General features: G+C 37.1%; 33 protein-coding genes and 1 long non-coding RNA gene across 74 annotated transcripts in view; 7 read left to right on the forward strand and 27 right to left on the reverse strand.

Moving 5' to 3' along the window:
- nsmfa (NMDA receptor synaptonuclear signaling and neuronal migration factor a) overlaps positions 1-7,130 on the reverse strand; it is a 48,975-nt gene extending 41,845 nt beyond the window's left edge. For all 3 annotated transcript variants that reach the window (XM_089123565.1, XM_089123564.1, XM_089123566.1), the window contains exon 1: positions 6,780-7,130. In XM_089123565.1, the coding sequence (XP_088979691.1) occupies positions 6,780-6,850 (71 nt within the window). In that variant the 5' untranslated portion in view covers positions 6,851-7,130. The remainder of the gene's footprint in view (positions 1-6,779) is intronic.
- A 28,163-nt stretch (positions 7,131-35,293) lies between these two features.
- On the reverse strand, positions 35,294-61,750 carry pnpla7a (patatin-like phospholipase domain containing 7a). Of its 2 annotated transcripts, XM_039668873.2 has the most exons (36): positions 61,565-61,750; positions 61,051-61,094; positions 60,181-60,246; positions 59,745-59,832; positions 57,948-58,027; positions 57,518-57,606; positions 57,284-57,424; positions 57,010-57,169; positions 54,735-54,815; positions 54,524-54,652; positions 52,744-52,824; positions 51,625-51,763; positions 50,848-50,931; positions 50,636-50,715; positions 50,393-50,545; positions 50,224-50,301; positions 49,775-49,980; positions 48,403-48,534; positions 47,673-47,796; positions 46,678-46,791; positions 46,496-46,562; positions 46,239-46,388; positions 46,079-46,142; positions 44,170-44,338; positions 43,101-43,283; positions 42,236-42,354; positions 41,585-41,741; positions 40,833-40,949; positions 40,671-40,740; positions 40,476-40,592; positions 40,067-40,215; positions 39,293-39,445; positions 39,042-39,158; positions 38,878-38,962; positions 38,575-38,672; positions 35,294-36,642 (listed from the first exon to the last, which is right to left on the reverse strand). In XM_039668873.2, the coding sequence occupies exons 2-36, from the start codon at positions 61,090-61,092 to the stop codon at positions 36,496-36,498; spliced, it is 4,029 nt and encodes a 1,342-aa protein (XP_039524807.1). In that variant the 5' UTR covers positions 61,093-61,094; positions 61,565-61,750; the 3' UTR covers positions 35,294-36,495. The 2 variants fall into 2 exon arrangements, with proteins under 2 accessions (XP_039524807.1, XP_088979537.1); XM_089123411.1 differs by lacking the exons at positions 61,051-61,094; positions 61,565-61,750 and having other exon boundaries at positions 59,749-59,832; positions 60,181-60,195.
- Positions 61,751-62,362: 612 nt separating this feature from the next.
- Positions 62,363-66,091, reverse strand: clic3 (CLIC family member 3). Its single transcript, XM_039668844.2, has 6 exons — positions 65,860-66,091; positions 65,403-65,512; positions 65,085-65,210; positions 63,580-63,686; positions 63,164-63,339; positions 62,363-63,003 (listed from the first exon to the last, which is right to left on the reverse strand). Exons 1-6 carry the CDS (start codon positions 65,893-65,895, stop codon positions 62,839-62,841), a joined length of 720 nt encoding a protein of 239 aa, XP_039524778.1. The 5' UTR covers positions 65,896-66,091; the 3' UTR covers positions 62,363-62,838.
- Positions 66,092-70,576: 4,485 nt separating this feature from the next.
- Positions 70,577-73,928, forward strand: fut7 (fucosyltransferase 7 (alpha (1,3) fucosyltransferase)). The gene is given in 3 exon segments (XM_039668883.2): positions 70,577-70,661; positions 72,760-73,809; positions 73,811-73,928. Coding segments are annotated over 2 exon segments (1,062 nt in total). The 5' UTR covers positions 70,577-70,661; positions 72,760-72,766; the 3' UTR covers positions 73,830-73,928.
- Positions 73,929-75,600: 1,672 nt separating this feature from the next.
- Positions 75,601-79,150, reverse strand: pou5f3 (POU domain, class 5, transcription factor 3). The gene is made up of 5 exons (XM_039668882.2): positions 78,091-79,150; positions 77,891-78,002; positions 77,673-77,803; positions 76,383-76,547; positions 75,601-76,297 (listed from the first exon to the last, which is right to left on the reverse strand). Exons 1-5 carry the CDS (start codon positions 78,832-78,834, stop codon positions 76,034-76,036), a joined length of 1,416 nt encoding a protein of 471 aa, XP_039524816.1. The 5' UTR covers positions 78,835-79,150; the 3' UTR covers positions 75,601-76,033.
- Positions 79,151-83,489: 4,339 nt separating this feature from the next.
- Positions 83,490-107,140, reverse strand: npdc1a (neural proliferation, differentiation and control, 1a). Its single transcript, XM_039668881.2, has 9 exons — positions 106,726-107,140; positions 96,214-96,357; positions 90,086-90,175; positions 89,574-89,777; positions 89,129-89,195; positions 88,073-88,154; positions 87,881-87,960; positions 87,656-87,755; positions 83,490-84,413 (listed from the first exon to the last, which is right to left on the reverse strand). Exons 1-9 carry the CDS (start codon positions 106,832-106,834, stop codon positions 84,342-84,344), a joined length of 948 nt encoding a protein of 315 aa, XP_039524815.2. The 5' UTR covers positions 106,835-107,140; the 3' UTR covers positions 83,490-84,341.
- Positions 107,141-108,160: 1,020 nt separating this feature from the next.
- On the reverse strand, positions 108,161-119,377 carry LOC148970793 (ER degradation-enhancing alpha-mannosidase-like protein 3). The gene is made up of 20 exons (XM_089123555.1): positions 118,727-119,377; positions 117,261-117,306; positions 116,930-117,030; positions 116,464-116,503; positions 116,238-116,350; positions 115,882-116,035; positions 115,201-115,335; positions 115,008-115,113; positions 114,503-114,600; positions 114,270-114,395; positions 113,692-113,775; positions 113,502-113,585; positions 113,202-113,326; positions 112,632-112,797; positions 111,782-111,933; positions 111,582-111,702; positions 111,069-111,245; positions 110,812-110,977; positions 110,537-110,728; positions 108,161-109,856 (listed from the first exon to the last, which is right to left on the reverse strand). The coding sequence occupies exons 1-20, from the start codon at positions 118,873-118,875 to the stop codon at positions 109,666-109,668; spliced, it is 2,526 nt and encodes an 841-aa protein (XP_088979681.1). The 5' UTR covers positions 118,876-119,377; the 3' UTR covers positions 108,161-109,665.
- A 387-nt stretch (positions 119,378-119,764) lies between these two features.
- Positions 119,765-124,560, forward strand: slc31a2 (solute carrier family 31 member 2). Of its 2 annotated transcripts, XM_089123728.1 has the most exons (4): positions 119,765-119,993; positions 121,545-121,611; positions 123,172-123,433; positions 123,555-124,560. In XM_089123728.1, the coding sequence occupies exons 1-4, from the start codon at positions 119,988-119,990 to the stop codon at positions 123,718-123,720; spliced, it is 501 nt and encodes a 166-aa protein (XP_088979854.1). In that variant the 5' UTR covers positions 119,765-119,987; the 3' UTR covers positions 123,721-124,560. The 2 variants fall into 2 exon arrangements, with proteins under 2 accessions (XP_088979854.1, XP_088979855.1); XM_089123729.1 differs by lacking the exons at positions 119,765-119,993; positions 121,545-121,611 and adding an exon at positions 121,630-121,934.
- A 722-nt stretch (positions 124,561-125,282) lies between these two features.
- Positions 125,283-159,903, reverse strand: niban2a (niban apoptosis regulator 2a). Of its 2 annotated transcripts, XM_089123711.1 has the most exons (15): positions 159,769-159,903; positions 156,396-156,603; positions 149,383-149,513; positions 147,149-147,277; positions 145,962-146,067; positions 145,126-145,293; positions 136,956-137,071; positions 133,534-133,638; positions 132,910-133,072; positions 131,311-131,498; positions 131,066-131,221; positions 130,315-130,428; positions 130,075-130,182; positions 129,407-129,518; positions 125,283-127,497 (listed from the first exon to the last, which is right to left on the reverse strand). In XM_089123711.1, exons 2-15 carry the CDS (start codon positions 156,448-156,450, stop codon positions 126,566-126,568), a joined length of 2,583 nt encoding a protein of 860 aa, XP_088979837.1. In that variant the 5' UTR covers positions 156,451-156,603; positions 159,769-159,903; the 3' UTR covers positions 125,283-126,565. The 2 variants fall into 2 exon arrangements, with proteins under 2 accessions (XP_088979837.1, XP_088979836.1); XM_089123710.1 differs by lacking the exon at positions 159,769-159,903 and having other exon boundaries at positions 156,396-156,648.
- On the forward strand, positions 159,121-210,455 carry stxbp1a (syntaxin binding protein 1a). 2 transcript variants are annotated; one of them, XM_039688073.2, is made up of 20 exons: positions 159,121-159,251; positions 171,233-171,282; positions 172,220-172,301; positions 173,899-173,975; positions 174,249-174,327; positions 195,498-195,601; positions 196,533-196,681; positions 196,936-197,020; positions 198,268-198,398; positions 198,730-198,837; positions 198,941-199,001; positions 200,301-200,366; positions 200,473-200,553; positions 201,518-201,656; positions 201,759-201,868; positions 201,977-202,078; positions 202,161-202,246; positions 203,904-204,058; positions 204,984-205,141; positions 208,797-210,455. In XM_039688073.2, exons 1-19 carry the CDS (start codon positions 159,215-159,217, stop codon positions 205,091-205,093), a joined length of 1,812 nt encoding a protein of 603 aa, XP_039544007.1. In that variant the 5' UTR covers positions 159,121-159,214; the 3' UTR covers positions 205,094-205,141; positions 208,797-210,455. The 2 variants fall into 2 exon arrangements, with proteins under 2 accessions (XP_039544007.1, XP_039544008.1); XM_039688074.2 differs by lacking the exon at positions 204,984-205,141 and having other exon boundaries at positions 159,122-159,251.
- A 1,623-nt stretch (positions 210,456-212,078) lies between these two features.
- Positions 212,079-233,580, reverse strand: akna (AT-hook transcription factor). 2 transcript variants are annotated; one of them, XM_039688072.2, is made up of 24 exons: positions 233,147-233,580; positions 228,791-229,141; positions 228,447-228,606; positions 227,116-227,962; positions 226,457-226,760; positions 224,871-224,945; positions 222,252-222,408; positions 221,063-221,181; positions 220,912-220,971; positions 220,718-220,836; positions 219,923-220,088; positions 219,651-219,820; positions 219,340-219,507; positions 217,932-218,178; positions 217,716-217,819; positions 217,075-217,370; positions 216,187-216,343; positions 214,923-215,093; positions 214,714-214,841; positions 214,384-214,512; positions 214,196-214,291; positions 214,009-214,098; positions 213,746-213,899; positions 212,079-213,555 (listed from the first exon to the last, which is right to left on the reverse strand). In XM_039688072.2, exons 2-24 carry the CDS (start codon positions 228,974-228,976, stop codon positions 213,324-213,326), a joined length of 4,335 nt encoding a protein of 1,444 aa, XP_039544006.2. In that variant the 5' UTR covers positions 228,977-229,141; positions 233,147-233,580; the 3' UTR covers positions 212,079-213,323. The 2 variants fall into 2 exon arrangements, with proteins under 2 accessions (XP_039544006.2, XP_088979835.1); XM_089123709.1 differs by lacking the exon at positions 219,340-219,507.
- Positions 233,581-235,591: 2,011 nt separating this feature from the next.
- On the reverse strand, positions 235,592-331,830 carry whrna (whirlin a). Of its 2 annotated transcripts, XM_089123617.1 has the most exons (13): positions 331,303-331,830; positions 329,774-330,679; positions 286,771-286,992; positions 281,458-281,583; positions 270,876-271,084; positions 265,742-265,778; positions 255,070-255,282; positions 253,431-253,643; positions 248,724-248,795; positions 246,662-247,151; positions 244,144-244,307; positions 243,343-243,465; positions 235,592-239,341 (listed from the first exon to the last, which is right to left on the reverse strand). In XM_089123617.1, exons 2-13 carry the CDS (start codon positions 330,506-330,508, stop codon positions 239,159-239,161), a joined length of 2,787 nt encoding a protein of 928 aa, XP_088979743.1. In that variant the 5' UTR covers positions 330,509-330,679; positions 331,303-331,830; the 3' UTR covers positions 235,592-239,158. The 2 variants fall into 2 exon arrangements, with proteins under 2 accessions (XP_088979743.1, XP_088979744.1); XM_089123618.1 differs by lacking the exons at positions 244,144-244,307; positions 246,662-247,151.
- Positions 331,831-343,030: 11,200 nt separating this feature from the next.
- On the reverse strand, positions 343,031-364,200 carry man1b1a (mannosidase, alpha, class 1B, member 1a). 10 transcript variants are annotated; one of them, XR_016147527.1, is made up of 16 exons: positions 362,993-363,335; positions 360,174-360,301; positions 358,902-359,010; positions 358,531-358,718; positions 357,632-357,774; positions 356,143-356,252; positions 355,864-356,055; positions 354,802-354,950; positions 354,407-354,595; positions 354,112-354,302; positions 350,969-351,089; positions 350,423-350,617; positions 350,049-350,180; positions 346,799-348,538; positions 346,472-346,586; positions 343,031-345,122 (listed from the first exon to the last, which is right to left on the reverse strand). XR_016147527.1 is itself a non-coding variant. In XM_039688031.2 (14 exons), exons 2-14 carry the CDS (start codon positions 360,273-360,275, stop codon positions 348,332-348,334), a joined length of 2,028 nt encoding a protein of 675 aa, XP_039543965.2. In that variant the 5' UTR covers positions 360,276-360,301; positions 364,104-364,200; the 3' UTR covers positions 343,031-348,331. The 10 variants fall into 10 exon arrangements, 4 of the variants coding, with proteins under 4 accessions (XP_039543965.2, XP_088979562.1, XP_039543967.2 ...); XR_016147528.1 differs by having other exon boundaries at positions 343,031-343,460; positions 345,076-345,122; positions 346,472-348,538; XR_016147524.1 differs by having other exon boundaries at positions 343,031-346,586.
- A 59-nt stretch (positions 364,201-364,259) lies between these two features.
- Positions 364,260-427,134, reverse strand: LOC120490692 (uncharacterized). 2 transcript variants are annotated; one of them, XM_089123434.1, is made up of 68 exons: positions 426,814-427,134; positions 405,971-406,112; positions 405,615-405,773; positions 404,353-404,548; positions 402,853-402,984; positions 402,570-402,650; positions 391,003-391,656; positions 389,458-389,502; positions 388,045-388,164; positions 386,868-386,906; positions 386,725-386,778; positions 386,478-386,531; positions 384,383-384,490; positions 384,143-384,196; positions 383,979-384,032; positions 383,708-383,752; positions 383,471-383,524; positions 383,292-383,336; positions 383,040-383,093; positions 382,913-382,957; positions 382,549-382,602; positions 382,326-382,370; positions 381,616-381,669; positions 381,405-381,449; positions 381,271-381,324; positions 381,045-381,152; positions 380,891-380,944; positions 380,748-380,801; positions 380,277-380,321; positions 380,133-380,186; positions 378,478-378,522; positions 377,892-377,945; positions 376,637-376,690; positions 376,494-376,547; positions 376,335-376,388; positions 374,921-374,974; positions 374,687-374,731; positions 374,502-374,546; positions 374,305-374,412; positions 374,143-374,196; positions 374,005-374,058; positions 373,765-373,818; positions 373,547-373,654; positions 373,374-373,427; positions 373,169-373,276; positions 372,425-372,478; positions 372,242-372,295; positions 372,106-372,159; positions 371,899-371,952; positions 371,683-371,790; positions 371,536-371,589; positions 371,372-371,425; positions 371,187-371,240; positions 370,951-371,004; positions 370,670-370,723; positions 370,489-370,542; positions 370,317-370,370; positions 370,176-370,229; positions 370,037-370,090; positions 369,813-369,866; positions 369,519-369,536; positions 369,252-369,305; positions 369,111-369,173; positions 368,514-368,679; positions 367,494-367,603; positions 367,328-367,408; positions 366,568-366,750; positions 364,260-365,548 (listed from the first exon to the last, which is right to left on the reverse strand). In XM_089123434.1, the coding sequence occupies exons 1-68, from the start codon at positions 426,932-426,934 to the stop codon at positions 365,405-365,407; spliced, it is 5,451 nt and encodes a 1,816-aa protein (XP_088979560.1). In that variant the 5' UTR covers positions 426,935-427,134; the 3' UTR covers positions 364,260-365,404. The 2 variants fall into 2 exon arrangements, with proteins under 2 accessions (XP_088979560.1, XP_039543962.2); XM_039688028.2 differs by lacking the exons at positions 402,570-402,650; positions 402,853-402,984; positions 404,353-404,548; ... (1 more) ...; positions 405,971-406,112; positions 426,814-427,134 and adding an exon at positions 396,405-396,515.
- Positions 427,135-428,020: 886 nt separating this feature from the next.
- cacna1bb (calcium voltage-gated channel subunit alpha1 Bb) lies at positions 428,021-555,341 on the reverse strand. The gene is made up of 50 exons (XM_089123612.1): positions 554,968-555,341; positions 552,629-552,929; positions 549,936-550,190; positions 546,582-546,687; positions 542,303-542,442; positions 506,238-506,329; positions 505,952-506,104; positions 504,306-504,493; positions 493,225-493,328; positions 488,033-488,148; positions 487,558-487,647; positions 485,392-485,481; positions 484,619-484,837; positions 483,491-483,603; positions 483,121-483,236; positions 482,785-482,916; positions 479,284-479,356; positions 479,069-479,186; positions 477,620-477,687; positions 477,387-477,493; positions 475,806-475,868; positions 472,582-473,217; positions 471,186-471,355; positions 470,438-470,564; positions 470,136-470,265; positions 469,372-469,431; positions 468,084-468,190; positions 461,363-461,459; positions 459,887-460,047; positions 458,294-458,434; positions 457,200-457,401; positions 455,626-455,790; positions 454,237-454,347; positions 452,613-452,696; positions 450,505-450,621; positions 450,126-450,191; positions 446,864-446,955; positions 446,602-446,752; positions 444,727-444,854; positions 443,474-443,570; positions 440,999-441,104; positions 440,601-440,708; positions 440,240-440,349; positions 439,594-439,751; positions 439,361-439,490; positions 438,454-438,564; positions 436,546-436,584; positions 434,567-434,822; positions 432,088-432,308; positions 428,021-431,999 (listed from the first exon to the last, which is right to left on the reverse strand). Exons 1-50 carry the CDS (start codon positions 555,032-555,034, stop codon positions 431,451-431,453), a joined length of 7,341 nt encoding a protein of 2,446 aa, XP_088979738.1. The 5' UTR covers positions 555,035-555,341; the 3' UTR covers positions 428,021-431,450.
- LOC120490808 (GTPase IMAP family member 8) lies at positions 488,434-492,581 on the forward strand. Of its 2 annotated transcripts, XM_039688260.2 has the most exons (7): positions 488,434-488,560; positions 488,826-488,891; positions 489,001-489,711; positions 490,073-490,780; positions 490,864-490,982; positions 491,089-491,752; positions 492,126-492,581. In XM_039688260.2, the coding sequence occupies exons 2-7, from the start codon at positions 488,843-488,845 to the stop codon at positions 492,398-492,400; spliced, it is 2,526 nt and encodes an 841-aa protein (XP_039544194.2). In that variant the 5' UTR covers positions 488,434-488,560; positions 488,826-488,842; the 3' UTR covers positions 492,401-492,581. The 2 variants fall into 2 exon arrangements, with proteins under 2 accessions (XP_039544194.2, XP_088979737.1); XM_089123611.1 differs by lacking the exon at positions 488,434-488,560 and having other exon boundaries at positions 488,590-488,891.
- Positions 555,342-555,470: 129 nt separating the features above from the next.
- ehmt1b (euchromatic histone lysine methyltransferase 1b) lies at positions 555,471-589,744 on the reverse strand. Of its 8 annotated transcripts, none has more exons than XM_039688255.2 (27): positions 589,640-589,744; positions 570,132-570,213; positions 569,350-569,843; positions 569,027-569,195; positions 568,410-568,543; positions 568,030-568,188; positions 567,819-567,887; positions 567,566-567,683; positions 567,313-567,450; positions 566,724-566,869; positions 566,098-566,241; positions 565,690-565,916; positions 565,297-565,491; positions 565,090-565,172; positions 564,898-565,004; positions 564,540-564,662; positions 564,310-564,411; positions 563,360-563,464; positions 563,036-563,190; positions 561,435-561,602; positions 561,182-561,326; positions 560,933-561,010; positions 560,175-560,290; positions 558,998-559,084; positions 558,766-558,844; positions 557,356-557,531; positions 555,471-557,257 (listed from the first exon to the last, which is right to left on the reverse strand). In XM_039688255.2, exons 1-27 carry the CDS (start codon positions 589,658-589,660, stop codon positions 557,074-557,076), a joined length of 3,804 nt encoding a protein of 1,267 aa, XP_039544189.1. In that variant the 5' UTR covers positions 589,661-589,744; the 3' UTR covers positions 555,471-557,073. The 8 variants fall into 8 exon arrangements, with proteins under 8 accessions (XP_039544189.1, XP_039544187.1, XP_039544184.1 ...); XM_039688253.2 differs by having other exon boundaries at positions 568,410-568,546; XM_039688250.2 differs by having other exon boundaries at positions 568,410-568,573.
- A 4,858-nt stretch (positions 589,745-594,602) lies between these two features.
- Positions 594,603-629,994, reverse strand: arrdc1b (arrestin domain containing 1b). 2 transcript variants are annotated; one of them, XM_039688285.2, is made up of 8 exons: positions 629,768-629,994; positions 606,482-606,592; positions 603,157-603,207; positions 602,191-602,345; positions 601,872-602,054; positions 601,583-601,759; positions 600,648-601,122; positions 594,603-598,834 (listed from the first exon to the last, which is right to left on the reverse strand). In XM_039688285.2, the coding sequence occupies exons 1-8, from the start codon at positions 629,883-629,885 to the stop codon at positions 598,767-598,769; spliced, it is 1,338 nt and encodes a 445-aa protein (XP_039544219.1). In that variant the 5' UTR covers positions 629,886-629,994; the 3' UTR covers positions 594,603-598,766. The 2 variants fall into 2 exon arrangements, with proteins under 2 accessions (XP_039544219.1, XP_039544221.1); XM_039688287.2 differs by lacking the exon at positions 629,768-629,994 and adding an exon at positions 609,090-609,150.
- Positions 629,995-630,829: 835 nt separating this feature from the next.
- On the reverse strand, positions 630,830-634,250 carry LOC120490825 (glutamine synthetase-like). The gene is made up of 2 exons (XM_089123573.1): positions 634,083-634,250; positions 630,830-633,983 (listed from the first exon to the last, which is right to left on the reverse strand). The coding sequence occupies exons 1-2, from the start codon at positions 634,244-634,246 to the stop codon at positions 633,680-633,682; spliced, it is 468 nt and encodes a 155-aa protein (XP_088979699.1). The 5' UTR covers positions 634,247-634,250; the 3' UTR covers positions 630,830-633,679.
- Positions 634,251-634,354: 104 nt separating this feature from the next.
- On the reverse strand, positions 634,355-641,185 carry LOC120490823 (glutamine synthetase). 5 transcript variants are annotated; one of them, XR_016147615.1, is made up of 9 exons: positions 640,154-641,185; positions 639,588-639,781; positions 639,333-639,494; positions 638,108-638,254; positions 637,410-637,537; positions 637,127-637,326; positions 636,847-637,027; positions 636,042-636,194; positions 634,355-634,509 (listed from the first exon to the last, which is right to left on the reverse strand). XR_016147615.1 is itself a non-coding variant. In XM_089123571.1 (8 exons), exons 2-8 carry the CDS (start codon positions 639,754-639,756, stop codon positions 636,114-636,116), a joined length of 1,068 nt encoding a protein of 355 aa, XP_088979697.1. In that variant the 5' UTR covers positions 639,757-639,781; positions 640,154-641,185; the 3' UTR covers positions 634,519-636,113. The 5 variants fall into 5 exon arrangements, 4 of the variants coding, with proteins under 4 accessions (XP_088979697.1, XP_088979698.1, XP_088979696.1 ...); XM_089123571.1 differs by lacking the exon at positions 634,355-634,509 and having other exon boundaries at positions 634,519-636,194; XM_089123572.1 differs by lacking the exon at positions 634,355-634,509 and having other exon boundaries at positions 634,519-636,246; positions 640,154-641,184.
- A 1,206-nt stretch (positions 641,186-642,391) lies between these two features.
- On the reverse strand, positions 642,392-659,461 carry mamdc4 (MAM domain containing 4). 2 transcript variants are annotated; one of them, XM_089123568.1, is made up of 30 exons: positions 659,148-659,461; positions 658,108-658,203; positions 657,841-658,002; positions 656,498-656,623; positions 656,104-656,337; positions 653,667-653,792; positions 653,343-653,498; positions 652,474-652,574; positions 652,145-652,300; positions 651,938-652,034; positions 651,718-651,828; positions 651,515-651,613; positions 651,285-651,422; positions 651,061-651,200; positions 650,578-650,680; positions 650,353-650,457; positions 650,111-650,242; positions 649,830-649,957; positions 649,399-649,612; positions 649,088-649,225; positions 648,879-649,003; positions 648,641-648,731; positions 647,682-647,831; positions 647,429-647,554; positions 646,958-647,082; positions 646,764-646,863; positions 646,392-646,585; positions 644,721-645,926; positions 644,370-644,629; positions 642,392-643,549 (listed from the first exon to the last, which is right to left on the reverse strand). In XM_089123568.1, the coding sequence occupies exons 1-28, from the start codon at positions 659,191-659,193 to the stop codon at positions 645,888-645,890; spliced, it is 3,558 nt and encodes a 1,185-aa protein (XP_088979694.1). In that variant the 5' UTR covers positions 659,194-659,461; the 3' UTR covers positions 642,392-643,549; positions 644,370-644,629; positions 644,721-645,887. The 2 variants fall into 2 exon arrangements, with proteins under 2 accessions (XP_088979694.1, XP_088979693.1); XM_089123567.1 differs by having other exon boundaries at positions 644,370-645,926.
- A 158-nt stretch (positions 659,462-659,619) lies between these two features.
- phpt1 (phosphohistidine phosphatase 1) lies at positions 659,620-661,554 on the reverse strand. Its single transcript, XM_039688291.2, has 3 exons — positions 661,320-661,554; positions 660,536-660,663; positions 659,620-660,433 (listed from the first exon to the last, which is right to left on the reverse strand). The coding sequence occupies exons 1-3, from the start codon at positions 661,462-661,464 to the stop codon at positions 660,341-660,343; spliced, it is 366 nt and encodes a 121-aa protein (XP_039544225.1). The 5' UTR covers positions 661,465-661,554; the 3' UTR covers positions 659,620-660,340.
- Positions 661,555-661,834: 280 nt separating this feature from the next.
- Positions 661,835-668,086, reverse strand: noc4l (nucleolar complex associated 4 homolog). Its single transcript, XM_039687884.2, has 15 exons — positions 667,839-668,086; positions 667,617-667,737; positions 667,295-667,401; positions 665,577-665,684; positions 665,337-665,486; positions 665,117-665,219; positions 664,319-664,353; positions 664,169-664,219; positions 663,976-664,087; positions 663,664-663,724; positions 663,454-663,564; positions 663,175-663,338; positions 662,438-662,520; positions 662,187-662,300; positions 661,835-662,057 (listed from the first exon to the last, which is right to left on the reverse strand). The coding sequence occupies exons 1-15, from the start codon at positions 667,977-667,979 to the stop codon at positions 661,941-661,943; spliced, it is 1,578 nt and encodes a 525-aa protein (XP_039543818.2). The 5' UTR covers positions 667,980-668,086; the 3' UTR covers positions 661,835-661,940.
- A 1,078-nt stretch (positions 668,087-669,164) lies between these two features.
- On the forward strand, positions 669,165-671,153 carry LOC120490860 (uncharacterized). The gene has a single exon (XM_039688355.2). The coding sequence runs from the start codon at positions 669,584-669,586 to the stop codon at positions 670,964-670,966; it is 1,383 nt and encodes a 460-aa protein (XP_039544289.2). The 5' UTR covers positions 669,165-669,583; the 3' UTR covers positions 670,967-671,153.
- Positions 671,154-671,906: 753 nt separating this feature from the next.
- On the reverse strand, positions 671,907-678,500 carry LOC120490585 (ras-related C3 botulinum toxin substrate 1). Its single transcript, XM_089123574.1, is given in 6 exon segments — positions 671,907-672,690; positions 675,696-676,338; positions 676,538-676,697; positions 677,113-677,182; positions 677,184-677,384; positions 678,104-678,500. Coding segments are annotated over 5 exon segments (597 nt in total). The 5' UTR covers positions 678,139-678,500; the 3' UTR covers positions 671,907-672,690; positions 675,696-676,207.
- On the reverse strand, positions 672,574-676,153 carry LOC120490770 (SUN domain-containing protein 1). The gene is made up of 7 exons (XM_039688195.2): positions 676,148-676,153; positions 675,696-675,899; positions 675,572-675,590; positions 674,068-674,183; positions 673,786-673,953; positions 673,010-673,102; positions 672,574-672,690 (listed from the first exon to the last, which is right to left on the reverse strand). Exons 1-7 carry the CDS (start codon positions 676,151-676,153, stop codon positions 672,574-672,576), a joined length of 723 nt encoding a protein of 240 aa, XP_039544129.2.
- A 668-nt stretch (positions 678,501-679,168) lies between the features above and the next one.
- Positions 679,169-682,364, reverse strand: pus1 (pseudouridine synthase 1). 3 transcript variants are annotated; one of them, XM_039688415.2, is made up of 6 exons: positions 682,152-682,364; positions 681,853-682,070; positions 681,120-681,257; positions 680,710-680,812; positions 679,697-680,382; positions 679,169-679,329 (listed from the first exon to the last, which is right to left on the reverse strand). In XM_039688415.2, exons 2-6 carry the CDS (start codon positions 682,018-682,020, stop codon positions 679,297-679,299), a joined length of 1,128 nt encoding a protein of 375 aa, XP_039544349.2. In that variant the 5' UTR covers positions 682,021-682,070; positions 682,152-682,364; the 3' UTR covers positions 679,169-679,296. The 3 variants fall into 3 exon arrangements, with proteins under 3 accessions (XP_039544349.2, XP_039544348.2, XP_039544350.2); XM_039688414.2 differs by having other exon boundaries at positions 681,853-682,020; positions 682,152-682,362; XM_039688416.2 differs by having other exon boundaries at positions 681,853-682,061; positions 682,148-682,362.
- A 751-nt stretch (positions 682,365-683,115) lies between these two features.
- ulk1b (unc-51 like autophagy activating kinase 1) lies at positions 683,116-705,490 on the reverse strand. 4 transcript variants are annotated; one of them, XM_039688149.2, is made up of 28 exons: positions 704,847-705,490; positions 704,378-704,470; positions 704,259-704,300; positions 699,876-699,908; positions 699,375-699,411; positions 696,697-696,870; positions 696,282-696,355; positions 696,097-696,198; positions 695,907-695,965; positions 695,709-695,791; positions 695,535-695,585; positions 694,572-694,660; positions 693,328-693,496; positions 693,165-693,225; positions 692,148-692,237; positions 691,017-691,148; positions 690,531-690,673; positions 690,325-690,402; positions 689,945-690,174; positions 688,935-689,077; positions 688,611-688,726; positions 688,215-688,337; positions 687,931-688,115; positions 687,662-687,840; positions 687,311-687,429; positions 686,647-686,804; positions 685,710-685,845; positions 683,116-685,620 (listed from the first exon to the last, which is right to left on the reverse strand). In XM_039688149.2, the coding sequence occupies exons 1-28, from the start codon at positions 704,934-704,936 to the stop codon at positions 685,565-685,567; spliced, it is 3,045 nt and encodes a 1,014-aa protein (XP_039544083.2). In that variant the 5' UTR covers positions 704,937-705,490; the 3' UTR covers positions 683,116-685,564. The 4 variants fall into 4 exon arrangements, with proteins under 4 accessions (XP_039544083.2, XP_039544082.2, XP_039544079.2 ...); XM_039688148.2 differs by having other exon boundaries at positions 687,931-688,118; XM_039688145.2 differs by having other exon boundaries at positions 687,931-688,118; positions 691,017-691,151.
- An 8,839-nt stretch (positions 705,491-714,329) lies between these two features.
- Positions 714,330-795,772, reverse strand: mmp17a (matrix metallopeptidase 17a). Of its 2 annotated transcripts, XM_039687901.2 has the most exons (11): positions 795,229-795,772; positions 748,291-748,423; positions 747,685-747,820; positions 737,574-737,860; positions 726,611-726,787; positions 723,893-723,995; positions 722,463-722,545; positions 721,644-721,796; positions 719,867-720,124; positions 715,016-715,218; positions 714,330-714,891 (listed from the first exon to the last, which is right to left on the reverse strand). In XM_039687901.2, exons 1-11 carry the CDS (start codon positions 795,367-795,369, stop codon positions 714,829-714,831), a joined length of 1,737 nt encoding a protein of 578 aa, XP_039543835.2. In that variant the 5' UTR covers positions 795,370-795,772; the 3' UTR covers positions 714,330-714,828. The 2 variants fall into 2 exon arrangements, with proteins under 2 accessions (XP_039543835.2, XP_039543834.2); XM_039687900.2 differs by having other exon boundaries at positions 714,330-715,218.
- On the reverse strand, positions 790,527-792,380 carry LOC120486687 (uncharacterized). The gene is made up of 4 exons (XR_016147791.1): positions 792,136-792,380; positions 791,905-791,973; positions 791,551-791,656; positions 790,527-791,296 (listed from the first exon to the last, which is right to left on the reverse strand). It is a non-coding gene; the product is annotated as an uncharacterized LOC120486687 (long non-coding RNA).
- Positions 795,773-837,682: 41,910 nt separating the features above from the next.
- Positions 837,683-933,816, reverse strand: sfswap (splicing factor SWAP). Of its 2 annotated transcripts, none has more exons than XM_039687985.2 (18): positions 933,476-933,816; positions 931,628-931,791; positions 925,547-925,678; positions 923,600-923,679; positions 921,697-921,922; positions 921,270-921,376; positions 914,261-914,411; positions 905,090-905,363; positions 904,830-905,003; positions 904,606-904,699; positions 884,229-884,301; positions 882,759-882,995; positions 876,929-877,113; positions 854,895-855,220; positions 850,324-850,470; positions 844,327-844,491; positions 843,230-843,302; positions 837,683-838,381 (listed from the first exon to the last, which is right to left on the reverse strand). In XM_039687985.2, exons 1-18 carry the CDS (start codon positions 933,667-933,669, stop codon positions 838,316-838,318), a joined length of 2,868 nt encoding a protein of 955 aa, XP_039543919.2. In that variant the 5' UTR covers positions 933,670-933,816; the 3' UTR covers positions 837,683-838,315. The 2 variants fall into 2 exon arrangements, with proteins under 2 accessions (XP_039543919.2, XP_039543918.2); XM_039687984.2 differs by having other exon boundaries at positions 905,090-905,375.
- Positions 933,817-936,625: 2,809 nt separating this feature from the next.
- On the forward strand, positions 936,626-949,808 carry LOC120490607 (macrophage mannose receptor 1). The gene is made up of 13 exons (XM_039687910.2): positions 936,626-936,686; positions 936,782-936,808; positions 938,735-939,118; positions 939,211-939,552; positions 941,178-941,546; positions 941,618-941,992; positions 944,303-944,677; positions 944,771-945,115; positions 945,276-945,641; positions 946,567-946,959; positions 947,164-947,172; positions 949,088-949,164; positions 949,363-949,808. Exons 2-13 carry the CDS (start codon positions 936,784-936,786, stop codon positions 949,441-949,443), a joined length of 3,141 nt encoding a protein of 1,046 aa, XP_039543844.2. The 5' UTR covers positions 936,626-936,686; positions 936,782-936,783; the 3' UTR covers positions 949,444-949,808.
- Positions 949,809-954,956: 5,148 nt separating this feature from the next.
- On the forward strand, positions 954,957-972,906 carry LOC120490608 (C-type mannose receptor 2). 2 transcript variants are annotated; one of them, XM_039687912.2, is made up of 11 exons: positions 954,957-955,345; positions 955,442-955,783; positions 955,877-956,251; positions 956,332-956,706; positions 968,466-968,840; positions 968,931-969,278; positions 969,867-970,232; positions 970,505-970,888; positions 971,089-971,097; positions 971,235-971,311; positions 971,786-972,906. In XM_039687912.2, exons 1-11 carry the CDS (start codon positions 955,279-955,281, stop codon positions 971,864-971,866), a joined length of 2,799 nt encoding a protein of 932 aa, XP_039543846.2. In that variant the 5' UTR covers positions 954,957-955,278; the 3' UTR covers positions 971,867-972,906. The 2 variants fall into 2 exon arrangements, with proteins under 2 accessions (XP_039543846.2, XP_088979924.1); XM_089123798.1 differs by lacking the exons at positions 971,089-971,097; positions 971,235-971,311; positions 971,786-972,906 and having other exon boundaries at positions 970,505-970,605; positions 970,686-970,885.
- LOC148970794 (uncharacterized) lies at positions 960,346-964,846 on the reverse strand. The gene has a single exon (XM_089123981.1). The coding sequence runs from the start codon at positions 964,642-964,644 to the stop codon at positions 960,346-960,348; it is 4,299 nt and encodes a 1,432-aa protein (XP_088980107.1). The 5' UTR covers positions 964,645-964,846.
- Positions 972,907-1,098,155: the final 125,249 nt, after the last annotated feature.

Genomic DNA, 1,098,155 nt, shown 5'->3' on the forward strand with positions numbered 1-1,098,155 from the left:
TATCTTTGCTGGGAAACTAAGCATCTGAAATGCCAGCATTCTGCAGATTTATCCAGGGCCCAAAGATCAATGAGTCAGATCTCATCAGCCTGCAGTGTGCTGGATCAAAACACACTGAAAAGAGCCTCACTTCCCACTCGATGTCTCAGACTAGGCTTAGAGAAAGGCAGACTCTCTTCAGATACTGCAGGCATGAGATAACCTTCCTTAAAAGGTCCCACATAGGTCAATGATTTTCTGTGCCTGTTTTAAGTGCCACAGAGATTACATGTTGCACTGGACTTAAGCAATATTGCCTCTTTTTGTTGGAAGACGAGATGAAAATAGATGAATGTTTCGCAAATCATTTTAACATATTCAGGTCTTTATCGACGTGGATCTTAATCTAACACAGATGGACCTCTACTTGTCATGATAATATTTTTTTTCCCCTGATATTAGAGTAACAATTTTGAATATTTTGGCTGCCTGTCGTTTGTTGTAATCATCCCTGTGTATTTAGTTCCATCTTGTATTGAATTATGTGTCCGGTAATGTTAGTGTTTTTACATGCTGTTACACCCGTTACCCATCTTTAGAATAAAACTTGTTTTGAATTTATTCCTTCTTCTGTCCTTCCTGAACCACCCTGTGACAGAATACCAGACCCAAAATGGATAATTTGGACTTTATCCTGATAGGATGCAGAGAAGAGCCAGAACTTTTTAACATTCTTGCAGTCACCAGCCCCCTCGACGACGAAACCCTGAAAAATCTGCTCTGGATTGGGGCCAACTTCCATCAGCGCATCGACCTCCCAGACAACTCTAACCTGAACTGGAAGGAGGCCAGCATCAGGTGTCTGGAGAACGTCGCTCCCCGATCCAGAACCCAGCCAGACCCAGAGCCCGGATTACCATCCTCCACCACAGAAAACTCGTGCATGCCCCCCGCAAACGGAGAGCTACCACCCGCCACGACTCGCCAGCCAGAGCCCGAGACAAAGTGGACAGAGCAGACTCTCGCCCCGGAAGAGGAACTCCAACAGGAGTCTGACCAGGGGTGTGAGCCCAAGACATCTGTGGACGAAGGAACCCAATCAATGGAACACAAGGACTGGGTGATCAACTTCTCCGAAGAGACACCATCTCCCACCCTGTCCCATCTGTCATCTGGATCTTCGTCGTTGCATAACCACTCCAGTGACTGTATCTGCCCTATCATTAAAGGGTTATTTCACCCAAAAATGAAAATTCTGTCAGTATTTACTCACCCTCATTTACTCACCCGTAAGACCTTCGTTCATCTTCGGAACACAAATTAAGTTATTTAAGATATTAAGATCGCTCCTGCATACTAGTCCATAGGCTTCTTGAGGGAATGACTCTTGCTGGCATCGAAAAGTCATTAAAGACATCGTTAAAATAGTCCAAGTGACTACAGTGGCTCAATTTTAACTTTATCAAATGACGAGAATACTTTTTGTGCGCAAAAACAAACAAAAATAACGACTTTATTTCAACTATTCACTTCCTTCTCCATGGGCCTGTAGTCAGTTAACGTAGTGTGATTGCGTAAAGTTACGTCACACGTAGGCTCACTATTGGCCGACGCTGGTCATGTGTGTGATGCGTGTGACGTACAATAACAGAAGCTTACGCTATTAAACTAGTATCCTGACTCGCGCAGAGGGAGAAATAAACGAATAGTTGAAATAAAGTCGTCATTTTTGTTGTTTTTTGCGCACAAAAGTGTTCTCGTTGTTTGATAAACTTAAGATTGAGCCCCTGTAGTCACTTGGGCTATTTTAACGATGTCTTTAATGACTTTTCGAGGACAGCAAGTCATTCCCTCAAGAAGCCTATGGACTACACTCTAAAAAATGCTGGGTTGTTTTGACCCAACTTTGGGTCAAATATGGACTAACCCAGCCGTTGGGTTAAATTTTAACATTACATTTTTAACCCAACATTTCGGGTTTGTCCATATTTGACCCAAAATTGGGTTAAAACAACCCAGCATTTTTTAGAGTGTAGTATGCAGGAGTGATCTTAATATCTTAAATATCTTAATTTGTGTTCCGAAGATGAACTAAGGTCTTACAGGGTTGGAACAACATGAGGGTGAGTAAATACTGACAGAATTTTCATTTTTGGGTGAACTAAACCTTTAACCTGTATGATATCACCTTAACACCCAGCTCAGCCAGTCCTCCAGCCCCGCCACTGATGTTTACTGCCCTACATTGTCTCCGGGGAGGCCCACTGACTTCGAGATGCAGGTCAGTCCGCCATCCACAGCACCCGGGCATGAGGATCTCGTGGCTCCGCCTCCAGCCTTACGGTCCGTCCACTACACTCCGTCCCTCCACCCCTTTTGCTACAGCAGGCTCCTCCTTCCCCTCGGCGTCACCTCTGTCCTCCCTCACTCCACCTCCACCTCTGCTCTCAGGTACACTGGCTCCACCTCCTGTACTCATCGCCACGATGACGCCTAGGTCTCCAAGAGACCGTGGGCTGTTGGTACTGGACAGCTCTAGGTCTGCGCCACCAGGCCATCTACATCTGCCACTCCAGCCTCTCTTTGGCACTTCGTCTCGTCCACAACCTGAACCTCCTCCGATCCCCCTCTCCGTCATTTCATTACGGCGTGAGGACGTGCCTTGCCGTCACCCTGTGACGCTATTCTTTTGTTTTCTACCTGCGGTAACTATGAGTGAAAATGTCACTTTATCATTGTGTATCAGACATTCTCACCTTGTGGAATAAAGCTGAATTGGACTTATTTAGTCAGCGAGGATTTAATTATTGATGTGCAGAAAAAATATAATTACACTGTTACTCACCTCAGGTCGTAAGCAAACCTTTACAATTTCTACACAAATAATGGCAAAACAGGCTTTCATTTATAATTGTTTTTTTCTTGTTTATAGTGAAATTGAGGAATACTAAGAAGGCTGATGTCTAACTTAAAAAAAATGAATGAGGAGGAGGGTAGTGAATGACTTTAAGGGTCACTAAAGACCAGAGGTATGCGTTTAAGTATTAAGGACAATTCACTCCACACACGCCAGACGCGGACAATCACCAGATTATGTCACTTCTCAGACATTCCACGACCCGACAAGCACTGATTCAACGTGTTCAATCGGTGAAATCTATATCCGACAAAAACCCCATGAAGTGTCAGGTGGGGCCTGTGATGTGAATAGGCTTTTACAATGTGGAGGTTTTAAAACCTTCTGCTTTAAAACCCAGTTTAGTTTGCCAATGATTTTAAGACAAGTCCGACTGCTTATTCCTTCTTGATATCTTCATCTAATTCTGCTAATCCTATTTTCCATCTTGATGTTAAGGTTTCACACTACAAACAGGAATAACAACTGGATCTCTGTATGTTGTGAAACATTTTTTAAGGTAAACGTGTCGACAAAACACTCTAAACCTCTAAAGATTCACAAAATAGAAATGCAAGTATTTGTCTATATGAGACGGCGTGATAGCATAGCCGGTGACTCAGCCTCTCAGCTCATAAATCAGAGTGGATGAGCATCAAGTGGAACTCCGCAGATCACTCAGGATTAGCATACAAACACTGTACAGACCAGGCTCTCCATGCTGACCCACTGGCCCTGAAAGCATTCAGCCTAAAAATGACAAACTGTAATAAAAAATAACAAATGAAAGAAAGACCAACAGGAATAACCCATTGGATAAGCCATATGAAGTAATTCTGTGTAGAATCTTTTTTTTTTTTATTGCTACACAAATAGGGGCCATTAGTTTGAACCTGAGAATGTCGGAAAAATAACTCTACAAATGCACAAGCTGAGAAGAATTTAAAAGTAGTGCAGGCTGAGAGCAGAATACTTCCTTGTCTTTAGCATGTCAGAGTCAGCAGGGGGACTACTGATCCTGTGTGTATTCACAGAACATGGTCAGCCTACAGATTTTGGTTTTGAACAGCTCAGTGGTCATGACCCAGTGTCTGGACAAAGAGCAGATTACCAGAGAATGCCTTCACACAGAAATAGATGTTCAATAGTAAGTCAGCACAAAGCGGGCTGTTATTCCAATCTGTGTTGAAAATGACTAGCTTATGATATAAAAGCCATTTCTCTGTCAGGCGTCTAATCATAAAGTGACAGGGTTTTAAATTTGGCTTCGGCTGACAATTACTCTATAGCACAACACCTCTTTCTTTGCTCAAAATAACTATAATTTACAGACTATAACAACAGTAACAACTGCCCCAGGCCAATGACTAATTCCTTTGCAAATGTGTGGTTTCTTCCTGCAGGGCACAGGTTCCACGTCTGAATTACTCCAATGAAACTTGCTTTCATTTCATTCAAGGCAGTTTTATGGGCACTTTATTTTGATAGAGACAACCCCTAGAGCAATGGTTTTCCTTTTTGGACTCCAAGACAATCTATTGACTGGCAACATTTTGAGAAACATTTTTATTACATGACTTTTCTAGTTACTGTCCAAGATCGTGAGAACCGTGGTTCGTACATAAAAATGGCCGCTGTTGAGGGAACTATTAAAATAACAAATATGAAAACCTTGTTTTGTCTGATTTTAATTTATTTGAAGCCACCTTGCAGCCCTCGTAGAGCTGGGCTGAGGCCCCCTAGTGATCCCCGGTCCTCTGGTTGAGAAACACTGCCCTACAGCTAATCAACTAGAGACTTTCACCAAGAAATTGATCATAACTAATCAAAATCAAGATTACATATATATTGCTTATATTGGATTACTCAAAACTGAGTATCTATTCATGTTGTTAACATGTTGTGTCTGCCTAATGCTGTCTACCGTTCTCTGTTACATGGGTCATTTCTACTCAGCATGCAAAGCAGTTCAGTTTGCACAAATAAACCTGCCCTGCATACTGAACAGCCGCTCATTCAGGGTAAAGAAACACACACAAAGGCAAAGGAATGCCATCCCACTCATCACCTCAATCCATGCCTGAATGCTGTATGTATGTACAGCAGGATTTAGCCGACAAGGTCATTTCAATGTCATCTATCTACAAGGAATGACAGTGCCAGAGTTATTCTTTTCGAATAGAACAATCACAAACCATTCTGCATGTGAACATTAAGGATGCGATGACTCACAGCCTCCCCGAGGATCCAGGCCCAGACATTAGGGTGAAAAGGTGAACCACCTGCCATCTTATGAATTATGACAGACATGATACACATGAGAGCTAAACACACACTAGTTATGCAAGAATAGGTCTAGGCAAGACTAGTGGTCAATCAATAAGAGGTTTTCATGAATAATAATAAAAACATGCTGCTAAGTTGTCTTAAAATAACATGTTGATTTAATGCTTGTCGTGACCATCATTCTCTAGTTTACAATGCTGCAAGTCTGTTTTCCTATGACAATATAATTCACTGTGACACAGAAACACCAGGCGCAGCACGAGTCAGTCACAGATAATTGACAGATAGAGTCAGTCTTGTGCCTACTTGCCTGTTGCAAGCGGTGAAGGACGGTGTCAATGATTTGATCTACAGTTGGAACAGGTGAGAAGATAACTTTAATAGGCAGCCCTGCTAGAAAACCCACCTTAGTGGACTGGTAGATGGTCCAACAGCATGGGCTAGACCATCTTAGACCAGCAACAAAATAGCTTAAGGTAGTCAAGCAGAATTGTAGAATAAAACGGAAGTTTAAAATGGATTTTGAAACAGCATTCTCGCATCTGCATATGTATTAGAGTTAATTTAAGAAAAGTTTTTTCTACACTTAAGATTAAATAATAAAATGAATTACTGAATAAATATATGAAGTTGGGGTGTGATGGCGCAGTGGATAAAACACATGCCTTTGGTGTGAGAGACCCAGGTTTGAATCCACTGTGAGACTTGAATGTGTCCCTGAGCAAGCCACTTAACCCCTAGTTGCTCCAGAGGCGTGCGACCTCTGACATATATAGCAATTGTAAGTTGCTTTGGATAAAAGTGTCAGCTAAATAAATAAATGTAAGTTCTGGGAGCCTTTATTTAAAGCTCACCCAAAAAATCTAAATTTTGTTTTATTTTATTTTATTTAGCTGAACACAAAGAGATACATTCTGAAGATTTTCTTTGCCTGTCTTGGTAACTGAATTAAGAATGCAAAAGCATCATAATAGTATCAAAATACTATTAAATAAAAAAAATATTTTAAAAAAATGTAAGAAAAAATGATTATACACTTTATCTGATACTGGTTCAGCGAGATGCAGACATGGAGCCATAAAAGTAGGAATGATTCAATGGAAAGACTCAACACAAACGAATCTTTCATGAATTCTGTCATGCACTCTGACTTTACATAATCGTTATTGCTCTAGACTTGTATAATACTTTTATGAACATATGATTTTTTTATGAGGCTAGACATCTTCATTTACCAGCCATTGCATTTAAAGACATACACTTCCGATGTTTTCCCCCTGCGAAATATAGTACGGGTCAAGAACAACATGAGGGATAGTAAATGAAACGTCATTTTGGGTGAATTAGCCTACCATTCAATATTCACATGATAAGATAGAATTAACAAATACACTCGTATTCGTAACATCTATCTTAAAAATGAGCCGTCTGCTCTTCAAATATTACGGCTGAATTTTCTTTTCGCACATGAATGAGAATCCAGACCCCCGTTTTGTAAGTTCAGTGACAGCGCGCGCAGAGCTCTGAAGACACACACGTACGAATGCAGAGCTGAGCTGAGCTGATGGGCTTCATGCAGTGCATGACCCAAAACGAGTTGACAAAAGCAGGCACTCACCTAACTTTGGCTGCCACCGAAGAAATCGCATCATTTCTCAGATTCTTCCTTTTAGACACTGCAGTTCCCATGCTGGCATGGAAACAACGCTTGCAAGAAAACAGCACATTCCAGATGTCAAAGCATTGAAGAAAACGCGTGGAAAAAGGGATGGAACAGATTGCTTTAAGAATGCGGATCCTTTGGCGTTCATATGAAGGACTATTTATATCATAACGCAAAATTTGAAGATGGTGCGGGACAGAGGATGCTGCCGTCTCCTCTGGCTAGTGTCAACTAGTTAAAGAAAAAACACACGCACGAGCACGTCCCTCCCCTCCTCTCACAGTCTCCTCATTGAAATGAGAAAGACACGATGGCTTGAAGAGTGTTTATGGTAGTGTGTGAGGGTCCGCACAGGAAACCCAGTGGGACCATATATGGAGCGACCACTCCTCCAATTCCACCCACTCGTCCAGAGTTAAATGCCAGGTACAGAATGAGCTGGAGTGACCGGAACACATGCAAAAATACCACACATCTCATATACTGTTGCCAGAATCATAAAGCTTTAAAGGCATTGCTATGTTAAATAATGGTGCAAAACTTACTGTGATATCTATCTATCTATCTATCTATCTATCTATCTATCTATCTATCTATCTATCTATCTATCTATCTATCTATCTATCTATCCATCCATCCATCCATCCATCCATCCATCCATCCATCCATCCATCCACCCACCCACCCACCCATCGAATATTCCTGTCTGTCCATTCAAAACTATCTATATTCCTATCTGTCTCTCCATATATATATATATGTATCAATCAAATATTCCTGACTGTCCATCCATCCATCCATCTATCCATCCATTTAATTTAAAAAATGTGCTAGCATCTAAATTTTGTATATTAAAAAAAAAATCTTATTTAATCTTATTGTATATCAGGTAGAAAAGGATTATTGATTGTCCAACTCTTAAAAAAAAACATTAGCATAATGTATATGCATACCTTGGTTGGTATGGTTTCAGACATTCTGAATGAAACTGTAGTGCCTCACACACACAGGCACATGCACACACAGGTCTGGAGAACAGCAGTGTGCCCTCGCTCCACAACAGCATGTTAACCGTCTGCTGTAGCCTCACTGTAACAGACAACAGACAAATCGTCCCTCTGCTGTAGGTTGGCTACAAGCAAGTGCATAAAAACACGGGATTTAGTGTAGAATCATCGGTTGAATGAAGATCCAAACTAAATATGCATTAGTGACACGCCTGTTTGTACTCGGTCAAGTCATCTGAATAGGTCAAAAAACACGATTCTTCTGTGTTTCATGTTTCTGTACGAGGCAAACACATGAGGTATCTGTGTCATGGGAGACAGATGGAAAGAAACAAGTCAGATGGATTGAATAACAATATATTACAGAGCTTCTGGGTTTTTTTCCCGTGGCCAATGCCGTTTTTTAAAGGAAATAATCCGTAGCTCTGGGGTTTGGTGTGCGTGGTGGGACTGCCGATGAAGGGAGGAAAAGCAGAAATGAAAATGACAAAATGCCCTTTCTTCAACACAGCACCAAGAAGTGCAGTATAACATGTTCTGGCGATAAAGCAAATAGAAATTGTTAATTATCCCCACACAGACGGCACTGGATGTACACATCATGCACAGCTAAGCGTTGCAGATTAATTATTTAGACAATGTTTTAAAAACAAGTCCCCACCTCTGCATAGTAGACTTATTTCACAACTAAATGAAACATTGTGAAAGCTGAAGTTATGGCAAGAAATGTCCTCTGAGAACACAAATATTAAATGAAGTGTAAAAAAACAAACCACATGCTTGCACACAAACATTTGACATTACATTTGGGCTTTTGTGTCTTATTCCTTTACATGATGATGATTAATATGGAATGGGGAAACACAATAGTCCTCCTGACAGGATGCCCTCATCCATTTGAACTCAGGACTAAGTCTCCATTTTTCTCTCTCGCGCACACACACACACACACCTGGATCATTTCTGGAAGGGGGGCACTGCTGTTCCCATCACTCACTGTGTTCCAACACAAATAACCTAACAAGGTCAGCCAAAACACTCGCATTCCATTACTCCACTGGCTCATTGTGTGCCAGAGCTCCTGAATATTTGTGTTTCGACAGTCGCTAATAACGGCATGCGAAATCTCATAAACTCCCACTGACACAAGCAAGGAGAGCCATCCTTAAAACTTGTTATGATAATTGCAACAGGGAGACCCTTAATCTTTGCCACTTAACATCACTTGAAACTTAATTGGAATAAAGCAATAATTGGTAATCATGTAGGTACACCAGGCAAGTGATATAATTATATATTATATGATTGTATGATACAATTAATATTATTATAGTGTTTCAGCAAATGTCCAAGAGAATTAAGTACTTATCTGATGGAATTATACATTATTTCCACATAGTACACGATTTTTGTTCAAGTTGTTTAACACATTTTTATGTAAAATTGACATTATCCCACAGAAAATGACATTGGTTTCACAGTAAAGGTCTGAAATGTTGTATTGCGCACCCTAAATAAATATTCAAAGGTTTAATACAATGTGTCAGTTACAACAGCAATGTATTTTCACTTTATTTCACTTAAATGTATTGCTACATTATTTTCTCACCTTTTCTATGGCCAATCTGCACACTTTAAATTCTGTTTCAGTAAAGACAGATGTCAACAATATGCGTGTTAATATTACTTTAGTTTGATCAAATGGCTTACTAACCTTTTCTGTGTAAAGCTATATCTAATTTTACATCTTCGTTTGCCATGACAATGAAATTCCAAAAACAACCTTAAAAATTAAAACTTTACAGCTAAAATAATATAGTTTTACAGAAGAATCAATGTTTATAATCCCCCAAAAGTTGCCCCATTTACTTTAATGGTAAGTGCTTCATCTTAAACTTCATTTTTTTTTTCATCTTTTTTGTTTTACTTTTAAGAAAACAGGGACATAGTCAAAATTATTTGTGTGGTAATCAATATTATGCCACATTATGGCCCATATGGTCACTACATTTAGGCCCTATCCCAAATGGCACACTTCATATGCACTTACAGTCTAGTGGACTTACGTTTCTGAAGGGTGCTCTTGATGCCCCCTTTACAGCAACGCATTCTCACCCCAAGGCGTCACCTTTGACCATGCTTCAATATTTGACGTTTTAGGCGCCCTTTAGCGTCACTTACATGACGAGATCCTACGGCGTCATCTAACTGACGCTAAAGGAAAGCGTCAGTTAGAGGACGCGGTTAGGTTTAGGTGTGGGGTGGGGGTAGGGTACACGCGATCCTAGGGCGTCATCTAACTGACGCTAAAGGGCGCCTAAAGCGTCAGATATTGAAGCATGTCCAAATGCTTCCCAAGGCGTCAGTTAGGTGACGCCTTGGGAGTGAGAATGGGCTGTTTACGGTTGACATGCGCACTTTTGCCGAGCCTGCGACCCGACAGTCAAAACGGCATTACGTCACAAAAGTGCTGACTTGTAGGATGCTATTTTATTTGGGACAGAGCCTTACAAATTGGGTCTGCAGTAGGGGAAGACAATAAAACACTGATAAGTCTGGGTAGCAATGTAGGTCAGCTCACATTGCTTTAGATTCAACATTACTCCTAGCCCTGCCAGTAATGAAAAGGTAATGAAGAAGATTTTTTTTTTAAAACAAATCCTTTTACTGTAAAGTAAGTGATTATTATGAGACAGGAAAAGTCACACACGCTGTATCATCCTCCAGATGACACCACTGTGAGGAGGCAGCGGTGTTGATTTATTTAGAAACCCTGGATGTACACATCATTAAACAGATAATTACAGCGCAGATGCCCCTAGATACCCTTTGAGTCATTCGCACACACCCCCAGACTCTCTGAAACCTGTCACAGACCATCTTTAGTCACAAGAGATGACGAAAACGGAAGGACCACCAATTTTAACAACATCATGCCATGGCTTTGCAAACATCTTAATGGATTATTACAACACGGTTGTTATTTATGCTTTAGTGCTGTTTGTTTGCAGTTATTTATAACCCTATTAAAAGTAATAGTTGACCCAAAAATAAAACTGTCATCACTAACTACCCTGTATATTTTCGTCGTCCTTGAAACACAAAGGTTAGGCAGAATATCAAAGCTGCTTTTGTCCATTCAGTTAAAAACTGAATGATGATGTTCACCACTTGATGTAAGCTTGTTTTTTCTTGTAATTGCGAGTTATAGATCTAGAATTGTGGGATATAAACTCTAGCTACAAAACCCCAAGACGCCAAGTCTTGTGTGGAAATTATTCTTCATGCTCCCTTCCAACCATTCTTTCACAATTTGAGCCTGATGAATCTTGACATTGTCATCCTGGAATATGGCTATGATTTGTCTTCCTATCATTCCTCCCTGATTGGTTGTTTAAGAAATGAAAAGCTACACACTCCAATAATTACAGTTAGAAAAATGGTTGCTAAACATAACAATCACTGCAATATTGATCCAGTCATATAGTCCAGACGTCTTTTTTTGTTTTTGGCCCAGCAGTGTATAAATGCTTATATTGAAAAAGGAACCAAAGCTATATCCGACATGTATTTTTACTTGATAAATATCGAGGCAGGCAAGATGAGGATAGGCTCTTTTAAAACCAGGTGACCATTTAGAAAACTTTACCAACACCTCCATGCCCTTTTGCTAAGTAGTGATCTGTATAGAGAATGAAAACAAAGAACCTTCCAGACAGCAGAACAATGACTACTTCAGAGAAGGTCAAACGCTCACATTTACAGAACTCCACCAGGCTGATTCACACGGACAAACGAACTAAACGCAAATCACATGATCGCACACATACCCCAGCTACAACAGCCCCATCTAGTCAATATCATCAAGAATATCGCTACAGTTGTGGGGATTTTTTTTATACAGGTCAGTTATGATAAATGACCAAATTGCCACTGTCATTCTCCTTGGCCACAGAGACCGAAAATGACTTCTCTGTTGGCATGCCTTCTCTTTTAGCCAAACTTAAAATCTGTGAATATATAATATGTTTTAAGGGAAGTTTGATGCCTAAATAAAAAAAAAAAACTTGCAGCATTTGTTTTTAATAATCTAAGTTGGTTTGATATTTTGTTCAAGGCAAAGATATCCAAAAAAGTGACCCAAGTGTCCAAATACTTATTGCATTAGGTCTGTGAACTTGAAGCTAACCCTGCTCTATAACTGAGAGTGTGCACTGTGCAATGTGTGCCTTAACCTGACCGGCTTTGAGTGATACCATTAAATAATAATATTGAGCCTTAAATCAATCTCTCTTTCAAAGCAATCTAACTAAAAAAAAAATAAAAAAAAATTAAATGTGTGAATATCAGCAGCGTTTTTTAACGTGTTTTTTGTGTTCACACCCAAGCGATTATTGCTGACGATGAGCCGAGTGAACATGCAAATTCATTCCTTGACATTAGATGGTGCTTAATGTAGAAATAATAATAGTATACTGTACTATTATGACAGAAATACTAATATAAATATTATCATGGCTCTTTGTGCTCCGAGAACAGCAGCTCAAAATTCATCTTGCCCATAGATATCTTGCCTTGCATCCGACGCTGCCTCGTCATCCGGCAGTGTAGACGGTGGATTATATCTTCTTCGCCGTTAAGTATGTGTGCTCGGTAAGACCGTTTTGTGTTTGAGCGCCCCCAAGTTGTGTTTTACTGTAACTTCAGAAGCACCAGACACATGAGCAAAAGCGGAAATCTCATTGGTCAGATAGTTTTTGACGAGGTGTGTCAAACCAAAAAAATGATCCGAGGCGGTTTTTTTTTTAAATGACGGTTTTACACGTGCCGTTTTTCGCGTCGGTGTGCACACTCACATTTGCGCCCTTTGTTTAGTCACGAGGCATTAAACATCACGCGCGAAATTCATCCCGGTGTGAACAGGCCTTAACCCTGAAAAAAAAATTTAAGTCCAATCCACAATCTACAACAATTCACAAACATGCCAAAATATACCATGTTTTTCATTTCCATGATTAGTTATAGTACCAGTACCCTGCAGTCAGATCCCACTACCCAGTACCAATTTATTTCCACACGAGTCCTTGTTTCAAATGGTACTCTCAGCCCTCATTGTCCTCCACCAAACCTAGACATTGTGGCGGACTGTTGGGTTACAGTTCGCTGTGAGTTTTGAACTAATCTTGGATCAGCAAAAAGCAATGCATAAAATGACTAGATTCTATCTAGTGGACTTAGCAATATGGCTACAAGACTACAACCCTCATGACAACACAAAACACTTTCCCTTAACAATGATTTCTTCCTTTCAAAATTAATGTCTGTATTCTTCTTTTCAAAGCAGGTAGACAGGTTACAACTGAATTGCCCCACACAGTTCTTACAATAACTATTCCCATCATACCAAATATGCCATTACCAAACATGTCCTTGTATGTGTTAATCTCCACAAGTGTCTGTGGCTCATGGACTCCTCTGAACAACTCGAGCAATGTCATCAGTGCTGCAGCACCGGGACGGGCACCATTAGTGCCTGCCGGATTATCCAGCCAGAGAGAGGGAGCCCTCGCAACCTACGTGAGACTCATGCCTATCAGCTCCTTGTTTCACCTTGGCACATACTGCAGTAGCTGAGCAATATAGTAGGGTGACGAACAGTGTCATGATTTGTGTGTTTGATTCACATGTGAATATTCGCACAGGCTGTTGCCTGTATCTCACCCTGACATGAGGCTCTGGGAGAATGATGCATGTTGCGGGGAGATTATTGCTTTACACTCTCTCACCCTTGCCTGCTGTTGGCTGTGACCACGTGGTCTGATTCCTACTACGGAGGGAGGGAAATGGGAAGGAACAGCTGGGAGGGAGAGAGGGAACAATAGAACAGAGGTGGATACATGAAAGTATGTGGGAGACAGATGGAGAGGGGTAGAGTACATGTATTGTAATTGCATACAGTTTTTATGAATTATGCATTCTCGGCTGTAATAATTATATGTAAAAAGCCAGGTAATAATGATGGGACTAATGAATAATTGGCTCATCCTCAGAAGTCCACACACTCGTGATTCGACAGACAAATAGTGCGTGCAAGCACGGTAACAGGTGCACTAGTGCGCTTAGCACTTCAGAGGAAGATCTAGTTGCTTAATTTGAGAGGTTTGCAAGGTCCATGGCATCAAATCTTTGAAAGATATTTAAACATTTTGAGGTAGAAATATCCTGGAACACAACTATATTCCGTTATGTCTGATTTGATAGTTACCTGGAGCTGAATCATGGAGCAGACCAGAGTGATTAGTGCCCTGGAGCCTTGGACTGCCTGGGGCCTCCAAAACCTCAGGGCACAAGAGATTTACAAGACTTCCAAAATAAGGTGGATACCAGGATTCCTGGCACGATCACTTTCATGACTTCCAAAAATGTGCACCCAAGGGTCTTGTGGAACCATGATCTTGTCCTGGAAAAGGAGAAAACTGGGATTAGTCAAAATGTCAGTCATATGGGTTATTTCTTGTTGAAGTGGCTAAAATAAGTTGAATTGTAGACTAGACATACTGTATATTTCTACTCTAAGTTATACAGCTTTTAGGGGAAAGTAAGGTAAAAAGTTGTCTCTTTAAGTGTACTGCCCATTGTACCCCTAATGGTGACAAAGTAGACAAGGGTGTCCTGTCCTATAGGTTTTACCTCTAACCTTAAGGCTGGTTCACACAGGACGGTTTTAAAATTGTGGCCGATTTTCCAAACCTGAGAGACCCTATACACGGCAATAAAAAAATCACGGGTCTAACAGTTTTGGTTGTACAGTGTGTGGTGCGCAGCCACACAGCAAAATCAACACATCACACAGGAACCGATTTGACTCCCGAGCATTCCCAGGTCAGACGGAAAATCTCGCAAAATCCCTCGAGATCAAACGTGACTTCAGGGTAAACAATCATAGCGGACGAAGAGGATGCAGTTCTCATGCAGCTCATTCGTCCCGGGGGACGCCAAAACAATCCAGCATGTTGGATATCCCCGATTTGAGATCGGAGCGGTCCCGGCATCCTTCCGAGCAGCTGAGAGCAGTCTTAACACACCACACAGGGCAAGAATATCTAATCAGATTATTTTACGATAATCGGAGCATCCTTAAGATTGTCGGAAGGGGAGAATCGGGGCTAAAATTGGGCTAATAATCCTGCCTTGTGAACCAGCCTTTAGACGCACCTAAATGTGCTACTCAAAGTCTTCCAAATTAGGGGGCATAACTATAAAAATGCTGCATTGTTTCAACCCAAATTTGGGTCAAATATGGACAAACCCAAATGTTGGGTTGGGGAAAAAAAAAATACAGTTGAAATTGAAAGTTGAAGTTGGGTTAAAATTTTAAATTACATTATTAACCCAACATTTCGGTTTGTCTATATTTGACGCAAATTTGGGTTGGCACAACCAAGCATTTTTAGAGTGATGTAGCAAAAATCCAATTACAAGTGGACGATGTGAAATACAGGCGTAAGCAGGGTCTAAAACATTTTGAGCTTGTCCAATTTCAACCACGTCCAGAGGTACAGTAGTTCAAAATGCATTCAACCGGACACTCATGTGGCCGAAGACATTTGCACAACAACAAAAGAAGGCCCACTCTTCAAGACCTTGTGGGAAGCGCGCAAACCAGATGGGATTTAAACTTTGTCGGCTGAAGACCTAAGTTTGGTTTGAAGACTATAAAAATGTACCAAGCACAATTCCTGATTTCGGAAATGCGTTTTCCTTGTCTACCTGCAATCCCATCAACCAAATCACATCTTAATACCAGGAGTAAAGTATTAAGTATTAGTTTCTAGGCAGGTGTGTTGGGGCAAATAGCAGCTAAACTGCACGAAGGGGGGTCATCAAGAGCTAGATTGGACATCCCTGCTCTAAAGTAGAATATGTAGACTGCTTTGAACTTTGACCTCTCTGGCCTTTAGAGTTGACTCTGTCTGCCTCATCTCTCCTTTTACACTTCCCCATCAGAGTCCTGGAATGGGCTGACACTGAACTGGCACTCATTTGTCTAAATGTGACTTTGTGGGCCGGGAGCTGAGCACGCTGCCTCAGCCTAGACCTGGGAGTGAATGAAAGCCTGGCAGGTCTCCCGTATGCTGACAGATGAATTATTGAGCTCTGTTTACCAAAACTAGACGCCTTGGGGTGATCATTCAGGGAGGGACTGGGGGAAGAACAAGAAACATGCATGCCTCAGAGCAAACAGCTGGATTCTTGCTTGTTACGCTTCTTCACATATACTGTACAAAGGCCAGAGAAAGCCCCTAAAAATAAATTGCATTGCAAAATGTATTGCATTACAAACCTCTGAAGTTTGACAAACAGCTCTGATGTGTTACTTTTGTAAATAAATTCTATTTGGTTTACGCATCCTGTTATGTAATGCTATGAGACATTCGTTTTAAAGGGCAGCTTACATGCCCAAATGCTGTTTGGGGCCACTGTATGTGGGTATTACAGACACTAACAAACACACCTACAGACATAGCTACAGTAAGTGAACATCTCTTTCTAGTTTTCCTGCTCACACACACACATCAAACACACATGCTTTGATGCACACAGAGCCAGCTGGGATCGTAGTGTTCTTTTCATGTCCAGTTGTGTGGGAGTGTGTGCTGTATGTGCAGAGGGGACTGTTTTCTTATTAAGAACATTACAGTAGGTTGTGTTTTATGTCCCATGCAGTCTACTGAGAAAGCAAACATTGTGCATCCATGGTGATGACCCGTATCCTTGTGAGGACACCAGAACAAGTGGAGGGAAAAGATGCTGACAAAGGCCATGATTATCAAAGTACATCTGACTTCATGACTCATCTCTCAGCTAAAAGGGCAGAACTTACTCAACTACTACTTTCTTCATCCAGCCTCTCTGTTCTTTAACATGACAGTAAAATCAGAAGAGCCCATAGTGGTTTGCTACAAAGCAATGCTATGCTTTTTACAATGCTGTGCGCAATTTACATGTAAAGTGGCAATAAAATACCTGGACTCTGTCACCCTAATATGAAGTGGATTCAAAGTAGACATCTATTTAGAAGTTTGCAACATAGCAATGCTATGCCTACTTAAAGGGTTAGTTCACCCAAAAATGAAAATTCTGTCAGTATTTACTCACCCTCATGTTGTTCCAAACCTCTATGTGTTTATTTGTTCTGCTGAACACAAAGGAAGATATTTGGAAGAATGTTTCAATCAAACAGATCTCATTCCCCATTGACTACCATGGAAAAAATACAAACTATGGTAGTCAATGGGGAATGAAATCTGTTTGATTAAAACATTCTTCCAAATATCTTCCTTTGCGTTCAGCAGAACAAATAAACACATAGAGGTTTGGAACAACATGAGGGTGAGTAAATACTGACAGAATTTTCATTTTTGGGTGAACTAACCCTTTAATAGTACTCTAAACACGAGGTAAAAATGCATTTGTTGAAACACCCATGCCATTGCAGCCTGCTTGTGTTTCATGGTTTCATGAGACTCACATTCTACATTAAAAGTGCAATGTTTTACCCAAAGAGTTCCCAGACCAATTATGTGATGCAAAATCCAAAATTCCAAAGTCCAATTTAAATTCATACTGTATTAGTTTACAAACCATGCACTGTAATAAGTGTGGTAATACTGTGGTAACAGTATTGTGCAAAGAGTGGCATGAAAATAAGTATTTATTTATCAATAATTTTCCCCGTGTTAATAACCTGTGTGAAAAATAATGCAAGTTGTTGGTGTTTTACAGCCACTAGTGGCCATTTTAGCTGGATAGTGCAGTGATTTGTATGGACAGTATAGCTCTTAAAGGTAGGGCTACTTTTTTTCAATGAGCCTAAATTGAATAATATATAACTTCTAAAACAAGAAAATGACATCTACAGTGGTTCTAAAAAGTACTCAAACACTGAAGTTCACTCTCACTGTTCTTTGATAAGACAGTGAAGTCAAAGGAGATCCTTTAGCCGCTTAGTGTGTGCTACATGGGAATGCTATGCTAACTTATACTGTAGCTACTGTATATATAGCGTCTGTGTATATGTGTATATAAGGACACACATAAAAGAAAGCTGAAAACAAGCATTGTACAACTAACAACTTTTTCCCCCAAGTAGTCATTTAGCAGACGTTTTTTTCCTAAGAAAATTATAGTACTCCCAAGTAGTACTCTTGTGGCATTTTAAATTATAGTAATTTTATAGTACAGGAATAATTCCCCTAGATCAAATGCCTTGCTGAAAGACGGTGATTGTTGTTCTTATGGGAATCAAACACCTCGTTTCGCAATTGTCAGCCCTGGCCTTTAGCCACTACTTTGAATATAGTGTAGAATAAAAGTGGGAGAATCCATATTAACCCTTAAAGACCTAGACCATTTTTGGAGCACATGCACCGCTTGTTCTTTTCTTTGTTTTTCTAACCCATTTTAGCAGTCAGCATCAAGTGCCATATATCATTTTTAACAGAAGAACTTGAAGTTTCAATCTATCTCATTTAAATAATCCAATGTTACATTTATTTTGTCTTAGAATGGATGAATTTACAAGATTTAAGAAAAACGGCAGCATATTTGTAGTGATTTTTTTTACTCAACTCAAACAAATCCTCCTGAAGTTTGGATTTTTACCTTTAGAAAGCTGTACTTGGATATTTTACACTTCCAGATGTAATTTTGACTACATGCAACAATCCCTAAGCAAGTTATAGGTATTTATTACAACATTATTATAGGAGATTTTCAGTGAAAAGCATTGTTTCAGTAAAAACAGTGTTTTTCATACTGACAATTTAGATGTGTCCAAAAAAGTTAAATAACATAAATAGAAACATTGTAGTAGAACAATGAAGCAAAAAAAAAAAAACTTATATATAAATAAAACTTATATATATATATATATATATATATATAAACACATACATACATACATAGCCTATATGAACTACTTTGACTTTACCTCTGTTCAAATTTCCAAAGAAAGATGCTAATTGGTCGTGCAAAAGACCAATAACTATATTTATTGGTTGAGTAGATGATAGTTTTAACCAATCTGGGGATGGGGTGGGACTAAGCATTAACAGTCATTTATGATTGGCTAAGAGGAAAAAAAAATGCACGGGTTCCTTTGACGAATCAATGCTGATCAAAATTTGATGACGCAATCACATTCACTACGGAGCTTCTGAATGTCCAAATTTTGTCCGCGATTAACCCGATATCACAGAAAAGCCGCAAATCTCCTCTTTATGGGACTTTTTAAAGCATACGGATTGGAGCAGCGGTTCAAAAGTTATTTAACATTTAAGAACAACAGTTATTTTTAGCCGCCAGCGGCTGTATACTGTAGGTCTTTAAGGGATAAAGGGTCATTCCACCTCTGGAAAGATGAAGAAATGTGAAATTATTTTTGAATAGGGTTAGGGTTAGAGTTTCGAGCTTTCTAGACTGAGAAAAGCCAGAAAATATATTTTTGGCTTATGTGGATGAAAGACAACCACTCCCAGAATGCACTTGCTTCGCTGCCCTAGGAGGCCACGCCTACCGGTAACAGCGCATATAGGCTACCCCTGCTGAAAAATCCAGCTAAAACCAGCCTAGGCTGGTTGGCTGGTCTTAGCTGGTTTAAGCTGGAAGTAGCTGGTTTTAGTTGGTCACCCAGCCTGACTTAGGTGGTTAAGCTGGTCTCCCAACCTGGCTACCAACTTGACCAGCTAAGACCAGCCTGACCAGCTGAAAAAGTGTTCAAAACCCCTCTAAAACCAGCCTGATAAACCAACTAACCAGGCTGGGAGACCAGCCAAAACCAGCCAACCAGCCTTGGCTGGTTTTAGCTGGATTTTTCAGCAGGGACTAGTGAGTCTCCGTGATGAATCTGCCCGAAAATGTGTTTCGAGATCACCCAAAATGTCCGGGATTCGGCTTTTGTGTTTTACAGTCACCATTCATCATTTTTACTGTGGCGAGCGAGCAGTACGAGTGAAGGCAGTGTGGAGAACGACGCGAGACCGGTGGCATGATTACCGATGAGCAACTCCTGTGAGAAGTAAGCTACCGGTCTCGCATCTCTCACGGAGGAACGGTAATTTTCTTAGAAATGTTAAAACGCATCAACCGATCACTTGTTTAGCGTTCATGTAAACACTACATTCAGATTCACCAATCAGAATGAATTCAGTTAGATTGAAACAAAAGCTGTATATACAAACAATGCATGGCGACTGCAAAAAGCAAAAGCTGTCCGGAAAAAAAAGAGGATGGTAACCCCTAAAGTATACATATTTTTGGATTTCTAACAAGGGAAAGCTTAATGCAAATGGGTGGAGTGTCCCTTTAAGCTAAAAAAAACCCCAAACATTGTCAATAGCTTTATTAGTAATATGCAACCATGGCTAAGTGGTTAGAAATGTGGGCTGTAACCAAAAGTTTGTAAAATTCAACTCCAACAGCAGAGATATATGAGCTATCGTCACTGTTATAGCCTTGAGGAAGGCATTTAACCTCAGGTTAGTTCAGGGCAATTGGCCCTGTTGTAGGTTGCTTAGGATAAAACAATAGCTAAATGTAATTTTAATTGGTGCTTTGTTCATAATGTCACAAAATATGCAGTGCAATAACAAGAGCACAAGTTTTGCTCTGTGATTTTTTTCATACGCTACAAATATAATTAGCAAAATCCGATGACATCATTTGTGCTGATTATAGCACATATTTCTGCAGCCCAGACGTGTCCTTATAAACCATCTAGTGATGCAAAATGAATTAGACAAAAAAAAAGTGTGGTCAATTTAAAATGTCTAAGCAAAACATGTCTGTGACAGAACAACCTCACACATTGATTTTATCTATCTGCCTTGAGGGTGTCGGGCTCCTGACGTCACCACCTCTCAATAACCTGGAGCGAGAGATTCATCTTCAATGCTACAGACCAGCAAATATTTATTTATTTTTTGTGCAAACCCACAGTAGCAGAGAATTGTCAGTAATAAATTGCTGCCTCTTTCTCAACGAGTTCAGGTATGGCACATCCACTTCAGTACACCACAGGGAGATTGAAAGAGAAATATCCTGCCACCGCAGAGTTAGGCAGACAATGTGATGGGAAAACAACCTCAAGAAACAGATAGAGGTGTATAGATAGAGAAACAGAGACAGCGGAAACCGAAGGGAAAAAAAACAAAACAAGAGGTGATAAATGTTCAATCAATACTGTAAAAGGGTCTTAAAGAGGTCACATCCATGCCCCAGACCATAATGCTACCATCACAATGCTCGACTGAAGGCAAGACACAATTTTCTTGGTACTCCTCACCAGGGCATTGCCACACATGCTGGACAACATTTGAGCCAAAGAAGTTTATCTTAGTCTAATCAGACCACAGGACATGGTTCCAGTAATTCATGCTCTTGGACAGGTTGCAGAAGAGGTTTCCTTCTGGGACTACGGCCATGCAAACCGACTTGTTGCAGTGTGCGGCATATGGTCTGAGCACTGACAAGCTGACCTTCCGCTTCTGCAACCTTCTGCAAATGATTTTTGAAGCCAGCTTCTGCACCTGACGCACAGCATGAGGACTGAACTTTTTTGATTGACCCTTGCGAGGCTTGTTCCGAGTGGAACCCTTCTTTGAAAACCTCTGTATGACCCTGGCCTATACTGTAACTCAGTTAGGGTGTTACTGATCTTCTTATAGCCTAGACCATCTTTGGGGAGAGAAACAATTCTAATTCTCAAATACTAAGAGAGTTCTTTGCCATGAGGTGTAATGTTAAACATCCAGTGGTCAGTATGAGATAATTGTACTGTACTCATTGCACAAATTTTAACTGCTCTAATACAAAATACAATAATTTGTAGGGTCCTGTCAAGCAGACAAAAACATGAACATGATGAATAGGACATGTGGCTTTGAATGGTTAGGGTGAACTCACTTTTGTTGCCAGCTATTTTGACAATAATGGCTTTGTTGAGTTATTTTCAGAGGACAGTAAATATATACTGCTATACAAGCAGCACATTGACTAGAAATGAAACTTGGATATATTTTAGAGTATAGTATTGTACCTTGAGTAGATATACTAAAATATTTGGTAAAATGGGAGGGTTGTACTCACTTTTGTGAGATACTGTATACACACACACACACACACATTAATGCCTTATTATGCATCCCTTACACACACATTAATGCCTTATTCTGCATCCCTTATACCCAATACCTAAACTTGACAACACAGCATTAATATGTGTTTAATAAATACTAATAAACAGCCAATATCCTTGTAATATGCATACTAATAAGCAACTTCTGTATTAATAGTGAGAATTGAACCCTAAACTAAAGGGTTACCCATAATATATCTGCAAACCAGCGCCCACAGGTCCCAGCTTTACATAAACAGGTTTGACTCTCGTCTACGAACTGCTGTTTGGGAAAAACTAAAATAAAATGGTTCTCAGCTTTTTAAAGGGGTCATAATGCCATTTTCATACAAGTTAATTTGATTATTTAGGGTCTAAAAGAAAAGTTTGTAATATAATTTAATTAAAAATTCTCATTAGCATTGTAAGAAAACACTGATTTCACCTGGTCAAAAACCAGCACGGTCTTTCAGTGCATATGCCTTTAAATGATAATGAGCTTCGCTCACTCCGCCCCTCCATTCTGCAGGCATTTTGCATGTGGAGTGTTGCCTCGACAACAGTTTAGGGTATAGTTTGGAGAAAGAATAGCAGCGGGAGTCTCTGAGGACACATCTGTGCAATCATATCAATTTGAACCAGAGTCGGACCCGAAACAAGATGACGGCCGCAAAGAAGTTCGACAATTAAGGCTTGAACAGGACGTTTCTGAATGGTTGGTTAACATAATGTCACTTTGATCTATATTTGAGTACTGGCAGGGTAACGTTACTTATGTACAAACGCTATGTGTTTACTGATACATACTCGAATATGTTTGTAATAACACAATAACCATAACGCGTTGTTCATAACAAACGTGGGATTTTGAATTATATTGAGAACGTCGTACATAGAAAACATGCCGTAATGTACCCTGAGTGTAAACCTTAGCCGTATTCATTGTGAAGCGATTGTGCAAGCAATTTGTAAAGATTAATATAAACTTTAGGTTAATACAATTTTAAACTCACTTCTTCTGGAGGTGCAGCAGAGACGTAAATAGTCTGTACCAATTCTTTTCTTCAGGAGCAGCTTCTTAGCAAAACCAGCTTTACACTTGTGTCTGACCCTCGTTTATAAAGCAAAGCAGTCTGGTGAGAAATGATTCGCGAATCGTGCAACATGAACGCATTGACGTTGTGACGTCACACGGTCGAATGTCTCGATTTGAGACTGGGAAAAACATATAAGGAGATTAAAACAATGAAACTGGATAGATTTTTATCATTATGGTTGTGTATAGGCACTGCCAACACACATTTCAGTACAAACAACTTGAAAAGGTGCATGCACCATTATATGACCCTTTTTTGTTGGTGAAAATAGTGCATTATGTACTAAAAAAAATAAGACCCATTCTATCACTTCGTGTTCATTTCTGCACAGGGAGAGAAGGGAACATCCATAGACACATGGGACCGTGATCCTGCCGGGCTTACCGTTAGTTCCTGATAAGAATCATCTTCTTCTTCAGTTGTTTAGGAATAACTGAATCTATCTTCACTGCATTTGGATTCAAAAGTCTATAACACTAGAGAACATTAACTTGTTTAATTTGATACCATATTTTTAACTGTAATTTATATTATGAGCATAACATTTGAGAGAGTATTATGATGAGTATTATTCAAATAGTTTTCTTATTTTTAAATTTGTGAAAGTCCTAAAAGCTTTTTTTAATTATATGCAATAAATAAATAGTATTTACATAAATATATTCTTGATCTAACTAGACACAGTGAGAAAATACATAAATAAATATATAAATAAATACATATATACGTACATGCATATCAGTATAACAACTTTTGAGTAAAATGTTTATTAAGACATTATTACTTGATTAGTGACAAAAACCCTCTCAATTTCTTCATTTCGTGCCATAATTTTCCTGTTTTTAAATGCATCAAAATCATAAAAACCATCATATCCAAAACCCCAAATATTAAATTATTCTTTCATATTGTTTAATTTTTGCTATTGTAGTAGCATGTGAAGAGTTCAGATGCAAAAGCCTCTAAGTGCCATTTGAAATTTTCTTCTAAAATGATCATTTTTATCAAGCTTGTATATTTAAGTTCAGTAATTTCACTTAAATAACAATTAATAGGTAATTATCATTGCCATTTAAGTGAAATCACTGAACTTAAATATACAAGTTTGATAAAAATCATCATTCTAGAAGAAAATTTCAAATGGCATTTAGAGGCTTTTGCATCTGAACTCTTCATGTATCTTTCAATTTTCTGGTGTTATATTTGTGTCTATGAATGCTGCAGTTTTGGGAAAGGCGCAATAAATTAAACAGATTTATAAATGAGAGTGAGAGCAATGAAGAGAGGGGGCAAAATTGCAAGCTAAAGAAATTTCAGAATATTACCCAATATGTAGCCAAACTGTGTTTACTCACATAATAATAAATCACTCATAATGACATCTGTCACAACTCCTGCAAGGACCCGGCTGGCTTCTACACTCCCTCTCCTTCTGCAGCTGTGGAGAAGATGAGCAAGCTAGACAGATGAATATTAATGTTAATGTAATGCAAATTATGGATCAAATGAAGGATCGAAGCATTTCAGAACTAAAAAACAGCCAAATTGATAATGCATATTTTATATCGTCATAAAAGAATCAGGTCTGGTTATGAAATGTGAGCCAACAATGAAGTCTGCACCATTTTTGTCTAAGAAAAGATCTGGTTTGGTATTTTTGTACTTAAAAATAACAGTATCCCCTCATCTCACATTGTGTGTGGGGTGTTTTGTGTGTGTGTCTGTCTGCGTTAGTGGCCACGTGTGTAGTGGATCTGTTTTTAGAAGCTGTATGCGCAGGGTGACGCACTTTCACAAGAGGTGAGTTCCCACCTTTCACAGCACACAAAAATAGTCCCAAACCTACAAAAATAGAGCAACCGGCTGATTTAATCTGCAGATGCGCACAGACCTGCCGCTGCTTCAACCTTTAGAGCGAGATCAATCAACTCCATCCCTCCCTGGACACACACAGTCGTGACTAAACGCTCAGAGGAGAGCAGCAGAGACAAACAGAAGCAGAGAAAGAGAGAGGAAGAGCACATTCCGATTCAATCATATTCCCTGCCTCAAACATTGTACGGATCAGTGCAACCTAATGGGTCTAAAAGATTTCTGAATATACAACCATTTTTTATTCAAGCAAATTTTCCGCAATTTTAAGGTATGTTTTATAATGACATTTCCTGTACAAAAAAAGTGCTATGGTGGCATGGTATTAGATTGCAATACTATGGTATAATGAAAATGAATAATTAATAATACCATTAACTGAATAATACCATAATCAACAAGGTCATTCAAAACAATACCTTATTACCTTGGTGCACGTCCAAAAATATGCTATAGTATCCCATAAAAAAAAAAAAAGGTTAAAACATGGTGCATTGTGGTAAGTGCTGCAAGGTTGCATTTTGCATTAAAAAATATTTGGAAGTTTAATTGTATCCTTCCCACATCAGTGTATTAATATTCATATATGTTTTATAGTATTTATTAATTTAAAAGACCTTTTATTTTTTACATTTTAAGTTACATTTTGAATTTAATTTTAGTTAATTGTTTAGTTTAAGTTAAAACATCTAAATTGTCCCCATCATGCTATTTTAAAGGTTCCTATTGTTTTGAAGTCTCATAGAAGCTTGTTTCTGCCACAGACTAAAATAGATTTTTGCGACTTCTCACATTTCTGACCTTTTTTCTCGCAATTGCATTTGCGAGTTATATAGTCAGAATTCTGAGAAAAGAAGTCTGAATTGCAAGAAAAAAAAAGTCCGAGTCTTGAGATAAAAAGATATTTACCTTTCTAATTTTTTATATTTAGTGGCAGATTCCATACAGTAGGTTCACACGCATTCAAGGTCTAAAAACACTTAATATTCAATTGTATTCAACAAATATTCATTGCACATCACCTCATTTCTCAGAATCTGAAAACAGTTTAAGATTTATTCTCTCTAAACCCCTTCTCTCCGTGAGTCTACTCTGCTCTGATTGGTCAGCGGGTCCAGTCTGCTATGATTGGTCTTATCACTTAAGTGTTGGAAACGAAGTCGACACTGGGGAGTAAGGAGACGCATTATCCTTTCTTTAATTTAATTAATTGAACTCATTTATCACAGCTCGAAGCTGCAACAGGACTGGACATGTTCTGCTCAAACCAAGGGCGCTTAAGAATGAAAGCAGAGGTTGCCACCCATAAAACAAAAGCTTATGCGACACCAACACTTAGTCTTCAAATTAGAGGAACGACTCTAAAATTGTGGGCTTGATGGTTGATGGAAACTACAGGTCATGAAAATATGAAGATCAATGCAACAGCCACATTTACACCTTGTATTAACATCAGTTTTTGAAGTGATCGCTTAATACAGATGTAAATGGAGTCGGTGGTGATCCGTTTGACAAACGCACAGACTCCAAAACCACATTCAGATACATTTTGAAATACATGTGAAATCTATATTATTTAATTTTTAGGTAACACTTTATTACTATTATTAATTATATTAACCTTATATGTAGTTATAGTAAAGAAAGAAAGAAGCTACATAAGCATGCTAACATGAATTAGCATGTTTTGCTAACATTTTAACAAGTTGTAAACATGAATTAGCATGTTGCTAAAATTATCTAACACCTTGTTAAAATCAATTAGCATGGTGCTTTCATGTGTTACAACATTGCTACCGTAACTTGTCATGTTGTTAACATGATTTAGCATGTTGTTAGCATTAGCTAATTAACATGATACTGTCCTATAACCATTTATAATTGCTAATGTAGACAGCTTAAATACTTTATAAGTCTTATTGTACCAAAGATTTCCCTCCCTCATTGAAATTCTGAGACTTCTTGTAGTTTTGATTGTAAGTTTAACAAAAATCGTAAGTCAGATCAGTTAAAAAGGACATAATAACACAAGTCAGAAAAGGTCTGAGGTCTGACCTGAGTTCGGTGGTTGTAGCCTCCAAAGCCCTAGGAGGAGATACTGTTTACATTTTTGCTAAGAATAATAAGATTAAAATGATAGTTAAACCAAAAATTAAAATTTTGTCATCATTTACTCACTCTCAAGTTGTTACAAACATGTATGAGTTTCTTTCTCCTGTTGAACACAAAATCAAATATTTTGAAGAATGTCAGTAACCAGACAGTTTGACTTCCATAGTTTTTCCTGCTATGGAAGTAATGGGTGCCGTCAACTGTTTGGTTACTCATAGTTAGGCCTGGGAATCGTTCAAAAAAATTAATACCAATATCGCTCTCATGTCTCATATAAATATGTAAGCGGAGAATTCCGCGCGTCTCAAGTTTGCGTGTATCTGCATGAGCGACTTTAGGTGTGTCGTTGTGCATTTCATATGTATTTGTTTGAGCACTGACATTGACGAGATAACCCCTTAGGTATCGAAATCTGGTACCGAACAACAAGTCATTTTTCGATACTTAATAGTATCGAGGCAATTCGGTCGGTACCTAAAAAGTATCGAACTCGGTACCCAGCCCTACTCATAGTCTTCAAAATATCTTCTGAAGAACTTAAGGGTGAATAAGTAATGACAACATTTTAATTTTTGGCAACAATCCCTATAGAGTATCGGTACTTTGTTAAGCCAACATAATGCTTGCAAGACTGGAGTTGAACAGTTGACTTGTTCAAGGTCTTTAATTTGTCACTAGCACAGGAATACAAACAACCAAAGGCCACAGAATCAGAAAAACCAGCAGTCCTAACAATGAATATTAAAGGTCAATAATAAATTGAGATAAATAAATCAGACCTGGTATTGAAAGAATACACAAGAAAAGTCGAAAAAAAAAAAGAGGAAAATGATTGTCCATGGGCCACTACCAAGAAAGAAACCTTTATTTAGCTGTCAGACTTTCCAACAAGAATTAATCACTGTACCTACATAGAGATGAGCAAGCAATTAATAGAGCAGAAACAAGAATAGAAATGTGTACATGTGTGTTAGACTATGAGAGAGAGAGAAAGACTGAGCTAATAATGACATAGCGCATGGCCACAACTGCCCCATTTTTGTAACAAACAATTTTGCATACAAAGTGTCCAATCTAGCAGTAAATCCCATCAGGGTTGCTAAAGCCCCTACAGTGACGCTGTTTCTAAAAGATGAAGAAAAGCCATGATATCAACAACAGGCAGGAGGCTAATCTGGAACATTCCGATTCACTGGATTTACAGTGGAACCAATGAGGCAAACCCCAGGGCAGAGTGACCATGACAGTTCAGCTCAAAAGAGTCTATTAGACACTACAGTAGTTCAATTACTCTGAAGGTTGATTAGGATTCTCACCAACATTTATGAAAAATCTTTGATTACACAAAACAGGGAATCTATGAAGTGCATCACTTTTGGATCACTACTTGGTCATCAAATTGAACTGCAAAATTAAACGATTGTTTTCAAAATATAGATTTTTTTTTTTCTAAAAATCCCAAATTACCAACAAATCATGAAAAACTAATGCAATTGTGGTGAAGTCTAAATAAATGATCAGTTTTGAAGCTAAGGTGCATCCTTTCTATGACAAACACTTCCTTGCCCCCTCCCCAGATTCATGCATTCACATTTACATATCCAAAGCAACCTAAATGAAGAATACATCAAAGGGATTCATCTTAAAGCAAACGGCTTCAGACAAACAGTTAAAGGGACAGTTCACCCAAAAATGAAAATTCTGTCAGTATTTACTCACCCTCATGTTGTTCCAACTCCATAAGAGCTTCTTTCATCTTCAGAACACAAATTAAGATATTTTTGATGAAATCTGAGAGCGGACCACTCCTCCATACTAGTCCATAGGCTTCTTGAGGGATTGAAAAATGGCAGCCTCAAAAAGTTATTAAATACATTGTTAAAATAGTGCAAGTGACTACAGTGGGTCAATCTTAACTTTATCAAGCGACGAGAACACTTTTTGTACACAAAAACAAACTTTTTTCAAGACTTTTTCAACTATTAATTTACTTCTCTTTGGGCCTCTAGTCAGTTAAACGTCACACGTAGGCTCACTATTGGCCGACGCTGGTCATGTGTGTGATGCGTGTGGCGTACAACAAAAGATCATACGCTGTTAAACTAGTAATCTGACTCATGGCCCAGAGAGAAGAAAATGAATAGTTGAATATAAAGTCATTATTTTGAGAGGTTTTTTGCACATATTCTATGCCCTAACCATTAACTAATTCATCACATAAAACTTCCAGTATTTTTACATTTTCAAAAAACATTACTTATAAGTGATTTATAAACTGTTTTGCACAAGAGGACAAAAGAAATGTCCCCAGAAGGACAAGGATTTCAGATATTGCTTCTTATCTTCATGGGGACATTTTGTAACCCTAACGTCCAAGCATACCTGAAACACACACACACACACACGCACAAAGTATAACTCAAACATCAGCCACACATTTCATTATGCACCCTATAAGCAAACCCTGAATTGCAAATTGCTTTAAAAATGAACAAAAAAGAAATTATAAATAGCAAAATAGAGCAACAAAAACATTTACACTGAAGAATATTTCCGCACATCAAAGCTTTAAATGAAACGGTCTAATGATGCAATGACTCCAAAATTAAATGAGTTGCTTGATAATCTGGAAGCCAGGGGGGAAGAAAACTTACAGCACATTTTCAACTAAATTGCTCTTTTAGCCAGCAGCAGTTGTTTTCCAGTTTTTGTTAATTCAGTTCTCAATGAGTGTGCTTGGGGGCTGAACTTACAACATAAGATCTTCTGTCCTATTCTGTTCACCATTAATGCATTGTTAATGTTCCTCCTCTTGCTCCACCAATCATCCCATAATATAGAACCTTTTTGAATAAAGGGTTCTTAAATGAAAATAAAGAACTATATAGAACCACATTAAACATTTTTTCTAAGAGCGCATGTTCACTGCCACATAAAAATTTAGATTTGAACGCAAGTTGGTATAAACAAAACACAAAAAAAGCATTTACAGTAAAGTCGATGTCGATGGGGCAAGACATTCTGTAGAAATGTCAAGCTTGTACATTTATGTAAGTGTACATAATGCAGATAAATATAGCGGATATACTAATTAACTGCTGGTTATCAATTTTGGATCTAATCGCTATGAGTAATGGATCAAATGGCCCCTTTACAGTAGGCTATGGGCTTTAAATGCTCATTTACAAGTCCAAATATCTTTAATAAAACAAAGTCAGCAATTGTCTCCCACTAGTCTTGTGTTAATGCGTATAATGGTAATACTTTCAAAATGGCGTTTATCCAAACAAAAGGCAAAAAAGAAATTCACTCACAGCTCTTGAATGAATAACTTTAGCTTTAATAAGAAAGATGAGGAGACTGAGAAAAAAAAGAGAGAGTGATCGAGATGAGGAGATATTTAAAAATAATCCATGGACGCTGAAATTTGGTTATTTTTGCATGTTTCCAGGGGCTCTCTCTTAATTCCTGAACTCCCTTCACTGTTTTAATTAATCTTAACGTATACAATAAATACAGTTTAAGGGAAAAGTGCTTTTCCTTGTATTTCTTTCAGGGCCAATCAAAATATAGAAAGGGCCAGCAAAACTCTGATCTACTGGGATTTTTATTTTTATTTTTATGTTGAGCACTGATATTAATCATCACAATTGTTTTCAACATTGATAAGAAATGTTTGAGCAAATCAGCATGTTAAATTGATCACATGACACAGAAGACTTTGACAACACACAAAATAAATAACATTAAAAAAAATAATAGAAAAGTTCTTTAAATGTAATAATATTTCACAATACTGTTTTTGTTTTATTTATGATCAAATAAATGGTAGCTTTGGTAAACATGAGAACATCCTTTCAAAATCTATAACAGACATGGACTAGATGCTACAAAGCAGAGCCGTCAGACCATCCTACGAGAATGCGATTTGCAGTGAATTTCCCAGATAAAATTGTCAAATGGGAAACGAGGACAGATTAACTTTGCAAATTTAATGAAGCACAATGGCTTATTTGTATTAAATAAATGCATAAAACCAAACTAAATAGTTTTGTGCAAATGGTCTGTGAGCTCAGCGCTCACATTGGAGACTCATTATCTAGGGAAATAAGAGGTCATTAGTTAACTCAAACTCAGAAAAGCTGTGCTTACCGCGGTCAGCAATCACATGCTCTTTTCACACAGCTCAAAGTCATCAGACGCCAGAGGGTTTTGAGCTTGTGCTCCATGGGGTCCGCTGATCACAGCGTAGGAGTCTGATTGTACATGTGCGTGAGAGCAGGAGGGAGATCTGACTTCAGTGACCCATTTACCTGTTGTAACCCAAATTGCTTTTTAAAGACAAGAGAGGAATTGGGACAGGGAGAACGAGAGAGAGATAGAGGACCGAATAGAAACGCCAAGTCAGATTGGCAGAAAGGAAATTACAGTTGAACTGCAAAGGGTTACACTTGTCCACTTCTGCGTGATCGTGTTCTCTGCAAGTGGCAGCATTCTTTGTTTTAATCTACGCCAAATACTTTTATGATCTACACAAACCTGTTGGACCGTTCTCTGCCACTCACATCAAACGATATGATACACATACACTACCGGTCAAAAGTTTTAGATCAGTAAGATTTTCTATGTTATTAAATGAAGTCTCTTCTGCTCACCATGAATTTTCAACCTCATTACTGTTGCTGATTACACACGAGTTTTCAGTGTCACATGATCCTTCAGAAATCTAATCTAATATGCTGATTTTATGCTCAAAAAACATAAATTATTACTTTCAATGTTGAAAACCATTGTGTACCATATTTTCCCCCAAAATTCTATGATGAATAGAAAGTTCAAAAGAACAGCATTTATTTAAAATATAATCTTTTCTAACATTATAAATGTCTTTACTGGAACTTTTGATCAATTTAACTCATCCTTGATGAATAAAAGTATTTTCTAATTTCTTTCCCCCAAAAATAAAAAATAAATTCTTACTGACCCCAAACTTTTGAATGGTAGTGATTAATGTTAAAAAGCTTTCCATTTCAGATCAATTCTGTTCTTTTGAACTTTCTATTCAAAGAATCCTGAAATAAAAAAATGTAAAAAACTGTTTTCAACATGGATAATAATCATAAAAGTTTCTTGAGCATCATATTATAATCATTTCTGTAGGATCATGTGACACTGAAGATAGTAATGATGCTGTAAATTCAGCTTTGATCACAGGAATAAATTACACTTCACTATATATTCACACAGAAAACTGCTGTTTTAAATTGTAATAATGTTTCACAATATTACTGTTTTTTTTTTGTGTGTGTGTGTGTGTTTTTAATCAAATAATTGCAGCCTTGGTGAGCAGAAGAGACTTCTTTTAAAAACATTAAAAAAATCTTACCGATCTAAAACTTTTGACAGGTAGTGTAAATACAAGAAAATCTGTCAGCATTTACTCGCTCATGTCGTTCCAGACTTTCCTTATTCCATTGGAACACAAATGTAAATTTCTTTTAAAAATAAGAGAATGAGAATTGGGCCTGTCGAGCTTTAAAAAGTGAAAGTGATTTGAATGTGACATACTCCAAATTGTGTACATTCACGCGGAATCACTAGGACGTTTAACGGCCTAGACATACACGCATAGATAACACGCCACTTGACTTGAAAGTGGTGTGTATGTTTACGCAAAAGTCATGATGTCATGTTGGACCAACTATTAGGCTGCCCCCATGAAATTGCGTGTGTATGACACGCCAATTCGTATTTCCATTTTTGGCGTGCTATCAACAGGCATAATCACTTTTCAGCGTGTTTATGAACGCCGTTGACTTAACGTTACATTACTGTATATATAAATATATGTCCTACCTCAACCCCTGTCACTGGGGTTAATAGCATTTATGAGTCTTCCCCTACCATCCTAGGAAAAAATAATAATAAATATCGCAACCCCGATGTAGATCTACATTTTGCTTTGTTTCGCTCGGAAATTTAACAACGTACATGTCACACGCGGAATCACTCGGATAGCTCAAAATGCGTATAGATAACACGCCACTTGACTTGAAAGTGGCATGTATGTTTACGCAAAAGTCATGATGTCATGTTGCCGAAAGACAAAAAAAAAAAAAAAAAAATCAAGAAAGTAGTTCTCATATGTTCTGATTCACTGAAAGTAGTCCAGGGTTTAACTGTTGTGACCAAATCAACTTGACAAATAAGGTCAGTCCAATTTGTGATTGATTCATTCTAGTGTACTATACATTTACAAAAAATAAAGTTGCTGTTTGGATTTAAACAGGCAAATACGTAAGACTATATGACTGGATCATTATTGCTTATATTATTTTTTTATTATGTTTGTTATATTTGTTACATTATTATATTATGTTCGTTATATGTTTGGCAACCGTTCTTCTAACCCTAACTGATGGAGTGTGTACTAGCCTTTCATTTATTAAACAACCATGTAGGAAGACACATCATGGCCATATTCCAGGATGACAATGTCAAGATTCATCAGGCTCAAATTGTGAAATAATGGTTGGAAGGATCCATGAAGAATCATTTCCACACATGAATTGGCACATGGAAATAACAATCACAAAATTTATTTCCATCAAAAAATCAATTTTTTCACTCTCTTGAATGCTGCATAGAGACCTAGAGGGAATTTGAATAATTACTTAAATTTCAGTCTGTTCTTCGCACAAAACTTGGAAAAGCTTGGAATATTAAACACAAGCCACACGGAGTACTTTTCTGGTGCTTTTTTTTTTGGAACTTGACAGTTCTCATTTGCTTTTATTATATTGAATAGAGTGGCCTGGGATTCACCTTTTACGTTTTAAATAAAGTAATACAGGAAAATGTGCGGGTAAATAAATGATAATAGAATTGTCATTTTTAGGTGAATATTGCTTTAACCGCTCACTTTCTCAGAGACTATGACCCATATTTCTTCTCACGAAACTCATTAATTAATGGTGACGTTTCTGCCTATTCTTGGGGGGACAACAAGACAATGAATTAACAAGGCTGGCAAAATATAAGTCTGCTCCAGCAGAGCAGAAAGGTCACAGCGGCACCTCGTATATCATTCTGACAGGAGCTAAACAACAGAGTAAATAACCGTCCTTTACCTGCTCCTAATCACCACACGAGGAAGTCATTACACAGAGGTGGGCTATAACACGACGCCACCTAGTGGCAGATGCAGGAAGTTCCAAGCATTGCAGTTTTGCAGAGTCATTTCTGCAGTGTCATTTCTGGACAACAGACAGAAGATATAAATTAATAATTTGATTATAACAAATACATGAATAATAATGATACATATTTCATAATAGAGAATTAGATTTGCATTTCCTGAAGAAAAATTACAGAGCTTTCAATGGAGCAAAAGAATGCAGAAAAAAATAAAATAAAAAATTATATATATATATATATATATATATATATATATATATGTTATATATATAAGAAAGAACTATCACAAATTAATGCATATCATCACTCATTTTCAAAAAGTTTTACTAGTTTTTTTTTGTTTTTTTTTTAAATCTACTAGCACTTTAGGCTAGAAATATCAACAAAAAGATTTAATGGAATCTATAGGTCAAATGGTTCAGGCTGAATTAATTGCCGAAAATTGTGGGCAAGACAAAATAAGAGGACAGTATAGATTGTCGTGCAAGCAGTGTCTTGAGGCCACGAGTTACTATCTTGAGGCTACGAGTTAGTATCTTGAGGCCACGAGTTACTATCTTGAGGCAACGAGATATTATCAATTAATTTTTTTTTGCCAAAGTGGGACTAGGGGGGCTCCGTACTTGACTGACCCCACACCCAGTGCAGTTGCACATGTCAGTACATGTGATACATTAGACGTCTGTTCATCATGTGCGATTATCTCCTACTTCTCACTTCCAAAACTCATTTGGAAGCGTTTTTTCTTCATTACATGTCTGAGTGCATTAAATCTCACGTGTGGTGGCCTGCTGAGGCAGCTTTGCTCAAAGTGTGCACTGAGCAATGATGGAAGACAGCAGTTTCCATTAGGCAGGAAAACCGTGGACTTACAGCCGAATCTCATAATTCATCGCCATAATTGCCGCCGGGCACACAAGGCTCCTGGAGTGCAGCATACAGGGTAAGCTTGAGCCTCCCTACATTATGCAACATATGCAAATATACAAATATTTCAAAAGCTTCACACAAGACTAAGGCAGTTTATTAGAAATCAGCATTTTAAAACGTTTGCAAAATGACACCCATCGTTAGAAAACAATTGCATATTTTTGTTTGTTCTTTCAGATGTCCATACTGTAGTTTTTCTAACTTTGAAAACAAACTGAAATGTGGAAAACATAAGTACTTTCTTCATAGCTTTAGCACAACAGATTTAAAGCAAAACTATTGGCACAAAGCATTATAGATTGTTCCAGAAGATTCAAAAAGAATGGCCTGACCACAAATCTCTAAATTAATGTCAGTCATGGCAACAATCAAAAACACAGACTGTTAATACATTTATTTTTAATACATTTTATTAATAAGGTTAAAAGGCACAACAGGTCTCATACGGCTTTTTTTTTTGTCGACAAAAACAAGAAACGTAAAAAATATTGCATTGATAGGTTTGCTTTTTTGCTTGTGTTTGATCACATGCAGCAGCAGCTAGAGGTATGATTAACTCAGACATATTCGGTATGATATACGATGCTGGTTAGTTTAAATCGATCACTCAACTGTTCACAGATCAGGTACCCCTCAGCAAGGAGTCATTGGCCTGCATGAACAGCCAAGCTGTGGGATAAATTGACTTGTCAAGTGGTCTAATGAAACGAAAGTCGACATCAGTTTTCTGAGTTTATAAATCGAGAACTCTACAGTCAATATCCCCCATCTTTTTGTTTTATCTCAAAATCATTATTTTACTGTGTTCTGCTACTTGCATTGACATTAGAAACAATCAACTGTGCGCACAATCCAATCTGTTTGTAAATACAATGTTTGCAATGTTGTAGTTGATTGTCTTTGTCGTGCAATTTCTTCTGTTATTGACCGGTAATTCAAGATGGGCTAGAGTTGAGACTTAGTTCATAGTCAGCATGAAACTTCAGAGAAACTCTGGGAATAATCTTGAGTTACCACTCAGATGGTCTCATTTCAACCCCCACGCCATGTTACCCAGTGCAACAGTAGAGATATAGATGTTTTCTTAGGATTTTATGCACAAGAGGAGGGAAAAAAAGGCTTGTGTAAATACACAAAACACTAATTTTTTGATCCTCAGGGCTTGGACATGAAGTGTAACTGGAATGTATACAGGGGGCCAAACCCCAAATCTTGGGATTGTCAGTGTTTGTACACTACCATGCTGACATCTGGGTCAGAGTTCAGGACGGAGAGTTCAGTCAGTGTGCTTTTCTGGTGTGGAGGGTGGGAGGGCTGTTAGTATCTTGCGGACTGGACGTTTGCAGTGTTTTGGAGGACTCAGGACCCAGATTTTCCACGTCAGAAGAACACACACGCTGACTGCGAGTCCTCTCGAATTCTTCATCCTGGACATAAGGATCAATACAATCAATGAATTTATTTTTAAAGATTTCATAGGACTTTGAGGCTTATTCACATTTAGGCTGCATTTATCAAAAATATTGTAAACACAATATAATATAACTTAAAATAACCCTTTTTCTCTTTTTAATGTAAATTGAACCATTTTAAAACGTAATTTATTACAGTCATCAGTGTCACATGATCCTTCTGAAATCATTCTATTATAAGGTTTTTATTATCATCAATGTGAAAAAGTTGTGCTGTTTAATATTTTAGTGGAAACTGATACAACTGATTATTTGATTAACAAAATTTAACAGACCTGCATGCATTTGACATAGCAATCTTTTGGTCACCATATTGACATAATAACTACATATTAAAGGCATACTAACGGTTTGATTGTAAGGGAGAGAGAAAGGGTGGACATTTTTCTGTGGTTCAAGACCTTAAAAGAAAATCTAAAATTGTATATCAGTTAAATAAAGGTGTCTTGACCCCCTTAAGAACAGCAAAACCACAACTTATTGCAAGGAAGAAAAATCATCATGTTCACTTAAAGGACACCTATTATGCCCCTTTTTACAAGATGTAATATTGGTCTCGGTTGTCCCCAGAATGTATTTGTGAAGTTTCAGCTCAAAATACCCCACAGTTAATTTATTATAACCATTTGAAAATGTCATTTTGGGGCCTGTTTGAAAATGAGCTGTTTTGAGGCTTGTCACTTTAATGCAAATGAGCTGCATATCCCCGCCCTGCCTTTGGATGAGGGCGTCACTTGATACCTATGGCTGGCAGTCGGTCTAAGCAGAAGGGGAGAGTGAGAGACGCGCTATTTTGTCTGTCATTCAGCGTACGTTTGAATCGGAATATATAAATAGCACGAAGAGACTCCGGCAGAATAAACACAAATGAGAATGGACCAGTACGTCTCGGTATGGTTATTTGATACATTTATGTACTTTAGCGTTGTAAACGCGTCCTCTTTGCAAGTATGGTGGAGCAACACACACACACACACACACACACACACAAACACTAACGCTGCCGCATTTTTTTTAAACTAACGTTACATACACATTCTGTGATAAAGTTTGCTACGTAACTTACAAGCGAAATTACATTTATGCGAGGGACGGGTACCTGTGGCGTCATGTTTACTTGTCATACAGGTGCTTCTGTGGCAAATGTGATGGCTAACTTACAGAACAGGAACATATATGCGGTTTTTAATACAATACCTTTAAATATGTATATATATTTATAAACGTGTGGTTACACACTATACAAACAAGGTTTAAATTATATACACAGACATCCTACGATGTCAACAACTTTAGACGCATTTGTTGTTGAATTGGCTGACATCGACTAAAAAGACTATTTGCTCAAAAATCATAAAATACACTTACTGTTACTGGAGGTGACGTTGGATCGCAAACAGTAGATGACGATCCACACTTGAGGATTAATTTTTAAGCCACAACAACAGGATTAATCCACGAGTCCACGACAGAACACTTATGTTTCCAAGAGACATTACCGGCTGTCGTTGAAACAATGGAGGATGATGTGTACAGATCACCGAGGGCGGGGTCTAGGCCACAGCCACACTGTCAATCAAACCCCTTTCTCATTTTCTACGTCACTAAGAGCTGAATCTCAGAACAGCTCGTTCTGAGGCAGTGCACATGATTTATTGAAATTGTAAAAAAACCACTGGGTGGATTTGTATCATTCTAGGGTGGTTTTGCTCACACACTGCCAACACACATTTATGTTCAAACACCATGTAAAAGTGAATTTTCCATAATAGGTGCCCTTTAAATTAGGACTGTTGGTAGAAGAAATAGTTGACATGAAGAACAAGAATAAAATGCTAAAAAAGTTTAGAATGTCCCTTTAAATCTGTGTGTGTATGCAAGACTTACAGTGTCTGTGTGCTCACTGTAATGGTTGTAGAGCTCCATGTCTGACAGAGCGCTCTCTGCCATCTCCTCCTCATAGTCAGTGTGATAGTCCGATTCATCTGAGGGAAAGATGGCGATATTCCGAAGCATTAGTTTAATGATGTTTGTACACAAATCACACAACACTAAATGACATCCAACTAAGAAGCAGCCAAAGAAAGATCAATATGCAGGAAATGCATGCCAAAAATCCATGAAACAGAATGTTAAATGCCAAATGCTATCTTAAAAAGTACATTTACAAGAGGTTTAGCATTGATTTACCATCCACATGAGCTGGTTTGACTGGCTCAATGCGTGAGACGATCTCAGCCAGATCAGTGAAAGAAGCATTGGGACAGGTCACCACCTGCAGAACAACAAACTGAAGTAAGGAACTGTTAACACAACTTACATCTGAAAAGTCTTTTAGGTGACCTATGGCTTACACTGTTGCTCTGCGTTTTGTGGAATTCTTCCTGATGTCTGTCCTTCATCATCTTTTCTACAACGCCACTCCTGCACCAAACATCAAACACCGTCTTCCCATGCTGGTGCCCAACTTCCTACATGTGCACACAGCCACACACACAAACAAACACACGTGGCACACCAAAACAAACCCAAAAAGTGTAAGTGCAGGAGAAACACTGAATACTTAGGGTGCGGACGGTAAAAAAGTAAAGGAGATAAAACTCACGCTGATCTCATCGAACTTGCCGAACTCGAGCGTGCGGTATCTGTCGATGGGTGGTCTGATGTATTCACAGTAGTCGCTGTTCTTAACAGATTCAAGCTGTCTCACTGAGCACACATAAGCCAATCGAGCCTGGATCTCAGTCATGTTCAACACCTGAAACAGTCACACACAACTTTGAAAATCCATGAGAATCCATGAAAACTTTATTAAAGAAACTAGATTTATTTTTATTTTTTTAGTGCTTGGATGTTCTGGTAAGTTGCGGTTTGCTTTTTTAAATTTTTTTTTTTTTTTTTAAATCTTTTTGCAGTTGCTAGGGTATTCTGTGTGGTTGCTAGGGTATTTATGTTTGGTTGCTAGTTAATATGGCTCAGGTTCCCCCAAAAATGCAAATCTATGGCATATTTTTGCTTGTTTTGTCATCCGTTTAAACTGGTACACCGGTAAGTACACCACACCATCACATGAATTGACACTGCAACTTGTGTAAAATGTAAAAAAAAAATAAAAATAAAAAATCACAAGCAGTTAACACTAAAAATCAGGTCACATAAGTGAAATTTCACTGGCAAAAAAGGTTCACTGTCTATTGTCAATAGTGTAGTGATATATGACGCACAGCTCGGTCATTTTCAAACCAAGCAGCTTTCTGTTATCATTCGCAGAACAACAGTAAATCTGACAGCACATTTACGAGTAATAGTAATAGCCATGCTTGCCTTAGAAAACACAACTAATTAAGTAAGCACTGCATATGGGTAAAGTCTCCCTCACCTTGACTTTCTCAGCCAGTGGGTTGAACCGTTTCCATAGCAGCCACCAGCCAGAAAGGGCATCCCCATAGTTAGTAAGGTTTGTTTCATCTTGGCTTCCCACATCAATTGCAATAACCACCTTTGCACCCATGGAGCGTGCCACATCCGCTGAAATTGGGACAGAAATCAAAACGCTCACCAACAATTAACCACCATCATTAAAAAGAACAAAACTGCCAAATCCTTCAGATCTGATAAACCGCAGTAGTCTAGGCCATAGACCGCACACTCATAGTCTGCCCCAGGCCTAGCAACAGAGGGAGGGCCGGGAGGGGCTTGGTCGCCCCATGAACATCCCTGTGCCCCCCCCCCCCCTCCAGGCCGAGAGAGTTGGACTTGATACTAGCGTGTAATTCACTACTACACACCTGGCAGGTTGTTGATGTAGCCTCCGTCCATGAGCAGGTGTCCATCTTTTGGATCACACAATGGTGGCAGGTAACCAGAAAGAGACATACTGGAACGCACATATCTCCACAGAGAGCCTGAGACAGAGGGAGAGGAAACATCAGACATTTATCCTGGTTAAGGAGAGGCTCATAAATGTATGTGACAGTACCAACCATCAGTGTGCACTCTCATCGTAGAGGCGGTGATGTCTGTGGTGATGTTGAAATATGGGATCCAGAGATCCTGTAAACGAGCCAAACACATTTAAGCTGCTGAATTTGGCAGATTGCGATCCTGTGTAGGATTTCTTGAGCCAAAAAGATCTAGTTTCCTACCTCTATCTGTTTGTCTTTGAAGACAGCACTAATGCTAGAGTTGAACGAAGCACCGGAAAACATAGAAGTGATTGGGTAGGTCAGGTCCAGCACTTTCTTAAACATGGAATTCATTTCCTGCCGAGAAAGAGAGGGGAACAAAGTTAGACTTTTGATGACCAATTTAAGTGGCACTTTATTTAGATCCTAAAGAAAAATAAAGGAATAGTTATTAAAAAGAAAAGGGGAAAGAAATGCTAATGAAGGGAACAACAAAACAAGAAAGGGAACAAGACAAGTAATAGGAAAAAGAAAAAAATGAAAATGAGCAGGAAAATGAAAAGGTACAAGAAAGGAAAAGAAAACAAGAACAAAATAATAAGAGACAAGGAATAGGAAAAAGAAAACAGGATTAAAATGAATAGAAAAATGACTAAAAAGAATAGGAAAAGGTACATGAAAGGAAAAGAAAAGGAAAAATTTTAATGTAAAATGAAAAAAAAAAATAGAAAAAAGGAATGAAGAAAAGAAAAAAATAATAGGAAAGATAAAAATAAAATTAGATGAAAAAAACAAAAGTAAACAAAATGAAAAAAAAAAGGAAAGTAAAAAGAACAACAAATAAAAATAAAAAAATAACAGGAAAAAATAATATGAAAAAGAAAGGGTTCTGTGTACTTAATTCACATCTTTTAATGAGCACTGTGGTGTATTTTCCACAAGGATCATCTCAGGTTTTAAAATGTTTCACATTACAGTGGTCTCTCTCTCACCATGGCCCATTCTCTGGCTCTGATCCTCATTCTGCTGTAACTGCGGTCCTCTGCATACAGCGCACCCATCATGGACCCGATAGAGGTGCCGCCCACCAGATCAATAGGGATTCCTGCTTCACTCAATGCTCGAATGATGCCCACCTGAGAACAACCCCTGGAAGAGGGAAGAAGGGATGAAAAGGGGGATGGGGGGGCAAATAAACCCAGTAATATGAGGCCAATCAATACATAACCTTTTACGTTGGTTCTGTTCTATCTGTCAAAAAAAATTACGATGCCCAAATATGGCTTGATTAAAATCGACAACCCTGTCCTAGCCTAAAGGAGACTGGGCAGATTAAACACTGAACACAGAATCAATCACAGGTTACTACACAGAAATCAAAGGAAAAAACAGCAACCAACCTTTAAACACCTCCTGCCAACCACAAAAAAGACAGAATAGACAAACAGAGGATGTCAGATCAAATTAAATGACAGAAAGAGAACAACAGAGGCAAGAGGTCAAACAAAGACTGAGAGGGGGTGGTAAAGGGCTTTTAAAAGAAAATGCCACAGTAGTGTCAACAAGAGTGGGAGTGTGGAAATGCATTCAAAACAGTGGAGGTGTTTTTCTTCTCTTTTACAGTTTTTTTAAAAGGTGAGTACCTGGCTCCTCCACCCCCCAGCACTAGAGCGATGGTGTTTCCTGTCAGGACACGGGCCAGGCGTGAGAAATCAGAGTGGCGATCGGCCGGTTTCTGGAACACACGCTGATACATCTCTCTCTGAAAACACAAATGACAAAGGAACTTAAACCAAAGCTATAACAGAAATCCATGTTACATTAGCAACGCAAAAATTCTCCCACATCACCTTGGTCTTGGGTCAGATATGCTCATTAATACAGCTGCCAACCCAACTTATGGCCACTACTGGAAACCCTTTTATTAAGAGTTTCCTGGTTTTGGTGCCATTCATAAAACATTAAAATTGTCTTTATTCCAATCTCAGCTATGAGGCAGATCATAAAATAGCCAGTTCAAAAAAAAAAAAAAAAAAAAAAAAAGTCAAATTAATTCTACTTTGTGGTTGGTTTTCTCTTTATATACTGAAAGAGATGAATATTTGCCATGACATATTATAGTCAATGGAGTTCAAGGACACACCAGTAGCAGCCTGGGAAACTTGACAGGAATATCAACAGAATGTCAAAAATCAAAATGCATAATTTTGGAAAGGAAATCAATAATAATAAAAAAAAATTCCCCTTCACTCAAGAAAATGTCAAGGGCCGGGGGTCTGTGAAAAAATAAAATTAAAATAAATGTATATATTATTACAATTTTTATTTATTTGATATAATCTTGATGTTATACTAAGATTACATTAAACAAATCAAAGCAAACTCTTGCATCATCCAATTTTGGGGTCTGTGGCATTAAAAGTTTGAAAACCCCTGAGCTAGACCACATGACTTTCAAAATGTCAGTTATTTCAGTGAAACCATTAAGTGTAATATTGAGTGCTGTACCAATTTTGGCAGGCTCCTCTTGGAGAAGACTCTGCGGGGGCAGGACAGGTGAAGGTGCCTGGAGATCCAGCTCCGCATGTTCAGCCATTCGGCTGTTCCTTTGGGAGGAGGGCCATCCTCCCGGTGCAATAACACCAGCTGTTTCTGTGCTCTCACCGCACTCCCCTCTAACATACGCTCCAGCTGAGTGAAATAGAGACAGACAGACAGACAGAGGGCTGAATATCATCCTGAATATCATAAACCATTGTCTATCAACTAGACAACACTCCGTCAAAATGCATTTAAGATAATAAAATCACTTTCTTTAATGGAACGCACTGAACGCAGAACTAATCCATAAATATAATAGAAACATATCCATTTCTTTCACAAGGTCACTTCTTTCAGAAGAATACTTATTGATTGGGACGTTTAAGAGAAAACCTACGTCATCTCTCAATTCTTTTCTTGTGAATACAATTACCTTTTTCAAACTTGTTTAAAACATCTTTGAGTCCCTGATTCAAAAGAGCAGCGCCATAGAGGCCGTTCCCTTTAAACTCTGCAGGATATACACGATCAATAGGAATGTTGCTCTACCCCGGACCTCTGATCCAACTTCAAACACAAAGCCGAAAGACTGTCCAAAACCCTGGATATCTGAAAATATGCTTCCTGCTGCACTAAAACTATGAATCTCTTGCTCTCTAGGAAAAGAGCTAAGTAAGCCCTGCAGTTCCACGGGAGTCCCGTCAACATGGTTGAATACTGCCTGTGAACAGAGTGGTTAAGCAGTGACCTACAGTACAAAAGAATAAAAAAAAAGCACCTGGAGTAGGTGTGTTATGGTTCAAACAACCTAATATTACTTGGGCTCAATGTATAAAAGTACCTGTCATCCAGAGAGAATGATAAATTAAGCCTTGAAGCCCGTTTAATTTGAGAACTAAAGGGTTTTTATATTAAAGACTCTTCAGTTTCCAGTGGATGTAGCAAAAGCGGTGTAGCTATGAGTCTTGATACATAATTTACAGTAGCACCAGTTCATGTAAGTGTTTTTCACTCTGATGATGTAACACCATCATACCTCTCCCACGGCTGGGTCCTGCTCTCCCAGTCCTACGATGATGATGCAATCAGCCTGTCTGATGCAGCGCTGAGTCCACGGGGTGAGTGACACATCCGTCTGATACAGGACTATGCGGTGGATGTCTTCCTGCTGACCCAGCCAACTCGACAACCTGTACTCATGCACACTGGAGTAGAGCGAAACTATTTTTAGCTACTTTTCATGGTCTCTGCAAATAATCTGATTTGTTCTCTGTATTGCAAGTTATTTCTAAAAGTTTAGATAATCGAAGTGTTACATTTTAATAAACTATTAAACAAACGTCGAAGTAAGTGACATGTTTTATTTATTTATTTCAAGCAAATAGTGTAACAATGGAAAGGATACCCAATAATGATAATAATAATGTATAATGTATACACTTTTCAAGTGAATTGAAATAAGGATTCTAATGACTTCAGTTGTTAAATTATGAATTGTGTGAACTTTTGACAAGTAAATTTCTATGATGCAACAGTGCTCACCCACTTTTTCAGTGGTGTTGGTTCCAAGTATTTTTGATTCATTTATCCCATAGGGATTTCTAAAAAGTTTGAACAGCGTTATAAGCCATGAACCAAACTAATCAGCTATGATATAACAATACATTTTGATTTGAAGCAAAAAATGCATTTGAAACTTGGACTACAAGAACTACAATCTCTTGAAGCATTGCAAACAGCATAATCGAATGAAAAGCGATGGATAAATAGAACACTCATTAAAAAATGTTGAGATATATAATATATTTTAAGGTTTTGCAAAATATGCATTCAAATATTAAAGTATTTTGAGAGCGTAGGGAGACCAACTCGATTACGTTATTTACGGTGCTTCATGGGATGGGCTAGAGTTAGAGCTAGAGTTCTTCTGCTAAGCGCTGCCAATCACAGTACATTTCTTATTTCATTTATACATTTATAATGTTTTAATTTTAAAAAAAATATTTTCTTTTAAACTTTATATTCTTCAAAGAACTTTAACAGTTTCCACCAAAATATTAAGCAGCACAACTGTTTTCAACATTAAGAAAAACTAAAAAATGTTTCTTGAGCCGCAAATTAGCATATTAGAATGATTTCTTAAGGATCATGTGAAACTGAAGACTGGAGTAATGATGCTGACAATTCAACTTTGCCATCACAGGAATAAATTACATTTTAAAATATAATAAAAACAGAAGACTTTAAATTGTAAATAAAATTCTTACTGAGCCTATAACTTTTGAATAGTAGTGTATGTGTATGTCATGCACTCAAAAATATTTAACACCATATCAAATTTAACAAAGACATTGCTACACAGTTTGGGTTTATAAGTAATAGATTTTACATTGTCACATTTTTTGAGAGGATGTGTGAACTCAGGAGTCCTCTTGTAGCTACTTTGATGAATGTGTGTTGGACTCGGTTCCTTGTCTCAGTGGATCGAATGCTGTTAAACTGACCAATAAACATGTGATGGATGAGAGCTTGTCAATAATCTTGACAGAAACCAGGACAGTATTGGGACTTAAAAGTTTTCTGAATTTAAACTAAACAGAAAACACAAGAAGCGGTTCACAACTAAGACAAACATCAGCAACAAAAAGGAAAAAGGAAGATCTCAAGCTGGGTTAGAGGGACCAGGACTCATGCGGACTGATTAGTTATGGGGTTAATTGTGGTGTTCATTTACATATCACAAAACAGCTTTCATCTCGCTCATCAAACGACTACTTCAATGTGTAAAAACAAAATAAAAATGAGTTTGTTGTTGTTTTTCAGCTGAACACAAAAAATGTGCATATATTAATAAATTTGCATATTCTGATAGATGGAGTCGGCACACATTTGTATAAACTAATATTTGATCCCATATAAATTATAATGACACTTTGATGCTGTACCTGTCTAATGCAGCAGAGCCGAGGCGCTGTTTGATGATGTCACTTGTCAAGAGAAGAGTGGGACCTAGAAGACAAAGATAAATTTGACCCAAGCTTTCTCTCTAATTGTAAACCTTCTCATCTTAATAATTTAAAATCTATAAAATTTAGCAGTCCTCACCAATAGCTAAAAGTGCATGCTGAAGTTCCAGGGTGAACGCAGTCAGAGGAACCTCCTCTGATACCGGGAGTACAGTGACGGTAGAAAGGTTTGAGGCAGGGTTCCCCGCATCCCATTTACTGCCGGGAGTGTGTAGAGCTAGACTGCGAGCTGGACGTTAAAATACAGATACAACGCAGTTATCATAATATGGAGCCTAGAAACCTTTGCCTTTAATGCCGGACATGGACCGCTGATATTTTTACACACACACACACCTGTTAAAGGTCCATTAACTTGCTGGAGGATCTTCTGTCCGAGCAGGTGAATAAGCCTTGTGACTACCTAATGAGATCAAATACAGAGAACAAAACTGATATTATACAGACACAGAGGGAGCAGAGAAACTCTAATAACCGCAGTTTCTGGCTATAAAGCAAATGCAGTGTGGCTGGCATACCTGTGGGAATTTTCTCTTGATGGAACTGAGAGCACCTTCAGGTAGTTTAGCCAATTCTGAGTCCCGAACAGCATGAACAGTAGTTGCTCTGTTCTGATGGGTCAGAGCTTCCACCTACATTCACACACATACACACAACACATGAAAAACTTACTTGGAAAAAAAGTTTAAATACTTTAAATACTGGAAAAAAAAGTTGAAATAGCTTTAAATAAATTAAAGCTATACAGAAACGCATTTTGTAAAAATAAAAATAGAAGTGAATTAAAAATTTGATTAAATATGATGGTAGTAATTCTAAAATAACTCTATGACTCATGCTTAATATATCTATATATAAGTCTTCGGAAAGCATATAACTGCTTTCAGTGAGAAACAGAATTTTTTGAGAAATTGAAATTTGTTATTCATCAAAAAAGTAAATCATACAGGTTTCATGATTAGAGCAAACATCAGCAGTCACAAAACACCAATATCTAGAAATACAGTCAATCTGTAGATTAAGACTAAATTTGGATCTTCAAACAAGGCATCACATCACTCGCATCCATGGACAATGAACCACTGTTCTCCAGGCAACGTAACCATGGCATCACCATGGAAAGGTATTCTTAGCAGCATAGGCGTCACTACGACGTCAGCCAATCACAATAAAACATTATGAATAACGAGACAGAGGGATCTCCTGGGATACTGAGATACTGGCACACCTGATTAGGTGGCACACTGAATGCATCAATGCCAGTACACTAATGTCATCAAAACTATTCTCGGAGATACTACACATATAATAGGCAGACTTTCTATATAGTACATTCAAAGCATTATATAAAATGGAACGATATCTGATGATTCATTGTTGAGTCATCTAAGCACAAAATAAAATGTCAAAAAAGGTTACAAATTCTGAGAAACTCTGGGCAAGGTGCAATCATTGGTTGCTAGCACAGATTTGAAGACGTTACACTATATGTTGTGCATGTGGAAAAGCTTACCACTCCAATAAGATCTCCACGGCCATACTCTCCAGTCAGCTCCTTTTTCCCATCCTCCTTCAGGATGACGGAACGCAGGCGGCCACTGAGCACTATAAAAGTACTGTCAGACTTATCGCCCTGCCTGAGAGAGAAAGAGAGAGAGAAAGGATGGGGTCATTTATCATAGAAGATTTATGAAATGCTGAGAAAGCTTATCTGTCTAAGCCAGAGGGGCTGAGGAGAAGAAGAAATCGCCAAGTTTATTAGATTGTATTCTGTCCAAAGCTCTTACTGAGCAGGCATTGGAAAAGATGAGAAAAAAAAAATATCATAACAATAGAGTGTTATAAATGTCTTTATTGTCACTTTTGGCCAATTCAATGCATCCTTGCTGAATAAAAATATGAATTCCTTTAAGAAAAAAATTTATAAATAATAAAACCAAGGGTGTTAATAAGGGGTTTGTCCTCCAGTTGCTACTGTAACTGATTCCACCACAACATTACTGGTACCAACATTATTGGTACTGGTTAAAAAAAAAAAAAAAATCTTTACCCATTCTAAAAATGAGTGTAGCTGATGAAACAATAATACCTGTTAATAAGAAGGTTACATTTGGCCAAGTAGTGCACTAATTTACTAATTTAAGTAGAGTACGTATTTACGCTAATAAAGAGGTAGAGAGAAAATAAATAGTGCGAAAGGAGAAGAAAAAAGTAAACAGTAAATATGAGGAAATGAGGCGAACCTGTAGACAGCTCTCCCCGCCTCCACAGCCATCCAGTCAAGGGCAAAATCAATCTGTCTGACGAAAGATGACATCCTTCTTACAACTGTATGAGCCACATTCAGCACCACAGTGGGCTCAGCTCGCATGATCCTGACAATACACACACACACACGGGAGTGAAACAACTTGTCAAACCGTCAAACCATCAAACCATTAAAACCAGCAAAAAGAGTGAGTTTATGTTCATTATTTGCAAGCCAATGTCAACAAGAAGTTACATATAACTATGCATTTATTAGCCAATTAAAGCAACACCAAGTAAGTTTTCCTCTGTGGTCATCCTACAGGTTGGAAGTGGAATTGTCCCTTACTGCTGTCGTAAATAATTTAGCCTACCGCATACTGTCGCATGCACACGCATGCACGCACATGCTCTCTGTTTATCCAGTTAAGAGGTAAAAACAATAATAATACTGTTCGTTTTCTCACACAAACCGCTCGTTTCGTGTCTTATGCCATCAATGTGTACTTACATTTACGAGTCATTAAATAATATTTAATTTGGACTTCTCTGTGCATGGTCTTTGAGGTGGTGACCACAGACCTGCATTATATGACTGATAGACAACAACGGTTTGACCTAAAAATATCAAAATTGAAACTACTGTGGAAACAAAGACACCTGCATCTTAGATGCCCTTGAGGTAAGCTAAAACAAACCAAAATTAATTTCAAAGTGAACTATCCCTTAAAAAATCTTACTTGGTGTTGCTTTAAAAATATTTACTTATTTATGATGTGATACCAGCAGCAATGGTTATATTCATGACAAAATCAACAGTATTTAAAAATATATATATATATTGTTACAATATAATTTCAATACACTGTTTCACATACATACATATAGAGGTAACACAGAGGTAACAAGTATTATTGCTAATTTCTTCTGTGCTTTCTGTACAGCCGTCATGGATGACACTGTTTTTCCATAACAGCCTATTATATGAATTGATAGATCATTTTAAATATTGGTCAGACAGACACAGACCCTTTCTGTGGGCTGTTTTAGCCAGAAAAGTGGACCAGATTTTATGTTGATAGTAGTAAAGTTTGTCTACACTAATATTCTAAAGTTTGGGGTCAGTAAGATTTTTTAAATGTTATCGAATTAAGTCTCTTATGTTCCTCAAGGATGTATTTATGTGTTCAAAAATACATTAAAAACAGTAATATTGTGAAATTTCACTAGTAATTTAAAATATTTCCTAGTGAAATTTCCTTTCACTAGAAAAAAAAAAAAAAGAGTAACAGACCCCAAACATTTGAATGGTAGTGTATGTTGTGATTTTGGAACTAGACTAACATTAGTAGTGGACTGAATACCTACTCATAGAAATGTGTTTTAGAAATGGACAGGAAGCTGCAGTCACGATGTGCCCGTACGGTGAAGATAAGTGGCTCTCCCGTCAGTACAGCCAGCTGACCCACCAGCTCTCCTGGGTGAGCCACGAACAGACACGTGTCCTCCTCTCGGTCAATCATCCTCTGGTACACATGCAATGTGCCCGAAATCACAAACTGCACACTTACTTCCTAAGAAACACACAGACAAACACAGTCAAACAAATGATTTTGACAGGGTAACACATTAGAAATTCTCACTGAATGTTTCAAAACTTAGCAAGTTGCCTACTTCTCCTAAAGCAAAAGCTAAGTATATAGTAACATTAAACCTCTTCTAAAATAGCTCATTTTATATGTATTCTTACGTAATTTTAAGCTAATGAAGATGCTGCCCCTGTAGTTAGCAGATATGCATTTAATGTGATGTCTGACCTGATCTCCTTGTCGAGCTACAATAGATCCAGATTTAACTTGATGGAGCGTCACCCTGCCCTCCAGCAAACTGGGGTCCTGCACAAACACAGCACCAATAAACACAAAATCCATATAAATACGTACGTTAACAAAAACCTATATCCCACTAATGGTGATGTATTTTGACCTGCAGTGGAATAATCCCCAGCAGGTCCTTCTTGGCGGCCTGGAATATGGCGCCCACTTTACTAGGGGGCACGTCAGAGTGTGATGCATTGTCTGTGTAATGAATCACAGCGGACGGAGCATGCTGCATGGTCACACTCTTCTTCAAAATGGACTGAAGAACATAAAACAAAATATATCAATGCTGTTTTAATATATATAGATATTTGGGATGAGAGAAGGATGAGATGGAGGAAGAAAAAACCTTGACAGAAATGGACGGAGGATCGTCAATGGTGACTCGGGCCCGTTCATAGGCCATGTTCAAGTCATTTCCTGCCACTCCTGCACAAACACACAAAGAAACCAGATCTAGTTTGTAGATTTCAGTACTAGAGGTCTCATTTGTGTGTAAAAGCAAGTCTGTGTGGCGTGAATATGAGCGGAATGATAGGCAGATGATGGGTGAACTGTTACCTGAACTCTCTACAGGCATCGAGACTGAGCGAGACCTCCGTGCAACTATGGACGCATTTTCGTATGAACCTGCTTGCCCTCCATCTAAGTGATGAGACATTTCTATCACTCTCAAAACAGACAAGTACAATTTTACAGAAAATCTGTTTTTTTGTTTTTTTTGTAAAAAATACAATAAAAAAGGGGGGAAAGTGTTTTTTAGGGGAAAAACAAAAAGTGCCAGACAAAAAGCCCCAAAAAAGTAAATAGTCAATATTGCAAATGCAAAAAGTTATTTTACTGTAATAATTCAAAATATCTGTAATAATTGAAGGGATCCAACCTTGGATTTTAAGATAGCAAGATTTTTTTTTAATGTTTTTAAAAGTAGTCTATTATGCTCATCAAGGCTCAAAAATACAGTAACTACAACATTGTTAAATATTATTACAATTTAAAATAAGTGTTCATTTATTTTAAATGTACTTTTTCAGCAGCCACTTTAGTCTTTAGTGTGTCTTTCATGTGACCCTTAAAATAATTCTAATATACTGATTTGTTGCTAAAACGTTTCTTATTAATATCAATGTTGAAAACAATTGTGGTGCTTAATATTTTGGTGGAAACTGTGACACATTTTTGAAACTGTGACACACTTTTTTTCAGGATAAAAGACCAATAATTTGTAACATTATAAATGCATTTACTGTCACTTTTGATCAATTTAACAAGTCTTTACATACACACACACACAGTGTATATATCAATAGTGTATATGACATATAAACAAACGTGTACCGGAGTGTGTCAAGTGGTCTCCGTCCTGCAGTTGCTCGTCTTCTGGGTGTGTCTGGAAGTGGGGTCTGCGGGGGACTTTGCAGGGACTCCCCTCGGTGAGCACACTGTTGACCGTGAACAGCGGCACTGCTTGTCTCTCCTATACACACATTCACAGTTCAGACAGCCAATTAGAAGCATCTGACACACAAACAATTTTACTGGTCTGATGTAACAGCCATTGACTCCTGAGGTCTTTCTCCAAAGAACAAACAATTCAATAAACACCTTTTATTATTTACAAAATAAAAAATACTATAAAACTTTCATGAAATGTAGTGCAAAAGTAAACAAAAAAACATAAACTAATTTAGTTTTCTAAAACCAGCTTGACTTTTATTAATATAGCGCTTTTTACAATACAGATTGTATTAAAGCAGCTTCACAGTGATAACATGAAAATAATACAACACAGATCAATAATATTGTTGTATATTAAATGTCCCCATCTTAGCCGGTCAAAAGCCAAGGCAACAGTGGCAAGGAACTAAAACTAGATCAACATCCTTATTTTCCATCGAACCTTATTGATTTTTATACTTAAACTCATCACTTGCTTTTTTTTCCATCTTAAAATGACAAGTGTGAGAACTGCACTGAGTTTATGCTGTGTCGTCACATAACCTTGCCTGCTAACAGAACTAAACTGCATTTATAGCCGATGGGAGAGTACTCAAATTCACAGAGCAAGCTAAAAGTACTTCTTAAATCAAAAACGGAAAACAACTCCCTCGGCCTGCCCGCACGGCGAAGGTAGAAGGGAGCTGCTTGTGTGTAGGGTTGTGCCTGTGACATACAGTGATGGCTGATGGGAGATTTTCACCCAGAGGGTGTTAAAGTCGGTGTCCTTTAAATGAAAGCCGAGGTCTTATGATCCATGTTATTCAATCTAGCTGAGTTTTACGGCTCCAGCACAGGAGTGATTATGCCGCTTGAGGTTAACGTAGCATGAAATAACGGTGAGTGTGTGTGTGTGTGTGTGTGTGTGTGTGAGAAAGCACATATTTTAGAAGTGATAAAGAGTGTGTATGATCTTAAAAGTAATAATGCTGAGATGTTCGTGTGTATTCTTTCTCAAACCTGATTGAAAAGCTCAGTGGTCAGGCCCAAGTAGTTGTGAAGTGCCAGGAAAGTGACTCTCTGCAGGCGCACCATGATTATCTAAACAGACAGAAATAAGACACAAATTAACGCTTTTTGTAAATTACGATGCTTACTCCAGTTAATAACAGTTTGAAATCTTGCAAATAAGACACCAGTGTCTATGCAGTTAAATGGGCTGTATGTGGGGAAAAAAAAATATTTTCTTCGCTTCTACAAAAAAGATATTTTGATGTGCAATTTATACACAGTCTAACTTTTCACATTATCATGTTTACAAAGACTGAACTGCAAACACAAAAAAGTAATTTAATTTAATTGTACAGTTGAACAGTATCATTAAAAGTTTTAGGTCAATGTTACATATAAGAATATAATTTGTTGTATCATATTATTTACAATAATTTACTGTATCAGCCAATATTGGATAATTAATTTGCATAATTTTACCATTTATGTAACCTTCTCTGTCATCTAACATTTCCTTTAACTTAATATTTAAAAACACTAATAACTGATTAACACTGATGAATGAAATTTTTAGCAAATCACAAAATTAATTTCCATAATTAATAATGACTGATTTTGTTTTTTAGTTTAATTGTATAGATTATAACAGTTACAATAACTATTATTAATAATAATAGTATTTATTTATATTTGTTGGTACAGAATTTTAATATTGGCCATTTAATTATATGTAATAATATGAAAATAATTACTACTTATCGATATCCATCATCATTTTTATATTTGTGCATCCCTAGTATTAGCTACTTGACCACCCTGAAGAACTACAGTGTGAACAGTATTGTCAAATACAAGTCATTTACATATAGATCTATTAAAGGTATATTATATCATTTATTTTAATACAGTCCCACCCACTATAAAAAAGAGAGATAGAACCCTGGTGAACATTACAGGCCCAGACATACTTCAAGCGAAATTGAAGAATGAATTAGTATGACGTCCTTTCAACAAAATTAGGCCAAATTAAGTTTGTTTGGAGTTTGGAAGAAGATTTTGGAGAAAACAGCTTGCCAAAGTGAAATTTCCGGGAAAAGTTTGATACGGCTTGTGAACACCTTCAAACTACCATTGGTCCGTGGCAATTATTTCATTTCAGTTTATTTATATAGGGAGGGACAGTACAAAAAAAATACCAAAACATGATCCCAGTCAAAGCTGGAAAATATGTATTGTACATAGAGATTATAGCAAGAGCTAACACCTTCGAACTTATATAATATCTAGGTGTGTTTTTAGGTGTGTTTTCCTCCTTTTATGTGAAAATCTCCTGATTCATTTCTTCTCTTTAGTCCGTAGAGGTTAGACGCAAGTAAAACATGAACAACTAGAAAGCAGCTTAACAGTAACAGTGACAGCAATCTATAGTATAAAGTGATATTTTTTTTTAAATGTGACACTCTGAATTCCATAGCTTGGGTAAATATATGCACATCACTATGATCATATGCTTTTTTAACATCACAGTTATTGAGAGGTAAGTGCACAACATATTATTGCTCAAGCCTTTGAAATTTATTTTTAACCAATAAGCAAAAGATGAAACAGAACCTTGGCGTGAGTATATTGGGGCCTTAGAGAAAAACAAAACAAAACAAAAAACATGATATGTGATACAAAAAAGGTGTAGAAAATGTCCTGTTATTATTGTGTGGTTGAAACAGATGTTCAGTAAGACAGAGGTCACATTGATGCAGACAGCCATGGGGGAGTTCAAGCAAATCTGTACCTGTATGACTCTCACTAGCGTCTCTGGGTATTTCTCAAACACTGCCTGGAAAGCTGAGGCAGGCAAACGCAAAATGGTAGACCTGACCGCAGCACGAGCAGACACAGTCTTATAAGGAGCAGGATAACCCTGAAGAGAAAGGAGAAATCCCAAATGAATCTCAATGCACTAGAGCAGGATAGGTTATTAGGAAGGCAGACAGAGAACGTACTGTAATGATGTCTAGAATGCTGAGCAGACTGTGAACGCTGTCCCCGGGCAACACGTCCTTCACCACAGGCTCTGTGCCATCCTGAAAGACACACACACCCCAATGGAGAATTTGACAACATTAGGGGGGGCACTAAGTTTAATTACTCATTTGCCATTTAGCTGACAGTTCTTATTCAAAGTGACCTACAGGGAATTTATTGCAGGGACAGACCCCCTAGATTAACCAGAGGTTAAGCGTCTTAATCAAGGAAATGAATTGTTCATGAATCAATTGCTGTAGGTTTCGTACCAATACCATTTCTGTTAACAGACCTGATCATTAATAAAACTTATTGGACCCAATCAAACACTATTTTATTAGTTGTATTTTCATAATTAAAATTGTACACCCACAGCCATTAATAACCTGGGTTTAGTGCTTGTTTATCTATTGAAACTGTAGCAATTTTAAAAAAGACACATTTAACTCTCTCTCTCTCGCATACATTTACACACTATATATATTTTTATTATTATTTATGTATTTTTAATATTATACATATTTTACATTAACCATTTTGCTCAGATGTTTAACTAAACATGATCAAATAAATATTTTAAATAAATAGGCGCTTTGGATTAAGTTGTTTTAATTAAAACTGCAGTCCGTAATTTTTTACTCTTTGTTGCCATCTCTGTTCGAAATCTGCAATTGCAGTAATTCACAGAATTATCAACTTTACGTGGGTTGTGCCTCGACACGGCACAGCTCCGATGAATCCAATGTTTTGAGGATAATGTGCGGCTGTCAAGTCACCGTGCTGGTGTGGATACTGGCATTTAGAATCACATATTCTTTTTTTGAAATTACTGTATGACCAACATAAGAATTTTCACCAGAAAATGCCATCGAAAAAGTAACATCCACTTCTGTTCTGACCCACTAAGGGAAAAAAAAGCATTGCAGTAAATCGCGCTGATTAAATCGATCGCTTATCATATCACGTTAAACTGTGCAAATGATACTTTGTTCTCAAATTGTTAATGTTAACAACATCAGCATTGCGTAACTACATGTAATGTTTTTCTGATATGTACCCTTGTTTTCGCATGGGTCAGGTTGCAGTCTCTTTTTTTCTATAGCCAATCCGAAGTCAGAACGAAGTCTTTTGCATTTTACAACGGGTGAATCTCTAGTTGTCACTGGTGATCATTGTTTGAGCCTTTCTGGATCCGCCATCAAATTGATGCGTTTTATTATAACAAGCGCTATGAGAAAAGGCTTTAAATCTGCACCTCCAACTAGAGATCCTAGCACCGATTACAATTTTCTAGGCCGATTCCGATTTTCATTGAGTTTGACCTGCCGATTAAATATATATATATATATATATATATATATATATATATATAAAAACACCATATATTTTTACTCAAACTCAATAATAAAAACAAGTTTAAATGGGTACATTTTCTTTTCTGACATAGCCTACTCCAGTTCTTGTTAAAACACACGACAAATGCAAATTCTGTGCATTTTGCACTTTTAAATCCTTTTTTTTTCCTTCATCAAAATTGTGCTTTCATTTTATTTGAGTGTGAGCAGCACAGCAAAAATAGACACGGTCGCAGAAACCGCTTCACTGCTGCTCACGCGCTGCTCCTGCTCCCGGTGTGAATGCACTCCTTTGATTAACGTGCAAGGCGAAAAAATATGGGCTGCTCACGCTTGTGGTTTACTAAAGGGGTAACGCCGGAATTCAACTACTCCTTTATGTGACACGCAAAGACATGCTCAAATTTCCCGCAGAAATTCACCAGTACCACTGGAACTAAAAACATTATTACAAGCTTACCGTTTTGAATCGAGCTACAGCAAGCAGACAGTTTTGAACACGGGGTGGTTATGTACTTGCTCAATTTATTATTTTTATCCCAAAAAAAGTTACGGAATGCAGCTTTAATATACATAATTATATTTTAGAATAATGCATAATTTAATTTAATATATTTATTTATTTATTTATTCATATATGATTGGTAGTCTAGGGCTGAGCAACTTTTTCCACACTTTATAATATGCATCATACATAATTTACTTTTTATATTTTGTTTAATTTATATAAATATATACAAATAAATATCATTACAATAATTAATTCAATTTAATAGTACACTTTTGAATGCATTAGTGTGCATGAGGTTGATGACCAAGTTAACTGTTAACATTCCCTAAACCAGTGCTCTAATGAAGTCTGTGAATTTGAAAAGGTACTCCCATGGCTCATCCTTACAAATTCATGAATGCAAAGCTCAAGCCTTCCATCCTGAACCACATAAATGCTGTCATCATCATCCCCTGGTTTGAACAGCCCCTCTCCCTCCTGCAGCTCGACAAACACCATGTGTCGACACAGCTCCAAAAACAAGGGCTTTTCAAAATGACCAAGTACCCTGAAATGCATTAACGTTCAACTTTAGAAGAACACCAGCATTCCACTAGGTTGAAAAATGTATAATGTGATTTGCAGTTCAGCTGTGATCATGTAAGTGTCAAGAGTCGTTCACCTGACGTTCTTGAGCATGTAGAGCACCTCTGAGGGCAGATTTGAGTTCTGCACATCAAATTCGGTGAGATCTGCTTCTAAGAGAGAGGGAGGGGGTTCTTTGGGCTGCAAAGTGGGTGGCTCCTTCCTGATCCGCAGGATCCTGCATGACATCATAGCAGGATTCAAAGCAGAGGCACTGATTGGACAGCTTCTGACTTAAATGTGTGGGTGATAATACGAGATCTAAACATACCTGCGTGCTATACTTAGAACTTTAGGTCTCTTCCGAGAGCGCTGCTTAGACACCGAAGAGGAGGTTGGTGTCGAGGACAAGGTCTGGACCTGAAATATAGAAATAGACAAACCAAGTGGAGTATGGATAGTAAATAAATATATCAGGCTATTAGTCATACAGGTTATGAACTGTGGCACATGTTCAGGATATTCCACAATCTATGCTGCCCTCTAAAGGAGGAAGACTAAACCTTTAGCTGATGATGTACATTTTAATTACACCAATAAATGAGTATTTGTGGAACAAGTCTCTGCAGAGTCACAGTCTGAACAATCAGCTATTTATCTTGGAGCACAAATAGACTACTGTGAATGTGACCATTAATCAGCAGCTAAAACAGGGTGCAAATCACAGGAAAGTTAATGGGTTTCAGCAAGATGTGACTCACCTTTCTCATGATTTTCCTGCCGTAAAAGAGCACTTTATCTCTTTTTCTGAAGCGATAGCGAGGAACATCAGCCTGTTGACCTTAAAATACACACAAGCAAATGCATAATCAGATTCCAGCAAACTGCTCAACACATACACTGCAGTTTAAAAATTTGGGGTCAGGGAGATAAGAACATTTTTTAAAGGACTTAAAGGGATAGTTCACTTTGAAATTAATTTTTTATTAGGTTTTAGCTTACCTCAAGGGCATCCAAGATGCAGGTGTCTTTGTTTCCACAGTATTTTCAATTTTTATATTTTTAGGTCAAACAGTTCTTGTCTGTCAGTCATATAATGTAAGTCTTGGACATGGCTATGGTTACAAGAGGTAAAAACAATATAAATACTGTTCGTTTTCTCACACAAACCACTCATTTCGTGTCTTAGGCCATCAATGTGTACTTACATTTACGAGTCATTAAATCATGTTTAATTTGGACTTCTCTGTTCATGCTCTTTTAGGAGATCCCCATAGACTTACATTATATGACTGACAGACAACAACGGTTTGACCTAAAAATATCAAAATTGAAAATACTGTGGAAACAAAGACACCTTAAATCAATCAAACGTGACAGTAAAGATGTATAACATTACAAATAAAAAATTAAAACTTTTAAACTTTTTACTCTACAAAAAAAATCCTCCACAAATCCACAAAATATTAAAGTCACCATGAAATAAACAATTTGAAAAGAATATTGCAGTGTGTATTATATACATGATTTATTTTGGTTTTAGTTGGTTAATGTGTCCTTGTAATCTTCAATAAAAGAAAAATCACTTTTTTGGGGACATTTTTTGTTTTTACCTGTCACCCACATGAGATCGCAGCAAAAGCAAACCACAACGATCCCATCAAATCCAAGTGGACAAGAGTCCCGTCCTACATTTTGTTTAAGAAGCTGTTTCACTTATGGCGCTTTTCCACTGCATGGTATGGTATGGCACGGTTCGGTACGGCGCGCTTTGGCGCTTTTCTACTGCATGGTATGGTACGGTACAGCTAGTACCGTACCGATACTGAAATGTGATGTGAGCACACTGTAGACCACTGATTGGTCAGTCAGACAGAATCGTCACTACCAGCATCATTGTATTTAGATTTAAATAGCCAGTAACAGCCACCGCTGTAGCACCTGTTTTAAAACTACTTGCTTGACTTGCGTGAAGAAAAAAGAAAGAAAGAAAAATTCCAAAAAACAAATGGCTGAATCGTGGACGAAGTGCAGACGTTCCTCTCGTTGGTTGCCGAGGAGCGGATAAACTATAACGGTCAGACTATAATCCCACCCACTTTGAAGCGGTACTAACTGCAGTGGAAAAGCAAACCGAGCTAAAGCGAACTGAGCTGTGCCGAGCCGAGTCGTACCGCGCAGTGGAAAGGCGAAGCGAGACAAACCGTACTGAGTGCCATTTGAAATACGTCACAATAGGAAAGAAAAAACTATCGCAACTTCTGTTTCATGTTGACTTTTCATGTTTTCAACATTGATTATAAGTAAAAAGTTTAACTGAAGCAGCATATTAGAATGATTTCTGAAGAATCAGTCTCAATATTACAATATATTAAAATATACATTATTATACATAACATATTTTACAATATTACTGTTTTTATTGTATTTTTGATCAAGTGAATGCAGACATCACGTGAGCACCTCCATCATATTGAACCCACACAAAACTTATTCAAGAATCAGAGCTGAGCAACACGCTGAAAACAACACAATTTGGAAACAAAAGGGAAACCCACTCGCCAGTTTATATCTGCGGTAGAGGAGAAGTACAGAGATTCCTATCAGACACACAGCCACCACGGCACCGATCAAAACACCCGTCAGCTGGAACAGACAACAGTTACAGATTTGTAAGATAAGGAGATTTATCTGATATTATAGGAAAACTGAAAGATGAAAAATATCACTGGACTTGACAAAACAAAACAAGCACATGCCGTCAGTAATATAGCAAATAATACTGGCAAAAACACTGCAAGAAATTATAATCTGATTAAACAGTGTATCGGTCAACACAAACCTGATGAACTTAAGCATTTTAAATGTCTGTCACTTGTTACATAATCTGTACAGCTGATCTGAGCCAGTTCAGTGTATTTCCTTTCACATGGGAAAGTAATAAGGGATAAGACAGTTTTCCAAAATAATTTAGGGAACACATTGTTTCTGTACCATTGTTGTCTGCATCCTCTCCTCCACAAACTGCTGCAGGCGGAAACGAATTTCACTCCCAATAGCCTGAGGAAATACATGCAGTATCAATATACAACAACCAGTCAGACACACTGTCAGGGTTTTGGTTTGAAAAAAAACAAAAAACAAAAAAAAAAACTCTTTTGTATTTATAAAAAGTGCATTTATAATTAATTTACGTTTGTTCCACAAAACAATACAATTTGGGGGAAAAAAAACACGCTCATGTGGGGTTTCTTTTATCCATACCAGACTCAAGGGGAAAGTGTTTGTTCAGCTCCTTTCTGTCTTGCACAAAACCTCAAAAGTACTTCCCCTTGCAAAAAATAAAGGGATCAATCTGCTCAATACATAATCCAGCATTCTTTTTTTAAGGGATTGTTCGCCAAAAGAGAAATTAGTCTCTTTTTTTTAATCCTTTCTCAAGTCTGTACATCTCAAATAAACAGGGAGTGGCCAAACAATTAAAAAGAAATCACATAAGTAGTGTTTTGTTTTTTTGTATATTTATTTATAGTCTTATTTTAAAAGTTTTCTTTTCTTTATGGCAGAATATCATGAAACATATTCTTAAATATAAATACATGCAGAACACATTTCCAATCCTGACTAATCCCTTTGAACAAAATAAATGTTCATCTTCATTTTTTATATGTAGTAATCTGATGTATGTTAAACATTACTTGATCTATATTGGTATTACTCACTTCTTGTCTTTCTGTTTATCATGTCTGTGTTATTTGTTCTTTAGTTTTACAGAATAAAATAAGTACACAACACACATGATCCATTCACATGCATAGCAAATCAATGCAACAAAAATGACATGTTGAGATCCATGATACTTACAGGATACAGGCACTGTGCTTCATCTTCCAGCTCATCTCCCATTTCTAAAAAGACAAAGCCACTCAATTGATGGAGAATCCATTTAGTTGCATCATGTTCTCAAGCTGTCATTCATTCATGAAAACAGTCATGAAGTCTGAGCTCCAACTTTTCTGGAAGTAAACTTCTGTTTTAGTTTAGCTTTAGTTGACATACCTTTGCAAAAACATTTTCGAGATAATCCGATGGAAAAAATAAGCATGCGAGTTAAATATGACGCAGTGTTTCTATTGTCATTAGAGCAGTCAGTGATGACATGCATTAATGTTATGGGCGTTACAGCTAACGTTATTTAATGTGTAAACTAAACAACCACGCCACCTTATAGAAACAGATTAATTCTGTTTTAGGTTTAGACTATTTTAGCACAAAATACCAATAAAACCAGCACATCTTACAAAAACACCTGTTTAGCAGGTGGTGTATGCGTGACAGTGTAAAATGCTAATTAGCTAACAAACAGTAGCTTACTTACTAAAGACAGCGAAATTGGAGAACGATGCTGAAATAATCCTTTTATTTATACCGCAGCTGCTAGCTGGGTCACTTCCCTGTCATTTCCACACAAATTTCACTCCATTGCAAACTTTGGCAGCTTCTTTTACGCCCCATGAAGTCAAATCTCTGCTATTTCCTTAACAGTCCTTCACGTGGCAGTGATATGCAATTTCATTGGCTACAAACAACACGAAGAGGCCAATCGGAACCACTGTTGTTTGACTATTTTTTTTTAATTACATGCAAAAACAACATACGGTCAGACAGATACGGTACACATGCTAACCCCAATGGGAAATGGGTGGTAGAGTACACTCTAAAAAGGCTGGGTTGTTTTAACCCATCTTTGGATCTAATATGGACAAATTCAGCCATTGGGTTAAATGTTTAAATTACATTTTTAACCCAAATTTGGGTTTGTCCATATTTGACCCAAATTTGGGTTAAAACAACCCAGCATTTTTCAGAGTGTATAATAAAAAAATAATTTAATTAATAGTTAAATTACATTTTAATTAGTCACATAATATTGAAATATTACATGCTCTGATACCGTTGTTGTTTGTTTATTTAAAATATTATACAATATCTGTATGACATACATGAAATGCAAATAAAAAATGATTTGCAGCCAGAACACTGTATACATATTTTGAGGAAGTATGCATGTATGCATAACTTCCCCATAATATTAGGCTACTTATTTTGTGTGTGTGTCGATTCAGTGTACATTTCTGTTTAGCTAGCTTGACCAAATTCAATCAAACAGAGCACCTTTCTTCCATACAATTTTTATTTGTTAGCAAGCTCTTTTATACATACTGGACATTCCTTACAAACATTAAAATTTGACATCAATAACATCACTGTAGAGGTTGTCTAGTGCTTTGTCTTCTTTTTTCTCATGGGGTAGATAGAATTTCAGACCAATTACATGTCTCATTTCACACGGCCTTCAAACACAACATTCACGGACGTTTCTGGCTATCAAACAAAAGTAATCCATCAAAACCACAGACAAATATACATTTAAATACAAAAAAAAATGGCAGGAACAAGCAAGGCAGGCATCTGATATTCACAAATGAAAAAAATAATGAAAACAACCTCCACCAATATATTCAGATTTTTTTAAAGTCCCCATTAGGAATACATTCATAATAAAGGCAGTTTGGGGCATTAGACATATATTTAAAAATGTACAATAAATTCCACACAATCTTTGTCCTCCTCCTCTTTTGAAGTCCAGTTCTACTTGTTGAGATATTTGGCCACTGAATGGTAGGCAAGCAGGATCTCCTTGTCTTTGGGGCAGGTGAGGTGGAACACATCTTCTTTGTACGCTTTGTCCAAGTACTTTGTCAGGCCTTTTAGCTCTCTAGGGATCTCAAAACCACGGTACTTCTTGCAAACTACCTACAAAGTCAGCAAAATATTTCAATTTTAAATAGATGAAGGTTTAATTGAAGACTTAGTGTAGAGGAAGTGATTTCACTTACAGTAAACAGCAGTACACTGTTTTATGAGCACTACAATATTACTACATTGCTGTCTAAATGAGAAAAAGATTAGTAACCTTGACAATGTGTAATTTTGGAAGCAGGTTGCAGTCAGCAAGAGAGAGCGAATTTCCGTCCAGGTAATGTCTTGTGGATTGGGCTAAATCCGGATTCTGGTCCAGTTCATGAGTAAGGGGAGACAACAGGTACTGATCCAACTTCATCAAACTCCTCAGAAATTTCTTCTCCAGCACTGAAATGTACACAACCATTAAGGTGTTGAGATTCAAATACAAATTTTCAATGTTTTGTGGCCATCCATCCATCCATTCACCATCTATCTATGTCTTATATCAATTTTGAGGTGACAGCCCCCATATTTCAAACACAAAATGACATTAAGCCTTAAAGCTAATATCTTGAGTTTTAATGCCTTCTGATACAGACTTCACTGTTCACTGGCCAAAAAACTTTAGAGAAGGGTGACCCTTACTGTCATTGAGCCCAGGATTGGGATTTTTGATGTAAGCCGAGAATTTGTGAAAGATGTCATCTCCAGCCGTGTTAGACTCCTTATAGCGGCAGCATAACTTGGGATAGCTGCAATGCAAAAACGGTGCAAACCTTTATATTTCATGTCATGTCAATTTTGAACAATCAGTAAGATACATTTCCTTTCAGGAATTCTTCAATATTTTAGGAGCAAATTTGACCAGTGTTGGGGTTAATGCATAACAAGTAACACAAGTTAAGTAATCAGATTACTTTTGTCAAGTAACTAGTAAAGTAACACATTACTTTCCTATTTCCCACTTCTGAAGTCGTGATTACAAGTTCATCGTATTCAGATTATGACTTGAGAGGGCCTAAGTGTCCAATAACTAAGAAACAATTTTTAACAAAAATTAAATGTTAATTTACAACACATACACTAATGTATTTAACCTCACTTTATTAGCCAATGTCTTTGTTCCGGACCTTTGATGATCCAATTCAATCATGCGAATAAGCAAAAATTACTTTAGATAAACATCATATTTGTGTTTCAATTTTAGCTTTTATTGCAAATGAGAGTGTTAAAGGAGCTGTATGCAAGATTGTGGCCAAAACTGGTACTGCAATCACTTTCAAATCAGGGGGTATCCCTGCCTTCCCCGCCTTCCCCCATGACGTCAAGGTTGCCAGATATGCTGCAGGTTCCAGCAGGAATGTTGGCTGCTACAAGAAGCTTCCAATTGCACGTGACGAGTCCTACACAGTGAGTTTTTTGCTGTTAATTATTTATTTCGGACTTTGTAACAAAGTATTTCGGATTCGTATCGAGTTTTTTGGGGTTTCGCAGCGTTACAATTTCGCAAAGTTACAACGTTTGTATCTGCAGCATGTGGTAACTAGAGAAGAGCTGGCAACCTGAATGCCGCAACACTACTGAGTCCGTGATTGGTAGATCAGTGGAGGGTGACGCATCAGAACAAAACACGACTTGACAATATCAACATCAGTCAAGGGCTGCGACTTTTGAACAATATCCTGGCCGGACTACTGTTGTCAGTGATATAAGTATTTTAAATGAACATGATTTCTTAATGTCTAGTAACATATCAGGGAAAATGTATGATTAATTGAAATAAATGTATTGCATACAGCTCCTTTAAACTTTCTACTCAATCATTTTCTTCTGCAGTTCAGATTGGAAGCACAGCTGAAAAGTTTTGTTTGAGCTGCGCCCTCTACTGTACATGCGTACATTTGCATTTCCTTCGAACTGAGGCTTATTCATTTCACTTTTAGTGTGAAAGAGCCTTTACATTTGCAAAAAAAAAATAACTTTTTTATTATTATTACAAAACAAACAAAGCAAGCCCAAAGTAAAGCAGTTAGTTACTTTTTTAGGGAGTAAAACAATATTGTAATGCATTACTTTTAAAAGTAATGCATCACTGAATTTGACTAGCAAAATGCTTGACATCTTTGGACCAGTCATGAATCCATACTCACTGTGGGGGCGCAAGGGTCTCTTCCAGAAACTCTTCGATCTTGTTGGTGTCAGTACGGACCTCTTCGTTATAGATGAGGAAAGGGGGCTGAGAACCTGGAGCCAGGTCCTTTAGTACCTCTGGAGCTCTACAAAGAAAGAAAACATAAATAAAACAACACATTTTGTTATAGTAATGAAACATTTTCAGGGACTAGACTATTGAATCAGTTCTAATGTATTTCCCTTCCTACAAGGCAAAAATCCTTTTCTAAGATTTTAGGATGTGCCCTGAATAGAAAAACTGAGCCATATGAAATAAGAAGAACGGCATCTCTCACCTCTTCATGTCCACTGTGGTGAGGGTGAAATTGACTCCCTTCAGCCAGAGTATCATGAAGAGCCGCTGACAAAACGGGCAGTTACCAACACTTTCACCATCATCGCTTGCCTAGAGACAACATTCAGTAAGTAAAGTGTTAAAACTCCTAGGATGGAAATGAGTTAACGAACATCAAGATACATGGAATTGCTTCCTGAAAAAGTACTAAAACATTAGCAAAACGTTCATGGTTTTGTTACTTAAAGTAATTTCACCCTTGTTAGTCCTAAATTCAACAAGATCAATGAATTTCAAACAATTGACAGGGTTATGTAAGGAAAGATTGGAAGTACAACCATTTTGAGCAAGGGTGAGATACGAGTAAACAAGAGACACATTTTTAGGTCTTACATATTTAAGAAATGACAACAGTTGTCATATATGTGACATCTGGAAGTAAGCAATTAAACTCTGACCTTGACAAAAAGTTCAATCTTTGCTGATTCTGCCATCCTCTACCTCCTCCTCTTTCTTCGGTGTCTCAGTTGCCCAGGATCTCAGGAGAATGAGGTCAGTTTATAGCAGTCCTTCCACGATTTCTGTCTCCTCCTTTGAACTCTGAAAAATTAAAACTGTATCGATAGCAGTGAAAACAGCTCCTTTTCTTCTTCCTCCCTCAAAGCGCAGTTTCTATCATTTCCTTTTAGAACCCAAACTCCTACCACACCCCACCGGTCTTGAGAGTTCAGAATACCAGCCCACTGGCCGAACCTGTCCAACCTGTATCTTCCTTCATTCTCTGCTGCTTTAGTCATTGTGAGTTTCTCCCTTAACTGCTCAGTGCTTGTCCCATCATTCACTCCCAGTGCAGTCTATTACAGTCTAGTAATCTTATTACCCAAAAATAAAAAAAGAATCTGTCATCATTTACACAATGTCACGTTGTTCCAAACACACGTACCCCCCGTTTCACAGACAAGGCTTAGTCCCAGGCTAAAATTGCATGTTTGAGCTGTTTTAACTGAAAGAAACTTGCACTGACTTGCACTGATCATTGTTTTGTCTCGAGAAGCACACCATTAATGTTTTTTTTTTTTCTAAGGGACGTTTAAAAGCTACTTAAATGTCTAAATTAAACTAAGGCCTAATCCTGGCTTAATCTAAGCCCTATGTGTCTGTGAAACCACGCCATGATTTTGTTTTTCTTTCAAAGACCAAAGGAGGAGATGTTTGGCAGGACGTTCACACTACTCTTTTGCTAACAATAAAAGTGAACGGCAACCAAATTTCAAAAATTAAGGTAAAATTATACAAATGATTCATTGTACTCTCTGAGTTTCCCTAAAAGCTGTGTGATAAGACTGAAATGTAAGATGCGGAAAAGAGCAGTACTAACATTCTGATACATTTTGTGTAAAAATAAGTGAGCAAATTATAACAGATTTTCATTTTTGGACTAGACTAACTATGAAAAGTATCATACATCGTCTATGGTTAAATATTATTGGCATAAATAGTTCCATAAAGAACCTTTAACATCCATGGAACCTTTCCATTGCACAAAAGGTTCTTTAGAGGAAAAGGGTTCTTTAGATTATTATAGTTCTTTGGGAAACCCAAAATGTTTTTTTTTTCTTCTATATGGCATTGCTGTGAAATCTCTGTCTTGAAACCTTAACTCTTGGAAGCCTCACTTTTAAGAGTGTATGGTAACCATTTTGTGCCATGAAAACTGTAACGGTACTTTAATTTCCTGTAGCCTCAATCAGTGTTGAAGTGCTTTGACCCTTGATCTGAGGAATGTGTGTTAGAATGAGGATATTCAGGAGAGAAGTATGAGGTGTGACATCAAAACTCTGACAGTGTATGACAAATCATTCATTTGAATACATACTGTTTAAACTTAATGATTTGAGGTGGACTCCATATATGACAGACAGACAAGAACGGTTTGACCTAAAAATATCAAAATTGAAAATACTGTGGAAACAAAGACACCTACATCTTGGATGCCCTTGAGGTAAGCTAAAACATGTCAAAAATTCATTTCAAAGTGAACTATCCTTTTAAGGGCAGGGGGTGTGTAGACTTTTGTTAATAACTGGCATCTGAGGCACAACCTGCTACATGTTAATACAGAGAATGAATGTACTGAATCACCACACTGTCTTTATTCAAAAAAGTATGAGTCATTTAACTATTAGTTATGAATTCAACTGAACCAGTTTTAATCTGGAAAAAATAGGGTATCACCCAAACATTATAATCATATTGTCACAATATGGCAACTTTGTATCTAATGTCATGGAGAAAAATTAAATACATATTAAAATAATAAAAATGTTCTGAACGCTTCTTCGTGTTTTTATAAGATCTTAATATAGCCTATAGTAATATTACATTATTAACAATTAATGTATGTATTATTTATTGAAAAAAGCTATTTCAAGGTATAATATCATTCACTATACATAATAGGCCTATTCTCCTACTAAATTATGTAATCTTTGTGGGGACAATTTGTCTCCATGATGTAGGCTACCTGAACCACACACACACACACACAGGCAATAATCTAAACATGTAGAAATTTGCATTGTACTTGGTGGTTAATGGATGCGTTAGGTTAGTTAATAAGAAGTGCGTTTAGAACTATGTTCAGTGATAGGCTACCTTCATTTCTGTCACTCCAATGTAAAAATAAACACAAACGAACTAATCTGATAAATCACCTGGAATTAACCTACAATGACTTCATTATAGACTTTTAAACAGCACACAATACATTTTAATAGATGTGAATGAATATACCATAGACTGTAAAAAAAAAAAAAGAAAAAAGAATAGCCTACCTCAATCCAATGATGAGAGTTCAAGGGTAATTTTTGCACGTTTTCTTTGAAAAAGCACCACTGCCATCTAGTGTTAAGTTTGGGTTATGTAACTCTGAGTGACCGAAAGTGCACATTCGGAGAAAACAAAATGAAAACGCATGACGTTCCAAACTTGTCAGCAGGGACGTTGGAACTATTTTGTGAGAGGGGGGGCGGAATTCCCGGTGGTGGGGGGGGGGGGGGGGGGATTACGCACCGTTTCAAAATATTGGTATTAAATCCATTTTCTGAGAATTTATCAGTCAACTTGTTGATTAAAATAATTGATTAAAATTAAATACAATTTATAAAAACGAAATTCTTTTAAAAAACATAATAAGTCAGAAGTACTGTGGGCTATGTCTGACTCATTCCATGTTTTCCGATATGGTGACTCTACTGATGGACCGCTTCTGATCCATCAGTGCTTGAGTCACCATATATCGGAAAATAAAACGTTTTAAACATGAATAAAACATATCCTGTTAAGCAGAGCATTAATTTAGTTCGTTTAAATAAGAGATCTAGCGCTAAAATGTTTTGTTTTTAAAATCAAGAGGAACGCTTGTTGCCGCTGCTGTCAGTTGTAGGCTTTGTTCTCTGTGGCGCGCAGTCTTCACTCGGACGCGCACTTTAATCGCCTTTACGTCGGAGACTCTATTCATTCCGGTAAAATCACAAAATAAATGTGTCCTATGCTTGATATTGACTGTAACCACAGATGGACATATTCTGTTTTGATGAGAGAGAGAAAAAAAACTGTACCAAGGCCGGATTAGAACCCGTAACCTCTGGCACTCTGGGGCAAAAGAGCTACCACTAGACCATTCAAACGGTCAAATGAAATCTGGCGGATCGATTTATTTATGTATGGGTTGAATAGAAAGGCTGCACAGTTTGACAAGTTTGTACCCAGCACTTCCGAACGTGTCTCTGTGCCCAGCAAATTTCAAACTGACGCCCGTGCGTGCTTAGGTGAATTTAGGGGGCGGCCGGGGGAGGGGGGCGGCCATTCGAGGGGGGGCGGCCGCCCCTCCCGCCCCCCCTGTTCCAACGTCTATGCTTGTCAGTAGCACCTCATTGCAGTACACAAGATCCAGGGGGCGGAGTCGGATCCAGATCTGAGGGGTGGAGTTGGGTAGGTTAAGGGGTGGGATTAGGGATCAGGGGGTGGAGCTGGGTAGGTAGGAGGAGTTGGATCTTCCGACTCCTCCTCGTGGATTTCATGTTCTGCAGTGAGGACCATCTCAAACTTGTATGATCTTCTTTCTTCGGTGGAGCAAAAAATAAGACATTTTGAAGATATGTTCAGGTGTTTTTGACATGTAATTAAAGGCAGTGGAGTCTAAAGCAACATTTGACTCTCAGTGATGGACAAAATGCACTTTTGTGTTCCACAGAATAAATCATTTCACAGAGATTTGAAATGGCGACACACTTTTTGTGTGGACTACAATATTGCAAGAAAGCATTGGTCAACATTGTTTACCAAAAGGAACATCAGCTGATAAGGTCATGCTGGGCTCAAGCTATTATTTTCATCACGTAGGCTATATGATGCAATGCTTGATTAAGTGATTATAGATTCTTCTGAAAACACTATTGAAAGTGGAAAGTGTTTTATCTAATCTTTTCTTGCCTTTTAGACTCTCTCTTTTCATGTTCTTGAAAGACTCTTTTAACCAACAATTTATGAGATTCCAAATAATAGGAAAATGTAAAATGTATTATACATATATCATCATATATCACTTGCATTCTTATTTACTCGTATTTCTTACTTAAGAGTTCTTACTTTCTTTTAATTTCTTTCTTGGGGGACGACAAACAGTTTTTGCAACAGTTAACTTTTTACTTCTCTATTTAAAAAGGCACAGGAGAGGATGAAGGTGTGAGAGAAGTTTCAAAACCACTCACTTCCTTTTCCTGTAGTGTTTCAGTGCCCTCAGTACAATTCAGAAGCCACAACCACATAACAGCACAGATACATGCACTGATACATGCTTGATTGGCAAAAGCTAATGCACCACATTTCATATATCTTGCTCTTCTACAATTTTATGGTGAAAGCAAAGATCATCACATTTAAAAAAGAAGAAGAAAAAAAAAAGAATGACCAATTATTAGAAGGTAACACTCTACGAACTTGACCTGTAAATAATCAGATGTGGCATGTTAAAGTTAGGTGCTTTAAGGATCAAGGGGACATGAAAAATGGGAGGAGAAGATGAGGTGAAAGGGTGGAAAAACATATAACATATGATCTCAACAGGAAGCTCTTGTTTCCTATAAGTAATTTCGCAAATCTCTCCATCATTAAATTACCAAACCCCCACATCACTTTGTTTCTCGAAGGACACGACAACTGTGGTCTTCCCCACAAGCCACGTTCCTCAAAGACACAGGTAAGACACTTTCATCTTTAACACACTTATGTTTTTCTTTAGATCATCTGCATTTTTACACATATCCATTTGTCTTATACTTTCTTTTTATACTTACATTACAGAACTGTAAAATCTTAATCTGATGATCGAGATAAAACATCACAACAGCTTTAATGTTTAATAGCGTGACAGGAGTCTTTATCTTGAGCTGAATGATTTAAAACACATTTCAGAATAGACATTTGTCAAATAATACTAAAACAAAATATTTAAAACCTTTTTTGGTAATTAAAATTAAGCACAAAATCGCATACTCTCTTAAAGAAGTACTGTTTTGAATAAGTAATTACTTCACAACCACTATATCCTCATTATATATGAATGTGTGTCAATGTGGACATACTACATTCAACATGCTGCCATTATTATATAAGACCTACCAGCATCCAGTGTGGGAAAGTATGCGCCATAAATAATTGGTCATCCATTTGATACTTTTTGCCTATTAATTCATGAGTACTGTGAATTCTAATATATTTCTTTTGTCACAAAGGCCTTCTGTTTTTGCCTACGGAAGCAGCTCGCAGCTTTGATATTTTAGCTTCAATACAAATATTACTATTTGTTGTAGATGCTATTTTTTGCTATTTATAGGCTACCTGTTGCAAAAAGTGTCTAGCACTATTAAAACTCTGTGTGAATAGCATAACTTTTTACGACTGCCAATTGACTTTTACTCAATAAATAAAAAGGTTCCCTTCATCTCAGTGGAATAAGATTTTGTGATTTTCATTGATTATCTATCTATACACACACAAAACAAACTAGGCTTAATTCGGTTGTTCTGAAGGTATTTAAAAAAAAAAAATGTTTACACTTCTGGTCTTCAGGGTCGATATGACCCCACATTAAAATGAATGGGAAATGTGAAAAAAACTAAATATATTTTCTTCACGTGTCAAATAAATAAATAAAAATCTGGCATAAATCTGAAGATTTTTACACAAAAATGAAGGCCTAGTACTAGAGCATAAATACAATGTATCATAAAAATAATATTTCATATGCAAGCTAATGATGTAGTTGAGGAATTATGTGGTATATGGCTACAAAAGTACTTTATATCTCCAAAAACACAGCATTAATGATTAGATGAGAAGTAAACAAAAAAATTATATATTATTTGTATGATTAAAAATTTATATTTTTTGCACAATTACTCAATCAATTGTTGGGCAATCGTATAGACCCTGAAGCCCAGAAGTGTAAACAGGAAACAAAGACCATTTGCGTCCAGAGATGCCACTTCTGGCAAATAGTGAAAATGTGTTACTTCCTGAAGTGCAAGTCTTAACTTTAACATCACTTGCCAGCAGCCATATCACCCTGTAGCCCAAGACTGGTTGCCCATTGAAGCTAAGCAGGGCTGAGCCTGGTCCCTGGAGACCAGTGGAAAATCAGGTTGCTGTGGGAAGAGGTGTTAATGAGGCCAGCAGGGGGGCGCTCACCCTGTGGTCTGTGTGGGTCAGTACAGCGACGAGGGCACCAGCCTGTCAAAAAGCACCATCCTTCGGATGAGACGTTAAACCGTGGTCCTGATTCTTTGTGGTCATTAAAAATCCCATAGGATGTATTTCGAAAAAGAGTAGGGTGTAACCCCGGCATCATGGCCAAATTTGCCCCTTGGCCTCTGTCCATCATGGCCTTAATCATCCCCATATACTGAGTGGCTTCATCACTGTCTCCTCTCCACCAGATGCTGCACATGGATGCTGCACATTGGTGGTGGTTGAGGAGATTCCCCAATCCACGTAAACCGCTTTGAGTACCCAGAAAGGTGCCATATAAAGTAACAAAGTATTATTGTTATTAATACTTGCATTACAATTTCTTCAATAATAGACAGAGAAAGCACAATAAAGATAAAGATGCAAGGATTCTGCTTGAGTGAAGAAATGCTCCCTCTATGGGTCACTCCACTTGTCATCTACAGAAAGGAAAAATGTCATGGATCCTGACTGACAAAACCCCAAGTTGTAGACTAAGTTCTTGCATAACCTCCAACAAAAATTTAAGAAAAAAAACAAACTAACATCTAGTTCTGCTACTTCCACAGCATAATAATGGGCTCCAGCATAAGATGGATGTGGAGATGGATAAAGAAACTCGCCAAGACTCTCATTATTGTATTCCTGACCATCAGCTTCGTTGGCTACAGTGTGTTGTTATTGGTTGATAAACAACAGCTCAATGGCAGCAATACGTCAATCACAAACAATATCACCATCCTTTTGTGGCACTGGCCGTACGGTATCCGGTACAGCCTTGCGGGGAACGTGTGTCTGAGGGACTACGGCATCTCTGGATGTGTGCTAGTGGACAATCGCAGTCTCAACGAGAGCGCCGATCTGATAGTCTTTCATAACTGTGAGCTGAAGCTGCGGAGAGAACATCTTCCAGTAAATCTCCATCGGCCCGCCAAACAGAGGTGGGTATGGCTTTCGTTAGAAGCACCACAAAACAATGGCATCTTGTCGCAATACAAAAACCTTTTCAACCTCACCATGTCATATCACCCTCATGCTGACATCACTGTGCCCTACGGGAAGCTGTTACAGAGGAAGAAACCAGGTCTAGACTTTGTTATCCCAACAAACAAGAGCTATGAAGCCTGTTGGGTGGTTAGTAACTACCAGAAAAGCCACAGGAGGAGTGCAGTTTTCCAGGAGCTGAACAAGACCCTCAATGTGCAATTGTATGGCCTTTTCGCTAAAAAAAAACTACCAAAGGAGGCCCTGCTCCCAACGATTTCCCGCTGTTATTTCTACCTAGCCTTTGAAAACACAATATCTCCGCACTATATCACAGAGAAACTGTGGAGAAACGCCTTCCAGGCTGGGGCCGTACCTGTGGTGCTGGGCCCGCCACGCAGAGACTATGAAGCTGTGGCGCCTTCTAAATCCTTCATCCATGTGGATGATTTTAAGTCTGTTAAGGCCCTGGCTGAGTACCTGAGAGGTCTAACTAAAGATCCAAAGAAGTATAGTTCATATTTTACCTGGCGACAAGACTATACAGTCAAACTATATACAGACTGGAGAGAGAGATTGTGCAATATCTGTCCCACCTTTGGAAAATTTCCAACTCAAAAGGTTTATGAGGATCTGAGCTTGGAGAAAATGGTAACGTAACAGGACACACAGAGATGGAGTTTTTCAGTTCCTTGCCACTGTTGCCTTGGCTTGCTCAGCTGGGGATATTCAAATTAATTAACCAATCAGTAATTAACCTTAATCAGCTCTACAAATCGTGGATGTTTGTAATTATGTTTTTTTGATGAAATCTATATTGTGAAAAGCGCCATTTAAAAAGAAAAAAAAAAGAAAAGAAATAAAGATGGGCACAAATGCATCAAAAAGTATGTAATTGCAAACACCTACTCATCAAATGTATTTAAATACAAGTAATTTGTAATTTGAAAATGCAAAATATAAACAAAATTTACAGTCTTGTGTAGTGTGAGAATAAGTGTGGAGTTAGATAGCCTACAAATATAAAATAAAATATAAAATAAAAAAGTAACACTTTGGTCACTCGCAGGTCAATTGACTCACCCAGGAATTATTGGAATACGAGAAAAGCTTCAGTATGTCATAGAAAATGAAATCTAATAAAAAAAATAAATAAATCATTTTTGTCATTTTGTTTTTGTAACTGATTTGTTAGAGTGCAAGGGTGCAAGTCATCACGTCACTTTGTAGGCCAAAACGCGGAAGCGAGTTAGCATTTTAGCACTTTCAGTTCTCTCGCTCTAAAGTCTATGGGATTTTTGAATGGGTTTTTGCTAAATCACCAGAAATAAGGTCTATGGTGAACAATAGGCGCCTATTGGGTATTTGACAAAAAAAGAACAGTTGGAATGCAAAACCATGTCCTAAGCGAAAACGTTAGCCTACATGAGGCAATCGTTTATTTGAAGTCACGGTAGCCTACCTTTGAATGAAGCACATTGCTGGCGTGCACCTGCAGTACATTAAACAGAAGTTCTGACGTCACTGACGTGATCTATACGCTGCTGAGGCCAAGGTGGCAAACTGAAACCGCAATGTGAGAACCCTGTTTCCTCTCATGTCAACATGCATATCCTCCACATGAATTCTTGAAGCATGGAAAGTCGGTCAGATCTGTTTTGGGGGTGAGAAAGGCTAAATGCAAACCCATAGTCACACACACTTAGCCTAAAAAAAATACTTGCAATATCTTTTGAAGCTGTGCCCATTCAAGCTCTATACAGCGTTGGACAAAAATAAAAATCATTGGTTACATTCTAGATTGCAAAAAGATAGATTACCAAATAGTTTAAAAAACTTTTATATATGTGCCCTTTTGTTATGAGAATAAACTTGTTTTAAAGTTTTCTTTGTTGTTTGCAGTGAGTTATTAGTTTAAATTGGTATATTTTGGCTTAAAGTCATTGGTAAAGAATAAAGATAAAGGGTTTGGTGCTGGATCAACACTTGGTACAAAAACTGTCGGTTCTAGACGCAAAACTTTGTTCTTTGGAGAACAATAAGAAAAGCTAATATTCCCAAAACAAACTAGAATTGACTGTCAATGGAAATGGTTTAATTGTTACCCAGAAGATATTGTGTTAACTGAAGAACAGGATTTCAATAAATTATCAGATATGGCTTTCATTTACATTGCACAGGGATAAGCATGCATGATACAAACACCAAAAGATAAGGCACATGACCTCCACACAGAGGCTTTTTAAACTGGCAGCAAATTTCTTATATAATTACCCTGATAAAAAGAGATTACACAGAATTATTTTCTACTGGAGATGGGAGAGTGCAAATACGAGAAAAAGAACAATGATTGATGTTCTTTGTGGACCATCTGAATGTCTCCAAATTGTGATTGGAAAAAAATAAAAACAATAAAAAAAAAATAAAAAAAAATCCATCTCTTTACAAATTCAGCAATTACTCAAAATACAAGTTCATGAGGTCTTGAATATGCTGCCCAGAAAGGTAATGAGAAAATTGACAAAGCTACCAAATATTGAACAATAAAAGACAAACATAAGTACATAAAAACTGATACACGAGTAAAAAGCCATAAAAACTATAAAAATCATCTGAACCCATGACTTCATGTGCAAACGCATTCAACAAAGCACCCATTAAACAAAGATCCATCAGGCTGCTAGTGTGCATGGTAAAGTCTAAACCAGACACTATTCAATTAAGAGTGTCCAAAGGCATGAACGGAAAGAACCAAATAAACAGATGCAATGGTCACATAAAAATAAATCGTATGACTTATTTGACCCATAGCTTGGCTCGGAGCATTTCTATAAACTTTTAGCGGGCATCTGTAGCCGGTTAGCTGGTGAGGTGACCCATCAGTCCGGGATGCAGAGCGTTTTTAAAGACCTCCTGTCGGTGGAGGGATGGCATGTACAGGGCAGAGGCTCCTCCGGGATGGGCTGGTCCAGGATAGCCTTGCCCTGGGAGGGATGCGCCAACCATGTGGTGCGGAGGTGGTGGACTCTGCTCATAATACTGGACTTCGGAACATTCGTCGTCAAAGGGCAATGCTAGGCGCTTTCCCTTTTGTCTACGATTGCAGAACCACACACGTACTACCTACAGAAAAAAAAAAATGAAGTCAAATGGGTTTTAAAAGCACTGACTAATTACGAAGGGTCCACAGACTTTGAGGCATGCTCACATCTCTCTCCAGGCCTAGGTCGTCGGATATGTGCGTTATCTCTAGAGTGTTGGGTTTGGGACACTTCACAAAATACGACTCGAGAGCAGAACGGACCGTGCCTTCCAAACTGGTCCTCCGCTTTCTTTTTCTTGTGTCAACGAACACCCGCTCTATTTTGTACATCTGAAAAATATAAGACAAACTTGTTCAACATTTAAAACGATCACTGCATTGAGAGATCAAAATTTGTGTACAAATGACCTGGAAAACTTGTAATAGTTGCACCTTGGTTGAAAGTGTACCAGACTTTTTCTTAGCTGTCAGGCAATCTACAGAACATGTGAGAAAACTGACTAGACTGGCCAAGACTTTAACTTCGTATTTGTGGTGAAATAAGCAGGCTGACATTGCAAAACCTTGTAGTCCTAACTAATCAAAGTATCAGTAGATCATCAAAAGAGGGGGGGGGGGGGGGGGGCAAAGCACAGGACTTTGATTGGACAAAGGCAGATCTTAATGCAAGCGTTCAGCCAATAACAAGAAAGGAGCGGGATTAATGCAGAAGAAACAATATGGCTTTATGCACAATCTCTTCCGTGTTTTGTCGCAGCCCATCCAGTTACAGCCGGTTTTGCATTAGGTGGAGATAGTGGCAAATTACAGTTGGTGTTAACAAAAACTTCATGCGGTTAATGTGAATGTTAACAACACTGAGGCAGTTAGGGCGAGTTGAGGGCGAGTATTCTCTCATATAATGCAAATCAGTTTCTAAAACCGTTGTCTCCGTTTCTGAGAAAATGAATTTTATTGAAGTTTTGCTGCCATACACTTTGCCTGCAGAACACGCAATGCGGAAGTAAAGAAACTGGCTGAGATCCTACCGGACATACGTCAGCAGGGTTTGTGCACAGATCCTATTGGATAAGTCCTGCATACATCACCAAAGAAGTCTGTCAATCAGTTATGACAGACTTATGACAGATCTTATTCATTCACAATAAGATCACTAACAGCTACATTTAGAAAAGAGATCAAGTGAATTTACATTTCATAACTTTAAAGCATACCTCGTTTCATTGTCAATTTAGAAAAAAAATAACTCTAATAATTTTGCTAAAATCATATGCACTTTGATGAAGTCTTGTGACAATGTAGCACGCCAGGAAAGTGTGGTTTCATTGTAAACGATGAAGGCTACTGTTCTGCACATAGCTCATGTGTTGTAAACGGGTGACTCAAGTAAATATCCTGAAGTTCAGTGACAGGTAGTCAGTTTTGAGCGCCCCTAGTGTAATGTAGTGTACTTACATCCTGCGGGTTTTCGGAATTCTCGGCCTCATTCAACCACCTCTGTAGCAGTGGCTTCAGTTTACACATGTTCTTGAAACTAAGTTGGAGAGCCTCAAAGCGGCAGATAGTCGTCTGACTGAACATTTTGCCTAAATAAAAGTGCAACGGTTAAATAAAAATAAAAACACAATTTCACACATATACATTTATATCTAATGGTTAGTCCTCAAACTCACCGTACAAGTTTCCAAGAGCGAGTCCCACGTCTGCCTGCGTGAAGCCAAGAGTGATGCGTTTGTGTTTGAGCTCTTTAGCAAACTGCTCCAAGTCTTCTGTGGTCAGATTCTCCTATTATTTTTAAAAAGCAAAACAATTTAAGTATATTAAGTTATAGTTTATCTAAATCAAACTACATTTAAAAAAAAAAAAACCTCACCTCCTCCTCAGAATCACTGCAGCCTCCACTGGAGGACCCGCTGCTCCTGACTGGGCCCTGCGCCTGACCGGAGATGTTTGGCGCGGAGCCTCCGTTGAAAAACCCTGGGCTTCCGAACCCATTTCCGGGTGGGGAAGGAGACAGAGAGGGAGATGATGCCGATGGAGTCGGGGGAGCTTGAGAAATATTAGCGGGGGCCGTGATATGTGCCAGTCCAGGCCAAAACGAATGGTTCCAGGGTGCGTAATAATTCACCCCTGTGGGGACGGATGACGTACCGGGAGTGAGATGATATTGTGACGGCGGCTTGTTTTCTTCACTGGAGAATTCATCAATATCTTTCTCGGTTTTTACTTCAGATGGCATCTTGATTTGTTCCCTGGTTTCGGCGATAGGCGGGCTTATGTTTACTGGTTGGGTGGCTGCCGTCGCGCCCGCCACCTGCCCGGTGAACTCGGGGGCAGCAAACGGGTACCAGTGTTTGGGTTGCGCAAAATCACTACCTTGCAAATCGCTCGTTTTAAAATCTCCAGAAAATGGGAAGAAGGTTTGGTGTGTCCCAGAGCTGATTCCGTTGAAATGGGCTTTGTTGAAAAGCAGACTTGGATCCTGAAGCATGCCGTGCGCGAACTGCAAGGACGCACCGCCAAGTCCATCCAGGCCCGGGGCTTGATGATACATGGCCCTGTTGACCTCGTAAGGTCTGCAGTCTGCTCCCGTCGGGCTCTGCGGTCTCTCCGTCATCTTCCCACAAAAAAGTTCTTTGGATTTCAAACAAAAAAAGCGTCGAGACTTCTAGTTTGATAATCAATAATCGGCGACCAGTGGCTTCATGCCTAGATGTTTTCTTTTTAAAATGAGCGAACTAAAACAAACCTCTAAGCCTCAGATTGTGCGTCCCAACTTCAGCCTGTGCTGAAATGCGCGCAGTTTTTGTGTGATTGCCATCAATTAGGCCTTTAGAATGACCCAGAACTCACCAACTCTTCCCAATCTCAACTCTGATCCCGTCCCACACAGGTTTTCCTAATCAATCGGAGTTGGAGGCTGGGGTCTTAACCACCTCCTCTCCCATTGGTCACCTGAGACAATAAGCCACAGCTGACTTTGTAAATGAACTTGGTTTTCTCATTGGGTGAGGACACGTTTGGGAGATGTGCGTGCATTTTCCAAAGTTGCACAAACTTCAAATAAAATCTTAATGAAACTTCAATCAAACCTTTAAAAATCTATAATATGAAATGTAGCCTAAAATAATCTGTAATTTTGTTTAGGAGTAACATCCAGTAACATTAGCTATTATGCGTGTTGAGTATTTACAATGCAAAATAGAACTAGGCCTACATATTCATGTTTTATATTCATGCCACATTAAGTAAACTTTGTTTCAGTAATATGCTCTTAATGAGTTGTTCTTGATGGTATCGACATCACTTTATGCACTTTATTGTGCAACTTCGTTTAAACAGGTTCCAATTTATTATATTGTGAACAAAATTTATCATAAAACGGAATAATTGATAAATTAATGCATTCACACGCATTATTCCTGTTCTATTTGGTTAAGACATGTAGATAAAAGGTGAATTGTTTTGTTTGTCTGTTGCTGATAAGCAATTGGATTACAAGCGTCACATCTCCCACCTTCACGCTGCTTGTTGAACCACAGATATGAGCAGTTTATACAAGGGTATTTAAAAAAAAAAAGAAAGAAGGTAATAACAGCCTACTACTGTGGAATGTGGAATAACATATTTTTAGCTGTGTAATTTAATTTTTCCCCATAAGAAATTAACTCGGATTTTTTTTAAAGATGCTTAAAACAATTAGGCTATATGTTAGGCTATAGTCTAAAGAGAGAGAGAGAGAGAGAATATAAAGTTAACAAAATCGCAAAATTAAAACAGCGTTCAATGAGCCCTAAAATTCGCACAAAAAATGTTTTATTGTCTCAAAACAAAAATGTATGATGATCTCGTGTTTAGAATAGCATGTGTGCTCCCACTTCTAATTTTCACCATCACTCCCTTTAAATCCATTTTAAATACATATAAAACCTGTTTTCTACTTGCTTAAAAAATTATATAGGCGCCTATATATGCTTCCTATTATAGGCTATAGGCCAGAGGGAGTTAGAAAAAGCTTATAAATTCGATCTATTCAGTCAAAATCGAATTGATCTAATTTTATTTTATTTAGCTATTAGGCTAATTTATTATAGCCAATAGGAGAATTTAAGTCTGGGTGCGGCGACAAACAAAAATAAAAACATTGATTAAAACGGTAAAACAGTTTAGAGATATTGTAATATATAGCCTAAAACGAAAGTGATTGTTTTGTTAATATTAGCATGTAGGCTATATGCGCAAGCTTCGTGCTTGTTTCATTAAAGTTGTTTAGGTACATTTCGTAAAAGCTCTAGAGTCGCATCGATACAGCTGTGCACCCCCGACCGAGCCGATCGGTGCAGATTGCGGCAGGAAGACGCGCCGCAGGAAAGTGGATGGGGGAGGCATTGTGCCACAAGAGCCCGAGGCCCCCCGCCGCTCCCAGAGCCACAGTTGCGATGGCCGGCCATTAGCTGCCTTTCAGCATTGAACAATAAGTCTCAACCCTTTGATTCCTCCCCCACCCCCTCCTCTCCTCCGAAACAAACACAGTTTCAAAGTCGTCAAAGTTTCACCGACGCACTAGTCCAAAGTCTCTCTCCAGCGTAAACATGCACGTGTAGTTTATTCTGGAGTTTGATCGCAAAGTATGTTAAGGAAAGAAATGATCACGCACACATATAACTCTGCAATCTGCTTTGATTCCCTGTCTAATCCCTCTGATGCTTCAGCACCACCCACCCAGGGCATCACACACACACAAGCACCATCAGTACAAGCACGGCCAACACAAATCTACAACAATCAACCCCCTGCCTCCAAACACACTCTTGCAGACCAGGAGCTATAGGTCACAAACTGAGCTGTCCATCTCTCTTGGTCACAAAGCCGAGGAAAGGACACACAGGAGGACTCCGGGGCCAGTCAAAGCTTTTAAAAGACATCAAACCACTGCTGCAGGCATTGTGCTGGCCCATGGACTTGGTGGGGATTGTTATGTAAAGTGCAGACAGAGGAGGAGAAAGTGGGAAGAGAGATGACACAGGCCGGGGTGGGGTGTGCAGCGAGGGACGGCAGGATCAGGATTAGGCCACAAAACACTCCCAGGTGGCTCTGTTTGGCAGACCGTGTCTATTTTTTGTGTACTGTGAAATTTAAACTCTGTAAATCTTTTCTTGAGATAACTTCTGCAAACATTGACTTGTGGCATTTCATTGCAACAAGCAGTTTCCGGTTGTTATTAATATTGAGCAAAGTCATCACCCCGCCCTTGTTGACATTTGATGCACTTTGACATTTCATGCTACATCTGCATCAGTTTTTTTAGAATCACAGAGGTGCGGAAACCAAATGAGATATTGGTGTTAATCAAAGGGTGGTAAGCAGGTTGAGAAATGGTTTGAAGATTGAAGAACACAAAGTCAAACAAACATACAAAGATACTAATCAAATTTCTGCTTTAAACATTCCAGTTGCTTTCTGATCTCACTTTGTTATAACATGGAAGCTAAAGTATTATCTATTATAAAATAAGGTTATTATAGGGAAAAAAAAAAATATTAACTGAATTTCTTTAACTTATTTTATTTCAGCTATATTGTGAAATAAAAAATAAATGAAAATTATATATATATATATATATATATATATATATATATATATAAACAATAATTAATAAAATGACAAAAAATACAATGTTAACTTTAGACCAACTCAAAAAATAAAACAAAATACACTTAATTCAAATGACAAAATATATATTTTGAATTAATTTTATATTTTTTATTTTCTTTCAGCTACTTACCAAAACCATCATTTTGAAATAAAAATAAATAAAAACGATATAAATATATTTAAAAGAAACAATAACAAATAAAAATGAAAGACAAAAAAAACAAACAAAAAAAAAACAATACAATTTTAACTTTAGACCAACTCAAAAAATTAAACAAAATACATTTAATTCATATGATAAAATATATAATTTGAATAATTTTATATTTTTATTTTTGTATTTTAGAATTGTTTTGAATTAATTTTATATATTTATTTTATTTCAGCTACTTACTAAAACCATCATTTTAAAATAATAAATAAATAACAAACGATATATATATATATATATATATATATATATTTAAATGAAACAATAACTAATAAAATGACAGACAGTACAATTTTAACTTTAGACCAACTCAAAAAAATGAAACAAAATACACTTAATTCAAATGATAAAATATAATAGTTTCTAAATTATACTAAAATTACCGATGATTAATATCTATCACCAAAAAAGGAAGTTTTCAGTTGTTGGCTATTCTTTTGAATAATGACGGCAGCAGCAACATCTAGAGAAATGTAGGTTACTATTTTATAAATTATATCAAATATTTGAGTAGTTCCCCATTAATCTGACGTAATGTCTGAAGCAAAAAAAATAAAATAAAAATAAAATAAAATGAGCTACAAATCTGGCCTGGTAATCAGTGAACATGGTTTTTAAACGTAAATATTTTCGAACAGATAAAAAATGGATTATCTGATAAACAGGTATGTGACCTCTCTCCCCTTCTGCCCCATTGACTTATACAGCCTGTCCGATGGCCTTTTGATTGCTTTTGACACCCTGCTGACGACTACTGCCTCTCTCCCCACATATCTTGATCAGGTGGCCTATGGCTGCCTTCCTCACCATTCACAGTTACAATGGCCTTTAATGGCTCTCCCCCATAGACACCTCGATGAGGCTGGATCTGTGATGGGCTCCTCTGAACCACACCTTATGGGACAGATAAGTGGCCCATCGCAGAAAAGAGCCTGTATTGGGGGAGGTTGTGTCTGCTCTCGCCACGTTCTGTTTGGATGCTTGAGCCGGAGAGGACAAACATTTAAGCTATACAGTTACTTTCAGAGAACAAGCGACTTTCAGCTCCATCTGAAAAAAAAAAATACGAATAGAAATAAAACTCTGATGTTTCATCAATTCAACAATCAAAGATTTGAGGTCAAACATACACTTTTGACAATGAAAGTCTTTGATATTCACATTGATGCAACACTATCCATACCATCCTTATTGATTTATGGAACAGTGAATTTAGTACACAAATATGATTGTATTTACTGTATTAAACTTTAATGACATAATACATTAAAGTTGGATGAGAAGCTTTAATAAACCATACAAAACAAAAAGTCAACTAAATGAATAATTAAATGTATTATTGTGTAATTATTAAATTGTGATTGTCATGTCAGTCATTATTACCCATAAGCTTCAAAGAAATACAATATAATACATTTAAGTTTATGTATTTATACTAAAGTGACTTGAGCACAGGAACCTCAGCAACTCCGTTTCAGTCTGACTAATATGTAATTCCCAGACACGGTCATTATGGATTTGATTTTTACAAAGAAAACAAACAACTATATAATATAAGAGCGGCTTCATACTTCATTGAAGAAACATACAGTGGAAAAATGACTAAAGTGACAAAAACTATTCTTAATTTAATAAAAAAAGAAAGAATATATTATGTTGTTTTAAATCAGCACTGATACAGACAATTAAATGTTGACAACAAGAAAACAATTTTCAGATATGGAGAGACAAATAACACCACTGTGTACTTCTACACAATGATAAGAGATGCTTTTAAAGCTTCCTAGCATGACCCTAAAGAGGAATGATTTTAAAAGAGAGGACACATAAAAAGGTAGCGAGAGAAAACAAACCCCAGACTTGAAGAATAAAGATGTGACGTGAAGATATTAAACAGCCGCTTTGCGTTTCCACTGAGATTTTGCGGGGAAAGAGTTCTTTCAGATTCAATATGTGCATTTGAGTACAAGAAAAACGTCTTAACAACTGCTCCCTTTTACTTTATTCACCATTCATCATTCATCTACAGATCATCCCTTCTTCGGCATCTTTAAAGTTTGAGTATTTTTTGACTTTGTTCTGAGGGGGGCTGGTACGTTCCAGGAAAAACAGAGTCATAGTTTATTTCTTTCCATGTGTGGTTGGATGTCATCATTTGTGTGTGGTGCAACTTCACCCAATCACAGAGTGCTTTTAGGCGTGTTAAGCCTATTGTTAAAGTATACAGGGTTGTGTGTGTGTGTGTGTGTGTGTCCAGGTCACTTATGATTTCTCTGAGAGTGTAAGGTGGAGTCGTCAAACAGTGGGTTTTTCACCTCCATCTCTCCAGTCTGCAGAGAAAAAAAAACCACAGTGATGCTTTCTGGCCAGAACTGCATTATTAGATGTGTATCTTTTGCAGAAGTGTTTTTTTTTTTGTCTTAGGACTGAACCAGGAAAGCACCTCTGTACCACATAGACGTGGTATATATATATTTGGTATATATATATATTTTTGTACTCACACACTACAGCAACAGATATAAATAAATAAATAGACTGGCGTAAAACCATATTTGGGGGGGGAGGGGGGGGGGGTGGTTAGTGAAAATACTAACGTGCCTGAAATTTTACACAGAACTCACAGAAATATATGAAGAGTTCAGATGCAAAAGCCTCTAATGGCGCTTTTCCACTGCATAGTACGGTACGGTTCGGCGCAGTACGCTTCGACTCGGAGCGGAACATTTCGGTTCGCTTTGCGTTTCCACTGCAGTAGTACCCCTTCAAAATGTGTGGGACTGATCGTTATTTGCGCGCGCCTCTACTGCCATGACATCATCTTAAAAGCGCCACATTTTCAAACCCACAACACAGGAACAATGGAGACTATCGAGGGGATGGTGTTCCTGATTCTCGGTATGTGGTTGTTTTTAACTGCTAGACGGAAAAATGTGTTTAAAATGAGGCTGATGGCAGCAAAACAAAATACTGCTAAAAAAGTGTCTCGTGTCGCAAATCCAATGACGCTAGTAGTGACGCTGGTAGTGACGATTCTGTCTGACCAATCAGTGATCTGCAGTGTTTCACGTCACATTTTAGTACCGGTACGGTATGCTTGGAACCTCAACAGACCAGGTACCATTTAAAGCGACCTGAAGCGAACCGTACTGTACCGTACCATGCAGTGGAAAAGCACCACAAGTGAGCCGTACCGAACCGAACTGTACCGTACTATGCAGTGAAAAAGCGCCTTAAATGCCATTTGAAATTTTCTTCTTTAATGATGATTTTTATCAAACTTGTATATTTAAGTTCAGTAATTTCACTTAAATGGCAATGATAATTACCTATTAATTGTTATTTAAGTGAAATTACTGAACTTAAATATACAAGTTTGATAAAAATCATCATTAAAGCAGAAAATTTCAAATGGCATTTAGAGGCTTTTGCATCTGAACTCTTCATATATATACACATACAGTGGGTACGGAAAGTATTCAGACCCCATTAGTTTTTTCACTCTTTGTTACATTGCAGCCATTTGCCAAAATCATTCAAGTTAATTTTTTTCCTCATTATTGTACACACAGCACCCCATATTGACAGAAAAACAGAATTCTTGACATTTTTGCATATTTATTAAAAAAGAAAAACAGAAATATCACATGGTCCTAAGTATTCAGAGCCTTTGCTGTGACACTCATATATTTAACTCAGGTGCTGTCCATTTCTTCGGATCATCCTTGAGATGGTTCTAGACCTTTATTTGAGTCCAGCTATGTTTGATTATACTGATTGGACTTGATTAGGAAAGCTATATAAGACCTGACAGCTTACAGGGCATATCAGAGCAATAGGCTATATGCATAAATTCCGCATTTGACGCAAGGCTGCTCTTCAGTTTCCGGTTGGGGAGAGTTAAAGCGCAGGAAAACGGGATTACGGCAGAGTCTTCGAAATTTACTGTCCTCCTGTCTTTGAAACGAAACTTTATTACGTGTAGATGTAATTTTCTATATAGTTATGTTTATTTAATATAACAAACAAATAAGCATAAACAAAATGGCTGTTTTGTCTGTTTTTGTGACTAACGTTTCATTAGTATAGCCATAGAGCATAGAAGCCAATATATAAATTCTAGCTATAGCCTTGGACTCTACGATCTGCGGAAGTAATTCAGCATCCTTAGACCTTCACCGTGCATAGAGCCCATTGAGAATCATGAGGTCAAAGGAACTGCCTGACGAACTCAGAGACAGAATTGTGGCAAGCCACAGATCTGGCCAAGGTTACGAAAAAACATTTGTGCTGCACTTAAGGTTCTTAAGGTGGAAGACGTTTAGAACGACCAGAACCCTTCCTACAGCTGGCCATCTGGCCAAACTGAGCTATCGGGGGAGAAGAGCCTTGGTGAGAGAGGTAAAGAAGAACCCAAAGATGACTGTGGCTGAGCTCCAGAGATGCAGTCAGGAGATGGGAGAAAGTTGTAGTAAGTCAACCAAGCAAGACACATGAAAGCCCACATGGAGTTTGCTAAAAAAACACCTGAAGGACTCCAAGATGGTGATAAATAAGATTCCTGGTCTGATGAGACCAAGATAGAACTTTTTGGCCTTAATTGTAAGTGGTATGTGTGGAGAAACCAGGCACTGCTCATCACCTGTCCAATACAGTCTCAACAGTGAAGCATGGTGGTGGCAGCAGGGACAGGGACGACTGGTTGCAATCGAGGGAAAGATGAATGCGGCCAAGTACAGGGATATCCTGGAAGAAAACCTGGAGGGTTCACCTTCCAACAAGGCTAAAATAGCTAAAATAACGAAGGAGTAGCTTTACAACAATTCCATGACTGTTCTTGATTGCCAGCCAGAGCCCTGACTTAAACCCAATTGAGCATCTCTGGAGAGACCTGAAAATGGGTGTCCACCAACTTTTACCATCCAACCTGACAGAACTGGAGAGGATCTGCAAGGAGGAATGGAAGAAGATACCCAAATCCAGATGTGAAAAACTTGTTGCATCTTTTCCAAAAAGACCGTATTAGATGCATGTTTTAGGACCATGTGATATTTCAGTTTTTCTTTTTTAATAAATGTGCAAAAATGTCAACAATTCTGTCTTTCTAAACAAAAGGAAGCTGGAGCGCTGCTGGTGTCCCTTGTAACCTCTGGTGCTCTTGGAAGGGTTGAAAGTTCATAAAAATTGGAAAGAAATCCAAGTCCAGGCACTCAGGGTTACAAAAGTGAAAAAGGCCTTTATTATACAATCGAGGGCTAAACCATTAAAAAACACCAACGCGTATCGGCCCACTGGCCTTCATCAGGGTGTTGGTGTATCGGCCCACTGGCCTCCTTCACTTTTGTAACCCTGAGTGCCTGGACTGGATTTCTTTCCAATTCTGTCTTTCTGTCAATATGGGGTGCTGTGTGTACAATCATAACAAGGGAAAAAAATGAACGAATGATTTTAGCAAATGGCTGCAATATAACTATGAGTGAAAAATTTAAGGGGGTCTGAATACTTTCCGTACCCACTGTATATATAGGAAGTTAGTAAGATAAGCTGAGAGATGATGATAAAGTGTACACACCGGTGCTAGTCCAGGGCACTCATACACAGTGAAATCTCCCTCTTCATTCTCCTCGTCTGACGTGGCCCCGGACTCCGACACTTTAGGTTCTGCTTTATGTCTATTAAAGTCGAACCAAATAAGAAGGAAGGAAATGAGTAAGGATCAGCAGTCTGATAAAGTGACTTAAAATGAAGAAAATGCACAAATAATTTGAAAGGAAATCATCTGGTCTTTTGTGCTTACTTCTCCATAGAGAGCATCTGTTGTTTCTGATGCTGGTAGTGATACATCTGAGCACTGTGAGCCAGTGTTTTATCCCCAGACTAAAACATGGAAAGAGAATGCTCGTAAACATTTCAACATTACAAGAAGTTGTTCTGAAGTGCATATTGTATTTTCAGATACACAAACTGGTATTAGTGTGAATTGTCTTACAGAAGTATGGTTATTGTCAGAGCCCGCTGCATGAAACGCAGGGTAATCGACCTTCTGAGCCAGATGAGATTCTCTCTGAACCCTGGGAAAAATAAATAATAATAAGGCTTGCAATAGAAAACACTAACATTTACATTGTCTTAAAGAAGTACACAACTACTTTCCTAAAATTATTTGTTTGCTAATAGTGCACTGTACTGAAAATAGAACATAAAATTATAAAAAAAATATATTTTGTAATACAAATAAAAAACTCAAAATGATAAAGAAAATGTATATATAAAATGAACTGAAAAAATACTAAAAGGATCAAAATATATTTATATAAAATTAGGGCTGTGAAACGATTAATCGTGATTAATCGCATCCAAAATAAAAGTTTGTGTTTACATAATATATGTATGTGAACTGTGTATAATTATTTACACAGTTATGTATATATTTAAGAAAAATGTGTTATTTATATATAAAATCTTATATATATATATACACATATATATATATATATATATATATATATATATATACACACATACATATATACACTGAATATATATATATATATATATATTAGGGCTGTCAAATCATTAATCGCATCCAAAATAAAAGTTTGTGTTTACATAACATATGTGGGTGCACTGTGTATAATTATTTTGTATATATAAATACACACAAATATAAATATGCTTGTATATATTTAAGAAATATTTTCATGTATATACTGTATATAGATTTATATTACATATAAATATTTTATATAAATAATATTGTTTTCTTAAATATAGATGCATGTGTGTGTATTTATATGTATACAAAATAATTATACACAGTGCACCCACATATACTATGTAAACACAAACTTTTATTTTGGATGCAATTAATACATTTGTATGTGTACTTGAACTGTAATATTTTACTTTATTTATTTATAATACAAATTATTTACACATTTTTAATTAACACACTACGGTGAAATGATCATGGTTCTGGCTGAAAAAACAAACTGTATATATAACTGATAATAAATAATGACAATAATAAAAAGATTCAATTTACCTGACCCAGCAGACGGCAGCAACAAAGAGTCCCACGGCCCCCACAACAATGCATAAAGATATCGTCACTGCTCCCATACAAACACAATTATAAAAGAGAGAAACAGAGAAACAGAAGAGAACATTTGAGGAGGACTATCATAAAACAGGAGATTTTGCTTCATTAAAACAGGACACACTCAATTCTACTTTAATGAGAGAGCAGTGTGTAAATTGATAAATACAAAACATCATGGGATGGGCCTACTAAAATGTCATCTTTGTCAGGCCCAGCCAAACCACAGTAAATCCAGTAAAATTACATTAAAATGAGTGCATTTTGCACCCAATTTCTGTGGAAACCGGATCAAATCATGATAAAATAATAATAAATACAAAAACTCACACCCAACACATTAATCATAATTAGAACTTAGTAAAAAAAAACTAAATCAAAAGGCACATACAGACAAGCAGGCTGTCTCTGGAAGGGTGGGGGTAAATCATCGGCCCATGGCGGTTGGACGAGTTTGTGTTTGGCTGGGGAGATTTAGGGGTTGGGTGTTGAGGTGTCGACGGGCTGCCGGTTGTTGGCTCTACAGTTGTGGGTTTATGCAGACTCTTCTGCTTCGATTCTGAATTGGATTGTGGAGGAGACTGTGAGTGAGAGACTAAAGAGGGAATGAAGAGAGAGAAAAGAAGATAAAGGAACATTAAAATCCTTATTTTGATCTAATGAACCCTAATTACTACAAAGTTTTTCCACGGTTAAGTGGCAAAGGTTAAGTGGCAAAGGCATAGGCAATCCAAACCTGCCGTTACTTGTTATGTCACACCACACTGAAACTGAAACTGCATAGATAGCAAAGAGCAAGCGAGGTGGAAATTCAGAACAGTTTGCTATGAATCATGACCACTACAGCCACAATACTACCTCAATAACCATACCACACAGATTTTAAGAGTAGATAGTTCAAACCTGGCTGCTTGACTTCTGGGATTTGCTGCTTGCCAATGACAGACAGATGGTCGATTTCTTCATCAATACTAGGATGAAAGGGAATTGTGCCTGCGAAAACAAGGACAGAATTTAATTTGAAAAAAATACTTTTTGGTACTTTAAATTCACAAGAAAATTATCATACAAACATGGTTCTACCATGCAATGTGCACAAAAAAATCATGGCACCATGTCTTATAAACAACATAACACACATTTTTCTTGTACTTCAAAGTTAAACCTTATTTGAAGCCCAATTGCTCTGGGAGTATATTCTGGAAATTCATAATCATTCATAAATGATCTATGAGAGCAGAAGTCTGATGAATGGGCTGTGTGTGTCCTGAGTGAGAGTGTGCCAGGGAGTTGTTTGTTTGACACGCTCTAAACGGAAAACAAAAGCAGCACATGGTTTAATGGTACGTTTGGCCAGACAGTAAGCTGCATTCCAAGACTATGGAAGATCGTCCCCCCCGGCAACCAGCCTGAGTGTGTGTGTGTGTGGCCAGTGAGAGGGCCCGAGGGGGTGTGTGATCGCTCATTACCTCTTACACACAGAAACTGATTTGAAAGAAGTTATTCACAGAAAAAAAGCAAGTCTATTGTCATTTATCTGAAATAAATCCATTTGAAATAAAAGACATTGTAAAAACGAGTCTGTCTTAGCGCTACAATACACAACACAATGAAAACCAGAAAGAAAAATGATATAAAGATTAAATATATTATTAAAAACTGTTTTTTTATTATTATGTATTGTCCAGCCCTAGTTGGCTAATTGTATAATGGCAAAAAAAACAACAACAGAATATTACAAAAATTCATTAAATCATTCAGCACTGGATAGTAAATATTAAATCAAGAAGAAAATAATATTGAAAATGTGGTGTATATATATATATATATATATATATATATATATATATGTATGTATAAAGAACATATTGTATATGTGTTTTTGTATATAAAAATTATCTGGTCTTGGCTCTTTAATTTTATAAAACAAACTAAATAAATTGTATTATAATAAATATAATCATTATATCATCCAGTCCTAGTTGGCAAATTTTATATAAATCAAAATAATATAGAATGTAGCGGAAATTTCTCTCTCTATATATGTATATATTCATTACATTATCAAGTACTAGCTGGTTAATTTGATAAAATAATATTAAATATACTATAAATATTCATTATATCATCCAGCCCTGATTGCCTATATAATTTTAAATAGGCAACAACATAATATAGACTATATAAAAAATATTTATTAGATCTCACAGCCTTTTGCATCACAAACAAAATAATATTGAATGAATACATCATAAGTATTAATTCTATCGCCCAGCCCTGGTTCTGTCTGCTGTTCCAGCCTGGATTGACACATTGACAGTGATCATCTAAATAAGGTTAACTGCTATGTCGTTGAGAGGCGAGGTGTTGCATATATGGTACAAGGGTTTGTGTCTGCAATGAGCTGCTGAAAAAAAAAGTAATATTTCCATATAGCAAACTTTATCGTAATCATCTCTTCACATTGCACACAGACATACATTAAGTCTTTCTGTACCAGAAACTGCTGACAGACTGGAACTACTGGAACGGGGAATGTTTATTGTCATGAAAGTGTGTTTAGTCTACAGAAGACTGGCCATCTGCCTCCTAGAACAAGCCTGATGTGATACAGAAACACATATCGCTGTCAACACCCCCACAGTCCAGTCTGTCCACCACAGCAGGTGTCAAAGGGGGCAGGACAAACCATCTGTACAAGTGGACCTGAAAATCTGTGCTTTACACATGAAGACACCACAGCCTGACTAAAGTCTGAGGACCAACAAGAAAATGAGCAAAAAAAACAAAAAAAAACAAACATGAATCAAGTTTTGATGCAGCAGGTGCTACCAGTACAAGATCAGACAGGGTTATCATAGTTAACTAAAACCATTAAAAATGTTGCTTGAAATCAAATGAAATCGAGTAACATAAACGTCAACTAAAATATATAAAAAAATACTTATTTCTCATTTTCAAATAGTTTAACTTCTGAAACTTTCTGAAATAATAAAAATGAATTGACATTAAAAAAAATATATACAAATGACAAAAAACACAACAAAATGACTGCAACTCTGACTAAAATCACAATGAAAATGGAAATTATTAAAATAAAATCTAATCTCAAAAATTAGTGAATACTATAATAGTATCTCAATGATACTAAAAATAGCATACTGCATCAGACATGTAGTTCCACAATTTTACAATACGAAATTAAATTATTGATTTTTATATATTTGTGAAAAGTGTAAAAAGAAAGATTAATATTATTTTTGCACAGTATATGCACTTGAGTGGTTGTGGGAAAGTCCGTACTTGAGTCTGCATTGAGAGCAGTACTGAGACATACTATTATATCATTACAAAACTGTGCCTTGATACCACAGATCCCTTACTGTTTGCATTTGCCAGTAAAATGAGCAAATTCACCAAAAAAAGAGAATGCAAGGATGCATACTGCAAAAAAAAAACACACACTTAAAAACAGTTTTTGGCATATGATTTGGGACACACTAATTTCTCTGACCTGTGCAAGTATATCATGCAGCTTTATAACAAGCCAGACACAACAACTCTGACTGACGAAAGTTTTTGACACGATTATGCTGCCATCTAGTGGTGACTTCACTAAGCGCACTAAGCGGATATCAATTTTCAGGTGTTTTTGACAGACAACGCAAAGCAATTGACGCATCAAATATAAAAAAAAATACAATTATTATAAGTGATTCGCTGACATCAATCAACTTTGGACAGTACTAAAATACTAGTTCCAGCCAGGCTATTTCAGTCAGTGTGATCATTAACACCGTCATGTAAGTGTTTAAATCAGGCAGGTGTTTATTGACAGATGTCGTCACTAATTTCGTCTCGCTCACTTGGATGTACGTCATTGCTTTTGTTGCACGAGTGCCCACTACTGGCGGAACCGCTTTTAAATGGAACACACTAAGCCCTTAATCACTTGGAATCCTTAATGGAGCTGATTTATTGTTTACAGTTTTTCCTTATGAATATGTTTGAATCTGTTTGTTGAATCTGTACGTATGCTTGGGCTGTTGGAGAAAATGACACAAACAAAAAGGATAATACAATAAACTATAACGGTGTAATAACAGTCAAGTATAATGCCGTTGAATGTCAAAATAACTGTAACATCATTCACTAGAGTTGAGTGGGGGTAAATTAAGCAAGATCATGGTGCATTGTGGTCTATGAATCTGCCTGATGTGTACATGTTGAGATAACTCGCTCCCTCAGTCAAAATCAAGGGTCAATGAGGGTCTGTCCTGTCCAAACAAACTTCCCTCGTCCACTTAAAGTTGATCGCACTTCAAAATGTTGCCGGGGATTTCCCCGAGGTAAATGCTTAGGGAAGTTTGCGAGTGTATGTATTAAAGTGGAGTTAAACGCAGCCATGGCCTCTGGACTCTCTCTCTCTCTCTCTCTCTCTCTCTCTCTCTCTCTCTCTCTCTGGGTTCATTTCCAATCAGTGACGTAAAAATGAGACTGCTGACCTACATAGATGGATGATGGTTACTGGCAGAGACTTCGCTTCAGCTGATGTGGCCCAAATTCAAGGGCTGAGGATTTTAAATACATAATGGTGGAATAAAAATCCCAATTAAATGTGGTTGTGCTGAAGTGACTCAGTTGATGTTCGCTCAAGGCAATATTAAAGCAAATATGACGCATGAATGTTTGATCAGTACTCTTTAACAGCAGGTTCCACCTTGGTCTAACATACACTATCATCTCTTTGAATCTTTAAGACTTTCCTGTAAAGCAAGGACAGAGGTAAAGGTGTAAGAGTACAATGCAAAGCAAAAAACACTAAACACATTCACATTCACTAAACATGCTCTTATTTTTGAAGATATTCTTAGTAACAGAAACACACAGGTTCTGGCTACACAAAATGAAATGCTCAAAATGAAAGTTGTCAGCTGTCCTCTTCAGCCCTTTATCATGTTCTTCTTCATTCAGTGAGCCAGGCCTATGTTTGCAGAGCTGAATTGCAGGAAAAGTATTGCAGAAATGAGAAAGAGAGAAGGTGAGGTGGAAAGAAGGTCTATTAGCATGAGAACTTTGGGCGAAGACAAACCCTGTGAAGGCAGTGCTGCTGATTTACAGCAATAGCCACTTTATTGCTCAGATACATATGTTTTGAAAATATGAAACGAAATGGATTCAAAATTAAAAACATTTCCATTAATAATATATATATATATATATATATATATATATATATATATATATATATATATATATATACATATTTCATATATATATATATAATTATATATTATAATTTATAAATAATAATATATAATTATATTTTATATAATTATTATATAATTATAATTATATTTTTATATATTAATGATAAATAGTAATTAATAAAAATATATATATATATATATCTTTTTATTTTACAATTTTATGTACATTAAGAAATTATATAATGATTCCACAATTTAAAATAAAGTAATATGTATATTAAAGCCGTAATATATATATATATATATATATATATATTAGGGCTGTGCAAAAGTTAATTGCGATTAATCGCATCCAAAATAAAAGTCTGTGTTTACATAATATATTTGTGTGCGCTGTATATAATTATTTTGTATATATAAATACACACACATGCATGTATATATTTAAGAAAATGTGTTATTCATATATAAAATATTTATATTTATATAATATAGATTATGTATTTATAGATGTATACAGAATTTAAGCGCAAATAATTCTTAAATATATACATGCATGCATAGGTATTTATATATACAAAATAATTATATACATCGCACACAAATATATTATGTAAACACAGACTTTTATTTTGGATGCGATTAATCGCAATTAACTTTTGCACAGCCCTAATATATATATATATATATATATATATATATATATATCCCTACTGCTTTAATATTATGGAACTACATTATAGTTGTGAGAGCCATTTATAACAAAGATCACTATATAATAATATTATTATAGAATATTATATATTATTTATAATATTTTTCTAGATCTTAAGAGTGATATTTTGCATATTAATATACAGTATGTATATTTTGAATATTTATTATGTATCACATGACTTCAGACCGAGTAACCCTTAATTTTTTTTTAAAATTTGGAAGACAAATATTTTAAGAACCTCAACAGTAAAATATTTATACAAAAAAAATTGAAGCTTGATTAAGGGTAAATAGTTCTTAAGTTAGATTTTTTTTTTCGTAACCTGACAAATGAAAATGTGCCAAATTCTGGAAAATGACTTTAGACATTATAGTAGTCGCAAAATGTTCAGCTATTATAGCAAATTAAAAATCGAACATTTTTTTAAAAAAAAAAACATAACAAATTTGAAATAAATATACAAAATACTAAAACATATTAATATACTAAAAATAGATATTATTAATAAATACTATTATACATTTATCTGAAAAGTAAGTAGCTACTTCCTTGACACTGACACTTACATAAAAGATGACATTTATGACTCTATGACTGCAGTATTGTAATGGATAAAAAAAAGAGTGCTTTTCCTTTTTGCTAGAGCAGTGCTCACATGGAATTACATTAAAGCCAAGGCCACACACAGACATACTATCTCTGTGCATGCTTCCAATCCAACTGATTAAATTCAGTCATGTGCCTCTGCCACATGTGGAGAGAGAGAGAGATTAAGCCTTACGCTCACCACAAAACCAATAGAAAGAGTGAGAGAGAAGAGAAACGAGAGCAAAAGCACAGGCCAGATGACGGGAGGATCTGAGGTCTAAACCATCAACATCATCTCCTCTTTCAGGACGACATTAGTCACAGGCCGAGGATTTGGTTAATAAATGCACAGCATTCGGCTTGAGAAAACAATTTTGTGCTGCCTGACTCGCAGTTTGATTTTGTTGATGCACAAGCACTAAAGCACAAGCCAGATCAGACATATATAGGTGCTAAATAAATCATGACAAAGTATCCAGAAGGTGGGTATGGTGGGTGTGTGAATGCCTTCGTACCGTAATTGTTACTCCTGGGAACAACACAATGTCCATCTTTATCTTCCTCAAATGGGGTGAGGCAGGAGCCACAGTGGGAGGAGCCAGGCACACAGAAGTGCCGCCTCATCATGGCACAGTCTATGTGATCTGGGCACTTGTTTGCTGAAAAAATATATAGAAAAGAAACATGTTAAAAGGATAAAGAAATATTAGATATACTCAAATTATATTATTATACCTGAAGCACTAAACATCACACATCATGCATTTGAATATCAATTAATTAGTGTAGGTGTTAGCGGCAAGTGAAGGTAATGTTGTTCCAGCAGGTATCATTAAAAGTCATCATTTCCTCTGAAGCCAAATGTGCATTTAGTCACCCGTCATGTTTTTTAGTGGTATTGTTGTTTTTGCAGGTAGAACACATCAGTATGTCCCTTTAAACAAACATTATAATGCTTTGAAATTCATAATGACATATTTACCTCAGAATATCATTTTGTTTAAGATTAATTACATTTTAATCAGCAAGGATGCATAAAATTGATCAGACGTGACAGTTAAGACATTAACATTGTAAAAAAGAAAATTATATTTCATACAAATGCTGCTAGAGTGAATTTTCTAATCAATCAAAGAATCCTGAAACAAATTATCATGATTTCCACAAAAATATTAAGCAGCGAAACTGTCTTCAACATTAAAAATCAGCCAAATCAGCATAATAGAATGATTTCTAAAGGATCATGTGACATATAGACAGCAGTTCATTCAAATTGAATTTTTTTTCACAATATGAAACTTTTCACTTTTTGATCAAATAAATGCATTCTTAAAGAGCATAAGAGACCTGTGTGTGTGTGTGTATAGGGCCATTCCAACGAATGGGTGACATTTGCTTGTTGTAACTCTTCAAAAATAAACTTTATTTTTGATCTTTTTCAAATATTATAGAATAAATTAATTTAATACACATCTCGTTTGCTGTAATTCAATTGTATAGTATTTCTCCATTAAATTGGGAATCAGCCAATTTGCTTTATGGACACCAAAAATGAAATTATTGAGTCATTAAAAACCCTTACACCAGGAAATCTATTTTAAAAATCTAACACCAACGGGTTCTGCAGCATCATATACTGTACCATTCCCTTTGCTGAGTAGATTACTTACAAACTGTAATCCATTACTGATTACATGACAAAAATTGAGTTAGTAACGTAATCTATTATATTACATTTTTAGATAATATAATCTGAATACTTTTTGATAACTTTTGACCCAACAACATGTTAATATTGTAGCTAATTATTGATATACAAATTAAAAAAAAAGAAAATATATTCCATTATTCGTTATCAACAACATGAAGTGGATTAAACATTGCATTATGTCATGGTTTCCCAGACTGGAGTTCATGAAGAAAATGCAAGGGTTTTGCGAGGTTAATGAAAATCTAATAATTAAATAAATCATAAAAATGTATATAAAATAAAAAAATGACTTGACTGATAATTCCTTCAAATAATATATTAATTAAAAATGTCCTCAAGAAGTTGATTATCGGATACAATGTTGAGAAACCAAAAGTGAAATGACTTCCGTAAATCCAGCGATCAAATGCTTTGTGGTCTCCCAATTTTCCATGTAATTATAACACCTGACTAATGGATGGTCTGAGTGTGTGTTCAATTCCTCAAAACTAAAAGACTATCTGAATGTGTATAAATTATATGCTTTTTTGGACAGGAAAATTTAAAACAATGCAAAGAATTATGGAGAATCTATAAGTATTATGAATGTATTGTGTGAATGATATGTAATAATGTAAACAATAAAAAATAACTGATTATGTTTTAAAATGTAATTAATCTAATACTATTTTTTAGAATCTGATTACTTAATCCAGATTACATGTAATCAATTACAACCAAGCACTGACCATTACTTAACCACATGGGAGCCTTAAAATTAAATATGATAAAAAGCCAAAAGCCACTCCAAGCAAAATGTCTGTTCATTTTCAGCTGCCATGAATAAGCGCATCAGTGTTCTTTTCTATGATGAGTGGATCGCTATCTGTCATTCTGACATCATCTGACGGACGTCATGAACTCGACGCTGAGTATCAAACCGATGACACATGTTCCATGCGGATGAATTTAAATGAGCATGAAGCATCATCAAACATTCATTCACTCTCTCTTCCGAATGGCTCATTCTTAATGGAGACTGGAGCTCAGCTGAACTGTGAAACTCAATTAATGGTGTGCATCTTGTAAGACAAAGTTAAGTAATTTTTTCATGTGCACATAAAATTAAATTCTGAAGGCTTTTCTTTGCTTTTACAGTGACATTTTTATATTGACAGATCTCTTGTGTGTTTCCAGGCAACAAAAAAGGAGCTGTTATAAAAGGGTAGAAGTGCAAATGCTCACATACGCCACAGCAGTAATGTACATAGAGTATATGTGTGTCTATGTTCCAATTAGGGTTGCAAATGAGTTGAAACTTTCCATGAGAAGTTAAGACAGGGAATATTGGACATATTCCTAATTGGAAACTTACGAGAATTTCGAATTTCATTCGAAAATTGGGGTAATATATATATATATATATATATAAAAAAAAACATAGTTATGTATATTATATTGCATTTCTGCCAAAAGATCCTCCTAATTATCAAACAATGCACCTTTAATACAGTTTATTCCTGTGATGAAGGTAAATCTGAATTTTCAGCATCATTACTCCAGTCTTCAGTGTCACATGATCCTTCAGAAATCATTCAAATCGGTGCTCAAGAAACATGTGGCCTACTCAACAATCACAGTTGAAAACAGTTGAGCTGTTAATATTTGTGGACATTATTTTAATCAGAAATCTGTTTTAACATTATAAATGTCATTTTTCTTTATCAATTTAATGTATCCTTGCTGAATAAAAGTATACATTTCTTTACAAAAAAAACCCACTACTTTTTAACATTTTAACACTACAGTAGGCCTATAAACACTGAAATGTATAATATCAGTATGAACTGCATAGGCCCAACATAATCAAGATCTGTCACACAATATGCTGACATCTGCCTGGTTTGGATCGTTTCGACTGATTTTACACCCGAAAGTCCATAGAATTTAAAAAAGGGAAAGTATTTCTTTCTCACTATGCATGTTTATATATTGATCTGCCAATAAAAACAGTATCGTTATCTCCAAATGTGTGCTGGTGGTGTGGCACACAGTTTAACTAACTGGAAGTTGTTGAATTTTGACCATATTATCATTGTAATATTTATTGGGCTTTGCTTACCCTCCAGCTGCTAAATATGCATTGATTTCTGCTCACCATAGTCATCCTCAGCCCTCATTAGTCTTCATAACACACCACCAGATTGCTTTTAAATCTGGACGAGGAGTCATCAGAACTGAGATTAACTGACTAATGAGGTGCAACTGTATGTCCGCATGTGAGAGATGCACATTCCTCTAAACACCCTGCTGGGGCCGCCCACCTCCAGCCGGTCATGGACATTCATTTATACAACCAACCACAAGCTCAAGCTGTGCTTAGAAATAAGGAGGGAATTTGGAATATTAGTTCCAAACTATTGAGTTGCAATCAGGTAGAAATGAGAAATTTAACTGGTTGCAAATGCCTTGTTCTGTGTCCTTTGTTCAAACTCATCTGTATATATATATATATATATAAAATGTCAAAACCTCCAATAGGTGTGATCCTCCCAGAAGGCAGTGGAGAATCAGATTTTTTCAAAACATCTCTGGTCATTTGCGGTGCCAAGGAAAAGCGCACACGATTACATAAGAAAGATCAGCATGTCATAAAGCTGGATTAAAAAGGAATATTTCGAACCATCTGTTGCTGGCTCAGAAATCATAAACCGAGCTCTGAGCGGGAAGGAAGCCAACATCAGCATAAAACTGCAGCACGAGAACAGAGACACTTACGTGGCAATATTGACAGATTGCACGCACTTCGTGAGGTAGGATGTGCTTCATAAGTGGCGACAAAAAAACTGTTAGAGGGTTAGGTCACCCAAAAATGAAGGTTTGGTCACCATTTACTCACCCTCAAATTGTTCCAAACCTGAATTAATTTATTTCTTCTGCTGAACACAAGAGAAGATATTTCGAAGAATACGGGTAAACAAACATTTGGTGGTCCTCGATGACTTCCAAGGTATGGGGAAAAAATACATACTATGGAAGTCATTGGGGTCCATAAACCTTTTGCTAACCCATATTCTTCTAAATATGTTTTGTTTTCAGCAGAAGAAAGACATTTTTGGGTGAACTATCCCTTTAAGAAGGAATAAATTAGAAAGAATATTTTCAACTAGATAGGCTATAACCTTGCAGTTGTGTTAGGAGATGCCATGAACAGGAAGTGGATGGATAAGGGAAAACTCCCATTGTGTGCACATCCTGTTGCTCTACCAAAAGTCAAGCTACGTACCAGTTATTTCCCGTTTAGACTGGCTCTCTTCCATGACTGCAGAGCAGATACACAAGCTTCAGATCTCAATCTCATAAAGTCATATTATTATGACTTTACATTTCTTCAAGATGAAATGCCTGTAAATGCAAAATTCGCTGTGTGTTTAGGCACCACTAGTCATTTGCTAAGGTGTTCACTGTTCACAGGTTACTAGGTGTTCTGGGAGATTGCTTCCTGGTCCAAGTAAAACAAACTCACAAAGTTTCGATGACATTCTGGGCTTTGGGTATCACCTTCAATGTAAATCTAAGGGATTTTTTCACCTGCTGTCATCAATTTAAACAGCAATACCACACAATTTGATGTATCATTATTGTCCAAAGCATTGTGCGTAAACAAATATGTCTATTCTAATACAATCACCTTGATCAGAAAATAGACCTCAGAGTTATTTCTGTGAGACACACACATGTGCTCACCTGCTTCCATCCATTTGTTTCTTTCTCACTCTCGTTACTTATTAACTTCCTGGCAATGGGCTACTATTCCTGCTGCTGCCTCTATGGAAACTTTGTTGCCTGGCTAACACCTACCACGTTGCAGGACACATGAACGGGTCGTAATCATGACTGAGTAATCATTTGAACAAACATGCTGGGACTCTCAAATGCCAAATGTTATATCAAAAGAATGTGATAATACAATGGTATAATAATATATTTCTGTAATGCAAAGCTGAATCATCAGCATACATGTGTCACATGATCCTTCAAAAATCATTCTAATATGCTGATTTGCTGCTCAAGAAACATATATATATATATATATATATATATATATATATTAGAGCCAGACCGATATATCGGCAGGCCGATATTATCGGCCGATATTAGGCATTTTCCAAACCATCGGTATCGGCAGTTATAATGGCCGATAAATGAATATTTCAAAAATAAAATAAAAATGGATGAAACACGCTTGAACCATGTCATGAGTGTTGGAGTTGTATAGTTTGTCCACCAGAGGGCACTCTACACAGTCCCTGTTGACAACACTCATCAAGTTGGTCACGAGACATACACATTGCTTGAATAACAATTGAAAGAACATCCGCATCAGTTCTCTTAACTCAAATAAACATGACAAAATTTGTGACTATCATGTCCAGTTTTGCTGCTGTTAAATAAGCCGAGAGTGAAGCGGAATTAGCTAGTAATAGTTACATTAAGTTGTTACAGTGTTGACTGACTATCCTTTTAACTTTTGACAATGTGACTGAAGTATTTCTTTAACAGCACGTGACAGTTATAGCAATGAGATGTATCATCTCTCCTTGGCCTGTTATATTGAAAATATATGTTTTACAATTTGCAGTATGACGTAATCCATTGCTAAATTATGGCTCATCATAGACTAGCTAACCACAAAGCTAGCTAATGCCAATATCATCAGTCTACTCTGTTCTGTTGTGACATGACAATAAAATAAACGAGTTTCTTTTTAAAATGCATTATCATATTATTTTAGTTAAAACTCATAAATTACAAATAACTAATGTTAGGGAAATCTGTTAATGTTTTGTTGCGCGTTTCTGAAATTATAAAAATATATATATATATTGGCCGATATATCGGAGTATCGGATTTTAAATCCAAAAAAATATTTGTATCGGTATCGGCCTTCAAAATCCTTTATATATATATATATATATATATATATATTTCAATACATTTTGTTTTAATTAATCATGTGAATAAATGCCAGCAGAGAAGTGTAGTAGAGTATGCAGGTTTCCACACTTCATTTGCACATTGATTTGAGTAACTGATAGTGGTTGATTGAAGCATCATTTGAATAGTTACATTCTAGAGCAATAAAATATTTGATTGTGGGAATTTCTAAGTACACATTCAGCAGGGAAGACTTATACAGAAAAAGGAATATGTGAATAATACAGATATTACTTAGTTGCAAGGCGTCATCTAACAAATGACTAGAATTTAAAAGCAGACCCATTCAAAAGCAGACACATCTGGCTTTGGTATACCTTAAACCAACCTTTTCAGTTTTGAAAAAATATACTGTTTTGCAAATCCTCATAAAACTCTAAAATAAAAATGTAAACAGTTATAAAACCAAAATAGAAGTCAACAAATGTGTCTGGAAAATTCTCAAGGATTAAGCACAACAATAGTTTGTTACATCAGACTGCGCTTTCAAGAGTCTGAAGGTCTCTTTTGTAGTCCGCCTGGCTCAGATCCTAATTATCATAAAACTGAATAATGACACACACCCTCATTAGTGAGAGAAATGTAGTGGACCACAGGAAATGAGAACCCAGATTTACGCCCACATCTTTCAATAGCCACATTAAGACACAATCACAAACCACCCTTGTGGCCAACAATGTTTCCGTACAGTAAAGTCTCAGCTGATCTAAATGTACCTTCCGTAACCAAGTTGGCAATCTGTGTGTACTCAATGTGGGAAGACTTAAGGGTGGATGTTTGCTGTATGTTACTGAACACTCAAGGGGTGTGTTTGGGTATTCTAGAGCATATTTAAACATGCACGTCATGTTTGTTTCTGACTTAACTGCATAAGAAGTACACATTTTGAGTTTCAGTGATCAGAATATACAGATATTATGGCCGCAGCTGCTTCGTTCTCACACGGCGAGGTTTGTAAAGAGCATGTGGCCTTGTTCAGGGAACTGCTGCAGAGATAAGCCACTGCTCTCTGCAAATCATCATTGTGACATCAATAGGCTGTTTCCAGATCTCTGTAGAGTCTTAGATCCTCATGTTCCCCTGAGACAGCAAGAGCAGGATCCAATTCGGCAGTTACTACAGCAACGCAGCTAACCTTTTCTCAATCCACTCCATCACCTCAGAAGAGAGCAATGCAGCACTCAGACACCTAACCCTCCCCCCCCCCCCAAACACATTTTATGTAAGTGCATTACGAAGCGAGATGAGAACTGCAGTGTAATAGAAAGCAATTTTTCTACTATGTGAAACTGCAAGGTCCCTTTCTTATATCTCTTTTATCCTGTGCTCTATGAGGAGCGGGTTTAAGGAGGCATTTTAAGGTTCAAATTTCAAGTTTGACTTGAGTCTAACAAAGCACTTAACGTGTTCTTCGTTCGGATACGCTATTGTGCACAGACTTAAAGGCTTATTTTCCAGGCTAGCAATTCATTCTACCAAAGCAGGTTTAAAAGGCAGCAATTAACCATTCACAAATGAAAATAAGGGCTCAGGACATAACCCTGTTGTACCTCAAACCTGACACATAAACGTTAAACATTTCCGTGTTTTGATCAAGTTGTATGATTATAGAAGAAGTTCGAATTATCAAACGAAATTAGGAATTGATTAGCAGGGACATTTTCTTCAAGAAAAAGTTCTCTACAGCACAATGATGGCCTGAAAACCCTGTCAATGTGATCAGTAAGTTACTGTTAATTAAAAAAAAAAAAAAAACTAAAAATCAATTACTAAACTATTAAAAATCATTTTCAGTAATTCAAATAAAGCTGAATTAAAATAAAACAAAACCTAAATATGAGATGAAAAAATAAATGGAATTTACAAAAAATAAGTGTTGCCTTGGCAACTAATTAAAATAAATAACTTTAAGTTACTTAAATTACTAAAATTAACTAAAAATAATGGTAATAATAGAATAAAGGTAAAAATTACAAAAAAAATTAAACAAAAATAGAAATGAAAACTGAAAATATAAAAATAAAGGTTAATTCAAAATATGAAAACAATACTACACTAGTATATAAATAATACTGATAATAAAAGTTAAATTTTTATAAAATGTAAATATATATAAAACTGATGAGACTTCCAATCTGACTATGTTTGTGAATAGATTACAATTGTAGCTGCTTGTTGATTGTCCCAGGTGTAACTAAATGGTGTTTCATAGGCTTCGTACACTGGAAAACTATGGAAAAGGAACTTGAATTTGCTTTGAACATAAAAAATCCTATGCAGAATGAGGACTTTGCATTATTACTAGTTTCAGAAGTCCACTACGCCACTGAAATTCATAAAAGTGCTCTTCAAACAAGCAGACCAAGTGGTTGCTTTATTCACCTGCACACAACAGGCCTGATTATCTTCACACGCTCTGGTCACCATCTGTGAAATTACTGCATGGCTTACGGCTCTATCCACAGATCTGTCTTTCTCCATGAAATTTGACATGCTGTTCTGTGTCGATCAGATAATCAACAGCCTGGGGGGGGAGTTCACACTGAACATGGCAGCTCTTTTCAGAAGTCACACGCTAGTGATCAACAAACAATCTACAATGGAAAACATGCATAAACACATGCTAATTGCACTATGAGATGAGATAAGAGAGAGAAAGAGAAAAATAAGGATGCAAAATCTCCATTTGTTGGCCTTTGGGTATGTTTTGGCATACTGGAAACCTTTTGAGCAAAATTATAGGTTGGATAAAATTAGTGCATATATAAATATAAAGAATTGTATTAATCTTCTATATTTGATAGTCAGTTGTTGGATAAAACGAAATAAGTCTCAGGGGTGCTCAGCATGCTGATGTGCATCAGTGAGTGTTCGATTGTGAAAGAGTGTTGTACCAATGTCCAGCTGTTTTAATTCCCAAGTCTGAAAAAGAAACTTGATAATCTCTGTTCATGTCCTCTATAATTGCTGCACTCACATCCCACATTCCAGCTCACACAGTCCACAATGAAGCTCTTAGACTATTACATTGAACATTCGAGAAATCAATCAGACACCGGCTCGACAAGCATAGAACAAAGGAGCGAAAATATATGGACTTCCTTATAACTTATTTACAGTATAGTGCAAATGGAACAGCAGACGCTGAATAAGAGCGGTTTGGGTGAAAGAATTTACAACATAATTGCATAAGATCTACTTATGATGCATAAGATCAATTTAATAAAGAATGTATTAAAAATTTCAAACATTCTGTTAGAAGAACTAAGATTTTGACATCCTACATCTCCCTCTCTCTGTAATTTCTTATATATATATATATATATATATATTCTTATATGTGGAGAGTTATCATGGCATCTGTTTGTATATAGTTCAGTGAGCCTTGATTTGTATCTGGTTAACTTAAAATAAAAAATATTGATTACAAAAAAAAAAAATGTATTATGACAACAGCATTTGATTTTTTTAAACTATGGTGCAGGTTCGCCAATTATTGTAGGATCTAAAAATAAATAAATAAATAAATAAATAAATAAATAAATAAATAAATGCAATATTAAAGTTAACTTCCACCAAAGCTAAAATTGAAATGTTTAAATTAAGCTTAATTTTAAAAATATAGCTGTCTCTCCCACATCACATTTAATTAAGTAAAACTAAAATGTAATGTACAAGTAAAATCTGTACTCAGTAGTACATCAATAATGAATATGTTGGCTTTGGCACTGCAATGTAAACATCATGTTGGAAACATGCAAATAGCCTAAAATGCAATATCAACTAATTTCTCGTTTTATTCTCCACTTGTTCAACCGGATTAGTGTTCATACAGACTGAATCCTGTTTATTCTAATTAGCATACTGTATCAACAACTACAGAAGTGTAATAAAGAAGAATAACCCACAAGTCTAAACTAAAGCTATTTACAAGTATTAAAAAAATACTTAAATTCACAATCAGCTTAGGAAAGCAATAATATACATTAAAACATAAAATTAAAATAGCATTTTAACCACTTTAAATAATATTTTCATTGGCCTATCGCATATTATGAAATCCTATTAAATATATTATTAATACTATTATATATACACACACACACAATGTAAAAGAATATATTGTTGGTTTAGCTTAAAAAAATAATTAGTAACCTGGTTGCCTTAAAATTTTAAGTTCATTGAAATGGAAAAAATTAGTTTTTAGATCAGTTTTTAGTTTTTGAGATCACTAGAAACTCGAAATATTATGTTATCTGAACTACAAATCATGAAAATATTTTTTACAGTATATATATAATTCAGCAGCTACAACCATAGGCTACAGGCAGACACTTACCCGGCTTACTCGCACAGACGGTGGCAAAGATTACGCAGATCAAGACCCCGGGTAAGAGGAGGGAGGCCCGGGCTCGCCGTGCGCTCCGACTCGGGTAAAACAACATCATTCACCGCTCTTCTCAAGCCCAGGACAGCAGATAAAAGCTCCGGTGTGTCATTCCTTAATCTGTGTGGGTCAGTTGGACGTACACAATTGAGAGAGAGAGAGACACAAACCGGCCCGAATGAAAGCGTCAACTCGAGTTAAGAGCGTTAAGCCGCTGCCCGTGTGGTACAGAGCTAAAGATAGAGGAGGGAGGGAGGGAGGAGGTGGAGAAGAAGGACCTCCAATGATCCACACACTATACGAGAGATTACAACAGCTACATGCAGCAGCGCGAGGAGGATGAGTGAGCTCGTGACGCAATGACGCTGCTCTGACGTTGGTGCTTCTTCTCTCAGGTGAGGGAACACATTCTATTAATAACAAAAGAAAAAGGTTTTCAGTATAAAATTGGACTCAAACTTTAAGTTGTCAAAATGGGAAATTGTTGTTAACAGCCTTATACTCTCTTTAGTAAAATGCAAACAGTTTTGAAGTAAATTCTGTTTTAAACACACAAAACCACTGCACCAATTTTGTGTTTTTCAGACCTTCAATCTGAAAAGTTACTGCAATATAACATTGGGTCAGCTATACTGTTTACTTCTGAATATTGTAGTTATTCAGAAGTAGTTGTCTGTAGTTTGTTATATGCCTTCAATGTTCCATGTATTTATTATTTCATGTCATACATGTCAGTGTCAGTATTTGCTTTCTACCATCCACAAATAAAAATGTCTCTGAAATTTTGCTGTGTAATTGTAACAGTAAGCACTCAAACACACCAAACCAAAAATTATAAATTGCACTAGTTCTATTAATAACAAAAGAAAAGAGGTTTTCAGTATCAAATTGTATTCACACTTTAAGTTCTCAAAGTGGGAACTTGTTGTTAACAGAAAAACTGGTGTAAGCGAAAAACTGATTTGTCAAACTGTTTCAGGGGTCAATAAAACTGAAGAAATAATATAGAAGAAAACATGTGTGTGAATAATGACAAGTGCGAAAAAGAGATACATTTGTGGTTTAGAAGCTGTTCGTTGTCTGTTTGTGTAAGGTAGATTCTAGAACCTTATCAAATATTTTTCTCAACAGATAAGGTAATATTAAAATTTAGATGCCATGCTTTTAAAATATGCTGATAGTGGCACCTAGTGGAAAAAGTTGGCACATGCAAATTGTTAGGGACCGAAAAAAATAAGACAAAACTTTAGAGATCATTGTATGACGCCATTATAGAATGTGCACCACAGCGAAAAAAATCTATTCGAAGACACTAGGTAAACCCAGAGAATAGCAATAATAATATTATTAAAAATTACATTAAATCAAAAACGAGACACACACACAGTAGGGTCATAACTTGATTTTAATGGCAAGTAGGCTACTAACATTTCATCAGTCAATACAAAACAGCTATTTAAAAAGACACTATAAAAATCTCGTTCTGTCACTGCGACACAATATATATATTTATCACCTTGGCCCTCGATAACAAACACCTTAATCTCAAGTATTGTATAGAAAATCTCTTCAGAAATAAATATAATCCCATCTGATCTGTATTATGCCCACATAATTAAGTAAATCAGTCATCATAAGCCCTTTCTGAAATTAAACAAGAGGTACACAGCCAGGTCACCATTCTTTTGAGAACAGCCATCAGCAACATAATACAAGGTGTACGTTGTAATTAAGACTTGAAATGGAACGTTTTGGGGCTGATATAACAGTTCTCCACATGCTATAAAGTGAAAGATTGTATTGAACTCTTAACGTTTAATACTCTTATTTCTGACTATGGAGTCTGAGCTACGTTATGGCTGTGTGAGACAAACTTGCATTGCAATGGACATTCAATGCAAAAGATATTCTAATCATGATACATTACAAAAATTCTAAGACTATGTGATGGTGAAGCTGCAGGGGGGGGCAGTGGGGGTTGTCATATATTACATACAATATATAAGACTAATTGTAATTATTACTCTGTTAAGAGACTATACCCATTGAATTTCTTTCTCTTTGATAACTATAAAATCAGTCTATGTCCTGGGCCTTTATGACCTTTATCATGTACTGCAGTAGAGGAAAGGCCAGCTCTCTCAAAAATCGTCCTTGAACAGTCACTGCATGTAAGCAGGACGAATGTGTCGGCTGCAAATATGCACACACACACAAACACACAGATTAAGTATTGGCATTTCATGAAATGCATACAATCTGTGATGTAATGATAAAGGCACTGTACATGCCTATCACAAACACACATGCAAATATTTTAAAGTCATTGATTTCCCTGATGTTTCTGTATTGAAACTATGTGATACTGCTTCATTCTCCCTCATATAAACATCTTATGTTTTGACTACAACACTGTTATTTGGGTTTTTGGTCATAGAAGCCCTGTGTTAAGGATGTCCCGAAGACTTCAAGCCACTTCAATTTTGAGGATCAATTAAAAAAATGCACAGGACTGTAAACCTGATCTGCCGTGAAAGAAAAAGATAAAGAAAAACATTCAAATACGGTCTGATCCACATAAACTGGAGTGAGAGAGAGAACATATAGTACACCGCTTTAATTCCAAAACTGATTGCTTTTCAAATGTAGACAATTGAGAAGAATCAATTGCAAATCCCACCATATCAGAGAGACAGAAGCTTCGCACTATCTCGCTCTGTGCAGATCAATATAGTTCCAATATCGCGAGATAAGACTTCTGATACCCCCGCGAGGAGGCGTAGAAGAAACCTTCACCATAGCACAGCCTGCATTTTCTGATCTGAGGTCAGTGACAGGGAACAACAGCCCTGCGTTCGGCAAGGGGGACTGTGGTCACGGATGATCCCACTGTCAGGGGCTGTTCTCCGGGTCTTTCTGTGGAATGGTGCAAGTCTTTTGGCTGTCCCCACTGTCCGACGCAGTCTCAGTGTCCTTCTCGCTTTGCTCCAGCACCAGCTGGAAGGTAGTGCTTTCTGTCTCACCCTCAACAAGCTCTCCTTCCTTAGCAAGACGGAACTTAATATTTAACTTCTCATGTTTTTCTACAACGAAATAAAAAAAAGAAATCAACTTTCAAATTGAACTCCACATAAACTAATTACAAGAAATGTAAAATAAATATAAATTGAACAAGATATACAAGACAAATACTTAGCAAATGGTTTGTGGATTAATATAAATTGATTTTTTAATATTAATTATTAATATATGATTTGATATAATTATAATATATGATTTGATATAATTATTTGTGTGTATATATATATTTATATATATATATATATATATATATATATATATATAAATAATACCGAAAACAATTTTTTCTAATTAATATTGTAGTGGAAATCATGATCCACTAAAACTCAATTGTTTGGGGTACGATTTTTCAATTTAAATAATTTCATCATTAACTTACATTTAATAATTTAAATGAATACTTTTATTCAACAAGGATACATTAAATTGATCAAAAGTGAAATTAAAGACATTTATAAAGTTCCAAAACCCGGATGAGCACCAATAATAACTGAGCAGCAAATTACAATATTATTATGATTTTTGAAGGATCATGTGACACTTAAGACTGGAGTAATGGCTGTTGAAAATACATCTTTTCCCAAATATTATATTTAAATATAAACCAGTTCTTTAAATTTAATAATATTTCTGCTTTTAAAATCTAAATGCAAAGTATGTGTAATCCATATTCAGTAAATACCTTTTCCCAGTTGTTTCTCTTTGGGGAGCAGGAGAATGTCCACATTGTGATGTTCTTGCAGAGCAGCAGTGAGTGTAGCTCCCTCTTTGCTGAAGAGGAACACCAGGGGAATTGTGATGTCATCTGTAGGTTCTCCATCTCCAACCATCTGGAACAGTGGCGTCTCAGCACTGCTACTACCCTCTCTGTGATCTGAGAGAACATTCAAAAGAGTCCAGATTCTAAGAAAGTGCAGAGGAATCATGAGCGGCAGGTGATATTACACTAGACCTCACCAATGAAGATGACTCCGACGGCTCCTGCTTCCTGCAGGCGGCGAGCTTTAGCAGCAAACATGCATTCTCCTCTCAATGCCAGCGCTATGTGTCCCTGCAGCTCTACTGCATTCTCAATATAACCACACGCTGTGTAAGGAACACTCTTCACAATACTACCTTTCACCTTTGAGAAAGTCAGAGTAAACAATAGCTAAATGTGTTAAATGAATGACATGCCTGCAGTGAAGTTGAGAAATATCCATACAGTTGCTCACCCCATGCTCTTGTTTGGTAAGATCCATTCCAAACTTTGCAGGACCGGCCGTAAGGACTGTTCGACCCAAAAATGGAGGGGAAATGAGCTGCACAATCAGTGGCATCACTTCCTCGTGCTCAGGGGTTTGGCTCACCTCAGCAACCAGCTTGAGCTTGAACACACCCTTATGAGAGTCCTATGGAAAAAAGACGGAAAAATGAATTAATAAACTGGCATACAGAAGAGATAAATAACAGATTGTCCCACAGTTGTTATAGTTAATTAAAACGATTAAAAGTCATTTTATTTAATTGAGATAATGCTGAAGTAAAATACATTTTTTATTTAGGTGTTTTGTTTTAGTATAAGCGACAGTTGTTTGTGAGGTGCCGCTTAACTTTTGTTTGGTTGTTTGTTTATTTAGTCATTAAAAGTTACTTTTAATTTTGCTGGTTCCCTTAGTGATTGTATATATATATATATATATATATATATACACTGAAATAAATAATACTAATACTTGCAGATTCACCTTAGATGCTGAGCCTTGGCTTGCAGAGATAAGCTCAGTGAGAGGCGTTAGAGAGATGCCCATGCTTTTCAGAAACTCGACTGGCTCCAGGCCAGTGTCATGAAGAGGCAGTTCAATCCCCCTGTGTTGAAGAAAAAGAGGAGTTAGGCCCTTTCTCTTGAACATGCTGCTCTATGATCAAACTGTAGCATGTGACTCACCCGACAGGTGATGCCTGCTGGGCTTTTCCCACACCAGTGAGGTATTTATAGCTGTCCCTGATAGTTTTGGCAAAGGTGGGGTTGTTAGGGAACAGGGTTTGAGCACTGGGACAAGAGTATGAAAATAAATCGTCTTCGTGAGCTTGAGGTTCCTGAAAGATACACAATGATGTTGTGACTTAAAAAAGGAGGGAAAAGCCAAGATACACATAAAAATCTTAAAATGTGGAATAAAAAAAGCATTAATGGAATTTTTTATTCCACAAACTATGATGGAACTATTATGGAAACACACTTAGTCAATAAATTCCTTAATGTACAAAAAAAATTTACGTGACTTTGCCTCAACAGATCATGTGATTGGATAATTGACCGATCTCAAATGTGGTTTTAGTCATTCTGAAATGCTAGACAAAGTCAGTCATTAAAATGTTTTCATATAATTACTCCCAAACCCATCTCACACGTTTGCATTCCCAACACATTAGGGATCAGAATGCAAGATAACATGACAGCATTTTTTTTTTTTTGCGTTTCGTCTTTTAGTAATTTTACTATGTACGGAAAAAGTGCCACAGTGGCTTACCCGTTTGAAACAACTTTTCATTTTTATTGATGCTATTTTGCCCCGTAACAGATTGTTTAGGCTTTATCACAGCTCTAGGATAAAGTTAATGTCCAGCTAAACATAGTCTTGGTGTTTTTAATACATCTTTTGTCCACTCCTGTCCTGATTTCTTCGAGGGGAAGGCTCTATGGGTGGGTAAATTCCTATGAATGACCTCCAAATTATGTTCTACACTGAACATCAATTTGCAGTGCAGTTCGTGAAAAAATACGGAGCTCTTACCGTGTTGTTGGTATGGCAGGAGGGCTGGGTCGTTGATAGAGATACTGGGAGCAAATGAGCCTCAGTAGTAAAAATATAGTCATCAATGTCTATAGGCAACTGACTCTTTTCTGAGAAGAGCAGGTAGAGATACTTGAACATCTCAGCCAAGAAGAAAGAATCCATCCTTGAAATAAAAACAAAAACAAATAATTTTACTACTACTGTATAACTTAACTACTAATTTACCCATTAAAATCAATCCAGATAAAGATGACTAAGGGCCTGCTCACATATTTTGTCTTTTGCGCGCTCAAGTTCGTTATTTCGAATGTAGGCGCGCATAATGGAAGCGACACACTTGTTTTTTCCAAGCGCGTCTGCGCAGCATTGAGATAAAAAACATCTCAACTTTTCAGAATTTTCAGAACACGCATTTCAAGACAAATTGTCGAGGATAAAATACACAAAAAGCCACATAAAATGAACGAACGGTTCGAGGCGCTTTGGAAAAAAGAGAATGCTGCGCGCCTAACATTTTCTACACATTTTTAGGCACTATATGCGAGTGGTGCCTAATAGGGTTTCCACCTGTCCTCGTGCGTCCCTGTCCTCACATCCTGTACGGCAGCGAATCCACAGGGGACCCGAGCGTGAGTATTGAGCTTCTCCACTATAGACTGGCCCACTTTTAAGTAGTACGGATCACCTGTGGCCTAGAAATGAGATAGAAAATGTTATTAAATAACTCTGATGAAGAAAACTAGTTTGACAAAACAGTTCAAGTCAACTGTGACTCTTAAGCTCCACTCACATTGACAGTGAATAAATCTCATCACTGTTGGTTGCTAGTAGGCATTTTTATTCAACTGTATAAGGTGGCATACTTACTTTGTAAAGGAAATATGTGCTCTCAGCAAACTCCGGTCTCAATGGGTGCTGCCCCCAGTGAACTCTGAACTCAGTGGTAAAGGCCTATTAGACAACAGATCATTTGTAGGCAAGAACATATGAAGGATTAGTATTACAATACAATAAATGAGGCAGTGATATCTAGATTGAGGACTCATTCATTAATTACCTCAGGAAGAAAATTGTGCTGTTTAGTCACTTGGTAAAGCATCTCATGTGTCTCTATGGCAGGTTTCAAGTCTCCTCTCAGAACCTGAAAGGTATTTTGGTAAATTGGATTAAAATTTTAATTTTTTTAATGAGCTATGTGCTTTTCCTTTTGAAGTCCACATGACAGATTGTAAGCCAATGGCTTTATATAGAGAACAAACAACATCGGTTGTGACCTAACATTATTTAGCTTAAGTAAACAACAACAATTTAGCTTCCTAGCTACACATATAGTCTTCCACTGAGGAAAAAGTTGTTAGACATTTGATCAATGAGCTTTTCATTTTCATTTTTTGGTATATTTGATTACATCACAGAAGAGCCAAAATAGGTGACTGTCATTCTTGCATTACAATTTCGATTACGCAATTCCTTAAAGCCAGGAAAGTCAAAGTTTTTACTCATTAAACATTCATTTTGTTTTTAGTTGGAGGGAGTTGCAATCTATGAAGTCTATTGGATTGGACCGATCCTGTAATTTCAATTTTTTTTTTATTTCCACAGGCAACATGAAATAAATAGAAAGAAAAATTGAACCTGTAGTCCAGGGAAAAAAGCAAGCAAGGAATCCATCCAGCTGCGCACATTTACGGTTGGGTTGTGCATGTGCACATTGAGCAACAGAGGAGGCTGGCTGATGTACTTCATAATGGCACTGTAGTGCTGTCACAATAGACAAAACGTCACATGTGCAGATAATAGATGTGATAAAACAACCTCTATTTGACAAACAGAGGTTTGATTATTTCCGGAGAATAAAGAGCCCTTACTGTGTTGAATCTCTTAAGGTACACCTTGTCCCCGAGAAGAATATAAGCTTTCATCAAGTATTCATAATAAGAGTCGATTCCAGCGCCAACACCGCTATCTGTCATGAGAAGCAGACAAGGTACAGATTCAGATTATTTTATTTCCTGCCATGTCAGCAGTCAGAGCTATTTTCATGGCAAAAATTCATTTTTTCATATAAAAAACATCATATAAACATCATTAAACATCATATAAATACAACAAAAACAAAACAAATATAAACAAGAAGTCATATTATACAATATATTTTTTTAAATTAACATATGATAAAAAATCCAGAACCTTTTCAGGCATAATCTCATTAAATATGTCCTTCAAAGAAGTAACTTCATAAAAGAGCCTCAGACAAGGTACAAATGTGAAAATCGTCTCTTTAAGAGTCACAGTAGGACAAGATGTGTTAAAGTGGCTGTGTGGGATGTTTTTATCGTGTAAATGAAGTGACAACAAAAGAAGGGGCCTTACCCCTGCGAACCCAGTCTCCATTGTGGATGTTGATCACAGTGCCGACAAGGTCACTTCCTCTTTGCCTCTTTTCCCAGAGGACGTCCAAAGCTTTCCTAGCGTGTTCCTTTATAGATGACCAACACATTTCTCACTGTCTGGTCTTGATCGGTTATCAGTAAAAATAAATAAAAAAAACATGCTGGATGTTTACCTCAAATATTGTGTCCCCGGACAATCGGCTGAGAGCCGCAAACTCCAAAATCATGGTCCCTGCGCACGCAGTGCAAGTGTCCGACTCAGTGCCTGTCCGAGAAAGGGGGTTGACGACTCCATAGCGCAAGTTTACCTGAAGAAAAAAATTGAAAAGCAGCAAAAACTTTCAATTTCAGGTCAGGCTATAAAAATTTTAGTTGGGAAAATTTTCAAGCGGGGCACCTTGTTGCACTTGAGGTGTTCAAGGTCAAAAATGGCTTATAAATCACTTGTTATGCTATGCTATATTATCACCTAATATTTTTGTCAACCTGTACTCTTTCAATTAGAACTGGTTTTATGTTTCTGATTAATCATAGGCCTCATTTATCTGAGAGTGGGTAAATCATTTTTTGGGTTTTGAAAAACTTTTATTTGTAAAAATAGCAACTGAGTTACACTTGTGGTGTTCCAATGGGCAATTGAGGGCCATTGCTTCAATGGGCCAATGAAAGTGAATGGGAGAGACTGAAAATAAGATAAATATTTAGTTTTCAGGAGCATATTCATTATGTTCATGTATGTACACATGTGCCATATGTACATGTGTGCAAACATCGAGCCCTTGGACCTTACACCTATAAATACGTCTGCCGTCAAAAGAAAAAGAGTTTAAATTGTTCAACAGTGGTGGAGTTACCCGAGGATAAGGAAGGCCACTGGTGGTGTTAAAGGCAGGAAGGAGGCGGTAACCCAGTTCTTTGGCCATGTGTAACAGTTCATCTCTGTACCACTGCATCCTCTCTCCACGCTCCTTTAGAACATTTGCCATCACATGTGCGCCCAACAAGCCACTGGAAGAACAGGGAGAGGATTAGTCAGTAATTCACTTTAAGATGGGAAGTCTAGAGTATATGAGAGGATGAGAATATAGTCTGAAAATATTATATTATTATATATATTTCTGATTAACTTGAAAACATATACAAAGTGTTATAAAAATCAAATAAAAAAAGTTAAACGTATCCAAAGCTAGAGAACCATCATGATCCATACCCCAGCACACGGATGTTGGTTTCAAAAACAGAGACAACGATGTCATTGTCCAATCTGACATCTCTCAATGTCATCCTCACAGCCTCCTCAAACTCATCCAGTTTATTTAACAACTGCGCAAAACACACAAATCAACAGTTTAGAAGCAGCCATTTATAAGCAGCATAAAATTAAATTTGTTTCATTGATTCATTTAATTAAGTCCATCAAATCAGATTTAACTCACCACAAGGGTATCTAAACTATCAATTAATGTTAGAGAGAACCTGTAAAGAAAGAAAGAAAGGTTGTTATTAAAGTCACCATTAAAACAAAATGGACATTTATCAATTTCAGTATTCATCATAAATGATTTATCCATGCACATAAGGGGTTCAACGACTTTTATTTTTCTCACAGATTTCTTCTCGTTCTAAATCAGATACAGAAAAAGTAGCATGGTAATATGCTGAGCGATTGCATGAGAATAAATTAATTCTTCCTGGCAACGTCTCTATATTAATAGTGAAGCTGTGGGTTTTTGTGTGACAGAACTTTCTAAGCTATATTATTGCTAAATAAAAGAACAGTATTGACAATAGATTTCAGCGCTACTAAATGTTTGTGTGCACACAATTTGAGATAGGTAAATTTCAGGTAATTTTAATAGGTAAATTTGTCACTTTGACAGACTCATCATGGGCTTGACTCACTTTCCCAGAGAGTCATCAATGTCCCCTCGATTGGGTTCCAGCCCTCTTACCCTCCCTCTACAGCTGAGGGGCATCAACTCATCTGCTGGGTAGGCATAGTCCTGAAAGAGAATAGAAAAAGGAATTAGGCCTATACACATAGTCTTAAGAAATAACAAATGCATTCATTTTCATAACAAACAAATGGTAGAGGTACTTTACAATTAAAATGGTACAACAATTACTCCATAAGCCAATATTTAGGTCCAATAATAATAAAAAAAAGTTCAGAAAGAAATTACTTCAGAACTAATTCTAATGTATTGACAGTGGGATCTGGGTATATACTCACCATGTAACTATTATAGGCGTGATCAAACATCTCTAGAATTTGGTCCCTAAACAAACAAACACATTATTTTTTTTTATTTTTTTTTGAGTAAGCAGCAGGTCCTCTTTCATATCACACTGAAATAAAAAATATTGAACCTCAGTTCAATTGCTATGTTAACTTGCAGAAGTCACCAAAAATAAATATCCACATTAAATAAACATTATCTCAAATATAAAGATGTAAATATGTGTGTGTGAGAGTGTAGATGTACTGTATGTGCGTATAGCTTAATAGTTTTGGGGTCAGTGAGGTTTTTATTTATTTTTTAAGAAAAACTTATTTCAGAAAGAATGCATTAAACGAATCAAAAGTGACAGAATAGACAATGTTACAAAAGATTTCTATTACAAATGTGCTGTTCATTTGAACCTTCTATTCAAAGAATTCTGAAAAAAAAAGTATCCGCCAAAAACGTTGTTTTCAACAACAATAATAAGAAATATTCTCAAGCAGCAAATCAGTATATTAGTATGATTTCTGAAGGATCGTGTCACACTGAAGACTGTCCTGAAGAGTCCTGATGCTGAAAATTCAGCTTTGCCTTCAAAGTTTTTGTAAATTGTAAGAATATTTTACAATATTGCTTATTTTTTATTTATTTATTTATTTACTATTTTTTAGGAAATAAATGTAGTCTTGGTGAGCAAGAGACTTATTTTTAAAAAAACATTTATAAAATCATATTGACCCAAAACTATATCAAATATATGGTGGGCCAAAAGATCTAATGTCATAATAAACATCAAATGTCCCCTCCTGACTGTCCACACCCTGTCTCTAGTAAAATGTAGGCATATGACATCTTGGTTATAGACAGTCCACACTTCAGTGGTTGAAAACAGACATCACCGATTGGGGAAAATTGAGAACAGTTATTTTGAAAGCTCAGTTTGACCCCAGACTTTACAGGAGGGTGTTAAGGGATCGTTGAACACAAAAGAATGAAGAATGTGAAGTGTAAGGTCCTCAACTGAGGGCGAGTAAATGATATCATTTTTAGGTAAACAATAACAATCCCTAAATCGTTTTTGTCAACATCTTTGTGGAAATCCTCTCCAGTTCAGCCAGAGCACAAGAAACAACCACTAAAACAATGAGGTCATATTTTACAAGAACAAGTAATTGGTGTACTAACATTATTAGTGTCAGACAAAACCAAAATGACATGGAATTAAACAGCAGGTAATAACTAATGTTTACCATTACATACCGCATTACAGTAGCATGTCATCATCATTAGTCATTCACAATGAGTATATGCAGCAATAACAATATTTGCCTAATGGGTTGGACATACATACCAGACATACATACCAAATAGTGCACACAACATACCCATTAACATCATTATCGTATGAACTCTCACCTATCATCAAAATAACCATGTCAAAGCACGTCATACCAGCACATGCAGTCAAACTCACCTGATTTTAGACTTTTCCTCTGCTGTCATGGCCTGTCCATCTTGACCAGTGACTCCAATCACAAGGCAGGAGAAAAACACAGCTAACAGAGCCAAAACAAACCCACCACAACCGTGTGTTTCTCTTCTGGTCCAGCAGTTTACTCCCATTTTAAGAGGTATTTTCTTGACAATATGCTTTTTAAGCCGCTTTGAAATGTATCTAACCCCTCACGTACAGTAATAACTGACTGACTCAAGAGGCCTGTCAATCTTTAGTCACTTTTTATCTTGTCCTATGCAGTTTGTTGACATTAATTGATTTAACATACCTGCCTTATACCGTATTTAACTCGACCGACTTAAGTTAATAAGTACTTTTGATAAAAGTATCGGACAATTTATTTAATTATAACACTGACTTAAAACAGATTGTCTAACGTTACCTGCCGAGCTAACGACGGCTAACTAGCAAACTTCCCTACAAATGTATTCCCCAGCACTTCTTCTGATCTCTTTCGTCCCTCTTGATATTTCTGGACATATATCGTGTCGGATTTACTGCGTCCAACTCCTATAATCTCCATCCTTCCTAAATATGGCCCCACATTTCGATGAGTTTGAAGTAGCCCGACTGATAACAATCCTCATCGGGGCGCGAACTGATGATTTCATCATCAAGAGCCGAAGGGACACATCCGTAAAAGCGGATATTTATCATGATATTTATTCTTTCAATAATTGTACTTTTAAAAAAAAAAATACTCAATCGTTGTATTTGAAGTTTTTATAAAGATTGCTTTGAATAAAAATACATGTAAAATAAAATATTTACAAACACATTTAATGTTACCTACAACAAAATATATAAATACAATAAACAATTTGTATTTGTAAACCCCGTGTTTTATATGGCGTCATACATGTTAAAGCGCATTTCAAAAAGTAATTTGGAGTGATATGTAGTTATAATCAGGTTATAATCGAGTTATTTAGTCATTTCCGCATCGCAGAGCAGGGCGAGTGAGAGGACTTCAACTCCCAGAGTCCTCTGTGGCAAATATAAATAAAGCCTCGTGATGCAGAGGTAGCTACTCTTTTTGTTTGGGTTCAATGCTTCTCTCAGCTGCTGAGCTTGGTCTTTAAAGACAGATAAAAATGTGAGGAATTTGGCTGTTGACGTGCAAGTGGCAAAGTCGTATCTTTGTCGTTAGGAACGTTTCATCGGTCTTAACTTCAAATTCCCCTGAACTCATTTTTAGAGGACTGCACTCGAGTTCACCATGAATGTAAGTTGGACTCATTGTGTTCATTAATATAAGTTCATTGAATTGAATACGCATGTACATTAAAGTCAGTTATAGCATTGCTCTTAAAAAATAATGTTTTGGACTTTTTAATTCAAGTTGTTTAGTTAAAATCATTTTTAATCTCGATGTTTTTGTATGTTGTAATTTATTTAATGCATCTGTTGACCAAAACCGTGTTGGTTGGTAAAACAGTATTGCTGTTAACTCTATGGACATGATTATTTCATTTTAATATATTAAGAGGTGTTTACATAAAATGATAGTTACATCAAAATATGGAAATTACATTTATGCCTACTGTTAGGGACTGACAGCCTCAGTCACACAAACTGCATATTTTTTAATGTAAAGGTAACTGGGGCTGTTTTATTTGATTTTTTTTTTCTGAAGTGCACCAAGCCACAGCATTTTACAAAGCAAATAAAAGATGTATTCATGCAAGAGCTTTCACAGCTGCTCCGAGATAACTCTGGGAATATAATGATAAGGCACAAATGTATCAAAAGCCACTTGTCTCCGTTTGGCCAATGCAAAACAATCAAGAGAACAGAAGATATGCTGTACAGGACACAATGTCTAGAGTACTCAGTGGAATTCTCCTGTGCTTGGAATGGATTGGATGGAATTCTCAAATTTTGCTTCTGAGGACAGGACAGCAGATTTTACTCCTGATTATAGCAGGATGTGGAATGTTGTTGATCTCTTGAGGGAAACAGGGACCTCCTTGTCTACTTTTGTTTGATATACTTCTTGCAGCACAGTCTTAATGTGTCAGTCATCAAGGTGCTGTTTCCCGTAATGTGACTGTCACGAGTGTAAAGGGCCAGGCTTCCTCTCCTACACTTTTATTACATTTCATAACACCTGTAGAAGTACTGAGGAAAGCCAAGGCCACAAATTCTGATCTCATGAGGTTCATTCTCCTGTAACGCAGTACTTTTGAGCTTCTGCGAGAAACAGTGAGGTTCATTCTCCTGTTACACAGCACTTTCAGCTTCTTCAAGAACCAATGAGGTTTGTTCTTGTGTATCAAGAAAGTTCGGTTGAGCTTCTGTTTATGTTCGCTGATCAATGTTTATATTTGAATATAAACAAAGCCAAAATTAAATTTGTTCAGCATATGAAGCGATAGTCTCTTCAGAAAATTTTGACTGAACCCCTCAATATGGATTAGTTTTATGATCTCTATGAACTTTTTGAAGCGTCACAGTGGTAGTTGCATGGACTGTCAGTGGAGGGACAGAAAGCTCTCAGATTTAATTGAAAAAATCTTCATTTATGTTCTGAAGATGAACCAAAGTCTAAGCTTTTGATGACATTGAATTCTTGTGATGTGGATAATTTTCGTAGTAAATAAGACGTCTAGGATTGAACATCATAGACTTGCAGGATTATATCACCTGTTGTTTTGACAAGGTAATGGAAGCGTTATTAACTTCCCACGGGATGGGTTGAAAGTCAGCACTCAATGGAAACTTGTCACTAATAACAAGCCTTGCTTATTATGTCTTTGTCTTCTGCCTTTTACAGATGCACTTTGAAGGATCCAGCAATGTCACGCTGTTGTTTGATTTCTGGGATGTGCGTGGGCCTGCAGGTACAGGGGATTTACAAACAAGACCCACCCAACGTGATCCTAAAAAACAGAATTGCATACATTTACAGTTCTGTCAGGACCACTATCGTCAAATACGATTGACAAATAGCATTCAGTTAGGATTGGCGATATGGTTCTGTTTTGGACAAGAACTCCCTGCGCATACAAGCAGCCTAGCATGGATAAGAGCAGGGAGAGCAGCAATAACCCCCCTTAGGGTAAACACAACTGAACCAACATGAATGTATGCAGATTTTATTCTGATTCTAGTGGAATCAGAATGCCAAACCCTGACTGACGAGAGGAGCCGGGTATGGAGAAGGGTAATTCGCTCCTGTTAAAACACAATAGCTGCTGATAATACCGAAGGAGCATATATATGTATACAGGACAGGTGACATGAATCAGCTGATATGAGCTTGACTAACGTGATCTACCAGAAATAACGATACACTTGAGAATGACAGTTTAGATCCCACCAGTGGATCTTGATTTTTCTTCTACCAGTTGGATTCGAACATTGTTAACTTGTTTTCTTCTACACATTATCTACACTGATTTACTGCAGTGTTATTTATTTACAATTATAGAATTTAGTAATAATATGATTTTTTTTTCTATTAAGCTTTGATTTATTTTTTATATTTAGTAATTGTAGGACTCCAAATTAACTTATTTAATTCAGTTATTTGCCAAGGCAGCATTAATAATGATCAAAAAGTTTAAGTTGGTTTTCACATTGGTTTTATGTTATGACACTATATTTAAATCTCAAAACAAATCAGCATGGATGTGTGATTTCCCTAGAGCACTTGGCCTTATGCCTGTAACCAAATCACAATACAGTAGCACAACTGGTGTGCTTCTCGACACAAAACAATAGCACTGACATTAAGAAATGCCAGTGCAAATTGCTTTAATTTAAAAATAAATTAAACATTTAATTTAATTTAGGGGGGGGGGGGGGGGGTAAACATTTAATTGGTTTTTAAAGATGCATTTTGACTGGTGGATCGTTAAGTTTAAGTCAAGTTGTCAGCTTTATTTATGTAGTGCTTATTACAACACATGATTGTTTCAAAGCAGCTTCAGTTATAACGAAAACTAAAAAAAAAAAGTTTTCTGCTGACACAAACTTAAAGGAATACTCCACTTTTTTTGAAAATAGGCTCATTTTACCACTCCCCTAGAGTTAAACATTTGGGTTTTTACCGTTTTCAAATCTATTCAGCCGATTTTTTTTTTTTATATTTAGAAGAATATCAGTAACCAGACAGTTTCTGGTCTTATTGACTTCCATAGCAGGAAAAAAATATACTATGGAAGTCAATGAGACCAGACACTGTCTGGTTACTGACATTCTTCTAAATATATATATAAAAAAAATCGTCTGAATACATTTGAAAACGGTAAAAACCCAAATGTTTAACTCTAGGGGAGTGGTAAAATGAGTATCCCTTTAAATTGGGTTGAGAAAGCTGGTGAAATGTTAAATGTTTTTGTGCTCAAGAAACTTTTCTGCTTCTTTTCATTGTTGAACATTTTCTACTTTCTCTACAGGGATGGTGCTGTCGGTCTTTGTAGTTCTACTGCTCACGATAATGTACGAGCTTCTGAAAGTGTGGAAGATCACTGTCGGACAACAGAAGCCCTCTTCCGTTACACATCCATCCACACCAGTGTCATTCTCTCCCGAACAGTCGTGTTTCGCCCCTGTCATGAAGTGTCCAGAGGGAAGCTCTGCTCTGGCCAGCGGCCCCTCTGAAACCTCATTATCTCCCACCGAGTCTATCAGCACTGCTGACACCAACACGAAGAAGGGGTAACTCACAATACACAATTGGGGAACTGTTATGATCTCAATCATGCTGAAATCTGTCTGATAAACAATAAGTTTGTACTTTTAGCACTGTAACTTATTGAATATCTGCTGTCTCTTTCAGCTGGCTTCTGCACTGCCTCCAGACCGCCATACACATCCTGCAGGTGACGCTAGGCTACATGCTAATGCTCTGCGTCATGTCCTACAACGTGTGGATCTTCCTGGGGGTTATCATGGGATCTGTCTTGGGCTACTTTCTGGCTTTTCCTCTTCTGAATCACATTTGAGAAGAGATGAAGGAATGGAAAACATGATCTGTTCATCTTAATTCACTGAGGACTCTAGACGAAGAGCAACGGGAAACCTGTTCGATTTTATAATGCCAGGTTTGTGTGCTCATGATGAACGCCGCGCACTTTCAACGAGAAGACGTGCAGTGCAGGAGGTGTTGAGATGTTTAGATTAAACAAGGATGATTCTCAATTTTTAAGTTTGGATTTTAAAAATGCATGAAATCTTATTTAACTTCAGTCTGGCAGAAAAAAAACATTGTTTAGAGGTTTCATTTTAAACAAATAATAGCTTGCGTTAAGGACGGTGTTAAACACATTTTTACATGTGACCCGTTTGAGAACGGTGATGTGCCTCTGACCGGTTTTAAAATTATACAATTACTGATGTAATTAATAAGCAAATTTTCTGTTACACAAATAAAAATTTTTTTTAATTGTGCTCTGTGAGATTTGCTTCAGTGTGGCTGTTGGTTTTCTGTTATGAAATCACACTAGTTTTAGACCATGTGATGTGCAAAACAAACTTCCTACATGAGCCAAGATCAGGCGTTCTTGTGTCATGCTGGAAATGATTGCTGAATGGGGAACTAAACCATTGGTTGAAAAGAGTAATGCAAATCATGTGGCCTTAGTTAATGTTCACCAGCAATACAGGACACTGAAACTGATTGACAGACTGAGAGCAGAAATTGGAGACCTAACAATCCTCACCGCAATATTTCAACACACTATTAAGAATATTCATCCAGACGTTCTTTTTTTTCTCCCATTTTTTAGTATTTTTAAAATGAAATTTTTGTTTTACTGGACAATGTATTAAAGTGTTTAAGTCTACACCTTGTCTTAATTCTTTGTCTATGGAAATAAGGAAAATAGCAAGTTGCAGCCGTTTTGAATTTTAGATTTAGCCTAAAGGCTTTAAAACCAAAAACTAGGGCTGTGCAACCATTAATCATGATTAATCACATCCAAAATAAAAGTTTGTTTACACATAATATATGTGTCTGTACAGTGTATAATTATAGTGTATATATATATATATATATATATATAAATAAATACACATGCATGCATACATTTAAGAAATATTTGCATATAATTATATCAATTTAATGTTCATGTGCGTGTATGTATATATATACTGTATATATATATATATATATATATACACACACACACACACGTGTATTTCTATAAAAAATAACTGCAGTACACATATATATTATGTAAACAAACATTAATTTTGGATGCGATAATTGCTGCACAGCCTTAAAAAGAACAATTTATTTTAGATTATAATGTTATGTATTACATAAACTATTTTCATAATAGAGCAAAGCATTTTAATTAGTTCAAAATGAAATTAATTTAAGAAAAAAAAGAAATGTGTATATATTTATATACACTATTTCTTTGAAATAGAAGGCTTTTGTAATAACGTAAAAGTGTCACTTTTCAAAAGTATTAATTTTCACAATCACAAAAAAAAAACTGACCAAACTTTTGTATGGTCCGGTACATTATATGATAAATAAATTTTCGCAACATAGACAGCATTTCAAAATAATAGTAATTTATTTATCCACTTATTTGTCCAAGGAATGCAAGGCGTAGAAAACATCACAACGAGCACGCTTTTAAAATAAATAACAGAAGATAACTAGTGAAATATTTGTGTGGTGCTAAAATGTTGCTCCGTTTAGATAAATACACAGAAAAAATGTCAACTAAAGAATGATTAACCATTTTGTGATTCCAGTAAAAACAAGAAAATCCCAGTGCCCAGCCGTCATGTATGACATCCTATTACAGAATTTCTCACATGCATGCATTACGACAACTGCACTGGAGGGTTCCCACCCCTTCCAGAAGACATTTCAAAGTTGTAAATGACTGTAAAACGTTATATCATAGCTCAGTAGCTTTGTGGAAACTATCGAGGGGAAAAACCCTGGTGAACTAAACCTAAAATGTGAACTGACTTTGTGTTTTATTTAAAACCTACTTCAATCCTTTGGCATGAAGCTCGGAGCTCTATCTGCAACTCAGTAATGGTGTTTCCGTCCTCCATAACATGCGTAAACAGGTGGAGAAGCTGCTGGACTATAAATCTGGGTCACAGCATGTCTGTGAACACATTATAGAGGCATGCCTCAATGTTAATAGACCTTTGAATAGGTTCTAAACCACAAAGTAAAAATCACTAGAAGCATTAAAAAGCAAGCTTTCATTTATTTGAACTAATTTGCATAGTTATTGCGTAAGTGCTTAATTATGCTGCATTAATATATTCCACAGTTAACAGAATCAAACAAAACTCCAGATGGCCCCTATAAAATATTACTGTAGATTTCAACATGTCTAATTTTCCAGATCACTCAGCGGGTGAAGTCTACATTTGCATTAGTTCTGGGATAATACCACTGATGTCAAGGGGTGAACGTATACTGGTTTACGTCACCAGCAACCGAACCACATAAGTGAGCACTGGATCTGTTCGGGATAATGACGTCAAGTCTTTTTGAAACCTCTGCCACATAAGTTGTGTGGGAGTCATGAGTTACATAAAACGTAAAATAAAAAAAATAATAAGGCACACTAGGTCATAAATCTATGTATATGAGAATATTCAATATATATATATATACAGACACACACACATTTCATAGATAAACATCCCCAAAACGTCTAAATTAACTGCAAGATTCGAAAATAAAATAAGTAATTTAAAATAAAATTAACGCCAACTAGGCTGAAATATCAACCATATGTGCTGCTGCTGGAAAACAAGCAAACACTTTCAGTTTATAAAAAAAAAAAGTTTTCATGTAAATCTCACTCAAAGCAAGACTCTATCTGCTGTGGTTTCAATTTCCGGTTCCTTTTCTGAAGCGCTGATATCTAAATCAACGCTAGTTTTCATTCCCTCCACCAGAGTTAACATCACCAGCTCTGTGTCCACCACCTCGTCATCTGTGATTGGCTGTGGCTCTACTTCTTCTACATTCTCATTGGCTGGAGACTGAAACCCACTGTCATCATGGCGATGAGGGCTAGAGCTGGTAGAGGTTTGAGCGAATTCCCCATCAGAGTCGATGGCGCCTTCGTTCAGGTTATCGCTGGGGTCTTCCTGGATGGCGATCTCGATCTGATGAATGGCGCTCTCAATGGCGGACACGCACTGCTGCTCTTCTAAAGTCTGTTCGCTGCTCGTTGCATCTAATTCTCCGTCAACTTTTTTTGACGACTCTCTTGGCACGGTCTCCACTACTGAGGTGATGTGCTTCACCTCATCACCCTCTTCCAAAGGAAACATCCCATTGGTCAATTGAGGGTCTTCTTTTCCGTCAGGGTGGACAAATTCCAGCACAGGGTTTATGAGGTCTCGGATCTGATTGATGCTGTCCGGAGAACCTGGTTCTTTCTCGATGGGAACGTGCTCCACTGGGCTCAAAGATCTCTCGAGTTTTTCCGTTGGAAGATCTTGTCCCACCTCCCCTTCGTTCTCCTCTGGGATGCCGTCCACTCCCGGTACTTCCTGGCAGGACTCATAAAGAAAAGGCATGCCGTCCAGTTGGATCATGGAGACTATTTGTTTGCGTTTCCTGTTGGCCACTTCGCCTCTTTGCCTCTCTCCTTTTACTTCGTCTAAATGGCCAGCCCAGTCGATGGTGTTCTCTCCTAGCAGGTGCAGGTTGAGGTCACTGTTGGTCAGTACCATGCTGTCTCTGTATAGGTTGTGCTTTCGCTGGACCGCAGCTTCCTTCACAGCTGCAAAATTAAAAAGGAATAAATGAAAACGCAATACAACTGTTTTTAAGCAGTAACGTGCAGAAGTTGTGCTATATTGTGTATATAGACTTATTAATATGAACACTTGCTATTATATCTATTTATAAAAATAAAAAAACCTTGCTACATGTACTGACTACTCAACAAGACTTGCACATTGTTTCCCTATTGTGGGTTTGATTGCTTCTATTGCTCTCCTCATTTTTAAGTCGCTTTAAATAAAAGCGTCTGCTAAGTGATTAAATATAAATGTTAGGGGTGTAACGGCACATGTATTAATTCTGAACCATCATGGTACGGACGTCACAAATTGGTGCATACAATCACACGACGAATACAGTCAGTCACAGGCTATCCACACTCCAATCCAGAAGGGGGCGCACACGGTAATGCAACGCTGTTTGCAAACCACCACAACAGGAAAAAGATGGCGTTCCCGGGGGCATTCCCAGACCAACCGACTATCTATACTGCGGGTTTCGATTAATTTTTGTGACTAGCTCCACTAACTTCACAGAAAAGAAACCAGGATGGCAGAAAGCAGCATTCTGTTTGTTTTCTTTATTTTACAAAAGCACAATGTTTTTTTTTTTTATTGTGCGTGTACACAAATAAAAAAACCTATTCGAATATGTTTCACTCTGATCTGTATGACCACAAATGAGTATTTTAAGTTGTTCAGCTGTTAATGAGACAAAATCATTTGGCATTGTGCCAATTTGTGCTGTGGAAGTCTCACCATAGATATCCACAATAAAGGCCGCCGGTGATAGAAACCCCGCCGTAAGACATCTAGCCTTTATTGTGGATATCTATGAGTCTCATGCTGCATTTAAGACATCTCGTATAGATCGTAATTACGAGTTGAACGCACTTGAACGCCACCACAATGACGTAAATACCAGTGGGGAGTTAGGGATTTTCTTTAGGCCCCGATCTGTACGAGTTGGGGGCGTGTCAGTGAGAAACGTTCATTCAACGTTTGTTGACGGTAAATTTCAATTGAATTTCAATGTTTACTCATTGACATTGTAAGGCTTTTTCATTTATAAAGCAAACTCTCTGCACAAAATATGATATCATTGTAATTTAAAAATTATACCCAATGATAGTTTACATTGGCTTCATAAGCTAATAAAAAAAACATAAAAAAAAAAATACAAAACACACCTGGTGCACATTCTTTGTTCTTCATTTTTTTTATTAGCAGAGTTAACAAACCTTGCTCTATTTTCGTGTAATTCATTAAAAGAAGGTACACCGCCATTTTGCTCCGACGAAACTGACTTGAACGCACCTCACGTCGTAAACACGACTTCCTACCTCTTACGTACGAACTTCCAAGGAGGACTTGAATGCAGCATAACTACTAGAATCCAGTGATGCAAATGTGTGTCCTGGAAATGGGAAGCCTCAGATGCCTCCTTGTGGAAAGGTGAAGTATTGTCACCTGATGTAAATTAACTCTCTAACGCAAAGAAAACTAATCTCTGCACAAGTTTTATTTTTCATTCTATTTATTTAGCAATTTTATATCATAAGATGCTTTTCAGTTTTGCAGCAGATTGTGGCCAAATACCTTGTTTTTTACAAACCCTATAAAAAAAAAAAATATATGAAAAATTCAAGAGTGCTCTGTTCACTGCTAAATACACTAAAGGAGGCTGTACTGTTCCAACTACCTCAGGGGACACACACTGTACTACGGTCTGTTAAAAATATATGAAAAAAAAATCTAGCATCAAGGAATTGTTGCTTTTTCCTGTTGTATTGGTATTGAACAAACAAACTCATATTGAATCGTGACTTCAAATCCGACGTACTTACTGAACTGTGACTGTGCACCGTTACATCACTAGCAAATATTGTCAGGGCTGCAGACACTCACCCATCATGATGTCCTTGGAGACTGAATGCAGGACCAATTCCTCAAAAATGTTCTCTACTAGGATGAATCTAGAAAAGTCCTCAAAAATGAGCTCCTTAAACTTGGGCAATTCCTAGATGTCATAGGAAGAAGAATAAAAAACATGAATATATTTCACATAAAAGGAGAGTGTTTTTTCCATATAAAGCACACTGAAACAATTTATAAAATAAATTCTAAATAATCTATTATCTATAAAACCTATACCAAATGTCAACAATCAACTAATTTTATAGAATAACAACCTGGTTTCAAATGATACTACTGCTAGTAGTAGTAACAAAATAAATTAATAAATTGTAGTAAAAAATAAATAAAATAAATAAATAAATAAACAGGCAACAAATATTAATAATAATAAATTACTGATGATAATAATAAATTACTACATATTTTTTCCTACATTTTTAAATATTAAATTTATTTTTTTGTGATATTTTTTTTTTACCAAAGCCCATATTAACATCTGACTCTAGGTGGGCTAATGGCCACTAAGAAATATAAAAAGCTAAAATAGGACAAAAAGACTAGTTTGTTCTTACAAAGAGGTGTGTAGCATACAAATCAATAAATAAAAAAAAGATGCTACAGAACAATGGCACAGAGACAGGCCATTTCATTGTACCAACCGTTGAACAGGACGGGGAGAGCTGTTTCAGCATGTATGGTATGATGATTTGAAGCAAAGCCTCTCTGAAGAACTTCTTCCTCACTGTGCTGCTGTCATAGTCATATTTCTGCAGGTCATGAACAAACAGAATTAAAATGAAGCAGGTCTTTAAAAAAAAAAAAAGTCTAATAACAGCAAGAATCCAGGAGCTGTGCAAACAAACCCGTTTCAGCTTTAGAGACCCAACCAATGCACTTACTTTGAGTACTCGGTCCTGACAGCGCTGGACTGTCTTGCAGAGGTCCTCCCCGCTGTTGCCCTCGAGACTCTGATGGACCAACTGCTCAAATGTGTACACTGCATCATCCATTTGCTACATCCACAAATCGAGGAATTATAAAAAGGAAAGGTAACAGATTATCATCAACTTTGGTGGTTTATATGTACAGTAAAATGGACAATGACTGCATTTGGAACAACATATGTGCATACTGTACTTTTGCAATTTCTGCTGTATGTTTTTTGCATGCATGTAATACCCAGACGGCCATGGGATACTAAATACCAGGATTGGATTGGGATAAAGGGAAGGGCGGATTGAGATGGAACCTGGTAAGATCATACTAACATTGATCATACCATCATTATATACCTATTCAATCTATTGTATACTTTTCATCTGAATGTCAGTAAAGTCTCAATTGCCAATAAACCTGCAATAACAGATATTACCACAGGGTGGAGCTCATCAACAAACTACATCTTAAATTTCTCCTGAATAAGCCATTTGTCTCATTGATTCTTGCTCTTGGCAGCATTGCTAAATAAATGTGGACACTTGCTTTATTTCATAGCTTGGCACCAAAAATTAACAATGCAGGTTATAGAATGATTAATAGCAAATCAATTTCGAGTGCTACTGCCAAGCACTGCAAAACTTCAAGAAGTTTTAGATAATCAAATTGAATATTTAGCAATGACAAGAACAGTGTGGGTCTAAGGCAAGAGACCTGTCTCATGAGGATCTGAGCTCTCTGGATGAACACAGAAGGGCTGGACACGTCACATCTCTGCTGGAGGCCTTCTAGGTTCAACGTCTCCATCTTCTCATAGCAACTCTGCATCTTCACCGGATGGAAGGCCAACATGGAGAGCTTGTCCATATGCTAGGAATGAGCATTGAGAGATTTTGTGGTTAACTAATCCTTAAAATGCATAGGCTAATGTTGTATTGTTAATCAAGGTCTTGTCTCACCTCTCCAAGTTTCTCCCCGCTGCCATCATTCATTGAGTTCTTGCTGATCTCCACCAGCTCACGGAACAGGATGTCCCGCACTTCTGAGAATCCTCTGCTTGTGGGCTCCATGAGGGCCTCTAAGATGGAGTGGATGTAGGGCTGAACCTTGCTCCTCACTAGCTGTTCAACACGGGGTGACACCGATGCTTTAAGAAAAAAATAGACAAATATTAGTACACTAGAACTTGCCTTAAGAGGTGAAACCATCAAACATATTTCAAGTGTGTGAATCAAGTTTAATTACTAGTTTATTAAGCTTTAAATTTACATGTGAACTATTTGGTGCACATGTGAAATTCACTGGCTTGTTTGAGAGACATATTGACCTACAAGGGACTTTCATGCTTATGTTATGTCTCACTTCTCAAATGAAGCGCCAAAACAAAGATCACTATAGAAAAAAACTCAATTATAAAAGCTTAAGATGATCACAATGACTCTGCCACATAAAGGGGCCTGTTATCTGTCAGGACAGGTGCTTTCCCACAATCACCTGTTCAATGTCAAAACAACCTCTATTATTCAATAAGAATAAGGTGGCTCCACAAACACACAGATAGACTGTGTGTACAATCACGTAGATAGTGAGAAACTCAAAAACATGCTGTTGAGATCATGTTGCTTGAAATGTGCTACGGGTATTTTTCAGTGGAAATGACTCTTGCCAAACCTACATTATGGCAGGACGGTCAAGGCTTTTTAGGTTATAGTTGAACTAAGCTGTGTGGAACTGAATTCTAATGAAAGATGGATCATATGGAAGAATGAGACTTTCACGCTTGAATGTTCAAAAACATTCATTTTCACATTTTATATTATTGCTGTACAGGGCCGGATCTTGACATAGGCATGGACATGAGTCTTGCTCACACAATCCGAATTTAGGCAAAGATAGCATTAAACTGCTTTTAATCAATGCACAATCCATAAAAACATTCTGAGACAGCCTTATGAAGGGCTTTCAGCTGTGCTGCCATTCTGGATTAAAGAACAATAGATTAGATTTCAAAATAAGAATGTTGAACTTCCTTCTGTACCCTCAAGAAATTTTTGCTTTCTATGGTTGAATTAATCATTAAAAGTCAGCAGCAAAGACATTGGTTAATAAAGTAAGATGAAATACATAAAGTATATTTCTATAATTTAATATAGTTAATTATAAAAGTTTAGCATAACATTGAGATTGCATTTTGTGTTTTTATTCATTTTGAGGAATACTGAATGTTTTCCTGCAAGTGAGATGAGTAAATGCATGTTCTCATTTAGTCTAGAACTAAAATAACCATCATGTTTACACAACGCACATGTGGCATGACATTTTTTTTTTTTTAACCCATGTCTTGGGTGGGACTTATTTGAACAAGAAAATTTGTGATGTGTATGTTCCTGGAAAAAAGACTGCAATAGAGGAGTTTTCAGTAAGAGTGTTCAGAAACAGTATTTACTGAAATAGAGAAGAAACCCCTTTAGAGAAGAATTTGTGCGTGTTTGTGTGATTGGGGGCTAGAGGGAACGCTAGTGATTTCCACATAGTAGGCAGCTTGGCTCTGCTCTTACCACGGATCTTTCCGGAAACATGTTCTTTGGACGTGATGATTTGATCCATATCTGTGCGTAGAGCAGCGTCCAGACGGGGGCGCTCCACCTCACAAACCTGAACCAGAGCTTCGTGTTCAGTTCGTGTCTGTGACAACACCTGCTTGTATACTGCATCTGAGATCTGACAGGGTAAACAAACAGATGATAAACAAACCTCATACAAACTGCAGCAGATATACACATCCGTACATTCATTTCTTAAGTTCTTAATACAGTGAAAAAAAAGTGAAGTTGTATTTTTTATTTATCTAACATGCATTTATTTTTAGGTCATATATATATATATATATATATATATATATGGTGTTAGGGTTCACATCGAGGCTCAATAGTTCTAAAAGGCTCTCTCTATATATATATATTATATATATATATATATATATAGAGCCTTTTAACAATTTATACTTCTCTATACCTTGAAATGGAATCCATTTATTTTTTTATATCTATTATAAACTAATAGATCTATCATCTATCTATTTCCAAGAAAGTATAATACAACTATAAAAATGCTTTGCATATATTTGTGTAAACGATAAGATTAATTTTTTACAGCTTTATAATTTACATATGAGAACCGACCAGCATCCAGTCCCTCTGTCTCTGTTGTAGTTTTCCTTTCAGCCGAGGTACGATCAGATTCCTCAGTTCAGGGTGCAAAGTCTCCATCACCAGGTTAGCAAGAATCTAGACACAAACAGATGCGAATGAGAAAAAAGCTTTTGAAACCTAGTGGTTACACAGCAACTGGAACTACAATTTACTTAAAGATGGCATGACAAAATTTGAATACTGCTTTAGAAAACCAGTCAGACAGCTACGAGGGCATCATTAACTTTATACCAACAGCTTTGTAGCCTACAGTCTGCAGTCTATGATGGCATGGTTACCGAAGATATGCAAAACTACAAAGTCAAATGAGAGCAATGCCTCTTCACGATGACTCTCTTGGTTTAGTCCTCAGTTGTAAGTCGCTTTGGATAAAAGGGTCTACTAAATGACCAAGTGTAAATGTGAATAATTAATAAAGCGTTCATACCCACAACATAGACGCCCATCACAAACGGCTACTTTGTTTATGCTCACTGCAGTGCATGCAATGACAGACAGAACAGAAACAACCTTTGACATGGGGAAACGCGTCTGTGTGAAATCTTTTCACGTGTTTTCAGGGATGAGATAGTTTTATCATAAATAATACGCCATAAACATGACACGTTTACTGTAAATATTAGGATTAGTTCACACCTTAATGTTACCCGACATCAACCAACGTGTTTGATAGTGAGAGAGAGAGAGGAAGCGGTCAAGAGGTCAGTAGAAAAGGGGCTTCTTTATGACTTGTTGGTGATGGTGTGGAGCAAATGACTGACATTTATTAGCTAGTCACCTGTGAAACATCCGCCCACACCATATACATAAAATTGCACACCTCTAGATCACACTCATATATGCAAGTAATGGCTATAATCAAGTAATTCAACTTAAATTAGCCAATTGTATTGTTGCAGCAAAGGTTTTAAGCTTGGCTGAACAAACCGGTATCAATAACTTTAAGTTGTTTGATGTTTGTGTGAATGGCATTTTAAGTTCTTCCTAGATTCATGAGCTTACAATTTCACCCGACAATGGTAAATAGTACAGAATGGCTTTCACCCCCTCCACTGGCCCGTTTCCATGGTAATGCGGAGGGGCCAGGTGGGCAGTAACACCCTGCAAACCCCTCACAGAAAAACAAAAAACAGACGGCCCACACCCAGCAGTAATAACAGCCCACGCAGCCGTTTCCAGAATGGTGTCACGTCCAGGCTGACCGTGACACCCTATATCACTGTTGAGGGCAGGATGAGGAGGAATGACCATGTCTCTCACACACACAAAATGTCAATACCTTCTTTATTTGCAACTCATAGTACAGAGGTATTAATTGAGCTTACACACACAAACAGCTCATTCATAGAAAACATTTCCTGGGTGTGTTCTGGCGGGGAGCAAAACATAACATTTAAAGTCCAAAACAAACAATTTCTTAGGAAGGTGTATGTGTGCTTTTAAAGGAATAATCCTGGTTTACTACAACGTAAGCTACAAAACTTAACACTTCTGATGCGGTCATCTCTCTGTTGGTAAAAATAAACTCATTAACAATAATGTACAATAAGTGACGTCAAATTATTGATTAAATCGCATGTCTTGTGACGCTCCAGACTTCAATGTGCACAAATTGAATGGGATTTCAAAGATATTCAGTGGTATTTAATGAAATTCAGTTTACGCTTTTGAAGTAAATAACAGAACTATATATAGTTGATAAAAATATATTTTGAAAGAGTCATAAAAAAGAAAAACCTTCAGCTTAATTCCAGATCACAATGTGCATCAAATGACACTAAACGTCACATGCAGGTGAGAAATTATTTTAATTTGAATAATATTCTTGAAAACACTCAAATTACTTAACTTACAGATTTAGGATAAGCATCAACAGGATATTTTAGTGTTATGTAATTTTATGAAGAGAAAGGAAGAATTTGAAGGGAAAAAATATTTAGTAATAAACTTTCGTTTCAAGATTACAGTTACTACATTCATTTTGTAAAAATTGTAGCTGGATTGTGGAAAAGAAATACAAAAAAGGAACTCAATTATGCATTATAGGTCCTCTTTAAGGGCACTGCATGGGTGCGTGTGTGCAAAGAAGAGAGAAAGTGTTCTAGGCAACCAGAACCCAATCATTTTAATGACTGCCTGTTCTGCATTTCATTCAAATCTGTGCATCCAAGTAAGAAAGTGAGTTGGATAGGCTCACTTTAATATCTAAACCTATTAGAAACTAAAAATGTTATTTCCAGCATATTATGACTGAGACGGCAGGATAAACCACACAGACCTGACCATAACTCACCCCTTTAATGACACATTCTCAGCTGTCTCTCTGCTCGGTGGTTTAGACATTATTGAGGGTTTGTGTTCTACCGTTCTAGAGCAGATCTTAAATACGGAGTGATCCGTCAGACTTAAAGATAAAGCTTAAAAAGAGCTAGTCTTTTAAAAATGGCCTTCGGGTCAGACAGAAAGATGGAAAACATTGTATTTTGGCATTTATTTTAAAGTTTGGGAAGGAGAAATGGGTAAATAAGATGTTATGATGTCACAAATATTTTTGTCTTACTTATTCAAAAACTTGGTCCGCCCAAATTAACGATGTTATTAAGTACACATGGAGGTTAGGTCATATTAGATAATAGTGTACAGGTTTTGGATACTCTACCTACCTCTTAAAGCAACAGTACAAATGTCAATCGAAGTCTCCACAGCAACAACGCCAAAACGATCAACCTGTCTGCTTGTAAATTGACTTTTTTTTTTAAACCTCAGCTTAAACGAACATCTGATGGAAGTTGGTATGAAGTGGTTTCTAGCTGGTCTGGGTTGTTGGTCTAGAGCTTCATTACAAACTTAACCTGTCAGACATGGCTGGTTAGGACAGGTAGATGACTTTGAAACACAACTTGACCACCTTCAGCAGGTAGACCTGGTTTTTGACCTAGATTCTCCATTGCCAAAGTTCTCAGTGAAATAGTTACTTTGAGAGTGTCAGCCACACCTCAGACAAAGTCTGGGTACCCTCCCACCTGTCTGGGACACATAAAGCCAAGATTGAGAACATTCAGAGAGAACTCAATCCAAATGACCCAAGGAAAACAGAAGTGCCCAGGGATAGAGAGGAGGAAAGAACAGAGCAGACGGCGTCTCTCTCAGTCCTTTCCAGGGAGGCTCTGATTTCTCCTCCATTCTTATTCCCATGGGTCAAAGAGAGTGTCTGAGGCCCACTAGGCACTAAACAGTACCTTAAAATCACTAAATATACTGTACAAGTTGCAGTATGAAATGAAACCATCACTGGAACGATGCATTTTATATGCAAAGTATCCTGTTTTGTGTGAAGGATGTTTAATTGTGAGAGCTGTCAGATGCTCCAAACATGAATGACCTTCACTAACCTGTGGTTGGTTTCCACACATCAAGTCCCAGGTGCCGTAGTGACCATTGGCTTGCCTGTAGAGGCGTAGGGCATCTGTGAAAGCCGGTGTCGATACCTTGGACTCTTCCGACAGTCCTAGAGAGGTCAACAAACATAACATGTTACAGATCAACTCTTAAACTCACATGGTTGATGCTAGTGGTTCTCAAAGTGTGGTCCATGACCAATAGCCGGGGGGGGGGGGGGGTCCGCGTAAAAATTTGCTAGGCTAAGGCTACCATTTATTTTAGACTACAGCCTGATGCGTTTGTTATCATCTGAAACGTGCAGCAACATATTCAAAAGTGATTTATAGCCCAATGCATTTAAATCACAAACAGGCAAAACGTAAGGTAGACACTTAAAGGTTTTTAATAGACATTTCTCATGTTCGTGCTACAAATAGTCTTTACGCTAGGTTTCGGTTCATTTTTGTGATGTGCTTCAGTTCACACAGACTGAGACGGCAGAAGCACATCCTGAGCGTTTTCTTTTACAAATGAAAAACGTTTTGTCGTAATTTTTGAATGTAAAAAAAAAAGAGACCCAGTTATTAATGTCTTACTCTTGTCTGTATGACCATAAATGTCAGGGTATTTTAAGTTGTTTCTGCTATGAGGAAAAGTCAACCAAACATCGAAAAAGATATTCGGCTCGATTTAAATTGTCTGTTGTTTAATATGTAGTCTGCAAAGATCAACATGACCACCGCCTTAGTCACACTGGTGTTATTCCAAAACCATTTTTTGCGTGTGAAGGATCCGGTTTTTTATTGGGTGGTGGATATTGGGCCACAAATGAAGTACAAATCCTTGTTTACATAATAAAATAATAGTTTAGCATCAAAACGCATGCAAATATGGAAACATTTGGATGTGTGCCAAATGAGAGAGGAGCCCAATGCCAGTTTCACTTTAAATAAATTTGTTTAGGCTTTAAAACAATGTTCTTTGTAATGAATGCCACTATAATTTAATTTCTTTATTTTCATAGGCCTTTTTTTCCTAAATAGGCTACTGTTAAATTCAAATAATTTATTGTGGAGTGAGGGGAACTTGCATGTTTATTATGTTTGTAAAAATTGTACTGGTATTTTTCTTTATGTAATAGCCTAATCTATAACCTAATCTAATGAGAGCAATAATAATAACCAATAAAACAAGCATATGGTAAAAATCAACCAGCTTTTGAGGTTTTCCAAGCTGGTGAAAAATGGTAGACCAAGTTTTTGGAGTGATTTATTGCTGGTCCATTAAGTGGGTACAGCCAGGAAGATGAATGAATTATGATATTAAGAATGAGTTGTGCTCAAGGAAAGGACCTGCACTAAAAAAAAAAGCATCTTTACTTGGAGACCAAAACCATCTTTACTTGGAGACCTCAACATTTAATAAGAGTCTATGGAAACTACAGCTACCACCACTCAAGCAGAGAACCACACAAGACCTAAAGTGAAAAGGCTTTTTGGAAAAACACTTAAATCATGATATAATTATACGATACTGAAGTGAATATGGACCACTCCAAGAAGGACCACTGATGTAAACACTGTGCATCAGAGCTGCTGAAAGAAACCCAATTTGCCATGTAGATAAATCAAACAGGCTCTCTAGCTGATACCAAGTATCAATCTGAGCAGTTGTTATTTGGGGTGATTTGAGTCTTTTGGGACATTGATAACCTTTTAGAGTTGCTTTCCTGATCCCAGCAGGAAGTGAGTGTGATCCACAAAGTTACACAAGGAAAGACAAACACAGATGGACATGAGCAATGTCAAGCTGCACAAACACTCACAAGACAGGAGCTGATGATTAGAAATGTGTGTGTACTGCAGTGAGTTTCAGATTGGCCGGCACAAAGACAGGAAGTCAGCAGTGAGAGATGGAGGGATGGAGTGTAACAGTCTGTCAGGAACAGGAAATCCACTCAGCGTTCATTTTCCAAGACTTTGAGAGCGACAGAGAGAGAGAGCGCGTGACCGAGAGAGAGCGACACAAACACAGAATATGGAGGAAATTAGAAAATAACTAGCTTTTCTTGGCATAAGCCCCATGTGGAAACACTAGATGTGTTTGTCAGCAGTCTGTTTGGAGAAAGTCCCTAGAGTTCTGGGCTTGATAAAACAAAAATAATAATAATCAGTATCAAACCCCATTGTCCCCTAACACATCCACTGGTAATATCACCAACAGTCCAAGAGACACCTTACATCAAAAGTTCATTTGAACGTGTGTGTGTTTAGTGTTGGGTGAAAAAAGAGCTGTCTGCTCTCGTTTTCTCCAGCGAGCTGGCAGGCCTGAGAAACTCAATGCAAGCAAAAATAGTACATATGGTAGAGTTTAGTGTGGGCTTCCTCTGGCACGGGACTGCGCGGTGGTTAGCCGAGACTCCTGGGATGGCTGGTTCCCAGGGTTGCTCTGCCACCGCATGTGTGCACGCTTACCATTACGGTTTCGCTCACTGGAGCGTTTCTTATTGGGTCAAAAGCAAAAGAACTACACGAGTTTCAAAAGAAATGTCTCAATGCATCAGTAATGAGAACCCAAAGACAACATAGCTTTTAAATTACATTTATTTCTAAATCTTTAGGAAGCAAAATCAAATAATCCCACCATAGATGGGCTTTTACAAGTAAAATTCACAATATATATATATATATATTTTTTTTTATTATTATTTTTTTACTTTTGGTTTCAGTACAAGTTTATAGACAAATATATCTATAACTAAATTAGTCGTACAATGTGTACATCAAATTGTCAAAATCTTAATAAAAATGCCCATTGAAACAAAGGAAAAAAAAGAAAACGTTTGTGATTAATATATGACTGCCCACATTTACACCAAGACACCCAGTAAAGGTAAGGTTATAGATAGAAATAAGAGAGAAAATAAAATATTTCTCTATACTGATGTGCATAGTTTTTTTTTTTTATTGAATGAAACGGAGTAGAAAATGTTAATGCAAAACTAAAACACCTTAGAAACTACTCTTTCTTTAGTAGTTTTAAATCATTTATTATCATTAGCAAATAATAATAAATGATTTAAAACTACTAAAGAAAGAAAATCAATAAACAAATTAAAATATTATTACTTCAGTCTGAATTATCTTAGCATATTTGTGAAGGATCATATCTAAGTCAAACGCTCTTCAGGTTCACATGTGGGCGTTAACTAAACAGATGGTCAAAGGGTGCCTATTACTTAGTGCAAAAGACTGTTATTAAATTTCAGCTGAATTCAAAGTGTGCCATCTGATGGTGTATTGCAAGTGTCAACAATTCCACATAGGAAACTGAAATTCTCCTCTACTTCAGTTTTAAAAACCGGTTTGTTTTCTTTCTGCCATGGGTCTCCATACTATGATGTCATAATGGGTGTGATATGATGGATTACCAACTGTCCCAGTTGCCAATGAGACCGGTATGACTACAACAAAACAAGTGACTAACAACCACCACAGATTGTCAGAACAATGACTAGAATACAATTACTACATAAACAAAAATGTTCAGAATGCAAAATTTCGCACTGAATCACCAATGGTGTAAGCTTTCCATTATTTTGGTCCCATTCCAGAAGGTTAGACAGATCAACTTAAACATGTATTGGGATCACACACAGACTTAGTTCAAATTCTGATAGCTAAAATAGTGTGCATCTGTGGTTTGCTTAATCTTAGCTCAATGAAAGGCCTTTGTGTGTGCGAGATGGAATATAATTCAACTGGATTTTGTCAATTGCTGCAATAAAACCCAAGCATACTAAGCACCTGCTATAAAACCACAGCTTTGCATGTGGTTGATCTCTGCCCTCTGGTAACCCCCGGGCCAAAACACAGAGTTGCATTCTCACATTTGCAGAGCAACTACCTCCAGGCAGGTCTCTGGGATTTTGCAGAGCCCTTCCCTGCTGCCTCAAATACAAATTATGTTCATTATGTAACTTCTAGCACTCACGACTGTCTGTTTTGGCCCGTTACCGAGTCAGGCGCTGTACCTCACCTTAAGATTTTAAAAAGCCTGGAGGCAAGCTAGAGATCTCATATGTTTGCCGTACATATTGATCTGGGACGAAGTCCCTAGTTACATGTTAATTTTAAATCAATATGCAAAACGGGCTGAGGAACAAAACTTCCTCTTGAAGACGAGTCAACATTCCTTATCTTATTGTGCATGATTACTGGCCACACTATTTCAAAAAAAAGAAGAAAAGGAAAATAAACGCTACATAAATCTATCAATGTAATAATAACCTGCTTCACCTATGCTTTTAGGTGATGCAAGCTGTGCAGACTATTGAAACAGCTATTGTTTTAAAGGGATACTCCACTTTTTTTGGAAATAGGCTCATTTTACCACTCCCCCAGAGTTAAACAGTTGAGTTTTACCGTTTTCGAATCCATTCAGATATTTAGAAGTCCCATTTTCTGATATTTAGAAGAATCAGCAACCAGACAGTTTCTGGTCTCATTGACTTCCATAGTATATTTTTATGGAAGTCAATGAGACCAGAAACTATCTGGTTACTGATATTCTTCTAAATATCAGAAAATCGGCTGAATGAACGGTAAAACCGAACTGTTTAACTCTGGGGGAGTGGTAAAATCACCAATGGTGATTTTAAAATCACCAATGGGGGAGTTGTAAAATGAGCCTATTTCCAAAAAAAAAAAAAAAAGTGGAGCATCCCTTTAAGCTATTATTTATACACCATTCCGTTATCTAAAGCCAATAGTACAGTTTAATTGAAATATATCATATGATAAGTAATCATAGAAGCATCATCATTTAAAATCAAGGTTAAAATAGATTCTTACTCCTTAAAACAAACTACTTCTCAGAATCAGCTCCTAACAGAAAAATCATGAAAAAAAAAAAGTCTCCCGTTTGTCACAAACATGAGAAAAAAAAAAAAAAGTTACAATATGGAAGTAAATTGGTTTGCATTATTTCTGCAGGTAATACCGCAGGAAGGTCACTGCCCCAATGAATGGCTTGAAAGTCAGTATTCAAAAATCCAGTTAACAAGACCAATCTCTGACTGAGGAGAGCAGGATGGGTCTGGGTTTCCTCAAAGTGGACAAACAGGTGTGAAGGAATGCAAAATAACTTTCATGATTCTTACAGGCCTCTTCAGAATAGGCAGTGAGCAATGTATGTTCACGGTTTATTAGACGCACCCCTAAATTATATTCAGCAGTCTGAGATCCCAGTGAGATACCAAGAGGTATTTGATGTTATATATCTGCGTAAATTGTATGGTATCTGGTTTTGAAAAATTTGTGATCCACAAAGCTAGTAATTTGCTGTCATGTCTTGACAAGCCCAACTGAGAGTGCCTCTGACCAAATGTCAACACCTTCCCATAAAGCCCTGAGGTAGATCAAAGGATTTTCAGTTAGAAGTCAATGACTGGCAACATGTTGGAGCTATGCAGCTCTGCAAGTTGTATTTATATATATTCTGTTTTATATCCCAATACATATTAAATCGTCATTAATTCATGTGATAAAACAACATTTTCTTTGGATTTACAAAGTATTCAGTTCCAAAATACCAGTAAACTCTATGATGTAATTAACCAGACGCTTATACCTTGTTCCTGAAGAATGCTAGCTATTATATTATATGTGACAGTTTGTTGTTGTAATAGTTGTTGACCAATCTCTTCATCAGCCCAAATGAAGAGAAGAGCTTTAGTTTCATTATCACTCCAATTAAAAGACATTTGTAATCAGTGCTGAGTAAATGCATCATCTGTGTCATGTATGAATGGCCCAGAGTAATTGCTCTTTCAACGGCTTCTGATTGACCTAAATCACTTAATTCAGCACGTTCTGGCCTGGTGCATGCAAAATACCGGTAATCTTCATTCTGCGTTCACACAGCACATACACTGGTAATATTTACAACTTCGCTCTGTTGCCGGAACCACTTTACCAGTACATTTAAAAAGGTCCTGTTCACACATGATCTGTTACTGATCTAAGACTTTGTGAGAAAGGGGCTGATATCAGTGCATTAAGGATGAATAATTCTGTAAAAAATGAAAATTCTGTCGTCATTTACTCACCCTCAACCTGTATGAGTTTCTTTCTTCTGCTGAACACAAAGGAAAATATTTTGAAGAACAATTGGAACCAAACAGTTGTTTTGCGCCATTGACTTCCATAGTTGAAAAAAATACTATGAAAGTCAGTGGCACCAAAGTTCCAATCGTTCTTCAAAATATCTTCATTTGTGCTAAGCAGAAGAAAGAAACTCGTACAGGTTTACAACAACTTGAGGGTGAGTAAATGACAGAATTTTCATTTTTGGGTGGAGTATCCCTTTTAAGTAATTTCAAAGGCATTCAACATTTCAACCTGTGTTAACCTCCCCCCCCCCCCCTCCCCCTCCCCCTCCCCTCACAAACACAGACACACACCCTGTGGTGCGATTTGAAATATGACAATGAGCCAGAAGATTTGAGGGTGGAGCTGAAGGTATTATAATACTATGAATTATTACAAAAGGAGAGACTTTATAGATTATAGGGGTAAAAAAAAAAAAAAAAAATTGACTCTCTTAAGGCCTATTTATACTTCTGCGTAGGGTGCGCGCAGTAGGTACGGCGTAGCATACGCACAGACGCATCCCATTGCGCGTACCCTTCGCCGTCGCCTGACGCGCAGCTCCTCAAAAATGTAACTACACGTCGCGACGACGCGGACCGCAAGATCGTGATTGGTCGGCTTGGTAACATCGCATTTCCTCCAACGCATTTCCGCACGTACCTTCTCACGCATTTCCTCCTACGCATTTCCGCACGCACCTTCTCACGCATTTCCATCACTGTCTATGATTTCCACACGTACCATCTCCTCCGACGTCTTCTCTCATTTCTGCCTTTCAGTTTTAGTAATTTCACTAAAGTAAACTGTTTTTCCACCTCAATAAGCTCCAACTCCAACATGATCCACTCTCTTTCAATCGCTAGTGCTTGTAGTACCCTAGCCGCGAGGAATCTAAACACAGTGGAACATTAAAACTCTCCGCCGCCAACTAGCGTTTCGGAGCAGTACTGCAGAGCAACAAGACCTGAACGCAGAAGTATAAATGCTCATAACGGCGTCGCCTACGTGCGTAGCCAACGGCGCACATTACGGCGTACCCTCGACGCAGAAGTATAAATTGGCCTTTATATGCATCGCAATGCGGACATGGACGATTCACAAATGTCAAAAATCGTTAAAATCAATAGATTTGCATTTATAATAACGTAGAATTGACAGAACGTGAAAGACGGAACTCCGAACTGCAGTGCCCTGACCGTCTGTGGCGTGCACATAACAGAGACACGATGGCTGAGCACAAAATCCAAACACCCTCCTCGTTAATAGCTGACGTGTGGAAAAGCCCACTAGTTGTAAGCTTTGGAGAGTAATATTTCGGAAACACAACAAATATGAAAAGCTATATTACACGTTTCCACCCAGAGGAGGAAAAACACTAGGCTGTACCAGTCGTTGTTATATTATTAATTTACAAGTATGCTGCTAGCTCAGGCACACATTTATTTTTCTGTTGGTTCTTTGCAATGTTAATAAAATATATTGTATGTTAATTCTTTATGGGTCATTACTTTGTACTTTTAAAGCAAAGTATTTATAGTCACAATAAAAAAAAGATTAAGATAATCGATAATTGATTTAGCATTGAATCGCAGCCCTTTGAATTGTAATCGAATCTAATCGTGAGGTTTAGAGATTCCCACCCCTAATAGATTATGTTTCATTGACAGGGAGGATAGTCTCAAATCTTGTTGTGGTAAAGTAAATCAGAAATAACAGAGTACACAAATGTTCTCAAAGCTCGGTTTTCATGTAATTTTGGAGCACAGCAAAGTAGTTGATCTGGCAAAATCTACTTCTACATCGTTTTTAATTTCCCCCAAACAAACTAGAGGTACACTCTCGACAATGTGCATCTTTAGTGCGCACAAAGCAACACAACCACTGTGTTCTGTGAATGTGATTTAAATGAGTAGATAAGAAAGATCTTTTTAAACTCTTTTTAAAGCAGATACACTAAAAAACTAAAAATAAATGTGTTATGTCAAAACAGCAGGACTTTTTTTTGTCATTCATTGTGATGGTGACTCACCGTTGTTGCTGTGTCTCACACAGTCCTGGAAGACGGCATGCCACTTCTTCTGTTCTTTCTCTGTCATCACACAGAAGTAGTGATGACGGGCATAGGGATGCCACAGGATGAGGGGAAACTGTGTGGGGTACTTCAGAAATGGGGCACTTGCCACTTTGGCCTTTGGATCTAAAACAACAGACACAATAGAAGATGAACACAAATTCCCTGAATACTCAGTATACAGAAGTATAGTCTAATCAGAGAACTCATGTGGAACCGAGGATTGAATCACCAACCTTTCGGTTTGTAGACAACCCACATGAACCACTGAGCCACTGCCGCCCCAGTCAGTGTTTCCCAACCCTGTTCCTGGCGGCACACCAACGCTGCGCGTATTCTTTGTCACCCTAATCAAACACACCCATCTGATTATGAGCTGATGAGTTGAATCAGGTATGTTTGATTAGGGAGACTAAGAATACGCGCAGTGTTGGTATGCCGCCAGGAACAGGGTTGGGAAACACTGCTTTAGATGACAACATGACAAAAACAATTTCGGATGTAATGAGGAATGTGCAAATCTTTTAATGCATTAACATGCATTGTAACTAACATTATTAATACATTTAAATGCATTATACATAAAAGCTTTAAATAATGTGTTACATTTTCAAGATAAATCAGTAATTCTGTAATTACGGTTTTTATTTCCTCCTAATGTACATATAATTTTTAAACCCTACTTGGACTTTAAAAAATGATTTTGTACTACATTCCTATAAGAATTCTAAGATTTTCTAAACAACTTATTTTTGTATCATGTTATTTATTTATTAAATTAATTCATTTCTTACCACTCAGGTTATTGTTAAGAAGCTCCAGGTACTCCTCCATAGAGGTTAGGGCTCTATACCCAGCACAGTTAATGACCCCTTTGGACTGTAGACCTCGATCATGTGCCTGTAGAGGAAGCAGACCTTTCAGAATCCATCTGCAGCTGGGGAAATGACATACAGTACATGTCCACTAACAGCAATGCAATTTAAGTGAGGTCCAATAACAATAAGGCAAGTTAAGCAAAAGAAAAATTACCTTAATGTAGTGGTACACGATATCAGCCGCCGATATTTGACGTGTGTGTAGATGTGAATGTGGGGGCGGGGATGTTTGTTTTTGCATGAGCGCATACATTACAAGTGCAAGTCCTGTCAGTTTAAACATCAAGTGCAAGACTGGAACTTGCGCGCTGTTTTCTGTCAGCCTTAGGCGTATTTTTGTCCCGCCAAAGCCTTATTTGACCGGCGAGTGATAGATGACTGACTGTAGTGCTTGTTTAATAGAACGAGCAGGGGGAGTGAAAGCCACAGTCGCGCGCGCACTCACCGTCTTCAAACAGTCTTGCTCTCTCTCTCTCTCTAGTTCCCTCCCTCACGCATATTAATGAATAGAGTTGACTGAATATCTGTTGGTAAAAGGTCGGAAGACCAAAGTTTTTTTTTGTGAATTGTGCTAAAATAAAGTTGCCTTATCTTCTCTAAAAAGCTTTCCATACAAGCAGATGGCATAAGCCACACTTTCAATAAACAAAAAATATATATATCAAGGGATGAAATGTTTTCTGTGTTGTGACAAGTGCGATGTCCTAAAATGCCTGGATAATCACACAACGTGTGCCGTCTATATGGATTTACTCCATGACAAAACCACCCCAGTCATTCTAGAATGATTCATTCTTTCCAAATTGAGCTTCAAGTCATCTGGTGAAATTGCTTTTGTATCACAGAAAAATAAAATATCGCATTTTTTACCAATATCGTACAGCCCTAATCCTCAATCCTATGTGTTTTCTATACAGAGATATCGACATTGGTAAATATCGGTATCAGCCATAACAGCAATAATATTGGTTATCGATATCGCCCACAATTTTCACATCAGTGCTTCCCTATCTGAATGTTAACATTTAATTATCTGAGCTGGGTGTGTTTGTGGTGAATATATATATATATATATATAAAAACACTCAGCAGTTTACACTCACCGCTTTGCTCTCATACAAGCCAATGTTGTAAGAGTCGCCCACGTACAAAAAGCGACTCCTCCATTTCTTGCTCTCTTCCAGATACTGAAACAGACCTCCGGAGAAGATGGACTTGTTCTTAAGAGGGTCCTGTGATGGGAACAAACATTTTAAATGAATGTGAATCAAAATCATTGTCCAAGAAGAAAGCATGACTAAACAATACAATGAATGATGTTTAGAAGACCAAAATGAAACACTCCCAACAGTCTGGAATAACAAAAAGGCTAGCTCAAGATGTGTTTATATAACATTGATCTCAGTGATTCAGCCTAAAATAAGAAATGGGCAGAGCAATTGGTACATAAAAGGCATTCAAGGTTGTGTTATGTCTACAATCAAAACCACAGAGTTCTGCTAATGGATGCCCTCGGTGAGTGAACATGCCTTTGAACAGGGTTAATCGGTTAATCTTTGAAACAAAATCCAAAAAACATACAGACAAATATTTTAAAGTCCAGCTGTCTTGGCTCAAAACAATTGAGGGACTTCAAAAATGATTGTGCACAGTTCTTGAGAAATGTTTTTCTTGGCTGTGGTCTCGATTTCTGTGTGGAGTTGAGATCAATGACATCATGGACAATTGACTTTGTTTGAAAGTTTAAAAACTCAGCAGCCTTCAATTGTGAACTTTTTTTCTCTTTGGTCTCCAGATTAGTTAAGACAACCGGGGGACTCAGTTTCTTCGCAAGATCATCTCTCAAGCCCAATTCAAACTGACAGTTGCTGTTTACATGCACACCTTTTGTTTCAATCCGAATGTATTCATTATGATTGATGAATCCGAACGTAGTGTTTACATGAACGATAAATAAAGTGATCGGGTTGATGTGTGCGTTTAGATCCCACAAGCTTCTAATCAGAATTGATTATTTGACATGCACACACTGCATGAATGAACAGTTTCCCGCTATTTGTGCTGTTCTCCATTGCTCGTTTCTTTGTTTTGAAGAGCAGACTTAATATTTATCCATTTCGGGTCCTGATTAGGAAACGACAAGGACATGAACTGTTATGCCATGCTGCTTATATTTAGCAAATAGTAAAAACACCCCTTCCTGCGCCCAGTATCAGTGGATGAGAGTATGAAGTGAGGACTGATGGGAATTCCATTCACAGACGATAAAGTGGTAGGCGAATTTTAGAATAACACAAGTCATTTGACATTTCTTTTAACAACTGCAGCACGTTCCGCGCATCATACGTCATTTTGCCATTTCAAAGTCATTGCACATACGCAATCTCTCGATTGGATGAGAAAAGGAACAAACCTCCCCTTTCAATCCTAAAGAAATTTCATTCAGGAGCTCAATTGGATCAATTAAGTTGTTTACATGAAGGCTTTTCAGTCTGACTGAGCTGTCAAATCCTAATCGATTATTTGGTTGCATGTAAAAGTAGCCAGTGTGCTGCTGTTTGATCAAAAACTATTTGATCCATTTTTCCACAGCAGAAAAGCTGCTTTAGGCTCCTTAGATCTGGTGACCTCAAACCAGAAACAATTAGCATCCGAGGCCAGGAGAAAGGGAGAACATCCAAAACAAGTAAAGTTTTCATAACTACTAAATAGTCTACACTGGGAATGCCCAAGGGGGCAATACATTACCCGTTGATGGACAGAAGGTCCAGCGACATTAATGTTTCCCCTGTCTATATTAATAAAATATAGATTTGCTAATATTACTTATTTGAATGGATTGATATGCTCTTGACAGTTGCATCAACAATTCATTATTTTTTCCCAAAATAAAAACAAACAAAGACAGTAACGCTCAGTTCATTTGTGAGCCGGTTATGTTGTTAGTTCTGTCAATATTCATCACTCAAGTCAGTGGAAATGTGGGTTGGCACCAGCACCAGCATAAATGTGATTGAAAAGGAGCATGACTCAGAACTACCCAAGATCCTTTGATTCATCAGGTGGAATGGGGAATGAAGTCTTTATGTGCTTTTATGTGTGTGTGCTATTCAGGTCTTTGTTACGGTTATTTAACTTGTGTGAAATTTGTTCCACTTCCTCTTTACAGATTCAATGTCAATAAGAGCCTTCCAAATGAAATGTCCCAAAAAAAAGGAAGAAAAAGCAAGGAGGCTTATTACTTACCTCATTTTAATATGGGGTGGGCATTTCTTTGCCATTTTATTTTTGTTCTGGGATGTAAAGGTGAAATTCATGGAAATATGAGGGGCTTTACCTTTCTATGTAGTAGTTGTGTCTGGACATTCCCTCCTCCTTCGATCTCAAAGCGCACACAGTTGAACAAAGCCACGGCGTACTGCTGCTCGTAAAACCTCCCAAACTCTGCCATCACGGCACTGGTGCGAGCTAGGTTGGAAAAGACAAACAGAAACGTTCGATTTTTAAGCAGGACCACAGCAAAGGAAAGAAATGATCACCTAACAGCTGCCGAGTATACTGCAAATTGCAGGTTGCATTTGTTGGAGGTTACTTTGGGTGAAATGGTGGTTTACTTAACAATCAATCACAAAATGTTATAAACCTGTTGAGTTAGTTTAGTGTTTTAGTTGTGAATTGTTCCCAATAGCAATTAGGCAAGATAGCAGCTAAGATGCAAACACACAAAGAGTGTCACTTGATCCAAGAATTTTAGTTGACTCGAACCAGAACCACACATCATTAGCCAACAGAGAGTGAGTGAGTTTCAAAGAGAAATCATGATGTTAAAGCCATATGCGACTATTAAACCACTTTAATTTAAATAAATATATTGTATAGTGCATGCTTCAAAGTCGAATATTGTACTACTATAAAATAAATATTCATAATATATTAATTTAGGCCTATATTCATAAAAACACTACCATATGAGATGTAAGGGATTATAATAGCACGGTTCAAATGACAAATAACATTAACTAAAATAAACATTGTGATATTGGGACACACTGTGCAACCCTCACCATGTATTCTGTTGCGACATCCTAACAGTTATGTGGAAAAATATGTGTAAATGCTGATCCAAGCTTTCCAGAAATTCAATAGGGTTAGAACACAAAAGGAGGTCAACAATTAAAGGGAGTTCTTGATAAAGAGAGAAACAGTTGCAAAAACAGTCAAGTGTGGAAATACATACAGTATGAAAATACACATTAAAAATGAAAAGACCTGAGCCTGCAGGCTTTTCGAAGCTTTATGAAGAGAAGATTGTGCTACGAAGAATAATTTGCTTATATAAAGAGGGCAATAAATGGAAAAAGTGACGCATGATCGGAGGCGATCACATTTGAATGCCACATTCAAAGTATCTTGGTCTAGTTTTACAGCAAACGATATCCTTGGCATTTAAAATGAACATGTTAAACAATCTCAAGGCACTACATTGGGATGAAAGTTAGCACGTGTTCGCATGCATGTGACAGGAGATGCTTTCATAGGAACAGGAAGGAACAACCTGACAAGGACGGAAAAGGAAGAAGGCCACATCTCATGTCAAACTAAATTTATATACAGCGCTCCAAGTACACGTTCTTCTGGGCATTTCCCTTTACTGCATTATGGCCAAGGTCTCCACATGAAAGAATCTCTCAATTTACACCTTTTTTCTTAAGAAACCTATCAGATTAGAAGCTTCTTGTTACAGGAAATTTGAACATGAAAAGCATGTTGTTTTGTTTGGATGAATGCAGCAGCCGACTCGTCTGAGGGCAGACCGATCTCGAGCAGACCCACTATTGTAATAAACTAGAATAACTTGTAGCTCAGTGTTGACTATTCCACAGTATTCTTTCACATGTATATTTGCAGAGAGCATTTCTAGACGTTCAAACGGCACCGGTGTCGATTCTCAGGAAAACAATGTCATCTTCAGAAACGCTGAAATTGCAATTGCGAACACAGCACATCAATTCACTCATCACATCTTAAGATGGGTTCTGCAAGGGAATGCTAAAGGCTCTGTAAAAATGTTTAGAAAAATAATAATCATTTTAAAAAATAATTTTAAGATACTTTATTTTATTTATTGGTTTTAATCAATTTTAAGTACTATCCCAGCACAGTTCTATAGTGAGTGCCATAACTTAATAGCCACTAAATATTTAGTATTTAAAGTATTATATTAAATTATTAGTATTATGAAGTATTTACACGTGTATATACACACACGACTTTAGGAAAGGGTTCCCCTCATACAAAGACCATAATAGCTGGCACATGGCTAAAAGATTAAAAATAACACAACAGAGCAACTACCTGTAACGAAGCATAAAAAAATGATATATAAAATAAACATACAGTTGAGACTAGTGGTTTTGCAATCTTAATAGAAAAACCCTAAATCAAGTGAGGTTGGTTAATCAGATGTGAAAGAGTTGCATTGTGGTGTGCTTGCTTCAAGGAAGTGGTTTAAGACTAATGATTTTCCTCTTGTTTTAAACTTTTTACCGCAATTTCTAAAATTGTGCAATGGTTCTTGCTTTGCCCAGTGGTGTGGTCGAGTGCATCAAGTAAAGACAAAAAAAAATTTAACCAATTGAAAAATTACAATTAGTCCAGAACAGAGTGACACGACTCACTTTAAACTGTAATAGAAGGGCTAATATAACAAGAATTGTGAAGGATTGTCTCTCTGCTTTGTTTTATAAGAAATAGTTCTGTATCTAGAGTTCCTAATGTCCTGTGCTCTCAACTTTTCTACAGTAGTACTAGTCATTATTTTAACACCAGACATGCATAAAGGAGATGTTTTGTTTTATTTCCCAATTCAAAAACCACTGCAAAACAATGGACTGCAATATAGAGTGAATATATGGAATGATTTACCATTGATATTACATTGAACAAGAAAAAAATATTTAAGTTAAAAAATATAAACATTTAATGGCACAATATATAGTAAATTATTGTTGTTGATTAAATGTAGTTTTGTATTTTTTACTTGTTGGGACCCCAGGAAGAGTAGCCACAGCCCAGGTAGTGGCTAATGGTGATCCAAATAAACAAATACACTTATAGATCACAGATGGAAAAGACCATTTACAGCCAATTTAAGGAAAATGTTTTTTTTATTATTTTATTTTATTTTTTAACAGTTATTATAGCACCATGTCTTGCCGGATCTCCACTACTTTTATTAGGTGTCCCATACATGTGTCAAATTTGTTGTAAATATCTCATTTTGTTTTGAAGTTTAGATGCTTCTAGGGATGGGCAACGATTAATCGTGATTAATCGCATCCAAAATAAAAGTTTGTTTACATAATATGCGTGTGTGGTGTGTATAATTAATTTGTATATATAAATACCCACACATGTATGTGTATATTTAAGAAAAATGTGTTATTAATATATCAAATATTTATATTTTTATATACTATTAATTATGTATAAATATCTATAAAGTACATGCAAATAATTCTTAAATATATACATGCATGCGTGTATTTATATATACAAATTAATTACACACACACATATTATGTAAACATAAACTTTTATTTTGAATGCGATGAATCGCGATTAATCGTTGCCCATCCCTAGATGCTTATATTTATAAAAGCATAAAAATGATAATTTCGTAAAAATGATCAGAGCATAAAAATTATCAATCGACATTGATTGGATTTTTTTTGTTAGTTCCTATCACAATTTTGACATTTGGTCATTATTGTTTAGCTATTGACCTAATTTTTCAAGTTTCCTGTGGTGGTTTTATCTCGATCAGACTAACGTTTTCGAAGATAACCGCAAGTTCATTTAAACACCATTACACAAACCATTAGGCGAAATATGGCATGTTTGGTATCGTTGGACTTGGCAAGGATTCAGGAGTCTAAGGAAGTCACTTCTGTGAAATGCTGGCTTGAAACCACTCAGGCTCCTTCAGGGCATTGTGCTGATGACGCATACCAAGTTTTGAAATGCGCCAACGTTCTCAGACTGTCATGGAACCCTGGACATGCAAATTTTCATCAGACTAACGGTTGGGTGAAAAGAGTGATTTGTTTTCCCTGTTATAGCGCCACCAAGTGGTCCCTCGTCCCGATTTTTTTTCATGTGATCGCAGAATAAGCTCAAACGTGTCCCGAGTTCACGAGTAAACTCTCTATCCGTTCACAAGTTAGACGTTTTAGTAAAAGTGAGCCCGGTCACATCGAACATTTTGGTTCTTTAGATGATTATCGATAGTCACACTCCAGACAATTTTTTAAAACAAAAACTAAATTTACTCAAAAATGGCACCTGAAGGGCGAGCAAAAATGAGGCATGTATTCTGTCCACCTTGAGCCAAGGACTCCAACGATATAAGACAATTGAGCCTAAGCCTAATGGTTTACTACCGTTACAGTACTTATCCTACGCCTTAAAAGTATGCACTCTTTATCTGAAGAAAAAGTACATAGTTTTCAGTGTGTATCAAAAGAGTAGACACGCTTTCCCATAATCATTAAATTCCATCTTTAAATGGACACTTTGTAGCATATTTACACACATCCTGTCACTGTAAACTGTCCTGTTAATCATCTCGCCACAGTTAAAAACCTTCACATTTCATTTATTTTAATACTTCTTTTTAATAAAGTAGTAGCAGCATGTTGGTGTCCCAGTTGTGTGTCTTTCAGCTGGAGAACTCTCCTCATGTGTTTGCCTAATGGATCTTTATAAAAGTCCACAGATGAAATATAACACACAACAACATTAAATAAATATTTTTTTAATCAGGTTACATGTTGATTATTAGTCACTCAACCTAAACCAATGCGCACACTTTTTATTCATGTTTGTAGTCCTGAAATGAATCCTCCTTCAATGCGGGTGATTTACATGGAAGCTTGTTTACGCAATATAATAAAGAATAAAAAAATAATGGGGTTGAGTCAGAATCTCGCAATAACTAAAAAAAAAAAAAAAGTAAGAATTGTGTGATGTAATTGTAACTCGCAATTGTGAGAAAAAAAAAACTGAGATAAATTGCAAATATATATAGTCAGAAACAAGCTTCCATAGATATTGGCCGTTATAGTGTGCACAGATCTACACTCCAAAAAATCTCCTGAAAACACAAGACCATGCAGGGACTTTTGCCATACTCTTTTCAACATCCTATGCTTTGAGACACACTTATTCTAATCTCACATACTATTTGTTAGCATAGATAGTATGCACATAGGGATTATGTATGCAGGTAACACCAAGTCAACTGTACAATTCAGACACTTGTTGAAAAACAATAGCAGAAACACATTAATGATTCTTTTTAATACTACCTATACCATAAGTCATTCTTTCCAATAAAGCTTCATCTGTTTGCCAGTTAAATCATTTTATCTCACTGTGTGCTTCTACAAATCCAATAATCAATCATCCATCCATCCATCCATCACCATAGAGAACACAAAGACCAAAAGATGACAAACATCCCCTCTCGCATGCACAGTCAGCAAATGAATCCTGCACTGTCCATGAAATTGATGTAGGGAGTGAAAGACAAGGGGGAGACAGATGAGGACACCTTGAGATCATCCCTTTCACTCCAAGACATGTTCATACTTGATCTCACTCTCTAAGAAAACATCCAGCCCTATTAGTCAAATAGTTCACAGGGGAGGTCTAAAGAGGAATTTCCTGTGTTCAAACCTCCTGTCAAACTGCTGACCTCCTGTCCATCTACCACAAACATCTTCATAACTGCTCCGGGCATCATTAAGGGAGAGTCTATGGGGGTGGCTTTTTTATCATCTCAAAAACAAACATCTTCCCACAGTTCATTACAGAGCAGTGGAATTTCAGGAGGGCCGAGTCAGCAGATAGCTTTTTATGACATCAGCTAAAGAGCCTGCATGAGATCCACCTGCATTGATCTCACGGAAATATTTCTCAGAAATGAGCTTAGCAGAACGAGACCATTATTCATGAAGTGGCGACTCCTTAAGTGACTCAAGCCTATCATCATCAATGAAAGATCCAGACTGGTACTTGAAACGCACACAATGAAACCTACTTGTTAACCAGTCCTGACTTGTTCCAAGAGTATGTGTGTGACTGTGTGTACAAGGTTGTAATTGTAGTTATCCAATATTTCCAGTCAAGCAAAAGAGCTTTTGTTATAAAGTTATTATGGGAACATACGTTTCAGATATTATTCCATTTCACTTTTTTTTTTGGGCAGCTTTCCACATCTAAAAGAACTCTTTGGTCTAAAAGAATACTTGAGCTATATTTATGAACACTGTTTTCACCCATATATGATTGACATGAGGGGAAAGACGAGACGCAGCTCCAAAGCACAATAACCACCACACATACGTCACAAATTATGGACTGGTAACATTACATTTCCTTTCCCACTTGTCAGTTTGGTAGCACATAATATCTATGAAATGTTCATGGAAGTCTCTAGAAAATCTCAGCTCTTTAAACAAAAGTAAATGTTGTAAACAATTCAGTATTCCAAATCTCTTAGGACAAAACCCTTTCTTTTAAACAATGCATGTCCTATCATGGTTGGGAGAGGAACTAATATGGTTCTAGTGGAGAATGTCTACGTGTAGAGGATATTTACAAAGTTCTCTAAACAACTAGAGGAACCATAATCCACACAAAAATACTGTTTATTCATTTATAGTTTTAGCCATTTTATTTTATTATTAATAGAGATAAAGCCTAAAATATTATTTGTATGGACACAAAACTTTGAAGAGACTAATCACTTAAAAAAATTGAGTGAAGTTGACAGAGGAAAAACAGTTTTTTGCCAAATTGTTTGCTAAACCGCTAAACGTGTATGGCGTGGGAAGTCGAATAAAAGAGGGATTAGCAATATGAAGTGTTTTTTAATACAAACATCTTTACTCAAAAATGTCATTTAAACAGTACACATACTTGAGGCGTTCATGAATTCGGTCGCGTTAAATTAAATTCGGTCATCATTTACTCACCGATCATGTTCTTTCACAATCTTGTCTGGCTTTCTCTATTGTTTCCGTTGAATATAAAACGAGTTAGGCAGAGAGTTATGAACTGACAGTCACAGTTACTGATGTCAGGACTTTGATTTCTAAACTAAAAACGCGTCTCGCGAACGAGTCCAGGTTTCCTTTGTTGTAACGTTACTGCACGCTTCTGTTAAAAAGCTCTCTTAAACGATTGTGGTTGTTATGTCCAAGTTCACTATAAGCATTTATGTTTAAAGTATCGTATTTTGTACCGATAATGGCGTCATCCCCAAGTAACACAAATGCGTTTTACCTGTAATCATCTCCCGCTTGCCTTCGTCCAGGTTGGAGGAAATCACGTCACCCATGATGGCGATTTAAATGACAATCACAGATATTGGGGAAAAGTTCCTTTGTATCCAAAACTTAGGAAACACTACAGAACTGTTTCTTCAGAATTAACCATCCCTGGTCACTCAGTTGCGTTCATTTTGCGTTGACGAGACTGTGCGACGCCCTCTCTGTGTGAGAAACAAGAGTCATTTAAACTTGTTCAGTCAAATGAGTGCCATTCAGAGGGTGTGGTTTACACACTGACACACCCAACTTCAAAACATACCGTGATGTATTTATGATTTTTAATCACGGCTGATTAGATTGAGCGTCTGGTATGATATAATATGATCATGGAATCGCGTACAGCTTTTGTTATAGGATGGGATTTGCTTTATTTATTTATTTATTTATTTATTTATTTATTTATTTATTTATTTATTTATTTATTTATTTATTTATTTATTTATTTAAATAAATAAATAAATAAATTATTTTTTTCCACAATTCTTTTACACATTGAATTGAATCTTTAAAACTTCATTCCCAAACCAGGAAATATTGTCTCCAGGATATGCAAACAATTTTTATGGAAACTGAATGGAGCCCTTAGCTCAAGGGAAAGGGAGCAAAGGGATAATCTTAATATTTCATAAAGATAATCATTAATAATGATAATACATTTTATAACGAATAATTCAATATATATATATATATATATATATATATATATATATATACAGTATATATATATATATATATATATATATATATATATATAGCCTATATATATATATATATATATACAGTATATATACAGTATATATATATATATATATATATATATATATATATATATATATATATACAGTATATATATATATATATATATATATATATATATATATATATATATATTGAATTATTCGTTATAAAATTTCTTTACTTATTATTTATTTATGTTATTTTATGTTTATATATATATATATATATATATATATGAAGAGTTCAGATGCAAAAGCCTCTAAGTGCCATTTGAAATTTTCTTCTAGAATGATCATTTTTATCAAGCTTCTATATTTAAGTTCAGTGATTTCACTTAAATGGCAATGAAGATTATTAATTGTTATTTAAGTGAAATTACTGAACTTAAATATACAAGTTTGACAAAAATCATCATTAAAGAAGAAAATTTAAAATGGCATTTAGAGGCGTTTGCATCTGAACTCTTCATATATAAACATAAAATAACATTTTGCTTTGTAATTTAGCTTGATGAAAACCACAGTTTAAATATTATTATTAAAATTAATATTTTTTTTTATAAAATATTGCAATTTTGATAAAATATATTGGCATAAAATATTGTTTTATAGATTTTTATGGTCAATTAAAATAGGTTCATAAAAAGTAAAAAAAAAAACATGTAATTTCATAAAATATTAGGATTTAATATGATTAAATTATGATTACATTATGTATATGTATTGATATAGCTAATAATAGCCTATAATTTTAATATAATTATTTTTTTTAAACTTCAAATGTTTTTTTTCCCCCAAATAATTTTAAATTATTATATATTATAATGATTATTTTGATTAGAAAATAGTCATGAATATATATATATATATAAGCAAAAGATCCCCCAAACCACTGTCTTTTTTATATCGTCGAAAAGTTAAATGGCGTTAAACGATAAAGGGTTCATGTTTGGTAGAGTTTTATCGCCCTCATGCGTTCAAATTTGATTATGCTCACATTTGATACCTTTTTTTCAGTGTTCTTTGACGAAAGCTTGATGAAAGTTAAAAAAGAACCTTTAATAACATTATAACTTTTGACCAATTTAATTCATCCTTATTTCATGAATAAAAGTAGCCCTATTGATTTATTTTATTTGCCCCAAAAAATAAAATTCTTATTGACCCCAAACTTTTGTACAGTAGTGTTTAATGTTACAAAAGCTTTCTATTTCAGATAAATGCAGACAGGCCTAAAAAACTTTATATTAATCAAAGAATCCTGAAGTAAAAAATGTAGCCTAAATAACACTTTTCAACATTGACAATAATCATAAATCTTTCTTGAGCATCAAATCATTTGATTTCTGAAAAATCAGGTGTAACTGAAGTTCTGAAAATTCAGCTTTGATCAGGAATAGGCTAAATTACACGTTTCTTTATTCACACAGAAAACATCTGTTTTAAATTGTAACAATATTTCCCATTTTGATTTTTTTTAATCAAATAAATGCAGCCGTGTGAGCAGAAGAGACTTAGGCCTATTTTAAAAACATAAAAAAAAGTTCCCGATCCAAAACTTGTAACTGGTAGTGTATGTTTTAATTGAATGATATCAACTAAAACGGATTTGTTTGCTAATGAAATTAAAGTCAATATTAATAATATTAATTAATATATAATTAATAATATAAAATATTAATATATAAAATATGGAACTTTTTGCAGCCAATGAACGCCATAAAAACAGATGCCAATGCCATGATATTTTAAAACCTCCATTGATCATAGCATGGAGGTGAAAAAAAGAGAAAAATCGGTATGAAATCAAGAAAGGATTCACTTCTTATTCCGTGTCTGCGCTCTGCGTCCTCCGCGTTTGGCGAACGCGACGCTCCGTCGATCTGTAGCATGAGCTCAGATGTGCGGGAGAGAGGGGCGCATGCGCAGTGACGGATCTCCGCAGTCAGACGCCGTGAGGAGTGCGCAGCATCGCTCAGCAAGAGGAGGAGAGGGAGGAGAAGACACTGCACACGGGCGAACACTCACGAGCATCATGGCACCAATTGGATTAAAGGCGGTCGTTGGCGAAAGTAAGATCATAATGTTAATTCTCCTCGGCTACTGATGTTTAATGTTTAACCATGTGAACGTGCTATTTTTATGGTACCTTCCCGTTGCATGTCATTAGTGTTCCTCAGCGTTCTGTTCCCCTGGATGCGGCTGGTTGTTTCCCTGCCATTGTGCGGAACGGGGAGGACATTACTCTCGGGAGGTTGCAGATACGAATTGTGAATCAGAGGAGCATGACATGAATAGGTTTTATTCCCATTGCGTGTTGTTTAAATTATAAATATGTGGCACGAGATCCAAACTAACAGGAAAAAAAAAAAGCTTGATAAAGATGGTCCAGAACAGGAACGCCCTTTATCAAGCACGGACGTATGAGGAATTATACGCAGGGAATTGTGTCGACAGACCACTGCGATGATATTTTATCCTATTATTATCTATATAATTAATGAGAATACATCTGAAACGATGTTTGCATACCTCTACCTGCTACTTCCGAAAATCAGCTTAATAAATGCGTTTTTGGCACAGCCTCACCCTTGTGATTGATCACCAGTGCATTATATTCCATTGCGTAAAGCTCCAGCTGCTGAACTGCTCTGCCCAGGAAGTGCCCGTGCTTTTACCATGAATGCAGCTGGCTCGCATCTCCAGCTGGATGATCGTTAAATGGCGGAGTTGTTCGTGTTCGGTTGAGTAGTGGAAAATGAGAGCACCAAATGCGCATCCCTCAGACGTGGAGCGGTATCTGTCATGTGTGGAGTGCAAGAGAATGGCGTTTAGTACACACAGATTGATGCTCGTTGTTGGTACTTTCGTTTTTTTTTTTTTTTTTTTTTTTGGGGAGAAATGCTGCTTATGCAGCAGGATAAGAAGACAATTATATGAAAGATTAATGTCAATTATTATGACTCTCACTCTCTCTTTTAGAGATCTCAGGGCTTGCATAATTATAATTGGGAATCGAAATTTGAGCTTTTTCATGATCAAACGCATCTATTCATTTATTCAAAATAATAAAAAACACATTAAAATGCAAGTTAAAAAGATTGTGGGTCTTTTTAATATATATATATATATATATATATATATATATATATGGATTTCAAAGAAAACCCCTTTAGGTCATCTAAAAAACCTCTTATGAAAAGACTAATTTTGTTCAGGTCAAATGGGGAAAAAATATTTTTGCCTTGAACAATATGTTTAAAAAAGGCTTTAAAATTATTATTATTATGCCTAAATTTCATTGAGTATCATATTGAAGCAAAATAAATAAATAAATAAATAAATAATATATATATATATATATATATATATAATACTTTCAAAAACATTTCAATCCAGTAATTATTTGTCATTTACCCATGTATTATGCCCTCATCATTCAACAGAATCATATTAAAAATTTTGAGTTAGTTTCATTTGTAATGTATCAGTTAATGTTGTTTAAACACCTGCTCAAAAACTGAAAGCATGGAAAATATTACATAATAGTGAAAATGCTGTTGCATTGTCCAGTCCAAATGAAAGGGACACATATGATAAATATTGACTGAAACCTGATCATTAGTGCTCCGAACATCTGCGCTAGATTCTGTCTTCCTCACACGCAGGATGATGGATTGGTTTTCCTGTGGTCTCTGATGTGTTGGTTTCACTGTCTTGTGGGACATGAGATACACATCATCAGACGCAGGGTCAGATAGAGAGCAAAGAGATGAGAGGGTACTGGCCAAATGCACGCACACCCTTGCTTAGATTGTCATAGTTTTGTTTTTAATGTTTAAAAGATGCAATATTCACAGGGAAATGTAGGATGTAAGGGGACAGGACTAGATGGAAAGCATGTGTAAATGATTCATAGTATTTGTCTAAAGGGTCTTTCATAGTCTAGTTCTGAATGAACCAGTTCTTTTGTTAGCCTGCCTATTTGTTGATCCATTTTCATGAATTGAGCTTATACTATATGCCCTACTTACCAGCTGCAGCCTTCATTACATTCAGTATTCAGGGAAACATATTTCCTTTTATTTCCCCACAAATCTCTTTATAGTAAGATTTTGATTCTGCATATTGCAAACACATTAACTGATATAATCTTTGTCATGTTCGATACTTACATACATATTTATTATATAATAACATATATTTATATTATATATATAATTGTATATTTAATGCACACACACACACACACACACACACACACACATACATATATATATATATATATATATATATCTGTCAAGCTAATTTTGCCAATACAATCATAAAGTCGCAAAGAACATCTCGAGGGATTCTCAGATATACATCCACAAACAAATCCTATATGAAGTGTATATGACACCCCCTTAGACGTTGTCAATGCTTCTCTATTCTCTTAACTTGAAGCTGAATTAAAGGTACAGTAAGTGATTTCTGAGAAATGCTGTTGAGGGTGAATCGGATCGAGCAGCCAGGGGGCTGAATACTCATGATAGGAGAGGATTGAGAATGACCAAGAGGGAGATTTAAAGAAAGACTGTAGAAAGGGAGATGGCTAAAAGACATTACAAAAGAGAAGTGGTACTCACTGCAGAAATAAATGACGTTCAGCTCCTCCTCTCTGGATGTCTAATCGAGGGGTAGAGAAATGGGTAGGGTTAGGGTGTGGTCGGATATTCTGGCTCCACCCATTAGGCCCAAATTACATTCGCTAGACGTAAACTCCTCCCATTTTCTCTGCGGTGAGCAGCCTCTCAGAATATCACTGGAAATAGAAGGGTTACAGTATGATCAGGCTATAGCATTAGGAATCAGGTTAATATTAGAAAAGCTATCCAGCGCTAAAAGAGGGGAATGCCATTAATGGAGGTTGCGTTGTTTCTTTACAAAGCTTTATATTGCCTGCTTCAGCTATGATAAAGAGATATCCACTCTTCTAGGGGTGGAGCAATTAAGGGAGGAGAGCGTTTGTTTGGGTTCATTTCAAATATAAATAGTGTTTCTCAGAAATTCCTCACTGCATCTTTAAGACCAAAGTCCTTGATCATAATGTGTATACTTGTGTATGGCATGCGAAGATAGGACAGTCAATGTGCCTTGCAGCAAATTGCAAGAGTGTGATTCATGCTTGACTTGAACGGAAGACATTTATAACTCCCTTAACGCTCAAAGAGAGAGCCCTGTGCCTTTCAAGTATTTCTCATGTATTGAGAACCATTTTTGACAATGGACAAGTCTTAATATATGAGAGTATGAATGAGCACTGCATGGAGAGCACTGATCCAATATGTGGCTCATTGTTTCAGAATTGCCTCCAGTATCAACTGATCAAAGTTAGCTTTTGCTTTGTCCTTCCATTCAATACTCAAGCAAACCTCCAACATAATTAAAGAACCCATGGAACAGACAGACCATGATAAAAATAGCAGCCAGTTAATGATGATTAATTCTAGTGTGAATGAAAAAGAATGAGGGGTTAAATGAAGGGCAGAGTGGAAATTAAGAAGGCAGTAGCCATACAAACCAGATATTACATATTCTGAGAACAGTGTGATCGGAACTAAAGCTTAAAGGTGCATAGCGAGAGTTTTCGCAGAACTATGCCCCCTCTGGTGACCAGCGAAACTGCAACCAGAGGTGTGCGCGCTCATGGATCACACGCACATGCATGCTTGCACGAGCTGTTCATAACCAAAGGAGCAACAGCCGCACAAATAATGTCTTCAGAGGTAATAAAGTTATAAATCTGCAACTCATTGTAAATATAATAAGGAAAGGCAAATGAAAGGAAAGGAAAATTTGAGTAAATTACACACTTATGTGTGTGTGAGGGGAAAAAGGGGTAGTAGAAAACTTTTTTATGCGTTTACTGTATCCACTTATGATTGTATTATTATGGAAACACTTTCATGAACAATATACAGTACGTTATTACTTTGTATCGGATCCCGTTTGAGCCCTAGAGCAGATCGGAGATCTCTCCATTTGTTGAAAGCTTCCAGATGTTGACTCTCGTGTTATTCCGACACCTGGCACTAGACAAAAGTTGTATTGTCTTTTTCTTACGTGGAGTTTGCGCTGGGGTTTGGAGTGAACTACAAGCCGCTCTCCTTGAATCCATCTTCTACTTTTGTCGAAAGTTGACTAAAGTTTTTTCGCTCGAGTTGTCTTCACTGATACGGAGAATGGTGGTGAATACACAAACCTGCCAGACATAGCCAGGTGAGCGTGAACGCGCATGATGTCACGCCCAGTCTCAAATTCGAGCCCGAATCCCTCTCATTTATTTTACTGTACAGGATTATAGAGGCAATCGCAGTGATCGGAGAAGGGCTCATTCAGCCCATCAGGCAATTGTTTAATGTATAGGTTAGAAAAACAGCTATTTTTTAACATGAAATGTTGCATAATGCACCTTTAAACCAGCCTAACATTGGTTTTATAAGGGTTTGGAGCACTTTTCAAGTCAAGAAGACCACTAGCTAAGACCAGAAAAGCATCTTAGGTTGGTTTAAACTGGATTTTCAGGGTGCTTATCTGTTCTAAACACATTTGCACAGTCCTATGTTGCTGAGGTTTATTGCTCTCAGAATGACAATCAAATATTTTTTCTTCTGACCAAAAATGTTCTTATCTGTTAGAAAACTCTTCAAATCCATTTCCATTTGAGCAGTTGTAGTACAGATGCTTGGATTATCAAGCACCACTAATGACAAACCAACCAGACAGAAGTAGGACAAGAATATTCAGTAGTCTTCTAGATATTTTAGATGTTTGACCTCGTATTTTGCAATCCCAAAGTCCATTTGGAAAGCCATGAAACGCATTAAAGAGTTTCCTAAATAAACCATTGTTTGTCCACTGTCATTATCCATGATTGCTCTCGCCCTGACATTTGGGTGTTGCATTAGCCTTGTGCAAGGATGCACAGACCAGTGTAACATTTTCCAATCTCTGCAGTCGAATGCAAAATGCACCATCAGTCGAAATGAATTATAGATTTCTATTAAGAACAGCCATGAGCTTGCAATCATTCATACAGTTTTTATAGTTTCTCCTTGGGTCTTATCAATGGCATGATTTGATCCGGGATGCTTTTATATGACATTATATTGAAGATAATATTTAAGATGTTTTGTTCAAGCTCTCTGCTGACTCTCTCGTTATACATTATCCAGAATCCCATTCAGCCAGGGTTTATGGCTTTCCTATGAAAATGAGTGGAGAGCTTTGGGGGGAAATATAAATCAGACCTGAGGATAAAAGATGTCGTCCCACTGAGACAGACACAGTGCTAAAATTAATGAGTACAGAATAGTCCAAAACATAAATTCGTAATAACAGGTTCCAACATTTTTTTTTTTCATAGCTATGCCATAGAATCACCGGCGATGGTGATGGCGCAGTGGATAAGACACATGCCTTTTGTAGGTTCGAATCCACTGTGAGACACCAATGTGTCCCTGAGCAAGACACTTAACCTAGTTGCTCCAGAGGCATGCGACCTCTGACATATATAGCAATTGTTGTAAGTCGCTTTGGATAAAAACGTCAGCTAAATGAATAAATGTAAATAGAAGAACGATTTTTGGTTGCACAAAGAACCAGTGAAGAGTTCTTAAAATAACCATTTTTCGTAGCATGAAGAGTATTTTGCTTGATTTAAAAATTAAAGGTTTTTTATGGAACATCAATGGCACTCTCATTTGTAAGTGTACAGTAAGATTACAAAAAACGCAGATATACAGTATGTGAGGTAAGGAATTAAACCTAAGATTTTAAATAAAAACATTTTATTTCGAAATGTAAACATTTTTAAATTAAAAAAAAAAAAACCTGCAGATGCAGTGTGGATTTTTCAGATCACACACATATTTCTGGACAATATATCCTGTTGTATCAAAATACTTAGGGATGCACAACATCAGAACCATATTGATTATCAATGCATTCATATTAGAGATTTTCGCATTTATTGATATCGGTTGGTATGCGACTACTCATTTCCCCTATGTTGACAGATAGATTACCTTTGGAATCATCTAAAAAATGATCAATGGCACCAATAAAGGGAACATTTTTTAATATTCAATAATAACACCATATAAATAAACACTAAAATGAAAGAAACAAAATGTTAATTTATTATCATTTGTTAAAATAATTTGAATGTAATTCGAATGAATTTATTTTTTATTAAGACAAAATAGTATAGACTATAATTTTAGACTGTTTATTCTTCATTAGACATAACATGAATAATATTTGGTGGCTTTCTTCCTCAAGAAGCTCTTCTGCACATTCATTGAACGGGTAATGACTCAGCATGCTGAAATTCTATACCAGCAGGACAGCATCCGAGTCAATGTGTGTGTGTGTGTGTGTGTGTGTGTGTGTGTGTGTGTGTGTGTGTGTGTGTGTGCTCTGTCCTTGGACTCTGTGATGTTGGTTGGGGGTTAGCAGAGCATCTTCTGTCTTTTATACAAGGACAGTATTGGATAGACACCTTCTCAGGGGCATTATATGACACTATGCGCATTGACTACTGCAGTGAGGACCAGATGCTCTGACAACATCAATTGCCTTAAAAAGCTCTCTATAGAACTCCTCAGCAAGAAATAAATGATTCAGTTGCTGTTTGCACTCCACTTCAACAGATATTAATAGTAAACCATGGCTCAATAATAAGAGAAGGAAAAACAAAGTCACTGATGCAATCAAGCATCAATAAAAAACATGAATCTTGAAAATAAAAAGTTTCTAGGTTTAGTTGTCATACCAGAAAATCAAATCAGACCCACCAAGATAAGGAAAACCACAGACTGTCTCTTTAAGGTAAATGGCCGTAAAATTCCCCAGAGACTGAGCATAAAAGTGGGCCATGAAAAGAGAGTACCCTGAGGGAGACTGGGAACATGGAGGGTTAAATCTGCAGCCATTATACAGTTTTTTTGTTTTTACTGACCAGTAGTACAGCTAGGTGATATTGCCTTTTAATGGTATTTAATATTAATCTCAATATGTTTTTGCAGATTGGTAACACTGTAAAACAAAATGTCTAATTTGTTAACAAGTTTGAAAAATGTATAATATCGGCCTGCCGATAAATCGGTCTGGCTCTAATATTTTCTATATATTGCATAGTTGTGCATAGTCAATTGTTTTATTTGTGATAACGCAATGAAGCATGCCCAATTGTGCACACATAATTTTAGACTAGGCTGTTTGTACAAAGAAATTATGAACATATGCAAAAACAAGAGAGAACCAACAAAATAGTCAATCACACTAAACCAGGCAGCGATTGCATCACATTCAAACATCCTTGCTTAAGCCATCTTTGATTACAGCTATAGATAGAGCTTAATTTAACCAAACATCTACTTACGTATCTCGAACTACAGCTTGTGCTTAATCAAGACATCTATATTAAGGTTAAAGAGTGAAGAGCTGGTGTGAGATGAGACTCACGGTGGTTTACTCAGGAGAGAGGTTCAGTGTTTAAGTAAAGGAGCGTGAGACAGAAACATGAAACAGAAATTGTGATAGTCTTTTCTTCCCTATGAGGTGTATAATCAAATTAAATGGCGTATTGAACAAGAACAGAAGTAGGCCGGGACTTGATATTGTCCCTTGGGAATTGATTGGATCGTTGTGGTTTGCTATTGGTCGATTTCATGTGAGTGACAGGTTGTCCCGCCCTTGTGCCAGAAAGCACATCATCAGAAAAGTCGTTGCAAGAGAAGGGGAGGTTATTTTGATTAAACATATGCATAGATCAATTATTTAGAATAAATACTGCGTTTTGCAATATTACAATCAATTTTGATTTCAAGTTGATTAATTCAGAGTTTTTTTCCGAGATTTGTTTCTTGCAGATTCACGGTTCTACTTTAGACCGCAGTAAATCTCTTTGTTATGTGACCCAGAAGGGGAAATGGTCTCATACAGCTTTCCTTTGCTTTCTTCTGTCTGACACCCGATCACACACCATTATATGTTTGAATATGTGCAGTAATTTTTAATTTAATGCATATAAATGGAATTTACTGTTTGATTGAATTATAATTATCTTGCATTAGTGTCACTTTCCAATCCTGCTGATCTGATAAAGCAGTCAAAGTCAAACATATTACCCAGCACCTTACTGAGCTAAATCAGTGCTAAAGCGTTCTAGCCCGCAGTGACAAATAGCGGATAGACTTCGGTACATTTTATTACCCAATATGAGGAGGGAGAAAAAAAATAGAGTTCATTAACTCAGACACGGCCTGCAGTCTTTACAGTACAGCATGATTTAATCCACTATGGTTCTGCTGCACTGCAAAAATTCATCTCTTGAAAAGGCTACAGATCAGCGAGGAAGCAAAATCAATACATCGAGAAATCCCTTTAAAGGATTGTATAAAATACAAGAAGCTAGCATTTTTTTTCTGATGATGGTTTAAATGCATAACGAGTAGGATTTTGAGCATATTCTAGAAGCCTTTATATTATTAGGTTGTTTGACATTCGTTTTGTCCTTGGTATTTTTCCCCTTCACTCGCTCAGTAACCTCCACTTGTACAGTAAAATGTTTTTTACCTCAGTACTGGAGGCTGAACATTGGCGTAAGTGAAGTGAGGCGAATGGGGGTTGTGCTGATGTCACATGAATGGATGAAGTGTCCTCTGGAGACAGCTGAGAACGACATGACCTAGCGTATACCTCTCAAACTAAGAGTGTGCGCTTGCTTAGTGTACTATAGCTTTTATTTTTGTCATTCTTGTCATTTTTAAAAAATATTTCTATTTAGCTTTAATTTATTTCTATTAGTTATTCAACCTAAAATTATTTTATTTTATTTATTTCAGTTTTATTTCAGTCAACAAAAATCATTTGTAAAAGTTTTAGTTAACAATAACAACACTTTTAAGTACTGTAGTATAATATTGTGTGGAAAAACATGTTATTTATGTAAAAAAAAATATATATCATCAGAATTTTAACAAATTTGTTTTAATTGGCACAATAAAGGTTTGATTAGCTTTGGCCCTCGTTCAACATAAGTCTTTATTTTTGTAATCTATGTTAAAGCATGCTAATCTCTTCACATCTACTAAAACATATCCTGTGTTTAAACACCCATAATCCAGACTGTTTTCATCCATAGAGGGGCTTAACTCTGTATCACGGCACTGGCACAAATGTGAAAAGCACAAAATCACCCTGAGCGTCTTTATTCTGATCCTGCAACCAGATGGCTAGCTGTGCAATCATGCTAATATTGGCCCCAACATACAAACATGGTTGCCTCCACCCAATCTCTGCATGATGGGATTACTTACATCAGAGTGAATAGGAGAGATCAGCCACAGAGCAGAAACAGCTACACAGAAAGAGATTTCAGAAATCTCAATGATTTGCTGTTCATTTAACATTGTCTGAAAGCTGCACAATCTTGGCATCAGAACAGAGAGAGATTCTGAAGATATACAGATTCAATTTGCTGCCTTAGCAAACGCGGTCTCTGCAGCATCTGATAGCGCCATAGCTTCCCAGTCTGCAACAAATGCACTATAGAGGGAATGGGATGGAAGCGTTTCCGCCACAGAATTCATTGTTTTTAAACTTTATATCTCACAAGTCTTTTTCTCTCACAATTGTGAGTTTGGATCTCGCAATTCCGACTTTTTTCTTTCAATTGAAATTTGATGTCTCGTAATTCTGACTTCTTTTCTCAGAATAGCATGATATAAATTCACACTTGCGTGTTATAAAGTGCAAGAAATAACAGTAGCACCTTATTGCAGTACCTGAGATCAAGTGGGCAGCGTTGGATCCAGATCTTAGGGGTGGAGATGGGTAGGATTAGGGGTGGGGTTAGGGATCGGGGGCAGAGATGGTTAGGATTAGGAGTGGGGTTAAGGATCAGAGAGCAGAGATGAGTAGGTTTAGGGGTGGGGTTAAGGATCAGGGGGCAGAGATGAGTAGGTTTAGGGGTGGGGTTAAGGATCAGAGAGCAGAGATGAGTAGGTTTAGGGGTGGGGTTAGGGATCAGGGGGCGGAGAGGAGTAGGATTGGGGTGGGGTTAGGGATCAGGGGCGGAGATGAGTAGGTTTAGGGGTGGGGTTAGGGATCAGGGGGCAGAGATGAGTAGGTTTAGGGGTGGGATTAGGGATCAGAGGGTGGAGATGGGTAGGATAATGGGTGTGGTTAAGGATCAGGGGCAGAGATGAGTAGGATTAGGGGTGGGGTTAGGGATCAGGTGGTGGAGATGAGTAGGTTTAGGGGGAGAGTTAGGGATCAGGGGGCAGAGATGAGTAGGTTTAGGGGTGGGGTTATGGATCAGGGGGCGGAGATGAGTAGGTTTAGGGGTGGTGTTATGGATCAGGGATCTGAAATGAGTGGGTTTAGGGGTGGGGTTATGGATCAGGGGCAAAGATGAGTAGGATTAGGGGTGGGGTTAGGGATCAGGGGCGGAGATGAGTGGGTTTAGGGGGGGTTTTGGATCAGGGATCTGAAATGAGTAGGTTTAGGGGTGGGGTTAGGGATCAGGGGCAAAGATGAGTAGGATTAGTGGTGGGGTTAGGGATCAGGGGCGGAGATGAGTGGGTTTAGGGATCAGGGGCGGAGATGAGTAAGTTTAGGGGTGGGGTTATGTATCAGGGAGCAGAGATGAGTAGGTTTAGGTATATGTAATATGGATTTCATGTTCTGCAGTGCATCTCAGAAATAAACTCACAATTGGGAGAAAAAAATCTGAATTTTGATTTTAGCTGACAATTGTGATTTTCTCTCAAAACCTCTGGACTTTATATCTGAGAACCTGACTTTTGTATCTCCCAATTTTGTCTTTTCGATTGTAATTGCAACTTTATCTCAGAATCTAACCTTATTTCTGTAATTGGGTGGGCAATGTTTCATAAGACCCATCCAGTCCCACCCCAAATGTTAATTTTACCCACATGACCAGATGAGCTGGATTTCACAAATTCCTTTTCAGAAGTCAGTGTTTTTATTGAGAGACACCAAGCATAGTCAGGCCCATGTGTAATAATAAGGACAGAATGGACACACACATACAGTATAGAGAAGGTGATAAGATGATAAATGGAGTGATAGAAGGATATACCTTGTATACACATTGTGTCATCACCAATGCCTTCATTTTTTGATTGTGTAAGATATTCGTTTACTCACATCAACATTCAGTAAACGAACACACAAGCTGCTTCCTGTCACATATAACAGTGTTTTTTTGTATGATGCGGACACCACCACAAACATACATTCAAACATGCTGCCCTTAACTGCCTCATGATTGGATGTCCTATGCTGGTCTAAACTGTCAAAGAACTCTTCAATTAAATGAAGTAATAAGTGTATAAGTTTGGGGTTAGTAAGATTTGGTTTGAAATTAAATTAACTATTATTCATTTAGGATGCATTAAACTGATAGTCACAGCAAAGACATTTATAATGTTACAAAATATTTTGGTTTTGAATAAATGCTATGTTCATAAAAAATCATTTAAAAAAAAATCACGGAGCACAGTTTCCACAAAAAAATATTAAGCTGCTCAACTTCTGTTAACAGCAAATCATCATATTAGAGAATGATTTCTGAAGCATCATGTGACACTGAAAACTGTTATGGCTGCCAAAAAAATTTGTCAAAATTTGCTTTGTCATCAGAGGAATAAATTACAATTTAAAATATATTAAAATAGAAAACTGTTATTTCAAATTGTAATAACATTTTACTTTTTTTTAACTGTATTTTTGATCAAATAAAGCAATTTTGGTGAGCATAAGAGTCTGCTTTCTCAAAAACATTTTCTTAACAACCAGTAAGTAGATGCTACTTACACTTAAAAGGTGTGAATATTGATATTCACATAAAATGAAAAATTTTAATTATTTAATTGCACATATTTGCACTTGTGTAAATGAATAATGACAGACGTGATAATTACCGAAATTTGAGATGTGTATGAAACACTAATATCTGAACTGTTCTTCTCCTCTGCAGAGATTATGAATGATGTCATCAAGAAGGTGAAGAAGAAGGGAGAATGGAAGGTAATACAAACTCATTCACCCCATCACCATAGCAATCACACTCTCTTTTTCTTTTCCAAATTGTTTTATCCATTTTTTTTGTATTACTCCTGTGCATTTAATGCATGCTTTTCAGTGTCTGCATAAGCAGAGTGGTACTACATAGATGCATTACTGTTTCTCTTATCATTTCTCAAACCAACCTACAGTCATTATGCGCATTACAAAATAGAGCATAATTAATAATGTTGGATATCATCGGTGCCGATAGCCTTGTGAGCAAGTACGCCGACATGTATCGCCATTGTGCTTGGCGCAACCCGAGTTTGAGCCCCGGTTCCTGATCCCATCCCTCCTCGTTCTCTACCTCACTTCCTATCTAGCTACTGTCCTATCCTAATATCCAAAAATGCAAAAAAAAAATGTCTTTAAATAATGTTGGATATCAGGAACAGACCAATTTATAATTCTTACAGTCACATATATTGAAGTTCATTGATATGGTTAAATTAAAGACGGCACAAGTCATGTTCAAAGCAAGAAGTAATCGATTTTTCGGAAATTTACAAAAAAAAAAAATTATGGAAAGTCAGAGTGGGTATAGCTTGAGAGAAGAATTAAATTTAAAAAACTTATAATTAGAACAACTCTAAAAAGTATGTGCATCACTATTTGTGGGGTGAGGTAAATGTTTGGTTGGTGTTAAAAATTATGGCATGTTTGTTATCTTGCTATGAATATAAAATTATATATATATATATATATATATATATATATATAGGCTATATTGTGAACATATTGTAATTATTGTTCTAATAATTTAATTAAATTTTTTTTTTATTATTCTTTTCGGTATGTTGCAACATACTCGTACATTTTATTTTCTTTGTATCTTTTTTTGTGTTGTTCAAAATAAACATAAATAAATGACATTTCTGCTCTCTATTTTTGTCTATAGGCTTTGATAGTGGACCAGCTCAGCATGAGGATGCTGTCCTCTTGTTGCAAAATGACTGATATTATGACAGAGGGCATCACTAGTAAGTCACTTTTTTGAATTGTTTTCTCACAAACAACTAAAAAAAAGTGTTGCTAACAACTAGCCTACACAAAAAGATTCTGAAAAACTCGATTTAGAACTGATCACTTAGCCTGAAACCTTTCATATAAACGCTGGGAAATGATGGCCAGATGGAAATAAACCCAACCTTTCATAAGCTAAGCACTCATATGTCACAGAATATATCTTCAAACGAACAGATCTGGAATGCATCACATTAAATTTAATTAAGGTTACAAGTTGTTGTGCTATATTATGAATAAGTCCTAGCTAAAGGGAGTTGTTAGGCATGGCATACAGTTGCAACCCCCTTCAGCTCTGAATATATTCATAATAGTTGTACAAACGACATCTTAAAAAACAGGATTACATTCTCAATCATAAACCTTACTAACATCGGCTAAGCAGTGTTCTGGAACGAAGCAGTTTAGCTAGGCACCGTATGTGACTCGACTTCTGAGACTTGATTTCAATAATTTGGCTAAAATGAGGTGTGGAAATGTATTTTAGCTTTCTTCCACCACGGAATAAACATTTTAAAAGGTAATTCCGTCCATTTATTGCACAATTCTGAAGATATAAACTTGCAATTGTGAGGAAAGAAAGTCAAAATTGTGAGAAAAATCTTTTTTAATTGCAAGTTTGTATCTCAGAATTTTGAGAAAAAAAGTCAGAATTAAGAGTAAAAAGTCACAATTATCTTTGTTAATTGTGAAGTTTGTATCTCACAATTCTAGTTCTCATTTGTCGGTTCTTGTTAATGCTTACAGGAATGTTCAGTGTGGTGTAGTCAGTGGTGTAGTTCTCTCTCCGTTAATAAATTCTGTTCACGTTTATCTTCGTATTTTGCGTCATACCTACACCACACTCAGTGTGACAGGTGCAGTACCAAAAGTTTCCTCTAGATGAAATTAGCTTCCCATTCATTTCCCAGCTGTATAAGTGTGACTATTTTTTTTCAGGGCCATTTTACCTTTTCAAATCATGTCCATCATTTTTTTTCTGGTGTTCTCATAACAAGTACCAAAACCTTTACCGAGTTTGGTATCATTCTGATGAAGTAAAAGATTATAAAAAACAAAACAGAGGGTTAATAATATTACTGTTATTATTACTAGTTAATAATACTGTTATTCATATTAATTTTTTTATTACAGTTGCATTTTATTACATAGTTCTTTCTTGCATAGTTTAATTTTAGTATAACATTTAAATGTGTTATTTAATTCGTTTTATATTAGTTTACTTTTTTCTTGTTAGTAATTTTAATGCTTCAACTGAACTTCATTTCAGTTATTTGTTTCCATTTTTGTTTAGTTTAATTTTTTTCATTTAATATTTAAATTTAATTTCTGCTTTATTTCAATTAAAATAAAACGTCTCGTTTACGGATGTAACCCTCGTTCCCTGAGTAGGGAACTTCGAGTTACGTCAGAAGTGACGGAGAATGCGAAACCCCCATTCTCCGTCACTTCTGACGTAACTCGAAGTGACTACGAAAGGGAAGGATAATTATAAAAAACCCTTTATCAGCGGAGCTACTTCTGTGACCTATTAATGTTTCTTCATCTCTGCAGTTGTTGAAGACATCAATAAGCGAAGAGAGCCTCTCCCCTCTTTGGAGGCCATTTATCTGATCACCCCGACTGAGAAGGTACTCACACATGATGATTTCAGAAGACACTAATAAAGCCAAATAACAGCTCCAGAGTATACGTTTGTCTCACAGCGTGGAGGCGGAACCTTCACACTGTACACACTAAACATATGTCTCTCTCTAACACATACACAAATCACACAGTACTATTGACACAGCCTACACAAACAGCTGAAAATCGTGTCATGTTTATTAGCCATTGTGGTTGCTATAACAACACGCACACGTACACACACTCTTATCTAAAGCTTGTTGTATTTCTCTTACCAGTCTGTGCAGACTCTCGTCAATGACTTCAAAGATCCCCATTCAGCGAAATATAAAGGGGCTCATGTGTTCTTCACTGACTGTGAGTATATGAGGGTACTCCACTGTACATCAAGGGCCCTGGAAGCATAATATACACTAAAGTATTAATGGGACTCAAATCTAGACTACCACACAAGCACTCAGCCAGACACTTTCATAACAACAGATATGTGTATAGTCTCACAGATATGCATTTTTTAAACAACAGATATATAGTCTCACAAGTTCTGAGTTCATTTCTTTCTTTGTTAAAAAATAAAATGAAAATGATATAAGATAAAATTATAAATTAAGTTCTCAATAACACATACACAACTTAATAAATAAATTAGGGCTGTCAAACGATTAATCGCGATTAATCGCATCCAAAATAAAAGTTTGTGTTTACATAATGTTTGTGGGTGCATTGTGTATAATTCTTTTGTATATATATAAATACACGCATGCATGTATATTTAAGAAAAAATATAATTTTTTATATAAAATATTTATATTTATTTATAATATAAATTATATATAAACCTATATACAGTATATACATTAAATATTTCTTAAATATACACAAGCATGTGTGTGTGTTTTTTTATATATAAAATAATTATACACAGTGCACCCACATATATTATGTAAACACAAAATTTTATTTTGGATGTGATTGATTGCGATTAATCGTTTGACAGCCCTAAAATAAATAAAATAAAAACAGCATACATTTGTTTAAAAAAATAAAAAATATTTATATATAAAATGAATCACATATATTTGGCTGCAATATTTACACAAATACAGTACATATAGTACATATATATAAAGTATAAACAGTTGTAATAAAAAATATAGCTGCGAGCAGCGATTGCGGGCCCAAGCCGGTGGCACCGCAACCCTGATGCCTTTAGTTACCCAAAGGCACCGGGATGGTGGTACCGCCGGCTTTGGCGCTTTATCGCTGCTCACATCTATATTTATATTTAATATAAAGCCGGTGGCACCGCCACCTTGGTGCCTTTAGGGTTATTCTGTACGACGTGTAAAAACGTAACCCCCGCTTTGACTATCAAAAAGAAGTGTATTGTAGAGCTTGCATCAATGCGGACTCGATGCGCTGTGCGCTGTAACTCCATGTGGCTTTAAGCGCATCATTCTCCACTCAGGATGCGCATAAGCGTTTTGTGCCACACTGTACTGAGCCTTTCATATCATAATGCAGTGACGCAATGACAGATTATTAATTGCCTTTCTTGTTCTGTTCCATCTATTATATGTTGATAATAGATAGGACAGAGCACTAAAAACCTCAAACAAAGCACTAAAAACTTAAGCTGTTTGCTGTGTAGTCTGAGAATGAGCTGTTTGATTTGCACCCTCTTCCTCTTCACTGTCCTCCATAAAAACCAGCTATTCAGGTCCATGTTGTTCTAGAAAGTTTGTATGTTGCTGCCTCAATTAACATCTCTGCTATACATTTAAAACATGGCTATATCTAAAATAATTTATCTTTTTGATTTTTGTTATCTTGTTTTTCATGAATATTTTACAACAATACAAAGAGCAATGTGTATTTTCCATTAATATAGTTTGTAATGGCTTTTTTGTCATAGATTATAATCATATATTTTTTTGATTTGTTATTTATCTTTATAATGAAGTTGTCTGTATTAAGTAGATTGTGTTTAACACACACAAGAGTGATTTATTAGTTCAACACATAGTTATAGAAATTCTACTTTATCTAAAAAAAACCCTGCACTTTATACACACACACACACACACACACACACACACATAAATACATGTAAATAAAAATCCAAAAAAAAAAAAACATCAAATGTGTTTTTAGTCAGAGTATTATTTTATACAGAAACAAATATTTGTAATTCAGATAAGAATAAAGTTAGTGTTTTAAAATCTTAAGGAAAACAAATATATTGAAATATAGCACATGAATTTTAAATTCATTCAACTTCAATTACAAATACAATCTTACTTTTATTTAAAGCAAACTATACATTTAAAAGATGGGGGTTATGCCTATTTTGTCATTTAAAAATATTGTTATGCAAAATTGTTATGCAAAAAGACAAGGACTTGTAGGAAAAATCGCAGCCAGCCACACACACACACACACATAAACACAGACAACAGCCCTCCCCTCCCCACACAGACACACACACCCACCCACACACACACACACAGAGAGAGAGAGAGAGAGAGAGAATCGCAGGGGAAATAAATCCATTCAAACTACAATATCTGACTTTCTGTTGCTCAGAGCGAATGACTTTAAATTGGAAAGTTGATCGGCTTGACGAGAACAATATACGTGGTAAGTTTTGTAACTGTAGGTAAATTGAGCAAAGTTATAACACACTTTATGTGTCCTTTTTTAGTCATAAAATTCATTTCCTCGCCACGGCCAGACCGTTCGAGATATCAAAAATCCGTCCGGAATTGAGCATCCTCAATGTCTTGACTTCATGCACACCGAGTTTGGTTGTGATTGGTAAACACATGCATTGTGATTTGATGTATTTCTCCTAGGACAATTATTCAAACAACCCATAATTCATAATTCATAAATAACTTCCATTTGAACTGTCATAAAACTTAGAGCACGAAAGTTGTTTGGCCTGATGTGATCTATAATTGTACCGAGTTTCATATTAATTCATGCAAGTGTGTTTGATTTATGGTCAAATGTTCGAATCCCAGTCCAGGGGGCGCTGTCGAGCCGCCCTGCCACGCCCGGTTACCAGCTTCAGCCCGGCCCTGATGGCCATGGGTTCTGACCCGTGTGCAAAGTTTCAAGAGTTTTCGAGGATGTTAAGGCCCCCAAAAATGCCAGAGAAGTCGCACACAGCAAATAAAGGGTTAAAATTAACCTGACAGGCGCCCCTCCTCTCACTCACACAGAGGGACACTGAGACACTGGCAAAATTCTGAGATTTTCTCTACATTCAAACAAACATATCTGACTTTCTGTGGGTCCTAGCTAATGAGTGTCAATTAGAAAGTTGTCCGGCTCGAGGAGTACAATATACATACCGATTTTTGTAACTGTAGATAAAACTAACAACCCCACTTTTGTCAAAAGGTGGCGCTACTGAGCCCTCACCACGCCTGTTTCTGCAACTTTGCACATGTCTACTGGCTAATAAATGTGATGTGTCTGTCGAGTTTCATGCAATTTAAAGCATGCTAAGGGTCTCAAAAGCATCCTAAAAGAATGGTAAAGTTTGATGCGTCGCCACGGCAACAGTTTTCAAAGATATCAAGAATCCATTCACAGGTCTACATCTGCCCTATGTTTACATTATACAGATGAAGTTTGAAGCAAATCGGGTAAAAATAAAAGGGTGATTTCAAAGCATTTTGAAAGTGACACACTTCCTGCTGCCAGTTGGTGGCGCTATAACTTTGACTCACAATAGTCACATCCATGTGATCGTCCTCTTACAGCGAACACACTGCTGAAGTTTCATCAAGATCAGTTAATGTATACTGATGTTATAACACACTTCCTGTTTCACGTTTCTCGCCATGATTTCATTTCCTCGCCACGGACAAACCGTTCGAGATATCAAAAATCCCCTCGCAAACTTTCATCCTCAATGTCTTGACTTCACACTGACAGAGTTTCGTCGAATTTGGATCAAAGCTCTAGGAGGAGTATTTCAAATACCATTGCGAGCGTTTTACAAACAAACCTCAATAGCCGACTTCCTGTTGGGCTGGGGTAAAAAGTAAGAGCGCGAGGTATAGATGAAACGATGAGATCAACATGTGTACCGAGTTTCATATTATTACATGCAAGCGTGTTTGAGTTATGGACCGAGTGTTCGGACCCCGTTCCAGGGGGCGCTGACGAGCCCCCCTGCCACGCCCAGGTACCAGCTTCAGCCCGGCTCTGATGGCCGCGGGTTCTGACCCGTGTGCAAAGTTTCAAGAGTTTTTGAGCATGTTAAGGGCTCCAAAAGTGCCAAAAAGGTAGTAAAATAATAATACTAAAGAAAAAATATAGCTGCGAGCAGCGATGGCGGGCCCAAGCCGGTGGCACCGCAACCCCGGTTCCTTTAGTTACCTAAAGGCACCCGGGTAGCGGTGCCGAAGGCTTTGGCCCTTTTATGATTAAATGTTAAAACGGCTTGCCATACTCTGTCATTTCGACTAGTCACAATTATGTTACAGATGTCTTAAATGATAATACAAACTATCCAAAATGTAATTACGAATAGACAGAAAGACGTTGTTGATATCTACAATGTTAATTCCGGACAGGCAAACTTAGCTTTTAAATGTTAAAAGGGCTTGCCATACAGGGACGTAGGCTCAGAGAGAGGCTCACCATATTCAAACCAAAATATCTGACTTCCTCTTGGTCCGAGCTAATGACTATGTATTAGAAAGTTGTCCGGCTTGAGGAGTACAATGTATATACCGATTTTTGTAACTGTAGATAAAACTAACAACCCCACTTTTGTCAAAAGGTGGCGCTATTTAGTCCTTGCACATTGCCCGTTTCTGAAACTTTGCACGTCTACTGGCTAATAAATGTGATGTATCTGTTGAGTTTCAAGCAATTTCAATTTCAATTTGACTGTTGAAAAGAAGTGCGCCGATTAGATACTCAGGATCGGTATCGGCTCTGACACTGCCATCTTTGACGAGGCTGATTCAAATTCTATATTGTGCATATACTATTCTGTTAGGCACAAAGGCACAAAAACTTTCTAAAGTACCATAAAGTTTTTGTGTACTGTATTATTAGTGTTCTGAAGCTATTATGTGATATAGAAATTAATATTTAAGTCATTAAATTCAAGAACACAAACTTTTCCCTCTCTGCGCCTGTCAGTCATTCTCCATTCAGCATTCAAACAGCACGTCACATTCGGTTACAGTCAATGATGAAACGATCTTCAATGATTCAATGTTAATCCTATTATACTGGATCTTTAAGATAAAGGTCTAAAGGTCTATATTTTCGAATGAAGAAACTTTTTCTTGCTGGACTTTATTGCTGTAACTTAATCGTGTTACTTTCTACCGGGTGTCGGACGCTGTCGGTTAGATCACAACACTAGAGTCAGAGCACTATAATTGTTCTTCACGCACACAGTAACTGAAATTTAAAACCTTTAAAAGAAAAGGCTCAATAAACTATTGCATAGATAGATAATGTATAATACACTGTTCATAAATATGTATTTCCTTTGTGCTTTGAACTTTTCAATACGGACTCAATGCGCTGTAACTTCATGTGGCTTCAAGCACATCATTCTCCGCTCGGGATGCACATAAGTGCTTTGTGCTGCACCGTATTGGAGCCGTAATATCATAATGCAGTGACGTAATGACAGATTATTAATTGCCTTTCAATTATATGTTGCTTTATAGCAGCCATGGCTATATTTTTTTTTAATGATTTTTGTTATCTTGTTTTTCATGAATGTATTTTTCAAAAATAAGAGCAATGTGTATTATCTATTATTAATATGGTTTATAATAGCATTTTTGTCATAGATTATGACAAAGTAATCATATGATCCACCAGCGAGGAACCAGCAGAACAGAGTGAACATTCTTTCTGTTTAGTTCAATCCTACTTAATAGGAATTTATTTAAAATGCTCGCTCTACTCCACACCATTAATGTCTTGTGCGGACATCCGTATTTTGACTTTCGGTTTTAAGTAAGCGATTTAAAAGCTCCCAAGTCCCAGCGGAGTCACACGTTGATTAACCGGTGGGAATATACACAATAGGCCTACCTGATATTGAACACAAGAGGGCAGTATAGCACTACGTATGACTCAGATTATTATTTTTTTATGAATTTTACAACAATTCTGGCTGTTTTTGAACGTAAACACAATTCTTAAATGAAAAAAAAGGAAAAATTGGGGAAGTTATAATATTTGTATAATTTAATTTAGAAACAAATGATGTATAATTACATTTTTAGAAGATATGAGGCTTTTAGTGTTTACTTTTTTGACATTACTTTAATCTTTTGCCATAGTTGCACATGTCTATTGGCTAATAAATGTGATGTATCTGTTGAGTTTCAAGCAATTTCAAGCAAGCTAAGAGTCCCAAAAGCATCAAAAAATAATGTTAAAGTTTGTTTCGTTGCCACGGCATTTTGAAAGTGACACACTTCCTGCTGCCAGTTGGTGGCGCTATAACTTTGACTCACAATAGTCACATCCATGTGATCGGTCTCTTACAGCGAAAACACTGCTGAAGTTTCGTCAAGATCAGTTAATGTATGCTGAAGTTATAACACACATCCTGTTCCATGTTTCTCGCCATAATTTCGTTTCCTCGCCACGGCCAAACCGTTCGAGATATCAAAAATCCCGTGGCACTTTTTCATCCTTAATGTCTTGACTTCACGCTGATCGAGTTTCGTCGAATTTGGTTCAGTGCTCTAGGAGCAATAATTTAAATTACATTGCATGTGTTTTAAACACAACCCTAAATAGCCAACTTCCTGTTGGGCTGGGGTAAAAAGTAAGAGTGTGAAGTATATATGAAACGATGAGATCTATATGTGTACCAAGTTTCATATTATTACATGCAAGTGTGTTTGATTTATGGACCAAATTTTCAGACCAAGTTTATTGACCAAGTTAATCTGATTAATAAACTAATTATATAAAACTATTGTCAATTCACTACAATTAAACTAGTTATATGCCTTTACTTATAAAAAATAAAAATAAAAACTTATTTAAAAAATACCAGGCTTGAGAAATGTATTTTCTTTATGCAGGTCATACACACAGCAGTGAAATGGTTAAGCCCCCTCCCCCTGCACACACACACACACACACACAGACAGCCAGCCAGCCAGCCAAAGGCTCAGAGTGGCCATATTCAAACAAAAATATCTGAGTTTCTGTGGGTCCTAGCTAATAAGTGTCAATTAGAAAGTTGTCCGGCTCGAGGAGTACAATATACATACCAATTTTTGTAACTCTAGTTAAAACTAACCACCCCACTTTTGTCAAAAGGTGGCGCTACTGAGCCCTCACCACGCCCGTTTCTGCAACTTTGCACATGTCTACTGGCTAATAAATGTGATGTGTCTGTCGAGTTTCATGCAATTTGAAGCATGCTAAGGGTCTCAAAAGCATCCTAAAAGCATCCTAAAAGAAGGGCAAAGTTTGATGCGTCGCCACGGCAACAGTTTCAAAGATATCAAGAATCCATTCACAGGTCTACATCTGCCGTATGTTTACATTATACAGATGAAGTTTGAAGCAAATCGGGTAAAAATAAAAGGGTGATTTCAAAGCATTTTGAAAGTGACACACTTCCTGCTGCCAGTTGGTGGCGCTATAACTTTTACTCACAATAGTCACATCCATGTGATCGTCCTCTTACAGCGAGCACACTGCTGAAGTTTCATCAAGATCAGTTAATGTATGCTGAAGTTATAACACACTTCCTGTTTCACGTTTCTCGCCATGATTTCGTTTCCTCGCCACGGACAAACCGTTCGAGATATCAAAAATCCCCTTGCAAACTTTCATCCTCAATGTCTTGACTTCACGCTGACCGAGTTTCGTCGAATGTGGATCAAAGCTCTAGGAGGAGTATTTCAAATACCATTGCGAGCGTTTTACAAACAAACCTCAATAGCCGACTTCCTGTTGGGCTGGGGTAAAAAGTAAGAGCGCGAGGTATAGATGAAACGATGAGATCAACATGTGTACCGAGTTTCATATTATTACATGCAAGCGTGTTTGAGTTATGGACCGAGTGTTCGGACCCCGTTCCAGGGGGCGCTGACGAGCCCCCCTGCCACGCCCAGGTACCAGCTTCAGCCCGGCTCTGATGGCCGCGGGTTCTGACCCGTGTGCAAAGTTTCAAGAGTTTTCGAGCACGTTAAGGGCCCCAAAAGTGCCCAAAAGGTAGTAAAATAATAATTATTATAATAAATATAGCTGCGAGCAGCGATGGCGGGCCCAAGCCGGTGGCACCGCAACCCCGGTTCCTTTAGTTACCTAAAGGCACCCGGGTAGCGGTGCCGAAGGCTTTGGCCCTTTTATGATTAAATGTTAAAACGGCTTGCCATACTCTGTCATTTCGACTAGTCACAATTATGTTACAGATGTCTTAAATGATAATACAAACTATCCAAAATGTAATTACGAATAGACAGAAAGACGTTGTTGATATCTACAATGTTAATTCCGGACAGGCAAACTTAGCTTTTAAATGTTAAAAGGGCTTGCCATACAGGGACGTAGGCTCAGAGAGAGGCTCACCATATTCAAACCAAAATATCTGACTTCCTCTTGGTCCGAGCTAATGACTATGTATTAGAAAGTTGTCCGGCTTGAGGAGTACAATGTATATACCGATTTTTGTAACTGTAGATAAAACTAACAACCCCACTTTTGTCAAAAGGTGGCGCTATTTAGTCCTTGCACATTGCCCGTTTCTGAAACTTTGCACGTCTACTGGCTAATAAATGTGATGTATCTGTTGAGTTTCAAGCAATTTCAATTTCAATTTGACTGTTGAAAAGAAGTGCGCCGATTAGATACTCAGGATCGGTATCGGCTCTGACACTGCCATCTTTGACGAGGCTGATTCAAATTCTATATTGTGCATATACTATTCTGTTAGGCACAAAGGCACAAAAACTTTCTAAAGTACCATAAAGTTTTTGTGTACTGTATTATTAGTGTTCTGAAGCTATTATGTGATATAGAAATTAATATTTAAGTCATTAAATTCAAGAACACAAACTTTTCCCTCTCTGCGCCTGTCAGTCATTCTCCATTCAGCATTCAAACAGCACGTCACATTCGGTTACAGTCAATGATGAAACGATCTTCAATGATTCAATGTTAATCCTATTATACTGGATCTTTAAGATAAAGGTCTAAAGGTCTATATTTTCGAATGAAGAAACTTTTTCTTGCTGGACTTTATTGCTGTAACTTAATCGTGTTACTTTCTACCGGGTGTCGGACGCTGTCGGTTAGATCACAACACTAGAGTCAGAGCACTATAATTGTTCTTCACGCACACAGTAACTGAAATTTAAAACCTTTAAAAGAAAAGGCTCAATAAACTATTGCATAGATAGATAATGTATAATACACTGTTCATAAATATGTATTTCCTTTGTGCTTTGAACTTTTCAATACGGACTCAATGCGCTGTAACTTCATGTGGCTTCAAGCACATCATTCTCCGCTCGGGATGCACATAAGTGCTTTGTGCTGCACCGTATTGGAGCCGTAATATCATAATGCAGTGACGTAATGACAGATTATTAATTGCCTTTCAATTATATGTTGCTTTATAGCAGCCATGGCTATATTTTTTTTTAATGATTTTTGTTATCTTGTTTTTCATGAATGTATTTTTCAAAAATAAGAGCAATGTGTATTATCTATTATTAATATGGTTTATAATAGCATTTTTGTCATAGATTATGACAAAGTAATCATATGATCCACCAGCGAGGAACCAGCAGAACAGAGTGAACATTCTTTCTGTTTAGTTCAATCCTACTTAATAGGAATTTATTTAAAATGCTCGCTCTACTCCACACCATTAATGTCTTGTGCGGACATCCGTATTTTGACTTTCGGTTTTAAGTAAGCGATTTAAAAGCTCCCAAGTCCCAGCGGAGTCACACGTTGATTAACCGGTGGGAATATACACAATAGGCCTACCTGATATTGAACACAAGAGGGCAGTATAGCACTACGTATGACTCAGATTATTATTTATGAATTTTACAACAATTCTGGCTGTTTTTGAACGTAAACACAATTCTTAAATGAAAAAAAGGAAAAATTGGGGAAGTTATAATATTTGTATAATTTAATTTAGAAACAAATGATGTATAATTACATTTTTAGAAGATATGAGGCTTTTAGTGTTTACTTTTTTGACATTACTTTAATCTTTTGCCATAGTTGCACATGTCTATTGGCTAATAAATGTGATGTATCTGTTGAGTTTCAAGCAATTTCAAGCAAGCTAAGAGTCCCAAAAGCATCAAAAAATAATGTTAAAGTTTGTTTCGTTGCCACGGCATTTTGAAAGTGACACACTTCCTGCTGCCAGTTGGTGGCGCTATAACTTTGACTCACAATAGTCACATCCATGTGATCGATCTCTTACAGCGAAAACACTGCTGAAGTTTCATCAAGATCAGTTAATGTATGCTGAAGTTATAACACACATCCTGTTCCATGTTTCTCGCCATAATTTCGTTTCCTCGCCACGGCCAAACCGTTCGAGATATCAAAAATCCCGTGGCACTTTTTCATCCTTAATGTCTTGACTTCACGCTGATCGAGTTTCGTCGAATTTGGTTCAGTGCTCTAGGAGCAATAATTTAAATTACATTGCATGTGTTTTAAACACAACCCTAAATAGCCAACTTCCTGTTGGGCTGGGGTAAAAAGTAAGAGTGTGAAGTATATATGAAACGATGAGATCTATATGTGTACCAAGTTTCATATTATTACATGCAAGTGTGTTTGATTTATGGACCAAATTTTCAGACCAAGTTTATTGACCAAGTTAATCTGATTAATAAACTAATTATATAAAACTATTGTCAATTCACTACAATTAAACTAGTTATATGCCTTTACTTATAAAAAATAAAAATAAAAACTTATTTAAAAAATACCAGGCTTGAGAAATGTATTTTCTTTATGCAGGTCATACACACAGCAGTGAAATGGTTAAGCCCCCTCCCCCTGCACACACACACACACACAGACAGCCAGCCAGCCAGCCAAAGGCTCAGAGTGGCCATATTCAAACAAAAATATCTGAGTTTCTGTGGGTCCTAGCTAATAAGTGTCAATTAGAAAGTTGTCCGGCTCGAGGAGTACAATATACATACCAATTTTTGTAACTCTAGTTAAAACTAACCACCCCACTTTTGTCAAAAGGTGGCGCTACTGAGCCCTCACCACGCCCGTTTCTGCAACTTTGCACATGTCTACTGGCCAATAAATGTGATGTGTCTGTCGAGTTTCATGCAATTTGAAGCATGCTAAGGGTCTCAAAAGCATCCTAAAAGCATCCTAAAAGAAGGGCAAAGTTTGATGCGTCGCCACGGCAACAGTTTCAAAGATATCAAGAATCCATTCACAGGTCTACATCTGCCGTATGTTTACATTATACAGATGAAGTTTGAAGCAAATCGGGTAAAAATAAAAGGGTGATTTCAAAGCATTTTGAAAGTGACACACTTCCTGCTGCCAGTTGGTGGCGCTATAACTTTTACTCACAATAGTCACATCCATGTGATCGTCCTCTTACAGCGAGCACACTGCTGAAGTTTCATCAAGATCAGTTAATGTATGCTGAAGTTATAACACACTTCCTGTTTCACGTTTCTCGCCATGATTTCGTTTCCTCGCCACGGACAAACCGTTCGAGATATCAAAAATCCCCTCGCAAACTTTCATCCTCAATGTCTTGACTTCACGCTGACCGAGTTTCGTCGAATGTGGATCAAAGCTCTAGGAGGAGTATTTCAAATACCATTGCGAGCGTTTTACAAACAAACCTCAATAGCCGACTTCCTGTTGGGCTGGGGTAAAAAGTAAGAGCGCGAGGTATAGATGAAACGATGAGATCAACATGTGTACCGAGTTTCATATTATTACATGCAAGCGTGTTTGAGTTATGGACCGAGTGTTCGGACCCCGTTCCAGGGGGCGCTGACGAGCCCCCCTGCCACGCCCAGGTACCAGCTTCAGCCCGGCTCTGATGGCCGCGGGTTCTGACCCGTGTGCAAAGTTTCAAGAGTTTTCGAGCACGTTAAGGGCCCCAAAAGTGCCCAAAAGGTAGTAAAATAATAATTATTATAATAATAGAGAAGAAAAATAATCGCAAGGAAAACAATAGGGCCTTCGCCCTTTCAGGGCTTGGGCCCTAAATATAGCTGCGAGCAGCGATGGCGGGCCCAAGCCGGAGGCACCGCAACCCCGGTTCCTTTAGTTACCTAAAGGCACCCGGGTGGCGGTGCCGAAGGCTTTGGCCCTTTCATGATTAAATGTTAAAACGGCTTGCCATACTCTGTCATTTCGACTAGTCACAATTATGTTACAGATATCTTAAATGATAATACAAACTATCCAAAGTGTAACGACTAGACAGAAAGACTTTGTTGATATCTACAATGTTAATTCCGGACAGGCAAACTTAGCTTTTAAATGTTAAAAGGGCTTGCCATACAGGGACGTAGGCTCAGAGAGAGGCTCACCATATTCAGACCAAAATATCTGACTTCCTCTTGGTCTGAGCTAATGACTATGTATTAGAAAGTTGTACGGCTTGAGGAGTACAATGTATATACCGATTTTTGTAACTGTAGATAAAACTAACAACCCCACTTTTAAGTATATATATGGTGCCTTTAGTGTTATTCTGCACGACGTGCAAAAACTTAACCCCCGCTTTTTTAAGTATATATATATATATATATATATATATATATATATAAAGAGGGTTATTCTGCACGACGTGCAAAAACTTAACCTCCGCATTGACTGTCGAAGAGAAGTGTGCAGAAGAGCTTGCATCAGTGAGGGCTTTGCAAAATATATATACATACAAACACACACACACACACACATATAAATGAGGTTAGTGTTTTACAATATTAAGGAAAGCAAATGTATTGAAATATAGCACATTAATTTTAAATTCATTCAGCTTCAATTACCAATTTGTAGTTTACCAATTTATCTTACTTTTATTTAAAGCAAACTATACATTTAAAAGATTAGGGTTATATGCATATTTTGTCATTTAAAAAAATACAAAATTGTTATGCAAAAAGATAAGGACTTGCAGAAAAAATCTACAGTCAGCCACACACACACACACATAAACGCAGACACCAGCAACCCCCCCCCCCCCTCCCTCTTCCCCATACAGACACTGATAGAGACAAGATACACATCCAAACTGCAATATCTGACTTTCTTTTGGTCTGAGCTTCTTACTGTTAATTAGAAAGTTGATCGGCTTGACAAGAACAATATACGTGGCATGTTTTGTAACTGTAGGTAAAACGAGCAAAGTTAACACATTTTATGTGTCCTTTTTTAGTCATAAAATTATTTTCCTCGCCACGGCCAAACCGTTCGAGATATCAAAAATCCGTCCGGAATTGAGCATCCTCAATGTCTTGACTTCATGCACACCGAGTATGGTGGTGATTGGTAAACACATGCGTTGTAATTTGATGTATTTCTCCTAGGAGATTTATTCAAACAACACATAATTCCCAACTTCCATTTGAACTGTCTTAAAACTTAGAGCAGAGATGGGCGCAGGTCACGCAAGTCTCAAGTAAGTCTCAAGTCTTAACCGTCAAGTCTCAAGTAAGTCCCAAGTATTTTTTTGGGGGGGGGCAAGTCAAGTCAAGTCACAGGCTATGTCAAGTCAAGTCAAGTCTTGTAGTAGGTTAAGTCAAGTGCAAGTCAAGTCACCTTATTATTTTAATTTTACATGCAGAATCTGATCTTAATAAAATGAAAAGACAAGATAAGTATTTGCCAGTAAATTACAATAATTTGCATTGTAAATACTCATGTTCAGTAAAATACACCATGGAATCAAACTAAATTGTAACTTCATAAAATTATTTATTTTTCACTTCTGCCAACAGTGTGTTTGAAATGTTTTAAATTTTCAACATTGAGTCCATAAAACAAATAACAGCTTAACATCCTACAGACTCTCTGAACACCTTCCTCTCTCTCAAACACAGTTTACAAACAATATTAAACTTTGTTACATTTCTCTCTCTCTCTCTCTCTCTCTCTCTCTCTCTCTCTCTCTCTCTCTCTCTCTCTCTCACACACACACACAGTGGCGGTTCTAGACCATTTCAACTGGGGGGGCCAAGCTGGGGCCAGTTGTACTGTTAGAGGGGCCAGTTACATTTAGACCTTATCATTTTCTGCACTGCACTGAATGCATAAATAAGCAAAATACCATGTTTATAATTATCCAACAATTTGCATTTGCATTATATTTTTACATTTGCATTACATATATCAGTCTGTATTTGAATTTCCATTTTATTTTTTTACATTGAATATACAGTATGTATATATATATATATATATATATATATATAATTTTGACAAATTAATCTACGATTTTTGTGGGTTTTTTTTTTTTTTTTTTTGCAAAAAGATCAGCAAATTATCCTCTAAACTGGCCTTTTTAGGGGGCTTTCCTCTCAGGGTGAATGAGCTTTTTTATAATTGTTTTTTTCCTGACATCTTTGAAAGACAGAAGCAATAATTAATGCATCCTTGGCCAGGATATAATTATAAAATATGACATGATTTTAAAAGTGACCTATAATATCGACTATGCAATACACTTTAATTTATCTAGTGCTAATAAAATTATTAAGCCTATTTGGAGAGAGAGATGTTTATAATGTGACAATATGTCAGTCATCGTGATTCGTGTAATAAGATGACTAGGCCTAGACTACTTGTTCTGAGCAGGTGTTGTCAGTGAACAGGCTGTAAAACTGTTGTCTAAGTTACAGACTGATACTAATTAAATGGGAAACGAATCGATTACCTAACGTAACCTCGGTTCTCTCTAGATGAGGGAACGAGCATTGCGTAAGCTAGCTTACGCTACGGGAAAGATTCATCTTACATCAGTCAAGTTGTCATAGTTTTTGTCAAACAAGTTGTGAATTTGTTGTAACATTAAAACAGGAGATCATGACTTACTCCGTGCTCCAAGTGATGTTCGGAGCTCCAGTGATTAGTTTCATCTGTGGGACGGGTGAAGAAACTTTCGGAAGATGTTGTAACAGAATCATATGAACAATTCCAGGATATGCTTTTTTTCATTGGTTGTTGCGTTAAATTTTACCCAGATACAATAGTGCCCTTTTCTGATTGGCTATTAAGTAGCACTTCTCTTTTTTTGATTGGCTGATGCGTAGCAGGGTCGACTGCTGAACTCCAGGCGAGACGCGCTTGATTCTCACGTGAGAGCGGCGCGGCCAGAGAAATTGCGTATATTAAATATATTATTAAGTTTTTCCGCATGAGAAATACAATGTGTGACGGGAGTGTGAGACAAAAGACTGAAACGAGTGACTGTCATGCTCAATGCGTGACACACTATAAAAAAAATATTTCACACTGACTCCACATTTAGGGGGGCCACAAGGGGGTCCAAGCTTGTTGTCGCAGGGGCACTGGCCCCCCCAGGCCCCCGCCTAGAACCGCCACTGCTCACACACACACACTTTCTCTCTCTCTCAAGAAGCAAAAACATGACTGCTAAAGGTTGTATCAGCGATGGCGGGGTAACATCACTTAACATCACGAGTGATATTCCCTTAGGCCACGCCCCCTTGTCTCCCCAAAGTATTATAAGCAATCATGCGCATCCCGTGTGCAGAACGATGCACTTGAAGCAACACCAAGTCACAGCACGCAACGCTTCACATTGAAAAGAACATAGCGAAGGGATGGTATCTATAATCTATGCTTAGTAGGGCTGCACGATTTGGGAAAATGTCATATTGCCATTATTGAGCCAATATTGCAATTGCGATTTGCGACTCCGATATAATAAAATGGTTTCATGAGTCCAACTTGCTTGGTTCTAAAGTAAAATGCACACACAGATTAATGTTTATTTCTCAACTCAAACTAAAAACAACAACAACAATAAATGATTGATAACACCTATAATGATCAATAAACCATCAACCAAACCAACATTACAGTGATTCCATCAATTGAAAGCCATCAACTTTTTAAAAAATTATTAGGCTTAAAAAAAATATATAACAGCTTTTAAATTAAGTGAACTTCAAACAATCCCCACATAAACCCATAATAAAAAACATATTTACCTGTGCCCTTCCTGTCTTAACAGGTACAGAAATTGAATAAAGTTATCAAACAGTCTGCGCTGCCTGAATCATAAATTATATATATAATAATCCTTATTAAAGCTACAAAAGTTCTTTACTCAAGATCAGTGAGTAATTTTCTAATTTCCCTTTGTTCTTTTAACTTTACTGAAAGAACGCTTTATTCGCTGCTGGCCCTTTAAGAGCACCCGTTGCCGAGACGCGGATCTCACACGCGCCTCATAGCACAACTCACAACTCTCACATTTTGGCATAATTGTGTGTGCTATTGTTCGTTCAAGCTCGAAAGAGAACTGTTTATTCTGGGCTGGCACACGGTCAGTGCATGCGCATTATGCGAGTCTCATCTATTCTAATCTAGGGCACTCACAGGCAGCTTTTCACTTCTTGTCGTGCAAAATGCGAAAAGGCATTTGAACCAATAAGAGGGGGATCTTGTAACACTAGTCAAAGGATGACAAAAAAGAAGAGATGCTGCGCTAATAGCCCTACTTTGTTTATTTCATTTAAAATCGCGGCATTTTGCGTTATATAATTGCATAGGTTTGAGATCGCTATTACGACTGCGATATAATTAATCGTGCAGCACTAATGCTTAGTGTATTCTAAAGGGCAATAAACTCCACTCCAGCAAGATAGTCATTTTATGCAAATCATAGACCTTTATGCCTTATCTACAAAGAAAGTATAATATTGGGAACATTGATCTTGAAGAGAGTGTCGTCGTGTTACTGTCGCAACCGAACGCGACGCGCTAATGCTGATGCATGGAGAATGACTGAGGCGAGATGACTTTCCGTTAACTTTAACTTAGAGACTAAAATATTAATTTTACCACACATTAAGCTATTGAATGACTTTAGAAGTCTTGGAATATAGTGTGAAAACTTGATTGTGCTTTACAGTTTTTTATGCCTTTAGTGGGGCTTAACAAAATAACACAATATGCAGAATGTCGGACGTCACTTATAGGCTAAACTGTTTTTATAGATAAAACTATTTACATTCGGCAGTCATGAAAACAAATCTCAGATAACGGTTGACTAGGTAACAATGTGTAATTTTGCGCCGGAGTTCTCCTTTAACTTACATTAGCTAACGTTAGCTAACTACGAACGAGCTAACCAGATAACATTAACAAATTGACAAGCACTTACTGGGCAGAATATGGCTCTTCAAATGACGGACGAAATTGGAGGTTGTCATCTGACTGTCGATCTTAACGTTGCATGTCTTGCAAAGCGCTGTTCTTTTGCCATCTTGTTGTAAGAAATTCTTGAATCCAAAAGCGACGACGACCCTCGTTATCCCTCCGGCTGACATGTTGATGTGATCTGATGTAAGTGGGCGTGGTGTGCGCGTAATGGCTCTTTCAGACTGCACGATTTTCAAAGTAGTCAGGTCGCTGCTCTTTTCACACTGCATGACTATCTTGGCCAGCATTCAGTCGCTGCTGTGTTCACACTGGACGATGGATCGGCGACAGAAGGTTTCACACTGCATGACTTTAGAAAAATCGCCGACAGACTCTGTCTAGCACGCTGCGCGCAAACTACATTTCACAACAAACACGCGTGAGATATGAAAAGGAAACAACGCGCGACACCACACGTGCAAGACCGGAGTTCTCACGTGAGACTTTTTTTTTCGACCCGGTTGTGGTACAGCTGGTGAAACAGACACGAGTGCTCCTGCCAAATTTCTACTAATTTTTCTTCCATTTATTGTGTCCAAATAGACCGAGAAGAAGCTTTTTTTGTTGAAACAATGCCATATCATGTTGATATGTGATCTATAACTCCTCCCCGAACTCCCTGCTGCTCTGTATCTTGCTCTCTCACTGGCTGCCGGTGATCGCCGATGTAGTTTTCAGTCAAAACACTTTTCACACAGCAGGATTTTGAATCGCCGACAGGTCCAGATATTTAGCATGCCAAATATCTCACGGGCGTCGGCGACTCGTCGGTGATTCTCTCAGTTCGCGTCTTTGCTTATTCACACTGCGTGATTGTCACTCGCGTGAACGAGCGCCGATTTGCCTGTGATTTCGGGCATTTGTCGGCGATTTCTCAAAACCTGTCGGCGAGGCAAAATCGTGGCTAAAATCATGCAGTCTGAACTCGGCATTAGGTATGAGAAGGCATGACTGATGATCTCTGATCCAGTCATGACAGCGCTATTCTCAGCCTGCGCTCCAGCTGGATCAACTTTATTTTTTTTTACATAATTTATATATTTTATATTCAAACTGAAAACATGATGTGATTAACACTCAAGTCATATTATTACATGCAAGTGTGTTTGATTTATGGACCAAATTTTCAGATCAAGTTTATGGACCAAGTTAATTTAATTAATAAACTAATTATATAAAACTATTAATGCACTACAATTAAACTGGTTATATGCCTTTACTTATAAAAAAATAAAAAACTTATTTAAAAAAATACCAGGCTTAAGGCATTTATTTTTTATGCAGGCCATACACACAGGAGTGAAATGGTTAATACCCCTCCCCCTACAAACACACACACATACACAGACAGGCAAAGACAGCAGGCTCAGATTGAGCAAGACCAAGTTATAATATTTGTATAATTTAATTTAGAAACAAATGATGTATAATTACATTTTTAGAAGATATGAGGCTTTTAGTGTTTACTTTTTTGACATTACTTTAATCTTTTGCCATAGTTGCACATGTCTATTGGCTAATAAATGTGATGTATCTGTTGAGTTTCAAGCAATTTCAAGCAAGCTAAGAGTCCCAAAAGCATCAAAAAATAATGTTAAAGTTTGTTTCGTTGCCACGGCATTTTGAAAGTGACACACTTCCTGCTGCCAGTTGGTGGCGCTATAACTTTGACTCACAATAGTCACATCCATGTGATCGGTCTCTTACAGCGAAAACACTGCTGAAGTTTCATCAAGATCAGTTAATGTATGCTGAAGTTATAACACACATCCTGTTCCATGTTTCTCGCCATAATTTCGTTTCCTCGCCACGGCCAAACCGTTCGAGATATCAAAAATCCCGTGGCACTTTTTCATCCTTAATGTCTTGACTTCACGCTGATCGAGTTTCGTCGAATTTGGTTCAGTGCTCTAGGAGCAATAATTTAAATTACATTGCATGTGTTTTAAACACAACCCTAAATAGCCAACTTCCTGTTGGGCTGGGGTAAAAAGTAAGAGTGTGAAGTATATATGAAACGATGAGATCTATATGTGTACCAAGTTTCATATTATTACATGCAAGTGTGTTTAATTTATGGACCAAATTTTCAGACCAAGTTTATTGACCAAGTTAATCTGATTAATAAACTAATTATATAAAACTATTGTCAATTCACTACAATTAAACTAGTTATATGCCTTTACTTATAAAAAATAAAAATAAAAACTTATTTAAAAAATACCAGGCTTGAGAAATGTATTTTCTTTATGCAGGTCATACACACAGCAGTGAAATGGTTAAGCCCCCTCCCCCTGCACACACACACACACACACAGACAGCCAGCCAGCCAGCCAAAGGCTCAGAGTGGCCATATTCAAACAAAAATATCTGAGTTTCTGTGGGTCCTAGCTAATAAGTGTCAATTAAAAAGTTGTCCGGCTCGAGGAGTACAATATACATACCAATTTTTGTAACTCTAGTTAAAACTAACCACCCCACTTTTGTCAAAAGGTGGCGCTACTGAGCCCTCACCACGCCCGTTTCTGCAACTTTGCACATGTCTACTGGCTAATAAATGTGATGCGTCTGTCGAGTTTCATGCAATTTGAAGCATGCTAAGGGTCTCAAAAGCATCCTAAAAGCATCCTAAAAGAAGGGTAAAGTTTGATGCGTCGCCACGGCAACAGTTTCAAAGATATCAAGAATCCATTCACAGGTCTACATCTGCCGTATGTTTACATTATACATATGAAGTTTGAAGCAAATCGGGTAAAAATAAAAGGGTGATATCTAAGCATTTTGAAAGTGACACACTTCCTGCTGCCAGTTGGTGGCGCTATAACTTTGACTCACAATAGTCACATCCATGTGATCGTCCTCTTACAGCGAACACACTGCTGAAGTTTCATCAAGATCAGTTAATGTATGCTGAAGTTATAACACACTTCCTGTTTCACGTTTCTCGCCATGATTTCGTTTCCTCGCCACGGACAAACCGTTCGAGATATAAAAAATCCCCTCGCAAACTTTCATCCTCAATGTCTTGACTTCACGCTGACCGAGTTTCGTCGAATGTGGATCAAAGCTCTAGGAGGAGTATTTGACATTCCATTGCGAGCGTTTTACAAACAAACCTCAATAGCCAAATTCCTGTTGGGCTGGGGTAAAAAGTAAGAGCGCGAGGTATAGATGAAACGATGAGATCAACGTGTGTACCGAGTTTCATATTATTACATACAAGCGTGTTTGAGTTATGGACCAAGTGTTCGGACCCCGTTCCAGGGGGCGCTGACGAGCTGCCCTGCCACGCCCGGGTACCATCTTCAGCCCGGCTCTGATGGCCGCGGGTTCTGACCCGTGTGCAAAGTTTCAAGAGTTTTCGAGCACGTTAAGGGCCCCAAAAGTGCCCAAAAGGTAGTAAAATAATAATTATTATAATAATAATAATAATAATAGTAAAGAAAAATAATCCCAAGGAAAACAATAGGGCCTTCGCCCTTTCAGGGCTTGGGCCCTAATAATCCTTAGGAAAACAATAGGGCCTTCGCCCTTTCAGGGCTTGGGCCCTAATAATTATTATAATAATAGAGAAGAAAAATAATCGCAAGGAAAACAATAGGGCCTTCGCCCTTTCAGGGCTTGGGCCCTAATGATTCAACCCCCATTTGCAAATCAGGTTCACTGGCTGTTAATAATTTCGATTACAACTGTATATGAAGAGTTCAGATGCAAAAGCCTCTAACTGCCATTTGAAATTTTCTTCTTTAATGATCATTTTTATCAAACTTGTATATTTAAGTTCAGTAATTTCACTTAAATAACATTTAATAGGTAATTATCATTGCCATTTAAGTGAAATCACTGAACTTAAATATACAAGCTTGATAAAAATGATCATTCTAGAAGAAAATTTCAAATGGCACTTAGAGGCTTTTGCATCTGAACTCTTCATATATACAATATATATGTATGAATATACTCAAATACTTTTAGGTAATGTATAACGAATATTTATGTAATGTATAACAATTATTGTCAGAATTATACTACACAGCTTTCACGGCTCAAAATGACATGTCAACTACCCACGTGTTTCTTACAGCTTGCCCTGACCCCCTGTTTAATGATGTTGTGAAGAGCCGTGCCTCAAAAACCATTAAAACCCTAACTGAGATCAACATCGCCTTCCTGCCCTATGAGTCCCAGGTGAGCAATTTCGGGAGTGGAGGGGAAGAGAGAGAGAGAAAAAAATAATGACAGTCCATATAGAGACTCCAGAAGCAACTCAGTGATTGTAGAAATAGAGTGTTCCAGAACAGCTCTGAGGCATGGGGGATGCGGCCTGGCCCACAATGCTTTGCTGCTGAGGCTGTCTGCTATGATTAATTCAGTGGAGTCAGAGGAGCAGTGCGTGATGCTGCAGCTCAATGCTTCGTGAACACGCCTCGTTCAGCACCACGTTATTGGCCGATGCAGCATCCACCGAGAGCCTCGGCCAATCAGAGGAGGTTATGAGAGGAAACGAGCATGAAGGGGAACCCATCTGCTGAACAGAAGGATCGTCACGTGACCTTGTGTGTGCCGACAGGGGGTGTTTGTGTAGGCCTATATAGATAAACTGTCTGCTACAGTCAGAGAGATATAGCACAGATTCGGCCAGAGGAAAGACTTCATCCCTCGTACCAGTTTGGAAACACTAAGTACAGAGAAGCACATTTTGTGGCATTTCTGTCAAAATCACACTGTCATTATGGGGGAGGGGGGCATATACACTACTGTTCCAAATATATATATTTAAAGAAATTAATACTTTTATTCAGCAAGGATGCATTAATGTATTGCTTCTTGAGCAGCAAATCAGAATATTAGAATGATTTCCAAAGGATCATGTGACACTAAAGACTGGAGTAATAGATGCTAAACAATCAGCTTTGCCATCCCCGGAATAAATTACATTTCAAAATATATTAAATGAGAAGACAGTTGTTTTAAAATTACATTCATTAATTGAATGTGTTTTATGTGCCCTAAATGGCACATAAAAAAAGCAAAAAGTAACTAAAACATAAAAAAGGCAAAATGTCAGCTTGTCCACAATACTGCTCTATCAGTAATGACTATGTGTGTGTGTGTTTAGGTGTTCTCCTTGGACAACCCTGATGCCTTCCAGAGCTTCTACAGCCCTCATAAGACACAGCTGAAGAACCCTGTGATGGAACGGTTGGCCGAACAGCTGGCGACTCTGTGTGCCACGCTGAAGGAATACCCTGCCGTCCGATACCGAGGGTAAGGCACGAGGGACTCTATCGGTGCCGAGTCTTGAACTAAGGCTCTTTATATCTGACCTGATGTTTCTGCCCTTTCACATATGCAATCATATTTATCCAACACATATACAGTTACAACAGGAACTAGTGGACAAGACAGATAGCAGTCATCTCTGGATCAGATTCCAGGAAGTGGCTGCTTGTCAGGATCAACAGAGCTGTCTAAAGTTCGGCCTGTCTATCTGCTCTAATGCTCTGATTCTCTGTGCACAGGGAGTATAAAGATAACGCCACCCTGGCTCAGTTGCTTCAAGACAAACTGGACGCCTACAAGGCAGATGATCCCACAATGGGGGAGGTGAGCGGCACATCTCAGTTACTAAACTGCAGGAGATGATACGTGTACCGGAATATGCTGATACATGCACAGGGGGAACAGAGAAGCTTCCAGTGGGTTCTTGGAAAAATGTAGATTTTGTTAAACCCATAACAGAAGAAATGATGACTCACAAATATTAGATTAAACTTTGACAGCATGCACAAAATTGGCCAATATTAACCCTTCACTGCCCTGGTCTCTCTTATCCACTGGTCTAGTGGATAAGACACATGCCTTTGGTGTGAGAGACCCGGGTTCAAATCCAATGTGAGACACGAATGTGTCCCTGAGCAAGACACTTAACCCCTAGTTTCTCCAGAGGCGTGCGACCTCTGACATATATAGCAATTGTCAGTCGCTGGTGGATAAAAGCGTCAGCTAAATGAATAAATGTAAATGTCTTGCTGTGAACGGATGGCCACGTACATATGCGGGAGTGAATCCCCTAAGTTATTGTGTGTGTATAGATCAAGACCTACTCTCGAAACTGCGATGGTCGACACCATATCAACCTTCTGGTGTTTCGTGTGTTTGGTATCTGCTATTCTGACCATACAGTGACAAAAAACTTGTTATGTTCAGCACTTTTAAGTAAAGCATAGTCAACGGAGGCGTCGTGTTTTACTTATGCTTGGAAAGGCTGCTTCATGCAACACGCTCTTGCAGTGTTGCCATGTTCACTAATTATAAGCTGTTTTGGGCTTGTTGTTTAAACTTGGCTCATAAAGCGATTGAGTTTATGGAGTTATTAAAGTTAGCAGGTACGGATTGCAATATTTTGGTCTTATTTTCAGCATAAAGCATTTGTTTGGCTGTTTTTATAGCAAGATCTGGCAACACGAATGAGTCCAGGCTCCTGCAGAGAAACTGTTCTGATGCATATTAAAATATCATTAACAACTTTTTTTCAATGTCACTCCTGTAAATTGCTGAACTGTGTGTATATATAGAACAGGATTGGGCACAAAAAAGTGATTCTGCAAAGACGTGACCATTGATTTGGGTTGGAATCATGTAATGCCAAAGAAAAAAATCTTCCTTTGCGTAATATGTACCAAAATGTAATTCTTCCTCTGAAGGGACTTCACAATTTCCATATTGAGAAGCTTTGCTTATGTCAGCTTCATTCCTGCCCACATAATTATGTTTGTGGGTGGCTTTGTTAATCTAAAAGTGTCTTGTGGTGGACAACAGTAGATTTTTAGACATATTCTATCTCTCTGCAGGGACCAGACAAGGCTCGCTCTCAGCTCATTATTCTGGACAGGGCTTTCGATCCCGTCTCTCCTGTCCTGCACGAGCTCACCTTCCAGGCTATGGCCTATGACCTGCTGCCCATTGAGAATGATGTGTACAAGTGAGTAAAAAAAATCTAAAATAAATTTGATATAACAAATATTTTTGGCAATCTATTTATATATTAACATGTATTTTCAAATAATATTTACTAAAATATTAACCTATTATATTATTATAATACATATAATTATATAATATATATATATATATATATATATATTATACAAAATTATACATTGTTTAATACTTTATATACAAATACTTTATATAACCAATCCTTTGTCGATTAACAAGAGAATACATTGTATAAATGTATAAACATTTAATATATGTAGAGATAATCTATAAATATATAATATATAAATATTTGTTTGATTTGTATCTGGTAGGTATGACACCAGTGGGATAGGTGACTCAAAAGAGAAGGAAGTGCTTCTGCATGAAGATGACGACCTTTGGGTGAATCTTCGGCACAAACATATTGCTGAGGTCTCTCAGTGAGTAAAACCTTACGTTTTTGACTGTAAGCTCTGGTGTTCTTGTAATATTCTTGGTCTGTAAGTGTTCTCTCCCTCCTTTTCTCATTTCCCTCGCTGGCAGGGAGGTGACACGCTCCCTGAAGGAATTTTCTGCCAGTAAGCGGATGACCACTGGAGAGAAGGTACGCAGGAGTCTGGCTGAGGGGGGAGGGGCCTGGAAGAGAGAGAAAAAAAATGAGGAGTAGAAAAGAGAGAACAGTGTAGTGTGGGCGAGGAAGGATAGCCTGGCGGATGAGATTGTGTTGGCAGCCCAATCTAAAGCGTGATGGCTGACTCATGTGAAAGCACTACAGCAGGATTAGTATTGATTGACTTACTGACACAGCACAAGCAAACAGACATGGACACACACATTTCTGCTGTGACGTACTATCTGCAATTACAGTGTATAATTAGGGTGATCAGATTTCTCATGGTGGAATACGGGACGGGATGTACAGGTACTACAACACTAGCATGCACACATATTGCTGATAATTGCTGATTTCCTACACATGCTACAAGAAATGCTAATCCCTAAACCCTAATCTTAAAGGGATACTCCACTTTTTGTTGGAAATAGGCTCATTTTACAACTCCCTCAGAGTTAAATAGTTGAGTTTTACCGTTTTTGAATCAATTCAGCCTATTTTCTGATATTTAGAAGAATATCTGTAACCAGACAGTTTCTGGTCTCATTGACTTCCATAGTAGGAAAAAATATATACTATGGAAGTCAATGAGACCAGAAACTGTCTGGTTATAGATATTCTTCTAAATATCAGAACATAGGCTGAATTGATTCGAAAACCGTAAAACTCAACTATTTAACTCTGGGGGAGTTGTAAAATGAGCCTATTTCCAAAAAAAAAGTGGAGTATCCCTTTAACCAATGAAATTGACTGCAGGGTGTGATTTGCGCTGAATAGCATGCTAAAGAAAATGGCAGTTCAGGAGATAAGCTGTTAAGATGATCCTACGAAATGAAATCGCTGAGCGGGGCCGTGTGCAACTCCCCAACCGGTCCTCACCTGACAATGGGGCTTTTTAGTTGCATCAGCATCTCTGCCCCATTATACCCTGTGAATCTCAAATCCTGGGACACCGCCGTCCAAATTACAACTTTTTCACATGTAAAAATAACTATTTTTGATCAAGTAGAAATGTAATTTATTATTTTTTTTTAAAAATCTAATTCAATGACCAGAACCATTGGCTCAAGTCTTTACGTGTGGAGAACCCACTCTTTTTTTGGAGTTCACGCCTCATTTTAGAGATCTGCAGCTATACCTACTTGGAAATACAGGACTGTACTGGAAAAACAGGGCATCTGGTCACCCTAATCTAATATAGTATAACAGCTTTTATGGCTCAGTGGATCTGGGTCGCGCCTGACCTCTGCTTTAGCTGACCTTTCTAAGAAAATCCTTTGTTTCTTTCAGACCACCATGAGGGATTTGTCTCAAATGCTGAAGAAGATGCCCCAGTATCAGAAAGAGCTCAGCAAGGTGAGAGAAGTCACAGGAGATGTGCATTCTGCCAAACAGGAGACACCTCATGGGAATTGCAGTTCTAATATTTACCTTATTGACCCCTTAAAATGTGTCCCTTTAGTACTCAACCCATCTGCAGTTGGCCGAGGACTGCATGAAGCACTACCAGGGAACCGTGGACAAGCTGTGCCGTGTAGAGCAGGTACAATTTCACGCCCAGGCATCACTGCCACAGAATGAGGGGGGTCTGTGAAAAATTTGAGAGAAAAACAGTCAACGTTTCTACTTTAGAAATTAATAAAATAAGTTTTCACAAAATTATTTAAACATTCACAATCACCAAATGTGATTAATATTGTTAACATTTAATTCTGAGATTTATTGCAATGATTTTATTTCAAACTAGTGCTGTCAAATGTAAGAAAAATGTATCTACACAAAAATTATTTACCATATTATTTTAGTACAATGAGGCAATTATTGGTAATGTATAAACAATTATTTAATTTTATTGCCTTTATTATATATATATATATATATATATATATATATATATATATATATATATATATATATATATATATATATATATATAAAGCGTGGCCTGTTTCTTGTTAGTTTGTTACAATTTATTTGGTTTGCCTGCTTGCTGCGAAGTCTGGTACGTGAAATAACATTATATAAATTTACACATAATATTGATGATTGTTGCCATAAGTGACTAAAATCCTGATTTTAAATGGCCTAATAAACCAACTAAAATTGCAACTGTATATTCATGAATATATTTTAGGACAAATTTTATTTAGTAATGAGACTGATTAACTTGACTGTAATAGAAGTGCGTGTCTAAAGCTGTGTGCCAACTTGACAACTTGCCACTGGTTATGATTTAACTAAAATAATGAGGTGCAAACCATGGTTTTACCTGTAGTTGTCTGGTTAAACTAGGGTTACTATTCAAGAACTATGGGAAATTTATTGCGAGGGAAAGCACAAGTATCTGCCATTTCGAATTTATAGATTTAATTATGTAATTCGAATGGCGTATATTTTCTACATGGTACTAAATGTATTGCTATTGATACTAAAAGCATCAAGGTAATTTCTGTTTTTATTTACGTCCTTTGAGCATAATTTATTAACTGCGCTCTATCACCTGGCAGGATCTCGCTATGGGAACAGACGCAGAGGGTGAAAAGATTAAAGACCCCATGAGGGCCATCGTGCCAATCTTGCTGGATGCCAACGTCACCACTTATGACAAGATCCGCATCATCCTGCTCTACATTTTCCTGAAGAACGGTTAGGGGGTCTTTGGCAGCCATTTTATACCTCCGTTTGCATTTTATTGCCTTGATCAGCCATTTTGTAACGCGACTTGTGTGTGCATGTGTGGCAAAACAGGGATCACGGAGGAGAACCTTAACAAGCTGATTCAACACGCCCAAATTCCTCCTGAGGACAGCGAGATCATCACCAACATGGCTCACCTGGGTGTCCCAATCGTCACAGATGTGCGCTATCCGCTTCCTGTCTTAAGCAACGATTAAATATCACTGGCTGTTAAAACATTTTACAGTTCATCTGACTTGCCATTGATTTCTTTTGCTTTGTTTCTGCAGTCTACTCTCCGCAGAGGCAAGAAGCTCGATCGTAAGGAGCGCGTGAGCGAGCAGACCTATCAACTCTCTCGCTGGACCCCGCTGATCAAGGATATTATGGAGGTAAGTCCTGATCTATAGAATTTGAAGAAAAACAAAATATGCGTGTAAAAATGTGACCTTACTTTGATTGTGAATCTTACAGGATGCTATTGAGGAGAAGCTGGACACCAAACATTACCCGTACATCTCCACACGCTCATCCTCTTCCTTCAGCACTTCTGCAGTCAGGTACGCACGCTCACCAAACTTTCCCACATCCCACAGGAAGTTGACCTCCAAATAAAATACATTCAGCTAGTTTTTTTCATTGAACAAAATAAGAAAGAACAGATGATTTTTTCATGTTTTGCTTTGTAAACCTGCTTCATGTTGTTTGGGTCCATTTTGAAGACTTAAAAAAAAAAAATCAGACATACTGTACTACAGCATTCTGGGAAATTAAGTGTTCTTCCATCATGTTGCATAAAATAAGTTAAAAAAAATATTTACAAAAGAATGTATTAAAATGTCTAAAATTAAAATTGAATAACATTTTATAATAATATATAATAAAAGTTACTACATATTATAAAATGGTAATAAAATACTTTTCTAATAACTTCTAATGTTTCTGGGAATACCTTATATTTTGTGTATATGATGTAATTATGTTATAGATGCTTCACTGATAACTAAAATGGTATTTTTGTTTTATTTGATGGGTAACGCTTTACAATAAGATTAATTACATTATTTAACATGAACTAACTATAAAAAAGTTAATGTTAATTTCAACAGTTACTTAAATTTTAAAAAACAAACAGTTACTTAAATTTTTCAAACAAAATTTTTATATTATTTAATTGTCCGGAGCAATCAACTTACATTAATAGTTGTGTTTTTACTAACTAATATAAAAAAAGATTACCCATTGCCCATTGTTAATTAAAGCATTAACTAGCGTTAACAAATGAGCCCTTATTGTAAAGTGTTACCATTTTATTATTTTACAATATCATGATCAATTATATAAAAAAATTTACTCTTTATTTTAAGGTGACATAGTTGCATTGTACTCACTTAGATAAATACTGAGTAATATTAATTAACTACATATACTTACAGTTACTTAGAGTTACAGTTTGGGTTTTGTTTAGGATTAGTTACTTGTAATTATGCATAATTTACTCTTATTACTATAGTAAGTGCATGTAGTAACGTGTACTGTAACTACGTCACCTTAAAATAAAGTGTAACCAAAATAAATTAATCATTTTTAAATTAATAAATAACTATACTTACAGCAGTTAAAGTAAATCCTTTAATTGCCAATATTTTAAACACTTTACAAACAAGCCAATTCTAACACACGCACACACATAACCCCATACACAGGTGAATAGATGCATTTTTGTATTGGACAATTCGCAAGATAGAAGTAACTTGGATCAATAATCATTTGTACAGAGGGGTGGGGAGAACATTGAGATCAATACCGTGATTGGTGGGTGGTGCGACATGCGGAGGGGGTGGACATCAAGTCGCTTTTTAAAAGAAGCGGAGACTGGGATATTTCCTCAGGGTTACTTCGTCGAGATCACCAGTGTTCACTACGCATTTTTAACTCTCATTATGCTTGAAAATGACAAAGCGCCTCCTCTTCCTTCCACTGTAGAAAAATACTGGCAAAATATAGACAGCTGTCAATCATGAAGTTTTGCATTTTATAGCATAATCTAACTAACTAAAACCGAACATTGTGTAAAACACATAGAGCAGTTTCTAACTGCTGCCACTAGAAGGCCTTATATGGTACTGCAACAACAGATACCTTCAAAAATACCTTCTGAAAAAAGAAACTGTACCTTGAAGCTGACATGCATTTAATGTGTTTTTCCCATGGCAGTGCCCGATATGGCCACTGGCACAAGAATAAAACCCCTGGAGAGTACCGCACAGGCCCTCGCATCATGGTCTTCATCATCGGGGGCGCGTCCTTTAGCGAGATGCGCTGTGCTTATGAGGTCACACAGGCCAATGGCAAATGGGAGGCCATCGTTGGTAAGTCTGCAGAGGATACTGCTAAAAATCACTGTAAATTCAAGAGTTATTAAGCAACCACCCTTTAATGCCTTAGATTGATACCTTTAACTATACATGTGTAATCAGACTGGCAAATTTGTCTTGTATATTTTTCCTGTGCTCTTGTCTTGTATTTTGTGCTTGTCATGTTTTAACTGGTTTTAAATTACAGTCGTGAGCCTCTGCTGTGTTCATAAGTCTGTGTTTGTAAGTTCTTCTGTGTGTCTGTTTTGTGTGCGTGTGATAGGGTTTATGCTTAAGATGTGCAGTTGTGTTTAGAATTGTCTTACCTTTAAGGATTATGGCAGCCAATACAAATATTCACGTTGAGGTCGAATCAGAGTCGCTAATTGGTGTTTCTACCCGACCGTGAGTTTGTGTATAAATTCTCAAATGCTCGCTACATTAAAATGATCGACTTTTGGTCACCCTGTCGCTGCAAAAACGCCCCTTTAAAGGTTAATTCTGAACTACTGTACGTAATTTTTTTTTAAAACTTTATCCGTCGGTTGTTTTCCAGACGAAAACTCGCATTGAATTTCTAATCGTTGGTATTGTACGAGTTATACAATTTTGTCCGAGCTTGAGGCCTTTATCGGTTTCTAAAATGAACAGTGCAGTTGGAAGACCTCAGTGAGACAATTGTTTACCAATTGTAAATCTTTGTGGAAAAAGTTACTATACATTTAGTTGATAAAATGAGTTGCAGAGGTTTCCTTCGTATACATCCACACAGAGCTTCCAAAAATCATTTTTGTCAGGGTTCTAGGTTAATATTTCTGAACCATCAGGATCTACAGATTTTAACCCTCTTTTGTCCCCATAAAGATTAGCGGTGGTGAAAGAACGTGAGGTGCGGTGTGAGATTAATTCTGAGCGTGAAGCCACCTTTGTTCCTCCGCAGGTTCTACTCACTTGCTCACCCCAACCAATTTTCTAATGGACCTGCGGCACCCCGACTTCCGAGAATCCACTAAGGTGTCCTTTGAGGACCCTGACCCCTCAGAAGAGTGAGACAGAGAAAGAGGGAAGGGTGGGAGAGAGAAATCACACTCTGACAAAGTAAAGGCAGCCGAACAAAGAAACCCTTTCTGAACCCCCACAGCACAAGGGCTTTCTTTTCTTGCTCCTGTTACCACACTCTACCGTTTTATAACGCCACCACGCCTCAGGGATGGGTGTCCGGCCCCTGCCTCACTGAAAAGCTGACCTGCGAGTCTCATTCAGGCTCCGCCTCCTATTGGGACCAGCCAATATGAATCGGTCTTGATTGGCTGACTGAATGCCCCATTCAGAACTGCAGTGGGCGGAGCCTTTTTGAGTGACAGATGCAGTAGGGGTCCTGACCACATCCCTGTTGACCACATCCTCTCAGTTGGGTGGATTAAACTGCGTTCTCCTCACTACGCGCCTTTTAATTCAATGGAGCCTCCTCTTCCGACGAGGAAGGGCTTCCTCCATTTGCCCTCCCAAATTTTAAAGCTTCATTTTCCCGCAGATTTAATCTACCCTCAAGACTTCCCATATTTCCGATTATTTCTGAATAACAATCCAAGGCAATCACTCATATTAACTTTGTTTTTGTTTTCCAACTATGGAGAGGTAATTGTTGGATGCCAATTGCAGGATAATTTGCTTTTGTTTTTAAATCTACCAGTTCCTCAAACTACCTCACATCACGTCTACATGACCAAGTGGCCGTCTGCAAAGAATTAAAATTATTTCTGCCAGAGAGCGACTGGCTCTTTTTTTTTCTGTATAATTCTTCTGCAGATGCCAAAGCTTGAAATGTAGCTGTGCTCTTCAGATATGCTTTAGCACTAACGCTTCCCCCAAACGCTAACCTTTTAAAACTAACTGGTTTGGGCCCTGGCTATGTCATTTCATGTTATGCCTCAGGTACTGTTTTCTGCATTCAAAAAATACTGTAGTAAATCGCTGATTATAAAGCGGACCAAGTCATATATCATAATTAGTTAATGAGACTACTGGTTAATGACTGATACTGTGTTAAACAAGCTTAGCAACACTTTATATTACAGCACTGTAATTCCTGTGCAGGCTTGTGGTTACATTACGTGTTATAAATGACTCATCTTTGCTCTTCTAAAAATTTTCTGGGTTAAATACAAGTTTATGTCTGGCTCTTGCGACTTGTTTGTAAGAACTCGCTATACACTCGTTTGCGATGGAAGTCTATGGGGTATTGCATCATAACAATGTTCAAATACACACATTCATAAAAGTATGGCCATATGACTTGAACATTACATATGTGTACCTTTCCAAATGAGTTTATACAATATTTATACAATTTTTTGTGTGTTTTTACAAACAAATGGAGTCAAATTGTTTTCTGTGGGAATCACAGATGCTTGTATTGAACCCAGCATATTCCTTTAACCCAACACTGATCTAATCCGAAGCATTGCAAAGAGTAAGGTCCTGTAATACAAAGTGTCCTTCTATTTAGCTTTACTGACTAGAGTACAAGAATGATCATAGATCGACCCTAGCAAGTATCCATCATTCAAGTGTCAGCCTGCTAAAGCTATATCCCTTTTAATTTCCCCTTTTTTTCTGTTGGTTTTTCGTGTTTGTAAATGATCACACCATATGCAGTATGCCAGTCCTAACCCATACTGCAACATGAAACTGTTCCAGCCATTATCGAACAATAATATGGTTTGTTTTCATGGATCTTTAGTTTAGACCCGTTCATTGTGTATCTAATAAACCATTAGCAATGCTGCATGTTTGCATTTAGTTGACCTAGTAGATAGTAGTATGTAGAATAGTAGAATGTAAAGGTATAATGTTACTCTCATTATCAACTGTTTTGAATCAATTGATTTTTTTTTTATTGCATTGCAATATAAACATGCAGCTCTGCTAAAAAAAAAAGTAGTTTAACAGGGAGTAGAATAAACATTTGTTCCAGAGGGCACCACAAATAAGAAATTATAGCGCCCTGTGCACAAATGTTTTTGGATAGTTTGAACTTACAGTATCTGTAATGTGTTGGAAATGTGTCTTCAGCTAAATATCTTTATGCAATTATAATATTTTTAGATTCAAAGCAATATACACACACTACTGATCATATCGGTCTCTATGATGCTATTTCATGTTTTTGAAAGAAGTCTCTAATGCTCACCAAGGCTGCATTTATTTGGTCAAAAACAGTAATACAGTGAAATATCATTACAATCTACAATCTACTAGTCAACTAACTCATTAGTAGTCTGTAGTAGACAGTTAATAGACTGTTTCGGGTTAGTAGAGTAAGTTGGCATGTACACTAAGTTACTCATAATTAGTAGTCTGTTGGTAGACCATCACAATAAAGAGAAAGCAGATATTAAAGGGATAGTTCACTTTGAAATGAATTTTTGATATGTTTCAGCTTACCTCAAGGGCATCCAAGAGGTGTTTTTGTTTCCACAGTGTTTTTAATTTTGATATTTTTAGGTCAAACTGCTGTTGTCTATCAGTCATATAATGCAGGTTTAGGGGGTCCACCTCAAAGAGCATGCACAGAGAAGTCCAAATTAAACATGATTTAATGACTCGTAAATGTAAGTACACATTGATGGCCTAAGACACGAAACGAGCGGTTTGTGTGAGAAAACGAACAGTATTTATATCGTTTTTACCTTGTGTAACCACAGCCATGTCCAACTGATCTGACAGCACGGGCGCATCGGTCTGCACATGCGCCGGAAGTGATCGCTTGCACACTTACGTCACTCTTTGTTTACACAGAGATTTCGGAAGTTTTACCATTCACTAAACATATTTAAAAATATCAAAATCGTCTTCCATTGCGATTTCCTGTATATCTAAATATGTTTAGATCTTCACGGTGAAAGCTAAAACTTCCGAAATCTCTGTGTAAACAATGAGTGACGTACACACGCAAGCGATCACTTCCGGCGCATGCGCAGACCGAAGCGCCCATGCCTTCAGATCAGTTGGACATGGCTGTGGTTACACGAGGTAAAAACATTGTAAATACTGTTCGTTTTCTCACACAAACCGCTCGTTCCGTGTCTTAGGCCATCAATGTGTACTTACATTTATGAGTCATTAAATCATGTTTAATTTTGACTTCTCTGTGCATGCTCTTAAGAGGTGAACCGAGGGTGGACCCCCTAAACTTGCATTATATGACTGACAGACAAGAACGGTTTGACTGAAAAATGTCAAAATTGAAAATACTGTGTAAACAAAGACACCTACATCTTGCATGCCCTTGAGGTAAGCTAAAACATATAAAAAAAATCAATTTCAAAGTGAACTATCCCTTTAAGCAGATAGTCTAATACTTTGAGTTAGTTGACATGTGGTTGCAAGTTAGTGGATAATTGCCTACTTTAAAAATGTCACATGATACTTCAGAAATCTTTCTAGTATCCTAATTTGCTGCTCAAGAAACATTTCTTTATTAACAGTTTGCTGCTTAAAACTTTTGATTCTCGTTTTCATGATTATTTGATAGACAGTTCCAACTTTTTCCCTTTTGATCAAATTGATGCATCCTGAATAAGAGTATTAATTTCTTTAAAAAAAAATCTTTCTGACACCAAAGTGTACATTATGTGTGCGTGTATACAGATAGATAGCTGAAAACACATTTTTACAACTAATCTAAATTATATGTACAAATATTTATTTTTTTTCTTTTTGTTTCTCTCCTCGGTGCTCATCTATGCAGGTTCAACCCATGTCGTCTCCCCCACCCAGCTTCTGGACGCTCTCAAGGCTATGAACAAACCCGACGAGGAGCAGACAAGCTAAAAATCACAACAACCTTCCCCCAAACCCCATCGCCCAGTTACCCTCTCCCTCCCTCCATCCGTCGCCCTGTAAATCTCACCCGCTCCTATATAAATTGTGTATGCATCTTGCTTGAGAGAAAAAAAAATAGATGATTGGTTAAAGTTAAAAAGAATATTCTATAAATTTATATATAAATGAAATGTTGAAATAAAACAAATCACTGCAAGTATTCTGTTTTACAATGGATGCAAATGATTAGACTGTCAAACTTTCGTTATTAATTGCAATTTAAAAACCTGAAAGTACCAAATGTAATATTGTGTGTTATGGAACCTGCTAGAATATGTAAATTGTAGATCACTTTTTGCTTTCGTTACTTATTTAACCGTTTTTTCTTTTTTTTTTCTTTAATGGCTTAAAGTGGTTGGGGGAGGGACTGGTTTTTATGCAAATAGACCAGTGAAGCAAAATGATGCATATCACTTCCTCTGCTGAAGGCTGAACTGACGCCCGGTTTAGATGCTTGGGTTTAATTGTTGTCTCATTTTAGATGTGCATGCCATGGACGTGGCCCATGTGGCCCTTTTGACGTGAGAAAACATTGAAAAAAAAATTTAAACAAGTTAGGATGTGTAAAAATGTAACATTGAGCATCTTTTGGGACTCCAGTGATGAAGAGGAAGGAGGCCAAGGGAGTAACAGATCAAAGCCTCAAGCTGTAAAAGTGAAAGAGACACTGTACATAGATGGCAAACGTCCTCCCTCCTTCAGTCGAGATTCCGGGAGCATTTACTCTCCATATCCTTTTCTTTTCACGTCTCCTTCTACAGAGACCTCATGATTTAGTGTGAAGAAGGCCGTTGCTTGCAGATGTTTAAGAAATTCAAAAAAAGGGCCAGTTGTATTTCAGTATTGTATCTCGTCCAATTAAGTCTCATCATTGGTTAGTAAACAATGTTTAACCGGGACATGCACTGAGTAACGTGTTGTTGTATATGCCATATGTTACTGTTTTTCCGTCTCACTGTTGACTGGTGAAAATTTCTGACTGTGAAGTAGTAAAACTTTCCTTTGCCAATGTGAAGCCACTGTGTTTGTGACGTATTAGCTGTAGCTGTAGTTAAACTGGTAAAAAAAAAAAATAGGTTATATCTAGCTTTTGTTTGACTGTCTTGTAGTTTCTTTCGGACGCAATGTTTTATCTTCCAATGGTGAACGGCTTTGCAACAAAAAGCAATCCCCCTATTTAACATTTTGGTTTCCGTTACCTCTTTACTCTGTTTTGGCAGAAAGGTTGTATATTGCACTAAGCGTTTTCTGTGATGCAAACGCTTTTATGGTCTCTTTTTATTTATTTATATTATTTTTTTAATCGTTCTCCTATTTTGTGTTTGCTGTTGTATAGCTGTGTCGACTAGATTGATTTCTATTAAATTTATTTTTCAGAGACTATCAATAAATAAGAACATAGTCTGTCTTAAACCTGTTGATCTTACTGGGATTATATGTTTGCGAGTGTTGAAGCACAAACTAAAGTATACTTCATGTGTACCGATGTAGTAAGGCTGTCTAATAAATTGGCTTCCATTACAAATGAGGAATCAGAAAATTTTTGTGACGTGCGCCATACAGGACTTCCTTTTTACATCCGATCACACCTATGATAATCTCAGATTTTCTTATATATATATTTATATGGAAATGTAAGATTTATAACGGGATGCAGGGTATGGTATCCAGGGTAAAGTCAGCATACCATCATGTAGGATGAACCATATGGAAGTAAAATAATGCCAAATGTTTGTTAAACAAAAAGCCTGTTTGAAAAAAAAAACAGGCATTGCATTAACCCTGCTTGTATTTTAATGCATTGTATTTTTAGGGCTTGCATTTTTATGGGCTGAAATTTAGCATGGTTGAACATTTAAGCTGTGAATATTTAAATTCAAACACATTTTCATAAGTGAAATTTCAATAATAAGTATTCACCTTTCATATTTTACTTCCAAAATATTCAGACTGATTAAAAATACAACCTATAATATTCAACAGGCGGTTTTCGGTCCATTTTATTTCGCTTCGCAAATTTGCTTCCACAAATTCGAGATGGTTTTCACTGCAGAACATGAAATCCACAGGGAGGAGTCAGATCCAGATCCAACTCCTTCCACATTACATAAATTATATTATTATTATATTAACTTGTCAAAAAAGATACTAGTGGATACAGACAGTAAATATGTATTGATTTGCAAGTTAGCAAAGATAAAACAATAAACAAAGCATACACTTGCACGCTTTGAAATAAATACAAATTATTTGTTAATTTTCTTTTGTCATATGAGAAAAGTAAAATGGCAGAAATGATTGGCAATCACTAGAAAGAAACTTTAAAGGAGTAGTTCACTCACCCCCATATCATCCAAGATATCCATGTCATTCTTTCTTCAGTTGAAAAGAAATTAAGGTTTTTGATGAAAACATTCCAGGATTTTTCTCCATATAATGGACTTCAATGGGAACCAAACGTTCCAAAAGACATTTTCAGTTCCTCTGCATCTCAATCTCCTTTGCATCTCCATCTCCATCACCTCTGCATTGACAATTTCAGCCCATAAAAATGCAAGCCTTAAAAATACAATGGATTAAAATGCAAGCATGGTTAATGCAATTTTATTTAAAAAAATAAATAAATAAAATTTTCACTTGGTGCAATTCAACATGATTTGACATTATTTTACTTCCATAGAACCACATCCAACAGGACTTCTTGTCCACACCCAACAGAAAGCTGTCTAAAAGAGATGTCTGAGTACTAACCTGGATTGCATCAAAAAAAATAAAATAAAATAAAAAGCATGAAAGTAAAGTTGAAAATTGGTACGGAATTTTAGAGAATTTTTAATCGGTGTTTCAGTTTTATTCGTTAACCCGTGCATATGAAAAGTATTTATTTTATTATTAATTACAGGTCTGGTAATGGCTACCTGTTATTTCAATTGTTTATTTTCAATGACTGTGGGAACCCCGTTACATTGAATAAAATGTTGTTGGATAGACCATTTGATTAGCCACCAACCTTGATCACTGGATTCTGAATGTATGATACATTAGCTGACTTTCAACTCAGATTTCTCTCCATACAAAACCCCTAGCATATCAGACAGCAGGTCTGGTCCGTTACCTAGCTGTAAGGAAAACAGTAGCATGACACAGGTCAAATATAGAATCATTTATAGTAGTAGTAAATTAAGTACAAAAGTACAGCTCTATAAATACAAAAACACATAAAAACATTTAGAAAAAACGCTACCAGAGTCAATAAAAACAAGCAGCACTAAAAAGACATTTTCCAAGGAAAACTATATATAAAATATTTTGTACTAACAATCATTATCTCACAACCCAATAAAACAGAAAAACACAAAGTGAAATGCATGTTGGTCTTTCTTTTCACACTGACCTCAATGCTGCTACAAACACTTGTGGGACTCAAGGTATGCTGGATTATACACACTGAATTCAAGTTTAAAAAAAGGTTATCCAGTTGAAATTTGGAAATTCCAGGTAAACAAATACAGCACAAAAGTACCGTAATATAAATACAAACACAATCACCCAACAACTTCAAGAACAGCACTGTACTTATTCCCCCCTATTAGAAAATATAAAGATTTAAAAACCTGTCACTGACAGATATGAAAAACAAATCCATTCCACATTCGTACAGTGAAAGTGACTTTTCTTCTTAGTTAAAACAAATATAAATCTACCTGTGGATATTTGAAAATCTTAACAATGACATTATCTGGTCTGGCCAGAAAAAAGAGCTCTAGTACAGTGGACCCAAAAATCCTTTTGACATTTACAGTAAATCACACTTAAACATGCATGTCTTTTGATTATATAACAAAATATAAATCCAACTGGTATCTGTTAAAATAATTCTGTAAAATAGTAGATGTCCTAAAGTTCTACCAATGTTTGGAAACCACCACGTCTTTATCCTCATTTAGAACAGTACCGTATATTTATTGTTTTTTCCATTTAAAACCTAACAAACTTTTCAAACTTTTTTGTAAAAAAAAACAAACAATATTTCTTGTATTTTTTTGCTTTCTTGTTTAGCTTTTTTTCAATGACATACATACATCTTTAAGTGTGGATTAAGTTTCCAAATATTTTTGAGGTCCGTCTATATACAAACCTGTATTGTTTAAGCTACCGTAATGTAGCTATCGATCTCTAAAAGTCACCTGAGACATTTCCCAGCATTTTCTACTGCAGCATTAAATGGCATAAAACGCACTGCTATGGGAAAAAGTTGTTTTACGTAAAAACTAATGAAAACGATCAAACATCTCACTATGTGAGAAACAGCTGAGCAGCACAAAATGTATTATTCCTAATTTGATGTCACTTTGGATAAAAGCGTCCGCTGAATGAACAAATGCTGATGTCATTAGGTGCAAGATGTGGTGAGGAAGCTACTGCAGTGCAGCCCTGAGGACAGGGAGTGAGCCATGCGATGCGAGACCTCTTTCATGTTTCTAGCCGCTGTGAGGGCGCGGGTCAGAGAGCTGTTCAGAGAGAGAGAGCGTCTGCGATGACCTCTGACCCCATCTCTGCTGGGACTTGCTGTGATGTTAAAGGGTTGTGAGTAGGCCTGTGCCGGCACTGGGCTGGAGAAGTACCTGCAAGAAAATGACACAGAGCGAGGGGTGTCTTTCAAAAACATTAAATAATCTTACCAACATGTATATCAGCATAATATAAATCAAATCATCATAGAACAACTGGTTGACAGGAAGTTGAGATTGTTCTCATACATTTTTCTAGAGTCTGATTCATTGTCCAGGCAGCAGTTGAAGATAAGGTACTCACAGAGTTGAAGGATAGACGGGCACATATGGGATAACTGGAACACCTCCCTGCAATGTGGGGTGAGGAGCCACTGCCACATTCATGCCTCCTCTGTCCTTCTGTAAGGATCTCATTGGCTCACTCCTTCTAGGTGTGGACACTGGCACCTGATTAGCTAAATAACCACACACGAGAGTCAACATGATTCTTGGTGATATACAAGTCATATTAGGTAAATATATCAGCAATTAACTTCATTAGATTATAGATCATGAAGTGCAAACCTGTTTGAGAGGCTCTTAATGCACCACACAATGGGCATTGGCTACAGGAAGGTTGCGTGAGACGTGGAGAGCTCCTGCTCCTCATTGGGCCTTTAATGAATAGTGTAAAGGACAGGAGGATAGTTCATGAAATGTTCATCTCAGTAAGTTTCAGATCCTATTCTCATGATAGAGGGAGGATGCTTACGTGTCGAGGCACCAGTGCGATCTGATTTGCAGTATACACAGGTAGGTTCCGGTCCTCGGCCCAGTTCCATTTCATCGCTATTATCGGATCTGCCTGCTGTTGTTTATTTAAAATGACCAAAAAATGTTCTTGACTACCATATCAAAACCTAGTCATCTATGTTAAATTACAACAAAGTCTATACTTACAGGTACTGTCCTCTTTGTGACGTTCAAATCCTCTGGTTTGTCTTCTCCCTCTTGATGTCATAGGGGACATCGGGACATGTCTTGATGTTGATGGTCTTGGCTCAGACTGGATTTGCTCAGAATCAGTTGCTGCAGCAGGGTTATATAAGGAGCATGGTGAAAAAGTAATATAATCTCTCTATCAGAGTTTAACTGTTCAAACTTAGCATCCAAGTTTTTCGTTATTCAGGGATGTTGAGAAAATCTCTTTGCATCCCTATCTTACAACAAAGCCATGAGCCATATTTATCCTACACTGATTTGGAAAGATTTGCAAGTAGGTGAACATACTCAAGTCAGTTTCAGGTCGATGTCGAGGTAAAGATGCTGATCTCTGCCTCAGGATGTGTCTTGGTGAGTATCCTTTTTCTTTTTCACCATTCCTCTCTCTCTCTGTCTGCCTTCTCCTCCTCTCTGACCTAATAGGAAATAAATATGATCAAATCTTTTTGAAGTTAAAGTTCAAGGCAATATATATAATATTTTGATAGTCTAATTACCTTAAATGAACCCACTGCGGTGTTGGTATCTGTGGGCGTGCGTGATTTGTGGTGTTTTCTGTGGCAGAAGAGGGCGCTCTAACAGGACTAGCAGGTTTGGAGAGTCTCAGACTTCCCTCTAGTCTCTCCTTTAGTCGGTTCACTTCTTGCTGTAGAGATTCAAGAGCCTCTCTGAAACATACAAAATGCATAAAAGTTTAATAAATAAATACTTTAAAGAGGGGAAAACATGAAATTCAATAAAAATCAGTCACTATCTGTAGTTCTAATTTCGATGCGTCAAATCAATGCTGCTTTGTCTTGTCCATCAAAAAAAATAAAAAAAAAATAACATGGTTTCCACAAAAATATTGATTATAAGAAGAAATGTTTCTTGAGCAGCAAATGAACATTAGAATTATTTCTGAAAGATCATGTGACACTGAAGACTGGAGTAATGGATGCTAAAAAAAATCAGCTTTGCATCACAGGAATAAATTACATTTTAATTACAATAGAAAAGAGTTGTAATAGAGTTGAATTGTGAAAATATTTCACAATATTACTGTTTTTACATTATTTTTGATCAAATAAATGTTAGGACTCTTACAGTGTAATATGTTAAAAAAATATGCGTAGCTTGCAAAATTTCACAAAAACAACAGTTTACATGGCTGGGGTGATTTATTTGTTTCTGACATCCATGTTAGAAGAAGTGTTGTGACAAGTGCTGTTGATTGATAGTGTGAAATCTAGTGGATTTTTTTGGCATAATATACCTGTGGAGTTAAAGGGTTATGGTGTTTAGATGAAACTGTACATATTGGCTCAAAAGATATTTTGAGTCTGTTAGAATTCAGATCAACACAGGGTTTAGAAATAACCATTGCAGTTAGAAGTGCTACAGGCACTGCCAGAAGTGGTGGGTGTGTGGATGTGGGTAGGTGAATATTTCAACCATCAAAAGCACACAAGGGGTTTTATTAATAGCTAATGGTGATTAATGCTGGTCTCTTCTTGTGGAGCAGAATACATACCAGCACTGTATTCAGCTAGTCTATTTGAGAGACAAACTCCTGCTGAATCAAAGAAAGGAAAGAATGAAAATTAAATCTAAATATCCAGATGGAACTCTGGCTGCCATGAAGTAAAAAATGATTTTATAGAGACCACTTAATACCACTGGATTTTTTCCCAGAACACCCTTACAGTAGTGGCCAAAGAGTGGCCATAAATCTCTGCTTGTTTGTGCTGAAGTGACCATGTCAGCCTTTAGGAAACTCACTGGTGATTTGTTAGCTGAACGGAACTTTGGGCTTCGAGGTGGTCTTCGTGGTGATGCGGCACAGGAAAGGAGGGGCTTCTGTGAGAGCGGAGCTGCAGATTGGCTGGTTGTGGGTATTGGCTACCCTGTGTTTTTTCCTCCCCAGATAAGAAATGGACTGAAAATTTATGGAGAAAAAGGATGAAAAGAGAAATCAGCAAATATCAGCATTATTCAAGACAAAATAAATGTTTTAATGGTAATGCTGTAAAAATCATATATACAGTATATTATAGCATATATTACATTACAACATTTATTATACCAGGTTAATGCTAAATTATATACTATTGTTAATTTACATTAAACATAAAATGGTAACACTTTACAATAAGGTTCATTAGTTAACATTAGTAAATGCACATTAACTAACATGAACTAACGATGTGCAATGCATTAGTTACAGTGTTTATTAATCTTTGTTAATGTTAGTTAATATAAATACAGCTGTTCATTGTGCGTTCATGTTAGTTCAAAGTGCATTAACTAATGTTAACTAATACAACCTTTGATTTTAATAACGTATTAGTAAATGTTGGAATTAATATTAACTAAGATTAATAAATGCTGAAGAAGTTTTGTTCATTCTTAGTACATGTTAACTAATGTAGTTAACTAATGTTAACTAATGAACCTTATTGTAAAGTGTTACCCATAAAATGTTCACCATGTATTAGTATGTGGAAATTGATCTTCATAACACTGTAGAAGTATTCACTGAATGCATTTAGTGTAACCATGTATTATGATTTCATAGAGAGAAACATAAGACAACAATATCAGACTCTTAAAATATTTTGACATGCTTTTTGTATGAAATTTCAAGCCAATTCTAATGCTGACACCCACCATGATCACTCCCGTGATCTGATTGGCTGCTGGTCAGACTGCTTGGCCAGGGGGGGATGGTGCTATTAGGCCAATGAAGGGGGGAGATTGATGGAGAAAGGTTGGAAGAGGAATGCGTCTCCTCCCCTCCTCTCTTCCTAACCGGACCTGTACATCCTCCAGACATGCTGAGGTGTTCTCCTAGGGTATTTGGAGAGGGTTGTGACCGAGAGGTGGAGACGGCAAAAGGCTGCCCAGGAGGAGGAGCGGACTCTGGTCTTTCTGTGTTCTTCATGTGTGAGCCAGACAACATGGAACTGAGGAGATTTCAGAAAAATATAAAGGCGTATAAATTCCCAAGGATAGCAAAAATATTTAACTAGAATTTAAAAATGAAATTTGAGGGTTTTTTTCCAGACTTTTCCACCCGTTTTATGATCAATCTGATGGAAAATAAGTCTAGTCACTTAAAAAAGTAAAAGCACACCTCTTCTCATGCCTGTAGCACAAATAGTGCAGGATCTAACCCTAAGTATGAGCAAGTTAAAGTGATACTTAATTTACTAAGCATCACTAACACATTACGGTTCACAGGTTTCTTGTCTAATAAAGGGCCATAGGATCAAAGTGGAAGTGCTCTAGACAGTGAAGGCGCTTCATACCTCACCACTGCCCTCTGTTGTAGAGGACTGTGTACTGCATGAGTGAGCTGACTGCTCTCAGAGCCCATAAAGCCACTGTCTGTCTCTGGAGACATGACCCCATCCTGCAGTGTCAGAAATACATGTAAGAGCTCTATTCAAATTATTATTTTTCACGCACATAAAGAATCCTTCAACTATATAGTGTTGTTCATCATAAATAAAGTAGTCACTGACCAGAAGGGGCGATCTGACCGTCTTGGCCTTTGCTTTCAGGCCCATAGTTTTGGGCTCTGTACTCTCTGTCAGGCTGGTTAGGCTACTGCTTTGAGTTTTCCTGCTTACTGACATTTTCTTCTCCCTGCCCTGTTGCCCCGGCAACACCGAGAAGTGGCAAAGAGCCTCTGGGTGAGTTTCCATAGAGTCACACACCTGTGAGCTAACAGATGGGCTGAAGTGAGGGACACAATCTGCTGCTGGCTGCCTAAAGAACGAGACAATGGAGAGATGAATGACAGAGCAAACAGCCAGGTGTTGATAGTGCAGTGCGGATTGAACTGCTGCTACCCTTAATTATCTTTCAAAATCTGATAACAACAAACAGCTGATATTTAGATCACAAACACGGAAATATTCTTATTATTACATCTGTGTCAATTACCCTTAATTTATATAACTAAATCAGAATAAACTGATAGAATCCCAGGGTTTCTAAAATGGATGGGGCTTATCAGCCAAGATGTTCTCTAATTGGTAGGATACGATAATTCTAATCTATGGTACACCTGTCAATTTTCTCAAATCAGTTAATAAGGCCCAAACAGTGATGTCTGGATAATGAAATATAATAATATTACATTCTTTACTGTCTTAAAGTAGCTGATCCCATAGATCTTCTAAACATTGCAAAAAGTACTTTTCAGTACAAATATCTAAACATTCTTAAATAAAGATACATTTTCTTGAGAAGCAAATTTGTCATGTTTTTTTTAAAACATTATCAAAATTAAGTTAGTAAAACATCTGCTAGTGATGTAATAAACGTAATTCAAAGGGAAGTGAATTTTAATAAAATATTAAATAAGTGTGGGTTTCTGCAGAGGCGGCTCATCAAAATTTTGGGATGGAAAAAGCGAAAAGTACGTTCAAATTCCCAGTTATTCATGTAATTTCATGTTTCAGAATGTAAATTACTTGTTTGTAATTTCACCATTGTAACGGCATAAAATATTATTGTAGTTGGTTGGACCACTGTTGCTTTTCCAAGAGACATAAATTATGTGATAATAGTTTGAATATATGCTCCCACTGGTAATCTAGCAACCAGCTTAATTATGGATAGTAGAGATATTGAATATTTGATCGCCAACAAATTTACCCAGATTAAAAATTAAGGAAGACCCCACACTAAAGTTAGATGCAGGCTACAGCAATCACCTAATCAAAAAAATTAAAAATACAAATTCACATTTTAAAATCAACCAGCAGGCAAAATTTGCCATTTTGCCTTTAAAATTAATGCACCTTGATTTAAGAATGTAAAGATATTGTACTGTAAAACAACAATATTAAGTAAGAAAAACATTGCAGTGCATCCTTGAAGCTGATGTACTGAAATATTATGTGAAATAGGCTCAGGACTCACTGCTGAGCAGATTTTGTCATCTCACTCTCATTAATAGTCCTGTGTCGTTGTCTGACCATTACACTTTTTTTCTCAGAGGGAACACAGTGTCCAAAATCCAGCAAGTCACGGCTCTTTAAAGTCATGGCTTGGTCCAGCATCCCAGGGAGCTTTTTAAAACTCTGATAGCTGGGTAAGAAGACAATAAGAGATATATTCTGACATTTAAAGCAGTTTATATACAGTATATGTATATATATATATATATATATATATATATATATATATAGTATATATATATATGGGGGTTATATATAACAAAGGTCACTCACCAGCCCATGAGGTTACTGAAGTCTTTCTCCACATGCTTGTGTTTGTCATAGAGTGGATGAAGACCAAATGGGAGGATCTCTTCTTCCTCTCTGTCTGCATCACTCTCTCTGCTAACTGAACTGACGTCCACACCAACACATGCCTCAGGATGGACAGCTGACAGTGGGCTCTGAGAAAGAATGGAGGAGAAAATCTGTAATTTTATGTCCTTCATATCTGTAAGCTCATGAGGTCAGAGGATAGTGAGGTGTCGAGGTTAAGTTTGAGGCACCTGAGGTAGAGGTTCAGTCTCCAGCATGGACATACAGAGCACATCTGAAGGAGGGAGCGGGGTTAAAGTAGATTCAGAAATGGGTTGCTTCTGTTCTGCTTGCTCCAGCCACTCCTTTATCTCATCCAATCGCATCCCTGATCTGAAGATCTGACCTTCTAGGTCCCTGTGTCACACACAAACACACAGTATGCATATTTTGCACATACTACAAACCAGTGGCACAGGAAGTAAACAGGAAGCACAGCTTTGACAATATTTGCATCAGCATCAAACAACAATGAAGTTTATCTGTGAACAAATAAATAAATAAAAAACAATAAAAAAATAAGTCTCGTATGTGCACCAAGGCTGCATTAATATGATCAAAAATCAATTAAAAACATTAATATTGTGAAATATTATTACAATTTAAATTAAAATTTTGAAACCATTAAACGTAATTTATTCTTGTGATGGCAAAGCTGAATTTTCAGCAGCCATTACTCCAGTCTTCACTGTCACACGATCTGCTATGCTGATATTTAATATATATACAGTATATATATATATATATATATATATATATATATATATATATATATATATATACATGTTCTGATGAATATTTTTAAGGATTTCTATATTTTTTAGGATTCTATGAAGAATAAAAAGTTAAAAAGAAGAGCAACATTATAAATGATTAATTTAATGCATCCTTGCTGAACAAAAGTATTAAATTCTTTGAAAAATCTCTAAAAAAAAAAATCTAATGGTAGTGTATATATATATTTATATATTAAAAAAATATGCTACCTGTCTGGGTCAAAGGTGACATGCCCGCCTTGTCGCTTCTGCAGCATCTGATACTGGGCTCGTGCATCTAGGTAAGCCCTCTCAAGAGACTCTTGCCCCTTTGCCAGTGTGGAGAGACCCTGTAGAGGATTCAGACTTAGTCAATCTGCCTTGTGTCTCAAATTCAAGTTTTTTTTAAACAAGCATCATCATACCTTTATCTGTTCACAGGGCTTGAGTTTCCCATTCTTTAGAAGTGCCTCAAAAGCATCAACCTTAACAAGAAAAAAAAAAAGAGTTTGACATAATGATGGTCATTGTTACAGACACTAAAAGTTCCAAATAGGTTCTTTTAAATTTAGTTACCTGTAGCTGAAATCTATGAGTCTGTTTGGTCAGAGTCTCTGTTAGATAGTCTGCTGTAAGAGATCCAGAGCTGATGGAGCACACAGAGGAAGGGCGAGGTACTGTTTTTCTGGAGTTTTCTGCAATGCAAACAAAACAATTTTGGGATGAATGAACAATCTTATTCAGTTTGACTGAAAAAACAATTTAGAAGAGTCCTCATGTCCATAGCTCATAAGTCAGCTGGAAAAAAATAACTGTAGAAACGAGCATTTTGCTAAATATAGGCCCTCATATTCATTATAATTTTAATTGACGTCTTATTTAAACGGTGACTGTACTAAACAAACATACATTAAATGTTATTTAAACAACAAATTAGAGTAGAAACATATCATTAACTATATCATTATCAAGTTTATATAAAACTTATATAAAACTATATCATTATCAAGTTTATATAACTATACTATATCAAGTTTATATAAAACTTTTAACAAAAAAAAAAAGTTACAATTTCTTAATTTTTAAATCAATTTCATGAATTAATTTATTATTAAATAAACTATATTTTTGGTTTGGGTTTTTGGCCAAATAAAAACGTCTCGGTTACGTATGTAACCCTCGTTCCCTGAGTAGGGAACGGAGACGTTACGTCAGAAGTGACGGAGATTGGGGGGGTTTCGCATGTAACCCTCGTTCCCTGAGTAGGGAACGGAGACGTTACGTCTCCCTGCCACTTCTGCTGTATCGCTGGGTAGACGCCGAGTTCAGTCTTGGCTCCTCAGCGAAGACATACTGCGGTTGCGTTCACTTCCTCCTTTTATACTCACGGAGTAGGGCGGAGTACGCTATGCAAATTTCCGCAGCCCCAAGGCATTGCATGCCATTGGCTCGTGTTTAAATACTCGAAGAGGATTGGCTTTCTATGCGAAACCCCCCCAATCTCCGTCACTTCTGACGTAACTCGAAGTGACTACGAAAGGGAACTTTAATTTTGGTTTTGGCAAAATAAAAATCATTTCAGTGCATCACTACAAAAAAAAAGAATCACCTAAAAATAAAAAGTCTGCTGTTTTCTTAACAATTACACATATTTGATATATTACAGAACAGAAAATATGTACTTCTGTTTGATTGTGATTAGTGTGATTAGTATGTACACTATAAAAGTACACAGTTTCAAAGTGGTGTTGTCAGTGTGGTGTACCGGGGTCATTCTTCTGCTGGGTCAGGTTAGCAGATCCTGAGCTGAACTCTGCCCTCTGTGCTTGAGGAAAACTGAGGGTTATGACCTTTGACCCTTCCTGAATAACACCTGACAGGATAGCTGTACTGGGCTTTGGGGGTTCAGAACAGAGACCAACCTAAAAAACAAACGGCACATAGAAAACAATCATGTTGACAAGTAAAGGGCTATTTTGACAATAATCCAAGACTGTGAGCCCATTTCTATACATAATGCCTTATAATGAGTCCTGTGTAAACGCATTCATGTCCCCTATGTGCTGCACTATAAAATCTCTCTAAATCCATATTTATATGGTATACTGTACATGTGGAGAAAAAAAATTTGTATGTTTATATTATATTTATTTCTGGTTCAGGTGGAAGCAATCTTCGGTCTTGATCTGTGGGACGTAACACAGCGAGAAGAACACAACAAGGACTGTCGCCACCAACTATGTAGTTGCTGAGAGTGAGACCATCAGAGAAATACAGCCCTGACTTGCCTGCACACATAACAGACCCCTCAGATTTACAGTACCGCAGACTAGTGGCTGAACCACAAAGGAGAATGGAGGAGACTCACATTCAAAAAAGGACTCATAAAACAGGCCATTTAATTAGTGTTTTCCCACTGCTGGACTTGCTGATAAGACACTGGATAGAGAAATACACCAGATAGAGAAATACACACGAAAACACAATGTCAGTAGGCTGATATCCCTGCAACTCACACACAAAATAAAGAAAGGGGCATAATGGATGCCAAATGACTGTCCCCACTTGATAAGCACCCCGAGACACTAAATCACACTAAACATAACCTCAACATGACCCCTGAGTGTTTCGACTAAAATAGCATCCATTTTCGACCACAATCTTTATTATTAATCAATCAACACCAGAATCAGTTACCAGCCTATGCCTTCATTTTCACATAGGGGTGGGCAATAAAAGCATATATACGTACTCAGTATATAAAATATTTAACTGTCTTTTAAATAAACTTTATTTTCGGTCTGAATTTGGAAAAGCCATTTCTTAATGATGCCATTTCTAGAGTTGTATTATTTATCACCCACTCCTATTTCTACATCTAAGAAACCACAACTAAGTCAATAAGGGTTATAATAGAAGTGAATGAAACCTGTCTTTCTCAAGCTGTTGTTTCTGTTAAAGCAGTAGCAGATGGCCAGGTCATGTGAGGGAAGAACTTAATGAGCATTACAGCAAATGCAAAACGAACAGAGAAATGGCCTATGACGATTGGCCTAAATAATAACCAACATTGCTCAGTAAAATGTTACGGTACAGCTGAAATGAGTTTAGATGAGGTTGTGACATGTAACACTGAACTCTTATGTAACAGCAAAGGTAAGTGACATCACATCCTGTTTTAATTCTGGCTCAGGACCAGATTTGTTTCAGGTCACTTTATCACTTGATTAGGTGCCAGTGTGCTGTGTTTATTAACCGTTTTCAACATTCAACGTATGATCTTATCAGACACATAAAATAGAGCTCATTTCATAAGAACGATAATAATGATAATGTCATTTGGTTGTAAATTGATTAAAATATTTAATCATAATAAATTCCAAAAATTAGTTTGTAGATAACGTGTTGCACTCAATTGCAAAAAAGGAAATAATAAACTACCAAGACCAAGATGGGTAATCAGTGTATTTGTGCAACAATTTGTACATTTATTGCGTAAGAAATGTTAAAGGGATAGTTCACCCAAAAATGAAAATTCTGTCATTAATAATTAATTGGGTGAACTATCCCTTTAACATTTCTTACCCTCATTACTCACCCTCATGTTGTTCCAACCCCGTAAAAATTTCGTTCACCTGTCAGCCCAGAAAAGTCAGTAAAGACAACATTAAAATAGTCCAAGTGACTACAGTGGCTCAACCTTAAGTTTATCAAGTGACAAAAACTTTTCTGGGCTGGCAGATATCATTTACCCAGCAGCCTATAAAGGAGTGAGCCAGCTCTCAGAAAATATCTTCATTTGTATTCCGAAGATGAATGAAAGTCTTACGGGGTGGAACAACATGAGGTTGCGTAATTACTCACAGAATTTTCATTTTTGGGTGAACTAACACTTTAATAGTATTTTCAGTTGCATACATTTACCCGTATAATATCAAGTATGCAGATAATTGAACAATTTGTGCATATAATGGTTTTGTATGTACACTGCTTATTGCCTTTGTTTGTTTGTTTGCTTGCTAGTTTGCTTTTCTCTGAAAGTGTTTGTGTCCTCCTGAGGTAAACCCTCTCAGCAGGTTTTTTTTATTTGAGGAAAGACATCACAATCAGAGAGAAAGCCCTCGGTTTGAAAATGAGCCTGTGCGTCTGTATGGCAGTGCTGCTAAAAGGAAGGCTGTGATTGTGGCCGTCACAAATGAGATTCTGAATACATATTGTGTTGACTCAGCCTGAGGACTCTAAAAATAGCTTTCGTCAACATCAGAGCAGACGGAGAAAGGAGACAGGCCTGCTGATATGAGGGAGAGCATGGCACTGAATTCACGTCAGCCTTCAAATGAAGGGAAAAAAGCACATAACCATAAATACAGTCTGTGAAGCCAACCTTTGCTTTAAGGCGAAGTCGATCGATAGTATTTTCAGCTTCTGCATACTTGGTAAGCAGCTTGTTATAGTCCTCCTGTAAGAATAAGTTAACTTAACTTAATACATGACTTAATACTTTATCTTTCAATTTAGCCTAAATTAAAATAAATCAGTATGTTCAGAATGCTATGCAATGTTGCATATTCTAGCTTAAAATGTTTATTGTTTCATATAAATACACAGAATATACTACTGTTAAAAAGCTTAGGTTCAGTAAGTCATTTAGGGAAAAAAAATTTAAATCGTTTCACAATATTACTGTATTTTTATCACATAAATGCAGCCTTGGTGAGCATAAGAGACTTTAAAAACATTTAAGTGGTTCATGACATGGAGTTTTTTTATTATGTTCCCTGAGGTTCACTTTTGCACTAAACCCCTCCCCCCATAAAGGAGACACCCTTTTCAGTGTTGTTGCATTCTTGTATTCAAAAAACCTGACAAATTGTTTTACAGTAAGCCTTTTGATTTACAAATGTCCTATGGCAATGACATTTTACATCGTTTTGGGCTGTTATTTAAAAAAAAAAAATCAAATAAAAAAGGTTGGAAAGAGTAATATAGAGTGATGTTTATTTAGAATCAATTAAAATTTTCAATGTGAATTTACTCTTTTCAGATTAAATAATCGTCGGTTTATTTTACAGTTCTTTAAAGTAGGTGATGCAGAAGCCTAATAACCCTGGTAACTCTTTAGTGTTGTTTTTTTATTTGTAAAAAGGTGTTCTTTCAACACCAGGAGGGTGTAATATTTGACTCCAATAAGGTTAAAAAGATTGTGATTTCCATTTTATTTTTAAAGTGTTAAATCAACACCAGAAAAGTGTAGAATTTTAACTTTGCCTGTGTTTGCTACAAAGCTGCACAAATCATTTACTTAAGGGTTGTGATGCAGCTGCTGTCAGATCCAATACAGCTGGCAGCTTAATCTTTCAACAAATTTTCTTTGCAAACTCTCCATTACACTGTGCCTCGCTTACAAAATGAAAAGCTCTGAACAAACATATAATCCTCCAACGTGATCTCGGATGCCATTAAAATAAACATCCACTTATTCCTGACACTGGTATCCTACTAAAGTCTGTCCAGAGACGCAAGCAAGCTGTTTAAACTGGACGACACATCAAAGTAAACATTCTTTCACTCTTCAATTTATCCTGTTGTGAACAGACTCAAGAGCATGGAGTATGTCAGAAACGAGCATATGTATACTGCAGACAGCGTCAGTGATTACAATGGGTTCTATTGGCTTTTGGCGCAATGCTCACACATCCAGTGTAAGCAAGCAAATGTCAGCTGAATGTCACTGGACAGTAACCAAGTACATTTACTTGAGTCCTGTATTTAAGTAAACTTTAAAATTTGTGGTAAATGGTACAAATAACTCTTATATGTCAAAAGGCAAATTTGATTTCTCATGTCATGACCCTTTTAAAAAAGATCTTACTGATCCCAAACTTTTGAACAGTACTGTTTACTATGCAGTGTGCAGTAAATAGTATACTAGAATTTCATTGTGAACAGTGTTCACTCCTCTTTACATACCTGCAGCTGCTGCACCAGTGTGCTGGCCTGCTGGGGGCAGCGGAACTCCTCTGGTACTGTACTGTTCAGGCGCTTGAGGGTCCCACTGGTGGAGGGACTTCCTGGAGACCCATCAGTGCTGCTCAACAGGACCTCTCTCACAATCTCAGCAGGGGATTTGAACACTACAGGAAGATCTGGGTGGGAAGTTCTATCATGAGGGGGTCTACTGCTTTTAGGAGGTTTGTATCCACTGTTTTTCGGGAAACGAACCCTCGGCTTCACTTTGGAGAAATCAGGTAATGGGCGACTCAGTTGTCCTTTCCTATGAATACATAGAGAGCAATAATTGATTAAAATAAGAACTAAGCTGGACTAAATGTCCAGTTTGGATTTATCACATTATAGTACTTTTTTGCAAAAATGTTGTTTTAAATTCTAGAAAATTTTATACTTTACAACAACAATACAACAAATGCCTTTTTTAAAGTATATTTTAAATAAATAAATTCACATTATTTTCATACATGTACATATATATTTTTGGACTATTATTCATATATTCTTTTTGATATATATATATTTTTTAATATTATTTGCAGAAAAACATACACATTTAGTTTATTCATGGGCCAACAAATCATGGGTCAAAAAAAAAAAATTGTGTTCGTCCATCTGACCTGATGTCATCTGGATCAGTGTAAGAGGTTTTGGAGGTTCTGTGGTTGTTCACTGCTGAAGATCGGTGAGGTGTAGGAGGTGGCGTGTGCTCTGAGGGGGAGTCTTTTGCTTTAGAAATGCACTGTGCTGGAATGGAAACCTGATCGTCACAGGAAGCAGGGTTTGTTTTTCTGGGAAAGGCCGTTGAAGGCTGCAGGTTGTGGTTAGGATTGTGTAACTTTCTTTCTAATTCAACCCCACTCGTACTATCTTGGTGCATTTTCCCCAGTCTGATTTTCATCACAGGGCTTCTTGGTGAAGCCTGAGGTGTGATCTTGTGTTTATTCTCCTCCCCCTTTGATCTAACAGTGTGGTATGTTTTAGGAGCAGGACTCTGGAAAGTGCTAAGAGATGACTCTGCTTCAATATCACAGTTATTCATCATTTCCTCTGAGGACAAATGGGGAAAACTGATGGGATCAAACGCATTTCTAAAGGAACGATGTGAGACTGGGGGAAATTGCTCTTCGGTTTCCTTGAGTTCCTCACAATCACTTTGCTCAGATCGCTCTGGGACTCCTGAAATTGGAATGTTTTGGGGGGTCTCAGTCATTTTGTGACTGAAATCAAGGCTCTTCGCCATTCTAAACATAGATACCATCTCTTCTGTGACAGGAAGTGTTTGGTCCATGAATCTCTGAGTATCGTCACATGTGTCCTCATCAGTCATGTCTAACGCTGTCTCTCTCTCTGGGAAAGAATTTAATTTGTGCCTTTGGATTGTTGGGCTTCCTGTACCATCCTCATCATCAGTCCAATCTTCCAACAAATCATCTGCTTCATCTTCATATGCTCTGTGTTCTTCCTCTAAAAAAAAAAAAAGACTGTTTAGACCATATGACCATTTTTTATTTTACTTACATTCCTAATAAAAAGTTTGGAGTCTGCAAGATTTTTTAAATGTTTTTGAAAGAAGTCTCTTATGCTCACCAATACAATACAATAAAAACACTATTTTGTGAAATATTATTATATTATTATATAATATTATATATAATATTATAAAATTCAGCATTGGCATTAGTGTCACATGGTCCTTCAGAAATCATTCAAATATGGTGATTTGGTTCAAGAAATATTTCTCATTGTCACTGTTGGAAACAGTTGCTGCTTAATATTTCAATGAAAACTGTGATCATTTTTTTCAGGATTATTTGATGAATAGATAGTGTACACAAGAACTAATTATCCCTGTTTGCAAAATTAAAATCATTTAAATATAAAAACATACAATATTACTATAGTTTTAAGCTATTAAACTCAGCTGTGGATGTTTAAATTAAGTCCTTACGCAGAAATGTCTCGTCTCCAGTGGCCCGAGAGAGCGGCTCGGAGTCCAGCAGCTCACTCAGGTGACAGCTTATCGCCTCTAGTGCAGGTGGAGGTCCATGTTCAGGCTCAGGGGTCTTCACGTCCCACAACAGGTCCTCTGCAATCTCCTCCTCTCCTCCCTGATTCAAAGAATCATGATATGCTTATTAAGTTTTTTTTTTTAAGTACCATTACTCATGGATAAGGTCCACTGACAAGCGGTTTTAAGAGTAATGAGACACTTCTGATGAAGAGCCCTGGTGAGCCTGCTCTAAATGACAAATAAAAGGGCAGATATCAGTTAAACATCTCTGATGTCCTCACCTTCTGCTGCCCTTGACTCTCTGCCAGACCGATGATGCCGTTCTCATCCATCTGGCTATGGAAGTCGTCATCCAGTTCTTCATCCCAGCTGAAGTCCGACCCCTCTGGGCTCGAGGGAGAGGGGTATGCTGGGGCTGGTGTCCACACCAGAATTCCTGCAGTGGTACCACCTCTGCTCTGCTCCATTACCTTGCTCTTTATCTCTCTCTTTTATTCCACCTTGAGCTCCTGTACCACCCACAGCTCCTCCACACTGACACTGCCGTCTTCTCTCATGGTTGACCAATTACGAATGTTTTTATGAATAGGTGTAATATCCACTTATAGGTCATCAAGGTGATTGAACACAAACTGAAAAAAACAAAATAGCATGGTTTTTTTATTTTATTTTCATTGAACGATTGAAGAGTTACTTTTCATGATTTTTCTCCCGAAAATTAATATTGCCATAATTCACTCACCTTTAAGTTCTAAACCTGTACGAATTTGTTTGTTCCGTTAAATACAAAAGAAGATATTTTGAAGAATGTTGGTCACCAAATCGTTGCTGGTCCCCATTGACTTTCATAATATAAACAAAAACCTAATGGGAGTCAATAGGAACCAGAATTTTTTTTTTTTTGTGTGTGTGTGTGTGTGTTCAACAGAAACTCAAACCGTTCTAAGTGAACATACAAACACTTACAATGAAATTAAAAGGTCTATAATTTTTTATAGTAAGTTTATTTTAACAGACAGAGACAGAATATCAACCAAAAAATATAAATTGATTAGCATTTGATTGAGTGAAATAAGTATTTTACCACCACCAACCAGCAATAATTCTGCCTCCAGATCACACTTGAAAAAAGTGAGTCCTCCTAATGTCAGCTCATTATGTGTATAAAAGACCACAGAATCCCCCTCTTCCATTCCATCCTTTCCACCACCATGGGCAAGACCAAAGAGCTGTCAAAGGGCATCGGGGTCATGATTGTAGACCAGAACAAGACTGGAATGGGCTACATCATGACCATCAGTAAGAAGCTTGGTGAGAAGAAGACAACTATTTGGAAATGGAAGAAATACAAAATATCCATTAATCATCCTCGGTCTGGAGCTCCATGCAAGATCTCACTTCATGGGGTATATAGTAAGGATAATCATGAGAAAGGTGAGGGATCAGCTCAGAACTACATGAATTAGGCTTGTTAATGATTTCAAGGGAGTAGGGACCAGTCACCAAGCAAACCATTGGTAACACACTACTCCGCAATGGATTAAAATCCTGCAGCACCTGCAAGGTCCCCCTGCACATGTACAAGCCCGTTTGAGGTTTGCCAATGAACATCTAATCATTCAGAGAAGGCTTGGGAGAAAGTGCTGTGGTCAGATGAGAAAAAAAAATTGAGCTCTTTGGCATCATTTCGCCGTGTTTGGAGGAAGAGAAATGTGGACTATGAACCCAAGAACACAATCCCTACAGTCAGGTACGGAGGTGGAAACATTGGACTGTTTCTCTGCTACGGGTAAGGGTTTCTCTGCTACGGGTTTCTGTTTCTCTCCTCCTTTCCTCAGCCAGAACACTCAAGATGGGTCGTGGATGGGTCTTCCCACATGACAATGACCCAAAACGAAGAAGCACATTAAGGTCTTGGACCTTAATACTATAGTAAATCTGTGGAGGGAGCTGAAACTTCCGAGTTGGAAAGCGAAGCCAAGAAACCTTAAGGATTTAAAGAGGTTCTGTAAAGAGGAATGGACCAAAATCCCTCCTGAGATGTTTGCAAACCTGGTGACCAACTAGTAGAAACGTCTTACCTCTGTGCTTGCCAACAAGGGTTCTCCACCAAGTGCTAAATTATGTTTTGCTTGGGGATAAAATACTTATTTGACTCACTGAAATGCAAACCAATTTCGGCTATAATCTATATATAATGTGTTTTTTTTCTGGATTTTTTGTTGATATTCTGTAAATAAACATACCATAAAAAATGTGAGTGCATGGGCAAAGTTACAAAATCAGCAGGGGATCACATAATTATTTTCTCCACTGTACTTTTAATAGAAAGTAATGTTACTTTTGCTTTGCCTTTTCTCATGTGGGCCTAGGTTGTTTTATATATATATTAAAGAAATATATTTGGCAAACGTTAAGACGAACATATATTTGTTAAGACGAAATATATTTGGCAAATGTTAAGAAGAATTCCATTCTTCCATTCCATTCTGCCATTCTGCATTGCAGAACAATAGGACGCAGGAAAAGAAAGTTCAACAGTTACACTCTTACTTCAGCAATACATAATTATAGGGTTAAACACAAATATAGGGTTTATCTAAAGTCATTATTGGATTAGTATGGTTGAATTGGATCACTGAATGTGACAGCAGCAAAGACATCGGACACGTAATAAAGTGAGATTAAATACAGTACATAAGTATATCTGTGTATGTAATTTACCATATTTAATTATTACAGGTTTGCATAATATTCTGTGTGCAATTCACTTGTTCACTTCACTTTGAGGAATACTGAAAACTAAATACTGTTTTATTTGCAAGTGATATGATCAAATGCATGATCACATTTAGTCTAGATCTACAAAACCATCATGTTCACACAGCCTCTGCCCTTACTTCACATAATATTTCCACAAAAATATTAAGCATGCAGCAACACCATTTTCGACATGATACTAAAGAGAAATGTTTCATGAGCAGCAAATCAGTGCTGAAGTAGTAAAATGTGAAAATAGAAAACAATTATATTTGACCCACTGATCTATATAATGACCAGTTTGGGTTTGAGTTCATTAAGAATTGCATAATCAAAATGAGAGCTTCACTTTCATTTGATTTTATTGATGCATATTATTACTTTGGTAAAACAATAAGCAAACAACAGGGATGTGAATGGTGTGAGGTGTTCTTCAATCTCAAAAACAACTCACAACCTTCACAGGGCCCTTGGTTGCCATGGTGACCACATAACAACAATCTCAGCCATGCACTGCAGGCCACAGGCATCATTCTAAGAACAGCCAATCAGCATTCAGAACACTGCTTCATGGGAAGAACTTTCTTTTAAAAGAAAAGCTCCGTTTAATTTTTCTAGACTACATTTGGTTTACAATCCTTTAAATTGTGACACGGCCACATTCAGAGCATAGTTGTATACATAATAATCATAATCTGAGAAATGACAAAGTGACCCTAGCACTTGAAACTAGAAACTTTTGTTTGTAGCAAGCAACTATTCCACAAAGACTCACAAACCGTAGCAATCTGTCAGCAGCATCCTCCGCCAGCATGCACACAAACATACTCGCCGAGGGAGTCGGCTAATCTCCTGAGAGCAGTGCATTCTGCAGCATACGTTAATTAACCGCTTGTCTAGATCTCTGCCATCCATTCAGCGAGCCTGTGGTGAGCTCAGCCAAAAGCAACACGTATCCTATATATAGATCATGCACTGTTACTGCACTTAATAGGCTACATAACGGTGGCCACACACACACACAGCGCTGAACAGGATTAATAAAACCAACAGTGAGCTCCAAAGCTCCTTATGGGCCAAGAAGATCCACAGTGTCTGTGGAAGAATATTTGTGTTGTGTGATAAGATAGGCCACAAGATCGACTGTAATGTGAGTGCAATGAAATGAATGTGTCACTTTCAAACCATGAGCATCTCTTTTGGGTTGACTTGGGAGATATTAGGTTAGAAGACATTTTTAGCACTGATACCAGACAATCTAGAAAGTATTATCTTTCATTTTTTTACACATCAGATGTGTAATCACACCTTTTTAATATAATATATTAATATTATATAATATACCTGTAAAAATAATTAGTCTATATTAAATTCTAATAAACAATAATCATAGCAGCATATTTCACATCACATAATACATGTTGAATTGTAATACAAGGCTACAAATTAATTAAACAATAATCAATGTTGTTTATAATAGTTGTATAGCCTATGCCATGTCATCATGTTAACTTCCATTTACAGTTTCATAACTTGTTTTTACTTAATTACCTTGCTTGCATATTTACGACAAAAATGTCCAATGTTTATTGCATAATTCTGTCGGTCTATTATCTAACAAATTAATAAACACATCCAGTTTCTATGAAATTATATATGAAGTTCTTGTTTTTGTATGGTTAAAGTTAACTTACATTTGTACAACTTGACTAATGAACAGAAGGTGGTAGTACCTGTTGATCAAGAGCAAAGCCCTTTGGAAAGTTGCGAAATCTCTAAATACAAACACTGTACTTTGAAACATGAAATTTGTTATTGTGGACTTTAATTAACAAGCAAAGTTCCACTGGTTGTAGTATTGTAGCAGGATTCCTTACCTTGGACATCTAAATACAGCTCTCTTCATGTGAATACATGAACTTCAGAGTCTGTTTCCATGAGAGCAGCACACAAACTAACACCCCCAGCCCGTCCGTCCATCACCAAGCGACGGGGCAAACATGGACTTCACATCTGCTTCTCTACAAATGTAACTCAAGCTTCCATGTCCCTTTTACTTTTGTTTTGGTTCATCTCTTCAGCTCGAGCGAGTTTCTCGTGCGTTGGGTTGCGTTGCTCGCGCGAGCCAAAATCTCTATCACTCACTCCACGCGACTAGTTTTATTTCACTTCATACCTAAAAGTTTAAGTACAAAGCGAAAAGTGCAATGTTTTTGTATTCTGGAGATGTCAACTTTATCTTTACTTTCAGAAAATAACCGCAAGCTACAACAAAGACGCTGGATTAATTAATTATGCAGTTAAGAAGAGCTAGACGTTGATTTGAGGGCGGGGCTTCCCTGTCAAAATCGACAGAACTCTGGATTAGGAGTTTTGATTGGCTCAACGGGTAAGAGGGCGAGGTTAAAAAGACCTAGGCGATTCATTTGGTTCACATAGGCTCTTTATCCAGAGCCGTAAAATAACTTTACCCTGCTGAAACTATTAGACAGTCTCTCTTTGGGATGTCATGATGTAACCGAATACTGACAGAGCAACATGCTTATTTTAGTGTCCTAAATCTACGCACTGCAAAACGATTGTTGTGATACCACTATCAACCACATGATGGAGCCATATAACGACTTTTAAACTATGTAGAATTGTAGTGGACATTAGCTATTCCTACATACTGTATTCTGAATATGTATCGTGGTTACAAAATTCTTGGAGCACCAGTAAATACCATATACCAAAAAATACCAAATACTATTATTAGCATCCACTGGTTCCGCAGTAAAAACAAAAACATGATTTTTATTCATAATATGGAAATAATAGTGTTTTTATTTGTTGATACATTATTAAATTATAAAAAATATCACTTTGATGTTTTACTTTTTACTTTCAATTTATTTTAAACAAACAAAAAGAGACCTATATGCAAAATGAAGCCTGCAATAAATTATTTTCAGCCATGCGCTTATATGGTTAATGGGGCTTTCTGCATTGTACTCCTCTAATGGTTTTTCTCTGTGCTTTGACACCTAATGAATGAGAAACCACAAGATGCCTCCTGTTTGCAGATGACTAACCAGTCCAGATAATCATGTGTTTGTGTGTATAAATTGGTTTGATCAAATGGGTTTCAAGGCACACTAGGAAATAACTTCATATTTTAGTGAGGAGTGGGTTCCAATTAATTGTACAATATTTTACTGATTATAGTTAATGAGATTTGTACCTGCCACAAAGCACCAGGAATTGTGGGGAGATGAAGAATAGAAAGACAAAGGGGTTATTTTTCTTTCTTTTTTTCTGCATTTTATCTTTATTGGAAAATAAAACACACTTTCTGTATAAATACCATGGCTGTGAAGTCGCTTCTTTAAACTGTACAAGAGACAGGCAGACAGAGGAACAAAGGCAGTGGGTTGTTCAGGTAAAACAACTTTTAAAGGAATAAAATAATAAAATGACTAAACACATGGTTCTGTGGAAAAGAGGTTTCCTATAGTGTAGTTAAAATATGAAGGAATTATTTTGAAGCAGAAATTTCTCTCAAATGCTGTAAGTCATTCACAACACCAGCAGATATCAGCAAGATGAAGGGTCTCAAACTTTATTTTCTTCACTTACGACTGCAAAGACACGTCACTTATGAAGTCATAAATGTAGTTTTGATGAGTCATCTAAACCTGCATTTGGCACTCTCCACAAATACACTTCATTTTGACTTTTTTTCTTCTTTAAAGCATTACCTCTATTTCCACCAAATGGTAATTTGCCCTGTCCTACACCTCAGAGGTCATGACCTTGTTAATGGTATCCAAGAATTAAAAACATAAATCATAATTTTAGCATGTTCAATAAATGACATTCATTGTACTGAAGATATTTAAATTATTAACGCATTTGAATGAAAAAAATAATATTTAGCTGTTTATCTTGCTCACATACATTTTTATAAATATGTTGAGTTGACTGTATTCATCAAGCTCAACCTTTAACCACTAGTTAATATAATTTTATTAAAAAACATTTTTTTCCAAACTATTTGAACTTTTAATTTAAGGGTAAATCTTCAATGCTGTTAATAATTCTGGTGTGTATTTCTTTTCTTTTTTTATTTGATAATTTTTTTTATTTAATGTTTATTGGTGGAAAATCACACTCTAAAAAATGCTGGCCATATACAGTAGGGTTAAATTTTTCAAATGACATTTTTAACCCAACGTTTGGATTTGTCCGTATTTGACCCAAAATTGGGTTAAAACAACCCAGCATTTTTTAGAGTGCATGAAATCAAGGTTGAAAAGTGTTGTTTTCTCATTATTTCTATACTATTATAGTATTTGTTATTTTGAATTAGCTTTTATTTGAATATTTTCAATTTTAGTCATTTTATGTGCTTTTGTCATTTTTTATTAGTTTTTTTAACTTTCTCAAGCTCATACGTTTTTCATCTAGTAATTTTATTTCAGCTTTATTTCAATTACTCTAAATGATTTCAAGTCTTAGTTACTGATAATAACACTGAACTTTACTTTTACAGTAACCAATTTTTGTTCACAAAGTTACAAAAACAGCAAACCTCATTGAAAATGGACAGAAAATAAAAAGCTAAGATGCCAAAAAAACAAAAAAAAACAAATGAGTATCATTTAATTTTTTTGTTTTTTTAAAACTTTTGAGGTCAAATCTGCAAAATGTTGATTCTATAAATCTGTTTGGGGACTTGTGAATATTTGTTTGTATGTATCTGAATGTCAGTACGGTCAGACATGCTTTGTTCTCTGATCTGTGTTCCCATCCTATGGAAAAAACACAGCAGCTCCACATATGCGCTAAACTGCTTCAATGGAATGAGATGCTGCTGCTCTCTCTCTCTCTCTCCAATCTCTCTCTCTCTCTCTCTCTCTCCCTCTCCTCGGATGCCTCCTTTATACTGATACCTTTGAGCACTCAGGACTTTGCCGTGAACGTTCTTCGTGGGATGAACACTGAAGCAATGCTTTGACAAAAGAGCACATGTCATTCCTAATGCTGTCAGACAGGTGTGTGCAAAAGCAGAACTGAGACTTCACGGAAGAACATTTCACTGGATAAATTCTTTACTGCTTTCAGATGACTTATGCGCACATTTACCCAACTGCGGGAAGTAATTTAATAGATTAAACCAATAGGCAATAAGTAAAATAAACAAGAGATACAGTAAAATCAGAGCAGCAAATATTTCAAGGTGATATTATCTTTTTTTTTTTCCTTTCCTTTTTTTTTTTTTTTTTTTTTACAAATAATTTACCTAAAATATATAGATATAACCATATATACACTGTTCAAATGTCTGAGTCTAACAAGCAACACACTGTGTGGGTTGGTAGAGGAGTAAAATGGTGGCTTATGTGATCTGGGTGGGCTGCCATATTAGAGAATGTGGGCAGGTGGGAATGCTGTGCTTGCAGTCAATATTTCAAAACTTCAAGATCTTTCTCTCTCTCTCTCTCTCTCTCTCTCTCTCTCTCTCTCACTCACACACACACACACACACACACACACACACACACACACAATCACCTCAACTCTGTGGGACCGTTTCAGAGACTGCCTCTGCATTCAAAGCCAGACACACTTACACAGACACACATTACAATAACACCATTTCTCAATTTCCTCTCCCACTCGTTCCCCCTTATATAATATGACTGACACATTGTTGCTTTGTGTCACCACCACCACCACCACTCCCAGTCTGATCTTTTTTTTTTCATTTTCTCAATGCATCAATCAGATCCCTAACGGAAGATCTAAACTTTTCATTAGTTTCGATGGCTGCTTGTCTCTGATTGCAATGTCAAGTTCCTTCTTCGCCTCTCATAACTGGATAAAGGGTCTCCTCATTTTCTCGCTCCATTTAAATAAATCTAAAAGGATTTTTCTTTCTGAGACTCTTCACAATGGTGGCATGCTGTCAAAGGCTCTTCTCAAAACCCAGTGAGCAGCCTTGCTGTCAATGGCCTATATAAAACACATGCTTACTGAAACTAAAGGGACAGTTTATTCAAAAAGGAACAGTTTGTCATCATTTACTCACCCTGTATGCCTTTCTTTATTCTTCTGAAAACAAAATAATACATTTTGAAGAATGTGGATAACCAAACAGTTGATGGACCCCATTGACTTCCATTGTATTTTTTTCTCCATTGACTATGGAAGTCAATGGGGTCCATCAACTGTATGGTTACCCATATTTTTGGGTGAACTATCCCTTTAAATGGACTGGCACAAGCTCAAATAGCACACAGCGAGACTCGATTTGACTTCATTAGTATGCTGCTATGCTACAGTAAATGTTTTAAGCAATACTGAATTAATTCGATTTAAAAAAAATGAACATTTATTGCTTTGTTCAACATTTTTCCTGCTTTGTACATCTCAGTGAATTCTGAGATTGCCTTCTATGAAGGATAAATCAGAGCTCAACAGTAATGTTTTCACTGGCCCGAACACAAAAAATTATAGTGAACATAATTTCTTTATAATAAATATGAAAAAATTTTACAGGAAATGCTGAGACAACCATACATTCAAAAATAATGATATACCCTACCATTCAAAAGTTTGGGGTCAGTAAGATTTTAGTTTTTTAAAAGAAATTATACTTTTATTCAGCAAGGATGCATTAAATTGATCAGAATTGACAAAAAAAAAAAAAAATTTCTTTCATCAAAGCGTCCTGAAGTATCCATGAAGTATGAAATATTAAGCAGCACAACTGTTTTTAACATTGATAATAATAAAAATGTTTCTCGAGCTGTAAATCATTATATCAGAATGATTTCTGAAAGATCATTTGACACTGAAGACTGAAAATTCAGCTTTACAGTCACAGGAATAAGTTACATGTTAAAATATATTAATTAAGAATATTGATATTATGATATTTCACAATATTACAGTTTTTACTGTATCTTTGATCGAATAAATGCAGGCTTAGTGAGACTTCTTCGAAAAACATTAAAAAAAATATGACGCCACATATTTTGAATGGTATGGGACAGTGTCAGTGAGGGATCCTTATTGTTGAGCTGTGATGAACGTGTTGTTGCCTTAAAATTTGGCCAAAACAAGCTCTTCTCTTCACATCAGAAGTGCCTGCTGTCTTAAAATGCTGTCTACGTAGGCAGCTCACTAGGTATTTGAACAGAGTAGCAATCTCTGAGGACTCCAGCATTTCTGTCCTAATGACTGATTGCCATGGTTTAGTAATTACTGCATGACGCACAAAAAAACCCCAAAACAGCACAAACAATAATAAAATATTGAAACCGGCTGACTATTTCAAAAAAGGCAGATAACAGATGTTCCAGCAGTTCTCTTCACAGCAAACTGGAATGAGAAGCACTTTAGTTTAAATTTCTATATAGTCACTATTTACTAGAATCAGTAGTTATGTCCACCTCATTAACTTTACACATAAACACATTTTATCCATTTGCACATATTTCTTAGAAAATAGCTATGACTTTAAAAAAAACAACGATGATTTCCATGACACGTTCATATGCAGATCCAAGCCCTAATGAAGAGTCTCTTGTGGTCAGGTGACCAAATCTCACTATATTAGAAGCTCAAGGAATAAGCCAACTGAAAAGATGGTCCAATCATCTAAAACAAACCGGCCAGAACCGACTGAACTTTTACTCTATCCTGGCATTTTCCGCTGTAAAGGTCAACATGGGGTTGGTCCACACAGGATGGCCTTTCAAACAGTGACTGGTTTCAAAACATCACAGAAGAGGATGAGCCGAAGTGTATGAAATGTTACAGGATTCTGGGGGTTAATCATGGCAAGACATGTCGAGGCGTGTCCCAGTGCTTTTTATTCAATTCATGGGACTCGTACGGTCCTATAGAGCCACGTTGAACTCTGTGATCAAGAAGTCAATGTAGTCCTTCTCTTTGGTTTTAAAGGCCTCCGCTATGAGACGTGCAGCTTCCCGATGTTCCTTTCCTCTGAGAGACACGCCGTTCACCTCTAGGATTACCTGACCCACCTTTAGCTGTCCACAGTTATGAGCCGAACCACCTCTCTGTGGGGAAGAGAATGAGAAACTTTCATTATGTGACAGACTGGCAGAGTTTACAGAAGCGGGAGTCGGTTGTCAGTCTATTTCAGTTCTAAATACAGTATACAGTCACACACAGTTTGGTGTGGCTGGTACTGTAGTTCTTTCTCTGAAGAGAAAGTAAAAAATGGATTTCAACTGGGAAATCACAGAAGGATGTAATCAGCGGAGTTGAAAATTAAACTAGTAAATCCATTCATCACTGAGTGATCCCAGGTGGAGAACTGATTGATAATCTGCTGAAAACCCAGTTTTAAACATTAAGGAGACATTGCTCGACTCTGAAATTAACTTGCTCATTTTAGTAAACATTAGGGGGTACTGATCGTCCCATTCTGTAAGTTCATACGTAGCAATCTGGTCAAGAACTATAAGAAAACACTGCACAACCACATATCACTTATTGTGACTTGCAAAGTGATATGTGTTGTTATTGTTAAATAAAACTAAAACTATTAAAAATTAAACATTTCACCATTTCATTAGATTAAACTATTATCAGACGTTTGGTTTAACTTGAGGGAATTATGACATAAATATATTAGTATTGGACACTAGAATGTACTTTTTTACACTATAATAATAGTTTATTAAATCATGATTTTTATAGGGGAAAATCAAGCAATTTTAGTTTTAATTTAAACTGCACTTCTATTGAGCAGAGCTTTGTTTACCAAAAAAAAAATTAAAGTTGTTGTTTAAATTTAATTTGATTACATTGTAAATGATAAATTAAGTATATTTCCCCTATACTTGTACTTTTGTAATCTTTTGATTGAGATAAAGGCTACTTAAAAGTGTAAGTAGGCTATACTTGGCTTGTACAGTTGTTTTTACTCTTTTTTTCCTGTTGTCATTCAAGTGTTGATAAAAAAAAGGATGCATGTATACAATAAAATGCAATAAAATGTTTTTAAATGTGTAAAGAGTTAAAAGTACAGTTAAAGGTACATTACAAGTATAAAAAATAATACCCAAATAAGGAACAGTAGTATACGACCCCCTAACTGGCTATCCTTTAGATAAATTCAAATTAAAGTGCAAAAACTAAATGTATATAAATAGTAAACTATAAGTACTAGTAGTTAAATGAAAGTATACTTTCATAACCTAAAGAAATGTGCTAGAAGTATTTTACATACCTACAAGTTCACTCTTGTAAACTAGCTGTGTACTCAAAGTGTACTATTGTTACACTTACTAAGTAGCAATGTCTATATTAAGTAGAACTTCACTTAAAGCCCCCTTGTAGTCAATAATTCTATCCCTTAAAACACATCTTTGATCACCAAAAAATACATATTTAAACGTTTTTTTTTCCTGTGAAAAAAAAAAACGTCATACCTTAAAATAGCTTAAATGAAACTCTACACCCTTGCTTCATTTAGTAAACGCAGATGTATGAATATGCTAATTAGCCCCGCCTCCACTCCCGCCAGCTCGGATTCACTCGGTCATGGTCAACTTACTGAGATAAACTCTACACAATGGTATCGCTATTTACAAAATCGGACACATAACAGTGATGAATATGATCAGCCTTTTGCTTGACTGTTATCAAACTGCTAATAATGCATTGCTAATATTACACAAACCATGTTCGCCAGTCTGACTTCTACATCAGAAACACTTTACACAGAACGTTAGTGGAGAAAGGCATTTAATTCATTATAACAGTGTAATATACTTCATACACCCGCTATATTGCTTAATTCACACGATTTTAAATATCAACGAAAAAATATATAATCAAGATAACCTAGCAAGACTCCCCTGCTAGTTCGCTGTTAATGATATGCTAAAGTCCCCCAACACATTGAGGTGATTGGTTACAAGGTAGTTTGTGACGTCAGAAACACCAGAGATTTCAAACCGTGTTTTTGAGTCTTTTAAAGAGAAAAGACTTATGAATTTGCACATTAAAAACACTACATAGACACATTAAAAACATTAAAAGCTTGATTTTCACCACAGGGGGGAGTTTAATCAAAAGGACTTGAGGGTCAGAGCATGACATCACGTACGCAACAGGAAGTAGTAAACTAATGGATGCTAAAATGTCACCCACTTAGATCTCACCAGCACCCCGTCTTCTTTAATTCAATGCCTGATATTGATCGAAACAAAAGAGCACCACATTATCTAATCCACAGCTACTTTTGTTGTTGGATTTTCATTATGATGCTGATAAACCGCCTGCAGCGGGGAATTAAAACCATTAATTTCTCTTATAGTCCTTTATTTGCCCAGTCTCTCCTGTTCCCCTGCTCTTCGTATCTCAATATTTTATTATGAAGGAGCTGGTTTGATGCTAAATCAAAGGCAATCAGTTGCAACTGTTATTTCAGCCTTCCCCTCCTCAGAACACACTACACTTCACTCTTTAGGGTGGACACAGAAACAGAGAGAGCCTTTCGCAAATCATCAACTCAGTCTTAAAATTGCACACCTAACGGTACCCATTCTCACAAGCCTAGTCAACAGGGCGCTTGAGATTTTTAGTAAAAGAAACAGAGAATCAGGAAAACTCGGATGCCACAATGGCGTCAAACAGCAACCTTTTCTGCTCTACACTACAAGTGGAGGTCAATGTACTGCTGTGCTTCTGTGCTCATTTAATTCACTCATAGACCTTTATATGACTGACGGAAGTAAGCTCATGATTGGGACTCATTCTGTTTCTGTCAGTCTCAAACTATGGTTTTTAAATTGTACAAATCAACTGTAAAACCTTGCGGCCGCCCCATAATATGAAGAACCACAGGGTACTATTGTGATTCAGCAGATTCAGTATTGAAAATGTGTGGCACTTACCCATACAAAAGCCATTGCCATGTTGCTAGGATGTTTGCCAAGGTGCTGTTCTGTTGCTAAGTGACATTTCAATTGGTATGTGGTTTCTAGGGTTTTCTGGGTGATTGTTTACTAACCCCAGTAAAACGCCCACCAACAAGTTGCTATGATATTTTGGTCCCTAGCTCTTGCTCCTATTTTACCAGGTGACAATAAAACAAAAATTAAGAGGACATATCTCTCCTCAAGCTTCCCAATTTGAAGTGTCGTCCAATTTTAAGAAGCTTTATGTCTAAACAAATGCATATAAAAGATGTTCAAATCATGTTCACTCAGATATGAGTAACCAAATAAAAGCTGTTTTATCCTTCTTGTGGGAGCAACCAAGTTGAGATCACATGACCATCTGATTATAATTTACTTTACTCCAGTAACCCCTTCTATCATTGGACACTTTTTCTCATGGAAAAAAACCAAAACAACTATAAACATAGCTGACAAAAAAGTGACCGTTATCATCTAGGGATGTAACCAAAATATATCGCAGTACAAAAATACAACAATACATATCGTGAATAGTGACAATACGTATCGTGGATAGTCCCCCCAAAATAAAAATGACTGTGTTAGGAAAAGTTGTCAGAATTTTAGTGTCAGTACTACATTAAACTATAATGTTGATTATAATGTATAAAAATGCAGTGGGGGAATATTTGTGGGTCCTGATAATGCCTGAGTCCAAGCCAATTCATTTAAACCGACAATGTAATATAAAATGTAGCATTTTAATCAACAGTGCATTTTTTGTCAACCTTTTATCATATGTCTATTATATATCGTGAGCTCAGTATCGTGATATGTATCGAATTGTAACATGAGGGTATCGTTACACCCCAGTATCATTTCTGCACTGCAACATCCATGTCATTAGGTGTCAGTATAAATCCCAAACAAAGCAAAAAGAATAAACAAATAATAGATTTTTTATATTTTAACAAGTATAAGCTCATATTACATTCACATGTCAACATTTATTCCGTAAACATTCCGTAAGCAAGCTCTATACTGTAGGTGTGTTCCCTCTGGGGGCTCATGACCTTTTCGACCCCCAAATTATATTATTTCAGATAATATAACCCTGCATATAATAGAACACTGTTAGGGCTACTCACTTGTATGGTAACAATGCGTGGGAGGGGCTGCCGTGTGTTTGCCCCGCCTTCTATTGCAATGCCCAGAGTGCTGGCACTTTTTGCCACTCTCACTAGAGAGGAGGTCGGCTCCAACAGACCCGGCTGCAAGGTAGATTTAGAGACAGATTAGAGACAGGATGGGAAAAATGAGGAGAGAGCTAGAGAGAGAGAGAGAGAGAGAGGAAAGTAGCAAATCAAAGAGAGGGAGAGAGAATGAAAGAGAACAGAGATAGGAAGACACATTTGGCTTTGATGATAGACATTGCTTTGTGTCTGACAACCTAAAATAAGGCCACAGGAAGTGGCTTGTGCCCCAGCGCACTGTCCTCAGATGGCACTATTAGTTCGATCTATGAGAACAACAACACAGCTCATGCGTATAAGAAAAGCCGAGAAGCATTACAGCAAAAGGACCGCCAGAAGGAAGATGGACGCGTCTTGACTCAGCACACTGAGATTGGTTTTTCAGAGAGATGTTGGATCAGTGATATGAGATGAGATGAAGTGGAAGAGTCAACAAAGAAAGAACACATAAAAACTAAAGAAAATGTATGTACCAAAAGAAGAAAAGTGAAAATTAATTGTTAAAAGTCAAGCACTCTCAGGCACAGGGAGAGGGAGGAGACAGATTTACGTGACTGCACTCTTCTGTCAACACTCTTTCACTCTCATTCACACTTTTAATACCATCCCTCTGTCACTGTCATTAACTCTCACACACCCACCTCTCTCTCTTTCTCTCTCTCTCTCTCTCTCTCTCTCTCTCTCTCTCGGTCTCACCGGTTTGGCAGATGTTTCTCCTCCTCCGTGCCCATCCCGTGGGGCTCTAGTCCGGGCGGGACGTGGGCTGCTATCCTTACTTAGACGTCCAGATTCAGCAATATCTACACCGCTGTCCTCGCTGAGGGTCTGTCCGCTGTCTGAGAGCTGGGACAACGTCCCTCCTGAAAGAAGACAATAAGCAAGTTTAGATGCAGTTAGAATCGAGCCACAGCAGGGTTTTGTGTAGTCGAGCTGCAGTCTCCATCTGTTTGTCCAAAAAAATGCATGACAACACGTAATGGAATATATATATATATATATATATATATATATATATATATATACATATTAGTCCAACATTGCAAAAAAAATTATGTATGAATACACTACACTTTTGCCATTATTTTTGGTTCTGATTTGCAGTCTGGAGGTTCTATTTGAGTTGACAGATTTTACAGAAAATTATTAGTATATGATTGGCACAGACTCGAGTTTTTAGCTTAAGGCTATGATTCCTTCTGTTAGAGGATATCAAACATGTTTTAGATTTTGAGCTGATTTTAGAACACCTATGCAGCATCCAAAATCGCATAGTGTCTGAGAAGGGACTATTCGTTAAAACAGTGCGATATATAGTATGAATATGGGTAGTATAAATGAAATTCGGACGTACTACATCTGGCAACCGGTATGTTGTTACTGTTATATGACCTACCAGCATCAGTTGCATCGGTTCACTTCCATTCCTAAATCCTCTCCCATGCCCTTATGGGATAGTAAAGTGCCCATCGCCCATACGCACTTCAGAATTGCGGTGGAAGTACTATAATATGTCATTCGAGGACTTTTGGCCTAATGTTTCTCAAATACTATTGCTGCGTCCCAATTTGCCTACTTATAATTTGCCCTAAAAGCATGTTCTGTTTTTGTAAAGAAAAAGAACATCATTTTTGAGGGTTTAGCAGCTTTGGAACATACTACTACAGTACATAAATATCATAATTGCTCAGCTTTGTTACGGACAGCTCTGTTGCTTAGTTACATGCATTCTGTCAGCATTTAAACTATATTGTCATCCTCCACATTCAATTTAATTTAATTTCTTACAGTTTCGGACAGAAATGTAGCAGCCATTAATCTGCCAATTGTGGGTCTTTCATGAGGAGAGTCTTGCATAATGATGCAGTTAAAAGTTAATGACCAAACATAAACTTTATAAAAGTTTACAATGTTGTTGCAGATGAAATATAATGTGGATAACACTGAATAAATATATTTTCATCAGGTTAGATACTCACTAGCAAGTTTTTTTTACAATCCCTCTTATTTTGAGGGATTTAACATTGCAGATTCTGCAAGGAAAGTGATTCAATTATTGATTTTTTTATATATCTGCCTGACAAAGGTGTAAAGTCCAGGGGTCAGAAAGTAAAGGTCCTGCCATATGTTTATTCCACCCATGAACTCAGCCAGCTGATTTCACTAATTATCTCCAGGCTGGAAAAACTGTGCTAATTAGCAAATCCAGGTGATTGGAACAAAATACTGAGGAGGACTTTTACTTTCTGAACCTGGACTTCAGACCTCTGCTGGCTGAACTGTTTCCTTTAACATTGTGGATTAGGGATGTTAACCGATGACCGTTTGACCGATGGTTGACCGTATCAACGTTAACCGATCAATGTTGTCGGTAGTCGGTAAAAAATCTGGCGCGAGGTCACAGCGTTTGGGTTCGCGCACTCACAAGATTTCCGAAAAGTAAAGGCTTCAGGCTAAAACACTCGAGGTTAGAGCCAGGGCAGACAACAGGATGAAGCGTGCAAAGCAAATAGTGTGTGGGACCATTTCACCAAAAAGAATGACACAGATGTAAATTGCTGGGCATAGATTTGGAAATACATAACATCTACATAACAGATAAGGTGATAATGACAATCATCTTTCTTTATTATTGTTAGCACTAACATTAATGTTACCTCAAACTAAAGCGGCGTCTCTTCGGAGCTGTCATTTTCTTAATTGAGCCACGGCAATGTTTCAAATGAGCTTCTAACGCTAGACTAACGTCTTTATTTTCAACGTGATCACCTTATACCCACACCATTTCCAAACTAATCCTCCGATTACATACAAGCTCCTTGGCGCAGCGTTTGCGGGACTCATGTTTCGTGCTGTATGGGGATTTTAAAAAAGTGACATGAGTGGAAGGGTGGTGCCGGGGCAGTGTGTGTGTGTGTGTGTGTCTGTGTGTGAGCGGCAGAGTGATGCGACAGAGTTGTGAAATTGCAGGCGCGGCTCAAAATGGCTATTAGCGTAGCATATTTTAAACCAATCAGTTAACCAGTTTCAACCGGCTAATGAGGCTCGGTGGTCGGTCAAGAAAATTTTTTGTTTTTGCCATCCCTATTTGTGGATAATGACTTTTTAGCCATTAAATGAGTGAAAATAACCAAATTGAATAGAAATCGGCAGCTGGTTAATGACATGTTAAATATTCCCAGCTGCCCCACAACGCATTAAATCTGTGCAGTCTCACCTCGTGCCTGTGGCAGCGGCCGCACCTCGTTCACATCAGGTTCTGCGTTGGGCCTGTGCACCTCCACCATGACAAAATGCTGATTGGATGCTGGGGACGAAGGGGCGGGTTTATCTGGGCAGGGGGGTGGAGGAGGAGGAGGTGGCCCAGGCGGTGCAGGTACATTAGGGGCGGGCGGAGGATTCGGAGACGAGGACTTGACAGCAGGCTTCCCCTTATTAGGAGACTGGACCCGAGGGAATGGTCCGATAGGGTGCTGGCTCATGATCTTGAGGGTGTCAGGAGGAGAAGTGCGATGTTTGGGAGTTTTTGGGTGTTTGGGTTCTTTGGTATGGGAACGAGAAGGGGCGGTGAAGTACAAGCCCGATTGGGAGGAGCTGGAAGAGTGACGTTTACTAAGTGTGGATTTTCGACTGGGACGGTGCTGAAGCCCTGGGGGAGGAGGGGGTTTAAAGGAAGGAGGGGAATCAGAGGTGGAATGAGCCTCATCCTAGGATGAAAGAGGAGAGCATTAGTGATGACATATTTCAGGTTATACTTCAAACGAGATCAAGAAAGCATTCCGCATTCAATAACAACCATCGAATCTTACAATGCACCATTTTCACATACTTCATACACACATAAAACATACGACAATGACGCACAAGCAATTTAGTTGAGGACAACAACAATTTCTCTCAGAACAATCGGTTCATTCAGACCAAGAGGCAAAGCAAGAAACAAAAAAACAAAACAAAACCAAACAAAATGAAAGAAAATGAACAAACTAAGGTTGAACAGGGTGAGCAGAAGCCAGATGGATGAGGTGTCAGTGCCATCAGAAAGTAATCAAACCAAGATGTGAGTCGTCTGTGTGGTTTTTATCTAGGCCTAACATTCTTTGGAAATGTTACTTTCACACGCTTCAGAGTTGTTGCCGTCTGCACCTGATCGAGCTGTGCTGGCGCTTCATCAGTTTATCAACAGCAAACTCTCTGAGAAAGACCCTAATCTTCCTCAGCCATCTCTCTCACAGCGAGCAGTGTCATCTCCTTTATTTCTCTCCTTCACTCCTTCTTTCAAGCAACCATCAACTGTCTGAGTAGCCGAGCCTTTAGAACCGTTTGAGATAGGGCTGGGCGGCATGACAGTATAAAGTGTGTGTGTGTCAACCGGTAGAGATTTTGCTATACTGTGGCACAGTAGATGTGCAGGACTGCTTAATGGACGTTATCTTCACTGTGACAACAAACATGGAGTAATGTAAAAATAAGGATTTAAGACTGAAGGATTAATCATTCTGGTGCATGCAAAGCCCAGTTCAGTTAGTTTAGTTTAGTCCTGGTCAGAATTATTGGCACTCTTGGTAAATATGAACAAAGAAGCCTGTGAAAATATAAAAAAAATATAAAAAGACAATCATTTTGACCTTTTATTAAGAGTTTAAGTAATCTGACCAATACAGAAATACAGGATGGGTCGGATATAATGACCATCCTGATCTTAAATGCTAAATTCAATCATTGTCTCTGTGTCAGTTTGTTTTGGAACCTAAATTATACATTTAATAAATTCGTAATCCCACAATATAAAGGGGAATAAACTTTCACTCATAATAATTTATATGGATACCAGTAACTAGGGCCAATGTGTATAAGAGAAAAACATTTATTTCATAATTTAAATCCGCCCCACATTGATTAATTTTACTTCAGTGGAAGGTTAGATTTTTTTTTTTTTTAAAGGATAAACAATGCAGATTTATTTTCACAGCCTTCTTTGATTATATTTACCAAGGATGCCAAAAATTCTGACCTCAACGGTAGATATTACAGTATACACACGCAAAATGACTTGAATTACTCTACCGTAACATAACATTGGTCATACCACCCACCCCTATATGTTGACAGTTTCATACAAAAGCCATCATCGCACTGGTCAAAATCTGCCCGTGGTAATTTTCAATGTGTTCAATGCCAGTTCTCGCAATGTCATCCATCGCACACCTATAACACTCTCCTTTTTCTCTGTTCTCCCTCTTTTATCTTTCCTGTTCTCCTCAAACTGAAAGGCTTACCAGAGAGATGTCTGGCAGGGCATTGCTACGCTCGAGAGACTGTTCCCCGTTGTTCTCTGCCACACCGTCGTTCTGGGAGAGAGAAAAACAAAAGAGAGAAAAACGAGAACAAGAGACTATAAACAAATGAAAAACACAGCGGTGTGTTTATCCCCGAAACAAATGTTCGATTCAAATTGCATTTTGTTGAGGGCCCATTTCATAGGGCGGCATCAAAACAATTGCATTTACCGACCTATATTTCAATCTCACATCCAGCCTGATTTTCAGTCCAATACTCGTCTCTCACAAACAAACACATATCGCACAGAGAGCAAGAAAAGCCCTGATTTGGCTTGTGCATGTGCTCAGTTGCAATAAAAGAGAGGGGATTTTATGACCTCGACGGTTCATTCAGACCTGTGATTCACCTCATTTAAACTCCTCTCGACCAAAACAAAAGCCTCATCAATTCAATTTATTTCCTTGCACACCACTTACAAGGCTAATTTGTTTGCTTCTTGATCAGCTAAATTTTTTAATGTGTTTTGGTTGTCAATCATGCAATTTTTGTGTTTTTTTTTTTGCTGTGTATTTGTATGTTTCATAATTCACATATAACACCTCTGTTTTTAACATTTGAAAACAGTTGAAATTATTTGGAAAAAACAAAAAAAAAGATATTGGAAAAAAAATCGACCATAATTATTTTCTCATTTATAGGCTGTGTATTGTGAAATAATAGCAAGACATGTCTTATTATTGTCTTACTATTGAGTTGTCTTCATGAAGTGCATGGAGAAAAATCAACATACAATGCGAACAAATGACTTGTTATTGGTCGGTAGTTATGAGTTGTGAGTTAGTAGGTGTTCAAAAAAGTTCACCAATTCACCCAAAACATGTTTTTCCATTTCACTGTGCAACTTTTCCATTGTTGCACAAGAGACTAGAGTAGACGGACGTGATTGACCTTCGTGTTTGCGTCTCACGGTATGACCGGCTTCCTAAAAAAAAAAAAAAAAAGTACAACCATACGTTAAAAATGGAACTCCAGTTAAAAAAAGTTCAACCATACGTTAAAAGTGGTCGACGGATATATCGGCAAGGCCCATATTTGGCATTTTTAAAATATCGTCATTGGCCGAACTAGTTTTTCTGTTTGGCAATTGTGTCAGAAGCTTTTTTTTTGACGGTGCCTGAGCACACAGTGCCTCTCCATTCTCCATCTTATTAGTTTATGGTCTTTGTTTAACAGTCCCATCTAATACGTTATTATATAGAACTGTTAAACAAAGAAAATAAATGGTATACAAAAAAATGTATTATAGCATTTGCTTTTATATTATTAGTAATAAAAATACTTTTCATTTACAGTCAGCATTCAGAAAATCGGCCACCCTGCTCTAGCATGTAGATACTAGCATCCGCATCGGCCATCAAAAAAATCAATGTCGGTCAACTACTAGATTTTACCAACAAAAACATGTTCTGTGTGAACCGGCCCTTACCATTTAAAATCAGTCTGATGAATCATTTAATGAAATTAATCCATTACAGGATTTACTGAATAAGGAACAAACTCATTTACTGAACATAACAGAATCAATTTCTAAATAAATAATGAGAATGAAATTTGAGTGACCTGTGCAACAATTAGCCAATGGCATCAAACCACTTTTGACCCATATGGCAAATCTGGCTGGAAGCAGTCATTCATTTTTTCTTCAAACTAAAACAGACAGAAGAGCAAACTCAGAGAGCACAGACATTGTACTGTGCTGGCTCAGGTCCTTCACCTTCTCACAATTCCCTACTGTGCTTCACTGGAGCATAAATCAGGATGCTCTCTGCGAGACTTCTTTTTTTTTTTTTGTCTGGGGGGCCTTATCTGCGGTGACAGCTCTGCATATGGCTGATGAGGTGCGGTACCAGGATGAGAGTCCCAGAGCGAACGTTTCGTCTGCGGTGCTCCGCAGGGCTACGGTGTGGGCCTCCGCTGCTTCTTGTAATTACTGGAGCCCGAGCTGGCAAGCTTACAACAACACCGATCCACAGAGGAAGGCCACGAACAAAGCTTGCATACAAATATGTTCGCTCATTTCCAAAGTGCACACACACACACTCATCTAGACAAATGACCCATGATGAAGAGATACAAAGTCAAAAAGGACACATTTTTGATTTGCTACATGCATGCAGTTACTCTATGTCTGATCACTGCAACCCACACACATACACACACAGACAGACATCAGACGTGAGGGATTTTCAGAGGGATCAACATGCAGAGAATGTAGAATGTCCTTCTTGTATGTGTGCATGAGTATTCAAAAGAAACCAAAGATAGAATTAGCAAACTCATTCTTTAATATGTGTGTGTGTGTGTTTGCGAAAGAGACACACCCAACCCCAAAACACACAAACTATTTACTATATGCATGTACGTTTGTGATCATGCATATTTATATACATACCCTTACAAAATTTTACCATAATAACCTTATTTTCCACTAAGACTTCATATAGGTATTAAAAAAGAAACTATAATTTGAGTGCCCCTGAATCAATTCTAGGGTGTTGTGGGTCGTTGCTAAGGTGGTTTAATAATAGTTGTTTTTTTTTGTTCTATGCTGTTGCTAACAAGCTCTAAGGCCACGTTCACACGAAGCCGGTGCGTTACCTATCCGATTTTTTTTCCTCGTTCTAAAAAGAAAATCCGTAAACACAACGTTGTCTAAAGAAATATCTGTGTACACACGAAACCACAGAAACCGACTGAAAATGGTGTAGTATATATGCCAGACCAGTATGGGGCGCTGTAATTCTGCCACATAGATACACTATACACGGAGAAGAAGACTTTGAGAATGTGCATAACCAATTGAAGAGAATTGGCACTGGCTGGTTACTTCCGGTTTCTAGACTGGCTGCAGTAACACGTCTCTGTCCATGCGGGGGCGCTCGCGGTCGAGTGCAGAATGGGAGTCAATGGGGTTTCATCCCCAGAAATCCACTTTTCTCAGGATGTAATTTTTTGTCAAGTAATTTTAAAGTTGCATTCAAAGGGGAGGGCTAAGATAATCCACTCAGCTGAAAATTGCATCTTTAAGTTCACTTATCTGTTGTAAAAATCCGTTCAAAACTGTGATGACGTCACACAATAGCAGAATGCTAGCGTGTTCCGGCCAACAACAGCCTCTTCTGTAAGAAATCAAAAGAACATAAGTACTCGTTCATTCAACTTTTGGCCTATAGTTTATATTGAACTTGCGGAATCAACATTAAAATCTATGTTGATTTAACGACAAGCAGGTGAAAGAGACACATTTAGCCGTTTAGCCCCATAGACTCCCATTCATTCTGCACTCGCCCGCGATCACCTCCAGTGGAATTCTAATGGAACTGCAACCAAGGTGATGCACAATGGGGCTAATAGGAAGTGCCAAGGCTCTCCGTTAGACGGGCTCTGGAATGTGCATAACCTTGCGCGCTGTATAAGAACCAAGAAGAAGAAGAGGAAGATGGCGTGAGGCAGCCGACACGTGATGTGATGACATCATCATTTCACAAAATATACGGATTGGCTGTACAAACCAAACTGCAAGTGTGTTGTTTTCAAATTTATCCACTTTGTGACCCGGTTTCGAAAAAAAAAAAAAGCGGTTTCACTCTCCCAAAACGCCGGATCCGTGTGGACGAAACGCCAATATGATCAAAATTTATGCGTAAACAGTGAAATGCGTCTTCGTGTGGACGGGCTCTAAGTATATTTTTTTTGTGTTCCTATGTAGTTCTGCAGGTTTACTGGACAAAAAGATTCCCATCATAAGTCTCTATGATATTCAGGTCCTCCTTATTAATAATATAAGTGATTTTTTAATAATATTTTATTACTTACCGGGCACAAATCATAAGTCTAATCACTTTGAAATATAATAGCACACTTCTCAATTTTCCTCATCATTCATATTTGCAGGACAAACTGCGCTGAATATTACTACAGTACTTAGATATGAGGTTACTAATGGTATTTTGTGTGGTATTACAGTGGAAACGATGGTTATTATGGTACATTTTGTCAATTTAAATGAGAAATTGTTTAACCTACCTCCATCATATCTATCAGCCAGAGCAGTCTTTCCTGTTTTATTGAGAGGGATAGGGAATTGGGTGTTAAACTGTTCCTGCGATTTACACTGGGAGTCAGCAGGCTTAAAAGTCCGTCACAAAACACTTCTCCATCTGTCACACCAAAACCCCCGAGACAAGTACAAATCTAAACAGCTGCACTTTCACAACGAGACACAGAGATGAGTTGAGGTGAGACATGCCAAGACAGAGTGAGACAGGAGGACAGACAGGTTTCGAGCGACGGGCATAAAAGCCTCCAACAGAAAGGACAAAAGCTATTTCCCACAGCAACTTTAAAGGCCTTTATCTTGTATCCTTGTAATCTGCACACAACTTCTTTGTGCCCAAATTGCCCAGCAATCTTGTGAACAGCTTTTTATGTCTATGTCACACGCATAGACACACAAAACTACAATGCCTTCCACTCATCCAACACAAATACAGACCCAGAGCCTTAAACACTTATTGATTATAGATTATAGATAGGCCTACAGACACTGGGTCTTATTCAATATTAATTGCGGCACAAGTGTTCCTGCTTTATGTGTGAAGAAAGTTGGTAATCTCAATGTAAATGTGGATGCCTGCTCTTACCCGTGCAGAGCTGAGAGTGGTGTTGGTCATGAAGCTGGCTGAGGAGGAGGCCAGCGTATCAGGGTACGAGACCATGGAGAAGGAGTCCTGAAATCCAGCTCCACCCCCTTGCCTTGCCTTCAGGGCTTCGATCTCTCGTTTCAGAACCAGACCGTCAAATCTCTCCACATCCTGAGGGGTCACGAGTCCCCTCACCTCGGACAGCAGAGAGAACTGCAAATACACACACGTACAGAGCTGTGAATGTGACCGGGCTCTTGTTGATTGTTTTAATCTCAGGGGTTTTACTATATTCATAAATGTGAATGTAATATGAGGTTATACTTGCTGTAAATCACCAGACAATGATGGCCCATAATACTGATAATGTCAGTATTATGCACTTTATTAATAATAATTCATTCAGCCAATAAAAGTCTTTAATAAAAAAATATTGCATATTAAATTAAAAAAAAAATGGAAGTAGATACGCACTCTTTCAAAATTTGGGGTCTTTTATTTGATCAAAAATATGGTAAAAACATAAGTATTGTAATGCATTATTACAATTTAACATAATTATTTTCTGTTATGATATATTTTAATGTATGCCATTTATTTCTGTGATGGCAAAGTGGAGTTTTCAGCATCATTACTTGAGTCTTCTGCCACAAGATCAAATAATTCTAATATGCTGATTTAGTGCTCATGAAACACTAATCGTTATTATCATTATCAATTCTAAAATGATCAACAAATACATTTTTATCGTTATTCTTATTCTGATGAATAAAAAGTTCAAAAGAACATCATTTACTTTAAAGTAGAGATCATCTGTACCATTATAAAAGTATCTACTTTCACTGATAATCAATTTAACACACCCTTGCTAAAACAAGGTATTAATTAAAAATAAAAAAATACTGAAAATTAACAAAAAATTTAAATGGAGGTGTACCTATCTATATAACATAGGCCTAATTAATTATTATTTTTTACTGCCAACGTTTAAAAAAATACTGTACATTTACACATGTATAGCATATATATATAATTTTGTTTTAAAATACCATATTATTGTAAAAAAATACTATACATTTTGTTTTATATATATATATATATATATATATATACATATGTATATACCATATTATTGTAAAAAAATACTATACATTTTGTTATATTTATATAATACCATATTATTGCAAAAATACTATACATTTTGCAATAATATGGTATTATTTATATACATATATATATATATATATATATATATATATATATAAATGTATAGTATAATACCATATTATTGTAAAAGTGTTTTTAAAAATAATTAAAACAAAAGTAAATTAAGTTAATATGTTTTAATATGCTAAAATACTTACATTTTTTAAATTCTACTAAATCACTAATAATAGTGATAAAAGATGGTTCTAAAAATTAAGTCAAGAGCAAAATTGAAAAATTATAATCAATTATTATGAATAGTCAGAACAAGATCACATGTATTTTGATGAGCATGGTGCCAAGCGCTCGATTCCCAGTGAATGCATTAACCGATAAAAATATACAGTATCGGCTACCTTAAACACTATGCAAGTCATTTTGGATGAAATTGTCTGCCAAATACAGAAATGTAAAAGTAAAAGTATATGTCCACCTTGGCATGTGTATTGAAGAGCTCAAAGAGGGCCATGACGAGCTGCTCAACACCGATGTGTCCATCACGGTACTCTTGGATGTAGTAACCCATAGTCTGCCTCTCTGGTTCGGTCAGCAGATGCCTCGCCTGTTCCTCCAGCATAGCCCTGCTCTGGTTCACCAAACTCGACAGAGTCACCTGAGATCCCGCCACACCTTTATAAAAGCCACCCTGAGGAGAGGGAAAGTGAAAAGTGTAAAAAGAAGAAATGCAAATATTTTAAGAGCAGACTAACATTAATATTAATATTTAAACTTCAGACACCTGTCTCAAAGCAAACACTTTAAATCTTCCATCTTTCTTTTTTAAATGAGAACATGACTTTGCTACTACCATAAATCACATCTCCATAATGGAGAGTGACTAGTGCAGTCTTTAACCCACCTCCCTATTTTTTCTCTCTCTCAGGTTTCAGCCTCTCTTCTCGAGAGCAGCTTTCCCTTTAATTAGTCTCCTAATCAAAAAGCACAGCTCCAGAGTCAACATGATCATCGATCTGTGTTACACTCAGCTAAGGAATGGCATGCTCTCCAGCCAAAGGATGCAATCACAAAACTTTTGCAAACCAATCTGAAAAACTAGCTAACTAAATTAACTTGCTCACTACATAGGCTACTTACCTATTCAGGATTGCACAGACCAGTTAATTAATTTGATGTTAATTTTGGCTCAATTAGAGGTGTATCCAATGCCTTAAATTCATTTGATCTAGTTATGTCTGCTTGAACAGTCTATTGACGGTCTTGTTGGCTGTCTGGTTTGCAGATGCAGTCGAGCAGCGCTAGTATCTATGTTATCAAACCGTCTAAAGCCACAAGGATTCTGGAAGATGGATCAATACAGACAGAAACAATGGGTGAGGTGAGTGAATGCTGACCATGCCTGAACTATTCTTGCCCTTATTCTTTTCTTTCTCTTTAGAACAATGCGTGAGCTCGATGAGCTTAAATGAGCTCTTTTGTAGAGCACTCCAACAGGAACTAATGCATTTACTCCCAGACCGGTTTTGACCATGAAGCTAATGTCCTATACTGGACATTGAGGAATAGCTAGTCTAGAAAGTTGCTTGCAAACGCAAGGAAGAGATAGAAAAAGAATAAGATTAAGAACAAAATTGGCAAAGTGAACAAATAGATAGAAAATTATTAAATGTAATTAGTTTTTTAGAAAGTTCCACAATGCACTTGGCTAAATAAAAAACAAAAAACAAAAAAAAAAAACTAATAATAATATGCTGTCCTGACCTAATATATTACTGTCACCAGAGTGAGAGTCCAAGAGAGTAACTTAAAAGACTATGATGTATGTGATCCATTTACTTTATTTCCTTTTTCTCTTCGTTTTATTCTGAAAATCCATGGATTTCAGATAGATTCCCTCAGTTAGAAACTCTTGAGGTTACTTTACATTTAAACTCAAATTCATCCTCACCTGGAGTACACACTGTTTCTGATACACTCTTTAAACTTATTTCTGCAGCCGAGATAAATCATGAGCCCTCAGTGTTCAGTGTTGGAGTGGAACTACCTAGAAGTGATGCAACTAACTTTACTAAATCTTTATTTTTTCATATTACCAGTATATATACAAAGTATAGATACAGGGCGATACAATTTTTAATATTTTTTAAATTATTCTCTTATGATCACCAAGGCTGCATTTGTTTCTTCTTTTTTAAAGAGTAAAACTGTAATATTCTTACAATTTAAAATGTAATTGATTTTCATTACACGAGAGTAGATGTTAAAACTTCACGCAGATTTGTACTCGGCTTTTGCCAAGATAAGCACAAACTAAGACGTAGCTTTACAGTAAACTATGCTTCTCCATCCATTTACGCTTATTTCCAAATGGTGATGTGTCTGTCCTTCTGTCCGGCGTTAATGGCTGCAGTGTACTTGGCGCGTCAGTACACACAACAACTGCAACTACAGTGTGTTCTCCCCAGTGGACCAGCTCGACAACCGTCTGGATTGAGCCGAGTAGAGGACATCTCTAGGGTCTTCAAGTGGGCACCTTCCGTCCTCAGCGTTTCATCGACTAGCCCACGACCCCTCAAGAGGGCGTCCCAGAGTCACCCCCCTCCGTCCCCCACTCAACTCATCCCACCATACTGACCTTTACATCCCTCCTGCTGCTGTGGTTTCTCCTTCCTCGTAGCTCCCATGTGACCTAACCACTATCTCACAATCATTCCGCAACCCAACGATATGCGCCAACCCGTTTGACTAAGGCTGTCGAGCCCCACTGTCTTCGTTAAAGTGGCAATGGTTCCGTATGGCATACTACCTACCGCAAAACACAATATCTGCCCAAACACCAACCCTCATTCATGCAATATACACATAACTATTATGCAAACTATACAACGGAACCAACAAACTCTTTGAATTTTTCATGAATTCAACAAAACTGTACTGTAAACAGCCAGCCAGAATATATTGTCTCAACCACAGCCAGTTGCTGCTCCTCTCTGCTGCTTCAGATAAGTTCTCGTGACTTGTGACGCAATTCATTCTTTACTGTGCGACGCAATTCATTCCTGTGATGAATTTCAGCATCATTACACCAGTCTTCAGTGTCACATGATCCATCATAAATTATTCTAAAATGCTGATTTTGTGTTAAAGAGACATTTCTTATGATTATCAATGTTGAAAATATTTGTTCTGGTTAATAATTTTTGTGGGAACTGTAATGCCTTTTTCGGCGTTCTTTGTTGAATAGAAAGTTCAAAAGGACAAGATTTTATTGATTTTTTTATGTGTGTAAATTCTTGCGACCAATTTCATAAAAAAAAAAAAACTTTTGAACAGTAGTTTATATATCCATACCACTTGCTCAGATGAGAAAATAAGTGCCTGTGCAGTTTGATGATGAGAGGTTCAAAAGCTCTTTCCTCCAGAGACTTCTGGGATACTAGCATCACTGTTCAATTACAAAAAAAAAAGCTAAGGTTGAGTAGAATATCTCTAACAAAAGATGATCAATAAAACTAGCAAGAGAAAAATGTGTCTTTATAATTCTTTAAGAATGATAGCGACCGAGACGGGATCGATCATGCGGCATCTCTGGTGTTACAACCTCCATGAATACCCATTATGACATCACTCGACTGACAGCATCTTTAATCACGGGAACACATAATTGCTGATCAATATCATAACTTTAAGACAGCACAATCAGGACAAAAAAGTATTGTCTGCTGAAACTTTGCAGCACTGTGTGACAGAAACTCCAGCCTTGTCCCCACACATCACACCCCACTGAATTTGAATAGGGCCTGAATGATATAATTTAGGCCCACATTAAGCTTTATCTTAAATGAACTGGAGATAAAAAAGGGCAGAAAGGCACTTTCTCTTAAATTAAATAGACCACAAATATAAAAATGAGAAAATAAAGTGTCACAGGGGATGTCCTTGCAGTGATTGAATAACATGAAGGTCAGGGAAGCTCAGTAAAGATGGGGCCAGGAAGAAATCGTGTCAATAATATATAATAATCGATACAACTGCAGAAAGACAGACAGACAGACAGAAATACAGACAGACAGACAGACAGACAGACAGATAGATAGATAGATATATAGCTAGATTGACATTCCTATATTGCACCCACGCAAAACAATCGGCGCAAACAATCCCTGGTGCTATTTTGCACTTCCAGAAAACAATTGCGCCACTGACCAGAAAAAAACTGGTCTAAAGTCAGTGGCGTGTTGAGTGTTGTTCATAATGCTATTTTAAGCACGCATGCTTGGCCATAATGTAGCGGGTACATAACGCACATAAACTTTGATTCTCTCATCTACACAGATGCATCAGTTTTTATTTTTGCAAATCATACATTATAACAAGGAAAAATATTAACACATGAGGGAAATCATTGTGGTTTCCAAAAAAATGTGGGCCTAAATACACATTTACCCAATTTTTTCAGGCTTATTTGTAGTACTGATGGATCAAATCTATATTTGCCCAATAGTGGCAAGAAACATACTGTATGTATATAATGCTTAACCGACACTGATTTGGGTGGTTTCTCCCATCCCCATACAGCGTCCTTTCTCTGTCTTTTACGGCCCTGACGAGAACGTCGGTCTCCTCGGCTGTGAACCGCTCATGGCGCGCACCTGGTAAACCCGCTATAATAATAACAATCTGCCATGCAATATGCGCACCTGCTCTTAAAGGGTATGTTGGATGACGCTCTGATTGGTTTATTTCACGTTACGCCCAAACCACACCTATGAATAATGAGGCTAATTCAGACCAACCCTTTTTAAACTTGCGTCGGGCGCAAGAGTCATTTATCCCGCCAGTAAAATAGCAACAGCGCCCAAGATCCACCTAGAAAGCGTTTCAGATTGTTAAAATAGGGCCCAATGTCATGTCCATTTAGGGTTTATGGCATTGTGTTTTAAAGTCATTCTGGTCCATAAAAATGAAGCAAACCAAATTAATTTCACTCATCCTGTCACATTACCTCTAATTACTAAAAGCATAAGGCCATTGAGCAATAAATTAAATAATTAGATGATCAAGATGAGCGTCACCTTGGTTAGACGTTAATTAAAATGACAAATGTTTGGGTTCGGGAGCTGCTGTCGGTTACAGCTTTATGCGTCACATTATCAGAATTTTAATATGCTAACTGACAATATGGGGAGAATGATTAAGCTTTTCAACAAGGCACAAGATCTCAGTTCTCACCGTTCCAGCCTGACTACGGCCCATGTCGAAACTGGAGCTTCATTTCCTCCCTCTTGAACTACATTAAGTCCTGCGCTTGGAAGAGCACGTCTCTCCCAAAGAGATGATAGATTTTTACAGCTCTTTTTAGAACAGTGGCTGAGAGGAGAAGTCAATAGATGTCCTAAAGGGACACCGGAGATAAGCTCTTTGAGATAAGCAATCTTTCTTATATATAGACCAAACCAAACATAAAAACAACCCGTGAGTGCGGCTGTCAATAGAAGTTTTCAAACAAATCTCAAAATAGTGACAGTGTTGAAGATGGAGGGAAAATTCTGTAAAGTTCTACAGCCATTAGAACAATCATTCTTGTTTAAGTTAAAAAAATATTTATATAATAATTAAAATATAGGAACACGGAATATTATTGTGGCAAGGACAGCTAGGCAGAGTGCTAATGAGTGACACCTGCGTGCCACACTGGTCTCAAGTCCTACTGAGGAGTTCCGGAACGATAAAAGGTGGAGTGACAACAGTGAAGGATGAGAGAGGACCAGGCCTGGACGTTATGTTGGGGTTTTGTTTTAAACTTGACTCTTCTATAGTTACATCGTGCACTAAGACAGACGGAAAATGTAAAGTTGCGATTTTCTAGGCTGATATGCAGGGAACTATACTCTCATTCCTGCGGAATAATCAAGAAACTTTACTGCCGTACCATGAGTGCAAGCAGGCGCGATGACTACACAAACTTAGTCCCGGTCACGTTGGAAGCTGGGCACTATTTTCAGGCGCTGCGTCATAACATTACGCCTGCTTGCACTCATGGTTCGACAGTGAAGTTTCCTGATTATTACGCAGGAATGAGAGTACAGTTCCTAGTCATATCAGCCTAGAAAATCGCAACTTTACATTTTCCGTCTGTCTTAGTGCACGATGTAACTATAGAAGTCTCAAGTTTTAAATAGGAAAAATATCGAAACACTTTGGTAATTTTTTTTGGGAGAAATGCTAATGGTCTTGTGCACTTCAATGATGTATGCTAAGCTACGCTAAAAGTGGTACCGCCAGAAACGGAGATCAGCTGAATGGATTCAAAAAAGGTAAAACTCAACAGCTTAACTCTGGGGGAGTTGTAAAATGAGCCTATTTCCAAAAAAAAAAAAAAAGCGGAGTATCCCTTTAAAAGGGCAATGTCAATTTAGAGAATTCAATCAGCTTCAAAATGAGGGCCGCTGAAATGGGTTTAAGCGCCAATGAGTTGGCAAGGACGGGGCAGGCGTCGAACAACGTAAGCCTCGCTTGGGATATATAGAGATTTCACATCAGGCAATGGAAATAAGTGCCTTACTCAGCGAAGATTCGACAAGGTCACACAGCAAGGAATTTTGGCCTTTAAATAAGCTAAAAAACTTCAGCACACAACAGCAGAAAACTTCTGAGGCAGAATAATTATATTATTGCAGGAGACTTTGTCAAGTTCTCTCACATGACCGAGACAGAGCGCGGTTTGATTCGTTTTTTATTTTGTGAGCATTGTGAGTGTTAAATTTGTCAGAAAGTGTCAATTACAATCAGAAGCGAACTCACTCACAAATATCTGAATCAGAAATTAGTTTTCACTAAAGTTTCTGAAAAACAACATTGTGATTTTCTGTGTTTGCTCCATTTATGCTTAACTTGCTCCATGTGACCTACAATTAATCAACGCCCCTCGTCCCCCATTGAGCTACAAGCAATTACTTTCCCAGTTATTAAGTGTTTACAGGGAGCTTTAAATGTATACTGATGAAAACATAATGAAGCATTTATGTGATTATTAATTTATATGCTTGGATCGTTCTGCAGACAAACACTTGGAAATCTTCTTAGGGAACTGAAAGACTAAAAAACGATTTCATGTAGAACCACAAAAATATCATTAATGTATAAATATTCGTCGTTTGATGCAACGTGTGCTTTTATACTGCTACTAAGAATAACTCAAGTAATTATAATAATAACTGTAATTTTAATGTTATTTCATAGGAACTGCATAACTCACGAATGTCCACGTACAATTATACACTTATGTTTACAGATCAGGAGTGATTTATGGCTGACTGTGCCTTTCTCGCAAAAACTGATGTATGTAACTTATCAATGTCCTTCGAAGCATCGCAGTGCTATGAGTCTTTGGAATACAAAGTAAGTAGTTTACTGCAAAAGCCCACAGACATGAACCCAGACATTTCATCTAACTGTGTCCTTTAGCCTGTCATTCCCACTGTATGCAATAATCAGTTCATGCACTGCTCGCGCTTTATAGGAACCCGTTGTTTTGTGCATAAACCTCAGCTTACAGAGGAGGACCTTGTAAAACCCTGTTCATCGGGTGGGTCACCTTGCTGTTTTTTCCTTTCCTCACTCTCACCGCCTATTTCTTATCCTGTCTTTTTATTATGTCTTCCATTCTTGCACTCTCTTCTGTCCATTTTTTAACTCTCATATTATTAATTCCTGTTGTGCAGACCATTGTCAGGTCTCTAACATTTAGCAGAAAAGGGAAAGTTCAGTCATAAAGGAAAATTCTGTCAATTTTCTCACCAAGCCGTTTTGGTTACCATTGACTTCCATTGTATGGACAAAAAATATCACAGACATTACTCAAATTATCTTCTTTTATGTTTAACATAATACATAAAATAATACAGGTTTTGGAACAACTTGAAGGTGAGGGAATGACGACAGAATTTTCATCTTTGGAGTATCCTTGGAAATAGGATATCTTAAATATAATTTGATCAAATATTATACTAACAATTTTTAAAGATGGAAATCATATTAGTTTGCGTACAACAAAATGAACTAATATTTTTGTCCCCAGGTGCTGTAGTAATAAACTGAAAATTTAATAAAAGGTGTTCTTAATATTTTTTCTTTCTCCAAATGAAGGTTTCAAACAAAACAAATTAAATTTTTTTTAATTGGTATATAATTTATATCTCTTTACATTCTGCTAATCTTCTGCAAGTCAGTTTAAATAAATACATTTAAAGGAGAACTCCGGTGCAAAATGAACCTTTGGTCTAATAAAACATTGGTACCTAGTCAACCATTCTCTGAGATTTGTTTTCATGATAATCGAATGTAAAGAGTAAATCGAATCTCTAAAAACTGTTTAGCGTATAATGCTAGAACTGGGGGCATTTACTAAGTAAAAATAAATCGCTAGTTTATACCACTAACAAGGCTCAAAATAGCCCCACACTAACACAGTAACATAATGAGGGTCCCTGCATGCAAAACGAAGCATTGAGAACTTTGTAAGTGTACAGACCACTTAATAAGAAGATATTTTATAAAGACAGTCCACATCATGTATACAGGCGGCGCCATCTTTGGAAAACAGTCTCGACAAGTCAAACCACGAACGTTTGACTCGTTTGGCATGTATGGACCCTCATTATGTTACTGTGTTAGTGTGGGGCTATTTTGAGCCTTGTTAGTGGTCTAAACAAGCAATTTCTTTTTACGTACAGTAGTAAATGCCCCAAGTGCTAGCATTATACGCTAAACAGTTTTTAGAGATAAAACTCTTTACATTCGATTATCATGAAAACAAATCTCAGAGAACGATTGACTAGGTACCGATGTTTTATTAGACCAAAGGTTCATTTTTCACCGGAGTTCTCCTTTAACAAAAGCCAATTCATTTCATCATCGTCAGGGGAACTGACTTTACCTTTGGTCTAAAATCAACAGAACAATTATAGAAATCAATATGATAATATAAAAATGGTTAAATGTCAAAATAACATTCTCAATCTGTCACTTGCAATGGCAAATTTAGTGCTATTATCTAATTAATAATAAAGTTTAAGATAACACGCATCTGAAAGTGTGGTATATGCTTTTCTGGAACTACTTTCTTATATTACACAAGCATATTCACTTTCAACAAGTCATAGTTCAAAAGGTACTGCATAACAGAAATGACCGTTCTATTTTTTTCTGTTCACTCATATATATTATAATTTAGCTCTACACCAGTCACACACACACACGGAGGTGGTAAGAATGTTAAGTGCATGAGACTTTTGAGGAAACCAGACTGAATACAGATCAGCGTGGATACCATATGCCCAGGGGATCAAAGCCTTCTGGCAGCATCTACCCGACACACTCTTTACCCTGACCAAGACGAAAATTTACAGCGATATCACCTTCCTCTTTCATCCCATTCTCTTCCATCTCTTACCCTTCCTGTGTCTTTCAGTTCTCCTGCTCTCCTCATTACGTACGCACATCCCCCGTCATCTTTCCTTGTGGCCACTGTACGGGAACAGGTGCATGATTGCCTAGCAAGAGTGAGAGCCACAATCGCCCTGTTCCCTTATCAACCTTGTGGTTCGGTAATAATGATAGCGACTCTGTCCAAATATGACATGATCTGTGATTCTGACTCAATTTATTCTTTTGATTAGTCTGGCTATTATGGAAAAAAAAGCACACAAGGACTGGTTCTTTAGATTATTAAAGTAATGCAAATACATGAGTCTTATCTATTATGCAGCTTAATCGCTGGCTGGCTCATTTGCATAATGACAATATATAGACCCTGGAGGCATTTTATTATGTGGGATTCCTGTTATGCAGTACTTTTTGAACTCTGTAACTTTTTAAGAATGAACATTTCTTTTATATAACGTAGGGAAGTGTTTAAAGGGGACATCATAGTCTCAGAAATATGTTTTGGTCAAGCTAAGGCACTTACCAAGTGTCTTGGTGTGAGTGTGGCAATCCTGAAGGCACTTTTCCAATATCTATATTTAATAACGTAATGTCTTTGAATTTCCTTTATTTAATGGCTCTGCAAATAATTAAAATTTTAATTCATGTAATATAATTAATACATTTGAATTGCATATTTTATATGCAGTTGAGCACCAGTGACAATTTATATTTAACTATTTATATTTAAAGCTACACTGTGTGGTTTTTACCCCATCTAGTGGTGAAAAGGTATATGACCATCTACTGAATATTAGTTTCTGTTCCTCTCTTTTCAGATTTCGTTTTAACTCCTACGGTGGCCAATGCAGTCCAAGATTGAAATGGCTTCCAGTTCGACCTCGTCCATGAGTGTTAACTCAAACGCATACGCGAAAGCCGAAGCTTGAATTAATAGATATGTCCCTCTTTGGCTAATGTACTTTCAAGATGGAGGTGCAACATGGCGACCGACATTAGAACTCATGAGAATACTTTATTACTTGAACGAAGTAAATATACATTAATGAGCACATATATTTTTGAAAGAACTAAGTGTTTTTAGCTAAGAATAAACTAAAACAGTTACACAGTGTAGCGTTCAGTAAAGTGGTCTTTATTTAATCTTGACAGACTACACCTTTAGAGTTGTTTTGTTATAAATATCTTATAGTGACAACAATTTCTTAATTTTTGTCAAGATGTATGCAGCATAAAAGTCCATACCTTTATGTGAAATATGATGTATTACATGTAATATACTGTTTTATTAACATATTTAAATATGAATTTATATTCAGTAATTTATTACGTATCTATTTTTCTGTAAAGCTGCTTTGAAACGATATGTATTGCAAAAAGCGCAATAGAAATAAATGTGAATTGAACTGAATTGAATTTGTCAAATGATGAATTTATTTTACATTTTGAATCATTTGACAGGCCTAATTAAGACAAATATGACATGGATATGAAAATGTACAGCATAGTAAAAATGACCCTTATGGGTTTTCAGAGAAAGACAGCTCTATAATGAGAATAAAATGGGTACAGTCTGAAGACCACCAGGATTTGCCAAGAGTACTTCAAAAATCACCTTCACGATTTAGCTCACTCTTTTAACACTGCTGAAACCAAACAGTTAAAAACATCGTGTTCAAATATATTTACAAAGTACTCACCTTTCCTGATGCTGATGCTCCCTGGTCCAGAGAGAGGCTGTGAGAGAGAAGTAAATATGGAGAAATCAATACCAGATACATGCTCTACAGCCTCTTCAAGAATCCACAAATAGATGCGGAATCATACAGAGACTCTGACACACCTGCCATGTATGAAAGATCTAAGGGAGATGGAATATTCATCAAAGTATCCTGAACAAAAAATGTATCATGGTTTCCAAAAAGTATTAACTCTTTTCAACAATAAAAATAATAATAAGAAATGTTTCTTGAGCAGCGTATCAGCTTGATTTCTGAAGGATCATGTGACACTGAAGACTGGAGTAATGATGAAATTTAGCTTTGCCATCATAGGAATAAATTACATTTTAAAGTGTATTAAAATATAAAACATCTCATTTAAATTGTAATAATATTTCACAGTATTTATGTTTTTACTGTATTTTTGAAATAAATAAATAAATAAATGCAGCCTTGGTGAGCAAGAGATTTAAAAACAAAAAACAAAAAAAACCATACAAAATATTTTTACCAATCCCATAAATTATATTATATTATCCACAAAGCTGAATGGTCATTTGCTGCATTGCCAGGTCAAATATGGTTGTATAATTAAAAACCATTAAACTATATAATTGACCGTTGTGCCAGAAAAGCAATTTCACATTCACTCTGTACCCTTTTTGCAGTCAAATCAAGAATAGCAATTTATCAAAAAGTCAATTTGGTCTGTAACAATGATAGGTGCAAACACTTCCCTGTGCCAGTTCTGTCCTTGGCGTTAACTTGAGTTCGCACCCCAGACCATCAGAAGCTTGATAATAAGCCTTTTTATAAAACGCCACCTTGCATTTTCCCCCCTGGCATGAGAGCAGAGCAACCGGCTCACTTCATCAGCTAACCTCCATTAAAGAGAAGGTCCAGAGAGCTGGCACAAGACACACCTGAGCTGCTTTATGATCCTGTTAGTGTGCTGCACGCACACACACGTTCATATTCTCCAAACCAGCAGTGTCTGGAATAATAACATGAACAGACTTCGGTAACACCGTACAATACGGTTGCACTAATATGCGTTAATTCATGCTTAACTAATGCACAGATAATCATGAGTTAATGTATAACTAATGAAGAACTAAACCATTAATTAATGATTACTGCATCAGCAACTAATAAAAAGTCTATTAATAGATTAAGTAATACATGAATCATTGTATATTAATTCCTTAACATATTTTATTAAGTAATAGTGTAAATTAATGTGTTAATTACCAGAATTAGTCAAAGCTATGCACTTCAACTTCCAGTTGTCTGCTTTAATTAATCATTAGCTAATGATTTGCAAAGGTATCATTATGTTATGACTTTACTTGTTGGGGCACATCATTATTAACTAGTCATTTAGTAATTGTAGTGATTTGCACATGAATTTGCACTAACAATTAAGTAATTAATCATGTATTAATGCATATTAGTGTACCTCTGGAAGTTGAAATTCAAGGCTTTGGCTCATTCTGGTAATTAACATATTAATTAACACTATTAGTTAAAAAATGAGTTATTATGGAATTAATCAACAATTATAGTTAATTAATAACAATTCATGTATGAACTAATACATTAACCTTACAGACTCTTAATTAGTTCCTAGTGTGGTAATCATTAATGAATAGCTTAAATAATTATTAGTTACACATTAATTCAGTATTATCTGTGCATTAGTTAAGCATGCATTAATGCTTATTAGTGCACCCGTATTGTAAAGTGTTACCCAGACTTCTTCTAGTTTACATTACACTAAGAGAGAGTGGAAAGATTCTAATATTCAGAACAAAATAATTAAAGCTCAGCTATTGTATAATCTGCTCTTAAAACAATAAATTGAACTAAGCCTGGAAGCTTCACCTAAGTCCAAATGAAATTACTTTGGCTGAAATGTACAGTACATCTTCAATTTACTATATTAAAAAAGAATGTTAAGTCACACCACCAAGGCGTGATTGGTGCCAACAAATGAACTAATCAGCAACCATTTTTCAGTATTAGTTTGCATATTGCTTAATTTACAAGACAGACATGGAAACGCGTCTAGAAATATATTAAAGGCCAAAGCTTGCTCATAAGTCTGAAAAAAAAAAAAATATTTATATGATTTCCACAGGCTTTTCAGTTACGGTTTTATATACCAGAACAGGGCGATTGTGGCTCTGACTCTTGCTAGGCAATCCTGTTCCCGTACTGCGGCCACAAGGAAAGATGACGGGGATGTGCGTACGTAATGAGGAGAGCAGGAGAACTGAAGCTACTTTTGGTGGCTTCACACTTCTCTGCATGCCGGATGTTGGAAACCATCAAGTTTGTCTATAAATGACATGCCGAAACCTTATGAATCTAGTTAGAGACCATGGATATTTTCCTTTTCACTTCTCCATTAACACTAGCCAGATAACACACAAAGAGACCAGCAGTGCAGTCTGACAAAATAGATTTAGCAAAGGCCAAATTATTCAATATTTTTTTCCCATTATTTTTCAGTCTTTTGGCATGATTGACTTCATAGTTATTGAAATGACTAGAGTGATTTAAAATAAAATAAAATAAATTGTTCCAACCAAAATATTTGAAGCCATACATATGTCAAAAATAGACGTTAATATTTTCACATGTTAGAAATATTCAAAGCAATGAACGAAGAATCAGTTTTCGTGAAGTAGCTATGCTAATGTTCCCCCACATTATTTGTCTAGATTTACAGGACTTGGTTATTCTTGCTGTGTTCCGCTCACCAGCCCCGCAAAGTGAGAGAGTGTGGTCATCCGAGGATGGTCCACATGTAGGGCTAATCTACAGTATAATCAGCCACTCTCACCTCCGCATGCTTCTCTTTAGGAGGCCGATGAGAGGATGGCTTCCTGTCTGGCTGCCTTTCTTTTAACCTGTCAGTAATGTGCTTGTCTCAATGATTAAGACACGCAAGTGTAAGTGCGAAAATAAGTGTAAATTCTTGGGACTCACATTGTATCAAGTGGATCGATTCTATCATAAATACTTATTGTGAAAATGACTGCACAAAAAAAACAACAACAACAACTGACAGCTCTCATTCAAACAGAGTGAGCTGATATTGACTAGGGCTGCCCCCTTATAGTCAACTAAACGTTAGTCGATGAGAAGAGCCTCAGTTTGATACTTTTATTTGAGTTAACTCAAAATAACAACGCACTACATAAATGAACAGAAACTGAGCTTACAGTCTCCTTGCCTCGCAGACAAGAGACATACTGTATATCTAAAGAAAGCTTGAAATGTCAAACGATCCAATTGACCTATGGCTAAGCCACGCCCCCTCCACTCACGCGGACAAACACGGCACGGGCGCTATGGTAGCTGTCACAGTAGGAGACATTTCACAGGAGGCAATTGGTGATTTTGAGACAGAAAAATTATATATCATCTTGAAGTCACCTAAAGGGCATTAACTATGCATTGGAGGGTTATATTAATAATATTATTGTTGAGAAGTCGATGAAATAAAGCTTCAGCTCCAGGCAGAGATGTACAGGTCACAGTGTAAACATGATAACCGTTTGGTGCTGAAGTATTTACAAGAATCATTCAGCACAACTTTGTTAACAATTGTTATCTCGGTTATTTACAGATATACGTTAATGAAGCTCACTTAATTGACATGATGTACAACACAGCTAGAAGCTAACGTTAATGTTTTCTAATGTACGTCTAACGTTAGACTAACGTTACGTTAGAGATTTTAAAGATAACGTTCAAATACGTTGTTGACTTAACTTAGATCAGATGTAGACATCCTTGTTTAATTTATCTGCGTTTAGTTGGTGTTGTGGTCTAGCTAACCCATAACTTTATCCAGAGCAGACACTTATCTCGGTAGGAAAGGGTAAAAAAATACACACCGTCGGCCAGGCTCTCAGGAACCTAGTGTCAGAGTTGCATGTACCCCATGCACACCGTTTGACCATATTAAACTTAAAATAACAAGAAAAAAACGAATGAAAACTCCAATGCATTTCAATGGAAGTGGAAGCAGAGAATGCGCACTGAGATTGGCTCATCGCATTTGAGGGCGTGGCTTAGCCATAGGTCAATTCAAATACTCTCTGATTATGTAATCCATGTCTAAAGGTACTACACTGTGGAGATGGCAAGTCAGCATTAGAGCTGGGAATCAAGATCGATACTTTTTAGGCACCGACCGAATTGCCTCAAAACAATACAATAATCAAAAAGAGTTGTGTTGTTCAGTGCCAAATTTGATACCCAAGGAGTTAACCTCGTCAACTTCAGTGAGCCAATGAACGTGCAGCATGATTGGCTGTGGCGAGGCATCAAGGGAAAACACTAGCTTATGCCGGTTACACACAGAGACGTTGCTCACATGTGAGGCTATAGTGTGGAAGTGTCCCAACCCCCATAGATGGAAAAGATGTGGAAAAGATCAAGTGTCTTTTATTTATAAATAAAATATTTATATGACTATAACTATATATGACCCTGGACCACAAAAGCAATTTTTATAAATTGAGATTTATACATCAAATGAACGCTAAATAAATAAGCTTTCCATTGATGTATGGTTTGTAAGGATTGGACAATATTTGGGCCGATACAACTATTCGAGAATCTGGAACAAAACAACAAACATCGAGAAATTCACCTTTAAAGTTGTCTATTTATGTTGTCCATTTTGATGCATCCACTCACATTTTTAAAAATCTATATATTTAGGGCAGGAAATTTACAAAATATCTTTATGGAAATATCCTAATGATTTTTAGCATAAAAGAAAAATCAATAATTTTGACCTATGGCTATTGCCACAGATATACCCGTGCTACTTGTGACTGGTTTTGTGGTCCGGGGTCACATATTATATATAGTTCTAGACTTAATGTGAGTATGCATTTACTCATCTCACCTGCACAAAAACATGATTAAATATGTTAAATAACACAAATATACTTTGTGTATTTAATCTCACTTTATTAACGGATATCTTTGCTGCTGACCTTCGATTATCTGAATTGGATACCAATAAGGTTATCTATTCCCATGACTCTTTCCTTATTTCCTCACATTCCCATCACCCCTTCACACTCACCCTGTGACACTGCTGCTGGCAGAACTCTCTGTGATCTGCGAGCTTGCGATCCACTTGGTCTCGCCCACTACGGTGCGGGCATGAGGCAGTCGCCCGACATCCTTCACCGTCATCATCAGATGGTGTGAAGACTTCAGCACTCGTACGGCTTCATCGTGTGGGATGCCGAGGAAACTCCGTCCGTTGACCTCGAGGATCTGATCTCCCACCTGTGGAAAAGACGGGGCAGAGAAAGGAGAAGGTGGGTGGGCCGGTGCTGGCAGAGCAGGCCGGGAGGTAAAGGGGGGTCGTGATGAGGCCGGAGACGGAGCAGTCTGGACATCGAATATGGTAGAGTGGTGTGGTCAGGCCAAATTTGTGGAACAATAGAGAAGGTTTTGGTGAGATAAACAGAAAGTCAATTATGGTGACTGACTACAAAGAACACATCAATAGACAAACTACAATACAAATGTTTTACAAAAAACAAACACAAATATCGACTTTATTCAACTATTCATTTCCTTCTTTGTGGGCCGTGAGATTTCGCATAGTGAAACTATGCAAAGCTTCTAGGTTGCACGTCATACACAGGCTCACTATTGGCCGACGCTGGTCGTGTGTGATGCGTGTGACGTACAACACAGAAGGTTTGAGAAGGAAATGAATAATTGAATAAAGTTGTTATTTTTGTTTGTTTTTTTGTGCACAAAAAGTATTCTCGTCACTTGATAAACTTAAGATTGAGCCACTGTAGTCACTTGGACTACAGTATTTTAACAATGTCTTTCATAATGTCTTTTTGGCCCGGCCAGTTTTGATCCCTTAAGAAGCCTATGGAGGAGTGATCCAGCTCTCAAATTTAATCAAAAATATCTTAATTTGTGTTCCGAAGATGAACGAAGGTCTTACGGGGTTGGAACAACATGAGGGTGAGTAAATATTGATAGAATTTTCACTTTTGGGTGAACTAACCCTTTAAATGAAAACTGTCATTTTGTAAAAGTTTTATGGCATTAAATTTATTAAAATCACTATCTTAATATATACTATACTTAAAAAGACATTTTGTAATATATATATATATATATATATTTTTTTTTACAAAATGTATTTTAAGTATAGTTCATATTAAGATACACTATACGAGTGACAAGCTATATGAGAGAGAGAGAGAGAGAGAGAGAGAGAGAGAGGATTTTTCCTCCTTATTTCAGTCCACTACATGCCACTGAAATCAAAAGTCCTGCTTTAACTTAATATTTAATACATCAATCACTTCATTTCTCATTTGATTGGATGAAAAACTGAATTGTTGCCAAAAAGCAGAAACATGCTGGAGCTTTAGTTCAGTCCTGAGCTACAAATGTGTCACATTCCACAATCTCATCTCATCTCATCTCATCTCATACATTCATCCTCCCACTCGTTGATCTGGTCTTTATCTTTTTCCCATGCTCCCTCGGCTTGTCACTCATTTATCTCACTCATTGTTTCTTCTTTTGCCAGTCTGACTCTGAGTAAAATATTTCTATTTGTGAAGCTCTTTTACTGCGGGGTTAACTCGTCACAACAGCAAACTGGCTCCATTTCTCTTTATCTCTCTCTCTTTCTGGTTTCATCAATATCTTCTTCTCTCAGATTCGTTCCAGGTCTCTTTATAGATCAATATCCGTACTGCCCCTCCGCCCAAAGATGCTTGAGGGTAATTAAAGAGGCTTTGGAGTAATCATGATATTAATAAATTATGGTGTTGTGCGGCTTTGTTTTCCCAAAGAACACAAGAAAGGTATTTGAAATCAATGCGACAGATACAAGCTCTTGCTTTCCCTAGCGAAATATCTGATCATTAGCCTCAGGTTTATCTCCTGATGTTTCTTTTCAGTGTATCACTTCTCCAGAGTGTTCAAACACCATGAGATAAGCAGATAAGGTTATTACAGGAAACACGTTAAACCACTGAGGAATGTACGTGAGGACTGAGTAAGTGAAAAAAAAAAATACTGTATCCCAAACCTGTATGCCTTTCTTTCTTTTGTGAAACACAAAAAGAGAGATTCTCAAGAATGTCCACAAAACTTTTTTATTTTTACAAACAGATATTCAAACTTGACTTCAGTCTGTTCCTCTCGCAAAGCAAAAAAAAAAAAAAAAAATCTGAAATGAAATACAATTAGATGCAATTGGAAATTAAAGTAAACTGAAAATTAGAACTGAACTAATAAATTAAGTTGAAGTACTAAAATTACAAAATCTAAAACTTTCAAACCTTGAATTTAATTTCTATCTTTGTTCTATTGTTTTTATTTATTTGTGCTATTGTTATTTTTATTTATTTATTGTTGACTGCTTAGGCTACTTTTCTGTAATAATCTTTTAAATAAGGCCCTGTTTACACAAGAACGCTCGCGGGTGAAAACGTAAAAATATTTTATCGGATGTGCCTTTCGTTTACACGGCGACGGCATTTTTGGGGCTTAAAAACCACCCTCTAGAGTGGAAATCTTAAAAACACTCCACTGTCGCGTTGCCGCAGGCGCGCGGACTTGGTGTTGTTGTTTGGCGGTGCTCCACATTGCCACCTAGCCGCCTGGAGTGCACACTACATTGAATCACACACTTTTGCGTCACCTTTACAGTATGTACGCGGATTTCCCACCCAAAACGCTGGTCTAAACACAGAATAAAAAGTGATAACACAACGCCACTTTTGCGTTTTCTCTTTCCGTGTAAAATCTAATTAGTTTTAGCTGTGGTATCGAAATGGAGAATTAGGAATCGAGAGTTGTTAAATTTACTGGTACAGTATTTAAAATTGTGGGTGTCATAAACTTGTTTTTTTTTTAATTGGTTCAAAACAATAACTATTTATCCATTTATTTATTTTTTGTGGTGAGGCCAGAGAAAATTAAATCCTTAAATTAATTGAATTGAGAATAAAATCAAATTAAGAACTTGTAAAGCAAAATAGAATCTGGACACCTGTATCAATACCCAGCCTATACTCACTAGTCCACATGCCTCGTTGTGTTTTGTAATCGTGCGTGCTCTTGTAAACTTTTATAACTCAAACTTTCAGGGAATATGCTTTTAAATAAAGACTGAAAAAGTCATGAAACCGCAGTGTAGTTTGTTCATAGCTTACATTTAGCTTTTAACATCTGCCGATGTATTTACATAAAAGTTCATCATTTTTGATTTCAGATTATTATCATGGAAAAAATGCTGAAGAATCATAAGCTTTTGTTAGTCAAAAGACCTTATTTTCTGCAATAATCCAAAAGCCAGTGGAAAAATCCTACTGGATTTTTGTTGAGGGAACCAGGGGGATGCTAACAAAAATATGTCCGAGCACCACTCTATAATCTCTCTCTTTCTTTTTTTTTTCTTTTTTTAAAATTCATCCATCTCTTTTACTTTCATTGCATTTTGCACTTCTTGCCCTGAAGGAATGCCAGTGATTTGTAGCCTCAAAGCAACCTGCAGTCATTTTCAATGAGACATCGATTTCCAACAACATGAGACAACTTCATGCAAATGAGCAGTGGGTGATGCTTCGACTACCAATGGGAAAGCATGCCGCCGACTAGAAAGTTGAGCAGTCAACAAGAAACCAACAGCAAAGACTCGAAGGCCTCCAGAGATTTCATCGCCGTCAGTACGAACGCCGTTGAGAGTGATGAGGAAAATGCTTGGCATTTGGAAAAAAAAAAACGCCTGCTCCGAGCACGGCATCCCTGACATTTCTCTCCCTTCCTGCTTCTCCAGTGATGGAAGATGAAGAAGATGATGATGAAAGAGAAGAAGGATGAGAAATCGGCTTGGCTGCTTGTTTTCTCCAAATGACTCCAATATCCGTACAGCAATCAGGAACAGCGGGCTAATGCACACAGCAATCACGCTTTGTTACAAAGCCAGGTCTGTGAGAGGAATAACATCTGCTCTACGTCAAACGTCAGAACACAGTGCATCACTCATTCTTCATTTAGCAAAGTAATTTAGAGGTTACTGCTGTAAGCCAAATACAAGAATATAAATATCTTTACACATATTCACTTTGTCGTTTTAGGTTTGGTTTCACAGACAGGGCTTAGATTAAGCCAGGATTGGGCCTTAGTGCAATTAGGACATATGAGTATCTTTTATAAACGTGCCTTAGAAAAAAAAAACATTACAAGTTTGCATCTCGAGACACAACAATGACACTGACAATGATAACGCGTTCAGGCACAATACTGCATATAGCCTAAGGTTATAAAAACTTTTTAAATCTATTTTTGTCTTAGTTGAGGTATTCAGATATATGGATACTAATAAGATATATATTTTTAAATCTCTTTTGTCTTTCAATCTGTCATGTCATCATGCTTTTATAACCGATTTAATCACTGTCTCCTTTTCACTCTCCATCTTTCTTCCTGCCATCCTCTGATGACCTGTCATGCTCTGAATACGGACATAGTGGTGCTTAGCCCATCCGTTCATTCATTCATCATTGTACTTAATGAGCTTTTTAGACTTACGGCAACACCAAGAATACTTAAAGTTTGAGTAATACTCACTCACAGTGGCAGGACCAGCAATACAGACAGATCTGTCCACAGAGCAGATGCTTCTTCATTAAAACTACCATATTTGTCAATCACATAGAGGTGTGACCATTTCAAAGCGGATTACTAATGCGCTAAAGTAGTCCTGTTCACAGTTTAAAAGGCTTTTTTTAGTCCGGAGGGACTTTTCTTATGATGAACATCCTACTTTTTCTGGGTATCAGTCAATGGATGTGGCTGTGCTTGAAGAGTTGAAAACTTGAGAACTGAAAAAGTCCCCAAATATCACAGTAAAAGTGTACGACTCCCCTGGGCGAAAGTTTCCACGGCAAATGACTTTCTTCTAAAACTCCTCAAGGACCAAAGTGAATTGGCTTTATGTGATGCAGGGCGGATAGCTGAATAGAGAAGGAACCGGCCGCTCAATATGACTGATAAGAATCTTGACAGCTTTAAAAAGTATGGGCTATAAAATATTATTAAGGTGAAAAGCGCGACGGGCAAAAGTGAGGGGACATCTAACTGCAGATCATAGATATTCAAGAAATTTGGAAGTACAAGACAGCACTGTATAAAAGCCTATGAGGCAGGCATGGCGTTATGGTTGGGCCTGACGGGCCTAGACCCACTCAAAACTTTTCTTCAAAAACTTTATTTGTCAAGAATTATATATATAAAAAAAACACACACATAATTTGAGCTAAAATAGTGTAAATGTTTAGATTTTAAATTTTAAAAAGCTGGTTATGTCTATTTTGTTTCTGCACAAGTTCAGCAGACAATGTTCGAAATCGCTCATTCCGCAGGTCGCTCGCTCAACCTACTGTAGAATGGCCTGCTGGTTCAAACTTCGAAGATACAGTATGTGGAATAAGGCCTCCGACTATTTTTTTTCTTCTCTTAGTTGACTAGTTGTTCATTTAAGCCTTTAATGGACAAATCGCCCTTTATATTAATTTAATTTGCGTACTTAAATAGGGCAGGCTATAGCCTAGTATGGAAGCTTGTTTCCGCCATAGAATAAAACCTTTCAAAAGATAATTGCGACTTTTTCATCTCACAATTGCAAGTTTACATCTCGCAATTCTGACTTTATTTCTCAGAATTGTGAGATATAAAAATCAGAATTTCGTGAAATAAAGTCACAATTGCTTCTTTTTCTTTTTCATTTATATCTCACAATTCCGGCTTTGTAACATGCAAATGTGACTTTATATCATCCAATTTTGCCTTCATATCTCCCAATTGCGTATTATACGTATTATATGAGCTTCAGACTTTCAATGAAACTTCAATTAAACTCAATTTAACTTTTTTTTAAAATTTATTAGATATTGTCAAAGAATTTACTCGACAGTAAAATAAATCAATTAATTAAAATGCAATTTATCCAAAAAAGTATGCATTTTATCTAGAAGAGAATGACAGATTCTAAGAAAAAATAAATAAATGAATTGAATTAAATTAAATTAAATTAAAAAACAAATAAAACATTTTTTTTGAGAGCCTTGATTGACAGATGTGAAAAAAAAACAAGAAAGAAACAGTGTCACATTTATTGAATGAAAAATAATTAGTATCTGTGTCTGAATCTCATAGGCCTCCGGTTACGAATATCAGCTAATGGAGCAGTGACTCTTCAAAATGCTGAGTTTCACTAAAAACTGTGTTAAATAAAGTCCTAAAAAGCCTTTATCGTTATTATAGGTTTTAGTAATATGACCTACCCTGGATGCCAGCCGAACTTAGCCCCGCCCACAACATTTGAGGATGGGAAGTTCGGTCTGGACTTGTTCGGTCCGTTGTGAAGCAAGTATGTCCGAACCAAAGCTGTTCGGACCAATCAAATTGTCAGGGTGGGGTTAATACAATGATGGACAGATGATTAACAGTAACGTAGTGACCAAAGAGCGCTTTGGTTGAATTAGTTTACAGCAAACAATGGCTGCCGCAGTAGAATTCAGATGTGTAGATTCAGCCTTCGCGTCTGTTATAGAAGATGTAAACAGCGCATTCATTTTAAAAGAGGAACAGAGAACCGCGATCAAGGCATTTGTCGACCGAAAAATATGTTTTTGCCGTCCTTCCTACGACTCGAGATTTGGTCCATCCAACTTTTTCCAGGTTCAGTTAAAACACGCCCCATAATCAAAACCCAATGGAGCAGTATCAGACTCACATTCTGACTAGAATCTGAGTATGACGACGTCAGGCTAAATATGACCATTACAAACTACAACACTGCTCCCCTAATAAAGTATCATATCATCCTACAGCCAAGAAGTGCCTTAATTGCATTGCTCATTATCCATTTAGTACAGTTATAAAAGCAGCCCAAAGTGAGAGTATAAATTAAGCACAGACAATAAGACATACAGTATACATAAAATAATAGCACCACAGAAAAGCACATCCAAAATAGGAGAAATAGAGGTTAAGGCTTCAGTGAGAGCACACTGATTAACTCCAGCTCTTCTGAGGTCAGTAGGGGTTTTGTGCTCAGAAACACTGAGGACAAGAGACCGCACAGTGCGCAAGCCCATTACTCCATCCAATTAAAACTCCATGAGCTGTATCTGCCTCAAGGACCTAACATCTCTGGTTCAGCTTCAACTCCTTAAACCCCAGGGTTTGAGATAAAGATAAATGCAAAAAGTGATATAGGACAACAGATTTTGTTTATAGAACAGCAAGCGCTGATGTTGCCTGTGGAAGAATGTGATACTGCGGTCATAATCATTTCAGAGATAAGACTAAATTCATCCATCACCACTATGCTGAGTGTGTGATAAGCACAATCTTCTATGGCAGCGTGGAATAAACAACATTGGAACCCATTGTCTTTCAATGTACGGTACAGACAAAGTACCGTTGAGACGTTTTTCAAAATATCTTATTTTGAGTTCCAAAGAATATAGAAATGCATGCAGGTTGGACATTTTTCAGTAGCTCTTTTCAAAATTTAACAAGCTACATCTTCCAACAAGTATGGGTGTCACAAAATGCTATCTTGCTGTTGTTAATGTCACACTGTATTGTAAACACAAAGTGAGCTAAAGCAAAAGTATGCTAAAGTCTGATAGTGGAGAGTGTTTCATTTGTACATGAGCGTGTTCAAGAAAACAATTCACAGAATTGTTTTTTTTTTATTGCCAAATATTCAGTGAAATACCACTGTGCATTACCCAATGTGCTAACACTTTACAATAAGGTCCTAGTCTAAGTTTTCCCTTTATGCTTTTTCGAATAATACCATTCATGCAGTGTAATATGGCTGTTTGTGATCATTAACTTTTGATTTTAATAATACATTAGTAATTGTTGGAATTAACATTATCTAAGAATAATAAACTCTTAATGAACTCGTTAGTTCATGTTACTGTAACTATAATGTAGTTGAAGGCACAGTATGTAAGTTTTGCAGCTAGAGTTTGCATTTTAAAAACAATAATAAAGGTGTAGCTTGACGATGCTGTGAAAGAGCGTGGAATGATGGGAGTTGTTGTCACCTCCACAGCCGATGGAAATCCATGAATGAACAGTGAACAGTTAAAATTGCAAATTTAAATTAGGGTGTTTCTACTTTAACTAGCAAACTAATTTAGGAATTTTTTTGTGAACTGAATCAAAAGATTTAAGTCACTGGCAAAAATCAAATCCGTAAAATAAACACTTATTGTAACAATAAATTATATAATCTGATAATTATTCTGATATATATCTCCCAATGTAGCTTCAGTGTAGTTTTGTAGCTAACAAGATTCAAAAGAATTTGAGATTGACTGTAGTTAAATCTTGAGTAGCTTCCCCAGCACTGGATAACAGAAAGTACTTTAACATCAAAATCTGTCTCTGCTATGCAACATGCCATCAAACGACACATATTGACGAAGTCAATTTCTGATTTCTGATTTGAAAGTCTCAAAACTGAAAATTTGATTCAAGTCGAAAATTCTAGTTCTCTCAATTGAACGGAGCACACAGCATTAATATTTATGAAGTCCAGTAATTCCAAAATGGATCACTTCCTCCTCCTCCTCCTGCTTTGAACAAATAGGGGTTTGTTGCCAATACCAATTTGTATACTTATTTTCTGGCAGGATAGTATATATGGAGCTGCACATATTGAAAGAAACCTCTCTACAGACCTCCTGGCCTTACATCCATCTCATGGGACCTGTTGTGAAATAGATGTCTCATCCACCTGGTTTCATTGATCTGATCTGTTCTGTTCATTTGTGTTTTTCTCTTTGTGTGTCTATATCGGGGTGTCGGGTCACGGGTTCATCTGCTGCTAACACTATAATAACACAATCACTCTGAGTGTCTGGCTATTTGGATGAAAGCTATTTTCTCACTCTGAAGTGGGGCTCAAACTCGAGGGCTTACCTGCCAATTTTACAGAGAAAGTTCATAGAAACCACAGCTGCAAAGCTACAAAAAGGACAAAAAATAACACCCTAAAAAAAAAAAAAAATAGTCCATGTTGCACACACAATGCTTCACTTTTCATAATGATGCATGGAAATTAGCAGTGTAAAGATTCTTCAAAAATTATCCTTTTGTGTGTCAAAGAAAAGGTTTAGAGTGAATAAATGATCACAGAATCTTAATTTTTGGGTAAACTATACCATTAGTGGTAAAAAGTCTGGGCTTGGTAAGATTTTTTAATGTTTTAAGTCACTTATGCTCACCAAATCTCCATTTTTTTGTGTGAAATATTATTACAATTTAAAATGGCAGTTTTCCATTTTACTATCTTTAAAATGTAATTTATTCCTGTGATGGAAAATCTGAATTAATCCAGTATTTAGTGTCACATGATCCTTCAGAAATCATTCTAATATTCTGATTCACTGCTCAAGAAACATTTCTTATTTTTTATCAATGTTCAAAACAGTTCATATTTCTGTCGAGACAGAAATATATTTTTAAGAAATCTTAACAAAATAATGCTTCTGCTGCAGAATAAAATTATTAATTTCTTTCAAATATCACTGACCCCAAACATTTGAACAGTACTGTATGTGTTTATTATAAATATGCCATGGTTTTCTTCATATAAGTGCCATGATAAATGCTGCTGCTTTTATGTTTGCGTCCGCTGCCGCCCAGAAATCCATCTCACATCTCTCTTCTGAACAGACATATGGCCTGGAGATAAAACATCCAACACTCTCTCCAACTCTCTCTCTCTCACTCTCCACAAAGCACATCTGGATCGCCCTCCCTTTTAACTGCCTTCTCTCAATCCCAACATGAATCTAAAGGCCAGGCACAAAGCAAACAGTCAGCTTGAAAAGAGCTTAAAACTTTCTCTAACACCACATAATAATGATATTCATCGCAAACTGTGGCAAAAATGAATAAATGGAATAAATGCAGGATGTCTGGGCCTATTATTAAACAGGAGAATAGCTGGAGAAAAATCACACGACGTTCACAGTGAACTCAGATAATTCTTTTTTTCATCTATCACGCACAAAGGCACTTAACGGAATTGCTCAACTGAAAGCAGGTAGAGTAAAACCAGCTAGACACTTTAGACAGAATATACAAACATGTTTTAGCAATCAACAAACTGTCAGGTTTATGGGGTGCCTGTTGCATAGTGGGCAAAGGAAGAACGGTACATCTTGGTAGGGGCTTTTCACTGGCTACTATAGTTTTTACACTGAGGTAATGGTATATTCTAACCACTAACCTTACCCTTAATCCAAACCATCATAGAAACCTATTTTTGCGTTTTCACAAATACATTGTGAAGTCTGTTTACTCATGGACCCCACTCACAAATGTAGGTAAACCTTGATAAAAAAACAAAAAAACAAAAAAACCTAAAAGCTTAAAAGCTTCAATATGTGAAAAGAGAAAATAAACTTGATAATAACATGTCAGAGTTGTGGATCAAATAATGCATGAAATGAGAGCGAAAGATAGGCCACAGGAGTGTGAAACACTCTCAACAGTAAAACAAACACATTTTTAAAAACAAATTAAGGAAAAAATGCTATAAAAATACATCAAATGAAAGGATAAGGCATAAAGTGTACCTTCAGTCCTCCACACTCCGCTGCAGACGCTCTGTCTACACCTGTAATGTAGATACCCAGAGAGTATTCAGCCCCTCCGCGGATCATGAGACCCAGAGAACGGCCGTCATCCAGCACCAAATTTACCTGTGAAGATGAAGGCATTGTCTGATTGAAAGCTAAATCAAATGAATACATTTCACACTTAAAATGCGTTTTAAACAATACAAACTAATAAATTTTTTTTATTATAAAACGTATTATTCAGCAAGGATGCAATAAATTGAATCAAAGTGTAATGAATATTTCCATAAATATATGTATCTCAGATTCCACCAAAAAATTAAACGGTACAACTTTTTTAAAAAATGTATAATAATACAAAATGTTTCTTGAGCACCAAAATTAGCACATTAGACCGATTTTTGAAGGATCATGTGACACTGCTGCTGAAAATTCAGCTTTGCCATCATTTGCTATTATTATATGATTCCTTTCTGTTGTCAAGGTTTCTAGCACGTTTATCATTGGTTATCATGGTTATTTATTGTTTAATTGATTTCACACACCTGTTCCTCGTTTCCTCGATTCACTTATTGTCTGGTGTTAGCATTTACGGATTGCTCTCTTTTTGATTTTTTTTTTATAAAGTATCTGCTGCATTTAGATGCGCATCACCAGCCTCATCTTCAGCCTGAAACGTTACAGTTTGAGCTCTATTTCTTTAAAACGAATGCAAATGTTTGACATTGTATCTAATGCAATAACAATCAGACATTTTAAAGAGTAACTAAACCCTAAACCAACTTTTTTTTTAGTTAATGATCTGTAAGAATAGATCTTTATTTATACCAGTCATTGATTCGAGTAACTTTTTTGACATTTGTGTATAAAGTGTTTTATTTCTACAATATATGGTGTAAAAACGTCTTAGTGCTGCCCTCTTAAGATTGAACGGTGGCTACTGCAGTTGAATTTTCCTATTGGATGTTAGCGGTTCTTCGTGACGTACGCACGTTTCAGCTCACCTCGCCCTTGCTAGTATAAAATCCAGCTTCTTTCGTCAAAACCACTGTTGCGAGTCAGGAGTTGGAATTGCGAGTATTGAAAACGATCAGGGGTGCGTTTCTCGTAAAAAGATGTAACTCGCTGCTTCACTACCATAGTACGATGCATCGTTGGAGAAATCAACCAGCTAGTCGCGACTGTTTCCCGAAACCTATTGTCGCAAAGTATCGTTCAACCACCATGGTTTCGCATGTGCATTCGCATAATAACTACTTTTTTGAGATCCAATTAACGCTAGATTTTTTAATATAAATTACAGACATGTCATCTGAGGAATATTTCTAATTGTTCTCATTGAGTTCTAATTGTTTTGCTTTATCGCCAAACGAGTTCGCACATGCACACTCTTCAAAATCGGTACTTTAAATCTTTTGACAAACTAAAAGATGTAAATTCCATTTGTATGTATGCTGAATAAAAGGCACGGGTTGTTCTGAATGTCAGCTTGCTTATTTTGCTCAAGATAAGGATTTATTACTTCCAAATGTCATGGAATATAGAAACGATGCTTCTAACCACAGGTCGAGATGCTGTTTGCGTATGTTTGTTGGTACGATGGTTTCGGGAAACACCGACTCGCTGAACTATGCTGATAACGACGGAACTTGCGACCATAGTTGGCTAACGATGCTTTCGGGAAACGCACCCCAGGAAAGAGTGTTTTAGCATCTATTTCGTCCCCTCTATCTCCGCTGGGGTCTGCCCACTTTTTCAGCATTTTTCAAATATTGCCAGTGGGTGGAGTCAGGCTCTAACCAGGGGTTAAGTTACCCTTTAAAGAGTGCCATAAGTTACCAAATACATTACACAGGCTGCTTTACCCACCCAAACAAATCTCTGAAATGTGGCATTGACATTGAGGTGCGACAAGGAAATTAATATATTTCCCAAACACAATGTGTTGTTACAGTTCACCTCTCAAACCTAGAGCACCCATTACTGCGCCTTACAACTATAATTCTCGAAAATAACAACCCATGCGCCATAGCGAATGGCAGATCTGCTGAACCAGCGGAAGGACTAATGTGACTCCCACGACCTGGTAACAAAAGCAACAATACTGCTGTGATTAGAATGCATCATAGAATCCCAGCAGAGCCAATCAAACGGGGTCACCGGAGCGCCTGTGTGCTCTGGGAGATCAATGCGGCAGCGAGTCGTCACTTCCAAACACCAAAAGCATCTGTCGCTCACTAGCATGCTGCTTAAAGGTTAGTACTAGCCATCCCTGAAAGGTCAAGGTGGCGTAGGGCCATACTGTGTCATTGTTCATAATGCCACACATTTATAAATGTCTCTCCCATGAATGGCTCCTTATATTTATGTTTTATTCTTCTTTAGAAGCGTGCTAGAGGCTAAATAGATGTTGGCTTCCAGCAGAGCTTTCGACGCAACTTTTGTATCAGTACCCAGAAATTTGACAGAATTACCCTGCAAATTGCTTCAACGTGATGTGAGACCCAAGCAAGCAGGGTATAAATCAGAGCGGACCGATGGAGATTTCTGCTGCGCTGTTCAGTACTGATGAAGCCGCGCGGCACGCTAGCGCTCTCGCTTCCAACGGCCGCAGGGCCCGAGAAAGAGCGTCGGAAGATTTACACCTGGATGAACAGCTCATAAAACTCTCCCTATAATCACATTTAACAAATTCTGGCACACAGGTGAGGGTATAAGAAAATACAGGGGTGAGGAATAGTGCTAGGGTATAGTGCTAGGCTGCAGACAGAAAAAGGTTCTCATTTAAAATGAGCCAAAATGGACAATGTTCAGTGATTGATTGCTTAATTTATCCGACTAACAGTGTGTGTTCACAGTTCCTTAGGCAAATAATGATGTGAAAACAAAATAATTTTTCCCCTCACCCTTCATTGATTTATATATTTAATTCAGAGTTTAAAATTCATAACGGGGCATCTGCATATAACTGCAGGAACTGTGGAACATAGTCTCTTGTATTTGCTGCCACTTAATGTTTCATACATACTCAATAATTGTCTGATAAAAAGACACCTAGCCCAAAACACTAATCCATCGGTTTGGATTTGCCCCAATAGACGGCATTGTTCTAAATGGAAATGCATCGGCATTAAGGGTTTATCAGCAGAGTACACATTGTGTATGTTTACCAGAAAGACTTCTGTAAAATGCAAATCGAACACACAGCCACATACACACGCACACACATCTTGTTGCTCCTGGGTCTTTTTTAACTCAATCAAATCAAAGTAGCACAAAACGCTTATCAGAAGTACAAAAAAAAAAAACTCCATCCCATTCCCAGGTGAACCAAATCAGGGCTAGTTTATAAACCCTTTTCTTAAAGTGCTAGTGCCCATTAGCTATGAGAGATGATCACAGATAGTTTAGCCCAGAGATATGCATGCGTGACAGCAGATAAATTATGACTTATAGAAAAGGGCAGCGGTCCAATGGCACTTCAGCATCATTGGGGTTGTCATCAGCAGGCACAAATAAGATAAAGAGCTTTGGTTTACAGAAATAATAGCATAAACAGCATTTCATGAAAGACAAGGCAAATTCCTATTCGCTCCACTCTTGCTGCACACCAGTGAAAACTCATTTCTGCACTCAACCTATGCAGGAGCAGAGCACTTAAAATGACATCCATTTATTGAAGCTGGTGAGCTGTAAACAATGTAGCTTTAGGATTGAGTTTTTTAAGGCTTGTGCACATGCACATGACCCGAAGTTCTCCATCCATACTGTTTTTGAACAACTAACTGTCACCCACACCTTTTATAAAATCTGTTTATTCGTCATTCAGGGCCAACATTACTTTACGAACAAGAAACTTTCCCCTTACAAACCTTATGGACAAATACACTACTGTTTAAAAGTTTGGGGTCAGTAAGTTTTTGTTGGTTGTAGGTGGGGGGTCATTTGCATGTGTTTTAAAGCTTCACCAATTTCTTTCTCGGATAGCGTGCAAATATTGAATTGAGTTCGCTTTCGCTTGAACGGACATATTCACACAAAATTATGACAAAAATGGCCATATTGGCTTGTATCCTACTAAATATAGCCATGAACGTAAACAGTAAACAGTTAGAAATAAAGCGCATGTGTAAGGACCGGTTGACACAGAACGCGTTTTAGCTGTTAAAAGCGCAAGATAAAGATCAATGGTAGGAATAAACCCGCAAGGTCTACTCATTCTTTAAAATAAATTCATACAGTGAAGACTTTGGAGTTAATTTACATTTGATTACTTTATTCAGTTTCTGTATTTAGTTTTATTTGTGCTATTGCTCCTAGTTTGATTATTTGTTTTCTATTTTTTTTACTGACTGTTTACTTGTCTTTAAAGGGATAGTTCACTTTGAAATTAATTTTTGATATGTTTTAGCTTACCTCAAGGGCATCCAATATGTAGGTGTCTTTGTTTCCACAGAAGTTTCAATTTTGATATTTTTGGGTAAACCGTTCTTGTCTGTCAGTCATATAATGCAGGTCTATGGTCACCACCTCAAAGAGCACGCACAGAGAAGTCCAAATTAAACATGATTTAATGACTCGTAAATGTAAGTACACATTGATGGCCTGTGACATGAAACAAGCAGTTTGTGTGATAAAACGAACAGTATTTATATCGTTTTTTTCTCGTTACCATAGCTACAAAGCGCCCGCGCCCTCAGATCACTAGGACGTGGCTGTGGTTACACGAGGTAAAAACGATATAAATACTGTTCGATTTCTCACACAAACTGCTCGTTTCGTGTCTTAGGCCATCATGTTTAATTTGGACTTCTCTGTGCATGCTCTTTGAGGTGGTGACCATAGACCTGCATTGTATATGACTGAAAGACAAGAGCGGTTTGACCTAAAAATATCAAAATTGAAAATACTGTGGAAAGAAAGACACCTACATCTTGGATGCCCTTGAGGTAAGCTAAAACAACATGTACCAAAAATTAAATTCAAAGTGAACTATCATTTTAATAATTTTTGAAATTTATATGAGGTTTCAAGAATCAAAAACACAGAAAAACTTAACTGTCTATTTTATTTTATTTATTTATTACTTTTTTGTGGTGGGGCAAGCAAAAAAAAAAAGCAAAAACTGGCCCGGAAAATAATCCTTAGTGTTGAACCCTGACTTCTTTCAAAAATTATGAAAACATTTTTAAACAGTGGCGTATATTATCTTAATCGGAATTGAGTCATATCCTCATCACACAACCATAATGTAAACACATTAAACTTGCTATAACTCGATTAAGGACTGCTGAGAATATGAACCTTCACCTTCTTCTCATCTCCGTCCTGCAGAAGCTGCATGTGGCTGCGGCCCTGACTGTTAGACCTGCGCAGAGTGGCACTGCGATGCTCAGCCAGCAGGTCAGGGGGTGGGGACACACTGCGCCCCTGTGGATCCACCCAGGTGTAGACATGATTCGTGACATAACCACCTGGGATACGGCCCACAGAACGCACCGACATGGAGAGCTTTTTGCTGCCCTTCAGCACCTGTAAAAGAGAGAGAGACAGTGACAGTGAGATGAAGAGGTACAATCAGTCCAGCGTCTCTGCTAAGTGATAAAAGGCAGAAGCAGACATGGGAATGTAAAGATATGCTAACACAAAACAAACAACAGGGATCTTTAAGACTTAAAGGGATACTCCACTTTTTTTGGGAAATAGGCTCATTTTACAACTCTCCTAGAGTTAAACAGTTTAGTTTTACTGTTTTCGAATCCATTCAGCCGATTTTCTGATATTTAGAAGACTATCAGTAACCAGACAGTTTCTGGTCTCATTGACTTCCAGAGTAGGAAAAAAATATACTATGGAAGTCAATGAGACTTCCAAGTCAAAATCAGTTGAATGGATTCGAAAACGGTAAAACTCGACTGTTTAACTCTGGGAGAGTGGTAAAATGAGCCTATTTTCCAAAAAAAAAGTGGAGTATCCCTTTAACTTGCAAACGTAAGCAGATTTTGATTCATCCCAGTAAATTGAATCTTTTGATTCAATTCAGCAATAGGACTCAAATTCAAATAGGGTTCAGTTCAGATTCATTGAACAATATACACTAAATAACTCGAAACACCCTAATTAATCTAAAAAAATAGTGATGAACAACGAACTAGACATTTCATAAAATGTGATGCAGGTAATTGATGAATTGGTGAATAATTTTAGAAGCAGTTCACTTTCATGAATCATTTGAATGAACTAAAATGAATCAGACTTGCATTCGCAACTGGTTAGAAATAACTATCCTCGGTATTTCAGCTCTTTTTAAATAACATAGCTAAGTTAGCACTGCTAAAAAGCAAGGGCAGATCTCTTTTCAGAGACAATACAATACAGAGGAACATGGTGTGGAGATGAAAGTCCTATTTGTTGTGTTTGCCTCATTGGTCTCTGATGGTCTGCTATGCTCACCATCACTCCACAGATCAAGTCTAGAGCAACTGGCACTGCGGGACACCACAAATTCAGCTGAGTGTGAAATGACACCATTATCTCCTACTACACACACACACAAAGATACACTAAGTCGGCATTAAACACACACATTCCAATGCAACAACTTATAATTGGGCTGAACTCAAACAACTTCCTGTTCTCAGGGTGGCTTTGCAGTATCTACTTCCCATGCAGCTCAGACTCCCTCGCAATGCACTTCAGAAACGGTTAGGGAGTTTGTGTCTGCAGGCGCGCTCTGTTGCGTATCTCTGACCTAGTTCTGCAAACTGTTTATTAAGTTGCAAAATACAGTAGTCCAGATTTTAAGTGTAACAAAATAAAACTGCTTATTCGTGAGTCACTCCCGCCATTGAAAATAAACACCAATGCTCCTTTGTTAATCCCAAAAAATGTTTCAAGCCCAAAGTTTGGATTTATTTAGGAGTTAATCTGGTCCGTAAGCATCTGGTTTTCTTTCTTTCCTGGGCCAGGATTTGCCTGGCGAATGATAAATAGTTTTTTGGTGTAGAGGAATGCAGAGTAAAGACATAATTTAAACATAAAAATATGAGAAAGCGAAGAGATGAAAGATAGAATACAAATTACTTGAAGGGATCCAGTAATTCACCCAAAAATTGTAATTCTGTTTTCTCATGTTGTTCCTGTCTGACCAAGCCTTTCTAATGTGGAACACAAAAAGGGAAATTTCAAAGAACTTCCCAGGATTCTCTTCATAATTAATCCAGACAAACGCTTTCAAGTTGACCTCAAAGGCCCTGTCCCAAATGGAAACCTATGCCCTTGCGATCTTCCTTTGAGTCCACACTTTCTTGATGTACTGCCGCTTTGACTGTCAGGTGGAAGTCTCCTGCGGGGTTCACTTCAATGAGGGCTCAGCAAAAGTGTGCATAACGGCCACAAAGGGGGCGCTCGTGAGCACTCTTCTTAAACCTAAAATGACAAATGGAACACCCTACAGTCTTGTGGACCTAACAGCCGTGCACTTAGCGGCCATTTTAAGTCCACAAGACCGCAAATGCATATGAAGTGTGCCATTTGGGACAGGGCCAACATCGAATTTTCATGCAAGTACTGTATCATAATACAGTGAAAAAAAAGAATATTTAAATAGGCAAATGCTTAAGAATCTATGACTGGATCATTATATGCAGTGATTATTATGTTTCAAGCATGATATATGTTTTGCAACAGTTATTCCAGCCCATTCTCATCCTTTAGCGTCATATAGGTGACGCTATTTGGCAAAACGGCGAAATACTACGCACATGGCACCCTTTATCGTTAATATAACATCCGAACCCAAGGCGTCATAAATCCTTTGGCGTGAATATGAGACTACCTTACCCCACACCTAAACCTACCCATCACTAGGGTTGGGTATCGAGAATCGAATATCGATTGGAACCGAGACTAACTTTTCGTTTTTCCCGGAATCGTTCAAAAGTTAAAATTTCGATTCCTAGTTTCGATATTCACAGTCCGCCGAGCGGAAGAAGAAACCGCTGAACAACACCAACGAAGAAGCGTCTACCGGAAGTGTTGGCATAACCACGCGAGTCGAACATGAGTACCTTACGTCGGCGATCCAAAGTGTGGCTTCACTTTTCTAAAAATAACGAAATCTCTGCAAAATGCAAAATTTGTACAGAAGCAAAATTTGTATTTTTACAGAAGGAGTATTTCCTTCAGAAAGGATTATTTCCTTCAGAAAGGCCGTTGGTTAGCAAGGTTAGCTAAACTTTTTTGACCCTGCCTCTTAAAAGAATCTGAATCGAGAATCGTTAGGAACCGGAATCGAAACAAGGAATCGGAATCAGAATCATTCAAATTCAAACGATACCCAACCCTACCCATCACAGCGTGTTATATTAATGATTCTTAGTATTTTGACGTTTTGTCATATAGCGTCACCTATATGACACTAAAGGATGAGAATGCGTTGGTTATTCAAACCCTAACTGATGGAGTGTGTAGTTTTTTCATTTCTTTATTCATTTATTCATTTAGCTGACACTTTTATTCAAAGCGACTTACAATTGCTATATATGGAGCAACTAGGGGTTCAGTGTCTTGCTCAAGGACACATTGGTGTCTCACAGTGGATTCGAACCCGGGTCTCTCACACCAAAGGCATGTGTCTCATCAACTGCACCTTAAAAAACCATGTATGAAAACAAATCAAATATTCCAGGATGACAATGTTTAAATTGTGAACGAATGGTTGAGAGGGAGCATGAAGAACCATTTTGTGCTGGAATAGACTATACAGAGTGCTGGACTCTTGAATTTTCAATACAAGATCTTGATCATAAATTGATGCACCACTTGACAAGGTGCATCAATATTAGTTGATGCTTCTGTTGAAAATGGCAACGGACTCAGCAGCTCGGGTTGAGTTAGGCAGGTCATTCCACCAACAGGGAACAGTCAAGGTGAAGATCAGTGAAAGTGATTCAGTGCCTCTTTGAGATGTAACAACTAGTACATTCTTTAAAATGCTTCCTTTTATGTTCCGCAGAAGAAATAAAGAGATACGGGTATGGAACAACATGAGGGTGAGTAAATGATTTTCCTTTTTGGGTGAACTACTCCTTTAAGAGACTACAGGAGAAGATAAAAAACAGCTTTGTCCCTGCTGTGAATACTAACAAATAAAAGAACGCCTGGCAGCGAGATTCTTAATGCACCATCGCTGCTCTAAAGTGCTGACTGTGACACTGCCTGATGGAGTGTGCCAACAAATGAGTGGAATTACAGAATACAGTTGGATGAGAGAGAGAGAGAGATGGAGGTATGGAGAAAGACATCAAGCAGCCATCTTATATGATACACTACAATGTCACCTTAGGAATGCCAATAATGTGGAAAAATGCATTAATAGCCCCAAGCAAGAGCAGAAGGACATAATTGCAGAAGGTTTCATGCTGCTGAGAGAGAAGCCAAATGTTGGACTTCTCATGCAGAAGACTTAAACTTAACATAAAATATTTGCCATTTGACTTCCATAATGTGATATTTCAGAAGGTGGAGCAACACAATAGAACAAGGAATTTGCATTAAGAATTGATGTTGACTTTAAAGTCGGCATGAAATGGAAGTCTTTTCATCCATATTGTGACAAATATCCGAGTAAAACGGCTTGACCAAATGTAAGATTTGTTTTTCTCCATTAGGATTTGATTGGATCATTGTGGTTTGCTATTTCTTCAGATAAATCATGTAAAGTAAATACTGCATTAAAAAAAATGCAAATTTTCCATTATGATTTCATTTTGACTTTAAAGGCCATGAACACTTAAAGCTAATTGCTCCAAGTAATTTCACATCTGAGCCTGATGGCCCTACCAATTCACATGAAACCCAGTGCACACACACACACACACACTGAGCTGCCTGGCATTCTGTTTATTTACTGTCATTTCCAATGGGAACGATAAAGCATCTCGAGACCAGAATGAGAAATCAAGTCGTAAATGCTGAAATGTTTGAGCATGTGTGCACTGACCAGCTGGCATGGATACTGAAGCAAACAGAAAACGCATACATAAACAGACAATCTGTGATTGTTGCTTTGAATTAGCATTAGAAAAAGGGGCCAATTAGATGATCACAAAGGGTAATTGGGTCTGGTTAGCAGTGCCGTGTGCTCAGAATGCGTTTATGAGATTACGCAGATGAGCTCGGAAGGGACGCTGGAGACATTTGCATGTGATTGAGCGATTCTGGATGAAATCCAGGAGGACAATGCATCTAAAAGATTTAAGAATCACTGTGGTACAATTAGATGGATCTGAGTCAGTTCTTGTGTTCAAATATAGTGGATTTTCAGTAGGTGTGTGTTTTTTATAGTAGCTAGAATGTGTAGGTGTTCATTTGTGAACAGTGGTATTCTGAATGTCACCCCAACAAATATAGAGCTCTTTCATACAGAGTTATGATCTTTGAACAATTTATACTACTATTCAGATTGGTAGGATTTTAAATGTTTTAAAAAATAATACTCATCAAGGTTGCAATTATATGATCAAAAATATGGTAAAATAGTAGTAATATTGTGAAATATTTTTACATTTTAAAACAACTGTTTTCAATTTGAATATGTTTTAAAATGTAATTTATTTTTGTGATGGCAAAGCTGAATTTTTAGTCTTCAGTGACACATGAAAATCATTATAATATGATAATCAACATTGAAAACAGTTTTGCAGCTTAGACATTTTGTGCAAAGCATAATCATGTGTTTAACCCACATTGCAGTGCTAATCTTGAAATGTCCGCGTGTTAGAATGTTACCAACAGCGGACCTCATTTTGACAGTCACAGACAAAATGTAACATTTTCCCTTTCAAACGCTGAAATGACAAATGGCGTGCATATGCCGTTTCAGCGTTTGAAGAGGAAAATGTCAAATGGTGATAAAAACATCAGTTGGAGTGAAGAAGAGACGGTTTAATTCTAACCCTTATATCTAAAAAAGTCCATTTAGGAAAAACTTGATAGTACAGTCGGCAATAATATAAAAAAATATATATAATACAAGGATGCACAATGCTAGAGCCTTAAACAGGTTGCATGCTGCATTCGTCCAATCAGTGCTGACATTTACATTAACCCAGGGTGTACAATGTAAAACATCAGCTTATGAATATCCAGGATTAATTGCAGTGTTAAATGTGATAACCCATGATTCCATTTACCTGTGGTTAAGAATAGCCCGGGGTTAAAGGTACAGTAAGTAATATTGACAGCTAGCAGTTGAAATTAGTACTGCAGTCCAAAACCAAAATACTGGAGAGTTGTTACCCCCGCCCCCTCATACTCGGCGCTCACGCAGGTTGCCAAATTGAGGACATGAAACAGGAACAAGCGCAGTTGACAATGGAAGGTGAAAAGCCTTACATTGTAATTTGATAAGTTTATTTATCCGTATTTAATATTTATTTGGACAAAATGGACCGATGGATGCTGAGGCTTTTTAGGTTGGGTAGAATCTGCGATCTCTGACCCGGTTTGTTGTGTCGATGGATGAAATAAGCTGTTTTCCTCCAACTGGCAACTGGGATGTCGAAATACTAATGCATAAATTGGCAGTGGCCGAAATCTCACAGAACAAATCAAAAAAATGACATTCCAACCCAAAATGCACATTCCACATTAGAATAACTCGCAGTAGCAATGTTTTTCGAAGAAACAAGGATGTGAACATAACATGTTTCATAAAAAAATATTATGGTATTTTTATGCTTTAGCTCAGTCAGAAAAAAAATTACATACAGAAACTTTAACTATTACGAGTGTGAAAAGCACTTCCAGAGGGTTAATGTTTTCTAGCCAGCAACAATAAATTATAAACAAAACAATACAACCTCATTAGATGTTCAAGCACTTCCTACAGCCACAGAAACTTTCACATTGTAGTGTCTGAGTGGAAGCCATTAAAAATGTTAAAAAATGATGACAAACATATTAACTGGAGGATCTAATGATTGCTGCAAGCTGTACTTCAGCCTAATGTTATGAGTACATTTTAAAAGTAACATGTTCCAATACTGTAATTCGAACTAATTTTAAAATGTAACTAAAAAAAGTAATATGCCAAGTTACCTTTGTGTTCCTTTATTAAAGCACTATGCTCAGCTTTTCGTTTAAAAACGGAGAATTAAAACGAATACGATCTCCGTCCACACCAGAGTTTTATCTGCGTATTAGAACTGATCTCCGTCCACATTAAAACAATTGAAAACGCGGACCACGTGACCATTCACCAACATTGGGCATGCGCATGCCGGTGTAAACTGGAAACGGATTGACTATTCCTCAGATTTGATGAAGAAAGCTGACGAATCAGGGACACATCATGACTGATGACACCCAATCATAGAGCCGAGCGCGAGCCTCTGCGTCATCGTTTCTAAAGTCCTCCGTTTTGTCCCGTCTTCACTAAAACGGCCTCTGGAGATTCAAAACGTAAAACGGAGCTGCAGCGTTTCTAAACTTTTCCGTTTCAGTTTATTAATTAATTATTTTTTCCGTTCCGTTTATTAATTAAATGTAACCAATTAGAATTGAGAAATATTTAATCAAATTAGTTCCTTAAAAGTTAACCATTTAAAATGAGTAAAACTTACAACATAAAACATACATTTTAGTCACCATTATCGTGATCAGTGTTTGTTTTAAAATTACAGTTTTCTCCTTCAGTGATTCCGCTTGTTAACATCAGGTGTCTTCAATGTTGGCAATATAAAATGAATAGTTCTTAATTAATCTTTGACATCTGTCTGTTAGTGAGATATTTTTTGTTAAATGTAAACTTTACTCATTTTAAATGGTTAACTTTTAAGGAATAATTTGATTAATTATTACTCAATTCTAATTTGTTAAATTTAATTAATAATATTGCTTGTAATCTGTTGCCACAATTCTATTGATTAGATTAAGCATATTGATTTTTTACAGTGTACTAAAGACGTCTAATTTTCAATGGGAAATAATGAAGTAAGATACAGAGCACTAACTGGTCACAAAATGCACCTGATTCTCTCTATTTCTGCCTCGATACTGACCATCCACCTGTGACTGCCATGACGCATGTTCCCCTTAGGCGTTACTGCATAAGCAAAATCTCATCTGTCAAAGAAATAACAAAACAAATTCTCATTTAATCCTTTTAATGAGAAACCCTGAGACCAAACACAACAAAGTGAAATTTTAATGAAAATTTGTCACTGAAGGATATTAAAATACACTTGAAATGAACCTAAAATGGAAGAATTGGTCAGAAATGTCAGCTGGAGAAAGACATGCGTTTGCAGTGAGGTCTGATATAGTTTGACAGCTCCGGACAACACTAACATCTTTCAACAGATCTGTCCAGAGCTATGGCATCTCATGCTGAAGGGATCGATCAGACTAAAACAAGCAGCTACAGCAAACATTTCTCGCTCTCTCTACACCTCTTTCCATTTATCAGCTTTCCCTGCTTTACAACTTCTTGTCTCATCTCTCATTCTTATTTATGAGTTATATAACAGGGGTTGCCACCACATGGGATGAAGAAGAATGTAAAGGGAAAGAGAGGAGGAGTGAGAGAGAGTGCTTGACTTAAGGGCAGATTTTGTGCTTGAATCAGGGGGGAGATTAAGGGAGATTTTTCACTCTTTGACTGAAACATGAGAGAATAGTACTTTAAGAGGTTTTGCGAACAACAAAAACAGACAGAGCATGGTGGGACATACAAATATAGTCCAGACAAACAACAATATCATCTCTCTGGGATTGTTGAAGGCGTCTATGTCAGGGAGAATTGTTTCAGTTAAATCAAAGCTGACAGGAGACCGGATAAACATACTAATGCTCTCCTCAAAATGCAAAAACAGCTCGAATCAGACTCTCAAATGCATGCAAATAAAGTACAAAGCTTGTCAAAGCACAACACAAAGTCTTAATCAGTATTTTTTGTCTCATTTTCCATTGAAAACCATCTAAATATCCATAAAACAAGCAAAACTGCAAATATTTAAAAAACTTAACAAACCTGATAACTGCAATGTCTTGAGAAATGTGATTGGAGAACTACTTTATATGCTGAAGAACCAGTACAGTAGAATGTAGCATCCCTCGAGAGTTTCATACTTGGTTCAGGTGACTTTCAGTGCAGTATGTTACTGTTGCACCATCTCCTGTAATCAACTTTACCCAGCCGCCACTAGTGCTGTCACAATAAAGGTGATCTGCTCTCCCCAACAGACCGTAGCATGGTTACTTGTTCCTAAATATCAGAGCAAATGATTTAGAGACCCACAAACCAACACATCTACAAGAATACAACATAGGTATGACCTTTACAACATAATCAAAGCACATAAAACCCCATGCATTCACATGAACATTTGTTTTGTGCGAGATACGCAAACATCCTTCCTACTAGCTCAGTTTCAGATCAAAAATGCATAACAAGAAAAGACAGTAATTACAACAAGGGGATGTAGTCTTGTTGGGCAAACTCAAATAAGATTTAAACTCTGAGATTTTATTATTGTGTTGGCAAATGGTGCCACCGGCAGCGCTTGCCAGTGCTGTATTATACATGTGGTTATGAATGATATCTGATTTTCTCTCTGCCTGGAAGAGAGGGAAAGATTAAGAAATTGAGAAAGAACGAAATGTATCCAAGACCTGCTCTCCATTTGCCCCTAGACCTCCCGGTTTGTATTTGCTGAGATAAATGATGTCAGAATAGAAAAATGGCAGAATTTTAATTTTGGGGTAAATTATGCCTTTAACAGTGAAGTCTGTAATTTTCCTGCACATCAACTCATTTCACAAAGAGTCTGAAAACGACTCGTTCCAAGATTAAGTCTCTCTAACCCTCGCCTTTCCGAGAGCTACTGATCAAATTGCTCAATCTGTTGTGATTGGTCGATTGGCTTATAGCAGAGGCCGGAAACAAAACGCGCCGCTGAGTCCGCTCAGCTCAAGCTAGTCCGGGCTCCTCGTCCCCAACAGCTGCTCTTCGCTATATAAAGATAGCCACGAACATCGGATTCGAGCAGAAGTATTTCAATTTTTAGCTTCTTCCGTCATGGTCGTCTTTTCCTATCTCCACAGCGCTTGTTAGCTTAGCTTCCAAACAAGATGCCTGATATTGATTTCAGTATCTGCAAGTGAAGTCCCACCTATTGATATGTAATAGGTCTGTAGCGTGAGTGGGTCCCACAACCTGGATAAATGATGAGCTAATGTTTGTAGTCTCAACCTGAAGCCAGCGCAAGTTCTACCAGGAAGACTCAATCTTTCATGTCATGTATTACCTTCTCATTTATCCAATCATATCCTAATAGTCAGTATAAAAGGGTGGTACTTACACATGTCTGAGTTCTCAGATGCACCTCCATCCTCCCCATCCACCACCAGACGGGACCTTTCCTTTATCTCCCTAACATACATGTGCCAGGTCCTCCCCTCCATCCTTCCCACCACCTCCAGATCCCCCTCTACCCTGAAGACGCCAGGACGTCCTCTCCTCCTTCCACCCCACCACCACCAGATGACACCTTTCCTTACTTCGCAGGGGAAGTAAGGATATGCAGATTCCGTACCCTTGGAATGCGAATTACGGATGGGGAATACGCGAAAGAATTTGATTGTTTGCTGAGCTCAAATAAATGTTCATTGTCAAAGTATTAATTCTCCCGAGTCTTTCTGATAGAAATGGGACTTCCTGCTTTTTATGACGCAAAATGACGATTTTTACATCATAAAAAGCAGGAAGTGAAACACTTAAATCCTTATTTTTCCCATCTCAGAGGAAAATAAGAGAATAAACCAAGACCATTCAAAAATATGACTGGTGTGACAATAAAAATATTAAAGTGTCTCTTTAAGTCAACAACAGCTTTTTCAGTTCTCAACTCTGTGTTCCCCAGTCCCCACTGCACAGGCTACCTCAGTTCATTATTTGTGCTCTGCTTGTGCTGGCAAGATAGAGTGACCCAAGGACTATACTGCAAGTTTGTGTAAATGGCTAGCTGGGAAGAGCTGTTGACCCTGAGCTCAAAACCGTCCATCTCCTCTACCGGGACTGGAGAGGGAACACAGAGGCATGAAACTCTTTCTTTATTACATAAAAAGAGTAGTTAATCACTCTTCCTCCTAATAAGATGAGGAGCGGAGGAGAAGAGACCGGAACAGCAGTGATTTTGATAACGCTTAAATCAGCAATAGCATGAATCAGACTGCCTTTGTTTATGATCGCTGCCTTGAGCAGCCAAACACTGCTGAAAGTACAAAATAGAAGCTTCTCAAGGGCCCAAACTGCTCTCAGAGGAGAATCCATATGCTACTCAGTTGCCTTTTTTTGCACATTTTTCACTATATAGTAGGAAAGTATTTGATTTCAGACATAGCATCTGTTTACAACTGTGACCAAAACAAGAAGGAAGACAAAAAGAAGGACAAGATGAAGAATAAGAAGGACACGAAGAAGAAGAAGAAGAACAAGCAGGACACAAAGAAGGAGGAGGATAAGAAGAACAAGAACAAGTGATAATTACACTGTAAAAAAATATTGTTGGTTTAACTTAAAAAAAATAAGTAACCTGGTTGCCTCAAATTTTTAAGTTGATTGAAATGGAAAAAGTGAGTTAATAGAATGAAGGTGATTGATTTAATCATCAGAAACTCAAAATAATAAGGTATCTGAACTAAATAAATTATTTAAGTTGATTTGACAAAAGAAAAAATGTGATAACAAATCTTGAAAATATTTTTTTTACAGTGTACTATTAATAACTCAGTTTGACACTACAATAATAATAAATACTATTATTAATTATTAATAATATAAACTACTGTGTGATATTATAGATGTACACACCTTCGCATGCACATGCTCACACACTGCAAATGTTAAAATAGTGGGTGCATTTTTTATAACTCGCCTCCCTCCGCCATTTTACGTTAGCGGGAGAAGCGTCATAGATGACATCGTAGAAACGTCAGTAGAAACGTCAGTAGGCTGTAATCGATTATGGTCTATTTCTGCATTAATGCAGTATGGTCCACATCCGCATTGTGATGCATCATATAAAAGATTATATAGGCTATATTATATAGGATTATATATATATATATATATATATATATATATATATATATATATGTATAAATAGATTATATACAGAAAAAAATGATTACATAGAAGTATATATACACTCACCGGCCACTTTATTAGGTACCCCATGCTAGTAACGGGTTGGACCCCCTTTTGCATTCAGAACTGCCTCAATTCTTCGTGGCATAGATTCAACAAGGTGCTGGAAGCATTCCTCAGGGAGTTTGGTCCATATTGACATGATGGCATCACACAGTTGCCGCAGATTTGTCGGCTGCACATCCATGATGCGAATCTCCCGTTCCACCACATCCCAAAGATGCTCTATTGGATTGAGATCTGGTGACTGTGGAGGCCATTTGAGTACAGCGAACTCATTGTCATGTTCAAGAAACCAGTCTGAGATGATTCCAGCTTTATGACATGGTGCATTATCCTGCTGAAAGTAGCCATCAGAAGTTGGGTACATTGTGGTCATAAAGGGATGGACATGGTCAGCAACAATACTCAGGTAGGCTGTGGCGTTGCAACGATGCTCAATTGGTACCAAGGGGCCCAAAGAGTGCCAAGAAAATATTCCCCACACCATGACACCACCACCACCAGCCTGAACCGTTGATACAAGGCAGGATGGATCCATGCTTTCATGTTGTAGACGCCAAATTCTGACCCTACCATCCGAATGTCGCAGCAGAAATCGAGACTCATCAGACCAGGCAACGTTTTTCCAATCTTCTATTGTCCAATTTCGATGAGCTTGTGCAAATTGTAGCCTCAGTTTCCTGTTCTTAGCTGAAAGGAGTGGCACCCGGTGTGGTCTTCTGCTGCTGTAGCCCATCTGCCTCAAAGTTCGACGTACTGTGCGTTCAGAGATGCTCTTCTGCCCACCTTGGTTGTAACGGGTGGTTATTTGAGTCACTGTTGCCCTTCTATCAGCTCGAACCAGTCTGGCCATTCTCCTCTGACCTCTGGCATCAACAAGGCATTTCCGCCCACAGAACTGCCGCTCACTGGATGTTTTTTCTTTTTCGGACCATTCTCTGTAAACCCTAGAGATGGTTGTGCGTGAAAATCCCAGTAGATTAGAAGTTTCTGAAATACTCAGACCAGCCCTTCTGGCACCAACAATCATGCCACGTTCAAAGTCACTCAAATCACCTTTCTTCCCCATACTGATGCTCGGTTTGAACTGCAGGAGATTGTCTTGACCATGTCTACATGCCTAAATGCACTGAGTTGCCGCCATGTGATTGGCTGCTTAGAAATTAAGTGTTAACGAGCAGTTGGACAGGTGTACCTAATAAAGTGGCCGGTGAGTGTATGTATATATATATATATAATTACATGCAGAAAATAACAAAATAAAATTTTGTCCCTGTCAACTTCTTTCTTTTTCTTTTATTTGTTGAATTGTGATGCTGATGCTGCATTGAACGGTAATATGATTTTCAGCATCTTCCGAGGGAGGTGTATGAATTCAGTGTGTTTGTGTATCCGGACAGAGATGAAGTGTTGCCTCTAGATCTACACTGCCACAGGCTGCTTTCTCTGGTACGTTCAGTGGTCACCTGTGCGTAAAATTAACTCCACCACCTGGGTCTCCACCAGAGGGGATGCTTACAAAACACACACATAAAGTAACATGACCTGACACAATGATGCAAACAGTGGCCTTGCAGTGGTGTCAGCAATGTAAAATTTGTATACCTAATATTAGTATGTAATTGAAGCTTGAGCTTCTGAAAAAGAGCTGCGATTCCTGACTGAATTACATACAACACGTTCTGAGAAATGTAAAGGTAGACATATAGACCTTATTCAGAGCAGCGCCATGACAGTGAGACTGTAAGGAATAAACTTGCCATGATTTCAATGGCATCTGCACTAAAAGCAGTATTAAACTCCAAGATAACTTATCATTTTCCACAGCTCATGTTGTCTGGTTTTTGTCTTTTGAAATTTCTTGCTACTTCATCATTCTCATTTTCTAGTCAGAATGTGAGTCTGTAATGCTCCACAGGGCTTTATTTATGAGGCGTGTCTCTTTACCGAATCAGGAAAACTTAATTTGTGCTTTATACATCATTGTATAAAGTATATTTGACCTACAACCAATCAGAGCAATGCAGTAAGTAACGTATGTTTAGCTACGCATAATTGTCAACAGAAGAGAACTCAACCGCACGCACTCTGGAAGAAGTAGTAAAATAACGAGTGTTGATTCTTTTACTTGGTCCTCCATGAGTGCGACCAAAGGAGAAACCACAACGAACACAGGGTTTTTATTATGCCCCATATTCTTAGTGACCATTGGAGCCAGTTGATAAATTAAACTTTTGCTTAATCCCGTAGGAAGGACGGCAAACACATCTTTCCGAACGACAAATGCCTTGTTGATCGTACTGTAGTTCTCTGTTCGTCTTTGAAAATTAATGTGCAGTTGATTTCTTTTACAACAGACGCAAAAGCGGAATCTTTGAGGAAAACCAGTTCAACCCAAGCACTCTATGGTGACGTGATGATTATGTAACTGCAGATCATCTGTCCATCATCGTATAAAACCCGCCCTCGGAGTTTGATTAGCCCGACGATTTCTGAACCGATCATAATTACTCCTCAATAGATTGAGTCCAGACCAAACTTCCTGACCAAAAAATGTTGTGGGTGGGGTTCGGGCTGGCATCCAGGCTAGCACAGAACACTATTTGACCAAAAAATCTTATAAAGACCTCAGGGAACTGTGTCAACTTCTGTAAAAGTTAAGCATGACGGTACATGCAAGTCGATGAGATGAAACAATAACTACATAAATGTATCCACTAACCATTCAGAATAACCGCTACTGGTTATTTCTGCGATTTGACTGAAATTTGCGTTTGTTATTAATGGAGTATCCGAGGCTTGTGTAAAGGATCAGCCGTCTTCTGAATGGGACGGAGTAGCAGCTCATTTGCATTTAAAGGGACACACAAAAACAACACGATTTTGGTCACACCAAAAAGGGGCAACTTTGACAAGCTATAATAATTGATCTGGGGGGTATTTTGAGCTGAAATTTCAGAGACACATTCTGGGGACACCATATATTTATAATACATCTTGTGGGCATAATATGTCACCTTTATACAATTATTATTGCAAGCAGGGATGGAAATTAGCACTTGCCCAATGCTGGTGATTTTGTGTTGTGGCTGGTAAACTCGCTTCACCTACCAGCCACTGTGGCAAGTAAATAAAAGTAGCATGCTGTTTCAAATTCACCTGGACACTTCTAGAGGAGGCACACCTTGAGACTTTACCCAACGGAATAAACGGCTTAAGTATTGTAGATCTTCTAGTATTAATTTTCACATGCAGTTACACATTGTCGCTTAAAAACAAGAAAGTGGTTGGTAAAAACATTGAGTGACAGGTAGATTTTAGAATCCACCAGCCACAGTGGATGTTTTCCCAAAGCTTGATTCTTTTTAGACACTCTCAAAAGGTTTGTAACACTATTTGTGCCTATTCGGATGTCAATCATTGTGATAAAAGGATAGCTTTGTCCAGAAGTTGTAGACCTCTTTGGTTAAATCATACATTTATATATATATATATATATATATATGAAGAGTTCAGATGCAAACACCTCTAAGTGCCATTTGAAATTTTCTTCTAGAATGATCATTTTTATCAAGCTTGTATATTTAAGTTCAGTGATTTCACTTAAATGGCAATGATAATTACCTATTAATTGTTATTTAAGTGAAATTACTGAACTTAAATATACAAATTTGATAAAAATCATCATTAAAGAAGAAAATTTCAAATGGCATTTAGAGGCTTTTGCATCTGAACTCTTCATATATATATATATATATATATATATATATATATATATATATATATATATACTGTAAATATACACACAATTATGCATTGTCAGACCTTGGGGGACAAGACATGCTAACGGTTGTTTTCTTGAATATCAGTATGGGTCTATTAGTATAATGGTGGACAATAACAGCCTTAATGTCTAAAAGAAGCCGTAATGAATGAAAGCTTTTTCCAATGACTTCCTAGAAATGACAAGGACTCCATGAGGTGCATGTGTGGAATCCAGCAGCATTGACTTCTCCGAAACCCTTATTTCATTTTTGAACACACTGTGCTTTGTAAGATGTGTTTATGTGAGAAATCAGGCTGTAATTGTGTTTCTAGCCCTGACTTCTGTCTCCTGGAGTGTTATTTCCTTTTCTGTGGGTTCAGCCAGTTAGGTTGAGCACATAAAGATGGGCTGACTGTCCGAATCACTTCATTAGTGGCTTGTCAGTGTCACTTGTGGCCTTTTCAACCGGGTCCAATTATGGTCCACCCACCAGCTCGAGAGAAGAAGGAGCAGCCGTGCTTGAGTCATGCGCGGCCACGTTAGCGCAGGGAATCAAATCACACACGGCAAATGGCAGCCAAATTTAATTACACAAGAGATAATCTGCTAGATATCTGCCCACCGTTCAGACACACTTCGATACATATGTCCACCTACTGTACAGGTGCAGACAGGAGGTGCAGACAGGAATGCAACAATCCTTATGTTAAACTGAAGTGGACTAATTCAACTGTGTAAGAGGCAATTTAGCCAAATTTAATCCAAATACACACCGGTGAAAATCATTTTCTTAATCTGTAGTTTTATCATCTCCAATAAAAATCTCTAAATATCCTTAAAACACAACTTTAGTGAGAAGCTAATCTGTATAAGATATTAGGACTTTCAGAGAATATACAATTATATACAGTCATAGTCAGAATTATTGTCACACTCATGGTAAATATGATAAAAGAAGGCAGTGAAAATAATTCTGCATTGGTTTGATCCTTCCTTCAAAAATTGTCCAAAAATCTAACCTTTCATTGAAGTGAAAACAATGATTGGGGGGGTAGGGGGATTAGAGAAAAACATTCATTTCATAACGAGATTATCTCTCCATCTTCAATTCTTTTACCTCAATGAAAGGTTAGATTTTTTGTGATTTTTTTTTAATAAAAGATCAAAAGGATTAACAAAGCTGTTTTTTTCCCACAGACTTCTTTGTTCATTTTTAACACGGGTGCCAATAATCATGACCAAGATTATGTGTGTAGGGGAGAGCGGGGCACAACGTAACGCATTTTGGTTTTGGCTCAATTAATTAAAAAATAATTAGGTTAGATTAATATTTTTTTACACAAGCAACATACACATCTATGCTACAAATGAACACTTAAAGTTTTTTTCTAGGACCTACCATTTTCGTTATGTGGGGTTAATTGTAACAGACAGAGGGGTTAGTTGTAACACTTGTGTGCAACACACATAATTCAGTACTATTTTATTTGTATAGTTTGATATCGTTTGTTTATCCACACATCCATCCCTCATCCAATCATCCTTCTATTGTGGATCAATATCATGGATAGAGACAGAAAAAGGCTGCACAGTTTTGCAATAAATAATAATAAAATAAAATTATAAAATGTTGTAATTGCAATTGAATTAGATTTGTGTGTGGCAGCTGCATGTACAATTATTATTATTAATAATAATAACAGTAATAATAATATAAATGAGCTTAAAATCAAAATTTAAAGGGTTTATTACATTAAAAACAGGCCATATTTTTAATAAATAAACAAGTTATCATTCATAGTACACTAAATTTTAAACATTTTAAATTCCAACATTGTTTGTGAAAGTCCAACAAAGTTAAATGTACTGTATACTCAAACCTGAAAAGTAGTGTGGCACCATTTTCATTTGATTATCACTGTAACACTGTGTTAGAACTAACCCCGCTGTGTATTACATATTTTAATATGGAAACGTATACACCCAACTCAGAAACTGAAAAAAATCTATGATGAAAAAATTTACAAAACACTCTTTGTCCAGTATCTATAATCAGTAAATATAATCAAAACTTTCCGCAAATTTGCGGGAGACCGTATTCTGGCAGCAAGAGAAAAAGAGCTAAAAGACAACCTGCTTGATCCTTACTGACTATGTAAAAAGTCCCCGCCCTCCCCTATGTGTGTGTGTGTATATTTCCTTGAAAAAATATAAAGCAGCGCAACTGTTTTCAACATTCATAATAATAAGAAATGTTTCTTGAGCACAAAATCAGTACACTGTATGAGAATGATTTCTGAAGGATCATATGACACTGAAGACTGTAAGTAATGTAGTAATGGCTGTTTAAATGATATACATTAAATATTGACTACATTGTATAGCTGAACAATTGAAACTTGCAGAAATATATGCAACAGTATCTGGTAGCACAGTAAGAGTAGCTTATTTGTTGCTTTGGAACCAGAATCCTGTGTAACACACACTTAAAACATCCTAAGACATCGCCAAGGTAATAGAAGAATCGAGGTGAGATATCTTCCACATAATCTAGCTAACACTGCAATCTCACCCAGCAACACAAACTGAAGCAAAATATTTCCAAAACAGCTGTGGGCTGGACTGACTGACCACCGATCAATTTCCTTCACATCAAGCTCCTCGCAAAGATGAAAAAGAAAATGGGAGTAAGAAAGGGAAAAACAAAGAAAAGAAGGGAAAGAGATGGACAAGCTTGTTGACTCAGTTCTTCAATTACATGCTCCTTTCCCCAGAGGAGCTTTAATTTTACGTTCAAACCTGTGGCGTTGCACTGCACATCTCATCGGGTCTGTATGGGTGATAAGACAGAGTCCAGCTTATCAGTTCAGCCATCTCTCTCTCTCACACACACACACACACACACACACACACACATCAGCCTCATCCAATCAACCTCACTGAATTCAATGCCAAAAGCTTAAGCTCTCCTCAAACAGACAGAGATACAGCAGGGTTTACTGGATAATTTCCGCTCTCCATTTACTCTCTGTTTACCTTATCTTAACCCTCACCCTCAGGGTTGTGACTAGTACTCAACAATCTGATAGAGACTGTACAGAAGGCTATAGTGGGTTTGTATTTGGTCAATAGATGTTAAAGTAATGAGAGCCTGCATTAGGCTAATCTAGAAACAACATGACAAAGACATGGATTACTTGTAGAAAAATTAAAGTGAGATGAATTCAATGCTCAATACAGAAGCTGCAAGAAAGTAAATTCGACCTCAATTAAAAAGTTAAAAGAGATACACTCTAAAAAATGATGTGTTGAATTTACTTAAAATATATATGCACCATTTTTGCATCATACTTTTTAAGTAATCCCAACTTGGAATAATTTTACTTAAAATTAACAAGAAAATCTTTGTTATATTTGAGTTCACGCAACATTCTTTACTTAAAAATGTATGCATCACGTTACATATATTTTTAAGTAAAGAATGTCACGTGAACTAAAATATTTAAGTTTATCTTATGTAAAATTATTCCAAGTTAAAAATTTACTTAATTAAATGATTACGGATTACTTAAAAAGTATGACGCAAAAATGGTGCATATATCTTTTAAGTAAATCCGACACAGTGCAGGTCATGTGAGATCAAAACAAATCTTAGTTCTGTTAACTTAACATTTTATATATAAAAATAAGACAATTAAATCAGTTGAACCAACCATTTTAACTTATTTAACTTTTATTCTAGAATATACACCAGCTGGACCATCTGGAAAAAAATGCATGCACTCTAAAAAATGCTGGGTTGTTTTAACCCAACTTTGGGTCAAATATGGACTAACCCAGCCGTTGGGTTAAATTTTTACATTACATTTTTAACCCAACATTTCGGGTTTGTCCATATTTGACCCAAAATTGGGTTAAAACAACCCAGCATTTTTTAGAGTGTGTCTTTAAAAGTAATTAAAACCAAATTAAACTAAATTTATGACACCGTTTTTCCATTTATTGGATAATGTCTTATTCAAGTAGATAGGTAGATGCATATAGAAAACACAGTAGCTGCCTGTGAGCCATGCAAAGATGGCCAGAGTAAAAGAGTTATCTTGATTACGTTCACCAAAAGAGTTCATTTAAATTTGCACTTTCCACTGCGTGATACGACTCGGCATGACTCGGCTCGCTTTACTTTGGCTTGGTTTGCTTTTCCACTGCAGTTTAGTACTGCTTCAAAGTGGGTGGGATTATAGACTGATCGTTATAGTTGTGCCGCCTCTACTGCCGTGACATCATCATAAACGCTGGATCCGCTCCTCACCAACAACGAGAGGAACGTCTTCAATTCATCTACTGACCACGATAAAAACATTATTTTTTTCAAGTTGCGTACGACAGTCGTTTAAACCAAAGCAAGTCATTTAAAAAAGCCCTGCGAACAAATGATACCCCAGATAGCAAACTGACATTGAATCAACGTGGAAATATGACATAGAAACAACGTTGATCTGACATAGTTTTGCTCATCGAATTAACGTTGAACCAACGTCAGACGCGTCATTCTTTCAAAACTAACGGAAAATCAACTTGAAATCAACGCGTTGTTTCAACGTTATGAAAGCAAACCAATTTTCGATTTTCATTTAGCTTTGAAGAATGCCGCGTCTGACGTTGGTTCAACGTTAATTCGATGAGCAAAATCAACGTTGTTTCAATGTCATGAGAGACGTCGTTTCCATGTTGATTCAATGTCAGTTTGCTGTCTGGGACTGTGGTGGCTGTTGCTGACTATTTAAATCTATAGCGGGTTTGGTGTCTCGTGTCGCAAATCCAAAGAATACTTCTTGAGTGCAAAAAACACACAAAATAACAACTTTATTCAGCTACTAAATTTCCCTCTCTGTGGGCTTCAGTGTTGTACTATCCCTTTAAAATTTCACTGTAACAAGGACATCTTAAAATAAAGTGTAACCCGTCTGTTACATCCTCCCCTGTATGGGGGAGTTATGTTACCTGTCTACCGTTCCAGCAGTTTTCAATAAACACCTTTTTTAGTCAACTAAATCTACTAAAATGGACTTCCTATATAAACAGGAGGAAAAAAATCATACAAAATAATTGGAGCCCACCTCCCTACAGCTTCCTCAAATTTAAATAGTTACATAAAGAAAGAAGCAAGAAAATGGTCACATCACACAGAAATGACTAGTGAAAAGCACTCTAATAAAAGCACAGATCTGCTATGAAGCAAGCAATATTATAACTGCAGAAGAGCAGCCACTGGCCTCTTCAACAAAATTAATCAATAACCATTTACGGGCAATTTTTTTGTTCTTGTTTCGTCTTGGCTAATGCAAGTCACTTTCTAAGGATGAAGGACGGGTCAATATTTCCGACCCCACGATTGCACTCGCCCAAGAACAAAATAAAACAGGAGCTTCCCTGCAAAGGCTGATTTCCTAATTCCTATTTATAAATAATGAAACCACAAACACAGCAGCATTGATTAACGTCATAGCTGCACCTAAAAGTGACATGACAGGCCACGCAAGCGGTCTATGAGTTTTGTTCCTCTCCATTCGGCTGGCTTGTTCATTAAGCATAAAGCCTAAGAGGAAGTCATTAGATAATGACTGGACTACGAGAGACCAATAAACAAGGCTTGTACAATAGGCCCCTGTAGAGAGAGACTTAACAGCAATTTATGTTGAGGACATCAAGAGACCGATAATCTTTTTATAGCATCCATTCTTTCAGCTTAATCCATTACTAAATACACTGGTGGCTTGCAACACACACAAGAGTCACACTCAAAATTGAGGGTCAGATTTCACTATACAGTATAATAAAGCTTATACAACAGTGAGTTCTGGTCCTGTAATCTAATAGGGAAAATTGTGTTACATGTGAATTTTCCATAATACAAAAAAAGATTGTTTTTTTAGCTGCTCATAATTAGTGGAAAAATTGGAAAAATTATATTTTCTTCTTCTGCAATGCCAGGAAATCCTAACCTTTTGATTCAAGGCATTTCTATCAACTGTGTTACAGCAATGTTTATTTTAATTTCTCTGATCTAAAAATGGAATTTTAGAAGCCATGCTAGTTATATGTAAGTTTGAATGTCACGCCTGGTTTACAGCTTGATTACAGTGTATAAAAACATTTTGGAGTGCTGCATGCAAGAGTGATGTCTGCTGTATTCCATTAAAGGAGGATGCTTTGCTAATGCATGATATTAGAAGTCACTTCCACCCTGCACTGTACTCGCCCACTCTATCCTATAGAGAAGCTGAGAGTGCATAATTACAAAGGAGCAATGGCATAAAATAAGCACTCCTGGATTGACAGACAGGAAGGTAGGTGGGTGGATGGATGGATTGACAGAAGGAATGGCTGAAGAAGTGAGATAGATAAAAAAGCAGACAGACAGATCGATAGAATGAAATACAGACAGACAGACAGATAGACAGATAGACAGACAGACAGACAGATAGATAGATAGATAGATAGATAGATAGATAGATAGATAGATAGATAGATAGATAGATAGATAGATAGATAGATAGATAGATAGATAGATAGATAGATAGATAGATAGATAGATAGATAGGAGATAGATATATGAAGAATGATAAAAATTGTTGCAAGATAAAGGGTATAGATAAAAATAACCATATATAGAACAATTAATAGAAAGACAGATCGGTAGACTGAAAGAAAGATAGAAAGATAGACAGACAGACGAATAGAACAGGATGGACAGATGGATAGAACGAGACAGACAGACATTTAGATAGATAAATATACAGACAGACAGAAAGACAGACAGATATGTAGATAGATAAATAGACAGACGGACGGACTGACAATACTGACAGACAGACAGACAGACAGACAGACAGACAGACAGACAGACAGACAGACAGACAGACAGATAGATAGATATATAGGTAGATAGATAGGTAGATATGTAGATAGATAGATAGATAGAGAGATAGATAGATAGATAGATAGATAGATAGATAGATAGATAGATAGATAGATAGATAGATAGATAGATAGATAGATAGATAGATAGATAGATAGATAGATAGATAGATAGATAGATAGATAGATAGATAGATAGATAGATAGATAGATAGATAGATAGATAGATAGATATGTGTTATTTCCTCAATTACAACTTTCAACTTTCCACTACAACAACCGCATTATTGAAATGAATACTGATCGGGACTCCATAAGGAATATTTCAGTTCCGTGTCTATTTTAGCCTGAAATTTTTGACCTTTTATTAGTTCTCTTAAAAAAACATATATATATTTTTTTTTTTGTCAAAATGAAAGTCAATGGGGGCCTGTGTTGTTTTGGACCCCATTTACTTTCATTGTATGGACTAAAACCTTTGAAATATTGCAGAAGAAAGTAATGATTGTAGAATGTATACTTCTTGCTTCACACAATTACTGCTAGTTGTTAAAAAAGCAACAGTGTTGCTGACAGCAATTGAAAAATGTAAAGTTAGCAGTATTACAGCTTTTAATTAGTTACTCCTCTGTGTGCAAGTTACTTAATTGAAGTTAATGAGCATTGTTACAGATAGCGTGCGCAGGGCTAAGCTGATTACCGCATGGGACATTGTTCTTCCTGTGCATGTCGTGTGCTCCTGCTGTCCAGAGCAGCACTTCTGGGCTTTAAGTTGAAATGCAGCAAAGCCATTAGTTCTACTTAAAAGCCAACACATCTTTTCCTACAAAGGAAACGAGTGGGAGCGGAAGAGCGAGAAAAAAAAAAAAGGATAATTGAACAGCCTGATCCCTAGGTTACACCTAATCCTGTTTAATTAACTAAAAATCCTCTAGCGTTTCATCAAAGCTAGCCAGAAAAGGAGGAGGAATGACAAATCGTGTGGTATGTCATTTTAAAAGCTCTGTCTACGCTCTCCTTTCCTTTCCTCAGTGTTCTCCTCTGGTTTGGAGAGTCCACCTGCTGTGAGTATTTCTATTGTAGCTCACAGCTCTTCACGCAGAAAGCCGTGTGGCTCAGAGTGCCTCTTAACCCCTCCGCTGCACCTGTCTTCCCGGCATGCACCACTCTACCCATGTGACAATAAGAGGGGTGTTCAGAGTATTGGGCGCGTTTAGAGGGATTGCGCAGCACGGAATGTTCGTTACGGAGAAAAGATGATGTGTTAGTGTCTCGCCCTCTCTAAAAAAACACCAACGAATACAGAAATAGCTTTATGAAATTTAAATCTAGAACCACACGTATAAAAATGCCGGTTTGGCATTGTAATGGGGGTGAATACATCGCGCAATCCATTTGTGATGTTTTTTAACATATAGTGTTAGACTTTATGTGGGGGGATTTTTGTTAAAGGGATACTCCACCCAAAAATGAAAATTCTGTCATCATTTACTCACCCTAAAGTTGTTGCAAACCTTTATGAGTTTTTCTCTTCTGCTGAACTCAAAGGAAGATATTTTGAAGAACGATTGAAACTAAACAGTTGTGGGACTTTCAGATACATTGACTTCTATAGTATTTCTTTTTTTCTACTATGGAAGTCAATGGCGCCAAACAACTGTTTGGTTCCAATGGTTCATCAAAATATCTTCCTTTTACATAACATTTTAAAAAGTCATTACTTTTTATTGATATTAATGTTGGGATTAACTCAAAAAAACAACAACTTGATAACAAAGTGGAAAGTGTTTTGCGAATTCTGAATACTAAGCTTCTGCCGCTTTAAGATTCGAGTTATTATACAATTCTCGACAAAATAAAATAAAAATATTACTTTCAAATGTTTGGGATTGGTGAGATTTCTCAATTTTTTTTTTTTCACCAAGTCTGTATTTATTTTATTAAAAAACAATAATATTGTGAAATATCATCATTATTATTTGAAATAACTCTTTTCCATATTTTAAAAAGGAATTTATTCCTGTGATGGAAAGCAGAATTTTCTTTTCAGGATTCTTTGATGAATAGAAACTTCAAAAGATCAGCATGTGTCTGAAATAGAAAGCTTTTGTAACATTATAAATGTCATTACTGTCACTTTTAATCAATTTAATGGATCCTTCCTGAATAAAAGTATTACTTTCTGTAAAATAAATAAATAAATATCAAACTTACTCCAAACTTTTGAACGGTTGTAATGTTACAAAATCTTTATATTTCTGATAAATGCTGTTCTTTTGAATTTTCAATTCATCAAAGAATCCTGAAAAAAATGTGCACAACTGTGATTAACATTGATAATAATAATAATAATAATAAATGTTTAAAGTAAAGTAAATCAGTACATAGAATGATTTCTGAAGGATCATGTGGCACTAAAGACTGAAGACACTGAAAGCTGAAAATTCAGCTTTGCCATCACAGGAATAAATTACATTTTAAAACACATTCAAATAGAAAAACAGTTATTCTAAATTGTAATATTTCACAATAATATTGTGTATTAATGTATTTCACAATAATATTGTTTTTACTGTATTTTACTATATTTTGGTCCCTGGGTTGAGACTTCTTTTAAAGATATTAAAATCTTACCGATCCCAAACTTTTGAATGGTGGTGTATTGTATAATTAACTTTACAGATTAATTGCAGTTTTTTTCTACTAGAGTCTACTCTACTAGAGTAGGCCATGTTTGACAGCCTTGCAATCTACAAAGGTGGCTTACTGCTGGGCAAACAATTCCCTCTCTTGTGGAGTGCTACTGTTTTATTCTCAAGTTTTGAGCAAGAGAAAGAGAAGGTTATGCTTACTCAGCGGGTGGGTTAATGCAGGTCAGACCCAAGGGCGAGATCTACTTTAACATCAACGATGTTGAAAACAGTGAGAGAACATCATGAAGTGGTCTAGAGATGCATTTCAAGTACAGGCGTGTCATATGGACAACTGATCAGTGCACTGCATCCCGCTATGTTTCAAATCTCAGAAAAGTGTAAAAAAAAAACTATAATAATAAACTGGCTGAAGTTTATCTCAAAAAGCAACGTGTACACAATTATTAGTGAATGAGAGTAGCAACTGTTACATTTGTGTGCCACAATTTATAACACACTTTATGCAGTAACAAGTAACAGGCTGAGATGTTTAAAAATCCTGTGTACCATGTTATGTTCAATTCTACACGTTTTGAACGCTAGAAGAAAAAAAAAACATTTGCAAATCTCTGGTCTCCATATCTCCATGTTCCCTCTCATTAATCCCTCTCTCTCCAATCAGCAGTCCATCTCACTCCCCCTTTATTTCCATCTGATTCATGCTCAATGTTATTTGTTAGAGGAGCTTGTGATCCTCCCCATATCCATCTCTCCCTCCATTTTCCTTTTGTCTCATCCATCACACCTTCTTATTATGTTCCCGCTGGCCTTGAGGTTGAGAGTAAGGATAGAGGGGCCAGGAAAGAAGGACCGAGAGAGAAAGCAGTTGCAATCCACAAGGGGAAAAACGTACCTTTTAAAAGTGCTCTTCAAAAGATATTGCCTTTAAAATAATGCCAGATAATGACCAAACCAATTCGCCATTTCCAAAAACCCAAGCCAACATTATAGGCAGATGAAGCTTTTTTTTTTTAAACGTGTGATCAACCTTTCTCGATCGTTGTGACAACCAACCTATGTCACGTTACGATCATTTTGTTAGTTTTGAAATTAAACAGTCTCAGCTTTCAAATCCTGTCCATTTTATCACACAATTCAAACAATAAATACCGTTTTGGCGCTCTTTAATGTAGCGTGAGAGATCACGGTAGCGCCAAAGTTCAAGTGAAGCGAGTGCGAGTCAACGCGATTATCCCTTCCTCACTACGTTACAGAACGAAATAAATATGAATTAACGTCAGAAATATGTTAAAAGATACAATCCTTACCGAAATCTGTATTATGTCTCTCCTGTTGTCGCTCAATCAGTGTTTCAAGTGCAAAAAATCTCAACAAAACAGCTTGTAAACAATGTAATTTGCCACTTTCAGCAATCTGCTCACTCGCCACCAAGTGGACAGAGGTTAGAATTACAGTTACAATTATTTCATCCTAACTTGTCAAAATTACAGACGGCTTTCAGATTTTTCCGTCACTGCTAAAAAACATTACGTCAATGATGGCAAATTTTCAGTCAACGAATGACCTCTGTTTCCACACCAGAGCAACTCTACACTTACACTTAGGCATTTCTGACAGGTCTAAAGGTTTAAAGGCACGAAACAGTCAAAATGCCCCATTGGAGAAGCACTACTTAAACATCACCGTTTCGGTCAATAATTTCGCTCCTCCAAAACTGATTCAGCCAAAACGGTTGTCAAAATTTCAGTGCGTCACTATTTTTTAATACATTTTTGCAGAGCTCAATTTACTGCTTTGATGTTTGTGTTTAAGTATTTTTTCCCTTCTCTTCTCTAAAGCAGACATTTACACTGGTGGATTTGTGTTGAGAGCCGTCCACCTGAGTCCTGCCACACAGCTGTTCCCATCTCTCCTCCTGGGAAACATCCTGTCACACAGAAACAGCATGATGGCCATCAGGGACATGCTAACCATATCCTTCACCTGACTTGTAAGTGCTCTTTGTACGTTCAAGGAGTGTTTACAACAGCACAACTCTTCTTGACATGAAGGCTCAAAACAGAAGGAAAAACAGTAGTGAGAGGACATGCTGTAGACACAGCCTAAACCATCAGCAAGCCAAAATCAATATTAAGAATACGACCTTGAGTTGAAACCTGACACCATGAAACAATAAAAAAGTGAAATAAGCCAATAAACAAAACAATGCAGTAGTTCTTCATGTAATTTAATGTTCTGACCTAATTTTTTTTTTAAGAAACCAAAAAATAATGCAACTAAACTTGACAGCCAGCCAGCTTGACAACAGACATTTCACGCCATGCATTTTAATGTAGAAAAATCAGCTTTAACTTGATAAGAAGTCTTTTTTGTGTTCCTACAATAATGATAAAAGCCCATTTGGGATGTTGCATTCAAAATTCAATTTGAGATTTTTACTCAAAAACAAATCATTGATTTTATTAAATTATTTTTAAACAGTTTTTAAAATTATATTTACATTAATATAATTTTTATGCTATATTTAAATAATACATTATTTTAAAATTGATTACCAACAGGAACTTAAAGGTACAATATGCAGGATTTTTGCAGTAAAATATCCAAAAACCACTATAGGCCGATGTTATATATTTTGTTTTGTTGATTACTTGCAAAAATGTTTCCAAATATTTGTATATCTTGAGAAAATTGCGATTTTAACCAAGGAAACGGGGCGTGTGAGCAGGGGTGAGGAGTCTCCAGTCAATGGCGTCAAAACCTCGGTTTCCGCCAGGTTTGACCTCGCACTGCAATAATAACCATGGCGACAGACGTGGACAACCGGGTTATTGCCGTTATGCCAAGCAGGACGCTCACGCTGCTGTTGTTTTGTTCAAACATTATGTTCCACGGCAAGCAGACTTTGAGAGAAAAGACTAAAACGAAGATCAACATCTTTCGAAATGCCGAGCGCTCCACGTCCGCGACTAACTTCGACTTGACAGAGTGATATACTTTATTAGACAGGTGAGCAAATATACATAAAACTAATCAATGTTATTTAGTTCAACATGATGAAATATTAGAATATGATCTGTATGTTATTCTAATATTGATCTAGTCTCATACAGCCAACAGTGTGAAAGTGAAACTGTTAGAGCAAGTGAAGCAGCGTTGCGTTACCTCAAGTTTAATTTGTCTAATAAACTGACCTGTGTGAGTACTGTATTAATTCAGCACTTGTGTGTAGTTCGGGAGAATGAAATGTCCTTATCCCTTTATATTCGTGGGACTTGCATTGTGTGTGGCGCTGGTATACACCCAGCGATCGCGCCCTGCTTCAGTCATGTTAAAAACATCAATGTAGTCACTCATCCATAACAGATCCATCAGCTTGACAACAAGATCCATAATTATGCTGAATGCGGAATATAAGTCATCAATATACGCCTTTGTTATGGTAAGAGATTGTAAGAGCGACCCCTGGTGGTGAAAATCCCTGCATATTGTACCTTTAAACTAGGCTAGGGTATTTATCAGTCGAGTTTTTTAAAACGCCAGCCGCATGACGAGGTGCTGAACGTCTATTTAATGCTGAGCATTCTGTGTTTTTACCGCTCGTCAGAATGTTGAAGAATACCACACCGTCACCGACACATTCTGCTTGTACAACGATAACAAACGACAGCAACAAGCACATCTCTTCATCCAAAACTAGTGCCAGAGCAAGTACGTTACCTTGTGTCCACATTGTTACATTGTGAAATTAGCTACTTGCGAACTCAGATACTAGTAACAGTTCCGCAGATATTACACATCATGGCACATATAGTGTCTCAACTGAAAGCAATGCGTTTTCAGCTGGATAAAAATGTTTTGGTGGACACACGCCCTACAAGCTCAGCTTAAAGACCTCATGAGCCAAATGGCAAAAGCATGAGGCCATGAACCAGCATGATTGGCATGAGCTAATATCTGCTGACAAAAAAAAAAAAAAAAAATCAAGAAAGCAAGGCTCACATTCCTTCTGAATGACTTTATTAGATGCATGTGCCTTAGATCTGTAAACAGCAGGGGTGGCGGAATAATATACATGGAAATTGAGAGGGACAAATACGATATGGTGTCTCGCCAGCATTCCTCAAAGTGCAATTGTTTGCTAAAGTAGATAAAATAGAGAGATATTAACAACAGATGGCTAACTGCTGTGATAATGCTTCAGTCCCAAATTCTTTTATTTTTTCAGTAAGAGCAAGAAAGGAGATCTTGCTTACTCGGCAGCACCTATGCGGATGGGCTAATGTGGGTCAGAACCGAAGGTGAGATCTATATTAACATCACTGGGCCTCCAGCCCAATGTTGAACAGAGAGGGGAAATGTAAAAGAGCCACAAAATAAAGTTCTCTAGAGATGCATTTCAAGAGGACAGTGATATTAGACAACATTCACTATCAATACTTTGAAAGTCAGTTACTTACAACACTATTATCTACAGCATCTAACTCGAACACTAAACATAAGAGGGGTATTTAGCAGATTAGAGCTATTGTTGCAATCTTGATTCAAACCCCCATGATCCTAAATGACATTGATTCATCTATGTCTGTTAAAACTTTTACAAGTATGGTCACAGCGAACATTCAAATCAGAGTTGCTGTTGCCACTGAGCTAAAGAAACAGCCTCACAAACAGTCGTTTCAACCACACAGTTTCATTATTTCTGTCTTGCAATAATTCAAATTATCACAGAAGTACTGGGATAAAAGTTTACAAATAGGATATAAACATGATGTCTACTGTAGTGATCCAAATCACAAAGTAAATCGCCTTCTGAAAGTAACTTGATGCTTAAAATATTGTATCAATTACATCGTTACACAGTGTTCAAATATTTTTATTCATTTATTCATTCATTCAAAAGATTTGTCAAAATGCTGATTCAACCAGTAACGAAACAAACTACCTGAAGTCTTTATGAGTAAGTTATTGAATCATTAATTCAAACTGATTTTAAAAATAATATATTTTTTAAGACTTCAGCAATCATCATTTTGCCAGAACCTACATGTTATTTTAAAGTGTTTTATTTAGGCCTAGAACCTTGGGAGACTTGTGATCTTCTATTAATTTTTATATTTCTAAAAAATTGTGATTCATATTATTCAGAATTATGCAGCTCTAAACCAGATCATTAGCATGAAAATGAGGAGCAATGAGACTGTATGAATTAATTCAAATTAGCCACTAATTTGCAGAAACCTAAAAAAGTTACTAATTGCAACAGGACTGTTTCAATAATTATGGTATTAATTATAAAAATGACACACCAATTATTAACGTTATGCACTATGTCATAGTTTTAAATGAATGTATAAAAAACACGTATTTCAAATTTTGTAAAAAAAAAAAAAAAAACTCAAATAACTAAAAAGTAAGACAACTTTTAATATAAAATATCAGCTAATTATTTCTTATTTTTGTGCCCTCACACTATGCATCCTTTGATTGCAGTGGTTTTCACACACTCTAAAACCCATTTATGGGAATAATTTCGCTTGAACCAAATTCAAGCAAAGTTTCTTGCTCAAGGGCACGACACTGAAATCTTTTGGCTCACTTCACCTCTCGCAGAAATCAAACCAACTACAGTTTGATTACAGGCTCACAGCTTTAACCTCTCCCCCACACCACCTTTGGGAGAAACCAGTGTCATATGATGTAACGATGGAAACAAATAAATAAATCACTGCCCGAAACTACAAAACCTCTTTATAACCACCAGATATGAAACATGTCGTTTTGACTGGATCACTGTATTATCAGCTGTGAGCAGTCTGTATCTGTCACGAGGAACATACTGTATGAGCATGTTGTCTACTGATCCTGAGTGGCAGAACAATTATATCACCTATCAAATCCATGCTCTCTCATTATAGTGCAGTTCAATCATAAATCTCAACAGCTCGCAACCCCCAACCTCCTCTAGCCAGAACATTCCCCAGATGCTGTTATTTTCCCTGGTGCAAAGCCTTCAAGGTATAGCCAGCCTGTGGAGATGAGTGTTCTTGGCAGCGTCCACTGGCAGCGGTCCACAGGGAAAAACTCATCAGCCCGTGGATGCAGTGTTTTGCGGGGACAACAAGGATTGAACTTCTCCAGGATTGGAAGAAAGATTTCTACCTCTGACACTGATCTGAAGGCTAGACTTCACAACCATGAACAGAACTCATTTTTTTGGACATTCGCAGAAACATAAATCTCAGATGGGAATCAATTATCTGGACCCGGAGCAGACTTAAATCCTTCGGTACGGCGGCTTCTGCTGCTCCGTCGTAATCCAGGGGAGTTATAATAAAACATAGCGCCCCTTCATGACCCTGCACACATCGTCCCAGAATTAATATCTCAATATGACTCTGACCCCTTACCTGTTATTAATTTTCTTCATATGAGAGGGAGAAAACAGTCAGCGGGGAATTAAATTGAGTCCTTTTGAAGGCACATCCTCACTAATCTGCCCGAAACATCTTAATTATCTCTCGAAATCTAAATCCTCCATGACCAAACAATGTGTCATCCCTCTATATCTGAATATATGCGTGCTTTCATATCTGCCAATTTTCTTTTAATAAGATAACAGACCTGATCCTTCTGGGAGGAGGAGAGCTTTAAGTACTTTCAAGCACTATTCTATAACAGTCCCAGTGCATCAACAGATTAAAAGGATATATTCCTTAAATCTGACTGAACATTCAAGCCTTAAGTTATAATCAAATGCATCAGTATTTAACAGTAATTTTAAATGTTCCAGTAATCAAAATTTGGGATTTTAGATATTGCAGAGGCCTTCAAATGGAGTTAAGCCATTAAAAAAAAAAAAAAAAAAATGTAAATTAAAAAAAAAAAATGAATGCCATAGCTGATTTTATTCATGACAAAATAATAAAAAAATATTAATTTTGAGATGACATTTAACATTGTTATATTCTTAGTATTCTAGACATAAACAATAACTTCATGACATTAAGTAAATTAAATGGAAAAATAGAGAAAAGATTTTAAAAAATATTTAAAAAAATAGTTTTCATTTTAAAAAGTACTAGGCTACATTACATTTTAGTTTTACATTTTGTAGCTTCATAAATGAAGCTTTTAATATTGCATTTTTGTTTGATGCACATTTTTATAAAATAAATCAATAAAATAAACACATGCATACATAATTTACTTAAATTAAAATATGCATTATAATAACAGTTTTAAAATGTATATTAAAACACTTTCTATTACACAAAATTATATTAGTTTGTATTAGTTTAAAATAAAAGTACTTAAAAATAGGGCTGTCAAAATAAAAGTTTGTGTTTGTGTTTGGGTGCACTGTGTATATTTATTTTATATATATAACTACACACACATTCTTGTAGAAATATTTTCATGAACATATTGTATATATATATATATATATATATATATATATATATAAATAATATTTTTTTCTTAAATATACATGCATGTGTATATATATATATATATATATATATATATATATATATATATACAAAATAATTATACACAGTGCACCCACATATATTATGTAAACACAAACTTTTATTTCGGATGTGATTAATCGCGATTAATCGTTTGACAGCCCTACTTAAAAATGGTAAAACAGAATGTTTAGACAAAAGGTTATTTTGTCATTCAACATCGGAGTCTGATAAACAGTATAGAATAGTGCGCAAGTGCTGTACTCAAATTGGGACACACCTACAGTCTCCACAAAAGTGGTGTGTTATGATATTTCATTGCTGTTTGTTGACAAACTGGTCACGGGGCTGCTGCCCATGGGCCCAGTCACCCAACCTAGCATGAAAACAAACCATAGAAAGAGAGTGTCAATTAGCAGATGCATCTGGTGAACAGTACCAGCTATAAACCCGTCGAGCAAATCAGAAACCATGCCCGCCGCCAATAAAGTCCAGATCGATAGGCCGAGAGCTGATGATTAATCTGGATGCTGAATGCATACAACTGGGGCAGATGACAGTGACTGGGGCTGGATGGCCCAAAGATAAAAGAGAAAAACTACATGAAAGTAACCTTTGTAGGTCAATTACCTCCATCCCTCACATGCAGCGGTGAAAATTGGCAAGTGTAGGCACTAGGCACTCTGGGTAAGAGTGGTTCAAGTTCGTAAAGGAGTCACATGCACATCGACTAAGGCTCAGTGTGAAGTTCACTCAGAGAGTGATGGCCATTTAGTCATTTAATGGGTTTTACCCAGCAGACAGTCTCAGCAGGAAAAGCTCATACTGTTACTTCTGCAGCTATATTCAACAAACACTAAAGACCAGTCATTAGAGAGTCACGTGACACTAAAAACCAGATGGAACAAACAAAACAAACCCACATAGTGACGATTCATGTTGGGCTTGCTAATTTCCTGCGCTCTTGCCAGCGATCAAGCACACTCGCACAGTACAATTCAGGCCGTGTTCATCTCACACGTGATGGAGTTTTGCCCTGGGCACCGTGGATGCGTCCTAACAAATGTCATTCGGATCAATAAAAATCTTCTATAAAAACTATATACTTAGATGGATGCACCCGAGTTTATGCCTATGTGTGCATTACTGTGTGCGTTTGGGTGTTGTGTCTGCATACAGTGTATCCATGTGTGTCCAACCTACCAAAGATGAGGGCGTATAATGCAGGGAAAAAAATTGATTTTGCATTCAAGCCATGTGTGCAGGTAAAACAGTCTAATCAAGTGGAAAAAAAAAATGAAAGAGGAGAGAGGGGGTGAGGAAAATATCCAATACATGCATGTAATATTCTTTTGGATTATATTGTGTGTAGAAATACATTAAATATATATTCTATAACAATTCTACTGTTTTTCTACTGTATTTTTCTTTAATTTTATACATGTATATATATATATATATATATATATATATATATATATATATATATATATAAATGAAGAGTTCAGATGCAAAAGCCTCTAAGTGCCATTTGAAATTTTCTTCTAGAATTATCATTTTTATCAAGCTTGTATATTTAAGTTCAGTGATTTCACTTAAATGGCAATGATAATTACCTATTAATTGTTATTTAAGTGAAATTAGTGAACTTAAATATACAAGTTTGATAAAAATCATCATTAAAAAGAAAATTTCAAATGGCATTTAGAGGCTTTTGCATCTGAACTCTTCATATATAAATTAAATATATTATTTATAGGGGGGTACATATTATTTACACTGCTGAAACATATTGATACATATTATTTACACTGCCGAAACATATTGATACAAATTATTTACACTTTATTTTTAAGTAATTCATTTGCATTTTATTGCATGACATAAGTATTTGATCACCTACCAACCAGTAAGAATACACAGACCTGCTAGTTTCTATTCTCCACTGTATTAACTGCACCTGTTTGAACCTGTTACCTGTATAAAAGACACCTGTCCACACACTCAATCAAACAGACTCCAACCGCAGACACCCCACATACTGATAGCAGCTCCCTGATGCCCAAAAATGTTAGGCCTACACACACACACAGTGAAAAGAGAGCAAACATAGGTTTTTCAGCAGTATGCTGATCATGCTGATAAATTAGAGGCCTTAGAAATTTGGGTATCAAATATGACAGAACAGGATTCAATGAATACAATAATTATTAAAACAAACACATCATTAAAACAAGTACATTTATTCCTGCAACAGTACATCCCACACTCTTCTCTATTCCCCTCTTTCTCTCTGTCTAACTGACATTAGTGTTGAGACAAGGTGGAGCTTCTTCAATTATTTACCAACAGGAGTCCATGAAAGAGGTGTCAGCCAATCAGACGCCAAAGTCAAGAGACCGGCCAATGGGAAAGGATCACGTGTATCATCAATACTGCACTGCCTTATTAGAGAAGATGTGGACAAACTGAATATTCTCTGCCATAAGACTGTGAGTGGCGAGTCATGCTGTAGATACAAGAGCTTGAGCAACAGATGGTCTGGGTCCAGACAGGACAATGGGACACAGGGTATGGGAGGCGGAGGAGGGGCCAGGCTCAACTGTATTAAATGACATACTTTAGTTTAAGGCTTAAAAGAAGACAGAGGAGATGAAAGGCAAAAACAGGGGGGAGAATCCCATTAATTATCTATAAGCTTCTACTGCTCAAAATTGCTAATTATACTGAAACCACAAAAACACAGACGTTAGTTGTAAAAGCTTTGTAGATACCCTTATGCTATGTCTGAGTGGTCCACTCAATATGCAAAAGATACAATTTATTAATTCAGATGGCACTTCTGAAACTTACTAGAAGTCCACTATGAAGAATTTTTTTGGTAGGGCCTATAATATGTCACAGTTTATTTTGCAATCATCACTTACACAAATGAACTATAGTGTCCTGCACCTACTAGTACAAAAATATATATTAAAAAAAATTATATCTGGTGTCTGAATTGACTGTATATTACTTCACTGGTGACGTGTCCAAGTAGCACCAGTGGGTGTGTGTTAGATCATAGCCTATAAATAATATTAGGGCTGTCAAACGATTAATCACATCCAAAATAAAAGTTTGTGTTTACATAATATATGTGGGTGCACTGTGTATAATTATTTTGTATATATATATATATATATATAAATACACACACATTCATGTATATTTAAGAACAAAAATATTATTTATATATAAAATATTTATATTTATATATAATATAAATTATTTATAAATCTATATACAGTATATACATGAAAATATTTCTTAAATCTATACAAGCATGTGTGTGTATTTTTATATATATATATATATATATATATATATATATATATATATATATAAAAGAATTATACACAGTGTACCCACATACATTATGTAAACACAAACTTTTATTTTGGATGCGATTAATCGCAATAAATCGTTTGACAGCCCTATATAATATATATATATATATATATATATATATATATATATATAAACGGTATATTTTCTTTGAAAGCAATGTTATATGGATAAAACTATAAATATACATAAATAGTTCCGATATCGTAGTAATTGAAATAAAATTCTCAATTCTAAATTTTCAATATGCTCCTGTTTTATATCCAGATTGTCTTATCTTTAAAATTCCTGTAGTCAGAACAACCAATTATTTCGATCTACATTATACAAGGATTGTGTAACCTGACTAAAACTCAAACTCATTTCTTTGTGTGGTTTGTGGAGGATTTTATGCTGTGATGATGTTTCTTACTGTGTTAGTCAAAAAAAAAAAAAAAAAAAAGAAGCAGCAAACAAATTTAAAAACCATCAAGTGTTTTGTGTATCCTGGAAGAGAGACTGCCACATTGCTCTTTCCCTTCCCATAAGCAGTGCTTGTTTGTGAGTGAGTGAGTGAGTGAGTGAGTGATTGAGTGAGTGAGTGAGTGAGTGAGTGAGTGAGTGAGTGAGTGAGAAAGAGAATGTGAGCGAGAGGTTCATTCATCTACAAATTGCTTTATATGTGTAGTTATTTCAAAAGAATAAATGGCTTAGGAGCCATTAAATGTCAAAAGGTATTTTAGCAGGTGAATAACTAAAATTATACTGCACTGTGCTTTCACATGCTACAATATGCCAGAATACTCATACTAAATGCAAATATCAGAAATTCTGCAGCTTCAAACTTTCATTAAAAAGGTCAAATCCATTTGACACACTGATAAAATACCCAGGTCCTTAAAACCATGACACCCTACAAGGCATGTGATTTCTTTTCACAAACACAACAGCGACAGAGCTGGGATCAGTATATCACAAAGATATCACATGCTAAGAGAGAGGGAGGTCTTAAAAATCGCAGAAATGTGGACCAATGATCCACGGTCAGTCAGTCATATATCAACAGGTCCCCAACAGAGTGTAATGACTGAGCATCAATCCTGGCCTGCCTCAAATTGATGAGGTCTGTCAGAGAAAGGCAGTGTATATTCTCCGCTTTATGGTGGAGCTAAATCAAGATGAAGAACACAACGGACAGTCAGTCACCTGCTCTAAGTCCATGTAATGAACAAGAGATTATTGGAACAGGGGCCAAAACATTTGTGCCACCTACTCAGTCCGAGACAATTAAAAGAGGGGCTGAGAAATGAAATAAAGCTGATACGCAGCCTTACGTCGCATTTAATGAAGACAATGCAGTGAATACGATCATGGAAGGATGAAGGAAAGGCCCTCCCTCCCTTCCTCCATTCTCTCAACCTTGTTTTTTCTTCATTAGGAGAATGGGCGGGAATCTCTTATCCATTTTCTACTTAAGAAACTGTTGTGGTTTCTCTTTGTGACAAATCGCTTCTCAAGGCCGTGGATTTTAAGAGTAAAAATAATAAAGTCAGATTTAGACTTTATTATCCAAAGAAACAAAGCCGGGCAAGCTTCTTGCAAGGAGCGGCTCCAGATTTCTGCCCCGTTCTCAATACATCCTTCACACACCCTTAGGCAAAGTTTTTTTTTTTTTTTTTACCATGTGACACAGAAGAGAATTTCTTGCTGTAAACACATTTCATTCCCAGCACAGACACCACACCGCTAGATAAATAATAGTGGTCACACAAATAGCAATATTATATTAAATTACTTATTTTCTAAATAATAAAATCTTCTTCATATATGCTAACATGTTCATTTTAACAGATTCAACAGCAAACATTTACAGAAAAATAACGTCAGCTGTTCACCATAAAAAAAATCACCAAAAATTGACCATAAAAACATTCAGTGACAATGTTTCATGGTTGGCATATTGGTGCTTGTATATTTTACAGCTCTGCATGGGTTTCCTCATCCCAAGGCGTCATCTAACTGACGCTTTTGACCATGCCTCAACATCCGACGCACATGGCACCCTTTAGCTTCAATATGAGACTCGCCTCCTAGTGGTCTAACCATAGACAGTATAAGAACTGGACAGAGCCATCTCATTGGAACTCCATTGAGACAAGTGAAGCCCATTTTTGGCACTTTTTTTAGGACTTCCGTTCCTGACGCGCAGACTCAAACTGATTCAAACAGAGCTTGACGACGTAGATGTGACGTGAGCAACCCGTCTGTCTTCTAGTGGCTGTGGCATGAGAAATCTGAACCATTCCCTTCCAAAACATGCAGAGGCGGAGAGTGTGAGTAGGAGCTGTCCATGAGCTAGGAGCAGGAGAAACTTTTGCTAGGTATTCTGATTAATTATTTTGTCATTTTGCCTCCACGTTTCCCCGATTGCCCACGAGCTTCTCCTCCTGTCCATACGGTAATCTCTCTACTGTGCGATAGAGTCGCTTGGTTATGACGCAATCGTTAGCCTACTTTTACAAAAAAACTGCTTCTACAGGCCCATAAGCTACAAGGTAATGGAGAATTTTATACATTGTCGTGTTTCTTTAGCAATAAATAATGGACAAATGGGGTCTTCAAGCGCCTCAGATGTGAAGTTATTTGTTGTTAAAGTGACGCCAAAATGAATGGGAGTCAATGGAAATGCTAACGCAAGTGAAGTTCTGCTACAAGCTCCCGCGAGGCTTCAACTTCTGGTCGATGGATTAGCCCCTTGAGTCTAACCCTAACCCTACCCCAGACCTAAACCTACCAACGTCATCGAACTGATGCTAAAGGTTGCCATGTGCGTCGGATTTAAACATATGGTCAAAAGTGTCAGTTAGATGACGCCCTAGGATGAGAATGCGTTGGTTTCCTCAAGGGTGCTCAGGTTTTCCTCAGTTTGTGTGTGTGTGTGTGTCCCAAGTCATGTAATGGGAAGGGTTGGGGAAAGAAGTGACAAGCAAACTATAAAAATAATTGGCAAGAAAATTCATGGACAGTCTCTTGCGTATGGCTAGATATGGCCATATAATCACCAAGAGTCGACTGAAATGGTAATTGATAGATAGAAAGAAAAGTTTATGTTATTAAGTAAAATAATTTTAATTCAGCTACTCGAACTATGAAAATCCTTGGGTGTGAGAGACCCGGGTTCAAATCCGCTGTGAGACACCAATGTGTCCCTAAGCAAGACACTTAACACCTAGTTGCTCCAGAGACGTGCGACCTCTGACATATATAGCAATTGTAAGTCGCTTTGGATAAAAGTGTCAGCTAAATGAATAAATGTAAATGAAAATCATAGTTTTTACTTGCAAAAACATAAATTTGACAGCATTTTACAGTAAAACTACATGTGTCTTAAACCATTCACAATACAAGGTAACTTACAATAAACAGCTTTTTACTGTAGCATTTGATTTTGTTTCTTTTTTTTCCAAACATGTTTTACAATTAAGTCATCATATTGTCATCAATGTGCAATTGTATGCACAATTACATTTAATTTTGACATGGCAATGTATACAGTGTCACCTCAACTCACACCACCTCATTTTTGCCTCTCATTTGCATAAAGTTCACCATTTTAAACGTTTTGATGCACTCTCTCACTCTGCTGTCAATACCACAATGCCCCAAACGAACCTTCTGCTCAGCTCCCATGAGTGAATTGAACACGCTCACTCAGTTCAGTTAAGCACAGATGGACAGGTACGGTTAGAGGCACTGGTTATGAATCTTCTCGCTTGGCTCTAACTGAGATCAGCTGGTAAACACTGTCTTAATCATCTTTCGGTGTCAAAGGCAAGAGGCAACCTCCTCTAAGTTTGAGCCATGGCAGCTTGCATGAGAGTCACACCAGCATTAAAATTCAATCAAGTCAACTTACAGGTGCTCTTATATGCGGTCACCCTTGAAGCAGGAGACGAGGAAAGATCATTGATCATATGGGCTATCATAGCAGCACAGTGAAAAAACACTGAAGGCCATGCGGATAGACCAACCAATCATGAGATGCCAAAGGGCATCACACCCATTCAATATAGCCTATAGAGAAGGTGCGGACAGGTCACCTAGAGCATGTACAATCCATCCTCATCATTGAGTCTGTAGACGCAGAAAGAGAGAGAGAGATGGAGACAGCTCAGACATCTGGACATACAGGAAGAGAAATAATGATGTCAGTCTAATGGATCTAACATTGGACATATCCCTGAATGCATCCATTAAATACGTTATTTCTTAACAATCTTATTTTATTATATAATAGGGCTGCACAATTAATCGAATTTGTAATCACGATAACAATTACAGATGCCACAATCAGCCTATGTAAACGTTCAAAGAAGCATTTACACACATAAAAATCCACTTACATTATACTGTGTTTTTTAATAACATTATAATAGAATGCCTATTTTACTTTGGTTTGGTTTCTTTAAATAAAAAAAAAATATATTTGATATTTGAGGCATAATGCTATAGAAAATGAATAGGTTTTTCAGGTTTTTCGGCATGTATTCACTTCAAAAAATGGTCATTCAATGTAAATTGTGATAATCTTAATTTTTAATCGCACACTGTAAAAATATTTTCAAGATTTGTTATAACAACATATTTTCTTTTGTCAAATCAACTTTATAATAATTTATTTAGTTGAGATAACTTCTTATTTTTAGTTTCTGATGATTAAATGAATCTCCTTCATTGTATTAACTCAAAATTTTATTGTATCAACTTAAAATTAAGGCAACCCAGGTTACTTACTTTTTTAAGTTAAACCAACAATTTTTTTACAGTGTAGTAATCACAAGATTTTTTCTTTTGTCAAATCAACTTAAATAATTGATTTAGTTCAGATAACATATAATTTGGAGTTTCTGATGGTTAAATCATTCTCCTTCACTGTTTTAACTCACTTTTTCCATTTAAATGAACTTAAAATTTTAAGGCAACCAGGTTACTTACTTTTTTAAGTTAAACCATCAATATTTTTTTACAGTGGGGAATAATCAACAATTATGAATCTTGTCATAATCGTTAAATGTTCATTATATGTATTTGTAATTTATGAATAATAATTAATAAACATTGACCATGTTTGACGCTCTATTACAATTTCTAATGCTACTGCATATTAAATCTGTCTAAACTTTCTTTTTGGGTGAACTATACTCATGTACCCAACACAGTGACAGTGACAAATGTAGTACATCCGGATTGCATTAACACTACACATGTCAAACTATATATACATTTTAATGGCCACAAAGCAATAACTCACTCCAAAAAAGTATCCACTTAAAGAGTATCCAGTTTCAGATGGAGCCACTGTTACTTTTTCCGTGAGTTTCACCAACTAGCATTGCAACATGTACTGAAAAGTATTATTTTAGTGTTTACCTCAACAACGTAAACCAAGAACGTATAATGGCAGGGTTCATTTACACATCACAAAGGTCAACAGAGTCTGAGGAAATCCTCACTGTAACTAAAAAAAGATGTTCTTCCGTCTGCAAGAAAATAACTCTGCCAGCTAGCATGCAGGGAGAGGCACCGATCAAAAGTACACTGTGCGGAATTGATCTGCACCCAGCAAAAACCCAGTCAAACCGCTCTCCGTTCTGGCTGCTTATCAGCTTGTGTCTTCGCTATGTCTGCATTACATGAGAACAGGAACATCAAGACAAGCGGAAGGTCATGTTCAGCCTGGGGAGAGGCCCGTCCATTTACTCATGCAGATCAATATGATTAACTGGGAGGAAGCAGCCTTCCCCCTCTTCCAGGCAGCGTAGAAAGAATTTATACCCTGCTGTTCAACTGTGCCAGTTTTCCCCAGGCGAAGGGAAACAATGACACAGAGACGAGGCAAACTGTTCATGTTCAGTTTCTCTTGGCGCAGAGATTCACAAACATGGGAAAATGGAAGAGTCAAACAGGAAATTATCAGTGGAATGGAGTTCCTAGTCATATGCCAACTTTGAAATATGGTCCGCTCGGGACCTCCACTTGTAGATGCGGAAATAATCTACATTCATCATTGTAATAATGAAATCTTTTGAGGTTTCGCGCTGGTGGAAGCCTTTGGAAAAACTAAGACTTTTTGAAGATGGCTCAAAGTGTACTAGAGGAACTTCAATATGCAAGTGCATCAAAGCCTTTTGCTTGTTATGATGGCAAATGTTTAGTTTCTTGAATAAACTAATAGGTTCCTCAGAGAACTGCTTTAGAGGTTCTCCAAAGGGTTTCACCGCACCAGAGTCTATGGCATGTGAAAACTAGTGATTGCCACAAACAATATGTTTATTGGAGACAACTTTTGAACAGAATGCAATCTAGCTGGAATCAGCACCATGGACAGCACATGAGATCTCCGTAACAGGTTCAACATGCAGGATTACTTCCTATTATTATGATTACAGTTCTATTATAGTTATTTGTTGAGGTTCAGGCAAAATCAGCTCTTCTTTTGAATGACAACTACCTGAAAGGAAATGCTTCTACACTGAAAGCTGCGTATGACAGCAAGTATTATTGATACAAAATCAACAAGTCACGTCTTATTGAATTACATCTAATCCATACACACTGATCAATAACATCAACATTTGTACAGGCCTTCATGGCTAACACATCTCAATAATAGCATTTATCATTCTGGTCCTTCAAGGGACACTTTCAGCTGCTTGTCTTGCATTAATAATCAATCAAGGAGGAGTTGCAGTCTGCTTCCCTGAGGTTTAATGACTGGCAAAGCTGGTGATCTCAGCACAGTTATAATATCTGTGGCCATATTAAATAGCTCACACAACAGCATCATTGAATCAACTTTATATTTAATCACATCTACTTAAACATTACACAACATATTGATAAAATAAATATACCTTACCTTAACTGCTTCTGCGTGCGTGACCCGGTCGAACACTTTGTCGTTAACTTTCATTATCTGGTCTCCTATTCTCAAACCCTCCTTTTCTGCCAGTGAACCCGGTTCCACCAGCGACACATAGATCCCAACTCCATGCTCGGAACCTCCGCGGATGCTAAATCCCAAACCCTCGTTGCTCTTGTGACGCTTGAGGATCACCTGTCGGATCTCTCCAGGGGGCTCCGGTAAGAAATTGCTGCCCAGTAAAGGAATAAGAGTCGCTGTCCCATCGCTGCTGGTGCTGATACTGTCAGGAGATCCGCGCAGAGCGGCTTGAGGCGCGCAAGCAGGCGAGAAATGAGCCCCGTGTGTTGGACTGGAATTAGCAGCCTCTTGGGAGCCGTCCGGGTCACCATTGCGCGCAAGCACATCAGATTTCAAGTAGAGCCCCTCTGATGTGTACTGATCGAACAGAAGCTGATCCGAGCGCGGAATGACCAGGCGCAGCATGGGCAGGAGCTGACGCTTGCTCGGGACGTTCAGTATAACCTTAAGCGTCTGGACCAGATCGTACACATTGCGCTTGGAGTGGTACACGTTGAGGCAGTGGATGAACTGCTCTCTCTCGAGGTCGCTGAGCAGCAGGTTGAGAGCGTTGTGAAGCTTCTTCACGTTGGCGGACAGAGAACGCGCGCTGGAAGCCACGGAGTTGCCCGAGGAAGAGTTGAGCGACAGGCGCTCCAGGTCTGTGCTCATCCTCGCGCCCTTTGCCTGGATCACAGAGGCACGCGGAAGCGGAGGGGTCCGGCGAGCATTGCAGTAGCACCGGAACCGAGTCTACAGGAGCCTGCGGAGCGGCGCATGGCACTGCGGTGCCTTGATGTTCACGGTCATACTCAATATTATATCAAACGAGTCACACAGGACCTAAAAAAACAAACAAACACATAAATCTAATTATCGAAAAGTTTGGAATTGAAATAAGCACTTTCAATCTTAAATGCTGCTATGTAAATTTTAGGCCTATGTAAAAAAAGAATCATCATTTTAGTCTGAAATATTGAAAAAGTTACAACGTATGACTGAACTTATTTAGGGTACATATTACATGTACATTATGTACAATGGAGTGTTTTATATGACATATTCTGTTGTTTAGTGTTTGCTGCATTCATTTAATGTCATGTACCTGGAAGGTAGTGATCTGGCTTTGTTATTAATCACAGTTGCTAAAGAGATATTTTTTTTCTACTTATATTAACTTGTGGCATTCAACAGTAGGCTACCCGATATTATTGGAACAATTATTTTACAATGGCAAACAGATTAGGCTAAATAACTAACGAAAGTCTATTTTTTAACATGAATAGCCCTACTGAACGAAATAATGACATACACTCTACGATTATGAATTTAACAATATGGTCATCAAAATTCATTCTCATCATCACATTTCATATTTATAAAAAAATATGAAATTGACATTTCACGGTAAAAACAGAACTTTAAAGTACATTTTAAAAAGCCCTATATTCGAGCGCAAAGTGCACCTTCCCAATAACGGTGGCAGAAAGCTACGCGCTCCGGTGCGTCTTGTGCTCGTGAAAAGGGGGTCAAGTGGCCAGTGCGTCTTCTCCAATATCTCTGTCGTCAACAGCGAATCCCTCATGAAGGAGTTCAGGATCTTTGCCCAGAAATCCAAAGCTTTACAACGACCACAATCATACGAATGCGTCACCGTTGATTAGTTTTTAAAGTAGAGCACCGGATCAGCGTTCAGTTCTAATCCACTCGTCCCTGTATTTGGAGGATATGGCACCCAAACTAAAATGCAAAGTTGTTTTCCTTTGGCACGCTCAAATCAGAAAGTTGAAACGCGCTTTAATCCACTGGAAAGCGCGCTGGATGAATTCCACAGACAAATAAAACAGACAGGTTGCAAAGTTATTTGTTGCGTTAGTGCCCAAAGAAAAAAAAAAGGAAAACGGCACGGACTCGACTGTGTCTCCGTCTAGCCTTCAGCTGTCGGAGGGGATCGACTGAACTGGCTCGCTTCAACGAGTCCCTACACAGGAAATGACGCAGCTTATGTGGTGCGCGTAAGTTGCTTAGTAACCAACAACACGCGAGTCATGCCGGGCGCGCGCAGGACTTGCAAATGACCAATTGCTTATTTTAAGATCAGTGTTTTACACTGCATTCAGAGCAGCGCTATGACAGGTATGAAAGCGAGGCTGTGAGGATGCTTAAAATGTACCTAAAATGCACCTAAAATGTACTTATTAGCACCTAAAATGTACATATTAACACCTAAAATGTACATATCAGCACCTAAATTTACAAATTAGCACCTAAAATGTACATATTAGCACCTAAATTTACAAATTAGCACCTAAAATGTACAAATTAGCACCTGAAATGTACATATTAGGACCTAAAATGAACAAATTAGCACCTAAAATGTACATAGGCCTATTATTAGCACCTAAAATAGACAAAAGTTTACTTTAAACAGGTACAGCCCCAGTGACAGCTTTTTTACCTTTTTTCTGAGAGTGTACTGTCTGTTTTTTATTTTTATGTCTACTGAAATTTCTTGGAAAGATATTTTTGCAGTGTTTTGTCAGCCGAAAAATCCCAAAACACAAAAAGATGTGGCCATGTCCCCTGTCCATAGCCTCGCTTTCATTCCTAAAAAATATGATCTAGCTGCAGTGAATAAGGTTTTTATCATTGAGACATTTTTGTATTAATATTATTCTGATATTATTTTAATTTTAGTCATTTTTTGTGTACATTTATATATGTTTTCTTATAGATTATTCATTTGGATTAGTTTCATTTTATTTAGTTTTATTTGGCAATGTCTGATAAAATGTCTATTTTTGTTTCAGTTTAATTTAGTAAATTAAGTTTAACTAAATGAAAACGTTGAAATAAAATAGGCTAAGTTTTTCAATACTTTAATACTTTTTATGGCTTCAGTTAACTATAATAATCCTGTTTAAGAGTCCTTTGAAAGCAAACTATCATTATCCCTGGACAGCATAAACATAAATAGCTTCTTACTCAAAGATCATTAAAATCCTAAATAGACAATAAATAGCATTGTTGTAACTCCATCAGAAATGCAAAATGCAAAATGCAAAATGCAAAAAAAAAAAAAAAAATTCCAATTTCAAATTTGCAGTGATTGTTGATTAGAATTTGATGATGCAATCAACTCAACCAGAGAAACATGTTAAGTTAAAGAAAAAACACATAACCTGCTAGTTAATCAAGAAACCAGGTTAATACTCTAAAGTGTATAAGGCCCTCAAGGGTTTTAGATGCATCCCTCAATCATGTTTTACCCCTCTATAAACATTTACAGCTCTGACCACATTAGTACGGTTCACATTACGGGAGTACACCATAGAAAGCCTTTAAATCAAAACCTTTTACAGCATTTCAAAACTGATCCCATAAAGCAGAATGCTGAAATCCTGCCACAAATCTGAGTCAGCATTTCACACATAAAAAGCCGAATGGGTTTCTGGCCGATGGTGTCGATGTTACGGCACGTCAAGAGATGACAGCTGGATATACCCTCTCAGAATCGTTGGCCACATGATTCTCGCTCTAATCAGTTCCCAATCCATCTGTATTTTCTCCGAGCTTAGCAACACACACAGGTCAGAGAGGGAGTACCGGAGTGACAGTGAGTGATTGATGGGCGTAATTAATGCAGTTATTGAGGATAAGCGACAAGATGGCCAGGTAAACACGATTATTCTGCCGTGCCTCCGATATGGACATAAGTCAGAGTAACAATGAGCTGAATTCCAGCCTGGTAGGCAAGGGAAGAAAGATCTAATTAACTCTCCCTATCCTCCCGCCTGCATCAGCACTGCTAACGACTTTGTCTATCTGTTTGATTTTCAATTTATAGTGCCGACTACAGCACCTTATAGCACATGCCAAAGCTGAAAAATGTCCTGAGGAATAAAGGACAATACAATAGTCGGTTTGACAGGGAACTAATAAGGGCTGTGTGCACAAGAAAATGCACTGGTGATGATGGGAATTTGTTTATGTTGTCGAACTATAGGGAGTTTTGTCTCTGTGCTGGCTGACTGTATTAATCTCTGTTTTGAGAAAAAGCAGCTAAGTACGTTATGTAATAGGCTTTGGAAAGAGTGACTCAGAGCAAGGTACCGGTGAAGAGCGTGAATGGATTCGGTCTTTCTCCGACACAGACACTATTCAAGATCCCAGAGAGTCAGATTTTTTTTTTTTAATGTGTTAATGCCTAATGAACGACTGCATTTTCATGTCGTTCTTGATGAAGTGGATAAAGGGATTTACCCCAGTCACCATTTTCTCTACTCAGCCCAATTTATTTATCAATTTATCTGCCACTTAGCCATAAAACTAAGTGGTTCCTATATGACAACGATGTACTACAAATGAAGTTGTTCCTTTGTGTATAGACGACAACGTTGTCTAAACATTCACATGGATCTGTGAAAATGACTAAAAATGTTGTATAATTCACGCCAGGCCAGTAGTTTGCGATATCACTTTGTAAAGTAACTCTACACACCTATAGATTGAACGCGTAATAGACATGCGCATGACATCATCGTTTTCACAAATTTGTGTTTTTGTAGTTTTCTGAGAGGCGACGAACAACTTGCACTTTGTACCCAAAGGCTGCATATTAGTACCTTAGTAGTACATAATAGCACCTAAAATGTACATATTAGCACCTATGTACATATTAACACCTAAAATGTGCATATTAGTAGGCCTACCTAAAATGTACATATTAGCACCTAAAATGTACATATTAGCACCTAAAATGTACACATTAACACCTAAAATGTACATATTAACACCTAAAACGTACATATTAACACCTAAAATGTACATATTAACACATACATGTACATATTAACACCTAAATGTATATATTAACATCTAACATGTACATATTAACACCTAAAATGTACATATTAGCACCTAAAATGTACATATTAACACCTAAAATGTACATATTAGCACCTAAAATGTACATATCAACATTTAAAATGTACATATTAGCACCTAAAATGTACATATCAACATTTAAAATGTACATATTAGCACATAAAATGTACATATTAACACCTAAAATGTACATATTAGCACCTAAAATGTACATATCAACACTTAAAATGTACATATTAACACCTAAAATGTACATATCAACACTTAAAATGTACATATTAGCACCTAAAATGTACATATTAACACCTAAATTGTACATATCAACACTTAAAATGTACATACTAGCACCTAAAATGTACATATTAACACCTAAAATGTACATATTAGCACCTAAAACAGTGTTGTGTAAATGGTCCCTTAGTTGATAACCCAATAATAAGCCAACAGGAACCATTGAATTTAATACCAAATGAGAGCCTTAAATGGCAGGTCTAAAAATAGGGAAGCGTTTGAGATAAGAACTTTGAGATTAGTTTGTTGTAAATATATCTGTGATATGAAGCTTCCCAGCAAGCAATTTTGCGTTTAAAAGACGTCTAGCTGTCCAAATAGACTTGATGTCTAGGCTAAAACAAGTCAAAATTTAGGCTGTTTAGTGGAAATTTTATCATAGCCCAAGAATAGACCATCTAGATTCTAGAACATGAACATATCAAAGAAATAAAACCTTGTAATCACTGTTGTTTTTGCTTAGCCTAGATGATGGAAAATCATACATCTCGCAAGTTATTTAGGCAATGTAACCAAGTTGAAGGTTATTTTGGCTAGAAGTGTGTTACTCATAGCTGGACGATATCGGGTCTATTAATCTAGACGGTAAAGTGACGGCTATTGTTTACTAGTTCTCCATATGGATTTCATTTGTCTGCCAGTCTCCCACTTGCTCAAGCTGCTCAGGTAATGTCATTGAATTACAAGGGCAATTTGCCTCCAGTGGCAGATCTTGGAAACCGGTGGGGTCGGAGAAGAAAAAGTGAAAGTCCCAGCTTTTATTGCTAACGTAAATTAGTCCGCATTCCTTGGCCTTATAGAGAGATGGATGGGTTCAATTAACTGATCTATTTCTTTGGCACAGTTTCTCATTTTCAACTGTAATATATTTGTCCTCTAGGCAGTTTAGGATAAACAAGGTGCTTTCTGATATAAAGTGTTAAAAGTCAATATCAATATCTTAATATACTGCATGAGTACAGTACAATTAATTTGAGAGGTGTAGATTAAAGAGTGTATATTGTGCAGTGCATCCACACAAATACTATTTTTGATCAGGATATTTGTCAGTATGAAAATCCCAAAATCTAAAAATTCAAAATTCATAAATACGACTTCAAAGAATGCATGTGCATTTGTATAATTCCATTTAAGTTTATGTTAAATTTGGAATGGTTGCTTTGAATAAATACAATTAAAATAATAAATAAAAAAATATTTTTTTTATAAGTCATAGATGAGTGAACATCTATAATGGTGAACGGAACTTGTAATATTTGTCTTTTCATTTGCTCCATAAATTATTGTTCAATAAATTATTTAATTATTCAATTGTTCAATAAATTATTTAATTTCATCATCACAATCTGTGAAAAGGGTCCAACATTTTTTTATTCTTAAAAAAAATATAATAAATATAATAAATTAAAGAAAGATAATAAGTTTACAAATAAATACATTTTATTTTTAAAATACGTACATAAAAATAATGCAGTAAGTCCTGCCTTAACCAGCAGTCTGACAGCTTGTGCATTTATCATTTTGAACTGTACTCAGAGTGCCCTGCAGTATTTTTCTTAACATTATATTCATGACTGTTTATTTTATCACCCCTTATATTTATTGTTCATTATTTACTGTAGCGTCTGGAGTGTCCTGCCACTGTTCCCAGCTGCTAGAATCATTCACTTTGTTATATGTTGCACCTTGACTACATTATATTTCATTGTCATCAATTTCTTATTCATCCATTTTCTTTCCATGTCCTGACATGGAGCTTCAGGAAAATGCTCAGTCCATAAAAGAATAAAATAAAACAAACAACAGCATACTCCCATATTTAATATTATGCTCCTATTTTCAACAAACACAAAGCTTTCATTTCATCTCGCCTTGAAGTGAATCCTTGCAGGGAAGCAATTTCACATTATTGGTCATACAGTATATGCCATGAAGACTCTTCATTTGTATCGATCTAACAGTTTGTGGTAACAAACACCATTAAAGCTTTAATGACAAGAATTGATTGCTTCTTCTGTCTTCCCTTTTGTTCAGAAAAACTGTAATCAGCTCTCTTTGATGGCTTTAAACCACCACCATATTGTGGGACAAACATTATCGCTTTGTAATACAAATGATCAGCATCGCAAAAATGGCAGATCTCCAACACCATGTCCTCAGTGGAGGGTTATATGGGAACTCTGCATTTCTAATTCTCAGTAGGAAAAAGCAATTTACAGCAAAAACAGCCAAATGGTGAAGGATGACTTTTCCACCCTCCTTAACAGCCATCCAACATCCACATTTTTTGCACACCCTTGACCTTTATTCCCTTGTTCTGACTGTCTGTACCATTTCTTTCCCCATTAAACTGAGTGGCACATCTCCCAAAGGGCATTAAGGCTTTTAAACATCAAGTTACAGCAAGTAAAATCACAAATCCAGGTCTGCGCATCAATGACCAATGACACTATCACTGATACGAATGGAACGGCAATCTGCATTGCTTTAAAGGAGTAGTTCACTTTTAAAAAAAACTTTTGCTGATAATTTACTCATCCCCATGTCATCCACGATGTCCACGTCTTTCTTTCTTCAGTTAAAAAGAAATTAAGGTTTTTGATGAAACATTCCAGGATTTTCTCCATATAATGGACTTCATTGGGGACCAAACGGTTCAAGGTCCAAATGAGAGTTTCTGTGCAGCTTCAAAGGGCTTTAAACGACACCAGACGACGAATAAGGGTCTTGTCTAGGATGCTTCGAGTCATGAGACTTGAACAGAGTTTGAACAGGAGAATCACGAGCGCTCATCACAGAACAGAGCAAGGCAAGCATTTTTGCTTATAAAACTTAGACTTTGTTATTTATTTTTTAAATGACCGATTGTTTTGCTAGATAAGACCCTTATTCATAGTCTGGTGTCATTTAAAGCCCTTTGAAGCTGCACTGAAACTCTGATTTGGACCTTGAACCGTTTGGTTCCCATTGAAGTGCATTATATGGAGAAAATCCTGGAATGTTTTCATCAAAAACCTTAATTTCTTTTCGACTGAAGAAAGAAAGACGTGGACATCTTGGATGACATATGGGTGAGTAAATTATCAAAAAAAAAAAAAAAAAAAAAAAAAAGTGAACTACTCCTTTAACTTTACTTTTGAATCTACCCAGATCAGCCATGTCTTTTTATTTTATTTTGTGGGCGCATGTTAAGCACATACCCAGCCATTTCCACTGTCTCTGTTTCCAGTGCATATCATATGGAAATGTCAGCAAGGACCAGAACCTTTAAGTTCTTCAGCGGCGCTCCATTAGCGTGGGTTGGACTTTCGTACGTACAGTATACATATGTCAAGAGCCAATGTATTTATACATGCCCATTGTTATTTACAGCTGCAGGGCCGCTGCCTGCACTTATGAATCTTTACCGTCCCAGCCCCTGGCTCTCAGGCAAACAGCTTTCAGCTGTACTCAACCTCTCCCTTTTGGTTTTTAAGTGACCTTTGCTTTGCCCCCTTTTAATAAGCAGTCACTGAAATAGCAAATAGGCAAGATGCTTAATTTGGAACTTGCCTCATGGCATGAAATTAATAGGGACAAGGAAACAACTTGTTGGAATGTAGTAACAACACGTATTAAGGCTTTTTGTTATGCAGAAGGTAACAAATAATGAGTCCCGTGTGGAAATTAGATCACTTTGCAATCAGGCAAGCATGCACTCAAAGCTCCATATGCACATTTAGCAAGTGGAGGTCTGTGGAGGTATGTCTCAACAGCCCCTTGAAAAACAAGTGAATATGTGTGAATGTGGCACAATTTATGTAATTTTATTTTTAACATCATGAAAATGTGCTTTCAACATATTTATCATGCTAATCGGGCTCGAGGGACTGGAAATGCAACAACTAAAACAATAAAAAAAATATTATTATCAATCAATATTGATAATAATTGATTGATAAAAATAACTCTCCCTCCTTCCTCAACTCTAACAGCTGACAACTTTGCCAGATGCTTCACTGTAAAAATGAGTAATTAATCAAATTAATTCCTTAAAAGTTAACCATTTAAAATGAGTAAAAAAAAAAGTGTGCATTTAAGTCACCATTATGGTGATTGGTGTTGAATGATGGTTTTCTCCGTCAGTGATTCTGCTTGTTAACATCAGGTGTCTCTAATGTTGGCAATTTAAAATAAAGAGTTCTTAATTAATCTTTGACATCTGTCTGTTTTTCAGATATTTTTGTTTAATTTTTTGGTGTAAACTTTACTCATTTTAAATGGTTAACTTTTAAGGAATAATTTGATTAATTATTACTCAATTCTAATTTGTTCAATTTAATTAATAATATTGTTTGTAATCTGTTGCCACAATTTTATTGATTAGACAAAGCATATTCATTCAACAAACATCAGCGGCCTACTCTCTACATCACAAACTGACAAACACTTCATAACAGCAATCACACACATTCTCCACTCCTTCTCTCCACTCCCAGAGGCAGAAGTCTCCAAACTTTCCAATCACCCTACTAACAGTCCACTTGATCCTATCCCCGCTCATCCCCTTCAAGCCATTTCTTCTTCATCTGGTATCTTTCCCACAGCATTTAAGGAGGCTCGAATAACCCCACTGCTTTCGAAACCCACTCTAAATCCAGCACTTTTAGAAAACTACCTACCTCTATCCCTTCTTCCATTCATTTCCAAGACGAGTCGTGTTCAACCAAGTCTACCTTTCTCACAGAACAACCTCCTGACCTGGAAAACAACCAGTCTGGCTTTAAAAGCGGCCACTCAACCGAGACTGCTTTGCTCTCGGTTATTGGAGCTCCGAGACTGGCAAGAGTAGCTTCCAAATCATCAGTGCTCATCTTGCTTGATCAGTCTGCTGCTTTTAACAGGGTTAACCACCAGATTCTCCCGTCAACCCTCATGACAAATCAACTGCACTTCAGTGGTTCAAGTTTTCAGGGTCCTTCAGTGTGTCTTGGAGGGGAGTGCCTCATGGCTCAGTGCTTGGACCACTTCTCTTCTCCATAAACATGACATCTCTAGGATCTGTCATGCAGAAACAAGGCATTTCCTGTCACTTCTATGCTGATGACACACAATTCTACCTCTCATTCCAGCCAGATGATCCGACAGTATAGCTGCTCGCATCCCAGTGTGCCTGACAAAACCAATTTAAGACAGGATGAAGGACCACCACCGATAACTCAACCTTGCAAAGATAGACTGCTTGTGATCTCGACCTACCTAACACTTCATCACAGCCTCTCCATTCAGCTAGGTTCATCATCCATAACTCCTTCCAGGACAGCCAGGGACCTTGATAATCTGAGATCCCCTGCATGTAAGAATAAAATCATCAGAAAAAAAAAAAGATACAATCTTTTATTTTGACAAGGTACTGTGGGTTGATCAATATTAATTTACACATCAGCCTTCGCCTGCATAGGCTAAAATTCTCCAGAGTGTGTGACTATTTGCAAACACAGTAAAAGGCTAAATTCTTGATATTTGGAGCAAAAGTGCAAAACATCTTTCAAATATCTTTTCATTTAATCAACTGCTGAATTTATGAAGTCCAAATGGCTTATTTTTTTTATCAGCAAGACAGTTATAGCCAAACAAGGTGCACCGAGCATACTGATGCTGCTCTTTGTATTGTCTGAGCCGCTCTAATCTGATGCTGAACTTCCCTTTTATTATGGATGTCATTCCGCATCACCTGTCTTTGTTTTATGGGTCTGGCTGGGGCTCTTTCAAAGAGAGAATGGCGTGGGCGTTCCACGCACCTGTCAGCTCATTTTAGTGCGCAGCGCGCGCTCGACTGAGAGCTGCTGTGTTTATCCTTAGCTTATAATTGTCAGTCCGACAGGCCGTCCCTGCGGAGCTGCTGTCAGACCACGGGGACGGTGTGTGACGCATACAGCCCACGCGCTAAAGGCCCTCTTCAGACAAACCTAGTTAATCTGTACCTGCACGAGGAGGAAGCAGTCGGAGCTTCACGTCATGAGTGAACTCTTTTTTTTTTTTTTTAAATAATTTCCACCTCCTTATATGGAAGGAACTTTTCTCTCTGTCGATTCTAATTCTACCCTGCCTTCCATTTACCTTGAAATCTGAAAGCCCCTCATCCCTCTGTCTGGAAGATTCACATTTCAGTATCCGAAACCCTTTTAGTCTCATGTGATGAGTCCTAGTTCCCAGTAATGCTCACTCCCAGAAGGACATCAAAATTGATCATCTTTATCCGTTCCTGGCAGTTTAGTAGAGAGCGGAAATCTTTTAATTAATATAAATACTTCTGAACTCATGGTAATGTATTTTGAGTCATAATGTATGTCGAAGACACTTAACATTTTTTCTATAATGTACCTAAAATGGGTCAGACTGTAGAAGAACCTTTTTTTTTTTTTTTACCTGTCTGCAACCTTTAGAATCACACTGTTACACCTGATTCCATTGATCAATCATGCAGACTCTGCAAATCACAGACCTCTTGCTCACATAGAACAACTTATATACGCTGTAAACTTTACTTCCAGGCGACCAATCCATCTACTCCTCCCCTGACGTTTAAAAAGGATCCTTCAAAGTTCAGCTCTTTAGCCCAGGGCTTTTAGCCAGTTTTGCAAGCTCTCATTAATGCATCCCTAGTGTTCACCTTCAGCTCCACACGGATTTCCCAACACACAAGCCAGCTGGAATACAGGCGGAATTTTGTGTTTACCCCCTAACCACGCCCTAGGGTCTGTTTAACACCATCTTGTTAGACCCAAACAGCTTTAAAACTCTGAAACTGAGAATTTATCACTTTAATGAGTGCATTTATCTGTCACTATTAAGGAACAGATCATTAAAATGCCCAAAAATTCCCTTTACCATTGAAGCGTCTGTGTTTCATTTAAATGATACAGTCAGATTCTGGGGAAAAAAAAAATCCCATTCATGTCTCCATAGAGAAATTGATCATTAATATAAATAAATATCTGTTGGTTTGATTTATGATTAAACAAAAACAATTAATGATAAATTGTGTAATATCATAAAGGTGCAAAATAAAACAAATTATATATATATATATATATATATATATATATATATATATAGGGGAGAGCGGGGCATAACCTAACGCATTTTGGTTTTGGCTCAATTAATTAAAAAATAATTAGGTTAGATTAATATTTCTTTTACACAAGCAACACACTGAAAGTGACAGAAGTGCAAATGTTACAACTTACCCCAAATGTGGGGTTAATTGTAACAGACAGAGGGGTTAGTTGGAACACTTGTGTGCAACACACATAATTCAGTACTATTTTATTTGTATAGTTTGATATCGTTTGTGCATCTGTATAGACAGAAATCCACACATCCATCCCTCATCCAAACATCCTTCTATTGTGGATCAATATCATAGATAGAGACATAGAAAAGGGCTGCACAATTTTGCGATAAATAATAATAAATAAAATTATAAAATATTTTAATTGCAATTAAATTAGATTTGTGTGTGGCAGCTGCATGTACAATTAATATTATTAATAATAATAACAGTCATAATAATACAAATGAGCTTAAAATAAAAATGTAAAGGGTTTATTGCATTAAAAACAGGCCATATTTTTAATAAATAAACAAGTTATCATTCATAGTACACTAAATTTTAAACATTTTAAATTCCAACATTGTTTGTGAAAGTCCAACAAAGTTAAATGTATACTCAAACCTGAAAAGTTGTGTGGCTCCGTTTTCATTTGATTAACATTGTACACTTGGCGGCTTAGTTGTAACACTGTGTTAGAACTAACCCCGCTGTGTATTACATTTTTTAAGCCTAGCTAACAGTTGCTAACAGACATGTTTCAAAACGGTGCTATGTTTAAGCCAACAAGACTGTGATTAAGGCAATATAAAGTTAGATTTGGAAACGTATACACCCAACTCAGAAACCGAAAAAAAAACCTATGATGAAACTGGGAAAATATAATGTGACAAAATAAATCAAGAGACACGAATAGATAAAAATGTGCGTAATTTATCAAGCTTTATTTTTGTTTGTGATCAGTTCAGTGACATTAACTGCAAATCAAGCAAACAAAAACAAAACAAGCTGGTTTAAATCCAGTGAAAATATTGAATAAAATGTACAAAATTGTCACGATAAAAGAAGTAACAAACACAACCATAATAGACGTTAACTGTGTTAGAAAAAAAAGAAGAGAAGGACCAATTAAAGTTCCAGCATCTGATCTTAAGACAAATGTCATATTCCTTTAATTTGGTGCCCTTTTCTCAGTGGAGCCAACAGAGGCCATGATGTTTGAAGAGGCAGGAACAGTCCTGATGGGACGAGAAGCAATTATACAGCGCTTTCTTAACGCTCGAGAAGTAGCGGCCGCGGGCCTGTCACACTTCATCGTCATGCAGAAAATTGGCCATGCTCGAGCTGTAAACTCTGGGAACGAATTTAACCGTATCAGGTCAGGTATTCCTCAGGTATGGTTCAGCTATGGCCAAACAAGTGGATAAGCTTGAGTTGTAGTTCTCGAAATCTGCTCTGGGATATAGAACACAGGCCCTCTCAACCAAATGTTTGAGTTCAACTTCGATTTTTTTAAAATACATTCATTGAACATGAAGTAGGAAACTGGCCTGGCTAATCAACTAGACAAGTTAAATAATACAGTCATGTCCATTATCCACCTCAGTAATAGCCTATGTTTTTTCCAGACCAAGGCAGACCAAGGACCAAAAATAAAGAATCCAATACCAACTCCTTATCAAGGATATTACTCATTTCAGAAACTATCTTGGCCCAATATATTTTAACTGATTGCATGACCAAAGACAGTTTATTAACTTCAAACTTTAACCATAAATCTTGAATTTAGAACTATATTTAATGTCAGAATGATAATTGATATAAAAGAATTGCACAATAGATTTCTAAGTCTTGAAGAGTAAAACAATGTAGTCATAAGCATTTAAAAATGCAATAATAATCACTTTTTTGTTTTTAATCAGTGTCCTTTTCTACAAAATATCCTTAAAACAAGGTCATTTTAACTGAGAGAGACGCCCTGCGCATCGAGGGCACATGTTGGCCGCAAAAGGGGCTCTCACGAGCACTCTTCTGAACCTAAAATGACAAAGGGGAAACCCTACTATCACAATTACATCAAGTTAGTTTCTGTTTATGGACTTTTAGTTTGTTATTTTCAGTCACATCACATGTGTTTTTTAGTTTTATGAAGCGATGTGAGGGCTTTGTGATTTTCAGACCTTTTCATGCTCAAACAGCAACATTACACATATGTAAAAAAGACAAAAATTCTGATTAAGAACTGGACACAAAGACATTACCTATAGTTCTCCAAATGCTAAAGCTCTCAGATGGCAGAAAGCGATCTACAGTAAACTAGCTCTGGGTAGTAGTGTGTTCAAGCCTTATTATAAATGCATGACCAAACACGACATTGGCAGTCTGCAGTCAGGTCGGAGGCGCAGGACTCACATCGGCAAGCAAGAAAGTGCATGACTGAAAACCCTCATACAGGTCAGCAACAAAAATAGTTCACAGCGGAAATTGGATATTCTCAAAGTGCGGTTTCTGCCTTGGTTGAGACGGGCATCCGAGTGGGATCAGAGATAAAGTGCGCTTGGCTGAACTACATATCTGAGTGGATTTCAGGCGCTGTATTGGTTGCATTGATTTTATGTACTGACAAACCTCTGCATTTGTTAAAAAGAACAGATAACTTCTGCTGGATGGTTTTATTTGGTTGTGTTTTTAATTTAGGAATAGTTACTAGATACACAGAAAGTTGACTTTCTATATTTTTTTCTTATTTTCCAGTGAAACAAAAATATCTAATCATCCTACTTGAACAAAAAACAAAAATGTCTCACACGAGAAGCAAAATTAAATATATATATATATATATATATATATATATATGATATAAAATATATTTTGGATTAAAAATTGACAAATTCTGTGTTTTGCCTGTTTTAAACATAAACGTCACTAAATTTTGTTCGATTTAATAGGGTAATAAAAATAAACTTACCTCAAGAAAATGAAGAAAAGAACGGTCTTATCGTTTAGATATTTTCACTGGAACACAAGACAAAATACTGGAATAAGAAAATTATTTGTGTAATGTAGCAAAGCAAGTTTTTCAAACAGTATTTACAAGAACAACTTTTACAATATTAATTTCCACTTCCAGAGAGACCATTTTACAGGGTAGCATTTTTTCCCATAGATTTTAAATTATGAATATGTAAAAATCATAATTTGATTAGCATAAAAAGTATGCATAAAATTAATAACATGAACAAAATGCATAATCACACTAGGCTAGGCAGAGTTCCTTTTTTGTTAAGAAATTGTAGAAATATACATTCTATAATAAATCTCAAAGGTGGCACTTTGCAATTGCATGTGATCAATCTAAAAAAAAAAAAATCATTCAATTCAACCCCAAATAATAATAATTTGAATAGTGAAAGAAAGTAAAGCCTAGCCCTAGATGAATCTCAAACAAATGAACAATTTTACAAAAAAAATAAAATAATAATTTACTTGGTCTACTTTTGTATCCATTTCATTTTTACACTATACAAACGTGACCTGCTTGTATCTTACAACATACATATAATACACCTTCACCATTATGCAATACGGCTCAGCTATGCTGGATATTAATACAACTAACATAACCTGACCTTCACAAACCCTCATCAGATCTGTGTCCACTCTGGGATCCTTCATTTAACATTGGCTGGCGAGCACAAACGGTAATCACAAACCGCTGATTGCAGCAGAGAGACGGGGGAAGCAATCAGGGAGAAATCTCTCATTATCATCCGATCACTCTGTATTCTGTAAATCCAAAGGCACAAGCGATGCAGATTTTTACGTTGTATCACTAGAGGCAGCAAGAGGATTGTGACACGGAACAGACATATTGTAATGCAAATGTCAATCACCCTGAAAATGGATTGTTTCAGATGCAGGATTATTTGACAGCCTGACCGTTTTGATTGGATAACTGCTGTTTGACAAAAGACACCAGGCGCAAATAAAGTCAACAAGCGATACGAGAGAGAAATTATAGAAGCTTGTTTCCACCACAAAAATTATAAAGGTAATTGTGATTTTTTTATTCTCAGAATTGCGTGAAAAAATAAGTCAGACGTCAGAATTGCGAGATATAAACTTGCTATTGCGAAAAAAAGTCACATTTGCGAGTTTATATCATGCAATTCTGACAAACACTGAAATGCAAGATGTAAACTTGTACCTGTGAGAAAACAAAAGTACGAAATGAGATTGAGTTGCAATTATCATTTAAATTATTATTCTGTTGTGGAAAAAATATTCCATAAGAAACAGCCTACAGCTGCAACTGCAAAAATACTTTTTGTAAGAACTGTGAGATATAAAAACAAATAAATTACCTTTTTAGAATTTAGAATTCTTCTCGCAATTGTGCATCATGGTCCAATTCTGAGAAAAAAAGTCAGCTCACGATTTTGACATTTTCTCGCAATTGCGAGTTTAAATCCTGCAGTTCTGAGGAAACAAAATTAGAGATATAAATTCAAAATTGCAAGAAAAAATAAGTAGACTACAGCTGAAAATTAAATCCTATAAATATCCTTGAAATTGTTTTTTAAATAACCTTCAATATTATTATTCTTATTATCCAGTAGTGGAAAAACATTACATAAGTATTAGAAAATATAAAAGGACCTAAATGAAGAATTTATCATAAGACAGCTCACCTAAAAATGAAACTTCTGTGATCGTCGAGTCATCCTCGTGTTATTCCCAACCTGTACAACCTTCTTTCTCGGACCACAAAAGGAGGAATCAATTCAGAACTGACCAAGAAGAAAGAATGTAATTCGGGTTTGGAATGGAACGACATGAGGGTGAATTTATGATGACGTTTTCATTTTATTGTTGGGTAAGTGATTCATTCAACTGTTTCCAACCTGTCTACAATAATCTAGCATATTGAAACAGATGGCAGTGTGCGGATAGAGATTATGACTGCACTCTAATATGACAAAGACAATTTTGTAGCTTTAATATCAAAAGTAATCTTGACTGTTGCTGAGAATCAGTTAATCCTTCAAGCAATGTTTTCAAGTAGCAATGCTGTGAAATTTGAATTAATGGTAACACTTTACAATAAGGTCTCATTGGTTCACTTTAGCGATGAACTAATTATGAGCAATATATTATTACAGCATTTCTGAACTTTTATAAATGTTAGTAAAAGTGCAATTGATCATTGTTTATTAATGCTAGTTCATAATGCATTAACTAATGTAGACAGATTTTAAAAGGTGTTTTAGTAAATGTAGATGAACAAATGCTGCAGAAGTATTGTTCATGGTTTGGTTATGTGAACTAATGCATGAAATAATGTACAGTAAACATTTGAAAACGTATTGTAAAGTGTTACCGAATAAATAAATAAATGAACATATATACACTTTGGATCACGTTTTAGCTAAATGTTGCATCCAGTGCCATGCAACCGCTGCTAAAATGTGTAGATAATAGCGTAAATCAGCAGTGTATAACACAAGCAGGGCTTCGGGCAACATCCGCTACATCAAATCATTAGTGTTTACTGAAGTACGCTCACTTAAGTCAACATAAATAACAGAAAAATACAAACAATCCCACAGGGCTCCCAAATAAATCTCAAGATGATCTGTAAAGTACTCAATATATTCACTAATGCACCCTGACTCGCACAAAAAAAGAAACATTTAGAAATTGACACTCAGTTTCCTTCTGTATCAGCCAGCAAAAATAAAGGTGATGCACTCCCATCAAGAGCCTCCTTCTATAGACATAGAAATAACAACGTTAACAAAAAAAGAAGTCTTCATTTTACAAAGTGCTTGGCATTTTTCACAGTGTGTGATTTCAGCAGTCTGCCTTGTGATTTACGGAGCTCTGACACTAATGTTTCTGTCCCAAATATGGAAGATGAGACATCTAAAAATTGTGACAGCTGCATGGGCTTGTCCAACACTTTGCAGTTGTCCCATGAGCTCAAAGGTAAGTGAAGTCTTGTAAAGGAGGAAAACTATATTTGAGATGTTTCATCGCCCATAATGAGTAACACAGTTCTTCTGGGTGAGGAAATAGTCTCACCGCATTTTGAATAAAGCTCAAGTGTACAGTTAAAGGTCAATGCATAACCTGCTACCTCAGTGTAGAGCAGAAACATTCCTGCCGAGCAGCTCTGAGGGGTCACTTTCCTGTGAAGCCTGCGTCATTTCCTGTTGAAACCCTCACGAGGCAGAGGGCCATATGGGAAGTGGATGGGCCTCAGTGTTGAACACGTACTTATCCAGACTGAGCAGCTCGGTGTCGTCAGAGAATAGGAGGAAGAGATACTTCAGCGTCTCGCCCAGGAAGAAGCTCTCCATCTTATCTCTGGGTGCAGGGTTCAACGGGTCACGGACGTTACCTATGGAGGTGTAGCCTCCGCTGGGGACCTGAGACAGAAATCGAGTAAAGAAATTAAGTTTCTTTATTTATTATTGGCACAGCTAGCACACTGTTCAATGGGCAGTGAAAATGCTTCCAGCTGAGACCGATAAATGAAATATATTAAAATTCTACTATTTTTGTGTTTAAAAAAAAACACACACACACCAACTAAAAGATAGAATCAAGCATCTTAAAAGCTACAAGTGAATTTTGGCATAAAATGTGGGGAAAAATTATTTCGAGAATTGCTCAAGGTTACATTTAACAGTGTTATTAATTTATTAAGACATTTTAGAGATTAACGTTAAAGGGATCCTCCACTTTTTTGGGAAATAGACTCATTTTACAACACCCTCAGAGTTAAACAGTTGAGTTTTACCATTTTTGAATCCATTCAGCCGATTTTCTGATATTTAGAAGAATATCAGTAACCAGACAGTTTTTGGTCACATTGACTTACATAGTAGGAAAAAAAATATACTATGGAAGTCAATGAGACCAGAAACTGTCTGGTTACTGATATTCTTCTAAATATCAGACAATCGGCTGAATACTTTCGAAAACCGTTCAACTGTTTAACTCTGGGGGAGTGGTAAAATGAGCCTATTTCCAAAAAAAGTGGAGTATTCATTTAACGTTAAGTCTTTAAGTGAACATTAGATGATGGAAAATGTAATTTAAGTGTGAAAACAGAAATATATAGTACAATCTTGGATTTTCTCTAATATGGACTGATTCTGATTTCTTCTATTTTTTTTTTTTTTTTACATTGGCTGATTTAATAAATCGTGAAAGAATGGTTGGGAGGGAGCATGAAGAATGATTTCCACACATGAATTGGCACCTCTAAGTCCAGACCTTAAATTCATTAAAAGTCTTCGGGATGTGCTGGAATAGACTTCACAGAGTGCTGGACTCTTGCATTGTCAATATAAGTTCTTGACTAAAATTTGATGCACCTCTTGATCAAGATCTTGTATTGACAATTACTCTGTCTGGACTCAGATGCCAATTCATGTGTGGAAATGATTCTTCATGCTCTCTCCCAACCATTCTTTCACAGTTTGAGCCTGATGAATCTTGACATTGTCATCCTGCAAAATGGCCATGATGTGTTTTCCTACATGGATGTTTAAGAAATAAAAAGCTACACACTCCATTAATTAGGGTTAGAAGAACTGTTGCCAAACACATAACATACTACAAACATAATCATCACTGCAATAATGATCACATTCATAGACTCTTAAGCATTTGCCTATTTAAATCCAAACAGCGATTTTTTTGTGTGTGAGTATAAACATACAACAAATAGTTTTTTTAAATTACAATAAGAGAAGAAATATATTCTATTTATATAGAATAAAATATTTTCATTATATGTTTAGTCTCAAATTTTCGACCCTACAGTATATAACCTTTCTTGTAATGTAAGAAAAACTATCAAAATTTACCAAAAGATGGAAAAAAATCTATGACCTCTTGTCATGTAAAATTCCTGCAAGTGTCACTCACTCTGGTGTGCTTGTTGAAACTTTGCAGGATGTCCCAGCCCCAGTCCCTGTATTTGCTGTCATTGGTGAATCTGTACATGTAGAACAGACTCTCTACTGTCTCTGGTCTCAGCAAGTTGTGTCTGTCAGCAGGCTGCACATACATATTGAAGAGAGAAAACAAAATCTATTAATGTAAAATGGCACCAACTATTATAAAGGTCATCTCATCAGTGCTGAGCGCAGAAACTGTTTTACCATTTTATTCTTAGACAAAGGAGAGAAAGGGTATTATGGTTTTGTTCCAAAACCTGCATCAGCAGTTAAAGGTCTTGTCTCAAACCACCCAGGGAGTTTATTGTCAAAAATGAGTGGTGACAGTGCAGGTTAATGAACCTTCACATCGATGTCCCGTCCGCTTTGGTACTGCAGGTTAAAGTGAGCGATCTCTGGGCTCAGTCCCGTCTCCATCTGCGCATACATCTGATGGCACGTCTCCATCAACTGCAGAGCCAGGTCCATGTGATCAGCGGGCAGGCCGTTGTGAGCGCCGAGAGCCAGCGTGCCAGGAAGAAAACACACCAAATGATCCTGGATGAGACAGAGAGAGTGTTGTTGTGGAGAAAGAGGTTCATCCTATAATGCCTACTTTATCATATTTGAAGCACAAAATGACGTTTTATAAGAGTTTTATATTGTTAGTGATATTTTAAGATGAACAATGACTGAAACAACTTAGCTTGACTTGATTATCTATACAATTGTTTTTAGAAAAAGCATGATTAAATGTATCTAATATGATACACTGCTGTAATCATCGCTGTATTGCATTGCATTGTTTAGGAGCATACATGCTTGGAAAAACATACATTTTTATTTTTGGGTGAACTATCCCTTTAAGTATGACACTTGGCGGCTGAAATGAAGTCACGACTTTCTCACCATCTTGGGATTGAGACGGCCGTTGGACAGCTCCCCAACAAAGGTCAGTTTACTAGGAGAAGTCTGTCTCAAGAGATTCTTTTTGACACCTTCTACAGCCTGAAGATAGTCCTCCAGCAACCTGAAACGATATGCAAAAACCACACTATGCATTTGACGTGATTAAGTTCGCCCTCTAGAGACAAAAATAAGCTACTGCATCTTTTTGTACATTGAGAGCATCCCAGACTTCAGGCAGTCCTCATACGTGTCTCTGTGATGAATAAAATCAAACACAGAAAGTAAGGGCTCCGATCCAACCCCATCAGTGTCTTAGCCAGATAACGGACAGGATTCAGAGGACATTTACATTTTTGACTAGCATATCCATCACCAACCTGGGACTTCATTTATAACCATTGTAATTAATTAACCGTTGTACAATAAATTGGCATTTATAAAAACAAACTTGACGGGAAAATTTGCGAACCTGCACGCAAACTCAGACCAAACTCTTATACAAACTATTTGATCAGTGGAAAAGATGGAGAAAAACTTTCTCTGAAATTTATTTTACACTATTTGATTTATTTATTGAAAAACAATGGAAGGATATAGGCTACTAAACAAATAAAAATATATATAATAAATCTATAAATGTAATGTGACGGCACATCCGTATTTCATATTTTCCTAATGTCTTGTACCTTGGTATCACGTGGATGAATAATCATATGGAAATGCAGATGATGATATGCAAATTAAAACTAGGTGTAGTTATCTCCATAAATGGTTATTTCGGTGTGAAGACAAACGGGATGGAGACACAATCTTCGGCTGACTGGGATTTATAAAGTGAATTCAGCGCAGGTTCTGGAGTACGAATAGTTTTAGAAGTCTGAATATTTTTTTTTTTGCATTCACCATTTTTGGCTTTCGGGCACACATACACTTTTATTAAGTATCTTACGCCCAGTTTTATAAATGAGGCCCCTGGTCTTTTTTGGATTTGATATTCCACACCAGACTGAGGCATATATCAAAACTCATTAACAGTCAGTGTCTACTGAACCCCAGTGAACACCTTTTTATTGAATTATTCAAAACCGAACCCAATGAAAAAAAAACTAGCAGCAAGAAGCAAGTGTATGTGATGTCAACACAGCGGGAGTCTAACGAGACTCAGGTGTGAGCAGGGCATGACAATGATCCGGCAAGCTCAACAGAGACAGAATCGCACCAGCAGAGAGAACAGAAAGACAGAATAACATCCTGTCAAGTGCACAAAATGGCTGATGTCGCATTTCGCCAGAAGCAATGACACCTTGGCACTGTCCGTAATGGTGGTGGACATGTGCGAAACATGCCTATGACAGTATATTCCTATATCAGTCATCATGGTGATATGGTCTTGTGAGGGAATTTTTTTTTTATTTTATTTTTTTTTTTACAAATTTTATTGTCCGTCAGACAAAAAGTTTAAGTTCAACTAGTTAGAAACGTAACAGCACACCTCTCCTCAAAAAAGCTACACCATTTGAGGTATCATTTATGTTTAATTTATGTGTGAATACAAAAAGTCAATATTTATTTAAATGTTATGGTTGATAACTGAAAATGCCTCATATTACAATTCAATACTAATTTGTCTAAATAAATGAAATAAAACACTAAAAAATATAAACATTACAACGCATGAAATCAATCATTTTAAATGTAACAAGGGAATTTAATAGGTATCACGAATTTGCTAAAAGTTACATTTACAATTTGATTGCTTAGATTAATGAGCATTAATTGACAGAAGTGGTAATCTAAATGTAATTATATATATATATATATATATATATATATATATATATTAGGGCTGTGCAAAAATTAATTGCGATTAATCGCATCCAAAATAAAAGTCTGTGTTTACATAATATATTTGTGTGTGCTGTATATAATTATTTTGAATATATAAATACATACACATGCATTTATATATTTAAGAAAATGTGTTATATATAAAATATTTATATTTATATAATATAGAATTTAAGCACAAATAAGTCTTAAATATATACATGCATGCATAGGTATTTATTTATACAAAATAATTACAGTATATACAGCACACACAAATATATTATGTAAACACAGACATATATATATATATATATATATATATGAAGAGTTCAGATGCAAAAGCCTCTAAACGCCATTTGAAATTTTCTTCTTTAATGATGATTTTTATCAAACTTGTATATTTAAGTTCAGTAATTTCACTTAAATGGCAATGAAGATTACCTATTAATTGTCATTTAAGTGAAATTACTGAACTTAAATATACAAGCTTGATAAAAATGGTCATTTTAGAGGCTTGGCAATGGTCATTTTCAAATGGCATTTAGAGGCTTTTGCATCTGAACTCTTCATATATATATATATATATATATATATATATATATATGAGCAATAGTGATTTTTGCTGGAATTACAGCTAAAATAATATTGCTTCATTATACCAACATACTATTTTTTTATGTTAAAATAGATTGAGCAACATTGTCTCCATCAATAGTATGATATTGACTATCCAATAGCTGCCAGGGTGAGCGTTAAGGAAGCCTATTTGAAAACAGGCTTTATTTCTGTGTTATTTTTGTTGATCCTAGCAACACACGAATTACACATTTTTTTCTACTTCATAGCACAATGTAGTGCTTGAGCCCTAAATTTGACATTAAAACAGAAACATTTGCACTTATATAATTTGAGACCTCTTGAAACCAATTCCATCAAGAAATGATGACATCATAATAAAATAATCTAACACTAAATGCACCAAAGTCACCTCCAGGGGTTTTCAAGAGCAACACAAGTGCCCTGTACTTTTATCACTGTTAAGGCTAAGCAGTATGTCGTTACATAACAATTAAACCATGCTTTTGTTCTTTCCCAGTGCAATCAGTAACTGACGATGCGAATCAATCATACCACCCCATCTGTGACCAGAACTATAACCTCAGTACATTAGGCTCCGTGAGCTCCGTGAGCACCAATTCTCTGGAACCCATTAGCTAAAAGCACCAGTGGGCTATTGACACCCGGTCTAAGCACTAAATTTATGAACCGTCAGCCAAAGCAGCATCCGTATCTGCTGTGTTAGTGTAACTCACTCAGTCTCTTTCTTGCCACCCTGTAGCCACTGTTTGAGCAGGTACTCGTAGTAGCTGTCCGCACGGGCCCCCAGCGTAAAGGCCCCTCGCCGAGTGAATTTACCACTGTTTGTGTTGATGAACATGGGCACCAGACCATCACGCTTTCCCTCCAATCTGTGGACCTGTCTGGTCACCTCCTCCACTGCATTCTGAGAACAGAGGGAGATAAATAATAATAATAATGAAATAAATTAAAATCTTAACTTGATTTTTTTTACATTACTAAATAAATAAATGCTACAAAATAATGTACCTGGTACTGCGGGTCCTGTGTGAGTCGGCTGAGCTCTCTGAACTCCAGCTGAATGCTGGTCACCTCTGCCACCGTGCTGTCTGTGGTCCAGCGTGGCGGGTGAGCGGTTCCTTTACCAATGTTCACGTCAGAGTAGGGGATTTTAGATGGCGTTTTGAAAGCAGGCATTAATCTGAAGCCAATGTCTTTCTACAAAAAAAAAAAAAAAAAAAGAGACACAACAAGTGTTTTATCTGTGGTCTATTAAAATAGTAGTATCTGTGTAAGCCAAAAGCTATAAATCTTTAAAGTCATACTTTGTCCTGCACTAGGACAATGAAGTATAATGAAGGATATGAAGGATAAGGAGGATAATGAGGATGATACTAAATTCAATAAAGATATGAAGTACTCACAGCTTTTTCCAGGAAGAGTGTGTCCCCGGACAAGTGGTATGTGCTCAAGAGACCCCCCAAAATACGTATGGTACTCTCAAAAAGATTCACATCCACATTCTTGGAAAAAGATAATTCTGTCTCGACCCACTTCCTCGCCTCTGCAAACTCTAATATATAAAGATTTAGAAAGAGAGAGACGCATAGAGAGAGAAAGAGAGAAGGAGGGGGTGCAAAGTACACATTTTCCATCAGTATTCATATTTATATAGTCTTTTTCAATCAATATATTTTAATTAAAGGGTTTGTCTTCAAATATGGGAACTTTAGGCCCAGTGGACTTTCTTTCTTAAAACCCACTTTTGACACACTCACTAGTTTTTTCAATTTGTATGCTAGCAACATCCAACTGTTCAAAGGTTTTGGGTCAAAATTATATTTTAAGATTTTTTATGCTCGCCAAGGCTGCATTTATTTGATAAAAAAAAAATCTGTAAAAACATACTTTAAAATGTATTTTTAATTTTAAATGGGATGTGCCATCACATTACATTTATAGATTTATTATATATATTATTTATTTGTTTAATAGCCTATATCCTTCTCTTGTTTTTGTATAAATAAATCAAATAGTGTAAAATACATTTCAGAGAAAGTTTTTCTCCATCTTTTCCACTGGTCAAATAGTTTGTATCATTTATTTATAATTTATTTATATTTTTAATGTTTTACATGAAAACAAATGATCCTTCAGAAATAATTATAATATGCTGATTTGCTGCTCAAGAAACATTTTTTATTATTATCAATGAGGAAAACATTTGTACTGCTTAATATTTTTGTGGAAACATTGATATATACTGTATATTTTTGCGGGATTCTTAGAATAATGGAAAGTTCAAAAGAACAGTATTTATTTAACAACATTTTTTTTGGTAACAACATAAAACCCTTTACTGTCGCTTTTAATCAATTTAATGCTGTCACTTTTAATCAATGTTGACAATCGGAAATGAAACAAGTAATAGATTTGAAATGTGCATACAATGGTCAAAAAACAAAAGCTGCAGTTATAAGACTCACCGTCTTTCAGGCCAAGTATCCACATGGTGTCTAGTGCATCTATAAGTGTAAGGCCCAGACCGAACCACTCTCCATGAGTCTTAGATATGGGCTTCAGTTCATCATGACCCCACGCAAAAGCCTTGTAGCCGTTCCACGCGTGCCTAAAAGCCTCTCGCACCGCCTCTACATGATCTACGGGCTTCACTGTGACTGTGTACAACAAATCACAGAAAGACATTAGGATGATCACATGTCTGAGGCGTTTGGCCTTAATAATTGTGGGATGAATTCTGATACCTGGTTCTAAGTTGGTAGCTCCCTCGGCATCAGCCACTGTTCCTTCTTTCCCATGGGCGGTGGATTGAAGCTCCGTCTCCTGCTCCGCCTCGATCATTGCCCCGCGCCAGCTAGCAGTCCACAAACAACACTGGCATCAATTGTAACATCCAATCCAGAGATTCAGCACCCATAACAGCACTGTTTCCTCCCAGACGACCCATAACTGCAATTACACATGAGCAGGAGTCCCACAACAGGACACAGCTGGAGGAAATGAAAGCTCATCGCAACTCACTTCAAAAATGCTGCATTACCAGCGCAACTGTTAATGAACTATTCACTAAGGTACCATCAGCACACAGGAGTGTTTGTCTTCCGCTCCTGTTATGCATTCTCTGCTCTTTCTAAAGGCAGTGACACACCAAGCCAACGTTAAAAAAAAAACTAGCAACGACAAAAGCTGTATTGTCACCTCACGTCGGCTGCGTCTCAGCCAAAAACTTGAACTACAGGAGGCTGTAGACGAACACATGAGTTCTGAACCTGCGTGTAGGGAAAAATATCAGCAGGTATCATAATATATATCCTCGTTGCCGTTATAAATCCAAGGGTGATCGTGCCTTTTCGGTGAAGGGTCTGAAATTATGGAATAGCCTTCCTTTCCATGTGAGGTCATCATCATCGCTAGCCATTTCTTAGGTCTGATAGAATGATTTTGTATTTAAATATGTTTATTTATTCTAGCTTGATCTGTAAAGCACTTTGGGTTGTTTTTAAATGTGCTATAAAAAGAAAGGTTGACTTGACTTGACTTCTTTGGTCGCTTTAGCTTTTATTTTCATGCACTGACAAGTTAGCTAAGGTGAACATCCAATAAGAGTTCTCTCTCTCACCGATGCTGATTACACATGCTCAATTGGCCAAACAGATCAGAACACACCGCAAAAACTGGACCATAATTTATCCAAAAATGTATGTCATTCTTTTTGTGTGTGTAAATTTTGGAGCAGTTGTAAGTACTATAAGGTGTTCACACTTCTTGGTTCTTTTGGCCTGGACTAAAAAAAAAAAAGATACATTTAGTCCTGGTTCACACTGACATTTTTAAAAACAATCCTAAACATACAAAACAAAAAATATGAAATTTTTTATAACATATATTTTGTGATGGATCTTGGCAAACATCCAAAACAATACTGTGTGCTGTATTAAACGCGCACATTGAATGAGTGTAAATATGATGGTATTTATACCAGCTGAGAACACATTAAGAGGAGTGGAGGGGATAACATTCTCAGCAGCTCCAAGCGTGTAAGTGAGACTAATAACAAATAAATGGCAATAAAACTCATAATTAGTGTCAGTTTTAATACCTCTACTTACTCGAAAGGTTAAATACTGACTAAGCCAACAACAAATAAATGTCAATGACTAATCCTTTAACCATTTCTCATAATTAAGTCTCATATAAAAATGTCTGCATCGATTGAATGTAAAATGTCCAAACCTAATGACTGTTTTTGCTTCTTTCCCTCCGTCGTCTTCTCTCTTGATCTCGGGTTCGGCTTCTTTATCTTTCATCTGCCAATCTGACACATTCCCTCGCTTTTGTAGAGCTGGAGGACCACGCTTGCTAGGGGGCTTCCTCTGCTGATTCAAACCGCCCAACATAAAAAGACAAGAGTAGATAAAGAATCTTCGGATAAATTTACACGGCAACGATGTACTAAAAATGGAAACGTTTATCTTTGCATTTGTCGCATACAGAACAGCTATCCCCATTCACGGGGATTCGCGAAATAGACTAAAAACGCTGTATTATGCCAGGACCGTAGTTGGCAATCTCACTTTGTGAAGAAACACTACGTGCCTATAGACTGAACACATAATGAACACAAATGTTTTTGTACGTCACGAATTACCTTATTCACATAATATTAAAATATTATGTATTTAACATTTTTTAGTTGTAACAATTGTAATTTTGTAATCTTTTTAAATGTACTTTATCAATATAATAATGCTATAACTGATCAAATTTAGTTTTATAAAAAAGCTTTTCTTTTGAATTTACAAACAATAGTATTTTTTTAAAAATGTGTAGAAAAATTGAAGAGTTCAGATGCAAAAGCCTCTAAATGCCATTTGAAATTTTCTTCTTTAATGATGATTTTTATCAAACTTGTATATTTAAGTTCAGTAATTTCACTTAAATAACAATTAATAGGTAATTATCATTGCCATTTAAGTGAAATCACTGAACTTAAATATACAAGCTTGATAAAAATCTTCATTAAAGAAGAAAATTTCAAATGGCATTTAGAGGCTTTTGCATCTGAACTCTTCAATTATACATTTATTAAATATAATACATATACCAAATAACTAAGAGATATTCCTACTAACCATAGCTGGAGGTTTGGGAAGTATTGGGATGCTTGGTCTTTGAAGCTCCGGCAGCACTTCTGGTGGGACGTCCTGGACCCCAGGCACAACTCCTTGTGGGAGCTTCGGGAGGAGGCCAGGGGGAATGGGCCTGAGACCTCTGTTTTCCATTTCAACCCAGTCCTCTTTCAACGATCTGTCAGAGAGCCCTAGACAATAAACAGACAGAAATAAATCTCATGTGAATTATTAATAGCAAACCGTGTGATGTTTAATAAAACCTTTACCCCAGCAGCTAACATAAACGGGCAGAGACTGTACCAATCATCTATCTTTTGTGATTTCACCTTTCACATCCAGTGAAATGTCATTAAAGTGGACGAATAAAGTACCTCTCCACTGCTCCGACAGACTGGAATAGGAAAGAATCCCACAGATGAAGAGGAAGGCCAGCAGGAAAAGAATCAAACTGCGCTGAAGCCGAGACAGCTGCTTCCATTTCTGCCAAAACAAACGCAAACAATACATGGACAATCAGAGGAAAGTGCAGCAATTTTATATTTGATGGATTGACGTAGCAACTGTAACGGCCGCCAAATATAGTGCATTTCGGATTACAGGAGGCATTAAAGGGATAGTTCACCCAAAGAATCCTACATTTCCGAATCCTCACCCACATGATGTTGTTCAAACCTGCATGATTGTTCTTTTCCTGTGAAACAAAAATGAGCTACACAACCTTTGAAAAGTTTGGGGTCACTTAGACTTTTTAATGTTTTTGAAAGAAGTCTCTTCTAAGCTGCATTTATTTGATTTAAAATATAGTAACGGTTTTCTATTTTATGTATTGTAAAATGTCATTTATTTCTGTGATGATAAAGCTGAATTTTCAACATCATTACTCCAGTCTTAAGCATCACATGATGCTTTTATTATTGTAATTTTTATTATCAATGTTGAAAAAAGTGTTGCTACTTAATATTTGTGATACATTTTATTTTTTTATTTTTTGTATTATTTTTTGCTGAATAAAAGTATTAATTTCTTAAAATAAAAATAGTTGAGGACAATTCATTCACTAACCGAGTGACTTAGTGATTTGCTTTTTTTGGTGTTCTTATGTTGTTTTTTACACATTAAAATTGTATTGCATGAGCTTCAATTTGGATTCCCAAGGAAAAAAATAACTAGTTTATAAAGATATTACGATGAGTAAATCCTAGCAGAACTGTTTTTTTTTTTAATGATGAACTGTTTCTTTAAGCTACATTTTTAAATTAAAAGTTTTGTTTCTTTCAAGCCACAAAATTGTGTTTTAGGCTTAGCAGGGAGTGTGTGCCTGCTTTCAGGCGATAATTAAGTATTTACAAATTAGTAGATTAAATGTGAGGTGGAAAAAACAAGGGTTTTAACATTGCCAGTCTGGCTAGGAATGAACACAACGACTTCAGTGATGGCATTTTCTTCTCAGAATATTAAATAGATGCCAAGAAGCCACGCAGACAGGAAAATTGCACTCATTTACACAAACAAATAAAGACGCAGAAGCCGTCAGCTGTCGAACATCACAGTTAATGAATGAAAAATATATAATGCTCAGTATTTATGTCCAGCAGAACAAAGGTTTAGATGGCATGTTAAGAATAAAACAGGCAAACACTAACCCTCCAGCAGGACTGCCTCCGGTGCTTGCCGTTGGTGTAGCTACGGTTGTGTTGGTCTCCCAGCGTCAGAGAGACAAAGTCCTTCCTCTGTGGCGAGTACATCTCTAACAGCCCACCACTCAAACACACTAAATCAAATAGGCAAGAGAGGGGAAAAAAGACAAGAATGACACAGATATCAAGTGATTTTCCCATAAATCACTATTAGTTACATGAGCTGAGCACATGAAGGTCTGTGGCTCCTGGCATGCTGATCTTCACAGCTCCCTGAGGAGAATTGAGGTGTAAAACATAGATCTCGTCACAAGATTACTTGATACCAGACTAAATCTGAAGTGAAATGAGGCAAGGGGTGGCACATCTGATCTGAGAACAACACCATGGGACAGGGCTATTCACCTCACTGTCCCAGGGCCATGCGAGCCATGTAAGAGGGGATTAGGAACATTAGCTTAAGTCCATCTGGTTTCTATCATACCAAACCCAGTTCATTGGATAGGATAGATTTAAAACACTGGCCTGCTAAGATGACACACATATGCTGCAGGACAGGGGAAGGTTGAATGCAGACTGTGTCCTAAATGCAAATTACAAGTAAAATCATCTGTTTGAGATTGTCATTTAAGTGTGAAGGTGAAAATGAAAGGTCAGGTTTGTTTTGGGGACAACATTCCCACACTTTTCAACCATTTCATTACCCTTCATGTTTTTGATTAGCCTACGGGATATGAATGTTCCTTTTAAATAGCAAATTCAAATTGATTTGTTGATGAATCTTTCAAAATGATTTGTGAACTGGTCGACTGATTAACTGATTCGCTCACAGATCACACATCACTACGGTTTTTGAGCAGCTTTTACACTACACAAGAAAACATTTTTTTCTAGGAAAGTCTTTTTTTAATGTTAATGTTAAATATTCACATTTATTTCCAAGATAGGCCAGGACTAAATTCACAATCTGGGTCAACAAACAACCTGATTCATTTGGTCATGTTGAGTCAAATGACTGTTTTAAATATCCACCCCTGCACCCAACTACATCACATACTTCCCAACTAAAAGTACCCGGATGACCTACATCTTCCGGTGAGATTCTGAAGTGTACAATGCATACAATGGACACTTTACTATCCCATAAGGCCACGGAAGAGGATAATGACAACATGGTGAATGTAACATACTTAAGAACATACTTTGTTCAGATAGATTAGAACATATTTTTTTAGTGGTTGTGTATTACTTACTTATTCAAAATAAGTACATAATCAAAATAGTATGCGATTTCGGATGCAGTATGTACGTTCCGTCATATGCACACTGAATCTCACAGGAAGTAGTAGGTCGCCCAGCTACTTTTTGCCTACTCCTTTGAGTACTGTGAATTCGGACATACTTCTTATGTCACCTACAGTTTTTCCCATAGAATGCAATTTCAGATACAGCCAATAACTGAAGTGTGCCAGCCCATTCTCTGCCAAAGCGTACATCCAACGCACATGGCACCCTTTAGCGTCAATATGAGACGCAGATATATATGGGGCAGAAGGCGTCTCGTATTGGTCTACCCCAGAAATAAACTTACCCATACTCTCTGCATGTTATATTGACGCTAAAGGGTGCCATGTGCGTTGGATGTCTACGCTTTGGCAAAAGCGTTGTATATGACGCCTTGGGATGAGAATGTGTTGAGTGTGCGCAACATGGCGAACGAAGACGTAGTACGTCCAGATTACACTCATACTCGTAACAGACATTCATACTAGAACTTTTTTTGCAGTCGTGAAGTCATTTATTCAAAATAAGTAGCTTTTGCTGCAACCATAGTTTTACAATGTCCTTCCTTGATATTGTTTTTAATTTTTAAACTTCTGAATAGGCCTACTTGTTCCTAGGCCAGCCAAGTAATTTTGTCATAACATTGGCAGCCTGTTTTGAGATAGGTTTGGGTCATCTGTAATACATACCAGATTTTTAAATCGAATAACGTTAGCTTTATATTTTGGTGCCAGCGCCACTATTAAGGATTTGTATTGCAAGTAATTCTACTTTAATGACTTTACATCAATTTTCTTAAACCATCAGTTAAATTAAAACACTTGAAAAATGTGTTTTTACGTCCCTGTACTTGTTATATATATTTTAAATTGCATCTTCCACTGCACACACGTTAATACGGAGCCCCTCAAGTCCCACTTTGGTAAAAAAAATTAATTATAACTATCTTGTGGCCTCAAGATAGTAACTCGTGGCCTCAAGATACTAACTCGTGGCCTCAAGATACTAACTCGTGGCCACAAGATACTAACTCGTGGCCTCAAGATAGTAACTCGTGGCCTCAAGATACTAACTCGTGGCCACAAGATACTAACTCGTGGCCACAAGATACTAACTCGTGGCCACAAGATACTAACTCGTGGCCACAAGATACTAACTCGTGGCCTCAAGATACTAACTCGTGGCCTCAAGATACTAACTCGTGGCCACAAGATACTAACTCGTGGCCACAAGATACTAACTCGTGGCCACAAGATACTAACTCGTGGCCTCAAGATAGTAACTCGTGGCCACAAGATAGTAACTCGTGGCCTCAAGATAGTAACTCGTGGCCACAAGATACTAACTCGTGGCCACAAGATACTAACTCGTGGCCACAAGATAGTAGTAATTAATGCATTTCTCTGTCATTTCAGTGTGCGTTTGTTAAAGCACACTGAAATGAAAGAGAAATGCATAAATTTTTTTATCAACCGTTTAACCCTGCTCACCCTGTTAACCCTCAGGTAAAGGACTGGCCTCCAAACGAATCCTTGTTTTACCTTTCTCTTGACTTGCTGGTCCCGGTAAGAAAGAGGATATATATGCATGAAGAGGATGAGGTCACAGCCAAGGCATCCCATCCCACTGTGCGTGTAGCATAAGTGAACTCAGTGTGTAGGTGACACCAGGAGTGGCTATCAGATCTCTATCTCTCCTCCATCACGCTGCTCTCATACAACCCGCGCATTACTCGCACAAAACGCATGCTGATAGACAGTCTAATCGTAATGTATCGATCTGTAAAAAAAATAAGCATGATCGCTGTTAATCACCAGAAGGCTGTGTTCAGTACAATGTTTATGTGACGGCTCCTATTGTATCACGTGATCCTCGTGCACACGCGTCATTCGGTCGGGCTCCGCCCTGTTTTATTAACACGTTCATGACCTTACAACAATCTCTCTTTTCACATGGAGGGTTCACTTCAACAGTGAAGAAATCATTTATCTGTTAACATAATTATATTGATGACAACGTGGTTTGTGACCTGATTTTTTAAAGTGAAAAAAGATTGAAAATGAAAAATGCTGCGTCATAAATTAAATTGTAAATTTTTTTTAACAGGAATAAATACAATAGGCCAACATTTGGAAATTGGAATGATCCTAATGGTGAATAATTATTCCATTCATTATCATAGAAATGCAGTAATATATTGAATAGTATATAGTGCACAGTGCAGTAATATTATGAATGAAGTCTTTTGACATACTTAGTCAACAATATACTTGTGAATGCTTCTTTAAAGTGCTTATGTCAGTTCAATTATTATATTTAAGACAAGGGAGATGGTGGTGGAGTGAAACTAAAGGAGCACTTTGCTGACCTGTTTTGTGGGCCAGATAACACTCCTTACTCATGATGATATTCATATATTACTGGATGATGTCCTCATACACTGCAAATTCAAAGGTTTGTGTGTGTGTTTTAGCAAGAATTACGACACTTTCCAACGCCTTTCCAGATATGAACATTTTTAAACTTTTATGGCAGTGTTTGCCCACTTCGTCCCATTCCACACAGATTTTAAGACGTTACAGACTACATTCAGAAAATAAATATAGACAAAGGCGACAAAGCTAGGGCGCCTTGTGCTAAAGCAAATTGTACCTGCTCATGGATCCTCCTGGGGTATAACTGGGCAGCTGCAGTTCAGCTCATTAGCTTTTTGGTTTGAATAGGGAAAAATACAACTTCACATAACATTTTTAAGAAACGGTCGTGTTTCAAACAAGGATACAAAACAGTTCGACACGATTTAAATGATACATTATTAATGCATTTTTTTTTTTTATAGCTGATACTCAAAACAGATGACCAGCATGTGATTTCTGATAACACCAAAAATACATAGAAAACACAATATACATTACAAAATATAGGCTAATTGAACAAAATAAAGCACCTGTGCCTAAATTGAATGTGGTTTACAATGTCATTATTGATAACTGCTTTAAAGCAATGCTGAATGATTCAATTTGGCTTTGTCTGATTATTCTCAAAATTATCCAATATAATTTGAGCATTTTCTTACATTTATGTCATAAGTGCTCCCTGAGACCTACATACAGTAAATGTGAACTAAAGAAGACTCCCACTATGACTTTTTGCATGCGCATTCTTGTACCCATAATGCACATTAGATCACTGCTTGCATGGCTATTTGCTGCGGTTAGTATAATTATTCTCTTTTGGAAACAACTATTACTGCTGTATCGTAAATTTTAGCACCCATAACCACATATTTGAACAATATTTAGGCAATATGACCCTTTCTGAAATTGAACCATGACATGAACAGAGAAACCAGAAAGGTCACACAGACTTCCTGATATTTAAATCTCATTGGGAAGGTTAGCTGTGTCCTCACTGGGACGCTTTGTTTCTATCAGTTCTAAAATTCAAGTTTGACACTTAAGATGAGAGGGGGAAAAAGTGTCATTTATAAACTCCAAGAATGCACTTATATTGCCTTATAATGGAAAGTCTTAACTTTATGCACATGATTAAAGTAGTATACAGTTGAAACTTGGACCATGCAACCACATAGTGGTCACGTCAGAACCCTGTCATTACACTTGATGCGATCCAAGCGTCTTCTACAACGTTATTACAAGACCAGCTAGTGATTAAAAAACATTGCTAAATCAAATAAAATTAGTTATAAAATAGTACATCAATTAAAAAGCCATAAGTCCCTGTAAACAAAAAAAGGATATTGTCCATTTTTCTGGCAGCACCGGGAAAGATAGGACCCTTGTGTGGAGTCACTGTCTGAAGGACTTTGTAGAGTATTTCCTTTAGTACAAGCCATAGATGCCACATGCTTCTTCAGAGTGTTCTGTTTTCTTCTCTTTGTTGCTTGCTTGTATTTAAACACACAGAATGTACCGTTATCATTCAGTATGTCTCTAGCTGAAGCACACAGGGCCGATGGTGAAGCCAAACTCGTGACTGCTGTTGCCAAAGATTCCTATGTCATGTAGAGGAAGCAGGTCCATGTCCTCAAACTGAAACACAGACTCACGTGGTCCAGGATCCACTTCCTCTGCAGACTGGTACACAAAATATAAACATAAAAAGTTTAAAAATGGTTATTAAAGGAAATTCCGCTAAACAAACTCAAACAAAGAGTCCCAACTTTTCCACTTAGTTGTTATTAGATATTAAGACAGAATCTGAGTTGATGAAAAGCTAATAATTACAACTAATAAAAAGCTAATAAACAACTTTTTTGCATTATTTTCCTGTTACCTCTGTAAAGCTTCTTTGAAACAATCTGTATTGTAAAAAGCGCTATATAAATAAATGTGACTTAAAACTTAAAATTAAATCAATTAATAAAAAATAAATATTTTATATATAAAAAAAGGTTTAAAAACAATATTTGTTTACCTGTATTTGTTTACTATGTCATTAACAGACATGGGAGAGTGGTGCATATGCGAATAAATTATTAAATAATTTAAATATTAACTTAAAACCTCAGGGGTCTTCAAGTAAATATTGTAGGCCAAAGGGGTTCAGCTGACAAAAAAATACCTAATGTAAACCAATTGCTTTATTTTAGCAAGCTTACATTCAGGTCAGGCTTTCTACACCTACTTTTTCAAATCCAATCAATTCTCAAAGGATAAAATCAAAACCAGCCCTAAATATTTGATAATAATAAGATATGGTTCTTGAGTACCAAATTAGACTGATTAAGTAATAGTGCTGATCATGCAGCTTTATCATCTTAGGAATAAATTACATTTTTAAACATATTTAAATAGAAAACAGGTATTATTTTAAATTGTAATAATATTTCACAATATTACTGTTTTTACTGTATTTTTGATCAAATAAATGCAGACTTGGTGACTTGATAAGTGACTTCTTTCAAAAACATTAATAAAAATGATATAGACCCCAAACTTCTGAATATTAGTGTACATAATAACAAAATAAATTGATTTACTACTGCAATGAATTAATCGTGGACAAAATATTCACCTGTGTTAAAGTGATTTAATTAAAAATTAAATTAAATTAAATGATTTTTTTATAACTAGTGCCATTGGACACCACATACCACACAATCCTGTAATGCTCCTAAATAGCTCTGCTTCACTGCGTCTGTGAGGAACTGGACCTGTCGCTGTGTCTGGCCCAGTTGGTGTCCAGGGTAACAGGAGTACGTCACTCTCTGCTCTGCTCTGTTGCTCTGGAGTCGCAGGAACCGCAGCTGAACCACACTGAGGGCTGGATACTCAAGCTGACCAAAGATGGACAGATGGGATTTAATTGATTGATAAAATTGAGAACACATACAGTTTACTGGATGCAACAACAGGGATTAAAACTGAACATAAAAAGAGAAAGAATTTTATGGGTAATAAAAAGAACATTATTAGAAGCTATTAACCTGAACAATAAATTGAAGCGCTAAAAGGACAGCTCAATAAAAAAACAAAAAACTCTGTTCATCATTTTGTCAGCATCATGTCACTCAAAACATAGTTCATTTGAGGTATTTAAAATTTAATTTCAATTTAATTTCCATACAACAAAAAGGGAGGGTAACTGGGTCAAAAAAACAAAACAAAACAAAAAACACCACATAAAAGTACCATAAAAGTAAACTATTGACTTCTTAAGTACACAAGTCAAGAGTCTGTTAGTCTACAACAAAAAGGGAAGGTAACTGGTCCAAAAGTAACCAATCAAGAGTCTATAAGTCTACAAGCTCTATGAATTTTCATTTTAGGTGAACTTTCTCGCAGTCAGACTCCCTTCTTGGGGATAACCCAAACTTGACCAATAGGAATACACAGACCAATAGGACTACTTACTTTAAAACCTCCCTCCAGTGAACCTAACCAGTAAAACTTGCTGTTATTCCCTAAGTCATTCAGCCAAGTCCTTATGGGCAGCTGTGGAAATTGAAAGAGCAATAATAAGATGTTGATGTTTTTTTGACAAAGAGACACAGTAGTGAGGTGTTAGGTAGAACATTACATGTGCATCTCTGGGGTAAAGGCAGGTCTCTGCTCCTGAATTTGAGAAGTTACAGTAGGCCAAAAAAGCATCTAAAGGACTGCCTTGGTTTGGGTCAATGTAGTAGAAACCTGAAACAGTTATAAAAGTAGTTATTTAACAGACTGCTCAATCCAAAACCACTGACAGTATGCTTCATAGAACACAGACACTTCTTTCTTTAGTAAGACAGCTGAATTAAAAGAACATTGGATGTGCAAAAATAGCACCTTATTTAGAACTCTTTTCAGTGCTCTACATGAAATATTTTATTTATCCTATAGAAAACAATTGTAGAAGTAGTTTCAATAAAACAAAATGTGTTTTCATGGCCTCATGGCCTACTACATGACTTTGAGATAAGTCACACGGGAAGGAATGAGGTTTTAGCTGAAGAAGCTTGCGGTTGGCATCTGCACTGACACTAAGTTTCTCTTTGGTTCACATGACCTTCAACAAGTTCTGTTGATAAAAAATAATGAGGCAAAAACACTGAATAATCACTCTGTGGGACAATCAAAATATGTGTTTGACTAGTTGGCAGTTGGCCACCCTTACAAAGACAACAGGCTAGCCAATTAATGAAGTAACTGTGAGTGTTGTGGAGATTCCAGGAAGAGAAAAGGGAGGAGAGCACCTGCAATTGAGATCATAAGTTAAAACTATAAAAGTGTTGCGAGTGAGATGGTCAGATGTTCTGCAGGAATCTCGGCTATGTTGCTTTGTCCAATAAAGTCTAATTTTGACTTCTGATTCTGAACCTCTGCGTCTTGAGCATTAATTTGCAAGATTGAGAAGACTTTTCTCCACGACACTGTCCACTTGTTGTATCACCTGAGATAGTACTAAGAGTATGCTTTTCCAAAGTTTTTAAAACTCCAAAAACCCAACCACAACCAAAAAATATAATTGTAATGCAGAGATTTTTAAAAGACAGCACAAAAGAGAACATGAACAAACAGATACATGTTTGAAAGATGAAAGATAGAGGTGGGCTCTGACCACTGGTGTAGTTGGGATGGCACAGCCACAGCTCCAGACAGGTAGAGGCTGGGTGCTGCTTGCTGCCGTCTGGAGGGTCCACCAGAAGCCGGAGGTCATGGTACAGAGAGTCCAGCAATGTCTGAATCAGAGGGTAATTGGGCTTGTCTGAAATGTACATCAGGTCCTATTGGAGATGAAAAAGTAACACAAAGAGATTTACTATGCATATTACTTTCATTCAAATTTAAAATAAAAACATTCTTTACTTCGATAAATGTCTGAATCGAGAAAATATGGGGCGTGTTCTTACAAAAAAAACTAATTTTAAATGTACACAGAAAATCCCAAAAACTTTTAAATCAGGTTTACACAAATCCAAATTTCTAGGTGGCTTGAAATATCTTGAGTGGAAATGCATCTCAGTCTGAATAGTCTAAATTAAGTACTTCTTCTGTTGTTTAGGATGTATGTAACATCATGCAAAATATGCTCATTTTAGTGCATACAGTGAACTGTGTGGCATTTGCTAGTGCCGTGTGAACAAGACATTACCAACATGAAATTATCAGCAATGTATTTAAGAGAAAAGAGCCATTACGTTTTTAAATAACTTGCCTTGATCTGAGTCATGGTCAGGTTCACAGTATTACCAGCAGGTCCTGGTGGCCCCGGTGGCCCCTAAAATAATCAAACAAACAGAAATATTTATTTTTTTCGTATTGTTAAAAGCACTGTAAAGTGTGTCTGACAACTTACTGGAATGCCCCGTCTTCCAATGGGGCCAGGAGGCCCCTGAAATCCCTTGAGTCCCTAAAATTAGAGATATTTAACTGATGTACAGAACTTAACATGGTCAAATTAACATATACTGTAAATAAATAAATAAAATAATTTATATAACTATAAAAATAAAAATAATTAAACATCATTTATTTATGTTTTTTCAAGTTTTTTAATCTAGAGCATTGTCTTTTAACTTGATAGATACTGACTAAAGAAAGCTTTGAAAATTAAATTTCATACCTTGTCTCCAAACAAGCCCTGTAGGTTGGAGGAGATAAAAGAGAAATAAATTATAAATGATCTTCTGGGAAAAAATAAAAAAATAAAAATAAAAATCTGTGGCTGCGATAAAGCACTTCACTTGTCCTTGCTTATGCCATTAAAAATTAATTAACCATGCTTTCATATTTTGAAAGGACAGAGTACATGTAAATGTATCTGCAGCAAATGTGTTAATGCAAATTAGGCTACGGTTTAAAAGGCACAGTTCACTATTATTTTTAACGCTGAAACATAAAAAAAAGACATATTTACTGGTAGTCCAGGTATTCCAGGTGTCCCTCTAGGCCCAGCTGGACCAATATTGCCCTTTAGGAAAAAGTATATGCATTCCATAATTAGTTATGTAGCAGATGCTTTTAACCAAAGCAACTTAAAAATGAAGGAGAAAGAATTGAGATATCTATTAAAATGTATTATATTAAAAACTAAGAAAAAAAACAAAAGAATATGTGTTTTCAAGATGTTTTGACTTTTACCTGAACCCCCTTTGGTCCTGGGGGTCCTGGAGGACCAAGAGGCCCCAAACTCCCCTAAAGAGGATAAATAAATACTCTTATAAGAGAACTGAATAGGTTGTACTGCAGAATCATTGGATGTGCTTGTGAAATGCCAAACCTTCAAGCCATCTCTCCCTGGTGGACCAAGAGGTCCCTGATCCCCTTTCTCACCCTATTATGGACAGGTTAAGGAATTAACATTAAGAAAGTGTTTTTATGGCACAAAAATAATCATGTTGGAGTACATTTTTAAAAGCACCTCTGCTCCTTTGACACCTCGCTCGCCAGGCTCTCCTTTCACCCCTTGGATTCCCTGTCAAGCATCAAGCATGTTAATATTATCCTATTTAATTCATTCCCACAATATTATTTAATCCAAAAGATGTGCCAATTTTAAAATGGACTGTTCTGACCAGGAGTATTAATCTTACCATACTTCCACTCCATCCAGGAAGTCCTTTCTCTCCTTCATCTCCTATCTCTCCCTATTGGACAAGGAGGAGGCAAGAAGGAAATACCTTGTACTAACTTGTCCAATTGAAGCCATGGGTTTCAAAAATCAAGCTTGTCATGTGTTTAAATGCCATGTTGATATAATCTCTGAACTCTGACCTTTTCTCCTCTTGGTCCTCTGGTCCCTCTCAACCCTGCCTTTCCTCTTTTACCCTTTTCGTCGAACACCAAAAAATAAAAAATAAAATCAGTTTTTCAATCCTAATCACCACAATTTTACAAATGTTTGTCCTGCATTATGACATCAGAGTCTAAAATAACCTAAGTATATTCATAACAATTTAATGTCATTAAACTTTGTTGTCTTTTACTTAGAGATTTGGAAACATTTAATAGAATCTAAGCACAAAAGGCACTTTTGAGGGCATATCACATCTTACCCTCCGTCCAATGTGACCTATTTTTCCAGGTGCTCCATCTTTGCCTTGAGCTCCCTAAAAATGCATCAATAACCAAATTCAAATTTGAAATGAATTTGCAGATAAGAGTCCTGGGAAATCTGTATGCTTAAACACAGCTCTCACATTTGACAGCAAGGACAAAGGTATAGAGAAAGAACTTTTATTTTAGATAGCAGACAGGGATTAAGACAGTGAAAAGAACATTGTGACCTTACCTTCACTCCTTTCATGCCCTCTTTTCCTTGAGGTCCTGGGTTACCCAAACGGCCCTGCAACAACCAAAACTTATCAAGGACCTGATGATTAAGCAAGCAGAGTTGAAACAAAGGCATAATTAAATTAAGGTCTATCTATTTGTTGTCTCTTTTCTGTAAATGTACACTTTTGTCTGGGAACTGACCTGAGTTCCTGGTGGGCCTGGCGAGCCCCTTGCCCCTTCCTCACCTTGTGGACCCTAAGGTAGTAGATTTGAATTGATATAACTGGGTTAATCAAACACATGTACTGTATTTCTATATACAGCCAACCACAAAACGTCACACCAACTGATTTTAATGTCCGTACCTCCAAACCAAGCAGTCCTGGAGGCCCTTGTATGCCTGGAAGGCCATCTGGTCCCTAAAGGGAGGAGATGAGTTCATTTTGAACATGTAGTAGATTTATTGATGATCAATTTAATTTTCCATTTAGTGGAGTTCATCGTAAGCTCACCTTCACCCCTTGTTCTCCTTTATCTCCTGGGTCTCCTTTCTCCCCTTCAGGCCCTGGGAGACCTTTAGGGCCCAAATGACCTTGGGGACCAAATGATCCAACACCACCCTGTAGGTCAAGGTATGATAATGAATCAGTTAGAAGTAAAACACATACTGTAGATTGTCTAAGAATAGGCTATCATCTTAATGATGAATATAAACATGAAAAATTTGCCTGTGTGCCGGCTTTTCCTGAGTCACCTCGTACGCCTTTGGGACCTGCAATTCCCTGAGGCACAAAGCAAAGATATGAATAACGGAACATAAATAAAACAGCAATTTTTTTGACATTCGAAGTAATGCAAATAAGATGTTCTATGTTATGAGCTTTGCAGAATATATTAATATAGTAAATGTATTTTCATTTCAAGTGGATCATAACCTCAGGTCCAGCATCTCCTGGCTCACCAAGTAAACCACTCAGCCCAACTTCTCCCTAAAAGAGACACTTAGATTTAGACCATACTAATACATTCAATAATCTAAATATGTTTTAAGTGAACAATCAAATGTGGTACCTTGCTTCCTGGAGGTCCATCTGGCCCCACCAGCCCTGGATGGCCTGGTCCACCCTGAAACACAAGAAAACAGGAACTGTTTATCAATAACAACCATATCAAACAGGAATATCAGTTAATCATTCTCAGGTGAAACAGATCATAGAGTATGATGAACTCTAGTAAAATAAGGACACTACACACCTCTACACCTTTCAGACCAGCAGGTCCATTCCCGCCCATGAGGCCTGACTCTCCCTGACATAAAAACAGCAAACGATAAACACAAATGCAATAAAATTGGACAAAAAAAAGTCAAGATACCATGCATTTTTACATGGTAAAAGAACATGAGACATATTTTAGTGTTTTCCATTTAGGAAAAATACCTGCATCTCCATTCAAAAGCTTGAAGTCAGTAAGATTTTTTAAAGCTTCTGAAAGATGTCTCTTGCTCACCAAGACATTTATTTGATCAAATGTACAGTAAAATACAAAACTAATATTGTGAAATATTATTATATTTTAAAATAACTCATCTACTTTTACTAATTACGTCTATTTTAAAATGTAATTTCTTTCTGTGATGGGCAGGCAGAATTTTGAGCAGTCATTACTCCAGTTTCACATGATCCTTAAAAAAGTATTAAAATATACAGATTTGGTGCTTTAAGAAACATTTAATTTATTATTAACGTTGAAAACAGTTTGTTCTGATTAATATTTTTGCACTTACTTGAAATAAATATTTTTTTTTTGTAATATTATAAATGTATTTACTTTTTAAATTAATGAATCCTTGCTGAATAAAAAATACTGATTTCTTTCCAATAGCAGCGTAGATCAAATGATAATATAAATAGAGAAGATACTTAATAAAAAACATGTCAGGGTAAATAAAATGTTATGCGAACAAATGCATAATATAAAATGCTAATTTGCACTCACCAGTAGTCCAATTTGACCCTTGGCTCCCTTGAGTCCCTTCTCTCCCTGCTCCCCTATGTCTCCCCACGGCCCATCTATACCAGTAAATCCTCGTGGCCCAATATCACCCTGAGGGGAAAAAAAGAAATATAGTACAACAGCATTTTCCCTAAATGACACTATAGTGGTATATTATAGTATATTTATTCATATAAAAATGAATGACCTTTTCTCCTTTAGAGCCGGGGTCTCCAGCAACACCAACTGGACCAGCATCACCCTTTATAAGGAGAAAAACACCAATATTACTCTTTTAAAAGACAGCGAGACTGATCGTATTTGAGACCTTTAGGGGTAAATTGCAAAGTTGTGCCGACATTAAGAAATTATTCTCCACACCTCATTGCCTGCTGGGCCTGGTGGACCCATTGGACCTTTAGCACCTGGAGGGCCAATGTTTCCTTTTGGTCCTTGAAGACCGAGCTTTCCGAAGGGACCTCTGTCCCCCTGCCAGTAGAAAACAAATGTTAAAAAATACAAGAAAAAAAAAACCTACATTAATGTTATTTTTGTCTATAATTTTATGATAGTAAATTTCATTTCAATTGTCAACTGACCTTATCACCTTTCCTTCCAGGAGGCCCCTCCAAACCCGTTGGACCAGTTGGACCCTACAGATGTCAGAGGAAAGCTTTCACCATATCTCAGTTGCCAACAATTTATTAAATCTCTAACCATTTGAGACTGTGTCATTGTGATTTCACTCTGGTTCATTAAAACATCACATGGCTTAATGTTTTAGTTTGCTATTCGGTACTGAACATAAAGATCAAACAATTTTGCAGTGCCAATCTAACCTGTGGCCCTTCCAGTCCGAGAGGCCCGTTGTCACCAGGAGGGCCCATCATTCCCTGTGCATTTATAGCAACTTTTAGTGATTTCGAAAGGGAAACACAATCTGAGATATTCCAAATCTTCTAAATCACTTAAATCACCTTTTCTCCTTTCATCCCATCTACACCTGGCACTCCATTTCCCCCCTGTAAACCCTAAAGAAAGAAAGGAAACAATTTTAATTTGATGTCAATCAACATCTTTCATTTAGCAAAGCTTTTAAAATACATCATCATGTATGGTAGGGAGGATTTTTAACTTACTGGAATACCCTGGGGCCCGTTTGGCCCAGGTTCTCCTGAGAGCCCTTTACTTCCACTGGGTCCTGATTTTCCAATGACCCCACTGACACCCTGAAGTCCTGGAGGACCCTATATAGACAATCAATCATAATCAGTGTTTGAAAATTAACAGCCAAACTGAGATATAATATAAATGAAAGAGCTGATTGTGCGCTCACACATGGCCCATCTGTTCCCTGATGCCCGGGATCTCCCTGACGGCCCTGCAGAGAGGTAACCCATTTATTTTTCAAAGGAAATAAATGAAACCTTTTATATTTCAGCACTGCTTTATGAGAAATCAAACTTCACTGAACGAGTTTGGTCAGAATTTTTTTTATTTTCTTCGAGAAGTGGTATATACCTGGGGTCCTGGCAGGCCTTTTTCTCCTACTGGACCAGGGGGGCCCTAAAAAACACATAAAGGTTAACAGTATTAGTCACCACAACCACAACATGCAAATGGCAGTGTTACAGCAGTGGAAACTGAAATAGGTTTGTCCATAAAATAAAAGAAATTAAGGTACAGCAACTGAAGTAGAAAATAAAAATGATTTGCTCGATTTAGCTTAAAGTACTAGATCCATCAGACACTTACTGGTGGTCCAGGCTTTCCATGTGGTCCAGGAGACCCTCTTAGACCTGTCTCTCCCTATGGCAAAACAAATGTATTTTTTTTAGCTAAAGTTACAATTAAAAAGACTAAAAACAGACAGGCTTTGCTTTAAACCCAAGTGAGCAGTCTAAATTTTGAGTCATCATCATAATAGGAAGGTTATTCCAAGCTTATAATGGATGGGAAAATCCCAGAAAGCATAGTGACAAACTCAGAAAGTGATATGTTGATCAATAAAATTCTTTATATAACAATTTAAGGTATTATGAAACACTACTTAACAAAATATTTGAAAATAGATATATTCAGTTTCAGTACTGACAAAATATTGACTTTAAATATGCGGCCTTTCAAATGTTTGTGGTCAGTAAGATTTTTTTTTTTTTTAAACGTTTTGGAAAGAAGTCTCTTATGCTCACCAGGGCCGCATTTATTTTATCGAAAAATACAGTAAAAAACGTAATATTGTGATAATATTACAATTTAGGCTGAATTTTCAGCAGCCACTACTCAGTAGCACAGTAGTGCTACTCCAGTCTTTAGGGTCACATGATCATTCATAAATCATTCCATTCTAATACGCTTATGTCGTGTTCAAGAAACATTTCTTACTATTAAAACAGTTGTGCAGCTTAATATTGTTGTCTTTTTTTCAGGATTATATGATGAAGAGAAAGATTAGAACAGCAATTATTTTAAATAAAAATCTTTTGAAACATTATGTCTTCACTGTCACTTTTGATCAATTTAAAGTGAAAAAAAAAATGAACATTTGTAATCACTTACTCAAAAAAAAAGTCAAAGGCTACATCAACTGTCTGGTTTCCAAAATTCTTTTAAAATATAGTATATAGTTTGAGTTCAACAGAAGAAAGAAACCATTCATCTTTGGAACAACATGAGTAAATGATGACAAAATTTATATTTTTGGGTGAACCACACCTTTAATGTGTCCTTGTTAAATAGAAGTATTAATTTTTTTTATTTAATTTAATTTAATTAAAACAACTTACTGACCTACCTAAATAAAAATCCACCCAATATCTGTGTGTACTGTGCAGTCCTTTTCTCTTATATGTGTATCATGTTAGCTTAGCAACATGCAAACTTTGTTCAAAGTCAAATCTCTGATAATTATAATTATCAAAACTGATAATTGAGCCTAATAACTATAATTGAGCCTAATAAAAAAACTGATAATTTAAACCTAATCCATTTAGGTTAGGAATTTGCCTTATAGGTCAGCCTATTATGCAGACTATGAGGCAGGTTCACTATGATAAGAACAGAGCCTTTATCTGTGGGTATGCTTTGACATTATAACTGTAAAATACAACAGCATAATATAATGGCATTATGGTTAATGCAGGATGGTTAAAGTGCAATTTGTCTTTACTCTGTCTCCAGCGTGGCCTGGTCTTCCTCTCATACCCATGTTTCCTGGAAAACCCTTAAAAGAATATGACAGAGTTATGTCAAAACATCAACCTCAAGTACAATACTCCTAATCCTGCTCCTTTTTTCCTCTATAAAGCCCTGTAGAGGGGTCACTTACATACATGCCTACAGGGCCCTGCGGTCCCTCCACTCCTGTCTTTCCAGAGAAACCCTGAGAAAAATAAATACCAAAACATCATGAAAAATCAGCAGCTTGGTCATATGAGTTATATTAGAGCAAAGAAATAATTCACAACATACCCTCTCTCCTGGTGGTCCTGGACTGCCCATAGATCCCTCTCGTCCAGGCAGACCCTGTCATTGAAACACATAATCAGTTCAGATTTAACAATCCACAAACAGATCACAATGCAGATTTTTTTTTTTGTATTAAGTTGCTGAAGTGATCTTATAGACCTTAGTCAGGGTCGCGGCATATTCGATTTTTTGACAGGAATCAAAATGAGGTTGTGAGGAGGAATATACAGTAATGCAGTGTATTCGATGTTTTGTACTGTTGTTTAACAACATAAAAAAGGCGTGATCTAAGACCTTTATACAGTGTGCACCATTGTTAAGACGGTATGTCCATCCCTTACAGCCTCGTTTTCATCTGTTAAATTCATCTTGTTAGCATCTACTGTAAGGTGACTAAGGTCAATTAATCTAATTATGTTTCTCAACCTTCTCTCTGTTCATAACAAACTCGATGAATAGGTCAAATTAATCACCAGCATGCAACTGAATGATAATACAATTTTTGCATTAATATCCATTTGTGTTGGAAAGGCAAAACTATTTGTATTTGAATGTGGGGAGAAGTGGGTTTCTTATGCTCACCAAGGCTGCATTTATTTAACTATAAATATTTATATTTTAAACTGTCATTTATTCCTGTGAAGACAAAGTAACTTCCAGCCATAACTTCAGTCTTCAGTATCACATGATCCATCAGAAATCCTTCTAATATGCTGAACCAAGAGTTGAATCCTGTGAAACTGTTGTGTCTGAGCCGATTAACTGAAGTCTGTCAGACAAATTACACAAACAATGGCTGATTAAAAGATCCAAATACGCTTTGATCTCTATTTGATTTTGCATGTGCTCCAGTAGAATATGTGTAAGTGTAATCGTATGCATTATGTATATAAAAAACAGAACACACATATAACTTCAAGACTGCCACCTCAACTTTTTTATATATTGAAAGGCAGACGTGCCAAGAAATATAGAAAATGTAATCTGAATACACAGCGTAAAAAATGCAATACTATGAAAAATAATATGTAATATGGATTCAGTTTTCTAAACACACTGTAGGAAATAAAGTTGGCAATTCAAATAGGGGTCAGGAGGGTGTCTGTCTTGCAAGCAGGGGAATTTACAATGCTGACATTTTGTCATCATTCTTGTGCTTACAAATAAACTATTCAGCTTCAGGCACAGCAGACTAGTAAACTCTGAAGTGATTTAAACACGTGTGTGGAACTGACAGAGAATAGAGAAGAAAACTCACCATAGATCCTGGGGGTCCATCCTGACCAGGTTCTCCAGGAATACCTTGCAATCCCTGAGGTTTGAGAAACCAACCAAGAACTTAAAAGCCTGTGTGTTCATGTGTGTTACCAGTGTTTCCGCTACCACCACTGACCATCACTCTTCTTGCCTACTGCATTTTACTGGACTCATTTATAGCTGGTAGGGTGCAAATTAAACTTTGACAAGCTGCACATAACACTGGTGCCCACTAAATTCCTGGGAAGGCCGTCTTTGTTTGAATAACCTCTTTATGATTCATAAAAGGCATAGCCCATCCTCTATAAAATGTGATCATCACTTTTTTATTTGATCTGCACTGGGAGCTCAGTCTGCTGGATTCATGACAACAATCTGCATTATAGAGCTCCATTCACTGCCAAAAACGGCTCATTAATGGTAAATAGAGTCTGTTAGAGGTGCTCAATATGAAAGCTTAGCAGTGATAACTAAATAAACAGTTTCTGCCAAGTAGCTAAAGACTACATTAAATGACTTTATAAATGCCAATATAGACTTTAAAACCATTTGTAGGTGGGATATTACATAAAGAGTTCTGAACCCACCGTTGGTCCTTTAATTCCTGCATTACCCACAAGGCCTTGAAGTCCCTGGAGCACAAGAAAGAACAATGAGAATGAATTTGAACTTTTTACAGTCTCTGTTGAAGTACCTGTTTACTAGGACATGTATTGAGCTATTTATAGTAACTGTAACAATAGACAAATGTATCTGTATTTAATATAATACTCCATTCTTTACTAAATTCTTGTACCCTCTTTCCGAAATAGGAAATGTGCTGTGATTGGTTAGATGGCCTAGTGTGTCATGATTGGCACAGCTTAGCACATGTTCGTGAAATGTCCTCAGCGAATTCTGTGCAAACTGCGAATTCTTCTGTAGTCTAAATATTAATGATGCCGTAAACTTAAAACCAATCCGAGCCTAATTCAGACCCTGACAATGTTAAAGGGATACTCCACTTTTTTCGGAAATAGGCTCATTTTACAACTCCCCCAGAGTTAAACAGTAGGGTTTTACCATTTTCGAATCCATTCAGCCGATTTTCTGATATTTAGAAGAATATCAGTAACCAGACAGTTTCTGGTCTCATCGACTTACATAGTAGGAAAAAAATATACTATGGAAATCAATGAGACCAGAAACTGTCTGTTTACTGATATTCTTCTAAAAATCTGAAAATCAGCTGAATACATTCGAAAACGGTAAAACTCGACCATTTAACTCTGGAGGAGTTGTAAAATGAGCCTATTTCCAAAAAAAAAGTGGGGTATCCCTTTAACGAGAGGATCGTGCAGAACGGATTTCATGCTCAGGCTTTGCAAGCATGGATTGTATGTTTCAGAGTGGTATGCTTTTGTAATTTTCTTATACATTATATTTATGATGTGCAGGATTACAAATTTTTACTTAAATGTTTAAATTAGGTTCCACTACAATAGTATATAAACTGAGAAGGTCTAGTAGACTGAATTTATCATTTGAGTATAAATGTGAGAGTATGGGTGATACAACCAGGCTGTTTGGATTACCATCTATACATGACACTGTTATGCTGATGAGATCAGGGCTGGGGAATTTCCACTAACAAGCTGAATCCTATACTTTGTTAGAGAGTGTCTACACCTCTACAGTATGTAACGGTATATGTATATGTAACGGTTTTTGAACGAAGCAGACTACAGCAATGCAACAACAATAAAGAATCCTGCCTAAAGATACTACCGAGTCTCCTGGTCTTCGCTTCTGTGTTCCTACACTTTAGAAATAGAAGTTCACTACAGATGTTATCCACCATTTAATCGTGCTATTTGTCAGAAAACTAAGATCGATCTCTAAACCATGGTTCATTTTTCGTAAGGAGCCATGGACAGTCTTACAAAAGCAAGAGCTTACAAAAGCTACAGTAAACAAGCTCTTCTCCATAAAATGTGCAGCGCACAGATACACATTTGGGTTTTAATATTCATCGAGCCATTGTTGTGTTTCTTGAAAAGGGGATTCTGTCAAATATCAAAATATCTCCCTTTGGAGTGGACTTTGAGCTTTCTAACCTTGCAGATCTTTACTATGCTCAAACAGCAACATTAGACTAGAAAAATATGTTTTCATAATATAATGCAGCCTTCTTGATTGAAGTACAAATGCATCAACAATATGTTTTTACAGTTATCATGGTATTAGAATATAGAATGGGAACCTGTGTACCAGGCTTTCCTTCAGCTCCAACAGGTCCAGGTGGGCCAGGTAAACCCTGCAATAAACGCCATCAACACTGATATCATCAACATAATGGGGAGTTAAGGATTTCCATTACTCTCCGCTTTTGTATATGGACACTTACAGGAAGTCCAGGCATGCCATTGTGACCCCTCTGCCCTGTTCGTCCCTGAAAATGTATTGATACATCATTAAATGCAATATTAAACAGCTTTTTTTCTATTTGTAATACTTTAAAGCTTATGACCATAATACACTACCATTCAAATATTTTAGGTCAGTAGGATTCTTATGCTCACTGCATTTATTTTACAAAAATACAGTAAAAAAATGTCATACTGTAAAAAATTATTAAAATTTTAAAGCACTGTGTTCTATTTTACTTTTATTTAAAATTAAATTAAAATTATTTTAAAAGATAATTTAGTAACATTACATAACATGACTATAATACAGCTGCATTTTCAGCATAATTACTTCAGTCTTCAGAGTCACATGATCCTATAAAAAATAGAATTAACTTATTTTTAAAAAATCTTACTGACCTCAATCTTACATGACAGTGTATATGATAATATACCATAAAGTGTATTACCTTTAGGCCTCTTGGACCAGGCTTTCCAGGCAGGCCTTCAGGACCTCTGCTCCCCTTCAGTAAAACGGACATTTTACATTAGCAATGAAGAATATTACCCTGTACAGTAAATCCTAACGCCTATAGTACAGAGCAACTCTGACCTTTGACCCCTCCTTGCCCACTTTGCCATGCAAACCAGCCTCTCCATCCTCTCCCTATGTGTTAGAGGAAATTGTGTTATGACTTATAAGACTAACCGTGGGCTAGCAAACAAACTAAAAGCAAATGCGATACAAGTGAAGCAATGAAAAATACCTGAATACCCAGTGGTCCTGGCAGACCTCTGATGCCTGGGAAACCAGGAAAGCCCATTGGTCCCTGCTCACCTTGAATGCCCAAAACCCCTGGGGCTCCTCTAGCACCCTGGGAGGAAAATACAATTTTCAACATGTGACATCTGTTATCATGAGGGTAACAACCTAAAACAATGTGCAGTGTACTATAGACGATATTTATACTTTAATTCATATTTAAAGTTTACTTTGTTTCCTTTAGGTCCAAAGTCTCCCTGGTCCCCATCAGGTCCTCTGTTACCCTTAAAGACAGTAAAGCTATTAGAGCCAAAATAAAAACTCATAATAGAGACAGGTTAAAATAGACATGGCATGAGCTTACTTTGTTACCAGTAAAACCCTTTGGACCTTGTGTTCCTAGTACACCCTTAAATGAAGAAAACACAAGAAAGATTAACTAGTGCATGTAAGAAAAAGGACATTACATTGGTTACATTTGAATGACAATTACAGAAAAATAAATTGGGATATATTTTATATGCATATATATGTTTAATCTGTGTATTTTCGAATATAGGATGATTGGTTTTTACCATTACTCCTTCAAATCCTGGCTCCCCTCTGAGGCCCATTGGCCCTGCAGGTCCCTGTAAATGAACAGTTAAAAGAAGGTATACTAACGTTAAAAAAATTGTTTTTTTTTTTAAATAAATTAATACATTTATTCAGCAAGGACACATTAAATTGAACAAAGGTTACAGTGAATACATTTATAATGTTACTATATATATATATATATATATATATATATATATATATATGAAGAGTTCAGATGCAAAAGCCTCTAAGTGCCATTTGAAATTTTCTTCTAGAATGATCATTTTTATCAAGCTTGTATATTTAAGTTCAGTAATTTCACTTAAATGGCAATTCATGAAATTACTGAACTTAAATATACAAGCTTGATAAAAATGATCATTTTAGAAGAAAATTTCAAATGGCACTTAGAGGCTTTTGCATCTGAACTCTTTATATATATATATTTCTTTTTTTATATATATATAAATGCTATAAATGCTGAAAATAAATGCTTTTATTTTAACTTTCTATTCATCATAGGTCCATATTCACATTGATAATAATAGGAAATGGTTCTTGAGCACCAAATCAGCATATTAGAATGATTTCTGAAGGAATTACATATCTGGGTAGAACGTTTAACAGTATGAAGGCGTTTACGATGATTACGGAGTTAGGAAGATTAAAGAAATTTAAAGAAAGCTATTTCAAAAAAAGTGCTTACAGGCTCTCCTTTAGGACCAGGAAAACCATCCCGGCCTGACAGCCCCTAGTGAAGAAACATATGAATGCAATAATATGGATCACATTCAAATAAAATATTGTTTAACAGAACCTGTCACAGGCTAGTCACTTACTAAGGATATTAGCATGCAGATACCTAAAATAACCTCCAAGACTACCATATCTTCATTCAATCAATTAGATTAATTACATAAGACATTCACCTGTGGACCCCTGGGCCCAGGAGGTTGGTTCTGTCCCTCTAATCCCTGGGGACCCTAATAAATGACATATATGTTGTTATGTAGAGGTCATTTATCAGCAACATTCTGAACTCTGAACGCTGAGGACTGGATTAGGCGTGACCTGTTACCCTTTATGCCTGTGTATGTTTTGTGTTTTGTCTGTATGTATACGTATGGTATTGTATTATATATGTTTAATGTTCATTGTTAATGTATTTTCTGGAACCTGCACCCAAGAAATGAGCTGTCCTGAAAACAAATTCCACCAGCCTGGCTGTGTGGTCATTAAAGTAAATCAATCAATCAACATTACACTGTCCCTCCCAAATAATAAATAGCATACCCGTGGACCCGTAAGACCAACAGGTCCTGGAGGCCCAGACTCCCCCTAGAAAATATAACAGAAATTGTTAGTATGTCACGGATTGACGTAATTGAGTGGAACAGTATGAAATAGCCTAAACACTTACACGCGACCCATTAGGCCCCTGGGCACCAACCACACCTGTCCAACCAGGAACTCCCTGTAAACATTTAAATAAACTGAGATTGAAAGAAAATGGACAAACAATACATACAAAAGTAAAATAAAATACAGTGTAATGAAAAGGAAATGCATTTATTTGAAACAGGAATCATATAATGTAGTGTCAATGCTAATTGTGGTTTAGTCAACACACATTGAGTCACACCGTCAGTTTGTGAAATTCTGTATTACTCACAGGTGCACCTGGAAGACCTGGTGGTCCATCCATCCCATCATCCCCCTGTGAATAGTAACATTAACAGATAACAATAACTAGATTAACTAGACTAGGACCTTATGTTACATATACACTTGTGCATTTTATAAATAAATGTTGAGCATTTAGTGTATAATAGTCATTTTGTCTTCACTTACATCTGGCCCTGGATGCCCTTCAGGCCCCTCCATCCCTCTCATACCTTGTGGACCCTGAAGAATAATTCAAATACAATCAGGAAAGATAATATAAGGGAATATTAGGTTAATAATAATGTTGTTATAACTATGTTCATTTAAATGACAAAGCCAGATGTAATTAAAGAATCAGTCTTGATTATTCTGTTGATTCATAGCTACAAGGAATGATGCTGCAGTCATAATTAGATGACTTACAGGAGGGCCAACAGGACCAGGAGAACCAGGTACACCTTTTGAGCCCTGTAAATGTGAACCACAAGTTAAATATGTTCATAAACACTTAAAATTACCAAGAACTGTTCCCAGAATGATGCGACTGTAGATAATAAAAATACATAATAAATGAAGTGCCTGCTGAATAGTTCTTTTCTTGACCACTAGATGGTGATATATACAAACAATACACCTTATTAAATAGGGTGCTTGAATTTACAGTATATTGACTACTTGTTTAATGATGGCTTACTTTCTCACCGGGTTTTCCCATATCTCCACATAGACCCTCAGGTCCAATAATGCCCTGCAAAAAAATGAAGGGTGTTAATGAAGGGTGTAAAAGGGTATAAACGATGGTTCACCGAGGGATTTGAACCTACAACATGTAAGTGACCAGTTTTAATTTTGACTCACCTCCTCTCCTTTTTCTCCAGGTGAGCCGGATTCACCTTTATAGCCTAGAGGACCCTGTGTTTTAGAATTTAAAACTGAATTTTAAAACTGTTGTGTTAACAGGAATCAGAAAACATCACACAAATTAAAACACTTATAGGACAGGATACTAAAATAAATTGCTTATTTATGCCAAAATGAAGCAGTCTGGATCACAAGAGTCATTTGTGTATGGTGTAAAATATAACATGGTTACTTGACCTTTGGTCCTGGAATTCCTGGAGACCCCTGAGGCCCGTCCAGTCCGTTTTCCCCATCCTTTCCGTGGACTCCTGCTCTTCCGACCACACCCTTTGGTCCACGGTCACCCTTCAGAATAGCACAGATTAAATCATAATAAAAGAAGGAAAAGTATATGTGAATCATAATAGCATGAACTAATACTGTAACTGTGGCTATATTCATTCTTTGCACGTGACGTCACATGTACTGGCTGGTGGGCAAGAACGTCGTTCTCTAGCAACAAAACCCAGTAAACTAATCAAGGATCTTGCCAGGACATCACCAGTTTTAATAAACAAAAAAAGTTGGTGTTTTGAGGTGTAAACCACATGCCAGATAGTTGTTGTGCGATTGGATGCACAAATGTCAATCGTGTAATCTTAACATAAATGTGCTCACACGTTCGCCAGTAGGTGGCGCGGTGAATATATGGAGAATGAATGGTTACTGTTGTACTGCGTCTACTTGTTTCTTACAGTTAATTTGCATGCATACTATCGTACACTTATTACTATACTACATTACAGCCTAACAGATTGCTAACAGGATTATACGCATCTCGCTGCTCTTGTCTGTTGCTATGTGGAGTGGATAAGCAGGTAGGCTACAATATTTGACTTCCTGCTGGCCATCCATCCATCTATCCATCTATCCATCTATCCATCTATCTATCTATCTATCTATCTATCTATCTATCTATCTATCTATCTATCTATCTATCTATCTATCTATCTATCTATCTATCTATCTATCTACTCCTTCCAATAGCAGTGCACTCTACATCATTAAATGCTAACAGAAGCTCAGTTTAGCAGTGATTCATGCATGGGGTTTGGGAAGAGATATGTCAGTCCCAAACCACAATGGGGAATGCAGATACAAAGGCCTTTGTTTACATCTGTGGTTAAATCTCTGCAATGATTGGGTGGGGTAGTGTATGTAATAAATCCCACACAGTTCAATAAAAAGGCAGCTAATTAATTGCCACTAATTTGAGGTGACATGATGTCTTGCTCTGACAAAAAGTAAATATTAGTCCATATAAAAATACAGCACATGTGATTTTTATTAATCGTAACTAAAATGTATTTTTCTCGCAGGATTAACAATTATATGCTTTTGAAACCTAAACATTTCCAAACACTTCAGTCAGTCACTCAGTCAGTGTGTCTTAGTGAATCATCTCCGAATATACTGTAACAAAAAGGGAAATGAAACTAGACTTTAATATACAGTATAAACTCATGACTTTGAGTAACAAAAGTGAAGTAAATCATGAAAACAGAGTTTGCTTCTACCTAGTAACAGAAGGCTTTGCTGAATTATGAATATGAAGAACCAATCATATTGGAGAAAAATTATGTAACGAATGTCTCCTTTGCCATGCTATTCTATAAAAACTGTTGTATTCTTTTTGCTGGTGGGATTCTCTCTGAAATTGGTCTGAGATCCTCCGGCGATGATTAAAGCCTATTCGAAGGCATTGCCTGGAGTCTGTTTAGGTATTGCTGTGCAGCAAGTACTAGAGATCTTATTTCCCAAGTGATAGTTTTCATAGGGGGTCAAGACATTGACCGACTCAGCCAAAGTCGAATTAGGAGACGCGCTATAGGATAAATATTATTGAATGTCAATCAGGAAATGTTTGAGGGAGCGGATTAGGAAACGACGAGGAAAAAACAAACATTTGAGGCTACACAGTGAAGGTACAACCTTCACTGTCAAGCAGACCTTTGCGTTTTTACCGTTTACACGGGAACGCAGCGGTGGAGCGTTTTAAAGATTTCCACTCTGAGGTTGGTTTCACTTTTTTGCATTTTTAAGCCCCAAAAACGCCGTCGCCGTGTAAACGAAAGGCACATGCGATAAAATATTTTTACATTTTCACCCGCGAGCGTTCTCGTGTAAACAGGGCATTAGTGCACAAATGGTAGACAACTGACAATTAGTACTGTAGGTTAATAGTTTTAAGATATCAGTAGGGATGCTTGCCATAACAAGCACCACTGATAAAATTATGCTTGCTTTAGTAGTGACCACTCAAAATGAGAATGATTGCACTATTGAATATTACCATGTCTCCCATACGTCCTGGGCGGCCTCGTTCACCTGGCTCCCCAGGTGGCCCCTAGTAGAGAGAGAGAGAGAGAGAGAGAGAGAGAGAGAGAGAGAGAGAGGGAGGGAGAGAGCACATGATTTAGCAGAGCAGGTGTTGTCATCTGAGATCTGGAAGTACTGAGCTACATAACACAGGTGTCACTAATAAGCCTCATCAAAGTCTAATTAAAGCAGCTGGTACACACAGACAAGAGCTGCCTCACCTGCCGTCCAGGTTTTCCCATCTCTCCTTCAGGACCAGGTAGACCTTGCGCTCTCTACAAGCTCACAGGAAGCAGAACGGTGTCAGGGATATTCCATGTTCAGAAACATAAATCACACAAACATGTGCTGTAATAATACTTACAGGCCAGCCTGCAAGGAGAAGCTGGAAGAATGATGTTTGCTGGAGGAGAGTGTGGGAGAAAAATATTTAATTGATTTGAGCCATCACATGACTATCCATGTTAATCACATAATCACTGCTGATATTAAAGCATTATCGGATAATCTGTTACAATATTAGGTAAATATTGTAATATTAGGTAAATAAATATATAAATATTTTACACAATATTTCCTAATATTGTGTAAAAACCTACACAATATTAGGAAACAATAATATTGCAATATTTAATTTTTCTGTATATTGCAATATGAAAAAATATATGTAATTAATGCAAGTCACCAGATGACTTGAATAGCTATAATTGGAAATTACTAATTATTATAGAAGGGGAGTGCATCTGCATAGATAAAAAATCCTTCTTGTAAGCATGAAACATCATTTTAGGATAGAACAATATGGGAAAAATATGGAAAATGGGGGGGGGGGGGGCTTTCCTCTTCATTACTCTGAGGAGTCATTTTAATGAAGGCAAAGGCCATAATGCTATTCTAGTCTTACTAAAGCTTTAAGGATCCATTCTCATCCAACCAGACTCTAGACTTAAAAGCTGCCCTGTAAACTACAAAGGCGTTCACAAAGACAGCATCTTGCACACATGACATGGAAACCAAAATAAGCTACGAGGTCACAGGCTGCTTTTAATTAGACCACGCTTGGCAGAGGTTTCGGTTATCCCAAAGGAGATGCGTTCAGAGATACCAAGCTGGAAACTGACATGAAGGGTGAGACTGATTGATAGTGTTGAGGTAACCTTGTTCTGGGCTTGAGCAAAGGGGATATCCCTCCTGCTTTTACCTTCAGTTACAGAAACAACTTATGACCTCATGCGCCAGTAACAGGAAAAAAAAGCCATTGCCCTCAGCTGGATTGCTGAATGTACAGTGCGGGATGGTTCAAAGGCTGTAGGAAACAAATACCCCATTACAGCAACAAGAGAGAATTCCTTCCTCTTTCTCTGAGGGCATCTTTATTCAATCACGGCAGTGGTGCTCCTCTGAGCTATTACACAAGATACAGCTGTGCACAGCCATTTTAAAGTCATGAGGAATGAAGACAGGGAGATCTCAGATAGGGACAGAGCGTTCAGTCAGGAAAACCTGAAGAAACTGTGAAAAAGAAAGAAGAGAAAACTCACCTGAAACGCAGCCCATTCTTCAGGTGTGTTTCTCCACAGGTAGAATGTGGGCAGCCCAGGAGGCCCGGGAGGTCCTCGGAATCCATGGCGACCTGGACGGCCCCTAAGCCCAATGGCACCCTAGAACATAGCCCAGAAAAGACACCACCAGATAACTAATAAATTACTACATTCGTATCTCAAGCTATAATTACATTTTCTTTTCCAGATGTAATTGTACAAGTGCCTGTGATTACACTACTAAACTTAATTTTAAAACTTCAAGGCCTGGTCTCACAGACAGGAATTAGATTAAGCCAGGATTAGGCCTTAGTACAATTAGGATATTTAATTGCTTTTATAAACATGCCTTAGAAAAAAAATATATTTTAAGTCAGTGCAAGCTGGTTTCAGTTAAAACAGGTCAAACATGCATTTTAAAGGCTTAAGCCTTGTCTGTGAAATTGGGGGCAAAAGTTTAGGGTCAATATTTTTTTTATTTAAAAAAAAAAAGAATACTTTTATTCAGGGAGGATGCATAAAGCTGATCAAAAGGAACAGCAAAGACATTTATAATGTTACATATGATTTCTATTTTTTATAAACATTCAAAGAATCCTAAAAAATTTTTTTCAACATTGATAATAAAAAGAAATGTTACTTCAGCAACAAATCAGCATATTATAATGATTTAAAAGGGTCATGTGACACTAAAGACTTATAATTAAGAGTTATAATGGCTGCTGAAAATTTTCAAGTTATTGAAAATACTTTACAATATTACAGATTTTTTTACTTTATTTGCAGTAATATAACTGTAAATGCAGCATTGATGGGCATACATAACTTCTTACAGAACCCAAAATGGTAGTGCAAGTTGTGTTAAAATTTTTGATAAACCTATCTTTTTAGGTTTGCATAAACATAAAATGTGCAATAGAACCCTTTTGTCTTTGAACCCATGGTTATGATAAACATATTGCACATGTTTACAGTGTAAAGATGAATATACGTAGATCTTTAAAGAGATGTGCGAAAGATCAGTCAGTTTGCAAATATAAGGCTACTGTTGGTTTGGTTTTGAATGCTGAAAGTATTAACATTCCATCAATGGGATGGGGGATTTTTAAACTTTAAATGTTACATTTCTTACTATAAAGTGAATGAAGAAAAAGAAGAAAAAAAAAGAATGAAATTGAAAGAAATTCATTTATCTGTGATTTTAAAGAAATACTGCATATTTGGAATTTGGACTTCTGTAGTCTTTTGTAGTGACAAAGGTCATAAATGGACACGAAGGGTCAGCTGTTCATGACCAAAGGCACGTGAACTTTCCGTCAACTTCAGTGGTAAAGCACTCTGACCTTAGCTTGCCTTTATTCATCCTAAAGACTTTGACTCATTTCTCATTAGTAAACACTCTATTTATCATACCTTATCACCTTTGGCTCCTGGATAGCCAACACTGCCAGGACATCCCTGAGGAGGAAAGAAAGAGATATTTGTATATACACAATATACAAAGCCACAGTGTGAGCAAAATAAAACATGCTGCTTTCATTTTTAATGGCAAGCAGGCTTGTTTAAATATGTAAAAGGTTTATCGCTAGTGGAAATAAGCAATAAAAAAGTGACAAACAATTTTCCTAGTTGTCTTCCTCTGAACAAAAAAACAAAAAACAAAAAAACATTCAGACTTCAGAGGTCAGACAAGTTAATAAAATCTATTAACTTTAGTGGCACTCTCACCAGGGTAGTAAAAGCACATTGTTAAACTTAAACCTAACCTTTTAACTAAAACAAAGCCAGTCTAAAAGCTGACTTCCTGCAAGATGACATCTGGTTTGCAAGTTTCTTGCAACAATAATATTCACATAGAGTACAAACTTTTATCACTAAATGGCACTAAACGGTTTTTGAGTTTATGGTTATCTGAACAATAACAGCAATTGATCTAGTCTCATAAATAAATAAATAAATAAATAAAATACTGGACTATTTTTACTGGAGCAAAAGTATTATAATATTTGTTAAAATGTGGAATTAGCTTTTATTCTTATATTTCCAGTTCTCATTTTCATTTTAGTGTAAGTTTTAGTAATTTTGTTATACCTTTGTCTTTTTTTTTTTTGATTTTCAAGCGGTTCAAGTTTCAATTACATAGAAGCCTATGGAGGAGTGAGACAACTCTCAGATTTCATCAAAAATATCTTAATTTGTGTTTAGAAAATGAACGAAAGTCTTACCGGGTTGTAACAACATGAGGGTGAGTAATTAATGACGGAATTTTCATTTTTGGGTGAACTAACCCTTTAATGCTTTCAGCCAACTGGTATAAATCAAGCCTTCATGAACTAATGGAGGCCTTTTACAATATCTGGGCCACTGGAGCTCAGACAAAAGCCTCCAGGCACCATGTCTGGGTTTACTACTGTTATGACTAGTTACTTGTAAAGCCAGGTGAATGTTGTATTTTGATGCAGATGGGTTGTTCCTTCTACAGTCAATTTTAGAGAGCGGGATGAATCTAAAATCTTCAGATTCTACTGAATCTACAAAATCAAAGTCCTAATAATTCCCTTCTTTAATATTTCCCTCTTGTGCTTTCTGTATCAGACTTGGTTCTGCTTTTGCAGATTGTGGCAGACGTTTCCTACTCTATTTATTGTGTAAAAACCTGCACATGCCTTGTCTGATGTATCTACCAAGTGATTTCAGCTTTTGTGTCCATTTTCTGCAAGATATATACCATTATTTATACACTATGATATTATTTATTAATATTTTGAATCAGCTTTTTCATTATTTTTTCAAATTAGCAGTACTCAATCTAATTTAACTTTTAGTAATTTTGTCATTTTTATTATTATTTTTTTTTTACTTATCTTTTTTCTAATTAATAGCTTAATTTATTTCAGTTAGCAAAATTATATTTAATAGTTTACAACAACAACACTGATATACTGAATATATACTCACAGGCTCACCCCGGGGCCCCACTGGCCCCATGGGTCCCCGTTGGATGTGATACATATTCCCATCAGAGCCACGCACAAGGTCTCCATGCCTGCCTGTGAGTATAACGGTACCTGGGTTCTCCTCAGATCCCCAACCAGACCCTGCAGGGATATCAGGAGTCCCGGATGCTGTTCTTCCACTGCCTTTTGAGATGCCTTCCCAATAAGTTGTACTATCAGGAGCCTGTGTGATGGCCCCCAGATCCTCTTTTAACAAGTTTGATTCACGATCCTCAGGACTTGAGGTGGTTTCTAGGAGAGTTTCTCCACTAGATACAGTACTTCCGGTAGGTTTCTCGGGTACCTGAACATCCAAGTTGATAATTCTGGTATCCACTGGTTTCTTTGGTGAAGGTTTGCCTGGTTTGTGCTTGTCAGTGGTGATGTTTTCATCTAAATGTTTAGATGTGGATGCTGGTTTTCCGTCACGACTTTCTGTAGTGTCAGTTGGAAAGGATTTGGAAGGTTTACCACCATTTTTGGACAATATGTTTTGGTCCACAAGGTCTGTATCCTCATCCACAACAAACACATCACCTCGCCCCACAAGGACAGGACGTTTGGATCCAGTGGGAATAGTACCATCACCACGTATAATCCCACGTCTCCTGAGACCCTATCAACATAAAAAAAAATACTTAATGTGTTCCAAGAATTTTGTGTAAGCTATTCAATTTCATCTGGGAGATTCATTTTTATTATGACATGTTTAATGTAGATTTAATCACTTGTATTTCTTCACAATGTCTAATTTACCATGAGAATGTTTATGTGATTTGATTAAAGCTGTAATCCATTTTAACATTTGGTTGTGGAGATTCTAACAGATGCTCAGGTAAATATGCAATAATTGCAGAAAGATTAACAAAATATTAAGCATCTTGTAGCAATCAGCCACACACACACACACACACACACACACACACTGTATTTTGAGACAAAGTCAATGAGATTTGGAGAAAGAGACAAAAATAAAAAAAAGGAAAAAACAACAGAATCAAGGTCTGGATTCCACATGATCTGGTTATGACTGATGAAAAGGGAAATGAAAAACAGCCTCTCTCTGCGATGAAACACCCTCATCACGGTGTCAAAGGCAGGGGATTGTTGCTGTATATCAAAATTACGTCATCATACAAAATTGAAACATGTGTCTCTTTAAAGTCTGCTGTGATTCTGTCTAGTTGCTTTATTTGCACAAAAGTCTAGGCCAAGTGTTTCAGTAATGAGACTTTTGTAGGACAATACGAGTGCTTCAGTTCTTTTGGTGGCATCTGCCACCAAATATAAATATATATATATAATTATATTATTACTATTATTATTATTATTATTAATAATATGTAAGTCAGCAAGACGACATTCGACTGTAGCCTGCAAAGGTGAGATGGAAGAGCGTTTATACGACGGAAACGTGGGTTAAATCAGACCCTATGGTCTAATACTATGAGTAACAATGGCTCTTTCTGTGTCCACAGCCTGATAAACTGACACTTGATCTCCACCTGGCTATGAAGGGCTGTCGTCCAGCTTATCTTCATGCTGTTGGTCTGATATCCCTCTAATAGCCTGCCAAAGAGGGTCTGAACACACTGACTCACATTAAGTGTCCAGTCACCCAAAAAAGAGCAACTTCCTCTCCAGCTCTAGCAATAATAGCATTAGGCCACTAGGGGGCTTCCAGTGACTAGGACCACCATAAAAAACTTGTAACCTCACTATTACAGTGCTTACATACAGTGTCCTTAATTAATAACCAGTCCTTTTTTTCTCTCTCTCTCTCTCTCTCTCTCTCTCTCTTGTGTCATGATTCTGACACCACGTCCCTGAATTTTCCAAGTCTTGTGGCGGGATCATGGCAGACCCATGTTTTGTGTACAAGCACATATTGTTTGGGCCATGTGCTTGTGTTGTCTCCTTATATTACCCCGCCCCCTTGTTATCCTCGTCTTGTCATTATTGCCTAGTTACCTGTCACCTGTTCCCCTCAATAGTTTCTCCATATTTAATCCCTTTGTGTTTGCTGTCCTGTGCCGGTTCATTGTCAAACTATGGCCATGTTTACACAAAGCCGGGTATTTAGCGAAACCAATATTTTCCGCCTCTCCGTTTTCAAAAATAACATCGTTTACAAACCCGCATAAATACGCCGTCGAGTGCCATCATAACTATGCCAAACCTATTGGCGGCAGTGTAGGGAGAAGCAAGCCAATCAGAAGCCAATCATGCAAGCCAATCAGAATCCTCAGAATCGACAAGAGAGAACATAAAACGCTGTTTCTCCCAGTTGACATGACAACACATAACCGGCGTTTTCAGAAATCTCCATTTTGGCCTGGAGTTTTTAGAAATAATCGTTTTCTGTAAAAACGGGGTTTTCGTGTAAACGAGAGGCCAATCCGCAGGGAAATATCTGCGTTTTCCCCATGTAAACGGGGCCTATGTATCATACTTTGTGTGAAACAAACCGTGAGTAACCTGTTGAAAGTCTTGTCTAGAAAGAAGTGTTTGATCCTGTCTTAGTTAGCTTATTGTCTGAGTCTTAGTGTAGTGATGTTTTGTGCCCCATCATGGGTTTTGTTTTCTGTTTTTGTCATTAATAATCCCTGTTTGAGTAATCTGCTGTCTGCTATTGGGTTTGTCCTTCAGCCACATGACACTCTTGTAAAAAGTTTGGAAATATAGGCTAAATTTCATTACTGAAAAAGCAAAGTCACTAAAGTGAAAACCTCCAGAAACGTTGACATTCAACAAGGAGGGATTCAATTCATATCTAGGGACTAGAATAACATAGAGCCACCTAGCAACCATATAGCAACAACTCGGGATTGTGGTGGTGACTTTTACACAAGAAACCCTTACTCACATTGACTGTCATGGCCAAGTGGGGGAAATACAGAAGCTGTGACAAGATTAAGCAAAGATCTGTCTACAGGATTAAGGCTATTTTGACATTATCCAGATCAACGATCACTTCAAGAATGAATGTTCCCAGAGCTTTTTGCTGTGATATGCACATGATGTACAACCCTGCTGCTAGGTCTGTTACAGAAACCTTTCCTGACTGAACACAGTTAAGACAGATCAGTGAAAAGGGCCAGATGACAAGTCTGTAGGAGAGGTAAAGAGTTTCCCTAAAAAATAAAAAGGATATGCCTTTAGGCTTCAGATACATTACTTAAATGCACGTCTACATGCCAGCTAACCAATGCAAACATGTGGGCAAAACAAATGTGCCTATTATCATACTTCAGTTCTGAAAGTTACGAATTTACATCTAATGCCTTAGTCTGTAAATATATAAGTGGAAAAGCCTACAAAAAAGGGTCTAGTAGATACAATCACACACACACACATAAGTCAGCACAAAAGAAGACTTGAAAGACTGTCTGTAGATGCAGGTATTTATGGGAAATGTCAAACCAGCCGTATCTTGCATTTTGACTGATTTAAAGGAATTGTTTATTCCTACCTTAGTTACACGTGTGAACAAGTTTTGATAAGTAATATATGTTTTATAGAAATGCCAATCGAGGTTGAAAACATCTGCAGCAAAGAAATACAAAAATTACTGTAACATTCGAAATAATCACCTCCTAAATAATCATTTTTTGTTGTGTACAGTTCTACAACTTTATATGAATATACTTCATTTTTACCATGAATATAGCCTTACAAGCTGCCATGTTGCGTAAAAGAAATCGTTGCCATGCATTACAATAATTTATTTATTAAAAGTTGATTGTTACGTGCACATTCAATTATTACTGCCTCGCATCAATGAATAGGTTTGTCGACGAATTATCGAAAATGTGCTTAACAAGACCATGCCCCCTTTCGTGTATTCCTGTGGGCGGAGATTAGTAAAAAAAACTGTTCTAATTACGTCATTAAAAAAGTAAGATGTTGTCCAAACCGGACGTTCGCTGTAGGCTTTGAAAGGGGACTTCTGTTAAATAAAATATCTCGCTAGGCATTGAAATTTGAGCTTTATAATTGTACAGGTATTATGTATGCTCTAACAACAATATTACACATGAACTACAGTTTGAAAAATGGAAACGCAAAGAAGGGGACATTTAACAACAGCACCACCACATAAAATATTTCCCATAAAGCAATGTCCTACATTTCCGAAGACAGTGGGCATTGGAAATTTAAAGGGGTGATGAACTTTTGACAACTTTTGACATCTGACAACAGAGGATAAAACACCACCCCAGCAAAAGAAAATCAACGCCTGCTTCAACACAGCCGGTTTAGCCCTGCCCACCGATTCGCGCATGACACGCATAGCTAAATAACATGGGCCTACCTCGATGACAAAGAGGATCGAGCTACCGAGCAATAAACATGCCGTTTACAAAATATTGTGCAGTGCCTGGTTGTGGAAGAAGACAGTCGCTGCATAAGCGAGTGAGTTGAAACTCATTATATTATGCAAAACTGTTATCCACTCACAGCAGTGGGCGTTTACTTCCAAGTCTGTAGAAAATAGCCATTACTTATTCATTTTTTAATGTTTTTGAATGTAAAAACCAAGTGAATGTCATAAGTTGACCTCAGACAATAATAATAATAAAAAAAAAAAAATCAAAAAGCCAGTTCATGACCCCTTTAATAAGGAGAAAAGATTGTTAGTCCCAAAAAGAAAATTAAGTAAGAAAACATCAATTACATCAGAAGAACTGAATTCATTCTCAATCTCATCCATGTTATATTGGTCTTGTCATAAAACTGTTGCCACAGCTGTTGTTTTTCTGCCACCGAGAGTGCGTCAGCCAGGCTGAGAATTTAATTTAGCTCTTTGCATGATAATAAAATATTATTAATACAAAGTCTATAATGAGCAGTGGTAATCATACAGTAAGCTATAATAAGCAGCACAAAAAAATAAATAAAAAAATGAAAGAAGTGCGCAAAATCAATTGCAATATTGTAAAATACTGCATGCAAAACCAATAAATGTGAATTATAGTCAAAATCTGCACCCTGACACTGGACATGAACTTAGCGTTTGTGGTAAACTGGGTCGAACTATAGCTCAGTGAAAACTATTTCCCTCATATAAACCAAAACCACTGTAACCTCTCACATCTGCAGCCAAACCACTGTCAGCCTTCAGGAGAAAAGGACTAACACTTGATTACACGCATATGTCTTATTTTTCAACACGAATATTTCAACACATAATAAAAACCACAAAAAAAAATTACATCAAAGTGTAGCTTCATAAAGTGTTGAATTACCGCTCACCACCAAACCCACGTTTCATTAGGCGATAAGAGTCGTTCATACATGATTTGTAAGAACAATTTTCCCAAACAAACACATTTCGGAAAGGTTTCCAGAATGAAGCCATACCTTTGGAATGTGATTTCTCTGACCTTGTGCTCTAAATCTCATTAAATCCAACAGAAACCATCCTAGCAAACACATCCAGATCCTCATGGTGGCACACACACACACATTCACTCACACATACATCACCAACAACAAAAATGCAGTGAAACTCACAGTCGAGACTAGTCAATAATGTGCAAAACACGCTAGCACACCCACAAACTCTCAATCCACCCACATTCACGCAGATTACATGCAGACACATACATACTGTATCATCTACTTCACACAATGAGACACCTGTTTGGCTGTGGCCTCAGGGCAAATTGAGTGTGTGTATGTGTGAGTGTGCGCTCTTGTCTTTGTGAGTGGTTATGTGTATAACGCTTGTAGTGTCCAGATACAAGTACTTACAAGCTTGCTGAGGTGGATCAGAATTGACTGACAGAAACAATATGGATTATACAATAACGTCCTGCCTATAGGAACAAATGGACCAATAGGAAATTCATACACTGCCCACATGTAGACACATTTTGGCATCATCAGATGGAATGACAAGCTTGACAGCTTGTTAAGAATCTGCTGATGTGAATTATGTGCAAGTGGAGAATAAAAAGTGACTATCAGTGCCCTGAATAAAAAAGAAGACCCTAAATCAAAGAGGACGCGATCGACACTCTTCACCCACAAAGCAGAAAGCAATGTGAAGTCTTCATGGAGACAATCCACAGAGATCTGTCACAAGGGTCCTTCTCAAATAGCAGATAATTGCTTCCAGAAAATTCCAGTCAGTTCTGATTTATAGAATCCTGACAAGTTTTGACAAGTCTGTCTGTCCATCTTTCTATACAGTATCTACTGTATCTACCTGTATCTATTTACAGGAGTGACCAAAAATTGTTCTGCCTTGAAACGGATTAGTATTGTTGTCAATGTATGCCTTTTCTGCGAAGTGAAGTTCAGTGTTTGTCATGGAGTCGTTGTTATTTGTCACCACACTTCCGAAGGTCTGTCTGCTTGTTTCTTGTTTTATTCTTGTTCTTGGACTGACTAGTATGGAATTTGACCCTTGCCTGGACTGGATAACGTATTATGGATTACCCAATAAATACTGCAATTGGACCTACTGTTTCCTGTGTGTATCGTGACAAAAGACTCTACATTTTGGCAATAAACCTGATTTGAAATGGGGGTTAAATAATTTTGATTACAACAGCATTTGTATACCACCAGCACATGTTGATGATGTTTTATTATTCTACACTAACTTGCGTCATAGCCTATGATTCAGTAGTTGTCATCATCAAACAGTCTACTTACAAGTCGCACCCAAGTTGATTAGATCCATGTTGTGCAGTGTGATTTGTAATTATGTTATAGGATTGCCAAAATTGCACAATCTGTTTCAATTTTTCTTTGTACATTCTCATTGGTAATATTGTGTTCTGCTTCATCTACTTCGTTTTCCTCTTGCTCCTGTGTGTTTTTTATTGTTATTAAAAGATACTGCTGCACTTACTGTAGATCCTGCCTCAACTCATCCTTGTTGCAACCCATGCTGACACCTATATATCTGTCAATCCAGCATATATGATATATGATCTATTCACCCATCCATCCATCTATCCATCCATCTAGAAAGAAAGAATGAGAAAGAGTAATATTTCTGCATAATAAAACCACTTTGTATTAACTGCATGTGATTTATTGTGGGTTTGGGTATGGACTGTACTAAATTACTGTCTCAGAACTGATAATTACAGCCTGTGGAGCTGAGGTCTGTGAATGCCCGAGGATCGAGACACAGTGAGGAGGAGGGCAGGCGTGACATAGACGCCTGCACAATGACATATAATTATGGAGTTTTCAGTAAAACCATCATACACACCAAAAAGGGGAAAAAAATGGCTGAATTTATGTAACACTTTGCACATCTGAGCTCTAAAAGGACAGACTGTCGCATAATTGCATGGTGCTGTTACTCTTGTTTATTGTCATTGTGACATCCAAATGGGAAAGAAGTTTTCGCACATGTATAAATAGATATTAAATGAATTAAAAACACATTCATATTTGTTGTACTAAACAATTAACAGCTGTAAACAGATCAATCTGAATAGATCAAATAGTCTGTTTTATGGATGGCACTCTCAGCAGCTGTCCTGACCAAAACCCATGGCTCTGCTTGTAAAACTTTTTAGAATTTAAATTTGTATTAACAATAAATTAATTTACACCTCTTGGATTAAAAAGTTTTAATAGAATTCTATTTACTAAAACCAACTTTGTCTCATGTAGGCATTAATAAAGCCTGATACAGTCATAACTGAAGTAAATTACTTCACTCCAATGATCTAATCAGACATGTCTGAAAGAGACACTTCTCAGTTGAATGTGTCAGGGCATTCTTGATGTAGCATCTAATGTAATCTTCTGAGAGGGATTTTTTAAGCTTGAGGCATGGAAATGCCATGCGCAAACTACATAAAGATAGATGTTTATAGGATAATAACTCTTATAGATTTTTTTTTTTTTATCCAAGGTTACATGGCAACTGATCTATGAGCTCATCTTACCTCAGCCAGTATGTGTGAGTAAACATCTTTGTAGAGTTTTGCTAAAAGTGGGGAAAGAGGCTTGAAAGGACAGAAAAATATGAACCTATAACATAGTTAAAAATTCTGGGGTCAGTAACATTTATAAATGTTTTTTAAATGCAAGAAGTTTCTTACACCAAGGCTGCCTTAATTTTGTCAAAAATACATTAAACATATATTGTGATAATATATTCTACTATATACTACTATTATAAAAAATATTAATAATTATATAATTATATAAATAATAATTTTGTTCTATTTTTAATATATTTTTAAATGTAATTTATTCTTGTGATGACAAAGTTTAAATGACTTCCGTCTTCAATTTCACAATTTCACATTCTTTTTTAATATTTTTGTGGTGACCATTAAACACTTTTTTTCCAGAATCTTTGAAGAAAAGTATGTTTAAAAGAACTGCATATATCTTAAATAGATTTTTTTGTTGCACTTTACTTAACAGTAAGTGGACAGCTTACTGGTTAATAAAAGCTAACTACATGGGTTAAGGTTAAGTTTAGGGGTAGATTCAGGTTTAGTACATATTACCAAGTTATTACAATTACTATAAGTATATAGTATGTACATGGGGAACAGGACTGTAAAGTGCTACTAATTTTTTTGTAACATTATAAATGTCACTTTTGACTATATTTAATGCACTTTTACTGAATTAAAAGTATTTATTTCTTATTTCTTAAATCTTTCTAACCGCAAAACTTTGAGGAGTATATGTATATCACTACACTGAGAAATAAAAATTACAGGTAAATTGTCTTTTTCTCAGGTTCTTTATAAACGAAGATCTTGTATACACAATACTTCCATAGTGTTTAGTTTAGGGATAGCTGGCACTGCTCTGTCTAATGCATGTCCAGCGTCCACACTTTTATCCATGAACAAATAAATTACCTTTAAACACAGATCATACATTTATTACTTTACACTCACAGACAGAGCGAGTTCAAAGGCACGTCTGGAGCTGTTGAATCCTTTACAGCCTGTCTGAGTAATTCTGACACTTCCCGAGAGGAGTACTCCGTCCAACTCAAAACTAATTTTAGTGCCGAGCAAATCAATTACAGGCTTGTGCCAACCCCTGCCAAACGAAACCCACAGAAAGAACAAGGCTATTTCTAAACAAGCTAACACCACTTTTAAACATACACACTGCCCCTGTAGACTGAACAGAACAACCCAAAACAAATAAACAGAATCAGACAGACACAAACAAACAGATATGCAATATAAACCCTGGCAATAACATGTCGCCCAATAGGTCAAGCAAACATGTACTACAACATTTACACATAAAACCTCATTTCACTACAGCGCCTCTGCTCCAGACCTTGAGCCATAGTGCTTATTTAGAAGTGGGTTGAAATTTGCAAAAATTCTTAATCATAATAGTCAAAATAATAATAATGATTTGAGGTCCTATCATATAGCAGTAATGGTCAGTGGACATGGTATTCACATATACATACATTATACACACAGTATACACACACATACAGTATATATATATATATATATATATACATACATATATATACATATATATATATATATATATATATATATATATATATATATATATATATATATATATATATACATATATATACATACACACACACACACACACACACACACACACACACACACACACACACACACACACACACACACATATATCTATATATATATATATATATATATATATATATATATATATATATATACCACACACATACATAAAATATATCAAGTCTCTTAATTGGTCATCTGACCCAAAAATATGCATACTGTACATACCCTTATCCAACTAAACATTCATGACTTGGGCCTCAAAGCTGTGACATTGGAAATGAGTGACAAGCTAATTTAGTGATTACCTTTAACCCCTGACCTCTTGTTGGGTTAAAGAGATCAAAGGAAATCCATATGTTTCCCATTAATCCATCCAGGAAACTGGCAAACCAAAAACGGCAGAGGCATCAAAGCGAAACACCACAACAAAAGTTCATAGTCAAGAGGTTACACCACAAGAGAGAACATGAGAAATAAAACAGGTTATTTAAAAAAAAAAAAATCTGGTGTTCTTTAGTCTTTGAAATCCTCCACCTTTCTGACATAACATAATGGATCCCAGGTGATTGATTGAGGCACTATATATGTTTTAAACGTGCTATGCTAAGGTCTCACTGAAAGAAACATTTGGTTTTGAATCAGAAGGAATATGGAGTACATCAATATTTATATCTGCAATTTCTAAACTTAATTCAAAGCCCACAATGACCATGAACCCATGGGCCAAACACCTCACAGCAGCCAAAAACACACAGACTTGTATGAAGATATGATATATGACATATGATATGATATGATATGATATATGATATGAAGTTTTGGATCAAAAATATCTCCATAACTTGGCTGATGTAGCTCAACTACACCCCACGCCAGCTTTCTTTGGTTTAAGAGAAGACAGAGGAGATTTGGAAAGCTTGTTTGGGTTTGTGACTGCAGGTTCACAGTATGTTAGAAAACTGTCATATGTTTTCATCAGGAATGCTTTTTTGGTTTTGTACACATAAAAACCACTGACAGGATAATAAAATATTGACTATCAGTCTGACAGGAATGGTATGTAAATACAGCTTCTTAAAAGGTATACGATTATTAATAGAAAATATAAACTGACGGTTTACATGTACTGTAATGCTCTAGGCTACAATTTCAAGCAGTTATATCCACATCAAATATGCAATCAAAATATGATTCACAAAACTAAATGCCCTTCAGCACTTCTTGTAAGTAAAAAACAACCCTATGGAGGTAACTATGGAAATCAACTCTTGCTGAGATGTGCATACGGTTTAAATTACAAGAAAGCAAGTCATGATGTGGCCAATGCAGTTAGGACTGAGCAGTTCCTTATCCAAATAATTTATAAAACTGCAGGGGAATACCAATATCAACATACTAAATAGTATTTTTTTAGACTGTTTGATCTTTTGCTAGATAATTTAAAGGCTGGTTTAGACAGATACAGGTTCCTTCACCCAAAATCCTGCCATCAAAATTCACTTATATTGCTCCAAAGCCGTTTTTCTTTCTTCCTTCAACACACAAGACGGCATACTGCAGATTTCTCAAAATGCTCTCGTTCATAATGGAAACTGAGGCTAATTTTTGTCTCAAAATGAACAAAAACAACATAAATGTATCATAAAAGTGGTTTATATGACTTGTCTGCTATATTCCTATTCCGACATTATGTTTTGAAGCTGTATAAGATTAAACATTTTATGGCTTCAAAAGACTTGTAACATAACAAAAAGCATAAAACACTTATGATGCTTCTTCATCATGTGTGAAGTGTGACAGTACTGTTCTTTTTGTTTGTGGTATAGAAAAGATCACTCTGGTTATTGTGCAATACATCATCTTTTGTGTTTCACAGAAGGTCATTTGAGTTTGGAATGACATAAGAGTGAGTAAATGATAGAATTTTAATTTTGGGGATAACTAATTTACTACATAAACTGTAAAGATGAAAAATAATAGCAACACTTACAGTCAGTTTTGCACGAATAGAGTCATTGTCCTTTGCTGACACTAATAAGTCTTCCAGGTCATTTGAGGACAGCAAAAGTTCCTGGATAGAGAACGAAAAAATATGTAATATAGACAGGAAGACAGAAAATGAATAAAAGAATAAAAAAATGGAAATTAATTGCAGTGTCAACAATTACAAATACTGTGATATTTTGGCACAAATGTATCTGTCACTAGGTAGACACTAGCCTGATTTGGAAGGTGGGTTATATAACATTGCCTGTACAGTATGGCTCGCTCACCTCTTCAGTGTCTATGCGAGGAGAGCGAGGTGGTTTGTGTCTGATATCACCACACGGGGACTGAAAAACGTCACACTGATCTCGAGCTGCATCTGGCTCTCCCATCAGAAATGCCACCTGCATCAGATCACCCTGAAAAACAAGACAAATTAAAATATTACACATATACAGATTCACACATACAACCCATATGGTGGTCACCAGATGACATACATTTAATGCATGCATACTTAGACACACAAACACATAAGAATGCAATGCAACATATAAACAGTTTTTATTACCAACCATTACATAAAACAGAGCAAATTATTTCTCAAATATTCAGCAAGAGTTCATGTCAAATATGAATACAACAGATATGAGTTAAGATGACAGTCTAGCAATCAGTTAACTTCAAATAATATGATGATCACAAACTGTTGCCATAAAAGTCAAGAAATGTGCTAAAATGCTAACTCTCACCATATTACCAAATGACTGAGTTCAGTGTGCAAGTATGTAAATGGGATGTTTGGACTCTATGATGTAATTCTCTGAGACTCAGCCTAGACTTCATGCTGTATTAACTTTTCCTGTCTAACACAACTAAAAAAGGGCATTTAACTTGTGCACAGCTGTCTAAACTATACTCCTGAGTCCTAGCCCCAATAAAATGCATGTTCTTCAGAACACAACATACCGTAACATACAGTAAATCCATTTCAAAAGGCCAAAAGAATCTGCTAAAATGCCTTTTTTTCCTCCCTGAAACTGACATGGGTCTCTTGTTCTGCAATGTAATAATATACAATCTATGGTCATGTAGACACTCCAGTTAAATACATTTTACATCTCCTGTGTCTAACTTTGCTTTGCTCAATTAGACTGGTATCTAAGATGGCAGACACCAAAATGTTAATGTCAACACAATCACACTTAGGGTACTCGAAGCGACTCCTTTGCTCCGCACACAATATTCGACAGCAAATAAATATGGCACTCAGTATGAACAATGCATGAATGGAATTAGGAACTTCAGATTTAAGACTAGGATACCTGCACTATAGGCAAAAGTTTATAATATTTTTATTTAATAAAAGCATTCATTAAACAAGAGCTACATGGCAGTGCCAGCAAAATAAAAGTAATTCCATGCTATTTTTGAAAACCAACAAATCATACTTGTTCAAATTTTCATCAGATATTATTTATGTAAGAACTCGTGCTGGTAAATTGTTGCACATAAAAAAAAAATACAAAACAAAATGGCCAATCCATCTGGAATCTTGGATGAGTATAAACGCAGATGTTCGGCTTGGGGCCTAACTCCTATACGAGAAACCCTCATCCTCCATAAACCTGACTTTGGGTTTAAATGCCGACTGGGAACGTTCTGGAGATGTATTTACAGTGTGCTGAGAGCTGGTGAGATGAAGGAAATTCTCATCCTACACAAAGTAGGTACTACATCCTTGCATGTTTTGACCACACAAAACAAAATTATGTTTGAAAACTGACCTCAAAAGGGGTCTCAAACCCTTCAACGATTCCTCCCACCATTACCAGGCCATTAGTGGATATTCCCAGACCGTCCTTATAGGCCCAGTCCACGCTCTCAACCATGGAGCAATCCACATACAAAGCCAAACGGCCAGAGGACACGCTGATGGCCACATGGTGCCAGCCTCCATCGGACAGCACTGCCACGGGGAATCTGGGAACAACAGGACAGGTTTTGAAAAACATACTAATTTATTTCGTTTCTTGACAAGGTGGGCTAAACAAATCGCATGTTACAGTACCGGAGAACAGGGAGAGTTGGGAGAACCCAAGAAAAGTAGAAGCCATTAAATTTCCTGGCAAAACATTCAGATACACAACACTTCCTGTCTGTGTAATGATAGATGACTTTTTTTTTCTGCCTATGCAAGCTTAACATAAACAGAAAACCATATGAGAACACAGTAAGAACATTATGGTATTGTTATGTCACCTTATGATGAATGAGAAGCACACACAGGTAAAATGCATTCCATTTATTTTGTCCTGCAGGTGGGTAATTAGGCGACAGGTCTAAATATTAGTTTTGAGAGGCCACAAGTTAAATCTCATGCCTCATTTATACGTCTCGACTGTAAGGCTTGGCTTAAGTCACAGAAATCTATATTTAATATATCACAAAACGGTGGGGTCTGTGCTTGTGTTTAAGATTAACCATTAGCCAAAACTAATACTCTACTGACATGAAGAATGAGAAGATGATGAGAATGGTTTTGTCATCATGGAAGAGGAACAAAGAAGGTCAATGACATTAAAAAGCAAGCAACAGAAAATAAGAGAAGAGAAATAGAATAAACAGACTGTGGTTACATGAGAGGATTTTTAATTTTTAATTATCTTTTTCATGCCAAGATGATGGCTTTGGGACCAAAGTATGAACCACAAAATAATCAAGACCACCAAGTAATTGAGTTTTCAGATAGTTCCCCGTTAATCCTCATTTAAGAATGATTTAACATGGGCAATTAGATAGTCTTGACTCCTTTCCAAGTGTTCTTGTCATGATTTTTTTTTCCCCAGTGATTAATTGTTCAGATCAGATGCTTTAACTCCTTAATAAATAAATAAATAAATAAGAACAGAGATCAGGGACTCTCTGATATTTCTTAGGGATTCCTTGATACTCCTACATGTCAAATGCAAGAGATCAAATTAAAGTGTGGCATTTTTAAATCAGGTTTCCTAAACACTCCCTGTCCGCCACTGATGTGAAGACTCACTCGTAGTGTCGTTGTTGGGTGCTGATGAAGGTGAAGGTGTAGGCACTGATGCGGATCTGCAGGAGAATGTGTCCGTCTGGACAGAGGAAGGTCAGCACACTGCGGTCTTCAGACTGGGAGCTTCGCAGACGCAACAGCAAACTGAACTCATCACCAAACCTGAGAAATAGATAAAAGAGAAAACCTGATTTTACATGATTACACTACAGTAGTTTTAAGAAAGAATATCATATATAAAGTTAAAAAAAGAAAAACACAAGTAGATATTCAAGCAAAGACCCTAGAGCAAAGTGTCTAAACTGAAAAACTAAATAAAAATAACCTTTTTTTTTAATGTCAGTGACTAGTGTACGTACCTGTGTCCAAACACCTGCTGTAGTGGTACAGAGAGGGTGGAGTACTGGCCTACATGCAGGACTGGACAACGATTTTCATGGGTCACTGATGCATTGCTGCGATTAGCCACCTGCCATAGATGATCAAGAAGGTCTACTGCTTCTGACAAATAATTAAAAGTAAATGGAAAAAGTTAGGTCCATTTAAGCACATTTTCAACACATCTTCAGCATTTTTGCTGAAACATACTGTAGGAGGGTGGGGAAGTCACAGGGTGACTAGGTCTAACCCTAAATTGCATAATGGATCCCAGAAACATCTGTTTTAGATAACGCAGCAGGTATATATGAGAACCGAGCCTGTAAACAAAAGGTGCATTTTTCCAATATTAATCATTAGCTCTGTTGAAGTCTTAGCAACTGTGTGAGGTAAGCCTGTGTGTGAGAACAGTCACTCGAGAAATCAGTTCACCATACAAAGAAACAGACCTGTTTTGTCCTTTCATTAAATGTTTAGAGGGTCATAACAAGTCAGCTGGTCTTAAACGGAGCAGTCATACCCCATAGTGCCCGCCATTGTGTTCCCTCTTTAACATGCTCATTTCCTGCGGGCACTGAAGGTCTTAATTTACAGAGTATACTGTGTGCTTGCTCATGTTTATGTATGTGTGTGTGAATATCTCATGCCTCCAGGTTGCAGGCTTGTGTTTTAGTGTGTAGTATTGTACAAAATGAGACAAATAAATCTTGCTGAATGCTGAATTTAATCAAATGAGAGTAAGTGACTCGGAGAGCACAGCTCGCAATGAGCAGGTCTGAAAAACACCTGGCAGGAAAGCCAGCTGCCTGTGTGACAACTGATCCATCAACACAGACTGGAGTGTTTTGGAGCGTCTGTAAATCTTCATTTACAAGACAAAGTTGAAAGAGAAGGTCTATAATTAAATTTAAACACCCACTTAACATGGATAGGTTAAATTGTTATATATAAAATAATATAAAGCAGATTTGTTTTAACCAATTTTGGGTAAAAGAGTCCCCTACAGTAGGTTTACATGCATTTAAAGGTCAAAAAACAAATTTTCTCAGGCAGGTCACAGTAGCTGTTGTTCACACACAGCCAATGAAAACCATAGGCTGGCATTATGCAAATGTGTTACATTGTTACGCAGGTATATAACAGGACAGGAAGTGAGAATAGAACTAGTGACGACTCGTTTGAGCAGGTCAGAATTGATTCTTTATTTTTAGGAGACAAAAACTTTATTTGTTGTGCACTTTGATCTTTAAAACAGACCTTTCACCTTCACAAACAGCTATATTACACTGCATAAAAAGGTAGGCTAATATTTGAAAAAAGCATTATAGGGGTACTTTACTATTGATGATTGTCACTTTTATCAAGGTTATTGGGAGATAGTATTAATTTACATGCAGAATACTCGGACTGTACTGCATACTATACGTGTTATGGCTGATAAACAATAAATAGAAAATACTAATTTATACTACTGTTCAAAGTTTGAGATCAAAGATTTTTCAATGTTGTTCAGAAAATACTCACCGAGGCTGCATTTATTTGATGAAAAATACAGTAAAAACAATAATAACGTGAAATATTGTTACAATTTACAACAAACTGTTTACTATTTTAATACATTTTAAGCAGTTACTCCAGTCTTCAGTGACACAATAGGCTGAACTGGTGCTCATGAAACATTTCTTGTTATTATCAATAAAAAATAAAAATAAATAAATACATTAAAAAAAAAACACGGAATTTCGGAAACCATGATACATTTTTTCAGGATTCTTTGAAAGAACTGAATTTATTTGAAACAGAAATCTTGTATAAAAATATAAATGTCTTCACTGTCATTTTTGATCAATTTAATACTTATATTCAGCAAGGACATATTGATTTCTTTCAAAAGAATAAAATACTAACACTATTGAACATATATTCCGTTTGAGATCTGCAAAATAATGTATTATTATTCTATTTTTAAAGATTACTTAAGCAAGTGTTAGATGTAAAAATAGGTTAAATGAGCATGCAAAATTATACATGATGACACTGACATCAAGAAAACTTCTTTCAAAACTGTTAACAAGGAGAAGAGTGAGTCAACAGGTTAAGCGAGGATTCTGATGACTGAAGATGCACAGGCCACTGACCACAGCAGATTTACACACTGTGTAACGAGCACTGCACCAAGACTGCAAGCCTTTTTCCAGGAACATGTCATTGCTCCAACAGGAATACACATCTCCCTCTTCTCTTACTCCGTAAACACACTGCGAAGTGAAAATGCTCCAAACTTTCACCTTTCTGATTTTAGAAATTTCAGCAATTTACATGTTCTCATTCTCTTTTAGCTCAAATATAACGGTTCTAAATGGACAGCTAGATTCAATGCTGCACTCCAGTTAATTCCACAGTGGTAGTCACATTATTCATGGAAATTAGTCAAGCTGTATTGGTGATTTACATTGGAAACAAGATATGGAGACCCCTATCTGGTGACACAGACCAAAATCCATCTTTCAAAACACTTTGATTGTTTCTGAACCACTAGCCAATAATATTAGCAACATATCCAATGGAAACTTTCACTGATATTCTGAGAGAATTTGGCTCACTTCTTGTTCTTACAATGATATATCAACAAACCGAGCCTGCTGGCTGAAAGTCTGAAAACAGAAAAAGTGATTTTCAGGTTAAGGCCTGCTTTAGACTAACAAAAAGATCCATAAATACTGAGGATATGACATCACACTCGCATCAAAGCTCAGATGACTTCAGTCCAGATGTTGAGATGCTGTCATCCTAACAAGCCAAGGATATTCCACTTATTTAGATTATAATCTATAGAGAGTTAATTGGAGAAAAGAAAGTAAAACAGTAAGGAGGATAAGAGCGAACAAAGGGAACTAGAGAAAGGATATACTCCGGTTCAACGATTCGTACTCAAGTTCTCTAGAGCCGAATGACTGAAGCATTTTTCCTCCGTTTCAGATGACAAAGAAATGACAACACATGCAAAAAAAAATAAATACAAAAATACAAAAAATAAACCAGATGCCAGAAATCGTTCTTACTTGAACTTGTGCACTCGTAAACTATCGCCATATCCTGAGGGCACCGTGGTGTCTGTGTTTCAAAACAAGGCTTGTGATCAAAGCTGTGTTTATGACAGGGAAGATTGATTTGGGGGTCACACAATGCATACAGTCTGAATGCTTTTCTGCGCAGGCTGTGAGCGATGCTCATCAGTCAAGTATTTTCCATAGGCTCGGGCCTAAAGTACTTCCTGTGGCTGTGTTTGGGAGAGCATGGACTTCGCCAAGGAGAACATTCCAAGGACACATCATGTCTGCAAGCCGTATGACTACCACATGGATGTGCAACAGAGTGGATAATAGGGCACATAAACCAACTCCGATAAAAGACAAACCTCTTCAATCACAAGTTATTAGAGCTAGTGTGGAAAGTGTGCTTTGAAACTACGGCCATTATCATTCGCAGATTAAAATAAAATAAAATTGTAAAAATTTAAATGAGTTCACAGAAGAGTTTGATCAAAATGACCTTGTTATTTAAATCCAATTTTAATTTGAAATGATAATAGTTACGTATAATTTCATTAATTGAATCTTATTCACATTTTAGCTACTCAACAAATAATAAATAATCTTAAGGAAGGAGTCCAGACACTCAGGAGTTTGTGAGCCATCGCACAAGTTACGAGTCAGATGACCAGATAATTGTGTCAGAGACTGGGCATGCATTAAGGCTTTCAATGTAGCTGCTGAAGCTTCAGATAGAAAAAAAGACAAAAAAAAAAAAAGACGAGTGAGCAAATGATTTTCTGAAAAGCAGAGAAAGGCATAGCCATTCCTTTCAACAAAAACAACTATGCTTGTGTGTGTGTGTCTAGCCTATGTGACATGGTTGTGATTTGGCAATATGGGACAGCCTTTATGCAGGTAAAAATCGGGCAGACTCCCTCAATTTTTTTAACATGTTTAAACATTATTGAGAGGTCGTGTGAGGTGGTTGTAACATACTCGGCTTGGTTTGTAATTCCTCTCACACATCGTGAGCCATGACTAGAAGCATCAATTATTTCTTCCGATAGGGGGTGAAGCTCGTACGACAGCAAAAATCGTATGACCAGCTTTAGTTACAGTCAATTAAATGTAACTATAAAAGTACTAATTATGCAACCACTATTTCATTTCCTGTCTGTACCTCTATGTGATGCATAATCAGAATAATTGATCAAACGTAAGATGTTTGGCATTCTGCAGTAAGGGCATATGATAATAACTTGTCTGTAGTGTCTTAATAGCCATAACACAGTACAGTATTGTTATACAAGGCATGCATTAAGGCAAGCCACAACTGCATCTCAAATTAGAGACCCTTCATCTATGCCCATGCCCTGCAGCGAAGAAGACCCTCATGATTATTCACACATGCTTGTTGGAATCTTTCTTTAGAGACAAACAACATTTGTGGTGAAATGTGCAAGCTCTTTTTCAAAATACAGAGGTGGACAGACCACTTAGAGACGCCATGGGTGAATGGCACAAAAAGTGTGGAAAGAATGTGCCTGAGACAAAGTGATGGAAGATAATTTGAAGGCAGACGAATGAGTTTCTCTGCCCTGGTAGTAAAGTCTGTTCTTCTCTCATAACTCTTCCATAATGGTTTGTAGTGGGTAGAAGAATCAGTCAGTAGGCTCATTTTGAAACGGGATGCTGCACGAGGAGTGACCTAAAGAATAAAAGCAAAACCCTTACGGTCAAGCCATAAATACATGAGCCACAGACAGCTTAGAGCTTAAAAGCAGGAGGAATGACGAGACTGATGCAAAACAGTTATCCTTTAGATGAGAAGGTGAAATAAATAATACCCCATTGCAACCATTTAAATTCACACAAGTAAAATACCAGAAGGATGAAAAGCACTTTTATTCATTGTGTAGAACTCAAAAATACATACTACAAGAAAAAAAAAAAAACCAGAAAAAGCCTTAACATATGCCATATTTATGCAGAAAAGCTTAAAAGTGCAAAGTGATAAATACCTGTAAAGTAATAAAGTAGCATATGGAAGTAAAGTAAGTAGGTAAGTAAGCAAGCTTTATTTCTATAGTACCTTTCACAGACAGAAGGCCACAAAGTGCGTCAACAGAAAATTTACATCAAAATATACACATAATATAAAAGGCCAATAGAATACAATACAAGATCATATCTTAACAAATAGAGGAGTCTTTAGTTTGCACTTGAAGGTATCAACACAGAGTCAATAGAGCGCAAAGAGGGCAGAAGATCGTTCCAAACCCTAGAAGCAACAGCCTGAAAAGATCGGTCACCTCTAGTATAAAAACGAGTGTGTGGAACCTTTAGCAGATTCTGATCCACAGACCTCAGGGCCCGCACAAGGATGTAGGGCTGGATCAGATCACTGATGTAAAAAGGAGCTTGACCATGCAAGGCTCTGAAAACTAGAACCAGTATTTTAAACTTTATCCTATAGGACGCTGGCAATCAATTCAATTATTTTAGAATAGGGGATATATGAGTCCTCCTATTTGTACGGGTCGGAATTCTGGCTGCAGAGTTTTGCACTAATTGCAGTCAAGAGAGCTCCTTCTTGTTTAGGCATGAGAATAAACTATTACAGTAGTGTAAACGCGAAGACAAAAGCATGAATGATGTGCTCCAAATCATTTTGTGAGACGATACTTCTAAGTTTAGGTATTTTCCTAAATTGAAAAAAGCAGTTCTTTGGTAGCTGCTTACAATGCTGCATTAATGACATGTCTTAGCAGATTGGCCTAAGTCACCCAAGTACTGTTTAATCCCTGAAACTGAAACATAAGGGGCAATAACCAGTGTTTCTGTTTTGTCTGCATTAAACTGCAGAATTATCACATAGCCATTTTTTTTGGTTCGACGAGACACTGGAGCAAGGAGTTTAGCTTCCAGATCTCAGATGGCTTAAAGGAGCAGTAAAGTTGAATATCATCAGTAAATAGATGGAAAGAAACATCACTGAACCTTTGTATGATCTTTCCCAAAGGGATCAAATACAACAAATAAAACAGGACCCAAAACGGAACCTTGAGGCACTCCACACAAAATCTGCACGCTCAGACCATATTTGGTTAGCTGTAACACTGAAGGTACGCCCAGTTAAATATGAGGAGAACCACTGTAGAACTGACCCTGACAGACCAACTTGGTCCCTTAGTCTTCTCAGCAAGACCTGATGGTCATTGGTGTAAAAGACTGAGGAAAGATCCAAACGGACTATAACAGTATTTCCCAGAATCAGCAGCATCTTCTTAACCCCCCTGGGGATGAATTTGAGGCCATGATGGACAGAGGCCAAGGGGCAAATTTGGCCAGGATGCCGGGATTACACCCCTACTCTCTTTCGAAGAACATCCTTTTTAATGACCACAGAGAGTCAGGACCTCGGTTTAACATCTCATTCGAAGGACGGTTAGCAAGTGTTATACACCATTCAAAACTGTTAAATATCTTATTTTATTTGTGTACACTAATAATAAAAACAAAATGTTGTGCTTTTCGTAAAATAAGGAAAATAAACATGATACACGAAACGGGACAGAAAATGATCTGTAACTCAGCGAAAGCTTGTTACTGTGACATGAAACATATGTGTTTAAGCATATCCTGGAAAAGCCAGTTAGTTTTGTTCCTAAGAGCCAAATACATGGCTCCAGATGTCGATGTCTATCATGTGGGAGAAGCGTTCAGACACCGCATTACACTGGCACTCAGGGATTGTGCTGATGTATCGCATGTGCAGACACTAAATAAAATCCAGAATTAGCCACAAGTCACATCATGTCACATGCTGCATGCATGAGGCACAAACTTTGATCACAAAAAACTAGATACAGAGCCACTACAGTATCTTCAATGTTCTTTATCATTCATCGGAGTCTGGGCTTCTCTAGCTGATAATAGCAAGATGTGATGCTCTAAAATAGAATCAGTACAGCTATCAGTGCAGCTTATGTCAAGCTTTTAGACTTCAGCAAAGAAGGATAAATTGTTTGTTATTTTGTTGTTAGCTTTAACAGTTTTAGCAGTGCTGTTTTAAAGGGGATTCATTTAGAGACAACAAAGAAACTATAATATGCTGACAATGAGCTGTGCTTGCCTTCATGTGAATTTATAATGAAAATGCCTTTTAAATTCTGGTTCAATTCCTGACTTTAAAACAAAGAATTGCAATTTGAAATGAAGGAAATATAATTACAATGAAGACAAGCCTAGAATGTCCGCTTGGTAAAGCAGTATTTAGATGTTCAAAACAGTGTGCAGGTTTTTCAACCTTAAACAGACAGAACAATTGTACATAGAACAGTTTATTTTTATCCAAAGCAACCAACAAGTTGAGGAAAATAAAGTGACAGGCTATAAAAGTACGAAATTGTGAAAAAACTAGCTGTTTAGACAACCCTTTGAATTGTATGTGAGAAGGGTCTGCATCTGCAAACATCCAAGCAGATGTTGAGGTCCAGAAGTCATCTCACCTGGACCTACCAGGTGGCTGAAAGAGGGTTAAAGCTGCCTCAAACTGACTGGATTGATGTGCTGTGATACAGACTCCATGAACACTCTCAGAGGAGATATGGAGATGAGAAACCAGACATAGAGCTCATGTTCTGAAACGCAGGTGAGAGGTCAGAGATCATATTGATCCCATGTGACACAACGACGCTTTGCTGTGATGACTGATAAAAACCAGTTGAAAATTCCCAAAATGTTCTGCTCTCATAAAGTTACGAGATGGGGTTCACACGTTTCATCAAATGAGAAAAACAGCTGCTTTACAGGGTATTTCTTTCAATTTTACTTGAATACAGAATATTATACAACCCTACAGAGCAAGAGGGACATCACACCCCAGTCATTATGAAAACTCTCCATTTGACTTGCCTATGAAAACCTTATGTCATTCATATTTCTTTAAAGAACATAAAAGAACATTCATGCTTTCGATTATGCAAGACATTACCATAAAGCGAATCAACTAAATCAATTGGATTTTCCTCATGTGTTTGAGTCCTTTGAGTTATTTTAGTAGAGCTGTTTTTTATAAATTATTTAAAGGCTCTCTAGCTTATATTAAAATATAAAACCAAAGATTTTGTTTCTATAGCATGCATGAATGTCTTCTACAGATAGAGCTTATTGATTTGGAGCTTGTTAGTGCATCAAAAAGTAACCGTCTAGCAAAAAAGCAGCAGAAAAAACTACAACAAAACAAAACAAAACAATATTTTCAGAATCAGAACAGAATCAGCCTTTGTAGAGAGGCATACTGTATGCTTAACCTTTTTCCCAAGTCACAACTACATTTCCCAGAGAACTCTTCTTGCATATGGAAGCAGTCGTCACCCTGTGCCCCACGGTAATGGATTATTTAGCCATTTAACCACCCCATGTGAGGTCATATCAAGCTCTGTACTTGGTGAAAATGCCCTACCAGAAACAAATGGCTAATTTCCAAGAGTAATGCAGGGCTATCAGCTGATATCCACCCTGGGCCCCTTTCGCCTGGATCCTGTGAAGCTCCATAATCGGAGGAAGTAGAGTCGCCTGCCGCAGCATCTTCCCTCCAGGATCGCATTACACTAATGGTACGGGAAGGGCCAGAGGATGGCTCAATTACTGTACCCCAATTATGTAGGGCAGCCTAAAGAGATTGAGGTTGGATGGCACTAATAATCAGTGATTAAAGACTTCCCCTAGACCAGTGCATTGTAACAACCCAATATGTTGTCACTTCGATAAATTTGTTTCTGTCCAATATCAGGCTTCCGCCAAAGTCCTTTTAGGCAAGTCATGCCACTCGGCCGCCATCTTGGCAATGCCTCCGGGCAGCTATTTTGGACTAACAAGACCAGGCTCCTTTCTAAATAAATGGGTAGGGAGTCAGAACTGCACTTTCACTGGTGACAGGGACATAAACACTGCTTGTATAGAAACAGCAGTAAAATATAATAAAAAAAAAAGGTTTAAAAGGTCTTTTCCCCCACAGGTTATACGTTTATTACGCATGCATAGTTCTCGTCTCCGCTGTCGCAAACCTCAACTGTGTGCATGCGTCAGTGCAACCAGACGATAGGCTTACATGTTTCCCGGCTTAAATGTTAAAAGCAGACGATTGGCTTTCCAGCGGCAGGGGTGGGGCACGTGCATACAACCGACATCTTTGGCGTTACGGATTTTCCCTATAGTTGTATTGAGGATTGAGGAAGTGGCATGTCTCTATATAAATTGTCTCTGGGTGAAGGTGGTTCTAAGTCAACGTTCTTGTACATTAATAAAGTAATAAGAAACTGTAATTAGACTGGATTTCCAATGACTTGATGGCCATCTCACAGTGAATCTGTTGTTCTATGGCTTTAACCATTTGCAGGGCCAAGGATTTTCACTTTATGCAAGATATATCACTGTACCCAATCTAGTCTGTACCTTAAAACTGCATTATTGTAAACCTTGAAGAGGTATTGTGAATAAAACTAAACTAAACTAAAAAAAAACTAAACTAAATATGAGGACCCTGCAGGACTAAATAAGAACACGTGCCTTAACAGAATTATTTTCTTCGCTCTGCCGCTCATCTGGAAAATGAATGAAAGATACAGGACGTAAGTAACTGCCCGGATATAGGGGGGCAAATTGTCTACTGGGTGCCAGAGGGAACTCAAACTCAAGGGAGAGGAAAAGAAAATAAACACCCGGTAAGAAAAAATATGATCTTCCACTTACATCCTGAAGCAAGAAATATAGTAAATAAGTAAGCAAGTGCACTCAAAGATAACTGGTGTGAGTATTTGAGGGAGTCACTCAACAACTTTACTGCTATGTGGCGTTGGCATTTCTTTGGGGCAAGCCTTTTCAAAACACAGAGAGACTTGTTAGGTCTTAGAAGTTAAGTCAGGCATGTCTAGAATTCTTTTTAACCTTCTCAGAATTGTTTGAATTGACAGCACTTGGCAGCTTTTGACTACAGAGAAAAAAATACTCAAAAGACTCTACTTGTAATAGCTGTGCAGTGGTTCATCTGCCAAGAGCTTAAAGGATCATTAAAGGGAACGTTCACCCATTTGCATTAAGCTTTGTATCTTTAGAAACCCAGGCATATTTTTGAATGGTCATGATTTATTCCCTTATTTTCCCCAACTAACTAGAAATTTGGTGTGAAATGAGTTTCAAACTCTGGTGGCAGCTAACGTTAGCCTTGTTGACGAAAGAGTGATTTCTCTGATGTGCGCGCAGTTCCGGATTAGTGGGTGTGGCTTGCAGAGCTGTGCAATGTGGTGCATTGTGGGTGATGTAGTCTTTCATACAAATGCACCCTTCGGTTATTTTCTGTCTTTTCTCGGTCAAGAGGGCACCAAATTAAAAAAAAAATACTTTTACATTTTGACTACATATATGATTCACTTTCCATAAAGATTAATGTTGATTGTGTGAAATGCTCCTTTAAGTAGTATCAGCTTTCTTTCGCTAAATTGTGACAGATAGTGAACTCAGAGTATCTGAACTGAGAAGTAGTACTCAAGATTGCCAGCCGTTTAAAAGTGATCAGTAGTAATTCTCCAGTAGTGTGATAACCACAGTGGCTCATATGGGACTGTGATAATGAGGAATATCCTTTCCTCTTGGAATTATTCATACTATAAAAAAGTATGCACGGATGTATGTGTACGATGCACAGTATGCTATATGCCTGACCAACTACATTTGTCAAAATGTGTGCACTATTCAATTACAATGCAATTCAACTTAATGAATCTTTAGAAGTATTAAATGTGCTTTTTTTTTTTTAAACACTATTTTAACATTTCAATGGACTAGCAGGTAATGTGGCAACAGCGTAGCATAAGATTGTTTAAAATGTTTTCATTGCATAATGCCTTTTGTTTTGCTTACTATTCAATTATAATAATAATTGCATACAGTGAAATGTATGTCTATGCTAGTATGCCATTCTGAAAATATAACTCCTACAACTCAATATTAGGAGCAGGTACTTTTAACTTTAATAATTGAAACTTTTGAAACATTTTTCATCTTTCACAGATACTTTCACTATATAACCCTGGCTTGACTTGATCCCTCCATTTAAGCTGTCTAAAATATAATGCCCAAAACCATGAGAGGCACAACAGCATTGCGTCAGAAAAAAAGATGTATGTAGAGCCAGTCAATACATGTCTCAAAATGGACACTTGTGAATGCTCATCTGCAGACAATAACAAGAGACTGATGACTGAAATTGCTCCTGGTCAAATTCTCCATGGTTTTTTGTAAACCTGAATAGAGGTAATCACAAGTTAATATGCATAATGGTTGAGATCTGACATCGCTGTCTAGAAAGTGATGGTGTGTTAGCCGGTTGTCAAATATCCATTTCAAACATGGTCTTTGTAGCACCTATCCAACCATAAAAATGAGTTTGTCTACTGTTATCTAAAAAAAGTCTAAGACTAGAAACATACTCTACACAGCTGTAAAGACCATGAACTTCTATTCTGGTTTAATTCTAGTGGTTCAAATACAGCCATGCCATTCACCAGCAAAATAAATGTTGGTTGACCAAGGTGGTCTTTGTGGTGATGCTGGTTGACCAAGGAGCTGTTGCTCTTATAGTAGTTGACCTAAAAGATCTAACTGGAAATTTACAATTTACACTAATGTCTGCCCTGCTGGTAAAAAACAGCATCACAATATGTAGCTCTTACATACTGTCCAGTCCTAACTGTTTATATTATTTTCAGCAATCCAGCATTTTTGGGAAATGTAAACCATCTCATAGTGGCAAAAAGGACATATTGCCATTTTGGTAACACTTTACAATAAGGTTCATTAGTTAACATTAGTTAATGTATTTACTACTAACATGCACTAACCATAAACAATACATTTGTTACTGCATTTGTTCATCTTTGTTAATGTTAGTTCATGAAAATACAGCTGTTCATTGTTTGTTCATGTTAGTTCACAGTGCATTAACTAATGTTAACAAGATTTTAATCAAGTATTAGTAAATGTTGAAAATAACATTAACAAAGATTAACAAATGCTGTATATGTGCTATTCATTATTAGTTTATATTAACTAATGTAGTTAACTAATGTTAACTAACGAACCTTATTGTAAAGTGTTACCGCCATTTTGAACTTAAATTCAAGGACTGATCATAAATATTTTTTTTAGATAATTAAATACCAATGCATATACGTAGATATGTTTTTTGTGGTGAAGTTTGGGTATGGAAATCACCCTGTCTGTGTGTATGTGTCTGTCTGTGTGTGTGTGCGTGTGTGTGTGTGTGTGTGTGTAGCTCAGGACTTAGTATTCACCATGGTCCCAATATGTAGGTATGATTAAGACACCTGTGTGTGTGCGTGTGTGCGTGTGTGTGTGTGTGTGTGTGTGTGTGTGTGTGTGTGTGTGTGTGTGTGTGTGTGTGTGTGTGTGTGTATAAAAGCCCATGAGAGGGAGCGGTGTTTTGTAGGTCAGGGGGTGACTGCTTGTAACCTGTGTTCTGCACCAGATGAGAAAAACAGAGAACATAAGCTCGCAGCAGACCCCTGATGCTACAGACGCCTGTTACAAGCTGAGAAGAAACGTTGAGAACGTCTGAAAGAGAGTGAACAATGCCAGCACAAACACTGCACAGAAAATATTACATTACATTCATCAGAAGTTTTCAGATCTGCAATTTGCAATTTTGTTTTTATATTTAGTTTTATTTGTAGAACTTTCATTTTTGGGGGGAATTTTCCAGAATAAATGGTCATTAGCAGCATAATTTCATTCATATTAACAGACCTATAGATGTGATTGGGTTCGTGATCTTACATGAACCACTTCATTAACCTAAACTAAAACAAACAAACTGACAGCTACTTTGGGAATCATTTAAGGAGATCCATCATTTAGGACAAGCCCATGCATCTATCTTGAACATGAGCCAACTAATCATTTTCCCCCCTAGAAAGCAATTTGAGGAATATTTATATAGCTCACTGTCTACATCTACGTATACAGTACGAAGCTTTGGAAAACAGTACAGATCCTAACATGAACTATGTTGCGTAACTCAGCAGCACAAGACCTGTGTTTAGGTTTGGTGGGCAGGAAAATTGTTTGAGATACGTTTTTGAAAAAAAAAAAAAGACGAATTTTAACTTGGAAAAATATACAGCTGCAGACATAATCATCAATATTTTGAAGCGATTTTTTTTTTTTTTTTTTTTTTTACTTTTAATAACACATTATCACGAGATGTTGGAAGGTGCAAGGTAAACATCTGCTGCTGGGATATTTGTGTAAACATGCATAAACCAAGGCAGAGTGAATTGATGGAAAAGCCACAAAATGATAGTGTTACAGTTAAAAAAATATTAGAAGAACAGCCAAAAAGTGTGTGTGACCTTTGGGGGATGACTTATATGATGTTCAACTCCATCTTGAGGCCCATCAAGGGTGAATATGTAGATCTACGAAATACAGAAAAAGGCTATTATCTGTCATACCAGTACATCCCTATATTGTTTTATTTTACATCATATCCAATCACATTCCAGCCAAACTGTAAAGATTTAGGAAACATCAAGTTCACTCTCAAAGGCTAGCAGCTCTCTGAATCTGACTAAACTTCATTGTTGGAGATAACACTAACAACCCCAATGAATCCACAATCCACTTGTTCTTAACAAATGTTGCGTTTCCATGACCTAAGGGTAAACCTTATCACACAAAAGGCCACTAAAAGGGCAAGACAACACCAGAAATTGCTCCAACATGGCTTTTTAGTATCTTGTAAAAAGCTCTTGTAAAATTTTTACAGGGTTTTACCGTGCACCCTACAGGCTGGGCTAAGACTGCCCCCCACCAAAAGCCAGCCTTCAAGCTAGACCTTCAGAGACCAAACAAAAGCAAGAATCTGGACCAGCTGGGAGGCAAACATCTCTCTTGACAACAGCATCTGTACATTGACAGGTTTTAAACTGGTCAGAAACAATAGGCTAACACACAACCTGATATAAGACCACAACCCACTCGCCGTCTGATGAAATATTATGTTATGACTGAAACAACACATGCTCTCATCGACTTTTTAAGTATGACATGGGCATACACATAACGAAGGCTAATCATTGGCAGTGTTCATTAATAAAAGAGTTATAGATACTCTTTAACACAAAAAGAAATCATGCCTAACTTACTCCTTTCATTTGTATCAAATTAAATATGGCATCAGCGATAAGTAAAATCCACACTTCCCAATTTGAAGGAGATGTTTGTCGTCACAACAAACAGCTCGTTGCGTAAATATTCAGCTTTACAAAGGCTTGTATACTTGAATAATCACTCCTTGCTTATCTGCTTGATGAGACTGTTTAAGAGAACTGAAGGGCTGAATGTGTTTAGTTAATGTTTTCCTTCAGTAGACTGCGTTTAATAAATGATTTGATGTCTTTAAAGTGTGTTTGGAAGGTATTATATTTTATGAGGAAGACAACAGAACCACATGCAATCAAATTGTGATCAAGCTTAGATGCAAAACACACAGTTTTTTTAGTTATCCTTTTTTACCTAATGAGGACATATTGACGTAAAGGGCTATTCCTAATATCAGGTTGTTACATAGCCTGTAAAGAGTTAAATCTCTTATTCAGATTATACCATTTTAAAGAAAGAAAGAAAGAAAGAAAGAAAGAAGTGCCAGTTTGACTTGAGAAGTTAGCTGACCTTAGATTCCACCTGAAAGCCTGTCATTATTCAAGATAAGTCAAGCAGAGAGATTTGAGTTTGACAGCTCACAAATAAGTAGAAAAAAAAAAAGCTGACAACCATTTGTTATGACGGCATTTATCTTGCTAAACCTCTACATAATCTCTGCAACAACAAATAGCAATAAACAACAGTTTACCAATAAATATGGCTACAGTCATGGCTAGATTGTTGTGTGCATTAACAGGTTCACCTTATAATGCTTACTAATTATTATACACACCATTGGTTATACGCATATTATAATCAGAAGTTCTCTACACAGCAATGTGTGCACCATATTTGGCCCATATGTTCTAACAGAATATTTATTTTCCCAAATTGGTTTGTGGTGATGTCATTCATAGTGCCCACAAGTCAATGGGCCCCAGTGTGTGCCAGTAGAAACAGGTTGTATTGTCGGTTGAATAGTCTAATACATGAGTGCGTGTTTAAGTGCTCATGAACAGCATGACATCATCTGGCATAACATTTCAGTGCAGAATACATGCAGGGATGTTAGGGCTGCTATTTTAGTTAGATGCCCACTTTTTTAAAAAGATATATTAGAATATTGTGATAGTTTTAATGTTTGGTTAAAGGCAAAACTGTGCCAAGAGCACCATTAGGTGCAAATCTACAGCAGGCCTGCTCTTGTCAGCCAGCCAGCAGACAAGCACTGCTCCTAACTCACACCGGGTGTTTTCCTTGGATGTTTTTTTTCTTTACCCACCTGGATGCGGGAAACCACTGAAGCCTTTCTGTTTAACAAAACAGAATGTTACTTGAAAATGAGAGACAACAATTGAGAGCGAGTGTAGTTATTTCAACTTTCTCTTTCTAATTATTAGAGATGTATAAAATCATATTGATGCCAGGTGTTCTCATTTTTTTCTTTCTTGCTAACATGATATTACCATGGTTTCTGCTACACTGTTTGGATCAACAGCCATTTGAAAAGACAAAGTACCCCGCAATGTGTCATTACAGGCAGCTGTGCACTGTTTACAATCTCAACCGGCCTCAACAAGTGTCAAACCCACAAGAAAAATGGTCATATTTGTGACATGTTTATATCTAGACATCCCATCTGAATCTCATGACCATTGAAAAGGTCTTTGGACATAAAAAAAAAAAAAAAAAAAAAAAAAAACACCAAAGATTTGATGATTAGTTTATTATTCTGATTTATGGGTTTTCCCCCCAGCTGTCTGTTTGCCTGACACAGCCGTTGTAGATTAGATCACGGTGATTGAGTGTAACGTAAAGTGGTAATAAATTACAAATCTGACTGACCTAAAGGCACTATGAGGGCCTCAAATGTAAACGATGTCCACATTACAATTAGCCCCTTTCAAGCTGACAAGGACAAAACCTGGCAGGTTCCAGTTTAACACAATCAAAACAAACCAATAGTCATTGGTATTGTTTAACCAAAGAACATTGTGCGTTTTAGGAATGCAAACCATGTAATCTGGATAATACTTGTCCTCAATATGACACACAAGATGGAGAATGTCAAAAGTGATAGTTTATCCAAGAATTGTTCTGTATATTTTGAAGAATGTTCAAACAATGAAAGTCAATGGGGTCCAAAAGGATGCTGGACTGTGCGATCAAAATCATAATACAATCGCGATCTGTGAGCATGAGCAATTTCTAAACCGCAGAAAGCATGATTTTTCCACCAGCCCTTTAACCCTCTGGGCTTCTTCGGTCAAAAATGACCGAAAACTGTTATGTTTTGAAATGTTTAATTTTTTTGCTTGATCGGATCGGGCTGAAACTTGGTGACTTTTGTTGTATTACCTATATGAACACACAAAAAAATCAAGGAGATGATTCTGATTTGTTAAAGGGTCGTAAAAAAAAAGTCACACTTAGCTTCCTCCCGGTCAAAAATGACCGACATAGGAAATGAATGGGAAATACGAAAAAATAGGAAAACTCAGAGAAACTTTTGGTGGTACAAGCTACAGATCAGCAACTGTGCAGAAAAAAAGTGTACAGCAATGAAGGGGTGACACTCTAGAACATCAAGAGTGCAAATAGCTCATAAAAATTATATAATTAATGCAAAGTATCATAAAAAATTCTAAAAATTCTAAATAATAATCAGAAAATATTATAAAACAAAAATATATTTGAATGGTTATCCTGGGAAGAAGTAAAGTTAAATTTTAAGGCTTCGTCCGTTTTTGACCGGGAGGAAGCTAAGTGTAACCCATTTACGAAGAAGCCCAGAGGGTTAAGCGAACCTTAATCTAGCGCAAGGACAGAGTGGGTTAACCATTATGCATGAAAGAAAGCACAGAAACAAGGAAGGTGAATTCAGGACAGGATATGGACAAAAATAAATAAATCTAAATATGTGGTTTGGGAATATTTTGGATGCAGGAGAGATGATGTATCAGAGCCAGGTAATTTGCAAGACCTGTCAAACTATCACCATGCGGAAAAAATATTTTAGACGTGTTTCTGTGGTTAAAAACATGAGACGCAGGTCTAGAGATGCGTTTTTTTAAAAGTTGAACTTCTTTTACTATGAGCGTAACGTACTGTAGTACGTTGTGTAATGAAAGAGATGCGAAAAAGATTCTTCCAAACCAGGTATGCAAAAAACAATACAGGTATTTGCAAACTGCACATCATGCGAAAAGAGTTAAGGCATAAAGAAATAACTGGCATTGTCATGTATTATTTATGAAAATATATGGTGCCCATAAATACAATAAAGCTGGCTATATAAGTAGTCTATGTGTGTAAGGAAATATTGTTTCAAAATAAATCAAAATCAAAATTGATATTATTATTTTTTTTTTTTTTTGTCCATGTCGCACAGCCACTGGACAAATTTGGTACAAATTTACCTTTATGATGAAGCCCAGTTAGCCCACTGACTTTCATTATATGGGCAGAAAAGTGTTTTTAGTGTGATGTGAGAAAAACGCACTGAATAAAATGTTTGTTAATCTTTAAGAAACTAGCTACTAAATTCTGGCAGCTGAATAAGCACTCTCTTTCATTCAAGACTCATGTTATTCATATATTAACATATGGTTCTATTTTCCTTTATCACAACAATCCTGAATTCAAATACAATGGAAAAATGTTTTTGTTATGCAGCATGTGATAATCTTGTGTTTTATAGAAAACAACAGCCTTAGCCAAATATGATCCCCTACAGGACTAAATTATTAAAATAAAAATGAAGGTCATAAAAATGAATCTTATCGTTTTTTGCGAGAGTGTGCTCTGAATGAGGTAAAATAACCTCATGCTAAATAATGAGGTTTTATTATGAGACTCTTTTGTTTTAGGTTGGACAAAACTAAGTTTAAAAAAAAAAAACTTGCACGTGTCCAACTCAAAATGAATCGAGTTAAAAAAAGACCACCAAACAAAAGAACGTAATTCATCAAGACCAAGCAAACATGTTTGTCATCTCAGTTAGTTTACACACACTTTTCACACTCCGCATGGTGGGCGGCATTCACATGATGTCATCTGTCAGAATCATTGGCGATCATATTTCCATCACATTTACAAGAGGGTTTTGATTTCGCAGAAACAACACAGCCCGAACGAGCACGACGGACATAACGGCTATAAAATTTTAAACAACTTGGCGTCCACCTCACAAAGTCAAGTGCTAGTTATAAAGCTACCTGGAGAAGGCTGAATGCCATGTAACATTACACGCCTTACGGTCTGAACTTGTTGAGCTTAAATAGGCTTTTCATGGCACGCTATAGCACATTGATTATAACAACTTAAGTCATCTCAGTGATTGCATACACTCTTCAGCTGGCATCTGGATGACCGTAAAATCTGAGTTTATTAAGCTAAGCCAACATTGTTGTAGAATGTTTGCTGAGATCACAGAAGGTTGATTAAAACAATTGAAAAGAAGAATGAGCTAAAACTAATAAAGTTGCTTAATGAGCCATGGGAGTGGGCAGTCATTGCAATTTTTTTTAATGTTTTTATTTTTTTTAAGGAAAACTGTGAGGGAACTTTTCATAATAGAGATCAACCAAAATAGCTTGTTTATGACCTGGAACTAGGGGTGTAACAATATATATATCGTGCCACAATATATCGCAATAAAAAAATGCAACAATACGTATCGTGGATATACTGACAATAGGTATCGTGGGTAGTCCCCCCAAAATAAATATTACTGTATGAGAAAAAAACTACATTAAACATTAGTACTACATAATTTAAACTAGTATACATAATGTTAATAATGCCAAATGTTGGATATTACCAGTAAAAATTGACCGACATTATTTTAAATATATCTCAGTGAAAACGTGCAAGCATATTCGTCTACAATAGCTTCAGAATCATTCATATTGTTATTCTGGTGTCACCATTGTCTTTGGGTTACAACTTACAAGCACCGAGTCCAAGCCTATTCATTTAAACCCACAATGTAATATCAAATATAGCATTTCAATCAACATTACATTTTTTGTAAATCTTTTACTATGTCTTTGAATATCGCAATAATATCGTATCGTGAGTTCAGTATCGTGATATGTATCGAATCGTGACATGAGGATATCGTTACACCCCTACCTGGAACGCATTTTTAATTGTTTTATATTTGCTTTTGCCACAATAATATCTTAATTATCAGTATACTTCTAACAATAAATCTACAACACATTGCACATATTTAATCATTCCTCTTTTTTCTTAATAATAATAGTAGTAACAACAACATAAAAATAATAAAATAAAACATTGTTTAAGCTGATAACTTTGATATTTAATCTCACCATCAAAGTGATAGAGAAATAAATAATGCTTAACATCAGCTGTTAAAAGATGTTAAAGGTACCAATATATCCCTGTGTGACAACTAGAATTTGTATAAAAGACTGTATAGCAAAAAGAAGCTAAGCTTTTTAAGTCGCTATACTGGAGGAAGCAAAAACCTGATTCATTTGCAAAGTTCCTTAACAATGCCCTGGGGGACATATGACACATAATCTACAAATGACGCATAAACATGATTTAGTTGCAGATATCCCTTTAAGTAAAAGAACATCAGGTTAAACCAATGGATCATTTTTCAAATTCATCTGATTGTGTAAAATAAGCACAACGAAGCCTTCCTGGAGATTTAATGAATTCAGGGAACTATATATTTGATGATGATGATGGCATCCTCTACCTGGGTTCACTAATCTCAGTCCTGGAGGGCCACTGTCCCTGCAGAGTTTAGCTCCAACCCTGATCAAACCCACCTGAGCAAACTAATCAAGGTCTTCAGGATCATTAAAAACTCACAGGTAGGCGTGTTTGATCAGGGTTGGAGCTAAACTCTGCAGGGACAGTGGCCCTCCAGGACCGAGATTGGTGAACCTTCTCCCAAAATTGCTGGAACTAATTTTGCCCTCACATCTGCCACAAATCTGTTAAACATGTTTTGGGAATGGGTGAGTGATGAAAATGGGTGAGGTGCTGCATGCAAGAATCACTGTTCAGTGTTTACATGTGAATTCAGCCCTCATGTTTGGAAAAACAGCAGTAGCGTAAATTAAATATAGGCGGGGTGTCAAAATAGTTCATTGCTGAAGTACCTGCACCTGCTCTAATGTCCATTAAAGTTTTAAACAACAGCGGCTCCCAGAGGGAAACATTGGACATTAAAAAAAATAAAGGTAAAACAGCATACTAACTGCTGCTACATGAAAGAGGCATGTCATCATCGAGGCGGTTGATATCTGAGAAAGTGTATATTTCCTTCATTTATTCCGAGCTCACATTTTAAATTTGGAAATTGTTTTAATACAAAAGTTATACTTTTAATGAATTTACCATCTAAACATGGCAACATTGGCATGGCAACATTGGTGGTCAGTCAGACACCTTATCATACGCTAACTTATTCTCGACAGAATAAGTTAGCTAACTACGTTAAACACACGAACAATATAGCCTACTCTATGAGCTGACGTACAAAATACTGTAACGTAATTTAAATGTTGACGACTTACCTGTCAGAAACATCCCCGAACCGCTCTCCATGTCTGGTGTATCAGTTGGACCGGTGTCCTGGATAGTGGCTTTAACAAAACTAAATAAAACAGCTGTCCACACCACAGGCGCGAGCATCATGTTTAACGTTACGATACCTGATTTAGAAAGCCGCGAGACAAGCACTGTAATTATTCATCGCATTTTACATAGTTTAGATGTAAATTAAATGTGTCTGAGGCCGATAATACTGGAGTGGTAAGTGTCTGCCGTTGAAGTTTGGTCACTTTTACCAATAATACCAACGCGCCTCAGCGTCACTGTGAACACCTTGCGCACTTCTCGCGCTTGCCGCCCGCCAGACACCTATGGACAGAGTATTTACTCAAGGGGCTCCGCCCACACTCACGCCACTGGCCAATGAGAAGCGGCATCCCAACATTCATTAACATCTCAGGACAAGAGAATGGCAGAGGCGTACTGTGCTCATTTCATATTATAATAATGTACAACATGAAATAAATGTATTAAATATTTTTTTTATATATATATGAAGAGTTCAGATGCAAAAGCCTCTAAGTGCCATTTGAAATTTTCCTCTAAAATGATCATTTTTATCAAGCTTGTATATTTAAGTTCAGTAATTTCACTTAAATGGCAATGAAGATTACCTATTAATTGTCATTTAAGTGAAATTACTGAACTTAAATATACAAGCTTGATAAAAATGGTCATTTTAGAAGAAAATTTCAAATGGCATTTAGAGGCTTTTGCATCTGAACTCTTCATATATATATATATATATATATATATATATATATATATATATATATATATACAGTATATATATATATATATATATATATATTCATACTCAAGTACATTTGACATTTGCATTTCATAGGTTCGCAGCTTTTTCCATGACACAAACATCTCATTACCAAATAAAAATTGATTAGAAAAGCTTAAAGAAAGGCATTTTTCCCCCAAGATTTATTTCCATATATCTCTCAGTTCAGTGGTGTTTTTTTTTCATACAAAATGTAAATGCTAGAAATGATAAGATTGATAAAAGAGTCAATGAGAAGAAATAGATGGCATCATAGATCAATCATCAGATCACAGGAGTGAGGCAGTCTCTCTGTGCATCGCAACAACCTTTTTTATAAACAAACTGAAGTGAAGGGACTTTTAATTTTCTCCCAGAAATCCAGGGGTAAGTGTATCAAAGATTGTTTCTAAAAAAAAAAAAAAAAAAAACCTGCAGCCATTTACCTCATAGAAAACCATGAATGAAGATATACAATTTCCTACATGCACATATGTCATCATAACATGCAAACATGACATCATCCAAAGAGGTTAGCCACAGGTTAGTTGGACAGAGTAGCCTATACAGCACACAGAGACAAACTAGTGCTGTAATAAATTTGGCACCTGGTTTATATATATATATTCCTTCTTTAAAAAAAAAAAAAAAAAGGTGATTTCTAAATTAAGGGGAAATCAAATATCTACTGGTTAATTGGGTAAATCACAACACTCCACATCTCATCCCAAAACAAGGAAATGGTGGCCAAAGGCAGTTCACTAGGATATCACATACTGTAAAAAAAAAATAAAGAAATCAAATGTCTTAACATTAACCACCTTTTAAGTGACATGTTACGTAAAACTACATTGGTTTACTTCCTAGTGCAACCAAATACCACCACTATATTATTTCATATTCTTTCAGAGGGCAGATCAACATCAAGCATAATCAGCAATGCATTTTTAGGTGAGCTACACATCCTGTATATCAAGATCTCTGTGAAGCGGTGAATTGGTCCCACTGGTGCTAAAGCTTAGAGTGTGTTGAGTGCAGGTAAAGCTACAGGATGAGGAGCAGTCCTAAAGTGTCATTTTGTTGCATAGCCCTACTGTACTGTACTTCAACAGTCAACATTTCCCTGCACTTGCGGAATAGAGCGCAACAGTTATGTTCCACAGGTAAAGATTCCATTCATTTTCTCCATAGAGAAATCGATACTTTAACAATTGTCCAAACCTTTCAAATCACCATATTATGAATGTTGAGATTCTTAATGGGTGGTTGGTGCATAATGTACAGTAGCCTATACAAGGATGTTTAATAAATTCCCTGTGAAGAAGAACTACTGTGCACCACTCGCCAATCAAGAAATTCACATCAAAATATGTTTTCATTTATTGTTTCCAGTAGGATACTTCTTTTTTAAATCAATATAGAAATATTTCAATTTACATTTCTAAAAACTTTATAGACCTTATGCACCAGAGAAACAAGCGTGCAGCCATCTTTAGAATTTTGTGTTTGAACATTCATTTTTGCAGTGCCTCTGTATCTTTCTATGGCATTGCTGTCGCATCAGAGTAATTAGCTAGTGAAGTGGATTTACTTATTGTAATTAATGAAAGTTATCATGAGCATTGTAATGTTTGAAGATGTTATAACAAAGGCCAGCAGACCAGGGACATTTTAAAAATCATAAATCCGTTCATTCATAAATACGTAAGATCTTAACTTCATGCTGTGGAAATTCAAACTGAAAGACAAAACACAATGAGTGCAACTCTGAAAAGGGGCGGGGCTACTTAAGGTCTGTACCGTAAGTCATAAGTTATAGCTTCATGAGATGAGGAGTACATTTCTTCATTGCATTTTACCTTTTGCCCAATTGTCATTCACTATTTTGCTTCAAATAGTTTTTTTTTTTTGCTTGGAATTCGTGTGGAGACAATAATACAACATTTCCAGAACCAAAACAGCTGAAAAAGTGGACAGCAACTGTTGCGCTCTATTGCAGACTCACCCAAAAAAAACAAACAAAAGAAAAACAAAAAAACATTCTAATAAACCCCTTACATAGAAAAGACACGTTTGGAAACAACAAACCGAAAACATGGGCAGGATCAGAGTAAAATTTACCTTATCTGAATAAATTAACCTCGATTTATTAACTATCATCAAAAAACATTACAATATCTCACTTAAAGAGAGAATACAACATACTCTTTATATCAAATAGGTTGCACTGAAGCATTTTGCGTGGTGATTAATAGATACAAGTGGAAGTCAATAAAGTACTTCAATTCCCTCACCTTCCTCCGCTATAATTAAATCCTGGAGAGAAAGGTGTGAGCTCACAATACACCCTCTGTAAACAACACTAACACCAACAGCAACCAACAAATACAACCTTCTATCACTCTTTCAGCATTTTCATATATCATCTATTTTCCCCTGAATTGTTTTAATAATACACTCTGAAAAGACCAACGTCATCAACACCCACCTAAACTATCTTTATACTGCTACAGTCTTTGTTTTGTGCAATATCTTTCGTCAAATACACGCTAAAGTACATTTAAGAAACAAATATCCGTGACATTTAACCTACAGCATACAGCATCTGTTCACTGCCTCTTTCAGGCCAAAATACTTTGTGATGCATTGCACACCAATGTGGCAATAAAATCGTAAAATTTAGGCACTTGGTATCTTACCTCTCAAGAGTAAGAAAAGGATTAGACCTTATGTAATGTCCAGCTACACTCGGATCATTTACAAGGTACAAAATGGAACACTGTGAAAAGATATTCAATCTACTTCAGTCTGATAGAAAAGTGAGTTCAATTTGGCCTTTTTTCGATGGTGGGAGCTAACCGTCTATGCCACTCACGCTAGATAAGGATGTAGAATTACAGCAGCAAGAACCTTAAGGCTGTGTGTCCACCAAAGAGCGCTTTTCTGAAAATGCCCAGTTGTGGGTGCTTGAGGACGCTTTTCGGAGGTGCAGTGTTTAGCTGTTTGTCTGGTAGACCCATTGTGAAAAATAAAAGTCCTTCAAGCATTAGTTTTTATATTAATAATGTGGTAGTCCAGGGATGTCGCTGTTATCTATGGTCATGGAAACTCTGAGACCATTGTTGATCATTAGTTGTATAAGCAAATTGTGACAGTTAGTCGTGTGGCATTTGTCCCACCTCTCCTCCACTGCGATTAGATGACTGGGCAAGAAGTGATTGTTTAGCTCTGCGTTTTATCCAAAGTTGAACATCAACATCAAGCGTGCAACACTCAGTGTGGAATAAAGCTTCCCATTGCGAACACTGAACAAAAATGCAAAACGTTTTGGTGGACACAGAGCCAACACCCCTAGAAATAACTTTAGTCATTGCGTCTAAACAACCAACAAACCACAACAACTAAACTAAATCTCACTTTTTCCACAAGAGTGTTTCCATCATAGCTTGTATTTTTGGGCATCTTCCTCTCTGAGGTCTGAGGTTTGGATCACAGGCACAGCTGATGTGACCATCTCCCTTGTGACCCTTCTGGAATCAGCCTTAATTAAATTAAAAGCAGTGGGGAGTGTCACTTGAGGCTTAAACTGTTCTGTTTGAAACCTATCAAGACCTCCAAACGCTTTCCATCTTGCCGCTACTTTCGTAAACAGTGACAAGGATGTCTGCTTCTTTCTAAACAAGAGAAGTACACCTTAAAAAAAAACCTTATGTGCTCAATCTGATGGTAAACGGGCAGAAAACGGTGTAAACTGTGGACATAACTCTTGTTTCCCTCCAAAAATAGGCTCCTCTTCTCACGATAAAACGCATGCTAGATTGAATCATGCTAACACCAGTCATCTCTCTCGGTCTCCTGGTAGCTTCCAGATGCTCTGCCGCTCGAACCGGGTGTCGAGTTCATTCCGAGGGAGTAGTGATAGCCGTTGGGGACTCCGCTCTGGCTGCGCGAGAGGAGTGTGGAAGTGGGGGTCGCCCCTGACGACGTGTGGGTGACGGAGAGTGCAGTCCTGGGGGAGCGGCCCGCACCGTACGTGCTCAAGGCATCGTGGAAGTCGTCCGCTTCAGACAAGTTCGAGTCTTGCTGGAGGGGACCTAAGTTGGGGTCAGAGCTTATCCGAGTGACAGGCACGGGAGATTGGCGGTGGGCGTTACCACTGAGTAGGGCATCATGCTCTGACAGGCCACGACTAAGGCGAGTGGGGCAGGGCCCTGTAGACTGGGCAGTGTTGAGCTGGACCGGGGAGGAGTTGGCAGTCTTGTAGGCAACAGCAGGCCGAGGGGTAAGGGGCGTCTGAGGGAGCTGTCTACGCCCACGGCAGGGAGTGCTGGTGCCTGAGGTATGAGTGACTGAATTTCCTTTAGTTGTGGTAATTCCCTGAAACACAACAGAGAGAAGCGAAAGAGTGAGCCCCTGTCAAAACAGCACGTGTAGAAGCTAGAGTGACCGAGAGAAACCACCTGACCTGTTTAAGCCTGTTTGGGTCATGTGGTTCTCCTGGCGACGTGGACCGGCTGGGTCCGGCGGACACGCTGTGGCCGAGCTCGTGGCTGGCGTAGCGGTCGCACGAGTAGTATCGTTGTTGTCTTTCTGCCGCTGAGGATGAATGATGCTTCCTCTCGTGGGAGCGGCCACGGTCACGCTCCCGTGCTCGTTCCCTAGGCAATGACTCGGTGTTTGGATCTGCTGATGTATAGAAAAACATCACATTTATTAACCAGCCATGTCCTATTCAAAGCAGTATGGTGTATTTATTTTAAAATGTTAAAATAGGATATTCTGTGGAAACGTACTGAATAAGGAAGTGTAAAATAATGGGCTATATGCACGCAAAAGTTCCGCATTTGACGCAAGGATGCTCGTCAGTTTCCGGTTGGGGAGATTAAAGCGGAGGAAAACCGAGGAAAACGGGATTATGGCAGAGTCTTCAAAATTTACTGTCAAAAATAATCTTTGAAACGAAACTTTCATACGTTTAGATGTAATTTTATATATAGTTATGTTTATTTAAAATAATTTTAAAAAGAAGCATAAACACAACGAGGGGTGTCTGTTTTGTTTGTTTTTGTGACAAACGTTTCTTAAGTATAACCATGGAGTATAAAATTCAATATAAATTCTCGGTATTGCATTGGACTCTACGATCGGCGGAAGTTATCGAGCATCCTTAAACCTTCACCGGAAATACCGCCGTGCAAAGAGCCCATTTGCACACACACACACAAAAAAAATGTTTTCGTTAAAAATTGTGTAATTTCAAATTAAATTCAATGATTGATTATTAATTTCTCATTTTCTCTGTTTATATTCTCCCCAAGTGTGCCAATAAATAAGTTTATCCATGAGCCGTAAACATCAGACACTGCCCAACACTAATCAAAACCACTCTGAATTCAAAACACCACAAGGAATTTACATTCCCCCACAAAGGGTGTGTGTGTGTCCATCCATGATTTTCTATAGCGGTAGGGACTTCAACTTCAACCTACAGTAAGTGCACACTATGGGGAACTAAATTGAGGTCCCCATAAGGAAACAAGCTTAGAAATCACACATTTCTGTGATGGGTTGGTTTAGGGGTAGGTTTAGTGTAAGGGGATAGATAGAATACACAGTTTGGACAGGTTAAAAACCATTACATCTATGAAGAGTCCTCACAAGATACAGTAGTAAACCAGATGTGTGTATGTCTGTGCCTGTGTGAGCCCTGCTGTTTGGTGCTGTTGTAATCTTTGTCTATAGAGGAACAAAAACATGTAGAGGAAGATGTATGTGGGTGTCTGTATGTGTTTGAAATCTGAGTACAAGTAAAATGAGCTTTCTGTGGAATGATGTATTGCCCTGTTTCAACTCAGTCATAGTTGACTTATCTATTGAGAGCAGAGTCAGACTCCAGCTGAGAAACATGTTTACATTCCAGTGTTTCTAAGAACAGAATAAGAAGAGCAGAGTAGGAGTCTTGTACTTGTAGTAAAGAAATAAGATGTGCTTAATTTTGTCATCCTGAGATTGCTCTTCTCTTGAGGAACTAAAAGCTGCTTTCTCTCGATGACCGACTTTCCCAGTCATGCCACAAACTGAGAAACAAAAAACTGAGAAACTGTTTTGAGAAACAAAACAGAAAAAAAAAAAAAAAAATCAAAAGCACATTTCTACAGTAGCAATGGTTTGTGAGAGCCTCACTCTAAGTCACATAGAGAAGTTGACAAAGTAAATCCCAGACCAAAGCACTTTGGAGAGCAATAAAGAGTCTTTTCCTCGATAACCTGATCACTATAATCCTTAAAAGAATTTACATTACTGTGCTAAGCAAAAGAAGCTGGGATTTTCAACTAGTACTCCATTTTTCTTCATAATCTTTAAAGATTTTACAGATCTCTATATTGTAAATGTAAAATCCTATTTAAAAAAACAACATATAAAACTGCATAGCATGGCATTAAAACATTTATGTATATATACACACACACATATATATATATATATATATATATATATATATATATATATTAGATATATAGATATATATATTATATTATATATATATATATATATTAGACCTTCAACGGAATATATATATATATGTATACATTAATACATACACATATATATACACACACACACACATATATATATATATATACTGTATATATACTGCTCAAAAAAATAAAGGGAACACTAAAATGCTATAAACATGCTATAAACATAATAATCACCGCAATTATGATCCAGTCATAAACTCATGGCCTTTTTAAATCCAAACAGTGACTTTTTGGAGAATATATATAGCCTTCGAGTCAAAAAGGTCAAGATCCACTGTTCTAGGTGAGGGTCATATTTATGTATATATAGTCTCTATATTTTTGTGCTATATGATATTCCCTATTTTCTTTCACATGGATATACCAAAGAGCACAAAATAATGAGAAGAAAATGAAGCCCACCTGTAGGCGGTGGCTGCTCCTCGCTAATGGCTCGATCCAGTGATTTGTGCTTCTTGTCTTTGCGCCGTTGGCAGCGGTGATGATGATGGTGATGATGATGATGGGCTCGCTCCCTCTCTCTCTCCTGAGTGAGGGTCTGGCTTGTGACCATCTGTGGCCTCTCCAGGTCATATTCACTCAGACTGACCTCTCGCACCCCTCTCTGAGGAGTCAACGAGGACGTGGACCTCCGCATGGGACTCACGTCTGCGATAGGCTGTGTAGCAGAAATAAAGCGAGTTAACGTGAATAATGAAGAGAGGAGATAAAGGAGAGAACACATATCTAGCACGGTACTAGAATGACAAGAGTTTCAGACCACTAGACCTGTCACAACAGACGCACAACACCAGCTGAGCATGAAAACACACTTCCACTAAAGAGCCCGCTCCTGCGGACCCACGCACGCATCGGAGAGCAGTGGAACACCGCCACGGTCGATGCAAACACTCGGCTGTTTGAATGCTGTCATCGAGTCGTCTCTTATACACACGGACTGGAATAGTTGCTGCGTGAACTATCCACAGCCAGGTGGTGCTATCCAAGTAGTGGTCACTGATCAATGAAGAGTCACTGGCACTTTTCTTGGATAACTGGTGCAGTTAACCTCCACATAATCTATGTATACATTGCATATGTGTATTTACAGTCTCGAAAAGTGTAAATTTAATGTAAAATTGGCCAGACTTCAGGCCAAACTCTTTGGAGAATCCATGACCACTGCTTGTGCTTGATGACTGGAATTTCTACTTGTTTAGTAGAGTCTTCTACAAACACTCACTAGTGCCGCCCAGTGGCATAAGATTTCAGAAACTCCAAGAAGCAGTGCACCCCTCTCCACATAGCTTGAAACAGCTTGAAAATACATAAATAATTGGTTTGAATTATAGCTAGCATAAACTTTTATGAATAAAAACCACAGAATATGTAAGTTTAAGGTTTTCACTGTAAAATCATTTAGTCCCTCCCAATCCAATGACCGTTCAAAAGCTTGAGGTCAGTATTATACACATGTATATAAATTATTATTATTATTTTTTTTTAAAGAAATTAATACTATTATTTTGCAGGGACAAATTGAATTGATTAAAAGTGAGAGTAAAGACAATAATATTACAAAAGATTTCTATTCTATTTCATTCAACTATCTATTCATCACAGAATAGCCAACAGAATTTCCACAAAAAAAAGTAACGTTGATAATAATTAAAAATATTTCTTGAGCACCAATCAGCATATTAGAATGATTTTCTGAAGGATCATGTGACACTGATTCTAAAGCCTGCTGAAAATTCAGTTTTGCAATTACAGGAATAAATTAAATTTTTAAACATATTAAAATGAAAAAAAAATTAATTGTAATAATCCAAAATATTACTTATTATTTTCGATTATTAATCAAATAAATGCAGCTTAGTGAGCTGAGGGTTCTTTCAAAAACATAAAAAAGTCTTACCGACCTCAACCTTCTGAACAGTGTATGCGATTTACACGGCTGAAAGATATGTGAAGAGATGTCTGCACTAATACAAAATAAGAATGATACACAACCCACTACATGAAACACACACATACAGTTAGCACCTCACAACATCCAAGATAAAATAAGCACTGCATTTTATTCTTTCCTCTTCATATTGCTGTAACAAAACGAATCTAATCCATTACTTGTAAATTAGTTGCCCATGGTGATTAACTACTATCTAGTGCATGCTAGTTTTGCGTTTACCTCACCAGGCTAATATGAAGTGTGCCTGTACAGGTTTATTGGCTTGCTAATAGAGTGTAGACTCTAAAAGAGCTGGAATGGACAAAGCACACACAAGCCAACATAGAAATGGAGTGGCTGGCCGCAGAGAGAGAGAGAGAGAGAGAAAGAGAGAGAGAGAGAGAGAGAGAGAGAGAGAGAGAGAGATTGCAGGTGGAACACTTGTACATACTGCTAGATACGTTCCGGCGGTGTGGCGTAAGTGGCTCCGCTGTTGGACGGGAAGAGGAAGAGGACACATAGGTGAGGTGAGCAGGGTACACAGCTGTGGCACTCATGGACACAGCAACAGAGTGAGACAGGAGGAAAGAAATCAGAAAGAGAGGGACAGAGTAGAGAAGACTGGATGATGTTTATGAAAAGTTTAGATGTCAAGGTCCAGTATGGTCAGAAAATAGGTGCCTAAAAAGTAGGGATGGTGGAGAGAAAGAAGAGATAGACAAGACAGGACAAGACAAGACAGGACAAGACTGAAGACAAGACATTATTACAAGGATGCTTGACACTGTTTGAGTTCTTTAGCGATGTGGCAAATATAATGTAACATAACAAAAAAACATGTATGTACACAAATAAATTACAGTTAAAAAGCAACCTAAAATAATTACACTAGGGGAACAAATTATATGAAACATGTAAAACAATATTACATATGTTAACTAAAATGATTAAATTGTTTTCATTAATTGGAATAAAACTGCATACAATACATTATAAATATTAAATGAAAAACTTCAATTAGAAATTATGCCTTGGCAACTAACATAGAATAAGTTGAAGCTGAAGTACTAAAAAATACTAAAATATAGTCAAATTAAAAATATAAACATATTAAAAATGTATATTTCAAATTTGAAATATTAATAAATACTACAATACTAAAATAAGAATCCTACAAACCTATATGATAAATATATTTTAAAGGAGTAGTTCGCTTTTTTAAAAAAAAAAACTTTTGCTGATAATTTACTGACCCCCATGTCATCCAAGATGTCCACGTCTTTCTTTCTTCAGTCGAAAAGAAATTAAGGTTTCTGATGAAAACATTCCAGGATTTTCTCCATATAATGGACTTCAATGGGCACCAAACAGTTCAAGGTCCAAATGAGAGTTTCAGTGCAGTTGAATGCAGTTCCCTTACGATGAATAAGGGTCTTACCTAGCGAAACGATCTGTCATTTCAAAAATAAATAAAAAAGTTAAAGTTTTATGAGCACAAATGCTCGCCTTGCTCTGTTCTGTGATGAGCGTTCGTGACTCCTGTTCAAACTCGTTCATCAAAATGAACAAATCTTTTTTCAAGTCATGACTCGAAGGGTCCTTTCGTTTAAAGCCCTTTGAAGCTTCACTGAAACTCTCATTTTGACCTTGAACCGTTTGGTTTTCAATGAAGTCCATTATATGGAGAAAATCCTGGAATGTTTTCATCAAAAACCTTAATTTCTTTTCGACTGAAGAAAGAAAGACGTGGACATCTTGGATGACATGGGGGTCAGTAAATTATCAGCAAAGGTTTTTTTTAAAAGTGAACTACTCCTTTAAATAAATTCAAAGATTAAAATACAAGATAACAATCTAAACTTTCCAATATAGTTAGGTTTATAAATATACAGTATGTAGATTTGGCATTGTCCCTCTTCCTCTCCTTTACTCTCTCTCTCTCTCTCTCTCTCTCTCTCTCTCTCTCTCTCTCTCTCTCTCTCTCTCTCTCTCTCTCTCTCTCTCTCTCTCTCTCTCACACACACTGAACACATTGAACAAAACTGAACTGAATATAATACATATCTCTCAGTGGAGAGTTGTGTATAAATTAACATCTTCTGACTTCCACCAATTAATTTACTTGAATTCTTCACCTCCTCACACCCTCCTCATTACCTCCATTCATCCATTCTTTCATACAGCTGCCCATTCACTCCTCTTTCCTCCATCTTCCTGCAGTCATCATCCAGCTGCCTCTTTCTTTGCAGGAATTAATTTGGTGAGAATAACAAACAAAGGCTGTACGGCAGTGATGTTCAACTCCCAACTCCCACCAGAATGACCTCATATGGCCACTACAGATACTACAGAAATTCACCTGAAAGCCAGCGTTGAGTCTGGGCATGGAGGCAGCTCTGCCGTGACCCTCAAGCACAGGATACCCGCCCACATCAGAGTCGTTCTCCAAGTCACTCATCTCAACTAATTCCTGCAACATTTGTAGAGCCAAATAAAAACAAATGCATTAATAAAAAACCAAGGTGAAAAAGAAGTACACTTTAGTATACACATAAAAAGTGTACATATTATTTAAATAATATACTCAAGTGCATATTTTAAGTCTATATTTTAATTTTACATTAAATATAATTTAACTTTAGAGTGCTTTGACCCACTTAATTAGGGCTTTAATACATCTTTATATCTAATTTCAGAATTACTTCCATTGTCTTTGAAATATGGTTAGTGGACTGATACTGACAAGCATTTATGGAAGCTGATTGTATGCCATGTATTTAAATATATTTCTAAACACACCTTTGTAATGGTGAAGTTTGCAACTTAGTACATTTCAAATATATTAGCTTTTAATGTAACATTGACAACAGTTACATTAATAATCAAATACTTTAAATGTGCTTTAGTATGTTCTCAGCACCAAAAGTGTTCTTCTTAAAAGCAGGGCAAAAGATTATTAAAACATATGGATTTAAAAGGTACTTTATGTTAAAACTTACTCTCTTTAAGAACACTTAAGTTGCCTTTTATTTCAGTTATATTATATTATCTGCAAGTACAGTTTTTTAAACATATACTATACTATAATATATAATAGATTAGAAGTACACTAAGTGAACATGCAATGCAATTAATCACAGTTCTTTTTAACAAAGGATTGGACTGTGAAAAGAAGTTACAGCAGTTACTAATGTTACAAATGGACATTCTGGTGGATGTCTGACACATGTAACTTAAATAGGACTGATTATTCTGCAATAAATCACCTGAGATCTGTATGAGTTTGGCACGTCTTCTGATTGGCCGCGTTGGAAAGGCCTTCTGTTTGCTTCCTGTGTGACTTCCTGAGGTATGCCCCCCAAAGGAATCTTGTTCATTCCACTGCTCTGGCTTTGTCTATGAAGCACAAAAAAAAGATAAACTCAAAAATAGTAAACACAAAACACATTCCCAAAAGGAAAGTATAATGCTATGAAGACCAGAATGGTAGAACACTCACACGGCATCCCCATTAGTCAGGTGAAAGGATGTGGGCGGGGCCTCTGGCTGTGGTGTGGTATCTAATTGAGAAGGGGTTGGGGATTTTGGCAGCATTGGCTCCTGATCGTGTAAGTGTGTGAGAGGAAGCATTGGTCTGAAGAGAACTCCGACTTTACTCTGAGGAGAAAATATACACAAAAATGAGTTTAATAAGGACCACATTAATCATTTATTAAGAACTCTTTGAGGAACTATGAATACTAATAATCAAATTAATAATAAAGTGTGGCTTTAATTTACATATAACATATTTTTTCTAATATTAATAATAATTCTGCAGGTCACCATATGAATTCTACAGGATTTCTCGGAGACAAGGGTGTTACGTTCTTTAAGGTTCTGACACGCCAACCCCCTCATGGAAGATTAAAGTAAATAAGTCCAAGAGTTTAATACGAGAGTCTGTTATTACAGGGACATCGACGTTACATTTTCACTACCCTAAACATGACGTTGAACAAAATGAACTGTGATTGGTTGCTTTAAATGTCCTTGGCCAATGAAAGCTGCTATGGAGTCCAGGACCTTCTGCCGTCAGGTTACGCAAGACTAATACTGTAGTAGTATATTCAGTTGTTTGTAGATCCCACATGAAGATGCTCTACCTGTGTGCCTGGTGCAGCCTGCTGCTGTTGGAGTCTCTTGGCTCGGTTCTGCTTATAGTAGTCGAAAATCATCAGGGCCGCATAGACCTTCCCAACAGTCAATTCATTATCTAAGAGAGAGTGAAATTGACATGAGGTGTCAAATGGACTGAAGTATAGGGGGAAAACTGATGTCCACTAGGTGGCACCAAAAGCTCAGAAATCACCGGCAAAACTAGGCTGAATCACTCAGGCGGAAAATGGCATTACTGTTATTTCAAAATGAAAAATCTAACTCCCACAAGCATTTAATTAAGATCCCATATAAATGCTAATTCCTTTTTAAACAGAAATCGTCATTTTTCCTAAATGCAGGGCTTACGTTTGTGAGGTGTTACCAGCAAGTCCACTGTTTTTGAAGACAAGTTAGGCCAAATTTTATTTATTTCCTTCCTTAACTCAGCATCACAAAGTCTCTGAGCCAGAACTCCTGGAAAAACAACAAGAAAGCAAGTCTGAGAGATGCAATAATGTTCAAACAGAATCGTTCTTAACTTTTGTCAGGCTGTCAATGGGTGTTATCTTATTTATTTTATCATATTTTGCACCAAATAAAAGGCTGAATAAAAGTCAAAGTCAGAAGGGAAAGCATCATTAAATTAATTTGTAATATTTTTAAAGATGGTGGTGTTAAATTAAATTAGGCTGATGAAAATCCTGGTGGAGTAGTTGGACACTTTGAAAGAGTTTTGAAATTGTAGTGGCCTGCCGGACACTCACCTGATGCCAGTTTAATCTCCAAGGCGGTTCGGATGAGAGCCATTAAAGTGGATGTAAAGTGAACCGTGTTGTCTTCAGCTATGGGCATGTTCATCCTCACCAACCGCTGTGGAGTCCAAACAGTGTGTGTGATTAATATTACACATGACTGGGGGATACAGAAATAACACACGCCAGGAGGAGTTTGCATGCTGAGGGAGAGTAACGAGTCAGGGTATGTAATTTCTCCTTCGTCAATTGTCATTTTCGAAACGCTCATCTCAGCACACAAATTGTCTCATCAGGACATTAAAATGATGAGAGGAAGAAGAGAGTGTATATATTTCATGCAGGTGCTGTGGAGAGAATGATGATGTTGGAGATGGAAGATGTTTTGCTGCATTTCTCCAGGTAGCAGAGAGTAAAGCTGTTTCACTTTGGAGGTTTAAAGGTGTCTCAGTAAGTGTGCTTACATGCTCGACCAATACACTGATTATGTGTAATATCATAAAATCAGGTTTAAGCAAAAACTGGGCACATCGATTTTTTTTTTTTTTTTTTTTTTTTGTCCATTGCTCCATTTCCACTTTGCAACAGTATTTGGACTTAAAACCTGGACGATTTTTGACACATTTTTGATAGTCATCAGCTTTTTGTTCATATAAACACACTGAAATCAATGTATATGTCAATGTATACTACAATAAGTAATTATATAGTATTCCATTTTTCACATGGAATACATATTTCACCCCAAATTAAAAGAAATACCCATCCAAATAAATACATTACTATATATAGATATTTGGCATATGATAATTAAGTCTTTTTAAAACAATTTTAAGACTCAATAACTCATCCTGCCAATACACAATATTCATATTAAAAATAGAATGTCAATATCATTTTTGTAATATATATTAGAGGAACGTGTTTGTGCGTGATTGTAATAAAAATAAAGACACAATGCACTTCAGCTTCTCCAATTATTATTTACTTTTTGTTTCCTTTAGATTTTGGGGTAAAACATGACTTGAATTTCATCCTGACAGAATTTGAAAAAAAAAAAAAAAATCAAACTACTTTAGTCCTTTGTGTCTCTGTGTTTGGGCAGCTTCGACTACTGTCCACGTTGAGAATGCATTTGTTAATGTGTAATTAAACATGAGGTGTTAATGGGCTGCTTTTCTTGTATTTTCAAAGAGTCAGAGTGGATGATGACCAGAGAAAAGATGCATGCTGACCAACCAAAACCAAGAGCCATGAACAGCACCCATCACGCAAACACATCACTCAAGCTGAAATCAGAGCAAACGCTTCACACATTAACACACCCAGTGGTATTTGAAAACAGAGGTGAAAAGAAAACAGATGCGTAAGAGCGTAAAATCATGCACAGGGACAACACTCAATATTAAAGAACGTAGGCCAGTGAAGACGTTTCCACAACAACTACCAATAAATAAGGAGGAAAGGACGCTCCACTGAGCGCACATCTACAGCAAGCTTTCGCTCTTTCCTCCCTGTTGATTCAGTGCTCTGATGGGAGGGGGGTTGTTCTATTTAGAGCTCGCTGGAGAACGTCTCAGCATCACGCAGACTGTGTGGCCTCAGAGAGTAGCTCAGCAGACAGCCACGGACGCGTCTCTTGAACGTTACCCATTCAGACAGCTGGAACAGGGTGTGTAAACCTATTGACTCGGAGGCAGCTCTCAAAGTGGCAGAACGGCCTGCGACCAACACCGGCAGCCCTGTACCAGAGACGTTATGATTTTCAGATTTTCTCACCCCCCCCCACTATTCTTTACTTTCTCTTACATGATGCAACAATTTTAGTTGCAGATGCCTGAAGACATTCAGTTTACTGTGTATTTATTCTACGGTCTACATTTGTTCTGTTTTAAAATCTATTAAGCTGCCTATCAGGACAGCATTTTGACACAAACGCTGCCTACCGGTATTCTGCCTTCTAAGAAACGTTACAACCTTAGTGAGTATCAGACTTCTTTCACAAGGCTTTGGGATAGATCTATTTGAGTTTTCCACATACAGACGACACCGTTGTCACACGGATCCGCGAAAACGACTAAAAACCCTGTATTCTGCTTCCAGGCCATTAGATGGCGATGAAACAATATAGACTGAACACGTTATACGCATGTGCATGACATAATTTTTGCTGTTTACACAGAGACCGTTTTCAAAAACTTGCACTTTGAAAACCGTTTTCAAAAGTTTGCGTTTTCAGGCCGCGAAAATGCTTTTTTCCATCAAAATGCATAAAAAGTTTTACGTTTTTAGTTGAAAACGGTGTCGTGTAAACGGCCCGTAAATCTAGAAATTTGAGAACATCAGTAAGATCAAAAGACACAAAAAAGCACGGCACGAAACACACACGAGAAAACACTTCCACAATTAGAACACTGACTGACAGCCACATCAGCCAATGAGAGGACAGAGAAGGAGCCAAGGAAAGCTCAGGGGGGCGGGATCTACCTTGTAGGCGATTCGTGGAGGACATTTCTTTCCCAAACCTAGCGGAGGGGACATGTGGCGAAGCATCTCGTACATATCGAGGTAGGGCATGCGTCCACTTCACAGGGGCGACACCCAGAGTTCAAAGGTCACACAGACGAGAAAAGGAGAGGGAAGGGGTAGTGGAGTACATGAAGGAAATGCGATGTGAATGAATGAAAGAAAGAAAGAAAGGAACAAAAAAAGCATCGTTATTAAGGATTCTGAAGGAAGGTCGAGGGTATCCGATGCCATCCTGTCTCAGAAGGATGGATGGATCACGTAGCTACAGCTGCTTTTGTAGCTACAGGCTGTCGGTGATCCAGGGATGAAGAACATGGCATGATGGGTTTGGGCTTAGGGGCTTCAGTCTGGAGCTTCCGTCCTTGCATGCTAGGACGCAACCACGGATAACCAATCAGATGCTCAGGAAATAAAGCTAATATTTGGCCTAATTTTAAGCACAGTATTAACCGAGCAAATAAAAGCTGCTCTAGTATATCAATATTTACAACAAGCCAGATAGAAATGTGCATTGTGAACATATGGGATTAGTTTGGGATGAGGGATTTAGCATTTGGCTTTGTTTCCTGGTTACCATGGTTACCGATATTCAAATTAGTAAGGGAAGAGGAGGGAGTATAATCCCTTCAGACATCAGGCATTTGTTTTTACAGCACCGCCCTCTAGAGGGAAGGTGTGTAGGTTTTCAAACCTTGTATGCCACCCTATTAGGGCACTTCTTTCCTAAGCCGAGGGGGGGTGAGATTATGCGCAACAAATTGTACATATCCATATAGCGTAGCCTTCCGCTGCAAAAAACAGATATGGATTAAAAAAAGACACATTTTAATACACTTTTTTCCATATTCCGTCAATACATGTATCCAAAGACGTCATGCTTATTGAGATAACTACGCTCAGCTCAGTTAGAATGGATTACACTGACAGAGAGGATAGGATTCAAATCCGTTCTGCTCAAGATAGACTAAAAAGTGGATGGCGTGTAAAGATTTGCATTCCTCAGCATAGACAAAGCTTGAGGATTTGATTTTAACCATGGTAGAACAGTAAAATGGGATTCATGTGACTTGGTTGGGGGCCATGAGTAAATCAGACACAGCGCCTGTGGCAGACCCTCTTAAGCCAGCATCTTTCAATCACTAAGTCTTTAGCTGTCACATTCTTTTAAAGTGGCACTAACTGAGGTGTCACAGTGAAGGAGAGATACGCACCAGGCGGCAGGGTCGTACTCAGCCCAGACGCGGATGAACTCGTCGAGGTGATGAGGCCCGAGAATAGAAGCGTCACGTGTCAGGTACTCAAAGTTATCCATGATGACAGCGACAAACAGATTCAGCATCTGGTGGTTGTGGGATAGAGGAAGGATTATGAAAAATAGAAGGGGGAAATCAGAATTATGCAAAACAAGACAACAGATTTTGTTTTAATATTACAAGTGTTGGCTAGACTTAATGGAAGTTTGCACTGATTTTTATGTTTTGAGTATTGTAAGTGTTTGTGCATACACATTACAGATCAAAAGGTCGGGATTGGTTCGATTTTTGTTTTTTAAAGGAAGTAATTTATGCTCACCAAGGGTGCTTATTTGTTTAAAAATAAGGTAATATTGTGAAATATTGTTACAAATACCTGATATTTTTGTTTTATTACACTTTAAAATGTCATTTATTCCTGTGATGGCAAAACTGAATTTTCAGCAGCAATACAGAAATCCTTATAATATGCTGATTTGATGCTTAAAGAACATCTTTTCATAATTTCACAGTTGAAAACAGTGCTGCCTTATATTTTTATGGAATTTTCCATTTACTGTCACTTTTGATCAATTTGATGCTTCTTTGCTGAAGAAATGTGTTACTTTATTTTATTCTTTATATTGACCCCATACTTTGGAACCACAGCGTTGAATGAACAGACTAGTGGTTATATTTGTTCGGGTCACTTGACGTCACTGTATTTTTGCGCCGTCATCTTTATGACCGACGGTCTCAGTAATGCCTACAATATGTTGTGCAGTTGGCTGCACAAACAGCCGAAAGAGGAACCTGATCTGGTATTTTATTATATACCAAAAAGAAAAGGATAGAAGAAAGAAGTGGTTAGCTGTCATTCGAAGAGAAGAGCTGCGTCTCATCTTTCTGTGCGTACACACCCGACCCGAAGCGTGCAGCCATATTTTCTCTAAACAGCATGCGAGTAATGAATTGAGCTCTGTTTTGTGTCTGAATGGACAACTACACACAACTTTATGTTTAAATGTCCGTTTTTGGAGAGTATTCACGTAAAATAAATCGGTTGTCTTTAGGAAAACGGAAAAAGGAAAACAAACAAGCATGCGAATGGAAATTATCGCGGCGGACATAATGATCAAGATCATTTTTTTTAATAGTGAGATTAAATGATTTATTGACTATTGCGACAGGCCTAATCCAGACTAATGACAGCTAGCCGTAACTAAGCCACTTAGCTAACAACGCTACCTAGTCAGAGCAAACAACCACCAAAATCATACATTTTAATTTTTTTTTTTTAAATCATGGAAAACAAATTGGAGTCTAGGGCAGATAATAATGGATAAAAGAAAACTGGGGGTAACAAAAAAGGATCGGAACCTAAAATAGAAATTTTCTCCAGGTATCTCTCTCTCTCTCTCTCTCTCATTAAAATGAGCACTTTGGGCCACCATACAGGGTGAGATTGTTCGTAAATATGGCGGTGTTCGTAGGTGGTATCTATGAATATCCATTTTTGGCCACTTGTTGGACATCTGTATGGATTAGGATGTTATGTAAGTAAGATCATGGAAGACTGCTGAAAAGGATAGTTTAACCAAAAACAAAATGTCATTCCAAACTCATTACATTATTTTCCAGTGGAACACTAAAGGAGAAGTTTAGCAAAATGTCTGAGCTGCTCGTTTTTATACAATGGAATTGGATGGGGGCCAGGGGTTGTCAAGCACAACTGAATTGGTCAACATTACATTTGCACTTTATTTCAAAGAAAAAGAAAATCATACAGGTTTGAAACAATAATGACAGAATTTTCATGCATGTCTGTTTGAATGTGGGATGTGCTCCACTAACCAGAAAAGAACAAAGGAAGATGAAAGATACAAAGTAGAAGTAAGCGAAATCACTGCCACACTCTTTTCCACTGTAGCCAGACTCATCTTCACATGGCCTTTCACTCAAACACGCCAGCATGATGTCATGCCAACCTTCCCCTGTAGCACTCCTGTAACATACATGCACACAACATACATTTGGCTCCACTTGCACTACATTGCAAAAGCTGTGTAAGTTGATATTTTAAGAAGAATGAACAGAGATCAAACAATGGCTTTACCTGAACAACAACATGAGGGCCTGAAAAAAGGTTTGGAAGTTATTATGATGGTTGATGGCCGACTCTTCATTCAACTTGATGTTACCAAACACCTGACACGGAGAGAAAAGCACATCAGCATTGTAATTTTGGATGAGTTACAACGAAAAAACATAGCACAATGTGTGCACTTTCCTATTGGAGCTTCATGAAAATACCTGCAAGGAGTGTGTCAATAATTCAGACTGCCTGGAGGGTATGTTACAGTAAGCATCTGCAGTATTAACAAGACCACATACACATATTGCGCAAACTGTGACTCATGCTTGTGAAATTTATGACTTTATGTCAGACAGCAGACACGTAAATAAACACACTGACTCACTCAAATCTACAGAGTTGTAATGCAATGACAGACAGTCAAACAAATCACAATAATCTGTCATACGCATACATTAAGAAAGTACATCCAGTGACTAAGGTTGGATCGTCTTTTAGGGGGACATATGCACAAAATTGTATAATAAATGTAATATATATATATATATATACACACATTTCTGCCATCAAGAATGTATATCAAACCCACAGATAAGAGTGTGCTTTCAATTATTTCTAAAATAACTGACTTGTCTGATACATTTTGTGCCAAGTTATTATGACCAAATGTCTTTTCATGACCATGTAAAGTCAGTAAACACTGTACATTTTTTCACAATATGCAGAAAATAACACAGGTGGAAATACGTTCACACACCTAGTGCAAAAATTGCAACTACGAATTGGCAACTAAAATAACACCTTTATGTTCAAGAATTAATGTACATAACTGTACAAAACCTTCCTGTTTTAGTAATATTGTGAAATAATATTCCAATATAAAATTGCTGTTTCCATATATATATACACAACCATACATGGACGACGACCAGCCAACACCGAGGGAAAACACAGGGCTATAATATACTGGGGCTAAAGGGATAATTAACAAGTGATGGGAATTTCTAATTAAACAGACAGGGAAAAACTAACAGGACTAAACCAAAATCACAAAGACAGGGGGAAACAAGATCACAAAACTAAACTGAACACATACTGTCTTTACTGTCACTTTTTTTTAATCAATTTATAACATACTTGAATAAAAGTATAGATTTATTTTTTAAAAAGTCATATTAATGGTAGTGTAAATGGATTACAAAAAAGATTTAGTTTAATTAAGCAAAAATATACGCTTCACATTTATGATTTAAAACACTCTGAAATATTTTCATTACAAGATAAAGACGGAATGAAGGATGTGAAATTGTCTGATCAAATCAACAGCATGTCACATGGAGTAAATAAAGCTAATAATAAAGATTATTATTCAAATCCTCCTATAAAAATACTAAAAAGGCAGCGAAAACTGGTTCAAAGGCACATTTTATGCTGAATGATGAAGTGAACACACAGTTGGATGTAGGAGTTCCAAGCGTACAGTTGATTACATGGCTTACTGATGATGTGATTTCACCAGTCTTACAGGATACAATTACCATTGATTTACAATGCGGTCCTAATCTACAAGATGGCAGGCGCTATCATTCCCAACACAATCTGGGAAATTGCCTGTGCGTCCTTAAAGCAACACTATGTAACATTTTTACCTTAAAATAATCTTTTCCAAATCTTATCAGTGGTTCATCAAGTCGTAACAGGGTGAAAGGCACTTTTGCCATAACCTGACAGGGTCTGTATCGCGTTTACTGGCACTGCGAAACTCCGGGGATCAGGTAACCCGACCACAAAAAGAACTACAAAATTCGACTGCTTTACAGCAAGCACTACAATAGTCATTATTTTGTTTTTCTTCGTTTCTGCGGTCGCAATACATCATCCTTTCATGAAATCATGCAACATAATCTACCTTGCTTATTTATTTATTTTTATTTTACTTATTTATTTGACAGAGACAGTGTACGTTCATTAGCATTACTGCAAATGTACTAGAATTAGCCAAAAGGCTATTTTTCATCCATTGTCCCTGAACAGATGTTAATATTGTCTACCTTAAAAAAAAAAAAAAACAGCAGTTAAAACTTTACAAGGAAAATACAAAATATAAAAACAATAAAACAATATTGTTTGTGGACATCGTTCATTCTGGATAAACAGCGAGCATGCCTGCGACGGTAGGCTAAACTATTTACGAAAGCGGTAATGGACAATTTCGTTTCCAACCAGTAGGGCGACCGAAGAGGAAAAGTTCCATGGTGGTGCTTTAAATGAAGGTGCTATATGTAACTTTTCTTCTAAAATGAATCTTTTTTTTTTATTGCATGTGTGTGAAGGGGTTGTTATCACACATTACAATGATCCACTTGTTGGGTTTTGCTATTACCTCTGAAGGCCAGTATTCCTATTTCTATGTGAAGTCTTCGGGTCGGATTTTCTGCAAAATCCATCGGATGTGACATGCATGCGTGCTCTCTCCTTTTTATATATGCAATGGCACTGCAGTTAACGACATGAAGTCTGATAACACCAAAAAACTCCTGCCTCCAGCACAACACAAACTACACATAAATATAAATAATAACAAAACAAAAATGTATCTGCTGAAGCTCGTCAGGCCACACGTGAACCGGATCGACGAAAACACGGATTAACATCGGCAGAGACATATAAATGGAATATTGTTGAATTCGCTGATAATCAGGAGACCAGATCGCAAACCAGAATTTAAAGCCAACAAAGCTTAAATTTATGGGCTCACACACAACTCTCTCATTCTTCATGAATCCAAATGTTTCCATGGCTGCGATGTATTATTTAATTGCTAACCTATTATTTCCATTGTAAACAAAGCTTTGTGCTTCACTTGTGTCATAATATTCATGTAAAACAGCATTGACGTACAAAAAATGTGTTTTGGCGGACCACCGCCAGTACTCAGCCACCACGGTGGCGCGTTACAACCGCAGTGGTGCAGATGTCAAGATTTACGGCACAGCCCTAATTAGAACAATGGCCTCTTTTTCATAAAGAAGCTTTCATATGGAAAAACACCACCTGCTCATGCAAAACACTTGATTAAACGTATCACTTTGCTTACCGGGTTCATTCTCAATAAACCCAAGATCAATACTCTGTTTATCACGTCGAAGCTGTTAAACGTGAAGCACGTTGAAGAAGCTGGTGATGAGATCCACTTGTGTAACTCAGATGGAAAGGTACTGTAGCATGGAGGGCAATGTTTATGAGAAAGCAACAGAGGCTTTTAAAGCTCTCTGGATCTCACCTGCATCCCGATGATGGCGTAAATGAAGAATAGCATTGCAATGAGGAGACACACATACGGCAGAGCCTGAGGACAAAATACAGTTGTTTTAGAGACAAACAGAAAGCTTACAGCAATATTAGACTGATTAACCTTCTGATGCATCTGATCTACTCAGGAAAAGATACTAATTTATTATAGTATGTTATTATATATGTCCATAAATGCATATTCTTAGAATGTTTAATAATAATATAAGAAATTATATATATATATATATATATATATATATAGTATATGTGAAATCTAAAATCTAAAAATAAAGCTTCAACATGGGAATTATTGTTTACAATTAATGTTGTTTAAGTTGTCAGAGTAATGTCAAAGTTTAGTGTCTGACCTTAAATGACTGAACGAAGGTCCAGAGGAGGATGCGAATGGTGTAGCCCTGCCGGAGGAGTTTAATGAGACGAGCAGCTCGGAAGAGTCTCAGGAAACTCAGATTAATCCTCTTATCCTGGATACAAGAAAGAAAGAAAGAAAGATCAGAGCCGCATCACTGGTGCTGTATCTGAACCCGAGACGAGGACACATCCTCAGTCAGTCAGAGTGTCAGCATCTGTTTTTGATAAGGTATTAAAACTAGTTAGTCTCATGCAGGACAATGTTGTTAGTCTGGTATGATGCATGAATAGTCTTGCATGAACATGCTTTCATCTATTAGGGATGGGCGATATGACCAACATCTTATATAACAGTAACAAAATAAATTTAACAATACTTCACAAATTAAAGATATATTTCAGTAAATTTTAAATTTTCAGTTTATTATTTGGAACTCTTTGGACACAAACCAATGGAAAATTATTCATAATGATTGACCAGAAACTTCACAGTATATATTGCCCATATACTGTACATACCACCCATCCCTACTCTTTCAATACTGGAAAAGGGGGTAAATATAGGGAACATTTGTTTGTCATTAGCTGTTTCCATCCACCTCTGCAAATTTTACTTACAGTGTGCACAAAATTGAAATTTAGCAAAAATATCGGCAAATAAAGCACCGATCAAGAGAACAATATCATCACTTCACATTCCTTCATTATAAATGACCTGCGCCTCAGAGAGTGTAGATGAAACGCAATTAACATTGTCTTGTTATCTTGTGTTCAGATGTGTTTGTGAACGTAACTAATGTGAGAGTTCTGGGAGGTCATTATACCAAATCATTTTGATGAGTCAGGCCTTTCAGAATAACTAAAAAACATTTGAGATGGTGTGCAATGAAACTGATCCGCTGGTCAATCCAGTTATCCAATCACATCCACTGCTGAGGCAAAGTCACGTGAGGTTTTTTCGCATTGCGCATCAAGGGATTTATTCAGAAAATGTGTTTCCAGCATAATTTGTGTGCATATGTTTTCAAAATTATCAGTGTTTAGAATTTATGCACACATTGGCATTTCCATGCAGCGTCTTTTATGTGATATCCCAACATTTGCATAACAATATGTGGATGGAAACATGGTACAGTGAATAGACCTTACAAATCCCCCCCACCCTTCACATCCCAGCCTGGTGCTGGATTGAACAAGTTCGAAAATAGTCAAGCCTGATCTCAGCAGGTAAAAAGGTGAGCATTTAAAATTCGCATAAAGATGTTTGACAGGAGGAGAGGTTTGGATGAAGACAAGCAGTGCAGGAGCGACGGAGCCACTTACCGTCTGTGCAGTCCATTGGGGAAAGGAAGGGGACAGGTGCCAGCAGAGATTTAGCATGAAAATAAGAGTCACAGGGAAATTGTTAGGAGAGGCCGGAGTCCGTCTCCTACACGCAGAGATGCGGCTGTCAAAAGTCATTGGGCGAGATCTCCGGATTGTCATCTTCAGCAAGTAATTTGGTCTTACAACAGGTCTAATGATAATCAATGTCTAAACCAAATTCATTTGAAATCATCTAGTGCAAATGTTACAAGGAGTGAATCAGTTTTGAATGAGTGCATTTTTAATTCACGAAATATACTATATGTAAATACAGTCCAATTTAGAGTATAGATATAAATAATAATAATAATAATAATATATATATATATATATATATAGACCTAAATTAATATAAAAAATATTTAGGACTGAGCAGAATGAGAAAACCTTTTTTTAAAGATATTAAGGAAAAACTCCATGGCTTGTGACCATTTAAAATGTTTCCAAATAGTTCCATGTTTTCAGTGGAACCCTGTCCCCATGATTTTAACCAAAGACAAACTGAAAGCAGACTAAAAGAGCAACACAACTGCGACACAAAAAATAAATGCTGAAAGCTCACAAAGAGACATAGTTAAGCTTCAAGAGTTTCTCATAGAACATCCACTGCATTGCAATAAGATAGTTACATAATTTAGAACATCTATCATATACGTGTTGAGATTTAAAATGATTTTACTTTTAAATACCTTTGAATTTTGCTTCTCAAAAACTTTGATGGGTTTCTTTGATGACTCACCTTGATCTCAGTAACCAGAATGTCTGTGATGCTCCCCAGAACAGTAACAAAGTCAAAAATGTTCCATGCCTCCTTCAGGTAATTCTGCATACATTGAGAAAAATATGCAACTCGGTTGAAATCAGTTGAATAAGACAAATCTCCCATAAAGAGTGTTATTTATGTGCCATGTGGAGTTTCTGTCATTCAAAATGAGTCACTTTTGAGATTTGATTTCAGTCATAATGCTGGGTTAAAAGGGATGTGCTTATGTAGAGTAGGTAATGTGGTAGATTTTCACTGTAGTAGATTTTCAGCAACCTTTATAATGACCCCACTTTATATCTACTCTTATTCCTAATCATCCCACCGCTAGTTCCTCTACGAGTTCTTCAAGTACATTTTCACCAAACACAAGCACGCGAAGCGCAGGATCCAGAGGGACGGAGAGAAGTAAGACCCTGTCATAACCAACCTGATAAGCACTCGAGCTGCAAATGGACTGATTTAATAAACGATACGCACATATAGAGTCGGAAAACTCACGTTTGTTTACTTCTTTTCATTCAGCATTTAATAATTTCCTGAGACATATTTGGGCATTTTTAGATCGATTTAGGTTAAGTATGGACTGATTTTACTTGTGAAAACCCTGTCAGTTTTAAACGCTTTTACTATTCTAGTGAGGACAATGTGGCAGACAAAAAAAGGCAGCCTAAAATGCAGACATTGGTGAGTCATGTAATAGATCTTTCATGGCAGGATGGTCTGTCAGGTGTCTTAGCCTTGGGTCCGTGTCTCTCATGAACGGCGCGAAGATTAGTCGAGTGCTGCTAGACATGGATCGCGGACAGAACAACGTGAGCGAGACTCGTTCATCAACCCTGGGCTCCAAACAGGTGGAGGTAAACGTAAGCGTCACGCACCAGAAAAGCTTCTTAATGAATGAGCCTCATAAATGGAAATGGAGCTTGAGATGAGACCTTCTGCTGCAGGTCAGACCATCAGGCACTGAAGAGAGATTTATGATGCATTGCTCATACCGTACACACAACCACACTCATACTTACACATTCTTCTCACCCACAGGGCAGTCATTAGCCTCTCACTGATTTCACAGTTCTTGCGCAACTGACGGCCCTGTAGGCTGGTCAATCAACCGACAGAGCACCGCTTTTTCATTCAAAGCAGTCATTCATACTTCATTCATCTCAACTTTGAGTCAAACTTAGCCTACCAATTTATTCTGCCCAAGAGTTGCTCTATCCACCCTAATCTAAACGCTCAGTAGGAAAAAAATAATACTATGGAAGTCAATGGGGTCCATCAACTGTTTGGTTATCAACATTCTTCAAAATAACTTCTTTTGTGTTCAGCCGATGAAATAAATTAATGCAGGTTTGAAAATCTTATTCATTTAAGGACCTATCAGCCCTCATATCTAGGTCATTATTTGCGGGAGTGACAAATGCATTACATCACCAAACTCACACCAGTGAAATTTTTAGGAATCGCAGCCGCATTCACGGAAAACCGCGCTGTGTGAACGGATCCAGACATTTTTGTGCATTGGGAAACTAGTTTAGTATCAAACACTGAATGTAATGATAAAATATAAGTGTTATCTGAATCTCTCAACTCTCACCAGAGGGCCGAAGGCGATGACCTTGAGAATGCACTCCAGTGTGAAGAGAGCCGTGAAGATGATGTTCAACCACTTCAACATTTCCTCATACGGTTTTGGAGCCTCGTGAAACTGCAGAGGAAGAAAAAACACGCAGCGATAGCGACTCACTCAAATATTCAAAAGACCTGTTAAATAGGCTTTCAGGACTACAAAATTAGAAATGACTTATTCATAACTGAATATTCACACACACCATTTAATTAGCATTGCTGAACCTCAATCAACCTTGGCAATGCCTTTACAAACTAACTTACAGATAAATCACAAGAGGGCACTTCCTGTTTGCAGCTTTCCAGACGTACAATTGACTGATGAACTCTGAGCCACACTAGACCGATCGCAAAGGGGGGGGGGGGGGGGGTGGGGATGGGGGGGGGATGGGGGGGGGGGGGCAGTATGCCTGGATGTTTGGATGCACTGATTTAATCTAAATTGCCTCTTTTTCAATTTAATTAGAAAGCCCTCAGTATAACTTACAGCCAACAGGGAGTTATTATATAGAAAAAAAGCATTCTATATAAACCCAGATAGTAATTTTCCCTTTAACCTGTTAACTCTTTGAGTAAAGAGGTGAAAATGCATTCTGAAAATGGATGTAATTCGTGAATTCTTTGAAATACAACCCTGGGGTAAAGAAGAAGTTTGTTTACAGTAAAGTACATATACTGCACTAAACATTTGATATAGTATACAAAATATATGTTTTACTAAATAATGTGGACTTGCTAGAAACCAAACCTAGGCCATATGTCTAAACAAGTTGTGCTCCAATTTTAAAGTTGATATCACAAAAATGTGGGCTCTTGTAAGAATTTGTTCAGGCAGTATAGACCATTTCACAAGAAGTAAACAACACTGGTCCAGAAGCACTTCCTGTTTCAGTTTTTTAACACTACATAAAAGCTGGGATAAAATACAACCAACAGAACATTTAAAAATGAATCAAAAAGTTAAACAAACATCTTTAAGATGTTTTCTTTACATGTGAAATAAAGAAAACAGTTACAAACTGAAACAGGAAGTGCTTCTGGACCAGTGTTGTTTACATCTTGTGAAATGGTCTATACTAAAAACAGGATGAAACTCTGATGTGCTCTACTGACATAAATTAATACATTTCTGTCACAATATCACTTCTATCACAAAACAGTGGCCAAATGTGAAACCTTGAGTTTCAGACCTTTCCAACGATATGTGTTTTGTTAAGATTAGAAAAACATTTGATTACAAAATAGTGCAGTAAATTTTGTAAAATGCAAAACAACACCCCTTATAGGGGGAGGAATCTGCTAAAAAGGATTTAAAGACCTACTTCTAGTTTTAGCCTGAAAATGACAACAGTTTTACCTTCATCATGAGGACCACCGTGTTGATGGCGATCATGGTCAGGATGGAGTACTCAAACGGAGTGGACACCACAAACTTCCACATCTTGTACTGGTAAGACTGCTTGTCTTGCGGCATGTAGCGGGTCAGAGGTTTGGCGTTGATGGCAAAGTCGATACAGGCTCGCTGTTGATGAAAGCGCACTTATCTCAACAAGAGTTTCTCAGCAAAATGTTGATGTGAATATCTACAAGCTTAAAACTACTCATCACGCTGATCTTTCCATGTTTGATTATTAGAACAGCATTGGTATTCCTGGAGCTCTCTAAATCAAACGAATGAAAGAACTAATGAGCGCTTGTAAACAAACATCAAACCAGCAGCACAAATATGAACAGTGCTCAGTTAAATATTTAAACACAGGCTAAAAATTCATCTGAAAGAATATATAGATACAGATCAGAGACAAATACTGTTTAAAGAAACCAGAAAAAAGATTTTTGTTGAAATTCGAATGACATATTCACAGAATTCACTGCAATGAGCTCAGGAAGAAAACATCTAAAACGTAGTCCATAGATATATATATTTATATAGTATTAACGTGACCAGATTTCTGAAATAGGGGACACTTCCAACTTCAGTGGTCTAAATATTGTGGGTTTCATATATTGTTAATAATTATGCTGTTCGCCGGTCAAACTGACCCTAATTGGCTTTTAATACAATTGACTAAAAATCATTTTATGAAAAAAGTAAATAAACGTTACCAAATCACAACTTTATTATATTATAACAAAATGAGGACTTTACATTTTCTAATTGAAATATTAATATTTTCACAAACCGTGTGTGTGTGTATATATATATATATACACACACACACACGGTTTGTGAAAATATATATACAGTATATACGGTTTGTGAAAATATTAATATTTCAATTACAAAATGTAAAGTCCTCATTTTGTATTACTGAATTCAGCCTATATGTATATATATATATATGATGAATTCAGTCTCCTGCTGAATGAACTGGACTGTTGGCTGGTTTTAAGAGATTTCAGACAGTTTTCAGCTAATTGGGCTTGGAGAACCATCTGCATGCCCAGCTAAATACCTGATCAGTGTTTGTAGCAACTATGCTTATATTGAGTGCTTCAGAACAGTTATTTATGAGGACTAATAACTGTTTGAATGCTGCCTTAGAAGATGCAGCTTAATATGAACAGAGCTCATTTGAAAGAGTTCTGCCTGACTGGTCTAGTAGTTCCTCCTGGGGTTTAGTTCTGCGCTTTGTGTGTGTGAGCATGTGTTTGTCAAAAGAGCTAAGACTCAGGGTAGTAAAGATGTAGACGGACAGGTGTGCTGGCCTCACACAGGTGAGAGGAATTCTCTTAAGAGTGCTTTTCCTCCAAGCATTTCAAAACTGTCCATGCATTTATAAAATAACAACTTTGCCCTTATTTGCATATACACTGAAAATCCATTTTAAGCGACACTGATTTGTGTGTACAGTTTACCCCCCCGCATCTACTCATCCGTTCACGGTTGATTGTAACTGACTATGCAGGCTTCCAACCGCACAATCCTACCTCGTTCTTTTCCAAGCTGCACTCTGACATGGCTTTATCTCCCTGCTCCTGGAACGTGATTATGATCAAAGCCACAAAGATGTTGACAAAGAAGAAGGGGAAGACGATAAAGTAGACCACGTAGAAGATGGAGGTTTCCATGCGATAACCTGGACTGGGACCTTGGTCTTCAAATGTGGCATCTACAGAATGTTTCAGCACCCTACAGAACCACAGGGAAAATGTCAGCAAGATGATCACATAAAACATCAAAAGGTTAAAATGAGGGAACATACACATTACAACAATGAAAAGATTTGCTTTAGAGTAAAAAAAAAAAAGAAAAAAAAAGAAAGCCAACAGGAAATGGGAATTGTGGTCACATTTTCTTACCTATTGTGATGTATATCGATGTGAAACTACTTATTTTTTTTTCTAAATATAAAAATGATTCGCAAGGATAAATCTTTTATAATAAACACTGCAAAATACTATTAAAAATAATGATTTCATGGTGACTTTTTCCTTAAACTATGTAATGCATCAAACAGTTAAGATTATTACAAAACTGGACTAACACTAAAAGTTCAAAATATAAATTTAATCCATATTTAGTTTCTACGCTATTTGCTGTAAAATTTTATCCCCTTTGCTTCTTCTCCCTTTTCTGATTGTCCCTCTATAAAAAGGCAAAAAGTCTTAACAAAAAGACATTTAAAAACATTCAAGTATTTATTTAAAAACTCTTTACAAAGTAGAACAGGCCGAAAATATCAGCTTAGACCAGTAGACAGGGAAAAGCTGTTTATATACAGTCACATACAGTGGTTGAGATAAGATGTCCATGTCCATTAAAACTCAGAGTACTAGCGGCAACTCTTGAATCTTAAAGAGGGATTTAAATTAATATCAAAAAAAACTTTCTGGATTTTCTTGATGCAACGCTTGAGTTTCTTTCAACCAATTATGTATTTTTCTATGAAATTAAAAGTAAAAACACAGATTACACAAGAGAGTTGAGAATCAGAATAGAGTAAAAGGAAAAAGGGATTAGAGTAAGAAAAGCAACAGTGTCTCAGTATGATGTGTGTGTGTGAGTGATGAGGAGGACTCACGTTGGCCAGCCCTCTCCTGTAGAGACAGTGAACAGGGTCAGAAAAGCCCACAGGACGTTGTCATAATGAAAATCATACTTCTTCCACTCGCGCGGCTGCGTCAAGGCCACTCCATCACTGTCGTACTCCAGGAACTGACCCCTGAGTGCAGACAGAACAATCCACCACAAACTCTTTCTTTATCTTCATTTACTTTCTTCTCCTTCCTGCTTTGAACCATTCCTTTCCTTTTACCCACTTCCTCTGCTTCTTCCTCTTTTTACATTCTTCCTTCCTAATTTCTTTACTTCCTTCTGTCCCTTTTCCTTTTTCCCTCACATTCATACTTTCTTTCCTCTTCTTTTCCATTTAATCCCTTTCCTCTTCCTTCCTTCCTTCCTTCCTTCCTTCCTTCCTTCCTTCCTTCCTTCCTTCCTTCCTTCCTTCCTTCCTTCCTTCCTTCCTTCCTTCCTTCCTTCCTTCCTTCCTTCCTTCCTTCCTTCCTTCCTTCCTTCCTTCCTTCCTTCCTTCCTTCCTTCCTTCCTTCCTTCCTCCCTCCCTCCCTCCCTCCCTCCCTCCCTCCCTCCCTCCCTCCCTCCCTCCCTCCCTCCCTCCCTCCCATTTTACCTTTCGTTTTTCTTTCCCCACTCCCTACCTTTGCTCTTCCTTCTTTCCATTCCTTCATTCTTCCTTCTTTCCATTCCTTCGCTCTTCCTTTCCTTTATACCTTTTATATTTCCTTCCTTTCTTCCTGCCTACATTCACTCTTCCTTCCATTCCTTCATTCTTCCTTTCCACCTTTTGTCTTTTTGTCCTTCCTGCCTTCCTATATGTTAGCTCTTCATTTCCTTTTTACCCTTCGTCTTTCCATCCTTTCTTTGCTCTTCCTTCCCTTTTCCTCTTTCTTTCGCTCTAGTCCCTTTGTGCCAGGGATATTATTCGTTAACTAAAACTGTTAAAACATTTTAGCTCTTTGAAATAAGGCTGAAAAAATCAAATATAAATGTTTGATGAATATTTTGAAATGCTCCATTGGCAACTGACGGAAATAAGTTTAAGTTGTGCCACTAACATTGCAAGGTTAAAAAGTAAACAAATACAAACTAATACTGAACTAAGACAGAAATATAAATAAATTAAACTTAAACAGTAATATTTAAGATCAACACAATTACTAAAAATAACTATACTAGTATATAAAACTACTTCACACTTCCTTTTCTTTTTACCTTTTGATTTTCTTTTCTGCCTGAAAACCATCCTTCCATTTCCTCCCCCTCCATCTTTTTTACTTTCACTTTCATCCTCCTCTCTCCATCCACTCGTTCTCTTCCCAACACAATTACTAAAAATTACATTTAAATAAAGATGATAATATAAATCAAATAAATATACTAGTATAAAAAGCATACTAAAATAACACTACTTCACAATCACTTTTCTTTTTACCTTTAGATTTTCCTTTCTGCCTGACAACCTTCCTTCCCTCATCTTTTCTATTTTTTCTACTTTCACTTTCATCCTCCTCTCTCCATCCACTCTTTCTCTTCCCTCCATCCATCTATACAACCATGTAGAATATATCCAGACAGTCGAGCCAGAGCACAGCCGTACCTGCAGTCCTTCTCCAGGGCTTTGGACTCATCGGTGCAGTGGAAAAACTTCCCCTTGAAAAGCTGCACAGCAATGACGGCGAAGATGAACATGAAGAGGATGTAAACGATGAGGATGTTGAGCACATTCTTCAGAGAGTTCACTACACAGTCAAAGACGGCCTGGAGACACACAAACGGCACAAATCAAATCTCCTGCAAACCGTGGACAGCCTCACTGCCACATGCAGACATAATGCACACACTTTCATTAAATCCATCTGTGTAGAATGTGTCGCTGTGTGTTAAAGACACAAGGCCTTTGTGAAAGCACACAACTTCGCTAACTGTAGGCGGTGACTTAATTGATTATTGCTCCTCTTGCTCTAGATAATCACATGATTGCACTAAGACCGAGGATAAAATTAGAGTGGGGGGATGTGTAAATCTACTCATTTTTCTGTCATTTCTGCTTGTTTAATTTCCTCAGGGTATCATTATTAGCAATGAGTAGTGTATATTTTTCACCATTAATGCTAATAAGATCTCTGTAGGCAGGATAAATGTCTCTGTGGCCCTGTGAGGCTTTATCTGTGCATTAGAATAGCAAATAACCTAAATAAAACCTGCAGTTTTATATGTTAGTCTATTATTTATTTTAATGCCGCCGGTGATGAATCGTCAGGCAGATGAATAAATGATGGTGTGAAATGTTAGTTTAAATGTATAATTTAGCCATGTAATGAGATAACAGTAAGTGTCTCTAAAACGATTTGTTTGTGTGCCTAAGTGTGTGATTTGATTAGAGAGAAAGATGCGACAAGGCTGTTAACGTCGAGGTCTACACAAGGGGCATCCCTGCCTGGAAAATATTCAAACAAACAAGCACAATATCACACAGTGGCAGCTTCAGATTTTTTTTTTCTCTCTTGCCTAACAGTTCAGATGGGGTGCTAAGATTTTTTTTTTTTTAAGTGCATTATTAACTTAGCAATATCCTGCATTTATTGCATTTAATTTAATTTAAAATATTACCATAAAACTACACATTTACAAGGTCATATTATAAAGTTATTAAGCACGTGTTATTAATTTAGCTCAAAATCTTTATTATTGCCTTATCGGGTCTTTGAATCAAAAACAGTTTATTCTGCGAGCATGTTATTTTAGTATTATTATACATACTGTTATAGTAATTACAAATATGACAAAGGAACCATTTAAGCTTTATTTTAAATACCAAAATATACTAATATAGTTTAAGTGAACAGTAACAAAAACAGCATGGAAAACACTATAATTAGCATCTTTTTTTTTATCAATGCCTCTCAATAAGACTGTATACACCTCAACGTATAGACCCTCTATGAGTTTTAACAAATGATAATCTTTCACTGGTGGATTTAATTTTGTCATTTAAACCTAAAACTCCATAATTCCACTTGCATTATCAATTTCCCCACTCAGGAGTAAGATAGGAGGTAAGCAGGGACATTACCTTGAGTTTGGGCAAACGTTTGATGGTCTTCAAGGGCCTCAGGACTCGAAGGACCCTTAGGGACTTGATGGTGTTAATGTCCTTGCCTTTAGTTCCTCTGTAAGGAAAAAGCAATGACTTAGAGACATTTGAAGACGCTTGCATTCACACATTTTAACATGCATTTTGATGTCATCTGCCAGCACATGCACAAAGACTTAATTCAATTACATTTTCATGAGCTAATCACTTCCTCCAGCCCATCATGTAATTCAGAATCAGAATTACATTAGCTAGAGGTCATTTGGTTAGTAGAAAGCATGCCTTTAAGGGGAGGTTATTCTACAGAATCAAACCTACCTCTGAGCATGACAATAAATATAATGTAACATGTTATATTTCTGTAGAATAACACTCATTTTACCAGAAAAAGATACAAAGAAACAATCCATTCAGCAGGAATGGTCTCTTTGTAAAAACCACAGTTGGCCAAGTCATATTCTGATGCGGATGCCGCCATGTTGCTAGGATGTTGTGGGAGTTACTATTAGATTGCTAGTGGTTATTTACTGGCCTAAGCCAAAAGACACCCGAATCTCTATGATGTTCTGTGGCCAGTTGCATAAACTTCTAAGATTCATCATACAAGTCATTTTTAAAGGGATACTCCACTTTTTTGGAAATAGGCTCATTTTTCCACTCCCCCAGAGTTAAACAGTTGAGTTTTACCATTTTCGAATCCATTCAGCCGATTTTCTGATATTTAGAAGAATATCAGTAACCAGACAGTTTTTGGTCTCATTGACTATTATATATATATATTTTCCTACTATTGAAGTCAATGAGACCAGAAACTGTCTGGTTACTGATATTCTTCTAATTATCCGAAAATCGGCTGAATGGATTCGAAAACGGTAAAACCCAACTGTTTAACTCTGGGGGAGTGGAAAAATGAGCCTATTTCCAAAAAAAAGTGGAGTATCCCTTTAAGACTGGTCATAAAAATTATTCATATAAAAAAATAGATTGACCAATTCAAATCCAAAATACATTGATGTGTTATTAGCAAATGGCCCCCACGGTCCAATATGGTTCAGGAACATTATTTACTGCAAGTTTAAGGGAAGTGTAAGTTTTTTAGGTTTTTTTTATAAAGGCAAAAGTCATGAATTTTAAAGCTACAATGACTTTTAATACCGTTTTTGTTTTTATTTTAAAATTTGAGAAATCATAACAGTGATGAACCAAAATTGAACAGAAAATAAACCCTTTTTAAGTCTTAACAATGAATGTCGCTTTAATGTTTGAGTTCCATTCAGTTGAACTGTTTTCAAGATAGACTTGAAGTTCAGAAGACAGTGAACATCAATGCCACACTGAAAAATTCATTCTCTGAATGTTACAGCTGGTAGATTCACACTGAATGACAGGTGAAATTACACAGCTCAAACGAAGGGAACACACCTGAAAAGATAAAAGGCTATTTAAAAACTTTTACTCTAAACTTTAGCAGCCACAAGAATGACCTCAATTGAACCTTGTTTAAGGCTGAGTCCTTTCTGACCAGTGAGATGTTTCCTTGACAGTTGAAAGTTCACTAAGATGAGCTTTTCATTATTTTCTTTACATTCATTATTCAAAATACAAACTTCAAATGCTCTGCATTACAAATAAGCATTTGCTTCCGGATTCTAAAAAGAGTGGGTTTAGGGAGTCTGTGATTGGTCTGCTTACTTTTTCTCTCCCATGAGGAGTTGGGTCTCTATCACACTGGCATGCAATGTCCATGCAATGTCTGTCAGTCATACATACACACAAGCACCCCATGGGTGCATGTGGATCTCTGTTTAAAGAGACAGTCAACTATACTCCCATAGATTTCAGAGGAATATCTGTCTCCAACCACCGAGCACACAAGAGGTCCATTGATGAACAGATTCTGCATAATGTATGTGAACGGAAAAAGCTACGTGATGCACCATGATACAAGAGTAAATCGCAAATCAGGGTCAAATTTAACCCTGATTTAAATGGGTGGGTGTGGGGTGGGCCTTGACTAATGGGCTTAATTTGTATGCAAAATGTTATATTTTGCATATTATTTTTTATATTTTTGTTATATAAAACTAGATGTAAAAGTGAATGTTTTTTTTTTGGTTGAGGGTTTTATCCAGATATTCCAATTTTATCCAGATATTTATTGACAGCTTGTGAGTTTTATCCATAAATGTTTAGTAAAAGGAATATGAGCAAATATGAAGGTTATTTTAGAACGATATGCCATCAACTAGCTTCTAAAATACAAAGACGGTAAGAACATTATCCATATTCAAAACAAGTTGGTTATAGAACTTCTTTTGATACGTATATAGCAGATGTTCAGTTTACGCAATAATTTAACAACAATAATCTGAATTATTTCAGCTTCTGTTTGACCATTATCATAAGGAGTGGGTGGCTGTCCTCTGGAAACAGTAGGAGTAGTAGTTTCTAAAAGCCCTTGCAAAGTTCGAAGGTCATGTAATTGGGAAAGAGTTGGTCCATCCCCTTCCACAAAGGCTGAATGAGAGGAAGAGTCGAAGGGTGGTGAGTTTGGAGTGATCCGTGGGAAGGTTGGGGGGGGTAAAGGGTATGTTTTTATAGATATATATATATAGACTGTCCCCACCTGGTCACGCTTTGCTGTGATCTGACGAGGGAAACCGATGAAAAACCATGCACATGTGCACAAACACAGAAACACACACATAATAAGCCGCGTCGCAGACACAGAAGAAGCAGTAAATGCAGATCAGCATGAAGAGATTAAATGAGATCAGAGCGGTCACTGAGCGGAAACACTGCGGAAGGACGAACAGCAAAGAAAGATTGAAGCAACTCTAGTGTACAATAAAACATTACATTAATCAAAGACATGATGCAATGGGGGATTATTAGTTACTGTTTGTTTGTAACATCTCTGAAAGATAAATCACACTCAGCAGTAAATATAGAGGCATCGAAACATAGAATAAAAGGTCACAGACCCGCATATATAACATATACACACCCACACACACTATAAGAAAATGCATGCTTGTGCTAGAGGTTCATGCAACTCCTGGTAGTGGATACTGATTGTGTACAGCAACTAAAATAGATCATTTTATTGCACTTTGTGTAAACGCCTTTAGTTTAAATTCATTCAAAACCAATTGTAGTTTTCATCACCGATTGCTGCCAGTAATGGGGACTCATCATTTGTCTTTTTATTTTTTTGAGGTAATTTTCTAAAATGAGGTAATTTTCTAAAAAAAAAAACAAATATATATTTTCTTTATTTCTCTATATTTTCTTTATGGTGGATTAATATGTCGTAACAGATGTTTTCCTTAGTAGATATTTGTAATGTCTTTCATCTAATTTGCTCGCATCACTGTATAGCAGCAAGTATCATTCAGTCTTTCTTAAAAATTGATTTAAAAATGTATTATGTTGGGCTTCCTTATAAATTTACAGCACCGTGAGTAATGTTTTATTTACTCGCTGAAGTGTATTGAGTTTAAAAATTCATTTTAGACACTGCTTGTGTCCAGTTGTGCATGTCGTAGCCTGGTCTACCAATTCCTTATCCACACAAACACACACTACTAGTCAGGCAGATTAACATGAAGCAGGTAATAACAAATGCGTACCCCATGAAGCTCCTGAAAGCAACGCAAGCGAAAAGGAAAGACGGGGCAGATCAAGAAAGCGAGAAAGAGAAAGAGAGACAGAAAGAGAAAGAAAGATGGATGGAGAAAGAAGGAGCTGAATGAGAAACATTAAAACCCACAGGACACAAACCACTGAAGAACAGCACAGGAGAGAAAAGAAGATTACAGCACAGTTTAAGAGAAACAAGCACAGGAGTGTCAGAAAGAGCAAATACAGTGTATGAGATACATTTATATTCGTTGTACAACAGTGCACTGAAACCAGAGCTAATACTGTTCTAAATTTATTTATGTCCCAGGGGTTGGTTTTTTATCAAAACTAACAGGTTTTATTTATTTTGTGTTATATTATATAAATGAAGGTCACACTAGAACATCTTGGTTTAATCAGTCCTCCATCATTTCCCACTTTCAAATACCTTTTATGTACAGAATTTATTGTTTACACTTACCAAAATTTGAATCTTACAATATGAAAATCCATCATTAAATGAATTATATATTTGTAAATATTGTATTCATTGAGATCTAATCATCTTTCAGTTTTGGTGCCATTTCACATGACCAACCTAATAATATTTTTTTTAGTTTTAGGGTTTTTACTATTTTAATTATGTGCCATTTCTGATCTAATTGGATTTTTTTTAATTATGCAGAAAATGTGAAAATATTACGTAACATTTTATTTTAAGGTAATGTAGATACACGTTACTATAGTAATAACAGTAAATTCAGCATAATTGCAAGTAACTAATCATAAAACAAACCCGAACCCATAAAACATAAAACAAACCCAAACCGTAACTCTATAATAAGTACATGTTGTTAATTAACATTACTCAGGACTTATCTGAGTGAGTACAATGTATAGTGTAACCAAATATTATTTACATTTGTGTATCAAAATATTGTTTGATTTAGCAAGACAAAGGAGTCGTTATTTTATTGCAATTTTTTTTTTAAATGTCATTCCCACCATATAATGCTAATAAAACCAATACATCATTTTAGATTTGTTGGAAATGACACTGTAGTACTAGAAATGCTTATGATTTCCAGAAAAAATGACAAAAACGACAGCATGGTGCAAGCGAAACTACTGCTGGACGTTAGTTTATTTGATTTTTTACTAACAATGTAAATAAAGTAGAATAATAAAAAATAGTGTGTTTTTTGTAAATCCACAGGGGCAAAAGTGTCCGTAGCTAAAAAAAAAAAACTCTTGTTGAACCGGATTTCTCCAAGTACAACATGTTCCTGGATCAACATCTTTGTAGAACATGAAACAACATTCCAATCAATCAATTACAGTAGATTTGAGGGACATTTACAGTTTATTTCAGGTTTAGGCATGAAACCAGGTTAAAGTGCTTCTACATCAGTGTTATACATGTATTATTTCCCTCTGATTTTATGGATAAGTTATTAATAGGGTTAGGTTTAGGGGTGGGGATATGGTTAGAAGTATATTCAGGATCCAGGAACGAGTCTATCTTGGCAAAATCACGGTAAATATGCTGTAGTACCACCATCGGAACCACAGATGCCAGTCAGAGATGGTGGAGACAGCACTACTGAATAATACAGCTGCAAACTCACTCAAAATGTCTGGTCTCAAAAGCGGAGCAGTTTTCTCTCACCTCTTTTTCAGCTATTTTAAAGCACCCCAGGGTCTCTCTGTCAAATGCAGAGGTGCAGATCATCTGCACATGACGACTAAGAAGATTCAGCCACACTAGACCTTGGATTATTACAAAAATCACACACGCGCTGTCAAACCAAATGTGTGTGTGTGTGTGCGTTTATGTTTGCCTCGCAGAGAAATCTGTATCCGACTGGGTTCATTAACTACACAATGTTGGCTCTCGGCTATGAAAAACTCACGCCGTCGTGATGTCACGGTGGTTGCCATGGCTATATGCTTGCAAAATTTTCTGACTGGTTGTTAGCGTGTTGCAATGTGGTTGCTAGGGTAACTTGCGGCTTAGGTGGTTACTAGGCACCTACATCATTGTGAGTCTAGCGGATTGTATTGCCGCTTTATCATCCATCAAATGAAATTTTTAAATTCAATCAATTAGAAGATTAATAGCACACTCAGGAAATCATTACTAATTATAATTGGAGGCTCCGGAAAAATATGAATAAGCTTGTCCACACTAAAACGTTTTAGTTTAAAAACGCATCTTTTTCTCTCTGTCCCTTCCGTCCACACTGAGACGGTCTTTTATCCTGCGAAAACTGAGCTTTTTGAAAACTTTCCTAAGTGGATGAATTTGAAAACATCGTTTTTATGTTGTAGTGTGGACTATGAGAATGGATGACGCATTTAGTCATGTGATACATATTGAGCACCTGTTATGTGCTATTCACTTTCACACTGTTGCTAAAGATATGTTACTTTCTACACTCAAATCGCAGTTGCATTTTAGACAAAACATAATGGTGATTGAGTGCGACCTGAACGCATCAGTGAATGCTGAGACATTTTGCCAAATAAAATGATCCTGCAAGAAGAATAGCATGAGAAATTTATCATGTCAGTAAGCTTTTTTGAGGGTTTACGAATTTAGACTTTTCCAACGTGGTTTCAGTGTAGATGAAAACCTTTTGGAAAACACTTGAAAACGCCAGTGTGGACGGAGTGTTTTGAAACGAAAACGTTGTTTTCAAATGTATCCGACGTAGCCTTAAAGAAAAAAACGTTTGGAAATGTGTCCTCTCTGCAACTGTCTGGCTCAAATCCTGTGGGAAATACTAAATCCGAAACCATTAGAACAGGTGTGCGCACTGCACACGATCCCATTATGAGCTAAAAAAAAACAAAAAACAGATGCACGTTAAATCTATCAGTTCCTAAGACCTAAACTGCACACAGATGCCACACTTCCCATCATCACAAAGCTTCATCTCACACCAGAAACTAAACAGTGAGCAGTCACATCCTGTTTCTGTCATTTTCAACTGAATGCTCTCTTGCTGAATTTGAACTGACAGTCTGCTCGTCTCTGCTCTGCTCTGACAGAATTACAAAAAAAGCCACTCACGAGCAGGCGAAGGCCACCAGAGCACCGCTGACTACGATGAAGTCCAGTATGTTCCACAGGTCCCTGAAGTAAGATCCAGGATGCAACAGCAGCCCAAGATCAATCATCTAGATGGAAGGAGGTGAACAAAAAAAGAAATGAATACTTGTATTCAAACAAAGACACATTTAAATTGATCAAAAGTGACAGTAAAGACATTTATAATGTTACCAAATGAATTCTGTTCTTTTGAACTTTCTATTAATCAAAGAATGAATAAAGTGTCAGGGTTTCAACAAAAATATTAAGCAGTACAAAAGTTTTCAAAATTGATGATAATAAGAAATGTTTCTTGAGCAGGATCATGTGACATAATAATCTAATAATGCTGAAAATTCAGCTTTGCATCACAAGAATAAACATTTTAAAATATATTAAAATAGAAATCTGTTCTTTCAAATTTTTTACTGTTTTTTGATCAATTAAATGCGGCTGTGGTGAGCATAAGAGGCTTTGTAAAAAAATATCCTGCCAATCCCAAACAGGGAAGTTTAAATAAAGTAAAAAATTATATATATATATATATATATATATATATATATATATATATATATAGTTCAGATGCAAAAGCCTCTAAATGCCATTTGAAATTTTCTTCTTTAATGATGATTTTTATCAAACTTGTATATTTAAGTTCAGTAATTTCACTTAAATGGCAATGATAATTACCTATTAATTGTTATTTAAGTGAAATTACTGAACTTAAATATACAAGTTTGATAAAAATCATCATTAAAGAAGAAAATTTCAAATGGCATTTAGAGGCTTTTGCATCTGAACTCTTCATATATATATATATATATATATATATATATATATATATATAAACAGTATGTATGTATATTTTGTATATATATATATATATATATATATATATATATAAACAGTATGTGTATATATATATATATATATATATATATATATATATATATATATATATATTAGGGCTGTCAAACGATTATCCAACATAAAAGTTTGTGTTTACATAATATATGTGGGTGCACTGTGTATAATTATTTTTGTATATATATATAAATACACACACATTCATGTATGTTTAAGAAAAATATATATTTTTATATATAAAATATTGATATTTATATATAATATAAATTATATATAAATCTATATACAGTATATACATGAAAATATTTCTAATATATACAAGCAGTGTGTGTATTTATATACAGCAAAAAATAAAACAAATACATTATTGTGTCAATGACACTGAAAAGGAGGTTTTATTTACCTTTATAACCATCTCAAATGTGAACACACCAGTGAAGACGTAATCTAGATATTTCAGCACCTGAGGGAACCACAAAACAGTGTGAGTGCTAGAAATAAGAAGTAATTTTCTTCCAATTTCTGCAGTCCCACAGACCGTTTGAGCAAGGGAAAGCATATGATGCCATAAATACTTAAAAAAAAACTGTGTAAACCATAGTGTTCGGCCCCACTGCAGCTATGATTCAGCGAGTAATTCAATAATCTTCAAAACAGAACAGACATGATGTACAATCTATTTTTCTGAGAGACAACAATAGATGTTTTGAATAAACAGAGTTTTTCCAGCCATTCATTCCTCCCACATGAGCAGTTTGGGAATATTGTGTTAAAGCAGAGATTCATCAGACAAGCCGATCACGCTCAATGTATCAGAAAACAGTGGACAATAGGATTCTTGAAAACATGTATAGATGTAATTCTCTGTTATTTAGAGAGCACTGCTACGTTTATGGGCTAATGCAGTCGCACTGGACGCTTAAGTCTTCTAGGCTTTCACAGAAAAAAAAAAAATGTGCAAAAGCCAGTCAGATGGGCAAGTGACAATGCTCAGCTTGACATTTCAGACTAGAGCTGCCATACTGCCCTACAGGACTGGACTTGAGTTATGTAAACACCACTGATGTCATAACCCCAGCTTACAAAGAAAGAAAGTGACAATGAAATCTTTTCAGGTCTTTTTTTTTTACATTTCTTGACATTTGCAAGTGGGTCTGTGTGTCTTACGTCATTGCGGGGGGCATTGGCCTGCACAGGGTCTTCAGCAGCGAGAGCGATGCTGCTCATGGTGATGACTGTGAGGATACACATCTCAAAATACCTCAGGTTCACCACATAATGACACAGCCGTCTCACTCTACAGAGGCAACATGAAAACACAACACTTATTCACACTATTCAGTAGGTACATCGAAATCTAAATGTTTAATCACAGCAGTTCTATGCAGGTAATATATGTGATACACATTTCATGTCTCTGAATGTGTGAAGAATGTGCTAGAACATATAGTGTTTGAGGTTAGGCTCACGGGTTAGTTGGACCAAACACAAACATGGAGCTGTATGGCAGAATGTGTTTGGGCGCATTTTGATTTAGCTCATCAAGATCCTTCTTTTCCTCGTTCAGCAGAAGACTGTCACCATCGATGTTGTTCACTGTCAAACAGATAATCATTAGAGCAAAGATGGGGAGGGAATGTCACAAGTGGTAAATAAACATTCAATGCTGCCTTCTTTTTAGCAGTTCTGCTTTTTCAATAAAGATTCTGTAGTAGATAATACTAAAGTTAGTAGATAATTCAAACAAAAAAAAAAATTTTTTTTCATAATCTATTTACCCTTATGTCACTTAAAACACTTTTTCCTCTGTGGAACACAAAAGTAGTCATTTAGTATAATGTCTAAGCTGCTGTTATACAAGATCTTGATCTTAAATAACATCACAACATTAGCCTTTAGCTCAATTCTTTCTCAAAATCTTGTATTGACAATGGAAGAATCCAGCACTCTGTAAAGTCTGATTCTTCACGCTCCTTCCCAACCATTCTTTCACAATTTGAGCCTGATGAATCTTAACATTGTCATCCTGGAATATGGCCGTGATTTGTTTTCCTAAATGAAAAGCTACACACTCCATCCATTAGGGTCAAAAGAACTATTGCCAAACATACTGTATGCTAGCCTAGAAACATAATAATCATTGGAATAATAATCCAATCATAGACTCTTATGCATTTGCTAATTGAAATCCAAAGATAAATATAAACTAGTACTTACTGGGGATGATTGTGGTCTCCCCTGGCGGGGCAGTTATGGTGACGGGGATGTTGACTCCGGTTGGGCCTGCTCTGGTGCTGTTTTTTAGATTATCTGTGACTTCTGGCTTCTCATCAGTAGGAGACTGGAGAGGGCTGGTGGCTAGGCTGTCTGTTTCTGTCGGTCTGCCCCTGTAATAATTGGAAAGCTATACATCTGAACAAAATATTATACAGCATACACAATATAACTCAAAGTGCTTACTAATGCTTTGCAAAGTATGTGCACATCAAAGCAACAATAAAATTGTAGCAACAAACGCCATGTCTGATCATTTACTCAATGTCAGTCTACTCCGAATGTACACTGCTTCAAAATGCCTCACATAAAATGATGAATAACACTGCGTTACATAACAAAATATCAAAGTAATTTCATTTATTAAAAATAAAACAGCATACTTTTCAAGAAAAACATTCTTTGTGGTAATTCGTGTGAACTAAAATGTTGGCTACTCTGCTACACCTGTGTGAATCTGATGAGAACTGATTTCATACGTGCACAAAAAAAAATCACGCACCAATGTGTAGTTTTGAGAAAAGCAAAAACAGTTTTTTTTCTGCAACTTCCACTTTTAGTATTTTGTTATCTAAATGTAATGTTTCTTCTTTTTATGGCTTAAAGGGATAGTTCACCCAAAAATGACAATTATTTCATCATTTACTCACCCTTGTGTCATTCCAAACCTGTATTACTTTCTAAGAAAGAAAAGAAAGTGATGTGACGTGTGTATTCAAGTATGGTGTCCCAAATTCGGAATTTGTGCTCTGCATTTCACCCATCCAAGTGCACACACACACACACAGCAGTGAGTATTGAACACACACCTTGAGCAGTAGGCAGCCATATTTGCTTACTCAAGAGGACCTCGGCTGTGGGTAATGAGAGTGGAAGAGAGCGCTGTTCATTCACTCCCCCCACCTACAATTCCTGCCGGTACTGAGACTCAAACCTGCGACCTTCGGGTTACAAGTCCGACTCTCTAACCATTAGGCCACAACTTTTCTTTTTTCCCCCCAAAGAAAGAGACAAATTTTTTGTGTTTTCTGTGCTGTCTCAGACGAGACAGGTGGGACTCGAACCCACAACCCTTAGCTCCGAAGGCGGATGCCTTATTCATTAAGGACACTGGTTTCTTTGTTCTGTGGAACATTAAAGAAGATATTTTGAAGAATGTTGATAACAAAACAGTTTTGGTTCCCATTGACTTTCATGGACGGACAAAAAAAAATACAATGGAAGTCAAGGGGAACTGAAAATAATTGGTTACCAACAATATTCAAAATACTTTTTTTTTGTTTTTTGTTTCTGTGCTCTTCAGAAGAACATACAGTCGACATACAGTCTGAGAACTTACCTGCGTTTTCCACCATTCTCCCTGCATTCTTCTCCATCCAGAGTGGACTGGGCTTTAACACGAGGCCGGTGTCTCCTTCTCTCTCCATTCCCTCCTTCGCCCTCTTTGTGACCTCGAACCCTACTCTCACCCCTGCCTCCATTACCGATCGGGCCGTTTCCGTTCCCGTTGAGCTCCCTTGATCGGCGAGAATGGTGGTGTCTGTGTTCTCTCTCATCCTCAGGAGAGCCAGCCATGTGGTTCATGTGTCCCCCATCCTGACTGGTGCTGCGCTCCAGGCCGCCCTGGTGCTCTCTGTTTCGGCTGTGGTGTCTATGCTGCCGCCCCTCCCCTGCATCTCCGTTCTCTCCTCGGCATCGATGGTGCTTCTTTGTCGGTTGACACTCTCTACTGTCCCCATCTCCGTCAGTCCTGGAATTGTCCACGGTGCCGTCTCGATGTTCCACCACCAGAGGCCGATCGTGGTGGGTCTTCATGTCGGGCCGCAGATGCAGCGCAGAAGACATGTGCAGACGCTCTTCGGGCTCTAGTTCGTTGAAAAGGGCCTCGCTGCTGTTGCGCAGATTGTGTCTGCGCAGCTGGTTGGTGCGCTGCTCCCATATGGACATCTTCTGCAGTGACCTCTGCTGCTCTTTACTGAGGGACGGGAGAACATTCGCCTGAATTACACACATCAACATGTACCTACTCCGATAACACCCACATCCATGAGCCTACCACTGTCGACCACTCAAAATCACTCCGATCACAGTGAGTTTTCATGATATCATATGTCATGAGTTTGACATAAGATGACATGATTAACAGTAATGTTGTTTGCAAACAATACAGGAAGAATGGCTTTTCTTTCTAAACAAGAGTATATAATTATGCAAAGAAATTAGCCAATCATAACAGAAGAAGGCCTAATTTAAAATCTTGAAGGTACAGGAAGCTCTTAAAAAAGTAAGTAAAGTACTAAAACTAAAGCTAAAAGTGAAATAAAAATAAAACTATAAAGAATATATTTAAACAAAAAAAAAAAAAACACATGAAATGTACAACAAATGTACAACAGAATTACTAACTTTACTAACTAAATAAAGTACAAAAATAAAAGATAACTTAAAATATTAACAAATACTATAAAAATATTTATCAAAACAGAGGTAATTTGCATAAAGGTAGTTCATTCATTCATAAAGGTAGGGGTGAGCGGGGCACAACCTAACACGGGGCTAGTTGTAACACAAACTTTCCACACATGCCAGCATGATGAAACTTGATGTATTTACTAGATGCTAAATCAACACTTTATAGAGAAGAAAATGTGGCAAAATTAAAAAAATAATAATTAAGAAATGATCTAACCAGCCATGTTTAAATCCTGGTTGCACATATGGGACATGTTGTCACACCGCGTTACAATGTGTCCCTATTGTAACTATGCTATTCCATTCTATATATATATATATTTTTTTTTTATACTTTTAGTTCTATTGAGAAACCATGAGAAAAAAGAGGAGGAAAAAAATCAATGTCCATTCTCAAAAATTTCTTTATTTTTAATTATATAAAAATGTTCATAATTGCATTTTATTTACAAAATATTTTAGTTTGTCTTGTATATTATTATTATTTTTTTTATTAGATCAGATAGCATTTTAAGCTGTCATATGGTCATGTTACAATGTGCCCCTCGTATGTTACAATGTGCCCCACCTACGGGGCATGTTGTCACATTTCACTTCGATTTCTTTCGGGGTAAATAAAAAATGTATACACTCTATAAATGAAACAAACACACATATTTGTACTAGATGTGTGAAATTAATGTGGGGGAAAATAAATACTCTGAATCCCAAGTTAATTTACATCAAGTGTTACAGTAGGTTGTGTCCTGCTCTCCCCTACTTTTAAAGTCACTTTTGGGTGAGCTACCCCTTTAAGAATATCAGGCTCTCAAGTATCCGAGTGGAACAGTGGTTGGCATAGATGTTTTTCTATACAGTATACAGTTTCAGTATAATAATATGTACCTCATGCTCTTTGACTCATGCATTTCACTTACGTCCAACACCAAATGCATTGTTAAGAAGAGACAAGAGACTACAGGGACTCAGAAGCCCTAATGGTGTGCTAATAGCATGTGCTAATAGTAAAAATGACTAAAATTGAACAAAAATAATAAAAGCATCCTGAGCTGTGTCACTATACCTCACAAAGCGACGACATGGAGTGTAGACATAACTCCTTTGAGACACATTCAGGGTAGCACAACACAGAAAAATGACAGACATGTTTAAGACAAACAATCACATTATATGAAAAGGTCAAGAGAGAAGGGAAGAACGAAAGAAAAATGCAACAAGAAATGGGAACACACAAACAACACAAAACCTGTAGATGTCAACACAATTTCAATGCACCAAATGATGTTTTCTTATGAAAAGTCCCATTCTATCCCTTGCATGCAGAAACATACACTCACAAACCCCAAACCCACACACTACAAAGCTCGTTGATCCAAATAGTCAGTGAAGCTTGCAGACAGCACACCCAGACTGCTCTGTTTAGCTTGGCCTTTATTCATATTGGAAAAGTTATCCGCTATCAAAAGGATAAAAATTCAAAGAGCTGCAGGCCTCTGAGCCGTCACATATATAATACATCTACCTAAGGACAAAAGGAGACCATGTAAAGGAGGAATAACAACTATCTATCTATCTATCTATCTATCTATCTATCTATCTATCTATCTATCTATCTATCTATCTATCTATCCATCCATCCATCCATCCATCCATCCATCCATCCATCCATCCATCCATCCATCCATCCATCCATCCATCCATCCATCCATCCATCCATCCATCCATCCATCCATCCATCCATCCATCCATCCATCCATCCATCCAAGCAACTTTCTTGCAACAGGCTAGCAAATATTCAAACATACATAAAGCCGAAATCTTTTTTTATACCCATTTTCTTGTTTTTCTTAATTTCAGACAACATTCTGTTAAGCCAACATTCAAGGTTGTGTTGATTGATTAAAGTGTTGATTAATTGGAATCTGAATGAAAGCATTTGTTTACTACTAAAAAGTGATGCTGTGATCAACCCCAAAATCAATGAGGTGAGCTATGAATAAAAAGACAGAGGGGAAACAATGAGAGAATTAAAGCATTGAGGAGATAGGAAGAGGAGAGGAGAGGAGTATTGTAAGTGAGAGCACAACTCACGGTGAGTGAACGCTGCAGACTGAAGACCTGCGAGAGATTGCATCTCGATTTTGCTTTACAAAACTGCACATGCGAAACAAAAAAACAAAACAAAAGAATGAGACACAAACTCAACTGAAAAAAAGTGCCGAGGGAGCAGATGGCAGTCAGGGTGATGTCACTCTGTCTGCCCACCTGCCCCTGTGTGTTTCAAATACAAGACACAAACATTGGTAACACTTGAGTAAAGGACACTTTAAACACTGTACAGACTGTGGCCATGGAGAAACTTTAAAAATGCATGAAACAGTTATTATGAAATTATTTTCGAAATAAATCACAGTTTGACATTCTGGCCCTCCACTTCAGTGTCACCAAAATGTAAAGCTAATAATACATGTGTTAAAAACAACTCAGACGAAATTAAAGATATTAACAATAAACAAGCTGCATTACAGAAATGTACAGTTGGCAGTTTTGTAAATTTGATTCAATGTGATCAAATGCAATGTGGATTATAATTAGTTTTGTTAAGAAATATTGAGGTGACAATTGTAAAGTACTAACATCATGAGCTCTGTGAACAGAAAAAAATGGTTACACACATGAAAACAAATGTAGGCTAAATGAAAGTAGCACACGACAACCATTCAGACTGTTTTTGTTTTCTAGGAACCTACTGCAGATTGGCATTACTCAGTATTTCTTCAAATGAAGTCACTTGTATAGAAGAGGATGATTTGTGTAGATATGTAAAAATGTTTAGTTTCTCTTATAGGTAAAACTATCTTAGAAACGTTTAACAAAGAAATATAGCCTACTAAATAATATAAAACATATTGTATATTCTTTAGAGTTATTAGTAAATTATATAATTATATAATATATTTTTTAAATCATAATCATGTCTATGATAATCCTATTTATTTATTTATTTTATTTCACTACTTAAGTCACAATTAAATAGTGAAATAAGCAAACCACTTGAAATTATATTCTAGAAAATGATAAACTTTTACATAAATCATGTTGTGGATTCGCTATCAACTTACTTGATGAAATGACGTAATAGTGAGTACTTAAGATACATATAAAACGCCTTAGCAAGACAAATGAGTCGACCACTTTCTGATTGATGTAATGAGAGTGTGAAGGGGCCAAAAGTGCTCATAGTTGAAGAAACACACTAATTCCACTCCTAATTTCCTTAAACTACAAAATGTTTTAGGTTTATTTACCTCGCAGAAGCTTTCGGCAAAAATGTGCATATGTAAAAAAAAAAACCATAATAACACCATAATAACTATCTCTGCAGATGTCATATAATTAACATTCTAATATACTGTAGCTTTGAAGCACCAACACACTTATGAAGAACAGACTACACAGAGCAGGTTTAAAGGGGAGGCCAGGGTCACACTGACATTGACATTAACAAACAATCAAGCAATCACAAAAAACTTAACAGAGAAGTAACAAACAACAGCAACACTGCACATTACAGGAAAAACTCCATCGGGCAAAGTTGAACACACACAAAAAAAAAAAAAAATCAGGAAACAAGAATTAAAAAAGCAACGGGTAAGTAACACAGACACTTACGCTGCTATTGAGATGTTGGCAGCAGACATGGGGCTGACCTCCTTCACCTCCATGGCCTTCTGAAGAGCCAAGCTCTTCTTCGCTGCCTCCTCTTGTTGCTCTTCATCCTAAATTCAAGGACATTGCAGAAATGAAAGATCAGGATAAAAGAAACATACTGCCTCCTCAGGGTGTCTTCATACAGTAAATCAGGTGACATACAGATATAGGGAGCCTTTTTAAGGTCAGATTACCTTTGTCAGCTCCTGTGCATTGGCCAGGTTATCCACGGCAATGGCCAAGAATACATTGAGAAGCGTGTCTAGTTGTTATCAGGTTAGAGAATTGTCTTTATTTCATATTGCATTTCAATTAAAGGAATAGTTCACCCAAAAATTAAGTTGTTAACCCTCAAGTTGTTCCAAACCTGTATACATTTATTTGTTCTGCTGAACACCAAAGAATATATTTTGAAGAATGTTAATGTTAATGGCTTGAGATCTGCTTGGTTACAAACACTCTTCCAAAAATCTTCCTTTATGTTCAGCAGAACAAAGTTCTCTTACGAGAGGTTCTCTCGTATTGCGTAAGCTAGATTACGCTACGCAATCTTTCCCGTAGCGTAAGCTAGTTTACGCAACAATCGTTCCCTCATCTAGAGAGAACCGAGGTTCCGTTAGGTAACCGATTTGTTCTCTTACGAGAGGTTCTCTCGTATTGTGTAAGCTTACGCTACGGGAAAGATTGCGTAGCGTAAACTAGCTTACGCAATACTCGATCCCTCATCTATAGAGAACTGAGGTTACGTTAGGAAATTCGATTCGATATTCATATACAGTAGGTTTGGAACAATTTACAAGTGTGTAAACAATGACACAATTTTTATTTTTGGGTGAACTATCCCTTTAACATACATTAGATTTGCATTGAGACAGGTTATATTTTTACATTTTATCAATAATTTCAAGAAATTAATTGTATGAATTTGAGTAAAATCTTTTTTTTTTTCATGAAAACGTATAAAACATTTTTATTTCTCAAATGCCTCTTGGAATATTTACTGTGAGATTTTCCGTATGCAGAACTTTTTAATGTAGATTGATTAAAAGTCTTTTTATCTAAACCAGACGCAACTCCGTGACATGTGATAAAAGGTATGAGACCTTTCATCCAAACCAGCTGCGATAGAGATACATGAAGAGCAACAGGGGATTCTATTTTAGAAACAGTTTCTATTTATGTGCCGTCACGGCTGAAACACCAAAGAATAATAATCTCAGGTTCTGATTATGTGCTTTAATTAATGTTAATATTATTTATCATGAGTTAGAATCATTTCGTGATGATGGATAACTCACCTCTACCTAAGTAAAAAAAAAAAAAACACAACAATTGTGAACTCAATGTGAACAAATGAGTGTATTCTATAAGACAAAGTTTGTTTTAGTCACTCAGTATGTATTTTTAATCGTGTTCAAATGGTGTAATATCTATAAATTTGATTGTGTACTTGTGTCGCTTGCAAAGAGAGCACTACTTATACGCTCTTCTGATTGGCTGTGATTGCTTTGTCATGTCTCAAAGTTGTGTCGCTTCTTTTGAGGACAAACAAATTGCTTGTCGCTGAAATCTTATTGCGTCGTGGTTTGTACATACTGTGATGCTGAATATTCAAACATCTGAACATATGTAGGACAGGATACAGTTTCCAAAAAGCGTAAGAACAATGAAGTAGACCGAGGAGAACATTCCACTCCGGACACCACCCTGGGACTCGATGCCATGATACATCACAGCGTTCCAATCCTCTCCTGTCAAAATCTGCAAGAGGCATAAACAGGTCAAGCACACCAAACAGCCTTATAGTTTTATATAAACACATTAAACATTCATAAGGCCAAAATAAAATAAAGTATACCTGGAAGACTGTCATTATGGCTGCAGGGAAGCTGTCAAAGTTTGTAGTTGGTGTTTCGACTTCAAAATTAAACCTAGTTGGGAAGAGAGAGAGAGAGAGCTTCAGCGCACTTGGTGTAAAAAGGCTTCAGAGGTACACTGAAGATTTTGATGTCAGTTCTGGTTTGCTTTAATTTGGTTTAGCGATGCAGGGCTGTCAAAACAAACTTACTGAGTTACTAGGATCAAAATTCAGTTTTATCATCATGAGCGTGGCACTTATCAGTAATTTGTCGACTTTAATCTGAGGAACAAGTTGTATCAGAATAAGTTATACTTAAATGAGACATGGCTAGTGTTATTTCAGTTTGTTTTATTCACCCTCTGAATGAAAACACAGATTTTCCAAACCCTAAAACTGTCCCCACAGAGACTCATCTTGACACCCGTAAAACACAACCAACATTCTGGTGAAGCTAAATAAAATTGAGCCAAAAATGCCACCATTTCTGAAATGCTAACAAACAGAACCTCTAACATGTAAGGCAAGACATATCTGTCCCTGTCTCTAATAAAATCAACTGGAGGATCAGTTTTCCTATTTTGTCATTTATCCCTGCCATTCTCTTCCTCCTTTCAGTTTTTTATTTTTAGATTTTTAAAGATCTCTTTTCAGCCCTGCCTTCGAATCGCCTTTCAGGGTCTGGGCCTTAGAGGGAAATACAAGATCACAGCGGTGACTCATCCATTCATAAAGGAGATTCAGAGCACGCTTGCTTCACAACAGAGAATTATTGCGGAAGGGATATACAATCCAGTCCTGGCTTGTCGTGGGATGTGTGCGTTAGCTTTACATTGTAAACACAAAGAGGTTTCCAACAGTAGATGCATTTTTATTGCATTCTCTGTTCATGTGAATAAGAAGCTTAGAATATGCTTGATTAATGATTACACAGAATTTTGGAAATGCAGAAGGGATTTTGTATTTCATGCCTACACATGCAAAAACTTAATTTCTTCATAGACCAAATCTGAGCGAGCTTGAGTTTCAGGGCCCTCAGGGGCCTCACACCTAAAGACGACAAAAACTGGATGAAAACGTTGACAGAGGCTCATTTGACAGGATGTTTTGTTGGAGGGAAAATCTCAAATACTTCATTGCAGTCTGATTTTCATAAGCAACTGAAAACTAAATCTAAAAGTCGGTTATATCATCCGCAGACATATTTCTCTGAAACACTAGGAATAAAACAAGCACTTCACTCAGAGTGTTTTAGCAAGCACAGACAGGGTCAAGAAACTCAATGAGCAAAGACTAAATTAGAAAGTCTCTTCAAACCAATCAAATGTTTATGCTTGTACTCTGAAATCCCTTCCAAAACTCCAGCGCTTTCACTGGTAATCTGCATGACGGCATTTGACAGGACCGCAAAAACTCAGTCAACAAACACAGCCAGGTGAGTTAATACGATCAGTCCCGTCAGGCATTACACCCTGATTACATCACAGCCAATAGGAGATGTGCATGTATACTGACGTCACAACACGCATGGGACGACCACCTATCAGAACACACCATCATGAATGAAGATTATAAATGCTGTATGTGTCAAATTAAAAATAGGTCTACCAGTGCATGTGAGCTTTATTTAGAAGGGCAGAGTGACTCATGGGTACGATTTCCCATCTGACTCTTAAATATACATTTCTTCCCTTTCCGACACACAGTCTGGCTGCGATTACAAATGGCCATTCACACAGAACGCGTTCTTGCGTTAAAAACAGCTAGATGGAGCGCAACTGTACTAAAAAGAAGCCATGTTTAAGTGTGTGAACACACATGATCTATTGCTAACAATAATACACAATATCACTAAACTGGAGATGTTCAGATTCATTTGATTGGATCATTTTTTTAAAAACTGACAATGACCCGTTGTGCACAAGAGGTCAAGGTTTGGCTGGTTAAAATAAAAAATAAATTAAAAAAATAAATAATAATAAAAAAATAAATAAAATAAAAAATAAAATAAAATAAATAAAATAGAAAAAAATAAAAAAAATAAAATAAAAAAAATTTAAAAAAAATTTAAATAACATTTGAAAAAAAATAAAAAATAATGAAATAAAATAAAAAAAAATAATAAATTAAAAAATAAATAAATAAATAAATAAAGCAGCCCAATGTAATAAAAGAGGGAAAGAAAGTGGAAGGCCATGACTAAAGCTTTCATTCATCAAGCTTGTTGTCAGCGAGGTGTCTTTCGTTAAAGCAAGCAGACACAGTGAATAATCAGCTCAAGTAATTATTTGAGGGTAGAAATCTAAATCCTTGGTGGCATGGCGTATCACTCCCTCGGCTCACAAGAGTTGGCATGAGGGCATAGGAAGTATAGTAAAGAAGGGACTGGATGATGAATGGATGGACTGAAATTTTGACAGAAATGCATTTGTAAAATTCAATTGATGCGAGATGGCAACAGAAGAAAATGTATTAACTACTTAAAATTAAAGGAAAGTAGGTAGGTAAATGCGCATCCAGTGGATTCTTAGGTGAACGTAAAGGTTAGCGTACAGTGCGTGTGACTCGAATTTCGTCATCAGAAGTGCACACGTGTTTTTTGGCAGTATTCCAATAGGTTGTAACTCGTGCCAAGAGATTGCTCTAAACTGTGAATGCGTCAAACACCTGTGTAGGCGTATAAGTCAAAGGAAGAATACTTTGCAAGGCTGTACCATGATGAGGCCATGGGAGAGGATACTGTATGTGAATAGCGGTCAAGTAACACAACTGACGCTGGTAGATCACATGACAATAACAACATGATGTAGAACGTTGGGATTACATTCTGCACACATTCACACTATATAGAATATACTTTTTTGAAAAATAAATACTTGTACAAAAGAAGTAGAGAGTATGCAGTTTGGGATCCAGACAGTGTCCAGGAAGAAAATTCAAATGAATCCAGAGCTAACAGCTCAAACTTGAGACTGACTATTAAAACATACCGAAAATGCACTTGACAGCAGGACACATTTTTACAAGCCATTACATAAATGAGATTGCACAATTGAGCACATGTTGTGACCAGTTTTGTTCATGGATGAGGCAGATGGAGCCTTAGGCTGATTTCAGTCTGACAGAAGACACATCAAACACGCCGTCAGGCTTTAGATCAACTCCAGAAAACAGATCTGAAGCAGATGCCACAGGGATATTACGGACACTTCTCTTAGAGCGTCATGGTAGGCCTGCTGTGGTCATAAGGTTGCATTCAGACTTGCAATTCTAACATCTTTACAGAATCTGCTCCAGCCTGAGACAGTTACTTTTTGATTGTAGTTATGTTTGTAGTTATGTATGTTTGCTAATTGTTTGGTGGATTATATTGGACAAGATGTGGAATAAGTTTTTTTTTTTTTTTTTTCAACAGAACATATTCTTTCTTGGATAAATCAAAGGGGTGAAATTGGACATAAATGGCAAGAATGATGGAGGATCATTTCAGAAATCACTCACTGGCCCCCGAAAAGCTGCATGCCTAGCAGAGCAAACACCACGATGAAGAGGAAGAGGAGGAAGAGCAAGCTTATGATGGACTTCATGGAGTTTAAAAGTGAAACCACCAGATTACGCAAAGAGTTCCAATACCTGCAAAGAAAGAGAAAGAGTGAGAATTAACATATAGATCACAACATAATTCTCGGATCACGTTAAGAAATGCTGGTTTCAGAGTGTAAAAAATCTAAATAAATAAATAAATAATAAAAAAGAACCATCATATGATTCCTTAAAGGGGTTTGTTAGATTGTGATAGAAGTATACTGTATATAAACACACTTCTTGTCTACTTACTTGGTAACTTTAAAGATACGGAGCAGACGCAGGGCTCTCAGAACACTGATCCCAAAAGACGCACCAGGCTGGATTGCTGCTGCCCACACCACCTCAAATATACTGCCCACAATTACCTGAGAATATAAAATTAAGACTCTTTCAGTTATATGGGGTTATTTTTTGTAGCATCTCATTTAAGTGAGCAGATGGCAATTATTAAAATAGTCTAGTTTAGAAAACAAATAAACTATAATGAGTGAATGTGAATAAAATGGCTCAGAACATGCATGTGGCGATCCAGCGTGGACACAAGTATCAACAGCGGCTGATAATGACTGACTAGATGCAGCCTCACAGGCTCGTCTGAATCATGTGTGCTGTGACTCACCCCAAAGTCAAAACAGTTGAACGAGGAGTGAAAGTAGTTTCTGGGCCCCAGGCCGTACATCTTCAGAGTCATCTCTGTCAGAAACAGACCCAGGAATACAAACTCTGCCAGGTCTAACAGCCCATAGAAATGAAAGGAGAGATTAGGTTATCCATCAAAACCCAAGCTTTTCCCACAAAAACCTTCAAAAATAATGTGATTAGAGCTGGGCAACCAAGCTAAAAGAAATAAAATACCAATATTTTTTAGCATTTTGACAATCTTCAATATACAGTATAGTTTTATTAAAAACATTTCAATTAAATATATGTACTTTTAAATATATGTATTTAAATATATTTATAACTCAATTTTTATTTTAAGTTGTTAAGATTTTTTTCAATCAGAGGATCAATCATTAAAAAAAAAGTACATTAAATGTTATTATAATTTTCCTATTTAATATTTTTTTTATTTTATTATAATTTAACAATACACAATAATTAACTATTTCTACTACAACATTTTTATATACACGGTGTTGTTATTGTTAGCTACAACAATGTAGTTTTGGTAATTAAAATAAAGAAAAATTAGTAAACATATTACATGAAAAACTAAAATTGCAATTGAAAAAAAGAGTATACATATTACATAAAAAACTAAAATTGGAAATGTTGCTTTCGCAATAAACTGAAATCAATGTTTAATACAATTAGCAATAAAAATACATAAGTAACAATGAAAAAATGAAAATGGAAAATACAGAAATATTGGCTAATTCAAGTAAATAATAATAATAATATTAATAACACAGATTGCATGAAAAATGCCACAGGCATTAAGTGATTATTCTGAATCCTAGCTTTGAATTAATTAATTAAAACAAGCTGCTTTATAGAAATGAATGAAATTTATCAAGTCCTGATAGATGCTACGACTGTAACAGATGTCATTAAAACATATGTCTCAAAACTTTCAGGTTAATAAGTCGTGACTCGTGACACACAAAGCAAATAGAGATTGCAAAACTAGTCTAATAAATGTTGTTTAGGAAACTAAATAGCTCAAAAATTCAAATAATCAAATAATGTGAAGTTGACACAGTTCAATTGAATTTGCTAGTGAACAGAAAGCAAGCGCTCTTACACAAGGCCTTGGTGAGCCCGTCAGGCTGGTCGTAATGGACCATAGCCACACACATCGTGTTCAATCCCACCAAGCAGAGAACGATCCAGTAGAAACTCTGTGCCTTCACCATCCGCCGGATAAAAAAGCGAATCCTCTTTTCCTTTCGACGGAAGTACGAGGAGCTATCGTTCTTACTGCTCTTCAGGCTAGCTCGGGCGAAAGGTGATCCAGGTGGCGCTAGAGAGATTAAAAAAACATTCAAAAACAAATTAGATACTTAAACTCTGATCACAGAGCTACTAATGTAAATTCATATTTAATGTAACTCTGAATAATACATGCAATAATATAAACGGCATTTTGTTGAGATCAGTAGCATTGGATTTGTTATTCATCATAGTGTTAGGCTGAGACACTTAAGTGTTTAAGATTATAAATCATTCTATAAGCTTTTTAAATCTAAAAACAGAAGAGATCAGTACTAATGCACAGCAGAAGTCACATGATCCTGCTTTCCCTTCTCCATTTTACCCTCTTCAGCTAATGGGCACATTCAAGCTAATCTGAGAAACTCTGTAGAGGTTTCAGTTCACTGTTTACCAAGGGAAGTGATTTCTTTGCTTTTAGCTGACTATTAAAATCCTTCTATACAAGATATATAAAATAAAATTAATTGAACAAATTCTATTCTAATGCTATATTGGAGAAAAATTTGATGCAGGATATGAAAAAAAAAATTAGTCACAGTAATTGATAATGAGAGTTTCTTAAGGTTAAAGGTCAAAGCTCACCGACAGAAGATATGTCTGTGAAATGTTCCTCTCCTTCTTCAGCACTGATGAGGTCGTTTCTACCCTTTCTGGTCTTTGTTCTTTTCAGGACTGAACACAAAAAATGCATAAGCATGCAAATACATAAACACAAACATTATGACAGAGTTTAAAGAAACATTAAATTCCTAATCAGATTGGGAAAAATTCTTAACAAAGCACAATTATGTAAATTAAATCCAAAACACGTTTTTACTAGCACATGATTTTTATCAAATGACGAACAACTGGCTAACAATATTACATCTGGAAAACAATAATTTGTCTGTAAAAACAATGTAATGTCTTAATTTTTCATTAATTGAATGATATTTTACTTATTATATACGCTTCATATGAGTGTCTAGCTATAGTGAGAAATGTGTGTACATTACAGGCAGGCCTGATCTTGCAGTGACTCTTTAGTCATGTGAAAACACAATCCTGGGTTGCCGCCACGCTCACACTTTTACTTTCTCTCTATCTACTGTATCTATCCACTCTTCTCTAAATGCATAGATCCAGTCGACACCACTAATTACAGTTCAAGAAGGAAACATAGCCCTCTGCCTGATAGTGAAAACAGTGAAGATAGAAAACTAACAGATGCAATGACATTCTGTTGTAAGATGGGCAAAGCTATACAATCACAACTTTTACTATTTGATTAATATTTCTTGTCAGCTCATTAATTACAACAGGTTAACTGGCAACTAAATATCAAAAACAGCATTACCTGTATTTTGAAAATAGTTACTAATAGTACCAATGTCATGCTGCAGAAAATTTACTTCGGTTAGTTGCATCCCTACTTAGCTAGTCTTAGCTGCTTACACAAAATGTATGTGTGTACATGGGTGTAATCCAATTATCACAGTTGTTTTAATCCCTGTAATTACTCCTGGCTTCCAAAACAGCCAAAATTGACAGAGATTGTGGGCCTTGATAAAACGGAGATGCGAATAGAAAAAATACTCACAGTGTGAATAAAGGCAATGTGGCATTTAGGATAAATAAAACAAATATTTTCTTTCCTGTCCACACATATTTCCTCATGAAATTGGACATTTAACTGGTTTTAGGAGTATTTTAGCAAACAATACACATGGACATTTATTAACATTTATTCTTGTATCTGTAGGTCATCTGTAGGTGATCAATTCACTTATCACTGTGCCCAGGTGAAAAGATTGAAATCTAAACTCAGATTCCCAAAAACTCAGATTCCCAAAAGCCTTTTCGCCCCATAACAGAGCAAAAGAATGGTCACATATGATGGCATTCCTTCCATTGACCTGGTTTATCATAGAATACTATGGTAAACCAACCCCATTGACCCTTGCCCAGTGCTTAATTTGAACCGGTTCCTGTTCTGGAAAATGTTCAGACATCGTTTTTAAATTATCCGGCATAAATATGCAAATTACATGGTGACAATGCGTGCGCACAGGCATGAAACAAGCATTTTCAGTTCATTTCTATGGAAGTTGAGCTTCACGCAAATGTATTTGGAGTTTATGTTTTGCTATTGGACCTCAGCATATATATATATATATATATATATATATATATATATATATATATATATATATGATCAGCTTTCTTAAGTTCAAAATCACTATCATTGGTTGTTTTTACAGCTCATTGTTTTGCAGGCAAAAGCATACAGTTTGGAGAGTAGAATGACATTTGGAGAGAGTGTTTATATCTGATGAATTATTAATATAATTAAGTTAAAATCGCCAAAATATCAAAAATACAGTGAAGCTTATTTTTATTTTCCATATCCTAAAGCTAGTAGCGTTTCTGATCAAAAGAGATTACGAACGTGGAACTGCTAATAATATTCAGGATAGCAGGAGACACGACCAACGGAAGTTACATCAGTTAGAAACAGAAATCGATGTAGTGGAAAAGGCAACAACGTCATCCGTGAGAGAATATCACTGATCAACTGAATGATATTATCTCTCAACAAAGCTATATACGAGACATAATAATACACTAGGCTGTGGTAGGGCTGTGCAGAAACTAGTGAATGATTCTCTTACAGATGTGTCAGTGTCAGGCAAAGTGCCTTTTAATTGCTGTTTTGGATCCGGCAATTATTTATTTACAAATTAAGCACTGCCCTTGCCCTCTTTTCACCTGGGTTGTTTTGTTTCCTCCTGTACCACGCACCATCCAAAGGGGATTTCTCCTCAGCATTCTGATCCTCCTCTGCTAGCAAAACCTCCTCTGGAATGAACAAATATAAGTAAGAAAATCAGTGAAACACACTCTTAGAGTACATACACTCAATGTACAAAGAATTAAGGTCCATTCTCACCAGTACTTTACAGATGAATAAATGATACTAAAAGTTTTGCACTACAACTATTCAGATGCCGTACTTTCTTTTAAATATATAAGAATATATTAGACTTTATCTGAAGTACTTTACAGAGATGCAGTTTTAATTTGTCTATTAGTCTAATTTGACTAATTTGTCTTATTAGCTTTGAAAAATTCAGGCTTGGTACGAATAGGGTTGTATTCAAAAATTACATATTTCTATGTATTGTTGTGAAGTGTTGAATGGAAATCCAATGACACAGCATAGAAAGGTCACATTTATACCAACCTGCCTTGCAGATCCACTCCAGGTATCCAGTGAGCTCTCTCTCAATCTGCTGCTGTCTGCGGAGCTTCAAGAACTCCTGCCTCTTCTCCACTCGCTCTCTTTCTTTGGCAAACTCCCTAAGACCAAACACAAATTCTTAGACAATTTTACGAGTGTGTTGTGTTGGAAAGCCCATCTTACTTTAGGTAACATCTCTTAAATAATTTTATTTTGTGTTTCTCAAACTGTTCCAAGAGTCTCACTGTCTCACTTTGATTGTCTCACTATCATGACACACACAAAAAAGTAGTTATATCCTGAATAAAGTTAAACATTACATTAGTGTTCCTATTTCATCTTTAAGGGGCAGGTATTTGTTTGGCACAGGACTTTCCAGGAGCAGGAAGTTCTTTTTATTTTCCCTAGCACTGAAGCAGTTTTTTTTAAAGACCTGGCAACTCATATACTGTTGACTCATACTCATACTGAATATGAGGAAGTAGAGCCTTTCATTTTTCAGTTTAAGCTGCTACACGGTACACGCAAAAGGTAAGACATATTTGCATTTGACTCGAATCAAAACTAATATACAAGTCTCTAGGAACTTAAATCATGAAGTTAAAGAAACGTACAGCTAAACACTTATTCCTGTGAAGTTTGAGGTTCCATGTAAAATATCAATACAACTTATAATGGACATAAGTTAGTGAGAAAATTGACATTAACATTATGTTACCATATTATTAATATACACAAAACAGCGAACATGATTGTTTGAGTAAGTTATATGTAAATAATCAATGCCATTACTTAGCAATCAAGAAATGAAAGATGTCAGAACAAAGGACACAGGAACCCTCAAAGCAGAATCTCCCAAGCAGTAAGTTATCTTTCTTTTAGATCATGCCTACAATTAACTTTAACAAATTATATTTGAATTCACCTTTTTGACAGTTCCAATTTATAATTATTTTAAACTATTTTTTTAGACAAAAGATTGCCTGAAATTAGAATTATACTGATTGGGGGTCGCCAACTGGGTGGAATAGAATCAAGTGGAAAAAGTTCCGTAGGAAACACCATCCTGGGAAAAAATGCTTTTGTTGTGGGAAGAAGAACTGCCCGATCTGTTCAAGCTGAGGGAGAAGTACATGGAAGACATGTTACTGTGGTTGACACCCCAGGCTGGTGGTGGCATTATGCTGGAGAAAATACTCCCAAGTTTGACATACAGGAAATTATAAGGTGCCCAACACTGTGTCCCCCTGGACCTCACGCATTCCTTCTGGTCATTCCTGTAGATAATATATTTCCAAAAGTCTATAGAATGGCTTTGAATGAACATTTGGAGTTTTTGTCAGAGAATGTCTGGAAACACATTATTGTGCTCTTTAGCTGCATTGCTCCATTTGATGAAAGATCTTTCAAAAAGAATCTTAGAATCTGGCCAGACCTCCAACTACTTCTAAGAAGGTGTCAGAACAGGTATCATGTCCTTAATATTCAAGACAGGAATGACAGCTCTCAAGTGATCAAACTGCTGAAACAAATTGAGGAAATGGTAGCCCAAAACAATTACTTTAAATTCAGCGAAAGGATGTCTATAGAGGGTGAGAGAGAGAAAATAAGAAAGGAAAAAGTCAAACAAAGAATTATTGCAGTCAATAGTCAAAGGATTGAACTCCAAGCATCCATAAAAGGTAAGAAAATACAACATTCTAAAGATAGGCCCAAAATTATTACTTTAAAAACATGATTACATTACATTGTTACATTTTATGGAAAGTAATGCTAGATAAGTGGGAAACTCTTCCAACAATTGCTCAAATATTTTACCTTCAGTACAAATATGACTGACTGTATCAGTCATAACATAGTACATGTAAACAAAAGAAAAAAAATACTCATGCAATTTTAGTCCTGAATTAAAACTATTTTTTTAATAAATTGTTGCAGTTTTTGATTTTGATTTGAATTTGATATAAAAACAAAAACTATTTTTTATAAAGTGTACATATTATATAACATGGAGTCAGCTATAAATTTGGTCTCTTTTTTCAGCTGAGGAACAATATCTTACTGATATACAGATAGTAATTCTTGGAGCATCGTGGGCTGCAAGGAGTTCTGCAGGCAACCTCATTCTGGGTGAAGAAGCTTTTCAAGTTGACGATTCAAGAACAACAGTGCGCTGTGAGGTTAGGCATGCTGAAGTGCATGGAAGACACCTGACTATAGTCGATACTCCAGGCTGGTTTTGGCAATATCCTCTCGAAAAGACATCAGAGATTGACAAACTGGAGATAAGAAGTAGTGTGCATCTATGTTCTCCTGGCCCACATGCTATTCTGTTAACTGTTCCCGTTGCCACAGCATTTAATACATTTTATCGAACAGCTGTGGAGGAACACCTGGGTCTTTTAGGGAAGGATGTGTGGAGCCATACAATTGTGCTGTTCACCAGAGGAGACTGGCTTGGGGATACAACCATTGAGGAACGTATTGAAGAAGAAGAGCACCTTGAGTGGCTAATGGAACAATGTGGGTACAGATACCATGTATTTAACTGTAAGAATCACACTGACAGCACACAAGCCACAGAACTCCTAAAGAAGATTGAGGAAATGGTGATGGAAAACAAAGGTTGTCACTATGTGCCAGATGAGAAGAACAATCCATTCAACGAGCTTGAGCTAAAGCTGAAGAAAGGCAAAAAAGACATGAAGAAATGGCGTAGACAAAAATACATGCTTCACAAGCTGCTTAAAGGTAAAAGTTATATTTACAAAAGTGTAACAATGCAAGACATTCTTTGTAGATAAAAACACATATCATTTCATTCTCATTAACAGAAAGAAAAAGAAAACTCTCAGAAGTTAGGATTGTGCTTCTTGGAGGAGAAGGAGTTGGAAAAAGTACATCAGGAAACGAGATTTTGCAAGAAGGATTTTTTGACATTACACTAGAGGATGTACTTAACATTTATCATTTTTTATACCAAATTCTAAATTATTATAATCGTATAATTCTTGTACACCTGCTGAACATCATTGCTACATTATTTATATTCTGTCTAGGGATTTAAACCCCATCCAAAGGCAAAGCAATGTGTGATTAAACAAAGGGAAGTTGCAGAATGTCAAATCTCAGTGGTTGACACACCAGGATGGTCAACATCAAATCTGGAAGACGCAAAAGAAATTCTACGCAGTGTGACGATTTGTTCGCCAGGTCCGCATGCATTCCTGCTAGTGCTACCAGTAGATAAGACTTTTACGAAAAAAGATGAAAAAACAATGATGGAGTTAATGAGCCTTTTTGGGGAGCATGTCTGGAGATATACTCTAATTATATTCTCTGGACACTGGCTGAAGGACACACCAGTTGAGCATTACATTGCATGTGAAGGAGAAGCCCTGCAGACTTTGATAAGAAAGTGTGAGTACAGATATCATGTGCTAGCTGATAACAGTCATAACATCAAAAATCTGCTTAAGAAGATTGAAGAGATGGTGGCAAGAAACAGAGGGGAATACTTTACTCAAAAAAGCAGAGAAAAAAAGGCAACAACATCAGTGATCCAATGGTTTACTGGGAAGGTACTGACTGAAGAAGAGTGGAAAAAACGTGAGGATGAACTCATCGCGAGGATGCTGGAAGCAGCAGTTGTGGACCTAGATGCAGAATCCGAACAACCATCTGCCAGACGAAGGCAAAGCTTTGACAAAGCGATCCCTAGTAGTAAGTTTCTGTTTATCTAGTCCCACTAGAATGTATAATATTACACATCTGTGCAATAAATAGTAAGTTTGTCAACATGTGTGTGTTAAATTGTGTAATCAAATATGTTTAATTCTACTGTTAAAACAAACATATGTCAATTTTATTTTAATTCTATGCGTATACCCTATTGGTCAAAGGTTTGGAATAATTTAGATTGTTTTAATGTTGCTAAAAAAGTCTATTTTGCTCTTATGCATGTCAACAAACGTCTTGAATTAAATTAATGTGTATCAGCAAATATTAGATATTCTACCATGAGAGATATGCATGTAAAACAAATATCCAACAAAAAAGAAAATGAACCTAACCTTAACATTTATTGTATTTTCAGTGAGTGGAGATTCATTGTCAGACACCACCAGTTCAGTTGGAGCTAATACTCTGAACCCTACTGACAAAGTATCTCAATGGCTCCGGCATCTAAAAAATAATGCACCATCATCTGGATATGACACAATGAGCATTGCATCAAGTTCTCAGCATTCAAACATGGAAAGAATCAAAGATATTTTTGCAATGGTCCAAAACCATCCTAGTGACATGGACACTCCAAAATATGCAAGGAATATGAGAGAAGAAAAACGTGCTAGATCGTTTTCAATGTGAAGAGTCAATGTTCTCTACAACCCAAACTATGCACATACTGTATATAATGTAATCTAACAATGACTGGATGTAATTAATTACCGAAGAACTTATGTCAACATAACTAAGTGAGTCTACTGTCTGTTGTGTTGTTCATTCAAAACATTGCAGAAATAAAGAGACTCAATGCCGAGAAAACCAAGCTGTTTCCACAGAATCCATTTTCTGTGCTGCTTTCCATTGTTTTCTATGTAAAGATGTAGACGGACATCTTTGACTGTTGCACTTGTGTCTCGATTTTTGAGACTTTGTGGGGGCGGTTCCCATTCTACTTCATGTTTTTAAATGCAAGAAAGTACTTGTACTATGTATAAATACACAATGTTGTTTTGTTCATAATTGTTTATGCAATTTCAGAAATTATATTTGATGTATAAACGTTAGTTTAAACGTTATGCAATTTTTTTTGTACAAACATATTATTGCATTGCTTTGAATAAACAATTGAATGCTGTACATAAATATTTTGCTCATTGCACCTTCTTGTCTCAGGAGACAAGCCAAAAGCTTACTGAAAATATACCCTTTAAATTCTCAAATAATTTGAATATAACTAATATTAAAGTATAAAATTCCAGTTTGTTTTTTCGGCCATTCTGACAGCCCTACTGTAACTATATTTGTAGAATTACAGTCCAATTTTGTCCATAATGAGAGTATGCAAGAATAAATGTCAAATATGATATGAATTTCACTTTCAGTCCACAGAGCATGTGATCAAAAAACTTGAACTTTAGAACTAACTTGCAACAGTTTTTGTGACCACCATATAACTTACAACTTACCCTGATAAGACACCCAGGACAAGGTTAAGCATGAAGAAGGAGCCAATGATGATGAGAGGGATGAAGTACAGCCAGTTCCATGTGTTCCCAGAGGCATCATTGGCCTGTGCATAAACAAATAAAGCAATAGATGTTACAGTAGAGCCTTTACACAACCCATTCACACCAACAATTAAGAAATTCCCAAGCTCATTGCAAATAAAAGTTATATCAACATTGTGTGCAGTATGCATGTACAATAAAATACATCTAAGACTACAACTATGCAAAGCATTTTGAGTATAATCATTCTCATGGTTTGAGAATGTAATGCTAAATAAATTAAAGGTGCAGTGTGTAGATTTTAGCCGCATCTAGCGATTTAGTTGCGAGTTGCATTAATGGCTTAGCCCACTGCTCACCCCTCCCTTTCGAAGCTATGCTTGCCAAACGGGACAAATATTTCATCGTCTGAAACAGCAGAGAATAGCCAGAGTAAGCCAAGTTTCTGTACCACAGTCCATTATAAACCACATCATGGATAAAGTTTACAAAGCCATAGTCAGGTGAGGATCAAGGCTCTTAATATATAATAATAGTAATCAGCTGATTGTCTCACAAACATAACCAGCACAGGGCTGGGGCTGAGCTGGTTAAACCGTAAAGCGTTGTTTATACTCGACGTGTCAAAGGTCCGTGCGACAAAAATGACGTGATTGTAACAGTGTGCGCGCCTCCGAATTCCCTAGACACCATTTACTACACACAAATTTATAAATAATAATGAATACAGATTGTTCTTTTTCTCTGGTTTTGAAACTTCTTGGCGATTGACTTAAAATGCTTCCAAGATCGACTTGTCGACCGCATTCGACGGGTTGGTGACTCCTGTAACGTTACTGTTTTACGGTATAGTACTTAATAGTACTAATCAGCTGATAGTCAAAGCCATAACACAGCAAGGGAGAAGAACTTTTACATGAAACAATCCAACTACATATTTTACACCACTAACAAGGGAAAAGTCACTACTCACAGTGTCTATGGCTAGCTTTTAGCTTTCTGCGGCTTCTCTTTCAAGGTATAGAGATGAAACGCACGCTGTAGCATTGTTTGTTCGTGTTCGGCTATGGTAGAAACATGACGTCACAATATGTCGACCTTCATAGAAGAGGGTGTCCGCGGTTATGTAGATATAAATGTCTCATTATAAGGTAATAAAAACATAACGGTTCCTTGAGTAAGGTCTTTATACACCACTGAACACATTATGGATCTTATATTGCATTTCTGTCACTAGATCCTCAGAAATATTACACATTGCACCTTTAAGTGTAATGACTAAGTTTTTAAGTCAAATCCACTCCCATAAGTGACTCTCTGCTATAACCTGCTATATCTTACACTTCCCTTTGTATCTGAGGCAAGAAATAGAGATAAAATACCATAAATGTATACATTTATATTAAAAAATAAAATATATTAAAATTATTTGAATACTCAAACCATACCATTCAATGAACCAATTTTAATAACTGTTCCTGCTTTAAATCTCAATAAATAACATCCCCATTGGACATTTCACAGACATCAAAGCAACATGGATCAATTTTGCCCTCTCTATAATAGCACTGCTGTTAATGCCATTGATTGTGTATCTCATAACACAACCCCCATAGGTGAGATATAAGGCACTAGTGAGACTGCTTAATGCTGCTTAATAAACACCAAAGCAAGTGGGAGATGAAAAGCAAGATAAATAATTAATGAACAGATAAATTATTCAGCCAAAAAAAAAGCACAAGGTATAGATTAGCTCAGTGATGGACCATGCCAATCACACACTGTAAAAATACTCTCAGTAATCTCTGATAATCTCTCAGTTATTTTGTTTCCATTAGATTTAGTCCAGATCAGAATACATGTTAGGAATTTTCCGAAGCCTAGAACACTCATTGACTGAGTATAGGTAGCTGGCTGAAGGTAGCATAACAACCATGGACTGATTTAAGGCAGTCTACATAGACAGTAACACTCGTCACATGAAACATACAGAAGACACAATTGATATCAAAGGAGTTTGATGATAGTATGTTGCAAAGCTAACATCATGGTACTCTAAAAAACATTAATAAATAGTCAATTACATTGAATTAGTTTTTATTCTTTTAAACTTATTCCAGTCTTGAATGAATTTTATTTACATTTTATTTACTTTTTCTGCCATCTTGTATTACTTTATTTGGGACTGACTTCTCATCAAAGAATAAATTGGTTGCTGCCACAGAATGTGGATTAAATGGGGATTCTTACATAGTAGCATAAATATCATGCTTACCTTTATCTAAAATATTCCAGTCTTGTTTTCAATATCTCGGCTCAACTTTATATATATGCGTTATAATACCTGCTATAACTATAGTACAAAAATAAAATTAAAGGTGATAATTTGCATCATCATCCAGCAGGTAGAGGGACAATGAAGGAAAATCATTCCTTTTACATTAAAGAAAATTATATGACCATACCTGAAATTGATTTGAGGCTACAGATACACAGTTTTTTCCCACCACCATCATCACGTCTCAGTATTCCTGAGGGCTACTGCTTCTGAGACCTGCACTCAGTCATTTCACTCCTAATTAAGCAACAGTGAGAGGAGCAGGAGGTATAAAGCTCCCATGAGGGACGATGGGAACCTATGTGAAACAGTCCCTCAGTCAAGAGCCCAGATGAGGCACTCTATACTCACTTATGCTGACGAAGGAACTACTTAGAGAATTACGTTTCTCTGGAATGTCAGAGCAATTAATCATTGTAGGGTGTTAGAAGATATACTGTAATATAAGTGGCTCAGTGTCTACAATCAAAATAAACAGAAAGCACTGTACATTATGTACAAGAACAAACCAGAACATTCATTTTGCAATTACATTTTGAGGCATAGTATGTAATTGTACTCCACTGCTTTATTTACTCACTATAAGGAAGGACGTTACATGTTTGCCAGCAACCACACGTTGAAATCATCTAAACCGGATGTCTAAACCTGGTTAAGGTAAAGTTTTGCAGAAAAATCAGGAATCGCAAGACCTCATGGTTATGAACCAGTTATGAAAGATACACAGGATTTAAAGATTTTTAGTAAACTCCAGCTACTTTTGCAAATAGAAGTCAATCATATATATTAGATGAAGCATACCCGAGATCAGCCATATATGTTCAGAATACAGTAACAGAGAGAATATGTAGCAAAGGTCTCTAAATTTGTAGATTTCCTTTTAACTGTCCCAAAAGAACTTGACTATAAAGCCAAGAAACATTTGAACTAAACTCAGATGCCAAATTAAGGCAAATATATGGAATTACATATTAGGGGTGTGAGAATTTTGAAGCAACTACAGTACAGCAAAAAAAACAAAAACAAACACATTTATCATTTTTTATCACACTTAATTTGTTTCACTGTGACATTGCACTTCACCCAATTTATCTTCTTTGGTCTCTTGCATCCTTAAAGGCTTTTGTAACACTTCCTTTGAAACACTGAGAGCAAACACACATCTACTTAATCTGTAAACGAGGGTTATCATAATGCTTTATTATACAGTATAATGAACTTATTTCATTTTCTTTCTCTCCCTCTCATGCCAAGATAATAAAAACAATAAAGACAGTGGGATTAATTCAGAATTTAGGAATGAACTGCATACTTTATTTGACGTCGCACCTGATTCGCTAGGTTGAGCACTTTACTGAGACCGTACAATATCAGTCTAATATTGTGATTTATACACCTGAATCAGCTCTTTAAAATGCTGAGTGTCTCAACTGCACTGTGGGTCTGGATATATGCCCAGATATAATTTTTTTCTCCATCATTTAATCATAATTTGATGATTATTGCTGCTGCACCTTTTTGGGCCCACAAGAAACCCCACGGCTTGATTTAAATATGGTGCAGCATTATGTCAGTGCACTTAGCTCCTGGTTAAACTGGATTTCAGGGTGATAGGGAATAAGACGCATTCATTTCTATGCATATTTTTCACTACCACTGTAATGATTTATATCCAAAAAGGGGGAGGGGAAAGAAGGGGCAAAAGGGCCTGAAATGTTTCAATACTGCATGCATCCAAATAAGATTGTCCTCCATCCAGCTCCCAACAGGCTATTTTTAAAGATGTTTAATGAGCTCTGGGATGGGTCTGACAGCCCAGGATGACCGGCTGACAGGGTCAAGGTGCACAGAGGCCTGGTGACTCAGCCTGCAGTAACAAGAGCAAAAACACTGATTACATCCAAACACACACACTGGCTACTGGAATAGCACAACAGCTGTGGGCTGACTATTCATTTTAGTGTAACAATTGTCACACATGGGGCTACTGACCACATGATGTCTCATTTCGGGCAGCATTCTTTCGCACGTCAATAAATGACACCTTATTACCGCCCCAGTGGGAGTTGACTGTTTTATTATAGACATATTAACATTACAAATGCTTGATCCGAAAGTAGATTTTAGATTGATTAAAGATGCTGTACGACAACATCGAGATGTGACTAATTTCAAAATCACCGCAAAGAGGTCCCTGAAAATACTTTTTGAAATTACACGAGACCACCGACAAGGGTTGTTTTCTTCTAGCAACCAATGATGTTGTCCAATGTAAGCATTCCTTCTGCAAATGTATGATTATGGACAGAAAATTCTTGTTTTTTTTTTTTTCAATCCTGTTTCTGCTAACTGAATTTATTATGTAATATATGAGTTTAGACTTATTTGCATGCGACTGAATGTTTATCATTAACTGTATATATCTCCCTGGGTTTGGCTATTGTGGCGAGGGGGGCGTAGTTTTCGCAAGGTCTGTGGTGAGAGAGAGGAGTCAATAAGCTGTGCGGTGAGTAAGTAGGTCAAGTGCAGATGATGAACACACCTGTGTCTGATTGCAGTGATTGGCATGGAGAGACTGGATATAAGCTGCACAGAGTGAGAATGGGAGAGAGAGAGAAGGACTGGGACTTGTGTGGCGATCACGAGGAAAGAGTGTGCTGGGGAAAGCAACGCGAGCTGGGTCAGCGTGGAAAGAGTTTTGATTGGAGTTTTGCTGTGCTGTAGAGAAACTACGGTGAATGTGCTGTGTGCACGCCTTTTGTTTTGTGAGTTAATAAAAATGTACGAGTCCCAGTATCGCCGACCCTGTCTTCTTCTTCCTCATATAAAACGAACCGTATTACAACTATGTTCATACAAATCTCCTTGCCACAAAAGTCCAAATTCAAATACCACTCTATTGCACTTTTCAAGGTTAAAAATGACCCAAAATGTTGACTTCAATAACACTAGAAAGTCTTAAAACCACTGACACTGTAACAAATCCAATTAAGTTACAAATAAAATCTTAATGAATAATAACCAAACTGTGTAAAGTCATAACAGTATTTAGTTCTCTAAAACAATTACTGTTTTCTGCATATCAGATCCATGGTAACATAAAGAGAAAGTCTTACTAAATTAATTCTAAATGATAAAAAAATACATTTAAAGCAGCAGTCCGTAGCTTTGGGGTTAAAAAATATTCAAAATATATATTTGAGAAAAATAAATACATAACCAGACAGTGTTCAAATCTATCTGCTTGCCGTAGCTCGATTCAAAAATTGTACACTTGAAATAATGTTTTTAATTCCAGTGGTACTGGCGGATTTCCGTGGGAGATTCGAGCATGTCTTTGCGTCATTACGTCACATCTGAACACATAAAGTCTTGGCTAGTAGGCTATGAGTGTGTGGATGCAGAACTAGAACAAAACTGGATGTTACTTACTTGTTCAGATGATATTTTCCGGTGAAAATTATTATGTTGGCCATACTTCCAAAAAGAATAATCTGTGATTCTGAATGGCAGTATCCACACCGGCGCAGTAACTGACAGCTGCACAATCTCCTAAAACATTGTGTTCATCCACGAAAAACTGTAGACCGCAGCTTTAAATAAACTGTACTCTTTAGATACATTATTTTAAAGGGACACAATGTAACTTTTTGCCACTAGAGGTTGTTTATTCAAAATGTAACTTGATTTCGGGGAATTGACGCAGTCTTACAATGATGCAGAAGTATAAATCAAAACCAACGCGTAGAGGCTTCGGCATAGGTCCGAAGCAGAAGTATAAATAAGCCTTAACTGTGTTGAGCTGTATAACAATGATTAGTTTCCAAACCATTGCTCACCTGTTTAATAAACACATAATATTTTAAAGCGTCTTTGGTGTTGTCATGGTTTTTACAAAACAAAACCGGAAATCTAGGGTAGCATGGTAATTGATAGGTCAGTTCATTGAACTGCTTATTTCTCTGGATTTAAACATTCTTAGAAACATTTGGGATAATGTAAGTACACAAATCAACAAAATATATTCATAATGTAAAAAAAAAATATATAGCGTTGTTCTAGTGGATATTTTGATCCAAAAAGCTTACATAGTGTGCCTTTAAATTAATAAATACTGTACATTCCTCAATAGCAACAACGACATCATCATCTCCAACGGGTAGTGTTGTTCCACTACAGGGGATCTGACCAGCATCCCCAAACAAGCATGACACAGCACTGGCAATTAAGCAGAAAGTGATTAATCTCTAGCACAGTGAGAGGGTAATAAAACTAACAGGCATGAAATGAGGAGTGCCATGTCATTAGCAGAAGACTCCACCCCCGCTGGCTTGCTTGGGCCGCAGCTCATTATGGGTGGGAATAATGTAGCTCGGCTCCTTAGGTAGAGAAACTTACACTAACCTCTGGCCCTCTGCCTCTGTCTGTCATTTATAGATCTACAACTTGATGCTCAATAAAGAAAAGCTTTTTCATTTCGACAAGGCACACAACCGCTGTTGTTTTTACGTAGGATTTTAATCTTTGAGTCACGGTTTTGCTGCATTGGCAACATTTGGAATATAAAAGAAAGAATTTATGTGTATAATCCATTACAAACAATCCCATTATTCCATTGTGCCGTTCCATCACAGCGCTATAAAGACATCAATTCAAGGAGTGACATTCCAGCTACTCTGACATGCAATCTAGAAAATGGAGTGCAGTCATTATTCTTATTTCATGACGTGATCCATCCTGCATTCAAACCATAAACAGGATCTCAAAAACCAGCATATCACACATCATCTTCCACAGTAGCTTTAAAGAAAGTATTCAGAATTTTTTCTTGTATACCTTGTGCTGTTTCTACATCAACTGTTTTGTGGTGGAAACACGTGTAACTCCTTACAAATATCTTTGGTAACACTTTACAATAAGGTTTAATTTGTTGTATTAACTAACATGAGCCATGAGCAATACATGTGTTGATGTATTTGTTCATCTTTGTTAACACTACAAAAAAATGTTTGTTGTTTGTTCGTGTTACTTCACAATGCATTAACAAATGTTAACAAAATACATCTTTTGATTTTAATAATGTATTAGTAAATGTAGAAGTGCACTTCATTATTAGTGCATGTTAACTTGTGTAGTTACAGTAACACTTGTTACATATGTTAGATGTACTTACCATAATAGTAACTGTAAATTATGCATAATTATGCAACTAACCCTCAACAAAACCCTAATCCTACCCTAACCCTATAAGTACATGTTGTTAATTAATATTACTCAGTACATAAATATATAATTACACTGTAATATGTAACTGTAGTTACATATAGGCTATGATGTACAGTAGTTACCATTACCATATCTTTTAAGAACATTGTTCAGTAAATTGTATTTAATTATATTACTGTATAGTAGCTTCTGTATAATATTTTATTTATAATATCCAACCTTTTGGAAGAAATGCATGTTTGGCTGAACAGCATAGTGCATTATGTCTTTATAATCAATTTGGCATAATATATATATTTTAAAAATACATGCTTACTATCCATCTACAAGATTACACACATAGCACACCATTAAGAACTGGGAGTCATACGGGTGACTTCTGGGAAAGATCTACGGCTTATGATGAACAATACATATATTGATTTACTCTCTATTTGTCACCAATTATAGGTCTTTGCTTTCAAAGCAGAGGGATTAAGAACTGCACTGAGATACTTTATAAACGAGTCAGTCTCTGTGAAATAGGATTGAAGCCCCGGGGCTATAAGGAATGGTTAAAATACAAGCTCCAGTAGTTACAAATTGGCAATAAAATTATGAAGCTGCTAGTCTCCCAGAGACGTATTTACAGTATTCTGAGATCAAAAGTTGTTTTTTAAAGGCTCTGCAGAATGCCACCAATGCTTTTCGAGAGGTCATGTGTCCCTCAAGCCCATGCTAATCAGATACACTCACACATATTGTACACGCCGGCTGTGCTAAAGTTGCCATGTGAAAAGGTTTATCGTACTTAGTAAGAAAACTCATAGCAAGTGAATGAGTGTAGAGAGAGGTGCTCTGTTCTGAAACATAGTGAGCTACAGTACATTCAGAGAGAGAGTTTACAAAATGCAGTCCACTTTTTTTGTTAGCTTGTCAGCTAAAAAGATGTAACTGTCTGACACTGAGGATTTGCCAAATTTGCAATGTTTGTTACAATCTTGGTAGCATCATTAAGAATGGGTTAAAAATTACAATCTAATTATAGTAATAATTAGTCTTGTCTGCTATCATTTTTCAGCAAACGTGTTAATAGTTCTTTTATTATCATTACATTGCTCTATAATTTACAGACATATTTCAACTTTTCTTTGTAAGGAAAATCTAACAGTTAATGGAAAGAATTGAAGAGTTCACTTCAGATGCAAAAGCCTCTAAGTGCCATTTGAAATTTTCTTCTAAAATTATCATTTTTATCAAGCTTGTATATTTAAGTTTAGTAATTTCCCTTAAATGGCAATGAAGATTACCTATTAATTGTCATTTAAGTGCAATTACTGAACTTAAATATACAAGCTTGATAAAAATGGTCATTTTAGAAGAAAATTTCAAATGGCATTTAAAGGCTTTTGCATCTGAACTCTTCAATTATTAATTTACATATGCAAAATATATTTTATATTTCATATAAAATTGCCTGAATTTATCAAAATTCCAAGATTTGTGACAATCTGGGTAGCATCATTAAGAATGGATTAAACATTACAAGTTAATTAATAACAACAAATCATGTATGGCAACATTTTACAGCAAAAGTATTTCAGATGTTTATATCTGCCTTGGATTTTCTTATATTTTTAGAATAAATAAAATAATAAATAAATCTGTATTTGCTGTATTTTCCTAAAAAAAAAATCTAATAAAAAATACAGATGAAAGCAGAATATAATTAAATGAGGTATTATTATTATTAGTATCATTATATCAACACTTTAAAATTTATATACTGTAAAAAAAAAAATTTTTTTTCATAAAAATGTGTAGTTTTGTGTTGGAAAAATCAAATTGTTTAGTTTAAGCAAGCATTTAAATATCCTTACTTTTGAAACCTGCAAATAAGCTTATTCAATAGTAAAATCAAGTATCGATGAAAAATATTGAGTGTAATTAAAAAGGATTGTTTAACCCAATATTAGCCCTAACTGTTCATTTAAGAGGTTCCATGATGGTTAGGATACTAAAATGAAGTACACCGTGAGGCGGCTCACTAGATTTTGGAACAGAGTTTGTGTGTTAGAAAGTGGGTGGGCTAAAAGTGAGAGAAAGAGAGAGAGTAGCCCTCCACATATGACAGGAACAGGTTGGCAGCCTACAGTTTGAGTTCAGTCTCAGTCTGTGTCGGGAGGAGGAGTGGTGTGGGAACAGGGTGGCATATGCTGCCCCACCACACCACGTTCTGGCAGTCTGATGCTTTGTACACATTAGTAAACTGTGAGGAGAAGGGGAGCAGGTGAAAACTACAGCAGTCTGTCTTTGCTGTCACCCAGCAGGATTTATACTACGCTCCCTGGAAGCGTTACTGAGACAGTTGCGTCCATGCCAGCATCTATCGTGAATGTGATATCTCTATAATGACTGGCCTGTGGTAAAAACACATGGCCACAGGAGGGTTTCCTATAAGCGTGAAATTTCTGCATACTGTATCATAAATTATGTTCTTTTGCATGTTTAACTGTCTGCAATTAAAGCAAACTTCTTTCCACACTTCCACTTTGTATTCACATCAGCAGGCGCACACACACATTTTAGCACCTTTGACAGTCTCATGAGCTCAACGCTCAGACAAGCAGAACACAGCCTGTCAGATGTTCTAAAACACAACACAAAATTCAGAAACAAAGAAATGCCTTTGAGATTACACAAACAATATTCCACATCAACATTCCACACTGTGCATGTCTATAAACAATGTTCTACATCAACATTCCACACTGTGCATGTCTGTAAATGCATGTGTGTTTATGTGTGTGAGGTTAAAGAGTTCACCTAAAAATGAAAATTTTGTCATGGTTACTCGCCCTCATGTTCCACACTTGTATGATTTTCTAAGTTGATTAATGCCAAGCTCCAAAATTACCAAATAGATTTCAAGAATAACACATATGACTTGTGTACCATATTCCATATCTTCAGAATTTATTAAAAAAAAAAAACTTTTTTGTGTGACCAACAGATCAGTGATCAGATTCAGTGATCTTCCTCCTCACTGTAGCCATTTCTCTAATCTATCTGACTTTTTTAGTCCAGTTTAGAGCCATTTTTGTATAATGGGAACTCTTTCTTTTAAACATAAAGGCCCAAGTATACTTTATTTTTCTACGTTCCGCTCCTTCTCAAAATCAAGAAGAATGTCTCTGAAACCATTGGCTTACAGTACAGTGAGGCGACAAGTATCACATAAACCTAAACTTTCTCAGCCTACACATCACCTCAGAAAACTTAGAACGTAGAGTACAGATTCGATTTGGCATGATCATTTCACCATCTACCGTATTATGGAAAAGTGCTGCTCAGATATTTAGCCTCACATCTCCATATATGTTTGGATTATAGAAGAAAGAAAATAATAAGGATTAGGAATGATGTGGGAGCGAGTAAATGACAATTTCATTTCTTCGCATGAACTTTCCTTTAAATTATTTTAAAAGCAACTCACATAATATAGTACATCAGTCCACCCTTCCATGGTGATGCACTGGAAGACTGTGAGGATGGCAAAGAGGATGTTATCGAAATTTGTGATGCCGTAGTTGGGTCCTTTCCAGTACTCTCTACATTCTGTTCCATCGGGACAACGTCTTGAGGGAGGCTCTACACCACATGGGTAATCGCCAACCTTTTCTCCTAAACAAACAAACAGAAAGAATTATGTACTGTAGATAGGCCTAAATACATAATCATTACATACATGAAGGGGAAATTACTGCAACCAACCTTTCCAAACTGGTCGAACACACACACACACACTCTCACTCTTTCTCTCTCTCTGAGGCATAGCACCTGCTAATGTTGCTGATTGAGGGGTGAAGCGGGCTGCAGCTGAGCACATGTTAGCAGCTCAGCTTCTTATTGGAAACCTCATTACCAACACAAGCTAATTACACGCACTGTGTCGAACTGAAATAACTCACACACACATATGACATTAACGACCTGTCAAGATCCCTCACACCATGGACACCAAAATATAGTACATAAATACACAAACGTGTGCACGCACACACAAACACAGCCTCCAGCTGCAATAACACAGCTTATGTCCTCATCTTCAAGAGCCGTGCTGTGTGGATACAATAGAAAAACATTTGCTCTCCAAGCTCTCGAGAAAAATATTATGCGCAATTTTACATAGGATATGTTTTGTTTAAATATTAAATAGAGTACATTTATGTTATAATTGTACAACAAGTACAAAATTATCATTATTAAGCCTACATTTTTTTTTAAATGATTGTCCCCTATGATTGCAACTCACCATCTCCATATCAAAGCACGATGAAGCACTAATGAACATCTAAAGTTAATGGTTTCTAGATGTGTCATGTCTGTCTCACCCACATTCGGTACCTAGCCGCACAGGAAACAGCAAGGTTTTGTGGGTAAATGTCAGTCAGTTAAGAGCAAGGCAGGTGGAGGAAATTTGCATAAGCAAAAGAAGAGCCTTCGAGGACCACTGATCAGAACGGGATTTGTCTGGCTTTAGTGTTGCAACTTGCAAGTAAGAACAAGGGGCTAAAGTTTGTGAACAAACTTTGATGTTGGATTGAGAAAGCCAGAACTATAAAGCGGGAAAATGTATTGTTTTGGCAGCTTTGGAACTCCATACACCACAGTGATATTGCTCCGACATAACAGCTTACTTTTAACAGTTATTTTGTACATTGGTTGAAATTTTAGGCTCAGAATAATAATAATAAGAGCAAGAAATATCAGTTTAAGTAGTATAACAGTATGTTGGCTTTCTCATATTTTATTCAATAATACTTTCCCATAATAATTATGTGTATGGAGTGTGTTCCTATTTTGTTTTTGTTATTTTCTTGTGATACCAATACAGGTTTCTCTCTGCTAAAGTGTCTTTATTATCTTCATTCATCAACATAAGCTGATAAGGAGTTACTTTCCTTAGGCAACCTAAATTTGTTATTATATGTGTGGTTTGAGATGGTGTGCTTTGAAACGTCTCTGACTGCAGTGGCTGTATGATTTATTTCCCGGGTGCTCTCATAAGAAGCTTCACACTCTGATAGGAAAATTTCAATAAAAAGAAGAAGGAAAAACACCACCAGGAAGTAGACTAACCTGTATCCAATCTAAAGCAGGTGAGGTGGAACTTGCCCATGTAGAACTCCACACCGATAATGGCAAACATAACTATGGCAAAGAAGAGCAGCAGTCCAATCTGAAGAAGGGGAACCATGGCCTTCATTATGGACTTTAATACTACTTGAAGACCTAAGGAGAGGACCAGATTTGGTTACATTTGGAATGACTGTTTCACTATATCATCATTACTACCTATTTGTAATGTCTGAATGTCTGAACAAACAGTGTTAAATTAAAGTGATCTGTACTGGCAAACACTTACTTGGGATTCCTGACACCAGTTTGAGGGGTCTCAGGACTCTGACGGCCCGTAATGTTCTTAAGTCGAACTCTGAACCAACTGTGGTTAAAATCCTGTCACAAACACAAACATGCGAAATTCAGTAGAAAGCAGAGACCACCATAGACATTTTTTTAGTTCAGATTAGAAGCCAATCAATATGGGATGTGTTTTTTTTTTAAATCATTCCATTTGGCCTGCTTCCAATTTTGAATATTTGATTACATCCTTTTTAAAAATACTTACAATTAAACCAAACTAATTCAATATAAACAATATAACACTGTAAATAATATTATTATTCTTAAATATAATATTGATATTCACATTTTATTATTTTTATCTATTGATTTATCTATTGATAAATTGATGTTCATAATAATAACACTTAAAACAATTTATTGCAATTAATTTCAATATTCAATTATATTTTATAATGTTCATATTTTATTTTCTTTGTAATTTATTCATTATTTTGAATCATCACTAAACATTGAACTTAAAGATTATTCTATATACTATTTTTATATACTAATAATAATATTAATAATACAAGTTCAATTGTAAAATTTTATTGTAATTCATTCAATGGTTAATTATCATATTTTATAATATACATTTTTTTGTCATTTATTATTTTATGCATTCATCATTAAATATTGAAATTAAAGATTATTTATATAAGTATTATTAAGATTATGTATAATACAAAATTAATTTATTATTTACATTAAATTATATACGATTTTGCTTGTAAATGGATACTACTAATAATTATTATTAATATTGTTGATACTGTTAAAATTATATAATATATTATATTATATTTTATATATTAACTATATATTATATTATATTTTATAATATTAATATTTTATTTTTGTGTAATTTATTAAATGTTGAATATAAAGATTATTTAAATAAAGATTATTTATATTATATATACTGTAATTACATAGTACATTTTTATTTACATTACATTATATATTAATATTGCTACTTGATAACTGCTACTACTAACAATAATTATCGGTCCCCAAAATGCAAGCAAAACAAGATTATTAGAAATCTACCAAGATGCCACAGTTGTCACTTTATATATTTCATTTTCTATTTTCACACACCAAAAAAAAAAAAAAAAAAAAAAAACATCTTTAATCAGATTGATTTAATTAAGGTAGCAATCACGAGAAACCTCTCTGAAGCAGACTGTCAGCTTTCAGTGTTGTGTGTGTTTATGTTCTGGAAAATCAGCATAACTTAATCTAATCTAATCCCATCAACACAGTGACACAGCCGAGATGACAGCCATTAGATGTTGCCAAGGCAATGTGCCTGGCTGGCGTAGCACACATGAGCCTGTGAGTCCTCAGCACCGCTGGAGTGGAACCAGCCGCACACTGAATTTGTGCAAATGTGGCCGTGAATAAGATATTCTATGGAGATATTTTTGGTGCAAAACTACTGAACGCCTTTGACAGTGGAATGTGTAGTTGTAGAGATTAGAATAGCCACTCATGTGTAATCAGTAAATTTGAAGTCACAGAGAGAAATGTTTTGAGACCTGCAAACATAGACTTTTTTTTAACCTTTTTTTCCCGCAAACACAACACAAAAGTTACACCGTCTCAAATTCTTCATTGCATGTGCACAAATCCTATTCTACAAAAGAAACTCGTACGCCCACATTTTTGCTACAGTTGCTGCAGTGAATATGGAGCAAAACGCATTTACACACCTGCATCAAAAAATGTTGTGCATCTGTAAAGGCAGTGGGTGGAGCCTACATGAATATTCATGGTTGGAGCCTACATGAATATTCATGCACAACTCACTTTGTGCATGAATGTCTACAAGAATCACATTGAGTCTACAAGTTTGCAAGTCTTAAAACATTTCTCACTGTGACTTACTGATACAAACGTGTGGCTATTCTCTACAACTACACATTCGACTGTCACAGGCGTTCAGTAGTTTTGCACCAAAAATATCTTCATATTCTTCCCATTAAATCACAATCATCAACTCACAGCAGGCAAACTGAGTAAGCTTATATAAAAGTTACAGTTCTTATGTTTGGCAGATGAGCATCTCTCCCCACTGACATATGATCTGATTTGCTCATAACACGAGAAAGAATAGGAGGATGAGAGGTTGAAAGAAAGATGGATGTCTGAAAAGGGAGGAGAGGATAGCAGCAGAGGGTTGGGGTGGAGGGATCATGCAGAGTACTGTGAGGCTGAGCAGACATGCCCCATTAAATATGATAGAGCTGCCGCAACACCCCCGCAATCTATCTAACTCGCTACACAAACAGGGAGGAGGAAGAGAGGGAGAGAGCAAGAAAGTTAGACAGAGAGGAAGAGTTAGCAAAGTTTCCACATCCTTTTTTTTTTTTTTTTTTTTAATAAAGTTGACCTTTTCAGGAACACATAATCGAGTGTAGCGGGCGGCAACAGCACCCTCTGCTGGAGCTGGGCAGTGAGAATCTGAGCTGTACATCTGATCTCACAGGTATGCTTAATGTAAGTTAAGGGCTACCCACACATTATGAAGAGCCAAAATCTCATTATAACCAAACATTCAAAATACACTGTGACATAGTGAATGTGTTAAGTCGTTAAAGTTCATTATTGCCATTTGCCACAAAATCATAATCAGCATGTCACAATGACTATGTTCACTTGCACAGACACTCAGGAAAAGGTATGCATTAAAGAAAAAAAAAGATTCTTACTTTATAACTAAAATGTTTGTATGCATGGTGATATTCGACAAAAAACAAATTCAAAGAAGACGATTTTCAATCCGACTTGTATTGTTAAAGTGTTCGTAGTAGGGGTGTCACGATTCTCCAAATCCTCGATTCGATTCTGCAACTTCAGAATCGAACGATTGACAGAATCGACGATTTCATATTTTAATTCGAAGTTCGAGATTGTGAATTAATATAGATCGATTTCGATTTAAGATCGAAATCGTGACACCATTAGTCGGTAGTGTATGTAGCTAAATGACCAATGTCTACTCATTCTCTGTAGTTACCTGGAAAGAGAAATTCATGTTTATTTTGTAAGCAGAAGCCCACTGGACGACAGCTCCAGTTTAGTTTGTTGGCTGTATGATTTCATCATGTTGAGCTATAACATTGATTTGTTTTATTTGCTCACCTGTCTAATAAAGTACATGCAAGAGTCCCTGTCAAGTCGTGACTCGTGTAGCTCTGTCAACTCCAAGTCAGTCATGGACGCGGAGCTCTCGAAAACGCCATGCTGATATTGATCATCGTTTAATTTCTCCTTTTGTCCCAAAGTCTGCTTGCCATGGTCCATAATGTTTGAACAAAAGAACAGCAGCATGTTGCTAGACGTTACGCATTACGCAGTTGTCCACATCCGTCGCCATGGTTACTATAGCAGTGCAAGCGGAAATCAGGGATAACGCAGATATTACGTCATTGACAGGCGACAAGTGAACAGGGGTGGGCACTTTTAAAAAAAAAGTGAATTTCTCTAAATTTACAAATTCTTGGAAACATTTTTTAATTTTTTTTAAAAAAACATCAGTTTTTGGATATTTTGATACAAAATTCTTACATATTGTACTGTTGATATATAATTTACTTGTGTATATCATTTCATACTAAGAAAAGGGCCATTTTCATAGTATAAAACCTGCAAGTATGGGATACATGGCAATTTACACTCGTTAACTATTGTAAAAAATGACCGATATACAGTATATGACTCATAAGATTACACTTTATATAAGGACTCTTATATGACCCTCATGCTAAGATATCACTCTGATTGTCTGTGGTTTGGAGAGAAGACTAGCAGAAAAAGACCATTATTATTTTAAATATAGCATGGTAGCTGCAAGCAAAAAGGACAGATTTTTAATATCCCGCTAATCGATGAAAGAATGTATCTCTACATGAGGGCAGAAAGCTTGGACACAGGAAATATGGCTGGGAACGATATCTGCTATTGGTCAAAGAAAGTCTCCCTCACATAAAGACACAAAGCCATACACAATAACACATACATGTACACAAAAATAGATACTGTCGTGAGAAATTGACAATCAACTCCTGCTTTGCAGTCCCACACCCTAAAACAAAAATGTCAATGAGTTACTGAGTCCAGCACATACTGAGAATGGAGACAATAAGTCAGAATAAGCATATGTGGCTGTTTCAACAAAGAATTGCAGTCAGATGATGAACCAGTATTAAGTAGTTGGGAGCTGAATGTTTATGAAAGCGGTCTCTGTGACTGCAGTTCATACAGTAACACACATGTGATTGACAGCTACTGATTTTCTCTGCTACAGAGGTGAAGGGCAGCTGACTTCTGTGGCACTCAACTGAAGGAGCTGCTAAACTCACGCTGCCCTCATCAGTGTTACAAACTGAAAGAGAGGATGAAGAGGGAGAAGTAGGAAAGGAAGAGCGCGAGGGAGACTTCTCACCCTCAACGGGGGTGCCGTGATGTAATTATCTTTGCACGGTGCACATGGTGCTGGAATTGACTTTTTCACACATCTCAGAAAGAGACTTATCCCTCTCAGATGATCATCCAGTGTCAGAGGAGAGCTGTCAGTCAGCCTAGGGCATACATTGACCTCACGACCTCAACAGAACAACTGAGACCTCTTAGATCAGAGAACAAGCCTGAGCAGAATCCAAAGGGAAAAGTACCTGGAAAATGTTACAAGCAGTACACCTGTCGACAAATGATGATCTTACAGCAGTCAAGACAATCTGTTGTACAAAATCGTATTAATATCTTTAGTGTTTCAATTGTTTAAATGGACAGCAAATGGAGAGTTAAAGCGCCCTTATTATGCCATTTTAAAGGCTCTTAATTTTGTTTTGGAGTCTCCTGCAATAGGTTTACATGAGTCAAAAAACTAAAATTTTCTCACAATATACATGGCATAACCTATTTTTTCAGTGTCTGAAACGGTTCAATAAAGCATTCAGTCCCCCATCCCCTCCTTTCCGAGACTCTATTTTGCTCTGATTGGTCAGATGGCTCAGTCTGTTGTGAACTGTGCCTGTGTTGAAAACAAAATTGCCCATCATATCTGAATCATATCATATTTCACCTCTGACATTGATTCAAACAGTAACAATGTCACAGTTTTACTGTATCAATTCAAGCCAGTGTCCTCCTCACCCTTTGCAAGGGTATGTAAAGGGAATTTGCTTTTGCAGGACAGAAAACTGCAAAAAAAAAAAAAAAAAAAAAACTGTCTTACTGACCCTAAACCTTTGAAAGATAACATACGCCAATAATTGTATTATTTGTGTCTATTTCTTTTTTTCACCCAAGGAACTTTCATTATTGAAAATTGGTATAGCTGAGAGATGCTAGGAATGATGTTATAAAAGTCATTCATTTTGCAATCCCAATTGGTGACGCTAGTGGCAAAAGACATTAACCACTGCTTTAAAGGAATATAATAAATGAGCTATGACACCTTTGAGGAAAAAAAATCCTTTAGTAATGACATAAAAAGATAAGTTATGAAACTAAATCTCTATGGATCAATGTCCTACTCAAGTTACAGAGATTAAAAACCCCAAAAAGGTTTTTTTTTTGCTTTTTGGTTTTTTTAAAGGAATTTCAACCCCAATTGATTCCCTTAATGTAGAAAAATGAGAGTATCCACACAGCCCTTCTGGTATCACTTAGTCATAGATCATTTCCTGAAAGTGTTGGTGCCTGCCATTTTTTTCTCCATTACTCGCTACACTTTTACCTTCCTTAGTTCACATTATGTCACCACATCATGCCACCACATCATGCTCAATCAGAATAGACACGGTCAAAGGTCACAACATTAGACATTAGACGTGGAGATGTCCATAGGCACATGACCAGCAAGAACAAGCATATCGGAGTGCCAGACAGGGAGTTCATTGCCATGGTGCCCATGAAGGGAGCGCTAATGAAGTCATCCTGTCTGCCACAAGGCACCCGCGTCATACAGAGAGAGAGCTTTAATGATTTGCGGTTAATAGATACACACACTTACACACAAATACTTACACCAAAGCAGAAGCCTGTCTCATTGCAACAATTACACTCGTAGAGAGATGCACTCTATCCACTCTAATGTGACACAAGCACAAACACACACACTCCTACGCACATGCCCACACACATTAAAAGCTGCCTGTCATCACCTACACCCTTCGGATTACACACAAAACACAAACCTAAAAAAAAGAGCAATCATCTTAAAGGGACAGTTCTCCAAAGAAAATAAAAAAAAAAAAAGATCCTCACCATCATTTTCTTACAAATCTGTACAATGAAACAAAAAAGGGGCATTTTGCAGAATTAGCAACGGAGAATTAATGCTCCAAATCAAAAATGGCTCATCCACTATATTTACACACACACAAAATTGTGCAAAGGTTTGGAAATGAATAAACTGAATAAAATCCATAGTAAAAGAAAATTTAAGTGACAAATACAAGTAAAATTCAATAAAATGTTTGTAATCTTGTAACACCACACTTTTAGAAAAAAGGGTACAAAAGCGGTCACTGGGGCTGTACCTTTTCAAAAGGTAAACTTTTGTCCATTTTAGGTGTTAATATGTACATTTTAGGTGCTAATGTGTACATTTTTAAGTGTTAATATGTACATTTCAGGAGCTATGTCCATTTTACTGTAGGTCCTAATATGTACAGTACATTTTAGGTGTTAATATGTATATTTTAGGTACTAATATGTACATTTTAGGTGTTAATATGTAGATTTTAGGTGCTAATAAGTACACTTTAGGTGTTAATATGTACATTTTCGGTGCTAATAAGTACACTTTATGTGTTAATATGTACATTTTAGGTGCTAATATGTACATTTTAGGTGCTAATATGTACATTTTTAAGTGTTAATGTGTACATTTCAGGAGCTAATATGTCCATTTTACTGTAGGTCCTAATATACATTTTAGGTGCTTATATGTACATTTTAGGTGTTAATATGTACATTTTAGATACTAATATGTATATTTTAGGTGTTAATATGTACATTTTTGGTGCTAATATGTACCACTTTGGTAAGAAAGTGTACCTTTTTAAAAGGTACAACCCCAGTTACAGCTTTTGTACCTTTTTTTCTGAGAGTGTATTGTCATTTTTATTAGCTTTTTTACTTTTTATTTTTATTTCAGGTTTAGTTATAGTATTTCTAGTACGTTCATTTAAGCTATTTAACAAAAATGATATTTTCAATGATGGGAGAACTGAAAATCATTGTTTTGGGTAAATCATTCCTTTAAAAACAATACCTTCATCCTTCAGTAAATGGCTGACAGAAGTGTTGGAATATGTGTGTTTGTCCTCTGAGGCCTCTTAAGCTGTTGTTTGCTTCCAATGTAGCAAAGAGAGTAAAAACAGCGAGCCATAGCAATGTCTCTGCGGAGTTGTCTTTCCGGCATTAAAACCTCCCGTGTGTGTGGTGAAACGGCATGAATTAAACTAAGAGCATGTAACATGATCAGTCCCTCCTTCCATTTATTTTTCCCAACTTCCATTTCTGTTAAAAATGGCTTTAATTAATGCTGTCCCTTCATCGTGTCCCCTGATTCAACTCCAATAACTGCATTCTCCATCTATATCCCCCTCCACCTTGCTTTCATCTCGCCATCCATTAGTCACATGCAGCTTGCATGAAAGGAACAGTAACAAAAGGAGACAGAAATGGCCGCCAATACTGGAATAAACTGGACGCAGAGGACATAGGAATGTCACAAATCAGGAAGTGGTACTGGGTCTCAACCTTATGCATCACTTAGTCCATTACCCTTGTGAAACACAACATGTATGGATGCATTTAAACTTGACTTGAGCATGAACATAAAACAGCCTGGTTAAAATCTACAGCTAAATCTATCAGTGCTTCCTCAAAAAAATGGATGATCAACAGTTCAAAAACAGCACAATTATAAATTGAAATCTCAATAAAAGAGAAATCTCTTTTATTTTACTTAAGGTCATTACACCTAAAGTACGTAGGGGAAAAACTGAGAGATAAAACAGTGTCTGATTACTGTCAATGTGATAATGCCAACCTGTTCACAACCTGTTAGTAAATCAACAGACAAAGGTCAAACTGGTGGAAAAAGCGCAATATTTAACATTTAAACAACTCAGTCCTCATCACTTTTGGTCACATCCTAATTTGAAACACAAAATGATGGGCGAGTTGGAGCACTCAGCTCAATTAAATCACAGATGCAAGCAAGGTTTATTGCTCGGTACCTAGCAAGACAACTAGTGGGTCTTTTGGAAAAGAGTCTGTTGGTTCGAGCAGGTCTCTCATGATATTAAATACATTTTAGGTGGAGAGAAGCCTTGGCCTTGAGGGAGGCGCAGCGAGCGTCATTACCTAATTACAGGCCCCAGTGCTCTGGCAAGGAGGACAGGATGAGAGCAAATTAAAAGGACTGGCTGACCATGTCAGGCTGGCAAAGCAATGACACGCTGACTAGCACTGCAGGAACCAGAGGTGTACGTCAGTGGTGAAATTTCTTTAACATAATAAAAAAAGTCTAAAGGCAGGAATCATTTTACTCAAACTTTTGAACAATTATATCATACTAATGCATTTGCAAGTAATTTAACAAACATACATTCGTTTTATGAAAACAACTCTTCCATGGAGTGGTAATTTTAGACAAAACACTACTGTTCAAATGTTTGGGTTTTTTGAAACAAGTCTCTTATGCTTAACTTTAATTGAATTAAGGTGAATTAAATTACATTTTGAATTAAAATTACATTTTATTTCAGTATTTTAAAATGCAATTTATTCCTGTGATGGCAAAGCTAATTTTTTTAGCAGGCGTTACTTCAGTCTTCAGTGTCACATGATCCTTCAGAAATCATTCTTGTATACGGATTTGCTGCTCGAAAAACATTTCTGTAATGTCAATGTTGAAAACACTTGAAAAATGAGATACAGCTTAATAGGATTCTGTGATGAATAGAAAGTTCAAAATAATAGCATTTATTTCAAATGAACAGCCATGTTTGCTCTTTCATGCTTGGCATGCCAGTGAAGCATCATGGGTGACTATGCACAGTTGTAAGTTAACAGCTAAAGCATTAGTTGTGTGAATCTCATCCTTCTCTGGTTCTTTCAATTTTTCATAAAGGATGATTAAAAAAATCTAATTTATACTTTGGAGAAAAAATCTGCAAACCTGTAAGTCAAGATTTGAAGAAAGTCTTCTGACAGAAATATGAGATTGTAAACATGGAGGGCGGCATTGCTGAGATTTTGCCAACAGGCATTAGATCCAGTGCAAAGAGCCTGAATATGTGCAATGAAGTGGAAAAAATTGCTCATACTTCTACTTGGCCCTACTATGGTAATTCTCTTTAATATTTGATTTCAGACTGTTTAGATACCGGAGCCATTGGGATCATTATTGTTTCAAATCTCCAATCTGGTTTCATATGATCTTCAATGTGTTTAAACGTTTGAGGTACAAAGTCCTACCACATCTACCGACAAAACAACACGTGTAAAATCTACAAAATGTATGTATTTATTGAATTATTTCATAAATAACAGTACAACATTTTTTTTTTATGTTAATGTTAACATTTATGTTTGTTTACGTTTGTATTATTAACAATTTTGGTAGTGTGCTGGGTAACCACTATATAGTATATAAATCCAATGCAAAATTTGGATCATGAAGCAAAAAAAAAAAAAAAAGGTACTTTTTTTTGAAGAAAATAGGAGAGGAATAATAGAAATGGAGGTTAAGCATTTCTAGTCAACCTCTTCACTTACAATGGGAAATTCTGTCATACAAATGCACAAACATACACCAGATCCGGGAAGCATCTGTCCAATTACACAACAACCCTCAAAGTGCCTAATAGAGATCCCACTGATCAGCCAGAATCCGGGACGGATGTGTTCCCCCAGCTGTGCTCCTCAGAGCTGTTTTCATTTTGAGCTCAATTTGTCAAAGCGGCCAGAGAAAAGATGCTCATGAAGTCTAAAATTGGGTGATTAAGCAGTATTCAGATGAAATGTAGTGTACAGGTTTTTTTAAAGCACACTTTTAAAGGAAAAGACTTATAGAGGAATTATAAAGAGGATAGTCATAAAAGTAGAGGCAATATGGAATGAGGACAAAGTTCAGTGCTGAGAGTGAGAAGACACTTTAAGAACAAGTCGCCAAACAGATCCTCAGTCAACAAGACAAGTATACCTCATTATTTGTACTGTCAAGGCAGATGGGTCCTCTTCCTACACAACCACTGAGAGAAACAATACACACCAAGACACAAAGAAATGTTTCCTCAAGCTGTTCAGATGGACATTTTTGTGATAACAAATGTACAGAATTATTCTTCACATTGTTTTTACACCACAGAAAACAATTACACTACGGTTTAAATAAGTCTAACCGAATCTGCATTTATTTGATCGAAAATAGAGTAAAACAGTATTGTGAAACAGTAATCCTTAGACGTTGACATGTAGTTGAAAAGTTACTTAGTTAGTAGAATGTCTAAAGTGGACTATCAAAATAAAGTGTTACCAAACTGTTTTCTATTACTGTATATTTTCAAATGTAATTTATTCGAAATAAAGTATTACCAAACTGTTGAAATAAAGTGTTACCAAACTGTTTTCCAAACTGTATATTTTAAAATGTAATTTATTCCTGTGAAGGCAAAGCTGAATTTTCAGCAGCCATTAATTCAGCCCTCAGTGTCATATGATGCTTCAAAAATCATTCTAATATTCTGATTTGGAAACATTTCTTGTTATCATCGTGTTAGAAATAGTTTAGAATGTTTATTGGTATTCGCTTATGTTTGTTATTTCATTGAGTATGTTAATTTTCTCTATTTTTACACTTAGAAAACAGGCTGTATATTATTGCGATACTGTTTCCAAGAAATCAAAACTGTTCTTTCCTGAAAAACTAAATTAAACTCAGGAAAAATCCTCCCTATATTTTTAGGGAGTATAAGAGGATTTAAAGAGACTTTTAATCCTAATGCAGATGACAACACACAACACTGCACAACCATCCTTTAATACCGAAGGTCTATGGTTTCCAAAACCCACTCCTGTTCGCTCACTACAATCTCATTTTGGAAACTCCAGTAGCTACTAAGATAAAGTCTACATTTCATTTCCTGTGGTGCGGGTCACAACAAACATCGAGGACAGATGTATTACTCACTCCGTCTTCCTGTCAAATGTTTATCTTCTTCCTCAACAGAACACATAGATGTACACTACAGGTGGAAGACAATCTGTAAGCGCTCTATGAAGCCCAGTGTTTCGGCTGAAATAGAAGCTCATTATTTCTTCATGTGTTCACCTGCCTTTTTAGAAGAGGAAATCAAAGGAAAATGGAGACTGTCTGCTCAGGGTCATTTCCTAATCGGTCCAACACATAAATGCATTACTAGGAGCCAGGGAAAAGAGGCGAGGCTACTAAATTTTGAAAAACAATGAGAAGCAGGAATATTGAATAATACAAAATGGTGACAATTTTGCTTTAGGGTCATTACAGAGAATGAGCACAAATTTGCAATATATAATAAAGCCAAGTCTTGACAAAACATTAACACGCTCTGGAATATTTGATTCTGATTGGTCTGTTACAACATTGAGCTGTCAAATGTTTTATGTTCATGTATTTATTTAGTGGATAAGTAGCAGTCTAACGTATGTACAGTATGTTTGATATTCGAGGGTTTGGAGCCAGAGGGGCGTAAGTGGCTTTTGACAAACTTTACAGGAGAGACAAAACAAAATTTTGACCACACTTCAATCGCCTGTATTATTAACCTTAAATCAGAAACATTGCAACTACAGGCATACTTACATGAATGAGTATTTAAGTAAAAAAAATGTATGGCATATTAACACAATGAATATGTTCTAAAACATTTTCAAAAAAAAAAAATCAAATACGTCAGATAAGCCTTTTTGTTGCTTTATTCAATACAGTTTGATCTCAGATAGGTATTTTTGGCACCATTGGATGGAGCTCATCGAGACCTTTATTTTGATATAAAGAACTCATATATTCGCCCAAAATGCCACTTACTTCCCTCTGGCTCCAAGCCCTCGTATTGTACAGTCTTGACATTGTACCTTCAGAATAATATTTTGTGGTTTTGATCACCCTGTCAGGGTTTATTTTTATGATAATGACTTGCTGATGCGCCAAATCTGATGTTTGTATAACAAAACACGCCAAAGTTGATGCGTAAAACAGTGTAAAAAAAAAATCCTCCTTCAGGGTACAAGTTTCCCATATTCTCCTCTGAATGTGAGGGAACTAAAACAGCAGAGGGGTTATTTTAAACCCATCTGCACTCAGGGAGCTTTAATCTTTGTTGAGTTTCCATTTCCATTCCACCTCAGTGACCCTGCGTCTCATTCAGGTCTCAGGTCAATGAAGCATTGACTGTGCTGAGAGGCCCCTGGGCCCTAAGTTCGAAAAAACATATTTAAGCATAATGACAATAATTATTCTCTGCAATGGACAGATCATTATATATTTATACTGATGATGGAGGGAATGAGAGGGAGGTGATTGGAACAGACGTCTCAGCGGCTGATGGATACCCTTCCGACATTCTCCGCTAAAGGAGGCGTAATCCAATGAGCTGAGCCCACTACTCATCAGCTCTTTGACGGGTTGACGAATTAGGCGCTGTTTGATTCGACTTCGATTGCTTTGAGAGACTTCGTCCTGGGGAGAGCCGGGTGTGATGGCTTAGCCTGGCTTAGCGCTTTAGTGCGCCATCAATTCTCAGCGGTCCCGCTCTAAATTTCACCTCAGAAAACTCACTTTAATCATTGTATACTCTTCTAAGGTAACTAGATGGGTCATTCTTCATCAAATTTATAGCTAATGATAAAGTAATTAGCTTTTGGGTTGACCCTGTAAATTGTGTTGACATTTCATTTAGCCTCAGTTTTATTTCAAGCGTCACTCATTATACACCAAAGAATTTCAAGGCTGGATAACACAAATTTGGGGAAGTCTTTAATTCCTGCTGGAAAGAAACACACCAACTAGTTTTTCTTGTTTAACCCTCTGGGGTCTGAGGTGTTTTGGGGGTCCTGGAGGTGTTCTGGCATGCTCTGACATTTCTGCTTTTTTTCTGTTACTTGTGACATATTCATGGCTAAAGTCTGATTACACTGTATTCAGCACAAACTCTGCTACAATAATATGTCAGCAGCATGTATGTAACATTTACATTTATTCATTTAGCTGACGCTTTTATTCAAAGCGACTTACAATTGCTATATATGTCAGAGGTTGCACGCCTCTGGCGCAACTAGGGGTTAAGTATCTTGCTCAGGGAGACATTGGTGTCTCACAGTGGATTCGAAGGCATGTGTCTTATCCACTGTGCCATGTATTTAGAGGCTGGCCCATAACAAAAAGAGTTTTAAAATCTTATCCGACTTTCAAAATGTGAGACACCACAGCACACAAACAATGCGAATTTTGTTTTTGACAATACAAAAATCATAATTTAACAGTTTTGTTTGACTTTAGAGTAAACAAACATGGTGGACGACGGGCAAGAAGGAATGGCGATAGTGTTTGGAGCACTTTTTACAAAAGAATTGCGGGGGAAAAAAGTATGTTTTGTTCCATGTGATAATCTACAAAGAGCATGTGCATATGAAGGGGAATTGGGCCCAAAATCGGCCCAGTTATCTTATTGCCTTAACGTGGAAAATTACTTGAATTATTTTTTTAGAAAGAAGAAAATATAATTCATTATATTTTCCTGGCTCAACTCAAAAGGAAGGCCAATAATTAGAGTGGAAATAGTCTATTCCACTGCACAAAGAAAATTCATTGGTGATTGGACAGGAATACTTCACCTGGTGCTTCTGAACTGGGTCAACCACATTCAGAGTTTCACGCTATGATCAGGCATCACCAGCCATTCCACAATCTAATTGGCTCATAACACTAGCAGGTGTCAAAGTCCCAATGTGATCCTAGCACAATTTGCCTCTGGAAGCTCATCCGTAGAGAGTGAATTGAAGTTTTTATGGTCAGATAAGAAAGTCATTTTCTGCTCCTGGTTACAGATATTGTTGGTGGGATGTAGGTAGAATGAACAGATCCTCAATCATCAGAGCAGACGTGAGTTGTAATGGCTCAAAAGCTGCAGTAAATGAGGTAGAAAAACACCAGATTCTGCCTGGAAAGCTGCGTTCATTCACACTCCTGCCAGAAGCAGCTTCTACCCAACTGGCCCGCTGTCTGTCAGTTAGTCTCCTACCGACAAAGATCCCTCTTTCAACAAGCACAACAGCCAATAACATCTTTCATGAATGAAAACACATTTGGACATGCACCGTAAATGTTGTCAGGGGAAATAACAGGGCATGTTAACCCGCAAAACAAAACAAATAAAAAATAATTTCAAAATTTTACTACCAATTCACCAAGAGTTTGATTGACAGATGATCTGACCAGTCATATCGCAGAATCCTCCATGTTGTACGACAAACAACCCAGACTCTACTAACTCTTCTGTTGGTAAATTAAAGTTGGTGGACTTGAACTTGAAAAATAGTGTGAATTGACATCTTTCTGCTGTTGAAAAAAACATACCTTCTGATGTTCATTCGTGTTTTTTTATGTTGTCTACTAAGAAGAAATGATCGGTTCAAGTGTCACTTGAACTAAAGCGCTACAGTGTTCTGTTACCATAAAACAGTATTTATTGTTTTTTATTTATTTTATTTGCAGTTTTTGAATTTCTTTAAAAAATTGAAAGCTGAGACTGTTCCATACCATAAGTAACCTGCTCAGTTTTGTGTCCCCTTTGCTGAGCAATGTATTTTTCACTGTGTGAGAATATACTGTATGGTGTGATAGATATATAGTACAGGTAATATATATATATATATATATATATACACACACACACACACGCATATATATATATATATATATATATACTTCTTAATACTGCTGTATAGTTTAAACTGCTTATTATTTTTGCTAAGACTTCCTATGTATGGAATATTGCAGATAACATTTGTGCCTGGTTGGTTTTGACACACACAGGCATTTTAGAACAGCTTTTTGCTGTCTCTTAGTCTTAATCTCTGTATAGCTCTATTCTCTGGAGGAACTGGACCTGAAAGAACTCATCATCTCTGGTCAAAGGCACCTAATGTAGAGGGTCAAAGTTGCCAAGTAATTAACCAAGAGACACACTCTGCAACCTGCCAACACACAGATGGAGAACCTTATTTTTGAAAAAAATAAATAAATAAATAAAATAAACAAATGGCAAACCATCACATCACTATAATAGAGCAATAAAAAAGTTGTTTTCCTCCTACCCTGCCGTTAAACTTCATTTAGAGTGATTTCAAAGTCTTTAGATATACAAAAGACATTGCACTTATTACTTATGAATAGGAGAAAGTGCAACACACAATATGGAGGAATAAGTCCCGACTTCTAAATAAAGTCAATTGCCGATTGTTAAAGTCATCACGTCACTGCAGCTGCCGTTAGAAGTTCCACTTGCTAGAACAGTCCGTGTTCTGAGACGCACTTTAAGATTGCATGCACAATGGATGTTCTAGCCAGATAAATATGTTTTTTTAACGCTATTTGAGCATAAGAAACAGAATTTATTCTGCTCGACTGTTCATGTCAGATTGTGTTGTTGATTTGAAATATGTTATTTAAATGTGAGTTCACCAAGCAGATTCAGATATTTCAGCAATTTCAGTAGATAGGATTTGGTTTTGGATGCCCGAAATAGCTGCTTGGAGGCGTTGCAAAAATGGCTGCCGAGTGGACAGACTTTCCTTCAAAGGGACTTTGGTAATATTCATGCACACATGTCCCTCATACACGTGCATGGGGGTTTCTGGGGTATAAATGTGGAATTATGTAAGACTTTTACCCCTTAGGCAGATTTTGGATGTGCTCTACCGATTATAATCCAAACTTCTGACACTTGAAGAGATAACTCAAAGCTGTCGGCTGCATGGGAAAGCTTCAGGTTATACCAAACAAAACTCCTCCATATTTTCTCTCCTCAGGCATAAGTACAAATCAAATGACAAAAAGTTTGACAGCCTTACAGCCGATATCGCAGGATCTCCCTTGTTGTAAAAAAATCAGCTAAGGCCACACTGCAGACTCAGTAAAATAGCTATATATATATATATATATACACACATATATGTCACAATGCAACTGCGTCCTCAGAAGACACTGTTGTCCTATGAATATATAAAGAAAGCAGTAAGGGTACCATTAGCCATCAGTTCACTGTCTATGGCAAAAAGTAGCTAGAGGGAAACTCTTTTTGTTTTAATGTTATAGCTGAAACCACTGAGCAGTCTATAAAAGCAGTCTCGGAGAACCCACACACACATAAAAACCTACATTTGAGAAAGATTCGTTTATGAGAAAAGATTTGAGCGCACTAAGTCACAAATTAAACCTAAAGGAGCGGGTTTAATTTATTTACATAAGCGCATGGGTTGGATGGAAGGCTCTAATTACCTTCTCTGGGACGGCGATAAGACAAAGTACAAACAGAGCCTGGAACAGAACGAAGAGCATATCCAACACGAGGAAGGAGCAGTCACATTGAAAGTGGCTCAAAGCAACAAGAAAACCTGATGGATACTGGTGTGGAGCTGCAGGGAAACTAAGCAAGGCAAAAGCAAGGGGAAAACGATTGTCAGTCATCCTCACATTTGGACAGACAGATGAAAGTCTGAGCCATAAATAAGTTACAACACTCTGATTTCCATGAATTGCACCCTCAGACCTTCAGAAATAAAACATTTCTAGTTGTGCACTGATGCTAGTCAGCTTGTGTTTAGTCTCAGAATTTGTCAGTGTGCCCACGGACCACTCCCAATCCCTTCACTGTCCATGAGATGCACACTGCTCACAAAACTGGAAATTACTTTATAGATATGATACTAATCTGATTGGCTTTTATCAAGGTCACCTAAAATCAAAGTCACGTTTACAAAGTACTGGGCTGATACTGGGCCACATTAGACACGGCATATAATAATAATAATAATAATAATAATAATAATAATAATAATAATGAATGTATGTTATATATAAAAATTTAAATATAATATAAACACTTATAAAAGTGACAGTAAAGACTTTTACATTGCTACAAATAATGTTTTAAATAAACTTTCTTTTCATCGAAGAATTTAGAAAAGTTACTTTAAACCGTAATATTTCACAATATTAGTTTTTACTGTATTGCTGATATTGAAATGCAGCGTTGTTGAGCATAAGAGACTTCTTTCAATATATATATATATATATATATATATTTTTTTTTACCAAACTCAAACTTTTAAATGTGTGTATATGTTTGCCACCTAACTGACCAGTTTGAATAAACAGAATTGGCAACAAAATGTTCAATACATCCCAGAAAACCAAATGTTTAAATTTTCAGGCATAAAAACACATCAGATTAAGGCCAGATTAACTAACAGCTTGCGTCAGCACAAACCCTCTTTTGGTGTTAAAAAACTACTCTCAGGATTTCAAAATTAACGTTAAAAAGGCGTGGACATACATTTGCATATACATTTGTAGGAGTTCTCCTATCAGATGCAAAATTTATGTGTGGAGAGTTTTAAATGAATCATGCAACCTGATTTACTAAGGTTTGTGCCCCAATCAATTTACTGGTATTTGCGCTATTATATAAAGCCCAAAAAAAGTTTTTTTTATTATTATTATTTCAGTCTTATTTAACCTGGTCTTTATGTGAATGCAGCATTTGTGTTCTTTACTTTGCCCTTCATCAGTAGTTAATTTATTTAGTAACTCTGGCAATAACTGTACAAGATCAACAAATGTCAGATAGCGACAAAGAAGAACAGGTCTAATATGGCCTTGCACTGGGACAGCAGGCCATCAGGTCTGGCTTCTGCTTGACAGTATAGATGTGGGAAAATTGGGAAAAGGGCTTAGATTGCTTTTTAATGGCTTGGGAAATCGGTTTAAAGTCAGGTTTAAAATTGAAGCTCCAGTTTTAGGTCTGCTGGGATAAGTGGCCAGCCATAGTGTTACATCAAATGTGTTTGTGTGAATGTTAAGAGTAGTACGTTTGGCACACTCACAATTTTCACATTTCATATTTTGGGGATTTGTCACAGCAAGAGTGTATGTGCGCATGTTTGAATGTGTGAGCGAGTGATAGTGGTGAAACGTAAACCACACTAGATACAGCCCATTCTTTGTCACCATAGAAACAGGAAGGCAACATGACAATGACTCCATCAGAATTATAGGAGAGCAGCAGCACAGAGATAGAAAAGAAAACGGGGGGGGGATGACAAAGATGACAAAGGGCGACAGATCATATGTTGACTTTCATTTAGAAGATGGCACATAAAAATGTACTGCTTTTGCCCCAACCCCAAGGCACAAATGAACCTCTTGAACTGTATTAGTAAGTATTTCAACCAAGAGAGAGAGAGAGAAAGAAACACAATGAGACAGAGAGATCTTATTGCTTATCAGAACTATAAAACTGAGCCACAGGATGTACGCTATGATAAACAAAGCAAACAGCATCTCATGTGTTGTATCATGTATTGTAGGCTGAGTTTGTGCGACACTAAACCCAACATCAATGGGATGTAGATACCTAGAAGTGTGCTTTGAAGGGACAGGTAAACTCAGAGACCCTTGAGCGGAAATAGGAGGACAAAGCCAATGGCACTAGAACTGCCACAGAGCATCATGGGGGTTTTATTTAGATCTGAGCTGGCGCTAACATTTAAATGTCAGGTAAGGAGATGGAAGGACTTGTTGGAATAAAAGCCTGAGGCTAAATGACAAAAAAGGAAGGAAAGAGAGAAAGAAGAGAGAGAGGGCAGGCAGTGAGAACTGGTCATGTAGCACCATCAGTTTGCTCTCAATGTCTTTATAAAATATCATCTGAAAAGGCAGTGGGCGTTTAGTATCTTTGCTTTTCCGCTTAAACAACTCCATTTTAGAAAATCTACTAATTGACAAAGGCTTTTGCTCTAAAAGCAAAGATGTATGATGGAGAGATCACTTTTTTTAACTAAATATTTCCTACAATACACATTCAGTAAACCTTTACATGTTTAAGAGGTTATATTGTGTGTATTTTAGTGTATTTTTCCCTGAGGCCCAATTACAATGTTAGCCAAACACCAAAAACAAGCATAATTTAAATTTACATGAACATTTCCACCTTATCTCTGACTGCAGTGCCTCTAAGACATATTTCGTACACTCATGCGTCTTTGCTGCTGGGTCAACATTTTTGAGATTCCGATGTCTGAAATCCAATTTTGAAACAAGACATTGTTCTGCATTTGAGTTTAAAGGCACACTATGCAAGAATTGTACCTTAATATTACAGCTTCAAAGTAATTTTGATGGTAAACAAACTCATAGTAGGGCGAATCATCCTGGTAGTAAAGCTTGGGGGGATGGGGGGGGGGGGCTGGGGGGTGCCACTGTAAAAAACAGTAATGCAAGTTTGAGAGGAGCACCCCCAACAAATCTCGCAAGAATCATGACACTTTACGGCAAAGACGTCACACACATCAACAACAACATATGAAGCACAAAGACACTTGGACGCATTTCAGACGTGATACTCCATAGAGGTCGCTGTTTGACAAAAACACAATTTCTACATAGTGTATCTTTTTTGTACTATTCATAATTTGGTTAATGCTAAAGTGCCATTTCTGGGTTGACTTTGGGGAAAAAAAAGAAACAAAACGAGACAAAACAAAACGAGAAACCAAAACAAAGAAAAGAGACAAAACAAAACATTTAAATTTAAACAAAACGTTAAATCAAGTCGAAACAAAATGAGCTGAAACAAAAACAAAACAAAATGAGAAACAAAACAAAGAAAATAGACAAAAAAAACCAAAGAAACAAAATGAGATGAAACAAAAACAAAACAAAATGAGAAACAAAACAAAGAAATGAGACAAAACAAAACAAAGAAACAAAAGGAGACCAAACAAAGATATGAGAAAACAAAACAAAGAAAAGAGACAAAACAAAAGACTTGGCAAAAAACAACAAGAAACAAAATGAGACAAAAACAAAGTAAATAAGACTAAACAGCTCTTCAGACTCTTCAGACTAAACAAAATGTTCCTACTCAACAGTTCCTTTAATATTCACCATAACTGAAAAAAAAACATTGCTGCAAAGTGAATCTAAGACACCACAGCATGTCATTGGAAAAAAGGTACATGAGCGACGGTTAAAACCCATCAGGGCCATTATCATGTCTCATGGCAGAATCGTCACAACAAGCAGATATTAATCAGGCCTCCGGTTTTCTTCGCTTTAGCTGTTCTACACACAGCATGAAGGAACAGTGGTAAATCAATTGCCATGACGACTAAAAGGCCTCCCGGTGCTCCGAGCCCAGTCTTTAAAAAAAAAAAAAAAAAACAGGAAGATAATGAGAGAAGTTCATCATATGAGTCACTCTCTGTACAGAACGAACCCGAGTGTGTGTGTTTAAAGGGCTGGTTAACTGAAATTACATTTAACGCATGTTCAAGTTGTCAATTAGTTGTTATAGGACAGATCAGACAGTGAAATATATGACAAGTACAGATTATAGTGCATTTAGAGAAGAGAACTTATGTCTTGTATGATAATTACATTAAGCAGTTAAAAGTTGGGATTCGAAGAGTTCAAATATTCAGGTCACAAACATCAGAATAGACCTGTTCTGAGACTTGAGTTATTTAAGGGAAAAAGACAAAAACAAGTTTCCGCCCGAATGAAAGTGAACCACTTCCATTCTCACCTCTAGATCTCCCGAGACCATCCTCATGCACGTCATCAAAAGAGACAAGTCTGATCACCTGAGACTATCCACACTGTGAATCAAGGATGTGCTTCAATCTACTCTCTCACAAGTCACAATAATGCACATTAAAAAAACACTACAATAATACAATTACCTGTTCTGCATAATAAAACATTAAACGCATTCACTCACACTAGCAATGTTGCTGATAAATATCAATTATTTAAATGTGAGACCAAATAAAATGTCTTTTTACAATATACTGGTACAACACAGGAAACTAAGGAGCAGAATGAAGCACAACCCAAGCATAAATTACTATTATTACATGACCTAAAAGAGAGAGCATGCTAACAGTGGGACTAATGTCATGTGGGCGATTAATGAACCTACAACAACTAATTTGCCTATTAGCCTAACTATTAACATGCTGGGACAATGAAGATGCAGTGTATTCAGCCAACATGAATACACATTGACTTTTGTTTAAAGCTGCAGTCCGTGTTTTTTCCTCTTTGTCGCCATCTCTGTTCGAAATCTGCAATTGCAGTTATTCGCAGAATTATTAACTTTACGTGGTTGATGCCTCGACAAGCGCGGATGAATCCAATGTTTTGAGGATAATGTGCGGCTGGCAGTCACAGATTCTACTTTTTGAAAGTACTGTATGACCAACATAAGAATTTTCACCATAAAATGTCATCTGAACAAGTAAGTAACATCCACTTTTGTTCTGACCAACTAAGGGAAAAAAAGCAAAGTAAATCGCGCTGATTAAATCACAGGCAATACAGTTAACTAGCCGGGACTCCTCCTTTATGAGTACGGATGTGACGTAATGACGCAAAGACATGCCCGAATCTCCTGCGGAAATCCACCATTACCACTGGAATTAAACACATTAAGCTTACCGCTTTGAATCGAACCAAGGCAAGCAGATAGTTTTGAACATTGGCTGCTTATGTACTTGCTCAAAAATGTATTTTGGATCATTTTTAACCCCAAAAAGATATGGAATGCAGCTTTATATATATATATATATATATATATATATATATAAACCAATAACATTATGACCACCTTGCTAATATTGTGTTGGTCCCCCTTTTGCGGCGAAAACAGACCATTCGAGGCATGGACTCGACTAGACCCCTGAAGGTGAGTAGTGGTATCTGGCACTAAGATGTTAGCAGCAGATCCTTTAAGTCCTGTAAGTTGCGAGGTGGGACCTCCATGGATCTGACTTGTTTGTTCAGCACATCCCACAGATGCTCGATTGGATTGAGATCTGGGGAATTTGGAGGCCAAGTCAACAGCTCAAACTCGATGTTGTGCTTCCTTAAACCATTCCTGAACCATTTTTTCTTTGTGTCAGGGCGCTGTTTCCATGAAAGGGTGTATGATCTGCAACAATGCTTAAGTAGGTGGTATGTATCAACGTGACATCCAAAAAAAGCAAAAAAATAAATATATATATATATATATATATATATATATAATCTATTAAAAAAAACCAGGCTGCAACTGATTCTCTGTTCTGACTATCCTGGATATCAAAAATGCTGACTGGCCATTTAAATAGAGGTGACAGGAAACAACGTGAGCAGAAGCATATACTGAACACGTCACAGCTGGATATCAGCCAAGAGTCGTATTTGTCCTGCTAGCTGTGCTTGTGCAATTGTGTATCTGCCATAGTGTTTTTATTCTACAGACAAACACACAAACAACAGAACAATATGTCTAAAAACTAATGACAAATTGAGCAGCTAATAAACATCCAGGGCCACAAATAAAATTTTCCTTTCTATCGACTCCCTCCAGGGCTTGCAGCCAGCCTCAAAATTAAATTAAAGCGCATTGTGACAATCTGCATTGTCTTGGGCACACAGAAGATAAAATGCTATTGAACTAAAGATTACACAAGGGCTCAGAAATGAGCTGTCACGTTCCATTCAATGTCAAATGTAAAGCAGCGACTGCAACCTGACACAGATGTAGTAAAAAGAAACAACCATGTACAGCATTAGCCTTACATTTACATTACACCTGTTTTTTTTATATAAAATACCATTTAAAAGTTTGACGAAATTTAGTCAGCAAGGATGCATCGAATTGATCCAAATCAGCAGTAAAGGTATTTAAAATGTTACAAAAGATTTCTATTTCGGATGAGACAAGACTTGCCAAACACTTCCAACTTTACTTCATTTAAGATTTGACACCTTACTTGACAGAATAAATTGTAGCATTTGGCTACAATAGTATCGGTAGCCAACAAAATAAGTCCAGGAGTATAGCAAAGTGCAAGCGTCCCCAAATCAAACAAGATGACAGAACATGGGCTCTAATTCAGTATAATAATTACAGTGTACTGTACACCCAGTACGTGCCTTCAACCTTTATCACTCTCTTTGATAAACATTCACTCATGAATTTCCCATCTATCTATCTCTAAACCCAATTAATACAAAATCATTTTCAGAAGCAGCGTGCCTGACATACAATGAGAAAAGTGCTGCCTGGTTTGACATTCCGCCTCCTCTGTCAATCTCCAAACTTTAGTCTGTTTATCTAATTATAAAAAAAGGATGAACAGTAAGCCAAAAGCCACAACAGCAGGCAGAAGAGAAGCCAGGCGAGCTCTTGCAGACAGACGGAGGCAGATTGTTTTCCTGGTGACTTGACAGAGACTGATAAGCAGAGAGTGGCAGAGTGGTTTGTTTGAAGCCTCACACAAACAGAGTTCAGAGGGAAAATATATAAGGCTGTGTGAAGTTTATTCCCTCCTCTCCTCTCATGTATCCCCCTCTTAAGTGACTAACAAACACATCTAGTTGACCAGAATAACTCTACAACAACATGGAGAACTAAATCTTCATAGAATTCTGTCTTTTGCACAAGTCACTGCAAGGCTCTTGAAATGATTACAGAGAGACTCAGCAGGCTACGTTCAGAATGTATTACTAGAATAGTGCATATTTAAATGTTTAAAATTTAAACATTTAAAAAAATGCACAGTATGTGATGATAAACATTTCAACACATTTAGCCGTTAACTAAGGCTAGGTTTACATGAAAACAATACTAAAAATGCTTTTCCTTTGCGCTTTATGTACATGCAGAGGACACAACATTGTCAAAAAGATTCATGAAAACGACTAAAAATGTTGTATTATACATGCCAGGCCAGTATTTGGTGATGTCACTTTGCGCCTACACTGAACATGCATGCGCATGACACTGGTTTCATAAATTTGCGTTTTTGTAGTTTACGTGGAGACGAAAATCGTTTTCAAAAATTTCTGTTTTCAGGCCCCCAAAACTTTTTGTGTAAATAAACAGCCAAAACGCATATTTTTTTTTCCTATTTTGAGTTGAAATAGACCCTTAATCTATAATAATGTTTAAGTAATTAAAATAAATAAAATGTTTTTCATTTAGAAATGTTGCCTTGGCAGCTGACAAAATAAGATAAATAAGTTTAAATACTAAAATGACTGAAACTAAAACTAAAATTAAATAAATGAAGGCTACAAACATTTAAATTAATAATTTGATACAATGCACATACTACATTGTCTACATACTGTATGATTAACATTGTATCTGCAGGCAATTACAGCTATAATTAATTTCTGTAATCTATACATAGGAAAATTGTACTTATTTTTTATGTTAGAATATAGTATTTAAAGACACCTAATATAAACTGTGCCCAAAATGAAATAATAAAATAATTACTAATGGCTTAAAATTAAAATAAAATCCAATAAACATAAAAATAAATGCTACTTCAAAATCTAAAAAAAATAGTATATAAAATAACAAAAAAAAATACTGTTGTGGATCATTACTGTTGCAAAATGTTGTAATCAAAATACTGTTACATCATTGTCACATGACCTCATTGCATGAGGTATAATATTTATCTGCGAGCAGCTTCCATTTCGCATGATTAATAATTAAAAACTAATTTTGCATTTTTGATCCAAATTTATCTCAAAACATTTTAATTATTGGCAGTCTGATGAATAAAGCGTCAATAAACTGAAATTATACAGTTAACCTGTCACACTGGGAATGGAAGGTCAGGTCCAGAACATTGCATTGAGGTTACATACTGCGCACAGTATGCATACTGCAGAAGTAGAATAGTATGGTATTTCCGAATCACATTTCATAGCCCATAATAAAGCCAGGGATCATTTCCAATAAAACTAGATAAGAAAACTTGAATTATACTTTTAATTACTCAATATTATAAGGTCTACATGCAGGTTTATACAACCAGACATGGCACTAACGCAGCATGGTCTCTAGATTTAATAGATATTGTCTACTGAAAATAATACAGTGCTGAACTTTTGCTATAGCCATAATCTACACGGAACAGTCCAAAGAACTGTGACCTTAGATGAGCCAGCGTTTGATGAATGTTGTGTCATCTGTCTTACAGGTTTCCCTGCGTGAACTCTTCCTTCAAGTGTACTTCAAAAGGTCTGTTTTACGGTCACCGAGACAAACGGGTGGGTGGGTGGGGGGCACGTTCATGTCAAGCGCATGGTGAAGCTGAAAGGTGACCCCCTCCCTAAGGGGGGGGAGATACGCAGCAGGGCTCTGTTAAGAACCCAATGCAAATGTCACAATCTCTTCTACAAAGCACTGGCGTCTCTCTTTCTCTCATACATATTGCAATAAATGTTGTGCACGTGCACCACATGACATCTAGTTCTGAGGTTATCAAACAACGACAAAAACAACATAATGAGAAAAGACATAATAAACCGCATCTGTGCCAGCTGTTGCTTGGTCAGTTGTTATATGCCGTGATGTGACTGTTGACCCACTCAGCTTACATAATGGGCATTAATCTTCACTTAGACTTGAGTGAGAAAAATCAACGCAGGTGTTGACCTGCTGAGAATTTGAATCTCATTCCGTCCTATTGTGAAAGGAAACAACAGAATACTACATGAGATCCATATTAATGTGTCAAGTTGCTTGGCAACAGTAAACAGCTTACAGCTGAACTTTATTACTTGGCTGAAAATGGTGATTAAGATAATTACTATTAATAAATGTAATTATTTTGTAACAATGGGGTATTTCATCATTTTTGCTGTTGCTATCAAAATAGCCGTAAACCACTTGAGGGCTTGGGGTTGCTTTGCATTGCGTCATGCTTAACAAGCCCTCTGAATTATGGTAAAATCACTGTGAAATGTGGTCTCTTGTAGCTTATTGCTTCATTTTAATACAATATATGATTCCTGCGATCACTGAGCATGGCATCTGGTAGATCTGATTAATAATAATAATAATAATAATAGCTAAAAAGTTTAGATAACCACATGCTTTTGTCCAAATCAACAAATGAGCAACATCACAGCAATTTATAATATAATATAAAATAATATAATATAATATAATATAATATAATATAATATAATATAATATAATATAATATAATATAATATAATATAATATAATATAATATACACGCCTATAGACTGAACAACAATAGACTGTAAAAAAAATATTTAAATTTCATTCAAAATCGAGAATCGATTTTTATTGTGACCTTGAGAATCGATTTGAATCGAATCGCGATGTACCAAAAGATTCACACCCTATAATATACTGTATATCAAGTTGAGGGTAAGTTCTGTATACTTATACTGCATAGGCTACTTGGCTTTCTACCAAAGTGAGATGAAATACATACTTTAGGCCAACTAATCTAGCAAAAAGGTTTGGCAAAAACTTTGAAAAGACCATTACTCAGACCATTACCATTTTTGAAAGACCATCACTGAGAACCTAAGCAAATGTTTCTACACTGTACAGACCTGCACATGTGGACCGATTATATTTACATGATATATACTGGAGATTGAACTAAACTTCCCCTGACATGTAAGGAAAAACAAACACTTGGATAAGAGGTGCAAATTGACCCAGTAGACATATATGAAAACAAAGAAGAAAAACTAAAGAGATGACAGCAGAAAGAGCTTTTGAGTGCATCCAAAATCACTTGCCGATGAAAGGCAAAGAAATCAAATGCCAGTCAAAAGTGCTTTTTCATGACCCGAGAGCATTGTGTTTCCGAAAAAATGTCAAGGGATATCAAGGGAGGACAATGTCATTGTACTTCTCTTTTTATAAACTAGTCTTTTCACTAAGAGGAACTTTACAGTGTGCTCTTGGTACTAAGTGGCAAAAAGATTGTATTGTATGGATTCACGGTTGGAAACATATGATAGTCTCAAGTGTAAGCATCAGGTGAGAGATATGAAGTGAAGCGATGATAAAAGAATTCAATGGGTGAGCGAGAGAGAGAAAGAAAAAAACATTCCCAGAGGGCTCCACTTGATAGAGAAATGACTTGGACAAGCTGCTACTTTCCTGCAACAATTTGAAAATCCACACTGTGCATCACTAATCAACAAACAGTGAAGTCAAAAGTTTCAAGATGCGTGTGTAGACACTAGACAGACATAGATAGATAGATAGATAGATAGATAGATAGATAGATAGATAGATAGATAGATAGATAGATAGATAGATAGATAGATAGATAGATAGATAGATAGATAGATAGATAGATAGATAGATAGATAGATAGATAGATAGATAGATAGATAGATAGATAGATAGATAGATAGATAGATAGATAGATAGATAGATAGATAGATAGATAGATAGATAGATAGATAGATAGATAGATAGATAGATAGATAGATAGATAGATAGATAGATAGATAGATAGATAGATAGATAGATAGTCAACTGTGCAACAAGAAACACTGGCACACATTCAAACGGCACTCCATTATGAATCTCTTTGACTCCGGCACAAACAAAGCAAGGCCAGGTCTATACCACTTTGAAGCCACTCATTGTCTCACTGCATCCAAAACACATGAAAGACATCAGAATTGAACACAACTCTTTGAAGTCAGCACTTTGTGTTCCTGGATAAGCAGCCTCAGCACTGATCGGAGTCCTGAATATTCTGAGTGGGATAAAGAACCAAAAACAAGTGCAGACGATGGCATCATCAACCCAACCCGCTCTGCCTCAATCTAAGGGGAGGAGCTGACGTCAACATGGACAGATGTGAGACAGACAGAGATAACATTCAAACATCCTCTCTACCAGGCCCTGGAGCTGTAAAACAAGCTAATTAAAGAAGCTGAACAATAATCGTTAAGGCAAAGGTAGCTAATAGTGCTAGCACGTGGCTGGGGTCTTGAGTGAGTGCTGTCAAGATGATTAATGGCATTTTTAAACGACTTCCACAAAGACATCACAGCGGTGTTAAAGGTCAGATCAGGTCAACCCCAGCTTTGGTTGTTACTTACTGGCTGAATGTTCAACCGCCTGTGACCACAGAAAGAGGGAGGTGGGCTTGTAACCATGGTAACAGGCTAAGGCAAAGCATCCTTTGTAAATACCAGAGTACAAGGCTAGTGAACTAAACTGGAGATGAACCTGTTTCACCCAAGGCTTCGTTTGGATTGGCTCAAATTAACTTGTGTTGACCAATGAGGCTTTTGACATAGGCATAACCTTCCATCAAGCATAACAGACCAAGGTACATTAAAGTGCTAACATACATTCCAACAGACAGGATAAACATTTTTAGGCATTGATCTTATTTTTTACATTTATATATATTTTCTTACAGTTTAATTAATTAAGGCATGGTCTAAATATAAGAGACAGAAATTGGATATAGCTGAGAATCTATCACATTTGCTACACTTTTAATAGCAATCTAATTACATTATTGTGATATAATGATATGTTGTATTTTGAAGTAATTTGCAATTGAACTCCCAAATTTGTGGGCTTTTTGCTACCATTATTGACATATAATTTGGAGACAGGACAGAAAAATTGGTGGTAAATGAAATGAGAAAATATGATGTATTCACTTGAGCAACACAGTTATAACCTTCTAACCACTAGGCTTCATTTATGACAGCAAGGACACTACATGAATCGGTTATTAACTTTTTCCCTGCTACTGATGTAGTAATTTTCCGTCATTTATGAGACACAGTTTCCGCTTTCTGTGTTTTCATTGTAATATGATAGGGGGCGCTATTAGGCATCTTCTGAAGTGATAAAAGCATTGCTTACACACGTTGTAGTCTTTGAAAAAGAAAAAGAAAACAAAAAACAAAAAAACGCTTTTTTGCATTCAATTTTCATTAGAAATAAAAAGAATGCATGAAGCTAGAATCAAACTTTTTGTTGCAGTTTAAAAGCAGAGGCTCAGTTCTTTTCTTTTTTTCTTTTCTTTATATATTGCATGTTCAGATATTACATACAACATATTCTGGGGGCCATGAAAGTTTTGTGAACATTATCAAAAATACTGGCGGTGGCTGGCAACTTTTTCAAATAAAATGCTAGTGGGGAAAGAGTTAAGAGGAATAAAATATAAAATAACTATTAATGATAATAATGATAAAAAATAAAAATAAAGAATCAGATGTAGTCTTATGGTACACTAAGTAATCTATCTTCATCATCCTCCTTTCCTTGCCCTGCTTGATTTGTTTCTGCTGGACATTGTACTATTGATCTGAACCTCAAAGCGGGGAGGGGAGGAGATTTATTCTCCTATTAGAGGCTTTTGCTGTGTGATGGCTACAGATTAAAGGTCTGCTGCTGCCCAGAGCAACACCGTTACACCGGCCTATTCATTAAACAACTGAATATTGAGTTAAGCCAGGGTTAGGCCAGCTAAGGCTGACACTTACTGAGAAACGGAGTGGAGAGGAGAGAAAAGACATGGATAAACACCACATCCTTTTACTTCTGATGTGGAAATCACTTCACACACCCTTGCACTCCATTTGATCTAGAAAATCTATAGTCTGCTATATTATATGATCAGTATGTCTGTCAAAGTCACAGTGAGCTCTGAGTCTGAAACACTGTGCTTATAACCACACCCAATGAAACACATGTCTCAACTCAGACCTGTCTCCAAGGCCAGCTAGGTGACTAGCTGACTTGACCAGAGTTAAAACCCATGTAAAAGGTTTTGTGCCTGTTAGCTTTTGTGCCATGTTTATTAACTTAGCCTGGGAAAACCCAGACAACTTCTGGCAAATTTAGATTTGCTCTGAAAGTTAGCCTGACAAATAGCTCATTCAAACCCATTTCCAATCCGCCGAAATCGAGGCACCAATCAGAAACGTTGGGGTGGGCTTTGCACGATGACGACAGCGCTAGGATTTTGAAGCAGATTTTGTAGCCTACATTACAAAGATGGATGCCGGCGTCGAACATCAATCGTTCGAATCAGCTATCGCGTCTGTTTTAACAACGCATTCTCACCCCAAGGCGTCACCTTTGACCATGCTTCAATATTTGACGTTTTAGGCGCCCTTTAGCGTCACTTACATGACGCGATCCTACGGCGTCATCTAACTGACGCTAAAGGAAAGCGTCAGTTAGAGGACGCGGTTAGGTTTAGGTGTGGGGTGGGGGTAGGGTACACGCGATCCTAGGGCGTCATCTAACTGACGCTAAAGGACGCCTAAAGCGTCAGATATTGAAGCATGGTCAAATGCTTCCCAAGGCGTCAGTTAAGTGACGCCTTGGGGGTGAGAATGGGCTGGTTTTAAGGGATTTGAATGTTTCCTTTTTGTTTTGTTAAAAAAAAAAACAAAGAACAACACTCTGAGATGTTTCTCCGCCGGCGCTCTGCATTCGTCATCTTCTTCATCGCTCTGATTGGTTTTAGGTCTATCCACGACTTCCGTTGATGACGCCCCTCTGGAAATGATTTATCTATGATGCTTTGCCAGACCATAACTCAGTTACAACTGAGAATGGTCTGGTTTGAACCAGAATTAAAATTATAGGGTACTTTAAATTAGAAAGAGAGAAAGAGAGAAATAAAGAAAAAAAAAAATTGACTGACTGACCGACCGACCGTTCCATTGTTCTGAAGTGTATGTTTTTTTGGTTAAATGGCAGAAAGTTATTTTGATATTTTATTCGATGGCATAAAATACCCCCTTTTGATTATAGAAAAGCTTTTACTTGTCTAGGAAAAGGCGATTGCCAACAAGTGGCTGAAGGAATACAGATGTTAAAGCTACACTGTGTGATTTTTCCCCCCATCTAGTGGTGAAAAGGTATATGATCATCCAGGGAATATTAGTTTCTGTTCCTCTCAATTCCGATTTCGTTTTAACTCCTACGGTGGCCAATGTAGTCCAAGGTTAACATGGCTTCCAGTTCAACCTCGTCCATGAGTGAGCGTTAACTCAAACGTAAATGCGAAAGGTGAAGCTTGAATTAACGGGTATGTCTCTCTTTGGCTAATGTACTTTCAAGATGGAGGGGCAACATGGCGACCGACATTAGAACCCCTTACCCGTATGTATTTTCAATGGCATATTATACAATCACAAGAATACTTTATTAAATATATATTAAATATACAGTAAATATACATTAATGAGCACATATATTTTTGAAAGAACTAAGTGTTTTTAGCTAAGAATAAACTAAAAGAGTTGCACAGTGTAGCTTTAAAAGTAATCAGCAAAACAGGTAAACTTTCACAATCTCTTTATGTTCATTATAACACTATTGCAAACTATTCTAACTCAAACTGTTTTATAAATAAAGACTGAAAGCTTTGTCAAAAGTTTTTGATGATCCTGAAGTCATGCATTTGTGCAGTTTTATTGTATTTAAGCTTCAAAATTAATTTGAATTCACATATTTGTTTATTTGTGAAGATCATCATGATGAACAAAACGTAAGAATTATAAACTTGTGTTGGTCACAGAGTTTATTTTCTGCATTAATCCAAAAGCCTATGTGAGCAAATCCTATTGGGTTTTTTTGTCATGGGAACCAGGGTGATGCTAACTTCCAGGGTGGCCTACAAAAATACATCTTCAACAAAACTTGAAATGGCTCAGCGATTTACTGCAGAGCAAGTGCTGAACGCTCACTTTAAGAATATGTATGAGATGGCGAAAATGAGCCAAATGCTGAAAGTACTGGGAAATGAGCTCTGACGAGGACAGTCATGAAGGTATAAATCTGCTTAAACTGAACCCTCCCAATCTCCATAAGGTAACAAAATATGATTTATTTTCATTTTCATAAGCTACTTTATGTAGCCTACCAATAGAATTAGTGCATCCTGTGGCATGAAAGCCTACCAACAATAAAGTGATCTCCAACTAATAAAATCACCGTCAATGTGAATGCGGTTTTACAGCTAATGGTTTTTGAGCCATTATCATGCATCCACATAAAAAAGGGAGTGAAATCCGTAGTGTCTCGGAGGAATCAGATCAGAGAAGCAGTGGGCAGTCGACATGTACGATCACAGTGAAAAATATAAAAGAACAGAGCATGCCATTGTTTCAAGGCCTAACCGGATTGCCTGAGGACAGCATGGGCCAGACTACTGTTGTCGAGGTAACAGTGGGCAATGGCAACTGCCTGGGCGTGGAAATGGTGATGCCCTCCAAAATGAACATATTGTGAAAAAATTATCTTGTTTTTCTAGTCTGCATAATTAATGACTGCAAGACCAAGCAAAATACTCTGCCAAGTGCCAACTGTTTACATCGGCTATATCATGCGGCACTAGTAGCCATTTTAATTTGGCTAGCGCCCAGTTACCTGCTAACAGATAACAAATAATTTATGACTACTGTTTTGTCTTGTCTGATTAATATACATGAATGATATTCCAAATAAAATCATGATCCCAAAACCCTTCTATACTCATTCTATACTAATTCCTCTCTTCTTTTTCTTCCTAACTTTTAAAATGACCACAGTCTGTCATACCCCGCTTTACTCTGTCTACTTTTTATCCTTGCTCATCTTTGATTTATCTGTCAAGTCCATTTTCAGAATTGCAATTATCTGCTCAATAAATCCACAGTCACTGAAATTATAATTGGAAGCTTGACAAACATAAACTGTGGACTAAAATGGACCACAATACAAAGAGCATTCCCTGTTGGGAATACAGACACCTGGAGATAAACAAGGTGCACTACAGTTACAGATCAGCCATCAAACCCTGATCCCTCTTAAAGAGATAGTTCACCCAAAACACAAATGACTTGTTTGACTAAAGGCCATTGCACACTGAGTCCGAAATTGTTTCGTATTCGTGATTCGGTGGCTCTGAATTGTCAAAACACCATTCAAACTACTTGTTACGGATGCGAAAAACACAGAGAATCGAACCCAATCCGATTTTTTTTATGATAAACTAAATTTGCGAAGGGAGTGTGCAAACGTGCTTGACATAAGGTGAGGTCGTATTTATTTTTTAACGTGCGAAAGTTTCAGATACAAATTTCGGACTCAGTGTGCAAGGGCTGCATTTAGGCTACATTACATAGTTCAAGTGACCCAAATCCTATGTGGAACAGATTGGAACAAACGTGTAAGAAGGAAAACAAAAAAAACGGATGAATTCCGATATTCTCAGGTTTCCAGCCTCATTCATATGTGGAATTAAACCTGATAAGTATCAGATACGTGCATTTGCATCAGCCATGTAAGCAGACAGACTGGATATTCCCCTTTCAATGAGAGTTGTACATCATTGAAAACGCGACGGTGGACAAGGTGGACATCAACCGCGATCACATGACTCTTTTCAATGGCACAATGGAGTCATGCTAAGGTTTTATGTCATTTGAGCCTTTGGGGCGAAGAGACAGTGACCTTTAAAGATGACGTGGAAAGCAAAAGCTTATTTTATCATGTTGTCTGAGTCCATTACAAATCACACAGTTTTTACTTCCTTTTCAGCCTTTTCCGGGTCAGTACGTCTAGGGTTGTTTCGCCAAGTGTATCACTTTTAAAAGATGCAAGCTGGTCGTCAAAAAAACAAAATCGGTTATAGTCAACAAATAAGAATAGAGACCGCAAATGAACCAATACTTGAGACTTGTCTTGGACTTGAACTGCATGACAACACACAGGGCAGCACGTAGATAGCAGCCCTGCATCAGTGATCCAGACAGCAGGAGAGAGATTGCAGCTCAGCAGTGGGCTGGTTCATATACCACAGTTTTAGAAAAGTACAAGTTAAAAACCTCCCTCTGGTCTCCTGAAGTGCCCAGATATACTGAACCATGAATATTTATACCACTCAAAATAAAGTGAGCAAGCAAGATACAAGAAAATCATATTTTTCTTGCTGTATTTCAGTGGGGGGGAAAAGTGCATTTTATTCACTAACCAATTGCAATCCGGTTTATGCAGACATTAAATGTGCTGAAATAGCACAAATATGGCATGTCATTTAGGCTCATTATAGCTTGCACCTTTTTCACAAAACTCAGCACTATGTGCCGGGTTAAAATCGAGCTTTACCAACAAAAGAAACCACCCATACCTGCTAGTATTACATTCTATATCATGACCAGAGGTAAAAAAAAAAAAAAAGTGAGACATTGACAGAAATCATTCGTATATGCTGCTTAGGTCATTATTATCAATGCTCATTATTATCAATGTTTAAAACAGTTGTGCTGCTTAATATTTCGGTGGAAACCATGATATTGTTAAAGTAACAATATTGTATTGTATTAGAATTGTTTTTCCTACTGACTACAACATTTTGAACGGTGCTATATTACAATCAAGAGTGTTTGAATTATTTTTTTTTCCTTTATAAATGTTTGAACAATGATTTTAGACATTTAGATAATGGCCTAAAATCATATGGGGAAAAAACATAACTTTTTTGTTTTCAAGTTGACCTGTATTAGAAATCATTGCTGGTCTGCAAAACTGTCTGAATCAACTCTGTGATTCTGTAAAGCCTGGGACACACCAAGCCAGCATCAAATAACTTCTGCGCTTTTGTGCAAGTATTTAACTGTCTGTATCAGCAGTTATCAATAGTGTATTAGTCAATTTGTAATTCAAAAGGAGAAACCGAAACAAGGATATACGAGATATTTATATATGAATTACAAAATGTAAATAAATCAGTGCTATTACCATTTTGAATATCAGTTATGTTGATAACTTTTAATCATTTTAAGCCCCTCATGTTTTTTATGGATACATTTGCGTTTTGGAATTCTCATGTAGAATTACATAACATTAGATTAGCCTTTTGTCTGTGCCCTCTTGACTCACTTTCATATTAATTCTCGTGCACTGTCTCTTTCGCTAAACTGAACATCCAATCAGAACTCAACATGCTGAATCGGGAAACCCGATGTGTGGAACACACCGCAAACTAGCCCGGCGGCCGACCATCGGCTTAGTGTGTCCCAGCCTTAATAATAGTAAATGTCAGACTTTACTGTCAGCAAAAACCCTATTCCGACAGGAAATAGATCATTTTGAGTTTATAGAACAACTTCATTGCATCCTGTCACACAACCTGGCTAAAAATTACAAACCAAATTACCAAATTTCAGCTAACTCATGGGTCCTCTGAGAAATCTAATCCTGTCTGGGTAGAATGTCTGTAAATTCAGAATATTTTTCACAACGTCTCCCCTCATTTATTTTGACCTTTGTCAAAAACCGTAAATAAGCCAAATTTTCTTGTTGTGCTTCCTGGTGCACCTTCATTATGGATTTAGACCTTTTTCAAACACTCTAGATAGAATAACAGTTCAATTACTGCTGGCATTTAATCTAGTGTAAAACGAATGAATTCCTTCCCTTAATATATAAAAATGTTGTAATTACAACACATATATCATTTACATAAACTGTTTACTTTAATAGGATTCAGGATGACCTTCAATAACACTCCACATTCCAGACAGACACTCTTATTAACTTGAAACCAACAGGCATCACAATCAACATGAAATTACAGACGTGCTCTGTCAATAATTGTAACTCAAACGTCATTTGGAAAAGGAATGCTGTTTAAATAGTCCAATATCTGAAAAAACTAAATTTTCTTAGGAGTGCAGGATCGGCCAGAGGGCAATGTTTACATAAATGCAGAGGGGGACCAGACTAGAACACTTTGTAACAGGCACTTTTGCAAAGAAATAAAGCTATCTCTTACTTTCCTGAAGACATAGAACACACACACACATCCATTTGAAACTGTTTCTGCCTCTCCAGCAGTGGGTTGTGGACTTACCCTGTCAGAACGACCACGAAGTCCATTACGTTCCAGCCGTTGCGTAGGTAAGAGTCTTTGTGAAACACAAAGCCCAGGGCGATGATCTTAATGCCGGCCTCGAAACAGAATATTCCGATAAAGTAGGGCTCTGTGTCGTCCTGTAGGAAGAGAGCAAAAAGAAGGACAACTTGTTTTTTGTGTGCCTGAAAGAAGAGGGTCTATTGATGCATGGATAAAGGATAGAAAGCAGAATAGAGAATATAGGTTGAAGCTTTTCACTTTTTGTGCATGATACAGGGTCAAGATGCATGGATTGGCACTGTGATGGGGAAGGTGAAGATGTGACAAAGTCTAAATCCAATTAAGTGTTTTACATGGTTATTATTGTTAACTACAACTATTACAAAAAATATTTCAGTTAATTGAAATAAAGATAAAATAAATTATAAATATTAGTAATTAGTAAATAAAAATATTAGAAAAAAATAATAAACTAAATAAGTTTACAGTAAGATTTAATTGGAAATAAACAAAAAATACAAAATAAAACTGAACTAAAAAAAAAATTAATAAAAATTAAGCCCAAATAGCATTTAAAAACAAAATGACTAAATATAAAAATAAAATTAAAATAATAAAAACTAAAATAATAAAATAAAGGGTAAATTAAACAATATTAAAATTAAAATAAAAAGTAAAAAAGCACTGGAGCATTAAATAAAAATTATTAAAAATATTTTAAAACATTACAATTTAATACAATTAAATATTTATATAATACATTTAATTTTAAAACATTTCATATGCTATTAATACCACTGAAACCAGAAAATTCTACAAATGTAGAATTCTACATTCTACACTCTAAAAAATGCTGGGTTGTTTTAACCCAACTTTGGGTCAAATATGGACTAACCCAGCCGTTGGGTTAAATTTTTACATTACATTTTTAACCCAACATTTCGGGTTTGTCCATATTTGACCCAAAATTGGGTTAAAACAACCCAGCATTTTTTAGAGTGTACATCTTACAAAAAAAAGGCTCTAAAAATTCGGAAACCTAATAAAACTGGAGGAAATATACCGAATATAAGTTAAGTAAACTGTTACTTAAAGAGATTCAGTCCTGGGTACAGCATGTCGCATTGCTTTTGAACTCATTCCCATTAATGTCACCAGAGCCCTGAGGCTCTACAGGCACTTACACCGAACTAACCTCTCCAGAGCTCTGCTCTCAGAAATCCCTCCCACTTTATGAGAGCAATTATCAACCCTGCTCGCAAATAAGTCTTCTTATGGTGCTCTTTTTGATGGGAACCTTATCCTAGCAATATAATTCTTTAAGATAGTCTTCAATAACAACAGCATGATGCCATTTTGTGATGATACTTTGGTACAGCGAGGAAAACGCTGCACTGTTAAATCTTTCTACTCTCTGTAAAAATGAATGTGCCTTTGGCAATGCATTATATAACATTCCATTAGCAAACACAAAAATAATTAAACAAACAAAAAATAATTTCATTTTGAATAGTCCCTAAAGGTGCCCAAAGCTAAATCACACTCATTGGTGTATATTTTCTCAATAATAGTCTAATTATCTTTGCGGCGCTAGACAGCACCTGTCTTGTTGTCTCCGTGAAATCACTTGGCAAAAATGTGTTTGCAGGAGCAGATGTGAGGCTGTGCATAACGGATGATTTATGGAAGCGGAGACATGAGTGAGCGTTGCAGCAGACAGCATATTTCAATCTATTATGTATAGATCCAAAGAGTTTATTAATAATGAACATCCTGTCTGCAGTGTTTGGGTATCAGGGGGCCAGTTTATCTCTGCAACAGGTAAGGAATTGGTTGCGTTGCAGTGTTAACCAAACAAGATGTTGATGAATTTGACAGGTTGAGGTTGAACCCTCACTACAGGGAACCATGAAGAATGAAATAACTCTTCTCTATCTTTGAAACACAGGTCCTTAAAGGTAAAGAACGCTAAAATAACAATTGAGTCATTTTTATTCACCCTGGTGTTGTTTTAAAGTCGTATGCCCTCTTTTCTTTTTCAGACCACAAATAGAGAACTATAAAAGGAGAACTAAGGAGTCCCTCTCACGCTTTTAAATAACGAGAGCAAAATTATCACAGAATGGTCCCATCCAACATGTGTCATATATTCCAAGTGTTCTGGGGTCAGGATTTTTGTTAAATAATACATTCAGTTTCAATTTGTTTTTTTATGAAACCCTATATACCCCCAGAACACTTGGAATATATGAAACGTGTCGCATAGGACCGTTATGTGTGTCACGGCTGGTTGAAATACAGGAAGAAAAAGGTGAGATGGATCTATTCACAGGTCAACAAAACTCAAAAAGGTAACTTTGCATGTACTGCTATCACTTAGGGTGTACTGACCTTTGTTGCCAGCTATTTTGACAATAATGGCTGTATGTTCAGTTATTTTCAGGGAACAGTAAATATATACTGCTATACAAGCAGCTCACTGACTACTCTAAAATATATCCAGGTTTAATTTCTATAGTATTGCCCCTTGAGAAGATATACTAAAATGTTTGCTAAAATGTAAGGGGTGCAAGATACTGTATATATAGTATATGCAGTATATTAGAAATTAATAAACAAGAAATGTACACTTTCATTCTAATCATCAAAGTGTTCTAAAAATTTTTGAAGGAATTTTTCAGCAAAAAAGAAGAAGAGTGTCCTTCATTATATGAAAAAAGAGTGAAGTAGAGTAAACAACATGCATTTTGTGATACACTAAAGAATGATTTGGATTTGGAACAATATGAAGGTTTTTGAAAATCAAGATTTTGAATTGAAGATTTTTGAAAATCAAGTTGTAATGTTGTTGACATGTTTATGTGGTATTTTTAATATGCTTTAAGACAAACCATGTGCAAATTCATCAGTCAACACCATTGCTGAGTATTTTCTCCTTAAAACTGCACTGAACCAAAGACAGCATTGAAAATGCAGTTTGAAATCGCCCGTGTTTCCTACCATCACAAAAATGCAACCAATCCTGTCAACGTACAAGGCTTTTCACCACTTTCTATGATGTTCAAAGCGGTTCAAAGGATGCTGATTTTGAGAAGGCAGCTGTCTGACTCTGAGATGGTGAATGGGAATGTTTGTATAACATTAGCATCACATTATTAGCTGTTTAATAACGTAATCCAGCCAAAGACTAATCATATCAATTACCGTTATGTGTCTGACATAAAGAAATTCCGATACAGCAACTTGTGACAACCCTGTATAATTTGCTCTACCCCTTTCTTGCTCTGAATCAGTTTCTGGATCAAACACATACATTAAAACTATATTCCACTTACTAATAACATTTAGTTGACAGAATGGATCAGGAAATCTGAGCTGGTGTGATTGAGTGGAGGTGGAAACCAATTATGGCTCCGTGTGGTGTAGAGTTACATTCAAGCATGAAGAAATTATTTTCACAGGAAAGAACTTTTAAATACGTCGTATTTTGTATTTTCTAGCATCAGGGGGCTGTATTCGAGAGGATCCCATTGACCTTATTGGCTCACGCTGTTTTCCTTTCTGTGATTGCAGCGCTCCTCCAGGGAGTACGGAATCCAACATTACCGCCTCCATATTCAGCTTTACAAAGAGACTATTACCGACTTAATCCGCCAACATGTCCAGTCCCTGCTTTAATTGTGCAGCAACACACTTTGAGGCAGCTCTGTTATATCACTTTGACTCAACAGGCACAACTGCTGTTGTGAGCAGGGGAATAAGAGCAAGGCAGTGGATCAAAGCCTGCTCGGCAGGGGTTAAGGTCGGATCATGAAGAAGCAGCGTTATGCACACATTTGTCAATGGTTCCCAGCAGGATGGGTTTTAATGAGACAGAGACATGGCTCCTGTGTGGAGAGCTTGGGTGGTTCTCAGTGGCCCTGGATGGGAGCTCTGAGAGTGGGATAACAGGCACAGCCTCTGCTCCAACAGGCTCACCAGTCACCCACGCCAACCAGTGCAAGACCGCTAAAATGATCAATCAATATACTCCAGCGGGGATGTCGGGTGTGTGGGCGGAACGAAAAGCAAGCCAAATACACAGTTATCTCTGACTCGCTCTGCTTTTAGCAGAATGCATTGTCATTGCTGTTTCTCTCTCCTAAGAGACAAGCTTACAGTCATATTCAGGACAAAACGAATGATCTAATTTCTGATAGACGTGTTTAAAGCAATGAAACCTTAATAATCAAGAGTGAATGAAAAAACAACAACAACAAAGAAAGCTGATGCTCACCAAGCGTTCAGACATGGGGGTCTTGTCCATGGCTGGGAGATGCTGTTCGAGGGCCAGTACGATGCAGTTGGCGATGATGGTTGTGAGGATCAGGTACTCAAATGGAGTGGACAAGTCAAGGAAAAATTGTGGAACAACAAACAATGCAAGTCAAGACAATGACAAATCCAAAACATTCTGAGGAGGAAAGGATTATAATAAAATAAAAAATTGCATGAAATAGCTACAGGCAGAGTAAATTGGACAAGAAAGATGCTGATATATCTGCTTTAAAATATTGGCTTAAAAGGACAGTGCGCATATTTGTATAGACCATTTTGCAAGATGTAAACACTGGTCCAGAAACACTTCCTGTTTCGGTTTGTAACCATTTTCTTTATTTCACATGTAAAGAAAACATCTTAAAGATGTTTGTTTAACTTTTTGATTCAGTTGTATATGTTCTGTTGGTTGTACATATACAACTATATCTTTATCCCAGCTTTATCCCAGCTTTTATGTAGTGTTAAAAAACTGAAACAGGAAGTGCTTCTGGACCAGTGTTGCTTACATCTTGCAAAATGGTCTATTTAATTTATTCACTCTCATGTCATTCCAAACCTGCACTAATTTTCTTCTGTGGACCACAAAGACAACTTTTTTTTCTCCATGCAATGAAAGTGAATGATTGGACCCCATTGACTTTCCATCATCTTTTGTGATCCAGAGAACAAAGTAAGTCATATAAAGTTGTATATATAAGTCAAGACAATAACAAATTCAAAACATTTAAAAAAAAAAAATGCATGAGCATGATGTAAACTGGACAAGAAAATGTACTGATGTGTATGCTTTAAATGTGTATGACTTATGGACAAACACAAAGCACAAGAGACAAAAAAAATAATAAATCACTTTTTTCCCATATAATGACCAGGTACGTTGTTTGGGCCTCAATGACTTGTTCCACAAAATAAAGTAAGTCATATAAAGTTGGATATACAAGAATCATCCGTATTCATACAGTACACTTGTCGTGAAGGGCAATATGTAGTATTCAGCAAACCTTAACCACTTGCTTGTTGCTTGTATCGTCACAAAAAGTAAACTATATTATCGCCCTGCTCTAATCTGCTAAATGTGACTTAAAGGCATAAAGATATTAAAATATTATTATAACATTAACATCATAAAATGCCATCGAAACAATCACTGCCTCCTAATTGTTTTAATACAAATCTGTAATGACACAAGGGTAAGAGAAATTTTGGGGTGAACTATCCCTATAAGAGCATTCCTTAAGGGTAACTAGTGAATTTCCCCCACATACCACACCAAAGACAAATGGATTGTGTCCACATTAATCACACTTAATCACAAAAATCATTAGGAGATGAGGACAGAGGACACATACATTTAAGCTCAATTAAGCAATTAACAGCCAACATCCCTCTGTCCTTGGCAGTTTTACTGCATCTAGGAGTAATGCTGAATATATTTACACCACCTCACTCCATGCTGGAAGTGACATACAGAGGTCTGGACATAAAAATGAGGTATGCTTTCAACACTGAAACATGACAGTGCAGCGATTATGATTACCCACTAGGTTGGCATGATGGTTTCTCTCTCGGCGCAGCCATTGTGCAACCTTACTGCGTCTATAAAATGTTTGTGTAAGCCCACCAATCTTGTCATTATTAAAATCTTTTCATCTTTTTAGAGGAAATACTAAAAGACTGCTACCATCTTTATGGATGGTCAGCCATTATATTCCATTCTTAGGACAGGATCCATTTTTCCAACTCATTTTCCATGCCTGTTCCCTGTGGCTATAGTCTTTATGGGATTGCTATTCATGTAGGCAAGGAATGGAAAGGAAATGTCCAATGGCCACTTCAATCACGTTTTTGTCACCCCCCTGAGGGATCTCTACATAGGCTACTATGGAAACCTAATGCTATATGTGCCTGGATTCCTGAATTTGTATGCATCTTAAATGGACCGCACAACAAATTGGAAGCATTAAAAATAAAGATGGAATATCTAAGTGTAAGATGCTAATAATTCTAGTAAATGTTGGTGACTAGAAAATAAGTGTCTAGGTTTCAGGACCCTGGAGAGCGCCATAGCTCTTCAGAAACACTGCGCTATCCAATTAAAAATAACTTGGGTTCATTTTTTCTCTATTTCAAAAGAATTTTAAAATGTAAAATGACTCTAACCTTTCACTGAATTAACCGTCGTAAAACGGATTTACACAAACACCAATTTATTGTGTATTAACGAGCTACGTCGCCAGATTACAGTTATGCTAATTAAGTATATTAGTCTACTTGGCGAAACTACTACTACAAGGCCTACTATTATCATTACCAAAATCATTATTACTACTACTACTACTAGTGAATACAACTATTTATTGAACATTATTACCGTTGCCGCTGGGAAATTTAGGCTACTAAATTACAATAGGCGCGCTACACAGTTAGCTGCTAGCCTAGAAGAAGCTTTACTTTGTTTATAGCTAAATAAAATGTATTAAACCATAGCCCTGAGACGGGATTTTTTTCACTTGGTAAACTTAATCCGGTGTTATTTTGTTTCATGTTTCACCCCTGTTCATACTTTATCCCGACATTTCTTGGAAGAATACTACACAGGCGCGACCCGTTTAAATAAATCAGTCTGTGTAAACGACGCACAGCTGCTTCGAAACACATAGCAAAACAATAGCCTCTTCATTGTTCGACATTCTAACCGATTCCCCAAGATACTGAAACTAAACAGCGAGCAAAAAGTTTCAATGAGCAGTTTACAATAAGGATATGAATATTCAATAGGGAAGCGCTGAGCCGATTTATGATTGGTTGTCTGTGGTTAATCAATCCGACGTGACGTTCTAGCGCCGGTTGTTTCATCACATTGTAAATATGCATTTGACGACGGCAAACCCCTTTTGAAACGGTATTTGCTGCTGGGTTAAACTAGTCTAGCACATAAACCAGGGTTAAAAAAAAAAAAAAAACTAAACCATAAGTGCAGTATGACAGGAGCCTATGAAGTCCATTTCGAGCGCTGCCTAACAATAAACGAGCAACTGCGTTACTTGCCTACGCTTGAATTAGAAAATAAAAGAGGCTGATGATCAGCCAACACCCTGACACGACCACCAGCTGCCAAATGCCTTAAAGTGCGTGAACACGTGAAGACAAAAGGGTGCCAATCACCATGCACGCAACAGTTCATTTGACATTGCCAGATCTTAAAGGGTGTATTATATGCTTCAACATAATGATAATGAACGGAAATTTAGAAGTGGAAGAGTAAAAAAAGCTATATCCATTTGGCATAAATGTTGAACAACAAGGATATGGCCATTCGGTTATTCTTTTGGCGTATTTCCTGATGACATTGTCCTCACTGAAGATGAACAAAGAGCGGTTGACAGTGAAACAGTTCTGTTTGGTTTGTTTAGGGTTATATAAAGCCATTGTCCTGGCTCTCTGAGCCATCGACTGTTTGTACATTCTTTGACCGCCCGAGGGACCTCCCGCCCGGGCTCCCCCTCTCCCGGCGCCCGCTGGACCTCCATAGCGGGTGGGCAGATCGTCTCCAAAGCGAGCCATCCTAGACATGCAGATATCCAACAGGTAAAATCCAAACTGGCATTAAATATAAGATAGAGAGTGCACATTACAGTACAGACTTCTGTTACCACTTAGAGTCCCCATCTGTCTATGTGAAGTGAAATAAAAAAATATTATAAAAGTCCCTTTTTACAAGCTCCCCGTGCGCCCTCGGCTCACTCCATTGCTCAGACAATTGCAACAAAAAAAGGAAACTTGTCATTGAAATGTCATTCCAGTTGAGAGCATTTCAAACAATAGAAAATGTGTAACCATCCAATTCGTACCACATCCGTCCAACACAACCTGATCCAGCTGACAGGTCACGAAACCAAAATGTGCACCATCACTTACGCGTCATGCTAGACGAAAAAAAAACTGTTGTTGGAATTAAAAGCGCGAAGAAAGGTATTCCATATCCACGCGCACACGTCTACGGCTGTTTTTTCTCTTTACCGATGATTTGCTTTCCGCTTCGACTCAACAATTCCACTTGGAAACGCGTACGTTACGAATGATGCCAAGTGAGTGGAGTGGAAGCTGGTGCGCGAGACTCTCACACGTGACGCAAACGGCCCTATAGGCAGGACCACCTGCTGGAGAGCGCGTGAGGGGGAGGGTGTTTTAATTGATGATCAATGAATGATATTTATAACTATGTCTTATTGTTTGCTTAGACCGATTATATGATTAAAAGCGCCGAGTAAAAGTACCATTTTTGATAAATGACTAAAATTAGCCATTTATCAAAAATGAGGTACTTTTACAAATAAGGTACAATATATATATATAGAGAGAGAGAGAGAGAGAGAGAGAGAGAGAGAGAGAGAGAGAGAGAGAGAGAGAGAGAGAGAGAGAGAGAGAGAGAGAGAGAGAGAGAGAGAGAGAATACCACACTGATAGCCAAAGTCAATGGTACAATTACACAAAAGCTAATTGTAGCTTGGCTAATTGTTGTCTGTCAGTACATTATCAAGGTGTATAGTGTGCCTTTATTTGGTTATTTTTATAATGTGTTTGGCCACATAATAGGACAAATTTGATGACTGAACAAATTTAGGTAGGCTATCTAAAAGGGGAAACACCATGTGGGCCTTTTGCTGTTAAATAAAGCTATATTTACTACTACAGAAAGCATTTTTCATTATATTTAGTATGGTTCAAAAAATGTCCACAGTAACAATTGGAATTTAAAATGTACATAGAAATAAATATAAAGTTTAAGGATTTTGAAGGTTGTGACAAAAAAAAAAAGAAATATTCAAATTCTACACTGTCACAAATCAAATTAGTACATTTGTGTCAATCACTTAGTAAACTAAACATATGGAAACATGCTCTTTGGATAAGATTTAAATCATGTTACATCAGGTCATTATATATAAATACGTTATATATTGCATTTGTATTGTTTGTACTGTATATTAATGCAAAATAGAAGAGTGATTTCATAAGTGGACCTCACCATGTTTATTTGTTGTTTGTATATTTAACCAATATTTTCTATCGCTCACATAAACCTTACAACACTAAATCTAAATTAAAACATCACTGTTAGAACTACAAATCATTAAAATATTAGATTAGTTGGTCCCCATTTTTGGTCTCACAAAACATGATGACACACATTCACTCCACCTCTCTAAAGAAGGAAAGATTCTTAGAAATAACCAGCATGTCCAGATGTGAATCTCCTGGCATTACGGTCAGTAAGTGTGAAAGATTTTCTGTGTGCATGCAGCCAGTCAAGACCCAGAGGCACAAAATCTCACAAGAGACTCCGGGCTGTTGAGCTAATCTCTGGATGGCAAACCAGAGCTCCATATAACACCCTAGGGCGGCATAACAGTGGAAAGGATTCAAGACACACACACACACACACACACACACACACACACACACACACACACACTGGTTTTTCATGTTTCATGGGAACATTCCACAGACATAATGATTTGTATATTCTATCCCCTAAACCTATCGATCACAGAAAAAAAACAAAAACAAAAAAAAACAGAAAAAACATTTTAAAAAAATTCTTCACATTTTCAAAAAACCCCACTTATGATTTATGAGCTGTTTTCCTCATGAACACTTGTCCCAAGGACTTCAGATTTTACCTGACATTTTGTCCTCATAACGTAGTGCAATGAAATTCATACATTTTAGGTATGTGCAAGTGCTTTTGAGGCTATTACAGTATACAGTATATCTTTCTGTTGAACTTTTAGGACCCCTAGTGGCTAGTATAATGAATTACAACTGATCGATTGCCACTTTCTGTGACTTCTGGGAAATTCAGCTTAAGTCCTCTCAGTATTGGCCTTTTTATTAGTATTGCACTTTAAACTTCCAGCAGACCATGATAAAGAAGCTAATAACCTTAAGTGTGGGTTACATTATACATTATAAATGACTTTCATTCCCTGTGCTGCTCACCTCTCCTCCTGTGGTGTTCCCTGCTCTTGACATATTTCATGGGCACTGATGATATCCGTGTTCCTCAGCTTACGGGGCCTCTCCAGCTCGACAATAGTGTCATATTTGCTAGGTTTGGCAGTGTTCTGGTCATCTCTTGCAGTTTGGCTCTCTTCATACAGACTATCTTTGCTGGATTTTTCTGTGAAAGGTGCTCTTCGGTTCGTCTGCTTGTCTGGTGGCTCAGAAGTCTGAGCCCAGGAACTGAACTCTGCCCCCAGAGTTAACATCCGCCATGTTCCAAGTGTGGCCAAACGGGCAGCTTTATTTTTGACAAACAGACTGAATGATTAATTTTGCTTAAAGAGCGAGACAAGTGCATGGTTGAAAATAAATTGCCAATTATTAAAGTCCCCCTATAGTCGATACTGTATGTATGATCATGTTTTAAAACAGCTTGAACGCAACTCTACAGCCTTGTATGGCAAGCCGTTTTAGCTTAAATTGTATCCAACCTTACTCGTCATAATTGCATTTTTACTATGGCAAGCCGTTTTAGCTTAAATTGTACCCAGCCTTACTCGTCGTAATTGCATTTTTACTAGTAACAATTCAATTAGAGAGCTCTACAATTCAATTCTTACTAAGAATTACAATTAGAGAGCTCTCAAATTTAATTATTACTAGTAAAAATTACTATCAGAGCGCTCTCTAATTCAATTATTACTTGCAAGAATTACAATTACAGAGCTCTCTAATTCCATTCTTACTAGTAACAATAGCAATTAGAGAGTCCTACAAATTAATTTTTACTAGTCATATGTCTCCATTGACTTCCATTCATTTTTAATTAGAGAGCTCTATAACTGAATTGTTACTAAGAAAAAAAATTAGAGAGCTCTCTAATTCAATTATTACTAGTAAGAATTACAATTAAAGAGCTCACTAATCCAATTCTTACTAGTAACAATTATAATTAGAGAGCTCTCTAATTCAGTTTTTACAAGAATGCAGTTGCAGAGCTCTCTAATTGATTTTTTACTAGTAAAAAAAAAGGCATTAAAGATATGTATAATTGAATTAAAGAGCTCTGTAATTGCATTCTTACTTGTAAAAACTGAATTAGAGAGCTCTCTAATTATAATTAAAGAGCTCTGCAATTGAGTTGTTACTAGTAAGAATTAAATTAGAGAGCTCAATAATATTAATTCTTACTAGTAACAATTGCATTAGAGAGCTCTCTAAATGAATTGCTACTAGTAGAATGCAATTGCAGAGCTCTTTAATTCAATTCAAGAGCTCTCTAATTGAATTGTTACTAGTAAGAATTTAATTTGAGAGCTCTCTAATTGCAATTGTCACTAGTCATAATTGGATTAGAGAGCTCTCGAATTGTAATTCTTACTAGTAACAATTCAATTTGAGAGCTCTGTAATTAAAAATGAATGGAAGTCAATGGAGACATATGACTAGTAAAAATTCATTTGTTGAGCTCTAATAGTAATTGTTACTAGTAAGAATTGAATTAGAGAGCTCTGCAATTGTATTTGTTACTAGTAATAATTGAAATTAGAACGCTCTGAAACTTAATTTTTCACTAGTATGAATTGAGAGCTCTCTAATTGTAACTGCTACTAGTAAGAATGTAATTGTAGAGCACATAAACACTTAATGCAACACATTAACACACAAGTGTAACACAAAATACACTTTTAGGCCACATAAAGTAATAATTACCTGTATAACAAAGTTTTATGTTTAGGGCCAATAAGATTTTTTAACACTTCATTTTACAGTCCTGTTACCCATGTACATACTATGTACTTATTATAGTAATTACAATTACTGGCTAGGTACTAACCCTGAACCTACCAATTAGCCAGTACTTTCAAGGTACAGTAAGTACATGTAAGTACTGTAAAAGCAAGTGTTACCGATTTTTTTTTCCATTGTGACATTTTTAATAATTTTAATGCCAATTACACAAACGTCCCCTATAATTCTTATCCCTGCGAAGCAAAAAATATTCTCATTACTGTAATGCAAATAACTATTATATATATATATATATATATATATATATATATATATATAATATTATATTTAAATTGCAGTTCAGACTAAGTATTTATATATTACGTGACCTGGTCATGTTTTTGTGAGAATCACCGACAAAAATATTCAGTCTCAGCAGAAGCACATCATTTAATGTCACTAAACCCAAATGCCACTAAAGAGTTATTTACAGCATCATCGATCATTAAAATAAGTCAAGGGTTCACTGTAATAAATATGAGTAACAATCCACAACCCAGTTAATGACACCACAACCTTGCAAAACAACCCAGTGAACATCTTACCATAGATAACAGTGGATTTTCTCTCCTCCCAATCAGAGTCACGTCGAGCCGACCTCTTCATATTCATGCATCCACAAGCCTATCCACAAAGCGTGATCCTCATAATTGTACTGACTGAAAAAATGAAACATAGTCAGGACTTAAAGTTTGCAGCTGTGGAATGCGGAAAGGCGGTTTCCTGCCTCGTTAGTTAAAAGCCTTTATCGGCAAGTCAGAGGGCCTCAATCACCAGCTTACATTTCATTGGATCAATTACAACCAGAATCTTAAGTAATCAGGAAGAGAATAATTAAGTTTATAAAGCTGAACTTAATAAACAATCAAAAGGCTTCCTGTTGTGCATAGCAAACTCCTTTGGTATCATTTGTGGGCTTTAAAATGTAACTCCAACGGTAGAAACATGAATTATCTGCTTTCGCGAAAATTGCAATGGGATGAATAGAAGGGATTGTTAGTTTCAGATTCACATGCTTTGTTATTTTTGCATAAGAGAGACAGAGATATATCATTAGTAGTAAATTTATTGAAAAAGAAAAACACAACCAGTAAGATTGTGCATCATGTTTCACTGTCCAGAAATATGTTACAATTTTCTTTTTATCCCCCCTCATTTTGCAGTGTTTTGTATCTATATGTCTTGATTTGCACAACGGACATGACTACACTATCAACATTTAAAAGACTGTAATAGTTTTACCATCAACATGAACTTATGGAACAAAATTGGTACAGGCTACTCATGTCAAACTACAGTTAGAAAAAAAAAAACAGGTCGATTTAAAAATACAAATGAAAAAGAAAAAACAAATTAAACACTTGCTTCAATCGTAATTTACAACTTGTATTCACTTAGTGAGTAATAAAAAAATAAACATAACAAAAAACTTTTTCAGCACCATTCGCGTTTTTCCTACACCTGACCGCATTTAATTCCACCAGAGCGAAACATTCCAGTCCTACTCCTAAAGCACGGGTCTCAAAAGCATGCTAATAGGTTCTGTCATTGTGACTGAAAGTACGTACAGAAATGTTCAAAATATTTTACAGTTTTCGTTTGCATTGATGGGGGGTGCATGTAATATGCATTTAACAACAGCTGCGTCCATCCAGGCCTGTAACATGCAGGATATAACCCATAGGGCTTGTTTCTAGACAAAGATTAAGCTTCGTCCAAGATTATTTAGCACTTCCATTGACGATTAGCCATTAACACGCATTTTTACTCAAGAACTGGGCTTTTACCGGGAGAAAGAGGCCCGTTTATAGGCCTTTTCATGATTTCTGTAGCACTAACATGACGTCCTGCGTCTGTAAACCAATCACGAACAACGGGCGCTAACGTCCAATGACTGCTTGCCTATAGCTCATCTCAAGTTAATACAGTCCACAAAAGGACACGGAAACAACTGTACTGAGGGGGAAAAAAAAAACATCACAAGATTGATATTTAAATGTCATCACATAATTATCCGCATGTTCTTTGAATGTACAAAAAACTAAAAAAAGAAAAAAAAAAGTAATGTAAAACAAACATGGGTAAAGTGTTAAATGATCATTTCAAACTCATTTGAGAATCAATCACTCAGTTTTCGTTCCCCTTGACTGCAGATGTAAAACTGAAGCATAAAGTTCATAAAAGAGGTGTGAACGAGAACGTGTACGAAAAGTTCGAGTCGGGCAGGAGAACACATTGTGACGTCTGAATTGTGCGACAACAATAAGGTAGTATTCAACGGTAATGTCTCTTAAATAGCTCGAACAGCCTTATTCTCCAGAGAAAAAACAAAAATCCACTTTTTTTACGATGTTGAACGGTATGTATCATGGTCCAAACGGGTGGGCTGCCAATAAAAAACCCATACAAAATGTGTGTACTAAACACCTGAAACACCAGACCCAACTGTACATCTCTCACCTAAACCGTGTCAACCAATCAGGCTCTCAGACCACCAGAGCTAAACATGGCACTGTGGGTGTAGCATCAAATGGCCCGGGCAGGTACCCAGAGCTGATTAGAGATGGCAGAGGTGTGCCCATGCTGTTGATGGGACATGACAGGCTGGTAGAACCAGATGTTCTATGTTAAAAACTTGGTTGTCAGGGGGCTTAGCTGGGGCTGGACGGCGTGGACGAGCTGGTATCGGGCAGGGCGCTAGGCTGCTGGTCTCCCGGCGTACTGTCTGCCTGTGTCTGGCCGATGACAGCTGCCGAGTGCTTACACTTAGATGAGCCACACTGGCAGCTGAACAACTTCCCCTTTATGTCCCAGAAGTGATCGCCGTAATCAAACCTGAGGAGCGGAGAGAAATCGAAAACAATGTATTCTAACATATCCAGTCTAACTAAATTCCCAATAAGCAAGTAGATGGATAATGATGTGAATCAGACCCAAGTTCGTCTCCGGCACTGATGTTCTTGCAGGCGAAGAACGCGATGTGAGGAAATCTGAGGTCCTGGTGAGAGGTGAACACTCGACAGGGGAACAGATTCGGCTCACAGTGATGGTTTATGAAGCGGCTGATGTTGCCATAGAAACGTGCGTCAACGCAGTACATATCGCCCACCTGTGACAGCAGTGACAGAAAACAAATTGACAAGATGCTTGTTGTAGAGTAAAGATGTCCATTAGGTCAACTGATGGAGTTTTAGGACACCATTAGGTCACTTGATGGAGTTTATCGGTTCCTTGGCACTGTTGGCTTGCTCAGTTGGGCATATTCCAATTAATTAACCAATCCTTTATACCATTGATCAGCTCTAACAAACGTGGATGTTTTTCCACTAAGAAACGAACATTGTTATTATGTTTTGATTGATACTGTGAAGCTGCTAAAGAGCTAAATAAATATACTTGACTTGACTAAAGAGAGTGGGATATGAGATTTATTCAGCAGGGAATAAATCTCAGTAAATCTATTATATCTCAGAATAAAAAAAGTCAGAATTGCAAGATGTAAAGTCTCAAATGTAAGAAAAAGTCAGAATTATGAGATTTCTTTATTCTGTGGTGGAAAATGGCTACTTATCCTCACCAAGGGTGCATTTATTTGATAAAAAAATACAAAACAAACAGTACTATTATGATATATTACAATTTAGAAAACCGTTTCTATTTTAATATATTTTACATTTATTCCTGTGATTCAAAGCTGAATTGTCAGTATAATTACTCCAGTCTCTGGCGTCACATGATCCTTCAGAAATCATTCTAATATGCTGATTTAGTGATAAAGAAACATTTATTATTTTCAGTGTTGAAAACAGTTGTGTTTGATGAAAGTTCAAACGAACAGAATTTATTTTTACCAATTTAATGTTAATCAATTTAATGCATCCTTATTGAAAAATATATTAATTTCTTTAAAACTTTCTTTGTACTGACCCCAAAATTCTGAACAGTAGTGTTATACATGTGTATACTGGTATAATACAGGTATATATACACTGTATATTATTTCTCATAATAATTGATTGATATCAGTTTTACTCTAATTGCCACAAACAAAATTGTTTGTAGCTTGTTAGATTCTTCCTGTCTAAGTGGATGGTTCTTGGCTAGAATAAGCTGCCATGGAGTTTAGATTTCATGCCAACAGACCATCATCTATCTATGCAAGAAGGCCTAAAATTCAAGAGTATCATTGTATAGCCAAATAAAACATTCCTCTGAATTGACAGGGTTTTGCTAAATGATTTATGCAAAATTTGATTGAGGGAGTGCAGATAAGCCACAACTGAAGGGGGCAGACAGGAAAGGTAATGTGATTTTATAGGAGAGTCCTCCTTGGACAATGATACCTTGCTATCCAGACTGAAAAGATAGGAGTCATTCTCTCGGACATCTGCTTCGGCGTCAGAGATGATTTCACCTACGTATCTGTTAGAAGGAAATGAGACATTAGGGTGCAAACACTCAAAACAAACATCTCCACAGCCACAAAAACAGTTTGAACTAAACTCATTCACAAAAAGATATAACACAGGCCGTCAATGACCTTTAGAAATATAATAAAACAAAAAATAAACTCACTCGCAAACAAACGTTCCTTGCGGGATATCCTGTAATGTCTTGACACCCCATCCCATCATCTGCGTCCTGAACAACTGCAGTCTAATCCTAAGTAGTCATTTAAGAAGAAATCACTTCATTCAGAACATATACTAGAATTTAATCATGTTTATGCTTTTAAAAGAATGGAGATCAACTCCAGTTGAGACACATCTTGTTTTTAACAAAAAGAAACAAAATCTGAATGTATTTGGATTTTGTGGTGGGCGGGGGTTCAGATGTATGTGTAAATATGGCTTAACCTGACAGATTTTGAAATATGTAAATGGAATGTAATCAGCGCTTGATATTAGCTTTTTTTTTTTTTTTTTGCTCACAAGCCAATGTGGCTAAAAATTAATAATATTATCATTAGCTCTGATAAGGTTGTAAAGCTCCTTTTTTTCATGGTGTCTATTAAGATAAACGCATAAAATAGCTTCTTATTGTATATAATAAAAGTGCTGCATCATTGTTGTTTTTTTTGTACAACAGTAAATACTGTAATACAGAGTAGAACAAAGAATAAATTATTTTTTCTAAGAAAAAATCCACAATTAAGGCAACAGGATTACAACTTTATATAGGCATATATGACAGTTTTGGGGACTTTGGATTGTTTGTTTTGCATCAGCATTTCCTCATTATCATCATGAAGCTCTGGTAGCTCTGAGTAATAACTAGAGATATGTCCAGCTGAAACAAGTATAGGCCAACAGGTCTTTATTTTTCAGATTATTCCCACAAACGCATCTCCTGCTTTCTTTCATGGCATAATTAATTTTATTAAAACATAGAATTTACTTTGGAAATATAGTTGTGATAGCTATGACGTGACATAAGAGCAGCCCTGCTAGTAGTTACACCGTGTCCCTTAATCAAGAAGATTATTTTTTCTTTATATCGGCCATGCACACTCACAAACTGACTGAACGCTGTGTTGATGTGTGTGTGCACATGCGACCAGTCGCGTGAAATGATAATTTTTTGACAAAAGTCCGGATTTCATATTTGGCGCGCGCATCCTCACGCAGCGGCACTGCAGGAGAGCGTTGATCCACCTGCATTTGGCAGGTTGCCGGTCAATCCACCCGGGTTGGCGGGTGTTAATGTCAAGCCCTGTATGTAATCATCCAAAATGTAAGTGGATGGGAGGTACCTCAGTCCATTCTGTACCACACGGTTTTTGCAGGTTCTCCAGCAAGAGCAGGCATGGTTGCACTCAAATATAAGAGGTGGCTCCTCATTGCAGAACTCGGGGAGCAGACGACTCTCCTGTTACCACAAACACAATGAATTCAAACTCTCACACTTAAAAAGCACACTGCAACAAAAATGTAATGCAATTTTTGGATTTTTCCTGAACAAAATGTCAGGGGTGCTTGTGAATTGCACAATTGTGCATTTGGTGAATGGTTCTGTTTTGAATTTGCAAGAGTATTCTGGGGAGTTTCTTAATGGTTACTTTCTGGCCTAAGTTAATAGAGCTTCCACCAAGTTTTAATGATATTATTATCCATAGATAATGTTTAGATTCACTATTTTTCATTGTGTAGATAAAGATATATAAAAAATTGCATAGAGTTAAATAGTTTAATACTTAAGTAGTTTAATACGCAACACACTCTTACAGTTAACACACTCCTAATTCTAATTTTGAGCATTAGTAACTGATGTATAATTTAGAACCACTAATAATTATGACTAGACCGTCGCACTCTGTCTTGTACTTAATTCGTTCCACCTCTAGGTGGAGATATTTGCTAAGTCAAATGACATTAACAGAAGTTTAGCTTGTAATTCATGTAGCTGTGCTCTAAAACTACTCAGATATTCACAATTCACAGATATAACATCACAATAACAAACCGCTTAGTTTTTAGGTTTGATGGATGGAGTGCTTAGAAATGAACTTACTTTATCATACCAGCAGCGCAGGCTGAGTTGACCACACATGCAGCCAGCTGAGGAGCAATCGTCTTTACAGACACAGTACTGTGAAGTCAAATAACACCATTATGTTGTTTTTCTAATTCAATCAGAGCTTAACAGCTAAACAGACAAATCATATTTGTCAGGTACATTGCTAAAATGATTATCATCTTCAACACTGCAAAGATTAAAAAAAGTGTAACATTAAAAAAAATGACATTTCAGCTGGTTTACCTGCAAGTGAGTGATATTTTTGTCAATGTTCATTGGGGATGTCACACAGCTATCAGGGACATATTTGTAGTTGTCAGGACAGGGTTCACTGTCCACTGCATTCACACATGGGACAGGGACTTTCTCGTAGCCTCTGGCGATGTCCCTAAATGCAATTACACTGTCATTAATAGGCTGGTTTTGGTTGTAATTCTGGTACAGATAAATTTGTCGATACTGTGAGCTGGAAGAGAGTGAGAATAAGTGGATCTACCTGTTGAGAAGCTTCTCTGCAGGGGCAGCCAAGTTGCTGTTAGCTTCTCTTTGCTTTTTGTTGGCTTGAAGGGCGCTCCAAACCTTCGAGTTTTGGCTACAGCACTCCATGGGCGTCTCTCCCTCTTTGTTCTTAAGCCTCACATCAGCACCCTTTGACAGAAACAAGCTACAGGAGGCACAAAAGAGGCAAACTTAAAGGTTAGGACAGACTCTCCAAAATAAAAATGAAATATATTTAGTATGAATTTATTCATTTATTTTTATATATTATTATTAATACTAATAATAATAATAATAATAATAATAACTAGTAATACGGTATGTTATTTCAACTAAAACATAACAAAAAATAATAAAATACTTTTTTATTCTAATACATTATTACATCTATTACTACTACTACTACTACTACTTACTTTCCCCCCAAAAATTATTTTTGTTAGACAAATTGAAAATTTTCATTATGTGTGTAAATGTTTTATTTTGATTTAGAGATGCAATTGCAGCACAAAAAAAAAAAAAAAAAAAAAAAACCTTACATTATGTAAAAATGTATGTGTAATCCATCTGTTCCTGTGGCAATAATACAAGAAGAGCTCTAACCACTCACTGTAACTAACTGCAAATGGATCTATAATAATATTTGTCCAGGAAATTATGAGAGAAAGCTTTTTTGATACTGTCCAGCTCCAATAAGTCTACAAAGACATTGATCCAGTCTCCAAAAAAATGCAGCTTTAAGCTGATTAAAATCTACACAAGCACCAGATTAAGGCTGCAGTACATTGGATATGGATGTAATCCTGCAGTAACGTTATCTTTCTAGGAGGGTGGCTCGGATGTCCCCAAGTTGTAAATAAGCCTAGCTCACTACAAACCTGAGAGATTGAAAGGAAGTCTATGAATCAATCCAGAATCAGTCTGGATCCATAACACCTAGGGCCTGTTTACACATGGTACTAAGATGCGTCTTGGTCGTACATCCATGTTTTAATCCATCTCTTTTGTCCACTTTCAACCACTTCTATCCCGATTTCTTTGAGGGGAGGTCTATGGGCTGGTAAATGTATGGGTTTCTTCAGATCTTTTGATCTAAAAAAAACGTACGCAATATACATATGAACACACACGGAGATAATGGAAACAGATGCGGAGAGTTGCAGCTTTCCTTTCTGCTCTGATAGCAACAAGACTACACCCAACGCTGTGAGTGCATGCTAGAAATCAGGAATGGTAAGAGAACATTGTGCTTGGTACGCTTTTCATCTTCAAACCAAACTTGGGTCTAAGGCAACAAAGTTTAAAACCAGTCTGGCAAGCACAGGTCCCAGTGTTTACACATCAAGTCAACAGGCGAAGAGCATATCGTCTTTTGTGTCCGTTCGAACGCATTCGACCACATGAGCGTCTACACTACGAAAGCAATCCGATCGAATGTATTTTTCGACTACCTCTGGAAGTGGTTTGAAAGTAGACAAACTTAAAATGTTTTAAACCCCGTTTTGACCTGTATTTAGCGCCGTCCACTTGTGATCTGTTCGAGTAAAACGCTTTCTTAATACCAGATGTAAAAAAAGGCCCTTGTGGAGATTTACTCACTTTACACAGTCGAGCCGACTCTCCCGTGATGCTATGTGCAGTGGTGAGTCTCCGTGGATGTTGACGGCATTGAGATCACACTTGGCATCCAGCAGAATCTCAGCTATCTCCAGACAGCCAGAGAACGCCGCCCAGTGAAGACAGATATTTTCCTCCTAGAATCACGGTTGATGTTGCAACAAAAATAACACTTAGTCTTCTAAAATATATAAAAGAACTGAAAATATGACAATGAAAACTACAAAAATACTGTAAATGACAGATTAACATGTAATTTTGCTACATTAAATTTAGGTTTTCAGATACAAAACAGGACACACATACCTTGTCTCGGATGTTGATATCAGCCCCTTTGGAGAGCAAGAGTTTTACTTGGTCTACATGTTTGTACTCTGTGGCCCAAATCATGGCTGTCCAACCTCCATCATCCTGGGACAGAAAATGCAACTCTATTAGAAATCTCAACCTTTTGAAAGCTTCCAAGCAGAAACATGTTGGTATATTTGGATATTCCTTTATATATTTAAAGGAATAATGATCAGGATTTTCAAAAAATATTCAATTTCTTTGCGATGAATTGCTTTTGAGCTTAGCATAACTTGAAAAAAAATGCATATTCATTATGAAAAAATAGAATTGTGTTTCAAGATTTTATCTTTATTTTCATTAATTTTCCAGTTCTACGAACAACACTTTTAAAATGTAATTTTAAAATAACATTTAAATTACCAGGCCCCTTAGTTGAGAACTACTGGTATAAAGTCCTTGCTTAAAGATTGCTTTAAGATAAAAACAAAATGCTTCAAGATTCAGACAAAACCTTTTAGATGGATGAGCAATTGTGCAAATTTAATGCACAAAGCAACACCATATATATATATATATATATATATATATATATATATATATATATATATACATATACATATACATACATACACACATGCTATTTAGAGGAATTTTACTGATTTTCTAAAATTACCAAAAAACCTGAAGTGCATTCTTTAACTGCACAAAAATAGATCTGTAGCAAATTTGGTTAAAAACGCATTTTGAATTCCAATGTTATTCAAAAAACTTATGAAAAAGTGTCTCTTTGAGAAAAACGGGTGTTTGAGAAGTTTTCATTGAGAAGTATTGGTGCATTGTCTTCTGAAATTCCTCACATATATTTGGCAGATTCTAATGACTGAAATGGAGGAAATCCCCCAAAACACCCCGTCACATTCCCAAAACATTTTTACAAATGTTAAATGCAACAGAAGGTCCAATACCTGGCAGTTAATATTTATAAGGCCTGTAGACAGCAGATGTTGTACAATGCCAAAATGGCCAGCCTTAGCAGCAAGATGGAGACATGTTGAACCTTCAACATCCTTAAAGTAAAAGGAAACAGGAAGTGATCAGTGTTCAAACAGAGTATATGTTCCACCAAAAGCATTTGATTGCAGAATGTTGTACTAAACAAACTGGCTTATCAATCCTCTCCCTTGTGGCTGCTGACCTTTTGAGAGACGATGGCTCCAGCCCGCAGAATATACCGTACTGTATCAAGATGGTTGTTCTCACAGGCTTCCATCAAGGGCGTCCGCTGGTCCTCATCACACATGTCAATGTTTGCACCAGCCTGAGAATGAGATCACGATTTTCATGACAATGTCAAAGTCAATGGGGTCGTGACATCTTGATAAGCCACATTTGTATATTCAAATGAGATCGGACAACTAATAAAGAGGAAGAAGATTTCTCTCTTGTGTTTCACAGAAGAAAGTCATCCAGGTTCAGAACAACATGAGGGTGAGTAGATGTTGACTTTTTATCTTTGGGTAAGCTGAAACTAGTTCACAAGCATTTGCCCTCACCTGCACCAGCATATGGCAGACTTCCTGATGACCTGCTTCAGCTGCTACATGGAGCGGTGTGCGTTTGTTCTGGCTCTCCATTTTAAAGTTAGGGTCGATCCCATCCACTGAGAACAAGAACAAGAAGGTTTCCAGCACAAAGCAGACAACCATGAATAAAATCAAACAAACAACTTTTCTAATCACTCTTACCCAACATCAGTATGACCTTCTGCAGTTCTCCTTGTTTGGCAGAAATATACAACTGTTTTGGGTGGAACCGAAGCTTCTTGGGTCTTGAAGAACAGGAAATGGTGGGAATGAATCAGTGCAAGTCATTCAGGAGTTCATAATGATTAAACCCTATTTTAGCAAAGAAAAAGTGGCTAAATCAACGGTCATAATATTTGGGTTTCTTACTTCTCTGCATCTAGAGCCAGCAGGATACTTTCCAAACTTTCTTTAGGTGGTCCTAGTGGAGGTCCGATTGTGGATCCTGATCCTACGGACCCAGCTTTGGAGCCCACAGGGGACACAGTTGTGTCCTGTGATCCTGGATGTTTGGGTAAAGTGCTGTCTGCTTTGCCCTCTCCAAGAACAGAGAGCCGAGTAGACCTTTGATGACCAACAAATCAAATTTAAGTGCAAAAGTTGGAGAAACAAACTAAACATCCTACAAAGATGCTGATCCAGCAACATCTCCTACCTAGGTTCATTGCAAACAAACAAGAATTTTGCGAACCGAACTGAATTCAAAACAAGTTATTTTATAAACTGCATGTTGCAAAGATTGTTTTATACTTATGCACATACCCTCCAGTGGTGGTGTCCGCTTTGCCCTCTGAGGTGCTGGGCGCACAGAGGCCATGGTTGAGAGGCACAGTTGACGTCGTATCGGCCTTAGCAATGGTGACTTCTTTCGCCTTGCTGACCTCCTCTCCACAGTGAGGACAAAAGCTCTGACCGTTGAGCACCGAGGCACAGCCTCGATGAAACCGGTGGGAGATGTTCACCTCTGGCTGACACTCCATGAAGGTGCCCTACACGATGGCCACATGAAATACCTTTGAGTGGTTTGCTAAAATGTAACTGAAGTAAAAACTCTGGAGCTTTTCAGACACATGCACTGAGTCAAGAATTTCTTGGCCATTGGCTTGTCATGCTGTTATTGAAACCCAATCAAAACCTAAAACGTTCTCTTGGGTAAAGCCAAAGACTCACGGCTCTGCAAAAGAAGCCACAGCCTGGGCAGCACTGATGTTTGACCATGCCTGTGCGATGGTCCTCACACAGAACCAGCAGTTGGACAGAGTTTGAAGGCCTCATCATCTCGTGCTTCAGCACTGCACTCTGACAACGGCTCAGCTACCCCAGAACAACAGGGAACCAATTAGAAAAGAGTTCAGAACCTCAGCTTTTAAAAAGAGTAAAAAAAAAAATTGTATTGTAACATAAAACAGAATGTTACCAAAAATATAAAGATACCAAGTATTCAGCAGTTAGATGAATCCTAGGACCTTCTGTGCTGAACTGAAGTAAATTATTCACCTCATCACATTTCCAAAACTTTACCCAAACTGTATTCCGATAGTGTATAGCAGATGTTCTCAATTCTGGCCCTTGAGGTTTTTGAAGAGTTTGGCTCCAACTCTAACCAAACACCAGAACAAGCTAATTAAGGTCTTCAGGATTTACTTGAAAGTTACAGGCATGCGAGAACGACCTCAGCGAGTGGACCTCAAGGGCCAGCCTTAAGAAACACCATGTTAGCAAGACAATGCATTCCTGAAAAATGCAATCACTTCAACCAACATTGCTCTACATATTCACAAGGACAACCATCTCACCTGGCCATCAATGCTCTCTGTTGCCATACACTTTCTGTCCGCGAGCGTGAGGATCTCTCTGCTCTTGGGAGTCTCCATACGACAGCTGCAAAGGGGAAGTTCTTGCACCATGTCAGCATCTGTGCTCTCCACTGTCCCTGAAACAGCTAAGAATCACCATCTTTAAGACTCAAATAATCACACACAAGTCCTGAAAAACCATCATTGCAAACAGATAGCAGGAAGCCAATGTTACTTCAGATCTATAAAAATGATAAATATTGGATAGATGTACTGGATAGATGGACTGCTCGACAATAAACACATGACCACCAGGTGGCACCACATCGGTTGAGACTTGATGACTCATTTTATCCAAGATGGAGGCCACCACAAAGGCCTGACAAAACTCATCCTCTGAACGTTGCACAAATACATTGTCCTCGAGATGCTGAGCTTGAAACCAAATCAAATGGAAAAGTCTCAAATATAAAACTAAGAATATCTTTGTTGTTTTAATATTTAGACCATTGTTTTAATTTACAAGATCATTCAATGCTTCCCCAAGTTAAATAGCAAGGATGTCATATGCCACAGGATTTTGCTTCACCTGAACTCTGAGATGTCAGTAAGGCTTCCTGTGCTGCCAGGTTGAGCGAGTTTAGTGGGACTTCTTTATACTCTTTCCTACAGTCCGGGGGGCCTGATGGGGAACTCTGGCTCTCAGATTGAGACTGGAACTCCATTCCTGAAGTAATGATGGGACAGACATAAAGACATTTGTAAATTACCTCATATTAACCGCTGATGTGTTGCCCTTCAGCAGATATTTCAGGAAAAACATGCATTTAAACACTATGTACCGGAAAGTCCTTCTGTTTTCGCTTTCAGTTTCCTCTTGCGTTTTCTTGATGGTCGGAGCCAGGCGTGGTCTCCCTTGACCTTTTTTTTCCATTTCTTTTTCAAACTGGACTCCGAACTCTGAGGAGAACAGAAGTAACTTACAGTCAACAACGCTGAAATAATTTTGTCACAAAGTATTGCATCTAAATGACTCTTGGTTACTGACTGTTTCTTCTGATACTTGGTGAAATTAGAGAATGTTCAGGAGCTCACCAAGTCGGATTCATTTCCTTCCTCTTCGCCATCCGGTGACTCCTCAGACTCCTGTTCTTCATCAAGAGGCTTATGAATGAAAAACAAAAAATAATTAGGAACCTTAAAGGGAACTGTAATGACTAGATAAGCAACTCAACTTTCAATTTTTAACTTAAGGCAAGATGGAGAAAAATAATTGATCCCTGCCACTTTGTTGATAAATTCCCACCTGAGAGATTGGAGCTATTTTGGGTCCCTCCTGAGAAGCTTTGGCTCCGTCCTCAGTGACCAGCTCCTCATCATCCTCTGTGTCTTCTCCTTCTTCTGACTCTTCTTCATCAGACTCATTGTCCATTCTCTCTCCATTCACATGTACGACCTCTTTTGGCTGATGTGAAGCCAATGGATAAAAAGGCAGGCATTAACGTCAAGGTTCACGTTTCTTGGCTTCAAGAAGTACAGGAACGGTCAACCAATTGGCAATGAAAATATATTAAGAAAGCATTAATAATGGTCAAGACTCAGACTAACAATCTAAGCAACCATTCAAATATTCCTTATATTAACAACATAAAAGGTATTTGCCAATCTGGTGGTTCAATCTCTGACCTGAGGGTTGGGTGGCGACTGGGACATATGCTGAAACATCTCCAGAACTGTGCGTTGTTTCAAGACTTTATTTTTCTTCTTGGGCACAAGACTATATGTTCCCATTTTTCTTTTCTTCTTCCTTGACACGGCTGCTACTGAGGGAGAGACAGGTCTGGGTTCAACTGTCAATGTATAAAGAGAGAATTCTAGAATACAAGCCTGTTTTCAAGTACTTTATTCTCTGTAAAAGCAAAGTAACAGTTTTCATGTAAATCTGTAAAATGCAGGTTGGATTATCTGCATTTCTATTTGTAAGCAAACTTGTGTGTTTGACTTCAAAGTTAAATATTAACACATAGCTGTGCCTAAAATAAACAATATGCATACATCATACTTTATTTTCAATTCATTACTTAATTTAAATAATTTAATCATATTTTTTAAATAATTTAACATTAAATTATAACTATAGGTGAGCATTAATTGACAGCAAAGGTAATAATCTAAATGGCAATAAATAAGCACAATTAAATGTTCAATAATGCTCAAAACAGTTTCTCGAAATAGAATGCCACATTAAAAAAAGCATTAGAGTGACTAATTTTGTCGCAAAGAAAGGTAATATGGTGAATAACCTGTTTGTGGCTTGGCTGGTGTGGTGTTTAGTACAAGTGTGGCATCAGTTTTGCTTTGAGGTAGCTGATTCTGAATCTGGATTGGAGATGGCTGTGGCTGCACTGCCTCTGGTTTGCCGACACCGTCATCTTTCACCATGACTGGCTCTTTATTTTCCCTATTAAAAAGCTGAAGGAGAAACAGAAATGATCATGATTCATGAGCAGATCTAAAATAAAAATACCAAAACATTGTATTATAGAATGTTCAGTGCTGAATGCACTGCTGTCATGACTAGTGCAGACAATGTAGAAGAAATTTCGTGGCGGTAAATCATCTATACCTTTAGAGTCTGGTTTGAGGCTGGCCTTGACATAGTTTTGCGTGCTCGATGTATCGTTGGTGGGGGTGTATTCGATACTCTGCCGTTTTTAGTCTCTGTTTCCGCTCGCCTCTCCATTGGGCTTAGTCCTAGGTTTGCGGCACTGTTTGAAGAACCCTGGTCTGGGGATCGCAACATAGAAGCTGAAGGTGGCAAGCTTTTAGTCCCATGCCCCAATGTGGAACCCCCTATGGGGGACCAGTTAGTCCTGTGTGGGGCTGACACTGTGTCTTCCTGCTGTTTGCTTAAAATATATCCATTACTCCCCACTGTAGAGCCATGGGGCGGCTCAGTCTCTGACAGCCCGTTCTCCATAGATGGCGATCGGGCTGGTGATGCTTGTGTAGAAAGGTTCTGTTCAGTTCTCTTTGTGTCCGTGTTTTCATAGGTCCCATTTAGCTCAGTGGCCTCTCTGAGAGGTTCTGGTCGCCCATTCGTGTGATTTTCAATTCCTCCTACAAGAAAAATAACAGAAAAAGATGATTGATTTCACAATCTTAACAGTTACGGATAAAGATAATAGTTAGGCACTTATTTTAAGCTGTATAGTTCTCTAAATCATTTTTAGGTAGGACTACTGTGGATGAAGTTAACATAATATTTGACACCAAAAAATATTGCACCTTTTTGCAATAAAGAATTTAAACAACTCACCTATCAAGGAAGGGTCAAACAAATCAATACATGGCTATCAGCATTATACCACAAATATTCAGATGTATTAAAACAAATTTTGTATTTACCATCCTCACTGCAAGACTCTTTTGTCCCCTCAGACTTCATGGTTTCCCTCTTGCCCGTATCCCCATTGGCCAAACTGGAGGGCTGAAAAAACACAGTTGAATTATTGGATTTCCATTACATATGAAATGTTATTGGGGAAAAAAAATGCAAACCATAACTTTCAGAGGATTAACAAATAATAGAATTTTAAAGAGAGGGGAGAGATTGCACAAAGCCAATTAATGAAACTTCACAAATGTCCAAGCCAAGCTGATGGCAGGAATAACTGGTCTAAAACAACTTAAGTAGCTTGAGTATAAAAGCAGATCAAATTAGAATTTGGATTAAAATAGTTTCTCAAAATAGCAGACAATAATTATGGCCACTGGCAACAGAACACAAACACTAGCAAGGAAGAAAAAAGCATGGAGATGTCCCTTGGGAATGTGAGAGGCTTATCCCACAGGTTCAGTCAAAACAACATCTGAATAACAAGTGCTTTGATTGGCTGGGCTTTGAGCTGTCAATCACTCCTGAATCAAGGTCATATCTTTAAGAGACTCAACATCTCCCAATGCCATAACCCACAACTGGTTTCAACAAACGCCTACTGGTTCATCACACCTGAACCAGTCATGACAAGGCCCAATGCCATCATATGACGTATAATAATAAGAACAGGAAAAACAAATACAGTGGATGCCGAGGAAAAATTGGCACTTTTTTCTCTCTCTCATTTTTCATGTACTGGTGGAATTGTTCACTTTCGTTCTTCACAAATGGTCCACTGGAAGTACACGGCTCGATCCAGAGACTGATAAAGCCCATGTAGACATCTCTCCTGCTACAATAAGTGAAGCAAAACAAACCACTGGCAACAAATCCCTTTTTTAGAAAAGATTATCTGATCTCCCTGCAAAAACAGACTTCCAAGAAAGCCTTCTCTAATGATGCATGGAGAGTCCTAAAAACAGACCTCGTTGGATATGACAAAAAATTAATAATCTAAAAAAGGCGCCCTTCTGCCAAACATGCTGGTTCTCTTAGATATGCCACATCCCTGAGATCTAACGAGATGACAAGAAAATGCAACTCAAGAAAGAGTCTAATGCCTAAAGGTCTCCTTCCTGAAGACAATATATCTACAGGACTCCCATACAAGTCAAGCTCACTTTGGCCTAAGATCATGCATAATCCTTTGAGCTACTACTCAACTTACTACCCCACATCCCAGGTAGCCAGAAGAAACCTGTAATAATGCCAGGTGATCACCTTCATCAAGGATTCCAGCTTCACCCAATTGGCTTGTCATTGAAAAACATTTTTTAAAAAAAAACACAAACAGCAAGGAATGAGGTGATGAGATAGACTTGTTGATTTTTGCATCTGGAAGCAAAAACGGATGTCTACGAGCCATGCAACTGAAGTGGTGCATAAAGTCTCACTCACATACCAGCCTCAAACTACTGGAGTGAATCTCTGCAGCCAGGCTCAAAAAGGAAGAGGTAGGTCACAGGGTGCAGTAATTACAAGCAAATCCAAGCTTTCTCCCATCGTTTGTCCCCTCCCCCACCCCAGCCTCGATCCCCAGACCTCATCTGATTGGCAGATGCACCGGCTGCTTTCCTTTGCGCAGCCACAAAATGTCTGCCGCTCGTTGGAGCTGCTCTTGCAACAAAGGAGGTCGTGTGGCTTTCTGTTCCTCTCTCTCACCACAAGGGGAGCCACTTCATAATAAGAGTCCCCCTTTTCCCTGACCAAATCAAGCAAGATCTGCCCCACTGACACTGCAAAGAACCCATCACACCTTATCAAATCAGACCAACAGATTGTGGTTAAACTGAGGTCTGCCACGTTGAGACGCTCTGTGTCACCAGCATTCAGCTGCATCTCTGATGCAGTCGTACCTTGGGGATAACAAAATTGCAACAAATTGTATGCAAATCCTTGGTCTAGAGATGTTTCCCAACCGTTTTTGTCTTTTGTGCCTCAACTGCCCCATCAAATACCCCTCCATCCACAGTAACTGCACATTTTTTCATGAACGAAATCCAGATTATCAAGACATTTGCAGACTGTCACATGGCAAGTAATTAGCACCAAAGCTCAATATCACAGTCATTAGTACAATCGTTAATGAGAAGAACAGTAAAGAAATCTGCTTCTGACTGAAGTCTTTATGACAGTCTATAGCGTCTTAATTGCTTTGTTTAATAAGTAAAAACATATCAGAAGATAAATCATATTCAAATCAATTGACAGGACAGTCATGTTTCTATTTGAAGTGATAATGCCTAATAGGTTTTACAAAACCAAATCCTGTCATGTGCCCCCTCTACCCCTGGTTGAGAATCATTGGTCTAGAGATTTCCTCAGAAAATAGTTTAGAGCATTAGGCTATTTTCCTTATCTTGTAAAAACATTCTTGAGGCATTAAGAGAATAGCTAAAAAGACAATTTTCCACCTAAAACATGACAGGGTCTCAGAAAAAGAAACAGTTGCACAAAAACCCCCGCAAATTTTAGCAAAAGACCTTTAATTAAAAAGAAAACCGGTTTAAAATATCCGACAATTGCTACCAACATTATGAGTTCATTACATATGGACTGGCATAGTGTTGTCTAGTGATCAACAATGGTCGACTAATAACAATAGACTTTCAAACATACAGTTTGAAAGGTAAATCCCTCTCATAGAACAGTGTCAGAGTAGAGCAATTAATGGCCACACACTCAATGGACCTCTGTAATTTTATGACTTAAACACACTTTTTTTGATAGACATATGAGAGAAATCTATTCAGTATAGTTTCAAGACCCAAGGAGGACCCAAGTCTGTGCACTAGCTTCAAATGTTAAAGGGAACTTAAGAGAACACTAAGTTCCCTACTACTACCAAAACCAAAATGAACAAACAAAAAAATCTGCATTTCTCATTATTTTCCATTCAGAGTCTCCCACCGTGAGCATTAACTCCAATGATCTTTTTGTCGCCAAAACACTTTCCAAACAGACCAGCTGAGCCAGATCCCAGATATCAGCTTCCACATGCCTCTTATTGAGAGAAAAGCATTTGACTCCGATTATCCAGTTTTTTTCCCTTGATCTCCCCCTACAGGCTAAACAGGGAACATGCCCAGTAGAGGAAAGAGGAGGGAAGGGCCTCCTGCTCCTTTCCACCATGTTGTAACACAGTGTTTACTGATACGACAAGCCAGGCAGTGAATGTTTTCCACTGGATATGGGGTACTGGATTGGGATTTGGGTGAATGGGGTATAGGAGACCAACATCTATCTACGCCGAACACATTTAGGGTTTAGAACAAGAATTGAGAAGCAATTAAAAACTGAATCGATATAAAATAAAAATTTTATACTACTAAAAATTATACGCACACATAAGACTATATTGGGGTTCGTTTAAACAAACAAACAGACAAACAAAACACACAAACACACACAACCCGTCTAAACATTGTCTGGAAATCAACCATTTAACTTCACAATGTAATTTTTTTCCTCATTAATAAATATACCTGCTACTATAATACTGAAAACTAAACCAGCTTATGGTTTATCAAAAGCCAGTTGGGAAATATTGTTCCCACTAATGACCTATTTCAGTGTCCATGGAGAGCGCCGCAAACGCAGCATTACTTTTCATCTCTTCAGATGAATAGACAGATTTTTCAATTCCACATGCATATGATCCGCTTTTCTGGTATCAGCTAAGAATTAACCAGCTGCCCAGTGGGATTTTAAGACTTGACTTGAATAATATAAGCTGTGGATTCAGAGATAACGGGTTTGTCTTTGTTGCCATTCAGCAGTAGAGATTGAAGTGTAAACAACAAAACCCCATAAGGTATTTGTTGGCCTTACCTTCCTAATATCTTCTACGCACTGCAGCCGAGAACGCAATGTCTTAATGAGGACATGTGAAATATGAGAGCCCTAAAAATGATTCACACCTTCATTTCAGTATAATATCCAGTTACGTGTGCAACCAAACATCAGAGTCGAAGCCACAGTACGATGTGTCAGCTGCGGCTGTGACTCAAACATAAATGGCAATCAATGAAAAAAAAAATATATATATATATATATGAGACAAGATACCGGACAATGTGACCAATCCATTGAAAAGCAACAAATAAGGACTGATACACAAAAACTACAAAGGACTACAACTCAAAATGAATGCAGTACCAAACAAAATGAAAAATCAACATGACTTTATACCACTGTGTTTAGTCAGTTCGCATTTGAAGACATAAAAAGACCAAGAAATCAGATGATCGGGCAAAAAACAACAGGCCTCGTTCTTTGGGTCTTGCAGCAAAGACTAACCACTAAACTGTCATCTGTTGTCACAGAACCTGTTCCTTATTAAAGTCTCTCTGCAACTGGGCCTATTTCAAATGCGTCTCTTTAGAAAACATACAAAAAGCAGGTTTTCAGAAGTACTAGTCTAGTCTCTTCACACTGGCATGTCTGGACATGCAAACGTTGTTCTTGTTTTTCCTGAACAATGTCCTTGTCTGAATAGTACTATTCTTACTATTTCTGCAGGATATATTATGCATTGCATACTGTACACATTATGCATATTATGCATCAAATATCCAGATTATGAGTCATAGCACACAATGAGAAATACTGTATCCCACAATGCAATGCGCCTACAATTGACTCGCCTGCCAGCCTATTTCCAGTGTAACAAATGAACCAGAAGTAACAACAGCCATTTCCAACATCAATATGATCTTACTGCCAAAGGTAAAACATTTGAGATTAAGATTCAACGTAACCATATTTAATACTATTTAATGTAAGCAAGAAACTTTTCAGTTTGAGAAAGCTTCTCGGACAATAAAAATGAAGGCAGGACTTAATGTTGTCCATAGAAAAGATTGTTCACATCACTGGACTGGTGAACAAACCATCAGGGAAGAGATGTTGTGAGCTTTTGATTAAAGATTACGAGGGTGCATGAATTAATAAAAAATCATGTGAACAGACAAATAATTGCATAAAAAAAGAATGAAAAAGATTTCAAAAGAATAAATAGTATGCAGTCTCCACTCTTTAAAGGCATCCAAAATAATCTAGATCCAGATCAATGAAGATGACAACAGGCAAAATGAAGAAATACAAACTAAGGTACAGAACCTCAAAAGAGAGGATTCAAAATGAGACCTGAGCAGTATTGAGAAACAACTCCTTTTCTCTTGCTTTACATTTCTCAGTGCCAACAGAAGAAACAACCATCTGACCACAGACGCTATTAATCCCCTGTATTTTCTCCAAAGACTTCAAAGACTTGACTCAGACCTCTGTAAAGGAAGGAAAAGCCACTGTTGAGGGCTTCAAGCTCAAACGGATTTTGACACTGCACACTCTTGTTTCAGCTTAGAAGGCCGTTGACTACACCACTGGCTCAAAGCTTCAGAGTTAGTCTGGGTGCCATATTTCAGTCTTTTCTGAGAGCGTTCCTCTCCTCTGAACATCAATGGACTGAAAGTGAATAGTGAGATGACTAAGTGATGGCAAAACACAAGGCATCAAGATGATGAGTCTCAAACGATGCACATTCAGAACCAGCATGATGAAGAACCCAAGCATTGAATCACAGAATGTGTTCCCTCCATTGGTTTCATACCTGCTTTCACAACGATGGCCTCCGTTGAGGGAGAAAGAGCTTCGAGCTGACTGCTCCTCTTTTCTCTTCTCCTCCCGCATTCAAGCATTCAACCGGCTTGTTGATCATGTGACCTACAGGCTCCCTCTGTCGGTCGAGTTAGCTAAAGCTCACACTGAGCATGCTCAGTCAGTTCAAATTTCAATTTTTTTCCTCCTGAGAGCAGGGCAACAACGAATTCAGCCAGCCATTTCAATCGCTGGAAAGGACCAGAAAAGGTATGGTCAAGCAATAGAAACATGAAGCTCTGCAGTCTACCACAGGAACCACGGGCAAGATCGTGTTATCCTTAATCTGTTGTCATCTCTCAAGAGGTCTTTATCTCCACTGAGCCCCTTAGAAGGGCACGGCCACGGATGTCACAAGAGACACAAGGCCCAGAGAAGCCATTTACACACACAAAAAAAAAAAACATTTTTAATGTTGGTATAAATCAAATCTGTCAGAAAACTAGTTGTTTTGTAAAATTGTATTTAAGTCAGAGACAGAAATAAACATGCTGCTTATTTACGGGCTGGTGGTCAAACATGTAATAGCAAGGCTAATGAAAAACAATGAAGATGGGATATAGTCTTTGCAAATCAGCTTAAATTTCCCTGTATCCAAAACTGAAATCATTCTGCACTTTCAACAAGCGCTGTGTACTTGAGTCTATGAAGGTAAAACGACTCCTTTAAAAGACACTGAGGAATAGTATATTTCCCAAACACACGGATATAGTTTCAACAGCACAATCTGGTATATTTCAACAAGCTGTATTACTAATCATGAGGAAACAGACAAGCTTGACAAACGCATTGGAATTAAGGCTATTTTGCTCTTTCCAATGAAAATGCTATTTCAAAAATATTCCATGAAATAAACAAAAAAAAAGTTAGGTCCATGTCTATTATCTTTTAGGCCATTAATATGCTATGTGTTTCGCAGCATTCACACAGTTTGCTAGTTTTGCAGGGAAAACAAGCCAAAAAAAAAATGGATTTCTTGCACTGCACTGGATTTTGTCCATTAAAGCAATTTAGAATGAGAATGCCCCGCCCCTAAAACAGCAAGTAGCAAATCATGATTCACAGACACAACTAAAGCATATTCGCAATTAAAAAAAAGTGACAAGCCCTTCGATTTGTCCTGCCCAAAATTCTTGTTTAAAATGTAAATAGACTTCAAAGAACGTTCAAAAGTTTAGGGTCGGTATGGTTTTTTAAAATGTTTTTGAAAGAAGTATTGTATGCTCTAATTTCTCTGCCACAGACACAGCAAAACAGCAATATTGTGAAATATATTATTACAATTTAGAATAACTTTTCACTTCTTATAATTGAATGTATCCTTGCTTTAAAAAAGTATAAATGCCAATTAAAAAAAAAACACTTTTGAACAGTAGTGTATGTGAACACACTCAAACTAAATTGTTTAAATATGCATCATGGCCGGTCGCATCAGGAAGTAGACAACAGTAATATTGTTTTATCATATTTTATTTTTACTCCAACACTGCCAGGAAGAACAATGTAATATTGTTCTTCCAAATGGTAAAAACAACAACCACAGATTCTCAAAACCAATGAATGTTTCGCACAATAGCTCAACTTCAGCAGTAACTAAATAGATCTCAAAAAGAATGAAAGTTCATGAAATTCCTTTTGATTTTGCAAGAATCATTTCTCAACACATTTCAAGGCCTTGTCCTCCAAACTTGGCAGGGGCAGGAAAAGTCTCTTAATCATAATTCTGCCAAATAACTGTACTACTGACACCACCACAGAATGTAGCTTCACAACGGAGGACTGCATACTAGGAGTTTCACTGTCATTTTGTAGTCAGACCTCATACCACTGACACAGAGTCTGCTTTCATGGAAGCCATGTTTTTCATATTCAAGGCCCTGAAAATCTTTTTCCCCAAGCAACAATATAGTTTCCTATGTTCCAGTTGGGAAGCAGCTAAGATTTTCTGTGCTTTCCTGGTCTTCTACAACAAAAAGATGGAAAAGAATGAGAAGGAAGCGGGGAAAAATTCAAACAAAGAGAAAAGTGTGACACTTTGACTATTAATCACAACCCTTTTGGATGGCCTATCCGTTCCTTGAATTTGTCCTGAATCTACAGTTTGGTTTTTAATCATCCTATCACAAAAGAAATAGCAAAATAGTATAGACACACACAGAAAGAATTGGATTTTGAGAAATCCAAATGGCTTCAGGAATGCAAACAAGCTTCTTGCAAATGCAAAGGGATCCTAGTATTCACTTCAATGGAATCTACACCAGGACCAGCCAGCAAAACAAAGCTCATTGCCAGCAAGCGGAGCAGCAGTCTATGTTTTGCACTGCTGATTATAGGCAGCCAATGTGACTCGGGTATCAAGAAAAGCATCAAGGATTCCCTGCATAATCGGCTCGTTTTGCTTGGCTGCTCAAGTTTATCCCACTTTCAAGTTCTTCTTTTCAGCCACTGAAGACAAATGCAAAAACATTTTAGTAAACCATGTAACAATGCTAATAATGTTCGTCTACAACTTGACAGGAACTTAGGAGGCTACAGATTTTTCTAATGGTCGACAACCTGACAAGTGAGTTTTAAAAGAATTCTAGGCCTACCCTTTTTACCTTTAAAGAGATCATGGTTATTCGTCAAATTGATGAAGACACAAGGTACACAACTAGAAAACGGTTTTGGGTACAGCTAAACGTGCAAAAAAAAAAAAAACAGACAAAAAAAAAAACATCCATGATTGTCAGATTTGGGATGAGCGCAGGACAAGGCTTAGCACTGATATTGCTACAAGTTCCTGCCCAACTTCAGACAGGCCAGCTCTACAGATCCTGAAGCAAGAGCTTAATAAGTTAATCAGAAAGATGACAGGAGGTGAATCAGATGATATCCTAAAATCAGAAGTAACACAAATTTTCAAGCTCCAAAACAATAGATGTTTAGAGTACCAGGTCCAGTCCTTTCAAAAAACCTACAGCAAACCAGTTGGGAGCAGCAGCTATCTGGCAATGTTTGTACCCTTGACCACAAAAGCAAAAATGGAGATGGAAATAATCCTGCTTCACTAGAGGGCAAACCCTCCAGCAACAAGGTTGTACCTGCCTTAAGCAGTGGTCTTCATTCATGGGGGAGGAGGAAACAAATTTACACTCTCCAAATGACTAGTTATCTTCCCACACATGCACCGTCCCTGAGCACAGGTCACATGACCAGCTTGCTGTATAAAGCTCTGACATAGCCCACACTGAGCATGCTCAGATTGAGCTCTACTGTTCTTCACGAAGAAGGAAGAGCAGAAAAAAACAACACTGCAGCCATTTTATGGAACGGCAACTAGCTACAGTCAATGGTGTCTCTAATGCTGTTCCTCAATCTAACCATCGTGATACTTCAAAGGTTTCTAACTATAAAGAGATGCAATGCATAAACAGCACATTTTTGAATAAGCATATCAATGTTTTATTTGACTTTGTCAAAAATGTCAAAAAATGCATTTACACATAAACATGAGTTATTACGTGTCAAACTGTTTCCTGCAACATGAATTACAGTATGACAATCTTAAGGAATGTGGTTTGGCTATTAGGCAAAAAAAAAAAAAAATCTTCAAAAGATCATTTGGATTGATCATTTGACTCTTAAAATGGGTTTCCAATTCACATATCTGACATATTTTTTCTAAACAACATCTAGTCATTATAAATCAAATATCATTAAAATGTACACAATCTGGAAATGATTAAACCACCCAAAAGAAAAAGAATCAGGCTCGATTTTTGTTTTCTAACAGAGTAACTGAGGTCGAGACCTTGTCTAATGTAGTTCCCTTTGATTTCTGCAAAGCAAGAGGCATGAGTATATCCATAAAATGAAACGTCTCAACTTCGTAGTGCATTTTCTAAAATAAAAATACTACATTTTATATATGCAGAGAGAGTCAACTATAAGTAAACAATGAGAAGGTTGATTCAAAGGGTGTTAAAACTGTGGCTCTGCTGATACAAAGCAATGTTTTTAATAATGATGCAGCATTTTTTGGCAATATTCAATAAAATAAAGAAAATAAATTTGGTTTCGGACAAAATTGTTTTCCAAAGTAAATCACAATGATAACGGGTTTGACTCTCAGTCAAATTTACTAATTAATCACGATACTTAACCAACACAAAATAGGAGTCAGTTTAAAGCTTAGAAGCTTGGCTTTACAGTGAACATGGGGAATTCAATCATCAGGTAACAAGTGCTTTTAAACGACATATTAAATGTGCTCTAATTTCCTAGCGTGAAAAAATAAATGCTTTATATAAAATGAGATCTGTAAAATCATTGTACATAACAGATAGACCGGTTCATGTCACGATAATGATGCATGATTCCAATATCTTTTGAAAGTTCTTCTAATGGAAACAGGATCTCAGGTGTGCTTGCAGTGTTTTTGGACCCGTGGTTGAGTATGTTTCGAAATAAACAGCTAGCCTACCTAATCCATTGGATGGCTTGAAGACATGAGGTGCGTTTGACTTAAAGTGCCGTAGCACTGTGCTAACCAATCTGTGTATGTTATCAAACTAGTAACGCAAGAGCGATTAGAGAGCACACGGCTCTGTATGCTTATTACCGCTCTCGCGTTACTTCGATGTCATACACCGATCGGTCTGCGCATTGCCAATTCCAGGCTAACACACCTATTAATACATCTAGAACATGTAACTACGGTGTTCTTGCTTATTTTTTCATTGTGTGTCTGCTTCACTTATTATGCACACGAGCCACACACACCACAAAACTATGCACTCTAATGATGACCTTGCTTAATCGACCATCAAAAGCTTTATTGATAAAATTATTTGACAATGAATCAATCGTTCGTTAATTATTAGCATCCATAATTAGGAGCAGCATCGGAAAGAGGCTATTGTCTTCTGGAGAAAAAATGGGGCTGAGCTGGTCGCTCACACTGAATCAGATTCAAACTTGTTGGCCATGCCTGACTGGGCTGCCGCGGGTATTGGACTTGAATGGAATCCTCCACCTTGTCATTAGCGGTCACGATTGGATGATTGTTTCCTGGGTGCAGCGCATGGTTTACAGGAGAGTTCCGTCTTTAGGAGGTTCACCAGTTGTGGAAGGCACCTTTCACTCTCCAAAGCCTCCACCAATCACATTACCCTCAATAGTGGGGCCTTCAAAGGTTACGTGGAGATTCTCCAGATGGAGAGTGCAATATTGGTGCCATCTAGCAGAATTGTCCACGTCTCCCATCCAAAGCTTGATTGATGACTTCAGCCCTGGCTGCTAAGGCTTACAGTGCTACTGGACAGGCCGCCTCCACCTTGCATGCAATGGTCATCCTGCAAGTCCATTAGGCCAAAGCAAATACAGAACTGCAGATGGGTAGTTCTGAGCCGGGGTTGATGTAGGAACTGCACAGTGACTGACGTGGCCCGGGCCTCGGCCTGACGAGTTCCACCTTGGTGGTCCAAGAAAGCCATGTCTGAGATGAAGGACGTTGACGAAGTTTGCTTTCTCAAAGCCCCCATTTCCCAGTCCGGCCTCTTTGGTGACACCATCGAGGACTTTGCCCAGCAGTTCTAGGCAGATCAGGAGTAGACTGAAGCCATTAAGCACATCCTGTCTTGGCATGATACCACCTCCACCAGGCCACTACGGGCTGGCCCCCAGTCTGCTAATCGCTAAGGGAGTCCCCATGAGGTTTCCACACCTGCTCCAGTCCGACCGGAGACGTCAACCCGACCTCCAACAGCAATGGCCATCCTGCAAATCCATTAGGCCAAAGCACATACACAACTGCACATGGGTAGTTCTGAGCCGGGGTTGATGCAGGAACTGCACACAGTGACTGACGTGGCCCGGGCCTCGGGCCTGACGAGTTCCACCTTGGTGGTCCAGGAAATCCATGTCTGAGATGAAGGATGTTGACAAAGTTTGCTTTCTCAAAGCCCCCATTTCCCAGTCTGGCCTCTTTGATGACACCATCGAGGACTTTGCCCAGCAGTTCTAGGCAGACCAGGAGCAGACTGAAGCCATTAAGCACATCCTATCCTGGCATGATACCACCTCCACCAGGCCGCTACAGGGTGGCCCCCAGTCTGCTAATTGTTAAGGATTCCCCCTGAGGTTTCTACACCTGCTCCGGCCCGATCGGAGACGTCAACCCGACCTCCCCATTTGGAGACGTCAACCCGACCTCCCCGTTCAACATAGAGAAGGCCACACATAGAGTCTATTTAAGAAGGAGTTTATTTCTGTTCCACCACTTTTTCAATAAAAGAGCAGTTTCCTCAGTCTCCGGGCCACTCCGGGCGTGGTTTGGCAGTGAGCAACGCTCTTCTTCTTCACTCTCAGCCACCCCTTCTTTCATTACAGGCCAGGAGTTCACATTTTGAGGACATGCTGCTTCTTCTCACCTTCCTAACCAGTTCCTTTGAGGCAGCCACAGAGCCAGTTAAGAGTCACACCACAGTCACTGCCTCTACTTCAGGAAGCTATGCTTCCCAGTTTAGGCCCCAGCGCTCCTTGCTGCCCTTCCTCAGGTACGTCTGTTGTTCCTTTGGTGCCGCTGGCGTGGAGCTTGGGAGCCTGGATAGTAATAAACCATTACATTTATATAGCAATTTTCTCTTCACTCAAAGCGTTTTACATAGGAGGCATCTCCTCAACCACCACCAATGTGCAGCATCCACCTGGATAATGTCACGGCAGCCATATTGCACCAGAACGCCCACCACCAGCTTACTGGTGGACAGGAGACATAGTGATGAAGCCAATTGGTGTATAATTATATATATATATATATATATATATATATATATATGGAGATGATTAGAAGGCCATGACGGACAGAGGCCACTGGGCAAATTTGGCCCAAAAATTAGAATTTTTTTGTGACCACAGAGAGTCAGGGCCTTGGTTTAACGTCTTACTTGAAGGACGGATGAGCCCCAATTTCGGAATTCGTTCTAACAGCCCTACTGGATAGCACTTCCCAGCTCATCCCGCTGGCTCATTTGGACAATCAGACTTGGCTAGGCGATTAGAACACCAGCCTATATACCCATAGATCCGGGTAGGAGTGGCTTGGCATGCAAATCAACATTCATTGGACCGTTTTCGTACAAATCGGAGGTGATTGGTCGTACTGCACGATTAATCATATTGCAATCGCGATGTCAAACCTATGTGATTATTTGACGCAAAATGCAACTATTTTATATGAAATAAACAAATTAGGGCTGTTAACGCCATTAAAGCAGCATCTGTTATGTTTGCTCTCAGAGTCCCCCTACAAATGGGAAACAGTGTTGTCTTCTACTACTGTCGTAAAATCTGTCATGGTTACACCAGGGAATACACGCGTGCATTTGTTGACAAGTGATACCCCCGAACTCTGCAGCAGGAAGGAGTTCTCACATCTTGGGCAGACTGCCAGCGTTGCGTGTGAAATGTCTTCATCCCAGGTACATTGGCATAGATTTCAGCATGCCATATGAATATAGTTTCATGGGCTTTATTTTTTTCAACCATCAAAAGATCGCGTAGCTCACATTTACAAGCCTGCGTCGAATGTAACCCCTACCAAACTCAGTATACTTTCATGTCTCGAGCTGGCACGAGCTGCCCACCCCGGCTCTACGGGATGCATAGGGGATGAGTGTGTCAGCACACTCAAAAGAAAGCAATGCAGTCTACATTGGATGCGCCGAGGTGCGAAGTTACACAACACATTTCCAACAGTAAACTGATCGCACGCATGCTCTGTTTCTGACGCACTTCACATTTTCTAGGCGGGGGAAGATTGATGCACCGTTTTTGTGGAGTAGTATTACAAATTAAAGTATTAGTATAAAAAAATAACTTGTTCGCTCATTTTGGCGTACCCTATGGATGAGTGGCGCCCCTAGCCACTCATCCTATTCTGCAGGCCGGGCCTGATCAGTCGAGACCATAGTTCGAGACACCCCTCGCTGCGTCCACTACGTATTGGAACATCCAGCTACCAGGGCTCGAGACTAACGGCATCCTATCATCCTGGGGACGATAGAAAATGAGTTTAGGATGAACAGAAATATTCTCCAGGACGCCTACAGGACGAAAGACATTTTGTATGTGTGTTCACAGGGCTCGAATTTCGGCACGGATATTGCGCATAATTCTAATGATTCCCGCAGGTCTCCTATTTATAATGCGGGATATTCCCGCAATCCTAATCCACAAAGATTATAAAATCAAATCGTTCTTTAATAACTATCTGCCATACGCAATTTCACAAACAGCGTGAGTGTTCAGCGGTGCCGCGTCTTCTCTTCTCTCAAAATGTGTTGTGGAAGGCAAGCATCAAGCGCTGCCGCGATAATACACACTCGCGTTCAGGAGTCGGGACATGACGGAAAATTGACTTGCACAATCGGGCCAGCAGTGCATCGTGAATTAAATTTACCATTTGCACGTCTTTTTAGTCTTACCAGTTTATACATTCAGGCGATTTTAAACTGATCAGTGCTCGCGCGCTCTCTGGGATGACTATGCGCACATTCATAGAAAATCCACCTCAAGAACAGTTGGCCAGTAACAAAAGTTATTTTTCACGGATTATATTGCTTTAACATGCAAAACTGTGTCAATTTCGGTCTTTGTGAGTATAATAGTCTAAACATAGTCTGTTTTGTCTTTAATAAGCATAAAACTCATGTCAGCATAATGCACACAGAATCCGTGCCCTAGCTCTTAAAGCCTAGTTCACACTACATGATTTTAAAATGTCGGGCTGAACTGTGCAGTTTACACTACATGACTTGCTCTCAGTGAAATCATGAGTGTTCAAGTTGTTTAGCTGTTCACACCACACAACACAGCGTGATTGATCCACAACAGGAGGTAACTCACTACACGAGTTAACAACGCACTGCATAGAGATACAACCACGATCGGATGATAAGAGCATATCATTTGTGACTCAATGAGAGCTGTTTCAGTACTATAGTACGGTCTAAATCCTGAAAATAATCAAACAAATAATGAGTTGACAACAACACGATTCTATCTGGTCTAGAAACCATGTTTTGTCACGAAAAACCACGCAATAAAACGAACCAGAAATGACGCGAAACTGCAGAGAAGAACACAACACGCGAATATGGACGTCAGACAGAAACTAGTGCTGCACACTGTTTGCTCGACGATATGCTCTGAGAAAAAAAAAATGCAAAAAAGAAAAAGTAAGATTTACCTGGTGTCCTCAACCCATGCGTTGCTATGATTGGCTGTACTCATGACATCACTGAGATTGAGTCGCGCGACTGCTCGAGATATCTAGCATGCTAGATATTTTTCTGAGCTCGGTGACCTGTCTGCGAGCTGTCTGCGAGCTGTCTTTGATGCGTTGTTGGCTCTTTCACACTATCGGATTGGCGAGCGTTAATCGTCCGCTAATCGCCCGCGATTTGCACGCGATAACACCCTGACTTGTCGGCGACTCAACGATTTGCAAATCGGGCTTAAATCGGGCTTAAAATCACGTAGTGTGAACTAGGCTTAAAGAGACAACAGCACCCATTTGCGTCGGTCATTAATTTTGTTGTCAAAACAACAAGTTTAAGGAATTAAAATGAAAGGAATCAGGATTAATAGCCTATGTAGACCTCTTTAATTTATTCTGGACTAAATAATATCTAGTGTTATTTTCCATTTGATTACTTTATTCAGTTTCTGTCTATGAATTAGGGCTGTTGGAACGAATTCCGAAATTCGAATATAATTCGAATATTTAAAAAAAACAAAACTATTCGAATGCTAAAGTTACTATTCGAATATTGCTTTTATATATATTTAAAAAATACATACATCTATGCAATCTTTCTCACGGCTTACAAACATTTGAAAATGAAATGCTTTCGTTTCGTCTAATGAACAATAAAGTTTTTGAATCGTAACACAATTGTGCACGTTATCCAAGCTGTAAGGCCATCCCATACAGACATCCGGGATGATCCGGGAGTCTCCCGCATATTGATAGCGTCTCCCTGATGCCCGCAAATTTGTTAAAATCTCCCGGAATCTAGAGCGAGAAAGAACATACTGCGGCGCGTGCATGGCAGAGAGGGAGAGAACGAGACCTTGCGAGTGCAGCGCGAAAGCGAGTCCCGCGCACTCTCTCTCCCTTTGCAGACTAATCTCACGAAATGGCTCAAAATGCATATAGATAACATGCCACTTGACTTGAAAGTGGTGTGTATGTTGACGCAAAAGTCTTGATCATGTTGCCCTTTGGAACACCGCTGCACAAACCAGTCCAACACAGCGCTGTCAATGTCAGAGAACCAGTCCCGCTTCCAACACATCGGTAAATCAGAAAAACGTATCGGCCGATGCCGATATTGAAAAAATTCTAAATATCGGCCGATATATCGGCCGTGGCAATATATCGGTTGATCACTAATTAAAAACTGTTATATTTAAAAAGCATTTATAGTCTAATAAATGTTTTTAAAAATTTGAGTTTTCAATTTTAATGACGGAATCACTGTAATGTTGGATGGCTATAATTATTAATGTTTGGGTCATTTTTATCCAGACATCTATGGCTTATTGATCATTATAGGTGTTGTCAATCATTTAGTTGTCATTTAGTTTGTTTAGTAGTAGTTATTTAGAAGTAATCATTTAGTTTGAGTTGAGAAATAATCTGTGTGCATTTTGCTTTAGAACCAAGCAAGCACTCGTGAAACCATTTGTTTATTACACCGCAATTGCATATCGCAATATTGACATTTTCCCCAAATTGCAGCCCTAGTTCCCAGGTGAGTATCGACCCCAATATGTCATTATCGATGTAAAGTCTCTGCTCCCTCTTTCAGGGAACGAGGGTTGCATCAATAACCGAGACATTATCTAGCCTCTTAACGTTTTTAAAAGGACAAATACAAACAATGTTCTGTCAAACTGCCTGTTTTGGCAAGTACTCATTTAAACAGTTCGATATATGAAAGTGAGCAGTTGAGGAACACCTGGGTATGTATAATTGTTTCTGTGCATTAGTTCTTAAATTGACATTGGCCTAAACCTGCAGCTGTCTGAGTCCTTTGTGTTAATTCAAGCAAAAACAAAAAAAGAAAAAGCACTCGCTGCTTTCTGACTGAGTAACTTTAATAAGGATTTACACAAGGAAGACTCTGCACTCTTATTTTAAATTTTATTACTTATTCAATTTCTGTAGGAATTCTACTGTTAGACATACCTGACAAACTTAAAACACTTAATTTCATTTGTATCTTTGTTCTATTGCATTTATTTGTTCTTATTTTAATCTCTTTAAATTGTAATGAACTAGGCTAAATCTGTTTTTTTAGCTGATTTAGTCAACTAAAAACTTGTGATATTTAGTTGACTAAAACTAGACTAGAACTAAATGGCATTTTAATCAAAAGACTATGACTAAAACTAAAGCAAAACTGTGCCGTCAAAATTAACACTGCCAGCAGGGGAATTTGCTTCAGAACGAAAATATGAGTACCATATTTTCAGAAACAAATTATGCAGCATAGGTAACATTTTTGTCATCATAATGTAGCCTACCTGACAAAATTCATCAAATGTGCAACTATTTCTCCACCGACTTTCAGTTGTATGCTCTACTTCTAGTCAAACAATGGAAATGTTATCAGCCTCAATGAGCAAATTGCCTAACTTCCTACTAAGTTAATGGCCTCAGACCTATAACTTAGACAATGTACTGTATATCACTGCTGGCAGTTGGTTGGGTGGGACCTTTGGGCTCTTACTCCTACCAGAAGAAAACATATATATATATATATTTTTTATTTATCTACTGCTAAATGTCAAATTCCTAAAATATTGTTTTTACCACATGGGTTGATCTGGGCCACAACAAGATACCAGTGCTGGTAGTCAAACATACAGCTTTCAAGTTTTCACCAAACATTTCACATAATCAGACCAGAGAGTTCAACTTCAGTATCAATTAATCCCTAATACGTCAACAAGACTTCTATGTCTAGAAATTATTGAACGTAACCCTTGTAAAGAAGTGACTAAAGAAATTAGAAGTGGCTAAATTATGGACAGATGGTTCCATTTAAACCATCAGCCAGAAGTTTTATTTACATAGATTCATCAAAAGCTTCACCACATTATATTTGACATGTCTCAGACACTAGCAAAAGACGATGCACGTGTCAATCAACCAAGGGCTTTCATGTCATTTTCATGTCATTCTAAACCTGTATGACTTTCTGTGTTCTGTTGGGGTCCAGACAACATTGGACACCACTATCTTTCATTTTTTTTACAAATGTATCCATTTTGACTTTTAGGTAAACTATCCCTTGATTCCCTTGACAAATTGTTAGGTGTCTAAAAGATTACCACCCCTTCTCGTTAAATTTCAGCCTAGCCAAAAAAGTTTTTTTGTTTCCACTTAAAGTTTCACCATAGTTCACACCTTCAGACTGTTCTGCAACAAACAATTGTATAATTTTATGTACTGTACCTCATTCCTTCCCACAACAGACATTAGAAGCTGTTAAGAAGGCCCAATCACAGAGCTCCACCTGTCGGTGAACAAGTGCAGTTTCTCTCCAATAGATAAACATGATGATGTGTTTCCTCATAGCACTACATATAGTGAGCTTAATTTAAAAACCTGAACACCCTCCAGACAACAGCAATAAAACTGCAATACTTCAATATTATCCAATAAATTAAATAAAACCAAGATCCTGAATGTCTCCTCCAATGTTTATGATTTGGACAAAAACATTCCTAAAGGACTGTACAGGATTTCAATCGGAATTTTTGTCATAATTTGAAACCAATCCTAGTTAGAACAATCAATCAAATAAGATTCTTAAATTTTATCACCACACCTACTATATTGAAATAATGTTATGCTATTGGACAGTTAAAAGAAGAATCACAAGAACATATGACTCCTGAAATATAAAATAGTAATAATCGTTTGAATGTCCTAAAGTTGCATTTTATTCGGTTACTAGTTCAATTAGAAATGTTTAGAATATGACGAAAATACACAAGGATCCTAAGAGGATAGTGAACATTATTACAGAAATTCTAAATTAATTGACTTGGAATTTATAACTAACGTTACGGACGACATAATTTAACAGCTTCCCAGAGAGCAAACCGGTGTCTAAAAACCATTGATGTGTAACCAACAGTACATGTATTTTCACAACACAACACTAATGTTGACAACTGCTTTAGCACCAAGTAGCCTTTAGCCACAGCTTCCTACATGAAAGACGTTACAAACTACTGGTATCGCTAAAATATTCCCCAACAAAAGGGATAGGCTGATGGGTGTTTGGCTGGTGGACGACTGGGTGTGCTTGTGGATGATGTACAAACAATATAACAATATGCACTGCCGCTGTATTTAATATTGAAACAGCAGCATCTGAAGCCGGATAGTGCCCTGGAACTAGCATAACAACAATCACCTAGCCGTGTACAAAGAGCAAAGCTGAGCTGTATTCAGGTTTCCAGACAACAGCAGCCGCACGGCAAAAAGGGAGGCCACCCCATTATTTTCCTTCACAAAGCTTCACGAGCACTCATTCGCACAAAAGCACCGTGTTTTCACACTGAAACGGACAGCCAGGCGGGCTCTTTGAAAGACTAGTGACGAAACGTGCCCGGGTTAGCCGCTCAAAGCTTCAACCGGCTGTTCAATGTGTCACAAACAGTCTGACAGCCAGTCATTGAGTCAAACTGGTAAAAACAGCATAATTGCACAGATAAACTAAGTTACAATGTAGAATCATTGCTCTGCTCTTACCTCAGTTTTCATTGAAGCCATGGCTCCTCACCCCGAGACCCCGCCCCCTTGGTATACGTCACCGGTTCATTTGGCGCTATGTGGAGAGAGAGAAAAAGAAGAAAAAAAAGTACTAGTGAGGTTCAGCTAATTTCTGAGAATCGGTTCTTTTAAACCGTTTCAAAGAACTTGTTCAAAGCCCCATATAGTTTTACACCAAAACGGAATTACGCCACATACATCCAAAAACATGGTTTAATTTAGTTTGGAGTCTAAATTTATTTATGAGGTAGGTAGGCCCAGTTTTCAGCTTGAAAATATTTAATTCTGGTTTGCCCTATGGGTTTGCCTGGCTTATCACAATTTTTCAATGTGGAATACGGGGAAATTATTTTAAAGGCGAATTTCAACTGTACCTAAACAATAGGTATGGAAAAAAGAAAACCTGTAATAAAAATAAATAAATAAATAAACGCTGTATGGTGTTAATATTTGTAAATATGTCTGATAGCTTCCCAAAACCCCACTGAAACCAACCAACAGCCCAGCCAACACAAAACTAGAGGTATTTAATTAAATAACAGAAAAAAATGTATTATATTGTTTTGATATTTTGATGTATTTATAAAGTTATACCCTTTGGGGTATTTGTAAATATTTTAAACCAATAAAGCATCCTAGAGTGGTATATAACATGATTTAAATCAAAACGTATTATGTTTTTGTTTTAGGTTCTAAAGGGGTTGTTATAATTAATTTTATTTATTTTGCCCAAGTTCAATGCTGATATGATTCATAAAACATTTAATCATTTAAAATCTAATAATTGCATTCACATGAAATTATATACAAAGTTCATTAAAGGAGTAGTTCACTTTAAAAAAAAAACTTTTGCTGATAATTTACTCACCCCAGTGTCATCCAAGATGTCCATGTCTTTCTTTCTTCAGTCGAAAAGAAATTAAGGTTTTTGATGAAAACATTGGTAAATGGTAAATGGACTGCATTTATATAGCGCTTTCATAGACCCAATGGCCACCAAAGCGCTTTACAATTTGCCTCACATTCACCCATTCACACACACCGACGGCAGCCATACAAGGCGCCATCCAGCTCGTCGGGAGCAACCGGGGTTAGGTGTCTTGCTCATGGACACCTCGACACTTGGTCAGGTGGAACCGGGGATTGAACCACCAACCTTTCGGTTTGTAGACAACCTACATGAACCACTGAGCCACTGCCACCCCGTTAAAACATTGCAGGATTTAATATAATGCACTTTTCTGGTAACCAAATGGTTCAAGGCCCAAAAGACAGTTTCAGTGCAAACTGTAAACTGTTCAATGGGCTTTAAACGATTCCTGATATAGAATAAGGGTCTTATCAAGCGAAACGATCGGCCATTTAAAAAAAAAGTTTAAGTTTTATAAGCTTAAATGCTTGCCTTGCTCTGTTCTGTGTAACTCTCCTGTTCGAACTCGTTCATCAAAATGAACAAATCTTTTCCCGAGTCAATTCGTTCATTTCGTTCGTTGAATGAACCAAATGACACGAAAAAAAGATTTGTTCATTTTGATGAACGAGTTTGAACAGGAGAGTCACAAACGAGCCATTTGATTCCAGACCAGAGTTGAAATCAGCGACTGCAAGCAAAGCAAAGGCCTGAGGAAGCGGTCAACTTCTCGCTGCCTTCAAGCCTTCCGTGCCAGCTACGCTATCCAGCGACATATCGTATTTGTTTCTACTATTGCAATTAATTTTGTGTGTGCTCGCCGCTGTGACACACACTTCTCTCTAAAAAAGCACGAGCATTCTTTTCAAAATGCCTCGCAATTCCTGCATGTGGCTTGTGCCGAGCCCTGCTCAGCAACGGAGACTGCCATGTGATTTGCGCTCTTTCACTCGCACTTTCGTCAGGAGGCTGCGTTGACTGTGAGAAGCTATCTATGTCGACCCTGCGGGCTCCTCTAGACCTCTGTGGTGCCGAAGCTGTCACTCCACCATCTGCTGGACCGTGCAAGAAGAAACACCTCCACAGAGACTGCCGGAGCCCATTGAAGAAACCAAGTACTCGCCGGATCAACTCCCTCGAGTGTCTCTTTCGTCTTCCCCTTTGGACCTTTCCTTTCACGCCACTAAGACGTTCGGCACACAGGCAATTGGCAGACGCATGGCTGGGCTCACCGTTACAGAGAGGTACCTCTGGCTGACGCTCGTGTAAATGAGGGAATCTGAGCGCGCCATATTTCTCAACGTGCCACTTTCCCCTACCGGTCTCTTCGGCCCAGCAGTCAATGGCATTGTAGATCATTTATCCGAAGTGCAGAAGACCCCGCAGGCCATCGGGTCGCTACATTTGAAACAGCCAAAAGCGGCTGTCAGCAAGCCGCGTGCCCACATCTCCGGTTCAATTCCCCAAGCCCACAGTGTGCGCGATCGGGACACGGAGACTATTCTCCCCTTGGCCACACATGCAAAAGCATGGGAAGCGATTCCGGGGTTTCAGAGTGGGTGCTGACCACAATAAGAGAGGGCTATGCACTGCAATTCGCTCACCGTCCCCCATGTTTCTTAGCACGGACCGTGTTGACAGTGAATGCGGAAGTAACACATCTACTTCCAGCAGAAATAGCCAAACGCTGTGCAAAGGGGCCATAGAACCGGTACCTTCTCTGAGCGAGTCAGGCTTTTACAGCCGTTATTTTCTCGTACCCAAGAAGGACAGAGGTCTGAGACCTATCTTATATCTGAGACTTTTGAACAAAGCTCTCATGAGAAGGCCGTTCAAAATGATTACAACCAGACAAATTCTCGCAAAAGTTCGCCCGAGGGACTGGTTTATATCTCTCGATCTGAAAGACGCTTATTTTCAGATTCAGATTATACCCCGTCACAGACCATTCTTGAGATTCGCCTTATACGGCTAGGTATATCAGTACACGTCCTTCCGTTCGGCCTATCCCCAGCACCCTGTACGTTCACAAAGTGCATGGAGGCGGATCTCGCCCCCTTAAAAAATCAGGGTGTGTCAGGAATAGAACTGGACTCTGTGGTTATGAAGGCCGTGTTGGACGTGTTGGCCGTGTTCGACACCTAGCATTGGTAACCGTTTCCAGAAGGGTAACACTGCCTCCCTAAAAATGTTTCAGGATAACAGTTGTCCTACCAGAAGGAGTTATGAACACGATCACGCAGCCTAGAGCTCTCTCTACGAGATGGCTCTATGCATCTAAATGGTCTGTGTTCTCCAAATGGTGCACCGACAGAAATCTGGACCCGAGAACGGGTGAAGTCTCGCAGATGCTCGGCTTCCTTCAAAAGCTGTTGAAAATGGGCAAGTCACCGTCGCAGCGTTCGCTGAGTCGAAGCAAGGCCGGTTGTTAGGAAGGAACGAGCTGGTCATCCACTTCCTTAGAGGAGCCAGAAGGATGAACCAACCGCGCTAACCTTCGGTTCCTATTTGGGATCTCTCTGTGGTCTTAGAGGCCCTAAAGATGTATCCCTTGAAACCATTAGATTCTACGAATCTAAAATACCTCTCGCTCAAAACCATTCTGTCATCAGTCAAACGTCTGGGGGACTTACACATGCGATCCGTTAGCACCACGTGTCTCGAGTTTGGCCTGAATGACTCAAAGGTCATCCTCAAACCAAGACATGGCTATGTCCTGAAGGTGATTGGCACTCCCTTCAGAGCGTAGGTTTTTTCTCCGTCAGCTCTGCCAGCATCTACGTAACCAGCCTCATCTGCCCTGTTACACGCCTCGCCTCTTTCAGACGCTCTGAACAGCTTTTCATTTTGTTAGGTGGGCGCACCAAGTGTTTCGCCGCCTCGAAACAGTCCCTATCCAGATGGATGGTGGACACTATTGCTGCTGCTTTTGCTTCAAAATGTCTGCAATGCCCTCTGGGGATCAGGGCTCATTCCCCTAGAGATATGTCCTTGTTGTGGGCATGGTCCAGCAGAATTTCCATTCATGACATCTATATGGCGGCGGGCTGGGCCTCCCCATCTACATTTGTGAGATTCTATAACATGGAAGTTCCCGCCTTGCAGGCTAGACTTCAGTCAGTCTAATATGTGTATGTTCTGCCCACATTCTTGTGCGCTGGCTACTTTCAACTGTTTAGCTCTCCTGGTTGAGCTGCACTAATATGGGCTTATATGTAACATGCAGACCGGCAGCGCCACTCTGCATTTCCCAAGGGTGCTTATGTGTGTGTCGCCCCGCTTGCTGACCGCCTGATTTCCCACTTTTCAGTGTTCCCCAGATTCCCTGGGACTCATAATGTGGATGCTTAGTGAGCACGGGGTTGACAAGGGGTTCCCGTAGGGTAAGCTAGAACCTCTCGTAAGAGAACATACTCGGTTACCTAACGTAACCTCGGTTCTATCTAGAGAGGGAACGAGTATTGTGCTCACGTCACAAGCTTCAGATGATCAAATCAGGGAAGCAGCCTTCGAGCCATGCTTTTATAAGATAAGCTACACCCACTTGGCGGGCTGTGACGTTTAGTGGGCACGAAGCACCACTATTGGGCGTGACGTCATGCCAGGCTCAGTGGTAGGCTGCTTCAGTTGCTACGGCGCAGCCAATAAGCGCGCTAGACAGCCTGCTCTAGGTCTGCTTGCTGCTGCACTGTGTTGACAAAGAATGCAAAATTAAGGATAACTTTTGGCTTCAATATTTCGAGAAAAGATGACATACTTAAAATGACTTACATAAAAGGGATACTCGTTCCCTCTCTAGAGAGAACCGAGGTTACGTTAGGTAACCGAATACATTTCATTTGTAAAACTTCTATTTTAAAGTATATTTTTGCCTCATCATCCAAATCTTCAGTTCATTGCAAATATCAGCTCAGTCATCGAATTGCAATGTAGACTTGCACTCTCAGTCACCTGTGCATTCAAATGAATGATTCCTTCCTGAATCGGACATTGCTAACCGTTGCTTATTATCTGTAAGGAAAGAATAGTGGGTTTTGATCCTCAAATGTATTTATTTATTTTACCATGCCAGCAGGCCAGCCAAGACTACAATACAATGAGCCTTATACTTCAGCAAAGACGTAATTTATCTGACAACCCAACATTCCCCATATACATTTTTTCGTTACCACCTTCCTTTTCTAAGACCTTCAGAGTGTGTACTATTCATGCAGGCTAAACACAAATGTCCATGTCCTTGTGTGGCTCTGTGATAATAATGGATTGGGATCAGTTTCTATGGCAACAAGAGAGAGGCAGCAGTGCTGGATGTGTAACCGGTCGCTTGATCTTTTACCCCATTTCCTTCGGTTGCCATCCAGAAAACTTGCCTGAAACTGCCTGAGCCCGTTCTCATCCTTTAGCGTCATATAGGTGACGCTATATGACAAAACGGCGAAATACTACGCACATGGCACCCGTTATCGTTAATATAACACGCGAACCCAAGGCGTCATAAATCCTTTAGCGTGAATATGAGACTACCCATTATATGAATATGAGACTAACAATTACTAGTGTGGTTTTTGTTACTATTCATAATGTAATCACTCCCTTGAGGGAAGATGGCGATTTTTTTTCAACATTCTCAGGTTTTTCCGTCAATTATCTTCATGAACATGTATATAGAAAGTCAATAAAATTAATTTGAATCAGTTCAAACTGAACTAATGAACTGATTTCATGAATTTAAATGGGGCTATGTAAGAATTTTCATATATTAATCGCTTCATTTATTGCCAATATTTGAACTGCTTGTTACAAAACTTTAAAAAACAAGACCTTCCCTAACATCCTAGGTTGTCAATAAAAGCCTGTAGCCTCAAGGACTCAGGAAGTTTTTTGCCGGAAAAATGAAAGGATGTAACGTTTACACGCACTCCTGAGATCCTTTCTTCCGTTCAATGACACATAAAATGAATGCTTATACAATGTTCAGGCACATGCTGAAAGACCCATACTGTACAGTAATATCAATGTGTCATGAAAAGAAAAAGGATCAATTCAAACTACAGTCTCACATAGCCATATCTGTAAAGTCTTTAGTTTTAAATACACTATCATAACTGTAATTTGAATCATCTCATCGCTTACATTATTTCAGTCAATATTTCAGTCCGGTGAATTGCAGAGACATATCCACATCGCTATGATCAGATGCTTTCTTAACTGCCGCTTTCTCAGTCATGCTATCTTTTAGTTTGTTTGTTTTGTTATTGAGAGGAAAGCGGGCAGCACATAGGCCTAGGCTATTTATTTATGGTTATTCATCTAAAAGTCACTCTCTGCAGCCTGTACGGTGTCAGGATGTTCGTTAACAGTATATTGATGCGAAGGTATTTCCAACGTATTTTTACATCTAAACTAAGAAAAAAAAACAAGCTTGCTGTGAGTATATCGGAATCACGTTCGGCCTCTTGTACATTACGTGTTCACGAGTCCAAGCGCGAGCAATAAGAAACTGTCTGCAGTTCAATTAACGGCCACCAGTGTCGCTAATAACAAGGTTTTCTGAATTCTACATATAGCCCCTTTAATCACTTGTTTAGAAGTAAATAAGCAAGATTAACTTTAAAATTGTACATTTAAATAAGCAACATCTTGGGGTGTGTGTGGGGTGGGGATGAGAATTTAAGTGATTTCATTACTTTGCTGTACAAGCTGATTCTGTCACAAACATTGAATATTGATCCGCAATCATGCTACTTTATATCAAAACCTGCTGGAAGAAAGTACCATGCAATGATGAAATGAAACTTGATAAAGCTGTTGAATCTTTGGTAAAAAGGAAAAGACAGAAAATAGTGTTCGTCCATGCTGCAAATTTAACATTTTAAGAAATGGATGACTTGCCAATTTTAATCATTTCTTTCACCTGCAGTGCTAAAATAACTAGCAATCTACTTTCCCTTTCTCTTATGATTCTTTCAATAACAATGTTCTTTTTATTAGAATATTCTTAACATTTGTGCAATTGCTGAATTTCAACACAGTGCTGCTCACAGTGAAGAAACAATCTGAATTTAAGTTTAGCTGCACTGTTAGAAGTCACAGTGGCCTGCTGGGATACAATCAGCAAAGACATGGTCCCTTGATATAAATATGAACGAGTCATTCTAAAAAATAGGTGCCTTTTGCAGTCTGATTAGGTCATTTTTTAAAGTACATTTTTATAAGATCTTAAAGCTGCAATACCTAAGATTTAGATGCCGCTAGAGGGCGCTACATTCAAAACAACAACAACGGCTTTGCTTGATGACGACGTTTAGGAACGCGGAATGATGGGAACTGTTGTTTTCAACTCCACCGTGGATAAATCAGTCAGACGGGAATCGAAAATTAGTTGTCATGGATGAGGTAAAGTTCGATTTCTATAAACGTTGCGTTTAATGACATGCTTGTTTTTCATTAAACTGAAATAACCGCAATAGTGTCGACTTTCCCTTGAAGAGATTGCATTCTGAAAGTATGTCATTATGACAGTTAGGCCAGAAAATGGATCCACATGATGAAAGAAAAAGAAAAGTTAACATTTTTGTTCATTTGTTTAAAAATATACATAAAACATTTTAAGAGGCACCAGCTATTCATTGTACTTTTTTTCTTTCTGTTTTTGTTTTTTTACATATGAAGGACTGAAATGGCACCATTTTTGTAGAATGACCTGAATGATTCTTCTCTGTCAGCATAAATAGTAAATTTGAAACAAACACAAAGAGAAAAGATAAAGTAACAAGTGCCAAAAAACTTGTAGTTTTGCATCATACAAAATCATTTAGAAAATGATAAATGTGGTCTGTTCTGTAGCTCTATTCTAAATCTGACTTTCTTTGCTCAATGAATAAAGTCCTAAATGTACCACAATACTGAACTAAATATGGAAAATCATCATTTATATTTTGGAGTTTGGGGAGGAATAAACATTCGCGCACATATATATATATACACACGTACACATAAAAAGTGCCTTTTTGTGCTTCAATTTTTTAAATTCTTCAACAGTTCAAGGGTCTGATCAGGTCGTAATGAAAAAGTGTTTGCCATATTAAAGGACTGTAGACAACAATCCAAGTACAGCCTAAGGCCTCACCGGAAATCCATCATAAATCTCTATTTGCTGTGGGCTAGTATGACAAATATCAACGCATAAGACCAAACAAGAGTCACATACAAAGACATGCACAGTTCGCATCATGATTTCAAATGATGCATATCTGAAATTTCTGACATCTAACATATTAACAGCACTGATATTACACAAAGTCTGAATGGAAAAAAAAAACTAAAATAACACTTTAAATGACTGTTCTTTGAAATAATAATTCTAGGGTTAATTTTGATAATTTTGCTTTGTTTTGTGTAATATAAGGTAGCAAAAACACAAAGTCAGGAGTCCAAAGAGTCTTCCAAACAATCTCTGTAAAACCAGTAAAACAAAAATGAACTAGTTCATAAATGATATGTAATATGTTGTTTTTGTTCCCTTAAGGGACAGTGGCTACCATTTTGGCCAAGTGATAATGACTTATGTGCCCAGGATGGTTGACTACATTGGTATTCCGAAGCTATATCCACACAGTGTCTGTTTGGTGACGAGTTGGATTTTGAAGTCAGATGAAAACTTCCAACATCAATCCCCATCAATAAATAAAACTTGTTCTTTCAAGAGTAACTTTCTCTGTGGCCAAACATCTTTTTCAAAAGCCATTCCTGCTGGCATAAGCATGGAGCGCTTTATGACTCATATAGATCGTCACAAGGAAAGGATTGTTTATTCCTTTGACGAGACTTTCAGCCTGGTGGAATGATATTTCAGATTTGACTTGTTTTGTGATAAGCTCTACATAAGGCCAGCCTTGGTTGAATGAAATCTCATTCTCAGTGTAACTTTCACTTCAAAATGTTATAGATGCTGGTATTCATTTCAGCAGAACTCGGAGTGCGTCTCATATAGGGGTTGGTCAAGAGTCCTCTTAGGCACTGAAACGTTCTTCCCGCACAGTTTCAGTGTTGTTTTCTCCAACATTGAATTTATGTTCTGAGGGGATTAACTAAAAATGTATGAGTTTTAAAGAGATTTGGTTCATGGAGGAGAAGGGCAGCAATTCCTGTGCCGTCCAGCAAGGGGCACCAGAAGAAGCGAGGCCTCCGAATGGTCTACCTCATGCTGCTGTTGAAGCTTGAGTTGTTGCTACTGCAGCTTTCCTCATATGTGGGAGGCGGCTCTGAAAATTAGAGTAAAAATAAATAAATAAATAAATAAATATTTCTGAATTTAATTTGGTTACAGTTTTCAGTTATATATTTCAGTTATAGTCACACTGGGGCAGGGTCATGTCTAATTCATAGAGATCCTAGATCTTTAAATGAGAGACTTACATTTGGTGCTACCAAGCACTATTACATCAGTAACACTTTAAAAACAAGGGACATTTTCCCTTGGAAAAGTAAAGTAAGAAAGAGATGAGTCTAAATTTTTCAAATCAAATACTGTATAGACTATAGAACAAATCTATATAAAACAATGAGAATCAGAATTTAACGTCTGATGTTAGAGAATGTATGTTTTTAAATGTAACCTCCCTTTAAAAACTTTGGTCAATTCAAAAATAATTTATGCAGAATTATATTATTCATTTGAAAGAATTAAAAGAGGATTTTCATGTTTATCCTTGTATCGTTCAACTGGTCTAGGTTGATATGGGATTTAGAAAGTCATTAGTAATAAGCAATGCAATACTTATTAGAGAGCGAAGTACAGTAATCTAATTACAATATTACAGTAATCTAATTACAGTAATCTGTTGAAGATGTAATTAGTAGCTAGTAATTAATGAATTTTTTTTTTAAATACTTTACCCAACACTGTTACTAGGCTAGTCGATCAGTTCTGCCTCTATATACTTTGGGCCAGTGTAGACTAGCTTAAATAATTTCACTTGTGCTCAATGTAGACAAGTGACAGCTTGTTGCACACTCTTACATATTTGAGGGTTGCAACATTAACCTTAGTTGAAATGTAACCCCATATATAAACTAAATATTAACAGAAGCTTCTGACCAGAAGTAACATTTGTAATAAAAAAGCTCATGTTTTAGATTTACTTTTACTGTACACAAAACTGATCCAAAGTATGTGCGTCTCGCCGTTACTTGGATGCAAGTGTATCAATGCAAAATATAAATAAATAAATAAATATCACAAATTTTCCAGTGTTGTATTAATCTTAGATAGTTCCTAGATATGCATTATTTACATATTTGAATGTTGTTCTTGTTGTACTTGTTTATTGCCATATCAGCTTCAAAGGCCATTAATGTAAATAATGCAATAAATGCAAACACTTAATAAAACTAAACTTACAGAAGAAAAAAAACTACACAAAACAATTTTGAATATAGGCCTACATCACTATATAAAATATATTTCAATATACGTTTAGACAGTTACTTAACTTATATATTAATATAATATATTTCATGATCATTTACACATCAAATTGTCATGGAAATAAACTATTGGTAAGAGTTACACAAGTACAAATTACTTTTGTATTACCGTATTATACATAGTTTATTTAATAATTATTTCTAAATATTATTTCTTTTTTAGTTTTAGTTATTTAATTACAATGTAAAATGCAACTAGCTGAAGTGAATTCGTTTTTTATTAAAATTTATTTCAGTTAAAATGTATTTTATTTCAAGTGACAAAGATTTTTTTATGGTTTTAGTTAACTATAATAACCCGGGTAAAAATAAATTTGAAACATCAACTGACATACTCTGCTTTTCAATGCTACTTCTGTTTCCATATTGCTTATTGGATCAATGAAAAGCAATGTTTTATGTGACTACACATTATGAAGGCCTAGTGGCCATTACTAGCAACAGTAAGCTTTGCCTTTTGCAACTAGATTAAATATAGAGTTAGTAACAAATACAAGTCATTTACATAAGATAAACATTGACCAGTCAACTAGTAAAAAAAAGACTTTTTACAGAACGAGGGTAATGACCTTCTCAAGAATCACTCACCATGTGGGTATTCCCAAGTGCTGTATTCAGGGGGCAGGATGAGGGGACAGGAAGTGGGCACTGGTGTTGCATTACCATCTGTAAAGAAAGGTATGGTGGCCCCTGTGGACAAACAGAACACAGGCGCAGAGCCGTCTGAGGATTGGACGTGCTGCTGGCTCTGTGGCGGGACCGGACCAGACGCGTGACCGAACGCACCGGGGGACACGGAGAGAGGCATGCCGGACGGGTCCTGCTGAGAATGACTCTTGGTGGGGATCTCCTCGCTGTCTACTCCTCCAGCACCCAGCTCACCCTCCAGGTTGTCCTCTACAGGAGGTGCGCTGGGGACTACGGATGCAGGGCTGAGGCTCGACATGGGAGGCATCGGAGCGCCGTGGGCAATGGGGTGCGGAATGGAGGGAGTCAAGTTGACAGCAATGTTCCCGATGTATATGGGTAACGTGACCACGGCCTCAGGAGATTTTAAGGAAACCTGCGAGGAGACAATTTCTTAGACGCACTTCACGATATTAAGCTATGATGGATCTAAAATTTAAATATAGTAAAAATATTCTAAAGCAATAGTGAAATGAAAAACACACGTTCAGACTGATATAGTTCTTGAACTCAACTCACTGAGTCAAAACGTTTTAATTAATCGGTTGCTCTGGTTCACAAAACTACTTTAAATGATTCTTTCAAATGTCACAAAAGTGCTCTGAATATTTAATTCATGAATCTTTTCAAAATAAACCCACTAAGCCAGAACTTTTCAATGAATAAGTTAATCAGGTAAGTTCGGTTCACAAAACTCCTCTGAATGATTCATTCTTGAATCAAACAGTTCACAACAAAAAAGAAAAAAGTTTGGGGGTCACATGACGGTGAGCAAATTATGAAGATGACGTTTTTTTCTCCATGTAGAGCTAAGGTTAAGATTTCCTGTTCCATACCTGAACAAAATACTCAATGTCAATGAGGCTGCAGCCAGTGAGGCCAGATTGTGGAAGAGGAGGGACGATGATCTGTTCTCTCCACTCTGCATGTTTGCCAGCCTTCACCCCGGCACCCTCGACCTCTGCGATGGGCCGCAGATCAAACACTGGCCGCTTTGTTTTATATGACACTCTCTGCATAGACATACACAGTTATAATGAGTGACATTATCTGACAATTTTACATTCTATGTGTATTAAACCAACAACCACAAATGTAGTATTTTTTTATTAGAATTTTTCTCACCTGAATAAGGCTGGCCATCACATAGCCGGTGTCTTTCCCAGACTTGTTATGGATTTCAGTAGATAATTTAATAATCTGTCCAGGAGTGTATCCTCTCAGATCACTGCAAGCCTTCAGCATGAGCGTGCCAGTTTTTACCAGGAGGTAGGTAAACTTTTTTGTTGTCACAGCACAGCTGGGTTGCTGGGAAAACAAGGGCAGATAGGAATTGGTAAGGATAATGTGATTTATATTGTAAAGTATGTGTGTATATGCTATTTTCGTAATACCTTATTTCATTGGGGGCATAGCTTATCAATAAATGTTGGTGAAGTCTCACCTCTATGTCTGGCAACTCATTTAGGTTGAGCACATTGAGAAGGTAGAAGAGTCGCTGGGTCTTGTAGTCCTTTGAGAAACGTGGAGTGTCAATAAAAGCCCTAATTTTGTACAAAATCTTCCCAAACGGGCCTTCGAACGAGGTTGGAACGGATGCTACAATGGACATAAAAAAATGTTTACTTAATTATACATTAGCAACTCTAATTAACAACATGTACTGCCATTCAGTTAGGATTTAGGGTTGGGTTAGCAGCATGTAATTATTTCCTGTTATTTCTTTGTATCAAGTATCGTGCAAAAGTGTAATTGAGTGTTACCGAAGTTATTTTGGACTTGTCAAAAGCTTTCCTATACAAGCCACCTTATAAAATAATCATGTCTTTGACAAAAAGACCATAATGCTGAATAATGACAGAATGATGTTAGAGCTCACAAATCAATAAAATGAATCAATACAATTCTAAGTGCTGTCGTTCTAAAGCTGTTTTAGAAGCAAAACATAATATGAATAAATAATAGCAAACCACACATAAATTCAACCAAAACAACCCACTGATATTAAATAAAGTTATCTCTATTTCTCTAGTTTTGTGTTTGCAGGTTTTATGCCAAATGCATTCCTGATTAATGGGCTGGAAAGCCCCTGTTTGGATCATATCCTTGTTCATACAATCTGTCAGCAGAGGGCGCAGCTGCAGACTAGACTTATAGAGTTGCCAGGAATGTTGATTTCATGCTTCCCCTTAATAGCTCATTATGTGTTTGTGCAGGAAGGGGCAGGCCCATAACAGGAAGAATTTTTACAGTGAAGGTTAAAATTTAACCCTTCTTCGATCCTCTCATCCCGCCTCACAGGCACTCAGAACTTTAACACACCTGAGCGTCCTCATTTAATGGCAAACATGAAGTTTCTCTGACAGAAAATGCTCTTGAAAATGAAAATGAAACAATTGAAGAGAATTACCTGGAATGAGAAACTGAAAAGGAAAGCTGTGCTCACCAGCTGACAGAATACCTGTAAAGCAGAGAAAAATATGTATATGTTAATTATAATAGTTTTGCTACATTTCTAATATCAAGCATTACTGTTTGATAATGATATCAGTGAAAGTGTCACTGTACATGTCTAATTTAGAATAATATGTACTAAAACTCATAAGCACAGTAGATCATTAAGTATTTCACTATAATGAGAAAACGGTGTATTATGTTGGTGGAGATCTTGTAAATCAGAATGACTAAAATGCCACGGCATATCTGGGTAGATAAGCATGCCGACAGTAACAATGCCTTCTTCTGTGCTTTCTACCTGGGGATTTCCACAACCTCAGAGATTATTCACAGAACTGAAAGGATTTACATCCACAGCGTATATATATATATATATATATATATATATATATATATATATATATAACTTGAATAAAGCAGTGCAAATGTACACACCTCCACCTCTTTTTTTTCTGTGCATGAGCTACAGCGTGTTCATATTTGGCAGTAAAATCACATTGCAAAGGTGTCTGCTTTGAAAAATCTGCTTGAGTTAATGTGTGAGGAGAAAACGAGTTCAGTTAACACCAGCCATCATTACTGTATAAATCTGTTCTTGTTTATAAGTTGCAGTCCCCGACAGGAAAAGACCTCTTAGAGAAAATGATGGGAAATTCACTGACACGAATAGCTCGGAGAGCAGACATAAAGTGTCTGTTTGAGTTATACTTGCAGGGTTTATAAGGAAGTAAGTCCTCAAAAAAAGAGGAATTCTGTCAGGACTTAGGGTTGACTAAGGCAACACTAGCCTAGCCAACAGCTCGAATTATGTCATTTACTGTACTAAAAAAAATGACATTTAGCAGACACTTTAAACAAAGTTGCTTGCAGTGTCTTCAAATATATGAATTTATACAAATTAAGAACAAAACACACATAGCCATGGCAAACTCCATGTCGATTTAGTATTTATTCTTTGACCTCAATAATTTCAAATCAGTTCATAACAGTTTTAATGCATTGTCAGGATTATGTTTGACACAGTTATCAGTTTTGCCTGTAAAACAGGTACGGCATTGATAAACACAATGCCATCTATTCATAGTAACGAAACCTGTCAGGCTGCAGATTATCACATGACCAAATCTGACATTCCATTTAAATTAATTTATGGGTAATGATTATGACATATACATTTTAATCATCCCAAAGAAGCCAAGAATGTTCGTGACTAGTGGAATTTTTGGGTGCACTATCCCTTTAATTTTGTCAGTCAGAACCATATCGTGCCGTGCCAATGAGTCAGTTCTCTTGTGTCTTTGCTGAAATGCTATGAAACACATCCAACAATATCATTTGCAACATTAAAACACCCAATTTTCAAATCTCAGACAAGTAAAGTCATCTCAATCCACCTCCACCGCCCTGACCAACAGAGTTTCTGTTACTGAGCAATGAAGACAGGAATTCGAACCCTTAATGGGCAGACAGCATTAGTTCCTGGCAGCCAGCATAAGAGACATTCAGCATCTCTTTTATCTCTGTTGGCCTGTGGGATAAGATGAGCACTGTTACCCAGCACATCTGTCCCGCTGCTGATTCAGAATGCCAAGCTGCTAAACGGTCTCCTGGAAAGGGGTCGTAGACTCATAGGACAAGCTTGGGCATATGAACTAACAAGCACTCAGACAGGAAAAGGCCTGCCGGGACACATACACCAAGAGCTCACACTTTACCTCATGGCAGAACATAATGACTCTGTGTGACCTGAACACAGGGGTGAGAGACAGAAAGATACTGCAGAAAGAAGTGGAGACAATAACAGTTGGGTTCAAGAATTTCTTCATGTTCTCCATTAAGTTTGTTTGTTTTGTTTTTTACAATAATTTATGAAGAGTTAAAGAAAGACCTACTCTGAGCTATAACAAGGTTGTAAATCAATGGTATATGGTAATATATTTATAATATATATATATAATAATTAGGGCTGTCAAATGATTAATCGTGACTAATCGCATTCAAAATAAAAGTTTGTGTTTATATAATATATGTGGGTGCACTGTGTATAATTATTTTATATATATATATAAATACACACACATGCTTGTATATATTTAAGAAATATTTTCATGTATATACTGTCTATAGATTTATGTATAATTTATATTATATATAAATATAAATATTTTATATTTTATATATAAATACATTTTTTTTCTTAAATATACATGCATGTGTGTGTATTTATATATATACAAAATTATTATACACAGTGCACCCTCATATATTATGTAAACACAAACTTTTATTTTGGATGCGATTAATCACGATTAATCGTATGACAGCCCTAATAATAATGGTATATTTATTGTTTTATGAAATGTATTGTTTAAGAATTTTTGAAAATTGTTTTGTTAAAACTTTACAGGAACCTAGTTTTTTGTTATATTATACTCAAACTTGAAGCACAAGTTCTTGTGGCTTTGAGTAAGTTGTATTTCTGGTTGCAATGGAACATTTGTCATTATTTTATTTTAACAAAGAAAAAAACATATATCTTGCATTAACCATTTCACCAATTCTATACTTGACCTATTAGTGTATACTATACATTTATATGTCTATATACGTTTTTTTCAGGGTGTAATTTCAAATCACCATTATTTTTAGCAATAATAAAGTGTTGTTTCCATGCAGTCCCCCCATCAATGATAGTCCCAGACTTAAATCACTAGCAGAGAGCAGTCTTAATGCTTAATGAATGGCTAAATGATTGTTTGTTTGTTTTTGAGTATTGACCAAGCCTAAGGTTGTCAACTTATTTTTCTCAAGAAATCTATTTCACTGATATCTCTCAGGTAGTAGGAACCAAAAATGGCTTTAAACTAAATCGGAGGCTTCATCTAGCAACAGCAAATGTATCCTCTTTAAGTATAGACATTTCCTACCATATACCACCTTCAGCTACACATTTACCTGAAAAATGAAAGGTTTCCTATTTAAAGGGATAACTCAAATCTAACATACTTAAAGTGTTATGTGATACCTGACACATTCAGACAGACAGGAAGCAGAAAAACACGTACTCAGAACAGGAAACCTTTCAGACTCAAGCAGTTGATCAAGCAATATGAATTCAAGAGGTAAACAATGAAGTCCTTCAAAGTGAGAAAGTTTTTTTTTTGTAGACTGGAGCCACAAAAAGAATAATTTGACTATTACTATTGAATGATTGAATTTCTAGAAAAAAATGAAAGCTGAAATGAAATTAGATGATGAATGGAAGTTGGTCTTCTTACCTTTATCGGCCACTGACAACGTGCTGCTCAAGTACTTCTCCTCAAGCATCCATGATGCATCGTTCAGCTTGGACGAGATGCCACACGACCCCACACAGTTGACTTTGATGGCTGCAAGAGGTCAGAGACACAATTAAACTTTTGATAATCTCATTCACGACACTTTAGCTTACTTCAGGGGCTGCTCAAAGTTCAAATTTGCTATTGTCATGACAGAGATTCAATCACTTTATTTTGACACTAGATTGACACAAAGACAATCTGGGACTCTATTAGAAAAATGACTAATATGGACATTAAAAAGAAGTCCCTCTTTGCTCACAACGAAATTGCAAAGGCAAATGAACTAAATAATTTTTATATGCGTTTTAATTCTGATAATACAAGAGACTGTGCTGCAGTTTTAGAGAATGTTTTTTGTAATGTTGATCTGGATAGGATTGTAATTGATCTGCATACTGTTATTAAGGTGTTTAAAAATATGCAGACAACTAAGGCTACGGGGCCTGACGATCTGTCTGCTTTTCTTTTAAAATCCTTTGCAGAAGAACTGTCACCGGCCTGGCATAAATTATTTCAGTTGTCGATAGATACATGTACAATACCACAACTCTGGAAAAAAACTATTATTATTCCTGTACCCAAAAAGGCATGTCCCCAGGAGAATAATGATTATAGGCCAGTAGCCCTGACTTCCAATGTTTTTAAATCGTTAGAGAAGCTTATGATAGATGAACTTCGCATAGATGTAGGAAAAAATGTAGATAAATACCAATTTGCTTATACAAAAAAACGTAGTACAAGTGATGCTCTAGCGACAATAACACACTTAACCGTGAAGCACCTGGAAAGTCCTGCTGCATATGCTAGGCTTCTTTTTGTTGATTTTAGTTCTGCTTTTAACTCAATTCAGCCAGATATTCTCCTCAGAAAATTAGTTCAGTTAAAAGTAAATCCTTTTTTAATTAGATGGTATCATTCCTTTTTGTCGGACAGACCACAGCAGGTGAAATTTAACTCTTCGTTGTCTGATATAGCTCTGTGCAGCATTGGCGCCCCCCAAGGGTGTGTTAGCTCACCTTTTTTATTTACATTGTATACAAATGACTGTATCAGCCATGAACCAAACCAGTATATAGTTAAATTCTCTGACGACACGGTTTTGCTCAGTTTGCTTAATAAGGAAAGCAGCTTGTATGTCCACCAAGCTGCTGTGGACAGGTTTGTTGGTTGGTGTGATTCACACCAACTTCACATTAACACACAAAAAACTGTGGAAATGTTGGTTGACCCCAAATCAGTGGGGGACCAGAGTCCTGTGGCCATTCATGGTCATGATATCAGGCAGGTGACATCTTTTAAATATTTAGGAATGTATATTGATAACGATCTGAGCTGGCGCACTCAGATTACAAATGTATGTGCCAGAATCCATCAGCGCCTCTACTTCCTGCGTAGATTGAGAGTGTTTGGGGTCGGTAAAAATATTATGCTGATCTTTTACAGAGCAACAATAGAGTCCGTGCTAAGATATGGTATCATTAGCTGGTTTGGAAATCTGTCAGTGAAATCAAAAACTCAGCTTTTTAACTTGGTTAAGACAGCAGGCAAAATTATGGGTACAAGACCACCCCTTAACCCGCAGGAGCTTTTTGACCAGGCGACAATTAGGCAAGCTAAAAATATTATATCAGACACTAATCATGCACTGTTTTTAGAGTTTGAGTTACTGACCTCGGGAAAGAGATATAGGGTTCCTATGTGTAAATTTATTAGGTACAAGCGCTCATTTATACCTCTTTCAATTAAGCTCATAAATGACCAGTGATGTATATGTGATTTTGTATTTATTAATGTATGGTTATCAGTGTAAATATTATGTACAATTTGCAACTGGTGATTTGCTCTTTTTGCACAGGTCTCTGAGAAGCCACAAAGCTTTTTTTATGTATTTATTTGTATTGAACTGTTTTCTGTGTTTTTGTCTTGTCGTAATCCTCATGCAGCAATTTCTCTTGATCCAAAGACTAATTTCTCCGGTGGGAGACAAATAAAGATACTCTGACTCTGACTCTATTTGATGAACAGACTGAATTTAGGTTTTAATTCAACCTATAAGCACTGATCAGCGAACATAAACAGAATCTCAACCGAACCTGCTTGACAGACGAGAACAAACCTCATTGGTTCTTGCAGAAGCTTAAATGTGCTGCGTAACAGGAGAATGAACCTCAATTCTCTCCAAAATGTTTTTATTAAACCGTTCAATTCATATAGATTTCTTATATAATCTCTTAATGAACTCGTTGAAGCATCAAGATGTTTTTTGCGAAGGGTGTCAATGGAGGGAGCTCTCAGATTTCATTCAAATATCTTCATTTGTGTTCCAATGATGAACAAAAAAGTCTTATAGTTTTGGAACAACTACTACATTATGTTTTATATTTATTAATAAGTATATATGCACACATATATTTTCAATGATCTGCGTGAGTATTCTAATCATTTTTTTTTTTAAATATCAAACAATAAATACAAAATAATAGTTTCATGTTATGGAGGTATTATTTATGAAAGAAACCATAAAACCAATTCATATCCAACACACCTTGCTAAACCCGTTGAACCTCTGATAAGGTTGTTTGCTGTTGGCAAAACTTCCTCCACACCCTCATGAAATGACTTCTTTTAAACCATTTAAGAAAAATAAATGACGTAAGGTCGGGACGTAAATGACGTAAATCGCTTTGGATTTTCCCAACAGATCTAGTGTCATGTAGTTGATGTGTCATGGAACACAGATGACTGGAATGTTGAAACGTTGAATAAGTGCCAATTGTTTTCCTTTTTTACTGAACAACCTGTCTAACTGATCCACAGAACAGACATTCCATACGAAATAAACGTTCACTTGGAGGGATTCATTCACTCCTTTGTCTGTCGTGGAAAAACAGCCATCCTTATTTGCATTATCCACACAGGCTTTAACACAGTGTACCCAGAAACAAAAAGACAAATGAATGAACAAAACCCAGACAGACCAACGTCAGACAAGTTAACGACCAAATTTCAGGTTGAAATCAGCCTAGAGACAAGGCGACAAAATACAGACAAAAGAATTTGCATCTGTATGGATGGAGTGTTGGTGCTTTTGCAATTGTTGTGTAACACGGTGTAGAGATTAATGTTTATTTTGTGTGACTTTGGGAAGTTTTTAGATCAAAATGAATGCTCAGCCAAACATAAACACCTTACATGACCCAGTCACGCAATTCACAAATATACAGAGCGCCCAAATCTGAATTTGAGTGACAAGAGATTCAAGCTGACAAAGCCATGTGACCACATGCTGATCTGATTACGTAATGGGTAAAGCCCAGGGAATCTCAATTGGATTGAATCAAACCAGTGGGGTAGAGCAAACGCCATCATTACAGCTTCATCATCACAACATAAAACTCAGTAAGAAACCTTCTCAAAACATTTAAACAACCCTCATGGTTTTCCACAAGCCTGCAGTCTTGGTGCATCAAATTTCGCATTCGCGTTAAAAAAGACGATACAGCAACACTGTGGAAAAAGCAAGCAAGACTGCTGGAGATAAAGAAGAATGTGAGAGATGGAAAAAAACAGATGTCAGTCACATTTTTTAGTGGGGTTGGCTCAATGCCACATTTAAGCCTTTGGAACAACTGTAGCTCTTTTCCCACCTCATTTTTTTCAAATGTTTTGCAAGCAAACGCAACATTTCTCAGGGGAAAGCAAAAGAAGGAGTGAAATATATTCATTTTCCTCCAATTTTTGGTGTATTTCTTGTTGAAACAATAAGTTGGGGCAGAACACTTAAAGGGTGCATCCCTTTATTAAACAGCCAATTAGCTTTTAATTTACATCACAACTGTGAACCATTAGCGGTATGTTATTGCTAGCCAATTAGAGATTATATTACTTAAGAGGCTATACAAATTTTTGCATACACCCTTGAGTAGAAGAGGAGTTGTCAATATTAGTTATTAGTTAATTCCCCCAGAAGATAAATATTATTAATTTTAAATGCACAAATCTGCATACGTTAGCATACAGTTTACCACAATGCTAATGGACATGAACTGAAAATCACATAAAAAATATATCAAATTTTGATTTAATAGGGAATGGACACACACATCATATAAACAATGACTTTGCAGCGATTTTATAAATTAGCAAAACATAGTGGTGTTTTAAAAATCTTGAGGTACTTTTTATGCAAGTCAAAGTGCAGAGCCACTCCATACAGACAGATAAACCACTCAGGGAAGAGAAGCCACATTACACTAGTCTCATCATGAATGAAACCGGGTCTCATTTTTTTTTCAGAGACAAAACGTCAGTTTGCATTTTCAGACAGAGACAGAAGGGGGTTCAAATCAGGGCAGCCATAACACACGGCTGGGGAATGTTAAAGCCTGCTTGTGTGCGGCCGGCACAGGCTAAAGCAGCATCAGTTCACCACAGACATAAAACATTGGTGGCAGATGGCAGCATACTGTATCACTGGACCGGGAAGGTGGCACACTGGTCTCTCTAGCACAAATAAGACAACAAAATCCAAAGCAAAGAGGGTCCTTTGAGAATCAGACGATTCAAGAACGAATAAATAGGCATTAAAAGCACTGGTGCCATCTGCTGTGTGCCATCTGGGCACTTTTGCTGGCACGAGGAAACTTTATGTTTGCGGATTATATTTTATCACTATATACTAAAAAAGGCAATACACTATATTGTGCTGAAGAAGAAGAATTTAAATTTAGACTGATTCACTAATGATTCAATCAGACAGATTTGTTCAGATTTGAAAGAATGATTCATTCACAAATCACACATCACTATGGCATATCTTATTTCTAGCATAAATGTTCAAAAATAAAATGTAAAAATTATATTCATTAAAGAAATGTGTTTTAATTTTTTTTTCCAGACCTAGAAAATATTATTTAATTTAATTTATTTCCAGATGTTCCATGACCATGAAAAACCTTTAGCTAACATATTTAAACAAATAAATAATATAGGAAATTATAAAATAAGGAAATATAAAAAACAGGACAATTAAAATATATTAGAATATATGATTGCATTGCCAGATGTTTTGACTTTTTTGAACCGCTGTAAAACACAGACTAAATGATTCACTCCATGACAAGCGTTACTGCATCAGACATGACTAAAACACTCAAATATTACAGGAAGTAACAACCAAACACAGGATGTAAGAAACTTGAATTCTGTTCGGAAGTATAAAAGGTCATGCTGACAGTAAACATGGCCATTAAAATGAAAACAGTAACATAGTAAGGCCAGCTGGATTCATTATGCCTTCATACGAACAAAAGTGCAAGCTGGAAATGAAGCTTTCATGAAATGGAAATAAGCCAAACAACCACAGAGTGAGAATGTAGCAAGTGTGAAGTGTGTGTTTGTGGTTTATGTGTGCTGTTACTATTACAACACCTCATGTATTATGTCTTCCAATAGATTCAGCGGTTCAGCAACTGACATTTTTGTAACTGTTTTCTTTATTTCACATGTAAAGAAAACATCTTAAAGATGTTTGTTTAACGTTTTGATTCAGTTTTATATGTTCTGTTGGTTGTATTTTATCCCAGCTTTTATGTAGCATTAAAAAAACTGAAACAGGAAGTGCTTCTGGACCATTGTTGTTTACATCTTGCAAAATGGTTTATATCTTCTTTGAAACACGAAAGGGGAAATTCAGAAGAATGTATTACATGAATTGGCACTGGAGATTTAAAGCTTCGATAGGATCTAAATGCACTATAAAAGTGTAACAAAAGTAGCTTATGCTCATTGTCACATGATAGCGCTGAGTGAGAAACCAAAATGTAAGCCGTTATTCTCTGAAAAAGCATTCCAAACATTACAGTTTTTGAATGAATCTTTCTTTTGAACCAGATATTTTCAATGAATCAGTTGATCTGATAAGCAAAAGCTGTCTGAATGATTCTTCATGAATCAGACAGCGATTACATTACATTTCATTGATCAGTGGATGTCAAGAAGTGAAGCTAAATCTACTGTATGACTTAGGAAGCCTTATGATATAATATTTGTACTTTAAATGCTTTTGCATTGTGTTTGAAGCTAAAAAAAAGCATCAGTTCCCATTCATTGCCACTGCATGGAAAAGAGCAGCCACCTTGTTGTGTTTTACAGAGGATGGAAGGTCATATGAGTTTGGGAAAACATGAAGGTGAGCAAATGATAACAGAAAATGCATTTCTGGATTAAATATTTCTTTTAAGCTGTACACTGTGTGCTGGGATCTGACTAAGAGTCTACAGGGGGACACGTTGGAGTTGGTCCAGGCCTCTTGGCAGCTTACATGGTTCAGCGCATGTGTCAGAGAAGCACCGCAGTGGGCGTTCAGAGCGTATCCTTGTGTTTAACGCAACCCTTACACATGGGAAGACAGCGTGGGCTGAACCTGCTTCCTAACACATGCAGCGTAAGCAACACTTCTGCCAGTCATCAGACGACTGTGAGAAACTCCACACCCACCGATTATCAGCGAGTTTATATGTGAGAATACTACACACTTGTTTGTGAACCTCTTCAAAACCTCTTTTCTAAACACTAACGTGATTGAAACCAACAAAGAGAATTCTCCCAAAAATATTAGATCTGACACAAAGGTTTATCTCTTTGCAATACGATACTGTCCAGTGCCGCCCATGTCCTTTGAGAGTGTCCCTTCCCTAGGACAGGAATTTATGAGGTCTTTGTGACATTACACAATTAAGAGTTTTAGATATTGTGTAACTGGCTCTAAAAGCCATTCTCTGCATGTTTTGGACCATAAGGAACATCTAAAAGTTTATACTACAAGACAGCTGTTTAATTGTTGCTTCCTTAATTTAAAGTTGGCATGTAAGTCTCGAAAGTTGCGAATGTATTTTTTTCCCTATTTTGAGAAAGAAAATATATATACGCACATCCAAATGGCTTCTCAAAAATGAAAAGAAAAGTAGGACGGGACTGGATTTTGTCCATCGGGTATTAATTTGTTGGATCGTTGTGGTTTGATATTGATGTGATGTCATGTGAGTGACAGGTTGCCCCGTCCTTGCGCCATGTCATCAAGAGGAGAAGATATGTAACTGCAAAAGGGAGGGGGAGTTATTTTTGATGAAAGTTTACGAGGCATATGACTGTTAAAAAACAATGATGTGCACAGATAAATCATTTATAATAAATATTGCAATATTCCATAAAAAAATATCTAGAATTGTCCACTTTGATTTCATGGTGACTTTAACTTAAAGGGATAGTTCACCCAAAAATTAGAATTCTGTCAGTGTTTACTCACCCTCATGTTGTTCCAACCGGAACACAAATTAAGATATTGATATAGAAATTTAAGATATATTGATGAAATCTGAGAGCTGGATCACTCCTACATACTAGTCCATAGGCTTCTTGAGGGATTGAAACTTGCCGGCCTCGAAAAGTTATTAAAGACATTGTTAAAATAGTCCAAGTGACTTCAGTGGCTCAATCTTTACTTTATCAAGCGACGAGAACACTTTTTGTGCGCAAAAACAAACACAAATAACGACTTTACTTCAACTATTCATCTTCTTCTCTTTGGGCCTCTAGTCAGTTAAACTAGTGTTATTGCGTAGAGCTATGTACAACAGATCATACAGACTCAAGGCCCAAAGAGAAGGAAATGAATAGTTGAAATAAAGTCATTATTTTTGTTTGTTTTTTGCGCACAAAAAAGTGTTCTTGTCGCTTGATAAAGTTAAGATTGAGCCACTGAAGTCACTTGGACTATTTTAACAATGTCTTTAATAACTTTTCGAGGCCGGCAAGTTTCAATCCCTCAAGAAGCCTATGTGGTCTAATGTGGAGGTGTGATCCAGCTCTCAGATTTATTCAAAAATATTTAATTCGTGTTCCGAAGATGAACGAAGGTCTTAGGGGGTTGGAACAACATGAGGGTGAGTAAATACACCCTAATAAAGACAGAATTTTCATTTTTGGGTGAACTAACCCTTTAAAACCCTGATTACTTTTCAGAATAAAATGAATTTTTACCTTTTTTTCAGAAATTTAAAAACTTTGAGTGTTCTGTATAAATAAAATAAAATGCTTTAGTAACTGGCAGCTTTGTATCCAGCTTTGTATATGAACAAAATCTTATATCACGATATGAGTAATTTTATTTCACAATAACAATAAATATGACAAGGTAATTTTGCTTTAAATAAGGTTTTTAGATATCAAAATTGATACCATAATTATTGCCACCATTATCAATATCACCAAAAAAAAAAATATTCCTAAGGAAAAAAACCTCTCAAGCTTACTGAAGACAAGTATACTGTGATAAAGAAAGAACAAAGAAACTAATCACATGCATACAGGAAAACAAACTACTATAGAATAAAGACAAAATGAAATAGACCTACCTGAAAAACTTCTCGAGAAATAAGAAATACTACATAAATTGTATAAAGCTATCAAATGTTCATAAAGAAACTGCACAGTCTTCACTGTGTAAATTAAATATACATAAATTACGAAATTGATTCAGTCAACAGCAGTGAGAGAATTTCTCGTTTTTGTTGTTCGATTAACATTAATAATGACACTGACAGCAGAATATGTGTGTACTGTATGCTGCCACTTTAAGGCCGACTGCACGGATCCAATATACTTGTGTGTTTTCTAACTTAGCTTTTTTTAAAGCGAAATCAGTGTTTTGCTGCTTCCTGCGCTTCCACGGCTTAAAATAACTCGTTTTTAAACCGCAATACTTAAAAACGCATGCAAATGATCTATTTTCATGACTGCACAGCATAGCAACATGACGTTCTCTACCGGTTGACAAATGTCTACCGATCATGTCTACCAGTATATCACCCACCCCTACCAATCAGTGATGAATTCTGAGACTCATCAGAAACAATTTGACTCTTTGACACCACAGAAATGCAACAATGAGTCAGCACACATGAAGGGCTGCCTTCACTGGCATAGAAACTGACAGCTGGGTTTGGGGAGAGACTGATATTTCCTTGTTTACTGTTGAGCTGGATACAGTTCAGCTGGAGTGGAGATATACAAAAGAGCTACAGTGTGTTTGACTAAGGTCAGGTTTTTCCTCTTGACAATCCACACAGAAGTCCTTGATCCCTAGGCTAAAACACAAATGGGGCCTGGATCACAGCAGACACAAATGTCGATTTAATCAATGAGATTAATAGAACTGATTGAGAGAAGAAAATCCCAATAAAAGGGTTTCATTCAAACAGATGACAGCATCATGTGACTATGACAGTTGTAATGCAGTCAACAGAAGATATAATATAACCCTTCAAATGTTTGTTTGAGATCAGACTCAGTAATTGTTTGGTTTCAACCAACAGCTGGGAGCAATGAACTGATTTATTTCACCAGAGAATGTGTGCCACTGACACGCCGACTACATCACCACCGCACAACACAATGAATGACTTTATAGAAAACATTATGCGTCTCACAATGACACAAAGTTAACCACAACTTTCTGCCCATCTAAACCATGATAGAAGTGCAACACACTATGAGAAGAATACTTCAAGAAAATCAGCGGGGTTTTTTAACAACATGAGGATGTATGACAGAATATATATGTTCATATTGTAACTGAATACACAATGTTTACTAACCACATAATTTGTATCATCTTACACATTACAGCCCTATGGACATTCATTTGACATTGCAACATTTAAACATGAATTTTCTGTGAACTACTTCTTTGAAACAATAATTATGTATTGTGAAAACCACTATACAATTAAACTTCAATTGAATTGAACTAAAAAGTAACATTAAATAATTTGCAGATACAACAAACTGAATAGTGAGGCTGCAGTCGACTAAGGAACTCCATCATCCTTGATGTTCGGGGTAACTCAACTCCCATGTCCTCATTAAAACTTCAAGAGCAATTAGACGCTCTTGCTTTCCCTTTTCCCTCTCACCTCGATCATGACCCCATCATGACTCTTTTTATGAGCTTATTTACAGCATTTAATCCACTGGCAACACAGATCACACAGCACAAGAGACTACAGTATCATACATCATTGGTCAGACATTCAGCTGCATAGTAAGGAATGAAAGTGAGAGCAGTGTGGTTTGCAGACAATATATATATAAAGAGACTCTCATCCAATACAAGAATCCCACAGGACTACTTTATGGGCGAAATATGTAAATATTTATATTTTTAAGCATACATTATATTTAAACTTAAAATTTTTATATATGTCCTGATTTAATGGATACAGAAATGTCATAATTTGAAAAATATGTTTAAATTTTCTGTTTAAGTTGTTTTTTTAATTAGCTTTTGCTTTCTTACATTACATTTTTAGTTTTTAATTTATTTAGTTTTAGTTATAGGCCTATTTCAAACGAAAATAAACAAAAATGAGAAATGAAATCTATCGTTCAAGTAGTCTGTCTGTCTGTCTATCTATGTTTGTCTATCCATCCATCCATCTATACATCTGTCCATCCACCTATCTATCTATCTATCTATCTATCTATCTATCTATCTATCTATCTATCTATCTATCTATCTATCTATCTATCTATCTATCTATCTATCTATCTATCTACCTACCTACCTACCTACCTACCTACCTACCTACCTACCTACCTACCTACCTACCTACCTACCTACCTACCTGTCCTTCCGTCCGTCCGTCCGTCATCCATCCAACCATCCAACCATCCATCCATCCATCCATCCAACCATTCATCCATCCATCCATCCATCCATCCATCCATCCATCCATCCATCCATCCATCCATCCATCTATCTAGTTTATGAATAAGGAGCTTATCCAAGCGTATTACGCAACATGCTGTGACCATTCAGCCTTTATTGTACTCATTCTACTTACATGCTACCTCATATCACTCTCCTCAAACATTCCCAGCAATTACAGCACAGGCCCATCCTGTCCCATGATCCAGTACTCAACCACGTGTCATACATCTCTCTCAAGCTTTATTTACCTCAACAAAACTAAAGCAGTTTCTCAGTCGGCACAGAAAGAGTCAGCGAATTGGCTTTCACAGAAAAGGATGTTAACTTACTTTCTTACTAATTTACTGTCAATGAATCATCACCACATGTTGAATGAGGCTGTGTCAAGCACAAACAAGCAAAGATAAAGACTAAAGATGTCTGCAATCCTGATTTTTTTAGGGAAGTCTGGCACACATGAAACCATGTCAATGTGAAAGAGAAAGAAAGGCTACACTTGAAGATGTCTCTCAATTTGGAGTACAGTTGGTTCATTGAGTGTGAAATTACTCATAGCCTTTGACTCCTCAAAGTCACAACATCTGCTGCTCATTCAATGACCAAGATATTTAGTTAAGTCTCTCACCCACAAACCCTTACAAGTAAATGCTCAGCCGCCAAGCTTAAGAAAATTACTTAACATACCATTTGGCCACACAACGCAAATGTCAGACCAAGACATTGCAGAATGATGCATCATCAGTGAGTGTTCATGAAATAGCCTTTCCTAACAAGAAAATAAATTTGTTGCATACCACAGATGAAAATTTGACATTAACATGAGAATTTATGAGCGAGCTCTAAATCACAGAGAGCCGGCCGTGCATTCCGAGGGAGATTTACACCAGGAATGGTAACAACACATCTGCTTTGATAGGGAACAGGCAGATTAATGCATGCAAACTGAGAATTTCAACTGAGAAAGGTCACCTTAATGATGTCCATCCTTCTCCCTATATTTATGAATGGTTTTGCTAAGTAAAAAACTGTTTTTCAGAGAACATTCCTGACAGAGCTGAAATAAGAGCTGTTGGTGGATTAATTTATTGTTATTAAGAAAGAAATTATTTATCATGCTTTGGTTTACTTGCTCATTAGATTAAGGTTAAAGCTGGTGAATATTTTGAAATTATGCATCCAAGGGATAATTCTTAAGCGATAATTCTTATGCTACATCTACATTTATCCAATAGGCAGACGCTTTTATCCAAAGCGACTTACTTTGCTTCAAGGTACACATTCTAGTTGTGCTTGGAGTCAATTATTTTATTTGTGATAACACAATGAAACATGTCAAGTTGTGCGGACATAATTTTTGAACACAAGTAGAACCAATTAAATATTAATAACTGATTATGTTGTAGTGAATGCATGCTTTTTCTGTGAGCTTTTTGCTTTTCTATGTATTTCTTTGCCGACAAATACCTAATACCAAAAACAAGTGTGTAGTGTTTTGTTCTTCCCTTATATTTGAAATATAAAATATTTCCCTCATATTTTGAACGCATTAATATCTTCTTATATATAAACATATGTATACAATTTAAACTATAAAATAAAAATATATAAAATAAAAAATATATATATTTCAATATACATACAGTATGGAAAAGAATGCAACAACTATGATGCAAAACAGCAGCAGTCTCCTTACAATACTGTGGCAGTAATATGGCACAATGATGGATGGCATTAGATACTATGGTAATACCATAGTACCAAACTTTGAAATATATACCATGGTACAGAATGATTATTACCATATACACATGGTATTTACACAGTTTGTCATTTAAAAAAGCAGAACTTTTTCAATCGGATAGTAAATTCTGTCTGGAATCTGATCTTGCGTGATAACATTCGTATAGGTCACGACGGCCTGTTCAAGTAGACAAACAATGACAGGAAGTGCACTCCTTCCTTAAGCTTCTAATGAACTACAATGAATACAGAGAAAAACAGGCCTATTGTGTCAAGCAATTTCTGTGATATGCATTGAAATATTAACCATCAATGTCTGTGATATGTTGCAACATTATACATTCCTAAATATAATGGAAAATATAAGTTTTAGCAGAAAACAGAATTTCATTCTCCTTTGGCTCTTAAATCCAGTGAAACGGAAGTTGCAACAGACTTTACTTAAGTGTTGTGAAGTATTTCCAAATGAAACACTCATGAAAGGAGTAGTTGAGGATATTTAACCCAAGCAGTCAAAATGATGTCATCAGAGAAGGAACACCATTCAAGATCGGAAGCAAATTTTCAGGTTTGAATGTATTCTGTGTATTAACTTGCATGGATTGATTGTTCACCACATGACACCTTTAGATTTTTTAAGAGGCCTTGTAATGAAAGCATATTTAAATACTCATATAATGAAACCCCTGAGTGTTCTCCTGCATTTAGAGAAGGAGAAAAGAGCCTTTCCGGGTGGCGTGATAGAAGATCTGTAATTAAATTCTCAATGACACAGATGAATCGGTGAAACCCTCTCTTTAATGTACAATATCCTCAGGGCTGGGAGGACTGGTGGCATTCCTTAACTCCCAGATTTAATTAATGACAGTGTTTTGGAGCACATGGTGAGCTGAGATAACTCAGCTATTATCAGATAACTATGCATTGGTCAGTATTGGATATTTATTGTGCATTTTCATTTGATAGATTACATTTTCTATCATCCAACACTAACTTGAAGTTAATGTTTAAAGTAAACACATCAATATTTTAATATTTATTTTTCATATTGTAAGTTAAAAGCACGTTGCCAAAATTCATAGCAACTAAAATGATTGACTTCAGTTTTTTACTTGTGATTATACTACAGGGTTGTTGAATTCTTGAATCTGATTGGTTGATGAACATTCCAAGGTGTGCAATTATTTTCAGAGAAAGGCACGACTAAAGTAGTTTCAAGCAGATGACCGCATTACAGTTCCATATCAGGTCCTTACAGACAACAATAGCAAAATAACCAAATACAACGACACTGACCAAGCTAATAAATATAGTAGACAATAGGATAAAAACAAAAAATATTTCCATGTTTTTTTGCCACAAATTTAGATTTTTACTATGAACGGAAAGCACATCCTCTCTTTCCCCACGATCTCTCTCCCACTCAAACGTACATATACAGTACGGAAACACACTCGCAGATAAATGTGTTGTCAGCGCTGATCTGACAGTTTTAGCAGTAAAATAGTTTAGGAACTTCAAAGCTACATGACATTTCTCTCTAGCGAGGTAATAACGTCACTGTTCTTGAAGCAGATAAACGTACAATTTTGCTATTATGCTGCTGCTGAACACTGTTGAGAGATACGCAGACTCAGGTAATTCATACATGCTTAATCTCTCTTTCTCTCTCTAATAACTGCATTATTCTGCCATCAATGGCTCTTTGTTTCTACCCTACTTTGGAATTAGCAAAGGAAGTGTGGGATAAAAAGAGTAAGAAATTAGACACACAAGAGCGATTTAAGGACAAAAACCTGTCAAATGAAATACAACATGGTGACCGTAGTATAAAGAGAATAACTGACTCAGGTCTGTTAAATTATTAGAAAATAATGCCCATCCGCTTCGCCTTGTGTGACCATGTTGGGTTTACACTATTTATAATAATTCAATGGCCCGTCATCAATTATTCCTTACTTTATTTACACAAAACAGTATAGCTACAATTTTAATAGCTATTGAAACAGTAATCTACTAATTGGAATCAGCCAAAATGTTTATATTTATGCAATTTAATACTGATTGCTTTAAAAAATGGAATATACTTTAAATGGTCTATACTTGCAGCTATAGACATTTATGATATTTACTGAGTTAAAAGAAAGATATTTACTTGACTTACTATTAAAATTGAACATAAAAATAATACACTTTGCACTCAACTTTTCCACAGGATCTTGATTTGATTTAAACATTAACTTTAATAATTAAACTGCACTAAAACGTGCTGTCCTCTCAAGACCATGGGGCCTCTTAAACGCCGCTACAATCAATCCAGCTCACTCTGTTAGGAAGGTAAAGGCGTCTTTGTCCTCTGAAAGAGTGTGAATGAGAGAGGGCACCGATCACAAAGGACATCTGGGCTGGGAAACTCCATACGTCTCATGAGACCAGTATTTCTGAACGCCGGTGGCCTAGCAACCACATTCCGATAAGATATCCCCAGTAACGGCCATAAACCTGCTGCCAGGTGAAGGCTAACCTCATCTCTGCCTCAATAAAACACTCTCAATCCGATACACACACTTGTAAACAAACAAATCACAAAGAAAATTCCAAAGCCTACCACAAAGGCATTTGATTCCCAAGTAAATGGGGGCTCTGACTGGATTTTGAGCGCTGTTCAAGAATATTTGAGAAGCTGAAAATTCTTAGCACTGTTTGTGAGGAATGTGTTACATTCTAGCCTCCACGCAAGGTCATTATTAAACTGTGAATCAGAATGTGTCAAGTGTGGCCACTTTCTACTTACAGTTAGCCAAGCTGAGGACCATTCAGACAAACAAAACAGAACAAAGAAAGGTCATTAGGGTTAAGCATGCAATTTCCGAGAGGTTTTACTGTAAAAGGATGTGGAAACCATTTTTTACTTTTGTCCTGGAGCACTACCGAGACATAATATACATTAAAGGGATATCTATGACTTCCTTTCTTCCACGGAATACAAAAGATTTTGAGTGCGTTTTTTTTTTCCATACGATGAAAATCAGTGGGGTACAAAGTTGATTTTTTTTAGACAAAAACAATCAAAAGTAAGTAAAAAGTAAGAGTAAATGATAACAATTTTCATTTCTGGGTGAACGATCCCTTTAAAAGAATATGCATGCTGGAAACTGAATTTAAATTTTGAAATAAACATATAAGGAACTAAGACAGAAAAAGGGACAATGAGAGATCTGTTGGCTTTTGTTCTCACATGCGATCAGTTTCTTGAAATATTCCCACTATGAAACAGAAGGCTTTGTTGGTTCCCTTTGAGACTAATAAGACAATCTGAGCGCTCTAAAATTTCACCAGATATATTCAGCGAGGCCAGATGTACCGTGCGTGTGTCCTACATTACTCATTTATTGCTTGAGAATGAGCTGAAAGAGTACACTTAAAAACAGTCATTAAAGGAATTGAGAGCGCTCTTAGTCGCAAACATAAAAGAGAGTAAATTTGTCTCGTCCTCAGCTTCGTTTCAAACGCTACAGCTGCATCCCTCATTCAGCAAGACAGTGTGGACAAATCTGTCTTATCTAAATCCCAAAAATAGACATCTTCTTCACCCTTCCTCTCACGGCCTGGAGAGAAAGAGAAAGAAACGGGAAGAGACACATAAAGGGAATGAGAGAACGCATTTCTCTAGGCACGTGATGCTGTGACCAAAAGAAAAGAGCCCCATCGAGGGCAGCTGGCATGGTAGAACCGATGGAAGGCGAAAACAGGAAAAAGCAAGGTAAGAGGTGCCAACATGGGTACAATGGGACAACTAAAGTGCCAATATAGGTATCTCACTATAAAAAACAATGAAAGGTCCAACAAACCTTGAGGTTAAACATCTATAGTGACAAACAAGCTTGTATTCTTCACACACTTGATGCAAAGGAAAATACTCCAGGTTCTGTGCAAGTTAAGCTCAATCGTACGCAGCCATGCACTTGATATGTGGTGGGCAAAATCATATATATCGTGGCCACAAATTAAGAACTTGTATTTATTCCCATAAATTCGTTTTTACTAAATTGTGCCCACAAAATATAATTCAGTCCCTCGATTTAGTAAATGGAGGTCACAATGTATTAATTCGGTCCCTCGTTTTGATTTAACTAAACAAGGGAACAAATTAGTAAGACGATTTGTTATTTTATGGCAAAGATTATACATATTTTACATACATAAAAGTTGAATTGTAAACACCTGAACATATTCTTACTTTGACTTAGTACATTTCCTATTTGCAGCAAGCAGAAACTGGTCATGGAGTTCTTGTGAACTCTATGTTCGCCTATACACCTGTTGAGACACGCAGTAACGTCAGAGTTTATACCCTTGAATGAACACAGAAATTCTTAACTAAAAGGGCTGGTCTTGTTTTGAATAGAAAGTTTGGTTAATTTGTGCTTCCCATTAAAGCTGGAATTAACTGGTTATGATGTCTGAATGAATTTATGTCACAGCAAGATGGGTTTGAGCTCAATGATGGAAAAAACAGTCAATTTGTTCTCATATTAGAATATAAACATGAATGAGATTTGAGAACTATGGTGAAGAGTAAGATTTTTAGCAATTAAAATGGCTCCAGAAGGCTTGGAATATAGCACAAAAGTCATCAGACTACTTTAATGGTTCTTTTTGGAGCTTGAGTTCTCCAAAATAGCTTTAAATTTACGAATGAAAACTAGTTTGTCTACTAAACTTCCTTTTTAAACTAAACATTTCAGGTTTTGTCCTTAGAAGGACCTCAGATGAGATAAACGCTCTGACCTGCTGTAAACTCATACTGTATAGTTAGGAACACTAAGGAAGTGAATACTCAAAAAACACTTTCCTTTCTCCAAAATAAAATAGTGAATAATAATAAATAATGATGTTTGAGGCCTGCGATTCCCATTATGAACGGGACAAACAGCTGCAGGCTGAACTTAAATTTGTGTTCAATAGTATAGCAAATATTTGCACACAAACAAGGGTGTACAGCCTGTTAATGTGGCGAATGGACTGCTAATACGAAAAAGGGAGTGAATCTATTCTCAAACATTCACACAGCGTGAGACAGATTGGCATCATGTAGGTATCAGTGGTGTTGTCTTACAGGAGAGTCTGTACACTGCTAATGAATAGAGAGGCTTGTCTATGCGAGTGTCTTTTGAGACACAAAGAGACAAAAGGCTCTAGAGCATTACAAACAATCTTATCACAATAATTAATATGCATTTGATACCAGGCTGAATGTAAAGTATACAAAATAAACATGATACAATGCTTGCATATGTAACATTTGTTGACAAATTTCGTATTAAGGTCATCACGGTACCAAAATATCACTAGTCGGTACGACCAGTAAAATTTCACGGCTTTCTTTACCAATTTTGGAAGTGGGTAATAAACAGTAAGCAAGAGAATTAATCACAAACGCTAAGGATTGGCATCTCAAAAAAAAAAAATTTAAATAAAAAAGCTATTTTAATTGTACAATTAATCTTTTATTTAGTATTTACACAATGTTGGTAATAATGAAAGGATTAAACAAAACAAAGGTTTTCAGATTCTGAACAACTTACTAGATTGCACAGGTTGCTCAGTGGATATGATTGGGATTGTCTATAAAGCTCAACGCATGTAAAAACATGCTATAAACTGAAACCTTTGCAGGTAGCGAATTTATGGTTGGTTCTGTACTACCGCCAGAGGTCTAAAGTCCAGGTTCAGAAAGTAAAAGTCCTCCTCAGTCCTCAGTATTTTGTTCAGATCACCTGGATTTGCTAATTAGCACAGTTTTTCAGCCAGGAGAATTAATTAGTGAAATCAACTGGCTGAGTTCATAGGTGGAATAAACATATGGCAGAAATCTGAATTTAATTTCAACTGGCTATTGTCAACAAAAGAAAAACTTTAAGGGATTCCTGCAGTTTTCCAGCAACATAAAAGCTTGATGGTTTGAAAATGAAGTTAAGACAGCCATAAACATTAGCATGTTAGCATTAGCATGTTTTCAACAATTTTGCAGTTATAATGTAAAAGAAAAGTAATAACAATAATAGTATTTTTTCTTCAATCCGTAATTTTTTTTTACAGTGAAATATTATATAAATATTTTTATTTTATTTTATGGTGTGATATTTGTTTTAGTAATAATTATGTTTTATTATTATCATTATTTAGTCAATATTGATTTATAATCAAACATTTTTGTCCAAATTGTACAGCAAACCAGCTATTCAAATGAAAAATCTGAAAAATAAAATAAAACTGAACTCCAAACAAAATCAGACATCAATATTTTCCATCTAATTTCCTAGAAGAACAAAAAAATGTATTAAATGCATCTATGTCTAAAATTTGCCAACGGTATACATTTTGTTTTCATTGGGCTTTCAGTAACCTGTGCATAAACCAAGTTTCTATAAATGACGGGACAAAAGTCAATGTTTCTAAACAAAACACTAAGGATATTTTCTCTCCGCAAATATCACATCACACAACACACGTCTCAAGAGGTCTAATGAAAAGCTTCACAGTGCAAATTGATGTACACTGATGTTCATACAAGGCTGTACAGTTTTACACTACAGTACTAAAACCAATTCTAACTCAAGTTTCTAACCATTTCAGATTCAAGCAATCATGTCTTCTTTGGTTTTTCTGTAACTGACTGATTAAAAACAGTCTAAAGCCCTTTCAAAATAAAGAAGGATTATAAAAGTCTTCTGCCAAAGCTGAGACTGTCTTGCCTGTTCAGTCTGCTAACCACTAACCTTATACACGGAATATCAGGTGTGATGTAAATAAGAGACCCTCTTTCAATGGAAGGGTGTACGTGTATGCACTGAAAAAGACTTTAATATTCGCTTTAATATTCACAGCACACTTTTCATTTTCATTAAATAAGATATGCAGAGCCATGCAGGCTGAAAAAAAAATGCCACTGTCTCTCACACTCATCAGGTCCATGATAGGACCCTTTATCATAGCGGCCAGACTTAAAAGAAAAAGACAGATAAGAGAGCCAAGGCATGAGTCAGCTGATTTTTAATAAAACATAGTGGGCAATATAAATTGAAAAGCACAGCAGCTGTTCTCAGAGTAACAACATCACATCTTGCACTTTGCAGCAAGACACTACAAGGAAAGTATCCAGGTCCAAAGCAATCTCCGTTCACACAGATCTGCAAAAATTACTAAAAATGCTGTATTATGGATGCCAGGCCAGTAGTTGGCATCGGCGATGTCACTTTGTAAAGAAACATTACGTGTCTATAGACTGAACACGTAATACACATGCACATGACATCACAGTTTACACAAGGTGTCGTTTTCCCGTTTTCAGGTGCCAAAAACACATCTGTCACAAAATGAAAAAAACACAAATGAACGGCCAAAACTTTTTCGGTTTTATTTGAAAGCGGCGTCATTTAAATTGCCCCTATAAGTCAAGGTGAAGGGCGCTCCAAGCAAATTCCCCAAAAATGCTAACATAGGAAGGCCAAATTAATTAAAGTGCCAGCTGAGAATGACTAATCACAACAGTCACATGACCTCATCCCATAAAACAGAGCGGTGTTGTCATCTGTCACGAATTCCACTGATAAACACGTTGCTCCAAACCACAGTGTGATCAAACACACACACACACACCTTTCTCACTCTTTCTCACAGTTGACAAACTCTTTCTCACAGTTGACAGGAACAAATAAGAGGAACAGAAACATGACCGTTGTTGATCCATTTTTTTTTTAGAAGTGTCAATTCTGGTGGGGTCCTAGCGTTTCACAACAATTTCATGCATCAGATTAGTTTCAAGGTGGATGCAAACAATAAGGGGAATAACACATATAAGCCTATTTCATTGGAATCTCTATCTCACGTTTGTCTCTACTGTAAGTCTCGCCTACACACTAAAGACCAACAGTTCAGTGAAAACACTTACAATGCATTCTTTGTACGCATTCAACCAGTGTGAAAAGTACCTTGTCTAACCTACTTTCTTATCTCTTTCCCCATTGCAAAATTTTGGTTAGTGGGGAAAAAGCTTTTACTGTCTATATGGGAAAAAGAGGGTTGTGAGTACCGGGTCTGGACCCCCTTGTTAAAGTAATCACTAAATCAAAATTCTTGCTTTTTTTTAAATGGAATATTTACATTTTTTTTATTATAAATTATTTATCCATTCACATCATGTTTATGTTTTTTTTTTTTTTTTTTTTATTCATGTCCCTTATCTTCGATCAAAAAAACTTCCTCTCCCTCTTGCAGCAACATCTCTGACCTTTGTTGTGTTCTTCCGGTTTATATTTCCACAGCATGAAGGAAACATTTTACGGATTTATGAATGAAAAGCTTGGGTTACACTTTATTTGACCAGATTTTGTGGTCTGGATCAGCATGCATTCTTCAACTGATAACAGAGTTGACAGTGCCATGGGATGATGCTGTAGATGACGCATATTAGAGGAAGAAACTGCGGTATGCTCATCTGGCCACTGAAGCAGAACAGCGAGGATGGAGAGTCCAGGATTATCCAGTGGAAATGGGTTGTCGAGGATTTGTGGCACACTCCTCAGAGACATCGGATTCAGAGGCCAAGAGTTAGCATAGTAAAGAACTTATCTGAAGCAGCAGAGAGGAGCAGCAACTGCCTGTTGTTGAGACAGACCGTTTCGTAGAATTTTTGAAAAACTCAAAGAGAGAAGACCCTAGAGATGGCCCCTACTCGGCTCAATCCGGACATTTGTTGTGCTAGTCCACTGGGGAGAACGCACTGTAGTTGCAGCCGTTGTGTGTACTGACGCGCCAAGTACACTGCAGCCGTTAACGGCGGACAGAACGAGATTCACATCACCATATGGAAAGAAGCGTAAATGGATGGAGAAGCATAGTTTACTGTAAAGCTACGTCTTAGTTTGTGCTTATCTTGGCAAAAGCCGAGTACAAATCCTGCAAGTTTTAACATCTACTCTTGTGTAATGGAAATCATTATTTTAAGGTGTCATTGTTACAGTGTAAGTATATATTTAAGTACTGTGTAATATTAATTACCAACATGTACTTACTAGGGTTTAGGTAGGATTATGATTTGGTTGAGTAGTAGCATGTAATTATGCATAATTAACTGTTATTACTATGGTAAGTACATGTAACATAAGTAACATGGACACTATAAAATAAAGTGTTCCCAAAGCTTGTTTTAGCTTCAACATTACAAAGCTCAAGATAACTTTCGTTAACTCTACAAGTAAATCCACTTCACTAATTACCCTTCGACAACAATGCCATAGAAATATGCAGTGCAAAAACAGAGGTTTGAACACAAAATTGTAAAGATGGTGCATGGCGGCATACTTGTTCAATGTGGCGCCATGACAGGTATGAAAGCTAGGCTGTAAACAATAAACATTTCCCCTTTATTGTAAGCCATTTCTCCTCTGTCATTTGAACAACCGGTTGACTATGAAACAATGGGCTCAGATTGGTTAGTTGGGCCGGTGTGTTGTGATTGGCTAAACTGTTGTCCGGAAACATCTGCAGCAACTTTGCAGATGCTGTTCATGCACCAACAGCAACATTACACACTATTTAAAATGAAAAAGTGAAAACGCAATCCACCACCCCTTGAATGGCAAGCTGGCAGCCACTGTATTTATAAAGCTCAGAAAATAATTTTCCACATCTCAAATTGTCAGGAGTTTGACTACTGAAATTTATTGGAAAGATATTTTTGCATTGTTTGGACAGAACAATCTAAAAACATGAAATATATGTACAACACACTAAAGAGATGCACAGCCTCGCTTTCATTCCCGTTAAAAACCAAACATGGCGCTGCTGTGAATAAGGTCTATAGCAAACGACAACTGTCCAATCAATTGACAAAATCAAGTTCATGTTTGTTTTTTAATGTTTAAGAAGCCATTTCACTGGGATATATGTCACAATAGGGGGGAAGAACTATATCAACTTACGTTTCTAGCCTATTTAAGGTTTTGTAAATAAAATATAAAAGGTTGGATGGGGGATGTATTATAAGTGAAGTAACTGTTATACAGTAGTAGTATGACCAAACACTGTAATACAGTTAACTTTCTGAAGCTTTTATCTATTTTTTAATGCAATAAAGCGGTCTTTTACTGGTGGTTCTTTCGTTTTTTGGTTTATGACTAACCCTTTTCGTTTCGTGGGGTTTTAAGACGTTTTGAATGCGCTTCCTGGGTGAACGATAGGATCTTTTCGCCTGCAACTGAATGTGCATACATTTGTGGACGTTTAAAGAAGGAAAACAATTGATGACACAATTCAAACCTGTTGAAACGCAGAAGATATCGACCTAGAAGCGGTTTGGGTGTGATTGTGCAATCGGACCGAAACCAGCATCACAAAAGAAACAGGATGTCCATTGACGTTCATGAAAACACGAGTCTAGACGTCGATGCCCTCTAGCTGATCACAAGTCCCCTTTTCCATAAAAACCCACTGTATATGAAACGAATGCTGAATGTCAACATGCATATGCAACACGTTTATATTGCGACACGTCCATGTTGACATGCATTAACACCCTCGTTTTTCTTGAACGGGGGAAACACTGGAGCTCACCATATGTGCTGTTCATGCAAATTTTGAATGGTTATAATGTTTTCGTTTTTTCTATTGTAAACATATATAGCCTAAGATATACAAGCGTCGCTTACCTTTAAACTGTAAGGAGTGGCTTGTTTTAATTCTCACAGTTCCTGATATGGATTCACCGGGGTTGTAGACCACTTTGCTATTAGTGAAAGTAATCTCGAATTCCTGAAGCTTCCCCATGTCTTTCAGAAGCAACACTCACACACTCACTAAGGACAAGATCGTCGGTAAAACTACGGGTGAAAGCGTCCAGCTTCACGTCCCACCTGCGGCTCTCATCTCTCCGCCCATCCACGAGCGCTGACGTCATCAGGATTGTCAGTCAGGCTCCCCCTGTTCTTTATGATCCTCAAGGTTATGTTTGTAACCTGCTGCATTCCAATTTAAAAAATAAATAAATAAATAAAAAAAATCCTCAAGGTTGTTTCAAATGATCGTCTAATAATACCCTCTAATGTATTTAATATTTTGGATGCTAAACTTTCTATAAAATTGCCACTAAAACCCAAATCATTATCATCCCAAAATATTGTATATAAGTCAAAACCAAATGTCTGTGATGATGACAATTTTCATACTTTTTTGAGGAAAAAAAAATTTATATAATTTTCAACAGCAGAAATGTTATTTAATTAGGCCTACTAGTATTCATAAACATGTTCAGTGTTGCATTAAGTTAAAAATACACCTTAGGCTTTAGGCCTACATTGTAAAAATATATGATCAATAAATTATGACTAGACAAATGTTTTTTTTTTTTTGTTTTTTTTTTTTTTTACATTGCTTTAACTTATCAAATTAAATTAAGCAATTTTCAACTTTTTTATAAGTTAGGCTATACAAGATTCAACATGTTTTAAGTCGTACCTAATCCTCTTCGTCCCGGGTAAGACATAAATCCCCAATAATGCGGATGAAATACAGTCAATAACAGATTGTCTCAATATAACCCTCCCACAACCCAAATTTAATATATTAAACCAAAACTATACTTTAAAATAAAGCAGATTTTATGAGAAATAATATTCAGTAAAATCATTATTCTGTAAAAGATTATTCCAAAATAAATTTTAAGAACTTTTAATACTTTCTTGTTTACTCCGAAGTTACACCAAGCTCCACTGACATAATAATAATTCTGATATTGAAAGCATGTTCATAATAAAATATTGGAAAAAAATACAAGAAATGATTTGATCTCTGGTGTAATTCTTATGTATTTTTGAGTAGCTTAATTGATAAATAAAAATGAGTGTCACATCATTGACCCACATACTGCTGTGATGTAAATGTGCTATCACCAGAACACAGCAGAAATCCATAGCGACACAAGCGTTGATCAAACTGAACAGACATCCCTTCATGTCATTGTTCTCGGAATAATAAATTCACCTCATGATGGGGACTGGACTGAACACACTCCTGCACTCCACACACTCATCTGCTCAAAATAGAAGCCACTTTAAATCAATCTCCTGTGCTTGCAGACATCAGCATTTAGTCTTGTTCTGAGAGGTATGCTTTGTGCAGTTCAGATTCAATTAGGGGTAATGGAGAAAAATAGCAATTTTATTAAATCCATTCGAATGCATGAGTTTTAAAACAATTATATCAAATTGCCGTTTGTTCGAAGTACAAGATAAGAGGTAGAAAGTCTAACCCACGTCAGCATCTAATAAGATTGTTTGTATATAGCAAGCAACATGCATTAACAGCATCTACATCTATATTGCCTATAAGTTACAAGTATTACCTGTTATAAAATATGAAACAGTAATTTTAGTTTTAGAAGTTAGTGCTTTAAACAAACAAATCGTCAAAATTGAATAAGGGAACATATATGAAGTATATAGGCCTATGTTTGAAGAAAACAATGCCAATTATATTCTGAGGTAGGGCTTATTATCTTGTTTAATGGATGTTAAGACATTTTAAGTTTTGCTAAGACATCTCAGTGTTTAAATAAACACTGAGATATTGATAAACAGATCTGCGTTATTAAAACATTTGAATAAAAATGTTTTCTTTTTGTTAATCTTTTCCACAAAACATGTGATTACAAACACTTGCCTATTACGCCCTCTTATGGACAGCCAAAAGAACAGCAATCACAGCAAGGGACATTTGTGTGCATGTCATAAAGATTTGAGATAGTGGGTAACACTTTACAAAAAAGTATTAGTTAACTTAGGTTAATGCAATGAGCAATACATTTTCTTTTTTGTGTAGGCCTATTTATTCACCTTTGTTAACATTTGTTATTAAAAATTCAACTGTTCGGTTCATGTTAGCTCAGTTCTTTAAAATAATATTAACAGATACATCTTTTGGAAAAAAGCCTTTAAAATTTGTAACATTTAATACTAAGGGTCTACAGTATATAGTCCAGTTAAAAGAAAAAGAGTCCATATATGTACCTTAAGAAGCTGGGAAATAGTTTTCCTGCAGGAAACCCATTTAACAGACTTTGAGCATTAAAAAAGAAAAAAAGGGAGTAGGTCAAGTGTTTGCATCCTCGTTTAACTCTAAGTCAACGGCTACAGTAAACTGATAAATAAAAATATACCATTCACAGTTACAAAATCGGTACTCGACCCGTCAGGACGATATGTAATGATACAAGGACATTTGTATTCTAAACAGTGGACGTTAAATATATGCTCCAAATATTGATGATAACTTGTTTTTACAAAATGTTTTCCTTCAAATCGCTCAATCATCAGGCTCACTCTTGTATTGGTAGGTGGTGACTTTTACTTTTGTCTCGACAATGTACTTGATGGATCTTCATCCAGACCATTGTCTCTTTCTAAAGCAGCTAAATCTACAACGACTTCTCATCCCAAGGCGTCATATACGACGCACATGGTACCCTTTAGCGTCAAATGAGACGCTTCGGTTATGGTAGGTTTAGGCAGGCTATGGGATAGGGTTAGGGTTAGACCACTAGGAGGCGCCTTCTGCCCCATATCTGCGTCTCATTTGACGCTAAAGGGTGCAATGTTCGTTGGGTGTCTACGCTTTGGAAAAAGTGTCGTAGCCTATAAGACGCCTTGGGATGAGAACGGGCTCAAATCTACTTCTTTTATGAAAGATTTAAACCTAACAGATGTCTAGAGGCATGGACATCCACAGGTTAGAGATTAGGCTACTCTTTTTATTTACATCCCCATGATACACAAACACGTATTATTATTTGTTATCCACCCAAGTTTTTTTTTACCGTGTGCTGGATGTTGTAATATCACTGTCCATCCCAGAGAAAACAGGACGAACTTAGGTGAAGGCTAAATCCAAAAAGTTATTGGAGAACAAAACAATATTTTTACTTCTACGAATAAACTTTCCTGTTCCAATATGGGACACTTTAAAGGCATATATCTTAGGGGTCATTGTATTGCATACTATAGGAATAATACAATAAAAAAAAATCCAAATTGAATGGACTAGAATCTGATATCTCAGCATTTGAAAAAAAAAAAATATAGACCATACGGATCAGAATAAGGATGTTTATAGGGGATTATTTAATAAAAACCTACCAGGCAGAGAAGGCTATTATTAGCTCTAATCAGCATTATTAGAAAAGGAAGTACACTGTTGGAGCATTTCTTTGATGGTGATGTCTTAATGTCATTTAAACAGTTAAAAATAGATATAATTTTAGTAATAACAAATTCTTTAGTTATCCTTTAGTAGGCCTAGTTATTCTTTCTTTAGTCTTTAGTTAGCTAATTTATGAAACTTTTGTAAGTCTAGGCTAACGATTGCAAGTGTTCCCAGATAATGTTTTATTATGGTCATCAGTGATAGAATTCAAGCCAAGTTTTGGTAAATGTATTGTTATATTATATTGATCTTTATTTTATTGATTTTTGTTTAAATCCTTAAATGTAAAGATTTAAGTATATGCAATATTAAACGAGTATTCATTCTAACATTGTAAACAACCATTATTTGTTTCCAAAATTCCATTATTTCAATTCTTCCTCCTTTTCCAGCATACATGTGCGAGCCATTGCGGAGGTCACGGCATATGGGTCACAGTTGGCGGCAGGACGGCGGTCCTCAAAATAACCACATTTTTTCTGAGCCACATGTAGGGGGATACGGACACTCGCCTTGCGGTCAGCAACACCTGCTGAGAAATTACTGATGTTGGCGGTCTCGTGATAACCCGTGAGGCGACGCTTATTATCTTCTCCACCGCGTGGGTCGTAGACTTGAATATGCTCTACATGTCTCTTACTCAGTTTCTCGATGGCTTTCTCAATGTGCCTGATGAGAGTAGGACGATGGAGGTTAGATGACATGGCAATAACACTGTGACACAACTCATACTTTTATATTTGTCTATTGGCATAAGTGAGTACATACTCAATTCCTCCTTCTTCTCTCATTTGCACTGTGCTCACATTGACGTGGCAACCGGCTCCGTTCCAGTCTCCTGTCATGGGTTTTGGATCCAGGGTGGCCAGCACTCCGAAATCTTCACATACCCTGTGTAGCAGGAAACGTGCCATCCACAGATGATCTCCCATCTCAATTCCTAAATTTACTACATTTACATAAATGTAAACATTAACGATGCTGAAGTAGAAGATAAATAACCCAATGTCTTAGAAGTAATTTTATACGTTTCGTCACATGATTTCAGCCTGTTTTACCTGCAGGTCTCCTCGAGCACCTCACAAAAGAATCAGTTTGTTAGGGTCCAAAAGGAAGGGGTCTCTAAACATGCAGACTGGAGCCAGAAGCATTTCATTGCAGGTTCCTTGCTGACTGAAATCCCATTCTGGTATATCTGCCAAACAGAAAGAAAGAAAAGTATAAAAAAACAAACAAAGCATGAATGAAAATCACAAGAAACCATGGAGATATTTCTCTTGTACCAGCTATGACTTTTGGTTCAAAATCCATGGTTCGAGTCTTGCTACACAGGTCCAAACCACAACCACTGATCCAGACATAAGTAACTTGACAAAAGTCTCCTTGGGGAAGACTGAGGTATCTCTGCCGCAAGAACTTGTTAAGATGTGAGCTTTCAGATGCGCAAGACATACTGTATAATGCAATAAATCCAAAAGAAAATATAAATATGCTTCGTCTGTTGGTCCCTTTTCGCTCTCTTGTTTTTTGAGACTGGTGTGACAACTAAGATCCACATAGAATATATCTTCTGTCACTTGTAGGAGGTCCTCAACATTTACATGCAACCTTAGAACTGCCATTCTTATTAAAACTGCTGCATTGTTTTTCAGCACACTGGACCCACTGACTTTCATTAAATCCTCTTGAATGGCACCAAATCAGCATATTAGAATGATTTTTGAAGGATCATGTGACACCAATACACACACACAAAATATTACCTTTTACTGTATTGCCAACTAAACATTTTATTTTCCAAAACCCCAAAACATTTGAACAGCAGTATGCGGAAACATACAGTAGTGGCCAAAAGTGATTTCCGGTCTTTAAAAAAATATAACTATTATAATATACAAATATGATGCTGGATTTTTACTCCTCTTCAATGGAGAAATTAATCTAAAAAACAAGATTTTTGCCAACTCATTTTTTTATTCGATTTTTTACGTCCACTACAATGGACACCACAACTGAAACAACAAATACTTCGACTTTGAAAAGAACACGTAAGAATGAGCAATGCAATGAGAATGTGGGTGACGATATGAGATTTCAACAGACAGTTTATTGTTTTTCCTACTAAGACAAAAACTGAGATCAAACCCCCTCCTCAGTAAAACAAACCCAAGTAGAGAAGACACCGCCTCACCCAAACGAATCTCCTCATTTATCTATGCATTTCCTCTCCAACTCCCTTCCTTTCTCCCTGATTGAAGTCACTGAATTTATACGTATGTATCTCACATATGATGTATTATGTGAAAATTGTTTTTTTCCTTTTCACGTTTGGTATCATTTTAAATGTTAAGTGCGATTGGTAAAATGGTCAAAGTTTTATAGCAGTCATAGGTTTTATGAGAAAGATTGAAAATTGAAAATCCTGTTCTCCTTTTTGGGTGGTGTCTCATCAAGAGATCTGGCAATGCTCTCCTCTCCCCTGAAACCAGGTGTAACGCCCTGGGGTGCATGAATAGACTCAAAATAACTTTTTTATTTGTAAAATCCTTTTGGTCTGGTCTGTTAAGGGAAAGTGGCGGAACCAGAAAAAACCCATGCAGTGCTTGTGCTAAAGGAACACACACACACAACTGTGTGCCTCTGTCAGGTGCATTTTTTACTCTTCCATGTTATGTATTTATTATTTCTGAATTGGCTTTTGCTTAATGTGGAGTCTGGTGTTGTTACCTCAAATCTTTGTCCAGGATAGATCAAACCAAAGGCCCTAAGAATGGAGCAGGGAGCAGATCATTCGGGACCTTACGATTTCTGACCATTCCTGACTTGAGGTCCTTGCACACCGAGTCTGTCTTGTCCAAATGCTTGAACAAATTTCACAGTCTGGAACACAACTAGCCTAAGTTAGAAGGTTCCTGCTGATACCTTTCAAGACCTGATGGACAGAAAAATGTAAAGAGTTCCTTTGTTCTGCAACTGTGAAAGATCTTTAAAATAACTTTGAATGTGGTCACGATACTATTAAGTTTATAATAGGTGCAAGTTGATGAGGCCATGAGCATAAATCTGCATATGCAAGGCAAAAATGGGACTTCCTCCTCCTCCTGTCTGAAAATTGTGATGATGAACCAGGTGAATGACATCATTAATTGAGTGCCAGCCTAGTGCTATTTCGAATTTACTTGGTGTGTTGATTGCAGGAATAGTTAAGTATGTATGTTGACAATGACAAACTAAAGTGTATGATCATTTGATACAGCATTTCAAGCCTGCCTGCAAGTCATGCCATAAAACATTCTTCAGATAAAAATTTTAATTTAGAGTAATAACAAGAGACAAATATAACAGGTTAATGTGCCCTCTGCTTATAAATTCACAATAATGAATTGTTTCCAAAGGTGTGTTATTCCTGTTCATGAACATCTTTGCCTTCTTCCAGCATGCATGTGCGGGCTATTGCGGCGGTCACGGCATATGGGTCACAGTTGGCGGCAGGACGGCGGTCCTCAAAATAACCACATTTATCCTGACCAACCTGACGAGGGATCCGGACACTCGCCTTGCGGTCAGCAACACCTGCTGAGAAATTACTGATGTTGGCGGTCTCGTGATGACCCGTGAGGCGACGCTTATTATCTTCTCCACCGCGTGGGTCGTAGACTTGAATATGCTCTACATGTCGCTTACTCAGTTTCTCGATGGCTTTCTCAATGTGCCTGATGAGAGTAGGACGATGGAGGTTAGATGACATGGCAATAACACTGTGACACAACTCATACTTTTATATTTGTCTATTGGCATAAGTGAGTACATACTCAATTCCTCCTTCTTCTCTCATTTGCACTGTGCTCACATTGACGTGGCAACCGGCTCCGTTCCAGTCTCCTGTCATGGGTTTTGGATCCAGGGTGGCCAGCACTCCGAAATCTTCACACACCCTGTGTAGCAGGAAACGTGCCATCCACAGATGATCTCCCATCTCAATTCCTTCACATGGACCCACCTGGAACTCCCACTGCAGAGAGAGATATACACACAGATGTTGTGTTTTTTGTAAATAAATAGTGTATCTCTACCTAATAACTTCATGGTAGTTACCTGAGAGGGCATGACCTCTGCGTTAGTGCCACTGATTTTGATCCCAGCATAAAGACAGGCTTTATAATGACAATCCACAATGTCTCTGCCAAAGGCTCTGTCAGCGCCAACACTGCAGTAATACGGACCTGACAGAAGAGAGACACAAAATTGTCATAAAAACTCTCTTAATAAATGTCAACAAACCTGAAAATGTACAGTAAAATGAGTCACAGGCAGAGAGTTTTCTGATTGGCTAAAAGAGTGTGGACCAGAAAGCCACACAAATTTGTTTTGTTTTGGGCATCTATCAGGTACTGAGACTTAAATGTCACTTGAAATCAAATAAACATTTAACAAATGTAAGAAACAACTATTTAAACTTGTTTTATTTCAGTTAGTTGCAGCATTTATTTCACTTCATGTACAAAATTTGATGAAATAAACAAATGAATACAAACAATACAGGCATATTTGAACACAACAAAGTGTAACAAATTGAAATTTACAAATAAAATGTATTATTAAAATTTGAATAAATATAATGTTATCTCAATTATACTAATTACACAGCTATACAGACATTGTAAGTGTGGTTATTCAAAATATCCCACAAAGCACCTTTAAAACCAAAGACTTTCCCATTGGATTATAAGGTTTCATGTTGCACCCTTAACCTAGACTGTGGATGTAACAACTCATGATAACATTCAGATCACCTTGTGGTTTGGGGTTGCCTAGTCTGGGCCAGCCATAAGGATGTCCATCCACACCTAGTAGAGTATATTCCTGCTCCATACCAAACCAAGGGTGGAGATCTTTGACCTTCTCCATTTCCTTGTTACAGCTGTTACGGTGATTCGATTCTAAGACAACAGATGAACCATGCAGGGTTTAAATCATCTACAGTTTTACACAACTTTAAAAGATAGCAAATAGCTTTGTCTTTATATGAGCAGTATCAGTAATCAAGACCTGATGTGTACTAACCCATTAACATCTTAAAACATTTTTTCAGTCAATTTTAAAATCCGTTTAAAAAAATAGGGTGCTTGTGGAACTTAAATTACAAATAAGGCAACAGTTTGCATGACTTATTTTTGAATTTGTTTCATAAACTTAAATGCCTTTCGATGAGCTTAAAATGTCAAGTTGCATGACTTAAATCTGCTCTAATTTTAACAATAACTACTTCGATTAACCAAATCTGCTCCTTTTATCAACAAGTTGAAAGAACTGTGTCCAATATAAAATTCGAATACGCATTCTGTATGGTAAACAAACTTAAAGAGTGATTACGTGAAGCAGTAACAATCATTTTGCAATCATCAAGTAATCATTTTTGAGTTAAGGAACAAACTCATCCTGAAAATAGGTAAGAACACCGTAAAAAAATATTGTTGGTTTAACTTAAAAAATAAGTAACCTGGTTGCCTTTTAATTTTAAGTTCATTGAAATGGAAAAATTGAGTTAATACAATGAAGGTGATTAATTTAATCATTAGAAACTCAAAATATTATGTTATCTGAACTACATCAATTATCCAAGTTGATTTGACAAAAGAAAAAATGTTGTGATAACAAATCATGAAAATATTTTTTTTACAGTGAAAATACATTTCCAAATTTGTCCGTAACAATGTACATGAAACTAGCAAACTGCCAAACAATGGAATATTCATTATTAATGCACCAGTGCATGCTGGGAAGCAGGTGAATGAGACTGAATATCATATTTTTTCAATACAGGCCTACATGAACTAAAAAAAATTTTATCCAATTTACCTGTTATACTTTAAGCAATAATAAATAAATAAACTGCACTGAGATGCATTGCTTGTGCTCCTTTTGAATATGGCAAATCAAAAACTACAATTAGTAAATCTTTAGCATTGTTTTATGATTTAAAAAAAAAAATAAAAAATTACAGTTTCACAATCATACCTGCAGGTTCCCTGGTGTGCTTGAGCACTTCACACAGGACCAGTTTGTTTGGGTCCAAAATGAAGGGGTCCCTGAACATGCAGACAGGAATCAGTAGCATGTCGCTGTTGCGTCCTTCAGACTGGCCTGTGCTGGAACCATCAAAGTTCCATTCCGGCAGATCTGCCAAAGAACAAGAAAAACCAGCATTAACAAGTTGCTGGAGATAAAAACAAAGAAAGTGAAACTGGTCAGGTAAAACTGAAACTTTGCTACCAGCTATGCTCTTTGGCTCCGAATCCATGGTTCGAGTCTTGGCGCGCAGACCCTCCCCAGAGCCATCAATCCAGACGTAAGTGACCTGACAGAAGTGTCCCTGTGGCAGACTCAGATACTGGTGCCGCAGTGCCTTGTTGAGGCTGGAGCTGTCAGATACGCAAGACATACTGGACCAGATTTACAGTATGTATCTGGAGAAGCAAAACAAGTAGACTACGCTGTCAATGTAGTTGTTTACTAAAATATAAATATTAATTCTAATTATTTAAACATATTTATTGTAATGAATAATAAATTCGGACAAATCTGAATCTAAAAACCTTTAAATTGTACTTTTTGTCAATACTTTATCCACAAATTTGTATGGATATATATATAAATAAATACTCTGAAATAGTTAACAATTTTTTTACAATGCAATTTAATATAACGATAGCATTTAGACTGTTGATTATATTTTACAAATTTACAAATAAATATTATCAAAATATTATATTTTATTTAATTACACAGTGAATAGCCAAGAAATGTTTTACTGCTCATTAAAGTACCATAATACTTACTCAGACAAGCGTATATGATGTAATCGTTCCTCTTCTAGCATGAAGAATGAGGACTGTGTGCTGAAACAGTTGAGTTTAAGGAAACTTTTATGTCGTATGAGAGATTAAACATAAGATGGGCGTGATTTCCCTTCATAGTTTTGTTTCTGTGATGACAAAACAAAATGAGTCATTACACACGAATGCAACCATGAATGCAACCTGTAATTGCTACAATGCAGCTGCTTAGTTTATCGTACTATCGAGTTGTTTTTATTCATTAACTGTTTTTATTTTCTTTCTGGTTACCAGGTATTTTATTGTATATGTATTAAGTTAGGCTGAATATACAATATATAGTTCTCTTGAGGCAATGAAGAATTGTGCATGGCAGTATTTTCAAATCTACTCAACCGTTTTCTCACCTCAGCTCTCCTGCACACAATTAAACACTACATTTAATGAGAGGATTTTTTTTCCCACTGGAAAGAGACATCAGCAAAATAAAGACACAGAGGAACCGAGCTTTTTACTTTGATATGAACAGACACTTGCTGTAAAAAAAGCTGATTAGTAAAGCTGATTTATTCAAACCCCTGCAAGCACGTCATGAAGCAAACTATAACTGCTTGTTTGCAGAACAGACATAATGTTCACAACCTCTTTTAATGGGTCTTTTCATTCACTAAAAGGAATCACAAGTCTTATTGCCACAAGTTACCTATGAGCAGGCAAAACCAGTTTAAAAAACATTAAGGAAGTGTTTATGAAAATAAATAAATAAATAAATAAAGTGCATCAACTCTAATTTTCAGCTAATTTCATAAAGTTGTGAATAGATCACTCTCTATCACCTTTGTGTATTAAATCCAAGTCCAACAAAGTTATGCAATTAGAAGGCAATTTTGGTGACGTGGAACAAAGTGTGCCTAAATTTTAGGTGTGGGTAACACACCTATAGGTGTGGGTAACAGAGTGTATTTTTTTATGTATGTTTAGCTGTTTGTATGTGTCTCTGTATGTATAGATATTTTATGTTTTATGTATACACTAAAAATACAACTGTAATTTTTTCGGTAAAAAAAAAAAAAAAAAAAAAAAACGGCAGCTTGCCAGAACTTTACAGTTAAAAATATGGTAGGAATGTTATTGGTTTTACAGACTTAACTTAAAATTTACAGTAATAAAATGTATTTCATTTTCCGATTAAATGTTGATTTACCAACCTTTTGAAAAATTGATCTGTTTAGCACCATTGTAATACAATGACAACCAACAATCATCACAACAGTGGTGAGAGTTACATTAGCATTCAAAGCTCATCACAAGTAGTCTTCCATTAGAACGTTAATACTTATGTAAAGATGAAAGATGCAAAAAAATGCCATAAACATTAATTTAACATTAAATGTAACTTAAAACCCTAATGTGACTAATTACAAAAAAAAACAAAACAAGAAAACTATGAGGAACCAGTTATTTCAACAAAAATACATAAAATGTGAAGTGTCACACAAGGAATTGTGGGAATCTCAATTTACGTTTTTTTCACTGTAAATTATACAATGAGCTTTTCTTTTTCACTTTCAAAAACTGTAAATTTAACGGTATTTCACAGTAAAATTATATCATAGTTATTTACTGTATATAGTATGTTAACCAATTAACAGTTTTGCACTGTAGCATTTTTACAGTCTTTTACCGTTAAAATCACGATTATTTTTTATTTTGTTTTTATACATTTACCATTATTATTATTTTGTTGTTGTTACTGATTTGCTGGTATACCAGCTCTTGTGTAAGAATGGGAGCAAATCCCTTCAGCCATGTCCCAAAATCTAGTGAAAAGCTTCTCATGAGATATTAAAAAAGTTTCAGCTTTTTATTAATGTCAGTGTTTTTGAAATTAAATGTTTTGTATAAATACATATGGATGTTTGGGTGTCTATATAGTCTACTTCTGGTAAAATTAAAATGTGAAGCAACCTGTTCATCCAGTCTCCATTGTGACATTTTGGCACATCTACAGGCAGAAAACAAAAATGACGTGGCACAAGATGATCTTGACCATGTAACCTTAAAATGAAATATGTAACCCAGGTGGTTCATACTGATAATACTAAAACTATACTTGCTTAACATATTAAAGAGCCAATTCAAATATTTTTGGTGATACAAATCTAAAAAGAACAATGGTAAAATGTATAAAAATAGCTTGGTGAATGCCTCAAATGTGAAAAAACAAAAAAACATTACTACTAACATTAAGTGCGTGTTTAATTAACGTCCTTCACACACTGGTTAACACTTGTTACATCTAAAACAAGAAATAGCTTTTTTGTTTTAAACAATATGCAGAAAAAACATGCAAATTATATTTGCAAACTTGTTTTGACATCATTTACCAAAAGGTTTTGATCAAAAGTGATTCGGGATTAAAGTGACCAGTGATATCAGATTGGGATTGTTCAGAGCTCCCAGATCACCTCAGGTTGCGACTGAACCTTGCTTTTGGCTACCACAACTCAAGGCAATATACTCAGTTTAAAGAAATAAAATAGCAGCTTTCAAATTACACAAACATTCTTAAAGGGATTGGCCACCCAAAAAAAAAAAAAAAAAAAAAAAAAATCAACCCTCATGCTGTTCTAAACCTGTATGACTAGGGGTGTAACTATACTCTCATGTCACGATTCGATACATATCACGATACTGAACTCACAATACGACATTATTGTGATACTCCAAGACATATGGTAAAATGTTAACAAAAAATTGCATTGCGCTGATTGTAAAAAAGACAGACAGGCGACAGAAATGACGTAATCAACGGCGCTGAGAGACGATTGAGTAGTGTCCGAAAGGGGTGTTTCTATTATGCTGGTGAGCTCACTATATAGTGCTCTACTCCCTACCCCCTACGTAGGAGGTAGGGAGTAGTGGTTTGTGTGGAGATTTCGGACACAGCCTGTGTGTGGTTTTACAAGCGTCAACCAAGCAGCAACCATTCACTTGGACACAGAGAAGGATTATTTTAGTAAAAATCTTCATTTATGTTTATCTGAAGAAAGACATGAGTAGGCCTATATACGATGAGACAATTTTTTCATTTTTGAGTGAACTATCCCTTTAAGAAAAGATATTCAGAATTACAGTGAGAAGGAAAACTGTAAACTTTGAGCATCACAGCTGCAGTTACCACATAATCGTGAATGGCAGTGAGCGGTCCAGCATAGCTTCATTGAGTGATGATCACAGTGCAGGATGGATGATTAAGAATCACATTTATGGATCATATGTCCAAAGCAACTCTCATGTCATGCTTTCCTGACAATACGCCCAGATTTCTTTGAGTCTCGTCTCCCTGACCGGACCGGCTGGCTACTGACTCGCCACGTTCCATGACAGACACGAGCACTGTGGGTAAGAGTAAGAACAACACAGACAGTTATGAAGGTATATCATATGCACATATTTTAATTGCTGTCTAAATAGGGACTGTTTTGTGTTTTATGGTACTGTAACGGTGTGAAATGAATATTAACACCTAAACACATACCTCAGGTCTTTAGTAACCTGGGACGTCATTCACTGGCCTCCTCCTCATTGATTTTTTTTTAAAGTTAGACATCAACATTCTTCTTAGTATTTCTCCATTATACACAAAAAATGTATAAAAATGTTTATATTTTTTGTGTGAAAATTGTATAGGGTGTTAACTACCCTAGGTAACGGTGTAAGTATATATTTTTTCTGCACAACAACAATTGGATCTTTGATGACGGAACAAGTGAAATTCACATTTATTCTACAAGGAAGCAATGTTTGATACACAATGATGAAGTGAAGTTACACTCATAGTTACCACAGGCAATAAAACAAAAGAATAGGAATTATCATCAGTGTAACTTGAAATGGCTCAGAGATTTACTGCAGAGCAAGCACTAAACATAATCAAAAAGGTTACAAAATATGCTTTTTTTAATTCTTCTGTAATTGTTACTCTAATAGTTTTATATTATCGGTAGAGCATAGCGCTAAAGACCCAAATATGTGATCATTAGCGAAACAATGCATTTAAAATGTAGTAATATTACCTAAATGTGCCTGTGGTAACAAAACCAAACATTTTAATGCATATGGAAAAAAAAAACTCTTAAATAAAGTTTGGTCAGGTTCACGTGGGGAACATTTTTAGTGATTGTGACAGGTAAAAAAGCATATTTAAACATCTTACCCAGAGGTCCACATGAGGCGTTTATGTGGCTTGGCTGCTTGTCTCCTGTACTGCATCAGTCCACACACCAGCTCGTGAGCTATCATGACGTATAGTAAAAATATAAGCACCCCCGCGTCCATCCTGCCGGTAAGGTATTTGACAGGCTTTTGCACAGCAATGTGGGTCGCACGGAATTTAGCAACAGGGTCACTGAATCTCACACACGCGCACGTTTGTTATCCATCCACCGCTCCACGAGTCACTTCCCCTGTCTCGCGCTTCAAAAATAATTCATAAACAGCGGCATTTTACTCCCCATCACTGACTTGATAATCCGAATTTTAATTGTGACAAAGCAAAGATTTTCACCTTTTATTGTTGACGTAGAGTGAGCTTTGTGTTGCTTGAATTAAATCCTATTGAGCTTTTCGACAGACGGATCAGGGGGATGATGTTGCCGTGGAGACATCGCCGTTGCCAAGAGACCTCGTAATTCAGTAACAGTAGTGCCCCTTTTACGCCGACGTCACATCACAATGTTCACTAAAAGGGGTCTATACCATGTCTATGATATGAACCCCGCATACAAGTCATTCCTCGTGAAAAAAACTAAACAAAAACAAAGTGTAAACAACGACAAATAGGAAATTTAGCTTACAGCAAAATTATGCATTTCTGAAGGAGTACAAAACTCTGCCTATAACCAATTTTCATGTTTTTTTTGTAGTACTTAAAAAAAATCAGACAGACGGCAAAAGACAATCACTCTAATAATAGCTTATTGATAAATGAACTGTAAACCTTTAATACACACACTCTCACACAGAGAGAGAGAGAGAAAGTGTGAAATGTCTCAATACTATTAATAAATTAAGATATCCTTTGATTGAGATAATCTGTTAAATAATATTTCTATTAATCGCATTATACACTTTTTAAATGAATACTCAATGATATGGTAATACAATGGTAATACAATATACAATTTAATTACATTTATAAAAAGTTTTTAATATAAACCGTATAGGCTATTCTATACCGGCATTACAAAAGGAACCTCAAATAGTTTATTTATTTAAATTTTTACCATAACAAAACTACGTTGTACTCCTAAAAATGTTGTGCATAAATCTCTGTTATTCTGCAGTAGAGAGAATCCATTAAGTGAAAGACCATCCACAGGCTAGATCTTTTAGTGAGGATAGCCATGATGACCCCAAACCACTTAAACCACAAAAACAATCGAACAATTGAACAATCTATGCTATGGACATCAAATACCACAGCCTCTAAGACAGTAGTTTATTGTATATCATATATTAAATTGCATTTAATTGGATTACTTGTTTGGATAATGCCATTTTTATCCTGTGATGAAATTTTTTGGTTAGCATCAGTGTGAACATGTTGGTGTTGTTTTGCATGTGTTATAACCGGGCTAGTCCTGCCATGCCGACACAAGCAGTTCTCCTGCAGTGATGTCAGCTGTTTTGCCTGAAGGCTGCCAGTTGGTGGCACAGTCACCACAATAATCTCCTACGGCCTTGTATCCTCATGCCCCTCATCGGGATATTGCTGTAACCAGCAAACACACAAAAAGAGATTTTAATATACACACAGTTTAGATTATTAGAGATTACAGTAATCCCATATGGCTTTCTTTAATCTGTGAATACAAAATGTGAAATTTTGAAGAATTTACTGGTCGTTCTTTTCCATGCAATTACACTGAATGGGGGACTGGAGCTTTCAAGCTTAAAAATAATTATGCAAAATCACCATAAAACTATCGTCGTATTATAGCATCTGGGTGTGAAACATTTCAGATTAAAAAAAATATTCCTTTATATCATGCAATTCTGATGACTTCTCTCAGAATTGTGAGATGTAAACTCGCAACTGCAAGAAAACAAGTCAGAATGGCTTCCATAGTAAATAATGTCTGAATTTTTGGTTTTGTTTGGGGAACTATCCCTAAGGTTTAAGCTTTTACACATACACACACACACACAAAAGAACATGTACAGCCAGGTAACTTACAGCATCTCCAGAACCATACAGTTCATTGCCAAAGCCAGTGCAGGTTACATGAGATTCGTTTGAGGTATCCACTGAGGCATTGGCATTGTGTTTAGTCTTCAGGTAGAACACAAACAAGGCAGCGAGAATCAGTAAGAGCAGAATGACGAATACAACAGAGGCCACAGTGGTTCCTGTGTTGTCAGATGATGAGGCTGTAAATATAAAGATGTCATGATTTTCCTGCATCACTATATATAAGGTTTTCACACCTATCGCTTTCCAATTCATACATACTTGAAGGTATAATGGTAACAAGAATATATAACGAATCTGAATGACACTAAGGTAAAGACTAATTCGAAGAATTCTTGCTAGATGAAGAACTCTTACTTTGGTCATTCTTCTGTCCAGCACAGTTCACCCCAACCGTGTACCGCACGTCATCCAGGGCAAGAAAACCCTTCTCTCCTTTAATTCCCTCTAGTACAATCTGCCTCGCATTAAATCACAAACACAATCAGTATAATCAAACTCAAATTCATGCAGAACCAATAAGAACATTGAATAAAGTAGTGTTTGCTCACCTGGTACTCGGTTTCTGAGGTGAAATTGACACTAAAGTATTTCCAGTTTCCACCTCCCTCATCCAGAATCAGTAATTCTTGTTTGGATTCTTCAGACAGCCTCCATACTATGAGTTTGCTGTCATCTTCAGAAGAAAGCAATATAAATAATCATTATTAAATTATAATTATTACTGTTTTTAATCCAATGCAACTTGCAGTGCATTTCACAGGATATGCAATAGCTGGATCCTAGTTTTAAGGAAACGTTTGGATCAAATAAGCTGTATAATTGCCAGAGAGATTTTGTTGATAAGATATTTTAGTAGCTATGCTGCCGTTTATGTTTTGGAAAGAAGTCACCATGGCTGCATTATTTGATCCAAAATACAGTAAAAATACTTTTCTATTTTAATATAGTTTAAAATGTATTAATAATTTATAGGAATAATTTATTCCACTGATGAATTTGCAGATATAGATGTGGCATACATATGGTTGGCTGATAAACCCAAAAACTCAGGCAGGTTCCTTTGGTTGGTGGCAGGTGAGGGCTCAGCAGCCAGGCATTCCGATTAGCGGTGTCCCGTTGGGAGTTAGGAAGGACCAGAAAGTGTCCTGGAGTTATAAAGGAGACTAAATTACATCCACTTCCTCAAAATAAATAAAGCTGTGACAATGAGTATTCACATTCTCTACTTAGCATCAAACACTTTTTAGTATGAGCGTAAAGCGCATGAATCACCTTCCTCTGTGTACAGTGTGTGGTCATATGCTGGTGTGCTGTAGAACTTCTCAGCTTGCGCACTGGTCAGGTCCCAGTCTAACCAGTCTAAAGATGCATTCTGAGTGTTGGACCAACCACAGAAACCTTTCTCGAAATCACAGACTCTATCTGAAATGCACACAAACACAAATAACCAAACAACAACAACAAAACAAAAACTAAAATCTAAGCTATTTTAGAGATGTAATAATAAACAACAACATATAATAAGAATATTTATTATAATGAACAATAATATAAATGTATTCAGTGACATGCATTTATTTATTAATAATAATAATTAAAAAGAAACAATATTGTTCAAAAGTTTGGGGCCAGTGAGATTTTTTTTAAAGAAATTAACATTTTATTCAGCAAGAATACAGTAAATTGATCAAAAGTGACGTAAAGACATTTCTAATGTAACAAAAAAATTAAATTTCAATTAAATGCTGGTCATTTAGAACTTTTTCTTTTCTTTTTTTAACAACCTGAAATTCCAATAATCTATCTAATCTTAAATTAGAAAAAAAAAGCTATTTTAAATTGTAATACTATTTCACAGTTTTTGCTGTATTTTTGATTAAATAAATGCTGCTTTGGTGAGCAAAATAGACTTTGCAGTCCCCAAAATTTGAACTGTAGAATATACACTAACCTAAAGTATTATTAGGAACACCAGTTCAATTTCTCATTAATGCAATATCTAATAACTAATCCAATATCATATAATGAAGGCATTTCTGAAGGCGAAAGGGGGTCAAACACAGTATTAGTATGGTGTTCCTAATAATCCTTTAGGTGAGTGTATATTGTCAATATTTTATGCAATATATATGACAAGTTATAGATGAAAAGTAGGTGGAGAAGGTGCTTGTGAAAGTAAATGGGGTTAATTTTGATTTCATGTTGACTATAATTCACGTTTTAATTCAAACCTGGTGTGGGGCAGCTGTGGGTCGAGTAGGTGATGTCATCAATGGCAATGAAACTCAATAAGCCTCCTTCACCCTTCACCTCAAACTGCAGCTGAATCACAAAGATGCTTCAAATCTTTACACACATCCATACTCACACCTAGACCATTTATTAAAAATAACAAGCTAACAAAACAGGTGTAATTGCGATACCTTGGCATTTACAATGCTAAACGGCCTAAGGCAGCAGATCACTTACCTGCCAGTCCCCATGCCAGCTGATGTTCCCTTGGCCATGACGCCAGGCATGTCCCTGCCTGACACTGCTAGAAAATATCTGTATCATATCTCCATCAGATGGCTTCACATAGACATTCAGCGTGCCTTTGTGTGTGGGGATACATATGGTATTTACTTGAAAATGAATAGGTGTGTACACAACACAAATATGAGATCATGTTCTCTTACCTGGCTTTTCTCCCCCTGTATGGTACCAGAATTGTACACATTCGGTGTGAGTCAAACCTCTGCGCACAGGTGAGGTCAAGGTGGTCACACTGCCCAGGGGAAGGACATCCACACCGCTGTGGGCCAGCATGTAGAACCCTAGTCACAACATACTATACATCACTCCTTTAAACTAATCCAGCTAAAATAAAATAGAAAACATAGCTAGTAATCTATATCCTAAACAAGGTTGAGCTGGATCACAAACACTGCCGTGCAAGTTTAGCAAATTAGACTTCACCAATTTTCTTTCATTTTCAAATTTCCCTTACCGTTTTTTGTTTCCAGGCTGTGGTCGGTCTCCGGTCCAGTTTTGTGTATTGCCCAGCTTTGGTGTATCCACCTGGCTTTTGTAGAACTGGTATAGCCACAAGTCTGACTCTCAAACGAGCACATAGTGGGCAAGGAACAGGGTCTCGTCACAAACGCCACATCATCTAACGCTAACTGACCATCAAAACCAGAGCGAGTTGCCTCAAACACCAGCTACATAAGCGAGAAAAATGAATGGCAAGAACATTAAAGGAATTCGAAGAGAAATTTAATACTGAAAATGTTAAAACATCCCTTTTCACAGTCAGTTTATTCGATACAAATCTTCTAAACCAATATATGTGGTAGTGGCCATTTGCAAAGTCATGTGTTTTGCTGGGGATTTTGCTGTCAATTATGCATTAGGTGTGTAAACAACTTTTGTGTGCACCTGGAAAGCAGAAAGCTGAGGAGGCACAGGGCAATGGCCCTCATGCCAGACGTTACCATGGGCACCGCTGCGCATCCACAACAGCTCTTCTGAGCCATCAGCAAATAGCAGCTTTACACTGAGAGTGCCTTGGAAAGAGAAGATGGATGATGAAACAAATTAATTATAATTAAGTATAAAGTTTGAGTCAGTGTCTCAGCACAAGAAGTAGGACCTTCTGGTCATACAATGGCTGAGAAAATCACATTTTATGAAGCTGGGAAAACGGTGTTCAGATCCACCTGTGTTTGGCCCGTAGAGTTTATAGAAGAAGGACAGACAGTGCTCAGTGTGAATATACTGTCTGATTGAGAGGAGACGTCCAGAAAGACCTCGCAATGAAGTGTCCCACATATCCACCACCAGACTTCTACCTGAGAAAGAGAGAGAAGAGTAGAGAAAGGAGTTTGTATGATGATGATAAAATAACATAAAGTTCAAATTTAATTCACTAAAAATTAAGCAACATTAAAAGTCTCCTGACCATCATGGACAGTGTGGTCCATTCCAGTATGAAGCTTCCAGTCATAATTATCTGTTTGGTCCTGGTACCACCCGCACAAATTTACCTCAAAATTACATGATACATCTGTTATAGGAAAAACAATAATGAAAAAAAATCATTTTATTTAGCCAACCAAATCATTTAGAGACAATTAAAATAAACCATGCAAAAAATAGTGTTAAAAAATGATTTGTATCCACTCACCACCAGAGGGGATATAAAGAGGAGAACAGTTAACAAAGTACACATCCTTCACTGCAATCTGGTTACTTGGGGAGAGCTCTTCAGAATGGGCCATGAATTCAAACTGAGAAAGAAAGAAGAAAATAGACAAAAACAGAGAGCTAGATGATGATAGATAGATAGATAGATAGATAGATAGATAGATAGATAGATAGATAGATAGATAGATAGATAGATAGATAGATAGATAGATAGATAGATAGATAGATAGATAGATAGATAGATAGATGGATAGATAGATGGATAGATGGATAGATGGATAGATGGATAGATGGATGGATGGACAGATGGACGGACGGACGGATGGACGGATGGATGGATAGACAGACAGACAGATAGATAGATATATATACAGATAGATAGATAGATAGATAGATAGATAGATAGATAGATAGATAGATAGATAGATAGATAGATAGATAGATAGATAGATAGATAGTCTACCTGAAAGCGATTATCTCTTGCTCCAACATACACTTCCTCTTTTAGCCAAGTCCCTGCCATCTTATTGGTCCTTCCAGTAAAGTTCCACAGCACAGAATGAGTCCCAAACACACTGTCCACAACATACACTGCCAGTTTACCTGCAAAGAGAGGAAGAGAGTCTATAGTCTAATATCACGCTAACTAACAGAGGAGAGACAGGTGTATTACAGCTGATGTCGTACCTATGTGTGGGTTACTGCCATTGAGACTGTAGGAGAACTGAAGGGTGCACGCTGGACCTGACGGACCCAGGAGAGGGGTACGAGTTTGAGCTTCACTTAACTGCTGCCCAGGAGCACCAGTCACAAACAGGAACTCTTCTATTGACACACATACACAAATTACATTCAATTATCTAGCATTTTCTTAATTCCATCATGCTAAAAACGGATTTTTTTTTGGTTGTTTTTACCTTGAACGAAGGTGTCATTATACTTTTCTAGCTCCCAGGCCTGGCTCCCTATACTAGTATCTGTCCAGCCAGAGCTTCCCATCTCATATGAGAAGTCCCCTATGTACACAACAAAGACCCTCAATGTGTATACACTTGTATACACCAAAACAAACATGCAAATTCACTTAACACACACACATAATTGTATAGGTGGTACTCACCACACTGAGCTTCATCTTCTCCAGCAGGACAGTCCTCTTTAAAGTCACAGATTTTTAGACTGTCCTCTATGCAAGGTTTAGCGGGAGGCTTTGGAAATACTGGCATTGATGCTGTATAAAAGGCAATGACACTTGTTTTATAAATTTACAGCCAAATGTGTTGGCAAACACAGAGTTGTGGTGTATAATCGACGTAGACAGGCATAAAATCAGAGAGTACCATTATCATTGGATAAGATGCACTCAGGAGACAACACAATATCATCAATGGCGATCCCTCCATACGTATGGTTTCGAATGGCAGCAACAAATAGTATCTGATTGGGGAAAGTTCAATACATAAGACAGCATTTATGACTGCTGTGTGATAAAAAAAGCAGGAAACTTCTGAGAGTGATGATGTCAGAGGAGCAATGAGTTCAAGTACCTGGAACGTGCTATTGACAACAAACTCCACCTCAGCCTTTACCCATAAGTCCCCAAGAGCACCTCCACGTTCCCACACAGGATAAATCTCCGTCCCAGCCACCAACACAGACAGTCCGCCCGACACTCGGCCAAACTGATGTGTGTACATTATCATCTGTAATTATGGACAATGGGTGTAAAGTGTAAGCCTATAGACACCGAGATGTCCCCTAATCCTGCGTATGTGGTTACAATCCTGATAAAAAGTAGTGTATTAAGTTCAAGTTGTGCCTTTATTGTCATGCTACTGCTCCATTTAATAAGTATTTGGTACTATACTGTACATACCCGGCAAGGATGTGTGTCATTGGTTGGTGCCAGGAGAGGGCTTTGAAAAGACGTCCAATCACTCGTCAGGATGTCCGGCTTGGTTACATATAAGAAATGTCCTGAAGAGTAATTATTTATTGACTTATTTTGAGACTTCAATGCACATGTCAGTGTTACCTTTAACAAAAAAAACAGCAATAAACACAACTAGGAAAAAATAAATAAAATACATTTTCATGACTCTATAACTATAAAAAATAAAATAAAAATGGTCACAAATTAAGTAAAGTTCTTGATCCACTACTGTTCAAAGGTTTGGGGTTGGTTTTTTATTTTTTAATGGTTTTTAGATTTTTTTTTTATGTTTTTAAAAGAACTCTATTATGCTCCAAGGCTACATTTAATCAAAAATATTGTACAAAATGTTATTACGATTTAAAATGTATTCCTGTGACGGCAAAGCTGAATTTTCAGCATCATTTTATCCTATTTTAAAATTCTAAATTCAATATTTTAAATTCTAATATGCTGATTTGTTGCTCAAGAAACAGTATTATTATGAATTTAGAAATCAGTTGTGCTGCTTAATATTTTGTGTTATATTTAATATATTATATATTAATATTTGTTGTTAGCATTTATTGGAAACAGAAATCTTTTGTAACATTATACTTTACTGTCATGATCAATTTAATTTAACCATGCTAAAATAAAAGTATTAATTTATTTCCAACAGTGGTGTACATGGTATATTATAAAATCATTCTAACCCACCTGTATTAAACATTGAAATGCGACTAGACGAAATAGAAAAAACTAAGATAAATAAATAATAATAAATGAAAATTTTTAAACTATAATAACCCTGCTTACTGGCCTGCACATACCCGTCATCGTGTTAGTTGAGTGGTCTCTACCAGGTCCTTTTTGAGGCTCAGAAAGTGATATATTCATCTGATTTGTTCTTGTCCATTTCAAGGGTGATATTGTCCTTATGTCCCATCCACAAAGACCATCCTCAAAGTCACAGCCCATGTTCTGCTCTGTGCATAATTAATAGACACCAATATAACAAACATTATCAGCGATTATGACTCCAGACCAGCAGTTGGGGATCTAACTCAAGAATCAAATGCACTGAAGACTAAATGAATGAACATATTTCCTCATCAATACATCATTGATTTCTCTCACTAGATTATGGTCCTCACCACAGTTCTCTTCATCCGTTCCATCAGCACAGTCATCCGTGCCGTCACACACTTTATAGTCCTCCACACATCCCTCCCGCTTACATGTCACAAAACCAGGTATGCATGTTCCACTTTCAGGAGGAACTGAAAGAGAGAGGGAGAATCCAAACATCCTTATCACTGATGGTGTTATCCATTAAAAGCATGGATGCCCAGTTGTTGACTTTTAAGGCATGCAGATAATAAATGCGATAAAAAAAAAATATATATATATATATATATATATATACAGTGCCCACCACAATTATTGCCACCCCTGTTTAAGATGTGGTCGAGGACTTTTAAAAATTCTCCCTTTTTTTTAAACAACATAGAACCCAAATGCAAAAAAAGAGAAAAATCCAACCTTTTATTTAAGTACATTACTTTGGTGGTAAAAAAAAATGTAAAAATTTAGAAAAATAAAAACTTCAAATCATGTGTCCCACAATTATTGGCACCCCTAACAATTCCGCTGAAAAATGTAATTGATTTTAAAAAAATATATATTTTCTGTAGTTGCTAATGTTGGTCAGGATATCTAGGAACTTTTAATTAGTAATTCATGACTTCCTATTTCCCTGGGGTATAAATATGACATGACACATATGCCTAATTCTCTTACCCATTTGTCAACATGGCAAAGACAAGAGAACACACCATTCAAGTAAGGCAGATGTGTGTTGACCTTTATAAGTCAGGCAATGGCTACAAGAAAATAGCCACTCACCTTATCTTGCCCGTATCTAAAGTTAGAGGAATCATTAAGAAGTTTAAAACAACAGGAACAGTGACAAACAAGGCTGGAAGAGGTCCCAAGTTTATCTTACCACAACGCACTGTGAGGAGGATGCTAAGAAAAGTAAAACAAAGTCCTAAGCTCACTGTCACAGAATTGCATCAAATAGTGGCATCTTGGGGTCACAAAATCTCCAAAACAACCATCAGACGCTCTCTACATGCCAACAAGATGTTTGGGAGGCATGCTAGGAAAAAGCCTTTTCTCACTAACACTGACAAACGTAAACGTCTGGAGTTTGCCAAGCGGCACTGGGACTTCATCTGGGATCGTGTGCTTTGGTCGGATGAGACTAAGATTGAGCTTTTTGGCAACAAACACTCTAAGTGGATCTGGTGTAAAACAAAAGATGTGTATGCCGAAAAGTACCTCATGCCCACCGTGAAGTATGGTGGAGGATCTGTGATGCTGTGGGCCTGTTTCTCTTCCAAAGGCCCTGGGAACCTTGTTAGGGTGCATGGCATTATGAACGCTTTGAACTACCAGGACATTTTAAATAAAAACCTGATGGCCTCTGCCAGAAAGCTGAAGATGGGTCGTCATTGGGTCTTTCAGCAGGATAATGATCCAAAACGTGTAGCAAAATCTACACAAAAATGGTTCAGTCACAAACTCAAGGTCCTCCCATGGCCATCTCAGTCCCCAGACCTCAATCCAATCGAAAACCTGTGGGGTGAGCTAAAGAGGAGAGTGCACAAGAGAGGGCCCAGGATTCTGGATGATCTAGAAAGGTTTTTCAATGAAGAATGGTCAAAGATCCCTTTCTCTGTGTTCTCCAATCTTGTGAAATGTTATAGGAGGAGATTAAGTGCTGTCTTGTTGGCAAAAGGGGGTTGTACAAAGTATTAACATCAGGGGTGCCAATAATTGTGGGACACATGATTTGAAGCGTTTATTTTTTTAAATGTTACATTTTTTTTTTACCACCAAAGTAATGTACTTAAATAAAAGGTTGGATTTTTCTCTTTTTTTGCATTTGGATTCTATGTTGTTTAAAAAAAAGGGAGAATTTTTAAAAGTCCTCGACCACATCTTAAACAGGGGTGCCAATAATTGTGGTGGGCACTGTATATATATATATATATATATCTTATGCTTACCCAGGCAGCATTTATTTGATCAAAAATGTAATATATTAATATAAACAGTAATATGTATAAAAACATTTTTGTGGAATCCGTGAAAATCTTTTTTTTTTATTCTCCAACTTATTTTTAGATTTAAGAACAGCATTTATTTGAAATAAAAATCTTTTGTGACGTTTTAAATGTTTAACAAAAGTATTAATTTCTTTAAATAAAGTACTAAAACATTGCTGTGGATTTTCCTTTATACATTCTTCATAATATTTTTTGGGGGAAAAATCATCACTTTGAAACTGCATTTAATGCATCAGACAAATTAAATCAATCTTTTCTAAATTTTAAAATGAAAATACTTAGGACTCCACGTCATGCCTAAAGATGCCCCTTAGCTGTTCTAAATTCAGTGTAAAATAGGGCTTCTTGGGCCTTATTGCTTTATTAAAATAAAATAAAATAAAATCTGGTTGTTCCAGCTTTTCTTGTATAAATGTACAAAATAATATGTGAATGACCTTTTTCCATTTGTTCTTACCTGGCAGGGCACAATCTAGAAATTCCATGTGATCGACGGACACATCTCCCTGCTTCCCTTCACTGCGTCTGGAATGAAGCTGGATGTGGAAAGGGCCCGGAATACGGCCAAGGTAAACGGTGGCCTCCCTCCAGCCTCGGAAGCTAGAGTTCTCTGGCCTCCAAACTACAGCTTCTTCGCCGCCAGTTTGCAACACTGACCCCCACAGAGGGGCATCACCCAGCCCTGTGTAACCTAAAACATACACACACAAACTGAATTCACAAGTGTTGAAGCAACAACCTATACGGTTAGATGTGTCCGTTTCCTCTGAGTAATCTTTATTTAATACTACTCTACAGGTTAATTAGTCCATATTTGATGCAGTTTTGAATGTGCTAGTATGTGTGTGAACCTGAGTCCCAGATGAAGTATCTGAGCCGAAGGCGACAAGTAGGAGAGGAATGTTTTATTGTAGGGGACACGAGCACAGCAGTTCTCGGGGCATCTGAAGTCACAGCTGTCACTGCCATAAACCAGCCTGAGAAACACAGAAATATTACATGAAAAGAAACCTTGATATCACTTATCAATAAGATTCAATTTGTTAACATTAGTCAATGTATCAGGTCGAATGATGTAACAATGAATACAACTTGTACACAGCATTTAATAATCTATTGGCCGGTTTCACAGTCAAGGCCTAGTCATAGACTAATGCGTGTTTTGAGCTGTTTTAACTGAAAGCAACTTGAAGTGGCATATCTTAAATTAGTATCAATTTATACTATAAAATTAGTAAATGTATTACGAATGAGTTTAAATTAATAATGAATAATAATATATTTAGAAATGAAAATGCTTTATAAATAAACACTGTAAAAAATGTCAATTATTAGTTCACAATACCTGATGCTTATGGTAATTAACTAAAATAGTTTCTGCAATATTTTTAAACAAAACCATTTAAACATAATTAGTAATTCTTGTATAATAATTAAATGCAGCAATAGACTAAATTAGAAAACTAAAAAACATGCAGAAAAAAAAAATCATGACCATTTACACTACCATTGGTTGGTAAGATTTTAAATATTTTTAAAGGTATTCTCTTATGCTCACCAAGGCTACATTTGTTTTATCAAAAATACAGTAATAATCACTTGTATATATTTTAATATATTTAAAATGTTAATTTATTCCAGTGATGATAAAGTTAAATTTTCAGTATCATTACTCCAGTCTTCAGTGTCACATGATCCTTCAGAAATCATTAAAATTTGCTGATTTGCTGCTCAAGTAACATTTATTTTTACTATCAAAGTTAAAAACAGGGATGATTAAATGTTTGTGGAAACCATGATACATTTTTATTTCAGGAATCAAAACGATTTATATTAACGTACAATATTCTAATTTTGAATTTGGGGTTTTCATAAGCTGTAAGCCATATTCATCAAAAATATAATAAATAAAGGCTGAAATATTTCACTTTGCATGTAATGAGTCTATGTAATATTAGTTTAACCTTTTAAGTTGAATAACTGAAATAAACTTTTGAACGATATTCAAATTTTTCGAGTTTCTTCTGTATATGTATATACGATAAACATCAACAACAAAAAACATTAGGTCTATCCCTCACAGCCATAGGGTGCTGCTCTGAATAAGGTCTTCAGTTTAATTTAACACAAGTAAATTTATCACTTGGAAAGGCTTTCTAAAACCAACAGAAGGGTAAACTGAATTGTCATGTACCTGTGGAAGTGCCAGTGGTGTAGTCGGAGGACGGCCCACTGTCAGGAAGAGTGTTTCCTCTCTGCTGTCTCTGCCACATATACACACCTTCTTCTGAATTTTCAGTCCATCCACACTTCCCCTCGTGCTCAAAATCACACACAAACTCTCGTCCTCGATAACCTGGTATTCAACCAGTAAAAACATGAATGTCAAGAGGCGAATGACATATATAAATATATGACTGCATTCCAGAAGGTATGAATATACAGAATTTCAGTATCTTACCACAGTCCTGCTCATCACTACAGTCTTTACAGTCACAAACAAAATCACATCTGTCTTCTGGGGTGCCGCTGCAGTCTTCCCGATCCAGTGCGGCAGCTGTCGAATACGAGTAATGATGAAGACACATATTGGCCTTTCGCAGTTGTGCTTATAGAATCCAAAACATGGACATCACAGTGCTATTACTCTACGATTATGAAAGCTTTTAGGAATTACACATGCTCCTTCAGAAATCATTTTAATATATTGATTTGCTGCTCTACAAACATGTATTACTATTTTTTTTTATCATCAATTAACTGTTGTGCTGGGAAACCATGAATCAGTTTTTCAGGATTCTGTGAACAAGATAAAACATCTTAATGAAATAAATAGGACAGTTGAAGACTGAAAAGTAAGTGATTGAGAACTTAGGCTTCATGAGGGTTGAGAAATAAAAACCACATGAATTTATAAATCTTCAAGTCGTCACAAAGGTGTGTCTATTTAGTAATTGCACACAGTACGCAGTCAAAGGTCTCTGATACGAGGCTGCATTCCTGTATACAAGGACAACATTTCTTATACAATGTAGAAATGCAATGAGGTAAGATGCCAGACATTGCATTCTGTAAAGTACAATCAACTTGGAAGTTTAAGTGATTTCAACTTAAATTACATTAAACAAAACTTAAAACATGAGTTGAATCTTGTACAACTTATTAAAATAAAGTTTAAAATTGATGAACTTATTTTGATGAGTTAAAGCAATGTAAAAACATAAGTCATCATAACTTTTAGTTCATATAATTTTTGACAGCAAGCATCAAGTCATGCTTCTGCAGCTATGACGAGTTTAGAATAAAAAACTTAATTAAATGTATTTGATATTGATTTGATTTAACTTAATGGAGCATATTTATAGAAATATTAATATTACAATTAGAAAATTGAACAACAAAATCTAAAAAATACGAGAAATAAAAACACACTGCAATCAACCAAAAAAAAAAAAAAAAAACATTTACAACAATGAAAGGAACAAAAACAGCAAATCTCACCCTTCATCATGAGACACACAAGGAGAATCCAGTGACATGTAGCCATCTTTGCTTTAGACACCAGTCAGAACAAGAGCTGTTCTTCAGCATACAGTGTACAAAAGCACTGCGCTGCTGCCACAAATTAAGTTCTGAACTTCACCTGTGTCCCTCCCTTCTGATTCCACATAGAGATAATACATGGACTTTATATTTTAACCCTCAGACGAATGCCAGACCCTTTCCTTTAAATCTGCTCAGCTCTTCTGAAATAAGCAGCACACAGACTGTCAGTTTATTCTGGCCTCAACACTAGATACGTTACCAAACAATGTTACTATTTAGCCAAAATGAACTGCACATTCTGGTCTTACTAACAGTAGGAAATAGTAAACCATTTCTAGGGTTCGGCCTGCAAGTAAACCTTAAAGAGATAAGCAAAGAAACAAGAAATTGAATATATATGCAATAAAAGAGGCAGCAGATTCAGTACTAGAGGCAAAAATAAATGAATTTATTAAATGGTGTTGATCAATCCATTTCTGTTAATGTTGTAAATTCAGAATGTTAACATTCTCAGGATGTCATTATGCCATAATATTTTATAGTCAAGAAAGTCATAGCATATCCTAATAGCATCTTCTAATAAAAATGCTGACAAAACGGATGTGAAGTGGATTATCAAGTTTATCAGGTAAGGTTTACAACCTCGGGATCAGGTTTGCTTTAGAAATCATTAAGATTCATTTTGTTGCGGTTAAGCACAGCAATTTCCCATACTAAGACTTTTGCCTTTGATATAGCAGGTTGTATCCCAACATTTTACCAACTTAAATACATGACAAAATTTCTAAGAGCACTTTATTATCATTTCAGGATGTCACTGTTGGACTATATAACTTTTTACGGTTTTAATGAAGTACTTAACCTTTCCCTCTAACCTGTTCTGTGCTTTGTTTCATCATTTCCTATATTTGCCAATATAAAGACCAATGACCATAAACATAAGTGCATTCTTCTCTCTTTGTAGCCATGTGTTAATCTACACATGAAGTTAAAAACCAATCAAAAATAATGGACTAAGCGTTTTATCCACACACCCATTCCTAACAGAAACGTTCTAGAGAGTTCTGTTGTTTCTCAGGCTTGGCACATCAGTAGTCCAGGAATATTGAGTCCTCCTTCTGAGCTGTCATAGATTCCATGTAACCGACTCAATATCCTTCATCTGCCCAGGTCACCTCATAGTCTGGGTAATGTTTTTTTATCTTCTCTGTGGAAACAGAATGGTTTGCTTTCCCAAATCCCTGGAACACACACACACACACACACACAAAAAGAGGAAGAACTGATTATTGGATAATTTCCTTCAAGGCATACAACATTATACACAGGAATATCATGCATACCATGGAATAACCGTAGACGTGGATCTTCTTTGCGTCTTTTTCATGTTTGATTCTTCCACCTCCAAGACACTCACAATCCAATCCTCCACTTCTCTCCAGTTCTCCAGCCACACGGTCATAGATATCAGCTTAAAGAGATACAACCTTATGAAGGTTTTTGTAGCAAGAGTAAGTTGTACAAGTAAACCTTTGTCGTCCAATCAAATGTCCAGTCGAAAGTTCCTAAAAACTGTTACATGTCTAAAATGATGAAAGTGCTTTGTATAAGACAGAAAAGGCCAAATCACGTTTGTATACAAATAGACGTATAAAAAGGAGATCAATCAAAAGTCAAAATGATGAACATTCAATCTGGTGGGGATTTTGATTAATTCCAGTGAGGCGAATCTTTTTAAACAGTTCACTAAAAAGATTCGTTGATTGGCCATTTCTGCAGGTGAACAAGAACGATTCGTGAGCTGAAAAGATTAGTTCAAAACACTGACTCGTTTAAAAAAACACCCTATTCTACAACAGCAGCAAGTTAATAGCATATTATTTTACTCAAACTTTAAACTTAAATTTCTTTTTTTAGAAAGGCATAACGTTTATTCAAAACTAAGCGATTCGATATCCTAAACACAGAGCCAAAATAATCGTAATTTGTACTACTAGTCTGCAGGCAGTATTACTATTTTCAAATGTATTTTCTGACATATCCAAAACCTATTGCACGTGTTGTTAATAAATGTGCATATACTCTATACCTCCTGACATTCATTCAAACATTTGAATGTAACCCTACCATGATACTCGGCCCATGCGTATCCCCTCACAATATCAACATATGAATCATCATCTTTGCTGTGAACTCGTATGAGGACATATTTGAAGACGCCATTGGGATCTAAATCAGCCTCTGGGATTTTAGCGAGACGTTCGGCGGACATTATTGCAAAAACGGTAACGAAAAATCCTAACACGACAGCTACATTTAGAACTACAGCAACAGAAAAGCGCTTGTGTTTTTGGCGAACTTGACTGAATGGATTCATATTAGCGACACCTACCGGGTTGGAGCAAAATTACAGTATTGAAACAGCACAGAAGGCTTTCCTGCCACCAAAAGTTACGTTTGGTGTTTTTATGCACTAAACTAAGAATCTTTGTGTAATATTTTGATTATAATTAGGTTTTATTTACACAAAAGTTCATTTACAGAATTTCAAAATTATTTTAATCCTTAAAGTAACTTAAATCACTTGTACTCTATACTCTGTACTCTGTATGTGAAAGCCCACAAAACATTCACCACAAGCGTATTCGTACAAATGTTTATTTCTTCAGACTGGGGAAAGCACTACCATAGTTGATACACAAAATATTTATACATAGAACAGATTTTGAAAATCACAAATAAGTGTGGCTACTCCAGAGTAAAGTGCACTCCAAGCACCTCTCTGGAGCTCCTCAGGAGCTCGGTGGCGGTGTCAAACTCCAGCGGTATCGTCTTCCTTTCAGCCTTGAGTTCTCGCTCCATTAGCTGCCATACAAAATGTGGAGGGCATAATGATTAGTTGAACAATTTTAAACTTACAACACAGGGCAAACACCACTATCAATATTCACGAATCATGTTCTAGTCGTTTATGGATAAAATTTTGCTAATTACCTCAAAAGTAGAGAGCTCTAACAACACACTGATGTCATCCTCCTGTTCAGAAAGAGGCTCATTGATCATCATGGCGGCCTTGGACACATCTGGATGGTAATGCTTCTGTAATGTCTAAAAAAAGATTTACCTTTTTTGATGGATAACTTTTTAGATATTCACAGGTTTGTGCATGGTGAGCCTGTCAATGTCAATAAAAAAGGACAGCTCCAAACAAGTAGCAATATGAGTTGTGTTGGATTTGGTCTTACCTTGATCTCCCACAGGCTGCTCTCCAGAGCATGACACTGAGCCGGATCTTTCTCTTCCATCACATATGGGTCATCGCAAGGCTCTGATTAAAATCATAGACAAAAACAATTATTATAATAAAGAAATGACAGTTTCTGTATTCCACCTTTTAAATTTTGGTTAAAATAAAGAGGATTGGTTAAATAAATAAATGTATAAATAAAAATGAACAAAAACAAAAATGAATTTATATTATTTAATCAAAATTGAATAATATATATAAAAATAATAAAAATCAGATACAATTCATATTTATTTAATTTTAACAAAAAATAATATATCTACACAAAAAATAGAAAATAAATAAAATTACACAAATTAACAAAATAATATATATATATATAGTAATACATACAAAATATGTATATATTTTACACAAATAAATGTCTACAAAATATTTTAAAATTTAAATAAACAAATTCAATTGAAATATGTAAACAACTAACAACATAAAAATACAAATCTACATAAATTAATCAGTATAAAAGTGAAATAAAGTAAATAAATAGCAAATAATACAAATAAAATAATTTAAAAAGTATATGTATATATATGTGTGTGTGATGAATAAATAAATGTATACATTTTAAATAAGTATGAAATAAATATGTGTTTATTTATAGCCAAATACTAACTGTTAAATAAATAAATATTTTAAATAAAAATACATAATTGGAAGATTCCATTAGCGAGATACCTTCTACAGCACTGGGTTTGTGGATGAGAACTTTGCATGAGGGGTGCCGGCGAATGAGATTACAGATGAATGGCAGAAGTATGAGGAGAGCTGTAGGCGGCGCTGTGAGAGACAGACGAGCGAGGCGCTTCACAAATGCTGCCACCAGGTAGACTGGCAGATGTCTGTCAGAGAGGTCAGAACATACGGGTTACAACTGTATTTAAGATAAAAACATGACACTGATAAACTGCTTCTATCGATCTTTAGTCAAAATAAAAGTGTTTAGATTGAACTTACGTTGAAGACAGGAAAATGTTTGCCAGGTGGAAAAAACGTGCTCTGTACTTGACATGAAAGATAGAGGGATCCAGCAGATTGTACAGCTTTTTATAAAAATCTGGGTAATCCCTACACAACAAAAACATATATGGATTTTTTTTTTTTTTTAAATATAAAGGTGTGGATATAGATCGATTTACCTGCCTTTTGAAATGGTTTAATACTTACAAATTATGTTCATGGATGAGGACAAACAAGCCGTTCAGAGCCAACAAACTGATCGCTCCACCTGAGTCAAACACAAACACAGATAAATGTCATAAAGGCTAAATAATTGTTAACTTTTCAGCTACAAGTTATTAGGCCTGTTACACTAAACCACCATTGTGAACAAAAACAAACAAAACAATTAACACTAAAGGAAGGAATAAAAACATACCGACCATCCAAAAGAAATCAAACACATGTTTTAATGAATGAAAATGCCATCACTGCACAAATAAAGTAAAACATTGATCTCCTGGTGCACCCTGAACTCACCAATGTCATAGGCAGCGGTCAGAAAGTCAATCATCATTGTGGGATCACCCATCTGTGGCAGTATAGATTCATGAAGGATGACCAGGATCTTCTTGTACATGCTGCTAGGTAACTATAGGAAACCCACAACACAGTCAAAAACATCAACACACGGAGAGCATAATGAGAATCTATAAAAAAAGGGTTCTTTTACCTTGTACTTGAGAAACACCAACCACATTTGCTCAAAAGCTCGTTTATGCTCCTGTATGAAAAATGAAGATATTTAGAATCCCAGAATGAACTTTGGACAGAATAAATATACATGCAGAAATGCTTAATTACATAATAAGAGTTTGATTACCTTTAATTTGGCTGCTTTCCAATCCTCATGTTTTTCTTATAAAATCATAGAAAATTATGAATATAAAATCATAGACACCATTTTTTTGTAGGTACAATACATTGTACATTTGTGGTCCAAAGATTGGAATAATTAATAGTTTTAATGTTTTTGAAAGATTTATCTTATGCTCACCAAGGCTACATTTATTTGATTAAAAATACAGCAAAAACAGTTCATTTTTAAATACCCGTTTTCTATTTTAATATGTTTTGATGTGTAATTTATTCATGTCCTCTGTGTCACATGATCCTTCAGAAAATCATTCTAATATGCTGATTTGCTACTCAATTATTATTGGCGATCAATTATTAATAATGGTTCTTATTATGCTGAAAACTTAAGTTGCCTGCTTAATATTTTTGTGGAAACTGTGATAAATTTTTTTCAGGATTCTTTGATAAAAATGTATTTGATTTAGAATCTTTTATAACATAATAAATATCTTGACTGTCACTTGAATCAATTAATGTGTCCTTGCTGAATAAAAGTATTAATTATCAGAATCAGTACAACTGTTTTCAAAATTGATGATAAAAGGAAATGTTTCTTGATCACCAAATCAGCATATTAGAATGATTTCTGAAGGATCATGTGACAATGACATCAGAGGAATAAATCTTATTTTAAAATTCTTATTTTTAAAATCAAGTTATTCTTAAACTGTAATAATATTTCACAATATTCCCGTTTTAACTGCATTTCTCATCAAATAAATGCATGCTCGGTGAGAATACGAGACTTAAAAAACAAACTTACTCTCTTGTTTGACAAGGAAATTTGTCATTTCTGATGCTTGGCTGGGTATGTTGATAGTTGAAAGGAGTGTGAACACATTATTCTGATATACAGGAATCACATCCTAAAAAATACAGATTAAATGATAAAATAAGCCTGTTTAACTGATGAAAATAGAATGTGGAAATAATTATGCAACCATTATAGAAAAAAATGGCTATGTAAACTAAACCACACTCACCCTTTTGTTTCTTCCCATAACTCTGGTTATGTTGTCTCGTACTGCACTCATGACGTAGTAGCGCACATCATCCTTCTCCATAAACTCTTGAAACCTGGAGATGAGCAGTGACATGTCCTCTTTCTCCGAGAGAAGATGCTTCACCAGGGCCTGTGAACATGAGAGCGAGACACTTTAGACACATATGGAGACAGTGAGAAACACGCAGCAATATCAGTTGTTGTTATAAATTAAACTGACCAGTATGAGCTCCCTGGGAAAGTTGTAGTGTTCACACCAGTCCAGGTTCTGGAGAGGGTGTTTGCCTTCCGCTGCAACAAACTTCATCAGGGCACAGAGGGACATCTCCTGAAAATATGAAAATAATAGAAATCAATATCACACTGTTACAGCGTTGCTATAGTGAACTAAAACCATTCAAATTCTTGGTAAATTAAATTTAGCTTAAATAATATAAAAAAGACAAACTTGAACAGAATACAGAAAGTTAAAGGTTAAAGTACCAAAATAACAAAAATAATGAAAGCTATATAGACACAATAACAAAAGAAAATAACACTAAAACAATAATTTACTAAAACAAACTAAACTTAAAATCAAGACAAAATTAAAGCTAGTGTGGTAGTTAATGCATATCTCATAGACATTTGTATTACACAGTAGTTGTATTACACATTTGTTTCTAATCCAACTTTCTGTATGTATGTATGTATATATATATATATATATATATATTAGGGGTGGAGCCGAATCCGAATACGGTATTCGGAAAGGCACAAATAATGTGTTTTTTACGAATACTTATTCCGAACAAATACTTAAAAATATATTTGTATTCGGGAACAAGAAATACTTTATATCAAAAAGCTGCGTTCCTCCGCAGTGCGCGAGTTGAGTGAGTGACGTTCAGGAAGAGGTGACTGACACAGGCTGCTCCACACAGCAACAGAGAGGGCTCGGCTGAGCGAAAAAATCACTTAACTGCATCACTATTTTTGTTGAATAGTTGTTTGTACCTTAACTAGGTTCCGGAGGCAGTTTATAACTTTCGGGAAGCGGAGTTTGATCGGGAGTATATTCCATTATTGACGTCTGCAGACGGGTGCTCTGCTGTTCGCTCTGTTTACGTAGCTCTGTTAGCTCGGTAACGGTAATTATTTGTTTCTTATATGGCTTGGTTGAATTCTAATGTAGAATGCGGTCTGTTATTATAACATGCCGCTGCTTATAAGTATAACACACCGTTGCCATGAAAAACAGAGCGTTGCCATGGATTCTAAATGTAGAGACAGAACGGACTATTTTTCTTCTTTAGCGGAGGCGATACAATCGTTTTTTAAATCCACAAACTCCTTTTTATATCCATATTTTGAGTCAAATTATTGATTTATTTGGTATAGCCATATAATAAGCGGGGTAATGTAGAGCGAGGCAGCGAATACAAAGCCTTCAGGCTTCGCGTCGGGCTCATAACCTCCTCACTATAAATTATCCCTAAACTTATTCTGTCTACTCAGCGTCCTCCACCGTGGTGTTGGGGTTCATAATGTTCACAATTGTATTTTATTAGTTGTTGGTTTAACCATGGTTCATGAGGTAATGGATGACTGCTATTTTCTTTTCAATGACTTTTCTTGTTACATGTTCATTGCTGGATTTATAGAAAAACATCAACCAATATTGCATATACATAATTATTAATGGATATAATTAAAGAATTCATACACTATAAAGTATTTTTAAAGATTTTTATGCCTATTTTGAATTTCACTCGAATACAAATACAAATACAAATACTTTTCCTCCCTGAACAAATACAAATACAGATACAAATACCGGCTGCTTTGCACACCCCTAATATATATATATATATATAGACATAAAAACTTTGAATAAAACCAAGTTCATTGACCAAGTTTATAAAAACTAAATCATGCAACTTGAATTAACTCACTCACCTTCACTTGGAAATCTTCATGGCCTATATTTTCCAGAAGTAGTTCCACACAACTGTTGTAACGGTGTCTCATAAATATATGGTACTTCTCTTCAGCACTGCGATCACCTGGAAAGAGACCCAAAGTACACACACACACACACACACACACACACACACACACACACACACACACACACACACACACACACACACACACACACACACACACACACACACACACACGATTTCCCCTTTGGTAAACTACATAGAAATACACTGGATAGCCAGATGTCCGTTCACTTTGCCCCTTGAGATAAATCACTAATAATAAGTTAGTTTACCATGCATGAGGTCCTCTTCTTTAGGCAGCTCACCAACATAGAGATCTCCTTTGTCTAACAACTCACAGAAAATCTTACTGCAAGCATTTGTGGCGAAAATGATTTCCTTTTCCTTCTCGGACTGCAAGTAGGAAAACAAATTGACGTTTATTGATTAAAATAATTTATAGAACTGAACCATGTCGAATTCAAGAGACTCCACTAATAATAATAATCACATACCTGTAAATATTCAATGACGTCGAATATGTCGTTAGCATGTTTCCTGTTTTGAATTATACGATCTGTTTTAGTATTTATATCTTTCTTATATGAAACCTGGCTGCTTTCTTCTTTCACGTTGCTGTCCCTGGACGGCGCCATTATTGTTGCTCTACTAAGTGTTGTCTAGAGTTGTGACGTTCGCGAACGAACCGATTCTTTTGAACGGCTCATAAACATGAACGATGGGAGCCGAGTCGCGGCTGGAGGGGAGCCGTTCTTTCTGTCGTTCTTTTTTCCTATGCGTGTTTTACACAGATGCACATCAATTACCTCCTCAGTTACAGGGGAAGGGGCGCCCAGCGCAGGGGTGATAGTTGTGCACGCGCGTGCATATTTTACGTTATCTTTTATAACCCTACGTGCCTATGTCATTGGGTAGGAGCGGAGCCAAAACTTGTGCACGCCGCCATCACATGGTTACTCCAGTTTTTTTTTTTAAAAAGCCATAAAGTAAGGAACTGCTTGTATTTATTTACATTGCATTTTGTGTTCATGTTAATGTTATTGTATCTAGGCCTACAGTATATATTTCCAACTTTAAATATTTTTTGTTTTTTATCAAAATGTTCTTGTGGTATTGTATGAAAAACATAAGTCAACAGCTTTACACATACACTCACTTTGTACTAAAGGTAAATACAAAATAGTGATGTCACATTCTAAGCAGAGGGATGTTGTGCAACCCTTTGAAATATAGCCCACACGTGACAAATGAGGTAATAATCAATATTTCAGAATAATTCAAACTCAGATATTGATGCGTGATATCTGAGTTTGAATTATTTGACTACAAATCTCACCTCATCATTCCTCCCAGTGATTATACTAAATATTTAAAAAGAGCCAAAAGAGCCATTCTTTTGAACGGCTCTTTGAAAGGAACGGATCGCCAAGATCCGGATCCCCTCAAAGAGCCATAAATCCCATCACTAGTGTTGTCGTGTTCCTGTCAAAGGGTGAGGTCGCCCCTAGTGGTCAGCTGGTGTCACCATGAAAAATTAATAAACTGGTAGAACAGCGATTATTCACGAACGTTCAATTCCAAATAATCATAAATTAATTTGAACTTTTTACTCACTCATTTACTCACGTTTTTTTTTTTAAAAAAATAAGTAAATGCCTAAAATAAGGTGTTGTCGAAAGCAGTTTGTCATAAGTAAGTCATATTTGTCACGTGACACCATATACTTTTTTTTATTGAACTTTTTCTTATTACAATAAACAAAGAAATCAAACAAAGAAAGAACGTATTGCCCATCAGGCTGGACATGGTTTGTGATTAGAGGCTATAAAACAATAGTAACATAACATGTAAAAAATTTATGTAACATCTCCCTTTAAATACTTGGTCAGTTCCAACGCAATTTTAGATTATTTATTTGAAAGAATTTAAAGAGCAGTTTCAAGTTGTATTGGTCAACTGGTCGAGGTTGATATGGGATTTAGAAAATAATTAGTACCCTAATAAGTAATTAATTATAAGTAATGTGTGTGTTTGAGCTGTCGGACTCTGAGCAGCTCCAGAAGCAGAGTTCTAACTGTGGTGACATCATAGAGAGATTTCGTCTTGGCAACTGTAAACACAAACTTTGACTTTTTCTGCTGTTGGTGTGATATTACTGCATAGATCGAACGACTTTTGAGACTTTCTGGCGAAATTGACGACGAATATTGAATTCAGCTGCAGCAATTCGGTGCCCACAATGGTGTTCGGTAAACTGTTTGGGTGTTTTGCTCACTTCTTGCACAGAAGAAAGACACCACCGAGAGAACAGCAGTATGCAGAGCAAGGAGTTGCGGCTGGACATAGCAGAGAAGATGGAGAAAAGAAAAGGAAGAAGAGAGAACGGAAGATCAAAAGGCCGGAGGTCAAACCTCTGCGTTCACCGATCACATCTTCCTTCTTAAAGCCACTAGAGGGAGAACTCCCAATGCTGCCGAGTGTCTCCGAACACCTCGCGCTACCTCGCTTCAAACCTCTGCCGGCAGTGACTAAACCATCCGTCTATCCTGAGAAACCAGTTCCAGCACCTGAGGATGAGTTAACCCTGCCATATTCTCAACTTCCTCCGCAAGTGGATTCTCCTAAACCATCGGTGGCTCCTTCATGTCCAGATGAGGTTGTTGTCTTCCGACACTCTTCCTCTAAGATGCATCCATTTGCTGTTCCTCCACGTCCCACTCCAGCACCTGAGGATGAGTTATCATCCCTGCCATTTTCTCCGCTTCCTCTGCAAGGGGATCTTCCTAAACTGTCTGCGGGTCCTTCATGTCCAGATGAGGTTGTTTCCTTACGACTCTCTTCCTCCCAGATGCACCCATTTGCTGTTCCTTCACGCCCCACTCCAGTACCTGATGCACTGTTCTCCATCCGACACTCTTCAACCCAAGTGCGTCCTGCAAAACCACAGATGGTTCCATTGGCGGTTCCTCCACGTCCCACTCCAGCACCTGATGAACTGTTCTCCATTCGGTGCCCTTCATCCCAAGTGCGTCCTCCCAAAGGACTTCCTCTGAGCCCCTCTCATGCACCTGATGATGTCGTTGCTCTGAGACGTCCTCCCAGCCGGAAGCCTCCGCTGTTCCCTTCTTCCCCGTTTGAGACACCTCGACAACTGTTTATTCTGGTTGACATCGAGGATGAGGAGAACGTGTACGTGGAGGACACAGGGAAGAGCATCCTGGCCAGTGACTTACAGTCTGAATGCTCCCTAACACCAACGGAGGCTGAAATCAAACCGAGGAAGATGATTGCTTGGTTGGAGAAAAACAGTGAGGTGCAGGAGGAAGCGTGGGCGAGTGAAGTGGAGGAGATCAAGCGATTTAAGGAAGAGGACCACCACAATGAAATGGGAGACTCCAAGGCCATACAAGGCTATTCGGATGAGGCGTCTCGGATCGATGAGCACATGAGGAGGCTCTTCTGTGTAGCCTCTCCTGACGGTCCCAAGAATGAGACCCAGCACAAGGTGAACGTCCAGAAGTGCAAAAGAAAAGTGCCACTTTTTCTGTTCAACTGGTTAGAGGAGAAGGCCAAGAAACGGGAGGAGAAGGAAAGAATCAAAGAAGCGAAGCGAAGAGATTAAGAGTTGCTGCTTGAACGGTCGTCATCCCTCCTCACCTTTAACCTGTGTATATAAACCCGTGTAAATAAACAATATTGCTAACTAAAAGTTGACTCTTCCTGACTATGAAAACATAAAACACGTGTAATATGAAGTGAATCAATTTGAACTAATTCGAATAAGCTAAAGGTTTACTTAGAACAGCAGCTGAGAGTGAATCATTCAATGCAGTTCATAACAGTGAAGTTCACAGATGTGGTCCTTCCAATCCATCACCTCTATGTTTATCTTGTCATGTTTCTTGTTGTTGGCAACAATTGCATCAGGCCTGCCTCAAATTAGGACTTCTTTTTTTTTACTATTAGATTTTAGTTTTAGACTTTAACTCTGTAAATCTTGGCATAAGAAATAATTGTTATTAATGATTTATTGAACCTTCAGACAAAACGGTGTAATTTTTTTTAAAGTGTCAGAAGTGTTTCATAATTTGATACATCAGGCTTTTATGTCAAAAATAATAAGGTGTTCACACTCCAGGAGAGAAACTGGTTTTATTCTGAGCCCCAAACTTTTGAAAAAAAGATATGGTGCTTTTCATGGCCAAAAAGTAAGATGAAATTCTTGAAATAGCCTGTAATGTAAATCAATGAGATATTATTAAATGTTTTTAATAACAGTATAGCAGACTACTTACATAACATGCAAATAAGTACCAGTTGTCACTATATTCCAAATAATGTCTCAGTAAGATCATATTATAATACTTCAAAAGGTCAACATTTAATGCAATGTTATACAATGCTAAAATGTAATTAACAACAAAAAAAGTTTATTGGTAAGTAAACCATAGTTGCTTCAATCCAGTTAATCTCCATCTTGAAATAATATACAATGTTTTCTTATATTTACTTTATATAAAAAAGAGATTTCACTGCAAAAAGCCACAACCTAAAGATGGACATCTTTACAATTCTACCAAAAGGCCTTTTATTTGCTTTCAAAAACAAACAAACAACAGAAGGCATTTAGTAGACCGTAAACAACAGGAGTTGAAGGATGATTTTAATGTTTCATTTTTGACGTGGAACAACATATTAGAAAGTCTCAGTTTAGTGCTTAACTCTTAGTGCAAGTCTACTGTTTATTAAACTAAAGACTGTTTAAAAATAATACATATGCTACACATAATTAAATCATAACTATTTATTTATTTTGTTGGCAGTGAAGTTTGCCACAAAGCAGAAAGACTTTATTTATCAGCACAAAATTGAACTTATAAACAAAATTTACATTTAGTCTAAAATACATTCTGCACTGGTTTGTTTGTAGAATTGTCATGCATTTTTTGCTGGTGAATTCTAACAGATATATTAAATAATAATAATAATAATAATAAATAAACCCTGATGACGGACAAAATTGGAAACAGTGTGATGCATCAGAATGAGACGAGTGCAAGTGCCGATTCTGACCTTGAGGCCTAACAGTACATGTACCAGCATGCAATCGTATATTAACTGTGTAGCTCTATGGCACATTATTTGTTTCTTAAGAGTGACTATTCCTCTTTTTTCCAGTGCATGAGTGACAAATTGTCAGGAGTTCATAATGTCCCAAGTGCCTGTAAGTCATTCATCAACAAGCTTCCCATGCACCCGGAAACGGTACACACAAGTGTATTCAGGATGACCCCAGTTAGACAGCACTCTCATCTCAATGATCTGAAAAGCTCTCGTCACCTCCTCCTTGAAGACAGAGATACAGAATTACAAGTTTAGGCAAGTGCCATCAAAATCCAAAAAAAGACTACAAATAAACACCGTCTCAACACCAGAGGTGGCTAAACTACTACTTTTTTTTTGTTGTAAATTTACATGCCCTTGTATTCTTTAATCTTTAAAGTAATGGACGAGTAAATTTCATAATTTTAATTTCCGGGGAAACTATTCCTTTAAAGCATCCGGCTCCATGACAGTCCATCAGCCAATCAGTTACGGCTTGATTTAATTATTATGACGCAACAGGCTGATTAAATGAATGAAATAACAAAATCACAATACTTACAGAGACCAAGAAGGTCTGAAGAGCATCTCCATCTTCTTCATAGACAAACTGTCCGAGCAACTGCCCCTCTTCCTGCTGCTCTTCATCAAGACCCTTTAAAAGAACAGAGACTTTCTTTTTACTTTGACTCCAAGTCATCCTTTGTCTAATATATTGAAAGTAGTCAGTCAGTGCTGGGTAGTAACTGCTTATATGTAACCTGGATTATGTAATCAGAGCCAAAATTTAAATGGTTGTAATTATGTAAGAATACAGTTACTTTTTTATTGAATTCATTATTAATTAATAATAAATGGCTACAAATTATTCTTTAAATTTTCCTTTATCAAAAGTTGTGTGGAATTGCACACAGATCAGCCACTAGTCAGGCTAGGCGACTATAAATAGTGAGCACAGCATAAAATATTAATCTTTAGAGAAAAAACCCCAAAAACATTATATTCAAATCAATGTTATAAACAAGTCCAGACAAAAGTCTCAATCTATTACATTACTAAATACAAATTACATTACCTTAAATGTGTAATGAAGTACAATTTGCAAATCTACCCAGCACTGTAGACATTTGAAAACCAGGAAACTTTATATAATAAAAAATAATAATTAAAAAAGGTTTGGGAAACTATGGATATCATTTCCTCCAGTGGATATACACTACTGGTCAGTTCAATCAAATAAATGCAGCCTTGCTGAACAAAAGATACTTTCAAAAACAAAACAATCAATTATCCCAAACAAATGAGTGGTAGTGTATTTTGTTCTAGTTTAGTACTTACATATACATTGAAGTCTCGTGGGGCACTGCAAATGTTTCCGGTGGGCGACAGGGATTTGGGAATATGATCCAGAGAAAAGGCTGTCGGCACGATCTTCATGGACAAGCCGATCACCAGATAACCATATGAACCTTTAAATGCCCAGCAGTTCCCAGGATGCACGTCTGGCTGTAGGGACAAATGGATGAAGAGAAACAGTGATAAATACAAGAGAAAGTGACCATTGGAAATCAAAGCTTGAGTTTACAAATGAATACATGTGAATTCTCCAAAGTTCCAGACCTGTATGACTACACGTGGTGACTGAGAGAAGTACCACAGCGGGAGGCCAAACAGACTCATCAGTGCTGTTTTGGTGTTGAAGGACTCTGAGCAACGAGTGCTTATGATGCTGCCTCCTACAGACACAAAGAAATGCAGATCTCATCACATTTAGGCTAGTATCATGCATTAGAAGTTCGGCCAACAGTCTGTGGGCGTGACATCTGAGGCTAAGGCATACAAAATGGGAAACACTTTCGAAGTAAACATGAGATTCAGTAGATATGTGATTGGTTGAATTCTACAGGCTTTCAAGGAGACGTGTATCGCGTGTCCGCCTGTCGTGACGGCAAGCCCCCTCATGGAATAAGAAGAGTTGTTCACAGCTGTGACAATGAGCGCTTATCATGACCAACTAAACCAACCAACTTTCATTAACTTTATATTTTCAAGCCACTAAACATAATGCTGAAGAAAGCTGCAATAGAGCCGTCAGTCTGAAGGACTTGATCGAACTGATGTGACATTACAAACAAAATCAGGGCAAAACAAACTTCATTTGAAGTCAGTTTTGAGAGTTCCAGAAAAGTTTGCTTTGGCTATTAAACACCTTTGTACTCCCATTGGCCCGTGGCGATTACATAATAGGTAGGTTTCCCAATCTCTAATTCGGTGCTGTACAGTCCTATGATAAGCGAAAAACTACTTAAAATCCACCCATAGTTAACATCATTACTATACCTCCAGATTCCAATGCATAGTCCACCAGACCAGTGCGGTCTTCAGAATAGAGTTTCATTGCATTGTTGACAACACTTGAAACATCTTATTAAAAACTGTTTCTTTCAATTAAGGAACATTTCTAAGATAAGAGCCTTGGTGTCAAAAGCCGAGTTGGAGATGATCATTCATGCTTTTATCTCATCTCGCTCAGACTATTGCAACAGTCTTTTTATTTGCCTTAATAAGAAGGATCTTGGTCATCTCCAGACTGTCCAAAATTCTGCTGCTAGGCTTTTAACCCACACGAGTAAAAGGGCACATATTACTCCAGTTTTAGCTTCACTTCATTGGTTACCAGTGAAACTTAGAATAAACTTCAAAATTTTGGTCCTAACTTTTAGAGCCCTACATCTCTGACCTGATACAGCTGCGTACATCCTCACGTAGTCTGAGATCAACAGGCCAGAGACTATTAGTTGTCCCCCTTTCACATTTTAAAACTAGGGGGGACCGTTCATTTCAAGTTGTTGCACCCAGGTTGTGGAACGCTTTGCCTCCTTCCATACTTGGAAGGATTGTGCGGAAAAATTTAAAAATCATCTGAAAACTCTGCTTTTTAAAGAGGCTTTTAACTAGATTGTAGGGTGGTTAGGCTGGTCTAATGTGTACGTATTGTTTATTTTATTTATTTTATTTTGTTTTGTGATGCAATGTATTTATGAGAGTTGTAAATGCTTTCTTTTGTTGTGAAGCACTTTGTGATCTTCATCTGAGAAAAGTGCTATACAAATAAATTAATTACTTACAATCAACTGTACATCCTGTGGAGAAAGAATTCAACAAAACACAAAAGCAGCATTACATATCCGACTATAATGGGTTACTTATTAATTAGCATTCTCAAAAACAAGTTCTCAAAAGCTTACTTTTTCAGAAAGGCCTGCCTCCCCTGTGGCTTGTAGTACAGTTTGAGTGATTGTCTCTTTAGAAGGCCTTGACTTGCCCTCCTCTACCTGAAGGGACAGGTTACCCAGAATGCTGCTCTCCAGCACACTGAGTGAAGCCTGCAGTTCAGTGGTGCTCACAAAGTGATCAGAGAGCCACTGCAGGAGAGATTCAGGAAGCTCCAGCTCCAGGAACAGAAAGGAGTATTTAGTTTCTTAACATCAAAATAAGGGGGAAAATAAAGAAAATCATTAGAAGGCAGCAGGAATTTCTTAATGTATGATGGGAAACAACTATGAATGCTGGTCCCATCCTTCAGAAGCAAATACTCAGGTGTCTTAACAGCTAGTTAGTGGTGTAATTCTAATTACAATGCAAGAGAGAGAAATATCTGTATGTTTCTTCCCCAAAACACATTTCCCATCATCCCTGCCTCCATTGTTCTCCTCTCAGGTGAGCTCAGATTGCAGTTGGTGCTGTCTGTGCAGTCAGTTCAGAAGATAAGACACCTCCTCTTTCTTTTCTTCACAGGAGGCGGGCACAGGACCGCACGGATGGCTTCATCGAACACCGTCTTAAGGCCGCGCTGTGTTAAGGCTGAGCACTCCAGGTACTTCACAGCTCCTGCAACCGAAACAAAAGAAAACTTAAAGTGGATCCAGACAGCTACGGCTTGGCGAAGTATACTCAACCGCGGATGAGCACTTTACAATTTAAAATGGAGATTTTGAATTGAAGATGAAATAAAATCGATGCAGCAATATCGTCAACCCAGCCCTAACATACACACGTGTAAAGAGCAGTGTATTATTGAAGTGCTGACCTATTTCTTTGGCCATAGCGAGGCCTTGAGGGTAGGTGATGGGAGTGAGCTTCTTCTCTTTCAACTTTTCAATGGTGTCCTTGTCGTCTCTCAGATCAAGCTTAGTCCCAACGAGAATTATGGGAGTGTTAGGGCAATGATGTCTGACCTCTGGATACCACTGTTGAGGGGAAAAAAAAAGCCACACGTTGAGCTTCCATTGAACACAAAATCATTCAATTGGTAGAGGAAATGTGCACAATATACATATGCTATATTCCAGAAATATTAACAGTATGCTAGTGTGCAATTTTCAAACCTAACCTATGTTTTAGCCGTGGATAAACACCACAGACTCATTACCAGCAACAGCAAATGTCATTTGTCACATTTTACAGATATAATAGTTTAAAAGAACCTTCTGTCTGCTTCATTACAGCATCAACATGCTATTTTGAGGCTTTAAAATCACATTTGCTCAATCTGTCAAGCCAGACGACTATTTTTAGAGCTTCTTCCTCTTTTCCATTCATTGTGATAATTTCGAAAGTCGTCTACATTGACTAAAAGAACAAAATATCCAAGGGCCTGCTTACCTTCGCACGGACGTTCTCAAATGAAGCTGGACTCACAAGAGAGAAACAGATCAAGAACACCCTGTATGATTCTCAATCTGCAGTACACAAAGGGAAAATATTTTAAAGAACAGTTGTTTGAAAGAAATGGTGGCGAGTAAATAATGACAATTTTCATTTTGGTTGAACTGTCCCTCAGGTTAAGAAAGAGGTCGCCTTACACAGTGGGAATGTACTCCCCAGGAAAAGCATTGGTGGTGTAGCTGATCAGAAGGCATGTTTTTCCCACAGCCCTGAGGGAAGAAATAAAACATCTCAAAAATCACCAATTACACATCTGATTGTGTGATATAAATTGATACCATCTTCTATATTTGCTTTTCAGCAAAACAATGATTCATATCCATATTAAAATGAACTAGGGCAAAACATTATTTTAAACATGACACTGCATATGAATAATAGAAGTGGGTTTGGTTGACTTTATCACTGCAGCACTCCCACACATTCAGAATGACAGCATTTGCTCAAGTATACTGTATGACGTAACATTTAAAGGAAAACTCTTAGGGAAGGGCTAAGGTTAGTTTAGCAACACCGTGCGAAAAACACTAATAAAACAGTTTGACTCAGTCCACAAGTACACGGACATTTAAAAGCTTAAGTCCAGAATCATTCACAAGTACTTTTCGCTGCTACATAGTGGAAAACAGATTTAATGAGCTATAACGTTATATATAAATGGGAACTTGTATTCGTCTTTGTAAGCTAACTTACCTCTCATATGTAAGTTAACTAACTTGTATAACTTAACGGTATACACATAGCAGTTCCATAGACGTGATTTTAAAATTTCTGTGAGCTAACGTTTCAACACGCACGAAAAGTTCCCAAATCAAAGGCCCTCAAGTTACCTAAACTCAAAACACAAGACAGCAAACCAAGAAACGGCTGATACCTGTAAAACATTATTCCAAGACAAATATAATACTGAAAAAATGGGAAAACTCACCCGTCCCCGACGACCACACACTTTATGGCCTGCATCTGTGTTCACTTAGCACGCTATCCCGCTAGCTTTATCTGTGAATGAATTAAGAAAAGCTGACCTGACCGGGATGACCCGTCCTCAAAATTCAACACGCACAAAACAACAGATGAGTCGATAAAAGTTGAGCGATAATGTGAATTTTCGCTAAAACTCGACGGAGTAAAGTTAGCTAGCCGACCGCATTCCAGCGCATTTACTTCTGTTGTTGCTGATCCAGTTAAACAAACAGCCACCACCCTAAAATCTCAGTCAGATCCCGGTCTACTACACACACGCGCACACACACATATCCCGACCCGTCCCAAACAATAAACACACTCTCTGCTGCCTCTTGGTGGACTGGAGCGGATCTACGTCTCACACTGTAACCGGGAACAATACAGTTAGTTCGATTATGAACATTATCAAAACTTTCATGCCTTGCATGATCGGAAGTAACTCTAGTTAATTTAATGCCTGATTCAATTCCAGTTAATGCTGTATAGACATCTAAGTTACTGAGTAAAGGAATTTTATTTAATTGTCTATTATTAAGTAGTCGGTCAAGGGCCAATTCTTTAATGCACTAAATTAAAAAGATGGCACGTTCTAGTCACAAATTAATGTCTTCAGCAAAGGAAAAAAGCCTTGACATTTGAATGTGACTCAATGGAGGAGACATCCATTCGCCCTCTAGAGGAAAACACGTGGTCAGGCATCACATTTACAAAAGTAAAATGCACGAAACCTTTATACAAGTGAAGAGTTCAGATGCAAAAGCCTCTAAGTGCCATTTTAAATTTTCTTCTAGAATGATCATTTTTATCAAGCTTGTATATTTAAGTTCAGTAATTTCACTTAAATGGCAATGATAAATACCTATTAATTGTTATTTAAGTGAAATTACTGAACTTAAATATACAAGTTTGATAAAAATCATCATTAAAGAAGAAAATTTCAAATGGCATTTAGAGGCTTTTGCATCTGAACTCTTCGTATTTTTGTTGTTGTTGCAAATACACATTAAAACTGTTCAACAACGAAAACTTCAAGACATAAAAAAATGTTTTATTTCAGAATTATCATTACAGTTTAAACTTTGGAACTGAATATTAGCACACAAGTAAAAACCAAAATAAAAGATCTAACAAAAAGAATGTCTTCGTCTCAGTGATTCAGTCTGATGCGTTTCCATCTTCGTCATCATCCTGAAAAACAAACAAACAAAAAAAAATGTTCAATGATCTCAGAGAGAAAAGTAGAGACAGAGCAACACTTGCTCACCAGCTACCCCAGGTTAAAAGTATTTCAAATATTGGATAATTATCCATAATTGTAAACACTTTACCCTGACATACCCAGAAAGTCAAACAATAAAACACAACATGAATATTTTTAGGTGAAAAAAAAGGAGATTTTATGTTAATAGAATTGTCATGCCAATAAAGGACAACTGAATTGAAATGAGAGCGAGAGAGTGATACATTTTATATAAATATAATATATAATATAAAAAAATAATAATAATAAAATCACACACACACACACACACACACACAGTTCAACAATACCCACTTTGTGCTCTTGGTTTCCTGTGGCTGTTGCTTCAAAATCATGGATATATAGCGTAGCCATCCAGTTCACCATGGACTTCTCCAGGAGCTCAGTCTCCACGATGCTCGGATAAATGTGCTTGTCCTTAAAAGCAGCGATGGCTTCTTCTTCATCAGTCCATTCCAGCGTCTCATGGATGCCATCTCCGCCAAAGCGTTTGTTGTAGCGGTCAAAGTGCACTCTCTCCAGCACTAATCCCAGCCCAGGAGCCTTGGGAATGTCAACTTTCTCCTCTCCCCAGCTCCTCTCGATCACCCCTTCATCCACATATCCTTTAACTACAGCGATCACAAGGCCGATCATCTTCCGGATCTGATGCATCATGAAGCTCTGGCCTCTCACTGTGATAACAGCAAACTCAGCTTCCTGTCTCACAAAGGGCTCTCCGCAGGACATGTGGGTGATGTAGCGCTTGGCGCTGGGGTCCCGAGGACCTTTTTGCGAAGTGAAATTGTGGAAGTTGTGGGTGCCTTTGTACAGGCCACACAAATGGTTGACCTTCTGAAGGGTCTCTGAACTCACACGGAATGACGTGTCCTCCTGGTTGTAGTCCTTCGGCGAGAAAGACACAGTAGGAAGCATGTAGGAATACGTTCTGGCATCGCAGTTGTTTTTGGAATTGAAGCCACCCGTGACTCTCTTGTATCCTGCAAATTTGAGAAAATGTAAATGTGATGCACAGTATTGATATTGTTAACTAAAACTACAACCATTAAAAATGGTTCTAAATATTAAAATAATATTGAAAATTAGACTAAAACTAAGATAAAAAAAAAAATATTAAACCTAAATAGAAATATATATAAACATGACAGTGCACATAGACTAAAGCAAAATTAAAATGAAAACTGAAAAAATGAAAATAAAACAGCACAATATTATTAATATATAAATGCAATAATAGTATATAAATGATACTAAAATAATACAGATTTCTAGGAAATACTGTATGTAAAGAAACCTCTAGGTTAGACCTAAAATTCTTATGTGAGATGGCAGATGAGCGTTGATTTTATCCAGGATGTTCTCAATCATCCACACCTTCAGAGACACGACTTGACCCGCAGCAGAAACACCCTGTCAATGCAATGACAAGAAATATAGCAAATATACTTCAAATAATATGTATGTAAGGGATTATGTAGAGCGAGGCGGTTGTTATAGCGAATACAACCCCTTCAGGATGATTCAAGACCCCTCCGCTTCACGTCAGCAAATCATTTTCAAAAGGTATCAAATCAGTTTTATAGTTTTATTCATTTTTAATGTCAGCTAACATTTATTTGATTGCAAGTAACAGAAACATTTTTATGTTTTTAAGCAATAACTATGATAACCCTGTCTATAATAATAATAATAAAATGCACTAGGTTAAAGTGTCCACCTTATCCGTTCGTGCACACCGCTGGAAAGACATCTTCTTCATGTCATCTCCATGGCCCTCGGGAATACAGCCAGCTCTGACAAGAGCAGCGACCAGCTCATCCTCAATGGTTCGGAACTGAGAGTTCTTTGCATTTCTCTGGATGAACAGGAGAAATATTAATACTCGGGACAGACAGCAATCAATGTACTACTAAGTAATTGATAACATTAGTTAATAGTGATTTAATTGCATTAAATAATGTATGAAGAGTTCAGATCCAAAAGTGCCATTTGAAATTTTCTTCTAGAATGATAATGATAAGAATGATAAAAGTTCAGTGATTTCACTTAAATGGCAATGCTAATTACCTATTAATTGTTATTTAAGTGAAATTACTGAACTTAAATATACAAGTTTTTGATAAAAATCATCATTAAAGAAGAAAATTTCAAATGGCATTTAGAGGCTTTTGCATCTGAACTCTTCGTATAGAACATAGGCCATTTCTAAAACAATGATGGATTTAACATCAACATTTTACGACTAATGTATGAAAAACTTGTCCATTTAAGTACTTGGGTCAGATCAAGAACAATTATGCAGTTTTATAATATTTATTTGAATTAATTAAATAAGCAGTTTCATCCATCCTTGTATCGTTTAATTATGATTTAATCACTCTGTTGAAGATATTAGTAGTAGAGTCACACCCCACACTGACAGCGATATATAAATCACTATCACAACTCACCTGCATCCCATAATAGCCTTTTCCTGAATATGCCATCAGCAGGGCCACTTTTTTCTTGGGGTATTTCTTCTCATCTTGGTCTGTTTTAAGCTTCTTGTCTTCATGTTCAGTCTCAACGAGCGGATCATCTGCTGGTCTTTTCAATGCTTTGATTGAATCCTCAGTCATCTTGCAGGATATGCAAAATACACGGGATTTTAATATTGGACCTGGCCACCCTGAAGAGCATTTCAAATTACGGTGAACACTAAAAGAACATTCATTAATTACATTACAGCAGAACGCATTAAGAAACGTACCTTTGATTTTGAGAAATGGGATAAATGACGTGATAAAATATGAATGATCCGACAAGACCTCAGCATGGCATTACAAACTCTCCAGTGAGGATCTAACAATTATCATTTGTACAACATCGGCATGATTTACAATAAATGTTATTAAACTAGACAAATTATTTCTGACAGCACTATCATCTATCTTCTCTGCAATAACTTATTTACTTCCCCTGTACCATGATGAATACACCCACGTGGAGTGGCTGAACTTTCACATCTCGCCGAATATCGCGTGAACTAAATTGGGTTGCCATGTTTTAAAAAAGTTGCTGAGAGGGGGGCCAAGTTTTTACAATTCCCTTCATATTCATAATATGTTGGCTACTCATTTCAAATATTGAATTAGAGTGAACACATTTATAGTTTGATTAAAATGTATGCAATTACATTTAACAACAAAATTAATAAATAATACATTAATACAACTAATTTATATTTCATATTTGTTATAGTTTAATTACAATGTATGCACTTTAGCACACACATTTAAATTAAATAAAAAATAAATACATAAACATTTAAATGTATAAAATTGATTTTATATAAAAAAATTAACAAATAATAATAAAATTATTTAATAAAATTAAATAAAAATAATATTAAATAAAATAATACATTTAAAATCTGAATTATATTTAATATTTAGGTAGTTTAATTAAAATGTGTAAAATATTAAAAGTTTAATTAAAATGTTTTTTTTTTAAATACATGAACTTTGGAATGTATAACATTTAATTTAATAAATAAATAAATAATATATTTAAAATCTAATTTATATGCAAGTAAAAGTTTAATTCAAATGCATTTAATTTAATAGATAAATTAACAATAAATATAAATTTACACTAACTTTTAATTATTATATAATTTACAGAACACAGAAAACATTCAACACTCCCCCCCCCCCAAAATAGGACACTTCAACAACCAACAAAAGCAATATTTATTTCAGTTTTCCTCTTTTATTGGTGCTGTACTGTTTAAAGCAAATAGTTACATCTTACATTTGACATGAAAGAGTGTGTACAAGTCTTTTTACAGAACAAACAACTGTAAATGTTCATCAACAGTCACAATTGGGAACGTTCATATCTTTGGTGGGGAGAGGGTGACGGAAAGCAAATCTCCATGCGACTGCTAGATGTACAAGTTTAAAGCGATAATTTACAATCCATATTTACACATGATACTGAGAGACCAAGGTCAAACAGATGTACATTATTAATTACTGGAGAAGACAACAGTGTAGTGATGCAGAACTGGTGAGCTCACATATTGTTTTAGTGTGTGCAGTTCAATGACAACGTGACTCTTAAATCAGAGATGACCTCCCAGAAACAAACACTTCATGCTTTACGCAATGATTTAAAATGTCCCGATGCATCCAATGTCCATAGGCGACGATTAACATTTGATGGATTAAACGGGTTTTTATTTTATGCAGTTATAAAAGCACAACACAAATACACCGCATGGTGAAAACACCGCAATGCAGCATAATCCTCAAATTGTTCAGACAAAGAAAATAAAAAAGCTATTTGTCTTTAAACAAAGCTGTAAAAATTACAATTTAAGTGGTATTTATTAAAGGAAAAAAAAACAAAACATGTTTCTATGATGGCAACTGGTCTCTGAAAAAATAGCTTATGTCTCACTATCATGACGACACACTTCAGTTTTTTCGAACTAGTATGTACGACATTTAAACAAACACATTCACACCCACATAAAAGTGAAGCAAAACTAAATCACACCCACAGCATCTTCTTAACCCAGTCCAATTTAAGTTAACCATTCAAAACACTACACACTCCACACTGACAATGTACAAAATAAAAGAAAAGAAATATAACAGAGCAAAATATTTTTTTCAGTGTTTCAGTTTTTGCTTTTTTTTTTTTAAAGGCACATTTTAAAAATGTTTTAAATATTTTCAACACAAGTACACTGTTCAGATACAGCACAATTGAAAAAAGACTAAAAAGGACTGATTACGTAACTCTAATGTGGAAAACAAATGTGTTCACACCAAATGGTCCACTCGTTTTTGAATCTCTTTTGCTTACCTAGCTAAAGAGCCCTCAAACAGTGCAGCAAGCTAGAATAGACTACCATCTTAAGACCTATCCTTTGTCAGATTATACACAGCTCATATCAACAACAAGAATATCTATGCATGCACAACCCAAAGGAAGTACATTCTGTCCTCAGAAAAAGAAAAAAAAAAAAAAAAACACACGCTAAAATGGGCATTAAAGGCTGGAACAGGATCACCAGGGCAAGAGGTATAATCAAGAGTTCCTTATAAATTCTGATGCCAACCTAATATTGAGCGTGCCAATGTTAATACCGCCATTATCTAAACTATAAAGATTTATTTGGCATAATATTTCTGACTAAATAACACTTAAAATCCCCTGTGATGGCGCAGGAACTTAAGCCCTAATGCAACATTAACTTAAAAAGCCAAACTACATTCAGACAAATGATTGCCAAACACAAAATAAAAACACAATATTAGCCATTTAAAAAGAAGAAACTGAACAGGTCATAAGAGATGTCCAAACAACGCATACAATATTCATTTCTAAGACATTTAAAGGATGAAAACAGGGTTTGACATGCTCTTACTTGGTAAACATTCACTAAAGTGCTACAAATGGTTTTGCTGGCTTTATACAGTTTCCTTCTGTGAATGGATAGAATCAAAAGAAATTGTTTTATGCATGGCTTTATAATTTGGTCATTTTTGAATTTCCGATTAATTTGGGCCTCATATAACATTCACATGGTGCACAAAAATCACCATTTTGCTGGTGTGCAACATTTATCTAGCGGTTAGAACAACTTCTAACTGAACACTTGGAATTCAACCAACCAACCGAAATTACTTCAACTTCAATCACACAAATCACTCCTACATGTAAATGTGGTAATAAATCACTAATAATTCTCCTAAACGTGTTTTTTCTAACGTCGCCGCTAGTTAGCATGGTGGAAACGAAATATAAACTAAGGAAAATGTAAGAAACTGATGTTCTGGGGTGGGTAAACCTTGTCTAAATAACTCAGATTGCACAACCCATTGATAACATGGACATTTGAGCCAACAAGTTGCACCACGAAACATCTTGTTCTTCACTTTAAACTCTGTGAGAGAATCATCGACGAAGACGAGTTTCATCTTGACCACAGACACAGGTTTTATTGGTGTCTTTTCATGTCTGGTATTGGTATGGTATTTTCCCACCATTATGACAACAGCTGTCAATCAGATTAACGTGATCCAATCAGAGGGCCATTCCCTCCCCCACATCACTTCGAGAGGTGCTCAGGTAATCTTGATGGTGTAACAGCAGGGTGCTGGAGAGACTTTACACACAGAGACCCGACTGCAAGGCGGTGATACGGCGTTCAATGCATTGCTTACCTGTAGGGAAACATCACACTGGTTACGCAAATGATCTTATTAAGATGTCCTGTATGTTAATAAACAAGTCTGTCTGTAGTTTTACTCACACTTGCTAACGCTGAGGATGTCAGTCTGTTCTGTGAGGAGGAGAGACAGACCCTCCATGAGCAGCAAAGCCTTATAGTAGCGCTGAATTGATGCTTCCCCCTGATGAAACATCTCATCCAGAGCAGCCGCCTGCACCTGTAAGACCAGACAGCTTCTAAAATACACTCGACAAACAATTTCAAAAAGTCATTAGGAATAGAAAATGGCTGACAACAAAGAACAAATCGAAAAAAAAGGAACACAAGGCGACAAATATTTTACAGCTCAGCATTAAAGCTGCAAGATTCAGGATAAATTGCGAATCATGGTTTTTGTGTTTCAAACAGAAATCACGATTCTTATATGTAATATCAGCCCGTTCTCATCCCAAGGCGTCATATACTGACGCTTTTGCCAATGCGTATACATCCAAAGCACATGGCACCCTTTAGCGTCAATATAACACGCTTCGGTTATGGGTAGGTTTAAGGTTAGACCACTAGGAGGCGCCTTCTGGCCCATATATATCTGCGCCTTTAGCATATTGACGCTAAAAGGTGCCATGTGCGTTGGATGTATACGCATTGGCAAAAGTGTCAGTATATGACGCCTTGGGATGAGAACGGGCTGACATTACATATAAAAAGAAGATTTGTCAAATTTGATTTCAACTGAGCATAATTAGGATTTTCCAGAACCCTAAAGTCACAATTTCAAAATTCCCTGATTTTTCAAGAGCACTCTCTTAAAAATAAAGGTTCTTTATTGATATGGTTCCTTGAAGAACCTTCAACATCCATGGAACCTTTCCATTGCAGAAAATGTTATTTATTGAGGAAAAAGAAGCATGTTCTTCACATTTAGTAAAAATGGTTCTTTTCAGAACAGTCACTACAAAATTGTGTGGGGAGCACGTGGTTCTTCTATGGGATGGCTGTGAAAACCACCCTTTCTTACCATCTGTACGGTGTGGCTGAAGAGGAGCCTCTCTGCGGTGATGCTGTTGATGTGGTCCATGAGTTTGTGTTTACGGGAGAAGAATCGCTCCAGCTGAGCGCTCAGAGAGCGGCATGACATCACACTGGACTTATACAGGTCATTCAACCTCCTAACCACTGAAAAACAAAGTGTAAACAATAATAATAATAATATAATTATTAAAAGTAATATAATATTAATATCGACTTTGATATTAGAACTACTCTCAAGTATTTGACAAAGCATCTTTAATGTATCTTAGTCCCATAAAGAATTACGAATGAGTCAGTTTCCCTACATCAGGGTTTTCCAAACTGGAGGTTTGTAATTAAGTAAATCATAATAATGTAAAATTAAATAAATAAGACACCCTCAAATGACTTTAAGCATCAAATGTATTGTTTTACTTAAATTGCACATTGTAAATATATTATATTGTACTTCTATTCATTGACTAGTCATCAATATACAGTTTTTTCATCAATATTGCCTAAATTTCATTCGATTTTATATTATGAGAGTGCATGTAAACATAGTCAATGAATGTTTAATGCCTACTGAGAAAATAAATAGGAACTATGCTTAAAAAGTGGATGGCCACTGTTGTGCACAATATGATGGGGGTGAGAAGAATGTGTCTGACCTTGTTTGACGGTGGTAGATGGGTAGAGTTTTCCCTGCTTGATTCCTTCCATGGCTGTGTTTATTGAAGATGACAGAAGCTCTGCCGTCTTCATGTAAAGCACCAACTGTTCAGCATAACTGACATGACACAAATATACCCATTATTAACGCCACTCTATGCGTCTTTTAATTGCTATTTTAGTTGATTTTCATATTAAAGGATTTTATACGACATTACACCACACTGGCACACAGTTCGTGAACAGAAGAACTGCCCTGTTCTCAAAATATATAGAACAAATGCACTTGTGATCCATAACTAGAGAGATTCATAGTTGTGAGAGACTAGCCATGGTGCACATCTTCTCACCTCCACTCTCGGCTCAAAGAGCTGATCTGGTCGGCCACCAGGCTTTGTTGCTGGAGCAGGCTGGTGGAAGAGGGGTCGGCCTTGGGAGCCTCATCACCCCGGGCTTCTGCCACATCCACCATACATCGAGCAAAGTCCAGCATGAACCGGAGCCTGTGCAAAGTCTCTGTGTGTTCCTGCTGCAGTGGAGAGAGAAGTGTGGCGTTAGACTCAAACTTAAACTAGTTAGCAAGACTATCAAAACAAAATGCAGCCCATTTTGTGCTTACCTCCATTAGGGTCTCCTCTGGTAGTTCAGGGGCTTCAAAAGTCACAGCTCCTTCTAGGTTGGCTGAGATGGGGTCAGAGAAACCGTAGCGGGGACTCGAGGGCCCCTCGTAGCCGTCCACGAGAAGGCCTGTTTGCGGGTAGCGGCTGGTGAGGGACCCTACCGGACTAACGGAGCTTGGAGAGCCTGCTGAGAGACACTCGGGTCAGTGCTACCCTGAAGGATTCATTTTAAATTTAGACAAATCATAAAGTAGTCAAAATTGGAGGGAAAAAACAAACTTACCGGAGAACTTCCTTGAGCGAGAACTCTGAGGAGGTGTTCCCCCACTTGGCGGAGAACCCACAGTGAACACTACTCGAGCAGGACTACCTGAGCCCACAACAATGGCTCCACCACCAGGTGGCGCTGTGAGCAGAAAAACAACAGTGTGTTAAATGGAGACTGCATATAAATTGACATTTAAAATTACATTTTATTACAAGATGAAGACCATTTACATACTGATGTTCACTTTCAATGACAGAAACCATTTTATAGACTAACACTACTGTATTTGCGGTCAAGATTTTTTAGAATGTAATTCAATTTTTATAATGCAAAAAAATTTGATTTTTTAAAAGGTAATTTACCGGGATAGTTACATTGGAGTGACCATTGTGAATGTGTCAATGAGCTCACCTGTGATGTCTATGCCTCTGTCAGAATTGAGATTCTCCATGCTGCTTCTTTCTCCTCGCTGACCCCCAAATGCCGCCATAAGTAGCACATCAGATAGGCGACCAACACTTTGAGACCTGTCCCGAGAAGTTAAGATGATGAAAAAGCAAAATAAGAGGAAAAATAAATAATAAAAAAGGAGAGCTGTCTAGCTTATTAAAGAGTGTTTTAGTAACATAAGATTTAAAAAAAAAAAAGTGTTTACAATGCTGTTTATGTAGACAGCAAGGCCGCTTATTAGGATTTGGAATGAAGCTAAAATCTACCCAAGTCTTCTTCTCTTACCTCCCAAAGCCTTTTCTCTCCTCAGGCTGGTAGATAGGTGAAAAACTAGCCTCTTCCTGAGCTGGTCGGAGGCCCTGGTGGGTAAGAAATGTGACCATGTTTGGGGAACTCGGGGGCTTGGGAAACTCAAATGGGGGCATGGCCTGGAAAGGAAAAAAGGACATTTTTTCATGATTTGTTTGCATTTTTTACACAGTTCACATACAGTTCAAAAGTTTGGGTCAAGTCTTTTTTTTTATAAGAAATAAGTACTTTTATTCAGCAAGGATGCACATTTTTTTAAAAAAAATACATGCTGTCCTTTTGAACTTTCAATTTCATCAAAATTATCTGGGGAAAAAGTATCATGGCTTCCACAAAAATATAACGGTTTTCAACATTGAAAATAACAAGAAATATGAGCAGCAAATAAACATATTAAAATGATTTCTGAAGGATCATGTGACACTGAAGACTGGAGTAGTGATGCTGAAAATTCAGCTTTACCATCAAGGCAAGTCAAGTTCATTTTTATAGCACATTTCATACACAATGGTAATTCAAATTGCTTTACATAGAACAAATTAAAATAAACAAAATAAATAAGAATAATTAAAACAGTTTAGAATAAAAAATAAAATAAAGTAATACCCCATCTGGAACAGGAATAAATTACATTTGAAAATATATTTAAATAGAAAACTGAAGATTTTTATCAAATTCATGCTTACACAGCCCCTAAAGGGACATGGTGGTGGAAAAATTTAAAGTTTTTCTGGGGAACACAAACGTTTTTGTGAGGGAAAGTGAAGTTTCTCGGGTTAATGAAAACATTTGCAAGAAAACGCAAACATATTGGCAAATAATTTTTCCTCCATCTCATATTTTTTTTCCTTAACCATGTCCCTTTAGGGGCTCTGTACATAAGAGACTTCTTTCGAAACATAAAATAAATAAATAATTTGAACCAATCTCACACTTTTGGACAGGAGTGTAAAACTGGGAACTTATGGCAGAAATAAGGATCTTACTCTGGAAGGAGAACCCAGGATGGTTGGTAGGGGGTTGCGTTGCATAAGTTCACTGAGCCTGGGCGAGGAGTGCAGGGTCCTAAAGGGCATCATGTTTCCCTGAGGAGCTACCACTGGATCTGAATGCTGCTTCCTGATCTTCTGCCTGCACCCACCAGTCGCCTCCAGCAAACAGGGGGCACTGTTGAGCCGTGTCCCTAGACCCTGCTGTTGTGGCCGAGCCTTGCTTTCTAAACAGCCGGGAAGAGTTGAAAAGCAATTGTTTTACAACTTTCTTGACAAGCAACATTTACAAAACGGAAAATAACTGGGCTGTGAAATACTGATGTTCCTTAAAAAACAACAACAAAAGAGAGCAAACAGAGGAAATATTATTTTACCTCCACCCCGAGATCCCCTTTGAACCATTTCTGTACTCGCTGGGCAAATTTGGTCTGGCAACTCAGGAATGGTGCCCACTTTTGAGATAAGAGCAGAGCAGAGAGTGAGACAGAGTGAGCCAGAGAGTTTGTTCAGAAACACAGCTAAATCATATTTAGCTACAAAGACATGACTGTGGCTTTGGGCCAAAGAAAGTGGCACTGACCCTGTGGAGAGAGCTGGAAGGGTTTTGTGCCTCCTGTGGACAGCCTGCGAGAAGTGAGAGCAGAACCAGACTGAGGAGGAGAAGGTCCTGTCCTTCCACAGGTCAGAAAGCTCGCGCTACCGCATCGCTGGACCGTCGCAGATCTGTGAAAGAAAGAAAGAAAGAAAGAAAGAAAGGAGTAATGTATACATGCCTTAAAATTCCATTTGAACTTAGGCAAATTTACGTAGGTAGAAAACCATTTCAATTTGAGTAAAATGATATTCAAAGAAAATTGATGTACGTATACCTGCATTGGTCATATTAACGTTTCATTTTCTCTATGAATTACCTCTAAAATATTTACTTAAAGTAATCAGAACATTCAAATTTTGATGAGAATGTTCATTTTTATAAAGTGAAAAAATATGACTGTTGCACTCTATTCAAATGACATTTTCAAGAGGGAATTTTGCCCTTAGTATACACGGATATGGTTTCACTCACCGTGGAGAACCCTCTTGACCTGGGAACTGGAGGTTTTGCTCCATGCGCTGGTAGTTGTGAATCTGAGTGGGGACTGGAATGGGTATAGACTGCCCATAGTTGCCATAATTACTCCCAGAAAACTCACTCGGCCTGCTGAGAATGAGGCAGAAATAAAACGTTAGAGGGAGAGCCAAATAAATTGAGTGATTGAAAAGAGAGAGAGAGAGAGAGAGAGAGAGAGAGAGAGAGAGAGAGAGAGAGAGAAAAACATGGTAAAACATAAAAGCACTGACATCAGCATATCCTCCAGCTTCCATTGCTAAAATAAAATCATTTAAAATCTCACAGGACGTTTATATTCCCGTATAATTTGTAGTATAGTAATATGCCCATTAAAGATGCAATCTTCATGCCAATCGAGGACTCACTGGCACTTGCCCTATTGGCAAAGGCCCCAATCTTCAATGACCCAGAAATCAAATAGTGAAAAGATTGGCCTTAGCTAGGCAGGAGGAAATGAGTCTTGGCTGCTACATGAACAAATGTGCAAACTTGAAAATGGCATATGGTTTATACTTATGCAACTTGCGTGTAGGGATGTGTAAAACTATATATTTTCAAAATGTACAGGTGGGCTGTCTAAATTTTAATACTTTCAACACACTGATTAATATCAAATATCACATTTAATTTATTGAATTTCCCTTCAACTCATTAACACACAAACATTTTTGACTTTTTTTTTAGCAAGTAGCAATATAATTAATAAATTAGTGAATGAATGAATTGTCTAATTTTTTTTAAACAGAAAAAACTTTTTTTTTTAGATTTTTTGTAAAATCCATATTTTATGCTTCAATGAGGAGACTAGAAAAAATATTCAGAGTTCTTACTATACATACTTTAACAAATGATGCACCATTTATTCCCATTTAAAAAAAGTAAAAATTTAAATTGTTAAACTATTTTTCAATTATTTAAGTATTTTAAGCACCGCCACAAAAAAAGAAATACATACAAACAATTATAAATAATTATTTTGACTAGTCAAACCCACTAGCTTACAAAAAAACAAAAAACAAATTGAATAATCATTCTGTTTTCTTTTCTTTTTTAAAGCTCTATATGTTCATCCTGCTGTGTTCATACCCGCTGGGTCCTGGAGAGCTGCTGTAGGAGGGAGAGCGTGGAGGGGTCTTAACTTGACTGCACTGACCTCCAGATGCCAGAAGTGAACTCCTAAAGCAGGACATAGATGGAGAATGTAAGGAGAAGATTTGTTCCAGATGATTACTCAAGAAGATGTAAAGCGTGTTTAATTAGTGAAAGAATTTAACTCCATTTAAGTGTATCAAACGGAAAATTGTATTATTCCAGCTATACAACTAACTCAAAAGTTGGATGTCAGTAAGATTTTTTTTGGTGGGGGAAACTAAAGGGGTCATATGATGCGATTTCATGTTTTCCTTTTTCTTAAGTGTGTTATGTAGCTGTTAGTGCAAGTATAAGATCTACAGAACAAAGCTCAAAGTGACAAACCTAAAGAGATATTCTTCATAAAGTGAAGGCTCAGCCACAACTTCCTAAAAGGCTTAGTTCAAACACGACCCCACAAATCCACATCAGTGTGTTTCATAACACCATCCAAATATGTACCCAAAGAAAGAAGGCGTACATTTTATTCTCGCTGTATTATTGTTACCGCCGGTGCTGCCATGTCGTGGAGACGCTGTCCTTTTCTTTGCGAAAGCCAAACTACTTGGTTTGGTCTTCCAAAAGAGGAACATTTAGCAACAGTAATGTACAGTATGTGTAAAATAACTTTTTTTTAAACCTAAAACCGCGTAAACACAATGCATTAAGCCAAATACACAAAATAATGTTCTTTTTTAGAACCATCATTTGACCACTTTCATTAATTTTTATTCTTTTAACAAAGATGCACTAAATCGATAAAAAAAGGGCAGTAAAGACATTTAAAAGATTTCGATTTCAATTAAATGCTGTTTGAACTTTCTATTAATTAAAGAATCCTGAAAACATTGATGATAATAATAAAATATGATTCTTGAACACCAAATCAGCATATTAGAATGATTTCTGAAGGACTATGTTATAAGCCGGATTCAAACCTGCATGAGCATCACAGTTCAATTGAGCGCTTACCCACTATACATCAGACTGTCTTGGTTAACCTTTCCTGTCGGCATGTCACAGGTAAGCTCACCTATAAAGACAGACGGAGGGGGAAAAAAAGATGATAAATACCCAGCATTCCAACTTGACAGACACAATTTTCTTAAATCTTGCAGGTTTTTTGCAGGCTTACTGGGGAAATGAGCTGGAACCATGACAAAATCATCAGTGTCACAGGACGAGTTCTTGCTACTGCTGCCGCCTCCGCCACCTTCCAAGTCCTTCAGCAGGTATCCTGGAGAATCCTGGGTCGGGGACGCTAATGCCTTTGCACGGACCTGCTGGATCTCTGCAAGGGATTGCTACAAAATATATAAGAGGATGAGAACAAATGTTACACCATAAAGATCCTTTGTATTCTGAATTGGTAATAAACAGAGATCATAAATGTTACATTCCACAAGCATTTTGGTGTTTTTCTGTGTTCTCTCTCTCTCTCTCTCCTCTTTTTTGGGGTTTTGATTGGTTCTTTGATTTGGTGCCACTTAGGTTCCTTTTCCCTGTGTTATTTGATTTTTTTCCTGTTTCTTTTCTTTATTCGTCTTTAATAAATATACTGTAAATAGTTCAGACTGTATCGCAATCTAGTGGCTTCGGAATTTCGTAAATAAAACACAATGTCTTTTGGCACTTATACTTATGTGCAATGGCTGTTTCTGTTCACCCACTCACATCCAACAGTATTTGAACATATGAGTGTTACGTTCTATTCCCCTAGAGTGATCCAAAGTTCGTAACAATAAAAATATAGTTTTTTACTGCCCTGATGAAACTATTTGACAGACATTTTTTTTACAAAAATATTAATATTACACTAAGTTTGGTGGAATATACTTAAATATCATTTATATAGATTTGCATGGTTGGTTGCATACACTACAGTATAAATTTTGGGGTCAAAAAGCTTAGTTTTGAAAGAAATAAATACTTTGATAAAAAGTGACAATAAAAACTTTTACATAGTTACAAAAAAATTTATTTCAAGTTTAAAATTAACTTTCTATTCAAAGAATAGTAGAAAAAAAATCTACAAAAATATTAAGGAAAAATGATGCTTATTTGGTTATTTTAAATTGTAATATGTCAGAATATTACTGTTTTTACTTTTGAAGTCCTGACCTCTATACAGCATTCTAACACCATGAGACCCATAAAATGCCACAAAATACAGAACTGATTAACATGTGGCCTATCACGGATTAGTGTTACAAGCCACCATAAAATGTTAAGAAAGTGGGTCTTTGATCAACAAGGCAGCTTCTTTTTATGCTTATTTATCTTTATGTGCATGACAAACTCCTGACTTGTCAACATTTATCAGTACAACAGACACAATGACCTGACATTGATCATTCTAATGAACACACACACACTTACAGGAGGAGAGGCCAGGTGTGAAGTAGACGAACTGCTGCATGAGCTTGCAGAGGCTGAATTGGGAAAGCAAGTCACGGTCACTGGAGCAGCTGTGAAGATACACAGACAATTAACATCCTGGACGACGGCTGATACTTTCCATAAATACAGCACACTACAGAGTCAAATGACTTTAAATTGCCCACTTCTCAACCTTATCAACTGTACCTGAAAATTACAATCATATAAATTTGGTTCTCCTAAATTTGTATCTCCTATACAATTCATTTAAAAAAAAATACAAATGATTGTAATAAAAAGTAAATTAATTTTAATGACCAAAAACAAAATATCTAGTTATGTTTATTTTGAAATCCTGTGAGTGACCCATTAAATTTATTTAATTCAAACATCATTTCACCCTTTTCACCTAAAACACCTATTGCACTTTCTCAATTTTTACACAAATTGTAATGATGACTGTATCTGTCATTAAACCATGCAAGTAAAAAAACTGCAAGAAAAAAAAAATCAACTTTTTTTATTTTTTTTTTGTGGGAAAAATGTTTATGAATAACTACAAACCAACATTTGATCCCAGTTTTGCTATCCTCTTATTTCACTCTGTTGCCCATTCTGGTGTTTTAATGATAACAATTAATTATGTCATAATTATATTATAAATATATATATATATATATATATATATATATATATATATATATATATATATAGCTCATATTTATTAACTTGATACATTTGGTCAATTTAATATGGATTTTTATTTAAAATCTATTGAAAAGCATCAGGGGTTTAAACCAAATTTTAGTACCAAGGATGCAAACCTGACAGAAAATAAAACATATTTTATAAATAATAATATTTAATTGGACACTAAACATGTTCTGAAGGTTAAGCATCTCCTTTTACTGACTATTAAAATAGAGTAAAGACATTGTTTAAAATGGCAGTGTAATAACTCACACTTCTTCATAGACGAGCTTGCCTCCAAGAAAGAGTGTCTGAAGAATTCATCTATAAAAGCAGAAATATTTCACAAACACCCCAAAAAGACAGCATGGTGAATAACAGAACCATGGCCGAAACTAAACTTATAAATAACAAACATTGGTGCATCAAAACACACAGGATACTGACCGAAGTCCATCCGGTCCTTATGGTTCCTTTGCAGGAGGCCAAGCAGCAGGTGTCTGAGATGACTGGAAGTTTCTCTGGGAATGCTGTAGAGAAAGACGGAAAGAGATGGACTTTTACACAAGGTTTAGCAGAATATGTAGTCCAAGACTAATCTGAAAAGTGTCACTGGCAATCAAACTCAATAAGATATACACTCACTTTGGACTAAGACTTTTATTTTTCTCATAAAACAAGCGGAGGTCCTGTGGACTGCTGGCCTGATGGACAGACAATCAAAACAAGCTTAGTAAAAGTAATTGATCAAATCATGGCATGGATGCATCTCAAATTTGAAAATGACAACTAAACAGTTAACTCAAAGTGCATCTTCTCACAGAATGGTGAGTACCTGAAATGGAGCCTTTCCAGTCAGGCACTGAAACACAATGGTCCCTATACTCCACAGGTCAGCCTTGGCGTCATAGTTCTGTGACATGATAACCTCAGGTGCCTGGTGAACAGCATTTCAGAGTTATAATCTCAGTGATGTGCATATATGTGCAATTCATAGTTCAAAAATGTCATAGTTCATACCATGTACATTGGGGACCCACAGAGTGTGGCGGCCATCATGTTGTTCTGGAGGTACCGTGCAAAGCCAAAGTCAGCTAAAGAGACCAAAATAAGATCTTAGAAACTGTTCTGGTAAAGCAATACACTTTGGGTAACGGCAAACCCAGGTTTAAATAAAAGAACAGGCTGTGAAGAGTAATTTTTTTTATTATAGTAACATATTTCCATATTACTGAACATAATTCTATCACTGGGCTAAAGCAATTCAATTTGCGATCGAGTTTGTAGACTTCATTTAAATACTCAAGCAAAACACTAACAAACAAACAAGGCTGAATCTGCAAACATCAGACCTCCTCAAGCATATGGATGTGGTATCTAGAGTTTCTAATGCTAAAAGTAAATAATAAAAACAGGCGTGAAAACACAGGCTCACCTATCTTGATGCAGGTGTTGTTGGAGTGGGACTTTCGGCCTGCAGGATGGGACAACAGGATGTTCTGGGGTTTCAGGTCTCTGTGGATGATTCCTTTGGCCTGAAGGACCCTCATGGCCCCAGCGATCTGCTGCAGGAATACTCGGATGGTGTCTTCACTTAAAGTGCCCTTAGCTGAAAGAGCATCAGAGTAAAGAGTTCATTAGGGCTAGGCAATTCCTATTGACAATACAATACATTTGTGAAGATTTTGCTGGTGAAATCGTAAAAAGGCACGGGAAATGAGTAAGACATTCTACAGAGCCCCCAAAGGCACATGGTCAGGCTTATATTTATAATTTGTATAGGCTTATATTTAAAATAAATACATAAATATATATATTTTTCAAGTCCTTCAGAAATCATTCTAATATGCTGAACTGCTGCTCAAGAACTTTTTCTTATTATTATCAATTTTGAAAACGTTTGTGGTGCTTAAAAAATTGTGGCAACCGTGAAACCTTTTTCCGGGATTCTTTGATGAATAGAAAGTAAAAAAAAAAAAAAAAAAAAAAAGAATTTTTTGAAATATAGAAATATTTAGCATTTTTGCACATTTGATCAGTTTAATAATTGAATGCATTCTTTTCTTGCTGAATAAAAGTATACTGAGCTCTAAATTGACATTTAAATAGATTATTAATGAATGTATGCCCGCAAAATCACAATTTAAAAAAAAGCCTACCATTAAAAGGCGAAAAAATATTGAGATGTTTTCTGTTATATCACCTGGCCCTGACTCCACTGTTTCTTACTATATGGATCCATATAACGACTTTTTTACATGCAAATTGAATGTAAATGGAATATGCAATCCTTCCACAATGCAATGCATATCAACTAAGACAGCACTGGAAACCTGTTGTCTATAAAATTAAATCAGTTACTACACACTGCATATATAACTTAAGCAATGCAATATGCTGTAGTGCGTCACATATTTCTTCTCAACCTCTCTGTCTGATCTGAACTGAATTGTCAGATTCCATAAAGAACAAAAATGGTTTATCTGGAATTTTCAGAGCAACTACTTCCTCTGAAAACATACTCACGCCCTGCAGATAACAGTCACAGCTTCCTCAGACCGCTTTAAACAAAACATACATACACAAACACACACCCTAAACCCTTCTGGCCTAACTTCCTGAGTTCCACTTTGCATGCTTTTTGAAATTAACCAATATAACTTGTTTCATCATGCAAGCAAAAAAAATTTCAGCATTTAAAGCTAGGACTTGGCACTCTACTCAAAAAGAGATGTTCTTTTAGAAAGTTTGCAATCTTAAAACAAATAATTATGTATTAAAGGGATAGTTCACCCAAAATTGAAAGTTCTGTCATGTTGTTCCAAACCTGTAAGACTTTCGTTCAGCTTCGGAACACAAATTAAGATATTTTGATGAGACCTGAGAGCTTTCTGTCCCTCCGTTGACAGCGATGCAACTACCACTTTGATGCTATCAAAAACTTAACTCTAGATCATAAAACTAATCCAAATGAATTGAGTGGTTTAGTTAGCCTAGAAATCTAGACGCACCCTAGCCAGTGTGGTCTAGCAACTCTCCATAGACATTTTAGCTAGAAAAACCCAACTCTGGCCGGGCCAATCACATCGTGTATAGAGTCGGCGGGCGGGCTTAACTTAATGGCGACAGAGTTGCGACGGTCAGGGTAAGCTCGGACATATTCGGTTTGAAGTCATTCATCCTCGGATGCGGTGTCGCGCGCGCTGTTACAAAAAACTAAAAAGCTGTGGCGAAACGATCAACTTGTCATTTTTGCGACACATTGAGTATAAAGGCTTTACTCTAGTTATAAACTCTTTAGACTTTTAATGATTAGTGTTTTACTTTTTAAAGTTTGTGGGTTGTGTAAAAAAACCAAAAATCCCTTATTTTGGGGGATGGATTCCGAGAAATCTCCCTTATTTTTAATGTTCAATATTGACAGCTATGGACTGGATATGGTAAAAGTTGAATATATCAACTTGCTCCGGAGACTATGTCACCTTCTTCGTTGCTCTGATTGGTTGTAGTGTAATCCAATTGCGTGCAGAGAGAATTTGAAAGACAACCGTTTATCCCGCTCCTCGGATTGAGCCCTGTCAATGTTGAGTTCCCAGACCTAACAACTTGATGTAGGCCTGGCATGCCACGCTATGGTTTAGTCCAAATTTTCTGAAGAGACTTGATCGCTTTATATGATGAACAGATTTAATATAGACTTTTATTGACGCACAAGAACAAACCTCATTGGTTCAAGCAGAAACTCAAAACGTGCTGCATAACAGGAGAACATGCTTAAACACGCTTGAGCTCCCGTGTATCACAACTGATTTGTCAACAATGTTTTTATGGAATTTTTGAAGCATCAAAGTGGTGTTTACATAGCTGTCAATGGAGGGACAGAAAGCGCTCAGATTTCATCAAAATGATCATCATTTGTATTCCGAAGATGAACAAAAGTCTTATGGGGTTTGCAACGACATGAGCTGAGTATATGATGACAGAATTTTCATTTCTGCGTGAACCATCCCTTTAAGAATGAACACACAAATGACTAAAGGCTGGTGTGCAGTGAGCAAAAAAAAAAAATCCCATAATGAATTCAAAGCATGATAAATGAAATGTCCCACTTACAGTGCAAGTAGTCAGCCAGGTCTCCCCCATTGCAGTACTGCAGTTAAAAAAAGAACATTGATCTTTTTACATTTGAAAAACAGCACCATGCAACAATGCTGTATAACAAAACCTGCATCTAAATGGGGCTTAGTTCATTGCATGGGGAGACGATTCAGATGCATATTAAAACAAGCCACTCAGAAAAGATGGGCCATTATTTCCCTTTGTCTACTAATGATGGGTATCCCAGTGGCCCCATTGCATTTCCATAGAGCTTTTCTGAAAGCTGACTCGGTAGCATGGCCTTTACACAGAAGTTAAATTTCATCGTGATACATACACCATGTTTGACAGCATACAAACCACCATGATTTCAGGTTTATATATCTACTGGTGCTGTGTTATTAACAACTGCAGCTGTCTTCCACTGACCCCAGGGCACAACAAATTGCAGGCATTACCAGGTACAAGACGGACAAGATGAGCAACAAAAGACAATGGGAAAACAGGCCCACTTACCTCCATCACTAGGTACACAGAGCTTGCCGTTTCCTAGAAAGAGACACGAGTAATGAGATTCAAAAACTGGGACAGAAAGGTGGCCATTAAAGCAGATTAATGTATATTCAACATTTGTGCATAATATTGTTTGTATGTTTACTTTTAGACTTTTAACAGACGAACATGTTTACAGTGGAACCGGTATTGCGGCATTTTACAAATGCAGTTGCCTAACACTAATCCACATGGCGTGAGCGTGTTTTCTCTGCACTGGGTCATAATGGGCTAATACAGGCCAGGGGGAGGACAAAGGTCATAAGCTTAGTTAACACTGTGCTAACCGTGTGATGATGTTACAGATTTCAATTCAACGCAGCCACAGCAGACACCATTGAATCTCACTCAGACACAAGAAAGTGCTGATGCTGTGAAATGTGTTTGGTGTGATTTACTACGCAGTGTTACTACGCAGCTGCACTGGTGTGGTTTCTGAGCGGATTTAGTCCATGCTGCTGTATGGTTGCTAGGGTGTTCTGGGGGGTTTCTTACAGGTTAAAGACAAAAGAGCCCATCCCCAAGAATATATGGTCCATAAAACAGCATCAGTTATCTACTGAAGCTTAATACTGTAGAGTATTGTGTTGAGTGGAGGTTAACTAATAAAAAAAATAATGATAATTAGTCAGTATTAAAAATTAAGATCGAAAGAACTTAAAATAAATAAAAAACAACACAAAATTAAATAGTTTTAAATGCTGCAAATGAATGTAGTCATCACAATAAAAATGTACAGTCAGTGTGAACATTAAATCGTCATTACATGTGTTATTAAATCGTTTCTGCTTTTAAAGATTAACTAGATTGAGCGTTAGATGACAGCAAATGCAATCTGAATGTAAAAAAAAAAAGAAATGAGAACGCACAATATTAGAAATGACTGAAGTTGTACTTTTTATACATGCATAGCATATTTTTATATTACATCAACTGATGCCATATTTATAATGTCATGCACTTTCTTTCTTCTACCGAACACAAAATAAGTTATTTTTATATTCCACAGAAGAAAGTCAGTCATATAGGTTTTGAAAGAGTAAATTACAGAATTGAAATTTTTGGGTATAACATATGAGCCTAGCATGCACTGATAAAATGTTATTTTAGATAGTGTTTTTAAACCTGGTGGTAATCCTTTTTTCAGACAACAACAAAGCAGCAATGCCAGTCTATAGGCTTTAGAACACCAATTAACATTTAAACACACGGACTAACGCTAGCTATTAAAACAGAACTGTTGTCAGTACATATGAACAGAAAAACTAAACTAAACAAATGCATGATATTTTCTTAAAACCATGTCAGATAGGCAAAAGCACTAAATATTAATTTATCCAGACAATTGCCTTCAGTCCCACAGGACAGGTTGTTTGTGCTATCAGGTCAGCTTTTACAGCAGCGTAATCCTGTTATTTCCTGGGCCCATGGCTGAGGCCTCTCGAAAAAAATACAGGGTAGCCCACTTAGAATGACCTTATCACTTGGCAACATATGACCTCCCCCATTCTGGTGTCTGCCTGCAAACAATCAGCCAGATCGGCTGATCCGTGACCGGCGTATGCTGCTGACTCAGCGTTTCCGATGTTTTACTTTCTGCCACAGAAGATAGACCTCAGTTGGCTGTGTAGTCAGACAGAAACTAGGCCAAACATCACTGTTTGATGACAACTAGCGCTTGAACGAGCTTGGCGATTCAGCTGGGAAAACCCAACAAACCCAACATAACACACAGACTGCCTGGTGCCTAAATGACTGATGTTCATGTGGGTGATAAAGTGAGCTTTGCTTATGGACACAGCATGCCCATGAGATCTGCTAATGTTGAATTTAACCACAGATGCAGTAAGGACCCTACTAAACTGCTTCTGGAGAGGACATTTGTAATTTAGTACTTTTTGCTCATCCCGTTTAAAGGTCCATTTCTTCACGATTCCATTTTTCAAACATTAGTTAGTGTGTAATGTTGAGAGCATAAATAATACCTGTAAAATTATAAAGCTCAAAGCGAACGTCCGGTTTGGACAACATCCCTCTTCTTCCTTTTTTAATGATGTAATTAGAACAGTTTTTTGCTAATCTCCACCCACAAGAATACTCAAAAAAGGGGGCGTGGTCTTGTTGAGCTCCCACGGAGAAGAGGACGTCCGGAGCTCAACAAGACCACGCCCCCTTTTTTGTGTATTCCTGTGGGTGGAGATTAGAAAAAAAACCTGTATCGTTTGTTGACATTATTTTCATGCCGGAGTCAATTTATATAAAGTTGTTTGGATGAAAACAACTTCAAAAGAACTATACACAACAAAAATGATTGAATTAGGAGGTGTTACAGTACTTTTTGTATTTCTTTGCTTACCACTGAAACATCCTGCAAAAGTTGTGTTTGAACAGGTTCTAATCGATTCTCTTCATCTATGTTCTCCGGGTCTGATTCAGGCTCAAATTGATATGGTAATATGTTTGACATTTTTACAATAACAATCAGTGCATGCATCTCCAATTTATGGTAAGAGGCGTGACCTTTCCGGGCAACGTGCGATAAGCTGCTGTCGAATCACAACACAGGAACCGCTGGCCCAATCAGAACTCGTTACGTATTTCTTTGTAGAAAAGACTTCATAGAGCAAGGAAGTCATCGGCCCATTTTTTGGACAGTGAAAACAGTGGTATACAGATAAGTAAATTGTGTAAAAAATACTGGGTTTTTTTTACACGCGAAACATGAACACGTTATATTATACACTGTTAACACAATCAAAGCTTCAAAAAACATAAAGAACGGGACCTTTAAAATAGCAACCTTTATATTTTGAATGGAACGCTACAGTTCACCTGAAATACTAGCAAACCTGTTAAGATCCGATATACACACATTTAACTGTAGGAAGAATAACTAAAAATAAACTTATAAATATAATAATAAAAAAAAGCCAAGCAGGTCACAGCTTTTCCCTCCAGGTCATGCAAGGAGACCAACTCAAACTTTAATGGAATTCACTTCACAGACAGTCGACCCAACAGAAGAAAGTGGTGTGACTTTCCAGGAGATGTGAGAAGAGGTCAGATCAGTGAAGCATGAGGCTGAAATATGCTGAGACACTTGAGCTGCAGCTCTTAAAAGCAACACCAAAGTGTGAGCCTTTGTTAAAAAACTGACATGAATGGAGACAAAAGCAGCACCAAACCTCAACTGTAAATGCTAACCAAAAAAATGCACTACGGTACTACGTAAAACGCATGGATATGAGAATTGTTCAGTCGCTTAGTGAATATCAAGGTAAAATGGTATTTGACACCTTAACGCGGTGAGAGATGACCTTAGAGAGTGCGGTTTTTCATCTTTATTTTGATAACTGTTGTTTTATAACTCGCACCCACAAACGTCTTGGTAGTTGAGCGCGCCTGTTTTGAGCACACCTTAACGAGGTAGCATAGCAGGGTTTTTTTGTAATTAACTGACATAAATTTTTAATGTCTGATCTGATGCAGATAATATATATATAAAAAATGTAATACTTGTTAAAAATTAATTGCAAAAACAAAGGGAAAATTCTTAAAATATTTTTTTAAAGCTTATTAAGTCATAATTTTCTTTTATAAATTATAATTTTTAATGAATATATATATATATATATATATATATATTGTAATAATGTATCAATTAATAAACTTTTACTTATGCCAAAAACACATTACTATGCGTATTACTTCAAAAGTCAGTAACACAGACTGCATTAAAGGAGACAAACCAAAGCATTTACAACTGAATAGAGGTACAATTTGCATGTGTTTTGTAATCCTACTGGCTTTAACTTACACAGGCCTGACACATTAACCTCATGATGACCCAAGAGCAAATAGCAAGAACCCAGATGTTTGAAAAACGTGTCAAGACTTCAATGAAATCATTTCACAAGTTTAGCAACACAGGTTTTCACTCACACCATTGCACAAAGAGCATTCACTGAGTGTTAATAAACTCTAAATTCCAAATCGAGTGAGTAAACATAACTTTCTCTTCCTGGAATATAAAACGTGTGTGTGTGTGTGTGTAAAACTAAGACTTCAATACCCACAATGCCCTGCAGCAGATCCATTAAAAACAAGTGCACATGTCATGTCAACAGAAGAACACGTCACTGCTTTTAACCAATCAATGCAAAGGAAGTAATGATACACTCAAAAACATACATTTGATACATTTTTTAGTCCATAATAACTATTTGTAACTAATACCATTTGGACTAGTAAAGTAAAAAAAAAAAAAAAAAAAAAAAACACTTTAGATGGTTAAATTGAAAACTGTTCATCTAAACATCTGCAGTGTAATTGTACAAATCATCCTACCTGAAAGTCGTGCAATGCAACAATGTTCTCATGTTTCAATTCCTAGAGAAAGCAAAGAAAAATTAATTTGCACACAAATGCTCTATTTTTGTGTTCGGACCAAAACAACCAAAACATACCTTCAATATCTTGATCTCTTTCCCGAGAAGAGTCTGAGATTTGGCCAAATTCTTCTTATTTATGCATTTGACTGCCACTTCCCAATCATGCTTCTGAAAATGTAAATGATATAAATGGTTAAACAGATTCATCTTTTAGTTAATATTGTAACATGTCCGTGCATGTCTACGGGCGGCTTGTTTTCAGATTATTTCAATCTCTCTGAATAATTGGCATTTATAAAAATGGAAATGCCACATTTAAAGCTCGGATAAATATAATGGGATATTAAAACATTCCACATCTCTCTATTTTATAATACTGGGAATTTAATCTCGTGTATTCTCCATCTGTCGTGCTCGAGGCCTTTAAGGTGGTATGTCAGTTCTGCAACCAGTAGGTAAACAAACAACGAATTCTTATCAACACACAAAAACACCATTGTAAGTAAATGGAGATAATTTGGTAATTCAAATTCTATTTTCTTACCTCTCGATTTCTGCCTTTGAATACCACTGCGAAGGCACCGTGCCCTATAAGGTCCTTCCTGCTGAACTCGAATTTCCCGACAGTCTCCATCTCCCAAATTTTGCAGCCTGACTATTTATGTGAAATAAAGCTGACCCACAAATATCCTCTTTCTGTGTCCCTCTTCTCCTCTGTCTGGACGAGGCAGCTGGAAAGTTGAACCCCACTTCTGCGTGCCATCGGCAGCCTTTCCGTACAAATACTCCTCTCCTCTGTCATGATATCATGGAGATGAAGAGTTCTACTCCTTAAAATTATGACAGTTCCTCATTTCGGCAAACCACTAGTCGTAATTGTAACGCTACAAATAAATAAAATCAAGCCGCACAAAAAATACCACCTTAAAACGGCAGCGATGTGTTTGTTTATGTACGTTAACGTTACATCCGATGTTGTCAGCTATGCTAACATCCTTGAGTTCGTGTTCGGGATATCACCAAGCTCACGATTGTATACAATACAGTTGTCGTTTCACGAAATATCCCTGAGATATCTGCAAAGTTCGAGCAAGATCGGTCTTTTTGATCTCAACAAAGACCTCAATTTAGTCGAGGTCTGCAGCGTTGCGCATGCGCGCAACCATTTCACACAGGCTTTGTTGACGTCAGGGAAGCGCTGTCACGGCGGTGTCACAGTGACAAAAATAAACACATCACAAATTGATATCAAGTCACATGAAGTAGCTAATGAGTAGAAATAATGTCGAGTTTTGTATTATTTTAATACAAGTAGACTGCAAGATAGTAGACAATAGACTACTATATTAGGCATATAGACTACTATATGCCTATAGCCTACTACATTATATAGACTAGGCTACTTTATTTTATTTTTTTTAACAGAAGGGGATAGTTGCAGCTTGGCACAGGTGATTGAACCCCTACTGAGAAAATCAGCAAATCTCTGCTTCTTCTTCAGACAGACCTTCAGATCAAAATACAAGAAGCAACTAGTTTGCCTAAACACATATTTAAATGGAAACACACAAAAAAATGTTTCTTGTAAAGGGGTGGAATTCAGTGAACATTACTGCATTTTCTTTAACAGTAAATTAGTGATTACTACACGTTATTCACTTTAATATAGCTTATATATATATATATATATATATATATATATATATATATATATATATCATATCATATCTGTGACAGCACATTTTATCAGCACATACAAGACTGTTTTTGTGCTAAAAAAATAAAAAAGTGCAGGAAGGTATCCTGTAGAATAAAGTATTTTAGGTGCCATCATGTGGAGTAGTTTGGAATAACATGTTAGGTTATTGGTTGAGCTCAGTTGTCTGAATCCATGATGGCAAAATAACCAACAATTAACAACCCCTTTTGGTGCTTTATTTAGGTTTTAGATTTTTTTTTTAGTTTAACGCTTTAAAACAAAGTAATATATTTTAATAAGCTAATACATTATTTTGTCAAATTCTTCATAAAAAGTCTACACATCCATAACAAGATAGCCTAAATAAAACAGGCGGATACACTATAGCCTATATTTTGATCTTGTTGATATCATATTCTCATTGATCAACTAAATCCCATATAGGCTACAGAATCATCATCATACCCATCAATATTCCAAACCACAAACATGCATAGAGGGTCCGCTTACTGTAGGCTATCTTCACAAAAATCCCAGGGGAGGAGGAGGGAAGTGTTTGAATCTGAAGTTTGGCCAAACAGTCTGGGTATTTCAGACAGCCTGTTTATTGCATCGTTTTTGAAAATTTCACAAATAAGATAGCCTCTGAAACTGAGCAGTTGAAAGAAAATACCTTCTTATCATGATTTGGCTGCAGGAGCCGAAAGCCGAGTTCATTGCAAATCTAACGCAGAGAAGGGAATGGTGGTCAAGGATAAGGTTTTGCTTCATCAAAACTTAAAACTTCTGCATAACAGGTATATGACACGGACTGTTAATGAAAAAAAATGAAACACTACAGTTATGTATTATGTAGGCTACCATATAGGCTATTTGGACATGGTTCTATGGCAATAGGCTATGTTTTTTGTTTTTGACGTATGCATTCTTGCAAATACCAAATATGCCAATCATTTACCATATTACACTAGCTATTCAAATATTTGGGGTCAGTAATCTTTCTTAAAAAGTAAGTAATTAATTTAAAAGTGACAAGACTTTTTCATAAGTACAAATATGGAAGTAAAATAATGCTAGGCCTAAATGTTTTTGAAACAAAAGGCCATGTTGAATTGCTCTAATATTAACCATGCTTGCGTTCTAATGCATTGTATTTTTAGGGCTTGCATTTTTATGGGCTGAAATTCAGCATGATTGAATATTTAAACTGTGAATATTTCAATTCAAAACATTTCAAACACATTTTCATTAAAAATCAATAATCCTTATTCACCTTTCATATTTCACTTCCAAAATATTACAACTGTTTAAAAAACACATTATAATATTCAACAGGCAATTTTCAGTCCATTTTATTTCGCTTTGCAAATTCGTTTCCACAAATTTAGTGTTTCAAATTCGACAGTAAATTCAACATACAATAGATGGGAACTGCAGGAAAAGCAGTAGATTACCGAGCATAATTTCCATCTGCTGTTAGTCTACCTCGCCAGCAGGTGGTGCACTGCAAGCGCGTGTTGTTGAAGACCAGAGCAACAGTTAGAACAAGCCGTTAATTCATAAAAACTAATTTAATGCAATTGAGCTTACATCAAGTTTTTGTGATGAGTATCTAGGTCAGTATAGGCTATATGCTGAAAAGATGATAAAGACACAAAAGCGGTGTTTATGTGTAATTCAGTAACTTTCCTTGTTCCTTTCCCTGTGTAGCCTACATGTTATCAGCTTTCTCTGAATGGGATTATAATTCATTATGAGGTATGAGTTTCCCTCAATACCTCATCATACCCAAGGATTCCCCTTCAGTCAGGACAAAACACTTAAAGCAGCACTATGTAACTTTTTCAACCTTTATAATATTAAACCCTCGAGATGGTACATCGACTTCCAATAGGTTGAATGACAGGTCTACCATAGCCTGGCAGTGTTTGTATCTCTATTACTGGCACTATGTAACTTCGCGAAGCGGGTAGGAACCCGAGCACAAAAAGAACTACAAAATTCGACTGCTATACGGCATACGTCAGCTTCCCGCCCAATGGCTGAAGCAGCAAGTAAAACCAAGAAACCAAAGATTTTGTCAGAGGACAGTAGAAAGAGAAAAAGGGAGAGTGGCAAAATAGAAGGCTGGACGAGGATCAATATTGGTCCAGCATTAGCTCGCTGTCGCCACTCATCCATAGGGTTATAAGTTATTATTTTTTTTACTAAAACTATTTTTAAAAAACATTAATTCGTAATACTACTCCACAAAGACGTAACTAGTCCCCCGACTCCGGTCCAGTGCATCAATCTCCCCAGCCTAGCAAATGTTAAGTACGTCAGAAATAGAGCGCACGCGCGATCAGTTTACTGTTAGCAATGTGTTGTGTAGTTTCCTTCATGAATATGTCCCATACATTTGGGTTCTCAGAGACCCCAGATATAAAATATGAATAAATGCAATACATTTTCACATGCTAACATGGCATTTTTGACATGAAAACATGATTGGAGAAAAAATTCATTTTTTTCAAAAGTCCATGTCTACTTTGTGATAAAAGCTTATAATATCTTATTTTGAACTAAAAGTATTAGAAATGGAAATTAAACATTATTATTAGCCTATTTTACACGGTCTCAGACTCCATTCATAACACTATCAGAACATGTGGGTTAAAATGTTACAAATTTTACCACAAGAGGTCGCTGCAGGCTTTCAATTGTGTCTGAGCCTCGAGTACAACAGAATTATTGACGCACGAGCGAGCGTAGTTGGCTGGAATCGGTCTGGGGAAGAAGAGTCATTTAGAAGATCCAGCTGAGCCTGAGAGCACTTAGCGTCCTGCATTGTGGCCCATTTTAACAAGTTTTTTTTTTTTAAATTCTTCCCCGCTTTGCATCTGATATGTTTGGCTCTTGCCCTGTATCAATACCAGCTCTGTGTGCACTTAGCATACGAGGGCTTTGTGAAATGCAACAGCCCTAGAGGAAATGGATTGGTTCTGCCAGAACCATATGGTGGATTCCCCTGCTGTGGCTCGGTCCAAAGCCCTACAGCACCAGTGAGGGAAGAGCGACACTCTTACTGCTCGGATTGTGAATGTGTTCGAAACACCTGGGACCTACAACAACTAGAGGAATGGGTGGAAGAGGGGGCAGTGTTGCTTTGGCAGAGAGATATTTATGTTTTAGATGGATAAATACCCTATCTAAAAAGAGAGACAGACAGACAGATGGATAGATACCCCCCTAAAGATAGATACCCTATCTGAAAGTGGCAGAGACAGATGGATAGATAGATACCCTAAAATGATAGATAGATAGAGAGATAGAGAGAGACTGAAAGTTATAGAGGTACCCAAAGCGCCATATAGGACGCTTTTGCAAAAGCGTAAATATCCAACGCACATGGCACCCTTTAACGTGAAATGAGACGCAGATATATTTGGGCAGATGGCGCCCCCTAGTGGTCTAACCCTTACCCCACACCATACCTAAACTTAACCATTAACCGAAGCGTCTCATTAGACGTTAAAGGGTGCCATGTGCGTTGGATATTTACGCTTTTGCAAAAGCGTCCTATATGGCGCTTTGGGATGAGAACGCGTTGGATGGATGGATATGTGGATACCCAAAAATGATAGATAGCTAGATACCCTACCCTATCTGAAAGTGCCAGATGGATGGATGGATGGATGGTTGGATGGATGGATGGATAGATTGATAGATTGATTGATAGAAGCAACAGACAAACAGATTGTAGTTACCCTAAAATGATAAATATAGATAGATACCCTATCTGAAAGCGACAGCCAGACAGATGGATTGATACCCAAAAATGATAGAGATAGACATAAGATTACATGTTTCGATACAGAGAATAATGTATATTGCAGGCCTATATGCAGGGGACAGACTGGCTAAGAAAAAAACATCCCTAGCTGGCAGTCACGCACATTCAAATGTGAGGTAGTTAGGGGGGTTCATGGGCATTATATCCCCTGAGAAAATTAGCATTTCTCAAACCCATGTGTGCATTTTAAGGTGTTTGAAGGTCATAAAAATGAGATAACAATAGCTTTAAAAGCATGTCAGTGGGCAGTAGCATAAATTATTTGTCAAGCAGATAACAGATTCTTAAATATGGGAATGAGGACATGTTGAAATGATCCACACTTGGAAATGCAGAATGCTTCTGCTTATTGTTGACAATACACAATCACATATTCCAAACAGGAATGGCCTTAAAGGAGAAATCTTTCAAGGATTATTTTGCACAGATGTTATTTCAAACACCAGTGCGATATTTTTTTGTGTCCAGAGGCAAATGAGCAATTTATAAATTAGCATTTAAGATTGGTTTCAGTAACTGGTTTGTTTTATTAATTTAATAAAAGTTTTTGGCACTAATTAGTTCAATTAAAGTTAAATTGTTGACTCATAAAGACAGTCACTTGTCGCCAACTACTGGCTTAAAGACGCAAGTTAGGCAAATACAGACACGCGGAGTGATACAAACGGTGAACAGGCTGATACTGATGAAATATTCGAACACATTCGAGTACCATAAAAATAGGATTTGATAGGATTAGACAGATAGGATTCCTGAAGTTATTTAGGATTTGCTTCGGTAATACCAATTTGGGGAAAATCCTATCTTGGACTCTTCCTGTAATACGGCCCCTGATGTCCATCTGAGGGGATTAACATTCATTTACACATTGTGTTTCAATCACCAAATCAGATGTATAAGTTATTAGGCTACTTCATCTAGGCCTACTTCATCTTCATTCTTCACGAGAAACGGATTATGACTCACAAAATGGATTAGCTATAGCTAGGCGAAATAGTAAGGTCCCACATACTTTATATACACAGTACATTTTCTGCAGTGAGGGCTAATTTAGGTAAGATACGAGGGGCGAGGGGGTGGAGAAGTTGCATCATCTGTGTGTGTGTGTTTGGCCATCTTCAAGTGGTGTTTCAGACTGGACGTGCTGCGATGATGATGATAGCTCAGTTCACAACGACAAAACACACAGATCACTTTGGTCTTGTCAATAGGACCATTTGGCAACTTTTTAAAAGTTAACTTTCCATTCAGAATCTTAGGGCATCCATTTCGGCGTCTCGCGTTCGTCATCCACTCAAAACGTAACGTTACTATTTGGCCGGCTCGCAAGCCGAAACGAGTGTGTGCGGCACAAAACGTCCTCGCGGTGCGCTCTGAAACCCATTCATTTCAATGGCTTTCAAGGACGTTTTGTTGCTTCTTCGACCAAAGCGCAAGCAGATCTAGACTGGAAACAAAACAACTGGCTTTGAGTGGATGAGGAGCGCGAGACGCCGAAATGGATCAGGACGCATGCCGCCGCTTGCCGCGTCCTTTTGCAAAAGCATGTGAAAAAACAACAAAGTTTGAACAAAAAGACTGTTAATCGCGCGATAAAAAAATGAACGCCGTTAAAATGGTATTGCGTTAACGCAGTTAATAACACGTTAAACTGACATATATACACACACACACACACACACACACACACACTATTATTTAAATGAGCAAAATTTATGATGAGATGTGCTCCAGTTCACGTGCAATGCAATCGCGCCCGCGCCTCCATATCATGATGAGACTGGGCCTTTATTTACCCGAACCTGCAGCCACATCAGGCGTGTAAAAGAGACGTATATTTGGGACTCGGCTTTTATTTGAAGTTTTACGGTATGTTTGTACAAGAATTCAACTTCTTGTGGGCGCGTCTAATTCGATTCATACTCAAGCTTGCTGTAGTTTATCTCAATTTTGAATTTTGCACAGCACTGTTTAACATGATAAACCCGGTAAACCATTTAGACTGGTTATATCAAGGTAAAGCCAAACCTATTGAATTTCAGGGTGTACTTCACATCCCCGCACACAGTCCCTGAGTGGAACATGTCCACTCTGCTTACCTGGGGGCACAGACGGTCTCCAGGCAGCCGGTAATTAGCAGCACTGCAGTCTTTGATGAAACATTTTACCGCTCAAAGTATTTTCAGTTATTGCCACTGGAAGATAATCGACACATCGTTCAGAGTCATTGGTTCTGCTTTCAGCACTTTTTAAAACATCTTTGTTTCGGCACCCACACACATTCAGGCACACGCAAACAAAGTCTACAGCTTTTCTCATAGATGATGCGGAGTGGGCTCGTTACCAAGGCGACGGTTACTTTCCATATCCAATATGAAATATGCGCTGTCCTTGATTTACAGTAAGACAGGCACAGAATACAGAAAGTTACAGCAGAATACATGAACTATGTTTCCACACAAACAAACAGGAATATAACACCAACAGAGTTCTGAGCGCTAAGAAAATTCTGATTGGTGGTTTGATGTTATTGGTATTGCGGGGTGAATATGGAGCGAATGCGGTTCCTGCCGTCGTGTGACAGCAGCTGTCATGTCGGCGGGGAAATAGCCGCGTGGAGCTCGCATTTAGACTCGCGCATGTCATGAAATTACAGCAGGCATCACACGAGCTTGCTCATACTTCTTTATTTTTCTACAAAAATATTTCACCTTATAAAAGACAGCTCAGAATGTACATTGTTTTTGCAACTGCCATAAAAGTTTTTTTTTTTACCTTAAATATATATGTATATTTATATATAGTATAAGCATTTATTTCCATATATGATCAGAGTGCACTCTCAGCAGCCCAGGATTTGAGTCAAACATCTTCCTAGTCTAAGTATTCCTCAATGTCCTCAACTCTCTCTGACTGGGAAAACTGTTGGAAAATCTATAAGAAGACCAAAATTAGTATAAACAAAGTTGTGAAATGGTTCAAGCTGTGATGATCCAGGCATTGTGAATCCAGCATCATGCATGACCTTGAACTAAACATCAGTGGTGTTTATTACAAAAATACAGTTGACTGCAATCAGTAAGTCGTTGCTTTAGAGTGATGTGGTGTATATTACTAAAACAGTCAGTATTGAAGATGAGAGTAAATATAATTGCTTTGAACAAGGCAGAATAATAAGTCAAAGATGCTAAGACACTGGGAATAGGTGGATCAGACGAAGTTACAACCCGTAAAACAAGTAAAGGATTATGCTTTTAGAAGAAAAAGTGCCAATAAAAAACGAGTGAGTGGATTCTTAAAGGGATACTCCACCTTTTTTGGAAATAGGCTCATTTTACCACTCCCCGCACAGTTAAACAGTTGGGTTTTACCGTTTTCGAATGTATTCAGCCAATTTCTTTTATATTTAGATGAATATCAGTAACCAAACAGTGTCTGGTCTCATTGACTTCCATAGCAGGAAAAAAAAAAATATACTATGGAAGTCAATGAGACCAGAAAGTGTTTGCTTACTGATATTCTTCTAAATATATATATATATATATATAATCGTCTGAATACATTCGAAAACGGTAAAACCCTACTGTTTAACTTTGGAGGAGTGGTAAAATGAGCCTATTTCCAAAAAAAGTGGAGTATCCCTTTAAAGCACTTGGAGTGAAGGAAGGTTAAGGTTGTGATTCATGGTCTCTCATGATGCCTCTGAACTGCAGCCAGCAGGAAACCCGATTTGTGAGATTTCCGCAATATTACTACAATCGTTATTATCATTATTATCATTATTATCATGATCATTATTATTAGCCTACTGGCTCTGGATATGCCTTAGAAAGCTTGATATTCTGAATCAAAATGATTACATAAATCTGATTATTTATTAAATCTTGATAATGATTATTTTCAGGTTTTGAATACTACCAATACTTTTAATTTTAATGTTAGCAATGCTTGCCTGTGCAAAACATGTTGCCACGATGGGCGTTTAGACTAATTTGTAGCATTTCATATGCATGTATTCAAGGTCTCTGATATGTTGGGTCATAAATATCGTTTTCGCTTGCTTTATTGTCTGCCAGGCGAAGTCGTAGGTCTGATAAATTAATAGCACACCTCAATGAGTGGCACCATTTAAGATATAATTTAGGCTACGTCTGTGTGAGATAAATTATGTGCTGAAGTCTAATATTTGGGGTTGAGATTAGGGATGGGCAACGATTAATCGCATCCAAAATAAAAGTTTGTGTTTTCATAATATATGTGTGTAGTGTGTATAATTAATTTGTATATATAAATACACACACATGAATGAAGAGTTCAGATGCAAAAGCCTCTAAATGCCATTTGAAATTTTCTTCTAGAATGGTAATTTTTATCAAGCTTGTATATTTAAGTTCAGTAATTTCACTTAATTGGCAATTAATAGGTAATCTTCATTGCCATTTAATTGAAATTACTGAACTTAAATATACAAGCTTGATAAAAATGATAATTTTAGAAGAAAATTTTAAATGGCACTTAGAGGCTTTTGCATCTGAACTCTTCGTATATATTTAAGAAATATTTGCATGTATATACTTTATATATATTTATACATAATATTATATATAAATATACATATTTGATATATTAATTACACATTTTTCTTAAATATATACATGCATGTGTGTGGGTATTTATATATACAAATTAATTATGCACACCACACACACATATATTATGTAAACACAAACTTTTATTTTGAATGTGATTAATCGCGATTAATCGTTGCCCATCCCTATCACTAATTATAATAATGATGATGATAATAATAATAATAATAATAATAATAGAATTTCCAGTTTCCAGAAAAAGGCGACAACAAAAAGCATCAACCAAAAAAAAAGAAAAGAAAAAAGAATAAGTGATCCAATTCCTGTCTTGATTGAAGTGCTAAGTCCATTCCATCAGTCGGGTGCAGGCGGAAGGCTGTTTCAGAGCCTCTCATTGCTCTCTTCACACACACAGGCTGCTGTTCTGCTCCTTGAGTCTTTTTGAGTACAGGCCTGTGGCTCTGCCCTTATCAAAGAGGAGCAGAGGAGAGAGCGAGAGTAAGCGTCCAGAGTGGCGCTAACACCCAGGCGGGCGTGAGGGTCAGTCGCGTCCCCAGTGGGGAGGCTGAGTCTGAAGTGCAGGAACAAACCTCGTAGCCATTTTCTGCATGATCTGCGTGGTGCTGCCCGTGAAGCCTCGTGTTCGAGTTGTTCTGCATCTCCGGGGAGTCCGACTGCATTTCCGTGCACACCAGCCAGTCCTTCCCGATGGGACGCGGATAACCTGCTTCAACCTCCATATCGCTGCCCGCCACACGCCAGTACTCCTTCCCCTTGAAGAAATATGATGCACCTGGGTAGAAAGAGCGGGAGATACAAGGAAATAAAATAGAGGTCGATGATTGAGCAGGATGGATTTTTCCAGACCTGCTTTCATCTACTATACAGATCATTATGGTTTTATGTTTCCCTCTATGGCTTTTGTCACCTCTATTTCCTGTTTCAGAGCTACTTCTTTCAGTTTATGTCTATGACAAGTCACGCAGGTACTGGATTATTCCGCAGCGGTACGACCCGAACCAGTCTAAAATTGTCAGAGCAAAGCCTCAGAGATTCCGTTCACACACGATTACTATATTATTAGTTCACACCAGGGTACGATGATATCGTTCTGTTTATTCTAAGAGCGCTGCAGTTTTGTTGTCTGGCTCTTTAAATTCTTGAGCTCTTTTAAGCAGAATGGATTCTGACTGGCTGTCAATATTTTTATCGTTCATCTGCTGAAAAGAAAAATCATTCTGAAGTGATTCCAACAATATAGTTGCTCAGTGCTGTTTTCATTATGGTCATGGTGTGGACTCTACAATATATTCTTTTGTATATATATTTTTTTTCATTATAGTTATCCTAAATATGGTTAAAACTCAGCTTGTAAGGGAATTAGCAATATGCAAAACTGCAAAGATGTTTTTTTTAGGGGGATAAAACAGCGCAAACTTCCCATTTTATACATTTGGCATGAGATGATAAGGAAAAAAATAACAGTAGATGACACAATGACCAAAAAAAGATTCACCTGCATGCCGTTATAGGTTAAATTATGCATAATATGCTAAATAACTGACCTTCACATTCATACAAACAATAGTATGTTTCACTCATGGGTGACATTTGAAAAATGTTCAAAATGCTTCAATGCTATAATTACAAGTGGTGGATGTAATTACTTTGTTGGAATACCGCACATAAATGTCCTCATATATCACTGAAACATGCATCCTGATAAATCACACTCATCTATGTGGCCATCTGCGAAAAGAAAAAGAAAAGGAGGGAATGGCCTGCACTTCTTATATCAGAAATAGGCTTTCATGAAAAACCTTTTGCATATTTGGATTTGCTGACATTGGTATGATTAATTGAATATTTGCTTTGAAGCTTTGCCTTTATGTAAAACAGGCTTCTAGTGATCCACCACAAGATCCACCGCAGCTGCCTGGTCTTCATCCTTGAGGACACCACGAAGAGCTCACTGTGCATTAGACACAATGCTGTGCATTAGGCATGACAGGACATTATGCCCCTTTCTCCATTCTGCTCACATAGACCTCAAAACCGCTGCTATGACAACCACACAAATACAACACCTGCATGGCTAACAGCCTCTCCATCCAAGTAAAACCATTTCTTCCAAGGTGGATTAGGGTTGTACAACTATACACAGTCACTTTGTTTAAATAAAGCTAATATTGTATTGCATATGATGGAAGATAATATTAGCACACATTTGAATTTTAGGAGGATTTAATGATTTGTTTTATGATTTAATGATTATTTCAGAATGTTTGTCTACACCAAGTTCAAATAGCATGTGATATTTATTGAATATCATATTCAAGTAGGTATTTAATAATGGGAATAAAGTGTTTAAGGGGTAGGTGTAAGGGGAGGTAATGTGAAGTACATGTAAGGTCCCAATAACAGCACATTAATAAATTCTATAACAGAATATATATAAATAATACTAAAATAACACTGAATGAAAAACTTTTTGGCTTGTCAAAGCCTGTAAAAAACTATTTACTAAACTATTTAACAATTTACTATTTTCTATAGTTTGAGGCATTTATAAACAGTAATTATTATTTATGTGGAAGGGATGTTCTAATTTTATCAGATTTTATCATCATTTTATTGGACATCTGTGTGTAGAGAATGAGACATCAACAATATCAATCAACTACAATCAAAATATTTAGATTTTGTCAACTTTTAGGAGTACATTTTATATAGCTATGCTCTTCTCTACCTAGTTAAGCTGCTAACTGGGATATAATGTAGCATGGAAATTCAAGTCTGTTTTTTTCCCCCAGGGAAAGGAAAAGGTTCATTTCTTTTGGCCCTAAAAAAATGAGATCCAGTAGAACTGCTTAAAGGGGTGGTTGATTGCGATTTCACTTTTTTCATTTTAAATAGTGTCGCTGTTGGTGCATGAAAAGTATCTGTAAAGTTGCAGCGCTGAAAGTTCAATGTAAAAAAGAGATATCGTCTTTTAAAAATCAGGAACTTTAATGCCTACAAAAACGACTCGATTGGGACAACAACGTGTTTTAGACGTCACTAACCCATACATTTGCATCAACCCCTCCGGAATATGCAAAAAAGCATGGCCATATTTCTGCGACTCATCGAAAGTGTTATGTTCACCCAGCTGTCAGTTCTTCTGTGTTCGAGCTTCCCATGGACGTTGTAATTCGTCAACAATGAATACAATTTATGTTTGATTATGTTCCTGAAAATGACGATCGTAATCTAGCTCTCAGTGCTGCGCATTTTACGGAAGACAGCTTCCAGAATCTCCACGAATTCAATGCCGGATTCAACAAGAAACTGTTACTAAAACATGAAGCAGTTCCAACTTTAAAAACAGAGGCTGCAGTTGTTGGGCCACAACCTGTAAGTAGGCTAAGACTTAATCATTTTAATTGTATTTGCAGGTATAATTTCAGACGTAATGTTTTAGTTTTATCAAATGCCAGCGCTGGCTTTATAGCCACTTAGCTATGCTATTTCGTGTCTACGACAAACGCGTACAAACATTTTGGACCTAAATTTTGTATATGTACTAATGTTGTAAATGTATTTTTCATGTATATATGGTGTTATTTTTCGATGTGATCAAGAAAGTAAACCAATGCCAACGCTGTTTGTGTATATGGTAGCCAGTCAGTTCAATGCTATTTTGTGGGACAAACGTGTATAAAGTGCAAAAACATATAGGCAAATTACCATTCAGAAAGGTTTTGCAAGAGCCGTGTGTGTTGAGGATCTGCTCGACTCTCTTCATCGGGTCTGATTCTGGCTCATACTGATACTGCAGTATCGACACCATTATTTACATTTGACATTAACAACCCATGCAACTTCGCCCGTAAAGGTAATGGTAGGGTTGCCGCGGTGAGGAAAATTTCCCACCGGTTAATCGACGTGTGACAACACCGGTAATCCCGGTGTCACCGTGGAGGGCAGGGCGGGGGGGTTAAATAGCTTTTAAATGCGTGCGCGTTATACTTTCACTTTCGAAATAAGCGTCAATTGCTTGAATGGACAAAAAAAACAACTCGCTGATAATAAAACTTTTATTTATAGACAGAACTTTTATTAGCATAACGAACGAATAAAAATAACCCCATGCATAGGCTGAAAAAAGTGAAAATCGGCTAAATGTGGGCCCAAACAAATAAGAACCATAAAACGTTTATTAACGAATAAGAAAATAAAATAGGCCTAAATAAATTAGCCTACACAAAGTTTAAATGAGATAAAACCAATTAAAAAGAGACGAATATAAAATAAAAAAAAATAAAAAAATAAAACGGACCTTAGCCTACATAAATGACATACTTTCACTTTCGAAATAAGCGTCAATTGCAATTCAGCGTCAATTGCTGGAATGGACAAAAAAAATAAATAAATAAAAAAAAAACAACTCGCTGACAATAAACTTTTATTTAGACAGCACTTTTATTAGAATAATAAACGAATAAAATATAGACAGAACTTTTATTAGCATAACGAACGAATAAAAATAACCCCATGCATAGGCTGAAAAAAGTGAAAATCGGCAAACTGTGGGCCCAAAAAAATAAAACGTTTATTAACGTAGAAAACAAAATAGGCCTAAATAAATTAAACAAAGTTTAAATAAGATAAAACCAAATAAAAAGAGACGAATATAAAATAAAAACTTTAAAAAGGACCTTAGCCTACATAAATGACAGCACTCTAAAAAAAAGTAAAACACTATAAATTGGCATTTATTAACATTAATATATATTGGCCAAAATATTGCCAAACAGACGCTTTTGCATTGCGTTTTGACACCAAATCTTCCGCCATTATCTTGCTTTTCTGTAATTTGACTCGTTCTCGTCTCCACACGTGCTAAATGGAATCCTGATGCTTGCTGATCTGTGACGTGACGGCACGCGTTGCGCAGTTCATTTTTAATTATAATGCTCTCTTCAGAACTAAATAATTGAAAATTATTATTTTTAATTAATTCAAATAAATATTTTAGCAAAAAACGAATACTTTAAAAAAAAAAGTCAAGACATCGCGGTGTCACGGTGGGAAAGTGATGTCACCGGTGATGGGGCTTAAAACCGGTAACACCGTCAACACCGTCTATCGCGGCAAGCCTAGGTAATGGGCGTGAATTTTCCGCACAACGTGCACTACAGTTTAGCCAATCACAACACACCGGCCCAAACTAACCAATCTGAGGCCACTGTCTGTTTCTAAAGGAAGTGGTTTCATAGAATCAGGAAGTCAACCGGTCGTTCAAATGGTGGAAATTTATGAAAAATAAGACTTTTTAAAAAAAGAAAAACCACAAATACATGTTATATTGCACCCCTTAAACACAATCATGCAAAGAAAAGAAGCAGTAAACCACCCCTTTAAAATTCAAGAGACCTAATACGATTCACAATGCTTACTGTCAGACCACCGCATGGCATCATCCAGTTGGGATGGGATCCCTTTCCACAGCACCGTGTCTTTTGGGTAGCCGAGGTCCATGCGATGCAGATGGTCATCGTAGCGCCAGTAACGGTTGTCCTTGAAGAAGTACGTCTTCTCGTTGTGCAGCCAAACAAATACTGCATCTACTCCTTCCAGGGGCAGCCCAAAGTCACCGACAGACCGCGGGTAGCCCTCTTCAACGATATTGTCCTTGAACACCCAATATTTTCCTCCTAAAAAAGTGAGAACAACTTCTTGTAAGGTGTGAAAATTGTAAAGGCTTTCTTTACTAGCAGACCAGATTAGAAAACACAGTCCTGTTGTGAAATACATTTTAGTGCTCTAAAAATGTATTACCTTTTTGCTTTTGAGCTTCAAAACACTCTTGCGTTATATTTTTGAAGGACATTGTTCGCTTTATAGTGAAAACTCTTATTAAAAATGACATTTACATAACTCGAGAGCTTTAAATTCCAATCATTTAGAGAATAGAGTGTTTATGCTCTAGGGAGAATTAACAACACAATCTTTTTGAAATACTGCACGAAAGTAACAAACAGTGTGAAACTAGATTTGGACATTTTCTGAAGGAAATGTGTTGCACAAATCAACAACACAAGGCCAAGGTGAATTGAGTGGTTACTATTTCTATGTATTATTTTCCATATATTTCAGTTAAACAAACAGCTGGCAGAAAATACTAAATACATCTTATTTAATTTACTATAACTTCTCATATAGTCAATGTACTGTATACTTATTCACATTATCACATCTGCTTTAGCTTCTTTACATTGGTTACCTGTTTTATATTAAGATTGGTTTTAAGATTTTATTGTCCACATATAAAGCTTTAAACGGTTTGGCACCTATATATTTAACTGAGATACTGAGACCTTATGATCAGAGAGATGTCTTAGTTCTTCTTTTAACAAGCTGCTAGCTAAGAGTTTGCCAGTTGATATTAGATCTGAATGCGTGTTTGTTTTTAAATGTCGTCTGAAAACGTAAGTGCTTTTATATTTTGTGATGTGTCTTTTGTGTATTTTGATATTTATGTTATATTTTCTTTCTTTATATACTGTGTATATCTCCACATTAATGTATTTTAATGATTACGTTTTTTGCAAAGCACTTTGTGCTTTGTTGTGTTAAAAGTGCTATATAAATAAAACGGTTCTTACTTATCTTTAGGAAGGTAAATATAATAGATACAGGACCTTTAAATGTCAAACATTACAGCATTAAACACTAACAGGTTTTTCCCTTTACTAACTAAAATACATAACACTAAATTTCTATTTAGTAATCAACACTAATTTTTTCAAAGTAATTAAGAAAATTTCATTAAGTTTCTGCAACTTATTTTCTTATTTATTTTTTAAATCAAGTTTCAGTTTAAATTACTCAACATTATTGTTGATATAAAGTTGATTGACATAGATCCACCTCAAAATAATGTTTGCAACAAGGTTTAATTAAATCTATATATATATTTTTAATTTGCAACCAAGTATTTATTTAAGGTATATTCTAGAAATGTTATATTTTTGGAAAAAGATTACATCTAAGATAAGCTGCATGACTTCAGGTATTCATGTCTGTAGCATGTCTATAACAGTTCAGAATGAGTTATGTGCCAAAGTGTAATACTTAAAGTGAGACAAATCAGTAGTAACACATATGAAAAAGGTGCAAGGTGAAGGGAATGTTAAATCATATTTTAATAAAAGGCTGAATTCAGCCATTTACCTTTAAAAAACACTATCTTATGATCTCCAGGTCTCTCATATACAGCATCCAAACTGTCCAGGTTGGCAGGAAGACCTCTCCAGAAGCGATGGATCTGAGCTGGCCTTAACGACACCAGGTGCTTTTCACGTGTCAGACGCCAAAAATACTTCCCTGACGAGAGGTTTGACAGTAAGAATGTAAGCTTTATGTAAGCTTATGGTGTAATTGTGTGCTATCACATGATGTATGAGGGACATCGGTTAAATAAAGCGAGGAATTGCTGCCTGCCCTGGGGCAGTGGGTAGGAGTGTACCCAGCTGGCAGAATCAGCCAAACAAATACAGCGCACAAATGATTATGTATCAAAATGCAAAAAGAAAACAAAACAATTTAGTGCCCGACAAAACCGATTTGAAGTTTGATAATGATATTTACTTTCTTTATCAATATTTCAAGATACATTTACTTAAGAAGCATATATTTACTTAATATTTTATTTCATTTTAAATAAAATAAAATAGAATAAAAAGCTGTATCTTGATAATATAATAAAGCAATAGGAAACTTTTTCTTCCTTTTTTCAATAAATAATGGGGTAAGAACTTAAAGTTAAAAAGGTTACAGTAAATCCAAGATATGTTGTCTGACAAAAAGTTGGAATATCTCAATATCACTTTTATTCATAATATCTAATGCAATTATGCATCCATTTTAAAAATGTCAAAATATCAGAAAACAAGTTTATCGTTTATACACACAAAAGGATGTAGAACCTCATATTTTGTCAATTGCTACTAGTATCTATTGATTTTACTCTGGACATCTGGGTGTTCTTACCTTTGAAAAAGAAGGCCTCCCCTCGAATCTGGGCAATAGCATCAAAGTGGCTAGTGCATCGGTCAGGGGCATCACGGTCAGGTCTATGAGAAAATACGAAGAAAAAAGAGAGAGATAAACTGGTAACACTGTTAATTATCATATTTTTTTCTTGTAACATTCTTGTATTTTTTCCTTAAAAAAGATTATTAAACACTTTTAGTTTCTGCGACAATAGTGACAGCTAGCGGAATTACAAAAATTCTTTCAATACTTTTAGGCTACTTTCAATAAAAGGTCCAACATAGAAATGCTTTTAGCTGTTTTGTTATGCGTCATAACAAGAGCTAATGCGAGGGTTTTGATTTTGTATCTATTGGTGTCTGATAGAATCCATGAATGCCATGTATCTGAAGAAGATGTCCAGGACCTCCAGCAGAACAAAAGACACGACACAACCATTAAGATCCAGTAGTATATTTAATCATACAAATGGGGTACTTTTTGTAACACACCTGTAGGTTTGCTGCCAAAAAATGCTTTTTTGTTTGTTTAATCTGAGCATAGAACCCAGTCCAGTTTGAAGTTCTAGTAGTGTCTGTAGTTTTTAGATGAGAGCAGAGGATTTTTTTAAACTCTCCCAAATAACTGATGTAGATGCTGTTTGATATTTTTTTAAGGCCAATACTCAACAGAAAACAGGTCATGTTTCAAGTCATGACAGGATAACTTCATGTTCCTAGTCACCCTGGTAAAAAAAAAGAGATATTTTACTCACAAGAGTTTCTAGGGGTAGCAATAATTGTGGCCAATGTGTATTAGAGAAAAACTTTTAGCCTTGAAAAAATGCTAGCCTTACTTATTTTGTTGTCTTTATATGAGTATTTATTTTTGGCTAGCTCTGGCTATGTCCAACCAGTCCTGAATGTCATTTTTTATGTATTTGGTTTAAGTTTGGACAAATTAAAGAAGATGTTATCACCTAGTGGTAACAGAACCTCTGAATGCGTTATCCCCTAGGCTATTACTGACTTAGCACTTTGACGTGGCCGGGATGCTAATGACGGAGCAATTACGGTGACAGAGCTGCTTTTGTGAGCGGGAACTCGCCTGACACTATTAACAAAGATCTTCATTCACAGCTTATTAGCTGAACTCTCTGAGAGGAATATATCACTGACCTTTGTCAATCTAAATATACCTGTCTCACAGAAAATGAAGAGGTGCAGGCTTCTCTCTGAGAGGGTAAATTCTTGCTTACCAGTAGGAGTCAGGAATTTAGTCTATAATTTGTGTCATTCTGGCATTTGCTTCAGGAAGGCTGAGTGCATTATAAAGTCTGCACCTATTTTCCTACCAAATGATGGACCACTACCTCTGCAATTCAAAATATTCAAGACACGCTGAACAGAGAGAATGTGGGTTTTGTGGATGTTTGCTTGTTGACTCACGGTATTGTAGATCTGTTTGTGGGAAGGTCAAGCAGGACAGGAGGTTCAGCTGTTTGAGAGGGGTCATCTGTCTGCGGCGTGTGTGATACGGAGTCCCGAACACCTGACAAAAACACAAGATAAATTAAACTTGTGCACAAGAATAAATATGCCACACATCTGAAAGGAACACACACTAAGTGCATTCTTGACATCTTGACAAACCTCATTAAGTAATCACTCAAAGATAGAGATAACAACCAGTCTCAGAAAAGTCATTATGTAAAACTACTGCATACGTACATGGAACATTTATGAGTAATAATGCATAAGTAAAAATTAAACTAATCTAATCAGCAAAATGTTTAACAACCAACAAAGTGCATGTGTTCAATCCAATTTTGTCCCAAATCAAATAGTATTTCAAAAGTACGCTCTCTCTTTAACTTTTAATCCTCATGTTTTGCTTGGGGACCCCAAAGCCCTTAGTTCAAAAATATATGCAATATGCATACTTTGTCTGGTTGATACTTGATACATTTTCTGGTTATACAGAGACTTTGTAATATTACAAAGTATATATATATATATATATATATATATATATATATATATATTAGAACATTTGTAATATATATATATATATATATATATACTTAACTTGCTAACTACTTAGACTAGTTAGATCCTTAACTAGTTAGTATATTTCTAGTGTACACAGAAGTCAACAATTATCCATCTATGCCAATTTTTTTTTTTTTTTTTTTTTTTTTTGCTGGGTTCAAATTGACCTTACAAACAAGCAATTAAGTTTTACAACAGAGGGTTATATATATATGAATTTTATAAAAATACAGTATGAAATAATCATGAAATTAGGACTAACTTAGAAAGACAGAAATTTTTTGTAAATCAATTGTTAATAGTATTGAGCTATAAAATCGATGTGGACAGCATAGCTCAGATAATTTGGTCTTTGGAGAATGCTTTCAGTTCATAATAAAATGTCTGAGCACAGTTCGAGGCATTATTGAAAGCTTTTCCGAAACACACAAAAAAAGAGATGATGAGATTACTGTTTTTTTATTTTTTATTTATTGAATATATAATAAAAGTCAATTACAAAATACTATCATTACTATTTTTATGAGTAGCCTACACCACGATGGTCTGTAAGCCTCAAAACTAAAGACAGTAAATAGTAAATCTCAACAGAACATGAAGATTAATTCAATGGGGAAAATGAATGCTTTTGTATGTACACACTCATTATTTTGCAGAAACTACACATGCATTTATTAACCGCTTGGCCAGTGTTCATCACCTCGAGTTCCGGAGCTCATGGCACTATTTGCTTGAGCCAATCCTGATCTTTCCATCGCTTTCTTTAAATGTTTCTCTATCTCTTTGCTTCCCACCATGCTTATTTGCAGTGCCTTGCATGTTGATTAGTAGATCATGGTCCAAATCATGGTGACAATCAATTAATCCCTGTGCTCCTAAGTCTGACTCAACACAGCCATGTAATTGAATCAATGGTGCCCCTACACAAACCAAATCACTTCTGCTCTCTGCGCGCCTCGTTTAGGGCCTGTTATTTGCCAGGTGGGATCACAGAAAAGGGCAGCCTGCGGAGGGGGCATGCACTGACAATCACTTTGTTTTTACAATTACAAAGGGCAGCTAAAAACAAGATAATGTGAGTGGGGAGGGATGGAGGAAAAGCCAAGCACTGTTGAACTTTTTTATGTCCGATTGTGTAAGTCACGTTGCGAATGCACTCCTATAATCACTAAAACGTGGACATTAAATAACTAAAGTATAAAGAATTAACAACATGAATAGTGCACTACACTTGTGTTTTTTCTCAGGAACACATCTAATAATAATAATTTGAATAAAACTTAAATTAATATATAATTATATTAATGTAGAATTTATATACATATTAATTATATATAAGCACAGAACAAAATAATTTATTGTAGTCAATTTTATTTTTATGAAATTGTATATATTGAAGATGACCATAATAACATTAATATTTGAATAAAATGAAAATAAATATTGAATATAATAAAATATTTATATATCTGATATGAATGTGTTAGAATTAAAAAATAATAAATAATAGAATTAAGAATTAAATCAAATAAGAATTAAATAATAGTAATAATGTTTTATTAAAAATACATTTTCGTCTAATTAAAATTGACTACAATAAATGCATATGACAAGACGAAATAGACTGAATTTTTAAATTAGGACTAAAACAGAAAACTATATAACAATGAACACTGGCTGCATCATTTATGTCTGAGCACTCGCCCATTATGCATTATGAAGATTTGCCAGGCTTATTTGCAGGGTTACAGGTCTAGTTCCTTTAGTAAATACTAGGGCGCTAAAGCGATACAGACAGCGCATGTAGCAGCGCTATCAGCAGGCACAACTCATTCTTTGTGTCATCCTTGTGTGTTTACTGTTGACAGATTACAGCATCTATCTATCTGTATGTCTTGCAGAGAAACTACGTCTTCAAGTTGTCGCTACTTGTCACTTTTTGCTTCTTCAACAATGCCAAGGCATCTAAGATGATAGCAGGTTGTCCATGTTTGTTTGAGGAAGCTCAGCTCACACAGCTTGCCGCAGTGCCTGTTTTCAGTTAACTGATGGAGAGGGAGGAGATACGGGAGAAAAGAAAGAAACCAGGTGTGACCAAGGGGTGGACTTTCTTACCGTAAAGCTGCCAGACACGGACCTTGTCTTCGTACGGGAGGTTGTACTTGAGCGGGTCCCCTACTGGCCCCTGGTAGTAAGGGCGCATGATGGACTCAATGGCAGAGGTGTGTGCAAGCCCTATGGCATGGCCAAACTCATGCACCGCCACTGCGAAAAGGTCCATGCCGTGGGAATCTAAAGAGAAAAGACACAATAAAAAAGACATATTAGAAAGAAAAGACTTTTCTTCATAATAACAAACCAGTTCAAGATAGTAAAGCTTATTCGAAATGGGGTCTGGATATGACCAGGGGCCACAAGAGGGTAAAAAGAGAAATTAGACAGACAGACAGACAGACAGACAGACAGACAGACAGACAGACAGACAGACAGACAGACAGACAGACAGACAGACAGACAGACAGACAGATTAGATAGATAGATAGATAGATAGATAGATAGATAGATAGATAGATAGATAGATAGATAGATAGATAGATAGATAGATAGATCATAGAGCATAAGACTGACATGACACCTTCATAACCATGACATGACATTTGTCTTGAATGTGAAGTAGGGTTTAAGCATGTTTATGACAACGGTCATTAACAGCTGCACTACTTCCTGAACTTAAGCCAGCTCCTTGTTTCCTGTCTGTCATTATTGGACAAATTGATTAATCCAGGTGTGCCTGACCTCAGTAGTCACGGCAACAATAATCAAACACACCTGAATTAATCAAGTTCGGCCAATAATGGCAGACAGGAAACAAGGAGCTGACTTAAGTTCAGGAAGTAGTGAAGCTGTGCATAAGGTCAATTATGACATTTTGAATGCAGATATGACATTAAGATGTCTTTTGTTATGACATCTTGACATAAACCATAAAATCACAACCTGTCACGGTCTTCTTTGTCATGATAACTTTATTTCTCTTAATATTTCTCTGATGTGCATTTCAAGACGTTTGAAGACCATATGTATACCATATGTATACATTGTATACCATATGTATACATTCATTATTACTCTTGAGGCTAAAATGATGAAAACGGCGTTGTCAATGTCTCTTGTCCCCTCGCAATGACGGTAAATTAATTATTAAATTACACGAGTCACGTTACATAGGCCTATTTTCAGTTCAAAATGGCGAAATTAGACAAAACTATATTAGTTCGCCTGATTATTTTTTGTCATTCATTTAACATTTATGACCTAAAAAAAAATTAAAATATGAAATTTAAATGAATTTAGCCACTTAATCTTTTCTCACACTTGCCCATAAACTGAAGCGCCGAGTCGCTCTGCTAAAATTCGCGCTCAGCAGTGTCTGTGAACATAAAGCCCACCTACTTTGATTTGATTGGCCATCTCAAATATTCTGACATTGACGAGCAGTGACAGACCAATGAGCTCAGATGAACACGAACATACACACACACCCTGTCCTCTGTTTTTGACGTGCTCTCTGCTCGGCACCGCTGCGGATTGAAGATGAAGAATGCGCTGAATCTGATTATAACAGGACTGAAGTGAACACGAAATTCTGTAGCCTACATTAATACAAAAAAATTTAGGGGGGCTAGGCAGAAGTTTAGGGGGGCTGAAGTCGTATGAAAGTTATTTCACAAAACAATGTTGTTACGAATCCTGATGCTTTTTAAAGTGGGCATACGGAGATCTTTGACATTTCCTAGTGGGTATACGGCGTACACCTGCGTATCATAAGACTACACCACTGATGACAGCCAATGTCAAAACCAACCACCTAATAGTTTAATGTAATGTTAACCAATAAATCTAGGTGGTTTCTTAAATTTGATAATTAATCTGCTATGTCATGTTTATGACAGGTTGTGTTTTATTACTAGTAATGTCAAGTTGTCATGACAAAGACACTGACAGGTTATGATGCATTGGTTTATGTCAAGGTGTCATAACAAATACATCTCAAAAAATGTCATATTTGCATTAAAAATGTCATGAGCAAACGACACTTAATGACAGTTGTCACAAACATGCATAAAACTCATGTCATGTCATGATTATGAAGGTGTCATGTTAGTCTTATACACACCCCTTCAAGTAAAGTGTTACCAGAATTGCAGAGTCCACAACACAGCTATAACAATAACTCCACAGAGAAACTATTTCATTGGAATCACTTTCAGAACGATTTTTTTTTCCAACTGATGAACATTCAAAACTTTAACAGCCAATCAGGATCCATTCTACTTTAAGAGCTCGAGCATTTAAAGCGACAGACGACAAAACTGCAGCATGCACTTTGAATAAACAGGACAACATTGTGTGTTGTGTGGGAGCTAATATAGTTATTGTTATAGTTATAATTTATTAATATTAATATTTTAATATTAATTGAATAATAATAAATTAAAATTGACACCATTAAAATTCACAAATTATATTATTTAATTGATGGCCATTGTTTTAAATTTCTAAAACAGTACTGAGGTGAGTAGCAAAAAGAAGATTTATCTATTATAAATGTATCTATGAAACTACATAGTTGGCAAATCTTACATCATTATGTCTATGAAGAATTTGATGAGATATCTGACTTGGCAAATATGAGCACAGTTTGAGGCATTATTAAGAAACAGTCGATGAGAACAATCTGAGAAGCACACGACCTCAGCAATTTGCTTTCCATGCAATCTAGGAGAAAGAACAAACTAGAAACAGATTTCTTTTGCGATATTTCTGTTCTACTGAACATCAAACACCATGTTTCATATGGAAAACGACATCCAGTGCAATTATGTTCTGGAAATCATCGTGATTAAATGGGGAATAGTTCAGGATGTCCACCCACATTGTCAGTTTCAACACAATGAGCTTGTGATTGACAGGGAGGACTGCGCCATTAAACGTTACTCACCTTTTTCATTATCTCGCTTTAGTACACAGACAGATCTGTGCGATGCAGCCAGCCATAAAATAACATTCACACTTTTCTGTTAAATGGTCCCTAGAGATGGCAACAAAAATGCAGCCAGGGCCAGGAAAGTGTCATTAGATTAGTTTGAATAGAGAGAGAGACAAATAGACAGGAAGAGTTTTATAGATATATAAACAGACTGAGAGAAAGGAGAGCCATGGGGCTCTACAAAATGTGAACATGTCAAAAAGGGCGAAAGCAGAACACAGCTAGTCAAGCTCCTCTGAGCAAAACCAATGATTAAATCAGTGACTTGCTCATTAAGATTACGACTCAAAATGAGCCGTGTATCACTAACGGGCTCGACAACCTCGTGTGGGTACCTGCTTTTTCGCATTAGCATAATGCATAAACACCCCTTATTCCGACTGTGGACTGATATTAGAAGGCATTATTTTTTTGATTAATTCAAATGTAATGTTTTGCTACAATTTTATTATTTTTAAATCGAGAAATTGCTGGTTTGAATACAATTTTTAGCAAACGTTACAATTAGACATGTTGACAGTTAAAGGAGTAGTTCACTTAAAAAAAAAAAAAAAAAACTTTTGATGACAATTGTCTCACCCCCAATGTCATTCAAGATGTCCATGTCATTCTTTCTTCAGTCGAAAAGAAATTAAGGTTTTTGATGAAAACATTCCAGGATTTTTCTCCATATAATGGACTTCAATGGGAACCAAACAGTTCAAGGTCCAAAAGACAGTTTCAGTGCAAACTGCAAACTGTACAATGGGCTTTAAATGATTTCAGACGATGAATAAGGGTCTTATCAAGCGATCACTTATTTAAAAAAAAACAAAAAAAACATAGTTTAAGTTTTAAAAGCTCAAATGGTCGCCATGCTCTGTTCTGTGATGAGCGTTCGTGACTCTCCTGTTCGAACTCGTTCATCAAAATGAACAAATCTTTTTTCGTGTCATTTGGTTCATTCAACGAACGAAATGAAAAGATTTGTTCATTTTGATGAACGAGTTTGAATATAGGAGAGTCACGAACGCACATCACACCCTAACCCTAACAGAGCAAGGTGACCATTTGAGCTTATAAAACTTAAATTTGTTAATTTTTTTATTTTTTTTAATGAGCAATCGTTTCGCTTGATAAGACCCTTATTCATCATCTGGAATCGTTTAAAGCCCTTTGAACAGTTTGCAGTTTGCACTGAAACTGTCTTTTGGACCTTGAACCGTTTGGTTCCCATTGAAGTCCATTATATGGACAAAAATCCTGGAATGTTTTCATTAAAAACCTTAATTTCTTTTCGACTGAAGAAAAAAATACATGGATATTTTGGATGACATGAGGGTGAGTAAATTATCAGTAAAAGGTTTTTTTTAAAAGTGAACTACTCCTTTAAGAGAAGAAAATGATCCGACTAAATGATGTTGCACCTGATTAACCGCTCGTGTGGCGCACTCAATGAACGTAGAAGACCTTTGTTTTAAGCAGCTGTTCACAAAGAAAAGCATTGGAAAAAAAAGAATGTGGGCAGTGGAATGGAAAAAAGTGAAGTTATTAGATTATTTGTCTTTTATTTGAGCGGCGCGTTTTTAGAATGTCGTTTTTAATGGGTGAGATGCTGAAAAAGACAAGAGTGCAACAGACAAACACGTCTGAGAAACAAACACAATAGAAAAATATCTAAATGGAATTTAAAGATCTAATGTTCAAATAAATGTTTGATATTTCATTTTTGTATGATGGTGACAGGGTAAAAGGTCATGTTTTTTTTCTTTTTTTACAAAGCATTAGATATATAGATATATATATATATATATTAGGGCTGTGCAAAAATTAATTGCGATTAATCGCATCCAAAATAAAAGTCTGTGTTAACGTAATATATTTGTGTGTGCTGTATATAATTATTTTGTATATATAAATACACACACATGCATGTATATATATTAAGAAAATATGTTATTCATATATAAAATATTTATATTTATATAATATAGATTATGTATTAATAAATATATACAGAATTTAAGCGCAAATAATTCTTAAATATATACATGCATGCACAGGTATTTATATATACAAAATAATTATATGCAGCACACACAAATATATTATGTAAACACAGACTTTTATTTTGGATGCGATTAATCGCAATTAACTTTTGCACAGCCCTAATATATATATATATATATATATAGACAATTACTAGTGTTGTGCTTTTAGTCATTTTAAATTTGAATAGCCTTGACTTTATGGCTAAGAAATATTTACCATTGTCCTTTTTTATATTAATCCGGAGGATATGTTTGAGATACGTTAATACAATATTTGTCTTCATATTTCATTTTTGAAAAGACATTTAACATACATAAGTAATTAGTTTTGATCACTTCAGGTGTGGTGCACTTTTCAGGTGTGGAACAGAACTTTTTTTTTTTTTTTTTTTTTTTAACTTGAATCATATAGTAGGTATATTTTTAAGATGACCAGTTAAACATCGAATTTGTAAATAAATTTTTTTTTTTTTTTTTTTTTTTTGCCACATCGCCCAGCCCTAGCTACTAGTCTGTTGATGGATCCATGTGAACAGAGCTATTGTCTGATCCCTCGTGTGGTTTCAAACACATTTAACTTTCTTTTTTTTTGTGTAACTAAAAAGAAAACCTTTTTTTAAACTGTTATTTTTTATATAACCAACATCCATTGAAGAAAGGCATGAGGACGATAAGTAAATGACAATTTTTTAATTATTTGGGTGCACTGTCGCACATTCTGAGGAAGAATCATGCCTAATGAGTTTTGCCTTGTGTCTGGTTAGCAACCCTCGTTTCTAATCGCTAGAGGCTGATTTGTTTAGCACAAGCTAGCGATTCATCCAGATGAACTTTGCACCAATCAGGGTCCAAAGGAGGAGATGCGGCAGATGACAGATGGATCTGAAGCAATCTGATTAAGACTGGAAACATCTGGTGCATGGCAGCCTAAAGCAGCGAGCTGAAGGTGTCTGTCACAGATGACTGAAATAAATGAGTGTAAATTATTTTAAGACCGAAATGTAGCCTTTGCATGTTTAAGAATTTGGCGCTGGATTTCAAAAGCTTGTTTGAATGAAGGCTAGGGTATTAAAGTACCTTCTGTTCAGTAAACAAATACATGTGTTTAGGATTATCAGATCAGAATTGCTTTAATGGAATAGATCACAGACAATTTGAAATCTGTCATCTATTACTCAACCTAATGTTCTTTCCTCCATGGACTGTACTGGTCACTCTTTTTCATACAATTACACTATTGCAATGCATTTTGGTGACTTTCAAGCTTCATAAACGTGCGAAAGCACAAAAAAAGTATCACAAAAGTAGTCCAAATGGAGGGGGGTGTGAATTCAGGTTGACTGGGACACTTTTTGCCATTGAGTGGAAAAACTCAATCAACCTGAATTCACCCCTATTTCAAATCTTCTAAAACATTATCACAGCTCAGAAACTGACCAAAATGCGAGATTACTTATTCAATTAAATTCCTGACTTTTAATTGTAAAGAATTCAGTAAGATTTAATGATTCTTTTGAGTCAGACCTTTTCAATGAATTAGTTCATCTATACAAAAACCCGTCTGAAAGACTCGTTCATGAATAATCTATGTGGTTTCAGAAGACTTGAAAAATAGCTGAAGAGTGACATAGACTATTTTACAATGCTTTTATGTCCTGTTTAAAGCTTTAAAGCGTCCCCTTTAATTGCAACTACACGTAAAAGAGTAGCCTAGCCAGTTGTAATAAATTTCTCCTTTCCTGTTATTCAGAAAAAGACATTCATACTGGTTTTGAAGGACATGAGGGTGCGTAAATAATGACAGTATTTTCACTTGTGGTTGAACTAATCCTTTAAAGTCACTGAAGCATAGGCAGAAAGTTGATGATTTCTTAAAATAACCTTCTTCATGAAGGTAAAAGAGCACTCTCTCACACAGTGTGTGCGCAGAAAGGAAATCAACGATACTCGCTGTTAATGACTGGTGGCTCTGTAAAATGGACGATAATGGACCAGGGTCTTCTGCCTCATTTTGTCATACACACACAAAAAAATGTGGACACGCACACAGACATTAAATTCAATGGTGATTCACAGGCTTGGGCCAAATTGCGAAAAGTTTATCAAAAAACCACCTGCTTAATGAGCCTTTTGTTTGGGCCACAATAATCAGTCTGCATTAGTGAGCAGCCAATCAAGGCATAATTAATAAAAGCAATCTGCCCACTGTCATAACAACAGCTAGAGATGCTCCTGTGGTTCCACTCTTATTCTGACCCATGGGAACAGGGGACACCTCCGCTGCAGTTGCCACAAGTACGCCGATACCCGCAATCTCAAAAGCGTTTTTAATTCTGTTAAGAGTTAGTTAATCTGAACAAATAGCAGAGCTTCCACTTTCCTGTTTCTTTCCTCTGTTTCCTCAAAGAGAAAGTTCTTGTTATGTCAAAAACAATATGCTTACAGCTCTCCAGACTGAGAGAGAAACGGGCAAAAAAGGGAAGTACGTTTACTCACTCTCTGTTTGCATGATAAAGCTTGTCTGAGTTCAATCAGCTGAGCCTCTAAGATTTTGATTCCTTATAAACAGGTGGATTTTATGTTAGAAATAATTCATTTTAAAGATTCACGTTAGGAAAATAATGAAATATGGATGTGCCGTCACATTACATTAATAAAATCATTTAGTAGCGTATCCTTGCTTTGTTTTTGGATAAATAAATCAAATGAAAACAGATAGACCTTGTTGTGCATTATTTGCACGAAACTTCTGCTATTATTATGATAAGCAATTATCTCTGTAGTTAAAACATTTAAACACAGCATGCCAGAGGGAAAGTGCTCAAAAGCATTGCATCCACAACAAATATTTGTATTTATTAAATATATATAATTTTTTTTAACTTCTCAGTAATGATTTCATGTAGTTTAAGTGTTTAACTCCATTAATGAGAATGACATATTTAACCTAAATGTTTATACCAGAAGTAAAACATTGTTTAAATCATTATTTTATTTAATTAAACTGTTATTTTGGACATGCACTGTATTTATGATTAGGACTCATAACGATTTTAATTAATTTGCCTTTAGATAGGCTATATATGCCAGTTTCACTAAACGGCCCAACACGCTCGCTCGTGCGGACATTTAAGAAGGGATGGATATTTGCTTCAAGTGATAGGCTTGGTGAGTGAAATTATATTTGTATTATCTTTCTATATATGTATAATTTTCTTTAGATTTTCTTTCTAAAAGTGACCAAAAAGACATTTAACTCCAGCTCACCATCGGTGTCGCCAAACTGCTCCTTATCCAAAACGTTCGTACGCATGGGTCCGAATTTGTGTGGAGGCGCACAAATTCTCCTGTCAAGTTTGTTTTTATAAATCACAACTTACACTGTTGGGCCAACGATTATAAATGAGGCCCTTGGTCTTGATTTTAGCATTACTCCATGTTTCTTCACTCTTAAAGGTACGGTAGGCAGTGTTTTTCATAAACACTTTGTTTTTCGGATGAAACTTTCTTTCATCTTAATAGCAATCAATAATAGAAGTGGTCTAAATAATAATAATAATAAAAAAACATTTTCTGGTTGGTATATGGAAACAATAAATGCAACTGCACAAACTGAAAGATTAAAAAGTATGACACATATTATATGCGATTCCTCTATATCTAGATGAAGATACATACTTGGTACTGAAAAATGGCCTAAACACTGTTAATCTGTTATCCTGTTCAAAGGTTTGGGGTCTGTGAGATTCAAAATAGGTCATTTATGTAGAAGAAATGTGAAATTATTTTTGAATTTGGAACTTTCCAGACTGACAAAACCCAGAAAATGTATTTTTGGCTTATGTGGATAAAAGACAACAACTCCCAGAATGCACTTGCTTCGCTGCCCTAGGAGGCCACGCCTATCAGTAACAGAGTGAATTAGTTAAACAACAAGTCTAGGCTAGTCTAGTGAGTCTCCATGATTAGTCTGCCCGAAAATATGTTTTAAGATCGCCCAAAATGTCCGGAATTCGGCTTTTACGTTCTTTAGTCGCCATTCATTATGTATACTGTGGCGAGCAGGACGAGACTGAGGGCCGCGGAAGGACAGCGCGAAGCCTGTGGTGTGATTACCGATGAGCAACACCTCCATTCGGTCTCGTATCTCTCACGGAGGAGTGGGAATTTTCTTAACAATGTTAAAACGCACATCGACCAATCACTTATTTAGTGTTTACGTAAACACTACATTCAAATTCACCAATCGGAATGAGCTCAGTTAGATTGAAACAAAAGCTGCGCAAGTAAACAATTAATGGAGACTACAGAAAGCAAAAGCTGAATCCCGGACATGTCCGGAAAAAGGGATTGGTAACCTACTACTCAGCTTTGTCCACAGAACAAGAGGCTTCCAAAAAAAAGATGGCTGACACTATGTTTAATCCCAATCCTCCATAATGCATCCATCAGTGTATTCAGTACCTTTGTCCATATTTTCAAAAGATTCTGCCAATGAAAACAAACGCACTGTCACTGATCTGTGATAGATCTGTTGGCGCATTAGGTCCAGCCCCCTTACACTTCCTCTTACAATGACTTAAAATGACGATTTTTGCATCATTATGGGAGGAAGTGAAAAAGGTAAATAGCGGACTTGTCTCGTCTCAGGGGAAAATGAGCAAGTGTTGCACGACCATTCAATAGTATGACTGGGTTTCCAACAATGGAAAGCTTAATGCAAATGGGTGGACTGTCCCTTTAATAAAAAATCAGCATATTTTAATGATTTCTGAAGGATCATGTGACACTGAAGACTGGAGTAATGATGCTGAAAATTTGTACTGCATTTTTATTTAAAAAACAAAATGTAAGCATAAGAGACAAACGTTTTAATGACCAAAAACTTTTGAACAGTGGTGTATGCATATTAAAATTTTTGATTTTTCTTATTAGATAGTCTCAGAGGGCAGACGGAAAGCCAAAAAATAACAGTAAATCAGGAAATTTTTGCCTGATGTAAAAATCTTGGGCCTGTTACAACGGCCCATAATGAATAATGATGAGTCAGGAATAATTGATGACCGTATGGCAGGTCCAGGTGCAGGTGCTCATTAGATGGACAGCTAATGAAGTGAAAACATGAAAATGGCCATGTTATGGTGAAGGGTCAGTTGAACACACACGAAGAGGTGGAGGGCTTGTCTTCAGCTGAACTAAGAGATGAGGGAGGGCGCAGCGCTTAGCTGTGTATGTTGAGACGGTGTAAGTGGGTGGTGAAAGGCTTGTGATTTTTAAGTAGGACTTTTCCCTCCCTAATTCTCTCTCTCTCATCATTCAGTCCCTCATATTACATCTGCACCTGCCAAAGGCCTGAGCAAACAGCTGCTCCTCTGATGGGGGGGTGGCCTAATTGGGGCAGACTCCACTGCTGTCCATGAGCATATGGACCATAGCCACAAGAGAGCAAAGTTGGGATGCAAAGGGTTGTTTCAACCAATCCTATCAGAGTTCACTCACTGGGCAGGCTTGTGTAATGGGAACCCCTCCTGCCCCCATGCTAATTATCAGCCTTGTGGTTAGCGCAGCCTCTCGGCAAACATGTGCACCTTTGGTTTGCGAGGAAATGCATCCTGGAGATGGTCGAGCCAGGTTATGGCTCAAGAGAGGAGAATGAGGAACTGAGACTACGGCATCTGTTGCTTTCAGACAGGCCTTGCCTCCTTGGCTTCAGATCCAAGTTTTGGAATACCGCACAAAAAATGTCTGTTACCTGAGAGACATCATTGAAAAAGTTGTCTTGAGAAATTACACCTGCTTCTGGGACAGTCCCAGACAGAAAAAGAGTCAGGAGAGTATAGACAGCAGTCTTTTTAGCTTGTCAGATCCAATCAGAAACAATCTCTACCCGTCTACCTGTACATTTAACATCTTTGACATTATATATATATATATATATAACATAAAATACATGTACACAAAAATACATAAATGTTGTGTATAAAAAAAGACTTCTTACCTGGCGACCTGAAGGTCCAGGCTTCATCATCATCAAAGTGTGTGTCGCCAGCTGTGAATCGTTCTCCGGGAAAGAAGGCGTGGGCCACTGTACCACCGGGTCCATCAAAAGGGTATCCGTCATTATGGTCCGCTTTGGTGAAGTCAATCTGAATGTCTGCCTCATTCCCCGCCACCTCATGGAAGTTCAGTGGCGCAATGTCACTCCACACTTTCAGTGCGTAGTACATGAGCGCCCGCACCGTGTCTCGACCTAGCAAAACTGACTCCTTTGGAAACGTCCTCACCCTGTGAGAGCAGAAACATGAGTTTGAAACTACGGCTTGAAATAGACAAGATTCCCTTTGTAGGACCACCAAGAGTGCAAGAAGAAAGACTCCACAGTGCTTTTGAATGCATAAATAGGACAAGGCATTCAGCAGTCTGTCAAAAGCAGCTCTAAAATCCTGTCTCGCGGTTCTGTCTAACTCAGAATTACTTCCAAGGTAATACGTTTAGGATACACAACAGTTACAACACATCTTCTTCCCATCTTCCTCTTTTCTATTTCACTCAAGGTAATTCGGAAACCAGTATGTGTGATTTGGAGGTCCACTAAACCCCACAATCATGGTAATCACTTCCAAGGACAATTTGAGTCCTGTTTCCAAGCACAGACACAGATCGATGAGAAATTAATTTTGAAGTGCTGGCTCGGTAAGTGCCCACTAAGAATTGTACCTTCTGCACAGAATACAGTTATCCTTTCTGCACAAGCACCGAGTTCATGCATTCTATTACATTTGCAGAACATCTTTGGGTGCTGGTAACGTATTTGCACCGGTTGCTCAAGGTTAATATGTAAATTCAGTCAAGTTCTTTGGCAGTTTAGGTGGTAACAGCTGGTTCTACAATGAGTTTACAATCAGGTTGGTTCAAATAGAAAGGCAGGTGATGCACAATAGTGCTGTGCCAAGGTTAACGCTGCACCCAGCTGAATTTACAATGAGCTAAGTGACCTCTTTGTGTGCTAACATTTTCCATGTGATGTGCCACACCGTTTGTACATTGATTCATCTCACCCCGATGCTCTTCTGCTTGACTTGTGCCAGATACGCCGTTAACCCCTTAAGTATTTCACATGCAAATCTAAAGCTTGAGAAGGAATTTAAGGTGAAATACTGTACAATGTGTGCTCATGTTCACGGTGTGGCCTATAAAATTAGAAAACAAAATATATAAACAGAAAAGACAAAAAGATAAAGTATAGAAAACAGCATATAAAGTATATTATGCAGTTGTAATCAAAATTATTCAATCCCGATTCCCAATTGAAAATCCGTTTTTTTTTTTTTGGCAAAATGTACCGACCTCCATCTGTTTGCAATGAACAAATTAAACACAAGTGATTTAAATATCTCAACAACAAATGTTTCAAATGGTTTCCCAAATTCAACTAAAAATGCACTTGTAACCCTTTCACACGCAAGTTTAAATATTATAGCTGAGCCCCCTAGTGTGAGTTTAAGGCGACCGTTATTTTAGAAAGTATTACTTTAATATTTCCATGGAAATATGGATTAATCTTTTTTAAAGCTACAAAAGTTATTCAGTCAAGAGCAGTGAGTGATGTTCTCTTTGTCTTTTGCTGTTTGATTAACATTTAATCAGACTGTAGCAGAGATATTAGGCTGCTATCACTTTAAGACTTGACACGGATTTGTTGAACTCGATGTTCATTAAAGACTTTTCAACTAATTTAAGGCTGCTTATGAGGAGGACACCCGCCAAAAACTGGCATTTTGGCATAATTGTGTTTCTTTTTGTCTGTTCAGGTTTACATTAAATAAATTAGTTCAATTTGCCCTGTAAGTATACAATGTCCCATATAGTCACATGCTATGGTCCACATGCTCCTGTGCGAGTATGAATTTTAAGTTAAATTTTCCATCTTTTTTCACCATAATGTGCCCTCGGCAGGGTTTCAATAGACGGCCGGCATAAATTGGAGAATGATCAAGAAACTCTTTTTTTCTCCATGTCGTCTGGTTATTATACAGGCACTAGCAGTGGCAGCTGACCTGAAAGACAGACAAAGTGCCTCTGGGAAGATTGGCCATCCCAGCAGCATGTAAACGCTCAAATGTTAAAGCTTAATTTTCAGTTACAATCCCCCTTCTTTGTCTCCATGTGATACAAGACTGATTAGGCAGACAAGAGGGGAAATGGATAAAAAGAGAGAAAATGGCAAATAGAAATCAGGAGGAGCATGTTCAAAAGAACTCATTTCCTCTATTCTGTAGTAATTCTCACAGCGAGTCTTACCCCTGCAGATCAGTGGTCCAGACAGGACATTTACAGTATGGTGATAATCACACATCAAATCAATCCTCCACACTCACAACTACTGACACTGAGAGTGATGGGTGTTTTACAGGAAAGATTCCTCAAATTCACTCTTATAATAATATAACTCAATTTTAAAGAGATCCATAATGCCAAGATGATTCTATATAAGGAGAAAGGTCTTAAATTATTGAATAATACGTTCATGTTTAATGGTATATCTCAATTTATTCAATTGATAAAGTATATTTACGAGCTGTATAATTCATACAATTTTATTCAAATTTAAAATAAATTAACACAAATAAATTAAAACTAAATCCATAAAATGATCCCATGATGAAAATATTTTCTAGAGTGAAGCAGAAATATGTAATTTGTTATTCACTGAAAATCTTTATATGCTTCATGAGCATTCATGAGATTTTTCAATGAATCAAATGATCCATTTTACAAAACCAGTCTGATTTTTTTGTCACAAATCAGACTGATTTGGTTCTTGAATTCAACTAACTGACTCGCGAATGATTCGCAGTAGTTGAAAACTCACTTCAGAAGACTTGATATAGGGTATGAATCATATTGGACCACTTTTATGATGCTTGCATTCTTTTTGAAGCTTGAAAGTTCTGGACTCCATTTATTATAACTGCAAAAGAATTGTGCCTTTTGTTTTTCCACAGAAGAAAGTCAGTCATGCAGGTTTTGAACGACAAGAGGGTGAATAATTGAGAACATTATCTTGATTTTTGAGTGCACTATCCCTTTAAAGATCTCCCCAGGCTATTCAGTCATATGGTTTTTAGATACTTTCTCCAATCAAACAGACACGCGCCATGAGGGATGAAAAGAAATCCAACCCTGAAAGATTACCGTCATTTGAGTCCTTTGGACATGGGTGGGATTATCTAGCTAAACTACAGCATGATGATTTACAACCTCCGCCCTCAGCCGGCATCTGGCCTTGATGCTCAAGCGAGCACATAGACGCCCATGATACAGAAATCACACAACAGCTCCTTCACACTCTCATTGGGTATTGCCTGAAGCATATTTTAGCAATTGTGAGAGTTGTTCCCATTTTCAACCGGCACAGAAAGGATTAGGAGCGTCAATGGGGTTTGATAGATAGAAATGTGATGGGAGTAATGGAGGGTGGTGAGGAAAGAGATGCTTATCATGAAGCCATTTCACTCTGCTCCCTACTAATCAGTTTGGGAAATCAACCCCAAAGACACACAATGTGAGTCTGGGGGGAAAATACACATTGTCTTCAAAGCAATCACTCCTAATCTATGTGGGTAATTAATGAGAGTGTTAACAAGCAGGCAGGAGCCCTAGAGTATGGTGAGGGTCTAATGTGGAGTGATGGAGTCATGATGAGGAGCAGTCTCCACTTGACAATGATGGTCCATGTGCTTTGAATACATTGAGGACAGCTTGACCTGAACCAGAGAATGTCTAATTGAAGAGAATTGGCACTGGCTGGTTACTTCGGGGTTCTGGACTGGCTGCAGTAACGCGTCTCTGTCCATGCGGGGGCGCTCGCGGTCGAGTGCAGAATGAATGGGAGTCAATGGGGTTTCACCCCCAGAAATCCACTTTTCTCAGGATGTAATTTTTTGTCAAGTAATTTGAAAGTTGCATTCAAAAGGGAGGGCTAAGAAAATACACTCAGCTGAAAATTGCATTATTAAGTTCACTTATCTGTTCTAAAAATCCGTTCAAAAATGTGATGACGTCACACAATAGCAGAATGCTAGCGTGTTCCGGCCAGCAACAGCCTAACCTGTAAGAAATCAAAAGGACATAAGTACTCGTTCATTCGACTTTTGGCCTATAATATATATTGAACTTGCGGAATCAACAATAAAATCTATTTTGGTTTAACGACAAGCAGGTGAAAGAGACACATTTAGCTGTTTAGCCCCATACACTCTAAAAAATGCTGGGTTGTTTTAACCCAACTTTGGGTCAAATATGGACTAACCCAGCCGTTGGGTTAAATTTTTACATTACATTTTTAACCCAACATTTCGGGTTTGTCCATATTTGACCCAAAATTGGGTTAAAACAACCCAGCATTTTTTAGAGTGTAGACTCCCATTCATTCTGCACTCGCCCGCGATTACCTCCAGTGGAATTCTAATGGAACTGCAACCAAGATGATACACAATAGGGCTAATAGGAAGTGCCAAGGCTCTCCGTTAGACGAGCTCTGCCTGAACCTTATTTTTACTACTGTCGCACGCGCACGCACACACTCTGTTTATCCCGCACCGGCTTTGGAATCATGATGACAATTCAAAAGCTGAACCGGCTGCTTCTTACATGTAGTTGTCGTCTACTGTCGAGTACGCTCCACCTATCGGCAATTGTAGCGCTGTCCGTAAAGCAAGTCAAATTTGTAGTTTTCTTATGTCTCATTCGGACTACAGAAACACAACCCGATCTGGATATCCATCAGATAAAGGACCAAAGTGGTGGCATAAGTGCATTTCAAAATGTCATGACTTGATGAACCACTGAAACAATTTTGAAAACATTATTTTAAAGGTGCTATATGTATTTTTTAGCGGCCTCTATCGGTGATTGCAACCAATTGACCCTTCGCTAAGCCCCGCCCTCCCTAGTTACTGTTGCTACGCCTGTCAAGCTTTCGCGGCTGGCCCATCTATTATAGTGTGGATGCACCCGGTGTCAGACATTTCAATGAGATAATTAGTAATTTTCGGCGAACAAGTGAAATATCTGAGAGAGCAAGACAAAAGGGACTACAGTATGCATTCGAGGGATATATTCACGACATTATATGCAACCGATTAGAGAATAATTTCTTAAAAATTGAAGTTAAAGCCTAACGTTATAGTCCCAGCGCAAGCAGCAGCGCCTCATACGCTGACCGTTCAAATGGGAAACACAAATTGAGGAACAGCTATGTTCATACACAGCAGGGTTTGTGAAAATAATCTTAATAATTATAAATCAAACAGCTAATCAATAAATCTTGTGGAATAACGCTAATTCCGGAAGAGCCGCGATCGGATTGGGTTAAGTTACTTGGTAAGGGATAACGTTAGGACGTCGATTAACAAAATGCTGAAATATATTTTAAAGTATGTCAGTGAGCCTTTGTCTTGTCTCTTTAATCATCTTATTTTACGTTATCATTATGACCAAAGAACCGTCAATATTTCAAAGCAATAGGTGTTTTTGTTAAGCTGCATGTCGACATTTACCAGTAGTTGTGAATGGGTCTCGCACATAGATGCTAGATCACGCCAATCTGGAAGGAAAACAATTCCTCTCCCGTGTCCAAACTTTTAGTATACCGGTATCAGATTTGCACAATCCATACGCACAATGCTTCAGCATGTTTCCATCGTTCGAAAGCTTGCCAGACCTCCCGCTTATAGTTACGGCTGCTAAGACATGATTGGCCAGTGGCGGTTTTCGGGCGTGGCTTATAGCGAAGGGTCAATTTTTCCATGCTCATACCATGATAACGTTACATTTGAGGTGTGATCTAGCATAAGGCATTTCATTGACTATTTGTGTATTTTTCACAATCAGCAATGTCAACATAGGTGAAAAAATAATAAAATAATTAATAAGACAGTAGATCTAGTACATAAAATAAAAGTAACATCCTAAAGCACCTACTTAAGAATGCTATTTCATTACAGTTTAACATATCTGAAAACTTGTAATTTATCACAATATCAGAGGTCTCCGTAATTCAAACGCTCTTCCGATGTTGATCCGTGTTTTCGTCCTAAGTCGATCCGAATCACGTTTGGCTTGACGAGCTTCAGCAGATACATTTTTGTTTTGTTTTTTTATATTTATGTGGAGTTTGTGTTGAATCTGTGTTAAGTTGAGTCTGTGTTGTGCTGGAGGCAGGAGTTTTTTGGTGTTGTTAGACTCCATGTCCTTAACTCCAGTGCCGTCACATATATAAAAAGGAGAGAGGCTCAGGAGCGTGCATGCACGTCACATCCGATGGATTTCGCAGAAAATCCGACCTAGAGACTTTACATAGAAATAGGACTACTGGCCTTCAGAGGCAAAACCCGACAAGTGGATCATTGTAATGTGTGATAACAACCCCTTTACACACAGGCAATAAAAAAGGATTCATTTTAGAAGAAAAGTTACAAATAGCACATTTAAGGTAAAAAATCTTACTTAGTGTTGCTTTAAACTGAACAAAATGTACTCTAAATGAGGTTCATGCTTAAAACAAAAACAACATTTGGAAATGTACTTGTAAAATTATTCTTGTCAATTAAAATAGTTACATTAATATTTAATGTTGTTTAGATATTTTTACAGAAAAAAAAGATATTTTCTTGCAATTTAACTGCAGAAAGAGTTGCGTCCTTTACTGTAAGAATCTTGATGCATATAAAGAGGCCAAAACCTGTCAGCCTGTGCTGATCAAAAGCTCAGAGTTTTATACTGTCTGTACATTTGCTGTTATTGATTCTTCCCTTGCTCTAACCAATTTTAAAAGATCTCTCCTCACACAAACCTGTATGATAGTGCAGTGCAATAATCACTCAGAATCATAGTCCCTTCTCCCTTCCTGTCTCTTTCGGTACAGCCCTTTTCAATTGGCTTGGAAAGGCTTTTTATCACTGCTCCTAAAACAAGCCATTACAGGCTTTATTATAGCGACTGGCTTCTCTGCTGGTATACAGGCACACCTCTGTCGCTACAAATGAACCAGGGGTTCAAAGCTCCTGACATACATTTTACAAGAACTGATAGAGTTCTCCCAGCACAGTTATGGGAGTCATTTCACCCCAGCCAGAACTCGGCGGGTCTGATGAGGTCACTCGTCTGAGTCTGCCTAAACTTATTAACTCAGAGAAGGAAGATTCAAGCTAAAATTAAGTTCACACACAAACAAAAAAATCCAAAATGCTGAGGGAGACAGAATGAGGAAATCAAGGAACCACAGGTGTCAAATAGCAAATTGTATAGGCTATATTTAATTATTTTTGACTCCAAATTTGCCAAGAAAATACATTTGAATAGTCACACAATGTTGCTTCCAAAAAGCTCATTCTACTATACAGTGTGTGGAATGACGAAGTGCTTAGAAGTCATTTAAAAATGTCAAAAGGTCAAAAACGAGATTATAAATGCTAAGCTAAATGTAACAACAGATTTATGACCCCATCTGTATCTCTGAAGTGTATGATGATTACGCACTATGAGTCACACACGTCATATTCAATTATCTTCAAAGGCCAGCGTGATATAGTGTTGTGTAATATGTCACACTTTTATTCGTTAAACCATTGAAATGTATCCAGAGGGATTTTTAAAATATCCGTACATATTATTTAGCTAAATAGATATATTATTTTTCATTGATAAATGCATCATTGCTGCATTTCTGAGGGATTTTTAAGGGAACCCCTTCCTGTGTAGCCTTAAAGCAACTGGTCAAACTGTCAAAGGACCCCGATGAGTCAGAAAGCCAAACATTTATTAAGCTGCATGTCTTTGAGGTCAGATTTCTAGTGCAATTTAATCTGGACCATCATGTATGTGTTGAAGTTGTTCACAACACAGCTCTAAAATGTCAGAAATGTCTCTGCATTAGTTCACTCAAAACTAGGTTCTCAAATGTCCCTCATGTTGTTCCAAATCTGTATGAATTTCTTTCTTCTGTGTATCTTCTGTATATGATTTATTCATTTGGTAGAAGATGCTTTTATCCAAATCCAATATCCTTATATTATATTATATTATATTATATTATATTATATTATATTATATTATATTATATTATATTATATTATATTATATTATATTATATTATATACAATGTAGGTTTAAGGGTAGGGGTCGGGTTACGTGTTCAAATGTCCAAATAGTGTAAATAAAAAATGTAATAAAATGAATGCAAAAAAATATGTATGATTTATTTCAATATATAATTTAATCACAAAAAAATCCCATGCCCATTGCGTCTGTGTATTGATGCCAAAGTTCTTTCAATGAAAGCAATCGAGGAAAATTACACTAAAGGTGTACCCTGTGCTGTCTGGATTCCACCCGCGGGAACAGCGGGACCTGATAAGAACTCTTGCGGCATGGGATTCAATTTTCGAAAAAAGACTGTAGTGGTCGGTTTGGGCGGCCTGGCTATTGTCCTTTATCATTTGAAAACGTATCCGTGCTTTTCTCATTCTAATCGACCACCTGTACAGCCTGCTCTGAGGACTGTATTATGCATGTGCTGTGTGCATGGACTAGTGCTTTCTGCGTCATAAGTTTTATTTGCATGCGTCTGTTTTTGAACGAGAGACATTCATCAGGACGTTCTTTTCTATAAGCCAACGGCTTTCATTTATTCATATTTTGCTTATAAAATGACTGACAGATGTTGAATTAAATGTATTTTTTCTGAAATGTTTTTGACAGACAGTCTTGACATAAAATAATTTTCTATCTTGACAACACAAAAAATATAGTTTGTATAGGTACGAGTGAGAATGTGCTGTTGCTTATAAAATGCATCTCTTCTGGGAATCTGGACCAAAAATATTGTTCATTAACAATGTTGCACTCTATTGGCTATTTTTTTTTTTTGACAACTTTGTTTTAATAGGAACTCTGGAAAGAAAACAGCACCCATCAATCTATTTTTATGAGGTATTTAAATGACACGAAATTACACCCTACAACTGATTAAGCAATTCAGATGAGGATAAATGGGAAAAACACATGCATAAGGATCTGGAATAAATTCTTAAATGATCTTATCCGTGTGTGGATGATTAAGAACATAAATGTATCATTGAAATGCTATATTGATCACAAGGCAATTGGCAATATATTTCCCAGCACAGAGAATGTGCACAGAGACCTAATTTGCAGGTCATAAAATAACTCTAGGTACAACTAACAAACATGCCTAAACATTGATGTTTTACCCAAAGACAAAAAAATAACAGGTAGTCGCAGAGGTGTATAGGTAAGAGAGGATTGAGAGTAAGCCTTTGTGATTGACAACACAAAGAATATGAGATCACAGTGGGCTTCTGTAATGAGAAACAGGAAAGAACATGGTATGAAACCCAAGAAAAGTGTCTGTAAACAAAAGCCAATATCACACAACACACGCACGCACGCACACACACACACACACACACACACACACACACACAAACACTTTAAGAACAGACATTCACATTGTCAATCTTTCTTCAAAATAGTCAGCCTTAAGACTGGCGTTGAGGAGAGTTTCTCAGATTGAAATTGGAAAACTCGAGTTGAGGGATTTCTGACAGCCAGTTTTAATATATAGCAATAAAACCAAAATACAAGCCAAAATTTTTAGATAGAAAATCAAAATTTCAATTCGAGTATTATCCAATATGTTCAAGACATAAAATCAGAATATAACCCAATACTTCCTTGCTATAAATTCAGAAAATAAGCCAATATTTTAGCTAAGAAATCAAAATTAAATAAAATAATTCAGAAAAATCACTATAAAATTAGAATACAAGCCGTTATTATCTATTGTAATAAAATCGGCAATATTTTTTAGCCCAGTGTGTCCAGACTCCAGAATTTTCAGCCTTGGCCAAGAACTCTCATTTCTTCTAATTTCATCACTAATTCTGACTCTTTCCATCAGCTCTTACTATCAACGAGGCTACAATGTTTCAAATACAAATGTATTGAATGCATCTCTGACATGTACAGCTGTCTGACAGCAATCACTCAGTTTCAGACCCAAATACAGTATATGGTGAATGTACCTCCAGGAAAGATGCCTCTTGTTCCACTTATTCTGAGGAGCTAGTGCCCGCTTTCTTCTGCCTGCTGACATCTCTGGCTCTGACACATCTGGCAGCGAGCAGCGAGGGGTCTTCATTAAGCCCAAGGTTGCTAGGTCTGCAGGGAAACACATATATGCATAAATACAGACCCAGACACATGTGCAGCATGCAAATAGATAAGATGATGCGTTTTTATTCCTGTAGAAAATCTGCTAGCTAAAGTAAGCCATAAAAAATTGAGAAAGATGTCTTTTAAATATGTTTACTTTCGGTTAACGGTTAAACGGTCAATCATGAGCATCCCCATTTGCAATTTATTAAGAAATATCCCAGTGCTTTCTCAGATTTGACTCTAATTAAAAAGTTTTAGTTTTCTTGGGATTTTTATTTTTCATTAGTAACCTAAGCCTTATATTTTCCTATGTCCTCAATTTCACTTTCCATCCTGTTAGTCGTTAATAAATGGACATGAGACTATAAAAAAAAGAGAAATATGTATCTCTTAAAACGTCCAAAAATGCAAGGAGAACAACAAAGGACAATGTGGACCAGAGTTTTATTCTGAAAATAAATGCATGTACTAACCTAGCACTCCAGTTTCCTCCAGCCCTCCAAACCTCTGCATGGCTTTGATGGCTCTTGTCAGAGCTTCCTTGGTCTGTAGCTGTCCATTCACAGGATCAGGGGGTGGGAGATACCCAAACTTGCTCAGCCAATCCTGTAGTAGGAAGCAGGTGTAGTTGAAGAGCACTGTTGTCAAAATTAGTAGAATGCTTTTGCTAAAATTATAAATTTCTGACAACAAGCAGGTTTTTAACAGCAAATGCAGTGCATTTTCATGCATCCCTCATCCATTTTTTAAATGATGACCTGATGGGGGCATGAACATGTACAGGGTTTAATTGGCTAAAATATTACATTTTGTGATTTCTAAAGATGGCAAACTTATCAGTGTGTTTTAGATAATTTTTTTTCACAGGTTGATTTTCAAGTGCAAACAGCAGAACAGATCAACAACAGAACCTGGATTCACATCAAATGTCACGCACTTAACAGTGACAACTGAGAAAAGCAGAATAAAATAATATAAATAAAAAAAAACATAAAATAGGCCTACACTAAATAGTTTTTACTTAAATAATTAACAAAGAAATCACTGAATCAGTTTGAAGCTTTGAAAAAATGCTTTTTTCATCAAATAAAAATAGCAGGCCTACCTCAATGCACACATTGTCAAGTATTTGTTAAAAAAAAAAACTAACATGTCTAAATGATGAGGGGTTAAGTCTGTAGCGCAGCCTGCTGAGTTCGACCTGCGGTAGTAAACACCCTATCTGATGGCATAGATGTCCCGGGAATAGCCTACAAGGAATAAAAATATAACGTTTCGCTAGAGTGGCCAGCTTCGGGAAGCGACTTTCATTTGCTTGTGGATGTTTGGGTCGCAAGTGATATTGCATTGTACTTGTAACTACTGCTGTATTTTAATACCGCGTAGCATATTTCGCAAGTACTTCGTAGTCGTTTCTGTCGAAATGGTCCCACACAAGAGGCCTACTTCTTATCGCTCGCTCGCTTCATTTTGCTTGCTCAGCAAAATATATCTGTAGGCACGTGTGTCGAAGTGCCCCTTGAGTTAACAAATATAGGCTAAATAGTATTTAACTGTTGAACCGTTTAATTATGGGTCAAAATGTTTACTTTCGGTTGACGGTAAAAAAACGGTCAATATGAACATCAGTACTGGCAATTTATTAAGAAATATCCCAAGTGCTTTCTCAGGTTTGACTCTTCTTAAAAAGTTTTAGCTTTCTTGGGAATTTTTTTTTTTTTATTGGTAACCACGCCATATATCTCCTGTTCTCAATTTCACTTTCCATCCTGTTAGTCCTTTAAATATTTTCTTAAAAAAACTTTAAAAAAATCGACTAATTAATGACATCATCCTTCAGGCATCATTTTAGGTGAGCTAGAAACAGCACGAACATTAGTAAATATTAGCAATGGATTTGATGAATTCTCTGTGATGGGATGTTTTTTAGTATTTAGTGTTTGTCTCACACTAAAAAAAACCCGATAAAACTACAGAATTCAGTTTGATACGTATCCCCCTCAATGTCAAGAGTGGTTGATCAAACGTCATGAAATCACTAGCACAGATTCTAAAGAGACAATCACCATCTCTTACTATCACCCACTCACTTTAAGTTGACTCAACTCTGCAGCTCATCAACTTGACATTGATGACTATTGCAATTGTGCTGAATGACTATTAACAAGCATCGATTTAAGTTGAAAATCAGGGCGATATTAAAGATTCTGACACACTCAAGCCTGATTTCTTTTCTCTATAATTGTGCATTATGCCAGACTATGTTGAATTTTAATCTTGTTTTGCCAGTCAGATCAATAACTGAGACCATCTCCTCACAATTCAAACGATTCCATTAGTAAAGTTGTTTTGTGCCAGTGCAGCAAACTCAGCAGAGCATGGAGGCGTCCCAGCTGCACATCAGTTGAGCCTGCGGACAAACTGTTTGTGCATGGACTTAATTTCACATAGTATTGTGCTTAAACACAACGCCAGTGTAATAAGGTTCATTAAAATGTATGATCTCTGAAAGGGTTCTCGCTTGATTAATCATGCCACCATTATTGTGAAGAAAAACAGCATTATGGCTACATTATAAGAGCGATTTAAAATGTCAAAGCTGGTTAAGGCATTGATGATGTGAGCTTTTCCTTTTGAGTACCAGTAAAAGAATGAGGATGTGCTGTGCGTGTGCGTGGACAGACCAAGGTCTTTCAGAACAGGAGCGCACAAACTAACCCCTTCACCTCAGTGTAACAAATGATGACACTGACCAGCAAAAGAACTAGAACATCAGGTAGAGCTAACACCTCCATCAATATTGCATTTATGCTCTGTCTTTGAACCTGAATAAGAGTTGAACTTGAAAAGTTCACTTCTTGAAACTAACCTTTGTCAAGCTCCACACTCATCTCTAGCTTCATTTTACCAAGGCTAGAGAGTAAGAATTGGGAATCACGTCAAAGTACAGAAGAATAGAACAAGTGTCTAAAGGACATGCGGATGAGTGGGTCAACAACATCTAACCAAAAAGATCTGTGCCCAGTTGTGTAAAGCACCTTAAGTTTTTCCCTTAAGAATGATACTTAAGGAGCGATTTCCCCTTACCTAAGAGAATAACTTAAAGGGATAGATCAAACGTGTCATAGATCAAAACGTGAAAATATCTTGTTCTTGCTGTCAAAAAAAAAAAAAAAAAAAAAAAAAAAACGCCACAAAACTGGTGTGAAGTCTGACAAATATATGCGTTTGAGTTCAATAAAAGGCAAAAAAGGTTTGGAATTATATTTGTAACACAATAAATTCCAGGATAAAACAAACAAACAAAAATCACATAGCAATATTTAAAAAAATAAAGCAAAAATTTTAGCCTAAAGAAACACCATTTTACAGAATGTGATTTTGTAAATGATTTCTAATAAATCAAAAAAGAAAGCAAAAAAAAAAAAAAAAAAAAAACATTACCCACAGCTTCAAAGTGCTGTACAGGACTATATTAACAAGTTGTCATTCATTACGTGGGTTGATAAATCATGGCCCTCTTCAGCTGTGGCGCTGTGCTGCGCTGACTGCTGCCTCCTGTTTCCCTCCTCTCTGCCAGCTGACACAATTTGTGTGTTGACACTGTCCAGCTGTGTAAAAGAGTGGAGAAGATGCTTGCTCTCTTTGTGTGAGCTCTTTTCACGCTGGCTGAAATATTGATGCACGACGAGGCACTGCGCTTACTCAATATCTCATATCTCCTATGCATACACACACACAAACAAACATACTAATACACAGCATCAAGTACCAACACAGATTATTCACACTGAAAATCGCACGCTGTTATCAGCAGCACAGTTATCTAAAAACTCAAAGTACAAGTGTCCACTGTTCCAGAGAAAAGGACAACTTGCTGTGTGATCATTAAGGGGGCATCCTAATATTACTATCCTGAGTTAGCACGCATCAGCATTGTTATTTTAATTATCTTCATGCTAAAATCATCAGATATGCGAGACTGGTGGCAAAATGCATCTTGCCATCATATGTGGCAAGACAATGTTTTATTTTTAGTTTATTCAAGCAACATATTTCATATAGAATTTTGGGTTACACTTTACAATACGGGAGCACTAATAAGCATTAATTTATGCTTAACTAATGCACAGATAATCATGAATTAATGTGTAACTAATGATTATCTAAGCTATTCATTAATGATTACCACATTAGGAACTAATTGAGTCTGCAAGGTTAATGTATTAGTTCATACATGAATTGTTATTAATTAACTATGTAATTGTTGATTAATTCCATAATAACTCATTTTTTAACTAATAGTGTTAATTATTATGTTAATTACCAGAATGAGCCAAACCTTGTATTTCAACTTCCAGATAATATGACAGGTGCACTAATATGCATTAATACATGATTAATTACTTCATTGTTAGTGCAAATTCATGTGCAAATTACTACAATTACTAAATTACTAGTTAATAATGATGTGCCCCAACAAGTAAAGTCATAACATAATGATACCTTTGCAAATCATTAGCTAATGATGAATTAAAGCAGACAACTGGAAGTTGAAGTGCATAGCTTTGACTAATTGTAGTAATTAACACATTAATTTACACTATTAGTTAATAAAATATGTTATTAAGGAATTAATACACAATGACACATTGAATTAATAGCAATTCATGTATTACTTAATCTATTAAACATATAGACTCTTTATTAGTTGCTAATGCAGTGATCATTAATTAATGTTAGTTCTTAGTTCTTCATTAGTTATACATTAAAGCTGCCGTCTGCACCATTTTTTTGATCATATTCAGTGAAATCGACACTATAATCTGACAGAACAACATAAATAAAGTGGTTTTAGAAAAAAAACCCAGAGCTTCCAACTCCATCTGGAGCGTGTTATTTGTTTTGCAAAAATCCAGCGCTCCCGGATCATCGGGTGCAATCAGCGCAGAGGGGTGTGAGATCTGACTGTCAATCACAGATCGGGCACACGCCACCCCTCGCGCACGTTACAGTCACATGCACACGCCTGAAGTTCGCGCAGTAAGGAAGAGTGATGGCGGAACACTAACAAACCAAGTAAGCTCATTTAGAGTATAAATGACATTAGCAATTGCAATATATTGGTAGATTAGCCAGGGCAGCATACCTCCAAATAATCCATGGTGTTGATGGATGCTGGTGAGACGGTCGCTTTCACAGATAACCTGGTGTGCACGCACTCAAGCACGAACTCTGTGGGAGGGTAATCGTTGATAGTGGCGGAGGGCCAAATCATCATTTCATCATCATTTTATTGGAGGATAACTCCTTGAGATGGAACATCTCATTTTTGAGGGGGTCCTCAAATGAGTTGTAAACATTAAAAATTTTGCCTAAGTCCACTCAATCTGCCAGACTTGCCGACTGCAGCTTTAATTCAGTATTATCTGTGCATTAGTTAAGCATGAATTAATGCATATTAGTGCACCCGTATTGTAAAGTGTTACCGAATTTTGTCACCCAGAATGTTCATATTGGTGCAATCCTACAAATAAAATCAGAATGACTTCAGTCTCCAATAGCTTGAGGTACTGTATATACCTTAAAGAAATAATGTTCATTACATTTCAACCTTTCAATTCAGTGAAACAATTTTTATTTTCAAACAGAATATGCCATTCATGCTAATCTTCAACTAACCAACAACTCTCTCTCTGTCTCTCTCTCTCTATGCATAATTCATAAATCATCTTTTCTTGCCTTTGCTGGATACAAAACAGGAGCTTATAGAGAAAAGGAGGTCGGGGTTTTCAGGACATGACATGGGCCAGATTTGTCTGCACAAGTACGCTATGAGCCAAGCCACTTTTCTGACAGAGCTCTCAAATTTAGTAAGGACTGTCATCTCACCACCTTTAATGGTTAGGGAAGGACTAAGAGAGACGTTAGAGACGTTGAAGGCTTTACTGAGGAACATTTTTCAAAAGACCCAAAAAACTCTTTCCAAAAAACTCAGCCAGGCTTGCTGGCTTTGATCAAGTGCATTACTGCAAAAGACGGATAAACCCTGGCGGTCCAGAGGTGATGAGAAAATGTGTTCAATGGTGAAGGTCAGTGTTCAGCAGTGCTTAGAATTTTCAAGCATGTTATCAGGCTCAATATGAACCAGTGGAAAGGTGAGGATTCTCTTCACATGGAATTCAAAAGTCACTATGAATTGTTTAGTATAGGGCAGCGAGAATGGTCAAAGGTACAGTATATTAAACCTTTATAGAATGAGTGGAGAATCTATAAACTTAGAAAAACCTGAAAATAAACTCCACTACAGCTTTTTATGCTTTGAAGAGCACGCACACACCACACCAAGACAGTCCCAGCACGGTGAATCAAAGCCAGTTCCTGTCTCTTGGTTGCACAGAAGACTTTTACTCCATAGATTTATAGCCCTGACCTAACTGCGTCAATTCTCTATGTTCCTCCTCATCCCCTACGCGGTGTCATGGATCATTATGCCACACCGAGAAAGGTTAACAGACTAATGTGCCGCCGAGAAGTTAACAGTCGTGGACGACAGTCAATGGCAATATGAATGAAAGGTCTTTTCACAAGGAAAGATTTCAATGAGCGGTTAAAGCCTTGGAACAGGAAGAACAATTTTTTGGGCATTATGTACCTTAATGCATGAGGTAAATTAGGTATATTTATGGATATTATATTTACTCACATTTTTTAAGAGCAGTAACATTTACTCAATAAGCTCAGATATAAATACAAATACTTTCAGGATCCATCAGAGATGATTGGAAACCGATTGGTTCCACATGTACACAAATGGCACAGAGCACCTTATATCATTAAATGATGAAGGAAAATCTACAGGACTGCTACAAAGGTGAAGTTTGTTTCAGAATAATATAAAAAACTTGCATACATTTATGTCATGCGTGACACCTAATCATTACGCTGTTTTTTATTTTCTAAATGTGCCAAATTACAATAAAATATTTGTAAATTATTCCCAACATTGTGTTTTTCATAAAACCTGACCTTTGAGGCATTTCTGAAAAATATTTTGCTGCTTCATTCCTTTCTTGACATCTTTCAGAAATGCATTTGGATGAGTAACAAAAAAATGTTGGCTTCTGGAAGAAAAAAAATAAAATCCCCAAAAACGTTATTTTTCCTTTGTGATCTTTAAAGCTGACTGCTTCGTTTTCCTCGAAGCCAAGGTTTAGCATTTATCTGTAGAGCAGTCAGTCACTGTCCGCCATATTTTCTAAATCTGTCTGCGTCACTGGATATTTCTCAAATATGCAGGAAAGGTGGCAGCATGTCCATTTCTTCTGCTTCTTTTCAGAAAAAAATGCCTCAAAGTTTTATTTCTGAAAAGAAGCAAAGCAACTAGGGCTGCAACTATCGATTATTCTAATAATCGATTAATCTGTTGATTATTTTTTCGATTCATCGATTCATTGGATAAAAAAAGAAAAAGAAAAAACAGGGTTCCAACGGGGTCTTAAAAAGCCTTAAAAGCATTGAATTTATTAATTTGTAAATAATACCTTAAAAAGACTTACCTTTCACTAAACATATTTAGATATACAGGAAATTGCAATGAAAGACGATTTCGATCTAAATATGTTTAGTGAAAGGTAAAATTCTGAAATCTCTGTGTACACAATGAGTGACGTAGCAAGAGATCACTTCCGGCGCATGTGCAGACCGAAGCGCCCGTGCCATCAGATCAGTTGGACATGGCTGTGGTTACATGAGGTGAAAACGATATAAATACTGTTCGTTTTCTCACACAAACTGCTCGTTTCGTGTCTTAGGCCATCAATGTGTACTTACATTTACGAGTCATTAAATCATGTTTAATTTTGACTTCTCTGTGCATGCTTTTTGAGGTGAACCGAGGGAGGACCCCCTAAACCTCCAGTGTATGACTGATAGACAACAACGGTTTGACCGAAAAACATCAAAATTGAAAATACTGTAAACAAAGACACCTGCATCTTGGATGCCCTTGAGGTAAGCTAAAACATATCAAAAATTAATTTCAAAGTGAACTATCCCTTTAACAGGATTTGTTTGAACGTCAGAACTTGTTCTCTACACTACATTCACACACACTCACAAACTTGTGTTTTGTTTTGTTTTTTTTGTCAAAGACGTTATAATCTTTAACAAAATGCCATTATTTGACAAGCAAATTCACACAAAAGAGTAATTTTTAGAGAAAAGATTGAAAAATTCAGTGCTGCAAATTAAGGAAAAAATATTCCCCTTGTCATGGTACTTGGGACAGACAAGAAAGTGTTTTCATTTTCTGTCTATCTGATTCAAATTACAGTCTGCTAATTCAGTGGTATTGAATTGTTGTTTTATATTGTTGTCCAATTATCGAACTTCCATGCCTCTTATATAGTAATTATATATAACTATTGGCACTTTTCTAATGCATGGTATGGTACGGCTCGGATAACTAAAGTTTATCACAACCAACATTTAAATTATTTTATTTAGAAACAAAATAATTGTATATATCACTAGAGAGCTCATACAGCGCAAAAATAATACATGCATACATTGAAATTATTTATTTAAAGTAATTATAAACAAATACTTACAAAAATGTTTTTTTGTTTGTTGTTTGTTTGTTTTTTAACAATTCAATTACAACCTAATTTAGAAAAGGTTTTTAATTGAGTTTCTTTTTTAGTTAGGACCAACTCTTCATGCACACTACTCACGTCTCACCGCAGAGAACATGAGTTCAAAAGGGGAAAACAAAATAATAATAAATACCAATCCTTTTACCGGGGATCTGCAGATCAAACCTCCTAAATGTCACAGGCCAAGGGGTGATCTAGCGCTGGACAGGTGGAACTTCCATGGGACTTAACCTCTAAAGTCACACTGACTTTGTAGCAGAATAGAAGCAGAGGGCAGAGCAAACACAGAAGGAGCCATGTTGTAATCCCTATATCTCTATTCTGGTGTTCTTCTCACTACAGTCAAACTCATGAGCTGCCAAATCTCACCTCTGCAGTGTGTAAGTAACTTCATTTGGATTCTAAAACGCTCTCAAATTCCTTCATAAACCTAATCCCAGCAGCACTAATCCATATTGTCAAACAACATGCAAACACTGAACACAACAATACAAAGAAAAAAAAAAGTCTATTCTCTCCATACCTCTCATTCATATCGGTGCGTAAAACCTGTGCGCACATTTTACACAGAAATAAGCCTAAATTTTATGTCCTTTGACTCACTCTTGAACAGCTCACTATTAATTGCAATAGAGTTTAACATTAGTATGTGGCTAAGCTAACCATATGGTATTCTAAAAAGCGTAAAATTACTTATGATAAACAATTATTTAAAAATATATATATTTTTTATTTTTTTTGGTTGTTGCTTGTCAGCATTGAATGGAAAAAAGTACATTTTTAAACAATCAACATTTCATTTACCACTTTTGCAATCTTGAATTTTTCTTCACTTAAATATTAGTCTCTGTGAAGAATCCATGTACTTCCTTAGAATTTGGATTAAAATTTTGTGTTTTTAAGAGGTATCATCATTAAAATGCCCACATCTGTTGATCAGCTCAGCTCAGGTTGTAAACACCCTCGTAAAGCAGATAGTTTGGGTATGTATTGCTAATTAGTGTGAGTATGAGCTCATCTACTGTACAATAATCCAGATTCATCAACATTAGAATGAGGCTATATCAAATTTATGCACATACGGACCTTTTTACAGAACTGTACATTATCATTTTTTGTTCTGCTCACATAAGTGAGAACACTTGTGTGCGATTATTAGTCAATGAGACTCATTGACTTTTGCTTCTTCACAGTTGTACATTTAATTTAAATCAGCATGCTCTAATAATCAGCAGCATTCATTATCATGGACACATTGAACTAAGATGGAGAGAAAATGACAGTGAAAGAAAGAGAGAGATGGAAAATATTGCTGAATAAAGTAGATGCTTGTTTTATTGATGGTGTTTAATATTTTCTGATGTATTATATTGTCTTGTCAAAATGTTAGCTCACAACTATCTTATATAAGATGTTTGCCTAGCAGACAAAAATAGAGATTTTTTAAAAGGATTATAATATCAGATATTTTTGACTTGGGCTATTAATAAATTTAGTATTGTCTTCCTAGCAACACCTTAGTAACCACCCGCCTCATCAACAGCACAATGTTTGTCTGGCAGACAAAAAAAAAAAAAAAAAAAATCTACACCATAGAGACAGTATAGTAACCGATTGTATAGGAGACTTGACTAGTAAGCAATATACTGTAGTAACACCCTAACAATGCCCTAGTAACCACCCAGACTGCCCTAACAACAGCAGCTTTGTAGCTTTAAAAAGCAGTATTCATTCCCATTATAAAACTTAGAAGAGCCAGGATATTTTTTTAATATAACTGTGATTGTCTTTGACTGAAATAAGAAAATCGTATACACCTATGCTAGGACTTGCACTGTATGACGTGATATACAATAGTTGTCCAGTCAGGTTCCATTCACTGAAAATGTATGGGTGTGAGTTCGGGTATAATTCGGTTGTCATTCCCATAAATACGTAACTGAAATCTGTGTGTGAATGTAATCATATTAAAGGCTCAAATACAGAACTGACAACCATATTCTATTGCTGTGTAAATGTGGACTATGTGACATGAAGACTTAATGCATACAATTTTTTTATGGTAATATACGTAATTAAAGGGGTCCTATTATGCTTTTCCAGTTTTTCAACTTTAATGATGCTTTAAGCTATTCTGTAATGCTGCTGTTAGAGCATAACATCTCTGCGACAAACGAGAGCATTGTTTTCCTGAACATTGTGACCCCAACATTTATCTCTGAGCTGAACATTTTATGAAGAAATAGCTTGTTTTATGTTGCTTTTGTAAGCTCTCGCTTTTGTTCACTGCTCAAAGCAGAGGCATAAGTGCCTTTCACCCTGTTATGACTTAACGAACCACTGAAACGATTTTGGAAACATTATTTTAAGGTAAAAAATCTTACTTAGTGTTGCTTTAAATCATAGAATCCAGACAACCCATAATTTCGGAGGTAATAAAATACATTTCATAAGACTCTTGTATCTTATAATAATCTTAAATAATAATTAATAAATTAAGAATAAAAATAAGTTAAGGTTTTAAGTTATAGGTTAATAAAGGGATGCTCCACCCAAAAATTCTGTGATCATTTACTCACCCTCAAGTTGTTGTATGAGTTTCTTTCTTTTGCTGAACACAAAGGAAGATATTTTTTGAAGAACAATTGGAACCAAACAGTTGTTTGGCACCATTGACTTCCATTAGAGAGAAAAAAAAAATACTATGGAAGTCAATGGTGTGGCTGGTGCCCCACAACTGTTTGGTTCCAATTGTTGTCTTGTGATTAGACATGTTTGTTAAAATGTGCAGCTTTATTTTTTTCTTTATTATTTTTACAAAAGATAGACTCATACTTCCATAAAAAAAATCATTAAAAAAGTTTAATAAACCATGTTTAATCAAAAAAAACAAAAAACAATCTGTTTTCATTCTTTTAAGGGTCATTGTAGCTGATAATTATAATAATAATGATTGTTTAATACCGTATACAGTGATATTTTCACCATCACCATAACGTCAAAATCTCGTTACAATCCTACTCTGAAACGTATTCTTTTTTAAATGCCACCATTACTGGTGCCTTTTTTGTGTGTGTCTCTATTCACATTATTTCCATGTTTTGCCAACTGAGTGATAAAGAGAGAGGGAAACTGAAATAAACTGTTTTTGACCACCATTTTGCCCATTCACACTCTGATTAAAGAGCATCTTAAAATACCCACATTACCATGTCATGTCCATAATTAAATTTGGGTAGATCTGTAGATCACAGTGGACACTTTCATACTGAGCTCTGAAAGGTCAAGCGGGACAGTCAAATGGCAGGTCATTTCCCTTGTCCTTTGCACGGGCTCCGTGGAGAGTCACAGTGGTCAGTCAGCTGCGTCTCTGCGGTGAAGAGTGCCATTGTCTTTAACTGATAGGCAGCATCTAAACACACAGCAGCTCAATCCAGTCTGCTGTGTCCAGTCAACCGGCTCATTTGACAAAGCCCCTTCATCTCTCTTTCTGAGAGGAAGTGAGTCATTAGTCGGGATCTCCCCAGACACTGACATCCCTGTCAGGCTTGTCATTATGTCTGCAGTGAATAACGCTTGTTTGCAGAGCTAAATGTCAGGGAAAGTAGCTGATGTGAGATATATTCAATCTACAAAAATTCCATCACAGTGACTTTTGCAGACCTGTCAGCACCACATAGACACAGGTCATGTTTCTTAACATTGTGGTTGTGACCCCCCAAAAAATAACTATTTTAACTGAATATATTTTAAAATGTAATTTATTTTTGTCATGCAAAGCTGATTTTTTTAGGAGTCTTCAGTGTCACCCGATCCTTCAGAAATCATACTAATATGCTGATTTGCTGCTCAAGAAAGATTTATTAATATTATCATCAATGCTGATCTTTTGTGGAAACCATGATACCTTTTCTTCAGGATTCTTTGACGAAAAGTACAGCATTTTTATTCAAATGTCTTTCCAAAAATCTTACTGACCTCAATCTTTTGTACAGTAGTGTATAAATAAAATAAAATAGAAAAATATCATTTTTTGTGCTATTAAATTAAATCTATTACAGACAATTTTATCATGTCATTAGTGTACTTAAACAACAATACAGACACAAGCAAATACAGCTTTAAGTTCAGACTATCTTTCCCCAAGGTTTCATAGAAATCTGGGCTTGAGATTACATTTCTTATCAAGCTTTAAGTTAAAGTTATCTCCAAAAAGATATTTAAATTGAAAGGTCTCCATCTAATCCAAATAAATAAATAAATAAACAGACTCATTTGGGCCTTTTTAGATGTGTAAATCCTCTTAAAAAAAACGTGCAATTAATAAAAAAATATATACAGGGAATGATGTTTATCTATGAATATACTGGGATTTTAAGCAGAATCGAATTTGCTTTTCAGTGCAGAGAAGGCAGAGCACCAAAGCTCGATTCTTTTTCTTGGCCCACAGACTGCCATCCTGTATAAGATTTATGTAGGATTTTAAAAGGAGAAAGTGAGAATAAATCTTTGGTAAGGCCATCCAAACATCACCTCCATTCCTCTCCTGAAACTAAGTCATGGCTTTACTGAAAATACAGAGGAGAAATCTAAGGCCCCATCTCAACATTACTCAAGAGATAACTTCATATTGTACCACTATCTGGTTGAAACAAATGATTTCAGCTGCCAACAGGAAAACGTTTCAAATAGCATGGTATTAGCGCATGGTACCATAAATACATGGACATTTTTGTAAGGGTTTGATGAGGTGATGCCATCCTCATAGTGAACGATATGGGTCTGCTAACATTTAGGTTACTGATTCAACTCCACACAGGAGTGTTTGAAGAAATGGAGAGTTTCTGATACCACTCTCCTGTTAAATCACAATTGACTCAGACACAGGGGGCTCTATCTTGCACCCGGCGCAAATGACTTTATACACAAAAGCATGTCTTATTCCTATTTTGCACGCGTGCAAAGCGGGATTTTTCCCTCCACAGACCCACGTCGGTAAACTAGGAAATGAATTTGCGCTCCCTGGGCGGATCGGCGCAAAAAGGAGGCGTGTTTCGGCGCAAACGTTGTCTGGTGCTATTTTACACTTCCAAAAAACAATTGCGCCACTGACCAGAAAAAAACTGGTCTAAAGTCAGTGGCGCGTTGCGCGTTGTTCATAATGCTATTTTAAGCGCGCATGCTTGTCCATAATGTAGCGGGTACACAACGCGCATACACTTTGATTCTCTCAACAACACAGATGCAGCAGTTTTTATTTTTACAAATCATACATTATAACAAGGAAAAATATTAACACATGAAGGAAATCATTGTGGTTTACTGTATATAAAGATGAAAAAACCTAATTACCCATTTTTTTAAGGCTAATTGTAGTACTGAAGGATCAGACCTGATTGCCCAATAGTGGCAAGAAACATACGTATATAATGTTTAACCAACGCTGATGTGCACAACGTCACCTCTCTGTCTTTCACTGCCCTGACAAGAACGTTGGTCTCATTGGCTGTGAAAGCTCCTGGCGTGCGCCTGGTAAACTCGCCATTATAATAACAATCCGTCATGCAACATGCGCACCTGCTCTTAAAGGGTATGTTGAATGGCGTTCTGATTGGTTTATTTCACGTTACGCCCAAACCACACCTATGAATAATGAAGCTACTTCAGACCAACCCCTTTTAGATTTGCGTCAGGCGCAAGAGGCATTTATCCCGCCGGGAAAATAGCAACAGCACCGGAACCCGCCCACAAAGTTACTTGCGCTTTGACACTTGCGTTTCAGATCGTTAAAATAGGGCCCAGGGTCTGCAATGAGTATATTTGGATTGAAAGTACTGTAGTGGGAATGTTGAGGTGGACAAAGTTTGGTAACGCTTCCTTTTGCAGTCCAGTTACCCATGTAAATACTATGTAGTTATTTTAGTAACTACAATTACTGGGGTAATAACTAGTACTGACCCTGAACCTACCCCTGTTCCATGTACTTACCTTATATTAGCCAGTACTTTCTAGGTAAGTACACTGTAAGTACTGTACTGTAAAAGGAAGTGTTACCCAAAGTTTAACGGGTATATTTTAGATTTCTTAAAAGTTCACACTTTATCTACTGTAGGTCATTCTGCACAATGTGGGCATTCTCTTCATGAGATGCACCCTTGGACACAGTTCAACTATCTATATATATACAAACAAACAAACAGGCCAGCTAAATCAATACAGTAACAACTTCAAGCATTCAGAACAGAACTGCTTTAATACACAATCAAGAGACCAGTGATCAATCATCTCTCAGACATAGACCAAAATCTAGCACGCAAGTCTTTTGTCTAACAACCTGCCATGTCCTGTATATTAATCGAGCGTGTAAAGGATGGAATAACGCTGTCCTTTAGAAAGTCAAGTTTTTTTGCATCACTGTGCAATCATCTACACTACAGCAATGCATCAATAACATAGAAAAACAAGACATCTGTCCTGCATCTGGGGATGGCAGCAACTGTATACATAAGCTTGACAGTCCCCTCTGGGTTCAGTGACTTTTCTGTAACTCAAACTGAGAGGAAGGCAAGATTTTGACACTTCTTAAGCACAGTAATCAGTCCTGAAGGTGGGCCGGTATGCAGCACTTGTCTATTTGAATCTGTTGCGCACTTGCTACGCATGGTGCCGATGTAGTGCCGAATTCTGTGACCCTAACCCTAGTAGTAGTGACGGTCAGTGGCATATCCAGGACATTTTTTGGGGGGTGGCCAAGATGGGACACAAAGCTAGAGTGGGGTGGCCATGGCATAGCGAAGTTAAATGCGTATATGGTTCAAATCCCGGTCCTTTGCTGCAAGTCACATCCTCTCTCTCTCCCATGATTTCCTGTCTCATAACTGTCAAATAAAGGTGTCTATCCTGTTAGAAACAGTCCTAACCACCAATCACAGACAGTCCTCAATTATCTATGGTTATTTTAACGTGTCTATTTTTAATATGTAATTATGGTCAGGATAGGGTAAATATTTTCTAAGAGCTATTTTCTTGTATTGTATTTAAGTCCTTGTCATTTCACAATTTAGATTAGATTAGCAAAATTAAACTGGTCTTAACTCATCATAGAATAGCATGTATCAGTCGTCAGCTCATCATCTGTGTCACCTGTATTGTTACCTGAGTTTGCTTCACTAATTGAGGCACCATCTTGTGGTTACATGAAAACACAGAACTCTAACAGGACAAACCAAAATGCTAGGACCTTATTAAAAAGTGTATCTGTAAAAGCAAAAGAAAAAACAAAGTTTGTGAGGAAAAAAACAAAATATTTGTTGTTCTTTACATGCTTAGTTTATGTTACTATTTAGATATAATTTGTTAGAGATACTGGAATTTGAATTTCGTAGTTTGTTCTTTGCCAGGAGTGTTTTTATTTAACCACAAGAGGGGACTTAAATAAGTAAAGCAAACACAGGTAACACAGAGAATGGCCTGATGACTGAATAATTTCATTAGGATGCCTTGTGGATGTATATGAAAATGTGCAAAAAGTGTTTTTCAACCCAGACAGTATTCATGTCCAAGGCCTTGATGAAAGTATAAATTGAAACGTTGGCTTTGATTCATCATACATTAATACTTTTTTAAAATCAAACAGTTAAGACTCAAAATTATAAATAGTCAAGATGCTTCTTTATAATTTAACTTATGACATTTGTGCCATTTTAATGCAATTTACTCTGCCTATTTAAACTTTTAAAATATGTGGACTGTAAAGATGAGCTAATTGATACAAACAAAAAGTCCTTTTTAAACACCCCTTAATCCACAGAGCAAATAAATAAGTCACAGAGCAAATAATAAGTTAGGGACCTCCTCGAAAATGAGATGCTTCATCTCAAGGGGCTATCCTTGAAACAAATAAGCAAAATAAAATAAACAAATAAACAGCTTGTTTTTGTGTTTTAACTTAAATCTAGACTGTCACACTATATTTCACACACTGGTTGGCGAAAAATATAACATTAGCTATATTGAAAACACACATCTGCAAAAACCACCATCAGTCTTCAGTCCAGAAAATAGCGTTTTATATTTCATGCCGGTGTAATGAGTGGAAATAAGGTGTGGCCCCTTTAGGAGCTGCGCGCGCCCTCTTTGACCGTCTGCACTCTCTCAGGATGCTAATCTAGTTTGACTTTTTCAGTTTTCCTACACATTCAAAGGGAACTACGATATAACTAAACATTAAATTACCATACCTCTCAATCTACAGATTCCCACGTTTTTATCGTTGTATTTGTTGCTGTTGTAACTGTGACCGCGTCCACCTGTTTTACGGAGCACCAGCAGCCAGCGTGCGCATCTCATTAGTAACCTGACCTGCATGGCCAAACGTCCGCTGAGCAGAAATCAGCTCTCTATGTTATTTAAAAAAAATGGACCTAAATCGGTTGATCAGCTATTGATTGACAGCATTTCTCTTGTTTCTTGTGTGGACGAACTTGACCAACTACCTATCAGATCTGGGGTGGCCACAGGGGTGGCCAATGAGCTTTCAGGGGTGGCCACCCCCAGAATCGCCAATGGTGACAGTAGGGTTAGGATTGGGATTAGGAGTAGGTCAGATTAGCTCAAAATATTGAAACCTAGGGTCACAGAATTCAGCACCACACCTGTACTCTGGGCACCCACACCGAAACATAGAATCAGCCTATTAATTAATTGCATACATTGTGCGTTTCGGAGCTTAAATTGTACATATGTGCAATATGAGCGACTGAAGCCAAATTGCTTTATTTTGCATGAGCGGCAGGTGAATCACTGGAGGCGCGTTAACCAGCACGCTCCAAAAGTGTGATAAGATTTGACCAAACTGTTACTTTCGCATCACTGATGATAAAATGTAGCCTGGCTTCGTCATACTCGGGTTCTAGTCAGAAAGTGAGTCAGATACTGCTTCATTGGGCTGTGGTTATTGGGCGTGTTTCAACCGAACCAGGAAAGAAAATGCCTCTGCACTCTATTGGATTGACCTACAACCAATCAGAGCAACAGAGTAAATGATGGCATGTTCATCTTTTCGATCGAGAAATGCCTTGATCGCGGTTCAGGTTCTCTGTTCCACCCTTTCTTTTACTGTCTATTCCTCCTTTAAAATTAATGCGCTGTTGGTATCTATAACAGATGCGATGGCGGATTCTACACATGATGTTTCATAAACAAAGTTCGTGAGAAGCAAGATCAAATAATAAATCCAATCAACTTGTCATTAAATAATACCATATCTAACGTTACCCTATCAGCATGAGAGGAACAACCTTGACAGTTTTTCAGTATCCCTCCACCACCCCGACTCCTCACTCTTGGCTTGTTCTTTCACAGCCAGGAATTTGGGGGAGTACTCTGGGTTTGGGTCAAATACGAGCCCTGAGCCCCCTCCTCAGACAGCACATCATATACGCATTCATTATATCTGACTTGCAAGTGTAAACTCGTAAAATCTCAATTCTACAGCGGCAGTCATCTTTGTGTCATCATATAAAGTCTGCACTGGAAATTTGATTGGCCCGACGATTTCTGGATTGAGCATAATTACGAGATGGTCCTCCTCACTGCAGAACACGAAATCCAGAGGGAGAAGTCGGATCAAGACCGAACATCCAGGCTAGATAAAATGTGCAACCCATTTGAATTCTATTGAGAATGTAGTAAAATGATAAAACAGACTCTAAAAAGAGGGGGAAACATCACCAACAGCTTTTTAAACTACTCACAACCAACTTTACTAGAATTGATCATGATCTATAGTATTTATTGTGGTAAATTTGGATAGATAAAAATAGATATTCTGTTAGGGGAATAGATTACTCACTAAAGATTTCGATTACAACTGTGGGATGTTGTAGCTATAGAAATTTGTAGGTTGCAAAACAAAACAAAAAACAAAAGAGCTTTAAAGTCTGCACCTACTTGAATTATTGACTAACAACTGGTTTTCCCCATGTGTAAAATGTGTTCTGCTAATGATGACAGAATATTAAGAAAAACCTGGCTTTCAGATATTCTAAGAAATGACTGTGTTCAGTGTAAGAAAATCCTAAGTAAAGACATTTTATTTTTTACACTTCAAGCACTGACTATAATAGAATATTGAAAATTGGTTTAACTATGATAAAATCCATTTAAGCATGTGAGTCCTATCCATCCACCATGGATAGGTGGCAGAAATAAGGTAAAGGGATAGACCGAACTGTTTGCCAAGCTTACGTTTTAGTGGCATCCAAACAGCTGAGATTAGAAATTTGGGATTTAAAATCTAATTTAAACCTGGAAATAACTTGGAAAGTGCGGAAATTGTGGTGCTTTTAGGTTTTACACAAACTTGTGGAATTCATGCAGCTTAAATGCTTCTTCCATTAAAGGAAATTAGGACAAACCAAATGCCAAGACTTTGGCCCTGTCCCAAGTGGAACCCTAAGCTCTCGCAATCTTCCTCCAAGTCGAAAAAAGAAAGAACGGCGGAGTATTCCTTTAAAGGTGCAAGCGTGGGAATTATAAGTCCACAAGAGCACAAAAAGTGTGCCATTTGGGACAGGGCCTTTCTGATATTCATGCAAATCTTTCAATTCAACCTTCCACTCGAATTGTAATGCTGAAAATATAATTGGTAAAAATAAATTAAATCAGAAAAAAGGCTCTCTGGACCCCACTGAAGTCAAAATTTAGCTTTTTTTAATTCAGATCAGGCAAAAAAAACAAAAAAAACATCAGCCCATCATTTTTGAGTTTGGTTCACGTGGGTGAGGGGGGCGACTTCTTCCAGATGTTTAGAGCAAAATCTCTATTTTAATGATCCTTGCTAAAAAAAATTGGCTAATTAGACTATGTTTTCCATTACCGGTAATCTGTAGTATTCTCAGCCTCATTTAACACATTCCATTCAGCTGAATTCCACAGATTTTGAACAAAACTACAACAGAAAATGTTCAGAAAAGCTAGCAAATTCCATTTGGCCATATGCGAGCTTTCTCAATGTGCAGACATTATATCTTCATTATCTGATCTCTAACACATTATTTATCTATTTACATATGATAAATGTCAGACATGCCGTCAGCCAGTTACAGTACACCTAGAGAAAGCGACACACACACACACACACACACAGAATGATTTCTGTGGGGCCTGAGGGGTTTAAGCTGATCAATATTGCACAGGTGTTGGATCAGAGGAGTATGCGTGGTAGTAATACATATCAAAAACTTCTGATTTAACCTCCTGTGGTGCCCATTGAGAGCAAAGGAATGTGTGTCTCCACTGGTTTATATCACAGTTTTTGCTCAAAACGGTGCAACTGTTGTTGATGTCTTTCCATATAAGCACGTTTTATTTAGCTTCATATATATTTTACATGCAGCACAGAGAGGAGTGAGAGTACAAGATATATAACCTCTCCATCTCCCCCACATGTGTCCACGTGATTTGAAGACACTCTGGTAGCGTCAATATTAAATTCCCCGTGTTTGACTAACACAGTCTCATCCCAAATCGTCATATAACTGACGTTTTGGGACGTATTTTGACCATACGTCAATATCCGCCTTTTTAGGGCCCCCTTAAACGTCGGTAGATGGCGATTAGGTGACGGGTTAGGTTTAGGGTTAAGTTTAGGTATGGGGTAGAGTTAGGATCCCATAACCTCATCTACCGACGTTTAAGGGGGCCCTAAAAAGGCGAATATTGACGTATGGTCAAAAGACGTCCCAAAACGTCAGTTATATGACGATTTGGGATGAGACCGGGTTGGTTTGACAATGCTGAAGATCTAGAGCGTATCTGTCCACAACCAAAAACTCATGGCTGTACTTTGAGTAGACCGAATGCTACTTCTCTATCATTCCACTTCATTGCTGAAATGAAAAAGCAACCTTACAGAGGAAAAGTATTTCTCAGATGTGACTCTTTCAAAGCTCATGAGGTGTAGAGATCTCAGTTATGTTTCACTAAAGTGTTATTTTGTCTTGGAAAAAAATCTATACAAATAACCACAACTGATAGCATTTGTAACAAACAATTTTTTTAAGTATATATTAATAATAAAATGGCTCTTAAAGCAAATATAGTATTATTTTTATTATTAAATGAAGTTAACCCCTTTAAATGCATGAATGTTTCGCCAATCACACTGTCACCATAATATAAAACTCTCATGATATTAGAGTAACGATTATAGAAGAATAAAATAAAGCATATTGTGTTACCTTTTGGAGCTTGGAAGGGTTCAGTTTGAGCAGATTTATAGCATCATCACTGTCCTCATCAGAGTTCATTTCCCAGTACATTCACAAACTCTCAAATATTTCAAAACTATCATTTTCAACATCTTGAAAATTTCAGCTTCTTCACCAGATCCACCATCAACTGACATTGACACTAATATATGATTGTGATCAGTACTTGTTCTGCAATCAATCTCTGAGCCATTTCAAGTTTTGCTGATGATACTTCCTATTCTTTTGTTTTCAGCCTGCGGTAACTATGAGTGAAACTTCCCATCATCATTGTGTATCAGCAGGACTGGGGTTACTAGTTATATAGTGTTTTTTGTGGCCCCCCAACAGGCTGTCTAGTGACTAGTTTCTTTGCAAGAACATCAAACCCTAACCTAACGGTCTACTACTCTAATGTGAGATAGTTGACATGTAGTTGCAAAGGAATGAGTTAGCTAACATGTAGTAGAAAGTTTAGAATGTCTAACCTTAGACTTAGTAGAATGTCTAAAGTGGACTTTCGAAATAAAGTTTAAACAAATAAATACATTACATACAGTAAATAAATCATGATTACAGTAACACTTGCAATTGATGTAAACCAGTGCAGCATTCTGGAAGGTTTAAAAGCTCAAATATGAAGCTTGTATTTTTGTTAAAGCACTTTCGTGAATTATTCAGTCAAACTCCATTATTATTTGAGCTGTAAAGTTGTCTAAATCATATTTTTTATGTGGGATTGCTTTTCTGTATAGATGCGCTAACATGCTACCACTGCAATTCCCTTGGGTGGAGTTTTACTCTATGTAAACAGTGCTTCTAATATACAAATGCGTCAACCCTCTTTCTGGTGTCTTTGCACATATTGTGAGAAAGTTACCAAGTTTATCAAAGCTGCATTGTCATGAGAAATTTAAAAGATTGGATATAACTTTAAACAGACAAGGTGTCATGCTAAACTTTAAAGGGTTAGTTCACCCGAAAATGAAAATTCTGTCAGTATTTACTCACCCTCATGTTGTTCCAAACCTCTATGTGTTTATTTGTTCTCCTGAACACAAAGGAAGATATTTGGAAGAATGTTTTAATCAAAGAGATCTCATTAGATCTCCCCATTAGTCAATGGGGAATGAGATCTGTTTGATTAAAACATTCTTCCAAATATCTTCCTTTGTGTTCAGGAGAACAAATAAACACATAGAGGTTTGGAACAACATGAGGGAGTAAATACTGACTGAATTTTCCTTTTGGGGTGAACTAACCCTTTAAAGAGTGTCATTTATTTAAAATGTACCGCTTGGTCTTTGTACTTTTTTACATACGTACAATTTTAAGTGCCTTAACTGTAACCATTTGTGCTTGTAAAAAAAGAAGAAAAAAAGAAAATTATTTTCAGTGGTGACATCTCATTTTCTGGAGTGAGACTACCATTATGAGTTGCAAAGAGGCGAGAACAAAAAGACAAAAAGAGTGAGAGAGAAAGAGAGCGAGGATTTGTCAAATCTGTCTTCATCTGAGTTATTACAGAGCAGAGGCTAATGGACGTCACACTCCATTAAATTTGAGTTCCAACCACTGGTGAACACATGCAGGCAGATTCGTTAAACCCTTGAAGGGGATCAATATGTCAGATCCTTCAAACAGCCACCCTGTGTCAAGCTAACAGTCTAGGTTAAACGGGTGTTTCAGAATTTTGGACAATGGGCCTTATTTCCAAGTTAGCATAAGTGTTATTTCTCAGTGGAGTCAGTTTTCAAAAATTTTCATCCAGTCGTTCCAGTTGCATAGTTCGCCGTTCACATTTTATCCACAGAACCAACACAAAATGCAATTAAATAATAACGCCAGCCTGTCGATGTAAATGTCTGTTGAGAGAATAATGAACTCAACATTAGAAATCAACATTATTCTTGATTTGGTGTACTTGTTTTGGTGTACTGTGGAGTGGGTTTTTAATGGCAGGCTAGCAGTTGCCTGTGACTTGCGCTAGCCTAGCACCGGCGAACTATGCAACTGCGACTGGATGAAAACTGTCTCCACTGATAAATAACACTAAGGCTAACTTGGAAATGAGGCATGATCTCCAAAATCCTGAACAAACACTTTAATTTAATCTCCTTACAGCTCAATAGGGGTATAAGAAAAAAACATCACAAGCGTTTTACAGGACAGAGGGGCTACAACTGAGGAAGCAGAATCATCCTAAATTAACATTTGCCTATCGCCAAATGAAAGTAAAAAAAGGGGTTTTATGTTCCTGCAAAGTAATAAATTGTTTGAAACAAATTAAGGGTTACATAAAGATATAAGGACATCTCAATAACACTGTATGTCCTTGTTACATATACTTGCCATCGTAATGACAGCAAATAATGCATGAACATGCAACTAACCATCTACCAAACACTAATCCTAACCCCATAGTCATGTAGTTAATTAATATTGCTCAGTACTTAAATATATAATTGTACTGTAACAATGACACCTTAAAATAAAGTGTATCTTGATTTTTAATCAAGATTTTTAAAGATGTTTTGATTAAAAGAGGACTTTTATTTCTAACACATTGCCAATGGAAAATTTACAATTAAAAGTATCTAGGATGCATAAATGTTGTATATATTTAAAATAAATGAGAAACAAAATAATGATGTCTTTTTTTTGACTCTGTTATTGTGCCAGGTGCAGTTTCACTGTGAAACAGCAAGTGACTCATCTTGCTGTGAGTGACATGAAAAATAAGACAAATGTGCATTTTTAGAGTAATGCAAAGACAGTTTCATGGCCAGAATAAGACTAATATACAGAAGCTATAGTTTCTCAACTCACCTAGGTGTGGCAAAAAGTTCATTTTAGGCTCTAATCATGTCAACTGCCGTGAATGATGGGTCACTGGAGGCAATTGTTTTGAAAGCCTTAGCCTTAAACTGCAAAAAGATATTTTTTACATATACCTCAAAGGGAACAGCAAGCACTATGCCATTACAACGTTTGCTGAAAGACTTGGAAATCAATTCATATTAGTCTGTGGGTGCCATTCGGAACAAGCTCGGCGCATTTAAATAAGCCAGGCCTATTTTCCTTGGTATTCCTTGCCACGCTTTCCTGCTTCTTGACATATACTTGACATATTCTCTCTAATTCTTATTCCTCTTTTATAAGGGAGTGAGTGAGTGAGTTGTTCAACAAAACTTGGGCACCTCATGTCTTTCAAGATTTCTGTATGAAAATCCCTGCTGAAGTTAGCAACATTTGATCCATCTGCTTCTGTAGGCATAATTTACCAAGAAGGTATTTCCATCACTTGCATATAGAGTTTCAAACAACATATTTCAAATCAAATATTTAGTCAGAATGGAATGATGAAATCCCACATCAAAGCAGCTTGTCACTTTTCATGTGCGCTCACGTTCTGGCTTGTTTTCCCAATGGGAAGAGGAGAACAGTAAACAAGAGCCAGTATTGGTTTTAAAATAAAGAAACCATGACTCCAGGAACAATTATTTAAGTGCTGTAGTGAGCCCTGAAATAAGCACTACAAGTTGCATCCTTTTTGGTCAGAAGCTCCAGAGAATTGAAGCAGGAAAGCTCTTCAAACACAAGAGCAGGGAGTATTATTATCAGATAAAGTTTTAATCTAAAGTTAAAGATAATTTGCAGCTTTTGTTTTTGTGAGCTTGAATATCTCTCTTTTCTCTCTATCACTTCCACACTGATAGACCCCAGAAAGTACAAGTTGGGACCAAAACCTCTGAAACCATCATCCTGAACACCGGGGTCCCCCAAGGCTATGTCTTGTGCCCACTGTTTTTCACCCTGACGACACATGACTGTTGCGCCAAATACGTACAACTCAAACCACATAATTCGCAGACAACAAAAGAGGTGGGCCTAATCAGCAATGATGATAAATCGGCCTACAGAGAAGAAGTTAACCCAGCCTGTTCTCATCCTTTCGCGTCACATAGAACGGTATATGACAAAACGGCGCTATACTACGCATATGGCACCCTTTATCGTTAATATTCACGTGAACCCAAGGCGTCATAAATCCTTTAGCGTAATATGAGACTACCCTACCCCACCCCACACCTAAACCTACCCCTCACAGCGCGTGTTATATTAACGATAACGGGTGCCATGTGCGTAGTATAGCGCCATTTTGTCATATAGCGTTCTATATGACGCTAAAGGATGAGAATGTGTTGGTTAACCAGCTTGTTATCTGGTGTGATAAACTACCATTTACTGAACATCAACAAGACTAAATACTCAGTTGACTTCAGAAGGAAGCATTCGGTTCATAACCCACTCATAACCAATGCCAGCACTTTGGAGTCAGTGAGAAGTACCAAGTTTTTGGGGGTGCATTTAACCAGACTTGTCACGGTCATGGACTACTAATACCATATTAATGGTCAAGAGGGCTCAGCTTGTATGATAGAGAGCATTTTGACCAGTAGCCTCCCAGTCTGGTATAACAGCTGCACGGCCACAGACCAGAAGTCCCTCCAGAGAGTGGTGAGGACATCAGAAAAAAATAAAAATAAAACAAAACAAAAAAAATCAGGAACTACATCTGTCTCGCTGCCTTAACAGAGCCACCAAAATATTCAGAGACTATCAGAGTTATCTCCATAACATAAATTGCCTGTTTTTACACTTCCTGCTTTTTCCTGCTTGAGAATTTATGAAAAAAACAATAACATTGGGTAACACTTTATTTGAAGGGGTGTGCATAAGACTGACATGACACTGTCATAAACATGACATAACACTTGTCATGAACATGAAGGAGTCTTTATGAATGTTTATGACTGTTGTCATTAAGTGTCATTCGGTAAATTATGACACTTTTAATGCAAAGTTGACATTGTTTAAAATGTCTTTGTTATGACAACTTGACATTAACAAAGTCAAACATGTCTCGATTATGACAACTTAACATTAACAAAGACAAAAATCTATTTATTATGACAAGTTGACATTAACAAAGACAAAAATGTCTTTGTTATGACAACTTGACATTAACAAAGTCAAAAATGTCTTGATTATGACAACTTGACATTAACAAAGACAGAAATGTCTTTGTTATGACAACTTGACATTAACCAAGAAATCATAACTAGTCCAACGTGTTCCACTTTACTTGAGGTAAAGGGAAATATTAATGACACTGTTGTTTAAGCATTTGACAGTGTAATAACCCTTAATGACATCTTTTATAACTAGTACAATGTGTTCCACTTTACTTGAGGACAAGTACAATATTCATGTCACAGTTATACTGTAATTGTGTCATGACAACCAAAGTTAAAACCAACCATATCATATGACAGGGTAATGTAATGTTAACACAAAGCTAAATAACTTCTTTAAGTTTGATAATTAGACCTGTTATGACATATTTGTGACAGGTTGACAGGTTATAATTTCTTGGTTAATGTCAAGTTGTCATAATCAAGACATTTTTGTCTTTGTTGACATTTTAAACAATGTCAACTTTGCATTAAAAGTGTCATAATTTACCGAATGGCGCTTAATGACAACAGTCATAAACATTCATAAAGACTCCTTCATGTTCATGACAGGTGTTATGTCATGTTTATGACAGTGTCATGTCAGTCTTATGCACACCCCTTCAAATAAAGTGTTTCCCAACATTGTATCTGGTCCGGACCTAAGCAAGTGAACTAGCAGACTTTCCTGGTGTGAATACACCTTTAGTAATACCTTTTAGTAAACACCTTGCTCTCTTTCCCACAGGCATTAGAATACTTAACTTGCATTAACAATACACAGATATGCTGGCTGTTGGACTGTCAACAACACATATTCACAGAAAGACTGAATCACATATGCAGCTATCCCTATGCGCAATATACTACTATATGCACTCTACTGGGTATATTATTTTGGTTTTGATTGTCTTATGTTGACTTGTTATTTAGTCTATCGATATTGTATGTTATGTCCACCTGCTGTTGTCCTGCTTGTACTACCCTTATTTTGTTTTCTTATTTATGCTTGTACTTTGCACATTTAAGTTTGGAGAAACAAATTTCCATTGCTGCACACTATAGTTGTATGGTTGTAATGACAACAAGGAACTTGAACTTGTAAAGAGAATATCGTTGATTGTTTCCTAACAAGGCCACATATTAAGATCTGGGAAGATTAGATGTAAGCAGAACAGTCAGTACTCAAAATTAACGTGCTGGATGCAGAAGAAATGCTTAGGAATATAGATTTGAGCGACTGTATGTACTGTATATTATGGGTTTATTTGCAAAAACAGATAAAAATTAACTGACTACAGTGTGGTATTCTCCATATAGCACATTCTGAACCCTAAACACATTATGTCACAAATGCCAGTATTTTCCACTGTCTAAGCATCACAAGCTCATGTTTTACAGCAGAAACCGACAAGCACCCTTGTTGTTTGTGAACAACCTGATAAGTCCGTTTTAGCACATCATCGAGCAGTATTCAGGTCAGAGTTTTTTTATTTTTTATTTGAGTTATTACTTAATCAAAACAAACCAACTGCATCTGAGTGAAATTACTTGAAATGCACAATAAAAAACATAATTTATGAAAACAAAAATAGAGTAATCTGTTTTTGCAAATTAACTCTTCATATATAAATGGTGCTGGGGGGAGGGGGATCTCTGGTCTTGTTAATATTCCTCTACTGAATGATTTTTTTTTTTGGTAATAATAAAGAATGTGTCCAATCTTTTGACTTAAACTTTACGAAAAAGCCTTTTGATGGTTTCTATCTATAGAGGAACACCGATGCAGTTCTAGAACAGCTGTCGCGGTCAGACACATCATTGTGACGGAGATTAACTCGCACACACAGAGCCTGGAAGCATTCTGTCTGAGACAGACCTGAGGACTGGTGGCAACTGGGGCTGAGTGTTGACAGGAGAATATGTGTATTCATAGACTTGAACAAATGCTTAGGAAAATATGAAAAGTTGCAGTCAACTTTAACTTACTTTGTGCACAGTGTCTTCTGCATTTGACTGACAAATGTCACAGTTTGATGAGTACTGAATGTACATTGTAATAATATATGTTTTGTTACTGATATACACTCTCAACCAAGAAAATTTTACTTGAATAAATCACAGAAATAGATTTTGGGAGAATTGTATGAAAGATTCACTGCTAAATTAGCCTTGGGGAAATTGAGAGACAATCTGAAAGTAGACAAATGACTGCATTTCTGTTCTTGTGAAAATATCTCTCCCTATCCCAAAACAAACAAACTTTTGAATAAAGTGACTCCGTTAGGAAGGTATAAAAATAGCTTTTGTGTTCTTGTCAGAATCGGTGAAACAATTTTTACAGGACGCTCTGAACCAGATGAAATTAGATGTCTTCTACATATCGTGCAGGAGAAGCGAGTGAGTTTTTTTGTGGATGAGCCTGTGCAATCAGGGAAGGTCCGTTATATCATTAGAAAGGCCACAACAAAAGACAGATTCCTATCTATTCTCATGTTCCAAATCATCCCAGGGCCCTGAGCTACAAACGACTAATTAGCTCATAATTCTTTTCTGGGGCCAGACTCATGAGTCCTGTGACGTAAGCATTGGGCCTCGCTTCAGGGCACTTCAACAAAGCAGAACCACGGATGCTCACTTTGAAGCAGATAACAGAACAGAAGCACACAAATGATTGATGAGAAGGCCACCTAGGAAAATAACATGTTCTCTAATGTTGCTTTTTTCAACCAAATGAGTCCCGACCAGAGAAGGTCAACTCTACAGTAAAATCAGTTTATGAAATTACCAAGAGACCCCAAAGGTTCTGTGGGTTAATGAAAAATTTAAAACTGAAACAAGAGTCTGTAACTTTACAATTCGAGATTTCACAATGTTTAAATGTCAACAAATACATCAACATCTACAAAACATGAGAAAGGGCTAAATTACATTTAATTGTTTTCAGGGCCTAGTATCTAGTAGGCTAGCATTTTTGAAAGTCAATTTTTGCACATACCTTTGGAAACCTGTTCTGCTATATATCATTCTACAAACAAAACAGTTGGAATTTGGGGAAATAAAGTCGCAATCGTGAGAGGTATAGTCACAGTTTAGAGAAATCATGTTACAATTGGGAGAAATAGTAACAAAAGTGAGATCTAAAATCACAATTGTGAGATAATAAAGTGCCATAGTGAGATACCAACAATACAAGAGACAAAAGGTCACAATTATAAGAAATAAAGTCGAAAAAAAAAAATGTTAAATTTGCGGGAAAAAAACTGCGGCAGCTGTGGTTACAGTTTTCATTTTAGGTTTTTACAGACTTTTAACCGTATTTCATTTTACAGCAATAAACCGTATTTCATTATCTGATATAATGTTAATTTACTGACATTTTGAAGTATTAATATCTGTTTTGTTTCAATTGTAATACACTGACAGCCAACAATCACAGTAGTAGAGAGTCAAATGTTCAATCAAATCATAAGCAGCTCTTCCACAAGAAAGTTCATATTATGCCATAGAAGCTGTACAGTGTCATTCACACAAACATTAAACACCATCATGGTAACATGTTGAAATTTAAAAATGCAATAAGCATTAATTTAACAACATTAAATGTAAAATAAAACCCTACTGTACATAACTGATTAGAAAAAAAAACTCAAAAAAAGAAAATTATGAATAAATAGTTACATTAAATGCGAGTGTCACGCAGGGAATTGGGGGAATGTCAAATTACATTTTTTCACTGTAAATTATACAATGACTTGTTATTTTTCAATTCCAAAAACTGTAAATCTAACAGTATTTTATAGTAAAATTACATTAAATGTACCATTATTTATATCACAGTTATTTACCGTATATAGCAAGGAAACTTTCTGTTAACTTTCACTGTAGCATTTTTACAGTCTTTCACTGTTAACATCACAATCATTTTTTACAGTACCATATTACTGTTTTACAGCAGAAACAGGGTTTCATACACATCATAAAGTTTTAGCGACAAAAGAAAAGCTGTTGAACATTGCATTATTGGCCAAGAAACAAAAAAAAAAAATGAGTTCATTAAATATGCATTGACCTTTGGGACATGTTGTCATGCTATATGTGGTAAGTTGATACATTAAACAAGCTATTATTGGCATTTCAACAAAATGTAAACATTTATAACATTTAAAAACATTTGAGCTGACATTTATGAAAACTATTTTATAATTTCCATTTGTTGAATGCTCTAATAATAAACCTTTGAACTGTTATGTGAAAACACATTTGTCTAATTAAAAAGAACCTGGTAACAGCCCTTGTTACAACTGATATGTTGCAGTCTCTGTCTTTAGATTCAGTTTATATTTCATGTACTGTAGTGACATTGAGTTACCTTCCAACATTTTCAAAGATAACTATCAATAAACTAAAGGCTTTGTTTTATACCTATCTGTGAAACCGAATAGGCTAAAAGAGCAATAAAACTGTCACAGCAGCACTACACACACATTGCTTGCAGAAGATTTCTGAACCTTCTAAATGAGAAGAGACAGAGAAAATGGATATTGTTTGCTGAAGCATCGACAATACAGCTTCTGCAATGCTTTGATATTGCCTTTGCAACGTATCGATACAACACACTCTCTCTTATATATTACAGTTTACTCAATAGAATCTGTAACATGAGTAATGTTGGCAGTGCACCAAGTCCTCCAAAGTCTTCAGTTCTTACCAAACACTTTAGATATACAAAGACAGTGCACTCATATTACAATGAATGGGAGAAAGTGCAACACGCATGGCGAAATAAGTCCCATCTTATAAATAAAAGACTCGAGCCAATAGCCAATTGGTAAAGTTATTGCTACAAAAACAGCCAGTACATGCTGGTTGGTCCAGCCTGAAAAATGCAGTTTGAGCATTTAGAAACAACATTTATGAGACTGTTGCTGTCAGATTTCATTGAAGATTTCAGAATATGAATATGAAACAATTCATAAGTTTAATCATAAGCTTGGTGAGCTTTGGATAATTTAATATTTCCCCACTGAAATATATAGAGGAGCTATACTTAATTGCATGACTGAAATAGTATGCATTCCTTCTTTCTTTTCCATTTCATTCTTTTAACTTTGAGGCAACTCATATCAGAAACGAACTTATAACAGATATATACTTTAAAAAAAAAAAGGTAAAATGGAGGAAAAATATTGATGACTTATGTTGCACTATACAGCTTTTTGTCCAATCAGATACTCTATTGAAAGACAACACCCTGCCCCAAATACCACCTGATCATGGATCATTAGAAATGCTTAGTGTGCACACTAGTTGCAGATTTCAACCTTGTTTGCAAGACTCAGAGGTGTGTCAATTACAAGATCATTCTCTTCCTAACTACTAACAATCCCACAACATCACACACAAACTGACGCTCAAAGCAACAGGACACTCACTGTAAAAAAATATTTTCAAGATTTGTTATCACAACATTTTTCTTTTGTCAAATCAACTTAAATTATTTAGTTCAAATAACTTATTATTTTGAGTTTTGGATGATTAAATCAATCTCCTTCATTGTATTAACTCACTTTTTCCAGTTCAATCAACTTAAAATTTTAAGGCAACCAGGTTACTTAATTGTTTAAGTTAAACCAACAATATATATATATTTTTTTTACAGTAGGCTATTCTTGATAGCAGGAAAGGTTTAAGAACAGTAAACAAGTACATCAACCAACACAGAAGTCTTTTGTGCTCTTATAGTTACTCCCCAACACTGTTGAGAGATAAAATATCCACCTTAATTTTGGCTGCTGTGAACTGTAATTTTTATTCAGTGCTTTAAGTGTTCTGTATTTCACCTCCCTGAGATGCTAAGAACAGAAATTATCATAAAAGCACACTTAAAACTCCTATTTTTCCCTTCCGACAGACCAATTGACCCAACTACTCTTCGTAGCAATCCAGGTAAGAAAAGAAATTCTGAAAAAATAGGCCAAAAGCCCTCGTTTAGCGCCTGCAAGACATTAACGTGACAAACAAGTAGTCCAAAAAGTTTATAACAGCCACAAGGGGCTCCTGATAAACAAACAAACAAATAAACAGAATAATGTGATAATTTGCTTCCTTGGTTACCAATGGTACTTGCGCCATTCGTCTGTTATAGGACAACTTAGTCTGAATAAACGAGGGAACACTGATTAGCTACTGGCTCTACGTTAAATTAATAGCAAGACAACTAGCAGTGAATGTGCTTTCCATTAAATAAATCACACACAGTAAACAAATCCTTAACCGCCTCCGTGTCGTGATTATCTACTGTCTGCTATATTTACTTATTTATTAAATCCAGGCAATTGGTTGAAATGAAGACAAAACGAAATTCACATTGAAAAAAGGTTTTGTGCTTGATGTCTCTGTGAACGTTTTACTCTGTGAGATGTGATGTCACGTCTTTCAGTGGCGCTTTCAGACCGGTCACATCTGTAACATTGTTTTTTCCTCATAAATGCGAACATGAAACATAAAATAAAATAAATGTTCTGAGGAGACTACTGTTCGGTCTCACGGTCATCAAACCCCTATTTTGAGGTATGCAAATTTAATATAATACAAGTGACTTAGCAAGTGGGAACAGGCATGGAAGTGTGCCTCCTGAATCATTTTTTGTTTTGTCTACCTCCACCATATGTATGCCATCATAGCCAAGCTGTTGCTAGATGATGTGGGCGTCCATCCATATTTTGAACATATGCTGGATTTTTTTCTTTACATCTTTTTAGCTGATCTTTGTAGTGATCGTTAACCGTTAACATTGCATGATGGTAAAGATGTCATCCAGTCTAAAGTTCACATCTACTCTACTGTCTTCAGGTTCCTTGGGGCAAGTTATGCAATACACAGTCTTAATAGCAAAGATGCAAGCATGCAGTCCTGACTCATCTGGAAGTGACTCATAATTCAACTAAGATACAACAAAGTTTCAGCAGAAACCCCTACAGCTATTCCCTGTTCCCCATGTCAAATGCTGTGGAAAGGTCAGCCAAGGGACAAAAACACTGGAGTTATTGCGCCGAAAATCACGAATGCACTGTTTCCACAAAACTTTTAAATGATACTGCCAGTGTATTTTATTGTAGCCTACATAAAGTGTAATTAACATATTTAAATTGTTGTTTTTAAGGTGTTTGGGCTTCCAATGACTTGTCTGGACAAAAACAGTTCTTTCAAAACATCTTATTTCATGTCCCACAAAAAAAAAAAGAAGAAAAAAAAAAAAGTCAGTGAGTAAACTATGTCAAGATTATCATTTTTGGGTGACCTAAAAATGCCTCATAATAGCTAGACTTGAGCATTTTAGCACCATTAAGACTAATATCTCTTTAGAACACAAATAGTAGACTCATTAAATTGTTTATAGAACATTTTATTTTTAATAATATTAAACCTTTCAAGACAAAACTACCATGACCTCTGGGATTACAGTAAGCAATGATATATCGTATACTGCAGTAGGAGGAATTTTTTTTTTTCAACACTGTTTGAATTGCAAATGATATGTCAGTCTACCTATATTCTCTACTTGTCTATTGTACATCTAAATGTTATCCAATACACTTCAAATACTTTTCTGTAAAACAAAATCTGTACTGCTGTGATTCATCTGGGAGTGGGTTTGTTCAGTTCATGGCTTAAAACTCTTTGTTGAAAGTCTCTCTTTTTTTTTCCATGGAAATAAATGTGACAAAAAACATTCTGGAACCAAGGCCGCTTAAAAAGTGGACAGTCACTGCTGTGCTCTATAGCAATTTAATCCTTTACTCTGCACTCAAAAATATTGGATGTAAGATTTACATCAAATTGCAGTTATCCGCAACTATGATGGCCATGCTTTTATTAAATTGTATTCAACTAAAGGTTTGAAATAAATGGCATATCTGAAGGTGATCATTTGATCACAACACAGATGCATTCAACTTACGGCTGTGTACAAATGATGAAGGTTGAATAGTGAAGAGGTTACTTAGATTTTGTCCTAAAAAACAGTACAGTACATTTATTAATTCTTCCTTAAAACCTTGCTCAAAGGCACATACCTCACTCTTACACCACCAGCACTGACACACCTGCTGAAAAACTACAGTGCTCCTTTCCAAATCCCATTCCCTATCGCTTTCTGTCTCTCCTTCAATTGTCCTGTCAAACAGACAAAAGCCACAAAAATATAATTAATGTACAAAAACTTTACTTTGAGAGATGGTAATACACTAGATTGTGTTGCAGCAAAACTTCTCAACTTTTGGTTGCACGAGAGAGCTTCACTTTTCACAAACCCTTGTGTTTCTCTTCTACATTCTTGTGACACACAATCCCCATTGAAATCAATAAATCATAGTGTGCCGGTACCCTAACTCAGTTTCTCCATGAAAACCTTTTGGTAACACTTTAGAATACGGTTCCTTCGTTAATGAATAACTACACAAGAACTAATGAGTAACACAATATTAACAATCTAGTAACTATTATTAACTAACAAGAAACTCTGATCAACGAACTAGTACGTAATAGCGCACAGACGAAAGTGGTAGTTCACTATTAAGTAATCAATAACTACTATTTTTTTAATACTTCCCAGAGAACTACTGAAAAAGTTTATTAACAATCTAGTAACTACTATTAACTAAAATAAACTCTTATTAATGAATTAGTAAGTAATAGCTCACAGATGAAAGTGTTACTAGATACTTCTGTGGGAATTACTAATTATTTGGATTCGTATTATAAAGTGAAGATCATTGGAACTAACTAGTAATTACTCAAGTGTTACTAAAGACATTTTCTAAAAGTATACTAAAGTTCACCAAAAATCTCAAACGTTTGCACAAATCATGACTAGATCATGTAGTAACACTTGAGTAATTACTAGTTAGTTCCAATGATCTTCACTTTATAATACGGATCCAAATAATTAGTAAGTAATAGCTCACAGATGAAAATGTTACTAGATACTTCTGTGGGAATTACTAATTATTTGGATCCGTATTATAAAGTGAAGATTATTGGAACTAACTAGTAATTACTCAAGTGTTACTACATGATCTAGTCATGATTTGTGCAACCGTTTGAGATTTTTGGTGAACTTTAGTATACTTTTAGAAAATGTTTTTAGTAACACTTGAGTAATTACTAGTTAGTTCCAATGATCTTCACTTTATAATACGAATCCAAATAATTAGTAACTCCCACAGAAGTATCTAGTAACACTTCCATCTGTGAGCTATTACTTACTAATTCGTTAATAAGAATTTATTTTAGTTAATAGTAGTTACTAGATTGTTAATAAACTTTTTCAGTAGTTCTCTGGGAAGTATTAAAAAAATAGTAGTTATTGATTACTTAATAGTGAATACCACTTTCATCTGTGCGCTATTACTTACTAGTTCATTAATCAGAGTTTCTTGTTAGTTAATTATAGTTACTAGATTGTTAATATTGTGTTACTCATTAATTCTTGTGTAGTTATTCATTAACGAAGGAACCGTATTCTAAAGTGTTACCAACCTTTTTATTAATGAGGTTATTTCAATAAACTGCAAAAATTCAAATGCTGTGGCAAGTCCTACATTTCTGGTGCAACATAGAGAATACATTACCTTATTATACTGCCTCTCTTATCTCATGCATCTCGAATCTCTCTAAACCTACAAGTTTTATGTCCTAAACCAATCAAAAAAACAAACAAACAAAAAAAAGCCTTGCTACTGGCTCAAACAAACCTCTGCCACTCTTTCTGCCATTTTCACAGGCACAAGACGGGGAAGAAGCCGTGTCAGTTCTCTTGACTCTTTTTTTCCCCACACATCAAAAGCCTTTATTCTCCCAAAATGATTTCTCCTGCACTGCTTGCATCCGAGAAGGCCTTTCTTCCACCCTACTCTGAGCTTGCTCTGTTATCTTGTTAGGAACTGAAAAAAAAAAATGCAAATGAGAATAACCACAGGAGCACCTGCTGCATGCCTCTGAAGACCTGGAAAATGAACTGACTTAGTAGAGGCTTGGGGTTGTCACCAAAATCTACATGGTGCTTTTTAAAATCATTTGGCCTTTTTGCCGACATCTTTATAGTGGGGTTGAGGTAAAGAAAGAAAAAAACAACTCTATTACAAACTTCACAGCATCTGTTTAAACATATTCTGCAAGCAATTTGCTGCTTTATGGTTGTCTGTTTCTCAATAGATTTGTGGGTTACTTTGAGCTGCTACGTAAGAGCACGCCAACCCAACACAAAACCGCCGAAATTATAAGAGCCAGTTGGTTGCATAGACGACCTTGATCTCAGCCTGCCTGGGTAACATAGGGGTACCCCTTGCCTAAAATAAGAGCAAGAGTGCACATGGAGGTGATTTGGGGCTTTCTTTAGAGAGACTTGGATTGGTGCTGCAATCGGTGTGGAAATCAATGGAAAGCATGTAATATTGCGTGCAGCTAGTTTGTCCTTACTTCCTTCACCACACAGTTTGATCCGTCACTACTGAGAGCTAGCTGCTGGCGTATGGTCCCACTCTTTTCATTCCCTCATGCATTTAACTTATTACAGGGCGCTGTTTCCTCCTGAGGTTTATCCATTGAGGCTTTCAGTATCATCACAACCATGGCCTGTAATGTTCAGAGGGCCCATATCAAAAACACATCATTACTGTCCATAGAGAGCTATTTTTTACCAGTGTACATGTTGAACATGTTGCTTGCACACTTCAGTATACAAATTTCAATATACATAAGTCATATCAGGCAGAAATGTATCTCTTATATACTACATCTACAGGGTTCTCACCATTTTTTTCCCTTAGTTAATATAAATGGTTGCAGTTCCCCTGTTCAGATGCCAGAGTCAGAAAGGACAATGTATACACGCTTTTACCAAAGCCATTAGAATTACATAATGTTTGCCACCAGGGATGGATCTCATTACAGAGCACTAACCATGCCTGACCCTGCATCCAGATCGCTGCTCATGTCATTTAGATAGGCTACAGGGTCAGGATGAAGCACAAGCCCTGCAAGGTATTTGTCTCGGGGAGATGAGCCATGCTGTGTGCCTTAAAGGTCTGTCTATCTGACACTCTATATATCTAGAGATAGCATCCATGGCTTCTTTCAAATGGGTTAGAATATAGGAGTGTGAAGAGAGTGATGAGCCTCCATCGTTTTCTATTCCTCCCTGGTGCTTTTCTCTACTCTGGGCTGGACACAATCAAAAACAGTGTGATAGCTTGCTACAAAGATACATCAGTGCTGTTGTTGTTGGGCAGCTACTCTTGAATCACAAACTTTTAACTAGATTTCCTGCTGTATTGTGCACCCGGACTTCCAGGTTGCGAGAAAATCTAATAAGGCAGCCTAATATATGGTCAAAAACATGGCTACAGAACAAAAGGTGCTTTATTTTACACATCTTATTCTTCTGCCTCACTGTGCCAAATCTATTCTCATCAACACCTTTGCCACCTCTCCACAGACTCGTTCCTGAAATACACTCCTCGTCCCAAATCCCAAACTCCATATGCCTTGGAATGGACTTGAGGTCATGAGAATCCAGAACAGCTAAATGTAGGACATGAACCAAACTAAAGGCCCCAAACAGTTACATTTTCCTTGTGGAAATGCACAAGGGAGCTGAGTCCAACTGACAGGTGCAATTAATGGGAGGTTTTATCCAGAAAAATTGCCTGATCTACTGAAGCTGCAAATCAATCCACAGTACATTATTCCTGAGAGACATGAGCAAGAGAAATGCTATTGATTTAATGTTTACCAGTTCTCGAAATGCTGTTGCCCTTTTTAGTCTCAAAGGCAGTACTTTCACTCATCCCTTTTTCTTGATTACTCTGCTGTGTTGGCTCTCAGCCACCTAGCATTGGATGTCAATCGCTGACCCACCCCACTCATTCTTAAGTCTTTCTGGTTAATTAGAAGTGAGAGCCAGTGAGTGAGTGCATTGGTCAAATTGACATTGTGAATGATGGACAGGCTCATGACAGTAGAGGTGGCTGGCTCTCTCAGTAGAGGATGTGCCACTCAGTACTTATGAGCTAATATGTGGTGTCTACTATAATGAGTATGGCACTGGTGAGGGCAGGCAGTGGATGCTGCGTGCATCTGTTGATGGGTCCAGCTGGTGCTCTCGTTAACCTTCAAATGGTCTTTGTTTCCTGTTTACACTTCTGGGCTCCGTGGTCTATACGACCCCAACAATTGATTGAGTAATTGTACAAAAAATATAAATTTTTAATCATACAAATAATATATCATTTTTTTGTTTACTTCTCATCTATTCATCATTCATGTTTTTGGAGATATAAAGTACTTTTGTATCCATATACAGTACCACACAATTCCTCAACTACACCATTAGCTTGCATATGAAATATTATTTTTTTTATGATGCACTGCATTTATGCTCTAGTACTAGGCCTTCATTTCTGAGTAAAAATGTTCAGATTTATGCCAGATTTTTTTTTTTTTTTGACATTTGAAGAAAATATATTTAGTTTTTTTCACATTTCCCATTCATTTCAATGTGGGGTCATATTGACCCCGAATACCAGAAGTGTAAACATTTCTTTACATACCTTCAGAACAACCTATTTTTTTGTGTGTGTGCGACTGTGCGTATAGATAATGTATGGAAAGTCACAAAATCTTATTCCACTGAGATGAAGGGAACCTTTTTTTTATTAAGTAAAAGTCGATTGGGGTCGTATAGACCCCATGACCCGATTGAGGGCTACACACCAGTAGTTTGACCAGAGATGACCTTATTATTGGGAGATATTGGAGCGTCCACCAATGGAAAAAGCACAACGACTAACTTAAATAACATTTTCTATGACAACCAATCACATTACAGCCTTGACGTCATTGAATTTCGTTTAAAGTCAATCACTCTTGGTGGATACAGAAATGAATGAGAAGTGTTATGAACTGAATCATATCTGTCTGTCACACAATTGTCCGTCATTTATCTTATAAAACCTTTTTCTTTTTGGAGTAAGCTCTAAAATTAGATCAATCCAAGACGAATGTTTAAGAGCAAACATGTTTAAGATTAGCCGATGGGCTGTCAATTCATTAAATAATAAGCCGTTCACCCTGTCCTCCATTGACATCCATTAAAAATGGCCTCTGGTCTCTTTCCAAGTGTGCCACAGCGATACTCTTTTTTTCCTTAACCTTGCAGACTTGCCTTCAAGTGGCTTTGGTTCAACTCAGAGGATTTTAAAACAAAAGACAACTTTGCAGCATGTTACACAAACTTGTAAAAAAAAAAGAAGGGGCACTTTTCATGCCCACCACATTGAATCTAACTGATTTGACCTATTTTGGAGATTCTCACAAAGAGGTGAACATTTCATCATCGAATAATCAATGTTTTTTTTTTTTTGTTCTTACAATGTGACACTATTTTAAGCATGTGAGAATTAAGCATGTCACAATCCAATTCCCATTACAGTAAAGAAGAAAAATATACAAGATTAATAAGATATGAATGTTGAATTATTTATACATGGTATAATTTGTTGTAGTGTCTTTAATTATTTACAAAAATTATTTAGTTTAATTCTAAAAACTCTTTGAAACACAATTACTTTACTGATACTGTTTAACCCATATAAGTAAAAAGAAAATGTACCTATAATACAAATAATACCAGATACTAGAAACTGCTGAGAACTGACAGATAAAGTGTGATTAAATAGTGTTACCATGCAAAAATATGCTAAAAGACCCTACTAGCAGATTACAATTTCTTCAAGCAAAATGATAAAATGTGACTTGGACATTTGCATATACATGATACAGTTTTTTTTGTGATTATGTTGATGTTCCAAGTGCAGTGACAGTGATCAACTCATGGGATTGTGATAATATGTTGTGGCCACATTTTGTCGAGGTAAAAACATCTTTGTCATGACCACGCAATGTAAAGTCGTGACCTCGAGATCCTGTATGTTGAGGGAAACTGGCATATTTTTCTCAGAGCCACGACTTCATGTTGAGGGAAAGACATTTATTTCTCATGGCCATAGCATCCTGGTATTATCAGAAATTGATATGCCTATGCCCACAAGGTTACAGAATAAAGATATTGTTACCTCGACAAAATGATCTTAGTTAATAAAGTTAATAATGAAGTATTACTATGTGGTCCCGACATATCACATTCCCACGACTTAATATATCGTTGCCTAAGTGAACTGAACATGTCCCCTCCCGGTCACCTTATCCAAGAGATGCATTGTTCAAGGGGAAGGATTCTGACAGATGTCCACTGTGTCACATGGGGTTTGCACTTGTACCATTCTGTACAGTCTGAGCAACAGTCTTAAAAACCAATCATCATGCCACATGCCCATCTGCTCCATCACAACGCCGCCCTTCACACCCGTCCACCCCAGCACAACAATACTCCACCATCTGTGCCATCACCCATGGCTTTCAGATCTCTAAAAGCATTGTCTGCGCCTGTCAGGTGTTGCTGTCCCAATAGCACACAGAGCCATAGCCAGCCTCCCTGGAGTTGGACATGACTCCTTAAGTCTTCATTCAAGCATGAATAGTCTGGGGTGCAAAGTTAATAACAACACTGCTATGGTTGTGGTTTTATCATATGGACACTGCAAGAAGGGCGGGGTGGGAGATGTCATTTAGAAGAAGTGTTTCTGTAAGTGTCATGTTATTATCAGCAGCTGTCACAAAGAGCTGTGATCCATCAGAGATGCTTTGCAGAGTGTCTATGTCACATTTAATGATCAGAGGTTTGATGACATGCAGTCTCACACGCTGGCAGACATCAACAGCTTCATATGGGCGAACCAACTGCTCAGTCACATTAGATTTGTGAGGGTAATTCAAAAAGTTGGCTCTTACAGAGCCTTTACACTCACTGCCATTCATTTGCAAGTTTAAACGAAAAACTTATTGGACGAGGCTGAAAGTTTCTATTACAAGAGGGTATTGATCACTTGTGGTCAGATTTGCCTAAATAACCTCTTAGAAACTTTTAGCAGGATCGTCTTGAACACTTTATGTTCATGCCAAAAACGTTTTAAAATAAAGGGACATTGATTGGGAAAATTCCTTTAAAAAGAAAATCAACACAACAGAACAACTTAACAAGCAAGTATTGGAGACAACTCTTGTTAAATGAAATTACAAGCATATGTTGCAAAAGTAATGTATACCCAAGCAACATACTGCAATATGATTATGTATGATTATAATACAAATATGATTGTCAGATCACAACCTCATGCAGGGAGGGATACAGTCAGACCACGTGGGATTTTGAACCAAAATAATTTTAGAAACTTCAACATAATAATTTATAATGTTCCTGTCTATGCACTTGTTTAAATTATGTCATAAAACTGAATTGCACATTCTCCAAACTACCTTTTATTGAATTGATCGAAACTTGCACAAAGCATTTCCCCAGGAAACAGATCTGTCAAGCAAAGTTGTAATTTGGCTTGGTTTATTAAAATAAGAAAGAAAAAAAACTTCATATTTAAGCATGATCTGAACCCAGATCTTTCTGCACACAAAATTAAAACTGTACCACTAAAATAATCCATCGCAGAACTTTTTTTGTTGTTCTTTTGTAGCCTACACGGTAGGGTTTTTCATCATCAAAAAAAAAAAAAAAAAAATTATATAAAAAGAATCAAAAAAAAAAAAAAGTTGTCAGTGCATTTTTGAATGAATTGCAGGTTGGAAAAGTAGCCTACATATAAATCGTTCAACATAATGAGAAGTGGCCAAATTAGATGACCACCCAACAAATCGTATCCAAATAAATATTTCAATATTTCTTAGTCAACTTCTCTTTCAAACGAACAGGTATGCACAGTTCACGCGCCCACAAAAGTGCGCGTGAAAATGACACATCAACGTTATTTCTGAGACCGCCCACAGCATGAAAGTGTGTTTGAGGAAAAAAGTAGCCTACATAATGGCTCGGAAGACACACACACACACACACAAAATATTGTCTAACTAAAATCCTCATTATTCAAATAATAGAGTAACGAGTGTAAAAATAACCTACAAGTGAGCGGCTCGATATTTAAAGGGAAGGGATAGTTCGCCCATTCTTAATTTATTCACCCTCATATTATTCCAAACCAGGCCGACCTTTTATTCAGGGGCACAAAAAATGAAATGATTCATAATGCAATGGAAAGAAAAAAATGCTATGGAAAGGCCGTCATTCTTCTGTGTGACAGAAGTCATACAGGTCTAGTCATACTGGAACAAAATGATGGTGAGTAAATGACAGGATTTTTTGTGCCTGAACTATTTCTAGATTCTCGCGCACGATTTGGTTCTGCTGAATCGGCACGGGTGAAACTTCCCAGCTAGGATTTTTTTGTTCTAAAAATGTTCTGAGAACATTACCATGCAGTGTTCTAATAATGTTTTCAGCGGGTAGTTTTCTTTTGGTTCCTAAAATGTTCTCTTAAAAGTTCTAATAACATTCTCTAAAAACATTCTAAATATGTTAAATGCTAACATTGTTAGAACATTATTTCCTGACGTTCTTATAACATTTTCAGCGGGTAGTTTTCTTTTTGTTCCCAGAATGTTCTCTTAAAAGTTCTAATAACATTGTCTAAAAACATTTTAAATATGTTTATTGCTAACATTGTTAGAACATTATTCCCTAATGTTTTTATAACATTTTCAGCGGGTAGTTTTCTTTTGGTTTCTAAAATGTTCTCTTAAAAGTTCTAATAACATTCTCTAAAAACATTCTAAATATGTTAAATGCTAACATTGTTAGAACATTATTTCCTGACGTTCTTATAACATTTTCAGCGGGTAGTTTTCTTTTTGTTCCCAGAATGTTCTCTTAAAAGTTCTAATAACATTCTCTAAAAACATTCTAAATATGTTAAATGCTAACATTGTTAGAAAATTATTCCCTGACGTTCTTATATCATTTTCAGCGGGTAGTTTTCTTTTTGTTCCCAGAATGTTCTCTTAAAAGATGGCATAACATTCGCTAAGAACACTCTGAAAATGTTTTGTGATGACCTTCTATAAAGGTTTAATCATAACATTTTTAAAACATTATCCCCTAACTTTCTTATAAAGTTTTTAGCGGAAGTTTATTTTTGTTCCCAAAATGTTCTCTTAAAACCCCTCAAAAATGATTAGCTATAACATTGTTAAAGCATAACATTTTATTAATCTCAAAACTAAAACATCAAAATCTAACAGGTTTAAATGGCATCCACATAAATTATTAGAAGTTCTGCGTACAGTAAATGCCCAACATTACATGAAGAACTCAGTAAAGTCACTCATGCGTCTTGACTGCGGTGTTCATCTCACCGCAGAGACTGCGGAGAGCACTCATCATCAGTCATTGCTTGTTTTGGTTCTTGCAGAAAAATAATCCAGGAATCTAATAATAGTGTTCTACTGTTCTCTCTTCTAGTTGTCCAGCTGCTCCCCCAGTTGAGCTCTGTTCTCTGTGTGCACGGTAGAGTTTTTCCTCATAGCCTAAAAAAGAAGATCATGCAAAAGTGTAAACATAAAGAATACACACATTAAGATCACAAGGAATATTGACATTGAAAACTTTCAAAATTAGCCAGCCTAATTAGCAGTCAGAAATTATGTAAAGACTAATTTATTGAAAGTATAAATATGATAAATTATGAGTATCTTTTTTGTTTCTGTAATTTAAAACATACTTAATCCATGTATCCAATATCTTAATACAATAAAGTTTTAAAAATGGATATTTTTCTTACACAAATGCTTCGCTTTAAAAGGGCTTTATAACCCCGCCAGAGTCATGTGGTGGATTACTTTTATCATGGATGGATGCGCCTTGATAGACGGCCATTCACTGCCATTCTAAAAGTCAGAAGAGTCAGGACATTTTTTTAAATATAACTCAGATAGTATTCATCTGAAAGAAGAATGTTATATACACCTGAAGCCTTGAGAAACGCTCTTTCCAATTCATTAACGTTAACCTCTAACGTTATATGAATTACTGAATTATTATTAACTTTTACTTTCAAAAGACATTAAGATCACTTTTAAGTAAAAATACAGTATTCGTATGCATAGAACATAATACCGGCATTATAGTAGGCTACCTTGGTTGTAAATGGAGACTTTATTGTGTCATCGGTAAGTTAATCATCTTGAAACAGTCCGTTTGGAGTCTGCATTAAAACAAATCTAGCTGTTATTCAAAAGTAGCATACACTCAGATTTATTGCGACTGTCATATAATTCTAAGAAAGTAGAAAGTTAGGTCTAATACTGAAAGACATCAAGGATAAGAGAAAGCTATGTAAACTGAAAAAATACACACAAAAACTTACAGTTGTGAAAGAGTTCCGTTGACCAGGAGTTCTGTTGTTTTGGGCCAATGTGTCGCCAATTTAGACAACGGACATTCTGCGCCGATTTCTTCAACAGAAACGTTGCTTTATTTGCGCTGTTTGTCGAGTTCAAATGTTCTTACGTCATGGGAACATCGCGCTGTGATTGGTGGTTTTAAACGTCGATCTACAGCGACCTCCAATCAGCTTCTCATCTCTTGTAAACGCATTTGTTGCAACAGTTCATTTCAGAGTAGCCTAATATATCCTCAAAACACTTTACGTATGCTGTTTTGACAATGTTCCTCTTTCATTATGGAAAATTATGCCATTATTCTATAGGTTAAAATAATTCTAAAATCTGTTACCTAAACAGCTTCCTTAAAATATCCTTACAATTTTATGAGCTTTTGTTAACATATATTATGAGATTTTGTCATCTCAGGTAAATGTCCACAAAACATTTGATGAATGTTGCTTTGATAATGTTCCTCCTTTGTTATTGTGCCAATGATTTATAAAAGATAACAACATTTCGACAAAAAATCCTCAAAATGTATCATGCAAAATGTTTGTTAAAAAGTCTTTAAAGGAATGTTTTATTAAAAACATTTTATCATCTCAGGACTAAATAATATCCTCAAAACATTTTGCGAACGTTAATTTGATTATGTTCTTCCTCTGTTATTATGGTAGGCCTACATTCAATATTTTATGAAAGATCATTCTATAAACTTTTACCTCATCAACATCCTCAAAATGTTACATTTAAAACATTCTAGTTTTGTTAACACGTCACATTACAAGAATGTTTTATAAAAACATTCCATCATCTCAGGCCTCAATGATATCCTCAAAACATTTTTCGAACGTTGATTTGATAATGTTCCTCCTCTGTTATTATGGAACATTGTTTCAGTGTTTTATTGAGAACGTTGTAATATCTGTTATCTTAACAACATTCCCAAAACATCCTTAACATGTTACAGTGTTAATGTTTAAACACGTCACATTACAAACATTTTATTAAAAAAACATTCCATCAACTCAGGCCTCAATGATATCCTCATAACATTTTGCGAACGTTGATTTGATAATGTTCCTCCTCCGTTTTTATGGGACATTGTACCAATGTTTTATTGAGAACATTGTAATATCTGTCATCTCAACAACATTCCGAAAACATCCTCAACATGTTACAGTGAAAATGTTCTAGTTTTGTTAACATGTCACATTACAAGAACATTTTATAAAAACATTCCATCATCTCAGGACTAAATAATATCCTCAAAACATTTTACGAACGTTGATTTGATCATGTTATTCCTATGTTTTTATGGGACATTGTTTCAATGTTTTATAAAAGATCATTCTACAAACCTTTACCTCAACATCCTTAAAATGTTACATTTAAAACGTTCTAGTTTTGTTAAACACGTCACATTACAAGAACGTTTTATAAAAAACATTCCATCAACTCAGGCCTCAATGATATCCTCATAACATTTTGCGAAAGTTGATTTGATAATGTTATTCCTATGTTTTTATGGGACATTGTACCAATGTTTTATTGAGAACATTGTAATGTCTGTTATCTCAACAACATTCCCAAAACATCCTCAACATGTTACAGTGAAAATTTTCTAGTTTTGTTAACACGTCACATTACAAGAACATTTTATAAAAAACATTCCGTCATCTCAGGACTAAATAATATCCTCAAAACATTTTGCGAACGTTAATTTGATTATGTTCCTCCTCTATTATTATGGGACATTGTTTCAATGTTTTATAAAAGATCATTCTACAAACCTTTACCTCATCAACATCCTCAAAATGTTAAATTTAAAATGTTCTAGTTTTGTTAAACACGTCACATTACAAGAACGTTTTATAAAAAACATTCCATCATCTCAGGCCTCAATGATATCCTCATAACATTTTGCGAAAGTTGATTTGATAATGTTATTCCTATGTTTTTATGGGACATTGTACCAATGTTTTATTGAGAACATTGTAATATCTGTCATCTCAACAACATTCCGAAAACATCCTCAACATGTTACAGTAAAAATGTTCTAGTTTTGTTAACATGTCACATTACAAGAACATTTTATAAAAAACATTCCATCATCTCAGGACTAAATAATATCCTCAAAACATTTTGCGAACGTTAACCTGATAATGTTCCTCCTCTGTTATTATGGAACATTGTTTCAATGTTTTATAAGAGATCATTCTACAAACCTGTACCTCATTAACATCCTCAAAATGTTAAATTTAAAACGTTCTAGTTTTTTTAACATGTCGCATTACAAGAATGTTTTATAAAAAACATTCAGTCATCTCAGGCCTCAATGATATCCTCATAACATTTTGCGAGCGTTGATTTGATAATGTTCCTCCTTTGTTTTTATGGGACATTGTACCAATGTTTTATTGAGAACATTGTAATATCTGTCATCTCAACAACATTCCCAAAACATCCTCAACATGTTACAGTGACAATGTTCTAGTTTTGTTAACAAGTCACATTACAAGAACGTTTTATAAAAACATTCCATCATCTCAGGACTAAATAATATCCTCAAAACATTTTGCGAACGTTGATTTGATAATGTTCCTCCTCTGTTATTATGAGATATTGTGCTAATGTTTTATTGAGAACATTGTTTAATCTGTTATCTCAGCAACATTCCCAAAACATCCTCAAAATGTTACAGTGAAAATGTTATATCTTAGTTTACATTTAACCTTATAGGAACATTATTTGAAATGAGAAAACATCCTTAAAACATTCTTAAAACATTGCATTCAAATGTTTTATTTAAAACATTAACCAAACCTCTAGGGAATGTTAGCCAAAGTTCTAAGAACGTTCCCTGTTAGCTGGGTTGACTTCTGTGAAGACATTAATGAAGTAAAATCCAATATGTGTGTCCATTCAGACGTGTGGGAGTGTAGCCTAAAGTGCGAATTCATTTTCGGTTTCATAGACATGTCTAATAGGCTACGTGTAATTATCAATACCTACAGGTTTTTCTTTCACGCCTTTACGAATTATTAACGTTAGTCGGAAGACAGAGCACCTACCACCCCCATATCCATCTGCTCGGCTGTTATAGACGGGGCCGCCCGAGTTTGAGATAAAAACCAAAGAACTGGGAAAAAAATCATCTCTGGGTAAATAATCCAAATTGTCCGGGCGGAATTCCACTTTCTCAGACACTTCATGTTGTCCCCGCTCCCGGTAATCACAGAACGGTCTTTCTTTCCGCAGCATCCACCGTACAGATCTCCCAAATCCAGATCCCGTGCATTTAACGGTCCGTGGGAACGCGTGTCAGTTAAACTACCTCACTGTGGTGCGCAAACACGTGAAACACATATCACATACAACAGAGTAGCTACAGGACAGTTCATTTCCTCAGAGATCTCTCCAAATCGAAAATGTCATTCACATTGGTCATCACGATTTACCAAAGCTGCCTGAAAGAGGAGCCGAGTAAGCATTCACTCCCAAAAGACCAGAAGTCAAATGCCTCCTTTCAGTCCTAATCCGAAGCCCTTTGAGATCTGTGCGTGTTTTGTCAGAGAAGAAGTGCCGCGCTCTCGGGTCTCTCGGCGCTGAACGCAGCGGACTGATGCGCGGTAAGCGCGAGGACAACTTGTATAGCTACTACAAGGGGGTGGGGGGGGGTGGGGGGGGGGGATGCGGGGGTACTGTCGTACTGAGAACTTGGCTTTTTTTATTTTTGTTACTTCACTAGTTTAATTTTAAATAAATTATAATAAAACGTCAACAACAAAAACTCACTTTACTTTAAAATAGAGAGAGAGAGAGAGAGAGAGAGAGAGAGAGAGAGAGAGAGAGAGGTTCACAGACGTTATTTGACGTCACCAATGCGAAAGCTTCATTAAGTTATGCGTGACAATAGCATGCCATTTCAATGCTTTAGGATGCAAATTAACATGTGACCGATTTAATTTGATAATTTAATTTAACATCTGCAGTCAGTTTGGAAGTCAGATGTCCTACAATAACTATTTTTCTGATGAAACCAAAATTTCACTTGCACAACAGATCCAGATTAAGTATATATATATATATATATATATATATATATATATATATATATATATATATATATTTCGAGAGATTGTGTGCGTGTGTGAGAGAGAGAGAAAAAGAGAATTACAATTCTACAAGAGCCTTTTAGCCTGCTGTCATGAGAAAAGAATGTAATCAACTTTCATGATGTTAGTTGAGGATAGATACAAGTTGAATCCAAAGATTAGAATTCGTACTTCAAAACATTTAAAAGGTTAGTTCACCCAAAATTGAAAATTCTGTTAGTAATTACTCCACCCTCATGTCGTTCAAAACCGTTAAGTCCTTTGTTCATCTTCAGATTTGTGTCCATACAAAAAAAAAAAAAAAAAAAAAAAAAAAAAGGCAACCAAAACAGTTTAGTTACCAAAAATATCTTCTCTTGTGTTCCACAGAAAAAGAAAAAAAAAAGTCATAGGCTTGGAACAACATGAGGGTGAGAGTAAACATATAAAAGTAAAGTAAACTGTCCATTGACACCCTCAAAGTGCTTGAACTTTAGACATCCCTACCGCAAGCTGTTTTATAAACAACATAGCTGTGTCTATGTCCCCACTGTAAATAATACTTAAATGGTTAGTTCAGTATTTTACACTTAAACCCCTGTTTTAAGATAGTTTCTGATGAAATAGAACGGTTAAGACGTGAACCTCAACAAAGACGTGAAGACTCACCGAGTGGTCTGGGGTGTTCACTGATATACTCACACAAAAATCGCTGCAAAAGATGCTTTCCAACAGGTTTTATCGTAGTTTTTGTACCAAGTCAAGTCAATACAGTCAAGTCAATCAGTGAACACCCCAGACCACTCGGTGAGTTTCACGTCTTCATAAACTAAAGTTGAATGCGTTTTATGAATGATTGCAGCAGCATTTGTCCAAATTTCAATCTTAACAGTTCTATTTCATCAGAAACGATCTTAATACCAAACTCACCCTTTAATACCAATACCAAACTCACCCTTTAAGGGCCAAATAAGCAATAGCAACCACATAGCAATGCCCCATGAAACATGTTAAAAAACTACCCTGGTAAGAAGTCAGTAAGGTAAGTGTGACCTTTTAATCCTTTTCAGTTCTTAAACTGTTTTTTCCCATCTCTAAATATTCCAATATGTGTGTGTTTAAAGTTCAAAACTTTTTGTAGCGTACAAAGAACAGTGCTGCCCAAAAATCTTTACATGAGTGAATAATCTAAAGGGAGCTGAGGGTAAAACATGCATCATAGGGAATGGCACACCTGACAGACCCTAAGAGCTCTTATCACTTAATCACGAGCCTGCACATTACAGGGATATGGCTTTAAGCTTAATGCACATTTCAAGGGACACAACCCTGAAATGTAATGCAAAGACATATGAAATATTAGGCACTGGCCTCAGGTAATGAAGGACATGAGCGGTGGAGCAAATCTGTTGACTGAAAAACACCATGTAACAGAGACTGGCATGTGGGGATGTGATGCAAAAAGGGAGACAGTGGTTTGAAATCGGAATATTATTAATGGAGATCGTGTGGGGAAAGAGGACGGCAGAGAGTGAGAGAGAGAGAGAGAGGGCAGAGGATTTTTGGTGTCAAGCGCGTGACAGTTTCTCATTCGCATGTGGATAATCAAATGCACAGTTGAGCCACAAATGTAACATCTGTCAAAAAAAAATCCAGAGGCATCAAAGTGAAGATTATCAAGGGTTCTAAGTCAGATAAATAACTTCCCTTTATGCAGGTGTCCAATGATTACCGCTTTAGACTTGACGTTTTGAAAAGACTGCTGAGCGAACACTTTAGGGAAAAAAGTTAACACACAGCCTACTTAATTCTGTTAACATCAGCTTTAATGAAACGTCTTAACGGCACCCTGCATGTAGCTTACAAAGAGAGAAACAGCGTTGGATCTGATTTTTCTCAATTTAAATGTAGAATACCTAATTGTCTTTCTGGGGGGTATGTAATAAATTACATTTAGCTTTTCATGATGCCAATGGATGTGTTAGATCAGGTTCTCTTTTCAAAGAGGGGCCACAACTGTCTTCACTGCTTAATAGATCATTGAAATTCTACGAAAGCCTTTTAGCCTGCTGTCATGAGAAAAGAAACTAATCAACATTCATGATACATGTGAGTTGAGGATGGAAACAAGTTGAATGCAAAGATTAGAATTTATACTTCAAAGTATTTAATATCAAAGAATGTTGATGGAAAAAAAAGCTATTGCTGCTCTGACTAAACATGCAAAATCAGTCAATCAATTATACTATCTATCAATCATTCAATCAATCAGCCAACCAATCAATGTAGCGAATTAACCAGAAGGCGGAAATAGCCTAAATTTGATTACCATTGTCTTTAGAAAGCAACAGAATCATTCAGAGGAGCACATCGACAGCTTATTAAACATACTATAATTTTGCCAGAAGCAAACTCCTTGGATTGCAAAGTCCGTACCCCTTAAAATATAAGCAGTTTTTTTTTCCATTTTCCATCAGTCAAATCCTATCTTTCTTTGCTATATAGCCTAAATAATAATAAAAAAATGTTCTAAGATAGTGAATCAGAAGGGTTCATATTTGTTCATGACAAGCTGGGCTATAGGCTCTCGTGATGGAGATATGTCACAGCAACAGATGTCTAGCAATTGCTCCATCTGCTTGCTAATAATTAAACCAAAATGCAAACAATAGCTTGGATAAACAAACATTGTCGAAATGAATCACACAGGGACCTGCAAAATAGCCATATAGCCTATTTAAATGAGGGGTAAGTTAAACACAGACTTGTCAATCATCTGACTTCTTCAGTGGAAGATACAGAAGAAGAGTAACACTGTTTTCGATTCCAAACAAAGATTCAATTCTTGGTGCAAGCAATACTCAGTACTTAAAATGCATAGTCAGAGACCTTTCTGAAAGTTTCTTAATGTTATGCACTGCTGGAGTTTGATTTGGTTGAGGAGAGAAAGGGAAAGAGAGAGACCACGTTCAATCTGTGTTCTTTAGTAAGACAAAAAGGTTGCATAGCTAACAGCAAAAGCTTACAGAAACTGAACAGTTGGAGGACACACCGTGTGGATTCTTCTGCTGCAATGTGAAATACCAGGCAACAAATAAATAACACAGCAGCCATATTCATTTCAATCTAAAAACTGTTGCTCCTTATATTAGATATGCATCTATCCTATTATAAAACTCTAAATCTGAGCTTTGAATGCAGCACATCGCACATATTTTCAGAAACTCATATTGGTTCGTTTCATATTTTCCATACACAGCATTTTCATCCTGAAGCACAGAGAGCCAAATCCGCAGCTGCAGTAGAGGCCTAATGGGCATTCCCGTTGGACAGGTTAAGATTATAGAGTAAAAAACACAAACAAACAGACAGAAATGTCAGCTGGGCATTAATTAATCTCTTCCTGTGGCCGAATGGGTCGTTGAGATGGAGCGAGCAAAAGAGAATTGAGTGCTAAAGCAAACAGCTCAAGGACAAAGGGATGTTTTGTGGCATAGAAAATAAATCGAAACTTCCCTATAAAAATAAAAAAACAACAGCTCGTCTACCTCATTGATCAATAATGTGACCACTCTGCCCATGTGCAACAAATGAGAAAACTGCATCATTTTAGATAATTCAAAAAGATAAGCATCTTACTATATTACTGGAAGTGGGAGATACTTCATAATGTGCCCCATAAAGTCAAGGGTTTAGAAAAGTAGTTTTAAAAGGTTTAAGGTTTTGAAGTACTGCACTAATTCTGTTTTTAAACTTCAGCTGAGCCTTATCTGTATACCATCTTGCAAAACCTCTATTAAACACTTTTAAAGAGCATAAATATCTACATTAATAGAACTGTACTTTAATCATATAGGCTAACAATTATGTTTGGAAGTCTAAATGAATAAATAGTACCCTTTTTTTCTACGCTTTTTTTTTTTTTTTTTGCATAGAGCAACTGAAATGACTTTCCTGTTTGGATGACATCACAATCCCCTTTCCTTTAACTTCTCCCCTCCAAACAATTCACATATCACATTTACCAATCTAATCAATTGCGGATGGATAAAATATTCATGAAATACACCACATTACAGCAATGAAACAGGTTGTGAACATGCCTGTTGACTTGGAAGAACTGAAACACCTTTTTTAACAGATGATGTTGTCTCCTCTACTTTGTGAACTCACGTCGGACTCAAATTAAAAAGTTTGAGACTAAAACCCCTAGGATGCTCTGGTTGGATAGCCATTTTTTCAACCGCAAAACATTTCTTCTGCCATTCTCATTTCATCTAGCTTTTTTTAAACACCTTATCTTAAAACCCCCTCGCTCTCGTCCTTTCAATTTGTTTTTTTTTTGTTTTTTTTTTGGACGCAGCAGTTTGAAAGAAAGTATTGTTATCAACCTGTCAAGGCTTTTTTCAGTTTACTGACAGCGAGTAGAACAGCAAGAGAAGAATATTGGCAGTAAAGGAAGAAAATACCTCATGACAATGGACCCGACATGAGTTTGAGGTTTGGGATATAAATGGTAGAACAAAATTTACCACAGACATAATTTTATTAAAGGAGTGGTTTACTGCTTTTCTTCTTTGCATGATTGTGTTTATGGGGTGCAATATAACATGTATTCATGATTTTTGATGATCTTATTTTTCATAAATTTCACCTTTTTTGAAAGCCGCTCATTTGAACGAGCGGTTGACTTCCTGAGTCTACGAAACCACTCCCTCAGAAACAGGCAGTGGGCTCAGATTGGTTAGTTTGGGCCGGTGTGTTGTGATTGGCTAAACTGCAGTGCACGTTGTCCGGAAAATTCACGCCCATAAATTTACGGGTGAAGTTGCATGGGTTGTTAATGACAAATGTAAATAATGGTGTCGATACTGCAGTATCAGTATGAGCCAGAATCAGACCCGATGAAGAGAGTCAAGCAGAACCTCAACACACACGGCTCTTATACAAAACCTTTCTGAATGGTAATTTGCCTATAGTTTTTTTAACTTTATACACATTTGTCTTACACAAAATAGCATCAAACTAACTGGCTACTACAGTATATACACAAACAGCATTGGCATTGGTTTACGTTCTTGATTAAATCGAAAAATAACACCATAAAGTATATACACATGAAAAATACATTTACAACATTAGTACATATACAAAATTCAGGTCCAAAAAGTTTGTACGCGTTTGTAGACACGAAATAGCATAAACTAGTAGCCTAGTAGCTATAAAGCCAGCACTGGCATTTGATAAAACTAAAACATTACGTCTGAAATTATACATGCAAATACATTTAAAATGATTACAGGTTGTGGCCCAACAACTGCTGCCTCTGGTTTTAAAGTTGGAACTGCTTCATGTTTTAGTAACAGTTTCTTGTTGAATCCGGCATTGAATTAGTGGAGATTCTGGAAGCTGTTTTTCTTAAAATGTGCAGCACAGAGGGCTATGTCATTTTCAGGAACATAATCAAACATAAATTGTATCCATTGTTGGTGAACTACAACGTTCGTGGGAGTCCAGAGGGAGGGTTGATGTAAATGTATGGGTTAGTGACGTCTAAAACCCGTTGTAGTCCCAATCAAATCGTTTTTTTAGGCATTAAACTTCCTGATTTTTAAAAGACGATATCTCTGCTTACATTGAATTTTCAGCGCAGCACCAACAGCAACATTACACACTTTTTAAAATGAAAAAAGTGAAATGGCAATCAACCACCCCTTTAATAATAGAGCAACCAAACGACTTTCAACCCTAGTTTTTATACAACCCATAAAAAAAAATAGTGACTAATTTATTTTTTACAGTACAACATTAACTATAAAACACATTACAATTCAGAAAGAACGAAACACAATCTTTAACGAAGTCATTTTGGATAGAGAGCGTAGTACCTTAATTGCTGTTATTTTTGAGCCCTTTTCATGCTCCTATCTTGATGAGAGTGTGTATTTCAATCAAAGAAAAGAAATTAAAATGGCTTGAGCATGTCAGCTTGAAGCAGATTCGATCAGACTTTCCAACACTAGCTAAGAGATGATGGGGGGGAGGGGGTGTCAGTCAGCCCCTTGATTTATGGTTGCTTGGACCTGTATGTCACCCTGTAGCTCACCTTTAATAACAGGCCTAGAGGCTAGTACATTACATCTGGAACAATTGGTCAAAGCGGCAAGGATACCAGCATGATAGCAGTGAAGGGCCAGCAAAGCTATTGTTGTTGCATCAACTGTCGAAAGGCATGCGACATACTGTATTCAAAGAATCCCATCACAATTATAGTTAAGCAATGTACTTAACCTCAGAGTCTCAGGGAGACTGTGTGGTTAGTGTTTGTAAGTAGCTTTTTAAATGGCAAGTGACATGGAAGTCAAACAATCAATACTGAAATGTTCAGATCTGCGCTAGAAGTGAAGAGAAAGGAACACATGGGGTCAGAGATGTCATTTATGTTGTTAGCTGGTAGTTGACCCCTCTTGCTGTGTCACTTAAGTCAACATCAAGACTGCAGCTGTCTGATGTCCAGGTCTTCCTCTGACATTAGTGATTTTCTCTCAAACAGCATGCACAACATGCTGCATTTTCATAATAAAAAACAAAGAATGGAAATAAAAATCACAATTCTTGTATGTTTAAATTTCCTTTACGCATAAGCTATTATAGAAATTTGAACTGGAAAAAAGTAAAGATCCTTAATAGTTATAAAAATTTAAATTGACCTGGACTCACACAGTAACACATCCAATTTATTGCAGACTTTATCTGCTTTACACCTCCGATTGACAAGAATTCTATAAAAAATAAGATATTAAAAATGATATTACCTGCATTAAGCAAGCTTTACATTGATTGTGTGAAAAGCTAATTGTTTGAAAGATTAACTCAATCCGCTAAATGAAGCTCTCACTGATTGCCGTTGATTAATAATATCTAATTAATCATATGAAACTGCAGGCATATTTGTTAAATTATGAACATTAAGTATGATGAATGGAGAGGCAATGTGCTATGACCACAGATTCAGTTCCAAGTTTTGAGGAAAACCCAGAGGCTTGTATTAATCTATAAAACTGCAAATTATTCTCCGGGTCCGTTCAAGAGAGTTGCTCTTCGATCGGAATGCATTTAATTTATACATATATTTTCGACTTGCGGTTCATAAAATGTTGTGAAACAAAATAGCTGGTTATCTGATTAAACTGCAGGGCAATTTTGGAGGAAATCTTGCATACTGAAATCTGATAAGCCGGCTGCAGTGATTTTGAGATCGCAGACATGCATATTGGGGGGCGTATATGTCTATATTTTGCACATGTGATGCTTTTGAATATTTAAAACAGAGGGAATCAAGAAAAGCAAACAAGAGGACCTTTTCTCATCTAGTCTGTAATATCTCTAGCTGCCACTTCAGCGAGAGTCATCAACTGGAGGTATAATCGGATTCTGGGCGCACGCTACAATTCCTCATTTGGGATGAGCACAGATCGTTTCCATTTTCAGTATACTGTGAGATTTGTAGCATGTCCATCGAATGGTGCCTAAATGTGCTCTGGCTCTAGAGAAGCAAGAGGGTGTTACAAGCCTGAGATGTAACAAACAGGCTCGCCACAGGGAATGCGGGAAACTAATGCGTCTTGGGAATTAATGGTAAAGACCTCGCCATTCACCACCCCACATCCCGAAACACATGCCGCAATTTCAGCCGCAGATTTCGCATCATTACCAGAACTCATCAGCGGGGCGATGCCTGTGAGTGAGGCATAAATAAATTTGCGAAATAAATTTGCATTCGTTCCGCACACATTCCTTTTACAGTGAACATAATGGCCCGGGGGTTAGAATGCGGCCAAAAAGCGAACAGTATTAATTAATAATAATTAATAGCACACCAATTAACCTTATCTAATATTAGGCCTATAATGCTTTGAGAAAGCTTGTGGGGTTAAAAGCATTTTAGAGACTCGACTAATTGCAGCTTTATAGCCTCCTTAGTGTGACACTAATCAGAAGAAGGTGCATGAAAATGGAGGGGAAAGCAAGCGTGGAGGTGGGTTCTGGGAGGAGATGGGTGAGGAGGTGGCTAATTATATCAGTTTTGGCAAAGAGTCTGGAAAAAGGAAGGAACATCTACTAATTCAAACCATTATTACCTTCTCCCTCCTTGTCGTTGCCGTTCACATTTCTTTTATAGGCTAGCCTTCAACCTGATTCTGTAAGGTTGCTCTAAGCTCGTTAAAAAACAGCACTGGCCCTGTCACTTGCTTACGGATTATTTTATTCCCGGTGCTGTGCGAGGGTGACAGGATCATTGGCAGTGTGCCGACCCCCATCTTATACTGTGCCTTTGTGGTGCTCGTCCCACTCTGCAGACAAAGCATCTGGGACCGTTTGTTACCATCCTAACACACCTCTTTTTTGTCCTGCGAGTTATACATTTAGAGAAGGAGGCTGGCTGGCTCTGGTCACAGTGCTCTTGAAGTGATACAATTATTTTCAATAATGAACCAGCGGCTGGAGCTACATTTATTATATCACTGCCACGTACTGGCCACCCTAATTAAAACTTCAGTGTACAACAGTTTTAATTGATTAGAAGTTTCCTAGTTAAAGTCATAAGGAGCAGTGCACAAATTAAGATGCCTGACCAGTGTTGTCTGTCACTTCGTTTGAAAATAGCGAATATAAAAAAGAGCAGTGTGTACTTTTTTTCCCGTTGAATGGATACAGTAATTACCGCTAACCCCAGGAGTCTCAATTAAAAAACAGTATCAAACTGTATCAATCTCAGATTGCATCTTATGCAATTCCTGAGATTAGTATGATCCAGATCCAGCTTTCCCAACGAAATGGTGGTCAAGATAGACAGTTTTATGCAAATGCATAAAAGCACATAAAATATTCAGCTAAAAAGAAATAGTGTGCTAACCCCGCATGCCATGACAAAATAATTGCGTTCACGAAGACACCGACACAACAAGAGACTTCAACTTAATTTGCCCGTACCATTTGAACTGAATGACTTCATGCATAAGCTGTCTGATTTCATTCCCTGTGGGTCTGAACTACAAAACAGACTTTAGCTACAAATGTTTCTTGAGAACCAAAGAGCTTCCTATCAAAGTCTGGAAACATTAGAAGCAGTGAAGCACCAACCTATCTATGGTGGCAGAATCCCAAATAGGCACAAATGAAGATATGTTTCAGTCCAGGCTAAATATGCGGATGGGCTTGTAATAGCAGAAACTCTCCTGCAGAGAGAGGTTTCGCAATTCTGGCTTTGAAGACATGGTAGAACGGCCCGCTGATCAAAGCTGCCGGTCACAGACACTGAATTTCATGGATTTCTTCAAGGGAGACTGGTACCAGTCTCCTGTTGGAGTTTAACAAAACAATTATAGTATCAGTGAGCTTGAGATATCAGGCAGCCCAGAGAAACTGGGATATTCTCATTATAAAAACAAAATTATGGCTCATGTAATAGAGTGAAATTCATTGGTTTGAAATGTGGGTCACTCAGCTGGGTCTAGAATCATCTGTGTTTATCATGATGTCATATTTCTGGCTAACTCTCCATATTGGTGGCAAGTGTGTATAAACAAACAGAGGCCCCTAGTGCCTTTTTAGGCTCCACTCGGAGACTCAGTATACAAGTGTGTCCTCATTCTGTCCAACAGCACATCTGGAAAATTGCTCCGAAATGAATTACACCAATATAGAAGTGTCTAACAATGTTTTTACAAGTTTAAAATATTGGCACGCATCTCACCCGGCACCGTTTGTGACATGAATACCTCAAATCGTGTGGTTTATTGAAGAAAGCTGTACTATTACTTTTATAAGTAATTGGATTTAGGGGTTTTAGTATCTGGCGGATGATTAAATAAGCAAAAAAAACTCGTATATTAACGAAGCGACTTGAGGGTTGGCTAGTAACTTCCTGCAACCACTCAAAATACCCTACAAAATATACAGCAATGCACTAAAAACCATTTAGAATACATTCGCAAACAGATAGCAATGCCCTGGCAACTAAATGGAACAGTCTAGCAGATAACAACTACAGTAGTTTAAAATGCCCTATTAAACCTCTCTACCCATAAAAAAAAACATGCCGCTTATTCACAAGACATGGAACATTGTGGTGTCCAACTGTAGGGAATTGGGCTTCTGGATATTTTTACACACAATTTATTTTAACAATTACAAACCATTGCCCTGTCCTTTAAGAAATGGCACCATAAGAGTGTGTTTCAGGGAGAGTGACAATCAATAAAACCACAATATGTGAAGTTCACAAAAATAAATCTGAGCTTAAATGTCAAAGGCAATGCAACAGATGGCTGAAAGATGCTCTTTCGAGACCTTTTCTTTCCTCAGTGTGACAACCGTTTAGAAACTACAACTCCTTTCTTACTCATCACTCTGCATCACTTCAATACTTTGTACTATTAAATGTTACCCATTTCATTCTTTGTAACACAAATAAATAAAAACACAGAAGATACAAAAAGAAAATGATATGATAAATTTACAAATCAAACTTAAGAAAAAAAATAGGTCAAAGTTTGGTAGGCAGATGTATCTGTATCTACCCCCAAAACAATGCCCAGAAAAAGTAGTGGCAAAAAAATTATACAGTAAATGGCAAATATCTTTTAATACATTATGATAAATGCTTTACCAGAACCTGATTTTTTGGAGGTTCAGCATTGTCACCAGGGATTGGGGATTGTGTGTTCTTGTGGTACCATTAATCTGCATTTTAATTTCCTACAACTCAAGATTCATTAGTCACATGGCATTTACAGCTAAGGTGATTGGCTTAAAAACAAACCTGGATGTGGAACTGAACGATTCCCTAAAAAAGGATGGCAGATCTCAAATTGTATGTCCGGAGCTGATCAACCATCATAGATGAATGAGAATATGAACTGTCAACTTTCACCAGCTGAAATGAAAGAGAAAAGATTGAGTCAACAAAAGCAAAAGAGCCAGAAAGAAATACAGACAATGATCTTTTAGTAGCACACTTGTAGTGAGAAACAGAGATGATTTTTGTTCCAGGAGCATTCAAATCCATCCCAAGCGACCTTGGAAAGTCACGTGACTAGATTTTTTTTTTTTATGTTTGGTGTTGTTACAACTGCTGCTCATTTCCTTTTAAGAAGGATGTTTAGCCGCACACTTCTCCAAAGAAGATTATGTCCCAGGGAGGGCCGGGGTGAGAGGGGCAGATTTACGGCACACTCCATCCTGCCCTTTCAGAGCCACAACCAGCAAGAGAAGAGACAGATATTTCTGCAAATCATCTCAGGTTTCTAATCACACACCTTGCCAGAAGTGAAACCCACAATTTAGGAACATCAGCCATATATCAAAGTTAGAGATTTTAACTTAAAGTGGGTAGACGATATCACCATTTTTCATTCAGTGAGGCTTATTCTTATAGTAGAGGGCAACATACAGGCCTGTAATTTTGTAGGCTGAGCTCTGCCTGCGGGACATAACAATTTTTAAAGTAATATAGGTCTCAATTACCCCCTTTCCATTCCAAGAGTGATGGTTTTCAAAACCAGCCAGTGTTACCACTGACATAATGCTGACTGTTCCCACAAAACTGCCCACAAATACACTCACCTAAAGGATTATTAGGAAAACCATACTAATACTGTGTTTGACCCCCTTTCGCCATCAGAATTGCCTTAATTCTACATGGAATTGATTTAAAAATGTGCTGAAAGCATTCTTTAGGAATGTTGGTCCATATTAATAGGATAGAATCTTGCAGTTGATGGAGATTTGTGGGATGCACATCCAGGGCACGAAGCTCCTGTTCCACCACATCCCAAAGATGCTCTATTGGGTTGAGATCTGGTGACTGTGGCTGTGATGACAAAGCCGAATTTTCAGCAACCATTATTTTCAGCAACACGTTACAGTCTTTAGTTTCACACGAACCTTGCTCAAGAACAAATTTGTATACGCCCAAGAAACATTTCTAATTATTATTAGAGTTAAAGCTGCTTAATATTTTTGTGGAAACTGTGATACATTTTTTTCAGTATTTTTTGATGAATAGTTTTTTTGATTTTTTGAGTTAAACTTTTTGATTTTTTTTGTAACAATGAAAATGTCTTTGTCACTTTTGATCAATGTAATACAATCTTAGCATTCATTTAGGTATCATGTTTGGGTGTAAAAGTGCTTCTCAGTCTTTTTAAGCAAAGATGGGTCACGGCTCATCACTTTGTGCCAAATATCTTGAGAGAATTGTCAAACAATTAAAAAAAAAATCACATTTCTCAATGCGTTTTATCATCTTCCATACATATTGACACAAGATTCAGGGAATCTCAGTCTGTGTTGGGTAAGGCAGTAGACCTCTGTTGAATGTGCGTGACCTTTGAGTCCTCAGATGGCATTGCATAAGATACAATCATCCTACTCTGTCAAATACAGCCACATGTGCTCAGGAGTAATTTAGAAAACCTTTTTCTCTGAACACAGTCTGACGCTGCATCACGAAATGCCACTTGAATCTCTGTTACGCAAGGAGAAAGCTTTACATCAGTTCCATGTGGAGATGCCAGCGAGTTCTCTGGGCCTGAGCTCATTTCAGATGGTCTAGAAGAAAGTGGAAATGTCTGCTGTGGTCAGATGAATCCATGTTTCAGCTTGTTTTTGGGAGAAAATGGAATCAAGTTCTCAGTCCCAAAGACGAAAGGGTCCAACAAGACTTTCACCAGCGACAGGTGCAAAAGCAAACATATGTCCTGGTATTGAGGTGCATCATTGCAAACGGTAAGGTACCATTCACACGGAGGCATATATTTGGATTGTACAGAGACATAAACTGCCATCAAGATGACATCTTTCCTGGAAAGCAAGACAATGCCAGGCTTCAATCTACATGTGCTACAACTGAGTGGTTTCTAGACACACTCTGCATCATAGAAGGGTTTTCATCATGAAAATGAGAATCAGGCAATGATGACCACAGACTGTTGAGCGGCTGTCTTGTATCAGACAAGATTGGGCAAAAATTCCACTAGCAAAACTCCAACAATTAGTATCCTCAACTCCCAAATCATTAAAAAGTGCAATTAAAAGGAAAGATGATGTGACACAGTGGTAAACATTTCTCTGTCCCAATTTTTTTGGGGTGTGTTGCAGCGATTAAATCATTTTTTTTTTAAATATTTAACAAATAGAATTATGTTGGTCATGGAAAACATTGGAAAACTCTTTTTACTTTTGCAGGTTTAAAAAAGGTTCAAAAGTATGAACAAATAACAGATTCTTGATTTTTTTGCATTTTACAAAATGTTCCAACTTTTCCTATTTAGGGTTGTGTGTATATATATATATATATATATATATATGGGGATGGGAATATAAAAAAGATTTAGTCTTTATTCATTTGGGGAGAATCTTTCCTTATTGAACAGCTATTAGGCAAAATGAATCCCCCATTATTGCATTGTATAAATTTGATTTTCATTAAAAATACGAGACGGTTATAAGCAGCTGAGGAAAATAAAGTGGCTGGAGCCGGTGGCTGACTTTGCCAGTACTTAGTCAAATGTGTTTGTATTTGTATTTGTATCAGTGTTTGAATTTGGGTTTTTCTAGTTAAAAGTAACGGTTTGATTGATTTTTTTTTCTTTGAATTTAAATTTTTGAAATTTGCAATTCTGCATCCCGCCCCCTTATTTCAAATTCAGGAATTGAATTATTATTTAACATGTATTTTCAGTTCAGTTCTGTTCACAACCAAGGGGTGGGAGGTCTAGATCTGGTACTCTTGTTGTGGCAAAAAGGGCAACAGAGTCTCAGTGTGGGTGGTATACAGAGTTGAGAGGTTAAAAGATCCCTCACTGGGAAGCTCTCAACATGCCATTCCCCAGTTTGTGTGAAACTAAACAAAGGCCAGTCACTGTCCCAGATTAGTGAGCTTTCCCATTCAACACAGTGGATAACACTCAAGGTGTAAAATATGCACCTATACTTACCCAGCGATGAGCACATACATCCTTACTATTTTTAAAGGGTTTCAAAAGGTTTACTGGTTTAAACAAAAAGATAAAACATTCTGTCGATATCGCAAGTGCACCTTGGTGGCATTACTGGAGCTTTAAAAGTATCAATCCTAATCACTTTAACCATTAGTGCACATGGATCTATCGATGGATTAATGTAGACAAATGGAGAGACATTGACAATGACATTTCTCATTTTAACTGGATTATCTCTCTTGCTTCCATTACTTGCTGAGGCTACCACTCCAGCGTTGTACAGTACATTGGACTTTTTTAGCTTCTTCGGTGTCAGAAACACTTTTCTGACCTTCCCTGAGTAATAGAGGGACGAGACAGCAAAACTGTCCTCTCGGGAGTCTTCTCAGCTCCTCTGGGCTTTATTTTACTTGTGTCCAGCTGCCCTTCGTTTTCTCCCTAAACCCATTTTGCTAATGGGTTTGGGCTCAGATGCATCTCATGCGTAGTTCTATGTGAATAAGTGACAAGTTTAGGGTGCGCCAGCCTCTTTGCATCCATACTGACATTGGATCTATAAGGAAAGCGTGCAGGAGGGACTTCTGATTTATGGATCCCTATGGGCCAACAGCTAACCCTTTCAAAGCACTCCATTAATTAGCCACTGGATCTTTGCAGGAAAGGGGCTTGGTGCTTTTCCCTTGATTACTAAGTCACTGTCTCCTTCGTGATTAAAAAAACAGGCGAAGGGAAAAGGGCCTCGGGTCTTTCTCATCTTCAGCAAGCCCCAATGTTCTATAATCCGTTTGGTATGCCGATGTGCTCATGTTTGTGCATGAAACTTGCGTGGAAACACAAAAAGAATGGTTCAATGACAAGTTCAAACTTGTCAGTTCAAAGAAAAGAACCAAGGCGTTGCACTGGCCAAGTCAAAGTACAGACCTCAACCCGAGTGTATATAAACAAATGCCCACAAACCCAGCAAACAAATTTAGGTTCTGGGAACGTTTTGGGAATGTTAGTTTTTGGTTCTCAGAACGTTCCTAGCACTTTCCCTTAAGGTTAAGGGAACATTCCCGGAACATTCTCCTTACATTATAAAAATGGAACCTAAAAATAACCTACATAGAATGTTCCTATAACGTCCTTGTTTGGTTCTCAAAAAAATAACCTCATGGGACCATTCGGGAACATTAGGGGAACGTTCTGTGTTTGCTGGGAACCTCAATGAGCTGAAGCAACGATGTAAAGAAGAACATGCCAAAATTCCTCGAGAACAATGCGAGAGACTTTTTAGGTACTGAAAGAATTTCCTCGATACTACCGAGTATCGAAACATTTCTTGTTTTTCGGTACCAAATTTCGGTACCTAAGTGGTTAATCTCGTCAACGTCAGTGAAAATATAAGCATGCAGCATGATTGGCTATGGCGGAAAACACTAGTTTACGCGGCTGCCCAGAGACGTAGCTTGTCGCATGTGAGGCTGTAGTGTATTATCCATTTTCGACTGCAAGACCTGGAGCGCATCCAACCCGATCTCACGACCAAGTCGTACGAATTCGACGAATGATTAAAAAGTGGCTAATTCGTAACAATTCATACGACCTCACACGTACGAATTAATACGATTTTGCTAAATCGTACATATTTTACGAATTGGCCAATTCGTATGAATTCGTACGAATGACCTACCCCTGACCCCGCCCCTAAACCTAACCATCACGTGGGTTTAGACAAATCGTAGGAATTAGTACGAGTGAGGTAGTACGAATTAGTACGAATTAGACACTTTTTAATCATGCGTCAAATTCGTACGAATTGGTCGTGAGATAGTGTTGGCGCATCACAAATGAAACCGAAACTCAGCTTTTAGGATACTTGCCTCATAGAGATGAGAAATAGGCCTATAGATGGTCAAAATATGTCTACTTGTAAACAAAACAAATAGAAATAAATAGTTTGATTACCTAATCCATATAGGCGCGCGCATTTACTACAGCAGGAATGACAAGTCAGCATCGCCATAATCCTATTTGCTGCCAGCACACTCATTAAACACTTGTTCATTAATAAACAATTAAAATATATCCTTGCTGTTGTTTCCCGACACATCCATAATCATTAGCTTACTGTTGCCAGTGCTTTGCGGCAAGCTTCATGTGTGCTGAGCGCGAGGCATAAATCCCGCCCTCCAGTAAGCCTATATTTAATTTAATTCACATTTATCTCTATAGCATTTTTCACAATACATATTGTTTCAAATATGCTTTGTAGAAAATGCATGTTACTAAATTACAATTTAGAGTGATCTGTTATCAGAGGTGACAGTGTAATGCATTTCAATTAATTTTCATTCAGTTTCATTGTTAAACAATGCATTAAGATGAGGCAGAAACAATGAGTTAATTGAAGTAAAGAATACTTGTTGTTGAATGATTAGGAAACAGAAAAATTAAGCATTGGTGCTTTTTTACATACTCAAAATATGAGTGTGAAAAAGTCAACAAACTGAAAAATAAAATAAAAATTTAGGTAATATTATATTGTTAAAACTGGTTACATAAAATTGGTATCGAAAACGGTATATCGTTCAGGAACCGATATCGAAGTCAAGGTATCGGTATCAAATGTTTTGTTATGATACCCGGCTCTAGATACTGTCATAGAAAATAATTCTTTCAACTTATTGCTGCTTAAAGTGGCTTTACAAGCAATTGGATCATAGGGTTTGCTTGTGCAAAATATGAAAAGACAATACAGAAGTTCAAAGCGGAATGTGGCGGAAGACAAAACTTTTAGTCCATTATCTACAAAGACAGCATCCATGCTTTTAATATGGAACTAGGCAAAGCTAGACAGACTTTCTTCTCGAATATTATAAACAGCAAACAACACGCACGCTTTCTGCAACTGTAGAGAGACTGACAATCCCCCCAAGCCAGATTCCCAGTGAAATGCTCTCAGACAGTGAGTTAGCTTCTTTCTTCTCTGAGAAAATTAATAATATCAGGCGATCAGCACATCTTTGAGTTGCGCTGGGGTCAGACAGATCAGACCACAACCTAAGAAAGTAGTTACTATGTCTGTTTTCAAAGAAATTGAAGGCAACATTTTGGAAGAAACTATACAGCACCTTAAAACATCCACCTGCGCCCTTGACGCACTTCCCACTTCTTTTTTTTCAAAAGGTTTAAACAACTTAGAAGCAGATTTCCTAGGTAAATGTGGTAAATGCCTCACTTTTCTATGGGAGTTTTCCAAACTCCCTGAAAACTGTAGTTGTAAAGCTCGTCCTGAAAACAAGCAATCTGGATAAGACCATATCAAGCAGCTGTAGACTGATCTCTAATCTTCCTTTCATAGGCAAGATCATTGAAAAAGTTTTCAATCAGCCGAAAAAATTCTTAATCTTGAATGGATACTTTGACAATTTTCAATCTGGTTTACGATCACGTCACAGCACAGAGACAGGGCTCATAAAGATAATAAACGATATTCGATTAAATACTGATTCAGGCAAATTATCAGGATTGTTATTACTCGACCTTAGTGCTACATTTGACACTGTCGATCACAACATACTTCTGGGAAACTGGTTGGGGCCAAGTCATACTTATGTTGGGTAAGTATGTACGGTGTCAGATGGGACTCCTTCAAACCCACAGTTGAAAAGCTTTTAACCTTTGACTTCCACATTAGTAACTCACCAGCGAGCGCTAAGAAGTCTCCTATGGTTTCATTGACACTTTCATAGCGAACTGGGTTAAAACCAAACCTTCCACCTTTCTGGCAAGAAGGAACGTTGTATTCAACACACACATACAGAGCCAAAGATGCAAGCTTCAAAGGAGACCGCTATCTCCTCAGAAAGGAATGCCAGGCGGCCAGAAAAGCTCTCTCCAAAAACGCACACACATAAACATACATTTCATTGAAATCTGTAACTTGACTAATTCTGAAAAGAATAAGATATATCCCCGTATAACCATGTGATAACTGTATTAACATGTACCTAATATCCATCTCATGATTTTCCTTCGTTTTTGGTCTGTTTCATTCTAACTCTAAAAGGTTAATGTTCCAGACTGTCCGCACTATGATTAACCAGAGTAGGATGTGTTGCATATTTGGTCTCTAAAACCTGGTACTTTGAAGATCGAAATGATCTTCAATCTGTGTACATGATATGTCGATGACAACATCATATTAGTAGTAAAAGCATCTTTCCTGGTTTCTTCATCGGCTAACAAGCCTTCCTAAAAAGACCACAAGATAGTTGCAGCTCATACAGAACACTGCTGCTAGGATTTTTAGGAGGACCAGAAAATATGAACATATCACACCAGTCCTCAGGTCTTTACACTTGCTTCCAGTTACATTTAGGATTGATTTTAAAGTATTATTACTGGTATGTAAATGATTAAATTGGCTAAGACCTCAATATACAGTAAAACAGATCACTCAGATCATTAGGATCACATCAGTTAGAAATACCAAGGGTTCACTCTAAACACAGACTGTCTGTCTTTAGCTATTATGCCAGCCGCAGCTGGAACAGGCTTCCAGAGGAGATCAGGTGTGATCCAACAGTATAGTCACATTCAAATCCAGACTCAAAACACATCTGTTTAGCTATGCATTTACTGAATGTAAGCACTGTGCCACTGTTCGTCCGACCGTTTTTACTGTACTTTATTTTTTTTTTCTAAACCGTTTTAATTATTCTTATTTGTTTTGATTATTTAAATTTCTTCTATGTAAAGCACTTTGAACTACCATTGTGTATGAAATATACTATATAAATAAACTTGCCTTGCCTAGTTTGTCACCCATGGCATTTCCAATTTGGCCTAGAGTTATGTAAATAATAATGACGTGGTTTAATACAGTCGCCTAAAGGATTATTAGGAACACCTGTTCAATTTCTCATTCATGCAATTATCTAATCAACCAATCACATGGCAGTTGCTTAAATGAAGGGATGTGACCCTGGTTAAGACAATCTACTGAACTCCAAACTGAATGTCAGAATAGGAAAATCACAAATCTTTTTTGTGCTTTGCTATTATGGAGTATAGATTTGTGTGAAAAAAATATTTTTAACTTTTAACATAAGGCAGCAACATGAAAAAAAATGAAGTTTCGCAAAGCCACCATATATAGCCAATCTTCACTGAGTTTACATTCCATCAGTAAAAGAAGAGTGTGAAGGTTGAATTAGCAGAGCAATAGCACAGCTGTGCATAAAATATTGCAATCCACAACTCAAATGAGAGACAGAGTTCAAAGGGGACATTGTTGGTGCCTGTCTCATTGGCTCACATGTTACTAAGACAGCAAGTCTTTGTGGTTTATCTAGAGCTATGGTATCCAGGGTAAAGTCAGCATACCAACACGTAGGATGAACCACATCTAACAAGAGTGACTGTAGATACAAGAGGAAGGTTTGAAAGGAATGTCTGGGTACTAACCCGGATTCTATCCAAAAAAACATAAAACCACTGCTGCATAACTCACTGCAGAATTTAATGTGCAAATGTTGTTTTCAATGGTGCTAACAGCACAAAATTAAATCTTGGGCTGTGGACACTCACCTATGTTCATGAGCTTTGGGTCATGACCGAAAGGAGAAGATCCCGGATACAGGCGGCCGAAATGAGCTTTCTCCGCAGGGTGGCTGGGCGATCCCTTAGAGATAGGGTGAGAAGCTAGGTGGCTCGGGCTTCTGTTCCGGATGCCTCCTGGACGCCTCCCCGGGGAGGTGTTCCGGGCACGTCCCACTGGGAGGAGGCCCCGGGAAAGACCTAGAACGCCTGGCCTGGGAACGCCTCGGTGTCCCCCCAGAAGAGCTGGAGGAAGTGTCTAGGGAGAGGGAAGTCTGGGCATCTCTGCTTAGTCTGCTGCCCCCGCGACCCGGCCCCGGATGAGCTGAAGAAGATGGATGGATGGCTGTGGACACTGTGCAACATGTCTTGATCTCTGATGAGTCCACCTTCACTGACTTTTCAACATCCACAGAGTTGTGGTATGGAGAAGCCCCAAAGAGGCTTCACACCCGGACTGTTGCTGCCCAGAGTGAAGAACAAGGGTGGATCAGTGATGGTTTGGGCTGCAATATCATGGCATTCCCTACTGTGCTTGATGATCGATTCACTGCCATGACTACCGAATCATTCTGGAGGATCATGTGCTCTAAAGGGTATGATACTGTAAGTCACCACAAAAATAACTTGTGACAGAATGGTTTGAGAGAAGTTGAACTTTTTCCCATGGCCAGCGCAATCACCAGATTGGGATATTTAGGAGGGAGGAGCAAGACAGAAAACGTTTTGGTAACTCCTCCACCAGCATCACAGTGACTGTTTTGGAAGAGCAATTGCTCAAAATCCTTCTGTCCACTGTGAAGGTTTGTCATTCCCTAGACAAATTTATGCTGTATTGGCTGCAAAAGAAGGCGCTACACCAGTCCCCATGCCCAATCCTGTTCCTGCCATCGACTGTCCTGCACAGTTCAACTCCAAACCTAATCAAACACACCTGCCTTTAATTTTCAAGTGATCCTGAAGACAGTGATTGGTTGCTTCAGGTGTGTTTGATTACGGTTGGAGATTAACTGTGCACGAGCAGGATTGGGTACCCCTACCTACACCATACTAATAAATTTATTGTGGCCTAAAAACAAGTTTTTCAGTTTAATTGTCCACATTTCTTTAACCCACAACACATACAGTATACAGGAACAAGGTACCCTGAATTAAACATGTCACATGTGGTGCTCGGTTCCGCCCCAGATTTTGTGTGTAGTGAGATAACACCAATGTGAAATGAAGAGAAGCAGAAGATCTGTCAACGCTTGGCAAGCGCTTTCCTCAGACTCTGACTTTACCATTTGAGATCCCATGTAATTTTCCACATGAAAAGAGAGAGCAGATACAGATATTCCCTTGCCAGGCGCCTAGTTTTAGATGAGGCATTCCTTCCCATTTGTTGTTTTAAGAATACAAAGATGGGATATTAAGTAATGCCATCCCAAAGAAGTCATCATACAACTTCCGAATGACAAGAAACAAAAAGATTTGTGAGTCAATCATCCAGATTGGTTATCCAAGCTTCTCATTAGCAGCACTTGCACAAATTTCTCTTTCCAATTCTCATTGTGACATCACGTCCAACGGGGTTTCTTGTGCCAGATGCCTAACAAGACAGCTGCATTTAACTTATGCCTTTTGCCGGTTTATTTCTGTCATTATTTACTCTCTTTAAACAGGCTTCCATGACACTCAAATAGAGAAGGTTAGCGTCTGGCACAGCCACTAAAGTCACACATGCCAGTATTGTTACTCGCTGAGCTCTAATTTGATCATTTTCATCAGAGCGCCATGGGATGCAAACAGATGGCTTCAGTGGCATATTTAATGATGGTTTCATAAACAAGCCTTCTTGAGAAGTGGTCCAATTTAAAATATCACTGTGCTGAATATGAGCAATGATACTCTGCCCGGCCGCACACTTCTGATTTTGCTCTTGGGCAAATATGAAAAACTATTTGTAAATTAAAACATGGGGAAATGCTTTTTTGAATAGCAGCATTTCAAATTAGGTCCAACCGCATGTGTACTAACTTTTTGAAACTTAAACTTTGACAAATCATATTGCACTGATTAATTCAGAAGATCAGAACCATATCTTACTTAAAACATATGGAGGGCCTTATTATTACCCTTGTGTTCGCAATCTTGATAAAACAAATTTAAAGGGTCAGTTCACCCAAAAAGGAAAATTCTGTCAGTATTTACTCACCCTCATGTTTTTCCAACCCCATAAGACTTTCGTTCATCTTCGGAACAAAAATTAAGATATTTTTATATTATTCTATTTTATATTTATATTTTTATATATTTTTATTATTTTATATTATTATATATTATTCTGAGAGCTGGATCACTCCTGCATATTAGTTCATAAGCTTCTTGAGGGATTGAAACTTGCTGGCCTCTAAAAGTTATTAAAGACATCATTAAAATAGTCCAAGTGCCTACAGTGGCCAAATCTTAAGTTTATCAAATGACGAGAAAACTTTTTGTGTGCAAAAAACAACAAAAATAATGACTTTATTTCAACTATTCATTTACTTCTCTTTCTGCCTCGAGTCAGGTTACTAGTTTAACAGCGTATGATCTGTTGTTGTACGTCGCACGCATCACACACATGACCAGCGTCGGCCAATAGTGAACCTACGTGTGATGTAGCTCTACGAAATCACACTACGTTAACTGACTACAGGCCCATAGAGAAGGAAGTGAATAGTTGAAATAAAGTCCTTATTTTTGTTTGTTTTGCGCACAAAAAGTATTCTCGTCACTTGATAAAGTTAAGATTGAGCCACTGAAGTCACTTGGACTATTTTAACGATGTATTTAATAACTTTTAGAGGACGGCAATTTTCAATTCCTCAAGAAGACTATGGACTAGTATGCAGAAGTGATCCAGCTCTCAGATTTCATCAAAAATATCTAAATTCGTGTTCCGAAGATGAACAAAGGTCTTAGGGGGTTGGAACAACATGAGGGTGAGCAAAAACTGACAGAATTTTCATTTTTGGGTGAACTAACCCTTTAATAATAGTAATGGAATGTAGATGGAATAGAAGCTACAGTATGTATTCATATTAATTGTATTTGTTTGCATAATAAATGTGTGTATTAATATATGAATGATACGATGAGCAAATACAAAATATATTCCGCCCAAAAATATAATAAAGAAAAATAAATCAATTTGAGGAGAACAACAAGAAAAAACAAGCAGAGAATCTGATCCATGAAAAATGTCATATTTCAGCAGTGTAATAAAAACCTAGGGGGCCAAATTGACCCATTAATATCATACACAAAGGACAGGGAACACTTCTTTTTATGTGAATGAAAACCACCCACCTTAATCAAAAGAGAATCTACTGACATTTTCTTGGCCGGATATCTTTTAATCTGCACCCAAAGGCGAGGGTCCATTGAGCCATATCCAGCAAATTAATGATGAACATTTGGAGAATGGGCCGTGTGGTCGGTGAATGGGATTACGCTGGCAGCTTTGTCAAGAGCAGCTATACATCAAATTAAGGAACAGTGACGCAGCGGAAAAAGCACAGAAAAAATGATGGTGACTTGACCACGCTGAACAAAAACATGATCAAAACTCAGAGATGGGTGGGGCCGAGGGAATAACATTGCTAAATCATAGATCCGCAAAGCAACCTATTTTGTCAATTGATGTCATAATTTCTAATTGTGCAGTTTTAATGCAGCTCGATGGTCCTCAAAGTGTAGTGCTCTTCATTTGACAGCAAAAAGCCTCGCTGCTCTTCACAATCATCAACTTGACAGAGGAGCACTCAGAGTAATAATCACTACTGTAGTAAACATCTGAATATATTCAACCACTCACAAAAAAAAAAAAAAACTCATTTCACTACATCACATAACTACAATCAAATCAGATTTACAACAAAATAAATTAATTGATTTTTAGCTTGTGGAATCTAACCAATGTCATTGCAGGAGGAAAAAGAGTAGAAAGCTTAGCCATTAAATTCAAGAAAGAAAATAAATAATAAGATCCAATATAAAAGCTATTTGCTCTCTGATTTTAAAACTACCTCCACAATTAGAGCAGTCTAGTAAATCAATAAGTTCAGATGAGAGGATCTGGCTTAAATCCAATGCAACTGACTATCATTGCCGAGTGTGAAAGAGAGGATTGATTACTTGCCATTGTCATAATGTGTCTCCCAAGAATTCAAAGAAGCTGATAACACAGTCCCCTTTTGCTTTATAATAAACGGTACTTTTTTCTCAAATGCAATGTGCGAATCTCTGCATAAACATGCTAACATTTGCCTGACCCTGAAAATAAGTGTATGAAATCCAACCACAGCATGGCTGAAAATGGCTTAAAGCATTCCTGCAGAACCTCCAATGACAGCCATCTGAATCTTGAGCCATCATTTAAAAATGTAATCAAATGCATGGCTGAAGTACATCGAGTGACTTGAGAATTGCCAATAATGCTGCCACAAATAATCACTACAACTCTCTCCCCTTATGGCCAATATCCACCTATCCGTTACCAAAACTGATAAGCATTACTGGCACATCAGCTCTGTTTCAGGACCAGTTTAATAGCCTCTGTTCTCTCAGGACTGAAGAGGCAATACGTTCATGCCAATACTCACATCCTGCCCATTATGTTTTGATTGCATTAACAATTGAAATAGAAATAAAACAAAAAAAGTCCACTGGTTGACACTGGAAAAGGTGATGATGACAGCAAATGCCATATTTCAAGTACATGTGCATAATGTGCTTGTGAGTGTCATGGGAAGTACTTTATGATGTTATTTGAAATGAAATGTCTTTCTATTTCCAAGTGCCTTCAGACTATCAGACTGTTGTAAGAGGAAGGGAAGGAGGATAATGCAGACAGGTCCTTCGAGACAGGTACAGGATGTCATTCATAGTTTTACAGCTTTGATAAACATGCATGCAGTTCAAGCAGTTTTACGTCAACCCTTTTCCCCGGTAATGAAAGACAGTTGTCTTATTATTATGTCAAGATTGAAATAGCATCTTATTGATGATTAAATGGGATGTAACATTTGCGACATTTTGCACAGGCATTTGTCTCATTGGGGCCTTGAAGTCTGCTCATGCCTTCGGGTCCCTGAATCATTGGGGAAGTAGAGCACAAGGCATCAGTCCCATGATAGAGCACTTAAACTGGGCCATTCTTTGAGCACTGAGGAAGAGACTCTATCCCCAATCGCTGGATCCTTTACTCTTTCCTCTTAAGGGAGCAGAGATCCAAAATGCACTCGAGTGTGGCGTGTAAGACAGAAGACAGCGCTTCTCTCAAAGGCTGACAGGCCTAAAGAGAGATCCTAAGTATCTGCGGATGGTAGCCAAAAAAAAAAAAAAAAAAACTTCTCAAAGAGAGATTGAAACCACTTTAATTTAATGGTTCTGCTACATGGATGCTAAACATAAGGGTTGTATTCAGTCTTCAGGGTTAGATTTCAAAGCCAAAGATAATCCACAAAACAACGAGCCCTCTTGCGTTAATTAGACCCAGCAAACAACAACAAGATTGTATAGCAGAGAGCCATGAAAAGATGGAGCTTTTGTTGTTTGAATTGAAAGCTGAATGAAACTGGGAATAATGGGATTCTATTTTTCCACTGACAACTCAATTTCTGTAAGATACTCTATAAAGTACAACAACATGTTTGAGAGTTTGCAAACATTTTCATTTCAGGCTCTTCAGATGGGTCATCTCCATGTGTGCTGGAGAGTAATATGCTGTTAGCTGGGCTTTTTATAGAGAGAGCTGATCCATCTAAGCCTGGTTTAAAAAAGTCCCAAGTGGCTTCACATGCTTCATCCACAGAGCAAAATGAAATATCCTTTTGAGAGATGTACAGGTTTAGAATGCTGTGAACAATGGGGCCGGTTTGTGGGATGTCGGGCGCAGAGAGACGGCTGTAGAGTTTCTTTTGCTGAATGGTGGGGCAGCAAAGCCGCTCACAAGCAAAGCATTAAACAATGGTCAGTCCCAGAGTCCCATTGCTCCCAAAAATCTACTGTTTTTGTAAGGAAAGAAAATCATATCAATTACTCTGCCAACTGGAGTCCATCCATTCCATCCAATATGCCAACCTTTAGAAATGAGAAATGAACAAAAGTGGTGGAGTCAAAACACTTGACTCCAGACCATCCAGAGCAGGAAGTCCTACCCTATCTCACGACCAATTCGTACAAATTCGAACGAGTGATTAAAAAGTGGCTAATTCACACGACCTCGCTCGTATACCAATTCGTATGATTTGTCTAAACCCACGTGATGGTTAGGTTTAGGGGTGGGGTAAGGGGTAGGTCATTCGTACAAATTCATACGAATTGGCCAATTCGTAAAATATGTACGATTTAGCAAAATCGTACTAATTCGTACGACTGAGGTCGTATGAATTGTTACGAATTAGCCACCTCGTAAAATTTGTACGAATTCCCGTCAGATCGGTTTGGGAAGTCAGATACTGAGGTAACTGCTACAATGAAAGACGATTAAAACGGTGCTTAAAATGCAGATATAAAATAATAATTTTAACATACAATAAAAAAATTGAATAATAAATGTATCACTGATAACAAACAGACAATACAAACAAATAAAATGGAACAATATGCATCTAATAAAATTATAGTAAAAGTTAAATATAGTACTCTAATAATATTAGTTTTAATTATATAAAAAGCTAAATACGCAAATCAGAACATGCATGATGCATATACATCACACTTGTATTTAAAGGCTTTGATTGTCCGGACTGAGAGACAGGTGTTATGGTTCATCCGTGGCAAATTCTTAACTACACTCAATACCCATTCACACGCATCTATGCCTCTAAATATGTCCACAGCACATGCCAGAGAAACTTCTCTCTGAATGCAAAGACACCACAGGAAAGTCTGGGCTGGATCAAAGTTTCATGCATGGATCTGCCGGCTGTATGTTTAGCCAGAAATACAAGCCACATTTGAGGGGCAGATTCTAATTAAAGACATCGAGGCCTGTTAACCGACAGGCCCTTCTTGCGCTGATATGGCCTTGGCAGCCCCTCTGCAGGGGAACATTAATTTCAGTTTCACTCTGCTTCACTGGTTCCCCTCCGTAACTTATGAACAGCTCCTGAAATGTCTCTCGTTGCCCTATCCGTTTTAACTGTCACTAGGAGGGCACATTTCAAAACTGCCGTCACACAATAAAGCATTATGAATGAAACATCGACTCGACAGTAACACTGTAAAAACAAGAGCATGTCTATCTTCAATGTCACAGCGATGTTCCCGTGTTATCATTTGCATTAACGTGAAAAGGATTATGCTGTTACAAATTCGATACAGGGATGACTGGCGGAGAGTCAGCAGTGCTGATTATCCATGCCAGTCAACACAAAGTCCTGACCCTTAGTATTTATTTATTTATTTATTTAAAGTAAGGCTCTGGCTTGAGAGGAAATATTAGAAAACAAAATGAAGGTTAGAGTCAATGTATGCTCAGGGGAAGGTTTTGCTTTGGTATGCTGGAGTAGTCTCCTGACAGGAATGAAATGCTGTTAAAGGATTTGTTCAACCAAAAATGGAAATGTTGTCATTGGTTACTCACCCTCATGTTATTTCAACCCCATATGGATTTCTTTCTTCTGTGAAAGAGGAGAGTAAATAACAAGAAGTTAACTAAAAAGCACTATTTTTTTTTGTTGTTAAAAAATGAATGTTACTTTGAAAGAAAACTAAAAAGTAGTCACAAACTAATTTTAGATTTTGCAAGTAAATTATGAATAACTATATAATTTTTGGTGAAAAACAGTAAAAGTTAATTCAAAGACCTCCCTGTGACATGTGTAATGAAACTATATAGTATTAGTATGGTGTAGGGCCTCTTTTTGCTGCCAAAACAGCATCAATTTGTCTTGGGGAATGACAGATTTAAGGCCTTCACAGTGGCCAGAGGGATTTTGAGCCATTCTTCTTCCAGATCAGTCGCCAGCTCATTGTGATGCTAGTGGGGAAAAAGTTTTCTGACTTGCTTCTCAAAAATATCCCAAAGCATCTTTAAATCCAAAAAAATATTTAAATCTGGTGCCTGTGCAGGTCATGGGAGATGTTCGAATTCACCTTCATGTTCATCAAACCATTCTGTCACAAGTCTGACTGTGTATTGGTGCATCACCATGCTGATTCAAGGCACCCCTTTCAGGGTACAACGTTTGAACCAGTAGGTGCACAGAGAGTCCCCCAGACTGATCTGGTAGTCTTTGGAACTGCCAAAGGAGACCATCAAGCACAGTAGGGAATTGCATGATATTGCAGCCCAAACATCACTGATCCACCCTTGTTCTTCACTATGGACAGCAACAGTCTGGATGTGAAGCCTCTCTGGGGCTTCTCTATAGCACAACTCCCACAGATGTGGGAAAGTCAATGAAGGTGGACTCAGAAAACAAAACATGTTTCACATTGTCCACAGCCTACGATTTGTACTGTTAGCACCATTGAAAACGACATTTGTCATTGGCACAAGTGACCAAAGCTCTGTCTATAGCACCCCGACCAGGAACTAACCAGGATTGTATCAAAAAAAATAAAAATAAAACCACAGCTGTCCAACCAGATTTCCATTAATAGTTTCAAGACAAGATACGTTATTTTTGTCCTTTGCTATAGGTGTTAGTCAGTCATCCCAATTTCGAGAGTGAATCCCGCATTTATATGTGGATTGGCCTATATTGAAGCATGTAAGTGGCCACTTGTCAAGCATGGACAACAAAAGTTTTATTCAAATGCTGAATAAATTATATTTATTATTGCCTAGATAGCACACAAAGAGGGCTACCTTTTATAACCACTAAAAACTCATTCTTTCATCGCGATCTCAGTTATATTCAGTGGTGGAATGTAACGAAGTACAAATACTTCGTTACTTTACTTAAGTACATTTTTCACGTATCTTTACTTTACTTAAGTACAATAAATAGTGCCTACTTTTTACTTTTACTTCGTTACATTTTGCAGCAATTATTATACTTTCTACTCCACTACATTTCTACAACTTCTGTTACATTTTCGTTACATTTTCTGATCAGTTTTTCCCCTGCCAAAACGTAATCTGACCGTCCGTTCGTTGCACGTTTGTCTCACCAGTGACGTTTGGTTGCCATAGATACAGTATATCAACCCGGTCACACTAAATGCGTCTAACACGCAGTGTGTTTATCATGCAACTCATACGCAAAAATTTGTTTTTACGTGCATAGGAAACACACCGTGTGTAATATATGTTTGGTTTGGTTAGGATTATGGCAAGCCAAGAGGTTCAGAATTACACCATAAATGAATCGCGTTTACTGCCAAACATAGTTATTAACATATAGTAAGGATAAGCATGATATTGCCTAATTGCAAGCTTGTTTCAGAAATGGTGACATTTTTTTTCCATCATTATTGAACATCATTATAGGAGTAGGCTATTAGGTTGAATGAGTTAGAATTAAATGTTTTATTAATCATTAGAAAATAGACATTAAGATAATAAATTGTTAGGCAAGTACTTTTACTTTTAATACTTAAAGTACATTTAAAATAAAGTACTTTTTACTTTTTACTTAAGTATGGTTGTCATTGTGTTACTTCTACTTTTACTAAAGTAAATATTTATCTGGGTATTTGTACTTTTACTTAAGTACTGAGATTCAGTACTTCCTCCACCACTGGTTATATTAATCAATGAAGCTGACTACACAATAAATCTCTAATTTACATAATGTCTGCACTTTGTTAAAGAGAATTAGCGAGCATTCAGAACTTGGAGTGGGGGTTGCAAAGGGATGTCCATGCCCAAGTCTTCACAAATTCAACTCATACAGTCAGACAGGTTTGGAATTACAAAAGGATGAGCAAATAATTACATTTTATCTCTTTAGAAAAGGAATCTCATCTTATGTATTAATGGAAAATACGCAACAAGGTTAAAGGATCAATATTACATTGACATTCCAGACTCTCCATACACCCACAATGTTCAGCGCTACAACAAAATTAGAACATATAGCTTCAGACAGAACATTATATGATCAGATATTGTCCCTTATTCACTAATGTCACAATTACATTTAAAAGCAGTAATCCACTTATGTGCAGCTGGTTTCTGTTTATCTGTCTTTGCAGACCACACAGCTCTATTTTTCTTCACAAATCCCTCCATTGCATTTCCACCAATCCACACGAAATAAGTAAGCAGCATTTATGCATATGAGGCCTAACATATTTAACATAGTCTTGGTCTCGAGCACAAAAAGTGGGGTATAAAAAAAATCAAAGCAGTTATCAGTGTCTGTTTACAGAGCCACAGGAGACAGAAACCTGCATTGTTATTCCCAACTGAAAAGTTAGTCTTTTGAAGCCACTTTTCACTCCACAGCTAGCAAACAGCTGCAAAGGTATGATCAAATATGGCCCCTAACACGTAATCAGGCTAAGCCCCTACGGTCCTCCTCTTCCGATGCTTTCAAATACAAAATAAATAAATAAGACATTTCAAACAAAAAGCTACGAGTCCAGCTGAGCCCTAGAGGGAATATCCCCTCGAATAAACACTCAAATACAACGAAACAAAATACAATGAGCAATTAAATTAAGTGGATTCTGACCACTCCAGTTTCCTTTCTCTGAGGCATCTACGGAGATGATGGATCAGCCATATGGACACTGATGTCCACGAGGGACGCTGAGAACATCTGAAATCTGACCGCGCATTTGTGCTTATTTGTGTATGAGTGAGAAAAAGATACCGAGAGGGAACGGGAGAGAAAGCTGACAGGGTGTAAGAGAAAAAGAAAATGAAAGGGAGAACATAACGGGAAACATTACTCACACCAAAATTGTATCTAAGTGCCCTTCAGCGTCTGTGGAAGCCAATTAGGCGGTTATATTCAGTTTGGAACATGGATACATCAGCTTCCCTATGTTAGGAAGATAAAAAAAACTCTTTCTGATAGTGGCAGCGCCCGAAGGTGAGCTCAATGCAATCTCATATGGGAGAGGCATGATTTCGAGATGTCGAACATGCCTCATCACATGCCAGATGCCACTCTGAGTGAAATGATGCCGCACCTTCCCCAGTTCTCTACCCCATAGAGTAAGGCATATTCACGCTTGTGCAGAGGCAAGAAAGACGAGAACTGATGAGGCCATTATTCTCCCTGATAAAGGGTGGGTGTATGCCACAGGACAAACACAATGGCACACTCTGCAGGTAAATTATGCTCCTCGGCGCATTGTAATCATGTCGCAATCACGTCTCGTCTCAAAAACGACAGTTCGCTTGAGAGATCACTTTGCCCCACTGATCAAACGGTTTACTTTGGTTTTTATGTTTCATAAGCAGCTTTGGTGTCTACACAGAAGAGTGGTCAACGTGAGTGGACTGTTATTCAGGTCTGTGTGAAAGCAGATTACTTCTGCAAAATCAGAAACAGATGCTTTGAGGTTAAAATGTCAAGGATTCACCAACGCGACCGCAGCAAAGACATCTCTCTTACTTCATTGTTGCCACGAGAACAAAACCCAGACCAGCTGAGCTCATAAAAAAAAGCAAGTCTAATTGCCTTGGGAAATAAAACAAGAGCATTTTGTGAAGGTTTTGTGCCTTTTGTAATCTCAGAACTTGAGTTCAACTCAAATACTGTACTTAACAGTGGTGTCAGGACTGAATGTTAGCGAAAACCATGAGACAACAAGCCCACATGAAGTAAGCCATTTGGAACAGGACTTCCCTTTATCTATGCACTGCATATTCCAAAGTGGGAGACGTGAGAAATGGAGAGTGATATTACTTTTAAAAAGTCTTTCTCATCCAGTCAGTTCTATTAAACGGAGAATGAAAAGAGCCAATGCAATCTCATGGGTCACCTTCTCCAGTAAGTACTTGCCTATAGGGCTTTGAAAGAAGGTACAAAGCTTGAGGAACTCGCTCACTCTTTCCGAGTTCAATCAGTCCGAATATGCAGCGCTGAAGAGGGAGTTAAATCAGAGCTAAGCAGCTCAAGCTTGAGCTCAAGAATGTGATCGAACCCTGTTAACCCTCTGGGGTCGACGGTATGCGCCGGCGAAACCAGCTCACTTTTTTTCTTATAAGTGCAAAAGAGACTCAAAATACTGAAGTGTTATACATCATTCGATCCTGTTAAGTGTCTATTTTTTTAGACGGCCCTGACCAATTTGCTGCCTTGGCAAGATTTTACCTGGTGGCCCATGCATTATGTAGCCCATTTCACCCCATCATTGTGTTGGTGATTATTTAGTCATATACTGTACGTACAGTAAGACATCTAGCATTACATCTAGCATTCAAGTCCCCTTTATTTTTATATTGTGCTTTTTAGCCTATAAAAAACAGATTTTTTCAAGGCAGCTTTACAGTGATAACAGGAAAATAATGCAACAAAGTTTGCTTCTCCTGTACAACCGGCTTGTTTCACAGGTGTCTAGAGCCTCGCATTCTCCCCTCTTACATTACATGATCCTATACCGCAAGGTCATAAGTTAAAATGACATTTAGCAGCATGCTGGGCACACTGTGTAGGAAAATTTACGAGTATGGAGTTTGGAGGGGGGCATTTGATTGAGTCCTCAATCTAGTGAGATGGGCAGTGCCAGTAGGCATCATTAACCTTCACTTTTGCAGACACCCATGTTTAAAAGGACAGTTCACCCCAAACAAACTAAAAAATAAATAATTAATAATTCTGCCATCATTTACTCACTCTCATGTGGTTCCAAAACAAGTTTAATTCAGAACATAAATGACTTCAGCACTTAATAAAGCACTCACAAGTATGCGCAAAGTCATTTTCTTGGTTTTAGTGAAAACCAACCTAATATTCATCAGTCATTTTACAGAAAAATTGTGGCAGCCCATATTGCTTTTCAATATTTAGTGTTAAGCAGATGAAAAAAAGTCTGATTTCCAGAACGGCCATTTTTATACTTCACTAAATGTATCGATGTTGTTTTGTCATTTACTTTTAAGCAATCACTTCAATTACAAAATAATAAAATTATCAACATCAAAAAAAGCTCTCTTTAAACTTCAAAGGTGAAACAGAAGCAGCATCTGGCATTGCAGTTATGTTTAATGCAGCTCAAAGGTGGCATACATGTATTTAAAGTACAATTGCATAAAATAAATAGTAAATTAAAATAGTAATGACTATTTAGAGACAGGGACGCGTTAAAGACAAAAATATGAAATGGGGGGGGGGGGGGGGATTATTTGGCAATGCTTTTGCGTTCCCCCGAGAAACTTTGCGTTCACTCACAAAATGTTTGCAGTTTGCACTCAACGCACAAAGAACACAAAAGTTTTGCGAGCAAACACAAGCAACTTGCGAGCAAAGTTTCTTGGGGAAACGCAAACCATTTGCTAGAGAATGCAAAATCAATGGCTTATTGTTTTCCTCCCATTTTAATTATTTTTTCTTCTTCCATCTCATATTTTTTCCACCACCATGACCCCTTCGGGGTCTGTAATTATTAATGTTGATTAATATAATACAGAAAGAATATTTTTGTGGAGATATGCATGTCCTATTTATGCCATGCATCCATTAGCTCAACATAAATGGGTGACTGGTTATAATGGTCAATACTGTAAATGTGTAAAACCTTTAATTGATTTAGTATATTTGACTTAAATTGCCACAGCCATAATAGATTTAGCAAAATTGTGCAGCTTAGCTTGAATGTTGGGGGCATTTTTGCTCCAAACAACAACTCATTATTTTCACAGTAAATGACAGAATTTCATTTTTGGGTGTACTGTCCCTTTAATGGATGTGAGATAGTTCAGCCAACTGGGTAGGTCTGTTTACATTTAACAGCCAGAGTCCTTGAGCTGTGTGATAAGACTCATATACACATCTATAATTCTCAACAAAATCTCCCTCTTCAAGATTAGCACTAAACAAATGAGGCTTTCTGGACAGGGACTAGCAACAGCACTTCAAGACAGAGGAAAGAAGAAATGGAGCACTTGGAGGGCTAGGCTATTCATCCAGCAAAATAACAATGCTTCAGGTGTTTATAAAAATGAGAGGAAAGTCTCAGTGCCAGGAATGGATTTACAAGGATTTATGAAGCCTCCCCACTTAAATAAACCATTTATGAGTTGAAGGACCTTGAGGACACACTTCCACCAACACTGCCAAGGGTAAGAATCAAGGCTTCATTTTTTTTTTTTTTTAAATATTCTCTAATTAATGAATCAAACCAAAGTCATTGATAATGTGAGGTCGAGGTATAAAGCATCAGAATAATACCCATCGACCCCACAAACCACTGTCTTAACACCACAAAAGACAAGCTGGCTTGACTTAGCAGGTTACAGGGAGCCTGTTTAAATTGGAAACTGAGATGATACTAAAGGCATCTACTGATGTATCAAACCAAAACACTCAGGGGACATTATTAACGGCTGCAATGCATCTCGGGTTATCAGAAAACCCACCATAATGTAAAAAGATAGGGGTGGGCTGTGGGCATATTTATTTTTAATAATTGAACGCTAAATCAATGAACTACATTTTAGCCAACAGTTAAATAGGCCTACTAATGAGCCACATATATACACATATTAGACCTAGAGCCTATATTATAAGTCATTGCGCCTCACTCACTGCATTATATGGGGTAAAATAGCTGTTTAGTAGCCTATAGGCTGGATTGAGTCATACCACGAAACGGGTGCCAAACGGGTGCCATCGTTCCATACCGTTTGATGAGATGCATAAGGCACAAACATGTCTCAAAATGTGTTTCCAAGTCTTAAGTTATTATTAATTCAGTGTTCATGTTAACAAGATAAAAATACTATTCTTAGTAACTCACTAACTCGCTCTTTCTTTCACTTGCTGTCTTTTTCACTCACACACTCGCTATCTCTTTCACTTACTCACTCACTCGCTCTTTCACTTACTATCTCTTTCACTTACTCACTCACTCGCTAACTCACTCACTCGCTCTTTCACTTACTATCTCTTTCACTTACTCACTCACTCGCTCTTTCACTCACTCGCTCTTTCACTTACTATATCTTTCACTCACACACTCGCTATCTCTTTCACTTACTCACTATCTCTTTCGCTCACTTGCAATCTCTTTCGGTCACACGCTATCTCTCTCACTAATTCATTCACTCACCCACTCACTCGCTCGCCATCTCTTTCACTCACTATCGCTTTCGCTCACTCACCAACTCACTATCTCTTTCACTCACTCTCTCTCTCACTTACTCGCTCTTTCACTCACTCACTCGGTTTAATGAAGAATGTTACATTTTATAACATTTGGACGGGACTTGCTCGATGCCCATGAGCTGTATAAGGCCCTCACAGAAACATCTCCAACTGTTAAGTTGTTTTAGCATCTGAAGCAGTGGAGGCAATGGAAAAGATGCCATGCAGGCCAGATTCCACCTGTGGCTTCCACAATGAAACCAACCAAGTGGTCACATTCACTCCAGGAGAAATCCTTTACTGGGTAATTACTTGGATGTGCTCCACACAAAAGCACAGCACCATACAGCAGCATTTCACTTTTAACAAGACAGCCCAAAAGGTGCCAACAGAAGCAATTACTTGGGAAACTAGTGATGTCATTGGAAAATGATGCGTGCTTAAATATCATAAAGATCATCATACAGAATCATGGATTTCAAACCTGCGCACATATATTAAAACGCACACAACTATAGAATCAATTCTTAATGCGCATGTGAACGCCATCAGCATTTCTCACAGGTTCGCGTTTAGAGACATTCATATACATTTTTACCTTAGTTACTGTAAATCCGGCCTCTAGTTCATAAACGCCAGAGGAGAACTGGCCTCCGACTGAGCCTGCATTCTCCCAAGGTTTTTTTTTTTTCTCCATTGGGTCACCTGATGGAGTTTTAGGACACCATTAGGTCACTTGATGGAGTTTTTCAGTTCCTTGCCACTGTTTCCTTTGGGTTGCTCAGTTGGGGATATTCAAATTAATTAACCAATCGATAATACCCTTGATCAGCTCTAACAAACGTGGATGTTTTTCCACTAAGAAACGAACATTGTTATTATGTTTTGATTGATACTGTGAAGCTGCTTTGATGCAATCTATATGTGAAAAGCGCTCTATAAATACATACTTGACTTGACTACAGATAAACGTAGCCCTTGTAAAATGTATGCAACAGGTTCTTCTGGCCAACAAGAGATGACTTTCTGTGTTATCGCGGTAACGCTTCCTTTTACAGTACAGTACTTACAGTGTACTTACCTAGAAAGTACTGGCTAATATAAGGTAAGTACATGGAACAGGGGTAGGTTTAGGGGTAGTACTAGTTATTACCCAGTAATTGTAGTTACTAAAATAAGTACATAGTATTTACATGGGTAATTGGACTGTAAAAGGAAGCATTACTGGTATCTCTTTGAAGATGTGCTTGAAATTATTCAATCACCACAGTCTGTGACATCCCGCTACATGGAAATCCAGAGGGATGTGTGGATGCGACTAGTCACTGTTATGATGTTCTTTTTAGTTTTTCAGAGCATGACCAAAGTTTTCCATTAAATGTCCAATTATAATGTTTCCCCTCCCCCGGTTTACCACTGTCACAGTGGCGGTCACAATCCAATCCGTTTTTTTCAGTACAAACAGTGAGGCCATTGAAATGTAGAATTCATATTTCAAGATTAAAAAAAAAAAAAAAACCTAAGGAAAAAAAAAAAAAAAGATTAAATTACAAACTTTCTATGGATGGTTTCCAAATAGGGACATTTTACTATTTAGAAAACATTAGATTTAAAAAATATATTTCTTGTTTTACTCTAATGACATTATTGTCCGTGACAGGGTGGTACAAGACTCCCTTGCCTGAATAAAAAATATAATATTATTAAGGATTTTGTGTCTGAGGTGGGAAAATATTTACATATCTTTAAATTTGTTTTAAAAAAAAAATACCAGCCTACCACATTGACATAGCCTATACAACAATAAAAACTTGATTTTCACTACATATGATTATAATAGAATATAATGACTAATAATAGGCCTACCCAAAGTGACAGAGGTAATCTCAGACTATCGCTTGAAACAAGTGCTCTTTAAATCAAGTACTTTACATTTATAGAGATTGACTTTCTGCGTCATTTTTAATAATTGAATACATCTAACTGAACACACTGTAAAAAAATATTTTCAAGATTTATCACAACATATTTTCTTTTGTCAAATCAACTTTATAATAATTTATTTAGTTGATGTAACTTATTATTTTGAGTTTCTGATGGTTAAATTAATCTACTTCATTGTATTAACTCACTTTTTCCAGTTCAATCAACTTAAAATTTTAAGGCAACCCAGGTTACTTACTTTTTTAAGTTAAACCAACAATATTTTTTACAGTGTGGTAATCACAACATTTTTTTCTTTTGTCAAATCAACTTAAATAATTTATTTAGTTCAGATAACATAATTTTGAGTTTCTGAGTCTCCTTCATTGTATTAACTCACTTTCTTCAGTTCAATGAACTTAAAATTTTAAGTCAACCAGTTTACTTACTTTTTTAAGTTAAACCATCAATATTTTTTTACAGTGCACAATAAGTTGAAATTTAAACCAATGTTTGAGTTTGTCGATATTTGACCCAAAAATGGGTTGACAACTCAGCATTTTTGAGTGTATATGTGTGTGTGAACAACAAAACTGCATTAAACTGTAACCTTACTGGAAGCCAGTGATATCATCTCACAAATCTCTCACATCTGCAGCAAGAGAGATCACATGGTATCGCCACAGGAGAGATATTGCAACCCATTTCCTGTCGTTGTGTGGGATGGAATTGATACTTGAAGGACTAGAGTGACACTCAAGACAGTCTGCAGCACTTTTGATCAGGTCACCTTAAATAAGATAAACAGAAGACACGGATGAGGAATGGATTAAAGGAACACTGAATAAAAGGGATTTGGTCAGTCATGCTATGCATCCATTCCACCATTTCTGTCATCCATTTGATTTGGGTTATAAAAGTAGCACATTAAGAAACTTCTATCTCTGTGAGTCACAAATTCTTCTCCCCACTTTTGTATATAGGGAGAGAAAACATCTCTATTATTATCACATTAAAGTCTTTAGTTTTAACAGTAACATGGCACCTACTACATTACATAAAACAATGTCTTTGAGGACTAGGATTTTCATGCGTATTATTCTTTTCAGCTTAGAAAATATTCTCTGCACTTCCAAAAAAGGCCTTTCTATTTCATGATATTTAGGATATATCACAGCTGGCTGAGATTTTTTTTTCCCTTGTGGGAAATCAGCAAACTTGTTCAGGCCACAACTTTGAAAAGCGTGACAACCCTCTGCTGAATAACCACATCAAGAGAATCAAACACATGCTTCTGGATTTTTAATTTTACATATTCAATTGGGTCCAACTTGGATTTCCAACGTGTCGCCGCACGGCTCCTTTTATTTTAGCGGGGTTTCCACTGCGGTGGGAAGCGAAGGGACATAAAACTTCAAAACAAGCCATGGAACTTAATTCTCAACCCAACTCAAGGTCATTTGGATTTTGATGGTAAATGTTGCATGTATTTTCTCCAAGATCAATTGACAAACCAACAAACATTCTGCCTACATAAGGCTGTTCCTTCCAGCATTTCACTGCCACTGGCTGGACCAGATTAAAGTCAGTAATCCTTAAATCTCAAAGTTACAAATCACCGTATCGGCCGCTTCATTAAGCTTTGAGAGTGACTTCTTGGATACCACAGCCATTTCATTTGTGATACACAAAAACTCACAGCGTGAATGGGCGAAACCTTGAATGCAGCCCATAGGAATCAAATCAATGATGTTGTGAGGGGCATTCAATTGCATATAAATCCATTATTTAATGTTATACTGTAATAGGCAATCCAGTTATTGGAGGGAATGTTGCGGCCATTATGAGCATGGAATGAGTGAAGCCTTGGCAAAAAAATGAGATATGTGTTTACACGCAGTGACTGAGCAGATTGCTGCTCTGTATTGATGAACAGAGGCTCTCGGGAGAGAAAGAAAAAAAAAAAGATGCCACAGCCTGCAAGGAGCCTCATGCTTGACCCATCTTCTGTCTACCGGCTCTGATAGCAGGTCAATGTCAACGGCAAAAAACAAGCCTCCAGAGATGGCGTCTTCATTTTCAATCCAGCTAATATGGTTCCATTTTATGATTATAATTAGTTAATTGCCAATAAAGACTTGGCCTGAAAATTGCCCCGGATAACCGTGTCACACTGAAATATTGTACTTCAGCAAACAGCGATAAACGAAATGGGAAGTCAAGCAAAGCCTTTCATTTCCAAGACTTAGTATATAGTGATAAGAGCAAGTGAATTTGTTAATAGAATAAAAATGGGATAAACAAAATATTGAAAAACTAGAAGGGACATTTATTACTGCTATTTATTTATATTACTGAGGGACATTTATTACTGCTACATACTGCTATTAGGAACTCAGATCTGTTTAAATTCTGGATTAAAAAATGTTTTGATTATAACTGGCTCTGCACAAAACATTTTACCCATTATTCGTTGAGGAATAGAAATTTCAAAAGAACAGCCTTTAATTGAAACATATAAAAATGTTTCTTGAGCACCAAATCAGGATGATTTCCAAAGGAGGAAAGACTGAGTAACAATGCTAAAAAAGGAAAATAAAAATCATGGTAATATATGAGCAAAACCTCTTTATTACAAACTTCTGACTGGTAGTGCTTGTTTGCATATATACCTAAACAACTGTGTAATGAGAAGACAAATGAGAGACTAATACAGATGCAGGGTCTAAGTGTAGTTCAAAATGGCAAGCACACACTGATCACCATAATGGTGACCTAAAATCCCGGTTTTCTCCTTCAGTGATTCTGCTTGTTAACATCAGGTGTCTTCAATAATTCTCAATCATCACTAAATTATTTACTTAATTATCTCATTAACTATCTCTGCTTCAGTGTTCATTTAACACTCTGCTCAGAGTTTAATTGGGTCCCTTAAAATGACTAATTCCATGTTGAAGTTACATGAACAAATTATGTTTGTTTAGCGTAACCCAGTTATGTGGTAACACTCCCATTTACAGTCCAGTTACCCATGTAAATACTATGTACTTACTTTAGTAACTACAATTACTGGGTAATAACTAGTACTAACCCTGAACCTACCCCTAAACCTAAACCTTATATTAGCCAGTACTTTCTAGGTAAGTACACTGTAAGTACTGTACTGTAAAAGGAAGCGTAACCGAATCTATTTACATAAAAAAGTTAAGTAAAGCCAACATAGCATAGAGTGTGGTTCACTTTAGTTGAACTAAAAAGTTCAGGAGCAGACAAAAACATCTCTTCATCTGTCACTTCATCAGATTCATCTGTTTGCTTTATTATATTCATCAAAATTTGTTTTACCTCTGTTTTGCCGTTTCTGGCTCTGAAAAATACTGTAGGCTAATTGTTCAGAGCCAGAAGGACGTAAGTGGACATACGCCCCTCTGGCTCCAAACGATGCTCAAACTTTTGTGTTAGGTCATTGTTGTTTTGTTGCTTTATTCAATACAGGTTGATTTCTGATGTGTTTTTTTGGCACAACTAGATAGAGCTCATCAAGACCTTTAATTTGATATATAGAACTCATTTTCGCCCAAAATGCCACTTATGCCCCTATGGTTCCAAGCCCTCGATATGCAAATGCAGTAGATGCTTAGCAATATATGCTAAGTTTAAATAGCAACTAGATTCAATTAACGACAGATGCTATTTACACTAGTCACAAGTCTATTTACACTAAAAATAGCAGTATTTTTAGTGGTTCGATGCTATTTCAGCCCGTTCTCATCCTTTAGCGTCATATGTGACGCTATGACAAAACGCCAAAATACTACGCACATGGCACTCTTTATCGTTAATATAACACGCGCGTCATAAATCCTTCAGCGTAATATGAGACTACCCTACCCTACCCCACACCTAAACCTAACCATCACAGCGCGTGTTATATTAACGATAACGGGTGCCATGTGCGTAGTATTTGGCCGTTTTGTCATTTAGCGTCACATATGACGCTAAAGGATGAGAATACGTTGGCTATTTGTGTCAGATACTGACCGCAACTCAGTATTGTAAATAGACATTCCGTATAAAACTATAGTTAAATTAAGTGCCCTGATTAGACCGTGCGGGGTTTGCTGAACATACAGCACAGAGTGAAATGATCAATAAAATGCACTCCAGATGGACATTTAACATTTATTCTTTGGCACAAAACACTTGCGTCCTTTTCCCAAGAATAGACCACTTGAATCAGACTCAACATGATCTGAACATGGGAAAGCAATGAGTTCTCCATGTCAAGAGAGTTTGGGAGTGAGTGTAAATATGGGTTTTGATGGGACTGACCTGCTCCAGGGATCTCTTACCAATGCAATTTTCTCTCTTGCAGGACCAAATGAGACTCGCCACATCACCTCCACGGGCTGAACCGCCATGAGATTAAAGACGCACTTAAAATAGCCCATGATTCCCTCCATTCGCTCATGCTCTCCCAATTCCTGGGGGGTGCCACTCATATGGACCCTTCAGCAGAACATGAGGTCTAATTATCATGCAGAGTGCATGTTGGGATGCGGTACATGCGCCGAGGGTCAAAAGGCCAAAGCTCGCAGGTGCAGGAAATGCAAAAACAGACGGAGCAGGACGCGAACATGACGAGATGTCGCTCACGGAAAGTAAGGCAACCACAAGTTGGATAATTCATACTTTATTGGCGGTTTTACAAAGTAGCTTCAAAATTAGGCCTGTACAAACTTAGAAATGAAAAACCGAAGGCCACATATTAAAAAAAACAAACAAAAAAACAAGCAAGCCGATGACTTCATATTGGAAAGAGCTCAGACGGAGAGAGGAAAAAAGGAGATAGGTGAGAAAATAAACAGTATTATCCTTATCCTTCACAGAAGGATATAACTGTGTCCCTCTGCAAGACACAATATTACAAAGGAAAAAGCTCAGTCATCAGAACGCAATTTAAATTTGTTTTTAGTTGCATCCAAGGAATTACGCCTTTAATACTTCTTTCTTGTTGCTGTGTTACAGCTAAAACACACAGCAGGACCGAGGCTCCACCATCTGCTGCTGGTATTGTGTCTTTCTACACCTGCACTTTCAAAACAAAGAAGATCTCCATGCCTAATGCTTATCTGGAGGCGAAATAAAAACATCTAACTAACGCGAGGTCCAAACCAGGCATACATAAAGGGATAAAAGAGCCCAGGATTGTGCAGCTTATCAGGCGAACAGCAGTCCAGTAGTCGCCCGGAAGGCTGTTGCTGCTGTGCGAGATGTAGACTGATCCTGCCTGGATGTTGTGGAACTCTCTCAAGATGAGTTCGGCTGAAGGCCTTTGGAGGCAGCAAGCATTGCTCGCACTTTCGCCATGAGGTCCTGCAAGAAAGGAGAAATGGAGAAAATGTTCACAATTCGCAAGGTAGAGTTCGCAAGAGAGAGTAATCATAGCATAAACACAGGACAAGAAAACAGAAACATGAATTCATAAGCTTGCAGACAACTTTGCACAATTTGAAATTAAGATTGGCTTTGTATTTATAAGAATCCTACGTGCTAAATATGGATACGGATGTCTAGTGGCGTTCTATAAAAAAAAGGCCATTGGCAAACTAGAATCCTGCTCTTCAAATGTCTCTCTTCCTTCAATGTGGCTCAGGTTACCTTACCCAAAGCTGCTTGCATGCTAAGAGCCCATAGGGAGAGTGCGACACCGGAGACGACACGGCTTGGCACTCTTGCTTAATGAATATGCACATTAACTGGCGTCAGTGATTTCATACAAAACGGAATTTACATCAAAGAAAAAAACACTAAAAGGAACAATAGACGTTAAGCTCAATAATGATGGTTACCACAAAAATATCCCTCTTTGAAAATGGAAGTGAATAGGACCAATTTCTAGAGGGTTTAAATGCATAATGTAAGTGAGGCTTATAATTTTATTAAGGCACTTACTGACCATTAATTCTTCTGTTGGAACCTGCATAACTTGAGCTGTAAAGTAGTTCTTATTTTTTATGATTGTTTTAGGGTTTTAGGTGACATGACAACGAAATTGTAAAATGGAATATAGATTAGGGTTGGTAAGCAAATTATTCACACTAAAATAATGTCTTTTTAGTTTTGTTTTTTTGTGTGTGTTGAAGAAAAGGGTCAAGTGTGAATCATTTTTGTGGCAATCAACATCATGCCAAAAATTTCAGATTGAGCTTACCTGTATTGAACCCGGAATATTCCTTTAAAAGTTAATATTACGTGCAAGAACATCAGTTAATAAGCTACAGCTACAGATACATTACTGTCTGTTTTCTTGCAATGACGCCTTTCTCTGCCAGCATACATTTACTTCAAGGTTCTTTACGTCAGCATAACTTGCCATTATATATCAAATCAGTCAAATCATCTTTTGAAACACATGGCTGAATTGCACGGTTGTCATAGGAGCAAGGTTTGCTCATTGACGTTTGCAGAGTTAAAGCCACCGCCGCCTTCCACCCCCTCATCCAGTCGAAGGAAAGTTATTAACCCTGAATTTCCAATAAAGCCCCGGTAAAATTAATCATTAAACAAACAAGTGGTCAAAAAAAAAAAAAAAACACAAACACCACAGGCAAGGACCAAGGTGCCTCTGGAGAGGAGGGGCTGCTGTTGTCCTTCACAGGGTGAAATCATTATGAAAGTCATTTTTGGGAAGCGAAAACACAAATTTACATGGATTGCATTAAATAGAGTACAGAGGCTGACGACTGTGATACAAAATGAACTAAATGTCTGGTTTTTTTTGCTAAAGCAAAGTCTTCTATCTATCTATCTATCCATCCATCCATCCATCCATCCATCCATCCATCCATCCTGTATTGCATGGCTATTTCATTCAAATTTCAACTCAGGATTATAAAAGGAGCCAATTCTTCATTTTGCATAAAGCTGATCTAGACAAGCATGCAAGCAGTAAATGCATGACAACGAAACACATATACCACAACTCGAACGCATGTACATGCTAAATATATGTCTCTCTTGATTATAGTGTGTTGATCCAGTACATTAGAGTGACAGGACTAAGCTGGGATAAAAGGCTCTCCGAGCTTCCAGCTGACCCGAGCAGATTACTGCAATGAAAGGGGGATATCTATGGTATGATTAGAGCTCATTTGGCTGAAGTGTGAGGATATCTGAGAATATGGAACTCAACTCTCGCACAATGAAAACATTAGCATTGTTGCTTTCCGACTTTAAACGACCAAACAAGAGCAAATTGTAATTGGGACTGAGAACTGCTTTTTGCAGTTGGCTGGTTTCTCAGTAGCTATTTGGGTCCAGACTTCCAAGCAATTTGAGAGATAACCCACATTCGTACCTGCATTTTCAGAGTTCAGAGAATCACCCTACTTCGAGTTCAAAGAGGTTGCAGTTCAATCACAGGGCTGGGCCATTTAAAAGCAATTTTGAAATCTCACACTCAATATCACTCTGAACTCACTCCATTTTTTTTTTTTTTTTTTTAACAATGGTCTGTCTGAGGCAATAACCTTGTGGGCAGCACTCCCACATATAATGCAACTGTGCCTCTGGTTGACCTGAGTCTGGTCTCCATAAGTTCTGCATACTGTCCTATTCAATAAAGGCATTTCATCCCGGACGAGCCCCCATTAAATGTTACGCACCTTTAAACAAGGTTTTTAAAGGGGCAACATTGAGGTTGTGATCAGGAGACGGTGTAGTTTAAAATGGCAAGAGACGACACATAACATTCTTCGTCCGGCATTCCACTTCAACAATCTGATTCAGTCAGTTAGTACACAAGATGTATTTTCCCCCCAGAGTCACAGTACTTAGGAAACACAATACTCTTTCTGTTTTATCTTACGCACAACAACAGTAATGCACTCATAACCTGCCAGGGTGCATTTTGCAAACCATAAACGCCTCCTGATTAAACCATCAGTCACCAGCCACCCTTAACATGCCACCCATGCTAATCGATGGCAAACAAGAAAAGAAACACCACAATGTTAAAGATGAGGAGGACAGCACAGAGCACAAGAAAAATAGACTATTCTGTTCCTTAGGGAGAACCGTAAAGCAGCCTCCCTTGTTGTTCAGCTGACAGGCACATAGAGGGTTGGTAAAAATCGCAGGGGAGTTCAAACACGCTGCCCCAGCCTTTCGTTACAGCTTTCCATTTACCGGTTGTAAAAATCCCCGCCAGTCTCCACCGGAGCGTCTCATGAGAGCACTTCTTCCTCCATCAATAGTCAGGATGTGCATGTCAGAGCTGGAGCATTCTCCTTTGGAGGATCCGATCATAGTTGCGTGAGGTAGTGCTGCGGGCAAGGGATCAAACTGAGCTGAGCTGAAACCTGTTTCCCTGCCACAGGATCTGCGGGTGGTCTGTGCTGCCCAGAGCTTTCATTGCCTAGGCTAGAGGGGGCAACTGGGAACGGAGGGACTTCCTCACACAACTGAAATGTAAGCATGCACAGGCCTTCCAGAAGTTCCTGCCGGTAGTTATTTGTCAAGGTGAACCATGCTTGTATTGATTCGTGCAGCAGCTGCTGGTTTTAATAAGAGCCGACTCGTTTTTGCAAGACGTTGCCCCCTGGAAGTCCTGCCCCAGTTCTGAGGTGTCAGAATTGATTTCGTATACCGGGGGAAAAGGGAAGTGAATCAGGTTTCCAAAAGATCTGAAACCATGTCAAGACCGTAGACTTTTTTTAGAACAGAGAGGGCTAAAATAAAGACTTATGCAGCTGACTTCTTTTTGTTGAGGATCAAATGGCTCCGAGTGAAACGCAGTGCAGCATACTTTGTTTACCTTCTTCTGGATTTCTCACATCCTTTGACACAACTGACTTCTTTAATCACATACAGTAGCTACCTTTCGTCTGCTCTGGATAACAAAAAGCAAAGAGAAGGAAAGCGAGCGCGCACGACGTTTCATCCTTACTGCACAAGGCCAGAGATCACAACAGAGTAGCAGAGACTGACGGCTGCATTGAATCAGCATGCGATAGCGACAAGCTCCCTTTCTCTACAAATACTCACACACACCTACTCCTGGTGACAGGGTCATGCAACCAAATCAACTTATTTCTCAGTTTCAGCACGTAAGGCTCAGCAAACACAGACCACTGAGAGCGTCGGGCTCTAAATTACATATATTAAAGCCTTACTAAGCGTCTAAGGGTTTCATCAGCTCTGCTACACAATTTCAGTCTGTTTTCCCCTTAGGCGCTGAATTATACTGAGAGAAGTAGCGAAAGTTTTTTTTATTACAGTGTTTGCAAGGGAACACTGTATTGATATTCCTCAAGCATTCTGGTCAGAGGTTTATTCTAAATCCACAACCCTACAAATTAATTCAGCCCGAAACTGCTCAACGTACAAACTTTTAGTCAAAAAATATCAGTCCAAGAGGGCGATAACATGAATGTGTTCTTACAATAAAACCCAAGCTGCAGCGGAATGGAAAAAAAGAATCCAGGGTGTGGAGACACATTCTTAAAAATGTACTTTGGGGCGAGATGCTGAAAAAGTGCTCAGCAAGATGAGACACAATGGTCATTATGGCCAATATTACAAAAAAAAAAAAAAAAAAAACATAAAAAAAGTATGTGGTCTTTGTTTTGTGGTCAAAGAGTGGCACATGAAAAGGAAAGAGTGAATGAATAAAATATAAATAATTCAATGTTGATGTAGAATTCCAATTCAAATGTGCACTTAAGGAATAAGAATTAAAATGAACTGAAAACCAACTTTAACTTTTCACTAGAAAACCAAAGCTTGGCAAGATATTTTGACATGACAAAAAACAGTAACAAAAAAAGGGTTAAAAGTCCTTCAAGTTTGAAGGTTTATGGGCTTCAATAACATACATTCAATATTGTATAAACTATGATTCTGTACAATTTATATAACATTAAATTGCTGCTGAAAAAGCCAATGGTCAATCTTGACCATCCAGAAAAGGTCCATTTTATTTGTCAAAAAGTAGTCCTGATAAAGCTCCTAAGGAAAGAGTAAATAAAAAATATAATATACTGTATAAATAAATAAAAAAATCTGTCTCAAATATCTATTTGATGGTATTTCTCTGCAAATATTGATGTATGAAATTGTGAGTAAATTTAAATGACATAATTAATTCAATTACATTTTTTAACCAATTAAAAGCCTTAGTTTACACAAAAGTGTTGTTATATGAAAATCTTAATGACATACCTGAGTGATTTTGGTTTGCACTGAAGAGACAATAGTGGAGGACACTTGCTTGTCTTTCTCCTGAGAGCCATCCCTGTGTAACAAACAAAATATTTATATAGCACCTTTTACAAGGTGTTTCCAAAGCCTCTTTTCACAGAAAAGCAAAGAATAGAATTCATTGGGGCCAAAATGACTAAAGGCTGACTCATACATTTTAAGCCGTGTTTTTAATACAACCAACGAGTCATTATTGGATGTTCGGAGAGATTTTGCTGGAGCATATTTATTCAACAATGCATCTGCATTCAGAATTCTTTTGTAAGTGTTTAATAGACTTCCAACAAAAGTAAAAAAAGAAAGAGACAGTGAGACGGTGACAAAAAGACAGAGATCTGCCAATTGGCCAGGTTTGTGAAAAACACCCCAATACAGTATTCATGATGACTGGTGAGCATGTAACCACCACAGACATCTCAGGCTGAAACTGAGCGACCAGAAGAAGGTCATGAAATATTCACCCAACACAGGAAGAGACACAACAAACTGCACAAATGAAACAAAGTTTTGAGAGAGACGCACAGAGGGAGGTAAAAGAAAGAGCATCAAAAAAACAACCGAAGGCCGAGGGAGTTTAAAGCTACTTTTTTGATGAAACTTGAGAAATTGTGAGGAAAGAGAAGTCAGTCCCTGTATCCAATTACCATGTGCAGTGTGTTCTCCCCAGTTTTTGAATCAAAACCTATCCATAATGTAGAAAATCTATGGTTTTCCTTTCGCAATTCATGAAGATTATGCTGTCAAACCCTTTAATTAAAACGTCATAATGCCTGATTTTGAGCATCTGAAACTTTCATGCTTCATTCAACAATTACTCAAGTTGTCCAATCATATCTAAAACCATAATATCTTTCAAATCAAAAAGCTAGAGTGCAGGCCGTCTTTGTGTCTCACGCACAGTGCTCCTGGCAAGGCTTAAATTAATATTGCAACAAAGTGGGAAAAAAAAATATGGTTGAATCTGCAATTCTGACTGAAGCAGACTAAGCTTCAGAGAGTGGGTGCGAGGTTCTCTTGCTGACTGATTGCTCATTAAAGGGACTGATTGTGCCCTTTACCTGGACCTCCCCAAGCTGGAGGCGGGGCTTGTGGCAGGGGAGAGGCTTGCAGAGACTCTGGCCACGGCTCCGCTTCTGTCAGGGGATGCCGAGGGCGAAACGGAGGAACCCTTAAAATGGTGCGATGACTTGGAACTCTTCCTCTTCTTCTTTTCATGAGGCGATCTGTCAACCCAAAACATGCACATTCAAATTATGTTTGGTTACACCTCTGTGTATGAAACGTAGCATATTTATAAACTTGCCTTGCCTTTCTAACACAAAGTTTCAGGCTTCAGAAGTTCTGGAATATTGCACACAAGATATAAGGACTACTTTTATGGTGCTTTTTTTTCCTTTTCATGCACCACAGAGGACAGAAAGTCATTTGGGTTTAAAACAACAGTAAACAAATAAAATAAAGTGCGTCACTTTCATGTGCTATTCCTTTAGGTTCATAACTTTATTTCTTGTGGCTCTGGGGACAGTGCAGTGAAGTGAGAGTCACTGTGTGACAGGAGGTAACACTGTGGAGATCTAAAACACCCACACGTCCCTTTACAGAGACCCCTGCTGATCCACCACTGCATCAGCGAGGGGACTCAAATAGGCCATCCGCACATACTGTACTCTCTCCCTCCAAAGAAAAAGCAACCTAAGTCCAAATCAAGAGGCCTTTATCTGCAAGACTGTCCTTTATGAATATTTTATTTGAATATAGTGGGAAAAATACATTTCTAAAGGAGCACTAGACTTTAGTTAATGGGCATAGTGGCCTCTAATTATCTGTGGCACTGCAGCAAAATGACAAGATCTGTTTGGAGAGTGGACACGAGGTTAAAAATGCACTCCTGCAGACGTGCCAAGAATTCCACCACATTGTATTGTGACAAATTGAATCAATACAGGAAAAAAGGATCCAAGTTAATAACGAAAACACATAATACCTCTCACTTACTGCATCTGATTGGCAAGGTTAAGATTACCCATTAGTTTATAGTACAAGGGAGCAGTATGGAGTACAACAGTGACTTCTAGAAGTATTTCTCTTCGCATTAATTTTCTCCGAAACGTTTGAAAAGAAATATTTAAGACATAAATAAAGTCATTCAGCTCTGAGATGTTGATGGAATACTGGCATTTTATAAATATTAATTTCATGCAATTTTTATCTAATTCTAACAAAGAATTGTGTTATTTACTTGCAGGGAACGACCACATCATACTTATTTTTAACGTTATGATTACGCAATATTGATACGAAATGAACCTTAGTAAACCCTGGAAAACACAATATAAGCCATAAATAAAAATCGTAAAAAAGACAAAGGTACAATACTGTGAACTTAACATCTTTATGAAGGAACATTTCATAAACAGTGGTGAATGACAATCCTAACTGATGGTATTATATATATATATATATATATATATATATGAAGAGTTCAGATGCAAAAGCCTCTAAATGCCATTTGAAATTTTCTTCTTTAATGATGATTTTTTATCAAACTTGTACAAAGTATATTTAAGTTCAGTAATTTCACTTAAATAACAATTAATAGGTAATTATCATTGCCATTTAAGTGAAATCACTGAACTTAAATATACAAGCTTGATAAAAATGATCATTCTAGAAGAAAATTTCAAATGGCACTTAGAGGCTTTTGCATCTAAACTCTTCATATATATATACATATATATATATATATATATATATATATATATATATATATATATATATATTTTATTATTTTAATCTAATCCTTGTACTTTATGTGTGTGTTTACAGTACAATAATCAGATATATTAAGAGCAACATGCAGGTTGGACACCCCAATATAGCATAGTGTATGTTGATGATAAAACAACTAGATTTTCTGAACTAGAGTAAATATATATATATATATATATATATATATATATATATATATATATACAGTGCCCTCCACAATTATTGGCACCCCTGTTTAAAATGTGGTCGAGGACTTTTTAAAATTCTCCCTTTTTTTTAAACAACATAGAATCCAAATGCAAAAAAGATAAAAATCCAACCTTTTATTTAAGTACATTACTTTGGTGGTAAAAAAAAAAAAGTAAAATTTAAAAAAATAAAAACTTCAAATCATGTGTCCCACAATTATTGGCACCCCTGATGTTAATACTTTGTACAACCCCCTTTTTGCCAACAAGACAGCACTTAATCTCCTCCTATAACATTTCACAAGATTGGAGAACACAGAGAGAGGGATCTTTGACCATTCTTCTTTGCAAAATCTTTCTAGATCATCCAGTATCCTGGGCCCTCTCTTGTGCACTCTCCTCTTTAGCTCACCCCACAGGTTTTCGATTGGATTGAGGTCTGGGGACTGAGATGGCCATGGGAGGACCTTGAGTTTGTGACTGAACCATTTTTGTGTAGATTTTGCTACACGTTTTGGATCATTATCCTGCTGAAAGACCCAATGACGACCCATCTTCAGCTTTCTGGCAGAGGTTTTTATTTAAAATGTCCTGGTATTTCAAAGCGTTCATAATGCCATGCACCCTAACAAGGTTCCCAGGGCCTTTGGAAGTGAAACAGGCCCACAGCATCACAGATCCTCCACCATACTTCACGGTGGGCATGAGGTACTTTTCGGCATACACATCTTTTGTTTTACACCAGATCCACTTAGAGTGTTTGTTGCCAAAAAGCTCAATCTTAGTCTCATCCGACCAAAGCACACGATCCCAGATGAAGTCCCAGTGCCGCTTGGCAAACTCCAGACGTTTACGTTTGTCAGTGTTAGTGAGAAAAGGCTTTTTCCTAGCATGCCTCCCAAACATCTTGTTGGCATGTAGAGAGCGTCTGATGGTTGTTTTGGAGATTTTGTGACCCCAAGATGCCACTATTTGATGCAATTCTGTGACAGTGAGCTTAGGACTTTGTTTTACTTTTCTTAGCATCCTCCTCACAGTGTGTTGTGGTAAGATAAACTTGGGACCTCTTTCAGCCTTGTTTGTCACTGTTCCAGGTGTTTTAAACTTCTTAATGATTCCTCTAACTTTAGATACGGGCAAGATAAGGTGAGTGGCTATTTTCTTGTAGCCATTGCCTGACTTATAAAGGTCAACACACATCTGCCTTACTTGAATGGTGTGTTCTCTTGTCTTTGCCATGTTGACAAATGGGTAAGAGAATTAGGCCTCTGTGTCATGTCATATTTATACCCCAGGGAAATAGGAAGTCATGAATTACTAATTAAAAGTTCCTAGATATCCTGACCAACATTAGCAACTACAGAAAATATATATTTTTTTAAAATCAATTACATTTTTCAGCGGAATTGTTAGGGGTGCCAATAATTGTGGGACACATGATTTGAAGTTTTTATTTTTCTAAATTTAAAAAAAAAAAATTTACCACCAAAGTAATGTACTTAAATAAAAGGTTGGATTTTTCTCTTTTTTTGCATTTGGGTTCTATGTTGTTTAAAAAAAAGGGAGAATTTTTAAAAGTCCTCGACCACATCTTAAACAGGGGTGCCAATAATTGTGGAGGGCACTGTATATATATATATATTTAGCCATTAACGATATTATGCATAGGATAAGGATTTTTCTAGCTTGTGAATCTCTCTTCAAATCATGGGTAGTGAAGTTATTTACAAGGAACTAGGCTATAAATCCATTTCTTTTTTTGCAGTTAAGATCTCAGTCACTTTTGCCTAACCTCAGAGCTTGTAGGTGGTCTGCCTTGAAAGGTTTACATATTTTGCTAACAATATTATGATTCCATGAAGAAAATGGATTATATTAGGGTTCCTGCACACTTTTTAAAGTAAAATTTAAGGCTTTTTAAGACCTTTTTAAGACCTGAAGAAATCAAAATTAATACCATACATAAGGGGTGTGCAATGCTGAAAAAAATATATCTCGATATTTTCAACGTTTTGTTGATACTAATTAGATGATATTTTACTGATTGTGTTTTTGTGCTGGTGCCATGGCTGGTTTAGGCCTGTTGTTGACAGCAGACTTACGGAGATATTTATATATTTCATATTCTATGCAGTGGTCAGTTCACAGCAGTGACAGAAATGATTAATTAATGTGCAATATTTGCCACCTTAAAATGATTTCCAGGGGCATTTTCACCTATTTATGGAGATTTTTTTTTTCTAAACTTATTTAGAGTTCTGCATCACGTTTTATGTTAATTATACATTAAATATACTCATTTACTTATTTAACGGTCAAATTAAATCATTCAAATCAAAAATCCGAATTGTCACGTGAACAAGCAAATCCACAAGGATAGAATAGGCCAATAAAAAATAATATGTACGCAAATTAGATGGTTTTAATTTGGCAACCATTTAGATATGACTAAGTCGAAATGTAATCTAAAATGTAAGACCTTTCATAAGTAAAAATAAGACTTTATAAGACTTTTTATGGCCTTAAATTTTAAATATCTAATATCTTTAAGGATCCGTGGGTACCACAACTGTTATGTTACATTTCCAAGACAACAACAGCAGCTGCTGCTGGGCCAAAGGCAGGCACTCAGAGACTCAAATGTCTCCTGTTTGCATGTACAGTAAAGTGAGGTGTTAAATCATCAGTAACAAACCGAACCTCAATTCATCTCTTGGTTTAAAAAGGGTCAAGGGTGTAATGAAAGATGCTGAGCTTTTTTAATGTTTAAAAAGCTTGTCCTCGCTTTCAGCAACTTCAACGGCAGCAGAATATGGAGAAACGTCTCAGCTAAGCTATAAAAGTACTGGAGAGAGTGGGCCGCCCAGATAAAGACCAGTGACACAAAAGCCAGTTGAGATCTGAGAAGTCACCACGACGACCTCTTTCTGTGGTGCTTTAGCGCCTTATGGGTGTCGGTAAGAAAATAATGGTCAAGTAGAGGAGATGAGACAGAGGGAAGGGATATGATAGCAGTGTCATGAAGTGGAGTCTCACAGGACTCTTCAATAGAAGGATTACAGCGAATGAAAAAGATCACGCTTGGTGCAGACTCCGGGGAAACACCAGGAAAGCACTCTTAACCAACTGTGAACAGCGGAACACATGCTGACAATCAGCCAAACTTTTTGTGATGATATACAGCTAGAGCGTTTAAAAGAAGGCCTTATCTCAGCTGCCGTTAATACAAACACATGTTCTTCCTGCTGTCATTAGATTATGTTTTCACAGCATGTGCCAGTTTGAATGGAGTAAATATTTAGTTTTAAAATAACAAAAATAATAATACACAGTAAAATTATACCTAGAGTTGGTGGGAAGTCTTTTATGCTCACAAAGGCTGCATTTATTTAATCAGAAAATACAGTAAAAACAAGAACATGGTGCAATATTATTATCGTTTAGAATAATTGTTTTCTATTTTAATATATTTTAAAATGTTATTTATTCCTGTGATGGCAAAGCTGAATTTTCAGCATCATTACTATCCTACTGACTCCCTCTCTTCTAAATAAAAAAAAAATATATATTTGCTTAAAGGGATACTCCACTTTTTTTGGAAATAGTCTTATTTTACCACTCCCCCAGAGTTAAACAGTTGGGTGTTTCTATTCAGCCATTTTTTTTTTATATTTAGAAGAACATCAGTAACCAGACAGTTTCTGGTCTCATTGACTTCCATAGTATATTTTTTTCCTACTATGGAAGTCAATGAGACCAGAAACTGCCTTGTTACTGATACTCAATGAGACCAGAAACTGCCTGGTTACTGATACTCTTCTAAATATAAGAAAATCGGCTGAATGGATTTAAAAAAAACAGTAAAACTCAACTGTTTAACTCTGGGGGAGTGGTAAAATGAGCCTATTTCCAAAAAAAAAAAAAAAAAAAAAAGCAGAGTATCCCTTTAAGAGTCTATAAAATACATTTAAACAAATACTTCACTAAAATAACTTTTTTTTTGTGCCAGAGCAGGTGAAAAAAAAAAAAAAAAAAAAAAACAGTGATCCAAAAAAATGGTCCTTTTGAGGCCTGATGTAGCGTAAGTGCCAGACCCACCTTGATCTAGAGCGCTTCCTGCCAAGTGTTGGGTTGCTGCCAAGGCGGTAGGTGCTGGGACCGTAGCTTTCCTTCTCCCTCTCGTCACGCTTTCTCTCTGAAGAGCGTGCTCGCCGATCCCTGTGGCCGGGGGAACGAGACTGAGACCTGAGACATTAGAAGGAAAGAAAGAGAAGGCATGCTCAAAATAGAACTGACTTCTGCTCAAGAAATCATCCCACGCGTTAGGCTCATTGATGCTGTTAAGTTTAGTGACAGATGACGATGGTTCTCTGCTCTCCATTACCACTTCAAAACCTTTTTGAGAGATGAAGAGAGTTCTAAAAAACAAGTAGTTGAGCTCTTAAAAATAAGTGTGTGAAATAAGTGTGGTGATAAATCACACTTTTATCTTTGACGCTCATAGGCTTGAAGTAGACATGTACAGAAGTAATCACTGTAAACACTGCAAGACAGTGAAGAAATGCTGTGGACCATGAAAATTTGGGCAAACATCCAGTGCAAGCCGTCCGAGACTGAACTCAAATGCCAAATCTTAAATGCTAAGGGTGACGGTAGTTGGTAGTTTCAGTGACAGCAAGTGGTGCATTAAGGCCTTAAAGAAAATGGACGAGGTTTGACAAATGATGAGCAGTACAATGCTTTTCTATACAAGATGTTGGAGGGCAACACTGAGTCATGTCATGCACAGGACATTCGCTCAGAAGGATAGAAGAAGAAAAGTAGCGTTTGCAAAGTTTAGAACAAGAACCAAACCAAACCATCATAATAATATGCTGCTTTGTTTACGGTTCATGGAACGGTGTGTTGTTTTGCATTGCTAGTCTTTGACTACTGACAATACATCACAACTGCATAATGCAACCTATTGGATTCTTCTATCTTCTATATAAATAAAAAATAGTGATTAAAAAAAGTGTTGCATATTAAAAAAAGGCAAATTATTTTAATTTAAATAAGAATTATGTGTTTTAACTTACTGCAGAACATAACCATATCATACTAATAACGTTCATTAACAGTACAAAATGAGCCTCACTGAACCTTGGAAAATTCAATCTAATGTTGCCAAACACATTTCTGTAACAAAATGGATGGGCCGTTATTAACAGGTGTGTGTGGGTTGAAATGTAATCATACATGTATAGACCCACGCAGAAGGATAATGTGAATTAAAATAAATACATTGTGTGCACACTGCACATACACTTGAAACTAAGAACATACTGATGAGTAGAGAAGCCTATGAATCAGGAACAGAGAGAACAAATATATCATATACAGACAGAAAGAAGAAAAACAGAGATTAAATCAAATTATTAATAATCTGCTGCAGGATTGTCAAAGATATTATTTTATGTAGAGGAAACAATCCCCCCCACCTCTTTTTCCATTACACTGGACAGACATACTCATTAAGGATAAACGTTAACCTGGTCTCCGGTGTTAATGTGCCAGCTGGAAAAAAGAAATGTCAGGTGTCAGGAGGAAGCAAATAAAAGTTGGTGAGTAGCTTAAACACTGACACCGTTATTATTAGCGCTAACAAAAATTAGAGGCACAACACTGGCCATGTTTGAAAACAGGAGATTTATAATTACTTCTGGCCCTAGTAATACTAATTCAATGGCCATGTTCAGTGTCAGTCATCGACTGAGATATGGGCTTGTTATTAATACAAGCTACAATACAAAAAAAAAAAAAAAAACCCTGACACACCAGGCGTAGGTTTGTGTTAATGTTTGCTTTAAACCACTACATGTATAACGCTATCAAAATAAGTGGTTTTCTGGTTACTTTGTAGTGTTATATTTATTGACGAAATAAGGGCTAGATACTTCACTAAATAAGGTAAACTGATGCAAAATTGCTGTAGTCACTATTAAAAAGATAAAATGGTGGTTCAAATGGTGGCCATTTTACTGTAATCTTAATAGGATATTGTTTTGCTGGCATTCAGAAGATATTTATGAACAGTAACATTCTAGTTAATGTTACCTTTCTCTTGCCTTGATTTGCATATGGTAAAATCAAAGTAATTAAAACTGTAAGTAATTAAAAAGTTTTATATACAAATTTATATAGACATATTCAAAAGTTTGGGGTAAGCCAGTTATATATATTTATATATATATATATATATATATAATCCAGCAAATATGAATTAAAATGAGCAAAAGTGACAGTAAAGACATTAATGTCTTTCTATTTCAATCTTATTAGTGTTTCTATTTAATTAAAATGAGCAAAAGTGACAGTAAAGACATTAATGTCTTTCTATTTCAATCTTATTAGTGTTTCTATTTCAATCTTACTGACCCCACAATTTGAGATGGTAGAGCAAATCCAATTTTAAAAAAAAATTCACAATCTATAGAACACATTTTCAATTGAGTCTGTACGTTAAGTGCTTTGGCCTGGCCTGAACTGACTGAAGAAATTACTACTTCAGATCTAGACCTAAAAACACTCTTGCTACCAAGCATTTGAAAACTTGAAATGCACTTTACACCTCAATATTTTCATGCCTATATGACAAATAGTTAATTAAATTCCTCTTAAGCTAAAAAAGGTGCACAAAGAATGGGAATTACAGGCGAAGAGTACAAAAGGTGACGGCTGATCACATTCAATAGTAATTTTCTTTGCTGAAGTGGCGATGCTCTCAGACACACACACACTTGACCAGGACACTTGATCAGTCCAAACACGAGCTGACCTGCTGTAAAACAAACACTCATGGTCTGAAACCCCTCCAACACTTGACAGCAATCAGGGAACAAGGTCAAAACCACAAGGTCACGTGTCTGGCTTGAGAAACGTACACGTCCAGGCCTGCTAATGACTAGGTTGTGAAGGGAGATGACAGACAGGGTGTGTGAGGACCAAGTGATGGAGCCATTCCAGATGAGAAATTAACACGGATGTGGGACGATCTGGATTAGAAGATGGGATTGTCATCTTAATGCAGACGCTGCAGTCTGCGTAATGGTGCGAAGCCTATGAGGTAAGTGGATGAACTGCAGTTCAATAACAGAGGAATAAGAAAACCATCAGGGATAGGAAGATTTCTCATACAGCTCGTAGCTGGAGAACATGGCTTAGGCCAAGGCGATATCTACAGAGACCCACAGGGGCTCAGCCAAACTAGATTAGTAGTCTAAGAAGAGCTTCTGCCCAAAACCATCTCAATCTCTCACTTGCACAGACACAAGATTTATTCTACAATATAGAGAGAGAGAGAGAGAGAGAGAGAGAGAGAGAGAGAGAGAGAGAGAGAGAGAGAGAGAGAGAGAGAGAGAGAGAGAGAGAGAGAGAGAGAGAGAGAGAGAGAGGCAATTCCTTATCTGGTATTAGAGGAAGTGGTTTTACTCCTTCCAATTATCTTACCTAGGAGGTTTGTCTGAGTTATAGCAACATTTTTTACCCTTGTTTGGCAAGTTTAAATGGAAATATAACTAAGGAAATGAGCCAGAAAGCTTTTTGCAGCTTTTTACACAGTCTAAGTGATTTAAATCCTGGGGCGAAATGATTTAATCTCTAGAAATTATGCTATGGCATGTCAAGACGGTAGTGATGAGGGGACTGTAATTACTGGAAATTCAGCATTGGACAATGACAAATCAGTCTTGATTTCTAATAAAGAGGATGAAAAATGAGGGCGGCTGAGGGGTGAACAAAAGTTTAGAGGTGGGCTACAAAACTTTTGACACGCCACTCTCCCAACATGCAGGAAAAAGTATGTGAACCCTTGGCTTTACCTTTGATTTCTACATATACTGGTCATTTTTTTTTTTAAATAAATAATTATATCCCACCTAAATTCTTCCTTAATGCCTATCTGAAAATCTGACCTGCAATTACAGGAATCGTTTGGTGAACACCGGGACCCTAAATGTTCACCCAGTTCACCCAAAATTTAAACCGATGTACATTAGCAACTATATATACTCATCCTCATATTGTCCCAAACTATGTTCTGATGAAAATAAAAGAAGATATTTTGAGAAATGTCTCTGTGTTTTTCTCTGTGGCCATAAAATGGAAGTCAATGGTTATCAAAACAGCTTGGCTACAAGTTTTATTCAAAATATCTTCTTTTGTGTTGAGAAGGAAATAAAAAAGAGTCAGGTTTGGAACAACAAGAGGGTGAATAAATGATACCAGAATTACAAATTTTGGTATGTTCAATAAAAAATGTCTCATGGTTTGTGTTTTATTTGTTTAAGCAGATTGTGTTGGTCTATTTGTGACAAGATGCAATCACATTTTAGGGCCAATTTATGCAGAAACCAACAGTAAACACCAGGGTTCACATACCTTTTCCTGTATTTCTAAGTTTAATAAGCGACATTTTCAATAATTCATTCCAACTTTTAAGCCCTAACTTCTACATTTAACTTAAAAGGCCACTTAGATTAACACATTTTTGGACGGATAAAAAGATGGAAAAGGCAGTTTAAAAACATAATTACATTTCAGTAAATGTGCCCAGAGGCATAGCAATTAGCAAGCTCTTTTTAACAGTTTAAATCGTTCCTGGAAACATGTTACAACTCTAGAGCGTATACCTGGACCTCCTGAAGGAGCGGTAGGCACTGGGCAAAGAGTGCTTGGTTTTGGATTTGGATCTGGAGCGTGAACGGGACCTGGACCGAGACCTTCTCTTATGTTTCTTCTTCCTCTTGTCCCGTTCTCGATCCCGATCCCTATCCCTGTCCCTATCCCGGTCCCTTTCGGGCCCACGAGAGGAAGATGAGGCAGAAGAGGTGGTCACATGTGAAGCAGGGGTGTTAGCGCTCCTCGATAGTGCGTTTTCCAGGGGCTGATAGTCAAAGCCTGGTATACGAGAAGCATGTTGAGGGATACCGCTCATGGGAAGGTTCGACACCAATGGCTGTAGAGACACAACAAAGGAAGAGGGATTAGACAAACGAGACGTGAAGCACAGCCGGAACAGGCACATGAAAGAAAATGGACATTTTAATGAGCAAAAACCAATCAGGCTGCTTTCTATAGACAGAAATATGGCACATATGAGATGAAAGGTGGTCCCACTGGCTTTCTAAATTTGTGCATCTGCCCCAATCAATAGATCCACAACTGGGTTTGAGTGGTCTCGGGGACCATATCCAATTTAGAAAGGTTTTCGCCATCAGTGTTTGTCTCCATGTGAAATGAAGAAACGTTAGTTTGCATGTGGACGGCTCCCCAGAGCAGTGCCTAAGTCTAATAGATCCTCTTCACTACTTCCACCCCAGAAATAGAACTAATTAAAAATACTGGGTGTTTCGCAGTATAATGAGGGCCCGAAAGAAACATAATTGGCCATTCTCTTAAATCGTAATCACTTCAATATGTGTCTATCTGGTTAAAAGTGATCACTTCTGCTGTTGGATTCACATCAGAAATGGAATTTCAATGAATCAACGTTGAAGCTCAAGCCGTCAGAACCACATCTGCGGGTCTCGGTTCATCACACGCAAGGAATTAAAAACTGAAAAAAAAAAAAAAAAAGACGAGAGACGGCAGCATGTGCTGTGCTCAGTCAAGTCAGGCTCAAAATTGAAAGGCCTACAGGTCATAAAAAACAGCTCTAGATCACTGAACCAGGACGCAATATCACCCTAAAGTATTTTTAAATGTGCGCCAATTAATCTGGAAATAGTGTTCTTCTCTCTCTCTCTATCTCGAATGGAAGGTCTCTTATGTAAAAGATAGCACTGCTCAGGGCAAAAGGGTGCTGAAGTAGGTGGTGTAGATGGGAGATTACAAAGTATATTCAATTTGATAACTCTCTAGTTGGAGTTACATAATGGGACGCAGGTTTGGGTTTGATTTGAAAGGTTAACATTTGGATAGATAATGCCCAAAGGACAGCGTGGTACACATAAACATTGTCACTTGATCAAGTTATACCTTTATTATAGTTAAGTATAACTCGCATGTAAGGGGTTTGTTGAAACCCATAGCTCAAGGTATGAGCGATAGTGATGCCTTCCTTAAGTACCACTAATACACACTCAGGGAGAGGAGCTGAGGAATGCCAAGTCAGCAAAGTTAGAGAACTTAGTCATTGCACATGTTAATAAGGAGAAACTGCTCATCTAAATCCCTACAGTATGAAAAAAAGCTGCTGTTCCACTATTGGGAACTCAATTAAGAAGTCCAAGTGAAAGTGTTAGAGCAAGAAAGATCGAGTGGCAAGACAAACAGCAAGGCCTATCCCTTTCATTTCTTTCTTAAACGTTTTTATTTAGGTGCTTCACACAAAAACACGGTGGAAAATCACAAACTCATACATAGAGTATAGACTGTCCAATTCTAGATACCACCTCATTCCAAGTAAATGGAATGAGGTGGTACTTAGAAAAAAAAGAAGAGCAAATATACAGTCATTAAAACCCGGAGCTAAAATCATCTGCTCCATCTGCAGCGAGAAGTGCGCAGCATTTAATCCACCTGTTCCTCATACTTGCAGAGAAAAACAAACGTAAATTGCTGCCGTAAATTGCTGCCATTTAGTTCACATTCTTTAGAGACACTGCTAGAAACCGTTTTGGCCACAGTAGCACTTTTTAAACCAAGTGTTTGGACTGACAGCTGGGAGAAAAGTCATGGAGGAAGTGCTTCTGGTGGTAGTGTGCAATCACAGCCAGCAGCCATTATCTTGTATATATTTTCCACAGTAAGCATACACTCCAGGTCACAAAAGGCAGGTGAGCATCATCAGAGGAGAGTCAGTAGATCCATCTTCCTCAACTTTTGACATGATCACTTCAATCATACAGATTTAAAGACTACCCGCACAAGGCAGATTTGGCGTGTGTTATGAGAGCCATTTAAATGCATGAGCAGTGGCACAGCACTCAGGATAGTCAACCGCTCTCTCCTTCTCTCCTATAGCCAGCAAAAGTTCAGACACCCTTTTTCATTTAAATAATGACACCTAGAATGAGTCTCTTTGATCTTCGGCAAAGTTTACTTTGCTCTCCCAGGACGCCTCACATACAGAGGCACAGCGACTCTTGCAAAGACATTGAGCTGACACTCAGTGCTACGCTAATTAGCTTGAGCTTCCTGGAACAAACCATTATTTATGATTCTCTTTAGCTTCTCTAAACAAAAGGCCATTGTTTTTCTAATTTTCTAAGAAGCAGCTGGTGAGTTTGGAGTTTAGGACAATTGCTCCAAAGACACTTCAGGGAAAGAGGAGTAGAGTTTATTTACGATTTATCTCTGCACACAATGCGTCACATCTAATGGGAGTCTAAAAAGCTATTATCTTCGTGATTACGAAAGAATGGTCAACATAATTTTCTTTGCCGACAAGGAAAACGTTTTTCCTCTAAAACACAAATTCAACATTTTGATATGCATGAGCTCTAAACCATGGTAGTAGGTATTTGAAGCATTTTTAACATTGATTATAACCTGCGAGTCCACTGAAAGGATTGTTGTAATGGTCTTAGGGACCATGGTAAAGCTTTAATCTTAACATTTGTTTGGAGCATTAGGACACTTTACTCTCACGGGATCTCTGATTGAGGTCAGCTAACGATGAAGGGATTTTTAAGATTCTGAAAGTCGTTGTGTGCATGGTCGAGTACCTGACAAATTGCTTGACATCCACTGGACAGTGAAAATGCTAAGCTAAGTAAATGCTGCCGGGAGAATGATTTGATGATTTATGGATTTATGAGAGTTGGAAGGGGAGAAGTAGTAAGCAATTGAAAGGAAGCGGTAAAGCTAATGGATCATGTTGGATGACAATTGAGGGATTATATATATATATATATATATATATGTATATATGTATGTATATATGTATATATAAAAATGACTGAGGCCAGTTCAGTGTAAATTCCCTTAGTCTGTGCAAACAATGCAAGCTGGTCCCAATTTTCGATTCAATCATCTGAGTGATGCAGCATATCCTGTTTTTAATAATAGAGATACATGGAAAAGTATGTAAACCCTTTGGATTTAACTGGATTTTTTAAGTTATGATAATATGCAAACACAGTCTGCTTAAAGGGTTAGTTCACCCAAAAATGAAAATTCTGTCAGTATTTACTCACCCTCATGTTGTTCCAACCCCGTAAGACCTTCGTTCATCTTCGGAACACAAATTAAGATTTTTAAGATATTAAGATCACTCCTGCATACTAGTCCATAGGCTTCTAGAGGAAATGACACTTGCTGTCCTCGAAAAGTCATTAAAGACATCGTTAAAATAGTCCAAGTGCCTACAGTGGCTCAATCTTAAGTTTATCAAACGACGAGAACACTTTTTGTGCGCAAAAAACAACAAAAATAACGACTTTATTTCAACTATTCGTTTATTTCTCTCTCTGCCTCGAGTCAGGTTACTAGTTTAATAGCGTAAGCTTCTGTTATTGTACGTCACACGCATCACACACGACCAGCGTCGGCCAATAGTGAGCCTTTGTGTGACGTAGCTCTACGCTATCACACAACAATAACTGACTACAGGCCCATAGAAAAGGAAGTAAATCTTTGAAATAAAGTCGTTCTTTGTTTGTTTTGGCGCACAAAAAGTATTCTCGTCATTTGATAAACTTAAGATTGAGCCACTGTAGTCACTTGGACTATTTTAACGATGTCTTTAATGACTTTTAGATGCCAGCAAGTGTAATTCCCTCAAGAAGCCTATGGACTAGTATGCAGGAGCGATCTTAATATCTTAAATATCTTAATTTGTGTTCCGAAGATGAACGAAGGTCTTGCGGGGTTGGAACAACATGAGGGTGAGTAAATACTGAGAGAATTTTCATTTTTAGGTGAACTAACCCTTTAAACAAATAACACATAAACAAGCAAATGAACATTTTTTGTGAACAGTTCACATGCAGGGAGGAAAAAGGTATGTGAACACCTACAGTAGGCTAATGACTTCACATGAGTCCTTGAGTTCAATAAATAAGTCAATTTCAGAGGTCAGTCATCCTGTCCTTAAAAGGGAATTCTGGGTTTTCTAAAAACTAAAAGCACTGCCTTATGTGAACCATACCACAGGCAAAAGAGAGCTGCGAACATCTAAGATTGAGAACTGTTGATCTAAATAATGCTAAAAGGGGTCTCTAAAAGCATTGTTGTTGACTGGACTTGGGTAAGACAAATTGTCTTTTGAAAATAACACCCACAAATTTGCAAAACAGTACCTGGATGTTCCATCACTGACTGTGAAAATATTCTGTGGCCAGATTAAACTCAAGTTGAGTTGGTTGGAAAAAAACAACAACACTGTGGGGAGAAAAAAAAGGCACAGCACAGCAGTGGAGGGGCCAAGATGGATTTATGCTGCTTTTATGCATAGGGTCTGAAGAGCTTGCTATGATCAATGGGCAAATTAATTCTCAAGTTTATCAGGACATATTGTAAGAGAATGTAAGGTCATCTGACCACCAACTGAAGCCAAAAGCACAGGAAAACGGAAAAAGTCTCCAACGGAAGATTATTGACCTCAAGCTGATTGAGATGCTTGAATGTGTCCTTCAAGAGAGTGTTTAATACAAGACATTAAAAGAATAAAGCTGAACTGAAACAGATAAATAAAAAGCAATTGCAACATGTTATTAAATCCAATGGTTTAAATACCTTTTCCACCCTGCGCTGTATAGTGTAGTCAATAAAGTCACAAAAATACAGTGGGGCCAACAAGTATTTAGTCAGCCACTGATTGTGCAAGTTCTCCTACTTAGAATAATGAGAGAGGTACACTTCAACTGTGAGAAACAAAATGAGGGAAACAAAACCCAGGAAATCACATTGTAGGATTTTTTAAGAATTTGTTTGTAAATTATGGTGGAAAATAAGTATTTGGTCACCCACAAACCAGAAAAATTCTGGCTCTTAAAGACCTGTAACAACTTCTTTAAGAACCTCTTCTGACCTCCACTCGTTACCTGTATTATTGGCACCTGTTTGAACCCGTTAGCTGTATAAAAGACACCTGTCCACAGCCTCAAACAGTCACACTCCAAACTCAACCATGCCCAAGACCAAAGAGCTGTTGAAGGACACAAGGAAGAAAATTGTAGACCTGCACAAGGCTGGGACTAGTGAATGTACAATAGGCAAGCAGCTTGGTGTAAAAACAAAATCAACTGTGGGAGCAATTGTAAGAAAATGGAAGAAGAGGATGCAATCCAGAAGAGGATTGGGAGAATATCATGTGGTCAGAAGAAACCAAAATAGAACTTTTTGGTAAAAACTCGGATAAAAATACGGAAAAAATATGGATATACTGAACATCTGCGATTTCAATGGAAATGGCTACATTTCAACAAATGGCTGAATTCAGTCCTGTCTTCTGATTAATACTGGTGGATGAGCAGTGAATGATGGATGTGTTCAGATTAATCAAGTAAACAATGAATAATCTAAAAACTGGCTAGTCATTATGAACAATCTATGAATGTTTCAATGCTAGTGGAGCTCTTATCTTCAGAGAGTTAGAAATACTGCTTTTAAGTCCAAATAATTGGCTTGTTTTTCCTGCAGTATGCCAATATGATGAACGGACATCTGTCAGAAGCTGCCTGGTAGAGTAACGGCAACACAAGGGGTTTTTACCATAGGCTGTAAAAAAAAAAATAATAATATCCGTGACATCACCCGTAGGTTTCTGAAGAGCATTTTTGAAGGGGGTGAAGCGCTGCAAAAACGGATTTACTAAATTAAACTATGGACAAAAAAAATATATCCTTTAAATAATGTTTAAATAAAATGTATTATTATTGTCATTAATACATTATTATTGTACATTTTTTGCAAACTGGATATCTATCCTGGAGGACAACCACGCTTTTTTCTACAAAGTATTTCCATACTGGCCATAATCCGCTTCACAAGAATTCGAGGGTGCTTCACTTTCAATTTCAGCTGGGTCAGTGTCACTTTTCTTTTGCGTTTTTTCAATCAATGCAGTAGTTTCCAGATTTTTTTACTCCCTTGTATTTTTATTTTTTACTCAGTAACAGATATGATTTCAAATGTAGCATAAAATAAGTAAAAGTAAAGTAAAATAAGTGTACTGTACTTAAGTAAAAGTACAGATTTTAAAACTACGTAAAGTAGATGTAAACATAAAAACTACTCAATTACGTAACGCAAATAAATTTAATTTGTTACTTTTCACCTCTGGTGGTCGGTAGATGAATTGCAGTTTAATTCACTTCCGTTTTGGTTCACTTCCAATTTTGATACAACAGCAAACACTAACACTATCCTAACCAATATAAAATGTTGGGGCCCCGCCCCAAACTCACACCATTGGTTGACTCCCTGTTGCCAGGTTGGGATTGTCAGGATTCTCAAACAAACAAAGCTTTGTTTTGAAAGCACCACAAGCATGCAGCCTATGAATGGCATATGGATTTCTCTGCATATAATGCTGGGATAGGAGGGGAAAACTGAAAACAATTGAGGAATGGCCTTCAAATTTTCATATTGTCAACTAAGCACAGAATTTACACCAACAGCTTCAGAAATCTTTATATCAGCACAGATACACACTACACGCTTCATATCTTCAATCGTTGCATTCTCGTTTTGCACGAACAAAAGAGTGGTGCAACGGCACTGAGTCTCACCCCTGCTTTTGTCAGTAATCAGAAGAGAGTTTCCTCTTGAGTGCCGACTGTCTTGTTAAAGCAGTACCTGTTGGGAACGCCTCTCCCACAAGCGCATTTTTTCTTTTTTTATTAAAGAACAGCTCAGATACAAAGAGCCAAATCAATTAAATGGTAAATCACACATCAGAGGAAGAGAAGAACCACAGAAGAAGTATGTGCAACTGGGAGTGTGAACATGCTCAGAAACACAGACACACACTAAGGGCACATCAAATAGGTCCCGACAGCCTCACATCCAGGTTAAAAACTTTCACACATAAAAGAGAGTACAAATGTGACATTAGAGTGTCAGATGTCGGCTGCCCATATACTCACTGTCAGATAATTAATAGTTTAAAAACAGAAAGCACTTTATTAAACTGCCAAGGTCTAATTTGATTGGCCGACTTGGCAAGAACTGCACACAAGTTTTTTTTTTTTTTTTTATCAGTTTGCCTAAAATTAAAACAAAGTCATGTTTACGCTTTTTAGGATGTAATACTCACTGGATTTTCCAAAGGTTTCTAAGTTAGTGAAATCAAGTCATTTAAAGATATTAACAGATTTTGGAGGGCATTTGGACATAAACACACTCCTAAATGGATGTAAAAAACCAAACCAAACTGTGGTTGGTTGTTTTAGTCCAGCTAAACATGACTTTGGATAGTGTAAAGTATACCTTTATAAAGCAGTGTAAAAAAAAAAAAAAAAAAAAAAAGCTCAGAGGAATACATTATATTTTAAAGTATATTAAGATGATCAGTTATCTTAAATTGTAATATTATTTCACAATATTACTGTTTTAACTGTATTTATGATCAAATATATGCAGCCTTGGTAAACATAGACTTCTTTTAAAACATATACATATAAAAAAGTACCAACCCCAAACTTTTCAATGTTTTTTTCAAGTTTTCTATATCTCACCATGGAGAGCAAGTTGAAAACCCTCACACCAAGCACACAACCTGCTCTTCAAAGGGAAAAGGTAGCAATGCTGAAAATAAAACCAATTGGAATCTTAAAATAAAGACAAGAAACGTATAATAAGAGAGGTGGGAACTGGCCTGGTTTATATTTCAGCCGTTGTGAGAACTGCAGTGGCTTCTGGGTATTGCTCTTTCTTAAACAGTGACAGTTTGTGGTTGACTAAAACGACACGCACAGACTGAAGAACGAATGCACTAAAAGAAAAGTGAAGGTCAACAAGGTGGTCATATTGTCACATCTGATGTTCTTCTCTTTCAAAAACAACGGAAAGATGCCACATCCTGTAAGCACGTCTATTCCAGTGTGTTCCATTTAATAATGAAAGGTCAATAATAAGAAACAGGATTAAAGTAAAAGCCATAGCAATAAAGCACTCAATCTAAGACTGATGACACAAGGGTCGCTGGAGATTTGGCAGTCCACCATGAACAATTTATGGTGCATTCGTCAAAGAAAGACGGCAGAACGACCAGCTGGCACAAAGATTTTCTGCAGGCTGGAACATTTCCTAATTAATCTGAAATACACTCAAGGTGAAAAATATGGCTTTAATGATTACATGCCACCTGTTTATTTAGCACCCAGAATAATTCTCGAAAATCTGAGACACATCTAAATTTTCCTGTCCAGTGAGCCAGGAGGTGGAAATTTTGAAGACTGCATATATATATAGTTTTCCAGATAAACAAATACAAAAGCATTAACACATGCAAATACAGACGCAGCCATACTGGTATTGCTGACAGTCTTAAAGGAGTAGTTCACTTTAAAAAAAAAAAAAAAAAAAAAAAAACTTTTGCTGATAATTTACTCACCCCCATGTCATCCAAGATGTCCATGCCTTTCTTTCTGCAGTTGAAAAGAAATTGAGGTTTTTGATGAAATTATTCCTGGATTTTTCTCCATATGACATGGGGGTGAGTAAATTATCAGCAAAAGCTTTTTTTTTTTTTTTTTTTTTAAGTGAACTACTCATTTAAGAGCTCAGTGATAAATACTAGCACACCAGGGATCTGCACATGTACAATTTGAGCCCTTCAATGAACCATACAAGAATGAAAGAGAGAAAAAGTGAGTAAAAATGTCAAACATTTGCCTTTACTCATAGTTATTCCAAAAGCTCTTCCAACTCTCTTCAGTGGAGAAGAATTTGGCAAAATGCCTGAGCTGCTCTTTAGCATACACTGGAAGTGGATGGGGACCAAAGGTGCAGAAAAAAATAACACAAAAGTATCATAAAAGTAGTCTTTTAAATATGTAAAAACATTTGAATCTAACCTTTATCCACAATAAAAAGCCTTTTGTGAAATGCAAAGGTTCCAAGAATGTAAAAAGGTTCTTTAAGGATTTATTAATGCCATTAAATAACCTTTAATTTTAGGAGTGTATAACTCCTTTTTTTGAGTCAAACTAATTGAAAAGGGGGGTGTAACTGATGAAAGGCTTTTCAGTTGTGGGTAAACTATCCCTTTAAAATGAAGTTTCTCGCTTTTGAATGACATTTGGGATTTGTGACAAATGGTCCACTGGTGAAAACAAGATCTTTGCCGAGGTAAAAATTCTTTTTACTGAGAGCTAATCCGTAGCCAATTTGCTCAATTTAGGTCAGGATAAAAGTTATAGTGGGCACTTAAATCTTTGCCATGGATTTATGTATAAACTAATTAGATCAAACCCAGGCACAGTTGCAGAGATCCTCAACAGTTTCAGATCGCCTCAGTTCCTCTGGGTCTATCGATTCCATTTCCCTTTTTACTTCTGTCTTGTGACTATGAGCAGGGGAAAAGGATGGCTCTAGTAAAATACTTGCCTTAACTGAAAAAAAAAAACAAAAAAACGTTTGACTTCTCAAAAAAGTCCCACAATAAAACAAACAAAAAAGTGTTAAGTTATTTTTCTTAAGAATTCTGCAGTATCATTTTTTTTTTGTCAAATATAATTATCAATTATGTTATTATTTACCCATTTCACATCTCCAGGGTTCTCAGAAGCAAGGAGTCGTCATACTTGGGTAAACATCTATAGTGCTGAATGGAAACTACAACATATATAATTTTAGTGTTACCATTTGGTCCAATAACAAAATAAAAATCCAAAGTGTTTATTTGACTTAAGAGCTCTTGCAAATTGTAGCCTCTTTTTCCTATTTGTAGTGGAGATGAGTGGTACCCGGTGGGGTCTTTTGCTGTTGTAGCCCATCCGCTTCAAGGTTGTGTGTGTTGTGGCTTCGCAAATGCTTTTCTGAATACCTCGGTTGTAACGAGTGGTTATTTTAGTCTAAGTTGCTCTTCTATCAGCTTGAATCAGTCGGCCCATTCTCCTCTGACCGCAAGCATCAACAAGGCATTTTCGCCCACAGGACTGCCGCATAATGGATGTTTTTCCCTTTTCACACCATTCTTTGTAAACCCTCGAAATGGTTGTGTGTGAAAATCCCAGTAACTGAGCAGATTGTGAAATACTCAGACCAGCTCGTCTGGCACCAACAACCATGCCACGCTCAAAATTGCTTAAAACGACTTTCACATTCTGACATTCAGTTTAAGGTTCAGGAGATTGTCTTGACCAGGACCACACCCCGATTGAGTTAATGAGAAATTGAACAGGCGTTCCTAATAATCAGTGAGTATATATATATATATAGATTTACAATTTAAATGCATCATCACAGTCTGTGAAAAGGGTCCATTGGCGGAGCCACGGATCCCACAGCAATCAGAACTATTTAAACTAGTTTGCCTTATAGCAACTGCCCACTTCAAAGAAAACCAGAGAGCCGTGATGAAGGTTTGTTGGTTCTAGTCAGGATATTGGTCTTTTTAACTGTAATCTGTCTGAGCTCATCAATCAATGCTAAGCTAACGCATGGCTGTGGGTGTTGAGTGGGGGATTACACTGCGGACAGACTATTTGTTTAAAGGAAAATAGCACAGAGGCGTGAGGTTGCACACAGACACTAAATTGAGCAACTACAGGATAAGCTGTCCTGATATTCATAGTGACAGACCTCATAGTGACAGACAGATCCAAGCACAAATCTGTGTCTTGTGCTAGATTGGTCGCTTTTTTTTTTTTGCCAATAAACATGCCAATGTCTGACACTGGAACAGTGGTCAGAGGACGCTTACTCCAAACTATTTCTTGATGTACAGCTATTGGCAGAACATTCAATGGCAATGAAGCATAAAAACGCACTGCACTGATTTAGCAGTTTTTCCAAACGGCTAAATTGGAGTATTTTGCTCTTGTCTGAAGGGAAAACCCAAATGGACTTTTTTTTTACTACTATACACAGAAACTGTTGCAACAGGATTACAAAAAATAATGGCTGAACATTCAATGGCTCGGTTCATTTGGGGATTACACTAGTCAGCTTCGCAGTCGTAAACAACCAAATACCATGTATGTAACTATCTATATTTTTTTCTTTTATATTTTGAGGGCACTTGATGGTACTGAACAATATTACAAATATTTTGTGTGTTCACATAGCAAGTGGGACAAAAATTGCAAAGTTCTGTACCATTCAGGTAAATATTTAAAAAAATAAAAAAAATAAACTAGAATTAAAAAAAGGCAAACAGTGCCAGAGGGTTAAATTAGCAAGAATTAAAATAAGAAATTGGAATGAAGTGAATAAATAAATAAATAATAATAATAATAAAAAACTCTATTTAGAGTTATTTCCAAATGGATTCTTTTGATGTATATGACATGCTCGCTTTGTTTTGATTGACCCTCTGGCTACAACTCTCAGAAACACAGAAAAATGACTTTCTTGTTGCACAGAAGGTGCATTTCTGTAAAAATGAAAACAGCAGCTGAGCAATGCAGACACAGGCGTTCTTCTTTGTCAAGTGTTTTTTTTCTCTTCTTTCAGTCCTCTTCTACCCATGTTCTTTCTACAATGCCTCCTAAAGACGCAAGCTGACTCACAGCTTCAGTCTTTCGTCTTATTTTAGATCTCGAACGCAGAATTTTTAAAGTTAATATCATAATTCTTTCATGAAGGCAGTGCTTGAAGGCAGCCTCCAGACTCAACATGGGTCTCAAACTCTAGTTGTCTGTTTCAAAAAAACATGTTTAGTGGACTAACGACACTTGAGATTGTATTCCTTGAGAACTGCCTTTTTTCCCTTGCATATTATCAGCCACAACATGGAATTCATAGCGAATTGTAAACAAGCAAACAAGCGAGAGACGCAACTCTCAGAGCACTAACAGAACCAAACTTTTTGACAGTTTCAAGCATGTAGGCTTGTGTCGTTGTTGTCACCTAGTCTAGAATTTTTTATATTTATTTTTTAAGCATGTGGGGAAAAAATATATATATATTACAGTAAACTAGTCACTTTAACAGAACTATAGCACAACACTAAAGGCCAAAGCAAAATGCAGAAAGAGAACATTTACTTGGCAGAATTTGAGGACAGAATATTAACAGATCTCCATTTTTAAATAACACATAAACCACTATTTTATAATACTTCTAATCATACGTGTCTAGACAACATTCTATGTCTGAATTATGTGGTTAAAGAATAGCATTTTGGATAGGGTCTACCTTTAAATGGGAAAAGAAACAACAAATGTTGCTGAATATTGAATTTCCCATTTTCGAAAAACGGTCTGTCATTTTCACTCAGCTGTACAGAAGCTAAAACATTATCAATCACTTCACTCAAGCAAATGCAAATGCAAACACAGCAGACCATTTGACAAAACTGACGCCATCAGGAAATAAACGTTTTAAATCACAGCGTGTCTGAGCCTTGAACAAAATAACGCAATGATCATGAACAAACATGAATATTGACATTCATCATAACATTATGGTGGTCAAAGCAACAACAAAAAAAAATGCATGTTGAGCTTTAGGCGCTCACAAACTAAATGCATGTTTGAATGTAGAGATCTTATTCCCTCTCACTCTCCCATGAAAATTTAATAAATGTATTTTGGTGCTTTGATTACATTCATTAATAGCAAGACATATGAGAACATGCATACAATGCTTAAAGTGGACAACCATATCCCTGTATCAGGTTTTATCGATTCAGATAAAGCCTGCCAAAGCTTTGGACAGACTGAGAACCAGCTGTTCTTTGTCCATTTTTTATGCTCTGCTAACTAATCAATTTTAGTTTCAATTATGTATTATACTTGCTTACTTTCAGATGAACCTTTTTTTTAAATTATTCATAAACTATTATTCAAAAAACAACATTAACAGGAGTTTATGTGGGAGAAAGAACAATTGAGTCTTTAAAAGTGACTTCATTGATTAGTTCAAAGGTAATAAAAGTAAAAGTAGTCATTTATTTTTGATTAATTATTATTTTAAAAGAATCTTTCTCTCTCAGAACCATGTTAATTTTCACGCATTTGAGGCGTGGTTTACGAATTCCTAGAGCCATTTATTGGGTGCTACGATTGTCTATCAAATGCGCCTGTACGTAGGTCATGGCCAATCGTTTCAATTATACCAGACGACGTATATAGAGCGACAGAAATTAGACAAGAAAGAAGACGATGGGATTTATTTGCGTTCTAAACTACTTCATCGAAAGGTAACTTCATGTCTGCAACCATGTTTGATCCATAGTTATTAAACAAGCATGCCGCACAAGCCCTCAAAAGTGAAGCCAAAACGTCTTGATCGACCCCCGGTGACCGGTCCTAGTATAGGCCATAAACCCCGCCTCCAAGTGTTATACAACGGGACGTGAGACCAACTAAACGATTACACTTCACATATCATTTTATAGTTTCTGTCATTTACTGTAGTTTCTATCACGTTACGTTGATGTAATTTCAAGTGTTTGTTTTTTAAATAAGTTTTTTTTTAGTTAGTTTGATGCTATAAAAACAGTGCTGTGACATCATTTTGACAGCTGTGATTGACAGGTTCTCTGTGCGAAGTAGTCACTGAAGCACCAAACAGACTTTTTTTTCATAATGTTGACAATGTGGTTAGTAATTGTATTTACCTTATTTTAACAAAGTACTGCAATCAGAAGACATCATTGGCGAGGAACGGAGCAGATAGAAGCCACAAAAGAAAAGTGCAGGAGCGTGTGCTTGCGATGATTTCAGTGAGAGTCAGGGCGGGGCCTTAATTTTTGCGGCTTTACTTCCTGCTCACGACAGCGCATGTCTGGTCCCAAAAACGCAAGTGCGCAGACTCGAGTCTCAAAATGTCAGTGCTCAATCGCGATACTGGCGGCTTCAGTTCTCTCCAATGGAAAAGAGCGAAGGGGCGTCGTCCATCTTTTTTTTTTTTTTACAGTCTATGGTATAAACAAACTGCTTTGGTGTGTCCCTACCCGTTCTGTGATTGGTCCCCTCGCTGAGGCGAAAATTTGGTCCATGGTATCCAGAATGCCTAGCAACGTGAATATAATCGTGCTGCGCAAAGGCAGTATGGGGAAACCAGGCTAGTCACATTTGTAATGGGGGGGGGAAAGGGGAAATAAACTGGATAGAACAATAAAAATATATAGAAAAAAAATACAAATAATTAATAATACAAAAACAGAATGAGCTTAACAATTTTTTAAAAAGAGCTAAATCCATTGCAGAAATATGGAAAAAGCTGCTGATGGAAGCAGAAAGACTCTGCTAGGCTTCACTGTGGTGTGCCACCTGGATGCACAGATGACTGACCACATTTCCTGTTTCAACTTGGCATTTTATGAGAGAGACCTGCCAAACAGCATTTAATGTGATAAAAGGTTGTAGCTAAACATCAAACAATTAGCAGGGTCTTATTTCCACTTTAAAGCTCTCCTGCCAGTCACACTAAATCTAATAAGCCCTGCGACAGCAGTACAGATCAAGGTTATTTTATTTTCTCTGTTTTCTGTGATCTTGTGGCATGACCATGTTCATTAGCTAGCAAACAAGAGATGAACTGCTACAAAACCGAGCCCTGCCAGAAGCACTCTACACTATCTCCAGAAGAAACAGAAAACTCTTATTGAACAAACAGGGCTGTAGTCACGGCCAGCTGGGATGAAACAAGATAATTGGTTCAACAACGCATAAATGTACGACCACTCATAAATGTAACGTCAGACCCAAGTCTCATTGAGTTCATTTTCCCGTATTTGAGGCGTGGTTTACGACGTAAGCCCGACTAAATCGATCCAATGGCGGTATTCGATCAGCGGCGAAGTCTGTTCCGTTTTTTCTCATGGTAAAGGGAATTTGATTAAACGCCATACATTTTTCATATGTATTCTCTCGTTATTTCACCGGACTCCAATTAAAAGGGTTTTTAACGATATCTGTGTAATTAAATGCAAGCAAAGTTGACTAATTCTTTTTAACTCTAATGAAATCATTTCAAAGTCAGCTAGACGAATCATCAAATGCAACAATTTATTACGTCAGGTAAATTTATCATCAGTTCAAAGATAATCAATACAAAATATAAAATATTCTGGAATAATGACGGAAATAGGCTACGTGAGTCTCGCAAACTCCAGCCTCACAGGCTCATCTGAGATGATACTGTATCGATACACGGGCGCCAAGTATCGATCTTTTTTTGCAATATTTAACTTTCCGTTTTTCTTTTTTCTTCATTGGTTTCTCTATTTGTCACTGCTTGAGAACATGGGTTGAAACCGAAATCGCCCCCTAAACCCCTTATTCACTAAGTTAGGCCTATTCCACAAGTTAGTCCACTAATACTGTTCACTTGAGGGAGTGAATGAAAACGAGTGAGCAAATTCGGACAGCCGTTGAGCGTAAACTGTAGGCTACACGTTAATGCAGTGCAATGTGGGACAGAGATGCGATCTGACACACATCCCATTTTCTCACAAATGTTCATTTAAGACTTTATTTAAAATCATTTTAGACAGCACTTAAGAGGACATTTGACAAAACTGACATTTTGGCATAATTTGTGTTTAATGATTTGTTCAAGCCCGAAAGAGAACTCGATACTGACGCGTGTCTTTTCTGTGTGTGTGATACAAGCAGGATTGAACGGATACTGCGCAATTGCGTTAAAAATAGTTTGTTCTGTGGGTTGTGTAGGTTGTGTGTGTGTGTGTGTGTGTGTGTGTGTGTGTGTGTGTGTGTGTGTAATACAGGCAGCATTGAACGGATACTGCGTAATTGCATTAAAAAAAGTTTGTTCTTTTAAGATAATGTTTACAGAATTAAATGTAACATGTAATTAAAGTGAGGTGAGAAGTCTTATTTTCCTCATTTTTTGTAACATCTTTGGATAATATGGGGAACATGAAGTGCAATATCACTGAATCGAATCGCAATACTTGCTTGTATCACAATATATTGAGAATCGCAATAATATTGAATCGTGGCCCAAATATCGCGATACTATCGAATCGTCACATTTTTGCCAATTCCCACCCCTACTGCCTAGCAGCGTGAATAAAATCGCGCCACGGTAGGGCAGCATGGGGAAACCCAGGCTAGCTACTTGCAGTTATTAAAAGAATATATAGACACTGTAGCACATCATTGGTTTAGTAAAAGCAAGGGAACATGACCTGATGCATGCTGAATTGACTTGATTTTTGTTGCCATAGCAATAAGTAAATCACCGAAGGCTGTATATCTGGATGGTGAGAGCTGCAAGCACAGAGAGAGATGTGTGCAGTCTCTTAATTGTGCTGTTTTCTCATCAGGTACCCCTTTTCCACCAACAAGAACCAGGTGACGGTTCAGAGCTAGTGCCGGTTCAGAGTTGGTTCAACTGACGAGCTTTCAAAGAACCGGTTTGCCTTTCCACAGGCTAGAGAGCCATCACAGAGCCAGATCTTACATCACTGTATACATCTCATGTTGCCCAGCAACGCTAGCACGGTGCACACAAACACACCAGGCTATTCAACGCCTGCGATATGTTATGGCGCCTGCGATATGTTATGGCGCCGTTTGATTCATAAACAATATTTATATTTAATATTTATATTTAAACAATATGAATGTAAGCCAGAGGAGAACTGGCCCCCGACTGAGCCTGGGTTCTCCCAAGGTTTTTTCTCCATCCAATCTGATGGAGTTTGGTTCCTTGCCACTGTCGCCTTGCTTTTGGCTTGCTTTGAGCTTGCTCAGTTGGGGTTATTTAGTGTTTAGCAATGTTGTTGATCTGTGTTGTGCTACTTTCATGTTATCACTGTGAAGCTGCTTTGATACAATCTGTATTGTGAAAAGCGCTATATAAATAAATGTGACTTGACTTGAAATGTGACTATTCGAGATGGTTCGGTACTGCGAATCATTGCTGCTCCGATGCATCTCGAACAAGCCTTCCATCAACAATGCCAGTCGTTGCCTTACTATTTATGCTCATGGCTTTGCAAACCAACATCGGTATCCAAACACGGCGAATCCAGCACGTTCGTGCAGCAACTTGCATTAAGGGAGATTACAATCGAGCTGCTATTAGCATGATTAGCTGCTATTTAAAAAATGGCAGTCACAAGTTTCTATTCGTCTTGTTGGTCACGGTAACCCCGCCCCCAGTTGCTGACGGAAGTGGTTCTTACTTCCAGACCAGCAATGATTTGGTGATACTTAAGAACCACTTTTACTGGTTAGGAGCTGGTGTTTTTGTGGTCGAAAAACAAAGAACCAATTTGAAACTAGGCTCTGGCGAAACTAGGAACCAGCACCAGCTCTGCCTTGGTGGAAAAGGAGTTTGAGAGACGTGCGGAAAGATCCAGAAATGAATTAGCCGGGTTGAACAAAACTTGTTTCTATTTTGCATAACATACTTTTTTTTCAAAATTAATTAGTCAATGGAATGTCTGAGCAACTACTAAACAAATCAGTCTCAAGGAAACATTATAATTACATTATAAAAACACGTTCATGCTGTGATGTTTCATCAACAGTGCCATGAAATATAAAAATAAAACAAAATTGGCAAAAGGTTTTTAGATGTTTTACTTTGTAAAATATCAAATGCATTTTTAATGTTTGAAATTAAAATTAATTTAATTTAATACATTTAATTAAAAAAAAATGTTATTGGAGCCTCCATATTATTGTATTGTCAGTCCAATTGAATATAACATAATATAATTTGAATAATTTTCCAAAACAAAGGCTAATTTAATACAAGCATTTTCAATTTTCATCCTAGTGCCAACAGATTGGCCGTTTCTGCCAAGAATCTTCACTTCGGAGCATCACTACTTCTTACTAAAAAGTTAAAGGAAGCAAAGATCAATCCTGCCAACTGGCTCGATCAGAGATCACAGCTGGTATTAAGCTTAAATCGCTTGAAATCATTACCACTCCTGAGTCACCGGAAACAAAAAAAGGAAAAAGAAAACTGAGGCAATGCCGAGGATGATACAACAGTCATGAACGATGACCGATTGCACAGATTTGCATTGAAGACGCAGCTAAACTCCTTGGAGGCATAAAGTCAGTTCAACAGAGTCTACTCAGCAGATAAAGGGAGAACACATCCATATCTACAGGCAGGTAAATAAGCCTGCATAAAACATAAATCAGGCATTTAGGATAATAACAATACAATAATAAACACAACACGGCTCTTGGACTTCAGGCATTTTGACAGGAACAACATCACACCCTGTCAGGTCCAAGAACAATGCAAAGTTTCCAGCAACAATCAATTTGTCTATTCACACTAAATGCTAAACTACTGCACATGGCGTGACAACCACAGCCAATCAGAAGATATTTGATGTTTAATGTTCAGTTGTGAGGAGTGGGAGTTTGGACCAATGAGATTTCACAGTAGGTGGGGCTACCCAAAAAAAAACAACAACAACAACAACAACAAAAAAGCGATCAAGACAGGATTTGTTCACACTTTAGATTTTTTGGACCAAATGTTCAAACAGCAAACAATAAAATTACAGAAAAAAAAAAAAAACTTCATTAAATTATTCATGTGATGAATAATGTCATTTCATGTGATGTTTTCTTGTTTAAACTGCACAAAAAATAAATAAATAAACTAAATAGATTGACAGATTTAGGGGGAAAAGATTCAGGGAAAAGATGTTATGGACAGCTGGTTAGGACAAAAAAAAAAAAAAAAAAATTTAGAGAGTTAGATGCGAGAGAAAGTTTTTAGCACGTCACTTTCTTGCATTGTGGCCGAGTTAGCCAGAATGTCTGTTTCTTTCCTGAGGGTGAATGACAGAAAACTGCTGTAAGCTATTCGAAGGTGCATCTAAAATCAGGCCTTGGGTAAAGTAAAGTAATAGGTTGGAAACTAAATAAGGCGTCTCGCTCAAGTAATTGGGTGTCCAAAAAGAAGGGACATTTATAATGAATTAGATGTTGGGAACGTACAAGCAGTGTTGTGTATATGTAAGCGAGAGACTCAGGTAAAAGCCCAGAGGAAGCAGTTCTGAATCCACCAGCTGCTTCTTCTGATTTCACGCTTCATTGGCCTCATTAATGTGGACCTGAACCGCATGCCTGTGGAGACAATCGGCGAGATTAGTCTTTACCACGGTCCTACTCTCTCACTTTTCCTAACGGTTCCTTCTCGTTCTCTCTCCATGGACACAACAGTACGAACTTTCTGGAGAGGAAACAGTGTTTCCGGTCTGCGGAGAAGATCAGGGGACGTTGGCCATTATAGCAAGAGTTGGAAGAAGATCATGGTTACAAACTCAAAAACACCAGCTGAGAATCCACTCTAAGCAGAGTGTCAAGTCCCAACACAGCGTCCAACTAATTATGTCCTTAAAGGAATAGGTCACCCAAAAATGTAGTTGTCAATTATGTCTCTACAAAGCTATATGGCTTTCTTTCTTCAGTAGAACATTAAAAGAGATATTTAAAAAAAAAAAAAAAGTTTATGCTGCTCAAACTGCAAATAGAGACTAGGTAGCCCTCAAGATCCCCCTCAAAAAAAAGCATCATAAAATTGGGCCATGCGGCTTATGCATTTGTAATAAGTCATTATTCGTCCCAGAATGTTTTATGGTGTTGTTATGGTGCTTTTGGAGCTGTGTCAAGCTTTAAAATATCTTCTTTTACGTTTAACAGAAGAGAGGAAGTCATATGAGTTGAGTATATGCCAATTTTGTATTTTGTGTGAAATTTACCTATTTAGTATTTTATATTATTCAATGAAATGTGTTCTGCTGTACACTGCCGTTTAAAAGTGTGGACACTGAAAGATTTTTTTTGTTGTTGTTTTTGAAAGAAGTCTCTTTATCTCACAAGGGGTTTCCATTTACATTTGATTGTAAAATTAGTAAAAACAGTAATATAAAATATTTCTACAATTTAAAATATCTATTTTCTATTTTAATATATTTTAAAATGTAATTTCATTCCTGTGATGGCAAAGTTGAATTTTCAGCATCATCACTCCAGTCTTTAGTGTCAGATGATCCTTTAGAAATCATTCTAATATGCTGATTTTGAATACATGTTATATTATACATGGAATACATTAATACTTATTTGTATTAATAATACTTATTTATTTGTAATAAAAATCTTTTAACATAAACGCATAAACGCATCCTTGCTGAATAAAAGTATTAATTTCTTTTCAAAAAAATCTCACTGAGCCTACATTTTTGAAAAGAAGATTACACAATTTAAGTGAGGAACACAAAATGAGGACATTTTGATCAGTTTAGTCAAAACTTCGACGGAAAATGACATTCAGGAGCCATCAGGGCTGACAGGAGATAAACGCATACAAACAAACGTTTTTCCTGGGACACACCAGCTTTGTCTGCACAACTAATTAGGAACTCCTCCTTCCTCAAGTCCATAAAAAACAACTGGGACAGAATTAACAACACACACATATATATATATATATATAGATTATAATTTAATCTCATTTGTTCTGTCAACACGCAAAGTTACATTTGACCCCCAGAGAACAGTGAAAAACTGGTTGTCAGGAATCTTTGTGCAGTAATGAGCATTTCTTCAAGACATGATTGATGGATCAATAAACTATGTTGCTTTTCTGTACAGGGGGACTTGACTAAAACCGTGAGGAAACCACAGCAGTGTTATTGAGCAAAAGTCCTGATGTGATGCTGACTGATGAAATAAAAACACTCAGATCTTCAACCGTGATGTCACGGTGCATGATTCTGAAGCGCAGTGCAAGAACATAGAAATTTTTGTCAGGGCAAGCATGTCAAGCAATGCAATGAAAGTGAAAACGATGAGTGGGCGGCTCTTTTCAAGCGTAAGCACTATAGGTAGCAAGAAATCCATCTTCATGGTAAAACAGCACATGACTTTTCCCATGTTAAAGACATGACTTTAACATGGACAAGACTATAATTCTAACAAATGCAAAAATACTGGCTAAAGTTTTGTCTAGGCAATATATAAAACTAGCAATTTATCAATTAAGCTTTCTTATTCACTTGTTATACTACCAGTTGAGAGGGACAATTTCAAAGGGAACACATAAATGAAACTCACTTAACAACAACAGATTCAATGTCAATATCCTAACATATAGAATACCCTTAAAGGGTTAGTTCAACCAAAAATATATATATTTTTTAAATCTGCTTAAATCTGTTCCTCATATAAAGTCTCTTAAGTCGAGTCTCTAAAGAATATTTGGACTAAACCACTCGAGTCATATGGATTTGTTTTAAAATCTCTTTATTAACTTTTTGAAGCGTCAAAGTGATAGTTGTGTAGATTGTCAATGGAGACAAATATCTCAGATTTCTTTTAGGATCTCTTCATTTGTTTTGAAGATGAATGAAAGTCTAATGGGTTTGACAATTCTTTCATTTTTAGGTGAACTAACTTTTAAATAATGTATAGTTGTTGGTACACATCAAGCTTTTCTTGCGATTTTGCCACCTGTCCTGTGTACAGATTCTTTTTATTGTAGGTAACCACATTTTTAGGTGTAGTGCAGGAATTTAGAGGCTGTCTAGGTATATGTGAAGGTAGATGGGCAATGCTGGAAAACACACACACACACACACACACAAACAAACCTCAGATGCAGCAGCGGTTTCCTCTGTATGCTTGAGTTCAGCCTCCGGCCCTCGGAGGGTCTGCAGGAAGAGGGCGGCTTTCCTCTTGCGCTCAGCCTGAAGCTGCCGCTCTTTTGACTCTTTGGAGGCTTGAGCCAGTTTCTCTCTCGCTGCTGCTGCTAACCGGTCCTCCAGCTTCTGTTTGGCTGGAAGAGAAAAGAGAGGAGAGGTCAGACACACACATTTGTCTTGATACACACCATATGCTCTAAAAACTAAAAGCATGTGCGAGTGAGCTTGCGTGCCAGTGAGCAAGCAAACGCAAAATATTTCTAGATGAGGTGACTCAACTTACCTGCTTTTGTAAGCCTCATAAAAACTGCATAGAGTTTAAAAAGCTACAAGCTAACGATGCGTCACATTTTAATGTTCCGCATCTTACACGAAAAAAAAAATAACATTCACTCTCTGCTTAGGTGTTAAAGCCTGCTTGGCTACGGATTGTATAATAGTCGACAGCGTCTCAATTTAGCTACTTCAGGTAGGCAGTGTACTCTTGTATAATTTTTCATGGGAACAGCAATAACAAAAAAAATAACAAAACAAGTCATTATATTATACAAGAACAAGTAGAGAGCCCTGTCAGCATTCGCACTAAAAATAGGTCCCCTGCCACGAACAATCACATACAACTCCGGAACAAACACAACTGGAGAGAGAACAGAGGCATCTCCTTCATTACGTCATTCTGAGAAAATACTGTGTTGCAGCGAGAGACAGAGTTAGGAACGGAATTTGTGAGAGATGTTCCTTAATCAGTGAAGCTCAAAAGTTATTCGCACCACCATGAAACAATCTTGCAGCCTTGACGTCCTGCTATGCTTTAACCTAGTCTTCTATTAATGGACGACACTGTGCCCTCTCCTTAATGAGGGAGCTTAGAGACAAATCACAATGAAATGACAAATAGAGACTCTTAAACCATTTCAGATGTGTTCTGGAAAGAAAATTAAACAATTTTACACATTAGTTGTACAATATTACAATACAAGTCTTTAGCTGATTCAGTGAGTACCAGATCAGACCAGTTTATAAAGGAATCATTTATATCGATTTTGTTAGCTGAACCACAAATTCAATGAAAAGATCTGAAATGACGTTCACAAATTGGACACTGACACTTCTATGATGAGATCTAGGACAGATCTCACACATACACACACACACACACATACACGCATGCACACACATATACATATATATATATATATATATATATATATGTATATGTGTGTGCGTTTTTTTTTTCTATAGTATAGTTTCCCTAGTTTTATTCCTTTGTTTGTTTTCATTAAAAATATAACCTTGGTGTGTAATATATATATATATATATATATTTATACGTATATACACGTATATAAATAACACACCAAGGTTATAATCGTTAACGAGAACAAACAAAAAAAAGAAAACCTGGGGGTGAAACATTGTCGGTAACTAAAATACATTTATGCAACTACTATTGTTTGGTGAATACATTTTCTAAAATTGTATGTTTTTGTTGAGTTATTATTACACAATCCTTTTTTTCAGACCTTTTTGAATCTTGCCCCAGACAAATAAACCCATATTACAAAAAAAGACTAAATCTAACACTAAAACTAATAAAAACCTAACTAAAACTAAGCATTTTCAAAAACATAAAAAATAAACTAAACTAGAAATCCCACTTTAAAAACTAATTAAAACTAAGCTGAATTTGAAAAAAAAAACAAAAAGTCCAAATTAAATAAAAATAAAAACTAATGAAAAATGCAAAACTATAATAACCTTGTTACACACACGTTGTTGGATAAAAAAAAGATAGAAAGAAAAAGATAGCAAGATAGAATGTTAATAAAAATGAATCCCTTTTTGTGTTCCACTTGAGAAAGAAATGAATACAGACGAGTAAATAATGACTGTTTTCCTTCAGAGGTGATCTATTCCACAAGGTATCATCTAAATTGATCCCCAAAATGTACAGAATTACTATATGTGCCAAAATGGCTCATCATTTTTATGTATAGTTTTTATAACAGTAGTTCTTATAACAAAAGTTGCATTGAAGTTGCAAACAAATCATCCCACGTAGTTTATTTGTTTTTATATTACTAAATCATTCTATTTTATTTTTTCTGAGTGCTTGTGCTCATCCCTTGATAAAGGACTGCAATAACTTGCATTTTCGATGCAACCCCCAGCACTTAACACTTGTAATTTTCTTGTGGCATTTCTCAAAGCAAAGACTCAAGTAATTGTCTGCTTTTTCCTGCAAATGTCCCCTTCTCTCGCATAATTTCTCATCTACACACTTCAAAAGTCAATGAGCAATTGAGGCTTTGAATAACATTGACAAAATCCAATAAAGCTACCTTTTGAAACTCAAATTTGTAACATAAACAGGTAAGCTCTGAGGGAAACACAAGGGGTGTAAATACTTCGCCTCTCAGATTTCACAACACACAACCACAAGAAGCAGCAGAGTTGACCCAATAAAACTCTAACTCATGCTCAAACAAACTCACTCCATTCAGTAACTAAACTAAAGGTAATAGACAGACACGTGAAAACAGACTGGGTGCGTGCTGAATAGTGCATCTGTGATTATTCTTTAACAGCTCTTCAATACAGATTATGTTCCTCTGGACAGGTCGATAGCCATGCAATCTAAGCTAGTTTTGCCACTGAGCGAGGCCTTCTTTGCCGCAGGGCCATTTATTTTACTACACCAAGGTTCCTCTGGGCATCTGGTCTTATTACTGTAATTACGCCTACTTTCCAGGAGCATTACTGCATTTGGACGGAGAGTCTGCCATGTGCAGTCCGGTGTCATTGATAAGATTTAAAAAAAAATCATTTTTAATGAGGAACAAGAAAACCAATGCAAAGCCCACATGCTATAATGAAATGTGTATCTCCTGTTAAAGGAGTTCACACACAAATAATGAACATCTGTCATCATTTACTCACCTTCATGTCGTTCCAAACTCATTTAACTTGCTGTCTTCCATAAAACATAAAATACTGAACAATATACTGGCTTGACTCTTTACCAAAGTAAATTAGTGCTGGGGCTGTAGAACTCAAACTTGTTTGAATGGATATGGATGGCAAATGGCAAGATTGTCTATGAATTCGAACTTAAATTTGAGTCTCAAATTATATCATAAAACCAAATCAAATGTGTTTTTAATTCATAATGGAGATTCATTATGTATATTGAAAACAGAGGCCAGTTCATTATTCAAAAAGTGTCCTTTTGTGTTACAAGTAAGAATGGGTTTGGAATGGCATGAGAGTGATTAAAAATGATGCAGAACTTTCATTTTTAGGTGAACTATCCCTTTAAATGTACTAGGCTATATCATAAAAGCTAAAAACATTCAAGAGCTGATAAGATTTTAAAACTATAAAGTAAGGACCTATTTAACTGATTAATAGTGACAGTAAAGTCTTAGTGTTTTATACAATTTCAAATAAATGCTGTTCTTTCGAACTTTCCATTCATTGAAGAATCCTTAAAAAAGGATCATGTGACACTGAGGACTACAGAAAATAAAGCTTTGCCATCACATGAATAAATTATATATATATATATATATATATATAAATAGAAAGCAATTTTTTTTAAACTGTAATATTTCACGGTATTAGTGTTTTCACTGCATTTTGATCAAATAAATGCAGCTTGAAGAGACTTGACTGAAACACAAGGAGTATTTAAGGTCTTTTTAGCCCATAACACATTTCAATCTCTCATGCACACCTACATGTCTGATTTCTTGTGAAGTCACTGTCAGTATCTTTGATTGAGAGGTGTCCTGCTCGTTTTAACTGTGTGAAACTCTCCCTCTTAATTACGAGAGACAGTTACTGCTGCTGGTGAGCATGGTCCACATGGACAGATCTATTACATTACGGCCCTGGCCCTCGCCAAAATAATTGAATGTGCTGCCAGTCATGTTGATGTGACCGCGATCAGATAATCTCACTATGTAAAATCTCTGAGGGTCAAAAGAACAGAGCAGTCATAGAAGTGTAGCAAAATCCGGTAACTCTTGGCTGAATGCGATCATGATAAACTACTGTTTGTTTTGCAATATTTTTTATCTTGTTACAGTAAAAGATGTTTGGCTTCTAAGCTTCTGGCCATTGAGAAATTACATTTGGGCTGCAACAATTACAGTGAAGGAAATCAGCATGAGTTATTTCTGTAATTCTCCACAAACTGACTCATCTCTTCTGTTTGAACACTTTTTATGAGAGAACAGCCTTGAAAACAGCAAACGAGGGCTTATTTCAATTAGAAATTACTTATGAAACTTAACTTCTGAACTCTCCAGACAGTCATTCAAAGATAAAATATGCTAATAGTACCGGCATTTAAAAAAATGGACAATGGTCGAGAACAGAGTCCAGTGTCATTAAAAAGACAGTTAAAAAATTAACAATTAATTTAATTTTCTTCCAGAATCCTTTGACTTACTCATTTTGAGATATACTCTGGCCACTCTTTTCCATTTAACAAAAGGGAAAGAAGACTTTCAAGCTCAAAAATGGCAAAAAGAACACCACTGAAATATAATATTAATATAATATATATATATATATATATATATATATATAAAATAGTAAAATAGTATCCTCCCTTCTTTTTCTTTAGTAACTTGTTCCTTCCTGCCTGCCTTCCTTCCCTCTTCCTGTCCTTAATTTCTTCCTACCTCTTCCTTTTTCATTCTTAGTTATTTCTTTTTTTCTAATCCTTCCTGTTCTTCATTCATTCTTTCCTCCTACCTTCCTTAAATATTCCAGTTTCTTGATCCTAACGACCCCTTTCCCATCCTTAATTTATCCATCTGTTTCATTCCTCCTGTCTTACCTTGTCCTTTTATTCCTATCTTCCTTCCAACATTCCTTCCCTCTTCCGATTTTACATTCCATCTCCCTTCCCTCTTCCTGTTTTACGTTCTATCTTCCTTCCAACGTTCCTTCCCTCTTCCCGTTTATGTTTTATCTTCCTTCCAACATTCCTTACCTCTTCCCGTTTGTTTTATCTTCCTTCCAACATTCCTTCCCTCTTCCCGTTTTACATTCCATCTCCCTTCCTTCTTCCTGTTTTACGTTCTATCTTATTTCCAACATTTCTTCCCATTTCACGTTTTATCTTCCTTCCAACGTTCCTTCCCTCTTCCCGTTTATGTTTTATCTTCCTTCCAACATTCCTTACCTCTTCCCGTTTGTTTTATCTTCCTTCCAACATTCCTTCTCTCTTCCCGTTTTACATTCCATCTCCCTTCCTTTTTCCTGTTTTACGTTCTATCTTATTTCCAACATTTCTTCCCATTTTACGTTTTATCTTCCTTCCACCGTTCCTTCCCTCTTCCCGTTTATGTTTCATCTTCCTTCCAACATTCCTTACATCTTCCCGTTTTACATTCCATCTTCCTTTCAACATTCCTTCCCTCATCCTGTTTTATGTTCCATCTTCCTTCCCTGTTCCTGACCTTCCTTCATTCCCATTTCCTGACCTTCCTTCACTCTAAAAAATGCTGAGTTGTTTTAACCCATCTTTGGGTCAAATATGGACAAACTCAGCCATAGGGTTAAATGTTTAAATGATATTTTAACCCAACATTTGTGTTTGTCCATATTTGACCCAAATTTGGGTTAAACCAACTCAGCATTTTTTTAGAGTATTCACCTTTCAGAGTTCCACTGAGTTTGGATCAACATGTGTGTGTGCAAATGCTGACAGAATGTTCATTTTTGGGTGAACTAAAATTTTAAGTAAAAATCTTGATGTACCTACCTTGTTTGGCCTCTTGCTCTTCCAAGGACAGTCCCGGTTTCTTCTCCTCAGCCAATGGAGGCTGAGATGGCTCTCTGACTGCCTCAAACAATCCCATGGCCAACTCTACTCCCTCTTGCAATTCTCCCTTCAACCCATCCTCATCCGAGTCATCGTCCAGCCGCACACGATTCTTCTCCAGAGGCAAAAGGTCGTTTTCTTTCGACTTTATGGCAAAGCAGATAGGTGCAAAAGACGCTGGGCAGTGGGTGATAATAGACACGTTTTATTTAGTAAATGGCATTAACCTCATTTTTCCTCACTTAGCACAAATCTACTGCACAATTACTCTCATTACGCTCAAACACATAATCATTAAGTCCAATAGCTCATATAAATTAAGATCAATGGAGACAGAGGGGTCAGTTTTTTTAACGCTATTCGTAACAGCTGCACGAATAATCGCAATTTACATGTAATTGTTCGTTTTGAAATCATAAAGCCAGCGATTGATTTTTATGCTCAGCTTGTCACTGATGTACGGCTCTGTAATATGGATCTTATTCGATTTATTTGTGAATTTGATATATTTTCGTGAATCTCTTTACATTTATTTGTGGATCATAATCTAGTAATTTGGAATAATGCAACAATTCTCATCCCATACTGTAAACACCGCTCCACCTGAAAACACCCCGAGTTTGAGTAACTTATAATGTGCGACGATGTGGCTTTTTAAACAGTATAAGGCAGCCGTGTGTTTATTAGTCATGTTTAATCAAAGCGCTGTTTATACGCTGATTTCACGTAGCCGTCATTTTGAAACGGCTCCGGTGGGAAGAAAACCAGTAGTGTCGATTTTAATCATAGGAGAGTCGCGAATGCGATGGCGTATTGTTGTGTTTAATGTAGAAATCTGTTATTCTAAAAATGTACATACATTTCTTTCATAGTTTAAGACTTCTTTCATAGTCTTTTCATAGTTTTTCTTTAAAAAAAGAAGCAGGAACAAACTATATACATATCCTATATTGGACATTAACATCTAATAGTTTAAATCGCGGCAGCAGCTTCAGGTTGGTAGTCCAACACATTGTTGTCTATCTGTACTTCCGGGATTCTTCGCATCGGAGCCTCGCTTTCGATTTCAAAATTGCAGCTGCGTGAAATCAGCGTATTCAGCTACAGCGATGATGCCCGATAGGGAATTCCCGGAATGATGCGTATTATCGTACAAGGCATATTTGGCATGTCTGCGTGAGAGCGCCATCTGGCTTTCAAGATGGAGTAGCATTTACTGTGCTCCACTGATGAACTGCACATAATACAAATCGCACGTGGTTTCATTGCGATGAATCGTGCAGCCCTAGCCTGAGTAATTAAAAGATGGAGACATGGGACAGTGTTGTAATTTTTAACTACATGGGGGCATTCTGAAATGTCAATGTGGATGACAAGGATGTTCTGAGGTCAGGTGATGGGAGGCGATACCTTTAAGGAGCTTGCCATCGTTCTGCTGCTTGTCAGAAGAGCAGTCCGCTGTGCTGTTGTGAAGCAAGGAACCCTGTAAAGCGGGGACAATAGGAACAGAGATAGGGAAGAGACAAAGTTACTTTACTTTGCAGACACAGCTCAAGGATGAAAATCCTGAGCTCTCAGTTTTTAGACAAAAGCTTGACAGCATTTTAAAGGACTTTCTTTGTACTGAACATGTGATAATTCTGAGCCAGTAATTCCTTAAAAGTACCGTTTGACAGGTGAAGATGTGGATGTACAAGGGGAAATAGAAAGAGTTCAGGCTACAGAGAGAATCCATCTCATTCTTTAAAGAGGGTATATGCGCAATATGATGATGTTAAAGTCCTTTCTGAACTTTTTCTCTCTCTTGCCTTTGGCTTTCTTTACTTTCTGCTTTATTTCCCTTCCTTGGTTTTGGTCTTCCCTTCCTTACCCTTTTACATTCTTTGCTGCCTTGTTTCCACTTTGCAGTCTTTCCTTCCTACTTTGTCATTTTACCCTTCTTTTTACCTGCCATCCTTCTTTCCATTTTGCCTTCTTTCTTTAAGCAATCCTTGCTTCCTTCCTTTTATTTGGCCTTTCATTTGAGCCTTTCTTCTTCTTCTTGCCATTCCTTATTTCTATTTCAACCTTTCTTTCTTCCTACCACCATTCCTTTCTTTGTATCCCTCTTTCTTACTGCCATCCATCAATTTTAACCTTCATTCTTCCTGCCATTCATCCATCCATCCATCCATCCATCCATCCATCCATCCATCCAATAAGACAAAAACAATCTTTCTTCACTTCCAGTTCATGTGCAGAAACAAATACAAATATGCCTTGTTTGTAAACAACAATTATTTTTGCAACCATGATGTATGCCTCAATCATTTCCTCACATCACCTTTAAACAATGAAGAGCAGAAAGAAGAGCATTTCCCACTTGTTATATGGTTTTTCTCCTGAACTCTATTAGGATGAGATTCAGGGTTTGAGAATCACTCTCGAAGCAACGCTGATGGACGAGTATAATCTCAGCAGCGTTCTGCAGCAGAGGAAAAGCACGACAAGTTCGTTCACGGTCGTGTGCAGTGAAAGCAATGCAAGCCTGATGCTCTCATTTATCAACCATCTGCCAGCAGACTGCATGCTCAAAATGTCTAATTCCACCACAATACACATGAAAGTCTGGACTCCACACTGCAGTATGGTGAAAAACTATACACTTTAATGAGGTACAGTGTTCCCACACTAATGAGATGTTATTTCCTTATACTGACCCAAATCTTTTGTGTTTTACTTTTATTCATTTGTTTGAGTCAGCGCAAGAGTAAAAAAAAAAATATATATATATATATATATATATATATTCTACACTGCTGTATGCTAATGGGTAATGACACAAATAACAAAGAGAATCACACACGCTGTGATAATCCCATGTAATCTCACTGCCGGGTTTTACAGTGGTGTGAATAAGTTTGGACACCCATGCTAAAGTTGCCTAAAAAGAGGAATAAAAAATCATCTTTTGGATATTGATCTTAATGCCTTAATTAGAAAAATGAGGAAAACTCCAACCTTTAAGGACACAAATTTTCTTTGTGAATGAATAATGTATCATAAATAAATAATTGTTTTTTCCTTAAAATACAGGGTGCACCCCTAAAAAGTCAGGGCACCCCTATGTTAAATTCCCATAGAGTCAGGCACATTTTTATTTCATGGATCCAGGATAATATGCATCCTGATAAAGTTCCCTTGGCCTTTGGAATTAAAATAGACCCACATCATCACACACCTTCCACCACACCTAGAGATTGGCATGGGGTACTTTCCATAAGATCATCTTTCAATGCAAATCAAACCAGCTATTAGGCTAACTGAAGTAAAACCATGCCAATCTCTAGGTGTGGTGGAAGGTGTGTGATGATGTGGGGATATTTTAATTCCAAAGGCCAATGGAACTTTATCAGGATGCATATTATCCTGGATCCATGAAATAACTGGCTTTTAAAAATAAAAATCTGCCTGACTCTATGGGAATTTAACATAGGGGTGTCCTGACTTATGCACCCTGTATTTTAAGGAAAAACATTTATTTATTTATGATACATTATTCATTCACAAAGAAAATTTGTGTCCTTAAAGGTTGGAGTTTTCCTCGTTTTTCTAATTAAGGCATTAAGATCAATACCCAAAAGATGATTTTTTATTCCTCTTTTTAGGCAACTTTAGCATGGGTGTCCAAACTTATTCACACCACTGTATATGTAACAAGAAAAAAAAAATCTGTGGAAAAAAAAAAAAAAAAAAAAGAGTTTAGTTTCCCTAATGGAAGTTTTCAATATTTTACAGCTCTATTAAGAAGTGTCTGTAGATCCTACTTTAGCCCTGGGTAAGATGAAGGGTCAGGGGGACATTAAACCCAGTTAAGAATCTTTCACCCACAGATGAAAGACATGATGAAGGAATTAAAGTGGGAGATTGGATCTGTGACCAGACATTCAATAAAAAAAGTGAAGAGTAACACTGTGTGGGAAAGAGAGACACTGAGTGGGAAAGAGAGACTGTGTGGGGGGAGAGAATGTTTCAGAGTAGCCTGTACTTCAACTTAGTGCTGAGAAACAAGAACCAGTTTTAAGAACCTTATTCAGATACTTTTAAGAAAGAAAATGTATATAATAATAACAACAACAACAACAAACAATACATGCAAAATAAAGAGGGCTATACGGTTCAATATATTCAGGATTAATTACGTCGTCGTTCTTCAAGAGTCGAAAAAAGATGTGTTGCCGTTTTTGAACCGGAAACGTTAAGTGGAATTGGAAGCAAATCATTCAATTTCTTAAAATCCCCATCACTACCCCTACCTAGAGGAAACAAAAACTGCTCTGAATTACAAGCACTCTCCTGAGCAGTGTATTTTTTCTGCCTGTTTGCTCTGCTTGAAAAATGTGAACTTCAGTGTGCTGTGGTTTCCAGAGAATCCTTCGGTAGAGACCTCTTTTGTCAACTTACATCACCAAATTAATATCAAATGAACATTAATAACAAATCAAGACATGTTGTATAGACTCCCCCTCTGAGCGACATTTTCGAGATTTTCTTAAACACGTTCTCCCCTGTAGAGATGGTGCAATACTGAATGTCTTCATTGTCTTATATAAAGGCAATAATCCCATAATCCTGTTTATGGGTAAAGTCAGCAGAAGAAATGCATGCTGATGGACCATGGCATGTGGAAGTAGCTCAACAATAGCAAACCACAGATGAGCAATGTGCCAATGGAAGAGTTAGAATACTGTAATTCAGAGTAAAATGGCAGGTGCCTCTCACGAGGGATTACAAAGATAATCTGATGCTATAGGAAATATAACTCTGCCATCATCTCTAAGATAATATGATATATGCATAATTAAATTCACTCTCTGAAGTTGATCTAAAGCTTAGATTCCTCTCTTCACACAATGTACAACATCTCAGAATATTTTCTGAGTTCACATTTCCACCCCAATCCCCTGACATCACATTGAATTAATTGGTTCCAAACAGCGGTGCGGTTTCGCCATCAACACAGTTCCACCATGAATACTAGTGACAGCTGTTTAGCTCGGTTGCTATGTAACAACTTGGGAGGCGATGGAATAAAAACAGGAATATATTGTTCACTTGACTTTTTTTTTTTGACTCATGTTTTTGTCTATTTGGTACAGGACTGAAACCTACATGTTATGTTGAATAAAAAAAAAAAAATGAGCTGAAGGATGACATGCAATTTTATTGTTTAACTTACTCAAAGTTTTTGTTAAACAACAGGAAAGCTTAACCTTTTTTTACACCGTGATAAGTGAACAAACAAAACTAAACAGACTTTAAAGCATAAAGGTGAAGGTTTTTCATTAAAAAAATTCCCTTAACCTTTCAAAGAACATGAAAAGACAACACTGTAAATCAACAAGCAGCAAATATAACAAAAGATAAAAAAAACATACCAAAATGCTGCTTAACCTTCAAAAGGTCTTCGTTTCCTGTTTACACTTCTAGACTTCGGGGTCTATACGACCCCAACAATTGATTGAGTAATAGTCCAAAAAATATACATTGTTAATCATACAAATAATATATCTTTTTTTTTTCATTTTTAATTCTCATCTATTCATTAATGCTGTGTTTTTGGAGATATAAAGTACTTTTGTATCCATATACCACATATCCAATTCCTCAACTATATCATTAGTTTTAGTATTAGCATATGAAATATATTTTTTATGATACATTGCATTTATGCTCTAGTAATAAGCCTTCATTTCTGTGTAAAAATTTTCAGATTTATGTTGGATTTTTTTTTTTTTTGAAGAAAATATATTTATTATTATTATTTATTTATTTTATTTTTTTCTCACATTTCCCATTCATTTCAATGTGGGCTCATATCAACCCCTAAGACCAGAAGTGTAAATATATATATACTGTATATATATATATATATATATATATTTTTTTTTTTACATACCTTCAGAACAACCGAATCAAGCCCAGTTTTTTGTGTTTATAGATAGATAATGTATAAAAAGTCACAAAATCGTATTCCACTGAGATGAAGGGAACCTTTTTTTTATTAAGTAAAAGTCGATTGGGGTCGTATAGATGAGGGCTACCAACTTTCTTTGTAACATTAGGTATATGCCGCTATTCAAAACCTCAAGAAAACAGTGTTAATATATATTTAAGAAACAGTTATTATTTGAAGATGCCTCAATATGTGAACTGACTGCATTATATTTCAATTCATATCTTAAGCTGAGAAATTAGAACAAACATGATATAATTATGTGTTAAAACATAAAAGTTATGTGAATTTAAGCAAATGTGCCTTGGCAAAAGCAAATGGTTGTGTCTTGCCTACATGCTTATTGCATTTGTCTTGCATCCAAGATGCCAAGAATACAAGCTGCTCACCTAAGGCATTTTCTGCAGAGACGAGCATAACTTGGGTAAATTAAACCAGAATGTTTTCTAAGATGCATCTTCAAGACTTCCTAAGTGCGGTTTCTCACATCCTAACTCAGAAAGTAACTTTCATGCAAACCGATGTCAAAACTTTCATATCAAACAGACCGAGAACTCCAACGTAAAAATGTCTTACTGCAAGTACAATGTTTACAGACTTTTTTTTCCTGAGCCGTGGCAAAACTGAACAAAAGGATTCACTAAAAGTTCAGGTGGCAGAGACTGCAGAAAGTGAAAGCAAAAACAGGTTTTAGACAACAAAAGTAGTTTTTTTTTTTTATCTGAAAAGTCAAAAGTAGAACCAAAGTGCTCTCCAGACAGAGGAAGACAACAAATCAAGATACCGAGAAGAACATCAACAGAAATATCCTGCTTTAAAGAAACTGGTGACTCTTTTAGAGATGCTGCCCCTGTTCCAAATTTAGTTAAACAGTCTAAATGAGCTGCTGGAGGTCTCGTGAACAGTTTGATTACTTCAACTAATAAAGCCATCAATGGAGTGGCCCGAGGACAGCTGGATTATCTGACGAAACCACTGTCGACATGACACAGCAGGACACTACAACAACACTGGATAAAAAAAGGATACAAAACAAATTGAAATAAAAAGAGACAGCAGGGTGAGGGATGAGAGGTGCAATCCAGGTTCATTTCCCCAGAGGAAAACACAATGAAAGGAAGCAAACAAAGAAAGCAAGGCGACTGCACCTCTTCAAAGGTTAGCTGAAGTACTGCGGACCGAGCTGAGAAAAACAGGTGCAAATCAAGACCAATGGCTTCAGAGCTGCGAGCACGGAGCTAATAGGGCTTTAAAAATGTGTGTTGATATGAAAAGGATGACAATTAAAAGGATGGCTAGTAGCTGAGAGAGTGAGAGATTAGTGAGAAAATGAGAGAGAGAGAGAGGAAGAGAAAGACATCTCTCAATTTATAATAATAATTATATATTATAATTAATATATAATTATAATTATATATAATTAATTATTATTAATTATAATTATTATCTCTCAATTTGTATGTAAAAACAAGTCTACATGCATTTTCAATGGAGCTGTATGGGCCAGACTTAGGCAGAAATGTTTAGCTCATAAAACCTTTCTAGTCAAAATCTGCTAAGCGGTAATTCATGGAACAACAGTTAACAACATTATTTACAACAAGACCAGCATTTTCATGGGTTTAAATAAAAATATTTTGTTATAAGAGACAATAAAAACAACTTTGAGCATCCAAACCACTCCTTTAAAAAAATTAACTTGATTTTCAATTTTGACAAGCCAAACATGTCATTCTGTGAGTAATATGCAATTTATATATTGAAATAAACTTCCGTAAAATTAGTATAATTAACTACACAAAATGTATTTAGAAAATTTCCTGCACATTTTATAAAATCAAACAGTTCACCCCTTACGTACGTCAAGAACTTAGGCTGGTGGTCAGATGAAATATCAGAACTAAAAACATCTATATAACTCACTCCTGATGTGGCAACAATCACTTCACTGAATACATGCTGGCTAAGAAAGAAATAACTATTACTTTACGGTCAACCTGTTTTCAAATCCACATCATTTTAATATCACAAAATCGATGTCCGTCAAAAAATAATGCGCACAAAAGAAAACACAGTAGTATTTATGAGAAGCAGAGCTAAAAGAGAATGAATGGCAATCCAATTAAAAAACGTTGCCAGGTAAGTAAACATCGTTCAAAGCGTTTTGACACAAACTATGTTTTGCACAATTTATGCACAAACTACGCATACTGATTCTGACATTCCTAATTTGAATATTTTCAATAATTTTCTATTCTTGACTGATCTTTTTTTTTCATTATGTTGGCAATAGATGCTAGATTAGTGATCTTGAGTAATGTAATATATTGATGTAATATTATAAACTTGACAGGTGATTTTTTTTTAATTGAAAGTTTGATAAAGTGACTACAGTTGTATGAGGATTGGAACAAAGTTGAAAGACTGGATGTGCACAGCTAAGGTTAGCACTTTCAGTGCTCTAGAAAACTAGACTCTAAACTAGAAACAATATGCACTTTAACAGGCATCTTTAGCAATCTCTTAGCAGTGTTATTCATTATGTATAAAGAAACTACAAGAAACTATTTTTATAGCATTTGTCAACCAATCTTAATATCAATGTAAAGTACAATGAACAATAGTGTGTTTGTGAATTAACATTAACCCAGATGAATAGATGCTGTGAAAAACTATTTAAGCATTTAAAAAGCTAGTCGCTCATTGCGACCCATTTAGAATTTTTACAAACTGAGAGATGAGATGAAATAATGGAATAATCACCAAGACTTTGATTAAATACACTGGATAATTTTCTTTACAACTAAAAGAGACATAATAAACGAGGTTACTGCGTACAAAATGCTAGGAGTGGCGGAGAGACTCTAATTACAGATATAATCTATAATTGATGAAGCAGACAGTCAAAGACAAAGACTCAGCTCATAGGCTTAAAACAGAGGTTTGGGTTTTCAAATATGCCTGCTTAATCACCACAAAAAAAGTGAACAGGAAGAGCTGCTGTTTGTTCGTTTATTCTTAACACCGCCGCTAACGGCCAACCAGATGCTGTAATTACAGGCTGTGCTTTTAAAGTACGGTAGGTATGAGAGAGGATAGGGGAGTTTGGGGGTTTGGCAGAAAGCAGATACCCAGGCACCTCGGTTGGTCCTTAAGAGAACTTAATGCGAGAGCCACAGCCAGGACTGGAGGAGTGTATTGTGAGAAAGTTGTGAAGAGTGACAAATAATTAATGTGATAAGCCTGACAATGTGCATTCAACTATGCATTTTAACACATATTTGACTTAGTATGTGGACGAGAAGTGTTTACATTCATCACGATATCCAACTGACAGCAGAGGTCCCCCTGTCAGAGATGATGCAAGACCTGTTTCACATATAACGCAAGATGAACTGTAGTGTTTTCTGGGTTTATAATGTGCATATTAAAATCATTTCTTAAGGATCATGTGACACTGAAGACTTTGCAATGGCTGCATAAAATGTATCTTTGTCATCACAGGAATAAATGACATTAAAATAGAAAACAGTTATTGTAAATTGTAATAATATTTCACAAAGACTGGCATTTTTTGTTTGCTTTTTGTAAATACTACTGTACATATACAAAAACATGCCAAATAAACAATTAAATCTGACAAATATGGTATTAAAATTTAATTATTTAGCTCAACTAATTAAATATGCGATAGTGTAGCGAATCCACTTGCATCCTTAAGCAGATAGACCAGGATATGCCTTTACCAATAAGTAAATTGGCTCTTTTACATTAAAGTGATACCTTCATTGTTGTTGTTTTTTTTTTTTTTTAAAGAAAGAAAAAAGAATGAAATCCTTATATGAGTGGTCAGTCGTCTCCTCCACCTCATTCTGTCTGTAGTCTATATTCAATAGCTTGTGGATTTTATTCACTTCTTCAAGTCTTTTAAGTCACCAAAAACCAAAGGGAAGTGGTAGCCTTGGATGTACATAAAAAAAGAGAAAGGGACACAGGATCAAAAAAAGATTTAGCCATGGAAAAAGTGCCCTAGAGGGGGCTGTAAAATGGCATGCTGCTAAAAATGTGCAGACAGCCTTTAAGCGTTTCTGTCGTAGCTGAGATACTGGTGCTCAGAGGCACTTCTCAAAGTCACTGACATGAGTAGCACATACCGTATACGTCTGCCAAAGTAAAACATGAAGAGATTATTACAGCTGCCACCTTTTAACATCCAACAGGTCTTAGTAACACCCCCTAAACATCAAAATATATTCTTTTGATTCAACAAAAAAAACTCAAAAAGATTTTTATATAACGCAATGAGCATAATATATTTGGTAAATATTTTGAAATGCATACAAAAGACATGCAAGTGTCTTTCCCTTACTATGGCCCACAAAAGCCACAATATAATTACTGTCTTTCACTTTTCATGCTTTCAATGGGTTATTTCACCCCAAAATGGAAATTATGTCATTAAGGACTCACCATCATATCGTTCCAAGCCCTTAAGACCTTCATCTTTGGAAGACAGTTTAAGACATTTTACATTCAGTCCAAGAGCTTTCTGTCCCTCCATTGAAAATGTATGTACGGTATACTATCCTTGTCCAGAAAGGAAATAAAGACATCAATAAAGACGTTCACGGGTCCACAGTGACGCTGCTGATGTGTATTCGGGTTCCAAAAAAATATGTCTGGGCAAAAAAAATGCAAGTCTTCCTCGGTGTTGAACGAAGTGCACCAGATTCGCACCAGATTACATGTCAGCGTCGTCACTGAACGCAGATCGACAACAGAACCGGAAGAGAATTTTTGGACCAAAATGTATTTCCGTTGCTGTAAAACATTCTAACTAACCCACTGATGTCACATGGACTACTTTGATGATGTCTTTATTTCTTTTCTGGACAAGGACTAACTCTAAAATATCATAAACTGTGTTCCGAAGATGAAAGGAGGTCTTACAGGCTTGGAACAACATGAGGGTGAGTCATTAATGACATAATTTTCCTTTTTTGGGTGAACTAACCCTTTAAAGCAGTCTGCTGGATATAAAAGGGAATGCCGAAACCATGCCAGAGGGTAGAAAAACTAAACACTTCTAAAAACGAGAGCTTTAATTTACTAAGTCTAAGAAAAAACATGAAATATTGGTAGAGCCAAGAGCTGGGAGAAAGAGTAAACAGAGTGGAAAAATAAAAATGCTTGTATTATATATATATATAGTGTCGGTTAAACCTTAACAGGGTGATCAGGATTCCAATGCAAAGTTTAATTTGTAATAAAGGCAGTTATTCTTGTTCATGATTACATGGATATTATAAATAAATGATATAACCCAATAAATAAATCGAAAGAACATGAAATATAGATCTGCACTTCGGATTCTAACTGGAAATCTTTGGAATACTCGTATACTTCTTTCAACATACTACAATTTGGGACACACTAATTTTAAATTCAAACACTATTTAGGACAGATAGTATGCGAATTGGGGTGGGGTGCAGCGATACAAACCATGCAAAGTGGGTGTGAGGACTGGAATTGGGAACCCCTGCTCTTGAGAGCAGTGTAATGAGAAAAAAGATATGCTCTGTTGCAGAAGAAAACTCTGTGTAGTTCAAAAATCCTTCTAATGTATAAAAATAGTCACTCAGAGAAGAGGGTGGAAATGTAGTATTGTGGAGAAAAAAGAAGAACATTTTGATCAAATTTTTAATAACATGTTGCAATGTTTGCGGGGAAAAGGAAAATATCGAATTCAAGCTCAGTTACACAGAGGTCTGGAACTGCAGGGAAATGTTTCCACTTCTCATTAAAAGCAGCTAAAAGAGCGAGTCGCGACCATTTCATTCAAACATGAGAGCGTGCCAAAACCTCAGAGCTGGAACCGCTGGCGGTGCAGCATTTGTGTCTTACGGAGAAACTCAAAGGCTGCCGCACAAAAACATTATTGATGATTTATGGAGTTGAGGGACCAGCCAAACGCCTTGATTATTACACAGGGAAATATTAACAAGGATGTGAGGTCAAAGCCAGCAAAAATTAAAATCCCACTAAGGTTCCTAGAATGCCACACAATAAACTTAGTCAATTTCATTCAAATTAACTTAAGAAACTTGAGTAGTTGTATGGTTAACAGACTGAAAAATCTAATAATACACCACTGACAATTTAGTGCCATACTACACTTGTTTTAAATGGAACTGACATGTAAATCTTGTCTGAGAAAGGTCTGGAAAGATGAGGAGAAATAAAAAAGGACAATCGACCCTGAGACAATTACCATATTTTAAAAGACCTTATTAAACAAGAATGTTTCTCAAAGAGAAAACTTCAAGAACTGTGATGATGGCTAACGCAGACGGTTTTAAATAAGAGACTGGGTCGCAATTAAAAGAATAGGGCCTTTCAGAACCTGCCAGCTTTAAGGTCAAACTTCTTACCCGACCTTAATAATAATTTAAAGCACCTGAACCATCCAGGGTAATATAGTATCCGCTAAAAGTCAATTCACAGTCTCTGAGACTCTCCAGACACAATTCTGCCTTGTAAAAGCTTTATACAGCACAAGTTCCCTCATATATAAAAAGAAAAATACGAAGAGGGAAATCATGTGAAATGTGGTTACATATAGCTGACTTAGAACAGTCAGACTTTGCTGAGGTGAAGAAATCTGAACCAAATGTCATTTGCTTTGAAGAAGAACCCAGAACATCAAGTTTAAATGCTGGCTGAGACCGACAAATTTACAGGGCTGCTGAACTTTGCGAATCACGCCAAATGTCCTCTGAGGATCCGGAATTAGTGAGTAGGAAAAAAGGAATATACAATTGGATAAAATGTTGTGTTTGTAATACTAATGGTATTGATTTGATACAACTTGTATTCACCCGTAAGAGGAAAAAAAGCTTTCTGGCATTTGGTAGGACATGGGTTTTAATGAGGCAATGGGCAATTGGTTGTGGGATGGTGTCCTTGAGGTATGCATACAAAAATTTTAAAAGAATAAATTGATTTCCACATGCTTGGAGGTTCCTCTGTCCTTCCTCTGAACCTTCGGATTTCTATCCTGACCGTGCAAATAAAAATCCTCCAACTGACTTGAATTAAAGAGCAGTTAAGTGTGCATGAATGCAGATGCACTGTAAACTCATATCATCTTACAATGCTTAGATGTGGTGCAAGTTTGCTCTAATGACATGATAAAACGCAAAATTTAGGATATTAAGTATTACTCAAGCACAAAAAACAATTCAGTATGCAAATTTTCTCGACAACAGCCTCGATTTTAGAAAATTTACATAAAAATTAAAAATAAATAAAAATAAAAGCCCATAAAAATTACCGGGGCATGAAACTGTATTTTGCTGTCATTATATTACCTAAATAAATATATAAAATCAAGTGGAAGAAAAGTGTAGTTCTCCGAAGATCTCTAGCATTATTTGTTTGCTTACGTCTCTTGAGTTCATATTTAGTTGATCATATTAAGAGTGATTTAAATGGATAGTTCAGCCAAAAGACAATTGCATCATTTACTCAACCATATGTTGTCAAAAACTTTGTTTCTAAATGACAGGAGAGATTTTGAAGAATGTTTAGGTCCAAAGAACACTGAGCCACATTTACTTTGATTGCATGGGCAAAAAAAAAAAAAAAAAAAAAGACATTTTTTCATAATATTCTGTATTCCACAGAAGAAAGTGGGTCATACTGTTTTGGAATGACATGAGAGTGATTAAATGATGACAAAACTTTCATGTTTGGGTGAACTATCCATTTAGGCATCCAAATACTTCTTGGAGCCACCGTATATAACTTGATCTACCCAGTTAATTTGAGGAATGCATGGTGAATTTTATGCACCCAAAGCAAAGCCAAAGCTTGAACAGTTTTGGAAATGTTCAGCACATCCGGCAGCTGGAATGATTGCCACCCAGCTGGAAGTACAATTAAGAGTGGAAGACATTCAAAAAAATTGCATAGCTCACAATACAAAAAGTGAGGAGAAAGTGTGGAAATTAGCTAAAGCCGTAGCCTAGCTCTGTCTCTGGAGACGATATTACAGGCAGGGCAAACAAATAACAACAGATCCTGCTGTGAACACGGCATTGTTGAGTTGATTGCGACAATGGAACATTTCATCTAATTTTCCCACCAAAACACTTTTTCCTCTGTTGTCTTCAATGTTATAAGCTCAGATTGTCTTTCATTACTTATGAACTATTACTTCCTAACTCTATATTTGAAAGATGTAGGCTGTAGATGTAACATCACTTCTGAGACATTGTTGGTACACTCTTGAAAACAAAACTTCTTTTGGGCATAAATAACCTTTAGCATACATGGAAACTTTCCATTGCATAAAAGTTTCTTTATAGTGGAAAAAAAACTACTGATTATTATTCACAATATGGTTCATAATAAAGAAAAAATGGTTCTTTTAAGAACTGTTCACAAAAAGAATCTTCATATAGTGTACCAGCTATGTGCCTATGTCACAAACTTAACCGGAACACGGAGTAGGGATACAGAACTTCCGGTCAACAATATTTTCCGATAAGGATTTAGATTATCAGCCCAAATGTCTAAACTATCCGAGGTAGACTGACCACGAGCTATGAGGTTGTGAAACAAGGTTTTTGCTCCTGTTGAAGCTATACGTTTGTATGAAATAAACCTTGTTTAAAGAAAAACATGTTTTATCCGTGATCTTATGAAAAAAAACTACATTACCCACAATCCTAAGCGTAGTAGCAACGTCTGCTGATTGGTCCAACTCGCCGTTACCATAGAAACGTTAACCTTACTGGCGAATGGCTAGAGCTACCCGTGGCTGTTGTTGTGGTATACTGGATTGCTCTGCATTAGGATGTAGACAGCCATACCTCAGATATCACGTTTTCCCACTTGAGAGTTTTCATTTACCATCGGAACCACATAGTCATATGAGACTTCAGGCAGGTTGCGGAGAGATTTGATCCAGCATTATTTATCAGACTCCACCATTGTAAAAAGCTAACTGGAAGACCCGTATCCCAACTAAAAGACGTACTTCCGGTCTTCAATTTTTTCGTGACATAGGCCTATTGAAGACAATATTCCTTTTTTTTTTTGAACTGTATGTAGAACAGCCCCTATGGCTAAACATACCTGACCATAGACAAAAGGGCTGAACGATGCATTGTTTTTGCATCAATATCGCGATGTGCGCATGTCAAATATAGGGACAGTAGTATAGGTGATCCATACGGACAAGGCACCAGGTTTGAAACGCACATGATTCTCGGATTAATTGCAGGGTGTAACCATCAAGGAGAGAAATTCTATCATTTGCCTATTAAGGTCCAGTCAGTTTAACCATTCGAGTGGAAGAAAACACGGAAGAGAACTCAATTCAGAACTTGCGTGCTGTTTTCTGTGCACACACAGAGCCGATGAAACACGATCACCATCTATTTGTCCTTGAACGGACACACGCATTCAAAGCTATGTCAAAATCTCGATTACGGCTTACGTAAACGTAAACAATTGAGAAAGAAAACGGATGCGTATCATTTTATTGGATCCGTACTTTGGCTCACTTCTGTAGCTTAAATTTAATTCATACAGTGAAGACTAAGCAGTCTTATTTTACATTTGATTCGCTTTATTATTATTATTAATTTATATTGTTAAATTAATTATTAACTTCTGTACCTAAATACTGTTAAATTACCTGAAAAATATCGCAATGTTGTGGTGGATATCACCGTGCAGTCCTAATAGGCAACCAATAAAACTGGTTTGAAGACTGGTTAGAACAAGGGCTGTCAATCTAATTTTTTCTAATTTAATTCAATACATACGCCTGATTAATTAATCATATTAAATCAGGCTTTAATTGCACCAACGGTGAAAAAAAATAAATAAATAACAATTTAAGTATGGATCAGGGGGTTTGATTAATAGTGTATTTTTTAAATATGTTACTCAATAATTAATCATAAACCAACACGTCACATTTAAATCCCTAGCAATGAGAGAATTGACCAAACTAGAAGATCTAGAAAGTGTGAGGTATCAAAAAGTCCAAATTAGCAGAGATGACTATGACATGGCAGTTGAATAAGAATTTGAACATTGGCCATTTTATCTGAGCTCCCGTAGTCTCTGCTTAGCCTTGGATGAAAGCAGTGCATGCATCACACATAAAAACCACACATCAGAGCCTGATCCTCACATTTCTGACCTTAACACACACTGACAGAGACACACAGGCAAAGCTCGCAGCCGACTGTCTCATTAAGGGATGTAGGATCTTCAGTCGTGATCACACACTGTGGAAAATCAGCAGCTACAGACTCAAATCAAAGTGAGTAAACTTGTGAGCGACATATGAAAACAAATCAACACTTAATATGAATTTGTATATTCCCATCAGAATAAAACACCTTAAACTATGCAAACTACATCCCACGATGTAATTGGCCGTGTTTGTATTCCACCTAATAAACAGAGACAGCTAATATACAGTATATGCAAGTACGTCATACATTCCATCCATTTTTCTATTCCATTTTGTCGTGCTTCATCTAACTGTTTCTAAACAAATAACCTTGTTATGTATGTAGTACACCCAATGAATTCAAGGTATAGCGAATATTAATTAGATCATGCAGAAGTTGCTTGGCAACCTTCCATGAGAGTCCAGTCAAGTAACTTAATAAATATTCATGAACGACGCCTTTTCAATAAAAGGATGCCTAAATTCGCCAGATGTTTAGCACATACTTAGAGGTGCAGTAAGCATATTAAGAAACACTGTTTATCTGAAATCAACCCAAACAAACACACTCCTCCTTTCATTACTCCACCACCAAAATGCAAGAGTGGATATTCCCTTTATCATAGCTAAAGTGAAGCAATATAATCCTTTGCAAAAAATAAAACGAAGATGATGAATGACAAGGGAAGAACAAACAATGAACATGTAGTACACAAGAATATATACCAGCAAGAGTTCATTGTTTAAACCAGCAGCACACCATCTCCAGACAAATAATGACACTCAAAACTGTCCTGTTTTTATAGCTTACATTATAACAACAGCCTATTCTGGTTCTGTGAAATGGCAAAACCATTGTTACTCACATATTGAAGCAGAAACAAAGCACCCTCAGCGCCCGTTTTCAGGCTTTCCCGCTTACATTGTTGGAAAGCTATTCTAATTTGAATATGGGTCCTAAAGCTCTTGCATGATCATAACCCTTCCATTTCCAGTGATATTCCTCTGACCTCTTTTGAAATGTCTCTCAGCCATCTCTCTTTATACGTTCTTTTCTTCAAATCTCCCTCTTGCTCACTCTCTCTCCTCCTCCATCACGATTGTATACGCCCCCTACTGCTGATTGGCTACAAGTGTGTTGTGCTGCTCTGTCCAATCCATTTTCAACAGCATTTCTTAGAAATCACTAACTGCATCTTTAATGTCTTTCTTTTACCAAGGAATGTAGTCCCTTTGGACAAATATGGAACAAATATTCAGATAAACATAGTCTTTGAAAACATTGGACTCTGCTGCTTACATTCATGCATTTGGCAGACTGTTTTATTTAAAGCAACTTAACACTGCATGCAAGGTTTAGATTTCATTAGTTTCATGCTTTCCCTGGGAATCCAAACCTCAGTCATGCTCTACTGTCACAAGTGCTTCTGAACCAAACTGTGAACAAATCCCTATTACTACAACAGACTATTATTGTTTAGGAGATATAGTGGGAATTTAGATCACTTCAAAGTTAAACAGCACAAGTGCATAATGTGAACATTGGCCAGAGGTCAACGATCGCTTAAAGCATGCATGCGTTCCTTTCAAAATCATAAAGAATCCCACCTCCTTTTTGCAATAAACATAATGCCAGTCTATCACTTGCTTTCAAAATTTGTATTAGCCAGTGCCATGCGTGGGGGAATTACAGAGAGGCCGCTCTGAGCTAGGGTTGTGCCGATAGACGATAGTATCGTGTATCGACGATAGTCTGACATATCGCCGATGGCAGATGCCTTTGACGATATCAATACGATAATTGGCTCGTTTTATCATGCATTAAATTATTATTATTATGCCTATTATTATAAAGCTAGTATTGTTATTAAATTAATATTAGGAACTACAATCAATTTGCCTTGCCTAAATTTACAACGACATCACCTCATAACAATTGCAACAACACACGCTAATGAGGACTCCTCTAAGAGAATGTTTTTAAAACAAAAAAAAAACATCCCACATCAAAATTTAATTGCAAGGTTATCCATTCCAAAATTATCAAGTGTGCTCGTTTTAACAGACGCAAAATTCAATTTCCTACAGATCCAAGATGAAAACGGCATCGTTGTTCGTCAGTATTTGTTTCCGTAACACATTAACAAAACGTTTAATGACACTAACACTAAAAACAATATAATTACTAAATAGTATTAATAATAATATCACTAAAATAGTATTATAGTTACCGTTATCACCGTCGCCTCTGAGGGAACGCGGCGTTAATGCAGATGCCGAAAGCAGTCCGTTTTTACTTTCACTTTCAGAGATTGAGCGCGTTTACATGCGACGACGTTCTTAACCTGATTATGTTGAATAAACTTGACAATGCATGTGGTCATGTAAACGTTTCCTTTATCAGAGTCAAGTCATAAGTATAAGTATAAACCGATCGACTCAGCTAGACGTTTGGCCCTTGCTCTTGTTTCTCCCGGCATTTAAAACACATTAACCCGCGTACTTCGTGCTTACTGAAGTGCGCATGTGAAGTGCGCAGAGAGCGCACTGCTAGGGGGGCACATATCGCAAACTCCGACTTTTTCTGACCCAAGAAATTATTAAAACGTGTTTTCATCTCGTGCAGAAATAGGCCCTAGTCAAAATGCTGCATGTAACGGCATGAGGATAGGCTGATCCCGTAACTTTCCCGTTGACAAACAAAAGGATTAGGATCTCTTTTTTTTACCTCACTATACCAGGAAATAACCTGATCCTATTAATAAACACTCCACTTTTGCTAGCAAAATAGAAAAAAGATTCTCGTATATAAAACGAAGTAGGCTAATAAAACAAGCAAATTAATGAGTAGGCTAAATAATCAAGTTAATAATCAAATGTTAGCCCCGCCCCCTCACGATACTATCGTGTATCGCCGATCTCACAGGCTGACGATAGGACGATATGAAAATGGAGCATATCGCCCAACACTACTCTGAGCACTTACCGGCAGATGTATTCAAAAAAACCCTCTTATTCTAATTCGATTCACTGGAACGTTCTTTATATTCAATATTGCCAGCTGCAGTTAAGTCTATCTTGCCTCTCAATGCATTAAGAATGACCAGTGAGTTAATTATCAGTAATGACAGGGAAAACAACAAGTCTTGGCATAATGGATTTACAGCATCGGACACACCATTAGAGGCAAAATACACGAAAACAAATAAAAAATAAAAGAAAATATGGTCAAAAAATAATAATCAAGGACAGAATTATGAGTCCTTATTATGTCTGCCCTTCTTGACATCTTTTTTTTTTTCCAAATCACCATGACTAATTGACTGGTAAACATATCAAGATGCATTTTTCTGGTCAAAACTAGCATCATTTGCTGTTCACACAGACTGAGACCAGTAATCTAGGATTTACCTGAAAACACACAGCTGAAGTGTGTAATTTCTGCGGCAAATGGCTTTGCAAAAATAGTTTGGTAATGAACAAAAAACAAGCAGACAAAAAAAAAAATAGTTCTGGCCCCAAATCATACCACTGATTGAGTGTATAGTTTAGTTGGCTGTTGCTGCACATGAAACCGTGATATTGTTGTCAATGTTAATAATTTAACTGATTAAGCTTCATGTTTTATTGGATAAACATAATTGAAAAAAGTGGACAACTAATCATTGTTTTTAATGATAATCGACTGCATTTTTGAAAATTAAATCAAATTAAAGAGATACAAAGATAAGAAAGACTATTTTAATATTGAAATAACTGCACACTTCAGCGTTAATAAATAATAAATTATTAATACAATGTTTAACTGATTAAGATTTATTAGCTTTAAACAATTATAAACTGTAAAAAAAAAATATTAAATTAAATGTTCATACTAAAACGCTTTATGAAAATGTATTTGGAAAATCCCAATAAATTCATAAGTTTTTTTTAATTTAAATTCTAGTTAAAAATGGATAATGAACTAATGTAATGTGTAATGTAACTGTTTGTGAAGATAAACTGTCTGCAAATTTTTACAAATCAAAGCACATGACAAAAACAGTTATTGCTTCCTTAAAAAATAATTAATTGCAGAAACAAGTCATCAGCAATTCCAGTCTTACTTCCTTTTACATACGTTTGTAACAATGTAACAAATTTGCATAATGCCTGCCTATGGTCTACATTGGTCTTTTCGAATGACATCTACTGCATTATATCTGCGCCCTGAAAAACAGGGGGGGTTGCTGTAGCTAAGGCCAGGAAAAGTTTGGTTTGTGTTGTCGAGAAGACGCAATGACCAATCGCAAAAAACAGGGTCATCTGACCAATCAGAGTAAGAGTAGATTCGAGGGAAGTTGTGGTTTAGAGCGAACAAAACTCATTGAGAAATACTTATTTCTCAAAATAAGGTGATGTTGCAAAGTATATTATAAGAAAACGTGAATGTTTTTTATACATTAGAATTGGATGCATGTAAACCTATTGTAGGAGACTGCAAAACAAAATTAGGATCCTTTAAAATAGCATTATAGGGGCAATTTAATGAAAATTGACTATGAATATTCTAGAAACTCAAGTAAAAGTGAACCGATTCTGCTTGAAGAATGCTCTTCAAAAAATTATAAGCAACCTCTAATATATCTGCTCTGAACAACAACTGCTCAATCTCCATCCACAGTATACCGGTGTTAAAGTAGAGCAAGGATCAAAGTAAACTGTTTCTGTATTGACTGCATGAAAACCTCTATTGTTTACTAATTGCCCTCATATTACACCCTTTACACTGTCCTGAACTGCCTTATTGAATTACAATTAAACTAAATAGTATTATAGTATTGTATCTCACTGTTTCTACATTACTAAAGAGGACGCTAATCTGCTTACTGCACTGACTTATAATTCATCTGCATTAAGCTAGGGTTTTTCTTGAAAAATTATATTTTGGGCTTAACATGCTCTATATTACAATTGTTTTATCCTACCAGTACACAAGAAACCATCACTCACAGAAGTTACCGTCTCTAACGATTGATAAAACACTACATTACTCTCAAAATCCATGTACTGCATTTTTGCATACTGATGTTTTTTTTTATATTTCTACCGAAGTCAGTCAGCAAATGTCAAATCAAGTCTCTCTGCCTGAAAATGTGCGCAATTAACGAACAGAAATATACGGGGGTGAATAAGCAATGCAGAATCCACAGAAGTGGCCTTGGAGATGAGCCACCATCTATTAAAAACCTTGAAGGTTATGAAACATGATTATTTAAGTTGGTAAACATCAATTTCTGAAACCAAATGAGTAGTTAATGAGATTCTAAATATGTCATAATGTGCTATTAGCATCGCATATACATGCAAAACCGCTTGCTAGTATCAAAAAGACAAGGCTCTGTTCACACTGAGAGGTTGTTCACACAGGGCGAGGAGCTGTTCCTGTAATAAATGTACCTCCATCTGCTACACAAATACTTTAAAATGTACTTAGAAATTAATTTAAAAGAGATAAAAACTAGCGTGCGAGAAAAGAAAAGAGAAATTAAACTACCTCCTGCACACTCAGGCCTTCTTTCTGCATGAAGTAGTGCTTTTTAAACTCGTAATAGGAGTTGTACTGGTTCCAGGACTGCAGGAAGTCAAATCTTTAGGGTGAAGAAGACACACACAGAGAGAGTGGTTTATAGTCATTACATATTACAGTAATTTAATAGGAGCAGTGAGACCGTTGTATCTGTAGGGATGACTGTAACAAGCAGGAGCATAATTGCCTACCGTGGGTCATTCTTGGCACGCACGCTGGTCTCAAATTTCACCCCGTTTCTGGCAACATATTCGGCTAGTTTGTCAATGACAGGTTGGATGTCAGGAGGTGGAGGGATGATGGCTGCAACAGGGGTGGCAGCGGCCACCACCGCCGGGGCGACTGTGGTTTGAGGGGGCCGAGAACTGATGGGTGAAAAGGAAAATAAAGACCAATATAGGATTTTTGAAATACTTCAATCTCTACAGAAAGCAAAAACAAATATGCTTACCTGGAAGTTGGAGGGGCGGCAGGAGCAGAATGGGAGAGTGGAGCAGAAGCAGGAGCTGACACCGTGACTGGACCTGCAGCAGGGGCTGATGGGATTACAGCAACAGGATCCAACAAGGGTGTGGTTCCAGGGGGAGGAGGAGGACAAGATGCAGGAGGTGCTGACATCATGGCAGGGGGCAGTGAGGTATAATAGGCGCTGGCGTCAATCCCAGGTGGCGGTGGTGCAAGGCAATATGTACCATCAGGCAACATACAGTAGCCATAGTACATGGCTGTAACATTAGCTGTGTGAAAACCACACACACACACACACACACACACACAAACAGACAGACACACACACCACACAGCATTCTTAAATATGATGCACGTAAAATAAGTGTCCCTAAACCTTTGAATGGTAATTTCACAATTATATCTCTGCCTCATTTTCTCTGCCCCATTTGTAATGTAAAGACGGAGCTTCATTTTGGTGATATATGCCGAGCCTTGCATTAAACAGTAGTCATTAATAGTATTTGTTCTTTGGTTATATGCGGCAAGGAAAGTACACGGAGGAAACTGCTGATGCAAATGAAGCATTCAAATAATCGACGTTTAGATCACTGTCCGCATAATTTAATTTAATTTTTCAAGTAGAAGATTAAAAGCGAGCAGAAGAGAAAAATCACATTCGTTTGTTCTGCTCTACCACAAATAATGAGGATCAGACTGTCCTCATGTTGAGATGGCAAGCATGTAAAGTAACACAATTCTTGAAAAACACTTAATAAAGCCTAATTACAGTCGAGCGCTGCCCCTTTCCTTCAATCAACTATTACTGTGGCAAAAAAGAACCATTAAACAAAGCAGATTAAAGCTGCTGTCCGTAACTTTTTTTAGTTAAAAATAATCCAAAATAATTATTTAAAAAAAAAAAAAAAAAAAAAAACATTCTGCCAGTGGTCAAAATTATCTGCTTGCCATAGCTAGATTCAAAACGGTTAGCTTGTAATAATGATTTTAATTCCAGTGGTACTGGTGGGTTTCCGGGGGAAATTTGAGCATGCGAGCACCCGTAAACACAAAGAAGGAGTTTCGGCTAGCCGGCTATACTGCATGCGAGGAGATGTAAAGATGTATAGGCTTTTCTCACAGGCTCGCAGCACTTCACATAATTAAACTTATGGCATCCAGAAAGACCCAAATCAGTTATGGAGTTTCCTTTGTTTTGCCTTTCTCGTTATTATAATTCTGAACTACAGGTAACCATAAAATACATTAAATTTAACATTAGTCACGCAATGCTGATGTTGTTAACATGAACAATTTGAGAACAACGTAGGCTATAATTTGCACGGTTGCTGTAAATCGCGTTGATTAAATCTAACGACGCTTATCATGTCGAATGCTTTTCCCCCTTGGTTGATTAGAACGAAATGGATGTTACTTACTTGTTTTCCAGTGAATATTCTTATGTTGTTCAAACTTTTTAAAAGTAAGTCTGTGACTCTGTATGACAGTATCCACACAGCGCGGTGATTGACAGCAGCACTCAAAACACTGTTCTTCCACGCTGTTTCATGCCAATTTACAACCCACGTAAAGATGATAATTCCGCAAATAAATCCAATTGCAGATTTCGAACAGAGATGGCGACAAAGAGGAAAAGCTATAGACTGCAGCTTTAATTAGAACGCAATGCAAACAGAGCGACGAGTTCAAGCTCTGTTAACACAACAACCAAATCTGTGCCATTAGCCAAATACAGAAAATATCTGCTATGTGCACATTTTTTAGAGGCTTGAAGCTTTAGTTCACCAAAGAATAAAAATCTGTCATTATTTACATACCCTCATACAAGTTTAGAACAACATGAGTAGAAGTTAATTAAAAAAAAAAAATACATGTTTGAGTGAACACGTCCTTTAAGTGTGCACAGAGGTGTTTAGACTGCATAAGGGAGAACTCTGACAATGATGAAATTCTAAAAAAAATAATAAATAAAAAACATATATAAGCCATCTCCTGAGTACTCTTGAAGTCAGGGCTGTTCAGGACCTAAAAGAGACCAAGAGTCCTGCTCATTTGGATGAGTTTAGCATTCTGTCTGACTGCAGCCACACATCAAAGTGAGCTGAAAGAGAAGGGGAGAGGTGCTGGGAATCTGGACACAACTACATTTACTTCATGACTGACTGTGAATGTTCGAACGTGCATGGGAGTGTGGGGAGAAAGGAGCACAAGAGTCAAACAGAAAATAGCAGAAAGACCCAGGGAAAGAAAAAAGAAAGAGAACAAAGGAGAGAGCGAGAGATGTTTGTGGCAAGTGTATCTCCAACATTTTATTTGAGATGTGACTCAAAAAATTTAATAAGACAACTTTAAGATCAATATTACAATGCAAAATTACTTCTTTTACATGCTAGACTGTAGTAAGTGGGATGATGCAAAGTCAGCCAGTCATCATTGCTAAATATTCCCCCTGTGCAGCACACAGTACGGTAAAAAAAAATAACTATATATGAAGAGTTCAGATGCAAAAGCCTCTAAGTGCCATTTGAAATTTTCTTCTAGAATGATCATTTTTATCAAGCCTGTATATTTAAGTTCAGTAATTTCACTTAAATTGCAATGAAGATTACCTATTAATTGTCATTTAAGTGAAATTACTGAACTTAAATATACAAGCTTGATAAAAAATGATCATTCTAGGAGAAAATTTCAAATGGCACTTAGAGGCTTTTGCATCTGAACTCTTCATATATATATATATATATATATATCGTACAGCATATGTTGTCGCTGTCGGGCGAAAACCTGGTATATCCATATTTCGTCATTTTTATTACCGGTATTATAAATCCTTACTATTGGTTTCCCCTGGCCTTTAGATAACTAAACTTGTGACTAAATCTTGCATCTCCAGTGGATCCTCAAACGGTCAGTAAAACAGTTTAACATGTGTTTACGAGATCACCACAACGCATACATGTTGACAAGAGCAGATGTTGTTGGAGATTCAAATTTTGTAAATAAAGTGGTAGATTATGTTTTTGTTTTTCCGCGAACAAAGCACTCGTGTTGCTTCATAAAATTGAGTTTAAGCCACTGGAGTCACATGTATTACTTTAACGATATCTGTACTACCTTTCTGGGGCTTGCAAGTGGTGGTTGCGTAGGCTGTCAATGGAGGGATAGAAATTATCAGATTTCATCAAAAAGATCTTCATTTGTTTTCCGAAGCTGAACAAAAGATATCAGGGTGAGTAAATGATGACATAATTATTTGGGGTGGTGAAATAACCATTTAATTAGCCTGTGCGTTGCACAGTCACTTCATCTTTAAAGGGATACTCCAACTTTTTTTGGAAATAGGCTCATTTTACAACTCCCCCAGAGTTAAACAGTTGAGTTTTACCGTTTTCAAATCCATTCAGCCGATTTTCTGTTATTTAGAAGAATATCAGTTCCAAGACAGTTTCTGATCTCATTGACTTCCATAGTAGGAAAAAAAATATACTACGGTAGTCAATGAGACCAGAAACGGTCTGGTTACTGATATTCTTCTAAATATCAAAAAAATCAGCTGAACGGATTCGAAAACGTTAAAACTCAACTGTTTAACTCTGGGGGATTTATAAAATGAGCCTATTTCCAAAAAAGTGGAGTATCCCTTTAATAACATGAGGTTTTGTCAGAATGACCAAAAAAAAAAAAAAAAAAAAACTGAGTGCCCACATAGCTACAGTGAACTTCCACAAGTTGATGAAAATTTAACACAATGCATTCACTACCTCAGATGTGGCCGTTCTAATGATGGACAAAACACCCTAAGTGCTACATTCTCTGAAATTCGCTGGTCAAAATACTTTTAGCTTAATTTGAGCTTGCAAAAATGAATTTAATAATTGTATATTTTACTATAATATTTCAATAAATACACTAACATATATAAACATTTAAATTAAATTACAAAAAAAAAAATCTTGCCTTTTTCTTTAAATACTCGCTTATCTGGCTTTATGCTACTCCAAGCAATATCTGAGCTTTGTATTTTGAGCACTTGCGTTATTTTTTCCTCTTCAGGATGACTCGCTTGGTTTAGTCCTCAAGTCATTTTGGATAAAAGCGTCTGCTATATGACTAAATGTAAAAAAAATATTTGTATTGCGATTTGTGTTTGGAACTAAAAGTCACACGTTGATCGAACATCGAGATTTAAATCAAATAATCATATAGAAATAGGCCTGTTAAAATGATGATATAATCATCCGAGTACATCACAACCACATAACTGAATGGCATCACTGCGCCATTAAACCACAGCCAAATTCACACATCTCATAACTAATAGGCCCTTCCTCCATCTCAAACTTTATTTTCAATTATGGGATCTAATCGTTTATGACATCTCCCTGTGGAGATAAAGAGGTAGAGAGCTGTGGAAGATCCAGAGTCGGGCATCTGCTGCTGGATTTGACTCGCTATTTGAGAAAGATTAGGCAGAAGAATCAACACATAATCTTCAATGCCTGAGGGAACACGTCTCAAACGCAAACAAAATTATGCTTACTCTGGCAAATAAGTCTGAGTGAGTTCTCTCCAATGACTTCTTTTCTGAATCTCACAAGTCACCTCAGAGAGGCTGCTACCCCGAATAATCCTAAGACTTAAACTGAGCATGTAGTGCAATACAGAGGTTAACGGAACCGTCCTAACGGGATGAGATGGGATTTGCAAAGAATAAACCAATTCTGACACTTGATTTTAACAAGTGAATTTAGAAAAACATCAACCGTTTTCAACATTTATAATAGTAAATGTTTCTTGAGCACCAAATCAGCATATTAGAAAGTTGTCTGAAGGATCATGTGACACTGAAGACTGGAGAAATGGCTTCTGAAAATTCAGCTTTGCCATCACAGGAATACATTTACATTTGCATTACATTTTAAATATATTCATCTAGGAAACAAACAACGTTACTGTTTTTAGTGTATTTTTAACTAAATAAATAAGACAATAAGAAACATCTTTTGAAAAAAAAAAAAAAGTCTTCAGACTTACACTATTACCGTGAGTGAGTTCATTCAAAAAACATTGACAGATTCAATGAGAAAGTAATCCGTTTTAGACCAGTGAGTTCATCTGTGACTCATTTGTGAGTGGTTTAATTCATTTCAAAGAATTGACTCAGAAGAATCGTTCGACTGTATGATCACAACCCAGATAAAACTATTCCTTTGCTGTGCAGGAAATAATGTCAGAGTAGTTTAGTATGGTGTTCTATACCAATACTATAATCAACCTAATTCGGCAGATCCTCCTGACAAGTCCTATCACAGTAAAATGACCAAGAATACTACTCTGAACAGTGAACACTAAAAAGACTCATTTTACAACACATCATGACTCATTATAAAACAGCCAACGTAATCTGCTGGGATTGCAGTTTTGGCAGATGCTTAGTCCAGTAACTGAGCAGTTCAAAGGTCACACTTCCCTTCTATCAACCTACTTAATAAACTGCATTAATCATGTTAGCTGAATGGATGTGGAACAACAAGGTCTACTGAACCCTAGCGAAATGAGTGTAATTGTTCTAGCGGTGTGAAGCGGACAAAATAGCCTGCTCTTTTCGGCAGAAGAGCGATGTCTTACTGAAGTAATGGGGAGGGCAAAGCTGGCATGGCATGTGGTGTGGCGCCAGGGTGACTCACAGGCAATGAGCAGAGCATTCTGGGACAAACGAGCAGAACGGCGTGCATAACGTAATAAACCTAAAGTCTGCCTAAGCTATGGCCACTGGCCGTAAATAAGGATTCCCAAGAAGGCTTGAGGTCAGCCAGCCGTACACGTCTCTCAATCCCACTGAGAGTGCATCTCCATGAGTCTTAAGACATCCCACCACCAGGTAACCAAAGGAATCTGTTTTTATAAAATGTTTTCTCCTTTTGTCATACCACATGGTTGGAACTTGATAGCAACTAGTTTAAAACAGATCAAGCAGGGGAACTAATTCCAACTTGATTTGAGAAGAAAGGGAACAATGTTAAAACAAACTTCAAATTTAGTGCCAAACATTCCTCAAAGACGAATACACAGCAAACCTCAGATACAGGCCAAAGCCTTATATAAGCCTTAAAAATAACCCTCACATTTGCACAAAGATTATAGGATGACTGTGGTTAAGCCCACAGAACCTCTTTGTAATGCTGTTAATACTAGAAAATACACATTTGCAGTCAAAGTAGCTTTTCTTTTGAGAAACTGGCCCACTGAAGCGCCTTTGGGCACTGTAATCCTGTGCCACTTCCCTCAAGAAACCAGTGGTGCTCTTTCAGTCAAGCTAATTGAGACAAATCAGCAGTCCCAGCTTGAGTGTTTCACCAGCTGAGCTCTAAATTCTCTACTTCCAACAAAAAGCGAATTGCTCGTTCCCCACAGTACCTTAAAACCTTGAGAGTCCAAGCAAGAGAACCAGCTAACAGCGAATTGAAGATTAATCGCCATGGGACACTGGAGGACAAAAACTTTCTGTTATTTTCTTTGGTCAAAATAAATCTGCCAATGCTTGCCGTCATAATTTGTCTGTGCAGTTTTTAACGTTTTTCTAGTATGACCAGGTGAGAGGATAATGCTCTGGGTATGTAGTGGGGAAAAATCATTAATTATGTTTTTTTTTTTTTTTTTGGTCATAATTGTCCTACTAACTTTAATCAGTTCAACACTTGGAACTGCCCGGCCAAATTACGAAGAGAAGCAGCAGCTTTATTTTGCCAAATAGTATTACAATTGTAAGCATAATTATGCCTGATTCGGTGTAGCTACTGTTAAATGAATAGTTCACCCAAAAAATAATACTCTGTCTTTATTTACTCACCCTAGAGTTGTTCCAAACCTGTATGAAATTGTTTTCTCTGCTGAACAGAAAAGCAGAGATTTTTAAGAATAAGGGTAACTAAACAGTCGGTGGGCCCCATTGACTTTCATAGTATGGAAACAAAATACTATGGAAGTCAATGGGGTACATTCAACTGTTTGGCTACAACATTCTTCAAAATATCATCTTTTGTGTTCAGGAGAATAAGAAACTCATACAGGTTTGGAACAACTTGAGGGTGAGTAAATGATGACAGAACTATCCCTTTAACTAAAACTTAATTAATTGAAATAGAACTGACACATACATGCATACATACATACACACACACACACACACACACACACACACACACACACACACAAACAAAATATTAAATGAAAACTTTTACTTTAAATTTGAGTGAAGATTAGAAATGTTTTGGCAACTAACTAATGAAAAAGTTTAAGTATTAAAAAATTACTTAAAATAAATAAATTAAATCAAGATGAAATGAATAAATTGAAATATACAAAAATATTTAACTACAAATAATTAAATCAATAATAATAATAAATTACAATATAATTAAAACTAAAAATGGAAGCCTGAGAAAAAATGCTAATTGAAAATAATAATTAACACTACAATACTAAGTAGTAGTACTACAATAATACTATAAAAATAAAATACTATGAATAATACTTAAATAACACTTATTATTACAACTTACATTAACATACTTATTAAGTGAGGGGCAAAATCAAAACAAGCTGAGAACGGTGTTGCTAAATGAATTCATTGCCGTTTTATCAGTAAATCAAACTTCAACTTCACATCTGTCCTCTTGGCAAAAGCAAAAACAAACAGACATTTGTTTTAAATAGATTTAAATCAAAAAAGCAGATGCAAAAAAAAAAAAAAAAAAAAGAAAAGAAAAAGTTTTTCCCATTATAATGAGCAATTCTATCCACATTGCACAAATCTCTTTTTTGTGTCAGTGCCCTGTTGATTATTATAATAATATGTCACAGTTTTGACGTTGCTCGATTGCTGCATACCAGGTACTACACTGCAACCAAGTGCTCCAATATCAAGCAAATTCAATATTATTCCCAATTACCACTGATTACTTTTTGGTTTTCTTCTAAAGTTGCATCAGGTGCACTCATTTTGGCAGCAAGAACAGAAAATCTGTGGATCAGACTGCTTAAAAACTCACTCATTAGAAACAGATGTTATTACTGACAGACTTCTAGACTAATTTGAGTGCGTTTGTTTCCCCATTGAAATAACACGCACAATGGACATGTCTGTGATCCATTATGGTGCTCAACAGCTGCAAAATTCTGAGGATGTAGTGAGAATCAATTCAAGTGGTTGAAAGAAAAACTGGCTTTAAAGTTGTTGAATTTGAACTGACTGAAGATAAGGAGGGCAGCCTGCCTGCTTTAGTATTTAATTTAATGAACTTTGCTCGCATTGGAAGGTCAGCTTCACTGCCATGTTCACTCAAGAATGCCCTGGAAATCGATCATCCTAAAAATAATTCAAGATGTTAATGATTTGCCACAGCTGGCATTGTAGTCCACTTCCAATAAAGACTCATCTCAAGAGGAAATACGTCTTTTTAATGAGAATGAGTCATGCCAAGTACCACCGACCACATCCAAAAAAGACAAACAGAACTCTATCATGCTGCAGTTTCAGTTTGTCTCAAGCTTTATGGTGCATTGTAAGTCTAAGCACACAGTAAATGTCAAGCCCATTTATGTTCACCCTGTGTTAAAACACAAACCTGTTCTTTGAACAACCAAAATGACTAACAGTATATGAGACAGATATAGCACTCTAGTAAAATGATGACATCGGAATAGAAATATCCATAATTCTAAAGCTGAAAATACTGAATTATTTTAGACAGATATGCTTGCACTCTGTCACTGACTAGATATATTTAAAATAATGTATACATAGGCAACTTTTTACTGAAAACAAGACATTTTGGCATTATCAGAACCCACAAATATTCCCTCATTGCATTATTATACATCATGTAACATTATAGTAGTTTAATCTAGTACTGATATTAAAACTTTTTTTTCCCCCTCACACAGTAATTTTCATTTTGGGTGAATTATACTCAACACAGATCGTCACCATGCATGACACATTTCTTGCATTTTTGTATTGCGATATATATTGACACGATTGTTATACCCCTAGTTATTATTAACAATTTATTTTTGTATTCATTTACATTATGGTTAAAAAAAAGGGCTTTGGGCTTCACAATTATAGATGTTGATGTGGCATCATACTCACGGTCGGAGCTGTATTCAATCTGTGTGGTTACTGGCGGCGGCTGATGCTCTTCCTCTACTTTGGTTGCTATTGCCACAGCACCATTATTCTCCTGTTTGGCCTTTCGAACAAGCGCTGCCAACGGGTGATCTGGATCAATGACCTGCAGAGGCTATGACACATGAAACATGGTCAATGGGCTGAGCACTACTTTCCTCAGTATGTATAAATATATCCCAACCAGAAAATGTGTGTAAAGCTGTTTAAACAAAACAGAAAAGATGTATTTGTGATTTTGCACATAACCATAACTATACAATTGAGTTAAGTCAACAAATCAGGTTATAAACCTAGCCAGTATTTTGTGTTTCCCCTTGGAAGCAATGCACTGGAGCACATTGTTTTGTAGTGATTTCAGGTGGCTGTGTGGCAGATCATTTCAAAAGTCTTGCAGAGTTTGACTGCATTTAATTATTTGTCTTGTCCATGTGAGACACCGTTGCAATTGTGTATAAGGTAGCCAGTCTAACAAAGTAAGAAAATAACATACAGGGACGTCCATATTAACCAAAGATTTCAAGTCTGCACTCGTCTCTTCTCAGCACTTCCTGCCACTGGATGTCACTCCATGCTTTATAGACTTTAAACGCTGTCATCACTTCTGCTTGTTGCAGTCCTGCATGAACGGATCCTTTCCCTACCTGGCGAGACCACTTCTTTTTACACAAAGTGCTGAACAGGCACTTTACTGGAATCCCTTCTGTCCTCTAAGGAGGTGACCTTTTAAGTACTGTTCAACAGATGCAGACAGCTTCTAGTCTACACATGTCTGCACCGTACTATGACAAAACATCTTAAAAATCCAGTTTGCTTGACTTGTTCACTGAATAACAAACATGTATTTTACGAAACAACAGGAGGGTGAGTAAACAATGACAATTTTCTTTTATTTATTTTTTTCCCTGAACCATTCCTTCAACACAAGCTTATTCAGCTGAATCTGCAGTACTACTTGTCACCACTAGAGGTGCTTTTTTACAAGTGTGAGATCTTACATAAGCAGAAATGATTCCTCAAAAGGCTCATATTTCAAGCTTCCAATAAATGAGCTCTCTGGGTAAAAGGTTCTATCCTGTGTGTACAAAATTGCCTCCATTTTTAATAATTTCAAACATACAGACTAAAAAAAATGAAAGGGAAAGGACAAAATTTTAACAATATATAAGGTAAAGCTATTAGGAAAAGCTTATATTTTATGCCTTACAAAAACTAAACATCTGGTTCCCTGTAATGATTTAAATATGTCAACCAAGTCATTTAGCTGGCTTACATAAATAAGCTTGTGGAAATTGTGAGAATGATTTGTGATAGTCTTGGACGTATAATTTAAAATGAGGTGAATATTATAAACAAACCACCATATGCTATCATTTTTCCAGCAAATCTGTTTCTAAATTTATAGCTATCCTGGAATTTCATTATAGCTGTACGATTTCTTACCAATTAAAAACCTAATAAATGTATATTTTATAACATTTGTGAATTAAATTGTATAACATTATGACAACTTCTATATAACTGTAATTACATTTAATACATAAATAATAAATAAATGTAATTATATTGCATAAATTTAGTAACAGTAAGCAATATTTAACAATGTGTGCAATTTATTATTTTTAAATGCCCTGCAAACTTAATGCGGCATATATGATTAGCAATGTACTAAAACTGTATGCATTTACTGTACGATGTACCCAATTTTTGTGTACAGACGACAACGTTGTCAAAACAATCCCTGTTCACGCGGAATCCGCAAAAAAATGCTGTATTATGCCATCAGGCAAGTAGTAAATAAACTTTGTAAATACCACTTTGTAAATATTATATTATAGTATTATTATATTATACTATTATAGACGAAACATGTAATATGCATGCGTATGGCGTCAAAGTCGCAATTTTGTAGTTAACACAGAGACAATAACGGTACCGTTTTCAAAAACTTGCAAATCAATCTCGCCTAGGGCAACCAAAGGGCTAGAGCCGGCCCTGAAGTTATCAATAAACCATAACATGTGGGTGGCATTAATCCCATATTCTGGAAGAACCAGAACACACAGGTTGACAATATTCAAAAGTTCTAGTTTCCCGGCCCCCAAATTGCCGCTTTTGTTTAAATGAAAGGCCAAAACGAATACGTTTTCAGTTTTTAGTTGAATAAGGTGTCGGTGTAGTATCGTTTTTTTGTTTGTTTGTTTTTTTTGTTGAAAACTGCCCCCAAGAATGCATGACTAGTTACCTGATAAGTTATCAGGTAACTAGTCATGTTAAGTTACACCTGATAAGCTGCTAATAAGTTATCAATAAATCATAACATGTGGGTGGCATTAATCCCATATTCTGGAAGAACCAGAACACACAGGTTGACTAAGCCACAGAAGAACATGACACAGCGAGGGATCTCAAGCATAAGACCTGAGATGAATGTTCAACAGTCACCGTTTCTTTAGCAGCAGAAAGATTAATCTTTTCGAGATCTTTTGAAGCCAAAATATTATCCTTTCCGTTTGAGCATCTCACCGAGCTCTAGACTGGCTGTGAATGATTCAGACTGACTCAGAGCTGCATTACGGCTCTGCAGCCTTGGTTAGCGGTCGACTGGTATCAGCGGGGAGTGATGATGGGAGCTGTCTCCTATCGAAAGGTCATCACGACAGATGCGTCCAACTCAGGTTGGGGTGCTCTCTTCGAGGGCAGACCGGTCTTTAGCCTGTGGTCACACCAAGAGAAGCTCCATACCATAATATAAACTGTCTGGAAATGATAGCGGTTGAGAACGCACTGAAGCGGTTCCTCCCATTCATACAGGACCACCATGTTCTAGTCCGTTCGGACAACATGTCTGTGGTGTCCTACGTGAACCGTCAAGGCGGTGTCAGATCCAGGAAGCTCTGCAATCTAACAGAACGCCTCCTCGTTTGGTCTCAGCACCTTCTGCGCTCGTTGAGAGCTGTGCATGTGCCTGGCCACCTGAACGACGGCCCAGAAAAACTGTCCAGGGACATTATTCCCCTGGGGGAATGGTCCCTGCACCCCCAAAAAGTCCAGTCACATTGGCGCATTTTCAGCAAAGCAGAAGTCGACCTCTTTGCATCAAAAGACAATGCTCACTGTTCTTTTCGACCCAACATTCTTTTCGAAGAACGAGGACACGCCAACCCAAATCTGTATGCTTTCTCTCACTGTTGCCACAGGTAATCAACGTGGCTGTCACAAACAGCTCTGTGGCCGATTCCAGTGATCCTGCCAGAAGGAGTGATGAACATGATTACGCAGTCTAGAGCTCCCTCTACTAAAAATCTTTACACGTCTAAATGGTCTGTGTTCTTCAAATGGTGCAGCGACAAAAATCTGGACCCACAAACGTGTAGGGTCTCGCAGTTGCTTAGTTTCCTCCAAGAGTTGTTGGATAAGGGGAGGTCTCCCTCCACGCTTAAAGTCGGTGTGGGCCGATCACTAGTAAAGAATGAGCTTGTCATTCGCTTCCTTAGAGGGGCCAGGAGAATGAATCCCCCACGCCCTCCTATCAGTTCCTATGTGGGATCTTTCTTTGGTCCTTGAGGTCCTGAGAGCTTATGCCTTTGAACCGTTAGATTCCGTGGATCTAAAGTACCAATCACTCAAAGCCGTTTTTCTGACTGCTCTATCATCAGTCAAACGTGTGGTAGACTTACACGCGCGGTCTGTCTTTAAAGTCATCCTCAAACCTAGACATGGCTACATCTCTAAAGTGATTGGCACTCTGTTCAGAGCGCAGGTCATTTCTCTATCTGCTCTGCCAGCATCCGATAGCAAGAGCGATGTTAATCCCCTCTGCCCGGTCAGGGCGCTGAGGGCATATATTACACACTCGATCCTTTTCAGGCGCTCGAAGCAGCTTTTCATTTAGTTTGGTGGGCGCACCAAAGGTCTCAACGCCTCGAAACAAACCCTGTCCAGATCGATAGTGGAAGCTATCGCATCTGCCTACACGTCAAAAGGTCTGCAATGCCCTTTGGGCATCAGGCCTCATTCCACTAGAGGCATGGCCTCGTCGTGGGCATGGTCTAGCAGAATTTTAATTCATGACATATGTGTGGCGGCAAGCTGGGCCTCCCCATCCACCTTTGTTAGGTTCTATAACCTGGATGTTCCTGCCCTGCAGGATAAACTTCTGTCAGTATAAGTGAGATGCATGTTCTGTCCAGATCTCATTGTGTGCAGGCTACTCTCACATGCAGGCTTGTGCACAATTCAGAATTGAATTGAGAATGACTACTAAATTCCAATTCAATTCTAGAATTTGAATTGATGTCAAAAACAGGATCTAGAATTACAATTCGAATTTGAATTAAAGGAAGCAGAATTACAATTCAATAAAAATTCTAAGAAATTCATATAGATATTTTAAGAGAAGTGTTTAACAATGTAGCTTTACGTCAGATATGATTGCATTACATATTATATAAATTATATTAGTTTGAACTACCAGCAATGTTTTCCCCCAGCAATGAATGTTAGAACAAATAATAAGTTTTATTTATTGTAATTGTAGCGCCATTTCCCAGAATTAAAAGGATATTGCTTTACATTACATTCCCAAATTAAACTTCCTAACCCTGACTGTAGGGGAGCGTGGGGCACAACGTAATGTGGGGCTAGTTGTAACACACTTGTTTTAAATACTTCCACATGCTAGCATGACAAAACTTGTATTTACTAGTTTCCATTTCAACACTATACTGAAAAAAAATTGCGCCAAAATGCAGAGATCTTTGTAAGATATCACTGAACATTTATTTAACCATAGCAAAAGTACATATCTTACCTAAGTGAATTTTTTTATCTCTAATCTGTTGTTTAATAGTTGATATAGTTCTTTAATGATTCGTTAAGACATTAGCAGGGTTTAAACCCCAGTTGTGCAGTTGGGGCATGTAGTCACACTGCGTTACAATGTGCCCCTATTAGAAATATGCTATTATATTCTATACTTTTATGAATTCAATTGAGAAAACATGAGAAACATGTAAAAAAAGACTGAGAGTCAATGTTCAGAAATGATTGATTATTATTTTGTTATTATAGCTGTGTTTCCTGTGTGTTTGTTGTCAATATCAAAAATTAGATTATTTTTAATTATTAAAAAAATGCCATTATTTTATATGAAAAAGTTAATAATTGTATTTTATTAAGAAAATATTTTGGTTTGACTTGTATATTTTTGATTAGATCAGATAGCATTTTAAGCTGTTATATATGGTGATGTTACAGTGTATCCCTCACATGTTACAATGTACCCCACCTATGGGGCATGTTGTCACATTTCACTTCCATTCTTTCAGGGGAAATCAAGAAAAAAGTATACACTGTATTAATAAAACAAAACCACATAATTGTACTAGACATGTGGGAAATTAATGTGGGAAAAAAAAATAAGCACTCTAAATAGATTTGCACAAACTGAGAAAGTCAAAAAGCGTTACGTTGTGCCCCGCTCATGTGAGATTCAACACATTCTTTCTGTTGTGTGACTGTGTGGAATTTCTTTGAATTGCCATGAATTTAATTCCACTTCCTGTCATTCCAATTCAAATTCAACTTCATGGGGGGCGGAGTCAATTCAATTCAAATTCCAATTCATGAATTGAATGGAGGCCAATTCTGAAATTCTGAATTTTGCACAAGCCTACTCACGTGGCTTAGCTCTCCTGGTTGACCAGCACTCCATGCTTATACGGACGCTTATACAGACGCTCTGTATTCCCTATGAGTGATTATGAACTTGTGCCGGCCTGCATTGCTGCCGCTTTATTCCCTGTTTATATGGGATCTCCGGAATTCCCTGGGACTCATGAAGTGGATGTTTGGCATGCATGGTGTTGACAAAGGGTTCCCGTAGCGTAAGCTAACTTATGCAATACGAGAGAACACATCGGTTACCTACGTAACGTAACCTCGGTTCTCTCTAGAAGAGGGAACGAGTATTAAGTAACCCGCCGTGCTCGCGCCACAAGCGACTTTCACTTCAGTCGATGAAAACCAGGTAGACAGTCTCAGAGCCCTGCTTTTATATTCTAAGCCACGCCCATTCTGGAGGGCTAAGATGCGATGAAGTTGCGAGCGCCCTTCATTGGACGTGACGACATTCCGGGCTCAGGGCAGCCTGCTCCAGGTCTGCTAGCTGCTGCAATGCATTGACAATGAATACAAAAATTAAAGATAAATGTTTGGCTTCAATATCTCAAAAAGATTAATCTTTCCCGTAGCATAAGCTAACTTACACAATACTCGTTCCCTTTTCTACAGAAAACCGAGGTTATGCTAGGTAGGTTTTATCATTTCTGAAAAGTCTGGCAGTATTTGACAGTAATACCCATGCCATGAGTGAGCACCTATAAATAAATTAAACACGTATTGCAAAAGTTAAAGTTCATGATTGAAAAGCCAACTTATACCATCAAGCCAAGAGCTGAAGACTTCTATTAGGAAACCAAAATCAGACAACATTAGTTTATTTTACAAGCTTTTATCTCCAATGTCTATCTGTGCCATCTCAGATTAAACATACAGAATATTAAATGAAGAACTCAAAGCTATAACCATCTGATGATATCCTTATTTGAACAAATATGTAAGAAGGGAACACTTTGATGTCAGATCCTTTCATATCAGGCCCAGTTCTGCCAAAAAAATACAGCTTTAGAGCAATCTGACACTAATTTTGAAATGGATGGCTTTCAACACTTAGCAATTAAATTAGAAAATAATGGTAACCACCCATTTAACTGGGTTAACTGATTGCAAATAAATGTGTTTAAAGCACAGTGTGCATAGCAAAAGGCTAAATTGGATGTCAATCCTGTTTTAGTTATGAAGACCCATTTTACGGTGTTTGATACAAGGTGCAAGGTACATAATAAGTCTGAAAATGTCAAAAACATGTATTAATATTTCTAAGCAGCATGGGGTATGTTTGAAGTCATACCTTGATTATTTCCTCCAGACGAGAACACTTCTTGGATGCAAACAAACTCGGGTGCAGGTAGTTTCCATCCCCATCATCATCATCATCAGAATCATCTGACTTTGATTCTGTTTTACAAAAAAGGACCAATTGTTTGGATTGTTAACTTCAGAACTTGGGTTCTAACTTTAGAAATGTCACATTTGTTCAGATCTGTTCGTTTATTTTAAAAACAATTGACTCTTGTTAATTTTTTGAATACATACATAATGAGAGAAATGCACCCAGAGGAAGTCCAAATCAAACAGAATTCGCAACCCATTTAATTTGTATAATGGTGATATATACCATTCAAAAGTTTGGGCTTGTTTAGGTTTTTTGGTTTGTTTATAATGATGCACACCAGTGAATTGTGGGGGGAAAAAACTGTAACACATGAAAAACTTACCCTGTTGCTGGTCCTGCTTGACCTCAGAGGCCGGTGTGTATCTCCCCTCCTTCATAGCTCGTAAAATATGTTTGTAGTAAGGGTTCAGGTAGTGGTCGAACCGCAGGAAATCAAACTGGGAGTTCCCAGACTGCTTTGCCTTCAGCACAATTTCAAATTGGGCCCCCTGCTTGCATACGAAGTTGGCGGTGCGCTCAATAATAGCATGCGTCTTGATGGTCGCAGGCTGAAATAAATGGCAAAGAAATGGGGTAAACAAGACTGAAATTATGAAAAAGCTTATAAGAGAATATATGCAATTAGAAAAAAAAAATGTTTTATATAAATAAAGATTAATTAGAAAATTTGTATAGTAAAACTGGTAAAGAACAATGATTTTATAGATACTGCAGTTCTACACACAAACAATTGATGCGTCATGAATCTAACCAGGGACGTCATTAATTCATTTCCAGCTACACACACAGATTTAAAATAGTCACAAATCTTTCAAGCTGCAGACAACATCATATTCATGTGCTGAACTGATTTATGGCAATGCCATATTTTAAATGACAAATGGTTCCAATAGTGTCACAGTTGTGAAAATGACACGCATCCCTCATTAGAGGGAAGTATGAATATTGCATGAGAACTTTTCAAAGGGCTGTACTTTGGTTCCAATGTCCAGGTAAATAGAGAATATATTGCTTTCAAAGCTCCAGAGACAATGAGAGTCAAATAATGACTTGCTAATTTGAAGATAAACAACCCAACGTTTGTCTTCAAAATCGGATTCTTTTGTAGCTTCAAGCTAGGTGCTGTACAATAAGCAAGGTAATCAGAGCAGCTGAAGATTAATAATTCACAAGGCTCCGTCAAAGAACCTCACAGACTTGAAACTAATTGGGAATTTCAAGTGTAAGAAACTGAAGGCTTCCACTTATATTCCAAACTCGAGACGAATATCACTCCCACCAACAAAGAAAGAGAAAGGTTAGGGTTGTTGTTTTGTTTTCACGACAAGTGGCTCACTGGATGGATAAGTATTCATGTTGTTTCCAGTAGGCCTTGGTGGGAAAGTGCTGACAAATCCTTGGTTTAAGAGGATAAAGGAGGGGCACAGACACTCCTGAGCTTTTAGAGAAGAATAATTTTGTTGGATCAACTTTCTTTCAGCTACAAGGACTGTAAAAAAAAACATCAGTGATTGTTTGTGGCTCTGAAACGAGGGATCCTGCAGTGATAAAAGCCCATATTGACGTTAGCATCCCACTATGTCCACTGGTTATACAAAGAAATATCTTTATAGCTTAAATCAAATCTTCTGAATAGAAAAGAACAGAGAATAAATTCTTATTTGTTAGATAGTCATAAATTGCCTCTTGCCAAGTCCAAAGCTACACATTTTCGGTTTAAGTTAACAGACATCCAACAACAGAAAACCAAATCAAGTACATATTTAAATCAAAGTAGGTAATGGTGATTATAAGTAGGAAAGCACAATATATTGGCCCATGTTGATTGTCTGCAAATATTAGAGACTTTTATTTTACTTAATTTATCTGCATCGTCATTATTTATTAATTATATAAAATAATGTAATAAGTAATTTTAGTATTTAATATACTTTATTAGATATTTCCCCAATTTGAAATTTGAAAAAAAAAAAAAATACAATTTACTAACAATATGCAATATTTATAAAATCTATATATGAATATCCATTTCATGCATATTGTGATGCTAAAATTCACTTACAACATTTAACAATAATTGATTTTAGTTTTTGGTGTTGTATTGTTGAATTTTAATTTAGACATAATAGTACAGAAAAGCCATAGGCCATTTATCTATAAAAGGCCATAACAAGAAAATAAATACTATCTTATTGCAAAATAGGTATGATTCATAATTTGTTTACCAGCTCTACATCTGGAGGGATGAGGAGGCCAGGGGGCGCCACAAACGGCTCCTCACTCTCTTCCTCCGCTTGCTCTTGATCTGAGAGAAGGACAAAGGTGAGGGGAAAACAGAATGAATAGACAAAATCAGATCGGCAAGGCAGAAGAAGCATAAAATAATCAGAGGTGCAAGGGGGGTAAATCAGATGTAAATATGAAGCCTCTATAAGTAAGGGCACTTTAAAAGAACTGGAGGCTCTTTAAGTTTCATTTTGAGTTACTCCAACTTTCTGAGAGATAACAAGCCCCGTCATCTCTGTTTACTGCTGCTGCCTTCGTGCACTCTTCAACCCTTGGCCTCCATGAATTGGCCAGGACAGATTAAGACCAAATAAAAATTTGATGCTGAAGTCTCGAGCTGGAAATACATTGCTGGTGCAATAATGTGCAAGAACCAAAGATATTGTGGGAGATGAATCGAGATGTTACAAGTGGTACATTAACTAATCAAACAGCCCTTCTAAACCTATCCAACAAATAGTCAGTTGTCATGTGGGCTTAACTTTTTTACGTTGATGATAACAAAAGACAACAGCAATTTCAGCATCTCACATAGTCTCACAAAGCTAGATCTTTGAGTAAACGGCATAAGGTCAGGTCAACAGTGCAGATTATTTTGGCCAAGAGCCATGCGCACAATGAGAACAACATGTTCTCACAATCTCTTTTGTTTTTTATGTTTAGATCATACCATAATTATATACACTGCCATTAAAATAAGGCGTTGCTTTGAACAGAAAACCCTGGAGAACTACGTAGATGAAAATGTATAATCAAAAATAACAAGCACTGGAAATATCATAGATATAAATAAAAAAAAAAAAAAAATGCTGCTCTGCTCGTGGATATCAGGTTCTTGCATCTAAATTCCTTACACAAAAATTCTAAATATCTTTCTAAGATGCCATTAAACTGGCAAATCAACAAAATGACTTCACCTTCACAGGGAATTGGTCTATAAACCCGCACCTTGATGCTCAAAACTTAAGTTAAGAACTCCTCTAGTAATATTCAACTACAATTACAAATAAGTTTTTTTTTTGTTTTCTTTTTTACTTTAGAATTTCTAGGCACTGGTACCTTGTAAACATGATTTTATTTCCAAGTGAACTGATAAAAAAAAATCGTGTTTGGCCCTAATTTTTGGAAGTTGTGTAAAGGCAACCAATCAGATCACAGCCTGCGACATTGAAAAAGTACTTTCCGGCCTGTGGGGCGTGATGTCTGAGGCTGATAATCGAGAACAATCTTACTCTGATGAGGGAGGAAAAATGCTGTCTGGCTTCCAGTTCAGCTCCTACTAAAATGATGACTTCATCAGTCACAGTGAGAAAAATAAATCAATGACACTAGTTGACTGTGTGTATGTGTGTGTGGATAAGGACTGTGTGCCAATAGACCAAGTGTTTTGTTCTCTACAGAGTACTGTTACAAGCAAGTGTGAATGAGAATTACAAAAGCATCGAGGGTGATTACTTTTTGTTTTAGAATCTCATTTGTCACCGAATTTCCGCTCAAGACGAGCTTTGAGGACTCAAAACTAATTCTAGACTTCAGTGTTTATAAAGCAATAAGCCGTAGAGTGTGATGTTTTTTGCTAAAACTCTTTAGTGCTGAACCGCTGGACCTTGCTCGTCATTAACAGTCTCTACATATCCACTGCTTGCCACATTCATTCTCTTTAAAAAACATTGAGCTTTTCAGTGCCTTGAGGCACAAAAACTTATTTGACCTAAGGGAAATGGCCTCATTTCATCCAGGAGAATTTTGAAGTTCGTAGGCTAATGTCTGAGAAGAACAGAAACTTGTCAGAGAAACCGAATCTCATTAGGAAGACTCAAGCGGCAGTTCAAAGTAAGTATGTGGTTTTTGAAGTTGTGTGGTTTCTAGACTTGTACGGTTCCCACCTGCTTCTCTGTTGGCCTCCTCTTCCTCAGTGGGCTGGGAAGGGTCGTAGTAGTCCGCACTGTAACGGAAGGCCACTGCGCTGTAGGTGCCTTCATCGGCCAAAGCTTCGCTCAGCCTTTTATACTCCTCCTCTGCAAACAGAACAAAAGATTCTCATGAACAAAACTTAATTTCTGCAAATTAAATGTAATGTTCTACACAATTTTACTGCTGATTCACATTGCCTTAAAATTTGAAAATTCTAATGTTGGGGCTTAAACACTGATCCAACTAATCATTATTTGACTAGCCAACCTCTTTCTAAACTATTTTTCTATCTTTAGATGTCCTCTCTATTTTTAGTTTACATACACTGTTCAAAGATTGGGCAAGATATTGTTAATGCTTTTGAAAGAAGTCTTTTATGATAACAATGGTAAGAAACCAACAGTTTTCTATAAAAATAATATGTTATTTATTACATGTGATGGCAATGCTGAATTTTCAATTGTTCAAACATTCAGTGTCACATCATTTTTCAGAAATCATTCTAATATGCGTCTTTGTTGCTCAAGATATATTTCTTATCAAGGTTGAAAACCGTTGTAGTACTTGTTATTTTTGTGAAAACCATGATATTTTTTTTTTTGTCAGGATTTTTGGATGAATAGAAAATTCAAAAGAGTTCATTTCAACAGTTTATTTGACATTGATTTATTTATTTATTTAACAGATATCTTTTGTAACATTATACAATGTCTTTACAACAACTTTACAACAACTTTTTGGCAATTTCATGCATCCTGGCTAAATAAAAGTATTAATTTCTGAGTCTAAAATTTTCAGTAGTGTTAACTTAAAATAAAAGCACTTAAATAATTTCTCTTTAAGAAAATTAGCAATAAACGTTCACTTACTTGCATTATGAGTTCTTTAATTTTTCTGCACCATTCTATTAAACGTATAATGTGCCGTTTACACTACACTCGTGACTTTTACAACTAAAAACGGAATAATTTTATACGACAACAGCGTTTTGGGGGCCTAAAAACACATTTAAAACCTGGTTTAAAAGGTCAAGTTTTTAAAACAGTACGGTTATTGTCTTTTGTAAACGTATTGTGAAAACGAAGACGTCACTTGGGTGCGTGTTAAATGTTCAGTCTATAGGCACGTGGCATTTCTTTACAAAGTGACATCGCCAACTACTGCCCTGGCATGCATAATACAACGTTTTTAGATGTTTTAGCTGATCCATGTGAACAGGAATCTCATTAAAAAAAGTTCTCGTCTGCACGAGAAAAATGCAAAGGAAAACTTTTCCATTTTTAGTACATCGTTTGTCATATAAATGTACCCTCAGACTGATCTTTTTTACATGTAGAATAGATCAGGGGTAAAAAACTGTTTCTGAAGGGAACTGCCCTGCAGAGTTTAGCTTCAACCTAAATGAAACACACCTGATCCAGCTCAACAAGTCATTCAGGCTTATTTGAAAACTACAGATATTTGTGGTGGAGCAGGGTTGAAACTAAACATCACTAAACAACTAAACTAAACTAAACATTTGATGGTATTTTGATACTGGTATGATAAGAGCTTTTGAAGAACTTATAAAATGTGTAAAGGAGTCAAAACAATGGCAGGAATTCATCTGTCAAACACTGGTCTGCTGCAATAGACACGGTTCTGATGCATCATCATGACTATGACGAGAAAAAAAAACACTGTCCTTTTAGAGTCGCATCTAACGAGCATGTGCCATTTTTGGTTCGTTTCATGTCTGGGTTGCGTTCCCTCAACACACAAAGAAGCTGTCCAACTTTATACTCCAAATGCAGCACAGAAACTGTATCGATTCTCATGCATAGTTGAAAGAAAACAAAGTGTGTGCTGATGACAGTGCAGTGGCAAAGCAACTCTAAAACAACTAAAACATACACTCACCTAAATACAGTTTACCTAAAACTGACCTTCATATATAAGAAACATATATTCATACCAATCTGCACATCCAAACAGCCACACGATCTCACTACAGAATCACAAATACTAAAACTGCAATTGAGCAAAAGGACACTCCAACATGAAACAATCAAAATGCTTTATTAGAGTTTACAGGGTGTTAATGTAGTCAGATTGATAAAAGTTTAATGAGGTTAGGTCACATCCAAAGGGCAAACACCATCAGCAAAATACATCATAATGCACTCCCACTTACTGCACACCTCTGTTTAAATATGGTTAAACTGTCTATTGCGCTAAGGAAAATTACTTTTGAACCTTGTGATGCATATGCCAAATTATTGTAATGTGCTATAATATTAGCTTGCCCTTGTTTCGTCAGCCTAGCCCGTAAGACTAACTAGTTAGTTACGAAACAACATTCTGAAAATGTTAAACATTCCAACATAAGTGATTGAAAAAACAGATTGTTCCGGCTTTAAAATGTGATTTGGAAAAGCACTTGTAAAATACAGTAGCTTTATATATACACATAGATAGAGTTTAATGACATTTTTTGGATGATATTTCAGTACATCCAAAGCAATATATAGCTGATTGCTTATAAACATATCTGATGATTTAAGCAGTCTTGGGTTAATTCAGGTCAGGTGTTACTAGGGTTGCACAGTATACCCTTACTGAAAAAAATCTGGTACAATATCATGACTATGCTCATTTTGGTGCTTGATATACTGCTGTTCCAAAGTTAATCGCTATGTGACAGTGTTATCCACACACTGATGAGAAACTGGCAAATGTGACAGAAACAAAATGGATCAAACAAATAAATCTCACTCTTCATGATAGTTGTGATGACGAAGATATAAAATTTGAGAATATCATGAACATCAATATGTTAATTCCTCCATGTTTATCAGTGCAAATGCTCTGTAAAGAGCAAAGTATGCAGCGTTGAGCATCGTAGCCAATCACAGATATACCTGTTGTTAAGCATGTGAACATTAGTTTGAACAATCAGATGTGTTTATTTATTTAGCCATACAGCTAAAAAACATTGTATGTATAGAGGAAACTTATGGAGTTTAGGAGCGCTGAGATTCAGTGATGGCCTCTTTGTTTGCTTTTTGTATACAATATGCATGGACCATGCAGCTACCTGCCCATTGCAAAGTTTCTGAAATAACAGCCTTATTTAAATGCGGGATTGAATCTGAAACTGTTGACACACTAGCTGCATTTCCATTACAGATTTGCGCAAAACTTTTGTGACATTTTCTAAATGACAAACTACAAAATGACACCGTTTCCATTAACTCTTGTTATGCGACTGAAACTTATTTTATCATCTCGTGATAAGTCATTCCAATAATTATGTTCCAACCATTAATTGGTATGGGTTTAGATACATCACACCAGAGACTATTTAAAGGACTTTGATCACACCCATCGTACCAAAGCCAAAATTATGGTAGGTAGATAGAGCCAACCCTAGGCGTTACATTAATGCACTTCATTGAACAGTTTGTTGGGTGTAGTCAAGTAACAAACTTGATTTTGAACAACATTCTACTTGAACATGAGCATTCCAGAACAAGCTTTAACAAACACAAAACAAAACAAGGAACCAGTCTGGTGACCTAATATAACCCAACAAGAACACTGACATTCTGCAACTTATTTTATTTATTCTAAAAAACAAATCATGTCAGTTTAACACTCTTCATATAAAAAATCCTAACCAAGTACCTTTCACTATTCATGAAACGTAATACAGTCAAAAAGATATTAGAGGAATGCACTTGAAGTCTGACTGCACAAGTCGATAACCATGAAAAGCATGATTTACTGAAGAGCGCGGTTTGTCCACTTAGACGAAACAAGCTAGATTCATTATTTCCAACTGAAAAGGTCATCAAAAAAAGTGCCGATATAAAATGGTCTCTTCATGCTTTTCTACTTTTATATAGGCAATACATCCCCATAAAAAAAGCCTCACAGGGAAAACAAGAAAACATAAAATATGTTGTGGTTTCAGAGGTAACAGAAAAAGTATATAGTTTATGAGTTAATAAAATAGCACAAAATGCATTCAAATGGGTAAAGTGGGGTCCAAAGTGATTTGTTTTTTGTTTTGTTTTTTTGCCACCATGTTATGAGCATTTGAGTATATTTTAATAACACTAACATGCAAAAGTTTGAGGTCAAAATGTTTTTAAAAGAAGCTTATGCTCACCAAGGCTGCATTTATCTGATCAAAAATACAGTTAAAAACAGCTATATTGTGTAATAATCAATTTATTGTCATCAATAAATGTTATCTATTTTAATATATTTTAAAATGTAATTTATTCCTGTGATGGCAAAGCTGAATTTTCAGCTTCATTACTCCAGTCTTCAGTGTCACATGATCCTTCAGAAATCATACTAATACATGTGCTGCTTAATAATTTTAATTTTAATTTTAATAATTTTTTTGAGTGATACTATTAAGGATTTCAGGATTCTTTGATGAATACAAAGTTCAAAAGTACAGCATTCATTTGAAACAACCCTAACCCTAACTTTTGAACAGGTGTCTCCATTACCATTCAAAGTTTGCGGTCCTTTCAAATGGTTTACACAAAAATATTAAGCAGCATAGCTGTTTTTTTTTATTGTATTTTTAACATCGATAACGCTAGTCCACAGCTTGTTGCGTTTCCCTCTTTTCCCCCCTCACTTTTAAATCACCTATAAATGCCTGTGTGTGGTCATGCGCATTTTACTTTAGTTTCCAAATTGCTTGAATGGAGGACTCATTATTCTTCTTAATGAAAAATGAAATGTGCTTATATTATACATAGAAATTTTATTGACAAAATGAATAAGCACAGCATACACCACACTAATAAATGAAATCTGACTCCTGCTGCTGATCTGTGCTCAGGCTCACGCTGAATTGAGCAGACGCGGTTAGTTTTAATTGTAGTGCCTGTTCTCTAACTGAATGAAATTATTTGCATTGCTATAAAAAAATGTGAACGACAGTGGGGACAGTGGCGCGATAGGAGTCGCGAAGTGATGTAATAGATGTGAGGTAGAACACCACCTATCTGCAGCAAGCCTATTACATAATAGTTTTTTGCCTTTTGTTTCATAATAAATTAAATGTTTATAACCATTTTTCTTATTCTTAAAGTGTGGCATAAACAGGACAGGTACTATAGTATCAGCGCAATATACATTGGTTAAAATCAAAAAAAAAAAAAACTTGAATATTTTGATTATTCTGATTGGCAGCCAATCAGATGTTTTAATCGTTATTATTGAATTCAGCACATCAAAAAAATTAATAAATAGCACATTTTTTCTAGATGACTAGATGACTTAAAAAATAGATGACTTAAATAGATGGGCTAGATGAAAATAGATGGGCTAGATGACTTAAGAAATAGCAGTAAAACAGTGTAATCAAGAAAATGTTTCTTGAGCAGCAAATCAGCATATTATAATGATTTCTGAAGGACCATGTGAGACTGAAGATGGGAGTAATGGCTACTGAAAATTCAGCTTTGCCATCACAGGAATAAATTACATTTGAAAATATATTCAAATAGAAAACTGTTATTTTAAATTGTAATTTCACTATATTCACTAAATTGTAATATTAGATTTTTTTTAAAAATACAGCCTTGGAAAAAACAAAGAAAAATAAATAAAAGGTAGAGTAAATAAAAAGTATTTCTGAATCTCTTATAAGTATAGTATTTGCTTAATGAAACATGTTTTCTTGAAATAATGATTAAAACAAATATTAATAAAATGTAATTTAACAAAACAAAATAAACTATTTATAAATCAAAACTTTAAAAATACTGTTGACAAAAATTATTTTTGAAGAAAACTGAAAATGATTATGAAAATCTTTTTGAAAAATGCTTTAAGAAAAAAAAAATATTTCAATAAACAATGCCTCAATGCATCCAGTTGCCACTGAGTCAGAGTAAAACTGACTAACACATACAAAGAAATAAAACTAAAGCATAAAGCTGTGTACAAAAAAATCAACACTGCACTCAAGCTGAGTGACCTGACTTCACAGGTTTGAATTATACATAAAAATTGACTGAGATCATAGATCGTTGTGCATTTACCTTGTCTGGCCTCCTCTTCCAGCAGATCGGTGTGCATTGCCAGGTACCTCTCCTCATCACACAGAGCCTCTATCCTGGCCTCCTCCTCAGACAGCTGGTAGTCGTGATTCCACGAGCCTGCGTCATAGTCCGAAAGATCATGTAAATGACCACGGCCATCGTACCTGCAATATGAATCATATGGTTAAAGGTGAGAGGAAATTAACATTGGATTACATACAACAAATACTCACCACACTGGAGAACCCTAAAAGTAAAGCCTTTTGTTGTATATTCACATATGGTTTTCTTTCAAAATTCTACTTTGCTTACAAGGATTGCATGAGAAGATGCCTGGGCAACAAAAGGCAGATGGCCTATATGATGCACCCCAGAGGGCATACGGCTCAACAGGTGAGTACACTTGCATGATAAACTTATCAAATCCATCTAATTCTTCACTAAAACCATAAAAAGACGCAACAGGCGAATAAATAAATCTAAAACGCAAACAACAACTCTCATCTTACCTTGCATGGTTCAACAAACCATTCCAACTTGTACCCTTGTCAGACAACTGAGACTTATTGAGACAACTGCCATCATCATTCCTACATTTACTGCAAAAGAAGTACATCCACACAAGCCCGAGCACATAAATACCTATCCGTAAGAACCCATATGGAGGAAATTTTCCTGCGCTCGCTCCTGTATTCCACTTCTCAGTTCCAGTTTCTTCGGCAAAAGAGAGAAGTGGGCGATGAGGTGGCAATCGGGGCCTGGAGGGACCCCTTAGCCTTAATTGCTGAGGAAATAAGTTCTGCATTACGTGATAGAGAGACACACACATACACATTGGAAACAAGAAACAAATCCATGCAGATTAAGGTGGCTCAATGCAACCCGATGCGTTTCAACACACTCCTGGCTCATTACCAATTTTCCTGTTTTTTTGTTTTTTTTTTAAACGTCTGCAGCTGAACTGGAAAAAGTGTTGAGGAGAGAGAAAACAGATAAACAACACAATATTTGACTGACTACTTAAAAGTACTTCCTGCAAAAAAAAAACAATGTTAGACTTTGGACCTATGCACGAAGACAGAATTCATATAATGGGATTCCATTGATAGATCACATCATATGTGAGAACCACCTTAATGCACGGACTAATTTACAGTAGCAGGCTTATCTAACGTGAATTTTCTGTGATTTGCATTTAATCTTATATAACAAATGTGACCACAGCAAATTCACTAAGTGTTAAGAAGCAGAGGCCTCACATGACCAGTACCAAAGGTTCATAGTATGCTTCTAATTGAATTATTCTAACCACCAAATAAATAAATATATAGCCATAGTCAATGTGACTTTTATATTTTAAATTATATAATTGAGGGCGCCATGTGAGCAAGGACTCTGCCTTGGATTTCAAATTTCCCCTAGCCCTGAAGACAAAAAAAAAACATCATAAACCACCCTAAGCTGGTTTGCTGGTCTCTCAGATGGTTTTAAAGGTGTCTGTGCACTTTTTAGCTGGCAGGCTGGGAGACAAGCTGAGAACCATCTTGGCCATGCTGGAAGACCAGCTTAAACCAGCTAAGACCAGCAAACCATCTTAGGCCGGTTTAAAGTTCTTGTTGAAGCCATCTGACAGTTATGTCATTGCATTGAGCTTAAAAAAGAATCACAATCCAAGCAAGTTATCTTAGATCTGTCATTGTCAAGTTCCTTTTATTCACGTTTGGCCATGTAAACATCACACAATGCCATCAGCTCCTCCTGTGCTGCAAAACAACAATACATCCAAGGTCCCTTTGGAAGACATTAAGTTGGTTAAGTAATGATTCCCATTAGGTTTGTTTAACCGACCTATCGATCATGATGTTCTTGTCCCCCATCCATGGGATGAGGTGTTTGCCCTGCTCGTGGTAGCTGGCCCTCTCATCGTCCCGGAACAGCTTACAGGCGTAGCCGAACACCAGCAGCTCCGCATACTTGCTACTGTCGCTCTGCTCCTTAGCCGCTTTATTATGATCCTTCTTGCTTCCCCCGCGCCTGTACATTCCAGATAATATCCACTAGACACGCAAAATGAGCGATAGACTTTTAGAGATGTATTACCATTTCTTTAAAGGTGAGAGAAGTGGGATAATATGTGCTAGCTAGCAATTGCTCCAACACATATCAACACACTGCTGAAACAAATATGGCGTGTTGAAGAACATTGCGTTTCAGAGTTGCAGATTCGTTACATTGTGTTTCGTTAAACCTAATGCAGTTCTGTCGTTTTAGTTTGCAAAGACATTTGTATGTGATATGTGGGTAGTTTATAATATTTTAACATTTTTAGTATGCTTTAAAATAGGAAAGATGGATATTATTCTCAGTCAAGACGAAAATGTCAACGTTAAAGTGAAATTGAAGCCGAAACCTTTGCCAGTCCTTTTGGAAAACCACCATTGGACCAATAGACGGGCTTACAACACTCAGAAACACATGAAAAACTACCTAGGATAAAACACAAACCACTAAATGTATACGAGGGCTGACAAAGAAGTGAACATAGCAGGGAGCAAATACAAGGCAAACTTGACAGACAGGTGCAGATAATAGGAACAAACAAGGACATATTCAGAAATGAAGGAAACCTTAATAAACAGATTAGGAATAGCTACATGAATTTAGGGAAACAAAACAGAATATCAAAAATAAGAGTCCATAATGGTGATACTTTACATGTTTTTGTAGACGGTTGGCTGATTTTATTCAGGCCAAGTTAATAGTCATGTTCCAATTCCAATGAGAGGTGCAGTCATGCTGCTAAAGGGATGATTTCCACAAATCACAATGGAGAAATCAAATAATTGGAAACCTTTAATAAAAATATAACCTCCACATTTGTGTTTTTAAACCTTCCAAATGCAACATTTGCATTGTTACGATTGCTTGACTTATGTCAGATTTATCAAATATCTGTGAAAATTGAAACTGCCACAAGCCGTTAGTAGCTCAACTTGTTTTACAGCAGTTAAACGTTCCTTTAACATCATGATTTTTGTAAATAATGGTATCTACATTTCAATAAAAATGACATTAACACGTTTAAATGCCTTAATAAAGAAAATAATAAAATAAAACGAAAAAAATGTATGCTAGTAAGATTGATGACACATTTATTATCTCAGAGCATCAGCTAATATATTTCACCATTTTTTTTGTTAGTAAACTTCAGACATCTCTGACAATTAACACCTCACAAATGGTTGTCCATGAGCGAACGCTACGTAATGATTCATAAAAGTATGAGTCCAAATGCATAATTTGCATTGTTACCATTGCTTGATTGCTTATATTTGAGATGTCAGATTTGTCAGTGACAACTGAAACTGCACAAGCCATCAGAAGCTCAACTTGTTTTGTAGCAGTTAAACGTTCCTTAAACAGTTCAAACTTCAAAGTGGAAACAGTTCCGTGAGCAGCATATTTGTGCTTAATCGTGTCGGTTAATCAGACGATTCCTCTCAGATTATATTTGGCACAAAGCACAAACTCTCGCAAGAGATCACGTTCACATACAGGGGTTCTCAACCTCTCCTGCAGGGACCCCCTCGTTTTAACCCTGAAATGGCACACCTGATTCACATCGCTTCACTCTGAGATCCGCACCATTTATTCTCATTCTAGTATTCTCATAGTAGTCTATGTTGGCTCACATGTGGGGTCAGTCACTGCAGCACAATGTGTGATTGGGTAAATCTCTTTTCCATCTAGAACACTCCTTTTTTCTTTCCTTTTTTAACTTTTAACTCTGTATTTGGTAGCCAGTGTTACCCCAATATGCACATTTGATTTGTCTTTAAGATTCAGATTGAGGAAATGTCATGCAGCTTTTTATTATGAACAGAGATAATCAACGTTTTTTCTGGTGCTCCTCACTTTCAGTTTAGCCAGTAAAATGTGAACACACGTGATTTTTTTAGACCATCTAGTAACTTGTTTGTCTGGTTCTGCATTATGTAAATACAGATGCTGCTTTCTCTTTTAAAAAACATTTAGCCGCATAATAATTTATCATGTATCACTATACAGCACAATCACCATTTATAGACCAGTCAGAAAATATCTGTGAAAACAAATGCAAAGAAAAGTGGTGGGTATGACCGCAATGTTTTGTTTAACAGAATGTTCCGTAAACGGAATGCAAAAGAAAAGCTTCATTATTATTAATGTTTCAGATATTGCAAATAATAATGATGATTTCATGACAAAAACTCTATAATTGCTGGTCGTTTTAATAGAGAATGCAGGGAAGATACATTTTGCCACTGAAGAACACAGGACACATTCTGAAACATTAAAACAGTTCAAACATTCGAAGAGTCCAATTTTCAGCCATTATATGTCATATTTTTTTATTAGATATCCATGACACGCAGACTGATATTTAAATTCATATTTAGATATAATTGAGCAAACCAGTGACGATTGAAAAGTTAATATTTATAGACATTTTTAGAAGGACATACCTGTTGAGAGAGTGTTAGATGGTTGAACTCCATAAAATCAATAATGAGGTGGATTTGAAATTATTTTTTGACAGAACTGTTTACAGATAATAATAATAATAATAATAATAATAATAATAAAGGAAATAAAAGAAGGTGCACAAAGAACCAGTGGTTCAGTTACTATAAAGGATGATATGGTTCTAAATAAAACTTACAAATTCATCTTTTTTAGAGTGTATTTTATCAAGTTGAATTAAAAAATGTTTTATATAAAAAGTATATGGCCTAAGTGTTGTGTAGCTGCTGAATATAAAAATATATAAAAATATATTTTAATAAGGTAGTCTAGGTTTATTTATATTAAGTTCTATATCTTTATATTGAAAATATCTGTTTAAACATCTATATTTTGGAAATATCTGTTAAACAAAACCATACTGGTAGCTAGTCCACCTGGTTTTGTGATTTAAAAGAAAGTCACACCCACCTTTTGATATATATATAGAGCTGCAATACGACCAAACAGAAACTGGCGAGCAAGACACAGGACTTGAAGTCTTGAGATCCTACCGGTAAACTAAATATTTGACAAAACCGGCGCTTAATTACTTTTTTAATAAATTTAAAAATTATTTTTCAAATAAACATGCACATTTTTTCTCCACAGCCATGCTTTCACTGGTACTATTCTCAGGTATGGAACATTCTTAGAAAAAGAATCAGACCTTTTTACATACTTATGTCATAAATCTGCTTATTTGATTAGTGATCTAAAAATACTGCAGAAGCTTACGTTTTCCTTATTTCATGTGATAATCGTCTTTGTTTAAATATTTAGATTTTGCTTTCCAGGTATTTGGACTCCACCATGCTATGTGGGCTGAAGTTATATTCAGTGAAAAAAAAAAAAAAAAAAAAAAAAAAAACCTTCTAACAAATTATTAAAAATGTTGCTTGAAGTGTTTATTTATTTATTTTGTAGGATGAGCCGCAGTCAATTCAATTTTTTTAATTTTAAGTTTTTACCTAACTTTCTAAATTAAGTCGTCTGAACAAACCATTTTAAGCTGAATATTGTTGTTCAAGGTCTTGGCATACATTGATGCTTGAAAAACTATGTAAACAATTACAGTGTGATCATTGCTTTTTCATTGATACATTTTCTATTGAAAAACAAAGTTAAATCTGGACATATAAAAAATCCATGAAAAAAAAAAAACATATAGGCTTTAGTTACAGTATGTTACAGTCATGAACATGATTGGTCATTTGCTAGTTGGTGAAAGGAGGCAGTAGAAGGTAAAAATTGTTTGAACTGTTCTCGCTGATAATCTTGCAAACACCCATATAGAGATATTGAATATTTTTTCGCCAAGAAAATTATCAAGATAGCCTACCATTCGAGCGTGCCGTAGCATGCAGTGGAAAAGCGCCATTAGTTGTACATGCATCAATCATCTTCATTAAATACAGACAGACATTTAAAAGGACAGGAGGATTTATTATTATTATTATTATTATTATTATTCAAGGTGAGTGAAATTATCTGTAATTTTCAGGGTTTTACTATGAGTTGTTTTTTGCACTGTTTTCTGTTTCCTTTGTTCATTTTCCACATTTTCCTGGTTACTCATTGTTTGATTATTGTTCGTACATGATGTTTATTTAGATCATTGGTTTGTTCAATGTATTTAAACTCTGTGTTTCCTTCTGTTCATTCTCAGTTCTTCTCACATTTACATTGGTCATTCTGTTCATGTTCTTAGTTCTTGAGTTCATTGTAAATAAACATATTAACTGCTTGTGATTAGTTCCATGCACTAAATTTTATTTTACCCAACTATGACAGTAATGCAATTTTCGTTATTCCTCAGGCTGAGGAATGTGGATTGACTGGAACTTTGCTCATTAAAATATGTTTGTGTTAATGCAAACTTGAAGTATGTGGGATTTATATTATTCAGTTTATATCTATTTACAGTTTGTATTGTATTTTCATCCAACACACCTTACTTCTGGGTGAGCGAGGCATATATTTTTTTTTTAAATGTGTATAAAGTTAATTTGATCAACTTTGGCAGTGCATTAGCACACAAATGCCATGAAAGATAACACATATGAACTAAAAGACATATTAAATAGAAATAAATGTGTATTTCATGTTATGGCTGGCATGCTGTCATGTATTATAATTAAATTAAATAAGATAAGGCAAATGTGTGATATGAGATTTATAGACAAAACACAAAAGATAAAGACAAAAAAAAAAAAAAGGTTTGGCCTCATCTTGATGCTTTGATAAGATGCTTTCAGAATTTTGTATCTGTCTATTCACTGTATTGGGCCTTTCACGTGTTTTTTTTTTTTTTTTTTTTTGTTTTTTTAATGTACAGGGCATTTTGAGAGTCAGTGGCGTAACTAAGCGTATGTCTGTATATCAAGTACAGAACATTTTGGACACCTATCAGTATATTGTTTACTTTATTAGATAAATAAATTATGAATGTAGAAATTGACTTTCTGCACTCACCCATTACGAATCTGACATTGTCTAAACAGGGAGATAGCCTAACTTTAATAGGATAATGTGATTTCAACTTCTCTTGTGTGTTTTCAACAGGTTTCTTTGCCCTCATGCAGTGTGTCCCTCAGTATGTCTTTGTGAATGAATCCAAGACTTGGGCAGAAGCTCAGAGATACTGTAGAGATAAATACACTGATCTGGCCTCCATTGAGAATGAACAACAGACGATCCAGTTATTGGATACAGTGAATGATGATTCCATTGATTTGGCCTGGATTGGACTCTATGATGATCTGAACAGTTGGAAATGGACTCTAGAGGACAATGATTTCTTCAAGGAAGGAGGGGAAGACTTCAGGAACTGGTATGACCAAGGACCAAACTATTATGGAGGACAAAGTGTGTGTGTGTATATGCAGATGGGGATATGGCAAGCAACAAGCTGCTCCAATGCATTGTATCCAACTGCCTGCTATGATGGTAAGCAGTCAATAGAATGTCTAAGACAGTAAACAAAAGTTTAAACCAAACCAACCTCTCTCTGCACTTAATATGATATTAATATCTTTCAGGAAGAAAAAACGCCAGTGATACTTATGTTTTTATTTACCAATCCAAAACCTGGACTGAGGCTCAGAGTTACTGCAGAGAACATCACACAGACCTCGTCAGTATCAGGAATGAGCCTGAAAAACAGAATATTCAGTATTTATTTCAGAATTTTTATAATAACCAAATTTGGATTGGACTGTACAGAACCAGATCTTGGTCAGATCAGAGCAATTCTTCATTCAGTAACTGGACGGCAGGACAGCCAGATACTCCAGGATCCTGCACTGTAGTCTCAATCAGTGACTCTGGGAAATGGTCAGATGAAAACTGCAATTATGTATTTCCTTTCATTTGCTACACTGGTGAGTAGATCTTAAAGGGTCGAATTCTCCTAAAAAATGAATTATCTGTCATCATTTACTCCCCCTCATGTCATTCTATCTGGACCGTATGCATTTCTTTATTCTGCTCAAGACAAAAGAAAATATTTTTAGTGCCCAATTACTTAAAAAAAGAAAAAAGAAAGAAAAAAAGATACACTCTAAAAAATGCTGGGTTGGTTTTACCCAACTTTGGGTCAAATATGGACTAACCCAGCCGTTGGGTTACATTTTTAAATTGCATTTTTAATCCAACGTTTGGGTTTGTCCATATTTGACCCAAAATTGAGTTAAAACAACCCAGCATTTTTTTTAGAGTGTTTAGAGCACTTTATTTTACATTCCTGCATGTACATACTACCAACTTATAACCACTACTACTGTATAACTGGGTAGGTATGAACCTACCCCAACCCATTAACTTAACCCAGTACTTTCTTATGTAAGTATAAGTGTACCATCTTCTTTCATCTTCCACATGAGAATGAATGTGATGGGTAAATCATGACAGATTTTTTTTTTAGTTTTTAGTTGTTGTTTTTTTTTAGGTGAACTATCCCTTCCCTCCAGAAAAACACAATTATGCGGTTTAGTGCATAACGTTATTATGCCAAAGTCTGCTTTTTTTTTTCAAATACACCACACTTTCACCTGCATAAATTGCCGAATTACGTGCAAAATATGGGGGGCTTGTATGTTTTCATAATCCTCATTTCCAGCATTTCCAACAATCCAGCATTTTCGTTGCAAAAATGTAACATATCGTAGAAAAATGTTGTGTTTTACAGAATTTGTTGCATATTCCTTTTGTAAAGCTATAGAACTTGTTTGACTCATCAATGTTTTGTAAGTTCGATGTGTTTATTAAAGGTGCTTTATGTAGTTTTTAGCGGCCTCTAGCGGTGATGTTTCAGATTGCAACAACAGCGCTCGTGCACTCGTGCGTGCTCGCGAGCACTCGATCACTACCGGGCACACTGAGACTTCCAACAAACCGGAGAAAGCATCACACAACATGCCGGAAACTAATGTAAACTCCCACTGCAACGTTATAGGCTACTTTTATCAGCTTGACGTTGAACTAATGCTCCATGCTCGTACCATGATAACATTCCATTGACTGCGGAGATTTCATATAGAAATAGGAATACTGGCCTTCAGAGGTAATAGCAAAACCCGACAAGTGGATCATTGTAATGTGTGTTTACAATCCCTTCACACACAGGCAATAAAAAAGGATTCATTTTAGAAGAAAAGTTACATATAACACCTTTAACGTCTGAAATAAAACAAGATTAGATATTCCCAGCACTTTCTGTGATGTAGTAACGTTATGCTTGCTTATATTGCTTATGAGAAGTAATAAGAAATAACTATTTACATTAAGGTAGTAGCCTGGTGAAAACAGGGTGTTAGGGGAATACTAGAAATTCTAAAATTAAAGTTAATTTTTCAATAAATTTTTTCACTCAAATTTTAATGCTGATCATATAATTTATAACCATAAAAGCTGTATTGAATGGGAAAAAAATAGCATATTGAATTTATCTCAAATATTACATTTTAAAAAACTTTATTTTAGAAACATTTGTTTACTGTATTTACAGCTTTAGCATCATCCCGGGAGTATTACTTTGTGAATGAGTCTAAGACCTGGACTGAAGCTCAGAGACACTGCAGAGAGAACTACACTGATCTGGCCACTATTGATAACATGGAGGAAATGAACAGTCTGATAAACACAGTTAATGGGATTTACAATGGCTCAGCCTGGATTGGACAGTATGATGATGTGAACAGCTGGAGATGGTCATTGGAAAACAATGATTTTTATCCGGAAGGAGAGAGAGATTTCAGGAACTGGTATCATGAACCAGACAACTTTGGGGGAAAAGAGCTGTGTGTTTACATGAATTATAATGGGAAATGGTATGATATGTCATGTGACACCACTCTGCCATTCGTTTGCTATGATGGTAAGGACTTTTTCTTTTCTTGTCTGTGAGTATTTCTGTGCGTCTATTATCTGTCGTATTTCAAATCACAGGTAGAGTGAATGCCACAGAGAGTTACGTTGGAATCTATGACTGGAAAATCTGGTCAGAGGCTCGTAGATACTGCAGAGAATATTACACAGATCTCGCCAATGTGAGAAATCAGACTGAGAACCAGAGGATCCTTGAGACAGCAGGTGGAGGAGTCTGGATTGGCCTGTACAGAAACAGGGTTTGGTCAAACAATCAGATTACCAGTTATCAAAACTGGAGGCCACAAATTTCTGGGTCACAGGCGCAACCAGATAATGGAAATTATCAAGCATATGAAAATGGATATCAGCACTGCACTGCAGTCTCATTCCAGTATTCAGGCCGATGGACAGATGAGGTCTGTGATTCCAGCAGGCCTTTCTTCTGCTATAGCAGTAAGTTCACTCACTTTGATGGATACCTTTATTTGGCAGGAATGAGAAAGACTTTAAGCACCAATGTCTCCAACATGAAAGATCAACATTTTTAAATTAGCCTAAAGGCACTGGGCCTATAAATATGTGGATTCAAATTATATTGTGAAACTTATTGTTGAAATCTCTTAAAACCCTTAACATTTTATTAATAATAATAATTATAATAATAATAATTAAAAATGTATACAACAAAACATCACCAAATACAACAAATAGAGAAAAAGTTGGGGGTCCAAGCAGAGATTTGAAGTAGCAGAGAAGTTGCTCATACAAAATTACCTAACCTAACTTTATTCATGTTTTTTTTTTTTAATAATCTATTTTGAAATCTATTTGGTATGCATCTCGGCAGAAAAAATAATTAGTTTAGCTGTAAGTTTAGCTGTAATATTTAATTCAGCTCTGTAAAAAAAAGAAAAAAAGAAAACACTATATTCTCACAAAAATTGTGGCAACATATTACATATTCAATATGTTCAAATTCAATACATATCAAATATTATTCATTAAATTTAAAAAGAATTGAATCAGAATTAATCAAATTAATTCCTTAAAATTTAACAATTTAAAACAAGTAAATGCAAATATAGCACACAAAAACACAAAACAAAAAAAATCTGACTAACAAACAAACATCAAAGATGAATCGAGAACTCTTTTTTTATTATGGCAACCATTGAAGACACCTGATGATAACAAGCAAATTCACTGAAGGAAAGAGAAACACAAGAACTACAACTAACTCCCAGTCACCGCCTTTGATGAAATCAATTGAAAAGACTTTAAATCTCTCTTATTATAAACCAGACGACTTTATTTTTGTAATTCATCAACTGTTCTCTTTGAGAATTGGCTTTTTACCCGTCTTTATTTAGATGTTAATATTTTATTGAAAATATTTGTGTTTGCTTTAGTTTGAACAATGACTTTTTAAGTTTATCGCTTGTTCTAATCGCGATATAGAATAGTGTCTGTAATTTGATAAATACATTTTTTATTTATTTAAAGAAATTAAATTTAAAAATAGTTTTGGATAGATTATAAAGTTTTCACTATAAATTAAACATCAAATAAGCTTTTGTTAGATAGTTTCTGCTCATATGTTAAATATATAGTATGTTTTGTCAAAAACGAACTAATCAATTGTTTGTGCAATGCAAGCTATGTCAAAATGATGAATCCTTAACTTTGAAATATGTATGATAAAATGTATTGGCCCACTTTAAAAAATAATACTTTATAAAGACTCTTTTCTTTTCAAGATGTTTCCAACTCTAACTTTGAATCAATTCTATAGAATGGCCCGTATGACCTATTTGAACAGGATTTGTTTCCAGGTATGACTAAAAAATGTGCTTTTGACTTTCATTTACGTACACATATGTAGTATATATGTATCATTATTATGCGGGTCTTTGTCTTCTCAGGTGATAACCACCTAATTGTTCATGAGGGGGGTGGGCTGTTCACGCCCCCACGCATATTTCCTTTCCAAACAAAAAAAAAAATGAATTGTGTTTTTCACAATTTAAAACAATCTATTTTTTTATGTGAATGATTAGGCAGGATGATTTTCAGATAATTCTGAAGCAAAAACTCTAGGCGACAACATTCATTAGTCATAAGTCTTGTGGACACATATTTACTATATGTGTTTTGTGGCCTTATTTCAGAAACTTTCATTTTTAGTTTTTTTCAATAACCATGCATAAACAATATTCTCTCAAAAATAAAAACATGTACATACATGTTTCTTATATATGGTAGCCCTGTTTGTGATAAAAAGAGTGTAATTTCACCTGTGCCATTAATATGTTATAAGCAACTGAAAAAAAGCACAAATGTCAGGGCATGTCAAAACATCTCAAGGACCCCAAAAAAACACCTTTGACCCCAGAGGGTTAAGCTACATCGTTGTTTGGGAAATGCATCCCTAGCAATAAGTGAACCTGGAAATGAGTTTGTGGAGTTGTTTAATTCTCCTCTACTGAGATCTTGAGATATTTAATGTCTTCCTTCATATTCACTTGATTTCATCTAAGGCTGTGATTGGAAGTCAGTTGTAGTTCTTGTGTTTTTATTTCATTCAGTGTGCTTCTTAAAGCGGTTTACCGTGCTACTTTTTAAACTAATGAATTCATTAGTAAAATTTCTAAAAAAAAATTTTATCAAAAGCTGCTGTATTGTTATCTTTTGACAAGCAGTAAGTGAGACTTACATGTACATTGCATTTCTTTTTTTTTTCCTGTGCTGTAAAACAATTCACAGAGACCTGTACACAATCTTCATGCACTCACCAGTATCATTTTGTGAATGAGTCTAAGACCTGGACTGAAGCTCAGAGACACTGCAGAGAGAAATACATTGATCTGGCCACCATTGATAACATGGAGGAAATGAACAGGCTCATAAAAACAGTGCGTAGAACTTACTATGGTTCAGCTTGGATTGGTCTCTATGATGATCTGAACAGCTGGAAATGGTCTATGGACAATGCAACATTATTGGGAGGATTTAAAAGCTGGTATGTCCAGCAACCAGTGAACTCAGGTGGACAGAGTCTGTGTGTGTACATGTCATATTATTGGGGAAGATGGGGTGAAAACTTTTGCTCCTCTAGACTTCCCTTTGTTTGCTATGATGGTGAGAACTGCTGATTGACTTTATAACAAGTAATTAGAACAAAATATTGATGATTCCATGATCACATCACATATTTCAAATGTTTCCCCACAGGAAGAGTGAATGCTAGTGAAAATTACGTGTTTGTTTACGAGTCCAAAACCTGGACTGAAGCTCAGAGTTACTGCAGAGAACATCACACAGACCTTGTCAGTATCAGGAATGAGTCTGAAAACCACAGGGTTCGGTCATTACTTTCAAATTATTACCAAATTTGGATTGGATTGTACAGAACCAGATCTTGGTCAGATCAGAGCAACTCTTCATTCAGTAACTGGGCGATATGGCAGCCAGATAATGCTGGAAACCGTGAATACTGCACTGCAGTGTCATTTAGTGACTCTGGGAGCTGGACAGATGAAAACTGCAATATTGCATTACCTTTCATTTGCTACAGTGGTGAGGAGCTAATAATAATGACAACCTTTAATTTTTTGAACAATGTAACAAATTAGAATAAGTATAATAATTAGAATATCAAAAAATAAAGGGACACATGATTTCTAAATGTGTGACTATTTTTTTGGTTTTGTATTGTTACAATTTCCTACCTTTCCAGCATTAGCATCATCCCGGGAGTATTACTTTGTGAATGAGTCTAAGACCTGGACTGAAGCTCAGAGACACTGCAGAGAGAATTACACTGATCTGGCCACCATTGATAACATGGAGGAAATGAACAGTCTGATAAACACAATTAATGGGATTTACAATGGCTCAGCCTGGATTGGACTGTATGATGATGTGAACAGCTGGAGATGGTCATTAGAAAACAATGATTTTTATCAGGAAGGAGAGAGAGATTTCAGAAACTTCTATCATGAACCAGACAACAGTGGTGGGAATGAACTGTGTGTTTACATGAATGATGGAAACTGGTATGATACATCATGTGAAAATTTGTACATATTTGTTTGCTATGATGGTAAGACATTCCAATTGATTTGCTCCAATTCATTTCTTTTTATACAAATACATACATACATAGGCTATACCTATTTAGTTTCAGCCCATTCTCACCCCAAGGCGTCACCTACCTGACGCCTTGGGAAGCATTTTGCCCATCCTTCAATATCTGATGTTTTTAGGCGCCCTTTAGCGTCAGTTAGGTGACGCCCTAGGATCGCGTGTAAACGTACCCCCACCCCAGACCTAAACCTACCCTCGTCATCTAACTGACGCTTTTCTTTTAGCGTCAGTTAGATGACGCCGTAGGATCGTGTCATGTAACTGACGCTAAAGGGCGCCTAAAGCGTCTAACATTGAAGCATGGTCAAAAGGTGACGCCTTGGGGTGAGAATGCGTTGTTAGTTTTCTTCCTTAATCAGTAGCCTAAGGTCAGTCGCAACAAATAGTACTGTCAGTATTGTGGTAAGATCTCTAGAACCGCGTCAGCTTAGTAAGCTTGGATCAAAACAACACAGTCTCATCCCAAGAAGTCATATAACTGACGTCTTGGGACGTCTTTTGACCATACGTCAATATCCGCCTTTTTAGGATACCCTTAAACATCGGTTATATAACGATCCTGAGATGTCATACAACTGATGCTTTACCTTTAATATCAGTCAGGTGACGGGGTAGGTTTAGGTCTGGGGTAGAGTTAGGATCCGATAACGTCATCTAACCGACGTTTAAAGGTGTAAGGCGGATATTGATGTATGGTCAAAAGACGTCCCAAGACGTCAGTTACAGTATATGACGTCTTGGGATGAGACTGCGCTGATCAAAACCCATGTATACTAATATTACAATTCTAAATGTAAATGGATTGTAGATTTAACTGTATGCATTTAAAATATGGTTGACTAATTAACTGACTTGATTTTAAATGTATATTTTTATCCTAGGTCGAGAAAACGCCTCTCAGAATTATGTTTTGATATACATGTGGAAGACCTGGACTGGAGCTCAGAGCTACTGCAGAGAGAAATACACAGACCTGGCCAGTGTGAGAAATGAGACAGAGCGTCAACAGATACTGAATTTTACACGCTCTTATTATGGTAATGGATATGATGTGTGGATTGGTCTGCACAGAAACAGACTGTGGTCAGATCAGAGCAGCTCTTCCTTCACATATTGGCTGCCAAATACTCCAAATGAGGTTGCACAACCAGATAATGGTGCAAATATCCCAGGACTGCAGGGAGTTCAACACTGCACAACTCTGTCTCTAAAATACTCTGGTCAGTGGACGGATGAAAGCTGCTTTGCCAATTTGCCTTTCTTCTGTTACAGTGGTGAGCAAATAACTTCTATTAAGAAATAAAAGAATCAGGCTATAACACCCCAAAACAAGAAAATCTGGATGCAAATGTGGATTCTGTAAAATACAAACTATAGAAAGATTGTATCAAACTTGTAACATGCTAACTTTTTGCTAACGCAAGCTTTCTATTTATTTTTCGGTGACCCTGATGACCATCATTTCAACACCGTTTCAGATGAGTATGGTATGTTTTTGTAGATATGTGATCCAGTTGTTTCTTTAATTATCAATAAACTTAAAACATAATTAAATTGTTACCATTTTTGGTTACACTATTTCAATAGTCCGCTTTAGGGATTCTACTAACTATTAAGTAACTTTTTAAGATGTCAACTAACTCTCATAAGAGGATTAGGAGAATGTCAGTAGACTGTTAGAGATTAGGGTTTGGTGTTAGGGTTCAGGTTAGGAGCAAAAGTTGACTTGTAGTTGCCAAATTACTTATAGTCAGTAGAATGCATGTTGGAGGACCAACAAAATAAAGTGTTAGCAAATATTAAGCAGACTGTTAGTTGACATGTAGTTGCAAAGTTACCTACAGTAGAATGTCTAAAGTGGACTATCGAAATGAAGTACCCAGTTGCTGTTTTTTTATTCGCTTTGGTTCTATTTTCACAAATAAGGTGTACATTTACAAAAATCCAAACTGATCACACTTGTAACACAGCTAGTCTTTCTTTCAATACCTGATATCATGCTTTCATAACAGTTATACACATTTCAGTCCAAAAAAAAAATAATAATAATTTTTTTTGATTTTTCTGTTAAAATGGTGTCGTGTTAGCGGCCCCTAAGTTAATAACTAATGATCATTGCACCGGAAGTGAATCAATCAAACCTAACTTTAACTGGAAATTAACTTTATTCTAGAGCTGCCATAAAGCCAAAACAATCTGTTACTTTCATTTCATTTCATTGTAAAGCCGCTTTGGAACAATCTACATTGTTAAAGGAGCTATATAAATGATTACTTGACTTGACATTACATAACTTATGTAATTGAATCCATAATGTTTGTAATAGTATCCATTTAGTGTGTTATCAAAAGCAATGATGAAGTTATGAAACTGCCATGAGCTTTTGTGCTGAAACAGTTTGCTGGCAATACACTAAATGTTTTCACTATACGCCATGTGACTGTATACTGTTTTTGACATTACAGATAAAGAGTTACAGTAATGTGGCAGTCGTAATCTGTTTACAGTATCACATGGCATACATACTGTAATATACTATATTGTATGCCATCGATCTCCCTTCTTCTGATGCATCTTTGATCAATCTGATGCTTCACAGTCATTGCCTGTTTAATCTCCTTAATACTCTATGTATGTATATACAGTATAATACAAATCTCTCTAGTTATAGCCTCTGTCAAAATACTTTCTGTATTTTGACATTTTCAACAAACATCACTTAGTATGATTTATAAGCTTTTCCTCATGGGGACCTACTGTACATGTCCCCACAAGGACAAAGATTTGGAATATCGCCATCTTTGTAGAGACATTTTGTCCCCATAATGTAGAGTTTACCAGGACACACAGACCACACACACACATTTTAAAAATAGTGGTTATAATCTAAGAAAAATCACTTGTAATGTAAAAAGAATTCATTACATTAAGTTATCTGTATCAGAAATTGGAAAAAGTAGAAACTATATCTTTAGAATCTGTATCTATAGATGTGCCAAATGGTTTATTGATTAACCATTAAGATCAGTTTGATTAAATAATAGACAAATATATTAAACTGAAGAAGAAGAGATGCAAATCAAATTTCTGATAGTAATGGCATTATGAAAGGCAGCTGAATGAAACATTTAGAACAAACAGTTATTTTGTTTTGTGAAAAGGATACTAGTGATTTTGAGAATTGTAGTAATACAATTGAAAACATGCTAAAATGTTTGAAAAAGTGCACTTTGATGATCTGATATTATCACTAAGAGTTTTAAAAATGTACACCTGACCTTACTTGTTAAAATCACCTTACTGTACCAAAGCGAATAAAACAACAAAAAACCCTGTAAACTGGAGCACATAAATGTATGAATTATGACACCTGACTTGTTTTTTATTATTATTATTGATCAGTGATGGGAATGCGAGTAGAAGTTACAAGTCTAGAAAATTTGTCAAAGTCTCAGATTGAAGAGCTGGTGATTATACAGGTAAGTAACTGTCAAACCATTAATTTCCCTCCATGAATGAAAATAGATTTTTACATAAGCATATTATAACATATATATTTATTGACTACACATAGCCTTTAGTGCAATAAATACTTAAAAAATAAATAAATAATGTTATTAAGACTGAATAACATATCAGCACATGGTAGGTTTGTCATAAAGCTAATTTATTTTCAGTTACAAGAGGAGCTGATCAGACTTGGACTTCCCAACAACGTGACCATGCATTTGAGAGACTATCGTATGATCAATCCTTGAAGATGGAGGACAGTCCTTTGCAGTTTCCAATAAATGCAGTTGTGGTCTCAATACTTAATCTAGCATGAAATTATACTATAATCTATTAAGACTTTTACAAATGAATGATCCAGATTTTGTTTTTCCAAAATGTTATGTCATTGGAATATGTTGTTTAATGGACCTATTAAATCAGTGAAGGGGGTTATATAAAATACTAACAATATACTATGTAGCTTGATTTTCAGTCAGAGATCGAAAATTATAACACAGTACAGTACAATATACTCATTATACTATTGTTGACATGAATGTGAGATTTTAATCTGAATACGATTTATGGAAGATGATGATTTTGAAAACATGATTAAATGAAAACATGATTAAAATAGTGATCCTGGCAACTTCTTTTCAGTCAATCAATCAACATTTACTTTTTGTTAAGCACATTTAAAAACAACACAAGTTGGTCAAACTGCTGTACATGAAAAAAACTCAACAAACGTTACTCCACACAAAAGTCGTCACCTCCGTTTATATAGCGCTTTTAACAATACAGCAGCTCTAGAATAAAGTTATTGTCTAAATAACTAAAGTACGTTTTGATTGATTCATTTCTGTCGCAACGATCATTAGTTATTAGCTTAGGGGGCACTAACACGACACAATTATAACAGAAAACCCTTCATGCGATCTAGCCGCTCATTTGCACAAAACAGTGCCTGGTAGCTCTAGAACGCAAACCATGAAATAGGATCCAAGGTGCAAGCCTTAACATTTTTTAATACAGAATTTTTTATTGCTTCCACATATAAACCGGAATTATCCCCACAATGTTTTATTTGTACAGAGGTAAGAGAAAAAAGGGAAGGAGGCCTTCACAGGGGAGAGACTAGTTGATAAGTCATGTCCAGGCTCAGATCCTTCGTCAGATCCTGATATGGCCTGGATCCGGCAGACTGCGGTAAACCTCGGGATAAACAGAGAGACTAATATTAGCATAGATGCCATCCTTCTTATGATGCAATAAGTGTATCAAGATTTATGGGAAGTGTTCCCGGTTCCGGCTGACCTAATCCATGCATCCTAACATTGAATTATAGAAGTCAAATATGTGTTATGTGTATGCTTGGTCAAAGAGATGTGTTTTTAGTCTAGATTTGAACTGACAGAGTGTGTCTGCTTCCCGACCTTGGGAAGACTCTTCCAAAATTTTGATGCTAAATAGGAAAAGAATCTACCGTCAACAGTCGATTTTGATATTCTTGGTATTATCAACTGGCCTGAATTTTGAGATTGCAATAGACGCGATGGACTATAATGCGTTAAGAGCTCGCACAAGTACTGGGGAGCTAAACCATTTAGTGCTTTGTAATTAATCAGCAGTATTTTAAAATGTATACAATGTTTAATAGGGAGCCAATGCAGTGTTGAAAGAACCAGGCTAATATGGTCATACTTCTTTGTTCTGGTAAGAACTCGAGCTGCTGCATTTTGAAAAAGGTTTCAGAAAATGCTGGGTCTCATGGCCTCAACATCATCAGTACTCCAGTTGGGTCTGCTGAACAGAAGAAACCTCTACACATAATCTGTCTGGAAATGATGGCAGTCGACAACGCACTGAGGCGTTTTTGTCCCCAGATAAAAAAATCACCATGTCTTGGTCCGCTCGGACAACATGTCAGTTGTGGGCTATATAAATCGCCAGGGTGGTCTCAGGTCCCGAAACCTTTACAGACTGACGGAACGCCTCCTGGTCTGGGCTCAGCACAATCTGTGCTCATTGAGAGCACCGCGTGTGCCTGGTCACCTGAATTTGGGACCAGGCAGACTGTCCAGAAACAATGTTCCAGTAGGAGAATGGTCTCTGCACCCACAGATGTTCCTACTGCTGTGGGAGACATTCTGCATAGTGGAGGTAGACGTGTTTGCATCCCAAGAAAACGCCCACTGTCCGAAGTTTTTCTCCAAGAGTAGGAATGGACTGTCCCAAATCAGTTAATATAACCATATTTTGTCTGGTACGCACAGTGCAGACAGCTTTACTGAGTACCAGTATCCTTTACAATCAGTCGAGCTTAACTTCCTGTCAATGAAGACAGCGCTTCTGGTTGCATTGGCCTCAATCAAGAGGGTAGGGGACCTGCACGCATTCTCCATTGACGAAGCATGCCTGGAGTTTGGGCCGGCCTACTCTAACGTTATCCTGAGACCCCGGCCTGGATATGTGCCCAAGGTTCCTACCACTCCCTTCCGGGACCAGGTGGAGAACCTGCAAGCGCTGCCCCTGGAGGAGGCAGACCCAGCCTTGGCACTCCTCTGTCCAGTACGTGCTCTCCGCGCCTATGTAGACAGAACTCGGTGTTTCAGGACCTCAGACCAGCTCTTTGTTATGGTGGGAAGCTGAAGGGAAAGGCTCTCTCCAAGCAAAGGCTGTCTCACTGGATAATGGACTCCATTGTTTTGGCATACCAGCAGCAAGGTCGACCATGCCCCCTTGGTGTGACTGCCCGCTCCACCCTGAGTGTCCTTTTGGGCTCTAGCGCATGGCGCCTTGCTAATAGATATCTGCAGAGCTGCAGGCTAGGCGACACCCAACACATTCGCCAGATTCTACAATCTCCGAGTCGAGCCTGTGTCCTCTCGTGTACTCGCTTCAACCAGCTAGTAGTGGACCCGCTCAGGTGTCTTCATTTGCTCCCGGACTGGATACGTGCGATATTCTCTTCAGGTGAGCCTCATAAGCCCATCACTCCTGAGAACAGGAAGGGGGCCAGAGCAAATTACAGTGCCTGACATCGTACTTGTGAGTTCACACACCTCTTTGATATTAATTTTGGTGATCTCCGCGGGGTGGTGGAATGGTCGAACATCATTAGTGCTGACATGAATAATGATCTTAGAGAATTTGCAATTAGCGTTAGCCAGCACTTTTAAATTTGCTGTGATGTCAGGCGCTGTGGCTCCCGGCAAACATGTGACTATGGTGGCTGGTGTCTCTATTTTTTTCACGTTCTGTGTGATCGAATCACTAATTACCAGGGCACATTCAACAGTATTCTCAGTGGGTGTTTCACTGAGTGGGGCAAATTGATTTATTATGGGAATCGGAACAGAAGAGTGGTTCTTTGATCCACGACTAGAGCGGCGATCCCTAACCGTCACCCATCTGCCCTGCTGCACGGGCTCTACTTCAGTCGGAACCGAATCATGTAAAGAGTTCACTATGTTCACTATGTTATAAATGATTTAAAGAAAACATTTGAATGTAATGTTTAAAGAATGTTTTAAGGATGTTTTCTCATTTCAAATAATGTTCCTATAAGGTTAGATGTAAAATAAGACTCTGCATTTCCTACCTGAAGACAAAGGCAGGGGCGCAGCCGACCCCCTGGGAGGTATAGGAAGGGACCATCCTGGTGGTGGTGGGGAAGATGGAGAGGAAGGAACCATCTTGGAGGTGGTGGGGAGGATGGAGGTAAATGAATGCGTCAGCATCTGCGAACTCAAACATGTGTGAGTAGCAGTCTTTTATACCGCAAGTATTAGACACTATTGGATAGATGAGAAGGTAATCAGTGACACAACAATTGAGTCTCCCTGGCAGAACTTAACGCTAAAGCTTCTATTTCCTCATTATTAAATGCGCAAACATAAAACACACACACCAAGAAAATAAGAAAATAATGACAAACTTTTTATTTTATTAGTGTTGCCTAAAAGCCTAACTCTTTTGCATGGTTCATGGCTATTTTCAGACTGTTTTTTCACAACCAGGACTTCAACAAACAGGCAAAAGATGGAAATATAGCACCGTTCATAATGTATGAAATATAACACTGTTCATAATGTATGAAATATAACACTGTTCATAATGTATGTCAAATAAGCTAAAAACAACAACAACAACAACAGTTTTTTATCTTAAGATAATTATTATAATTAAAAACACAGAAAATTATTAAATGTAAAACAAAAACTTTCAATAAATATACTGATACAGTTTTAAACTGGATAAACATTATGTAAAGTCTGTCCAGCCATCATTAATGTCTCATTTAATCTACACCAAAGTCTGAACACGCATCAGCCTCAAGCTCTTCCATACTGTGACAATCAAATCATTTGAACTGAGATGGAATGACATCAGTAATCTGGGCCATGAGTGAGATCAGACGGGGTAGTGTGATAAATGTGAACGTCAACAGATAGTAATTACAGTATTATGGTAATAAAGTGTGGATTGGTCTGCACATACAGACTGTGGTCAGAGCAGCTCTTTGGTCATATTGTCTGCCAAATACTCAAGGTGATGTTGCACAAACAGATAATGGTTTAACTCTCCCAGGACAGCAGGGAGCTCAACACTGCAGTGTCTTTAAAAAAATAAGCTGTTGAAGAAAATCACGTTTCATCTCCAGAAAGAATTTATAAGGTGAGGTCTTCCCGACAACCTTACAATGCATTTCATAAAACCAGTCCATTAAGCGGGATGGACAGCATTTCTGGATCAAGGGTTTGGTTTTTGTTACACATTGTTTTAGGGTTTTTTTTGCACTGAACTTTTAAGTATTGTTGACAAAGTGTCAAGTGAATGTTGCATGTTGTCCATTCTACTGTTTGATGAATAGGCTTACTGTGAATTCAGGCATAGGCTCTTTTTTAACACGTTCTTCGCCTTGATCAAAACATGAGTTGCAGGAATAAATTATTTAGTCTTGAGTTGTTAGGTATTTAGACATTTGCTTTATGGTTTAAAAATGACAATGAGAAATGCTTTAACACTGTGTGCTGCTGTATCAAATATTAAAATATATTTCCATAGCGTAGTTGCAGTGCATCACAGATTGTGTTGATATATTATGCCCTCATACCAACCAAGACATTTGCAATCACAAGTTCAGAAAGATTGAGCAACTATTGTTTAATCACTAGTTTCATATAACAACATGCGGAAGGTTCTCATGGAGTACATTTATAATGGCACCTATGTGACTCAACAAGTTTCTTTGTCGCATGAGTTCATACTTGTGATCCGCCCATATTTAATACACCCTATAAATATTACGACAGTCAGGTAATCTAAAACAGAAGCATCAGGAGCAAGAGAAAAGAAGAGGCTTCAAATAAAAAGGTAAACTGTCGTCCCAACATTTAAAACATTAAAGTAATAAATAAAGAAGATATAACAAATGATTTGATTGATTGTTTGATTTATTACAGGATTTTGATTGTTTGATTTATTACAGGATTTACATGTGCTTAATATGTTTCCACAGCTATGTTTCCGTTGCTTCTGTTATCAGGTAAGACTTTTTATGATCAAAATCAAAAAATCAAAAAATGACATTTTTTAGGAGCATGATTTCGCATTTGTCCGGTGACTGATAATGCAGTAATGTTTTTTTTTTTTTTTTTTTTTTTTAACATTTTTAGAATACAGTTAGAGTACACTGTCAGAGAATACAGTCAGGATGCTGAATAGAGTTCACTGAACCATTTGGTCCTTGTTTTCTCATTTGAAAAATAAACTTGTCTTCATGTATCACCTTCACCTTTAGTATCCCTCAGTATGTCTTTGTGAATGAATCCAGGACTTGGGCAGAAGCTCAGAGATACTGTAGAGATAAATACACTGATCTGGCCTCCATTGAGAATGAACAACAGGCGATCCAGTTATTGGATACAGTGAATGATGGTTCCATTGATTTGGCCTGGATTGGACTCTATGATGATCTGAACAGTTGGAAATGGACTCTAGAGGACAATGATTTCTTCAAGGAAGGAGGGAAAGATTTCAGGAACTGGTATGACCAAGGACCAAACTATTATGGAGGACAAAGTGTGTGTGTGTATATGCAGATGGGGATATGGCAAGCAACAAGCTGCTCCAATGCATTGTATCCAACTGTCTGCTATGATGGTAAGCAGTCAACAGAATGTCTAAGACAGTAAACAAAAGTTTAAAAGAACCAAGCCAACCTCTCTCTGAACTTAATATGATATTAATATATTTCAGGAAGAAAAAACGCCAGTGATACTTATATTTTTATTTACCAATCCAAAACCTGGACTGATGCTCAGAGTTACTGCAGAGAACATCACACAGACCTCGCCAGTATCAGGAATGAAACTGAAAATCAGAAGATCCAGTATTTATTTCGGAATTATTATAATTATAATATTTGGATTGGACTATACAAAACCAGATCTTGGTCAGATCAGAGCAACTCTTCATTCAGTAACTGGACGACTGGACAGCCAGATACTCCAGGATCCTGCACTGTAGTCTCATTCAGTGACTCTGGGAAATGGTCAGATGAAAACTGCAATTATGTATTTCCTTTCTTTTGCTACACTGGTGAGTAGAAATCTGTCTTAATGGTCAGGCTGTCAAAAACAAAAATAAAAAAATAAAAAAATGAATGCTATAAATCTGACACTTTGTCAACAGTGTCATCTTTGACATCTTCACGCCAGTATCACTTTGTGAATGAGTCTAAGACCTGGACTGAAGCTCAGAGACACTGCAGAGAGAATTACATTGATCTGGCCACCATTGATAACATGGAGGAAATGAACAGTCTGATAAACACAGTTAATGGGACTTACAATGGCTCAGCCTGGATTGGACAGTATGATGATGTGAACCGCTGGAGATGGTCATTAGAAAACAATGATTTTTATCAGGAAGGAGAGAGAAATTTCAGGAACTGGTATCATGAACCAGACAACAGTGGGGGGAAAGAGCTGTGTGTTTATATCCAAAATAATGGGAAATGGTATGATATAGCATGTGACACCATTCTGCCATTCGTTTGCTTTGATGGTAAGGGCATTTCTTTCTTTTTTTTTTTCTGTGAGTATTTCTGTGCATCTATGAAATGTGTTGTATATTTCAAATCACAGGTAGAGTGAATGCCGAAGAGAGTTACGTTCTAATCTATGACTGGAAAATCTGGTCAGAGGCTCGTAGATACTGCAGAGATCATTACACAGATCTTGCCAATGTGAGAAATCAGACTGAGAACCAGAGGATCCTTGAGACAGCAGGTGGAAATCGAGTCTGGATCGGCCTGTACAGAAACAGGGTTTGGTCAAACGGTCAGATTACCGAATATGAAGACTGGAGACCAACAATTCCAAATTCTCCACAGCAACCAGATAATGGTCAATATGGTTATTACTATATCTCTCAGCAATGTACTGCAGTATCATTCAGCCATTTAGGCCGATGGACTGATGAGAACTGCAGATCCAGCATTCCATTCATCTGCTTCAACAGTGAGTTTATTTTTTCTCTTTTTTTCTTTTTTTTTACACAGACCAACATATTTATAGACATTACAAAACGTGTTCAAAAAGTACTCAAAAATAATGTACATTAAAAAATAAAATATTAAATTACATTTTATATAGATTTTGAAACAACTTACCACATTATTATTTTAATTTGCACCATGCAAAAGCTGTTTTTTCCAGTTAATATAAAATGTACACATATATTTTTGGGGGTTCAAGCGCGTAGCACTGAAACCCCATTGTAATTGTTCATTTTCTCATGATGCAGCATTCCCTATCTAAAATTGATCGGGCAGACCGAACCGTAAGATTTAGCAGATGGATTTGCTTGTCACCCTAGGAAAATTTGACCTATAGTTTTGCGAAATACTCCTAGGTTTTTGGCCTGATTGGAACCAAACCACTGAAGAAATATTCTCTGGAGAGTGACTATCAATAATCATCAAAAAATAAATTTGAAATTTTAATTCATGGTCGCTAATGGGAACCAAATGTTCGATGTGACTGGGGCCAATTTTACTAAAACGGCTATAACTTGTGAACAGAAAGATATTTTTGCTAAAGTCGGGACACATGATTATGAGCTCAATCTGAGGTCACATGAAACAAAACCATGATAGTCAATGAGAACATTGGCGTATCTCAAAAAACTCAGTCCAAAAACTAAAAAAAAAAGAAAAAAGAAATCAGCACAATGCCCTGGAGGACCCTGCAAAGTTTCATGCCACCTTTTTTCACGAAAGTGAACTTCTTAGACTCCTGAATCCTTGTCGAGTCCAGCGATACCAAACATGCCAGGTTTCGCCTTATGGTTTGTGTAACGTGTCATTTAGCACGTAAAAAAAAAACAAAAAAAACTTGCGATTAACTTCTAAACTTTTCAGTCAGATCGAGACAAAACCACCATGGGAAATTTGAAGACATAGGTCAATAGCCAACAATAACATCAAAATTACGTCAAAACAAAAGTAAAAATTATTATTGGAAATGACAAAACAATTTAATCAATGTCGCCCATGGATCATTTTTATGTTCTCATATATACAAGTGTCTAAACTCCAAAACGATTAGATATTTACAACAAATTTGATACGCATATGTATGGGCACACTTTGAGGACATCTAATAGAAGTGGTGGAGATCAGGCAAGACATGGTGCTATAACTGTCAAAAAAAACCAAAAAAAACATTTTCCTTGTATTGGCTGTGAATGGTCTTTTCCATCTGTGATCTAAATTTGTTTGTTTATTTGGATCCCCATTAGCCACTACAAGTCTCCTTGCGTCCTGGGGTCACAATAAGTAAAAAAAAAAAATACAAAAATACATTTTATCAACAACAATAAAAAGTCAATGAAACATACTAACCCAACATTCATTCCAAATATTAAAATTGCAAAATTAAAATTCCGTTGTTTTGCAGTGGTTTTCGAAACAGAAAATAAAAATTATCGCTTTTATGCATGTTTGGTGTTAAAATTATGACGAGTACTATAAAAGCACAGGACATTGGGAACTCTAGACAGATCACATCACACCACTTCAGCCTACTATCTAATATTACTCCAAGAAGTCTTATTTCCTCCACCTGTTCAATAGGCACACTCTTTACAGACAAATTTAACTTTTGATAAAATCAACTTTTGATGCAATTTGATGCAAACACAATGCTTTTGGTTTTTATCAAGTTTAGAACCAACGTATTATTCCATACCTACTTTATGACCAATTGTATTTCCTCAACCAATGCAGTAGACAACTGCTTAATTCATATTGCAGGTAAATATAATGTTTTATCATCTGCATACATGACTGTCCATGCACACTTTGAAACAAGAGGAAGATCATTGGTCTTAAACAACTTCGTTGAGGCACACCACATTGCAAATCTTTCAAACCTGAATAACTTCCATTATATATATAAAAAAAAAAACACATTGTCCCATTACACAGTTAACTTTTAAAACCGATGTACAGTATGAAAGGTAAATGTGTAACATTTTAGTTTATCCAGCAATAATTCATTTATCAAAAGCTGAGCTAAAATCTAACAATACTGCTCCTACAAAGTTATTGTCATCAATCAGTGCTCTCTCAATATAAATGCTGAAAATTAGAGAGCAAATTATTCTCCTTAAAGAATAATTGAATTTGTTCACAAACTTTCATTTTCAATCCTTGGCTAAGAACTGGTAACAAACTTATTGGTTGACTATGACCATTAGAACCCAGTGCTGCATTTTTATGTAGATGAATGACCTTTGCATCTTTCCAAGCTGAAAGAAAAAGAAAAATCCCTTTTTTTCAACACTGATATTAAAGGCACACTATGCAAGAATTGTACCTTAATATAACAGCTTCAAAATCATTTCGGTGGTAAACAAACTCATAGTAGGGTGAATCCTGGTGGTAAAGCTTTTGGGGGACTCCGCTGAAAAAAACAGCAATGCAAGTTTGATAGGAGCGCCCCCAACAAATCTCGTGAGAATCACTACATGCTTTACGGCAGGGGTGCCCAATCCTGCTCCTGGCGATCGACTGTCCTGCACAGTTCATCTCCAACCCTAATCAAACACAGCTGAATGTGATCCTAAAGACCTTAATTGGCTACTTCAGGTGTGTTTGATTAGGGTTTGAGATGAACTGTGCAGGACAGTCGATCGCCAGGAGCAGGATTGGGCACCCCTGCTTTACGGCAACAATGTCACACACATCAACAACAACATATGAAGCATTAAGACACTTGCGCCCATTTCAGACGTTCATACTTGACAAGGGAAAAAAGGAAAGAAAACGCGGTCAGAAGAGACTAGTAAAAGGAAAAGAGAATCCGTGTGAGGAACCGGACAAGAGTCCCACTCAGGTTTTTCCGATAGGGCTTTTCACTCGTTGGCGCGAACTAAAAAGCAGCACTGGATGCAACAGTGATGCTGACCGATCTTGTTGATGGACTAGAAAGTAAATGTATGTATATATTTATTTTGTGATTTCATCGGAATGAATAGAGAGAACGCAATGGCTAGAAAAGCGCGTCCGAGTGGAGACTGCGCGCACGCCGCCACATAGGATGACCAGACGTCCCGAAAACTTCGGGATAGTCCCGAAATCTAAGCTGTTGTCCTGAATTTTCCCGAAAATTATACTAAAGCAAAATCTTGAGCAGTGTTGGGTGTAACTAATTACTAAGTAATTAGTTACTGTAATTTAATTACTTTTCCCTTGAAAATGTAAAGTAAGGGTGTAATACAGTTCTTAGTAGAGGTATAGGAAGAAGGAGACAGGGTCGGCGATACTGGGACTTGTACAGACTTTATTTACTCAGAATCAAACAAAACAAAAGGTGCGCACAAAGCGCGTTCACCGTAGTCTCGCTACAGCACAGCACAACTTCAATCAAACTCTTTCCACTCGATCGCTGCACAAGTCCCAGTCCTTTCTCTCTCCCCGTTCTTCTCTCACTGTGCTGGCTTTAACCGTCTCTCCACACCAATCACTGGAATCAGACACAGGTGTTATCACTTGTCCTTGATCCACTTACTCACCGCACAGCCCCTTGACTCATCTCTCCGTGCAGACAGCGTGCCAACCACGCCCCCCTCACCACATACCCCCACCGCCCGACTCAGGCCGGGGAACCGTCCGGCCTGCAGCCCCCCCCCCTCCCCCTCCTGGAGAGGAAGTCGGCCACAGCCATCTGCGCCCCCGGCCTGTGGACCACCTGAAACTTAAAAGGTTGTAACGCCAGATACCAACGGGTGATCCGCGCGTTGGTATCTTTCATGCGGTGGAGCCACTGCAAGGGAGCGTGGTCCGAACACAGGGTGAACTCCCGTCCCAGGAGGTAGTAGCGGAGGGTGAGGACAGCCCAGCGGATGGCCAAACACTCCTTCTCAATGGTGCTGTACATCGTCTCTCTCTTAGAGAGCTTCCGACTGATGTACAGCACCGGCCGTTCCTCCCCCTCCACCTCCTGGGCCAGGACCGCGCCCAAGCCCCTGTCCGACGCATCTGTCTGCAGGATAAAAGGGAGAGAAAAGTCAGGAGCATGTAAAAGCGGTCCCCCGCACAGAGCAGCCTTTATCTGGGTAAAAGCCTGCTGGCACTGCTCCGTCCACTGGACCGTATCTGGAGCGCCCTTTTTAGTCAGATCAGTCAGCGGGCTAGCGAGGTCCGAATAATTAGGCACAAATCGTCTATAGTATCCCGCTAGCCCCAGGAACTGTCTAACCTCCTTTTTGGTCTTAGGACTCGGACAGGTTGCAACCGCTGCTGTCTTATCAATTTGGGGACGCACCTGCCCGTGACCCAAGTGGAAGCCCAGATACCTTACTTCTACCCGCCCAATTGCACACTTCTTCGGGTTCGCCGTGAGCCCGGCCCTTCTCAGCGTTTTTAGGACAGCACGCAAATACTGCATATGCCGCTGCCAATCATTGCTATAGATGATAATGTCATCCAGATACGCCGCGGCATACGCAGCATGCGGCCGGAGGATTCTGTCCATCAAACGCTGAAAAGTCGCCGGTGCCCCGAACAACCCGAACGGAAGCGTGACGAATTGGTGTAACCCGAACGGCGTGGTAAAAGCTGTCTTTTCTTTGGACATTGGAGATAAGGGGATCTGCCAATACCCCTTTGTTAAGTCCAGCGTCGAATAAAAGCGAGCAGAGCCAAGCCGATCAAGCAATTCGTCAATCCTCGGCATTGGATAAGCATCGAATTTGGACACCGCGTTCACCTTTCTATAGTCCACACAGAATCGAACCGAGCCGTCAGGTTTTGGAACTAAAACTATCGGGCTGGCCCAGTCACTGTTGGACTCTTCTATTACCCCCATGTCCAGCATGGTTTCTAATTCGGCCTGAACCGTTTTCTTCTTGTGTTCAGGTAATCGATACGGACGGCAACGCACAACGACCCCCGGATCTGTCTCAACGTGGTGCTGAATGAGATTCGTTCGACCAGGCAGGGGCGAGAACACGTCAGAAAACTCCGCTTGTACCCTTTTAATATCAGTGAGCTGTGAGGGCGAGAGATGGTCACCAGATGGAGCCAGAGAGAAGGACTGAGGTTTAACCCTCGCCTCTGGCCCGAGGTCCTCCTCCCCACTCACCACCGTCGCCAGCATCACTGCCTCCGCCTCAACCCACTTTTTTAGTAGGTTGAGGTGGTACATCTGACGTCCCCCGCCCCTGTCTGTTCGAATTACCTCATAGTTGAGATCCCCGACTCGCCGTGTGACCTCAAAGGGCCCTTGCCACTTTGCAAGTAATTTCGAGCTGGACGTGGGGAGTAATACAAGCACTTTATCTCCCGGTGAAAATTGTCGGAGTCTAGCCCCCCTATTGTACTGCTGTTTCTGTCTGTCCTGAGCCTGTAACAAATTCTCCAATGATAGCCGCCCCAGGGTGTGGAGTTTTGTTCTCAGGTCCAGGACATACTGAATTTCGTTCTTACTAGCAGACGGTCCGTCCTCCCAAGTCTCCCTCAGCACGTCTAACACCCCACGAGGCTGACGACCGAAGAGAAGCTCGAAGGGGGAAAACCCCGTGGAGGCTTGGGGGACCTCGCGTACAGCAAACAATAGGGGTTCCAGCCACTTGTCCCAATTTTTGGCGTCTTCGTGAACGAACTTACGAATCATGGTTTTTAACGTGCGATTAAAACGTTCGACCAGACCATCCGTTTGTGGGTGATAGACGCTGGTACGAATCGATTTAATGCCCAGTAATTCATACAGTTCGCGAACCGTCCGTGACATAAACGCCGTGCCTTGATCGGTGAGGATCTCCTTAGGGATCCCCACCCGGGAGATTAATGAGAACAGCGCGCTTGCCACACTCTTAGCCGAGATGTTGCGGAGCGGAACTGCCTCCGGATATCGTGTTGCGTAATCCACCAAGACTAACGCAAAACGATGCCCTCGTGCTGACCGTTCTAATGGCCCGACGAGGTCCATACCAATTCGTTCGAAGGGGACCTGCATCAGTGGAAGGGGGCACAAGGGTGCTTTTGGATTGGCCGGTGGATTCACCAACTGGCATTCACGACAAGACGCGCACCACCTGCGCACATTCTCGTGAATGCCCGGCCAGAAGAATCGGGCCATGAGACGGTTTAGTGTCGCCCGTTGCCCTAAATGTCCGGCCATCGGATTACAATGAGCCGCCTGGAAAAGCATTTCCCGGCGGCTCCTTGGCACTAACAACTGGGTTGTATCTTCCTTTGTCTGGGCGTCTTGGGTCACCCGATACAACCGATCTTTAATCACGCAAAAATAGGGGTACGAGAGCGGTTGGTCCGGGTGGAGTAGCTGTCCGTCGATGGAACGGACCGAACCAAACGCATGTTTGAGCGTTTCATCCTGGGACTGCTCCAGGGGAAAATCATCGCGCTCAGAGAGGAGATTTCTCTCTAAAGCTCTCTCTTCCCCTGCAGCAGCACCCAGAGGTCCCGGTACAGCATCCCCCACCTGCACCACCGCTGTCTTCCCCCGCTGCTTCGTTTCCCAAGAGGCATCCGCACATAAAATCCCCAATAGTTTCGCAAAACCTGGCCAATCAGTTCCCAGAATCAGCGGATGCTGGAGGCGCGGGTTAACTGCCACCTCCACACTATGTTTTTGTCCCCGAAATAGAACCGCGACGGACATTAAGGGATAACTCTCCACCACCCCGTGCACACACCGCACCCTAACCACGCGGCTTTTATCCAATGCCCCGGATCGAATCAGGCTTTGATGAATAGAGGTCTGGTTACAACCCGAATCCACCAAAGCCTGATAAGTACCCCCCTTTATACTCACGGGTATCTGGTACAGGCCAGCTTGATCGGGGGCGGCCGTTGGCGCGTCGGGGATCCGGACCAGGGTCCCCACCTCCATCACTGGACACCGGTCAATAAAGTGGTCCGGGTCCCCACAGCGCCAACAAGCCGGCCCAGGCTTTACCGCTGCCCCAGCGGAGGGAAGGGGGCCAAGGGATTGACGTGGGGAGAGGGCTGTCCCCGGAACCAGGGTGGATGTGTCCCCCGCGGTCGGCCCCCGCGGACCCGTTCTCCCCGCGGCACCGCTATCCGTCGGCCAGCCAGCCTTCCACCGCGGCGCTGGGCGGGGCACCAGGCCCCCTCGAGACCTGGGAGCGGGGAGAGGCTTAGAAGAGAGAGAGAGAGAGAGAGAGGGAGAGAGAGAGACCGATGGGAGGGATTCGCCGACCCCCGAGCACGCCACCATGTGATCCTCCGCCAGTTGGATGGCCTGGTCCAGCGACGTCGGGCGGTGGCACTGGACCCATTGGGCAGTTCTCTTTGGAAGCTTCCCCACGAACTGCTCCAGCACCACTTGATTGATTATCTTCTCGACGTCGCTACCCTCGGCCATCAGCCATTTGCGGCAGGAGTCCCGGAGCTGTTGCGCCAACACGAAGGGCCGGCCGGCCTCTTCTAAGGTCAGGGACCTAAAGCGTTGTCGGTGCTGTTCGGTGGTCCGGCCGACCCGCTGAATGATGGCGCGCTTTAGGTCGTCGTAGACCAGGAGATTCGAGACTGGCAGTTGGTGGGCGGCGATCTGGGACTCACCGGACAACAGCGGGATGAGACGCAACGGCCAGTCTTCTTTGGGCCACTCCCGGGCCTCGGCCGACCTCTCGAAAAGGTCCAGGAACGCCTCCGGGTCGTCCTGTGGACCCATCTTCCCGAGGGTCAATGGTGTGGCCGAGGCTGATGCTGGTGGGGGAGTGGCCGGAATCTCCCGGCCGAGGCAGCTCCGGAACAACTCGCGGTCCTCCTGCTGGCCTTGGAGCAGCGCCTGGAAGCGCTGATCCTGTTCTTCCTTCATGCTCAGCAGGGCTTGATGTTGGTCGCGCTGAAGAGCCGCGAGTGACTGAATGATGTCCGCAAATGGCGATCCTGACGGGCTCTGCATGGCGGCGGCAGACTCCTTCTTCCCGGGTTTCGGCACCAGTGTAATACAGTTCTTAGTAGAGGTATAGGAAGAAGGAGACAGGGTCGGCGATACTGGGACTTGTACAGACTTTATTTACTCAGAATCAAACAAAACAAAAGGTGCGCACAAAGCGCGTTCACCGTAGTCTCGCTACAGCACAGCACAACTTCAATCAAACTCTTTCCACTCGATCGCTGCACAAGTCCCAGTCCTTTCTCTCTCCCCGTTCTTCTCTCACTGTGCTGGCTTTAACCGTCTCTCCACACCAATCACTGGAATCAGACACAGGTGTTATCACTTGTCCTTGATCCACTTACTCACCGCACAGCCCCTTGACTCATCTCTCCGTGCAGACAGCGTGCCAACCACGCCCCCCTCACCACAAAGGGATTACTCTTCATTTATCTGTAATTTAATTACAGTTACTTCTGATGTAATTGAGGTAAATACTGTGTATAGATCAATCCGATCTCACAGTGATTCGTATGCATTTTCAACGCATTCTCACCCCAAGGCGTCACCTTTGACCATGCTTCAATATTTGACGTTTTAGGCGCCCTTTAGCGTCACTTACATGACTCGATCCTACAGCGTCATCTAACTGACGCTAAAGGAAAGCGTCTGTTAGACCCCGTTTACACCTGGTATTAAAATGCGATCTGTATCCAGATAAGTTATCCGGATAATAAAAAACGCATGTTAATGCAAGGTGTAAACGCGTTGTGATCGGATCGTGATCGGATCTGCCTGACCACATCTGGAGGTAGTCTGGCTCGCATTGTGTCCGGATCTTTACTAGGTGTAAACGCAATCTGGTTGTTGAAACCACATATGTATATTTTACTCCTCCCAAAAATGCTAAAAAATAAACGAGTGAGAGCGTGTTATATAGGCTATATGTCATGTTATAGCCTAGTCAGATGCGACACGCGACACGCATCACCGCAGATGAGCAGCTGAGCGTCTATTCAACGTGCAAACATCGCAAATAAAAGTGAAAGTAAGTCACAGACGCAGTTAACACATCTTCAAGTAAAGAAACAAAATTATCTTACCAGGCCTGTTGCCACTCTCTCTTATTGATGTCTCTGATTTGGAAATTAGCTGATGATCAATAAAATGCCGCTCAGATCTGTTGCTTTTGGTGGCGTGCAATCCAATAAATCTGCATATAACGCAGGAGGTGAAGATCGGATTTATATCCGTTTTGCAAAAACACATTTATGTGGCCAGGTGTAAACGGAATCAGTACTTATTATCCGGATAACTTATCTGGATACAGATCGCATTTTAATACCAGGTGTAAACGGGGTCTTAGAGGACACGGTTAGGTTTAGGTGTGGGGTGGGGGTAGGGTACACGCGATCCTAGGGCGTCATCTAACTGACGCTAAAGGGCGCCTAAAGCGTCAGATATTGAAGCATGTCCAAATGCTTCCCAAGGCGTCAGTTAAGTGACGCCTTGGGAGTGAGAATGGCCTGGCATTTTATGAGGTGTCTAAATCGTACGCCCGCACTCGTACAAATTTGTATGAATTATTGTAAAATATGTAAGAAAAAAGTGTGAAATGTCATGAGATCAGACACAAAAAAATAGTGGGTTTAACATCAAAATGTATTGTCTGTATTGTCAAAATGTAATTATTATAAAAGTATGTTTTTTATAATGTAACCTTCTCCACCTTGGTCAGTTTAAGGATAATTCATCCAATTTTATAGTATTTATTTGAAAGAATTAAAACAGCTGTATATCCTTGTATTATTCAGCTGATATGGGATTTTGAAAGTAATTAGTATTTAAAAGTAATTAAATACTTTTTAGAGAGAGTAGTACAGTAATCTAATTACACTGTTGAAGAGGTAATTAGTAACTAGTAATTAATTACTTTTTTAGAGTAACTTACCCAACACTGATCTTGAGTAGTTATTGTCTGATAAAATATTAAAAGCTGTGCGTGGAGGTTGAGTCGGCCCTCGCCGGCGGCTTATTGGCTGCAGCATATTTTCTGTTTCTTTTTCTTTTTTTCTTTTTTTTTAAAAGATGTAGGCACAAAAAGATGTAGGCACGAATTTGGATATACATTAATAAGCAAATTTTCATTCATTCGTTTCGTTGACATGACTGGTGTAACCACAATACGCCGTTTTTTAGTGGAAAACTAAAGACTAATGACAGACTGTTGATCTTTGAAAAACAAATGTTTGGTTCAGGTTTGAAATTCATTATCTTTTATTATAGGCTATGTAGTCTAATATCAGGCCCACCCATAAACACCCACTAGATCTCTTAAGATTTGTACCTTAAAGGGTTAGTTCACCCAAAAATGAAAATTCTGTCAGTATTTACTCACCCTCATGTTGTTCCAACCCCGTAAGACCTTCGTTCATCTTCGGAACACAAATTAAGATATTTAAGATATTAAGATCGCTCCTGCATACTAGTCCATAGGCTTCTTGAGGGACTGGCTCTTGCTGTCTCCGAAAAGTCATTAAAGACATCGTTAAAATAGTCCAAGTGACTACAGGGGCTCAATCTTAAGTTTATCAAACGACGAGAACACTTTTGTGCGCAAAAAAACAACAAAAATAACGACTTTATTTCAACTATTCTTTATTTCTCCCTCTGCGCGAGTCAGATTACTAGTTTAATAGCGTAAGCTTCTGTTATTGTACGTCACACGCATCACACACACATGACCAGCGTCGGCCAATAGTGAGCCTACGTGTGACGTAGCTTTACGCAATCACACTACGTTAACTGACTTACAGGCTCATGGAGAAGGTGTCATGTAATAACGAGAACAGGAAGCAATTGCAGTTACTCCAGATTTAATAGTGATACTCAAGACAATGACACGGGTGTGAACAGATAACGCAGGGACTTCGATGGTCAAGGTGCGGTGAATCCTCGTGAAGTGAAGAGTGAAGACGAGACGAAACAATCCAACACCGAGACGACAAATCCACAGGACACGGAGATCAGGAGATCAGGAAACCAGGAATGCAAACACAACACCGACACCGACACCCGGACATCAAACAACGATCTGGCAAGGAAATGAGAATGAGGTGAGTATTTAAGCAGTGTGGGTATGAGCTGCAGCTGGTGATGATTAATGATGATCAGCTGGAGCGGATCAAGGAATGACAACATTCACGCCCACAGTACATGTGCTTTCATACCACAACACAAGCACGAGACAAGAAGGAAACATTGGATCTGTATACCGTGACAGAAGGAAGTGAATAGTTGAAATAAAGTCGCTATTTTTGTTGTTTTTTTGCGCACAAAAGTGTTCTCGTCATTTGATAAACTTAAGATTGAGCCCCTGTAGTCACTTGGACTATTTTAACGATGTCTTTAATGACTTTTCGGGGACAGCAAGAGCCAGTCCCTCAAGAAGCCTATGGACTGTATGCAGGAGCGATCTTAATATCTTAAATATCTTAATTTGTGTTCCGAAGATGAACGAAGGTCTTACGGGGTTGGAACAACATGAGGGTGAGTAAATACTGACAGAATTTTCATTTTTGGGTGAACTAACCCTTTAATATAACAGCTTCAATGAACTTCCTTAAAAACATCAATCCAACATACATTATTTACGTCTGCACAAAATGATTCTTGCCAGGTTCTTGAAGAACAGGACCTTAACCCGCTTGAACCCCGATAAATACTGCTTGCAGCTTTAATTTAAATTGCATTTGAAAAACTTTCAGAATAAAACCATTTTAATTGTTTCGTGATATTGGTGATTGCAAAGAGTAATCAAATGTATTTCTATGTTTATTTTAAACTAGGAACCTGCACACAATCTTCATGCACCCATCAGTATCACTTTGTAAATGATTCAAAGACCTGGACTGAAGCTCAGAGACACTGCAGAGAGAATTACACTGATCTGGCCACCATTGATAACATGGAGGAAATGAACAGGCTCATTAAAACAGTACGTCAGACTTACTATGGCGAAGCTTGGATTGGTCTCTATGATGATCTGAACAGCTGGAAATGGTCTCTTGATAATGCAGCTTTAGAAGGAGGATTTAAAAGCTGGTATGTCCAGCAACCAGTGAACTCAGGTGGACAGAGTCTGTGTGTGTTCATGTCAATTTATTGGAGAATATGGCGTGAAATATCTTGTTACAATACACTTCCATTTGTTTGCTATGATGGTAAGAACTCCAGATGACTTTTTAAAGTTTTTAGAAAAATCTATTTATGATACCATGGTATAATATAACATATACATATTTTTCCCGCAGGAAGAGTGAATGCTAGTACAAGTTATGTGTATGTTTACCAGTTCAAAAACTGGACTGAAGCTCAGAGTTACTGCAGAGAACATCACACAGACCTTGTCAGTATCAGGAATGAGACTGAAAACCTCAAACTTCAGTCTTTATTTCAGTATTATTATTCTGCTTTTTGGATTGGATTGCACAGAACCAGTTCTTGGTCAGATCAGAGCAACTCTTCATTCAGTAACTGGAGAACAGGACAGCCAGATAATGCTGGAAACCGTGAATACTGCACTGCAGTGTCATTTAGTGACTCTGGGAGCTGGACAGATGAAAACTGCAATAATGTATTACCTTTCATTTGCTACAGTGGTGAGTATTATGTGCACCCCTGTTAAGAAATGCACAAGGTTGACTTAAGTGTTCACTACTCTCTGACAGACAGACTTTATTTATTTAGAAATGTTATTCAACATTTCCAGATTTATTTTTTCATCATATTAATGTTTTAATTAATTAATTTAATTAATTATGTGTAACACTAGTTACAATCACTATAGTAATTGCACTAGTAAAATTAGTTTACTAAATTATTTAGCATGAACTAAAAAAAGAAAAAAAAAATCAAATGCATTTGCCTATCTTAGTTAATGTTAATTTTAACATTTATTTAAAAACATTGTAATTAAAAATATATATTTTTTTAATTAACCTGAGCTAGCATTAATGTATTGATCTTTAAACATTAGTTACATATAGTTTTATATGTGACTAATGTTAAAATGTTAGTTAATGCAAACATGACATAACTAATGACACAAAGTGTTACCAAAATATGTAAAATGTATATTTTGATCCTCTTATTTGGTCTACATACAGTTTACAAAAGTTCATTAATTCCAAATCCAAAATGTCCTTACAAATAATCTGTTTCATGCACTTTTTTCCCCACCTTGCCAGCTTTAGCATCATCCCGGGAGTATCACTTTGTGAATGAGTCTAAGACCTGGACTGAAGCTCAGAGACACTGCAGAGAGAATTACACTGATCTGGCCACCATTGATAACACAGAGGAAATGAACAGTCTGATAAACACAGTTAATGGGAGTTACAATGGATCAGCCTGGATTGGACAGTATGATGATGTGAACAGCTGGAGATGGTCATTGGAAAACAATGATTTCTATCAGGAAGGAGAGAGAGATTTCAGGAACTGGTATCATGAACCCACCAATGCTGGGAATGAACAGTGTATTTACATGGATCCTGATGGAAACTGGTTTGATTCATCATGTGAAAATATTTACACATTTGTTTGCTACAATGGTAAGACATTACAAGTAAAACAAAAAGTGTATCTTCTTTTGCTTTGAGATATGTCAAAAAAAGGGTCCTGAACGATCCTGACATGTTCAATATTTTTCTTCCATATTTAAACCCTAAATTCTTGGGAGAAAAAAAAAGAAATATTGTTTTTCATTCTTTGATTAGGCTAATTAGTAATGTTTTTTGTTTTCAAAATATATTTTATTATATAGCTGTAAATTTGACAAATAACAAGTAAATTGACTGATTTACACTAAATTGTTTTATTTTAGGTAGAGAAAACGCCTCTCAGAAGTATATCTGGGTAAATGAGGGATGGACTTGGACTGGAGCTCAGAGCTACTGCAGAGAGAGATACACAGACCTGGCCAGTGTGAGAAATGAGACAGAGCGTCAACAGATACTGAATGTTACACGCTATTATTCTGGTTCTGTGTGGATTGGTCTGCACAGAAAAAGAGTGTGGTCAGATCAGAGCAGCTCTTCCTTCACATATTGGCTGCCATATACTCCAGGTGAGGGTGCACAACCAGATAATGGTGCAAATGTCCCAGGACTGAGGGGAGCTCAACACTGCACAGCTGCATCTCTAAAATACTTTGGTCTGTGGACGGATGAAAGCTGCTCTGCCAGTTTGCCTTTCTTCTGTTACAGTGGTGAGCAAATGTACCTTCTGTAATGCAATAAAATAATAAGCATCAGGGGAAAAAAACAAGCAAATGTATTACAATAAATTGTTGATGTTAATATGCCATTGTTATTTGTGTAATTCACAAACTTTGATGCTAATGCTAGTTTTGTCTTCTATTTGCTTTCTGGTGAACATGATGATCATCACATTGACCCATCAATTCAGATGTATATGGTATGTTTGTGGAGAAATGTGTTGTTTTCAGTCTAAAATGAGTGTTTTTCAATATACATCAACATTACCAGATTTTATTGTTTGTATTCATTACCAACTGACCAGTGTTCTTTTTTTTTTTTTTTTTTACTGATCAGTGATGGGACTGAGAGTTGAACTTACAAGTGTGGAAAATTTGTCAGAGACTCAGATTGAAGAGTTTGTGATTATACAGGTGAGAAACAGTTCAAAACTTTTTATGCTTTTAGTTTTTATTGCACAAAAACAAACAAAAAACATGCAAAATGAATAAATTACTTTCGAACAACTTCACAACAGCATAATAATAATCAAGCGTAGCGTCAGTTCTGGCAGGTCTGGCAGTCTGATTACCCTTTGAATCAGACTAAATTCTCTAATTATGTTGTACATTAAAATCTTGAATTAACGATATCTGCAATACATTCACGTTGGTTCTGTTCTGTTAAAGGGAGGTTATTGCTGCTGTACATGCGCAGGTAGTTCTTGCCCAGAACAGAAACATACCGCCAATCCAAACTGTATGCTAATTGTAAAATTATATTTGACGATAGTGGTCCTGACAGAAATAATAATAATAATAATAATTATTATTATTATTATTTACAGATCTTTGTAATATATTTAGCTCAAAAATATCTCACAGAAGAAAAAAAATCCTATGTTTCAGCTCCAGGAAGAATTTATCAGACGAGGACTTCCCAGCAACTTCACAATGCATTTGAGAAACTATCTGAAAATCAAACCATGAGAGATCCATGAACAGAATTTGTGCACACACAAACATGGTTTTAGGGTTTGTGTTTCTGCATTTTGCATAATCTTTGTCCTATTGACAATATAAATTTTGAATGTCACATGATTTTTTTTTTCTTTTTTAACAAATATAAGATGAAGGGGGTTTTGATTAAAACAAAACTAAGTTGCTTGTACTCATATCAGAACTTTTCTATAACCGAACTAATCAAACTATTTGTGTCATTATGTGTTGCACTGGCAATGATTTGTTAATTTGCCCCGAGACACTGCCTTCAGCATCCGTGTGGCCCTATATGGAACAATCAATTTGGGGAATAGATGGTTGGATGATTTGTTCATCTGTCTGATAAAATTTATAGTAATGTATTAGTCATCAACCAAACATTATAATAATATGATAATGATATTTTTCGGTCCGCGGCTGGCTGTTCCAGTTATGCCGTCCCACTGCAAAGTCACATTTCTTTTTTGATGGTCAAGGCCCATGCAAACGCTCCACTCATGTACCTTTCTAATTCAAAAGCAAAGTCCACTCAAACAACGTGCCAACATGAAATTTCTATGTAGAAATATGCTTGTCTCTGTTTGCAAGTGCCCTATAGGTGTGGTATAGCCGTCCTGTACCCTTTTGTTCAATGATCCACCCCTTACTATGCTCAGCTCACATGCCCTGATAATACCCATAGCTTTAGCTTTATATATTACTCTGCATTGTTTTAATAATTGGTCAAAAAAAATCTGTTAAATCTGATTATGTTGTATAAAATTTTAATTATATATTGATATTTAATATGAATGAAGCTTATTTTCTGTCCAATTTTATTGTGGTACTTTCATTAAAAGTGTGGTCACTTTATTTTATTGGATTTATTTTTTCCTGAATTTCCTAAAGTCTAATATTAATACAAATACAAAAAAGTACATTTTTTAAAAGCATTTTCGGTTTGGGGTTGGCCAAGCATTTTCATTTCTGTGCATGAGTGCATCCCTAATAAATGTGTTTCTATTGTAGTTTATGCACGTTTTCTCATGAAATAAAAAAAAAATCTATTCGACTCAGTTGAGCGCAATTTTTTTAATGTGCATTCAACATAATTAATTAATTAAATATATGATTGCACTGTGAAAGAGTTATTGAATTATTTCCTCAACCAATTTATTAATAAACATGAAATCGTTCAATAGGATCTGTTGCATGCATTTCAGGACTCCCATGTGCATTTGTTAATCTGTGGATCTGGAGATTACAGGACTGTTTTCACATACTGTATCCTTTTCAAAAATGTTGGTTTTGAGTATCTAGAGCTGAAATTGGTGCATCCTTAAACTGTTTACTTGTTTAGATTTGCAATGATGGAGTCATATTGTATGCTGTTTATTTAAGTATTGTCTGCTATTTATTTGAATATTCAAGAAGGCCAATTTTGTGCAACCACAGATGCAGAAGTTCGGAATACATGTAAATCACATTGTTTGACGAAGGCAACTGCACGGATAAAATAGAAATCCTTTTCATTACTGTATAAGATATAACCAGTTTGGACCGGAACGGAACATCCACTAAGCCTCTTTAACCATTGTTACTGCAGACTCACAATGTTCTCATAGAGTACATTTGATGGGGCAGCTTTGTGATACAAGTTTCATCATATCATGAGTGTTCAAAGAAATGATCCACCCCTTCTTTGCAAACCATTATACATTTTAAGACAGTGACATAATCTGGCCAGAAAACAGGCAGAAAAAAAGTATAAATCAAACCAAAAAAGGTAAGCCTTGCAAAAATAATTAATTGTATTATTATGTCAAATAATATTAAAGAATATTTATTCTTATTATTATTGTATTTTTAAATATATCCACCTACTAGATACAAACAACACAGGAGGAATGATATAAAAAAGTAGTTTGTGTAATATGTATATTGTACAATGATGATTCCATTGATTTGGCCTGGGTTGGACTCTATGATTATCTGAACAGTTGGAAATGGACTCTAGAGGACAATGAGTTCTTCAAGGAAGGAAGGAAAGACTTCAGGAATTGGTATGACCAAGGACCAAACTATTATGGAGGACAAAGTGTGCGTGTATACATCATACTGCTCCAATACACAATCCTTTTGTCTGTTATGATGGTGAGCAGTTGATTTTTATATAGGACAATGAAAATAAGTTAATTATTATTTGAAATAACCAGCCTCTTACTAATAATGCTCTAATGCTGCATTTCCCAGGAAGACAGATGCCAGTGCAAGTTATTTTGGGGTTTTCATATCAAAAACCTGGACTGAGGCTCAGAGTAAGAGTTACTGCAGATAACATCACACAGACCTCATCAGTATCAGGAATGAGACTGAAAACCAGAAGATCCAGTATTTCTTAAGTAATTTTTATCATTATTGCTCCTTTTGCATTTGACTGTATACAGAACCTGTATATGTGTCCAACAAAACGAAAAAAAAGATACCTGGGAACGCATTGCCATGAAAATGGGCAGCGCCGTCTTTGATTTAGCACAATTCGCTGTATCGCTACCAAGTAGTTTGACCAAATTCCCCACCACAGTCATTCTCTTTAAATAGACGAATAAGCCTTTACTTTCGAATGGTTTGCCAGCTGATGTACCTTTGGATAATATAATTAAAAAGCTAACAGCAATTAGTGTTTTGACAATTTTATTATTTGCATGAAAAAATTTTCATGCAAATTGAATTAGCTTAATTGAACACTGGGTGTATTAAATTTAAAATAATATTCGTATAGACTAAGATGTAAAGAAACTTTTTGCAGTGGTGCCCACTAGTGGAATGAACTGCCAACAATGACTATGTTTACATGCAGCCAATTTTCAGGTTATGGTCAGGTTAAGGTCACTATTCGGGTTTCTGAAACATTACGAATAACCCGTTTACATGCGTGAGCAGAGAGAGTTTCTCCTGTATACATGGAATTGCAATATCCCGATGTAAACGGCGATGCGTGGTTAGCGTCTAGACGTACGGACAACCTTAAGACGCAATATGTAAACGTAGTCAGTGATAAGGCTAAGAATGCTCCAGACCAACTTTCCGAACGCATGACTTACAAAAGGTATACTTAACTAAGAACGTTTCGGGAAACACATATTAACGATAAGGTAAAGCTTAAGTTGTAACATAAGAACGATGTAGCGTTAAGAAGGTTTCAGGAATCTCAGCTCAGAACTTTATTGCATGTCTGCAAAATGTAGTAACTCACCCAAAGCATTTAATTCATGCTTCAAAACCTTGTGTCTGTAAACTTGACAAAGCCACCAATATAAAAAGTATTTTTGGCATCGCGTGAGCTGTACTGGTCAAAATGTTTAGATATTTTTTCACCATGGAAATATTTGTTAAATACAAATTTCATGTGCTGTCTCATTTTTTACACTATACAAGACAGCCCATTCTCACCCTCAAGGCGTCACCTAACTGACACCTTGGGACGCATTTGGACATGCTTCAATATCTGACGCTTTAGGCGCCCTTTAGCGTCAGTTAGATGACGCCCTAGGATCGCGTGTACCCTACCCCGACCCCACACCTAAACCTAACCGTGTCCTCTAACTGACGCTTTCCTTTAGCTCTTCAGCACACCCGCAAGACAATCTGTCTACGTTGTTTTAGCTGGAATATATATCCAACCCAATCATTATTTATATTGGGAAAACAGAACACACACAGAGAAACACATGGGGGGAAAATATTTTGGCTATCTTTGATACAGAGACATTTGTTCAAACTTGAACCAGACAGACTAATACACTTTTGAAAACTTTCGTGATCACCAACTGAGATGATTGTACAGGGAAGATGCAGATATTAATAAAAGAACAAAAAATAAACACTACAACCATTTTGATTTCCCCCTTTCCTCCTTCTTTATCCACCGATCTGCCCTTATTTATGTGCTATCGATCAAATTGTAAAGTGTCAAATCCAATGCACTTTATCATGCCTGCCTGCTTGTTTTCCAGGCGTCATTTTGAGCAATGGATGCAAAGTGCTGCCTGTAGTTTATTTCCGCTGATTTATTTGACATGCACCTGATGATTGATTGTGATTGACTTATTGTGGATGGGTGAGACTTTTAAAAAGTCTGAGACTTGCTCTCGCACAGATTACATTTCACATCTGTTGCCATCAGTACGGTATAATGAAGTACATGATGAGATGAAATTCAGAAGAGAAACATGTGACAAGCGCCAGTTGGTGACATTATTTAGACTGACAAAGAGTATTTGCACAACAGATTGGGCGACCCAAAGCAATGTCAAAACTTGACTGTGTCAGATGCGAAATTAAAAAATGACAGACTCCAATTGAGAGAATATGGCAGAGGCTTCGTAAAGGAATCATAGAGCCTCTGTGACAGGATCTTAAAAAATCAATATCACCACACAAAGACCAAGAGAAGCGTTGCATTATTAAACCTCTAATCACATGCTAAAGCAGCCCTTTGTGCTGGTGAGATTCATAATGTGCTGCCAGATTCAGTTTTGGGCCAATATCTTTCACAAATCTCAAAGGGCAAATCACATAATAATGTGCTATTTATAGGAACTGAAATCATTTACACTATATTGAACCAAATATGCATGCATACACACAAAAAAGGCTGTTGATATAACAAGTTGGAGCTTTAATAATGTGCTTAATTCAAATACAACAACATTGACAATATACTGACCTTTTCTCAGACATGCATTGGGTTGATTGCATGTGTAAAAAGACACACCGAGACTCACATGAAACCAAATGAGATTTGCAATACTCTTCTTAAACAAAATGTTTGCAATACATTTCAATACATTCAATACATTTTTTAATAAGGTAGCCTATACTATCATTTTGGAACTACACTGAAAATAAATTGTGTAGAGACAATTTCCACTCAGAAATCGCTAATTTATTTATTAAACATGAAATTTTGAAGTAGGTGTAACAATAAAATATGCTACTTATTTGGATGTCTGTAAACCTTAAAAAGTGTCTATACAAGGTCAGTTCACCCATAAATGAAAATTGTGTCAATAATGTCATTAACTCGTAAGACATTTGTTCATCTTCAGAACACAAATAAAGACATTTTTTAGATGACATCCATGAGCTAATTTTAATTTTACATATCTTTCTTATTTGACATGCAATAACTCAGGAAGGAAATAAGAGAGCAGGACATTTCTTCTTTGGTGAAGTCCCCCTACATGTGAGCTCTTGACCAATTTGTATGTATTTTACGAGGAGGCTAATTCGAATTCTAGATTTGTCTAAACCCCAGTGACAGGTAGGTTTAGGGTCAGGGTCAGGGGTAGGTCATTACGAATTCAAGCGAATGGGGCAAATCGTAAAATATGTGCGTTTAGCAAAACTTTTACAAATTCGTAAGAGACAGGTCGTAAATTACGAGATCGGGTTGGAATATCTCGTTATGGACGCAATATATTATGTTGACTCATTTTAATCGTGATAATCTGCTGTCAATAATGATGTTCCATTATCGGAGCATGTTTCATGAAGGTATGAGCGAAAACGTGACATAAATGGAGAATCTGCATTTTACTTATGCATATGGGACTTGTGGGTCTTTATGTACAAAAACTCGTTTAAGTTTAGTCAAAGTCTAACAATGCTTGTTGTATTCTACTCTGTGAGACCTTTCAAATGACATGTGACACAGTACAAAAAAGTATTTAAAAAATATGATTTTTGATTATTTATGGGCATATAACTCATAATGTATACTTCTTGGGAGTTAATCAAAGTCGCTACATTCATTGTAAAATTCAGGCTCCAAGCTTTCAAATTACACCTATTTTGTGTCGCTCTATATAGGCACTTAAAGGGTTAAAGATAATTTTCACTATTTCTTTGGACCCACTGACTCATCTCAAATTAAAAGTCTTACATGAAGGCCACTGTCTGGCTGTATTACTTCTGCTTTGTGGTCTCTGAGTACTTCGTTCCCTTTCTCAGACCCCCGCTGATTAAATTTGACTTTGAAATAAGAACTAATGGAAACAAATGGGAGAGCAGGCAGCACTGTGAATAATGATATTCATTTCCATAGGTTTTGCTATGGCTGAATGCTAAAGAGAGCCAGCAGTATGACTTTTATGTTATTAAAGTTACTAGTTAGATGAAGATGTACCAAATGGCCCTCATTACTGCACAGATCTTAGCCTTCATCTACTTTACTTATATAGTGGTCGATCAACTTAACACAACAGATCAAGATCGCGCCACGAGGAAGAGCATTCAGGGGGGTTGGTGTGATCTCTCTCTACCTTACTCAATATATCGGATCAAATACTACAAATTTCTTAAATATTTCTGTAGTGTGGGATTAATAAAAATAATAAGTGCTTCCCTTTTATTTTGTCGTGTTCAATGGTTGAACAAAATAAACACATGCACCCCACATGTTGGGTTTCCATGTTTTACGTGGACTTTTTTATGGACATAATTATTTTTATACAGTACAAACTGTATATTCTATGCCCTAACCTTAATCCTCCATACTTTCAGCATTCATCATAAAAACAAACAAACAAACAACTATCTTCATATCCTGAAAGCAATCAATAATAGAAGTGGTATACCTGTAAATGAAGAGTTCAGATGCAAAAGCCTCTAAGTGCCATTTGAAATTTTCTTCTAAAATGATCATTTTTATCAAGCTTGTATATTTAAGTTCAGTAATTTCACTTAAATGGCAATGAAGATTACCTATTAATTGTCATTTAAGTGAAATTACTGAACTTAAATATACAAGCTTGATAAAAATGGTCATTTTAGAACAAAATTTCAAATGGCATTTAGAGGCTTTTGCATCTGAACTCGTCAAATATTAAAACATGTATATAAATATATATTCATTTGGAAGTCTCATTCAACACTGTTTCTCATAATGCTTTGCTGAATTCATGTATTTTGAAGGAGATGTGGCTTTGGAGAGCACTCTGAAGGGAGGGTCGGATCTTACGCTTGTATTATGTGATCTTTTCATTTCCTTTTTGCTCTTTTCTAGTACTTAGGCTTTATATCATCTCTGTGTTAATGTAACTCTCTTCCTCCCCACCTTCTGAACAATTGTATGCTCAGAATGTGTCTATCTCCTGTCTCGCACCATGTGCACTGTTACCATGAATCCATCTCCACATACTGACCACATATCCACCATTGGACCAGATTGGGCCATATATCATTTTGTGATTGCACAATGTCTATACTTTTCATAAGAAATAATCTATTCACATAGTGAGGTCCAAGTGTATGGAAGTAAAATAGTTATTGGTTATAATGCCAAATGTTTTTGCAACTAAAAAAACCTGTTGAATTGCACTACTTGGAAAAAAATCAATAAATATAGACATAAAAGACATAAAAGCTGTGTTTAATTCAATTTCCTTGTTACTTTCCCTATGTAGGCTACGTGTTATCAGTTTGCCTCAATACCTCATCATCAAGGATTCCCCTTCCATCGGGACAAAACGCTTAACATAGATTAATGGACTATAGACCACTAGTTAAAATACACCTATTTTAAACTTACATCAGACCCAACTGCACTGCTTTTTTATTGCACAGCTCACATTCAAATAAAGTGAAAGCACACTTTTAGACTAATTTGTCCATAAGTCATTTATTATCAATGACCACTGGTATAGAAAATCTAATTTTGGTCTGTTATAAAGGTTGGTATGCTTTACAAGACTTTTTATATTTATTTTGGTTTTTCTTTTGCTTGCAGGGATGGTATATGCATGGACAGAATATGTAATGAAGATTCATTCTCTTTTCTTTTGTATATAAAATGTTTAAGATACAATTATTTACGAATTCCATAATAATACAGTATATACTAAATAATATGTTTGTTATACACACCAAACAACAGTCTAAATAAAGCATATAACACAGTCTCATCCCAAAAAGTCATATAACTGACGTTTTGGGACGTATTTTGACCATACGTCAATATCCGCCTTTTTAGGGCCCCCTTAAACGTCGGTAGATGGTGATCCCGGGCCGTCATACAACTGACGCTTTACCTTTAACGTCAGTTAGGTGACGGGTTAGGTTTAGGGTTAGGTTTAGGTATGGGGTAGAGTTAGGATCCCATAACCTCATCTACCGACGTTTAAGGGGGCCCTAAAAAGGCGAATATTGACGTATGGTCAAAAGACGTCCCAAAACGTCAGTTATATGACGTCTTGGGATGAGACCGGGTTGAAGCATACAACAAATACAAACAGTCCAAATGCATTTGAAACATTTGAAAGTCTCGGCAAAGCCATCGAATACAGAGTGAAAGGAATTGAATTGGGATTCAAAGATTTTGGATTATTCACAGCAAAGCAATTCCATTCAATAAAACATTTTATTTCTCTCATAAACTATTCAAAATGAGAGCTGGCACAACACTTCAAACTTTGTGTTCCCTAAACATTCTGGTGCTTTAACTTAAAGGTTAACTTAAAGGTAGTTGGAAACATTTGGGATATTGTAAGTAATCAACTAAACAAAAATATAACCTTGGCCTAGTGGTTTTTGGCTATTTTACTGCAAAAATCATGCATGTTGTACCTTTAAAGGGGTCATGAACTGGCTTTTTAAATTTTATTATATTGTGGTCGGAGGTCGACTTATGACGTTTGCTTGGTTTTTGCATTTAAAAACATCAAAATTATTAAGTAATAGGCTATTTTCTACCCTAGTTTTGAGCATAGCTGAAAAACGCTCGCTTTTTATGGGCGTCTCGCACTGAAGACTTGGAAGTAAACACCCACTGCTGTGAGTGGATAACAGTTTTGCATATTATAATGAGTTTAGACTCACCCATCGATGCACTTGGGGAAATTGTTTTGAAAAAGTCCAATGTTGTAAAATGGCAACCGGAATGATTCTCCCATACATGTTCGACCCAGAGTGCGTGTGTTGCACCATTCCTGTCAGATCCATTATAGACGGCAAAACACCGTTCTTTAATCTTAATCGGTCTGCAAATTCCCCGCCCCACACCCCATTCCTCGCCTTTGCTGCTTTGTACCCCCATCCAGTCTAACAGGTGGGTCTGTGACCAGCGGCGAATTGGCTGCAGGACCGGATGGCATGTCTCCTGAGTCTCATGTCCTGAGTATAGAATCGTGCATCCCTCATGGAGTATCCCTTTAATAAAAATAAAAAGCCAAGGAAAGCAGTTGACATACGACTCCTGTAAAGAAAAGAAAAGGAAAGAAAAGAAAAGAAAAGAAAAGAAAAGAAAAGAAAAGAAAAGAAAAGAAAAGAAAAGAAAAGAAAAGAAAAAGTTACTGGTCATTTTCTGCCAGGCCATTTTCTGTTAAGTTTACATACATTTCCCAAAACACAACACAATGTAATACATAATTCAAAATAAGGGTAAACCACCTGTGGAAACATCAATACAGAAAATTCCTGCATATTTACACAGTACATTTTGGCCTGTTATAAAGACTTTTCTTCGAGTGTAGATATGAAATGTGGGATTTCAGTTATAACCATCATTGATTATGTGTAATAGAAAAAGATAAGAAAGAAAGAAAAAAGAACATCCGATTGAAGCAAAGACAATTTTACCCCTTTCATAACATATATTTTGCTGCTTCTGGACAGAACCTTATCAAAACAGGTTCTGCAGAGTCGATTAAGTTGATTGTCCAAATCACATTACTCTCTGGAGGCTGAGCTTGATGAGTTTTTTTTTCTTCTTCTTTCAATTGAGCAAGGAACAAAATCTCTTTAATACATAAGTGAAGAGTTTGCATGCATTATAACTAATAACTGATTTACATCATGCACAAGTATGGTGATTTCAGCTTGGTGATTAGTGCCTTATAATACACAAGGTGATCGGTCTCTCTATCTCTCTCCATTTGTCTTGTATTCTACCCTTGCTGTGATGCCTCAATGTGTTTAACATTACACTCTAAAAAATGCTGGGTTGTTTTAACCCAACTTTGGGTCAAATATGGACTAACCCAGCTGTTGGGTTAAATTTTTACATTACATTTTTAACCCAACATTTCGGGTTTGTCCATATTTGACCCAAAATTGGGTTAAAACAACCCAGCATTTTTTAGAGTGTAGGCTCACATTTTTTTTCTGGTGTTATTTGAAAGACGTTTGGCTTCATCGCTGCACAACAGGGTGGAATTAAATTAGCATTTTCATTTGTAGCATTTTCATGCATAAACAAACTACAGTGAGTTGTCGTTCTTAAATTTATGAGATGCATTATGACTCTATGGACCCCATAACATTCATAGCCTAATGCTGACTACCCAGAATGATTAGCTCTTTTTTCTTATAGGTTGGCTCTGCACTTAAAAGCAATACCCAAGTTACTCAGTAAACAGATTTCACCCCACATTCATCTCCTCTAAAGCAAAACTCACACAAAGCAATCTGACCTTTTAAAAAGGAAGCCACATGTGGACTACCATAATGAGGACTTTGCATGGACTTTTATTGTTTTTATATTGAGCTTATCTTAGCCATAACGTTAACCTTTTGGCATTTTTAGATTTTCATTGGGACATTATTTAGTATTGTTTTAAAGTCATTATCAATTGAATGATCTACACAACGGTCTCAGCAAAACAGTCAAAATCTGAGACAATCACACATCTACAGTAATTAGTAATTGAGCTTCATCCACACACAGAATAGATTCGGCATATTTAAGCCACTGCAACAACATCTCTCATTACGCGAGGAACAGATTCTGACAGCTTGATTGTTTGCCATCAGAGTGTTTCTTTTCAAAATGAGGTTCTAATATTTACAAAATGGATACCAGCCAGTTGGTGCCGATAACCTAGTGAGCAGCTGACATACAATGTACTTACGCTGACCAGAGTTCAAGTCCCTGCTTATGAACTTTTCCTGATTTTGCCCCTGTCTTCCTGTCCACTTTTGTCCACTTCCTGTCTACATAATGTCCTGTCATGATAAAAGGCAAAAACACCAAAAAAAAAAAAAATTCTTTAAACTGATGCTTGTTAACCTTCATCCACACACAGAATAGATTCTGCATCCTTTAACCCACTACATCAACATCTCTTATAATGCGGGTGGGGAACGGATTCTGACGGCTGGATTGTTTGCTGTCGGATTCTGTTTCCCCCATGTTTCTCACACAACAAGGTTCTAATATTTATCAAACTGATAATGGTTAAGCTTTAAGTCAAGCTTTAAGTCCTTTCAGTCAAGAACATCAGACGTCGGCGATGTCGACTGAAATGTGATCACGCCAGGGAGCATGTCGTCTTCGAGTATTATTGAACGAGCCAATAGAATTGCCATGCACAACTTACATCACATACTCCGCCCCAGTGGCATGGGTATAAATATGGAAGTGGATGCACGCATTAGTTGCCTTTCGCGTTCGGAGCCGATCGATTGATGTCTGTTGTTTACAACGAGCGAGTGTGTGGGTGTTCTTCTGGAATACTCTCAGAGAATTAATTCCTGCACAATAATAGAGATGCATTCATTTTGGGTCTTCTCCCGTCCCGCAGGAAAAAAACACGTATTTGTATTGCTATTAAATAAAGAGATTAATGGGGTTGTTCGTTTCGACGCACTGATCAGGAAGATGAACAGTAGCCTGGCTAGGCTACTGGGGACATCTAAAACGCATAGGCTACCACACGTTTTTTTTTTTTTGCCGCCCATTACCGCCTACAGCAAAGTTCAAACTCCCGCGAGGTTTACGTTGGGTCCCACGGAACCTGGCGGGACTCAATCCCAATGCAGCCTTCTACTTCACTATTTCAGTTCTCTGGTCAGTGTTGCCACGGTCATTCCCCTGTGTCACTGTCCTCTCCATCTATCCCAGTCTCTGATTGGGCGATTTGACGGTCTATACCCATAAGTCGCTGATGTCTTTGACATCATCCATCAGTAAGCTGACTGCCCACTCTTCATCTTGATGGTGTCTGTCTCTGCTGCTCGTTTTTGACATTTAGACATTTTATGTCCCTGTGAAATATGGTCAGTCAATCAGTATTATTCTGATGGAAAAAAGAAAATATGAGAGATTCACATCACCATGTGGAAAGAAGTGTAAATGGGTGGAGAAGCATAGTTTACTGTAAAGCTAGCTTACGTCTTAGTTTGTGCTTATCTTGACGAAAGCCGAGTACAAATCAGCATGAAGTTTTACCAAATACTCTTGTGTATTGGAAATCATGATAATATTGAACTAAAATAAGTGTACTTTGAGAAAGTGACTCAAAACCGTCAGTCTTTCAAATAATGCATGTTTTTATAATGGAATTTTGCATTACAGATAATGGATCTCATTCACGATGCAGAAACAGGTCAAAACTAGCATTGAGTGAATCAGTGCATTCGCTTTTCATCATATATTTTGAATCACCTCGTCTATCAAGTATTCTGGGAATATGAAAACTGCCCAACTTCATGGTTTTATTTTTGCATAATTCAATAGAATCTGAATACCAAAAAAGCCCATATCATCAGCACAGGCCAAAAAGACAAAGCAGCTCTGCAACATTGCATGGCTCTCAAATAGAATAAGGCTTTTATATTATGTGGCTCAAGTGAGCTGCGGTTCACAACAGTTCAGGATTTCATACTAAAATATTCCCCCTTTCTGTCATCCAATCACACACTGAGTTCCACACATCTGGTTTTTGGCCTCAACAGAATCACTTTATGTACTATTTCATATACTGTAGGAGAAAAACTGTCTGAGCCTTCAAGAATATTGGCGGTTCTCCGGGTTCCAGCAACAGCCTCATAGATGGACCTGAGGTGTGGGATTCATTTCTTATAGGCCATTGATTTCTTCTACAGTACGACACCAAAGCAACAGTTTGAAACAGACAAGGCCATGTTTAGAATACTAATAGAACCATATGATTAGGACTGATCCAGACTGAGCTAGATTAGTTTGCAGTCTTTAATAAAGAAACCGCAACAGGCCTCAACAGGTCATGGTATCATACTTAAGAGGGTAAGTGCCCATAACTTGTCACATAACTTTACACAGTAAAAAGTGAATATGTTCAGTTGTTGCTTTAACCCCTTACACTGCACACATCTGAGGTGTTGCCGTAATGTGCCGAAGACATTGTGTAAATAAGGAGATCTGATTCTATATATTCTAATATATTCTATAAACCCTATGCATTAATTTTGTTGTTGTAAACCTAATTCAATTCTGTTTTAACTTGAGTTACATTGGCCCTATATACCATTTCCAATAAAGTACAGGATGCATTCGACACATGCATTATGCACCAAACCTATAGAGGGCAGTATGTCTTTGGTTGCTTCTCAGTATCCCTCCTCGTCTCCTCGCTCCTCCGTCCTCCCTCCTATGACCAGGAAACCGATCGAGCTCAGCCATTTTGAAGGACATCTCAATTCTCTAATTGCACCGTGAGGAGTGAGGAGACTTCCAGAGGAGGCATGAGCGAGGATACACAGGTGCATCCAATGCGGAAATTTATCAATTCTCCTCCCCTTCACATCGGTCACAATCATTTTAATTTATCCTGTACCTTTGCAGGTTATATAAACCACACATCTCACATATTTCAACAGTATAGCCAATCTGTATTGTACGGAAGCCCTGAACCGCAACCTAAAAAAAAAAAAGTCAGTAAAAAAATAAATAAATAAATAAAAAATCTGTAAAAAAAAAAAAAAATCTGTAAAAAAAATAAATAAAAATCTAGCATTTCGAGATTAAAGTCGAAATGTTTCGAGATTAAAGTCGGAATGTTTCGAGATTAAAGTCGAAATGTTTCGAGATTAAAGTCGAAATGTTTCGAGATTAAAGTCGAAACATTGTGCAGTCATAACAGTGCGCGTCCACTGGCTCAGAGCGCGCGCGTGAAGTCGAACTGCCATGGAGAAACACAAAATAGTAGCTTTTTACTTTTATCTGAATTACTTATCTTACTTTATTGTTATAAAATATAATGCGCCGGAATAGACTTTAGCCTATAGGAAAACCAACACGGAAAACACTTTTCAGACTGGATGGAGAAATCCAGCTTTATGAATGAATGAATGAATGAATGAATGAATGAATGAATGAATGAATGAATAGGGCATTTATATAGCGCTTTCATATATGCCTACACTCAAAGTGCTTTCCAATCATATCAGAGAATCTCTCCTCAACCATAAGTGGTTATTAAATCTTAGGAAATAACAGGATCCGTTCAAATGATTGGATACAGAATGATGCACTTAAAATGTATCCAGAGCGTATTTACGTTGAAGAGGGAGACCGAACAGTTACTGTTGTGTTCTCGACCCAGATAGTGTTGACTAGACAAGCACGAAAACACCTCAGAAACACTGCCACTAGCACGTGTGACGTGTGTAGAATTTTGTTGAAAGCCCAGATAAAAGTAAAAAGCTACTATTTTGTGTTTATCCATGGCAGTTCGACTTCACACACACACACACACACACGCGCGCGCTCTGAGCCAGTGGACGCGCACTGTTATGAATGCACAATGTTTCGACTTTAATCTCGAAACATTTCGACTTTAATCTCGAAACATTTCGACTTTAATCTCGAAACATTCCGACTTTAATCTCGAAACATTTCGACTTTAATCTCGAAACATTTCGACTTTAATCTCGAAACATTTCGACTTTAATCTCGAAACATTCCGACTTTAATCTCGAAACATTTCGACTTTAATCTCGAAACATTTCGACTTTAATCTCGAAACATTCCGACTTTAATCTCGAAACATTTCGACTTTAATCTCGAAACATTTCGACTTTAATCTCGAAACATTTCGACTTTAATCTCGAAATGCTAGATTTTTTTTTTTTTTTTTTTTTACAGATTTTTTTTTTTTACAGATTTTTTTTTTTTTTTTACTGATTTTTTTTTTTTTTAGGTTGCGGTTCAGGGCTTCCGTAAGATCCTTTTAGCGCTGCTGAGGACACTGTGGAGTGACGCTCGAGTGATCAAGTATTATAAAAAAGCTTTTATTCGATTCCTCCGTCCTCATTTCCTTTCCTCGCGTCTCAGCTCCACCAAGGATGCAAGGAAAGGAAACAATGATGCACAAATAAGAAATGAGAAGCACCCGAAGTGTTTTGCTACCTCTTGCTTATCAGCAAATTTTGCTTCAGTGAGAAATTGTGATTTGAGGTTATTATACATCATATATTGCATCAAAATGAAAATCACAATTGTAAAACTTTTTTTTTTCTTGCCTCTAACTTTCAGTTTAATTGGTTAAAATTAGTTAAGGGTAATACAATTGTGTCATTGTGTCACTACTTAATTTAACTGTGTTCAACTTTAAAAGTGAAATTTACTTCATTTATTTGTGTTTATATAATTTATACAGTATATAATGATAATAATTTATAATATGAATATTTTTTTTGACAAACTGGGCAGTGGATCTGTAATTGCCAGTATGCTTTGCAAGGGATTTGCAGTACGCTTTTTGCCACCTTGCTCCTTTTATACCCACGCGGTGGGGCGAAATTGTGCCATGCAAATTTCGCAGACCCATGGCATTTCCTTGCCATTGGCTTGTTTTATTTCTTTCCAAGATGATAGGCTTCTGCAAAACCCTATTCGTCGTCATTTGACGTAACTCAAACTAGTGACAACGAAAGGGAACAGGGAACGTTTTTACTCAACATTATGAGAATGTCACAAGGAAGTTCCATTTCCAACTCTATGAACATTATAAGAACGTTCCAGAAACATTATTTCAGGAGAGCTTATTACTACCATTGACTACCGTGAAAGTACCACTACCGGTACCATGGTACCACTACCGTGAAAGTTATGGGAACGTTCCCTGTTAGCTGGGATATAAGGACATTTTTCAATGACCTGTTTCTAAGCCTTACAAAGACAGTCTCTGTGATAACATTCCAGCTTGAGAAATAGTTTTACATGACTATACATGTCTGGCCTTGATTAATCTTGTGACACATATATTGTGGACCACCAACGCATCAGGTCATAATAGAGCGTAAAACAGTGTAATTGTTGTTATTCAGTGTTCACATTGATTTCAGGGACGTGTGTCCTCGAGTGACTAACCGGTAATGACGTTAAATGCTGATGAATCCACACATTGTGACATTTTGTCTGCTGCAGACTCCTGACTTATACATCAACACAGTCAATTTGTACTTTGTTAGGGTCAAAAAATCTCACGACCTCAGGAAGGAAAAACGTTGAGTGAGGAAAGATAACTTTTTAAGTCCCTTCCCTTTGCAATCACTTTGCTGCTAAATGCTGACATTGTGCGCATGAAGAACAACAGGCAATTATTTATCCTAATTTAATGGGATTTCACTGCAGCAGGTTTTCAATTTGGGCCTGAGCTGCTGTAGGTAAAATTTTAATCTTGCCTTGAAATTGTCTGAGGTAAACATAACGAGATGGCTATAATAATAGTGGTAGAAGAACAATGATGAGATGACATGTAACAACCACTACATGCTGCCTATTGTAAGAATGACAAAAAGAAACTGAAAAAGCAGCCAGTTTCACCCTTACCTATAAGTTATATACTGTAACCAGCAGGATATTCATTAAAACTTTTGTCTTAAGTGAGAAAAAGGAACTGACTGTGAGCGCCCTGCTTTCATTTCACACATAGTAACCGAGAGGGCAATTATTTGTAAAGTGACAGTTAGAAATAGACCCAGGATTTATAGAATTTATGCAAATAAGAAATTATTTTCTGATCATACCAAGAAACAGTATTTTATAAATCGTCCTTTGGTGAGAAATGAGAACATCATTAAAGTTACATAAGAAACTAGTTGTCACACTTTGTACTCCAGTGAATATCCCTCAGGGTGGGTTTATTTTTGCAGTTAGTAGATAGATACATACCTCAAAGTCACGGCAACAAATAAAAATATGCCCCAAAAATTGTGACAACGTGTCCCAATGATGGGTCATGTGATGTCATCACATTATATGGGCTGAGTTTCCACAAAACAAATTTAAAATTATGATTAATTGGAAAAGTGACAAATTGTTTATACATAGTACATTTTGTCTAAAAGGGCAAGGATTTGTTTTTGTGAGATGTAAGAAAGGCAGTGTAAAGAGAACATTAAAAAAAAAACATATTAAATGAAGTTTTTCAAGTTGCTTAGGGAACAGTTGAATAATAGATGAGCAAACATTAATGTGAGGATGCTTTCCCAGCTGTATCCAATATTCGTTATTGGATCAGTGTAAAATATAGCTATGCATTATAATAGTTAAAAATTTACATATAATAAAGTACATATATTATTTCAAGCATCTTTCCAATTCGTAATGAGTTCTATTAAAACAAAATTTGCCCTTATTTCATTAAGCCATGTGGAGATCCCTCTAAAATCACTTAGGACTAATGCACATTACTGAGTCTTGTCTAGTACAGCAGAGTCTCTCAGTTCACATTTTATTATTGAGGGAGTTTATTGAGGCCTTTCAGATGCACAGTGACTTAGCACTTAGAATAGGCAATTTTCTGTCTATTATAAAGCATTATTGATAAAATGACAGTGCTCTGGTGCCTCCTTAGAACATGTGGGGCTGGGAGAGACACTGTCAGTAAAAGAACATTAGTCTTTATTTTTGCTACATCTCTGCCCTTCTGTCACTGGGCTGAATACAAATCAATACAGAAAGAAGTGTCCTGTCACAGCTTGTGGTTAAATTTAGTTGACAGCAATGGTGTGAGATGATGCGCTGAGATGATGCGGTGTTAACTGAAGTAGACTGTCAATGTTTAGTTGAAGCCCAATGAGCTGGAGAATTCAACAGAAGAGAAAATTGAAGAAGGGCAAAATGTAACTACTTGCCTGCTATTTAGACACTGGAATAAGTAAATCATTATTATTTGTCCTGTCAGTCAATTGTCTTCGGTCTCATCCCAAGACGTCATATAACTGACGTTTTGGGACGTCTTTTGACCATACGTCAATATTCGCCTTTTTAGGGCCCCCTTAAACGTCGGTAGATGAGGTTATGGGATCCTAACTCTACCCCAGACCTAAACTTAACCCTAAACCTAACCCGTCACCTAACTGACGTTAAAGGTAAAGCGTCAGTTCTATGACGGCCCGGGACCGCCATCTACCGACGTTTAAGGGGGCCCTAAAAATGCGGATATTGACGTATGGTCAAAAAACGTCCCAAGACGTCAGTTATATGACTTTTTGGGATGAGACTGTGTTAAGCCAGCAGTGTTCCTCCATTTACTGTCAACCAGATAGTAGGGAAAAATTCTGAAGTTAAAAAAGGGTTAGTTCACCCAAAAACGAAAATTCTGTCAGTATTTATTCACCCTCATGTTGTTCCAGTTCCAACCCCGTAAGACTTTCGTTCATCTTCGGAACACAAATTAAGATATGTTGAGCTGGATCACTCCTGCATACTAGTCCATAGGCTTCTTGAGGGATAGAAACTTGCCGGCCTCGAAAAAGTTATTAAAGACATCGTTAAAATAGTCCAAGTGACGACAGTGGCTCAATCTACCTTTCCCCCACTATTCTTATACCTGTAAGGCACTTTATTTCCACTTTTTAAATATTTTTGTTAATTTTTCTTTACATTTTATTCAAATTCCAATGGCAATTCTACTGTTTGGTATCTCAATTCAAAATCCGTTCCCTGAATTCTGAATGGCACACAGGTGAGGATGGGAAAGGACATCTTTCACCCTAGGGGAGTCTCTGTGATTCAGGGGACCAAAAAATAAAAGCAATTGCTTATCAGTTACTGAAGTGAACGAGGCTAGAGTCAAAGAAGGCTATTAACAAATGGATCTGATATAAATGCAATTTTCTGTTCATTTCAGCAGGAATCTTGATATATATATATATAAAAAAAAACCTGAATCAGTTGGCAAATAACAAACTGTTCATTTCTAATCTTTTTTGCAGAAAGTTTGAAAAGATCTTTTCCCCTTTGTGCCTTTCGTTCTCTTTGAACACCGTGAGTGAAAGTGGTCCCCAAATCTTTTTTCATTGATGGGGCTCTTTTTTTTAACTTTCCTAGGGAATCAGTTAGTCATTAATAAAACATGAGACAAGATAAGATTATAAGCAGCAAATTACAATTTGCCAAAATGACTAAAACCTGATTAAACATTAAAACAAAGTACTTTATATAAGCATTATTTATGACGGTATTATCATATGTCCTGAACAAAGATTCAATATCAAGGGTCAATCCGGTCATTTCATGCAAATTGAAAGTTTTGGGGTCTTTTTGTACGGATTCTTTTTGAGTACAGCGTTTCGGTTTTCATTAACATTCATTGTGCTAATAGGCATTTGTCCAGCTTTGTAATTATTTTTTAACCATAACTCCTACAACTTTCATTCTCAGGACGAACATGGACATTTGCATTATGCGAGATGTGATTGTGAATATTTATAACTTAAGATAAAGACTAGTCGCTGAAGTCTTAAATACTGATGGAGGAATCCAAAATGAATCTACAATGCAAAAAATTGTTTGAACATACATTCAGTATAGCTAACAGCAAAAGCTACATCCTACTGTAAACAAATATTTTCACGATTTACATCAAATGCGTTTTATTACAAATCTGAATGATGCAGTTCCTGCAAAAGTTTGGCAAAAAAATGTATCAGATTAAAAATCTCATTAGGGTGCACCAAAGCAGCGAGAAGGAAAAGATTCTAATGATGTTATTTTGAGAACTGCACTGTAGTGCCAGATAAAAACAGAGTTGCAATTTGCACCAAAGTACAGGGACTATAATAATTGAACCCACAGTTCCTAATCGAAACATTTACTTACACAACAGCATTGCTTCGCAAATGGTGACGCTGGAAAAAAAATATATAATTTTTTTCATCAATTGCTGTCAAATTAAATAAATATAAATTTTCAGTTGATTAAAATCATATTCTATTAGACAAAATACACTGCAGTTTAAACAAGCCAAGATAACTTATTTAGCATCTTCGTACACTGTAAACCCAGATTTTGTTTCTAAATAAACTCATGAGTGATCATTCCTTATTCTTTTATTGTTTAGTAAAAACCTGCTATCATTACTAAACAACTTAGTTTGTTCTATTTAGCTGAAAGATTCATTGCACGAATCAGGTTTAGCAGAGATTAGGAGCGGGACGAGCCCAGGCCTCGGCAGCAGACGGTATTGAGAATTAACAGAGGTTTAGATGTTGATGAACTACTTTTAATGAAACTGCTTGAGATCCAATTAACGCTATTTGTAATATAAATTACAGACATGTTATCTGAGGACTATTTCAAATTGTTCTCAGTTGTTTTGCTTTATCACCAGACTCAATATTTGGCTCGTTCTTACATAGTAGAGCACGTTCGCACATGTGCACTCTTCAAAAATGTTACTTTAAATCTTTTGACAATCTAAAAGACGTAAATTCCATTTGTATGTATTCTAAATAAATGGCACCGGTTGTACTGAATGTCAGCTAGCTTATTTTGCTCAAGATAAGGGTTTATTACCTCCAAATGTCATGCAATATAGAAACGATGCCTCTAACCACAGGTCGAGAGCTGTCGTTCAAACCACACAACTTTGCGATGTTGGGGTGCGTTTCCCGAAAGCATTGTTAGCCAACTATGGTCGCAAGTTCCGTCGTTATCTGCATAGTTTAACGAGTCTATGTTTCCCGAAACAATTGTTCCAACGAACATTCGCAAACAGCATCGCACAGTTGTGTGTTTAGGACTATTACTAATTGTTCTCAGTTGTTTTGCTTTATTACCAGACTCAATATTTGGCTCGTTCTTACATAGTAGAGCACGTTCGCACATGCACACTCTTCAAACACGTTACTTCAAATCTTTTGAAAAACTAAAAGACGTAAATTACATTTGTATGTATGCTCAATAAAAGGCACCGGTTTTACTGAATGTCAGCTTGCTTATTTTGCTCAAGATAAGGATTTATTACTTGTCAGCTTGTCAATGTCAATGTCAGCTTGATTATTTTGCTCAAGATAAGGATTTATTACTTCCAAATGTCATGCAATATAGAAACGATGCTTCTAACCACAGGTCGAGAGCTGTCGTTCAATCCACACAACTTTGCGACGCTGTTTGCGAATGTTCGCTGGAACGATGGTTTTGGGAAACACCGACTGGTTGAACTGTTGATAACGATGGAACTTGCGACTATAGTTGGCTAATGATGTTTTTTTTTGGGAAACGCACCCCAGGGGTGAGTTTCCCGTACAACGGCATAGTTCGCTCCTTCACTACCATAGTACGATGCATTGTAGGAGAAATCAACTACTGTAGCTAGTCACGACTGTTTCCCGAAACCCATTGTCGCAAAGTATCGTTCAACCACGTTGGTTTCGCACGTGTGGTGGAGTAATAACTACTTTTAATGAAACTGTTTGAGATCCAATTAACACTGGAATTTTTTATATAAATTACAAACATGTAATCTGTGGACTATTTCTAATTGTTATCAGTTATTTTGCTTTATTACCAGACTCAATATTTGGCTCGTTCTTACATAGTAGAGCACATTCGCACATGCGCACTCTTCAAACACGTTACTTTAAATCTTTTGACAAACTAAAAAACGTAAATTCCATTTGTATTTATTCTAAATAAATGGCACCGGTTGTACTGAATGTCAGCTTGCTTATTTTGCTCAAGATGGATTTATTACCTCCAAATATCATGCAATATAGAAACGATGCCTCTAACCACAGGTCGAGAGCTGTCGTTCAAACCACACAACTTTGCGATGCTGTTTGCGAATGTTCGTTGGAACGATGCTTTCGGGAAACACCGACTCGTTAAACTATGCTAATAACGACGGAACTTGCGACCATAGTTGGCTAACGATGCTTTCGGGAAACGCACCTTTACTTTAGAATACATACAAATGTGATTTACATCTTTTAGTTTTTCAAAAGATTTGAAGTAACGTGTTTGAAGAGTGCGCATGTGCGAACGTGCTCTACTATGTAAGAATGAGCCAAATATTGAGTCTGGTAATAAAGCAAAATAACTGAGAACAATTAGACATAGTCATCAGATGACATGTCTGTAATTTATATTAACAAATATAGCGTTAATTGGATCTCAAACAGTTTCATTAAGAGTAGTTATTACTCCACCACGTTAAAAACCAACGTGGTTGAACGATATTTTTGCGACAGTGGGTTTTGGGAAACAGTCGTGACTAGCTTTGATTTTTCCAACGATGCATTGTACTATGGTAGTGAAGCAGTGAACTACGTTGTTGTACGGGAAACGCACCCCAGATTGGCCTATTTCACTTTACGCCCAAACCACACTATGAATAATGAATGATTTCAGACCAACCCCTTTTAAACTTGCTTCGGGCGCAAGAGTCATTTATCCCGCCGGTAAAATAGCAACAGCGCCCAGGATCTGCTCACAAAGTTACTTGCGCTTCATGCTTGATACTTGTGTTTCAGATTGTTAAAATAGGGCCCTATATCTTGAAATTCTGACTTTTTTTCTTAGTTGTGTGAGATATAAACTCAGAATTGCAGGTTTAAAAGGTTAAAAGTTTGAATTCAATTACAAGATATAACTTCCCATTCTGAGTAAAAAAAAAAAATTAAGATTTAAAAAGTCGAAATTACCTTTTTATGTTTTATTCCGAGGAAACAAGCTTTATATATAAATGTACCATCACAACAATTTAAAACTGTAATTACTTTCTTCTGAAGCTTAAAAGTGAATTCAGTATGATAACTGGCTGTCGGAACCAAAGTGAACATTAAAATTAAACTTAAAGTAAATTAAACTTAAAAACAACAACTACACATTTTGTATTTCACAAAAGACAGAAAACTGTAAGCTAATAGAACACTTTGAAATTAGCTTAATATGACACCAGTGTATGATTTGGTGCAGAATGTCTCACTGAGGCACACATTGATCCTTGAAGAAAGGGTTGACATTCAAATAAACAAAGAGAGCAAAAGGGGAAGAGATACTGTAAAAAAAGTGCAGAATATATTTGTGAAATATATTGGGCCTTCTGCTAACACACTGCGATACCTTGATCTGTGTGTGGTGTGTTTGTGATAATGAGCTTCGGTGAAGAGAGTGCTTCTCAAAGGGCCTTGTCATCCACACACACTAGGGTCTGTGTTTGGCTCATGCAATCCTTACAATTTAATCATGAGCTGATGCTACCACTATGATCTTTGCTAATGAGAACACTGATTATTCAAACAAAATTCAGCCCAAAATAAAAAATAAAAATAAATACTGCAGACGGAGCCTTAATGACTACTAATACAAGCTGTTAATTTAGTCTCCAACCCTTGCCCAGATCTACGAGACAGATGGAGAATTGCAGGGGTCAGAGTACTCTGTGTTTGTTAAACCTCTCAGCTTGTAAAAAAAAAAAAAAAAAATCAAAGTGAACTTGAGCTGCACTGAGTCACGGTGGGAAAACCCTGCGTGATTGCGGATGTTTATCCAATGGCAAGACGGGACGTCATAGACCAGGAAACTATAAAGCACCCCTGAAATCAGACCGCGACAGCTTCTGTGCCTTCAGCAAGCACTCTCTGTACAGTATATCTGGCATTGTCTTATTTTTTGTTGTCTGTCAAGCTCAATATATAATCTTTATCATATCATATTATTGCAAGCAAGCAAGATTTCAAACATTGTGTTGTTCCCTGCCCTCATTACATCACAGGTGGGGACTAAAAAAAGTATTTTAGATGAACGATTTTTACCATGTAGATCACAACCTCCTTGTCGGGAACTCCCGATTTTTCCCGATCTTCACACTGAGGTGTCAAAATCATGGAATAAACCGGCATTTTTCAGAGTACATAACCCACAGATGAGTAACTATAGAAACGTTAAAGATAATACACACTATGGTTTCGTGACAATGCCTCGTGCGGAAGAGACGCTTGCGAGCTATCTCTTCCCCGAGTCAGCGTCATCTCTGAAAGCCCCGATGTTAACCACCAAGCCAAATTACATCTCTGTTGGTGGGTAAAGCGTATACGACAGCAGGTCAAGTGCTTACACACTATGTCGATTCTCCAAGTGTACCAGGCTGACCTGCTCAGATCATCCTATGGGCCCAGGGGAAATTGCTGTCAATCAGGGCAGTATATATTCTGGGGCATCAGAATGTGGGAGCCAATATCCTGTCAAGATTGTGGCTGAGGCTAGGGGAATGGAGACTTCACCCTGAGGTGGTGGAGCTTCTTTTGGGAGAAGTTTGGTCAAGCTCAAGTCGACCTTTTCGCATCATCAGATTCAATCCATTGTCCCATGTGGTTTTCCCTTATGCACCCAGCTCCTCTTGGTCTAGATGTAATAGTGCAGGTGTGGCCAAGGCTGCACCTGTACACATCCCCCCCAATATATGCTTCCAGGGGTTCTGGAGAGGGTTCACAGGGAAGGGGCACGTCTGCTATAGTGGCCCCTTACTGGCCGACCCGAGTTTGGTTCTCGGACTTAGTGTCCCTCCTAGAAAGCTCTCCCATGGAGATTCCTGTCAGGATGGACCTAGTGTCCCAACCAGGGGGCACAATATTTCACCCTCATCTGGAGTTTTGGAAATTGTTGGCCTGGCCTCTAAGGGGGGCTGGCTCATAGAATCCGGTCTCTCGACTAAGGTTGTTGAGACCATTCGCCAATCAAGAGCTCCTTCCACGAGAAAACGATATGCATTGAAATGGAAATTATTCTCTACCTGGTGTGGTGAGCATTTCCTAGATCCTGTTAACTGTTGTTACAGTTCTTGATTTCCTGCAAGACTGTTTCTCTACTGGATTATCTCCTTCTACCTTAAGGAGGTAGAAGGAGATAATGGCTGGCTATAGCGGCCTACCACACGCCTCTGTGGTGCACTTCTCTTGGGAGAGATCCTCTGATTATTCGTTTTCTCCACGGTACATTGAGGTTAAGACCTGCACTGCAGTCTAGAGCACCGGCTTGGTATTTGGCCATTGTACTTGATGGTCTGGCTTTGGCTCCCATCGAGCCCATCGAAGAGGTTTCAGAAAAGTCCTCACTTTAAAAACTTTATTTCTTCTCGCTATTTCATCTATTATGAAAATTGGAGATTTGCAAGCTCTGTCAGTTGCTCCTTCATGCCTGTAATTTGCACCTAGTATGGTGAAGGCATTTGTTTACCTTAGACCGGATTACATTCTTAAGGTCCCAGCTAAGGTTGGGGGCATAAAAGTGTTGCACACCTTTTATCCTCCAAATTTTAATACCCCAGGTCAGGAAGAACTTTGTCCGTTATGTCCAGTTTTGGATGCCTATGTTCACAGAGCTGCCCTGTGGCATAAATCTTTGGGTCACTCAAGAAAGGTTGCCCTTCATCTAAACATGTAATGAGGAAATGGATATTTGAGGCTATCTCATTGACTTATGAAGCGGCCGGACAACCTTCACCTATGGTCGTGCGGGCTCATTCTATGAGGAGTAAGGCTGCCTCTATGGATTTAATTTTGGGTTTTTCCCTTCATGACGTTTGTAATACGGCAGGCTGGTCCTCACCTCATACATTTGTCATGTTTTATGACCTAGTCCTCTCCACTCCTGGGTAGAAAGCTATAAGCTTCCTTGCTCCCTTCATGGGCAACTACTTAAATTGAACCTCATAAGTGACTGATTTGGAACGCTCTTCATGGGCAGCAAACTTGATTATCATATTATGCACTCAGAATGTGATACTAGAAACATAATACAGGGGAAGAGGCATAAATATATGGTAACATGCATTAAATTGAGGTAAAACAGTCTATCATTCTAGTTTTAAAACTAATTTTATCACTGCTTTTCTATAATTAACATTTTAGATTTGTTTTCTCATCACATAATGGAGACATTATTCAAAATTTCTTCTTTTGTTGCCTGCCTTTTGAAACAGTCAAAAGGTGAAACAATACAGATGAAAACATCAAAGATATGCCAAATATCACAAGAAAGTACATGCATTGTCTGTGACATGATCTATTCAGGCATTTCTATGCACAGACAGAATCAAAGGAGACCATGGAGCATTGTAATGCAATATTTCACTGATGTCATTATGCCTATAAAAGGGTATTCTTTTGAAAGGTGTATTTTACATATTTTGCTGTGAGTTTAAATACAGTCTTAAATCACTATTAAAGGCTGTGGTCCATGATATGACAGTATGTCTTGTTTCAGTATATACAGTGTTTTATCTAAAAATAATATAATAGTATAAAAGTCATTATAGTTGTATAGTTTGGGTGTTAAAAAAATCTAACAACTGCCTTTGTGACTCAATTAAGTTACATTAAAATGTCATTTAAATTGACATAGGTAATGACTGCTATTGTATCAAATATGTGTAAGGCAAATTTCAAAGGTTTGGGTTTAAAAAAAAATCGAAATAACCAAAAACATCCATGCATTAATATTTACTGCATTAGTTTTAGGGTTTGGGAAAGGAAAGGAAAGGAAAGGAAAGGAAAGGAAAGGAAAGGAAAGGAAAGGAAAGGAAAGGAAAGAAAACAATTAATTAAATTAAGCTTAAATCTAATGATTTATAAGGTTTACCATATGTTGCATTAGTATACTAAGAGCTTCATTAAATGCAATATGCCCAGATTTATTCATGTGTACATCCACATTTTAAACATGAATATTTCCCAGGCTGCAGCAGCAATTAATTATTAGCACATAAGCAAAGATATTTCAGTGTGTCTTTATTTTCTGCCAACTGTTGTTTACCATGGAAATGTCAGTCTTATCATATCTGCTTAAGTCCCAGGTGTAAATATGTAAGCTTCACACCTGGGTTGAAAATCAAAATAGCGTTAGTAAATCAGCCAGAATGATAATTAATCTTTTCGCCTTGGCATACTCAACCATAAGACATCCAAACTGCATCAGAACAAGGACCAGTATTGCCATACTCAAGGAGATTTTCCAGAACATTATAGTTATTATTGGACATGGAGATAATGGTGGAATGATCTAAAGCATGCAGGCAAACAAATTATGAGTGCTCAGGAAACAGCAGGATTTTAACTGGTGCTAATGTTGATGAATTATGAATTATGAATGCTGTGTGCCTTCAAATGGGCCAGCTGTAAGAGCGAAGAACAGATGGCTTATGACAAACTAAATGCATGAGTTTGGACCATTAGTGTGAAGAACTTAGACAAATGTGCAGCTTGAGAAACCCCCCAACCTTTCAAATGTTATTTGGAAACCCATGAGCTTGACATATTAGTGTAAGGAATCATTTTTAATAAACATAGTCTGCCAAAGTTTGGATCAATCGAATAACGGGAATCTCAACTGTTGGGTCGTTACCAACAAAGGGGCCTATTCTGATAAAAAAAAAAAAAAAAGAATCACTTCAAATTAAAAACGGTCAAATAAAACATAAATATACAAAACCAGTCAAATGCTTGTAATAGTTTATTTCACAGTATAATAAATTACATTAATATTATTAAATATTATTGACATTATTCATCTTTTTCTCAGAAACATTTTTTTGAGCACCAAAATCAGCATTTTATGAATTATTTAAATTATTCTATACTTTTGGCCCATAGTGTCTAGCTTTTAAAAAGAAGGAAATAATGTTTATACTATTATAATATTTATATCACGTTGGATAAAAGTTGCTTTGTGTAATTAACAGACCATGAAAGGTAACACAGACACAAAAAGAAAATATGGTCCATACCATGCAGCTGGTTGTGCATTGAGCTAATGCTTGATGAAAGCAAGAAATCATTCTAATTGAAGAACATTTGTGTTTACTATTGATCCCATGTTGATTTCCAATGTGAATTGGTTTAGAACCCCTGCATTCTGCTACTGCTTAAATTGTATTAAATTGTATGGGAAGCACAGAGCATGTCTGAAGTGGCTTTTAACTTCATCATCTTCCTGCTATAGTTGATTTGCATAAATATACATAGATTTAATTTAAATTTTCTAGTCCACATTTGAAGAAAGACATTTCATTAAAATCAGGTGAAACTCCTCTCTTTCTATTCACCTGCCCGGCCAAAAAAAAAAAAAAAAAAAGTCTGGATTTAAATAGGCAAATGCTTAAGAGTCTGTGATTGGATCATTATTGGAGTGATTATGTACCTATCATGTTATATGTTTGGCAACAGTTCTATTCAGTTCTATATTTAAGGAGACGCTTTGGTCCAAAGCGACTTACAAATGAGGAGAACAATGTTGGAACTAAAGCTATTGCTGCAGTATACTGTGAAAAGTAAATGCAAATATGCAAATTATCTTTATAATACCAACCCAGATGCATACAGTGTACCTTTTATTACTATTCTGAGTGTGAATAATAAACAAATCAGTTATAGGGGACTTCTCCTTGACTCTTTATAACATTCATGCTGTTCGTAAAATGAGTTAGTGGACTAACGTGCTGTGGGTATAAACTTCTTATGAGATGATTTAATTCTGTGCAGTATTGACCTGACTGTTTGTTGAGGGTTTTTATTGAGGTAGACGTGATGCTTTGATCAAATTTTCTTCTATTCACACACTCCATTATGAAATGCAGGACTTTTTTAGTAGTTTCCTGATGGAAACATACTTGTAAACTAATAGTCTCTTTATTGTACTTTATGCTTAAGTGCGGAACAAAAATTTAAATGATTGTTTACATCATTCAAGAACTTATCCCTATTAGTCAAACAGGTAGTTTTGATAAAGATTTTCTTTCTTTCTTTCTTTCTTTTTTTTTTTTACAGAAGATGCCACTTATAACAGTACAAAGTATTTGCTTGTTGTGATCTGCATATTGATGCTCATTTTTTAAAAAACCTGTGCCAATATCACCATTTGGGCCTTTTACAATCTCTTGCTTCAATTTCTGGGGTCTCATAGCTATGAAAGTAAGTGGTGAAGTCAGTTGTGAGGCACTGTAAGTTCCCTTCTCTCTTGCCTGATTAACCTAATTGTTGCAGGTGAGTTCATTATAAGTTCCATAAGATAGACAAAGTCACTGTAAATTGTGCAAAATAGTGTCTGATTTTATAAACATACGTGTAATGGGGCAGAAAGCAGCCGATTTAGATTGAGCTTCCCACAAATATTCAGTCCTAAGGAATTTAGGCGGTTTAAATATTTTACTTTGTCTAGTGAATTAAAATATCATTTGGGTTTTATATAAAAGCATTCCAACAAGATTTAACCTTTTTACAAGGTTACAATGTTTATGACCTCTGGTAATGAACTGGTGTATTTGTCAAGATTAGGCTTACTATCAGGGTTAGGTGCTGTGTTATTCATCTATCATTTCCGTATGATTTTAGGGGTAACTAACTACAGGGGTAGTGTTAGGTTTAAGGATATGGATTGGGTTAGGGTTAGGATTATTTTTTTTTTTAGACAGGAATTTTTTCACTGACAAAAATAAATAAATAAATAAATATGTCATTACCCTGACTAAGGTTTATGAAGCTTCCTTCTCTACACACTTAATTCGCTCCTCATCAGTCAGACTGATTTGTCCCTGAGGCCTGGTAGAATTGGGCGAATAAGTCACCGGAGCAGCCTGTAATGCATTCTATTAATTACTAAGATTCATGGGTGAAATGAATGGGGAAAACAAGAAAATGGGGGATTGCTAGTCTTTTTTCAATTAGATTGTTTCTCTACTCTGGAAAATTGAGTGCTTGATTTACACAAATGAAAGGCAAAAACAAATTATTCGATTTTTCCCCCTCCTTTCACCGAGCTGCATAATTTTTGCATAATACGGGTTCCATTACAAGTAATAGAAGGCATTTGTAATGGAATCTCATTTCAGAAACAAAACAAAAGGTAAAGTTGGTAATCAAATCAACAAATACTATTTGTTTTACAAACAAAAAATAATCAGATTTTCCATCTCCTTCATGGAAAATGTCACTTTACACATTATTCTGACTTGTGGGTCAACATTCAGAGGCTCCTATGAAACAATTACACTGTTCCCACACACAAACCTAAACAGAATAATTTGGAAATTACATGGGGCCTTTTTTCTGTGAAGCTGACCAAAGCTAAAGACCATATTTTTTGTAAAGAATCAAGACCAAACTAAACCTATAGGTTCCATATGGTTGAACAAAATTTAAGGTCCACTGAGGCGTCAAAGTGATTTCAGAAAGGAAAATCCTCTTTGACCTGGACAAGTTTGAAGTTAAGGGCAAATCATTCTGAACTTTTTTTTTTTTTTTTTTTTTTTTTTTTGTTCAATGGCTTTTCCCAATGGTGGAATCTTCTCTTATGCTTTAAACCAAATATTAAAAACATCCATGTCCTACATTAATAGGCAATTACCACTGTAGGTCAACCCCATTTATCAGGTTTATGGTAATGGTATTCGATGGTATATCCGCCAGCTTCATAATTCAAAAGTACAGTAAAAGTTTAGACTCTGAAGCACACATTAAATCAGATCATTGAATGTAAGGCAAGGTGCAAGATTGTTTCCATGACACAGTCTTGGTAGAAACAGTCTAAATTCACATTGTTGTTGGTTCAAAAAAAAAAAAAAGCGTCAAAAGCCTCAATATACCTATTTGTAGAAATGACCAACAACTTTGATAAGTGACAGGTTCTAGCTTTTTGTCCTTGGTTTTCTCTGCCCTATAGTGTAGGTCTGATACTGTATCATTTTCAGTCATAAAAACAAAATCAAAGTCTCAAAGATAAACCTGTCATTGATTGTTCTGCCACCTGCAATTCTGATAGAGAAAAGATGTTATATGTTAAGTTACTAGTACCAAACTTAATTTTAAAAAACTTTAATATAATTACACAATCTTAGCTGACAGCTTTTTCTTCACACTAGACAGAAACTCAATTTAGAGAGACAGATGGGATATTAGCCAACAGTAAACAGAGGCTAGGAGGATGTTTCATAAAAACGTAATAAACGTGTGTCATAACCAAAGATAAACAGGTCGCATACTGCATAGCTGATGAAGCAAATATGAACATCACCCATACAGGCGGATAGCAATTCAAAGCGAAATTCATGATTTATAATAGACTAGACTGGTGACATGACAATAGTACAACAAAGGCAAGAGACACTGAAACAGAAACTAAAAATAGTTGCATAAACAAATGCATTTAGAACACAAGTTTCCTTCCTAGAATAAACAGCCAAATATAGTCACAGTTCCGATAACAGTGACATCATTTCCCATGTATTGTTCTCATTCATTTTCTCTATGGGTATTTAAAACTTTATTCTTCAATAAAATTCTACGCAATGCAAGAAACAACAATTATACATACACTTTCAAAGTTAGGAATAATTGGATATTTTAAACGTTTTCGAAATAAGCCTCTTTTGCAGTTGCACACCAAGGCTTCATTTGGTAAAAATAAATAAATAAATAAGTAAAAACAGTATAGTTAAAGAGTGAAAGATTGTGCCTTCTCATTGGTGGTGACACACCTCTGGAATAACCTCCCTCACATATCCAACCCGGTCTCATCCCAAGACGTCATACAACTGACGTTTTGGGACGTCTTTTGACCATACGTCAATATTCGCCTTTTTAGGGCCCCCTTAAACGTCGGTAGATGAGGTTATGGGATCCTAAGGGCCAATCCCAATTCTACCCCTTACCCCTTCACTTTCCCCTAGCCCTACCCCTTCGCCTTCCCCTTGACCCTTGAAACAGAGTGGCAATGCGTAGGGGTGAAAATATTCCCCTAAGAAATGGGACACCACTACGCCTCCGTTAAACGTCATTATAAGTCGTCGCTAGCGCCTACGTCACAGGAGATGTGCCGATGTTTATCACTACTTCCAAGATCCCGTCGACAGCTGCAGTTATCTCAGTCGCGTGGGTTACAGCTATTTTCTTGCATTTATCTTGTGAAGTTCGCAGGAAACAACGGAGACGACGAAAATATGTTGCGGGACTATCGTTAGCAAACTACAGTAATTTTAGCGATTTTTTTTACAAACGTTTCTGTGAAGAAACTGACCGTAAATATGAACACAATATTGAATGTAACATAAAGCAAATCATTATTTGTCGTTACAATACTTATTAAAGCCACAAATACTTTAATTTATGGGTCTCCTTTGTCGCTTGGGCAGCCAGCCTGGGTTAGCAGTGACACTTCTCATACCCCTTCGTTTGAAGTGTGCTCCCGAAAAATCTTCGTTTGAAGGGCTATCTGGCCCTTCACCCTAGCCCTCCCCCTCCAACCAAAAGAGAATTGGGACAACCCTACCCCTTCACGTGGACGCGCAAAACGGAGGGGAAGGGGAAAGTGAAGGGGTAAGGGGTAGAATTGGGATTGGCCCTTACTCTACCCCAGACCTAAACCTAACCCTAAACTCAACCCGTCACCTAACTGACGTTAAAGGTAAAGCGTCAGTTGTATGACGGCCCGGGATCGCCATCTACCGACGTTTAAGGGGGCCCTAAAAAGGCGGATATTGACGTATGGTCCAAATGACGTCCCAAGACGTCAGTTATATATGACGTCTTGGGATGAGACTGTGTTAACATATCAGATTCTGTGACTCGTTTGAATGTTTGGTCCCACTTTATATTAAGTGGCTTTAAGTACGTACTTACATTTAAAAATAAGTACAATGTACTTATTGTGCTCATGTTGTATTGTAAATCACTTTTGGTGCTATTGAGGTGGGATACGGGTAAGGTTAGGGACAGGTGTGGTGGTATGGGTAGGTTTAAGGGTAGGTTTAAGTGTAAGGGATGGGTCAGCTGTGTAATTACAGATGTAATTACATAAATTAATTACGGCTGTAACTACATGCTGGTATTTTTTAAATATAAGTACAATGTAAAAACATGTACATACACAATAAGTCTATTGTATCAAATTATTAATTTCAATGTAAGTACATGGTACTTAAAGCCACTTAATATAAAGTGGGACCGAATGTTTTAAATCTATGTTGAAATCGCATCTACACTGTAAAACCCAACAGTGACTACTTTACTTAATGTCTTAACTGTAAAAATCTAGTTATCTGTACTATTCACATACTTTGGTTTGTTTACTCAGAAAACCCAAGCTAAGATTAATTGATTGGTTTGAGTGCGGCTTTTGAGGCTGGGAAATTCTTAATTGATTTTTCAATCATTTTCTCCAATTGTGCAGATATTTTTCTCTGTTTGCATTCACACATTTCCCAAAGTCATCTTGTTGATGTCATCAATGTTGAATTGTCGGAGAACATCACATAAGCTGACTTCATAAATTGATGTTGATTTTCATAAAATGTTTTAGTCACCATTATGGAGATTAGTGTTCCCTTTAGTTGGACTTTGTGAAACTTTTAACTGGGTTTATATAATCTCTATATTTGTGACAATCTTGCAATTGATCATGCTTAAGTTGTACAGAATTCAATATTCAGCATGCAAAACACAACAATGGTAAAAGTTATATATTATTTAAAGTAAATTATCTATTAAGTACTCACTACAGTTATTTTTTAGCTACTAGAACTCTTGTGTACGTGAACTATACTAACTAAGCATTTGTCAGCCCACATACTATTCCTATTTCACTTTACTTGTTTTTTTAAGGCAATTGGTTTGCATGCTTTTTTTTAACTAAGTCTATCTAATTCGATTTTATAGTGTACTCTGTTGCATAGCACTTAAGTATTATGTATATTAAGTATATTAAGTAGTCATTAAGTATATCCCTCCTATATTTTGAACACAGCATATAGAAAGAAAAGTTCAAGGTTTCTTGGAAAAGAACCGGTAGAGATATTCATGTTTCATGATTTTGCTCACGTTTTTGTGGAGCTGGATCACACAAGCTATTTCTGATTCTCAATAATCCTCAGCTCTAATCTTTCTTGAAAACGAGATGCATTTAGGTCTGTAAGAAGGAGCACGGTCCTGATAAGACATTCAAATTCAAATAAGCTTCATGAGCAGGTTGAGACGGTGGGTTTTATACATGCTGTTGATTCAAATCACATACTGAGTGGCGTGCCCTCATATCTGTTGGGATGTATTTAGCTGGGCTCAGACTAGGTGTTTTAGGTAGATTTTTTTGGCCCGATTTACCCCTCCCGACATTCTGAGAAAAAAATTCCGTCCAGGATATTGGTTAGTTCCGATGTTCATCCCAGATTATCTGGTAATGGGAGGCGTTTACAGATGAAATCTTAAACCTCCTGCTTGGGCCACCCTGACAATTTCAAACATTAGTCAACTATTGATATTTAGGAATTTAAATCAGGATGATTATGACCATGATTACGTCATTACTTCCACAATAGCCAATGAGAGACAAGTCTATAAGGAGACAGAAGTGACAGAACTTTTGCAATGGCGTCCGCGTAACAACAAGGAGCTGTACGGGTCCGGTGGACAACGGAGATGGAGGAACGGCAGGTCGAAATTTGGTATCAGCATTGAAGGATGTTTTATTAACAAAGTTCAGGAGGAGCACATTTAGATAATTAACACGAGTGGAGAGCACTCAGCAATCAATGATAAGAGGTGTATATAGATTCAGGGTCACCGTGACAAGTAAGACATAGTCCTGGATCAACATTCCTACCCCTAAACCTAACCCTACCCATATTTTTTCCCTAAAATCAGAGTAATGAAAGGTTAATAACACTTATGTTTAAGTACTTCACTCTGGTTCAATGCCTAAACTTCACATAAACTGTAAACTTGTCCCTCAAATCTGATTGGTTGATTGCAACAAATAAACCTTTGTAGAAAGTCTCCTCATATAATGTCACAGTATCCATTTTGTTTACATCTGTTTCCTTGTGAGATCACACGAGGCAACCCGATCTCACGGCAATTCGTACAAATTTTACGAGGTGGCTGATTCGTACAAATTCATACGACTGTACAAATTCATACGATTTTTCAATCGAATTTGTATAAATTCATACGATTCATACAAATTCATGCGATTTTTGCTAATCCGTACATATTAGTTACCAAATTCATATGAATTTGTACGAATGACCTACCTCTGACCCCACCCCCATCACGTGGGTTTAGGCAAATCGTTCGAATTCATACGAGTGAGGTCATACGAATTAGTACGAATTAGCCACCTTTTAATCACTCGTAGGAATGGGCACTATGCACGGCGGTATTTCCGGTGAAGGATTAAGGATGCTCGAAAACTTCCACCGATCGTAGAGTCCAATGCAATACCGAGAATTTATATTGAATTTTATACTCCATGGTTATACTAAAGAAACGTTAGTCACAAAAACAGATAAAACAGACACCCCTCGTTGTGTTTATGCTTCTTTTTAAAATTATATTACTGTAAATAAACATAACTATATATAAAATTAGATCTAAACGTATGTACGTTTTGTTTCAAAGACGGGAGGACAGTAAATTTTGAAGACTCTGCCATTATCCCGTTTTCCTCGCTTTTCCTTCGCTTAAATCTCCACAACCGGAAATGGACGAGCATCCTTGCATCAAATGCCGAACCTATGCGTACATATAGCCCATTCGTACGAATTGGTCGAGTGATATAGTTGTGTGAGGTGTTAAATCTGGCATGATAAGCTTAAGATCTTGTAATCGGGACATGATTTTCAAATCTTTTAGTGTGTGCAGAGTTGAGATTTTAAAGAGGAAAATCTGTAAAGATTCTTCTTTTGTGCGTGATGCAACCAGATTTCATAATCGGTTTAGATTTTGAGCCTGGCTTCTCAAATCAATCGAGGTCATTTAAAACATGAAGCATTTTTCAAATTAATACAAAATCCAAAAGGCCCCAAAGATGAGACTAACACCAATGGACAAAATTAAAAAGATGTAAATTGAACTGATGTAAACATTCCTCTAGGCATCACATCTCCTCTGTGCATAAGAACATTGAAGAAACAGCTTTCTGAGAATTTATGTAGCGGTGGCAGTTTCAGTAATCATGCAGTATTTTTTTTTCCAACAAGCACAAAGTTTTATTGAAAGGCAATGTTTGAATCTCCTTTAAAGGTGCATATCCCTGGGAAGTACATAATAATAAATAGACAATTTCATTTTAGATGAAGAGTTCTGATCAAACATAAATGGCTCTCTATTATCAAAAGAGCCAACCACTGACAGAGAACAGTGCTGTGGGGAAAAGAGTCTTAGAAATGATTTTTCTATTCTCTATAAACCATAATGTAGACTAAATTAGACACAAAATGATTTTTTTGATATCTTCTTCAATGCATCTGGATAGATACCAATTTTCAGTCCCTCTCTCTCTCTCTCTCTCTCTCTCTCTCTCTCTGGAGACCAATCGCAGAGAATAATCTGAAGAAGAAATATCATAAATCAAAGAAAGGATAAGAAAAAAAAGATGAAGTAATGAGATACAGTCCTACTGTGTCTCAAGCTTGGGAGATAAGGTAAGGATGTCGCATTATATTTATGTCTGAATGTTGATATTAGCAAGAGGATCTTTAGATGGGTGTTCAAACAGCGTAGGAAAGAAAATGCAACAATAAAAAATTTAAAACACCATGAAATGGCTTGACAAGTGCAGTTTTGTTTCTTGTGATATATGTGTTTGTGTGTATTTCTTACTGAAACGGGGAAATACAGATCTAAAGTACGACCATAACCCCATTTAAAATACATGAAAAATCCAGTTGTTTTCACCCCATATATAAGGGATTACTCTTAACCAATTAACAGTTTTTTACCATCACATTTTATACAGTTATAATTACAAACATGAGGTGGGGTGCATTCTTTTCTAGAAAGCATTTGATTGGACAGAAATATGAGTAGTGCAAGATGAGTCATCAGTATTTCTATTTTTGTTAAAATGTGGGTAACACTTTCTTCTTATTATTTTTTTGTCCCTTTTGAACATTCTTTTGACTATATAAGTAACTTTGCTAAGTCAACTAACCTTCAGATTATTAGTAGCTTATTGTCTGCTTAATATCTGTTAACTCTTAATTGTTTTGCTTTCCTACAGATATTCTACTGACTAAGTAACTTTGCAACTACTTATTCTAACCCTACAAGTCTAATAATACTTTACTAACATTCTAATGAGAGTTGGTAAACATGTAGGTGCAACATTACTTGTAGTCAACTGAATGTGTTAAAGGGACCATCAAAATAAAGTGATACCAAAATGTGTATATCTGCTAAAAGTGAATTTTGTTGACATTTAGGAGTACACTAGCCACTAGGGTTTGGGAAAAGGGTGCTAAGGGGTCAAATTACTGGAAAATAAATATTATAATCATATTTCGGGGTTTTATAATCCTGTTGTAGTTTATATAGGTTTACAGAGAAACATGAAATGCATTAATAAAAACAACACTTACAGTTACACTTCCCTAAATCAAATTTGAATTTGATTACAAACAGCACACAACCACAGTAAGTTGATCTAAGGTTTATTTAAGTAAATATTATTGGGTGAGAACAGACGAGAGCAAGCGATTAGGTCAGACAAAGTCATGCGTTCAGTAAGTCTGAGTGAGTGCTGGATGCTAGAGAGCACAGCATGACATTCAATCTGTTCTGTCTCCGGCTCCAGGGGAGTAACTGCCTCAGCAAATAAATGTCTGAACATTGCTAGCGTGCCACGACTTTTCAGCCACATCGGGTCCACCAAAGACTTCTCATTCTCCAAACCAGCATGAGAAATAGCACTTCATTTCCATCCTGAGCTGTCTAAAAATACTTCTGTCCAGTGAAAATGAATTAAGAGATTTTGTCAACTGCTTTCTGCAGGAAGTGAGCTGTGCTGGTATTTTCAAAGAGGTGCACCAATCCTGCTGCTTCATGTTAATGGTGTTGCACGTCATACTTTTAACAGACATGATGCTTCTGAGGTAAAAAAAAAAGTTAATTGCCAGTTTTCATAAAATGTGCAGTGAAGTTATAAGGTACATTGGTGAAATTGTCCAGTCCGGTAGATGTAAATGTAACAATGTGACGCATGTTAAAATAAACAAATAATTGTTCACATCCACATTTTTGTTTCAGAGTCCCCATGTGTGATGTGGAAATGCAGCATGGTAGAAAGACCTGGAATAAAACACCAGCAGAAATTTCTTTTGCTGAGTTAAGTATCTATTTAAACATAATTCCTTCTGTTTCATGTTCTTCTATTGAAAAGATAAATTACAACACTGTGTGGAAATGTCATTAAATATTATCCTACAGGTGAAATATGTTCCCTTTCGTAGTCACTTCGAGTTACGTCAGAAGTGACGGAGATTGGGGGTTTCGCATAGAAAGCCAATCCTCTTCGAGTATTTAAACACGAGCCAATGGCATGCAATGCCTTGGGGCTGCGGAAATTTGCATAGCGTACTCCGCCCTACTCCGTGAGTATAAAAGGAGGAAGTGAACGCAACCGCAGTATGTTTTCGCTTCGGAGCCAAGAGAACCTCTTCACTCCTGAAAGCACTGTTCAAGACTCTTCGAGACGAGCGTCCTCTTCAGTGTTGGTGTGACGGCGGTACCCAGCGAGATTCTGCATCGCCTGCGATCTGAGCAGTGGTCTGCCAGACTTTGCGCTTCTCCCTGGTCGCTTCAGCGCTGAAAGAGTGAATTTCCTCCTCTCATTGAAAGAGCTGCACGCGCACGTCTTTTTAAAGACGGTTCGCCCGTGCTCTTCTGGGTGTGATTGATTTCTGTCGTCATCTGATGGTCACGATCGCTGCTTTGTATGCCTGGGCATTTCAGCATGCAGCAGCAGCGTTCGTGGATGACTCATTTTCCTTCTGTGGGAACATGACCATCTCTACACTGAGGTCGAGACTCAATGATCTCACTTGAGTGAGAGTCCCGGTCCCCCCCGCTCGATCGGTTTCCTCCATAGGGGGCCCGTCGACCCGGGGACCTGGTGATTTACGGTGATGGTGTGGGATAAGCCCCGACGATTCCTCGGGCCACACCTCCCGCCTCAGTGCGAGAGCCAGCGAGCGTTAGTTCGATTCAGTCGGTTGCTTCTTCGGTGGCACCGGCTGCTTCGGGCAGCGCTCCAGATGATGATGCGATGTCGATCACAGCATCACTAGGCGGGCTTGACTCCTCGGGAAGTGAGGATGCGGCCGCGTTGCCTCCCTCGGGAGCGTCAGCGCCGCCGTGTCTGATCCCGCGATGATGGCCGTGCTATCTCGGGCGTCCGTGAGCATCGGGTGGGGGTGGAACTCCGCCCCTCCCCGATCTCTCGCGGCTGAATAATTGGTTTTTGGGTAACGCTGCCGCCTTACGGCCACGGCCAACCCCAATTTCCTTTTTTCCCCGAGTTGCATGCGGAACTGACACGCACTAAAAAATAAATAAATAAAAAAAAAAAAAAAAAAAAGCGTGCTTAGTTCCCCGCCCTTCCTCCCCTCGGCGATGCGGCTGTCTGTGGGTACGCTGGGGCTCCCCCGGTCAACCGGCGGTTGCTCTCAGATGCCCCTCCAAAGCCTATGGGTTCTCGTCGTCTATGGCGGCGCGATTCTGTAGAGCGGCGGGACAGGCAGCCTCCGCCCTGCATATGATGAGCACCTACAAAGCTAGCTGCTCAGGAATGTGCACGAGGAGGTGACGGACCAAGCGAGCTGCGAGCCTGTCGCCTACCTTGTCCTTAAACGGGTCACGGAGGCGGTCGCTCGCTCCCTTGGTCAGGTGATGCCCACCGCTGTGGTCCAGGAGCATCATAATGTTCGGCGGTGCGGTCCAGGACTTTGCCCAGCACTTCTCGACCGCCTAGGAGCAGACGAAGGCGGTTTCTCTGCCCCGACGGCCAGCTGCTGCCTCCAACCAGCCGTCGGCTCGGACGCCTCCGCCAGCTCGCCGCCGAGGACGCCCCCCTGCGGCTCCCTTCCCTCCCACGCGGCCCCAGCAGCAGCCTTCAGCCGGTTCGCGTCGCGGAGGAGGCCACAGGTAAGCGTCCCAAGAAAAGAGCCCCCCCTCAGGCCGCGTGCCCCGCTAGATGCCAGGCGAAGCGATGTTCCTGAGGCGGGCCGCTCAGTGATAGTGTCATGGTTTTTCTCAGGAGGCGGTGGCAGGGCCCCTCCTTCCCCGGTGGAGGGCCGGTGGAGAATCTTTTGTTCTAGCTAGCTCCCTGAGCTGGTTGAGGAAAAGCTGACACTGTCATTGAGCACACAGACTGGAATGAGCGCGCACGACGTCCAGTGCGTCGCCCCGTTCATTCCTCTCTGTCTCGGAGGGCGCGGAAGGGTGCGTGTGTCGTCCCCGGGCTACGCCAATCCCTTCCCCCTCTGTCGCCAGACCCCCGGCAGAACAGACCCCCGTGGAACGCTCTGCCTTCCCTGGTCTCTTCTGTCGGGGAGCGGGTTTCGACGGTGCATCCGGACGGGGTAACTCCTGCACGCATGCCGGTCGACCCGCCTCGCTGCCCCTCCGGGGGGACGTCTGTGGTTCGCATGACCCCGTTGGCTCACTTCCTGGAAGCCTAGCTAGCGCTTCCCGGGTATCCCACTGGGTCATCAGAACGATCAGATTCGGCTACGCGATTCAGTTCGCACGGTCTCTTCCCCGCTTCAGGGGAGTTCGCTCCGCGATGTTTGGTGGCAATGCCCCAGTCTTGAGAGCGGAGATTGCGACCCTGCTGGCGAAGGGTGCAATCGAGACGGTCCCTCCAGCCGAGGTGAGGTCCGGGCTTACAGCCCCTACTTCATTGTCCCCAAAAAAGACCGGTGGGTTACGACCGATCCTGGACCTGCGCATTTTGAACCGTTCTCTCCATCGACTACCGTTCAAAATGCTCACGGCCAAACGCATTTTCGAATGTGTTCGGTATCAGGATTGGTTTGCAGCGATCGACCTGAAGGACGCGTACTTCCATGTCTCCATTCTCCCTCGACACAGACCGTTTCTTCGGTTTGCCTTCGAGGGCCAGGCATACCAGTACGCCGTTCTCCCAGTCGGGTTAGCTCTGTCCCCTCGCGTCTTCACGAAGATCGTCGAGGCAGCCCTTGTTCCCCTTCGCGAACACGGGGTTCGCACCCTGAACTATCTCGACGACTGGCTGATACTAGCACACTCTCGAGCTCGGGTTTTGCGAACACAGAGACCTGGTGCTACGGCACCAAGCCCGTCTGGGCCTTCGGGTCAACCGGGAAAAGAGCAAACTTTGCCCCGTGCAGAGGATCTCTTTTCTCGGCATGGAGATAGACTCGGTCGCCATGTCCGCGCAGCTCACGACGAGCGCGCGCACTCACTGCTGGCTTGTCTTCGACAGTTCGAGGGCAAGAGTGCGGTTCCACTGAAACTATTTCAGAGGCTCCTGGGGCATATGGCATCCGCGGTACGCCGCTCGGTTTGCTTCATATGAGACCGCTTCAGCTGTGGCTTCGCGATCGAGTCCCGAGGTGGGCATGGCATCGCGGCTCGCTCCGAGTTCCAGTGACTCCGACGCGCCGCCGAACCCTCTTCCCGTGGTCGAACCTCAGCTTTTTACGGACTGGGTCCCTATTCAGCGAGTTTCCAGGCATCTCGTTGTCTCCACGGATGCGTCTACCACGGGTTGGGGTGCCATGTGCAATGGGCATGCAGCCGCCGGTTCCTGGACAGGAGCCCAGCGCCTCATGCACATCAATTGCCTCGAGCTGTTGGCAGCACGGCTCGCCCGGCACCGCTTCCGAGCGTGCTCAAGGGCCAGCATGTGCTTGTCCGCTCAGACAACACTACGGCAGTAGCGTACATCTACCACCAGGGGGGGTCTACGCTCGCGCCGGTTGTCGCAGCTCGCCCGCCACCTCTTGATATGGAGTCAGAAGCACCTGAGGTCCCTTCGTGCAGCTACATTCCTGGAGACCGGAACCGGGCAGCCGTCGAGCTGTCCCGGGCCCGTTCCATCTCCGGCGAATGGCGACTCCATCCCCAGTCGGTCCAGCTGATTTGGGACCAGTTCGGGGAGGCACAGATAGACCGGTTCGCCTCTCGGGACTCGTCTCACTGCGCCCAGTTTTTTCCCTGACCCGCGGCTCTCTCGGCTCGGATGCGCTGGCGCACAGCTGGCCACGGGGCCCACGCAAGTGTGCGTTCCCCCAGTGAGCCTCCTTGCACGGGTGTTGTGCAAGATCAAGGAGGACGAGGAGCAGGTCTTGCTGGTAGCCCCCTACTGGCCCACCAAGACGTGGTTCTCCGAACTCATGCTCCTCGCGACAGCACCTCCTTGGCCTATTCCTCTGAGACCGTACTCTCTCAGAGACGGGGCACTCTGTGGCACCCTTGTCCCGATCTTGGAGGCTGCACGTGTGGCTCCAGGACGGGACGAGGCAGGTTTGAGTTCGCTGCCACCTGCGGTGGCGGCAACCTTCACTTCCGCAAGAGCGTCGTCCACGAGACACCTTTATGCGTTGAAGTGGAACCTCTTCGTCAATTGGTGTTCTTCTCGCTGAGAAGACCCCCGGAGATGTTCGATCGGAGTCGTGCTTCCTTCCTGCAAGAGGGGTTGGAGCGTAGGCTGTCGCCCTCCACCCTTTGGATTTATGTCGCGGCCATTGCCGCGTCTCATGATGCAGTGAAAGGTAAGTCTATGGGAAGCATGACCTGGTCATCAGGTTCCTGAGGGGAGCGAGGGGGCTAAATCCGCCTCCCTCCCCTCCTGCCCTCTGGGGACCTCTCAGTAGACCTGGGTGCTCTGCAGAGGCCTCCCCTGGAGCCTTTGCAGTCGGTAGAGTTTTTGCCCTGTCCTATGTGACAGCACTCCTGATTGCATTGGTCTCCATCAGGAGAGTAAGGGACCTGCTCGCACTCTCTGTTGACGAAGTGTGCCTGGAGTTCGGGCCGGCTTACTCTCACGTATTCCTGAGACCCCGGCCTGGATATATGCCCATGGTTCCTACCACTCCCCTAAGGGGACCTGGTGGTGAACCTGCAAGCGCTGCCCCTGGAGGAGGCAGACCCAGCCTTGGCACTGCTCTGTCCGGTACGTGCTCTCCGCACCTATGTCGACAGAACGCAGTGTTCAGGACCTCAGACCAGCTCTTTGTCTGTCATGGGGGGAGCCAGAAGGGAAGGGCTCTCTCAAAGCAACGGCTGTCCCACTGGTTAGTGGATGCCATTGCTTTGTCTTACCAGCAGCAAGGCCTTCCGTGCCCCCTTGGTGTGACGGCCCATTCCACTCGGAGTGTGGCCTCCTCTTGGGCTTTAGCGCACGGCGCCTCGCTAACAGACATCTGCAGAGCTGCAGGCTGGGCGACACCCAACACCTTCGCCAGATTCTATAATCTGCGAATTGAGCCGGTATCCTCTCACATACTCGTTTCGGCCAGTTCTGGATCCGCTCTGGTGTCTTCGCTTGCTCGCCACTCCACTCCCCGGACTGGATAAGTGCGATATTTCCTCAGTTCTTCCATTGAAGCCTTGAGTCCTCCAGCACCGACGATGCGGGCACCACTGCTGTGGCTCTGGATGCTGGCTAGGTGCCTCCATGCGTACGGTTCCCCCTTGGTAACCGTCTCATGTGTATTATCCACTGTAAGCCTCTCTGAGCATGTGTCTTCCCTTGGCAAGCCATCTGCCACCCCTGGAGCTGAAATTAGTAGCCACCTGCGGTTGGTGCTCCAGTGATTCCATATGTGTTCCTATGTGGCCATATGTGTATTCGTAAGTCCTCCCTTCGGTAGGCAGCTGGTAGCATGTCCCCTTCGGGATATGTTTCCCAGTGTACCTTGGTAATCCTGTGTCTAAGTCGGATCCCCTAAGGAAAACAGGTAAGGCTCGGGGGTTCAGACTTTCGCAGGGCACTGGAAGACAGCCTGAAGTTGGCGTGATGGCACAGACCCCCAATCTCCGTCACTTCTGACGTAACTCGAAGTGACTACGAAAGGGAACGTCTCGGTTACGTATGTAACCCTCGTTCCCTGAGTAGGGAACGGAGACGTTACGTCTCCCTGCCACTTCTGCTGTATCGCTGGGTAGATGCCGAGTTCAGTCTTGGCTCCTCAGCGAAGACATACTGCGGTTGCGTTCACTTCCTCCTTTTATACTCACGGAGTAGGGCGGAGTACGCTATGCAAATTTCCGCAGCCCCAAGGCATTGCATGCCATTGGCTCGTGTTTAAATACTCGAAGAGGATTGGCTTTCTATGCGAAACCCCCAATCTCCGTCACTTCTGACGTAACGTCTCCGTTCCCTACTCAGGGAACGAGGGTTACATACGTAACCGAGACGTTCTCTGGCATTAAAAACTTTTTACCAAACTGTTGATTACATGACCACTTCTAAGGCATCGTCATCACATTCTTGGTCATTTCTTCACTCAGTGCTGCTTGTGGTTAACTGCCAGGTAAACAGATGGTGCACCGGACAAACATGAGTGTCACATGGTAAATCCTTTGTGCATGTTTGCCAAGATTAAATGTTTCTGAGAGAATCTTCACAACAAGAGCTTTTAAGCTTTACATAATAATTAAAGAGGTAAAGAAGCTCAATTTAAAATGTTTTAAAGGGAAACAATGAAATTATACTGTGAGAAATGTGTTGCGCCATTGTAGATTTAAAAATAAAATTAATTAATTACTATTAAAGAGCACCTATCATGGATTTTTGAAAATGACTGTTCATGTAGTGTGGAATAGTATAGCTCTAAGGGAATGAAAACATCCTGCAAAGATTTATATCTGAAAGTGCACCGTATATAAAGTTATTGTCTTTCAAGAGTGAGCGTCGACTCTGAGTCTATGAAATAAATTGTTTTTGAAACGAGTCATTAACTGTTACATCGTGACGTAGACAGGTCATTGGCCGCTCCCAACAACTGCGCGCGCAGACTTGAAGTGACATCTCGAACACATTCAAATACTTCAGCTGAATCGCATCATGTCTAGAAGACGCTGTGTTCTACATTGCAAACACAGTTCAGCCACTTGTTTCCATTGTCCAGGGACGAGCATGTGAAGAATCAGTGGTCAGAGTTCATATTTGCAACCCACAACAGTATAGCCCGAACCTTGTGTTCTCATCATTTTAATGACGAATCATTCGCAAGCCGGTTGTTCCTGAAGGAGGGCTCAGTATCCAGTGTATATGGATCAGGTTCGTACTCCTCCGAATCACAATCTGTAAGTATTATTAATAATGTTTGCTGTTATGTTTTCTGTAGCATGCACAATATAGTTATATTGTGTTGTGTGTGTTGTGTACACTCCGTGCAGCTTCCAAGCGGGGTAAAGTTAGTTTTGTTTTTGATATTCACCAGACATTCATTTATGTTTCATTCATTCACAATTACCTCCTAAACGACTTAGCCAAATATGACTTCGCTCTATATAATAAGCACTGCCCCTCAAAAGCCCCCGCAATGTGAGTTTCGCCGGGAAAGCTCGCTCTTGACCGAGACGCGAGTAAGGGACCGTGTGGAAAGTGCACTTTTTCTGACACGTTTGTTCAAACACTCTATACAATTTTCAACACTTGACAAGCTATAATCCTGGTTATGGGCGTTCCGTTGCCGACAGTCTCTGCCAACGGTTTACCAATAACAACTGACTGGGTCATTTGACCAATCACCGCAGATTCGCGTCACTCAAAGGAGGTGTTTGGGAAAATGAATCGTCGAACGAATCATTTGGGAGTCGTTGAGCAAATCAGTTAAAAATAAATGCATATTATGAGACAAATAAAGTGTTTTTTATCCTTGCATGCACGTTAAACTGTTTTTGGGAACTCCTAAAACAAAAATAGGAACATTTCAAATGCTATTATAGCGGCTCTTTAAAGTCAATTGATAACAATAGAGTTTTCATGACTTATACATACCCAGATAGCAAACTGACATTGAATCAACGTGGAAACATGACATCGAAACAACGTTGATTGTTTTGCTCATCGAATTAACGTTGAACCAACGTCAGACGCGTCATTCTTTCAAAACGAACGGAAAATCAACTTGAAATCAACGCGTTGTTTCAACGTTATGAAAGCAAACCAATTTTCGATTTTCATTAAGCTTTGAAGAATGCCGCGTCTGACGTTGGTAATTCGATGAGCAAAATCAACGTTGTTTCAATGTCATGAGAGACGTCGTTTCCACGTTGATTCAATGTCAGTTTGCTGTCTGGGTATAGACTAACATTATACAAAAAACTATCCTTTTTATCTGTAAATAGACTAAGACCATGTTTACACAAAGCCGGGTATTATTATGTTTGCAATAACATCGTGCACACACCCGCATAAATACGCCGTCGAGCATCACAAACCTATGGGCGGCAGTGTAGGGAGAATGAGAAAGCCTTGCAAGCCAATCAGAATCCTCAGAATCGACAAGAGAGAACCTAAAACGCTGTTTCTCCCAGTTCACACTACAACACATAACCGGCATTTTAAGAAATCGCCACATTGGCTGGAGTTTTTAGAAATGATCGTTTTCTGCGATAAAATGGGTTTTTTGTGTAAACGAGAGGCTAAACCATGGAAATGCGTTTTCCTTTAGTGTAAACGGGGCCTAATATAACTATATAAAATATAATATTACTAATATAACTAATATAACTATAATAGTTAACTATAATAGCCTAATATAACTATATAATATAACTAATAAAAACCTCATGCACCCAAATAAATACTGTATCAAAGTAACAATTCAAGTTCATTTTGAATTGGATATAACTGTCACTGGGGTGTGCATGCAGGCATATAGTTTCAAATGTAGTTCGATAACAAGTAATCCAAGAGTAGGCAGAAAGGCATTAGCACGACTAAATGTATACAGCAGTGATCAAACTCAATTCCTGGAGGGCCACAGCTCTGCACAGTTTTGCTCCAACCCTAATCAAACACACCTGAACCAGATCCATTGAGTTAATCAAGGTCTTCAGGATTACTAGAAACTTCTTTACAGGTGTGAGTTGAAGCTGGTTGGAGCTAAACTGTGCAGAGCTGTGGCCCTCCAGGAATTAAGTTTGAGATCTCTCAGTGACCAAACACTGAATGATGGTGAAGGGGAAACGCAATGTAAACAAGGTAATGACAATACAAAGCTCATACACATGAACTCATAACGACGGTAACCGAGGAGACAGATTAGGCGGGAATCTGCTCAAAGACACACGTGTGACTAACAAATACAAAAAGAATATCCATGAAAACTGAAACTTAACTGAATCAAACCACTATACCAAGTTAGTTCAATGCCATTTTGAGAATTATTTCAACTGAATCATTAAAAAGAATTCATAAAAGTTCATATTTGTGAATTCATCATCACAGCATGCACTGTTTGTTGTTACAAAGGAAAGTCAACTTTCAGTGGTGAATAGATTTTAAGTTATCGTTGAACATTTTTATTTTTTGCTGCATTTGTCACCATTTTACGTAATTGCAGCCTGGAGCTAAGTTAACTCATGTCACCGTTGACAGTACCTGTGTTCAAGAACACCAGTTGCTCATTTTGTTGCACACAAACTAACTTTGAGTTGATAATCAATACAAAGTTGACAATTAATACAAAGGTTAGTTGCTATCATATCTTTGGTGCTCTTTATCCAATGCCTGTGGAGATGAATGAATCATTGAAACTGTCAGACCCAATTGGAGAAGATACCCGTGCCGATGGTATCTTCGAGTCGATGGAGGAGTGTTATTATCAAAGTTAAAATGACATGAAAGGCATTGAAGAAAAATTAAGCATGATAGGAACCAAAGAATTTAAGATGAAAGTATGTAATACCAGTCCTTGCTGAGAAGTAATAGCAGTCTCAATGACTTCAGATGGTTGCTCCTCTGAATTGCAAGTGAAATGTATCTTCTTTTTTTCCCCTTTTTTTTTACTGAAAACCTAGCTTACTAGCCATTAGTGGCCATCCTGATGTCTGTCAAATGGTTTGAATGGATTCCATTTCTTTCCTCAAAAAGAATATATCATGAGCCGTTGTATCATGAGCCTGTCTTACAGTTGTTTTGCAAGTGATACCTTTGCAGGAAGATCTCAAAAGTTTGATTAGGTTTATTCAGCAGTGCATAGAAGCAATCCCGTCAGAATGACATTAGACGTGGAGAATAAAGGAATTGCGCACCCCATGTCTCAGCGAAGCGAGCACTTCATTATCTTCCTGACTTCCTTCATTTTGTTTCAGTGGCCTTGCATTTCCTTTTATCAACAGAATTTCTCATTGTGCTAACACTCCAACTGAAACACAATTAATAATGCATGAAATACACAAATTAACAAAAACATTAATTTTTTTGTCTTTCAAAAAAAATGTATTGAAGTTTTCTCTCAAGTTGGTAAAAGGGGGTCTAAAGACAGTCATGTGCAATGTACACTTCCTGGAGCAATGAACAAAGAACATGTATGGATTTATTTAACAGCTTTTTTTTTTCTTTTCTTTTCTTCTCATTTTCACCATCACATCCTACAATTGAATGCTGTGGATTCAAATTCAATCAAACCCTCTGATGGAAATCTGCGTCTATTTCTTAGTGAAATTATAGTTAATATTCTTCGCCCCTGCAGTTGACCCTGACTCAACATTCTCTGTAGGAAAACACAATTTTATAAAAGGCAAGAGAGGTCTGGCATGTAATTGGCATATAAATGCAATAGTTTCAGATAAAAGGCAAAGCAATTCAAGAATGTAATTCAAAAGAAAAGAATAAAGCATATAAGAGATGAAATAAACAGCACATAAAAGGCCTCTGTTAGAAAAAGAAACATTGTATATTTGAGTTAAAAATGATTTAATGGATATAGCGTGAAGATTTTATCTAAATATATATATATATAAATAATATACAAGCATATAATACAGACACTATGTTTTACATTACAGCGAAGAAGTCAAAGAAATTAATCCTTTTATTCAGCAAGGATGCATTAAATTGATCAAAAGTGACAGTGAAAGACAGTTTATAATTTTATCAAAGGTTTTTATATTGCAAATAAATGTTGTTCTTTTGAATTTTCTACTCTTCTAAGAAAATCTGCAAAGAAAATGCATCACAGTTTCAACAAAACATATTAGAATCAACATATTATAATAATTTCTTAAGGATCATGTGACACTGAAGACTGGAAAAAAATGGCTGCTGAAAATCCATCACAGGAATAAATTACATTTTAAAATATATTGAAATAGAAAGCAGTTATTTTAAAATGTAATATATATATAGCCATTTTGGTGCCCTAAGTATAATTTCTTTATAATTCTAATGATTTAATAATTTTAGTGATTTTACTTAATGAAAGTTGCACTAATACATATAATAGAATATATATATATATATATATATATATATATATATATATATATATATATATTCCAATATTGCCTTTTATGCCTATGCCTAACAATGCCCTTCAGCCGTAATTCACAATACAGCACAGCCTCTCGTACCTTATTGCTTACATATATCACAATTCCAACTGAGCTTCACAGACTGATCACAATATTTTGTTCATTACATGGATAAGAGTATCTTTGACATTTCAGTACACAGTAACACAAGAGACATTATAGCAACTTGAGATTGAGCAGATGATGAGTCATTCTCTTCCTTTCTCTCTTCCTTTACCATGAAAAATATTTCATTGTATTTCACATTTATCCACATGACACCTACTATTCACTTTAATTATTATTTGTCTGTTCTATACTAAGAGTGATTTCATTATGCCTGAATTTCACCATATTAGATATACAACTTAGAGGTCTCATTTTAGAGCCACATTCACAGTTGATATAAACTGACTCCAACTGTGTTAGGTCCAAAATTTTCAGATTTAAACAACAAAACATATTAAAAATTTAAAAAGAATATTCCGTTTCTGCTTCTAGTAAAACAAAAAGACCAGAAAACTAATCAATAGCCAAATAAATAGATAAAAAGATAATAAGAAATTAATTTATGAATATAATGAATAGAATAGGGCATTTTAATTTAACTTGTGTCCTTTCACTAAGTCCATTCTAGTGGTATAATGCTGACATATGAATCTCTTTGACACAATCTTTAAAAGTAGAGTTATGTTTGATAAATTAAAGTGCATGTCTGGACATGACCTTTCTTGTGTAGCTGTATTTTGTTTTCTGTTTTCTCGTGACTGCAATTAAACAACCAAACGTCTACAAGTGCAACACTCCAATTCAGATGCAACCTTTTAACAACCTGGTCCGCTTCAAGTTTAATTGAGTTTAAAAGGTCATGTTGAATGACTTTTTGTAAACTGGGACATATTGTAAATCATTATATGTCAAGTGAATCCACCTTAGACTTTCCACAAGAAATGTACTAAGTATGACGCAAATCAAATAATCACACAAGTTTAGAATCATATTATCTGCTGTAAACTCATTTAGCAAGGCCAAGCAAGCAAGCTCCAAAATTAAGTTGTTCAAATTTTGATTTTGCACTATTTCTACAGGAAACATGTGAATATCTCCTTCAAGCAAAGCTCTTCAGGGCACATTGGCGGAAATAACATATAATTGTGTTTCCTTTCGCCTGCATTCGTTGCCCAGTAATTGGACTGAACTATGAAAGAGGTAGATGAGTGGCAATTCATGAGTGGAAACAGAGGGCCAAATGGGTGTATTCTCAACAGGCACTCATGCAGGTAGCCATCTGTGTTGAAATGGGAGGGCAAGTCTGGGCCAGTGCACTAGGGAGTAAAGAAAACCGGTACAAAAATGAGTTCAGGTGCTGCAGCTGGTCCTGATAACAAAGCTTATAGTAAAACGGGGAGCCATTACAGTTCCATTGGGACTGTGGTACCAGAACAGTTTGTCAGCTCTTAGTGTCAAAATGGTGTTTTAGACTACTTCCACATTCCTGAAATGATCTAGTCAAAAGATCGAAGCCTACTCACTGCCCATGGGATCCCACTATGAGTGACCTCTTGTTCCCATCCCACCCATACTTCGTATATATATATATATATATATATATATATATATATAAGATGCTCGCCAGAACTCCTGGATGTGTCTTGAGGTCAGAGAGGAAGCAATTAGTGGTGGAAAGGAAAGAGAATGCATTAAACCAACCCCCCAGAGAGAAGACCAGTAAAGGGTAGTTCGCGGTGTGAGCTAAATCGATAGTCATATCAAATGCCCAGACACCACAGCGCCTGTATTCCTTCAGGCTAGACTCACAACCACATTTCTGATGCTACCATATGGCACAGTGATTGAATGAATAATGCTATCTGGGCTATAATATATTCCAATGGAAGATGTTAGAAGCTTCTGTTGTGTGGAGACAAGTCAGATTATTATTTAATAAAGGCAAAAATAAAATAAAAATAAATAAATACTGACCCTTAGACTCACAATATTTATTCAGCCATACAAAAAAAACAACAAACAAAACAAAAAAAACCAATACGAGGTCACTGCAGGGTGGTGGGGTGAACGTTACAGCTACAGCAGGTTTCAAAGCACTTGAGGGGTTTAGGAGCTTTACATCTGAATTCATTTTTTGCAGATGTGAAGAAAAAGGCAAAAGTGGATTGGGAGAAATTGGAAAAGAATGCAGTCAAGCATGCTGTTGACTCTAAATAAATCCAGCCAAGAAAAGATCATTTGACACAACAGTTATAGCATAGTCTATATATATATATATATATATATATATATATATATATATATATATATATATATATATATATATACTGTATATATATATATATATATATATATTTTTTTTTTTTTTTTTTTTTTTTCCACGATAGTGTATCAATATTTCAACCTCGAGTATCGGTACTTAAAAAAAATCATGTTTTAAACAGATTTTTGTTTTAAAATGACGTTAACATTTCATCAAATCCAAGTGTGTCAAATGACCTCCTCAGTCCCTGTAGATCACTAACTCGCTGTCTACGTTGTCCGTCGTACATTCACACGGCCAGTGTCTCAAAAGGTATTTGATTCTCTGCAAAGCAAATAGCTTTGCTAATAAATTGGAATGGAAGTTATTATTTTTCTGCTGAGTTATCAATATAATGTGAGACACACAACAGAATACCTCAGACACACAGCAAGTTGTATTTTCACCTCTATTATTTTGTACATTTAAAAAAAAAAAATCTGCAATATATCGCAATATTGTATCATATAGCAATATATTGTGATACATCGTATTGTGACACATGTATCATGTCCCCCTTGCCAATATATAGCCCCTAATACACACACACACACACACACACACACACTTACACACATATATAGTGTTTGTATAATTAAATACATGTTTGAAACAACATGTAAATAACAGATTTTTGGATGAACAATCCCTTCAAGACATTAATAACAGAAGTTTAGAAATTGCTTATCTATAAGTGGAATTGCATGTTAATTATTTGTAATAATGACAAAAAGGCGCATTAAGGTATTTTCCCAATAAATAAAGCAATAAAGTGTAGAGTATCAGGACTCTGTCAGTTGGGACTCATTCAGGTCCACAGTTGAAAAGATTTTAACCTTTGAATTTCACACTAGTAATTCACCAGCGAGCGCCAAGGAGTCTGTTCCTAATGGCATTCATTGACACTTTCTGAGTTAAAACAAAAGCCTTCCCCCTTTCTGGCAAGAACTGACCGTTTTGTACACCACACACACACACACACACACACACACACACACACACACACAGTGAGAGAGAGGTGCAAGCTTCAAACAAAATCGCTATCTCCTCAGAAAGGAATGCCAGGCGGCTGAAAGAAAGCTCCTTCCACGACACATACACAAACCTTTAATTAATTTCCTCATATAAAGACATTTACTAAGAGATATTTGATATGTTTGCGTGATTGTCCAGGTCATATTGGGGTTCCTATGATGTTATCATAGTATTAAATGAACTACAAATGCTTGCAATTATGCTTTGCAGTCCACTTGTCACATGTCTTGGGTCTGACCAATCCACATATATATACAGTATATATATATATATATATATATACATGTGACCATACTTTAAAATGTATGATTACATGTATAATCTTTCTTCGAAGGAAGAATTACCACTTCTAACTCGGTCATCAAAAATAAAGACAAGACAAAAGAGTTGTAAACTCCCCCCAAAGGGGACAGTTTCCCATTGGCTCACACACCTCCAGAGGGTGTGACATCTTCATGCCTTTAAATCACTGATCACCAAGATCAGGCTCTTTTACCTCTTCCTTATCATCATGTAACTTTTCGTGATCTCCTCCCGGGGATCTTTTCTTTTTTTGTTAAATTTTGTTTTTCCTTTTTCGTATTCTACTATTGCTCATTTCTACAGACGAGTAAATTAACTTAGCCTGAATGTTTCTTGGTAAATTACGTCAAAGACCTTTAAACCTTCTTTGAAAGTCCGTCCTCTGGATCAACCTCAAAACACGTGATGCTCCAACGGGACACACAGGACACGAGACCGCTCAACACGCTCAGCCTTATTCAGCAACATAAGAGAACCATATGCATTTATCGAGCTTTCAGAGCATTACGGCAAGGAACAGGCAAGACTCAGGAACAGAACAACCTATATCGACGTAACAACAACAAGAACTCACAAAGACTGAGCTAGACACAGGGCTTAAATACACAGGTAAACAAGATAAAAAGGGGGCATGGCTAATAAGAAACACCTGGGAACAATTGACAAGACACATGGCAAACAGGGAATCACATGAAAGACAAGAACAAGACCCAAAACCCAAACTGTGTCAATATGTAATCTGCCTTTATTAAATTCATTATAGCCTATTCATTCATTTGTTCTGTCTCTTGCTCATATACAAGTCCCTTTAATGTTGCAATCAAAGCTCATGGCTTTACAAATTTAGTGATACTTAAAAAGTTATTGTTATAGAACAGGGAAGTCAATCCTCGAGGCCAGAGGAATATCTTCTCTTGAAAATCCATCAAGAATAATAATTTAAGGGGGTTGATGAAGGTTGAATGATCAGAGTTGCTGGACAACAGATGGTTTTATCATGAATTAGTCCCTTTAAAGATCATCCTGACAATCTATCTAGTTTAGACAATTGAAATATTAATGTTTAATTATAATTCTTATGATTGATTGTTGATATTACAAATGATCTATTTTCATTGTGCTCGGCTGTCCAATCACAGGCTGTCAGTAACTTTTCCCTTTACGGGTAATTTTATAAATTTTAGGTGATTCCCGAATCATGTTTCATAATTAGTTATTAAAATTATGTAGAAATATCCCCATGTTTACCTACAAAAGACACAAATAATTTCATCACATAACTATATGTTTTATGAACAATTCCCTTTGTTTAATAGGTTAATCACTCTGACTTATATTCTAACCTCACTGTGGAGGTTATCTTGACTATTTCACCCTAAGATATACCTGTCCGACATTAGTGAAGTAAATGGCAGTCGAGTATGTCAGTGATTAATTGAGCTAAAATGAGAAGCATTTTTCCCTCTCAGAAACAGTAGGAGGTGGAGAGAAGAGTGCAGCAAAATGGACTTCAGCCATTACTCATTGAGAGTTGAAAGGGGACAGCGGTTAAAGAATTACAGGCTTACCACACACCTATACCTCCTCATGGGGTTTTGTCAAAACATTTGGGGGAAAATTATGCCACTAATTTTGGCATGGGCGATGGTTTCATTCAGTGTATTGGTTTTGTGCTTACCGACATTCAATATGGCTGCCTGGTGAGAACAGGTATGTCAAGCCAGGTGACAAAGCTCTCCCTCAAAAGTGACACCAGCTGAGAAATATGGTTTATTAATGTGCTCATTTCCAGAAGCACTGGGCATAAAAACAAAACTCTTTGTTCCTAGAAAGAAGAGAAAAGCACAGCTGCCCATCCTTATGTATTCCCAGTTTGTGGGCTATACTGTTTAATCGCTTTGTGGATACAGTGCATTTGTATGGAAAATTATGCAAAGCTGCTCACCGTGCTTAACCAGGGCGAGTCTGAAGATCCTGAGATCCCAAGGGGAGTTAGGGAGGTCTATTTATAAAATGTAAAGCAATCTTTAATTATTTTTCTGGGTTGAGATGGAGTGAAGAAGTGGAAGATAATTGAATGCAATGGAAGTCATCTTGGATAAGTGTCTGTGTGACCGTTAATGAGACCGGACTCTTCAGAATGAGAGTAGGATATCAACTGATAAACACCATTCATGCACTGATGAAAACCCTTATCTCAGGATATGACAACAAACTTAGTACACATTACATTTAATCAGACTCCAGTGATACAAAAGACAGTATTTAGAAACAAACTTATTATTATGGGATTACCAGAGAATTGTATCAGATAATATTCACATTACTTCTAACGTGTTCAGATAATGGACTCATCACTACAAGAAAATGTACTTGACTTCCAGATCTTTCAAATAGTGTGTGCATTGATATGTACAGACAAATGCAGATAGATAACCATAAAAATTAGTTCATTTGAAAACCTATTTTAGAGTATAGATGTTTACCGTTACCTAATTTGTTCAAAGAAAACATGGATCTGCAATGCTGTAAACAGAAATCCAGCTCAGATCCTGATAATTATATATTAGGATCCTGCTGCTAAGCTCTAATTGTGCACTTTGCCCCATGCAGACCAACGCAAGCCCATTTGGATTTAAATTAAATGATGCAGCTCATTCCTTAGTCTTTATAGAGCCACGTATGTCGTGATCCTAAGGCCTTTCTGGCCCACCCTCCAATTTATCCCATTTTAATTGGCAGTAAGAGAAGATGAAACATGCTTTTATGTTCACCCTGACCAATTGTCCTCTTCATCCCCTGGGCTTTATTGAGTACATATGGGAATATTTAGCCTGCAGAAGACACAAAATTTGACACAGCAGAGAAAACAAATACAGACATTCACTTGTTAAAATAAGAATAAAGATTTTTATGTGCCTAAGAAATGAATAGAAAAAAATGAGAGGTGATATTGTTTTAGACATTAGGATCTCATTGACACGAGCAACTATTTCCACTATTTCCTACATGAGAAGACTTGTGTCAATGGCACATACAGTATTAAATAAGCAAAAGGCACATTCCTGGCTTTCTGACTCTTGGAGTTTGACATGTTTGTTTAAAATAATGTGCCTCCTTGAAGTAAGGAGACATTAGCTTATTACAGAACTCTCTTTGCAGATGCTAACATGCCTTTTGTTGAATGTTTTTGTGTGTGTGTGTGAGAGAGAGAGAGAGAGAGAGAGAGAGAGAGAGAGAGAGAGAGAGAGAGAAAGAGAGAGAGAGAGAGCAATGGGATGAAGTGTCTTGAGCAGCACAATTATGTTCTTTACCTCCTCTAATTATCCTGATAAATCAGCCAAGTGGCTCCGGATTCAACCATGCAGGGGTGGCGGACATAAATATTCACATTTTCACAACTGTACCATCCAGAAGAGATTGCAGTTGATTGCATTTCTTGTTTACACTTCAGAAGCATTGTAAATAGAACTAACAAATACAAAGAAGCTTGTTTTTTTACACACATGCAAATATTATATAACGAAAAATGTCAGTCCAAAATGGATATTAATATTACTATTTTAAAATAATTTCCTTTATTTCTTACTTTATTTACTTACTTTTATATTGTCACATTGTGAGAAATAAAGCCACATATATAAAGTCTCAATTGCGAAACACTGAAATATAGTCACAATTAAGAGAAATACATTTGCAATTGTGAGATATACAGTCACAATCACAAGAAATGGTCACACGAGGTAAAAACTGGTTCCCATATGTTTCCATTTTTATATAGCTTTAAATAAAAAAAAATAAATAAAAAATATATAAAAACAAATACTGGCAAACCTCTTTTCAGCAGCAATAACAATAACTAAAACTGTTGTGTTGGATAATAAAAAAAAAATATAAATCATTCTATAATGTTCTAATTTGATGATTTGGTACTCAAGAAACCTATCCCTGTTGTCCCCTATTCACCCTATCCCTGTTGTTCCCTATTCTGGCCATAGTGTAGTTTACGTCTGAGAAAAGTCTATCTTTCTTATGTGCCTTGCTGTGGCGTATCCCAATTCTGTGTATACTGTACTTTTTTTGCCTATAATTCTTTGTCCCAATTATTATAACTGACTGTCATTGTCATCCAACATCTAAAAAAAAAAATCTATTTTTTTTTTTTTCTGAAAGCATTTTTAACATTGCAAAGTCTTCACAGACCTTCACGGTTGATGAATATTGATCATTTTACACCATGTACACCAAAAGCTGGTATTTCTCTTTAAACATGACAATACATCACGCTACAACCTCACTGTACATAACTCAGCTTAGCCAAAACTTTTCAGATCTTTCCCCATAAATCCAGGAAGAGCTTTTATGATTAATTGATGCAGAGCTGTTTAATAAATCCCTGCATCTCCCAAGATGTTGCAGAAAGCACAGAGCCATAAAATACGCACAGTCACACAACAGTCATATTGCTTGAGCGTGCATAATTTTGATCAATCCTGCAATTCCCCATTCGCACAACCCTTTATATTTATATAAATGTGAATGCCCCTACACCTCCCATTACCCAATTGAGGGGTTTTCGTAGGGTGTGTTCACACTTGGAAGGTTTGGCTTGATTAAAATGAAATCTGTGAGTTATCTTAGTGTGGTTCATTTGAATAAATATGAGCACTGTCATCCGATCCCTGGTGTGCACCAAAAAAAAAAAAAAATTACAGTGTGAACAGAGAATAAGGACTTTCTTTTTTGGTCAAGAGAACTGAACTACAAGTGTGAACACACCCTTAATTAAAAAAAAAAAAAAAATCAATATCAATCTAACGCTGCCTTCACACTGGCAGTTGAAATCAGCTCCGTAATACGCAATACGTTCCCAACGGACGTCGTACTACACAGTGAAAAGCGTCGGACGCGGGTAGAACAAAAATGGCGGAGAGATTAAAGTTTGATTCTGTCAGTTCTGTATGATCTCTCTGATTAGGGTTATGCTGCGTGAGGAAAGTTAAATGTCAGGTCGGCTAAAAAAATGTGATATAGTGGTCAATAGTTCAATGTCTACCTTCAATTTAATTGTATTAACTGCCCTTATAAACGTTAGAAAGTCATGAAAATAAAAAATGACATCACAAATTATCGTTATAAAATCAATATTTATTTTATTAAAAGTTAATAATTCAGGTTTGTTTATCAGTACCATAGCAACGCTCAACTTCCGCTGGAATTGTCGGATAGGAACCGTCCGTAGCTTTTCGCAAGAGTTAAAATTTTTGAACGCATCCGGATGACCAACGGACACGATTTTCTTCGCACCACACTCGGTCGGACCCGTTTCGGACCCATTCGCATGCGGTCTGCGAATCTCCATAGGAAATGAATGACTTCCGGTCGTTTCGCAGCCGCATCAGAGCTGATTTCAACTGCCAGTGTGAAGGCGGCGTAACCTTGTAAATCAGTCCAACCATATATATGGACCAATATGTGACCGGTAACTCAATTCATGCCTGGAGGGATCCTGAGGGCACAACCTGAGACAACCAGCTGATAAGTCAAGTATACATGGCAGATTTGCTGCATGCATTAGGCCATATCTAAGTTTCAAGCTGCTCTAAATCCAAACTTTCCATGTCTAGAGTCTTAAAAAAACGTGTGCTCAAAAAATGACTACAATATTATGATTTTCATAGCCTGTCGTAGATAAAGTGTCAATTGGTGGAGAAAAAAAATCTAATTTGTCTGCAAATGTACAATCACAGATTAACTCACCATTTCTTCTGTGTAAATTACATGTCAGCATCTTTGCAGAATGGAATATAAAATAAAATGTAAAAATTGTATGCACTGAACAGAGCTCAGGGTATCGAGAAATTTCACAGTCCCAGGCACATATCATGTAATAGTGGACCAGATAAAAGCAGAAATTATTTAAGCATGAAATTAATTGTAGAGCTTGATAAAAGACTTTTGTGTGACAAGGATAAATGGTTTTGATATATTTAATAATGGCACCCGCTCTCATAATACTCCATAACACACTAAGAGCTCTTCTATGGCTTATTGCTTCCTCGATCTTGAGATGGGCTCAGATCTACTCTAGTAACACACCATCTTAGAATGTAGACAAAGGAAAACTCATAACAGAGACACTTTTAATGTAATATCCCCTTATATTGCTGTGACTTCACAAATAAAACTGCAAACTGTATTGGCACTTTTCGAAGTAAAGCTACACATTTTCCATTTCAGTTTTCAATCAATCAATCAATCAATCAATCAATCAATCAATCAATCAATCAATAAAGCAATCAATGATTGAAAACAAGTATCTAACATAATTCTGCTTCTCAGGCGTTTAGGGTATTTTTACTTTAAAACAAGACTAAAAATACTAATTAAATATTAGTTTCTTTCAGTTGAACTACTTGTTTGTAGTCTTTTTTGATTGTACTTTTAGCATAATTCAGAATTACTTGTATCAGCAATTTCAAATGTTCATATATTTTTCTAATGGCTAAATTGCATTTTAGCTCAATTCAGAGTATAGGTCACTATTTTTCAAGCAGTTTACATTAATAATGGCCTTTCTCACCAATTCAAACTAAACTGAAAGTCAGAGCAATTTCATGCTGACAATCCAGAGTATTGACCATGGCATTAAAACGTTCAGCCTGCTTAACTATTAGATCATTAGGAAATTAGATCATTTCATGTTTAACACATTGTTCTACGATATGAAAGAGAAAAAAAGGGACCTGAGCAAATCACAAATATTTGTTTGGGTCTTCTATTCATTTACAAGCATTCAGAAAATTAAAAATATTTTTTTTTACCTAATTTTCTTTTTGTTTCCAACCTGGCATTAAAGTCTTATTATGATCATGAGAGAATCTTAAAGGGAAGTGAATTGAAATTTAAAGGAGCTTCACATTTAGTTTTAATGCACTTGAGGCGCTAGGGGCCAAGCCAGATTTATTCTCATCCAATCACACAGAGTTTTTGATCCATGACCAGCCAACATCAGTGCCATTTTCATCCTCAGCGATCCATCTTAAGACTCACCTGCTGTCTGCCTTTCAGATTGCCAATGGTGTCATATGTTGCAGTCCTGTCCAAAAAATAGAGTGAAACCAAAAGTAGCAATGACTGCAAAACCAGGCCATAAGTCCTGTTCATTTTCAAAAGGTCTTCAGTTGAGTGGTCCAATGGCTTTAAAATGAATAATTATTCACCACTTTAAAGGTCACCAACTCTTGCCCCTGTTAACATTTATATAACTATCTTTATCCTGTCATTCTTACTGTATAAAGTTTTAATAAAGGTGACTCAACGTTCAGGTCATTTCTATGATTTCCTGTCTGTTAATGTCTGTGCAGTGCGGAAGGAGAAATGTCACAGTTAACACTGGTAAAATTGAGAACAGCAGCTTTTTCATATTGCTTTTTACTTCACACAGATCATATTCCAATATTTATGAAACGAACACGGAAATAGCAGTAGAACTTGAGTGATATGTTAAAGTTTTAAATTATGCTAAGTAGTTGGAGAAGTTATATGCGAATTTCAATGATATTATTTTTGAATCATACACTGTACATTTTTTTAATTTGCAGGTTCATTTACTGAAATAATGTTAATATACATACCTACGGAAGAGGATTAGGGCCAAGCAATAGTAAAAAAAAATGAAACCATCTCAAAATTAAAGTAAATATAATGCAAGATTAAATTTCGAGAAAAAAATCGAAATACAAACTTGAGAATATACTCATTAAATATCGAAAATAAAGTCGTGTTTCGAGAAAAAACTCGTTAAATTTCAAGAAAAAAAGTCAAAATACAACCTGGAGAAAAAACTCATTAAATTTTGATAATAAAGTCATTGTGGTTTGAGAATAAAGTTGAAATGAAATGTAGAGAATAACGCATTCGATCAGTGTTCATTGCATGATAGAGGACATGGCCGAGTTGGATCACTAGTCAAGCTATATTTTAGTCTTTCAGAAACAAAGAAATACTATCAACTTTAGCAGTAATGTATTGCATTAAACCAACACATTCTCATCCCAAGACGTCATCTAAATGATGCTTTTGACCATACGTCAACATCCAATGTTTTAGGGCACCCTTTAACCTCAGTTAGATGACACGGGTCGGTTTAGGTCTGGGGTAGGGTTAGAGTTAGATAGCGTCTTCTAACTGACGTTAAAGGGTGCCCTAAAAGAACGGGCTGATTAAAATTGTCACTGAATTTGCCCGTGCAGAACTTTACTGATAAAAGACGATTGAGCCGTCACTGCTGCATGAACAACGAACAGCGCTGGCCCAAATGCCCTCTGGCATATGGCATGGAGACAGTTTCTCAAAACACGACTTTATTTTCGAAAATTTAAAGAGGTTTTTTTTCTTGAAACACAACTTTATTCTCGGAATGTAATGAGTTTATTCTCAAAATTGTATTTCGACTTTTTTCTTGAAATTTAATGAGTTTTTTTCTCGTAACACAACGACTTTATTCTCGATATTTAATGAGCTAATTCTCAAGACTGTATTTAGACCTTTTTTCGAAATTTAACGAGTTTTTTCTCGAAACACAACGACTTTATTCTCGATATTTAATGAGTTTATTCTCAAGATTGTATTTAAACCTTTTTTCGAATTTAACACGTTTTTTCTTGAAACACAATGACTTTATTCTTGATATTTAATGAGTTTATTCTCAAGATTTTATTTCGACTTTTTTTCTCAAAATTTAACGAGTTTTTTTCTTAAAACACAACGACTTTATTGTCGATATTTAATGAGTTTACTCTCAAGATTGTATTTCCACTTTTTTCTAAATTTAACTATTTTTTTTCTCGTAACACAACGACTTTATTCTCGATATTTAATGAGCTTATTCTCAAGATTGTATTTCAACTTTTTTTCGAAATGTAACAAGTTTTTTCTCGAAACACAATGACTTTATTCTCGATGTTTAATGAGCTTATTCTCAAGATTGTATTTCGACTTTTTTCTCAAAATTTAACCAGTTTTTTTCTTAAAACACAAAGACTTTATTCTCGATATTTAATGAGTTTATTCTCAAGATTGTATTTCCACTTTTTTTCTCAAAATTCAACGAGTTTTTTCTTAAAACACAACAACTTTATACTCGATATTTAATGAGTTTATTCTCAAGATTGTATTTCCACTTTTTGCTCGAAATTTAACGAGTTTAATCTTGCATTATAATGATTTTAGTGTCGAGATAGTTTTATTTATTTTATTATAGCTTGGACCTAATTCTTTTCCGTACAAACCTATTAAGTAAAAGGTAAATTGTAATTTCTGAACCCGTTGTGGCACCAAACGGAAATGCATTAATGAAATTATAAAAATTAAAAAAAAAATAATAATAATAAAAAAAAACTGCCATTATTATTGTAATTTCATGAACAGGAGAATATAAGAACATGTAGAATGTAACTATAGTTACATCAGATCCTGAAGACATTCTGACCTCTAGGTCATTGCCAGTGTGAGAATGGCACAATTAATCTTGCCCAGCCCATTTCAGACATGCTTTCAGACAACAGACCCATTAATCACCCCAACCAGTCCCAAGCTAATGCTGAAGCCTGCAATTATTCAGCATGGAGAGTCCACATTTTATCAAGGAAGAAGGAAAGAAACATAGAGTGATTTATCAACTTTGGGCACATGGTGTGTGCATCCACATATGATACCCATCGAGTAGAGTAAGATAAGTCAACTGGCAATGGTTTTGCATCTTAAAGAACGATGGGGTGACCCTAAAAGCAAGACAAAATCATTAAATGGAATGATGATAAAATCAAAATCAAATGTGTACTTACAGCAAAGATGCAACAGAAGACAGATGGAACCAAATGAAAAACAAAGAGTGACTGAACTTTGTTTTGATCATAAAAGGAAGAATCTTCTGGCATGACGTAAAGAAGATTGTGTCTCATCTGTCTTTCATACTGTATGTTGGCTGAGTTTGATGCCCCATCAATGAATGGACCCCAATTAATCTCCAAGACTCATTATCTTGTGACAGATGCTATGGACCATTTACTAAATTCAAAAGTGTAAGACTTTAATCGCGATTAGATTCCTGAGCAAGAAAGTTTCTTGCAGCTTAAACATTGCAGTTTATTGCTCTGGCCACATCTGCAATCGAACCAGGTGACCATTCCACTGCTCAAAGTTCAGTTCTGATGCTCACGTGCCCATTGTAAGGGCTTTCGCCTGTGGACATTAAATATTTATTTAAATATATGAATACGAAGTTATCTGAAACAATGTGGTTGACATTTTGTGGTGCTGTATGGCAAAATTGACCTAACTAGGCTTGAGATAACACAGTCTCATCCCAAAAAGTCATATAACTGACGTTTTGGGACGTATTTTGACCATACGTCAATATCCGCCTTTTTAGGGCCCCCTTAAACGTCGGTAGATGGCGATCCCGGGCCGTCATACAACTGACGCTTTACCTTTAACGTCAGTTAGGTGACGGGTTAGGTTTAGGGTTAGGTTTAGGTATGGGGTAGAGTTAGGATCCCATAACCTCATCTACCGACGTTTAAGGGGGCCCTAAAAAGGCGAATATTGACGTATGGTCAAAAGACGTCCCAAAACGTCAGTTATATGACGTCTTGGGATGAGACCGGGTTGCTTGAGACAGCAATAATGGCTTGAGTCCAGGCCAGGGCACAACTACAGATTGTGTTTGGTCGGCAAATGAAATTTAAAAACTGAGATTTAAAAACTGTTATAATTATTACAGAGAAATTGCACATATACGTTTAACATTCTGATTGTTTAACATATGTTCATCTGTGATATTTCTCACTTATATCAAACCTCACACAGTTTCAACACAAATTCTCTAGGGCTCTAGTTTACTTCTCTGGTAATAATTACTAAGGCTTCTTGAAATCATTTTTCATTAACTATGAATCTTAATGAGTCCCTCAGGGTAAAAGCACTCAACACTATAACAAAATTTCTCTTTCTAAGACATTGTTTTATCTATGATATTTTATAATCTAAAATATTACTTACAGAGCCACAGGGGAAGCATTATTTCAATGGGGGAAGAAGACAAAAAGTCTAGAACATTTTTTACAAATGCTACAAATAAAAGTGTTGCCTGGGTTCTTCTGTTCTATAAAAGAGAAGTCCATTTGTCATATTCACACACAGACGGTATGTGTAATTTCTCAGAGACAGTCACTGGAAATCTCATAGCGTGTACAAAGTATCCATCTTCCTATAGCTGTTGTGTATTTTATGACAGATTTTAAAGCACATACATTTTTCATCAGCACATAAGGTAGATTGCAAAACCTGCCATGAAGTGTCTTCTAAAGCAGGCCCGGAGGGGAATATCTGGACTGTGAAGAAAGACTGAGGGAGAATATGAAATATGATGAATACTTAGGCCATTGAGGCGTGCAAATGATAAGACTGTTCCGTAAACGTAGGGTTCAGCATCAATATACTTCGGGAACATGGAAATCTGGTCTACTATGCTAGAATATTTACACCAGAACTTCTCCACAATGTCTATAAGCCTGACATCTTTCCAGAATCCATGGAAATGAATGACAAACCCTGTCGACCAGAGACACACTTCAACATAGCTCAGATTTCAGCCAAAAAGTCTTCTTGCGGCTCTCCCCTCAGAGGAAATCACACATCTTGAGTCATTAGCCAAGGTTCCTTTAGGGCACAGGCAAAACGTTCCTATTACATCACCCGGACAAAATAAAATCCCATCTCACTGCCGAAAGATTAGATACGGATGCCTTCAGAACACAGCAACATCGTTTTAAAATTTACGTAGATGTAATACATCACAGAGCCAATGGGAGAGGAAATCATGCAAAAAACTAGATCAAACGTGTCTGAGATGATTTAACTAGATTGCACAGGACACACTCTCTCTCACTCACACACACATTCACTATAACCACAAAGTGTAAAATTCAGAGAGATATGGATGCAATGATGTGATAAATGTAGTCAATCTGCCTTTTTTCCACACAAGTTTTCCAACTGACTCAAATGTCAGCACCCAAGGATGTGGAAATTACTGACAGCCCATCCAGATCCCGGGTTCAGATAAGCTTAAAAAAGGAAAGAAAGAAAGAAAGAAAGAAAGAAAGAAAGAAAGAAAGAAAGAAAGAAAGAAAGAAAGAAAGAAAGAAAGAAAGAAAGAAAGAAAGAAAGAAAGAAAGAAAGGAAGGAAGAAAGGAAGGAAAGAAAGAAAGAAAGAAAGAAAGGAAGAAAGGAAGGAAGGAAGGAAGGAAGGAAGGAAGGAAGAAAGGAAGGAAGGAAGGAAGGAAGGAAGGAAGGAAAGAAGAAAGAAAGAAAGAAAGAAAGAAAGAAAGAAAGAAAGAAAGAAAGGAAGAAAGGAAGAAAGGAAGGAAAGAAAGAAAGAAAGAAAGAAAGAAAGGAAGAAAGGAAGGAAGGAAGGAAGGAAGGAAGGAAGGAAGGAAGGAAGGAAGGAAGGAAGGAAGGAAGGAAAGAAGAAAGAAAGAAAGAAAGAAAGAAAGAAAGAAAGAAAGAAAGAAAGAAAGAAAGAAAGGAAGGAAGGAAGAAAGGAAGAAAGGAAGAAAGGAAGAAAGAAAGAAAGACAGACTGACTGTCCCTCTATGGAAACTCCAAAGCAAATCCAGATATAAAATTGACTAGAATTAATGAATGCATTTTATTTAAAAGAACACCGAGAGTGGAGTTCACTTATGCCTTAAATAAGTGTTGAATATACTCTTTACATTTAAAGTGAATATTTTTTTTTTATGTTACAATACATTCCAGCACTTAAATCTTTCGTTCTTTTTAGGCCATGGTTTTTAGCTCATTTATGCCATAGTGCACTCTACAGTTCTCTTACGAGAGGTTCTCTTGTACTTAAGCGTTGCTGTCTCAACAAGCAAGCGTTGTTGTCTCTTCTCTACATGCACTTTAAGTAATGCACACAGACAAGAGATTAATCCTTTGTGACTCATCAGGACTGCATCTGATGTTTCTTTTTTAAGCTCACTTGCGCCCTGTTGCATTTGACACACAACTTACATTGCTTTCAAGCTTAAGGATCAAAACACAGGTCTGTTTGCAGTTTAAAATGGTATTAAATGTAAACCCCTTCAGCCTTAACCCATGAGCAGTACATTTAACATTCAGAGTAAAGAGTGAAAACTAATCGGTCATGGTTTAGATGGTTATATACATGATGGTATTTTCTATAATAACACTATAAAACATTTTATACATATGTATGTATATATATATATATATATATATATATATATATATATATATATATATATATATATATTATATATACACTCTAAAAAATGCTGGGTTGTTTTAACCCAATTTTGGGTCAAATATGGACAAACCCGAAATGTTGGGTTAAAAATGTAATGTAAAAATTTAACCCAATGGCTGGGTTAGTCCATATTTGACCCATAGTTGGGTTAAAACAACCCAGCATTTTTTAGAGTGTATATATATGTACACACACACACATTTTTATTCTTTCATCTGTGACAACCACTATGTTTAATAGTACTTGTTTGCACTTGAAAACAATCATTTGCATTAGGCTATTATAATCTAAAATTGCCTGAATATTTCATCACAGCTTCAGAGAGAGTGTGTAATCACAACAACATACATTCTCCAACCGATAATCATTTTGTTTCAGACTTTTACAGATATGCACAGGCCTACTTCAAAACATCATCACATTTGTTATATAATACAAGGAACAATCACATTAATTTCTGATGAGAGGCAGAGCGATTGAAATTAGAATGAACTTTTCTCTGTCTGCGCTCACATCACATTTAAATAATGTCAGACTTTTAACTGCTCTAACTCATTCTGATTGATTGCATGATTAGATATATAAAAAAAAACTATTATTTTGGTACACACAATCTCATTTAGAGCCTCTACCACTGAAAAGATTTGTCCATGAAAATCTATAATACACACTTAAGGCCCATACACACTGGGACAAATATCGGCACGCATTTTTCGACAGCTTTTTTCGCCTTGTTTTTTGTGTTTACACCCAAACGATTTTCTCTACCGATGAGCTGAGTGAACATGCCAATTCATTCCCTGACAACAGATGGTGCTTAATGTAAAACAGAAATAGTCCTATTTTGTGGTCACTGTCAGGTTTGTTAGTTCATGTTCCGAGACCAACGAGACCAGCAGCTCTACATTCATCTTGCCTAGCATCTTCCTCGTCTTATTTCTTCCCGGCCGTGTAGACCATAGACATCATATAGAGCTAGATGCCTTAGTCCGCTGGGCGCAATGCGGCCGCCATCTTAAACCGGTCATACTCCTATTGTGTTGCATAGTAGCAGTAGATGCCAAAGCACTGTGCAATATATTCCTGTTTAAATCGGTGGACTATCACTTGGGAATTACTTTTCTAAGATTTAAGATTTAACATTACTGTACTATTGGTTGTATTTTGTGTATCATAGCTACATGTATGACGTTTGCAGCAAAAAAAAAAAAAAAAAAAAAAAACCATGTGAAAATCAGTTCGGCACTCAGTGAGATATGATTAATTAAATGCGCTGACAGCTCTTTGCACCTGCCAAATAGATTACACTGAGCGGAGCTGGTGGTAACCGGTTTAAGATGCCAATAGGCAGTAACGGTCGATAAGGCGTCTATCTCTATATAGTCGCTGCATCCCAATTCGCATACTATCTGTCATAAACAGTATTAGAAAATAGAATTAGTACGTCCAAAATCGTATATGTTGAAATGAGTGTTCCAAAGAGACCTGGATGGTCTATATATCTGGTCAAAATCCGTAACACAGTCTCATCCCAAATCGTCATATAACTGACGTTTTGGGACGTATTTTGACCATACGTCAATATCCGCCTTTTTAGGGCCCCCTTAAACGTCGGTAGATGGCGATCCCGGGCCGTCATACAACTGACGCTTTACCTTTAACGTCAGTTAGGTGACGGGTTAGGTTTAGGGTTAAGTTTAGGTCTGGGGTAGAGTTAGGATCCCATAACCTCATCTACCGACGTTTAAGGGGGCCCTAAAAAGGCGAATATTGACGTATGGTCAAAAGACGTCCCAAAACGTCAGTTATATGACGATTTGGGATGAGACCGGGTTGAAATCCGAAGTGCACATCGATGCACACTCTAACGGCTGATATTGCCCACAACCCATCGCGTGTTGGACGAGGATTCAGTTAGAACTACAATCACGAGTAAAAAGTGTTAAAAAAAAAAAACTACAGACATGGAGGACGTGCGAGTTGGCGGTTGAGTACTTGTGTAGAGAGATAGAAGGGTTTGAGTGAATAATCAGTAACCTGGCGAAAATGTATTTATTCAATATTCGATGAAGTTCACTGACAATCTTAATTACATTTCACAATTTTTTAAACCAGCTACATCCACATTATATTGCATCTGAGAGTCTCCGCATGAAAGACCCACGACTAGCAGATGAACGTGCGACAACATTTCTCTCCGAAATGGTAAGAAACTCATTTCTTATATAGTAATGAATATATAAGAAATTAAAAAAATCTATAAGAAAGAATTTTTTGCTTTTTTTTCTTATATTCGAATAGTTTTTGACGCAGCGCTTCAAACAGAAGAAAAAGGAACCTCAAAAACGCTTTTACGTGTGATGTTTTTCGCATCGGTGTGCATGCTCACATTGGCGCCCTTTGTTTAGTCAAGAGGCATTGAATGTTAGCGAATATCGCGCATGAAATTTGTCCCGATGTGAACAGGCCTTTAGGAGGGAATTCAAACAAACGTACACTCTAAAAATTGCTGGGTTGTTTTAACCCAAATTTGGGTCAAATATGGAATTTTTTAATTACATTTTAACCCAACGTTTGGGTTTGTCCATATTTGACCCAAAGTTTGGTTAAAACAACCCAGCATTTTTAGAGTGTACATGAGCTTATAGCTTTACAACTTTCCACAGAGATTTTTATAGACAATGCGATTTACTTTTAAAAAAAACATCATTGTCCCATCATAATGATTGACAGTCATTTTTATCTAAAATAACTCATGTTTCAGTAAAGAATAGAACAGAACAGCCTGTGGCCTCAAGAAACCACTTTGGTTGGATTTACTTTTAACAGAAGGGCCAGATATTTATTTTTCTTTAGGAAAGAGTTAGCATCTGACATATATTTTTTTCTTGGAAATAGCCAATACTGCAAGCTCAACTTGGTATCTATGGTAATACCATAAATACAGACCTTGAAATGTCAACCTAGAGTCAATAATTTCATGTGCTGCATATATGGGGAATAACTGTCTAAGCATTGATCATAACTCTTCTGTAAACCACAGAGGACCTGTCAGTAGGTGATTCAGTTGATGATCATGCACAAAGTTGTCAGTCCTGAAAAACACCTCTCAAAACCTGGTAAACGTAGTGCCTATGTGGTCAGCTGTCTACATAAATAGCACATCTCACACAAACATAACTACAACTTAGTTCATTCTTTCTTTGACATGCCAGGCATTCTTAGCTTTTTTATTTTAGTAAGCACAGAAAATATAGAGCACACACAAATATTATTAAAATAAACATTTTCAGTGTAGACTATCTATCTATCTATCTATCTATCTATCTATCTATCTATCTATCTATCTATCTATCTATCTATCTATCTATCTATCTATCTATCTATCTATCTATCTATCTATCTATCTATCTATCTATCTATCTATCTATCTATCTATCTATCTATCTATCTATCTATCTATCTATCTATCTATCTATCTATCTATCTATCTATCTATCTATCGCCAGTCGGGGACGACAAAAGACTCATTCAATATTGAGTCATTCATTCACTCAACGATTTATGCAGGAACAGAAAAAAGTTTTGACCCGTCAAATAAACTAAGTGGCCTACCTGACACTATTTTGTCTAAATACCAATTCACACTGCACCAACAGGCCTTAAAATACATGTTTGTGTGTGAAGACAGATGAAGGCTGATTCACAATACAAACAAGGTTCAATCCACAAACAGCCAGGCGATAGAACATAACAGCGTGTGTGACACGCAGACACACAATAAGCAACAACAATTGACAGCACAGAAGAGTATAAATAAGCAGTTAATAAGGACACAAAACAGCATTAGCTGACAAGACTTAACTAATTAGGAACCATAGTGACTTAAGGGTACGGTTAAAATGGAGATTTATTCCTTTGAGTTTTCCGGGTACATAGGACACCAATGTCAAACCCATCTCCATTCACACAGATCCGTGAAAACGACTAAAAACGCTGTATTCTGCTGCCAGGCCATTAGATGATGCTGAAACACTATAGATTGAACACGTAATACGCATCTGCATGAATTCATCATTTTTAGAGATTTGTGTTTTTGTTGTTTACAAAGAGACCATTTTCAAAAATGCATTTTGAAACTTTTTTGCGCTTTTTCAGGCACCCAAAACGCTGTTGTTGTGTAAATGAGTGACCAAAATGCATAAAAAGTTTTAAGTTTTTAGTTGAAAACGGTGTCATGTAAACAGCAGACAAGAAAGAAACTGCGCTAAACTGATGCCTCGTTTACACGAAGGGGAAACGCAGATATTTCCCTGCGGATTGGCTTATTGTTTTTATCACAGAAAACGATTATTTCTAAAAACTCCGGCCAAAGTGGAGATTTCTGAAAATGCCGGTTATGTGTTGTCGTGTGAACTGGGAGAAACAGCGTTTTAGGTTCTCTCTTGTCGATTCTGAGGATTCTGATTGGCTTGCATGGCTTTATCCTTCTCCCTATGCCGCCCATAGGTTTGGCATAGTTATGATGGCGCTCGACGGCGTATTTATGCGGGTGTGTAAACGATGTTATTTTTGAAAACGGAGAGGGGGAAAATATTCGTTTTGCTAAATACCCGGCTTTGTGTAAATGTGGCCTGAGGCTACGTTTATTAATCCGGATACATTTGAAAATGGCATTTTCATTTAAAAACGCTCTCTGCGTTTTCAGGCGTTTTCCGACATTTCAGTGTGGATGAGAACTTTTTGGAAAATACCTGAAAACGCCAAATACACCTTTCTGTGCATGCACAAAACCTCACAAAATCTCACTGAGATTAAACAGACGGACAAATAAATAATAAAGTTATCGCAAAATTCTTCTGGCTGGATAATTTTATTTAGCCAAATATCTCACCATTCACTGATACGTCCAGGTCGCATTCAGTCAAGACAGCAAATGTGAGTATTTTCTTTCATCTTTGCAGAACTGTGATGTCATATAAAGAGTGTGCAAAATAACATTTTAGCAATAATGCGAAAGTGAATAGGACCTAACAGGCACAATACCGGTATAAACATGAATAATTGGTACATGCGTCACATGACTAAACTTACATTTACTTACATAGTTTTTAAATACCTCCATTTTGACAGTCGATACAACAATGTATCAACTTTTGGAGAGTGTTTTTAAAAAGGTTTGTTTTCATTAATAAAAATGGCGTCTCAGTGTGAACAAATGGGCCACAGAAGGCCAAAACTGAGAAAAAAAAAGTGCGTTTTCAAACGAAAACGTATTAGTGTGGGCAAGGCCTGGCAGTTTCCAAACAATCTGCCTTTTATAAAGCACTATATAAATAAAGGTGACTTGACTTAACAATATTGTGATATTGCTTAATTAGATGAACGGTTAATACTTTTTATCTGGAGGTGATTCTGATGCCTCGACAATGAATCATGAAGATATGATCTGAACCCATCCAAATAAGTATGATTATAAACAATAAAATAATAATTAAATAACCAAAAAATAAATAAACAGACATACAGACATCACTAAGACATGAATTATGAGAATGAATTTGACATGACGTTTTTTTATATATATATATATTTAGTGAGGACATGATTTTGCCTAAAGTTATGGACAAAATGAAATATTAAAATGGAGAATTTCTAATGTGACTAAAAACACCATCTGTAGTGAGCTCACTAGGTTTTGAGACACCGTATCCAACATCTACATTTAACATCCTTTGAAACTGACACCTTTAACAGGCTTTTGATGGTTGGCAATTTGAGCAGAAATGTGTGTCACGAGAATGAATGCGGTCTGAAATTTCACCAGCAAATTGTATAACAGTATCACCTCATAATGGTTTATTTGCCACTAACATAGAAAAACCTGTTTTATCTCGAGGATAAGCACAGCCACCTTCATGTTTCACCTTGCGTTCCTGCTGCTTTTTCTTTTTCCATCCCAAGTCACATCAGTCCACCGCATGCTAATTGAATTTCTGATTAAATCTTTACATTCCATGACTCCTGACCCCTGAGTCGACAGGGAAAATCGAATGTGCTCATAAGCATCCTAATGTTCAGGTTCTCCTCATTATTATGTGCAATAGGTGAAGCATAGGCTGCATTCACATGAGCTATTATAGTAATTACTGACATACAGTGTAAACTGGTACAGTGTCATGATGCTATGCACTAAATCTGTGCTCAAACTGTGATGTGCCACTTATAATGCTGTGAAATGTACCTGTTCGCTCAAACGAACGGTATCATGCTGGAGGAAATGTGAGCAATCGCATCCACATCCAACAATTTTCCTGTGATGTATGACAGAATGGAAGAGTCAAGCTGTTGTTCCAATCTGTTCCACCTCTTTATACTAATACTGAATATAAATCTACTGGGTTTTTTTTAAAACTAGTTTGTTCTAACAGGACAAGGCAGGAGAAGTTAGGCTGTGCCCATATACATCACTCTCCGTCTAAGTTCAAGAACTTTCTTTGAGTATGCAAATGCGAAAGCAACAAACTTTCCCCATAATCTTTAATGAAACTTTAGAGAGAAAGGAATAGGGAGGGGGAGAAAGAAGTAAGGTGAAATGAGGAGAATCCGATGGCGAGAGACAGATCCTATCTGATACAATTGATGGTGTAAACACCAAACAAAATGCAGATTATTTTCAGTTCAGACGTTCATATTTGCATTGTTTCATCAATGGTGAACTCACTCTTTCCTTTTATTCTCAAGGATAAAATTAACTACTGTTTAAAGGCAAATGGCATAAAGCCTCTTGAAGCGAATACATCATTTCCTCTATGGTAAGTTTTCAATGAAACAAACCCTGCACAGAAAATTTCTCAAAAGCATAGCACAGGTTAGTGTGTAAAATAGTCATATATAGGCACTTTACATAACAATATATTTCACATTACATTCAGGCGTTTGGTGAGGCAAGGTATATTTTATTAATTCTCAAGACTATGTTTATTTGATCCAAATACTGGAAAAACAGTAATATTGTGAAAAAATTTAAAATTTTAACATTTAATGTAACTTATTCATATGATGGCAAAGCTGAATTTTCAGCTGCAATTGTGTCACATGATAATAATTTTTTGAAATAATTTTAATATGATTATTTACTCAAGAAACATTTCTTATATTATTCAATGTTGAAAACAGTTGTGCTGTTTAATATTTTTAACAATGTCTTCACTGTTTGATCAATTGAATGCATCCTTGAGAGAGCGTTTAAAGTATAATGAAGCCTCAGGGTTAAGTTTAACAGTAAATCTAAAACCTAGAATTAATATAATGACTTACAAATGATCCTGTTTAGTGCTGCATTTCGAGTCACTTTTCTATGGTGACATGAAATCATTTTTAACTCGGTACACCGCTGGGTTTCTCCATCGGAGACCCAATTTATGTGTCAGTTCAGGTGGAAATTGCTCCTTAAGGAAACCACTGCACATTTTCACCCATTACAGTGTGTATGCTGCTTTTGAGGCCCAAAATGAAAAAATCCTCTCATATTAAGCATAATTATAAACACGGGGAACATGCTAAAGCGACTGTGAATCATTATACAGCTCTGAGCTCAATAAACATGGAGATCCATCATGAATATGTAACAATTTCCTGGTTGCTCTGCAACAATAGCCATCGGCAATTACAAACATCCTCATCTTTAAACGCATAACCTGTTTTGGAGGTTTCGCCAGTCCCTCTCTCTTTCATCTCTGTTACCCAGCAGAATCGAGGAGATCTGAAAGTCACTCTCATTTATGCAAAGCTTGGTGATAGGATAATATCAGTTTGAGACAACTCTAGTGAACAGTACTGCAAGTCCTTGAACCAAGAAGTCCAGTTACGTTGTCTGTGAATAGTTTCTGGTTTTCTGATGATTAGTCTTGCAATACTTCAAGACTGTCAGACTGCACCTTGGTTTGGGGAAGAAAAGATCAAATCCTCTCCAGAGGGCTCATGGGATAGTAAAGTGTCCATCGTATACACACTTCATAATCTTGCCGGAAGAAGTACTTTAGGTGATCCTACTACAGCTTTAGTCTATCAGTTCATTTGTTTTTGTTTTTATCAAATATGTTTTTATTATTTTTATTTCTGTTCAGCCTGTTCTCATCCCAAGGCGTCATCTAACTGACGCTTTTGACCATGCATGGCACCCTTTAGTGTCAATATGAGACGCGCCTCCTTGTGGTATAACCCTAACCCTACCCCAGACCTAAACCTACCCGCGTCATCTAACTGAGGCTAAAGGTTGTCATGTGCATCGGATTTAGACGGATGGTAAAAAGCGTCAGTTAGATGATATCCTAGGATGAGCGTCATCTAACTGACGCTAAAGGTTGCCATGTGCGTCAGATTTAGACGCATAGTCAAAAGTGTCAGTTAGATCATGCCTCAAGATGAGAATGCATTGTTCTAGTGCTAGTACTTTAACTTAAACTAAAATTAGAAATGTTGACTTGGCAACAAACTGAAAAACAATTTACTGAAAGTAAATAATGGTTTACTGCATTTTTTTATTTTATAAGACAACATCAATGGCTGTAGTTTTAGTTAACAATCATGGACACACATGTATATAAAAACACTGGCCAATACAACTTATTTCCTATATTTTAATCTTGATACAATACCTTTTGTTGTTGGATATTTTTGGATTTAAGTTGAAACATCAACTTAACAAATGTTCATATATTTCTATCTTTTCTCATCCAAACAGATTTAAAATACAACTTCACAATAGAAAATTGCTTCTTGCAAGTGTTAAGATGTCCATTGAATTATTTTTTTAAAAAAAACTACTATCCAGTAGTTCTGACCTCATTTTTAGACACTCAACAAACTTAATACGGTATTGTGGTCCATAAAATAACAAATTGTACATCTAGGCTTTGGGCAACTGAAAAAGCAACATAGCAACACTGCATTGTCTAAAATTAAAAAAAAAAAATCTAAAATCTAAATCTGCTTGAGATAAATCGTTCTATGCATTGAAAAACTTAAATAAGGCACCCTTCAATATTCTGTTATTAGTAATGGGGATCATGGGAGTGGGCATGTTTTTTTTTATTTTTTTTTTTATTTTTTTTCACACTGTCCATATTGAAAATTCATCTCATTCTCTTGGAGAAATACCTGTAAGGGAACGAGATACAAATAAACAGCTAAGAGGTTTTATTTAAGCTGAATAAATTAAACATATTTTTGTTTCGTGCAGAAATTACAACCTGAGTGAATTGATAGCCACATAATGATGATGAGGGTATTTTGATGACTGTTATTAATATGCATACTGAACTATTTGGATTGATCATAATTGCTGCAATCAGGGTGAAGGCCAGAGGGTTTTTGCAAGGGGAACGCACACCCACAGACGTGACAGTCTCCATAGCAGTCGCTCTCTTCGGTGTACAAACACTGGACCTGAGAGAAAGCACCTGCACGCTGAGAAACTGAGTACAGACAACCACTTCAATGCAGTATGCATAGATCAATTCATTTATTCATTTACCACCTCATGCGACCTTCAGTCTGTGATGCTGGCTTTCTATAATCACATTAGCAGGACACACAAGGGGTGAATGCAGTCATGTTGTATTACACAAACGACTCAATGAAGGCTTATGAATTTCACACTGACATCCGATTAAGACTCATTTGCAACACGACTGTGGTGCCTTAATAACTGAACCTGGGGCAGAATTGTAGTGAGACCAATAGTGAACGCCATTAACACAAATGGTAAATTAATTGACATCCACAAAGTGCAATGAGAACATTAAAACAATGGTCTATCCATCACTAAGCCATAGACCAGCAGTGCCTCATTGGTTTCAACCCTAGCTGTCTTTCCCTGTGCTAAGCTAGACTCATGATTCCAGCTACCAGGGGTGTGCAGCAAACATGGTTTATTGTGTGAATGAGCACTAGACAGCAAGAAACAAAGATTCTTGCTGATGTGTGTAGCAGGGCAAAGCCATTACAGGTAAACAACACAGAATAATTGGATTTAGGCCTATATCTCACAATACAAATGTTGTCTCTTGCAATATGAATTTATATCTACTTCATATCTGACAATATGACCTTATTTGTCACAACCACAGAACTATGCATCTCAAAGCTTAACTTTATATCTAACATATGAATTTCTATCTTACAATTGTGATTTTATATCTCACAACATGACCTTGTACTGTAGCTCCCGTTTGATTTAATATCTCAAGTTATGGTCTTATTTTTCAAATGTGAGTGTATATCTCACAACTGCAATGTCTTATCTGACAACATGACCTTATAGCTCACAACAACATCTTCATATCTCACAATATCACCTTATACTGTTGTTCTCGCAGCATGCAAATTATTTGCATTATTTGGATGTGCGCATACTACTTTTAAATATAATTTTATTTCTCTCAGTGTAAGCCTATACTCATCTTTCAATCGTGACTTTATAACTCACAAGGTTTATTATCTATTTCTCACATTTGCTACTTCATATCTGACAATATGACTTTATCTCACGATTTGTAATTATAAACACTTTATACCTCAAAATAACATTGAAAGCTATAAAATCATATATTGTGAGCAATAAAGTTGCAATTGTGAGCTGGTCAGGTCAAATAGTGATGTACTACATCTCACAACAGCAACTTTATAGCTCCTATTCAGTATGATTTCATATCTCACAATATTATTTTATTATCTCTCAATTGCGACTTTATATCTCACAAAATGACTTTCAGTGTGCCAGAACTCTTACATGACGTGCCTGTCGAATGTTTTGGGTAAATCCACTATATGAAAATAAATTTCCTGACTGACGGGTGTTTATATTTACTATATTTTGTATAAGTGCTTCCAGGCCTCATTGGAAATAGCTGAAGAACAAGTACTTAAATCTATGATCTTCTCTCCTAGAAGTAGACACCATTTAGTTGATTCTTTATGACAGCTTTTTAGAAAATTTCAGCCCATTCACTGAGATTCAGTAGCTGTCAAACCTTATTCCTCTAGCAGTTTTTGGAAACAAACAGTTTAAGCATTTAGTTATAGAAAAGGTCAGTTCCGTCACTTCTTAAACTTTTCCAAGGAAATGAAGTAAAAACACGTCTACTGTTATCTGTTTTAAAGAGTTAAAAGCACCAGACACTCCACCAGGCACATTAGAGTTATTTCATGCTATCTTCTATTCTAATACATTTCCGTCTAAAAATTGTGTGGCTCATTAGCTCAAGAGATTTGGGACGAACTTTAAAGTTCTAGATGCTTTATAAGATGGACTTAATGGCATTCAGTGAGCTATATAGCGCTAATGAGAAAGTTACCCAGTTCTTCAGAATTATCGTTTGAGCTAATTCGTTTACAACATTCGGGGAACAACTGTAGACTGAGCCTCAATTAATACGTTTTATGTGATAAGCATGGACTAATTGAGATAATAATCATATTAAACTGATTCATCACTTGAAACTAATTTTCCCAAATGTAATTGCAAAACATTCATATTCAGCTTGAGCAATTAAATTGGCCAAGCTTACAAAATAAAGCACACATTACATCGTATGCTCTTCTCTAACTCTGTTTTATCGTCATAATAAAAGCCTTAAACTTAATTACATAACTTGAAATAATACAAAAGCAGCATATTTGAGTCATGGTTGAATGTGCCTTCCTTTCAAGTTTGATCAAGGTGACAGCCTTGTCGTAATAAAAGAAGAACGTTTGTCTCTGTCAGTAAATACAAAGCCTATAGACTGCTATATTTTCTGTTCTGTCTCTTTGGGGCAAAGACAGACAATGATTCAGAAATTTCGTGTGAATGTGTCTCGAGCCAACATTGAGCTTTTATCAAACCTCTTTCGCAGCTATGCAGCAGTTGCATGAATTAAAGAGATGAAATGCTGGTATTTTCTGCACTGCATACCCAATTCCTATTGAAGTCTTGCTCACAAACACACAGTTGGACTCCTGACTGTATCGTCTGCATGTGAATAATCTCTGCGAGCAATGGAATAGGCTGCTTTGTACTCAGGCAAAAAGTGAGATCCTTCCCACATCCATTTTTCAGGTTTATCAGAACTGGCGTTCACAAGAGCTTGCCATTTCACATTCGCAAGATGGAATGCATGTAAAATGTCCTATTATCCATCAGATTCAGTTGTTTTTGCATGTATAATTTTCCTCTCAGGGTTTCTTTAAAGCAGGATAAACATCCGGAATTTGATAAATTATTAATTGATAAAAAAATAAAGATACAACTTCAAAAATAAATATAAATTCCTCTTGTAAACAAAAATAAAAGTAATAAAATAAGGAGGATTTAGAAATTGTATTTTAAAGGGGTAGTTTAATGCCCCTTTTTACAATATGTAAAATAAGTCTCTGTTGTCCCCAGAATGTGTATGTGAAATTTTAGCTCAAAATTTTAATTCAGCATTTTAAAGTTTTCCCTTTTTGAGGGTCAGGAAAACGTGTCGTTTTGTGTGTGTCCCTTTAAATGCAAATGAGCTGCTGGTCCTAGCATAGAGGGTGGAGCTTCAAGAGTTTATGTGAGTGTTTGTGTGTTAGCAGTTCTGATTACTGTTCGGCCTTTATGTTTAAACTAGAGCCGGACAATGAAGGAGAATTTATGTTGCTGATGTGGAGTTATTAGTGACATTCTGTCAGGATAATCTATAAAATCGCTACGTGGGAACTGTTGTAAGAAGCCTAAAGAGTGGCATGCTATTGCATTTGTGTTACATATTGTATTGCATGTGAAAAGACGAGCAACAGTTTGAGCAGTTTCACAATAGGTGCTCGACTATAACAACTCTTCCTCTTCTCAAAATGGACTGCGTGTTCTTGCACTTTTCAGCAGGTCAGGCTGCCCAACTAAACACCATCTTAGCCAGGGAAAGTCCTACAACATCTGAGTAACTGATTTTTAGATGAATGACAATGTTAACGGGTAGCTTTCTCCAGGCAATGTAGACCTCCCTGGATCTAATTCAATCACTCAAGATACTGTTCTGAAGCTCTGAAAGTCTGATGAATAAATGTGGAGAAACAATGAACAATGTTTCAATGATGACCATGATTATTACTTTCAATTCAACAAGCTTTGCAATGAAAAAAAAAATTAAAGCTCTGCATAGGCTCATTCCTCCATAATGAATGTTATCTACCACAAACATTCTTCATCTCTAGTTAAGCTCAGACGGTAAAAGTGTCTTGATGGATAGCAAATGTTCCTGCTAACAACTCAATGGGCTGTTTGGACACCATTGGGTTCCTCTCAAATAACACCAGTGTGACATATAATCCGCCTGAAGGAACGTACATGAAGCTGAAAATCTTCACTGCGTAGTTCAACCATATGGTCTGGCAAAGAATCTGAAAAGCTGCAGCCCTACGGGTGTTCATTCATAGTCTCACTTCCAACATGATCCTACTATCTCTTTTAAAAAGTGTTTCTGTCCTAGCTTGACATACCACAAAGAATGTAGGTTACAGAGCTTTATTTGAAAGCTGTCATAAAAATTATTTCAAGATACTGTTTTTCCCATTTCTTTTTTTATCAATTATTTTGCTGTTTAACAAATGTTATTTGGCATTACTGGATACACAAGGCTACAGTTATTCTTAAAACATTCTTGCATCACAACTGTATTTGTCTTGTCTCCTGGCTAATAATTTTGTAAGGTACTGACCCCAGCTTTTCTTATAGAAACATTCTTTTGAATTTACAAGCCATCATTTCATTTTTTTTATGTGCTACATTATTCCATTTATTCAGTTCTTCTCAATTTAATTATACTATTTTTCATGCAAAAAAACATAACCATGTCAAACTTAACCATGTCATTTCTCCTGAAAAAAAATAAAATGAATATAAATAAAAAGAAAAAATAACAGTGAAACAAATTTGAAAAACAGAACAACATACCATTAAGTGCCAGAGTTCATTTAATCTTGTTTGCGTTAAAAATAGCCTTTGGATAGGCTCTTTGAGCCAGGGGAAATACTGGATTTCAATAATTTATAGGACGTCTAAAAGTAGAGCCTGGGGAAAGGACCTTTTGTGTTATTTGATGGTGTAAATAATTGTGTGAGGGAAGAATGACAGGTTAAACAGAGACGTGATGTTGACAAGTACGCGCGTTATGTAGGCAACACTGCATGCACTCTAAAAAATGCTGGGTTGTTTTAACCCAATTTTGGGTCAAATATGGACAAACCCGAAATGTTGGGTTAAAAATGTAATGTAAAAATTTAACACAACGGCTGGGTTAGTCTATATTTTACCCATAGTTGGGTTAAAACAACCCAGCATTTTTTAGAGTGTGGGAAAACCTGAGAGGGGTTTAGATAAAATATTTTATAGGACTAGGCAATAGATGTAATGCAATAGGGAAAATACAATATTTAAGACAAATGAATGTCTTTAGTTTAAATGTACAGTAGACCTCTATAATGTTGTGTAGTTTTCACACAAAGGTTAAAAAGAAATCAACAATGCAGTCACAAACACTCTCTAAACTGCCATCTTGGTGTGCTCAAATCTATCCATCCTAAATAAATTTTTAAGCTGTTACTGGTCCAAAACAGAACTTTGGGCAAGAATCCAGTTTGGGGACTTGAAGAAGCTGTGTTTATATGAAAGTGATGGCAATGCCTTGTATTGACTATAAATCAAGGCATTCTTCACAGGTTCATCTGAGCTACACAAATAAAATCTATATTTCAATCACAATTGATATCTGTTTTCAAATAAAGGGTCCAAACGCCACCATGTTGGTTTGGCAAAGCATTATAAAAAAATACACTGCACGGGGTCCAGTAATAATTTATTGAGCTCAACTATTTTTATTTTGTGAAAAGGAGGAAAATTTTGCATTACTCAAAATAACACTCACTGTGCGCAAATAAAATAAAAATAAATTCAATTTACAATAAATAATATGGAGTTAACGTCAACCAAAGCTAAAATTAAGAAGTCACATCTCAATGTTTCATGGTCTTTCTCAAATTTGTTTAAACACTAAAAATATGTTATGAAAGGTACACAGTAAAAAAATGGGGTGTTGATATTTCAGAGTAAAGTTATTTTATCCCAGGTAGAGTATTTTCAAAATTTTGGTGGCAGTGACAATTTCAACGTTAACTCGGTCGCTATAGCAACAAAATATTTAATACAGTTAATGTGTGGCATATCTTGAGATTCCACAAGAGGTGCAATTGTGGTTAAAAAGTATATCATTTTTATTTTGAAAACGGCCGATCCGTTCGCTAGATAGGAACCTTGTTTTCTACACAGTCTAAACAAGTCTTATTTTAAATCCTATAGAGTTCAGATAACATTTGTTCCCACTCGAAATCAGTGTAAAATGTACTCTTTGGTCATTGTCAAGTTTTTAGAGTTAATTCTACACAATATTGTGTAAAAAAAAAAAATGAAATTCGTAAAAAGTGTTAAACACTCAATAGTAAATTAAAAATGTTCAAAATGTTAAAACAATCAATAATTGTCATCAATATGTACATCAAAAATTAACGCCTTAGCAATCCAAAGCATCATGTGACAGATACATAAATTATGGTACAATATTATAGGGCAGGGTCTTACGCCATCTTTCTATCCTTCTAGCTCTTTGACACAAAAAAGTATGTTTGTGAGTTACACATATTAAATAGTTCTTAAGATGAACAATCAGAAAATGTTTTAGTCACATCACATTCCATTCCTCACAATTTAGGAAAGGAAAAGCTGTTTTTATACCCTCGAGGACAAACGTGTCTTGTGTGATATGCTTACAATCAGAAAGACTGAGGTAAACCGTATAATTTGGTTTATTTCGCAGAGGATTGCAATTTGTAGGCCCATCAATGTACTGTTGTGAAGTTCAGAAAGCTCCCACTGAGATCCCTGTCTGAAGCTTCTTTTTTCTTCTTTTTTCTTTTTTTTTTTCAGGGGGACTTGCAACTTAACCTCACATGGCAGCTATGATTACATTCTTCAAAGTCTCTCTTGCTAAATGGACTAATTTAAAAGACAGGATGGTTTTAATTAACAATTTGTATCAATACTGTAGCTACAGCCAAAGTTAACACTTGCCAAATAGGAGTACAAGTTGGCAAGGTACATTGTTTATATTGTACATTTACTTTGAATACATTTCCATTTTCTATATTCCCATTTTTATTTCTTTCTCTAACAGTGGAGCATAAAAATAATTGAATTGCACTGCAATAAAATATCTTGACATGGCTAAATAAAACCAGCCAGCCATTAGGTGGTTTAATCTGAATTGTGCCTTCAAGTTTTGTTGACAGGTACAAAAACAGCTGAATGAGCCCATTGTCATATAGTGGGAAAAGGTGTAAATACCCCCTGTGGGGAAAATACTTTTTTTTATTGTTTTTTTATATGTGGTGTTTTTAATATGCTTTGAGACGAAGCATGAGCAAATTCATCAGTCAACACCATTGCTGAGTATTTTTTCCTTAAAACTGCAGTGAAAAATATTGCCCCTAATTCCTACCGTCATAACCCAACTGTGAACACATACATAGGCAAGGCATTCTTACCCCAAGGCGTCAACCTTTTGACAATGCTTCAATATTCAACGCTCTAGGCGCCCTTTAGCGTCTGTAGCGTCATCTGACTAAAGGAAAAGCGTCAGTTAGATAACGCGGGTAGGTTTAGGTCTGGGTTACACGCGATCCTAGGCCGTCATCGGACTGACGCTAAAGTATGCCTAAAGCGTCAGATATTGAAGCATGGTCAAAATGCTTCCCGGCGTCAGTTAGGTGACGCCTTGTGATGAGAATGGGCTGACATAGGGCAGGACTTTTCCACAGAGAGAAAAACCATCACCTTTAAGAAGAGACAGGAAAAATCAGGTACATAGCAATATAGCGGGTGAAGTATAAATATTATAAATATCACAATGTTTTGATAATGCCTTATTGACTTTCTATGATGTTCAAGACGTTTCTAAGGATGCTGATTTTTAGAAGGCAGCTGTCTGACTCTGAGATGGCGAATGGAAACATGGTTTGTCTCACATTAGCAAAACATTATTAGCTCTTTGATAACGCAGTCAAGCCAAAAGCTAATTGTTACATGCATGGTCTGTCTCCCATGGTTCATCATGTTTAGTCCTGTGTGTGACCCGGTTTTCCCCGGTCTGTCTAATTAGTCATTTCCTTCACCTGTGTCCTGTTAATTATCTAATTAAGTTCCTTGTTTAATTAAACCAATATTCCCTCTTGATAGCGTTTACTGCATTTGACCGATTGGCTCAGGATCTGAGCTGGTGTGATTCAGTGGATGCAGGAACTAATTTGCATAGATCTGCGCATTGAAGATTCACAATCTCATCATTTTAATGTTGTTTTAGTTTTTTTTATTGTTTTTATTAATAATTATAATCATTAGTATTATGCATGTGATTTACACTTTTCATATACAATTTTTATACTTTTCATATATATTCATAATCATTTATAATCTACATTTTTATGAATCAAACTTTTCTGAATTCTGTATGTGGAAGACTTTTAGAGTTTGGGAGACTTTGGGGGGAAGTTGAGTGTATTATGTTTCTTTCCGTGGAGCAGAATATACATTTCAATGATTGATTAAGAGCAGATGTTTCTGGAACAGCTATATGTACTGTGTAAGTTCTTTGTTTGAGAGAGAGAGGAAAATACAGAGAGGCAACAAGGACGCTGGTCCACTCTCTCTCCCTTATGTCTTATATAAATTGGTAAAATAAATAACATATATTGGCAGAATGACTGGTGTCTTTTCATTAAATTAAATAACAAGGGGAAACGAAGATTTTAAATCTACATTTTTGGCGTCACACGAAAAGGATCGCATACCCAGGCATTCGTCTCAATCATTACAGGTAAGACTTTTTTTCCTTTCTAAAAAGTTTTAAGTCTGCCTGATGATTAGAGACAGTGACTGAAATGCTGAAAAGAACTGTGTTATTTTAAGTACCAGTTGTTTTGCCAATGAATATGGGACATAAGGAAAAATTTGTATAAAATTAATCAAATTAAATAATCAAACTGAATTAGGCTTATTTAAGGTTCTCTGAAAAGTAAACCTCAGACAATATTTGAAATGCTGGGATAGAGATGGATCTTTTTTAGAAAAAAGACCATCTAGTCAGAAATTTGGAATTAGCTGTAAAACGGTTAAGCTAGTAAAATGTGCTTGGTTATAACTGCGACGTGGTTGGATAGTGGCGGGACTGTTTAAAGAAGGCAGAGTAATCCCTAAAACATCCAGCACACCGAAGATTCGTTCTCAGTAGGAGACGAGGGAAGTTAACACAAGCGGTACTTGATTGACCAAAGCGGTTAAATGTGGCGGGACTGTTTTAAAAATGATGGCAGAGTAATCCCTAAAACATTGTAACACGCTAGAGTTATACAAGTATAAAAGGCGCCCTTGTAACTAGCTAGGATCGTGGGCATTCTGAACCTGACCGTAAAGCTGTTCAAATATTTGAGGAGACTGATCCGAGTTAACTTTAAGGGAAAAAAAAAAAAATACCAAAGAAATTAATCTGAGATAAAATCCAAAATATTTGGAAAGAGAAAAAAAAAGAAACCATTTTGAGTTTTAAAAAGAAAACTAAAATACTGAAAAGCATTAGAGTTAACTTTTCTTTAAATTTTTCTTTTGTTCTGTGAGTGAGGGTCAGAGAAAGAGAGTGAAGCAGCCCCTCCCTTCAGAATTGCCCTGTACCTTCACACACACACATCCAGTTGGAGAGGGGAGAAAATACAGAGAAGCTGGTCCATTATACTCTCTCTCCCTTATGTCTTATATAAATTGGTAAAATAAATAACATATATTGGCAGAATGACTGGTGTCTTTTCATTAAATTAAATAACAAGGGGAAACGAAGATTTTAAATCTACAGCATAATAAATGAAGCAAGGATATATAGATTTACATCCAAGCTATTTAAAGGCATAAATAGTTTAAATACATTTTTTTTACATAATATGAGAAGAGTTTCAAGGGAATAATTGAATGCAGGGGGTAAAGAAATAATGTGAACTTGTCGACACAGTCAAGTTCCTGTTACCAAGGTCATCACTACTCAGTAATTCAGGAAAAAAAAGTGTTCCAACCCCCCAAAAAACCTAAACATAATCAAAATACGCAATACAAAATCTTGGATGATAATAAATATTTATGGCTTATTTAATAAATATTAATGGTGATTATAAATATTTATGGTTACATTTTCTGAATTTAACAGACATTTGCAGGTGTTTTCCCTGAACCTCTCAAACTGTGTTTATGAAATACATTTAAATAGATAGTATGCTTCTTTTTCTAATTTGCCGCATGGGATTTACAGTTTATATAAATGACTAATTAAATGGAAAAACAAATCACAACAACCAGTTAATAATTTCACTAATTACATCAGTGGGAATGACATGGCGTTCGTTTGCATGGTTCCCGACCTGTCCTAATGTGAGCAGATAGGACTCTCTCTATTGAGTCAACAGGGATTCTTACTCCAAATCAGATCATATTAAGATCGCTTTCGTACCTGTGTGTCATAGTGCTGCTCTGAATAACGTCTAGTACTATTCAAAAAAATCCAACCCAACAAGCAGGAATCAGGAATAAAGATCTTTTAGAGATCCTCACATTCTGTTTTTCATCAATTTACTCATTGTCAAATCAGAGAGGGATTTCTCTGACCCTTCTGAATCTAAAGTTGTTCCCATCTTCCAGTCCATTTTGGCATAATGGACAAATTACTCACCCCCTCTTTCTCTGAAAACATGACACAAACACAGACTGCCACTCACTGGAATTAGTCCTGACAGCCGTGTCAAAGGCCCTCTCGCCATCGCAGGGTGCATAACGACTCCAGATGAAGATACGATTTTGAAATAATTCTGCAAAAAGGTTTTTAAAATTGGATGACATGGGTATAATTTTGATAACTAATGCTTGGGGAAGAATATAGCACCTCAAAAAGTTTTTCAGTGATTCAGGTGACAACAAAATTAGAAAGTATAGGCTATATAATAATCCCCAGTATCAATGTCAACTCTGCAATAACTTTAAGCATGAGCTCTGAAAACTAACCAAATTAAATAACATCATAACTGTGCAGCATGTCTGTTTTAAGTGCTGCACTTTGCATTTGGGTCAATATCATTGTCATGTCTGATTTCATCTACGCTTATCCAACAGGATATTAAAACAAAATAGGGGTTAACCTTGCAATGTTGCAAGCCAAATGGGTGGTCTTAAACCATTGTGTTGGATTGTTTTAACAGCAGTGGAATGCTTGTTCCGTTCTTGCGCAGTCATGAGTACTTTATGATTATACAATAATCCAGAGCGCTTGATTTAATATGTAAACTAAGAAACCCATTCATCATTTGATAGCATTCTTACACACATCAATCTTTGCTGAGATAAATTAGCTGTTCCGTTGAGCAAGAAAAGAAGTTAGGCCTACATTTTGGCAGCATTTAATACAAGGCTGTGATCAAAGTAGATAGACTTATATATATATATATATAAACACATTAACTTTTACTTTCCTTGTTTTTTACCCACTGAACTAATGTGATATAGCCTGGAAAATCAAGCTTAATTTTATGTAATTCAGAACGCAATTCGATTCGGATCCAGGTTTGTGCAGCCAACAGAAAGCTGTAGTGAGCTGCCACCAAAGTAATGAAGATCGAATTAAAGGAAAATACACAAAATGATCAGTCTGGCATGCACGGCCATGGTATACCATTAGCCTGTCCGGCTTATTCAAACAGCAGAAGCTCCCTGCTGAATACCTATAGTAGAGCTGCCCTGGCCCATAATTCCTTGTGGCCTTAGACAGAGACCACCCCTGAGCAGAATACTGAGAAATACTTTACTGGTTAGCATGAAGGATGTTTGTGTGTGTGTGTGTGTGTGTGTGTGTGTGTTTTTTTTTTTGTGTCATGTGGCCATTTATTGTGCATACAATAAAATATTGTGCACACACATCCCACAGAGGCATTACTAAAAAAAAACTGGAGAATGGCAAAACATTTAGCTGTCAGTCAGCAACATGCAACTTTGGGAGGCCAAGCATAATCAAAGCATATTATAAAACAACAATGTTCTACTTTTATTAAACACAATTTCTTTGATCGCTTCAGTTGCAAGAGAATAAACTAATTAGGACCCAATAAAGGGAAAAAAGAGCATGTATTTCAAATGCTCATTAGCGGCCAATCATGGGGTTTGGAGCTATTAAATGCACTATTATAAAATGAATGAGTATGTATGTGTATTAATGATTTGCATGATTTCAGAAGAGTATTTAGTAGTGGTGCTATGAATTACAAAAACAGTTCAGATCATTTTGTGGACTGAGTCATGGATCAGATAATTTTACAGATCAGCAAAAAGTTCAAACATTATTAAAGACAAGTGAACAGTCAGTTAAAAAAAACAATATACACTAATTACAAGCATAGATAAATGCAACAACAAAGTTACAAATAAAGTCAGGTTTAAAAGTAGTATTCAGGTAGAGAAATCTAATAATCAAAATGTAAATAACACTGCATACTCACTCAACTTTGGGTCAAACATGGACTAACCCAGCCATTGGGTTAAATTTTTATTATTACATTATTAACCCAACGTTTGGGTTTGTCCATATTTGACCCAAAGTTGGGTTAAAACAACCCAGCATTTTTAGAGTATATTAATGAAATATTGTTTAATATTTGTTAAAGCTGTCTTTTGTTGTTTGATTAATGACAATATTAAACTGAAATGCGCTTTTCGTAAGAGATCAATTTTTTGAACGCATCCGGATGACCAACGGAAACGATTTCCTTCGCACCGCACTCGGTCGGAACCGTTTCGGACCCATTCGTCTGCGATTCTCCATAGGAAATGAATGACTTCCGGTCGTTTCGGAGTCATATCGGAGAGGATTTCAACTGCCAGTGTGAGGGTTTGGTGTTTTTAGAAGTGAACTATATGCTAGAATGCTAAAGAAAATAAACAAAGCCTTGTGTTCAATTGGTTCTGTGTCTGAAGCAGACAATGCCTTGAAACAAACTTCAAACGGAATCCACAAAACCAAACTGAATTCTCTCAGGGACTTGCTTTCACTTGAATTGCAACTTGCCTTTAAAGCGACAGCCACTCAGAATACTGACTGCCTCACGCTTTGGGAGTGGAGTGATTTGTCTCTGAAGTGCAGGTGGGCATGAACGACACTAGTGGGCAAATGTCCTTACAAAGAGGTTGCGTACATTAATGACTGGCTTTGTAACAAGAACAGCGTGCTCTGAAAGAGAAAGGAACTTTTTGAGAATATTTTCAAAGAATTATTCAGCTTATCCAGGACAACTAAAAAGAAAACTTCATTTCTAAAAAAATTAACCATTGCAACAGACAGACAGACAGACAGACAGATCGACACTTCAGCAGACACACACACACAAAAAATGTCAGACAGACAGACAGACAGACAGACAGACGATAGATAGATAGATAGATAGATAGATAGATAGATAGATAGATAGATAGATAGATAGATAGATAGATAGATAGATAGATAGATAGATAGATAGATAGATAGATAGATAGATAGATAGATAGATAGATAGATAGATAGATAGATAAAAAAGTTTGTTTACAAAAGTTACCTACTGCAGCTTTAAAGGCGACACTTACGCTTTCTTCTGACCAGAGCCATTTCAAAATTGTGGCTGCATGAAATGAGTGTATACGTCCGATATAGCTGCCTGGCCTGAACCACTTTGTTGCAAAAAGGAGGGGGAGGGGAAGGTTGAACCATCACCTCCTCCTTACAGACCCTTTTTAATGTATTTTTAACAATTTAAAACAGTTTTAGCACAGCCACCGTAAACAATTGTAGAACAGCCTTAACTGTGTAATAAAAGAAAAATTTTGTGAAATAAAACCATTTTATCCTTGTTACATCTATTTATAAATTTGTGTTTACAGTAAGATGCCAGAGCTGAGCTGTTTTTAGCTAATTGAAAATAAAAAAAAATATTAAAGATATTCAAGCTCTTTAGAATTCAAGAATTTTCATAAGAATTTAATACAATATGTGTTTTGTATTTCAAAGAAACAAATTTCTTTTAAACTCCATCTGAAACTCCACAGATTTTATCATATTGTTATTATTATTATTATTTTCATCAGATAAGTTGCTTGCCCATTACAATTATTTAATCTCACCATCTTATCTCGTTTTATTCCAATCCAATTACAGATGGGTGGTTGTTTACATTTTCTCCCCAAAGCTGAGATGGATTGACTTTATTGCAATAACTCTGTATTCTGACAAAAAAAAAAAAAAAAAAAAATCGTATATTTGTAGCAAAATAACTAAACTGGCCTCAGTATGTGTTTCCTATTACCGTGTACATATTCGCGCACAATAAGATTGTCCTGACTTTGAACACTGGCAACCGAGAGAAACCGAGAGAGAGGAAGAGGAAGAGAGAAAGCAAAGACAGAAAGAGAGAGCTTCAGAGAGTTCTGAATATTTCACCCAGACACAGCTTTCTTCTTTAAATATTGCCCTAAAACAAAAAGCATCCTATTGTGACGCTGTAAAACAGAAGAATAGCAGGTTTAAATTAATTATTACATTACAGACAGACCTTTCTGTCTCAAGCGCAGCTTTTTGGCCGAGATGCAGTCGACAAGGAACGACAATACAGCTTTCGTCATCGCTAGTTCTTTTACGTCGTCTTCAAGGAGCATTTGCCAATCGGTTGCATCGAAAGAGACTCATAAATGGAACGAACATGTAAATGGTAATCTATTGTGATTAGCACCCATTAAATCAGTTATATCAATTCTCAATTGATATTTCCTCATTAATCATGTGATAAACTGCTCATGTTTATAATGTGTCCATCATCCATCCTAATTGTCATTCCAATGGACCTGCTGTAATCATGAATATTTTGGATTGTATATAAGATGTTGTTTAGATCACACACTTGATTAAAGAAAACCACATCAGACAAGAAAGTATTTGACAGCAATTGTGCAGTTCACCTAGACTGACTTTAAATTAGTCGGGCCATTACTGGCACATACTGTATATCCATGGCTTCCTTATTCATTACCTTGTTAAGTCAATAAAACAAATCAGAACACTGCCTTCTGATCCATATTCATGAGAGGGGGAAAAAATATTACATTTTATACTTAGTATGAAGCTAAGGATAAGATGATGTAAAAAGCAGTTTATTTTTCATCCAGATTTTGCAGGCTGCACTGTAAAAGAAAAGATGATTACTAGATGATTGCTATTGCTAATAGGCTACAAAAAATGCTAATGCTTACACCTGGCTGCATACCACAGACAAATCCCACATTAGTCTTGGTGCAAATGATGTAGTGAAACATTTATTTTACTTTTATTTAATAAAAGTATGCACAAGCTTGTCCATGCATTAAATTTTCAAACTTGTTATTTCTCTTCCTCTCTTTCTGTCCTCCTGTCTCTTTCACTCTGAAATTTGCTTTTGCGTTGTTCAAGTTTGTCTTATGGCATTTTCCATGACTTTGGTGTCCTATTACATTTTATAGCATTAGAGCAGGGATAATCAACGTCAGTCCTTGGCTGTGCTCTAAATTTGAAGACTTTCGTTCATCTTTTTGATGAAATCTGAGAGTTTTCTGTCCCTCTATAGACAGCTATGCAAATACAACATTGACGCTTCAAAAAGTTCAAAAAGAGATCATAAAATTAATCCATTTGAATAGAGTGGTTTAGTCCAAAAGTACAAATGTATTCAGGCTTTTATTTACATATAAAAAATGATCAGCGAACATAAATAGAAACTTAACAGACATAAAAAAATGAGTCAGGTGTCCGTGCCGGTTTCCATTCCGATGTCCATGCCAGTGTCCATTCTGGTGTCCGAGGCGGTTTCCGTTGCAATGTCTGTGCCGGTCTCCATGCCGATGTTCGTGCTGGTTCCGGTGTCCAGTGTCCATTTTTCCTAAAAAAAAAACGACAATCCTGAAGGTAGCACTCAAATGAATCATCCATCCATTTTCCAAACACTTTGACTGCCTGTACTATATATCACACTTTTTCACAGTTTTGAAAATGCGTGGTGGTGTAATGGTGTGGGGGACGTTTTCTTGGCACACTTTAGGCCCCTTAGTCCCAATTGGGCATTTTTTTTAAATGCCACAGCCTACCTGAGCATTGTTTCTGACCATGTCCATCCCATTATGGCCACCATGTACCCACCCTCTGATGGCTATTTCCAGCAGGATAATGCACCATGTCACAAAGCTCGAATCATTTTTAAATTCATTCCCCCACAGTCACCTGATCTCAACCCAATAGAGCATCTTTGGGATGTGGTGGAATGGGAGCTTTGTGCCCTGGATGTGCATCCTACAAATCTCCATCAACTGCAACATTTCTAAAGAATGCTTTTAGCACCTTTTTGAATCAATGCCACATAGAAATAAGGCAGTTCTGAAGGCGAAATGGGGTCAAAAACACTGACAGTATTAGTATGGTGTTCCTAAAAATCCTTTAGGTGAGTGTGTGTAATATCAACTTTAATGTTCACCTAATGTTCATTATAGAATAAGCATGAGGGAGATTCCAACATCTGATCACCACTGTTCTATGTTATTCAACAGGTACAAACCAAGTGTTTCAAATTTGCTGATTTATAACTGTTTATTATGTAGTTTATGTAAAACAACAGTTTGTTTAGATTTGCGCCAGCCAAGAGAGTGAATGGCTGCGAACATGCATGAGGGTGATTCCTGAATCTGATCACTGCTGTTCTGTTATCAACAGAATAAAAATCCATCATACAAAGCCAACGCATTCTCACCCCAAGGCGTCACCTTTGACCATGCTTCAATATTTGACGTTTTAGGCGCCCTTTAGCGTCACTTCCATGACGCGATCCTATGGCGTCATCTAACTGACGCTAAAGGAAAGCGTCAGTTAGAGGACGCGGTTAGGTTTAGGTGTGGGGTGGGGTGGGGGTAGGGTACACGCGATCCTAGGGCGTCATCTAACTGACGCTAAAGGGCGCCTAAAGCGTCAGATATTGAAGCATGTCCAAATGCTTCCCAAGGCGTCAGTTAGGTGACGCCTTGGGAGTGAGAATGGGCTGATAAAGCGCAAATTGTCATCCATCGTGAGTTAAACACAAGACAACACAGAGACAACACTGTTGCAATTGCAACACCCAGGAAGTGACATAATTTGGACCATTTCTACAGCACAGCATGAAGACAAAATAATCTCATTCCATCTTCTCTATACAAATATTGTCGTTTTGAAGCATTAGCATCAAAAATATAAGCATACGAAATATGCAGCCCATTCTCACCCCCAAGGCGTCACTTAACTGACGCCTTGGGAAGCATTTGGACATGCTTCAATATCTGACGCTTTAGGCGCCCTTTAGCGTCAGTTAGATGACGTCCTAGGATCGCGTGTACCCTACCCCCACACCTAAACCTAACCGCGTCCTCTAACTGACGCTTTCCTTTAGCGTCAGTTCGATGACGCCGTAGGATCGCGTCATGTAAGTGACGCTAAAGGGCGCCTAAAACGTCAAATATTGAAGCATGGTCAAAGGTGACGCCTTTGGGGTGAGAATGCGTTGAAACCTAACCGCGTCCTCTAACTGACGCTTTCCTTTAGCATCAGTTAGATGACGCCGTAGGATCGCGTCATGTAAGTGACGCTAAAGGGCGCCTAAAGCGTCAAATATTGAAGCATGGTCAAAGGTGACGCCTTGGGGTGAGAATGCGTTGAAATATGCTATATCAATTACTGTATACGAAATAAGTTTATCAGTTATATAACTGCAAACCATAAGTTCAATTTAAACATGCATATCTATTACAACATAATACATATTGTTACATATTGTTTAAATGTTGTCATTTTTGTGTATTTATTTTTTCAACAAATGAGGACAAGTAAGGATTGAATGGGCTGGCTGGCCATGCACATTTCTGTCACCAAGCACTTCTGGATGTATGCACATTCGTGTTGCTGGGGTTATTATGTGTGTGTGTTTCATGTCCTGCATGTTATGTGTGTACGTCTGGATTGCAGTTTCATGAATTTGTGACGCGAACTTTTGAGCTTTTTAAGCTCAGGTTTCATTACAAAAAGGACACTACAGATGAAAGACTGTCTGTGAGCGATAAACAATAGATAATAACAAATATAAAGGAAGTGAAAATAGGCATTTGAAATGCATGTTTTTTCATTACCCACTCAGTGGGAAGATGCCACTACAGAAAAGTGAAGTAAACGAATGATTCAGTCCCCATGAGATGACCTGCCAAAAACAGGGAGCTGGGAAGAGAAGATATAGCCAAAGGATTCAGCTCTGTACTCATTCTGCATCCATGAATGACAGTGATGTAGTGCTCTTGTGAAGATAGAATAAGATTCCTGCTAATTGGCAAGTGTGGGAATGTAGAAGTTTCTTCTAGAATGTGTGTGTGTGGGGGGGGTTCATACTCACACATATCCCCTCAGATAATCATTTACTACTCTTTTCTGCTAGGCACAGAAACATAAATGGATTTTGATTCCATACAAGTAGAAAATTAAAGTAGCAGAAGACGAGAAAAGAACCTGGAGCCTCTCTACACTTATTATTCCTCTCAACTACCAGATTGAAAACTTCTGCCGTTAATTTCAAACATACAAATAGCCTACCAGAATTTGGTAATTAGAAATTTAATTTATTAATTATCTCTCTGGGTCTGCCGGGATGAAACAGTGGGCTTATTGTGAAGTAATTGCTTACAGTTTAAGGTCTATTTCACAGCTGAGCGCAGCCTGCTAAACCCGCGAATGCAGAATCTACAATTTTTCCCTGTTTATGGCAGAACTGCATATTGGAAGGGATTAGCTAGAGGTCACAAGTGATGCTCATTATGGCAAACCAAAGTGCCTGGGATTGATGATTAAAACAAACACACACACATAACTGCTGACAAAACATTGAAAACGATCTTTACGTCGATTTAACAGTTGGGCAACTTAGATGTTTTATTTCTGTCAGCAAATAAGTATTTGATAAAGACGATTTGGACTATAGTGGATGATCATTATGATTGCCATCCAATCTTCTTGCCAGGTTTATTCTGTGGGTTGTTAGAATGGCTGCTAAAATGACACTGGGATTTGTACTATAATGCCACTCAAGTGCACTGCAGCACTCTATTGTAACTATCGTGAACAAATCAATTCTTAAAAACATCTGTTCATGTATATTCAAAAAGAAATGTATTTAGCCGCAAGAAGCATGTCCTAAAAATCATGATTCATTGAATGAATGGTTCATGAGAAGACAACCTTTCAAGGTTTTACTCTGTAAAATACTGAAGAAAAAAAGTCATGAGAGAACATTTGGATCCTTGAGGCAAATTGGTTCTCCATGAAGAGTGGGACTCTCATATGAAGTCTCCATCTCAACGTAGTTGGTGTGACTTTTTGAATTGAGCTAATTTAACAGCGAGTTGCTAAGCAACCATACGTTTCCATCCAACCAAAAAGTACATAAAATGCCATTACTTAGCATATACAAAGTAAATTGAGTTTGCAGCAAAAAGATAAAAGTTATAGCTGTTCAAAATGAGGAAAAGTAACAATAAATGCAGCTGCAAGAAGCAGCAATTAGTAAAATAAGGTAAGGTGAGGTACGGTAAAACTTTATTATCCCACAGGGGGAAATTTGTCTTGTGCCATCACCTATGCTGCAGTCAGTAAACAAATAACACAAAATAATCAACAAGTAAGACAATAATAGAACGAGAAGTAGTGATTTACAATTACAGCCCCATACCGTCACCATTTAAAGGTCCCGTTCTTCATGTTTTTTTTTTTTCAAGCTTTGATTGTGTTTACAGTGTGCAATATACAGTAACATGTGTTAATGTTTCATGAGAAAAAAAAAGCACAGTATTTTTCACACGATTTACTCATCTGTATACCGTTGTTTTCACTGTCCAAAAAACGGGTCGATGATTTCCTTGTTCTATGAAGGAGTCCCTCCTTCAGAAATACGTAACGATATTCTGATTGTGCCAGCAGTTCCTGTGTTGTGATTCGACCGCAGCTTATCGCACGTTGCCTGGAAAGGTCACGCCTCTTACCATAAATTGGAGATGCATGCGCTGATTGTTATTGTAAAAATGTCAAACATATTACCATATCAATTTGAGCCTGAATCAGACCCGGAGAACATAGATGAAGAGAATCGATTTGAACCTGTTCAAACACGACTTTTGCAGGATGTTTCACAGTGGTGAGCTGTTTTAGTAGTTGTCATTCATTTAATTGGTTAAATTGTAATGTTAAATGTTATTAAAGCTTGTGGTATATGGGTTTTTTCATCTGTCGAATTAACGATGGTGTTGTTGAATTTTTAAAATAAATCCATTGTTTATTCCTGCCTTAGACGTGTTCAGTCATGTTTTATAGGTGTACATGTGGTAACTGTGACAAAATGCCAACAGAGGTTGAAAACATCTGCTGCAAAAAAATACAAAAATTACTGTAACGCCTCCTAATTAAAAATTTTTTTTGTTGTGTATTTCTTTTGAAATTGTTTTCATCCAAACAACTTTATAAATATACTTTAGGTATTTTTACCATGAATATAGCCTTACAAGCTGCCATGTTGAGTAAAAGAAATCGTTGCCATGCATTACAATAATTTATTTATTAAAAGTTGATTGTTACGTGCACATTACATTTTTACTGCCTCACATCAATGAATAGGTTTGTCGACAAATTATTGACAAGCGATACTCTTCCTCTTCTCCGTGGGAGCTCAACAAGACCACGCCCCCTTTTTTGTGTATTCATGTGGGTGGAGATTAGTCAAAAAACTGTTCTAATGATTTCATTTAAAAAAGGAAGTAGAGGGATGTAGTCCAAACTGGACGTTCGCTGTATCTGACGTTCTAGGCTTTGAAAGGGGACTTCTGTTAAATAAAATATCTCGCTATAGGCATTGAACTTTGAGCTTTATAATTTTACAGTTATTATTTATGTTCTAACAGCAACATTACATGATAAAGTTTGAAAAATGGAATCGCAAAGAACGGGACCTTTAACATCTTTATAGACACCGGAATAAATTCATTTTTAAATCTATTCAATCTGAGCCCTAAACTTCCTCCCAGAAGGCAGCAACTTACTAGAAAGCAAGCCTAAACAGTTGTAACATCTGAACCAATCAGACACACATTAATCATTATATTTAATGAATCCAACAAACCCACAAATGAAGAACCTGGTGTCCTGTTATCTGTCCTGGACACATTAAGACTGATGATATGCTTTATGACCCAACGGAATTTCCAGGGAGTTGTGGCACTCTCTTAATTCTTGCTGAGAAGAAGAAAGGAATTTTTAATCCTATATATTCTATATAGATAACCACGTGATAAATGTATTAACATGTATCTAATTTTCCTTTTATGTGGTTTGACCTATGTTGCATAGACTTTGTTAACTAGAATGTTTAGTTTAGTTAATTAAGTCTTTTTCATATCACACGCAAAGTTCTCTGTGTCTCAAGCTCATATCTGGAGTCACTAATCATAAATCTTGACTACTTGATCTTAGTATTACTTAGTAAGACAGACAATTCCCATGCCCCAGAAATGTACATTTCTATTAATTCATTAATCACACATCAAAATACAGAGTGTTCACAGGATGAACCGAGTAATTGTACCTGCATCAAGTTAACCCCATTAACTGATCCTAATATTGATCATAAGTTATGATTGATTATTAATATTTCACAGAGCTAGTTTGCTACATATAATATGGACTTTTTTACAAGACATCCATCCATAAAGAAAAAATGTGTAAACTTTAAATTAGGATCCATTTTAGTTGCTTATTAGCATGCATATTACTTGGATATTGGCTATTTACTTGCATACTTATAAAGCTCTATAAATCAAATAGAATATCGGGATGACGTTTAGGAATTGCTTAAATTTAATGGCTAGTTGCTAAATAACCATATATACAATCCATTCGGGGAGCAGACAAATACAATTACCCGTGGATCATTCATGCAGTCAAAATTTGGTGAGTTTTTACCATAAGGAAAAAATGTTATACTCAAACTGAGAAAGACAAATAACGATATTAACAATTAAAGACCAGAGCAAAAGTTAACTTTGGATCCCAAATACTATTTCAATTTACTAATTAATAAGCATTATATAATGCATAATGCAATTATAATACAAATATATTTATAAATTGACAAATACATAACATATTAGAAATGCTACACACAAATGCTACACACATTTCTGCACACCAAAAGTCAGTGGCAGAGTGATTTATCCTGTTCAGTCAGTGTTTTTATTGCCATTCAATGATGGCAGAGCTCTGTGACAAGTCCAGATGTCAAGTCCCTCGTGAACTCTTTACAACATACCAGAAGACCCTCTTCAGAATCTATCCTGCTGATAGACAATAGTGTTTACATCACAATGACAGGCCAGATGGAAGAGAAAACCCTGTTTGGTTGAGAGCCAAAAATGCTCACCTCCCACACTGGCTGAATGTAGTGCTTGACTTCAGCATAACACTGGCATAAAAGCAGAGCACCATCTCCATCCAGATGACAGCAAGCCTCCAAAGAGAGATGAATGCCTTGGCTTTCAACAACAGTTGTTGCTTGTTCACGAAGCATGTGGGCTGTGAACTCAATAGTTTCAGATTCACAAAATTAAGGGTGACACTGAGCAAGGTGCTTACACACGGGCTGCAGCAGATGGCCTGCCCCTGCAGTTACGCAGTATTTTGTATGGCTATAAAGCATGTCTTATTAAAAATGAGATTTTTAAATTAAATGAAATTAAATATTACATATTGGCTAGATTCACACTGTCAGTTTTTGGGATTTGGGACCTGACAGGTGTGAGTGAATGTCCCGTTCAAACAGCAATTTACAGTAGTATCTCGAATATGCTACTGTTTATAATTACGTGCAACAGGAATCAAGCCCGTATTCTCTTACCAGTAACCATAGAGACAGTGACCAAAGTAATATCCAAGATGTCAACATCCATGAAACGGAAAAGTCTTATCACTTTCAATACGACAAGGATTAAAACGACGAGTCCAATCAAGGTCATTTGAGTCGCGAGTAGAACACAAAAATGATGGGAGCAGTTCCGGTGGAGAACAGTGACTAGATCTAAAACGTTCACATGACACATAGCAAAACCACATATGAAAACCTGCACCACACGGTGAAAAGGCGTTTGAGCAGCGCAGAGCAGCTCTCTCGCACTGTATGATGTAACAGACAACCAGAGGCGGCCTTTGCAATTCGGAGGCCCGTCTTAAAGAAACGACTGTAATTGTAATAAAATGGTCCTAAAACTGTCTGTAGGTGGCAAAAAACCATTGTATTAAGTGACTCATTTGGCCAATTATTGAGTAACGAAACTGAAACTGTTCCTTGGAGGAGTGCAATGGCTCCACTGTTTAGAACTATTTAAAATCAATATTGCATAACTGATATTGGGGATAACAGTACTCTTTTTCATATGGTGTAGCCTCGCATAAAACAATATTAAAAACTCAGAGACACGTTTGCACCATATTTTGAATTTTAGGCATTTTTAGTACCATTTTTAATAATAATTAATAATAATTATAATAATAATTTGTTACATTTATATAGCACTTTTTCTGGGACCTCAAAGCGCTTCACATTCGTTGGAGGGAATCTCCTCAACCACCACCACACCTGGATGATGCGACGGCAGCCATATTGTGCCACCACACACCAGCTTATTGGTGGAGAAGAGACAGAGTGATAAAGCCAATTAATATATAGGGATGATTAGGAGGCCATGATGGACAGAGGCCAAGGGGCAAATTTGGCCAGGATGCCCTGTTACACCCCTACTCTTTTTACTCTTTGGGATTTTTAATGACCACAGAGAGTCAGGGCCTCAGGGTTTTTTTTTTTTTTTTTGCCCCAAGGTCCCATTAATTTCAGACCAACTGTCAAATTCTTATTGGTTGATCATCTTGATTGTTCACTGGTGTTTCTTGTTACTCATTAGTCGCTCTATTGTCCGTACCTCATATTTCCATTAGATCTTGACTGGTATTGTTTGCGTATCCGCTGTTGGTGAGTCTCATATAACCAAGTCAAATTCAAGTTTTTTGTCATGCAGGTGTCAGGGGCGTTGGCATGGCATATGTTGTGTATATGTAATGTGTATTTTTGTTCTTATCTTTTAATAACAAAGAAAATAATGACAAAGATTTTTATCTTCGCCACTTTGGCCTCAATGTCTGCCATTCTTTTTTTGAGTTACCTTGTTTTAAAAAATATTTTGTTTATAATATAATATATATATGTGTTGTTGCAGTATTTATTATAAATGATTTAAATGTGCACTGCACTTTTTTTTTCGTTGTCTGCCTGGTTCAAGAAGGAATTACTGAGAATCAACGTAAAAGCTTGTACAAAAAGTGAATGAAATACAAAAATAACATCATCAAAACCAAATAAATAAGATTAAAGACTTATACATACAAAACAACCATCAATAATTAATCCTAATACAAATAATATAAATCAAAATAAGGACATATAAAGGACATATCTTGCATACCTTGTTCTCCATTCAAACCAGGAGCTCCCTTTAAATTCCTTGCCAACCGTAAGCTTTTGATATCACAACCATTTATGTCTAAGTCTCATTATACGTTCAGATGCTATGGAAAATATGATATTTTCCATTTGTGAATGTCCTGGTTGCATATGCAATCCACCGTTCCCTGAAGGAGGCAAGGGAGGATGTAGTCGACGGTTGACTGAATGGGGATCGCGTCAGAGAGCCTATGTTCTTCGAGTACTATTGAACAAGCCAATGTAATTGGCGTGCAGGATTCGCATGCGGGTATAAACGCGGAAGTAAATGCACGCACCAGCTGCTTTTTTGCTAAGGAGCCGAGAGTAACCCGGACTCAGTGGTGGTCCAGCGTTAGTGGCAAGGGGACTACTTCCTCCATTCCCTCCTTCAGGGACGTTCCCTTTCAGTCGATTACGTTGGACGTAGTCGACGGTCGACTGAATAGGGATCACCTTTGAAAACACCACTAAGGCTGCCACCTTCCAGTGACTAGACAAAGCCTCCTGATGCCCCGCTTATTTTAAGGTGGGGAAGGACAGGGCTTAGGCCAGGAAAGTCACTGCTGTTCCTACAGGACCACTGGGAAAACGTTCCCCGTACATTGGAAGGAAGGAACGCTGTGGAAGCCACATCCAACCCGGAGGGAGGTAACGTGGAGAATACAGATATGAACTGGGCGGAAGACCGGGCAGTATGGCATGTGGAATGGCTCCACTGGGGTGGCTCCAGCCTATGACAGGGGGGAGACTCACCGGACAGTGACGGCAGAGCAGACTCTGCCGAGGGAAGGCACAGGCTCACCGAAGGGAGCCGTATCGTGGAAATACACATATGGGACGGATCGCAACATATGAGTCGCAGCCCAGCACAGGTTCCACACTGCTTACAAGTGGTAGGCTTAACACCGGACGTTCCGCCACGTCCGATGTTGGAGAACTCAAAGGGTTGTCCGCTCAGACAAAATAACAACCGGCAGAAGGAGGACTCCGGAGAGGCAAACAGATGTTACTGTGCTGCCCTGAAATGTCCCTCCCCAACTGGACCGGCAGCCAAGCTGTTGTGAGGCTCATTGGCAGCACGATTGAGCAGGCCAGAAGAGTATTGGAATGAAGCATCCTCAGAAGCTTCTGACCCAAGGAGGAGGTGACGGGCGAGTTGTGAGATGCGAGGGAAGTATAACACAATGGTCGCAATCAAACCAGTACCAGCTCGCTGAGCAACGATGGCTCAAAGTGAGATGAACTGCAACAATTCGAGGCACGGATGCCTATGTAGTCGGAGGTTGCCCAGGCCTTCGTTAAAGCATGCCCTTTGTACATGGGCCCTCAGATGGTGATAGCGGACTTCGTTTTTGGAGCTTTAACATTTCCTTCAAAATCTATGCACCCTGAAGTCCATTTCATCCAGATGGATCTGTTAAATCATAGACGTGTTTAATGTAAATTTAGAATTTCATTTTGTCAATATTTATATTTGTCAATGTCAATGTTACATTTTGTTACAGTTACTTGATTGTGCATTCATTTTCAGAGCAATACATTGGTTGGTCATCAATAATTCCCTCCATCCATTTTCCAAAGCACTTGGGTGCTGGAGCCTATCTCAGTGTCTCATAGGCAAGAGTCAATTATTACATACTCAAAATGCTCCAGTGAAAACATAACACATCTAGATATCAAAAAGATTGGTTAGATTTGTGCAAATTGTGTCTGGAGGATTCTCTCCAGGAGCTCACAGATTACATGCTCAAATGGGACTGGAGGTGGATAGAATGTGTAAAAGTTGCAAGGACGTTGTCCAGCATCAGACGCAGCAAGAGCCCACCAGGAAATGAAACTGACACACAGCTATCTTAAATTGAATAGCAGAGCAGCTTTGCATGACGGTATTGTGAGGTGGCTATTGAGCCGTTCACTGCATCCCGTAATCTTGCCACCTACAGAGATTTAACCACAACCAACATGCTTTTCATTAGCCAACCTACAGGAGCAGGCAAGCAAAGGAGATTGGGAGGTGGAGATAGAACGGGGGCTTTGTGAAGGACAGATTCAGGTGTGACTGATAAGCAGACAAGGAGAGGAAAAGGAGGCTGATTGAGTGACAAAGCGAAAATACAATACACATGACTCTTTCCAAAGGTAAATATTATGCATTGCTTTTCTACAGTTGCAAAAAACATGTGCACCTGTATTTACAATAAGTTTCTGGGTAATACATTTTGATCTTAAATTCAGTTGTCACAACACAATCTGCTTACAAAAATTCGCACAAATAAGGGTGCATTTTCATGTATTAAATATAGTTCAAACATTGGTTACACTTGAATTTAAGGTGATGTAATTTGTACTTACTAAAATAAGTAAAATGAGTAATATTAATTATGTACCAAATATAGGGTTAGGGTTTGGTTTAGGGTTAATTTACTATTATAGTAAGCGGATGTAATAAAGTGTAACCACAACACCTTAAAATAAAGTGTACTTAAACATTTAAGAAGACTTTTTCATTTAACAGAAAAAGTATGTGAACCCCTGCACAACCGTCTCAGGATACTTTTTTTCATCATTCCTCTTTATAAAACTGCTGATTGTCCCATGCATCACCCAACTTCTGCTGAGCTTCCATGTCAAATCTCCTGATAACCTTAGAAATGTATTGCGCCGTCAAGAAAAGCAAGCAGTCCTGGCCCTGAGGGTCGAAGTTTTGATGTTTCAAATGTTATGGCCAATTAATGCAGAAATTGAAGAATTCATTAACATGTTCTTGCAACTGATATCTGCATGTGGAGTTTGAATATTGTTAAAGCATTTTTGTACTGTTAACATAATTACATAAGGAGGGTTCTTATTTGTTTTTCCTCATTTGATGGAAAAGCTTACAGCCAGCTGGATTTGCCTTATTTTTATCTTGTTAATTAACACATGCTTGTGTGTGCAAATGAATGGGTTTTTTATGAGCTATTAAATGCATCACAGCAACAATTTCTCGCAGTTATCATCTTCACGGCTGGCCCTTATTATCCTTTCATCTACCTCACTCCCAGCCAGTCTCTTAATGCCAAACCCATGCCACTTTCTGCTGACAATAACAAGCAGAACGTGGCATTCATTATCAGCGTTGACAAGCAGGCTCTTCTGGAGAAAAGTAAACTTGCTGCACTTTCACTGACTGCATATTTTTCTTCAAACTTTTTGTCTACTTTGCATCTGTATACTGAAATTCAAATTTCAGTATCATTCACAGCCCACAATGGCTGTAGCTCTCGTGTTGACCTTGTGGAAGGTTCATGCAGGAATATTAGTGGACTCCCGAAGGACGGCCACAATGAATGTTGTTGAGTTTAAATTCAGCATCATCTGAAACCAGCTCGGTCGTCATCCGCCTGGATTAATTTGAAAATTACAGAGTGTATCTTCATCTCTAACTAGCATGGATAATGTGACTCAGCCTCTTTTGCCATGATAATAGTATTTATCTGAGCTACTTAGAGATGGAGCTTCTCATACTGATATGAAATCCCATAGGGGCCTCTACACAGAAGGAAACTGGGATTTTAATTATGAGTTTTAGGCCAGCAGCTCTGAATTTGCAGACTCAGCTTTGTCATTCTCACTGCAGGGTAACAGTGAATATACAACGCATTCTCACCCCAAGGCGTCACCTTTGACCATGCTTCAATATTTGACGTTTTAGGCGCCCTTTAGCGTCACTTACATGACGCGATCCTACGGCGTCATCTAACTGACGCTAAAGGGCGCCTAAAGCGTCAGATATTGAAGCATGTCCAAATGCTTCCCAAGGCGTCAGTTAGGTGACGCCTTGGGAGTGAGAATGGGCTGGAATATAGTGTCTACTGATCATTTAAATGTAAAGTGTGTCAATGTTTGGATATTAAAATATGTATATTCTCTTATCCCAGGTGATATCAAGACATTGAAATCAGTCGTGCCCTTTTACCTCTTAGAAGCCCCATAGGCTAATCAGAACCCTGTTATGTAATAAAAGCACTATAGTTTCGTCCGGCTGTTCTAATCAGCATTTTTGTAAAAAGCCCCTTGACCTCACCAAGAATGAGTTCACACTAAATACTCAAGCCTGGCTATGTGAAAAGATTGTGTCATGAAGGACTGAGACAAAAAGGTTAATTTAAAGGACAATGAGCGACCGATTGAATCTTCAGAGGGTTGTCAGGGATTGCTAGATCAATATGAAAATGAAGTTTATTCAATCCTTCTTTTAAATTAAAAAATAAGAAAGAATGTCTACTTTGTATCTGAAATACACTCAAAATTGCACGCAAGGACACTTGATTCATACTGACAGAATTATTTGGCTTGAAGGCTGTTTACAAGCCTATACCCTGAGCTACTTTGTTTAGCTAAATGAACAATCTGTTTGTCCGGCAGGATATGACTGGTATCCCGAATGGAATCTGTCGTCTGATTTGTGTCTCTTGTGACACGTCCTGCTAGACCTGACTGGTTAGGTTAAGCCTAAGTGTTGTTTTCCATCAAATAAAGCATCTCAATAACCAGCTGGCACACACACACCTCTCTCCACGTTATCTGCTTCATTGTCTTGTCAGTTAGAATCAGTTTCCACAACGTGTCATTCATTTAAATGGCCTGTAGTCTTGATCAAAGTGCCATATGGAACATGGCAGCCCTATGCTTTTTTCTTTTACGTAATATGTGATTTACAAAAACCTTTGGAAGATGCATCCATGCATCTCGCCTGCCTCCTACACACACCTCTCTGAACAGCGTGCCCTTGACCGGCTCAAGCTACTTGTGATTTTCACATTTCACAGTAAATTAGAGTGCATTGCACTCTTAAATGTGTGAACAACAAGTCCTACACAAAACATCTCTGGAAGCCTGAAGTGGGAACGCATAGATTGTTTATGTCAGCTTCCGAAAGCATGAAAAAAGGGGTGAGGAGGGGTAAGCATCAGTTTTTATCACACCTCTGCTTACTTTTCATTTTCGTTCTTTAGTTGACTGATATGAAGTGAAAAAATAAAACCAAAAGACATAAATCTCACGCCTCTGAGGTAATTTTCATCTTTGAAGTCAGCGGTCCACATTATCTGATATTACTGTCAACAACAGCCTGGAGCGTGACACTTGTAAACGACATGCACTGCATATGATTTACAGTGTAATATGACCCAGACTAAACCTTAACCATAAAAAGGGACCGTCAGCATCAACAAAAATTATTATCCACCAAAAAAACATGAACAAATTTGGGCTTATGATAACCAAGCCATCTCGCTGTGTGTGTGTGTGTGTGTGTGTGTGTGTGTGTGTGTGTGTGTGTGTGTGTGTGTGTGTGTGTGTGTGTGTGTGTGTGTGTGTGTGTGTGTGTGTGTGTGTGTGTGTGTGTGTGTGTGTGTGTGTGTGTGTGTGTGTGTGTGTGTGTGTGTGTGTGTGTGTGTGTGTGTGTGTGTGAAATGAAAATAAGACATGCTGACCACAGCTGTGCCTGTATTTAATTCTCTATAATGAGCCAAATGTTACCAAGCACAAGTGGTGCTGCACAGCATTAGCCTTTTGCAGAAAGGCTCATTTAAAGGACAATGAGCAACCAATTTAATCTTCAAAGAGTTGTTAGGGATTGCCAGACCCATTTGAAAAAGAAGTTTATTCAATTGTGCTATCCTTCTTTTAAAAGTAAGAAAGTATACTGTCAGTCTACTTTTGTACATTTCTGAAATACACTCCAAATTGCATGTAATACACTTGATTTATACTGAGAGAAAGGTCTACGTATTTGGCCTATTAGCCTACTCAATGTTTTGATCGAGCTATACTTTTAGTTATACATTTTCCGGTTGAAGGGCACGCTGGCGCGTTTGGCTGCCGCTCCTCTCTCCCATTTTTATTTTTAATTGTTTTTTATTTTGGCTATGAGCCAGTAAAGTCTATCTGTGTTTTGTATTTTTTTCACTTTCTACCGTGATGTGGAATTATGCTTCGCACGCTGGACTACTGCTTCTATCTCTGAGTGCTGTTTACTGGAATTCACTCTTCTGTTGCTTGGCCCAGGACGTACACTGCTTACACCGCTGTGAGGCTGCTGTTGGTGTGGACCTTCCCCAAATGGCTATCAGGTACACTGCTCGCCAGTTGTTGAACCTGAACAGACGTTTTGATACAGCGAATGATATACGAGCTCTCTGCAGTCATGTTGGAATACTGCGACCTAAGCGCTACATACATCGCTCTTCAAGGCGTAGTTTTTTAAGCTCAACATCTAAATCTGTCGCTTATCCGAGATTTCTGCGTGAACCCCATAGACTGCCGTTTAGACCTACAGGGGTTAATTTCAATAACTTATCAGCATTCAGGCGTGATGAGGTTGCATCGGATACATCGGCTCCCCCGCGTCTGCTGAAATCAGCACTGTTTAACGCGCGCTCGGTCAACAACAAAGCTGTTCTTTTATCTGACATTATTTTAGAAAAAAAGCTGGACCTTTTCTGTTTAACTGAAACTTGGCACAAAGAATCTGACGGTCTTCTTTTTAATGAACTGACTCCTGCTGGCTATGGATTATTTGATCTCCCACGTTCTTCTGGTAGAGGTGGGGGTATCATCGTGCTGCACAGTCTAAAGTTCAACTTGTGTCCCGTGGCTGCTCCCAAATTTGCCTCATTTGAATGTCTTGTTCTGAGTGTCTCTACGCCCCTTCCGACTGCAGTGGCTACAGTCTACAAGCCTCCTAAGACTAATAAAGACTTTCTATCTGAATTATCAGATATGTTGTCTTTTCTCTTCCTCAGATTTGAAAGAATTCTTTTACTGGGGGATTTCAACATTCATATGGACATAAAAGACTCCGCAATAACAAAAGACTTTCTGTCCATATTGGAGTGCTTTGAATTAGACCAACTAGTAGACTGTCCTACGCATGACAAAGGCCACACCTTAGACCTTGTGATTTCCAGTGGTTCATTTGTGACTCAGTTAACTACCACTGATTTAGGTCTGTCTGATCACCGGGCTGTCATTTTTAATTTGGAAATACCTGTCATGTATACAAACACTTCACGCATTATAAATTATAGGAATTGGAGATCTATTGAGCCCTCTGATTTTTCTGACTTTATTGACTCTCTTTTAAACTGTGACTCTCTATCTGATGATCTGGATGACAATGTTTCAATGCTGAATTCTGTACTGTTGTCTGGCCTGGATACGCTGGCTCCCTGGAAATCACGATCTGTTTCTTTTGCACGCTCTGCTCCTTGGTACAATGATGATCTGCGTGCCATGAAGACTTTGTGTCGCAAAATGGAGCGTAGATGGCGCACCTCAGGTTTAGCTGTTCATCACCAGGCCTGGAAAGACAGCTTATTCAAATATAAGTCTGAAATTGTGTCAGCAAGATCTGTTTATCTTTCTCATATAATTCTCAGCAATCAGAGAAACCCCAAAAAACTGTTTCACTCAATTAACAAGCTGCTTAAAAATCACAGCGTCTCTAATGTTCCTGCTTCAACTCACCTTTGTAATATGTTTTTGGAGTTTTTTAGCACCAAAATTGACAATATTCGAAACCACATTGTTGCCACTCATACCATTGCTGCCTCCTCTTCAGATACATTTGCATTTTCTGGTGTCTCGCTCTCTAATTTTGCAATTCATGATTCCCAGTCTCTGTGTAATACGGTTTCAAAACTGAAAGCCTCAACTTCTAGAGTTGATCCTATACCAGCTTGCCTTTTTAAATCATGTTTTGATTCCCTCTCTCCCTTTGTTTTGAGAATTATCAATAACTCCCTGTGCACTGGTGTTGTGCCAGCTGCACTTAAAACTGCTGCTGTCACCCCTGTACCAAAAACTAACAACACGGACTTTGATAATCTGAATAATTTTCGACCCATCTCTAATCTTCCATTCCTCGCCAAAATTTTAGAACAAACAGTGGCTTCTCAACTACTGTCTCATCTTTCTGCTAATGATCTTTTTGAGCCACTTCAGTCTGGATTTCGGAAACTGCACAGCACTGAGACAGCACTGGTCAAAGTGACTAATGATTTGTTAATGGCATCTGATTCTGGCCGTCTATCTATACTGATTCTTCTTGATCTTAGTGCCGCTTTTGACACTATAGATCATTCGATTTTAATCAATCGCTTAGAGACCATTTTTGGAGTTTCTGATTCTGCATTAAATTGGTTTAAGTCCTATCTCTCTGATCGCAAGCAGTTTGTTGTGATGGGTGATTACAAGTCCGAGGTCGGTGTGGTGCGCTCTGGTGTTCCCCAGGGATCAGTTTTGGGCCCGTTACTTTTTAGTATTTACATTTTTCCATTTGGGCAACTTTTAAGAACTCTTGGTCTTAATTTTCACTTTTATGCCGATGACACTCAGATCTATTTACATTCAAAACCTGATATCAATATGCCTGTGTCTTATATTTCTCAGTGTTTTACTGAGATTAGGAAATGGATGTCTGAAAACTTTCTCTGTCTGAACAGTGATAAGACTGAAGTGATGCTTATTGGTTCACCTCATCAGTTGCGTAAAGCAGAGTCCATAACTTTAAGTATGGATGGCTCAGCTTTGAAATTACAAACTAAACTAAAAAATCTGGGGGTAATATTTGACGCCAATTTAACATTTGACCATCATGTTCGTAACACAGTCAAAACATCATTTTTTCATCTCAGAAACATTGCCAAATTACGTTCTTTGTTGACATTCTCTGTGGCTGAAAAGTTAATCAATACTTTTGTTTTTTCAAGAATTGATTATTGTAATGCTTTGCTGGCTGGGGTTTCTAAAGCTACCCTAAGTAAATTACAGTTGGTTCAAAATTCGGCTGCTAGAATTCTGACTGGGACCAGTGCAAGGGAACACATTACACCAATCCTGGAAAAATTGCACTGGCTTCCAGTCAGTTTTCGTATTGATTTTAAAATTCTCATGCTCACTTATAAGGCCCTGAATAACTTGGCCCCTCAATATTTGCGTGAGCTCTTAACCCCCTACTCTCCTACACGTGCTTTGCGATCTTCTGAAGCTGGTCTTTTAACCGTCCAAACAACACGGCTAAAAACTATGGGTGATCGGGCTTTTTCTTCTTTAGCTCCAAAATTGTGGAATTCCCTGCCCTCTGAGATTAGAAATGCAGAATCACTTAGAGTTTTTAAATCCTCCCTTAAAACGTACTTTTTTAGGGTGGCTTTTATGTGACTGTGTGATCACTGTGATTGTTATTTTATTTGCCTTTTATTTTATTGCTTGTTTAGTTCTTATTGCCTAGACTGTTGTGTCTGTCTAATTCCATTATTTTTTATGTAAAGTGCTTTGAGATACTACTTTTAAAGGCACTATATAAAATAAAGTTTTATTATTATTATTATTATTATTACTTAAAAGTGTAATTAAGTATTCTTGGCTTGTAGCTGTGTTTACTCTTTTGATTGAATAGTGTGGTGGAACGTTTTAAACTGAATATACCATGTTTTAACATTTGACCTCATTTAACCTGCTAAATCTCTGAGACAATGTACTTTAGATGAATGTATGTGTGTCAAACGCCTGACACATAACAAATATGGGAAATGGAACTAGACAGATATAGGCCTGTTATACTATATAGGCCTGTTATACAAATTAACTGAAATCATTTATCAATATACTGTATATTTGACTGCAACATTGACTACAATGAGATTAATGTTTCTATTATACTAGAAATATGAAATGATACTAATATATATTGAACTAAATCCGAAAGTAGATGGCAGCAAGTCTTAATAAGTGAATCATCGTCCATTTAACCAATTCTTTCAAACCGGCTGATTCATTCATTGAATCATTGACTCCTCTAATTTGTTCAAAAATGGTAAATCATTCAAGAACGAAACACTGCTGTGTGTTGCAGCTTCTCTGCTTAGTTTGGAAAAACATTCAAAATTGACAATGTTGTGTCTAAAAATAAAGGCTAAATAGCCCTCCTGTTTGTGTGATATTGCTTAACTATATTATGTTATTTATAATGTTGTTTATAAACACAAAATGCAAGAATTCATACAAGGCAATTGATATCTTGAATTTTGGGGGCATTTATGCTAATTTTGTTGGCATTTCCAAACACAATGGTTACCAGACTGTCACCAATGAAGGCATGTCCAGGAGATGTGGATGCTGCACACCTTCCCTGCAGAGCCTATTAAGAATAAGTTATTGGGCACATGCTGAGAATTGGTTGAGAATGAATGTGTCGGGCATAAATAAAGTAAAAAAAATGTTGTGCAAAAGGGGCACTTACGTAGTCAGAGGCCAATAGGGCAGGTGCTTGAAGACCACTTCTGTGCATGTACCTGCTTACAAACATACTTGATATCTACTAAATAGTTATTTAATAAAATATACTTTAAGTATACTTATTTTTGTAAGGGGAGCCCTGGTTTAAAAGGGAAATGGGCCCTTTTTTCGAGATCCCCCGTGCTCTCATCATTTTTCAAAGTAGGGCAGCTGTCACAGCTGCACCGTGAATCAGAAGTGAAATTTCCATTGTAAATCGGGGGGCTTAGCACTCTTCCATGACGACGGAGACGGAGTGTTGCAGGTGGATGAGTGAGATGACATGAAGTAGCCTGTAAGCATCCTGAAGAGAGACATTGCATTCTGGGAGGATATGCAGGGCAAAGAGCATCAATCTGGGAGAGTTGGGAGCCATATAAATGAGAGTTTTTGTGGATAAAAGTCAAGCAGATTTGCAAAGGATTTTTTTCTCAATTCAATGTCATTAAAAAAAAAAAAAGCATGACTGCACTGACATATTTTTGTGAAATGATATTTCATTGCACATTTCGCAAAACTTTCAAAGTGAAATCTCCAGTTACAGGCCTATAGTTTCACAGACAGGGTTTAGATTAAGCCAGGATTAGGCCTTGGTTCCAACTTCCATTAGGATATTTAAGAAGTTTTATAGACTTGTCTTAGAGAAAAAAACCTTGGAGTTCCCTATCGAGGGAACTCAACACTGCGTCGATAAAATCGACTCTTTGGGGACGCTCCCTAAGCGTGCGCCTCTGAAGTATGAATGAAACTAATCCAATCCTGATTGGTGTTGCGTCGTGACGTAACATGTGACGGCATACCCGGAAGTATAAAAGTGACGCTGTCACAACACACACCAGCTTTCGCTCTTCAGCAAGCGCTTTATGTTGAAACTGTCTGTCTTATTTGGTGTTGTTTGTCTTATTATTGAAAGAAAGTATGGCCAGTGAACAATTCAAGAGGTGTGTGCATCCCTGTCCTCGTTACATCACGGGTGGGGACGCACACTCTCTCTGTGTGTATTGTTTGGGAGTGCAGCACGCACGGGCAGCTCTCGAGGGGGCTGCTTGTGAAATGTGTGAGGCTTTGCCTATTAGAGTGCTGCGCTCCCGGCTGGCGTGCTTTGACGAGCACGGTCAGGCTCGCGTTCCCCAGGGTTCCGGTCCCGCATATGTCGAGGCGATGCGGCGACTGAGATCCTGGGGTTCGCAGCGGGATCTGGCGGAGGAGAGTGAGAATGCTGAGGCATTTTCTCGCTCGCCATCGGCTGATCCCGCAGCCTCTGAGAGTGGTGTGGGAGCCCGCGCTGCGGTTTCTCCTACCCGCGATCAGGTCCCGGTGCTTGAGCTGTCTACTTCTGAGGAAGGGGACGTGCTCAGCATCGATGCGGACGACCGTGATCTCAGCACGCCATCACGCGGCCTGGGTTATGAGGAGCTGGTGGAGGTTGTGACACGCGCTGTGGCCAGACTAAACATCAGCTGGCCACAACATGAGCAGGAAACGCAAGTCACCAGTAAAATGGACGAGCGTTACCTGCAGCGCAGGTCACAGCCTCACCGCCGGGGTCTGCCGTTTTTCCCTGATCTCCATAAAGAGATCTCGAGAACGTGGGAAAGACCGCATTCGTCCCGTATTTCGAGTCCCAATGTAATAGATTACAGCAATGTTATGGGGGCTCGAGATATGGGATATGGGAAGATGCCGAAGGTGGAGGAGGCTTTAGCGAGCTATCTCTCTCCCGAATCGGCGTCTTCCCTAAAGACCCCGGTGTTGCCTAGTAAGCCCTGCAGAGAGACATCTGCATTGGTGGGCAGGGCTTACATGGCGGCGGGTCGGGCTGGTTCGTGTCTGCACTCAATGGCGATTTTGCAGGCATACCAGGCCGACCTCCTGAAAGATTTGGATGAGGGGGAGGGGCCTACTCCTGAAGATGTCGCGGAGTTGAGGAAGGCCGCAGATTTGTCTCTCCGGGCCACTAGGGAAGCGGCCAGCGCTATTGGCCGCTCTATGGCGGCCATGGTGGCCACGGAGAGGCATCTGTGGCTGAACTTATCCGGTATTAAAGAAAAGGATAGGTCCTTCCTGCTGGATGCGCCGCTTTCGGCTTCTGGCCTGTTCGGCGACGCCGTTAATTCGGTTGTCGACAGGTTTCAGGAGTCGAGAAAACAATCTGCGGCGTTCCAGCAGTACCTCCCCCGGAAAGCGAAGGCCAAATCTAGTAGGGGGGGGCAAAGCAAGCAGCCCCAGCCATCAGCCAGCTCCTCCCACAGGGCAGAGCAGAAGGAGAGCGTTTCCTCTAGAGCCCCCCCTCCTGGGTCTTGGCAACAGAGGAAACGCTCCCAAAAACCGAAGTCCTCCAGCCAGAGGGGCGACCTGAGGGACGTCATTCAAGCTAAGAGGACTTCGGAAAAGAGGTCCTAGCCAAGGCAGGACTTCAGAGGGCTGCCCCCTCCGCAGTGAGACAACCGAGGTTGTTCTCACAACGGGGCCCTCTAGGAAAAGATGCAGGTCCGCCGTTAACAGCGCTTCGGGCCGCATCAATTTCCAGCGAAAAGACACCAGAGGCCAGCCTCGAGAGGCTGGTACCCTTAGCAGATTTTGTAGAGGGATGGTATCATCTTCCCAACATATCTCCATGGGTCCTGCAGATAATACGAGTTGGGTACAGACTGCAGTTCGCGCACCGCCCCCCCAAGTTCTCTGGGGTGGTGCTCACTGCGGTGGTCCCAGAGCAGGCTCAGGTGCTGGAACAAGAAGTACAGACTCTGCTGTCGAAAGGAGCCATAGAACGTGTTCTTCCGGTAGACAGGGAGTCCGGGTTTTACAGCCGGTACTTTATAGTTCCAAAGAAGGATGGGGGGTTAAGGCCAATTTTGGATCTCAGGGTGTTGAACCGGTCTCTGAGAAAGTTCAAATTCAGAATGTTGACCATTCCAACAATCGTGAGTCAAATCAGATCCGAGGACTGGTTTGTCACGATAGATCTGAAAGACGCCTATTTTCACATCTCCATCCTTCCTTGTCACAGGAGGTACCTGAGGTTCGCTTTCGGGGGCGAAGCATACCAATATCGGGTTCTTCCGTTCGGCCTAGCACTCTCTCCCCGCACATTTACCAAGTGTATGGACGTGGCCCTTGCTCCACTGAGACTTCAGGGGATTCGCGTATTGAATTATCTCGACGACTGGCTTATTTTGGCCCAGTCTCGGGAGATGGCAGTTCGGCATCGAGATGTCGTTCTTGGCCATATTCAAAAATTGGGGTTAAGACTCAATTTGAAGAAGAGTGTGCTAGAACCGTCCCAGGGCACGACCTTTTTGGGAGTCGTGTGGAACTCGATTACAATGCAGGCACGTATGTCTCCCGCACGTATCGAGTCAATTCTGGCGATGGTGTCCAGGGTGAGGCTAGGTCAGGCCGTCACTGTGAAACACTTTCAAAGGATGCTGGGCCTCATGGCAGCGGCATCCAACATTATTCCTCTGGGCCTCCTTCACATGAGGCCCCTCCAGTGGTGGTTGAAGACCAAGGGGTTCTCACCCAAAGGAAATCCGTTCCGTATGATCAGAGTAACGCGCAAGTGCCTTCAGTCTCTGCAAATATGGAAGAAGCCTTGGTTCCTATCCCAAGGGCCAGTGTTGGGGGTGTCATGTCGCCGGGAAACCGTTTCGACAGACGCCTCCCTTACGGGCTGGGGCGCGGTCATGGACGGCCGCTTTACCAGGGGTCTGTGGCAGGACCATCATCGCACTTGGCATATAAATTGCCTGGAGATGATGGCGGTATTCAAGGCTTTGAGGAGCTTCCTCCCAGACATCGAGGGTCGCCACGTCCTTATACGGACGGACAATACGTCAGTGGTGGCCTATCTGAACCGACAGGGGGGACTCAGATCGCGCCCTCTGTGCAAACTGGCGCATCAGATTATCCTTTGGTCCCAGGGAAAGATATTGTCAATAAGGGCAATGTATATCCCAGGGGTTCAGAATCGGGGAGCAGACATCCTGTCGAGGCAGGGGCTGAGGCCCGGGGAATGGAGACTTCATCCGGATGTGGTGAAGTCGATAGGGGAGAGGTTCGGACCGATGGAAGTGGATCTGTTTGCGTCTCGAGAGACGTCCCACTGTCCACTTTGGTTCTCCCTCTCACATCCAGCCCCGCTGGGGTTGGATGCCATGGTACAGGCTTGGCCGAGGCTTCGCCTGTATGCTTTCCCCCCGATCGCTCTGCTCCCTGGGGTCCTGGAGAGGGTCCGTCAAGAGGGCATCAGTCTACTTCTGGTTGCCCCGAGATGGCCGACACGAGTATGGTTCTCGGATATAATATCACTCCTCATAGCTCCGCCATGGCCGATTCCTCTGAGGAGGGATCTATTGTCTCAGGCGGAGGGCACAATCTTCCACCCTCGCCCAGAGTTGTGGAAGCTGTGGGTCTGGCCTCTGAGGGGGTTCAGTACCTAAATGCTGGCTTATCAGCTGAGGTGGTTGAAACCATACTTAGCTCTAGGGCCCCATCTACCAGGAGATTATATGGCCTCAAGTGGAAGGTGTTTCACACTTGGTGTGGAGAACGAAGGTTGGATCCAGTAAACTGCCCAGTGGCTTCAGTTCTGGAATTCCTTCAGGATCGTTTCTCTGCGGGTCTCTCCCCGTCCACTCTTAAGGTGTACGTGGCTGCCGTTTCGGCTTTCCACGCGCCAGTAGATGGTGGACCTCTGGGGAGGCACCAATTGGTCATTAGGTTTCTCCGTGGTGCTTGGAGGATGAGGCCGGCGATCAGGTCCAGGGTGCCTGCCTGGGATCTGGCAATAGTTCTGGAAGGGTTGTCCCTCGCTCCCTTCGAACCTTTAGAGTCGGCTTCGCCTAAGGACTTAACGCTGAAAATGGTCTTTCTCTTAGCGATTACCTCTCTTAAGAGGGTGGGAGATCTCCAGGCCCTGGCGGTAACGCCAGCTTGCTTGGAGTTTGCCCCTGGCAAAGTAAAGGCCTTTTTGCACCCGAGTCCGGGCTACGTGCCTAAAGTTCCTTCGAGTACGGCTCGCTCTGTAGTCCTTCAGGCATTCCATCCTCCACCTCATGTGTCGGCGGGAGAAGAGAGGCTTCACTTGCTCTGCCCCGTCAGAGCTTTGAGTGTATACTTGGAAAAGTCTGCTTCTTGGAGAAGATCTGACCAGTTGTTAGTATGCTTTGGGTCACCTAAGAGGGGGCTCCCGGCGACCAAACAAACTATAAGTAACTGGATTGTCCAGTCTATTACTGAGGCTTACAAGGTGCGTGGGGTTCCTTCACCTTTGGCCTTAAGGGCTCACTCGACTAGAGGCATGGCTTCCTCTAGGGCCCTTCTGTCGGGAGTACCTCTGCAGGAGATTTGTGAGGCAGCCGGCTGGGCTACCCCGCATACTTTCATCAGGTTTTACAGTCTCAGCCTTCCCAGTACGCCCGGTGCACACGTACTCGGCCCTTGCTGAGTGCCTAATCAGTTTCACTCTGGGGCGGGTCTGTTCGGTGCGTGGCCTAGTGGGTACTCGTTCCCCAAAGAGTCGATTTTATCGACGCAGTGTTGAGTTCCCTCGATAGGGAACGTCTCGGGTTATGACTATAACCCTTGTTCCCTGAGAAGGGAACGAGACACTGCGTCGTGTTGCCACGCCCCCTTTTCAGACCCTTGAGCGTCTTGCTTCATCGCGAGGCTAGTGTGTGTTGTGACAGCGTCACTTTTATACTTCCGGGTATGCCGTCACATGTTACGTCACGACGCAACACCAATCAGGATTGGATTAGTTTCATTCATACTTCAGAGGCGCACGCTTAGGGAGCGTCCCCAAAGAGTCGATTTTATCGACGCAGTGTCTCGTTCCCTTCTCAGGGAACAAGGGTTATAGTCATAACCCGAGACGTTATTCTTGAGACAAAACAATGGCAGTATTTTAAGACATGTCAGTGCAAGTTGTTTTAAGTTAAAACAGCTCAAACATGTATTTTAGTCTAGAAATATGTTTAATAAGGCCTCGTCTTTGAAACCAGGGGTCAAAGAATGTTCAGTTTTATTATGTTTGCTATTGTATGTATAGCGGCAGTTCGGAAATTAAATGTCAAATCTCACTAATGCTGAAATGCGATTGAAATGAATGTACTGTACACTAAACTGCAGCTAATAGGTAATGTTCTCAGAACTTTGCATGGCTAACCTTTGCATGGTTCTTCGGCCAATGGTAATAGACTGTGCGTTCAAAGGAATGTGGTCATTAATATAGTTCTCAAAACATTAGCACAAAAACATACTCTGTTCATGGAATGATTTTTTTTTTTTCCTGAAAGGTTTTAATTGGACGTTCATCTAACATTTTTTAAATGTAACTTGTTTCGGAAGGTTCAGAGAACATTCAAAAGTAACATTCCCATAACGTTTGCCAAATGATCAAATGAAATGCTGAAACCTTTGCTGATAGCATTAACAAAACAAGTATATGAGATTTAAAAAAAAAAATGCATTTGATGAAGCAACCTTGCCATTTTGCGTCTATAGGCTCATCTATCAATTATCATGATTCATGACATCCCAGCAAGCAATTTTGCATTTAAAAGACATCCAAACACAGCCCTGACATGTAGGCTAAAACAAGGCAAAATTTGGGCTGTCAGTGAAAATTTAATAGATGTAACCATAGTCCAAGAATAGATGCACGATACGCATAGAAAATTTCAAAGAAGAAATGAAATCAAAAAATTTGTAATCACTGTTGACTTTGCTTACATAATGGAATATCATTCATCTCGCAAGTTATTTTTGGCACAAACGACATGTTACCATATTCAAGGTTATTTTTGCTAGAAGTGGTTTACTCAGCCTATATCGGGTCTATAACTGAGGAATGACGGCTATTGCTTGTTGGGAAGCGTTTCACAGGACCGCATCAGTGTACCAGGTGTGTTGCCAAGCAAGTGTCTGAATAGCCACACATATGGAGTTGTTTTTTTGGTTCAGCTGGAAACTGCAGTGAATTAGGTAAAGTACAAGTTTTTAAGTTTTGCAAAAAGTATTGGAAAAGGCATGTTTTTTTTCCAAAGAGCCCATAGTGTTGTTGTTTTTTTAAAAGATAATTGTTCTGAAGGACTAAATAACTTCAATTTACCAGCACAATTTGCTTATGCACTTATGCTATAGACCTAAACCCTCCAGTGTCCTTTGTTCATTTTAGTGTGCAGCATAAAATTAGAGTTTTATGCCATTTGGTTCTTTGGGGAAATGAAGGATTTTTTCCCCCCAATGTAATCACGCTAATGGTTTCCAAGTCCACAGCGGAGTCTGTGTGAACTCTGGCATGGCTTCATGCTTTTAGACACGGCAGACTGACGAGCACTAGATTAACATTTCATTTTCACGCTGCCAATCAACTTGGGTAAATAGAACCACTCGCTGTTGAAACCTTAGGCACATTTATCACGCAGTGGTGTGATCCTAGCAGTTAAACAGTCAAGATGGAGTCAACTTCTTATTGCCTCCCACTGTGTGCAGAGCCCATTATCGGACCCCATCTCAGAGACCAGTGCCTTCTTCTTTAGATTTAAATAGGCAAATGCTTCAGAGTATGTGATTGGATTGTTATTGTAGTGATTGTTATGTTTTAACTGTTCTCAAAACAGAATTGTTTCCTCCACAGAATAGAAAATAATGACTTTTTATCTCACATTTCTGACTTTTTTTTCACAATTTCGAGTTTACATATCGCAGTTCTGACTTTCAGAATTCGGACAATTTTGAATTCAGAATTCCGTGATTCACAGTCCCAAAAGAGAGCTGAAGCCAAACGCGGAAGTGAGTTAACATATTTAGCACTTCCGGTTCCCTCGCCCTAAAGTCTATGGATTTTTTTAATGAGTTTTTGCTAAATTGCTAAATAAGGTCTGTGGTTAACAAAGCCTTTAAATATTTTCACGTTTTGATGAGTGTCTGCTTGTGGGTTTTTTTTTATTTTTACTTTATATAGGCTTCAAAATGTATAAATGTTGGATTAATTTGTAAAGATTATCTTAGACAAAACATGTAAGGGTCACAACTCTTTGTTGAACACAGACCTTTTTTTTTTTTTTGCGATTTTCCAAAACTCTATGGGGAAAATGCATAGCTTTTCACTAACTTCCGAGTTGTCCTACAAAGTGACATCAAAACTTCGGCGCTCTATTGCATATTGAACTGTGAGATATAAACTTGCATTTCTGAGGGAAAAAGCCAGAATTGTGAGATAAAATGTCGCTATTTTATATTCTGTGGCGGAAACAAGCTTCCATGTAGATTTGAATGTTTTGAGAACATATAAAACATTGCCTGGCAACGATCCAATCATAGACTTTCCATAAAAATCACAACAATTTTCGATAGACGTCCATTTTATGATTATTTCAAATAAATTTCTTACATACAGCTCATTTAACTGTTCATCTAAATGTCAACTGTACACCTAAGAACAAGAGCAAACATGATGGTGCATGCATTTTACATTGATGACAAAGGCTGATTTTTTTTTTTTTTTTTTTTTGGCTTCACTCCTCATCCAATGGTTTAAATCTCATTTTGTCATTCTCATGGACATAGCTACCTAAAATTCTACTGAAGCGTTTAAAGTTGTGATTTGAATGAACAAAGAAGGATCAGACACTGAGCACACTCTTGTCTATTCAAGTTAGCTGGAAACATTTGATGGAAATCCTGCCCTCATTCTGTGGATTGTGCTAAAGCGGTAGAAAGACAAGATTGTCAGATACATGACAGGAGTGTGAGTGGATTTGGCAAGTGAAACATTCACAAAGCCTGTAAGTGTGTGTGTACTGAAAATGAACTTAGTGGGACTAATTAGCACATGATATATAACTACAACAAGTACAGCAACGTCTTGTGTGCTGATCTCAGAATTTTATTTTTGAAAAATCCAAATGGATAAAGCAGCAAAAAAAAAAAAAATCTGGAGGGCATCAGCCGTGCTTTTTCATGTGAAACCTCAGGGCAACAGTCCAACCTATGAATAAAATCATTGTCTTTTGATAATCGCACAATAGCAATAAAGAAAAACAGGAATCACATGCAATAAATAAACAATTGAAAAGTTGTTTTCCAAACATGCTGGAAGTAATTAGCATAAATGAAAATTAAACCCACTGCTATACCAACTTTCCATTGCCACAGGCAGTTACTTGTGTTTGGTATATTGCTTCTGTCATGCTTTCATATTTGTAAACAGTTCTAAACTCAGCATGAAACATATTTGTTTTAATGCATACATTCTTAATGTTTGCTTTCCACAAAATTGAAATGTGGTTGTTATTTACTCACTCTCATGTAGTTCCAAACCCATTTGACTTTCTTTCTTCCAAAGACCACAAATAATGGTAAATATATTTCTTCAGTGGAATGCAAAAAGAGATGGCTATGTATGTAAATATATATATATTGAGTTGAGCCGTTTTAGGATGGAAATTCCATTGTGGGACGGAATGGTTACGTATAGAACAAGCAAATCGATTGGCCAAAGCAGTCCGCTTTACGAGAACCAATCAACTGCTTGGACGAGTTTCATGACTGAAGTACAGAATATACCACAAAAATATGATGCATTTTGATATTTCAGCCCATTCTCACTCCCAAGGCGTCACCTAACTGACGCCTTGGGAAGCATTTGGACATGCTTCAATATCTGACGCTTTAGGCGCCCTTTAGCGTCAGTTAGATGACGCCCTAGGATCGCGTGTACGTTACCCCCACCCCACACCTAAACCTAACCGCGTCCTCTAACTGACGCTTTCCTTTAACGTCAGTTAGATGACGCCGTAGGATCGCGTCATGTAAGTGACGCTAAAGGGCGCCTAAAACGTCAAATATTGAAGCATGGTCAAAGGTGACGCCTTGGGGTGAGAATGCGTTGGATATTTTGGTGCTTGATAGCCTTTGGTCACCATCTCCTTTAGCGTTCCACTGAAGAAAGAACATTTTTTGGAATGACATGAGAGTGAATAAATTACTGGCATATCGAATTTTGAGAGAACTATCAGCTCATGAAATTTTGTCTCGTTCTCATCACTAAGAAGTTCAACAGATTTTCTTTAGAATTTCATTGGGATTTGAGGGCCCAGAGTGGCATCATCAGGATAAGGCGGGGAATCATTTTTACTACTAAAGAGTCACTTGAATGTGAGCTATCCCAAATGACATATTAAAGTGCCTGCCTCTCTCTCTCATCTCTTCCCCTCTTTCTCTCTCTCTTTCTCTCTAGTCTCTCCTTCTTAAAATTCATGCTTTGAATGCTCATTTGCACTCACGACAACAATGCATCAATCACAGTCGTAATTAAAAACATAATCATAATCTTCTATGTTTTCCTGAGTGGTGTTCAAATCAAACCCAGAAATTTCAATATATAATGTATTTAAAAAAGATTTATATTGACAAAAATCTGTTTTATTGATTATTAACCAGAAGGCCTAACATTTAATTGTCATTAGAATGTTCTACTCTGGCTTGAAATGCATTTGGATATCCACTTACATTTGATAGAAGCATGTAAAAATGTACAGACACAGAAAACCGATTACTGGCAATCCGCAGTGAAAAGGATAGCAGCTCACAGCTGTCTAAAAAGCTGAAGAGTTTAGCTGAAAAAAGAGGGGAGTATAGTAGGCCAAAAACATTGACAAAAATGGAACTAAAAAGAAAGGAAAGAGGAGTGAAGATATCTGGCAATTTCCCAGGGCCATTTTCAAAGTGTCAACAAGATCAGGCTTTGGAAATATTCAAAGATGATATCATGGAAAGGGGCAGATGTGTTATTGATTTTTCTTCTCATGGCAGTTTATAAAATGTTTTCACCTACACTAAACAACACTGAGACTGTTACCCATCTTGCATAAGAAAAGCAGCAATGAAAACCTTGTATGCATAATATTAGCTTTAATAAGCTCTTGCCAAATATTAAAAAGCAATGTCATTGTTATGATTCAAAGTTGAATCAACATAACCTTATTTAGTGAACGACAGTCATGAGGGAGAGTCATGTTGATGAAGCAAATGGAAGTGTCCTCTAATTAGTGTGTCTCAAGATTAAAATGAAGGCCGTTTAAAACTATGCTGTCAAAAGAAGTGATTATTGTACCATAGTCACACTGTTTTTTTTTTTTCGCCCAGGCAATTGCACAAACACAATTTAAAATTTTAATGCACTTTGTATAATTTTAAACAACATTGTCAATGTTTTTATATCATCAGTATAGTTATTTAAATACATTTAATAAAACAAAATAATGTTGTTGTTTTTTTTTTTTAACTTCTTAGAGGGATAGTTCACCCAAACATATTTTCATCATTTACTCACTCTTGTTCCAACCCTGTAATTAATTTCTTTCTTCTGTTGAACACAAAATAAGATATTTTGAAGAATGTCGGTAACCAGAAAGTTGACGACATTGTCTTCCGTAGTAGGAAAAGAAATTATGCAAGTCAATGGCTACTGTCAACTGTCTGGTTAATGTTCTTCAAAAGATTTACATATATTCATTTAGCTGACGCTTTTTTCCAAAGCGACTTACAATTGGCTTTCTGCACAGCTGCACTACTTCCTGAACTTAAGCCAGCTCCTTGTTTCCTGTCTGCCATTATTGGCCAAACTTGATTAATTCAGGTGTGTCTGATTATTGTTGCCATGACTACTGAGGTCAGGCACACCTGAATTAATTAATTTGTCCAATAATGGCAGACAGGAAACAAGAAGCTGGCTTAAGTTCAGGAAGTAGTGCAGCTGTGCAGAAAGCCAATTGCTATATATGTCAGAGGTCGCACGCCTCAGTCTAGTGGGATTTTTTAATGTTTTTTTGCTAAATCGCCTGAAATAACGTCTGTGGTGAACAAAGCCTTTAAATATTTTCACGTTTTGATCTATGACATCTATGATCTATGATCTATTGATCGAGGGAACCCATGCGCCGCTAACTTCCGAGTCGTCCTACAAAGTGACGTCATCACTTCGGCACTCTATGTCCTCTATGGTGAACTATCCTTTTAAGATGCGGTGATACTTTTATTTGTCAAAATTGAATTTCAATAGGAATTTGCCTGATTGGCAATTTGGCGTGATTCAAATTCAAGTTGGTTCAAGGCCAAAAAGGGTCAAGGTCACCAACAGTTACTTCTGTGTGACCTGTGTGTCATGTCACTACAATTAACTACAATTTTGTCTACATTTCGCTAATGTGACCACAGCTTTAGCAGTAAGCCAGCTGCATGAACTCAAATATGTGTAAAACCTGATGATTATGTTCTCCAGCATGATTCTCCATGAATGATCCATCAATATCTTGTGCTTCAATGGAAGCATTACCCATGAAATGTAATTACCTCAAAATGGAGCACAATCTGAAATATCTGCTGTCATAATATTTTTTTGTTTTCATTTTTTTTTTTTAAATCCTTAAGCTTTCTGTTTTTTTTTTTTTCTGTTTTTTTTTCCCCCAGGCTTATTTGATTTTGAATACCAGATGTTCAATGTGGTCTCAGACATTTAGTTCCTACTATGGATGATTCCTGGTCCTTTTTTTATTGAAAGTGCTAGATAGCACTCCAATCCATCTCTCTAATAAAGAATAAAAGCTTTCTGTGGGGTCAGAAACAATCATGCCAGTGCGAATGGAGCGAATGGACGTGCACTAAATTATTATGTCAGGAATTCATCATAATAATGCCTTTCAGGAAGAAGGCGGGTTCTAATGTCTGCAATATTGAATTCATTGGAAGTCCTGTGTGCACTGTAAAGTTTATGGTCACTGTAAATGCTGGATTATGACCAGATATTTTAAAAAAAAATCCTTCATATGAATATGCACTTACACACACCGAGAAGTATAAATTTAACATTTTCAGGGAAGATGCATTTAAATAAAAAGACCGCAAAACGCACAATAGCACACCATTGACAACAGAAGGTGCCTGTATTTATTGTAAGAAATAGGAAATGTGCCAGCATTTTATTTCTTTGCTTTATTTGCAGTTCTCTGCTGCAGCTTTGAGGGCTTTGGCAGGCGTTTTTATGCTGAATAACCTGAAAACATTCAAACTGAGTAAATTATCCCTTTAGACATTTCAATAATGAATAAGGGATGACAGACTACTGAAACTGAGTAACTTCCAGCATAGTCTCACTGAAACCATCTTATGAGGGCATAAACGTATACGTTTGGGTCAAGGAACATTTATACAAGATTGCCATCTGGTGTTCATGGCAGACATGGACAGCAGAATCTAAAATGGGACAAGACATGCCTGGAATTACATTTTTTTCTGAATTGCTAAAACACATTTTCCTCAAACAATTTCCACAAAATTATTTTACCTGTACTCAAAATCAAACAATGCTCTCAGATCCTACACACAGCAAGTCAAAATTATAAACACTACTGATCATTCATTAGACTACATAAAAAAATGGAGAACACAGAATTCAACCCATGCAGTTACAAATAAAAAAGTACATTGTAACTAAGTAATCAAATTTTGAAATTACGTAAAAAAGTATAATGACAATTTACCGTAATAAGGTGAATAAATTGTATACTGGATCCACTGCAAGTGTATTGTGCAAGTAAATCTTTTCAATTAACTCTCATTTGAATTTTCGTGGTTATTTAACACCCCTAAAAGCAAAGATATATCAGCTACAACTAAGCCACTGTGGATAAAAGTACCTTCTATTTAAATAGGAAATGAAGTGTTATATCTGTAGGATTATCCCAGCATTTCATTAGGATTAAACCAGTATGAGGGCAAATTGCTTGAAAATCCAAAAACCAACTGAGTAAAGAAACGCTTATAATTAGATGGAGGTTTCTATTTCCTATGAGGCTCAGTTCTGTCTTTTCTATTATCTTCTAATATGTTTGAATCTCTCAAACTATCTGAGGAGCACTCGTGTAAAATTACGATGTTCTTTATTAATTGACTGAATAGATTGACATTGAAATGAGGCCACATTACACTCTGGGCCTATTTTGTTTTGCATAAACAATTAACAGTGTCCCTTATGTAGATTAGTCTTTGCTGTACTATCTTTGTTTAGGGTCTTTTATATATTTAATAAAAAAGTGTGATAGATAGATAGATAGATAGATAGATAGATAGATAGATAGATAGATAGATAGATAGATAGATAGATAGATAGATAGATAGATAGATAGATAGATAGATAGATAGATAGATAGATAGATGGATGTGACATCACTGTGATGTGACGTTAGAAAAAAAAAACATGGGGAGTTCATTTTGGGTGAAGTATATTAACAACGCATTCTCACCCCAAGGCGTCACCTTTGACCATGCTTCAATATTTGACGTTTTAGGCGCCCTTTAGCGTCACTTACACGACGCGATCCTACGGCGTCATCTAACCGACGCTAAAGGAAAGCGTCAGTTAGAGGACGCGGTTAGGTTTAGGTATGGGGTGGGGGTAGGGTATGTCGGTACGATCCCAGGGCGTCATCTAACTGACGCTATGGGCGCCTAAAGCGTCAGATATTGAAGCATGTCCAAATGCTTCCCAAGGCGTCAGTTAAGTGACGCCTTGGGGGTGAGAATGGGCTGATATTAAATGTGTTTTGCCAAACATTTTACATTGTTTCATAATTGTTTCCTCAAAGGACACCAAACAATGTGATTAAACTGCTTCGGGAAGAGTATTTGTGAATCTTATTGGCAACGACTGATTATCAATGTTCCAAGCCAAAGGATAATGTGAAGTTTAATGGATCATGTTTAATGAAAATATGTGTTTGCGTTAATGAAGCGAGTTCAGGCTTTGACCTGGTTTAGATCAGTGAATGCCAGCTTCTATCCATCAGGGCTGTATTTCAGGTGTGTGCAGATGGAAGAGTTTCACCACCTTTTTAGGAAATACCACCACAGGAATGTAGAATGAGCAAATTTCTTCTTTCTAATGGAAATGTCACCTGATTACCATTTTAAAAGGTCTGTTTTTGTGTCTGTACCTTTTAATCGCAAGCACATTTTCCTTCAAACTTCCCAGTTTAATTGCATCGTGACTATGCCAGTCACATAATTGCAAATACCTTTAAATAATTTGACTTATAAGATGAAATGACTCACAGATATCAAGCAAGACGTTCTTCAGTGAAACCCCTCGGGCTTCATGGATAATGCTTTTTTAATAGTCTCTAGTAAAGTAAATGTTTTTTTTTTTTTTTGCAGCCTAATCCTTATTGGCCTTTCTTTTAGTAGGCCTACTGTATTTTGTCTCATTTGCAATAATGGATTGAATATTGAATATTGAAGTTACACAACTTGAGTGAAAGACCACGACTGGTTCTTAAAATGCAAGAAGCACAGGAATACCTTTAAAAAATTGTTACATTGATAAAGGGAGTTTTATTAAATTTAAAAATGCACTTTTATTGTATTTGTTCATGTTCCTGTACAAGCAATGGCAAACAAATTATGACTATACAATATAAAAAGTATTAAATAAAGGCTACAACCTGTTAAATTACTCTCAAGTTGGCTTGGAGCATAACGTTTTTAGTAATTTCATTATGTGATTTTTTGTATTATTTGTTTATTTATTTATTTTTTTTATTTCAGTTTTATTTAGTTGTAGTTTTTATTTATTTCCAGTTCATAATTTTAGTGCTTCAACTAAAAGGCCTATTATGCTCCTTTTTACAAAATGTAGGCCTAATATAAGTCGCAGGTGTCCCCTCAATGTGCCTGTTTTTCAGTTCAAAATGTTTCTAAATGTAAATACATGTTGTTTTCGTGCATGTACCTTTAAATGCAAATAAGCTGCTGATCCCAGCCCCACTTTATAGCTCCTGTATCAGATACTAAAACATCTGTTTGGTTTTGATTATCGTGATATT

Source organism: Pimephales promelas, chromosome 19 (genome assembly GCF_988280905.1).
Source record: "Pimephales promelas chromosome 19, fPimPro1.hap1.1, whole genome shotgun sequence".
Lineage (NCBI taxonomy): Eukaryota > Metazoa > Chordata > Actinopteri > Cypriniformes > Leuciscidae > Pimephales > Pimephales promelas.

Coding starts and splice junctions, on each gene's coding strand:
- pnpla7a (XM_039668873.2), bottom strand. CDS start 61,092: ATGGGAGATGAGCTGGAAGATGAAGCACAGTGCCTGTATCCT. Junction 57,425..57,517: donor GTTCTAAGTATAGCACGCAG/GTATGTTTAGAT, acceptor GATGTCATGCAG/GATCCTGCGGATCAGGAAGG. Junction 41,742..42,235: donor CTGGGGGGTGGAGGAGCCAG/GTACTCACCTTT, acceptor TCCCTCTTCCAG/GGGTTGTTCTCAGGTGGGCA.
- clic3 (XM_039668844.2), bottom strand. CDS start 65,895: ATGGCAGAATCAGCAAAGATTGAACTTTTTGTCAAG. Junction 65,513..65,859: donor AGATTGAACTTTTTGTCAAG/GTCAGAGTTTAA, acceptor TGTTGTCTCTAG/GCAAGCGATGATGGTGAAAG. Junction 63,687..65,084: donor GAGACCCTTGCGCCCCCACA/GTGAGTATGGAT, acceptor TTTGCATTGCAG/CTATCCCAAGTTATGCTGCC.
- pou5f3 (XM_039668882.2), bottom strand. CDS start 78,834: ATGACGGAGAGACCGCAGAGCCCGACGGGAGCAGACTGCAGACCTTAC. Junction 78,003..78,090: donor GCAGTGATTCTGAGGAGGAG/GTGAGGTTTTTT, acceptor TAAAAATAATAG/GAGAATCTGACCACAGAAGA. Junction 76,298..76,382: donor ACCTAGGCCTGGAGAGAGAT/GTGAGCATGCCT, acceptor TTTTTTCTGTAG/GTAGTACGTGTGTGGTTCTG.
- npdc1a (XM_039668881.2), bottom strand. CDS start 106,834: ATGATGTTGTTTTACCCGAGTCGGAGCGCACGGCGAGCCCGGGCCTCC. Junction 87,961..88,072: donor CTGACAATAACCATACTTCT/GTAAGACAATTC, acceptor TCCATGTTTTAG/TCTGGGGATAAAACACTGGC. Junction 87,756..87,880: donor CAGATGCTCTCTATGGAGAA/GTAAGCACAAAA, acceptor CGACTTTAATAG/ACATAAAGCAGAACCTAAAG.
- LOC148970793 (XM_089123555.1), bottom strand. CDS start 118,875: ATGGGAGTAAACTGCTGGACCAGAAGAGAAACACACGGTTGTGGTGGG. Junction 113,327..113,501: donor GCACATATTTCCTTTACAAA/GTAAGTATGCCA, acceptor TCTCATTTCTAG/GCCACAGGTGATCCGTACTA. Junction 110,978..111,068: donor TTACCAAACAAGAGCATGGG/GTGAGCAACTGT, acceptor ACTTTCTCAAAG/GTGAAAGGTAGTATTGTGAA.
- slc31a2 (XM_089123728.1), top strand. Junction 121,612..123,171: donor GGATGTGCGTGGGCCTGCAG/GTACAGGGGATT, acceptor CTTTCTCTACAG/GGATGGTGCTGTCGGTCTTT. Junction 123,434..123,554: donor GACACCAACACGAAGAAGGG/GTAACTCACAAT, acceptor TGTCTCTTTCAG/CTGGCTTCTGCACTGCCTCC.
- niban2a (XM_089123711.1), bottom strand. CDS start 156,450: ATGGGTGACGTGATTTCCTCCAACCTGGACGAAGGCAAGCGGGAGATG. Junction 130,429..131,065: donor CTCAGATCCTCATGAGACAG/GTCTCTTGCCTT, acceptor TTGTGGATGTAG/CAAATGGATGATGCAGTGTA. Junction 127,498..129,406: donor CTCCAAGGACATCATGATGG/GTGAGTGTCTGC, acceptor TTAATTTTGCAG/CTGTGAAGGAAGCTGCGGTC.
- stxbp1a (XM_039688073.2), top strand. CDS start 159,215: ATGGCACCAATTGGATTAAAGGCGGTCGTTGGCGAAA. Junction 201,657..201,758: donor CTACATTTTCCTGAAGAACG/GTTAGGGGGTCT, acceptor GTGGCAAAACAG/GGATCACGGAGGAGAACCTT. Junction 202,247..203,903: donor TTCAGCACTTCTGCAGTCAG/GTACGCACGCTC, acceptor TTCCCATGGCAG/TGCCCGATATGGCCACTGGC.
- akna (XM_039688072.2), bottom strand. CDS start 228,976: ATGGAGCAGAGCAGAGGTGGTACCACTGCAGGAATTCTGGTGTGGACA. Junction 224,946..226,456: donor CACTGGTGCAGCAGCTGCAG/GTATGTAAAGAG, acceptor TTATTCTTACAG/GAGGACTATAACAAGCTGCT. Junction 221,182..222,251: donor CCAGCAGAAGAATGACCCCG/GTACACCACACT, acceptor TTTGCATTGCAG/AAAACTCCAGAAAAACAGTA.
- whrna (XM_089123617.1), bottom strand. CDS start 330,508: ATGAGCACAGACCTGGAGCGCCTGTCGCTCAACTCTTCCTCGGGCAAC. Junction 286,993..329,773: donor CGCACGCAGAAGCAGTTAAG/GTAAGGTATATT, acceptor TCTCTTTTACAG/GTGCTGAAGGGCAGCAAAAA. Junction 247,152..248,723: donor CCCTGCCAGACATCTCTCTG/GTAAGCCTTTCA, acceptor CTTTCATCCTAG/GATGAGGCTCATTCCACCTC.
- man1b1a (XM_039688031.2), bottom strand. CDS start 360,275: ATGTACTCGCCACAGAGGAAGGACTTTGTCTCTCTGACGCTGGGAGAC. Junction 354,596..354,801: donor CACTCTTCCTGGAAAAAGCT/GTGAGTACTTCA, acceptor TTTTTTTTGTAG/AAAGACATTGGCTTCAGATT. Junction 350,181..350,422: donor GACGGGACATCGATGTGAAG/GTTCATTAACCT, acceptor ATGTATGTGCAG/CCTGCTGACAGACACAACTT.
- LOC120490692 (XM_089123434.1), bottom strand. CDS start 426,934: ATGATGCTCGCGCCTGTGGTGTGGACAGCTGTTTTATTTAGTTTTGTT. Junction 378,523..380,132: donor AAGGAAAGCCTGGTACACAG/GTTCCCATTCTA, acceptor CTTGTGCTCCAG/GGACTTCAAGGCCTTGTGGG. Junction 372,296..372,424: donor CTGGTCTGAAAGGTGTAGAG/GTGTGTAGTGTC, acceptor CTTGTGTTTCAG/GGTGGACCAGGCCATCCAGG.
- LOC120490808 (XM_039688260.2), top strand. CDS start 488,843: ATGTCAGAACAAAGGACACAGGAACCCTCAAAGCAGAATCTCCCAAGC. Junction 488,892..489,000: donor AAAGCAGAATCTCCCAAGCA/GTAAGTTATCTT, acceptor CTATTTTTTTAG/ACAAAAGATTGCCTGAAATT. Junction 490,781..490,863: donor GCTTCACAAGCTGCTTAAAG/GTAAAAGTTATA, acceptor TCTCATTAACAG/AAAGAAAAAGAAAACTCTCA.
- cacna1bb (XM_089123612.1), bottom strand. CDS start 555,034: ATGAATATGAAGAGGTCGGCTCGACGTGACTCTGATTGGGAGGAGAGA. Junction 487,648..488,032: donor GGAGTGGATCTGCAAGGCAG/GTTGGTATAAAT, acceptor TGTTCATTCCAG/AGGAGGTTTTGCTAGCAGAG. Junction 485,482..487,557: donor GAGGAAACAAAACAACCCAG/GTGAAAAGAGGG, acceptor TTTTGTGTTCAG/TCCTGAAAAGAACAAAGACC.
- ehmt1b (XM_039688250.2), bottom strand. CDS start 589,660: ATGGCTTCAATGAAAACTGAG. Junction 565,492..565,689: donor GCGGACACCACCACTGGAGG/GTATGTGCATAA, acceptor TGGTCATCAAAG/GTCTACTCGGCTCTCTGTTC. Junction 565,005..565,089: donor GAAGGTCATACTGATGTTGG/GTAAGAGTGATT, acceptor TCTTGTTCTCAG/TGGATGGGATCGACCCTAAC.
- arrdc1b (XM_039688285.2), bottom strand. CDS start 629,885: ATGGGGAAGCTTCAGGAATTCGAGATTACTTTCACTAATAGCAAAGTG. Junction 601,123..601,582: donor ACATTGAGTATTTTGTTCAG/GTATGGAACAGG, acceptor GTCTCCTCGCAG/GTTTCCTTAAAATCTCCTGA. Junction 598,835..600,647: donor CACTTGGGAATACCCACATG/GTGAGTGATTCT, acceptor TCTAATTTTCAG/AGCCGCCTCCCACATATGAG.
- LOC120490825 (XM_089123573.1), bottom strand. CDS start 634,246: ATGGGAGATCATCTGTGGATGGCACGTTTCCTGCTACACAGGGTATGT. Junction 633,984..634,082: donor AGAGAAGAAGGAGGAATTGA/GTATGTACTCAC, acceptor TACTCTCATCAG/GCACATTGAGAAAGCCATCG.
- LOC120490823 (XM_089123570.1), bottom strand. CDS start 639,756: ATGTCTTGCGTATCTGACAGCTCCAGCCTCAACAAGGCACTGCGGCAC. Junction 637,538..638,107: donor AGGCAACCCCAAACCACAAG/GTGATCTGAATG, acceptor CTCTTCTGTCAG/GTCCGTATTACTGCAGTGTT. Junction 637,028..637,126: donor AGAGAAGAAGGAGGAATTGA/GTATGTACTCAC, acceptor TACTCTCATCAG/GCACATTGAGAAAGCCATCG.
- mamdc4 (XM_089123568.1), bottom strand. CDS start 659,193: ATGGCTACATGTCACTGGATTCTCCTTGTGTGTCTCATGATGAAGG. Junction 647,832..648,640: donor CCACAGCTGCCCCACACCAG/GTTTGAATTAAA, acceptor TGTGCATTTCAG/ATAGAGTCTGTGATTTCGAG. Junction 647,083..647,428: donor GGTTTATCAGCCAACCATAT/GTATGCCACATC, acceptor TTTCTTCTGAAG/ATGACAGCAAACTCATAGTA.
- phpt1 (XM_039688291.2), bottom strand. CDS start 661,464: ATGTCCGCCGAACGTCTCGCTAAAATCCCAGAGGCTGATTTAGATCCC. Junction 660,664..661,319: donor CGCATGGGCCGAGTATCATG/GTAGGGTTACAT, acceptor TATCTCTTTAAG/CTGATATCTATGACCGTGTG. Junction 660,434..660,535: donor ACGTCTACGGTTATTCCATG/GTATGCATGATA, acceptor TGTGTGTTCCAG/GGATTTGGGAAAGCAAACCA.
- noc4l (XM_039687884.2), bottom strand. CDS start 667,979: ATGGCGCCGTCCAGGGACAGCAACGTGAAAGAAGAAAGCAGCCAGGTT. Junction 665,685..667,294: donor ATGAAGATTTCCAAGTGAAG/GTGAGTGAGTTA, acceptor TCATATTTTCAG/GAGATGTCCCTCTGTGCCCT. Junction 662,301..662,437: donor GCAGCCTGTGGGAGATCAAG/GTAAGACCAAAT, acceptor ATCTTTTTTTAG/ACATTACAGAAGCATTACCA.
- LOC120490860 (XM_039688355.2), top strand. CDS start 669,584: ATGGTGTTCGGTAAACTGTTTGGGTGTTTTGCTCACTTCTTGCACAGA.
- LOC120490770 (XM_039688195.2), bottom strand. Junction 673,954..674,067: donor CACCACGTGTAGTCATACAG/GTCTGGAACTTT, acceptor TTGTCCCTACAG/CCAGACGTGCATCCTGGGAA. Junction 672,691..673,009: donor TTCAGACCTTCTTGGTCTCT/GTAAGTATTGTG, acceptor TCTGTCTTCAAG/GAGGAGGTGACGAGAGCTTT.
- pus1 (XM_039688416.2), bottom strand. CDS start 682,217: ATGCTGAGGTCTTGTCGGATCATTCATATTTTATCACGTCATTTATCC. Junction 682,062..682,147: donor TTTCTCAAAATCAAAGGTAC/GTTTCTTAATGC, acceptor CAGGGTGGCCAG/GTCCAATATTAAAATCCCGT. Junction 680,813..681,119: donor GGTGTGCACGAACGGATAAG/GTGGACACTTTA, acceptor TTGCATTGACAG/GGTGTTTCTGCTGCGGGTCA.
- ulk1b (XM_039688145.2), bottom strand. CDS start 704,936: ATGGAGACTGTCGGGAAATTCGAGTTCAGCAGGAAGGACCTTATAGGG. Junction 693,497..694,571: donor CACACCTGGCCTCTCCTCCT/GTAAGTGTGTGT, acceptor TATATTTTGTAG/CAATCCCTTGCAGAGATCCA. Junction 689,078..689,944: donor TCCTGGGTTCTCCTTCCAGA/GTAAGATCCTTA, acceptor TTTCCTTTCCAG/GCCATGCCCCCATTTGAGTT.
- mmp17a (XM_039687900.2), bottom strand. CDS start 795,369: ATGAAGTGTCTGAGAAAGTGGAATTCCGCCCGGACAATTTGGATTATT. Junction 747,821..748,290: donor GGAGGAAACTGGAGTGCTAG/GTTAGTACATGC, acceptor GTTTCCCTGCAG/ACCTAGCAACCTTGGGCTTA. Junction 737,861..747,684: donor AAGAGGCATCTTTCCTGGAG/GTACATTCACCA, acceptor CTGCTCTCACAG/GGTGAGGACGTTTCCAAAGG.
- sfswap (XM_039687984.2), bottom strand. CDS start 933,669: ATGTACAGGCGCGGGGGAAGCAAGAAGGATCATAATAAAGCGGCTAAG. Junction 925,679..931,627: donor GGAAGAGGAGGCCAGACAAG/GTAAATGCACAA, acceptor TTCTGTTTGCAG/AGGAGGAGTATAAAAGGCTG. Junction 904,700..904,829: donor CGTGCCAAGAATGACCCACG/GTAGGCAATTAT, acceptor TTCACCCTAAAG/ATTTGACTTCCTGCAGTCCT.
- LOC120490607 (XM_039687910.2), top strand. CDS start 936,784: ATGCTTTCACTGGTACTATTCTCAG. Junction 936,809..938,734: donor TTCACTGGTACTATTCTCAG/GTATGGAACATT, acceptor TGTTTTCAACAG/GTTTCTTTGCCCTCATGCAG. Junction 941,993..944,302: donor GCCTTTCTTCTGCTATAGCA/GTAAGTTCACTC, acceptor AACAATTCACAG/AGACCTGTACACAATCTTCA.
- LOC120490608 (XM_039687912.2), top strand. CDS start 955,279: ATGCAGATGGGGATATGGCAAGCAACAAGCTGCTCCAATGCATTGTAT. Junction 955,346..955,441: donor TCCAACTGTCTGCTATGATG/GTAAGCAGTCAA, acceptor AATATATTTCAG/GAAGAAAAAACGCCAGTGAT. Junction 970,233..970,504: donor CACATTTGTTTGCTACAATG/GTAAGACATTAC, acceptor GTTTTATTTTAG/GTAGAGAAAACGCCTCTCAG.
- LOC148970794 (XM_089123981.1), bottom strand. CDS start 964,644: ATGCAGAGCCCGTCAGGATCGCCATTTGCGGACATCATTCAGTCACTC.